This window comes from Amblyomma maculatum, chromosome 6 (genome assembly GCF_055883805.1).
Source record: "Amblyomma maculatum isolate TAMU_Amacu chromosome 6, ASM5588380v1, whole genome shotgun sequence".
NCBI classification, from domain to species: Eukaryota; Metazoa; Arthropoda; class Arachnida; order Ixodida; family Ixodidae; genus Amblyomma; species Amblyomma maculatum.
Window position 1 is genome coordinate 118,258,634 of NC_139349.1, and position 1,153,433 is coordinate 119,412,066.

Below are 1,153,433 nucleotides of genomic sequence, written 5' to 3' on the forward strand. Positions count from 1 at the left end.
GCACCGGACGCGATATTCGGAGGTCGTGGGTTCGGATCCCACCATCGGCACGTTGTTTTTTCTGCTACTTTGTGTTTAATTATCTTTCCACTAAACAAGATTACATTATTAATTTCTGTGATTATCCAAGTAAACATTTAAAAAAAAACAAAAAAACACAAAGTAACATCCCCAACGCTTTCCTTGGCCTCGCCGACTGTTGGCTTCTTTCCTTCATGTATTATAACGAGCACCCTCATTTCCCCTTAATTGATCTGCATATATATATATATATATATATATATATATATATATATATATATTACCATATATTGATTAACATCGCCCGATTACTTCGCCAGACTGCTAGCCAGCGTTGTTCATAATTTTTTAATTTTTTTGTTAGATTGTCAACATCTCAGCTATCTGATTGCACATGGCAACCCAGCTTCGGTGGTTAAAATATGGCTTTTCAGCATGAGACCTTTTCTTGGTGCTCCAAATTAGTCTTTAGAGCTGTTAGGTAAGCAGTGAGCAGCACATTGAGCTTGCTCATGTCCGTAGGTAATCCAACCAGGCGTACATAAAAACATGAATAATTCAAGCCCGCCTGATCTGATAGCAGTTCATGAACCGTCAGGAAACAACATCTGCTGAACATTGTTATATTATAAAAGTAGGGGTAGCCGCATTGCTAGGCAACTCGATACGATGACATTCTCAGGGTACGTGCGGTTTTCAAAACGTATGCTACGAACAATGACCATTTTAGTTAGTTATATTGGGTTTTATGGCGCAAACCATTTTATTTATGCGAATACGTATGCAAGCTAAAGAGAGTCCGTGAATAAGATCCTTGACACGGTCAGCTTTTGATCCGGACGTTTCTTCCACTTCGACAACCAAAAGTGAAATGTGAAACCTGTATTGTAGCCGTGGGCACATGGAGTGTCGTGAAACACCTTACGAAAGCTGAAGCCGTTTAGGCGACCGTCGTGACTGATACGCATGAATACGCATTTATGATTTATGCAGAAAGAGAGTACGTTAGCGTGATTAGCACGTCCCGTGCGTCCCAACCAAGCTCACACGGGATGACACTATGGTGAAAATTACTTGTATTTCAGCCGCATCTTATAAACAGAAGAGATGCCCCAAATTTCCTGGGCATATTTAGCTGTGCGCAATCCCGCTTTTACTTTTCCTTTAGCTTGCAAGAATAGATTGCAAATGTTGCTAGCTATATTCTTGTACCCATATACCTGGGCTGGACACCCTATGAATATGTAAAAAACGTGTTTATATTCACAGGCACATAATTATGTTTATTTCGCACTGCTTCAGCCATGTGTGCGGATAAGTTTGGTTTGGTTTGGTTTGTGGGGTTTAACGTCCCAAAGCGACTCAGGCTATGAGAGACGCCGTAGTGGAGGACTCCGGAAATTCCGACCACCTGGGGTTCTTCAACGTGCACTGACATCGCACAGCATTCACAGTCCATTCATGAGAAATATGTCAGAGATGTTTCTCGTTCGAAGATAATTAAAGAGAATGGAAAGAAAGTACATTACCGTGCTTCTCCCCATTCTTAGCCTCTCAAGTTCGCGGAAGTTAAATCTGTGTACAAATTATTATAAGTTATCTCATGTGCTCTACGGCTGGAAGAAAACAGCGTCTCAAAGTCTCCGATCATTTTGTTAAATGCATTTTCTTATGCGCAAGCAAATTTGAAGCAAGGACCTTGCCCAGTTCCGGGAGCTCTGTGCTGGTCAGCTCTAGCAAAAGATATTGACAAAGACGCATACACTTTAAAGAGACTCAGAAATCTGGTGCCGAATTCTTAGAAAGGACTGGGTGCAAACAATGCACTCGCCGCCAACCCGCGGAGGATTCCTCCATCCTCCCTCTGCCACTCCTCTAAACTCAAGCTGTTGAAGCACTGAAGACGACCTGACAGCAGTACTGTCTTCCTGAATCCCCCCTCTTTTGTTAAAATAATGCTCATGGAACGCGCTTGCCTCCTTCAACCGCTTACTGATCATTGCTGCATTCTTTTGTCTTTTCAGGCCTGTCATCCTCTAGCGAACGAGACCCACGCTATGCGCTCCCTCTGTTCCCATAGTCAGCCGTGCAGTCGTACATACCGCGGCCGACATAACTAGTGGACGGTTGACCCCGTGTGTGCCTCTTCGACCCAACACATTTCTCTCTGAGCACGGCCAAATTTTTAGCTGCCAAATGAGTGTTTCCTGGTTCTATAATTAAGCGTGTTGTTCTGCACATTCATGGCCAAACATTTCGCGAGCTGCAGAATGCAAAAAATAATTTATCACTGCGTAGTCTCCACGGCGACACAAAATTTCGCGTGTGCTTTTCATTAAGCTGTATGTCTGATCCCTTAGAACTGTTTTTTTTAAAGACCCCTTGCTTACCCTAACGTTTTAGTGCATGTACACACAGATATGCTCTTAAGCATAAATCGCCGAAATTGTCCCGCTGAAGACCATCATATATATTCGCTTATACTAAAATTTCGTTCTTCACACTCTTGTTCACCATGGCTGGGAGGCCACAGGCAAAAGAAAACAATTTGAAGTTATGCTGTAGTTTTTTTTTCTTAAGTCCTTACAATAAAGGTCATCGCGAACGATTAGCGACACAGATATTTTTCGCTGACTCTCAGCGGAGTTTTTCAGTTCGGCGTATTTTATTTTTGATCCCACATTTGGGGCTCATTTGCTGCACACACTACTATTGTTCGGTATATCGATTTGCATTCTTGACATATGCAGTAGCTACATATGTCAAGAATGCAAATCGCCAAGATTAGCATTCAGAAGCCAGATTTGAAACCGAAGCGGCCACAAGGAACAAGCACTATCAGCGCTTGGGCACCTTCCCGGAGGTATGGAGCCTTACCTCGTCTTGCCTACGAGGTTTTGGCATTGCCGATGTTCGCGGAATCATCCGTGAAGTCGTGCGAGAAGAACTCAAGAGGTTTTTTACAGCTTCAGAGCAATGTTCCCCAGCAACCATTGCTATAGCCATTCGGGAAGAAGTGCAACACGCTCAGGCTTCCAAAAGAGCACCAGCTGTTGCTCTAGACAAACAACTGACGCTGAGCTATGCCGCTATTGCCCTTAAGCCGCCTCCCGCCCCTCGCCAGTACCCCCGGGCTGACAATCTCTGCCCTCGGCGCCGCGAATTCGTGCCGCAATATGAAGCATCCAGGGAGCCCCCAGGCTGAAGGAAGTCCGACATCTGGTGGACCCCTGACAGGCGGCCGTTGTGTTTTCACTGTGGGGAACCGGACCACATGCATTGTCGCTGCCTGTACCAAGAACTCGGACTTCGAGGATTACACTGACATAATTCCCGCCTCTTTACGGTGAACAGCTGCAGGGAATCCAGGCGTATCTTCGATGTTCTCCATTAACGGTGCAAATTCCATGTTATTGCACTCGGCGTCACCACATCGCTATTTCCCTCATCGCGGTGCTCACCGTCGGAGCCTGTCTCTTCTTCATCGTCGGAAAAACTAAGTACGGGGACGCCTGGAGGTGGTGTTGCGAACCAGGCCTACAGAAAGAGCCTCCATTTATGTTATGACGTAGCGCAACGCACAGATTGCTTTTTGGGGACACAAACGGGTTTGCAGTTTCTAGTAATATGATATCAATCGACGGTTATGAAGTTGCCGCGCTCGATGACACTGGTGCTGATTATTCTGCATTTAGAGTACAATTTTTAAAACCTTCTGCGAAAAGTTACTACCCTATGGGATGGCTCTCCAAAACAAATCGCGGGAGGTCGGAGGTCACCTGGTGTGCCCTAAGAGAAAATGCACCATTCATACGGAAATTCATGGTTATACATGTTTCGCAAAATTTGTCAACCCAGAGCATTGACCTAAAGGTTTTATTTTTGCTTCGATGTTCGATCTCTGCTTCGTCTTGTGCTGAGGTTGCATCCGGGGCACACCGTCGTCACTCTCTTGGCGGCGACGTTAGCTTGAAGTCTGGTCGCTTCGCATAGGATATTGACATCGAGCATAGCGGTGGTGTCACTTGAACTCTGGGCGTGTCGAAAGCGTCTTCACAAGTAATGTAGGCGTCATAGCGGCATCGGCTTTACTCGTCACCAGAGTTCGCCATGAAGCAACCTTACCTCCAAAGGTTGCTACCTTTAGTTTCCCCTAGGGTGCTTTGGTACCTTCCTCGCACAGTCTCATTGTAGCTGCGGCCTGGCAACGAAAAGCGGGCTATGTAAAACGATGGGGACGTGAACCGATGGCTTGGTGGCGCAAACTCACCGCTACTCAGGTAGTCAGCGGTCGTTCACAGGGGCGGGGTTGTGGTCGCTGACTGCAAATCCGCGGAGGCCAATTTGTCGCTACGGGCAGTGGCGTAGAATGTGGCCGGCCTCACCGCCGTCGAAGCATAATCACCGGTTTGTTCGTAGTCCTCCAGGCGTCGCACTTCCGTGGGCTTGAGGGTCGTTGGTAGGCTTTGCGGGGGGGGGGGGAGGTCAAGGGGCGGCTTTTAGGAACAGGACGGTATAGACGAGGGCTTAGAATGTCACATCGGGGTGCAGGACGACGTAATGCAGCAGCGTAATTCATCCCTATCGTTTCTTGTGCTGGAGATGTCGGAGCAGCAGCTTGAGGAACACCCAGCGCCTGCTGGACTTCTTCACGGCCGACGTCGTCGAGCGTCGCCACTTGTGGTTGTTGGAATTATGGCAGCAAGTGGCGAAGTTCATCTCGGACGATCTCACGAATGAGGTCGCGAAAGCTTTCTTCGCTCGTAGATGCACTGCTCTAGGAACTTGCGCTGAGCGATTTCAGTGGTCGATCATAGTGGCGAATCCTGGTGTCCATCGTCTTCTCGATGGTCGACCCGTCACTTTCATATTTGTGCGCAGTATTCGACGCATTCTTGCAAAAAGCGACTGTTTAACGCTTAGCATTAAAAGTTCACTCTCTTATTTTCAGTCGCGTTAAGGTCGGCATGGTGTAACAGGCGCTTCATCTCCTCAACGTAAACCAGGACTGGCTCATTCGGGACTTGAAATCTTGTTTGAAAGATAACCTTGGCTCTTTCATTCCGAACGACACTAGCAAAAGCAGTCAAAAACTCTTGCTTGAAAATCTCCCAATCATTCAAAGCTGCCTCGTGATTTTCGCACCATATAATGGCAGGTTCTTCAAGAGCAAAAGAGGCTTGCCTTACCTTCGCTTCGTCGTTCCAGTTATTGAATTTTGCCACACGGTCTAAAAGGTACATCCAGTCTTCCGCGCCTTCTGTGGGCAGTCCTTGTAAGTCCTTGTAAGTTGGGGGCTCCTGGGGCTGCCCGAAGACAACCGGAGCTTCTCACTGGACCATTTCCAAAGTTGATGCCTTCCGGGGTTGAACGGGGTCAGGCAGCAGACCATGTTCGGGCTGTAGGCCTGGAAGTCGGCGGCTGGCTCGGTGAGCTGTAGGCTGGTTCCCTAGGGCGACAGGAACAAGGCTCGGGTCTGAAGGATCAAGGGCAGGAACTCCAACAGATGTCACGTGGTGGCGACAAAGTCGATGACACAAATGAGCAGTGAAGAAATTCTTTATTGGGCTGACTTGCACTCGCAAAAGAACTAAGCAATTCGGCGACGGCGATAGCAACAATCGCGCTCGGTGGTCGTTGAACAAAGAATGCCTCTTTCACTTCTCAGCACTGTTTTTAAAGGCGGTGAGAAAAGATCTAGATAAAGCAGTTAAGGGTACTAGGGAGACCTATAACATTGTAGAAATACACGCGAGAGGCTGAAATCGTCAAGATACGTTTGACGCATCTTTCGCATCAAAGAAAACGATAAAGCGTCGTCTATCGACAACGAGCATGAACAAACACGGAATACAGAATCGACAAGCGCGCTAAAATCACAATGATAAGACCACATGCCAGCGGCTTTCGAGTAAGAACAGATAAAGTTTTAAATAGTTCGCGGCAACATACTATTGACTGTCTCCAAGCGGGTGAGACCAACTGTGCTGAGATAATCTCCGATCCGTTCGATGGCGGTCTGTATTGTTTCTTCAATCTGGCTGTCACTGCAGCACGTGATCCAGTGTGAGGCAGTCAGGTGGGGGATGTCGGCCAGTAACTTGGGCCGGCCTATCAGTGTAACGTTAAAAATCATCGGCGAATGTACGGAGCCTTGCGGCTAGCCACGGTTTCCTGGAGAGATGCTGGAAGGATCTCCAACTCCCGGCTTTAAGTTGCACTGTGCGGTCGGCGAGGATGTCTGAGATGTACGCATACGTGCGATATCCGACACCGAGAACCTGAAAGTGCTGAGTGAGTTCGATTGTATAGTTCTCGATATTCGTGCGTGCGCGCTCCAGACTACGTCGCATATAGCGATCCCATTTCTGAGTGGCGAGTAGAGCTTCGAGCGACTTCTTGCGCTCCCACAGATGGGCGTAGTAGTGGTCGCAGTGTGGGACTGTGCTTTCTTATTCGACAGTTTGAGTGGCGTCGGCCCCTTGTTTGACAGTTTCAGCTGTGTGCGCCTTGATGTCAGTAATAGCGGGAGGTTTGTACTGCTGTTTCCTGTGCGTCCAGAAAGAGTCCCAGTCAATCACCTGAGCCCGCAGCGTACATTGCCTGGTGGGCTCGTGTATCAAGATGTCGAGAACGAAGTGATCACTCGCGAAATTTTTGTGTGGCACCAAGTCGCTTTAACTGTGGAGGTCGTAAAGGCAAGACCAGGCGTTTTATCACGGTGTAGGCCCGTAACGTATCTTGTGGCGTAGGACACGTCCGTCATGAGGGTCAGCTGGTTCGAAGCTACGGTAGCGTAGCACTCAGGCCCCGGCCTTGAAGAAGTAAAGGGAGCTACGAGCTCGTGTCAGTTATTACGCCTGCTCGAAGAGTAGTGTGTAGCATGACTCAGTGTTTTCGTAGATTGTAATCGCCTCTGCTTTTTGCAAATACTTTCCTGTACTGCGTGTTTTTTTGTTACATAAAGTTAAGTTTCGTCTTCTGACGGCAAGTTCGTCGTCCTTCGTGTCACTGTGTGTGTGAACTATACGTCGCCAGCCAAATTGACAAGCACCTCGAAAAGGTACCTAGAAACTGGCAGAAGACTAGAACCAACCTGATTTCACTCGCCCGTTTTGTAAGAGCGCAGTGTACCTATGAGCAAGTATGTAAAGTATGTCATTACACTAGTATATACGATTCTTTGCTTTCGCAGCTGCACACTCTTGATAATACTAAGTGGTTCGCAGCAAAACGCGCAGTAGCTGTTACACTTGATCTGTCGACATCTGGGCCGCGCCGTAAGGGATAGCAGGAAGATGGGAGTGAAAGCGGAAAGAGTAAAAGGGGGGCGTTAGTGTAGGACTCCGGAGTAATATCGACCACCTAGTTATCCAAGTCTATGCACCAACCACTACTGCTGAAGAAGCTGACGTTGAGAGATTTTATGCGGACCTACAATGCCTTTTAGACCGCACCCCATCATCAGACGTCGTTTTTCTCATAGGAGACTGGAATGCTAAGGTCGGGAGTGAAGAAATATCCGGAAATATAGGCAAGTTCGGTCTTGGCGAGCCAAATGAAGCTGGGCAGAGGCTAGTAGAGTTTTGTCAAGAAAACAACCTGACCATAGCAAATACTCATTTTCAACAGCACAAGAGGCGCCTGTACACATGGACTTCACCGGACGGTCTGTACAGGAATCAGATCGATTACATTCTTTGCCGGCAGAGATGGAGAAGCGCTATACAAGCAGTAAAAACAAGGCCTGGGGCCGATTGTGGCACTGATCATCAGCTTCGTGTTGCCAAAATTAAGCTTCGATTGAGGAAAACGCAGAGAACTAGAAGGCTTTTCAGGTATGATCTGGATCAAATTCCATTAGAATATGCTGTGGAAGTGAGGAATCGATTTCAAGAATCAGATCTAGCAGACAGAGAGCCAGAAGAGATGTGGACTGATGTTCGTGATATAATGCAAGAAGTTGCTACTAAGGTAGTTCCAAAGCATAAGAAATGCAAGAAAGCAAACTGGTTATCTGAAGAGGCTTTGCAAATAGCTGAGGAAAGGAGAATGGCAAACGTTATACGGGAAAGAGAAAGATACAAGGTTCTCAATGCGGATTTTCAGAAAATAGCAAGGAGAGCAAGGAAAATAGCAAGAATGCCTTCCTGAACATACAGTGCCAAGCAGTTGAGGACAGCAGCCAATTAAGGAACACAAGAGTTCCGTATAAGACAATCAAAGATATCAAAGGAAGCTTCTGTGCTAAGTTGGGCGTGAAAAAGGACAAACGGGGCAAGGACATCACTGAAGCTTTAGAGATAAAGAAGAGGTGGCAGGAATACACAGAAGAACTGTACAAGAAGGCCCCGAATGTACAAACCCAACTAAAGACGGTTGTGATTACTGATCTCGAGCCGGGCATCCTGAAGAGTGAAGTTGAATGGGCCTTAGCCAGCCTTGCTAAGAACAAAGCTAGCGGAATTGATGGCATTCCAGCTGAGTTGCTACAAAACCTCAACCATGACGCTGTTAACATTGTGCGTACATTATGTCAGAAGATTTGGACGACCCTGCAGTGGCCACAGGATTGGAGGAGGTCAGGTTACATCCCCATTCCAACGAAAGGCAGTGCCAAAGATTGTTCCAACTACCGCATGATAGCGCTTATTTCGCATGCTAGCAAGGTGATGTTGAAAATCCTCCAAGGTAGCTTCCGAACGTGCAAGCTGGGTTTCGCAAGGGCAGAGAAACTAGAGACCAAATTGCTAACTTTCGCTGGATCATGGAAAAAGCAAGAGAGTTCCAGAAACCCATCTACTTCTGCTTTATTGATTATGCGAAAGCGTTTGACTGCGTAGATCACAGCAGATTGTGGCAAGCTCTCCAAGAGATGGGAGTTCCAATTCACCTCATCTATCTCCTCAGGAGCCTGTATGAAGGGCAAGAGGCCACAGTCAGAACTGGGCATGGTATTACTGATTGGTTTCCGATCGAGAAAGGAGTGAGGCAAGGCTGCATACTGTCGCCCTGCCTATTTAACCTATATGCAGAGTGCATCATGGCGAAGGCCGGTCTGGACGAGTCTTCAGCTAAAGTGAAGATTGCTGGAAAACATATCAACAACCTTAGATATGCGGATGATACCACTGTAATGGCAGAAAGTGAAGTGGAACTCAAGAGACTTCTGATGCGCGTACACGAAGAGAGTGAGAAGTTTGGGCTTAAACTGAACATTAAAAATACAAAGATCATGGCGTCTTGCCCTATCAAGTCCTGGAGCATCAATGGACAAGAAGTGGAAGCTGTGACAGATTTTCTCTTCTTGGGCTCCAAGATTACCTCGGAAGGAGACTGCAGCCATGAAATTAGGAGACGCCTGCTTCTGGGAAACAGAGCAATGGTTAGCCTTGACCGCCTAGTAAAGAGAAGAGACATTAGTCTGCCAACCAAGATCCGTATAACTCGTGCTATGGTCGTTCCAGTTGTGATGTATGGATGCGAGAGTTGGATTGTGAAAAAGGCGGACCGCCGAAGAATTGACGCGTTTGAATCGCGGTGCTGGCGAAGACTCTTGAGAGTTCCTTGGACTGCCAGAAGACCAAATCAGTCGATATTGTCTACCATAAACCCTGACTGCTCATTGGAGGGTCAAATTCTAAAGTTAAAGCTCAGCTACTTTTGTCATCTGATGAGAAGAGAGGAGTCGCTGGAGAAAGATTTGATGTTGGGAAAGGTTGAGGGTCGCCGGAGAAGGGGTAGGCAGCAAACGCGATGGTTAGATGGCATCTTCGAGGCACTGCAGATGAAGTTATGTGATGTTAGGAAGATATTGAGAGACCGGAAAGCGTGGCGTGACATGGTCCATAGGGTCATGAAGTGTCGGACACGACTGAACGCCTGAACTGAACTTGGGATCTTTAACGTGCACTGACAGCACAGCACAAGAACGCCACTTCGCTCTCCTCTATCTAAATTCAGACGCCGGCAGACGATGATTATTGAAGGCTGTATGTGTTTTTACTGCCATAGATTACATAATACAACATTTTGGGCGAGTTGGTTACATACATTCATTATCACAGCGCAAAGACGGACGGGACACGAGCGCTGTTGTGTCCTCCTCGTGTCCCGTCCGTCTTTGCGCTGTGATAATGAACATAGATTACACTTCCTGTTTGCTCTTTTTTCTACTCTGGCCAGAGCCATAAAGGCTCACACAACTGGGAAATCAATAAAACAATTCAATGATGTTTAGATCCTTATGGTTTCTGTTATGCGGTGATATTAAGGATCTGCCCAATATATACTACAATCGGTGCGTCGTGTTTCCAATGGCGGGAGTGAGATTTACTTGGAGTACCAGGTCGAGCACCAGAAGGTCGCCAACCGAACTAAACACTACAAAACTGCAGGAGATATAGTACTCAAAATTACTACCAACAAAGCTCATTATTTGAAGAAGAAAAGTTTCATGTCGGAATTTTATGGTTACAAGCAGTGTGGTTGAAATGCATTTTTGTATTTCATCCTCATGTGGGAACCACTTCGGCTACAGCATAGATGGTCCACCTTACCTGGGGTCAGTCATCAGGGCAAGCACAGGCTTGGGCACACTTGGCCGCCCGTAAAGAAATTATATCTGAAAGCAATACTAAGTCATCTCTTACGTAGCTTCATGTTGGTTTGCGTCAAATGAAATAAAAAAGTATTTTCAATACAGGAAGAGACGTTTAAAAAAGTGCAGTTGTCAAGCATAAAGTGATCGGTTTCTATTTCCCTGGCGACAAATTTTGTAGTGGATTACGGATAGCCGCAACAGGTTCCCAAGCATCAAAAAAACACAGCTAAAATAATTCCTGCTGGAGTAATGTTTTGAAGAAAAAAATATTTTCAAGCATACAATTTATGCCCCAATGCATTTTTGATCTACACCGAAAGTACCTTGGCACCTGGTTCTGCCGTGCAACAGGTCCAGAATAAGGTACTGATGCTCTCGCAGCTCTTTCCCTGTCCAACAGAACTACTTTCCCGCGCCTCTAGTATGCACTCACCGTTATTAACTTACAATCGGTGTAAAGAAAAGCGGCCACAATCTGATTAATGCGCCGAGCACCGCGACTTCACTCCTGTCTATATGTGCAAAAGCAAATTAACAAAATGTGATGATAACTTACGCGTTTCGGTGTCCAGCCAGGATACATTGAAACCTCTAGGTGCCTTAAGGTTTGCTGCACCGGTAACAGAATTTGTAGCCACTAGCACCGGGTGTCCTTTCCTGTAATGAGATAATGAAAAAGTAGGATGCAAAATAGTCACGCTCTTAGAAATTTATTTAAAAAAAAGCACTGTAAATTCTATACCTCAAAATTTATGGCCATTATGCCACCGCCCAGGTGCGGGCCAACGCCTAACGTATGGGGCAAGCTTATTTCAAATACCAAACAGATGACCAGTACGCGAGTGAAACGAACACCCGTAGGCAGCGCACTCAACACTAGAGGCGTGTACTAAATCATACTAGTACTATTGCGTCGAACACAGCAGAAATAAACAATTATAAGTATATGCAATCTTGATTTGCTTTAACTTTTCGTGAGAGAGCCTACGCCTTGCTGTTGTCTACGCCTGGAACACTTTGGAGCGATACTGACGGCACAGAATGAAATACTTGCTAAAAGACCCTATCTCGCTTCGGGTCAAATTTTTGTTCTTTCGACTGCCCTCTGTCTTCTCCAAACTACGTTTTCATGATCAAGCCTGCGTGAAACCAAATCAAAATAGTAAATTAACTTAATATGCGCAGCATCCAATTCAAACGCATTGCTCCTTGCAGTTATCTTCACCCCTCGTTGATGAATTCAGTACTCTGGAACATCCTCACGAAATATATCCTTCTCTGCATTTGTTATTAGGCAGTTCAAATGTAACCAAATAACTAATTCTGGTACATGGTAGTGTCGGTGAGAACAGTGTGCTTGCGCAAGTTACCATTTGCCTTATAATCCTTTTTTTTCGCTGCAAACAAAACCAGAAGGCGCGCGCATGTATCTAAGTAGGAGAAAATTGTCTGACTGCAACCCATCTGCATTGTACACAACGCAATCTTGTACACATAAGTAACCAGCTTGACGTATAGGTTAGAACTGTTCTCGCAAATGCGGACGTTTTGTTTCCCATTCGCCATTTAGTAACACTTAAACCTCCTGTTAACAAGGCGAGAGCGTTTGATACACTTGTTCAGCGAAAAACCCAGACTTTCCTCATAATCTCTCGGCCGCCTTATTTAGTGAGCACTTATTTGTCAACAAGGTATAATGTCAAAGCACAAGACTTCGGATTTGAATTGTAGCGACCTACCATGCTTACGAAAACATGACGTCATGGGAACAAAGCTGCATAATGCATTTCGTATATGCAGGCTCCACACATTTGAGAAGGAGTTAACTTGATTAAACTAATGTCGCAAACGGTTTCACGATGGATTCTGAACAGAAACATTTCATGTATGAGCCAGAGACGCTTTATACTATAGGGACACATAGCACGCCTCCATGCATGCGGAACAAGCGGTGATTATTTGTATCTCCTGTGGTTTTCCGTTCAAAGTGGTATCTTCAGACTATATCGAGACGAGTGTCTGTGCAGGGAACACCGCATTCTGCTATTGAGTCATAATTTTAGTACTGTATGCATATTCTTTCACGACCTTTATTACCTGCTGCATACTATCAGAGATATTGCTTGATAAGCATTAGGGAAACATGAGATAATACATTTTACAGTGTAGTAGGCGGCGTCCTTAACTTCGACCACCTGAGGTTCTTTAACGCGCATTGATATCACAGAGCACAAGCTCATCCTGCTTTTCGTCTCCATCAAAAGCGGCGTTATCGGTCGGGATTTGATCCACATCAATTAACCTTTGGCACAGCAGTGAGAGCGCGCTACCAGCTGCACTACCCCGGTGATTGGATAACACAACATAGCGCTACATTTTACAATAAGTCACAATCGAATTGGTGGAATGCAACGAACAAAAACATCGCATTTAGACTAAGGTGAAAAATTAGCTTACAAAAATACTCCCAACGCATTTTCAATGTGCTTTTAATCTCTTTCCCAGTCCTTGTAGGGAAAGAGTTTCAATAGCTGCGTTTCTATCTATCGAAAAGAGCGCAGAATTCAGGATACCTAGGAATTATTTTATCAGTAAAATTGCTCTCGTGATGGAATAATGTGCAGTTTAAAAATCCGCAGTAGTATATATGACAACATAGCAGCCCAAAATGTAAGGCATACATTTCATCTCGGCGATAAATGCATAAAAAGTTGCGGTAAAAAACTGCGAGTAGAGCATTAAGTAGAATTTTTAACGACTGAGATGCTACGTCATGTTCAGAAGCAGAGCTGCCTAGTTGTCTTTCTTGGTATTGATTCCGGACATGATTTCGTTGTGTAGAACAGCGCTTCTGTTCTACACAACCCAAGCTTCTGTTTTAACATGATTTCGTCCTGAACAGTATTGTTACTACCCATTTGCCTATTCAATACAAACCAAAACATGTGAGGGCGACTTGTTAAAAAATCAAAATTTAGCGTTTATTACAGGAACAACGATTTCCTCATGCCAGGTAATAAACAATCGTATCCCCTGATATCGTTCAGCCAAGGTAAGAAAGTACATGTTTGCTCCAAGCAAAATTTCGACACCCACACAAAGGTTAGTCTCACAATGAGGTGCCAATGATGTAGACTGCAACAGCAGGGAGACGTCTGTTGTAAACGAGGTCGTTGGGGAGACCGAAAGCTCTCAAAATATATTGTTGAAATTTTACACGTTTAAATTCATTTAAAATCTGTGGACTGAAGTAAATTTTTACAGGCACTTTCATATTATGCAGAAGGTGTTCATGCACGGCTTGATCATGCAAATAGGTCCTTAAACTCTAGCCTGGCGCCAAACATTTACAGAATGGGTTCCCTTTCTATCACTTCACATTCACAGGGCTTTTATATATCCTTGATTGAACAATAGTACATAGTTTCATGGGGACGCGTGCGTAAGTCTCTGCAAACGTACATACATACGTACGTATGTAGATACATACATACATACATACATACATACATACATACATACATACATACACACATACACACACATACATACATACATACATACATACATACATACATACATACATACATACATACATACATACATACATACATACATACATACATACATACATACATACATACATACATACATACATACATACATACATACATACATACATACGTACGTACGTACGTACATACATACATACATACATACATACATACATACATACATACATACATACATACATACATACATACATACATACATACATACATACATACATACATACATACATACATACATACATACTAGTAAAGGTGCTGCCAAAAATATCTAGCGAATGAACCGCGTAACAAGCACGACAGGACGATTAATTTGAACCAATTGAGCAAACAGCCATAGTTCCGAAGCACAGTGGGATACTTACGGGTCCTGCCATGTCAGCTTCTTCGTTTCTCCGAAAGTCCTCACCAGCTTCACGGTTTGGAAACTAGATGTTATTATTTCCTTCATCTTCTTCTTCGGAAGTATCTGCAACAAGTGTCCGTTTTTAGGTGTGTGTTTTTTTCCGTCACCGTTGCACAGTGGTGAGTATATAGCTGCCTCCTAATCTAGATGGTTGTTACGTTACTGTACGTAAATTGGTATATTAGCTCTCGGGTACAGTGTGAGCCCACTCAGTAGCCCAGACTCCCTCAATGTGTTTGAGGTGGCCATCATAGATTCCCACCACTCTAGAAAAAGGCATCTAATTGGTTTGCGGGTGGCGGCACCTTCTCGCAATTTAGAATGATGTTATCATATCTGGCTACTATCTCACTGTCTTTGTTTGCAAGTTGGACTATTTTGCGATGGTTTTATGTGTGCCGGCTTGGCCGAGCTAAGGCTAAAGACGGCAGGCTGTCTGAACACGCGGTTACGTTATCTCCTACTTCTAGAGTGGAGGGTGTATACACGTTTCCAGCTCAACGTGATTAGTGCAGTCTGCTAAAGATATGACTCACTGCTGGACTATGAATCTCTTCCCAATATGGATTCACATCTAAATAATTCAACATTACAGAAATATAGCTATGTGATGAAAGCACGCCGACTTGGTGGCCTTAAATATTTTTGCAGTGTTGTTTTCACCGGAATCTTCATAGATATTGTTTCTTATTCCGCTTCACTTAAGCCCTAAAGACGAGCATACCAGACCTTTGATGCGGTCTGGCCTTATTCAGGTACGGAAGTCTTACCAGAAGTATGCGATGTATTGGTTTTGTTTCTCAGTTCGTCATGGCCGAATACTACCTGTGGGGAAGTGCATTTCTCTCTATGATTTCATCCAGGAGTCATATGTGCGTCCTACATAACCGGAAGTTTCTTACATTTGCTGAAGAGAGCTTCTGAGCGTGTTAACGTCAGGAAAAAAATCAAAATGTCCGCATTTTTTGCTTGATACACTTCCAGTGTATCAAGCAGACATGCCCTATCGATTTTCAAAAAATTTTAGTAAGCCTCGAATGCGGCGGCGGCCTGTCATATTATTGGAAGTATATAACAAATTTTCACCTTATCCCAAAAAATATTCTGAAACACATTTTTGAATATTTATTGCATCATTGGGTGAGCGGGATAAACATCAGAAGCGAACTTTTGCTTGACATTTCAATCGTATACAATTTTCAAAATTACATTAGAGATAAGGAATAAAACAGTGTTCCAAGATTTGCTTACAATAGTTCTCAAATCATCTGATAATCGGGTTTTTATGCTAAATGTATCTGCTCTCTGAACAAATAGGAGAACTTTTAAAGTAAATTTTTACCGCGATTCTGAAACGTAGATCATTGTAAACTTTCGTATTATATCCTGATAAATGAATGGTGTCCCAGACTGCGAGGCATGTGGAGGGCGCTAGTTTGTGTGTTTGCCAATGGATGGATGGATGGAATATAGGAGCGTCCCCTTTGAAACGGGGTGGTAGCAGTAGCTATCATGCTCATTTTTCTCCATATATCTTAATTATTGATTTAGAATGGTTAACTAAACCATTATTCTATTTATTAAATTTTGCTCCTACATTACTAACATTATGTCACTTCTCTGCTTTTAAGCCACCAATCTTCTAGCCGTTTTTTGCTAGTTTCCACCGCCGGTTTATTCACCCGGCCACTGTTATCTCTAAACCCCAGAGCTTCAGGAACAGTGATTGCGCCTGCATCAACTTCCGGATGGATACCATTGCATTCGAGTATAATATGGTCAATTGTTTCACTGGAGTTTTCACATACAGCACATGCGTCATCTCCATTGTTAAATTTCTTTTTGTAGCTGCGTGTTCTAAGGCACCCTGACCTAGCTTCAAAAAGTAGGGCACTGCCTTTTGAGTTATCAAAGAAATCTTCCTTCCTGATCTGCATTTTCCACTTTCGGTATAATTCCACACTCTGTTTTTTTTTTTTTCATCGAATTTATCCAATTTTTACCTTCTGTGTTTTTCACCTGTTGCTTAATGCTCTTTATTTCTCCGTCCTTGTTACTAGAATACTTACTAGTTAGTTTCCTAGTTCTTTTCCTCCATTGTGAGTCAACGCTTTTTAGGTACAGGTATTTAAATACCTTAGCTGCCTATCTGTTACTGTCCAATTTCCTCAGGCGTTCCTCATATAATATTTTACTCTGGGCTTCCCGTACTTCGAAAGATAACCCAGCCCATATCTCCCTGTACCGCCTCAATTGTAGTTTTGCCGTGGGCACCTAGTGCTAATCGTCCAACGGATCTCCGATTTGTTTCTAATGTCGACTGTACCTCTGATTTTATGCACAAAACCGCATTTCCGAAAGTAAGTCCGGGCACCATAATTCCTTTCCAAATACCCCTCAATACCTCATAGCTATTGTATCCCCACAATGCCTTATGCTTCATTATCCCGGCATTCCTTCGCCCTTTGGCCTTAAGTGATTGCTTATGCTTTTCAATGTATGCCAATCCTTCGTTTACCCATACCCCCAAATATTTATATTCTGCTACTCTAGGTATTTCAAGGCCTTGAATTTTAGGACCCTGATCAGTTGAGCCGTTGAAAATCATCAGACCCGACTTAACTGCGCTGAAACTGAAGCCTAGAGCGTCCCCTTCGTCTCCGCAATACTTAACTAGTTTTCAATTCTTCCAGACTCTCAGCTAGCAGCACAATATCGTCTGCATACATCATCCGGGGAGGCGCTGCTCTACCGCCTTTCCACCTAATCTGCATGACAGGTTAAAGCCTAGGTTACTGTCTTGTATCCTGCGTTCCAGGTTTATCATATAAAGCATGAACAGCACCGGTGATAGAGGACAGCCTTGTCTTAATCCTTTGCATACTTTGACATCCTCCGTACTTCTTATCCCTTCCCACGTAATTTCTACTTTGTTATCCCGGTATATTTCCTGTAGGAACTCTATTATCTCATAACCGCTACCTTCTTCTTTTAATATGTTCCACAGGAGTTCCCTGCTTACGTTGTCGTACGCCCTGTTTATATCCAGGAAGGCCAAATACAAAGGTCTATTTTCCACTCTAGATATTTCGATGCATTGGGTAAGCACGAACAGGCAATCATCTAAGCGCCTACCATTTCTAAAGCCGTTCTGAAGTTCTCCGAGTATCTTGTTACTTTCAACCCATGCTTGCACCTTTATAATTTCACCGCCTGCATGGCTAACCTGTACATTACATATGTTATGGTAATCGGCCTGTAGGATTTTATGTGCATCCTTTCTCCTTTCCCTTTATAAATCAAATTCATTTTACTCTGCCGCAAGCTGTCCGGAATTTCCTTATTCACTATGACTGTTTCCAAAGCTTTTAACAACGTTTCCTTACTTTTTGGACCGAGTTCATTAATCAGCTTGATCGGAATTCCATCTATTCCTGTAGATGTGTTTTTAGGAATATTTTTTTCTGCCTTTTTCCAGTTTAGATTGGTCAGTTCTAAGGTGCTTTGTATTCTGCTACCTTGTGTTGCTTCCTGATTTGCGGAGATTGCCCTATCGTCGTTCTTAAATGACTCGGCTATAACTGATGTAATGTAGTTCACTGCGTTGTCTCCATTTAAACAATTTCCCTCGTTATCTTGAATCCGATCTTGCTTTCTTTGATTCTTATTCCATAGCCAGCTTATATGGTTCCAGAATTTGCTTGCTCCGCCTCTAGAGGCATCGTGTATATCAGCCATCCAGCGATCGGTGGACTGTCTTCTTTTACTTTGGACGAGGGCCTGCACTTGAAGTTTCTTTTGTCGATATGATTCCCATTTTTGGTCGATTTCTTCCTGAGAAACCTGTGCTTTTTTGCCATTCGGTGTTCTCTTGAAGCAGCCCGTCGTTGTTCAATAGCTTCCCTGTTTTCCTTGTTCCACCAGCTCCGTGGCTTCCTCTTTCCATTCCAGCGGTTTGCTACTTTAACCTCCTGAATTTTACTCCTTATGAGTAGTTCTACCGGTTCATAATTCCAGTCTTCCATGGGGCTTTTCTCTATTGCTTCCTCTATGTCTGCTGCTATCTGCGCTATTTGATCGACGTTTAATTTTGCGTTTACGTTTTGTCTAAGCTCCATTTCTCTTTTCATCAAGGGCCCCATCTGCAGACTAAGGCTGCCAATCTCTATGACAACAACGCCACCTAGAATAAACTGCGTTCGCCCTCGGGGGTGGCGGCACGTAAGAGATGGGCAAAGGTGTGATAGACAATCAGGTGCATAGACTCATTTCAGCCTTTGTGGTCTGTTTTAATCAGTCTGGTTATGTCCCCTTCGAATGAAAGGCGCAGCAAGGGTTTCCTGCTTGGTGCATGCCTCCATAGAGCTATAAGGGAATGTTTGAAGGCAACCATGTAGGAGAAAAGTATGCCGTGGAGGAAGACTTAGTGCTGGTTCTGAGAACTTCTGGTTTTTTATTAGCCGGTCACGAAACACACCGTACTGTTATTTGCGCTCCTCATCTCTTTGTAGTTTCGTATTTTACATGCCGTTACACCGAAACTCATATACAGAATTACATATGTTCAGAGCGAAATATCAATGGCTTTCGATAAGTCCAAGAGTTTGGCATGGCTCCATTCCAATGGCCTTGAAACTAGTTAATATTATTAACGAATTAATAAATCATGAACACCCCCACACTAACAAGTTATGTCTTGTATGCCCAGTTGAAATTACCTCGACGTTTAACCTTCGTGTTTGACGTTGCCTTTCAGACGACCTTTTACATAATTTGTAGCTGTCGCAAGCGCGCCAAATTCAAGTACCTCGGAAGTTGATCATGGGGTACAGCGCATGTTAGTTAGTTATATGGAGTTTTATGGCGCATAAGCAACTGTGGCTATCATGCGCCAACCGCAAGGTTAGACGATCAAGTGGCTACAGTAATGATGCTCAGATTTGGTTTAAAACATTGGCTTCCTTTAAAAATCTGTAAACAAGTGAAAAATCAACAAGTGCTTCTTGGCCTAAAAGCAATGCGGGATGAAATGGGATGTGTTCTTTGTAAAATACAGTAAAATATTTTTTCCTGTGCTCCTCGAGTTGTGAGCATGAGATTAGAATTTGATTTACTGATAGCTCATGTCCACACATTTAACATACAGCTTTGCCTTTTTTCGTTAGTAGGAAGTTATGTTTTCCTTGTTCCACCAGCTCCGTGGCTTCCTCTTTCCATTCCAGCGGTTTGCTACTTTAACCTCCTGAATTTTACTCCTTATGAGTAGTTCTACCGGTTCATAATTCCAGTCTTCCATGGGGCTTTTCTCTCGGATGTATCAGGGGATGCATACAGAATAGTAATGGCAGATGAGCGCGCCAGATCCTGGTGTAAACAATCATCGTAAAAACCCCATATCCGAAGCCCGAGACCTCCTCCGATGTTCAGCACATATTGCGCGTCGTCAAGCAGCTCCTTCCATCATTGCGTGTGCAGGCAATGATGCAGCTGTCCGGTTGTTTGCAATATTTATTTTGAGGATCACTCAGTTTAGAAAAATCAAACAAGAAATTCAATCAATATATTCATGAGTGTCGGCAATCCGCACCCGATATTGGGTTATGATTCATTCGGCGAAATCACCTTTTTTTATGCCTTTATGGGTCACAATTGCCAAATGAACTCATTACAAGCCAGCACGAAAATTAAATATTGTAGACTGCGTCTCGTTTTCTAGACTGGTGGAGTTTTCAAGTATCTGAGAAGAAAACTGTTTTTAAATATTTCTTTAGTTACACATAGAACATGATTGTCAGTTGGCCAGATCCACACTTGCTGACGGCGTAGCAAGCTGTATGCTAATGGTTTGAAAATGTATGCCTATCCTTTAACATATGAGATTCAGTTTACAAACAGGAAGCCCAGCACGCCTATTGTGCAAAATTTTCACCCTACAAATCACAATCTATTACATTGTATGAAACATCAGTGCGTATACAGGCTGCATATACGTGAAATGGGCAATAGAAATGGCAACGTGTGGGTACAGTTGTGTGATTTGGCTCTGCTAATAAGCAGATTTGTGTCAGGCTCAGAAACCAATATGGAGATGTTCAAACTCTAAAACCTTACTTGAGCGCTGACGATGGTACAAAGTTCCGGGTATCGCGCAAGTAGCATAATGACAATAAGGTAGAACGCAGAAAATGGAGACCGAAAACGCACATAGATTTCTCGCAGCATTTTCGCTTCTGCAACGATGCACATTTGCATAAAGCCTTTCATTCGAATTATTCGATTGCTTGCAACAATCGTCTTGAGGATCATTCATTTGAGAAAAAAAAATCAATATATTCAATTAAATGTACTCATGCACGACGCTAATCCGCAGTGATATTCGTTCACAATCCATTCGGGGAACTCATATTTTTATGCCTTTATAGGTAAAATTTGCGAAAGGGACTCTTTACTAGCCATAAAGATGATTAAAGAGTGCAGACTGTCACAAGATTTCTGCACTAGCGGCGTTTTCATGTTTTTGAAAAAAAAAACTACTCTCAAACCGTAACATTTCTGCCTATATGTATAAATTTCAGTTGCACGTACAACATCACAGTCAGTTGTGCAGATTCAAAAAAAAAAAAAGGTGTCTTACCGGATCGAATATTCCCAGGGTAGCGTCATTTGACGGGGCGTCCTTGAACAGGTTGCCATTGACATGCTTCTGCACATAAGAAATTCCAGCAAATTGCGAATCAATATCAATTTTTAAATTCTGTCGACATCTAAACTGAAGGTATAAATATATTGCTTACGTATTTTGGCGTGGTATAAGAAATCCTACCTGTATTGCAATCCTCGTGCCGGCATCTCCAATTGCCAAATGTGCCATGCGAAACGCCAGGAGGCCCTGTGACCAGAAACGAGCACATTAGTTTACATTCTGGGTTTTAAGGTAGCAGCCTAGTAAACTGATTGCAAACACAATTAGCCTATACAAAGTATTCACGCACAAACCGGGAAGACAGGCCAGCAACCTCGGTGGTTCTTTTTCTGCACGAGGGCGAGCCTATCATAATATCAATATCATAAAAGACTAGCAAGGCGTTCTTCCAATTCAAGTGGCATCCCTACTCCTGAGAACAACTTCACATGCCTTGCAATTTTGTTTATAAAGGCAGAGAACAATTCGGTGCATACCACAGGCGTGTTTAGTTTGTCGGTTGCGGAAGAGATAGAATGGCATAAGAAGAATCGGTGTTCATGGTTTGACTATTAAAGTAATGCTGCATCCCTGTAGCAGAGTCAATATCAGCGCTTCTTAGCTCTACCTCATGTATCGGAAAAAGGTAAATTACGTTTGTATAATGCTTTCGGTTGCCCAAAATTTTATAACGGCTTGAAGTTAAGCTCTTGAAATCTCTCGAATTCTGAAAAATACGATTTGCTACATTAGTGCCGAGAGTTTGATCGCAACAAACGTCTTCTTTAAGGCCATAAACAATAGCGACTTTTGTTAATCCAAAGTTAGTGCAATTCGCACTGGACAGGTGGTTAGAAAGTAAGAAAACGAGCTGCTGAATGTTCCTGAAAATTTGATATTCGCACCTTTTTTTCAACGCGAAAGCTTTAGTACACCCTTCCATTGCGTCTTCGCGGACCCATTATGGCAACCTTGAACCTATGGAAACCCTATAATAAATATTACGACACTCAGCCCGCCTCTGCCTAGTCACCTGGTAGGCATCACTTACGCGGCATTAGCTCTGCCGAGGCCTCCTTCCCCTTTCCGATGCAGCCGCTTTGAAACAACTCTCGACATTGACTCGCCCATAGATGTAAAGTGATTTTCCTGTCACGGATGATCCAGTCGAAGCGCTTCATCGTGATGACACCAGGCCGAATATGATCATTAAACGAACACTGCTAGCCAAGAGGCTACAAATACAGGCGAAAAGAGGTGAGTGAGCGAAACGTGCCGCTTTCACTTTGGTTGCATAGGTGTAGCAGGGTTAGGTATTTGCCTAATATTTACTATACAGAGCTTGCTCCCTGCGACACTAGATATTTTACGGGGAAATATTCACAAACGATAGTCTTCCTCTCAACTAGGGTTGATGGCAGGTCATATCTGCCCACCCCCAGCGTCTTCACTCTCAGGACGTCAGCCCCAGCCCCACTACATCTTACTCTGGCGCACGATTAGCTCCTACCGCTAAGTAACACTACTTCCCTCGGGAAAATTACTGTCCCGGTGCAATCTGCGTTAGTAAAAAAGAACGGGAGTGATAGGGCTAGAGTTGGGACACCTGCACAATTTAGAGGGTGACGCTGCGGATGGGGACTAAAGATGTAGAGGTTGAACTTCATTTGTGGTATCTGTCACGGGGCCCTAAATATGCAAAGAACTACGCAATGGAGCCAGCTTTTCGCATAACCCCCTCCATGGCACGGGAGCTAGAGCGCGACAAGATATCTAGTAGTGCACTGGACATAACGGGGGCGACGTCTGCTGTATCTGCCTTATTGGCAGTGTTGCATTCTCTAATTCCTGTCACGGTGACGGCATCACCGGCGTAAATGCTGGTGGCTTCAGCCTTGGGTAGTGAGGGGTCAAAGGGCAGTAACGGGCGTCAGCCAAAAAGCAGGTAGAATGCAGAATATTCAACAATGGAAACGTGAGACGAGTTATAGGCGAGCGTCCCAAACGGTACATGAACATTCCAATCCCGGTGGTCGTCAGACACATACATGGAGAGCATGTCCGCGAGCGCGCGGTTTAGACGTTCCGTGAGGCTGTTGGCCTGAGGTTATAGGCGGTGTTGAGTTCGTGGCGGGCGGAACGCGAACGAAGAATTTCGTTATCCACTCTTCATAGAGAGCAGCGCCCAGGGTCTGGTATTAGTTCATGAGTAGGCCATGACGAAGAATCCCGTTGTCTAGAAGGAAGTCAGCAACATTAGTTCGTAACTTCGTGTTGTCTACATCTCTCTCGTCCTTGTTCATATGCGCTAGAACGTGTCTGCAACATTAGTGGCGCAGCTGGTGGGGATGACGCAGGTAATAGAGTGACGCGTGGCGTAGTCGGTGGCGACGGCGATCCATTCGCTGCCTGAGGCGGAGACCGTCAAGGGCCAAAGATGTCAGTGCCAACACGGGAAAACGGGTCAGTTTGTATGGGGTTCGGTTGCAAGTGACCTGAAGGCAAAACGGAGGGCAGCATTTTCTCGAAACTCACACTGTTCAAATGCGTTAACGTATTGCTGGACGCAGCGTTGGTGCTTCGGCGAGTGCAAACGTCGGCGCAGGCTGTCATATGGGCAGAAGACCCCTAAGTGTCAAGCCGAGAGAACATCAACGTTTTCAAGGATTGTGAAGCGCAGGTTTTGGAAAACAATGCGCAAAAGGTCAGAGTCATCTGGTCGCTTATTACGTCGGTATAGGGCGTTCCCGTGGAGTACAAGGCGAGGCATGGATCAGTTTGGTCGCAGGTAAGACATCGGATATGGTGATGTAGCTAAGGACTCAACAGCTGTTGTTCGGCAATGTTAGAAAATCCGATAAATGCAAAATACATACGTCTTCGCCACAGTCTGAAGAGCTAGGGGAGTCGGCAGGATTACTGGACGACAAGCACTCTATGATGAAGCGGACCGGACCAGTAGACGACAAAAAAAAGCATATTCTTGCAATCATACCGCCAGCGTCCCAAATGGCCAGAAAGGTATTTAGGAACGAAAGCCAACACAACAATTGGCGGTCTTTTAAAACAGTAAAGAGGTGGCCAACCGAATAAGGACAGAATTTCCTAATAGCCCGAAGAAGCGCCAGGCACTCTCGCTGTGTGATAGAATTTTGTTCAGGCGCTGATAGGAGGAAGCTGGAATAGGCAACCACCCTTGTGCGGCTGTGTTGTCGCTGACCGAGTCTAGCTCCAAATCCATGGCCACATACGTCGATGCGGAGTTCAGTAGGGGCGGATGGGTTGAATTGGACCAAGACGGGTGGAGTAGTGCGAGCAATATTTTCATTGGAAAGCGCAGTGCCCAGAATACTTTTGACAAAAATATCTATGTGACCACCATACAGCCTGATTACAGTGCTAATATATACGTCGCAATTTTTCTATACAAGATGAACAGTTTTCTGGTGGCAGAGTACTATTCTTCCTGTACTATCCCTATGTGGCGCTGGCTGGAACAATGCTGCAGCAGAGAGGGCCCATTGCTGTACAAGTGGATACGTGAACACCAATCCGCCTTAAGCATGTCACTCCTATCGTGCAAAAATACTGCATATGCTTGAATATAGCAAGATAATTGGTCTACTTGCTATATTCATGAACGAGGCGTTAAGTGTTTGAAAACAATACCATCGCAGACCATTTGAAAACCGTTGATGGCAGCTTATTGTTAAAAGTGATGTCTACGCAAGCAAAACCCTCTGGTGCTGTTTCGGCCTCAATTGGTTTCCACGACTAATATCTTTATTTAAGGAAAACGCTCATGATTTGATAAAGTGACGAATTTTTAGATTGGCTGAGCTCGCGGCACACCGCTATTGAAATAGACTTGCTCCATGGCAGTTCTTGCAGCTTCACTAACATCGGCTTTCACGACTTTGTTGTAAAATCAAGTTATGCTTACGGCAATGTCCTCGTGCCTGCTATGATCATGCAGCATTTGAACTTTCATTCTTCTTCTGTCAACTGATAACCGCTCCCTGGCGGCTAAAACGGATTCAATGCATCTAATGTTTGCATACGCTCGACACATAACGCTGCGCGCGAATACTGTCCGCCAAATTGCAACCTTCGCTGCCTCCCTTTACGCAAACAACCTAGCCGCTTAAACAACGGCAAACGCGGAGTTAATGCGCATGATCTATTTGAATGGCATCAACACTATGTGTTACCTAATTCGACATACCCTTACCAGGTGGCGGCGGGATAACCGAAGAAAATATCAGTTACAACAGCGTCAAGACGTCGGCTCTCGTTTTCTATGCAGTTATCGGCGTAACAGTATTAGTCATTCCGTTAACCAATGCATTCAGCGCTGCCCTATCTGCATGTGCACCTTCGCAGTGAACCTATGATCCAGCTTTGTAAGCTGTCAGCCGGGACGGCTACGCTGCATTAGATGCCGTATAAGAGCACACTGAAGAGCTCGCTTTGGAACCCGTTCTATTTCTCACTCGTCGCGTCACTCCATTGGCCTTGTGTCGCCAACGCTAACGCCACATCGCGGAGTTGGGACCGCGGATTTTGTAGACATCCCAAGATATGTCACTGAACTCAAAGAAAACTCGTTCGGATGCTTTGAGCGAACTCGCGGATGTTGCGCTCGCTTCATCAGCGCGAGAAACGTGTCAGTCCGTCCCTTTGCCCCTCTCTTGTTTACGGTGATCAGTGAAGTGACCTGTCTGCATCTGCCGTCGCGTGATGATCCGTTCGCAATGCCTGACGATGCTCTCCACAGGCACTTCAGGCTGTCGAAAGAACCTGAAGCGCAGCATAACGCAACGCAATTGAGCAGAAACTGCTATGCGCGCTGCGAGAAACGGCGAAACCTTTCCAAAGTTATTTGTATGTATTTTATAAGCTCTGAACTATAATGTTACAGTACTGTAGCCAAATACATTCATTTAGAGCTTCCAAACATGTTGAAACTTGCATTTGTCCTCTTAAAATAAAATAAACCGAGAACGCCCATATAAGCCGATTGGCTGTTTGCCCCCTGGTTCATCTACACAGCTTGCGTCCCCTCCTTTTCCCCCAATCCCTACGTTAAATTGACGTCACGGCAATGCGAACGCGTTCCAAATTCGGCCTTAGAGTTCAGGGAAGGAAGCTGCAGTTGCCATTATCCGTGTAATTTTGGAGAATCGGCGCGCTACTTTGGCATTTCTTATCCCTGGCGTCTATGGTATGCTGTGATTCACTATCAGACTTAGATTATTGATTCAGGGGTTGAAAAATGCCTTATTAACGTTCGTGTTAAATCAGACAAGTTGACCACCTCGCCTTTAGTCTCTTATCACTGCCGCGTTGGCCTAGCCCACGAACCAAAGCTGACGTTCACGATCGTCACTGACCAGATAGCATCCTGGTGCTCTTCCGGGAGGTTTGAACTGTGTGAGCTACGAAATTAAACTTTCATACACACAGGACGTTGTATAGGTTTGATTCAGACACATGAAGCAGCGGTGCATGTATGTATATAAATTATTTTCTGCACTGGTTGCCACCATTCTTTACAATGCACAATGGCAACTCTCGAGTAAACGATAATGTTATCAGTCTCATGCGACTCTCTTTATTCATATTGTTGACTTCTTCAGGGCCGACGTTTCTTCCTGATGGATCTGCTTAGTCCTATCTGTCCATTGCTTATTTTCGAGTTTCGTTAGGTGTACACTCAGTGACCGTTTGCATAATTTGTTAATTGGCTAATTTGCTATACAGGAGAAAGTCTGGCGACTGCTATCTCATTTCCCATGCTAGCGTTCTAAAACATTGCTCGGCAGCCTGGTAAACGTTGCCTATACAAGTGACCGTAAAGGCAATCTTGAGACATCACGTAGAGCCCAAGCATATGAAGCTATTTTTTGGATTCATTTATCTTCTGAATGCTATTCAACTTTAATATATGAATTCGTTTTTTTATCGCCAAGATATATGCCAGCTCTTTTACAATGTTATTTTAGCTATAAATTTCGCACATATTTTTTCTGCCATTCGCAGCTCCCTGCGTCCACTAATAATCACTCCACTAAGACGCAGGAATCAGATGCAGGCAACAGAGGCACCCATGTTTAAAGAGCGATTTCTAGGAAACATTGATAAGGAACCATGTTGAAAAACAGGTGCTCGGGTTTAATGATTGTTTCGATTTGGTGAACGGATATTGTGTACCTTCTTGGCTGAGAATACGCAAAGAAATTATATAGCAATTAGACCCACCATAGAAATTTCGCGGCATATGTGGTGAACTGGAAGGTGCTTCGCTTACTAAAATTAACAGCCTGTTGAATATTTTCAACACAAACGATTTCAAAAGCAGACCACGTCTGTGCGGTATAGGCGTAAAGCTTACCTTGATGTCATCAGTGGCAGTCTTAGCCAAGCATGTGTTGATTTCGGGTTGAAAAGCAGCTTTCTGGGTAAAATTTAGAAAGGGAGACATCAGACTAGTGATCTGTGTTTCCCTAAAAGATATGGCTTGCGTCCCCCGGTAACAACAACATGAGACAACAGAAGTAATATTAGGCGACAGTTTTTAATGGCGTATACGGTCGGAGTCCATTCCTTAGATTTCAATCAAAAGACGTCATCATGGCGTTGTGACAAAAAAAAATATCCTCTTCCCACCGGAAATCGAAACTCAATCTCTGGGATCACCAGCTCACTGCTTTAATCAACTGTGCTACGCCCGGGATCTTGAAACGCACATCATAATTGTCCTTGTCTACCGCGAAGAAGATAACTACCCATAAATAAATTCTCTCTCTACCGGGAATCGAACCACACGTCCTTGCATCCCTAGTCGACCACTTGAACCAACCGCGCCATGCCCGGCATCGTGTAAAACATTACATAATCCTCCTTGCCTACCGTGAGGATGGTAATAGCGATGACAATGATGCTGCAATTAGTGACAATGGCAATGATGACAATAGCAATGATAATCACGGTGCGTTTATTTGATAATTATAAAGAGACCAAACAGGATGCACCGTGTGCCCTAGCAATACTTACGCTTTCGCTTTTTTTTGCAGCGTAGATTCCATAATTCTCTCGGAATTTTTATTTATATAATACACAAACAGATTTTGAATGCATGGCAAGGACGAAGCGTTGTGTAAACTGCGGCTCAGAATCAGCACAGAGCTCAGAGAAATATTTTAGTCTAGCATAATAAGTGCACAAATACAATCCCAGAAATAAGCGTATTACTTGTACAATCATCTGGCACGCGGACGGACCATAAGTAGATTAGGGAATACGCAGTGTACATACTTGCTAGAGCTATCATTAGTTTAAATAACGTGAAAAACCACATAGTTAAATATGGCAGTGATACAATTTATTGCAGTCTTGATGTATGGCCGAGAGCTTAGGCGTCGTTCATAGCCCCATGAAAGACCACAGTGGTTACCGTTAAAAGGTCACAAGCCACGTAATACCTAATAAGCGTCTATGCATGCATGTATTCCTATTTCAGCGCCTAGATAAATAAAGAAATATATTGGCATTGGAATACGTATTAGTAGCCTTGAGCCAGTTTCACCGCTCTAATTTTATGAAGAAATCCTATCACAAGATGGATGTGGCATTTTAATCTTGCATCGCAAAACTGTATTCAACAGCGTTTACTGTAAACCTTCTACTGCCTGGTGACCATGACTACATGTAGGTGCGTATACTTCTATAAGCTTCAGTTTACACCGCTTATTTAGCTTAATTACGATGCCAGCTACACTCTGAATTATGGTATAAAATTGATGTATATTACCAGCTATATCCTTATTAACGAGGAAACCTGCTCGTAGTTGTCTCTCAGGGAAAACTTGAGAAACACGGTACATGCCCGTCCTTCAGTACAGTATATGCCTCATTTGACATCATTATCGCAATAAACCCGATTATATCCTATTGCATATTCTCTAGTTCCACTAACAGCATTGCTAAACTAGCCTCACCAGCTAGGGTTCTAGCATTAAATGTCATCATCATCATTATCATCATCATCATCATCATCACCAGCCTGATTATACCCACTGCAGGGCGAAGGCCTCTCCCATATTTCTCCACTTAACCCGGTTCTGTGCTAGCTGCATCCACTGACCCCTGCGAACTTCTTAATCTCATCCGCCCACCTAACTTTCTGCCGCCCCCTGCTACGCTTTCCTTCCGTTGAAATCCAGTTTGTTACCCTAAGCGACCATCGGTTATCCTCTCTTCTCACTACATGTCCTGCCCATGTCCATTTCTTCTTCTTAATTTCCACTAGAATGTCGGTAAGTTGAGTTATTTCTCTGACCCACTCTGGACGCTTTCTATCTCTTAATGTTACCCCTACCATTTTTCGTTCCATAGCCCTCTGGGTTGTTCTCAACTTAAGTAGAACTCTCTTGGTTAGCCTCCACGTTTCAGCCCCATAGGTGAGTACAGGCAAGATGCAACTATTGTATACTTTCCTCTTCAGGGACACCGGTAAGCTGCTAGTCATAATCTGCGAGTGCTTGCCAAATGCGCTCCATCCCAATCTTATTCTTGTTATTTCCTTTTCATGGTCCGGATCTGCGGTTACTACCTGTCCTAAGTAGACATATTCGCCTACTACTTCCAGTACTTCGCTACCTAAAGTAAACTGCAGTTCCTTCCCTAGGCTGTATAACATCACCTTAGTCGTCTGCATATTGATTTTCAAGCCTACCTTTCTACTTTCCTTGTCTAGGTCCTCAATCATTATTTGGTGGTGCAGTGCTAAGACGGCCGACTACTGCCCGGAGTGCCCGGGTTGTAGTAGTAGTACAAGACTTTATTGAGGCGCAACACTTAGACGCCTAATACATCGATAGCCTACTGGACGAGCTGACGCTGTTCTTTACCCTCAGCACCAAGCCAGTCCACCCAGGTCCAGATAGTATGGGAGGAGGTGGGAAAGAATCCCGATTGCAATGCAACCGGACATGAAAATAGGTAGTGGTAAAGGTTGGCATAAGGGGAAGGGCAGTTGGGGCATGATGGATCGCGACGGAATTTGTAGAGATATAGCCGGGCAGGGGTTATGAGTGTGTTCAACTGTATTTGCCGAAGGATATGAGCCTCCCGATCGGAAAGATTAGGATGAGGGTCGGGGTAGAGCTTGCGGTCTAAGCGAGCAGTATTGTAGTATTCGCTGATGGTGGCGCGAAGAGACACTCTCGACCCGCCCTCCATGGGTCTTGGCAAGGGGATGAACGGTGCCCGGTTACCAGTTTCACGGGCGAGCTGGTTCGCCAGCTCATTGCTGTCAATCCCCAAGTGTCCAGGGATCCATCGGTTCAACCCGACCTCGGCGGCTGCGTTTCGATGGAGGTGAAACGAAGAGGCGTCCGTGTGCTGCGCGATGTCAGCACGCGTTAAAGATCCCCAGGTGGTCTAAATTTGTCTGTAGCCCTCCACTACGGCTCCTCTTTCTCTCTTTCCACTTTCAAACCCACCTTCCTTCCTTCCCTACGGCGCGGTTCAGGTGTCCACAGAAAGAAGTGTGACAGATACTGCGCCTTTCCCTGTGAACCAACTTTTTTTCATCCCCCGAGTTGCTTAGCAGCGCAATATCATCAGCAAATCGCAGATTACTGTGGTATTCTCCATCTACCCTTATCCCTAACTGCTCCCATTTCGAGTCCCTGGATACTTCCTCTAAGCAAGCTGTGAATGGTGGTGGTGAAAAACTTTATTTGGTGGAGCCACGAAATACTCATTACAAGGGCTGGGCCGGCTCCTGATCACGGGTGGTGGCCAGCAGGCAGTTCTTGACGGCGACCACTTCTGCCCAGTCGACCAGTCTCCTTTGTGGAGCCGGTTCTGAGCTGGAGATCGCGATCTCCCAAGTCTCGTTGTCCGTAAGGCGCCATTCGGCCGGTGGTTGAAACTCCGGGCATCTGAACATAATATGTTCGAATGTAGCTCTCGGGGCCTCGCAGAGGGAACATTCGGACTGATGAGTAGAGGGGGAGAAGAGTGCCAGCAGTGCTGGGGAGGGAAAGGTGCGGGCTTGAAGGTGTCTCCGTGTTATTTGTTGTGGTTTAGTTAAGGAGGGGTGTGGGGGAGGGTAGTGAAGTCTTTCTGACCGGTAGTGTAGTGTAATGTCGTTGTAGGTGATCACCCGATCTCTGGCACTGCCTAGGTCCTCGGTATCTGTTGCTCGGTCGACGTATGCTCGAGCAGCAGAATTGGCCGCTTCGTTACAGGGGTTGCCCGAATGGGCTGGTACCCAGACAAGGTCTATGGGTCGGGATATTTGAACATTGGTAGTTAAGATTTTGTGAGAGGCAGCATGTAGCTGGCCTCGGGCGAAATTTTGTATGACAGTTTTAGAATCGCTGAGGATAAGGGTGGCAGTGGAAGAGACTATCGCGATGGCTATAGCGGATTCTTCCGCTTCTACGGACGTTCGGGTAATGATAGAAACTGATGTGATGTGTTCGAAGCGGCTGGATACCGCGCATATCGCATAAGATGAGCGGTGTGGATATTCTGCGGCGTCCACGTAGACCGTGTCGGGTTCGTTCGCATGTGCCCTGTATAGGGCACGTGCTCTCGCTTTCCGTCTGGCCTGGTTATGAAGGGGATGCATGTTTTTCGGAAGTGGGTGGACAGTGAGGTGATCGCGGACTGTCTTTGGAACTGCCTAAGTTTCTACTGGAGGGGCACCTAACGGTCTAAGTTGGAGAAAGGAAAGAATGTGGCGACCAGTTGGGGTATTGGAGAGCCGTCCTAGTTGGGCGATGCGGTGGGCTTCCACCAGTTCGCTGAGTGTGTTGTGAACACCCATGCCTAAGAGTCGATAGGTTGGGGTGCGCTTAGGTAAACCGAGAGCTGCCTTATAAGCCTGTCTGATGAGAGCATCCACCTTGTCTGCCTGTTTTTGTTAGATATAAATACGGAATCGAGTAAAGAATGCGGCTTATAATAAATACCTGTACTAAGCGTCTGAGGTCATGCTCGCGCATTCCACAGTGCTTGTTGGCTATACGTTTGATTAGGCGGGTGATCTGATGTGTTGTGTTAGTCAGTCTGGAGAGTGTATCCGTGTTAAGGCCGTTGTCTTGTATGAACATACCTAGTATTCGAAGTTTGTGAACTTGTGGTACTGGCAGACCATCTACGGTGATGAGCATAGGGGGTTCGTGGTGTTTCCGCGGGCTTGAGTGGAGTATCAGGAGCTCGGATTTGGTGGAGGAACATTCAAGGCCTATTGAAGCTGCGCATCTTGACACCATGTCTGCCCCCTCCTCAAGAGTTTCTTCCATGCTACCTACGTTCCCAGGGGTGGTCCACAGGGTGATATCATCTGCATATAGAGAATGGGAGAGGTTTGGGAACTGTGACAGCTTTTTAGTTATGGGGATGAGTGTGATGTTCAATAAAAAATGGGAAAGGACTGATCTCTGCGGGGTGCCTCTATTAACGAGGGTAAAAGTGGGGGATTTTAGGGGACCGAACCGAATTTCTGTGCGATCCCGGAGAAATGCTGAAATGTAAGCATGTGTTCGGTTTCCCACATTCAGAGTGGATAGTGCATCAAATATAGAGGAATGATAGACATTGTCAAATGCCTTTTGCAAGTCTAGAGCCAGCAATGCTCTTGTGCGTTTGTAGTGTCGGGGATGGAGAATTTCTTCTGATATCTGTAGCATGACATCTTGGGTGCATAGGTGGCTGCGGAAACCCAGCATTGTGTAAGGTAAAAGGTCGCGGGTTTGCATGTGGGTATGTAGCCGATTCAAGACAACGTGTTCAAAACGTTTATCAAGAGATGAAGATAGCGAAATGGGCCTAAGGTTTGAAAGAGTGAGCGGTTGGCCGGGTTTAGGTATAAAGGTAACCTGAGCATGCGTCCACTTTGAGGGAAGCGTTCCCTCTTGCCAGTGTTTGTTAAAAAGTTCCGTTATTGCCTTGATGAAGTTTTCATCGAGGTTTCTAAGTGTTTTGTTCGTGACCTGATCGGCTCCTGGAGCAGACGTAGTGCGGAGTTGGAGCATGGCTGGTCTGACTTCATACTTTGTGATGTCTTCGTTTAGCTCATGGTTTTGGGTTCCAAGGTACTGTGGTAAGGGTGTCTTCGGTGTGGTTGTGAGGTATGTATCTTTTAAGGATTGAATAATGTTGCCGTTGTCCATGTCTACGCCATGGATAAGAAGCGTCACATTTTTCTGCTGTACATTCTTGGCGTGATCGGATTCAAGAAGGCAGCGTAGCAACCGGCACGTGACCTTAAGTCCAAGGTTTCCAGCAAGGCGGTCGCATACTTGACCCCATTGCTGGTGACTGAGTTGTGCCGCGTGCGTCTCCATTTCCCTTATGAGAGCGGAGATGCGTAGCTTCAGGGCGTGATTGTGTTTGTTTTTAAGCCATCGCTTCTGTAAGCTCGAGTGAGCTTCCCACATGTGGAGTAATCGGCTGTCAGTCACCTCCGAGGTTTGTGTGCACGGCATTCCCGATGTGCCCATATTCACGTCCTTCTTGAGGTTAGCCAGCCAATTTGTAAGGTGGTCTATCTGTATCGGGGCCGCGGTACGAAGATCGCGAAAGCGATCCCAGTTGGTGATTTTGAGTTTCCTCTTTACACGGGGGGTTATGGAGGATAGTGAGAAAGAGGTCTCAATTATATAGTGATAGCTACCAAGAGAGGTTTGCGTGTTTGTCCAATAGCATTGTGTTATGTTTTTCGTGAGTGTAAGATCGGGGGTGGTGTTGTTCTGTACACTGTTGCCGATACGCATGTACTGTTGTGTATCATTGACAAGGGTTATGCCCTCATTTTGGAGAAGTATCCAGAGTCGGACGCCTTTACTGCAAGTCGTTTTGTATCCCCATGTGATATGGCGGGCATTAAAGTCTCCTGCAACTATCAATGATTGTTTAGCGCTGATTTGAAGGGCTTTTTTCATGGCCGCCATTAGAAGAGCAGTTTTCCCTTTCGGGGGGCTGTAGATATTCAGAATGAATATACTCGTTCCTTTCCGCTCTTTGGGAAGCAGCTCTATCAAATGGAAGTCGATATCTGCAACGTCCATGTTGTGATCAGTTGCTGTGTAGTTGCGGTGAACCAGCGTCGCCACTCTGTACTGAGGACAGTTTGTTGCTGTATGAAGAGTGTACTTGAGCAGTTTTACAGCGGAGTTTGTTTCCGGCAGTGCGATTACTTCTGGTGTTTCATCGGCCGGAAGGGATTGAATGTAGAGCTGCAGATTACTACGCTTGGAACGAAAGCCTCTGCAGTTCCGCTTGCACACTCCTTAATGTCCTGTCGACGTCCTGCCATCTTGGGGCTGAGATTCGGGTGGGATCGTTTGAGATACAGTGGTAGAGAGTAGCTTTTCTAGAGCTGTTTGAATCTGGATCTGTTGCTGCTGCATCTGCTGCTCGAGCATCGCTATCCGCGCGTCTACTCCAGCTGCCCATGCGTTCGTGCTGGTGGTCATAGATTCAAATTTTTAAGCAAACTTCTCTTCGAGTAAAGCTATGGAGGCGACCAGATCAGGCTTTTGGGAGTCGACCACTGTAGGAATGTCTTGGTGAGGTGCCTTCCGTTTGGCGGGCGTATGAATTTTTGTAGTAGATGCTGTGTTGTTGCATGTCGGAGGAGGAGGCGGAAGTGGGGTGGAACGACCTGGGAGGGGAGTGGAAGAACTTTCCATTCCCTCTGCGGGGGAGAGCCTGTGAATTGGTGTTTGCATTTGCTGAGTGAGCTTTGCAATATGATCATTGAGTTTTCTTATTTGATCATTCTGTTGCTGAATTTGCTTGCCCTGAGTTTCTAGCTTTTCTTTAAGTTGCTTATTTTCTCGGACAAGGGAGGAAGATTGTGGGCCCCAGCTCACCTTATTTTCCGGCGGAGGCTGGTCGGTCAGGGGCGGGAAAGATGGCGAGCGGTTCCTGGCGTTGGTCGAAGCGGCGGACGCGGCGGACCTGGAGCGGACGCGGTTAGTGGAACTCGTCCGGTGCTTGCTTCGGGATTGCCGGGTTGTTTGCTCGGCGTCTGCACCAACTGTCAAGGGTGTCAGCCTCTTGTTGCCCGGTCTGTTGAATCGCTCCGAGCAATCGCGGGAGCCCGTAAAATGGGGGCCGCCGCACAGAATGCACTGGGGTGAACACGTTGGAGGGTCGGTCTGTACATGAGTCTCCCCACATTGTTGGCATAAGTCTTTTTTGGGTGCCGTGCACACGTCGCTGCGATGTCCCGGACGACGGCAGTTGAAGCAGGCTTCTGCTTTGGCGATGAATGGAGGCAGTGGTAGACCGCTCCATAGAAACGCAGCTGTTTAGGTACTGAATTGGTATTTATGAAGGTGACCGGAATTGATTTGGTGTGGCCGAGTTGGCGTGCAATGGTGATGAGATAGGAGGTGCTTTGGTTGAACGTTTTTAGCTCTGTAAAAATTTCTTCAGATGTCTGGTCATAGATAGCACTATAAATGATGCCTCGAATGGCGTTGTCCGGAGGAGCGATATACGTTTTCGTTGGGTAGACTTGGTCGATTATCTTTATAGATTCTAGTTGTACATATCTACGGGACGGTCTCCGGCTGGCGTGCTGATAGCGAATGAATTGTGCCTGGGGTTGATTCGGATGGCGTCTTATGTTCGCACTGCGTCTGTCGGTAGCTGCACAGCGCTGGTGACTAGAGACAGTATATAGCCCCCGTTGTGTTTACTTAGGTCGATGCCTCCACCGGGGCGGAACACGATTTTAAGGTCTCGTGTCGGGAGCTTGGGAAACGATGGCGGACGCTTTAGAACGTTGGAAGACTTGCCTTGCGTAGGCTGCGTTGGTGTGGCTGTGCCGGCCGGGGGCTGATGAGTCGAGCTCGTGGGGGCTTGCGGGGCAGAGAGGACATCGGGGTGAGCCATAAGTCGAGCCTCCATGGCCCGGTCCCATCTTAATGCAGTATCAGTAGTCCCATCTTCAGTGCGCACCATGCCGCTGTAGGTGGGCCGTTAAGTCGCGGGAGTGAAGAATTTGATCCTTTGCTTGATTGCAGTCTAAGGTTGTCCTGATTATATTAGCGATTACCTTAGTAAATACCTTATACGTAACCGACAGTAAGCTGAGTGGTCTGTAATTTTTAAGGTCCTTAGAGGCCCCTTTCTTATGAATGAGGATAATGTTTGCATTTTTCCATGGTTCCGGTACCGTCGATGACACCAGGCACTGCGTATACAGGGTGGCCAGTTTTTCTAGCAATCCCCCCGTCCTTCAACAAATCTGTAGTTATTTGATCCTCTACAACTGAATTCCCCCCTTTTCATAGTTTCTAATACTTTCTTGACCTCGTCCTTCGTCACTGGTGGAACGTCTGGCTGTTTTTCCCTACCGGCCATCTCAGTACGGTCCTGACTACTTTGGTTACTGTAGAGATCTGTATAGAACTCCTCGGCTGCTTTGACTATATTTTCCATATTCGTGATGACGTTGCCCGCCTTGTCCCTTATTGCATACATCTGGTTTTTGCCTATGCCCAATTTCTTCTTCACCGCTTTTAGGCTTCTCCCATTCTTTGCAGCATGCTCAGTTTTCTCCTTGTTATGCTTCCTTATATCGGTCACTTTGCGCCTACTTCTACCGCACACTCAGTAATGATATCTCTGAAATTATTGTTCATTGCTTCTAGGGTAATGTGGCCATCAACGGTTAGAGCTGAATATCTATTCTGTAGCGAGATCCTGAACTCTTCAGCCCTCCCCCTCACCGCTAATTCGTTGATGGGTTTCTTTCTTACTAATCTTACTAACTGAAGGTTGTACAGGCCTATATACCTACATGTAGTTATGATGACCAGGCAGTTGAAAGCTTCTACGAAGATGTAGAATCGGCAATGCGAAAAGTAAAGAGGCAGTACACTGAACTAATGGGCGACTTCGATGCCAAGGTAGGAAAAAAAGCAGGCAGGAGACCAGGCAGTAGGTGACTATTGGCATTGGTTCTAGGCACAGCAGGGGGGAGCTACTAGTTGAGTTTGCAGAGCGCAGTAACTTAAGAATCATGAATATCTTCTTCAGCAAACGGAAGAACCGGATATGGACATGGGAAAGTCCTAACGGGGAGACTAAATATGAAATTGACTTCATAATGTGTTCAACCCCCGCCATTATGCAAGATGTAGAGGTAATCGGGAAAGTGCGATGCAGTGACCAGAGGATGGTGAGGTCCAGAATTAGCCTAAATGGGAAGAAGGAACGCAACAGATTAGTAAGAAAGAAACTCCAAACCTGTGTTTATGCAATTCCATCGACACGCGGGTTTTTATAAATCCGGTAGAGAATTGCGCGGCACAGGGATTCGAACCACTGTCATCCCGCATGCGAGGCAAATGCTGCACATATACGCCACTGCTATTAGGACTTCGCCCTTACTATTTTCGGCGACTCCAAGGCCAGGGCTTTGCTACTACCATCGTTTGTGCCGTTTCTATCTTTTTCATTGGTCCTCGTTTTCACTCTAGTGTCCATGGAGGAAATTTCAATATTGCGCGCATTGAGGATCAACCTAGTTTCTGGGCGTGAGTTATTATGCATTGGCTAGAAATCAGCCTGATGTCCGGGTCCAACGTATTACACACTGACAGCGGCACGGGCAGCACTCATGTCTAGACTGAGTACCTAATCGCCGTAGACGCACCCCGCCTACTAACGCTTTTCGCAACCCCCGCCTAGTGCGTCTCTCGGCTTAAGATAAGTGGCGCACGTTGATGGCATTGGGAGTTGCAGTACGGCGAGTAGAACAAACGCCCTGAATTGCAACTCTGATCTGAGCTTATTCAGGAAAACCCCGAATCTTTATCGTCCTTATATGAGCAGAGCTGACTTTAAACCAACTAACATCAACGTCGTTTTTTACTGCCACAGTTACTTTTCTTAACGATCTTTCATTTTAGTTCGGAAGGCCAGAATAATGCCTTTGTGTATGTATCAAACTCATCTCGTGAGAGCTGTGATCAACATGTATTAGGTACGTGTGTCTCCTCTTCTCCTGCACGAAATCTTTGAAATGAGTGCATGAAGGATTCTCAGCGTGAAAGGATAAGTGAATTCCTCTAAAGCGGTTGGTCCAAGCAATTCACAAAAACGAGTTACAGCTAAAATGTGACAGTCCCGACATTTCAATTTATTTCATATGTGGCACCCCATCAATACGTTGTCTGTCAGAACATAGCATTGGAAGGCATTATCTTAGCTAAGCGCGGTCTGTGCTGGTGCGCCAGAATATGGTAATTAAGAGGTGCTCACCACGTCGTCCTCATCATTGGCCAAAGCCAGCCGGCAGAGATAGGTGACGCCGCTCGATGCCAGCCAGCTTCGTTTGCTGTACTGGGGAAGCAAATGGCCCGTCCACTTTATTGAAAAAAGAAGAGTCGCATAGTCAGCACTAAGAAAGTGTCCCTCTATAGAAACCGAATAGAGACATACAATAATGTTTACTTGTCTTTGAAGATGGAAAGGCTTCCAAACTAAGTGAATTGACGTAGCTGCATATACAATGGAAGTCATTCCCACTTACGACTGCTACAAAAAGTCACCACCAGCTACAACATATGTGGGTGAAGTGCGAGAGCTTTTGTGTTAGAAATGTTTCTCGAACTAAGTTGTGTCGCGCATACACATCTCTAAAATATAGAACTTAAAACTCTGTCACATATATTTCTTGACCGTGAATTTCCGTTTATACCTGTTCAGCGACCTTGTAACACAAAGAAATGCTGCTGGTGTCAATAGGCGTCTTCAGTAACAGAAATCCTAAACTGTCTTGGACTTCCGTTCCCAGGACGAAATCTGGAAGCGAAACAAGAACACAGCACTTAGCCCAGAGTCCGTGCGACTGCACCAGGAAGCCTGGTATGTTTTATTATTACAGGATGCATTAAAAAAGTACAGTCGCTCACAGATATACCGAACTCAAAGAAATTTGGGATCCAATTTGATATATCGATAATTCTTCATATAAAGCATAAACGGACAATGTTCTGTCTAATCCAGAACAGTTGTGTGGTTCATCCATGCTAGTGGTACACTTCCTCTTGAGATACGACTCCCGCCGGCATACTGGTAGCCCACAGGCTGCTGCGGGTCAGCTTATCGCGAGATGCAGGCGCGCACCCGGGCGTCGAGGCCATTTTACGAGATGCAGCACACAGGCAGTCTGGAGTTGAATGGCGCAAGGGCGACTAACCAAAGAGCGCCAGAACGATGCTTGAGGTTTTCGATGTGTGATAAAATAAGGAACAATGATTCGCTGTGTGTCGAAACTGATGCTATACGTTTGTGTAAACGGCTGTAATAAAAGCATAATCTAGAATTCAATTGGTAGTTTATAGCAAGGCTTTGACAGGAGCATGAGGTCGACGATTTGCTTCTTACCCACAGTTACGGCATGATCTTGCAAGGTGCCAGCTGAACATTTGCAATCTAGTACTCATAAAAGAATTAGGTTAATAATTATCTAAGTAATCATTGAAATTCTTTTTATAAACAAATAATGCATGACGTCGGCAAAACCTATAATACGGTCATTCGCTATTAAACCTGAGGGATGAAATGCTCGCATTGAAAAGTGTAGCATCTCTACGAGCTGCTCCGTGGACGTGACCGCGTGCTCACAGTATTCGATACGAAAAGATACGGGTGTCTGAGCTCGCACCTTATGTCGCGTAGCACAATGTGTTTGGTATCAAAGCTGCGGCATGTCGTGCTTCAGGATCAGTAACTGCCAACCGTCATTGTATAATTTTGTAATTGGCGCACTAAGTACGAAACACAAGGTTATTTCAAATCGGTAGAGTTGATGGCTTCACCTCTAGCAGCAGTGCAGGTGGCGCGAGAGCCGTCACAAGCCTTCGGTTAGCAATGCTAGCTTGAGCGCACGACAACCACCCCACTGATCTCTGCCTTTGCAACGTAGTAGCAGTGTCACCTTTAACCAATAATGGCAAAACTGAATACTGGGCGAGTTGGTGACTGTTGTTGGACTGTACGACACAACAGATACGCGTCATGCAACATAAGAGTCCTGTATAAAGTACCTGTCTTGTGAGTGAGGTTACTGTCGACAAACTGGAAGGTGCCTTAATATCCATCTGAAGGAATACGAGATGTCCTCGGAGGCCTCAGCTGTCTCTTAAGATCTCGTGGTTTATTATCGCGACTGCAGCAAAAGAAAATATTTGATGTGCACTGAATTTGGGGCGTGCCGATGTAGTGCTGAGAAATACTGGAGGCATATTTGACCGCTACATAAATCACGTCGCGTGTTGGCAAACCTACGGTGGCATTGCATCAGATAGCAGCGGAATATCTTCACGAAAATATTCCGGTGCAAAAAGCTTATGCGCACTTGTAGTTTGGCTTGTGCGTTTCATTGTGCGTGTTGTTTTACCATGTGTGCCTGCGCCAGGCAGCACTTCGAGATTCTTTAAGCACGAGTTCTTAACGAAACATTCAGTCAGTTGTCAACGCTTCCATTCTCTGTGTGTGTTTTTACCGCTATTTGTTTTTCACGCTGTTCATGATGCTTATAATGGCAAACAAAAAGACACAGTCGGACACGATATTTACCTGTACCAACACTTTTACAGCATTAACGCTACCAGCAGGCGCAAATCCTGCTAAGCCGACATAGCTCCGCGCGAGAAAAGGTACTGCGCACAAGCGTTCCTTGCAGGGGCATAGCACCAGAGTTATATATTTCGAAACTTCCGCAAAAAAGGAAGTCCCATAAATGCGAACCTCAATGCTATATTCTTGCATGGTATATCCAAGAAGATATCGCCTGAGTTCGATAAAGCAATAGTTTTATATATCTTGTTCAATATATCAGGGATTGACTGTAATATGACACAGATTCATCCTAAAGTTTTGTCAAGGGACAACGACGAGGACAAAGTACTGTGCTCGTGTGTGGAACATGTGGAACGCGAGGACGACGAAGTGTATGTGGTTCGTGCTGGGCGCTGCTGGCCTGAAGCGATGTGGTCAGCTACCCCTTTGTAAATATCTGTGAATACATGTACTCTATGTGAGCGTATCAATGCTACATTATTGGTTGAGGTGTTCGGTGGCCTGCAGCAAGCAGGAACTCCGCCACGGTCTCCGACTTCCCAGCTCTTTAGCCCTGCCTAGTGACGGGACCGCACCATCGGCGTCCATCACCCTAGCTATCATCATTGCCCTACCGCGTGATCCCGGAACCTTCAATGAAGTGGATGGTGCTGATGTGGAGGACTGGCGTGCTGTGTACGAGCGCGTGACCGCACTCACCAGGTGGGACCTGACCATGAAGTTGGCTAATGTCATTTTCTACCTGAAGGGACCCTTTTTCGTCAGTACAACGGCCCTCATCGTGTGCTTCGCCAGGTGACCGATGTGACATATGAGGTTGTCCCCCTAGATTCTCCGACGCCCTCCACCCGCCCTGCCCGTGACGTTTACGTAGTTAGCATCTAGCCGCACCATGCACCTGATCCGATTTTCAATTAGAACCGGCAGGGTGCTTTCGCCGCCGGGAGTTATGTCAAGGGACAACGACGAAGAGAAAATGGTGTGCTCGTGTATGGAAGGTGTGGCACGCGAGGGCGACGAATTGTGCTGGCTGAAGTTCGTCTGTGCTGTGGTCAGCTATCCCTTCGTAAATATCTCTGAATACATCCACTCTTTGTGCGCGTGTATCTACGCTACATAATCAATGACATTATTATATAAAAGGAACAGCTGTTCGGACATGGCGACGAGTTCGGAGGAACCTGGAAGCAAGGCGACACGTTATGACGCAAGGCTGCAACATAAGGCTTAGGAGAAGATTACGTTTAGATACCATGAAAAATATTTCACTGTCGAGAGAACTATTTATATAAATGACTTAGGACGGAGACTATTAAGCAATCTAAGCTGCGAACACCAAATTAATACGTATGTCGTAAGGCCCAAGGAAAGCTGTATTTCATCAGAAGGAGATTACGCAACGCTCCTCCTAATGTAAACATTAAAGCATATAAAATGCTCTTTAGACCAACCTTAGCATATGCTAAGATTATTTGGAGTCCACACCAGCAATATTTTATAGGCTAACTCGAATGTATTCGAAACTTAGCAGTACGCGTTGTACAATTAAACTTCCATTCAAACATTCCAGCGTGTCTAATCTACTTCACAAAGCACATCACAGCTTGGCACAGCGTAGAACAACATCAAGACTAAAATTTCTGCACTTACTTTCTCACGGTATTTTGAACATATCAAGAAAATCATACCTCCAGGAACCATTTCGTCATTCTTCGAGAACTAACCATAAGAAAACTCTTCATCAAATCAAAAGCGATATTAATGCTCATAAATATTGTGTGTTTCCATCCGCTATTGTTTGCTGGAATAAACTACCTTTGGTTGCGGTAAATGCGGTGAACTGCAACTCACTTGAATCATTCATAGAGCATGTCAATCGCTTTGAATCATCTGTAATGCCACCGCGATGACACGTGGATGCTGACTTTCATTTTGTGTTTTGTAACTATGTTTGTTTCCGTGCTGAAACCGCTATTTTCGTTTCAGTGAAATGGCATCTTTACTATCACGGTGCCGCTATGGTGACGAATTTTGATTTTGTATTACGTATGTATCTAAACTTGTTGCCCTGTATTGTCCCTTAGTATCTACTCCTGCAGGGGCCCGAGAAGGGCCTGTAGTATTTGTAAATAAATAAACAATTGGAGTTTCCAGTGATGTGATTTGGGTGCTAGTTCCATGCGCAGTAATTTCTATTTATATCTTAACAGCACAAAGATAGCTAAAAAATAACGTGGGGATACGCACCTAATTTGGAAATGTACAGATTTTCATCGTCCTGGAAGTATTGTTGCAAGAACGGGAAAAACCTTTTGACGGCCTCCGTGAGTTTGACGTCTTCTTTTTTGGCAAACTGCCTCAGCTGCATACATAAACAGATAAAAGAACTTTGATATTGAGTCAATTCAATTTAGATGGGTGCCCTTTTTTATGACCCGAAACTTAAATCGTCATATCACACAGTGCCTCCTAAGCGTTCTAATGACCTCAAACGTATTGCAGCAGAGTGGGCTCAATTTAAAAAGGCAGCAAAGTAAATTAAATCCAAATTAGTGCCACCAGTAGTGTAATGAGTTCATATCAATGCACTGCACCCGCTAACTTGCGTCATTCGCACACCACCATACTCCTCTCCAATGCCGTGCCCATAGTACTTTTCAATAAGTTGCCTTGGTTAGCCCCTGCAAAATCTTCGGGACTTTCGTTAAAGAGGCAGTAGTATGAAAGTTGCGACCAAGCATACACCGCGCACTCGCAGATCGTAAACTACTATGCTCACTCTGCCCCACCTGCCGCCTTCGGCCTGCTGCAACGTCATCGCTGCGCTGGCTGCGTGATCCATTGGTTGTAGTGGCCATGAATGTCTGTCATGACAGCATAAGGGGTCTTCATACGCGAGTTCGAATATGTACTAGGTATCACCTAACATACTAATACACAAACAAAAGATGGCATTACATGACATAGAGAACGTAAGGTTCGGTCCAACCCATATAGCTCCACTTCTTAGGAGCGCATAAGCATTTTTCGTAACAACGGGCCATGAAAATGGCAAAACATTAAATAAATTGGCTTCCCTGACATTTCCCTATTATTAAAAAAAAACACGAATTACTAGAAATGGGAAGCACTAGTGGCAGCCATCCGGTTTTCATCTCCATGCCATGGAAACGAACTCTCGTTAAAACGGAGCGCGGAAGTTTGTGAACTCCGTAGTCACTAATTCGTCTGCCCTTCCATGAAGCTCTAACGGAGTTCTAAGGAGCTTTAAATCCATGATTCATTGTATAAAAAAGAACATATCAAGCATAAAGGAGAAAAGTCAAAGTGACGCTGTGTTTCATAAGCATTCGCCACTTGCAAATACACGCCCATAGGCATTAAGGCTAATGTATTTAAGGGTTTATACTGTCAGCCACAATTCTGTCACACACTTCCAGTCATCCTGACTTAGCGGCACTGGTCGTAGTTCTCCATGACTATTGACTAGCGCTATGCAAAAGCGGCTGCCATGGACTGCCACCTCTGTTTACCTTTAAGCTTTCAGTGAATTAGTAGTAGATGAGGTTAGTGTAAATAGGGATAGTGACAGTGATGATGATAATGATAGTGATGACCGTAACTATGACATGGTCACATGATGACGTCATCGGCTGTTACGTCCCCTTGACACCACAACAGATCATGTTTAAAAACGGGAACTGACGTCATTATGACGTCACGACTGGTATATGACATCAAGCGATTCAGGCATATACGAAACTGATCCAACGCCTCGTAATTTAGGAGGCGTTGGCTGATCCCGCTGGGCTTTCAATCGAGGCGTCCGCGCGGCGCCTTTCATTTGGTGCGTCCTCGAACGCCGCACCACCCAGCATAGCAGGCATTAGCGGCATTTCAAATTGGTTTGTAGGAATGAAGGTGCCCACTATCTGTCGCAATTCTCCTGCGGACACCTGACACGAGCAGTAAGGAAAAATATTCGTTCGTTTCGTTTCGTTTAGAAGAAGGGAAAGGCGCAGTAACTGTCTCACTTGTTTTCTGTGGACACCTCAACCGCGCCGTAAGGGAGAAAAGTGGGAGTGAAAGTGGAAAGAGAGAAAGTGGGGCCGTAGTGGAGGGCTTCGGAGTAATTTCGACCACTTGAGGGTCTTAACGCGCGCTGACATCGCTTAGCACACGACACCTGTTCGTTTGGCCTCCATCAAAACGAGCCGCCGAGATCGGGTTCGAACCCGGGTGCTCAGGCACAGTAGTCGGGTGTCTTATCACTGCACCACCCCGGCTGGGCAAGGAAAATTAGGAAGGTGGGAGTGAAAGAGGAAAGAGAGAAAGAGATGCCATAGTGCAAAACTACGGACTACTAAGGCTATTGTTGTGGCTGTAGGAAGAAGGAAACGAAAATGCACGGACCTGCTACTGGCTCTGTAGCTGTGCCACCTCCGCTGCCTTGTGCGGACAGAATAGAAAATAGAGAAGAAAGAAAAAGAAGAGGGAGACAAAGACGCGCGCCGCAACAACCGTCCTTCACCACCGAAGCGGTGGCGGGTACAATGACGGTCTACAACAAATAAACATACGGTGGCAGGCTAGTCCCCGCCGCAAGCGTCGACGATCTACCTGCCCCAGCCCCATGAGGGCCAGGATCAGCCACTCTCGCCTCTTCGCAATATAGTGGTAAAAGTGTCCCTAGAATTGAAAGGCGAAAGACTTTCTGGGCTCATGAAACGAAATAATATTAATAATTGGTTCACAGGAGAGGAAAGGTGCAGTATCTGTCACACTTGTTTTGTCGACACCTGAAATGGAGGGAGGTGGGAATGAAAGCAGAGAGAAAGGGGGGCCGTAGTGGAAGGCTCCATCCCGAATAATTTCGACCACTTGGGAATATTTAACGTGCATTGACGTCCAACAACGTATGAACGACGCCACTTCGTTTCGCCTCCATCGAAACGCAGCTGCTGGCTTCCGGGATCGAACCTGGGTGCTCCGTCAGAGTAGTCGGGCGTCTTACCACTGCACCACCGCGGCGGGGTAGAAACGATATCCAGTGCGTGAGATCTGGCACAATACGCGAGACTTTGAGCGTTTAGTTCTTGTCTAGCGTTCCTGACACCTGCAATCCCACCCTTGAACACGCACAAAGGAACACCACGTGACAAGAGCGATGGTGTACAGTCCAAACTCACACTTGCCGGAGAACGTATTACACTGCACATCTGCTTTCTTCTAAACCAAATATAATTTTATGCAAAACTGCAACGGACGCCGAAAAGAGGCGAACGATGAGAGGCAAATCATTCTCCTCTTAACAGAAATGTAAGACGTTCTGAGCTTTATTAACAACGTGTGTCCTTATGCTATGTGGTTACATTATTATCTATTCAAAAGGAAGGGAAAGCAGTTCAGAAAATAGTAAAGAAGGAAGGAACAGAAGCAGAGGGAGAAACACGCGCGTCGCAGCAGCCATCGTCCGCCACCGCTTCGGTGACGGGCGAAATGACGTCCTACAACAGGCACAAATAATGGTGGCAGGCTAGCCCCCGCCGCTAACAGCAAGTACCTACCAAATCCAGCCCCGTAGGGCCAGGAGCTGCCGCCATCCCCTGCCCCGGTGACGAGCAGCCTTTGCCCCATGCATCATCACATTTCTAGGGAGCTTTTATTGCTTGGTGGTTGCTTTTTTGTTTTATTAGTTTTGCTCTCGAAGCGGTAATGTTTTTTTCGAAGCAGCAAGTTTTGTTTTCGAAGCGGCAAATTTTCTTTTCGGCGTGATATGTGCACAACAGCAGACGGCGCAAGGATCGTGTTGCGCCGAGTGCGGCGGACGCTGCAACGATAAGTATAGGTAGGCCTAATGTGTCCAACCGAGCCGCTGAAGGCTGCACGGTTCGACAGCGGCCTCTCTTGAAACAGTTATTGTGAGCCTGTTTTCGTTTAACGAGTTCGACGTGCGACTGACAGCGCAAATGCACCTGCGCGAGTGCCAGTAAGGACAGAGTTGCACCGAGTGAAGCGGACGATGCGTAGGGGTAGGCCTAACATTATCAAATTGTGCCTCCATGGCGAACGAGGCTAACTATAAGAGTTCCCAAAGGCATCTGCTGAAATGGATACATGACCGGCACCCATCTGCTAACAACGGTTTAATGGTGAGGTTGAGAATGAAAATATGCCTGCTCGATTTGTTCACGCAGTGGACGTAGTGAACTGTGTTGGCATTTACTTACCTTTGACTTGACGCCGTTGTGTACACATAACTAAAAGGTGTTTCCCTTGCATTTTCGCGCACATTACCTGCCCAATATTACCGCCTTGGTATGGCAGCCCTCAAGAATATGCTTGAAACCCAATCTTAGAGTTTGTCTGGCCAGAAAATGTCTTCGTAATTGTTGTGTCTTGTGTCTGTATGGGTGGTAAATATAATCGTAACTATTTTTCCGTTTTGCATCTTGTATCGTGACGGCAGTCAAGAGCGCTTGACAGTGCTGTAGAACTAAGTGGCGTATTAGAGCAGGTATACTGTTTTAAGTAGTCGTGGATTGTGGCACTTGTATGATTGGACAACTGCGTTTGAACTAGTCATGAATTGGGCTTGAAGGCGGGAAGAAATACTAATTATCGGCAACATGAATAGACACGGCCAACACACAACGACAGGATAATCGCTGACTACCAAATGATTTATTGAAAGCGGGGCGCAGCTTATAAACGCAATTCGTAACCGACGTGACATCATGAGAACAAGAGGAAAAAATTATAGCCTAGATACGTCATTCTTCCATTTCATCTAAAGGCCCTTGTCTGAAACGGTCTAAGATCGCTACACAGCTAAACGTATCCTGGCACACCGCAATGGGACACCGGGTTATCAACGATAACAAAACATAGCGCTAGCGCAGTCAAGAACAACGATCCAAGCAAAAGCAGAGTCAAGAGTAAAAACACCACAACTAACAAAGAAAAAAAAAAACAAAAGGAGCGAGATCTCAACGATAGAATCAAAAGGAGAGTCAAAATAAAAACGACAGAACAAGGGAAAAAAACCCGACGGAGCGAAAGCTGAGTCATACCTAAAGGCGCCGGATCAGCAGCCGCGGACGCAATTAAGCCATAAAAAAACAGCAACGCAAAGCGAGCCAACTCTACAAGCAGAAGGGGAACGCTCTAGCACCGTTCTAAAATACCCAACTCCTTTTTCGACAGAAATACTGAAAGTGTGCTGGCACATTGATCTCCAGCCTTGGAATCAGCAATGCCTCAATGATGACTCATCCGAGTCCATGCTTTAATTTTGGTTCTTGCAAACAGCGGCTCACACGTCTTGCAGAGTTAATCCAGATGGCCGCCGGCTTTCTTACGTAAAAGCCGTCGGTGTTTGTTCAAGCAATCTGTCACTGAGGCATCTGCCAGTTTGGCCAATGTACACACGTCCACACTTCAGCGGAATCTCATAAGTGGCACAAGCGGCACATTCAGTGAAAGAATTCATGTGTTTTACTCTGTTTTTCTTAGGCCTGGTCAGCAGAGTACAAACACTGGCATGTTTGCAAGGAGCTGCGAAAGCAACATTTACGTCTCTACGCTTTGCCACCTTTTTCATGTTGTGAGACAGCTTACGGATATGAATACCCATAAGTTGTCTACATCCACATGTCTACATCCATGTTGTCTCAACTTAAAAAATGTGTCGAAGAGTAGCGATGTAAATGTTTTCTGAGCGCCTTGCGAACTTGCAGTGTTTGTGCTCTGCTGACTAGTCCTAATAAAAAACAGTGTCGAGTAAAACACAACAATCCTTTCACTGAATGTGCCGCTTGTGTTATTTATGAGATTCCGCTGAAGTGTGGCCGTGTGTACATTGAGAGATTGCTTGAACACAGACGGCTTGTACGTAACAAATCTAGCGGCCATCTGGATTAACACTCCAAGACGTGCAGAGCGTCTAGTAAGGCGTGTGAGCTGCTGTTTGCAAGAACAAAATTTAAAGCATGGGCTCGGACTGAAATTGAAAGAGTCACCTTAGAGGCATTGCTGATTACCAATGCTGGAGACCAATGTGTCAGCACACCTTCTGTCGCTCTGTCTAACAAGGAGTTGGGTTTTTAGAATGGTTCTAGAGGTGTTCTCGCTTCTGCTTCGTAGTTTTGGCGCTGCCTCTGCGTTACTGGTATTTTATGGTATATTTTATTCTTCCTTGCCTGTTACCCGGCTCAGATTTCGCTCCGTCTGTTTTTTCCTTTGTTAGTTCTCTTTTGTTTTGTTTTGTTTTTTTACTTTTTCACTCTGCTTTTGCTTCAATCGTTTGTCTTCACTGCGCTTGCGTTGTGTGTTATCGTTGGAAACGTGGTGTCGCATTAACTGATTTGTATCATTGTGTGCGTCGGCTTAGAACACATGCAGCTGTGTAGCGATGATAAACTGTTTCATATAAGGGCCTTTAGATGCAATGGATGAATGACGTCTCTTGGTTGATAATTTTGTTCCTCTTGTTCTCGTGAAATCACGCGTGTTATTGTATGCGTTTATAAACTGCTCCCTGCTTTCAATAAACACGTTTGTAGTCAGCGCCTGTCCTGTTGTGTGTTCGTCCGTGTCTATTCGCGCTACCTGTATTAGTAAGTTTGAACGACGCATCGTTAGTGCATTGTCACTGCAGTACCTGTGTTACATGTCGTCCAGAACTGCCCTTCCGCACTATGCTTGTCTTCTCATATATGTGCGCTGATGTCTGCCTTTGCCAGTGCAGATGGCCTTTCGCTATTTTGTATTCAATTAAGCAATCTCAGGTGTGGAAAACCTGTTTCCTCCCCCTTCGCCGCGACCGGTCACCACCGCTCCGGCGAGCGTCGTGGCAGCGCCGGTTGAGAGAGGAGGTAAATGCCTCCCCTTGGGGGAAGGAGAATCAACGATGAATGCGCCACCGAGATGTCTACGCGGGTTCCCGCGAGAAGACGATAGGAAGTTTCTGGATCCAGCCGGCAACGAGAGTGATCGTCTCCCGCCGCCTCTCCCAGCTATTGCCGAGGGATAGCGGGCACGGAGTACGCTACGCACACGGGAGGACCCGTCGTGCACGACCACTCATCTTCTGGCTCCCAACGGCGAAGCGACGGGTAAATACCGCACGCTCTCGCCGCCTCCCGCGGCAAACGCCGTGGTATGGCTTTGTCCGAAGAATGCGGCGCGCACGGGATATCCCGGCCGCCATATTCATGGCGAGTGCAAATGTACGCCACCGAAGTCGCACCCTTTTTCTAGCCGGTGAGTCAAAAGTCCTTCATATGTAGCCTTGCCCCTTCCAAGGAAAACCTTGTTGGTGTATAGCTAGCCGGAATGCTCTGTATTATTTGCAAGTGCAATAAATAGCATTGGAGTATTAACTATGTGTCTTCTCCGTCCTTTGTCCCCTTTGTTCCCTCCGCGGGTCGCCAGCGAGGACGTTGCACCTGCAGAGTAGGAGCGGGGCGGAAGACCGTCCCCCTCGTAACGTGGTTCTCTCATGCAGAAGCACTTGAGTTAGTTACCCCTCCCTAGGGACAAAGGGCGATAGTCAGTTCGCGGCGTGGAGGGCCTGCCCGGACTTTTAATATTAAGCCTGACCCGACATCGCTATGCTAGCAAGGCTAATATGCTTTCCTGACGGCGAGGTGGGAGGAGTTGCAGCGAGAACATGTATTTGTGCGTGGGTGTGTGTTTATGTGTGTGCCGAGGCTTTTGAGAGGTGCAGCCACGAGGTCCGTACATTGAGCGCGAGACCGAGCCGTCCACGGAGAACAGCACTCCGGAAGCGAGTGAGTGCCTCAGCCGGAACGGTGGCCCTGCTTTTCTTGTATATAGTTGTAATTGTAAATATTTCCTCTTCTGTGTCCTTGGCTCTGGGAACCAGGTGCCGCAATCGGCTGACTGGTATTGCAGCCGTGATTGCCGGAAAGCACCGGGGCGCTCCGACACCACTGGACGCGGTGGGCGCCGTTCGCTCAGAAGTTGCCTTTGAATGGCAGTGAGCGAGTAGGGCCACCCTGGGATCCTTGGCGGAGATGCACATCCTCGCGGCGCTGCGTTCTAACTATTGTCCTTAGCGCTAGAGCGAGTAGGCTTAAGGCTCTTTTGGGGAGCTGCCTGTCGCACGTCGGAGGACACTCTAATCGCGACATACAGCATGCGCAAATGCGTTTTGCTTGTTATATATTGACCTCGCTGTAGCCGAACATCTCGTTGAATTAGAGAAAGCTAACTTCGTTCAAATGAACTTGGTATTTTTGAACTGAGAAGGCGAATCGGAAATTTCGTGGAACCAGATTAATATGCCGGCAAACGAACCGCGGATGCCCGTGCTTCGTTCGGATTAACGGAACGCAGTGCGGTGCCGGATAAGATTGTTTGGCACTCACATTGGCCCGCATTTTACCAAATTGTCATTTTGCTCAATGTATTCAACCTTTTTGGTGATCCGGAGGGTTGTGCAGATAACAAGTGAAGCTTCGCCTGGACCTGCTGCCATTGTTTACGTTCCTGCCTGCTGCCCTGCGGCCGTGAGTCACCGAAGCTCGGAGTCTCACGGAACCAGTCCGGCTTAACGGGAGAGGAGGCCAACCCCTACCTGACAACAAAGGCGCGCCAGCGGGAACAACACCCTCCCGTCGCCCTGGCTTCTGGGACCTGCCGATGGACAGCGGGAGCCCCTTCACCTTGCTGCTGACACCAACGTTTGTTTTGCACTAGTGTCTTGCCTGTGCGAGCTGCCCTGTGGTCGTCATTGCAAGCCTCGTGTGGACCCCGCGGATGGCAGCCAAGCAGCAGCTCTTAACGACCATAGGTGAACATTTAAGGAGGGAGGGATGTGGAAAACCACTTTCCTCCCCTTTCGCCGCGACCGGTCACCACCACTCCGGCGAGCATCGTGGCAGCGCCGGCTGGGAGAGGAGGTAAATGCATCCCCTTGGGGGAAGGAGAATCAACGATGGATGCGCCACTGAGATGTCTACGCGGGTTCCCGCGAGAAGACGAGAGGAAGCTTCTGGATCCAGCCGGCAACGAGAGCAATCGTCTCCCGCCGCCTCTCCTGGCAAATGCCGAGGGATAGCGGGCACGGAGTACGCTACGCACACAGGAAGACCCGTCGTGCACGACCGCCCATCTTCTGGCTCCCAACGGCGAAGCGACCGGTAAATACCGCACGCTCTCGCCGCCTCCCGCGGCAAACGCCGTGGTATGGCTTCGTCCGGAGAATGCGGCGCGCACGGGAATTCCCGGCCGCCATATTCACGGCGAGTGCAAATGTCCGCCGCCGAAATCTCACCCCCATTCCCCAGCTGGTGAGTCAAGTCTTTCTTACATAGCCTTGCCTTCCAAGGAATACCTTGTTGATGTATAGCTAGCCGGCATACTCTGTATTATTTGCAAGTGCAATAAATAGCATTGGCGTATTAACTATGTGTCGTCCCCGTCCTTTGTCCCCTTTGTTCCCTCCGCGGGTCGCTAGCGAGAACGCAGCACCTGCGGAGTGTGAGCGGGGCGGAGTACCGTTCCCCCTTTTAACCAAACACAGGAGTAATTCTCATTTTTATTTTCGCACATATAACACCTTCAGCCATTCGCAATCTTCATGCCTCAGTGCCTGACTGAGTCCACGCACTTGCTGGAACTTACTGATTCTAATCTTACCGCTCTTTTTGGAAAGCCGCAGTTCATGGGATAAAACATTTCCTTACGTGCGCTTTAACCCAAGTGCTTTTGTCTCGCCGGACGTTTCTGAGCCGCGTTCTTTTGACGTTCAGGCAATAACCGTCATTTACATGGGTTGATAAAAAATAAATTACCAATTCATTCACCATACTTCGAAGTTTAATATTTCCTGTGGCAAATTATTTGTGGGAATCACACTTCACCGTGAAAAATGAAAATGCTGAATGTCTTGGCTTTTTGTCAAAAGAAATTGATTCTTTATAGCCTCGCCCTGTTTACATGCAACAATTCACAGTCCGTTTAATATAAGGCAGCCTGCAATGAAGTTTCCTGTGTCGATCGCCGCGCCATAACTAACATAACAAATACTATTGAGGCGCTTTCGTAGCGCTTTTTCACGCCACCTGCGTGAGCTTACAGGCATCATATTGCACGCTCTGTCGAAGCTTTTTCATTGCTTCTGTTCAATAACTGGGCTACATCGAGAGCGCCTAGGAAAGGATGTTATCCGTCACGCGCCTATCTATAATGGTGCTTAATATGCTCTGTCGATTATCGCGAACCAAGCGGCTAACAGCAGCTTTGCCAATTGTAGCGCCACCAAGGCAGTGCAGGTTCCCTGTAGCTATATAGCGGTTGTTACGTCTTACCGAAAAATAATAGGAAGCACTTATTTTCTACCTTATGCACTTGGTGCATTTGCGCATGACACTAAGGAACCATCATATTCTCTGTACAGAATGCATGAGATTGTTTCTAATTTAGAAGCGTGCTGCGTAAAATTTTCGCACCAACCTTTCATGATTGCTTGAGCTTTCCAGTCTCTTTTTCTCCAGTTTCTATATTCTCAGTATTTTATTGATGTTTCATGAATGCTGCTTCGAATGGGAGGTTGATTTGATTTGAATGTCCTTTATTGAAGAGGAAGGCTTATGGCTATGGATGGGGGTGACGGAAAGTCGGCAGAATCTTCACTGCTTCCTCAGGTCGTCACTCAAATCACATTGCTCTGAGCAGGCAACTAAGGGAGCCATACTGGGAAAATATCATTCGAGTGTTAGCGTCAATTCCTAGAAGGGAACGGTAGCTCAGGCGGTAGGGTTCCATCTCGTAGCATCCAGTAGAAAAAGCAGGGCAATCCCAGAGTAGATGAGCTATGTCACCGCGCGTTAGAGTCGTGCAGTGGGGGCACGTAATCACTTCCTCTTTATACTGACGCCAGCGGGCCATAACACGCGACGTGTAAGCCGCACGGGCGATGAGTTTGTTCTAGAACAGTTTTTGACTTCTGGTGAGATGGGTTTTACACCTAAAAGCTGTTTCTGGCGTGGCCTCCTGCTTGCGATCCTGACTGAGGCTATGAACTGGACCATGTATAGTGCATAAGGGCAAGAGAAAGATTGTGTTGCCTATCCAAGGTCGACTAAGTATGAAGCAAGGAGAGTGGGGAAGTATATGTGGACATCCCAATTGCCAAGGCAGCCGCTCCGTGTGCCGCCGCATTGCCCCTTGATTCGTCCGAGTGGCCTAGGGTCCACTGAATGACGGCAGTTGTGGCAGCGAGTTTGTGGCGTTTAAGGCGGTGCTGTATGGCTGTAGTACGAACCCAGAGTAGCGATATTCTTGTAGCTTCATATCAATCAGTAAGAGTGCGTACTGACTCAGTCCCGGTGCAAGGAAATCCTGACAAGGCTCGCCACATCGCGAGGAGTTCATCATGAAGAGGGGTACCTTGAGGGAGTTGGCTGACATAAGCGCCTGACAGGGAAGGGTTGTCATCGCATACCCAGCTCATAGATGCGAATTCGCTACTAATTGAAGCGAAAATGTATATATCATTGGTATCAGGGATTCGCTTTTGTCGGCGATGCGCAGTGAGGAGCTTCTGGGGAAGGATAAAATCCCAATGTAAATTTTGGCGATTGAGGCTTGTGACCACTCGCATCTCCCAAGGGGAAAGAGATGCACATAGGGCTGGTGTTTAGTCCTTGCGATGTTCACCCAGGCCAGCAGCCGATGCCCTTGGACAGTGTTCTCTAAACGTATTCAATTGTCACGTCTGTGACTCAAAAATGATGGCAGCGAGCGGTGGAATAGCGGCCAGATGCTCAAGTTAAGCTATATTAGTGTGCTTAGGTAAACCAGTAATAGTGCGTAGCGTTGCACGATGAAGGCTTTCGACCTTAGCGAAGTAAGTTTTCGACAGTTAAAGGACGGGTGTGCCATAGAGGAGTTTTCCGATCGCCGCTGCTCGGGCCAGCGCACGGCAGGCATGTTGCCGCGCACCGCCGTGCCGGTTGGACAGGAGACGAATAGTGTGGGGTATGGCTGGCAAAGGGAGCTGTAGCTGATTAACCCATTTTTGGGGACTGTTGTTCAGCTTGCGATGGCGCAGGCCAAGAATGCTGATTTGTCCATTTGAGCAGGTAATGGTGTTGCCTCCATTGTGAAGATAGATCTTCATACTGCGGTTGGTTTTGTGCGGGTGTAGATGTCAAGAAATTGCTGTTCCAGATTTTCGTTCGTGTACTAGGAAAGCGTTTGGCGAGTGTCTCCAGGATAACCTGATGGCGAACATTGTCAAAGGCCTTGTATATATCGACAGCCAGGAGATAGTCAGGCAGAGTTTAACGATGAGCCCTATTCAGTACTCTTCGCAAAAGCCTAAGAAAGTCATGAGTACCAAGGTTAGGGCGAAAGCTGGCTTGGGCTGGGTGAAATCCACGACTGACGTATTCGATGTACTGACTAGTTCGGATACGCAGCAGGCGCTCGGTGAGTTTTACAGAGATGTGAAGTCAGGGCGACTGGACGCAGATTACTAGTATTTCTAGGGTTTGTTCCACGTTTAGGAATACGAGGAATATGAGAAAGCTTGAGATCATCCTGTACCGTTCGGGTCTGTCAGTAAGAAATAAAGATGTGGAGAAGGTCGTCCTGGGTTGCCGAGCCGAGATCACGAAGCTTGGGCCACTGACTTGGTCATGCCCGGGTGTGGCGCGAAATCGGCTTCTTCCGATGGATGATTGTGGTTCTCCCTTAAAGAATGGGCGATCGAGGTCTGAATCAAGGTTTATGACTGGGCAAGTGGAAATTGCTGGTGGAAGCGGTAGGCTCACTCGTGGGAAAAATGTGCGTATAACTTCATCTTCAACATCAGCCGGTATGCCATTGAAAAAAGCTAGGCGAGAGGTGGGGCCCGACATGCCTTGCCATTTAGACCACGAAAGAAGCGCCATAGTTGTGATAAGCCTGGTACTTCTCCAAGACGGTCTCATGTAGCGTCCAAGCCTCACTTTGCAGGTGAAGCTCGTATGCCCGAATAAGCTTCAATTGTCGTCGAAGAAGAACAAGATTGTGTGACTATTTCCGCGATTCCGAAAACGTTGCGTGAAGGGATCTGCGCGACTCCAAAGGTTAGCGAGGTGAGCATCTGTGCCAAGTGGTGGTGGTGGTGAAAAACTTTATATTTGGGAGCCTTAAAGGGACACTAAAGACAGCCAAAGATGGTAGGAAAATCTAATAAACTACATTTGGTGCCACTGTCGCCGCATATCCGGCAGCAAAAAATCGAATAATTGCTGAGATATTGCGATAAGAAGTTGAGGTTTTTTCTTGTTCCCGCCGGTCGAATTCAAACTGTGGCCTCCAACTACGTAGTTGGAGTTGAGTGACGCACACTGTGACGTAAGCGGAGACTCCGTGATAGCTAGCGAGCCGGCGCGGCCCGCGGCGTCGCATCCCTCAAGGGCCAACTTGGCAACAGCGTACTCGCAATGACGGCCTCAGCCGAAATAAATAAAACGATGAAGAGAGTAGTTTACCGCGTGATGGGCCCATAAAGGAAGAAAAAAAACATAGAGCGCTTGTAATGCACAATACTTTACATATTTCTCAAGCTTTTGCGCTCCTTCTTGCATTGTGTATAAACAAACCGAGCCCTCGGTCATCGCAACGCTTCCTGACATGTTTACATACAAATAAGATTTAGTTACCAGCAAAATAGTGTCCTCGCTGCTGCGCTTGTCAGTTTTGAAGCTTCGTCGCACTTTTTTCCTTCAAAGTTTGCGCTACAGCTCCGTGTTCAGCGAAAATTACGTCCACGGTAGCAGAACATGACCGAAGTGCCGGCGCCACTACATTTTCCAGCGCTGTGAAATTCCACATGTTAAAATGGATCCAGTGTGCAATATAGTGCTCATAGGCATCCAGAATATTAGTTGCAAGATGTCAGAGCAGGCAGCATGCGCCGATGATCAAGAAGTTGTAATTTTTAGACCGGCAGCAGAAACACTTTATTGTAAATGGGGCCATGACATAAAAACTAGAAATATTTCCGAGGTTCTTGTGGCGCGGCGTAGCCGAGCGGTTAACGCCGAACGTTACGGAGCAAGCAGTAGCGAGTTCAAGTCTTACCGCTTCTGGCGGTTTTCTTTTTTTTTTTTTACAAATCGATATTTTTTAACCTTTTGTAATGTATTTCTGATGCTTCGTTATTTTTAGTTTTTACTTTTTACCCGAGGCCCTTTTTTCGCCGGACGAGGAGCGCAATATGCGTTCTCCTTGGTATGGTATGAGCGGCAAGTATGCCCCTTTTGTTTACGACGCCTGCTTATATCACGTTGAAGGTCTTGTTGACGCAGTATATGTTGGTTAGATGTGCCATGATTTAATGAACAATTGAATGATAATGCGTTTTTCCTTCGGTACTTAGCATATGTATGCTTTTCGTGGCGTACGTAGCTGCAGTCAAGCGGTCAGGTCGCAGTCGAAGCGGCAACGGCGGCGATTTGCTGGCGCAGAAGTGTGAACGAAGGAGTGTGTCGGCGGTAGCGAATTTCGCTCGCTCGTGCCTCCGAATGCTCAAATGGGAACCATCAAGGCGCATCTGCTGCTCCAAGCTCGTAATTCAGGCGCTGCAGGTTCAAACAAACTATCCGAGTGCGCACGAAATGCCTGAGCCGAAACATAACCAAAACTGAAGTGGGCGCCTGTGGCGCCTCCAAGCATATTTTTGTATTTGCCTTGCAACGTTTACGTTGTCTTTTCGCCGTCGTTTACGTATGATAAAAGCGTGTTATCATGTTCGAGAAAAAACGTACTACCGCATTCAAACATGCAACGTAATTCGCATTCGTCAGCCCCCGCGTATTGCCAAACCATATCCCGTAGGCGCACTGGAGCAGATGACGCTCTGAGCGAGTTAAACGGCGGTTGTTGCTGAAAGGACTCTCGGAACGCAACCTAAAGGTAACATAACTCACTGTAAACGACGATATTGTTGCCAAAAGATATGTCTGTGAACGCAACCCAAAGGTAACATACACTCACTGACGCAGGAAATTATATTGGGGAATGTAATTGCTTAGTGTAACTGTTGTGATGCCGATTGTTGCTGAAAGACTCTCTGAACGCAATCTAAAGGTAACATACACTCACTGAAGGCAGAACATAATTGTGGCACAAAAAAATATTCACAAAAAAAAATTACTGCACAGGAGTCGAACAAACGTTCCAGTGGCATCAGTGCAAAGATGGGTGATGTTGATCCATTGCGCCACAGAAACGACGGGAACGGAGGCCTTTAAAGGCATTCTTATTCGTTTTAGACAATATATACACTATTTGTCGCCAGGTGGCGCTGCTCAGAGCCAAAGCGTCGTCTGCTCGAGTGCTCCTACGGGATATGGTTTGCTAATACGCAGGGATCCCTAGCGCGTCACGTGATTTGTAGTTGCGAGTCTCGGCCGTTTGGCTGTGGTGGCGATACCTGTATTTCTGTTATTCTTCTTTACTACCTTATAACAGCTCTGTTTTCAGTAAGAGTGGTCTTTTTGTAATCAGGAACTGGCATTCTATCGATGCAAACCCACTCCCTTTCTCTCTTTAGTGTCCCTTTAAGGGATTACATGCTAATTACGGGTCGGCTCTTGGCTGCGTGTTGTGGCCGGAAGCTGGTGCTTCCAGCGACACCCAAAGCCCAGTCCGTCAGCCGCTTTTGAACGGCCGGGTCAGAGCTGGACACCGCAGCCTCCCATCGTTCGAGGTCGGAGAGTTGCCAAGTGGCTGGAGGGTGTAATTCCGAGAATTTGATCATAATATGCTCAAAATCAGCTTTAGGTGCCCCACACAGGGTGCACTGCGGCGAGAACAGTCCTGGATAGATCAAAGATAAGAAAGCAGGGAATGGGAATGTACTGGACTGAAGGTGGCGCCACCTCACCTGTTGTAGCTTAGTCATAGATTTATGAGGAGGAGGGTAGATGGTTCGTTGATCACGGTAATGGAGAGAGATTTCGTGATAGGATACCATGCGCTCGCGAGCATCTCCCCAGGCAGTGGCAGTCCCTGCTCGGCTGACGTATCCTCGAGCAAAAGGGTGAGCTGCTTCGTTGCCTGGGTGACCCGTGTGATCGAGCACCCATATTAGTTGAATAGGGTGTTCGGGTGGGGGGAGGGAGGCGAGGAACCGGAAGGCTGGGGTAGAGGTGCCAAGTGTGGAGTCGTCACAGGGGATATAATCGTTCAGTAATGTCGAAATTTGGGCTAGTTGGTAGCTATTCATCTCAAACAGCGCACATAAAACACGAAACAGGCTCTTGTCCGTCGTGCTCTTCTCTGTTTTTCGTGTTTTATGTGCGCTGTTTTAGATGGATATAATCGACAGCTTGAGTTCGGGCATCTCGAAGTGCCGACAGGAAGGAGTCAATATTCGAGCAAGGGATTGCAGTACTGGACCGAAACTTCTCACTTGAAAAACGAACTTACTGTCAGAACGCGAAGACGTTTACGATTGAGATGGAGCAAGATGGGCAAGCGACCACTGCCTCACGAATTAGAAAAGACTTCCCAGTGGCGAAGAAGACGCGGTGGTAATAATGTAAGATCCAGTGTTGTGTCCGCTTGAGAGGGATACAGACCGACGCGGGTCGGCATGTTAGGTACAGCCCCGGTCATAAATATACAGCCCACTGCGAAGGGACACGGAGCGGATGCGGGGCCGGGAGGTGGCGCCCCTGTTTTCTTGGCGCGCTTGCTGCGAGGGTAAAGCGGGTGAGGGTGAACAGCTCCCTTACTCTTGGTAGGGTGAGGGAGACAGTATCGCTCTGGCTGCGCGATAGTAAGTGAGGCGATCGCGTCTTTCCTGTCGCCTTTGCGGAAGCGCTTGCATCGATGCAAAATGCAGACTCACCTTCGGCACATGCTCCGAAGCGGGCGTGCGCGGCGCGAATGCCAAAGCTGTCCCGGGCGCTGGAAACGTAATCATGGCAGCTGCTTTCCGCAGTGCCGACTACAATTGGAGTGGTCGAGAGCGTTTAGGGCATGTTTTGCCATAAAGAAAAGAAACAAGAAAAGGTGCGACGAAAGCTTAGTGCCTGTCCGCGAGCATTGCGTTCCCTGCGATTCTTTTCAGGCTCTGTTTCTGTGATTCACGACTTCAAAAGCAAAAGTCAGTAGAATCCGGAGTGCAAAGTTTGGTTCAGAAATATCGCCCTGACGCCATCGGGGCGGTCAGGTGGTCAAATAGTCCATCATAATGTTAACGAATGTCTGGGGTGTATTGAAGCGATGACGTTGGATTACCATAGCTTATGGGGTGGATAGATTAGGATTGAGGGTGGGTTATGATGAATAACGTTGGACCAAAGATGGATCGCGTTTTGATAAAATCGGATTGGCTCACAAAGTTTACCACCAATCTCGAGCACGTTGGGGTTCTTTGACCTGCACCGACGTCCCAAAGTGCTCTTTGCTTTTTGCCTATATCAAATAAATTAAGGATATATTTGATTAAATTCACTCGCATCGTGTTAGAGGGGAATAGGCGGGAATCCTATTAGATTTCTTGAATTATGATAGTTGCGTTTTAATTAAGGGTTATTTTCACGGTTAGCATTCATTAAGGCAGATGACAGTATATTCAGGGTAGACGTTGGATGATTAAGAATAAAATACGCTGAATTAGTGTGCATCATTTTGGGTACTGTGGATTATGGGGATATACTAGAGGAAGAGTGTGCTCATTTTATTTGGTTGTGGTTAGCTTGACTGAGACAGGTTACGGAGTATTTTGATGGATGGTGCACGGGTACAGAGAAATGAATTACGTTTTGATGGGGCAGATTACTTTTATTATGGTGGACTGAGGTTGCGATCTGTTGGGTTAAATGTGCTCAGTATTCATACCTTCAAAGTTCGTCAGTACTTCTAAGAGTGCAAAATTTACTTTTCTTAAAATCATGCACAATCGTCGAAAATCTCTTCTGCTGACTGCCTTGATGGCCTACAAATAATAACGCAACAATTACTGCCGCGCAGAACATAGGCCAAAGGGTCGTTATACTGCGGTCTCTATATCGGTAGGATTCCGTGGCACTCTGTACAACAGGAAGCGACGTCCAGCACACAGGTTCTGTTCCATAGACTGAGTATAGCCGATCGTACCCTATTATAACTTGATGTATTATATTCAACAAAAAATTAATCCCGACTAGCTAGGTTTCACTCATAAGGAACCGTAGCCAAAACCAACGCTTTTATACCATGTTTTTCAGCGACATAAACATCTAATTAAATGCATTTCAACTTTAATTTCAATTTATACATCATGTATTTGAAGTAATCCGACATGACGGGTTTCTCAAGCCCCACCCATAAGCCTGTTTAATGGACGAAAGCGACAGCATCATCATTGCAGTAATGTCACGCCGTTCGTTTTTTTTTTATCGCGTTTTCTGATCTCTGGACGGCACTGGCATTCCTTGATATGGCGCCTATGAGGCTTTCATCTTAAAATGAAAAGACCTTGAAAAGCCCTCCAACCACTTCAGGGACGCAAAATGGCCTGAACTGAAAAGTGTACAGCGCAGAGCTTGCTGACAGGAGCCAAGCGGGCTGGACACCTTTTCTCTTTTCTTTCTTCATGGCGCAGCATACATGGAATGTTTTGAGCCACTGAACTTTCCGCATACCCGACGATAGCGGTAAGCAGCCGCAATGTTTTATCTTCCAGCGTCCGTGACGCGCTGCCGCTTGAACCACGCGAGTGCTTCGGAGAGCGTGACGATGACGACTCGCCGCACTGGATTGATGCAAGGGCCCCCGCGTAGAGGCCAGAAACGAATAATGCGAATGCCGCACTTACTATCACAAAGCCAGCGCGACTACATCTCCCTTCCTCGCCCGAGGGCGGGACCCTCTACCCCTCCCACTATATCCGGACAACGACCTGATCCCCTCAAGCATGATAGGATTCAGACCCAACCTCTCCACGCAGGATGTCATGATCCAGCCTTCGAGGGATGTTATGGATCGCAGGTACTGTCATGGAACGAGGTCAATACTTGGGTTTGATCTCTGTAAAGCCTTTGATAACGTCTCGCATGAGGCGATATTAGAAAACCTCTCGCTTTTTAATCCTGGAGAGAGAGTCTTCGGGTACGTCCGGTCCTTCCTTACGAACAGGACGGCCGAGCTCACTCTCCGCGCGATCAAATCAGACCCCATATCTCTGGGCGGAAAGGGAACACCACAAGGCTCTGTGATGTCGCCGTTCCTCTTCAACATTGCATTGATAACACTGCCCCCCAGACTCGCCGCCATCGAGGGGCTACAGCATACGTTTTACGCGGACGACATTACCCTGTGGGTAAACAGGGGAAGTGATGCCCAAATAGAAAGTGTGCTTCAGGAAGCAGTCGACACCATTGAGACTTACGCTCTAAGGGCGGGTCTTGAATGTTCACACTCTAAGTCCGAACTCCTTGTAGTTCGAGAAGGCCCCAATTGAAAGAACAGACCTCCGCCTCCTGCAATCAGGGACTGCTCAAAGGACTGCCAATCAAACAAGTAGACACCATCAGAATCCTAGGCATGTTCATTCAGAGTAACCACAGAAATTTAGGAACATAAGATAAACTGACCACAACAGTCACCCAAACAGTCAGAATAATCAAGCGAATAGCCAACAAGAGGAGGGGCATGAAAGAACGCGACACCTTTCGACTCATTCAGGCTTTCGTCATCACCAGGCTAGTCTACACCCTGCCATATCTGCACCTTTACCAAGTCGAAAAGCAAAAGGTTGAATTTCTTATCCGGCAAGCTTACAAGACAGCACTAGGACTATCGAGAAACACCTCAACCGATAGGCTCTTAGCTCTTGGAATGCACAACACACTTGATGAACTCAAGGAAGCACATTTATAGCGCAGTACTCCAGACTGGCGCGCACCAAAGCCGGGAGGCTTGTCTTGCTGAGGCTAGGCATCAATGTCGAACCCATGGCGGACGATCCCAGGCAAATACCCACAGCAATCAGGAAGGAGCTTGTTATCAAGCCCCTCCCTAAGAATATGCACCCCATTCACCACGAAGGCAGGCGACTAGCACGCGCACGTGCACTACACACCAAATACAAACGAAACCATTCGATTGCTTACGTAGATGCGGCCGAATATGAAGAGACGGACCGCGGTTTCGCGATTTGTGCGATGACTGGGGCCCGTGAGTCCACGCCTACCAAAATCTTAGCTTCAGCTACTGTACGCACCAGAATTTCTGAGGCTGCAGAGGAAGCAGCCATCGCGCTGGCTATCGCTTCTACCGAAGCAGATGTTATAGTCAGTGATTCCAAAACAGCCGTACGGAATTTCGGGAGGGGCCGTCTGTCGGCTGCCGCCAGGAATATCCTTAAAAGCTACCGTCTAGTCCCTGGTAGGACGATAGAACTGGTATGGGTTCCGGCTCACTCGGACAATCCCGGGAACGAGAAGGCTCACGAATATGCCCGAGGTTTCGTCGGCCGGGCGGTGAGCACCTCGTTTCCCGCGGGCGCAAGGGAGGGCTTGCTCTCGTTCCATGATATAACTCGCCATTTTAGCCTGGGAAGGCGCATCTTCCCTCCACCACACAATTCATTAATCAAGGCCCAGGAGATATCTGGCATCAGCTACAAACCCGCTCCTTTCCCTGCCCCAAAGTTTATTCACATATATTCAAAGAGCAGGTTGACCCTGAATGCAAAGAGTGTGGCGTCGACGCTACTTTAGACCACATTACATGGGGGTGCGCGGCCAATCCGCCACCCGCCGATTTGCTGCCAGCTCCATCTCTGGAGGAGTGGGAGGCCGTGCTGCGCTGCTCGGACCCGGCCATCTATGCTCGGGTCACTGAGTGGGCCGAAGAGACCGCCGACAGGACGCAACTGGCGGCCATCTGGCGCGGCCAGCAATCAAACTGAACCTCTTAAAGCCGATGAAATAAATGTTTTCCCATCCCATCCATCCATCGCACGAAGTGCGCATGAAAGACAAGTGCGCCACCACCCGGCCCGGCACTCGCTCCGCGTCCCTTTGCGCTGGGCTGTATATTTATGACGGGGGCTGTACGTCACATAGGGTAAGAAATGTTTGATCGAGAGCATCATATAGGTGTTTACCACGTTGATTAGGACGAGATGAGCTGCAGGCTGTGTGATGTGCACTAAAATCTAAGCCGATAAAAATTGGATAGGGGTGTCCTGCGTTTTCAAGGTCAGGGAGCCAGGTACGCGGTTCTGCCGCGACGTTACCTGGCCGTAAACGGGCCAATGCCATGACTAAAGATTTTTCACCAGGGATGGAATATTTTTGCCGCAACAATCACCAAAATAGGGGAGAAAAGGATCTGAAGCAAGAGCTGAGTGGAGCGACAATCGTTAAGGAATAAGACGGCCGCCTGTCCACCTGAATGGCACTTTTTATGTTGGATAGTAGGTGTCTGGTAGGTGCAGTAACCAGGAATGTAACAAGGTCCTCGCTTTTCTTGAACGAGTATAAAAAGAGGACGGCACTGAGGCACAAATGTACGAAGGGTAGGACAGCTCTGATTGAAGCTTCTCCAGTTCTACTGAATCCCATGAGCCAGAGTACTCATGAAGGCACACACATATTTTGGCGCTTACTATCGTCTGTGAGCGTGGTACTTGCGTGGTACTTTGGAACTACTCAAACATTATCTACAGATGGCTCTGTATGGAAGTGAGGGCAGCCGTAAGAGTTGCGTTAACATCCTTTCCGAGAGTTTCTTCCAGCTGCTACGTCTCCTGGGCGCGTTCCTGTCGGATTAGCCCCAGCATGTGGGTGTAGGCGGAATCAGACGTTGTGACCGGTTGCGGCCGGCGGGTAGGCGAGCGGCTATTGCGGCTTTTCCGTGAAGGACTGCGTTGCAGAGTCAGAGATCGGGCTCTGATGTTCTTTGTTACCTTGTTCTTCATTATCATTTCCCGGAGACGCTGAGTTTCGCTGCGTAGTTCAGATATTTCTGCTCTGAGGCTCTCAATGACCTTGGTTAAACCTGGAGAAGAGATATTTACAGCATATGATACATGTTTGGAGGGAGTATGTGAGGGTATCACGTGATGCCTATTTGTCGTGCCGATTTGTCGACAGGCTTTTATAAGCACAAGCCTGGAACTGGGCACTCAGAGCGATGTGCGTGAAGCCCCGCAGGCTACAACAATGAGGTAACTGTTTGCAGTCGGGGTCCTCAGGGGGCGGGTTCTTATCGCAATCCCGACAAACAGCGAAAAACGAGCAGTATTTGGCTGCATTGCTGGTGCGGTGCCAGTTATAACATGCGACTGGGCATGGGCAGTATTCACGGACTTGTGTAATCTCCTATAGTCGACTACTAGCCGAGAAGGTAGTGTCTAACGCGAAGGTCAGAAGTGGAAAGTTTTTCTTGCCGATCATGCGTATATCTGTGATTTCAGCTGTCTTGCAGCGCAGATTTGCCATGATATAGTCCATCGTGAGGCCTTCTCTAATTCAGATCACACTTCGCGTGCTGCCGACCACAGGCTGCTTCAGTGGGGACGTCTCAACATTGAACGCTTGGACAGAATCCCGCGTTCGCGCGACTAAGCGGGTCAATGGGCACAGCTTGAAATTTCAGCGTCCCTGACGGTGATGCGGATGCAGTTAGCAGGAAAATCAAAGCGGAGAATGGCCAAATCCGAGAAGTACTGAAACGGAGAACGTTTCTCTTTGGTGTTGGTAACAGCCTGTCTCGAGGTGCTTGTGCCTATCACTGATCACAGCCGTGAAATCAGGACGACTCCCCCGTTCTGTGAGGAGGCATTGCGGGGACACTTGACGCTTGCGTAACGTCGAAGTCATGCTCTATCCAGTAGCTGTTGTAACCTGGGCAGGAAGGCTTGTAGAAGCAATCAGAGAGGCAGCGTCCATTTCCTCAAGCACCGTCGGCAATCGCGGGTAATCAAAGCGCCCTGCAACCTGTGGAATTTGTGGCGTCGGTGCCAGAGTTCAGCTGGATGCGAAGTACGGCGCAGCGTCCATCTGCTAGTGCCCTTCCCGTAAAGGCGGAAAATCGGAACGCCTTGTACGGCTTGACTGTGGAGTCGTAGTCGGCGTTTGGCCCGGAGTGAAGGTCGCCGGGCGTAAACCCTTGAAGGTCACAGCGCCGCCCGGCTGTTTTCCGGAAGCAGCCGTGGTCTTGGTAGGCCTTGAGAGCATCGATTAGGCTTAGTCCGTCACAAACGCCTGATCGTTAAAAGCTTGAAACCGAAAAGTGAGCCAAAAACAAAATTGTTACAAACAGCTGCGAACCCCTTACTGCCACCAGTGCTTTCCTCTTAAAGCCACCAGAGCTTCCTCGAATGGGAGGCAAGTGTATGTTTCTGGGCGAAGAAACACCATGCTCAGCACTGAACTGTAATTATTATTGAAAGTAATTCTTGTTTTTTTAGGTTTTTGTGTGAAGGCATGTTTAAAGAAAAGCGCTTTTAAAATGGTTATTAATGTTAGTTTCTCGGTTCCTCGTATGGTGCGTGTAATTTCTACAGCCGGGCAATACACACCAGATGTTAATTTCGGTGGTTTTGGTGGCAGCCATCACAGTACTGTTAGGTAAGTTTGAATTTCGCATTTACAAACGTACACGGACGCCAATTGCACCGTTTTGTTTCCGCTCGACACGGCTGCGCGTGGCAGCGACGTCATGCATCACTCTAAGATTACCCCGGGAGGTGACTGCAGCCATAATATTAAGAGACGCCTGCTTCTGGGAAAGAGAGCCATGCCTTCACCACCTAGTAAAGAGCAAATACATCAGACTCCCAACCAAGATCCGTATAAATCGTGCTATGGTATTTTCAATTGTTATGGATGGATGCGAGAGCTGGACTGAGAAGAAGGCTGACCACCGAAGAATTGACGCGTTTGAATTGTGGTGCTGGCGGAGATTCTTGAGAGTTCCTTGGATTGCCAGAAGATCAAATCAGTCGATATTGTCGATCATAAACCCTTACTGCTCATTGGAGGGTCAAATTCTAAAGTTAAAACTCAGCTACTGTGGTCATCTGAGGAGAAGGGAGGAGTAGCTGGAGAAAGCTTTGATGTTGGGAAAGGTTGAGGGTTACCGGAGAAGGGGTAGGCAGCAAACGCGATGGTTAGATGGCATCATCGAGGCGCTGCAGATGAAGTTATGTGATGTTAGGAATATAGTGAGAGACCGGAAAGCGTGGCGTGATATGGTCCATAGGGTCACGAAGAGTCGGACACGACTGAACGACCGAACTGAACTGAACTGATGTAGGAAAGCCAATATTCAGGATATTATAAGGGAGCGATCCGATGCGCTTCTTTTTTTACATTTTCGCATGTATTTACAGCATTGCTTCATCAAGATGTAGGTAGAATATTCCAAGTTTATATATCACACCTTTGCGTTTTTGTGCTCATAAGCGTCATCAAGTATCTAAGTTCCACATACATTTTACGAATACGGCGAGAACACCAGAGGTAAAGCGCATCGAAGGCTGCCTCTGCTCCTTTCAAAACGTCAGTAGGGGAGATCGGGGCGCTGTGCACATACACGATGCCAATATACCATGCATAACGTGTCTTTTCTGGGAAGAAACACTTCGTTACCCGTGGCAGTGGTGCGCGCTAGTAATTGCCAAATTTTATCCATCATAATCGCATTTTAAACGTTGCGGTAAAACCCTCTCATATCAACGGCGATTGAAAGCATTTGTGCCTTGAGCACCTGCTCACCATACCAGCCGTAATGCTCCTTATTTTTTTGGAGTGAAAATCTACCCCATATCTGCTCCCTCTGCTTTAAGTGACTACGCAGTTTTTCGAAGGCTTAATATTTACACCTGATGAACTCCCGCAGTCTAATACATATGATTCGTTTTTCTTCGGTAAAATTTTCCCCACGAATGTGCGTTTTTAGTCGAACCTCGTTTAGAGAGGACGCTAGAGGACAAGCCATTTGCTCCGGTTTTGGTGGATTCGTGTTTATTGTGCTCCACTTTAAGACCAAAGATAATTACGCATTAACAAGAATTATACGTGTGACGCTGAACACATCTTTTACTGCCCATAATTTGCAAAAACTAGTTCAACTTGATTTCCCAATATTCAGACAGTCGTCAGTCGGCACTCACTAAGTCGTGCCCATGTGACACTAGACAAAGACTACGAGAGTCATACCTTAATGCCAACGTTTTCCTAGTTATCACTGGGTCTGCCGAGGATAAGAAAAGGAGCTTCCTGAACGCATAGACCTGAGGTTATATGAGTGTTCAAAACGTGGCCACTTGGTTAAGTGTAAAAGCTTTGCCAATTGCTAGAATAGCAGCTTGGGCATGTTGGTTATGCATCTTGAGGATAACAGCGTGGAACACAGGACGGGAGCACAAGATTAGAGGACGACACAACGAGCGCTGTTATCCTCAATTTGCCAATTGGTTGAAGATTTCTTGGTAATACTCTAGAAGTTCACTCTTTCTGTCTATTTCTCAGTACCAGCAATTAATGCTTGATGAACAAGTTCTACGCTCACACCCCCTCCAGCTAATTGTTCTTTAACCAATGGGCAGTAGAAAACCGTAATAAACCCTGCTTTTTCTTTAAATGTTATCGTCTAGGGCACATAAACTTTGTCGTGAAGAACACTACAATTTTAACTCCTAGCGTCGATCAGCAAATGATTTTTTTTGCCCCTACCGCTTGATAATAACTAATGTGTCCAAAATAAAGTGCGGGACAAAGAAACAATAATCTGAGCAATCTATTGTTCATGGTATTAAGACCATTTGACCTGCCAGATTTAGATGCACTTTTGATAATATTGTCACATTAGGCGGTGCATACGCATAAGGAAAGAAGACTCTCGTGAGTTGAGAGAAGACGACATTCAACAGCTTCGGCTGGTGCCTACAGAGAACATCTGTTTGAAACCCTTGTCTTCGGTGTCCGCCCTCTGCTACAAGCTGAACTACCCCGTAACACCTTGGTGGAGGTACTTTCGATTCCCCTTGCCACAGCTCTTCGTACTTTCGCGCCAGAAACCTGGATTTGCGCAGTGGACGTCATCTCCCTGAGCTCACCTCACCGACTATCACAGTAAGCATGGCATCCCAGGACGCATCACCCGCTACGGAAACTCTAGCTGCCCCCACGGTTTTGTCTACGTGGGACATCTGCAAATAAAAACTGCAGGACTTATTCGGCAATCCAATTGGGCGAGCTCTGGCAGCCAAAAAAGACCTGGCTACTCGGGCTCAATCGTCAACCGAGTTATACCTGGCCTACATACAGGACGTTCTCGCATTGTGTCGAAAGGTGAATACTTCCATGACCGAAGATGATAAAGTGGGCCATATACTTAAGGGTATCGCTGATGACGCATTCAATATACTTCTCTGCAAGTACTGCTCTACGGTGGACACAGTCCTGCAAGTCTGTCACCGTTTCGAACAGGCGAAGCAGCGCCGCATCGTCTATCGGTTTCAGCGCCTTCCCAACACGGCGACTACATCCTCATGTGACGACTTGCCCACGTTACAGCAGCCTTCAAGTCAGAATAACCTCACTACCATCGTCCGCAGAGAAATTGAAGCCTTGACTCCTGTTACACATACGTCACCTCCTGCACAGGCAACAATAGCTATGATACAATAGCTATGCCGCCAAGAATTCGTTAATGTGGGCCTCGTTTCAAATCCTGCCCCACCACCCGCTGCACAACAGCCAATCCCAGTGGTTGCTGCTGTTGCCACAACCCCGCCCTACACACCGCGCTACCCTACCCGCAATCCTGCGGAGTGGCGCACATCTGACGATAGGCCTATTTGCTTCGTCTGCGGTCGAGCTGGCCATACGTCCCGTTATTGCCGCAGCCGTCCGGCTCCCCCCTCTCAACCCTATTACAGCCCTGTCCGCCATAACTATTATGCACCACGACGCGTTTCTGTCACCCCAGCACATCTTCGCACTGAAAACACAGAGCAAGACCGCCGTCCTAGCCGTTCTCCATCGCCTTAAGCCCACCATTCCCGATCACCTACTCGTCGCCGCACTTGTCCCCAACGTACCAACGCACCTACTCGGAAAACTAGGCAACGCAGCGCCCGAACGTGACGCTGCGTTACCAACCCGGACAGCCAACTGTGTTTCGACCATCGCACCACGCCGCAACCTGATCAATGTCCTCGTAGATCGAGTCCCTGTGCCCGCTCTCATTGACACTGGAGCCCATATTTCAGCTCTTAGTTCGTCGTTCCGCCAGCGCCTCAAAAAAGTTCTTACGCCCGCTAACACCTCTACAGTTCGTGTTGCTGATGGAAACACTGCTGCCATCATCGGAATGTGCACTGCACGCGTTAGCATCGCCGGCCACCACGTCCCTGTGCTCTTCGCCGTCCTTACTACTTGTCCTCAAGACGTGATTTTAGGCCTAGACTTTTTAACAGCCCATTCCGCTCTCATTGACTGTTCCTCCGGACTTCTGCGCCTAGCCCTGCCCTATTGTGTTCACGACCCCAGTGCTGACCAATCCCAGCCTCGCCTCCGCTCCATTACATTTACTCGCCTACCTCCCGAGGCGGCAGTATACGTGCCCATGTCACCTTTCCCCCCCCCCCTTCCTGACGGCGACTACGTTGTCAACCCCATCACGGACGTCACTCTACAACGCAACATCGTCCTACTTCATAATATTGTACACCTCGAGAATAACCTCACCTATATTCCCGTACTCAACTTCAGCATGTCTTCACAAGTTCTCCCGGAGGGCATTTTCCTTGCCGAGCTGTCGCCTTTGTCCAGCTTTACTATTTCTGCAGTGCTGTCCGACCGTCACGCCGACGTACCTGCACAACCTGTCCAATCACATAGTCCTGAGGACCGCATCTCAGCCATGGTTGCCCCTGGCCTGCGTCCCGAATATGCCAGCGCCCTTGCCGGCCTTTTTCGGTCATACAGCGACATTTTTGATTTCGGTCACGGATCCCTGGGCCAAACGTCCGTCGTCACTCATTGTATTGATACTGGAGATGCCCGACCTATTCAGCGACGGCCTTACAGAGTTGCTCTTTCCGAACGCAGGATCATTCAGGAAGAAGTAGAGAAAATGTTGGCAAACAACATTATTGTGCAGTCGAGCAGCCCCTGGGCGTCTCCGGTAGTACTCGTCAAAAAGAAAGACAACAGCTGGAGGTTTTGCGTTTATTATCGACACCTAAACAAGATAACAAAGAAAGACGTGTACCCTCTTCCAAGGATCGATGACGCTCTCGACTGCCTGCATGGTGCTAACTACTTCTCCTCCATCGATCTCCGTTCTGGATATTGGCAGATCTTTGTTGACGAAAGAGATCGTGAAAACACGGCTTTTGTCACCCCGGATGGCCTCTACCAATTCAAGGTGATGCCTTTCGGCTTATGTAATGCCCCTGCGACATTCGAGCGTATGATGGACTCCTTAGTACCCGGGCTCAAATGGACTACACGTCTGTGCTACCTCGATGACGTCATCGTATTTTCATCACCCTTTGAAGGCCACCTCCATCGTGTTTCGGTTATTCTTGGCGTCTTCCGACGAGCTGGCCTTCAGTTGAACTCCATGTAGTGTACATTTGGTCGCCGGGAACTCAAGGTCCTAGGACATTTAGTCAACGCCCATGGCATCCAGCCGGACCCCGACAAAATTCGCGCTGTAGGGTTTTTCCCTAAATCGAAATCTAGCAGCGACGTGCGTAGCTTCCTCGGACTTTGCTCATATTTCCGGCGATTTGTACCAAACTTCGCAGAAATAGCCCGTTCGCTCACGCAGCTTCTGAAAAAAGAGGTCTCTTTACCTGGGGCCACGAACAATCGGCCGCCTTCGTCGCTCTTATTGCCCACCTCACCGGTCCGCCAGTGTTAGCTCACTTAAATCCGTCAGCGCCCACAGAAGTACGCACTGACGCAAGTGGTCATGGAATTGGTGCCGTTCTCGCACAACGTCAGCTCGGGTTACCTCGCGTCATCGCCTATGCCAGCCGACTCCTCTCTGCGGCCGAACAAAATTATTCCATCCCTGAACGTGAGTGCTTAGCCCTAGTATGGGCCATTACAAAGTTCCGCCCTTACTTGTATGGGCGGCCATTCACAGTAGTCACTGACCACCACGCACTGTGTTGGCTTTCTACACTCAAAGACCCTACTGGCCGCCTTGGACGTTGGGCCTTGCGCCTTCAGGAGTACAATTTTTCAGTAGTTTATAAGTCTGGCCAGTTGCATCGAGACGCAGATTGCCTGTCCCGTCATCCAGTCGACCCGCCAAGCCAACCTGAATTTGACAATGACGCTTGCGGGCTCTCTATTTCTGATTTCTCCAATATTCGCCATGAGCAACGCCAGGACCCTCAGCTTCGCGAAATTATCAATTGCCTCAGTGCCGATCGCCATGACCCTTCCCTTCGTTTGTTTGTGCTCCAAGACGGCACCTTATACCGGCACAATATGCGACCTGATGGCCCCGACCTTCTACTAGTAATCTCTCAGCACTTACGCTCAGCCGCCCTTCAACAGCTTCACGACGTTCCTACAGCGCGTCATCTAGGCGTCTCTCGCACATACGACAATGTGCGTCGTCGGTTCTTTTGGCCAGGCCTATATCGCGCAGTCCGCCGCTACGTAGCTGCTTGTGACCGCTGTCAACGCCGGAAAAAGCCATCAGTTTTACCAGCTGGACTTCTGCAGGCAATCGACATTCCCATAGACCCATTTTCTCGAGTGGGTCTGGATCTTCTAGGGCCTTTTCCACTGTCCGCATCGGGGAACAAATGGATTGCCGTGGCCACTGATTACACCACACGCTACGCGGTCACACGAGCAATACCAACCAGTTGTGCAACTGATGTCGCTGCTTTCCTCCTCAACGACGTTATACTCGTCCATGGAGCTCCCCGCCAACTGCTCACCGACCGTGGCCGTTGCTTTCTGGCTCGTATAGTCGACGAGATCCTACGGCTGTGCAACGTTCGTCATTCTTTCACGACTGCCTACCATCCACAGAAGAACGGGCTTACTGAACGCCTTAACCGGACACTGACTGACATGTTGTCTATGTACGTTTCTTATGACCACCGTGACTGGGACATAACGTTGCCATTTGTGACATTCGCTTACAATTCGTCGCGTCACGACACTACCTGCTACTCCCCCTTCTATCTTCTATACGGCCGTGAACCTCTGCTTCCTTTTGACAGCCTGCTCCCGTCTGTCACCACTGCCAGCTCATATGCTCGTGACGCCATAGCCCGAGCTGATGCTGCCCGCGTTGCTGCTCGCAACCGACTCGCAGCCTCTCAACACTCCCAGAAACGTCGCTATGATTCCTGTCATCGCAACACCGAGTATTCTTGCGGCTCTCTCGTGCTGCTTTGGACTCCAGCTCGCCGCGTTGGCCTTTCGGAAAAACTTTTGCCCCGGTATACAGGACCCTATCGTATTTTACGACAAGTGACACCAGTGACATACGAAATTGCGCCCTTGCATCCCGTCCGCCATGCCTCTACACCACGCACCGAGACGGTCCATGTTGCACGCCTAAAACCATACTACATAGACCCTGGTTTGGACGCTAGTACGCACCGGGACGGTGCTTTTCAGCCGGCGGGGTAGTGTCACATTAGGCGGTGCATACGCATAAGGAAAGAAGAAGAAGACTCTCGTGAGTTGGAGAGAAGACGACGTTCAACAGCTTCGGCTGGTGCCTACAGAGAACATCTGTTTGAAAGCCTTGTCTTCGGTGTCCGCCCTCTGCTACAAGCTGAACTACCCCGTAACAATATATTTGAGAACAAAAGACTGCTCAGAGGAACTTTACTAAGAAAAATACTGAGAATTGAATTATTTTTGTGAATTAGTTCATTACAAAAAGAGATTTTAAGATAAGACAAATATCGCGGTGACATTTTGCCTGAGACAGCTCATGAACAGAATCGCAAAACGACGGTGATCAGTGCGTCACATTTCCGTGCTGTTCTACTCTATTCCTACCTTGACAAACGCTTGATGATCTGCCGAGACAAGCTCATTAACAGTGTAGGTGACTGACTTCTTCCCTAATTTTCAGCGTCAATTCATCTTTATGCGGTGCACTTGATCAGTTACGTTATGCCTTGCTTGCGAACTGAACATTGTAAATGGAGCCGCTGATAATATGCGGCGATTAGGGTGGTAGCATGCAGAAATGTCTCAGATAGATTGACGGCGCCTCATTTTTGCACTGTCCGCATTTATACTCACTCCTGATGCAATACTGCGCATCCTCAGCGCGCGCGGAATAACGGCCCAGGCGAGCTTGTGCGGTGGCATCGGGATGGTAGGCGCGAACTGCCACTCCTGTAAAGCCCACCTGAAGGTTCTTTCAGTGGGGTTCCGCTTCCTCCTGTGGAAAAAAAAACCACGCAGTGACCTCGTTTTTAATGTGAAGAAGTCAGCTTAATTCATCTCTTTACAATTAAAGCTATACGGAAGGAGCTACACTCTGCGTAAACAGGTATCGCTCACAATTTTTAATGTTCAGCAAGCGTGCTATGCGAAATTAAGCGAACTTTTGAGAAAAGTGTTGCTAGACTCCGTGAGAGTCAAAATAATGCCCGGATCATAAATGGCGCAAGCTTGACAACTCTGCTAAAGGTAGTTAACCATGGCTTCTGGCGAATTTGCCACTCCCACTTCTTTTCACACATAATTTGTGTTGAGCATACTTATAATGCAGCAAGCTGTCACTATGAATAACAGTGTTGTATCCAAAACGGTTCTAACGACAGTGAATTCCTTCATTGAATAAAATTAAAGCCAATGAATAACTGATGAACTTTGTGCTTTTGTAAAAAACTAGTTTTATGGAGCTTATCATAGGAGGTTGTGGCCAATTACTGCACCAGGGTGGCCAACTCCTGTTCTGGTGAGGGAGTGCGTTGCCGGAGGTGTTCCCCGGCATCAGGTCGCATCCCAAACCTGTTTATGCAATTCCATCAACACGCGGATTTTTTTTTTTTTCTTCCGGTGAAGAATTGCGCGGCACCGGGATTTGAACCCCGGTCCTCTTGCATGCGAGGCGGATGTTCTACCGCTACGCCACCGCTGCAGTCCCTCGGGGGATGAACTGCAAATAATGATTGATGACCTAGACAGGAAAAGTAGAAAGGTAGGCTTGAAAATCAATATGCAGAAGACTAAGGTAATGTTCAACAGCCTCGGGAAGGAACAGCAGTTTACATTAGGTAGCGAGATACTGGAAGTAGTAGGCGAATATGTCTACTTAGGACAGGTAGTAACCGCAGATCCGGACCACGAAAAGGAAATAACAAGAAGAATACGATTGGGATGGGGCGCATTTGGCAAGCACTCGCAGATTATGACTAGCAGCTTACCAGTATCGCTCAAGAGGAAAGTATACAACAGTTGCATCTTGCCTGTACTCACCTATGGGGCTGAAACGTGGAGGCTAACCAAGAGAGTTTTACTTAAGTTGAGGACAACCCAGAGGGCTATGGAACGAAAAATGGTAGGGGTAACATTAAGAGATAGAAAACGTGCAGAGTGGGTCAGAGAAATAACTCAAGTTACCGACATTCTAGTAGAAATTAAGAAGAAGAAATGGACTTGGGCAGGACATGTAGTGCGAAGAGAGGATAACCGATGGTCGCTGAGGGTAACAAACTGGATTCCAAGGGAAGGAAAGCGTAGCAGGGGGCGGCAGAAAGCTAGGTGGGCGGATGAGATTAAGAAGTTCGCAGGGGTCAAGTGGATGCAGCTAGCACAGAGCCGGGTTAAGTGGAGAAATATGGGAGAGGCCTTCGCCCTGCAGTGGGTATAATCAGGCTGGTGATGATGATGATGATGATGAAAAAACTAGTGAAGAACTTCACATATCGCTTGCATAGCTTATACTATTAACAGATCAGTAAAAAACCGCAGTGAACATTGTGTATTGATGCAAGCTTTAAGGTAGCAATATCTTTAAGTTGTGCACATATTTTAGTAGAAGAATGTCATTTGTGTGGCGCCGTATTGTTTCTATATGGCAAGGATCCATTGCCTGGTTTGCGAACATGAGGCCGAGCTGTTCTACCAGCAGTTGACCATTTTCGATTTTAAGCGAAATCAAGATTGCTAAAGCATCGTGACCTCCTTCAACAAAGCGAATTTGCGAGCCACGTCAAGAACGCGGGTTTTTTCTTTGGCAGGATATTGACCATTGTCAGGTTAATACGCGAATCTGGCGGGATACCGATTCTTGAGGTACAGTGGTTTTCAAAAATACACGGCCCACGGCTTCGGTACGCGGAGCGGCTGCCGGGCCGCACCACGGCGCTGCTATCTTTGCTCGGCGCTCGGCACGAGGGTGCCATATGTGACGATAGCTATCTCCCTCCCTCTCGCGCTGTCAAGTAAAACGCCTTCTGAACACTTAGTGCGGCGTTCGTCTGTTTGTTTCGCCGCTTCCGCTCGCTACGAAAGAGGGCGTCTGGACACTGGATGTTCGTAGGATGTTCGGGTCATCTGGAGGATTGTGTGGACAGGCCCACACCATGTGGTGCAGGTCTGCCTTCTCCCCGCAATATTTGCATTTGGGGCCTCCAGATGATACAAATACAGTGCCAACAATTGAGGGGTGGTAGGCTGCCCTATCCAGCTCTGGACTAGAGGCCTGACGAGCCCTTGTGACACGGGCGCGGATAGCAGCGGCAGCCGCTTTAGTCCTAGACTAGGGACCCCCCCCCCCCCTACACATCCCCCTCCCGTATCTCTACTCAATAAAGTTTTTCACTCACTCACTCACTGAGGATGTTCACATCGCCGGTCTCGACGCTCACCATGTGGGCGATTGGCGCGCGTTTGCAAATACTGGTGCCCTGCTACCTTGCTCCAACATGCGTTCATAGGGGGGCGTGCATCGAGACGCGAAAAACGAGTTCCGTGGCTCTCTCGCCGCGCCGTTATGCGGACCTATGTCCACGAAGCGCTGAGATGCCGTGCTCTGCAGTGGCGAGATCTTGCTTCTCAGTCCGCTTCTCTTGTGCAGTTGTGGCGAAACTCAGTATGACTTTTCTAGAAAAGATTGCTCTCCTCAATGCAATCTCTTCGAAAGAAGAAATCCAAGTTTAATGGGAACAAGTGTTCTACCCTTAATATACTTGCACAGGACAAATCGGAGATCTTAAACATCTACTGTGAATTATCTCAGTGTGAATAAATTTGAACATTATGCTACATTTAATGATATATCACTAGATAGCTTACGTCAAGTACGATTACACTGTACTAGCTGTTGGTACTAATGAGTTGTCACTAATTTGTAAATTGCGAATAAATATTTTGCTGCACCTTCAAGTCATAAATTGTTGGATAGTAATTGCGCTGGACTAGCTAATAGTACTTTTCAAATAATTATCGCCCTCTTTTTAATTGTAACTAAATATGCAATATGCGCGGTTGGAAAACTTATATAAAGTGTTATATTATGTAAATAATAGGAGGTACTAATTAATTATTACTAATTTGTTAATTTCGAATAAATACATATATATTACACTACAACCTCAAGTTACGTATCATTGGATAGCTTATGTCGAGTATTATTGCACACAAATATGGGTTCATTATTTATCGCTAATTTGTTATCGCCATAGACATAGTTCGCCACAATACACCAGATTTAGCCTAATTCAGAGCAAGATACTGTAATCCTTACTGATGTTTTTTGAAAGTGGGGTACAATTATACACAACTTAGGCTATTTAAATATATAAAACTTGAAAATTTAGCATGGCACTCAATGTTTAATTGCAATTAACAATTTAGGGATAATTATGTAACACCCATTATCAGTTTTGTGCAATAATACTTGGTATAAGCTATCCAATTATATATAAATTCAGGTTGTAGCGTAACATATTTATTTAATCGCAATTAACAAATAAGCAATAATTAATTAACACCTACTAGTAGATCTGTGCAATGATACTCAACATATGCTATCAAGTTATATATAAGCTGAGGATATTTAATCGCAATTAACAAATTAGTGATAAATAATAAACCCATATTATTAGTTCTGTGCAATAATACTCGACGTAAGCTACCCAATGATACGTATTTTGAGGTTTTAGTGTAACATATATACTTATTCGCAATTACCAAATTGGCACTAAATAATTAACGCCTATTATTAGTTCTGTGCAATAATACTCGATATAAGCTATTTAATGATACGTAACTTGAGGTAGTAGTGCAACATATATATTTATTGCACTTAACAAATTAGCGATAATAGTTTAGCGCCTACCAATCATTATTTGCTATAATACTTCATACAAGTTTTCCAACCATGCATGACTTCATGGTGTAGCATATTTCATACTTAGTTGCAATTAACAAAAGAGCGATGATTAATTGAAAAGTACAATTAGCTAGTCCAGGGCAATCATGCTCTGCATAGCTATCCAACAATTTATGACTTGAAGGTAAGGCGAAATATTTCATCGCAAATTACAAATTAGTTGACAACACATTAATACCCACAATTAGTACTGCGTTGTCATACTTGACAAGCTATCCAGTGATATATCATTAAATGCAGCATAATGTTCAAATTTATTCCCACTGACATAATTCACAGTAGACGTTTAAGGTCTCCGATTTGTCAAGTGCAACTATACTAGACAAAATGGCCAATGGTAGAACATTTGTTCCCATTAAACTTGGTATTTCTTCTTTCGAAGAGTTTGCATTGAGGAGAGCAGACTTTTCTAAAAACGTCATACTGAGTTTCGCCACAACTGCACAAGAGAAGCGGACTGAGTAGCAAGGTGTCGCCACTGCAGAGCGCGGCATCTGAACGCTCCGTGGACATAGGTCCGATAACAGCGCGGCGAGAGAGAGGCACGACACTCGTTTTTTGCGTCTCGATGCACGTACGGCGATGAACGTATGTTGGAGGATGGTAGCAGGCCGCCAGTATTTGCAAACGCGCGCCGAGACCGGTGATGCAAATATCCAGAGTCCAGACGCCCTCTTTCGCAGCGAGCGGCAGCGGCGAAACTATGAGGAAGAAAGGCGAACCGGACGAACGCCACACATAAAGTTCCAAAGGCGTGTTACTTTACAGCGCGAGAGGGAGGGAGAAAGCTGTCGTCACATAGGGCACCCTCGTACCGAGCGCCGGGTACAGATAGAAGCGCCGCGGTGCGGCCCGGCAGCCGCTCCGCGGACTGAAGCCGTGGGCCGTGTATTTTTGAAAACCACTCCGCAGGTGCGGGAGGGCGACGAGTTCAGAGGCGTTGCTTGAGCAACTGCTCGAAACTTTCACAAAGACTGTATACTGAGGGCAACGTGGTGGGGTGCTTTGCCCACAGCATGTGAAATGCATCGGCGTCAATGCCCTTCATTATGTGCTATATCGTTTCAGCCTCATCTTTCTTGAAAAACGACGATAAGAAAAGAGTTGAATGAAAACTTTATCGGCTCAAAACAAGTATCGCTATCTGAATGCTACCTGAGACACTATCGGAACGCTATTTCAACGCTGAGGCGAGCAAGCACAAGCGGCATACACGATCAGACCTGAGCACTGAGCCTTAAGTTTAAGGGGAAATCATATAATGCCTCATCGTTGTCGACAGAGGACTGTCTATAGAAAGTTGTCAGCAGCAGGTTGTCAGTAGAGGTGTCATGCTTTCCAGAGAGAGGGTTAAAAATAAATGAATAAGCTTTTTCTGCACCGAGAATCGAGCCTCCATCCCTTAGATCCCCAGCCCAAAGCATTGCCAACTGCTCCAAGACCGGATCGTGAAACGCTCTTCATAGTTCCCATTGTCTACCGTCAGGATGGTAGCGAGATTCTGCGAGGATCGGATACTGCGCCTTCCTTTTCCTGCAAACGACTTATTCTCTTCGCACCACCGAACCGAGTATTGCCGAAGAAGCAGCCATCGCTCTGGCCGGCGCCACTAATGCACAAGCTACCAACATGTCAGATTCCCGCACTGCCTGCCGTAACTATACAACACCGGTGAACTCTGATGTGTTCAATGAAATGCTGGTTGTGTTCGACAAGGAGCGCGCGATGTACCGTCACGACAGGTCATGCCGTCAGCAGGCGATTCATGCACACACGAAGCTGACCGCGCCGCGTATTTGGATTTGCTCGCTACGGTGGCTCTGCAAGGGACAAAGCAACAGAAGAGACGAAGAAAACGGGCTGTTCCGACTAGCATCTACCGCCCCCAGGAGCCGAGCAGCCTAGCGATTAGCGGGGCATGCTTTTTTAATGGGCGTCCCGTTAGACGCGCCACTAGCTTGAGAGAGCCTATACTACTACTACTACAACTACTACTACTAAATATTATTAATAATAATAATTATACACAGTAATATTTATCTGCTTATTATTATTATTATTATTATTATTATTATTATTATTATTATCATTAGTACTAGTAGTATAGAGGAAGACTCGTTTCACGAAGTTGGCACTGAATTGTCTAGTTAACGGCCGAATTAACTGGCTAAGTATTATCTTCACAGTTTTAATAAATAATAATAATAATAATAATTGGTTCACAGGAAGGGAAAGGCGCAGTATCTGTCACACTTGTGTCTGTGGACACCTGAACAACTCCGTAGCCCCCCGCTACGGCTCCTCTTTCTCTCTTCCTCCCTTGTGTATGTGGACACCTTCATCCCTTGGTGTCCACAGACACAAGTGTGACAGATATTGCGCCTTTCCCTTCCTGTGAACCAATTAATAATATTATCAATAATAATTAAAACTGTGAAGATAATATTTAGCCAGTTAATTTGGCCGTTACCTACAGACAATTTAGTGCCAACTTAGTGAAACGAGTCTTCCTCTATACTACTACTACTACTTCTACTACTACTACTACTACTACTACTACTACTACTACTACTACTACTACTACTACTAATAATAATAATAATAATAATAATAATAATAATAATAATAATAATAATAATAATAATAATAATAATAGTAGTAATAGTAGTAGTAGTAGTATAGGCTTTCTCAAGCTAGTGCCCATTGAAAAAGCATGCGCCGCTAATCGCTAGGCTGCTCGGCTCCTGGGGGCGGTAGATGCTAGTCGGAACAGCCCGCTTTCTTCGTCTCTTCTGTCGTTTTGTCCCTCGCGGAGCCACCGTACCGAGCAAACCCAAATACGCGCCAGGCATACGATCCAGGCGTCCGTGCAGCGCCTTCCATTTGTCGCTTCCTCGAACGCAGTTCAACATATGAAAAACAGAAGCAGACCCAGTGTCTAGGAGGCGTTAGTACAGCAGGCATCAGCGGCGTGAATAATAATAATTGGTTCAGAGGCAGGGAGAGGCGCAGTTGTTTCTGTGGACACTTGCCCCGCGTCGTACGGGAAGGGAGGAAGGTGGGAGTGAAAGTGGGGAGAAAGAAAGAGGAGCCGTAGTGGAGGGCTTGATCACCTCGGAATCTTTAACGTGCACTGCCATCGCACAGCACACGGATATGCCTCTTCACTTCCATCGAAACGCAGCCGCCGAGGTCGGGATATTAATTTACCGGATAGAAACGGTGTCGTATCTGTCACAATTATCCGCCGACACACGTACAACACAGAAAAGGAAGGGAGGAAGGTGTGACTGAAAGAGATGGAGGTAGTGGTGCCGTAGTGGAAGGCTAAGATCCACCGCGCCATTTTTACTTTCATCTCCTCGCTTTCTAGTGGTCCAAAGAGCCCTCTACAATTTTGTAGCGTGAGCTACACAACGCGGGTTGGAAGGAGTTTCCAGTGTCCTCTGCGCTAACCAAGCTGCGCATGCGCGAAAGCCACGCTACGTCACATGGACACTGCTTTGTTGTTGCGACTGAAGGAAGAAGGAAATGAAAATGTACGGGCCTGCTACTGGCTCTGTAGCTGAGCGACCTCCGCTGTTGTGGCTTGTAGGAAGAAGGAAAAAATTAAATGCATGGGCCTGCTACTGGCTCTGTAACTGAGCCAACTCCGCTGCCTCGTGCGGACCGGAGAGATAATAATAATTGGTTCACCGGAAGGGAAAGGCGCAATATCAGTCACACGTTTTTTTCTGTGGACATTTCAACCGCGCCGTAAGAGAAGGGAGGAGGGTGGGAGTGAAAAAGGAAAGAGAAAGAGGAGCCGTAGGGGAGGGCTTAAGAGTGATTTCGACAACCTGGGGATCCTTAACGTGCGCTGACATCGCACAGCACACGGACGCCAATTCGTTTCGCCTCCATCGAAACACAGCCGCCGCGGTCGCGATCGAACCCGGGTACATCAGGACGGACACAAGAGAAGAAAGAAAAAGAAGAGGGAGAGAAAGATGCGTGCCGCAACAGGTGTCGTCAACCATCGAAGCGGTGGCGGATGCAATGACGGCCTACAACATAAAATTCGGTGGCAGGACGTGGGAAAGGGTGTCAGTTTCTAGCACTACTCTAGAGCACTATAGCCCTACGAGGCTGGGACGGTAGGTCAACGCCGCCTGGGGGGGGGGGGGGGGGGGCTAGCCAGCCACCGATTTTTATTGGTTGTAGGTCGTCATTGCACCCGACAATGCTTCGGTGGTGGACGACGGCTGTTGTGGCGCGCGTCTTTCTTTTCCTCTCCTTTTTCTTTCTTGTCTATTTTATCTTGTGGCCGCACAAGGCAGTGGAGGTGGCTCAGCTACAGAGCCAGTAGCAGGCCAGTGCATTTTCTTTTCTTCTTCCTACAACCACAACAACTAGCCCCCCGCCGCAAGCGGCGGTGACCTACCTGTCCCAGCCCCAACAGGACCTGGATCAGCCACGCTCCGTTCATTCGTGCGGACAGAAGTGAAACAGAAGTGTATCCAGTGGGTGTAGTCAGGTGTAACCGCTTTTCATTTCAGGGCTATAGATTTGTCAATTTCCGCTCAACACGTAAGCAGAATATATCAAGGCCTTTATACTCTGTCTTGAGTACACTGGGGAAATGCTGCTCATAATGTGAGTCAGCCTGCAAAATGCTCACAACGGAATTCTCAGTATTTCATGGCTGTTTAAATTGCTTGTCCGGATCTGTGACCAATACCTATAATTAATCCGCTGTTTTCCCCTCAGTGTCCTAGTTTGTTAGTGATTTTGCGATTGTTGTCTATGTTATAGCTCACATTAGTATTTAGTTTAAGTTAAATCAGTTCCTTTCACAATGAAGTTGCTGATTCAATAGTCAGCACCGGCCCAGTAAAGCCGTTGTAAGCTGTCTCGAGACAATTTGTAACATAATTCCATACTACCTGCCAAATGTGATCCATTCACTGGTGTTCTTGACATTACGTATTACACGTAGAAAGCATCTTACAGGGCAAACTAGCTAACGTAAACTGCTGTTTACCTCCAGCAATTTTTAAAAGTACATCCCTTTGTTTAGCTGTTATTATCAGACACACCGGCCTGATTTAGTTCCACCGCGCGGGAAAAACGGGTAGGGCGCTCCACTGCTGAACACAAAGACGTAACATTTGTTTTCCACCACGGCGGCCGCTTTGCGGCGCGGGGCAAGAGTTCGCGCCCGTGCACTTTGCGATGTCTTTCACGTTAATGAACGGTTAAGGAAGGCTAGTGGTAAATAGTTGAGGACCCATTCAATAGAACTGAACAGCAAAAGTAGGTTTGGGATTCTTAACACAACATGAAGCGCGAAGAACGGCTCGATCAACTTAAAAGAATCTGTTTATTAAATCAATAGTTAAACGAACAAACTATAAGAAAGTTTGTTCCTATTGGGTGTAAAAGCAACCAATAAATATATATTTCAAGCTGAGGCCGTCAGTAGTTCCAACACTTCAGTGGGATCCCTCCCGCAGACAGAAAGACATACCTTGCACCAAAAACCATATTACTATACTGTTGCTGTCCAAGCGAAATAAACAAAAATATTTTCATTGGGACCTTGTTCACCACATCGCACCTGAAGGTAAATGTGAGAAACATCAAGGAGCCACTTATAACCCCTTAACAGCGACAAGGCGGGATCTTTTGGGGCAAGGCTGCATCCTAACTGTAGCAGAAGGAACAGCCTTGAGTGCCACTCGACTGTCGTTCCCTAGGGTTTCCGACGCTTTGCTTTCTCAGGAACGAGCCTGTTTATGGTTTGGAGACATGAAGTTTACTTAGCACACATCGCCTTCCCGCTAGCTACCGCGTTCAGGGAAAAACTAATAAAAGAGCCGTTAGCGCACCCTCGCTCGTATCCTCCTCCGGGCCACATTGGGGTCAACTGCGTTGCCATGGAGACGGCAGGCTGTTCGCTAGACAAGGATGACGATCTGTTTCTGACAAGCCTGGCGCTTAGCAACGGTTTGCCCGCTTTGCCGCGGATTGGAGTAACAGTGACTTGATTTGAGGTGGAGAAGACATACTTTTTTTTTTTTGCAGTGCCAAAAAGAAGTACATACCTTTACTGATCAGACTTTGCGCGCTAAACGCGTCTGAGAGAATAAGGGCTTACGTATTAAACGAGGAACTTAAGACACCCGCGCAGTTGTCGTTGGAATTCTGACCATGAATAGCGCATTGTTCACTTTGCCTTGTATTTTTCTCGGCATAAATAGCATACCTTCCCACCAGAGTTAGACTAATGCCACTTAAAGACAACAGGTTGCAAAAGGAAGCTCTTGTATGTCTGAGTTCCGAAACAAAGATACCTGAATCATATTTACGGCCGTGATGTACGGACCAGCTAAAGATGACTGTTTTAAGGCCAAATACGAGCACAGTGCCGAAGATGCTTTCGTATTAACACGTAACATTATTCCTGCCTTTGTCTCTATCCTCGACACTGCGGTGCAGCAACATGCACCCCTACCAACCTGGCCAAGCGTCCACTGCTTTGTGTTAGACGCACTTTCCGGCCTATGGTATGACATTATTGCCACATTCGACGATTACAAGATCAGAACGTGATTGTGTTGCACAAAAATATGTGGCTGACGCACCAAACCACCAAAATAGTGCCTGTGCTCTTACCTGCGAGTCATGCATCCGATATCTTCATTCGCGATAACGGTAAGGTCGTGGGGGGCGGTAACGCTCAGCTCCATGGGCAGCAGTAAGCCTTTTTTCTCGTAGCACGGAAATGCAGCATGTGCCTTTCCTACCTCCAGCTGCATGCGGCCCAACCTGAAAGTAATCGCAAATGCGTTCAACTATACTTAGTGCATAAATGCGCTGATGTTGGCGGTGCGGCATTTAATTATCTCGCATACATTCGCGGTTGCATTAAGAAAATGTTGGTTTTTTAAGTAACGTAAAAGCACATCAAACCAGAAGAAAAACAATTTAATACATTAAATGAAAGAACTTATCTAAGAACGGAACGTGTTAGCGCAACAGGAAATGGAACGAGGCAGGCGTAAGTTACCTCAAAAATTAGTCCAATGTATCAGAGCCTCATAAGTGAAAAAAATATACATTCAGAGGAATGAAACCCACATGAAAAGAGAAAAACAATTTAGAGAAATGAACAGTGATTTCTTTACCCAGGACCACTTTATTACGACAAGTAATAGCTTAGCACATCGTTCTGCCCTGCGCACTGTAGACTTGATGTACGTTCCAAGGGCAGTGCCATGCTTTCTGCTTGCATGTATTGTGGTTTAAACCTTCCCCTATCGTTTATTGGTAGGTGTGTAACTAATAAACTCGGCGCATCGAAACGGTAGTTGGCAAGCATACAAATGCAGATTGAAAATTTTAGAAACAGCAGGCCGAAGAATGCGCCGCCGGTTACCCACCGGTTTTTCAATGGGTACAAGCTTTCCCCCGGCCTGGTGCTCGGCTCTTCTGGGTTGAAATGCTTGGGAAAAAGGGTCACGGCCCAAATGTTTGCGCCGATGTGGCAGTGATCCGTTCCGCCATCGGACAACAATAAGTCCGCCTCACGCGGCAAAAGTCCATAATGTGGCCCCTTTTTTTTTTCAGCCTACAGCCATGCTGGAAACCCGACCTGTGAACCCGACCTTTGCAGGTCATTAGTTTGTTCGAAACTTTAAGCCCTCGAAGGAGCACAGCAACGTCAACAGAGCCTCTTCCAAACGCACACCCCTGAGAGAGCCGGGCGCCGAGCCGGGGGATGCTTGTACCCATTTTACCGGCGGGTGTCCGGCGGCGGGTTTCGAGCTGGCCACTTCCCGCAGCCGAGACGGGCGCCCAAACCACTCGGCCGCGTGTGCTCCGCAAACCCCTTTTCCTTTACGTCTTTCGACACGCTGGCTTAAAGCATTTCACACTTGAAACAAGGCTTTATCTGAGTTTTCGCGTGTGCAGGACACGACTCGCTTTCAGTTTTGAACCCCGTGAAACACGGTAACACGAACCACCTTTGCAGGCTGAAGTGTTCGAAACTATTTTGCCCCAGAAGGAGAGAAGCGGAGTTTGCGGAGCCTCTTCCAAGTGCACGTGCACCCCTGTGAGAGCCGGGCGCCAGGCTGGGGGACGCTTGTACCCATTTTTACCGATGGGTGTCCGGCGGCGGGTTTCGAACGAAACACCTCCCGCAGCCGAGACGGACGCCCTAACCTCTAGGACCGAAGCGTGGCCTTGTGGTAGAGCATCCGCCTCGTGTTCGGGAGGTACCAGGTTCGATCACTGGTGCCGCCGGGTACCCACCGGCTTTTCAATGGGTAAAGGCTTTCCCCCGGCCTGGTGCTCGGCTCTTTGGGGTGAAATGTTTGGGAAAGGGGTCATAGGTCCCAAATAGTTGCGCCGATGTGGCAGTGGTCAGTTCCGCATTCGGACAACAATAAGTCCGCCTTGTGCGGCAAAAGCCCATTATATGGCCCCCTTTTTTTTAGGACTGCTGCAGCTGAGGTTCTAAGGGAGCACTTCAGGTGAGGCTGAAAGGATGTACCTTTGCAAGACAAACTGGACCACCTTTGCAGGCCGCGAGGTTCGAAACTGGGTTTGGGCGCACTGCAGAGGAGGGGCGCGCAGCGGGGTTTACGGAGCTTCTGCCAAACGCACACCCCTAGAAAAGCCGAGAGCCAGGCCGGGGGACGCTTGTACCCATTTTTATCGTTGGGTGTCCGGCGGTGGGTTTTGAACTAACCACCTCCCGCAGAGCCTATATATACTTCCCTGCAGTTTTTGTCGAATGAACTAAGGTGAGAAAACGTTTTATGGTCGCTCGCTCGCAATTAGCTGAGGTTTGAAAATTGGGCAAAGTCAATCCAGTCCAGCTACCTGCCCTCCAGAGTCGTCCAGCATCTAGCGGCTCATGTCATTTTCGCCAGCCCTAAAAATGATACCAATAAATACGCTATTGTGTGAATTCTATTGTGGCTAGTTTATATTTTCGTTTTATAATTTCACTCCACGAACACCGCATTTCTGAGGCACAGTTTCTTGATTTATAGCTTTCCTATTCTAGGCGCTGAAGTTCTCCTTGACGCGCTATCTTTGTACATAGAGTTTGCAACAAATGGTAGTGCTTACAATTTGCACTCCTCCCTACATCCAGGGTCGTGATTTTACCCAGTCTTGCGCTTTATTGATTAACTGGCAAAAATGGGGCAATTTCGCTGCAATAGTGTTTCGCTTCTCTTCCTTAGTTTCAGCAGTGTGCCTCAAGATACAGCCCATAGCATCACCTAGTATTATTTAAATATATTTAGAATAATAACAAACAAAACACAAAACCTTTCTTGTGTTTTACGGATGATGCGGTCGATTTGTGTACAATAATGACGGAATGATTGGTCCCTTATTCTCGGTATTCTTATGCGGTTTCTTGAGGCAAAACGTAATTATGGCCCCAATGAGCAAAAAGCTTCGCTAGTTAAATTGTCGAGATTTTTACACTGCTTGCAGCTATATATACTGGGTCATCTTTATTCTACAATAGCTAGAAAAGACCTCGGCTTTATATTGTAAACTATAATTATTTCCTTGTAGGTACGTTAGAGCGATTTCTGAGGAAGCTAGTTATACCCTCCCAAAGGGCGTAATTTGATAGCTTTTACAAGTGCCGGCCGCTTTGACACATTGCTTATGCCGCCCCTCTACGCTGCCGCAGGACTGCGCGCGAGGCCACAGTGACCGCATTACGATTTACGCAAAACGTTAGTCGTCTATGTATTCTGGAATGATAGTGCCCGTCAAAGGTCCACGGTTGATTGTAATTTGCCTTGCATTAGGTGTCGCTCTTTTCCTACGTGTCTTTGGGACAGTAGGCGCTGCAACCAGATCGTTATTACCCACACTAAAACAAAGCGTTTAATCTTCAAAACCAGCTAGAACACCCTTTCATGCACTCCTACATTAACCCTACGTTCTTATACTATTCCAGCTTCCGATCACACTATCTTGCTCGGCGTTATTCTAGATTCTGCACGTACATTTTCAGCCCACCATCGCTGCTCTCAAAAATATTTCTAGGTTTGGCATCAGAGCTCTCATTAAAGCGCGTCCATATTTTTCATGTTACGTTGTCTTATCAATGTGTTATGTTTTCATTCAAAGTCGCCTAACTTACGGGATCGTTGCTTAGAGAAATACAACTGCCATTTATCGTCTGCACAGCATATAGAAAATCAGGCCACCCGCATTCTCACCTACAGCACTTTTTTTACTAACGCTCGTCCTCACCTTATAGGAGCATCATTCCTTGTCAGTCCTCCAAATCTTTCAGTATTATATTGTAATCACGTTCTTTAGGCTATTGGACGATACCCTGCCTTTTCAGTTTGTTAATTCTATACTTCTTTCGAACTACAACTCTTCAAGATTTTCAGCTAGTAACAATATTGTCCCAGAATTTCATACTAATCATAGAACATGACGTCATCTTTTGGACCATTTCATCCTGGAATTGATTACCTTTAATACTGAAAATACCAATGTCCATGCCAACAATTAAAAGCAGCTTGAAGATGTATTTGTTCAATGCTGGTTTTTATATTTTATATGCCTAATAGCTACGTAATTAAATTGGTTTTTTGTGTAAAAATACAGCTTTGCCATATTTTGCATTTTATAACTATTGGCTAACTATGCTGGTATTATTAATTTTGTTGTGGTGATCTAGCGAGGGTCCCGGCCAAGTCTTCTGACTATGGGACCCCCGCATGTATTTTTATGAATTATGCATATATGTTCAAGCAAACTCATTTTCGAAACAAAAACGAAACAAAAGTTTTTCTGGCTCCCGCCCACAAAGATTACCTAGTCGAAAACAAAAACGCAATAGTACACGCGCATTATGAGACCACTAAATTTTCTTAACTGAATGACTTTATTGAATATACTATCACCCAGTTATATAGATCCACCTGGCAGATATCATCGCAGTCTCCTACAAAGCGACCCTCTCATGTTGTCGTACACCGTCATATTATTGAAGGTCTTTTTCACGAACCCTAGCTATATACTTTGCATAAAAACGAGCTTGCGTAGTTTCATTTCACGCTAATAGCGCTAAACCCATTCTAGCAAAACCCATACACAGTGATGGACACCTGAATGTTTCCAGAGAGCATGTTGCATCCACACTAGTTACGTGTTAAACTTTTCTTCTGTTTTTAAACACAGTTCTACAACCGTCATGCGAACCTTTATTATTCATTAGTGTTAAATCTTCAGTCTATTTTGCTTTTTTGAGCAATTTTTGCAACGGTTTTACTGCGATACTTATTCTGTTCGAGTTAAATTTAGTTAGGTGGAGTCAAAAGTGAAGAAAATACCATAGTTACTGTTCTTTGCTCAATGTTTGGTAATTATGGGGATATGCTAAAACGTTTTGTGTGTTTTAGTCTAGTTCAATGCTTACCTTGCTCTCATCACAAGCTACAAACCAAGAAGCCCCTTTTAAGGCATTATGAAAAGTTAAACAGCTCTCTTACGTTTGCGTAACCTTTGGCTGACACTCCAAGAGAAGCTCTTCATACGCTAGAGTGGCTAAATGCTAGCAGTAGATATATTTCCAGGGGTTAATGTACAAAGCGTTCGCCATATGGCCGTCGCATTCCCATCAAGTGTCGCCGTTTGTTAAAATATAACACGTTAATGGGGCCGCTGTAAGCTATGATTGTAGGAAATATGTGGCTGAACGACCTTATTTCAGGACCAGAAACAGTGCGGAACAAGAAACTGAAAGATCCGCTTGAGAAGAACCTCTTGAAGCAAGAGACTCATTCGCCTCGCACGAGATAAAGCTGCACAAAACACACGAGCGTTCAATAACGTGCCGCGCGCCATGATTCGTTTCAATTACTGCTCTCACGCAATGCGTAAAGCTTAGAAAACTGCGCAGTATTGCTGTTGACACCATTTTTTATAGCAGATAATACATGTAAGCGACAGCTTTCATGAATTGAGGCGTGCGTAATGAGCATATGATTCCAAACAGCAAGCTATTCTGGCTGTACCAACGAGCAAAAAGCATGTGCGTCATCGTGAAACATTTCCTTTCCTGCGATATACTACATTCTGCTGAGCACACCATTTGTCTTCAATCCGCACTAAATGGCAAAGCACGCGGTCATGCTTTGCATTCCACCAACTCCAATTATTCTTGTGAGGGACGCTGTCGTCTAACCATGCACAAAGCAACAAGTCGGAATGCATTCCCTCAAAATGACCCTGCAGTCATTGCGCGAAGAACGGCCTGAATGTGTGACAGTAAAACTGGACACAGCAGTAGAACGGGACCACCCATATGCCTTGCGCAACATTAATACGATGGCTCTAAGATCGTGCATTAATTACGTCCCAAAAATGTCATTACAAAAGCATTTAGCAAATTTCGTATGCATGTGAAACCTTTCTAATTCGGAGTCCGACCCACAAGTTGCAAGCAAGCGCTGCTATACGCACGTTTGCTTAAGCGTGATTGGTCCGCCGGTGGTAGGCTGGTACGAGTGCATAGTGACCAGCGTGAACGAATGGCCAGCGACCAGTGGCGTCTTGAGGCGAATTATAAGATAGTCGGCGTCCCGGCTCACGCTGAGGACGGGCAGCACCCTCTCCTTCGAGCATGGCGAGCCACTCTCATTCAGCATGGCCACGCGGATATCTTTCAAAGTGTCAGCCTTGGCCATGAGCACTACCCTGTCGGTGGCCTTGGACACAATGAAATTGGCCACGACTCGCCCGGTGACGTTCATGGTTGGCCCCAGTGCTGAGCCTTCGAGAAGAATAAAGAAGCGTTATGAATTATTCCTGTGCGGTATTAAAGGTCTACAGTGCTGGTAGACAATTTTCAAGCAAATATTTTAAGTGTTCTACAAATGTCGCAGTCCATAGCTCTTCTGTTTGGCATCATTTATTCCTGGTTCGAGCGAATCCTCGTGAAGAACCTACTCAGGGTTTCTCACAGAGTTGAACCCGATTTCTTTCTTGAGCGCATATAAATCTTAATTCCCGCACAGCATGTTTTTTTTTTTCATAAGCAAGTGAAATATGCTCGACATTCATCAATCGTAATCACTTCCAACTGTGTTGATTTTCCTTGGTCATTTATATCAATTAAGCTTACTGCAAATGCACCCTGCTAACACATTATTTTTTAAACAGTCGTATGCTGCACCTTGCACTGAGGACACTCTGTGGAGGGGACATGTGGGATCAGGCGTTTTACGTATGTTTTGCGCAAGATCCCTACGCAACGGTACAAAACATATCACAACAAATAAGATAGACAAACATTAATTCTAGAAAATACTGAAGCTCTTCGTGGGTTATGGTTTTGTACCGATGAGCATACAGGGTAATTTTAGTAGAATTAAACGATTGCGACGACGGCACTGCAGATTGTTAATTATCTTTGTGTGTTGTTACTAACGGCCACAGATTGTTAATTATCTTTGTGTGTTGTTACTAACGGCCACATGGTATCGATACATGACGAAATTTCTAAAGTTAAATTACTGCCGTTCTGCAACATGCTGTTCTTGTGAACTTAGTGACAATTATTACGAGAATAAATATGATTTGACAAGTAGGTTTGGTTTGGTTTGTGGGGTTTAACGTCCCAAAGCGACCCAGGATATGAGACACGCCGTAGTGGTGGACTGTGTAAATTTCGACCACCTGAGATTCTTTAGCGTGCACTGGCATCGCACAGCACACATGCGTCTTGTTTTTTGCCTCCATCAAAAAGCGGCCGCCGAGGCCTGGATTCGATCCCGTAACCTTGGCAACAGCAGTCGAGCGCCGTAACCACTGCGCCACCCCGGCGGGGATTAGACAAGTAGCTATACTGACTTAAGACCTGCTAAGAAGTTTTTAAAATCCTGAATGTTTGTGCGCATATGGGAGCAAAACAGGTGACAGAAAAGGCGTTGGAAGGAGGACTCAAGTAAACATGATCTTCAAGAAAATTAGGCAAGATGCACTTTACTTCTATCCTGTTCTTAATTTCCTCGACAGCTTCAATGGCTCCCGTTTACCGGATGCCTTTGTGAATCCTCTTTAGCGTGCATGTATTTTGCTAGTCGCCTACTAACTATTTTTCATTGGCACTTCAATTGCACAGAAAAAACTTTCTCAGCGCACAGTCACAAGCTAGAACATCGTATAAAGCCACCTGACATAGGTGTCTCAAAAGCAGGGTGCCGCCGTGGCCTTGGATCAGCGCTCTAAATCGGAGTCGAAGGATCCTAGAGGGCGGGATTAAAATTTCACACTTTCATCTCAAAGGCGTAGTCCGAGTCGGCCGCCACTTTTTACTCGACCGGGCTATATGGTCACGTCACATCACACAACCCGAAAGGCAGTGAATCCTGCGTTCAGACTGCAAAGGACAGCTTAACGCTGCTCACGACTGTGGTTAAAATTCTGCCCCTCATTTTATCTGTGACTTGCTTCCAGTACATAAGGAAAACTATTCGCAATAGGTTTCAACCTGCAGAATGCCACCCCTCTATTCCATTTATATGCCATGCTCACCGGTTAGTGTCATGGCGATTTTGTAGCCGGCTGGCTTCACATCTCCCGGTAGGTTGCCCTCATGCTTCTCCTGGCCAACGAGTTGTACGGTTGGCTCCACCAGGTCATCAGAGTACTCCACAGATGTTCTACATGTGTCATAGTCCTCTCTTCTATCGCACTGCGATTTACTCTCGGTGCCGTTCGTTTTTGGTACACGGTCTCTCGGTGCACCTCCAGTCGCCGAGCCATTCCCTGATGCTGCCCCAGGTGCATCAGATTCGGTCGGCGCTGTTTCGAATATCACTATTTCTGGACCACGAGTGACAAACCTCAGAAGTAATGCCGCTGGAAAAGCAATGATTATTACGAGTAGGAGCAGAACTAAAACAGTTTGTGGGTCCATACAACGTTTAACACGAGGTTCCTTTTTGAGCTGTGTTGGAGGTGCATTTGGCTTCAAGGTTGTGGGAGGCCGAAAAACCTGGCGCACCGTCTGGAGATTAGCCACGTTGGGGCCCTACGCACAGAGACGGCATAAATGCTTGTAGTGTCAAGAAAGCATATTGCATATGGAAGAAATTATTAGGAGGTAAAAAACTATATTGCTGATTTTGCGCCTGTACTGGAAACTATATGCCAAAGCTTGCTGCGACAATATTAATCACACACACACACACTGCACCCAAATTTGCAAGCAATACGCTTTTCACGGGAGTAAATTGATTTTTTCGGGCAGAGATCTATAGATTTTGAAAACAAAGCTCTCACAGACGAGTGTACTTATCTGACGCCCCGGTAGAAGAATGCTTTTGTTAGCCTCGTGCATTTTCTATTTCAAGTGGTTCTTCTCGTTCCATTGTTTTATTTAATAAATAGACCAACCAGCTCAGATTCTGACCATGTTTCAGTAAAAACACTACGCGTCATGTCCGCTACCGTCTGGAATAACGGCTGAAAGAAAGTTGAAGTATCTGCTAGCACTAATTACATAATAACTTCTGGATCATTACGATACATTCATGAACCAGCTACGAAGCTATTCCAGTCGTGCTATGAAGTAATCTTTGAAGGAACAGGAGCCGACGCGAAGATCACAAAACTGTTATGGACAAGTATGTACCTCCTTTGCATTCTCCTCACGTATCGCCACAACTGAGCTGAAATATTTCCAACCCCTCCCATTGCACGCCTCGCCTCGCACTCTGGCTGTAACCAAAGCGGCACCGTGACTACCCCGGGGAAAACATGGCCTTTGCCTCAACGCGCACTGTCGGTGGAACTCACTGGTTTAGTCGAAGTGAAGCCGCTGAGAGGGTTCACCAGTTTCCTCGGGCCGCGCTCTGCCTGCATGTCGGTCTTGTGAGAACACTAGGCTTTGAAAGAACCGAAGCTACGGGACAGGTTGCGCAGTCACGTTCTGGATGTCGCGAGATCTCGAGATTGTGCGTGCGCGGCGCTGTCTTTATTTTCTTCGAAACAGCCACCATGCGCTTCAGAAGCAGTGTTAAGTTGAATACCTGACTTAATGGCAACATTATTTTTCCCTGATCAAATAATGGCCATGAAAAATGTGCTAGGGGTTTACATGACCAAGGAACGAAAACATTGGCTGTGGCTTAGCTTGTTTAAGCCTGGTTACGCCTGGTAATTGCGAAAGCAATAGCTATGGCTACGCCTAGGTTCCGCTGGTGGTGTAGCTGGTTGTGGTGGTGTTAGTTATGCTTATGGTTATGCAGTATTTCACTCTGGCCACGGCATATGGTTCAACTATTATTTATTGCGGGGTGCTACCTGGTTATTCTATGTATAACTAGCAGCGAGGCAAGGAGTGCCGTGGCTGAAACGATATACTTGGTTGTGGGTGAGGTTAAGGCAGACTGTACAACTGCCGCTCCGGCACCGGCTGCAACAGCATTCTTTACGCCAGCAGAAATGAAAGCATCTCTGGAGACTGTGTTGGTTCCACCTGCCGCTAGGCCACCTCCTATAGTATCCGACGTTGCTCCTCCGGCGATAGCTGCGGCTGCAGCCCCATAATTTTTCTTAGCTTTAGGAGCATGTGGCACAACTGCAGCTCCGCCCGGCCGTAGATCAACGTTGGGCTTATTAACTCTCGGTGTGTAAGGGCGTACCCGAACCGGCGCCCCAAACGTCGTTCTAAACGGTCTCACAACATTGATTGATTGATTGATTGATTGATTAAAAACGGTCTCACAACATTGATTGATTGATTGATTGATTGATTGATTGATTGATTAAAACTTTAATTTCCACCGATTTAGGAGGCCCCCTACTCCCCGCTCCTGGCACGCATGCCTGAGGAACGGGGGCTGGATCCTCCGCGACTAAGGACTGGCGAATATACATTGGTTATTCGCGGCCTCAGTCTGCCAGTCTCAGGGATGACGTGACTCCGGCTGTAGCGCTCCCTTACGGAGGGAGCGGGGGTTAGGCCGCGTCTAGTAGCTACCGCCTCGCGAGTTGACGGCGCGAGTTGGGGCCCCTGTTTTTGCGCAGCTGTGCTTGGTGGCACGCCAAAGGTCACGGTAAAGGTCAATGGTAGCTACCGCCTCGCTACGTGAAAAGCTGAAAAGTGAAACACGGCATTCTGGTCGCACAAACATCACGGATAAATTTTAATATCGCGTCCAACTAAACAGCCCTATCACACTGTCGCAGTCGCTGCAGCGGTTGGTTCCTGAACCTGACGCTTTGGCTTCGATCCCGCCCATGGCGGCTGAGTATCAAGGCAAGCGAAACGCAAACCACCAATGGGTCTCGATATAGTCGAATCGACGAAAATGCCTAAGCCGGCATCATGGCGGTCTGCTTAGCTTTTATTGCCTCAACTAGGCATATACAAAGTTTATAACGGTTCCCCTTCTTCTGTCATTAAAATAGGTCTTGAAGAGGTCCACTTTCTTGCCTTTTTAAACCGCAGACTGCTTCAAACTTTTCTTGGATGCTGCAGTGTGGAACGCTGTCGGAACTGTGAATGTCGCGTTAGGAAGTAGCCGTGCTTCTGCCCCGGCAATGTATCCGGTTCTGGATCCATTACGGGCAGGCTAGGCATACTGCTGCAACACTAGATCCAACTCATATGTTATTGCCAAGATCACTCGACACAGGTGTAACGGCCTCCCTAACCAGGCCGTTCTAACGTGCATGCTTGCCCTTGGATAGAGTGCCTGCCATTGGGTCATAGGCTGCCATTGGTTTCAAATTTCAAGATCCCATCTCACAGTGGCTGCACGAACGGATAGTTCCTAGCGAGTCATGCGGCCTTGTGAGTCCGCACAACTCATTAGCATAGCAGCGCCAGGCCAAGTCGGCTACCCCTTTCAAAGGCACGCCCAATTATTCCTGTACGTCCATATCTCCTCATTATCTGCCTGTGGTGTCCAGGCTAGCGTTGCGTTCACCGCGTGCGGTAGCACTTCCTTTCCTTTACCACACGCATACACATAACATCACGTTCACCGAGGCATGCCACTTCCAATGCGCATACATCAAGGCGGCCTCCGCTGTGACAAAACCCTCATAATGGAAGACATAGAACCGTAGTTGGGACAAAGTGATCTAGAACCGCCCACTGTTTCGTTCCTAGCAGCTCGCGTCACTTTGATACGTTAATCATAATTGATATAAACAGCGCGAACACGAAAACAAGGGACAAGAAACAAGAAAGCCAAAGTAAATGCGCTGACTCACAACTAAGCCTAAGCCGTTTACTCCACGGCCCAGAAAAACAAACATGAAGAAAACGAAACAGTCACGTGAAAAACCCCTGGGTTCACCTGCTGCATAAAAAGTACTTTAAAAAATCACTTAAAAAAGACACCTCTTTGCTTGAAAGAGCAAGAGACGTCTTGCTGACACACTTATTGTGCGTTGAAATAAAATACGCTTCCACTATCTCTCTCGTTATCTTCTCTTTGTGGCGATATAAAATCTTAACACTGTCAAACTTAGGAGTGCATTTCTTCTTCTCCTTCTTCATTATTTCACATGACTGGCAATGGGATACTAGAAACGTTTTGTCCTTTCCAACTTCCAAGTTGTTACAGTGTTCCTGTAGTCTCTTATTTATACACCGTCCGGTTTGTCCTATATAACTGGCTCCACAAGAGAGTGGAAGCCTATACACAACACCTGTCTTGCATCCAACATAGGGGTTTCTATGTTTCACCCCACATTCTTGCTTCTTCTCTTCTCTTTCCCTTTGAACAGCCGGGCAGATCCTCTTCATCTTGAGCGGGGCGGTCAGTGCGACGTCCACATTATACCTCTTGCCTACATTTTTGAGGCCATGAGAAATCCTGTGCACATACGGTACCACGGCAACCTTCCTCTTCCTCTCACCCATGCTGGGCAGGGATTTCAGTCTGTGCGTTCTTTTAAGGTTCTTCAGTACCCGGCAACTGGCCTCAATAATAACTGACTCGCGATAACCGGCCTTTGCAATTCTCTTCACTTGTCTTTCAAAACTCTTGCCCATGCCGTGGTAACAAGATTTCGTCAACGCACTTAATAAGCAAGTGTTTATCATCCCATTCTTCACTAATTTGGAATGTCCTGAATTGGAGCCTAGCAACGGCTTCATCGATCTCGGGTTGTATTCCCAACAAACATGATCATCACCGAATTGAATCAAAATATCTAAATACTGTAACTGATCTTCCACTGGTTTCTCAACAGTAAATTCCAGGCCGGATCCACATTCAGTAAACACATCCATAATGTCCTTCATTCTTTGATTGAATTCCTCACGGTCTGTTAATACTAAAAAGTCGTCCACATACCTGAAGGTGGAATAATGCAAGCCCTCCAAGTTATCCTTCAGGTGTCTGTCCACGTACATTAAGATGTCCCTCAAGACCGGTGCAACACTCGATCCAATGCATACTCCAGCCTTCTGCGTATATAGCTTGTTCTTCCATCCTATGAAGAGTCTTCGCCAGCACCACAATTCAAACGCGTCATTTCTTCGGCGGTCAGCCTTTTTCACAGTCCAACTCTCGCATCCATACATCACAACTGGAAAGACCATAGGGACCGGACAGCTGAACGGGTGGCGCCGCCTCTCGGCGCTTCCCCCAAGCATCGGAATGACGGTCGCATTGGTGTGCAGTGTGTTGCTGGTTTGTGCAGTTTGCTTCGCTGCTGTGGTTATGTTGTGCGTGAATATGTCCGGTAAAACGAAGTCCAGGCAGACGCGTTGTGTTGTTGGTTGCACTAACAGCTACGCAAACTCGTCGGATGCTGCACAGCCGATTCATTTCTACCGATTTCCATCACATTTTTATCAGCACCAGCAAGAACGGCGTGCGACATGGATACGGTTGGTTCGAAGACAGAGGTAAGTATTCACTATTCTTTTTTACTGTGCGGTCGTGGAAACATTGGGGGCAGGTCTTAAAAGTTGGTTTTAACCGGAAGTTTTCTACCTTCTGTTGCGCAGGAGCGACGGTACGGGCGCCTGGCAGCCGAAACCACACCCCCGCATATGTAGCCGTCATTTTATCGGCAATCGAAAATCGGAGGAATCTAACAGCCCAAGTTATAACCCAAGCATTTTCCCGCCTGTATACAAGAAGAGGCCGGCACCAATAGATTGCCAGGGACGTTACGAAAGGTAACAGCCGTGCGTTGACAAAATTAATGTTTTTTTTTTTTTTTAACGTCGAGCGCTTTGCTCGAACGTTCAGTACCACAGTACAACTTGTGACGGCGGTTTTCATGATCCTCGTTTATTCAAGTGTAGGTGGTAGAAACATGTGGGTACTTAAGAGAGACGTGCCATTGCAAGTAATCATTCTTTCAGCTCCAGACAGAGCACCAAAGCTGGTAGCTTTCAGTTTCAGAAAGTATGACAGTCAGCTGGAAGAAACTTTCATGCTTTAATTGCATCTACTAATAATTCATGTCACGGTGTTTACCAACATGCTTCAAGACGCGGGAAATTTACGTCCTTGAGCTAAAAGAATTTGGAAACATGATTTTCAGCAAGATAAACATTGGTTACTGCGTTCCCTTGGTGTAATCTTTTATTTTACAGTGTTTACCAATACGTTTGCTTTAGAAAGATGTGTGTAGATTTATGTTAAAAAGGAAGGATAATCTCTCCAGATGAGCTCTTCGTGTTTTGTTTATCATCTCAGCCACAAAATCTGCATTAACAAGCCTGCCTGAGCTGAATCCCCATGGTCTTACAATAAAAAAATATATATATTTGTAGCCCTAAAGGGCTGCATAACAGCCAACTGCATAACTGTTTCGTGGTTTGGTTTCTCATGGTATTAACAGAGGCATCAATCTCTAACGACCAGCATGCATACAAGGCGTCTCCAGGTAATTATTAGCCTAAAAGGCAAATTGAATTATTAATCAGCTGAACTAATCATTAATTTGTTTATTCCTTGCACACAGAAGGTATGAATCACAGTATTTAAACAAAAAGGCTCAAGTTTAAACATGTGTAGTTGCTTTCTTCTCTTGTACAAATGTTATATGATTCATAACAGCTTTACTGATTTTCTTTGTGAAATTTCCAGACTAAGCAAAAGAAGAAACAACAAGCTTCACTCAACAATTAAAGCAGGGCAAGAAGAGAGCAACCAGGTACAGATTCATTAAGGCATATCATTGGTCTAGTTGGCTTGCATTCACTATGCATAAACAAAGCAAAAATGGGGGAGCCCTGTCCAGTCCTCGATGAAACGCAATAACTTGATCAAGTGTATTAACTGGCACAATAACTAGATGTTTTTGCTGTCAATTTTTTTTCATTCATTGTTGCTTTTATAAAGGTTTAATGCTGGTATCTATTATCCTACGCAGTTTTATTTCACCCAAATTCTAGCCAGATGTTGTGCGTTCCACATTATTTTGAGCACTATTTAAATGCAATGCATGTCTGTCTCACATATTCCAGATAGGCATTCTTTTTGTTTTACTTTAGCCAGGTGAGCCACACTGCCCTGAGCCTGAGGAACATGTTCCAGAGCTATGTCACGACAATTTGAAGGAGGTATGATGACTACGTTCGACAGTTGTAGATATCTGACCAAACGCAGGTCACTTCCCTGACAGTGCTAACAATGCACTTTCTTTGTTGCATTGCAGGTTGGAACAATGACGTCAATTCACCAGGAAGAATCACTTGCCGAGCCCCATGTTTTTCTTAGCTTTACTGACAGCAACACTGCATGCACACAGATTTCATGTAAAATTGTGTCAACAGTATTTATTCAAACCGAACCTTGTACAACACAAAATACCGCATCAGGACCAGATCACAAGAGTGTTTATTTCTGTGGAGCTCAGACCGTACAGTCAGATGAAAATGCCCTGGTAAGCTTGTGTTCAGTGACATTATCAGTCTTTTCATTGCTAGCTAGCATCCTACCTGACACCAGAACGGTGTATGAGTTGTCGAAAGCTGACAGACTCACCCTTTTCCTAATGAAACTGAAAACTGGAATGACCTACACAGCACTAGGAGCCTTGTTTGGTGTACACCGTAAGACTGCAGCCAGGTGTTTTCTGGGCATTCTTGAGACACTCTACACCAAAACACGGACTTGGATCGAGTGGCATCACAGGGATGACGTGCATTCAACAATGCCTGAGTGTTTAAGTTACACTATCCCAAATGCAGAGTTGTGATTGACTGTACCGAAATCCCAGCAGAACGCCCTGCATCAGTAGAGTTACAAAACCTGATGTACTCAAATTATAAGGGAACATATACTGCAAAATTTCTTATTGGAATTGCTCCAAGTGGCCTTGTAACATTTGTGTCTAAGGCATATGGAGGAAGGGCAACGGATACATTCATCACAGTTGATTCAGGCTTGCTTTCACTATTGGAGCCGGAAGATGTCGTGCTTGCCGACAAAGGCTTCCCTGGAGTACGTGTTGATGCGGCAGAAGCAGATGTTATCCTGGTTATGCCACCATTTGCTAGTGGCGGAAACTTTACAGCAGAGGAAATGTCTGAGACCTACAACATTGCAAGTGTTCGCATACATGTAGAGAGAATGATCCAGAGAGTGAAGAATTTTAGTATCATCAATGTCCGGCTTCCAGTTGAGCTACATGATCGCATTGACCAAATTATGCATGTGATTTGCGTCCTGGCAAACTTGCAAAATGGCATCTTCAAACAATATGAGTAATCCTTTTCTCTCATACAGTGATTCCACATACCACATTTTTTGTACATTTGGTGCAATACACAAATATTCAGTATCACAGAACTGCCATTAAATATGAAAATGATCACTGGTTTGACTAGCTGATGCATTTGGAAAACATATCACAGTTCTCAATGAAGCACATATAACATATCACAGTTCTCAATGGAGCACATATAATACTGACCAAATAAAAAAAACTGCAAGTTTGGTATTTCTGAAACAGCATGAATCACATCACCAAAAATGACATTAAGATATTGTTCCTAAGTAAATGCAATTTTAGTTTTTTTTCTCAATTGTTATGCTAAGAGTATGTATAGCGATGTTAAAAAACACATTTTTTTATTTTGGTTGTTGATTTCTGATGCCTAATCTCATTTAAACACTAATCTGGGCAACAAGTGTGTAAAGTAGAATCGTTCAAGCTTGGGCACAATTTGGCTTAAAAAGCTGTTGCAACGTGCAATGGTTAGCACCATTTGTTCCTTGGGGGTGTATATTACAAGCTGGCACACCTGGAGACCAAGAACGTAAAGAGCTAGCTGTATCTGAGTGTAGTATTGATGTGACTCTTTAAGTTTGCAAATTCCATCCGATGAAGCAATGTATGAAGGCATTTACCTTCAACAAAGCGTTCTTTGCCACTTCTTTTAGAATATGGGCACTTAATCTCGAGCAGCTCTGTTAAGCCATAATCGGCTTCGATTAACCCATCAGGGCTGCACGCCAGCCACGGCTGATCTAATTTGACAACAAAGCTTACAGTGTGCACTTGTTTGTTATAGTGGTACTTGTACCATTCTCTGGCAGCCGGCTCAAGCTTTACTCCATACAGCATTGCCTGTGTCGTGACGCGCTTTTGTGAAAGTAGCTTTTCTGCTACTTCCTCCGGAGGTCTCCTCGCTCGAAGTATTTTGTGCGCAGCCGTTGAGGTTATCCGACAAGACCTGCGAAAGAAAGCCAGTAGCTGAATTACGCATCTTACAAAGTTTAAAACAATATCTTGTTTCTAGCTGTGACAACTAAAGAAAGTGCTTTGACTAATAGATGAGATAAAAGGTGCCTACCTTGCAGCATGCCACTCTTTCGTTCTTTGTGCTGTGCACTGAACCGGGCTGCATACATTAGTCTTGTAAAAATAGTCAACTGGGCCGCTAAGGTTGCTGCTGTGGCTGAAGTCGTCACAATAGAGCAGAGAATCTTTGGCCCAAGTGTATTCTTTGGAGGGAGTCTGAGAAAAGAATAAAAAGGTATTTTTGTCCCGCCAAGCTGCACTTGACTTTCTCGCCAAAACCTTCCTGCTGTGTCTCAACACTTGTTTCGCCCCTCTCCTCTCGCCTTCTTTTTGCAGCAAGCATGGTCACCATTGGGCAGTTTATGAAGCCGTACTTATCTAGCACATACATGGGATCAACACCACCCTGGGCTGAAGCATCTGAAAAATGTTTAGATTTGTATTAAAACGGCATTTAATGGCAGGTGAAGTTCAAAGTTCTTTTTTCTTTCTCATGCACTAGGACAAGCATCATACATTTAGCGATACATTTTTCCATTTTAGAGCCATATTTTGCAAATATATTTAAATACCACATATCGCATTTACTTGGGAAGTGCTCACTGAATAAAATGCAAGGTCTTTTTTTTTCTGCAATAAAAATGGTAGGAACGTGCACGTAGCCCCTCAAAGCTCACGTTCTCGAAGAAATAATATGAGCAGCAAAAATTTCAAAATTTTGCATCAAAATCGCGACGCGACTGCATCATTTCGGGTGTGGTGTTGATAGACGCTCGAGGCTGCGTACGGATACCGCGCAGCCCCTCTCTCGCCAGGATATCTGAACGAGTACGAGGGGCTTTGCGACGCTCTCAAAATTAAGCGGGAAGTGCCTACACATCCGATCAAAGATAGTGTGCAGTGTTGAGTGAACTCTGTCCAGACAGAAGAAATTAAAAAAAAATGCGCCGTGCAAACGTATAGCTGAATGTAAACAAGAAAATAAACTTGAATTTTTAAACTCTTCGCAAGCAAGCAAAGAATCTTTTCACATTATTAAGTTTGACGCCGCGTTCTTCTAATTCAGCCATAAAGTATTGCCTGTGCGCATGAGGCAATTGTTTACTGTCGAGTGGTTCTCATTCGGGAAGTCAGTTCCAGTAGTTGTGCTCACTTAGTGTTACCGTATCGCAAGTAATGAGGCTACGTACCATCGTCCCGCGAACTCAGCCTTTTTCCTTTGGGGTAAATCTTCTTTGAAGGCACCCCCCAACTTCGACTGCCGCTTGTGCATGATGCTGTTACCTCCGTGTCCACAGCGAATGCGAGCGCCGCAGCATGCTTGCAGCGGCCGTCCACGCCGGCTTTGCAGGAACATTTTGCCCCATTGATGTTCCTTGATAAGTCCAACTGAATGCAGGCGACAGCACAGCATGTAAAATCGGTTTTATGTACTACGACGGTTACCCAAAGAAATGAAGTCGCACTTACTTCTATGTCCACATCGTAGCTCGGCGCATTGAGCTTCGTCTGAGGGATACATTTGCAGAATATATGTGTACCCTCTGCTTGGCACTCCCGTATGTCGTATACGTGGCTAGCCTCGTAAAGGCGCTGCCCTTTGTCCAGGTTACCAGATCTGAAAAACTCTGTGCGGTTTTTTAGGCTTTGAAACCCACACCGGAGGACAACGGGTAGCGCCATTCCGCAAGCGCCAAACGCGACCCGCTCCGCAGACTCGGCGACTCGGCATTCCGCTGTTTTGCATTTTGCCACGGGCGGCGCTGTTCGCTGAGGAAACGGTGGCGCCATACAACGGGCGCCCGGTCCCTATAGTACGAGTTATACGGATCTTGGTTTGCAGACTAATGTCTCTGCTCTTTACTAGGCGGTCAACGCTAACCATTGCTCTCTTTCCCAGAAGCAGGCGTCTCCTAATTTCATGGCTGCAGTCTCCTTCCGAGGTAATCTTGGAGCCCAAGAAGAGAAAATCTGTCACAAGTTCCACTTCTTGTCCATTGATGCGCCAGGACTTGATAGGGCATGACGCCATGATCTTTGTCTTTTTAATGTTCAGTTTAAGCCCAAACTTCTCACTCTCTTCTCGTACGCACATCAGAAGTCTCTTGAGTTCCACTTCACTTTCTGGCAATAAAGTACCATGCAAATAAACGACATGTTCTAAACAAAGCACCGGATGCCTCGAGCCGCGCCGCTCGCTGCGGTGGCGACGACGGCAATCTCGCCGTGCGCTACTCCCTAGTCGTCGCTAGGCCTTAACTGATTCGCATCGAAGGCACATCGGATGGCGCTTTGGATTTGCTCAGCGCTAGAGTAAAGAGTCTGCCATACACATCCCATTGTCTCATGTAATAAAAAAGATATGTTTAATTTCGGCGACGATTTAGTATAGCCTAGCCAGCGCGAAAGCAAACGATGAGCCGCTCCGTAGCGGCGGCAGCTGCCTGTGAGAAGAAGCTTGCTTGTACTGCAGCTACCACTCCTATCAACAACGCCGTACAGGTCAACGCTCCTCAAGCAAGATTTGTAGAGTTAGTTTGGCAATCGTCTTGTTATTTAAAGAAATGAAAAATTTTATCATGCTGACGCTGGCGCACGGTGTGCACCATATCGTTGACACGGGGCTTGCGGGAGCCACGGCCGGCGCGGCATACATGTTTACGGCGGTGTGGGAAGTGAAATGGGTATCGCATTCGAGAGTCCGCCGTTGGTACAAAATCCGTCCGGTTTGCAGAAAACGTTCATAGTCGATTTAATCTAGGATCTATTGGAAAGCGGTGAAGCAAAAACATGTAACCCGCGCTCAGGACTATCGTTGCATGCTTCCCGCATACGCTCTCGGAAATCAGCCTTCAAAATCTTTGAATATTTGTGTCGTGCACTATGCCGTATTGCTGTCCCAATGACGTTACCATGAAGAATGGCACTAATAGGGGTATTTAAGTCTTTTAAAAGGTAAAATAGTGAGGAGCAAGGCCACTTTGCCGTGCAAAAAGCGTGCGAATGCACATCCCACTCGGTACTGGCAACAATGGTCCGGCGCAATGAACCTGGTTGGAGAGTATAGACCGTTTTACCGAGAGCGAGCAGGAGAGGAGAAAAATACTCTCTAACCAGATTCCTTTCGCCGGCCCATTGTTGCCAGTACCGAGTGGGCTGTGCATTCGCGCGCTTCATGCGGCCTTGCATCTCGGTATATTGTCGTTTGAGAGACTTAAATACCTTTATTAGCGCCCCTTTTAGTGGTAATGTCATCGGGACAGCAATGCGTGATCGTGGACTGCGCAAAGAATCAAAGGAATCGCAACATAATTGCCGAGAACTTATGCGGGCAGCATGCATAGACAGTCCGGGTTCGGCTGTGATATATTTCTGCTTCACCGCTTTCCAGTCTAACCTTATTTAATTCGCTTATGAACGTTTTATGTAAGCCAGATAAACTTAGTACCAATGACGGACTCACGAATATGATGCCCACTTCACTTCCTCCGCCGTAGTAGCCACGCACGCCGGGCAGGCCGTGCCTCCCGCAAGCCCTCCGCGCCAGTGATACGGTGGATCATTTCCGCCAACGCAAGAGCGTGCTAAAATCTGTTCTTCACTTAACAATAAGCTGACAGCAAAAAAAAAAAAAAAAAAAAAAAAACCTTTCTTGCGGATTTCTGATCTATACCGTGTTATTGATAATTCAATACAATTAAGTTACGCAACACATCACCGCTAGTGCGGCGCGCGTCTCATCGTCGGCACGCTGGCTCCGCTGCTAAGCCGTCACCGAAATTTACATCTTTCTTTTACTGATACTATGGGATCGGCAGTAAAGCAGTTCCATGAGAGACCATTTACTCTACCGCTGAGCAATTACAAAGCGTCGTCGGATGTGCCTTCGATGCGAAACAATTTAGGCCTAGCGACGACTAGGTAGTAGTGCTCGACGAGAGTGCCGTAGTCCGCCGCGCCAGCGGGCGGCGCCGCTTTCGTAAGCGCTGCTGTATGTGCTGTGAATTTGTCGTTTTCTTTCATGGTGCCGCTGAGAGCACACGTTTTTCGACGTTTTGCTCAACAATACGTCGTGCAAACGATGCTGCTACGACGTATGGGACAGCTGTATACGATGTTGTCTCGCCGCAGGACGAACACCAAGGCTTAATAAAAAGGTCGACGGATGGTACTTTAGATCCTACTACTTTTAAGTGCTAGTCCTGAACCGTAGTTTAACTTGAAAGTATACATTGTTGAAGCAGGAAAGCTCGATCGTATATCGAAATGGGTCACACTTCATGTTAAATCAATGCGGCGATATCTGGAAAGCATCTTTCGCAGTATCTGCTTTCCGAATTCGGTAGCTGCCCATACGGTTCATTCGCTGTGTGCTTGTGTGTGCAGTTACCATTGCGATAATAAAATATAATTGAAAATACATGTATCGTGAAAGATATAACAGATACATCCTCACTGCGGAAGTGGAGCGCATGCTTCGCAGCTACCCCGGCCGCTGTGCTGTTTCAAACAGCAGCCGCTATGTCAAACAGATGGTATACGGTTTCCTTGCTCGCTCAAACAAAGCACAAATAGCACCAAGGTGCCGGATAGCTTTCACGAGCACCGCGAAACAGCACTTTTAAACTGCCGCACCGCAGCATCAACACGCACAGCACAGCCCAAGATGGCGCCAAGAGGCGCCGGAGCAGACGTTCCGCAGTTTGGCTCATACGGGGCGCCACCATCACACAAAGATGGCTGCACCCAGGCATGGAAACTAAAAAGGTCTAGATTCTTTCTCACCGGCTTGCTTTCGGTAAAACGTTCTATAGTGGATATGACGTCTAGGATGTGACGTCATGAAACCGAAAATTGAGCTGAAAAAAGGCATAGGAAGGAATTGGCGCGCAATTTGAAAGTAACAAAGAATAAAATGGGCAAACAAGAAGTAAATTAAACAGCTAGAAGCAACCAGAAGCAACCAACAGCACCATCCGTACTTTTGCATTACTCCAAAACAAATTCTGCAGTACTCGTTAATTCTTTTCTCTGCCGGGCGGTGCGCGATATCCAGGTTCCCGGTACCCACTAAGAGGGCGGTGCATCTTAATTAAGAAGAAAGGTGACACTAAACATTTGAAAAATGCACCTATCCCATCGGCCAGTTTCAAGACGATGGCGCTGCTTTAGTGTATGTTGGTAAATGTAGTCATTAGGACGCTTCGCCCGCCAGGAGTGTCCGCGTGCCGCATTTCCGAACAGTTTTAAAGAATCCCGTGTGTATGCCCGAGTGCATTGTGAAAATTCACCTATTACGTTCCTAGATGCCATATGAATAGCACAAAAGAAAAACAACCCCGGCTTTAGGTGTAGCTAGTTCGGTCGAAAAGCGACCGGCGCCGTCGTCGCCGTAACAGTAGTAGTAGTCGAGGGCGCGTGTCGAAAATATTCAGGGGCTGCAAAAATTGTATCAGGGTGAATTTTAGTTATACTGATCTGATTTGTGTGTGATAGGCGATGAAGAGTTAATAAAATAATTGTATACAATTGGTTATTTGGTGAATTGGGGATTGAAAAAATGAAAAAAAGTGGGTTCAAAGGTGCCAAAACGCTGAGAATTAAGAGCCAATGTTTCTGATGCTATATAAATAATCTTTGAAAGTTTAAATGATCACTTAGGTTATTGAATAAAAAGAAAAAATGCAAAATGCGAAAAAGGGACATCGTAGATGTAAACACGCTCGGAATAAAAAGCCAATGCTTGATTACGCCACGTAAGAAAATTAGCAACGCGTAATTGAGCGATTATCCTAATTGAAGTAAATACAAAAGTGAAAAAATACGGAAAGGAGTCTTCGTAGGTGTAACAATGTTCGGAAAAAAAATTTAATGCTTGATGAGGGTAATTATGAATATTTAGAGCGCGTAATTGATAAATTACTTTTTATTGTGATGATACATCAAGATTTTATTTTTTTTTTGAATTTATGTGCTCTACGGGACACTTTACAAAGACTTGCCCAGGACTATTTGTGTTAAGATCATGTAAACTTTAACAAATCCTCGGGGTCAGTGGTATCTCTGAAGCCTCACTAAGACTTACCCAGGATTCTTTGTTCTAAGATCAAGTAAACTTTAACAAATTCTCGGGGTCAGCGGTATCTCTGAAGCCTCACTGTTTTTGGACGAACACAAATAAAACACATCACTTCGTGTATAGAAGTCAGGTGATATCACTGTTGCCAGGGTCTGTTAAAAAATATCCACTTTATGCAAAATCCAGATGACAATGGCGTCCGTCATTAAGTTACAATAATGTAACACGCATTGAAGCACGCACGTGCTATAACAAAGCCTCCAAACTAGTGTTCTGCATGGCTCAAATATAGGACATCACCGAAAAATGGCTCGGTAACAAAAGAAACCAAATTAAGGGATCACTTCAGCTCCGCCGCTTCAGTATGCATCGATAGCGCTTCAAACACAAGATATTCTACGGTTTCTAATTTTTTGTTTTGTTTTGTTTTGGTATTTTATTTATATGTTTTTAACTTTATTTTGTTTTTATTTCTTTTTTATGCATATACAATTAGCAGCAGCAAATATTGGTTTTCCATTTGAATTGTGTGGTACGTTTGAAAGCACTTTGATTTATTGTGATTATTTGAAACAATTGAAGAAGGAACTATAGAAGAAGGAAACCTTATCTCAATTCATAGCAGAAGGGACGATGAGCACCTGAAAAATTACAGACCAATCAGCTTACTGTATGTTACGTATAAAGTATTTACTAAGGTAATCGCTAATAGAATAAGGACAACTTTAGACGGCAATCAAGCTAAAGGTGGAGCAGGTTTTCGAAAAGGGTAATCTGTTATCGATCATATCCGTACCATCAAGCAGGTGATAGAAAAATTCTCGGAATATAACCAGCTATTAAACGTAGCATTCAATATTGCGCAAAAGAATTTCACTCAGTAGACACCTCGGCGTTGGAGGATATGTGTATATAGTGACTGCAGAGCAACCGTAGTTCTTCCTAAAGAAAATAACAAAATTCCTTTAAAGAAAGCTGTTATGCAAGCAGACATGATCTCGCCAGTAGTATTCACAGCTTGCTTAGATGAAGTATTCAGATACTTGGAATGGCAGCAGAAGGAATAAGGATGGATGGAGAATACCTCAGTAATAATCAATTTGCTGATGGCATGGCCTTAGTAAGTAACTCAGGGGATGGATGGATGGATGGATGGATGGATGGATGGATGGACGGACGGACGGACGGACGGACGGACGGATGGATGGATGGATGGATGGATGGATGGATGGATGGATGGATGGATGGATGGATGGATGGATGGATGGATGGATGGATGGATGGATGGATGGATGGATGGATGGACGGACGGACGGACGGACGGACGGATGGACGGACTAAACTTTATTGTCCATCAGATAAGGTGATCTACCCACCCCCCGACACGCGGGTCAGGGTGCGGGTGCCGCCGCCTCAGATGCAAGCTGGGAGGTCATGGGCCCCAGCAGCCTCTTCAGTCAGTTGGACAAGTAGGAGCTGGAACTCAGGGTCCGGGCTGCGCAGTAGTGTCTCCCAGGTTTTTCTACTGCCTATATTGTGCGTCCCCCTGGGAAAATACTCAGGGGATAAATTACAAATAATGATTGATGACCTAGATAGGAGGAGCAGAACGGCAGGCCTGAAAATCAATATGCAGAAGACTAAGGTAATGTTCAACAGCCTCGGGAGGGCACAGCAGTTTATGTTAGGCCGCGAAGCAATAGAGGAAGTAGGCGAATATGTCTACTTAGGACAGGTAGTGACAGTAGATCTGGACAATGAAAGGGAAATAACAAGGATAATAGGATTGGGATGGAGTGCATTTGACAAGCTTCACTCAGAGTTTGCCTAGCAGTTTACTGGTATCGCTTAGGGGGAAAGTATACAACAGTTCCATCTTGCCTGTACTCACCTATAAGGCCGAAACGTGAAGGCTAATGAAGAGGGTTCTATTAGGTTGAGGACACGCAGAGGGCTATGGAACGAAAAATGGTTGTGGTAAAGCTAAGAGACAGGAGGCGTGTAGAGTGAGCCAGAGACCAACTCAAGTTACTGACATTCTAGTTGAAACAAGAAGGAATGGACATGGGCAGGACATGTAGTGCAAAAAGAGAATAACCGATAGACGCCCAGAGTAACAAACTGGATTCCAAGGGAAGGAAAGTGTAGCAGGGGGCGTATGAAATAGGTGTGTAGTTGAGGTTAAGAAGTTCGCAGGGGTCAAGTGGTTGCAGCTAGCACAGGACCGAGTTAAATGGAGGTATACGGGAGAGGCCTTTGCGCTGCAGTGGGTATAGTTTGGCTGATGATGGTGATGAATGAAATAACACACTATATGAATTTTCTTAAGCATCTTCACACATTCACATTTCATTCTCAGCATTTTCAAACCTTTGGAACCTCTTTTCACCTTTTTAATTTCTTAAATTAGTTTAATTTATTATTGGTCAAATACACGCCCTGACTTTCCTTAATTAGCATAATCAAGCATTGGCTATTGATTCTGAGCAATATGACATTTTTAAGTCCCTTGTTAAATTTTTTCAATTTGTTTAATACATAAACTGATCAATAACATGCACTGAATTTCCCTAATTAGCATAATCAAGCATTGGCTATTGATTCTAATTAATTTGATATCGTTAAGTCGTCTTTTTCTAATTTTATATTGCGATTTCTATTATTATTTCATAGATTACACACGCTCAATTTTCTTGATTACCACCGTCAAGCATTGACTTTTCATTCCGAGCAATCTGACATCTTTTACGCCTTGTTCTCGCAATATTTCATTTTCCACCCATTTCAATTATTTGAATAATTAACCACTCAAATATATTGTATTAGCATAATGAAGCATTGGACTTTCATTCTCAGCATTTTAAAACCTTCATACACAATTCTCCAATTTCTCTATTTTTCAATTTCTTTAATTAGAATAACCAAGCATTGCTTTTTCATCCTTGTATCGCGTTACGATAAGACGTGGGCCACCGTAAGCTGCGTCACTCGTGCCACTCGGCACAAGGCGCGCCTCTTATCATTGCCCTCGCCAATCGGGCTGGCCGGGGCCTATATAACAGAGCACGGAATAAAGGCTGGTCATTCGCCTTCCTGATGTCTGCCGGTCACTTCGCCGTTCACGGAGCCTTACATGGTGTCACAAGTGGTCCCCCGTCCTCGACAGCGCCCTGAACAGACAGAAGACTCCGACGCCAGGCTGCAAGGATGGAGCTTCTAAAAACCCCCAGACCCACTTCGCATCACAGGTGATGTTTCCAAGAATTGGCAGCTCTTTAGACAGAAGCTGGAACTATACTTTACCGTAGTGAAGCCACATGACAGTCCGTTGAGCGATTCAACGAAGGCTGCGATGCTCTTGACTTTAGCCGGTGACGATGCTATCGGGGTCTTTAATAATTTTACACTCAACGATGGCGAAAGCAAAGAGGACTATAAGACCGTCGTAAAAAAGTTTGACAGCTACTGGGGCGCACAGACGAATGAGGTGTACGAACGATACTTGTTCCGCACAAGATTCGAGGATGCAGGAAAAACCTTTGAGCAGTTTTCACGGGACGTGAAAAAAACAGGCACGACACTGCAATTTTGAAGGGTTAACTGATTCCATGATCCGCGAGCAGATAGTAATTGGAATCAATAATGAGACCCTCAAGGCAAAACTTCTTCAGGACAATCAGCTGACGTTGCCCAAAGTGGAACAAATCTGCAAAGCATTCGAAGCAGCAGCTCTTCAGAACGAATCATGGGGACAGAGAGAAAAACAGGTCTATCGTGTGAAGGAGACTCAAAAAGCAACAAGGCTGCAAAACAAAGTAAGGTACTCGAAGTGTGGCAGAGAACACAAGGCACTCAACTGTCTTGCTTATGGAAGACATGTAGAAAATGCCAGGGAAAGAATCACTTCGCCGTACGCTGCCGTAAACCAGCACAAGTGAATTGAGAGATGACAATGATGAAGACTTCGACATCTTAGACATCTGCATGCACAGCGTGGCAAGTCGACGGGACTGGATGGTTAAGGCAAACGTTGGTAATGCAGCCGTTTTATTGAAAGTGGACACGGGATCGCGGGATATTGCCTTACTCTGTCTACAAGAACATCAAGCCTACGCCAGCGCTCAAGCACAGCCGTTCCACCCTGCGATCCTACAGTAAACGCACAATCACGCACTTGGGCGTTATCAACCAACGCGTGGCTATCGGCGAACAGAATTGCAGCTTGAAATTTTTCGTGGTCAAGAAAGGATGTCAGGCGCTTCTTGGTCTTCAGGCAGCGGAACGGCTCGGGTTGATTTCCCGAAAAGTGGATTCGGTGATAAAGAACAGCTCCGAAAAACTGCTTGAAGAGTACAGCGACGTTTTTCAAGGCACCGGGTGCGTCCAACGCCAATACAAGATGGTGCTCCGTGAAGGTTCCGTCCCAACCGTTCAAGCCGCTCGGCGTGTACCCTTGGCACTGCGGGAGCCCCTGCGCCACGAGCTGCAACGAATGGAAGAGGCTGGCATCATAACAAAGATCAATGAGCCAACGGATTGGGTGAGCCCTTTAGTCATTGTTAAAAAGAAAGACGGAAAGCTAAGGCTATGCATGGATCCGAGAAAGATTAATGCGTGCATAAAGAGAGAGCATTACGAGATGCCGCGGAGGGAAGACATAGAAGCAGAGTTGGCCGGCGCGAAAGTTTTCAGCCGTCTAGACGCAAAAGCTGGCTTCCATCAAATTCCTCTTGACCATAAGACTTCGCTCATTTGTACTTTCGCAACACCATTTGGGAGGTACCGTTTCTTAAGGCTGCCATTTGGCATCTCTTCCGCATCTGAAGTCTTTCAGAAGATATTGAGCGAAATCTTCGAGTCTCTGCCGGGGGTGCACGTTTACGTGGATGACATTTTGGTATGGGGAACATCAAGGGAGGAGCACGATCAACGCTTAAGATCTGTATTTGAATCGTCGACGCGGACCGGCCTCGCACTAAATGCAGAGAAGTGCAAGGTTGGAGCCGAAGAAATCGTTTTTTTAGGCGACATAATTTCGAAAAAGGGTATAACGCCTAACCAAGCACTCGTCAAATCTATAACTGAAATACCTGTTCCATCAGATAAGAAGGGAGTGAAACGTCTACTCGGCGTGGCAAATTATTTTTCGAAATATATTCCTTCTCTGGCACTAAAGACCCCGCAGTTGCGCAGTTTGATTAAGCATGACGCAGTTTTTGAATGGACTCCCAACAACGCGCAAGAATGGCAAGAAATTTGCAAATGCCTGAACGAGGAGCCACTGCTTGCAATCTTCGACCCTAGCAAAGAAACAAAAGTGGCGTCACACGCGTCACGAATTGTTTTGGGCTCGGCCCTACTGCAGCTTCATGGCGATAACTGGCTGCCCGTGGCGTACGCATCACGAACGCTCACTTCAGTTGAGCAACGTTACTCGCAAATCGAAAAAGAAGCCTTGGCAGTGGCGTTCGGCTGTCGGAAAGTTCACTACTTCATCTATGGCCGACATATTATTTTAGAGATCGACCACCGACCCCTGCTTGCAATCGCTGAAAAATCAATTGGGGACATGCCACCAAGGCTTGAAAGGTTCTTTTTGCGATTGCTGAAGTACGATTTCACTATGCAATATGTTCCAGGAAAACAGCTCCTTCTGCCCGACATGTTGTCACGAGCCGCAGCAGCCACTACAGAAGATGACACAGCAGGTGAAGGTGACATCAAAATTCTTGCTGTGAGTACGGTGAATGCTTTCGTGAGCGACGCCACGCTAAAGCGGCTTGTGGCCGCCACTAATAATGACCCGTACCTTTGCGCAGTAAAAGAAAGTATTTATGCTGGAACACGCATACAAGGAGAGCTGAAACCTTTCGCCAGCGAACTTCCTGTAGTGAAAGGTATCGTGCTAAAAGGCAGCAAAGTGATAGTGCCGGCGAGCATGTGGAAAGAGATGCTGGAACGCATTCATGAAGGCCACATGGGCATCAATAAATGTAAAGCGAGGGCACGAAGATTTGTGTTCTGGCCTGGCTTGAGTGCACAAATCACTGCTATGACTCAAAAATGCGCGGTGTGCAGACGTCACGCGTACAGCCAACCTGCGGAACCACTGCTTATGATTCCGGTACCAGACTATCCGTGGTATAGGGTTGGCGTCGACATATTCCAGTACGGGGAAAATCTTATCTGTCTGTGTACGATGCTCTCTCAAATTTTCCAGAAGTCGAGGAGCTCAACGACACGTCGTCGGCGTCAGTCATAACAAAACTGGGGGCCATATTTGCAAGATATGGAATCCTGATGGAAGTGTGCACCGACAATGGGCCCCAGTTCGCCAGTCGAGACTTCCGCCTTTTCGCAAGCAAGTACAACTTCCGTCATGTGACATCTAGTCCGCACTTTCCCCGTTCCAACGGCTTAGCGGAGTAGGGAGTACAGATAATCAAACGGATTTTGAAGAAAACAATGGAAGCGGGTGATGATTTTTCTCTTGGCCTCCTTAGTTACAGGTCGACTCCTCCAGAAGATGGTCTCCGGGAGAGCTGTTACAAGGAAGACGGCTGAGGTCAACTTTGCCAGATTTCAAAGACCAAACCAAGACGGTAGTACAGAAGCATGTTCAGACTAATCATTCACGAAGCCCACTTCCACCCCTTGAAGAGGGCCAAACTGTCAGATTCAAAAAGAAAATATGGTCGCACAAAGCGAAAGTTATCGCCACAAAGCACCCAAGGTCGTACAAGATCTTAACCGAAAGAAACAAGGTCCTTAGGCGGAACCGGCAACATCTGCTTCCCACAAGCAAGCCTTTCAATCCGGAGGCGCTTGACTACGATCTCGTGGAAGGAGCTGATCACCGGACCACACCGCCTGCAACAGTTCCTGAAACTTCGAGCGCCACTCTTCCGGCTACAACACAAGCGCACAGTCCTCCCCCGAGACGATCCAGTAGGCAGAGACGACCTCCACAGCGCGTTCATTACGACAATAACTTTAATCAAGTCACCTGAAAAAATGAGTTTTTTTGTTGTCGTTTGTTTGTTTTTCGAGAGAAAAAAGATGTATCGCATTACGATAAGACGTGGGCCAGCGTATGCTGCGTCAGTCGTGCCACTCGGCACAAGGCGCGCCTCTTATCATTGCCCTCGCCAATCAGGCTGGCCGGGGCCTGTATAACAGAGCACGGAATAAAGGCTGGTCATTCGCCTTCCTGATGTCTGCCTGTCAATTCACCGTTCACTGAATCTTACAATCCGTAGCACATCAGCCCCCATTATCTCTCAATAAAGTTTTTTTCTTCAGCCAGTCTCCATTCTGAGCATATTGACACCTCTGAACCCCCTCTCTTCATTTTCACTTTTTCACTTACTCGAAGTAATTCAATTATTACATACTTTGAATTTCCTTTTTGAGCTTCACAATGTATTGCCTTTTCGTTCGGATAACTTTGACAGTAATGAACCCCTTTTTTTCAAATTCTTTTCTTCATTTCTCATGTCTTGAATTCCTCGATTATTCAGTTAATTACAATTATTTCTTTAACTCGTGATGGCCTATCCCACATCAATCAGTTATGAATCACTAGAACCAGAAATCGCCTTGATGTATTTTTACTCAGCCTCCAATTATTTCCGACGTGCGATGTTAATGGCTTTTCGATCGAACTAAGTGTATATACAATCGCTTAAAAGAAAAGGACAATTAGAATGTTTGCCTTGCATACCAGTCGCCGCAATTTTCTAAAATAATGACTTGACGAATTGTTCTCGGTAGCGAAATCTGACAAATGTGCGATTAGCTTGCGTGGAGCGGTGAATGCGGGAGTGCGGTGGCATGTGCGCGCGCTGACCAGCCGACTAGAAATCAGGTAGCACAGAACGGGGGGCCCCAGTAAATCCGATATAGGCAAATGGGGCTGGGGCAACCATCCTAAAACCTGCATTGGTCCCCGATGGGGCAAATGTGGGCAAGCCCCACTTGGGCTTGCCCAAGTTTCTTCTGCATGGGTGCCATAGCGGTGTTGCGCGGGCTAATGCAGGGAACATTTATGCATCCAGACCGCAAAGATCCTTTGTCGAATGTTTAAGGGCAGTCCAATCTAAATGTGGGCTCTTTATGGGAAAGCGCTCATAGATCCGAAATGAGGATGCCCTCATAAAATCTTTGTGGGACCTACATGGGCCTTAGTGGGACAAAAAAAATGGACATGCCCACATGCTGCCCCAATCGGCCCCTTGTTGGTTACTTGAGGGCAGGTGAAATATGAATAAGAGCTAAATTTGGGCAAGCCCTTTAGGTCCCACAAAGTCTGTAATGGGGCTGGAAGACTGGCGTGCCCGCCAGGTACCAAGATTGGCCCCTTGTGGGAAATTTGAAAGCACGTGCAACCGCAGGTGGGCTCTAGGTTCAAAAACAACACCCAGCCCAATTGGGGCTGCCCGCACAAAACTGCTTTACATCCCATATAGGCCGTAATGGGGCTGGAAGGCGGGCAGGGCCGCATGATACCAAAATCGGTCCCTTGTGGGGAATTTGAAGGCACGTGCTACAGCAGGTGGACTTTAGGTTTAAAAACAACACCCACCCCAAATGGGGCTGCCCACACAAAACCGCTGCAGGTCTCACATCGGCCGAAATGGGGCTAGAAGGCGTGCGTGCAATTGTGTAATAATTCTTCCCAACCTTCATTTGTATTAGATGTTGTCCTATATTACTATTATAGATGATTTGTATAACAGATGTTACCATGTTTAGTCGGTTAAATATATTACGTGGCCTTAGTTCTCGCGCTCATGCAAATTGCGCTAAAAATACTAAAACAAAATGATTGCTAACTGTTGCTTGTAATGGGGTTGCTGAGGATAGCCTGCAACACTGCGCAATTATACTGTTCAGAACACATATCTCCATAGCCTGAACAAGATGTGTAGCTCTTGACACTTGCTACTTGTAAACTGCCGCATCGCGAATCATTTTCATTGTGGAAGTATCACTGGTCAACAGGACAGAGATGGAGAGGCACGGTTTCTGCAGCGCTGGCACGCCCGTTTCTTCGTAGTTCAGGACGGCAGGTTTGTTATGCCAGCTTTGCCATACGAACCCCCCCCCCCCCCCTTTTTATTGTTTTTCCCTCACTGGGGAATCATGTTTTTCATTATGTACGCGAAGTCATTTAGGCTAGAGTAATGCTATGAATTATTGTAAAATTTGATATTGTGGCTGCTTAGAAAGGGCAGATATGCATAAAATAATTACTTAATTACGTGCATAAATAATGATTGGGAAAACTTGGGCAAGGGCTTCCCATCAATTTCCTGCTTCGGACCCCTATGAGAATAATGTGGGCAAGCCCAAGTGGGGCTTGCGCTATAGAACCCGCATCTGTTTTATGTCATTATGTGAGGGGCTAACTGAAATAAAAAATGAATGTTCATCCAGAGGAGCTGCCTGAATCTGTCAAAAGTAGGACCATCGTGGGCAGATGGCGGGATGTGCCCTTTTGTCAATGCGAGAAAAATATGGGCAGCCCCGCAAGGGCTGCCTGCATCGATCCCTAGTGGAGCCCATCGGGGTTTTGTCGACAGCCCCCTTCAGGTCTACGTCGGCCCCTCTTGCAGCACCCACATTGAGCCCACCGGGGCTGTCCTGCATTGCCTACATCGGACCCACCAGGGGCCCCCCTTCATAGCCCGCTTTGCGCTACCTGGGAAGTAATATGGCGGCACAGAAACTTCTGGAAAACCGGCGCAAGCGCAGATCGGTCGGTGGGATAGGTCTATTGTAGATCATCATCAGCCTGATTATACCCACTGCAGGGCGAAGGCCTCTCCCATATTTCTCCACTTAACCCGGTTCTGTGCTAACTGCATCCACTTGACCCCTGCGAACTTCTTAATCTCATCCGCCCACCTAACTTTCTGCCGCCCCCTGCTACGCTTTCCTTCCCTTGGAATCCAGTTTGTTACCCTCAGCGACCATCGGTTATCCTCTCTTCGCACTACATGCCCTGCCCATGTCCATTTCTTCTTCTTAATTTCCACTAGAATGTCGGTAACTTGAGTTATTTCTCTGACCCACTCTGCACGCTTTCTATCTCTTAATGTTACCCCTACCATTTTTCGTTCCATAGCTCTCTGGGTTGTCCTCAACTTAAGTAGAACTCTCTTGGTTAGCCTCCACGTTTCAGCCCCATAGGTTAGTACAGGCAAGATGCAACTGTTGTATACTTTCCTCTTGAGTGATACCGGTAAGCTGCTAGTCATAATCTGCGAGTGCTTGCCAAATGCGCTCCATCCCAATCTTATTCTTCTTGTTATTTCCTTTTCATGGTCCGGATCTGCGGTTACTACCTGTCCTAAGTAGACATATTCGCCTACTACTTCCAGTATTTCGCTACCTAATGTAAACTGCTGTTCCTTCCCGAGGCTGTTGAACATTACCTTAGTCTTCTGCATATTGATTTTCAAGCCTACCTTTCTACTTTTTCTGTCTAGGTCATCAATCATTATTTGCAGTTCATCTCCCGAGTTGCTTAGCAAGGCAATGTCATCAGCAAATCGCAGATTACTGAGATATTCTCCATCTACCCTTATCCCTAACTGCTCCCATTCCAAGTCTCTGAATACTTCCTCTAAACAAGCTGTGAATAGTACTGGGGAGATTGTGTCTCCTTGCCTAACACCTTTCTTTATGGGAATTTTGTTACTTTCTTTATGCAGAACTATGGTTGCTGTGCAGCCACTATACATATCTTCCAGCACTTTCACGTACGGCTCGTCTACCCCCTGATTTCGCAATGCCTGCATCACCGCCGAGGTTTCAACTGAGTCAAATGCTTTTTCGTAATCAATGAATGCTATGTATAAGGGCTGGTTATATTCCGAGCATTTTTCTATCACCTGATTGATGGTATGGATATGATCGATAGTAGAGTACCGTTTCCGAAACCCTGCTTGATCCTTTGCTTGATTGCAGTCTAAGGTTGTCCTGATTCTATTAGCGATTACCTTAGTAAATACCTTATACGTAACGGACAGTAAGCTGATTGGTCTGTAATTTTTAAGGTCCTTAGAGTCCCCTTTCTTGTGAATGAGGATAGTGTTTGCATTCTTCCATGGTTCCGGTACGGTCGATGATACCAGGCACTGCGTATACAGGGTGGCCAGTTTTTCTAGCACGATATCCCCCCCGTCCTTCAGCAAATCTGTAGTTATCTGATCCTCTCCAGCTGATTTCCCCCTTTTCATAGTTTCTAGTGCTTTCTTGACCTCGTCCTTCGTCACTGGTGGAACGTCTGACTGTTTTGTATTGTATTGTAGATCAACTAGCTTTATATCTGTTGGGTCAAAGCTATTTACTAAGGTATGCGTTAATAAAATCAGGACAACCTTAGATAGTATTCAAGCAGGTTTTCGAAAGGGTACTCTACTATCGATCATATCCATACCGTCAACCGGGTGTTAGAAAAATGCTCGAAATGCATCCAGTCCTTATACATAAAATTCATTGATTACCAAGAAGCATGTTATTCAGTAAAAGCCTCGGCATACATGCAGGCATTGCGAAATTAGGGTGTAGACGAACCGTATGTGAAAGTACTGGTAGATATGTATTGACCTTTGCATCGGGCGTGGAGGTTTCGAAACGCCTCTTCTCTGGACTGTTGCAAACTGGTTCTGCTGCCGCCTCCACCGTGTTGAAGTCAGGCGCACGCAATAGCCCAGCGAGCAATATGGTGACGCATAGGAGGCCCTTGTTGCAAAGGTCTATAGAGATTGCACGGCCATCATAGTTCTGCATGAAGACGTTAACAAAATTCTTATAAAGAAAGGTGTTAGGCGCAGAGACAAGATCTCCACCGCACTATTCACAGCTTGCTTAGAGGAAATATTCAGAGAATTGGAATGGAAGTATTTAGAGACAAGTCTATATGGATAATACCTCAGTAATATGCGATTCGCTGATGACATTGCCTAGATAAGTAACTGAGGGGATGAACCTCAAAGAATGATAATTAACCTAGACAGGAGAAGCAGAAAGGTAGACTTAAAATCATTATTTAGAAGGCTAAGGTAATGTTCAACTGTCTCAGGAGGAATAGCAATTTACTTTAGAAAATGACAGCACTGGAAGTAATAGGCCACTATATCTACTTAGGACAGGTGTAACCGCTAATCCGGGCCATGAAAGGGAAATAAAAAGGGGAATAAGTTTGGGATGGAGCTCAATTGGCAAGTACTAATTATGATTAGCAGACTACCAGTATCTATCAACAGGAAAGCATACAAACGCTGCATCATAACTCTTTTCACCTGTGGTGCTGAATCACGGATGGTAACTAAAAGGGGTATAGGTGCAGAGGCCTATGGAACGAAAAATTGTCGGGGCAACGTTAAGAGGTACCAAGCCTGCAGTGTTGGTGAGAGAAATAACTCAAGTTACTGATATTCTTGCGGCCATCAGGAAGAAATAGAGATGGTCAGGAAATGTAGTGCGAAGAGAGGATAACCGATGGTCGATTAGGGTAACAAACTGGATTCCAAGCAAGGGAAAGCGCCGAAGGATCGGCAGAACGTTGCATCGGCGGATGAGGTTAAGAGCTTCGCAGGGGTCAAGTGGATGGAGCTAGCACAGGACCGGGTTAATTGAATGACTATCGGAGAGGCCTTCGCGCTGCGATGGGTAGATTCTGGCTAATTATGATGAATACGTTTGTGAGGCGCAAGAAATGAACGACGTCTGAAGCGCTGGCGTCGTTTGGACGAGGACGTCGAATCGGGGATAACCTTGTTGTCAAACGTTTCGATTCTTTGAAAGACTTTGTATGGTCATACGTAACATCGCAAGAGCTTTTCACTGAGTCCGTGGCTGCGTGTTGGCATCCAAACCCACACTTGTTCTCCCGGGCTGAACTCTGAGTCGCGTCGTCGTAAGTTGTATCGTCCAGCGTCGGTGCGTTGCTGGTCTTTAATGCGAAGCCCGGCGAGTCGTCGGGCATCTGCACGCTGAAGGTCGGTGACGAAGGCAAGGTTCTCCTCTTCGTATAAGTGAGGGAGCATTGCGCAGAGCGTCAACGAAGGTTCATTACGTACGCAAGCTTGAACGGTGTCGCTCTGGTTGTCTCCTGGATGGGCTTGTTATACGCGAAGATCACGTACGGCAAGATGGCGTCCCAGGTCTTAATTTTGACGCTGATGTACATTGCAATCATGCCCGCAATAGTTTTGTTAAGACGCTCCGTAAGTCAATACGTCTCAGTATGGTACGAAGGTGTTCGCTGTTGGCTATTCCAGAATGGTTTTTGTCAGCTCTGCCGTAAATTATGTTCCCCAGTCGGCGATGAGCACTTCGAGATCGCCGTGTTGCAGGAGAACTCTGCGACGAAAAACAGCAACTTCTGTGGCCGTATCATTAGGCAGGGCTTTCACTTCTGCGTAGCGGGTCAAGTAATAGGTTGCCACTATGTTCTATTTGCTCCCCGCTGATGAAGTTGAGAAGGGGCCAAGAAGAGTTTTCCCGATTTGTTGAAAGGGCTTCATCGGGGTTGGTTTTGGGTTTAGTGACCACCTGGTCAGATTGGGTGCATTTTAAGGTGGTGACACTTACAGGACGTTTTCACATAATGAGCAACGTCGGCAGGTAACCACGGCCAGTAATATTTCTCTTGTGTTCGGGGCAATTTGCACGCAAACTCCACCTTGGAGGATTTCCCTAAATATTTGACCGAGATTTCCTGCTGTCGGTTCATCATGCAGCGCCCGTAGAATCTTCTGCCTGAAGTCTTTGGGCACATCGAGGAGCTGCGCATTTCTGTTGGCTGAGGAGTTTTCATGTACGCGTCATTGTTTAGGGATCATCATCATATTCATCATCATCATCATCATTATCAGCCTGACTATAACCACTGCGGGGCGAAGGCCTCTCCCATATTTCTCCATTTAACCCGGTTCTGTGCTGGCTTCATCCACTTGACCCCTGCGAGCTTCTTAATCTCATCCGCCCACCTAACCTTCGCCGCCCCCTGCTACGCTTTCCAGGGAATCCAGTTTGTTACCCTAAGCGACCATCGGTTATGCTCTCTTGGCACTACATGCCCTGCCCATGCCCATGTCTTCTTCTTAATTTCCACTAGAGTGCAGTAACATGAGTTATTTCTCTGACCCACTCTGCACGCTTCCTATCTCTTAATATTACCCCTTGTTGTGACGCTGGGACTAAGTCGACCCGGCCTTCACTTGGTAGCGTGCAGAGACTAGGGGTTGATGAAGAATTGAATCTTCGAAGTTGGTAAAATTATATACAAGCAGGTTTAATGGCACTTTGAGAAAACTTATTTACATAAAAAAAGGATATCAGCAAAATGGCAAGCGGTAAGAGTTCATAGCGAGAAGCGTCTGTATGAGCCGTTTACACAGGGCTCAGAGCGTCATTTCGTGCTCTGCAACGTCCTTAAAACCCCCTATGTCCAGCCCCTCTCTGAAGATGCTGACCAACCAGTTCCAGGGCACGCCCCTCAGATATCGGCATCCGATCGAACACATCACTGCATTGATGGTCTGATGCACTGACTGGTCCGGTATTGTTTCGTTGGGCGTGGTCACTTGTTGGCGGGTAGAGCTTGGGAACGGCGAGGAGGTACATTTCTATTCTTCTGCAAAGATCCGATATGGCGGTTCAGGCAAGTGGATTTCCTTCTCATAAACCCAAATGCACGTGCGCGCCACATACTGCTCCCAGCATGGTCCCGTTCCGGCAATTGCAAATCTTTCCTGCATTCCCGGGAATTCCTCTAATGGCCGTATTCGTCATGCTCCTTTCTTGTCGTGTACGTCAGCGGACGTGTCACTCTGTCGTCTCCTTTGGACAATAGGCATTCCTCACTTGACAATAGCGCTTCTCGATGGGAAGGGTGAACAACTGAACAAAAGCACATCCGGCTATTTCTCACGGGGCGACGTTTATTTGTATTTTTCTTGACGTTCCCTTGACAGGGCCAATTAGGCATTTGCAGGGTCTCGACAAAGCAAAGCAGGCTCACACAAAAAGATTCATGGAAACAGGCTCACTTAGAGCCCTTGCACCAACAGAACATATCCACAGCACATATCCATGCCCACAGGGGAACAATAGTGCGCGCAAGTGCGGACCATATACGGTCATAACAGCCTCCTCCCCGGCCAGAAGAGTCACGGAGGACAGCAGTCGCAGCTGCTGCATTAAGAGACGACTTAATGGCCTGCACATGAACGCTTGAAGCTCACTGTTGCTTGTCGCGTTGTCTTGATTGTCGTAGGCCAAATTGCTAGAGCTGTCTCTGAAACTCAACCACTTCTAAGCAAGCACTCGGCTCCCGTCTGAAGAGACCAGGTGAAAAGAAAACTGCCATCGTTGTCCGAGAAAAGCCCGCACTCAAGACATTCAGGACCCACGTATGCCGAGAAAACCAAACGTGCTGCTTTACATAGTCACACATATAGAATCCCACGAAAAAAAAAAGAACATGAGCATCAATTTGGATGCACGGTGAGGAGTACCTCGGACCGCTTAAAAACAGCGGCTAAGCGCGTCCGCATTCCCATTTAGCTTCCCCTTTTTGTATCTTGTTTCAAAATTGTACTGCTGTAAAATCAAGCTCCACCTCAGAAGGCGACTGTTCTTCGATGTCGCAGTTTGCAGCCAAGCCAGGGGACAACGGTCCGTCTCTACGGTGAATTTGGTCCCTCCAAGATAGCACTGCAATTTTTGAATGGCCCATACAATGCAAGAGCACTCTTTCTCTGACGCGCAATAAGCCCTCTCTCTAGAACTCCGTTTTCGGCTCAGGTAGAGCACGGGAAGCTCATTACCGTCGTCATCTCTCTGGCAGAGAACAGCACCTAGCCCTCGATCACTTGCATCACACTGGACCGTGAATTCTCGGTCATAGTCTGTAGCTCGCAATACCGGACGGCTAATCAGCACAGCCTTCACGTTTACGAAGGAGGCTTCCTTTTGTTCGTCCCAGACCTTGCGGAGAGCGTCGGTCAGAGGGCTACCAAAGCTGAATAGTTAGGGATGTAGTGATTGTAGTATCCCGTCAGCCCCAGGAATGCCCAAATTTCCGTCTTCGTGCTCGGCCGCGGGTAGTCTGCTACCGCAGAAATCTTAATCTCGCTGGGTTTCCTGAAACCTTGACCTACATTGTCACCCAAGTAGTCCACGGTCGCCCTTGCCAGGCAGCATTTCTCGGCCTTTATAGTTAGCCCAGCTTGACGCAAAATGCTCAGTACAGCTCTAAGATGTACCTTATGGTCCGTTAGAACTGATGCTTGGGCGAGTTGGTATGCCATTTTCTGAAGAACAGCGCGACTTGAACAAGGACGGAAGGAAGACAACATGGACAGGCGCTGACTTGCAACTGAAGTTTATTGCTCGGAACGTGGTAATATATATATCAGGCTCCAAACAACAAGAGAAAACACAGAAGCGATACACATTTGATTAAACACTTGAAAACTCGTGTGATGCCACCACGTCACGTATGGTCCGCCCATTAGTCGGAAAAAACCGCAATGTCATCTAAATAAGGCACCGGGAATGTTTCACACCCCTTTAACACCCTATCCATGAGTCGGGAAAAACAAAATGGAGCATTTTTGAGCCCGAAACTCGTCATTGTTGGCTGGCAGCTGCCCGTCGGAATGACGAAAACCGCGCATCTGCTGGCGCATTCAGTGAGCGGTACTTGCCAGTATCCTCGAGTAAGGTCCAGCGTAGTCACATATGCCGCTCTACTGACCTGTTGTACTCTCTCGTCGATATTCGTAATAGGATACACTTGGTCCCTGGTGAGAGAAGTTAGCTTTTGGTAGTCTACCACAGGCCTAGGGTATTTACCTGAGCTTCTACTAAGATCATAGGCGAAGCACAATCGCTTTCCGAGGGTTTTATTACTCCCAATTCCAGCATGCGAGTTACTTCCCTATCCAGAATTTCTCTTTGCCTTGGAGAAAATCGGTAGCACCTTGATGGCACTGGCACGTCTGACTTCAGCTCAATATCGTGCTCAGTGAATTCAGTCCTGCCTGGCCTGTCCACGAAGCAGGCCTCAAACTCTGTTATTATCTCGCCCAGATCGGACAGCTGGGATTTCTTTAGTTCTCCTCTCTGCTCCGTCTTTTTGAGAAGCTCCTGAGCATTGCTTTCCTTTCCGCTGAGGCAAATCAAGTTGTCCCCCATCTCCTCGGAAAGGTTTAACGTTAGATTTACCACGGCTTCCCTCTGCACATAAGGCTTCATAAGATTGCAATGATAAATGCGCACTTCTTTGCACCTACCGGAGATTTTCACTGCGTAGCTAGTGCTAGAAAGCTTTGCAACGACTTCAGCAGGTCCTTACCACTGTACTTAGAGCTTATTCTGCCTTGAACCTCTAGCAACATCACCTGGTCCCCGATACGAAACGTCCTTTGATGGGCTGACATATCATAGTAGACTTTGGAACGAGCCTGGGCTGACTTCATGCTGGCCTCAGCGAGTTCTTTAGTGTTATGTAAGCGATTCAAAAGGTTCAGAATGAATTCTACTACTGTTGGGTCTTCTCCGTGCCCCTCCCAGGCTTCGCGCACCATTCGCAAAGGTGAGCGCAGTGACCTTCCGTACACCAACTCGGCTGGGCTAAATCCAGTGGATTCGTGCGGCACTGACCGCGAAGCGAAAAGTGCTGCAGGCAGGCAGGTATCCTATTCGCGCTTGTTTTCATAGCACAGTCCCCTCAGGACTCGTTTGAGAACAGAATGCCATCTTTCTACGCTGTTGCTCTGCGGATGGTGGATCGAGCAATGCACTACCTTAATGCCGCATCGCTCGAGAAATGAGGTAGTGAGGACACTTGTGAAAACGCTACTCTGATCACTTTGGACCTCGGAAGGGAATCCAACTCGTGCAAACACTGGCAGCAGCGAATCCACTACACTCTCGGACGTCACCTCGCGCAGCGGAACAGCTTCTGGAATCTTTGTGGTTGGGCATAACATAGTGAGGATATATTGGTACCCTGACTCTGTCACAGGAAGTGGCCCAACTACATCTATTACTAACCGATGAAACGGCTCGGTAATGATTGGTACTAACACCATCGGAGCTTTCCACTTATCTTGCGCCTTTCCAACCCGCTGGCACGTGTCGCATGACCGTACAAAATTTCCGTGTCCTTAAAACATCCAGGCCAATAGTATTCTTGCAACAGCCTCTGCTTTGTTTTCCTTATTCCAAGGTTACATGACCACGAGCTGCCATGGGAAACTCGCTGTAAGTCTTCGCGGTACTTTTGGGGAACGACTAATTGGTCCCGCTCTACTCCGCGCTTTTCCTTGAACAAGCGATACAGCACTCCCTTTCTCATCTCGAAAGAAATATTCTTTGCTGTCTTAGTGGCGCCGTGGCGCTCCCTTATCTCCTGTATCTTAGGATCATTGGCTTGCTCCATAGCTAAGTCCTCTCGGGGTCCACTTAAAAGTCTCGTGAGATTACTAGACACTGGCGGCAAGAGGTTACTCTCAAGAACGTCCTCATTCCGCGTCTCATCAAGCTCACTTTCGAGTTATCTGAGATGCCTCGCTCTCAAAGTTTTCTGACCCGCTATTTTCCGCATCGACCACTGTTTTAACTGCCGTTTCCTCCGCTGTGGATTTTTCTGGAACGAGCAGTGTAGCTATTTCTCGCGCCTTTGAACGTGTTAAGGCTTGCACAACTATGTCTCCGAAAAGGATGCCCCTCTTTCGCAGTAGCATGTCCGATTTGTGGGAAAACAAATACGGATAGCACTTAGGAAGCTTTCCTGAAACGGCAGCCTCGGTTGTTAACTCGCCAAAAGGGCCTCCGATGACCGCGTTAGCGATTGGCAAGCACACACTCTGTTCCTCCACTACCTGGCGGATCCATGCACACTGTTGTGTATAGTCGGAAGGCGACACATACGCCGGATGGACAACATCCATCGTTGCGGCCGAATCGCGCAGTACCTTGCAAGGCTTCCAATTGACTACTAGGTCATGCATGTAAGGTTCCAAAAGCTTCATGTTTTCATCGCAGTTACTGACATACGAGAAAGCAATCTTTTCTTTCCGGCAGTTGCCGGCAATGTGACCCTGCTCATTACACCTAAAGCATGTGAGCGGCTTCCTATAGACTCAAGCTTATTCTTTGTGTTCTGCGCGTTGGTCACTTCCCCACCTTTCTCACTGCCGTCCTTTCTAGGGAGTTTGCCTGAAGAAGCCTTCCTTTCTTCGTTTGCAACTCTAGCAAAGTGCCTTTCCTGACGGTTATTCACCCTCAACTTGGAATTGCGGGGCCTATCCACTGCTGGGTTGCTGAATTGTCGGCGCGAAGCGTACTCCTCAATGACTTCGGCAGCTTCAGTTGCCGACTTAATGTCGCCTCGGTCCTGTAACCAATTTCTTTCTTTTTCTGGGAGGCAGTTATAAAACTGCTCCAAAAGAATTCGCTCGACTACAGCGTCCCTATCACTGTAGGAATCGGTGCTCTTTGCAAACTCGCCCAAATTGACTCTTAAATGGTACAGGAATTCAGGGTAACTCTCGTCCCTGGACTTAGTAGCGTTCCGAAAACGTTGCTGAACGCCTCGGCGCTAAGCCTATACTTTCTCAGAAGGCAAGCCTTGACCTTCTCGTAGTTGTCCGCGTCCTCCTTGCTTAGCCGTGCGACAACCTCCGCTGCCTCGCAGGGCAGAACTGTCAATAATCTGTGAGACCAAGTGTCTCGCTGGAAGGACAGTTTTTCGCAGGCTCGCTCAAAGTTAGCCAGATACAGACCGATATCCCCTGATATCACATATGGCTGCATGTACGTTGACACCTTGAAATCTGCCTCCTTGTTGAAAAGAAGTGCCGCTAGCTGGGGACAATTGCCTGATCTCTTGCTCAACTCTAGTTTTAATTTCCGGAGCTCAATTTCTTGCTTCAGCCTTTTTGCTTCTCTCTCAGTTTCACGCCTCTTTTACTCCTTTTCCCGCTCTTTCTGCTGTCTGAGTTGCTCCTCCTTATTTTGTCCGATGAGGTTCCATGCTTCACTGAGCTCCTCATCATCAGTTCCCAAATCAGTGATTGCCTTTAAAATCAAGGGTTTTCGTGCCAAACCACTTGTATCAATTCCCAATTTCTAACACAATAGCAACGGTTCCGGTTTCTGCAGCTTTTCTAGGTCCATGATCGCTCCGAGTGTCGGCTACTTCCAAAACAACTGTGAAAACTACCAAATCTAAAGGCGTTTCAACACTCTTTACCAGTTTCAAACTCTAACACTGTTCTAGAACCTGGTCCACATCAGAAGAAAAGCCAAGCACTCCCCCACACATGCGATCGATGTTCCGAGCTGCTCTCTTGTTGGCCGATTGTTGCTCCTGCTTGTTGCTTGAGATGCCACCTCCGATCACCAGATGTTGTGGCTTGTAGCTTCAGATGCCACCTCCGATCACCAGATGTTGTGGCTTGTAGATTCAGATCCACCTCCAATCACCAGATGTTGTGGCTTGTGATTCAGATCCACCTCCAATCACCAGATGTTGTGGCTTGTAGATTCAGATCCCAACGCTGGTCACCAGTTGTCGTGACGCTGGGACTAAGTCGACCCGGCCTTCACTTGGTAGCGTGCAGACTCGGGGTTGATGAAGGATTGAATCTTCGAAGTTGGTAAAATATATACAAGCAGGTTTATTGGCACTTTGAGAAAACTTATTAACATGAAAAAGAAGGGTATATCAGCAAAATGGCAAGCGTTAAGAGTTCATAGTGAGAAGCGTCTGGATGAGCCGTTTACCCAGGGCTCAGAGCGTCATTTCGTGCTCTGCAACGTCCTTAAAACCCCCGATTTCCTGCCCCTCTCTGAATATGCTGACCAACCAGTTCCAGGGCACGCCCCTCAGATATCGGCATCCAATCGAACACATCACTGCACTGATGGTCTAATGCACTGACTGGTCCGGTATTGTTCCGTTGGGCGTGGTCACTTGTTGGTGGGTAGAGCTTGGGAACGGCGAGGAGGTACATTTCTATTCTTCTGCAAAGATCCGATATGATGGTTCCGGCAAGTGGATTTCCTTCTCAGAAACCCGAGTGCGCGTGCGCGCCACATACTGCTCCCTGCATTGTCCCTTTCCGGCAATTGCAAATCTTTCCTGCATTCCCGGAATTCCTCTAATAATGGCCGTATTCGTCATGCTTCTTTCTTGTCCTGTACGTCAGCGGACGTGTCACTCTGTCGTCTCCTTTGGACAATAGGTATTCCTCACTTGACAATAGCGCTTCTCAACAGGAAGGGTAAACAATTGTACAAAAGCACATCCGGCTATTTCTCACAGGGCGACGTTTCTTTGTATTTTTCTTGACGTTTCCTTGACAGGGCCAATTTGGCATTTGCAGGGTCTCGACAAAGCAAAGCAGGCTCACACAAAAAGATTCATGGAAACAGGATCACTTAGAGCCCTTGCACCAACAGCACATATCCACAGCACATATCCGTGCCCACAGGCGAACAATAGTGCGCGCAAATGCGGACCATGCACGGTCATAACACCCTACCAATTGTCATTCCATAGCCCTCTGAGTCGTTCTCAACTTAAGCAGAATCCTCTTGGTTAGCCTCCAAGTTTCAGCCCCATAGGTGAGTGCAGGTAAGATTCACCTGTTTTATACTTGCCTCTTGATCGATACCGCTAAGCTTCTAGTCATAATCTGCGAGTGCTTGCCAAATATGCTCCATCCCAATCTTATTCTTCATGTTATTTCCTTTTCGTGGTCCGGATCTGCGGCTACTACCGGTCCTAAGTAGACATATTCGTCTACTACTTCCTGTGCTTCGCTCCTTGTGCTTGTTTAAGGATAGTTACAATAAATGACGCCTAAACACAGTAGGAGAAGCGATGTTGCCTTCGAGGTACCCAGCTAAGTCATTCAACTCAGTGTCCGAGTGCTGCTGCTGGGCAAACCTGCTGACTCGTACCGGTCGCACGGCATTTTTGCCGTCACTTTTCGGCGGCGCGTCCGCGGGGGCTCATGGCAGCAGTTAGCATCGCAATGTTTGCGGCGAGACTGGTACATTGAGATGTCGAATATAAGACACGGCCTCCATCGTGCAAGGCGGCCGAAGATGCATTTTAAGTTGGCGACCCAGGACAGAGCATGGTGAGAAACAACCCTGAATGATCGTCCGTAGAAATAGGGGGTAATAATGATGTGGCCAAGTGATGCCAAGATATTATTTCTCTATGGTCAAACGTTTGGTTTCAGCTTTCGACAGGGAATGGCTAGCATACGCTATAGCTTTTCCTGTCCGTCTATTTTCTGAAAAAGGACGGCGCCAAGGCAAACGCTGCTTGCCATGGCATAAATTTCTATCTCCGCACTTTGATCGAAGTGCGCGAGTACAGGGGGGACTGTAAGCAGCACTTAAGTTCCTTGAAAACATCATTTTGCGATGCCTTCGAATTAAGAGGTCCTTCGGCATATGTAAGCTGCGCCAACGGTTCGTCGATGCGCTAAATATTATTGACATATCGGCGATAGTAAGCGCATATCCCAAATCTGCGTACAGCTTCCGTGTCGGCAGGCGGTGGAAACCGTGCGATCGCAGCTGTTTTCTGTGGGTTGGGCGAACACCATCCTTGCTAAAGATGTGACCCAGGAACCGCAGTTCCTCGTAGGTAGTCTTTAAATCTTGAAGCAAAGACATCAACTAAGTATACCAGACAAATCTGAGCCCTAGCATCACAAAGTGGGCTATGACGAGGGGTTGGGCCCATGGGGGCAGCCCATAGGGGCCTCACGCTGAATTTGTATCATGTACCCAGGAGGACCCCGTGTGGGCTACCCAATTTTGCCGCGATCGGTCCCAAACTGTGTCCGTGCGGGCTGCCCAAATAGGGCTGCCCGACTCCAGCCCAGATAGCCGAATGTGGACAGCATACCAGAATCACTAAAGAGTCTATGTTTGTGCAGATAGTGCCGCCTCATTCACCAAGGTTTTAATTTTTAAGTTGATTAATCCCTCCAATACCTGAACTGTACCGGCGCGGTCTTGTAGGAGGCCAGTTGTTTCGGGCTGGCCCACGTGCTGCCCTCATGCATTGAATCGGGCATTTTCGGGGTAATATGCATAATTTTGACCTTGTATTGGGCACTCAGTAACATAACAGAAGTTTATTCCTAACACTACAATAATGTAGGCTTGCCCATGTCACCCCCAAAATGTTGGTCTGAATATTTATATCTGTGGAGTGTGTTGAATAATGGCGCAGGAAAAATTTGGAGGTAGTTCAGTACATACTTGTAAAGCGGAGCCATTACTGATAACTAAAATGGTGCCTTAAAGGTACGGTGGAGACGTTGCAGAGCAGTGAGCCCGCCTACGGCCGATTTGGGCCCACTGCGGCCTTTCACGGGAGCCCCAATTGGGCTGAACCTATTTTTTATCGCATGGAATGGGAACATATGTTGCATTTGCCCACAAGTACCCCAAGAAATACCCTTGTGGGCAGAGTCGAGACATGCCCGCTTTTCAGCCCTACCTCAAACCTTGCGGGATCTATACAGCTTTTGAGTGTGCAGACCAATTCGAGCTTTCCCATCTTCTATTTGCTTTACGACCACATTTGCATCGGACCTGCCCTAATGTGCCTCGAAAGAGACCGATGCAAGCAGAAGTACGAAGGAGCACTTTCATGCCCCGCTGCAGGCCGTGCGGAAATTATCTAGGGTTTTGGTGGGCAGCCCCACTAGGGGCGGCCCTGGAATTTACTGTATGAAGGCCACATTTCCGTCTGACCTTCCCTCGAGTACCCCTCAAGAGTGCTAAGTAGGCAATGTGCGTACATACCCCTATTTAGTTCAGCCGCGGCCCACGCGGACCTATTGGGCTGTTGAGTGGGCAGCCCTAATTAGATTAGCCCAGGCGTTTTGTATACAAAGCCCAAATTTTTTTGCATCGGCCGTAAAATGTCCCACGAGGGAGCCTTGAGGACCCGATGTGGGAATATGTACTCAGCACTTTCCACTGCTATATGATGCCCAGTTGGAAATAGCAGGGGCAAGCCCAATTTGGGCCCCAGCACTAAAGGGAGCCCTCTTAGGTGTTATTGTGGTCGCCTAAGCCAACCGTGTCCATACGGGCCCCATGTGGGCCACATAATGTGTGCTACTTGGGAGACTTCAAGCCCGCCAGCAGAGTGTATATTGCCCGTTGAGAAATCTCTGGCGCGGAACACCGGCCGAATGGCATCGCCTTGAACTCGAAAAGTCCGTCCGGTGGGTGAATTCGCTCTTCTCGCGAACTCCGTCGAACTCAATTTGCCGATAGCCGCCTTTCAGGTTCATTGATGTGAAGTATTTATCGTTCCATAACCAGTCCATTGCGTTAATGCTGCAGAAGATGGAGTAGACGTCTGTTTTACTTTGCTGTTCAAGCGATGGTAATCCACGCAGAATTGCAGGGTGCTGTCTTCTTTATCACAACTAGCGTCGCCCAGGGGCTCGTTGATGGCAGGATAGCATCGTCCCGAAGTTTCTTCTACATGATCGCGGTTGGTCTGGCGTTCTCGCGAGGATACACAGCAGGGGCTCTGTCGCAAAGGTCTCGGTGTTCATCCGTGATGATGTGGTGTTTGACCAGAGGGGTTTGGCGCACTTTCGAAGCTGAACAAAAGCAATCACTGTACTTTTAGAGAAGTGTCCTTATCTGGCCTTGCCTGGTTTGGGGTATTTCTCGATTGGCGGCGGACGTTGGTATATTTATTCGCTAGGGTGCGTGGTGTTCGACCTGGTCTGTTAAGATGAAGGCATCTCGGCTGTGTGTTAATTCGTCAAGGAAGGCGACCGGTGTTCCCTTGTTGATATGCCTGTATCCTTCGGTAAAGTTCGTCATCAGCACCTGAACGTGTCCGTATCGAAAATGGGCGATGCCTCTATTCTTCCGAGTCCTCTATGCAGTAATAACTGGGTGTCAATTCTCCGTCGACGACATTGAGAGCGACCTGATGCGTCGAAGTTCAAGAAGCAAGTACCACTTTGCACGTCGAGAGCTTTGATGAGTTTTGAGCGAATGTCGATGATCGCGTGATGATAATACACTACATCCATACACAAAATCATGTCGCGAAAGCATTCCTGTAGGACGACGAAGCTGGTAGGATAAGTACGTCCATTTCCTTTAATATTTACTGTGCATCGCCTTGCGGCGTAATAAGGTTACCGCCGGTGGTGCGGAATACCGGGCCATCCCAAGTAGTCAATTTTTTTAGCTGGGTGGCGAACATTCCACTTATAGTCGAATAGTGAGCTCCGGTGTCTACTGAGGCTGCAACGGGCAACTATTGACAACAACTTCGAGATTACTGGTCGGTGTCCTCGTATACCATGTTGGCTTCGGCGTTCGATCTCTACTTCATCTGGTTAGGGCGTAGCCGGGACAAGCCATTGTCACTTTGCTTGACGGCAGCGTCAACTTGTAGTGTGATCGTGCTGTTGCCGATGTTGGCATTGTACATACCGGCGATGTAGCTTTCAGGTCTGGGCACGTGATCGTCGAGGGCGACTTCAAAATGAGCGTCGGCGTAATAGCGTCGTCATCGTTACTCGTCGTCGGCAGCGGAGGATCTTTGTTAGTTCGCCACATATCAACCTAACCTCCTGTGGTTGCTCTCTTGTTTCCCCTACGCGGGCTAGGGGACCTTCCTCGCACGCAGCTCTGGCAAGGTGACGTAAAGTGGGACCTGAACGGCGGTGGCAAGCATGAAAAACGAGTTGCCGGTGCGTGTTCTCCCTTGCTAATGAAGTCGCCGATTGCAATGTGGTCGCTTGCATGGACAGGATCGTCTGGAAACGATAGTTAAACCAGGCAGGTCGACACGCCTGTATGGGAAGTGATGGAGGATGTGTTCAGCCTCAACACAATGGAATTAAAGAGGGCAGTTTTCGCGCTCCTCCCGGCATCGCAATTCCTGGGGCTTGAAGGTCGTTCGCTGGCTAGGCGGGCGGGGGCCAATAGGCGTCATTTAGTGCCGACTTGTTCGCGTCGTGGGGATAATGAAAGGTGTCACTGGAACGCAGGACGGCCTAACACAGCAGCGTAGTTCATCCCTACGGATTCTTGTGCTGAAGCAGCTGAAGTCGTCGCTTTGGGGAACGCCCAGTGCCTGTTGGACTCTTTCACGGACGACGTCCGCGCTATTCAGGGCTGTTGGGGTGATGACAGGAGTCACCGCAATTCTTTGTTGAAAATATCGAGGGTCAATTCCTGCAGGTTATCTCCACGATTTTTGAGTCGTCTTAGTGGCCTGTGGGGAATGCCTTGATTTACCGGTTCTACTGGAAGGTTCTGGCGTCCAATTATTCCTCATTGCACGCTGCGTCTTGGGTGAATTCCGCCATGGTTTTTAATGGCTGGAATGAACACTGGCAAAGAGTTGGTCTTTTACATTGGACGTCAGGAAATTGACATTGTTCTCCTCGGTTATGTTGAGATCGGCGCGGTGGAAGAGATGTTTCATCATGTGAAGAACATGTGTGTGAGTGGGGAACACCAATCGTCTTTTCTCTGAGAAAAGACGAAGAAGGAAAATACGCTCGGAGAAAGAAGAAAGAAGAGAAAAACGTGGAGGTTGGTTCGAGAAGCGCGAGGCACGAGGAGGGGAAAACAGGCGAGCAGCGGAGCCGATCGGCTGTCCAAGGAGCTCGGAGCGGTGCGTCTTCTGCCAGGCCTGACCCGGGAATCCAGACCTGGGGCCTGCCGGCCGTATTCTGTCCTATGCCTCCTGTTGTCCACGAAGCTCGGAACTGTGGTCGGGCCCGGGAGTGCCACAGCGCCAGCTCTTCACTGCTGCTGTAACAGCAGCTCTTCACTGGCACCAGCGTTCGGCGCCGTGCTGCGCCTATGCACATCGGCGAGACCGGACTCATTGGCCGTGGTACGACAACCAGAGGCCTCGTGCTTCCACTGGGCCCCATTCGGTGGCCTAGCCTTCCGCTAGACCTGCCGATGCCCTATGTGAGCGACCATATAAAGCTTGAACAACCGGAGCGAGCGTCTACACCGACTTCACGTTCCTACCCACCCAACGAACTGGGGACGCTTGTCAATTTTTTGTTTAGTCTTCGTTATACTCTCTTCCTGTCCATATGCGCAGATAAAATTATTCGTTGCTAAAGTGCTCGGTCTGGTCGTGTATTTCGATTAGTATCCTTAAATAAGCCACGGGACAAGGTGGTCCGTAGATTCTAAAGAAATAACTTCACAATTTGGGCGTGCACGGCAGGACCAGGCCGGCCAAGCAGCATTTTCCCGCGACTATAGATCGGAAAAAAATGAGTGCACCAGAGTTGCTCGCGGTAGGGGAACGATTAGGTTTGCAGGGAGTCGAGTTGCGCGATTGGATTGAAAAAGAATTGCAAAAGGCAAGGGAAGAGAGACCTGCAGAACGCGAAGAGAGAGCTGCAAAACGTGAAGCGAAAGCTGCAGAACATGAAACAGCGAAGCAAAGCAGCGCTTGGAACAGGAAAGCAAGAATTTGCAGTTACGAGTGCGACTTGCGGAATTGGGAGAAAACATTTCTAGTGTTGGAAGTGCTGAGCACGGTACCGTACCGGCTCCGGCTTTCCCAATTAGTCCTCATGGATTGATTCCACAATTTAATGGGACAAGGGACGATCTGGACGAGTATTGAAGCGTTTTGAACACGTCGCCATTGACCAGGGCTGGCCAAAAACGAGAAATGGGCCACGGCTTTGAGCCTGTGCCTCGGAGGAGAAGCTCTGTTTTTGGACGATTCTCTCCTGAGGACTAAGTTATTTACGAGGTAGCGAAACTTGCGTTACTTCGGAGATTTCGTTTCATGGCTGAGGGCTATAGAAAGAAGTTTCGTGGAAGCAAGCCGCAAGATGGCGAGACAGCTTCACAGTACGCCACGAGGCTGTTAAGTTTTTTTTTATGGCCACTGGGTTGAGATGCGAGGAAAAGGTCGCACTTTTAAAGTTGTTCGGGAGATGATAGTGGCGGAGCAGTTTTTAAACAGCTGCCACAATCGTTCGGTTCTCTTCTTACGAGAAAGTGATTGCAAAACGGTGGACGAGATTGCCGAGGCCGCCGATCATTTTATGGAGGCTCAGCGACAGAATAACTTCGCGGTTTTTAAAGATAGATCTGAGAAAAAATTCAGCAAAACCGGAGGACACAGCCCCAAACCCAAAGACTCAAATTCGATGCTTCATCTGAGAGAAGGTCGGATATAGATCGGCGGATTGCAGTACAGAACCGAAGCCCCCATATTGCACATTATGTTGCGGATCAGGTAATGAAACTCAGTTATGTCGACGCATAAGTTCACGTGACCGGGACACATCTGCTTGCTGCACAACCCCTCGAGATTCCAGCCCTGGTCGTCAGATGGGAAGAACATGCCTAGATGTTTGAGGGGAAGATTCGGCTCTTATTCCACCACCAATGAGTACCAGCATGTCGGTGGAACATGGAGAAGTGTTCGGACAAGCGGTGTCGGTGCTGCGCGACACTGGACCTAATAGCATCGTGTTGCGTCAGGCTCTGGTGCCCAAGGCTGTGTACACTGGTGAACGAGCATCCTTACGTTTAGCGTATGGTTCAAACATCAAAGCTCCTGAGGCGGAAGCCATTACCAAGTAGCCATACTTCACTGGCAAGGCTATTGCTAGTCGCCTGCCGTTCCTGGTTCCTACGTTCCTGGTGCAAGCGCCCCATTCGCCGGCGTTCCAACCATCTTGACGGGCCAGAGAAGCATACCTGCCAGTGTGAATGGGTCCAGTACTTGTTCTTTACAGGTTCTGGCGGCGAACGTTTCAGAGACTGGTTTGGATGCCACTCAAACCGCGCTCCAGTTATCTCGTCCTGTTTTTCGTAAGAAAGAAGATTACACCAGCTTAGACATGTGTCGTCGCAAGCTGAAGAAAACCTATCACGGAAAAGGGCATACGGCCTACACCTTCCATATAGTTGATGGCATTTTGTACCGGGCATATCAACTTTGCCCATGAAAAACAATCGAACAAGCGGTCGTTCCGAAGGCTTTGTGCCGTCAGATCCTCATGCAGGCATATGAAAGTGTACTTGCCGGCCACCAGGGTGTCAGAAATACTACCGCAAGAGTGCTTGATGACTTTTACTGGCCCGGGGTGCAAGCTACCATTAAGCGGTTTGTGAGGTCGTGCGATGCATGCCAGAGGACTGTCCCGAAAGGAAAGCTGAGGAACGCTCCATTAGGACGCATTCCTATTACCACAACACGCTACGAAGAGTGCCAGCCAATGAATGCCCTACAAGCTTTATCGTTCGTAGTTGTTGATAAAGACGAGACGAAAACTCCGTTGCCAACGTTCAGTGTAGATCCTTAGTCCCGGAGTGGACTGGGGAACCGAGACTCGATACAAAAGATTGAACGGATGAATCCAGAACAATACAAGAGACAAGGTTAGTTTCTGTATTGTCCTCCAACGCCGTGGGAGCTGCAACGTCGCAGAGCACATCTAAGACGAAGCTAATGGAGGTTTCGTCGTGCTGTTCATAGTATGTTTCTAGGAATTTATTTCTTCTGGCAAGTGTTGAGTGTTAATGTTTCCTACTTGTATTAGTACAATTTTTTTTTTTATTTTGTGTGTGCGAATGACTCAGACTCTCAGCAGACAAGAGCAATGGTGTGGTCGCTCTATGATGTGTACAGTGATGTGTGCAGCAGTGTTGTGGTGCGCGGTCCCCCAAAAGACTGCATCAGGGTCGTGTCCCCCAAGGTTTTTTTCCTGGAAAAAAAAAACTTCTCAAAGGGAAGGTGGGGGGCACATTTGTGAAGAGCGTGTGTGTGAGTGGGGAAAAACCAACTGTCCTTTCTCTGAGAAAAGACGAATCAGGAAAACACATTCGGAGAAAGAAGAAAGAGAAAAACGTGGAGGTTGGCTCGAGAAGCGCGAGGAAGGAGAAGGGGAGAACAGGCGAGCAGCGGAGCCGGTCGGCTGTCCAAGGAGCTCGGAGCGGTGCGTATTCTGCCAGGCCTGACCCGGGCATCCAGACCTGGGGCCTGCCGGCCGTATCCTGTCCTATTCCTCCTGTTGTCCACGGTGCTCGAAACGGTGATCGGGCCCGGGAGTACCACAGCGCCAGCTCTTCACCGCTGCTGTAACGGCAGCTCTTCACTGCCACCAGCGTTCGGCGCTGTGCTGAATCTATGCACATCGGGGAGGCCGGACTCATTGGCCGTGGTACGATAACCCGAGGCCTCGTGCTTCCATTGGGCCTCATCCGGTCGCCTAGCCTTCCGCTAGACCTGCCGTGGCCCTATGTCAGCGACCATATAAAGTTTGAACCGGAGCTAGCGTCTACACCGACTTGACGCACCCAACGAACTGGCGACTCTTGTCATTTTTTGTTTAGTCTTCGTTATACTCTCATCCCGTCCATGTACGCAGATAAAATTATTCGTTGCTAAAGTGGTCGGTCTAACCGTATATTTCGATTAGTATCCTTGAATAAGCCACGGGAAAGGCGGCCCGTAGATTCTAAAGAAAGAACCTCACAAATCACTTCAACATAAGACAGGACAGGCTGATTTGTGAGCTAAAATATTATTTGGAGGAGGGCCTGGACTTTTTGTTTTCGGACGTAACCTTTTAAAGCCTTCAGAAACTCGACTTTGAATATTTCCCAACCTTCCAAAGAAGTCTCATCATTTTCGAAGCAGATCTAGAAAGGTCCTTGAAGAGCAAAGTACACTTGCCTGAGTTTCGCTACGTCGTTCCAGCCACTGAATTCTGCCACGCGCTCGAAGAAGCTCATCCAGTCTTCCGCGTGTGTAGGGGGCAATCCTCGGAACAATAGGGTGTCCGGATACTGCACGAAGACAATGGGTGCTGTATACTGGTCCATTGTCAATGATATTCCATTCCGCAGTAGAATGGGTTCCGGTAACAGTGCGTGTTCGAGTTGAACTGAAGTCGGCGGCAGGTTAGTTAGCCTATTGGCTGGTCCCCAAGGGCGACAGGAACAGCCCTGTTGTTTTGGTTTCAAGCGGTAAACCGGAATACGAAAAGCAGCTCCTCCACCAGATGTCACGTGGTGTTGAGGAGGTCGATGGCAACAAATGAAGATTCTGTGAGTGCACTAATGGAACACCTTATATGGCTGGCTTGCGCCCGCAATGAACTGAGCGATTCGGCGCGGCAATAACAGCAAACGTGCTCACTGATCGTCGAACAAAGCATACCTGTCACACCCGTCAACGTTCAATTTAAAGGCAGCTATGAAACATCCTGATAAAGCCGCAAGCGTCGACTAGCAGAAGCTGGAACATTGCAGAAATACACGAGTGGCCAGAATCTTCGAGACACATCTCGGTGCATTTAGCACTTCAAACTATTAAACCTGCGTTTTGCGACAACGAACGTGAGTGGGCAAAGAATGAAAGAGAGCAGAAGTTTGAATGCTTTGCAGCCGCATGACATGTTTGGGAAAATGGACTATGTGGGCATAATGTAGTCCATCACTTCTTAACTGCTCGTAAATAGTGTCTTAAGGGCCCCTGAATATTTTATTATTCCGCAAGCATGTTAACGACAAAATTGATAATTCATATTGGGAAGTTGTGGTCAGAAACAGACCGCAGCTTCCGCTGGCCTGGTTGAGCTCGGGAAAAAAGGGAGAGGCTTTGTACTTTAGGTATTCTGGAGCCCCTGACATAGCGCGTGACAAGAAGTGAATGTGCATGGCAATAATGGGGCTACCATCAAATCATAAATATGAGATTTGTGACAACAATAGGCACGTTTCAGCATACTTTAAAGATTCTAGTTTGTACATATATACAACATTCTAGTTGTTGCACATTTATATATACATGCATGGCAGTTCGTGTCCTGACACCTGTTTCTCTTTCCAGGGAAGTAAAATACTGTAATCACTTATTTTTCAAGTCAAAAGGAGATGAACTGAAATTTCGTTTTAATATATACACTTCTGGATTCCTGTTAATTCCAGAGGTATACAAAGACGTCCCTCGTAGTCGAAAGATCTTTTTAGGAGAAGCTTTCAGCACCAACTGCGGCAAAGTGGTTTCTGATATATCATATGTGAGTTAACAAAACACTTTTTCTGGTAACATTCGGAGCTCTGAAGGGAAGGTGAGAATGTGGGCAGGCTTCCACCTTTTCGGTGGTGCTTATGCTTCGAGTATTTTTAGGACCACGGCCTCGGCGGCCTAGGGCACCGGCTAGCTCGCGAGAGGTGTGGAGTTTGATCTCCTGTGCCATCGGACTACCCGCCGGTGATACAAATGGGTCAAAAGTTCCCGTGACCTATTGCTCGGCGGAACACGCGTGCACTTCTGGGCAAATAAGTTTTATATATCATAGAGGGTAAATAATATAACTTAAGTCAAGGTGTTCTTTGACTGAAAGCGCTCTTGTGCAATGAAAACTCCACATCCTCATTGCTCTGTTGGATACCAGCGTTCAGCGTTCGTTTCTCTGGCAACTGTTTTTATTTCTGATATATTCAACCTCTGCGAATGCTTGCTTATCCCATTTCTAAAATTGCGAGAAGTGGGCACAAAGGTCTCTCAAGTGTTACTGTCTTGCTCCTCTCGTTAACGTTGCTTTGGGCGTATTTTATAACACTTTAGTAGCTGAAACATATTTTCTATTCGGTGTTTGTGGCTTTGAATGTTTTCTTTGAATGAGACCCGTAGAGTGTTTATACTGCTCCCTCAAGGTCATTCCGACATAGAAGCACAAAAACGCTATTTGGCTATTAATGTAAGACCGGCTGGCAGCAAATGGATTCTTCTTGAAATACTAATTTTTTAAGTTAGGTTGTAAATAAAGGTGCTAAGAAAAGATTGTTCACTGACTCTGACAGCCCGTGATACGGTAAATAAGCAAGAGCACGTATTCGATGCCTCCCCAGATGTTAAGGATAAATGTTCCCATTGCCTTTTGTCCCTATTCGCTCACCTGTCACCAGCCAGCTGGGAGGTAAAGACTACGAACACGCATGCTCCATTCTGAGCACGTACGTTGTATTCCCCTGTTTCTGGTTATGCTCGGCTGCACGTAGTTTTTCACATTCATTCCTATGGCACTCACGACAACTTATTAGAAGCCATGCGGCGTTCTCGCCAGGATAAACGGTACGACTTCATCCATGACTGTGCGGTGCTTGGCCAAAGGAGTTTGGCGCACTTTCGAAGCTGGTGAAAAGCATTTGCTGCAATTTCGGAGAATAGTCCTTATCTGGTCTTGCCTGCTTTCGGGTAGCGCTGGATTGACGTCGAACGTGGGTATATATTTCTTCGGATTGGGGCATCGCCCTCGGGCTGGTCTGTTAGGGCGAAGGCATTTCTGGTGTCTCCTAGCGTGTCGAGGAAAGCGATCGTCGTTCCTTTGTTAAGGTGCCGGTATTCTTTGGTGAAGTTCATCACCGGAAACAGAGCTTATCTTCTCAGAAAATTGGTGATGCATCTTGCGATGCCGAGACCTCGTTCCAAGAACATTTGCCGACTGCTGAGTAATGGCCAAATATAGGTTTTCAGTTCGTCAACTTAAGTGGACAAACAAGGGTACACTACTCATCGGTGGCCTATGCTCGCCCGTGGAAAATATTCAGCGCGAAGCGAGCAAGCTACCAAGGTGAAAGTACATCGCTCTGCTTAATGTTGACTGCGTCTACAAGGAAGCACCGGAATGTGTAAGGCACGAACTTAGCCTGTTTCTTGAGGAAACATTATATATCTATTCGACAACAAAAAACATTATTCAAAGTTAGTAATGTATATTCTTCGGGCACATTAACCGGAATCGATTAGATTTTTTTCATAGATAAACCTTAACCACAACATATTTTTAGTATATTTTATAAGGGCACTAAAATTGTCATTAACGATTGGTTACTTTGATGACAGCAATAAAAATTATAACAGTTCACCCAAATATTTGAACAATAATTCATGATTTTGTAAATATGTATCCACAGAAATAACCAGCGCAGGATCGCTTGCTGGGTTTCAAGGGCTCTGCTGCAGTAAATGCGAGCATAAATGTAAAACGATGATCTCTCACTAATTATTCGGGGTTTCCTATCTACCGGGCGTGAAAAAACTTTTAGCAGTGAAGAAACGATCCCCTTTGATGAAGGTGGTCAATACTATAACAGTATATAGGTATATAGAAGAGCTGTATGAGAATACTGTCAACACTAATGTGTAGCTTAATAAGAATACATGTTTCAAATGAATCCTTACAAAAGTGATGATTGCTTAGACGCTGGATTTCCCTCCATCACACACATGCTGTACCAAAAAATTCTAGGAGGCACTTTCGATCACTAAATTGTGATGAGGCGAAAGCGTCTATCACGCAGTGGTAACCAACATTTCAATGAACGGCTCTAAGTTCACCGGTGTTCGTTGTTTACAGGAAGACAAAGCGCAGCATCTGTCACTCCATCCATATATCCATCCATCCATCCGTCCGTCCGTCCGTCCGTCCATCCATCCATCCATCCATCCATCCGTCCGTCCATCCGTCCGTCTGTCCGGACGGATTGGACGGACAACCGACGGACGGACGGACGGACGGACGGACGGACGGACGGACGGACGGACGGACGGACGGACGGACGGACGGACGGACAGACAGACAGACAGACAGACAGACAGACAGACAGACAGACAGACAGACAGACAGACAGACAGACAGACAGACAGACAGACAGACAGACAGACAGACAGACAGACAGACAGACAGACAGACAGACAGACAGACAGACAGACAGACAGACAGACAGACAGACAGACAGACAGACAGACAGACAGACAGACAGACAGATAGACAGACAGACAGACAGACAGACAGACAGACAGACAGACAGACAGACAGACAGACAGACAGACAGACAGACAGACAGACAGATAGATAGACAGATAGATAGATAGATAGATAGATAGATAGATAGATAGATAGATAGATAGATAGATAGATAGATAGATAGATAGATAGATAGATAGACAGATAGACAGACAGACAGACAGACAGACAGACAGACAGACAGACAGACGGACGGACGCGGACGGACGGATGGATGGGTGAGTGGGTGGGTGGGTGGGTGGATGGATGGATGGAGGGATGGATGGAATATAGGACCTTCCCCTTTGCAACGGGGTGGTAGCAGTTGCTATCATGCTCATTTTTCCCGCCTATATCATAACGTTTTAAATTGGTTAACAATACCATCTTTCTATTTATTGAATGTTTGTTTCTAGAATACTAACATTATGTCAGTTTTCTGTTTTTGAGCCACCAATCTTCGAATTGTTTTTTGCTGGCTTCCACCGCAGGTTTATTCACCCGACCACCGGTATCGCTAAACCCCGGAGCTTAAGGAAGAGTGAGGGTGCTTGCATCGACTTCCGGATGGATACCATTACATTCGAGTATAATATCGTCAATTGTTTCAGTGGAATTAACCCATACTGCACATGTGTAAACTTCATTGTTAAATTTCTTTTTGTAGGTGCGTGTTCCAAGGCACCCTGATCTAGCTTCAAAAAGTAGGGCACTGGTTCTTGAGTTATCAAAGACAGCTTCCTTCTGATCTCCCTGTTCCACTTTCGGTATAGTTCCACGTCTGTTTCTTTTCCATCTAATTTATTCAATTTTTACCTTCTGTGTTTTTCACCTGTTTCTTAACACTCGGCCTTGTGACCAGCATACTTATTGGTTAGTTTCATAGTTCATAACAGATATCCAAGCCTATGCACCAAGCACTACTGCTGATGAAGCTGACGTTGAGAGATTTTATGCCGATCTGTAATGCCCTTTAGACCGCACTCCATCATCAAACGTCCTTTTTCTTATAGGAGACTGGAATGTTAATGTGGGGAGTGAAAAAATATCCGGAATTACAGGCGAGTTCAGTCTTGGTGAGCCAAATAAAGCTGGGCAGAGGCTAGTTGAGTTTTGTCAAGAAAACAACCTGATCATAGCGAATACTCATTTTCAACAGCACAAGAGGCGCCTGTACACATGAACTTCACCGGACGGTCTGTACAGGAATCAGATTATATTCTTTGCCGGTAGAGATGGGGAAGCGCTATACAAGCAGTAAGAACAAGGCCTGGGGCCAATTGTGGCACCGATCATCAGCTTCTTGTTGCCAAATTTAAGCTTCGATTGAGGAAAACGCAGAAAATTAGAAGGGCTTTCAGGTGTGATCTGGATCAAAATCCATCAGAATATGCTGTGGAAGTGAGGAATCGATTTTAAGAATTAGATCTAGAAGACAGAGAGCCTGAAGAGATGTGGACTGATGTTCGTGATATAATACAAGAAGTTGCTACTAAGGTAGTTCCAAAGCAAAAAAAAAATACAAGAAAGCAAATTGGTTATCTGAAGAGGCTTTGCAAATAGCTGAGGAAAGGAGGATGGCAAAAGTAATTGGGGAAAAAGAAAGATACAAGGTTCGCAATGCGGCCTTTCAGAAAATAGCAAGGAGAGATAAGAATGTCTTCCTGAACATACAGTGCCAAGCAGTTGAGGACAACAGCCAACTGAGGAACACAAGAGCTCTGTATAAGGCAATCAAAGATATCTAAGAAAACTTCTGTGCTAAGTTGGGCGTGATAAAGGACAAAGGAGGCAAGGACCACACTGAAGCCCCAGAGATAAAGGAGAGGTGGCAAGAATACACAGAAGAACTGTACAAGAAGGACCGGGATGTGCAAACCCGACATAAGACCGTTGTGATTATTGATCTCGAGCCGGGCATCCTGAACAGTGAAGTTGAATGGGCCTTATCCAGGCTTGCTAAGACCAAAGCTAGCGGAATTGATGGCATTCCAGCTGAGTTGCTTGAAAACCTCAACCATGACGCTGTTACCGTTCTGTATACATTGTCAGCCAATTTGGACAATGCAGTGGCTACAAGATTGGAGGAGGTCAGTTTACATCCCCATTCCAAAGAAAGGCAGTGCCAAAGATTCTTCCAACTACCGCACGATCGCGCTTATTTGGCATGCTAGCAAGGTGATTTTGAAAATTCTCCAAGGTAGGCTGCAGCACTATGTGGATCGGGAATTTCCGGACGTGCAAGCTGTGTTTCGCAAGGGCAGAGGAACTAGAGACAAGATTGCCAGCCTTGGCTGGATCATGGAAAAAGCAAGAGAGTTCCAGAAACCCATCTACTTCTGCTTTATTCGTTATGCGAAAGCGTTTGACTGCGTAGATCACAGCAGATTGTGGCAAGCTCTCCAAGAGATGTCAGTTCCAATTCACCTAATCTGTCTCCTCAGGAACCTGTATGAAGGGCAAGAGGCCATAGTCAAAACTGGGCATGGTCTCACTGATTGGTTTCCGATTGAGAAAATTGTGAGACAAGGCTGCATACTCTCGCCCTGCCTATTTAACCTATATGCTGAGTGCATCATGAGGAACGCCGGTCAGGACGAGTCTTATGCTGGAGTGAAGATTGCTGGAAAACGTATCAATAGCCTTAGATATGCGGATGATACCACTTTAATGGCAGAAAGGGAAGCGGAACTTAAGAGACTTCTGATGCGCGTACAAGAAGAGAGTGAGACGTTTGGGCTTAAACTGAACATTAAAAAGACAAAGGCCATGGCGTCTTGCCTGATCAAGTCCTGGAGCATCAAAGGACAAGAAGTGGAAGCTGTGATAGATTTTCTCTTCTTGGGCTCCAAGATTACCCCGGGAGGAGGCTGCAGCCATGAAATTAGGAGACGCCTGCTTCTGATAAAGAGAGCCATGGCTAGCCTTGACCGTCTAGTAAAGAGCAGAGACATTATTCTGCCAACCAATATCCGTATAACGCGTGCTATGGTCTTTCCAGTTGTGATGTATGGATGCGAGATTATGACTGTGAAGAAGTTTGACCGCCGAAAAATTCACGCGTTTGAATTCTGTTGCTGGCGGAGACTCCTTAGAGTTCCTTGAACTGCCAGAGGGTCAAATCAATCGATAACGTCGACCATAAACCCTGACTGCCCATTGGAGGTTCAAATGCTAAAGTTAAAGGTCATTTAGTTTGGTCATCTGATGAGAAGAGAGGAGTAGCTGGAGAAAGATTTGATGTTGGGAAAGGTTTAGGGTCACCGGAGAAAGAGTAGGCAGGGAATGCGATGGTGAGATGGCATTCTCAAGTTGCTGCAGATGAAGTTATGTGATGTTAGGAAGATAGTGAGAGACCGGAAAGCGTGGCGTGATATCGTCCATAGGGTCACGAAGAGTCGGACACGACTGAACGACTGAACTGAACTGAACAAAGCAATTATTAGGAAGTACCTTACATATGCATCAGCACATGTAGCTGATGCGCTCACTTATGGATAAAAAAAAAACATCATATTTTCTCCGTGGCATGAGCCTGAAAACTTAAAACACTAGAAGTGTACTCCGTAATGTTTTCATCGCCTCTGTAAGTTAGTGAGAAGACACAGATCAGCGAAGCATTGTTTTCCGCGAGCGCCTGAAAAGCTATTCAATGTTTCTTTTTTTTGTGAATATCAAATAGGTTGAACAGATACGTGGATTAATTGCTGTATAAAAAAGAAATGCCTAGTGGTTAAATTATGCATTCACGTAGGAGTTCAAAGAGAGGACGCGATATACTATTGAAGATGCATAACTGGAAAGTAGTTTCTGCTCCCCAAGGGTACACTCGATCCCGATGCAGTAAACTGGTGGTGCAGTAAGATGTAGCGCAATGCGGGTGAATAATGGCTACCTACTGCCTTACTACAAACTTCAACAACTGCAGAGTGTAAAGGGAGTATGGGCACAGGTTCAGCATGTCAAATATAATGCTGGGGATTATTTTTGAATTCATTCCGTTCTATCTCAGTAATAATATGGTGCTAACCTAAACGAAATGACTTTTACTCCGACACCTTAGGCCGTAAGGAAGAAGAGGTCCCATACTGATGTACCTACTTTCCTGCTGCCTCGGCAGCAGGGGCCTGCAGGGTATCAGGAGCGCGCAGGTGTCTCCAATTAAGGTACTCGTTTGTAACCACGGAGTAAACAAATAAACCATTAGTATAAATGCATATCTGTGTTTTTTGTGTTAGAGCGTAGTCCTGATTAACTTACACAAACTAATCAAGATTGTTTTAAGTCGACATAATTATTGTGTTATAGCATGTAGTTTCAGACACATTTCGAAGTTATGTACCTACCTTCGTCACGGCAGGAAGAATCTCTGTGCACGGTCTCGGGCGGCTCCTTTGTTGCCATCGGTACCAGACAGTAGCCTGAAATAAAAGTACCACATATTTCTTCCCAAGGAAAACAAATCACCGATTCGAGTGAATCTGCAGGAATCATTTTCTATGCAAGGATACAGTGGCACTTACCGTGCCCAATCAACATTTCCAACGGATCCGCAGCGGGCTGAGACACTGTTGGAAAACCTGTATGAAAAAAATAATAAGGAGAAGCAACTGGACTGCGGCATCCTCTGCTTAGTATGCAGCCTGACAGAGCAGTGGTTACGGCGCGCGACTGCTGTTCCCAAGGAAGCGAGATCGAATCCCGGCCTCGGCGGCCGCTTTTCGATGGAGGCGAAAAGCAAGACGCTCGTGTGCTGTGCGATGTCAGTGCAAGTAAAGAACCCCAGGTGGTCGAAATTTCCGGAGTCCTCAACTACGGCGTCACTCATATCCTGAGTTGCTTTGGTACTTTAAACCCCAAAAAACAAACAAGCAAGCAATCAGTTTCTGAGAGAATATTTGTTGCGAAATTCTACCTAAAAGGCTTTTGGCGAGTTTTCAGTCTGTTTGATTACCAAAGGGAAATTTCACCAGGTGAGCATATATTGTAACGTCGTGGTGACAATGTCGATGTCACAAGTGGAGAGTCTTGGAGTGCAGGGAAGAAACTCTCTACTCAGCTGACTTGCGCCCGCAAAATAACTAAGCAACTCGGCGGAGGCGATAGCAACAAACGTGCTCGTCGATCATCGATCTGAGAATGCCCGTCGCACTCGTCAACGCTCAATTTAAAAGCTGCCCAGAACAATCCAGATAACGTCGCAAACTGCTACTAGCGCTGTCTGGAACATTTTAGAAACATATGCGTGATCGGAATCTTCGAGACAGATCTCGGCGTATCGTTCGCGACAAAGAAAATGATAACGCGTCGTATCGCGACAACGAGCATGAACAAACACGGGATACAGAATTTATAATAGCGCCAGTATCACAATGATAAGGCCGCATGTCAGCCGCTGTCGAACAGGAAAAAAAATGAGATTTGAACGTTTCGTGGCATTACACCCTCCTTAAAACTATGCCTCAGCGTTTCATGCATTGACATAAAAATTGCAAAGCAAACATGAATAGCCATTAGCGCGCATAATATGGCTTAAGGCGCACAACATGCACAATTTCTGGATGCACTCGGCGCCGCTGCAATTTTGCCATGCTGTCGGGAACGACCTCGTAGTTCAATTGCCCTAGTCGGCAAACACCTTGTACGGGCCGAAGTATCGGCGTAATCGTTTTTCGCTCAGTCCGCTGCGGCGAATCGGCGTCCAAACGCCGACTTGATCTCCCGGCTTGTACTCAGCATCGCGTAGTCGTAAGTTGTAACGTCGGGCATCTGTCCGTTGCTGGTCTTTAATGCGCATTTGGGCAAGTCTTCGGGCTTCCCCTGCACGTTGAAGGTAGGCAGCGACGTCCAGGTTTTCCTCATCGGTTACGTGTGGCAGCATTGCGTCAAGCGTCGTCGTGGGCTCCCTGCCGTACACAAGGCTGAACGTGGTCGACCTGGCTGTCTCCTGAACGGCACTATTATAAGCGAAGATGAAGTAGGGTAGAATGGCGTCCCATGTCTTGTATTCGGCGTCGACGTACAATGCAGTCATATCCGCAATAGTTAAGACGCTCCGTAAGTCCATTTGTCTGGGGATGGTACGCAGCAGTTCGTCGATGACGTATGACTGTATTCTAGGATGGCTTGCATCAGCTCTGTCGTAAATGCAGTTCCCCTGTCCGTGATGAGGACTTCTGGGGCGCCGTGTCGCAAGAGATTTTGTTCGGCAAAAAATTTTGCGACTTCTGCCGTAGTACCATAGAGCAGTTATTTTGCTTCAGCATATCGGGTAAGGTAGTCGGTGGCCACGATGATTCCCTTGGTATCAGCAGATGAAGATGGAACGAGGCCGAGAAGATCCATCCCAATTTGTTGAAAGGGCAGGGTTGGGGGCGGTACCGGGTTCAGTAGCGCAGCTGGCCTGATCGGCAGCGTCTTGAGTCGCTGGCACTCACGGCACGTTTTCACGTAATGGGCAACGTCGGCAGGCAGTCGCGGCCAGTAGTACTTCTGGTACTTCTGCGGTGTCTTGTTGGGAACGAAGCTCTTTACGATGACGTCATTCTTAAGGCGAACGACAACTGACGCCTAAACACAGCAGGAGGAGAAGCGGTCTTGCCTTCCAAGTAATCTGCTAGGTCTTTCAGCTGAAGATCTGATCGCCGTTGTACCAAACTGCTGGCGCCTACTGGTCCCAGAAAGGCATCGTCGTCATCGTCCTTCGTGGGAGCATCGACGGGAGCGCGGGATAAGCAGTCTCCGTCTAAATGCTTGTGGCCTGACCTATAGACAACAGTCACGTCCAATTCTTGAAGTCTGAGGCTTCATCGGGCAAGGCGGCCGGAGGAGCATTTCGAATTAGCCAGCCAGCAGAGCGCGCGGTGGTCGCTTGTTTTGAATGGTCGACCGTATAGGTATGGACGGAAAATAGAAATGGCCCAGATGATCGCGAGGCACTCCTCAGTCGTCGAGAAATTGACTTTGGCTTTGGTGAGAGACCTGCTAGCGTAGGTGATTACCTTCTTCAGTCCGGCACTCTTCTGGACAAGAACGGTTAATAGGCTGATACTGCTCGCGTCGGTATGAATTTCAGTCTCGGCGTTTTCATCAAAGTGGCCAAGGAAATGAGGGGACTGCAGACGGCACTTTAGTTCGTCGAAGGCTGCTCCTTGCGGCGCTCCCCATTTAATAGGCAAGTCAGCCTTTGTAAGCTGCGTCAATGATTCGGCGATAAGCGAAAAATTTCTGACAAATCGTCAATAAGCGCACAACCCAAGGAACCTGCGCACAGCTTTTTTTGTCGGCAGGTGGTGGAAATTGTGTGACTGCAGCTGTTTTCTCCGGATCTGGGCGAACACCATCCTTGCTAATGATGTGACCTAGGAACCGCAGTTCCTCGTAGGCAAAGTGGCACATTTCTCTGGTTTTAACGTTAGTCCCGATGATTTGATGTCTTCCAGCAGTGTCTGCAGCTGTTTCAGGTGGTCTTAAAGTTTGACGAGAAGTGATGCTTGTTGGGCGATTTGGTGGTTCATGACGGTAGAACAGCCCGTAATACGAAGGACAAAGAAGGAACACACAGACGAGACGTGCGCTGACTATCAACTGTTTATTGCTTGTCATTGCCACGTATATATTGACAGAGGAACAGCTAACAAGAAAAGGAGACAAGCAATCAAACTGATACAACTCAGCTCGTCGCTGGTTGCCATCTATAAAGATACGAGAGCTCTTGTTCTGATAGTGCTAGTGATGCCACGCTCACACACCTATTGCCTACACGTGCGATATTCATAGCCTCGATTATCTCTGTAACCTGTTTGTCCTTGTGGCGGCTGATAACCCGACTCTGTTGAAGCAATGACATGCATGGCTTTGGATGGCCCTGATGACCAGGCTGAAACTCGCATTGGTGACAGTGTAGGCTTAGGCGTCACTGCTTGCTTTCATTACATTGTAGTTTTGTTCTTTTAATCTAGTATTTGCACATCTGCCTGTCTGCCCAATATACTCTTGGCCACAAGACAACGGTATGCGGTAAACAACGCCCTCATCACAACTGATAAATCCTCTTTCATGGTCAATTTTGCATAATTTTTTCTCTTGGTTAGGCACGGATTGTTTTTGTGCAGAGTGCAGACAATTTGAGTGGCGCTGAAAGCAGCACTTCAACGCCTGCTCATTTTCCCATTTTCATTAGGTTGTGAGAGGTCTGATGAATGCAAGGAATCACCGTTACTTTCCTGCGATTCCGCTGTCCGCTCGTGTCTTCCTGATTGTCTGGCTGCCGTGTTTTCTTTTTTTTTTTTTTTTTGGAGGATGCCTTCAGCCACAGATACCACTAGCGACCCAGGGTACCCGGAATCAGACAGTCGTCTAATCTGCAATGCTACTCATTCTTGCATCATGTGCTCGCATGAACCTTTTAGCGCATTTGTCAGACAGTACTTGATAATGCCTCTCTTTACCAGCTCAGAATGCGCTGACACAGCTGATAGTAGGGCTTTTTTTGCACGGGGTTCATAACCCCAGCAGATGTGGTTGTTATAAAATTTTATTTTGTTATTGTAGCCCTGTATATTAAAGGCAGAATGCGTTTTTTTAAAAAGTACCCTTACCTTGGCAGGACATTCGTAAAATGTGAAATAAAAAACCGGAAGAGTTATTGATGAAGCTGGCGAAACGTCTACCGAGGGCAGATTTGTGCTCACCTGGGTGCAGCAAGGCTTTCAAGTGAGGCTCTTGGACTGTCACACAAGAGATTGCTTCATGTGCTAACCTTCCTTATTGTAAACAGCGCTCTAACAGGTCTAACAATCTACAGGTCTAAGCGCTCCAACGCCATACCTGATTATGAACCCAGTATGACGCTGGAGACTGGGCGTATGAGACGCCGCATATTGGTGCGCCCCACACAAGTGGCACTCGTTGGCCGGAGAAAAAAGGCCTCGGATAAAAAGTAAAAGCTAAAATGAACGAAGTAGTTGAAAAGAGATAAACACTGAAAAGAATCAGTTACTAGGAGAATAAAACAGCACTGGCGGGACTGGAACTCAGTATCTCTTGGACGCTAGCTTTCTGTGTTAATCACTCGGCCACACCGAGAACAGGAAGCATTGGAAATATTTTGTATGTTATGTCATGGCCGAATTTCTAATGATGGGCTTGTTTCTTATGACGCATTCGGTTGGGGGTACGAGAGCAGAGGCGCCGAGCAGTACAAGAGCACGCCGAGCGAGGGTGTAACTGTTCTCCCACAGGAACGCTGTCTGCGTGTCGAGAGCAGTGCTCCACGACCGTGTGACCGCACTTGTGACTCTCCCCAGCATTCTCCGCCTGCCCGCAGTGGCGGCCGTTTCAAGCTGAGGAGAGGCCAACGCTCCGTGTAGAACCGCTTGTTTTCTATGCCTTTGTTCTCACAGCGCGGCGATCTACCTCCTTTGGCCCTTTCGACGCCAGCGGCGACTCTCAAACATGCATGCAGCACCTGAGCAATGTTTTTTGCTCGCCGAGCGCTGGCGCTTTGCAGCTGTATTTTGATGCCTCGTTTACAGTTGAGCCTTCGGTGGAGCGAGCGAGCGAAATTCGCTGCCACCGAAGCGCTCCTTCGTTCACACTTCTGAGCCAACATATCGCCGCCGTCGTCGCTTCGACTGCAAGCTCCCGATAACCCTGACCTGACCGCTTGACTGCAGCTACGAATGCCACGAAAAGCATACAACTATGCTAAGTGCCACAGGAAAAACACATTATCATTAAATTCTTCACTAAATCATGGCACATTTGACCCACGTAATGTGGCAGCAAGAGCTTCAACTTGCTATTTGCAGGCATCGTAAACAAAAGGGACATATTTTCCGCTCATACCAAGGACTGCGTCAATCTTATTCCAAACGTCATTGTTCCCCTATTGCATCCTTGCCTATTGTGCTGGTCGCCCGGCGAAAAAGGGCCTCGGATAAAAAGGAACAAATAAAAGGTGACGAAGCACCTCAAATACATTAAAAAAATCTAAAAATATTACTTTGTAGAAAAAAAAAGAGACGCCTAGCGCGATTCGAGCTAAGTACCACTGGGTCCCTAGCATACTGCGCTAACCACTCGGCCACTTTTTTTTTTCTTTATTGCCTGGTATTGACACATTGCATTTCACGATAACAAAACAAATATAATTCAAATACCTTTACATACGCTATTTACATATGGCACACTAAACTTCACGCATACACAACGAAGGCTCCAGCCTTGAAAGCCACTCGGGAGGTTCTGCGGCAGCTTTCTGGTTTGCCAAAAACTTGTCCACGCTTTTCCGAAAATATATTCTCACCGGCCGTGCATCTTCATCGCAATGGTAACCCGCCATCCTTGAGCACCATATACAGTAGAGGCCCATGAGCATAATTGAATCAAATCGTACTCCATCCTCACTTTCTACGCATAAGTACCGAATGCCACGCGGGTCTAGCGGAAAATCTTTCATTAGCGTTCTTTGCAATACGTCGCAAAAATATACTCCTTCCCAACAGTGTAAAAAAAAGCCATGGTCTATGGTTTCTGGCTTCCTGCATATTAAACAGTGTGATCCCCAGGATATATGAATAATCCCTTTTTCCCCAATAATGTTTGGCAAGGTTCCGGTGCGCGATTTAAAAACGAAGGTTTTTGCTCCTGGTGTCACCTGCATTGTTTTTACCCTTTTTAAACGTCTGAACCTGGGCCTCCATCGTACAAGGCATTGCACAAAGGCACAGGGAACATAATGTCACACAATGCGCGGCAAAATTTCTTCCGTTTTACTGTAGACAAATAACCACTTGGAAACCACGCTGAAATAAGCCGAACACTTGCTACGACTTCTCTTAAAAGCCCTTAATCCCTGCGGACAAATCTTCAGTTGAAACAACGTACTCCGGTAGCATCCGCCTCAGTCTGACTTGGCATACAGTGCGTAAGAAAGGGTCAGTCGTGTTTCTAAAAAACAACAAAAAACGACTGACCAGCTGTCGCAAAAACAGGTGGCCCAATCCTTGCCCACCATATTTTACTCGTGTGAACAAGTTAGGCCGGCTGCAGCGCTCCCATTCAGACGCCCAGACAAATATGGCGAAATTCCTGTGCAGCTTCTGGTATTTAACCGTGAGAAGTACAACAGCTGCATAACATACCAGAGTTTACTGATAAAGAACAAGTTGCAAACTGTGGCCTTTGCAAAAACCACGCCATGATATGACCGCTGAGGATGTATTTTTGCGTTTTATGTCAAGGCCAAATTTATAATTATGTTTCGAGGCGTACAAGCCAACGCTCTAAATATTAGACCATCGGAACTTGCTCTCAGGACTTGCAACTGGATGCGCACTCTATTGTGCACTGGTATCATTTTCACATGTGGAGTTTCACAGCGCCGGTTCTTTGGTCATGCTCTGCTACCGTGGACGTAATTTTGCTGAACGCGGAGCTGTTGCACAAACATTCAAGGAAAAAAGGGCGATGAAGCTTCAAAACCGGCAAACGCAGCAGCGAGGGCACTAGTTTGCTGGTAACTAAATCGTATTTGTATGTAAACATTTCGGGAAGAGTTGCGATGACCGAGGGATCGGTTTGTTTATACGCAAAGCAAGAAGAAGAGCAAAAAGCTTGCGAAACACGTAAAGTACTGTGCATTACAAGCGTTCTATGTTGTTTTTTCATTCATTTGCCCATCGTTCGGTAAACTACCCTCTCGTATTATAAATTTTTTTTCTGCTGTTTATACTGGACCACGGTGCAGGCCACGCTCTCAGATGCGTAGGCCCTGTTTTGAGCCTGCAGTGAACATTTTGTCAGTAATCACCGTGTTAGAGTGGCCTTTAGAGCAGCTGTGAAGATTGTTATGCATTTAGACCACGCTATTCCATTACAGATTTAGTTGTACATTAATCGCCAGCGTGTTATAAGACACAGTCGCGCCGATCATAGTTTCTCTCGAAACGCTCAAAACGACGTAACAAAACGTGGAAACTCTCGAAAAAAGATACACAATATATCCTCACGGCGTCCCAGCATCGAAAGCGTTTTGGCTGTGGCAGTCACAATTATCGTGAGCCGATGGTCGATTGCGAGGACGCTTTTGCCATGTTGGCCTCTGAGGGATGCTAACCAGTCGACGCCGCGGGCCACGCCGGCGTAACTTCCTCTACACTCGCTTTAAACAAGGGAGTAGCCGAGAGTGCACTCATGTGCTCTCAGCGGAGCAAAAGCCCTCCTCCTCTACCATTGGAACCCGGTGATTCTACTCCTGCTCTCCCAATGGAGGGCACCCGCTTGTCTGAGAGCACTTTCGAAGTGCTCTGAGGTGCACCTGCTCTCCCACTCGAATTCGCCATTAGCGTACAGGCCCCCCATTGCTGCCGCTCTAGCTATTATAACTTCTTGGCTATTGGAGCTTCCTGTCTTCTCTCGCGAATTAAAACTAACGTTTCAGATGCCTATGCAAACTATATCGTGCACATGAATCGTTTAACATGTGGGGTTTATTAGCGCTGGCAAATTTAACATCGCTGGCTCTTCGGTCATGCTCTGCTACCCCGGCAGTAATTTTCGATGAACATGAAGCTGTAGCGCAAACCTTCAAAGAAACAAGTGTGACGAAGCTTTAAAACCGGCAAGCGGAGCAGCAAGAATACAATTTTTTTACTATGTGTATAAAATACTACGTGTACAGATATTTAGTTTCTGATATATAGCACGAGGATTGCATGTTCACACCTTTTTGCACAGCAAGGAAATATGACAATTAAATAACATATATGCTTTAAAGTAAACTGTAGGATGCAACTTCAAGAAACAGCAGTTAGTAATATCTTCAAATATACTGCTCATGCAAAAAGAAGGACGAGAAGGTACACACAACAAGTGCTTGTTGTGTGTACCTCCTCGTCCTTGTTTTTGTGTGGGTAGTATACTTTGAAGATATGTCTCACCGACTCGTCTAGCAACGCACTTTTTTAAAGCAGTTAGTAAACATGTGCCACAGGTGTGAGCTCCTGTGAACACTGACAAAGCTTCACTGCAGATTTAAGTCTTATCTAACTATAGTGATTAAACTCGTACGTTTCGGAGACAGACCACAACTGTGCCTAATTCACTATACTTCCCTGTGAAATGCATATTCCACTAATAGGTTATGAATGCTATGTCAGTGAGCTGCATCTGCACACGTTTTGAAGACTAGATAAACAGCTAGCTGCTCTATTAAGCTCGTTTTTGCACGTTCTGCTTTTGCGTTGCTAAGATCATACTGCTACTGCAAGCATGAAATAGGACGAAAAGTGTACGCAAATCCAAGAGAACACAGCAGTTTAAAAAAAAAGGGGAGGGGGGGGGGGAGCCCAAATTCAGCGGTGCCACAAGCCTGCCGTTGCTGTAAACATCGGCCTCCTCGGCCCCCCTCTCCTAAAAGAGCAACGAAGAAGCGATGACGGGCTAGACCTTGAAGCTCATTAATCCATGAAAAACAAACAAAACAAAAATAAAGTTTCTGGGAGCTTGAAGAAAGCGTAGGAGAGCACGACAGAGAGAGGAATACTACGTTGAGAGTTCACGGTCGTTCGCGTAAAGGCTGACAGCGATTAAACTTCCATACGAAATGCACATGTCACTTACAGGCTATGAATGCTATATCGCTAAGCTGCTTGTGCGCAAGTTTACAAGACTGGATAAACAGATGCTCTAAGAATGTATGATACCTGCTGACATGATTGCACTATGGAACGAGTTTAAGGAGATATGCAATCATTGCCTCGACAATTTTATTCCAAACAAAATCAGGAAGCGTAGAAAGCCAACACCTTGGATTACACGAAATATTTTACAAACAAAAAGGATACTGAAGCGTTTGAAACGAAGTGGCGGCTGCCAGCGCATCATTGACCGCACACGGACCGCACTTGCTCAAGCTGTGAACAGTGCCAAGCGGCGCTATTATACTTTGCCTAGCTTTATAAAGAACTAGCCTGATAACTTTTCGAGTTCGTTATCTAAAACGAGAAAGCCAGTAGGTCAAATACTGCATGGCGGTGATATCATTTATGATAAGCAAGTTATCGCGAATCATTTTAATGATTATTTATAGAGTGTTTTTTCCATTCCTTTCAGGCATGTGCAAAGCGATGTCCTTCAACAACAAAACGGTGATGAGTTTGACTTGATGTCTTTACCTGGTGATTGTGCAATGCTTCTGAAATTAAAACTGCGATCGTCTCCAGTTCCAGATAACATCCAAATATATTTCTGCACTGATACGCTGAAATGTTACTAATGTTTCTAGTCGTTATTGTTCCGAGCGTCCATTTCGTTGGCCAACCTACTTGATGACTGGAGAACGGCTCATATATTCCCTGTGCTCAAAAGAGGCAACTCCACCCACGTCCAGAATTATCTTCACATTTCATTACTATCATCGTGCTGTAAAATGTTACGACTCATCGTTGCCAATTACGCTACTGATGTTCTAAATAACAAGTTTTTCTAACTCTACTTCAGCATGGCTTTAGGACAGGTCACCCAACTGTAACTCTATTAACAAAGTTGTGCACAGCTTCGCAGAAATCCTCCATACATCGGGCCAAATAGATGTAATTTTTCTAGATTTTACCAAAGCGTGTGACCTCGTTTCACATAACAAATTAATCTGCAATCTCAAATCCGCTGGTCTACCTTATTTCTTAATCAAGTGGATTACCGCATACCTCACGAACAGAACCAATTTGTGTTGGCGGCCACTCTTCTGGCTTACACCCGGTAACATATGGAGTCCCTCTGGGAAGCGTCCTTGGTTGTTTATTATTTTTTATCTATATAAATGATACTGTTAACGTTACCAATGATCAAGTTCAAATTAGGCTTTTCGCGGATGACAGTGCTTTATTCACAGAAATTAAAACTCCGGAGGGCTAAGTAGTGCTTAACTCTAACCTCAACAGCATTAACGATTGCTGTTGCAGACACGATATTAAACTAAGTGCTGAAAAAACTGTTTACATGATAATAACTAATAAAAAACACAGTTTATCTTATCATCACCGCCTATCATCACGGTGCCTATCAAAAGTAACGCAGTACAAGTACCTTGGTGTAACAATAATTATTACCTTAAGTTGGAATGCTCACATTTCTAACATTTGTGCATCATCCTTCCGTAAACGGTGTTTTCTAATATATAAATTAAAATGTGCTCCTTCCGTAACCAAGCTCCTTCCTAGCTTATACATCAATCATCAAACCGAAATTAGAATATGCCTGTACAGTTAAGATTGTTTCACTAAAACTAATATCCATTCATTAGAAATGATCCAGCGGAAAGTAGTTTGTTTTATTTTTTTCTAAATTCCGCACTGCCGATTCTCCTACAACGTCAATGAATGTTAATGGCATACAAACACTAGAAACTCGAAGAAAGCTTTTGCGATTAGGATTTCACTTTTTGTTGAAAACTAAGTTATCAGTGAGTCCGGACCCTTACATAAAACCACTAGTGACACGATCAACAAGACATCGTCACGGCCAGCCCTTAACACCTTATCTTGCAACAACCAACTTGTTTAAGTATTCTTATTTTCCTCGTACAATAACGGAGTGGAACCAGCTTCCATTGAGTGCACTGCTAACCACTGAAAGCATTGCCAGTAATTAATAAATACTTTTCAATGTTGTATGTTCAGTTCTGGCGATAAACTGTGTTCAATTTGCTTATTTTTTGTGTGTGAGCTCGAATTATGCCCGCGTTGCCATTGCTTTTTTTATATTTTATGTTGCGTGCTGAATGTTACCTTGTTTTGTATCACATTGTATTGCCCCTCAAGCCTGTCAAGCCTGGGCCTACCAAGGCTGGTATATCGTTTAAATAAACAAATAAATAAATTAAAGCTCTAGTTTTTTTTTTGCGTTCTGCGTTTACTGTACTAATTTGATTCTACTACTGCAAGAGTGAATAATGAAGAAAAGTGTACGCTGCTCAAACAAAAACAGCGGTTTAAAAAAAGGGGGGAGGGCGGAACAATGTTGTTACAAGGTTGCCTTCTCGGTAAACATCCGAAAGCTACTTTCGCCTACTTGACCCCCCTCCCCTAATAATGCAACGAAGAAGCGATAACGGACTAGATCTTGAAGCGCATTTCACGAAAAACAAACAAAACAAAAATATTTTCTGGGAGCTTAAGGAAAGCGAAGTGGATACGGAAGAGAGGAATACTACGAAGAGAGTTCATGGTTGTTCGCGCAAGTGCTGACAGCGACCAGCTGATCACCCAGCCGACGCGGAGTATTGTGAAGATAAAACCAGATTCTGTGACGGCAGTAGGTACTATACGTGACAGTGGAAGGTGCAACGGCAGTACTGCGATAAGCACAAGCTTTCAGCATCGCTTGCGTGAAGCTCGCTGGTTAGTTCGGGCTGGTTATCGTCCAGAAACACAGCCTGTGCATATTTCAAAATCTATCCCGACGGCTTTGTACAACTTGTTTTCCGCCTGTTCTTTCCGCTGCTAAATATGAAACAAATCGTCCAGCAATGCACGCTTCTGAGCTTTATTCTATGCAGCACACGGTACTCTTATAGACTCACCGAGCTGCGTCATTCATATCAGCTGAATAACCCACGCACAAACAGCGCCATGTATGTGCAAGCAATAAATGCCTTTAAAAGCTGATCCAAACTGATCATTACAGGGTCTCCGCTCCGGTAACGATTTTCGGACACGTTCTAAGAGTAGCCACATGACAAATTAATTATGAGGACACGGATATATATATATATATATATATATATATATATATATATATATATATATATATATATATATATATATATATATATATTGTTACGACGTTTATTTAGACAGATCTTAGGCTGCGCTAGAGAATAGCACACAAGAGCGGGGCAGAACCAGCTTCCTCCTCTTCTGCTTATCCCGCCAAGCCTCATCTTCCTTCAATAAGGACCGCGGGAAGTGCGTGACACTGCCCCCTTCGCAGACGATGCCCGCCGGGCGAGTCAAGGTTCGTCACGTTGTTAGAAGGGCTTCATGCGGGCCACGTGGACTACTTGAGTCTTCCGAGAACGACGCCGTTGGGTGGTCACGCGAGAGACTACAAAGTTTACTGCGCTGAGGCGTTCCAATACAACGAAAGGGCCAGTATAGTGGTGCAACAGTTTCTGGCACAAGCCGCGCTTACGCAACGGCGTCCAAAGCCACACCAAGTCATCAGGGACATAATTAACATCTTGATGACGCTTGTCGTAGCGTTGCTTGTAGCGTTCCTGGGAGGCTAGAGTGCGAAGTCTAGCGAGTCGACGAGCTTCTTCAGCCAAAGAGAGAGTATGCGCGTGAAGTTTCAGCAGGGAGTGAGAAAGGCAGAAACGTGTCCAAAGTGCTTCGTAGAGGTCGTGCATAGAGAAGAAAAAACGGACTGTAGCCTGTCGTTTCGTGCTTAGCAGTGTTAAATGCGTATGTTATAAACGGAAGGACTTCATCCCAGTTTTTGTGGCGGGAGTCCACATACATTGCGAGCATATTGCTAAGCGTCCGATTGGCGCGTTTGGTAAGACCGTTTGTTTGTGTGTGGTAAGGAGTTGAATGGCGAAAGTGGGTTGAGCAGAGCCGAAGAAGTTCTTCTACAACTTCTGCCGTAAACTGTCGGCCACGATCGCTTATTAACACACGAGGAGGCCCATGTCGAAGAATGATGGACCGTAGGAGGAACGCCGAGACATCAGAAGCAGTGGCTGATGGTATAGCAGCAGTTTCACAGAACCGCGTAAGGTAGTTTACGCACACTATGACCCAGCGGTTTCCGTTGGAGGAACGGGGAAACGGTCCTAGAAGATCAATTCCCGCCTGTTCGAATGGGGTTCGTGGTGGCGTTATAGGCTGTAGATGACCCAGCGATAAGCAGGTTGGGTGCTTGAAACGCTGGCACTGGAGGCAGCTGGCCACATAACGTTGAGTAAGTTGACGCATCTTCGGCCAAAAAAAAGGTTCCTTAGTCTTGTGCAATGTCCTTGCGAAACCCAAGTGTCCAGCTGTGGCATCGTCGTGCATTACCCGAAGAACCTGACACCTAAGACTTGTAGGAACTACCAGAAGAAGCCGTGCACCTACTGACGAGTAGTTCTTCCTGTATAGTACACCGTCACGAATGCAGAATGAGGTCGTAGGGTTCCGGGATTTTGCTGCCTCAAAAAGCGGCGCCAACTCGTTGTCGTGCCGCTGCGCAATCTTGAATTCACCAACATCAGGGAAACTTGTAGAGATAGCAGCTATATATTCATCCAAGACCTCATTGTCGCAATCAGTGGTTTCAAGTGGCAACCGTGACAAGCAGTCAGCATCACCGTGCTTACGACCACTCTTAAAAGACACAGTAAAATTGAATTCTTGAAGGCGCAAAGCCCACCGCGCAAGGCGTCCACAGGGGTCACGAAGGTTTACAAGCCAACATAAGGAATGATGGTCCGTCACAATTTTAAATGCACATCCATAAAGATATGACCTAAACCGTTGCACACCGAATACAACAGCTAAGCATTCCTGTTCAGTTTCTGTGTAATTACGCTCAGCCTTGCTCAAAGAACGGCTTGCATACGCAACGACATGTTCATCGCCATTGTGGCGCTGTATGAGCACAGCACCAATTCCAACTGCGCTGGCGTCAGTGTGAAGTTCTGTTGGAGCTGATGGACAGAAGTGGCGTAGTACTGGTCCTGATGTCAAAATAAACTTTAACTGACGAAAGGCGGAGTCACAATCGGCAGTCCACTTGAAAGGCACATCTTTTTGCAGAAGACAAGTAAGGGGATATGCTGGATCAGCAAACTTCGGAACAAAACGCCGAAAATAGGAGCAAAGCCCCAAAAAACTCCGGAGCTGTTTTAACGATTTCGGCGGTTTAAAACAAGTGACAGCTTCGATCTTTTTCGGATCAGGCCTGATTCCATCCTTGTCTATGAGATGTCCAAGTACCACAGTCTGGCGTTCTCCAAAACGACTTTTCTTGGAATTGAGTACCAGACCAGCTTTCTCAATACACTCCAAGACAACCTCTAATCGACTGTTGTGTTCATGAAAAGTTTTCCCGAATATCACTACATCGTCCAAATAACACATACAAATGTGCCACTTCAGCCCGCGCAAAACTGTATCCATGAATCTTTCGAACGTGGCTGGAGCGTTACATAATCCAAACGGCATCACATTAAATTCATACAGCCCGTCTGGGGTGATGAATGCCGTCTTTTCTTTATCTTCTGGGTGCATGGGGATCTGCCAATAGCCTGATCGCAGGTCAACTGAGGAAAAATAGGAGGCGGAATGTAAGCAATCAATGGCGTCATCAATACGTGGCAGGGGATACACGTCCTTCTTGGTAACAGTATTCAGATGTCGATAATCAACACAAAATCTCCATGTGCCATCTTTCTTTTTGACTAGAATCACAGGGGCAGCCCACGGACTAGACGATTCCTGAATGATGCCCTTATGCAGCATGTCACGAACTTGTTCTTCAATTGTTTGGCGCTCTGATGGGGATACACGATAAGGCTTCTGGCGGATTGGATCAGCAGTTCCTGTATTGATTCGGTGCTGAGTACGGGAAATGGGAATCCGTGGTGGCGAGTCCCGAGAGAAATCGAAAGCCGCAGCATGTTTCGCCCGAACTTTCAGTAAACTGTGACGGTCACTTGTTGGCAGGGATTTGTTAATCATGGCAAGAAATTTTGTCTCATCTTCTTCTGAGCATGCGGCAGGCTAGGAATTGTCTGTGCTGAGCACGGCCACTGATTTAAAAGTGTCTTCGTCAAAGTTGGCAAGTTTTAGACCACGTGGTAATACAACAGGTTCGTTAGAACAGTTAGTCGTCCACAAAGAAGAATGGCCATTCATGACTCAGATGATGCAGCGGGGAATCAGATTACTTTTCTTCGCGCAGTTGAGGGTGAGTGGTTCAACCACAGCGTCGAACGCATCACTGGCACAGCTGGAACTAACAACTCGTATAAACTCTGCTGACATTGCAGGAATGACTGTCTTCCGAAACCGAAAGCGTGCTAGGATGGGTCCGCGAATTTTCACGCAAAGCAGATTCAATTCGAGTGCTCACAGAAATGTCTCCATTGCAAAAGTCGAGAGTGGCCCCACATTGCTCCAGAAACTCGAGTCCAAGAATTACGTCATGCGTTGATCGAGTAAGTACTGCGAATTCAGTTCGGAATGTGTGGCCGGCGATAACAAGATTCACGGAACAGACTTCAAGTGGGTTAAGCGGTTCGCCACCAACACCACATAATGTTGTCGCACTATCCCAAGCAAACATAATTTTACGACCAAGGCAGTTTTTAAAAGCAAGACTTATAATAGAAACAGTTGCACCTGTGTCCAACAACGCCATAGCACGTACACCGCCCACAAACACTTCAATTCGGTTTTTTAACATCGAAATGGGCAGAGGCATGGGTAAGCTAGAATCTTTTTGCGACCTCACCTCCATCGGCCGCACTCACTAGTTTCCCGGAGGTGGCGACCGTCGTCGGGGAGAAGGGGATTGTCGTAGGCGCCGAGATGGTGGTGTCAGGCTACGGTCAGAGGCCGGTGATTCGTTTCGGTTCAGCACTATTCTGCGTTCTTGTGGGCTAGCTGCTGATCTCTACTCATTCCGGCCAGGTGTTCTTCTATATGAATCATCATTGTCAGCAGGAAGCCTTGTACGGGAGTTCACCCACTGTCGGCGATACTGCTGGTACGGACGACGGTTGCGGCAAAAGCGGGAAATGTGGCCGATCATTCCACAGGCATAACACACTGGCGGCTCACGTTCATTCGATGAATAAGGCTCATCGTCGCTTGTATTGAACGTTTCATGCTCTGGATGTGGTCGACGAGGAGGACGAGAGTGCTCGCTGTTGTAGGCGTTGATGTTGAGAGGCTGGATGTTCGGGCGATGAGTAGCAGAACATCGGGTGTCCGAAGGAGACGTAACAGAGGGAGCATAACAGGTAGAAGATGGGCTGTCTGACGAAGAGGTGCTCCTGTAGACGGGTCTGACGTGGCTCCCAATATCTTGATGCCTCCGAAGCTCTTCGCGGACGATCTGGCGAATTGTATCTACCAGGCTTGTCGTTTCAGACACATCCACACTAGCGACAGTTGTCACATTAGGCAGCCGACCAAACTTCGGAATGATACGGCGTCGCTTCAAAGATTCAAACGTGCGGCAGTGTCGTGTTACATCAGCGGTGGTATTCAAATCGTCCTTTCAGATGAGAAAGTTGTACACATCTTGCGCTATTCCTTTGAGGAGGTGGCCAACTTTGTCTTCTTCTGTCATTCGATCATCAACTATTCTGCATAGCTTGAGGACTTCTATATAAGTTGTGCAGGTCTCCCCCGGTACTTGCGCTCGCTGAGCCAGAGTCTGTTCTGCGCTCCTTTTTCGAGCATCGGCATCGCCGAATCCCGCTCTCATTTCTTCCATGAAGCGATCCCAGGTGGTAAGGGATGCTTCATGATTGTCAAACCATGTTAGTGCAGTTTCTTCAAGAAAGAATACCGCATTCGCCAGCTTGGTATTCGCATCCCAGCGGTTGTATTTGCTCACCCGATTGTAGTGGGTGAGCCAGTCATCCACGTCTTCCCCAGGCTTGCCATAAAAGTGTCGGGGTTCCCGATAAGGCTGTGGGATGGTCGGTTGTGCTGCTGGCATTGGCGGCGTTGAAACATCTGCTTGCGCCATCTCCGTCCGTAGGGGGGTTAGCCCAGCAATTCTTCAGCTCCGGCGAAGTAGGAGAGGTTCTGTGGTGATTTTTACCCCGCACCTCCACCACACTTGTTATGACGTTTATTTAGACAGATCTTAGGCTGCGCTAGAGAATAGCACACAAGAGCGGGGCAGAACCAGCTGCCTCCTGTTCTGCTGATCCTGCCAAACCTCATTTTCCTTCAATAAGGATCGCGGGAAGTGCGTGACAAAATATATATATATATATATATATATATATATATATATATATATATATATATAGCACCGGACGCGATATTCGGAGGTCGTGGGGTCGGTTCCCACCATCGGCACGTTGTTTTTTCTTCTACTTTGTGTTTAATTGTCTTTCCCCTAAACAGATTACATTACTATATATGTATATATATATATATATATATATATATATATATATATATATATATATATATTAGCTTTTTAAGAAATTATAACTCTCAGATTTATACCAGGTGGTGACAGGCACATACAAATGTATATAACCAAACTTATGCTCGCAAGCTTTTAAGAGGATGTCGCGACAGGTCCCCATAACTGCAGCACGGCATTTTAAACTTATCTTTTCCCACTTTACAGGTACTTACCGAACTCATCTTTCAAAATAAATGTCTTTGCAGGAAAACGCAACAGGGGAATTAAATTGATTGTGTGCCTCCAGCATTTTCAAACCGTAACGGTCCATGGCGGCGCCGCCAAGGTCGCCAAAAGTTTTTAACTAAGTGAATTGCGTGCGTATACATACCTGTGGTCGGCAGGAACACTGTAAAAGTGTTCTCCGCTCTTGCCAGATGTGCTGCATCACTTCACAGAACAATACATGTGCGACAATGCGCCAATTGAAACGGTCCGTTGCTCGCAGATAGTTCTTATTTCATCTGATTTCGCTTGCGCGGCCGCGGCGCGGCCGCGCTGGCTGGTCGTCTACTGATGCGCCAGCGCGGAGGCGCTGTAGGCACGGCACCAATGCATCAGGTGGAGTAAACTGTTTTAAATGCCTTATTTTGAATAGGTGTTGATGGTTACTATTTAATGCAAGAGCGCGTTTTTATTGTGTTTTGTGGTCAAGTAATTTTATTTTTATTAGTCTTAACTTCAGCTGCGCTTACCGCGGATACCAGGTTCGCTACAATCGTTTCAACTGTGGTGGCATCTACAGCGCGTACGCGCAACTCGCCACATGCCACAGGATTCACGTTACTTTTGTACAGAGGGATCCGGTAGTCCAGGGTGACCACTTAGGAAGCAACAGATAGAAATGTAGTTGTTACTGTCTTATCGTAATTCCCAGGAGAGCGAGCACCACCGCCATGAAATTTTCCTGACCGACTGCCACGAAATCGGCGCCCATTGTTATTACGCCAGGACGGCGCGAAGGAAGCCCGCGCGGCGTCTGCGTCGAGCGTTCCACAACATTCGAGAACCGTCTTCTTCGCGCGAGGAGAGCCCGTAGCCTCGCATTCGTCAGCGTCAACCCCACCTCCCTCCCACTCGGCAGCGACGTTGACTCACCGGAAGATGCGAGTCGTCTGAAGAAGTTTCGGCCGCGCCTAACAAATGACGACGCGCGCCCAGGAGGGATGATCAAAATAGCCAAGTGTATGTGCGCGTCGTCCTTGGTGCGTCGTAACAGAGGTGACGCGCCACATTTATTGAGGTCGCGTCACTTGCGGGATTCAGCCATTGTTTGAGCTAGTATTGCGGCGAGTTAGCAAGTGGTACGGCTCGCATCCCGTGGTCAACCCACTTCGGCAGGCCCACTGATCTGCGAGGGAGCAGAGCTCGTCTTACATGGCGGCTACATCGAGACACTCCAGACATTGGTCTGCGACAGGGCACGGTGAAAAAGTTAGTGTTTGTTGGTTAGGCTCTCTCGAGTATTGTCCATTGTTGTAAAGCCGCTGTGTTACTGAGTGCCTCTTTAGTTGCATGCTTAGCATTGACTTTCTCTGAACCTCTCATCTGTGTATCTTAAGTGCTAGTGTGAATTTCTCTGGATCGTCTCTTGCTGTGTATAAAGTTTGCTTTTGTTTGTTACTTCTGACCTTTTACTTTGGCTAGAACCGGTGAAAGCTGGGCACCAAACATCCCCCCACCTTCTGTCACCACAGGTAGTTAACTTCAGGCTGAGCTTGCCACGCAAGTAGAGGACTGCTCCTTTGAGACCGGGAAAGCTACCCCGCTGACTGTAAGGGTGTCTGGGAGTGCGCGCACCATTATTGGAGCATCGTTAATTATAACCAATAATTATTAACTGTTGGCACCGACTAACGATGCTAACAACTCTTATACAAACCATTTACAATAGTAACGTTTAACACCAACCAATGTTTAAAAGAATACGTGCCCAAAAGAATGCAGAACTCGATGTGTTCTGCCCCGTTACGGTCAATGAAGGACGCACAACTGCACGGATTCGGCAGCCCCATTTAGGTTAGAGCTATTTTTATCTTCAGCATTCATTCTTAACACATCTGAAGAACCTGAGGACGCATGTGTTTCTATCCCCGCAAGGTCCATGCGGGACCAAACGCGGTTTTGTGTAGACAGCCCTAATTGAGCTGCATGTTCTTTGTAAAACTTGAGCCCCTTGCTGTTGCACATGCCTTCAAATCTCTCACAAAACGTACAGCTTTTGGTATCATGTGGGCAAGCCGGCATGCCAGCATCATTGCGGCCGATGTGGGATTTTAAGCGGTTGAGCTAAGGCGTCACGAGGCAATTGGCATTTGGGCTTAACGAGGGCTTGCCAAAATTGCACCCTACACACATTCCTCCTGGCCTCAAATAACATACAAGGGGTCTAGTAGGGCAGTACCTGACAGCATGTGGGCATGCCCGTTTTTTTTCTCTGCACTACAGACGATATAGGTTCTACACAGATTTATTGTGAGCGTGCCGCTCACAGTCTCGGATCTTTGAGGGCTCTGCTACACAGAGCGTCTCATTTAGGCTGGATCTGCACTCAAATAACGGAAAAGGGTCCCTAGTGGTCGGGATGCAGGAATGTGCTTTGCGCGAGCCCGAAAAACATCTATGGGATCCATGTATCACGAAGAAGGGCAAGATCAAATGGGGCTTGCCCACTTTTACCCCATCGGAGACTCATTTAGGTATGATGGTTGGCCCAGCCCTATTTGCTCACATTGGACCCACCGGAGCCCCTATATGCTATGCTATCTGGGACGGAACATTTCGCTCTTGAGTCGATTACGAACACGTGATGAACATAATGAAGAAGGATGTCTACCCGCTCAATCGCATCGACCATAGCCTGGGCCTGTTCTGCAACGCCAAGTGCTTCTCGTCTTTGAACCTAAAGAGCGGGTACTTCCAAATTAGGGTCGGCGAAAGAGACCGAATTCATTACAACAGAACGTCTCTTTGTGTTTAATGTAATGCCTCTCGGAGTCTCCGCAACATCAACGTTTCAGAGAATAATAGATATTGTACAAGGTAGCTCAAAGCGGCATGTCGTCTGTTTTGTATATTAAAAAAACGTCGTTGTATTTTCTACATTTAAAGACAACCTGAAAATCCTTCATAGAGTGTTCGAGGCCATCAAGTCGTCAGGACTAACTATGAAGGCAGAGAAGTAGCACATCGCGTAAGATGAGAGGAGCTCTTGTTTCTAGGTGTTATCGTGAGCATGGAAGGAGTTTGCCCAGACACACTCAAAACAGCTGCTGTCGAAGTTTCCACAGCCTAGGACAGCCGTGCGCCTATTCCTTGGACTGTGCGCATATTACCGACGATTTGTCAAACCCGTTTCCAGCATCACTGAAAATACGATAAAGCATACGAAGGTCGACGTGGCGTTTGAATTGAAAGCGCCGCAAGCTGAAGCCTTCGAAGACCTAGAGTGCCGCTTAAAGTTACCGCCTATCATCGGGTACTATAATGAAAACGCTAAGACTCAAAACTATATCGACGTAAGCAGCATGGTCTTATGAGCCGTTCTCGTTAAGAGAATTAGGGACAAGAAAACGTTATCCTCTATACCAGCTGTTCCCTGCCAAAAGCCGAGGCCAGATACTTGGAGGCAAAGAAATAAATGTGTTACCATCATCGGCGCTAGGCGCGCGCAGAAATCTTTCATAGTGTGCCCGCAAAACCTTATTACGCATGTTAGAGGTGCTTGATGTTTTAATTTCTAATGTTTATGTTCACCTTCTGTTCTGAAAGCACCGAGGCGACGTTTATTAAGGTGGGTAATGCCGCGAACTTTTTAAATGTTTATTTTGATGTCAACAGCCGCCGGCATGCAGTGTTATGACTGTGACTGTAGCGAACGGAACAACCTGGTGCTTTCTTAACGCTTAGTGTGTGTTGTCAATCAAGCATTTTTTTATTTTTTGTAGCGTTAGAAGGGCTGAGATTAGTCTCTAATGATAGCTGGCGAGCACAACTGTTCCCGTACTATTTCAGACTTGCAGTATAACTTAAATGGTTTTTATCGCTGTTTCTGCGCAGTATTTAATTTGAGCAGTGCCAAAAGCAACGTGCTTTGTACTTCAACTACCTGCGAGAGTGCTGCTAACGCCATCTCAGTGTTGATGGAGACTTTTATGGGCGCCTTCCAGCTTGATAAAAAGTTTATTTATGTTCGATACAAGTCTCTCCGTTTGCTGTCTCCAGCATCGTCAGCACCATGCTCAATACCTTAAACTGTTGATCATTTCTGCGGCTGAGAAATATTACCCAAGTCTTCAGCTTAGTACATTTAGACCTACGCAGCGGTCAGGAACATCTTAATTGTATTGTTTCGCAATATTTCAGCGCTGACGTGCAACAAAATTATTTTACCTCGCCGATAAATTGAAATAATAAATGGGCGTTTTGAGGAAATTAACAATTCGGAATAATGTCATACCTCACAGTACCTCCCAAATTATGAATTAAGACAGGTTAGATGTCGTCAAATAGACATTAAATTATTAATATGGATCAGTTTATTCTAAAGAACTATTCTTGAACATTCAGAAAAAAACAGTAATGCTCATCACCATGGCACTTCATAGTGTGAAGTAGCATATATACGGGGCCCTCCTAGCGCCAGTATGGGGAGTTGTGCTTTGGCAACTACAATAATACTCTTGGGGGCCCCTTTTAGGGATCAAGTGGACAAGCTCAAATTATCTTGCCCCTGTTGTGCCCATTTCTTCTTTATATCGGCGTGAAAATTTCTGAGTCACTACATATTCCCACATGTGGCCCTCAAAGGTGCCTCTTGGGGAATTTTAGGGCCGATTCAAAGCAAGCTTGCGGTTTAGGTGCAAACATCCTGGGCTAACCTAAATAGGGCTGCCCAATAAAAATTTCAATATGTTCCGAATGGGCAGTGACAGGGCTAAACATGGCCATGCCCATACTTTGCCTACGTGTCTCCTTTGAGGGGTACTTGAGGGAAGGTCCGAAAGAAGAGTCGATTTCATGCAGAACAATCATGGGACTGTGGTGGGGCTGCAAAGTGTCCATAACCCGTTTTTGCCCACATCGGTCTGTTTCGGGCCACTTTATGGCAGATGCGTCGCAAATGTGATTTAAAGAGTAGAAGATAGGTTTGCCCAAATGGGCCGCTCAAAAGCCGAATAGGTCACGCATGGGTCGCCGCCGACCACGAAGCATGCGCGCGCAATGCACACATGCACCTCTTTTGGGGTACTAGCTAGTGAATGCAACGTATATTCTTATTCAATATGGTAGATATAAGCCCAATTGGGGCCATACATGGAAGGTGCGGGGGCCTCAACTTTTTCGTAGGCGGGCTTATCTCTCTAAAACTTCTCCGTCATACGTTTAAGGTTGCCATTTTAGGTTATTCACTATGTACGAACCGGTAATCGCCGCTTATGGAGTTTTCACATAACTGTGTTAAGAATATTTATGCCGTCATCAATTATATTTTTACTCTGGTAGCTATGTTATTTATGCAGTATTGGAAGCAAATATGCAGCTGTAACTACTCCGCTTTACCATTGTGTACTGAACTTCCTGCGAATCTTCCCGGCGCCACTATTATTTTACGCAAAGAACCAAATTTAATTTTCAGAACGAAATGTAAAGAAACATTTGAGCAAGCCCACATTATTAAAGTGTTTGCAATGAATGTCCCTTGTGTTGCTGAGTACAGAATACAAATTCACTAAATATTGTGCAATGTTTCTCGATTGAAGATTAATGGGATTAAGGCTGTCTCGCAAATGCCGACTTCAACTCATGAGGGCAACATGTGGTCCAGCCCAAACTGGGCTGGCGACTTAAATCTCTCGCCAGCACAATTATGGTATTATAGGGATTAACCGACGTGAGCAATAAAACGTTCGTCAAAGGGGCTGCAGCCGCACGAGCAAAGGTCGCACCCATTAGTGATTTTGGTGTGGCTATCTGGACCGAATGCGGCCAGCCGTAATTGCTCTGTATGAAAATTGGGCAGCCCGCGCAGGCCTGTCCAGGCTAAGCCATGGGCCACCGCTGGCCCCAATTTCACAGCCCACTTTGTTCTACTTGGGGTATTCTGAGGAAATACTTGAAAACGCCCTACCTCTAAAACTGCTTTTACGTGCTATTACGAGGCAAGCGAGCGTGGGCGCAGATTGGTCAAGAACTGAAATGAACAGTGCCAGTGCGTTGATGTCTCATACAACTAATTCTTCTGACGTGTAGAACAACTCGCGAAAGTCAGACGAAGCGCCAGAGCATCGCTCAGAAACAGAGCGCACAAGATGTCCTAGAGCGCAACGTCATCTCAATTAAATAATGCACCTAAGCTTGATTGCACCTTCTGGCTAAAAACAAAATTCATTCGAGAAGTAGGGCAACTTTCGAAAGCCCGACAAAGCGCCAGAGCGCCTTACTCGGAAACAGAGGGCACAAGTGTCCAACTGCGCAGCGTCAAGTCAAGTAAGTAACGCGCCTGTGCTGGGCACCAACTTCTGCTTAAGACAAATAATTCACCGAACCAGTAGGACAACTCGTGAAAACCTGACAATGCGCCAGATGGCCTCACTCGCGAACAGAGAGCACAAAATGTCCTAGAGCAAGGCGCTCTACTGGAAGCCAGTTTCTGATGAGTAAGGCTTATCACCGCTCTACTGTGGCGTTCTGATCTTGTTTCCAGCGCAGCCAAGCTTATCAAACGGCATCCCTTAGCAGGACAGCACGGAAGAGTTCAAAGGGCATGCCACCCAGAGCACTACAGATGAATAAGTATCTTCGAAACTGGCTTTGTGCCTGACTCCTTTTGGTCCGCCAGATCTTGACGTCAACGTAAACCTTTAGTGGTACGGGTAATTCAAACATTGGTTTCCAACAGTACCACCGTTTAACCAGGTTAATCCTGCATAATTGTCGTGTAAGCACTACCTCACACTGCCAAACCCAGTGTATAACTGTTGTGGGTTGAATATGCGCATTTAGAGAGAAAAGCACCATAGGAGAAGGGCCAATTTAAACTCAGCAGTTTCTCGTAGGAACCGAGTATGGACGCGGTAGCTATCACTACAGCCGAGAGGCGCACTGCAGACACTATCGCGCCGTGAAATACCCATTGTCGTCTCCATCCGTTTCGATCTGTGTCAAAAGCTTGCTTTCACATCTGCAGCTTGGTGTAGCTACGTTTAAAGTGGACATATTTTATTCCAAACTCTAACTAGCGTATGATCCCTTTTGCAAAAATCAGTTTTGTATTGAGCTAGCAGCAATTACATACCTTGGTTTCTGGATCTTTTTAGTGTCACATTAGTTCTACCATTGCAACGCCAGGACTGACAGAATATTTGAGCAATACTAATTAGCAATTTATATGTGCTCCTTTGGAACTTCTCTTGATATATGTAATGCACACTCCGACAGACGAGAAATAAATTACAGTAGTAGAATGGCAGTAGGCCACCATTCATTTTTTTTCTTCCGGGCTTCTTGTTGTAATGGTCCAGAATGAACTACCCCAATTATCATGCTTATCTCTCACGCACAGTCAGTAATTAGGCATGTTTTCCGACGTCGACAGCTTAGCTTAAATCAGAACGTTTACATGAAATCGACAACGTCACGTCAAGTCGGCTTATCGGAGCAAAAAGCGTGTGCCGGTCTCACGGAATATTTCTTGGTTCAGGAAGGGTAGGTGAGAAAGCACGAAACGGGTAATGTTTTGAGGTTCCCGGAAAACGGCATTTCATCATCGGTACATCTGGTAATGTTATGTGAGGAGGAGAAAGCGAAGCGTTTTGATTTTTCTATAATATTGCCGAGATTACATGTGTTTTCCTGAAATACGACAAGTGGTTTTCATTTTCCAATTGATCTCTGCAGACATTCTCATGTCGAGACCAGTGGGAGGTAATCCTAGACAGCACCGACACAGAGGGCAAGATTCTTTTTGTCAGAAGAGAAAATAGGGTTGGGGACCCCTTAAGAGCCCTGAAAAAAGGACGGCGATTAATGATACGCCTAACATGAGGATAATTCAGCAGCCAATATTCTAATCAAGTTTATTTACTAGTTCACCGGGTCACAACACTATTGAGCCAAGTTTGGTACCAAAGTAAAAAGGGCTGCGACTATTTCAGTGGTGATTAACAAAGCTCTCGCTCGCCAAAGCCAAAAGGATTTAAGTTACGATCGGAAATCACAGAACGCAATATTTCGGCTAGCATGTAAGGCTGCAAAAGCCATCAACATGCCGCAATAGGTATCCGGAAATTCTGTGTATGGCAGCTTCCATATCACACCACCTAAGGTTCGGAACGTAGTGGTCACTTTGTGGGGACAAGTTTTGACAGCTTCAAAATTTGCTACCGCTGCTCTAATTAAAATTAAAGAGCCTAGCTCCGCGTCCGTTTGCGCCGTGCTATACTTTTTCTTATTTCTATAATTACATAGGCCCCAGAACTTGTAATTTAACCTATGGCTTTAAGTTGAATTCTGATTAGGGGCCATAGGTCTGTTCAACTTATCTTTGTTTATTCTGATACTAGAAGCAATCTCTATATTTTTGAAGCTATCAGGCCAAAAGAGGTAACCGTCTTGCCAGAAGGTAGTCGTATTGAAGGTTTTTTTTCCCAGAAAGAAGCCTTCAAAATTTGAAAGACCACAAGAGGTAACACACAACAGGAACGGATAATAAGGCGGATTGCTTAAGTGTCTCTGTATCTCTCCCTCTTCTCCTCTAGCTCTCCGTCCTTATGAAGAAAACGATACTACTCTTGCAGATTTTACTGTATGTTTGTATCAAATAGAGTGCCCAAGACATTCAAAGTATTTTCAAGCAATATTGTGGTTTTTATCCTTATATTGCCGCCAATAAAACTATTAAAAATTTTGTGGCACAAATAATGTGTTCTAACGATGTGCCCGCAAAGAGTCACATTATGTTTGTTTGTGATACGGTTTTGTATTACGAAATTTTTTTGCCAACTAACTCATGATCTTATTTCTTGCAGACAGCATATCAAAGAACCCATTTTCATTTACATAAAGCTCCAGAAACAAGTTATTTTTGCAGAAATGCAAAATGATGAAAACGAATACTGCGTAGGACAGGGTGGTATGAAATAAAGGATCAAGATTGCTGGTTTTCCTGTCTTTAATGACCAAAGGCTCCCGTGTAAGTCATTACGGTTGAGCTTTTCGTGTTCTTCGGCCTTTTGATGGCCATATCATATAAAGAAAAGCGTTTTTAGACTGCCCTAATTCTGCAAGGCCACTTACAGAATACAGAGAGCATGCGAGCTTCGCGGCACGTACGAGCAGTGCCTGCCAATGATGAGAAATATTTGGCCCAAACAAAGCAATTTGTCCTCTTCGGGGTGGCGCCCATCGTCTTTCCTGAGAAATGAAAGGCCAGCCGCACTAGAGAGCTAAGCTGTCTTCTTGTCATGGCCTTAATTCGAAACCCGCTGGTGTCTAGGTTTTGGATGGGCTGCTTCAAGTTGCCCTAAAAGCCATCTCGCCGAAACAAACAAAACATGCAGCTGTAATGACTAAGGGGTGTGAATGTAGAAAACAAATAAAAGCATAAGCACGCAGCAGCAATGACAAAGTCGGCAAAACGTGCACTAAAGGGAGGTACTAAGAGCTTTTGAGCTAGCGCTTGCAATGCAAGCGACCTCACTCATGAACACTGTTCACTAAAACGATAAAGTAGTACGCAAACACACGACCGAGCATCTGCATGTCTTTTATTTGGATATGTACAAGCGAACTGATTCCGTATTTTGAAAATAACGCGACATTCCTGAAAAGGCAACCTACTTAAATATATGAATATATCACATGCGAATATTACATTGCACACTCGCCACGCTGTGCTCATTCACACTCTGCGAATCCGTACCGGCTCCTCTGCGCGCCGAATTTAATCGGTGCGTTGATGCGATTCATATTGAAACAAGTTTGAGGAGATATTGCACGTAATCAGTGCCACCTGAAGTGAAAAGGTGCTCTTCGCACGTTCCTGTCAATCAATAAAGGTGTGGGCCGGCGCTTACTTTTGTTTTCTAACATAATGGTGCCAAGCGAGCCCCACCACACAAGAAAGTCGCAAACAAAATTGATAATAACCATGGCTACTGTAATGAGCCGAACCACAAAAGATTCACGGCGCCAGGTAGTCGGCGCAAGTCTCACAAGCGAAACCAAACTGGGGTGCAGTGTAATTTCATAGCGACGGATGACGAAGGTCACGGTCACGAAACAAAACACTGCTCCAACTCTCTTTGCTTTGACATAATTACATTACGACCTTGTTAAGAAACGACATGACAAAAAAACTGGTGACGCAATGAGCGTGTACCCAAGGGAACACAGGCAAAGCAGCTCACGAAACACCATTCAAGAGAGGCAAACAACGCGCGCGTGGTCGAGCAGTGCAATGGGCATGGAGTGGTTTCTGCGCGTCAGTCAAGAATTCAAACGATAGACAAAAGGGATGGAAAAGAGATAGATAAAGCGTGAGACAGAGCAAAGAAAGAATTTCCTCGGGCCTGCAGCTTGGCCTCCAAGTGTGAGGAGGTTTCTCGACTGAGCTAAGACGGAAATGGGCCGTCCATTCCTCCACCCTGGTAGCAGTTCGATTACCGATGGTGGATGATTTCTTTTTAAAGGTTAGACAGAACGAAGCAGATATCCAGAGGAATATCGCGGTCACATCAGCGGACAGACGTCGTAGACAGCTCTCGCCCTCACGCGATTTCATCGTGAGCCAAGGCTTGCGGCTTGAAATATATCTTCTAATCCCCATTGGCAAACGGCGTAAGTTGACGCCAAGCCTAGGAACCTGGATAGGAAAAAATTATAAAAAATAGTTCTTTGTCTCGTACTTCAATGTACGCGTAAATAAAAGGCCTCCTTTAGGTTCTTTGCGTATCATGGACCGTTAAGGAGAAAATGATTTTCGTCGCCCTTTACTTGCATTCAAGCCATTGCTGCCTTGGTGAAGCTGCCACGCTGTGCTTATTTCTAAACTTAAGAGTTTCGCGTACCGAATTATTCATGTGGGGGGAGGGCGCTTTGCAGAGAAGGTTTGAATAACACTCGAAATATAAGGCTTGACTCAATTCTTTATTAAATTGTTGAAAATTATCAAAGTCGTGTGCTCAGTAACCGACTGTATTGTCGGCTTTTCGACTGAAGCAACTCAAGCGCATAAGCGCTTTAGTGAAGCCATGCACAGTCTTCGAATCATAGTGAAATGTACGTGATAGTTACGAAAATCAAAAAGTAACGAATGGAAAGAAGAAACAAGGAAATAAACGAAGCCTGTTCTAAGCGTCATCGGCGAAGAGCCTAAGGCCTCATAATTAGCGGCGTGCGAATGGCGAAAAATATTAACGAACAAGAACGTTTTTCTGTTACTACCGGCTTCAGGTGTTAGGGTGCCTTAGGTTAGAAGTTTTATGTATACACAGAAAGTGACAAGACGTTGTCTAATTTTGTTGCCGCTCGCCTAACGAAGCAGCGAGGCTGCGCTACGAATAACCTCTCTAAAGTTTGTGCGCCCAAATTATTCATGCACAAAAGGACGATTTTCAACAGTTTTGTGTCTGTTGCAAAGACATTTCCGCAGTTTGCATCGACATTGCATTGCATTATAGTCGCTTGCCAGAGCGCTGCCATTCCTGTACTTCAAAGAGGCTCCGCGCATGTTTTAGCGCTAACTAGGGACGTGGTAGAAAAAATATAATGAAGAAAAGTTTACCAACACTTTTAAAAGTCATGTTCTAAGAACTATTTTCAAAATGATATTACCAGCCTGCTAAAGGAAACATATATCAACAGAAAGGATTTTTTGTCTTGTACCTACTTTTTTTTTTCTATTTAAGGAAGGCATTCTTTGGAAGCGTTAGTTAACCACAGACAAAAAAGAAGCAGCCTCTTATTTTGGAGCGTCAGCTCTATTGCTATCATTCGCAAACGTAAAACGATGCCGGAAACCTACTTTTAAGGAACCAATTCAGTAGTCACGTGCGCCATCGCTGTAACACAAGCGTCCCCAACGGCGCATTGCCATGAGTACAAGATTTTGATGTACAGTTTAATTCTAATATGTCGAACACGACGACCTGCAAGCTTGGTCTGAGCCATTCACGTTTGGCACGGGCCAGGCCCAAAAGACCACCTCGGACGATGTGAACAATTTTTATATTAGGGTAATACTGCAGGCATGCAATGCTGAATCAGGTGAGGTCAATTACAATGAATGTTGTGCAGCTGTAAAACAATAAAAACAAAAATTTTCTCACAGCGCCGAGCTTATAACACAACTGAAAACAACGCGCAGTAGAATAATAGCAAACTTCAATTGGGAGGCGATAAAAACGGCGAGTTAATTACTAGGGCGCTCCAGTCTCCAGTTTTCCGTCAAAAAAGGAGTATTTGTAAATATTATTTTGGGCAAATATAGGAAAGACAGTGCTCATGGCGAGAGGGTCTGGAGGAATCGTTTCAGGTATTTTTCAGGAATAACGCACCTACAAAAATATAAGAGCGAAGTTAGGCTAGTCGGGCTTTCTTTCTCTTTTTTTCTAGTGCATCAGCGCTGGCAAAAATAATCGTATATCAGGTATCCAGAATAAAATATTCAGCCTTATTCGGCTGAGACGAACACAATTGCGCACCGAAAATTTTGCCCAAGCCACCTCCAAAATTCGCCCATGCGACCACCAAAATTTCACCGCGACAGACATGGACAAAACATGAGGGCATCTAAATTGGCTATTACAAACACGATGGTAAGCTCCTGATTTATCGTGGACGTTGCAATGCGTCAATTACGCTCGGACCGTGCAAAACATTCGGCATCGGCCGCGTGGGACAAAATTGATATATAGCCTAATTATTGTATGGGTGTATCATAGCCTGAGTCGCTTCGAAATATTAAACCCCACAAACCGTACCAAACCTAATTATTTTATAGCTAACAATGATAACATTTGATCATGTCCGTTTGATATTAAAATCGTAGGACATTGTGCGTAAAAATCGCCATGAATAAAATTTTATGGAACCATCCAACCATGCAACCGATGCGTTTTCCGGCATTGCTATGTGTCTCCATATTCAGGTTCGGGTCCTTCGAACAAGTACAGATTTTTGGCACCCTTTTGTCAGGGTCCAACTACCACAAAAGCCATAAGACAGCTTGGCACCCCAACCTCTAGTGGGGCAATGGCAGAGCTCTGAGATGTCTGTAGTATATATATATATATATATATATATGTGTGTGTGTATATTGTAACAGTACGGAAGAAGATGAAGTTTAGAAGACAAGTGAAGGAGAAAGACGTTGAAAAAGGACTCTCGTGCCGGACGCGCTGCCGTTGACCAGCTGAGCTCCCTACCCTATCGTCTTGTAGTTCAGCGCTCCGACGTCTTACCCCCTTCGTAACAAATTGGTGGTCAGGTGCTGGGTACGACTACCCTCAAGACGCATCCTCAATCACTGGAGCTTCGTCGGAGCCGTCGCCTCGCTGGGCTCCCACCCTTTTCAACAAGAATGCAGCAGACTACCGAGCAGCCCCGAACATCAACGTGGGACTCTCTACCCTCGTCTCGCGATGCGCCGCCGACCACCACGAATGCGACGCTACCATTTCGCGAGCCTCGTTCCTTTGCCGGCCAAACAGGGGAAGATGTTGATGACTGGCTCACTCATTATGAACGTGTGAGCCGCTATAACCGCTGGGATTCAGTGGCTAAACTAGCCAATGTATTCTTTTTTTTGACGCAAACCGCCTTGATGTGGTATGAGAACCACGAGGACTCCCTGACAACTTGGGAAAGCTTTGTCGAAGCCATCAAGGAATGTTTCGGTAACCTAGGTGCAAAAGAAGAAACAGGCAGAGCAGACACTTGCTCAGAGGGTCCAGGCAGCCGGAGAAACCTGCACCACCTACATAGAGGTTATACTCAAGTTGTGCAAGACCGTCGACAGCAGGATGACTGAAGATGATAAGGTAGGCCATCTGCTCAAGGGCATTGCGGAAGATGTCTACCACTTCCTAATTGCCAAGGAAAACTTGAGTTCGGTCTCTGACGTTATCCGGCACTGCCGAACATTCGAGGCCCTAAAGACTCGCCGCATTACACCGAAATTTGGACGGCTCGCAAATGTGACTACAGTGGCTAGCATTGAAGAGTCGCCATCTCAAAGCCTCCTGTGCGCCATCCGTGAAATTGTTCGAGATGAGATGTCACGACGTGAGCAGCTTGTCCGGCCCAATGGCTTCGGAGGGGACGTATATGCTCGTCCAACTTGTGGGGGTGCGTGCCCGCCGATGTCCGCGAATGTCACCGACTTTGTCTGCCGCGAAGACCTATACACTCCGCGACCAAGGCCTCAAGAGAATTTCCAACAACTATCTTGCCATCAGCGTACAGATCCTCGCTCTTACTCCAGTCGTACATCGCGCCGACCGCCGGACAACTACATCGTTCCGGAACCACCATCCGGATATTCGTCGCGGCCTACCATGCAGGAACCAGCTGACACGCCACTTTTTCAGCGACCTCTTCCGGTGCGCTACCGGTGTGGTGCCGCGGGTCACATTTCCCGCTACTGTAATCGGCGCACATCGTTTCGGAATCCCCCGACGGCACCGAACCGACGCATCGTCCAGCCCTACATCGACAACTATCGGCCAGAACATCCTTCCCGGAGGGGCCGTTTTCAAAACGAAGGGCACCGCAGCCATTCGCCAGCGTCTGACCGTAGTGTGACACCACCTCCGTCATTTCGTGTGCGCCGCTCCCCGTCTCCACGGCGCCGATCTCCACCACCAACGCAGGAAAACTAGCCAGCGCGGCCAATGGAGGTGAGGTAGCTGGACAATGTGCGCTGCTACCTATTTATTATTCCTCCGTCTGTGTTCATGTCAAAGAACAAGGTCAATGTGATTGTTGATGGTTTGCCAACGATGGCGTTGGTAGACACTGGTGCTACAGTTTCAGTAATGAGTTTAAATTTTAAGAACCTTTTGAAGAACAAAGTTACGTTTGTTGGGGCAAAACTTCAAATTTTTATGGAGTAAGTGGAGAGTTATTGTACCCGGTTGGGGTATGCAGCGTTAAAGTTTCCTTGGGGGGCACAGTGTTTCCGGCGGAGTTTGCAGTACTGCCCCGATCTACACATGACGTAATTTTGGGAATTGACTTCCTGCGTATGCGCGGCGCTACAGTTGACTGTCGAACGGGAGAGCTAAGTGTTAGTGGTTCTCTTCCTCGTGGACTTTTTGAAGAGACATCAAATTATGAAGACGTTTTGTGTGTGTGTGATGAAGTCGTCATACCGCCACATTCAGCAGTGTGTGTCCAGGTGTCCTGCTCCCGTGCTATTAGCGACTCTTTTGAGGCTACTCTGGCGCCTCTTAATTTACAGTGCGTAAAGAAAAATGCGTTAGTGCCGCATTGTTTGGTTCGCGTGAAAGAGGGCCGTACCGGACTGTGGACTATAAATTGCTCATCGGAACCAGTTGTTTTTCCAGCGGGTTCCAAACTAGCTTCATGTAGCGCAACTCTCCCGAATTGTGTAGCTGTCGTTACTCCTTCCCTAGACAACCCCGCTACTAACTCACCTGCTGACGAAAAGCTTCTTCCGATGATCAGCGCATCGTTGAACACCTCACAACGACAGATATTGAAGAACCTCTTGTCCCAGCACCTATCCGTCTTTGATTTCACGCAGTCCAACGGCTCGCAACGTTTTCCGCTGTCGCGCGCACGCCACAGGATTGACACGGGATCTGCCCATCCGATCCGTCAAAAGCCGTACCGTGTGTCACCATCAGAGCGTAAGATCATCACCGAGCAAGTCCAAGACATGTTGAACAGGGGCGTAATACAGTAATCCTCCAGTCCTTGGGCTGCTCCCGTGATATTGGTGAAGAACAAAGACGGAACATGGAGGTTCTGCATTGACTATCGTCGCCTCAACTCCATCACTATAAAGGATGTGTATCCTCTACCACGCATCGACGATGCCATAGATTGCCTTTTTTCCGCGTCTTATTTCTCTTCAGTTGATTTGCGATCGGGTTATTGGCAGATTCCGATGGATCCTGCTGACAAGGAAAAAACTGCATTTGTTACCCCGGACGGCCTATTTGAATTTAACGTGATGCCCTTCGGCCTATGTAATGCGCCGGCCACATTTGAAAGATTTATGGTCACAATACTTCGTGGCCTCAAGTGGGAAATCTGCATGTGCTATTTAGACGATGTTGTTATTTTTGGCAGGACTTTTACTGAACATAACACGCGACTCGCTGTTGTGTTAGATTGCTTACAGAAGGCTGGCCTTGTCCTGAATTCTAAAAAGTGCCGTTTTGGTGAACGTCAAGCGCTGGTACTCGGACATCTCGTCGACCGCGATGGAGTTCGGCCAGATCCACAGAAGACTGCAGCAGTTGCAGCATTCCAACGACCAGAGACTCAAAAGGAGCTCCGCAGTTTTCTGGGCCTGTGTTCCTACTTTCGACGATTCATCCCAAGGTTTGCTGACGTCGCCTACCCTCTGACATCCCTTCTACAAAAGGACGTCCCTTTCGACGGGACCTCAGATTGCGACGCGTCTTTCCGCCAACTAAAGTTTCTGCTTATGTCACATCCCATACTACGGCACTTCGACCCCTCCGCTCCGACTGAAGTCCACACAGATGCAATTGGGATTGGTGTTGGCGCTGTGCTTGTGCAACGTTCGACAACAGGCGAGCATGTAATTGCGTATGCAAGCCGTTCCCTCAGAAAACCTTAGCGTAACTACACTGTTTCGGAGCAGGAGTGTCTCGCTGTAGTTTTCGCTGTTCAGCGGTTTTGGTGCTACCTATATGGACGCCATTTCACGGTTGTGACGGACCATCATGCCCTGTGTTGGCTTGTCAACCTTCGTGATCCATCTGGTCGTCTGGCACGCTGGACCCTTCGTCTGCAAGAGTACGACTTCACTGTTTCGTACAAGAGTGGCCGCAAACACGCCGATGCAGACTGTCTTTCACGCCTTCCTCTTCCTACGACCGAATGTGACTCTGGTGATTTCGATCATTACATCGCCTCCGTCGTGCCCGAGTTTCCCGACGCCTCGGCTCTGCGGACTGCGCAAGCGACCGACATAAGCCTCGAGCCCCTGCTTGCGGAGGCGCGGGATTCCACTGCTTCCAGCCCATTTTGTCTCCGTGATGGCCTTTTGTACAAAAAGGCTTACTCAAGCACAGGTACGAATTTTCTGCTTGTGGTTCCCGAGAGCTACCGCTCGTGCATCTTACGCGCCATGCACGACAACCCCACTTCCGGTCACCCGGGCTCTGCAAGAACGCTCCATCGTGCCCGCGACCGGTTTTATTGGCCAAAGATGCGCCAGACAACTGAGCGATATGTGGCGAGCTGCACTGAGTGCCAACGACACAAACGCCCTACGTCCACGCCACAGGGCCTGCTGCATCCTGTGACTCCACCACGTGGCGCATTTGAGAAAATCAGAATCGACCTTATGGGTCCCTTCCCGAAGTCATCCGACGGAAATCGTTGGATCGTGGTTTGTGCCGACTACCTTACCCGCTGCTGCGAAACGGCAGCTCTTCCTTCAGCCACCGCTCACCACGTGTCCCTGCTCTTGCTCCGTTCTGTGATCCTCCGCCATGGACCTCCGCGAGTGATCATCAGTGACCGAGGTCGCCAGTTTATGGCAGATGTTGTGGAAGAGGTTCTTCGTTTGTGTGCGTCGCATTTTAGGCATTCCACACCATATCACCCTCAAACCAACGGCTTGACGGAGCGCACAAACCGCACACTCACAAACATGCTATCTATGTACATCGCATCTGACCACAAGAATTGGGATACTATACTGCCATTAATAAAGTTTGCATTCAACACCGCAACCCATGAGACTACTGGCTACAGCCCGTTCTTCCTGCTATATGCTCGCCCTCCTCGGTATTGTCTAGATACCATTCTTCCTTACTCCGTCCATGATGAACCGTGCATTGCGGAAACTCTTTGTCGAGCCGAAGAAGTTCGCCGTCTCGCCCGTTTGCGAATTCTCGCTTCTCAAGAGCGTTCAGAAGCTCGGTACGACAGCCGGCATAACCATCTGTCTTACGCCTCTGGAGATTTAGTGTGGCTTTGGCGACCTCTCCGAAAGCGTGGTTTAGCGCAGAAAATGTTGGCGCATTACGCTGGCCCTTACGTTGTGCTTGAACGCGTCAGTGAGGTGAACTACCAAATAGCACGTATGACAGCAAGTGGTCGTCGTTCAGTCAGAACTGAAGTTGCCCATGTCGCCCGGATGAAGCCGTGTCACTCTCGTGGAAACGAATAACTACCTCGCCCGGGGGGCTTCGTCTGCAAAGGGGGAAAATGTAACAGTACGGAAGAAGATGAAGTTTAGAAGACAAGTGAAGGAGAAAGACATCGAAAAAGGACTCTCGTGCCGGACGCGCTGCCGTTGACCAGCTGAGCTCCCTACCCTATCGTCTTGTAGTTCAGCGCTCCGACGTCTTACCCCCTTCGTAACAATATATATATATATATATATATATATATATATATATATATATATATATATATATATATATATATATATATATATATATATATATATATATATGTATATATATATATATATATATATATATATGGTAATGTAGCGCTACCGCTCGTTGACTGTTGTACCGAAGACGAAGACACGCGCGTAGGTCGAAAGGTGCTTGCTGAAAAGGAATACGACGCAAGAGACCAGCTGGCTTGGTGAGCACTCGGAATAACATCGATCTGAAATCGAACGTATTACAATTGGTGACGACTGCTCTTCGTTCCCTCCTCTCAAGGTGGAGCTTCTCATCCGCCCACTCGCGTCACCATCCGCTGTGTCTGACACAACAAGCCAGACCGCATCTTGGCCCGAATGCTCGCACCTCTCCGCCTACCATCCTGTCCTCTGGAACGCTTCGTCAAAGTGATCCTAGCTTCTTCAGGGGCGTAGATGACCAGGACGTGAACGATTGGCGCCATCATAAGAACGCGTAAGAGCGTACAAGTGGGACGATACTACAAAGTTTTCCAACATCCTCTTTTACCTGACTGACGTAGCCAATCTACGGTTCCGAATCCATGAACCCGACTTGCCCACCTGTTCGGCCTTCAAGACGAGCTTTTCAGAGGTGTTTGGGCGTCCTGCGGCGCGGAAACTGCGCAGAGAACAACACCTCCAGGTCCGCGCTCAGCACCCAGAGGAAACATTCATCAGCTACATAGAGGACGTCGTGCACATCTGCAAACGTGTTAATAATTCTATGTCCGAAGCAGACAAGATTACTAAGATCATGAAGGGAATCTCCGACCATGCCTTTCAAATGTTGCTAGCCAGAAACTCGAAAACCGTCGTCGAAATGATTCAACTTTGTCATAGGTACGACGTCATCAAGAGGCAACGATCTTTTACACAACTTTCTGGCATGAGCGATGGGATACTCCCGCCTCCGGTAGTGTGCAGTCTGTCTTCTGAACCACCTTCCCTTCTTCCCGAGATCAAGGCATTTATACGGGAGGAAGTGGCTCGTCAAATGTTGCTCCTCCCTGCTTCCTGCGGAAACCACATCATAGCTCGATCATACACCTCGACGTACTATCCAGGAGCAAGCTACAGTTTTGCCATTAAGCTCTCGACTTCCACCTGTAACAGCCCATTCTCGTACGCCACTATCACCGCTGTGTGACACGCATGCTGCGCCATTGCTACCGCCACCACTACCGCCAACCACTCCACCTCCACTACCACCACCCCACCCTTATCTGCCACCTCGACGCCCCATTATGAGTCCATGAAGGACCCCCGACAATCGCCCGATCTCCCATTCTTGTGGTGCTCCTGTCCTGGCCACGTTGCACGGCTTTGCCACCAGCGTGCGCAGCAGTGCCGCAATGGTCCCCGTCTGTACAGCTCAAACTATATACCTTCTCCGCCACCTGTCACCGCCAGCACCTCTAAGGACTCATTTTATCCTCACCGCTCCTCTCACTCCTCCTGCCGATCGCCGTCTCCCCGCCGTCGTTTCTTCTCGCCGCTGCACCACCGCTATACTCCTCGCCCAGAAGAAAACTAACAGCCGCAGTTCCGGAGGCAAAAAGTGCGTTTTTCATAAATTGTGCAAGTCCTCCGTCTTCCCCGGCAACCATTATAGAGTTTTTATCGATGGCATCGCAGTCCTAGCGCTTGTAGACACTCGCATTGCAGTGTATGTTATAAGTGCCAACCTTTACCGCCGACATCGTAACCATGCGACACCTGTCTCGCAATTGTTTTTCCGAACTGCCAGCTCACATCGCATTCAACCACTTGCGGCATGCAAAGCTAGAATTGTCATTCAGGTTGTTTTGTACGTCGCCGAGTTTCTTTTGCCTTCTCACTGCTTTCACGAACTGATTCTGGGTTGCGATTTTTCAACCAGTCACCATGCGATTATTAATTGTGCCCGTGCCAGCATCGAATTGTCTTCGTCTTCACCCGCCACCTCATCAAACAGCCTCGTCCACACGGCTAAGATCCTCGTTGCAGAATACACTAACATCCCAGCCTGCTCTACTGTCCTCGTACACATTTCCTGCGTCTGCTTTTCTGATTCGACTGCTCTTTTCACTCCGACTGATACTGCAAGTCGTCGCCATTGCTTACTCCTTCCGTTCGCTCATCTAACCTTCTGCGGTACCTACAGCCCTATCCACATCTCTAACCCCTTTCGTTGCCTGTCAACGCTTCTTCGTGGTGAACGTCTCGGTTTTGTCAAGTTCCTTGAACACGCTATGACTAATGACTCTCAGATGCCCAGCCCCACTTCAGCGCGATGCTATCGACTTGCCTGTTTCTTTACTCAACAAAGACTCCACTTCAGCTTTTTCTTGCTGTCTTCATGGCAGCCTTTTAGCAGATCAACGCGACCAGCTCATCAGCTTGTTTTAGCACTTCCGTTCCTCATTCGACTTTCCTCACACATCTTTGGAAAGCATATCCGTTGCAACTCACTGCATTAACACCGGTATGCACGTCCCAGTGCGCCAGCACCCTTATATTGTATTGCCTGCTAAACGTTAAGTTGTAATCCACCAATTTAGTGACATGCTTCAGCGTGGCGTCATCCAGCCATCCCACAGCCACTGGAATTATCATGCTGTTCTCGTAAGAAAGATCGCTCTATCCGGTTCTGTGTTGATTACCGGCGACTAAGCAAGATAACTCGAAAAGACGTGTACCCCCTTCCATGTAGTGATGACGCCCTCGATTGACTGCAAGGTGCCGAATTCTATTCATCCCTGGACCTACGCACGGGCTATTGGCAGCTGACGATCTACAGAAAACCGCTTTTCTGACCTCTGATGGTCTTTATGAATTCAACGTTGTGCCACTTGGACAGTGCAAGACACCGGCCACATTCGAGCGCATGATGGACACACTTCCGTGTGACTCAAGTGGAATGACTGTCTCTGTTACCTGGACGATGTTGTCGTGTTTTGAAAAAAATTTGCATCTCATCTTGACCACCTCGAGCGTGTGCTGAATTGTTTGACTGACGTTGGCCTACAACAAAATTTTAAAAAGTGCGGCTTCGGTATTCAGCAGATTCCTATATTCGAACATGTAGTTTCTAAAAATGGTGTTCGTCCACATCCTGCGAAACTTCGTGCAGTCGCAGTTTACACGTCTAACTTCCCTAAATGAGGGGCGTAGTCTCATAGGGCTGTGTTCGTATTTTTGTCGCTTCGTCCGCAATTTCGCAACGATCCTCTCGCCGCTGACTCAGCTCCTTGCTGGTGACGCCATTCTTTCCTCTTGGGGGTTCGACTGTGATGAGGCCTTTTCGATCCTTCGGCGTCTTCTAGTGTCGCCTCCGATTCTGCGCGATTTTAAACCTGGGGGCACCTACCGAACTCCGCACTCATGCTAGCCGTGTAGGTCTCGGCGCTCTTGCAAACGCAAACCCGGCTACCCCGAGTACGTTGTTTCTTACGGCACCTGCACTTTAACAAAGGCCGAAAAAATAATCTTTAACTGGAAAACAGTGTTTGGCGATCATTTGGGCCATTGCGAATTTCCGTCCATACCTATACGATGGCCCCTTGTCTGCTGTCACAGACCTTCATGCACTCTGCTGGTTGTCCACCGTTACAGAGCCATTTTGTCGCCTTGCTCGTTGGGTGCCCCCTTAAAAGAGCACTACATTCAGGTTATCTACCGGTCTCGCCATAAGCATCCAAATGCCGACACCCTATCTAGGTCATCTCTCCAATGTAACTCTGACTCGACAGCTCTCACGATGGTTGACTCAAGTTCTCTGGTGATTATTTACATACAGAGCAATGGCAACACCCTTGGATTTCTTCCGTTCTCACGGTTCAATCTACACCATATCGGCGCCCCGCCTCTCGGACGCGTCGCCGCCAAGCCCGTCATTTCGCCATCTACGACGGCCTGATTTACCGCCGAAGTTACCTTCCCGACGGATGCAAGTGTCTCCTTCTCATTCCTTGGCACCTGCGTTCAGATATATGTGCCACATTTCACGTCGATCATCAGTGTGTGCCCACGCCAGAGTGTTGAAAACTTACACTAGCCTTCGCCTCCGCTATTACCGGCGGGGATTGTACCACTTTGTACGTCATTATGTCCGCGCATGCCAGGAATGCCAACGTCGCAAAACCCCTCCACGCCGTCCCATGGTTCCAATGCAGCCCTTGCACTGTGCCAGCCGGCCATTCAATTGTGTGGGCAATGATCTTTACTCGCCACTGCCGAACACTCCAGCTTGTACCGTTGAGTCATCGTGGCAGTCGACCACCTTAGCCGCTACGCTGAAACATCTTTACCTTCTGCTTCGGTGCCAGGCGTTGCGTCTTTCGTCCTTCACCATCTCCCTCAGCGCCACGGTTCGCCTAAAACACTGCGCAGTGACCTTAGCAGGTTTTTTTTTCTTTTCGAGACCGTTGAATTCCTCCTTCAGCAGTGCCGCGTTGTCCACCGCTCTACCTCGGCCTACCACCTGGAGACAAATTGCATGATGGAATATTTTAGCCGGCCCTTGAGTGATATCCTGGCCATGCCGCGTCTGACCACTAAAAATGAAACCAGCATCTCCCGCTAGTTACGTACGCTTAAAATACTTCCATACAAAGCACGACCGGCTTCTTCCCCTTTCTCCTCCTCTACAGCCCTGAACCCTGCTGTAGTATGAACCCGGTACTTTCTTATCGGCCTGGTACCTCCGAAACGACCACAGTTTCTGAAGCGGCAGGATATGCAGAAGGATGCCGCCAGCTTACACGATCATTCACAACACAGAACCAGAGTCACGAGAAGTCCCTTTGCGCACCGACATGTCCAGCTCCCTCACACACCGCAGACTTCCTCGCGTGGTTTTGGGTTGCCTCTACCACCTGCGGCCTGTCTATCAAATTTGCTTCAAAATACTACGGTCCATATGGTGTTTCTGCCAGACATCTCCCGTGAACTACATTATTCAACGGCTTGCGATGACACTGGATATGCGTCGCCGTGGCCGTGAAACAGTGCACGTTGACCGTCTCAAGCCCTGTTACGACCAGCCTGTTGTGTCTACACCGTGAGTCGGAAGGATGCCTATTTTGTCTCCTGGGGGTAATTGTAGCGACTGTTGTACTGAAGACGAAGATAAGCGTAGGTCGAAAGGTGTGTGCTATAAAGGAAGACGATGGACAAAGAAGACGGCGCAAGAGTCCCATTGCCTAGTTGCGTGCTCGGTCGGAACATCAATCTGAAATGGAACATATTCTTGCAATATATATATATATATATATATATATATATATATATATATATATATATATATATATATATATATATATATATATATATATTCATTTAAACATATTGTTACGTGGAAGATTTACAGTCCCAAAGCTGTCCGCACAACTATCGTTGATGAGGGCACCGATTTCACAACACTCAGCGTCGTCGACTTCTCGGAGTCTGTTGCATTCTTCATCCTCTTCACGGACAGCGAATACAGCTATGTGACACTACCCCCCCCCCCCCCGCGGGAAAAGCACAGTCCCGGTTCGGTCTATGTTAGCGAAATAGAACGTTGATAATAGGGCTTTAGGCGGGACACATGCACTATTTCGGAGGTTGGAGCTGTGGACGGGAACTTCGGAACCATAGATTCAACTTCGTAGGTGACGTCGGTCACGGGGCGCAAAACACGGTAAGGGCCAGTGTAATGGGGCAAACGTTTTTCACACAAGCCCACTCGACGGCACGGTAGCCACAGCAAAACGAGAGATCCAGGAGTGTAGTGGACATCATGGTGGCGGCTGTCGCACCGGATCTTTTGGGAGTCTTGGGATGCAGAGAGCCTGGCATGAGCTATCCGGCGGGCATCATGAGCGCGGGTGACGGCAACACTGGTGTAAGTACTGGTGGCGTCTGCCACGGGTAGAGGGTGTCGAGGTGTCGACCAAATAATAAATAAAATGGGGAGTATCCAGCGGTAGAATGGACAGATGAATTGCAGGCGAATGTGACAAAGGGGAGATGAACGTCCCAATCTCGATGGTCGTCAGACACATACATGGCCAGCATGTCTGTGAGGGTACGGTTTAGACGTTCCGTGAGGCCGTTGGTCTGGGGGTGATATGCGGTGGTGAATTCGTGGCGGACGGAGAATTTCGTCAACCACTCGCGACAGGAAACAGCGGCCATGGTCAGTTAGTAGTTCACGAGGAGCCCCATGAGGAAGATTTACGTTTTCTAGAAGGAAGTCAGCGACGTCTGGGGCGCAGCTGGTAGGGATGGCTCGGGTAGTAGCGTACCGAGTAGCGTAATCGGTGGCGACGGCGATCCATTTTTTCCCCGAGGTGGAAACTGGAAAGGGGCCAAGGAGGTCAACGCCTATACAGGAAAAAGGGTCAGTTGGTATGGGTATCGGCTGCATTAGACCTAAAGGCGAAATTGTGGGCTTCTTCCGACGCTGACACAGTTCACATGCGGCAATGTACAGCTGGACAGAGCGGTAGAGCCCCGGCCAGTAGAACCGTCGGCGCAGGCTGTCGTATGTGCGAGAGACACCCAAGTCGCCAGCCGTGGGCGCATAATGGAACTGTTCAAGGATGGTGGAACGCAGGTGTTGGGGAACGACGAGCAAAAGGTCTGTGCCATCTGGTCGCATATTACGTCGGTATAGGGTGTTCTTGTGGAACACAAATAAGGCGAGAGATGGGTCAGGGCGGTCGGAGGTAAGACGGAGGATAATGGAATGCAGAGAAGAATCTAAGTGCTGTTTCTTGGCAGTGTTAGCAAAGGCGGAGACAGACAAGACACATACACTATCGTTAGAGTTTGTAGGGCTAGGGGAGTCGACGGGATGACGTGACAAACAGTCTGCATCTTGGTGAAGCCGGCCGGACTTGTAGACAACAGAAAAGGTGTATCCTTGTAATCGTAGCGCCCAGCGCCCCAAACGGCCAGTAGGATCTTTGAGAGAGGAAAGCCAGCACAAGGCATGATGGTCTGTTATCACAGTAAAATGGCGTCCAAACAAATAAGGGCGGAATTTCGTAATTGCCCAGACAAGCGCCAGGCACTCTCACTCTGTAATAGAATAATTTGGTTCGGGTGTTGAGAGGAGGCGGCTGGCATACGCAATCACCCTTATACGGCCGTGTTGTCGCTGAGCAAGTATAGCTCCTATTCCATGGCCACTTGCGTCGGTACGGAGTTCAGTATTGGCGGAAGGGTTGAAGTGGGCCAAGACCGGTGGAGTAGTTAGAGCAGCAATAAGCTCTGAGAAAGCTGGAACTTGTTCAGGCCCCCAATACAATGAAGCGCCTTTCTTGAGGAGTTGGGTGAGCGGACGAGCAAGGACTGCGAAGTTCGGGACGAATCGTCGGAAATAGGAACATAGACCAATTAAGCTTCGGACATCGCTGGATGAACGCGGAGTGGGAAAATCTCTGACGGCACGTATCTTGTCAGGGTCAGACTGAACGCCAGGGGCATTAACCAAGTGACCAAGCACTTTGATTTCCCGGTGGACGAAACTGCATTTCTTTGAGTTGAGTTAAAGGCCGGCGCGGCGGAATAGCTCGAGAATAGCAGAAAGGAGAGAGAGGTGGCTGTCAAAAGTGGACGAGAAAACAATGACGTCGTCTAAGTAACAAAGACAACTCGTCCACTTGAAGCCGCGCAGCAATGAGTCCATCATCTGTTAGAAAGTTGCAGGGGCGTTACATAGGCCAAAAGGCATGACTTTGAATTGATGAAGGTCGTCAGGGGTGATGAACACTGTTTTTTCACGCTCTCTCTCGTCGACAGAAATCTGCCAGTAACCGGAACGAAGGTCGATGGATGAAAAGTAGCTGGCTCCGTACAAACTATCAAGCGCGTCATCGATGCGCGGAAGAGGATATATATCTTTTTTTGGTTATCTTAATCAAATGACGGTAGTCAACGCAGAATCTCCAACTGTTATCCTTCTTCTTGACCAACACGACATGGGATGCCCAGGGGCTACTTGAAGGCTCGATTATGTCGTTCGCTAACATCTTTTCGACCTCCGTTCTAATGACGCGTCGCTCCGCAAGCGAAACACGATAGGACCGCCTGTGAATAGTACTGGCGTCACCGGTGTCAATGCGGTGGGTGACAACTGTCGTTTGACCCAATGGGAGGGTACCGAAGTCGAAAAGGTCACTGTAGGTAAACAAACGCTTGTGTAACTCAGCGGCGCGTTCAGGTTGCAGATCAGATGAAATCATGCTGTTAAGCAGATCAGGGCGCGATGCTGATGACGAGGGGTTGTTGGCAAGGACGGCAGTTGTATGATCTGTAGACAGAGCTGAAATTGCACAATCGGTAATCGGGGACAGCGCAGCTTATGAAATTCCCTCGGGCAGAACTTGAGTTGAAAAGCTGAATTTAAGGACAGGGAGAGAAGTGATGTTCTGGGAGATGTGCATAGTTAGATGAGGAAGGGTGACGTGCCGCTGCAGCATGACATCAGTAATGAGACAAGCGAGATAATCGCCATCTGGGACACCCGCACACTCACAAACATGCTATCTATGTACATCGCATCTGACCACAAGAATTGGGATACTATACTGCCAATTATAACGTTTGCATTCAACACCGCAACCCATGAGACTACTGGCTACAGCCCGTTCTTCCTGCTATATGCTCGTCCTCCTCGGTATTGTCTAGATACCATTCTTCCTTACGCCGTCCATGATGAACCGTGCATTGCGGAAACTCTTTGTCGAGCCGAAGAAGCTCGCCGTCTCGCCCGTTTGCGAATTCTCGCTTCTCAAGAGCGTTCAAAAGCTCGGTACGACAGCCGGCATAACCATCTGTCTTACGCCCCTGGAGATTTAGTGTGGCTTTGGCGACCTCTCCGAAAGCGTGGTTTAGCGCAGAAAATGTTGGCGCATTACGCTGGCCCTTACGTTGTGCTTGAACGCGTCAGTGAAGTGAACTACCAAATAGCACGTATGACAGCAAGTGGTCGTCGTTCAGTCAGAACTGAAGTTGCCCATGTCGCCCGGATGAAGCCGTGTCACTCTCGTGGAAACGAATAACTACCTCGTCCGGGGGGCTTCGTCTGCAAAGGGGGAAAATGTAACAGTACGGAAGAAGATGAAGTTTAGAAGACAAGTGAAGGAGAAAGACGTTGAAAAAGGACTCTCGTGCCGGACGCGCTGCCGTTGACCAGCTGAGCTCCCTACCCTATCGTCTTGTAGTTCAGCGCTCCGACGTCTTACCCCTTCGTAACAATATATATATATATATATATATATATATATATATATATATATATATATATATATATATATATATATATATATATATATATATATATATATATATATATATTGTAATGTAGCGCTACCGCTCGTTGACTGTTGTACCGAAGACGAAGACACGCGCGTAGGTCGAAAGGTGCTTGCTGAAAAGGAATACGACGCAAGAGACCAGCTGGCTTGGTGAGCACTCGGAATAACATCGATCTGAAATCGAACGTATTACAATTGGTGACGACTGCTCTTCGTTCCCTCCTCTCAAGGTGGAGCTTCTCATCCGCCCACTCGCGTCACCATCCGCTGTGTCTGACACAACAAGCCAGACCGCATCTTGGCCCGAATGCTCGCACCTCTCCGCCTACCATCCTGTCCTCTGGAACGCTTCGTCAAAGTGATCCTAGCTTCTTCAGGGGCGTAGATGACCAGGACGTGAACGATTGGCGCCATCATAAGAACGCGTAAGAGCGTACAAGTGGGACGATACTACAAAGTTTTCCAACATCCTCTTTTACCTGACTGACGTAGCCAATCTACGGTTCCGAATCCATGAACCCGACTTGCCCACCTGTTCGGCCTTCAAGACGAGCTTTTCAGAGGTGTTTGGGCGTCCTGCGGCGCGGAAACTGCGCAGAGAACAACACCTCCAGGTCCGCGCTCAGCACCCAGAGGAAACATTCATCAGCTACATAGAGGACGTCGTGCACATCTGCAAACGTGTTAATAATTCTATGTCCGAAGCAGACAAGATTACTAAGATCATGAAGGGAATCTCCGACCATGCCTTTCAAATGTTGCTAGCCAGAAACTCGAAAACCGTCGTCGAAATGATTCAACTTTGTCATAGGTACGACGTCATCAAGAGGCAACGATCTTTTACACAACTTTCTGGCATGAGCGATGGGATACTCCCGCCTCCGGTAGTGTGCAGTCTGTCTTCTGAACCACCTTCCCTTCTTCCCGAGATCAAGGCATTTATACGGGAGGAAGTGGCTCGTCAAATGTTGCTCCTCCCTGCTTCCTGCGGAAACCACATCATAGCTCGATCATACACCTCGACGTACTATCCAGGAGCAAGCTACAGTTTTGCCATTAAGCTCTCGACTTCCACCTGTAACAGCCCATTCTCGTACGCCACTATCACCGCTGTGTGACACGCATGCTGCGCCATTGCTACCGCCACCACTACCGCCAACCACTCCACCTCCACTACCACCACCCCACCCTTATCTGCCACCTCGACGCCCCATTATGAGTCCATGAAGGACCCCCGACAATCGCCCGATCTCCCATTCTTGTGGTGCTCCTGTCCTGGCCACGTTGCACGGCTTTGCCACCAGCGTGCGCAGCAGTGCCGCAATGGTCCCCGTCTGTACAGCTCAAACTATATACCTTCTCCGCCACCTGTCACCGCCAGCACCTCTAAGGACTCATTTTATCCTCACCGCTCCTCTCACTCCTCCTGCCGATCGCCCTCTCCCCGCCGTCGTTTCTTCTCGCCGCTGCACCACCGCTATACTCCTCGCCCAGAAGAAAACTAACAGCCGCAGTTCCGGAGGCAAAAAGTGCGTTTTTCATAAATTGTGCAAGTCCTCCGTCTTCCCCGGCAACCATTATAGAGTTTTTATCGATGGCATCGCAGTCCTAGCGCTTGTAGACACTCGCATTGCAGTGTATGTTATAAGTGCCAACCTTTACCGCCGACATCGTAACCATGCGACACCTGTCTCGCAATTGTTTTTCCGAACTGCCAGCTCACATCGCATTCAACCACTTGCGGCATGCACAGCTAGAATTGTCATTCAGGTTGTTTTGTACGTCGCCGAGTTTCTTTTGCCTTCTCACTGCTTTCACGAACTGATTCTGGGTTGCGATTTTTCAACCAGTCACCATGCGATTATTAATTGTGCCCGTGCCAGCATCGAATTGTCTTCGTCTTCACCCGCCACCTCATCAAACAGCCTCGTCCACACGGCTAAGGTCCTCGTTGCAGAATACACTAACATCCCAGCCTGCTCTACTGTCCTCGTACACATTTCCTGCGTCTGCTTTTCTGATTCGACTGCTCTTTTCACTCCGACTGATACTGCAAGTCGTCGCCATTGCTTACTCCTTCCGTTCGCTCATCTAACCTTCTGCGGTACCTACAGCCCTATCCACATCTCTAACCCCTTTCGTTGCCTGTCAACGCTTCTTCGTGGTGAACGTCTCGGTTTTGTCAAGTTCCTTGAACACGCTATGACTACTGACGTCTCAGATGCCCAGCCCCACTTCAGCGCGATGCTATCGACTTGCCTGTTTCTTTACTCAACAAAGACTCCACTTCAGCTTTTTCTTGCTGTCTTCATGGCAGCCTTTCAGCAGATCAACGCGACCAGCTCATCAGCTTGTTTTAGCACTTCCGTTCCTCATTCGACTTTCCTCACACATCTTTGGAAAGCATATCCGTTGCAACTCACTGCATTAACACCGGTATGCACGTCCCAGTGCGCCAGCACCCTTATATTGTATTGCCTGCTAAACGTTAAGTTGTAATCCACCAATTTAGTGACATGCTTCAGCGTGGCGTCATCCAGCCATCCCACAGCCACTGGAATTATCATGCTGTTCTCGTAAGAAAGATCGCTCTATCCGGTTCTGTGTTGATTACCGGCGACTAAGCAAGATAACTCGAAAAGACGTGTACCCCCTTCCATGTAGTGATGACGCCCTCGATTGACTGCAAGGTGCCGAATTCTATTCATCCCTGGACCTACGCACGGGCTATTGGCAGCTGACGATCTACAGAAAACCGCTTTTCTGACCTCTGATGGTCTTTATGAATTCAACGTTGTGCCACTTGGACAGTGCAAGACACCGGCCACATTCGAGCGCATGATGGACACACTTCCGTGTGACTCAAGTGGAATGACTGTCTCTGTTACCTGGACGATGTTGTCGTGTTTTGAAAAAAATTTGCATCTCATCTTGACCACCTCGAGCGTGTGCTGAATTGTTTGACTGACGTTGGCCTACAACAAAATTTTAAAAAGTGCGGCTTCGGTATTCAGCAGATTCCTATATTCGAACATGTAGTTTCTAAAAATGGTGTTCGTCCACATCCTGCGAAACTTCGTGCAGTCGCAGTTTACACGTCTAACTTCCCTAAATGAGGGGCGTAGTCTCATAGGGCTGTGTTCGTATTTTTGTCGCTTCGTCCGCAATTTCGCAACGATCCTCTCGCCGCTGACTCAGCTCCTTGCTGGTGACGCCATTCTTTCCTCTTGTGGGTTCGACTGTGATGAGGCCTTTTCGATCCTTCGGCGTCTTCTAGTGTCGCCTCCGATTCTGCGCGATTTTAAACCTGGGGGCACCTACCGAACTCCGCACTCATGCTAGCCGTGTAGGTCTCGGCGCTCTTGCAAACGCAAACCCGGCTACCCCGAGTACGGTGTTTCTTACGGCACCTGCACTTTAACAGAGGCCGAAAAAATAATCTTTAACTGGAAAACAGTGTTTGGCGATCATTTGGGCCATTGCGAATTTCCGTCCATACCTATACGATGGCCCCTTGTCTGCTGTCACAGACCTTCATGCACTCTGCTGGTTGTCCACCGTTACAGAGCCATTTTGTCGCCTTGCTCGTTGGGTGCCCCCTTAAAAGAGCACTACATTCAGGTTATCTACCGGTCTCGCCATAAGCATCCAAATGCCGACACCCTATCTAGGTCATCTCTCCAATGTAACTCTGACTCGACAGCTCTCACGATGGTTGACTCAAGTTCTCTGGTGATTATTCACATACAGAGCAATGGCAACACCCTTGGATTTCTTCCGTTCTCACGGTTCAATCTACACCATATCGGCGCCCCGCCTCTCGGACGCGTCGCCGCCAAGCCCGTCATTTCGCCATCTACGACGGCCTGATTTACCGCCGAAGTTACCTTCCCGACGGATGCAAGTGTCTCCTTCTCATTCCTTGGCACCTGCGTTCAGATATATGTGCCACATTTCACGTCGATCATCAGTGTGTGCCCACGCCAGAGTGTTGAAAACTTACACTAGCCTTCGCCTCCGCTATTACCGGCGGGGATTGTACCACTTTGTACGTCATTATGTCCGCGCATGCCAGGAATGCCAACGTCGCAAAACCCCTCCACGCCGTCCCATGGTTCCAATGCAGCCCTTGCACTGTGCCAGCCGGCCATTCAATTGTGTGGGCAATGATCTTTACTCGCCACTGCCGAACACTCCAGCTAGTACCGTTGAGTCATCGTGGCAGTCGACCACCTTAGCCGCTACGCTGAAACATCTTTACCTTCTGCTTCGGTGCCAGACGTTGCGTCTTTCGTCCTTCATCATCTCCCTCAGCGCCACGGTTCGCCTAAAACACTGCGCAGTGACCTTAGCAGGTTTTTTTTTTCTTTTCGAGACCGTTGAATTCCTCCTTCAGCAGTGCCGCGTTGTCCACCGGTCTACCTCGGCCTACCACCTGGAGACAAATTGCATGATGGAATATTTTAGCCGGCCCTTGAGTGATATCCTGGCCATGCCGCGTCTGACCACTAAAAATGAAACCAGCATCTCCAGCTAGTTACGTACGCTTAAAATACTTCCATACAAAGCACGACCGGCTTCTCCCCCTTTCTCCTCCTCTACGGCCCTGAACCCTGCTGTAGTGTGAACCCGGTACTTTCTTATCGGCCTGGTACCTCCGAAACGACCACAGTTTCTGAAGCGGCAGGATATGCAGAAGGATGCCGCCAGCTTACACGATCATTCACAACACAGAACCAGAGTCACGAGAAGTCCCTTTGCGCACCGACATGTCCAGCTCCCTCACACACCGCAGACTTCCTCGCGTGGTTTTGGGTTGCCTCTACCACCTGCGGCCTGTCTATCAAATTTGCTTCAAAATACTACGGTCCATATGGTGTTTCTGCCAGACATCTCCCGTGAACTACATTATTCAACGGCTTGCGATGACACTGGATATGCGTCGCCGTGGCCGTGAAACAGTGCACGTTGACCGTCTCAAGCCCTGTTACGACCAGCCTGTTGTGTCTACACCGTGAGTCGGAAGGATGCCTATTTTGTCTCCTGGGGGTAATTGTAGCGACTGTTGTACTGAAGACGAAGATAAGCGTAGGTCGAAAGGTGTGTGCTATAAAGGAAGACGATGGACAAAGAAGACGGCGCAAGAGTCCCATTGCCTAGTTGCGTGCTCGGTCGGAACATCAATCTGAAATGGAACATATTCTTGCAATATATATATATATATATATATATATATATATATATATATTCATTTAAACATATTGTTACGTGGAAGATTTACAGTCCCAAAGCTGTCCGCAGAACTAACGTTGATGAGGGCACCGATTTCACAACACTCAGCGTCGTCGACTTCTCGGAGTCTGTTGCATTCTTCATCCTCTTCACGGACAGCGAATACAGCTATGTGACACTACCCCCCCCCCCCCGCGGGAAAAGCACAGTCCCGGTTCGGTCTATGTTAGCGAAATAGAACGTTGATAATAGGGCTTTAGGCGGGACACATGCACTATTTCGGAGGTTGGAGCTGTGGACGGGAACTTCGGAACCATTGATTCAACTTCGTAGGTGACGTCGGTCACGGGGCGCAAAACACGGTAAGGGCCAGTGTAATGGGGCAAACGTTTTTCACACAAGCCCACTCGACGGCACGGTAGCCACAGCAAAACGAGAGATCCAGGAGTGTAGTGGACATCATGGTGGCGGCTGTCGCACCGGATCTTTTGGGAGTCTTGGGATGCAGAGAGCCTGGCATGAGCTATCCGGCGGGCATCATGAGCGCGGGTGACGGCAACACTGGTGTAAGTACTGGTGGCGTCTGCCACGGGTAGAGGGTGTCGAGGTGTCGACCAAATAATAAATAAAATGGGGAGTATCCAGCGGTAGAATGGACAGATGAATTGCAGGCGAATGTGACAAAGGGGAGATGAACGTCCCAATCTCGATGGTCGTCAGACACATACATGGCCAGCATGTCTGTGAGGGTACGGTTTAGACGTTCCGTGAGGCCGTTGGTCTGGGGGTGATATGCGGTGGTGAATTCGTGGCGGACGGAGAATTTCGTCAACCACTCGCGACAGGAAACAGCGGCCATGGTCAGTTAGTAGTTCACGAGGAGCCCCATGAGGAAGATTTACGTTTTCTAGAAGGAAGTCAGCGACGTCTGGGGCGCAGCTGGTAGGGATGGCTCGGGTAATAGCGTACCGAGTAGCGTAATCGGTGGCGACGGCGATCCATTTTTTCCCCGAGGTGGAAACTGGAAAGGGGCCAAGGAGGTCAACGCCTATACAGGAAAAAGGGTCAGTTGGTATGGGTATCGGCTGCATTAGACCTAAAGGCGAAATTGTGGGCTTCTTCCGACGCTGACACAGTTCACATGCGGCAATGTACAGCTGGACAGAGCGGTAGAGCCCCGGCCAGTAGAACCGTCGGCGCAGGCTGTCGTATGTGCGAGAGACACCCAAGTCGCCAGCCGTGGGCGCATAATGGAACTGTTCAAGGATGGTGGAACGCAGGTGTTGGGGAACGACGAGCAAAAGGTCTGTGCCATCTGGTCGCATATTACGTCGGTATAGGGTGTTCTCGTGGAACACAAATAAGGCGAGAGATGGGTCAGGGCGGTCGGAGGTAAGACGGAGGATAATGGAATGCAGAGAAGGATCTAAGTGCTGTTTCTTGGCAGTGTTAGCAAAGGCGGAGACAGACAAGACACATACACTATCGTTAGAGTTTGTAGGGCTAGGGGAGTCGACGGGATGACGTGACAAACAGTCTGCATCTTGGTGAAGCCGGCCGGACTTGTAGACAACAGAAAAGGTGTATCCTTGTAATCGTAGCGCCCAGCGCCCCAAACGGCCAGTAGGATTTTTGAGAGAGGAAAGCCAGCACAAGGCATGATGGTCTGTTATCACAGTAAAATGGCGTCCAAACAAATAAGGGCGGAATTTCGTAATTGCCCAGACAAGCGCCAGGCACTCTCACTCTGTAATAGAATAATTTGGTTCGGGTGTTGAGAGGAGGCAGCTGGCATACGCAATCACCCTTATACGGCCGTGTTGTCGCTGAGCAAGTATAGCTCCTATTCCATGGCCACTTGCGTCGGTACGGAGTTCAGTATTGGCGGAAGGGTTGAAGTGGGCCAAGACCGGTGGAGTAGTTAGAGCAGCAATAAGCTCTGAGAAAGCTGGAACTTGTTCAGGCCCCCAATACAATGAAGCGCCTTTCTTGAGGAGTTGGGTGAGCGGACGAGCAAGGACTGCGAAGTTCGGGACGAATCGTCGGAATTAGGAACATAGACCAATAAAGCTTCGGACATCGCTGGATGAACGCGGAGTGGGAAAATCTCTGACGGCACGTATCTTGTCAGGGTCAGACTGAACGCCAGGGGCATTAACCAAGTGACCAAGCACTTTGATTTCCCGGTGGACGAAACTGCATTTCTTTGAGTTGAGTTAAAGGCCGGCGCGGCGGAATAGCTCGAGAATAGCAGAAAGGAGAGAGAGGTGGCTGTCAAAAGTGGACGAGAAAACAATGACGTCGTCTAAGTAACAAAGACAACTCGTCCACTTGAAGCCGCGCAGCAATGAGTCCATCATCTGTTAGAAAGTTGCAGGGGCGTTACATAGGCCAAAAGGCATGACTTTGAATTGATGAAGGTCGTCAGGGGTGATGAACACTGTTTTTTCACGCTCTCTCTCGTCGACAGAAATCTGCCAGTAACCGGAACGAAGGTCGATGGATGAAAAGTAGCTGGCTCCGTACAAACTATCAAGCGCGTCATCGATGCGCGGAAGAGGATATATATCTTTTTTTGGTTATCTTAATCAAATGACGGTAGTCAACGCAGAATCTCCAACTGTTATCCTTCTTCTTGACCAACACGACATGGGATGCCCAGGGGCTACTTGAAGGCTCGATTATGTCGTTCGCTAACATCTTTTCGACCTCCGTTCTAATGACGCGTCGCTCCGCAAGCGAAACACGATAGGACCGCCTGTGAATAGTACTGGCGTCACCGGTGTCAATGCGGTGGGTGACAACTGTCGTTTGACCCAATGGGAGGGTACCGAAGTCGAAAAGGTCACTGTAGGTAAACAAACGCTTGTGTAACTCAGCGGCGAGTTCAGGTTGCAGATCAGATGCAATCATGCTGTTAAGCAGATCAGGGCGCGATGCTGATGACGAGGGGTTGTTGGCAAGGACGGCAGTTGTATGATCTGTAGACAGAGCTGAAATGGCACAATCGGTAATCGGGGACAGCGCAGCTTATGAAATTCCCTCGGGCAGAACTTGAGTTGAAAAGCTGAATTTAAGGACAGGGAGAGAAGTGATGTTCTGGGAGATGTGCACAGTTAGATGAGGAAGGGTGACGTGCCGCTGCAGCATGACATCAGTAATGAGACAAGCGAGATAATCGCCATCTGGGACACCCGCACACTCACAAACATGCTATCTATGTACATCGCATCTGACCACAAGAATTGGGATACTATACTGCCATTTATAACGTTTGCATTCAACACCGCAACCCATGAGACTACTGGCTACAGCCCGTTCTTCCTGCTATATGCTCGTCCTCCTCGGTATTGTCTAGATACCATTCTTCCTTACTCCGTCCATGATGAACCGTGCATTGCGGAAACTCTTTGTCGAGCCGAAGAAGCTCGCCGTCTCGCCCGTTTGCGAATTCTCGCTTCTCAAGAGCGTTCAAAAGCTCGGTACGACAGCCGGCATAACCATCTGTCTTACGCCCCTGGAGATTTAGTGTGGCTTTGGCGACCTCTCCGAAAGCGTGGTTTAGCGCAGAAAATGTTGGCGCATTACGCTGGCCCTTACGTTGTGCTTGAACGCGTCAGTGAAGTGAACTACCAAATAGCACGTATGACAGCAAGTGGTCGTCGTTCAGTCAGAACTGAAGTTGCCCATGTCGCCCGGATGAAGCCGTGTCACTCTCGTGGAAACGAATAACTACCTCGCCCGGGGCGCTTCGTCTGCAAAGGGGGAAAATGTAACAGTACGGAAGAAGATGAAGTTTAGAAGACAAGTGAAGGAGAAAGACGTTGAAAAAGGACTCTCGTGCCGGAAGCGCTGCCGTTGACCAGCTGAGCTCCCTACCCTATCGTCTTGTAGTTCAGCGCTCCGACGTCTTACCCCTTCGTAACAATATATATATATATATATATATATATATATATATATATATATATATATATATATATATATATATATATATTGTAATGTAGCGCTACCGCTCGTTGACTGTTGTACCGAAGACGAAGACACGCGCGTAGGTCGAAAGGTGCTTGCTGAAAAGGAATACGACGCAAGAGACCACCTGGCTTGGTGAGCACTCGGAAGAACATCGATCTGAAATCGAACGTATTACAATTGGTGACGACTGCTCTTCGTTCCCTCCTCTCAAGGTGGAGCTTCTCATCCGCCCACTCGCGTCACCATCCGCTGTGTCTGACACAACAAGCCAGACCGCATCTTGGCCCGAATGCTCTCACCTCTCCGCCTACCATCCTGTCCTCTGGAACGCTTCGTCAAAGTGATCCTAGCTTCTTCAGGGGCGTAGATGACCAGGACATGAACGATTGGCGCCATCATAAGAACGCGTAAGAGCGTACAAGTGGGACGATACTACAAAGTTTTCCAACATCCTCTTTTACCTGACTGACGTAGCCAATCTACGGTTCCGAATCCATGAACCCGACTTGCCCACCTGTTCGGCCTTCAAGACGAGCTTTTCAGAGGTGTTTGGGCGTCCTGCGGCGCGGAAACTGCGCAGAGAACAACACCTCCAGGTCCGCGCTCAGCACCCAGAGGAAACATTCATCAGCTACATAGAGGACGTCGTGCACATCTGCAAACGTGTTAATAATTCTATGTCCGAAGCAGACAAGATTACTAAGATCATGAAGGGAATCTCCGACCATGCCTTTCAAATGTTGCTAGCCAGAAACTCGAAAACCGTCGTCGAAATGATTCAACTTTGTCATAGGTACGACGTCATCAAGAGGCAACGATCTTTTACACAACTTTCTGGCATGAGCGATGGGATACTCCCGCCTCCGGTAGTGTGCAGTCTGTCTTCTGAACCACCTTCCCTTCTTCCCGAGATCAAGGCATTTATACGGGAGGAAGTGGCTCGTCAAATGTTGCTCCTCCCTGCTTCCTGCGGAAACCACATCACAGCTCGATCATACACCTCGACGTACTATCCAGGAGCAAGCTACAGTTTTGCCATTAAGCTCTCGACTTCCACCTGTAACAGCCCATTCTCGTACGCCACTATCACCGCTGTGTGACACGCATGCTGCGCCATTGCTACCGCCACCACTACCGCCAACCACTCCACCTCCACTACCTCCACCCCACCCTTATCTGCCACCTCGACGCCCCATTATGAGTCCATGAAGGACCCCCGACAATCGCCCGATCTCCCATTCTTGTGGTGCTCCTGTCCTGGCCACGTTGCACGGCTTTGCCACCAGCGTGCGCAGCAGTGCCGCAATGGTCCCCGTCTGTACAGCTCAAACTATATACCTTCTCCGCCACCTGTCACCGCCAGCACCTCTAAGGACTCATTTTATCCTCACCGCTCCTCTCACTCCTCCTGCCGATCGCCCTCTCCCCGGCGTCGTTTCTTCTCGCCGCTGCACCACCGCTATACTCCTCGCCCAGAAGAAAACTAACAGCCGCAGTTCCGGAGGCAAAAAGTGCGTTTTTCATAAATTGTGCAAGTCCTCCGTCTTCCCCGGCAACCATTATAGAGTGTTTATCGATGGCATCGCAGTCCTAGCGCTTGTAGACACTCGCATTGCAGTGTATGTTATAAGTGCCAACCTTTACCGCCGACATCGTAACCATGCGACACCTGTCTCGCAATTGTTTTTCCGAACTGCCAGCTCACATCGCATTCAACCACTTGCGGCATGCACAGCTAGAATTGTCATTCAGGTTGTTTTGTACGTCGCCGAGTTTCTTTTGCCTTCTCACTGCTTTCACGAACTGATTCTGGGTTGCGATTTTTCAACCAGTCACCATTCGATTATTAATTGTGCCCGTGCCAGCATCGAATTGTCTTCGTCTTCACCCGCCACCTCATCCAACAGCCTCGTCCACACGGCTAAGATCCTCGTTGCAGAATACACTAACATCCCAGCCTGCTCTACTGTCCTCGTACACATTTCCTGCGTCTGCTTTTCTGATTCGACTGCTCTTTTCACTCCGACTGATACTGCAAGTCGTCGCCATTGCTTACTCCTTCCGTTCGCTCATCTAACCTTCTGCGGTACCTACAGCCCTATCCACGTCTCTAACCCCTTTCGTTGCCTGTCAACGCTTCTTCGTGGTGAACGTCTCGGTTTTGTCAAGTTCCTTGAACACGCTATGACTAATGATGTCTCAGATGCCCAGCCCCACTTCAGCGCGATGCTATCGACTTGCCTGTTTCTTTACTCAACAAAGACTCCACTTCAGCTTTTTCTTGCTGTCTTCATGGCAGCCTTTCAGCAGATCAACGCGACCAGCTCATCAGCTTGTTTTAGCACTTCCGTTCCTCATTCGACTTTCCTCACACATCTTTGGAAAGCATATCCGTTGCAACTCACTGCATTAACACCGGTATGCACGTCCCAGTGCGCCAGCACCCTTATATTGTATTGCCTGCTAAACGTTAAGTTGTAATCCACCAATTTAGTGACATGCTTCAGCGTGGCGTCATCCAGCCATCCCACAGCCACTGGAAGTACCATGCTGTTCTCGTAAGAAAGATCGCTCTATCCGGTTCTGTGTTGATTACCGGCGACTAAGCAAGATAACTCGAAAAGACGTGTACCCCCTTCCATGTAGTGATGACGCCCTCGATTGACTGCAAGGTGCCGAATTCTATTCATCCCTGGACCTACGCACGGGCTATCGGCAGCTGACGATCTACCGAAAACCGCTTTTCTGACCTCTGATGGTCTTTATGAATTCAACGTTGTGCCACTTGGACAGTGCAAGACACCGGCCACATTCGAGCGCATGATGGACACACTTCCGTGTGACTCAAGTGGAATGACTGTCTCTGTTACCTGGACGATGTTGTCGTGTTTTGAAAAAAATTTGCATCTCATCTTGACCACCTCGAGCGTGTGCTGAATTGTTTGACTGACGTTGGCCTACAACAAAATTTTAAAAAGTGCGGCTTCGGTATTCAGCAGATTCCTATATTCGAACATGTAGTTTCTAAAAATGGTGTTCGTCCACATCCTGCGAAACTTCGTGCAGTCGCAGTTTACACGTCTAACTTCCCTAAATGAGGGGCGTAGTCTCATAGGGCTGTGTTCGTATTTTTGTCGCTTCGTCCGCAATTTCGCAACGATCCTCTCGCCGCTGACTCAGCTCCTTGCTGGTGACGCCATTCTTTCCTCTTGGGGGTTCGACTGTGATGAGGCCTTTTCGATCCTTCGGCGTCTTCTAGTGTCGCCTCCGATTCTGCGCGATTTTAAACCTGGGGGCACCTACCGATCTCCGCACTCATGCTAGCCGTGTAGGTCTCGGCGCTCTTGCAAACGCAAACCCGGCTACCCCGAGTACGTTGTTTCTTACGGCACCTGCACTTTAACAAAGGCCGAAAAAATAATCTTTAACTGGAAAACAGTGTTTGGCGATCATTTGGGCCATTGCGAATTTCCGTCCATACCTATACGATGGCCCCTTGTCTGCTGTCACAGACCTTCATGCACTCTGCTGGTTGTCCACCGTTACAGAGCCATTTTGTCGCCTTGCTCGTTGGGTGCCCCCTTAAAAGAGCACTACATTCAGGTTATCTACCGGTCTCGCCATAAGCATCCAAATGCCGACACCCTATCTAGGTCATCTCTCCAATGTAACTCTGACTCGACAGCTCTCACGATGGTTGACTCAAGTTCTCTGGTGATTATTCACATACAGAGCAATGGCAACACCCTTGGATTTCTTCCGTTCTCACGGTTCAATCTACACCATATCGGCGCCCCGCCTCTCGGACGCGTCGCCGCCAAGCCCGTCATTTCGCCATCTACGACGGCCTGATTTACCGCCGAAGTTACCTTCCCGACGGATGCAAGTGTCTCCTTCTCATTCCTTGGCACCTGCGTTCAGATATATGTGCCACATTTCACGTCGATCATCAGTGTGTGCCCACGCCAGAGTGTTGAAAACTTACTCTAGCCTTCGCCTCCGCTATTACCGGCGGGGATTGTACCACTTTGTACGTCATTATGTCCGCGCATGCCAGGAATGCCAACGTCGCAAAACCCCTCCACGCCGTCCCATGGTTCCAATGCAGCCCTTGCACTGTGCCAGCCGGCCATTCAATTGTGTGGGCAATGATCTTTACTCGCCACTGCCGAACACTCCAGCTAGTACCGTTGAGTCATCGTGGCAGTCGACCACCTTAGCCGCTACGCTGAAACATCTTTACCTTCTGCTTCGGTGCCAGACGTTGCGTCTTTCGTCCTTCATCATCTCCCTCAGCGCCACGGTTCGCCTAAAACACTGCGCAGTGACCTTAGCAGGTTTTTTTTTCTTTTCGAGACCGTTGAATTCCTCCTTCAGCAGTGCCGCGTTGTCCACCGCTCTACCTCGGCCTACCACCTGGAGACAAATTGCATGATGGAATATTTTAGCCGGCCCTTGAGTGATATCCTGGCCATGCCGCGTCTGACCACTAAAAATGAAACCAGCATCTCCCGCTAGTTACGTACGCTTAAAATACTTCCATACAAAGCACGACCGGCTTCTTCCCCTTTCTCCTCCTCTACGGCCCTGAACCCTGCTGTAGTATGAACCCGGTACTTTCTTATCGGCCTGGTACCTCCGAAACGACCACAGTTTCTGAAGCGGCAGGATATGCAGAAGGATGCCGCCAGCTTACACGATCATTCACAACACAGAACCAGAGTCACGAGAAGTCCCTTTGCGCACCGACATGTCCAGCTCCCTCACACACCGCAGACTTCCTCGCGTGGTTTTGGGTTGCCTCTACCACCTGCGGCCTGTCTATCAAATTTGCTTCAAAATACTACGGTCCATATGGTGTTTCTGCCAGACATCTCCCGTGAACTACATTATTCAACGGCTTGCGATGACACTGGATATGCGTCGCCGTGGCCGTGAAACAGTGCACGTTGACCGTCTCAAGCCCTGTTACGACCAGCCTGTTGTGTCTACACCGTGAGTCGGAAGGATGCCTATTTTGTCTCCTGGGGGTAATTGTAGCGACTGTTGTACTGAAGACGAAGATAAGCGTAGGTCGAAAGGTGTGTGCTATAAAGGAAGACGATGGACAAAGAAGACGGCGCAAGAGTCCCATTGCCTAGTTGCGTGCTCGGTCGGAACATCAATCTGAAATGGAACATATTCTTGCAATATATATATATATATATATATATATATATAGTCAATATATATATATATAGATGAAGTCGTCATACCGCCACATTCAGCAGTGTGTGTCCAGGTGTCCTGCTCCCGTGCTATTAACGACTCTTTTGAGGCTACTGTGGCGCCTCTTAATTTACAGTGCGTAAAGAAAAATGCGTTAGTGCCTCATTGTTTGGTTCGCGTGAAAGAGGGCCGTACCGGACTGTGGACTATAAATTGCTCATCGGAACCAGTTGTTTTTCCAGCGGGTTCCAAACTAGCTTCATGTAGCGCAACTCTCCCGAATTGTGTAGCTGTCGTTACTCCTTCCCTAGACAACCCCGCTACTAACTCACCTGCTGACGAAAAGCTTCTTCCGATGATCAGCGCATCGTTGAACACCTCACAACGACAGATACTGAAGAACCTCTTGTCCCAGCACCTATCCGTCTTTGATTTCACGCAGTCCAACGGCTCGCAACGTTTTCCGCTGTCGCGCGCACGCCACAGGATCGACACGGGATCTGCCCATCCGATCCGTCAAAAGCCGTACCGTGTGTCACCATCAGAGCGTAAGATCATCACCGAGCAAGTCCAAGACATGTTGAACAGGGGCGTAATATAGGAATCCTCCAGTCCTTGGGCTGCTCCCGTGATATTGGTGAAGAAAAAAGACGGAACATGGAGGTTCTGCATTGACTATCGTCGCCTCAACTCCATCACTAAAAAGGATGTGTATCCTCTCCCACGCATCGACGATGCCATAGATTGCCTTTTTTCCGCGTCTTATTTCTCTTCAGTTGATTTGCGATCGGGTTATTGGCAGATTCCGATGGATCCTGCTGACAAGGAAAAAACTGCATTTGTTACCCCGGACGGTCTATTTGAATTTAACGTGATGCCCTTCGGCCTATGTAATGCGCCGGCCACATTTGAAAGATTTATGGACACAATACTTCGTGGCCTCAAGTGGGAAATCTGCATGTGCTATTTAGACGATGTTGTTATTTTTGGCCGGACTTTTACTGAACATAACACGCGACTCGCTGTTGTGTTAGATTGCCTACAGAAGGCTGGCCTTGTCCTGAATTCTAAAAAGTGCCGTTTTGGTGAACGTCAAGCGCTGGTACTCGGGCATCTCGTCGACCGCGATGGAGTTCGGCCAGATCCACAGAAGACTGCAGCAGTTGCAGCATTCCAACGACCACAGACTCAAGAGGAGCTCCGCAGTTTTCTGGGCCTGTGTTCCTACTTTCGACGATTCATCCCAAGGTTTGCCGACGTCGCCTACCCTCTGACATCCCTTCTACAAAAGGACGTCCCTTTCGACTGGACCTCAGATTGCGACGCGTCTTTCCGCCAACTAAAGTTTCTGCTTACGTCACATCCCATACTACGGCACTTCAACCCCTCCGATCCGACTGAAGTCCACACTGATGCAAGTGGGATTGGTGTTGGCGCTGTGCTTGTGCAACGTTCGACGACAGGCGAGCATGTAATTGCGTATGCAAGCCGTTCCCTCAGCAAACCTGAGCGTAACTACACTGTTACGGAGCAGGAGTGTCTCGCTGTAGTTTTCGCTGTACAGCGATTTCGGTGCTACCTATATGGACGCCATTTCACGGTTGTGACGGACCATCATGCCCTGTGTTGGCTTGTCAACCTTCGTGATCCATCTGGTCGTCTGGCACGCTGGGCCCTTCGTCTGCAAGAGTACGACTTCACTGTTTCGTACAAGAGTGGCCGCAAACACGCCGATGCAGACTGTCTTTCACGTCTTCCTCTTCATGCGACCGAATGTGACTCTGCTGATTTCGACCATTACATCGCCTCCGTCGTGCCCGAGTTTCCCGACGCCTCGGCTTTGCGGACTGCGCAAGAGGCCGACATAAGCCTCGAGCCACTGCTTGCGGAGGCGCGGGATTCCACTGCTTCCAGCCCATTTTGTCTCCGTGATGGCCTTTTGTACAAAAAGGCTTACTCAAGCACCGGTACGAATTTTCTGCTTGTGGTTCCCGAGAGCTACCGCTCGTGCATCTTACGCGCCATGCATGACGACCCCACTTCCGGTCACCTGGGCTCTGCAAGAACGCTCAATCGTGCCCGCGAGCGGTTTTATTGGCCAAAGATGCGCCAGACAACTGAGCAATATGTGGCGAGCTGCACTGAGTGCCAACGACACAAACGCCCTACGTCCACGCCACAGGGCCTGCTGCATCCTGTGACTCCACCACGTGGCGCATTTGAGAAAATCGGAATCGACCTTATGGGTCCCTTCCCGAAGTCATCCGACGGAAATCGTTGGATCGTGGTTTGTGCTGACTACCTAACCCGCTACTGCGAAACGGCAGCTCTTCCTTCAGCCACCGCTCACCACGTGTCCCAGTTCTTGCTCCGTTCTGTGATCCTCCGCCATGGACCTCCGCGAGTGATCATCAGTGACCGAGGTCGCCAGTTTATGGCAGATGTTGTGGAAGAGCTTCTTCGTTTGTGTGCGTCGCATTTTAGGCATTCCACACCGTATCACCCTCAAACCAACGGCTTGACGGAGCGCACAAACCGCACACTCACAAACATGCTATCTATGTACATCGCATCTGACCACAAGAATTGGGATACTATACTGCCATTTATAACGTTTGCATTTAACACCGCAACCCATGAGACTACTGGCTACAGCCCGTTCTTCCTGCTATATGCCCGTCGTCCTCGGTATTGTCTAGATACCATTCTTCCTTACTCCGTCCATGATGAACCGTGCATTGCGGAAACTCTTTGTCGAGCCGAAGAAGCTCGCCGTCTCGCCCGTTTGCGAATTATCGCTTCTCAAGAGCGTTCAAAAGCTCGGTACGACAGCCGGCATAACCAGGTGTCTTACGCCCCTGGAGATTTAGTGTGGCTTTGGCGACCTCTCCGAAAGCGTGGTTTAGCGCAGAAAATGTTGGCGCATTACGCTGGCCCTTACGTTGTGCTCGATCGCGTCAGTGAAGTGAACTACCAAATAGCACGTATGACAGCAAGTGGTCGTCGTTCAGTCAGAACTGAAGTTGCCCATGTCGCCCGGATGAAGCCGTGTCACTCTCGTGGAAACGAATAACAACCTCGCCCGGGGGGCTTCGTCTGCAAAGGGGGAAAATGTAACAGTACGGAAGAAGATGAAGTTCAGAAGACAAGTGAAGGAGAAAGACGTTGAGAAAGGACTCTCGTGCTGGACGCGCTGCCGTTGACCAGCTGAGCTCCCTACCCTATCGTCTTGTAGTTCAGCGCTCCGACGTCTTACCCCCTTCGTAACAATATATATATTCATTTAAACATATTGTTACGTGGAAGATTTACAGTCCCAAAGCTGTCCGCACAACTAACGTTGATGAGGGCACCGATTTCACAACACTCAGCGTCGTCGACTTCTCGGAGTCTGTTGCATTCTTCATCCTCTTCACGGACAGCGAATACAGCTATGTGACACTACCCCCCCCCCCCCCCGCGGGAAAAGCACAGTCCCGGTTCGGTCTATGTTAGCGAAATAGAACGTTGATAATAGGGCTTTAGGCGGGACACATGCACTATTTCGGAGGTTGGAGCTGTGGACGGGAACTTCGGAACCATAGATTCAACTTCGTAGGTGACGTCGGTCACGGGGCGCAAAACACGGTAAGGGCCAGTGTAATGGGGCAAACGTTTTTCACACAAGCCCACTCGACGGCACGGTAGCCACAGCAAAACGAGAGATCCAGGAGTGTAGTGGACATCATGGTGGCGGCTGTCGCACCGGATCTTTTGGGAGTCTTGGGATGCAGAGAGCCTGGCATGAGCTATCCGGCGGGCATCATGAGCGCGGGTGACGGCAACACTGGTGTAAGTACTGGTGGCGTCTGCCACGGGTAGAGGGTGTCGAGGTGTCGACCAAATAATAAATAAAATGGGGAGTATCCAGCGGTAGAATGGACAGATGAATTGCAGGCGAATGTGACAAAGGGGAGATGAACGTCCCAATCTCGATGGTCGTCAGACACATACATGGCCAGCATGTCTGTGAGGGTACGGTTTAGACGTTCCGTGAGGCCGTTGGTCTGGGGGTGATATGCGGTGGTGAATTCGTGGCGGACGGAGAATTTCGTCAACCACTCGCGACAGGAAACAGCGGCCATGGTCAGTTAGTAGTTCACGAGGAGCCCCATGAGGAAGATTTACGTTTTCTAGAAGGAAGTCAGCGACGTCTGGGGCGCAGCTGGTAGGGATGGCTCGGGTAGTAGCGTACCGAGTAGCGTAATCGGTGGCGACGGCGATCCATTTTTTCCCCGAGGTGGAAACTGGAAAGGGGCCAAGGAGGTCAACGCCTATACAGGAAAAAGGGTCAGTTGGTATGGGTATCGGCTGCATTAGACCTAAAGGCGAAATTGTGGGCTTCTTCCGACGCTGACACAGTTCACATGCGGCAATGTACAGCTGGACAGAGCGGTAGAGCCCCGGCCAGTAGAACCGTCGGCGCAGGCTGTCGTATGTGCGAGAGACACCCAAGTCGCCAGCCGTGGGCGCATAATGGAACTGTTCAAGGATGGTGGAACGCAGGTGTTGGGGAACGACGAGCAAAAGGTCTGTGCCATCTGGTCGCATATTACGTCGGTATAGGGTGTTCTTGTGGAACACAAATAAGGCGAGAGATGGGTCAGGGCGGTCGGAGGTAAGACGGAGGATAATGGAATGCAGAGAAGAATCTAAGTGCTGTTTCTTGGCAGTGTTAGCAAAGGCGGAGACAGACAAGACACATACACTATCGTTAGAGTTTGTAGGGCTAGGGGAGTCGACGGGATGACGTGACAAACAGTCTGCATCTTGGTGAAGCCGGCCGGACTTGTAGACACCAGAAAAGGTGTATCCTTGTAATCGTAGCGCCCAGCGCCCCAAACGGCCAGTAGGATCTTTGAGAGAGGAAAGCCAGCACAAGGCATGATGGTCTGTTATCACAGTAAAATGGCGTCCAAACAAATAAGGGCGGAATTTCGTAATTGCCCAGACAAGCGCCAGGCACTCTCACTCTGTAACAGAATAATTTGGTTCGGGTGTTGAGAGGAGGCGGCTGGCATACGCAATCACCCTTATACGGCCGTGTTGTCGCTGAGCAAGTATAGCTCCTATTCCATGGCCACTTGCGTCGGTACGGAGTTCAGTATTGGCGGAAGGGTTGAAGTGGGCCAAGACCGGTGGAGTAGTTAGAGCAGCAATAAGCTCTGAGAAAGCTGGAACTTGTTCAGGCCCCCAATACAATGAAGCGCCTTTCTTGAGGAGTTGGGTGAGCGGACGAGCAAGGACTGCGAAGTTCGGGACGAATCGTCGGAAATAGGAACATAGACCAATAAAGCTTCGGACATCGCTGGATGAACGCGGAGTGGGAAAATCTCTGACGGCACGTATCTTGTCAGGGTCAGACTGAACGCCAGGGGCATTAACCAAGTGACCAAGCACTTTGATTTCCCGGTGGACGAGACTGCATTTCTTTGAGTTGAGTTAAAGGCCGGCGCGGCGGAATAGCTCGAGAATAGCAGAAAGGAGAGAGAGGTGGCTGTCAAAAGTGGACGAGAAAACAATGACGTCGTCTAAGTAACAAAGACAACTCGTCCACTTGAAGCCGCGCAGCAATGAGTCCATCATCTGTTAGAAAGTTACAGGGGCGTTACATAGGCCAAAAGGCATGACTTTGAATTGATGAAGGTCGTCAGGGGTGATGAACACTGTTTTTTCACGCTCTCTCTCGTCGACAGAAATCTGCCAGTAACCGGAACGAAGGTCGATGGATGAAAAGTAGCTGGCTCCGTACAAACTATCAAGCGCGTCATCGATGCGCGGAAGAGGATATATATCTTTTTTTGGTTATCTTAATCAAATGACGGTAGTCAACGCAGAATCTCCAACTGTTATCCTTCTTCTTGACCAACACGACATGGGATGCCCAGGGGCTACTTGAAGGCTCGATTATGTCGTTCGCTAACATCTTTTCGACCTCCGTTCTAATGACGCGTCGCTCCGCAAGCGAAACACGATAGGACCGCCTGTGAATAGTACTGGCGTCACCGGTGTCAATGCGGTGGGTGACAACTGTCGTTTGACCCAATGGGAGGGTACCGAAGTCGAAAAGGTCACTGTAGGTAAACAAACGCTTGTGTAACTCAGCGGCGAGTTCAGGTAGCAGATCAGATGCAATCATGCTGTTAAGCAGATCAGGGCGCGATGCTGATGACGAGGGGTTGTTGGCAAGGACGGCAGTTGTATGATCTGTAGACAGAGCTGAAATGGCACAATCGGTAATCGGGGACAGCGCAGCTTATGAAATTCCCTCGGGCAGAACTTGAGTTGAAAAGCTGAATTTAAGGACAGGGAGAGAAGTGATGTTCTGGGAGATGTGCACAGTTAGATGAGGAAGGGTGACGTGCCGCTGCAGCATGACATCAGTAATGAGACAAGCGAGATAATCGCCATCTGGGACACCCGCACACTCACAAACATGCTATCTATGTACATCGCATCTGACCACAAGAATTGGGATACTATACTGCCATTTATAACGTTTGCATTCAACACCGCAACCCATGAGACTACTGGCTACAGCCCGTTCTTCCTGCTATATGCTCGTCCTCCTCGGTATTGTCTAGATACCATTCTTCCTTACTCCGTCCATGATGAACCGTGCATTGCGGAAACTCTTTGTCGAGCCGAAGAAGCTCGCCGTCTCGCCCGTTTGCGAATTCTCGCTTCTCAAGAGCGTTCAAAAGCTCGGTACGACAGCCGGCATAACCATCTGTCTTACGCCCCTGGAGATTTAGTGTGGCTTTGGCGACCTCTCCGAAAGCGTGGTTTAGCGCAGAAAATGTTGGCGCATTACGCTGGCCCTTACGTTGTGCTTGAACGCGTCAGTGAAGTGAACTACCAAATAGCACGTATGACAGCAAGTGGTCGTCGTTCAGTCAGAACTGAAGCTGCCCATGTCGCCCGGATGAAGCCGTGTCACTCTCGTGGAAACGAATAACTACCTCGCCCGGGGGCTTCGTCTGCAAAGGGGGAAAATGTAACAGTACGGAAGAAGATGAAGTTTAGAAGACAAGTGAAGGGGAAAGACGTTGAAAAAGGACTCTCGTGCCGGACGCGCTGCCGTTGACCAGCTGAGCTCCCTACCCTATCGTCTTGTAGTTCAGCGCTCCGACGTCTTACCCCCTTCGTAACAATATATATATATATATATATATATATATATATATGGTAATGTAGCGCTACCGCTCGTTGACTGTTGTACCGAAGACGAAGACACGCGCGTAGGTCGAAAGGTGCTTGCTGAAAAGGAATACGACGCAAGAGACCAGCTGGCTTGGTGAGCACTCGGAATAACATTGATCTGAAATCGAACGTATTACAATTGGTGACGACTGCTCTTCGTTCCCTCCTCTCAAGGTGGAGCTTCTCATCCGCCCACTCGCGTCACCATCCGCTGTGTCTGACACAACAAGCCAGACCGCATCTTGGCCCGAATGCTCGCACCTCTCCGCCTACCATCCTGTCCTCTGGAACGCTTCGTCAAAGTGATCCTAGCTTCTTCAGGGGCGTAGATGACCAGGACGTGAACGATTGGCGCCATCATAAGAACGCGTAAGAGCGTACAAGTGGGACGATACTACAAAGTTTTCCAACATCCTCTTTTACCTGACTGACGTAGCCAATCTACGGTTCCGAATCCATGAACCCGACTTGCCCACCTGTTCGGCCTTCAAGACGAGCTTTTCAGAGGTGTTTGGGCGTCCTGCGGCGCGGAAACTGCGCAGAGAACAACACCTCCAGGTCCGCGCTCACCACCCAGAGGAAACATTCATCAGCTACATAGAGGACGTCGTGCACATCTGCAAACGTGTTAATAATTCTATGTCCGAAGCAGACAAGATTACTAAGATCATGAAGGGAATCTCCGACCATGCCTTTCAAATGTTGCTAGCCAGAAACTCGAAAACCGTCGTCGAAATGATTCAACTTTGTCATAGGTACGACGTCATCAAGAGGCAACGATCTTTTACACAACTTTCTGGCATGAGCGATGGGATACTCCCGCCTCCGGTAGTGTGCAGTCTGTCTTCTGAACCACCTTCCCTTCTTCCCGAGATCAAGGCATTTATACGGGAGGAAGTGGCTCGTCAAATGTTGCTCCTCCCTGCTTCCTGCGGAAACCACATCATAGCTCGATCATACACCTCGACGTACTATCCAGGAGCAAGCTACAGTTTTGCCATTAAGCTCTCGACTTCCACCTGTAACAGCCCATTCTCGTACGCCACTATCACCGCTGTGTGACACGCATGCTGCGCCATTGCTACCGCCACCACTACCGCCAACCACTCCACCTCCACTACCACCACCCCACCCTTATCTGCCACCTCGACGCCCCATTATGAGTCCATGAAGGACCCCCGACAATCGCCCGATCTCCCATTCTTGTGGTGCTCCTGTCCTGGCCACGTTGCACGGCTTTGCCACCAGCGTGCGCAGCAGTGCCGCAATGGTCCCCGTCTGTACAGCTCAAACTATATACCTTCTCCGCCACCTGTCACCGCCAGCACCTCTAAGGACTCATTTTATCCTCACCGCTCCTCTCACTCCTCCTGCCGATCGCCCTCTCCCCGCCGTCGTTTCTTCTCGCCGCTGCACCACCGCTATACTCCTCGCCCAGAAGAAAACTAACAGCCGCAGTTCCGGAGGCAAAAAGTGCGTTTTTCATAAATTGTGCAAGTCCTCCGTCTTCCCCGGCAACCATTATAGAGTTTTTATCGATGGCATCGCAGTCCTAGCGCTTGTAGACACTCGCATTGCAGTGTATGTTATAAGTGCCAACCTTTACCGCCGACATCGTAACCATGCGACACCTGTCTCGCAATTGTTTTTCCGAACTGCCAGCTCACATCGCATTCAACCACTTGCGGCATGCACAGCTAGAATTGTCATTCAGGTTGTTTTGTACGTCGCCGAGTTTCTTTTGCCTTCTCACTGCTTTCACGAACTGATTCTGGGTTGCGATTTTTCAACCAGTCACCATGCGATTATTAATTGTGCCCGTGCCAGCATCGAATTGTCTTCGTCTTCACCCGCCACCTCATCAAACAGCCTCGTCCACACGGCTAAGATCCTCGTTGCAGAATACACTAACATCCCAGCCTGCTCTACTGTCCTCGTACACATTTCCTGCGTCTGCTTTTCTGATTCGACTGCTCTTTTCACTCCGACTGATACTGCAAGTCGTCGCCATTGCTTACTCCTTCCGTTCGCTCATCTAACCTTCTGCGGTACCTACAGCCCTATCCACGTCTCTAACCCCTTTCGTTGCCTGTCAACGCTTCTTCGTGGTGAACGTCTCGGTTTTGTCAAGTTCCTTGAACACGCTATGACTAATGACGTCTCAGATGCCCAGCCCCACTTCAGCGCGATGCTATCGACTTGCCTGTTTCTTTACTCAACAAAGACTCCACTTCAGCTTTTTCTTGCTGTCTTCATGGCAGCCTTTCAGCAGATCAACGCGACCAGCTCATCAGCTTGTTTTAGCACTTCCGTTCCTCATTCGACTTTCCTCACACATCTTTGGAAAGCATATCCGTTGCAACTCACTGCATTAACACCGGTATGCACGTCCCAGTGCGCCAGCACCCTTATATTGTAGTGCCTGCTAAACGTTAGGTTGTAATCCACCAATTTAGTGACATGCTTCAGCGTGGCGTCATCCAGCCATCCCACAGCCACTGGAAGTATCATGCTGTTCTCGTAAGAAAGATCGCTCTATCCGGTTCTGTGTTGATTACCGGCGACTAAGCAAGATAACTCGAAAAGACGTGTACCCCCTTCCATGTAGTGATGACGCCCTCGATTGACTGCAAGGTGCCGAATTCTATTCATCCCTGGACCTACGCACGGGCTATGGGCAGCTGACGATCTACCGAAAACCGCTTTTCTGACCTCTGATGGTCTTTATGAATTCAACGTTGTGCCGCTTGGACAGTGCAAGACACCGGCCACATTCGACCGCATGATGGACACACTTCTGTGTGACTCAAGTGGAATGACTGTCTCTGTTACCTGGACGATGTTGTCGTGTTTTGAAAAAAAATTTGCATCTCATCTTGACCACCTCGAGCGTGTGCTGAATTGTTTGACTGACGTCGGCCTACAACAAAATTTTAAAAAGTGCGGCTTCGGTATTCAGCAGATTCCTATATTCGAACATGTAGTTTCTAAAAATGGTGTTCGTCCACATCCTGCGAAACTTCGTGCAGTCGCAGTTTACACGTCTAACTTCCCTAAATGAGGTGCGTAGTCTCATAGGGCTGTGTTCGTATTTTTGTCGCTTCGTCCGCAATTTCGCATCGATCCTCTCGCCGCTGACTCAGCTGCTTGCTGGTGGCGCCATTCTTTCCTCTTGGGCGTTCGACTGTGATGAGGCCTTTTCGATCCTTCGGCGTCTTCTAGTGTCGCCTCCGATTCTGCGCGATTTTAAACCTGGGGGCACCTACCGAACTCCGCAATCATGCTAGCCGTGTAGGTCTCGGCGCTCTTGCAAACGCAAACCCGGCTACCCCGAGTACGTTGTTTCTTACGGCACCTGCACTTTAACAAAGGCCGAAAAAATAATCTTTAACTGGAAAACAGTGTTTGGCGATCATTTGGGCCATTGAGAATTTCCGTCCATACCTATACGATGGCCCCTTGTCTGCTGTCACAGACCTTCATGCACTCTGCTGGTTGTCCACCCTTACAGAGCCATTTTGTCGTCTTGCTCGTTGGGTGTCCCCTTAAAAGAGCACTGCATTCAGGTTATCTACCGGTCTCGCCATAAGCATTCAAATGCCGACACCCTATCTAGGTCATCTCTCCAATGTAACTCTGACTCGACAGTTCTCACGATGGTTGACTCAAGTTCTCTGGTGATTATTAACATACAGAGCAATGGCAACACCCTTGGATTTATTCCGTTCTCACGGTTCAATCTACACCATATCTGCGCCCCGCCTCTCGGACGCGTCGCCGCCAAGCCCGTCATTTCGCCATCTACGACGGCCTGATTTACCGCCGAAGTTACCTTCCCGACGGATGCAAGTGTCTCCTTCTCATTCCTTGGCACCTGCGTTCAGATATATGTGCCACATTTCACGTCGATCATCAGTGTGTGCCTACGCCAGAGTGTTGAAAACTTACACTCGCCTTCGCCTCCGCTATTACCGGCGGGGATTGTACCGCTTTGTACGTCATTATGTCCGCGCATGCCAGGAATGCCAACGTCGCAAAACTCCTCCACGCCGTCCCATGGTTCCAATGCAGCCCTTGCACTGTGCCAGCCGGCCATTCAATTGTGTGGGCAATGATCTTTACTCGCCACTGCCGAACACTCCAGCTAGTACCGTTGAGTCATCGTGGCAGTCGACCACCTTAGCCGCTACGCTGAAACATCATTACCTTCTGCATCGGTGCCAGACGTTGCGTCTTTCGTCCTTCGTCATCTCCCTCAGCGCCACGGTTCGCCTAAAACACTGCGCAGTGACCTTAGCAGGTTTTTTTTTCTTTTCGAGACCGTTGAATCCCTCCTTCAGCAGTGCCGCGTTGTCCACCGCTCTACCTCGGCCTACCACCTGGAGACAAATTGCATGATGGAATATTTTAGCCGGCCCTTGAGTGATATCCTGGCCATGCCGCGTCTGACCACTAAAACTGAAACCAGCATCTCCCGCTAGTTACGTACGCTTAAAATACTTCCATACAAAGCACGACCGGCTTCTTCCCCTTTCTCCTCCTCTACGGCCCTGAACCCCGCTGTAGTATGAACCCGGTACTTTCTTATCGGCCTGGTACCTCCGAAACGACCACAGTTTCTGAAGCGGCAGGATATGCAGAAGGATGCCGCCAGCTTGCACGATCATTCACAACACAGAACCAGAGTCACGAGAAGTCCCTTCGCGCAACGACATGTCCAGCTCCCTCACACACCGCAGACTTCCTCGCGTGGTTTTGGGTTGCCTCTACCACCTGCGGCCTGTCTATCAAATTTGCTTCAAAATACTACGGTCCATATGGTGTTTCTGCCAGACATCTCCCGTGAACTACAATATTCAACAGCTTGCGATGACACTGGATATGCGTCGCCGTGGCCGTGAAACAGTGCACGTTGACCGTCTCAAGCCCTGTTACGACCAGCCTGTTGTGTCTACACCGTGAGTCGGCAGGATGCCTATTTTGTCTCCTGGGGGTAATTGTAGCGACTGTTGTACTGAAGACGAAGATAAGCGTAGGTCGAAAGGTGTGTGCTATAAAGGAAGACGATGGACAAAGAAGACGGCGCAAGAGTCCCATTGCCTAGTTGCGTGCTCGGTCGGAACATCAATCTGAAATGGAACATATTCTTGCAATATATATATATATGTATATATATTCATATATATTCATTTAAATATATTGTTACGTGGAAGATTTACAGTCCCAAAGCTGTCCGCACAACTAACATTGATGAGGGCACCGATTTCACAACACTCAGCGTCGTCGACTTCTCGGAGTCTGTTGCATTCTTCATCCTCTTCATGGACAGCGAATACAGCTAAGTGACACTACCCCCCCCTCCCTCGCGGGAAAAGCACAGTCCCGGTTCGGTCTATGTTAGCGAAATAGAACGTTGATAATAGGGCTTTAGGCGGGACACATGCACTATTTCGGAGGTTGGAGCTGTAGACGGGAACTTCGGAACCATAGATTCAACTTCGTAGGTGACGTCGGTCACGGGGCGCAAAACACGGTAAGGGCCAGTGTAATGGGGCAAACGTTTTTCACACAAGCCCACTCGACGGCACGGTAGCCACAGCAAAACGAGAGATCCAGGAGTGTAGTGGACATCACGGTGGCGGCTGTCGCACCGGATCTTTTGGGAGTCTTGGGATGCAGAGAGCCTGGCATGAGCTATCCGGCGGGCATCATGAGCGCGGGTGACGGCAACACTGGTGTAAGTACTGGTGGCGTCTGCCGCGGGTAGAGAGGTGTCGAGGTGTCGACCAAATAATAAATAAAATGGGGAGTATCCAGCGGTAGAATGGACAGATGAATTGCAGGCGAATGTGACAAAGGGGAGATGAACGTCCCAATCTCGATGGTCGTCAGACACATACATGGCCAGCATGTCTGTGAGGGTACGGTTTAGACGTTCCGTGAGGCCGTTGGTCTGGGGGTGATATGCGGTGGTGAATTCGTGGCGGACGGAGCACGAACGGAGAATTTCGTCAACCACTCGCGACAGGAAACAGCGGCCGTGGTCAGTTAGTAGTTCACGAGGAGCCCCATGAGGAAGATTTACGTTTTCTAGAAGCAAGTCAGCGACCTCTGGGGCGCAGCTGGTAGGGATGGCTCGGGTAATAGCGTACCGAGTAGCGTAATCGGTGGCGACGGCGATCCATTTTTTCCCCGAGGTGGAAACTGGAAAGGGGCCAAGGAGGTCAAAACCTATACGGGAAAAAGGGTCAGTTGGTATGGGTATCGGCTGCATTAGACCTGAAGGCGAAATTGTGGGCTTCTTCCGACGCTGACACAGTTCACATGCGGCAATGTACAGCTGGACAGAGCGGTAGAGCCCCGGCCAGTAGAAACGTCGGCGCAGGCTGTCGTATGTGCGAGAGACACCCAAGTCGCCAGCCGTGGGCGCATAATGGAACTGTTCAAGGATGGTGGAACGCAGGTGTTGGGGAACGACGAGCAAAAGGTCTGTGCCATCTGGTCGCATATTACGTCGGTATAGGGTGTTCTCGTGGAACACAAATAAGGCGAGAGATGGGTCAGGGCGGTCGGAGGTAAGACGGAGGATAATGGAATGCAGAGAAGGATCTAAGTGCTGTTTCGTGGCAGTGTTAGCAAAGGCGGAGACAGACAAGACACATACATTATCGTTAGAGTTTGTAGGGCTAGGGGAGTCGACGGGATGACGTGACAAACAGTCTGCATCTTGGTGAAGCCGGCCGGACTTGTAGACAACAGAAAAGGTGTATCCTTGTAATCGTAGCGCCCAGCGCCCCAAACGGCCAGTAGGATCTTTGAGAGAGGAAAGCCAGCGCAAGGCATGATGGTCTGTTATCACAGTAAAATGGCGTCCAAACAAATAAGGGCGGAATTTCGTAATAGCCCAGACAAGCGCCAGGCACTCTCACTCTGTAATAGAATAATTTGGTTCGGGTGTTGAGAGGAGGCGGCTGGCATACGCAATCACCCTTATACGGCCGTGTTGTCGCTGAGCAAGTATAGCTCCTATTCCATGGCCACTTGCGTCGGTACGGAGTTCAGTATTGGCGGAAGGGTTGAAGTGGGCCAAGACCGGTGGAGTAGTTAGAGCAGCAATAAGCTCTGAGAAAGCTGCAACTTGTTCAGGCCCCCAATACAATGAAGCGCCTTGAGGAGTTGGGTGAGCGGACGAGCAAGGACAGCGAAGTTCGGGACGAATCGTCGGAAATAGGAACATAGACCAATAAAGCATCGGACATCGCTGGATGAACGCGGAGTGGGAAAATCTCTGACGGCACGTATCTTGTCAGGGTCAGACTGAACGCCAGGGGCATTAACCAAGTTACCAAGCACTTTGATTTCCCGGTGGACGAAACTGCATTTCTTTGAGTTGAGTTAAAGGCCGGCGCGGCGGAATAGCTCGAGAATGGGAGAAAGGCGAGAGAGGTGGCTGTCAAATGTGGACGAGAAAACAATGACGTCGTCTAAGTAACAAAGACAACTCGTCCACTTGAAGCCGCGCAGCAATGAGTCCATCATCTGTTAGAAAGTTGCAGGGGCGTTACATAGGCCAAAAGGCATGACTTTGAATTGATGAAGGTTGTCAGGGGTGATGAACACTGTTTTTTCACGCTCTCTCTCGTCGACAGAAATCTGCCAGTAACCGGAACGAAGGTCGATGGATGAAAAGTAGCTGGCTCCGTACAAACTATCAAGCGCGTCATCGATGCGCGGAAGAGGATATATATCTTTTTTTGGTTATCTTAATCAAATGACGGTAGTCAACGCAGAATCTCCAACTGTTATCCTTCTTCTTGACCAACACGACATGGGATGCCCAGGGGCTACCTGAAGGCTCGATTATTTCGTTCGCTAACATCTTTTCGACCTCCGTTTGAATGACGCGTCGCTCCGCAAGCGAAACACGATAGGACCGCCTGTGAATAGTACTGGCGTCACCGGTGTCAATGCGGTGGGTGACAACTGTCGTTTGACCCAATGGGAGGGTACCGAAGTCGAAAAGGTCACTGTAGGTAAAGAAACGCTTGTGTAACTCAGCGGCGAGTTCAGGTTGCAGATCAGATGCAATCATGCTGTTAAGCAGATCAGGGCGCGATGCTGATGACGAGGAGTTGTTGGCAAGGACGGCAGTTGTACGATCCGGAGACAGAGCTGAAATGGCGCAATCGGTAATCGGGGACAGCGCAGCCTATGAAATTCCCTCGGGCAGAACTTGAGTTGAAAAGCTGAATTTAAGGACAGGGAGAGAAGTGATGTTCTGGGAGATGTGCACAGTTAGATGAGGAAGGGTGACGTGCCGCTGCAGCATGACATCAGTAATGAGACAAGCGAGATAATCGCCATCTGGGACGGGTGGAAATGGTGACATACGGATGTAAATGGCAGTTTCAGGAGGAAGGCGGTTAAACTGTGCTGATCGAAGGCGGGGTGAGCAGGAGGGGTCTTCAAAGCAGAGCGGAAGGTCCAAGCGAAGTAGGCCGCTAGACCAGTCAATAAGGGCAGAGGGGGCTGTTACGAAGTCAATGCCAAGGATAACGTCGTGGGGGCATTCATGTAGGATGGTGACCAACACTGGGGCATGGCGGTCAGCAATTGTAACTCGCGCCGTACACATGCCAACCACGGCAGCAGGGCTGCCATTGGCGATGCGAACTGTGGATGAGACGGCTGGTGTAAGGAGTTTCTTGAGACGACGGCGAAATGAGGAGCTGAGAACGGACAGTTGGGAGCCTGTATCAATTAGAGCAGAAACGGGAACTCCATCCACAAGGACGTCGATATGGTTATTTTGTAGGGCAGGGGTCAACAGAGGTTTTTCTGTCCGGGTCATAAATGCAGCGTCACCTGCATTGGCTAGTTTTCCGGTACGTGGCCAGAATAGGACGGTGGCAACAGCGGCGAGGAAGAGGAGAACGCGACGTCGTGCTTGCGAGGATGGTGAACGGTTGGCAGCACGGACAGTGGAACTTGGGTCAGCACGGGTCTGGTCGGTGCGAGGTGGGGAATAGCGAGGGGCATAGTCTACGCGGCGGTCGACGTAGGTGTACTGAAGAGATGGTGTGTACCAGTGACTATGGCAGTGGCGGGAAATGTGGCCAACGCGAGAACAAGTAAAACAGATGGGGCGATTGTCATAGGTACGCCATTCATTTGGGTTGCTGTAACGATATCGGGGCGAGAAACTGGCGTTGGTTGAGGCGGCAGCAATTACTGGAGGGGCGCGTCCTGAATCCGTGGTGTCGGTGGTGCTGGTAGAAGGGAGGCCCATATTCGCAACCTCTAGGCGAACAGCTTTAATAAGTGATATAGTAACCAGGGTGTTGTCGGGTGTATGCGACAGCGAGGCCGCGGGAGTCATTGCCTCAAGCTCTTGGCGGACAATGCGTGTCAAAGTGCTGTCGTTAGCAGGCGGTCGAGAAGTCGGGATGTCGATACAGGAGGAGCTAGCTGCCGTGTTCGGCAGCCGGTCGAAACGGTGAGATATGCAACTTTGTTTCGCCTGCTCGAAACGTCGGCACATCTGCTGCACAGAGTCCACGGTGGAGCAATCCCTGCACAACAGGAGGTTGAAGGCATGACGATGCCCTCATTTCCCCTTAATTTGTCTGCTTGTAGCTTACGGGGGTTTCGGTTCTGGCAGTCTTGAAGCCATAGGTAGCGTAAGAGGGTTCTAGCACAGCATTCGCCCTCGCTCTTGATCACGGCGGTAACAAAGGACGTTCCACGTTCGGCGCTATGGTTGAGGGTGGCGCTGGTGGACACTCTCATGGTTCGTACACAGACAACTTAAGTACCCAAGCAAGTAGCAGGGGGGACAGCGGCCAATGTAGCTCAGTTGGAAGAGCACCGGACGCGATATTCGGAGGTCGTGGGTTCGGTTATCACTATCAGCACGTTGTTTTTTCTTCTACTTTGTTTTTAAATATCTTTCCCCTAAACAGATTACATTACTAATTTCTGTGATTATCCAAGTAAACAATAAAAAAATGACAAAGTACCATCCCCAACGCTTTCCTTGGCCTCGCCGACTGTTGGCTTCTTTCCTTCATGTATTATAACGAGCACCCTCATTTCCCCTTATATTATCTGGTTGTAGCTTACGGGGGTCTCGGTTCTGGCAGTCTTGAAGCCATAGGTAGCGTAAGAGGGTTCTAGCACAGCATTCGCCCTCGCTCTTGATCACGTTATACGTGACGCTGGAGGTAAGAAAGGACGTTCCACGTCCGCCGCTATGGTTGTGGGTGGCGCTGGTGAACACTCCCAAGGTTCGTATACAGACAACGTAAATACCCAAGCAAGTAACAGGGGGGACAGCGGCCGATGTAGCTCAGTTGGAAGAGCACCGGACGCGATATTCGGAGGTCGTGGGTTCTTTCCCCTAAACAGATTGCATTACTAATTTCTGTGATTATCCAAGTAAACATTAAAAAAAGCCATTAAGTACCATTCCCAACGCTTTCCTTGCCTCGCCGACTGTTGGCTTCTTTCCTTCACATATATATATATGTATATATATTGTAGTGTGGTAATCTTCGTCTTCATAGCCATTGCCATGCATCGCGTAATGACACACTCGAGGACGAAGAAGTTGGTTGCTGTCTTGACGATTCGCCACGCCTGACGCTCCGCAGCGAGTTCCTCCTGAGCGGCTGGATCCATCTGGGTTTACCGAATAAATACACCCCTATAATTGGTGCAGGTGCTGCTGGGTACGATCCCGTCCACCCTGGAACTAAGAAGCCGCACATTGCCATCTGCTTCCACCATGCCGGACGATTCTGCCTCAACATCGCCGCCCCTCCCAACCACGGCCCTGTGTTCTGGAGCTCTACGGCAGCGTGACCCATGCCTCTTCAGGGTAACGGCCGATCAAGACGTCGACGATTGGGTGTCGGCATACGAGCGTGTCAGTACTTACAACTGATCGGACGGCACTACGAAATTAGGTAACGTAATTTTTTACCTGACTGACGTGGCGAACCTCTGGTTTCGCAACCATGAGGCAGACCTGCCATCTTGATCTGCATTTAAGAAGAATTTTGCGGAAGTGTTCGGCCGCCCTGCAGTTCGGAAGCTCCGAGCAGAACAACGCTTGCGCGAGCGCACTCAGCAGGCCGAAGAGTCGTTCACCAGTTACATGAAAGACATCGTTGACCTATGCACGCGTGCCGACCCCTTAATGTCCCAAGCGGATAAGATAGAAAACATCATGAAAGGCATACATGACGACGCGTGCCAGATGATATGGGTGAAAAATCCTGCCACGGTCAGGATTTCAAGCCCTACTACGATCCGTATGTTCTTTCGACTCCATAAGTCGCCAGGATGGATGCTTTTTTACCCGGGGGGAAAATGTAGTGTGGTAATCTTCGTCTTCATAGCCACTGCCATGCATCGCGTGCTGAGAACGAAGACGAAGAAGTTGGTCGCTGCCTTGATGATTCGCCACGCCTTACGCTCCGCAGCAAGTTCCTCCTGAGCGGCTGGATCCATCTGGGTTTACCGAATAAACGCACCCATACAATATATATATATATATATATATATATATATATATATATATATATATATATATATTTTGTCGGATGAAATGGTTTTAATACAGGTGAACTTCGTATAAAAACCGGACCCACAAGGCTCAGAAAAATTTGGAACAGTCTGCGCGCGCCTCGCTTCCTCCGCTTCTTCTGCTGCGCCGATAAGGGGCGTCACAATTCCCCCCGGGCAAACGAGTCTCGTCCTCGAGAAAATTAGGTAGATCGAAGATCGCAGCGCTTCATGCGAGCCACGTAAACAGCTTGTGTCTTGCGGGATCGGCGGTTATCCGCCGTGACCTTGGTGATAACGTAATTCACGTCATTCAGTAGGTCCAACACGACGGGGGGGGGGGGGCATCTTACGTGCAGAGAAACCTCTCATATAATCCTCGCTGGCGAATAGGCGTCCAAAGCCAGACGTAGTCTCCAGGGTAGTAAGCAACTGCACGATAATGCAGATCGTAGTGTTCTTTCGAGCGGCTTTGAGAAGCCAGTGTGCGTAAGCAGGCTATACGACGGGCTTCGTCGGCACGGCATAGTATCTGGGAAACAGAGGCATTGTCGTTGGTGGAAAATGGGAAGATGGTGTCTAAGAAAACGTGTGGAGGTCTTGCATAGAGTTAATAGAAAGGAGAATGGCCGGTAACTTCATGATTTGCAGTGTTATAAGCGTACGTCACATACGGTAGCACTGTATCCCAGTTGCGATGGTCAGATGAGACGTATATGGACAGCATGGTTGTCAAGGTGCGGTTGGTTCGCTCGGTGAGACCGTTGGTCTGCGGATGATACGGTGTCGAGTGTCGGTAGTGTGAGCCACAAAGTCGGAGCATTTCTTCCACGACATCAGCAGTGAATTGCCGACCACGATCACTTATAATAACACGGGGTGTGGCGTGGCGAAGAATAACTGAATGCAAAAGAAACGACGAAACTACAGCAGCTTTTGCGGTAGCGAGAGCAGCGGTCTCCGCGTATCTGCTAAGATAGTCAACGCAGACGATAATCCAGCGGTAGTCCTCCACAGTCTTTGGAAAAGGACCGCGCAGGTCAATTCCAATCTTTTCAAAAGGGGAAGTAGGTGGCTTGACGGGTTGTAAAGGTCCGGCCAGCATGGTGGTGCGTGCCTTAAGTCGCTGGCATTTTTCACATGTCGCAACGTATGGCTTGGTGGCCTTATAAATTTGGGGCCAATAAAAACGCTGGCGAATTCGGTGCAGGGTACGACAGAAGCCTAGATGTCCAGAGGTAATATCATCGTGCATGGCGTGCAAAACTTGTGCAAGGAGACTTTTTGGGACGCCCAAAAGGACGGCAGCACCGTCAACTGAGTAGTTCTTGAATAAAACAGCATCTTTGATAGTAAACTGCGTTGACTCTGCTCTTCCTTCTTCCTCTTGTATAAGAGGCTGTAGTGACCGGTCGTTGCGTTGTTCTCGCCTAAAGGTCGCCATATTAGGAAACGTCGACACGATTGATGCTAAACACCCATCGAAGCCGTCTTCATCGTTAACGGAAGTCGGCAATGGGTACCGTGACAAGCAGTCTGCATCAATGTGATGTCGTCCACTCTTGTACACGACACCAAACTTGTATTCTTGTAGGTAATGCCCAGTGCGCCAGACGAGCAGATGGATCGCGAAGTCCGATGAGCCAGCATAGCGAATGGTGGTCAGTAACTATGGTGAAGTAGCGTCCATATAAGTATGGTCGGAACTTGTGCACAGCGAACACAACTGCGAGACACTCCAATTCGGTAACTGTGTAGTTCCGTTCTCATTTTGTCAACATGCGGCTGGCATATGCAACGTGTTCAGCCCCACTATGCAGCTGCACAAGCACCGCCCTAAGATCGACGCCACTGGCGTCAGTCTGGACCTCAGTCACAGCAGAAGGGTCGAAGTGGCGCAGCAGTGGTGCTGAAGTTAGAGAAGAGCCGATTGCAAGAGGATTCGCACTCTGGGGTCTACACAAATTGCGAGTCCTTGAGCAGTAGAGAAGTAAGGGGGTGGGCAAGTTGAGCAAACCAGCAATGAAGCGACGAAAATAAGGAGAGGCCAAGAAAGCTCCGAAGACTTTTCGGGGTGCATGGAGTTTCGAAGTCGCGTACTGCAGCAATCTTCTGCGGATCCGGCCTGATACCATCCTCGTTGACGAGGAAACCAAGAACTAAAGTTTTTCGCTCTCCAAAATGGCACTTTTTCGAATTCGAAATAGGGCCGCTTTGCCAATGCATTCAAGAAGTTTATGGATCCTCTCATTGTGCTCTTGGAAGGTCTTTCCAAAAATGATAACATCATCAAGGTAACAAACGCATATTTCCCATTTGAGGCCACGAAGGATAGTGTCCATAAATCGCTCGAAAGTCGCGGGAGCGTTGCATAATCCAAAGGGCGTTACATTAAATTCGTATAAACCATCTGGTGTTACAAAAGCAGTCTTCTCATGGTCGGATGGATGTAGAGAAATTTGCCAATAACCAGATAGCAAATCAACAGAGGAGGAATATGACGCCGAATAGACAGTCGACAGCGTCATCAATGCGAGGTAAAGGGTATACGTCTTTCTTTGTTACCGCATTCAAACGACGGTAGTCTACACAAAATCGCCAAGAATTGTCATTTTTTCGCACCAGGATCACAGGTGCGGCCCACGGACTGGAAGATTCTCGAAGCATTCCTTTGTGCAGCATTTCGTCCACCTGTTCTTGAATTATCTTGAGCTCTGCCGGGGAGACTCTGTACGGTTTTTGGCGAATAGGGGGTGCGCTTCCAGTGTTAATTTTGTATTGCAGCCGACAAGCTGGCAAACGGCTACCCGATCCATTTGAGGCAAAGTCGAACACTTGGGCATGAGTTGTCAAAATGTCTTGCAGAATACGACGTTCACTAGATGGGAGCGATTCGTTGACCATGCCCTCAAACTCAGCACAATATTCAGACTTGTCTTTCGCGGCACCTCTGCAATCGGAAATAATTCTAATGGTATTAGTCACATAATTCTCAAATCTCGCTAGTGTCAAACCAGAAGGAAGACGAACAGGCTCTTCTGACACGTTCACAGCCCAGAGGTATGCGCGGCCATCCTCCACCTCCACGACCGGAGCGTGGCACCAAAATATTTTTTTTCGCTCCATTCGAGACATCTGGCTCGACGACTATTGAATGTTTACCCATGAAGGATTCAGATGACTTCACGGGGAGAAACGTCACCATCATCGCAGGCAGCAGCACATCTTTTGTCAAGGCGAGAACTCCTTGATGACTCTGAGACATGTTATCTACTAATGCGGGGATAATGTTCGCCTGCAAACAAATTTCACCGGCACTAAAGTCGCACCACACTCGCGCAAGAAGTCAACACCCAAGATAACTTCATGCGTGGCACGTCTCAATACAACGAATTCTGTCCTATAGCACTCGTCACCATTTACAACTGAAACTGAGCACAGGCGAACCGGAACTAAAGTTTCACCCCAACTCCACAAAATGTAGTGTTTTTGTCCTACACAAACATAACTTTCTGTCGAAGGCGGTTCTTAAATGAAAGACTCATAACTGACACAGCGGCACCAGTGTCAACCAAAGCATCCGTTTTAACATTGTCTACACACACTGACACTGTTCTTTAGCATGACGATAGGTAGAGGTATGCGTGAAATTGACCGTCCGGCGACCTTACCTTCATCGGTCACAGCAGCTAGTTTCCCAGCGGTGGAGAAACAAAACGGCGGCGTGGCGATGGCGAACGGGGTTGTCGCTGCTGTGGGGGAGTGATGCTGCGATCGGACACAGGGGAGGCATTCCGTGCGTGGCGTTGAGGGGAAGAGGGCCGATAGAAGGTAGCGGGTGGCTGCTGCTCCCACTGGGCACCATTCGTGAAACGCGGTGCTCGTTGGACAGCGGGTCGGGTAAATTTGCGACGCGGGCAAAAGCGGAATATATGTCCGCTGCCCCCACAGCCGTAACATACGGGTGGCTGGCGGCTCTGGTAGATCAGTTCAGGATCCCTTTGAGGCCGAGATGGGGTGACAGAAGCGCGACGAGGAGCACCACGAGGCACTTTATCCCGATGGTCTGGACGCTGCTGGAAATGAGGGTGCGATGTTGGTTGCAGGGTCCGCTCCACGCCGTTGTTGTAAGATGGTTGGCTGTTATTTAGTGCAGCCCATGGCGTGCGTTGTTCCCATACGGACGTCGATGTCGGGTGGTAGGGTAAATCAAAATTTGTACGTTGCCGCTGAATATCCAGCTCCTCGCGCATAATCCTCCTGACCATAGAAGCGATGTTTTCAGCCTCCGGAATGTCGATAAAGGTAACAGTTGTCACATTTGAAAGACGACCAAATTTGGGCGCTGTGCGACGTGCCTGTAACGCCTGAAATTCCCGGTACGGCTTGCTGACATCTGCAACTGTGGCAAGGGTGTCCCGCGAAATAAGGAAGTTGTCCTTCTCTTCTTCTGACATCTGCTGGTTATATATATATATTGTGAGCGAGGGGCCGGAAATTTCACCTCTTTCACCTGTACATATGCAGCATCATCATCACTATCCGGTGTTCGGGAGATCACGCGCAGACTTCCAGATTCGAGCTGGAATAAAGACATTTACTCGAGTGGTGGCTCACAATATATATATATATATATATATAGCAGAGCATTTCTGAACATTACAATGGCGATGTTGCAAATAAAGATTGCGATGGTTACACTAGACGACGAAATCACAACCTGTATTGGCAGTTCAACTGTCGGTCACAGCACTGTAACGCACTGACCAGCGATTTACAGATAAAGGAGTTGGGTCAGACACATATTTTTACGCTACCTGCCCTTGCTTATGCACGTGAGAGCGGTTAATCTCTCTTTGATACAAGCGTGTTGTGCTTAAGCTAAATAGCTTTTCTCGAGTAATTGATGAAGATTATGATTTACGCATTCCATGGGAAGCCAGCAAACAGCCGCTTTTAAACAAGGTATTTTGTTCCTTACTCTTTCGCTAGCTGCAGTTGAGGTGAATAAACACGGCAAGGAAGCAGTTCTAATTCCTTGATTTTCTATGCTGTAGCAGCGAGCATCAAAGCAGATGGACGACCAATGTTTTATCGCACACCAGTGCTTAACAAAAAAAACCTGGAGTGTTCGGCACTCAGAGCTATTATATGCAAAAATTCGACGCGCTACCCGTGTGACGACACGCGCTTTGTACGACACCACACTCCTGCCCATAAAGTGTATGGCTTCTACCAATGTGGCGGTTTCCTTGCCTGAACGCTGCATCGAAGAATCCGTGCCCCTAGAGGAGAGGTTGGTTCTCGAAAAGGCGTCGGTGGTGCGGACCTTGGCGTACGCCATTGCGCTGGTCCAAGAGTGCCTTGTCCTCGGATAGCTCCGGTGGTGCTGCCGCATAGCTTCGAGACTCCAGTGCAGGAAGAGAAGGCCTCGTATCAGAGGCCTCTGCCACAGGGTCTGATTAAACTTGGCACCAAACAGGTCCGGTTTTTAAATTTCAAAATCACGCGAACGTAAAATGCCTACATGCATGAACCTGTTCTCCGGTCCTATTCACAAACTGAACGTGACGACCGGGCACCTTTTTCGACCGCCAGAGGCAGCCATTTGGCATCACCTGGATGAAAGTCTTTACCCAGAACACTTTGGCCCTCTTCTAACTCCCTCCGTGACCCTCTTTTTTGTCGAATTGGTCATTTACCTTGCTTAAACGTTCTTCCATACGTCTCTCTAGGTCTGGCTATAGCAGAGTTAGACGAGTGCGGGCATTACAGAAGAGGAAGAGTTCAGCTTAGGAAGCGATCATTACATACTAGAGATCACTCTTCTGATCGACAATCTGCGCCCGCGATTCAAAATGAAACCCATTATTGACTGGGATAAATTTCGCAAAATTTGCGAGCAGCATCCGACAAAATTACCCCTAGCTACACGGAGTGGACGTGGTAAATTAAACGAAACATGGCCCTAAGCGAAAATCTCTCCCCAGCAGTGCATAACAGTGACCCAGTCGATATCAGACTCCTCCGTCTATGGAAGGTGTATCATAATCTGGAGAAGCGCTGGCTCAAGCAAAATCATAATTAAGCCCTCAAGCGTAAAATGGCGCACACGCTCCAACTAATAACCGAACACGCTGCCAAACGCAACTTGCAGCAGTGGAATCAGCTCTGTAACCGCCTTTACGGCAGGCTGCACATGAAAAATACTTGGTCACTTTTATGCCATATGCTGAACCCCAGCTCCTCGCGTAAGAGAGCAGCAAGCCAATTACTAAACTGTTACATAATATCGAGAGGACGCGTGTGGATCTCGAATCGACCCTCATTTCGACTTGCTTCCCTAATGTAAAGCAAGAGTCGCTACCATCGTCTACCGGAACACGAAATCCAGTCTTGGATGCCTTGGAAGAGGTGTGGGCCTGACGGCATCACCAATGAGGCCCTCGGCAATTTGGATGCAGCATTAATAGCATTTCAATGAAAAACTCATCTACACCACCTAAGGCGCAACCTCATGTTAAACCCCTTACAGGGACATTTCAGATATTGAAAATAAAAATAAGATCTGCATCGGACGACAGGCACTCTATCGCCTCAATGGAAATGGGCAAGAGTGACCTTCGTACCTAAACCATATAAGAACTTCATAATGCGAAACTATGGGGCTGGCAATAAGGCAATTAGGAAGGAAACATTATTTGGCAAGAGAAAATTACTGAAGATAAATTATTCTCAAGTAAACACTACATCAACAAAGTACATTTAAATTCTTTCTGGGCACTGCCCTTATTAGAGAATGACTAGCTGTTGAATGTTTTAACAGGGTGACCTCTCATGACCGGATGACTGTAATTTTGTTTATTTGATTATTTGCTACGTCAGTCTTGTATTGACCTCCTGAAGTGCACGCAAGATTGTGCAGAAATATTGCTGTCAAGCTGTCTGATTTAACGATTATGCAAAAGCTTTTGACTACGTAGACCACAGCAGATTGTGGCAAGCTCTACAAGAGATGGGAGCTCTAATTCACCTCATCTGTCTCCTCAGGAACCTGTATGCAGGGCAAGAGCTCACAGTCAGAACTAGGCATGGTCTTACTGATTGGTTTTCGATTGAGACACGAGTGAGACAAGGCTGCATAATATCGCCCTGCCTATTTAACCTATATGCAGAGTGCATCATGAGGAAGGCCGGTCTGGACGAGTGTTCAGCTGGAGGGAACATTGCTGGTAAACGTATCAAGAACCTTAGATATGCGGATGATACCACTTTAATGGCAGAAAGTGAAGTGGAACTCAAGATACTTCTGATACGCGTACAAGAAGAGAGTCAGACGTTTGGGCTTAAACTGAACATTAAAAAGACAAAGATCATGGCGTCTTGCCCTATCAAGTGCTGGAGCACCAAGAGACAAGAAGTGGAAGCGTTTGACAGATTTTGTCTTCTTGGGCTGCAAGATTACCCCTGAAGGAGACTGCAGCCATAAAATTAGGAGACGCCTGCTTTTGGGAAAGAGAGCCATGGTTAGCCTTGACCGCCTAGTAAAGAGCAGAGACATTAGACTGCCAACCAAGATCCATATAACTCGTGCTATGGTCTTTCATGTTGTGATGTATGGATGCGAGAGTTGGACTCTGAGGAAGGCTGACCTCCGAAGAATTGACGAATTTGAATTGTGGTACTGGCGGAGACTCTTGGGAGTTCCTTGGAGTGCCAGAAGATCAAATCAGTCGATATTGTCGACCATAAACCCGGACTGCTCATTGGATGGTCAAACTCTTAAGTTGAAGCTCAGCTAATTTGGTCATCTGATGAGAAGAGAGGAGTTGTGGGAGAAAGATTTGATGTTGGAAAAGGTTAAGGATAGCCGGAGAAGGGGTAGCAGCGAACGCAATGGTTAGATGGCATCCTTGAGGCGCTGCAGATGAAGTTATGTGATGTTATGAAGATAGTGAGAGACCGGAAAGCGTGGCGTGACATGGTCCATAGGGTCGCGAAGATCGGACACGTCTGAACGACTGAACTGAACTGAACTCTTTACCATAGCACTACAAATAGAACATAATAACTGATAGTGCATAAATTCCTCCTTGCTACTTTATTTTGTTTGCAACATAGTATGCAAGACACATAACTACGAGATTATCTTCCAGCACTATGCTTAATGTCCACCTGCAGTGGAGTAGGACGGTTAGGGTGTAATCCTAGGATTGAATCCTGGCCACGGTGTCCACATTTCAACTGAGGCGAAAACCTAGGCGCCCGTTTGCTGTGCAATGTGAATGTACATTAAAAGATGTGAGTTGGTGGAAAGTTCCCTAGCTTTCCACTGCTGCGTCTCTCGTAGCCTGAATGACTTTGGGCTGTTAAGTGCAATGAACCAAACCAAACCAAGCATAACCTTAACATTCATACCAATATTTGGTTCGATGTGGTAAAGTATGGTATTTCACAGGTTACAGATATGCTTTCACGCTGTGAATGTGTTAATCTAATACCACCAAGACATGTTTTTACGGTCTGTGGAGCATAATGATCAACATGCTATATTTTTTCAATCAATTAAGGATGGCATTTTTGTAAAACACGTTCACGTTATCACAGTGCAATTGTAAACTCTGTGAGACTCTGCGTGCATGCGAAAGCAGGAGCCCGGGCTACCATAGTAGCACAGGTGTTCGCAGCCCCAGGAATTGTGTAAATTTTCACGTCTTATGGCCTACATGGCAGCAATGGTCAGGCGAGCTATGTGGAATAAAAATAAATTTCGAGCTACGTGCAAAACGTGTCACGAGTAGTTGTGCCATCGACTTTCATCGATTACACCTGAGTTATTAACAAATGGAGTATATAGTGCCACGCAAAACTGTCTTATTATTTGCAAGTGCAATATTGAGCAGCATTTTGGTTAACCTTGTATTAGAAGGCTTAGACCTTTTTGAAGCTCTCATCAACCACTGTTACTCAAGCCATGTGGATGTTTTGCTTAGTACATTTTTATGTCAACTTATCTTCTCAGAATTATACACTCGCAACTGCTTCTCAATTATCAATTCGACCACATCAGACCAACACCTGTAACCCTTACAAACTGTTTGTTATTCATCCTCTGCTACTCACTCTGTAGTGTGACCTGCTGAACTGATATCGACATGGTTCATGTACCTGTAAGGCATATGTAACTGTCATTTTGTAGTTTTCTTAAGTATATGTTGTTTTGCTTGTATGATAATATTTCCTGCCAATGGTGTGGCACAGCTTTCTGAATCGTATGTTGCAGAAAAATGTGTGCTAGTGAGTTCGCTCAATATTGTGGTGGTGCTGGCTATATGCGTGAAATAAATCACCTCAAAAGCTACTCACGTCACATATCTCTATGTGGTTTCAACTGGAAAGCTGTGCACATTCAACATCTAGAACAGTCCAGAATTATATGACTGCGGGCTAAAAGTACCTGTTTTTTTTAAATGTAAGGAAAATAGTTTTTAGCGTAAATGCTGTCGCTGCACAAGTATACCCAATTATTTTTATGGGCCGATAAATTCTGTAATCATATAAACAGCTGTATTTATAAACAATACTGTAATATATTTGCGTTTGTTTGTGCTTCGGAAATTGGGGGGTGCGAGTACTGAGATTCTGAAATGTAAATAATGTAAGTTTGTGGGAAATAATACGTTAGAATATCTGTCCTACAAACTGATGGAAAAATCTTAACAATGAATGAAAATAAAATTTTGTACGCCTTTTTTCTTAACATTTGGGCATGACTGAAATTGTGCGTAGGTATACACCCCCCGAACGAAAAGTACATTTAAATGTTACACAGCGTTGGGCATACAGTTTGTTTTTCATTAACACCCTGCATGAAACTAGTGTGCGCTACCATATCCTGGTAGAATGCATTAAACTCATAAAAATAAGCCTTTAGGGATTAGACGAAATCCACAATACGCACCAAATCTGTTTATTTAAGGGACGTGAAGAAATTGTCAGAGACCGTTGTTTCACAACATTTGTACCTTTTACCCACTTGCGCGATTTCGTCTGCGTTTGAAATGAAAGCGTGGTGACAACGACGTTATTATCGGGTTTCGTAAAGCGCTTCACTCGGCACCCCGTCGCAAAAGCCCTCTTTACGAAACGACCCCGTCGTTTGCGAGCATACTTCGCTGCATGGTCTACGTGAACACGGTGAAGGGTGCAAGCGCTCAAACTAAGATGATTAGGAAACTATAGGCATACTCCGTACTTTTCCATTAGTCACAAATTGCAGGTGCCACGGAGCGTTCCCTAGGCAGGAGCAAAGATTTTCCATGTAGAGGTACTCACTGCCCGCAAACTAGGTGTCCACTCTCTCCATGTGTATGTTAAGACAGTCCTGAACTAGTCTGGTCTGACTAAAGACCCCGTTTAAATGTAGACTTAGCTCGGACTTCATCGTGCAAGCGGGCCGTGGTCTCAAAACAAAAGTTAGGCCTAGGAGCATTCGATGCGCATATCAAATATTGATTGATGAAGAGTGTGAAGCAGCAAAACCTCACCGCGTTTGTATATGCTCCGAGTTTGATTAGAGTTTAAAAGTAATAATCGTTTGAAGGCAGCCCTCAAAGCAAACGTCGCACAGAACAGCCTTGAGGCCAGGAGGCCAGTCGTCATACTACAACATTTTAGCCCACAAAGTCATAATATTCATTCAATCACCTCTGTGCATTTTTGAAGCTACGTCAATCTGTCAAGAACGCAAATTCATATAACAAACAATACTGTTGTGTGCCGCAAATGGCCTAATTTTGGCATCAAAAAGGAAATGCTCCGAACTAAGTCGGCTGAGGCTGAGCGAAAAGTAACACTAGAGGGATATATCATATAGTTACTGTGTTTACGATACAGTTTATCGTGTTGACGGACAGGGCACTTTCTGTTAGCACTGCAAAACATAGAACATGTTTTAGCGTAGCGTTTTCACCGTATCGGTAGTTTCGCAGTTACCGGTGCTTGTTTCGTAGTTACTTGCCTAAAGATAAAGCGTGCAGGAAGGCGTTCAAGAGAAGAAGACACAGGACGCGCTTTATCTTTAGTCAAGTTGCAATGCACCATCTAGCTCAACTTCAAGTTTGGTTAATCTTTCAAGCAATGAGGGCTCTTTTATATGTGGGTCATCTAATTCTCCATCGCAAGTCAACATGTGTGTTTCATTTATTGTGTTCTTAACCTGCCGTGCGAGATACACTGATTTCTCGCTTCAGAAGGGTCTGTTGCCGATGGACGTGAGCGCCGTTCTGGAGTTTTTGAGACCGCCCAGATGCTTTTTGAAGCGGTTTTTCAAGCTGTTGAGGTCCGAGCTGTGGCGACAAGTGTGAAGATGTCAGGACCATTTGCGGGCCCTGTGTTGTGTGTTAGACCCTGGTTGGTTGGCCGAGATCAAGTTACGTGCCATTAGTAGCCATGCGGCTAATCTGACGAAATTCCTCTGGGCCTAAACATCTAAACAAGCCTTGCGTTTTACTACGGGCAGGCAGAGCAGGGTTCGTCGGACTACTGATGTGGCAGTGCTTGGAGAGGCGGTTAGCGCGTGTCCTGTGTCTTCTTTTGAGTGTGTTTTCCTGTGCGTTTTATCTTTAGTCAAGTTGCAATGCACCATCTAGCCCAACTCAAAGTTTTGTTAAACTAGTTTCGCAGCTACCGCATCGAGATGGCCCGGTACTAGGCTGTTTCTAGGAACTGTACACGTAAAAACGTAAATATAAGAGCAGGCAGTGGCTATTTTAATACAGGGGAGTAGAAGAGGAAGTGACGTAATGATGTAATTGTATAAAAATGGTGGTTAGCAAGCGTTCGTACTGAATGTTAATTAGAAGATAACAAAGGTGTAAAGCAAAATATTACTCTTAGATTTACCTTTTTGCAGCAGAGAAACGCAACTTCTGCGCAGTGCGTGCCTCTGTTGCGCCGCCCCTCGGACAACATGGCTATGAGAGACACCGCAGTTTAGGGGTCCGGAAATTTTGTCCACCTGGAGTTCTTACCGTGACATGACATAGCATAGCACACGTACGCCTTGCTCTCCTCCTCCTTCGAAAAGCGGCTGCCGCAACCGGGATGCTATCTCGCAAGCTTGGGCACAGATATATATATATATATATATATATATATATATATATATATATATATATATATATATATATATATATAAATTGTAAAACAGGTATTGGGCTCTGGTATGTTCAGCGCCTGTTGCTGAAGAAAACGACGACAAGCATGTTTAACGCGCGTGACGGACAGGAAAGAAAAACGACAACGAAGCTCACTTCGACGCTCATACGTGTGCTGACACGTCTCACGACGGATTGCAGAACGTTCTATTGACTGTTGACGACGTATCGCCCTATGCAAGGTCTTCTACAACATGTGGTGGAGGTGCCAGCAATCCCCTCAACCTGGAGCTTCGCAGCCGAGCTTTGCTTACCACTTCCGCGATGCCTGAGACCGCCAGCAAACCACCAACCCCATCGCCAGTCGTCTGTCCCGGTGCAGCGCGTCAGCGCGACCCAGCCATCTTCAGCGGCACCGATGACACAGATGTAGAAGACTGCTTGGCGTCATATGAACGCGTAAGTGCATACAACAAGTGGGACGACACCGTGAAGCTCACAAACGTCATTTTCTATTTGAGCGACGTTGCCAATCTATGGTTTCGCAACCATGAGAGTGACATTTCTACCTGGACGGCTCTCAATACCAGCCTGACCGAAGTTTTTGGCCGTCCTGCTATAGGTAAGCTTCGCGCCGAGCACCGCTTGCCAAGTCGGGCACAACAAACCGGCGAAAACTTCACCAGTTTTATAGAAGATGTCGTAGACCTCTGCAAGCGCGTAAACCCTACCATGAGCGACGCCGAGAAGATCGGACACATTATGGAAGGCATTGACGATGACACCTTCCAGGCGCTTGTCGGCCAAAACCCCCAAACTGTATCCGACGTTATCAGCTTCTGCCAAAGCTTCGATGAGCTGCGCAAGAGGCAGCTTTCCACACGACGTGCTGGCCTTCAGCAGGCCACTCTTTCCAGCTTGGCTCTCTCCGGGGACGGTGCCCAGGACAAGCTGTCGCTAATTCAGCATTGTTCGTGAGGAAGTCGAAAGCCAGCTTTCCTTGTCCACCTTCACTTGCCCGCCAGCACCTGCGCCTGCGCCGCCGCTCACTCCCACTCTTCAGCGTGTCATACAAGAGCAGGTAGCTGAGGTTCTCCCTTCACCTCCTCAGCAGCCGATGGAGGCGGCTCCTCTCACGTACGCTGATGTTTTGGTGCGGCCACCACCCCCCGTGGCCCCTGCGTACAGCCGGCCTCCCCTCCTATACGAGCCTCAGGGACGCCAGCAAAATAAGTAACCTACAATCCCCCTTTATCGTCCGGTTCTCCGCCGTCGACCACAGCCACACCCTTCCAACCCCTGGCGCACGCAAGACAACCGACCTATCTGCTACGCCTGTGGAGTCGCCGGCCATGTGGCTCGTTTGTGCCGCAATCGTGGCCCTCGTCCCTACAACTATACAAGCGAGCCAATGTACAATCTTCATCCGTCCCCCCCACCTGTGGTCCCTGAGCCTCCTCCGCAGTCCTCTTCAAGTTACGATCGCCGCTCCCACCGCTCGGCTTCTCCTGGCCGTCGTTCCCGTTCTCCGATGATCCGCCGCCAATCAGCCGTTAACACGGAAAACTAACGGCCGCAGTTCCGGAGGCAAGAACTGCGCAATCAGGGACCAACTCAAGACCTGTTCACGTACCGGCCGACATTATTACCATATTCATCGAGGGAGTTCCTGTCGAAGCACTTGGTAGACACTGGCGCAGCCGTTTCTGTTCTTAATTACGCCCTTTGAAGCAAACTCAAAAAGGTGATAACGCCGCTTCCTGCAATTTCTCTTCGCACAGCCAGCGCTCAGGACATTCGACCATTAGCCGCCTGCACCGCCCGTCTTGTTATCGACGACGTTCAATACACAATAGAATTCCTTGTCCTCGCCCGCTCATCACACGATGTTATCCTTGGTTGGGCTTTTCCTCTTTAATCATACAGCATAATAGACTGCGCCCGTGCTCAACTTGAGTTATCACCCCTCAGTGACACGTTTTTCGACACACCCGCTGCTGCTGCCGCTACCGTGCACGTCGCAGAGGACACCGACGGTCCGCCTTTCTCCTCAGTGCTTCTGCCTCTTTATTGTGCTGCTCTTTCCGACGCCACTGTTACCTACACACCTTCGTTACGATGCGCTGACCAAAAATTCGTGTTGCTGCCCCATGCTGTGCTGAGAATTTTTCGCAACTCAAGTGCTATTTTTGTTTATAACCCGTTCCCCCGCCCTACCACTTTACTTCGCGGCCAGTCACTGGGTAGTGTTGCTTTGCTCGATTCCACGCCCACCTATCCCTTCGGCGATATCATCGCCGGCCTTCACATCAGCGTCATAACACCTATTCCTGTCGCCTCTCCATCACCCCTCGAAGTTTTCCACCGGTTCATCGACGCTGGTCTGACGCCCTTACAACGAGCCCAGCTTGTCGCCATCCTACAACGTTTCGCGGCTTCGTTCGACTCTCAGCAACATTCGTTGTGGCGCACAACTACCGTTACTCACCGTATTGATACCGGCACCCATTCCCCTTTGCGCCATCGTCCGTGCCGTGTTTCAGCCGCCGAGCGCGGCATTATTGACGAACAGGTGACCGACATGCTCCAGCGCAACGTGATCTAACCGTCGCACAGCCCTTGGGCGTCTCCGGTCATTCTGGTCAAGAAAAAAGACGGTTCCATCCGATTCTGTATAGATTACCATCGACTGAACAAGATCACGCTCAAGGACGTTTATCCTCTCCCTCGTATCGACGACGCCCTTGACTGCCTGCAGGAAGCTGAGTTCATTCTTCAATAGACCTGCGTTCCGGCTACTGGCAGGTGCCGATGGCAGAGGCCGATCGCCAAAAAATCGCTTTCGTCACACCCGATGGGCTCAATGAGTTTAATGTCATGCCATTCGGACTGTGCAATGCCCCTGCCACATTCGAACGCATGATGGACAACCTACTCAGAGGGCTCAAATGGCACACTTGCCTTTGTTACCTTGACGACGTTGTCATCTTTTCCCCAGATTTTCCATCTCACCTCCAGCGCCTTGAGACAGTTCTGCAATGCCTGACCGACGCTGGCCTCCAATCAAATTTAAAGAAGTGCCGTTTCGAAGCACAGCAGCTAACCATACTCGAACATGTCGTCTACAAGGATGGTCTTCTTCCCGATCCCGCAAAATTACGCGCTGTGGCAGAATTTCTCAAACTAACTAATGTGAAAGAACTCCGCAGCTTTGTCGACATCTGCTCGTACTTCCGCCGCTTCGTTCGCAATTTCGCCACAATCATCAACCCTCTCACCAAGCTTCTGTCCAGCTACGATCTTTCAGCCTGGTCTCCGCACTGTGATGATGCCTTCGCGACACTCCGCCACCTTCTGAGGACTTCGCCAATCATGCGTCATTTCGACCCTTCTTCTCCCACGGAAATCCACACTGATGCCAGCGGCGTCGGCCTCGGCGCAGTACTCGCTCAGCGGAAGTCTGGCTTTGATGAGTACGTTGTCGCTTATGCAAGTCGGACCCTAACAAAAGGTAAAGCAAACTATTCCGTTACCGAGAAAGAGTGTCTCGCTATTCTCTGGGCAATAGCAAAATTTCGCCCCTACTTGTATGGCCGTTCTTTTGATGTCGTCACCGATCATCACTCCCTCTGCTGGCTGTCCTCTTTGAAAGATTCTTCTGGTCGACTGGCCCTTTGGGCTCTGAGGCTCCAAGAATACGACATTAACGTCATCTATCGCTCTGGCCGTAAACATGCCGATGCTGATGCTCTCTCACGTTCTCCCTTGCCGTCTGAAGCCACTCCTGCTATATCCGTTCTACATCCCACCGACATGCCCACCGATTTGACTTCCGAGCAACGCAAAGACGCATGGATCGCTTCACTCCCGGAAATTTTATCTGGCCGCGCTTCACGACCTCCTTGCCGCGCTCTCCGTCGCCAGTCTCACCATTTCACCATCAGAGACGAGCTCCTCTACAGTAGGAATTACCTTCCGGATGGTAGAAAGTGGCTGCTTGTAATTCCGACCCATCTACGCTCCGTGATTTGCTCCCATTATCACGACGATCCCAAGTGTTCCCACGCCGGCTTATTGAAAACCTTCACTCGCCTGCGACAGCGGTACTACTGGCGTGGGATGTACCGTTATGTTCATCGGTTCGTCCAGTCCTGCCAAGAGTGTCAGCGCCGAAAACACCCACCTCGCCAACCCGCCGCTCCTCTGCTGCCGCTGACCTGCCCAGCTCAGCCCTTTGAGCGTGTTGGAATAGACCTATATGGCCCGCTTCCTAGCACATAAATAGGCAATCGCTGGATCATCGTTGCAATCGATCATCTCACACGCTACGCCGAAACGGCGCCTTTGACATCTGCTACAACCCAAGACATTGCCTCCTCCATCCTCCATCACATAATTCTTCGCCACGGGGCTCCCAAAGAATTGCTGCGTGACAGAGGTCCCGCTTTCCTTTCTGAAGTTGTCGAAGCTCTTCTAAGAGAATGTAAAATCGTTCACCGCGCCACCTCCGCGTACCATCCGCAAACAAATGGAATGGTTGAGCGTTTTAACCGCACCATGGGCGACATGCTAACAATGTATGTCGCTTCCGACCACTCAAACTGGGACCGCGTTCTTCCATTCATCACGTTCGCTTATAACTCTGCCACACAAGCAACCACCGGTTTCTCGCCATACTTCCTCCGTATGGTCGTGAGCCCTCTTGTACCATGGACACCATTCTCCCTTACCGACCGGATTCTTCCGAATTCACGACTCTTTCACAAGCTGCAACTTATGCCGAAGAATGCCGCCAGCTTGCCCGGTCCTTCACTTCTCACGCCCAGCAACAGCAGAAAACCACCCGAGATCAATCTGCACTTCTTCCTGCTTACCGTACAGACTCTTTGGTATGGCTATGGGTGCCTTCCTCCAGTCCCGGCCTTTCATCCAAACTTCTGAGCATATATCAGGGCCCCTACCGTATCGTCAAGCAAACATCCGCCGTCAACTACCTCGTCGAACCCCTTACGCCATCCATTCACCACCGTCGCCGAAATCGTGAAATAGTACACAGTAACCGCCTGAAACCTTACTACGATCCGGCCATCGTCATGTCACCATGAGCCGCCAAGATGGCGTCTTTTCGCCCGGGGGTAGTTGTAAAACATGTATTGGGCTCTGGTATGTTCAGCGCCTGTTGCTGAAGAGAACGACGACAAGCATGTTCAACGCACGTGACGGGCAGGAAAAAAAAACGACAACGAAGCTCGCTTCGACGCTCGTACGTGTGCTGACACGTCTCACGACTGATCGCAGAACGTTATATTGACTGTTGACGACGTATCGCCCTGTGCAAGGCCCTCTACAACAATATATATATATATATACTGAATTCATATTGGAGGCCATGAATAAAGGAACAAAAATGCACGTATACGAGATTACCGTTTGGCTGACGGAAGGTGTGATGCTCTACGCTAGACCTTAGAATTTAGCTAACTGCCCTTAATCATGAGATTATAACAGGCACGTCGTACATTTACGCGAGCATTGTAGTAGCTGCATATGCGAGCTTTTAAGTGCATGCAAATGCCCGTGCAAATTAACGAACCCCACCTGGTGGAAATTTCCGGACACCTCGACCACGACGCCTCTCATAGCCTGAATCGTTTTCGGACATTGAACTCTATGAACCAGTCCAAGCAAACCAGGTATTGTAAGACGAGGTCAAATATTTTAAGCTGAGTGAAAAAAAATGCGCCTGCCACAAGCTAAATATAGCACTAATAAAATAAATTTCCTGACCAAGATCTCCGGCAAATGGCCCATTTTTCTGGTCTGTAAATATAAAGCTTGCATTTGTATGTCCCGCATGTTTCGTTAAATAATTGCTACTGTGCAGGAGTGCATGTGGAGACTGCTTGTATTGATTGTACTTGCATAAACATGCACCAAGTATCACGCCGTCAATGAACCGCCACCAGACCAATAATGGAGAAAACGGGCACCAATATTGGGGCCAATAATGGCGTTTTATTGGGGTACTACTCGTGCCAACATTTGATCCACTCTACTAGACTGGCTTTCTACAATGGCCACCAATGGCATACTAGGATATTAGCATGCAGCCTTTCTCAATGGCTACCCAATATCTTCCGCCCAAGCATACCCACTGGCTCCTATACAACGTACATCCAGCCACTCTCACTGGCTATCCAATACTTGCAACCAAGCTTACTGGCTTTTAATAACTGCTATTCAGCTATAGTTCATCGGCTGCCCAACATGGCCCACCCAAGCTTATTCACTGGCTTTGCCACATTGGCATACAGGCAATCCCATTATTGTATAATGTTTTTTTGGGGGGGGCTATTTTTTTATTTGATGGGTGTTACGACTCTGAGGCAGCTAAGGCCATCAAGTGCCAAACACAGGGTTGAGTTTGTTTTTTGCAGGTATTTTGCAAGTAGCTAATAATATATATATTGTCACCAACACACGTCGCAAACAGAAGAACCACCGAGCTGCCCTTTTTAATCAAGCGAAGCTCGAGACAGACGAGGACAACGCTCAGCCACGCTCAGCGAAGACATTCAGCCACTTGGTGGCGCTAGAAGATTGGCAGTGGTGTGGCATTTCCCCCCTTCCAAGAGGCATCGACCGGATGCCGCAAACGTAGGGGAACAATCGAAAAGCGGGGCAAGTTATACGGGAGTCTCTGGCTCTAGTTTTGACCCTAAAACGGTTTAACGATTGTAATATGGCTTCATTCGGGCGACGTGAACTATTTCAGATTTCGAATGCCGAGAGGAGCGGACAGTGCCTTGTGGAAGCACCTCGTAGTTCACCGCGCTGAGGCGGCGGAGCACCTCGTTGGGTCCAAAGTAACGGCGCAGACGCTTTTCAGAGCGCCCTCGCAATCGTATTGGGCTCCAAACCCAGACTTGATCGCCGGGTGTGTAAGTCACCTCTCGGTGCCGCAGGTTGTAACACTTGGCGTCGTGTACTTGTTGGTGCCGAATTCGCTGTCGGGCAAGTTGGCGTGCGGCTTCTGCGTCATAAACAAAATTGGTCAGCCCCCCCGACAGTGGAGGGAGCAGAATCCGGAAGAAGCATGGCATCCAGCATAGTGAAAGGTTCGCGTCCATGTACCAAATGAAATGGAGTGAAGCGCGTAGTTTCCTGGAGAGCAGTGTTGTATCCCAATGTGGTGTACCGCCGGTCCCAGTTCCCATGATCGTCGTCGACATACATAGATATCATTTCGGCAACTATCTTGTTAAACCGCTCAGTTAGTCCATTAGTTTAAGGATGATATGCAGTTGTCTTGCGGTGGGTGGTGCCACTGAGTCGAAGGACCTCGCCCGTGAGTGCCGACGTAAACGAGGTTCCCTTGTCAGTTAAGACGACTGTTGGGGCGCCGTGACGGAGTACAATGTTGTGAATGAAGAAATGCGCGACTTCCTCTGCGCTACCACGGGGAATGGCCTTGGTCTCACAGTAGCGGCTGAGGTAGTCAGTGGCAACCGCTATATACCTGTTACCCATGAAGGACTTCGGGAATGGCCCAGTAAGTCCATGCCGACCAGTTGAAATGGGAATTTCGGGGGATCGATAGGCTGCAGGAGGCCAGCTGGTTTAATGGGCAATGGGTTTAATGGGCCAGTTGTACGTTCGGCGTATCCGTGCCAATGTGCGAGAAAACCCAAGATGTCCGGAAGAAGGGTCGTCGTGGCACACACGAAGAACTTCGTCATGAAGTGTGGTGGGTACTACTAGTAGATAAACAGTTTTGGTAGGACCGCAGTTCTTGTAGAGCACACCATCGCGCAAGGAAAATGACGACAGTCCGCGCCTGAAGAGCTGAGGAGGAGATGACACGGTTCCTTCGAAGTATTCGAGTAGGGGCAAACGTTCAGAATCGGCCTGCTGCTTTCGGGCTAAGGTGGACGTCGTGATAACGCCGAGGAAAGCGGTATCATCATCGGAGCCCTCTGTGTGGCAGGGAGTAGGGGCGCGGGACAGTCAGCATCACTGTTTTTCTTGCCGGGCTTGTGCACGATAGTAACGTCAAATTCTTGCAACCGAAGGCTCCATCGAGCAAGCCGACCCGATGTATCTTTCAGGTTTGCCAGCCAACACAGTGAGGGATGGTCGCTCACGACACGAAACGGACGACCGTACAAGTACGGACGAAATTTTATGATTGCCCACACAACAGCGAGCCACTGCTTTCCCTTAGTTGAATAGTTAACTTCAGAACGGGACAAAGTGCGACTGGCGTAAGCAATGACGCGTTCTGCACCGTCCTGCCACTGAACAAGGACCGCTCCGAGGCCAACGTTACTGGCATCCTTGTGCAGTTCCGTGTCAGCCTCTTCGTCGAAGTGGCCAAGTATAGGCGTACATCGGAGACGGGATTTGAGCTCCGTGAAGGCTTTTTCTTGGTCGGGGTCCCAAACGAACTGTTCGGCGTCTTTTTTCAGGGGTGGTCAGAGGCTCAGCGATCTTAGAGAAATTGTGAACAAAGCGACGATAGTACGCGCAGAGGCCGACAAATCGACGCAAGCTTCGTTTATCTTCTGGTTGGGGAAACAAAGCGAGAGCGGCCGTCTTTTCTGGGTCTGGGCTAACACCTCGAGCGCTTTCAATGTGGCCGAGAAATTTCAGCTCATTAAAAGCAAAGTGGCATTTTTCGGGTTTTAGAGAGAGACCGGCAGATCGGATGGCCTCCAAAACAACGCGCAAACGTTTCAGGTGCTCGTGGAACGTGTCCGAGAAAATTAGAATGTCATCGATATATACAAGGCAGGACTTCCACTTCAGGCCAGAGTACGGTGTCCATCATTCGTTGAAATGTGGCAGGGGCCGAGCACAGGCCAAACGGGAGCACTTTACACTCACACAAACCGTCCGGCGTAATGAAAGCGGTCTTCTCACGGTCTCGCTCGCCACCTTTATTTGCCAATATCCACTGCGGAGGTCAAGTGACCAAAAGTAAGTGGTATGGCGAAGGCGATCGAGGGAGTCGTCTATGCGCGGCAGTGGGTACGCATCCTTCTTTGTGACATTGTTGAGGCGTCTATAATACACACAGAACCTCAAGGTTCCATCCTTCTTCGCGACGAGGACAACAGGCGAAGCCGAGGGGCTCGTCGATGGTCGGATAACGTCGTCCTGGAGCATTTCTGTTACTTGGCGGCGGATAGCGTCACTTTTTTTGAAGACATCCGGTAAGGATGCTGACATAGTGGACGTTGGTCATCGTCAACTATAATTCGGTGTTTCGTTAGTGGCTTCTGTCGGACCTTGGGAGGTCGAAGAAAAACAATCGCGAAACGAATTGACAAGATTCTCTATGCAGCGTTTCTGTCTGGGCAAGAGGTGTGGGTTCACATCGGTCTGAATGGCTGTAGACATCGTATTGTCGAGGTCTGACGTGTTGGATAAAGCATAATGGCCTGTACATTCTCAGAGTACTTCAAAATAAGCTACCGTCGTGTTCGCCGTCAAATGTTGGGGTTCACACGTGAAGTTTGTCACTAACACTTCGGATTGTCCACGGACAAGTTCGACAAAGCCCCGAGCTACACAAACTTGTCGAGTGAAAAGGAATGACATGTTAGCTTCGGCAATGCCACGCGTGTCGGTGCTGTGATCACATTTGACTGTGACGAACCTGCTCGCCCGCGGAGGAATTCTTTTGTGGTCATCAGAGACGCGCAACATCGTTTTCCGGAAGTCAGTGTTGCTATCGACGGCTCGCTTGGTTGAAAACGATACCATGAGCTGCTCCCGAAAATCTATAACAGCACCATGCTCTTGAAGAAAATCTATGCCTAGAATTAGATCTTCGCAGCAGTCTTGTAATACGGCAAAGGTGCCAGTGAAAGTAAAACCGCAGATCTCTATGCGGAAAGTGCACATGCCAATCGGCGTCATCACATGGCCACCGGCAGTGCGCATCATTGACCCAGACCAAGGCCTCAGAACCTTACACAGATTGAGTCTAATCCCGTTAAGAATACTCTTGCTGCAATGTCACAGGCAATGTCACAGGCCAAGGCTCAGACAGAAGCTGTTGTATTACCTGCCGCCTCTGATGTTTAGTGGCCTGCTCTACCATCAAAGGCCATCGCCAGGCCTCATCCCAGTTTAGTTGCCACACGTACTGAAAATTCCGACAACCTCGACAGCCAGCAGGTGAACGAAATGCTGAACTAGCTGGTTCGTTCAACGCGGGTGCTGCTCTCCAGCATCAACACGCTAACAGCAACGTTTGCTGTTCAGTTTTTGGACGCATTTGAGCCGCTCTTGGCGGCATTGCAATAATTCACAATGGCGCAACAAACTAACGCCACCTCTGTGACGACGCACTTGCGCCGCAGTGTAGTGATGCAATGGAATGCCCGAGGCCTGCGTGGTCGGCTGAGTGACTTCCGACAGCGGGTACAGAAGTACCGCTTTCCCGTGATTGTGACCTGTGAGCCCAACATGTCGGCTGCTTTCCGCATTTCTGGATATGTTCTGCTGTGGTCTCGAGAAGCAGACGAAACAAGCAAAGTGCTGGTGTGTGTACGCCAAGACATTGCGCACGTCCGCCATGCTCTTCAGCCCCACAGCATGAACCGCTACATTTGTCTGACATTAAGCCTGAAAGGACGAGAAATTTCTGTAATTGGCGCCTATATTCCACCGAGAGATGGCTTGGACAAGTCATATTTATTTTCAACAATCCAGTGCTGTACAGCTCCTCGTATTATTGTGGGGGCCTTCAGCGGAGTAGTGCCATAATGAGCAATCGAGGAATAGACCTGGCAGACTTTATGCATACGCAAGATCTCGTCAATATAAACGACGGCTCACCGACGTTTCTGCGCGGAGCAACCTACAGCAGCTGCTTGGATGTGGCGTTTGCTTCCAGAAGCCTCCATCCCTCTGTTTCTTGGTGTAGTGATGTGGAAACACATGGGAGTGATCACATACCAACGTACGTATGCATCAAGTGGTTTGCACCTGCCACTTCGCCTCTTGTGCAATGCACAGACTGGCCCGCCTTCAGGGCATCGGTGGAGATTTTGATCATGGAACTCCGGTCACCATCTCAAATAGAGGGCCTCATTACTTCCTCTCTAAGTGAGCACACTCGCTATGTTTGTGTGCCGATGTCAATGTCCAGCATCGAAGTGGAATTCGAGCGACTTCGCGCGATGCGTCGGCGAGCTGAAAGGAAGTACAGAAGAACGAAATCCGCGCAAGATCTCGCACTTTCTCGCAAAGCTAAACGACACGTTTTAAGCCACTTGGAGAGGTTAGGACGACAACGTTGAAGGCAGTTCTCCTCATCACTGGATCCCCGTAAGCCCCTGTCGCGTATCTGGCATATTGCAAGAAGCTTGCGCACACCTCCACGAGAAAGGCACCCTTTTCGTGCCCTGGCCCTTTATCAAAGCAGCAATGAAGTTGACGTAGCTGAAGAGTATGGTAAAATGGTTGTGGGCACAAACCATGCACAGCTACCAATTTCAAAGGTTTTCGCGCCACCTTCGCCGAATGATCAATACGACGTGCCCTTTACAATAGCTGAATTAGACGCCGCTCTTGCTTCTTGTCGGCTTTCATCTGCACCTGGTCCTGACGGGATTACTTATACAACCTTATCAAACCTAGGCAAGGATGGCAGAACGGCACTACTTAATTACTTCAATGATATATGGGCTTCTCGTACTTTTCCTGAACACTGGAATATTAGCCGCCTGGTTGCTCTTTTGAAGCCTGGAAAGCCTCCTCTCGAACTTACCTCATACCGGTCAGTTGCCCTAGCAAGCTGTGTTGGAAAAGGTACGGAGCGAATGGTGCTGACAAGACCGGAGCGGTATCTAGAGAGTAATGATCTTTATCCGAATATGATGACTGGATTTCGCCGCGGACGCTCTTCCATTGATAGCGTCATCGACTTTGTGGCGACAGTAGAACACGAAAAGCGTCACCGTCGACTAGTAGCTGCTGTCTTTTTAGATATAAAGGGAGCTTACGACAACTTCCTACATGATGCTATCCTTGATCCACTTGACGACGTGGGAGTTGGTGGCCGGCTGTACTTGTGGATTGCAAGCTATCTCGCTGGCCGCTCTGTTTACATGACTACGCCTGAAGGAGATACTACCCGTTTTCAGGTCGGTCATGGAGTTCCACATGGAGGAGTCCTCAGCCCAACTTTATTTAACGTTGCGCTAATTGGCCTGGTGAGTGAACTGCCAGCTAACATCCACATAAGTGCATATGCTGACGACATCTGCATCTGGGCCTCTGGTTCGACGCGCCCACAACTACGTGTGAGATTACAATGAGCTGTGTCATCGACATCGATGAACTTACGGCGTCGAGGTTTATACTTAGCGGCAGAAAAGTGTGCAGTGATTGCGTTTACGCGGAAATGTGTCAGCCGCTACCCGATTACCCTTCATGGAGTCGTAATACCACGTCTCCAGGCACAGATTATTGGGAGTAATTATTGACCACCGACTATCTTGTCGAAACATATTACTATGGTGACGAAAAGGCTAATTAATTTTTGTCATGTACTTCGTTACATAGCTGGCATCAAATGGGGCCCAACTGAGCGCTCCTTAATACGGCTTTACGAGACCCTGTTTGTTGGCTACATCCGGTGCAGACTTCCTGTACTCTCTAGTATGCGCATTTCATGCTTGCGGACTTTAGAGAGCGTACAATCGCAGGCACTGAAATAATGCATTGGACTGCCTAGACGCACCTCTAACAAAGATACAATTGAAGACGCACATGCTCACCCAATATCCATATACTTGTCACAAGAACCACTTCGTGTATATTTACGAGCACTTACAAGACACAGTTTCACCCACTCAGCAAGATTCTGGATGAAAGGCCGGACTGCAGTTTTACAAGTGCACTCCGCTGCCATCAGTCGCACGTTTTGACAGGATATGCCCTCCCATATCGTCCCGCCCAACCACCTTGGACGATGGATAAACCTTTGGTGCAACTTTGTGTTCCCGGAATACTAAAGAAATCAGTGGTACCAATTAGTGGACTCAAACAACTTACTCTGGCGCACATCTGGTCAGAATATCCTCATTATATTCACGTATACACCGATGGATCCGTGTCAGCTCAGGCATCCGCTGCAGCTGTGGTCATACCAACTCAGAAAACGACTTTGCATTTCCTTTTGGGACATACCTCTACGTCAACCGCTGCTGAACTTGTAGCCATTCAGGAGGCTATTCGCTACATATGTGGGGAACCACCTCAAAAATGGTGTATATTCACGGACTCAAAAACGGCATTACAAATTTTGGAAACCTTCTTACGCCACACTGCCTATCAGGCCCTGGAACTAAACATTATGGAGCTCCTCACACCTGCCCAGCTGCAAGGCCACAGGATAATGTTTCAATGGATCCCTGCCCACTGCGGGCTCCATGGGAATCAACAGGCCGATGTTGAAGCGAAAAGCGCACTCATCAATGGCCTCCAAACAGCTGTGCCTTTTTCAAGAGGTAACACGACGTGCCTTCTTATGAGTTGTATGAATATTGCTACAGCAGCTTACTGGGCCCAGCCAAACGCCCGACACATTCGTCTAAGAAGCTCGATCAAACATTAAAATTTTATGTTCCGCGTGATATTCCGCGTCATCAGGCATGCTTGCTACATAGACTTCGTTTAAACGTGGCTTTCGCGCACAAGTACTTATATTTAATTGGACAGATGGACTCGCCGGAATGTTCAACTTGTGGCATCCCAGAGACTGTGTACCATATATTATTGGTGCGCCCAGCGTATGCGCGCGAAAGAGGTGTGCTAGCGGCTTCCTTGAAGCGTTTAGACAAGAGGCTTTTGTCGGAGAAACTGCTGCTGGGCGCTTGGCAGGACAAGGGGAAGGGTGTCCAGGCAGTGCGTGCTCTTTGCCGTTTTTTGTGCGCCAGCGGACTTGATTCGCGCTTGTAAAACAAGCTACTGTGCCTGTATATGTATTTCATATGCATTCTCCCACATCGTCACCCATCATGGCCTTCTTTCTTCTCTTCTTCCCCTTCCCCAGTGCAGAGTAGCAGGCCAGATTTGAATTATTCCGGCCAACCTCTCTGCCTTTTCCTTTCAATAAATACACCTATCTATTTATATTGCCACAGGACACGCATGCAGTGCAATGCAATAAATTAGCGATAAGCGTCGGCCTATTAAGGCTCGTACGTGACTCAGATCGACTATGGCGGGCGCGCTTTCATCAAAATACACTTTAAAATAAACTAGGCCGTTTAAGCTATACGAATACGAAGCATCACAGCACATTTTTTCGCTTAAACGATTTAACAATGGTGATCTAAAGTAAAGCTGGGTTATTGAGCGGTAAATTAAACGTCGGTCCGCACATGCATGGACGTTCTCACATATGGCAAGTCGTATCAACGCTTCCTGCTTCGTTGTCGCTCTAAAAAGCATTAGAAAAAAATGGAGAGAAAACACTGCACGTACAATCTCAGTATCAATAATATTAAGGTTATGCTGAAAAAAATTACCTGGATTACAGTTTCACTTTTCTTCATCGCACTCGTTCACACATTTGTTTTTTCTCAAGCGTCCGCTCTTGTTGACGACACACCGCGCACTTCTGTTCCAGTCCACTGATGGTACTCACTCGCGCCGAAATATGGACGCTCGGCTCGCTGCTTGCTAGGTCCATTGAAAGCATTACAAACAAAGGACGAAACACATGGAGGCACGGCGCCAGCAACAGCGGCGCCGACTTGCCCGAGTGGATGCGCTCTGCATGTGGGGTTATCGGGTTACACGCAGCGCGATGCAATCCAAGACGCAGGCCCTGGTGCTCCACGTGCGGTTCAAGGTGCACACGGCAGCCGCCCAGGCGGGAATTTACGACGCAATACGTCAGCCGCTATACTTTAAGGCGCTATTTCTTTCATATACCTATTTGACATACGTAGAGCTAGCGTAACTTGCGTCTTAGGCTTTGCAAGAGAAGACCATTCCATACGTGTATAATCAAAAGTACGACTGCAGTGACCATGGCGCATTAATCACCGATGGAATATCGCGCACATACGGTACTCGTAAATGCTCTATGACTATGTTGAAACACTCATTCGGCAAACGAGTCCGCCAGCTATTTGCTAAACAAGCCGCGAATATTCAAATCACTGCAGTGGCAAAAATGATCGCAGAGCCAGCTAGAGTCGCCCGTGGCACGGAGGCGGGCCGACTTCCTCATTTCACAAGAACTTTAAACGCGAAATATATCCGCGTGGGGCTTTGTCACAATGAATTTCATAGGAACACAAAATAGCTTCGTGTAGCAGCCAGTATACAAGAACGGCAGCTCAGCAGAACAACATTTGATTCGACGCCATGCCAAGTGCATGGATAGCATAATTTTAGAATTTCCTGTTTATTAATTTTTTTTCGCACAAATGCGCAAAAAGTCTGTAACGTTTCTCCGCTTTAATTCACACCCCCAATTTTGCGATTCCGTCGTCGTTCACTGCAATACAATGCTTGCGCTACATATGGCAAGAAAAAATAGCTGTACAGTTCAAAAACTAAATAAAGCCGTCGTTGTTTTAAATTAAGAATAATTCGGTATCAAAGCTTATTTATTCCCTAACTACCTCCGTGGTGGAACAGTTACAGGCGTGCGCGGGGAAGGTGTTTTTTTTTTTACAAATATTCTGCATGGAGAGAAGATAACCACATGTAAATTGGCTTGTTAGCATTAGAACGAAAAAAAATGTGAAAGAAAAGACTGGAAACACATATAAAATACGAAAAAGTACAATGAGTATATTAACAACTGGATTACAATGACACATCTTTGTTTCGCACACGCTCGTTCGAACAGTTTTCGAGCGCCTGCTCTCCGTGCTCACGAACCGCTCAATCCCGTCCTCGCGCACTTCGCACTCCTGGCGTTCCCCGGATCGCACTCTCTCACCGCATGCGATGCGAGCAAGGTCCGAGGTTGCATGCGCGCATAGAAATTCACGCAGGTGCGCCAAAGCGGTGGACGGGTCGACGCACCACTCAGGGTCCAAGGGGCGGACGACCGCCGCCCAGGGGAACGAATTCCACAGTAATAAAAAGACGAACGCTAACAGACTGGAGACTTCTTTCAAACATTTTCGCGCTCTCATAACAATTTGCATAGAGAAATGTGCTTTTACGGCATTTTCTTGGCCAATAAAATATACGAAAGAAACTAAACTGTGAGAAAGAAACAAGCTCCTAACGAATCGGGCCAACAAACGACTAATCTAGCAAATAGAATGATGCTGACGGTGCGGATATATGAGAAAAAATGTAAGCATCGTATGCAACTAGCTTATAAAGAGGTGGCAAGTCGTGGTACTGAGATGCTTAACTCAATAATTTTCAACAAACTTGCTTCAAATCCTCATTTCAGGGTGATTGAAATATTCCACTCGATTGAGCACTATTGTATGACATTTTCGTTGGTATGCTAAAAGTGAGTAAACTATTCGTAGTAGAACACAGCATTCACAAAATACAACTTGAACAGGTTTGGGTGTTGTAAAGAAAACAGCTAGGCGCCTCTCCAGGGCGACGACGCGCTTCGCTGCTGGCACAGAGCCCTACACAGATGAGCAGCTGCAGCAGCGCATCGTTCAAGGCTGGTTCAAGTCCTGTAATCTAGGAAACGCTTGCTAAACGGAGGGTACAAATCCGAGACCATCGAGCTGCTGAAAAAGCGATTACTACAAAGCCCAAAGGATGACGCGACAATCGCTTAGCCGGCATGACGGCGACAGTTGTATTTTGTTTCAAAGAGGGCGCTCCGTCCTTTGTGTAAATAAAGTTTTTCATTCATTCATTCATTCATTCTTTCGTCCATCCATCGGCCACAGGTACGCTCAGCTCAACGTTCTATGGCACCGGGCACGGAAAATGCTTCTTTCTTCAAGAAATATGTTATGTAAGTTTTCAAATTTTTTTCATTCAGATTTGATAAAGCCTTTGTGTATATTGGAGCAAAATATTAGCCTCTTAGATTGAGCATTTTTTAAATTACAAGCGTTGTCTTACATTTCATTGTTGCTGCAGGCTGCGTAAGCCATGTGCTAGGGAGATTTGTCTTCTTTTAGCATCTTTAATACGTTGTGAACTTTTCGAAAGTGGTTCTCAAGTGTGCGCGACTTGATCCCGATCATTTTGCCGCTTATTTCAAGTTAAACAATTACAGTTTTGCAGAGTACTAATATCCTAAAGTAAACAACTGCGTGGCATCGTAACCCTAAAAGGTATATTCACGGCGTATAACCGTCGCGTGGCTCGGCCGCTCGGGTTCCCTCGGGTGACTCGGGCGGAGTCGGCGGAATCCGGGAAAAAGCATATTTTCTCGTGTCTGGTGCGATAAAGCGCTAACCGCATGAGTCGCGCGGCAGCACGATGCGCGGTGGGCTGAGAACCGCAAAAGCATTGCCGCTCGGCGCTGTCGCCCAGGTTCTGGGTTTTTAGAAAATGGCTCATCTGGCCGGAACCAGCTCGCGAGGCAGCCAATCGCTAAAGGCATTGGGGCACTCACCTTCGTTGTTTTCTTTTTTTTTGTTTCTTTTTGCATGAAAAGTTTGTTTCCCTTCTCCGGTATGAGCGAAAATCCTGCAGACGCTCATTTCGTCTGATCCGTGCATATATGAGCGCATCGAGACTGTTTAATAAAAGCTTGGTAGGGTAATATTGCAAAAAAAAAGGCTAGTGTGGTTAGATATTGCTAATTTTCGAAAGTTGCAGAAAAACGCCACTGCTTTCAATCATGTCTGCATCGCAGTACAGTAGCACGCCGCTGCGCTGGGACCATTTTTTTTTTGGGGGGGGGGGGGGGCTCGACGCTTTTCAAGAAATTTCATGAGTGTTGCTTTTTAGTGCAAGAAATTGGATATCGCGTAACTGTACTTATTTACCAAACGAAGAGGCGGCGCTAACAAAGCAAGGCTGAAAACGCGTCTCTGTCGCTGAGGTCCTTTGCTCTGTGCGATGTGCACCAGCGGCAGCGACAGGCGTTGGCGTCGTCGTCGCGCGATGCATCGCCAGGGATTGTCTCCTATTTTTTTCTTCCTGTATCGTTGCTTCAGCTGCAATAGATCAGTTGCAAAACCTACAAGTCAGCTTCCTTTGCGGCAGACATTCCTGCACAATGGCGGCATAGACTTTGGGGTAATATTTAGGTACAGAGCTGGCACATCGCCTGACGGGTAAGGTAATTTCCGCACCTTTTGCCCATTCGTCACAGTATTATTCGCGTGCGGATTGTCGCCCCACTAATACCCTCTTTAGTTAGTGCCCTTTTTCTAAATTTTCTTTCACCCCTAGAGTGACAGTGCTCCCCCCTTTATTCCAGCGTTTAAGAATGCCCGAAAACCTTTCTCTAACAATGGCCTGTGCGTGGGGAACTGCATCCCAAGCAGCGTGGACTGTGGTAGATGCATGTACTGCACCTAACTATTATCCCTGAATCAGGTTCTGTCGCCACTGTGCACGAATTCCTGCCTCACAGGAAAGCCGACTTGTAGGTTTTGCAACTCGTCTGTTATAGCATGTCCAGCAGGGCCGGAGCCTTAATTGTGAGCGCTGGGTGGGCTCAGGCAATTTCAGTCCCAGGCCGGGTTCGGGTTTGTAGCATGAGGCCCGGATCGGGCTCAAAATTTATGCCCGTGCACACCTCCATTCGGGTCGATTGTGTAGCACACGTTTGGCGCCCGTGCCTGCTTTTAATTTTGTTCTTCGCACCGTGAAACTTTGCTCCAGCATCAAGACTGCATGAAACATCAGTATTTTCCGGTCGTTATCCTAACTGATTGCCCCACCGCCCTGGCACAGCTATGTTATACCATGTGTAACATAGAGTTGCAATTAGTCCATTTTTGAGACAGCTTTCAATTGAAATTATAGATTAACTAAACAGAGAAGAGCCGCAGTATGCTGTTGTCATGTTTTAGAGGCATCGATTAATTGGAGACTTTCTTTCCTTGCATTTAGGGCTCTTTGCTCTATAACGCCCGCAGTCCAGCTGCTCCACTTGTATCATCGCCCTGCTTTTGCACAAGCAATATCTGCCGTCAAAGGGGTGCTGTCTGAATGTGAGGCAGACAACATCATCAACATTTTGGTGCTCCATAACCAGTCAACAACTGTTGGAGCCTTGCCATGACACATGCTTGCCATGAAACACAATAACAGACATAGCTTGTTGAACTGACGAAGTAGTTGTCATTCGCGTAACACGGAAGTGCAGGTGCTTTAAGTGATGGAATATTTAGCATACTTGATTATGCTTGCATTACAAGAATTCGCAGGAAGCATGTATTGAGGTTGCAGAGAAGAAAGCCATTCAGTATTGCTCAAGTTTTTTGCCTTCCACTCTCCCTTCATTACTGCTGCCTGCACTGTATGTATTTGTTCATACAGACGTGCAGTTACTGACTGCTTGTACATTTCTGGTTGCCTACACTGTCTTCAGCCATGTAGATGTAATATTATTTTGACCTAAATCAGGCTATTTACTTTGCTCAAAGTGACAATTATAAATAATTCTCTCCCCAAGCCATTGAGATTCGCCATTAGCTCCCAACTCGCTTTATTCGCAGCTGCAATGAATTTATTCTGTAACCCTAGAGCACGACATTTTCAGAAAGGAGATCATCGTGAAATACTCGCTCAAATTTTGTAAATTTTAGAGAACATTCTCTTTGTTTTTGCATATGCTTCTGAGTTCGGAAAACAGAGCAGACTTGCTTGCAGTGCAGGAGGGGTGGGCTTCAAGACAAAAGGAAATTTTTAGTGCAGCTGCTCATTCAGAGGTGCATTGCTTGTGCATGATTGCTCTCATATATGTGCACCTTTGCCTGCACGCTTGCCAGGGCTTTCCCCATAATGGGTGGCAGTGATCTTGCCGCCTACCTCTCAGGGGGACTGCACTTTTCCAACTACCTGCCCAGAACCAACTCACCTCCTGGGCTTCAAATTTGTCATACTCAAGGACGATTTTCTGTGTTTGATGATATCATTGATGCCATTTAAGATACGCAGTGTGCATCATTGGTCCATTAGTTTCACTTCGGGATGTCACCCCTTATATTCCGTACTCATATTTCTTTTTCTACATCCCCTTGCAACTGCCAAACGAAATAAGACGTATAAACTGCCAAACTCCCGCAGAGTCTAAATGCTATGCCAACAACAAAAAAGCTTTCGCATGTCTTAATAAAAGTAGAATTGATCCCCCGACGTTTTTTTTTATTGTCATGTCTAGTCAGACGGTTTAGTGAACTGCCACATGACCAAGAAAATTGCAACTGTAAGTGCATTAAGGAGTCATGCGTTAGAGCAAGTATATGGATCTTGTGTTGCTTAGCTGCTTAACTCCAAATATCCTCCTTTGTCAGACAAGATATTTTTTAGAAAGCTGGATGGAGCCAGAAGAAAACAGATTGGATTCTTAGCAGCATTGTTACTTGTTACACGTGCGTTCCATCCCTGTGTACATGAACTCGGCACAATTTGGTCGAGTACGTCTGTCGAGTGAAAAATCAGTTGTGAGGTTGATGTATACACAGTCGGGTCGAGTAAAATAGGCGGCGGAGGGGTCGCGATAACTCGCTTGCAGGGGGCAGGTTAATTCGCTTTACCCGCTTATCTAAAGGCATGTAGACACTGTCCATTCAGGGAGTCTAGTTATGGGGAACTCTGGGATATGAAAAAGCCTCTGGAGCGGCGACGAGCGTCACTCAAAATGAATGCGTTTTAGCGCTCATCAACGATAAAAAATAATCGAAGCTCTCGATACTAAAAGGCAATGGGATCAAATACGAGTAAGAACTTGCACAATAACTTCGAATGTCGATGCTGCGCTCTGCTACGATACTTACTCACTAGAAAGCGAGTTCATGTAGACATCAGCTGTGTCGAGTAAGGATGACCTTGCTTACTAAACGCTGATTCACCCGGTGCTGTCGAGTATATGTACACAGGGTTATTGTACTTGTAATTTTAGGTGAATTCTCAGTTCGTGCATTCCACATTAAATTTGAGCGATATTGGTGCTTTTTTCAATATGTGCTGTTTTGTTCTGCAAACAATACTATTTCTCCAGACACAATCTTATTTTTAATTTGAGTACAAAATATTGTCCATTTTTGAAACAAAAAATAATTTTTGAGGCTCTTAAGAAATTTGGTTTTGAAATATATTCACAATCGCAACATTTTCAAATATAAAGTGTGTGCGAAACAACTTTTCAGCTCAGGATTAAACTGGTTTTTCAAGGAACTTGTGATAGGGAAAAAATGAAAAATCAATGTCATGTAAAATGTATCGTTTTTTTATGATCCCATAGTCACATCGAGGATTGTATTTTAAGGTGTGCTTAAGCAATGAAAATAATATTTGGCCTCAGATATTCAGGCAGATTACTATTCTCTATACCAACAACTACTATGAATTGGTTTGAAGATATCAGATGCCTGACCACCACACCTGGTATCTGGACATAAAATCACCCAGGTATGCCTAACTGAAAATAATTTGGCACGTGGAAGGTTGCCGATGGTACGGCCATATGATTAGCTGTGATGAGGGAAAACGCATACCTGGTAGGCTGCTAGCTGATAATGAAGTACGATATCATTGTACTCAGATCTAGCATAACATTTTCCTGCCTATGCAAATTAAATTTCTAGTACTTGCTGAATTGCTCATTGCAGGCTGACTGTAATAATTTTAGCTGAACAAGCATGCACTGTATGATTAGGAGAACTTCTTGTTGGGCTTGTTCGTGTTTATTTATTATAAATTAAAGACGCCAAAACTATGCACGCACACAAGAAAAGAACGGGACAGAGTTCCACTCACAGCTGATTTATTGTGCAGGACAAAGTACATATATATCTCACTGCCGCCACATGCGCAGGGAACACATTCAGCTACATCACATTGAGCATCTTGTAGTTTAAGATAACCTATGTTCAAGAAATGCTTTTTCAGAGAAAGAGGCTGTGGTATGAGGCATGGGCTTCTTGAACATATCTTATTTAAACCACATGATGCTGAATGTGTTCCTTGCGCATATGCCGGCAGTGAGAATGTGTGTGTACTTTATTCTGCGCAATAAATCAGTTGTGAATGGCGCTCTGTCCCGTTTTTCTTTTCTTGTTTGTGTGCATGTTGTTCTGGTGCCTTTGATTTATAATGAGCACTGAATGAAAACTATTCCTTGGTACATTACATGTAAGGCAATTGTTTATAGTAGAATGCAGCAAGCAATAAAGTTGTGAAAACTAAAAAGCTGGAACTTGAAATGGTGCAGTTATTGTTAACCAGACAGGTTTCATCAGACAGACATTCTTCACTGATATTGAGAATAAGTCGAACCCGGATATATCGAATTTCGGTTATATCGAACTCACGGAATATCCCCTTTAAAATCCCATGTAACAGTATAGGAAAGCAGCGTCATATATCGAACTAAGTTTCACCGGTTGTTCGATATAGCGAACTCCGCACCACGCACTGGAAAGCGTGCCGTTCCCAAAGACGATCACATCATCCTCGGCCGCTTGTCGCGTGACGTTTTCAAGCCGCTCGCGGAAGTAATGAGAGGTGACAGTTCGGCTAGGGCAGCGCCGCGCCCATTCCCTAAAGGCGCTCGCATTTGCGGTTATCGTTTCCCGCGCGCCAGCACGTGACAAGTTTGCACGCTATGTGCGTGAATGAACCAGAGAGAACCGGTGGCAACGAGAGGGGAAAAGCGCGATAGAGCGAAGCGCAAGGGTATGCCCATTCTTTTGCCGAGCTATCTCCCTCCCTCTTTCCCGGCCTTGCGCATGCGCCAAGCCAGCTCAGCCCGTTTTCAGACAGAACGTCGGACGCTTTGCCCAGCGTTTGTTGCGAACCCTCTGCTTGCAGCGGCGCGGCTGACGTGGCTATGGCGCCTGCGGAAGTTATCAAGCGGCAGATCTTTTTTTTTTTCCGAGAATCGTCTATATTTATCGTTGTGCTGTACGCGCGGCGTAGCGTAAGATATAGCGTTACGAAGCAGCGTTTCTTTTTTTTTTTTTCGGGAGTCGTTTATTCTTGCATGTATGAATTAACGCAAGTATGCGGTCAGCTGCGATCATTTCGCTTCAAACAGGATTTGCAGCTACTGTATCATGCTTTGCAATATTTTGTGGCAGTAGAATACGCCCGCCCCAAGCGCGGCGTGATAAATCGAGCCAGGCTTGTGCAATCAAGCCATCACGGGCAGTCTGCCAAGTTCGACCTCCCCGCCGCCGCAGGAGCTATAAAAAGATAAACACGCTACGACGTTATCGCTGCCCAGCATCTTGGCACGCTGCCAAGAAATGAGCTGTGGATGAGACGACCGAAACGGAATGCGACATGCAAGCGAAAACGCTGGCGATTTCTTCCGCGGAGAACACAGAAACCTTGTTTGGAGCTGCCGCGGTGGCTGGAATAGCAGAGGGACGCAGCTCCAAGTTTGAAATTTTTTGCTCTGTCGCTGCCGCTCGTCGCTTCGATCGCATAATCGGGTGCATGTGAGCGAGCTGGCCTTAACGCTTTTTTTTCTTTTTCCAAATTCTCGAGTGCAAAATTGAAGGGTGGGTTTATTATGCGAGTGAGTTGATTATGCGACAAATGCGGTATCGTTTTTTCGCATCGTAAGTGCTGTCCCAAGCCAATTTCTGTATACCGAATTATCGATATACCGAACTATTTCGCGATCCCCTTCGAGTTCGATATATCCGGGTTCGACTGTATATGCGTACACAGCCTTGAGAATATCTGCGATGTACACATCTCCCTCAGTTAGCTGATTGAAGATAGCTTGATTGATTCTGTCAGGGCAATGATTTCTTTATTCTGGCCGCAGTAATGTATGCGTGCCTGTAACTGGTGCACTGCAGAAAAATAGTCTTTAATGTGTTCTTTAATATCATCCAGTTTTGCATGCTTAGTAATCCATACTGTCTATTGCAGTAATTTTTAACGCTTTTTTAAAAATTGAAAGTTCTTGAGCCTGAACCGTCATATTTTCAGGAACTGTAATTCGATATGAACACTAAGCATCCACCTGAAGTTATCGGTTTGCCGGAAGCAGATTTTTAATTCCAAATATCTTTCTTTTGTATCGGGAATGGATATTATTTTGCATATATGTTTATCATCCCTATGTCATAAGATGCTGCATGCCTTTGCAGGTCCAGAAAACTGTCGCAAAGAGCTCTAAAATAAGAATGTGTGGCAATAAGCTTACAATATATGCAGTAGAACCCATTTATAGTAAAGCCACTGGGGCCAGCGAAAATATTTACTATATCATGGTCTTTACTGTATCAGTGGTCTGTGATGACATGGTCCTGAAAGTGCTGTCTAGTAGATAAATAGGCACTTCGTCTTTTTGCTTAATGAAAAAAAAAACCTAAATACCTTGCATCTCGCTTTGATCATCTCGTGTGATTTTTTTCATCATCTTGTGGAAGTTATTCTGAAGCATGAAGATGTGATTACGAATGCAACCAAGTTCGGTTTGATGTAAAAACTAAAAAACTAAAGCCTTGCATGAACACGGTGTCCCTTTTTGCTCTTTCCGTCTTTTAAAAGGCAATAAATGATAAATTCGCATGGCACTCAAGTGCTGTAAGACTATACTCGCTGCACCTCCACTTTCTGCCACCACTGCCTCATGATTTGAACTGCACATTGCAGTGAATGTTGACCTGTTTTTTTCCCTTTCCTATTTCTTGCTGCACTTTTACTCCTTTACCTTCTGAATGTAACACGCCACCTCCGAGCTATGTTTGTAGACAGCTTTACTTTTTTCCTCTTCGCGCTGCGCGCTTTCCCTCTCGGCTCCAAGGCTTCTGTAAAGTAGGCTTCTTCTGACTGCTGCTACAGCTAGTAGTAAAGCCACCTAAACGAACACTCGGGGATATTGTTCTGTTTTCAAATACAAAATGTCTTGGCCACGCGACTCTAGGTAGTGCACGGGAGTCGTTGCCATGGCCAGAAGCACTTTAACCGATTTTTACCAAAAACATCTTTACTATAGAGGGGAAAATGTACAGTTGCCTATGGAAGATGAACTGGGACTTCAGTTTCACTTTACTATATCAGAGTTTTTACTGATCGAATCCCGGCCTCGGCGGCCGCTTTTCGGTGGAGGCGAAAAGCAAGGCGCCCGTGTGCTGTGCGATGTCAGTGCACGTTAAAGAACCCCAGGTGGTCGAAATTTCCGGAGTCCTCCACTACGGCGTCTCTCATAGCCTGAGTCGCTTTGGGATGTTAAACCCCACAAAACCAACCAACCAACCAACTATATCCGAGTTTACTATAGCGGGGTTCTGTATTTTGTACTCAATCGTATCGAGCACCCAGACTTCAAATATGTGTTTGGATAAGTGTTGAGAAGGTGAGTTTAGAACTTATGGTGATATATGCTTGTCTTCTGTGCAGATGTCATTTGTAAGACCAACGGGCCAATCTCCTCAACAAACTGTTTCTGAATTGTTGTTTCCTGCGGGGTGCCCAGCTTACTACCTGGGCCACGCGCTTCCCCCGCCCCCTCAACCTCATCACTTGATCCATTGACCCTTCACTGCCAACGATCATGCTCAACACAGTCCACTGCCATTTTCCATCCATGGTGGACACTGCCCTGGAATGCACCCATGCGCAGCCTCTTATTCCTGCAACACCTCTCACACTACAAGGCTATAGTGCATCAACCCTGCTCAACATGTCCAGCCCCTTCCATCATGATCAATGCACACTGCACCCCATCACCGCTACCTGCACTACCTGGTCATGTGCTGCTTAGTGCCCTGTTTCCAATTACACCTACCAGCCTCTCCCATATTAGCCCTGTACCCAATGCCTCCTGCACTGAATTTGGCCCTCTGATGTCCTTGTGGCATGTACATGTATATGAGCTCTCAATAAAATGTTTTCGGAAAATATTTTGCTTGTCTCATTTAATTGGATGGTTTCGGGGAGATGACATGCAATGTGGTATTGGAAAATGACTGCACAAGAAAACCACAATTGTCAGAGTGAGAGTTAAGCAAATGGCAGCAGTAAGGGCAAGGGTGAAATAACTGCATGGCTAAAGGTGGCCTAACAGTGGCTGTGGCAATGCTACGTGTGCCGATGAATACTTGTTGCATGCCAATAAACACCAATATGTAATACTAGCGGCACGGCTGGTTTATTGCCAATGTAACATGTGCCAATGAACACTAGTGGCATGCCAATACGTGACACAAGGGGCACGGCCAGCTGATAGCCTATGTTGGCAGTGCCAGGACAGGTGCAATGCTGGCATATAAGCCGGACCAATATATAAAAATGTAGCATTTTTTCTCAAAAAACAAGTATTAAGCTAATGTTGGTACCAATTTTTGTTGACGTTGTGCCTGGGTTGGTGCGATGTTGGTGTGCTGTCTGGGATTGTGCAATATGTTTTGTTGATATTGAAGTTGATGTAGAGAAGAATACGTGAATAAAATTTAAAAATATACCAAAAATGTATTTCTTATTGTCCTCACAAATTTTCATTGTAATGGTGAAGGTGACTACCAAAAATGTCTGTGGGCTGCCCTATGCCATAGTGCATCAGGAACTCTACACGTACAAAACATACTCTGATTCATTCATTGCTGCGTCTTTCACAGCTAGTTGGCAACGTCGAGACAAAAAATGACAGGCTGATGAGGACGAAGGGGCGCGCTCGTTTGTGGAAGATTAAGAAAAAAAAGTGCATCGAACTCATTGCCTGGCTCCTTGGCTCCTTGGTTGAATACAAGTACCCTCGCACTTGTATTCAGAACTCAAGCGTAACCACTGCGTTTCAGATTCGGATATCAATTTTGTAGGCATGTCGCAGAATCCTGGTGGATTGTGGGCGAATGTTCTTATGATGGGTCCTGAAAGCGATAGCGCGCATGCACAGGCTGAATTTCTCGCCGTTCTTCCTAAGTCTCAATAGGCCTCACTCTGGAAGCGACGGACGAACTGAGCATGGGCATTAAAAAAAGTTGGGCAGAGGCAATTTACGAGACTTTTCTGGTCACAGGCCGCTGACAACGACCTTCCTATGCACACCTGCGAGAAAAAGTGGAGACCACACGCTTTTACAAGTCTTCACGTCCGCTTATGCTGACGGTGAAGCGGTTATTTCTTTTTAAAATGCTCTCCTAAATGTACTTGCCATCTTGCCCAAACAATTTTGTCTCGCGCATCGTTTTGTATAAAAGAAAACAATCGTAGCGGCTTGCTCGAAGCAGTACGTGTTGGTTCAATGCTGCGCACTAAAGCTGGAACGTGAAACCGAAGGAGGTTCTTGCGTCTATATCAGCCTCTCTGCCTCCCTGCCATTCACCGGTAGTCTGCGCAGAGCGTGCGCAAGCGAACAGAACAGCGCATGTGAGACGTGCCAGCACAATCGGTGGTAAACAGGCGAAGGAAGGGTGTGGATGTTTACTCTGCGGGCGCGTTGAGGCCAAAGTGCAGGCGCCGAGGAGCGCGTTTCATCGTACTGGGCCTGCCGCTTTCGAGCTCGCACGATGTCGAGAATTGCCGAACCTTTTTCCGTAGTCCCTTTATGTTGACTTTACGAGTGCGTTTGAGAAAGGGGTGAGGCAAGGCTGCATACTGTCGCCCTGCCTATTTAACCTATATGCAGAGTGCATCATGAGGAAGGCCGATCTGGACGAGTCTTCAGCTGGAGTGAAGATTGCTGGAAAACGTATCAACAACCTTAGATATGCGGATGATACCACTTTAATGGCAGAAAGTGAAGTGGAACTCAAGAGACTTCTGATGCGCGTACAAGAAGAGAGTGAGAAGTTTGGGCTTAAACTGAACATTAAAAAGACGAAGATCATGGCGTCTTGCCCTATCAAGTCCTGGAGCATCAATGGACAAGAAGTGGAAGCTGTGACAAATTTTCTGTTCTTGGGCGCCAAGATTACCTCGGAAGGAGACTGCAGCCATGAAATTAGGAGACGCCTGCTTCTGGGAAAGAGAGCAATGGTTAGCCTTGACCGCCTAGTAAAGAGAAGAGACATTAGTCTGCCAACCAAGATCCGTATAACTCGTGCTATGGTCGTTCCAGTTGTGATGTATGGATGCGAGAGTTGGATTGTGAAAAAGGCGGACCGCCGAAGAATTGACGCGTTTGAATCGCGGTGCTGGCGAAGACTCTTAAGAGTTCCTTGGACTGCCAGAAGATCAAATCAGTCGATATTCATCATCATCATCATCATCATCATCAGCCTGATTATACCCACTGCAGGGCGAAGGCCTCTCCCATATTTCTCCACTTAACCCGGTCCTGTGCTAGCTGCATCCACTTGACCCCTGCGAGCTTCTTAATCTCATCCGCCCACCTAACTTTCTGCCGCCCCCTACTACGCCTTATCGATATTGTCGATATTGTCGACCATAAACCCTGACCGCTCATTGGAGGGTCAAATTCTAAAGTTAAAGCTCAGCTACTTTGGTCATCTGATGAGAAGAGAGGAGTCGCTGGAGAAAGATTTGATGTTGGGAAAGGTTGAGGGTCGCCGGAGAAGGGGTAGGCAGCGAACGCGATGGTTAGATGGCATTCTCGAGGCATTGCAGATGAAGCTATGTGATGTTAAGAAGATAGTGAGAGACCGGAAAGCGTGGCGTGACATGGTCCATAGGGTCACGAAGAGTCGGACACGACTGAACGCCTGAACTGAACTGTACGAGTGCGTTTTTTTTTCTGTTTTTTTTTGGTCTAGATATATAACCTCGCCGATTACTGCCTGTAATGTATAGACAGTGATGCTTATTCACTTAACTTGTCGAGTTTTTAGTTTTCCTCCTTTTCGCGTTTCGGGGTTTGAACTGATGTCATATTACTTTTATTGATTCCGTTACGCTTGTTTTTACGTTGTTTCTTCTTGAAAGCAATTAAATGCATATTGTTGCGCCCGAAGAAGCGCGATCGCTTCGTCAAAGACGGCGACGCTGCTGCCGTGACTCGCACGCGTGCTGGTTCCGCTGCTGTGTTGCACTGTGCTGTTGCCCTGACTCCGAACCATTCATTGCTGTATCCCAGCTACTTTGCAATGTCGAGACAAAACGTGTCTAGGTGATGATGAGAATGATGAGGACGAAGTGGCGCGCTCGTTTGCGGAAGATTAAGGAAAAGTGGGTTGAACAGGGGGCACCCTTTGCCTAGCTCCTTGGCTATATGTCATTATATATATATATATCTTTAATCCACTTTTGTAAATAAATTTCTCCCTGTACAATAATATGTCACAATTTCAAAACCGTGGGCGATTCACAAATGCCGTATAATCTTCAGATCTGCGTGGTGCGCTACTCCTTGCACCAGGGCCTTATTGGAGTGGCCGTAATTACTGTCGAAATACAATTATGTAAGGTGTTTTTAATAATTTCAAAAGCTGGGGTAGTGGCAAATACGGTGAAAAAATTTAAAGAATATTGAAACTTTATTTTGTACTTTGCTAAACAATTTTCAACGTTCGCTGTTTTTTCTAAATTAGCACGATCGTATCTCTGCACTAAAACATTATGTAAATATAAGCTTTAGCTGCTTAATACATAACTATGCTGAGAACATATCATGGAATTATTGCTGCTCTGCCATAAGCCTTTTTTGAAATTATTAGGTCTGCAAAGCAAGAAAATTTCGTTTCTTGGGCCGATTTTGTGAAACTTTATAAAAACATCTACACTACCCTGAAAAGCGAAAAATAACTGAATACATATAAAAACATGAATATATTTAGTTCGATAATTTTCAGTAACTTTTAACATAAATTGCGTATTTCATAACCAAAGTTGTCAAAAAGAGCAGAGAAGATAAGCGCGATACTCCCCCTCTTCATTATTAATTTCGTGTGGCGGGAACCGTTTTTTGGCACCAAAATCAATTGCAGATCTCTTCTTTCCAGTCATCAGACAATATTATATAAAGTTTTGAAATAGTATAAAAGGTCGACTGACAACTGTTTTTTTCTCTTACGTGGAAATGTTCTACTATTTCTTTATTCCTTTGCCACCGCCTAGCACAGTTGGAATGATCGAACTCTAAACTAATAGGCAGCACAAACTAATTTGTTTAATGCTGAGATATACATTGTGTGCCATGTAAATGTACTGGGGCTTCTCATGCTCGTAGTCTGCGCGAAACACTGTCATTTCTTTTGCTTTTTTTACCACTGTGTGAATGCCCAAAACTAAAATGGTAACCTCGAGAGTCTTCCCGCTTTTTATTTACCAGGGATTGCGTCTAGAAAGTATACACATCATATTCGGACCTTTCTCCAGGTAAACAGAGGATGCTGCAGGTAGTTCCTTATGAAAAATGCAAAAGCACTAGAACAAAAACATCGCTGAGAAAATGGTCATTTGTTCCATCAACTTGAGCCAACATTTTCCTTCTTGGCAATGAAAAAGCTACCTTCTAATCACTAATTTAATGTCACATGATCGTACTATGATGACATGATTTCGTTTTGTATGCGCGTTCTCACTGACAACTGGATTTGTACTAGGGTTTAGGCAGATGCAGAGATGTAATCGGCACCCAATACAGGCATATTGGGTCGTGAGTGCTAGCCGGTCTGTGGTATACATATGTGGTCGCACGGTCGTGCTATCATGAGATATAATTGTGCGACAAACGTATGCGCCTGCGACGAAATCTGCATGCATGACAATAGCCTAAAACCACCAAAAGTGCGCCGCATATGAGCGCATCGAAAAGACGAATCTCGACAGCTGCAGTGGTACAGGCTTGAATGCATTATAATTATGGTCGTCCCGTACGTGGTGCTTCTGAGGTCCGAACAATCGGCTCAAATGTCGGAATTAAATGCCAGGGGTTGGCGTCCCGCGCACGTGTATTCAACCATAAAATTTAGAATTTTTTGATTGAATGGTCAACAGAAAATATTTACTTCGGCAGCCCATTAAAGCTGCGTTTTTAGAATGGCAATGACAATCGGGACATCAGGAGAAAAAGTGGTCCTTTGTGGGCGGCTTTTATATAGGGATAGCTAATATTGGAAAAACACAAGAAAAATTGGTCCATTACAGCCAGTTTTAAAAAAGAAATGGTCAACGCTGGAAGAAACCAGGACACCTTGGGCCATTGTAGCCAGTTTTAAAACGGACAAGGCAATGCTGGAAGAACACCAGGCAACATGGTCCATTGCAGCCAGTTCTAAAATATTAACTGTCAATGACAGCAGAACACAGGACAACTTGGTCCTATGTAGCCAGCTTTAAAAAACCGAACATCCAATACTGGAAGAACAGAGGATAACATTTCCACTGTAGCCACGTTTAAACACCGGAATCCTAATGTTGGAAGTAAAAAGGACAGTTTGGTCCATGGTAGCCAGTTTACAAAAACGGAAAACCCAACGATGCCAGAACACAGGACAACTTGGCCCATTGTAGCCAGTTTTAAAACCCGGTACTACAATTATTGTTGTGTCTCGTCTCTTGTCCTTAGTGGTCGTGTGTTTTCGCGCTCTATCAAAGTTTTCAAAAATTATTGTAGGAACTGACATCTCGGTCCAATATAGACATTCTGTATGTACGGCAGTGAAAAATATCAGCAACGCACTCTACATTTTGCCCAAGCTGCCAGTGCTGAAAATTGGCAGCGCCAACACTGGGATAGCATTGGCTAGTCTGGGCCATTGGACGGGGTGTTGACTGACATGTCCTATGTTGGGAGCATGCTAGCAATACTGGCCCAACATAGGGCCATTGTTTGCCGTCGTACTTACAACATTGGCCCGATGCTTTGGGCTGCCTGGGCTATTGTTTAATAAATGTTCTGTAGTACTGTTACTATATCATTGATGGTGTATAAAACATACCACCGCGAAGGACACGACAGTATTGATTGAAACATTAAAAATATATCAGGATATACAGGCTGAGAATTGATCATTAATATATGCAAGCCAATTCTTGCGAACTCATGTCACGCTATGTGCAATGTTTTTCTAGCCATCAAAACTTGGTGGACAATATTGTCACGTAGTGGTGACGAGGTCGACGACACAAATGAAGGGGTCGATGATTGCACTAAAGAAACTCTTTATTTGGGCTGACTTGCGCCCGCAAAAAGAACTAAGCAACTCGGCGGCGGCGATGGAAACAAACGCGCTCGTCGATCGTCGAACAAAGAATGCCTGTCACACTCGACAACGCTCAATTTAAAGGCTGCACAGAACAATCTAGATAACGTCGCAAACAGCTACCAGCACGAACTGGAACATTGTGGAAAGACACACGAGTGGCCGGAATCTTCGAGATAGATCTCGGTGCATGTTGCGCTACAACGAAACTGATAAAGGTATGACTCGCGACACCGAGAACTAACAAACAAAAATTACGGAACTGATACGCGATCAAGAATCAGAGTGATAAGCCTGTACGCCGGCGGCTGTTGAAAAACAACACAGTTTTGAAGGTTTCGCGGCATTACTCCCCCCTTAAAAAAACATCGCTTCGATGTTCCAAAACAAAGCAACTTAAACATTAACACTGCAAATTTTAAACACCACACATTCTTTAACGCGCGTAATATGGCTTCAGTCGTACAACATGTACAATTTCTGTGCGTGCGCGTCGCCGTTGTGATGCTGACATTCCGTCGGGAATGACTTCATAGTCCAGTGGGCCGACGCGGCGAATGATTCTGTACGGCCCAAAGTATCGACGCAACAACTTTTCACTTAATCCGCGACGGCGGACAGGTGTCCAAACCCACACTTGGTCTCCTGGATTGTACTCTGCGTGGCGTCGTCGTAAGTTGTATCGTCGGCTGTCGATGCGCTGTTGGTCTTTAATACGCAGCCGTGCGAGTCGTCGGGCTTCCTCTGCACGCTGCAGGTAGGCGGCGACGTCGAGGTTGTCCTCGTTGGTTACGTGCGGTAGCATTGCGTCAAGCGTCGTCGTGGGCTCCCTACCGTACACAAGCTTGAACGGAGTCGCTCTGGTCGTCTCCTGGACTGCCGTGTTATACGCGTAGATCACGTACGGCAAGATGGCGTCCCAGGTCTTGTGTTCAGCGTCGACGTACATAGCGATCATGTCAGCGATCGTTTTGTTCAGGCGCTCCGTAAGGCCATTGGTCTGGGGATGGTACGCAGTTGTTCGTCGATGGCTTGTGTGACTGTATTCCAGGATGGCTTGCGTCAACTCTGCCGCAAACGCCGTTCCCCTGTCCGTGATGAGCACTTCTGGGGCGCCGTGTCGCAAGAGAATTTGTTCGACAAAAAATTTGGCGACTTCTGTTGCGGTACCATTGGGTAGGGCTTTTGCTTCGGCGTAACGGGTAAGGTAGTCAGTGGCCACGATGATCCACTTGTTACCCATAGAAGAAGATGGAAAGGGGCCAAGGAGATCCATCCCAATTTGTTGAAAGGGCATGATTGGGGGCGGAATTGGGTTTAGTAGTCCTGCTGGTCTGATCGGCGGCGTCTTGCGTCGTTGGCACTCACGACACGTCTTCACGTAGTGGGCAACTTCGGCAGGCAGTCGCGGCCAGTAGTACTTCTCCTGGATTCGATGCAACGTGCGCGCAAATCCGAGGTGGCCTGCTGTGGGCTCATCGTGCAACGCCTGCAGAATTTCTTGCCGGAGTGTTTTAGGCACTACGAGAAGCTGCGCGGTCTTGTTGGGTGCGAAGTTCTTCTTCACGAGGAGGCCATTGGTTAATGCGAACGATGATAAATGTCGCCTGAACACACCAGGAGCGGAAGCGGTCTTTCCTTCCAAGTAATCGGCTAGCACTTTTAGCTCAGGGTCTGATCGCTGTTGTTCTGCGAAACTGCTGGCGCTTACCGGTCCCAAAAAGGCGTCGTCGTCATCGTCCTTCGGGGGAGCGTCGACGGGAGCGCGTGATAGGCAGTCTGCGTCGGAGTGCTTCCGGCCCGACTTATAGACTACAGTCATGTCAAATTCTTGAAGTCGTAGGCTCCATCTGGCAAGGCGGCCTGAGGGACCTTTCAAGTTAGCCAGCCAGCAGAGCGCGTGATGGTCGCTTACCACCTTGAATGGTCGGCCGTATAGGTATGGACGAAACTTAGAAGTAGCCCAGATGATCGCAAGGCACTCCTTCTCGATTGTCGAGTAATTGACTTCGGCTTTTGTGAGGGACCTGCTAGCGTAGGCGATTACTTTTTCCTGTCCGGCACTCTTCTGGACGAGAATGGCTCCTAGGCCCACACTGCTCGCGTCGGTGTGAATTTCGGTCTCGGCGTTTTCATCAAAGTGGCCAAGTACAGGAGGGCATTGCAGGCGGTGCTTAAGTTCGTCGAAGGCTTCTCCTTGTGGCGCTTCCCATTTAAAAGGTACGTCAGCCTTTGTAAGCTGCGTCAACGGTTCGGCGATCCGCGAAAAGTTTCTGACAAATCGTCGATAATAAGCGCACAGCCCAAGGAATCGGCGCACAGCTTTCTTGTCGGCAGGCGGTGGGAATTGTGCGATTGCAGCTGTTTTCTCCGGGTCTGGGCGAATACCATCCTTGCTAACGATGTGACCTAGGAACCGGAGTTCTTCGTAGGCGAAATGACACTTCTCTGCTTTTAGCGTTAGTCCCGATGACTTGATGGCTTCCAGCACTGTCTGTAGACGTTTTCATCATCATCATCATCAGCCTGATTATACCCACTGCAGGGCGAAGGCCTCTCCCATATCTCTCCACTTAACCCGGTTCTGTGCTAGCTGCATCCACTTGACCCCTGCGAACTTCTTAATCTCATCTGCCCACCTAACTTTCTGCCGCCCCCTGCTACGCTTTCCTTCCCTTGGAATCCAGTTTGTTACCCTCAGCGACCATCGGTTATCCTCTCTTCGCACTACATGTCCTGCCCATGTCCATTTCTTCTTCTTAATTTCTACTAGAATGTCGTTAACTTGAGTTATTTCTCTGACCCACTCTGCACGCTTTCTATCTCTTAATGTTACCCCTACCATTTTTCGTTCCATAGCCCTCTGGGTTGTCCTCAACTTAAGTAGAACTCTGGTCTCTGGTGGTCTTCAAAGTTTGACGAGAAAACAACAACGTCGTCCAAATATACCAAACAAATTTGCCACTTCAAGCCTGCCAGGACTGTGTCCATTACTCGTTGAAATGTGGTTGGTGCAGAGCAGAGGCCAAATGGCATCACCTTGAACTCAAAAAGACCGTCCGGTGTGATGAATGCGGTCTTCTCGCGATCTCTTTCGTCGACCTCAATTTGCCAATATCCGCTTTTAAGGTCCATCGATGAGAAGTACCTTGCATTGCAGAGCCGGTCGAAAGTGTCGTCGATGCGGGGAAGCGGGTAGACATCCTTCTTCGTTATGCTATTCAAGCGGCGGTAATCAACGCAGAAGCGAAGTGTGCCGTCTTTCTTCTTCACCAAAACGACTGGTGCCGCCCAGGGGCTGTTCGATGGCTGGATTACGTCATCACGCAGCATTTCCTCAACTTGATCGCGAATGGCCTGGCGTTCTCGCGGCGATACACGATAAGGGCTCTGACGCAGAGGTCGGGCGTGTTCGTCCGTTATTATGCGGTGCTTGGCCAGTGGTGTTTGTCGTACCTTCGATGACGATGAGAAGCACTCCCCGTAGCTTCGAAGCAGACTGAGAATCTGGTCTTTCCTGTTGCGGGTCAACGCCGGGTTGATGTCAAATGTGGGCTGACGGAATAGGTCCGGTGCGTCTTCCAGCGTTTGGTCGTGGAGGGCGAATACATCTTTGAGGTCCGCTAATTCGTCGAGAAAAGCGATCGTCGAGCCCTTGTTGAGATGCCGGTATTCTTCGGTGAAGTTTGTTACCAGAACCTGAGCTTGACCTCTTCGGAATTTCGTGATGCCTCTTGCGATGCCGACACCTCGTTCTAAGAGCAACTGGATATTTCCTTCGACGATGCCTTCAGCTGTTTCGATGTTTGCGCTACCTACGCAGACTGCGATGCTTGATCGGGGCGGGACAGTCAATTCTTCATCGAGAACGTTTAGAGTTATGTGTTGCATCGACGCCGTCGTAGCAGGAATGGCTTTGTCTGCAGAGAGCTTGATGAGCTTAGATCGCAGGTCGATGATAGCCGTATGTTCATTTAGGAAGTCCATGCCTAAAATCACGTCGCGGGAGCACTGCTGCAAGACCACAAAGCTGGTGGGGTAAGTACGCCCATTTACGGTTATTCTTGCAGTGCATCGTCCCGATGGAGTAATCAGGTTGCCACCTGCGGTGCGAATCAGCGGGCCATCCCAAGCGGTGGTAACTTTTCTGAGCTGAGAGGCTAACGGTCCACTAATGACTGAATAGTCAGCTCCGGTGTCTACTAGGGCAGTGACTCTGCGACCGTCGATATCAACTTCAAGGTCACTTGTTCGCGTCCTCGCATTGCACGTGGGCCTTAGTGTCCGATCTCGGCTGCGTCGTTTCTGCAGGTCATGGCCGGGGCATACCGTTGTTACTTCGCTGGGCGGCGGTGTTGGCTTGCACTTTGGTCGTGTTATCGTCGGTGTCGTCGTGTGGAGCGGCGATGAAATGGTTGCGTCGTCGTTAGTGGTCGTCTGCGGCGGAGGGTGTTCGTCTTTTCGCCGTTGAGCAACCTCACCTCCAAAGGTTGCTCTGTTTAGTTTCCCCTGCGCGGGCTTGGGGACCTTCCGCGCATACTCTCATCATAGGTACGGCCTGGCGACGCAAAGCGGGCCCTGTACGGCGATGGAGATCTGAACCGACGGCTTGGTGGCGCAATCTCACCGCTACGCAGATAGTTGTCAATTTCCTCTGGTCGTTCACCTGGACGTGGTCGTGGAGCGTCGACTGCAAATCCGCGGAGACCGATTCGTCGGTACGGGCAGTGGCGCAGAATGTGGCCGGCCTCACCGCAGTGGAAGCATAATGGCCGGTTGTTTACAGTCCTCCAGGCGTCGCACTTCCTAGGGTTTGGGGGTCGTTGGTAGGCTTGGCGGGCGCAAAAAGCGGCGGCGATGGAAACAAACGCGCTCGTCGATCGTCGAACAAAGAATGCCTGTCACACTCGACAACGCTCAATTTAAAGGCTGCACAGAACAATCTAGATAACGTCGCAAACAGCTACCAGCACGAACTGGAACATTGTGGAAAGACACACGAGTGGCCGGAATCTTCGAGATAGATCTCGGTGCATGTTGCGCTACAACGAAACTGATAAAGGTATGACTCGCGACACCGAGAACTAACAAACAAAAATTACGGAACTGATACGCGATCAAGAATCAGAGTGATAAGCCTGTACGCCGGCGGCTGTTGAAAAACAACACAGTTTTGAAGGTTTCGCGGCAATATCAGCCACTATAACCCAGTCATATTCGTTGTTGTAATGTCCCATAAACTACTGATAGGGCCACATTAACCACTGTATGCCAAAATGTAATTAATGTAGAAAATGTATTCTATTAGTAAAATATTGACCATTGTATGGCAGTAAATATTTAGAGTTGACAGGCCATCAATGATGGAAAGAGAATATTGATTATTCTTTGTAAAGATGTATGGTATTTTGGCAAGCCATTACACTTCATGAGGCAACATAGACCACTGTAATTGCAGATATACAATGTTCGGAAACCATGGTAACTGGCGGGAGGATAGTGACCAATGTATGCCAATATACAATCGATGATAAGCAATCAATATTGGCATTGCAATGCTCGCCAGTAGCCACAGCTCATTGGGCAATATTGCCCACTGGAACCAACAAGTATAGATTGTTAGGAAGCCACTAGGAAAGTTGGGATAACATTAACCAATATATGCCAAGATATATTCAATGTCGACCATCCAGCTACGCTCGCCAGACAACATTTTCCATTGTATGCCATTATCGACCATTTTATCTGGACATATACACATTCTTGGGAAGCTGTCCTGATTGGCAGGGGGATATTGACCAATGTAAGCCAGTGGCCACCCCTAGTTGGGCGATATGAGCCACTGGAACTGAAGAGGCATATAATGTTGGCAAGCCACTAAGACTGGCGGGTGGCTATGAATGCCAAGCTATATTAATGTTGACAAGCCATATATACAAGCCGATGGCTGGGTAATACTGGCCATCATATATTGTCATGTATACAATGTTGGCAAGCAATCCTATATGCAAGGCCATTATTGCCCGTAGATAGCCATGATTGCTAATCATGGGGGTACATGTGAATCACAGATGCTGTGCCATTATAGGTAGTGCGTTGGCACTGTCGCGCGACTGGCAGACAACACGTCGCCAATAAATTTCTAATATCGGGCCGGTCGCACGTGCTTCCTGATAATCGATTGAGATGATTAATGTCAGGCACTTGAGAGTAAAGTTTGATATGTGTGCCCATTTAGGCATCTATGCAGTCACTGCGTTCCTATAGTCGCGCGCGTTTTTTGGAGCTGAATGGTAATTGTACGAAAGTATATCAAGCTGGCATGCTTGTAATCTTTGTATTGTGGCTGATGCATCTGATATGTATGTAGCCGCGCCTTTTGCTAATAACCTTTTCCATTCTTATATAGTTTGATATGGTTTGGAGGATCACTTAAATATACTGGTGTATAATTTTTATTTTATAAAACCATATGTCATATTTTTTTAAAACCAGCATGGGGGGAATGAGGTTGTGCTATACAGTTCACTTTGTATAGCACAAACGGATGAGCATGTCAGCATGCCCAGGTAGCATATGCGATCGGCCCAATATTGGAAATTGAGTGGCGACGCCTAGTCCGACAGTGGCGTGGCATTGCCAATGCGCTACCAACAACGGTACAGTCGTGTGAATAACCTGCGATTTGCATGTTCCCCCCATGTTGGCAATAATCACCATGCGTATAGGATTGCTTGCGAACATTGTATACACAATGATACATGATATCCAATATTCCGCAGCCATCAGCAATGCTTTAGAATATATGGCCTGTCGACATTGAATATATCTTGGCATTCATTGGTAAATATAATCCCGCCAGTCTTAGCGGCTTCCCAACACTGTATGCATCATCAGTTCCAGTCGCCGATATTGCCCAACGAGCGCGAGTAACTGGCCAACATTCCACATATCATGGCATGATTGTCCTGCGAGTATTGAAAGTAATTTCAACATCGAAAATATCTTGCCATAAGTTGGTCAATATCCTCTTGACAATCGTGATGGCACCCAACATTGTGTATATCTGCAGATAAAATGATTGGTGATGGCATACAATGATTAATATTGTCCTGCCAGTATAGCTGACTTGTCGACAATATATCGGCATATATTGATTAATGTTATCCCACTTGTCTTAGGGGCTTCCAAACAATATATACTTGTTGGTTCCAGCAGATGATATTGATCAATAAGCTTTGACAACTGGCCAGCATTGCACCCATCATTCCATACATTGGTCAATATCACAATGCCAGTATTGATTGCTTGTCAGCATCGCATCTATCTTGGCATACATTGTCAATATCCTATCACCAGTTTTCATGGCTTCCCAGCATTGTATATCTGCAATTACAGTGGTCGATGTGGCCTGACGAAGTGTAATGGCTTGCCAAATACCATACATCTTTATATAGGTTTAACAATATTCTCCTGCTATCATTGATGGCCTGTCAACTCAGAATATTTACTGCCATACGATGGCCAATATTTTACAACCAATTGAGATGCTTTCCCAACATTTTATCCATCAAGGGTTATAATGGCCGATGTTTTATCGGCAGCTGCAATGGCTTGCAAACATTGCACGCATCATTGTATGCAATGATTGACATGATCCTGTTGTTATAGATGGCTTATCTACATTGAATACATTTTGGCATACAATGGTCGATGTGACGCCCAAGTTTTGGGGTCTTCCCAACAATGTATATGACTGGGTTATAGTGGTCGATATTGTCCACTGAATTTTGTTGGCTGTAAAAACATTGGAGATGTCATCGCATGTGTTGGCCAACATTGGCTTCCAGATAATAACGATCGATTCTCAACCTGCATATTCTGACATATTTTAACGTCCCGAACAATACTGTCATGTCCTTCGCGATGGCGTCCAAGCATGTTTTGTATGCCGTCCACTATACTGTAACAGTAGTAAACCTTTATAGAAAATTGGCTTAGGCGGTGTAACAGTAGTAAACATTTATAGAAACTTGGCTTAGGCAGGGAGGAGCGCGGTTGATATAGGGTCCTACCCAATTGCTCTGGTGGCTGAACCCCTGCGGAAGTAAGCCTTCTTCTTGACAAACCCATGCCATGGCATGAAGGCAGACATTCTTGAGCCAAAACATTTAGAAAGCCGCGAAATGCAAGACTGGGTGGCACTGCGCATGCACGCAGGGCATGCCTCGTGCAATGTGCTCGTCGTTGCCATCGAATCAGACGCGTGGCTTATGCCGTCTACGAAGTGCTTAGAAATGCTGGACTGGTGTGCTGTTCTGAACTGTTAAGAAGTTTAGTACTGCGGTGGAAAGCGCAGCAGTTACGGACCCTACCATTCCTCCTATATGTCTTAGCATGATGCGTGAGGCTACCCATATGTGAAACGCTTAGGAATATTTCGTCTCCTTCCTCGATAAAATCGCAACAAAACATATGCATAATGTTTTTTCAAGCTGATGCTCTCTGGCTACGTATAGAAACAAAATATGGCGCAGTATACAAGCATATACACTTCTGCAATCTACAATAGGGCAGTAAGACATAGCACCTTCAAAACCATATATGCTATAGGCCTAATTCCCGGTTTAATTCGTAGCGATGAGGTTTTACATCCGCATCCTGTTAACTTTTCTTCATGACTGGAAAGACACATTAATGATTTATTTATGCCCTATTTTATTTCCGTGGTGAAAGAAAACTGAATATGATCAAATACTAGAAAACAGGTTGAAGAAATTGTGCTACTGAAGGCAAATACTGCACCGTTTCGCCATGTACGCTGGCTTGCTCCGGAACTCTTCGCCAGCACCGACTGTATTGCGCTGTAGGTGGTTTGTAAGCATAGAAGACGGGCTAGCTGCCGTATATTTTGTATTGTAATTACCATCAGCCATAAACTTGCTCTTGATTCTATATGGCGGCATGCTCTGCTTTGAATGCTTCAGCAAGGAACGAATGATGAACAAACCCTTCAGGCTTTTGACTGCATAGCTCATAGTCAAGAGGTATATCCATCCACGTAAAAAAACAAATACATTATTTTGTATACGTTCTCTACCTTCTCCTGGCAGAGAAAAATTCGAGATTTAATTCTCAGGTGCTCTGGAATGAAGTGTATTTTATTCAATAACACTGCACGCTGCCTAACTTTTTACTCCAAGTTGTGTACTCGTTGTGGTAGCTGTTTAACTTAATGTTTGCAAATAAAGATTTCAAGGAGAAAATATTGAAGAAGCTTGAAGCATAGCAACCCCACAATCGGGGACTAGAAATAAGTGTCAATGATTTTTTTGTTTTACAGAAACAAAAAAAAAAACACGACGTAATGAATGCGTGCTCACCACCTAAATGTTTGTCACAAGATTATTGTGGCCTGGTCATGCTGCCTTTCAAGGAAATTATTTTTGTGAGAAAGCTGTATAAGCGCGTGTATAACTCTCATGACCTGCCTCTGGATATTTTTGCAAAGTCGACATAACATCACGCGTTTAAAGCCTTGTTCATATGCAGTATTCTGGAAAGATTCTTCATGCTTTGATGGGAATATAATCAAAACATATTGCGACCAGACCAAGGGTATTTCAGTCTAGAAATTACGCCTATTCGCTCTAACAGTTTAGAAAAAACGTACGTTCTTTCTAGCCGTGTTAGATAGGCGGCTATTTGCGAAGCAGCGGCGCCACCTTTCGCGTTGGCAGCATATGCGTTTTTCGTTCCCACGCCTCAGCAGCGTGCAGTGAACCTCGGTGGAATTCTAATTTGTGGTGCCATTTAAAATCATGCGGACAGCCCTGCCGCGCTCGCACGACTAGCACCGGCGCGCTATCTCTCTCTTTGCTCTTCCCTCTTGTCTCTTGCAGCGCAGGTGAGCGCCTTGCGGGTTGTCTGCTGCAGCTCCGCTCGAACTCGGCGAATAAACAGTAGGACCACGACATGCGTCGTCCTGTTAGAAGTCTGCAGCTCAGTGTGACTACCACTGACCCTTTATTTTAAGATATATGTTCGTAACGGAGTAGGTTTTGAGGAGCATTTACTGCCAACTTCTTCTTGGCCTGCTTCGGTTGACGCTGCATGCAAGGCTGTGCTGGACGACCGGTAAGATTTCATTTTTATACAGTGCGGCGTATTAATGGGAACTTAATCATTTTGTCAGTCATTGGCACTTGATATGGTTAATAGAGTGCGCTTATCTGCTGTATAGTCACGCCGGGAGACAGCAAAGCTTTTGCTTCAACTCTATTGCACAAACAGAAAATATGCACTCTGCATGCATTCCAATTTCAGCACACTGACTTAGACACAAATTTTGTAGCAGTGGCAAATTTTACTGCTCCTGGACAGTTTCATCAATTTGTACTGAAAACAATTCTGCATAATATTGTATCCTAATTTTGTTTTCGCTTGCAGATTTTTTGTATGAAACGGAAGATGGCGACATGCAAGCTGCTCGAGCATACATCAGAAAGGGCTGCTCAAAACTGCTGTCCTTATCACCGAGAGCAAAAGGCGCATGCTAGATATGCTGGCTTGGCAGACACCTGAAGCTGCCATTAATGCGGCGGCCTTCTACATACTAGACCTGCCGACACGTTGTCATTGAACCCAACCAGAGGTGAAGTCCTGGAAGTTTGAAAGGATTCTACCTATAGTTTGTTTCACGATGTACCACTTTGCGCACCTAATAAATATTTACGAAACGGTTAATTCTGGCTTTTTGTGTGCATGCATAGTGTGAGCACTGTGTGGCGCTTCATCTTCCACACGGCTGAACGTGCTGCTTCATCTTCATCCTGCTCCCTCTTGTAGATACCCATCGTCATCGCGGAGTGTGTTTGGCTGCAGTGTGCGACCAAGGCTTCAGGTCTACAATAAAGTCTGATTCCCCGAGTCCGACCTTCGCGTTACCTTACACGTGGTGGAGGTGCGCCTTGATTTTCCCGCTGCTTCGTCACCTGCATCCACCTGGAGTTTCGTTCTGGCCGCCGTTTGACCCCGACCACCATCGTCATGACTCAAGAGGGCCACTCCGCTATTCCGGCTGCTACCAACTCGACTCCAGCTCCCCTTGCCACTTGGACTGTCAGTAGCCGTCAGCGCGACCCGCAGATGTTCGCCGGCGACGACGCTGATGACTGGCTCGACAGCTACGACCGGGTCAGTGCTTTCAACCGATGGGACGATTCTCTTAAATTACTTAATGTGTCCTTTTATTTGACGAATGTGGCCAAAACGTGGTTTCTAAATCATGAATCGACGATTCCGGACTGGGCTACCTTTATACAAAAGTTGCGCCAGATTTTCTGCGCTCCTACTGTTCGCACGGAGTCCGCCAAGAAGAACCTAGAAATCCGACTTCAGCGGTCCAATGAGACCTATACCTCTTATATCGAAGATGTTCTCGCACTTTGTCGGCGCATAAATGACACCATGCCAGAGGCCGAGCGGGTTCGGCACGTCCTTAAAGGTATTGGCCCACTCGCCTATAACGCCCTGGCCGTGCAGAACCCAACCACAATTGACGCCATCATATCGACTTGTCAACGCCTTGACGAACTACAGTCAATACGCCTGCAGCCTGATCCCACTTCATTTGGTTTCACTGCCGAAGGTGACCTCCGTGCGCTTATTCGCGGATTAATTCGTGAAGAACTCTCGGCTCAAGGTAATTTGTGCCGCCCTGCATCTGAGCCACATTATTCAAGTGCTGGCCTGCGTAGCATTGTCAAAGAAGAGCTGGCCTCAATGACCTATTCCCCGCCAACATCGGTCGCTCCTACCATCTGCCAAGTGCCAACGTACGCCCAGATCGCGTCCTTGCCGCCCGCAGGTGGAGCGCCTACGCCACCGGCACCTACCACTGCTCATGTCGCTGCATTGGCACCACCTGGCGCGGCGCCGACATACTACCCCAACTGTCGCCCAGCCCGCCCTGTGTGTTAATACTGCGGGTACCGAGGCCATTTTTCCCGCTTCTGTCGGCGCAGGCTCCAGAATGAACGCCGCGGCTACGAATCATTTGAAGCAGACTATCCTCCTCGCTTTTCCGCCTCTAACCACCGTTCATTCCCTGATTATCCCCGGCGTTCATCACCCCCGCCAGAAAGCCCCGCTCCGCCTGCTGGACCCCCCGCCAATCGGAAAACTGACCACTGCCGTTATAGGAGGGAAAACTGCACTCTTCGGCCATCCCAAAAATCCTCCGGAACGTTCCTGGAATATTATTTTAGTTCGGGTTGAAGGATTATCTGTTGAGGCTTTGGTTGACACGGGCGCCGCTGTTTCTGTGATACACACGGACGTGTGCTCCCGCTTGCGAAAAGTGAAAACGCCTTATGATGGACCTGAACTCCGTGGAGCTAATGGTGCAATAATTCGGCCTTCTGCTAAGTGTACTGTGCGAGTTTTTGTTGATGGTCTCCGCCACCATGTACAATTTGCCGTGATGTCACCGTGCGCTCACCCAATTATTTTAGGCTGGGATTTTCTGTCTGCCGCATCAGCCAGCATTTCGTGTCGCGACAGGGTCATTTACATGAACGAGAGCGATCCGTCTTCTGAACCTCCCGAGCCCCGTTATCGCCTGCTTGCCTCTACTAACTCAGTGTTGCCCCCTGGATGCGAACAACTTGTCGCGCTTACTTCTACTGACATTGATAACTGAGATGTGCTAATCGTGCCTTCTGATCGCCATCTGACCCGTGGAATCGCGCTACCACCAAGTCTTGTTCGGTTTGAGCATGGCACAGCGCTTGTCGCTGCTTCGAACACTTCCCCAGAGCCCATTGTGCTGACTAAAGGGACATGTTTTCCTTGTGTCCTGGACATTCACCGGTGTCCCTCACCACCCTTACCGCCCCCTCTTCCTCACCAGCAGATTCTTCCGATGCTTCTCTCTGTGTTCTCTTTGGCACCATCAATCCTGACCTTCCTGCGACTCACCGCCAAGCTTTGCAGGAATTACTTCGAAAACACCAAGCCTCCTTTGATGTCACTTCTCCCACCTTGGGGCGAACGTCTTCTGCACAGCACCGCATTATTACAGAAGGTACTTCTATTGTTACCCGCCGCCCTTACCGTGTTTCCTTATCAGAACGTAAAATCATAGAAGATAATGTGAATGATATGCTCCGGCGAGACATTATTCGGCCATCAGCTAGCCTCTGGTCATCTCCGGTCGTCTTGGTCAAAAAAAAAGGATGGGTTCTTGCGTTTTGGCGTTCATTACCGCGCACTTAACAAAGTCACTCGCAAAGATGTTTACCCTATGCCACGAATTGACGACTCCCTAGACTGTCTTCAGGGCGCCGAATATTTCTCCACTTTCGATTTGCGTTCCGGTTACTGGCAGATACCGATGCACGAAGCCGACAAAGAAAAAACCGCATTCGCTACTCCCGATGGGCTTTACGAATTCAATGTCATGCCTTTTGGACTTTTTAATGCCCCCTCTACGTTTAAGCGCATGATTGGCACTGTTCTTAGAGGACTTAAGTGGAAAACATGCTTGTGCTACCTGGACGACATAGTTATTTTCTCTGCGACTTTTTCTGATCATTTATGCCGCCCTGATCAAGTAATAACGTGCCTGGCATCCGCCGGTCTCCAGCTGAACACAAAAAAGTGTAATTTCGCCAAGAAAGAAATCAAGATCCTGGGCCACCTCGTCAGTCGCGATGGCATTCGACCCGACCCTGACAAGCTTGCTGCAGTTTTGAACTTTGCACGCCCTCAGCGGACTAAGGAACTACGCAGTTTCCTTGGCCTGTCTTCGTACTTTCGCCGTTTCATTCGCAATTTCGCTACCATTGCTGCACCGCTCCACCGCCTCCTTACAGACCGCACTACTTTCAATTGGTCCGAAGAATGCGAAAAAGCTTTCCAAACCCTAAAGAATGCCCTCACTTTGGACCCTGTTCTCGCTCACTTCGACGACACTGCTGCCAACATTCTTCACACCGATGCCAGCAGCCTCGGTATCGGCGCCGTACTTCTGCAACGTGACACAGCTTCTCGGGAAAAGGTAATTGCGTTTGCCAGTCGAACTCTAACACCAGCGGAACGCAACTACACCATCACTGAGCAAGAGTACCTCGCCGTCGTTTGGGCAGTTCAGAAATTCCGCCCCTACCTCTACGGCCGCCATTTCACGATCGTTACCGATCACCACGCTCTGTGCTGGTTATCAACCCTCAAAAATTTGACTGGACGCCTGGGCCGTTGGATTCTGCGTTTGCAGGAGTACCACTTTGATGTCATATTCAAATCGGGACGCAAGCATCGAGATGCCGATGCTCTTTCCCGCTGCCCGCTATCAGAATCACCACCTAGTGCTTCCTCGAGCCTTCCTGCGTGCACCCTCGACGTCCCAATGTCGTCCAGAGCTCCAAACATCACCTGTGCTACTCCTGCCGCTGCTCCAGATCGCTACGCCATTATTTCACAGCAGCGAGCAGATCCCTACTGTATTTCCCTAATCAACCTTCTCACCGGTGCTTCTCACCCTTCTACCGCTAGGATGCGCAGACAACTCCAAAAGTTCAAACTTGACAACGGCGTGCTCTCCCGTCATATTCATTGCTCTGAAGGCACCCGTTGGGTCCCCGTTATTCCGAGAGCGCTTCGCACCCGTATCCTGGCGGCTTTCCACGATGAGGCTACAGCCGGTCACCGTCACCTAGGCTTTCATAAAACTTACCACCGCGTGAAAACCCGTTTCTTCTGGTCAGGCCTCGCCTCAAGTGTGGCAAAATACGTCGCCTCTTGTCTGCCATGTCAGCGCCGCAAACGGCCCACTTCTCCTCCTGCCGGCCTACTACAGCGGCTACCTTGCCCTGCTACTCCTTTTGCCGTTGTTGGCATAGACTTATACGGGCCACTTCCATTGTCCGCACGAGGTAATCGCTGGATCGTCACCGCCGTCGACCACCTAACACGCTACGCTGAGACCGCTTCCCTGCCTAATGGCTCAGCACATGAGGTCGCGACCTTATTTTTGGAATCGCTCGTACTGCGCCATGGGGCCCCTCAAGTGCTTCTCAGCGTTCATGGTCGGACATTTCTGTCGAAGATTGTAGCCGAAGTTATTGAGGCCTCAACCACACATCACAAACTGACCTCCAGCTATCACCCGCAGACCAATGGGTTGACTGAGCGGTTCCACCGCACGTTTTCTGACATGTTGTCTATGTACATCGACCAGGACCACCGAAACTGGGACGTGATACTGCCTTTTGTTACGTTCGCCTACAATACGGCTGTACAGCTGACCACAGGTTACACCCCGTTTTTCCTCGTTTACGGCCGTTCTCCCGCTACCTTTTTTGACGCCTCTTTTCTTTCTACACATGCCAGTTCCTCATCCTCTCTTCCTGACCAGTTCCTTTCCCGAGTGGCCAAATCTCGCCGGCTTGCTCGCGTCAACACGGAAGCTAGCCAGGAAGACCGCAAGTGCCGCTATGATGCAACCCATCGCCAAGTTTCGTTCCGTCCCGGCGACGAGGTGTTACTTTGGACCCCATTACGCACTCCTGGCCTTTGTGACAAGTTACAGCACCGTTACATTAGTCCTTACACAGTTCTTGCAAAAACCTCCCCGGTCAACTATCGCGTCTCCCCTGTTTACCCTCCGCCGGACTGTCGTTACCGTGGCACTGAAGTTGTCCACGTTTCACATATGAAACCTTTTATTCGGCGCAATCCTGCGGACTAATTGCAACCAGGCTGGCCGCTTGAACTGCGCGGGCGAAATAGTGTGAGCACTGTGTGGCGCTTCATCTTCCACACGGCTAAACGTGCTGCTTCATCTTCATCCTGCTCCCTCTTGTAGATACCCATCGTCATCGCGGAGTGTGTTTGGCTGCAGTGTGCGACCAAGGCTTCAGGTCTACAATAAAGCCTGATTCCCCGAGTCCGACCTTCGCGTTACCTTACAATACTTTCAGTATGCTGTAGATACAGGGTGTTTCATCTATGATTTTACCTATTTTTTAAATATAGGAAATTTAAGTTTTGATGTCGAGTCTTCTTTTATCTGTTGTATTAAGAGTAGAGAAAAATGAGGAGCCTTAATGGGTACTAATTAGCTTAATAATTAAGATTACCTAATTAACTTTTTATTTATACCAGCTAGGAGCTGCTTTCAAATTCCAACAGTGAGCTACCGGTGTGAGAATGTCAAATAGTATTTTAAACGACAAGAAACGCGCATTTCTTAAGGACTGCAGCGCTGGCAATTCTGGCCGCTTTCGACGCACGAAAACGAAACCTAGCAGTCGAGGCGCGCACTTATGCACGCCCATGAGTGACGCAGCCGTGACGTCACCGAGAGAAACCAGCCGTCTGGAGGCGGCCGCTGCCGCCCGCGAAATACGCGCCTAGAGATGCGTCATGGTCTGTTAGGATCTTGAGGTATCACCAACGCATTGCGGGCGAAGGTTGTCATGGTGCGGGCGTAGCGCTGATGGTATGGGCAAATCAGCCCTCCCTCGTGACTACAAGCTTTGGCTCCCAGAGGGTGAAATAAAAAGAAAAGCAGTACATGCACAGATATCGCCCCACTGGATGTTTCAAATGTTCTTTTTTTACTTGGTAACCAGTTGCATTTTTGACCTTTCAATTCTGTTCTTTCGCTCAAGTTTTTGGATGCGTCTTCTATTTCCGCCACATCAATTGCAGAATGACTTTGGCAGAGCAGTGCAACTTAGCGACCGCTGGAAAGGTAGACATTGTTATTGCCTACATCAGTGCAAATGAAAACAGCATGTTGGCAGCACAGATGTACAAGGCCAAGCATCCAGATTCTCGTGTGCCTGCACAGCCAACTTTCACCACCATCTTCAACCTATTCCGTACGACTGGATATGTGCAGCCTCAAAGCAGGAAGCGGAAAGCACCAGCAGCCGAATCAATGAGACTGCTGTGATGTCGCACGTCGCAGCGAAGCCAGAAGCCAGCGTGCGAGAAATCGCCCAAGCGACCGGTGCCAGCATTTCCACTGTTTGGCGGCTGCTGTCAGCGCACAAATACCATCCTTATGTGTGTCTGCATCAGGAATTGATGGCGAATGACTACCAAAAAAGGCTGGACTTTTGCAACTGGTGTCTAATCCAATGTGATCAGAACCCTGACTTCTTGCAAAATATCTTGTGTACCGACGAGGCCCAATTCAGCCGGAACGGGGTGATCAATGTGCATATGCCCACTACTGGTCTCAGACGAACCCACATTGGGTTCGCCCACATCACCATTAGGTTCGATGGTCGGCAAATGTATGGTGCGGTATTTTCCGAGGTCGCATTGTTGGGCCTTTTTTTTATTGATGGGGATCTTACTGGCAAGGGGTATGTTGCTGAGAGCTTAAATAACTGTGTCTCTACTTTTGCTTGCGAGTTGTCACTAAATGCTCTTAAGTCAATGTGGTTTCAGCATGACGGAGCACCTCCACATTCGGCGACACAGGCTGTGCAGTTTCTGAACAGCTCCTTCCCCGAACAGTGGATTGGGCGAGCGGACCGATTGCGTGGCCACTGCGTTCGCCAGACTTGACCCCACTCGTATTTTTTGTGGGGTTACTCAAAAGAGCAGGTTGTATGAAACCGAACCAGCGAGCCTTGACGACCTAAAGTTCAGTTCAATTCAGTCGTTCAGTCGTGACCCTATGGACCATGTCACACCACGCTTTCCGGTCTCTCACTATCTTCCTAACATCACACAACTTCATCTGCAGTGCCCCGAAGATGCCATCTAACCATCGCGTTCGCTGCCTACCCCTTCTCCGGCGACCCTCAACCTTTCCCAACATCAAATCTTTCTCCAGCGACTCCTCTCTTCTCATCAGATGACCAAAGTAGCTGAGCTTTAACTTTAGAATTTGACCCTCCAATGAGTGGTCAGGGTTTATGGTCGACAATATCGACTGATTTGATCTTCTGGCAGTCCAAGGAACTCTCAAGAGTCTTCGCCAGCACCACAGTTCAATCGCGTCAATTCTGCGGCGGTCAGCCTTTTTCACAGTCCAACTCTCGCATCCATACATCACAACTGGAAATACCACAGCACGAGTTATACGGATCTTGGTTGGCAGACTAATGTCTCTGCTCTTTACTAGGTGGTCAGGGCTAACCATTGCTCTGTTTCCCAGAAGCAGGCGCGTCTCCTAATTTCATAGCTGCAGTCTCCTTCCGAGGTAATCGTGGAGCCCAAGAAGAGAAAATCTGTCACAGCTTCCACTTCTTGTCCCTTGATGCTCCAGGACTTGATAGGACAAGACGCCATGATCTTTGTCTTTTTAATGTTCAGTTTAAGCTGAAACTTCTCACTCTCTTCTTGTACGCGCATCAGAAGTCTCGAGTTCCATTTCACTTTCTGCCATTAACGTGGTATCATCCGCATATCTGAGGTTGTTGATAGGATGAGGAGGAGGAAACAACTTTATTTAACGCATTGCATTAAGCGTTAAGAATATCCTGGGCCAGGGTCACCAAGGCCAACTGATCTTGCAGCTGGTCAGAGGCTAACCAAGCCCGCCACATTGGGGGAGGAGGGTGTGGAAAGTGAGGAGATTGAAGGGCGACAGGGCATGAAAAGATGCAATGCTCCAAGTTTGCATAGTGTTCGGGGCAATTTGGGCATGCACGGGAATGTATGATTCTGTATAGAAAAGATCGGGCAGGGGCAAGCAGTGTATTTAGTTGTATGCGTCTAAGAATGCGAATTTGCGTGGTAGTAAGAGATTTATCAGGAAGAGGAAGTGTACGAAGAGTTTCTCTAATATTGTCGTAATGAACGTTGATTTCTTTTTTGTAGTGAAGAGTAGTGTCCCACGTTGGTGGATAAGGCCAGGGAATCCGAGGCGTCCGGTGTTGAAGTTCGCGGGCGAGGCGATGCACTACCTCATTGCCTGGGATTCCAGCGTGACCAGCAATCCACCTGAGTGTTAGTGTGGGGACGTAGTTTGGTAAGAGCTCTGTGATGACATCGTGTAGTTCTTCAGGAATGCGACCCGTGTGAATGGCGCGTATAGCTTGTATTGAATCAGTGTATATGGTATATCCTGAAGGGTTAGGGGGTGATTGTGCGAGGTCTTGAATACTGGTAACTATTGGTAGGGTCTCGAGAGTCGCTGTAGGAGGAGGGTCTATCTAAGCACCGAGGGTATGCGTCAATACATCGCTACAGCTCTGAATTGAGTAAGCAGCCGCTCCGACGTTAGTTCGTGATGCATCTGTGTAGATGATCGTGGAATCTGTTGGAAAACATGGTTGGAAACGCGAGCGTAACGTCTGCCTGTGTTAGTGTCGGGTGCAACGTTTTTTGGAATGGGGATTATTTTGAGGTTATCCGGGAGCGAAGAAGGAAGAGTAATTATAGGGAGGTCTATCGGTTTGAGTGCAACCTGCTGTAGTATCCAATGTCCTTGTTTGGTCTATGCACCGACCACTACTGCAGAAGAAGCTGACGTTGTGAGATTTTATGCGGCCCTACAATGCCTTTTAGACCGTACTCCATCATCAGACGTCGTTTTTCTCATAGGAGAATGGAATGCTAAGGTCGGGAGTGAAGAAATATCCGGAATTATAGGCAAGTTCGGTCTTGGTGAGCCAAATGAACCTGGGCAGAGGCTAGTAGAGTTTTGTCAAGAAAACAACCTGACCATAGCGAATACTCATTTTCAACAGCACAAGAGGCGCCTGTGCACATGGCTTCAACGGACAGTCTGTACAGGAATCAGATCGATTATATTCTTTGCAGGCAGAGATGGAGAAGCGCTATACAAGCAGTAAAAACAAGGCCTGGGGCCGATTGTGGCACCGATCATCAGCTTCTTGTTGCCAAAATTAAGCTTCGATTGAGGAAAACGCAGAAAACTAGAAGGCCTTTCAGGTATGATCTGGATCAAATTCTATTATAATATGCTGTGGAAGTGAGGAATTGATTTCAAGAATTAGATCTAGAAGACAGAGAGCCCGAAGAGATGTGGACTGATGTTCATGATATAATACAAGAAGTTGCTACTAAGGTAGTTCCAAAGCAAAAGAAATGCAAGAAAGCAAACTGGTTATCTGAAGAGGCTTTGCAAATAGCTGAGGAAAGGAGGATGGCAAAAGTTATGGGAGAAAGAGAAAGATACAAGGTTCTTAATGCGGATTTTCAGAAAATAGCAAGGAGAGATAAGAATGCCTTTCTGAACATACAGTGCCAAGAAGTTGAGGACAACAGCCAATTAAGGAACACAAGAGGAACACAGTCACGACACTAGGTAAACATTTAAGCCTCCATACCAGTGCCGTTGCTTTTCGTCCTTCTTACGTAACCATAACACCGTAAAGGGCGCTGTTGGTAGCGCCATATGCCGATGCATAGCAGAATATTTCACCTTCGCCGCTTTGTCACGACACTCGGTAAACTTTCTAGCCTCTATACCAGCGTCACCGCCTTTCTTCCTTACTTAACTATGAGACAATAAACGGTGATGGCGGTAACGCTATCTGTCGATGCATAGTAGGATACTTCCCCTTCGCCGCTTCAGTCACGACACTAGGTAAACATTTAAGCCTCCATACCAGTGCCGTTGCTTTTCGTCCTTCTTAGGTAACCATAACACCGTAAAGGGCGCTGTTGGTAGCGCCATATGCCGATGCATAGCAGAATATTTCACCTTCGCCGCTTTGTCACGACACTCGGTAAACTTTCTAGCCTCTATACCAGTGTCATCGCATTTCTTCCTTACTTAACTTTGAAACAATAAACGGTGATGGCGGTAACGCTACCTGTCGATGCATAGTAGGATATTTCAACTTCACCGCTTCGGTCACGACACTAGGTAAACATTTAAGCCTCCATACCAGTGCCGTTGCTTTTCGTCCTTCTTACGTAACCATAACACCGTAAAGGGCGCTGTTGGTAACGCCATATGCCGATGCATAGCAGAATATTTCACCTTCGCCGCTTTGTCACGACACTCGGTAAACCTTCTAGCCTCTATACTAGTGTCATCGCCTTTCTTCCTTACTTAACTATGAGACAATAAACGGTGATGGCGGTAACGCTATCTGTCGATGCATAGTAGGATATTTCACCTTCGCCGCCTCGGTCACACTAGGTAAACCTTCTAGCTTTTATACCAGTGCAATTTTTTTTCCTCCTCCTAACGTAACTATGACATAATAACCGGCGCTTCACAGATTTATAAATTAGGCGGTTGTCTTGAGGTGCTTTGGAGCGTCTGCCTCTACACGAGGGCAATAAATAGACATGTTAAAACACATCTGTCTTAGCTGCAATGAGCTGTAGATTTCATAAAACCAAAATGAATTTTATCAAGCGGCCTCTTTATTCCTAGAAAATTATGGCATGGTTGTGACGACGTGATAGATAAAGTTTATATGAGTAGAGTAGAATGAGTAGCTGAAAAGAGGGATAGAGGAGGTGGAGTTGCAGGTCGTATTTGTATGACGTGAAGGATGGTTTAAGGAGGAATATATATTTCCGTATTTCATAAAGAAAGATGTTAGGCAAGGTGACACGATCTCCTCAGTACTATTCACAGCTTGCTTACAGGAAGTATTCAGAGACTTGAAATGGGGGCAGTTAGGTATAAGGGTACCTCAGTAATCTGCGATTTGCTGATGACATTGCCTTACTAAGCAACTCAGGAGATGAACTACAAAGAATGATTAGTGACCTAGACATGAAATGTAGAATGGTAGGCTTGAAAATCAATATGCAGAAGACAAAGGTAAGGTTCAACAGCCGCGGGAAGGAATAGAAGTTTACGTTAGGTTGAAGCAATGGAAATAGTAGGCAAATATACCTCTTTAGGACAAGCAGTAACCGCAGATCCGGACCATGAAAAGAAATAACAGAAAGAATAAGATTAGGATGGAGAGCATTTGGCAAGCACTTCCAGATTATGATTAGCAGCTTACCGGTATCGCTCAAGAGGAAAATATTCAACAGTTGCATCTAACCTGTACTCACCTATGGGGCTGAAACGTGGAGGCTAGCCAAGAGGGTTCTTAAGTTGAGAACAACACAGAGGGCTATAGAACGAAAACTGGCAGGGGTAACATTAAGAGATAGGAAGCGTGCAGAGTGGATCAGAGAAATAACTCACATTACTGACATTCTAGTGGAAATCAAGAAGTAATGGGCATGGGCAGGACATTTAGTGCGAAGAGAGGATAACAGATGGTCGCTTAGGGTAACAAACTGGATTTCAAGAGAAGTTAAGTGTAGCAGGGGGTGGCAGAATGTTCGGCGGGCGGATGAGGTGAAGAAGTTCGCAGGGGTGAAGTGGATGCTGCCAGCACAGAACCGGGTTAATTGGATATATGGGAAAGGCCTTTGCCCTACAGTGGGTATAGTCAGGCTGATGATAACGATGACTTCTTTACGCTGTAAAAGAATTAGGCCTAGTGGGTCATTTTCTAAATATTCACTCCATTGTTCTAATCATTAAAAAAGGGGAACGCATTTAAGCATTTCCCACTTGTCGCCAGCCAGCACCACAACGGTTCGAGCCCCGTATGAAAGGGACCACGGCTCCGGCAAGAGTCCGTTCATTAGGGGTTCCTGATTAGTGTTTTTTCTTCTTGGCTACTTGAGAAGGAGAAATATCGAGTTGCACCAGAACTACTGCTGCTGCTGCTGCTGCTGCTGCTACTACTACTACTACTACTACTACTACTACTACTACTACTACTACTACTACACTACTATACTACTATACTACTATACTACTATACTACTACTACTACTACTACTACTACTGCTGCTGCTGCTGCTGCTGCTGCTGCTGCTGCTGCTGCTGCTGCTGCTGCTGCTGCTGCTGCTGCTACTACTACTACTACTACTAGTATACTAGTAGTATACTAGTATACTACTAGTATACTACTAGTATACTAGTAGTATACTAGTATACTATACTAGTATACTGCTATACTACTACTACTACTACTACTACTACTACTACTACTACTACTACTACTACTACTACTACTACTACTACTACTACTACTACTACTACTACTACTACTACTACTACTGCTACTGCTACTGCTACTGCTACTGCTGCTGCTGCTGCTGCTGCTGCTGCTGCTGCTGCTGCTGCTGCTGCCTGCTGCTGCCTGCTGCCTGCTGCTGCTGCTGCCTGCTGCTGCTGCCGCTGCTGCCGCCGCTGCCGCCGCCGCTGCTGCCGCTGCCGCCGCTGCCGCCGCTGCCGCTGCTGCCGCTGCTGCTGCCGCTGCTGCCGCTGCTGCTGCTGCCGCCGCTGCTGCCGCTGCCGCCGCTGCCGCTGCTGCCGCTGCTGCTGCTGCCGCTGCCGCTGCCGCTGCTGCCGCCGCTGCTGCTGCCGCTGCTGCTGCTGCCGCCGCTGCTGCTGCCACCGCTGCTGCTGCTGCCGCTGCTGCTGCTGCCGCTGCTGCTGCTGCCGCTGCTGCTGCTGCCGCTGCTGCTGCTGCTGCCGCTGCCGCTGCTGCCGCTGCCGCTGCCGCTGCTGCTGCTGCTGATGATGATGATGATGATGCAGACTGACAGATGTACGATAGGAATGCGGACAGTGCATATTATAATACGGCAGAATAAAATTCAATTTGCCCTCATTATATGGAAGACCAGCTCTAGAAGGGCTAAACCTCTAAATGAAGGCATTTCAAATACCATTGTAACATTAATATAAATTCGCGCAACTCCGAGTATTTCTGTTGGTAAATATCGAGAAATGCGCTCTCTGCAACAATATATTTGTTCCTGTAAACATATTGCGGGGAACTATTTAAATCTTTATTTTTTCTTATCGACAGCCGCTGGCATGCGGCCTTATCATTGCGATTTTAGCACGCTTATCGATCCTGTATTCCGTGTTCGTTCATGCTCGTTCTCGCGAGACGAAGGTTTGTCATTTTCTGCGTCGCCAAAGACACGTCGGGACTTATCTCGAAGACTCCAGCCACTCGCGTGTGTTTGTACGATGTTCCAGGTCATGCTAGTACCTTTGCGGCTTTATGTATATCATTCCTCCCCGCTTTTAAATTCAGTGCTGTCAATTGTAACGGGCATTCTTAGTTCAACGATCGACGAGCACGTTTGTTACTATCGCCTCCGCCGAGTGTCTCAGTTCTTTTGCGGGCGCAAGTCAGCCCAATAAAGAGCTTCTTCGCTGCCCTCCAAAAGTATTGATTTGTGTCATCGGCCTTGTTACCACCACGCGACCATATATTAAGTCAAAAGATAAAGTATAAAAAAAAGACATGTGGGCAAGAGAAAACTCTAATTTTTTTTTAAAGGTCTATGTCTTTCTTTTTGTGCACAACGCCAGGTATATTTAATCATTGAGGTACATGTCACGTGTGCACGCTGCAACTGGCGGAATCAAGGCAGCTGTTTGGCCCATTGCTCGATCAACTCGTATTCGTTGAAATTCAGATCCGTAAGAGCTTCCAATGACGTGTCGTTCTTTTGCAAATGGACAGGGTCATTTGTTGATCCATTATAGACCTGAAAACGAAACAATCACACTCTTAGTGTGTTGTTGAAAGCAACAGTAGAATATTAGAGGAGCTATATCGTGCGCTTTTCACTGTCGAATGGCTTGGATACCTTTCGTCCATTTCGAACTGTGACACAACCAAGCTGCTTAGCAGAAATAAACGTTTTCTGCAATCATTTAGTAATTAATGTTCCAGAGCCACTCTGTCATACCACCACGCGAGTTCATCATTCTGAAATATGCTTCAAAACAGAATACTTAAAAACTATTTGAAAATATGTACATTATACAACTAAATGTTTCTATTATCATCGTACCAATGGACTATACTAATTGCAGGGTGAATGCCTCCCTTAAATTCCTCCAATTAACCAGGTCCTATACAAGCGGACTCCTCTTAACCAGTGCTAACTTCTTAACATCATAAGCCGACCTCACTATCTGCTGCATCCTCCCAAGTAGCACACATTACTTGGCCACCTGGGGCCCGTATGGGCAAGTTGGGCTTGGGTAACCACAATAACACCCATGAGGGCCCACTTTAGGGATTAAGCGGGCAAGCCCAATTTGGGCTTGTCCCTGCTTTTTCCATCTTGGCATCATATAGGCGCGGAAAGGGCTAACTGATTACATATTCCCACATCTGGCCCTCAAGGGTCCCGCTTGGGAAATTTTAGGGCCGATGCAAATAAAATTTGGGCTCTGTGTAGGAAAAGCCTGGGCTAATCTAATTGGGGCTGCCCACTCAAAAGCCAAAGAGATCCCGCTTGGGCTGCGGCGGGGCTAAATACGGGTATGCCCGCACATTGCCTACATGGGACCCTTGAGGGGTACTTGAGGGAAGGTCAGACAAAAATGTGGAATTCATGCCGAAAATTCCTGGGCTGCCCCAAATAGGGCTGCCCATCAAAAACCTCGATAATTTCCGCATGGCCGTTAGCGGGGCAGGCAAGTACTCTTTCCCGCTTCCGCCCGCATCGGTCTCTTGCGGGGCAATTTAGGGCAGATGCAATGCAATGTGGGCCTAAAGCAAATAGATGACGGGCTAGTCCGATAGGGGCTGTCCACGCAAAAACCGAATTGGTCCCACATGGTTAGCGGCCGGGCTGAAAAGCGAGCACACCACCACGCTGCCCACACGGGTATTTCTTGGGCTACTTGCGGGAAAATTCAACATATATTCGTAGTCCATGCGGTAAAAATAAGGTCAGCCCAATTGGGGCGGCCCATGAAAGGCCGCAGTGGGCGCCAAATTGGCCGTAGGCGGGCATACCGCTCTGAAACGTCTCCACCCTATCTTTAAGGCACCATTTTATTTATGTAAATCATGTTATACCGGCCACTAATTGCCTCTTCTGGAGGTTTCACATAACTGTCCTAAGCATATATATGCAATGAATAAAGACTATCTATGTTTACTCTACAAACTACGTTAATTATGCAGTATCGACAGAAAATATGCAACAGTAACTGTTCCGCTTTACGAGTATGTACTGAACGACCTCCAAATGTTTCCTACGTCATTACTATTCTGCACGCAGCACCGAAATAAATATTCATACCAACAAGTTGGGGTGATGTGGGCGAGCCCACAATATTGTAGTGTTGGGAATAAATTTCTCTCATGTTACTGAGTGTAGCATAGAAGCAAAAAAAAATAGTGCCTAATGTTTCACGCTTGATTATTAGAACTTGAGCAGCCCTGAAAAAGCCTGATTCAACCCATGAGGGCAGCACGTGGGTCAGCCCGAAACGGACTGGCTTTCGCAAATCCCGCGCTTGTACAATTCAGGTATTGGAGGGATTAATCGACTTAAAAAATAAAACCTTGATCAATGGGATGTCATTGCCTGCACAAACGTGGGACCCATTAGTGGTTCTGGTGTGCTGCCCACATTCGTCTACCTGGGTTGAATGCCGGCAGCCCTATTTGGGCTGCATGCGGGCAGCCCCATTTGGGCTGCCCACACGGATACAGTTTGGGACCGATCGCGGCGAAATTGGGCAGCCCACGCGGGGCCCCTCTGGGTACGTGTTGCAAATCCCGCATGGGGCCCGTATGGGCTGCCCTCACGGGCCCAACGCGGGCCCCCACGCCATAGCCCACTTAGTGCTACTTGGGCTGTTTTGCTTCCATTTCCTTCGTACCCATTTTGCCACCCTTTTCGACCATTGTTTATCCTCTATTCGCACTACGCGCCCTGCTAATGCCAGGTTGTTCTCACTGATTTCCATATAAATTTATTTAAGTCAAATTATTTCTCTGCCCAGCTTTGCGTCCATCCTATTTGTTAATTTGAGCCTGCCCATTCCGTTAATAGTTCAGCGGGTTGTCCTCAGTCTAAGCAGAAACGTCTTTGATAGCTTCCACATTTCAGCCCCATAGGGAGGACATGTGGCATATATACTTTCCCTTGAACAATACCGTTAAGTTTTTCAGCATAATCTACGAGTACTTGCCTAATGCGATGCATCCAAATCTTATTCACCTGTTATTTCCCTTCCGTCCTACTACTTGTCCTAAGTAGGCATATTCGCGGACCACTTTCAGTGCTTCGCTATTTATTCTAAGCTGCTGTTCCTTGAGTAGGCTGCTGCTTGAGTAGGCTTAGTGTTCTGTATACTTATGTTAATACCTATATTTGCGCTTCTCCTGTCTAGGTCATCAATCAATATTTGCATATCATCCCCATACGTACTTAGCATGGCAATGTCATTGGCGAATCAACGATTACTTCTCCATAACGCTCATCCTTAAACTGCTCAGATTCAAAGTATTTTAATACTTTCTCTAAACAAGCTGGCAAGTGCTGGGGACTTCGTGGTGAGTTGTTTATCAGTTTTATTTTTAGCTGTCTTATGCATTTCTTAATACAGAACAATGATTGCTGTGAAGTCACTATAGATATCCTCCAGTAGTTTACCATACAGCTACTCTACACCTTAATTTCGCAGTGCCTGCATGTCTGCCGTGGTTTCGACTAAGTCAAATGATTTTTCGTTTTCAGTGAATGCTATGTATAAACGCTGGCTATATACAGAAAATGTTTCTATAGCCAGGTTGATGGTATAAATATCATAATTAGTTTTTACCGCTTCCCAAAACGGGAATGATCCTTTAATTCGTTAGTTAGTCTAAAGTTGCCCTGAGTCTACTAGCAATTACCTTAGTAAATACCTTGTACATAACGGATGGTAGGCTTATTGGTCTGTAACTTTTCAAGTCTTACCTTCCACTTTTTATGAAGTACGATAATTTAGTGGCACTCTGATTGCCACCAGGCACTGCGTATGGAGGCTGGCCAGTTGTTTATTGCTATATCCCCTCCGTCCTTCAACAACCGATCGTAACTTAATTTGTCGTTAGCTGCTTTCTCCGTTTCCATAGCTTCTCAATCCTTCCTACCCTCGTCGTTCGTCACTGGCAGAACGTCTGACTCCTCGTCACTGCTGTCAGTCTCAACATTAATCTGACTACTTCGGTGAATACAGGTGAGTATAGAACACCTCGACTACGTTTACTACCTTGTCCATGTTATTACATTGGCCGTCTGGTTCACAAGCACATGCTCTTGATTTTCCATGTGCCTAATTTCCTTTTCACCACTTTAATGCTACCTCCGTTCTTTAGAGCATGCTTGATTTTCTTTATCTTATATGTTCATGTCAGACACTTTGCACCTATTGATTACCTTTGATACCGTGCCACTTCTATCTTCTCTATGGAGCTCGCATTATAATAAACATTCAAATATAAGATGGTTCTGCACGCACGTGTCTCCCAAAACATCGTAAAAATGCCGTGAATTACAGCCTAAGCTTACAAATGAGTACTGTAAAGAGGAGGTATAAATGATCAGCTTCAAGCGCATCCTCATGCTCTCCAATATTAACACGGGGAATCACGCTCCTTTAGCACTCTCCTGTCACTCTCCTTTAGCAGAAAAACCTAAAGTGCCTTCGTCCATAACCGCACGCAGATTGGTGTGCTATTAAGCCATGGCTAAACACAAATGGCTGAAAAAGAAAGCATATTCAGTTCAGGCTTATTTCACACAACTATTAACATTTATTGCTCTTTTAGAACCTTCAATAGTGTCGTGTGTTTCTAATTCCGAGGGTGTTAATTGTGAAATACAAAGATTCTCAAAGGGAACATATTCAAAGGGAGCTGTGGCCAACCATAGAAGAATAGGCTCTATAGCAAAGATGGTGTGCGACGGAGGAAGTTGTAAGCTGAACCACAGAATCGCAGAATCGCAAAAACAAAGTAGGGGTGCATCTTGAAAAAAACGAAAGTAGGAATAAGACACATGAAACCTATTTGAGTATTATCTTGTCAAAAAGACAAAAATCTAGCAAAAAAATACACGAGCCAGATAAAGTACATGCCATGCACATACAGTTGTCTTCTTTGTAATTGAATGTTAGCGTTCAGTGCCAAACCGCTTCTAGTGACACCAGTATGGTCCTTGAAACGGCAATAATAGTTCAAGGTCAGACAGCGCGTGTAGCTGTTCGACTTAAACGGGGGAACTTCTGTGGAACGCAATCAAATCTGAAGGTATCAGTAAAGAAGTAATTGAATTGCTAAAGAAATTATACAGAGATAATAAAGTTGCGAATATATGGTAGGGGCTAGAACCAGATCTGCTGTCGAATTATGCAAAGGACTAAGGCAAGAATTTACAGTATCACCGCTGTCGTTCATGATTTACATGAAGTATATGGAAAAGAGTCTACAGAAAAGCAACCTGTACTTTAATCTCTCGTATAAGCTAGGTATAACAGTAGAACAAACTGTTGCATGGTTATTGTATGAAGACGACATTGTCCATCAGCCAGTTACCAGAAAGATTTGCAAGCATTGGTTAATATGTGTGAATACGAAGGTCAGTTTACCTTCAGTGCAATTGTTTGAAAGTATTGAATCAATTCAGTGATAAAACGCTGACAATAAAAGGCAGTGAGATACTTGCAGAATATAAGTACTTCTGGTGTGGACAGGTATACATGGAAAAACGGGAGCAGGCCACCTGTACGAAGGGGCGAAGGGATGCAGCGATAATGGGGCACATGGCATTAGGGGTGTAAAACAGATATGCAGTATTTAAAGGTATTTATAAGGAAATAATGGTACCAGAGCTTACATTCGGAAACGCGGCCTTGTTCTTAAGGGCTGAAGTTTAGTCGGGGTTAGGAATAAACGAATGACCTGTGGCGAGGTTACCACTTGGAGCTTACGACAAAGCTTCAAACGAAGCAGAGTAGGGAGACAGGGTCTTGGCGTACGAGAGGCTCAGAGAAAAATGTTGTAAGAATAAAGCCTCAGCAAAATAGATGACAACACGCGGCCTTCAAAGTGTTTAAGTACCTATACCAAAAGGGCTATGACTCACAGTGACGGAAGAGGACCAGAAAACTATCCAGTAAGTGTCTAAGAAGGCAGGACGGGGAAATAAAGAACATTAAACGAGAGCTACAGAACACAGAGGCTAAAAACTGGGATTCTTAAATGGAAAAGAAGCCGACACTAGATATATGTACACAATAGAAAAAAAAGGATTAAGAAGGAAACCTTCTATGACTATTCAAAACGCAGCCGCCTTCTTTTCAAGGCCAGCTGACGATGCCTTAGAACAGAAGCTTGTTTTTCGCGCTGTTCTACACAATGCCTTAGAACTTGAAGCTACAGAAGGAAGTTTAGTCAAGAAGATGAAACTTGTGCTATGTGAGGAAAACGCTCATAAACGACTGAACATCTTGTACAACAGTGTAGCAGTATCCATCCAGATGTCGATGCGGACATTTTTACTCTAGCCGAGCTCCTGGGGTTTAGAGGTAACAAGGGAGACGTGAACGATTCGGCAGCAGGGATAAACAAGAGACGTTTAGAAGATTGGTGGATGAATAGCAGGGAGGGGAAGCATGGAAGCTAAATGGAAATGTACGTACGTACGTACGTACGTACGTACTACATACGTACATACGTAAGTACATCGGTACATACATACATACATACATACATACATACATACATACATACATACATACATACATACATACATACATACATACATACATACATACATACATACATACATACATACATACATACATACATACATACATACATACATACATACATACATACATACATACATACATACATACATACATACATACATACATACATACATACATACATACAGACATACATACTACGTACCGTCTGTTGCAGAAGTTTGCGGCCCAACGCGCCGGGCAGAGGAGCAGTATCGCTCCCGAGAGGCGGCGCTGCGCCCGCCGGCGCTGCCTGGTGACCCAAGTAGCACAAAGTGGGCTATGACGTGGGGGCCCGCGTTGGGCCCGTGAGGGCAGCCCATACGGGCCCCATGCGGGATTTGCAACACGTACCCAGAGGGGCCCCGCTTGGGCTGCCCAATTCTGCCGCTATCGGTCCCAATCTGTATCCGTGTGGGCAGCCCAAATAGGGCTGCCCGCATTCAGCCCAGGTAGACGAATATGGGCAGCACACCAGAATCATTATTGGGTCCCACATTTGTGCAGGCAATGCCATCCCATTGATCAAGGTTTTAATTTTTAAGTCGATTAATCCCTCCAATACCTGAATTATACAGGCGCGGGATTTGCGAAAGCCACTCCGTTTTGGGCTGGCCCACGTGCTGCCCTGATGGGTTCAATCTGGCATTTTCGGGGCTGCCCAAATTCCAATAATCAATTGTGAAACATTATGCGCTATTTTTTTCCTTGTATGCGACACTCAGTAACATTAGAGAAATTTATTCCCAACACTACACTAATGTGGGCTGGTCCACATCAACCCCAACATGTTGGTCTGAATATTTATTTCGGTGGTGCGTGTAGAATAGTAATGCCGCAGGAAACATTTGGAAGTCGTTCAGTGCATACACGTAAAGCGGAACAGTTACTGTTGCATATTTTCTGTCGACACTGCAGAATTAACATAGTTGTTAGAGTAAAAATAAATAGTCTTTATTCATTGCATAGGTATGCTTAGGACAGTTATGTGAAACCTCCAGAAGAGGCAATTAGTAGCCGGTATAACATGATTTACATAAATAAAATAGTGCCTTAAAGATAGGGTGGAGACGTTTCAGAGCGGTAAGCCCGCCTACGGCCAATTTGGGGCCCTCTGCGGCTTTTAATGGGCTGCCCCAATTGGGCTGATCTTGATTTTACCGCATGGACTACGAATATATATTGCAATTTCCCGCAAGTACCCCAAGAAATACCCGTGTGGGCAGCGTGGCGGTGTGGTCGCTTTTCAGCCCGGCCGCAAACCATGCGGGACATATTCGGTTTTTGCGTGGGCAGCCCCAATCGGACTAGCCCGTCATCTATTTGCTGTAGGCCCCCATTTGCATCGCATCTGCCCTAAATTGCCCCGCAAGAGACCGATGCGGGCAGAAGTGGGAAGGAGCAATTGCCTGCCCCGCTATGGCCCACGCGGAAATTATCTAGGTTTTTGGTGGGCAACCCTATTTGGGGCAGCCCAGGAAATTTCTGCATGAATTCCAGATTTTCGTCTGACCTTCCCTCAAGTACCCCTCAAGGGTCCCATGTAGGCAATGTGCGGGCATACCCGTATTTAGCCCCGCCGCGGCCCATGCGGGACCTATTCGGCTTTTGAGTGGGCAGCCCCAATTAGATCAGCCCATGCGTTTCCTACACAAAGCCCAAATTTCATTTGCATCGGCACTAAAATTTCCCAAGCGGGACCCTTGAGGGCCAGATGTGGGAATATGTACTCAGTTAGCTCTTTCCACGCCTACATAATGCCCAGATGGAAAAAACAGGGGAAAGCCCAATTTGGGTTTGCCCGCTTGATCCCTAAAGCGGGCCCTCGTGGGTGTTATTGTGGTTGCCTAAGCCCATCTTGCCCATACGGGCCCCCGACGGGCCATGTAATGTGTGCTACTTGGGGACGTAGCTATAAAGAGTGAGGAGGCTTGTTCTCTTCTCCTCATCCCACGGTTGATATCGCACATCTTTGCTCTCAACCGCGGGATGAGGAGAAGAGAACAAGCCTCCTCACTCTTTATAGCTACGTCACCAGGCAGCGCCAGCGTGCGCAGCGCCGCCTCTCGGGAGCGATACTGCTCCTCTGCCCGGCGCGTTGGGCCGCAAACTTCTGCAACAGACGGTACATATGTACATATGAACATATGTACGTATATGCACGTACATATTTAAATACGTACGAACATATGTAGGAACATATGTACATATATGTACGTAGTATGTACATATGTCCATCCATCCATCCATCCATCCATCCGTCCGTCCGTCCGTCCGTCCGTCCGTCCGTCCGTCCATCCATCCATCCATCCGTCCGTCCGTCCGTCCGTCCGTCCGTCCGTCCGTCCATCCATCCATCCATCCATCCATTAATCCATCCATCCATCCATCCTGGTCAGGCCCTTCGCATAGTGTTTGATAAAGCGTCATTGCTGATGCAGCGTACGTTTTCTGTGGTACAAGTAATATTTTAAAACTAGAGGCCGCACCCACTCCTTCTTATAGTTCTATAACAGGATGGGACTTCAGAATCCACTGCATTATTGCATAGTGAAATACTCGCGATTTATATCCGACATTTACAAGCTGTAAGCTCAGTTGCACCGTCTTGTCACGCAGCAGTTACAAATTCACAATAATTGACCAGAAGAGGAACGGCTGGCTTTTGTTCAAGGAGATAGTACTGTGGAGAAATATTTTGGATAAAAATATCCCTTTTAGCGGTGCCAATAAGAGGACCTACGCTGTGACTCTGCGGGGTGGGTGGGTACGCTTCTTCACATTATCTGCACCAAATGTAAACATGTGCAGGTAGGTACCTACACCTCTGTTGATAACTTAAATTTAGACACAAATATGCTGCATAATCGAATATATTTAAAGAGATCAGTGGCATACAACCTTGATACTGTTGTTTCACACGCAAGAGCGGCAGCAAGATGAAACTATGGAGCACAATCTGGAAGCAAGCAAACCGCAGTGTGTGATGCCTGCAAATGGCTTACACAACTAGCCAACAATATGTAAACTTTTGTTTAGAACATGTAAAACCACTTCACCTGTCTTTGTATCTACAATAGCTTTTTGGTACTAGCAAGCGGCATTATATATTGTAAAGTTTGGTTTGGTTTCTGGGGTTTATCGTCCCAAAGCGTCTCAGGCTATGAGACGCCGTAGTGGAGGACTCCAGAAATTTCGACTACCTGCGGTGTCTTAACGTGCAGTGACATCGCACAGCACACGGACGCTACTCGTTTCGTCTCCATCGATATAGAGTAAAGTATACTGAGTGGTTCAAAATATATTTCTACATTTTGAAAATTTGTGCAATGCTTTGTATACGTTGTTACAGAGATTGTATATCTTTCTTCAGATTTATCTGTATATCAGTGTTCTATTTGAATTCATTGTTTATTGCATCCCTGGTAAATTAGAACTGTAACTTATATTAACCAACATGATTCTTCGTTTCTTGCCTGCTGCTTGCTATGCACGTCCAAGGGAATGGGAAGGCCTCGTCAGGACACATAATGTTATCTTTTGTTTTTACTCGTGTACGTACTTAACATTTTGAAGTTAGCTGCGAACAGTTATTTAGTGGACACTGCAGACACCAGAGGACAACCAAAAATGTAGTAGTTGAAATAATGCACAGGAAAAGAATACAAAATAGAAAACACAGATGTGGAAACAAATGTAATATTTCATGTTATTCATCCTATGGCCAAGCTGCAAGAATGTTCCAGTTTAATATTGTACCTGTGAATGTGCTCAGGAAACAATAAGGAGAAAGTTGCTGGAGAACTTCTAAACGATCGCTTTATTTCTGATTTATTTTTTTCTTTTCCGCTCTTATGCACGTGGTAAGTAATCAGATAAATTTTTGTATCCTCGTGAGAAAACATCCTATGGCAAACGTGATAATTATCCTCGCGATGGTGTCGCCTCTTCAATACCTGTATTCCGTGATAAAAGAGTGAACTAGATTTCCACTGTTAAAAGTTATATAATTATCTAGTGTATGCAACTCCACATCATACGTCTGAAATTCCTGAGGGCTCACTACAGTATTTGCTATGTGAATGCGGTGAGCACAGAATTAGACAGTCCATAAGCTGGCATTTTTCATGTAATGCTTTGCAAAAGGGAAGCAACCACTCTTCCAGCACATGGAACTGCAAGCAGTGTACAGGCTTTACTCAACAGTATTAACGCTTACCGATATAACGTCGTCGGTTGTGCGGAAAGCCCTGAGCTCAATCGCTCTCCGGATTGAATCAGATTGTTGTCCTCTGCTGCGATTAAAATAAAAACAAGCATTTTTGTGAAATGCAGTATTGCCATGAATATTGTATCACAACATGTATTAGTAACTTTCTCTTAATAACTTAACTTCACACCAAAAGCATGTTGGCTGGCAGTACATGAGACCATAAGCATGGCGCTCTGATCGTTTCTCTTTTAATCTCTGGAACACTGACTGTGCATTGCGGTTGCAGCGGAAGTTGTAAATGCTTATATTTAGTGAACGTAACACAGGCAGCAAATTTGAAGCAGGTAGAATGCAGAGTATCAGCTTGATATGAAAAAAAAAGGAACCGTAGTTTACAGAAATTCCTAGATTGCAAATACTTCGTCGACTGTTTACGGCCATTACATAGCACAAATTTCATAACCGTTTGACGTAAAAACGCGTAAGGAAGCAGGTTTATTAGAACGTAGCCAAGTTTTCCTAATAAAATGGAACTTACTCAGGAATATCGTCACCGGAAAGTATACTCAATGTTCGTATGATTTTCCCGCGTATTTTTGCAGACAGGCGCACTCCGGTGGTGCCTTCGCTGTCCAGATCTCTGTGTAGCACGTCCACCGCAAGACTGTGAACAATTAGAGCAATTATAGGTGAGCTCACTGGCACCACTCTCTCAAATGCCTTGAGTGAATAGTCTAATTATTTTACGCAAGTGATTGAAAGAAACCGCTAGATATGAAAATTACACTATCATAATTCAGTCTCAAAAACTACATCGTCAAAGCAGAAAAAATAAAGTAATTGGCTCTACATTTCGTCTAAAAAAACGATTCCCGAGATAATTAACTTCGTCTACCTGCTTGAACACAAGTTTCAGACATTGTCGTCATTGATTTTCTTTCACACGGCGTAAAATATTTCGGCGTTGGATGTACGCCAAAAGTTTTTTTAATCAATTAATGACAATGGCGCTATAATCGCCCGAATCGTGACAGGTTCCGCTGTCTGGTTGTTCGCGCTGCACCGTCAGTGCTCGCCAAAAGCGCCATCTTATTAGCCACAATGATGCTAGAATAGAAAGCAGGGCTGTTAAGGGACCTTGTGTGAAGAGACGATGTGAAAGGATTAAGGCCAGCTTTATTTCTAAGTAAGCAGGCCCCTTCTTGCACTATTTCGCATTGGCCCAGCCTTCTTAGCTATAGACACGGCTTCTTGCGGAGTCGCCGAGATCGATAATGTTTCAGCTCAGTAGCGAGATTGCTTTTAAGGGCACTTCTACTGTACGTGTCATTGGGTTTACCTGTTTTTGTCATGATCAGCAACCGCTGCGCCTCATTAACGTACTGTTAGCCCTACCCGTTATCTATCAGCTTAGCGATGCACCTGTCAGCATTCCCGCATGCATTTCTGGCTGTAAAAGCCACTATTGGCAACATACGCGACCCTTCCTCCATTTGAACGACGATTTGCAAGATGAAAATTTTCCTGGCGCATCACGAGAGGCTACCATTTCAACAGGGTTCGCTAAGAGCAGCCGCTTTGACGTCAAAGCTTCCGAAAGCAATTTTAATCTCGTTTCGCCACCCCTGATTCGAGTTTCTACCAGGGTGATCAGAAAGGTATTTTTTTCTGTTCCCTTCCATTAGGACAAAAGGACTTAAGGTCGAACGATATTCGCCCTGGGTTATCTGGAATATGAACCTGAGCCGTTTCAATTATAATACGACTGACAAGGCATCTGACACCATAGAAAAAGTCAGCTTTTTTTTTCAGTTCGTCAGATTGCTAACCAAGCCTAATCCATATTCAGCGGGGTATTGTCAATCGCGTCTCATTTTGTTGTATTTCCCGCGACGCAATCAATATGATTGGGGCGAAACGAGACCACTGGATGCACCTTTGTTCTGTACTGGGCGCATTCCAACCCATTATAAAAACGACAAACTTAAATGGAGTGATTCTACCTCATGTCGATTACAACTGTCCAAAATACATGGCAGTTACGATTTCCATCACGTCTCTATGCCTATACCCCTGTGTAACCAGTACGATGGAGACATTTACCATGCAGGCTAACGCAAGTTGTTCTTCAGTCATGCATGCAAATTGTAAGATAACTTCAAAGTAATCATGTGTAGATTATTTGCCTAAAACATCCGGTTGTTGTCACGTGCGCCGAAGTAAAGCGCTCGACTAGTGTATTCATAACGTCTCTAACACGTAACAAGCTGCCCGATTAGGAATAAGGCTTAAGATAAGAATCTAGTAGAAACTAAAAATATATGAAGAAGGACGTTTCGCCGAAATATTTCCCTTCAACAATGTAATTACAAAATTCTGATGTAAACGCCCAACGGCAGCAACGTCAGATTAAATGCTGCCCTGTCCACAAAACATTAAGAGCCTGTAAACCATGCTGTAGGGTTTGGATAGGACTACGGCAACAATTTCGTCCATGCCAGCTCACAAACCTATTGATTGTCAATTTCTGTAGTAAAGGTAGCATAGATTTGAATGGCCTAAATATAGTTTAAATAAAGAACGCAGCACTAAGGTCCACTTTAAATTCCCGAATACATTCGAAGGTAAATAGGCATTAAAACATCCTGTTATTGCACGTCATCGTAGCGCTGTGCTTAGTCACGCAGCTTTAGATGAGGAGTGGGCTTTAAGATGGCCTGGCATAAATACTTCCTCTTTCTCAGTAACTGTGCACCTCTACAAAGGGGATTCATTAGATCATATTCGTTAAAGCGATTTATGGCAGTTTTTTAAGGGGCGATATTACGTCGCCCATTGATTTGTCGTTATACCAGAGACAGAAAACTAGTCGCGCACTTTAGCACTCAAATGAAGGGCTCACCTTTCCTGACTGGCTTCGGCGACTCCCTCACGCAAGCAGGCAGCCAAAGCCAGGCGCATAGAGATGGGAGCCCCCTTCACCTTCGCATTGAAATCGTCATCATTTGACACTTCAGAGCCGATTCTGCATGCCACCGCTTCAGGCGATATAAGCGTGCGAGCTTGCACAGTCCTGCGCATGAAGAAGTGCCGTGAGAGGCAGCATGGAAGTTTAGCAAAGACACAGCTGCTCCGCATTGCTGTACTGGCTACGCCGTTGCTCTGATCGCAAAAGTCTACATTTTTAGTGAACGAGCAATACGCTATCAATAAGTACCATGGTTCTGCTGCCAAAATAAATTAGAGGTACAGAACCCAGGAGCATGACGGCAGTGTAACAAAACCCTATCTCAATAACTGCACTCTTTTTTTACGTCCGGTGAATAAAAACGTTCTCGCGCATTTCGTGAATTTGCCGCTTGCTGTCGTGTTTAAAAAAAGGTTACAGCTTTCACACAGAACAGGGTGGCGCAAGACATGTTGTTGGCTCTCGGAAGCGCTCAGCTGCTTAATATTCCGTTTCTCATTCCGACTCTTTTCTTCCACTCCAATCCTTTTCGCTCCTACTTCGCATTTTTTCTCTGCGAAGCCGAGGAATGCCAGAAGAGTTATATTGTCTCTAGAGTGGCACAGCTTCAGTTGAGGACGTGTGTGACAGTTGAGTTTTCTCGACACGGCAAACAGTTGTGAGGACGTTTACAATTTCACACTTAACGTCCCTACCCGAAGCGACCACGCAAGGGCCAGCGCAGTAGGCTCGTACATTTTGACGCAAACCTCGGCGCCGTACTGAACACCAAGGCGAGACAACATCGCCAGCAGCGTAGATACCATGCCGGCGGCGGTCATAGTATCTCTACTTGAAGCTCTCTTGTGATGGTGCGCTATGCAACGACAGCCATATAAAGGATTTCGCCCAAATGCAGGGTCCGCCAAACACATTAGCTCGGCGACGTAGGTATTGTCTGTCTGTGGTAGTAAACGGCAGAATAGTGCCCACGGTGTAACGCGGAGCGCAGTCGTAAAAGAGATAGAATGGACTGCATCCGGTCGATTCATAAGTAGCGGTATTGAAAGCGTGTAAGAAGTACAGCCGTTTATGTCATGGTTAGGGGTGCAAAACTATCAGTAAATTGACTATCGCAGTATCGATAGCTTTTTTTTTACACTCTGGATAGCCTAAAATCTATCGATAGAACTACGGCCTTATCAGCACCACATGACAATGTCATTTGCGCGATAAACATTGTGATATGAACAGCGTCTACGTAAACCTAGCCAAACCTGCAGCGGAAGTGATGTTCGATGAACAGCCGCACATTGAGTGAATAACGCTAATATGTGCCATAAACCGCGGCTTGCCTACACTTTACAGTAACCCTATCGATGAACTATCGATAGTGCAATCGATAAACATATCGATAGCGTTACTATAAAGTGTAGCCCAGCCGCAATTTGTGGCACACATTAGCGTTATTTGCTAATATGTGCGGCTGTTTATTGTCCTAGGATTCCGCTGCAGGTTTTGCTGAGCTTTCATAGACATTGTTCATATCACGATGTTTATCACGCAAATGATATTGCCACGTGGGGGTGTTAAAGCCAATGGCAACAAGTGAAGAGTGCACTAAAGAAACTCTTTATTGAGCTTACTTTCGCCCGCAAAAGAACAAAGCAACTCGACGTCGGCGATAGAAACAAACGTGTTTTCTGGTCGTCAAGCTCAGATTGATTGCGCACATATCAACGCTCAATTTAAAGCTTGCTAAGAAACATCTATATAAATCCGCAAACGGTGACTAGCATAACCTGGAATATTGTCAAAACACACTCGATTGTCTGAAATCGTCGATATGCATCTCGGCGCATCATGCACGACAAAGAAAATGATAAAGCGTCGTCTCGTGACAACATGAAGAAACACAAAGAATACAGAAACGAGCCGCGCCCAGGAATCACAGTGATAAGGTCCCATGCCGGCGGCTGTCAGACAAGAACAAATGAAGAAATTTTGATTAAATCGCGGCATTACTCCCCCCTTAAGAAAGCATCGCCTCGATGCTTACGAAATGAACACATAAATATAAAATACGAGACATTAAAACAAGTAGCGCCTTTAGCACGCGTAATAGTGCTTTAGCGCACAAGGACGATTTTTGGGCGCGTCTTGCGCCGCTGGGATGTGATCGTGCCGTCGGGAATGACTTGATAACTAAGCGGCCCTTAGTACCGCCACAGGAGCTTTTCACTCAGTCCGCGGTGGCGTATCGGCGTCCAAACACACACTTGGAATTCCGGCCTGTACTCTGCGTCGCATCGTCGCAAGTTGTACTGCCGGGTGTGTTGCTGATTTTTGATGCGGATCCGGGCCATTCGTCGGGCTTCCTCTGCACGCTGCAGGTAGGCGGCGAAGTCATGGTTGTCTTCTGTCCCGTTCGAAGCTTCCCGTTGACCGTCGTTGTGTGCTCCTTGCCATACACAAGCATCAATGGGGTCGCTCGGGTTGCCTCCTGGATGGCCGTATTATACGCGAAGACCATGAACGAATGGATGGCGTCTCAGGTCTTCTGTCCGGCGTCGGCGAACACAGCAAGCATGTCCGCAATATTTTTATACATACGTTCTGTAAGGCCTCAAGCTGCACGGAAGCAGCTTGAGGGGCCCTTGACAACTATTGTAAACATAAGCAAACACTAAACTTAATACACAATCGTAAATCGCGACACTTGGAAATTTGCACCAAAAAGAAAAACGATTGTTGAACAGCAGTGGTTTTAAAACAGTTCGGAACATTTTTCCACACAAGAATGAGATTATTAGAGCGAAAAAGCATCAAACGTTCATTTCTTACACAAGAAGGCTAGTGGAAAGGTCCGAGTGTAGGAAGGATTTGAATTCGGGAGGGGTTAAATTAAGGATACTTATGCCTTGGTTTTCTAGACAGTTCAGGTGTGTAGGCAAACTGTGGTGAAGCTTGAGCAGCTACGTAGTTTCTTCTATTTTGAGGTATTAGCCAGAGTTCGGTATGTCGTGTGGAACGCGAAGGCACTGTTTAGCGTAGATTTGAGATGTTAGCTAAAGTTGTGCTATTTTTTCTATTGCTATAATAAAACTGTCAGAGCTAGCTATATTTGTACAGATGTTGAATTCTTCTGATTTTATGCTTCTGGAAAAATTCTGTGGTGTGCTCTGTGTATGAAGCATTTTCAATAACACGCATAGCCTTCTTTTATAATGATAATATCTTATTTAGGTTCCACTGAGTTGTGCCCACACTAAATAACAGTATTTTATGTGGGAAGCGCACAATGCTTTATAGAGTAATAATTTTCCTGGAGATGGAAAGTTATAGCGATTCCTATTGATGAGCCTCACTGAATGACTAATTTGTTCGGAGAACAAAGTTCCCATGATTGTCCCATTGAAGTGTGTGTCCATGTTCTTAACGCTATTCACGATTGCGATATGAGTAGAGTTAAATGTTAAGAGAACATTTGAAAGTACTCGCGAGCCTCTAGTCCGAAAAATAAATGCTTTTGTTTTGGTTGCATTCACGTTTAATCTGTTTTCTTTCCACCAGGTGTTCAATCTAAATGGGAGATCGTTCGCCTTGTAATTAAGTCGGTTATAGAATCAGATGGAATAAATATACTTATAACTTCGTCATACACTATGAATTTCACATCTTCCTGAATGAAGACAATATCATTAACGTAAAGGCTGAAGAGAAGCGGGCTAAGAATGCTTCCTTGCGGAACACCTGAGGTTATTTTATTTACTTAGGAATGTACGCCGTTTGTACAGACAAACTGGTGTCTGTCCGCTAGTAAGATATTTCATATGTGAGACCCCTTATTCGGTAGCGTTCAAGTTTTTCAAGTAAAAGTCTGTGGTTTATGTGGTAACGTAAGCCTGTGAAAAATCAACATATATTCCCATGGTTAGAAGTTTCTACTCAAAGTTATTCAATAGGTACACTTTTTGATCAAGGAGCGCTAGCTCTGTTGACTTATTTCTCTGAAAACCACGTTGAGCCTTTTGTATGAGTTCAAATTTGTAGGGTTTAACGTCCCAAAGCGACTCAGGCTATGAGAGACGCCGTAGTGGAGGACTCCGGAAATTTGGACTACCTGGGGTTCTTTAATTTAGAGCAGAACGATGACAACTGATTGTTTATGATATATATATATATATATATATATATATATATATATATATATATATATATATATATATATATATATATATATATATATATATATATATATAATGTCAGGCATGCGCGCAGAAGAGGACAAGGATGTGCGAAAGCGAGGCTCTCCAGAATAGAGGTTGAAGAAGAGGAATCTCACCATCTGTTGGTTAGCGCATCAGGCTAAGGTAAAGAATCACTATACATATATATAACATATTTTACCCGCTCGAACTGCAAACTGTCTGCATCACAACTAATGGAATCTTTAAATCCTGCAAAAAATCGAGCATACCTCAGCGGCAGTACACTGCTTCAAAAATACTGTGTTTTGGTGTGCAGAGAACCTGAAGATTTGAGGCTCAGTTAATGATGACTCATGTTCTCTATGAAAGAAATAATGGTTAAATGTATCAAGCGTGTCGTCGCCTTCTACAATTTCCCCATCTATAGAATGTTTTTCCACTGGCTCAGATTTCATTTTTCCCCTAAGATATTATTTACTCTACTCCCGAGTATAGCAGTGTTTCCGGAGCATTTTCTTGTTTTACTTAACTCCTTGTTCACTTTATTTCGGATATCCTTATATGTTTTAGATCTCCGGGCTCGTGAGTTTTCAAGCACCTTGCATAAAGGAATTCATGCCTCTTTATTTTATTCTGGTCTCTCGTGACCCAAGGTCACGTGATGACTTTTTGATGGCTTCAGTGATTTCCTGCGTAAATGCTGTTGCCCTGTCCATGATGAGCACTTCTGGGGCACCGTTTTGGAGGAGAATTTAGTCGACGAAAAACTTGGCGACTTCCACTGCGGAACTGTTAGACAGGACTTTGCTCAGGCGTAGCGGGCCATATAGTCATTGGCCACGATGATCCACTTCTTTCCCGTCGATGAAGTTGCGAAGGGCCCGAGGAGGCCCATCCCTGTTTGTTTAAAGGGCTTAATTGGTGGCGGTATCGGATTAAGTGACCCAGCAAGAATCGTCGGAGGTGTGTTGCGTCGCTGACACTCACGGCTCGTTCTGATGTAAGGGGCGATGTTGGCAGCTAACCGTGGCCAATAATGCATCACCCGGTTTCGGTGCAACATGTGTGCGAAGCCAGGATATCCTGCCGTCGGCTCACTGTGGAACGCCTTTATAATTTCCAATGTGAGGTTTGCAGGCACAACAACGTGTGCGGTCCTGTTGGATGCAAAGCTTTTCTTCACAAGGAGGATATTTTGTAATGCGAAAGGCGACAGCTTACGCCGAACGCACGCTGAAGGGAAGCCGTCTTTCCTTCTAGGTAACTGGCTAGGTCTTTCAGATCAGGGTCTCATTGCTGCTGTTGTGCGAAACGGCTGGCGCTAACCGATCGCCAAAAAGGCATCGTCGTCTTCTTTCTGTGGAGCGTCGACGGGAGCTCTGGATAAGAAGTCTGAGTCAGAATGCGTGCGCCCGGACTTGTTACTAGTCATATCAAATTCTTGAAGATATAGGCTGAATCGGCAGTCGGCCAGAGGGGTGTTTCAAATTCGCTAGCCAGCATAGCATGTGGTGATCACTTACCACCTTGAATTGTTCGCCGTATAAGTACGGACTGAACGTTGAAATTGCCCAGATGATCTCGAGGCACCCTCAGTCGTCGACTAATCCGCTTTACCTTTTGACAGCGAACGGCCGGCGGGAGCTATAACTCGTTCTTATCATTCAGTTCTATGAACAAGAACTGCGCCTAAGGCAACGCTGCTTGCGTCCGTATCTATTTCTCTCTCGGCGTTTTCATCGAATTGCCCGAGGCCAGGTGGGGCCTGCAAGCGACGCATAACTTCCTTGAAAGCTTGCGCTTGCGGCACTTTCAATTTGAAAGGCACACCAGCCTTTGTAAGTTGCTTCAACGGTTCGACGATGCGAGGCAAGTTCTTGACAACTTTGTGTTAGTAAGCGCGCAGCCTAAGGAACCTTCGCACAGCTCTCTTGCCTGAAGGCTGTGGAAACTGAGCAATCGCGGATGTTTTCAGCGGGTCTTGGCGAATGCATCGCTTGCTCACAATATGACCCAAGAATAACAGCTCTTCTTAGGCGAAGTGGATATTTTCTGCTTTTAACCTTAGTCACGATGCCTTCGTGGCATCCGGCTGCAACGGCGTCGTCCATGTCTACCAAACAAATCTGACACTGCAAGCCAGCCAGGTCAGTGCCCATTACTCGTTGGAATTTTGCAGGCGCGAAGCAGAGGCGAAATGAATTCCAGAAGAGGGCAAATACGGGCTAGTTTGTACATGCTTGTGTCTGTCGTTCACGTGCCCCGTTCCGCTAGCGCTGTTTTACTCGATTCTTCAGCAGGCCAAATGACACTACCTCGAAATCGAACACGCTGTCTAGAGTTATGGACGCCTTCTTATCGCGGTCTCTTTCGTCTACCTCAATTTGCCAGTACCCGCTCTTTAAGTTCATGATTGACAAATACCTAGCGTTGCCGAGAGGGTGTAGTGCGTCATCGATGCGAGGCAGCGAGTAGACATCCTTTTCGGTGACGTTGTTCCAGCGGCGATAATCGACGCAGAAGTGAAATGTGCCGTCTTTCTACACTAAAACGACTGCTGCCGCCCAGGGGCTGTTCGATGCCTGAATCACGTCCCAGAGAATTATTTCCCCAACTTGATTGCGGCGCTCGCCAGGCGATACGCGGTAGGGGTTTTGACGGATAGGCCTGGCGTGTGCCTCGGTGATAATGCGGTGCTTTTCCAATGGAGTCTGTCGCACGTTTGACGTTGAAAAAAAGCACTCGCTGTAGCTTTCAAGAAGACTGGGAATCCTGTCTTGCCTGTCTCGGAGTAGTGGTGAGATGATGTCGAACAGGGGCTGCTTGTATAGGTTGGGAGCATTGTCTTCAGAATGACCGGGAAAGGCGAAGACACCTCGTCGGCTGTCCGCTAGCTCTTCGAGGAAAGCGATCGTCGTGCCCTTGTTAAAATGCCAGTATTTTTCCTTGAAGTTCGTCACCAGCACCTGAGCCTCTGCTTCTCGTATGTGGGCGACACCTCTTGGCGATGCCAGGCCCTCTTTCCAATAGCAGCTGGGTGCTTCCTTCGACGGCGCCTTCGGTGGTTTTGATGACTGCGTTGCCCAGGCAGGCGCGACGCTTCATCTCGGCGGCACGGTCAAGTCTCCCTTGAGGACGTTTAGAGCGATGTGTTGCGTCGAAATCGTAGAGCTGGATGACCTTAGATCGGAAGTCAATTATCGCCATATGTTCATTCAGAAATGAACATATCGCCATATGTTTATTTAGGCTCCTCTCATGTACGCTGATGTTTTGGTGCGGCCACCACCCCCTGTCGCCCCTGTATACAGCCGGCCTCCCCTCCTATACGAGCCTCAGGGACATCAGCAACCTCAGCAGCCTACAATCCCCCCTTACCGTCCGGTTCTCCGCCGTCGATTATAGCCACAGCCTTCCAACCCATGTCGCACACAAGACAACCGACCCATTTGCTACGCCTGTGGTGTCACCGGCCATGTGGCTCGTTTGTGTCGCAATCGTGGCCCTCGTCCCTACGACTATACACGTGAGCCGATGTACAATCTTACCCCGTCCCCCTCGCCCGTGTTCCCTGAAGCTCCTCCGCAGTCCTCTTCAAGTTACGATCGCCGATCCCACCGCTCGCCTTTACCTGGCCGTCGTTCCTGTTCTCCGATGCTCCGCCGCCAATCAGCCGTTCACACGGAAAACTAACGGCTGCAATTCCGGAGGCAAGAACTGCGCCATCAGGAACTAACACAAGACCTGTTTCAATACCAGCCAACATTATTACCGTATTCATTGAGGGAGTTCCTGTCGAAGCACTTGTAGACACTGGCGCAGCCGTATCAGCTTTTAATTACACCCTCTGTCGCAAACTCAAAAAGGTAATGACGCCGCTTCCTACAGTTTCTCTTCGCACCGCCAGTGCGCAGGACATTCGACCATTAGCCGCCTGCACCGCCCGCCTTGTCATCGACGACGTTCAATACACATTATAATTCCTCGCCCTCGCCCGCTCATCACACGACGTCATCCTTGGTTGGGACTTTCTCTCCAATCATACCGCATAATAGACTGCGCCCGTGCTCAACTTGAGTTATCACCCCTCAGTGACACTTTTTTCGACACACCCGCTGCTGCTGCCGCTACCGTGCACGTCGCAGAGGACACCGACGTTCCGCCTTTCTCCTCAGTGCTTGTGCCTCTTTATTGTGCTGCTCTTTCCGACGCCACTGTTATCTACACACCTTCGTTACGATGCGCTGACCAAAAATCCGTGTTGCTGCCCCATGCTGTGCTGACAATTTTTCGCAACTCAAGTGCTATTTTTGTTTATAACCCATTCCCCCGCCCTACCACTTTACTTCGCGGCCACTCACTGGGTAGTGTTGCTTTGCTCGATTCCACGCCCACCTATCCCTTCGGCGATACCATCGCCGGCCTTCACATCAGCGTCATAACACCTATTCCTGTCGCCTCTCCATCATCCCTCGAAGTTTTCCACCAGTTCATCGACGCTGGTCTGACGCCCTTACAACGAGCCCAGCTTGTCGCCATCCTACAACGTTTCGCGGCTTCGTTCGACTCTCAGCAACATTTGTTGGGGCGCACAACTACCGTTACTCACCGTATTGATACCGGCACCCATTCCTCTTTGCGCCGGCGTCCGTGCCGTGTTTCAGCCGCCGAGCGCGGCATTATTGACGAACAGGTGACCGACATGCTCCAGCGCAACGTGATCTAACCGTCGCACAGCCCTTGGGCGTCTCCGGTCGTCCTGGTCGAGAAAAAAGACGGTTCCATCCGATTCTGTATAGATTACCACCGACTGAACAAGATTACGCGCAGGGACGTTTATCCTCTCCCTCGTATCGACGACGCCCTTGACTGCCTGCAGGGAGCTGAGTTCTATTCTTCAATAGACCTGCGTTCCGGCTATTGGCAGGTGCCGATGGCAGAAGCCGATCGCCCAAAAACCGCTTTCGTCGCACGCGATGGGCTCTATGAGTTTAATGTCATGCCATTCGGACTATGCAATGCTCCTGCCACATTCGAACGCATGATGGACATCCTACTAAGAGGGCTCAAATGGTACACCTGTCTTTGTTACCCGGACGACGTTGTCATCTTTTCTCCAGATTTTCCATCTCACCTCCAGCGCCTTGAGACAGTTCTGCGATGCCTGACCGACGATGGCCTCAATTTAAATTTAAAGAAGTGCCGTTTCAAAGCACGACAGCTAACCATTCTCGGGCATGTCTTCTCCAAGGATGGCGTTCTTCCCGATCCGGCAAAACTGCGCGCTGTGGCAGAATTTCCCAAGCCAACTATTGTGAAATAACTCCGCAGCTTCGTCGGCCTCTGGTCGTACTTCCGCCGCTTCGTTCGCAGTTTCGCCACAATCATCAACCCTCTCACCAAGCTTCTCTCAAGCCACGATCTTTCAGCCTGGTCTCCACACTGTGATGATGCCTTCGCGACACTCCGCCACCTTCTGAAGACTCCGCCAATCCTGCGTCATTTCGACCCTTCTTCTCCCACGGAAATCCACCCTGATGCCAGCGGCGTCGGCCTCGGCGCAGTACTTGTTCAGCGGAAGTCTGGCTTTGATGAATACGTTGTCGCTTACGCCAGTCGGACCCTAACAAAAGTTGAAGCAAACTATTCCGTCACCGAGCAATAGTGTCTCGCTATCATCTGGGCAATAGCAAAATTTCGCCCCTACTTGTATGGTCGTTCTTTTGATGTCGTCACCAATCATCACTCCCTCTGCTGGCTGTCTTCTTTGAAAGATCCTTCTGGTCGACTGGCCCGTTGGGCTCTGAGGCTCCAAGAATACGACATTAACGTCATCTATCGCTCTGGCCGTAAACATGCCGATGCTGATGCTCTTCTCCATAGTCGTCTGAAGCCACTCCTGCTATATCCGTTCTACATCCCACCGACATGGCCACGGATATGACTTCCGAGCAACGCAAAGACGCATGGATCGCTTCACTCCTGGATGTTTTATCTCGCCGCGCTTCACGACCTCCTTGCCGCGCTCTCCGTCGCCAGTCTCACCATTTCGCTATCAGAGGAGCTCCTCTACCGTAGGAATTACCTTCCGGATGGTAGAAAGTGGCTGCTTGTAATTCCGACCCATCTGCGCTCTGTGATTTCCTCCCATTACCACGCCAATCCCCAGTGTGCCAAGGCAGGCTTATTGAAAACCTTCACTCGCCTGCGACAGCGGTACTACTGGCGTGGGATTTACCGTTATGTTCGTCGGTTCGTCCAGTCCTGCCAAGAGCGTCAGCGCCGAAAACACCCCCATCGCCAGCCCGCCGCTCTGCAGCCGTTGACCTGCCCACCCGCTGACCTGCCATTGATCATCTCACACGGCGTCTTTGCCATCCGCTACAGCCCAAGACATTGCCTCCTTCATCCTCCATCACATCATTCTTCGCCATGGGGCTCCCAAAGAATTGCTGAGTGACAGAGGTCCCGCCTTCCTTTCTGAAGTTGTCGAAGCTGTTCTTAGAGAATGCAAAATCGTTCATCGCGCCACCTCCGCGTACCGTTCGCAGACAAATGGAATGGTTGAGCGTTTTAATCGCACCATGGGCGACATGCTGGCAATGTATGTCGCTTCCGACCACTCCAACTGGGACCGCGTTCTTCCATTCGTCACATTCGCTTATAACTCTGCCACTCAAGCAACCACAGGATTCTCGCCATACTTCCTTCTGTACGGTCGTGAGCCCTCTTGTACCATGGACACCATTCTCCCTTACCGAACGGATTCTTCCGAATTCACGACTGTTTCACAAGCTGCAACTTATGTTGAAGAATGCCGCCAGCTTGCCCGGTCCTTCACTTCTCACGCCCAGCAACAGCAGAAAACCACACGAGATCAAACTGCACTTCTTCCTACTTACCGTACAGACTCTTTGGTCTGGCTATGGGTGCCTTCCTCCAGTCCTGGCCTTTCATCCAAACTTTTGAGCAAGTATCAGGGCTCCTACCGTATTGTCAAGCAAACATCCCCCGTCAACTACCTCATCGAACCCCTTACGCCATCCACTTACCACCGTCGCCGCAATCGCGAAATAGTACACAATAACCGCCTGAAGCCTTACTACGAACCTGCCATCGTCACATCGCCATAATCCGCCAGGATGGCGTATTTTCGCCAGGGCGAAGTTGTAAAACAGGTATTCGGCGCTAATATGTTCAGCGCCTGATGCTCTGAAGGGAACGACAACCATGTTCAACCCGCGTGACGGTCAGGAAAGAAAACGACAACGAAGCTCTCTCTCCGATGCTCGGGCGTGCGCTTACAGAAATGCGACGACTGATCGCAGAACGTTTCATTGACTGTTGATGGCGTAGTGCCCTGTTCAAGGACTCAAATCCCCCCGGCAAAAAGGCGGCCACCCTGGTCGCTGTTTAGATACAAGCGGATCGGCGGGTGTATGGCTTCATGCGCGAAAGAGAAACAACTTTTTCTGGGTGCCAATGCCGATCGGCGATTGTATGCGATTGGTCAACACAGTAGTTCACGGGAGATGTTTGCTGGATCACAGTGCAAGGACCAATATAGCGGTGAAGAAACTTCTCGCACAATCCAGGAGGCCGCACTGGCATGCATAGTAGGACTTCATGGATTCAATGGCACATAGCGCAAGAAAGACATGCCAGGAGAGTTCGCATGTATTATTGGATACAGCAACGTCAATAATGAGGAAGGACTCACAAGACAGTTACAACAGTGTGCTTTGAAGTTCAGCAATGTGTCTCGAGGCATTTTCTCCTGAAGCTACATTGAGGCAATGTCTGCAAGTTATACGCACTTCAGTTTGGCCAGGGAAGGATGGTTTAATTTTATACACATACTCTTTACACGAATATAGCTTCTGTACTGTCGACGGTCGAAAAATGGCGCGATCCTTGTTCGGAAGATTTTCGCGGTACGAATTACGGTACGCATTCGCGCCGCTTTCCGTTTCAATCGCTATCAACGAGGATGTTGTGGCAATGCAACTTCTACTAATCCAATTCCAACTTCTCGCTTTATACCCTCCTCTGCAGGTTAGAGAGTGATTAACCCTCGTCATGCCCTCTTCAACCATACCACATTTCTGATGGCTCCAGCAGTGCGAGTACTACGGTTCTGCTTTCCTCAGCTCTTATAATACCCTTCTGATTCTACAGTACCTACGCCCTGGTTGGGATGACTACAAACCACATGCTTATTGGCATACAATATAGTCCTCGGTTTAGGTGGCATACTGGGGCTGAATCGAGGCGAGTGCTGAAATGCTCTTCTGCCTGCTACAACGCTGCAGATTTAGCTCTCACCGTTCCGCGGCGGTCCTCCGGGTTGAGTTGTGATTAAGCTAATGAGCATGTGTGATATAATAAACGATCACGTGCCGCTATCAAGACACACCCGAGCTTATTAAGCCACCTAATTTTAGCACGATAGACACTAAGGCCCCGCAAAAAGTCCGCTTGCGCATTGATGTTTTCGTCTTCGCGTAGTGAGCGAGACGTCACGGGCATGCCTGCGCAGGTTCGTAATTGCCAGCAACAAGTCCAGACACTGATTGGCTGGCACCCCGTGCGACATCATGAGACCGCCTGGCATGGCAAGAGCAGCGATGGTGGAGATGGGAGGCTGAGATGGCAATCAAGTCCACATAGAAACTTGATTTTGGTGTCAGGCATTCTTCACGTAGGTTTCGTAAGCAAATATTTACTGTTCAGAATAGAACGACTCATTAAAATGATGTCGCCTGTTACATAGTGCAGAAGTCTGCGATTGCATATTCATGGGCATGATTGAAATAAGAGGTTAAGAAAATAACTGGGCAAGTTTAGAAGCACATATATCAAATATACATAGAAACGGAGTGGCTCTGCAGACTAGAGACATTAAATAAATCGTGCCATATCCTTCAAACAGAACTTAAGTGTCCGGCCGTCTTTTCAGAAAAGCGGCTCTTTTTCTTCGCAAAATTGGCGACGAATTAAGTACAATAGTGCAAGTAAGGCTGGTAAGAATAGCGAATTTTGCTTAAGGCAAATGAAGACTTACATTTTGAAGTTGGCATCAATAATAAGATTTTCAAGGCCAGCAGTGAATTGTGCGCACTTCTTGCTCCCAACGAAGCAAGCCACGTTCGCCAAAGCTACAGCTGCAGACTTTCTGTAAGGAGAAAACATACCAGACTAGGTCCTTTAAGCAGAAGAGAACAAAATTTTTCTTGATACATTTTTCTTCATTGGTTTCACTGGCGTTAATGTCCGCCAGTAAGAGATGCGTATCTGCGTCTGTCCTGATGCGCTAAAGGAAGCTAAGAAACACAACATTACTCCTGTTATTAATGTTTCTAACTGCTGCATATTTAAAACCTTGTACTAAAGCAAAACCTAGATGTCACACATAGATCGGTTATTTCTTGCGGTGTTTCGGGCTTAACGGCCACAGTTCTATTGATGAAAGAGACCGGGAAATACTTTCTTATTATCGCACTGAGCAAAATCCACCTAATAAGGAACTGTGAAGAAAAAACCAAATATCTCATGGGCGAAAACAATAGCGCCATTTAAGTTATGTGATAACACGTTAAGTCGGGCACATTTAAGCACCATGCACAAACCAAATCTATACATGCTCAAAGCAAGGATGCACATTTTGAAGATGGCTTTTTTTCGAACTAAATTTTACCTTTTTCGTTTTCATAACTTTTCCACCACTAAGAATTATAACTCTGTGTATAAAAATAGTACTGAAGAAGCAGGAAGTGATCGGAACTTATTAAACTCACAATCAGAGAAACTGCAGTTCGTAAAAAAATTATTATCTAGATGTGCATAACAGGCTCATGTCACAAGCGAAACTGTGACAATTTCTGCAAAACTGTTTAAAAGCTCATGAATAGCGTCAGCAGAAATTGTGAGCAGGAACTGCGCACAGAAAATGTGCGCCGCTCCATTTGAATTAAAAAAAATGGGCCTACTGTGCGACTCTAACCGAAGCCGTGGCAGCCTATGCGAGAACGTTTCTACCCCCCCTCCCCCCCCCCCCCCCCCCGCGAAGACAACGTTACACGTGAATAAGGCGGGTGTAGAGAATGCACGCGTTTCTTATTAAAGCATCTTCGTGATCTGTGCTGAGATGTACATGGACAATTATGAACATGTAAATTTAAGACGTTGAAATTAGATGAGTAGCATCCGTTTCCTGTGAATTCCCTCCGTTGTTAGCGTGGAGGCATAGCGTCATCATATAGGACCCTGCGAAGCCAGCCTGACCCCCCTCACCGCGTACGGCGCCCACATTATGGCACTGAGCGTGCTCAGGAGGAAGCCACGGAGCTGATGGAATAAGGAAATCAGGGAAGCCATTGAACAACGACGGGCTGCTTCAAGGGAACACCGAATGGCAAAGAAAGCACATGTATCTCAGGAGGAAATCGACCAAAAATGGGAATCATATCGACAAAAGAAACTCGAGGTGCACGCCCTCGTCCAAAGTAAAATAAGGCAGTCCACCCATCGCTGGACGGCTGACATACACGATGCCTCTAGAGGCGGAGCAAGAAAATTATGGAGCCATATAAGCTGGCTAGGGAAGAATAATCAAAGAAAGCAGGATCGGATTCAAAATAACGCGGGAAATTGTTTAAAGGGAGACAACGCAGTGAACTACATTACATCACTTATAGCCGAGTCATTTAAGAGCGACGATAGGGTAATCTCCGCAAATCAGGAAGCAACACAAGGTAGCAGAATACAAAGCAGCTTAGAACTGACCAATCTAAACTGGAAAAAGGCAGAAAAAATATTCCTAAAAACACATCTACAGAAATAGATAGAATTCCGATCAAGCTGATTAATGAACTCGGTTCAAAAAGTAAGCAAACGTTGTTAAAAGCTCTGGAAACAGTCATAACGAATAAGCAAATTACGGACAGCTGGTGGCATAGTAAAATGAATTTGATTTATAAAGGGAAAGGAGACAGGATGCACATAAAACCCTACAGGCCGATTACCATAGCATCTGTTATAAACAGGTTAGCCATGGAGGCGGTGAAATTAAAGGTGCAAGCATGGGTAGAAAGTAACAAGGTACTCGGAGAACTTCAGAACGGCTTTAGAAATGGTGGGCGCTTAGATGATAGCCTGTTCGTGCTTACCCAATGCATCGAAATATCTAGAGTGGAAAATAGATATTTGCATTTGGCCTTCCCTGACATAAACGGGGCGTACGACTACGTAAGCAGGAAACTCCTGTGGAACATATTAAAAGAAGAAGGTATCGGTTATGTGATAATAGAATTCCTACAAGAAATTACCGGGATAACAAAGAAGAAATTACGTGGGAAGAGATAAGAAGTACGGAAGATGTCAAAGTATGCAAAGGATTAAGAGAAGGCTGTCCTCTATCACCGGTGCTGTTCATGCTTTATATGATAAACCTGGAACGGAGGATACAAGACAGTAACCTAGGTTTTAACCTGTCATATAGATTAGGTGGAAAGGCCGTAGAGCAGCGCCTCCCCAGTTTGATGTATGCAGACGATATTGTGCTGCTGGCTGAGAGTCTGGAAGAATTGAAAACTCTAGTTAACTATTGCGGAGACGAAGGGGACGCTGTAGGCTTCTGTTTCAGCGCAGTTAAGTCGGGTCCGATGATTTTCAACGACTCAACTGATCAGGGTCTTAAAATACAAGGCCATGAAATACCTAGAGTAGCAGAATATAAATATCTGGGGGTATGGGTAAACGAAGGAATGGCATGCATTAGAAAGCATGAGCAATCACTTAAGGCCAAAGGGCGAAGGAATACCGGGATAATGAAGCACAATGCATTGTGGGGATACAATAGGTATGATGTTTTTAGAGGTATTTGGAAAGGAAATATGTTGCCCGGACTTACTTTCGGAAATGTGGTTTAGTGCCTAAAATCAGAGGTACAGCCGACATTAGAAATAAATCAGAGATCCGTTGGACGATTAGCACTAGGCGCCCACGGCAAAACTACAAATGAGGCGGTACAGGGAGATATGGGCTGGGAATCTTTCGAGGTACGGGAAGCTAAGAGCAAAATATTATATGAGGAACGCCTGAAGAAATTGGACGGTAACAGATGGGCAGCTAAAGTATTTAAATATCTGTACTTAAAAAGCGATGACTCACAATGGAGGAAAAGAACTAGGAAACTAACTAGTAAGTATGGTAGTCACAAGGACGGAGAAATAAAGAGCGTTGAGCAACAGGTGAAAAACACAGAAGATAAAAATTGGATAAATTCGATGGAAACGAAATAAAGTGTCGAATTATACCGAAAGTGGAAAATGCAGATCAGGAAGGAAGATTTCTTTGATAACTCAAAAGGCAGTGCCCTACTTATTGAAGCTAGATCAGGGTGCCTTAGAACACTCAGCTACAAAAAGAAATTTAACAATGGAGATGACGCACGTGCTGTATGTGGTAACTCCAATGAAACAATTGACCATATTATACTCGAATGTAATGGTATCCATCCGGAAGTTGATACAGGCGCAATCACTGTTCCTGAAGCTCTGGGGTTTAGAGATAACAGTGGCCGGGTGAATAAACCGGCGGTGGAAACTAGCAAAAAACGACTGGAAGATTGGTGGCTTAAAAGCAGAGAAGTGACAATGTTAGCAATGTAGCAACAAGAATTTAATAAATAGAATGATGGTATAGTTAACCAATATAAAACAATAATTAAGATATAGGTAGAAAAATCAGCATGATAGCACTGCTACCACCCCGTTTCAAAGGGGACGCTTCTATATTCCATCCATCCATCCATCCATCCATCCATCCATCCGTTTCAAAGGGGACGCTTCTATATTCCATCCATAATCCATCCATCCATCCATCCATCCATCCATCCATCCATCCATCCATCCATCCATCCATCCATCCATCCATCCATCCATCCATCCATCCATCCATCCATCCATCCATCCATCCATCCATCCATCCATCCTATCCCATTTGTCCAGTGTAGATTCTGCAGTTTCCTCGTAATATGCTTTGTTTTGTGTTGCCACTTTAGCAAAAAGAAAATCAAGCTGCGATTCGTAGAAATCCGCATTTTGATACTCCAGAGTTGGATAGCGTAAGCGCCTCCCCAGATATTTGTTGTCTCTCTTATTCGCTTCTTCACTGTGAAAATAGGCATAGATGCTAAGTATTCCTACCACATGTTTTAAAGGTAGATATTAGCAAATAGGTATCCTTGCTTCTTTGGGGGGAAATGACTTTGAGGAGAAGTGTCACTGCCTACATTGATCGGTACGTTTTTTCACACATGTATCTATATCTTTTTTAGTCGTTTGAATCGTATAGCTCGAAAATACACTTACTAAAGGCGCTTGACGCAAGGCTACCGTTGTGGTGCAGCAGATTGAAAAAGCTCTCAGACATGTATTTGACCAAGTTGCAATTGGTCATGAGCATTCCCTGGCTGTTTTTAAATGCGACATCAGTATTCCACGCGCTCAGAACACAGGTTTCACTGTTCGTCGTCCTTGAAGTGTAATTCTCGGCCTTGTACAGCAGCGTCATAGAAGGATTTTGCGAACAACGGTCCGTAGCATTGCATCGGATTCGAACACAGCTACCTGTCGTACCCCAGCTTTCCGTCACCAACGGCTGCGGAGCAACTGACCAAGGCGGCGGTCAGACCTATGACGCAGCGGGGAATGCTAAGAATTACTGGCTCCGCTGGACAGGCCGCCATTGGAAACTGACCCTAGCAACGTTTAACGCAAGAACCCTAGGTAATGTAGGTAGATTAGCAGTGCTGTTACAGGAACTAGGGGGTATGAAATGGGATGCCATAGGGCTTAGTGAGGTTAGGAGGCCGAATAAGCCCGAATGAAGCATACAAGGTACTGATGGACGGGCATGTACTGTATTATCAAGGTTTACCGGAGAGGCGAGAACTGTAGAGTAGGTTTCCTTGGCAATAAGTATATAGCTGGAAATATAGATTAATTCTATACCATCAATGAGAGGGTGAAAGACATCGTAATTAAGCTTAATAAACGGTATAATCTGAAGGTTGTACAGGGCTACGCTCCTACTTGTAGTCATGATGACCTGGCAGTTGAAAGCTTCTACGAAGACGCAGAATCGGCAATGCGGAAATGAAAGACGCAGTATACTGGCGACTTCAATGCTAAGGTAGGGAGAAAGCAGACAGGAGGCCAGGCAGTGGGTGACTATGTAACTGGCTCAAGGAATAGCAGGGCGGAGTTACTAGTTCAGTTTGCAGAGCGCAATAACTTGACAATCACGAATATCTTTTTCAGCAAACATTAAAGCCGGAAGTGGTAATGGAAATGTCCTAAAGGGAAGACTAAAAATTAGATTGACTTCATATTGTGTTCTGACCCCACCATTATGCAGGATGTAGAGGTTATCGCGAAAGTGCGATGCATTGATCTCAGAATGGCAAAGTCTAGACTTGGTCTACATCTGAAGAGGGAGCGAACCAGAGGAGTAAGAATCCATCAACAAATTAGCGCTGATGGGAAGGGCAGGAGTTCTCAAGATCTCGATACAGAACGATATTCAGCTCTGAGGATGAAGAGGTTAGCCTAGAAGCAATGAACAATACTTTCAGAAATATCATTACTGAGTGCGCTGTAGAAGTAGGCGGTAGGATAGTTAGAGAGGATACCGGTAAGCTGTCTAAGAAGACGAAAGATTTGATTAAGGAACCACAAGTTATGAAAGATTTCAATCCAACATTTCAGATAGAATTGGCACAGATATGAGCTAATCAGTAAGCGCAAAGTGGCCGATATAATAAAGTATAACATTCATAAAATTTACGACGGTGTAAAGAACAGGGTAAGCCTTAGGAGGTAAAGAAGAAATTGGCCATAGGCAAAAATCACATCCGTGCGCTAAGGCACAAGGCCGGGAACGTAATCACGAATATGGAAAAGATAATCAAATTAGCCGGAGAATTCTATATTGATCTGTACAATAGCCAAAGTAGTCAGGACAATAATGAGATTGGCAGTAGGGAAAGGCAGTAAGACGTTCCGCCAGTGACCCAGGACGATGTTAGGAAAGCGTGAAAAACTATGAAAAAGGGGAAAGCAGCTTGAGAGGATCAGGTAACTATATATTGGTTGAAGGACGGGGGGATATCGAGCTAAAAAAACTGGCCACCCTCTATATGCAGTGCCTGGTGTCAACGCCAGTACCGGAACCATTGAAGAACGCAAACATTATCTTAATTCATAACAAACGAGACGCTATGGACTTGAAAAATTACACACGAATCAGCTTACTCTCTGTTATGCATAAGTTATTTACCAAGGTAATCGCTAATAGAATCAGGACAACATTAGACTGCAACCAAGCAAAAGATCAAGCAGGTTTTGAGAATGGATACTCTACTATAGATCATGTCCATACCATCAATTAGGTGACAGAAAAATGCTCGGAATATAACCAGCTCTAATACTTAGCATTCATTGATTCCGACAAAGCATTGAACTCAGTAGAAACCTCGGCGGTCATCTAGGCATTACGAAATCAGGGTGTAGATGAGTCGTACGTGACAGTACGGGAATGTATATAAAGTGGCTGCATAGTAACCTTAGCTCTACATAACAGTAACAAAATGACTATGAAGGAAGGTGTTAGGCAAAGAGACACGATCTCCCCAGTACTGTTCAGAGCCTGCTTAGAGGAAGTATTCGGAGACTTGGAATGGAGCAGTTAGGAGTAAGGGTAGATGGTAATCTGCAATTTGGTGATGACAGGGGTTTGCTATGTAACTCAGGGGATGAACTGCGAATATTGATTGATGACCTAGACAGGAAAAGTAGAAAGGTAGGCTTGAAAATCAATATGCAGAAGATAAGGTAATGTTCAACATCCTCGGGAAGGAACAGCAGTTTATGGTAGGTAGCGAAGCACAGGAAGTAGTAGGCGAATAAGTCTACTTAGGAAAGGCAGTTACCGCAGATCGGGACCATGAAAGGGAAATAACAATAAGATTGGGATGGAGCGCATCTGGCAAGCACTCGCAGATTATGACTGGGAGCTTACCGGTATCGCTCAAAAGATAAGTATACAAAGGTTGAATTTTACCTGTTCTCAACTATGGGGCTTAAACGTGGAGGCTAACGAAGACAGTCCTACTCAACTTGAGAACAACGCAGAGGGCTATGGAACGAAAAATGGTAAAGGTAACGTTGAGGTATAGGAAGCGTGCAAAGAGGGTCAAAGAAAGAACTCAAGTTATTGACATTCTAGGGGAAATCAAGAAAAAGAAATGGGCACGGGCAGGACATGTAGTGCGAAGAGAGGATAACCAATGGTCGTTTAGGGTAATAAACTGGCTTCGAAGGGAAGGAAAGGGCAGCATGGGGCGGCAGAAAGTTAGGTGGGCGGGTGAGGTTAGGTAGCTCGCAGGGGTAATGTGAATGTAGCTAGCACAGGACCGGGTTAGTATAAGGATTATGGGAGAGGTCTTCGTCATGCAGGGTTATAGTCAGGCTGATTATGATGCTGACTTGTCGTAATAAGCTTGTATGAAACCGTTAGGAAGCTACTTAAGGAGCCAATCACACAACGGGTTAATAAGCAGCTTCCTCGCACTGCGTACAGCCTGTTGTCGTCTTCATTGACTTGCATCCATGCGCAATGAGTACGACCCACAGCTATGTCATACACTTCATACATTGTCATCTGTAGGTGCGTTTAACGGCCCGAAGTTTTATGATGAGCTGTTATTAGGGGCCCAATGTACCAATTTCGTCGCTTTTTGCGTCAAGCGCAAACGTGAACGCCTAACCTGATCTGGCGCCGAAATTGAACATTACGTGCTTTAGCGCACACTAAGTATTTTGCAAAATGAGCTGAACTGGCTATACTCTTTTTTATTTACCCGCAGGGGGCACCTGTTAAAGCAGGTGTTCGTGTGTTTTGTGCGACACCACGGACCCCGAGCACCCACGTTTAGCCGTGCATGGCATCGTCGTGTCTGGGGAAAAGGGGATCCTGTTGGTTGAGCCGATGCCGAGTGTTTGGACTCTTAAGGCCCCTCGGCGGAGGCAACACACCACTTTGGCCCACGCTTCCCATCGACCGCGCCTTCGGGCTGACACACCCGGGGGAAATCGGCAGTCGCCTTTTCATATCCTCCCCTCCATCTTTCACTTTGCTATCTTCCTTCTCAGAACTTCCCTGTCTTCTCCTCCCTTCTCGCTTTTTCCTTTTTCCTGGCGGCGAGGGTTAACCTTGTGTGGCTAACCACACTGCGTTACGCCGTATTTGGTTATAGTCAGAGTGTACAGCTGACGTGGCCAGGACTCTTTGTACAAGCTCCTTTCCCGTCCCCTTGTTGGGCTCCATGGGGGGTGGCTGCCACTTTGGCCGAAAAGTACCACATTTTAGGCTGCTTCTCTTTCTGGAACTGATCGCCCTCTCAAAAGAGGGCGGACCGATGTAACCCATGAATTTTTCCAAACAAAGAAGTTTTTCCAAAGTACCAATACTTAGTGAAGAAGAGCAAAAATCAGCGAGAATTATCTCCCCATTCATAGTTGAGAAATCACTGACAAGTGCACTAGGTGCAGGTTACAGGGTGAAAAAACTGGCAAGTGGAGACCTACTGCTTGAATTGAAAGACCACATGCAATAGTCAAAACTGTCCAACATTGAGTCTATCGGGGACACAGCTTAGACGGCGGCACAGCTTAGACCGTCAAAAAAAAAAGACAGACCCGAGTCGTTGGGCCAAAAAAAAACCTAAGCTAGTTTTCACATTTTCATAAAATAAGATGGCATGTATAATACATTGGAATTGTAGAGGACTACTAAATAATTACAGCGACATAAAGGGCATCCTGGCTACATTCTCCCCATTGGCTTTATGTCTCCAGGAAACCAACCTAGGTCCTCAGAACAAAAATTTCCTTAAGAACTATAAAATCATCCGCCGGGACCGGGAGCTGTCCAGAAGACTCTCGGGTGGTGTAGCCATCGTCGTGAAAACTGGAGCCGCTGCTCAGGAGCTGACTCTTAATACCAGACTTGAAGCGGTAGCAGCCACATTATTAACACATAAAACCATCACAGTATGTTCAGTATACCTCCAACCACACTTCAAGATAACACTAGATGATTTATAAGAACTTTTACAACAGCTTCCCGAGCCTTATCTTTTAGTTAGTGATTTTAATGCTCATTCGTGTCTTTGAGGCAGCGAGCAAACAGATACTCGTGGTCAGCTCATAGAAGATTTTATTTTATGCAGCAATGTGTGTCTCCTAAACTCTGGCAATCCAACATACTACTCCCCAGCCACAGGCAAAGCGAATTGTTTAAATCTGTCTTTTAGTTCACCGTCTATTTTCACCGATTTTAAATGGGAAGTCTTAAAAAATCTGTACGGAAGCGACCATCTTCCTGTCATGATCAGCTTATCATCCTCACCATCAGTCATCCCGACGAAACCCAGGCGTTGGAAACTGCATTTAGCTGACTGGTCTTTGTTCAGACAAGAAGCCAGTCTAAATGAAATAGCTTTAGAGAAAAGTGATATAGACAAAATGAATGAAATGTTTGCAGTATGCATTCTTGCGGCAGCACGTCTATCTATTCCCCAGTCCACAGGAGTGGTGCACCAAAGCCACAAAATCTGGTGGACACAGGACTGCAAAGAGGCCAAAAAAGAACAAAATAAAGCCTGGGGTATTTTTCGGAGATACCCAACCCATGAAAATCTGACCGTTTTTAAAAAAGCAAGAGCTAAAGCTCGATATATTCGTCGTTATGCCGAAAACAAATCATGGCAGAAGTATGTCACATCTATAAACAGCTCCACAACATAAAAAAAAATGTGGGAACAAATTCATAAACTAAATGGCAGCTTCTCCCCATTCACAATTCCAATCCTCACAGCTCCTAATACACAGACAAGCATCGAAGAACAAGCTAATATACTAGGGGAGCTTTTCCACAAAATTTCGAGTTCTGTAAACTATACAAAAACATTCATAAAGTACAAAGACAAGGTTGAAAAATATAGGCTTCCTACGAGGGGCAGCACGAACACACCATCTAATAGGTTGATTGCGCTGCAAGAACTGAAGGATGTTCTCGCTTGCGGTAAAAAAACTGCACCTGGTCCTGATGAGATTTATTATGAGATGCTCGCCCATCTATCAGAAGCGTCTGTAGAAGTGATTCTGAAGTTATTTTAAAAAATCTGGGTACTATCTAAAATACCGGAGGCTTGGAAAAGAGACATAATTGTGCCGTTCCCAAAACCCGGCAAGCCGCCGACCTGTCCTGGGAGTTACAGGCCTATAGCCCTAACTAGTTGTTTAGCAAAATCTTTTTAAAGTATTTTAAACACTAGATTAACCTTTATTTTAGAATCATGTAAACTTTTTAATATTCGTCAGTGCGGTTTCAAAAAAGGGTGCTCAACTGCAGACCACCTAGTGCGCATCGAAAACACTGTTCGCGAGGCGCTTATACATAGACAGCATTGTCTCGCTGTTTTCTTCAATCTAGAAAAGGCATATGATACAACTTGGAGATTCGGCATCCTGCGTGATCTAGCAGCTTTGGGCATCCGTGGTCGAATGCTCAGTGTTTTGAAAGACTTTCTTTCACATCGTTCATTCCAAGTGCGCCTCGGTACCACCTTGGCAAGAAGCTTCATTGGGGAGAATGGGGTACCTCAGGTACGCTTTTTGTTGTAACAATCAATTCCATTACCAATGAAATCCCAAATTCCATTATGTGTTCACTCTATGTAGATGACCTCCAGATAGCCTACACCTCTTCCAATATATCAACATGTGAGAGACAAATACAAATAACCATAAATAAACTAGTGGCATGGGCTGACAAAAATGGGTTTCAGTTTTCCCCACAGAAGACGGTGGCAGTTATATTTTCACTCAAACGGGGTATTCAGAACAACCCTGTCTTGCACTTAAATAGAAGCGAATTACCAGTAAAAAAAAGAGCACAAATTCCTAGGCATACAATTTTAATAAGAAACACACATTTCTACCTCACATAAGCACACTAAAAAAGAAAACCTCAAAATCTCTTAAAATACTGAAAGTTCTTTCGCGGAAACATTGGGGTTCCGACAGGGCACGTCTTTTACATATATACCGTTCTGTTGTACGCTCCCGCGTGGACTTTGGGAGTATAGTGTACGGTTCAGCTAGACCTTCAAATCTAGAACAACTGGACCCGGTACATAACTTAGGCCTGCGCCTTGCATGCAGGGCATACAGAACATCCCCTATAAGCAGCCTGTATGTAGAAACAAATGAGCCTTCACTGGAAGACAGACGAATAGCCCTCACATGTGCTTACATTCTAAGAATAAGGTCACAGAAAAAACACCTCTGTTATCCAGTTGTCACAACTTGCCCCTCTCGATTAATTTTCACAAATAAACCCAAAGCAAAAAGGCCACTGATCATGCGATTTGAAGGCATGTGCAGTGAGTTGCAGATCCTGGACACCTTGCTTGATGTCGCACAAAACAACAGCCCTCTACCTCCATGGTAGTCTTCCTGCAATCTGTGACCTCACTCTCACACAGTTTCCAAAAACTAAAACCTCACAAGAGCACATTATTCAGGAATTCCTAAATTTGTAGGAAAACTACAAAAACTTCAGACTTTTATACCGATGGATCTAAAACTGCTGTGTACACTGGAAGTGCAATTGTGCGAGGAGATTCTGTGCAAATCATAAGACTTTCACACTGTGCGTCTATTTTCACTGCTGAATCCCATGCCATTTTTGTTGCCGTAGAGAAAATATTAAAAAAGAATGTCATAAACAGAATTATATTTACAGACTCCCTAAGTGTTCTCAAAGCTCTAAATTCCAGAAACGCAGCCACTTCTTTACTTTACAACATAACACACAATATAACAACAGCCATAGCTCGAGGATACAACGTAAAATTCTACTGGGTCCCGAGTCACGTGGGCATTAAAGGCAATGAGAGAGCAGACACATGTGCTGCTAAAGCCCGCGACAAGCAAATAAAGAGTATAAGCATACCTTACAAAGACTGTACGAAACTTGTACATCTCAAATTAAAAGAAAAATGGCAGTCTGCTTGGGACAGTGAAGTGGGAAATAAACTACACTTAGTAAAAAAGCCCATTTTGGGAGAATGGATGTCGTGCCGGCATCAGGAGCGTTTTATAGAAGTAATCCTATGCCGTCTCCGCATTGGACACACGCACCTGACACACAATTTTTTGTTCAAAAAAGAAGAGAAAGCACGATGCGAAAAATGCGTAGAGGAACTAACTATTAACCACATTTTATTCACACGCGCAAGTCTTGAAAGGATAATAAAAAAAATTTTGCAAACTTTTACAAAGAATAAATTCCTTTTCACCCTAAACTGATTTTAGAAGATGATGGACTTGTTGATTTATCTTGTGTTTTCAGTCTCATAAGGGAAGCAAATGTTTTACACAAACTGTAGAAAAAAATGAAACATACTTCACTAAGAGAAACTGAAACCTTGTGCTAGGCACATCATGGAGTTGGCAGCTTAAGCGCCATTGAGTCTAACACAACCCAAGTTTTTAAAAGGAGACTTGTTAAACAAATTAGTTTTTAACACACTCATTTTCCCATTTCTTGCAAAACAAAATTTTCACCTTGCTCGTGGCGCATGATAGCCTTAGTTGCTTATGTGCCAAAAAACCCAACACAACACAACAACAACATCTTTTTTTTTACATACACATTGCAAACAGGATTTTAAAGGGTCACTGTCCATTGTATGACATTTTAAGCAAACGAGCTCAATTGTTCTATCGTGTACCGGAGATTATGCAAAATGCTACAGTGACGCGCGCCGCAAAGCAACGAAAATACAAATCAGAGCTCTCTCTCGCTCTCCTTCGGAAAGCCAGTTTCCCCGTTCCCTGCGCTGGCCCGTCGAGCCACAGCTATGACGTATTTGTCGAAAACGACGACCATTGGTCCGTCTCGCTGTCTGAGGGTGAAGGATAGGTGTCTACCGCTCGCTGCGCGCTTTTCCCTTGCCACGGCCGGACTGAATTTAGCGGCGGGCGCTCCCTCGCCCGTTCTTTTTTTTTTTTGCGCACGCGGAGTGCCACACCCCACCTCCGGCCAAACTCGGACGAGGTAGGGGAATTTGTCTTGCAGGCTAGACGACCGGGCAGGAGAGTGAAAAACCTTTGCCAGAGTACGGGAGGACAGAAACACCACGAAATCGCGTGATTGCAGTGGCTGTAACTGCGTTATTAGTTACTCGTTTCAAAAACATTTTGCGGCCGTGCGTGTTGGGGGCGAAATCTCACAGTCACCGGGGCAGAAAATATTTTCGACCGTGGGGGGGGACAGTGGGCCTTTAAACACTGTGAAACACCTTCTTCTATGGCGGCATATTGAGAGTAGAGAAAACTGGACGGGCCTCACATGATATTCAAATTTAGCTTAACCTTCGGTTTCTGGATGTGACTAACTCGGAAGAGCGTATTCAAAAATGTCCAGGCAGCACATGACAGTGGGCCAATGTTAGTAATGCGCTGGCAAAAGGTGGTCCTACAGAGGCCCAACTGTGCCGCTACCTGACCAACATCGGTGGATCCAGTACACAACACATCCAACGATGGACCAAAGTTCAAGTGTTCTCCCAATGTTGGTGCTAGCGTTCTGGAATCTTGGCGGTATTGGACTAGTTTATATCATACTTTCCCGATATTGGTGCAGCCGCCTTTAGAAACTGGTGACAATGGACCAATTTGCCTTACGTTCACCCAATAGCGGACGTGCCACTTCTAAAAATTGGCTACATCGGACCACTTTGTACTGTGTGCTGCCATTATGGGCCATGCCGGTTTTAAAAACTGTCTATATTAGACTACTTTCTTTGGTCTTATTCCAATATCTGCCAAGCCGTGCTAAAAAAAAACAGCCAACAATAGACCACATTGTCTCTCGGTATCCCGATATTGTTTGCGCCACGCTGATGCCTGGCTATATTTAATTTCAAAATAATATTTTGTGTTATTATTCAATAAAATTTCTGAGAAAGCATTTTAGTTATTATTAAAGATGTTATCTTTTTATTCCACCATGAAGCGCAGGCCACAACGTATGTCGGTACATATATAATAATGGAATGTTTGGAGCTGTTTTGGAAAAAGATGGCTGATCTCCGCAATTTTCGCTGGAAAGTATATTAGCAGCAAGATGTTATATATAATTGCTTATGAAATCAGGGATTCATATTTCTACAATTTTATTGCGCGTATGCTATAAGCCATCTCATGGAATTTCTGGAAGAGCAGTTGAGTCGAATTGCATTTAAACGCATTCATAGCATGGCTGCAGAAGCTAAATTTGGATTTTGCCCGTCCACTCATTTGCTGTACAACTGGTATTCACATGTATGTTAATATATAGACACTTGGGTTCCCTAGAACAGCGCGTGATTTGTCTTTACACTGAATAGCTAAGGAAGAGAATTTTAAGAAAACAAGGCATTATTAAGGTCTGTTTTGCATAGTGACGGCCAGTGAGGTGTTTTTGCATATCGAAGCCAAATCCGCCGAACTTCATGAAATATAAAATGGGCTGAAATGTGACGCGCCTAGTGGTTCATATCATCTGTATTGCTTACCACGAATAAAAGAATTGACTTTTGCAACATCGTACTGTTCAAGCAATAAATATCAACACTGGGTGGGTTGAAAGCATTTAGCGCTCTATTTTGGCTACGTTGCATAAGAAGTTTCAATGCAGCCATTTATGAAACACGCATATAAAACACAAGAATGGCTATGTGAGTCGCCCCGTGCTCGAGATAAAATTTCATATGTCGCGCCATATAACAACACATATTCCTGTGTTTTTTGACAAGGTATTTCTTCCTTGCCTGCTGATGATGATGTACTATTTTCTGCGTAATTAATTGCACTTTTACGGAATGTTTACCGATTGACACTGGCATAGGCTTTTGCTTTTTTGTAGTGTGTTCTGGCTAGTAAACGTAGTATTTATTGCATCACGAGCAGTTAATAGTTGCAGTAATCATTTTTGTTCCATTTGGTTGTTTCTTGCAGGATGATGTAATGCATTTGGATTCAGTATCTGGTAAAGCGGGCCACCCAATGTGGAGGTGATTAGTGACGCGTGGACGGCAACATAGTAATAAGGTTCGGCCAACATTCCAAACGTCTTGCTAAAAAAAATAAAATGTATGGTTTCTTGGACCTGCGAGAAAATGAATGGATTGACCATAGGTGTTTGTTGGATGTGTGAGATCCTAGTTTAACAAGCCCACATCCGAGTTCATTACTGCTTTAATGAGTGTTTTAAATTAATATTTTAATAAGTGCTTTAGATCTGTCGTGTTTTTTTCTGAGCAGCCTTTTTACCATGAACCAACAGGCCATAGCACACTGCCGCACATTTAACAGTGTTTAGAACTACGTTAGAGAAATAAGTGGCTGAGTTCGTTGTAAAGTCGTAGAAGCAAGATGTTATAAAAAAAACAGGAAGGAAAATATTTGTGCGAGGGCGTGGGGTTCGGGGCTGGCGGTACGAATGAAACAATATAGTAGACGCTAAGAGGAAATGAACGAAAGCAGTTGTAGGGTAAAGGGGCAGGTTAGAGGCATGGTAAAATTAATATAAATGCGTATATGAGCTCGTGACCCGCGCCCGTAATTGTCAGCAATCGCTGTACCCCGCGTAACATATTTAGCCCACGCGCTCACAGCTTGGAAGAAGGAGGGAAAGGGGAGGGGGGGGCGCACTCACTGCGCGCACGAATTTTGCCACTGACTGAACAATCATTGAAATGCCATCTCCAACACTCCCTTCCCGGTCGACCCCTTTCACTGTAGATTTCTATCCCCCGCCTTGCGAGGTGCAATTTTTTCTTTGTGGTTTTACATGATCACCCCCTCGAACCTGATTTCTCTCTCGCCAGACTGCACGCAGCACCATTCAGTCGCTCTATATCTCTCCGTCTATATTTGTGTGAGAGAAAGGGTTTTGTGAGTTCTCGGTCGGGGTGGCTCTTCCCGCGCGCTGCTTCTTAGTCACCTGTTTGCCCCTCCCCCCTGTACCTTTTCTTGCGTTGATGTGCGCGGCATGGGGAGCTATCGCTGACCGGCGCTTCGGGAATCATGCACCTACTCGGCAGTGGTCACTGCTGCGCGCCCAAGATCCGGTCTCTTTTGTCAGTGCCTGGGGGGCTAGCGAGAAAGGGAAATGTACTTGCCCAACGAAACATGCGCTTTTGGCTCTCAGAATCCTTTCTTTACACTTGCCTTGTGGACGGGAAAGACGCACGTGCAGTGTCGCTGGCCGACGGCCTCTTTTGTAATTCAAAAGTTAAATGGTTTTCTTTGTGTTGAAGAACGCGTCTCTGTGTCTTCACTGCATCCTCCATCAAGATTCACCGTCATACGATTGAACTCAGTATATTTGGAGAAGTTCGTATACTGCGGAAACGAAAAGTCTCATCTGACATGTGAGAGCGCCTGCGCACCTAAAAAGCTCTTCCCGGAAGACTTGTGAGTAGCGCCGTATCTTCATCTCGTCATAGATTGGGAAAATACACTAGTATATGGAACAATTAGCATTTTTGCAGCATGAATAGATAATGAGAATGCTGGGACAAGTTCTTGATAACTTTATGAGAACTCTCAAGCTTGACACCTGCCTAAAGCAACGCTGGACGAATGGTGAGAATTTCAATTTTCGTCTTTGGTAAGACTGGTCCTCCGAATACGGACCATCTTTGTCATGTCGTGTACCATCTGTTGCGACGGAGTGCACGTAGGTCATCCACTGGAAATAAGAAACGCTTGCTATTGCAGGGCAGCAGGCCAGTAATGCTAGTTCACATGCAAATGATAGTCAATTTCGTCATAAGCGGCGGCATTGAATACAAATATTTCGAAATTGGAACCTTGTAGTTCTTCCTGCTTGAGCCGCCGCAACCGTTCAGAATATCTTTTTTTTTTGCAACGTAGCGGCAGAAATCGCGAGCGTTTCCATTTGCATATAATCTCCATAAGGAAGGGCGTAATGCTTGCGTATTGTTTGTTTTTTTGCACGCCCAATTTTAGGCGCTCATGCATTGATCAAGGTGTACAGTTCGGCAAAGTCCTTGCTGGCGTAAATATGTGCTTGCTTTAAATTATGCTGTACAAACAAAAGCTGCATTGACATTCATGCCTTCTGCGGATTTAACCACCTATGCGAGCGTCTTTGCAAGAAATTACAAAAATAAACTGTTCAAAAAAGGTATACCATTCTCCCTCCTCTCTCTTCAGACCGAATGGGTGTCAGACAACAGCTAGTCTAATTGGTTAATTAGCATAGATTTCAATTTCAACAGTAACAAAGAATGTTCACTTTTATTACATTTCGCATATATTGCTACAATTTCCTTTTTTGTTCTTTTTCATTTTTCGCAACCCTTCCGTCGTTTTGTATGTGGAGATAAATGTGATTTTGGTGTAATTAATTTTGAAGTTATCTGAGATTTTATAGCCGGAAAGAACTCAACAGTGAAAGAGGAGAGAAGATGCCCTTCAATCTATGCCGAATTCCGCTGCTATTCGAGTCCATATGTTGTCAATTGGCTCTGTTGCTGATTTCCAGCCGCCTACAATGTCATTTTGCCATCATTGTTTCGAAATGACATGTATGCTCCCCCTTTTTTGCGTGTGAATTTTGATCAGTTAACCGGATTTCTGCGTGGTTCAGTAATCCTTTTTTTTCGTTTTTTTTTTCTTGCAGATGTCACAGTGAGAGCAAGAAATGGCTGCTTCTGATTGCTAGGATTTTACCTTCAAATGGTTGCCGGATTTTCACGCATCCTTTACAGATAGGCATTATTCCTATCCCTGCAGAATTTCTGAACTACTGGGCGCGTCATCAAGTGGCGTAACCTCCCCTCGCTGACTGAGCCGAGCCCCCTCCCAAGAGCTCTTCCTCCAGGCATTTTATATATAACGAACAGTCTCCTGTTGTTATTGGGTTGCTTTATATCACCAGCAGCTCAACAATGTTACGCGAGAGGCATACAATTTTGAATAAATGTACATTGAATATTGAAAGGCTGTTTGCACTCTAATAAAATAGCCAGTAGTTCAAACTTCCCTCTCGTGCGTGTTGAACCAACAGGCACTGAATACGTGTATTTAAGAGTTAAATCAACATTCTTTTTTTCAATCATTTTGCTGCCCGTTTTTGAATCCGTTGCTGTTTCTCGCGAGTAAAAAGATTCATTGCCCTGATTGCCACAGAAAGATCGAAATGAGAGGTTTAACTGTGTGCCCTCCTTACACTGTAAAATAGAAATATTTAGTCGCGTTACCATGTAGGACAAACTGTTCCACGGCTTGTAAATGCCTACGAAATACTCAGGTTTATAATAGAAGATGAATGGAAGAGCCATTGATATGACAATACAAGAAACACACTGTTTTCCCAACCTAGGAATGCCAATGGATTAGGAAGGCCGTCATAATTGGGATATGAATGGACACGCCAATAGTAAATGCATATTGATAGTGCCATAATGGATTAACACTGGACCACTGATGGCATGAACGATGGTCCAATGTAGGAAAAGTAGTAATTTCTTCGACAGCCAACGTAGGGCTGATATTGAAACATCGGGTTTCCAACATTGGACCACCGGTCGTCCAATAGTGGTGTGCTGCTTGGGAATCCTTTCTCTGTCTACTTGTTAAGAAGGGTCTTTAGACGGCCTTTCAATGCCACCGACAGCAGCCCGTAAGAGGTGCGATTATCGTATTCTGCAGGATTAATTTTAGTATATTTAGGCGAATGGCGTTATTTTCTACTTTGCGTACCTGCACTTCAGACGCCACCATCAATGACGGCATTGCGTAATCTGTGGAGCCTATTGGCGGCTTTAATTTGCTAGAACTCAAGCTTTAAAATGTAGACGTGGCAATGCGAAAATCGATTATGGAGACATATTCACGCCGCCTGACCAAATGGCGAATTGCCGCATCAGCTCCAAGAGAATCAGACATTTAACCAAGCCTACGCACCCAGCAATGTTATCGCTGTCCATATTCTACCCTAGGCTGGCATGCTCCAGAGAGCTTTCCTGAAACATAACATTTTCTTTCTCAAATAACATTTAGTGCTGCTTCCGCCAAAAGGCAGTGGAATGTTGATGGGCGAAGGCTTAAAGTAGAGACTTTTCTATGACACTAGCAGCGCCAGGAGTTGAGCGACAGAACGAAACGTAAATGTGGAGAGTTCCGAAACACAAGAAATCATTGCAGCAGTTCTCATGTTGTAAAAGTGTTACTGCCCTGTCATACCTGCGTATAACAGTTCCGTGCACTAACTTTAGCACTCGGAATGGTGGTATAGCTTTGTTAAAAATCTGCTGTCATTGAGCGCCAATAGCGGGATTGATGTTACAATGTGCTTCCAGTTTAGGTTCGTAACGGGTCGCATTTGATGGCGATTTTTATCCGACGTTTTATAAATTGAAATTTTACTACTCAATATAAAAATAATCACGAATATCACTTAATAATTTTGGTATTTGAAATGTGTCGAGATGATTACGTGCATTGAAATCGTGCAAGATAGCCTGTTTTCCTTCCGACTTATTCAGTTAACCTCATTTGTCCCATGTATTTTCGTGCATTTCTGTTCCCTTTCCCAATGCATTATTGTCAACTTTCTTGCAATTTCCGAGAATGTGCATGCCGAACGGGAAGAGTGAACCGCCCTCAACCATAGGCTAAGGACAAGAGACACAAGAAGCTTTGCTTTGCAGTAGCTATGGATGAATTTGGCCTGACAAAATCCTACCTAGAAGATTTATTTCCGAAGCTGCGACAAACAGATTCATTGTATGCGGTGCTTTCGAAGTTCGGAAAAATATGTCAAATGTCTCTTCTCTGTACAACACATACGATAAAGCCATTATCAAAGAGCTTCTGCTGCCGCCGTCCCATTCGCTGGTCTCAGAGCGGCGTGCGTCGAAATAGAGATCAAAAAGCAGCGGGCACAACGAATAAAAAGAGCGAAACCACTCTCAGGGTGTCTTCTACGCAGATTGTTGGTCACATTATTTCCTGCAGTTAGTGGCAGGTTTTAGAGCTACCAAGTAAATGGTAGCCATGACACATGTCTCAAAATTTTATAAATATGTACATGGCACATTAGGCACTTTTTTTAAAGCTTGAAAAACTACCGGGCAGTATGAGAGACATCAAACAGAAAATAAGCACACATGACCTATTCATAAAATCGTGATAAGCAAGATTTGGAATCTTTCGATGCAGAAATCATGCTATAAGCGACAACGTTAGAAAAACTGTGCTGTAGAAAATCGGGAGTGGCACTGTGAGTGTATGTTTACGGGCATGCCACTGGTTGAACTTGTCGTCTCCGGGCTAAAGGAACAAATAAGACATCCCTTCCCTCTGAGGCCGAAAAGGAATCACCCACAGGCCCCGAAGGGTGTTCATACGGATTTGTAAAAGAGCAGCGCAATGTAATTGCAGATTGGGCTTTCGTATATTCAATGGCTGCTCACCACTGAAAAATGGTGAATTTGTTGCTAATTAAGCGAATAACAAATTGAATTCACGAATACAAACATCTGCAAGAGGAGTTGCAGACAAGAGCCACTAATGTTGTAGCCTCGCACTGTTATACAGCGAAAACTTTCGCCTACATTTTCATGTTTAAAAGGCCCATGAAAATGTATTCAGTACCGCTACAAACCCGACATGGGTAAGAGGTATCCCTTCAGTTCTCAACTACGAACTAAGCGTTAGAAGATAGCGTCAATAACAGCGAAATTATAGGAGCTCAAAGATGGCTCTCCTTTTCTCCCCGTGAACTCAATGCACGACGCGAAACAAAACAAGTGAAAATAATCCGCGACGGCACCCACCACACTGCGTTCTGCCCATGTCCCATGGGAGCGTGTAATCTGCGAACGCACTCAGAAAAAAGCCCGTTGTTTCGCTTTCGTTAAACAGAGTAGTCGGATAGCTTGACCGGGCTACGCTAGGCAAAACATGCAATTACGCTATATGATTATAATCGGCAAAGCATTTATTAAACTATTCTGGTTTCCATGAGCATTCCAATGAAGACACTTATGTGACACATCGATGTGTATGACATTACGGAAAATGCGCTCAGGCCTAAATAAGCTTTGGCACACCGCCTACATTTTGGGTGAACCTTTCTTCCTCTTCGCAAACCGGGGACGACGGCAGAGCGCGGAGCATCTCTTAGAGCCCTCCGCAGAGGCACGCGCATGCGCAGTGTGGCAATTAGCCTCGTCGCCCTCTCCGCGTATCTGCTGGAATGCCGCTGCCATCCTCTCTGCTGCGTGCAGGGCATCCGTAAATACCGTCTTCACTCCTCCTCTTCCCAGCAGGTGCATCTCAGGGTGATGGGATACACGCTATACACCAGGCGATAGCCGGCTTTGGCCGAATGAAGCTTTTGCTTCACACTCGGCAATTGGCCTGATGGAAGACCATGTCGCTCAAATCAGTTGCGAGCGGCCTTGTCAAGCAGTGCACACTGCGTAAAAAACGGTTTCGACGAACACAGAAGCTGTTTCAACAAAAGCAAGACCCTCCATGGCGAGGCAGACAAGTTTTACATCATTCCATTTACCACGGCGCTTGTACTCACTTCTTAGCTGAAGGGGCAAGCTCTATGTCAGGATTGATGGAGTCCACTCTTGATTGTATAATCGCTTGCACCCGTTCCTGCATGGTACAATGTATCACAAACATATTTAATCGCTGAGAATTTTGCGGTTTAGTGCTTTCTAAACCTCTCAAAGTATTCATTACAGCTGTCAACCCAGTACTATTACACAAAAGGTTCCTTATCGGCATGAAACACTTTTTATCAAATCTAATAAACCTCGTACCTATAAAACACCCATTCTGGCCCTTCTTCCTAAGCCTTCCACATGCATTAAGGATATTGTTACGATGAAATAGCAAAGAGGTGTTTATTTACAGTGATATGGCAGTGGGATAAGGTGAAGCCTACTAGCCCCAGGCACCAACGCTCTTTCCTCTACTTCTCCCAGACCATCACAACACTTCGTCGTCGTCAGTGGCGTGACATTTCCCCCCTACTCAGCCTAAGCCCTCTGGGCGTGTTCGTGAGTTGTGCGAGACTGACACGGCTTCAAGCGGGCAACATGACATAGTTCGGTTTTGGCAGACCGACGACCCGATGCTGTCAGGCGGGCTATTGCATAAGTTAAGTAACTGATCCGTTTGACAACTACATATGGTCCGTCATAGTGGGCCAAGAGTTTTTGATGTAGGCCACGGCGCCGAATCGGGCGCCACAGCCCGACTAGATCTCCCTACAGAGTACGTGACCCGCCGGTGACTGGCATCGTATCGCACTTTAGAACGTTCTTGTGAAGCACCAGACCGTAATCGGGCGATTCTCCGAGCTTCTTCGGCGAGACAGAGGGTCTCAGCCAGGCAGAGGTCTTCACGGCTTGTGAAGGGCAGGATAGTATCCAGGGGGTAGCGTGGCGGTCTGGTATAGAGAAGGAAAAACGGACTGTACCCAGTCGTCTCATGCGTGGCGGTATTAAACGCATACGCGATGAAGGGTAGTATGGTGTCCAAGTTCTTATGCCCTGCGTCCACATACATGGCTAGCATGTTAATAAGCGTTCTGTTGACGCGCTCAGTCAAGCCATTTGCCTGGGGATGGTATGGTGTCGAGTGTCGGAAAGTTACGGAGCATAAACGCATGAGCTCTTCAATAACATCAGCAGTGAATTGTCGGCCCCGATCAGTGATGACAATGCGTGGCGGTCCGTGTCGTAAGATGACTGAGTGCAGCATGAAAAGCGACACCTGATGCGCCGTAGCAGATGTAAGAGCGGCGGTTTCACAGTAACGTTTGAGATAGTCCACGCAGATTACAGTCCAGCGATTTCCATCCACGGACTTCGGAAACGGACCTACGAGGTCAATGCCTACTTGATCAAACGGAGCTGTCGGGGTCTTCACAGTGTGCAGCAAGCCAGATGGAGTTGCAGTTGGACGTTGGTGGCGTTGACATTGCTCGCAACTGGTAACGTATTGTTCAATCTTCGAGCGCAATCTGGGCCAGTAAAATCTTTCTTGAGCACGGTGGAGCGTTCGAACCGATCCCAAATGCCCAGAAGTTGGACTATCATGCATAACATGCAATACGTCCGTGCACAGCGTCTTGGGAACTTCGAGTAAGTATCGCTGGCCGACAGGCGAATAACTCTTTTCCCATAGGAGGCCATCACGCACACAAAAACGGCTTGTAGGTACGCTGGCTTCGGCGGCGGCAAAGAGAGGCTGCAGACTGCTATCATTTTGCTGTTCCGTTTTGAAAACACTCGTGTCGGGGAACGCTGGCTCGAGGGTCGACATATAATTGTCGAAATCGTCACTGTCAGGTCCAGTCGTGGCCATTGGCATCCTAGAAAGACAATCTGCGTCTGCATGACGCCTCCCGCTTTTGTACACCACGGCAAAGTCATATTCCTGTAACCGGAGGGCCCAGCGTGCGAGGCGACCACATGGGTCTCGAAGGTTCCGCAGCCAACAGAGTGAATGATGGTCAGTTACGATAGTAAATGACCGTCCGTACAAATATGAACGGAAACGCTGCCCAGCGAAAACTACAGCCAGGCATTCCTGTTCGGTCACTGTGTAGTTTCGCTCCGGCTTGCTCAGGGTACGACTTGCGTACGCGATAACATGCTCTCGTTCATCGTGCCGTTGGACAAGGACTGCCCCGAGACCAATTCCACTAGCGTCCGTGTGAACTTCTGTCACTGCAGCAGGATCAAAGTGACGCAGGATGGGTTTCGATATTAAAAGAAGCTTCAGCTGACGAAATGTCGCGTCGCAGTCTGGTGTCCAGTCAAAAGTGGAGTTTTTGTTGAGAAGGCACGTCAATGGGTAAGCAACGTCAGCAAAGCGATGTATAAAGCGTCTAAAATACGAACACAACCCTAGAAAACTGCGCAACTCCTTCACTGTCTGCGGGGGTTTAAAAGACTCAACAGCGGCAGTTTTCTGGGGATCCGGCATTACACCATCACCATAGACAAGGTGTCATAGTACCAGCGCTTGGCGCTCTCCAAAGCGGCACTTTTTCGAGTTTAGAATTAGGGCGGCGTAGTGCAGACAATTCAAGACGCGTATTAGACGGTCATTGTGTTCTTGGAGGGATTTCTCAAATATGACGACATCGTTCAGATAGCAAAGACAAATGTCCCATTTTAAGCCGCGCAAAACTGTGTCCATAAAGCGTTCAAATGTGGCTGGTGCATTACACAGCCCGAATGGCATAACATTAAACTCATAAAGGCCATCTGGCGTTACGAAGGGTGTTTTTTTTCCTATCCGCAGGGTCCATTGGAATTTGCCAGTAGCCAGATCTGAGATCAAGACAAGAAAAATAGGACGCACCAGAGAGGCAGTCGAGGGCATCGTCTATGCGAGGAAGAGGATAGACGTCCTTTTTCGCAACAGAATTTAGACGCTGATAATCAACGCAGAATCGCCACGAACCGTCTTTCTTGCGTACAAGAATTACAGGGGCAGCCCAGGGGCTAGATGACACCTGTATCACCTTCTTCTGTAGCATGTCCTCCACTTGCTCATGAATTACTTTGCGCTCAGATGGGGACACGCGATATGGCTTTTGACGAATGGGACGAGCCGAACCAGTGTCGATAGTATGATGGGTCCGATGTGCAGGGCGAGAGGTCGGTCCATCTGGTTGAGAAAAGTCAAACATAGGCGAAAAGGGTAAAAGAATATCCTTATTAGTACGGCGTCGAGGTGAGCTGAGATCGGCGCTGATCATGCGGAAAATCGAAATTTCATCAGTAGGCAGAGGTACAGTGGCACTCGTAGCATCTGTGACCAAAGCGACGATGTGGGCGCATCAGGTTCACAGGAGGCAAGCTTCAATCCCGTTGGTAAAACTGCGGGCTCGGACGATGGATTGATTGTCCATAACGAGGCACTACCGTGATGCACGGAGATCATACAGTGAGGGATAATAACATTTTTCTTCAGGCAAACTGATTACTCATCACAGACACAGTCGCACCCGTATCCACCACAGCTAATGTATACACACCATCAATAAGCACACGAATTTTGTTTTTGAGCATTATAGTTGGAGGGATGTTGGCACACAGCACATTTCCAGCGGCTTCACCCTCATTGGTCGCGCTGGTTAGTTTTCCTGCTGAGGATGCTGAGGCGACATGGAGCGCCGTCGTGGTGATGAAGAACGACGCGCACGGAAGGCGGGTGGTCATGATCATCCCATGTCATGTTTTCTGAGAAATACACACCCAGTGATTTAAAGCACTTTACCACTTCAATTCAAGTGTTAAGAAAATGGAAGGTCGCTCGACATGTGTGTGTCGGGGGTTCTCCCTTGAAGGAGAAACTGATGACCTGTATCAATAACGTCGGGCTTTAATTTGCTGAAGTCGCACTTTATAGAGGATGAAGTGCGACCATTTTTTCGCTACTTATGGGAGTGGACAACGTCTGCACTCTAGGAGCAGCCTGTTAGGAGATAGGGGTGCCTCAGTAGATAGAGTCTCTAGTAACCACAGCAACTTCCACTTCACTTAAAAAGAGCCGCCACAGAATGAGAGCTTTTTCGCGCAGAATATTGAAATCGGGCCCTGATTTCTAAAGCAATTTTAGAATGTTGAATTTGAATACTATTGGGTAGAGACTTCATATGTGCACTTACACTAAGGTACCATACATTTGGTTTAAAACTTGTAACAACCAAACGAAAAACAATACGACGTTACACATCCAAAAAACGCAGGTGCACACTACCAATGGTGAGAACTGTTTACTGCTTTGTTAAAGTGGTCTCTCTGGTGCTTATCGCGTAATAACCGTTAGTTTTCAGTATGTCTGAAAAAATAAATGCACGCCGTTAACGACTAGACCAAAAAATACGGGGAAGCTCAAGGTTCACGCGAACCGCCATTAACGCCACATTTTCATTCCGCGAATGCGTTTATATTTTGCTTGTGTAAGATTTGATTGCTTCCGCGAATCCGTTTATATTGTTTGCTTGTTTTGGCGTTTGAGTGAGGATAGGTACTTGTCTGTTTTAATTATTTCAAACCTCTTTTTTTTCTGCAATTATAGTTTAAAGTTGTTTCTGAAAGCATACGAAGTGCGTCATTCCTCAGTTGGCCCACACATGTCTGAGATGCATATGTGAGCAGTTCAAATCCGTAACGCAATCTAGCCCCCACACTGACTAGCAGAATGATGTTAAATTCGTGGGAACCGAAAAGGTAGGACACCACCATTATTACCACGGTTAAGTATCAATTTTGATTCAGAAACATGCCCATGTTTTCTCCAAAATTATTCATTCCCAATTTTCATTATAGCTACACCAACGGCTGCGGCGAAGAGGGTGGTTTTATTGCGAAAGCAATATCAGCCTGTCATGACATCTGAATTCATGTTACTCCTATGCCAAGGGCAGGAGCTACCAACTCAGATCGCCCTTTTCATATGGAAAGGTGATACCAGAATCAGCCTGCCAGTACCATTTGCGATCTCGTTAGCCCTACGACACGCAAGCGCGTCCATACGGCTTGGTTGAAGCGTAACTTTATATGTGGTCTGGTAGCTTAAGCTCTTGCGTCATATCCTGAAAGGATAAGCTTAAGTGTCCCCAATAATGTAGCACCTTACACTGATAGGGGTTAATAGGAGAATAATATTGCAGGGAAAAGATGCTCCCGCCGTCACTTTGGCAATTCAGCTAGGGTTAACCACTGCTAAATCACAACAATTTTTTTCTGTCGAAAGTACATAGTTCTGGTAGAAATTTCATCCGAAAAATTGCTTGTTTTTAAAAAGTAAGCATTGTATGGCTTTATAAGCAGGCTTCTTGTGAGCATGACTTTGTCGGCGCTATAAAACGTGATCTGGCTGGTATATCGGAATCACAATATATAAAATTACTCTCTAGCAGGTTCAAACCGCTGGACATCGACAGAATCATTAACGGACACCCGAGTCGTCAGATGGACAAAATGAGAGTACTAGGGCTGTGGTTACAAGAAGGAGGCAAGCGTGATCACACGATCAAATATCTTACCACTGTGACCAACCAAATCTCTAGAATGATAAGCAAGATAACAAACAAAAGAAGGGGGATCAAGGAACAAGACGCAATAAGGATAGCGACAGCCCTCGTCTTCTAACGCCTCGCCTACAGTCTCACATATCTTAAAAGAACCAGGACAGAAAGGAACAAGGTAAAAGTGCTAGTCAGGAAGGCATACAAACTGGCTCTGGGATTGCCACTATGCGCCTCTAGCAGCAAGTTTGACGATTTGGGCGTGCACTGTACCTTCGAAGAACATAGCGCAGCAATGCTCGACAACCAGAAACCACAAATATCGCACTAGACATCAGATACACTTTCAAGGCCAGACCAGTGCCCAGAAATAAGAACTATGGACCCTGCCAATCATAATGGCAGAAGGAATGCCAGAGCCAGAACCCTTAACAAACACCTGAACACGAAACATTTTGCGATGTACGTCGACGCAGCGAGGTACAAAGGTAGACAGGCGACCGCAGCCGCGGTGACGGGCTCACGAGGCAAGCTCATACACGGAACAAGTATACGAACCAAATGCATCCGTACAGCAGAAGAGATGGCAATAGCCCTAGCATTCTAGGAAGCAAACTGAAGACAACGCAGTTACTGGACAGTCTCGGCCTCGCAAGCCCTTTGTCGAGCCTTCCAAAACAACGGGATTCATGGCATAGCAAACAGTGAAGGGTAACATTAGGGTAGATGCCATAGCCTTTCACAACACCAGAAACATAAGGGGAAACAATACGAGCGTGTAGGGGAGAAGCGGAGAAAGTACGCACTTGCACGTGACACAAGCCGAGAAACAAGCCACTACACTTAGGCGTCTATAAACAAACACATATCAAAACGGAGCCCTGTACAACAAATTATATCCAACACAATACAAAAACGAATACGTCTGGGGCGGAGACACTGCTATACTATACCACACAACATGGGCATGTAGGGCAAGCCCCATATTGTCTAAAATAGATTGCCCTAGCCCTGAGCAGCGGGAGGACCTTCTAGCTGACTTAGACGCCCAGCATTAGCTCATGCTGGTAAAGCGGGCCAGAGCCGCTGCTGAGGCCAACGGACTCCTAGACAGAGGACTGTTTACTACTCTTTTCTAACCCCCTACTCCTAACCGCAATTTTCCCCAATAAAGTTTATCAATTATTCAATATTGGAAAAAGAATGGTACAATAGTTGCTATTGCCATCTATGAACCGGCAACGGCACCAATCTTTTCATTCTTTCTTTCCTTCTTTCCCTCACCCCTCTGGCTATATAATACCCCTTGATCAAAAAAATAAACCGGCGTTATTTTGGCCTGGCTACGCTGTCTGATGCATCACCCGGGAGCGGCGTTCCCATTGACTGCGCCTTTCCAACAGCGGCGTTCCCATTGACTACGCCTTTCCAACAGTGGCGACGAGGCTGAACAAAGAATATTGGGCCCAGGACAACGCCAGACATGGGTCACAAGCTACCGGACTTCGATGAGTAAAAACATAAGTGGCAAGCTTACCTGGTGAAAGTAGAAGCGTACTTTGAGGCCAATGAAATCCCAGCTGATGCCAAGAAGAGGGCTTTACTCGTAGCCGCCCTTGGGACAAAGACCGTTCAAGTTTTATGCAGTAAAGTAGCGCCAGCAAAAACAAGTTCGTTGAGCTACGACAAGGTAGTCGAAACCTTGAACAGCTACTATGATCCTACACCAAACGAAATAGCAGAAAAGCTCGAACTACTTTTGGAATGCGATGCCTCGCCTCACGGTGTGGGAGCGGCACTTTTCCATCGTATTAATGGGGAAATGAGGCCCATCGGATTTCGGTCCCGGACCTTAACTTCGGCTGAAAAGAAGTATTCTCAGATCGAACGTGAAGCGTTGGCTCTCGTTTTTGATGTTTGACGTTTCCGGGACTACCTCCTTGGCCGGGAGTTCACCCTGGTGACGGATCATCGGCCACTGCTGGGCCGTCTACGAATGGATCGTCAGACCCCCATCATGGCCGCCGCGAGAATACAAAGATGGGCTCTTCTGCTGAGAGCGTACAAATACAAGCTGTTTTGCAAATCCGGTAAAATGATGGTTAACGCGGACACCCTAAGCCGTTTACCTCAAAATTTGCAGGAAACGGAGACCGCACCGGAAGGAGACGCAGAGTTTGTCATCGCCATCGACCAGTGGGACCAGTCGGCCATCACTATAGAGGAACTGCGGTCACTCACAGAAACGGACGTGGTACTAGCACTTGTCCGCAGGTACGTCCATGAGGGTTGGCCCAAAGCATGTTGCTCCGGTAACACTGAGATGTTGCATTACTACAAAAAGCGACATGAATTATCTGTTCAGGATGGCCTCCTACTGTGGGGACATAGTGTAGTAGTCCCCAAACAGGCGCGCGGTAGACTGCTGATGACATTGCACGAAGCCCGTCAGGGCGTCTGCACCATGAAGAAGGTAGCACGGTCCACATTTTGGTGGCCGGAGATCGACCGGGACATTAGCCGAATAGCCGATGAATGCAGAAACTGTGTCCAGGCTTTACCAATGCCTCCGGCACGTGAACCAGCAAACTGGCGAGCTACAGAAGAAAAATGGTCCCGATTGCACCTCGATTTCGCTGGACCTATCAGGGACAAAGATTGAACATTGATATCTTGGGTATCAGCGAGCTCAAGTGGACCGGAACGGGAGAATTTAACTCCGGCGACCATTATGTCTTTTATTGTGGGCACGAATCCAAGAGAAGGAATGGGGTCGCTCTCATAGTAAACAGAAGAATGGGCAAAGCAGTGCTAGGGTACAACCCCAAAAACGACCGAATGATTTCACTTCGGATCCAAGGTCACCCTTTCAACATAACAGTTATCCAAGTCTATGCACCGACCACTGCTGCTGAAGAAGCTGACGTTGAGAGATTTTATGCGGACCTACAATGCCTTTTAGACCGCACCCCATCATCAGACGTAGTTTTTCTCATAGGAGACTGGAATGCTAAGGTCGGGAGTGAAGAAATATCCGGAATTACAGGCAAGTTCGGTCTTGGTGAGCCAAATGAAGCTGGGCAGAGGCTAGTAGAGTTCTGTCAAGAAAACAACCTGACCATAGCGAATACTCATTTTCAACAGCACAAAAGGCGCCTGTACACATGGATTTCACCGGACGGTCTGTACAGGAATCAGATCGATTATATTATTTGCCGGCAGAGATGGAGAAGCGCTATACAAGCAGTAAAAACAAGGCCTGGGGCCGATTGTGGCACCGATCATCAGCTTCTTGTTGCCAAAATTAAGCTTCGATTGAGGAAAACGCAGAAAACTAGAAGGCCTTTCAGGTATGATCTGGATCAGATTCCATTAGAATATGCTGTGGAAGTGAGGAATCGATTTCAAGAATTAGATCTAGAAGACAAAGAGCCCGAAGAGATGTGGACTGATGTTCGTGATATAATACAAGAAGTTGCTACTAAGGTAGTTCCAAAGCAAAAGAAATGCAAAAAAGCAAACTGGTTATCTGAAGAGGCTTTGCAAATAGCTGAGGAAAGGAGGATGGCAAAAGGTATGGGGGAAAGAGAAAGATACAAGGTTCTCAATGCGGATTTTCAGAAAATAGCAAGGAGAGATAAGAATGCCTTCCTGAACATACAGTGCCAAGCAGTTGAGGACTACAGCCAATTAAGGAACACAAGAGCTCTGTATAAGACAATCAAAGATATCAAAGGAAGCTTCTGTGCTAAGCTGGGCGTGATAAAGGACAAACGAGGCAAGGACCTCACTGAAGCCTCAGAGATAAAGAAGAGGTGGCAGGAATACACAGAAGAACTGTACAAGAAGGACCCGGATGTGCAAACCCAACATAAGACGGTTGTGATTACTGATCTCGAGCCGGGCATCCTGAAGAGTGAAGTTGAATGGGCCTTAGCCAGCCTTGCTAAGAACAAAGCTAGCGGAATTGATGGTATTCCAGCTGAGTTGCTTCAAAACCTCAACCACGACGCTGTTAACACACTGCATATATTATGTCAGAAGATTTGGACAACCCTGCAGTGGCCACAGGATTGGAGGAGGTCAGTTTACATCCCCATTCCAAAGAAAGGCAGTGCCAAAGATTGTTCCAACTATCGCACGATCGCGCTTATTTCGCATGCTAGCAAGGTGATGTTAAAAATCTTGCAAGGTAGGCTGCAGCAGTATGTGGATCGGGAGCTTCCGGACGTGCAAGCTGGGTTTCGCAAGGGCAGAGGAACTAGAGACCAAATTGCCAACCTTCGCTGGATCATGGAAAAAGCAAGAGAGTTCCAGAAACCCATTTACTTCTGCTTTATTGATTATGCGAAAGCATTTGACTGCGTAGATCACAGCAGATTGTGGCAAGCTCTCCAAGAGATGGGAGTTCCAATTCACCTCATCTGTCTCCTCAGGAACCTGTATGAAGGGCAAGAGGCCACAGTCAGAACTGGGCATGGTCTTACTGATTGGTTTCCGATTGAGAAAGGGGTGAGGCAAGGCTGCATACGGTCGCCCTGCCTATTTAACCTATATGCAGAGTGCATCATGAGGAAGGCCGGTCTGGACGAGTCTTCAGCTGGAGTGAAGATTGCTGGAAAACGTATCAACAACCTTAGATATGCGGATGATACCACTTTAATGGCAGAAAGTGAAGTGGAACTCAAGAGACTTCTGATGCGCGTACAAGAAGAGAGTGAGAAGTTTGGGCTTAAACTGAACATTAAAAAGACGAAGATCATGGCGTCTTGCCCTATCAAGTCCTGGAGCATCAATGGACAAGAAGTGGAAGCTGTGACAGATTTTCTGTTCTTGGGCGCCAAGATTACCTCGGAAGGAGACTGCAGCCATGAAATTAGGAGACGCCTGCTTCTAGGAAAGAGAGCAATGGTTAGCCTTGACCGCCTAGTAAAGAACAGAGACATTAGTCTGCCAACCAAGATCCGTATAACTCGTGCTATGGTCTTTCCAGTTGTGATGTATGGATGCGAGAGTTGGACTGTGAAAAAGGCTGACCGCCGAAGAATTGACGCGTTTGAATTGTGGTGCTGGCGAAGACTCTTGAGAGTTCCTTGGACTGCCAGAAGATCAAATCAGTCGATATTGTCGACCATAAACCCTGACTGCTCATTGGAGGGTCAAATTTTAAAGTTAAAGCTCAGCTACTTTGGTCATCTGATGAGAAGAGAGGAGTCGCTGGAGAAAGATTTGATGTTGGGAAAGGTTGAGGGTCGCCGGAGAAGGGGTAGGCAGCGAACGCGATGGTTAGATGGCATCCTCGAGGCATTGCAGATGAAGCTATGTGATGTTAAGAAGATAGTGAGAGACCGGAAAGCGTGGCGTGACATGGTCCATAGGGTCACGAAGAGTCGGACACGACTGAACGCCTGAACTGAACTGAACTGATCAGGGACAAGATGTTGCTGATCGTGGTTGATTCCCACAGCAAATGGATCGAGGCCATTCCACTCTCGCGTGCAACGTTAAGCAGCACGGTAAACGCACTGTGTACGCTCTTCAGCCAGTTCGGACTACCGCGCTCTGTAGTAACTGATAACGGCACGCCCTTTACCGGGTCGGATTTCGCCGAATTCATGAACAGGAATGGCACTGCCCACATTCGAACACCGCCCTACCACCCACAAAGCAATGGGCTGGCAGAACGCGCGGTCAGAACGGTTAAGGATGGGTTAAAGAAGATGCCTGGCGTGGATCTCTCAACCGCACTCGCACGAGTTTTGTGTCGATACCGGAATGCCCCAAGGCAGTCGAGCCTATCACCTTCAGAAGTACTGTTAGGTTATCGACTACGCACAAGACTTGACATGTGTTTTCCTCACAGGAACAATCCTGTCCAGAGCAGAGCAGCTACGCCAAATTTGGACGACGCCGGCGGGAGTTTAACTCCGGGGGACCCTGTACTAGTCCGTAACTACGGTGTTGGTGACAAGTGGACACCCGGAAAGGTGAAGTCAACAACGGGAGCTCGACTAGTCACCGTCAAGACGGAGGATAGTGTGGTGGTCCGTCGTCATGCTGATCAAATCCGCAAGCGCAACGTCGAGGGATCCACACTCACGGGTACAGACAGTCCAGCAGAAGAACCAGTGGACCATCCGCTGGCTATTCAGAACAACGCATCCACGTCAGAGCCCGAAGACCCTGCTCCCCAAGAGACACAGCTGCACAGGTCAACCCGGGTCAAGAAACCTGTGGATCGCTATGGTTATTAGGAGGAAGGGATGCTATCGCCATCTATGAACCGGCAACGGCACCAATCTTTTCATTCTTTCTTTCCTTCCTTCCCTCACCCCTCGTGCTATATAATACCCCTTGATCCGAAAATAAACCGGCGTTCTTTGGCCTGGCTACGCTGTCTGATGCATCACCCGGAAGCGGCGTTCCCATTGACTGCGCCTTTCCAACAATAGTACAAAGTGTCAAGGAAAGGTGTGGGTATCACATGTTTTATGGGGTGTAAATTGGTAATTAATTAAAGCCAAAACAATGGTAATTAGTTCACGGAAAACGAAATGCGCAATTTTGTCACAGTTGGTCTGTGGACACCTTAAAGGCCCACTGTCCACCCTCCAGTCGAAAATAATTTCTTCCTAGGTGACTGTGAGACTTCGCCCCTAGAACGCAAGGCCGCAAAATGTTTTTGAAAATAGTAACTAATAAGCAGTTACAGCCACCGCAATCACCCGATTCTGTCATGCCTCTCTCCTTCCGTTCCCTAGCAAAGGTTTTTCACTCTCTTATAGTAATTTCGACCACCTGGATTGATTGATTGATTGAATGTCCTTTATTGATTGGGAAGGCTCATGGCCATGGATGGGGATAAAGGGGAGTAGACAGAATGTTCATTGTTTAGGAGGTCGTCACTTGAAACACATTGCTCTAACCAGGCCACTAAGCGAGCCATACTTGGCAAATATCAACTGTGTGTTAGAATCAGTTTCTAGAAGGGAACGGTAGTTCAGGCGGTAGGGTTTGATCTCGGAGCGTCCAGTAGAAAACGCAGGGCAATCCCAGAGTAGATGAGATATGCCGCCGCGAGTTAGAGTCGTACAATGGGGGCACGTAATCATTTTATCCGTAAACTCACTCCAGCGGACCATATTACGTGGCGTGTAAGTCGCATGGACGATGAGCTTATTCAAAAAGACTTCTTGACTTCGGGTGAGATGTGTTTTTCTTGTAAAAGGTAGGTATGGTGTGGCCACCTGCATGCGATGCTGACTGAGGCTACGAAGACTAGGCCGAGTATAGTGCATAAGGGCAAGAGAAGGGGTGAGTTGCCCGCCCAAGGTCGAATAAGGATGAAGCAAGTGGGGTGGGGAAGTAAATGTGGACATCCCACCTGCCAAGGCAGCCGCGGCGTGTGCCGCCGCATTGCCCTCTGATTCGTCCGAGTGACCTGGGGTCCAGTGAATAGCGATAGTTCTGGTCGCGAGTTGGTGGCGTTTAAGGAGGCGCTGTATGGCCGTAGCTGTTGCATCTTGTGAACCCGCAGTAGCGATTTCCTTGCAAGCTTCAAAATAATCAGTAAGAATACGAATTGAACCAGTTCCGGTGCATGGTACTCCTGACAAGGCTCCCCAAATCTCTAGGAGTTCTGCATCACGGTACCACCTGGATATCATTACTGGATATCATTATCTTTTAACCCACCCTTTATGTAATACAGCTAAAGGGGTCCTTAAAGTAATAAAATGGAATGAAATGGAATGAAATTAACGTGAACTGACATTGCGCATCAAACGGACAACTCTTAAAAGAAGAGACATCTGGGCGAGTTGGTATGGTGACATGATAGAAAAACAGCGCAAAAGACGTGCACGGAGGAGAAGAACGGAAGAACGGACGGTTGTCCGTTCTTCTCCTCCGTGCACGTCTTTTGCGCTGTTTTTCTATCAGGACAACTCTTCCTTTCACCTCTTCAAAACTTAGGGCCAGTTAAGTGGTTTACAGGAAAGGAAAGGCCCAGCATTCCTCACTCGCGGAAGAGCAACGCGTAGGTATATCGAAAACAAAATTCACAGTGACTTAGCTGTAGTTAATCCTAGTAGATTGAGAAAGCAATAGAGGCGAATTGTCTCCAATGAAAGACGACAGCACCTGTCAGGGTGCCTCGATGCGCGCGCCCTCACGCTTTTGAAGGGTGAAAACAACCCCACCATATTTTGGCCCACACATACAAGCCAAGCCGAGCGAGGAAGACGTGCTTCGCATACGTTCAGCTAAAAAGCTGTTTTCCAGCGTTCATCTGCGCCTACGGGCCGAAAACCACCACGATGATCCGGGTCATCACTCCGTGCAAGAGTTGAGTTTGGCCATTCGGTGGATTATTTCCTCTTTCATCGGAATTTCACCGTCAAGATGGAAGAGCTAGCTAGGCTTAACTCTCAGACCTAGCGTCGCATACTCTACCCCACGTCGACAAGACGCTGGCCCCTGTAGCGGCCCTCCGACTACCACTATGAAAAGCGTTCTGGACGGAGATGATATTGACCCCACAGAATTCGAGAACGGTGAGTGGGAAACCGTTCTCAGCATGCACGACCGCATGAGGAAGAAAGACGCTAAACCCTCGCCGAGCTCCGTGAACGCCGGTGAGCACGGCGCAGGCGAGAAGAAATCTGTCATTCAGAATAGCAGTCAAGGTCCCAACATCCGCAAGACGGCACTAATGCCGAAGCTCCCGGAAAGCGACTATAAAATAATCTTCAGGCCAAGAGGCTGGAATTTAAATGACTATGTGCCACGTCGCCTACTACAGGTCATGTGCGCGTCTGCAAACCTACCCTATGTAGCGTCCTGGACGAAGATATTGTCACGTAGTGGTGACAAGGCCGTACACGCCAAAAGAAGACACAGACGTGATGGTACTGCAATAGCTCCTTATTAGGGCTGACTTGCACCCGCAAAAGAACTAAGCAACTCGGCGGCGGTGATAGCAACAAACGTGCTCGTCGGTCGTCGGACAAAGAATGCTCGTCACACTCGTCAACGCTCAATTTAAAGGCTGCACAGAACAATCTAGATAACGTCGAAAACAGCTACCAGCACGGGCTGGAACATTGTGGAAAGACACTCGAGTGGCCGGTACCTTCGAGACAGATCTCAGTGCATCTTGGGCTACAACAAAACTGATAAAGGTGTGACTCGCGACATCGAGCATTAACAAACAAAGATTACGGAACTGATACGCGGTCCAGAATCACAGTGATAAGCCTGTATGCCGGCGGCTGCTAAAAAACAACAAATACTGTTTTGAAGGTTTCGCGGCAATATTTCAAGGATCAACTCTGGGAACAACACGTACACGATCAGCACGCCCAATTGTCAACGAGCGAGCACCTATGTGACCATCAAATCCCTAGCTATAGAGCAGAAGACCCTCGACATGGCGCCCTACATCGCGGCACCCGACGACGCTATTAAGGGCGTCGTATACAACGCCTACGACATCAGAACACCGGAGGAAGTCCGCCAAGGCTTTATCAAGCGGAACCCGAACATCGCCGTACTCAACGCAAGGAGAATCGGCAATTCAAGATCTATCTTGATCCCCTTTGGAGAGGAAAGGCTCCCTAGACAAGTGTTCTACTGGGTATCAGTGTTCACCGTCTATCCGTACCGAGAGCGGGTGGAGACATGTTACAACTGTAGGAAGACGGGGCAAGCTACAAGCTACAAGCCATGTGCTACAAACCACGGCTAGAGCGTTGCCGCAAATGCGGCGAAAACCACCCGGAGTCAACGGATGGAGAACTACCGACGTGCAAGCCCGAATGCATTGTATGCGGGGGGATGCACAACACCGGCAGTAGGAATTGCAAGTATAGACTGCTCAAGACACGGCCCCACAAACCCAAGAACCACCTAGGGCAACATGACTCTGCACAGCAGCCACGATCGCAGGTCAACGACAACCACAAAGGCTACCGGGGGAGACGTAGGTGGAATTCCTTTCCACCACTGCCGGGGACCGGAGATGGAGTCGTCGACTCAGGTCCTGACCAAGTCGAAGGAAGGCGTCCAAGCAAGAATGGAGACACAAGCAAAAAGGTGAGCTGGCCAGTTAAGACCTCCCCTTGGGAAACGGCTCGAGAGAAGGAACTGGTAGAACAACTCGCTAATAGGGACAGAGAGCTTGAAACCATAAAGAAGGAATTGGCAGAAATGAGGAAACTTATTATTGATAACACGAAAATGCAGAGGGTACTGAACAAGTCACCTATTCAGAATTCACAAAGCACTAGTCAATCGTCTCCATGTAATAATAACGAAATGGTACATAACGAAAAATCAATGGAGACGGACACCCGAGTTCCCGCTAAAAGACCTCTACCCAGAGAAGAAAACACAGAACACAGCAAGCCCAAAAAGGTGGTAGAAAATTCGAATCAGGAAGCATCGACTCCGACTGACAGCAAGCTTAGGTTGGACATGACTGTACTCATGAAGCGGGCAAAAGCTCAAGATGCCAGAATAGATGCAGTTTCGGCTAGAGTTGAGAAACTAACCGAGCAGGTAGATAATCTTACGGCGGAATTCGTCATGGTCAGAGAACAAACAATGTCTTGCCAAATTATGGAACGACTAACCAACATAAAAGCCCCAGTGAAAAAATTCTGAGTAACAATAACCTCATACAATTTCGCATACCAAACTTGTACAAATGTTATATCATCTCATAAAAATCTCATACAACCTATAAGAAATATATGAGATTTTACGACATTTGTATTAAGTTAGTATGAGAAATCTGTATGTGGTTATTATGACTCATACTTAGTTTTTCACTAGGGAGCAAGGCTTCCCCGGGTTGTCGGCAATGCCCTCCCTAAGCTGCCACAGCAACAGTCCTAGGACATCGTGGCCCCTCACCATCAAATTAAAATCTGGCAGTGGAACTGCAGAGGTTTCCACTCTAAGAGAGGGAACCTGCAGGCACCCATTCAATAAATTGAAAACACATCCGATGTAATCACGCTACAAGGGGCAACCGGCACAGTAAAAGGCTGTGCCGCGTATACCCCGCTAGAATTACAAAGGTGACATAAACCTAGGTCGCTCACGGCTACGTTAGTGCAGAAAAATTTGACAGCAATACAACACGAACTTGAAAACACGAGTGAAGACTATGTAATGATTGAACTAGCCCCAAACACAAAGGGAGACAACAGTCTCTTTATTCTGAATACGTACAACTCGCCCAAAAACCGAGGGGCAGGGCTGGCAGATCTTTTACGGAAAGCCATAAGACAGCTGACAGCAAAGGGCTTATAATCACTGGGGACTTCAATGCCCCGCATCCGGCTTAGGGATATAGGATGACCTCCCCCAAAGAAAACAAACTATGGATGGAAATTCAACACTTAAGACTAACAATACTAAACAACCCACAAGACCCCACAAGGATAGGCAACAGCATCAGTGTAGACACGTCCCCAGACTTGACGCGGGGCAGAGGCCTTGAGGGCGAGAAGTGGTCAAACACAGGACACACCTTAGTTAGTGATCACTATATCATAGAGATTGAAATACATACCAGACCGCTGAAGGGGATGCTGCACAAAAAGAAGCTGACAGATTGGGATACTCTTAGAATCTAAAAGTCAGGGACAGAACCGCTCCGAGGAAGATCGGGAATCTAAATAAATGGGTTGAACGAATCAAAAGTGATGTAAACACACACACTAAAGAGATTCCAACCGCCGGAAATGATATTACAAATTCGAGGTTGGCCGACATGTGGGAAGCCCACGAGAGCCTTACGGAAAGATGGAAAAAGCAGATGCGCAATAGAAGGCTAAAAAGAGAATATCTACACTTGAACGACAGATAGAAGAATACGCGAACGAACTTCAGAGTCAACACTGGGGGCAGATTTGCGATGAATTGAATGGGAAACTTGGGTGTAAAAACACATGGCAACTTCTTCGCCACTTCCTAGATCCAGCACAAACTAAGACCGCCGCTCATGGAACTGAAAAGATTGGTTCATAAATACCAGGGCACGGCTGAAGATCTCATAGAAGAACTGAAGAGCAGATACCTTATAACGTGCAAAGGGGGTTCATCTGCACCATATTGAGGACCAGAGAACAAAGAGCTAGATAGAGACATATCAATAGTGGAGTTATGGAGAGCAATGAGTCAGCTAAGAACCACATCAACAGCGGGAGCAGTTGGGGTCAGCAATAAAATGCTGAGAAACCTAGATTTAGTATCAGTCACGGCACTCACAGACTTTCTTAATGGGGTATGGACACGAGGTAGAATGCCTTCAGAGTGTAAACATGCTAATGTGGTCTTCATTCCGAAGCCTGGGAAGAACCTTGAAGTAGGCAACCTAAGGCCGATATCGCTAACATCGTGCCTAGGGAAGCTCATGGAGCATGTAATACTAAACCGACTTCAGGAGTATGCAGAGGAAAGGGAGATATTTTCCGAAACAATGCTAGGTTTCAGGAGCAAGCTGTCCACGCAGGATGTAATGATTCAACTCACAGAAGACATACTTGACGCGCCCAATAAAGGGGGCACAAAGACTGTACTTGGCCTTGATCTACAGAAAGCCTTTGATAATGTCAAACACATACATATTAAATAACCAGGAGGAAATTGCCCCTGGCAAGAGGATTTACGATTACGTTAGGTATTTTCTAACCGAAAGAACAGCAGAAATAAGCCTTGGAGATATCAGGTCTGAAACAATTAAGCTAGGAGACAAGGCCACCCCACAGGGCTCAGTTCTTTCCCCTTTCTTCTTCAACCTAGCGTTAAAGATCCTCCCACCATTACTGAAAACTGTGAAAGGGGTGAAACGTACGCTATATGCTGATGATGTCACGTTATGGACATGCACAGGCAACGATGGGGAAATAGAAGACATTGTTGAAGAATATGCGGAATGGGCAGGGCTGAAATGCTCACGAAGCAAATCGGAGCTTCTGGTAATCCGAGGAACAAAAAAACGTAATATCAACGCTGAAGACATTTTGGTGGAATTAAATGGCACACCGATAACCAGAGTGGACAAAATCGGAGTCTTGGGACTGATAATTCAAGACAATGAAAAGAACACAGAAGTAATAAATCGATTTAAGTCAACAATTAACATGACAACCAGGTTGATAAGGCGAATAGCCAACAAACGACGCGGGGTCAAAGAGAAAGATTTGTGCCGAATTGTTCAGGCTTTTGTGATAAGCAGATTAGTGTACACCATCCCCTACCTCAAGCTAGGGGTGGCAGGAAAGAACAAAATTGAAACGATCATAAGGCAGGCATATAAAGCAGCACTGGAGCTACCTGGGTAAATTAGGACTACAAGATAGAATCCCGGAAAAAATGCAGAAATAAAACTGCCGACTGAAGTAAGGAACGCATTTACTATTAAATCGCTACCAAAAAACATGCACCCTGCTTTTCGTGAAGGCAGGAGAAAATCAAGAGCAAAGGCCATTGAGGCCAAGTTAGAAGGCTCTGAATACACTGTTTATGTAGACGCGGCGGAATACAAAGGAGGCAGCTCCTTTGCTATCGTGGGTGTGAACGACTCGGGTAAATCATTAACGGCAGGTTCAATAAAAACAAACTACTCAGGGACAGCGGAGGAGGCGGCTATCGCCATGGCGATGGTCAGTACTAAAGCGGTTACTATAATTAGCGACTCCAAATCTACTATAAACAATTTTGCGAGGGGCATGATCTCCAAAGAGACAGAGCGAATATTAAGATATAAAGACTGGAACCAAAAAGAGGTGAAATTGTGTTGTCTCACAGTATAGCTCGAGGTCATGTCAGACAAGCAGTGAGCCAGGTTGATTCCCCCAATTTCTCGAGAGATACACTAATTCTCATTTCATGACTACACTAATTACTTTAAACTAGAAAGGCGGATATATCCTCCACCAGACACGAAACTCGACAAAAGGCAGAAAGTAATCTGGCGTCGGCTCCAGACGCGTGCCTTCTGTACCCCAGCACAATACAATCCAATACAATACAATCCACTGCGGCGAAATAGCAGGATACAATCACATATTATGAAGCTGCAAAAAAGCGGCGCCACCAGCGGACCTACTTACTACCAGTCCCTTCGTTTCAGCGGTGGGAGGCTATACTGGCCAGCTCAGATCCGTTAACGCAAGTTCGGGCTACTGAGTGGGCTCAAAAGGTCGCCGAGAGCAACGGACATGAGGCCATCTGAGTGTAGCGCCCACAAATCGCTCATTGGTGACAATAAATGTTTTCCAATCCAATCTCATAGCGCTTCAGGAGCGTTCCTGTTATTTGCAATCCCAATCTTGAACGCGCGCCAAGGAACGCCACGCGACAGCAACGACGGCGTACCATCCGAAAGCACAATGTGAGATACAGCACCTTTCCTCCAGCAGTCTCATCTTGTCTAGCGTTCCTGCCATCTGCAATCCCAAACTTGAACACGCCCCAAGGAACGCCACGCAACAGCCGCCGCTATGAGTATTCTAGTTATAGCCGCCGCAAAAGCAGGACACACTTGCGAGGGCTCAAATATGCATGGAGCCGTAGAGTGGGCACTGACCCTTTCAAAGGATATACCCACCCACCGGAGCGGCAGATGGGGACGCGCGCATCGAGCACCCTACCATCAGTTAGAACACAGTGCACCTAGTCGAAGAAGCGCGAAACATCCGGCGTGGCTACGAGCCACGCTACGCTGAAGAGCCGACTTGGTAGCCCATGTTCGCCTCGCTTATGACGTCACACCATGAGCGGATGGATGGAATTTAGGAGCGCCCCCTTTGAAACGGGGTTGTAGCAGTTGCTACCATGCTCATTTTCCCCCTATATCCTAATTATTGTTTTAGATTGGTTAACTATACCATCATTCTATTCATTTAATTTTGTTTCTACATTACTAAAATTATGTCACTTTTCTGCTTTTAAGCCACCAATCTTCCAGTCGTTTCTTGATAGCTTCCGCCGCAGGTTTATTCACCCGGCCACTGGTATCTCTAAACCCCAGAGCTTCAAGAAGAGTGATTGCGCCTGCATCGACTTCCGGATGGATACCATTACATTCGAGTATAATATGGTAAATTGTTTCAGTGGAGTTACCACATACAGCACCATGCGTCATCTTCACTGTTAAATTTCATTTTGTAGCTGGGTGTTCTAAGGCACCCTGATCTAGCTTCCAAAAGTAGGGCACAGCCTCTTGGGTTATCAAAGAAAGCTTCCTTCCTGATCTGCCTTTTCCACTTTCGGTATAGTTCCACACTCTATTCCTTTTCCATCGATTTTATCCAATTTTTACATTCTGTGTTTTTCACCTGTTGTTTAACGCCCTTTATTTCTTCGTCCTTGTGACTAGCATACTTACTGGTTAGTTTCCTAGTTCTTTTCCTCCATTGTGAGTCAACGCTTTTTAGGCATAGGTGTTTAAATACTTTAGCTGCCAATCGTATCCACTTTCATCAGGCGTTCCCCATATAATATTTTACTCTGAGCTTCCCGTACATCGAAAGACGGCCTGCCCATATCTCCCTGTACCGCCTCATTTGCTGTTTTGCCGTGGGCACCCAGTGCTAATCGTCCGACGGCTCTCTGATTTATCGCTAATGTCGACTGTACCTCTGAATTTAGGTACAAAACCGCATTTCCGAAAGCAAGCCCGGGCACCATAATTCCTTTCGAAATACCTCACAAAACCCCATAAATGTTGTATCCCCACAATGCCCTATGCTTCATTATTCCGGCATTTCTTCGCCCTTTTGCCTCAAGTGATTCCTCATGCTTTTCAAGGTATGCCAATCCTTCTTTTACCCATACCCCGAGATATTTATATTCTGCTACTGCGGGTATTTCATGGTCTTGTATTTTAAGACCCTGATCAGTTGAGCCGTTGAAAATCATCAGACTCGACTTAGCCGCGCTAAAACTGAAGCCTAGAGCGTCTCCTTTGTCTCCGCAATACCTAACTAGTGTTCGCAGTTTTTCCCGCCTCTTAGCTAGCAGCACAATATCGTTGCATACATCAAACCGGGGAGGTGCTGCTCTACCGCCTTTTCGCTTAGTCTATATGAGAGGTTAAAACCTAGGTTACTTTCTTTTATCCTCCGTTCTAGGTTTATAATATAAAGCATGAACAGCAGCAGTGATAGAGGACAACCTTGTCTTAATGCTTTGCATACCTTGACAGCTTCCGTACTTCTTATCCCTTTCCATGTAATTTCTACTTTATTATCCCGGAATATTTTCTGTAGGAACTTCATAAACGATCTCATAGCCTCATCTCATAACCGATACCTTCTTCTTTTACTATGTTCCACTGGAGTACTCCGTTTACGTTGTCGTACGCTCCGTTTATGTCCAGGAAGTTCAAATACAAAGGACTAATTTCCACTCTAGATATTTCGATGAATTGGGTAAGAACGAACAGGCTATCATCTAAGCGTTTACCATTTCTAAAGCCGTTCTGAAGTTTTCCGGGTATCTTGTTACTTTCTACCCATGTTTGCACCTTTAATTTCACCGCCTGTATGGCCAACCTGCACATAACAGATGTTATGGTAAGCGGCCTGTAGGAGTTTATGTGCATCCTTTCTGGAAGGTAGTGCTGGAAGATATATATAGTGGCCGCACAGCAAACATAGTTCTGCATAAAGAAAGTAGCAAAATTCCCATAAAGAAAGCTGTTAGGCAAGGAGACACAATCTCCCCAGTACTATTCACAGCTTGCTTAGAGGAGGTATTCAGAGACTTGGAATGGGAGCAGTTATCGATAAGGGTAGATGGAGAATACCTCAGTAATCTGCGATTTGCTGATGACATTGCCTTGCTAAGCAACTCGGGGGATAAACTGCAAATAATGATTGATGACCTTGACAGGAAAAGTAGAAATGTAGGCTTTAAAATCAATATGCAGAAGACTAAGGTAATGTTCAACAGCCTCGGGTAGGAACAGCAGTTTTCATTAGCCAGCGAAGTACTGGAAGTAGTAGGCGATTATGTCTACTTGGGACAGATAGTAACCGCAGATCCGACCATGAAAAAGAAATAACAAGAAGAATATCGACCATGAAAAGGAAATAACAAGAAGAATAAGATTGGGATGGAGCACATTTGGCAAGCACTCGCAGATTATGACTAGCAGCTTACCGGTATCGCTCAAGAGGAAAGTATAAAAGAGTTGCATCTTACCTGTACTCACCTATGGGGCTGAAACGTGGAGGCTAATCAAGAGATTTCTACTTAAGTTGAGGACAACCCAGAGGGCTATGGTATGAAAAATGGTAGGGGTAACATTAAGTGATAGGAAGCGTGCAGAGTAGGTCAGAGAAATAACTAAAGTTACCGACATTCTAGTGGAAATTAACCAAGAGAGTTCTACGTAAGTTGAGGACAACGCAGAGGGCTAAGGAACGAAAAATGGTTGGGGTAACATTCAGAGATAGGAAGCGTGCAGAGTGGGTCAGAGAAATAACTCAAGTTACCGACATTCTAGTGGAAATTAAGAAGAAATGGGCATGGGCAGGACATGTAGTGCGAAGAGAGGATAACCGATGGTCGCTTAGGGTAACAAACTGGATTCCAAGAGAAGGAAAGCGTAGCAGGGGGCGGCAGAAAGTTAGGTGGGTGAATGAGGTTAAGAAGTTCGCGGGGGTCAAGTGGATGCAGCTAGCACAGAACCGGGTTAAGTGGAGAAATATGGGAGAGGCCTTCGCCCTGCAGTGGGTATAGTCAGGCTGATGATGATGATGATTATTTCTCCTTTCTCTTTATAAATTAAATTCATTTTACTCTGCCGCCAGCTGTCCGCAATTTGCTTATTCGTTATGACTGTTTCCAAAGTTTTTAACGTTTCCTTACTCCTTACTTCTTGGACCAAGTTCATTAATCAGCTTGATCGGAATTCCATCTATTCCTGCAGATGCCTTTTTACGAATATCTTTTTCTGCCTTTTTCCAGTTTAGATTGGTTCGTTCTAAGCTGCTCTGTATTCTGCTATCTTGTGTTGCTTCCTGATTTGCGCAGATTACCCTATCGTCGCTCTTTAACGACTCTGCTATAACTGATGTAATGTAGTTCACTGCGTTGTCTCCCTTTAAACAACTTTCCCTCGTTATCTTGAATCTGGTCCTGCTTTCTTTGATTCTTCTTACCTAGCCAGGATATATGGTTCACGAATTTTCTTTATCCGCCTCTAGTGGCATCATGTATGTCATCCATCCAGCGATCCGTGGACTGTTAATTTACTTTGGACGAGGGCCTGTACATCAAGTTTCTTTCGTCCATATTATTCGCATTTTTGGTCTGTTCCCTCCTGACATACCTGTGTTTTCTTTGCCTCTCGGTGTCCCCTTGAAGCGGTCCGTCGTTGTTCAATGGCTTCCTGATTTTCTTATTCCGCCAGTTCTGTGGCTTCCTTTTTCCATTCCAGCGGTTTGCTACTTTAACCTCCTTATTTTCCTCCTTATGAGTAGCTCTACCTGTTCATATTCCCAGTCTTCCATGAAGCTTTTCTCTATTGTTTCCTCTGTGTCCGCTGCTATCTGCGCTATTTGATCGTCGTTTAATTTTGCGTTTAATTTTTGTCTACGTTTCATTTCTCTTTTTATCAAGGGCACCATCTGCAGACTGATACGTTTACGATCACTTTCCAGACTACACTCCCCTTCTTCGTCTATTCTCAATTTTGTGACCTTGCTATAAATTCCTTGCGACATTAGACAGTAATCATTGGTCGTCTGCCTGTTGCGGAATGCCCACGTGATTTGTCCGTCACATTTTGTTTCTCTATGTAATATATCTAGGTCGTGTCGCTCACAGAAATCTAGCATTGACTTCCCGTTACAATCCGTGTATCCATCCAGATCGTCCATGTGGCCATTCATGACCCCAGCAGTATAATATCGGCCTCGTCTCCCAACTGGCTTTTATCCTCACTGAGACATTCAACAAGATCCTTGTTTTCTTGCCTGCATTGATGTCCTCTTCCTAAATAAACTACACCTAGCCTGTCATTATGCCGGCAATTGTTCCTGATGCCCAGATATGTTCTTAACAAGATTTTATTCTTTGTCAGTTAACGCCTGTCAGACTTCAGCACAACCTAGTGGGAGAAGCACGGAACGCCTGGCGTGGCAACGTGTCAAGCTACGCGAAGAGCCGACTTAGTAGCCCAGGTCTCGCGCTTGTATGACGTCTGTTGTCACGTGGTGAAAAATGTAACTACCGGACCACGCTACGCTGAAGGCTCGAAACCTGGCGTAGCATTTCTTTCGCAATAAAAATGGTACCATAGGATGGAGCACCAGAGATGCGGAATTTACAAAATAAGTGTGTTGGTTAATTAGGTGATGTTGTGGCTCTAGGAAGAAGCAAAAGAAAATGCACTGGCCAACTACTGGCTCTGTAGCTAATTGATTTAAAAAACTGATTGATTTATAGGAATAGAAAGGCGCGGTAACCGTCTGACTTGTGTTCTCTGCGGACACCTCAACCGCGCCGTAAGAGAAGGGAGGAAGGTGGGAGTGAAAGTGGACAGAGAGAAAGAGGAGCCGTAGTGGAGGGCTACGGAGTAATTTCGACCACCTGGGGATCGTTACCGTGCGCTGACATCAAACAGCACAGGGACGTCTCTTCGTTTCGCCTCCATCAAAACGCAGCCGGCAAGGTCGGGTTCGAACCCAGGTACTCCGGCACAGTAGTCGGGCATCTCACCACTGCGCCACCCCGGCGGGGCTCTGTAGCTGAGCCACCTCGCTGTCTCGTGCGGACAGAAGAGAGGTGGAGGTGAAGAGTTTCAGTTCCTGGCCCTACGAGGCCGATACAGCAGGTCAACGCCGCCGGTGACGGGGGCTAGCCAGCCACCGAATGATTATCTGTTGTAGGCCGTCATTGCACCCGACACCGCTTAGGTGGTGGACGACTCCTACTGCGGCGCGCGTCTTTCTCTCATCATTCTTTTATGCGAAGCATATGAACGTAGGTTTCGGGCCTTCGCGCGACGCCCGGCGGTGGCCACCATTGACCCTGAAGTGGGGTCACGCGACATGACGTCACGTGGTGACGTCACGCCGGCTGCAGATGGGGCCTCATATCGCGCTGTCGGTCGCCTCCCGGCGGTGGCCACCATTGACCTTGAAGTGAGATCACATGATGTGACGTCACGTGATGACGTCACACCGGCTGCAGATGGGGCCTCATATCGCGCCGTCGGACGTCGCCCGGCGGAGGCCTCCACGCTTCGGTTCGCGCCGTCGCGCGCGACGCGGCGGCGGCGCCACCATCGCTGCATCACGTGATATGTGACGTCACGCTAGGGATGAAGCGGCGCGCGCCCGCCGTCGCGTCACTCTCTGTGCCCGCAACCGCGCCAGCGTCTTTGCGCCGGGCGCGTATGCGGTCAAGATGCCTACGATGATTAATCTAAAACCACGTCTCCGTTACTTAGCCCCATCCACACTGAGGCAGCTGCTTAGCATGCTTCTCATCCACTGGGCTTAACCTTGATAAGCCTCCAAATTTTTTCTTTTCAACTTTCCCTCCTGTCCACACGAGGAAGCGGAGGTGGCTCAGCTACAGAGCCAGTAGCAGGCCCCTGTATTTTCTTTTCCTTCTTCCTACAGCCACAACGGAGCAGTGGAAGTGGCTCAGCTACAGAAAAAAAAAGTGATACAGAGATGGTAGCAGGCCCATGCATTTTCGTTCCTTCTTACTTCCGCAACAACAACAACAGAAGAGAAAATCGAGAAGGAAGAAAAAGAAGAGGGAGAGAAAGACGAGCATTGCAACAGCCGTCGTCCATGCACCGAAGCGGTGGCTGGTGCAACGATGACCTACAACAGATAAAAATTAGGTGGCAGGCTAGCCGCCGCCGCAGGCGGTGGTGACCTCCCTGTCCCAGCCCCATCAAGGCCAGGAGCAGCCACCCCCCCCCATGTCCTCGTCCCTCTTTTAATTAGGTAATTAGGTAATCATTAGAGACAAATGTGTTGTTTGCCGGGAGGTAAAGGGCTTGTATCGAACGATCGCGGATTCTATCACACGCGTCATGACCGTAATGTAACATTCCAAGCCGGCAAATAGATGTTCGGCCATTTTAGGCGATGCTGAGACTTAGCCAGTTTTGTGTATATCTTTAAAATGAGCGTGTATATTTTAAGGCTAATCATTTTTACTGCGAAAACATTAGTATGCAAGGTTTCGAGCCTTCAGCACAGCGTGGTCCGGTAGTTAAGCTTTACACCACCTGACAGCTGATGTTATATCAGCGCGAGAGCTGGGCTACCAAGTCGGCTCTTGAGCGTAGCGTGGCTCGTAGCTACAGTGAGCTAGAATATTCCCTTAGTGGCGCTAACGAAGAGGCGCAGGCGTGCTCCTTGGCTTAGACACCACAAAATGGTGCCACTGCAACTTCTTCAAGCTGCGGCATTGCTGCCGCTTCAGACACTTGTGTGTGTTTCTCTGTGTCGTTGCCCCATTGTGGTATATTTATGCTTTTTTTAGCAAATAATCTTGCATGCCGTTGCTTTAACTAGCGTCAGTGTAGATATCTAAGCATTTTGTTTTCGTATCTTGGCTTTCTGAGCAGTTCAGCAGTGGTGGAAAATTGCGTCGTTCTGTGTTGTCTGCTACCATGAAAGGGCGGTGCAAAATGCTTAATTTGTTGCTGGATGTTTTGTCTTCAGTGGCACAGAAGAGCACGCATTTCACATGGAGAATTTCAAGTCCCGTGTCTCTCTGTATACATGTTGCGAAGAGCATGCTGGCGTCACTGTTGCAATGAAGCTTTGAAGGAAGTGTCAATCATTGAAGCACATTAACTGTGAAGGGCTCACCCTCGGTGGGGCATGCAGCTTGATTCGTTTAAAGCGTTCAGCTCAGAAACAGAATTATCGCTTCGAGTTCGACAGACCTCATCTGTTTCGATATGTGTGCCTTGTCAAGACTTTTTGCTGGTCGCCGACAAGCTTGCTTTTGCTGGCCTTTTCCTTTCCGGTCTCAGTTTAACGCTTCGCACAGAAAGGCAAGACGGGCAGACAGGCAGGAGTGTAGGCACCGCACCAGGTGCCAGAGACGGTTTTCCACGAGGAAGGCGCACTATGCATTCGGGCTCAAAGTGGCACTCGCAGACCGCTGAAGATTCTGTCAGTGGTTTGTCCTCCCTATGAAGCTTGCTTTTGCTGGCCTTTTTCTTTCCGGTGCACAGCCCAGCGCACAGCAATGAGAGTCCGTTTTCCTGGTTGGTTTGTGGGGTTTAACGTCCCAAAGCAACTCAGGCTATGAGAGACGCTGTAGTGGAGGACTCCGGAAATTTCGACTACCTGGGGTTCTTTAACGTGCACTGACAACGCACAGCACACCAGCGCCTTGCTTTTCGCCTCCAACGAAAAGCTGCCGCCGAGGCCGGGATTCAATCCCGCGTCCTTGGGAACAGTAGTCGAGCGCCGTAACCACTGCGTCACCCCGGCGGGGAGTCCGTTTTCCTCTTCCACATCGTGCCACTACGTATGGACTACATAGCACTACTATCAGCCGACAGCACACAAGAGACGATTTATTAATGTGAAAGCATTACTTCGCTATGATCACAGATTTCTGCCCGCAGACTGCGTTCGCAGGCCGCGTACGCAAGCCGAGCTCGCAAGCAGGCCGCGTACGCAGACTGCGTCAGCAAGCAGGCCGCGTCTAGCAACACCGAAACGCAGAGTGACCGTCCGGGGGACGTGGTCTAAGGGTAGTCCAAGAGCCGTTCCGACTGCCCTCTGCCGCACGGAGACAGCGGTGCGGGGCTAATAAAAGGCGCAGCAGCGCCCCTTGCGGGAGGCGAGTCGTTTTGCTTCAGCCGTTCCGCTGGCGCGCGCCTACATTCGCGCCACTAGATTAGTATTCTAGTTCACTGTACTCGTAGCCATGCCGGGCGTTTCACGCTTCTCCCACTAGGTGCGCTGTAGTCTAACAGGTGGTGTGACGTCTTAAGCAAGGCGAAGATGGGCCCGGCGTGGCTCGTAGCCACGCCGGGCCTTTCGCGCTTCTCCCACAAGGTGCGCTGTGGCCTAACAGGTGGTAGGTTGCCTCGATGCGCGCGTCCCCCTCCGCCGCTCCGGTGGGTGGAGACATTCTTTAAAAGGGATGGGGCTGGTACAGGTGGGTCACCACCGCTTGCGGCGGGGGCTAGCCTGGCACCAAATTTTTATCTGTTCTCGGCTGTCATCACCGCTGGTGGTGGACGACGGCTGTTGTTGCGGCGCGCGTCTTTCTTTCCCTTTTCCTTTCCTTTCTTATCTATATTCTCTTCTATCTGCACGAGGCAGTGGAGGTGGCTCAGCTACAGAGCCAGTAGCAGGCCCGTGCATTTTCTTTTCTTCCTTCCTACAGCCACAACCACAACAACAACAACCACCACTTTCAATGTGTTGTAGGCCGTCATTGCACACACCACTGCTTCAGTGGTGGACGATGGCTGTTGTTGCGGCGTGCGTCTTTCTCTTCCTATTCTTTTTTTTTTTCTTCTCTATTTTCTCTTCTGTCCGCACGAGGCAGCGGAAGTGGCCCAGCTGCAGAGCCAGTAGTAGGCCCGTGCATTTTCTCTTTCTTCTTCCTACAGCCACAACAACAACATCGGTGCCGCCTCTACGCCTCCATATTTGATCCCACGTAAGTGTATCCGGTTTTTTCGGCGGCTGTCGCGGCGTTCCTTGTCGCGCGTTCAAGCTTAGGATTGCAGATGGCTGGAACGCTAGACAAGATGAGACTCCTGGAGGGGAGGCGCAGTATCTCACACTTTCTCCGAGAAGTGTGCGCTTGGATGGTACGCCATCGCTCCTGTCGCGTGGCGTTCTTAGGCGCGCACTCAAGATTGAGTTTGCAGATAACAGGAACGCTCCTGAAGCGCTGTGAGAAGGGTGGGCCAAAATTTGGCGGAGTTGTCTCCACCCTTCCAGGGGGCGAGGGCACGCGCATCGAGGCACCCTAAACGGTGTTGTCTTCCATTGGAGACACTTCACCTCTCTTGATTTCGCAATCTCCTAGGCTTAACCACAGCTAGGCCACTTTGAATTTTTTTGCTTTTCCGTGAGACCACCTCTACTGTGTCGCGTAAAACGTCCCTACACGATGAGAGATTATTTTTCTATGTTGAACTGTAAGCTGAAAATTATCTAAAAACTTCCTGTACTTAACAACAAGGCCTGTCGGTCGCATCGCTTTCGATCACGATTCTTGAAAACCATTCAGCATTGCCGTCATTTTCTACCTTAAACGACTTAATCGGTTTGAATCTACTTGATAAGATCAGAAATGAATGGCGTCCGAAATATTTGTTTATCAGGCTCGTGTCTCTAGGTTTGCTCACACGATGTACTTTTTATGAAACTCTGATCATTTCGTGCAGTTAAATGAACGAGAAGTAAAATCACGCAAGTTCTCTAGATTGGTAGCGCATTCTAATGATCACCATCGTTTTTTTTAGCCCCAAAATTCTCTTCTTATACGGCTGTATAAAATGCAGGTGGCCATGTTCTATCGTGTGCAGCCACCCTCGTGGGTGGAAATCCTAAGTGTTAGCCTACAGACAACAAACAGGTTGGGAGACCGCTGGTTCCGACTAATCGTAACCACGCAGGCTTACAGCCGCGTGTGCACGCTTCTGTCAGTGAGCACTTTCGGTTTTGTCTGCATTGTGCTAGTAACTGGTCTAGCAAGAACTACGTCACGGCTAGGCTGTTTGAATCTAGAGAAATTGAAATGCATAAACTCAAGGTAGCACAGTAGGTATAAAATAATACAACACTGTTTCCACTAACAGTGCGATCGTTACAATTCGAAACGCTCTTCACTATGCGCTATTAACCAACAATCCTAGCTCTACGCAGATTTGATTAGTATGAAACATAATGAGAAATTAATAATATCAGGAATTGTAACGGAGATCAGCAGACGTTTAGGACACCGGCCTGGCCTTGAAGGCCAACAGCACCGAAATCGGAAGCTTCTATTATTGCACCCCATTCATCAAGAATTTCACCTCAATGAAGCCGTGTGCTTCCAGGCGCGCAAAGCTGGTACCTCTATCATATATATCATACCATACACGGTGGCATTGTGAACAAAAACCCACACCCGGCATCGAGGCATATAGCAACGTTGGGGCTCATATATGACAGGGTCATTTTGCCCTGTTCTCTACAGGTAGAGTTGCGGAACATGGTCAATCTGCTGAAAACTGTTGGTAGCTCATGACTACCAGAATGTGCCTCCTTCGCTGTGATAAATGTAGTGTGAATGAGTAAATGGCTATTTTGCCGCCTATGGCTTTCTATTCAAAAATACTTCTATGCATAAACGCAAACTGCTGTACCTTATATGCCTTGTCAAGCAGTGGGGACGGCTCCATCATTGTGTATGCATGGTGCTCGATTTCCATGAATTGCTGAGCATACTGGTCCCACCGCGCTCTATTCCCGTCTTTCAGGACTCCACAAGCCCATAAGAAGCCGGCGACCTCCTGAGGCCAAGTGCTGCGGAGAAATCGAATTGTCATTGGCTAGAAATCAGATATCACAACCCACGATTTTGACTCCGTAAAATTGGCCAGACCCGCACATTTAGAGTGGACACCAAGAAGCCCAGATGTCAAGCGTTAGCAAGTTTTTTTTGTTTTTTATCTGGATGGCATCCACGAGTTCTTTTATTAACAGATGTTCTTGCAGTGACCACACACTGGGCTAAATGTCTTATACAACCAACACAGAGCTTCTGTGGACGATAAAGACAGAAAATTTGACACCACTGGGTTCAAAATGCTGTGGTACAGCCTGCGCTCTCAGAATGGCAGCGCCAGTTGCTGTGCATACGGCTAGCTCGCTGCCACTAATTTGTACTCCTTAGATTAACCACGCTAGCAAAATCAGTCCGTCCGTCTGAAGCCTCGCTTTCACTTCTTCGTGAGAGGGATGTGAGAGAGGCAAGACAATGGGTGCATATTCGTTGAGCGGCTGGTAGAGATTTCAGTACATGTAACACTGTGAATGCTGCATTTCATTGGAAGCAAGTAGCGGAGTGGCACGCCTCACTGCATCATAAAAAATAACAAAACCTTAGGAAGCACTGTAGAGACGTACACAGGAGAAATTCGAAAGCATGTGCGTTAACCGTGTAAGTGGGCTCTGCGTAGGGGATAGTGAACTTTATGTGTGCAATAGAACGGTGGGTGTGTTCGATGCAACCCTCTGTCTCCACAGAGAAAGCCCACTAAGCAGTTTTGAGTGCCATCACACAGCCCTTTTAAGCGTCATGAAGCAGCAGATTTGAGTGCCTTGACTCAGATATTTTCATAATCATGTCTATACACTAGTAATAGTGATGACTGTCTGACCTACAAAAGTCCTAAACTGCATAGTCATGTACCGTCGTTGCCAAAAGTAACCGAGCAGCCCAGCCGGCCGGCGGTGCAAGCGCTGGGCCAAGCAGCGGCGCTACCATCGCCGTCGCTGGCTGCGGCTATCCGGTTGCGAGTGAAGCTGACTGACCTAAGCATGCCCTCTAGCTCTAATTCTTGGGATGATAAAAAGCAAACGAGTACCATGTGCGGGACCTGATTTGGCGCCTTTGGAACGCTGCGCTGCTGAAGAAGGGCGCTCCGCATCGTATCACTCGCTGAACCCTTCTTTTTGGTTGGCGCTTTGACGCTGCGCTCTTCGTTATAATGCCTTCGCGTTTAATGTCGCTGCAGTGTTCCCGCAGTTGCAACGAATGGACAAATACATGCTTTTCTACTCGTTTGGATTGTCGGGAAAGTAAGGCGAGGAATTGATTTCGAAAACTCGATGCGCTTTTCCTGCGGTTCCTTGTAGTTTGTTTTGGCCATTATCGGATTTGATTTGATGGTCAGTTAATCTGAAGAAGAGAAAAAAAAAAGATTTCCAACTGTTTCGAGAGCCCCTCTTGCTGCGTATCTTAATTCCCGATATTTGCTAACGTACATTAAGTGCGTAGTGCTTTCGGCGTTTTCAGATTTTCAGATTTCAGAGCATGCGGTCAATCTCTTCGTTTAAATAACGAACTGCATGAAAAATGTAATTCTCACACCTTAAAGATACGTCGCCTGAGTGCGGCCGTTTCTTTCTTCTTTCATTTTATGAGGAAACAACACGCGACCAACCTAATTGCAATATGTTCTGGAAATGGAGAAATCCGAACATGCGACATTTTGACTGCGAACTATATTACATTACTCGCTATTACCTAACGACTCGATTGGTAGATTTGTGGCCGCTGGCAGAGTGGTGAATCGGGACCTTGATGAATAAGTTGCTGCAATAGAATCTTCAAGTGCAACGCAAAATAAAGCTAGCAAACGTGACACTCCCGTCTTTGCTGAACTCCATGGCCACAAAAAGCTGAAGCGTCAGAGGGAATTTCAATGCAAGTGGACTAAAAGCGCCTTTGCAGACATCCTTCGCAATACCAATGCTTTCTTGGAATATCATACGCTAGGGAACATTTAAATCACTCATTCGCGCGGGAAAAACCAAACCGGAGTTTCTATCGTGTCCTGTCTCACTGTGCTAACATTCCAAACACGACAAAAACAACCACTTTCCAAATCGCTTCACCTACGGCAGCTGTATACTGGGATGCAACATGCAAGGCGTTCTGACGAAGTGCGGAGCTTCACGAGGTCAGCACAAAATCAGTGTTGAGCGTGTTTTGCTGTGCACCACGCCCTCTGTGACTAGCGCAGCGTTCTAAATGCACGAAATCGGACGCCGTACAAGTTACCCGCTCACACTTTATCTTCCCAAGAAAGATAGCGAGGGAGCAGCCTTACGGCAGCGAACTTAAACTCGCAGCCGAGGAGCAGCGTCCACCGACACCCACGCCGCCGCTCGCCCTACACTTGCTCCGCCGGCCGGCTGGGCTGCTCGGTTACTTTCGGCAAAGACGGTACATTAGATATACAGTTTGACTTGATAATTAACTGTAACTCATCAATAAACAATAATGACTCAGGTGACATGATTGGCATGACACGACATTTGTATACAACTTGTAATTACATACACATTCATAAGAACCAGTCTCATCTCACTGTGATGCCGCATCACACCTTAAATTTGGTTCCATGATTTGCTTCCACTCTTTTATTCGACTGTTTACGTATACCTTTTCTCGAGCATAGCCTAGTAAGGCTCTCACCTTAATAAAACTGACACATGCTGGGCGCCATTGCTCACACTGAATATCTGCACTTTTTAAAATGTGTTGTGGTCGACTGCAACTAATTGGCTTGAAAATTATTCGGCCACATAGGGATGACTCAGGCCGGCAGGGTAGAACTTCTGAAAGTGCTTTACAGCCTCTCATGCATACTCTAATGGGTACTCTTTATAGGCTTATTCCCTTCTAGATTTTAACGCTTCTAGGCGCCACTTTGACTGTGATAATGTTTCACCGCGTGTAATAGCTTACTTGGACCTGCAGCGAACAGTACACAGGGAAGTTTGTGTTATGGCTTTATAAACGTGCCGCCCGTGTGCTCGAAATCTAATGCTGCCACCATGCATTCGACAGTCTATATACGTAGCGGCTGCCATTCCTGTGAGTGCTGCAGAGAAATGTACAGCCACCAATTGTTTTTGAATTAGCTTTGGCAGTCGAGTTGAAACTGCACACACAAATCCGTGACGCGTACAGTTTTACATTGCGCGTACCACCTAGACCATGTGCACAGATCAGATGATTATATAGGTAAGACAAGGTCCGACGATTTTAATTAATGTTTAGATGATCCACCCCCACAGTAGGTGCTATTGTACACTTACACTTGTGCGTACTGCGCTGAAGCTTGGCTCAGAAGGTATTCGATATTCAGGGCATTGGGCACCCCCTGAAATCAACCAAAAAAACAGCAGACCTTGTGGCTGACAGGCGCTTGTGGTTTCTTAATATGAAATATGCGTGCATCAAGACCAGCGATACAAAAACAAAATACAAAGTTAAGATACCAATCACAGAGACAACTGTAACCACGTCAGTCTCGAGAGAGACCGCGCTTCTTCGTACGGCCTTCGCAATGGCGTCTTTTGTGACTTCCCTCCCCCCCCCTTGGTGGGATCGCAAACACCTCACCGCTCCGCTTCTCTACCGCTGTTCGCGCTCAAGGAGAGCGGCGTTCACTCCCCGCCCGCCCGCATCAATTGCAGCCTGCCAGTCTTCCCAGGTCAATCCTTATTGTTCAGACTAAGCAAACGTAAACAATTTGATATTTCCGCTCTATGGGGTACAAATTACAGATAAAGTTCCTGGTGTGAGCTCTCGTCTTAGTGTGACTACTTGGTCACATGACCCTCCGATTATTTTTGCTTCAACGGATTCTGCGCCTACATTTTGAGCAAACATGTTTACGTCACGCGGTGGGCATATTAAAAACTATTAAGTGGTGTGCAGAATTATACTCGATCTGAACCCTTTGCACGAAGAGAATTAGGAAAATGATAAGTTTGAATATTATCCCAAAATCTCCATTTTCGTTTAGCTGAAAATGGTATTAATAATTATACAAGCAGTAAAAACAAGGCCTGGGGCCGATTGTCGCACTGATCATCAGCTTCTTGTTGCCAAAATTAAGCTTCGATTGAGGAAAACGTAGAAAACTAAGAGGCTTTTCAGGTATGATCTGGATCAAATTCCATTAGAATATGCTGTGGAAGTGAGGAATCGATTTCAAGAATTAGATCAAGAAAACAGAGAGCCCGATGAGATGTGGACTGATGTTCGTGATATAATACAAGAAGTTGCTACTAAGGTAGTTTCCAAAGCAAAAGAAATGAAAGAAAGCGAACTGGTTATCTGAAGAGGCTTTGCAAATAGCTGAGGAAAGGAGGATGGCAAAAGTTATGGGGGAAAGAGAAAGATACAAGGTTCTCAATGCGGATTTTCAGAAAATAGCAAGGAGAGATAAGAATGCCTTCCTGAACATACATTGCCAAGCAATTGAGGACAACAGACAATTAAGGAACACAAGAGCTCTGTATAAGACAATCAAAGATATCAAAGGAAGCTTCTGTGCTAAGCTGGGCGTGATAAAGGGCAAACGAGGCAAGGACCTCACTGAAGCCTCAGAGATAAAGAAGAGGTGGCAGGAATACACAGATCTGTACAAGAAGGACCCGAATGTGCAAACCCAACATAAGACGGTTGTCATTACTGATCTCGAGCCGGGCATCCTGAAGAGTGAAGTTGAATGGGCCTTAGCCAGCCTTGCTAAGAACAAAGCTAGCGGAATTGATGGCATTCCAGCTGAGTTGCTTCAAAACCTCAACCATGACGCTGTTAACATTCTGCATACATTATGTCAGAAGATTTGGACAACCCTGCAGTGGCCACAGGATTGGAGGAGGTCAGTTTACATCCCCATCCCAAAGAAAGGCAGTGCCAAAGATTGTTCCAACTACCGCACGATCGCGCTTATTTCGCATGCTAGCAAGGTGATGTTGAAAATCCTCCAAGGTAGGCTGCAGCAGTATGTGGATCGGGAGCTTCCGGACGTGCAAGCTGGGTTTCGCAAGGGCAGAGGAACTAGAGACCAAATTGCCAACCTTCGCTGGATCATGGAAAAAGCAAGAGAGTTCCAGAAACCCATCTACTTCTGCTTTATTGATTATGCGAAAGCGTTTGACTGCGTAGACCACAGCAGATTGTGGCAAGCTCTCCAAGAGATGGGAGTTCCAATTCACCTCATCTGTCTCCTCAGGAACCTGTATGAAGGACAAGAGGCCACTGTCAGAACTGGGCATGGTCTTACTGATTGGTTTCCAATTAAGAAAGGAGTGAGGCAAGGCTGCATACTGTCGCCCTGCCTATTTAACCTATATGCAGAGTGCATCATGAGGAAGGCCGGTCTTGACGAGTCTTCAGCTGGAGTAAAGATTGCTGGAAAACGTATCAACAACCTTAGATATGTGGATGATACCACTTTAATGGAAGAAAGTGAAGTGGAACTCAAGAGACTTCTGATGTGCGTACAAGAATAGAGTGAGAAGTTTGGGCTTAAACTGAACATTAAAAAGACAAAGATCATGGCGTCTTGCCCTATCAACTCCTGGAGCATCAATGGACAAGTAGTGGAAGCTGTGACAGATTGTCTCTTCTTGGGCTCCAAGATTACCTCGGAAGGAGACTGCAGCCACGAAATTAGGAGACGCCTGCTTCTGGGAAAGAGAGCAATAGTTAGCCTTGACCGTCTAGTAAAGAGCAGATACATTAGTCTGCCAACCTAGATCCGTATAACTCGTGCTTTGATCTTTCCAGTTGTGATGTATGGAAGCGAGAGTTGGACTGTGAAAAAGGCTGACCGCCGAAGAATTGACGCGTTTGAATTGTGGTGCTGGCGAAGACTCTTGAGAGTTCCTTGGACTGCCAGAAGATCAAATCAGTCGATATTGTCGACCATAAATCCTGACTACTCATTGGAGGGTCAAATTCTAAAGATAAAGCTCAGCTACTTTGGTCATCTGATGAGAAGAGAGGAGTCGCTGGAGAAAGATTTGATGTTGGGAAAGGTTGAGGGTCGCCGGAGAAGGAGTAGGCAGCGAACGCGATGGTTAGATGGCATCCTCGAGACACTGCAGATGAAGTTATGTGATGTTAGGAAGATAGTGAGACACCGGAAAGCGTGGCGTGACATGGTCCATAGGGTCACGAAGAGTTGGACACGACTGAACGAATGAACTGAACTGGTATTAATAATAACTCCCGATGCTCCTCAAATTAAGAGTATAAGAGAAGCGAAATTTACTCAGTTTAAATTGCGGCTTTCCAATGCAGTTCATTTAACTTTTCGTGTTGAGTGTGCATGCCGTTCTGAACATATCAGTCGGCTGAGAGTATGTGTAGCCATACGAATAACGTACACCTATGGGGATATGATCAGTCTAATATATTGAGTAGCTACAACCTTTGTCAATACAACGCGCGCGAATAACTGTAGAAGTAAGGAAAGCGGGTAAGCAAGAAAAAAAAAATCCTTCAAAGGTGAACTTTTTCTCAAGGAAATATGACGCAACACCGCAGTACGATTTGTAGCAGCAGGGGCGACATCGGAACCAACGTTAACAATTAATTCCCTATAATTTGAATTTGGAATACTCTGGCGACATACAGATGAGGCAACCAAGTTGTTTCATTCATTTCAGTGCTGTGCGCACTAAGAAATCAGCAGATGAAAATGCCAACCTAGTGAAAAATTAGGTAACGCAACTCGATGAGAAATGCTGCTATTGCATCTGCACCGATTGAGAAGGCTGTAGGAAAGCGCTGGCACTTTCCCCCGAGACCGTGTGCGCTGTTGCACACAGATAATATTACTGTTACAAGCAGCATGTTAACCCGAGGGCAGTAATCACGGAGGAAAAAGGCCATCCTAGTCATTTCAACTCCTCAGTATGGCAACAAGCACCGGGAGGCTGCTCCTGCCACTTGCGAGCAGCTTGTGATTATTTGGAACACTCCGACACCTTTCCTTTTCCTATTCCTCATAGTGGCACGTCCGTATTATCTTGATTGCTAGTTTCTAAATACATATCTGCTTCCGATGTATGGCATTCTTCAGTTCCAGTGATCATCTGGTCTTGTTCGCACAGAATGATCGGACAGTTCCAGCGTTGAGTAAAAGTGCAAAACGCTTGACAATCATTTACCAAAATATCATAATATGTTTAGTTCATTCCTGAATGTTTATTAACCATAACACTTCGCACTGGATTCTTCAGGTTGGTATAGAAACTCGAGAGCAATATTTTCCTTCTCTTTTCACCAGAGGACGGTTACAAATTTAGACATAATTTTTAAAGAAAGAACGTGTACAGTACGAGATCATACAGCGCTCCTTCTGTGTTTGTGTTATGGCTCATTTCAACGTTTTAGATATATTTTAAACTTAATGGATGTATTCGACAATAATCAGTAAGATAACATCACAAACACCACTGACTTAAATACCATACGCACCACAGGCACTTCAACATACTGAAATGAATTCACATTTTTCAAGCGGGTTGACTTGGTATCCGCTCTTAGGATTGGGCTCCTGGCCGCGGTTCGTTCGCCTCCTGAAGGGACCAACGACTGTAGTCGAGAGGGTGCAGGCGAGCGGCGGACGCCCTTTTAAAAGCCCAGTGCTGCTCCGCAGTGCACTGCCGCATTGTGGAGAAGCATTGGCATCGGGCGTTTCCGGCACGCTAGCCAGACAACACGGTGCCATGGAGGCGCGCTCTCCTTTCTCCACTCGCGCCAGGAAATATCCGCTACTAGAGACCAGTGCGTTCGCTATTGCGCCTCTTTGGCCGGCGTCTTCAGCATTTTAGCATGGCGGTTGTAATGAACCATTTGTAACAAAATGCGCACTCCTTGCAGTATGGCCGACATCTGCTCTGGTCAAGACGCTAATGAGATTAGCGTAGACGTGAGAAATCTTCTTAACGCATCAATCCTGCACAACCGAACCGCTGTACACGTAATCGAGAGCGAACGCTACCTCACTTTTCATGCGTAATCTTTGAGAAAACAACAATGACTGTATACTCGTGTAATTTCTTCGGCCGCCTTAGTAGTGCAATGTAGTAATACCAATGCAGTAAAAAGAGCTATCAAGATAGAGGTAACATTATTACGGTTCCATGGTTTTCCTTTTTCTTGTTTTTAATTTTTTTGCCTCAGCTATTTTCTCCGGTGTTATGCATTTCATGCCAAGCCATGTGGAAAGTAAATAACCACCTGTAGTCGCAACTGCATACATTGAGTATTTAGTACACCAAAATTTAAATATTTCATCTTTTTCTCGTTTAATTAGTTCATGACAAGAATTTAGTGTGGCTTTGCTGCAACGTGGATGGTTTATTTCTCTTGGGATTTTATTTCGTCAAATAAACGAATCTTAAATACGGAAATACCAAACCTCAGAAGGCCGCTCTACGCTGCCGGATATTGGCAGTCTTGAGCAAAGGTTCAAGAAATACTCAAGAAATACATTACATCTTAGTTGGTACCTCTAAACGCCAAAGACAGCACTATTCAATGAATTGGTTTATCTTTTCTATCTAACAGCATTGACTAGCTGAATTTTTTTCTCACATTCCAGCATCAATCCTTCGAGGCCGTCAGCGTGGCGACCGGCGGTGAACTCACCATTTCCATCTCGTGGCCAACCAGAGCCCAGGACTTGTTGTCAAGCTCTACCCCGTAGCAAGCCATGACCACCGGGTTCACGAACAGGCTCACATTGTCGTCGAGGCGGAGATCTGTTTCGGCTGTATACCATTGAGGCTGTCAGATATCTCTCTTAAATACTGGTGTGGAGATGAATATTGATCTGTGACCAAACGCCTCCCATATGTTGCATTGCAAATTTACTAGTACCTTATAATAATGCCAGAAAAGTTCAATTGGGGTTGCCCATGGCTCCAGAAAACATTTCTAGTTTTTCATAACGCGCGAAAATAGTATAAGCCGCACACATGATGGCAGAGTCTGTCCGTGCAAAATTGCATCAGCCGAAAAGGACGCGTCACCCGTTTCAAATAAGCTAGAACTATGTTCAAGCTTCACCCATCTCAAGGTAAGCTTCAAGGAACTAATATATTTTTAGTTGCATTGAATTAAAAAAACAGAATAGAGTTTCAGATTTACCAGTGTGCTTTTAACACCACGACATAAGGTCGTGCCACCAGCCACTTAGTATTTCAATTAACACTAACGCACTTATCCTAGCCTCATAAATTTTCATATTAACAGAAATTTCTTTTTGAGTTTCAAGTTTAAAACCCATATTTTACTGCCGATAATATTCAAGTGAAAATATCAGCTCTTTATTCAAAACTAAAAGTGAAGTATTTACCCGTGGCAAGTACGAACAAAACCAATAACACTGATCACACCGACCTCCCTAGCAATATTCATAATATTGCGCCAATATAATACTTCTAATTAGAGTCACGTATGCAACTAATCATATTACGGAGTTTCCGGGCTTGCAAAAGAGAGAAAACAATCGTAGTAGATTCCTTATTACTTCCTCTTGTTGAGTTATGCAATAGATCGCTTTACGCGGTTTCACTGCACAAAATGCTCAGCCAGTGATACTCAATATCCTCCCATCTCAACCCTGATCACACCCTTTGTTTTTGCACCCTTGTCTAAAAACAGCGTAGCCAGTGAAAGAGGTGAGATAGCCACAGCCATCGAAGAATGCACTTGAGCAAGCCTGGATTAGAGTGTTTTCGAGGCAGCTTTTGATACTTCCCGCTTAATTATCATGATACCCTGTCACGGGTAAATAACAAATGTGCAGTCTGAACGCTAACCTCAGCCCAGATAACACTATTAACAGGCCCGATATTGAAAATGTGCTGGCAAACCACGGCCCCAGGGCGGCGCAGAGTTGCCAGTATGTTTCTGATTTTGGCCACGCCAATTTAAAACCTGGTTACAGCGGGCCAGGTATGCAATTGCTTGCTGACAGTCGCACTACGTTTGGAAACCACTGGTGAACATTGCCCTGCTATATTGTGGCTTGCCGATATTTCGCATCTGCTGATGCGAGCTCGGTAACATGGTCTTATCAAATTGATCGGTCTTCCAACATTTCATACATGTTCGTGTGCGTTGACAGATATCGGCCGCTCGTTTAGATTGTAATGCGAACATCTGATAAACGTTTATGTACGTTCGCAACGATTGTTCGTTCATTTAAATATAACTGCCAATATCTAATATGGGTCTGTGAATGTTGGCAAGTATTTTTCGCTCAATAAGATTGAGGTGCTGACATGAGGTATATATATATATATATATATATATATATATATATATATATATATATATATATATATATATATATGAAGGAAAGAAGAAAACAGTCGGCGAGGCCAAGGAAAGCGTTGGGGATGTTACTTTGTGTTTTTTTTTTAATGTTTACTTGTTTTTTCTGCTACTTTGTGTTTAATTATCTTTCCACTAAACAAGATTACATTATTAATTTCTGTGATTATCCAAGTAAACATTAAAACAAAAACACAAAGTAACATCCCCAACGCTTTCCTTGGCCTCGCCGACTGTTGACTTCTTTCCTTCATGTATTATAACGAGCACCCTCATTTCCCCTTAATTGATCTGCTTGTAGCTTACGGGGGTCTCGGATCTGGCAGTCTTGAAGCCATAAGTAGCGTAAGCGGGTTCTAGCACAGCTTTCGCCCTCGCTCTTGATCACATTCTACGTGACGCTGGCGGTAACAAAGGACGTCCTACGTCCGCCGCTATGGTTGAGGGTGGCGCTGGTGAACACTCTCAAGGTTCGTATACAGACAACATAAATACCCAAGCAAGTAGCAGGGGGGACAGCGGCCGATATAGCTCAGTTGGAAAGAGCACCGGACGCGATATTCGGAGGCCGTGGGTTCGGATCCCACCATCGGCACGTTGTTTTTTCTGCTACTTTGTGTTTAATTATCTTTCCACTAAACAAGATTACATTATTAATTTCTGTGAATATCCAAGTAAACATTAAAAAAAAAACACAAAGTAACATCCCCAACGCTTTCCTTGGCCTCGCCGACTGTTGGCTTCTTTCCTTCATGTATTATAACGAGCACCCTCATTTCCCCTTAATTGATCTGCTTGTAGCTTACGGGGGTCTCGGTTCTGGCAGTCTTGAAGCCATAGGTAGCGTAAGCGGGTTCTAGCACAGCTTTCGCCCTCGCTCTTGATCACATTCTACATGACGCTGGCGGTAACAAAGGACGTCCTACGTCCGCCGCTATGGTTGAGGGTGGCGCTGGTGAACACTCTCAAGGTTCGTATACAGACAACATTAATACCCAAGCAAGTAGCAGGGGGGACAGCGGCCGATGTAGCTCAGTTGGAAAGAGCACCGGACGCGATATTCGGAGGTCGTGGGTTCGGATCCCACCATCGGCACGTTGTTTTTTCTGCTACTTTGTGTTTAATTATCTTTCCAATAAACAAGATTACATTATTAATTTCTGTGATTATCCAAGTAAACATTAAAAAAAAAACACAAAGTAACATCCCCAACGCTTTCCTTGGCCTCGCCGACTGTTGGCTTCTTTCCTTCATGTATTATAACGAGCACCCTCATTTCCCCTTAATTGATCTGCTTGTAGCTTACGGGGGTCTCGGATCTGGCAGTCTTCAAGCCATAGGTAGCGTAAGCGGGTTCTAGCACAGCTTTCGCCCTCGCTCTTGATCACATTCTACGTGACGCTGGCGGTAACAAAGGACGTCCTACGTCCGCCGCTATGGTTGAGGGTGGCGCTGGTGAACACTCTCAAGGTTCGTATACAGACAACATAAATACCCAAGCAAGGAGCAGGGGGGACAGCGGCCGATGTAGCTCAGTTGGAAAGAGCACCGGACGCGATATTCGGAGGCCGTGGGTTCGGATCCCACCATCGGCACGTTGTTTTTTCTGCTACTTTGTGTTTAATTATCTTTCCACTAAACAAGATTACATTATTAATTTCTGTGAATATCCAAGTAAACATTAAAAAAAAACACAAAGTAACATCCCCAACGCTTTCCTTGGCCTCGCCGACTGTTGGCTTCTTTCCTTCATGTATTATAACGAGCACCCTCATTTCCCCTTAATTGATCTGCTTGTAGCTTACGGGGGTCTCGGTTCTGGCAGTCTTGAAGCCATAGGTAGCGTAAGCGGGTTCTAGCACAGCTTTCGCCCTCGCTCTTGATCACATTCTACATGACGCAAGCGGTAACAAAGGACGTCCTACGTCCGCCGCTATGGTTGAGGGTGGCGCTGGTGAACACTCTCAAGGTTCGTATACAGACAACATTAATACCCAAGCAAGTAGCAGGGGGGACAGCGGCCGATGTAGCTCAGTTGGAAAGAGCACCGGACGCGATATTCGGAGGTCGTGGGTTCGGATCCCACCATCGGCACGTTGTTTTTTCTGCTACTTTGTGTTTAATTATCTTTCCAATAAACAAGATTACATTATTAATTTCTGTGATTATCCAAGTAAACATTAAAAAAAAACACAAAGTAACATCCCCAACGCTTTCCTTGGCCTCGCCGACTGTTGGCTTCTTTCCTTCATGTATTATAACGAGCACCCTCATTTCCCCTTAATTGATCTGCTTGTAGCTTACGGGGGTCTCGGTTCTGGCAGTCTTGAAGCCATAGGTAGCGTAAGCGGGTTCTAGCACAGCTTTCGCCCTCGCTCTTGATCACATTCTACGTGACGCTGGCGGTAACAAAGGACGTCCTACGTCCGCCGCTATGGTTGAGGGTGGCGCTGGTGAACACTCTCAAGGTTCGTATACAGACAACATAAATACCCAAGCAAGTAGCAGGGGGGACAGCGGCCGATGTAGCTCAGTTGGAAAGAGCACCGGACGCGATATTCGGATGTCGTGGGTTCGGATCCCACCATCGGCACGTTGTTTTTTCTGCTACTTTGTGTTTAATTATCTTTCCACTAAACAAGATTATATTATTAATTTCTGTGAATATCCAAGTAAACATTAAAAAAAAACACAAAGTAACATCCCCAACGCTTTCCTTGGCCTCGCCGACTGTTGGCTTCTTTCCTTCATGTATTATAACGAGCACCCTCATTTCCCCTTAATTGATCTGCTTGTAGCTTACGGGGGTCTCGGTTCTGGCAGTCTTAAAGCCATAGGTAGCGTAAGCGGGTTCTAGCACAGCTTTCGCCCTCGCTCTTGATCACATTCTACGTGACGCTGGCGGTAACAAAGGACGTCCTACGTCCGCCGCTATGGTTGAGGGTGGCGCTGGTGAACACTCTCAAGGTTCGTATACAGACAACATAAATACCCAAGCAAGTAGCAGGGGGGACAGCGGCCGATGTAGCTCAGTTGGAAAGAGCACCGGACGCGATATTCGGAGGTCGTGGGTTCGGATCCCACCATCGGCACGTTGTTTTTTCTGCTACTTTGTGTTTAATTATCTTTCCACTAAACAAGATTACATTATTAATTTCTGTGATTATCCAAGTCAACATTAAAAAAAACACAAAGTAACATCCCCAACGCTTTCCTTGGCCTCGCCGACTGTTGGCTTCTTTCCTTCATGTGTTATAACGAGCACCCTCATTTCCCCTTAATTGATCTGCTTGTAGCTTACGGGGGTCTCGGTTCTGGCAGTCTTGAAGCCATAGGTAGCGTAAGCGGGTTCTAGCACAGCTTTCGCCCTCGCTCTTGATCACATTCTACGTGACGCTGGCGGTAACAAAGGACGTCCTACGTCCGCCGCTATGGTTGAGGGTGGCGCTGGTGAACACTCTCAAGGTTCGTATACAGACAACATAAATACCCAAGCAAGTAGCAGGGGGGACAGCGGCCGATGTAGCTCAGTTGGAAAGAGCACCGGACGCGATATTCGGAGGTCGTGGGTTCGGATCCCACCATCGGCACGTTGTTTTTTCTGCTACTTTGTGTTTAATTATCTTTCCACTAAACAAGATTACATTATTAATTTCTGTGATTATCCAAGTAAACATTAAAAAAAAACAAAAAAACACAAAGTAACATCCCCAACGCTTTCCTTGGCCTCGCCGACTGTTGGCTTCTTTCCTTCATGTATTACAACGAGCACCCTCATTTCCCCTTAATTGATCTGCTTGTAGCTTACGGGGGACTCGGTTCTGGCAGTCTTGAAGCCATAGGTAGCGTAAGCGGGTTCTAGCACAGCTTTCGCCCTCGCTCTTGATCACATTCTACGTGACGCTGGCGGTAACAAAGGACGTCCTACGTCCGCCGCTATGGTTGAGGGTGGCGCTGGTGAACACTCTCAAGGTTCGTATACAGACAACATAAATACCCAAGCAAGTAGCAGGGGGGACAGCGGCCGATGTAGCTCAGTTGGAAAGAGCACCGGACGCGATATTCGGAGGTCGTGGGTTCGGATCCCACCATCGGCACGTTGTTTTTTCTGCTACTTTGTGTTTAATTATCTTTCCACTAAACAAGATTACATTATTAATTTCTGTGATTATCCAAGTAAACATTAAAAAAAAAACACAATGTAACATCCCCAACGCTTTCCTTGGCCTCGCCGACTGTTGGCTTCTTTCCTTCATGTATTATAACGAGCACCCTCATTTCCCCTTAATTGATCTGCTTGTAGCTTACGGGGGTCTCGGTTCTGGCAGTCTTGAAGCCATAGGTAGCGTAAGCGGGTTCTAGCACAGCTTTCGCCCTCGCTCTTGATCACATTCTACGTGATGCTGGCGGTAACAAAGGACGTCCTACGTCCGCCGCTATGGTTGAGGGTGGCGCAGGTGAACACTCTCAAGGTTCGTATACAGACAACATAAATACCCAAGCAAGTAGCAGGGGGGACAGCGGCCGATGTAGCTCAGTTGGAAAGAGCACCGGACGCGATATTCGGAGGTCGTGGGTTCGGATCCCACCATCGGCACGTTGTTTTTTTTGCTACTTTGTGTTCAATTATCTTTCCACTAAACAAGATTACATTATTAATTTCTGTGATTATCCAAGTAAACATTAAAAAAAAAAAGTAACATCCCCAACGCTTTCCTTGGCCTCGCCGACTGTTGGCTTCTTTCCTTCATGTATTATAACGAGCACCCTCATTTCCCCTTAATTGATCTGCTTGTAGCTTACGGGGGTCTCGGTTCTGGCAGTCTTGAAGCCATAGGTAGCGTAAGCGGGTTCTAGCACAGCTTTCGCCCTCGCTCTTGATCACATTCTACGTGACGCTGGCGGTAACAAAGGACGTCCTACGTCCGCCGCTGTGGTTGAGGGTGGCGCTGGTGAACACTCTCAAGGTTCGTATACAGACAACATAAATACCCAAGCAAGTAGCAGGGGGGACAGCGGCCGATGTAGCTCAGTTGGAAAGAGCACCGGACGCGATATTCGGAGGTCGTGGGTTCGGATCCCACCATCGGCACGTTGTTTTTTCTGCTACTTTGTGTTTAATTATCTTTCCACTAAACAAGATTACATTATTAATTTCTGTGATTATCCAAGTAAACATTAAAAAAAAAACACAAAGTAACATCCCCAACGCTTTCCTTGGCCTCGCCGACAGTTGGCTTCTTTACTTTATGTATTATAACGAGCACCCTCATTTCCCCTTAATTGATCTGCTTGTAGCTTACGGGGGTCTCGGTTCTGGCAGTCTTGAAGCCATAGGTAGCGTAAGCGGGTTCTAGCACAGCTTTCGCCCTCGCTCTTGATCACATTCTACGTGACGCTGGCGGTAACAAAGGACGTCCTACGTCCGCCGCTATGGTTGAGGGTGGCGCTGGTGAACACTCTCAAGGTTCGTATACAGACAACATAAATACCCAAGCAAGTAGCAGGGGGGACAGCGGCCGATGTAGCTCAGTTGGAAAGAGCACCGGACGCGATATTCGGAGGTCGTGGGTTCGGATCCCACCATCGGCACGTTGTTTTTTTTGCTACTTTGTGCTTAATTATCTTTCCACTAAACAAGATTACATTATTAATTTCTGTGATTATCCAAGTAAACATTAAAAAAAAACACAAAGTACATCCCCAACGCTTTCCTTGGCCTCGCCGACTGTTGGCTTCTTTCCTTCATGTATTATAACGAGCACCCTCATTTCCCCTTAATTGATCTGCTTGTAGCTTACGGGGGTCTCGGTTCTGGCAATCTTGAAGCCATAGGTAGCGTAAGCGGGTTCTAGCACAGCTTTCGCCCTCGCTCGTGATCACATTCTACGTGACGCTGGCGGTAACAAAGGACGTCCTACGTCCGCCGCTATGGTTGAGGGTGGCGCTGGTGAACACTCTCAAGGTTCGTATACAGACAACATAAATACCCAAGCAAGTAGCAGGGGGAACAGCGGCCGATGTAGCTCAGTTGGAAAGAGCACCGGACGCGATATTCGGAGGTCGTGGGTTCGGATCCCACCATCGGCACGTTGTTTTTTCTGCTACTTTGTGTTTAATTATCTTTCCACTAAACAAGATTACATTATTAATTTCTGTGATTATCCAAGTAAACATTAAAAAAAAAAACACAAAGTAACATCCCCAACGCTTTCCTTGGCCTCGCCGACTGTTGGCTTCTTTCCTTTATGTATTATAACGAGCACCCTCATTTCCCCTTAATTGATCTGCTTGTAGCTTACGGGGGTCTCGGTTCTGGCAGTCTTGAAGCCATAGGTAGCGTAAGCGGGTTCTAGCACAGCTTTCGCCCTCGCTCTTGATCACATTCTACGTGACGCTGGCGGTAACAAAGGACGTCCTACGTCCGCCGCTATGGTTGAGGGTGGCGCTGGTGAACACTCTCAAGGTTCGTATACAGACAACATAAATACCCAAGCAAGTAGCAGGGGGGACAGCAGCCGATGTAGCTCAGTTGGAAAGAGCACCGGACGCGATATTCGGAGGTCGTGGGTTCGGGTCCCACCATCGGCACGTTGTTTTTTTTTGCTACTTTGTGTTTAATTATCTTTCCACTAAACAAGATTACATTATTAATTTCTGTGATTATCCAAGTAAACATTAAAAAAAAAAAAACACAAAGTACATCCCCAACACTTTCCTTGGCCTCGCCGACTGTTGGCTTCTTTCCTTCATGTATTATAACGAGCACCCTCATTTCCCCTTAATTGATCTGCTTGTAGCTTACGGGGGTATCGGTTCTGGCAGTCTTGAAGCCATAGGTAGCGTAAGCGGGTTCTAGCACAGCTTTCGCCCTCGCTCTTGATCACATTCTACGTGACGCTGGCGGTAACAAAGGACGTCCTACGTCCGCCGCTGTGGTTGAGGGTGGCGCTGGTGAACACTCTCAAGGTTCGTATACAGACAACATAAATACCCAAGCAAGTAGCAGGGGGGACAGCGGCCGATGTAGCTCAGTTGGAAAGAGCACCGGACGCGATATTCGGAGGTCGTGGGTTCGGATCCCACCATCGGCACGTTGTTTTTTCTGCTACTTTGTGTTTAATTATCTTTCCACTAAACAAGATTACATTATTAATTTCTGTGATTATCCAAGTAAACATTAAAAAAAAAAAAACACAAAGTAACATCCCCAACGCTTTCCTTGGCCTCGCCGACTGTTGGCTTCTTTCCTTCATGTATTATAACGAGCACCCTCATTTCCCCTTAATTGATCTGCTTGTAGCTTACGGGGGTCTCGGTTCTGGCAGTCTTGAAGCCACAGGTAGCGTAAGCGGGTTCTAGCACAGCTTTCGCCCTCGCTCTTGATCACATTCTACGTGACGCTGGCGGTAACAAAGGACGTCCTACATCCGCCGCTATGATTGAGGGTGGCGCTGGTGAACACTCTCAAGGTTCGTATACAGACAACATAAATACCCAAGCAAGTAGCAGGGGGGACAGCGGCCGATGTAGCTCAGTTGGAAAGAGCACCGGACGCGATATTCGGAGGTCGTGGGTTCGGATCCCACCATCGGCACGTTGTTTTTTCTGCTACTTTGTGTTTAATTATCTTTCCACTAAACAAGATTACATTATTAATTTCTGTGATTATCCAAGTAAACATTAAAAAAAAACAGAATGTAACATCCCCAACGCTTTCCTTGGCCTCGCCGACTGTTGGCTTCTTTCCTTCATGTATTATAACGAGCACCCTCATTTCCCCTTAATTGATCTGCTTGTAGCTTACGGGGGTCTCGGTTCTGGCAGTCTTGAAGCCATAGGTAGCGTAAGCGGGTTCTAGCACAGCTTTCGCCCTCGCTCTTGATCACATTCTACGTGACGCTGGCGGTAACAAAGGACGTCCTACGTCCGCCGCTATGGTTGAGGGTGGCGCTGGTGAACACTCTCAAGGTTCGTATACAGACAACATAAATACCCAAGCAAGTAGCAGGGGGGACAGCGGCCGATGTAGCTTAGTTGGAAAGAGCACCGGACGCGATATTCGGAGGTCGTGGGTTCGGATCCCACCATCGGCACGTTGTTTTTTCTGCTACTTTGTGTTTAATTATCTTTCCACTAAACAAGATTACATTATTAATTTCTGTGATTATCCAAGTAAACATTAAAAAAAAAACACAAAGTAACATCCCCAACGCTTTCCTTGGCCTCGCCGACTGTTGGCTTCTTTCCTTCATGTATTATAACGAGCACCCTCATTTCCCCTTAATTGATCTGCTTGTAGCTTACGGGGGTCTCGGTTCTGGCAGTCTTGAAGCCATAGGTAGCGTAAGCGGGTTCTAGCACAGCTTTCGCCCTCGCTCTTGATCACATTCTACGTGACGCTGGCGGTAACAAAGGACGTCCTACGTCCGCCGCTATGGTTGAGGGTGGCGCTGGTGAACACTCTCAAGGTTCGTATACAGACAACATAAATACCCAAGCAAGTAGCAGGGGGGACAGCGGCCGATGTAGCTCAGTTGGAAAGAGCACCGGACGCGATATTCGGAGGTCGTGGGTTCGGATCCCACCATCGGCACGTTGTTTTTTCTGCTACTTTGTGTTTAATTATCTTTCCACTAAACAAGATTACATTATTAATTTCTGTGATTATCCAAGTAAACATTTAAAAAAAAACAAAAAAACACAAAGTAACATCCCCAACGCTTTCCTTGGCCTCGCCGACTGTTGGCTTCTTTCCTTCATGTATTATAACGAGCACCCTCATTTCCCCTTAATTGATCTGCATATATATATATATATATATATTACCATATATTGATTAACATCGCCCGATTACTTCGCCAGACTGCTAGCCAGCGTTGTTCATAATTTTTTAATTTTTTTGTTAGATTGTCAACATCTCAGCTATCTGATTGCACATGGCAACCCAGCTTCGGTGGTTAAAATATGGCTTTTCAGCATGAGACCTTTTCTTGGTGCTCCAAATTAGTCTTTAGAGCTGTTAGGTAAGCAGTGAGCAGCACATTGAGCTTGCTCATGTCCGTAGGTAATCCAACCAGGCGTACATAAAAACATGAATAATTCAAGCCCGCCTGATCTGATAGCAGTTCATGAACCGTCAGGAAACAACATCTGCTGAACATTGTTATATTATAAAAGTAGGGGTAGCCGCATTGCTAGGCAACTCGATACGATGACATTCTCAGGGTACGTGCGGTTTTCAAAACGTATGCTACGAACAATGACCATTTTAGTTAGTTATATTGGGTTTTATGGCGCAAACCATTTTATTTATGCGAATACGTATGCAAGATAAAGAGAGTCCGTGAATAAGATCCTTGACACGGTCAGCTTTTGATCCGGACGTTTCTTCCACTTCGACAACCAAAAGTGAAATGTGAAACCTGTATTGTAGCCGTGGGCACATGGAGTGTCGTGAAACACCTTACGAAAGCTGAAGCCGTTTAGGCGACCGTCGTGACTGATACGCATGAATACGCATTTATGATTTATGCAGAAAGAGAGTACGTTAGCGTGATTAGCACGTCCCGTGCGTCCCAACCAAGCTCACACGGGATGACACTATGGTGAAAATTACTTGTATTTCAGCCGCATCTTATAAACAGAAGAGATGCCCCAAATTTCCTGGGCATATTTAGCTGTGCGCAATCCCGCTTTTACTTTTCCTTTAGCTTGCAAGAATAGATTGCAAATGTTGCTAGCTATATTCTTGTACCCATATACCTGGGCTGGACACCCTATGAATATGTAAAAAACGTGTTTATATTCACAGGCACATAATTATGTTTATTTCGCACTGCTTCAGCCATGTGTGCGGATAAGTTTGGTTTGGTTTGGTTTGTGGGGTTTAACGTCCCAAAGCGACTCAGGCTATGAGAGACGCCGTAGTGGAGGACTCCGGAAATTCCGACCACCTGGGGTTCTTCAACGTGCACTGACATCGCACAGCATTCACAGTCCATTCATGAGAAATATGTCAGAGATGTTTCTCGTTCGAAGATAATTAAAGAGAATGGAAAGAAAGTACATTACCGTGCTTCTCCCCATTCTTAGCCTCTCAAGTTCGCGGAAGTTAAATCTGTGTACAAATTATTATAAGTTATCTCATGTGCTCTACGGCTGGAAGAAAACAGCGTCTCAAAGTCTCCGATCATTTTGTTAAATGCATTTTCTTATGCGCAAGCAAATTTGAAGCAAGGACCTTGCCCAGTTCCGGGAGCTCTGTGCTGGTCAGCTCTAGCAAAAGATATTGACAAAGACGCATACACTTTAAAGAGACTCAGAAATCTGGCGCCGAATTCTTAGAAAGGACTGGGTGCAAACAATGCACTCGCCGCCAACCCGCGGAGGATTCCTCCATCCTCCCTCTGCCACTCCTCTAAACTCAAGCTGTTGAAGCACTGAAGACGACCTGACAGCAGTACTGTCTTCCTGAATCCCCCCTCTTTTGTTAAAATAATGCTCATGGAACGCGCTTGCCTCCTTCAACCGCTTACTGATCATTGCTGCATTCTTTTGTCTTTTCAGGCCTGTCATCCTCTAGCGAACGAGACCCACGCTATGCGCTCCCTCTGTTCCCATAGTCAGCCGTGCAGTCGTACATACCGCGGCCGACATAACTAGTGGACGGTTGACCCCGTGTGTGCCTCTTCGACCCAACACATTTCTCTCTGAGCACGGCCAAATTTTTAGCTGCCAAATGAGTGTTTCCTGGTTCTATAATTAAGCGTGTTGTTCTGCACATTCATGGCCAAACATTTCGCGAGCTGCAGAATGCAAAAAATAATTTATCACTGCGTAGTCTCCACGGCGACACAAAATTTCGCGTGTGCTTTTCATTAAGCTGTATGTCTGATCCCTTAGAACTGTTTTTTTTAAAGACCCCTTGTTTACCCTAACGTTTTAGTGCATGTACACACAGATATGCTCTTAAGCATAAATCGCCGAAATTGTCCCGCTGAAGACCATCATATATATTCGCTTATACTAAAATTTCGTTCTTCACACTCTTGTTCACCATGGCTGGGAGGCCACAGGCAAAAGAAAACGATTTGAAGTTATGCTGTAGTTTTTTTTTCTTAAGTCCTTACAATAAAGGTCATCGCGAACGATTAGCGACACAGATATTTTTCGCTGACTCTCAGCGGAGTTTTTCAGTTCGGCGTATTTTATTTTTGATCCCACATTTGGGGCTCATTTGCTGCACACACTACTATTGTTCGGTATATCGATTTGCATTCTTGACATATGCAGTAGCTACATATGTCAAGAATGCAAATCGCCAAGATTAGCATTCAGAAGCCAGATTTGAAACCGAAGCGGCCACAAGGAACAAGCACTATCAGCGCTTGGGCACCTTCCCGGAGGTATGGAGCCTTACCTCGTCTTGCCTACGAGGTTTTGGCATTGCCGATGTTCGCGGAATCATCCTAGAAGTCGTGCGAGAAGAACGCAAGAGGTTTTTTACAGCTTCAGAGCAATGTTCCCCAGCAACCATTGCTATAGCCATTCGGGAAGAAGTGCAACACGCTCAGGCTTCCAAAAGAGCACCAGCTGTTGCTCTAGACAAACAACTGACGCTGAGCTATGCCGCTATTGCCCTTAAGCCGCCTCCCGCCCCTCGCCAGTACCCCCGGGCTGACAATCTCTGCCCTCGGCGCCGCGAATTCGTGCCGCAATATGAAGCATCCAGGGAGCACCCAGGCTGAAGGAAGTCCGACATCTGGTGGACCCCTGACAGGCGGCCGTTGTGTTTTCACTGTGGGGAACCGGACCACATGCGTTGTCGCTGCCTGTACCAAGAACTCGGACTTCGAGGATTACACTGACATGATTCCCGCCTCTTTACGGTGAACAGCTGCAGGGAATCCAGGCGTATCTTCGATGTTCTCCATTAACGGTGCAAATTCCATGTTATTGCACTCGGCGTCACCACATCGCTATTTCCCTCATCGCGGTGCTCACCGTCGGAGCCTGTCTCTTCTTCATCGTCGGAAAAACTAAGTACGGGGACGCCTGGAGGTGGTGTTGCGAACCAGGCCTACAGAAAGAGCCTCCATTTATGTTATGACGTAGCGCAACGCACAGATTGCTTTTTGGGGACACAAACGGGTTTGCAGTTTCTAGTAATATGATATCAATCGACGTTTATGAAGTTGCCGCGCTCGATGACACTGGTGCTGATTATTCTGCATTTAGAGTACAATTTTTAAAACCTTCTGCGAAAAGTTACTACCCTATGGGATGGCTCTCCAAAACAAATCGCGGGAGGTCGGAGGTCACCTGGTGTGCCCTAAGAGAAAATGCACCACTCATACGGAAATTCATGGTTATACATGTTTCGCAAAATTTGTCAACCCAGAGCATTGACCTAAAGGTTTTATTTTTGCTTCGATGTTCGATCTCTGCTTCGTCTTGTGCTGAGGTTGCATCCGGGGCACACCGTCGTCACTCTCTTGGCGGCGACGTTAGCTTGAAGTCTGGTCGCTTCGCATAGGATATTGACATCGAGCATAGCGGTGGTGTCACTTGAACTCTGGGCGTGTCGAAAGCGTCTTCACAAGTAATGTAGGCGTCATAGCGGCATCGGCTTTACTCGTCACCAGAGTTCGCCATGAAGCAACCTTACCTCCAAAGGTTGCTACCTTTAGTTTCCCCTAGGGTGCTTTGGTACCTTCCTCGCACAGTCTCATTGTAGCTGCGGCCTGGCAACGAAAAGCGGGCTATGTAAAACGATGGGGACGTGAACCGATGGCTTGGTGGCGCAAACTCACCGCTACTCAGGTAGTCAGCGGTCGTTCACAGGGGCGGGGTTGTGGTCGCTGACTGCAAATCCGCGGAGGCCAATTTGTCGCTACGGGCAGTGGCGTAGAATGTGGCCGGCCTCACCGCCGTCGAAGCATAATCACCGGTTGTTCGTAGTCCTCCAGGCGTCGCACTTCCGTGGGCTTGAGGGTCGTTGGTAGGCTTTGCGGGGGGGGGGGGGGGGGGGAGGTCAAGGGGCGGCTTTTAGGAACAGGACGGTATAGACGAGGGCTTAGAATGTCACATCGGGGTGCAGGACGACGTAATGCAGCAGCGTAATTCATCCCTATCGTTTCTTGTGCTGGAGATGTCGGAGCAGCAGCTTGAGGAACACCCAGCGCCTGCTGGACTTCTTCACGGCCGACGTCGTCGAGCGTCGCCACTTGTGGTTGTTGGAATTATGGCAGCAAGTGGCGAAGTTCATCTCGGACGATCTCACGAATGAGGTCGCGAAAGCTTTCTTCGCTCGTAGATGCACTGCTCTAGGAACTTGCGCTGAGCGATTTCAGTGGTCGATCATAGTGGCGAATCCTGGTGTCCATCGTCTTCTCGATGGTCGACCCGTCACTTTCATATTTGTGCGCAGTATTCGACGCATTCTTGCAAAAAGCGACTGTTTAACGCTTAGCATTAAAAGTTCACTCTCTTATTTTCAGTCGCGTTAAGGTCGGCATGGTGTAACAGGCGCTTCATCTCCTCAACGTAAACCAGGACTGGCTCATTCGGGACTTGAAATCTTGTTTGAAAGATAACCTTGGCTCTTTCATTCCGAACGACACTAGCAAAAGCAGTCAAAAACTCTTGCTTGAAAATCTCCCAATCATTCAAAGCTGCCTCGTGATTTTCGCACCATATAATGGCAGGTTCTTCAAGAGCAAAAGAGGCTTGCCTTACCTTCGCTTCGTCGTTCCAGTTATTGAATTTTGCCACACGGTCTAAAAGGTACATCCAGTCTTCCGCGCCTTCTGTGGGCAGTCCTTGTAAGTCCTTGTAAGTTGGGGGCTCCTGGGGCTGCCCGAAGACAACCGGAGCTTCTCACTGGACCATTTCCAAAGTTGATGCCTTCCGGGGTTGAACGGGGTCAGGCAGCAGACCATGTTCGGGCTGTAGGCCTGGAAGTCGGCGGCTGGCTCGGTGAGCTGTAGGCTGGTTCCCTAGGGCGACAGGAACAAGGCTCGGGTCTGAAGGATCAAGGGCAGGAACTCCAACAGATGTCACGTGGTGGCGACAAAGTCGATGACACAAATGAGCAGTGAAGAAATTCTTTATTGGGCTGACTTGCACTCGCAAAAGAACTAAGCAATTCGGCGACGGCGATAGCAACAATCGCGCTCGGTGGTCGTTGAACAAAGAATGCCTCTTTCACTTCTCAGCACTGTTTTTAAAGGCGGTGAGAAAAGATCTAGATAAAGCAGTAAAGGGTACTAGGGAGACCTATAACATTGTAGAAATACACGCGAGAGGCTGAAATCGTCAAGATACGTTTGACGCATCTTTCGCATCAAAGAAAACGATAAAGCGTCGTCTATCGACAACGAGCATGAACAAACACGGAATACAGAATCGACAAGCGCGCTAAAATCACAATGATAAGACCACATGCCAGCGGCTTTCGAGTAAGAACAGATAAAGTTTTAAATAGTTCGCGGCAACATACTATTGACTGTCTCCAAGCGGGTGAGACCAACTGTGCTGAGATAATCTCCGATCCGTTCGATGGCGGTCTGTATTGTTTCTTCAATCTGGCTGTCACTGCAGCACGTGATCCAGTGTGAGGCAGTCAGGTGGGGGATGTCGGCCAGTAACTTGGGCCGGCCTATCAGTGTAACGTTAAAAATCATCGGCGAATGTACGGAGCCTTGCGGCTAGCCACGGTTTCCTGGAGAGATGCTGGAAGGATCTCCAACTCCCGGCTTTAAGTTGCACTGTGTGGTCGGCGAGGATGTCTGAGATGTACGCATACGTGCGATATCCGACACCGAGAACCTGAAAGTGCTGAGTGAGTTCGATTGTATAGTTCTCGATATTCGTGCGTGCGCGCTCCAGACTACGTCGCATATAGCGATCCCATTTCTGAGTGGCGAGTAGAGCTTCGAGCGACTTCTTGCGCTCCCACAGATGGGCGTAGTAGTGGTCGCAGTGTGGGACTGTGCTTTCTTATTCGACAGTTTGAGTGGCGTCGGCCCCTTGTTTGACAGTTTCAGCTGTGTGCGCCTTGATGTCAGTAATAGCGGGAGGTTTGTACTGCTGTTTCCTGTGCGTCCAGAAAGAGTCCCAGTCAATCACCTGAGCCCGACGCGTACATTGCCTGGTGGGCTCGTGTATCAAGATGTCGAGAACGAAGTGATCACTCGCGAAATTTTTGTGTGGCACCAAGTCGCTTTAACTGTGGAGGTCGTAAAGGCAAGACCAGGCGTTTTATCACGGTGTAGGCCCGTAACGTATCTTGTGGCGTAGGACACGTCCGTCATGAGGGTCAGCTGGTTCGAAGCTACGGTAGCGTAGCACTCAGGCCCCGGCCTTGAAGAAGTAAAGGGAGCTACGAGCTCGTGTCAGTTATTACGCCTGCTCGAAGAGTAGTGTGTAGCATGACTCAGTGTTTTCGTAGATTGTAATCGCCTCTGCTTTTTGCAAATACTTTCCTGTACTGCGTGTTTTTTTGTTACATAAAGTTAAGTTTCGTCTTCTGACGGCAAGTTCGTCGTCCTTCGTGTCACTGTGTGTGTGAACTATACGTCGCCAGCCAAATTGACAAGCACCTCGAAAAGGTACCTAGAAACTGGCAGAAGACTAGAACCAACCTGATTTCACTCGCCCGTTTTGTAAGAGCGCAGTGTACCTATGAGCAAGTATGTAAAGTATGTCATTACACTAGTATATACGATTCTTTGCTTTCGCAGCTGCACACTCTTGATAATACTAAGTGGTTCGCAGCAAAACGCGCAGTAGCTGTTACACTTGATCTGTCGACATCTGGGCCGCGCCGTAAGGGATAGCAGGAAGATGGGAGTGAAAGCGGAAAGAGTAAAAGGGGGGCGTTAGTGTAGGACTCCGGAGTAATATCGACCACCTAGTTATCCAAGTCTATGCACCAACCACTACTGCTGAAGAAGCTGACGTTGAGAGATATTATGCGGACCTACAATGCCTTTTAGACCGCACCCCATCATCAGACGTCGTTTTTCTCATAGGAGACTGGAATGCTAAGGTCGGGAGTGAAGAAATATCCGGAAATATAGGCAAGTTCGGTCTTGGCGAGCCAAATGAAGCTGGGCAGAGGCTAGTAGAGTTTTGTCAAGAAAACAACCTGACCATAGCAAATACTCATTTTCAACAGCACAAGAGGCGCCTGTACACATGGACTTCATCGGACGGTCTGTACAGGAATCAGATCGATTACATTCTTTGCCGGCAGAGATGGAGAAGCGCTATACAAGCAGTAAAAACAAGGCCTGGGGCCGATTGTGGCACTGATCATCAGCTTCGTGTTGCCAAAATTAAGCTTCGATTGAGGAAAACGCAGAGAACTAGAAGGCCTTTCAGGTATGATCTGGATCAAATTCCATTAGAATATGCTGTGGAAGTGAGGAATCGATTTCAAGAATCAGATCTAGCAGACAGAGAGCCAGAAGAGATGTGGACTGATGTTCGTGATATAATGCAAGAAGTTGCTACTAAGGTAGTTCCAAAGCATAAGAAATGCAAGAAAGCAAACTGGTTATCTGAAGAGGCTTTGCAAATAGCTGAGGAAAGGAGAATGGCAAACGTTATACGGGAAAGAGAAAAATACAAGGTTCTCAATGCGGATTTTCAGAAAATAGCAAGGAGAGCAAGGAAAATAGCAAGAATGCCTTCCTGAACATACAGTGCCAAGCAGTTGAGGACAGCAGCCAATTAAGGAACACAAGAGTTCCGTATAAGACAATCAAAGATATCAAAGGAAGCTTCTGTGCTAAGTTGGGCGTGAAAAAGGACAAACGGGGCAAGGACATCACTGAAGCTTTAGAGATAAAGAAGAGGTGGCAGGAATACACAGAAGAACTGTACAAGAAGGCCCCGAATGTACAAACCCAACTAAAGACGGTTGTGATTACTGATCTCGAGCCGGGCATCCTGAAGAGTGAAGTTGAATGGGCCTTAGCCAGCCTTGCTAAGAACAAAGCTAGCGGAATTGATGGCATTCCAGCTGAGTTGCTACAAAACCTCAACCATGACGCTGTTAACATTGTGCGTACATTATGTCAGAAGATTTGGACGACCCTGCAGTGGCCACAGGATTGGAGGAGGTCAGGTTACATCCCCATTCCAACGAAAGGCAGTGCCAAAGATTGTTCCAACTACCGCATGATAGCGCTTATTTCGCATGCTAGCAAGGTGATGTTGAAAATCCTCCAAGGTAGCTTCCGAACGTGCAAGCTGGGTTTCGCAAGGGCAGAGAAACTAGAGACCAAATTGCTAACTTTCGCTGGATCATGGAAAAAGCAAGAGAGTTCCAGAAACCCATCTACTTCTGCTTTATTGATTATGCGAAAGCGTTTGACTGCGTAGATCACAGCAGATTGTGGCAAGCTCTCCAAGAGATGGGAGTTCCAATTCACCTCATCTATCTCCTCAGGAGCCTGTATGAAGGGCAAGAGGCCACAGTCAGAACTGGGCATGGTATTACTGATTGGTTTCCGATCGAGAAAGGAGTGAGGCAAGGCTGCATACTGTCGCCCTGCCTATTTAACCTATATGCAGAGTGCATCATGGCGAAGGCCGGTCTGGACGAGTCTTCAGCTAAAGTGAAGATTGCTGGAAAACATATCAACAACCTTAGATATGCGGATGATACCACTGTAATGGCAGAAAGTGAAGTGGAACTCAAGAGACTTCTGATGCGCGTACACGAAGAGAGTGAGAAGTTTGGGCTTAAACTGAACATTAAAAATACAAAGATCATGGCGTCTTGCCCTATCAAGTCCTGGAGCATCAATGGACAAGAAGTGGAAGCTGTGACAGATTTTCTCTTCTTGGGCTCCAAGATTACCTCGGAAGGAGACTGCAGCCATGAAATTAGGAGACGCCTGCTTCTGGGAAACAGAGCAATGGTTAGCCTTGACCGCCTAGTAAAGAGAAGAGACATTAGTCTGCCAACCAAGATCCGTATAACTCGTGCTATGGTCGTTCCAGTTGTGATGTATGGATGCGAGAGTTGGATTGTGAAAAAGGCGGACCGCCGAAGAATTGACGCGTTTGAATCGCGGTGCTGGCGAAGACTCTTGAGAGTTCCTTGGACTGCCAGAAGACCAAATCAGTCGATATTGTCTACCATAAACCCTGACTGCTCATTGGAGGGTCAAATTCTAAAGTTAAAGCTCAGCTACTTTTGTCATCTGATGAGAAGAGAGGAGTCGCTGGAGAAAGATTTGATGTTGGGAAAGGTTGAGGGTCGCCGGAGAAGGGGTAGGCAGCAAACGCGATGGTTAGATGGCATCTTCGAGGCACTGCAGATGAAGTTATGTGATGTTAGGAAGATATTGAGAGACCGGAAAGCGTGGCGTGACATGGTCCATAGGGTCATGAAGTGTCGGACACGACTGAACGCCTGAACTGAACTTGGGATCTTTAACGTGCACTGACAGCACAGCACAAGAACGCCACTTCGCTCTCCTCTATCTAAATTCAGACGCCGGCAGACGATGATTATTGAAGGCTGTATGTGTTTTTACTGCCATAGATTACATAATACAACATTTTGGGCGAGTTGGTTACATACATTCATTATCACAGCGCAAAGACGGACGGGACACGAGCGCTGTTGTGTCCTCCTCGTGTCCCGTCCGTCTTTGCGCTGTGATAATGAACATAGATTACACTTCCTGTTTGCTCTTTTTTCTACTCTGGCCAGAGCCATAAAGGCTCACACAACTGGGAAATCAATAAAACAATTCAATGATGTTTAGATCCTTATGGTTTCTGTTATGCGGTGATATTAAGGATCTGCCCAATATATACTACAATCGGTGCGTCGTGTTTCCAATGGCGGGAGTGAGATTTACTTGGAGTACCAGGTCGAGCACCAGAAGGTCGCCAACCGAACTAAACACTACAAAACTGCAGGAGATATAGTACTCAAAATTACTACCAACAAAGCTCATTATTTGAAGAAGAAAAGTTTCATGTCGGAATTTTATGGTTACAAGCAGTGTGGTTGAAATGCATTTTTGTATTTCATCCTCATGTGGGAACCACTTCGGCTACAGCATAGATGGTCCACCTTACCTGGGGTCAGTCATCAGGGCAAGCACAGGCTTGGGCACACTTGGCCGCCCGTAAAGAAATTATATCTGAAAGCAATACTAAGTCATCTCTTACGTAGCTTCATGTTGGTTTGCGTCAAATGAAATAAAAAAGTATTTTCAATACAGGAAGAGACGTTTAAAAAAGTGCAGTTGTCAAGCATAAAGTGATCGGTTTCTATTTCCCTGGCGACAAATTTTGTAGTGGATTACGGATAGCCGCAACAGGTTCCCAAGCATCAAAAAAACACAGCTAAAATAATTCCTGCTGGAGTAATGTTTTGAAGAAAAAAATATTTTCAAGCATACAATTTATGCCCCAATGCATTTTTGATCTACACCGAAAGTACCTTGGCACCTGGTTCTGCCGTGCAACAGGTCCAGAATAAGGTACTGATGCTCTCGCAGCTCTTTCCCTGTCCAACAGAACTACTTTCCCGCGCCTTTCAAAAGCTCTAATATTTAAGGAGCTCTAGTATGCACTCACCGTTATTAACTTACAATCGGTGTAAAGAAAAGCGGCCACAATCTGATTAATGCGCCGAGCACCGCGACTTCACTCCTGTCTATATGTGCAAAAGCAAATTAACAAAATGTGATGATAACTTACGCGTTTCGGTGTCCAGCCAGGATACATTGAAACCTCTAGGTGCCTTAAGGTTTGCTGCACCGGTAACAGAATTTGTAGCCACTAGCACCGGGTGTCCTTTCCTGTAATGAGATAATGAAAAAGTAGGATGCAAAATAGTCACGCTCTTAGAAATTTATTTAAAAAAAAGCACTGTAAATTCTATACCTCAAAATTTATGGCCATTATGCCACCGCCCAGGTGCGGGCCAACGCCTAACGTATGGGGCAAGCTTATTTCAAATACCAAACAGATGACCAGTACGCGAGTGAAACGAACACCCGTAGGCAGCGCACTCAACACTAGAGGCGTGTACTAAATCATACTAGTACTATTGCGTCGAACACAGCAGAAATAAACAATTATAAGTATATGCAATCTTGATTTGCTTTAACTTTTCGTGAGAGAGCCTACGCCTTGCTGTTGTCTACGCCTGGAACACTTTGGAGCGATACTGACGGCACAGAATGAAATACTTGCTAAAAGACCCTATCTCGCTTCGGGTCAAATTTTTGTTCTTTCGACTGCCCTCTGTCTTCTCCAAACTACGTTTTCATGATCAAGCCTGCGTGAAACCAAATCAAAATAGTAAATTAACTTAATATGCGCAGCATCCAATTCAAACGCATTGCTCCTTGCAGTTATCTTCACCCCTCGTTGATGAATTCAGTACTCTGGAACATCCTCACGAAATATATCCTTCTCTGCATTTGTTATTAGGCAGTTCAAATGTAACCAAATAACTAATTCTGGTACATGGTAGTGTCGGTGAGAACAGTGTGCTTGCGCAAGTTACCATTTGCCTTATAATCCTTTTTTTTCGCTGCAAACAAAACCAGAAGGCGCGCGCATGTATCTAAGTAGGAGAAAATTGTCTGACTGCAACCCATCTGCATTGTACACAACGCAATCTTGTACACATAAGTAACCAGCTTGACGTATAGGTTAGAACTGTTCTCGCAAATGCGGACGTTTTGTTTCCCATTCGCCATTTAGTAACACTTAAACCTCCTGTTAACAAGGCGAGAGCGTTTGATACACTTGTTCAGCGAAAAACCCAGACTTTCCTCATAATCTCTCGGCCGCCTTATTTAGTGAGCACTTATTTGTCAACAAGGTATAATGTCAAAGCACAAGACTTCGGATTTGAATTGTAGCGACCTACCATGCTTACGAAAACATGACGTCATGGGAACAAAGCTGCATAATGCATTTCGTATATGCAGGCTCCACACATTTGAGAAGGAGTTAACTTGATTAAACTAAGGTCGCAAACGGTTTCACGATGGATTCTGAACAGAAACATTTCATGTATGAGCCAGAGACGCTTTATACTATAGGGACACATAGCACGCCTCCATGCATGCGGAACAAGCGGTGATTATTTGTATCTCCTGTGGTTTTCCGTTCAAAGTGGTATCTTCAGACTATATCGAGACGAGTGTCTGTGCAGGGAACACCGCATTCTGCTATTGAGTCATAATTTTAGTACTGTATGCATATTCTTTCACGACCTTTATTACCTGCTGCATACTATCAGAGATATTGCTTGATAAGCATTAGGGAAACATGAGATAATACATTTTACAGTGTAGTAGGCGGCGTCCTTAACTTCGACCACCTGAGGTTCTTTAACGCGCATTGATATCACAGAGCACAAGCTCATCCTGTTTTTCGTCTCCATCAAAAGCGGCGTTATCGGTCGGGATTTGATCCACATCAATTAACCTTTGGCACAGCAGTGAGAGCGCGCTACCAGCTGCACTACCCCGGTGATTGGATAACACAACATAGCGCTACATTTTACAATAAGTCACAATCGAATTGGTGGAATGCAACGAACAAAAACATCGCATTTAGACTAAGGTGAAAAATTAGCTTACAAAAATACTCCCAACGCATTTTCAATGTGCTTTTAATCTCTTTCCCAGTCCTTGTAGGGAAAGAGTTTCAATAGCTGCGTTTCTATCTATCGAAAAGAGCGCAGAATTCAGGATACCTAGGAATTATTTTATCAGTAAAATTGCTCTCGTGATGGAATAATGTGCAGTTTAAAAATCCGCAGTAGTATATATGACAACATAGCAGCCCAAAATGTAAGGCATACATTTCATCTCGGCGATAAATGCATAAAAAGTTGCGGTAAAAAACTGCGAGTAGAGCATTAAGTAGAATTTTTAACGACTGAGATGCTACGTCATGTTCAGAAGCAGAGCTGCCTAGTTGTCTTTCTTGGTATTGATTCCGGACATGATTTCGTTGTGTAGAACAGCGCTTCTGTTCTACACAACCCAAGCTTCTGTTTTAACATGATTTCGTCCTGAACAGTATTGTTACTACCCATTTGCCTATTCAATACAAACCAAAACATGTGAGGGCGACTTGTTAAAAAATCAAAATTTAGCGTTTATTACAGGAACAACGATTTCCTCATGCCAGGTAATAAACAATCGTATCCCCTGATATCGTTCAGCCAAGGTAAGAAAGTACATGTTTGCTCCAAGCAAAATTTCGACACCCACACAAAGGTTAGTCTCACAATGCGGTGCCAATGATGTAGACTGCAACAGCAGGGAGACGTCTGTTGTAAACGAGGTCGTTGGGGAGACCGAAAGCTCTCAAAATATATTGTTGAAATTTTACACGTTTAAATTCATTTAAAATCTGTGGACTGAAGTAAATTTTTACAGGCACTTTCATATTATGCAGAAGGTGTTCATGCACGGCTTGATCATGCAAATAGGTCCTTAAACTCTAGCCTGGCGCCAAACATTTACAGAATGGGTTCCCTTTCTATCACTTCACATTCACAGGGCTTTTATATATCCTTGATTGAACAATAGTACATAGTTTCATGGGGACGCGTGCGTAAGTCTCTGCAAACGTACATACATACGTACGTATGTAGATACATACATACATACATACATACACACATACACACACACATACATACATACATACATACATACATACATACATACATACATACATACATACATACATACATACATACATACATACATACATACATACATACATACATACATACATACGTACATACATACATACATACATACATACATACATACATACGTACATACATACATACATACATACATACATACATACATACATACATACATACATACATACATACATACATACATACATACATACATACATACATACATACATACATACATACATACATACATACATACATACATACATACATACATACATACATACATACATACATACATACATACATACATACTAGTAAAGGTGCTGCCAAAAATATCTAGCGAATGAACCGCGTAACAAGCACGACAGGACGATTAATTTGAACCAATTGAGCAAACAGCCATAGTTCCGAAGCACAGTGGGATACTTACGGGTCCTGCCATGTCAGCTTCTTCGTTTCTCCGAAAGTCCTCACCAGCTTCACGGTTTGGAAACTAGATGTTATTATTTCCTTCATCTTCTTCTTCGGAAGTATCTGCAACAAGTGTCCGTTTTTAGGTGTGTGTTTTTTTCCGTCACCGTTGCACAGTGGTGAGTATATAGCTACCTCCTAATCTAGATGGTTGTTACGTTACTGTACGTAAATTGGTATATTAGCTCTCGGGTACAGTGTGAGCCCACTCAGTAGCCCAGACTCCCTCAATGTGTTTGAGGTGGCCATCATAGATTCCCACCACTCTAGAAAAAGGCATCTAATTGGTTTGCGGGTGGCGGCACCTTCTCGCAATTTAGAATGATGTTATCATATCTGGCTACTATCTCACTGTCTTTGTTTGCAAGTTGGACTATTTTGCGATGGTTTTATGTGTGCCGGCTTGGCCGAGCTAAGGCTAAAGACGGCAGGCTGTCTGAACACGCGGTTACGTTATCTCCTACTTCTAGAGTGAGGGTGTATACACGTTTCCAGCTCAACGTGATTAGTGCAGTCTGCTAAAGATATGACTCACTGCTGGACTATGAATCTCTTCCCAATATGGATTCACATCTAAATAATTCAACATTACAGAAATATAGCTATGTGATGAAAGCACGCCGACTTGGTGGCCTTAAATATTTTTGCAGTGTTGTTTTCACCGGAATCTTCATAGATATTGTTTCTTATTCCGCTTCACTTAAGCCCTAAAGACGAGCATACCAGACCTTTGATGCGGTCTGGCCTTATTCAGGTACGGAAGTCTTACCAGAAGTATGCGATGTATTGGTTTTGTTTCTCAGTTCGTCATGGCCGAATACTACCTGTGGGGAAGTGCATTTCTCTCTATGATTTCATCCAGGAGTCATATGTGCGTCCTACATAACCGGAAGTTTCTTACATTTGCTGAAGAGAGCTTCTGAGCGTGTTAACGTCAGGAAAAAAATCAAAATGTCCGCATTTTTTGCTTGATACACTTCCAGTGTATCGAGCAGACATGCCCTATCGATTTTCAAAAAATTTTAGTAAGCCTCGAATGCGGCGGCGGCCTGTCATATTATTGGAAGTATATAACAAATTTTCACCTTATCCCAAAAAATATTCTGAAACACATTTTTGAATATTTATTGCATCATTGGGTGAGCGGGATAAACATCAGAAGCGAACTTTTGCTTGACATTTCAATCGTATACAATTTTCAAAATTACATTAGAGATAAGGAATAAAACAGTGTTCCAAGATTTGCTTACAATAGTTCTCAAATCATCTGATAATCGGGTTTTTATGCTAAATGTATCTGCTCTCTGAACAAATAGGAGAACTTTTAAAGTAAATTTTTACCGCGATTCTGAAACGTAGATCATAGTAAACTTTCGTATTATATCCTGATAAATGAATGGTGTCCCAGACTGCGAGGCATGTGGAGGGCGCTAGTTTGTGTGTTTGCCAATGGATGGATGGATGGAATATAGGAGCGTCCCCTTTGAAACGGGGTGGTAGCAGTAGCTATCATGCTCATTTTTCTCCATATATCTTAATTATTGATTTAGAATGGTTAACTAAACCATTATTCTATTTATTAAATTTTGCTCCTACATTACTAACATTATGTCACTTCTCTGCTTTTAAGCCACCAATCTTCTAGCCGTTTTTTGCTAGTTTCCACCGCCGGTTTATTCACCCGGCCACTGTTATCTCTAAACCCCAGAGCTTCAGGAACAGTGATTGCGCCTGCATCAACTTCCGGATGGATACCATTGCATTCGAGTATAATATGGTCAATTGTTTCACTGGAGTTTTCACATACAGCACATGCGTCATCTCCATTGTTAAATTTCTTTTTGTAGCTGCGTGTTCTAAGGCACCCTGACCTAGCTTCAAAAAGTAGGGCACTGCCTCTTGAGTTATCAAAGAAATCTTCCTTCCTGATCTGCATTTTCCACTTTCGGTATAATTCCACACTCTGTTTTTTTTTTTTTCATCGAATTTATCCAATTTTTACCTTCTGTGTTTTTCACCTGTTGCTTAATGCTCTTTATTTCTCCGTCCTTGTTACTAGAATACTTACTAGTTAGTTTCCTAGTTCTTTTCCTCCATTGTGAGTCAACGCTTTTTAGGTACAGGTATTTAAATACCTTAGCTGCCTATCTGTTACTGTCCAATTTCCTCAGGCGTTCCTCATATAATATTTTACTCTGGGCTTCCCGTACTTCGAAAGATAACCCAGCCCATATCTCCCTGTACCGCCTCAATTGTAGTTTTGCCGTGGGCACCTAGTGCTAATCGTCCAACGGATCTCCGATTTGTTTCTAATGTCGACTGTACCTCTGATTTTATGCACAAAACCGCATTTCCGAAAGTAAGTCCGGGCACCATAATTCCTTTCCAAATACCCCTCAATACCTCATAGCTATTGTATCCCCACAATGCCTTATGCTTCATTATCCCGGCATTCCTTCGCCCTTTGGCCTTAAGTGATTGCTTATGCTTTTCAATGTATGCCAATCCTTCGTTTACCCATACCCCCAAATATTTATATTCTGCTACTCTAGGTATTTCAAGGCCTTGAATTTTAGGACCCTGATCAGTTGAGCCGTTGACAATCATCAGACCCGACTTAACTGCGCTGAAACTGAAGCCTAGAGCGTCCCCTTCGTCTCCGCAATACTTAACTAGAGTTTTCAATTCTTCCAGACTCTCAGCTAGCAGCACAATATCGTCTGCATACATCATCCGGGGAGGCGCTGCTCTACCGCCTTTCCACCTAATCTGCATGACAGGTTAAAGCCTAGGTTACTGTCTTGTATCCTGCGTTCCAGGTTTATCATATAAAGCATGAACAGCACCGGTGATAGAGGACAGCCTTGTCTTAATCCTTTGCATACTTTGACATCCTCCGTACTTCTTATCCCTTCCCACGTAATTTCTACTTTGTTATCCCGGTATATTTCCTGTAGGAACTCTATTATCTCATAACCGCTACCTTCTTCTTTTAATATGTTCCACAGGAGTTCCCTGCTTACGTTGTCGTACGCCCTGTTTATATCCAGGAAGGCCAAATACAAAGGTCTATTTTCCACTCTAGATATTTCGATGCATTGGGTAAGCACGAACAGGCAATCATCTAAGCGCCTACCATTTCTAAAGCCGTTCTGAAGTTCTCCGAGTATCTTGTTACTTTCAACCCATGCTTGCACCTTTATAATTTCACCGCCTGCATGGCTAACCTGTACATTACATATGTTATGGTAATCGGCCTGTAGGATTTTATGTGCATCCTTTCTCCTTTCCCTTTATAAATCAAATTCATTTTACTCTGCCGCAAGCTGTCCGGAATTTCCTTATTCACTATGACTGTTTCCAAAGCTTTTAACAACGTTTCCTTACTTTTTGGACCGAGTTCATTAATCAGCTTGATCGGAATTCCATCTATTCCTGTAGATGTGTTTTTAGGAATATTTTTTTCTGCCTTTTTCCAGTTTAGATTGGTCAGTTCTAAGGTGCTTTGTATTCTGCTACCTTGTATTGCTTCCTGATTTGCGGAGATTGCCCTATCGTCGTTCTTAAATGACTCGGCTATAACTGATGTAATGTAGTTCACTGCGTTGTCTCCCTTTAAACAATTTCCCTCGTTATCTTGAATCCGATCTTGCTTTCTTTGATTCTTATTCCATAGCCAGCTTATATGGTTCCAGAATTTGCTTGCTCCGCCTCTAGAGGCATCGTGTATATCAGCCATCCAGCGATCGGTGGACTGTCTTCTTTTACTTTGGACGAGGGCCTGCACTTGAAGTTTCTTTTGTCGATATGATTCCCATTTTTGGTCGATTTCTTCCTGAGAAACCTGTGCTTTTTTGCCATTCGGTGTTCCCTTGAAGCAGCCCGTCGTTGTTCAATAGCTTCCCTGTTTTCCTTGTTCCACCAGCTCCGTGGCTTCCTCTTTCCATTCCAGCGGTTTGCTACTTTAACCTCCTGAATTTTACTCCTTATGAGTAGTTCTACCGGTTCATAATTCCAGTCTTCCATGGGGCTTTTCTCTATTGCTTCCTCTATGTCTGCTGCTATCTGCGCTATTTGATCGACGTTTAATTTTGCGTTTACGTTTTGTCTAAGCTCCATTTCTCTTTTCATCAAGGGCCCCATCTGCAGACTAAGGCTGCCAATCTCTATGACAACAACGCCACCTAGAATAAACTGCGTTCGCCCTCGGGGGTGGCGGCACGTAAGAGATGGGCAAAGGTGTGATAGACAATCAGGTGCATAGACTCATTTCAGCCTTTGGGGTCTGTTTAAATCAGTCTGGTTATGTCCCCTTCGAATGAAAGGCGCAGCAAGGGTTTCCTGCTTGGTGCATGCCTCCATAGAGCTATAAGGGAATGTTTGAAGGCAACCATGTAGGAGAAAAGTATGCCGTGGAGGAAGACTTAGTGCTGGTTCTGAGAACTTCTGGTTTTTTATTAGCCGGTCACGAAACACACCGTACTGTTATTTGCGCTCCTCATCTCTTTGTAGTTTCGTATTTTACATGCCGTTACACCGAAACTCATATACAGAATTACATATGTTCAGAGCGAAATATCAATGGCTTTCGATAAGTCCAAGAGTTTGGCATGGCTCCATTCCAATGGCCTTGAAACTAGTTAATATTATTAACGAATTAATAAATCATGAACACCCCCACACTAACAAGTTATGTCTTGTATGCCCAGTTGAAATTACCTCGACGTTTAACCTTCGTGTTTGACGTTGTCTTTCAGACGACCTTTTACATAATTTGTAGCTGTCGCAAGCGCGCCAAATTCAAGTACCTCGGAAGTTGATCATGGGGTACAGCGCATGTTAGTTAGTTATATGGAGTTTTATGGCGCATAAGCAACTGTGGCTATCATGCGCCAACCGCAAGGTTAGACGATCAAGTGGCTACAGTAATGATGCTCAGATTTGGTTTAAAACATTGGCTTCCTTTAAAAATCTGTAAACAAGTGAAAAATCAACAAGTGCTTCTTGGCCTAAAAGCAATGCGGGATGAAATGGGATGTGTTCTTTGTAAAATACAGTAAAATATTTTTTCCTGTGCTCCTCGAGTTGTGAGCATGAGATTAGAATTTGATTTACTGATAGCTCATGTCCACACATTTAACATACAGCTTTGCCTTTTTTCGTTAGTAGGAAGTTATGTTTTCCTTGTTCCACCAGCTCCGTGGCTTCCTCTTTCCATTCCAGCGGTTTGCTACTTTAACCTCCTGAATTTTACTCCTTATGGGTAGTTCTACCGGTTCATAATTCCAGTCTTCCATGGGGCTTTTCTCTCGGATGTATCAGGGGATGCATACAGAATAGTAATGGCAGATGAGCGCGCCAGATCCTGGTGTAAACAATCATCGTAAAAACCCCATATCCGAAGCCCGAGACCTCCTCCGATGTTCAGCACATATTGCGCGTCGTCAAGCAGCTCCTTCCATCATTGCGGGTGCAGGCAATGATGCAGCTGTCCGGTTGTTTGCAATATTTATTTTGAGGATCACTCAGTTTAGAAAAATCAAACAAGAAATTCAATCAATATATTCATGCGTGTCGGCAATCCGCACCCGATATTGGGTTATGATTCATTCGGCGAAATCACCTTTTTTTATGCCTTTATGGGTCACAATTGCCAAATGAACTCATTACAAGCCAGCACGAAAATTAAATATTGTAGACTGCGTCTCGTTTTCTAGACTGGTGGAGTTTTCAAGTATCTGAGAAGAAAACTGTTTTTAAATATTTCTTTAGTTACACATAGAACATGATTGTCAGTTGGCCAGATCCACACTTGCTGACGGCGTAGCAAGCTGTATGCTAATGGTTTGAAAATGTATGCCTATCCTTTAACATATGAGATTCAGTTTACAAACAGGAAGCCCAGCACGCCTATTGTGCAAAATTTTCACCCTACAAATCACAATCTATTACATTGTATGAAACATCAGTGCGTATACAGGCTGCATATACGTGAAATGGGCAATAGAAATGGCAACGTGTGGGTACAGTTGTGTGATTTGGCTCTGCTAATAAGCAGATTTGTGTCAGGCTCAGAAACCAATATGGAGATGTTCAAACTCTAAAACCTTACTTGAGCGCTGACGATGGTACAAAGTTCCGGGTATCGCGCAAGTAGCATAATGACAATAAGGTAGAACGCAGAAAATGGAGACCGAAAACGCACATAGATTTCTCGCAGCATTTTCGCTTCTGCAACGATGCACATTTGCATAAAGCCTTTCATTCGAATTATTCGATTGCTTGCAACAATCGTCTTGAGGATCATTCATTTGAGAAAAAAAAATCAATATATTCAATTAAATGTACTCATGCACGACGCTAATCCGCAGTGATATTCGTTCACAATCCATTCGGGGAACTCATATTTTTATGCCTTTATAGGTAAAATTTGCGAAAGGGACTCTTTACTAGCCATAAAGATGATTAAAGAGTGCAGACTGTCACAAGATTTCTGCACTAGCGGCGTTTTCATGTTTTTGAAAAAAAAAACTACTCTCAAACCGTAACATTTCTGCCTATATGTATAAATTTCAGTTGCACGTACAACATCACAGTCAGTTGTGCAGATTCAAAAAAAAAAAGGTGTCTTACCGGATCGAATATTCCCAGGGTAGCGTCATTTGACGGGGCGTCCTTGAACAGGTTGCCATTGACATGCTTCTGCACATAAGAAATTCCAGCAAATTGCGAATCAATATCAATTTTTAAATTCTGTCGACATCTAAACTGAAGGTATAAATATATTGCTTACGTATTTTGGCGTGGTATAAGAAATCCTACCTGTATTGCAATCCTCGTGCCGGCATCTCCAATTGCCAAATGTGCCATGCGAAACGCCAGGAGGCCCTGTGACCAGAAACGAGCACATTAGTTTACATTCTGGGTTTTAAGGTAGCAGCCTAGTAAACTGATTGCAAACACAATTAGCCTATACAAAGTATTCACGCACAAACCGGGAAGACAGGCCAGCAACCTCGGTGGTTCTTTTTCTGCACGAGGGCGAGCCTATCATAATATCAATATCATAAAAGACTAGCAAGGCGTTCTTCCAATTCAAGTGGCATCCCTACTCCTGAGAACAACTTCACATGCCTTGCAATTTTGTTTATAAAGGCAGAGAACAATTCGGTGCATACCACAGGCGTGTTTAGTTTGTCGGTTGCGGAAGAGATAGAATGGCATAAGAAGAATCGGTGTTCATGGTTTGACTATTAAAGTAATGCTGCATCCCTGTAGCAGAGTCAATATCAGCGCTTCTTAGCTCTACCTCATGTATCGGAAAAAGGTAAATTACGTTTGTATAATGCTTTCGGTTGCCCAAAATTTTATAACGGCTTGAAGTTAAGCTCTTGAAATCTCTCGAATTCTGAAAAATACGATTTGCTACATTAGTGCCGAGAGTTTGATCGCAACAAACGTCTTCTTTAAGGCCATAAACAATAGCGACTTTTGTTAATCCAAAGTTAGTGCAATTCGCACTGGACAGGTGGTTAGAAAGTAAGAAAACGAGCTGCTGAATGTTCCTGAAAATTTGATATTCGCACCTTTTTTTCAACGCGAAAGCTTTAGTACACCCTTCCATTGCGTCTTCGCGGACCCATTATGGCAACCTTGAACCTATGGAAACCCTATAATAAATATTACGACACTCAGCCCGCCTCTGCCTAGTCACCTGGTAGGCATCACTTACGCGGCATTAGCTCTGCCGAGGCCTCCTTCCCCTTTCCGATGCAGCCGCTTTGAAACAACTCTCGACATTGACTCGCCCATAGATGTAAAGTGATTTTCCTGTCACGGATGATCCAGTCGAAGCGCTTCATCGTGATGACACCAGGCCGAATATGATCATTAAACGAACACTGCTAGCCAAGAGGCTACAAATACAGGCGAAAAGAGGTGAGTGAGCGAAACGTGCCGCTTTCACTTTGGTTGCATAGGTGTAGCAGGGTTAGGTATTTGCCTAATATTTACTATACAGAGCTTGCTCCCTGCGACACTAGATATTTTACGGGGAAATATTCACAAACGATAGTCTTCCTCTCAACTAGGGTTGATGGCAGGTCATATCTGCCCACCCCCAGCGTCTTCACTCTCAGGACGTCAGCCCCAGCCCCACTACATCTTACTCTGGCGCACGATTAGCTCCTACCGCTAAGTAACACTACTTCCCTCGGGAAAATTACTGTCCCGGTGCAATCTGCGTTAGTAAAAAAGAACGGGAGTGATAGGGCTAGAGTTGGGACACCTGCACAATTTAGAGGGTGACGCTGCGGATGGGGACTAAAGATGTAGAGGTTGAACTTCATTTGTGGTATCTGTCACGGGGCCCTAAATATGCAAAGAACTACGCAATGGAGCCAGCTTTTCGCATAACCCCCTCCATGGCACGGGAGCTAGAGCGCGACAAGATATCTAGTAGTGCACTGGACATAACGGGGGCGACGTCTGCTGTATCTGCCTTATTGGCAGTGTTGCATTCTCTAATTCCTGTCACGGTGACGGCATCACCGGCGTAAATGCTGGTGGCTTCAGCCTTGGGTAGTGAGGGGTCAAAGGGCAGTAACGGGCGTCAGCCAAAAAGCAGGTAGAATGCAGAATATTCAACAATGGAAACGTGAGACGAGTTATAGGCGAGCGTCCCAAACGGTACATGAACATTCCAATCCCGGTGGTCGTCAGACACATACATGGAGAGCATGTCCGCGAGCGCGCGGTTTAGACGTTCCGTGAGGCTGTTGGCCTGAGGTTATAGGCGGTGTTGAGTTCGTGGCGGGCGGAACGCGAACGAAGAATTTCGTTATCCACTCTTCATAGAGAGCAGCGCCCAGGGTCTGGTATTAGTTCATGAGTAGGCCATGACGAAGAATCCCGTTGTCTAGAAGGAAGTCAGCAACATTAGTTCGTAACTTCGTGTTGTCTACATCTCTCTCGTCCTTGTTCATATGCGCTAGAACGTGTCTGCAACATTAGTGGCGCAGCTGGTGGGGATGACGCAGGTAATAGAGTGACGCGTGGCGTAGTCGGTGGCGACGGCGATCCATTCGCTGCCTGAGGCGGAGACCGTCAAGGGCCAAAGATGTCAGTGCCAACACGGGAAAACGGGTCAGTTTGTATGGGGTTCGGTTGCAAGTGACCTGAAGGCAAAACGGAGGGCAGCATTTTCTCGAAACTCACACTGTTCAAATGCGTTAACGTATTGCTGGACGCAGCGTTGGTGCTTCGGCGAGTGCAAACGTCGGCGCAGGCTGTCATATGGGCAGAAGACCCCTAAGTGTCAAGCCGAGAGAACATCAACGTTTTCAAGGATTGTGAAGCGCAGGTTTTGGAAAACAATGCGCAAAAGGTCAGAGTCATCTGGTCGCTTATTACGTCGGTATAGGGCGTTCCCGTGGAGTACAAGGCGAGGCATGGATCAGTTTGGTCGCAGGTAAGACATCGGATATGGTGATGTAGCTAAGGACTCAACAGCTGTTGTTCGGCAATGTTAGAAAATCCGATAAATGCAAAATACATACGTCTTCGCCACAGTCTGAAGAGCTAGGGGAGTCGGCAGGATTACTGGACGACAAGCACTCTATGATGAAGCGGACCGGACCAGTAGACGACAAAAAAAAGCATATTCTTGCAATCATACCGCCAGCGTCCCAAATGGCCAGAAAGGTATTTAGGAACGAAAGCCAACACAACAATTGGCGGTCTTTTAAAACAGTAAAGAGGTGGCCAACCGAATAAGGACAGAATTTCCTAATAGCCCGAAGAAGCGCCAGGCACTCTCGCTGTGTGATAGAATTTTGTTCAGGCGCTGATAGGAGGAAGCTGGAATAGGCAACCACCCTTGTGCGGCTGTGTTGTCGCTGACCGAGTCTAGCTCCAAATCCATGGCCACATACGTCGATGCGGAGTTCAGTAGGGGCGGATGGGTTGAATTGGACCAAGACGGGTGGAGTAGTGCGAGCAATATTTTCATTGGAAAGCGCAGTGCCCAGAATACTTTTGACAAAAATATCTATGTGACCACCATACAGCCTGATTACAGTGCTAATATATACGTCGCAATTTTTCTATACAAGATGAACAGTTTTCTGGTGGCAGAGTACTATTCTTCCTGTACTATCGCTATGTGGCGCTGGCTGGAACAATGCTGCAGCAGAGAGGGCCCATTGCTGTACAAGTGGATACGTGAACACCAATCCGCCTTAAGCATGTCACTCCTATCGTGCAAAAATACTGCATATGCTTGAATATAGCAAGATAATTGGTCTACTTGCTATATTCATGAACGAGGCGTTAAGTGTTTGAAAACAATACCATCGCAGACCATTTGAAAACCGTTGATGGCAGCTTATTGTTAAAAGTGATGTCTACGCAAGCAAAACCCTCTGGTGCTGTTTCGGCCTCAATTGGTTTCCACGACTAATATCTTTATTTAAGGAAAACGCTCATGATTTGATAAAGTGACGAATTTTTAGATTGGCTGAGCTCGCGGCACACCGCTATTGAAATAGACTTGCTCCATGGCAGTTCTTGCAGCTTCACTAACATCGGCTTTCACGACTTTGTTGTAAAATCAAGTTATGCTTACGGCAATGTCCTCGTGCCTGCTATGATCATGCAGCATTTGAACTTTCATTCTTCTTCTGTCAACTGATAACCGCTCCCTGGCGGCTAAAACGGATTCAATGCATCTAATGTTTGCATACGCTCGACACATAACGCTGCGCGCGAATACTGTCCGCCAAATTGCAACCTTCGCTGCCTCCCTTTACGCAAACAACCTAGCCGCTTAAACAACGGCAAACGCGGAGTTAATGCGCATGATCTATTTGAATGGCATCAACACTATGTGTTACCTAATTCGACATACCCTTACCAGGTGGCGGCGGGATAACCGAAGAAAATATCAGTTACAACAGCGTCAAGACGTCGGCTCTCGTTTTCTATGCAGTTATCGGCGTAACAGTATTAGTCATTCCGTTAACCAATGCATTCAGCGCTGCCCTATCTGCATGTGCACCTTCGCAGTGAACCTATTATCCAGCTTTGTAAGCTGTCAGCCGGGACGGCTACGCTGCATTAGATGCCGTATAAGAGCACACTGAAGAGCTCGCTTTGGAACCCGTTCTATTTCTCACTCGTCGCGTCACTCCATTGGCCTTGTGTCGCCAACGCTAACGCCACATCGCGGAGTTGGGACCGCGGATTTTGTAGACATCCCAAGATATGTCACTGAACTCAAAGAAAACTCGTTCGGATGCTTTGAGCGAACTCGCGGATGTTGCGGTCGCTTCATCAGCGCGAGAAACGTGTCAGTCCGTCCCTTTGCCCCTCTCTTGTTTACGGTGATCAGTGAAGTGACCTGTCTGCATCTGCCGTCGCGTGATGATCCGTTCGCAATGCCTGACGATGCTCTCCACAGGCACTTCAGGCTGTCGAAAGAACCTGAAGCGCAGCATAACGCAACACAATTGAGCAGAAACTGCTATGCGCGCTGCGAGAAACGGCGAAACCTTTCCAAAGTTATTTGTATGTATTTTATAAGCTCTGAACTATAATGTTACAGTACTGTAGCCAAATACATTCATTTAGAGCTTCCAAACATGTTGAAACTTGCATTTGTCCTCTTAAAATAAAATAAACCGAGAACGCCCATATAAGCCGATTGGCTGTTTGCCCCCTGGTTCATCTACACAGCTTGCGTCCCCTCCTTTTCCCCCAATCCCTACGTTAAATTGACGTCACGGCAATGCGAACGCGTTCCAAATTCGGCCTTAGAGTTCAGGGAAGGAAGCTGCAGTTGCCATTATCCGTGTAATTTTGGAGAATCGGCGCGCTACTTTGGCATTTCTTATCCCTGGCGTCTATGGTATGCTGTGATTCACTATCAGACTTAGATTATTGATTCAGGGGTTGAAAAATGCCTTATTAACGTTCGTGTTAAATCAGACAAGTTGACCACCTCGCCTTTAGTCTCTTATCACTGCCGCGTTGGCCTAGCCCACGAACCAAAGCTGACGTTCACGATCGTCACTGACCAGATAGCATCCTGGTGCTCTTCCGGGAGGTTTGAACTGTGTGAGCTACGAAATTAAACTTTCATACACACAGGACGTTGTATAGGTTTGATTCAGACACATGAAGCAGCGGTGCATGTATGTATATAAATTATTTTCTGCACTGGTTGCCACCATTCTTTACAATGCACAATGGCAACTCTCGAGTAAACGATAATGTTATCAGTCTCATGCGACTCTCTTTATTCATATTGTTGACTTCTTCAGGGCCGACGTTTCTTCCTGATGGATCTGCTTAGTCCTATCTGTCCATTGCTTATTTTCGAGTTTCGTTAGGTGTACACTCAGTGACCGTTTGCATAATTTGTTAATTGGCTAATTTGCTATACAGGAGAAAGTCTGGCGACTGCTATCTCATTTCCCATGCTAGCGTTCTAAAACATTGCTCGGCAGCCTGGTAAACGTTGCCTATACAAGTGACCGTAAAGGCAATCTTGAGACATCACGTAGAGCCCAAGCATATGAAGCTATTTTTTGGATTCATTTATCTTCTGAATGCTATTCAACTTTAATATATGAATTCGTTTTTTTATCGCCAAGATATATGCCAGCTCTTTTACAATGTTATTTTAGCTATAAATTTCGCACATATTTTTTCTGCCATTCGCAGCTCCCTGCGTCCACTAATAATCACTCCACTAAGACGCAGGAATCAGATGCAGGCAACAGAGGCACCCATGTTTAAAGAGCGATTTCTAGGAAACATTGATAAGGAACCATGTTGAAAAACAGGTGCTCGGGTTTAATGATTGTTTCGATTTGGTGAACGGATATTGTGTACCTTCTTGGCTGAGAATACGCAAAGAAATTATATAGCAATTAGACCCACCATAGAAATTTCGCGGCATATGTGGTGAACTGGAAGGTGCTTCGCTTACTAAAATTAACAGCCTGTTGAATATTTTCAACACAAACGATTTCAAAAGCAGACCACGTCTGTGCGGTATAGGCGTAAAGCTTACCTTGATGTCATCAGTGGCAGTCTTAGCCAAGCATGTGTTGATTTCGGGTTGAAAAGCAGCTTTCTGGGTAAAATTTAGAAAGGGAGACATCAGACTAGTGATCTGTGTTTCCCTAAAAGATATGGCTTGCGTCCCCCGGTAACAACAACATGAGACAACAGAAGTAATATTAGGCGACAGTTTTTAATGGCGTATACGGTCGGAGTCCATTCCTTAGATTTCAATCAAAAGACGTCATCATGGCGTTGTGACAAAAAAAAATATCCTCTTCCCACCGGAAATCGAAACTCAATCTCTGGGATCACCAGCTCACTGCTTTAATCAACTGTGCTACGCCCGCGATCTTGAAACGCACATCATAATTGTCCTTGTCTACCGCGAAGAAGATAACTACCCATAAATAAATTCTCTCTCTACCGGGAATCGAACCACACGTCCTTGCATCCCTAGTCGACCACTTGAACCAACCGCGCCATGCCCGGCATCGTGTAAAACATTACATAATCCTCCTTGCCTACCGTGAGGATGGTAATAGCGATGACAATGATGCTGCAATTAGTGACAATGGCAATGATGACAATAGCAATGATAATCACGGTGCGTTTATTTGATAATTATAAAGAGACCAAACAGGATGCACCGTGTGCCCTAGCAATACTTACGCTTTCGCTTTTTTTTGCAGCGTAGATTCCATAATTCTCTCGGAATTTTTATTTATATAATACACAAACAGATTTTGAATGCATGGCAAGGACGAAGCGTTGTGTAAACTGCGGCTCAGAATCAGCACAGAGCTCAGAGAAATATTTTAGTCTAGCATAATAAGTGCACAAATACAATCCCAGAAATAAGCGTATTACTTGTACAATCATCTGGCACGCGGAGGGACCATAAGTAGATTAGGGAATACGCAGTGTACATACTTGCTAGAGCTATCATTAGTTTAAATAACGAGAAAAACCACATAGTTAAATATGGCAGTGATACAATTTATTGCAGTCTTGATGTATGGCCGAGAGCTTAGGCGTCGTTCATAGCCCCATGAAAGACCACAGTGGTTACCGTTAAAAGGTCACAAGCCACGTAATACCTAATAAGCGTCTATGCATGCATGTATTCCTATTTCAGCGCCTAGATAAATAAAGAAATATATTGGCATTGGAATACGTATTAGTAGCCTTGAGCCAGTTTCACCGCTCTAATTTTATGAAGAAATCCTATCACAAGATGGATGTGGCATTTTAATCTTGCATCGCAAAACTGTATTCAACAGCGTTTACTGTAAACCTTCTACTGCCTGGTGACCATGACTACATGTAGGTGCGTATACTTCTATAAGCTTCAGTTTACACCGCTTATTTAGCTTAATTACGATGCCAGCTACACTCTGAATTATGGTATAAAATTGATGTATATTACCAGCTATATCCTTATTAACGAGGAAACCTGCTCGTAGTTGTCTCTCAGGGAAAACTTGAGAAACACGGTACATGCCCGTCCTTCAGTACAGTATATGCCTCATTTGACATCATTATCGCAATAAACCCGATTATATCCTATTGCATATTCTCTAGTTCCACTAACAGCATTGCTAAACTAGCCTCACCAGCTAGGGTTCTAGCATTAAATGTCATCATCATCATTATCATCATCATCATCATCATCACCAGCCTGATTATACCCACTGCAGGGCGAAGGCCTCTCCCATATTTCTCCACTTAACCCGGTTCTGTGCTAGCTGCATCCACTGACCCCTGCGAACTTCTTAATCTCATCCGCCCACCTAACTTTCTGCCGCCCCCTGCTACGCTTTCCTTCCGTTGAAATCCAGTTTGTTACCCTAAGCGACCATCGGTTATCCTCTCTTCTCACTACATGTCCTGCCCATGTCCATTTCTTCTTCTTAATTTCCACTAGAATGTCGGTAAGTTGAGTTATTTCTCTGACCCACTCTGGACGCTTTCTATCTCTTAATGTTACCCCTACCATTTTTCGTTCCATAGCCCTCTGGGTTGTTCTCAACTTAAGTAGAACTCTCTTGGTTAGCCTCCACGTTTCAGCCCCATAGGTGAGTACAGGCAAGATGCAACTATTGTATACTTTCCTCTTCAGGGACACCGGTAAGCTGCTAGTCATAATCTGCGAGTGCTTGCCAAATGCGCTCCATCCCAATCTTATTCTTGTTATTTCCTTTTCATGGTCCGGATCTGCGGTTACTACCTGTCCTAAGTAGACATATTCGCCTACTACTTCCAGTACTTCGCTACCTAAAGTAAACTGCAGTTCCTTCCCTAGGCTGTATAACATCACCTTAGTCGTCTGCATATTGATTTTCAAGCCTACCTTTCTACTTTCCTTGTCTAGGTCCTCAATCATTATTTGGTGGTGCAGTGCTAAGACGGCCGACTACTGCCCGGAGTGCCCGGGTTGTAGTAGTAGTACAAGACTTTATTGAGGCGCAACACTTAGACGCCTAATACATCGATAGCCTACTGGACGAGCTGACGCTGTTCTTTACCCTCAGCACCAAGCCAGTCCACCCAGGTCCAGATAGTATGGGAGGAGGTGGGAAAGAATCCCGATTGCAATGCAACCGGACATGAAAATAGGTAGTGGTAAAGGTTGGCATAAGGGGAAGGGCAGTTGGGGCATGATGGATCGCGACGGAATTTGTAGAGATATAGCCGGGCAGGGGTTATGAGTGTGTTCAACTGTATTTGCCGAAGGATATGAGCCTCCCGATCGGAAAGATTAGGATGAGGGTCGGGGTAGAGCTTGCGGTCTAAGCGAGCAGTATTGTAGTATTCGCTGATGGTGGCGCGAAGAGACACTCTCGACCCGCCCTCCATGGGTCTTGGCAAGGGGATGAACGGTGCCCGGTTACCAGTTTCACGGGCGAGCTGGTTCGCCAGCTCATTGCTGTCAATCCCCAAGTGTCCAGGGATCCATCGGTTCAACCCGACCTCGGCGGCTGCGTTTCGATGGAGGTGAAACGAAGAGGCGTCCGTGTGCTGCGCGATGTCAGCGCGCGTTAAAGATCCCCAGGTGGTCTAAATTTGTCTGTAGCCCTCCACTACGGCTCCTCTTTCTCTCTTTCCACTTTCAAACCCACCTTCCTTCCTTCCCTACGGCGCGGTTCAGGTGTCCACAGAAAGAAGTGTGACAGATACTGCGCCTTTCCCTGTGAACCAACTTTTTTTCATCCCCCGAGTTGCTTAGCAGCGCAATATCATCAGCAAATCGCAGATTACTGTGGTATTCTCCATCTACCCTTATCCCTAACTGCTCCCATTTCGAGTCCCTGGATACTTCCTCTAAGCAAGCTGTGAATGGTGGTGGTGAAAAACTTTATTTGGTGGAGCCACGAAATACTCATTACAAGGGCTGGGCCGGCTCCTGATCACGGGTGGTGGCCAGCAGGCAGTTCTTGACGGCGACCACTTCTGCCCAGTCGACCAGTCTCCTTTGTGGAGCCGGTTCTGAGCTGGAGATCGCGATCTCCCAAGTCTCGTTGTCCGTAAGGCGCCATTCGGCCGGTGGTTGAAACTCCGGGCATCTGAACATAATATGTTCGAATGTAGCTCTCGGGGCCTCGCAGAGGGAACATTCGGACTGATGAGTAGAGGGGGAGAAGAGTGCCAGCAGTGCTGGGGAGGGAAAGGTGCGGGCTTGAAGGTGTCTCCGTGTTATTTGTTGTGGTTTAGTTAAGGAGGGGTGTGGGGGAGGGTAGTGAAGTCTTTCTGACCGGTAGTGTAGTGTAATGTCGTTGTAGGTGATCACCCGATCTCTGGCACTGCCTAGGTCCTCGGTATCTGTTGCTCGGTCGACGTATGCTCGAGCAGCAGAATTGGCCGCTTCGTTACAGGGGTTGCCCGAATGGGCTGGTACCCAGACAAGGTCTATGGGTCGGGATATTTGAACATTGGTAGTTAAGATTTTGTGAGAGGCAGCATGTAGCTGGCCTCGGGCGAAATTTTGTATGACAGTTTTAGAATCGCTGAGGATAAGGGTGGCAGTGGAAGAGACTATCGCGATGGCTATAGCGGATTCTTCCGCTTCTACGGACGTTCGGGTAATGATAGAAACTGATGTGATGTGTTCGAAGCGGCTGGATACCGCGCATATCGCATAAGATGAGCGGTGTGGATATTCTGCGGCGTCCACGTAGACCGTGTCGGGTTCGTTCGCATGTGCCCTGTATAGGGCACGTGCTCTCGCTTTCCGTCTGGCCTGGTTATGAAGGGGATGCATGTTTTTCGGAAGTGGGTGGACAGTGAGGTGATCGCGGACTGTCTTTGGAACTGCCTAAGTTTCTACTGGAGGGGCACCTAACGGTCTAAGTTGGAGAAAGGAAAGAATGTGGCGACCAGTTGGGGTATTGGAGAGCCGTCCTAGTTGGGCGATGCGGTGGGCTTCCACCAGTTCGCTGAGTGTGTTGTGAACACCCATGCCTAAGAGTCGATAGGTTGGGGTGCGCTTAGGTAAACCGAGAGCTGCCTTATAAGCCTGTCTGATGAGAGCATCCACCTTGTCTGCCTGTTTTTGTTAGATATAAATACGGAATCGAGTAAAGAATGCGGCTTATAATAAATACCTGTACTAAGCGTCTGAGGTCATGCTCGCGCATTCCACAGTGCTTGTTGGCTATACGTTTGATTAGGCGGGTGATCTGATGTGTTGTGTTAGTCAGTCTGGAGAGTGTATCCGTGTTAAGGCCGTTGTCTTGTATGAACATACCTAGTATTCGAAGTTTGTGAACTTGTGGTACTGGCAGACCATCTACGGTGATGAGCATAGGGGGTTCGTGGTGTTTCCGCGGGCTTGAGTGGAGTATCAGGAGCTCGGATTTGGTGGAGGAACATTCAAGGCCTATTGAAGCTGCGCATCTTGACACCATGTCTGCCCCCTCCTCAAGAGTTTCTTCCATGCTACCTACGTTCCCAGGGGTGGTCCACAGGGTGATATCATCTGCATATAGAGAATGGGAGAGGTTTGGGAACTGTGACAGCTTTTTAGTTATGGGGATGAGTGTGATGTTCAATAAAAAATGGGAAAGGACTGATCTCTGCGGGGTGCCTCTATTAACGAGGGTAAAAGTGGGGGATTTTAGGGGACCGAACCGAATTTCTGTGCGATCCCGGAGAAATGCTGAAATGTAAGCATGTGTTCGGTTTCCCACATTCAGAGTGGATAGTGCATCAAATATAGAGGAATGATAGACATTGTCAAATGCCTTTTGCAAGTCTAGAGCCAGCAATGCTCTTGTGCGTTTGTAGTGTCGGGGATGGAGAATTTCTTCTGATATCTGTAGCATGACATCTTGGGTGCATAGGTGGCTGCGGAAACCCAGCATTGTGTAAGGTAAAAGGTCGCGGGTTTGCATGTGGGTATGTAGCCGATTCAAGACAACGTGTTCAAAACGTTTATCAAGAGATGAAGATAGCGAAATGGGCCTAAGGTTTGAAAGAGTGAGCGGTTGGCCGGGTTTAGGTATAAAGGTAACCTGAGCATGCGCCCACTTTGAGGGAAGCGTTCCCTCTTGCCAGTGTTTGTTAAAAAGTTCCGTTATTGCCTTGATGAAGTTTTCATCGAGGTTTCTAAGTGTTTTGTTCGTGACCTGATCGGCTCCTGGAGCAGACGTAGTGCGGAGTTGGAGCATGGCTGGTCTGACTTCATACTTTGTGATGTCTTCGTTTAGCTCATGGTTTTGGGTTCCAAGGTACTGTGGTAAGGGTGTCTTCGGTGTGGTTGTGAGGTATGTATCTTTTAAGGATTGAATAATGTTGCCGTTGTCCATGTCTACGCCATGGATAAGAAGCGTCACATTTTTCTGCTGTACATTCTTGGCGTGATCGGATTCAAGAAGGCAGCGTAGCAACCGGCACGTGACCTTAAGTCCAAGGTTTCCAGCAAGGCGGTCGCATACTTGACCCCATTGCTGGTGACTGAGTTGTGCCGCGTGCGTCTCCATTTCCCTTATGAGAGCGGAGATGCGTAGCTTCAGGGCGTGATTGTGTTTGTTTTTAAGCCATCGCTTCTGTAAGCTCGAGTGAGCTTCCCACATGTGGAGTAATCGGCTGTCAGTCACCTCCGAGGTTTGTGTGCACGGCATTCCCGATGTGCCCATATTCACGTCCTTCTTGAGGTTAGCCAGCCAATTTGTAAGGTGGTCTATCTGTATCGGGGCCGCGGTACGAAGATCGCGAAAGCGATCCCAGTTGGTGATTTTGAGTTTCCTCTTTACACGGGGGGTTATGGAGGATAGTGAGAAAGAGGTCTCAATTATATAGTGATAGCTACCAAGAGAGGTTTGCGTGTTTGTCCAATAGCATTGTGTTATGTTTTTCGTGAGTGTAAGATCGGGGGTGGTGTTGTTCTGTACACTGTTGCCGATACGCATGTACTGTTGTGTATCATTGACAAGGGTTATGCCCTCATTTTGGAGAAGTATCCAGAGTCGGACGCCTTTACTGCAAGTCGTTTTGTATCCCCATGTGATATGGCGGGCATTAAAGTCTCCTGCAACTATCAATGATTGTTTAGCGCTGATTTGAAGGGCTTTTTTCATGGCCGCCATTAGAAGAGCAGTTTTCCCTTTCGGGGGGCTGTAGATATTCAGAATGAATATACTCGTTCCTTTCCGCTCTTTGGGAAGCAGCTCTATCAAATGGAAGTCGATATCTGCAACGTCCATGTTGTGATCAGTTGCTGTGTAGTTGCGGTGAACCAGCGTCGCCACTCTGTACTGAGGACAGTTTGTTGCTGTATGAAGAGTGTACTTGAGCAGTTTTACAGCGGAGTTTGTTTCCGGCAGTGCGATTACTTCTGGTGTTTCATCGGCCGGAAGGGATTGAATGTAGAGCTGCAGATTACTACGCTTGGAACGAAAGCCTCTGCAGTTCCGCTTGCACACTCCTTAATGTTCTGTCGACGTCCTGCCATCTTGGGGCTGAGATTCGGGTGGGATCGTTTGAGATACAGTGGTAGAGAGTAGCTTTTCTAGAGCTGTTTGAATCTGGATCTGTTGCTGCTGCATCTGCTGCTCGAGCATCGCTATCCGCGCGTCTACTCCAGCTGCGCATGCGTTCGTGCTGGTGGTCATAGATTCAAATTTTTAAGCAAACTTCTCTTCGAGTAAAGCTATGGAGGCGACCAGATCAGGCTTTTGGGAGTCGACCACTGTAGGAATGTCTTGGTGAGGTGCCTTCCGTTTGGCGGGCGTATGAATTTTTGTAGTAGATGCTGTGTTGTTGCATGTCGGAGGAGGAGGCGGAAGTGGGGTGGAACGACCTGGGAGGGGAGTGGAAGAACTTTCCATTCCCTCTGCGGGGGAGAGCCTGTGAATTGGTGTTTGCATTTGCTGAGTGAGCTTTGCAATATGATCATTGAGTTTTCTTATTTGATCATTCTGTTGCTGAATTTGCTTGCCCTGAGTTTCTAGCTTTTCTTTAAGTTGCTTATTTTCTCGGACAAGGGAGGAAGATTGTGGGCCCCAGCTCACCTTATTTTCCGGCGGAGGCTGGTCGGTCAGGGGCGGGAAAGATGGCGAGCGGTTCCTGGCGTTGGTCGAAGCGGCGGACGCGGCGGACCTGGAGCGGACGCGGTTAGTGGAACTCGTCCGGTGCTTGCTTCGGGATTGCCGGGTTGTTTGCTCGGCGTCTGCACCAACTGTCAAGGGTGTCAGCCTCTTGTTGCCCGGTCTGTTGAATCGCTCCGAGCAATCGCGGGAGCCCGTAAAATGGGGGCCGCCGCACAGAATGCACTGGGGTGAACACGTTGGAGGGTCGGTCTGTACATGAGTCTCCCCACATTGTTGGCATAAGTCTTTTTTGGGTGCCGTGCACACGTCGCTGCGATGTCCCGGACGACGGCAGTTGAAGCAGGCTTCTGCTTTGGCGATGAATGGAGGCAGTGGTAGACCGCTCCATAGAAACGCAGCTGTTTAGGTACTGAATTGGTATTTATGAAGGTGACCGGAATTGATTTGGTGTGGCCGAGTTGGCGTGCAATGGTGATGAGATAGGAGGTGCTTTGGTTGAACGTTTTTAGCTCTGTAAAAATTTCTTCAGATGTCTGGTCATAGATAGCACTATAAATGATGCCTCGAATGGCGTTGTCCGGAGGAGCGATATACGTTTTCGTTGGGTAGACTTGGTCGATTATCTTTATAGATTTTAGTTGTACATATCTACGGGACGGTCTCCGGCTGGCGTGCTGATAGCGAATGAATTGTGCCTGGGGTTGATTCGGATGGCGTCTTATGTTCGCACTGCGTCTGTCGGTAGCTGCACAGCGCTGGTGACTAGAGACAGTATATAGCCCCCGTTGTGTTTACTTAGGTCGATGCCTCCACCGGGGCGGAACACGATTTTAAGGTCTCGTGTCGGGAGCTTGGGAAACGGTGGCGGACGCTTTAGAACGTTGGAAGACTTGCCTTGCGTAGGCTGCGTTGGTGTGGCTGTGCCGGCCGGGGGCTGATGAGTCGAGCTCGTGGGGGCTTGCGGGGCAGAGAGGACATCGGGGTGAGCCATAAGTCGAGCCTCCATGGCCCGGTCCCATCTTAATGCAGTATCAGTAGTCCCATCTTCAGTGCGCACCATGCCGCTGTAGGTGGGCCGTTAAGTCGCGGGAGTGAAGAATTTGATCCTTTGCTTGATTGCAGTCTAAGGTTGTCCTGATTATATTAGCGATTACCTTAGTAAATACCTTATACGTAACCGACAGTAAGCTGAGTGGTCTGTAATTTTTAAGGTCCTTAGAGGCCCCTTTCTTATGAATGAGGATAATGTTTGCATTTTTCCATGGTTCCGGTACCGTCGATGACACCAGGCACTGCGTATACAGGGTGGCCAGTTTTTCTAGCACAATATCCCCCCGTCCTTCAACAAATCTGTAGTTATTTGATCCTCTACAACTGAATTCCCCCCTTTTCATAGTTTCTAATACTTTCTTGACCTCGTCCTTCGTCACTGGTGGAACGTCTGGCTGTTTTTCCCTACCGGCCATCTCAGTACGGTCCTGACTACTTTGGTTACTGTAGAGATCTGTATAGAACTCCTCGGCTGCTTTGACTATATTTTCCATATTCGTGATGACGTTGCCCGCCTTGTCCCTTATTGCATACATCTGGTTTTTGCCTATGCCCAATTTCTTCTTCACCGCTTTTAGGCTTCTCCCATTATTTGCAGCATGCTCAGTTTTCTCCTTGTTATGCTTCCTTATATCGGTCACTTTGCGCCTACTTCTACCGCACACTCAGTAATGATATCTCTGAAATTATTGTTCATTGCTTCTAGGGTAATGTGGCCATCAACGGTTAGAGCTGAATATCTATTCTGTAGCGAGATCCTGAACTCTTCAGCCCTCCCCCTCACCGCTAATTCGTTGATGGGTTTCTTTCTTACTAATCTTACTAACTGAAGGTTGTAGAGGCCTATATACCTACATGTAGTTATGATGACCAGGCAGTTGAAAGCATCTACGAAGATGTAGAATCGGCAATGCGAAAAGTAAAGAGGCAGTACACTGAACTAATGGGCGACTTCGATGCCAAGGTAGGAAAAAAAGCAGGCAGGAGACCAGGCAGTAGGTGACTATTGGCATTGGTTCTAGGCACAGCAGGGGGGAGCTACTAGTTGAGTTTGCAGAGCGCAGTAACTTAAGAATCATGAATATCTTCTTCAGCAAACGGAAGAACCGGATATGGACATGGGAAAGTCCTAACGGGGAGACTAAATATGAAATTGACTTCATAATGTGTTCAACCCCCGCCATTATGCAAGATGTAGAGGTAATCGGGAAAGTGCGATGCAGTGACCAGAGGATGGTGAGGTCCAGAATTAGCCTAAATGGGAAGAAGGAACGCAACAGATTAGTAAGAAAGAAACTCCAAACCTGTGTTTATGCAATTCCATCGACACGCGGGTTTTTATAAATCCGGTAGAGAATTGCGCGGCACAGGGATTCGAACCACTGTCATCCCGCATGCGAGGCAAATGCTGCACATATACGCCACTGCTATTAGGACTTCGCCCTTACTATTTTCGGCGACTCCAAGGCCAGGGCTTTGCTACTACCATCGTTTGTGCCGTTTCTATCTTTTTCATTGGTCCTCGTTTTCACCCTAGTGTCCATGGAGGAAATTTCAATATTGCGCGCATTGAGGATCAACCTAGTTTCTGGGCGTGAGTTATTATGCATTGGCTAGAAATCAGCCTGATGTCCGGGTCCAACGTATTACACACTGACAGCGGCACGGGCAGCACTCATGTCTAGACTGAGTACCTAATCGCCGTAGACGCACCCCGCCTACTAACACTTTTCGCAACCCCCGCCTAGTGCGTCTCTCGGCTTAAGATAAGTGGCGCACGTTGATGGCATTGGGAGTTGCAGTACGGCGAGTAGAACAAACGCCCTGAATTGCAACTCTGATCTGAGCTTATTCAGGAAAACCCCGAATCTTTATCGTCCTTATATGAGCAGAGCTGACTTTAAACCAACTAACATCAACGTCGTTTTTTACTGCCACAGTTACTTTTCTTAACGATCTTTCATTTTAGTTCGGAAGGCCAGAATAATGCCTTTGTGTATGTATCAAACTCATCTCGTGAGAGCTGTGATCAACATGTATTAGGTACGTGTGTCTCCTCTTCTCCTGCACGAAATCTTTGAAATGAGTGCATGAAGGATTCTCAGCGTGAAAGGATAAGTGAATTCCTCTAAAGCGGTTGGTCTAAGCAATTCACAAAAACGAGTTACAGCTAAAATGTGACAGTCCCGACATTTCAATTTATTTCATATGTGGCACCCCATCAATACGTTGTCTGTCAGAACATAGCATTGGAAGGCATTATCTTAGCTAAGCGCGGTCTGTGCTGGTGCGCCAGAATATGGTAATTAAGAGGTGCTCACCACGTCGTCCTCATCATTGGTCAAAGCCAGCCGGCAGAGATAGGTGACGCCGCTCGATGCCAGCCAGCTTCGTTTGCTGTACTGGGGAAGCAAATGGCCCGTCCACTTTATTGAAAAAAGAAGAGTCGCATAGTCAGCACTAAGAAAGTGTCCCTCTATAGAAACCGAATAGAGACATACAATAATGTTTACTTGTCTTTGAAGATGGAAAGGCTTCCAAACTAAGTGAATTGACGTAGCTGCATATACAATGGAAGTCATTCCCACTTACGACTGCTACAAAAAGTCACCACCAGCTACAACATATGTGGGTGAAGTGCGAGAGCTTTTGTGTTAGAAATGTTTCTCGAACTAAGTTGTGTCGCGCATACACATCTCTAAAATATAGAACTTAAAACTCTGTCACATATATTTCTTGACCGTGAATTTCCGTTTATACCTGTTCAGCGACCTTGTAACACAAAGAAATGCTGCTGGTGTCAATAGGCGTCTTCAGTAACAGAAATCCTAAACTGTCTTGGACTTCCGTTCCCAGGACGAAATCTGGAAGCGAAACAAGAACACAGCACTTAGCCCAGAGTCCGTGCGACTGCACCAGGAAGCCTGGTATGCTTTATTATTACAGGATGCATTAAAAAAGTACAGTCGCTCACAGATATACCGAACTCAAAGAAATTTGGGATCCAATTTGATATATCGATAATTCTTCATATAAAGCATAAACGGACAATGTTCTGTCTAATCCAGAACAGTTGTGTGGTTCATCCATGCTAGTGGTACACTTCCTCTTGAGATACGACTCCCGCCGGCATACTGGTAGCCCACAGGCTGCTGCGGGTCAGCTTATCGCGAGATGCAGGCGCGCACCCGGGCGTCGAGGCCATTTTACGAGATGCAGCACACAGGCAGTCTGGAGTTGAATGGCGCAAGGGCGACTAACCAAAGAGCGCCAGAACGATGCTTGAGGTTTTCGATGTGTGATAAAATAAGGAACAATGATTCGCTGTGTGTCGAAACTGATGCTATACGTTTGTGTAAACGGCTGTAATAAAAGCATAATCTAGAATTCAATTGGTAGTTTATAGCAAGGCTTTGACAGGAGCATGAGGTCGACGATTTGCTTCTTACCCACAGTTACGGCATGATCTTGCAAGGTGCCAGCTGAACATTTGCAATCTAGTACTCATAAAAGAATTAGGTTAATAATTATCTAAGTAATCATTGAAATTCTTTTTATAAACAAATAATGCATGACGTCGTCAAAACCTATAATACGGTCATTCGCTATTAAACCTGAGGGATGAAATGCTCGCATTGAAAAGTGTAGCATCTCTACGAGCTGCTCCGTGGACGTGACCGCGTGCTCACAGTATTCGATACGAAAAGATACGGGTGTCTGAGCTCGCACCTTATGTCGCGTAGCACAATGTGTTTGGTATCAAAGCTGCGGCATGTCGTGCTTCAGGAACAGTAACTGCCAACCGTCATTGTATAATTTTGTAATTGGCGCACTAAGTACGAAACACAAGGTTATTTCAAATCGGTAGAGTTGATGGCTTCACCTCTAGCAGCAGTGCAGGTGGCGCGAGAGCCGTCACAAGCCTTCGGTTAGCAATGCTAGCTTGAGCGCACGACAACCACCCCACTGATCTCTGCCTTTGCAACGTAGTAGCAGTGTCACCTTTAACCAATAATGGCAAAACTGAATACTGGGCGAGTTGGTGACTGTTGTTGGACTGTACGACACAACAGATACGCGTCATGCAACATAAGAGTCCTGTATAAAGTACCTGTCTTGTGAGTGAGGTTACTGTCGACAAACTGGAAGGTGCCTTAATATCCATCTGAAGGAATACGAGATGTCCTCGGAGGCCTCAGCTGTCTCTTAAGATCTCGTGGTTTATTATCGCGACTGCAGCAAAAAAAAATATTTGATGTGCACTGAATTTGGGGCGTGCCGATGTAGTGCTGAGAAATACTGGAGGCATATTTGACCGCTACATAAATCACGTCGCGTGTTGGCAAACCTACGGTGGCATTGCATCAGATAGCAGCGGAATATCTTCACGAAAATATTCCGGTGCAAAAAGCTTATGCGCACTTGTAGTTTGGCTTGTGCGTTTCATTGTGCGTGTTGTTTTACCATGTGTGCCTGCGCCAGGCAGCACTTCGAGATTCTTTAAGCACGAGTTCTTAACGAAACATTCAGTCAGTTGTCAACGCTTCCATTCTCTGTGTGTGTTTTTACCGCTATTTGTTTTTCACGCTGTTCATGATGCTTATAATGGCAAACAAAAAGACACAGTCGGACACGATATTTACCTGTACCAACACTTTTACAGCATTAACGCTACCAGCAGGCGCAAATCCTGCTAAGCCGACATAGCTCCGCGCGAGAGAAGGTACTGCGCACAAGCGTTCCTTGCAGGGGCATAGCACCAGAGTTATATATTTCGAAACTTCCGCAAAAAAGGAAGTCCCATAAATGCGAACCTCAATGCTATATTCTTGCATGGTATATCCAAGAAGATATCGCCTGAGTTCGATAAAGCAATAGTTTTATATATCTTGTTCAATATATCAGGGATTGACTGTAATATGACACAGATTCATCCTAAAGTTTTGTCAAGGGACAACGACGAGGACAAAGTACTGTGCTCGTGTGTGGAACATGTGGAACGCGAGGACGACGAAGTGTATGTGGTTCGTGCTGGGCGCTGCTGGCCTGAAGCGATGTGGTCAGCTACCCCTTTGTAAATATCTGTGAATACATGTACTCTATGTGAGCGTATCAATGCTACATTATTGGTTGAGGTGTTCGGTGGCCTGCAGCAAGCAGGAACTCCGCCACGGTCTCCGACTTCCCAGCTCTTTAGCCCTGCCTAGTGACGGGACCGCACCATCGGCGTCCATCACCCTAGCTATCATCATTGCCCTACCGCGTGATCCCGGAACCTTCAATGAAGTGGATGGTGCTGATGTGGAGGACTGGCGTGCTGTGTACGAGCGCGTGACCGCACTCACCAGGTGGGACCTGACCATGAAGTTGGCTAATGTCATTTTCTACCTGAAGGGACCCTTTTTCGTCAGTACAACGGCCCTCATCGTGTGCTTCGCCAGGTGACCGATGTGACATATGAGGTTGTCCCCCTAGATTCTCCGACGCCCTCCACCCGCCCTGCCCGTGACGTTTACGTAGTTAGCATCTAGCCGCACCATGCACCTGATCCGATTTTCAATTAGAACCGGCAGGGTGCTTTCGCCGCCGGGAGTTATGTCAAGGGACAACGACGAAGAGAAAATGGTGTGCTCGTGTATGGAAGGTGTGGCACGCGAGGGCGACGAATTGTGCTGGCTGAAGTTCGTCTGTGCTGTGGTCAGCTATCCCTTCGTAAATATCTCTGAATACATCCACTCTTTGTGCGCGTGTATCTACGCTACATAATCAATGACATTATTATATAAAAGGAACAGCTGTTCGGACATGGCGACGAGTTCGGAGGAACCTGGAAGCAAGGCGACACGTTATGACGCAAGGCTGCAACATAAGGCTTAGGAGAAGATTACGTTTAGATACCATGAAAAATATTTCACTGTCGAGAGAACTATTTATATAAATGACTTAGGACGGAGACTATTAAGCAATCTAAGCTGCGAACACCAAATTAATACGTATGTCGTAAGGCCCAAGGAAAGCTGTATTTCCTCAGAAGGAGATTACGCAACGCTCCTCCTAATGTAAACATTAAAGCATATAAAATGCTCTTTAGACCAACCTTAGCATATGCTAAGATTATTTGGAGTCCACACCAGCAATATTTTATAGGCTAACTCGAATGTATTCGAAACTTAGCAGTACGCGTTGTACAATTAAACTTCCATTCAAACATTCCAGCGTGTCTAATCTACTTCACAAAGCACATCACAGCTTGGCACAGCGTAGAACAACATCAAGACTAAAATTTCTGCACTTACTTTCTCACGGTATTTTGAACATATCAAGAAAATCATACCTCCAGGAACCATTTCGTCATTCTTCGAGAACTAACCATAAGAAAACTCTTCATCAACTCAAAAGCGATATTAATGCTCATAAATATTGTGTGTTTCCATCCGCTATTGTTTGCTGGAATAAACTACCTTTGGTTGCGGTAAATGCGGTGAACTGCAACTCACTTGAATCATTCATAGAGCATGTCAATCGCTTTGAATCATCTGTAATGCCACCGCGATGACACGTGGATGCTGACTTTCATTTTGTGTTTTGTAACTATGTTTGTTTCCGTGCTGAAACCGCTATTTTCGTTTCAGTGAAATGGCATCTTTACTATCACGGTGCCGCTATGGTGACGAATTTTGATTTTGTATTACGTATGTATCTAAACTTGTTGCCCTGTATTGTCCCTTAGTATCTACTCCTGCAGGGGCCCGAGAAGGGCCTGTAGTATTTGTAAATAAATAAACAATTGGAGTTTCCAGTGATGTGATTTGGGTGCTAGTTCCATGCGCAGTAATTTCTATTTATATCTTAACAGCACAAAGATAGCTAAAAAATAACGTGGGGATACGCACCTAATTTGGAAATGTACAGATTTTCATCGTCCTGGAAGTATTGTTGCAAGAACGGGAAAAACCTTTTGACGGCCTCCGTGAGTTTGACGTCTTCTTTTTTGGCAAACTGCCTCAGCTGCATACATAAACAGATAAAAGAACTTTGATATTGAGTCAATTCAATTTAGATGGGTGCCCTTTTTTATGACCCGAAACTTAAATCGTCATATCACACAGTGCCTCCTAAGCGTTCTAATGACCTCAAACGTATTGCAGCAGAGTGGGCTCAATTTAAAAAGGCAGCAAAGTAAATTAAATCCAAATTAGTGCCACCAGTAGTGTAATGAGTTCATATCAATGCACTGCACCCGCTAACTTGCGTCATTCGCACACCACCATACTCCTCTCCAATGCCGTGCCCATAGTACTTTTCAATAAGTTGCCTTGGTTAGCCCCTGCAAAATCTTCGGGACTTTCGTTAAAGAGGCAGTAGTATGAAAGTTGCAGATCGTAAACTACTATGCTCACTCTGCCCCACCTGCCGCCTTCGGCCTGCTGCAACGTCATCGCTGCGCTGGCTGCGTGATCCATTGGTTGTAGTGGCCATGAATGTCTGTCATGACAGCATAAGGGGTCTTCATACGCGAGTTCGAATATGTACTAGGTATCACCTAACATACTAATACACAAACAAAAGATGGCATTACATGACATAGAGAACGTAAGGTTCGGTCCAACCCATATAGCTCCACTTCTTAGGAGCGCATAAGCATTTTTCGTAACAACGGGCCATGAAAATGGCAAAACATTAAATAAATTGGCTTCCCTGACATTTCCCTATTATTAAGAAAAAACACGAATTACTAGAAATGGGAAGCACTAGTGGCAGCCATCCGGTTTTCATCTCCATGCCATGGAAACGAACTCTCGTTAAAACGGAGCGCGGAAGTTTGTGAACTCCGTAGTCACTAATTCGTCTGCCCTTCCATGAACCCAGGTAGCACAGAATGTGGGGCCCCAGTAGGTCCGATGTAGGCAAGTGGGGCTGGGGCAACCATCATAAAACCTGCATCGGTCCTCGATGGGGCAAAAGTGGGCAAGCCCCATTTGGGCTTGCCCCTGCTCCTCCTGCATGGGTCCCATAGCGGCGTTTCTTGGGCTAATGCAGAGCACATTCCTGCATCCAGACCACAAGGGTCCCTTGTGGGATATTTGAGGGCAATTCAACCTAAATGTGGGCTTTTTATGGGAAAGCCCTCATAGATCCGAAGTGAGGCCGCCCCCATTAAATATTTGTGGGACCAACATCGGCCGTAGTGGGGCAAGAAAACGGACATACCCACATGCTGCCCAAATCGGCCCCTTGTAGGTTACTTGAGGGCAGATGAAATATAAGGGCTCAATTTGGGCAAGCCCTCATGAAGCCCAAATGAGGCAGCCTTAGCTAAACCGCTTTAGGTCCCACATAGGCTGTAATGGGGCTGGAAGGCAGGCGTGCCCGCATGGTACCAAAATTGGTCCCTTGTGGGGAATTTGAAGGCACGTGCAACAGCAAGTGGGCTTTAAGTTCAAAACCAACACCCAGCCCAATTGGGGCTGCCCACACAAAACCGCTGTAGGTCCCACATCGGCCGTAATGGGGCTAGAAGGCGTGCGTGCAATTGCGTAATCATTGTTTCCAACCTTTATTTGCATTAGATGTTGCCCTAAAATACTGTTATAGATGATTTGTATAACAGTTGTGGCCATGTTTAGTCGATTAGAAATTTACATTGCTTTATTTCTCGCGCTCATGCAATTTGCGCTACATATACTAAAACAAACTGATTGCTAACTGTTGCCTCTTATGTGGTTGCTTTGGACAACCTGCAACTCTCAGCACAATATTACTGTTGAGAACACACATCTCCATACCTGAACAAGATGTACATGAAGTCATTTCGGCTAGATGAATGTTATGAATTATTGTAAAATTTAATATTGTGGCGGTTTAGAAAGCGCAGACATGCATAAAATGGTTACCTAATTATGTGCATAAATATTGATTGGGAAACCTTGGACTAGGGCTTTCCATCAATTTCCTACGTCGGACCCCTATGAGAATAATGTGGGCAAGCCCAAGTGCGGCTAGCGCTATAGAACCCGCATTGGTCCTATGTCATTATCTGAGGGGCTAACTGAAATAAAAAAAAAATGTTCCTCCAAAGCGGCTGCCCAAATCGGTCCAAAGTAGGACCATCGCGGGAAGTTGGCGGGATGTGCCCTTTTAACAATGCCGGAAAAATGTGGGCAGCCCCGCAAGGGCTGCCTGCATCGGCCCCTAGTAGGGCCCATTGGGGCTTTGTCGACAGCCCGCTTCGGGCCTACGTCGGCCCCTCTTGCAGCACCCACATTGAGCCCACCGGGGCTGTCCTGCATTGCCTACATCGGGCCCACCGGGGCCCACCCTTCAGAGCCCACTTTGTGCTACCTGGGAAGCTCTAACGGAGTTCTAAGGAGCTTTAAATCCATGATTCATTGTATAAAAAAGAACATATCAAGCATAAAGGAGAAAAGTCAAAGTGACGCTGTGTTTCATAAGCATTCGCCACTTGCAAATACACGCCCATAGGCATTAAGGCTAATGTATTTAAGGGTTTATACTGTCAGCCACAATTCTGTCACACACTTCCAGTCATCCTGACTTAGCGGCACTGGTCGTAGTTCTCCATGACTATTGACTAGCGCTATGCAAAAGCGGCTGCCATGGACTGCCACCTCTGTTTACCTTTAAGCTTTCAGTGAATTAGTAGTAGATGAGGTTAGTGATAAATAGGGATAGTGACAGTGATGATGATAATGATAGTGATGACCGTAACTATGACATGGTCACATGATGACGTCATCGGCTGTTACGTCCCCTTGACACCACAACAGATCATGTTTAAAAACGGGAACTGACGTCATTATGACGTCACGACTGGTATATGACATCAAGCGATTCAGGCATATACGAAACTGATCCAACGCCTCGTAATTTAGGAGGCGTTGGCTGATCCCGCTGGGCTTTCAATCGAGGCGTCCGCGCGGCGCCTTTCATTTGGTGCGTCCTCGAACGCCGCACCACCCAGCATAGCAGGCATTAGCGGCATTTCAAATTGGTTTGTAGGAATGAAGGTGCCCACTATCTGTCGCAATTCTCCTGCGGACACCTGACACGAGCAGTAAGGAAAAATATTCGTTCGTTTCGTTTCGTTTAGAAGAAGGGAAAGGCGCAGTAACTGTCTCACTTGTTTTCTGTGGACACCTCAACCGCGCCGTAAGGGAGAAAAGTGGGAGTGAAAGTGGAAAGAGAGAAAGTGGGGCCGTAGTGGAGGGCTTCGGAGTAATTTCGACCACTTGAGGGTCTTAACGCGCGCTGACATCGCTTAGCACACGACACCTGTTCGTTTGGCCTCCATCAAAACGAGCCGCCGAGATCGGGTTCGAACCCGGGTGCTCAGGCACAGTAGTCGGGTGTCTTATCACTGCACCACCCCGGCTGGGCAAGGAAAATTAGGAAGGTGGGAGTGAAAGAGGAAAGAGAGAAAGAGATGCCATAGTGCAAAACTACGGACTACTAAGGCTATTGTTGTGGCTGTAGGAAGAAGGAAACGAAAATGCACGGACCTGCTACTGGCTCTGTAGCTGTGCCACCTCCGCTGCCTTGTGCGGACAGAATAGAAAATAGAGAAGAAAGAAAAAGAAGAGGGAGACAAAGACGCGCGCCGCAACAACCGTCCTTCACCACCGAAGCGGTGGCGGGTACAATGACGGTCTACAACAAATAAACATACGGTGGCAGGCTAGTCCCCGCCGCAAGCGTCGACGATCTACCTGCCCCAGCCCCATGAGGGCCAGGATCAGCCACTCTCGCCTCTTCGCAATATAGTGGTAAAAGTGTCCCTAGAATTGAAAGGCGAAAGACTTTCTGGGCTCATGAAACGAAATAATATTAATAATTGGTTCACAGGAGAGGAAAGGTGCAGTATCTGTCACACTTGTTTTGTCGACACCTGAAATGGAGGGAGGTGGGAATGAAAGCAGAGAGAAAGGGGGGCCGTAGTGGAAGGCTCCATCCCGAATAATTTCGACCACTTGGGAATATTTAACGTGCATTGACGTCCAACAACGTATGGACGACGCCACTTCGTTTCGCCTCCATCGAAACGCAGCTGCTGGCTTCCGGGATCGAACCTGGGTGCTCCGTCAGAGTAGTCGGGCGTCTTACCACTGCACCACCGCGGCGGGGTAGAAACGATATCCAGTGCGTGAGATCTGGCATAATACGCGAGACTTTGAGCGTTTAGTTCTTGTCTAGCGTTCCTGACACCTGCAATCCCACCCTTGAACACGCACAAAGGAACACCACGTGACAAGAGCGATGGTGTACAGTCCAAACTCACACTTGCCGGAGAACGTATTACACTGCACATCTGCTTTCTTCTAAACCAAATATAATTTTATGCAAAACTGCAACGGACGCCGAAAAGAGGCGAACGATGAGAGGCAAATCATTCTCCTCTTAACAGAAATGTGAGACGTTCTGAGCTTTATTAACAACGTGTGTCCTTATGCTATGTGGTTACATTATTATCTATTCAAAAGGAAGGAAAAGCAGTGCAGAAAATAGTAAAGAAGGAAGGAACAGAAGCAGAGGGAGAAACACGCGCGTCGCAGCAGCCATCGTCCGCCACCGCTTCGGTGACGGGCGAAATGACGTCCTACAACAGGCACAAATAATGGTGGCAGGCTAGCCCCCGCCGCTAACAGCAAGTACCTACCAAATCCAGCCCCGTAGGGCCAGGAGCTGCCGCCATCCCCTGCCCCGGTGACGAGCAGCCTTTGCCCCATGCATCATCACATTTCTAGGGAGCTTTTATTGCTTGGTGGTTGCTTTTTTGTTTTATTAGTTTTGCTCTCGAAGCGGTAATGTTTTTTTCGAAGCAGCAAGTTTTGTTTTCGAAGCGGCAAATTTTCTTTTCGGCGTGATATGTGCACAACAGCAGACGGCGCAAGGATCGTGTTGCGCCGAGTGCGGCGGACGCTGCAACGATAAGTATAGGTAGGCCTAATGTGTCCAACCGAGCCGCTGAAGGCTGCACGGTTCGACAGCGGCCTCTCTTGAAACAGTTATTGTGAGCCTGTTTTCGTTTAACGAGTTCGACGTGCGACTGACAGCGCAAATGCACCTGCGCGAGTGCCAGTAAGGACAGAGTTGCACCGAGTGAAGCGGACGATGCGTAGGGGTAGGCCTAACATTATCAAATTGTGCCTCCATGGCGAACGAGGCTAACTATACGAGTTCCCAAAGGCATCTGCTGAAATGGATACATGACCGGCACCCATCTGCTAACAACGGTTTAATGGTGAGGTTGAGAATGAAAATATGCCTGCTCGATTTGTTCACGCAGTGGACGTAGTGAACTGTGTTGGCATTTACTTACCTTTGACTTGACGCCGTTGTGTACACATAACTAAAAGGTGTTTCCCTTGCATTTTCGCGCACATTACCTGCCCAATATTACCGCCTTGGTATGGCAGCCCTCAAGAATATGCTTGAAACCCAATCTTAGAGTTTGTCTGGCCAGAAAATGTCTTCGTAATTGTTGTGTCTTGTGTCTGTATGGGTGGTAAATATAATCGTAACTATTTTTCCGTTTTGCATCTTGTATCGTGACGGCAGTCAAGAGCGCTTGACAGTGCTGTAGAACTAAGTGGCGTATTAGAGCAGGTATACTGTTTTAAGTAGTCGTGGATTGTGGCACTTGTATGATTGGACAACTGCGTTTGAACTAGTCATGAATTGGGCTTGAAGGCGGGAAGAAATACTAATTATCGGCAACATGAATAGACACGGCCAACACACAACGACAGGATAATCGCTGACTACCAAATGATTTATTGAAAGCGGGGCGCAGCTTATAAACGCAATTCGTAACCGACGTGACATCATGAGAACAAGAGGAAAAAATTATAGCCTAGATACGTCATTCTTCCATTTCATCTAAAGGCCCTTGTCTGAAACGGTCTAAGATCGCTACACAGCTAAACGTATCCTGGCACACCGCAATGGGACACCGGGTTATCAACGATAACAAAACATAGCGCTAGCGCAGTCAAGAACAACGATCCAAGCAAAAGCAGAGTCAAGAGTAAAAACACCACAACTAACAAAGAAAAAAAAAACAAAAGGAGCGAGATCTCAACGATAGAATCAAAAGGAGAGTCAAAATAAAAACGACAGAACAAGGGAAAAAAACCCGACGGAGCGAAAGCTGAGTCATACCTAAAGGCGCCGGATCAGCAGCCGCGGACGCAATTAAGCCATAAAAAAACAGCAACGCAAAGCGAGCCAACTCTACAAGCAGAAGGGGAACGCTCTAGCACCGTTCTAAAATACCCAACTCCTTTTTCGACAGAAATACTGAAAGTGTGCTGGCACAATGATCTCCAGCCTTGGAATCAGCAATGCCTCAATGATGACTCATCCGAGTCCATGCTTTAATTTTGGTTCTTGCAAACAGCGGCTCACACGTCTTGCAGAGTTAATCCAGATGGCCGCCGGCTTTCTTACGTAAAAGCCGTCGGTGTTTGTTCAAGCAATCTGTCACTGAGGCATCTGCCAGTTTGGCCAATGTACACACGTCCACACTTCAGCGGAATCTCATAAGTGGCACAAGCGGCACATTCAGTGAAAGAATTCATGTGTTTTACTCTGTTTTTCTTAGGCCTGGTCAGCAGAGTACAAACACTGGCATGTTTGCAAGGAGCTGCGAAAGCAACATTTACGTCTCTACGCTTTGCCACCTTTTTCATGTTGTGAGACAGCTTACGGATATGAATACCCATAAGTTGTCTACATCCACATGTCTACATCCATGTTGTCTCAACTTAAAAAATGTGTCGAAGAGTAGCGATGTAAATGTTTTCTGAGCGCCTTGCGAACTTGCAGTGTTTGTGCTCTGCTGACTAGTCCTAATAAAAAACAGTGTCGAGTAAAACACAACAATCCTTTCACTGAATGTGCCGCTTGTGTTATTTATGAGATTCCGCTGAAGTGTGGCCGTGTGTACATTGAGAGATTGCTTGAACACAGACGGCTTGTACGTAACAAATCTAGCGGCCATCTGGATTAACACTCCAAGACGTGCAGAGCGTCTAGTAAGGCGTGTGAGCTGCTGTTTGCAAGAACAAAATTTAAAGCATGGGCTCGGACTGAAATTGAAAGAGTCACCTTAGAGGCATTGCTGATTACCAATGCTGGAGACCAATGTGTCAGCACACCTTCTGTCGCTCTGTCTAACAAGGAGTTGGGTTTTTAGAATGGTTCTAGAGGTGTTCTCGCTTCTGCTTCGTAGTTTTGGCGCTGCCTCTGCGTTACTGGTATTTTATGGTATATTTTATTCTTCCTTGCCTGTTACCCGGCTCAGATTTCGCTCCGTCTGTTTTTTCCTTTGTTAGTTCTCTTTTGTTTTGTTTTGTTTTTTTACTTTTTCACTCTGCTTTTGCTTCAATCGTTTGTCTTCACTGCGCTTGCGTTGTGTGTTATCGTTGGAAACGTGGTGTCGCATTAACTGATTTGTATCATTGTGTGCGTCGGCTTAGAACACATGCAGCTGTGTAGCGATGATAAACTGTTTCATATAAGGGCCTTTAGATGCAATGGATGAATGACGTCTCTTGGTTGATAATTTTGTTCCTCTTGTTCTCGTGAAATCACGCGTGTTATTGTATGCGTTTATAAACTGCTCCCTGCTTTCAATAAACACGTTTGTAGTCAGCGCCTGTCCTGTTGTGTGTTCGTCCGTGTCTATTCGCGCTACCTGTATTAGTAAGTTTGAACGACGCATCGTTAGTGCATTGTCACTGCAGTACCTGTGTTACATGTCGTCCAGAACTGCCCTTCCGCACTATGCTTGTCTTCTCATATATGTGCGCTGATGTCTGCCTTTGCCAGTGCAGATGGCCTTTCGCTATTTTGTATTCAATTAAGCAATCTCAGGTGTGGAAAACCTGTTTCCTCCCCCTTCGCCGCGACCGGTCACCACCGCTCCGGCGAGCGTCGTGGCAGCGCCGGTTGAGAGAGGAGGTAAATGCCTCCCCTTGGGGGAAGGAGAATCAACGATGAATGCGCCACCGAGATGTCTACGCGGGTTCCCGCGAGAAGACGATAGGAAGTTTCTGGATCCAGCCGGCAACGAGAGTGATCGTCTCCCGCCGCCTCTCCCAGCTAATGCCGAGGGATAGCGGGCACGGAGTACGCTACGCACACGGGAGGACCCGTCGTGCACGACCACTCATCTTCTGGCTCCCAACGGCGAAGCGACGGGTAAATACCGCACGCTCTCGCCGCCTCCCGCGGCAAACGCCGTGGTATGGCTTTGTCCGAAGAATGCGGCGCGCACGGGATATCCCGGCCGCCATATTCATGGCGAGTGCAAATGTACGCCACCGAAGTCGCACCCTTTTTCTAGCCGGTGAGTCAAAAGTCCTTCATATGTAGCCTTGCCCCTTCCAAGGAAAACCTTGTTGGTGTATAGCTAGCCGGAATGCTCTGTATTATTTGCAAGTGCAATAAATAGCATTGGAGTATTAACTATGTGTCTTCTCCGTCCTTTGTCCCCTTTGTTCCCTCCGCGGGTCGCCAGCGAGGACGTTGCACCTGCAGAGTAGGAGCGGGGCGGAAGACCGTCCCCCTCGTAACGTGGTTCTCTCATGCAGAAGCACTTGAGTTAGTTACCCCTCCCTAGGGACAAAGGGCGATAGTCAGTTCGCGGCGTGGAGGGCCTGCCCGGACTTTTAATATTAAGCCTGACCCGACATCGCTATGCTAGCAAGGCTAATATGCTTTCCTGACGGCGAGGTGGGAGGAGTTGCAGCGAGAACATGTATTTGTGCGTGGGTGTGTGTTTATGTGTGTGCCGAGGCTTTTGAGAGGTGCAGCCACGAGGTCCGTACATTGAGCGCGAGACCGAGCCGTCCACGGAGAACAGCACTCCGGAAGCGAGTGAGTGCCTCAGCCGGAACGGTGGCCCTGCTTTTCTTGTATATAGTTGTAATTGTAAATATTTCCTCTTCTGTGTCCTTGGCTCTGGGAACCAGGTGCCGCAATCGGCTGACTGGTATTGCAGCCGTGATTGCCGGAAAGCACCGGGGCGCTCCGACACCACTGGACGCGGTGGGCGCCGTTCGCTCAGAAGTTGCCTTTGAATGGCAGTGAGCGAGTAGGGCCACCCTGGGATCCTTGGCGGAGATGCACATCCTCGCGGCGCTGCGTTCTAACTATTGTCCTTAGCGCTAGAGCGAGTAGGCTTAAGGCTCTTTTGGGGAGCTGCCTGTCGCACGTCGGAGGACACTCTAATCGCGACATACAGCATGCGCAAATGCGTTTTGCTTGTTATATATTGACCTCGCTGTAGCCGAACATCTCGTTGAATTAGAGAAAGCTAACTTCGTTCAAATGAACTTGGTATTTTTGAACTGAGAAGGCGAATCGGAAATTTCGTGGAACCAGATTAATATGCCGGCAAACGAACCGCGGATGCCCGTGCTTCGTTCGGATTAACGGAACGCAGTGCGGTGCCGGATAAGATTGTTTGGCACTCACATTGGCCCGCATTTTACCAAATTGTCATTTTGCTCAATGTATTCAACCTTTTTGGTGATCCGGAGGGTTGTGCAGATAACAAGTGAAGCTTCGCCTGGACCTGCTGCCATTGTTTACGTTCCTGCCTGCTGCCCTGCGGCCGTGAGTCACCGAAGCTCGGAGTCTCACGGAACCAGTCCGGCTTAACGGGAGAGGAGGCCAACCCCTACCTGACAACAAAGGCGCGCCAGCGGGAACAACACCCTCCCGTCGCCCTGGCTTCTGGGACCTGCCGATGGACAGCGGGAGCCCCTTCACCTTGCTGCTGACACCAACGTTTGTTTTGCACTAGTGTCTTGCCTGTGCGAGCTGCCCTGTGGTCGTCATTGCAAGCCTCGTGTGGACCCCGCGGATGGCATCCAAGCAGCAGCTCTTAACGACCATAGGTGAACATTTAAGGAGGGAGGGATGTGGAAAACCACTTTCCTCCCCTTTCGCCGCGACCGGTCACCACCACTCCGGCGAGCATCGTGGCAGCGCCGGCTGGGAGAGGAGGTAAATGCATCCCCTTGGGGGAAGGAGAATCAACGATGGATGCGCCACTGAGATGTCTACGCGGGTTCCCGCGAGAAGACGAGAGGAAGCTTCTGGATCCAGCCGGCAACGAGAGAAATCGTCTCCCGCCGCCTCTCCCGGCAAATGCCGAGGGATAGCGGGCACGGAGTACGCTACGCACACAGGAAGACCCGTCGTGCACGACCGCCCATCTTCTGGCTCCCAACGGCGAAGCGACCGGTAAATACCGCACGCTCTCGCCGCCTCCCGCGGCAAACGCCGTGGTATGGCTTCGTCCGGAGAATGCGGCGCGCACGGGAATTCCCGGCCGCCATATTCACGGCGAGTGCAAATGTCCGCCGCCGAAATCTCACCCCCATTCCCCAGCTGGTGAGTCAAGTCTTTCTTACATAGCCTTGCCTTCCAAGGAATACCTTGTTAATGTATAGCTAGCCGGCATACTCTGTATTATTTGCAAGTGCAATAAATAGCATTGGCGTATTAACTATGTGTCGTCCCCGTCCTTTGTCCCCTTTGTTCCCTCCGCGGGTCGCTAGCGAGAACGCAGCACCTGCGGAGTGTGAGCGGGGCGGAGTACCGTTCCCCCTTTTAACCAAACACAGGAGTAATTCTCATTTTTATTTTCGCACATATAACACCTTCAGCCATTCGCAATCTTCATGCCTCAGTGCCTGACTGAGTCCACGCACTTGCTGGAACTTACTGATTCTAATCTTACCGCTCTTTTTGGAAAGCCGCAGTTCATGGGATAAAACATTTCCTTACGTGCGCTTTAACCCAAGTGCTTTTGTCTCGCCGGACGTTTCTGAGCCGCGTTCTTTTGACGTTCAGGCAATAACCGTCATTTACATGGGTTGATAAAAAATAAATTACCAATTCATTCACCATACTTCGAAGTTTAATATTTCCTGTGGCAAATTATTTGTGGGAATCACACTTCACCGTGAAAAATGAAAATGCTGAATGTCTTGGCTTTTTGTCAAAAGAAATTGATTCTTTATAGCCTCGCCCTGTTTACATGCAACAATTCACAGTCCGTTTAATATAAGGCAGCCTGCAATGAAGTTTCCTGTGTCGATCGCCGCGCCATAACTAACATAACAAATACTATTGAGGCGCTTTCGTAGCGCTTTTTCACGCCACCTGCGTGAGCTTACAGGCATCATATTGCACGCTCTGTCGAAGCTTTTTCATTGCTTCTGTTCAATAACTGGGCTACATCGAGAGCGCCTAGGAAAGGATGTTATCCGTCACGCGCCTATCTATAATGGTGCTTAATATGCTCTGTCGATTATCGCGAACCAAGCGGCTAACAGCAGCTTTGCCAATTGTAGCGCCACCAAGGCAGTGCAGGTTCCCTGTAGCTATATAGCGGTTGTTACGTCTTACCGAAAAATAATAGGAAGCACTTATTTTCTACCTTATGCACTTGGTGCATTTGCGCATGACACTAAGGAACCATCATATTCTCTGTACAGAATGCATGAGATTGTTTCTAATTTAGAAGCGTGCTGCGTAAAATTTTCGCACCAACCTTTCATGATTGCTTGAGCTTTCCAGTCTCTTTTTCTCCAGTTTCTATATTCTCAGTATTTTATTGATGTTTCATGAATGCTGCTTCGAATGGGAGGTTGATTTGATTTGAATGTCCTTTATTGAAGAGGAAGGCTTATGGCTATGGATGGGGGTGACGGAAAGTCGGCAGAATCTTCACTGCTTCCTCAGGTCGTCACTCAAATCACATTGCTCTGAGCAGGCAACTAAGGGAGCCATACTGGGAAAATATCATTCGAGTGTTAGCGTCAATTCCTAGAAGGGAACGGTAGCTCAGGCGGTAGGGTTCCATCTCGTAGCATCCAGTAGAAAAAGCAGGGCAATCCCAGAGTAGATGAGCTATGTCACCGCGCGTTAGAGTCGTGCAGTGGGGGCACGTAATCACTTCCTCTTTATACTGACGCCAGCGGGCCATAACACGCGACGTGTAAGCCGCAAGGGCGATGAGTTTGTTCTAGAACAGTTTTTGACTTCTGGTGAGATGGGTTTTACACCTAAAAGCTGTTTCTGGCGTGGCCTCCTGCTTGCGATCCTGACTGAGGCTATGAACTGGACCATGTATAGTGCATAAGGGCAAGAGAAAGATTGTGTTGCCTATCCAAGGTCGACTAAGTATGAAGCAAGGAGAGTGGGGAAGTATATGTGGACATCCCAATTGCCAAGGCAGCCGCTCCGTGTGCCGCCGCATTGCCCCTTGATTCGTCCGAGTGGCCTAGGGTCCACTGAATGACGGCAGTTGTGGCAGCGAGTTTGTGGCGTTTAAGGCGGTGCTGTATGGCTGTAGTACGAACCCAGAGTAGCGATATTCTTGTAGCTTCATATCAATCAGTAAGAGTGCGTACTGACTCAGTCCCGGTGCAAGGAAATCCTGACAAGGCTCGCCACATCGCGAGGAGTTCATCATGAAGAGGGGTACCTTGAGGGAGTTGGCTGACATAAGCGCCTGACAGGGAAGGGTTGTCATCGCATACCCAGCTCATAGATGCGAATTCGCTAGTAATTGAAGCGAAAATGTATATATCATTGGTATCAGGGATTCGCTTTTGTCGGCGATGCGCAGTGAGGAGCTTCTGGGGAAGGATAAAATCCCAATGTAAATTTTGGCGATTGAGGCTTGTGACCACTCGCATCTCCCAAGGGGAAAGAGATGCACATAGGGCTGGTGTTTAGTCCTTGCGATGTTCACCCAGGCCAGCAGCCGATGCCCTTGGACAGTGTTCTCTAAACGTATTCAATTGTCACGTCTGTGACTCAAAAATGATGGCAGCGAGCGGTGGAATAGCGGCCAGATGCTCAAGTTAAGCTATATTAGTGTGCTTAGGTAAACCAGTAATAGTGCGTAGCGTTGCACGATGAAGGCTTTCGACCTTAGCGAAGTAAGTTTTCGACAGTTAAAGGACGGGTGTGCCATAGAGGAGTTTTCCGATCGCCGCTGCTCGGGCCAGCGCACGGCAGGCATGTTGCCGCGCACCGCCGTGCCGGTTGGACAGGAGACGAATAGTGTGGGGTATGGCTGGCAAAGGGAGCTGTAGCTGATTAACCCATTTTTGGGGACTGTTGTTCAGCTTGCGATGGCGCAGGCCAAGAATGCTGATTTGTCCATTTGAGCAGGTAATGGTGTTGCCTCCATTGTGAAGATAGATCTTCATACTGCGGTTGGTTTTGTGCGGGTGTAGATGTCAAGAAATTGCTGTTCCAGATTTTCGTTCGTGTACTAGGAAAGCGTTTGGCGAGTGTCTCCAGGATAACCTGATGGCGAACATTGTCAAAGGCCTTGTATATATCGACAGCCAGGAGATAGTCAGGCAGAGTTTAACGATGAGCCCTATTCAGTACTCTTCGCAAAAGCCTAAGAAAGTCATGAGTACCAAGGTTAGGGCGAAAGCTGGCTTGGGCTGGGTGAAATCCACGACTGACGTATTCGATGTACTGACTAGTTCGGATACGCAGCAGGCGCTCGGTGAGTTTTACAGAGATGTGAAGTCAGGGCGACTGGACGCAGATTACTAGTATTTCTAGGGTTTGTTCCACGTTTAGGAATACGAGGAATATGAGAAAGCTTGAGATCATCCTGTACCGTTCGGGTCTGTCAGTAAGAAATAAAGATGTGGAGAAGGTCGTCCTGGGTTGCCGAGCCGAGATCACGAAGCTTGGGCCACTGACTTGGTCATGCCCGGGTGTGGCGCGAAATCGGCTTCTTCCGATGGATGATTGTGGTTCTCCCTTAAAGAATGGGCGATCGAGGTCTGAATCAAGGTTTATGACTGGGCAAGTGGAAATTGCTGGTGGAAGCGGTAGGCTCACTCGTGGGAAAAATGTGCGTATAACTTCATCTTCAACATCAGCCGGTATGCCATTGAAAAAAGCTAGGCGAGAGGTGGGGCCCGACATGCCTTGCCATTTAGACCACGAAAGAAGCGCCATAGTTGTGATAAGCCTGGTACTTCTCCAAGACGGTCTCATGTAGCGTCCAAGCCTCACTTTGCAGGTGAAGCTCGTATGCCCGAATAAGCTTCAATTGTCGTCGAAGAAGAACAAGATTGTGTGACTATTTCCGCGATTCCGAAAACGTTGCGTGAAGGGATCTGCGCGACTCCAAAGGTTAGCGAGGTGAGCATCTGTGCCAAGTGGTGGTGGTGGTGAAAAACTTTATATTTGGGAGCCTTAAAGGGACACTAAAGACAGCCAAAGATGGTAGGAAAATCTAATAAACTACATTTGGTGCCACTGTCGCCGCATATCCGGCAGCAAAAAATCGAATAATTGCTGAGATATTGCGATAAGAAGTTGAGGTTTTTTCTTGTTCCCGCCGGTCGAATTCAAACTGTGGCCTCCAACTACGTAGTTGGAGTTGAGTGACGCACACTGTGACGTAAGCGGAGACTCCGTGATAGCTAGCGAGCCGGCGCGGCCCGCGGCGTCGCATCCCTCAAGGGCCAACTTGGCAACAGCGTACTCGCAATGACGGCCTCAGCCGAAATAAATAAAACGATGAAGAGAGTAGTTTACCGCGTGATGGCCCATAAAGGAAGAAAAAAAACATAGAGCGCTTGTAATGCACAATACTTTACATATTTCTCAAGCTTTTGCGCTCCTTCTTGCATTGTGTATAAACAAACCGAGCCCTCGGTCATCGCAACGCTTCCTGACATGTTTACATACAAATAAGATTTAGTTACCAGCAAAATAGTGTCCTCGCTGCTGCGCTTGTCAGTTTTGAAGCTTCGTCGCACTTTTTTCCTTCAAAGTTTGCGCTACAGCTCCGTGTTCAGCGAAAATTACGTCCACGGTAGCAGAACATGACCGAAGTGCCGGCGCCACTACATTTTCCAGCGCTGTGAAATTCCACATGTTAAAATGGATCCAGTGTGCAATATAGTGCTCATAGGCATCCAGAATATTAGTTGCAAGATGTCAGAGCAGGCAGCATGCGCCGATGATCAAGAAGTTGTAATTTTTAGACCGGCAGCAGAAACACTTTATTGTAAATGGGGCCATGACATAAAAACTAGAAATATTTCCGAGGTTCTTGTGGCGCGGCGTAGCCGAGCGGTTAACGCCGAACGTTACGGAGCAAGCAGTAGCGAGTTCAAGTCTTACCGCTTCTGGCGGTTTTCTTTTTTTTTTTTTACAAATCGATATTTTTTAACCTTTTGTAATGTATTTCTGATGCTTCGTTATTTTTAGTTTTTACTTTTTACCCGAGGCCCTTTTTTCGCCGGACGAGGAGCGCAATATGCGTTCTCCTTGGTATGGTATGAGCGGCAAGTATGCCCCTTTTGTTTACGACGCCTGCTTATATCACGTTGAAGGTCTTGTTGACGCAGTATATGTTGGTTAGATGTGCCATGATTTAATGAACAATTGAATGATAATGCGTTTTTCCTTCGGTACTTAGCATATGTATGCTTTTCGTGGCGTACGTAGCTGCAGTCAAGCGGTCAGGTCGCAGTCGAAGCGGCAACGGCGGCGATTTGCTGGCGCAGAAGTGTGAACGAAGGAGTGTGTCGGCGGTAGCGAATTTCGCTCGCTCGTGCCTCCGAATGCTCAAATGGGAACCATCAAGGCGCATCTGCTGCTCCAAGCTCGTAATTCAGGCGCTGCAGGTTCAAACAAACTATCCGAGTGCGCACGAAATGCCTGAGCCGAAACATAACCAAAACTGAAGTGGGCGCCTGTGGCGCCTCCAAGCATATTTTTGTATTTGCCTTGCAACGTTTACGTTGTCTTTTCGCCGTCGTTTACGTATGATAAAAGCGTGTTATCATGTTCGAGAAAAAACGTACTACCGCATTCAAACATGCAACGTAATTCGCATTCGTCAGCCCCCGCGTATTGCCAAACCATATCCCGTAGGCGCACTGGAGCAGATGACGCTCTGAGCGAGTTAAACGGCGGTTGTTGCTGAAAGGACTCTCGGAACGCAACCTAAAGGTAACATAACTCACTGTAAACGACGATATTGTTGCCAAAAGATATGTCTGTGAACGCAACCCAAAGGTAACATACACTCACTGACGCAGGAAATTATATTGGGGAATGTAATTGCTTAGTGTAACTGTTGTGATGCCGATTGTTGCTGAAAGACTCTCTGAACGCAATCTAAAGGTAACATACACTCACTGAAGGCAGAACATAATTGTGGCGCAAAAAAATATTCAAAAAAAAAAATTACTGCACAGGAGTCGAACAAACGTTCCAGTGGCATCAGTGCAAAGATGGGTGATGTTGATCCATTGCGCCACAGAAACGACGGGAACGGAGGCCTTTAAAGGCATTCTTATTCGTTTTAGACAATATATACACTATTTGTCGCCAGGTGGCGCTGCTCAGAGCCAAAGCGTCGTCTGCTCGAGTGCTCCTACGGGATATGGTTTGCTAATACGCAGGGATCCCTAGCGCGTCACGTGATTTGTAGTTGCGAGTCTCGGCCGTTTGGCTGTGGTGGCGATACCTGTATTTCTGTTATTCTTCTTTACTACCTTATAACAGCTCTGTTTTCAGTAAGAGTGGTCTTTTTGTAATCAGGAACTGGCATTCTATCGATGCAAACCCACTCCCTTTCTCTCTTTAGTGTCCCTTTAAGGGATTACATGCTAATTACGGGTCGGCTCTTGGCTGCGTGTTGTGGCCGGAAGCTGGTGCTTCCAGCGACACCCAAAGCCCAGTCCGTCAGCCGCTTTTGAACGGCCGGGTCAGAGCTGGACACCGCAGCCTCCCATCGTTCGAGGTCGGAGAGTTGCCAAGTGGCTGGAGGGTGTAATTCCGAGAATTTGATCATAATATGCTCAAAATCAGCTTTAGGTGCCCCACACAGGGTGCACTGCGGCGAGAACAGTCCTGGATAGATCAAAGATAAGAAAGCAGGGAATGGGAATGTACTGGACTGAAGGTGGCGCCACCTCACCTGTTGTAGCTTAGTCATAGATTTATGAGGAGGAGGGTAGATGGTTCGTTGATCACGGTAATGGAGAGAGGTTTCGTGATAGGATACCATGCGCTCGCGAGCATCTCCCCAGGCAGTGGCAGTCCCTGCTCGGCTGACGTATCCTCGAGCAAAAGGGTGAGCTGCTTCGTTGCCTGGGTGACCCGTGTGATCGAGCACCCATATTAGTTGAATAGGGTGTTCGGGTGGGGGGAGGGAGGCGAGGAACCGGAAGGCTGGGGTAGAGGTGCCAAGTGTGGAGTCGTCACAGGGGATATAATCGTTCAGTAATGTCGAAATTTGGGCTAGTTGGTAGTTATTCATCTCAAACAGCGCACATAAAACACGAAACAGGCTCTTGTCCGTCGTGCTCTTCTCTGTTTTTCGTGTTTTATGTGCGCTGTTTTAGATGGATATAATCGACAGCTTGAGTTCGGGCATCTCGAAGTGCCGACAGGAAGGAGTCAATATTCGAGCAAGGGATTGCAGTACTGGACCGAAACTTCTCACTTGAAAAACGAACTTACTGTCAGAACGCGAAGACGTTTACGATTGAGATGGAGCAAGATGGGCAAGCGACCACTGCCTCACGAATTAGAAAAGACTTCCCAGTGGCGAAGAAGACGCGGTGGTAATAATGTAAGATCCAGTGTTGTGTCCGCTTGAGAGGGATACAGACCGACGCGGGTCGGCATGTTAGGTACAGCCCCGGTCATAAATATACAGCCCACTGCGAAGGGACACGGAGCGGATGCGGGGCCGGGAGGTGGCGCCCCTGTTTTCTTGGCGCGCTTGCTGCGAGGGTAAAGCGGGTGAGGGTGAACAGCTCCCTTACTCTTGGTAGGGTGAGGGAGACAGTATCGCTCTGGCTGCGCGATAGTAAGTGAGGCGATCGCGTCTTTCCTGTCGCCTTTGCGGAAGCGCTTGCATCGATGCAAAATGCAGACTCACCTTCGGCACATGCTCCGAAGCGGGCGTGCGCGGCGCGAATGCCAAAGCTGTCCCGGGCGCTGGAAACGTAATCATGGCAGCTGCTTTCCGCAGTGCCGACTACAATTGGAGTGGTCGAGAGCGTTTAGGGCATGTTTTGCCATAAAGAAAAGAAACAAGAAAAGGTGCGACGAAAGCTTAGTGCCTGTCCGCGAGCATTGCGTTCCCTGCGATTCTTTTCAGGCTCTGTTTCTGTGATTCACGACTTCAAAAGCAAAAGTCAGTAGAATCCGGAGTGCAAAGTTTGGTTCAGAAATATCGCCCTGACGCCATCGGGGCGGTCAGGTGGTCAAATAGTCCATCATAATGTTAACGAATGTCTGGGGTGTATTGAAGCGATGACGTTGGATTACCATAGCTTATGGGGTGGATAGATTAGGATTGAGGGTGGGTTATGATGAATAACGTTGGACCAAAGATGGATCGCGTTTTGATAAAATCGGATTGGCTCACAAAGTTTACCACCAATCTCGAGCACGTTGGGGTTCTTTGACCTGCACCGACGTCCCAAAGTGCTCTTTGCTTTTTGCCTATATCAAATAAATTAAGGATATATTTGATTAAATTCACTCGCATCGTGTTAGAGGGGAATAGGCGGGAATCCTATTAGATTTCTTGAATTATGATAGTTGCGTTTTAATTAAGGGTTATTTTCACGGTTAGCATTCATTAAGGCAGATGACAGTATATTCAGGGTAGACGTTGGATGATTAAGAATAAAATACGCTGAATTAGTGTGCATCATTTTGGGTACTGTGGATTATGGGGATATACTAGAGGAAGAGTGTGCTCATTTTATTTGGTTGTGGTTAGCTTGACTGAGACAGGTTACGGAGTATTTTGATGGATGGTGCACGGGTACAGAGAAATGAATTACGTTTTGATGGGGCAGATTACTTTTATTATGGTGGACTGAGGTTGCGATCTGTTGGGTTAAATGTGCTCAGTATTCATACCTTCAAAGTTCGTCAGTACTTCTAAGAGTGCAAAATTTACTTTTCTTAAAATCATGCACAATCGTTGAAAATCTCTTCTGCTGACTGCCTTGATGGCCTACAAATAATAACGCAACAATTACTGCCGCGCAGAACATAGGCCAAAGGGTCGTTATACTGCGGTCTCTATATCGGTAGGATTCCGTGGCACTCTGTACAACAGGAAGCGACGTCCAGCACACAGGTTCTGTTCCATAGACTGAGTATAGCCGATCGTACCCTATTATAACTTGATGTATTATATTCAACAAAAAATTAATCCCGACTAGCTAGGTTTCACTCATAAGGAACCGTAGCCAAAACCAACGCTTTTATACTATGTTTTTCAGCGACATAAACATCTAATTAAATGCATTTCAACTTTAATTTCAATTTATACATCATGTATTTGAAGTAATCCGACATGACGGGTTTCTCAAGCCCCACCCATAAGCCTGTTTAATAGACGAAAGCGACAGCATCATCATTGCAGTAATGTCACGCCGTTCGTTTTTTTTATCGCGTTTTCTGATCTCTGGACGGCACTGGCATTCCTTGATATGGCGCCTATGAGGCTTTCATCTTAAAATGAAAAGACCTTGAAAAGCCCTCCAACCACTTCAGGGACGCAAAATGGCCTGAACTGAAAAGTGTACAGCGCAGAGCTTGCTGACAGGAGCCAAGCGGGCTGGACACCTTTTCTCTTTTCTTTCTTCATGGCGCAGCATACATGGAATGTTTTGAGCCACTGAACTTTCCGCATACCCGACGATAGCGGTAAGCAGCCGCAATGTTTCATCTTCCAGCGTCCGTGACGCGCTGCCGCTTGAACCACGCGAGTGCTTCGGAGAGCGTGACGATGACGACTCGCCGCACTGGATTGATGCAAGGGCCCCCGCGTAGAGGCCAGAAACGAATAATGCGAATGCCGCACTTACTATCACAAAGCCAGCGCGACTACATCTCCCTTCCTCGCCCGAGGGCGGGACCCTCTACCCCTCCCACTATATCCGGACAACGACCTGATCCCCTCAAGCATGATAGGATTCAGACCCAACCTCTCCACGCAGGATGTCATGATCCAGCCTTCGAGGGATGTTATGGATCGCAGGTACTGTCATGGAACGAGGTCAATACTTGGGTTTGATCTCTGTAAAGCCTTTGATAACGTCTCGCATGAGGCGATATTAGAAAACCTCTCGCTTTTTAATCCTGGAGAGAGAGTCTTCGGGTACGTCCGGTCCTTCCTTACGAACAGGACGGCCGAGCTCACTCTCCGCGCGATCAAATCAGACCCCATATCTCTGGGCGGAAAGGGAACACCACAAGGCTCTGTGATGTCGCCGTTCCTCTTCAACATTGCACTGATAACACTGCCCCCCAGACTCGCCGCCATCGAGGGGCTACAGCATACGTTTTACGCGGACGACATTACCCTGTGGGTAAACAGGGGAAGTGATGCCCAAATAGAAAGTGTGCTTCAGGAAGCAGTCGACACCATTGAGACTTACGCTCTAAGGGCGGGTCTTGAATGTTCACACTCTAAGTCCGAACTCCTTGTAGTTCGAGAAGGCCCCAATTGAAAGAACAGACCTCCGCCTCCTGCAATCAGGGACTGCTCAAAGGACTGCCAATCAAACAAGTAGACACCATCAGAATCCTAGGCATGTTCATTCAGAGTAACCACAGAAATTTAGGAACATAAGATAAACTGACCACAACAGTCACCCAAACAGTCAGAATAATCAAGCGAATAGCCAACAAGAGGAAGGGCATGAAAGAACGCGACACCTGTCGACTCATTCAGGCTTTCGTCATCACCAGGCTAGTCTACACCCTGCCATATCTGCACCTTTACCAAGTCGAAAAGCAAAAGGTTGAATTTCTTATCCGGCAAGCTTACAAGACAGCACTAGGACTATCGAGAAACACCTCAACCGATAGGCTCTTAGCTCTTGGAATGCACAACACACTTGATGAACTCAAGGAAGCACATTTAATAGCGCAGTACTCCAGACTGGCGCGCACCAAAGCCGGGAGGCTTGTCTTGCTGAGGCTAGGCATCAATGTCGAACCCATGGCGGACGATCCCAGGCAAATACCCACAGCAATCAGGAAGGAGCTTGTTATCAAGCCCCTCCCTAAGAATATGCACCCCATTCACCACGAAGGCAGGCGACTAGCACGCGCACGTGCACTACACACCAAATACAAACGAAACCATTCGATTGCTTACGTAGATGCGGCCGAATATGAAGAGACGGACCGCGGTTTCGCGATTTGTGCGATGACTGGGGCCCGTGAGTCCACGCCTACCAAAATCTTAGCTTCAGCTACTGTACGCACCAGAATTTCTGAGGCTGCAGAGGAAGCAGCCATCGCGCTGGCTATCGCTTCTACCGAAGCAGATGTTATAGTCAGTGATTCCAAAACAGCCGTACGGAATTTCGGGAGGGGCCGTCTGTCGGCTGCCGCCAGGAATATCCTTAAAAGCTACCGTCTAGTCCCTGGTAGGACGATAGAACTGGTATGGGTTCCGGCTCACTCGGACAATCCCGGGAACGAGAAGGCTCACGAATATGCCCGAGGTTTCGTCGGCCGGGCGGTGAGCACCTCGTTTCCCGCGGGCGCAAGGGAGGGCTTGCTCTCGTTCCATGATATAACTCGCCATTTTAGCCTGGGAAGGCGCATCTTCCCTCCACCACACAATTCATTAATCAAGGCCCAGGAGATATCTGGCATCAGCTACAAACCCGCTCCTTTCCCTGCCCCAAAGTTTATTCACATATATTCAAAGAGCAGGTTGACCCTGAATGCAAAGAGTGTGGCGTCGACGCTACTTTAGACCACATTACATGGGGGTGCGCGGCCAATCCGCCACCCGCCGATTTGCTGCCAGCTCCATCTCTGGAGGAGTGGGAGGCCGTGCTGCGCTGCTCGGACCCGGCCATCTATGCTCGGGTCACTGAGTGGGCCGAAGAGACCGCCGACAGGACGCAACTGGCGGCCATCTGGCGCGGCCAGCAATCAAACTGAACCTCTTAAAGCCGATGAAATAAATGTTTTCCCATCCCATCCATCCATCGCACGAAGTGCGCATGAAAGACAAGTGCGCCACCACCCGGCCCGGCACTCGCTCCGCGTCCCTTTGCGCTGGGCTGTATATTTATGACGGGGGCTGTACGTCACATAGGGTAAGAAATGTTTGATCGAGAGCATCATATAGGTGTTTACCACGTTGATTAGGACGAGATGAGCTGCAGGCTGTGTGATGTGCACTACAATCTAAGCCGATAAAAATTGGATAGGGGTGTCCTGCGTTTTCAAGGTCAGGGAGCCAGGTACGCGGTTCTGCCGCGACGTTACCTGGCCGTAAACGGGCCAATGCCATGACTAAAGATTTTTCACCAGGGATGGAATATTTTTGCCGCAACAATCACCAAAATAGGGGAGAAAAGGATCTGAAGCAAGAGCTGAGTGGAGCGACAATCGTTAAGGAATAAGACGGCCGCCTGTCCACCTGAATGGCACTTTTTATGTTGGATAGTAGGTGTCTGGTAGGTGCAGTAACCAGGAATGTAACAAGGTCCTCGCTTTTCTTGAACGAGTATAAAAAGAGGACGGCACTGAGGCACAAATGTACGAAGGGTAGGACAGCTCTGATTGAAGCTTCTCCAGTTCTACTGAATCCCATGAGCCAGAGTACTCATGAAGGCACACACATATTTTGGCGCTTACTATCGTCTGTGAGCGTGGTACTTGCGTGGTACTTTGGAACTACTCAAACATTATCTACAGATGGCTCTGTATGGAAGTGAGGGCAGCCGTAAGAGTTGCGTTAACATCCTTTCCGAGAGTTTCTTCCAGCTGCTACGTCTCCTGGGCGCGTTCCTGTCGGATTAGCCCCAGCATGTGGGTGTAGGCGGAATCAGACGTTGTGACCGGTTGCGGCCGGCGGGTAGGCGAGCGGCTATTGCGGCTTTTCCGTGAAGGACTGCGTTGCAGAGTCAGAGATCGGGCTCTGATGTTCTTTGTTACCTTGTTCTTCATTATCATTTCCCGGAGACGCTGAGTTTCGCTGCGTAGTTCAGATATTTCTGCTCTGAGGCTCTCAATGACCTTGGTTAAACCTGGAGAAGAGATATTTACAGCATATGATACATGTTTGGAGGGAGTATGTGAGGGTATCACGTGATGCCTATTTGTCGTGCCGATTTGTCGACAGGCTTTTATAAGCACAAGCCTGGAACTGGGCACTCAGAGCGATGTGCGTGAAGCCCCGCAGGCTACAACAATGAGGTAACTGTTTGCAGTCGGGGTCCTCAGGGGGCGGGTTCTTATCGCAATCCCGACAAACAGCGAAAAACGAGCAGTATTTGGCTGCATTGCTGGTGCGGTGCCAGTTATAACATGCGACTGGGCATGGGCAGTATTCACGGACTTGTGTAATCTCCTATAGTCGACTACTAGCCGAGAAGGTAGTGTCTAACGCGAAGGTCAGAAGTGGAAAGTTTTTCTTGCCGATCATGCGTATATCTGTGATTTCAGCTGTCTTGCAGCGCAGATTTGCCATGATATAGTCCATCGTGAGGCCTTCTCTAATTCAGATCACACTTCGCGTGCTGCCGACCACAGGCTGCTTCAGTGGGGACGTCTCAACATTGAACGCTTGGACAGAATCCCGCGTTCGCGCGACTAAGCGGGTCAATGGGCACAGCTTGAAATTTCAGCGTCCCTGACGGTGATGCGGATGCAGTTAGCAGGAAAATCAAAGCGGAGAATGGCCAAATCCGAGAAGTACTGAAACGGAGAACGTTTCTCTTTGGTGTTGGTAACAGCCTGTCTCGAGGTGCTTGTGCCTATGACTGATCACAGCCGTGAAATCAGGACGACTCCCCCGTTCTGTGAGGAGGCATTGCGGGGACACTTGACGCTTGCGTAACGTCGAAGTCATGCTCTATCCAGTAGCTGTTGTAACCTGGGCAGGAAGGCTTGTAGAAGCAATCAGAGAGGCAGCGTCCATTTCCTCAAGCACCGTCGGCAATCGCGGGTAATCAAAGCGCCCTGCAACCTGTGGAATTTGTGGCGTCGGTGCCAGAGTTCAGCTGGATGCGAAGTACGGCGCAGCGTCCATCTGCTAGTGCCCTTCCCGTAAAGGCGGAAAATCGGAACGCCTTGTACGGCTTGACTGTGGAGTCGTAGTCGGCGTTTGGCCCGGAGTGAAGGTCGCCGGGCGTAAACCCTTGAAGGTCACAGCGCCGCCCGGCTGTTTTCCGGAAGCAGCCGTGGTCTTGGTAGGCCTTGAGAGCATCGATTAGGCTTAGTCCGTCACAAACGCCTGATCGTTAAAAGCTTGAAACCGAAAAGTGAGCCAAAAACAAAATTGTTACAAACAGCTGCGAACCCCTTACTGCCACCAGTGCTTTCCTCTTAAAGCCACCAGAGCTTCCTCGAATGGGAGGCAAGTGTATGTTTCTGGGCGAAGAAACACCATGCTCAGCACTGAACTGTAATTATTATTGAAAGTAATTCTTGTTTTTTTAGGTTTTTGTGTGAAGGCATGTTTAAAGAAAAGCGCTTTTAAAATGGTTATTAATGTTAGTTTCTCGGTTCCTCGTATGGTGCGTGTAATTTCTACAGCCGGGCAATACACACCAGATGTTAATTTCGGTGGTTTTGGTGGCAGCCATCACAGTACTGTTAGGTAAGTTTGAATTTCGCATTTACAAACGTACACGGACGCCAATTGCACCGTTTTGTTTCCGCTCGACACGGCTGCGCGTGGCAGCGACGTCATGCATCACTCTAAGATTACCCCGGGAGGTGACTGCAGCCATAATATTAAGAGACGCCTGCTTCTGGGAAAGAGAGCCATGCCTTCACCACCTAGTAAAGAGCAAATACATCAGACTCCCAACCAAGATCCGTATAAATCGTGCTATGGTATTTTCAATTGTTATGGATGGATGCGAGAGCTGGACTGAGAAGAAGGCTGACCACCGAAGAATTGACGCGTTTGAATTGTGGTGCTGGCGGAGATTCTTGAGAGTTCCTTGGATTGCCAGAAGATCAAATCAGTCGATATTGTCGATCATAAACCCTTACTGCTCATTGGAGGGTCAAATTCTAAAGTTAAAACTCAGCTACTGTGGTCATCTGAGGAGAAGGGAGGAGTCGCTGGAGAAAGCTTTGATGTTGGGAAAGGTTGAGGGTTACCGGAGAAGGGGTAGGCAGCAAACGCGATGGTTAGATGGCATCATCGAGGCGCTGCAGATGAAGTTATGTGATGTTAGGAATATAGTGAGAGACCGGAAAGCGTGGCGTGATATGGTCCATAGGGTCACGAAGAGTCGGACACGACTGAACGACCGAACTGAACTGAACTGATGTAGGAAAGCCAATATTCAGGATATTATAAGGGAGCGATCCGATGCGCTTCTTTTTTTACATTTTCGCATGTATTTACAGCATTGCTTCATCAAGATGTAGGTAGAATATTCCAAGTTTATATATCACACCTTTGCGTTTTTGTGCTCATAAGCGTCATCAAGTATCTAAGTTCCACATACATTTTACGAATACGGCGAGAACACCAGAGGTAAAGCGCATCGAAGGCTGCCTCTGCTCCTTTCAAAACGTCAGTAGGGGAGATCGGGGCGCTGTGCACATACACGATGCCAATATACCATGCATAACGTGTCTTTTCTGGGAAGAAACACTTCGTTACCCGTGGCAGTGGTGCGCGCTAGTAATTGCCAAATTTTATCCATCATAATCGCATTTTAAACGTTGCGGTAAAACCCTCTCATATCAACGGCGATTGAAAGCATTTGTGCCTTGAGCCCCTGCTCACCATACCAGCCGTAATGCTCCTTATTTTTTTGGAGTGAAAATCTACCCCATATCTGCTCCCTCTGCTTTAAGTGACTACGCAGTTTTTCGAAGGCTTAATATTTACACCTGATGAACTCCCGCAGTCTAATACATATGATTCGTTTTTCTTCGGTAAAATTTTCCCCACGAATGTGCGTTTTTAGTCGAACCTCGTTTAGAGAGGACGCTAGAGGACAAGCCATTTGCTCCGGTTTTGGTGGATTCGTGTTTATTGTGCTCCACTTTAAGACCAAAGATAATTACGCATTAACAAGAATTATACGTGTGACGCTGAACACATCTTTTACTGCCCATAATTTGCAAAAACTAGTTCAACTTGATTTCCCAATATTCAGACAGTCGTCAGTCGGCACTCACTAAGTCGTGCCCATGTGACACTAGACAAAGACTACGAGAGTCATACCTTAATGCCAACGTTTTCCTAGTTATCACTGGGTCTGCCGAGGATAAGAAAAGGAGCTTCCTGAACGCATAGACCTCAGGTTATATGAGTGTTCAAAACGTGGCCACTTGGTTAAGTGTAAAAGCTTTGCCAATTGCTAGAATAGCAGCTTGGGCATGTTGGTTATGCATCTTGAGGATAACAGCGTGGAACACAGGACGGGAGCACAAGATTAGAGGACGACACAACGAGCGCTGTTATCCTCAATTTGCCAATTGGTTGAAGATTTCTTGGTAATACTCTAGAAGTTCACTCTTTCTGTCTATTTCTCAGTACCAGCAATTAATGCTTGATGAACAAGTTCTACGCTCACACCCCCTCCAGCTAATTGTTCTTTAACCAATGGGCAGTAGAAAACCGTAATAAACCCTGCTTTTTCTTTAAATGTTATCGTCTAGGGCACATAAACTTTGTCGTGAAGAACACTACAATTTTAACTCCTAGCGTCGATCAGCAAATGATTTTTTTTGCCCCTACCGCTTGATAATAACTAATGTGTCCAAAATAAAGTGCGGGACAAAGAAACAATAATCTGAGCAATCTATTGTTCATGGTATTAAGACCATTTGACCTGCCAGATTTAGATGCACTTTTGATAATATTGTCACATTAGGCGGTGCATACGCATAAGGAAAGAAGACTCTCGTGAGTTGAGAGAAGACGACGTTCAACAGCTTCGGCTGGTGCCTACAGAGAACATCTGTTTGAAACCCTTGTCTTCGGTGTCCGCCCTCTGCTACAAGCTGAACTACCCCGTAACACCTTGGTGGAGGTACTTTCGATTCCCCTTGCCACAGCTCTTCGTACTTTCGCGCCAGAAACCTGGATTTGCGCAGTGGACGTCATCTCCCTGAGCTCACCTCACCGACTATCACAGTAAGCATGGCATCCCAGGACGCATCACCCGCTACGGAAACTCCGGCTGCCCCCACGGTTTTGTCTACGTGGGACATCTGCAAATAAAAACTGCAGGACTTATTCGGCAATCCAATTGGGCGAGCTCTGGCAGCCAAAAAAGACCTGGCTACTCGGGCTCAATCGTCAACCGAGTTATACCTGGCCTACATACAGGACGTTCTCGCATTGTGTCGAAAGGTGAATACTTCCATGACCGAAGATGATAAAGTGGGCCATATACTTAAGGGTATCGCTGATGACGCATTCAATATACTTCTCTGCAAGTACTGCTCTACGGTGGACACAGTCCTGCAAGTCTGTCACCGTTTCGAACAGGCGAAGCAGCGCCGCATCGTCTATCGGTTTCAGCGCCTTCCCAACACGGCGACTACATCCTCATGTGACGACTTGCCCACGTTACAGCAGCCTTCAAGTCAGAATAACCTCACTACCATCGTCTGCAGAGAAATTGAAGCCTTGACTCCTGTTACACATACGTCACCTCCTGCACAGGCAACAATAGCTATGATACAATAGCTGTGCCGCCAAGAATTCGTTAATGTGGGCCTCGTTTCAAATCCTGCCCCACCACCCGCTGCACAACAGCCAATCCCAGTGGTTGCTGCTGTTGCCACAACCCCGCCCTACACACCGCGCTACCCTACCCGCAATCCTGCGGAGTGGCGCACATCTGACGATAGGCCTATTTGCTTCGTCTGCGGTCGAGCTGGCCATACGTCCCGTTATTGCCGCAGCCGTCCGGCTCCCCCCTCTCAACCCTATTACAGCCCTGTCCGCCATAACTATTATGCACCACGACGCGTTTCTGTCACCCCAGCACATCTTCGTACTGAAAACACAGAGCAAGACCGCCGTCCTAGCCGTTCTCCATCGCCTTAAGCCCACCATTCCCGATCACCTACTCGTCGCCGCACTTGTCCCCAACGTACCAACGCACCTACTCGGAAAACTAGGCAACGCAGCGCCCGAACGTGACGCTGCGTTACCAACCCGGACAGCCAACTGTGTTTCGACCATCGCACCACGCCGCAACCTGATCAATGTCCTCGTAGATCGAGTCCCTGTGCCCGCTCTCATTGACACTGGAGCCCATATTTCAGCTCTTAGTTCGTCGTTCCGCCAGCGCCTCAAAAAAGTTCTTACGCCCGCTAACACCTCTACAGTTCGTGTTGCTGATGGAAACACTGCTGCCATCATCGGAATGTGCACTGCACGCGTTAGCATCGCCGGCCACCACGTCCCTGTGCTCTTCGCCGTCCTTACTACTTGTCCTCAAGACGTGATTTTAGGCCTAGACTTTTTAACAGCCCATTCCGCTCTCATTGACTGTTCCTCCGGACTTCTGCGCCTAGCCCTGCCCTATTGTGTTCACGACCCCAGTGCTGACCAATCCCAGCCTCGCCTCCGCTCCATTACATTTACTCGCCTACCTCCCGAGGCGGCAGTATACGTGCCCATGTCACCTTTCCCCCCCCCCCCTTCCTGACGGCGACTACGTTGTCAACCCCATCACGGACGTCACTCTACAACGCAACATCGTCCTACTTCATAATATTGTACACCTCGAGAATAACCTCACCTATATTCCCGTACTCAACTTCAGCATGTCTTCACAAGTTCTCCCGGAGGGCATTTTCCTTGCCGAGCTGTCGCCTTTGTCCAGCTTTACTATTTCTGCAGTGCTGTCCGACCGTCACGCCGACGTACCTGCACAACCTGTCCAATCACATAGTCCTGAGGACCGCATCTCAGCCATGGTTGCCCCTGGCCTGCGTCCCGAATATGCCAGCGCCCTTGCCGGCCTTTTTCGGTCATACAGCGACATTTTTGATTTCGGTCACGGATCCCTGGGCCAAACGTCCGTCGTCACTCATTGTATTGATACTGGAGATGCCCGACCTATTCAGCGACGGCCTTACAGAGTTGCTCTTTCCGAACGCAGGATCATTCAGGAAGAAGTAGAGAAAATGTTGGCAAACAACATTATTGTGCAGTCGAGCAGCCCCTGGGCGTCTCCGGTAGTACTCGTCAAAAAGAAAGACAACAGCTGGAGGTTTTGCGTTTATTATCGACACCTAAACAAGATAACAAAGAAAGACGTGTACCCTCTTCCAAGGATCGATGACGCTCTCGACTGCCTGCATGGTGCTAACTACTTCTCCTCCATCGATCTCCGTTCTGGATATTGGCAGATCTTTGTTGACGAAAGAGATCGTGAAAACACGGCTTTTGTCACCCCGGATGGCCTCTACCAATTCAAGGTGATGCCTTTCGGCTTATGTAATGCCCCTGCGACATTCGAGCGTATGATGGACTCCTTAGTACCCGGGCTCAAATGGACTACACGTCTGTGCTACCTCGATGACGTCATCGTATTTTCATCACCCTTTGAAGGCCACCTCCATCGTGTTTCGGTTATTCTTGGCGTCTTCCGACGAGCTGGCCTTCAGTTGAACTCCATGTAGTGTACATTTGGTCGCCGGGAACTCAAGGTCCCAGGACATTTAGTCAACGCCCATGGCATCCAGCCGGACCCCGACAAAATTCGCGCTGTAGGGTTTTTCCCTAAATCGAAATCTAGCAGCGACGTGCGTAGCTTCCTCGGACTTTGCTCATATTTCCGGCGATTTGTACCAAACTTCGCAGAAATAGCCCGTTCGCTCACGCAGCTTCTGAAAAAAGAGGTCTCTTTACCTGGGGCCACGAACAATCGGCCGCCTTCGTCGCTCTTATTGCCCACCTCACCGGTCCGCCAGTGTTAGCTCACTTAAATCCGTCAGCGCCCACAGAAGTACGCACTGACGCAAGTGGTCATGGAATTGGTGCCGTTCTCGCACAACGTCAGCTCGGGTTACCTCGCGTCATCGCCTATGCCAGCCGACTCCTCTCTGCGGCCGAACAAAATTATTCCATCCCTGAACGTGAGTGCTTAGCCCTAGTATGGGCCATTACAAAGTTCCGCCCTTACTTGTATGGGCGGCCATTCACAGTAGTCACTGACCACCACGCACTGTGTTGGCTTTCTACACTCAAAGACCCTACTGGCCGCCTTGGACGTTGGGCCTTGCGCCTTCAGGAGTACAATTTTTCAGTAGTTTATAAGTCTGGCCAGTTGCATCGAGACGCAGATTGCCTGTCCCGTCATCCAGTCGACCCGCCAAGCCAACCTGAATTTGACAATGACGCTTGCGGGCTCTCTATTTCTGATTTCTCCAATATTCGCCATGAGCAACGCCAGGACCCTCAGCTTCGCGAAATTATCAATTGCCTCAGTGCCGATCGCCATGACCCTTCCCTTCGTTTGTTTGTGCTCCAAGACGGCACCTTATACCGGCACAATATGCGACCTGATGGCCCCGACCTTCTACTAGTAATCTCTCAGCACTTACGCTCAGCCGCCCTTCAACAGCTTCACGACGTTCCTACAGCGCGTCATCTAGGCGTCTCTCGCACATACGACAATGTGCGTCGTCGGTTCTTTTGGCCAGGCCTATATCGCGCAGTCCGCCGCTACGTAGCTGCTTGTGACCGCTGTCAACGCCGGAAAAAGCCATCAGTTTTACCAGCTGGACTTCTGCAGGCAATCGACATTCCCATAGACCCATTTTCTCGAGTGGGTCTGGATCTTCTAGGGCCTTTTCCACTGTCCGCATCGGGGAACAAATGGATTGCCGTGGCCACTGATTACACCACACGCTACGCGGTCACACGAGCAATACCAACCAGTTGTGCAACTGATGTCGCTGCTTTCCTCCTCAACGACGTTATACTCGTCCATGGAGCTCCCCGCCAACTGCTCACCGACCGTGGCCGTTGCTTTCTGGCTCGTATAGTCGACGAGATCCTACGGCTGTGCAACGTTCGTCATTCTTTCACGACTGCCTACCATCCACAGAAGAACGGGCTTACTGAACGCCTTAACCGGACACTGACTGACATGTTGTCTATGTACGTTTCTGATGACCACCGTGACTGGGACATAACGTTGCCATTTGTGACATTCGCTTACAATTCGTCGCGTCACGACACTACCTGCTACTCCCCCTTCTATCTTCTATACGGCCGTGAACCTCTGCTTCCTTTTGACAGCCTGCTCCCGTCTGTCACCACTGCCAGCTCATATGCTCGTGACGCCATAGCCCGAGCTGATGCTGCCCGCGTTGCTGCTCGCAACCGACTCGCAGCCTCTCAACACTCCCAGAAACGTCGCTATGATTCCTGTCATCGCAACACCGAGTATTCTTGCGGCTCTCTCGTGCTGCTTTGGACTCCAGCTCGCCGCGTTGGCCTTTCGGAAAAACTTTTGCCCCGGGGACCCTATCGTATTTTACGACAAGTGACACCAGTGACATACGAAATTGCGCCCTTGCATCCCGTCCGCCATGCCTCTACACCACGCACCGAGACGGTCCATGTTGCACGCCTAAAACCGTACTACATAGACCCTGGTTTGGACGCTAGTACGCACCGGGACGGTGCTTTTCAGCCGGCGGGGTAGTGTCACATTAGGCGGTGCATACGCATAAGGAAAGAAGAAGAAGACTCTCGTGAGTTGGAGAGAAGACGACGTTCAACAGCTTCGGCTGGTGCCTACAGAGAACATCTGTTTGAAAGCCTTGTCTTCGGTGTCCGCCCTCTGCTACAAGCTGAACTACCCCGTAACAATATATTTGAGAACAAAAGACTGCTCAGAGGAACTTTACTAAGAAAAATACTGAGAATTGAATTATTTTTGTGAATTAGTTCATTACAAAAAGAGATTTTAAGTTAAGACAAATATCGCGGTGACATTTTGCCTGAGACAGCTCATGAACAGAATCGCAAAACGACGGTGATCAGTGCGTCACATTTCCGTGCTGTTCTACTCTATTCCTACCTTGACAAACGCTTGATGATCTGCCGAGACAAGCTCATTAACAGTGTAGGTGACTGACTTCTTCCCTAATTTTCAGCGTCAATTCATCTTTATGCGGTGCACTTGATCAGTTACGTTATGCCTTGCTTGCGAACTGAACATTGTAAATGGAGCCGCTGATAATATGCGGCGATTAGGGTGGTAGCATGCAGAAATGTCTCAGATAGATTGACGGCGCCTCATTTTTGCACTGTCCGCATTTATACTCACTCCTGATGCAATACTGCGCATCCTCAGCGCGCGCGGAATAACGGCCCAGGCGAGCTTGTGCGGTGGCATCGGGATGGTAGGCGCGAACTGCCACTCCTGTAAAGCCCACCTGAAGGTTCTTTCAGTGGGGTTCCGCTTCCTCCTGTGGAAAAAAAAACCACGCAGTGACCTCGTTTTTAATGTGAAGAAGTCAGCTTAATTCATCTCTTTACAATTAAAGCTATACGGAAGGAGCTACACTCTGCGTAAACAGGTATCGCTCACAATTTTTAATGTTCAGCAAGCGTGCTATGCGAAATTAAGCGAACTTTTGAGAAAAGTGTTGCTAGACTCCGTGAGAGTCAAAATAATGCCCGGATCATAAATGGCGCAAGCTTGACAACTCTGCTAAAGGTAGTTAACCATGGCTTCTGGCGAATTTGCCACTCCCACTTCTTTTCACACATAATTTGTGTTGAGCATACTTATAATGCAGCAAGCTGTCACTATGAATAACAGTGTTGTATCCAAAACGGTTCTAACGACAGTGAATTCCTTCATTGAATAAAATTAAAGCCAATGAATAACTGATGAACTTTGTGCTTTTGTAAAAAACTAGTTTTATGGAGCTTATCATAGGAGGTTGTGGCCAATTACTGCACCAGGGTGGCCAACTCCTGTTCTGGTGAGGGAGTGCGTTGCCGGAGGTGTTCCCCGGCATCAGGTCGCATCCCAAACCTGTTTATGCAATTCCATCAACACGCGGATTTTTTTTTTTTTTTCTTCCGGTGAAGAATTGCGCGGCACCGGGATTTGAACCCCGGTCCTCTTGCATGCGAGGCGGATGTTCTACCGCTACGCCACCGCTGCAGTCCCTCGGGGGATGAACTGCAAATAATGATTGATGACCTAGACAGGAAAAGTAGAAAGGTAGGCTTGAAAATCAATATGCAGAAGACTAAGGTAATGTTCAACAGCCTCGGGAAGGAACAGCAGTTTACATTAGGTAGCGAGATACTGGAAGTAGTAGGCGAATATGTCTACTTAGGACAGGTAGTAACCGCAGATCCGGACCACGAAAAGGAAATAACAAGAAGAATACGATTGGGATGGGGCGCATTTGGCAAGCACTCGCAGATTATGACTAGCAGCTTACCAGTATCGCTCAAGAGGAAAGTATACAACAGTTGCATCTTGCCTGTACTCACCTATGGGGCTGAAACGTGGAGGCTAACCAAGAGAGTTTTACTTAAGTTGAGGACAACCCAGAGGGCTATGGAACGAAAAATGGTAGGGGTAACATTAAGAGATAGAAAACGTGCAGAGTGGGTCAGAGAAATAACTCAAGTTACCGACATTCTAGTAGAAATTAAGAAGAAGAAATGGACTTGGGCAGGACATGTAGTGCGAAGAGAGGATAACCGATGGTCGCTGAGGGTAACAAACTGGATTCCAAGGGAAGGAAAGCGTAGCAGGGGGCGGCAGAAAGTTAGGTGGGCGGATGAGATTAAGAAGTTCGCAGGGGTCAAGTGGATGCAGCTAGCACAGAGCCGGGTTAAGTGGAGAAATATGGGAGAGGCCTTCGCCCTGCAGTGGGTATAATCAGGCTGGTGATGATGATGATGATGATGAAAAAACTAGTGAAGAACTTCACATATCGCTTGCATAGCTTATACTATTAACAGATCAGTAAAAAACCGCAGTGAACATTGTGTATTGATGCAAGCTTTAAGGTAGCAATATCTTTAAGTTGTGCACATATTTTAGTAGAAGAATGTCATTTGTGTGGCGCCGTATTGTTTCTATATGGCAAGGATCCATTGCCTGGTTTGCGAACATGAGGCCGAGCTGTTCTACCAGCAGTTGACCATTTTCGATTTTAAGCGAAATCAAGATTGCTAAAGCATCGTGACCTCCTTCAACAAAGCGAATTTGCGAGCCACGTCAAGAACGCGGGTTTTTTCTTTGGCAGGACATTGACCATTGTCAGGTTAATACGCGAATCTGGCGGGATACCGATTCTTGAGGTACAGTGGTTTTCAAAAATACACGGCCCACGGCTTCGGTACGCGGAGCGGCTGCCGGGCCGCACCACGGCGCTGCTATCTTTGCTCGGCGCTCGGCACGAGGGTGCCATATGTGACGATAGCTATCTCCCTCCCTCTCGCGCTGTCAAGTAAAACGCCTTCTGAACACTTAGTGCGGCGTTCGTCTGTTTGTTTCGCCGCTTCCGCTCGCTACGAAAGAGGGCGTCTGGACACTGGATGTTCGTAGGATGTTCGGGTCATCTGGAGGATTGTGTGGACAGGCCCACACCATGTGGTGCAGGTCTGCCTTCTCCCCGCAATATTTGCATTTGGGGCCTCCAGATGATACAAATACAGTGCCAACAATTGAGGGGTGGTAGGCTGCCCTATCCAGCTCTGGACTAGAGGCCTGACGAGCCCTTGTGACACGGGCGCGGATAGCAGCGGCAGCCGCTTTAGTCCTAGACTAGGGACCCCCCCCCCCCCTACACATCCCCCTCCCGTATCTCTACTCAATAAAGTTTTTCACTCACTCACTCACTGAGGATGTTCACATCGCCGGTCTCGACGCTCACCATGTGGGCGATTGGCGCGCGTTTGCAAATACTGGTGCCCTGCTACCTTGCTCCAACATGCGTTCATAGGGGGGCGTGCATCGAGACGCGAAAAACGAGTTCCGTGGCTCTCTCGCCGCGCCGTTATGCGGACCTATGTCCACGAAGCGCTGAGATGCCGTGCTCTGCAGTGGCGAGATCTTGCTTCTCAGTCCGCTTCTCTTGTGCAGTTGTGGCGAAACTCAGTATGACTTTTCTAGAAAAGATTGCTCTCCTCAATGCAATCTCTTCGAAAGAAGAAATCCAAGTTTAATGGGAACAAGTGTTCTACCCTTAATATACTTGCACAGGACAAATCGGAGATCTTAAACATCTACTGTGAATTATCTCAGTGTGAATAAATTTGAACATTATGCTACATTTAATGATATATCACTAGATAGCTTACGTCAAGTACGATTACACTGTACTAGCTGTTGGTACTAATGAGTTGTCACTAATTTGTAAATTGCGAATAAATATTTTGCTGCACCTTCAAGTCATAAATTGTTGGATAGTAATTGCGCTGGACTAGCTAATAGTACTTTTCAAATAATTATCGCCCTCTTTTTAATTGTAACTAAATATGCAATATGCGCGGTTGGAAAACTTATATAAAGTGTTATATTATGTAAATAATAGGAGGTACTAATTAATTATTACTAATTTGTTAATTTCGAATAAATACATATATATTACACTACAACCTCAAGTTACGTATCATTGGATAGCTTATGTCGAGTATTATTGCACACAAATATGGGTTCATTATTTATCGCTAATTTGTTATCGCCATAGACATAGTTCGCCACAATACACCAGATTTAGCCTAATTCAGAGCAAGATACTGTAATCCTTACTGATGTTTTTTGAAAGTGGGGTACAATTATACACAACTTAGGCTATTTAAATATATAAAACTTGAAAATTTAGCATGGCACTCAATGTTTAATTGCAATTAACAATTTAGGGATAATTATGTAACACCCATTATCAGTTTTGTGCAATAATACTTGGTATAAGCTATCCAATTATATATAAATTCAGGTTGTAGCGTAACATATTTATTTAATCGCAATTAACAAATAAGCAATAATTAATTAACACCTACTAGTAGATCTGTGCAATGATACTCAACATATGCTATCAAGTTATATATAAGCTGAGGATATTTAATCGCAATTAACAAATTAGTGATAAATAATAAACCCATATTATTAGTTCTGTGCAATAATACTCGACGTAAGCTACCCAATGATACGTATTTTGAGGTTTTAGTGTAACATATATACTTATTCGCAATTACCAAATTGGCACTAAATAATTAACGCCTATTATTAGTTCTGTGCAATAATACTCGATATAAGCTATTTAATGATACGTAACTTGAGGTAGTAGTGCAACATATATATTTATTGCACTTAACAAATTAGCGATAATAGTTTAGCGCCTACCAATCATTATTTGCTATAATACTTCATACAAGTTTTCCAACCATGCATGACTTCATGGTGTAGCATATTTCATACTTAGTTGCAATTAACAAAAGAGCGATGATTAATTGAAAAGTACAATTAGCTAGTCCAGGGCAATCATGCTCTGCATAGCTATCCAACAATTTATGACTTGAAGGTAAGGCGAAATATTTCATCGCAAATTACAAATTAGTTGACAACACATTAATACCCACAATTAGTACTGCGTTGTCATACTTGACAAGCTATCCAGTGATATATCATTAAATGCAGCATAATGTTCAAATTTATTCCCACTGACATAATTCACAGTAGACGTTTAAGGTCTCCGATTTGTCAAGTGCAACTATACTAGACAAAATGGCCAATGGTAGAACATTTGTTCCCATTAAACTTGGTATTTCTTCTTTCGAAGAGTTTGCATTGAGGAGAGCAGACTTTTCTAAAAACGTCATACTGAGTTTCGCCACAACTGCACAAGAGAAGCGGACTGAGTAGCAAGGTGTCGCCACTGCAGAGCGCGGCATCTGAACGCTCCGTGGACATAGGTCCGATAACAGCGCGGCGAGAGAGAGGCACGACACTCGTTTTTTGCGTCTCGATGCACGTACGGCGATGAACGTATGTTGGAGGATGGTAGCAGGCCGCCAGTATTTGCAAACGCGCGCCGAGACCGGTGATGCAAATATCCAGAGTCCAGACGCCCTCTTTCGCAGCGAGCGGCAGCGGCGAAACTATGAGGAAGAAAGGCGAACCGGACGAACGCCACACATAAAGTTCCAAAGGCGTGTTACTTTACAGCGCGAGAGGGAGGGAGAAAGCTGTCGTCACATAGGGCACCCTCGTACCGAGCGCCGGGTAGAGATAGAAGCGCCGCGGTGCGGCCCGGCAGCCGCTCCGCGGACTGAAGCCGTGGGCCGTGTATTTTTGAAAACCACTCCGCAGGTGCGGGAGGGCGACGAGTTCAGAGGCGTTGCTTGAGCAACTGCTCGAAACTTTCACAAAGACTGTATACTGAGGGCAACGTGGTGGGGTGCTTTGCCCACAGCATGTGAAATGCATCGGCGTCAATGCCCTTCATTATGTGCTATATCGTTTCAGCCTCATCTTTCTTGAAAAACGACGATAAGAAAAGAGTTGAATGAAAACTTTATCGGCTCAAAACAAGTATCGCTATCTGAATGCTACCTGAGACACTATCGGAACGCTATTTCAACGCTGAGGCGAGCAAGCACAAGCGGCATACACGATCAGACCTGAGCACTGAGCCTTAAGTTTAAGGGGAAATCATATAATGCCTCATCGTTGTCGACAGAGGACTGTCTGTAGAAAGTTGTCAGCAGCAGGTTGTCAGTAGAGGTGTCATGCTTTCCAGAGAGAGGGTTAAAAATAAATGAATAAGCTTTTTCTGCACCGAGAATCGAGCCTCCATCCCTTAGATCCCCAGCCCAAAGCACTGCCAACTGCTCCAAGACCGGATCGTGAAACGCTCTTCATAGTTCCCATTGTCTACCGTCAGGATGGTAGCGAGATTCTGCGAGGATCGGATACTGCGCCTTCCTTTTCCTGCAAACGACTTATTCTCTTCGCACCACCGAACCGAGTATTGCCGAAGAAGCAGCCATCGCTCTGGCCGGCGCCACTAATGCACAAGCTACCAACATGTCAGATTCCCGCACTGCCTGCCGTAACTATACAACACCGGTGAACTCTGATGTGTTCAATGAAATGCTGGTTGTGTTCGACAAGGAGCGCGCGATGTACCGTCACGACAGGTCATGCCGTCAGCAGGCGATTCATGCACACACGAAGCTGACCGCGCCGCGTATTTGGATTTGCTCGCTACGGTGGCTCTGCAAGGGACAAAGCAACAGAAGAGACGAAGAAAACGGGCTGTTCCGACTAGCATCTACCGCCCCCAGGAGCCGAGCAGCCTAGCGATTAGCGGGGCATGCTTTTTTAATGGGCGTCCCGTTAGACGCGGCACTAGCTTGAGAGAGCCTATACTACTACTACTACAACTACTACTACTAAATATTATTAATAATAATAATTATACACAGTAATATTTATCTGCTTATTATTATTATTATTATTATTATTATTATTATTATTATTATTATTATTATTATTATTATTATTATCATTAGTACTAGTAGTATAGAGGAAGACTCGTTTCACGAAGTTGGCACTGAATTGTCTAGTTAACGGCCGAATTAACTGGCTAAGTATTATCTTCACAGTTTTAATAAATAATAATAATAATAATAATAATTGGTTCACAGGAAGGGAAAGGCGCAGTATCTGTCACACTTGTGTCTGTGGACACCTGAACAACTCCGTAGCCCCCCGCTACGGCTCCTCTTTCTCTCTTCCTCCCTTGTGTATGTGGACACCTTCATCCCTTGGTGTCCACAGACACAAGTGTGACAGATATTGCGCCTTTCCCTTCCTGTGAACCAATGAATAATATTATCAATAATAATTAAAACTGTGAAGATAATATTTAGCCAGTTAATTTGGCCGTTACCTACAGACAATTTAGTGCCAACTTAGTGAAACGAGTCTTCCTCTATACTACTACTACTACTTCTACTACTACTACTACTACTACTACTACTACTACTACTACTACTAATAATAATAATAATAATAATAATAATAATAATAATAATAATAATAATAATAATAATAATAATAATAATAATAATAATAATAGTAGTAATAGTAGTAGTAGTAGTATAGGCTTTCTCAAGCTAGTGCCCATTGAAAAAGCATGCGCCGCTAATCGCTAGGCTGCTCGGCTCCTGGGGGCGGTAGATGCTAGTCGGAACAGCCCGCTTTCTTCGTCTCTTCTGTCGTTTTGTCCCTTGCGGAGCCACCGTACCGAGCAAACCCAAATACGCGCCAGGCATACGATCCAGGCGTCCGTGCAGCGCCTTCCATTTGTCGCTTACTCGAACGCAGTTCAACATATGAAAAACAGAAGCAGACCCAGTGTCTAGGAGGCGTTAGTACAGCAGGCATCAGCGGCGTGAATAATAATAATTGGTTCAGAGGCAGGGAGAGGCGCAGTTGTTTCTGTGGACACTTGCCCCGCGTCGTACGGGAAGGGAGGAAGGTGGGAGTGAAAGTGGGGAGAAAGAAAGAGGAGCCGTAGTGGAGGGCTTGATCACCTCGGAATCTTTAACGTGCACTGCCATCGCACAGCACACGGATATGCCTCTTCACTTCCATCGAAACGCAGCCGCCGAGGTCGGGATATTAATTTACCGGATAGAAACGGTGTCGTATCTGTCACAATTATCCGCCGACACACGTACAACACAGAAAAGGAAGGGAGGAAGGTGTGACTGAAAGAGATGGAGGTAGTGGTGCCGTAGTGGAAGGCTAAGATCCACCGCGCCATTTTTACTTTCATCTCCTCGCTTTCTAGTGGTCCAAAGAGCCCTCTACAATTTTGTAGCGTGAGCTACACAACGCGGGTTGGAAGGAGTTTCCAGTGTCCTCTGCGCTAACCAAGCTGCGCATGCGCGAAAGCCACGCTACGTCACATGGACACTGCTTTGTTGTTGCGACTGAAGGAAGAAGGAAATGAAAATGTACGGGCCTGCTACTGGCTCTGTAGCTGAGCGACCTCCGCTGTTGTGGCTTGTAGGAAGAAGGAAAAAATTAAATGCATGGGCCTGCTACTGGCTCTGTAACTGAGCCAACTCCGCTGCCTCGTGCGGACCGGAGAGATAATAATAATTGGTTCACCGGAAGGGAAAGGCGCAATATCAGTCACACGTTTTTTTCTGTGGACATTTCAACCGCGCCGTAAGAGAAGGGAGGAGGGTGGGAGTGAAAAAGGAAAGAGAAAGAGGAGCCGTAGGGGAGGGCTTAAGAGTGATTTCGACAACCTGGGGATCCTTAACGTGCGCTGACATCGCACAGCACACGGACGCCAATTCGTTTCGCCTCCATCGAAACACAGCCGCCGCGGTCGCGATCGAACCCGGGTACATCAGGACGGACACAAGAGAAGAAAGAAAAAGAAGAGGGAGAGAAAGATGCGTGCCGCAACAGGTGTCGTCAACCATCGAAGCGGTGGCGGATGCAATGACGGCCTACAACATAAAATTCGGTGGCAGGACGTGGGAAAGGGTGTCAGTTTCTAGCACTACTCTAGAGCACTATAGCCCTACGAGGCTGGGACGGTAGGTCAACGCCGCCTGGGGGGGGGGGGGGGCTAGCCAGCCACCGATTTTTATTGGTTGTAGGTCGTCATTGCACCCGACAATGCTTCGGTGGTGGACGACGGCTGTTGTGGCGCGCGTCTTTCTTTTCCTCTCCTTTTTCTTTCTTGTCTATTTTATCTTGTGGCCGCACAAGGCAGTGGAGGTGGCTCAGCTACAGAGCCAGTAGCAGGCCAGTGCATTTTCTTTTCTTCTTCCTACAACCACAACAACTAGCCCCCCGCCGCAAGCGGCGGTGACCTACCTGTCCCAGCCCCAACAGGACCTGGATCAGCCACGCTCCGTTCATTCGTGCGGACAGAAGTGAAACAGAAGTGTATCCAGTGGGTGTAGTCAGGTGTAACCGCTTTTCATTTCAGGGCTATAGTTTTGTCAATTTCCGCTCAACACGTAAGCAGAATATATCAAGGCCTTTATACTCTGTCTTGAGTACACTGGGGAAATGCTGCTCATAATGTGAGTCAGCCTGCAAAATGCTCACAACGGAATTCTCAGTATTTCATGGCTGTTTAAATTGCTTGTCCGGATCTGTGACCAATACCTATAATTAATCCGCTGTTTTCCCCTCAGTGTCCTAGTTTGTTAGTGATTTTGCGATTGTTGTCTATGTTATAGCTCACATTAGTATTTAGTTTAAGTTAAATCAGTTCCTTTCACAATGAAGTTGCTGATTCAATAGTCAGCACCGGCCCAGTAAAGCCGTTGTAAGCTGTCTCGAGACAATTTGTAACATAATTCTATACTACCTGCCAAATGTGATCCATTCACTGGTGTTCTTGACATTACGTATTACACGTAGAAAGCATCTTACAGGGCAAACTAGCTAACGTAAACTGCTGTTTACCTCCAGCAATTTTTAAAAGTACATCCCTTTGTTTAGCTGTTATTATCAGACACACCGGCCTGATTTAGTTCCACCGCGCGGGAAAAACGGGTAGGGCGCTCCACTGCTGAACACAAAGACGTAACATTTTTTTTCCACCACGGCGGCCGCTTTGCGGCGCGGGGCAAGAGTTCGCGCCCGTGCACTTTGCGATGTCTTTCACGTTAATGAACGGTTAAGGAAGGCTAGTGGTAAATAGTTGAGGACCCATTCAATAGAACTGAACAGCGAAAGTAGGTTTGGGATTCTTAACACAACATGAAGCGCGAAGAACGGCTCGATCAACTTAAAAGAATCTGTTTATTAAATCAATAGTTAAACGAACAAACTATAAGAAAGTTTGTTCCTATTGGGTGTAAAAGCAACCAATAAATATATATTTCAAGCTGAGGCCGTCAGTAGTTCCAACACTTCAGTGGGATCCCTCCCGCAGACAGAAAGACATACCTTGCACCAAAAACCATATTACTATACTGTTGCTGTCCAAGCGAAATAAACAAAAATATTTTCATTGGGACCTTGTTCACCACATCGCACCTGAAGGCAAATGTGAGAAACATCAAGGAGCCACTTATAACCCCTTAACAGCGACAAGGCGGGATCTTTTGGGGCAAGGCTGCATCCTAACTGTAGCAGAAGGAACAGCCTTGAGTGCCACTCGACTGTCGTTCCCTAGGGTTTCCGACGCTTTGCTTTCTCAGGAACGAGCCTGTTTATGGTTTGGAGACATGAAGTTTACTTAGCACACATCGCCTTCCCGCTAGCTACCGCGTTCAGGGAAAAACTAATAAAAGAGCCGTTAGCGCACCCTCGCTCGTATCCTCCTCCGGGCCACATTGGGGTCAACTGCGTTGCCATGGAGACGGCAGGCTGTTCGCTAGACAAGGATGACGATCTGTTTCTGACAAGCCTGGCGCTTAGCAACGGTTTGCCCGCTTTGCCGCGGATTGGAGTAACAGTGACTTGATTTGAGGTGGAGAAGACATACTTTTTTTTTTTTGCAGTGCCAAAAAGAAGTACATACCTTTACTGATCAGACTTTGCGCGCTAAACGCGTCTGAGAGAATAAGGGCTTACGTATTAAACGAGGAACTTAAGACACCCGCGCAGTTGTCGTTGGAATTCTGACCATGAATAGCGCATTGTTCACTTTGCCTTGTATTTTTCTCGGCATAAATAGCATACCTTCCCACCAGAGTTAGACTAATGCCACTTAAAGACAACAGGTTGCAAAAGGAAGCTCTTGTATGTCTGAGTTCCGAAACAAAGATACCTGAATCATATTTACGGCCGTGATGTACGGACCAGCTAAACATGACTGTTTTAAGGCCAAATACGAGCACAGTGCCGAAGATGCTTTCGTATTAACACGTAACATTATTCCTGCCTTTGTCTCTATCCTCGACACTGCGGTGCAGCAACATGCACCCCTACCAACCTGGCCAAGCGTCCACTGCTTTGTGTTAGACGCACTTTCCGGCCTATGGTATGACATTATTGCCACATTCGACGATTACAAGATCAGAACGTGATTGTGTTGCACAAAAATATGTGGCTGACGCACCAAACCACCAAAATAGTGCCTGTGCTCTTACCTGCGAGTCATGCATCCGATATCTTCATTCGCGATAACGGTAAGGTCGTGGGGGGCGGTAACGCTCAGCTCCATGGGCAGCAGTAAGCCTTTTTTCTCGTAGCACGGAAATGCAGCATGTGCCTTTCCTACCTCCAGCTGCATGCGGCCCAACCTGAAAGTAATCGCAAATGCGTTCAACTATACTTAGTGCATAAATGCGCTGATGTTGGCGGTGCGGCATTTAATTATCTCGCATACATTCGCGGTTGCATTAAGAAAATGTTGGTTTTTTAAGTAACGTAAAAGCACATCAAACCAGAAGAAAAACAATTTAATACCTTAAATGAAAGAACTTATCTAAGAACGGAACGTGTTAGCGCAACAGGAAATGGAACGAGGCAGGCGTAAGTTACCTCAAAAATTAGTCCAATGTATCAGAGCCTCATAAGTGAAAAAAATATACATTCAGAGGAATGAAACCCACATGAAAAGAGAAAAACAATTTAGAGAAATGAACAGTGATTTCTTTACCCAGGACCACTTTATTACGACAAGTAATAGCTTAGCACATCGTTCTGCCCTGCGCACTGTAGACTTGATGTACGTTCCAAGGGCAGTGCCATGCTTTCTGCTTGCATGTATTGTGGTTTAAACCTTCCCCTATCGTTTATTGGTAGGTGTGTAACTAATAAACTCGGCGCATCGAAACGGTAGTTGGCAAGCATACAAATGCAGATTGAAAATTTTAGAAACAGCAGGCCGAAGAATGCGCCGCCGGTTACCCACCGGTTTTTCAATGGGTACAAGCTTTCCCCCGGCCTGGTGCTCGGCTCTTCTGGGTTGAAATGCTTGGGAAAAAGGGTCACGGCCCAAATGTTTGCGCCGATGTGGCAGTGATCCGTTCCGCCATCGGACAACAATAAGTCCGCCTCACGCGGCAAAAGTCCATAATGTGGCCCCTTTTTTTTTTCAGCCTACAGCCATGCTGGAAACCCGACCTGTGAACCCGACCTTTGCAGGTCATTAGTTTGTTCGAAACTTTAAGCCCGCGAAGGAGCACAGCAACGTCAACAGAGCCTCTTCCAAACGCACACCCCTGAGAGAGCCGGGCGCCGAGCCGGGGGATGCTTGTACCCATTTTACCGGCGGGTGTCCGGCGGCGGGTTTCGAGCTGGCCACTTCCCGCAGCCGAGACGGGCGCCCAAACCACTCGGCCGCGTGTGCTCCGCAAACCCCTTTTCCTTTACGTCTTTCGACACGCTGGCTTAAAGCATTTCACACTTGAAACAAGGCTTTATCTGAGTTTTCGCGTGTGCAGGACACGACTCGCTTTCAGTTTTGAACCCCGTGAAACACGGTAACACGAACCACCTTTGCAGGCTGAAGTGTTCGAAACTATTTTGCCCCAGAAGGAGAGAAGCGGAGTTTGCGGAGCCTCTTCCAAGTGCACGTGCACCCCTGTGAGAGCCGGGCGCCAGGCTGGGGGACGCTTGTACCCATTTTTACCGATGGGTGTCCGGCGGCGGGTTTCGAACGAAACACCTCCCGCAGCCGAGACGGACGCCCTAACCTCTAGGACCGAAGCGTGGCCTTGTGGTAGAGCATCCGCCTCGTGTTCGGGAGGTACCAGGTTCGATCACTGGTGCCGCCGGGTACCCACCGGCTTTTCAATGGGTAAAAGCTTTCCCCCGGCCTGGTGCTCGGCTCTTTGGGGTGAAATGTTTGGGAAAGGGGTCATAGGTCCCAAATAGTTGCGCCGATGTGGCAGTGGTCAGTTCCGCATTCGGACAACAATAAGTCCGCCTTGTGCGGCAAAAGCCCATTATATGGCCCCCTTTTTTTTAGGACTGCTGCAGCTGAGGTTCTAAGGGAGCACTTCAGGTGAGGCTGAAAGGATGTACCTTTGCAAGACAAACTGGACCACCTTTGCAGGCCGCGAGGTTCGAAACTGGGTTTGGGCGCACTGCAGAGGAGGGGCGCGCAGCGGGGTTTACGGAGCTTCTGCCAAACGCACACCCCTAGAAAAGCCGAGAGCCAGGCCGGGGGACGCTTGTACCCATTTTTATCGTTGGGTGTCCGGCGGTGGGTTTTGAACTAACCACCTCCCGCAGAGCCTATATATACTTCCCTGCAGTTTTTGTCGAATGAACTAAGGTGAGAAAACGTTTTATGGTCGCTCGCTCGCAATTAGCTGAGGTTTGAAAATTGGGCAAAGTCAATCCAGTCCAGCTACCTGCCCTCCAGAGTCGTCCAGCATCTAGCGGCTCATGTCATTTTCGCCAGCCCTAAAAATGATACCAATAAATACGCTATTGTGTGAATTCTATTGTGGCTAGTTTATATTTTCGTTTTATAATTTCACTCCACGAACACCGCATTTCTGAGGCACAGTTTCTTGATTTATAGCTTTCCTATTCTAGGCGCTGAAGTTCTCCTTGACGCGCTATCTTTGTACATAGAGTTTGCAACAAATGGTAGTGCTTACAATTTGCACTCCTCCCTACATCCAGGGTCGTGATTGTACCCAGTCTTGCGCTTTATTGATTAACTGGCAAAAATGGGGCAATTTCGCTGCAATAGTGTTTCGCTTCTCTTCCTTAGTTTCAGCAGTGTGCCTCAAGATACAGCCCATAGCATCACCTAGTATTATTTAAATATATTTAGAATAATAACAAACAAAACACAAAACCTTTCTTGTGTTTTACGGATGATGCGGTCGATTTGTGTACAATAATGACGGAATGATTGGTCCCTTATTCTCGGTATTCTTATGCGGTTTCTTGAGGCAAAACGTAATTATGGCCCCAATGAGCAAAAAGCATCGCTAGTTAAATTGTCGAGATTTTTACACTGCTTGCAGCTATATATACTGGGTCATCTTTATTCTACAATAGCTAGAAAAGACCTCGGCTTTATATTGTAAACTATAATTATTTCCTTGTAGGTACGTTAGAGCGATTTCTGAGGAAGCTAGTTATACCCTCCCAAAGGGCGTAATTTGATAGCTTTTACAAGTGCCGGCCGCTTTGACACATTGCTTATGCCGCCCCTCTACGCTGCCGCAGGACTGCGCGCGAGGCCACAGTGACCGCATTACGATTTACGCAAAACGTTAGTCGTCTATGTATTCTGGAATGATAGTGCCCGTCAAAGGTCCACGGTTGATTGTAATTTGCCTTGCATTAGGTGTCGCTCTTTTCCTACGTGTCTTTGGGACAGTAGGCGCTGCAACCAGATCGTTATTACCCACACTAAAACAAAGCGTTTAATCTTCAAAACCAGCTAGAACACCCTTTCATGCACTCCTACATTAACCCTACGTTCTTATACTATTCCAGCTTCCGATCACACTATCTTGCTCGGCGTTATTCTAGATTCTGCACGTACATTTTCAGCCCACCATCGCTGCTCTCAAAAATATTTCTAGGTTTGGCATCAGAGCTCTCATTAAAGCGCGTCCATATTTTTCATGTTACGTTGTCTTATCAATGTGTTATGTTTTCATTCAAAGTCGCCTAACTTACGGGATCGTTGCTTAGAGAAATACAACTGCCATTTATCGTCTGCACAGCATATAGAAAATCAGGCCACCCGCATTCTCACCTACAGCACTTTTTTTACTAACGCTCGTCCTCACCTTATAGGAGCATCATTCCTTGTCAGTCCTCCAAATCTTTCAGTATTATATTGTAATCACGTTCTTTAGGCTATTGGACGATACCCTGCCTTTTCAGTTTGTTAATTCTATACTTCTTTCGAACTACAACTCTTCAAGATTTTCAGCTAGTAACAATATTGTCCCAGAATTTCATACTAATCATAGAACATGACGTCATCTTTTGGACCATTTCATCCTGGAATTGATTACCTTTAATACTGAAAATACCAATGTCCATGCCAACAATTAAAAGCAGCTTGAAGATGTATTTGTTCAATGCTGGTTTTTATATTTTATATGCCTAATAGCTACGTAATTAAATTGGTTTTTTGTGTAAAAATACAGCTTTGCCATATTTTGCATTTTATAACTATTGGCTAACTATGCTGGTATTATTAATTTTGTTGTGGTGATCTAGCGAGGGTCCCGGCCAAGTCTTCTGACTATGGGACCCCCGCATGTATTTTTATGGATTATGCATATATGTTCAAGCAAACTCATTTTCGAAACAAAAACGAAACAAAAGTTTTTCTGGCTCCCGCCCACAAAGATTACCTAGTCGAAAACAAAAACGCAATAGTACACGCGCATTATGAGACCACTAAATTTTCTTAACTGAATGACTTTATTGAATATACTATCACCCAGTTATATAGATCCACCTGGCAGATATCATCGCAGTCTCCTACAAAGCGACCCTCTCATGTTGTCGTACACCGTCATATTATTGAAGGTCTTTTTCACGAACCCTAGCTATATACTTTGCATAAAAACGAGCTTGCGTAGTTTCATTTCACGCTAATAGCGCTAAACCCATTCTAGCAAAACCCATACACAGTGATGGACACCTGAATGTTTCCAGAGAGCATGTTGCATCCACACTAGTTACGTGTTAAACTTTTCTTCTGTTTTTAAACACAGTTCTACAACCGTCATGCGAACCTTTATTATTCATTAGTGTTAAATCTTCAGTCTATTTTGCTTTTTTGAGCAATTTTTGCAACGGTTTTACTGCGATACTTATTCTGTTCGAGTTAAATTTAGTTAGGTGGAGTCAAAAGTGAAGAAAATACCATAGTTACTGTTCTTTGCTCAATGTTTGGTAATTATGGGGATATGCTAAAACGTTTTGTGTGTTTTAGTCTAGTTCAATGCTTACCTTGCTCTCATCACAAGCTACAAACCAAGAAGCCCCTTTTAAGGCATTATGAAAAGTTAAACAGCTCTCTTACGTTTGCGTAACCTTTGGCTGACACTCCAAGAGAAGCTCTTCATACGCTAGAGTGGCTAAATGCTAGCAGTAGATATATTTCCAGGGGTTAATGTACAAAGCGTTCGCCATATGGCCGTCGCATTCCCATCAAGTGTCGCCGTTTGTTAAAATATAACACGTTAATGGGGCCGCTGTAAGCTATGATTGTAGGAAATATGTGGCTGAACGACCTTATTTCAGGACCAGAAACAGTGCGGAACAAGAAACTGAAAGATCCGCTTGAGAAGAACCTCTTGAAGCAAGAGACTCATTCGCCTCGCACGAGATAAAGCTGCACAAAACACACGAGCGTTCAATAACGTGCCGCGCGCCATGATTCGTTTCAATTACTGCTCTCACGCAATGCGTAAAGCTTAGGAAACTGCGCAGTATTGCTGTTGACACCATTTTTTATAGCAGATAATACATGTAAGCGACAGCTTTCATGAATTGAGGCGTGCGTAATGAGCATATGATTCCAAACAGCAAGCTATTCTGGCTGTACCAACGAGCAAAAAGCATGTGCGTCATCGTGAAACATTTCCTTTCCTGCGATATACTACATTCTGCTGAGCACACCATTTGTCTTCAATCCGCACTAAATGGCAAAGCACGCGGTCATGCTTTGCATTCCACCAACTCCAATTATTCTTGTGAGGGACGCTGTCGTCTAACCATGCACAAAGCAACAAGTCGGAATGCATTCCCTCAAAATGACCCTGCAGTCATTGCGCGAAGAACGGCCTGAATGTGTGACAGTAAAACTGGACACAGCAGTAGAACGGGAGCACCCATATGCCTTGCGCAACATTAATACGATGGCTCTAAGATCGTGCATTAATTACGTCCCAAAAATGTCATTACAAAAGCATTTAGCAAATTTCGTATGCATGTGAAACCTTTCTAATTCGGAGTCCGACCCACAAGTTGCAAGCAAGCGCTGCTATACGCACGTTTGCTTAAGCGTGATTGGTCCGCCGGTGGTAGGCTGGTACGAGTGCATAGTGACCAGCGTGAACGAATGGCCAGCGACCAGTGGCGTCTTGAGGCGAATTATAAGATAGTCGGCGTCCCGGCTCACGCTGAGGACGGGCAGCACCCTCTCCTTCGAGCATGGCGAGCCACTCTCATTCAGCATGGCCACGCGGATATCTTTCAAAGTGTCAGCCTTGGCCATGAGCACTACCCTGTCGGTGGCCTTGGACACAATGAAATTGGCCACGACTCGCCCGGTGACGTTCATGGTTGGCCCCAGTGCTGAGCCTTCGAGAAGAATAAAGAAGCGTTATGAATTATTCCTGTGCGGTATTAAAGGTCTACAGTGCTGGTAGACAATTTTCAAGCAAATATTTTAAGTGTTCTACAAATGTCGCAGTCCATAGCTCTTCTGTTTGGCATCATTTATTCCTGGTTCGAGCGAATCCTCGTGAAGAACCTACTCAGGGTTTCTCACAGAGTTGAACCCGATTTCTTTCTTGAGCGCATATAAATCTTAATTCCCGCACAGCATGTTTTTTTTTTTTCATAAGCAAGTGAAATATGCTCGACATTCATCAATCGTAATCACTTCCAACTGTGTTGATTTTCCTTGGTCATTTATATCAATTAAGCTTACTGCAAATGCACCCTGCTAACACATTATTTTTTAAACGGTCGTATGCTGCACCTTGCACTGAGGACACTCTGTGGAGGGGACATGTGGGATCAGGCGTTTTACGTATGTTTTGCGCAAGATCCCTACGCAACGGTACAAAACATATCACAACAAATAAGATAGACAAACATTAATTCTAGAAAATACTGAAGCTCTTCGTGGGTTATGGTTTTGTACCGATGAGCATACAGGGTAATTTTAGTAGAATTAAACGATTGCGACGACGGCACTGCAGATTGTTAATTATCTTTGTGTGTTGTTACTAACGGCCACAGATTGTTAATTATCTTTGTGTGTTGTTACTAACGGCCACATGGTATCGATACATGACGAAATTTCTAAAGTTAAATTACTGCCGTTCTGCAACATGCTGTTCTTGTGAACTTAGTGACAATTATTACGAGAATAAATATGATTTGACAAGTAGGTTTGGTTTGGTTTGTGGGGTTTAACGTCCCAAAGCGACCCAGGATATGAGACACGCCGTAGTGGTGGACTGTGTAAATTTCGACCACCTGAGATTCTTTAGCGTGCACTGGCATCGCACAGCACACATGCGTCTTGTTTTTTGCCTCCATCAAAAAGCGGCCGCCGAGGCCTGGATTCGATCCCGTAACCTTGGCAACAGCAGTCGAGCGCCGTAACCACTGCGCCACCCCGGCGGGGATTAGACAAGTAGCTATACTGACTTAAGACCTGCTAAGAAGTTTTTAAAATCCTGAATGTTTGTGCGCATATGGGAGCAAAACAGGTGACAGAAAAGGCGTTGGAAGGAGGACTCAAGTAAACATGATCTTCAAGAAAATTAGGCAAGATGCACTTTACTTCTATCCTGTTCTTAATTTCCTCGACAGCTTCAATGGCTCCCGTTTACCGGATGCCTTTGTGAATCCTCTTTAGCGTGCATGTATTTTGCTAGTCGCCTACTAACTATTTTTCATTGGCACTTCAATTGCACAGAAAAAACTTTCTCAGCGCACAGTCACAAGCTAGAACATCGTATAAAGCCACCTGACATAGGTGTCTCAAAAGCAGGGTGCCGCCGTGGCCTTGGATCAGCGCTCTAAATCGGAGTCGAAGGATCCTAGAGGGCGGGATTAAAATTTCACACTTTCATCTCAAAGGCGTAGTCCGAGTCGGCCGCCACTTTTTACTCGACCGGGCTATATGGTCACGTCACATCACACAACCCGAAAGGCAGTGAATCCTGCGTTCAGACTGCAAAGGACAGCTTAACGCTGCTCACGACTGTGGTTAAAATTCTGCCCCTCATTTTATCTGTGACTTGCTTCCAGTACATAAGGAAAACTATTCGCAATAGGTTTCAACCTGCAGAATGCCACCCCTCTATTCCATTTATATGCCATGCTCACCGGTTAGTGTCATGGCGATTTTGTAGCCGGCTGGCTTCACATCTCCCGGTAAGTTGCCCTCATGCTTCTCCTGGCCAACGAGTTGTACGGTTGGCTCCACCAGGTCATCAGAGTACTCCACAGATGTTCTACATGTGTCATAGTCCTCTCTTCTATCGCACTGCGATTTACTCTCGGTGCCGTTCGTTTTTGGTACACGGTCTCTCGGTGCACCTCCAGTCGCCGAGCCATTCCCTGATGCTGCCCCAGGTGCATCAGATTCGGTCGGCGCTGTTTCGAATATCACTATTTCTGGACCACGAGTGACAAACCTCAGAAGTAATGCCGCAGGAAAAGCAATGATTATTACGAGTAGGAGCAGAACTAAAACAGTTTGTGGGTCCATACAACGTTTAACACGAGGTTCCTTTTTGAGCTGTGTTGGAGGTGCATTTGGCTTCAAGGTTGTGGGAGGCCGAAAAACCTGGCGCACCGTCTGGAGACTAGCCACGTTGGGGCCCTACGCACAGAGACGGCATAAATGCTTGTAGTGTCAAGAAAGCATATTGCATATGGAAGAAATTATTAGGAGGTAAAAAACTATATTGCTGATTTTGCGCCTGTACTGGAAACTATATGCCAAAGCTTGCTGCGACAATATTAATCACACACACACACACTGCACCCAAATTTGCAAGCAATACGCTTTTCACGGGAGTAAATTGATTTTTTCGGGCAGAGATCTATAGATTTTGAAAACAAAGCTCTCACAGACGAGTGTACTTATCTGACGCCCCGGTAGAAGAATGCTTTTGTTAGCCTCGTGCATTTTCTATTTCAAGTGGTTCTTCTCGTTCCATTGTTTTATTTAATAAATAGACCAACCAGCTCAGATTCTGACCATGTTTCAGTAAAAACACTACGCGTCATGTCCGCTACCGTCTGGAATAACGGCTGAAAGAAAGTTGAAGTATCTGCTAGCACTAATTACATAATAACTTCTGGATCATTACGATACATTCATGAACCAGCTACGAAGCTATTCCAGTCGTGCTATGAAGTAATCTTTGAAGGAACAGGAGCCGACGCGAAGATGACAAAACTGTTATGGACAAGTATGTACCTCCTTTGCATTCTCCTCACGTATCGCCACAACTGAGCTGAAATATTTCCAACCCCTCCCATTGCACGCCTCGCCTCGCACTCTGGCTGTAACCAAAGCGGCACCGTGACTACCCCGGGGAAAACATGGCCTTTGCCTCAACGCGCACTGTCGGTGGAACTCACTGGTTTAGTCGAAGTGAAGCCGCTGAGAGGGTTCACCAGTTTCCTCGGGACGCGCTCTGCCTGCATGTCGGTCTTGTGAGAACACTAGGCTTTGAAAGAACCGAAGCTACGGGACAGGTTGCGCAGTCACGTTCTGGATGTCGCGAGATCTCGAGATTGTGCGTGCGCGGCGCTGTCTTTATTTTCTTCGAAACAGCCACCATGCGCTTCAGAAGCAGTGTTAAGTTGAATACCTGACTTAATGGCAACATTATTTTTCCCTGATCAAATAATGGCCATGAAAAATGTGCTAGGGGTTTACATGACCAAGGAACGAAAACATTGGCTGTGGCTTAGCTTGTTTAAGCCTGGTTACGCCTGGTAATTGCGAAAGCAATAGCTATGGCTACGCCTACGTTCCGCTGGTGGTGTAGCTGGTTGTGGTGGTGTTAGTTATGCTTATGGTTATGCAGTATTTCACTCTGGCCACGGCATATGGTTCAACTATTATTTATTGCGGGGTGCTACCTGGTTATTCTATGTATAACTAGCAGCGAGGCAAGGAGTGCCGTGGCTGAAACGATATACTTGGTTGTGGGTGAGGTTAAGGCAGACTGTACAACTGCCGCTCCGGCACCGGCTGCAACAGCATTCTTTACGCCAGCAGAAATGAAAGCATCTCTGGAGACTGTGTTGGTTCCACCTGCCGCTAGGCCACCTCCTATAGTATCCGACGTTGCTCCTCCGGCGATAGCTGCGGCTGCAGCCCCATAATTTTTCTTAGCTTTAGGAGCATGTGGCACAACTGCAGCTCCGCCCGGCCGTAGATCAACGTTGGGCTTATTAACTCTCGGTGTGTAAGGGCGTACCCGAACCGGCGCCCCAAACGTCGTTCTAAACGGTCTCACAACATTGATTGATTGATTGATTGATTAAAACTTTAATTTCCACCGATTTAGGAGGCCCCCTACTCCCCGCTCCTGGCACGCATGCCTGAGGAACGGGGGCTGGATCCTCCGCGACTAAGGACTGGCGAATATACATTGGTTATTCGCGGCCTCAGTCTGCCAGTCTCAGGGATGACGTGACTCCGGCTGTAGCGCTCCCTTACGGAGGGAGCGGGGGTTAGGCCGCGTCTAGTAGCTACCGCCTCGCGAGTTGACGGCGCGAGTTGGGGCCCCTGTTTTTGCGCAGCTGTGCTTGGTGGCACGCCAAAGGTCACGGTAAAGGTCAATGGTAGCTACCGCCTCGCTACGTGAAAAGCTGAAAAGTGAAACACGGCATTCTGGTCGCACAAACATCACGGATAAATTTTAATATCGCGTCCAACTAAACAGCCCTATCACACTGTCGCAGTCGCTGCAGCGGTTGGTTCCTGAACCTGACGCTTTGGCTTCGATCCCGCCCATGGCGGCTGAGTATCAAGGCAAGCGAAACGCAAACCACCAATGGGTCTCGATATAGTCGAATCGACGAAAATGCCTAAGCCGGCATCATGGCGGTCTGCTTAGCTTTTATTGCCTCAACTAGGCATATACAAAGTTTATAACGGTTCCCCTTCTTCTGTCATTAAAATAGGTCTTGAAGAGGTCCACTTTCTTGCCTTTTTAAACCGCAGACTGCTTCAAACTTTTCTTGGATGCTGCAGTGTGGAACGCTGTCGGAACTGTGAATGTCGCGTTAGGAAGTAGCCGTGCTTCTGCCCCGGCAATGTATCCGGTTCTGGATCCATTACGGGCAGGCTAGGCATACTGCTGCAACACTAGATCCAACTCATATGTTATTGCCAAGATCACTCGACACAGGTGTAACGGCCTCCCTAACCAGGCCGTTCTAACGTGCATGCTTGCCCTTGGATAGAGTGCCTGCCATTGGGTCATAGGCTGCCATTGGTTTCAAATTTCAAGATCCCATCTCACAGTGGCTGCACGAACGGATAGTTCCTAGCGAGTCATGCGGCCTTGTGAGTCCGCACAACTCATTAGCATAGCAGCGCCAGGCCAAGTCGGCTACCCCTTTCAAAGGCACGCCCAATTATTCCTGTACGTCCATATCTCCTCATTATCTGCCTGTGGTGTCCAGGCTAGCGTTGCGTTCACCGCGTGCGGTAGCACTTCCTTTCCTTTACCACACGCATACACATAACATCACGTTCACCGAGGCATGCCACTTCCAATGCGCATACATCAAGGCGGCCTCCGCTGTGACAAAACCCTCATAATGGAAGACATAGGACCGTAGTTGGGACAAAGTGATCTAGAACCGCCCACTGTTTCGTTCCTAGCAGCTCGCGTCACTTTGATACGTTAATCATAATTGATATAAACAGCGCGAACACGAAAACAAGGGACAAGAAACAAGAAAGCCAAAGTAAATGCGCTGACTCACAACTAAGCCTAAGCCGTTTACTCCACGGCCCAGAAAAACAAACATGAAGAAAACGAAACAGTCACGTGAAAAACCCCTGGGTTCACCTGCTGCATAAAAAGTACTTTAAAAAATCACTTAAAAAAGACACCTCTTTGCTTGAAAGAGCAAGAGACGTCTTGCTGACACACTTATTGTGCGTTGAAATAAAATACGCTTCCACTATCTCTCTCGTTATCTTCTCTTTGTGGCGATATAAAATCTTAACACTGTCAAACTTAGGAGTGCATTTCTTCTTCTCCTTCTTCATTATTTCACATGACTGGCAATGGGATACTAGAAACGTTTTGTCCTTTCCAACTTCCAAGTTGTTACAGTGTTCCTGTAGTCTCTTATTTATACACCGTCCGGTTTGTCCTATATAACTGGCTCCACAAGAGAGTGGAAGCCTATACACAACACCTGTCTTGCATCCAACATAGGGGTTTCTATGTTTCACCCCACATTCTTGCTTCTTCTCTTCTCTTTCCCTTTGAACAGCCGGGCAGATCCTCTTCATCTTGAGCGGGGCGGTCAGTGCGACGTCCACATTATACCTCTTGCCTACATTTTTGAGGCCATGAGAAATCCTGTGCACATACGGTACCACGGCAACCTTCCTCTTCCTCTCACCCATGCTGGGCAGGGATTTCAGTCTGTGCGTTCTTTTAAGGTTCTTCAGTACCCGGCAACTGGCCTCAATAATAACTGACTCGCGATAACCGGCCTTTGCAATTCTCTTCACTTGTCTTTCAAAACTCTTGCCCATGCCGTGGTAACAAGATTTCGTCAACGCACTTAATAAGCAAGTGTTTATCATCCCATTCTTCACTAATTTGGAATGTCCTGAATTGGAGCCTAGCAACGGCTTCATCGATCTCGGGTTGTATTCCCAACAAACATGATCATCACCGAATTGAATCAAAATATCTAAATACTGTAACTGATCTTCCACTGGTTTCTCAACAGTAAATTCCAGGCCGGATCCACATTCAGTAAACACATCCATAATGTCCTTCATTCTTTGATTGAATTCCTCACGGTCTGTTAATACTAAAAAGTCGTCCACATACCTGAAGGTGGAATAATGCAAGCCCTCCAAGTTATCCTTCAGGTGTCTGTCCACGTACATTAAGAAGATGTCCCTCAAGACCGGTGCAACACTCGATCCAATGCATACTCCAGCCTTCTGCGTATATAGCTTGTTCTTCCATCCTATGAAGAGTCTTCGCCAGCACCACAATTCAAACGCGTCATTTCTTCGGCGGTCAGCCTTTTTCACAGTCCAACTCTCGCATCCATACATCACAACTGGAAAGACCATAGGGACCGGACAGCTGAACGGGTGGCGCCGCCTCTCGGCGCTTCCCCCAAGCATCGGAATGACGGTCGCATTGGTGTGCAGTGTGTTGCTGGTTTGTGCAGTTTGCTTCGCTGCTGTGGTTATGTTGTGCGTGAATATGTCCGGTAAAACGAAGTCCAGGCAGACGCGTTGTGTTGTTGGTTGCACTAACAGCTACGCAAACTCGTCGGATGCTGCACAGCCGATTCATTTCTACCGATTTCCATCACATTTTTATCAGCACCAGCAAGAACGGCGTGCGACATGGATACGGTTGGTTCGAAGACAGAGGTAAGTATTCACTATTCTTTTTTACTGTGCGGTCGTGGAAACATTGGGGGCAGGTCTTAAAAGTTGGTTTTAACCGGAAGTTTTCTACCTTCTGTTGCGCAGGAGCGACGGTACGGGCGCCTGGCAGCCGAAACCACACCCCCGCATATGTAGCCGTCATTTTATCGGCAATCGAAAATCGGAGGAATCTAACAGCCCAAGTTATAACCCAAGCATTTTCCCGCCTGTATACAAGAAGAGGCCGGCACCAATAGATTGCCAGGGACGTTACGAAAGGTAACAGCCGTGCGTTGACAAAATTAATGTTTTTTTTTTTAACGTCGAGCGCTTTGCTCGAACGTTCAGTACCACAGTACAACTTGTGACGGCGGTTTTCATGATCCTCGTTTATTCAAGTGTAGGTGGTAGAAACATGTGGGTACTTAAGAGAGACGTGCCATTGCAAGTAATCATTCTTTCAGCTCCAGACAGAGCACCAAAGCTGGTAGCTTTCAGTTTCAGAAAGTATGACAGTCAGCTGGAAGAAACTTTCATGCTTTAATTGCATCTACTAATAATTCATGTCACGGTGTTTACCAACATGCTTCAAGACGCGGGAAATTTACGTCCTTGAGCTAAAAGAATTTGGAAACATGATTTTCAGCAAGATAAACATTGGTTACTGCGTTCCCTTGGTGTAATCTTTTATTTTACAGTGTTTACCAATACGTTTGCTTTAGAAAGATGTGTGTAGATTTATGTTAAAAAGGAAGGATAATCTCTCCAGATGAGCTCTTCGTGTTTTGTTTATCATCTCAGCCACAAAATCTGCATTAACAAGCCTGCCTGAGCTGAATCCCCATGGTCTTACAATAAAAAAATATATATATTTGTAGCCCTAAAGGGCTGCATAACAGCCAACTGCATAACTGTTTCGTGGTTTGGTTTCTCATGGTATTAACAGAGGCATCAATCTCTAACGACCAGCATGCATACAAGGCGTCTCCAGGTAATTATTAGCCTAAAAGGCAAATTGAATTATTAATCAGCTGAACTAATCATTATTTTGTTTATTCCTTGCACACAGAAGGTATGAATCACAGTATTTAAACAAAAAGGCTCAAGTTTAAACATGTGTAGTTGCTTTCTTCTCTTGTACAAATGTTATATGATTCATAACAGCTTTACTGATTTTCTTTGTGAAATTTCCAGACTAAGCAAAAGAAGAAACAACAAGCTTCACTCAACAATTAAAGCAGGGCAAGAAGAGAGCAACCAGGTACAGATTCATTAAGGCATATCATTGGTCTAGTTGGCTTGCATTCACTATGCATAAACAAAGCAAAAATGGGGGAGCCCTGTCCAGTCCTCGATGAAACGCAATAACTTGATCAAGTGTATTAACTGGCACAATAACTAGATGTTTTTGCTGTCAATTTTTTTTTTCATTCATTGTTGCTTTTATAAAGGTTTAATGCTGGTATCTATTATCCTACGCAGTTTTATTTCACCCAAATTCTAGCCAGATGTTGTGCGTTCCACATTATTTTGAGCACTATTTAAATGCAATGCATGTCTGTCTCACATATTCCAGATAGGCATTCTTTTTGTTTTACTTTAGCCAGGTGAGCCACACTGCCCTGAGCCTGAGGAACATGTTCCAGAGCTATGTCACGACAATTTGAAGGAGGTATGATGACTACGTTCGACAGTTGTAGATATCTGACCAAACGCAGGTCACTTCCCTGACAGTGCTAACAATGCACTTTCTTTGTTGCATTGCAGGTTGGAACAATGACGTCAATTCACCAGGAAGAATCACTTGCCGAGCCCCATGTTTTTCTTAGCTTTACTGACAGCAACACTGCATGCACACAGATTTCATGTAAAATTGTGTCAACAGTATTTATTCAAACCGAACCTTGTACAACACAAAATACCGCATCAGGACCAGATCACAAGAGTGTTTATTTCTGTGGAGCTCAGACCGTACAGTCAGATGAAAATGCCCTGGTAAGCTTGTGTTCAGTGACATTATCAGTCTTTTCATTGCTAGCTAGCATCCTACCTGACACCAGAACGGTGTATGAGTTGTCGAAAGCTGACAGACTCACCCTTTTCCTAATGAAACTGAAAACTGGAATGACCTACACAGCACTAGGAGCCTTGTTTGGTGTACACCGTAAGACTGCAGCCAGGTGTTTTCTGGGCATTCTTGAGACACTCTACACCAAAACACGGACTTGGATCGAGTGGCATCACAGGGATGACGTGCATTCAACAATGCCTGAGTGTTTAAGTTACACTATCCCAAATGCAGAGTTGTGATTGACTGTACCGAAATCCCAGCAGAACGCCCTGCATCAGTAGAGTTACAAAACCTGATGTACTCAAATTATAAGGGAACATATACTGCAAAATTTCTTATTGGAATTGCTCCAAGTGGCCTTGTAACATTTGTGTCTAAGGCATATGGAGGAAGGGCAACGGATACATTCATCACAGTTGATTCAGGCTTGCTTTCACTATTGGAGCCGGAAGATGTCGTGCTTGCCGACAAAGGCTTCCCTGGAGTACGTGTTGATGCGGCAGAAGCAGATGTTATCCTGGTTATGCCACCATTTGCTAGTGGCGGAAACTTTACAGCAGAGGAAATGTCTGAGACCTACAACATTGCAAGTGTTCGCATACATGTAGAGAGAATGATCCAGAGAGTGAAGAATTTTAGTATCATCAATGTCCGGCTTCCAGTTGAGCTACATGATCGCATTGACCAAATTATGCATGTGATTTGCGTCCTGGCAAACTTGCAAAATGGCATCTTCAAACAATATGAGTAATCCTTTTCTCTCATACAGTGATTCCACATACCACATTTTTTGTACATTTGGTGCAATACACAAATATTCAGTATCACAGAACTGCCATTAAATATGAAAATGATCACTGGTTTGACTAGCTGATGCATTTGGAAAACATATCACAGTTCTCAATGAAGCACATATAACATATCACAGTTCTCAATGGAGCACATATAATACTGACCAAATAAAAAAAAACTGCAAGTTTGGTATTTCTGAAACAGCATGAATCACATCACCAAAAATGACATTAAGATATTGTTCCTAAGTAAATGCAATTTTAGTTTTTTTTCTCAATTGTTATGCTAAGAGTATGTATAGCGATGTTAAAAAACACATTTTTTTATTTTGGTTGTTGATTTCTGATGCCTAATCTCATTTAATCACTAATCTGGGCAACAAGTGTGTAAAGTAGAATCGTTCAAGCTTGGGCACAATTTGGCTTAAAAAGCTGTTGCAACGTGCAATGGTTAGCACCATTTGTTCCTTGGGGGTGTATATTACAAGCTGGCACACCTGGAGACCAAGAACGTAAAGAGCTAGCTGTATCTGAGTGTAGTATTGATGTGACTCTTTAAGTTTGCAAATTCCATCCGATGAAGCAATGTATGAAGGCATTTACCTTCAACAAAGCGTTCTTTGCCACTTCTTTTAGAATATGGGCACTTAATCTCGAGCAGCTCTGTTAAGCCATAATCGGCTTCGATTAACCCATCAGGGCTGCACGCCAGCCACGGCTGATCTAATTTGACAACAAAGCTTACAGTGTGCACTTGTTTGTTATAGTGGTACTTGTACCATTCTCTGGCAGCCGGCTCAAGCTTTACTCCATACAGCATTGCCTGTGTCGTGACGCGCTTTTGTGAAAGTAGCTTTTCTGCTACTTCCTCCGGAGGTCTCCTCGCTCGAAGTATTTTGTGCGCAGCCGTTGAGGTTATCCGACAAGACCTGCGAAAGAAAGCCAGTAGCTGAATTACGCATCTTACAAAGTTTAAAACAATATCTTGTTTCTAGCTGTGACAACTAAAGAAAGTGCTTTGACTAATAGATGAGATAAAAGGTGCCTACCTTGCAGCATGCCACTCTTTCGTTCTTTGTGCTGTGCACTGAACCGGGCTGCATACATTAGTCTTGTAAAAATAGTCAACTGGGCCGCTAAGGTTGCTGCTGTGGCTGAAGTCGTCACAATAGAGCAGAGAATCTTTGGCCCAAGTGTATTCTTTGGAGGGAGTCTGAGAAAAGAATAAAAAGGTATTTTTGTCCCGCCAAGCTGCACTTGACTTTCTCGCCAAAACCTTCCTGCTGTGTCTCAACACTTGTTTCGCCCCTCTCCTCTCGCCTTCTTTTTGCAGCAAGCATGGTCACCATTGGGCAGTTTATGAAGCCGTACTTATCTAGCACATACATGGGATCAACACCACCCTGGGCTGAAGCATCTGAAAAATGTTTAGATTTGTATTAAAACGGCATTTAATGGCAGGTGAAGTTCAAAGTTCTTTTTCTTTCTCATGCACTAGGACAAGCATCATACATTTAGCGATACATTTTTCCATTTTAGAGCCATATTTTGCAAATATATTTAAATACCACATATTGCATTTACTTGGGAAGTGCTCACTGAATAAAATGCAAGGTCTTTTTTTTTTCTGCAATAAAAATGGTAGGAACGTGCACGTAGCCCCTCAAAGCTCACGTTCTCGAAGAAATAATATGAGCAGCAAAAATTTCAAAATTTTGCATCAAAATCGCGACGCGACTGCATCATTTCGGGTGTGGTGTTGATAGACGCTCGAGGCTGCGTACGGATACCGCGCAGCCCCTCTCTCGCCAGGATATCTGAACGAGTACGAGGGGCTTTGCGACGCTCTCAAAATTAAGCGGGAAGTGCCTACACATCCGATCAAAGATAGTGTGCAGTGTTGAGTGAACTCTGTCCAGACAGAAGAAATTAAAAAAAAATGCGCCGTGCAAACGTATAGCTGAATGTAAACAAGAAAATAAACTTGAATTTTTAAACTCTTCGCAAGCAAGCAAAGAATCTTTTCACATTATTAAGTTTGACGCCGCGTTCTTCTAATTCAGCCATAAAGTATTGCCTGTGCGCATGAGGCAATTGTTTACTGTCGAGTGGTTCTCATTCGGGAAGTCAGTTCCAGTAGTTGTGCTCACTTAGTGTTACCGTATCGCAAGTAATGAGGCTACGTACCATCGTCCCGCGAACTCAGCCTTTTTCCTTTGGGGTAAATCTTCTTTGAAGGCACCCCCCAACTTCGACTGCCGCTTGTGCATGATGCTGTTACCTCCGTGTCCACAGCGAATGCGAGCGCCGCAGCATGCTTGCAGCGGCCGTCCACGCCGGCTTTGCAGGAACATTTTGCCCCATTGATGTTCCTTGATAAGTCCAACTGAATGCAGGCGACAGCACAGCATGTAAAATCGGTTTTATGTACTACGACGGTTACCCAAAGAAATGAAGTCGCACTTACTTCTATGTCCACATCGTAGCTCGGCGCATTGAGCTTCGTCATCGTAGCTCGGCGCATTGAGCTTCGTCTGAGGGATACATTTGCAGAATATATGTGTACCCTCTGCTTGGCACTCCCGTATGTCGTATACGTGGCTAGCCTCGTAAAGGCGCTGCCCTTTGTCCAGGTTACCAGATCTGAAAAACTCTGTGCGGTTTTTTAGGCTTTGAAACCCACACCGGAGGACAACGGGTAGCGCCATTCCGCAAGCGCCAAACGCGACCCGCTCCGCAGACTCGGCGACTCGGCATTCCGCTGTTTTGCATTTTGCCACGGGCGGCGCTGTTCGCTGAGGAAACGGTGGCGCCATACAACGGGCGCCCGGTCCCTATAGTACGAGTTATACGGATCTTGGTTTGCAGACTAATGTCTCTGCTCTTTACTAGGCGGTCAACGCTAACCATTGCTCTCTTTCCCAGAAGCAGGCGTCTCCTAATTTCATGGCTGCAGTCTCCTTCCGAGGTAATCTTGGAGCCCAAGAAGAGAAAATCTGTCACAAGTTCCACTTCTTGTCCATTGATGCGCCAGGACTTGATAGGGCATGACGCCATGATCTTTGTCTTTTTAATGTTCAGTTTAAGCCCAAACTTCTCACTCTCTTCTCGTACGCACATCAGAAGTCTCTTGAGTTCCACTTCACTTTCTGGCAATAAAGTACCATGCAAATAAACGACATGTTCTAAACAAAGCACCGGATGCCTCGAGCCGCGCCGCTCGCTGCGGTGGCGACGACGGCAATCTCGCCGTGCGCTACTCCCTAGTCGTCGCTAGGCCTTAACTGATTCGCATCGAAGGCACATCGGATGGCGCTTTGGATTTGCTCAGCGCTAGAGTAAAGAGTCTGCCATACACATCCCATTGTCTCATGTAATAAAAAAGATATGTTTAATTTCGGCGACGATTTAGTATAGCCTAGCCAGCGCGAAAGCAAACGATGAGCCGCTCCGTAGCGGCGGCAGCTGCCTGTGAGAAGAAGCTTGCTTGTACTGCAGCTACCACTCCTATCAACAACGCCGTACAGGTCAACGCTCCTCAAGCAAGATTTGTAGAGTTAGTTTGGCAATCGTCTTGTTATTTAAAGAAATGAAAAATTTTATCATGCTGACGCTGGCGCACGGTGTGCACCATATCGTTGACACGGGGCTTGCGGGAGCCACGGCCGGCGCGGCATACATGTTTACGGCGGTGTGGGAAGTGAAATGGGTATCGCATTCGAGAGTCCGCCGTTGGTACAAAATCCGTCCGGTTTGCAGAAAACGTTCATAGTCGATTTAATCTAGGATCTATTGGAAAGCGGTGAAGCAAAAACATGTAACCCGCGCTCAGGACTATCGTTGCATGCTTCCCGCATACGCTCTCGGAAATCAGCCTTCAAAATCTTTGAATATTTGTGTCGTGCACTATGCCGTATTGCTGTCCCAATGACGTTACCATGAAGAATGGCACTAATAGGGGTATTTAAGTCTTTTAAAAGGTAAAATAGTGAGGAGCAAGGCCACTTTGCCGTGCAAAAAGCGTGCGAATGCACATCCCACTCGGTACTGGCAACAATGGTCCGGCGCAATGAACCTGGTTGGAGAGTATAGACCGTTTTACCGAGAGCGAGCAGGAGAGGAGAAAAATACTCTCTAACCAGATTCCTTTCGCCGGCCCATTGTTGCCAGTACCGAGTGGGCTGTGCATTCGCGCGCTTCATGCGGCCTTGCATCTCGGTATATTGTCGTTTGAGAGACTTAAATACCTTTATTAGCGCCCCTTTTAGTGGTAATGTCATCGGGACAGCAATGCGTGATCGTGGACTGCGCAAAGAATCAAAGGAATCGCAACATAATTGCCGAGAACTTATGCGGGCAGCATGCATAGACAGTCCGGGTTCGGCTGTGATATATTTCTGCTTCACCGCTTTCCAGTCTAACCTTATTTAATTCGCTTATGAACGTTTTATGTAAGCCAGATAAACTTAGTACCAATGACGGACTCACGAATATGATGCCCACTTCACTTCCTCCGCCGTAGTAGCCACGCACGCCGGGCAGGCCGTGCCTCCCGCAAGCCCTCCGCGCCAGTGATACGGTGGATCATTTCCGCCAACGCAAGAGCGTGCTAAAATCTGTTCTTCACTTAACAATAAGCTGACAGCAAAAAAAAAAAAAAACCTTTCTTGCGGATTTCTGATCTATACCGTGTTATTGATAATTCAATACAATTAAGTTACGCAACACATCACCGCTAGTGCGGCGCGCGTCTCATCGTCGGCACGCTGGCTCCGCTGCTAAGCCGTCACCGAAATTTACATCTTTCTTTTACTGATACTATGGGATCGGCAGTAAAGCAGTTCCATGAGAGACCATTTACTCTACCGCTGAGCAATTACAAAGCGTCGTCGGATGTGCCTTCGATGCGAAACAATTTAGGCCTAGCGACGACTAGGTAGTAGTGCTCGACGAGAGTGCCGTAGTCCGCCGCGCCAGCGGGCGGCGCCGCTTTCGTAAGCGCTGCTGTATGTGCTGTGAATTTGTCGTTTTCTTTCATGGTGCCGCTGAGAGCACACGTTTTTCGACGTTTTGCTCAACAATACGTCGTGCAAACGATGCTGCTACGACGTATGGGACAGCTGTATACGATGTTGTCTCGCCGCAGGACGAACACCAAGGCTTAATAAAAAGGTCGACGGATGGTACTTTAGATCCTACTACTTTTAAGTGCTAGTCCTGAACCGTAGTTTAACTTGAAAGTATACATTGTTGAAGCAGGAAAGCTCGATCGTATATCGAAATGGGTCACACTTCATGTTAAATCAATGCGGCGATATCTGGAAAGCATCTTTCGCAGTATCTGCTTTCCGAATTCGGTAGCTGCCCATACGGTTCATTCGCTGTGTGCTTGTGTGTGCAGTTACCATTGCGATAATAAAATATAATTGAAAATACATGTATCGTGAAAGATATAACAGATACATCCTCACTGCGGAAGTGGAGCGCATGCTTCGCAGCTACCCCGGCCGCTGTGCTGTTTCAAACAGCAGCCGCTATGTCAAACAGATGGTATACGGTTTCCTTGCTCGCTCAAACAAAGCACAAATAGCACCAAGGTGCCGGATAGCTTTCACGAGCACCGCGAAACAGCACTTTTAAACTGCCGCACCGCAGCATCAACACGCACAGCACAGCCCAAGATGGCGCCAAGAGGCGCCGGAGCAGACGTTCCGCAGTTTGGCTCATACGGGGCGCCACCATCACACAAAGATGGCTGCACCCAGGCATGGAAACTAAAAAGGTCTAGATTCTTTCTCACCGGCTTGCTTTCGGTAAAACGTTCTATAGTGGATATGACGTCTAGGATGTGACGTCATGAAACCGAAAATTGAGCTGAAAAAAGGCATAGGAAGGAATTGGCGCGCAATTTGAAAGTAACAAAGAATAAAATGGGCAAACAAGAAGTAAATTAAACAGCTAGAAGCAACCAGAAGCAACCAACAGCACCATCCGTACTTTTGCATTACTCCAAAACAAATTCTGCAGTACTCGTTAATTCTTTTCTCTGCCGGGCGGTGCGCAATATCCAGGTTCCCGGTACCCACTAAGAGGGCGGTGCATCTTAATTAAGAAGAAAGGTGACACTAAACATTTGAAAAATGCACCTATCCCATCGGCCAGTTTCAAGACGATGGCGCTGCTTTAGTGTATGTTGGTAAATGTAGTCATTAGGACGCTTCGCCCGCCAGGAGTGTCCGCGTGCCGCATTTCCGAACAGTTTTAAAGAATCCCGTGTGTATGCCCGAGTGCATTGTGAATATTCACCTATTACGTTCCTAGATGCCATATGAATAGCACAAAAGAAAAACAACCCCGGCTTTAGGTGTAGCTAGTTCGGTCGAAAAGCGACCGGCGCCGTCGTCGCCGTAACAGTAGTAGTAGTCGAGGGCGCGTGTCGAAAATATTCAGGGGCTGCAAAAATTGTATCAGGGTGAATTTTAGTTATACTGATCTGATTTGTGTGTGATAGGCGATGAAGAGTTAATAAAATAATTGTATACAATTGGTTATTTGGTGAATTGGGGATTGAAAAAATGAAAAAAAGTGGGTTCAAAGGTGCCAAAACGCTGAGAATTAAGAGCCAATGTTTCTGATGCTATATAAATAATCTTTGAAAGTTTAAATGATCACTTAGGTTATTGAATAAAAAGAAAAAATGCAAAATGCGAAAAAGGGACATCGTAGATGTAAACACGCTCGGAATAAAAAGCCAATGCTTGATTACGCCACGTAAGAAAATTAGCAACGCGTAATTGAGCGATTATCCTAATTGAAGTAAATACAAAAGTGAAAAAATACGGAAAGGGGTCTTCGTAGGTGTAACAATGTTCGGAAAAAAAATTTAATGCTTGATGAGGGTAATTATGAATATTTAGAGCGCGTAATTGATAAATTACTTTTTATTGTGATGATACATCAAGATTTTATTTTTTTTTTTTGAATTTATGTGCTCTACGGGACACTTTACAAAGACTTGCCCAGGACTATTTGTGTTAAGATCATGTAAACTTTAACAAATCCTCGGGGTCAGTGGTATCTCTGAAGCCTCACTAAGACTTACCCAGGATTCTTTGTTCTAAGATCAAGTAAACTTTAACAAATTCTCGGGGTCAGCGGTATCTCTGAAGCCTCACTGTTTTTGGACGAACACAAATAAAACACATCACTTCGTGTATAGAAGTCAGGTGATATCACTGTTGCCAGGGTCTGTTAAAAAATATCCACTTTATGCAAAATCCAGATGACAATGGCGTCCGTCATTAAGTTACAATAATGTAACACGCATTGAAGCACGCACGTGCTAAAACAAAGCCTCCAAACTAGTGTTCTGCACCAAAGTGTTCATACATGGCTCAAATATAGGACATCACCGAAAAATGGCTCGGTAACAAAAGAAACCAAATTAAGGGATCACTTCAGCTCCGCCGCTTCAGTATGCATCGATAGCGCTTCAAACACAAGATATTCTACGGTTTCTAATTTTTTGTTTTGTTTTGTTTTGGTATTTTATTTATATGTTTTTAACTTTATTTTGTTTTTATTTCTTTTTTATGCATATACAATTAGCAGCAGCAAATATTGGTTTTCCATTTGAATTGTGTGGTACGTTTGAAAGCACTTTGATTTATTGTGATTATTTGAAACAATTGAAGAAGGAACTATAGAAGAAGGAAACCTTATCTCAATCCATAGCAGAAGGGACGATGAGCACCTGAAAAATTACAGACCAATCAGCTTACTGTATGTTACGTATAAAGTATTTACTAAGGTAATCGCTAATAGAATAAGGACAACTTTAGACGGCAATCAAGCTAAAGGTGGAGCAGGTTTTCGAAAAGGGTAATCTGTTATCGATCATATCCGTACCATCAAGCAGGTGATAGAAAAATTCTCGGAATATAACCAGCTATTAAACGTAGCATTCAATATTGCGCAAAAGAATTTCACTCAGTAGACACCTCGGCGTTGGAGGATATGTGTATATAGTGACTGCAGAGCAACCGTAGTTCTTCCTAAAGAAAATAACAAAATTCCTTTAAAGAAAGCTGTTATGCAAGCAGACATGATCTCGCCAGTAGTATTCACAGCTTGCTTAGATGAAGTATTCAGATACTTGGAATGGCAGCAGAAGGAATAAGGATGGATGGAGAATACCTCAGTAATCATCAATTTGCTGATGGCATGGCCTTAGTAAGTAACTCAGGGGATGGATGGATGGATGGATGGATGGATGGATGGACGGACGGACGGACGGACGGACGGACGGATGGATGGATGGATGGATGGATGGATGGATGGATGGATGGATGGATGGATGGATGGATGGATGGATGGATGGATGGATGGATGGATGGACGGACGGACGGACGGATGGACGGACTAAACTTTATTGTCCATCAGATAAGGTGATCTACCCACCCCCCGACACGCGGGTCAGGGTGCGGGTGCCGCCGCCTCAGATGCAAGCTGGGAGGTCTTGGGCCCCAGCAACCTCTTCAGTCAGTTGGACAAGTAGGAGCTGGAACTCAGGGTCCGGGCTGCGCAGTAGTGTCTCCCAGGTTTTTCTACTGCCTATATTGTGCGTCCCCCTGGGAAAATACTCAGGGGATAAATTACAAATAATGATTGATGACCTAGATAGGAGGAGCAGAACGGCAGGCCTGAAAATCAATATGCAGAAGACTAAGGTAATGTTCAACAGCCTCGGGAGGGCACAGCAGTTTATGTTAGGCCGCGAAGCAATAGAGGAAGTAGGCGAATATGTCTACTTAGGACAGGTAGTGACAGTAGATCTGGACAATGAAAGGGAAATAACAAGGATAATAGGATTGGGATGGAGTGCATTTGACAAGCTTCACTCAGAGTTTGCCTAGCAGTTTACTGGTATCGCTTAGGGGGAAAGTATACAACAGTTCCATCTTGCCTGTACTCACCTATAAGGCCGAAACGTGAAGGCTAATGAAGAGGGTTCTATTAGGTTGAGGACACGCAGAGGGCTATGGAACGAAAAATGGTTGGGGTAAAGCTAAGAGACAGGAGGCGTGTAGAGTGAGCCAGAGACCAACTCAAGTTACTGACATTCTAGTTGAAACAAGAAGGAATGGACATGGGCAGGACATGTAGTGCAAAAAGAGAATAACCGATAGATGCCCAGAGTAACAAACTGGATTCCAAGGGAAGGAAAGTGTAGCAGGGGGCGTATGAAATAGGTGTGTAGTTGAGGTTAAGAAGTTCGCAGGGGTCAAGTGGTTGCAGCTAGCACAGGACCGAGTTAAATGGAGGTATACGGGAGAGGCCTTTGCGCTGCAGTGGGTATAGTTTGGCTGATGATGGTGATGAATGAAATAACACACTATATGAATTTTCTTAAGCATCTTCACACATTCACATTTCATTCTCAGCATTTTCAAACCTTTGGAACCTCTTTTCACCTTTTTAATTTCTTAAATTAGTTTAATTTATTATTGGTCAAATACACGCCCTGACTTTCCTTAATTAGCATAATCAAGCATTGGCTATTGATTCTGAGCAATATGACATTTTTAAGTCCCTTGTTAAATTTTTTCAATTTGTTTAATACATAAACTGATCAATAACATGCACTGAATTTCCCTAATTAGCATAATCAAGCATTGGCTATTGATTCTAATTAATTTGATATCGTTAAGTCGTCTTTTTCTAATTTTATATTGCGATTTCTATTATTATTTCATAGATTACACACGCTCAATTTTCTTGATTACCACCGTCAAGCATTGACTTTTCATTCCGAGCAATCTGACATCTTTTACGCCTTGTTCTCGCAATATTTCATTTTCCACCCATTTCAATTATTTGAATAATTAACCACTCAAATATATTGTATTAGCATAATGAAGCATTGGACTTTCATTCTCAGCATTTTAAAACCTTCATACACAATTCTCCAATTTCTCTATTTTTCAATTTCTTTAATTAGAATAACCAAGCATTGCTTTTTCATCCTTGTATCGCGTTACGATAAGACGTGGGCCACCGTAAGCTGCGTCACTCGTGCCACTCGGCACAAGGCGCGCCTCTTATCATTGCCCTCGCCAATCGGGCTGGCCGGGGCCTATATAACAGAGCACGGAATAAAGGCTGGTCATTCGCCTTCCTGATGTCTGCCGGTCACTTCGCCGTTCACGGAGCCTTACATGGTGTCACAAGTGGTCCCCCGTCCTCGACAGCGCCCTGAACAGACAGAAGACTCCGACGCCAGGCTGCAAGGATGGAGCTTCTAAAAACCCCCAGACCCACTTCGCATCACAGGTGATGTTTCCAAGAATTGGCAGCTCTTTAGACAGAAGCTGGAACTATACTTTACCGTAGTGAAGCCACATGACAGTCCGTTGAGCGATTCAACGAAGGCTGCGATGCTCTTGACTTTAGCCGGTGACGATGCTATCGGGGTCTTTAATAATTTTACACTCAACGATGGCGAAAGCAAAGAGGACTATAAGACCGTCGTAAAAAAGTTTGACAGCTACTGGGGCGCACAGACGAATGAGGTGTACGAACGATACTTGTTCCGCACAAGATTCGAGGATGCAGGAAAAACCTTTGAGCAGTTTTCACGGGACGTGAAAAAAACAGGCACGACACTGCAATTTTGAAGGGTTAACTGATTCCATGATCCGCGAGCAGATAGTAATTGGAATCAATAATGAGACCCTCAAGGCAAAACTTCTTCAGGACAATCAGCTGACGTTGCCCAAAGTGGAACAAATCTGCAAAGCATTCGAAGCAGCAGCTCTTCAGAACGAATCATGGGGACAGAGAGAAAAACAGGTCTATCGTGTGAAGGAGACTCAAAAAGCAACAAGGCTGCAAAACAAAGTAAGGTACTCGAAGTGTGGCAGAGAACACAAGGCACTCAACTGTCTTGCTTATGGAAGACATGTAGAAAATGCCAGGGAAAGAATCACTTCGCCGTACGCTGCCGTAAACCAGCACAAGTGAATTGAGAGATGACAATGATGAAGACTTCGACATCTTAGACATCTGCATGCACAGCGTGGCAAGTCGACGGGACTGGATGGTTAAGGCAAACGTTGGTAATGCAGCCGTTTTATTGAAAGTGGACACGGGATCGCGGGATATTGCCTTACTCTGTCTACAAGAACATCAAGCCTACGCCAGCGCTCAAGCACAGCCGTTCCACCCTGCGATCCTACAGTAAACGCACAATCACGCACTTGGGCGTTATCAACCAACGCGTGGCTATCGGCGAACAGAATTGCAGCTTGAAATTTTTCGTGGTCAAGAAAGGATGTCAGGCGCTTCTTGGTCTTCAGGCAGCGGAACGGCTCGGGTTGATTTCCCGAAAAGTGGATTCGGTGATAAAGAACAGCTCCGAAAAACTGCTTGAAGAGTGCAGCGACGTTTTTCAAGGCACCGGGTGCGTCCAACGCCAATACAAGATGGTGCTCCGTGAAGGTTCCGTCCCAACCGTTCAAGCCGCTCGGCGTGTACCCTTGGCACTGCGGGAGCCCCTGCGCCACGAGCTGCAACGAATGGAAGAGGCTGGCATCATAACAAAGATCAATGAGCCAACGGATTGGGTGAGCCCTTTAGTCATTGTTAAAAAGAAAGACGGAAAGCTAAGGCTATGCATGGCTCCGAGAAAGATTAATGCGTGCATAAAGAGAGAGCATTACGAGATGCCGCGGAGGGAAGACATAGAAGCAGAGTTGGCCGGCGCGAAAGTTTTCAGCCGTCTAGACGCAAAAGCTGGCTTCCATCAAATTCCTCTTGACCATAAGACTTCGCTCATTTGTACTTTCGCAACACCATTTGGGAGGTACCGTTTCTTAAGGCTGCCATTTGGCATCTCTTCCGCATCTGAAGTCTTTCAGAAGATATTGAGCGAAATCTTCGAGTCTCTGCCGGGGGTGCACGTTTACGTGGATGACATTTTGGTATGGGGAACATCAAGGGAGGAGCACGATCAACGCTTAAGATCTGTATTTGAATCGTCGACGCGGACCGGCCTCGCACTAAATGCAGAGAAGTGCAAGGTTGGAGCCGAAGAAATCGTTTTTTTAGGCGACATAATTTCGAAAAAGGGTATAACGCCTAACCAAGCACTCGTCAAATCTATAACTGAAATACCTGTTCCATCAGATAAGAAGGGAGTGAAACGTCTACTCGGCGTGGCAAATTATTTTTCGAAATATATTCCTTCTCTGGCACTAAAGACCCCGCAGTTGGGCAGTTTGATTAAGCATGACGCAGTTTTTGAATGGACTCCCAACAACGCGCAAGAATGGCAAGAAATCTGCAAATGCCTGAACGAGGAGCCACTGCTTGCAATCTTCGACCCTAGCAAAGAAACAAAAGTGGCGTCACACGCGTCACGAATTGTTTTGGGCTCGGCCCTACTGCAGCTTCATGGCGATAACTGGCTGCCCGTGGCGTACGCATCACGAACGCTCACTTCAGTTGAGCAACGTTACTCGCAAATCGAAAAAGAAGCCTTGGCAGTGGCGTTCGGCTGTCGGAAAGTTCACTACTTCATCTATGGCCGACATATTATTTTAGAGATCGACCACCGACCCCTGCTTGCAATCGCTGAAAAATCAATTGGGGACATGCCACCAAGGCTTGAAAGGTTCTTTTTGCGATTGCTGAAGTACGATTTCACTATGCAATATGTTCCAGGAAAACAGCTCCTTCTGCCCGACATGTTGTCACGAGCCGCAGCAGCCACTACAGAAGATGACACAGCAGGTGAAGGTGACATCAAAATTCTTGCTGTGAGTACGGTGAATGCTTTCGTGAGCGACGCCACGCTAAAGCGGCTTGTGGCCGCCACTAATAATGACCCGTACCTTTGCGCAGTAAAAGAAAGTATTTATGCTGGAACACGCATACAAGGAGAGCTGAAACCTTTCGCCAGCGAACTTCCTGTAGTGAAAGGTATCGTGCTAAAAGGCAGCAAAGTGATAGTGCCGGCGAGCATGTGGAAAGAGATGCTGGAACGCATTCATGAAGGCCACATGGGCATCAATAAATGTAAAGCGAGGGCACGAAGATTTGTGTTCTGGCCTGGCTTGAGTGCACAAATCACTGCTATGACTCAAAAATGCGCGGTGTGCAGACGTCACGCGTACAGCCAACCTGCGGAACCACTGCTTATGATTCCGGTACCAGACTATCCGTGGTATAGGGTTGGCGTCGACATATTCCAGTACGGGGAAAATCTTATCTGTCTGTGTACGATGCTCTCTCAAATTTTCCAGAAGTCGAGGAGCTCAACGACACGTCGTCGGCGTCAGTCATAACAAAACTGGGGGCCATATTTGCAAGATATGGAATCCTGATGGAAGTGTGCACCGACAATGGGCCCCAGTTCGCCAGTCGAGACTTCCGCCTTTTCGCAAGCAAGTACAACTTCCGTCATGTGACATCTAGTCCGCACTTTCCCCGTTCCAACGGCTTAGCGGAGTAGGGAGTACAGATAATCAAACGGATTTTGAAGAAAACAATGGAAGCGGGTGATGATTTTTCTCTTGGCCTCCTTAGTTACAGGTCGACTCCTCTAGAAGATGGTCTCCGGGAGAGCTGTTACAAGGAAGACGGCTGAGGTCAACTTTGCCAGATTTCAAAGACCAAACCAAGACGGTAGTACAGAAGCATGTTCAGACTAATCATTCACGAAGCCCACTTCCACCCCTTGAAGAGGGCCAAACTGTCAGATTCAAAAAGAAAATATGGTCGCACAAAGCGAAAGTTATCGCCACAAAGCACCCAAGGTCGTACAAGATCTTAACCGAAAGAAACAAGGTCCTTAGGCGGAACCGGCAACATCTGCTTCCCACAAGCAAGCCTTTCAATCCGGAGGCGCTTGACTACGATCTCGTGGAAGGAGCTGATCACCGGACCACACCGCCTGCAACAGTTCCTGAAACTTCGAGCGCCACTCTTCCGGCTACAACACAAGCGCACAGTCCTCCCCCGAGACGATCCAGTAGGCAGAGACGACCTCCACAGCGCGTTCAGTACGACAATAACTTTAATCAAGTCACCTGAAAAAATGAGTTTTTTTGTTGTCGTTTGTTTGTTTTTCGAGAGAAAAAAGATGTATCGCATTACGATAAGACGTGGGCCAGCGTATGCTGCGTCAGTCGTGCCACTCGGCACAAGGCGCGCCTCTTATCATTGCCCTCGCCAATCAGGCTGGCCGGGGCCTGTATAACAGAGCACGGAATAAAGGCTGGTCATTCGCCTTCCTGATGTCTGCCTGTCAATTCACCGTTCACTGAATCTTACAATCCGTAGCACATCAGCCCCCATTATCTCTCAATAAAGTTTTTTTCTTCAGCCAGTCTCCATTCTGAGCATATTGACACCTCTGAACCCCCTCTCTTCATTTTCACTTTTTCACTTACTCGAAGTAATTCAATTATTACATACTTTGAATTTCCTTTTTGAGCTTCACAATGTATTGCCTTTTCGTTCGGATAACTTTGACAGTAATGAACCCCTTTTTTTCAAATTCTTTTCTTCATTTCTCATGTCTTGAATTCCTCGATTATTCAGTTAATTACAATTATTTCTTTAACTCGTGATGGCCTATCCCACATCAATCAGTTATGAATCACTAGAACCAGAAATCGCCTTGATGTATTTTTACTCAGCCTCCAATTATTTCCGACGTGCGATGTTAATGGCTTTTCGATCGAACTAAGTGTATATACAATCGCTTAAAAGAAAAGGACAATTAGAATGTTTGCCTTGCATACCAGTCGCCGCAATTTTCTAAAATAATGACTTGACGAATTGTTCTCGGTAGCGAAATCTGACAATTGTGCGATTAGCTTGCGTGGAGCGGTGAATGCGGGAGTGCGGTGGCATGTGCGCGCGCTGACCAGCCGACTAGAAATCAGGTAGCACAGAACGGGGGGCCCCAGTAAATCCGATATAGGCAAATGGGGCTGGGGCAACCATCCTAAAACCTGCATTGGTCCCCGATGGGGCAAATGTGGGCAAGCCCCACTTGGGCTTGCCCAAGTTTCTTCTGCATGGGTGCCATAGCGGTGTTGCGCGGGCTAATGCAGGGAACATTTATGCATCCAGACCGCAAAGATCCTTTGTCGAATGTTTAAGGGCACTCCAATCTAAATGTGGGCTCTTTATGGGAAAGCGCTCATAGATCCGAAATGAGGATGCCCTCATAAAATCTTTGTGGGACCTACATGGGCCTTAGTGGGACAAAAAAAAATGGACATGCCCACATGCTGCCCCAATCGGCCCCTTGTTGGTTACTTGAGGGCAGGTGAAATATGAATAAGAGCTAAATTTGGGCAAGCCCTTTAGGTCCCACAAAGTCTGTAATGGGGCTGGAAGACTGGCGTGCCCGCCAGGTACCAAGATTGGCCCCTTGTGGGAAATTTGAAAGCACGTGCAACCGCAGGTGGGCTCTAGGTTCAAAAACAACACCCAGCCCAATTGGGGCTGCCCGCACAAAACTGCTTTACATCCCATATAGGCCGTAATGGGGCTGGAAGGCGGGCAGGGCCGCATGATACCAAAATCGGTCCCTTGTGGGGAATTTGAAGGCACGTGCTACAGCAGGTGGACTTTAGGTTTAAAAACAACACCCAGCCCAAATGGGGCTGCCCACACAAAACCGCTGCAGGTCTCACATCGGCCGAAATGGGGCTAGAAGGCGTGCGTGCAATTGTGTAATAATTCTTCCCAACCTTCATTTGTATTAGATGTTGTCCTATATTACTATTATAGATGATTTGTATAACAGATGTTACCATGTTTAGTCGGTTAAATATATTACGTGGCCTTAGTTCTCGCGCTCATGCAAATTGCGCTAAAAATACTAAAACAAAATGATTGCTAACTGTTGCTTGTAATGGGGTTGCTGAGGATAGCCTGCAACACTGCGCAATTATACTGTTCAGAACACATATCTCCATAGCCTGAACAAGATGTGTAGCTCTTGACACTTGCTACTTGTAAACTGCCGCATCGCGAATCATTTTCATTGTGGAAGTATCACTGGTCAACAGGACAGAGATGGAGAGGCACGGTTTCTGCAGCGCTGGCACGCCCGTTTCTTCGTAGTTCAGGACGGCAGGTTTGTTATGCCAGCTTTGCCATACGAACCCCCCCCCCTTTTTTATTGTTTTTCCCTCACTGGGGAATCATGTTTTTCATTATGTACGCGAAGTCATTTAGGCTAGAGTAATGCTATGAATTATTGTAAAATTTGATATTGTGGCTGCTTAGAAAGGGCAGATATGCATAAAATAATTACTTAATTACGTGCATAAATAATGATTGGGAAAACTTGGGCAAGGGCTTCCCATCAATTTCCTGCTTCGGACCCCTATGAGAATAATGTGGGCAAGCCCAAGTGGGGCTTGCGCTATAGAACCCGCATCTGTTTTATGTCATTATGTGAGGGGCTAACTGAAATAAAAAATGAATGTTCATCCAGAGGAGCTGCCTGAATCTGTCAAAAGTAGGACCATCGTGGGCAGATGGCGGGATGTGCCCTTTTGTCAATGCGAGAAAAATATGGGCAGCCCCGCAAGGGCTGCCTGCATCGATCCCTAGTGGAGCCCATCGGGGTTTTGTCGACAGCCCCCTTCAGGTCTACGTCGGCCCCTCTTGCAGCACCCACATTGAGCCCACCGGGGCTGTCCTGCATTGCCTACATCGGACCCACCAGGGGCCCCCCTTCATAGCCCGCTTTGCGCTACCTGGGAAGTAATATGGCGGCACAGAAACTTCTGGAAAACCGGCGCAAGCGCAGATCGGTCGGTGGGATAGGTCTATTGTAGATCATCATCAGCCTGATTATACCCACTGCAGGGCGAAGGCCTCTCCCATATTTCTCCACTTAACCCGGTTCTGTGCTAACTGCATCCACTTGACCCCTGCGAACTTCTTAATCTCATCCGCCCACCTAACTTTCTGCCGCCCCCTGCTACGCTTTCCTTCCCTTGGAATCCAGTTTGTTACCCTCAGCGACCATCGGTTATCCTCTCTTCGCACTACATGCCCTGCCCATGTCCATTTCTTCTTCTTAATTTCCACTAGAATGTCGGTAACTTGAGTTATTTCTCTGACCCACTCTGCACGCTTTCTATCTCTTAATGTTACCCCTACCATTTTTCGTTCCATAGCTCTCTGGGTTGTCCTCAACTTAAGTAGAACTCTCTTGGTTAGCCTCCACGTTTCAGCCCCATAGGTTAGTACAGGCAAGATGCAACTGTTGTATACTTTCCTCTTGAGTGATACCGGTAAGCTGCTAGTCATAATCTGCGAGTGCTTGCCAAATGCGCTCCATCCCAATCTTATTCTTCTTGTTATTTCCTTTTCATGGTCCGGATCTGCGGTTACTACCTGTCCTAAGTAGACATATTCGCCTACTACTTCCAGTATTTCGCTACCTAATGTAAACTGCTGTTCCTTCCCGAGGCTGTTGAACATTACCTTAGTCTTCTGCATATTGATTTTCAAGCCTACCTTTCTACTTTTTCTGTCTAGGTCATCAATCATTATTTGCAGTTCATCTCCCGAGTTGCTTAGCAAGGCAATGTCATCAGCAAATCGCAGATTACTGAGATATTCTCCATCTACCCTTATCCCTAACTGCTCCCATTCCAAGTCTCTGAATACTTCCTCTAAACAAGCTGTGAATAGTACTGGGGAGATTGTGTCTCCTTGCCTAACACCTTTCTTTATGGGAATTTTGTTACTTTCTTTATGCAGAACTATGGTTGCTGTGCAGCCACTATATATATCTTCCAGCACTTTCACGTACGGCTCGTCTACCCCCTGATTTCGCAATGCCTGCATCACCGCCGAGGTTTCAACTGAGTCAAATGCTTTTTCGTAATCAATGAATGCTATGTATAAGGGCTGGTTATATTCCGAGCATTTTTCTATCACCTGATTGATGGTATGGATATGATCGATAGTAGAGTACCGTTTCCGAAACCCTGCTTGATCCTTTGCTTGATTGCAGTCTAAGGTTGTCCTGATTCTATTAGCGATTACCTTAGTAAATACCTTATACGTAACGGACAGTAAGCTGATTGGTCTGTAATTTTTAAGGTCCTTAGAGTCCCCTTTCTTGTGAATGAGGATAGTGTTTGCATTCTTCCATGGTTCCGGTACGGTCGATGATACCAGGCACTGCGTATACAGGGTGGCCAGTTTTTCTAGCACGATATCCCCCCCGTCCTTCAGCAAATCTGTAGTTATCTGATCCTCTCCAGCTGATTTCCCCCTTTTCATAGTTTCTAGTGCTTTCTTGACCTCGTCCTTCGTCACTGGTGGAACGTCTGACTGTTTTGTATTGTATTGTAGATCAACTAGCTTTATATCTGTTGGGTCAAAGCTATTTACTAAGGTATGCGTTAATAAAATCAGGACAACCTTAGATAGTATTCAAGCAGGTTTTCGAAAGGGTACTCTACTATCGATCATATCCATACCGTCAACCGGGTGTTAGAAAAATGCTCGAAATGCATCCAGTCCTTATACATAAAATTCATTGATTACCAAGAAGCATGTTATTCAGTAAAAGCCTCGGCATACATGCAGGCATTGCGAAATTAGGGTGTAGACGAACCGTATGTGAAAGTACTGGTAGATATGTATTGACCTTTGCATCGGGCGTGGAGGTTTCGAAACGCCTCTTCTCTGGACTGTTGCAAACTGGTTCTGCTGCCGCCTCCACCGTGTTGAAGTCAGGCGCACGCAATAGCCCAGCGAGCAATATGGTGACGCATAGGAGGCCCTTGTTGCAAAGGTCTATAGAGATTGCACGGCCATCATAGTTCTGCATGAAGACGTTAACAAAATTCTTATAAAGAAAGGTGTTAGGCGCAGAGACAAGATCTCCACCGCACTATTCACAGCTTGCTTAGAGGAAATATTCAGAGAATTGGAATGGAAGTATTTAGAGACAAGTCTATATGGATAATACCTCAGTAATATGCGATTCGCTGATGACATTGCCTAGATAAGTAACTGAGGGGATGAACCTCAAAGAATGATAATTAACCTAGACAGGAGAAGCAGAAAGGTAGACTTAAAATCATTATTTAGAAGGCTAAGGTAATGTTCAACTGTCTCAGGAGGAATAGCAATTTACTTTAGAAAATGACAGCACTGGAAGTAATAGGCCACTATATCTACTTAGGACAGGTGTAACCGCTAATCCGGGCCATGAAAGGGAAATAAAAAGGGGAATAAGTTTGGGATGGAGCTCAATTGGCAAGTACTAATTATGATTAGCAGACTACCAGTATCTATCAACAGGAAAGCATACAAACGCTGCATCATAACTCTTTTCACCTGTGGTGCTGAATCACGGATGGTAACTAAAAGGGGTATAGGTGCAGAGGCCTATGGAACGAAAAATTGTCGGGGCAACGTTAAGAGGTACCAAGCCTGCAGTGTTGGTGAGAGAAATAACTCAAGTTACTGATATTCTTGCGGCCATCAGGAAGAAATAGAGATGGTCAGGAAATGTAGTGCGAAGAGAGGATAACCGATGGTCGATTAGGGTAACAAACTGGATTCCAAGCAAGGGAAAGCGCCGAAGGATCGGCAGAACGTTGCATCGGCGGATGAGGTTAAGAGCTTCGCAGGGGTCAAGTGGATGGAGCTAGCACAGGACCGGGTTAATTGAATGACTATCGGAGAGGCCTTCGCGCTGCGATGGGTAGATTCTGGCTAATTATGATGAATACGTTTGTGAGGCGCAAGAAATGAACGACGTCTGAAGCGCTGGCGTCGTTTGGACGAGGACGTCGAATCGGGGATAACCTTGTTGTCAAACGTTTCGATTCTTTGAAAGACTTTGTATGGTCATACGTAACATCGCAAGAGCTTTTCACTGAGTCCGTGGCTGCGTGTCGGCATCCAAACCCACACTTGTTCTCCCGGGCTGAACTCTGAGTCGCGTCGTCGTAAGTTGTATCGTCCAGCGTCGGTGCGTTGCTGGTCTTTAATGCGAAGCCCGGCGAGTCGTCGGGCATCTGCACGCTGAAGGTCGGTGACGAAGGCAAGGTTCTCCTCTTCGTATAAGTGAGGGAGCATTGCGCAGAGCGTCAACGAAGGTTCATTACGTACGCAAGCTTGAACGGTGTCGCTCTGGTTGTCTCCTGGATGGGCTTGTTATACGCGAAGATCACGTACGGCAAGATGGCGTCCCAGGTCTTAATTTTGACGCTGATGTACATTGCAATCATGCCCGCAATAGTTTTGTTAAGACGCTCCGTAAGTCAATACGTCTCAGTATGGTACGAAGGTGTTCGCTGTTGGCTATTCCAGAATGGTTTTTGTCAGCTCTGCCGTAAATTATGTTCCCCAGTCGGCGATGAGCACTTCGAGATCGCCGTGTTGCAGGAGAACTCTGCGACGAAAAACAGCAACTTCTGTGGCCGTATCATTAGGCAGGGCTTTCACTTCTGCGTAGCGGGTCAAGTAATAGGTTGCCACTATGTTCTATTTGCTCCCCGCTGATGAAGTTGAGAAGGGGCCAAGAAGAGTTTTCCCGATTTGTTGAAAGGGCTTCATCGGGGTTGGTTTTGGGTTTAGTGACCACCTGGTCAGATTGGGTGCATTTTAAGGTGGTGACACTTACAGGACGTTTTCACATAATGAGCAACGTCGGCAGGTAACCACGGCCAGTAATATTTCTCTTGTGTTCGGGGCAATTTGCACGCAAACTCCACCTTGGAGGATTTCCCTAAATATTTGACCGAGATTTCCTGCTGTCGGTTCATCATGCAGCGCCCGTAGAATCTTCTGCCTGAAGTCTTTGGGCACATCGAGGAGCTGCGCATTTCTGTTGGCTGAGGAGTTTTCATGTACGCGTCATTGTTTAGGGATCATCATCATATTCATCATCATCATCATCATTATCAGCCTGACTATAACCACTGCGGGGCGAAGGCCTCTCCCATATTTCTCCATTTAACCCGGTTCTGTGCTGGCTTCATCCACTTGACCCCTGCGAGCTTCTTAATCTCATCCGCCCACCTAACCTTCGCCGCCCCCTGCTACGCTTTCCAGGGAATCCAGTTTGTTACCCTAAGCGACCATCGGTTATGCTCTCTTGGCACTACATGCCCTGCCCATGCCCATGTCTTCTTCTTAATTTCCACTAGAGTGCAGTAACATGAGTTATTTCTCTGACCCACTCTGCACGCTTCCTATCTCTTAATATTACCCCTTGTTGTGACGCTGGGACTAAGTCGACCCGGCCTTCACTTGGTAGCGTGCAGAGACTAGGGGTTGATGAAGAATTGAATCTTCGAAGTTGGTAAAATTATATACAAGCAGGTTTAATGGCACTTTGAGAAAACTTATTTACATAAAAAAAGGATATCAGCAAAATGGCAAGCGGTAAGAGTTCATAGCGAGAAGCGTCTGTATGAGCCGTTTACACAGGGCTCAGAGCGTCATTTCGTGCTCCGCAACGTCCTTAAAACCCCCTATGTCCAGCCCCTCTCTGAAGATGCTGACCAACCAGTTCCAGGGCACGCCCCTCAGATATCGGCATCCGATCGAACACATCACTGCATTGATGGTCTGATGCACTGACTGGTCCGGTATTGTTTCGTTGGGCGTGGTCACTTGTTGGCGGGTAGAGCTTGGGAACGGCGAGGAGGTACATTTCTATTCTTCTGCAAAGATCCGATATGGCGGTTCAGGCAAGTGGATTTCCTTCTCATAAACCCAAATGCACGTGCGCGCCACATACTGCTCCCAGCATGGTCCCGTTCCGGCAATTGCAAATCTTTCCTGCATTCCCGGGAATTCCTCTAATGGCCGTATTCGTCATGCTCCTTTCTTGTCGTGTACGTCAGCGGACGTGTCACTCTGTCGTCTCCTTTGGACAATAGGCATTCCTCACTTGACAATAGCGCTTCTCGATGGGAAGGGTGAACAACTGAACAAAAGCACATCCGGCTATTTCTCACGGGGCGACGTTTATTTGTATTTTTCTTGACGTTGCCTTGACAGGGCCAATTAGGCATTTGCAGGGTCTCGACAAAGCAAAGCAGGCTCACACAAAAAGATTCATGGAAACAGGCTCACTTAGAGCCCTTGCACCAACAGAACATATCCACAGCACATATCCATGCCCACAGGGGAACAATAGTGCGCGCAAGTGCGGACCATATACGGTCATAACAGCCTCCTCCCCGGCCAGAAGAGTCACGGAGGACAGCAGTCGCAGCTGCTGCATTAAGAGACGACTTAATGGCCTGCACATGAACGCTTGAAGCTCACTGTTGCTTGTCGCGTTGTCTTGATTGTCGTAGGCCAAATTGCTAGAGCTGTCTCTGAAACTCAACCACTTCTAAGCAAGCACTCGGCTCCCGTCTGAAGAGACCAGGTGAAAAGAAAACTGCCATCGTTGTCCGAGAAAAGCCCGCACTCAAGACATTCAGGACCCACGTATGCCGAGAAAACCAAACGTGCTGCTTTACATAGTCACACATATAGAATCCCACGAAAAAAAAAAAGAACATGAGCATCAATTTGGATGCACGGTGAGGAGTACCTCGGACCGCTTAAAAACAGCGGCTAAGCGCGTCCGCATTCCCATTTAGCTTCCCCTTTTTGTATCTTGTTTCAAAATTGTACTGCTGTAAAATCAAGCTCCACCTCAGAAGGCGACTGTTCTTCGATGTCGCAGTTTGCAGCCAAGCCAGGGGACAACGGTCCATCTCTACGGTGAATTTGGTCCCTCCAAGATAGCACTGCAATTTTTGAATGGCCCATACAATGCAAGAGCACTCTTTCTCTGACGCGCAATAAGCCCTCTCTCTAGAACTCCGTTTTCGGCTCAGGTAGAGCACGGGAAGCTCATTACCGTCGTCATCTCTCTGGCAGAGAACAGCACCTAGCCCTCGATCACTTGCATCACACTGGACCGTGAATTCTCGGTCATAGTCTGTAGCTCGCAATACCGGACGGCTAATCAGCACAGCCTTCACGTTTACGAAGGAGGCTTCCTTTTGTTCGTCCCAGACCTTGCGGAGAGCGTCGGTCAGAGGGCTACCAAAGCTGAATAGTTAGGGATGTAGTGATTGTAGTATCCCGTCAGCCCCAGGAATGCCCAAATTTCCGTCTTCGTGCTCGGCCGCGGGTAGTCTGCTACCGCAGAAATCTTAATCTCGCTGGGTTTCCTGAAACCTTGACCTACATTGTGACCCAAGTAGTCCACGGTCGCCCTTGCCAGGCAGCATTTCTCGGCCTTTATAGTTAGCCCAGCTTGACGCAAAATGCTCAGTACAGCTCTAAGATGTACCTTATGGTCCGTTAGAACTGATGCTTGGGCGAGTTGGTATGCCATTTTCTGAAGAACAGCGCGACTTGAACAAGGACGGAAGGAAGACAACATGGACAGGCGCTGACTTGCAACTGAAGTTTATTGCTCGGAACGTGGTAATATATATATCAGGCTCCAAACAACAAGAGAAAACACAGAAGCGATACACATTTGATTAAACACTTGAAAACTCGTGTGATGCCACCACGTCACGTATGGTCCGCCCATTAGTCGGAAAAAACCGCAATGTCATCTAAATAAGGCACCGGGAATGTTTCACACCCCTTTAACACCCTATCCATGAGTCGGGAAAAACAAAATGGAGCATTTTTGAGCCCGAAACTCGTCATTGTTGGCTGGCAGCTGCCCGTCGGAATGACGAAAACCGCGCATCTGCTGGCGCATTCAGTGAGCGGTACTTGCCAGTATCCTCGAGTAAGGTCCAGCGTAGTCACATATGCCGCTCTACTGACCTGTTGTACTCTCTCGTCGATATTCGTAATAGGATACACTTGGTCCCTGGTGAGAGAAGTTAGCTTTTGGTAGTCTACCACAGGCCTAGGGTATTTACCTGAGCTTCTACTAAGATCATAGGCGAAGCACAATCGCTTTCCGAGGGTTTTATTACTCCCAATTCCAGCATGCGAGTTACTTCCCTATCCAGAATTTCTCTTTGCCTTGGAGAAAATCGGTAGCACCTTGATGGCACTGGCACGTCTGACTTCAGCTCAATATCGTGCTCAGTGAATTCAGTCCTGCCTGGCCTGTCCACGAAGCAGGCCTCAAACTCTGTTATTATCTCGCCCAGATCGGACAGCTGGGATTTCTTTAGTTCTCCTCTCTGCTCCGTCTTTTTGAGAAGCTCCTGAGCATTGCTTTCCTTTCCGCTGAGGCAAATCAAGTTGTCCCCCATCTCCTCGGAAAGGTTTAACGTTAGATTTACCACGGCTTCCCTCTGCACATAAGGCTTCATAAGATTGCAATGATAAATGCGCACTTCTTTACACCTACCGGAGATTTTCACTGCGTAGCTAGTGCTAGAAAGCTTTGCAACGACTTCAGCAGGTCCTTACCACTGTACTTAGAGCTTATTCTGCCTTGAACCTCTAGCAACATCACCTGGTCCCCGATACGAAACGTCCTTTGATGGGCTGACATATCATAGTAGACTTTGGAACGAGCCTGGGCTGACTTCATGCTGGCCTCAGCGAGTTCTTTAGTGTTATGTAAGCGATTCAAAAGGTTCAGAATGAATTCTACTACTGTTGGGTCTTCTCCGTGCCCCTCCCAGGCTTCGCGCACCATTCGCAAAGGTGAGCGCAGTGACCTTCCGTACACCAACTCGGCTGGGCTAAATCCAGTGGATTCGTGCGGCACTGACCGCGAAGCGAAAAGTGCTGCAGGCAGGCAGGTATCCTATTCGCGCTTGTTTTCATAGCACAGTCCCCTCAGGACTCGTTTGAGAACAGAATGCCATCTTTCTACGCTGTTTCTCTGCGGATGGTGGATCGAGCAATGCACTACCTTAATGCCGCATCGCTCGAGAAATGAGGTAGTGAGGACACTTGTGAAAACGCTACTCTGATCACTTTGGACCTCGGAAGGGAATCCAACTCGTGCAAACACTGGCAGCAGCGAATCCACTACACTCTCGGACGTCACCTCGCGCAGCGGAACAGCTTCTGGAAACTTTGTGGTTGGGCATAACATAGTGAGGATATATTGGTACCCTGACTCTGTCACAGGAAGTGGCCCAACTACATCTATTACTAACCGATGAAACGGCTCGGTAATGATTGGTACTAACACCATCGGAGCTTTCCACTTATCTTGCGCCTTTCCAACCCGCTGGCACGTGTCGCATGACCGTACAAAATTTCCGTGTCCTTAAAACATCCAGGCCAATAGTATTCTTGCAACAGCCTCTGCTTTGTTTTCCTTATTCCAAGGTTACATGACCACGAGCTGCCATGGGAAACTCGCTGTAAGTCTTCGCGGTACTTTTGGGGAACGACTAATTGGTCCCGCTCTACTCCGCGCTTTTCCTTGAACAAGCGATACAGCACTCCCTTTCTCATCTCGAAAGAAATATTCTTTGCTGTCTTAGTGGCGCCGTGGCGCTCCCTTATCTCCTGTATCTTAGGATCATTGGCTTGCTCCATAGCTAAGTCCTCTCGGGGTCCACTTAAAAGTCTCGTGAGATTACTAGACACTGGCGGCAAGAGGTTACTCTCAAGAACGTCCTCATTCCGCGTCTCATCAAGCTCACTTTCGAGTTATCTGAGATGCCTCGCTCTCAAAGTTTTCTGACCCGCTATTTTCCGCATCGACCACTGTTTTAACTGCCGTTTCCTCCGCTGTGGATTTTTCTGGAACGAGCAGTGTAGCTATTTCTCGCGCCTTTGAACGTGTTAAGGCTTGCACAACTATGTCTCCGAAAAGGATGCCCCTCTTTCGCAGTAGCATGTCCGATTTGTGGGAAAACAAATACGGATAGCACTTAGGAAGCTTTCCTGAAACGGCAGCCTCGGTTGTTAACTCGCCAAAAGGGCCTCCGATGACCGCGTTAGCGATTGGCAAGCACACACTCTGTTCCTCCACTACCTGGCGGATCCATGCACACTGTTGTGTATAGTCGGAAGGCGACACATACGCCGGATGGACAACATCCATCGTTGCGGCCGAATCGCGCAGTACCTTGCAAGGCTTCCAATTGACTACTAGGTCATGCATGTAAGGTTCCAAAAGCTTCATGTTTTCATCGCAGTTACTGACATACGAGAAAGCAATCTTTTCTTTCCGGCAGTTGCCGGCAATGTGACCCTGCTCATTACACCTAAAGCATGTGAGCGGCTTCCTATAGACTCAAGCTTATTCTTTGTGTTCTGCGCGTTGGTCACTTCCCCACCTTTCTCACTGCCGTCCTTTCTAGGGAGTTTGCCTGAAGAAGCCTTCCTTTCTTCGTTTGCAACTCTAGCAAAGTGCCTTTCCTGACGGTTATTCACCCTCAACTTGGAATTGCGGGGCCTATCCACTGCTGGGTTGCTGAATTGTCGGCGCGAAGCGTACTCCTCAATGACTTCGGCAGCTTCAGTTGCCGACTTAATGTCGCCTCGGTCCTGTAACCAATTTCTTTCTTTTTCTGGGAGGCAGTTATAAAACTGCTCCAAAAGAATTCGCTCGACTACAGCGTCCCTATCACTGTAGGAATCGGTGCTCTTTGCAAACTCGCCCAAATTGACTCTTAAATGGTACAGGAATTCAGGGTAACTCTCGTCCCTGGACTTAGTAGCGTTCCGAAAACGTTGCTGAACGCCTCGGCGCTAAGCCTATACTTTCTCAGAAGGCAAGCCTTGACCTTCTCGTAGTTGTCCGCGTCCTCCTTGCTTAGCCGTGCGACAACCTCCGCTGCCTCGCAGGGCAGAACTGTCAATAATCTCTGAGACCAAGTGTCTCGCTGGAAGGACAGTTTTTCGCAGGCTCGCTCAAAGTTAGTCAGATACAGACCGATATCCCCTGATATCACATATGGCTGCATGTACGTTGACACCTTGAAATCTGCCTCCTTGTTGAAAAGAAGTGCCGCTAGCTGGGGACAATTGCCTGATCTCTTGCTCAACTCTAGTTTTAATTTCCGGAGCTCAATTTCTTGCTTCAGCCTTTTTGCTTCTCTCTCAGTTTCACGCCTCTTTTACTCCTTTTCCCGCTCTTTCTGCTGTCTGAGTTGCTCCTCCTTATTTTGTCCGATGAGGTTCCATGCTTCACTGAGCTCCTCATCATCAGTTCCCAAATCAGTGATTGCCTTTAAAATCAAGGGTTTTCGTGCCAAACCACTTGTATCAATTCCCAATTTCTAACACAATAGCAACGGTTCCGGTTTCTGCAGCTTTTCTAGGTCCATGATCGCTCCGAGTGTCGGCTACTTCCAAAACAACTGTGAAAACTACCAAATCTAAAGGCGTTTCAACACTCTTTACCAGTTTCAAACTCTAACTCTGTTCTAGAACCTGGTCCACATCAGAAGAAAAGCCAAGCACTCCCCCACACATGCGATCGATGTTCCGAGCTGCTCTCTTGTTGGCCGATTGTTGCTCCTGCTTGTTGCTTGAGATGCCACCTCCGATCACCAGATGTTGTGGCTTGTAGCTTCAGATGCCACCTCCGATCACCAGATGTTGTGGCTTGTAGATTCAGATCCACCTCCAATCACCAGATGTTGTGGCTTGTGATTCAGATCCACCTCCAATCACCAGATGTTGTGGCTTGTAGATTCAGATCCCAACGCTGGTCACCAGTTGTCGTGACGCTGGGACTAAGTCGACCCGGCCTTCACTTGGTAGCGTGCAGACTCGGGGTTGATGAAGGATTGAATCTTCGAAGTTGGTAAAATATATACAAGCAGGTTTATTGGCACTTTGAGAAAACTTATTAACATGAAAAAGAAGGGTATATCAGCAAAATGGCAAGCGTTAAGAGTTCATAGTGAGAAGCGTCTGGATGAGCCGTTTACCCAGGGCTCAGAGCGTCATTTCGTGCTCTGCAACGTCCTTAAAACCCCCGATTTCCTGCTCTTCTCTGAATATGCTGACCAACCAGTTCCAGGGCACGCCCCTCAGATATCGGCATCCAATCGAACACATCACTGCACTGATGGTCTAATGCACTGACTGGTCCGGTATTGTTCCGTTGGGCGTGGTCACTTGTTGGTGGGTAGAGCTTGGGAACGGCGAGGAGGTACATTTCTATTCTTCTGCAAAGATCCGATATGATGGTTCCGGCAAGTGGATTTCCTTCTCAGAAACCCGAGTGCGCGTGCGCGCCACATACTGCTCCCTGCATTGTCCCTTTCCGGCAATTGCAAATCTTTCCTGCATTCCCGGAATTCCTCTAATAATGGCCGTATTCGTCATGCTTCTTTCTTGTCCTGTACGTCAGCGGACGTGTCACTCTGTCGTCTCCTTTGGACAATAGGTATTCCTCACTTGACAATACCGCTTCTCAACAGGAAGGGTAAACAATTGTACAAAAGCACATCCGGCTATTTCTCACAGGGCGACGTTTCTTTGTATTTTTCTTGACGTTCCCTTGACAGGGCGAATTTGGCATTTGCAGGGTCTCGACAAAGCAAAGCAGGCTCACACAAAAAGATTCATGGAAACAGGATCACTTAGAGCCCTTGCACCAACAGCACATATCCACAGCACATATCCGTGCCCACAGGCGAACAATAGTGCGCGCAAATGCGGACCATGCACGGTCATAACACCCTACCAATTGTCATTCCATAGCCCTCTGAGTCGTTCTCAACTTGAGCAGAATCCTCTTGGTTAGCCTCCAAGTTTCAGCCCCATAGGTGAGTGCAGGTAAGATTCACCTGTTTTATACTTGCCTCTTGATCGATACCGCTAAGCTTCTAGTCATAATCTGCGAGTGCTTGCCAAATATGCTCCATCCCAATCTTATTCTTCATGTTATTTCCTTTTCGTGGTCCGGATCTGCGGCTACTACCGGTCCTAAGTAGACATATTCGTCTACTACTTCCTGTGCTTCGCTCCTTGTGCTTGTTTAAGGATAGTTACAATAAATGACGCCTAAACACAGTAGGAGAAGCGATGTTGCCTTCGAGGTACCCAGCTAAGTCATTCAACTCAGTGTCCGAGTGCTGCTGCTGGGCAAACCTGCTGACTCGTACCGGTCGCACGGCATTTTTGCCGTCACTTTTCGGCGGCGCGTCCGCGGGGGCTCGTGGCAGCAGTTAGCATCGCAATGTTTGCGGCGAGACTGGTACATTGAGATGTCGAATATAAGACACGGCCTCCATCGTGCAAGGCGGCCGAAGATGCATTTTAAGTTGGCGACCCAGGACAGAGCATGGTGAGAAACAACCCTGAATGATCGTCCGTAGAAATAGGGGGTAATAATGATGTGGCCAAGTGATGCCAAGATATTATTTCTCTATGGTCAAACGTTTGGTTTCAGCTTTCGACAGGGAATGGCTAGCATACGCTATAGCTTTTCCTGTCCGTCTATTTTCTGAAAAAGGACGGCGCCAAGGCAAACGCTGCTTGCCATGGCATAAATTTCTATCTCCGCACTTTGATCGAAGTGCGCGAGTACAGGGGGGACTGTAAGCAGCACTTAAGTTCCTTGAAAACATCATTTTGCGATGCCTTCCAATTAAGAGGTCCTTTGGCATATGTAAGCTGCGCCAACGGTTCGTCGATGCGCTAAATATTATTGACATATCGGCGATAGTAAGCGCATATCCCAAATCTGCGTACAGCTTCCGTGTCGGCAGGCGGTGGAAACCGTGCGATCGCAGCTGTTTTCTGTGGGTTGGGCGAACACCATCCTTGCTAAAGATGTGACCCAGGAACCGCAGTTCCTCGTAGGTAGTCTTTAAATCTTGAAGCAAAGACATCAACTAAGTATACCAGACAAATCTGAGCCCTAGCATCACAAAGTGGGCTATGACGAGGGGTTGGGCCCATGGGGGCAGCCCATAGGGGCCTCACGCTGAATTTGTATCATGTACCCAGGAGGACCCCGTGTGGGCTACCCAATTTTGCCGCGATCGGTCCCAAACTGTGTCCGTGCGGGCTGCCCAAATAGGGCTGCCCGACTCCAGCCCAGATAGCCGAATGTGGACAGCATACCAGAATCACTAAAGAGTCTATGTTTGTGCAGATAGTGCCGCCTCATTCACCAAGGTTTTAATTTTTAAGTTGATTAATCCCTCCAATACCTGAACTGTACCGGCGCGGTCTTGTAGGAGGCCAGTTGTTTCGGGCTGGCCCACGTGCTGCCCTCATGCATTGAATCGGGCATTTTCGGGGTAATATGCATAATTTTGACCTTGTATTGGGCACTCAGTAACATAACAGAAGTTTATTCCTAACACTACAATAATGTAGGCTTGCCCATGTCACCCCCAAAATGTTGGTCTGAATATTTATATCTGTGGAGTGTGTTGAATAATGGCGCAGGAAAAATTTGGAGGTAGTTCAGTACATACTTGTAAAGCGGAGCCATTACTGATAACTAAAATGGTGCCTTAAAGGTACGGTGGAGACGTTGCAGAGCAGTGAGCCCGCCTACGGCCGATTTGGGCCCACTGCGGCCTTTCACGGGAGCCCCAATTGGGCTGAACCTATTTTTTATCGCATGGAATGGGAACATATGTTGCATTTGCCCACAAGTACCCCAAGAAATACCCTTGTGGGCAGAGTCGAGACATGCCCGCTTTTCAGCCCTACCTCAAACCTTGCGGGATCTATACAGCTTTTGAGTGTGCAGACCAATTCGAGCTTTCCCATCTTCTATTTGCTTTACGACCACATTTGCATCGGACCTGCCCTAATGTGCCTCGAAAGAGACCGATGCAAGCAGAAGTACGAAGGAGCACTTTCATGCCCCGCTGCAGGCCGTGCGGAAATTATCTAGGGTTTTGGTGGGCAGCCCCACTAGGGGCGGCCCTGGAATTTACTGTATGAAGGCCACATTTCCGTCTGACCTTCCCTCGAGTACCCCTCAAGAGTGCTAAGTAGGCAATGTGCGTACATACCCCTATTTAGTTCAGCCGCGGCCCACGCGGACCTATTGGGCTGTTGAGTGGGCAGCCCTAATTAGATTAGCCCAGGCGTTTTGTATACAAAGCCCAAATTTTTTTGCATCGGCCGTAAAATGTCCCACGAGGGAGCCTTGAGGACCCGATGTGGGAATATGTACTCAGCACTTTCCACTGCTATATGATGCCCAGTTGGAAATAGCAGGGGCAAGCCCAATTTGGGCCCCAGCACTAAAGGGAGCCCTCTTAGGTGTTATTGTGGTCGCCTAAGCCAACCGTGTCCATACGGGCCCCATGTGGGCCACATAATGTGTGCTACTTGGGAGACTTCAAGCCCGCCAGCAGAGTGTATATTGCCCGTTGAGAAATCTCTGGCGCGGAACACCGGCCGAATGGCATCGCCTTGAACTCGAAAAGTCCGTCCGGTGGGTGAATTCGCTCTTCTCGCGAACTCCGTCGAACTCAATTTGCCGATAGCCGCCTTTCAGGTTCATTGATGTGAAGTATTTATCGTTCCATAACCAGTCCATTGCGTTAATGCTGCAGAAGATGGAGTAGACGTCTGTTTTACTTTGCTGTTCAAGCGATGGTAATCCACGCAGAATTGCAGGGTGCTGTCTTCTTTATCACAACTAGCGTCGCCCAGGGGCTCGTTGATGGCAGGATAGCATCGTCCCGAAGTTTCTTCTACATGATCGCGGTTGGTCTGGCGTTCTCGCGAGGATACACAGCAGGGGCTCTGTCGCAAAGGTCTCGGTGTTCATCCGTGATGATGTGGTGTTTGACCAGAGGGGTTTGGCGCACTTTCGAAGCTGAACAAAAGCAATCACTGTACTTTTAGAGAAGTGTCCTTATCTGGCCTTGCCTGGTTTGGGGTATTTCTCGATTGGCGGCGGACGTTGGTATATTTATTCGCTAGGGTGCGTGGTGTTCGACCTGGTCTGTTAAGATGAAGGCATCTCGGCTGTGTGTTAATTCGTCAAGGAAGGCGACCGGTGTTCCCTTGTTGATATGCCTGTATCCTTCGGTAAAGTTCGTCATCAGCACCTGAACGTGTCCGTATCGAAAATGGGCGATGCCTCTATTCTTCCGAGTCCTCTATGCAGTAATAACTGGGTGTCAATTCTCCGTCGACGACATTGAGAGCGACCTGATGCGTCGAAGTTCAAGAAGCAAGTACCACTTTGCACGTCGAGAGCTTTGATGAGTTTTGAGCGAATGTCGATGATCGCGTGATGATAATACACTACATCCATACACAAAATCATGTCGCGAAAGCATTCCTGTAGGACGACGAAGCTGGTAGGATAAGTACGTCCATTTCCTTTAATATTTACTGTGCATCGCCTTGCGGCGTAATAAGGTTACCGCCGGTGGTGCGGAATACCGGGCCATCCCAAGTAGTCAATTTTTTTAGCTGGGTGGCGAACATTCCACTTATAGTCGAATAGTGAGCTCCGGTGTCTACTGAGGCTGCAACGGGCAACTATTGACAACAACTTCGAGATTACTGGTCGGTGTCCTCGTATACCATGTTGGCTTCGGCGTTCGATCTCTACTTCATCTGGTTAGGGCGTAGCCGGGACAAGCCATTGTCACTTTGCTTGACGGCAGCGTCAACTTGTAGTGTGATCGTGCTGTTGCCGATGTTGGCATTGTACATACCGGCGATGTAGCTTTCAGGTCTGGGCACGTGATCGTCGAGGGCGACTTCAAAATGAGCGTCGGCGTAATAGCGTCGTCATCGTTACTCGTCGTCGGCAGCGGAGGATCTTTGTTAGTTCGCCACATATCAACCTAACCTCCTGTGGTTGCTCTCTTGTTTCCCCTACGCGGGCTAGGGGACCTTCCTCGCACGCAGCTCTGGCAAGGTGACGTAAAGTGGGACCTGAACGGCGGTGGCAAGCATGAAAAACGAGTTGCCGGTGCGTGTTCTCCCTTGCTAATGAAGTCGCCGATTGCAATGTGGTCGCTTGCATGGACAGGATCGTCTGGAAACGATAGTTAAACCAGGCAGGTCGACACGCCTGTATGGGAAGTGATGGAGGATGTGTTCAGCCTCAACACAATGGAATTAAAGAGGGCAGTTTTCGCGCTCCTCCCGGCATCGCAATTCCTGGGGCTTGAAGGTCGTTCGCTGGCTAGGCGGGCGGGGGCCAATAGGCGTCATTTAGTGCCGACTTGTTCGCGTCGTGGGGATAATGAAAGGTGTCACTGGAACGCAGGACGGCCTAACACAGCAGCGTAGTTCATCCCTACGGATTCTTGTGCTGAAGCAGCTGAAGTCGTCGCTTTGGGGAACGCCCAGTGCCTGTTGGACTCTTTCACGGACGACGTCCGCGCTATTCAGGGCTGTTGGGGTGATGACAGGAGTCACCGCAATTCTTTGTTGAAAATATCGAGGGTCAATTCCTGCAGGTTATCTCCGCGATTTTTGAGTCGTCTTAGTGGCCTGTGGGGAATGCCTTGATTTACCGGTTCTACTGGAAGGTTCTGGCGTCCAATTATTCCTCATTGCACGCTGCGTCTTGGGTGAATTCCGCCATGGTTTTTAATGGCTGGAATGAACACTGGCAAAGAGTTGGTCTTTTACATTGGACGTCAGGAAATTGACATTGTTCTCCTCGGTTATGTTGAGATCGGCGCGGTGGAAGAGATGTTTCATCATGTGAAGAACATGTGTGTGAGTGGGGAACACCAATCGTCTTTTCTCTGAGAAAAGACGAAGAAGGAAAATACGCTCGGAGAAAGAAGAAAGAAGAGAAAAACGTGGAGGTTGGTTCGAGAAGCGCGAGGCACGAGGAGGGGAAAACAGGCGAGCAGCGGAGCCGATCGGCTGTCCAAGGAGCTCGGAGCGGTGCGTCTTCTGCCAGGCCTGACCCGGGAATCCAGACCTGGGGCCTGCCGGCCGTATTCTGTCCTATGCCTCCTGTTGTCCACGAAGCTCGGAACGGTGGTCGGGCCCGGGAGTGCCACAGCGCCAGCTCTTCACTGCTGCTGTAACAGCAGCTCTTCACTGGCACCAGCGTTCGGCGCCGTGCTGCGCCTATGCACATCGGCGAGACCGGACTCATTGGCCGTGGTACGACAACCAGAGGCCTCGTGCTTCCACTGGGCCCCATTCGGTGGCCTAGCCTTCCACTAGACCTGCCGATGCCCTATGTGAGCGACCATATAAAGCTTGAACAACCGGAGCGAGCGTCTACACCGACTTCACGTTCCTACCCACCCAACGAACTGGGGACGCTTGTCAATTTTTTGTTTAGCCTTCGTTATACTCTCTTCCTGTCCATATGCGCAGATAAAATTATTCGTTGCTAAAGTGCTCGGTCTGGTCGTGTATTTCGATTAGTATCCTTAAATAAGCCACGGGACAAGGTGGTCCGTAGATTCTAAAGAAATAACTTCACAATTTGGGCGTGCACGGCAGGACCAGGCCGGCCAAGCAGCATTTTCCCGCGACTATAGATCGGAAAAAAATGAGTGCACCAGAGTTGCTCGCGGTAGGGGAACGATTAGGTTTGCAGGGAGTCGAGTTGCGCGAGTGGATTGAAAAAGAATTGCAAAAGGCAAGGGAAGAGAGACCTGCAGAACGCGAAGAGAGAGCTGCAAAACGTGAAGCGAAAGCTGCAGAACATGAAACAGCGAAGCAAAGCAGCGCTTGGAACAGGAAAGCAAGAATTTGCAGTTACGAGTGCGACTTGCGGAATTGGGAGAAAACATTTCTAGTGTTGGAAGTGCTGAGCACGGTACCGTACCGGCTCCGGCTTTCCCAATTAGTCCTCATGGATTGATTCCACAATTTAATGGGACAAGGGACGATCTGGACGAGTATTGAAGCGTTTTGAACACGTCGCCATTGACCAGGGCTGGCCAAAAACGAGAAATGGGCCACGGCTTTGAGCCTGTGCCTCGGAGGAGAAGCTCTGTTTTTGGACGATTCTCTCCTGAGGACTAAGTTATTTACGAGGTAGCGAAACTTGCGTTACTTCGGAGATTTCGTTTCATGGCTGAGGGCTATAGAAAGAAGTTTCGTGGAAGCAAGCCGCAAGATGGCGAGACAGCTTCACAGTACGCCACGAGGCTGTTAAGTTTTTTTTTATGGCCACTGGGTTGAGATGCGAGGACAAGGTCGCACTTTTAAAGTTGTTCGGGAGATGATAGTGGCGGAGCAGTTTTTAAACAGCTGCCACAATCGTTCGGTTCTCTTCTTACGAGAAAGTGATTGCAAAACGGTGGACGAGATTGCCGAGGCCGCCGATCATTTTATGGAGGCTCAGCGACAGAATAACTTCGCGGTTTTTAAAGATAGATCTGAGAAAAAATTCAGCAAAACCGGAGGACACAGCCCCAAACCCAAAGACTCAAATTCGATGCTTCATCTGAGAGAAGGTCGGATATAGATCGGCGGATTGCAGTACAGAACCGAAGCCCCCATATTGCACATTATGTTGCGGATCAGGTAATGAAACTCAGTTATGTCGACGCATAAGTTCACGTGACCGGGACACATCTGCTTGCTGCACAACCCCTCGAGATTCCAGCCCTGGTCGTCAGATGGGAAGAACATGCCTAGATGTTTGAGGGGAAGATTCGGCTCTTATTCCACCACCAATGAGTACCAGCATGTCGGTGGAACATGGAGAAGTGTTCGGACAAGCGGTGTCGGTGCTGCGCGACACTGGACCTAATAGCATCGTGTTGCGTCAGGCTCTGGTGCCCAAGGCTGTGTACACTGGTGAACGAGCATCCTTACGTTTAGCGTATGGTTCAAACATCAAAGCTCCTGAGGCGGAAGCCATTACCAAGTAGCCATACTTCACTGGCAAGGCTATTGCTAGTCGCCTGCCGTTCCTGGTTCCTACGTTCCTGGTGCAAGCGCCCCATTCGCCGGCGTTCCAACCATCTTGACGGGCCAGAGAAGCATACCTGCCAGTGATGATGGGTCCAGTACTTGTTCTTTACAGGTTCTGGCGGCGAACGTTTCAGAGACTGGTTTGGATGCCACTCAAACCGCGCTCCAGTTATCTCGTCCTGTTTTTCGTAAGAAAGAAGATTACACCAGCTTAGACATGTGTCGTCGCAAGCTGAAGAAAACCTATCACGGAAAAGGGCATACGGCCTACACCTTCCATATAGTTGATGGCATTTTGTACCGGGCATATCAACTTTGCCCATGAAAAACAATCGAACAAGCGGTCGTTCCGAAGGCTTTGTGCCGTCAGATCCTCATGCAGGCATATGAAAGTGTACTTGCCGGCCACCAGGGTGTCAGAAATACTACCGCAAGAGTGCTTGATGACTTTTACTGGCCCGGGGTGCAAGCTACCATTAAGCGGTTTGTGAGGTCGTGCGATGCATGCCAGAGGACTGTCCCGAAAGGAAAGCTGAGGAACGCTCCATTAGGACGCATTCCTATTACCACAACACGCTACGAAGAGTGCCAGCCAATGAATGCCCTACAAGCTTTATCGTTCGTAGTTGTTGATAAAGACGAGACGAAAACTCCGTTGCCAACGTTCAGTGTAGGTCCTTAGTCCCGGAGTGGACTGGGGAACCGAGACTCGATACAAAAGATTGAACGGATGAATCCAGAACAATACAAGAGACAAGGTTAGTTTCTGTATTGTCCTCCAACGCCGTGGGAGCTGCAACGTCGCAGAGCACATCTAAGACGAAGCTAATGGAGGTTTCGTCGTGCTGTTCATAGTATGTTTCTAGGAATTTATTTCTTCTGACAAGTGTTGAGTGTTAATGTTTCCTACTTGTGTTAGTACAATTTTTTTTTTATTTTGTGTGTGCGAATGACTCAGACACTCAGCAGACAAGAGCAATGGTGTGGTCGCTCTATGATGTGTACAGTGATGTGTGCAGCAGTGTTGTGGTGCGCGGTCCCCCAAAAGACTGCATTAGGGTCGTGTCCCCCAAGGTTTTTTTCCTGGAAAAAAAAAACTTCTCAAAGGGAAGGTGGGGGGCACATTTGTGAAGAGCGTGTGTGTGAGTGGGGAAAAACCAACTGTCCTTTCTCTGAAAAAAGACGAATCAGGAAAACACATTCGGAGAAAGAAGAAAGAGAAAAACGTGGAGGTTGGCTCGAGAAGCGCGAGGAAGGAGAAGGGGAGAACAGGCGAGCAGCGGAGCCGGTCGGCTGTCCAAGGAGCTCGGAGCGGTGCGTATTCTGCCAGGCCTGACCCGGGCATCCAGACCTGGGGCCTGCCGGCCGTATCCTGTCCTATTCCTCCTGTTGTCCACGGTGCTCGAAACGGTGATCGGGCCCGGGAGTACCACAGCGCCAGCTCTTCACCGCTGCTGTAACGGCAGCTCTTCACTGCCACCAGCGTTCGGCGCTGTGCTGAATCTATGCACATCGGGGAGGCCGGACTCATTGGCCGTGGTACGATAACCCGAGGCCTCGTGCTTCCATTGGGCCTCATCCGGTCGCCTAGCCTTCCGCTAGACCTGCCGTGGCCCTATGTCAGCGACCATATAAAGTTTGAACCGGAGCTAGCGTCTACACCGACTTGACGCACCCAACGAACTGGCGACTCTTGTCATTTTTTGTTTAGTCTTCGTTATACTCTCATCCCGTCCATGTACGCAGATAAAATTATTCGTTGCTAAAGTGGTCGGTCTAACCGTATATTTCGATTAGTATCCTTGAATAAGCCACGGGAAAGGCGGCCCGTAGATTCTAAAGAAAGAACCTCACAAATCACTTCAACATAAGACAGGACAGGCTGATTTGTGAGCTAAAATATTATTTGGAGGAGGGCCTGGACTTTTTGTTTTCGGACGTAACCTTTTAAAGCCTTCAGAAACTCGACTTTGAATATTTCCCAACCTTCCAAAGAAGTCTCATCATTTTCGAAGCAGATCTAGAAAGGTCCTTGAAGAGCAAAGTACACTTGCCTGAGTTTCGCTACGTCGTTCCAGCCACTGAATTCTGCCACGCGCTCGAAGAAGCTCATCCAGTCTTCCGCGTGTGTAGGGGGCAATCCTCGGAACAATAGGGTGTCCGGATACTGCACGAAGACAATGGGTGCTGTATACTGGTCCATTGTCAATGATATTCCATTCCGCAGTAGAATGGGTTCCGGTAACAGTGCGTGTTCGAGTTGAACTGAAGTCGGCGGCAGGTTAGTTAGCCTATTGGCTGGTCCCCAAGGGCGACAGGAACAGCCCTGTTGTTTTGGTTTCAAGCGGTAAACCGGAATACGAAAAGCAGCTCCTCCACCAGATGTCACGTGGTGTTGAGGAGGTCGATGGCAACAAATGAAGATTCTGTGAGTGCACTAATGGAACACCTTATATGGCTGGCTTGCGCCCGCAATGAACTGAGCGATTCGGCGCGGCAATAACAGCAAACGTGCTCACTGATCGTCGAACAAAGCATACCTGTCACACCCGTCAACGTTCAATTTAAAGGCAGCTATGAAACATCCTGATAAAGCCGCAAGCGTCGACTAGCAGAAGCTGGAACATTGCAGAAATACACGAGTGGCCAGAATCTTCGAGACACATCTCGGTGCATTTAGCACTTCAAACTATTAAACCTGCGTTTTGCGACAACGAACGTGAGTGGGCAAAGAATGAAAGAGAGCAGAAGTTTGAATGCTTTGCAGCCGCATGACATGTTTGGGAAAATGGACTATGTGGGCATAATGTAGTCCATCACTTCTTAACTGCTCGTAAATAGTGTCTTAAGGGCCCCTGAATATTTTATTATTCCGCAAGCATGTTAACGACAAAATTGATAATTCATATTGGGAAGTTGTGGTCAGAAACAGACCGCAGCTTCCGCTGGCCTGGTTGAGCTCGGGAAAAAAAGGAGAGGCTTTGTACTTTAGGTATTCTGGAGCCCCTGACATAGCGCGTGACAAGAAGTGAATGTGCATGGCAATAATGGGGCTACCATCAAATCATAAATATGAGATTTGTGACAACAATAGGCACGTTTCAGCATACTTTAAAGATTCTAGTTTGTACATATATACAACATTCTAGTTGTTGCACATTTATATATACATGCATGGCAGTTCGTGTCCTGACACCTGTTTCTCTTTCCAGGGAAGTAAAATACTGTAATCACTTATTTTTCAAGTCAAAAGGAGATGAACTGAAATTTCGTTTTAATATATACACTTCTGGATTCCTGTTAATTCCAGAGGTATACAAAGACGTCCCTCGTAGTCGAAAGATCTTTTTAGGAGAAGGTTTCAGCACCAACTGCGGCAAAGTGGTTTCTGATATATCATATGTGAGTTAACAAAACACTTTTTCTGGTAACATTCGGAGCTCTGAAGGGAAGGTGAGAATGTGGGCAGGCTTCCACCTTTTCGGTGGTGCTTATGCTTCGAGTATTTTTAGGACCACGGCCTCGGCGGCCTAGGGCACCGGCTAGCTCGCGAGAGGTGTGGAGTTTGATCTCCTGTGCCATCGGACTACCCGCCGGTGATACAAATGGGTCAAAAGTTCCCGTGACCTATTGCTCGGCGGAACACGCGTGCACTTCTGGGCAAATAAGTTTTATATATCATAGAGGGTAAATAATATAACTTAAGTCAAGGTGTTCTTTGACTGAAAGCGCTCTTGTGCAATGAAAACTCCACATCCTCATTGCTCTGTTGGATACCAGCGTTCAGCGTTCGTTTCTCTGGCAACTGTTTTTATTTCTGATATATTCAACCTCTGCGAATGCTTGCTTATCCCATTTCTAAAATTGCGAGAAGTGGGCACAAAGGTCTCTCAAGTGTTACTGTCTTGCTCCTCTCGTTAACGTTGCTTTGGGCGTATTTTATAACACTTTAGTAGCTGAAACATATTTTCTATTCGGTGTTTGTGGCTTTGAATGTTTTCTTTGAATGAGACCCGTAGAGTGTTTATACTGCTCCCTCAAGGTCATTCCGACATAGAAGCACAAAAACGCTATTTGGCTATTAATGTAAGACCGGCTGGCAGCAAATGGATTCTTCTTGAAATACTAATTTTTTAAGTTAGGTTGTAAATAAAGGTGCTAAGAAAAGATTGTTCACTGACTCTGACAGCCCGTGATACGGTAAATAAGCAAGAGCACGTATTCGATGCCTCCCCAGATGTTAAGGATAAATGTTCCCATTGCCTTTTGTCCCTATTCGCTCACCAGTCACCAGCCAGCTGGGAGGTAAAGACTACGAACACGCATGCTCCATTCTGAGCACGTACGTTGTATTCCCCTGTTTCTGGTTATGCTCGGCTGCACGTAGTTTTTCACATTCATTCCTATGGCACTCACGACAACTTATTAGAAGCCATGCGGCGTTCTCGCCAGGATAAACGGTACGACTTCATCCATGACTGTGCGGTGCTTGGCCAAAGGAGTTTGGCGCACTTTCGAAGCTGGTGAAAAGCATTTGCTGCAATTTCGGAGAATAGTCCTTATCTGGTCTTGCCTGCTCTCGGGTAGCGCTGGATTGACGTCGAACGTGGGTATATATTTCTTCGGATTGGGGCATCGCCCTCGGGCTGGTCTGTTAGGGCGAAGGCATTTCTGGTGTCTCCTAGCGTGTCGAGGAAATCGATCGTCGTTCCTTTGTTAAGGTGCCGGTATTCTTTGGTGAAGTTCATCACCGGAAACAGAGCTTATCTTCTCAGAAAATTGGTGATGCATCTTGCGATGCCGAGACCTCGTTCCAAGAACATTTGCCGACTGCTGAGTAATGGCCAAATATAGGTTTTCAGTTCGTCAACTTAAGTGGACAAACAAGGGTACACTACTCATCGGTGGCCTATGCTCGCCCGTGGAAAATATTCAGCGCGAAGCGAGCAAGCTACCAAGGTGAAAGTACATCGCTCTGCTTAATGTTGACTGCGTCTACAAGGAAGCACCGGAATGTGTAAGGCACGAACTTAGCCTGTTTCTTGAGGAAACATTATATATCTATTCGACAACAAAAAACATTATTCAAAGTTAGTAATGTATATTCTTCGGGCACATTAACCGGAATCGATTAGATTTTTTTCATAGATAAACCTTAACCACAACATATTTTTAGTATATTTTATAAGGGCACTAAAATTGTCATTAACGATTGGTTACTTTGATGACAGCAATAAAAATTATAACAGTTCACCCAAATATTTGAACAATAATTCATGATTTTGTAAATATGTATCCACAGAAATAACCAGCGCAGGATCGCTTGCTGGGTTTCAAGGGCTCTGCTGCAGTAAATGCGAGCATAAATGTAAAACGATGATCTCTCACTAATTATTCGGGGTTTGCTATCTACCGGGCGTGAAAAAACTTTTAGCAGTGAAGAAACGATCCCCTTTGATGAAGGTGGTCAATACTATAACAGTATATAGGTATATAGAAGAGCTGTATGAGAATACTGTCAACACTAATGTGTAGCTTAATAAGAATACATGTTTCAAATGAATCCTTACAAATGTGATGATTGCTTAGACGCTGGATTTCCCTCCATCACACACATGCTGTACCAAAAAATTCTAGGAGGCACTTTCGATCACTAAATTGTGATGAGGCGAAAGCGTCTATCGCGCAGTGGTAACCAACATTTCAATGAACGGCTCTAAGTTCACCGGTGTTCGTTGTTTACAGGAAGACAAAGCGCAGCATCTGTCACTCCATCCATATATCCATCCATCCATCCGTCCGTCCGTCCGTCCGTCCATCCATCCATCCATCCATGCATCCGTCCGTCCATCCGTCCGTCTGTCCGGACGGATTGGACGGACGGACGGACGGACGGACGGACGGACGGACGGACGGACGGACGGACGGACGGACGGACGGACGGACGGACGGACGGACGGACGGACGGACGGACGGACAGACAGACAGACAGACAGACAGACAGACAGACAGACAGACAGACAGACAGACAGACAGATAGACAGATAGATAGATAGATAGATAGATAGATAGATAGATAGATAGATAGATAGATAGATAGATAGATAGATAGATAGATAGATAGATAGATAGATAGATAGATAGATAGATAGATAGATAGATAGATAGATAGATAGATAGATAGATAGACAGATAGACAGACAGACAGACAGACAGACAGACAGACGGACGGACGCGGACGGACGGATGGATGGGTGAGTGGGTGGGTGGGTGGGTGGATGGATGGATGGATGGATGGATGGAATATAGGACCTTCCCCTTTGCAACGGGGTGGTAGCAGTTGCTATCATGCTCATTTTTCCCGCCTATATCATAACGTTTTAAATTGGTTAACAATACCATCTTTCTATTTATTGAATGTTTGTTTCTAGAATACTAACATTATGTCAGTTTTCTGTTTTTGAGCCACCAATCTTCGAATTGTTTTTTGCTGGCTTCCACCGCAGGTTTATTCACCCGACCACCGGTATCGCTAAACCCCGGAGCTTAAGGAAGAGTGAGGGTGCTTGCATCGACTTCCGGATGGATACCATTACATTCGAGTATAATATCGTCAATTGTTTCAGTGGAATTAACCCATACTGCACATGTGTAAACTTCATTGTTAAATTTCTTTTTGTAGGTGCGTGTTCCAAGGCACCCTGATCTAGCTTCAAAAAGTAGGGCACTGGTTCTTGAGTTATCAAAGACAGCTTCCTTCTGATCTCCCTGTTCCACTTTCGGTATAGTTCCACGTCTGTTTCTTTTCCATCTAATTTATTCAATTTTTACCTTCTGTGTTTTTCACCTGTTTCTTAACACTCGGCCTTGTGACCAGCATACTTATTGGTTAGTTTCATAGTTCATAACAGATATCCAAGCCTATGCACCAAGCACTACTGCTGATGAAGCTGACGTTGAGAGATTTTATGCCGACCTGTAATGCCCTTTAGACCGCACTCCATCATCAAACGTCCTTTTTCTTATAGGAGACTGGAATGCTAATGTGGGGAGTGAAAAAATATCCGGAATTACAGGCGAGTTCAGTCTTGGTGAGCCAAATAAAGCTGGGCAGAGGCTAGTTGAGTTTTGTCAAGAAAACAACCTGATCATAGCGAATACTCATTTTCAACAGCACAAGAGGCGCCTGTACACATGAACTTCACCGGACGGTCTGTACAGGAATCAGATTATATTCTTTGCCGGTAGAGATGGGGAAGCGCTATACAAGCAGTAAAAACAAGGCCTGGGGCCAATTGTGGCACCGATCATCAGCTTCTTGTTGCCAAATTTAAGCTTCGATTGAGGAAAACGCAGAAAATTAGAAGGGCTTTCAGGTGTGATCTGGATCAAAATCCATCAGAATATGCTGTGGAAGTGAGGAATCGATTTTAAGAATTAGATCTAGAAGACAGAGAGCCTGAAGAGATGTGGACTGATGTTCGTGATATAATACAAGAAGTTGCTACTAAGGTAGTTCCAAAGCAAAAAAAAAATACAAGAAAGCAAATTGGTTATCTGAAGAGGCTTTGCAAATAGCTGAGGAAAGGAGGATGGCAAAAGTAATTGGGGAAAAAGAAAGATACAAGGTTCGCAATGCGGCCTTTCAGAAAATAGCAAGGAGAGATAAGAATGTCTTCCTGAACATACAGTGCCAAGCAGTTGAGGACAACAGCCAACTGAGGAACACAAGAGCTCTGTATAAGGCAATCAAAGATATCTAAGAAAACTTCTGTGCTAAGTTGGGCGTGATAAAGGACAAAGGAGGCAAGGACCACACTGAAGCCCCAGAGATAAAGGAGAGGTGGCAAGAATACACAGAAGAACTGTACAAGAAGGACCGGGATGTGCAAACCCGACATAAGACCGTTGTGATTATTGATCTCGAGCCGGGCATCCTGAACAGTGAAGTTGAATGGGCCTTATCCAGGCTTGCTAAGACCAAAGCTAGCGGAATTGATGGCATTCCAGCTGAGTTGCTTGAAAACCTCAACCATGACGCTGTTACCGTTCTGTATACATTGTCAGCCAATTTGGACAATGCAGTGGCTACAAGATTGGAGGAGGTCAGTTTACATCCCCATTCCAAAGAAAGGCAGTGCCTAAGATTCTTCCAACTACCGCACGATCGCGCTTATTTGGCATGCTAGCAAGGTGATTTTGAAAATTCTCCAAGGTAGGCTGCAGCACTATGTGGATCGGGAATTTCCGGACGTGCAAGCTGTGTTTCGCAAGGGCAGAGGAACTAGAGACAAGATTGCCAGCCTTGGCTGGATCATGGAAAAAGCAAGAGAGTTCCAGAAACCCATCTACTTCTGCTTTATTCGTTATGCGAAAGCGTTTGACTGCGTAGATCACAGCAGATTGTGGCAAGCTCTCCAAGAGATGTCAGTTCCAATTCACCTAATCTGTCTCCTCAGGAACCTGTATGAAGGGCAAGAGGCCACAGTCAAAACTGGGCATGGTCTCACTGATTGGTTTCCGATTGAGAAAATTGTGAGACAAGGCTGCATACTCTCGCCCTGCCTATTTAACCTATATGCTGAGTGCATCATGAGGAACGCCGGTCAGGACGAGTCTTATGCTGGAGTGAAGATTGCTGGAAAACGTATCAATAGCCTTAGATATGCGGATGATACCACTTTAATGGCAGAAAGGGAAGCGGAACTTAAGAGACTTCTGATGCGCGTACAAGAAGAGAGTGAGACGTTTGGGCTTAAACTGAACATTAAAAAGACAAAGGCCATGGCGTCTTGCCTGATCAAGTCCTGGAGCATCAAAGGACAAGAAGTGGAAGCTGTGATAGATTTTCTCTTCTTGGGCTCCAAGATTACCCCGGGAGGAGGCTGCAGCCATGAAATTAGGAGACGCCTGCTTCTGGGAAAGAGAGCCATGGCTAGCCTTGACCGTCTAGTAAAGAGCAGAGACATTATTCTGCCAACCAATATCCGTATAACGCGTGCTATGGTCTTTCCAGTTGTGATGTATGGATGCGAGATTATGACTGTGAAGAAGTTTGACCGCCGAAAAATTCACGCGTTTGAATTCTGTTGCTGGCGGAGACTCCTTAGAGTTCCTTGAACTGCCAGAGGGTCAAATCAATCGATAACGTCGACCATAAACCCTGACTGCCCATTGGAGGTTCAAATGCTAAAGTTAAAGGTCATTTAGTTTGGTCATCTGATGAGAAGAGAGGAGTAGCTGGAGAAAGATTTGATGTTGGGAAAGGTTTAGGGTCACCGGAGAAAGAGTAGGCAGGGAATGCGATGGTGAGATGGCATTCTCAAGTTGCTGCAGATGAAGTTATGTGATGTTAGGAAGATAGTGAGAGACCGGAAAGCGTGGCGTGATATCGTCCATAGGGTCACGAAGAGTCGGACACGACTGAACGACTGAACTGAACTGAACAAAGCAATTATTAGGAAGTACCTTACATATGCATCAGCACATGTAGCTGATGCGCTCACTTATGGATAAAAAAAAAACATCATATTTTCTCCGTGGCATGAGCCTGAAAACTTAAAACACTAGAAGTGTACTCCGTAATGTTTTCATCGCCTCTGTAAGTTAGTGAGAAGACACAGATCAGCGAAGCATTGTTTTCCGCGAGCGCCTGAAAAGCTATTCAATGTTTCTTTTTTTTGTGAATATCAAATAGGTTGAACAGATACGTGGATTAATTGCTGTATAAAAAAGAAATGCCTAGTGGTTAAATTATGCATTCACGTAGGAGTTCAAAGAGAGGACGCGATATACTATTGAAGATGCATAACTGGAAAGTAGTTTCTGCTCCCCAAGGGTACACTCGATCCCGATGCAGTAAACTGGTGGTGCAGTAAGATATAGCGCAATGCGGGTGAATAATGGCTACCTACTGCCTTACTACAAACTTCAACAACTGCAGAGTGTAAAGGGAGTATGGGCACAGGTTCAGCATGTCAAATATAATGCTGGGGATTATTTTTGAATTCATTCCGTTCTATCTCAGTAATAATATGGTGCTAACCTAAACGAAATGACTTTTACTCCGACACCTTAGGCCGTAAGGAAGAAGAGGTCCCATACTGATGTACCTACTTTCCTGCTGCCTCGGCAGCAGGGGCCTGCAGGGTATCAGGAGCGCGCAGGTGTCTCCAATTAAGGTACTCGTTTGTAACCACGGAGTAAACAAATCAACCATTAGTATAAATGCACATCTGTGTTTTTTGTGTTAGAGCGTAGTCCTGATTAACTTACACAAACTAATCAAGATTGTTTTAAGTCGACATAATTATTGTGTTATAGCATGTAGTTTCAGACACATTTCGAAGTTATGTACCTACCTTCGTCACAGCAGGAAGAATCTCTGTGCACGGTCTCGGGCGGCTCCTTTGTTGCCATCGGTACCAGAAAGTAGCCTGAAATAAAAGTACCACATATTTCTTCCCAAGGAAAACAAATCACCGATTCGAGTGAATCTGCAGGAATCATTTTCTATGCAAGGATACAGTGGCACTTACCGTGCCCAATCAACATTTCCAACGGATCCGCAGCGGGCTGAGACACTGTTGGAAAACCTGTATGAAAAAAATAATAAGGAGAAGCAACTGGACTGCGGCATCCTCTGCTTAGTATGCAGCCTGACAGAGCAGTGGTTACGGCGCGCGACTGCTGTTCCCAAGGAAGCGAGATCGAATCCCGGCCTCGGCGGCCGCTTTTCGATGGAGGCGAAAAGCAAGACGCTCGTGTGCTGTGCGATGTCAGTGCAAGTAAAGAACCCCAGGTGGTCGAAATTTCCGGAGTCCTCAACTACGGCGTCACTCATATCCTGAGTTGCTTTGGTACTTTAAACCCCAAAAAACAAACAAGCAAGCAATCAGTTTCTGAGAGAATATTTGTTGCGAAATTCTACCTAAAAGGCTTTTGGCGAGTTTTCAGTCTGTTTGATTACCAAAGGGAAATTTCACCAGGTGAGCATATATTGTAACGTCGTGGTGACAATGTCGATGTCACAAGTGGAGAGTCTTGGAGTGCAGGGAAGAAACTCTCTACTCAGCTGACTTGCGCCCGCAAAATAACTAAGCAACTCGGCGGAGGCGATAGCAACAAACGTGCTCGTCGATCATCGATCTGAGAATGCCCGTCGCACTCGTCAACGCTCAATTTAAAAGCTGCCCAGAACAATCCAGATAACGTCGCAAACTGCTACTAGCGCGGTCTGGAACATTTTAGAAACATATGCGTGATCGGAATCTTCGAGACAGATCTCGGCGTATCGTTCGCGACAAAGAAAATGATAACGCGTCGTATCGCGACAACGAGCATGAACAAACACGGGATACAGAATTTATAATAGCGCCAGTATCACAATGATAAGGCCGCATGTCAGCCGCTGTCGAACAGGAAAAAAAATGAGATTTGAACGTTTCGTGGCATTACACCCTCCTTAAAACTATGCCTCAGCGTTTCATGCATTGACATAAAAATTGCAAAGCAAACATGAATAGCCATTAGCGCGCATAATATGGCTTAAGGCGCACAACATGCACAATTTCTGGATGCACTCGGCGCCGCTGCAATTTTGCCATGCTGTCGGGAACGACCTCGTAGTTCAATTGCCCTAATCGGCAAACACCTTGTACGGGCCGAAGTATCGGCGTAATCGTTTTTCGCTCAGTCCGCTGCGGCGAATCGGCGTCCAAACGCCGACTTGATCTCCCGGCTTGTACTCAGCATCGCGTAGTCGTAAGTTGTAACGTCGGGCATCTGTCCGTTGCTGGTCTTTAATGCGCATTTGGGCAAGTCTTCGGGCTTCCCCTGCACGTTGAAGGTAGGCAGCGACGTCCAGGTTTTCCTCATCGGTTACGTGTGGCAGCATTGCGTCAAGCGTCGTCGTGGGCTCCCTGCCGTACACAAGGCTGAACGTGGTCGACCTGGCTGTCTCCTGAACGGCACTATTATAAGCGAAGATGAAGTAGGGTAGAATGGCGTCCCATGTCTTGTATTCGGCGTCGACGTACAATGCAGTCATATCCGCAATAGTTAAGACGCTCCGTAAGTCCATTTGTCTGGGGATGGTACGCAGCAGTTCGTCGATGACGTATGACTGTATTCTAGGATGGCTTGCATCAGCTCTGTCGTAAATGCAGTTCCCCTGTCCGTGATGAGGACTTCTGGGGCGCCGTGTCGCAAGAGATTTTGTTCGGCAAAAAATTTTGCGACTTCTGCCGTAGTACCATAGAGCAGTTATTTTGCTTCAGCATATCGGGTAAGGTAGTCGGTGGCCACGATGATTCCCTTGGTATCAGCAGATGAAGATGGAACGAGGCCGAGAAGATCCATCCCAATTTGTTGAAAGGGCAGGGTTGGGGGCGGTACCGGGTTCAGTAGCGCAGCTGGCCTGATCGGCAGCGTCTTGAGTCGCTGGCACTCACGGCACGTTTTCACGTAATGGGCAACGTCGGCAGGCAGTCGCGGCCAGTAGTACTTCTGGTACTTCTGCGGTGTCTTGTTGGGAACGAAGCTCTTTACGATGACGTCATTCTTAAGGCGAACGACAACTGACGCCTAAACACAGCAGGAGGAGAAGCGGTCTTGCCTTCCAAGTAATCTGCTAGGTCTTTGAGCTGAAGATCTGATCGCCGTTGTACCAAACTGCTGGCGCCTACTGGTCCCAGAAAGGCATCGTCGTCATCGTCCTTCGTGGGAGCATCGACGGGAGCGCGGGATAAGCAGTCTCCGTCTAAATGCTTGTGGCCTGACCTATAGACAACAGTCACGTCCAATTCTTGAAGTCTGAGGCTTCATCGGGCAAGGCGGCCGGAGGAGCATTTCGAATTAGCCAGCCAGCAGAGCGCGCGGTGGTCGCTTGTTTTGAATGGTCGACCGTATAGGTATGGACGGAAAATAGAAATGGCCCAGATGATCGCGAGGCACTCCTCAGTCGTCGAGAAATTGACTTTGGCTTTAGTGAGAGACCTGCTAGCGTAGGTGATTACCTTCTTCAGTCCGGCACTCTTCTGGACAAGAACGGTTAATAGGCTGATACTGCTCGCGTCGGTATGAATTTCAGTCTCGGCGTTTTCATCAAAGTGGCCAAGGAAATGAGGGGACTGCAGACGGCACTTTAGTTCGTCGAAGGCTGCTCCTTGCGGCGCTCCCCATTTAATAGGCAAGTCAGCCTTTGTAAGCTGCGTCAATGATTCGGCGATAAGCGAAAAATTTCTGACAAATCGTCAATAAGCGCACAACCCAAGGAACCTGCGCACAGCTTTTTTTGTCGGCAGGTGGTGGAAATTGTGTGACTGCAGCTGTTTTCTCCGGATCTGGGCGAACACCATCCTTGCTAATGATGTGACCTAGGAACCGCAGTTCCTCGTAGGCAAAGTGGCACATTTCTCTGGTTTTAACGTTAGTCCCGATGATTTGATGTCTTCCAGCAGTGTCTGCAGCTGTTTCAGGTGGTCTTAAAGTTTGACGAGAAGTGATGCTTGTTGGGCGATTTGGTGGTTCATGACGGTAGAACAGCCCGTAATACGAAGGACAAAGAAGGAACACACAGACGAGACGTGCGCTGACTATCAACTGTTTATTGCTTGTCATTGCCACGTATATATTGACAGAGGAACAGCTAACAAGAAAAGGAGACAAGCAATCAAACTGATACAACTCAGCTCGTCGCTGGTTGCCATCTATAAAGATACGAGAGCTCTTGTTCTGATAGTGCTAGTGATGCCACGCTCACACACCTATTGCCTACACGTGCGATATTCATAGCCTCGATTATCTCTGTAACCTGTTTGTCCTTGTGGCGGCTGATAACCCGACTCTGTTGAAGCAATGACATGCATGGCTTTGGATGGCCCTGATGACCAGGCTGAAACTCGCATTGGTGACAGTGTAGGCTTAGGCGTCACTGCTTGCTTTCATTACATTGTAGTTTTGTTCTTTTAATCTAGTATTTGCACATCTGCCTGTCTGCCCAATATACTCTTGGCCACAAGACAACGGTATGCGGTAAACAACGCCCTCATCACAACTGATAAATCCTCTTTCATGGTCAATTTTGCATAATTTTTTCTCTTGGTTAGGCACGGATTGTTTTTGTGCAGAGTGCAGACAATTTGAGTGGCGCTGAAAGCAGCACTTCAACGCCTGCTCATTTTCCCATTTTCATTAGGTTGTGAGAGGTCTGATGAATGCAAGGAATCACCGTTACTTTCCTGCGATTCCGCTGTCCGCTCGTGTCTTCCTGATTGTCTGGCTGCCCTGTTTTCTTTTTTTTTTTTTTTTTTGGAGGATGCCTTCAGCCACAGATACCACTAGCGACCCAGGGTACCCGGAATCAGACAGTCGTCTAATCTGCAATGCTACTCATTCTTGCATCATGTGCTCGCATGAACCTTTTAGCGCATTTGTCAGACAGTACTTGATAATGCCTCTCTTTACCAGCTCAGAATGCGCTGACACAGCTGATAGTAGGGCTTTTTTTGCACGGGGTTCCTAACCCCAGCAGATGTGGTTGTTATAAAATTTTATTTTGTTATTGTAGCCCTGTATATTAAAGGCAGAATGCGTTTTTTTAAAAAAGTACCCTTACCTTGGCAGGACATTCGTAAAATGTGAAATAAAAAACCGGAAGAGTTATTGATGAAGCTGGCGAAACGTCTACCGAGGGCAGATTTGTGCTCACCTGGGTGCAGCAAGGCTTTCAAGTGAGGCTCTTGGACTGTCACACAAGAGATTGCTTCATGTGCTAACCTTCCTTATTGTAAACAGCGCTCTAACAGGTCTAACAATCTACAGGTCTAAGCGCTCCAACGCCATACCTGATTATGAACCCAGTATGACGCTGGAGACTGGGCGTATGAGACGCCGCATATTGGTGCGCCCCACACAAGTGGCACTCGTTGGCCGGAGAAAAAAGGCCTCGGATAAAAAGTAAAAGCTAAAATGAACGAAGTAGTTGAAAAGAGATAAACACTGAAAAGAATCAGTTACTAGGAGAATAAAACAGCACTGGCGGGACTGGAACTCAGTATCTCTTGGACGCTAGCTTTCTGTGTTAATCACTCGGCCACACCGAGAACAGGAAGCATTGGAAATATTTTGTATGTTATGTCATGGCCGAATTTCTAATGATGGGCTTGTTTCTTATGACGCATTCGGTTGGGGGTACGAGAGCAGAGGCGCCGAGCAGTACAAGAGCACGCCGAGCGAGGGTGTAACTGTTCTCCCACAGGAACGCTGTCTGCGTGTCGAGAGCAGTGCTCCACGACCGTGTGACCGCACTTGTGACTCTCCCCAGCATTCTCCGCCTGCCCGCAGTGGCGGCCGTTTCAAGCTGAGGAGAGGCCAACGCTCCGTGTAGAACCGCTTGTTTTCTATGCCTTTGTTCTCACAGCGCGGCGATCTACCTCCTTTGGCCCTTTCGACGCCAGCGGCGACTCTCAAACATGCATGCAGCACCTGAGCAATGTTTTTTGCTCGCCGAGCGCTGGCGCTTTGCAGATGTATTTTGATGCCTCGTTTACAGTTGAGCCTTCGGTGGAGCGAGCGAGCGAAATTCGCTGCCACCGACGCGCTCCTTCGTTCACACTTCTGAGCCAACATATCGCCGCCGTCGTCGCTTCGACTGCAAGCTCCCGATAACCCTGACCTGACCGCTTGACTGCAGCTACGAATGCCACGAAAAGCATACAACTATGCTAAGTGCCACAGGAAAAACACATTATCATTAAATTCTTCACTAAATCATGGCACATTTGACCCACGTAATGTGGCAGCAAGAGCTTCAACTTGCTATTTGCAGGCATCGTAAACAAAAGGGACATATTTTCCGCTCATACCAAGGACTGCGTCAATCTTATTCCAAACGTCATTGTTCCCCTATTGCATCCTTGCCTATTGTGCTGGTCGCCCGGCGAAAAAGGGCCTCGGATAAAAAGGAACAAATAAAAGGTGACGAAGCACCTCAAATACATTAAAAAAATCTAAAAATATTACTTTGTAGAAAAAAAAAAGACACGCCTAGCGCGATTCGAGCTAAGTACCACTGGGTCCCTAGCATACTGCGCTAACCACTCGGCCACTTTTTTTTTTCTTTATTGCCTGGTATTGACACATTGCATTTCACGATAACAAAACAAATATAATTCAAATACCTTTACATACGCTATTTACATATGGCACACTAAACTTCACGCATACACAACGAAGGCTCCAGCCTTGAAAGCCACTCGGGAGGTTCTGCGGCAGCTTTCTGGTTTGCCAAAAACTTGTCCACGCTTTTCCGAAAATATATTCTCACCGGCCGTGCATCTTCATCGCAATGGTAACCCGCCATCCTTGAGCACCATATACAGTAGAGGCCCATGAGCATAATTGAATCAAATGGTACTCCATCCTCACTTTCTACGCATAAGTACCGAATGCCACGCGGGTCTAGCGGAAAATCTTTCATTAGCGTTCTTTGCAATACGTCGCAAAAATATACTCCTTCCCAACAGTGTAAAAAAAAGCCATGGTCTATGGTTTCTGGCTTCCTGCATATTAAACAGTGTGATCCCCAGGATATATGAATAATCCCTTTTTCCCCAATAATGTTTGGCAAGGTTCCGGTGCGCGATTTAAAAACGAAGGTTTTTGCTCCTGGTGTCACCTGCATTGTTTTTACCCTTTTTAAACGTCTGAACCTGGGCCTCCATCGTACAAGGCATTGCACAAAGGCACAGGGAACATAATGTCACACAATGCGCGGCAAAATTTCTTCCGTTTTACTGTAGACAAATAACCACTTGGAAACCACGCTGAAATAAGCCGAACACTTGCTACGACTTCTCTTAAAAGCCCTTAATCCCTGCGGACAAATCTTCAGTTGAAACAACGTACTCCGGTAGCATCCGCCTCAGTCTGACTTGGCATACAGTGCGTAAGAAAGGGTCAGTCGTGTTTCTAAAAAACAACAAAAAACGACTGACCAGCTGTCGCAAAAACAGGTGGCCCAATCCTTGCCCACCATATTTTACTCGTGTGAACAAGTTAGGCCGGCTGCAGCGCTCCCATTCAGACGCCCAGACAAATATGGCGAAATTCCTGTGCAGCTTCTGGTATTTAACCGTGAGAAGTACAACAGCTGCATAACATACCAGAGTTTACTGATAAAGAACAAGTTGCAAACTGTGGCCTTTGCAAAAACCACGCCATGATATGACCGCTGAGGATGTATTTTTGCGTTTTATGTCAAGGCCAAATTTATAATTATGTTTCGAGGCGTACAAGCCAACGCTCTAAATATTAGACCATCGGAACTTGCTCTCAGGACTTGCAACTGGATGCGCACTCTATTGTGCACTGGTATCATTTTCACATGTGGAGTTTCACAGCGCCGGTTCTTTGGTCATGCTCTGCTACCGTGGACGTAATTTTGCTGAACGCGGAGCTGTTGCACAAACATTCAAGGAAAAAAGGGCGATGAAGCTTCAAAACCGGCAAACGCAGCAGCGAGGGCACTAGTTTGCTGGTAACTAAATCGTATTTGTATGTAAACATTTCGGGAAGAGTTGCGATGACCGAGGGATCGGTTTGTTTATACGCAAAGCAAGAAGAAGAGCAAAAAGCTTGCGAAACACGTAAAGTACTGTGCATTACAAGCGTTCTATGTTGTTTTTTCATTCATTTGCCCATCGTTCGGTAAACTACCCTCTCGTATTATAAATTTTTTTTCTGCTGTTTATACTGGACCACGGTGCAGGCCACGCTCTCAGATGCGTAGGCCCTGTTTTGAGCCTGCAGTGAACATTTTGTCAGTAATCACCGTGTTAGAGTGGCCTTTAGAGCAGCTGTGAAGATTGTTATGCATTTAGACCACGCTATTCCATTACAGATTTAGTTGTACATTAATCGCCAGCGTGTTATAAGACACAGTCGCGCCGATCATAGTTTCTCTCGAAACGCTCAAAACGACGTAACAAAACGTGGAAACTCTCGAAAAAAGATACACAATATATCCTCACGGCGTCCCAGCATCGAAAGCGTTTTGGCTGTGGCAGTCACAATTATCGTGAGCCGATGGTCGATTGCGAGGACGCTTTTGCCATGTTGGCCTCTGAGGGATGCTAACCAGTCGACGCCGCGGGCCACGCCGGCGTAACTTCCTCTACACTCGCTTTAAACAAGGGAGTAGCCGAGAGTGCACTCATGTGCTCTCAGCGGAGCAAAAGCCCTCCTCCTCTACCATTGGAAGCCGGTGATTCTACTCCTGCTCTCCCAATGGAGGGCACCCGCTTGTCTGAGAGCACTTTCGAAGTGCTCTGAGGTGCACCTGCTCTCCCACTCGAATTCGCCATTAGCGTACAGGCCCCCCATTGCTGCCGCTCTAGCTATTATAACTTCTTGGCTATTGGAGCTTCCTGTCTTCTCTCGCGAATTAAAACTAATGTTTCAGATGCCTATGCAAACTATATCGTGCACATGAATCGTTTAACATGTGGGGTTTATTAGCGCTGGCAAATTTAACATCGCTGGCTCTTCGGTCATGCTCTGCTACCCCGGCAGTAATTTTCGATGAACATGAAGCTGTAGCGCAAACCTTCAAAGAAACAAGTGTGACGAAGCTTTAAAACCGGCAAGCGGAGCAGCAAGAATACAATTTTTTTACTATGTGTATAAAATACTACGTGTACAGATATTTAGTTTCTGATATATAGCACGAGGATTGCATGTTCACACCTTTTTGCACAGCAAGGAAATATGATAATTAAATAACATATATGCTTTAAAGTAAACTGTAGGATGCAACTTCAAGAAACAGCAGTTAGTAATATCTTCAAATATACTGCTCATGCAAAAAGAAGGACGAGAAGGTACACACAACAAGTGCTTGTTGTGTGTACCTCCTCGTCCTTGTTTTTGTGTGGGTAGTATACTTTGAAGATATGTCTCACCGACTCGTCTAGCAACGCACTTTTTTAAAGCAGTTAGTAAACATGTGCCACAGGTGTGAGCTCCTGTGAACACTGACAAAGCTTCACTGCAGATTTAAGTCTTATCTAACTATAGTGATTAAACTCGTACGTTTCGGAGACAGACCACAACTGTGCCTAATTCACTATACTTCCCTGTGAAATGCATATTCCACTAATAGGTTATGAATGCTATGTCAGTGAGCTGCATCTGCACAAGTTTTCAAGACTAGATAAACAGCTAGCTGCTCTATTAAGCTCGTTTTTGCACGTTCTGCTTTTGCGTTGCTAAGATCATACTGCTACTGCAAGCATGAAATAGGACGAAAAGTGTACGCAAATCCAAGAGAACACAGCAGTTTAAAAAAAAGGGGAGGGGGGGGGGGGGAGCCCAAATTCAGCGGTGCCACAAGCCTGCCGTTGCTGTAAACATCGGCCTCCTCGGCCCCCCTCTCCTAAAAGAGCAACGAAGAAGCGATGACGGGCTAGACCTTGAAGCTCATTAATCCATGAAAAACAAACAAAACAAAAATAAAGTTTCTGGGAGCTTGAAGAAAGCGTAGGAGAGCACGACAGAGAGAGGAATACTACGTTGAGAGTTCACGGTCGTTCGCGTAAAGGCTGACAGCGATTAAACTTCCATACGAAATGCACATGTCACTTACAGGCTATGAATGCTATATCGCTAAGCTGCTTGTGCGCAAGTTTACAAGACTGGATAAACAGATGCTCTAAGAATGTATGATACGTGCTGACATGATTGCACTATGGAACGAGTTTAAGGAGATATGCAATCATTGCCTCGACAATTTTATTCCAAACAAAATCAGGAAGCGTAGAAAGCCAACACCTTGGATTACACGAAATATTTTACAAACAAAAAGGATACTGAAGCGTTTGAAACGAAGTGGCGGCTGCCAGCGCATCATTGACCGCACACGGACCGCACTTGCTCAAGCTGTGAACAGTGCCAAGCGGCGCTATTATACTTTGCCTAGCTTTATAAAGAACTAGCCTGATAACTTTTCGAGTTCGTTATCTAAAACGAGAAAGCCAGTAGGTCAAATACTGCATGGCGGTGATATCATTTATGATAAGCAAGTTATCGCGAATCATTTTAATGATTATTTATAGAGTGTTTTTTCCATTCCTTTCAGGCATGTGCAAAGCGATGTCCTTCAACAACAAAACGGTGATGAGTTTGACTTGATGTCTTTACCTGGTGATTGTGCAATGCTTCTGAAATTAAAACTGCGATCGTCTCCAGTTCCAGATAACATCCAAATATATTTCTGCACTGATACGCTGAAATGTTACTAATGTTTCTAGTCGTTATTGTTCCGAGCGTCCATTTCGTTGGCCAACCTACTTGATGACTGGAGAACGGCTCATATATTCCCTGTGCTCAAAAGAGGCAACTCCACCCACGTCCAGAATTATCTTCACATTTCATTACTATCATCGTGCTGTAAAATGTTACGACTCATCGTTGCCAATTACGCTACTGATGTTCTAAATAACAAGTTTTTCTAACTCTACTTCAGCATGGCTTTAGGACAGGTCACCCAACTGTAACTCTATTAACAAAGTTGTGCACAGCTTCGCAGAAATCCTCCATACATCGGGCCAAATAGATGTAATTTTTCTAGATTTTACCAAAGCGTGTGACCTCGTTTCACATAACAAATTAATCTGCAATCTCAAATCCGCTGGTCTACCTTATTTCTTAATCAAGTGGATTACCGCATACCTCACGAACAGAACCAATTTGTGTTGGCGGCCACTCTTCTGGCTTACACCCGGTAACATATGGAGTCCCTCTGGGAAGCGTCCTTGGTTGTTTAGTATTTTTTATCTATATAAATGATACTGTTAACGTTACCAATGATCAAGTTCAAATTAGGCTTTTCGCGGATGACAGTGCTTTATTCACAGAAATTAAAACTCCGGAGGGCTAAGTAGTGCTTAACTCTAACCTCAACAGCATTAACGATTGCTGTTGCAGACACGATATTAAACTAAGTGCTGAAAAAACTGTTTACATGATAATAACTAATAAAAAACACAGTTTATCTTATCATCACCGCCTATCATCACGGTGCCTATCAAAAGTAACGCAGTACAAGTACCTTGGTGTAACAATAATTAATACCTTAAGTTGGAATGCTCACATTTCTAACATTTGTGCATCATCCTTCCGTAAACGGTGTTTTCTAATATATAAATTAAAATGTGCTCCTTCCGTAACCAAGCTCCTTCCTAGCTTATACATCAATCATCAAACCGAAATTAGAATATGCCTGTACAGTTAAGATTGTTTCACTAAAACTAATATCCATTCATTAGAAATGATCCAGCGGAAAGTAGTTTGTTTTATTTTTTTCTAAATTCCGCACTGCCGATTCTCCTACAACGTCAATGAATGTTAATGGCATACAAACACTAGAAACTCGAAGAAAGCTTTTGCGATTAGGATTTCACTTTTTGTTGAAAACTAAGTTATCAGTGAGTCCGGACCCTTACATAAAACCACTAGTGACACGATCAACAAGACATCGTCACGGCCAGCCCTTAACACCTTATCTTGCAACAACCAACTTGTTTAAGTATTCTTATTTTCCTCGTACAATAACGGAGTGGAACCAGCTTCCATTGAGTGCACTGCTAACCACTGAAAGCATTGCCAGTAATTAATAAATACTTTTCAATGTTGTATGTTCAGTTCTGGCGATAAACTGTGTTCAATTTGCTTATTTTTTGTGTGTGAGCTCGAATTATGCCCGCGTTGCCATTGCTTTTTTTATATTTTATGTTGCGTGCTGAATGTTACCTTGTTTTGTATCACATTGTATTGCCCCTCAAGCCTGTCAAGCCTGGGCCTACCAAGGCTGGTATATCGTTTAAATAAACAAATAAATAAATTAAAGCTCTAGTTTTTTTTTTTGCGTTCTGCGTTTACTGTACTAATTTGATTCTACTACTGCAAGAGTGAATAATGAAGAAAAGTGTACGCTGCTCAAACAAAAACAGCGGTTTAAAAAAAGGGGGGAGGGCGGAACAATGTTGTTACAAGGTTGCCTTCTCGGTAAACATCCGAAAGCTACTTTCGCCTACTTGACCCCCCTCCCCTAATAATGCAACGAAGAAGCAATAACGGACTAGATCTTGAAGCGCATTTCACGAAAAACAAACAAAACAAAAATATTTTCTGGGAGCTTAAGGAAAGCGAAGTGGATACGGAAGAGAGGAATACTACGAAGAGAGTTCATGGTTGTTCGCGCAAGTGCTGACAGCGACCAGCTGATCACCCAGCCGACGCGGAGTATTGTGAAGATAAAACCAGATTCTGTGACGGCAGTAGGTACTATACGTGACAGTGGAAGGTGCAACGGCAGTACTGCGATAAGCACAAGCTTTCAGCATCGCTTGCGTGAAGCTCGCTGGTTAGTTCGGGCTGGTTATCGTCCAGAAACACAGCCTGTGCATATTTCAAAATCTATCCCGACGGCTTTGTACAACTTGTTTTCCGCCTGTTCTTTCCGCTGCTAAATATGAAACAAATCGTCCAGCAATGCACGCTTCTGAGCTTTATTCTATGCAGCACACGGTACTCTTATAGACTCACCGAGCTGCGTCATTCATATCAGCTGAATAACCCACGCACAAACAGCGCCATGTATGTGCAAGCAATAAATGCCTTTAAAAGCTGATCCAAACTGATCATTACAGGGTCTCCGCTCCGGTAACGATTTTCGGACACGTTCTAAGAGTAGCCACATGACAAATTAATTATGAGGACACGGATATATATATATATATATATATATATATATATATATATATATATATATATATATATATATATATATATATATATATATTGTTACGACGTTTATTTAGACAGATCTTAGGCTGCGCTAGAGAATAGCACACAAGAGCGGGGCAGAACCAGCTTCCTCCTCTTCTGCTTATCCCGCCAAGCCTCATCTTCCTTCAATAAGGACCGCGGGAAGTGCGTGACACTGCCCCCTTCGCAGACGATGCCCGCCGGGCGAGTCAAGGTTCGTCACGTTGTTAGAAGGGCTTCATGCGGGCCACGTGGACTACTTGAGTCTTCCGAGAACGACGCCCTTGGGTGGTCACGCGAGAGACTACAAAGTTTACTGCGCTGAGGCGTTCCAATACAACGAAAGGGCCAGTATAGTGGTGCAACAGTTTCTGGCACAAGCCGCGCTTACGCAACGGCGTCCAAAGCCACACCAAGTCATCAGGGACATAATTAACATCTTGATGACGCTTGTCGTAGCGTTGCTTGTAGCGTTCCTGGGAGGCTAGAGTGCGAAGTCTAGCGAGTCGACGAGCTTCTTCAGCCAAAGAGAGAGTATGCGCGTGAAGTTTCAGCAGGGAGTGAGAAAGGCAGAAACGTGTCCAAAGTGCTTCGTAGAGGTCGTGCATAGAGAAGAAAAAACGGACTGTAGCCTGTCGTTTCGTGCTTAGCAGTGTTAAATGCGTATGTTATAAACGGAAGGACTTCATCCCAGTTTTTGTGGCGGGAGTCCACATACATTGCGAGCATATTGCTAAGCGTCCGATTGGCGCGTTTGGTAAGACCGTTTGTTTGTGTGTGGTAAGGAGTTGAATGGCGAAAGTGGGTTGAGCAGAGCCGAAGAAGTTCTTCTACAACTTCTGCCGTAAACTGTCGGCCACGATCGCTTATTAACACACGAGGAGGCCCATGTCGAAGAATGATGGACCGTAGGAGGAACGCCGAGACATCAGAAGCAGTGGCTGATGGTATAGCAGCAGTTTCACAGAACCGCGTAAGGTAGTTTACGCACACTATGACCCAGCGGTTTCCGTTGGAGGAACGGGGAAACGGTCCTAGAAGATCAATTCCCGCCTGTTCGAATGGGGTTCGTGGTGGCGTTATAGGCTGTAGATGACCCAGCGATAAGCAGGTTGGGTGCTTGAAACGCTGGCACTGGAGGCAGCTGGCCACATAACGTTGAGTAAGTTGACGCATCTTCGGCCAAAAAAAAGGTTCCTTAGTCTTGTGCAATGTCCTTGCGAAACCCAAGTGTCCAGCTGTGGCATCGTCGTGCATTACCCGAAGAACCTGACACCTAAGACTTGTAGGAACTACCAGAAGAAGCCGTGCACCTACTGACGAGTAGTTCTTCCTGTATAGTACACCGTCACGAATGCAGAATGAGGTCGTAGGGTTCCGGGATTTTGCTGCCTCAAAAAGCGGCGCCAACTCGTTGTCGTGCCGCTGCGCAATCTTGAATTCACCAACATCAGGGAAACTTGTAGAGATAGCAGCTATATATTCATCCAAGACCTCATTGTCGCAATCAGTGGTTTCAAGTGGCAACCGTGACAAGCAGTCAGCATCACCGTGCTTACGACCACTCTTAAAAGACACAGTAAAATTGAATTCTTGAAGGCGCAAAGCCCACCGCGCAAGGCGTCCACAGGGGTCACGAAGGTTTACAAGCCAACATAAGGAATGATGGTCCGTCACAATTTTAAATGCACATCCATAAAGATATGACCTAAACCGTTGCACACCGAATACAACAGCTAAGCATTCCTGTTCAGTTTCTGTGTAATTACGCTCAGCCTTGCTCAAAGAACGGCTTGCATACGCAACGACATGTTCATCGCCATTGTGGCGCTGTATGAGCACAGCACCAATTCCAACTGCGCTGGCGTCAGTGTGAAGTTCTGTTGGAGCTGATGGACAGAAGTGGCGTAGTACTGGTCCTGATGTCAAAATAAACTTTAACTGACGAAAGGCGGAGTCACAATCGGCAGTCCACTTGAAAGGCACATCTTTTTGCAGAAGACAAGTAAGGGGATATGCTGGATCAGCAAACTTCGGAACAAAACGCCGAAAATAGGAGCAAAGCCCCAAAAAACTCCGGAGCTGTTTTAACGATTTCGGCGGTTTAAAACAAGTGACAGCTTCGATCTTTTTCGGATCAGGCCTGATTCCATCCTTGTCTATGAGATGTCCAAGTACCACAGTCTGGCGTTCTCCAAAACGACTTTTCTTGGAATTGAGTACCAGACCAGCTTTCTCAATACACTCCAAGACAACCTCTAATCGACTGTTGTGTTCATGAAAAGTTTTCCCGAATATCACTACATCGTCCAAATAACACATACAAATGTGCCACTTCAGCCCGCGCAAAACTGTATCCATGAATCTTTCGAACGTGGCTGGAGCGTTACATAATCCAAACGGCATCACATTAAATTCATACAGCCCGTCTGGGGTGATGAATGCCGTCTTTTCTTTATCTTCTGGGTGCATGGGGATCTGCCAATAGCCTGATCGCAGGTCAACTGAGGAAAAATAGGAGGCGGAATGTAAGCAATCAATGGCGTCATCAATACGTGGCAGGGGATACACGTCCTTCTTGGTAACAGTATTCAGATGTCGATAATCAACACAAAATCTCCATGTGCCATCTTTCTTTTTGACTAGAATCACAGGGGCAGCCCACGGACTAGACGATTCCTGAATGATGCCCTTATGCAGCATGTCACGAACTTGTTCTTCAATTGTTTGGCGCTCTGATGGGGATACACGATAAGGCTTCTGGCGGATTGGATCAGCAGTTCCTGTATTGATTCGGTGCTGAGTACGGGAAATGGGAATCCGTGGTGGCGAGTCCCGAGAGAAATCGAAAGCCGCAGCATGTTTCGCCCGAACTTTCAGTAAACTGTGACGGTCACTTGTTGGCAGGGATTTGTTAATCATGGCAAGAAATTTTGTCTCATCTTCTTCTGAGCATGCGGCAGGCTAGGAATTGTCTGTGCTGAGCACGGCCACTGATTTAAAAGTGTCTTCGTCAAAGTTGGCAAGTTTTAGACCACGTGGTAATACAACAGGTTCGTTAGAACAGTTAGTCGTCCACAAAGAAGAATGGCCATTCATGACTCAGATGATGCAGCGGGGAATCAGATTACTTTTCTTCGCGCAGTTGAGGGTGAGTGGTTCAACCACAGCGTCGAACGCATCACTGGCACAGCTGGAACTAACAACTCGTATAAACTCTGCTGACATTGCAGGAATGACTGTCTTCCGAAACCGAAAGCGTGCTAGGATGGGTCCGCGAATTTTCACGCAAAGCAGATTCAATTCGAGTGCTCACAGAAATGTCTCCATTGCAAAAGTCGAGAGTGGCCCCACATTGCTCCAGAAACTCGAGTCCAAGAATTACGTCATGCGTTGATCGAGTAAGTACTGCGAATTCAGTTCGGAATGTGTGGCCGGCGATAACAAGATTCACGGAACAGACTTCAAGTGGGTTAAGCGGTTCGCCACCAACACCACATAATGTTGTCGCACTATCCCAAGCAAACATAATTTTACGACCAAGGCAGTTTTTAAAAGCAAGACTTATAATAGAAACAGTTGCACCTGTGTCCAACAACGCCATAGCACGTACACCGCCCACAAACACTTCAATTCGGTTTTTTAACATCGAAATGGGCAGAGGCATGGGTAAGCTAGAATCTTTTTGCGACCTCACCTCCATCGGCCGCACTCACTAGTTTCCCGGAGGTGGCGACCGTCGTCGGGGAGAAGGGGATTGTCGTAGGCGCCGAGATGGTGGTGTCAGGCTACGGTCAGAGGCCGGTGATTCGTTTCGGTTCAGCACTATTCTGCGTTCTTGTGGGCTAGCTGCTGATCTCTACTCATTCCGGCCAGGTGTTCTTCTATATGAATCATCATTGTCAGCAGGAAGCCTTGTACGGGAGTTCACCCACTGTCGGCGATACTGCTGGTACGGACGACGGTTGCGGCAAAAGCGGGAAATGTGGCCGATCATTCCACAGGCATAACACACTGGCGGCTCACGTTCATTCGATGAATAAGGCTCATCGTCGCTTGTATTGAACGTTTCATGCTCTGGATGTGGTCGACGAGGAGGACGAGAGTGCTCGCTGTTGTAGGCGTTGATGTTGAGAGGCTGGATGTTCGGGCGATGAGTAGCAGAACATCGGGTGTCCGAAGGAGACGTAACAGAGGGAGCATAACAGGTAGAAGATGGGCTGTCTGACGAAGAGGTGCTCCTGTAGACGGGTCTGACGTGGCTCCCAATATCTTGATGCCTCCGAAGCTCTTCGCGGACGATCTGGCGAATTGTATCTACCAGGCTTGTCGTTTCAGACACATCCACACTAGCGACAGTTGTCACATTAGGCAGCCGACCAAACTTCGGAATGATACGGCGTCGCTTCAAAGATTCAAACGTGCGGCAGTGTCGTGTTACATCAGCGGTGGTATTCAAATCGTCCTTTCAGATGAGAAAGTTGTACACATCTTGCGCTATTCCTTTGAGGAGGTGGCCAACTTTGTCTTCTTCTGTCATTCGATCATCAACTATTCTGCATAGCTTGAGGACTTCTATATAAGTTGTGCAGGTCTCCCCCGGTACTTGCGCTCGCTGAGCCAGAGTCTGTTCTGCGCTCCTTTTTCGAGCATCGGCATCGCCGAATCCCGCTCTCATTTCTTCCATGAAGCGATCCCAGGTGGTAAGGGATGCTTCATGATTGTCAAACCATGTTAGTGCAGTTTCTTCAAGAAAGAATACCGCATTCGTCAGCTTGGTATTCGCATCCCAGCGGTTGTATTTGCTCACCCGATTGTAGTGGGTGAGCCAGTCATCCACGTCTTCCCCAGGCTTGCCATAAAAGTGTCGGGGTTCCCGATAAGGCTGTGGGATGGTCGGTTGTGCTGCTGGCATTGGCGGCGTTGAAACATCTGCTTGCGCCATCTCCGTCCGTAGGGGGGTTAGCCCAGCAATTCTTCAGCTCCGGCGAAGTAGGAGAGGTTCTGTGGTGATTTTTACCCCGCACCTCCACCACACTTGTTATGACGTTTATTTAGACAGATCTTAGGCTGCGCTAGAGAATAGCACACAAGAGCGGGGCAGAACCAGCTGCCTCCTGTTCTGCTGATCCTGCCAAACCTCATTTTCCTTCAATAAGGATCGCGGGAAGTGCGTGACAAAATATATATATATATATATATATATATATATATATATATATATATATATATATATATATATAGCACCGGACGCGATATTCGGAGGTCGTGGGGTCGGTTCCCACCATCGGCACGTTGTTTTTTCTTCTACTTTGTGTTTAATTGTCTTTCCCCTAAACAGATTACATTACTATATATGTATATATATATATATATATATATATATATATATATATATATATATATATATATATATATATATATATTAGCTTTTTAAGAAATTATAACTCTCAGATTTATACCAGGTGGTGACAGGCACATACAAATGTATATAACCAAACTTATGCTCGCAAGCTTTTAAGAGGATGTCGCGACAGGTCCCCATAACTGCAGCACGGCATTTTAAACTTATCTTTTCCCACTTTACAGGTACTTACCGAACTCATCTTTCAAAATAAATGTCTTTGCAGGAAAACGCAACAGGGGAATTAAATTGATTGTGTGCCTCCAGCATTTTCAAACCGTAACGGTCCATGGCGGCGCCGCCAAGGTCGCCAAAAGTTTTTAACTAAGTGAATTGCGTGCGTATACATACCTGTGGTCGGCAGGAACACTGTAAAAGTGTTCTCCGCTCTTGCCAGATGTGCTGCATCACTTCACAGAACAATACATGTGCGACAATGCGCCAATTGAAACGGTCCGTTGCTCGCAGATAGTTCTTATTTCATCTGATTTCGCTTGCGCGGCCGCGGCGCGGCCGCGCTGGCTGGTCGTCTACTGATGCGCCAGCGCGGAGGCGCTGTAGGCACGGCACCAATGCATCAGGTGGAGTAAACTGTTTTAAATGCCTTATTTTGAATAGGTGTTGATGGTTACTATTTAATGCAAGAGCGCGTTTTTATTGTGTTTTGTGGTCAAGTAATTTTATTTTTATTAGTCTTAACTTCAGCTGCGCTTACCGCGGATACCAGGTTCGCTACAATCGTTTCAACTGTGGTGGCATCTACAGCGCGTACGCGCAACTCGCCACATGCCACAGGATTCACGTTACTTTTGTACAGAGGGATCCGGTAGTCCAGGGTGACCACTTAGGAAGCAACAGATAGAAATGTAGTTGTTACTGTCTTATCGTAATTCCCAGGAGAGCGAGCACCACCGCCATGAAATTTTCCTGACCGACTGCCACGAAATCGGCGCCCATTGTTATTACGCCAGGACGGCGCGAAGGAAGCCCGCGCGGCGTCTGCGTCGAGCGTTCCACAACATTCGAGAACCGTCTTCTTCGCGCGAGGAGAGCCCGTAGCCTCGCATTCGTCAGCGTCAACCCCACCTCCCTCCCACTCGGCAGCGACGTTGACTCACCGGAAGATGCGAGTCGTCTGAAGAAGTTTCGGCCGCGCCTAACAAATGACGACGCGCGCCCAGGAGGGATGATCAAAATAGCCAAGTGTATGTGCGCGTCGTCCTTGGTGCGTCGTAACAGAGGTGACGCGCCACATTTATTGAGGTCGCGTCACTTGCGGGATTCAGCCATTGTTTGAGCTAGTATTGCGGCGAGTTAGCAAGTGGTACGGCTCGCATCCCGTGGTCAACCCACTTCGGCAGGCCCACTGATCTGCGAGGGAGCAGAGCTCGTCTTACATGGCGGCTACATCGAGACACTCCAGACATTGGTCTGCGACAGGGCACGGTGAAAAAGTTAGTGTTTGTTGGTTAGACTCTCTCGAGTATTGTCCATTGTTGTAAAGCCGCTGTGTTACTGAGTGCCTCTTTAGTTGCATGCTTAGCATTGACTTTCTCTGAACCTCTCATCTGTGTATCTTAAGTGCTAGTGTGAATTTCTCTGGATCGTCTCTTGCTGTGTATAAAGTTTGCTTTTGTTTGTTACTTCTGACCTTTTACTTTGGCTAGAACCGGTGAAAGCTGGGCACCAAACATCCCCCCACCTTCTGTCACCACAGGTAGTTAACTTCAGGCTGAGCTTGCCACGCAAGTAGAGGACTGCTCCTTTGAGACCGGGAAAGCTACCCCGCTGACTGTAAGGGTGTCTGGGAGTGCGCGCACCATTATTGGAGCATCGTTAATTATAACCAATAATTATTAACTGTTGGCACCGACTAACGATGCTAACAACTCTTATACAAACCATTTACAATAGTAACGTTTAACACCAACCAATGTTTAAAAGAATACGTGCCCAAAAGAATGCAGAACTCGATGTGTTCTGCCCCGTTACGGTCAATGAAGGACGCACAACTGCACGGATTCGGCAGCCCCATTTAGGTTAGAGCTATTTTTATCTTCAGCATTCATTCTTAACACATCTGAAGAACCTGAGGACGCATGTGTTTCTATCCCCGCAAGGTCCATGCGGGACCAAACGCGGTTTTGTGTAGACAGCCCTAATTGAGCTGCATGTTCTTTGTAAAACTTGAGCCCCTTGCTGTTGCACATGCCTTCAAATCTCTCACAAAACGTACAGCTTTTGGTATCATGTGGGCAAGCCGGCATGCCAGCATCATTGCGGCCGATGTGGGATTTTAAGCGGTTGAGCTAAGGCGTCACGAGGCAATTGGCATTTGGGCTTAACGAGGGCTTGCCAAAATTGCACCCTACACACATTCCTCCTGGCCTCAAATAACATACAAGGGGTCTAGTAGGGCAGTACCTGACAGCATGTGGGCATGCCCGTTTTTTTTCTCTGCACTACAGACGATATAGGTTCTACACAGATTTATTGTGAGCGTGCCGCTCACAGTCTCGGATCTTTGAGGGCTCTGCTACACAGAGCGTCTCATTTAGGCTGGATCTGCACTCAAATAACGGACAAGGGTCCCTAGTGGTCGGGATGCAGGAATGTGCTTTGCGCGAGCCCGAAAAACATCTATGGGATCCATGTATCACGAAGAAGGGCAAGATCAAATGGGGCTTGCCCACTTTTACCCCATCGGAGACTCATTTAGGTATGATGGTTGGCCCAGCCCTATTTGCTCACATTGGACCCACCGGAGCCCCTATATGCTATGCTATCTGGGACGGAACATTTCGCTCTTGAGTCGATTACGAACACTTGATGAACATAATGAAGAAGGATGTCTACCCGCTCAATCGCATCGACCATAGCCTGGGCCTGTTCTGCAACGCCAAGTGCTTCTCGTCTTTGAACCTAAAGAGCGGGTACTTCCAAATTAGGGTCGGCGAAAGAGACCGAATTCATTACAACAGAACGTCTCTTTGTGTTTAATGTAATGCCTCTCGGAGTCTCCGCAACATCAACGTTTCAGAGAATAATAGATATTGTACAAGGTAGCTCAAAGCGGCATGTCGTCTGTTTTGTATATTAAAAAAACGTCGTTGTATTTTCTACATTTAAAGACAACCTGAAAATCCTTCATAGAGTGTTCGAGGCCATCAAGTCGTCAGGACTAACTATGAAGGCAGAGAAGTAGCACATCGCGTAAGATGAGAGGAGCTCTTGTTTCTAGGTGTTATCGTGAGCATGGAAGGAGTTTGCCCAGACACACTCAAAACAGCTGCTGTCGAAGTTTCCACAGCCTAGGACAGCCGTGCGCCTATTCCTTGGACTGTGCGCATATTACCGACGATTTGTCAAACCCGTTTCCAGCATCACTGAAAATACGATAAAGCATACGAAGGTCGACGTGGCGTTTGAATTGAAAGCGCCGCAAGCTGAAGCCTTCGAAGACCTAGAGTGCCGCTTAAAGTTACCGCCTATCATCGGGTACTATAATGAAAACGCTAAGACTCAAAACTATATCGACGTAAGCAGCATGGTCTTATGAGCCGTTCTCGTTAAGAGAATTAGGGACAAGAAAACGTTATCCTCTATACCAGCTGTTCCCTGCCAAAAGCCGAGGCCAGATACTTGGAGGCAAAGAAATAAATGTGTTACCATCATCGGCGCTAGGCGCGCGCAGAAATCTTTCATAGTGTGCCCGCAAAACCTTATTACGCATGTTAGAGGTGCTTGATGTTTTAATTTCTAATGTTTATGTTCACCTTCTGTTCTGAAAGCACCGAGGCGACGTTTATTAAGGTGGGTAATGCCGCGAACTTTTTAAATGTTTATTTTGATGTCAACAGCCGCCGGCATGCAGTGTTATGACTGTGACTGTAGCGAACGGAACAACCTGGTGCTTTCTTAACGCTTAGTGTGTGTTGTCAATCAAGCATTTTTTTATTTTTTGTAGCGTTAGAAGGGCTGAGATTAGTCTCTAATGATAGCTGGCGAGCACAACTGTTCCCGTACTATTTCAGACTTGCAGTATAACTTAAATGGTTTTTATCGCTGTTTCTGCGCAGTATTTAATTTGAGCAGTGCCAAAAGCAACGTGCTTTGTACTTCAACTACCTGCGAGAGTGCTGCTAACGCCATCTCAGTGTTGATGGAGACTTTTATGGGCGCCTTCCAGCTTGATAAAAAGTTTATTTATGTTCGATACAAGTCTCTCCGTTTGCTGTCTCCAGCATCGTCAGCACCATGCTCAATACCTTAAACTGTTGATCATTTCTGCGGCTGAGAAATATTACCCAAGTCTTCAGCTTAGTACATTTAGACCTACGCAGCGGTCAGGAACATCTTAATTGTATTGTTTCGCAATATTTCAGCGCTGACGTGCAACAAAATTATTTTACCTCGCCGATAAATTGAAATAATAAATGGGCGTTTTGAGGAAATTAACAATTCGGAATAATGTCATACCTCACAGTACCTCCCAAATTATGAATTAAGACAGGTTAGATGTCGTCAAATAGACATTAAATTATTAATATGGATCAGTTTATTCTAAAGAACTATTCTTGAACATTCAGAAAAAAACAGTAATGCTCATCACCATGGCACTTCATAGTGTGAAGTAGCATATATACGGGGCCCTCCTAGCGCCAGTATGGGGAGTTGTGCTTTGGCAACTACAATAATACTCTTGGGGGCCCCTTTTAGGGATCAAGTGGACAAGCTCAAATTATCTTGCCCCTGTTGTGCCCATTTCTTCTTTATATCGGCGTGAAAATTTCTGAGTCACTACATATTCCCACATGTGGCCCTCAAAGGTGCCTCTTGGGGAATTTTAGGGCCGATTCAAAGCAAGCTTGCGGTTTAGGTGCAAACATCCTGGGCTAACCTAAATAGGGCTGCCCAATAAAAATTTCAATATGTTCCGAATGGGCAGTGACAGGGCTAAACATGGCCATGCCCATACTTTGCCTACGTGTCTCCTTTGAGGGGTACTTGAGGGAAGGTCCGAAAGAAGAGTCGATTTCATGCAGAACAATCATGGGACTGTGGTGGGGCTGCAAAGTGTCCATAACCCGTTTTTGCCCACATCGGTCTGTTTCGGGCCACTTTATGGCAGATGCGTCGCAAATGTGATTTAAAGAGTAGAAGATAGGTTTGCCCAAATGGGCCGCTCAAAAGCCGAATAGGTCACGCGTGGGTCGCCGCCGACCACGAAGCATGCGCGCGCAATGCACACATGCACCTCTTTTGGGGTACTAGCTAGTGAATGCAACGTATATTCTTATTCAATATGGTAGATATAAGCCCAATTGGGGCCATACATGGAAGGTGCGGGGGCCTCAACTTTTTCGTAGGCGGGCTTATCTCTCTAAAACTTCTCCGTCATACGTTTAAGGTTGCCATTTTAGGTTATTCACTATGTACGAACCGGTAATCGCCGCTTATGGAGTTTTCACATAACTGTGTTAAGAATATTTATGCCGTCATCAATTATATTTTTACTCTGGTAGCTATGTTATTTATGCAGTATTGGAAGCAAATATGCAGCTGTAACTACTCCGCTTTACCATTGTGTACTGAACTTCCTGCGAATCTTCCCGGCGCCACTATTATTTTACGCAAAGAACCAAATTTAATTTTCAGAACGAAATGTAAAGAAACATTTGAGCAAGCCCACATTATTAAAGTGTTTGCAATGAATGTCCCTTGTGTTGCTGAGTACAGAATACAAATTCACTAAATATTGTGCAATGTTTCTCGATTGAAGATTAATGGGATTAAGGCTGTCTCGCAAATGCCGACTTCAACTCATGAGGGCAACATGTGGTCCAGCCCAAACTGGGCTGGCGACTTAAATCTCTCGCCAGCACAATTATGGTATTATAGGGATTAACCGACGTGAGCAATAAAACGTTCGTCAAAGGGGCTGCAGCCGCACGAGCAAAGGTCGCACCCATTAGTGATTTTGGTGTGGCTATCTGGACCGAATGCGGCCAGCCGTAATTGCTCTGTATGAAAATTGGGCAGCCCGCGCAGGCCTGTCCAGGCTAAGCCATGGGCCACCGCTGGCCCCAATTTCACAGCCCACTTTGTTCTACTTGGGGTATTCTGAGGAAATACTTGAAAACGCCCTACCTCTAAAACTGCTTTTACGTGCTATTACGAGGCAAGCGAGCGTGGGCGCAGATTGGTCAAGAACTGAAATGAACAGTGCCAGTGCGTTGATGTCTCATACAACTAATTCTTCTGACGTGTAGAACAACTCGCGAAAGTCAGACGAAGCGCCAGAGCATCGCTCAGAAACAGAGCGCACAAGATGTCCTAGAGCGCAACGTCATCTCAATTAAATAATGCACCTAAGCTTGATTGCACCTTCTGGCTAAAAACAAAATTCATTCGAGAAGTAGGGCAACTTTCGAAAGCCCGACAAAGCGCCAGAGCGCCTTACTCGGAAACAGAGGGCACAAGTGTCCAACTGCGCAGCGTCAAGTCAAGTAAGTAACGCGCCTGTGCTGGGCACCAACTTCTGCTTAAGACAAATAATTCACCGAACCAGTAGGACAACTCGTGAAAACCTGACAATGCGCCAGATGGCCTCACTCGCGAACAGAGAGCACAAAATGTCCTAGAGCAAGGCGCTCTACTGGAAGCCAGTTTCTGATGAGTAAGGCTTATCACCGCTCTACTGTGGCGTTCTGATCTTGTTTCCAGCGCAGCCAAGCTTATCAAACGGCATCCCTTAGCAGGACAGCACGGAAGAGTTCAAAGGGCATGCCACCCAGAGCACTACAGATGAATAAGTATCTTCGAAACTGGCTTTGTGCCTGACTCCTTTTGGTCCGCCAGATCTTGACGTCAACGTAAACCTTTAGTGGTACGGGTAATTCAAACATTGGTTTCCAACAGTACCACCGTTTAACCAGGTTAATCCTGCATAATTGTCGTGTAAGCACTACCTCACACTGCCAAACCCAGTGTATAACTGTTGTGGGTTGAATATGCGCATTTAGAGAGAAAAGCACCATAGGAGAAGGGCCAATTTAAACTCAGCAGTTTCTCGTAGGAACCGAGTATGGACGCGGTAGCTATCACTACAGCCGAGAGGCGCACTGCAGACACTATCGCGCCGTGAAATACCCATTGTCGTCTCCATCCGTTTCGATCTGTGTCAAAAGCTTGCTTTCACATCTGCAGCTTGGTGTAGCTACGTTTAAAGTGGACATATTTTATTCCAAACTCTAACTAGCGTATGATCCCTTTTGCAAAAATCAGTTTTGTATTGAGCTAGCAGCAATTACATACCTTGGTTTCTGGATCTTTTTAGTGTCACATTAGTTCTACCATTGCAACGCCAGGACTGACAGAATATTTGAGCAATACTAATTAGCAATTTATATGTGCTCCTTTGGAACTTCTCTTGATATATGTAATGCACACTCCGACAGACGAGAAATAAATTACAGTAGTAGAATGGCAGTAGGCCGCCATTCATTTTTTTTCTTCCGGGCTTCTTGTTGTAATGGTCCAGAATGAACTACCCCAATTATCATGCTTATCTCTCACGCACAGTCAGTAATTAGGCATGTTTTCCGACGTCGACAGCTTAGCTTAAATCAGAACGTTTACATGAAATCGACAACGTCACGTCAAGTCGGCTTATCGGAGCAAAAAGCGTGTGCCGGTCTCACGGAATATTTCTTGGTTCAGGAAGGGTAGGTGAGAAAGCACGAAACGGGTAATGTTTTGAGGTTCCCGGAAAACGGCATTTCATCATCGGTACATCTGGTAATGTTATGTGAGGAGGAGAAAGCGAAGCGTTTTGATTTTTCTATAATATTGCCGAGATTACATGTGTTTTCCTGAAATACGACAAGTGGTTTTCATTTTCCAATTGATCTCTGCAGACATTCTCATGTCGAGACCAGTGGGAGGTAATCCTAGACAGCTCCGACACAGAGGGCAAGATTCTTTTTGTCAGAAGAGAAAATAGGGTTGGGGACCCCTTAAGAGCCCTGAAAAAAGGACGGCGATTAATGATACGCCTAACATGAGGATAATTCAGCAGCCAATATTCTAATCAAGTTTATTTACTAGTTCACCGGGTCACAACACTATTGAGCCAAGTTTGGTACCAAAGTAAAAAGGGCTGCGACTATTTCAGTGGTGATTAACAAAGCTCTCGCTCGCCAAAGCCAAAAGGATTTAAGTTACGATCGGAAATCACAGAACGCAATATTTCGGCTAGCATGTAAGGCTGCAAAAGCCATCAACATGCCGCAATAGGTATCCGGAAATTCTGTGTATGGCAGCTTCCATATCACACCACCTAAGGTTCGGAACGTAGTGGTCACTTTGTGGGGACAAGTTTTGACAGCTTCAAAATTTGCTACCGCTGCTCTAATTAAAATTAAAGAGCCTAGCTCCGCGTCCGTTTGCGCCGTGCTATACTTTTTCTTATTTCTATAATTACATAGGCCCCAGAACTTGTAATTTAACCTATGGCTTTAAGTTGAATTCTGATTAGGGGCCATAGGTCTGTTCAACTTATCTTTGTTTATTCTGATACTAGAAGCAATCTCTATATTTTTGAAGCTATCAGGCCAAAAGAGGTAACCGTCTTGCCAGAAGGTAGTCGTATTGAAGGTTTTTTTTCCCAGAAAGAAGCCTTCAAAATTTGAAAGACCACAAGAGGTAACACACAACAGGAACGGATAATAAGGCGGATTGCTTAAGTGTCTCTGTATCTCTCCCTCTTCTCCTCTAGCTCTCCGTCCTTATGAAGAAAACGATACTACTCTTGCAGATTTTACTGTATGTTTGTATCAAATAGAGTGCCCAAGACATTCAAAGTATTTTCAAGCAATATTGTGGTTTTTATCCTTATATTGCCGCCAATAAAACTATTAAAAATTTTGTGGCACAAATAATGTGTTCTAACGATGTGCCCGCAAAGAGTCACATTATGTTTGTTTGTGATACGGTTTTGTATTACGAAATTTTTTTGCCAACTAACTCATGATCTTATTTCTTGCAGACAGCATATCAAAGAACCCATTTTCATTTACATAAAGCTCCAGAAACAAGTTATTTTTGCAGAAATGCAAAATGATGAAAACGAATACTGCGTAGGACAGGGTGGTATGAAATAAAGGATCAAGATTGCTGGTTTTCCTGTCTTTAATGACCAAAGGCTCCCGTGTAAGTCATTACGGTTGAGCTTTTCGTGTTCTTCGGCCTTTTGATGGCCATCATATAAAGAAAAGCGTTTTTAGACTGCCCTAATTCTGCAAGGCCACTTACAGAATACAGAGAGCATGCGAGCTTCGCGGCACGTACGAGCAGTGCCTGCCAATGATGAGAAATATTTGGCCCAAACAAAGCAATTTGTCCTCTTCGGGGTGGCGCCCATCGTCTTTCCTGAGAAATGAAAGGCCAGCCGCACTAGAGAGCTAAGCTGTCTTCTTGTCATGGCCTTAATTCGAAACCCGCTGGTGTCTAGGTTTTGGATGGGCTGCTTCAAGTTGCCCTAAAAGCCATCTCGCCGAAACAAACAAAACATGCAGCTGTAATGACTAAGGGGTGTGAATGTAGAAAACAAATAAAAGCATAAGCACGCAGCAGCAATGACAAAGTCGGCAAAACGTGCACTAAAGGGAGGTACTAAGAGCTTTTGAGCTAGCGCTTGCAATGCAAGCGACCTCACTCATGAACACTGTTCACTAAAACGATAAAGTAGTACGCAAACACACGACCGAGCATCTGCATGTCTTTTATTTGGATATGTACAAGCGAACTGATTCCGTATTTTGAAAATAACGCGACATTCCTGAAAAGGCAACCAACTTAAATATATGAATATATCACATGCGAATATTACATTGCACACTCGCCACGCTGTGCTCATTCACACTCTGCGAATCCGTACCGGCTCCTCTGCGCGCCGAATTTAATCGGTGCGTTGATGCGATTCATATTGAAACAAGTTTGAGGAGATATTGCACGTAATCAGTGCCACCTGAAGAGAAAAGGTGCTCTTCGCACGTTCCTGTCAATCAATAAAGGTGTGGGCCGGCGCTTACTTTTGTTTTCTAACATAATGGTGCCAAGCGAGCCCCACCACACAAGAAAGTCGCAAACAAAATTGATAATAACCATGGCTACTGTAATGAGCCGAACCACAAAAGATTCACGGCGCCAGGTAGTCGGCGCAAGTCTCACAAGCGAAACCAAACTGGGGTGCAGTGTAATGTCATAGCGACGGATGACGAAGGTCACGGTCACGAAACAAAACACTGCTCCAACTCTCTTTGCTTTGACATAATTACATTACGACCTTGTTAAGAAACGACATGACAAAAAAACTGGTGACGCAATGAGCGTGTACCCAAGGGAACACAGGCAAAGCAGCTCACGAAACACCATTCAAGAGAGGCAAACAACGCGCGCGTGGTCGAGCAGTGCAATGGGCATGGAGTGGTTTCTGCGCGTCAGTCAAGAATTCAAACGATAGACAAAAGGGATGGAAAAGAGATAGATAAAGCGTGAGACAGAGCAAAGAAAGAATTTCCTCGGGCCTGCAGCTTGGCCTCCAAGTGTGAGGAGGTTTCTCGAATGAGCTAAGACGGAAATGGGCCGTCCATTCCTCCACCCTGGTAGCAGTTCGATTACCGATGGTGGATGATTTCTTTTTAAAGGTTAGACAGAACGAAGCAGATATCCAGAGGAATATCGCGGTCACATCTAGCGGACAGACGTCGTAGACAGCTCTCGCCCTCACGCGATTTCATCGTGAGCCAAGGCTTGCGGCTTGAAATATATCTTCTAATCCCCATTGGCAAACGGCGTAAGTTGACGCCAAGCCTAGGAACCTGGATAGGAAAAAATTATAAAAAATAGTTCTTTGTCTCGTACTTCAATGTACGCGTAAATAAAAGGCCTCCTTTAGGTTCTTTGCGTATCATGGACCGTTAAGGAGAAAATGATTTTCGTCGCCCTTTACTTGCATTCAAGCCATTGCTGCCTTGGTGAAGCTGCCACGCTGTGCTTATTTCTAAACTTAAGAGTTTCGCGTACCGAATTATTCATGTGGGGGGAGGGCGCTTTGCAGAGAAGGTTTGAATAACACTCGAAATATAAGGCTTGACTCAATTCTTTATTAAATTGTTGAAAATTATCAAAGTCGTGTGCTCAGTAACCGACTGTATTGTCGGCTTTTCGACTGAAGCAACTCAAGCGCATAAGCGCTTTAGTGAAGCCATGCACAGTCTTCGAATCATAGTGAAATGTACGTGATAGTTACGAAAATCAAAAAGTAACGAATGGAAAGAAGAAACAAGGAAATAAACGAAGCCTGTTCTAAGCGTCATCGGCGAAGAGCCTAAGGCCTCATAATTAGCGGCGTGCGAATGGCGAAAAATATTAACGAACAAGAACGTTTTTCTGTTACTACCGGCTTCAGGTGTTAGGGTGCCTTAGGTTAGAAGTTTTATGTATACACAGAAAGTGACAAGACGTTGTCTAATTTTGTTGCCGCTCGCCTAACGAAGCAGCGAGGCTGCGCTACGAATAACCTCTCTAAAGTTTGTGCACCCAAATTATTCATGCACAAAAGGACGATTTTCAACAGTTTTGTGTCTGTTGCAAAGACATTTCCGCAGTTTGCATCGACATTGCATTGCATTATAGTCGCTTGCCAGAGCGCTGCCATTCCTGTACTTCAAAGAGGCTCCGCGCATGTTTTAGCGCTAACTAGGGACGTGGTAGAAAAAATATAATGAAGAAAAGTTTACCAACACTTTTAAAAGTCATGTTCTAAGAACTATTTTCAAAATGATATTACCAGCCTGCTAAAGGAAACATATATCAACAGAGAGGATTTTTTGTCTTGTACCTACTTTTTTTTTTCTATTTAAGGAAGGCATTCTTTGGAAGCGTTAGTTAACCACAGACAAAAAAGAAGCAGCCTCTTATTTTGGAGCGTCAGCTCTATTGCTATCATTCGCAAACGTAAAACGATGCCGGAAACCTACTTTTAAGGAACCAATTCAGTAGTCACGTGCGCCATCGCTGTAACACAAGCGTCCCCAACGGCGCATTGCCATGAGTACAAGATTTTGATGTACAGTTTAATTCTAATATGTCGAACACGACGACCTGCAAGCTTGGTCTGAGCCATTCACGTTTGGCACGGGCCAGGCCCAAAAGACCACCTCGGACGATGTGAACAATTTTTATATTAGGGTAATACTGCAGGCATGCAATGCTGAATCAGGTGAGGTCAATTACAATGAATGTTGTGCAGCTGTAAAACAATAAAAACAAAAATTTTCTCACAGCGCCGAGCTTATAACACAACTGAAAACAACGCGCAGTAGAATAATAGCAAACTTCAATTGGGAGGCGATAAAAACGGCGAGTTAATTACTAGGGCGCTCCAGTCTCCAGTTTTCCGTCAAAAAAGGAGTATTTGTAAATATTATTTTGGGCAAATATAGGAAAGACAGTGCTCATGGCGAGAGGGTCTGGAGGAATCGTTTCAGGTATTTTTCAGGAATAACGCACCTACAAAAATATAAGAGTGAAGTTAGGCTAGTCGGGCTTTCTTTCTCTTTTTTTCTAGTGCATCAGCGCTGGCAAAAATAATCGTATATCAGGTATCCAGAATAAAATATTCAGCCTTATTCGGCTGAGACGAACACAATTGCGCACCGAAAATTTTGCCCAAGCCACCTCCAAAATTCGCCCATGCGACCACCAAAATTTCACCGCGACAGACATGGACAAAACATGAGGGCATCTAAATTGGCTATTACAAACACGATGGTAAGCTCCTGATTTATCGTGGACGTTGCAATGCGTCAATTACGCTCGGACCGTGCAAAACATTCGGCATCGGCCGCGTGGGACAAAATTGATATATAGCCTAATTATTGTATGGGTGTATCATAGCCTGAGTCGCTTCGAAATATTAAACCCCACAAACCGTACCAAACCTAATTATTTTATAGCTAACAATGATAACATTTGATCATGTCCGTTTGATATTAAAATCGTAGGACATTGTGCGTAAAAATCGCCATGAATAAAATTTTATGGAACCATCCAACCATGCAACCGATGCGTTTTCCGGCATTGCTATGTGTCTCCATATTCAGGTTCGGGTCCTTCGAACAAGTACAGATTTTTGGCACCCTTTTGTCAGGGTCCAACTACCACAAAAGCCATAAGACAGCTTGGCACCCCAACCTCTAGTGGGGCAATGGCAGAGCTCTGAGATGTCTGTAGTATATATATATATATATATATATATATATATATATATATATATATATATATATATATATATGTGTGTGTGTGTATATTGTAACAGTACGGAAGAAGATGAAGTTTAGAAGACAAGTGAAGGAGAAAGACGTTGAAAAAGGACTCTCGTGCCGGACGCGCTGCCGTTGACCAGCTGAGCTCCCTACCCTATCGTCTTGTAGTTCAGCGCTCCGACGTCTTACCCCCTTCGTAACAAATTGGTGGTCAGGTGCTGGGTACGACTACCCTCAAGACGCATCCTCAATCACTGGAGCTTCGTCGGAGCCGTCGCCTCGCTGGGCTCCCACCCTTTTCAACAAGAATGCAGCAGACTACCGAGCAGCCCCGAACATCAACGTGGGACTCTCTACCCTCGTCTCGCGATGCGCCGCCGACCACCACGAATGCGACGCTACCATTTCGCGAGCCTCGTTCCTTTGCCGGCCAAACAGGGGAAGATGTTGATGACTGGCTCACTCATTATGAACGTGTGAGCCGCTATAACCGCTGGGATTCAGTGGCTAAACTAGCCAATGTATTCTTTTTTTTGACGCAAACCGCCTTGATGTGGTATGAGAACCACGAGGACTCCCTGACAACTTGGGAAAGCTTTGTCGAAGCCATCAAGGAATGTTTCGGTAACCTAGGTGCAAAAGAAGAAACAGGCAGAGCAGACACTTGCTCAGAGGGTCCAGGCAGCCGGAGAAACCTGCACCACCTACATAGAGGTTATACTCAAGTTGTGCAAGACCGTCGACAGCAGGATGACTGAAGATGATAAGGTAGGCCATCTGCTCAAGGGCATTGCGGAAGATGTCTACCACTTCCTAATTGCCAAGGAAAACTTGAGTTCGGTCTCTGACGTTATCCGGCACTGCCGAACATTCGAGGCCCTAAAGACTCGCCGCATTACACCGAAATTTGGACGGCTCGCAAATGTGACTACAGTGGCTAGCATTGAAGAGTCGCCATCTCAAAGCCTCCTGTGCGCCATCCGTGAAATTGTTCGAGATGAGATGTCACGACGTGAGCAGCTTGTCCGGCCCAATGGCTTCGGAGGGGACGTATATGCTCGTCCAACTTGTGGGGGTGCGTGCCCGCCGATGTCCGCGAATGTCACCGACTTTGTCTGCCGCGAAGACCTATACACTCCGCGACCAAGGCCTCAAGAGAATTTCCAACAACTATCTTGCCATCAGCGTACAGATCCTCGCTCTTACTCCAGTCGTACATCGCGCCGACCGCCGGACAACTACATCGTTCCGGAACCACCATCCGGATATTCGTCGCGGCCTACCATGCAGGAACCAGCTGACACGCCACTTTTTCAGCGACCTCTTCCGGTGTGCTACCGGTGTGGTGCCGCGGGTCACATTTCCCGCTACTGTAATCGGCGCACATCGTTTCGGAATCCCCCGACGGCACCGAACCGACGCATCGTCCAGCCCTACATCGACAACTATCGGCCAGAACATCCTTCCCGGAGGGGCCGTTTTCAAAACGAAGGGCACCGCAGCCATTCGCCAGCGTCTGACCGTAGTGTGACACCACCTCCGTCATTTCGTGTGCGCCGCTCCCCGTCTCCACGGCGCCGATCTCCACCACCAACGCAGGAAAACTAGCCAGCGCGGCCAATGGAGGTGAGGTAGCTGGACAATGTGCGCTGCTACCTATTTATTATTCCTCCGTCTGTGTTCATGTCAAAGAACAAGGTCAATGTGATTGTTGATGGTTTGCCAACGATGGCGTTGGTAGACACTGGTGCTACAGTTTCAGTAATGAGTTTAAATTTTAAGAACCTTTTGAAGAACAAAGTTACGTTTGTTGGGGCAAAACTTCAAATTTTTATGGAGTAAGTGGAGAGTTATTGTACCCGGTTGGGGTATGCAGCGTTAAAGTTTCCTTGGGGGGCACAGTGTTTCCGGCGGAGTTTGCAGTACTGCCCCGATCTACACATGACGTAATTTTGGGAATTGACTTCCTGCGTATGCGCGGCGCTACAGTTGACTGTCGAACGGGAGAGCTAAGTGTTAGTGGTTCTCTTCCTCGTGGACTTTTTGAAGAGACATCAAATTATGAAGACGTTTTGTGTGTGTGTGATGAAGTCGTCATACCGCCACATTCAGCAGTGTGTGTCCAGGTGTCCTGCTCCCGTGCTATTAGCGACTCTTTTGAGGCTACTCTGGCGCCTCTTAATTTACAGTGCGTAAAGAAAAATGCGTTAGTGCCGCATTGTTTGGTTCGCGTGAAAGAGGGCCGTACCGGACTGTGGACTATAAATTGCTCATCGGAACCAGTTGTTTTTCCAGCGGGTTCCAAACTAGCTTCATGTAGCGCAACTCTCCCGAATTGTGTAGCTGTCGTTACTCCTTCCCTAGACAACCCCGCTACTAACTCACATGCTGACGAAAAGCTTCTTCCGATGATCAGCGCATCATTGAACACCTCACAACGACAGATACTGAAGAACCTCTTGTCCCAGCACCTATCCGTCTTTGATTTCACGCAGTCCAACGGCTCGCAACGTTTTCCGCTGTCGCGCGCACGCCACAGGATTGACACGGGATCTGCCCATCCGATCCGTCAAAAGCCGTACCGTGTGTCACCATCAGAGCGTAAGATCATCACCGAGCAAGTCCAAGACATGTTGAACAGGGGCGTAATACAGTAATCCTCCAGTCCTTGGGCTGCTCCCGTGATATTGGTGAAGAACAAAGACGGAACATGGAGGTTCTGCATTGACTATCGTCGCCTCAACTCCATCACTATAAAGGATGTGTATCCTCTACCACGCATCGACGATGCCATAGATTGCCTTTTTTCCGCGTCTTATTTCTCTTCAGTTGATTTGCGATCGGGTTATTGGCAGATTCCGATGGATCCTGCTGACAAGGAAAAAACTGCATTTGTTACCCCGGACGGCCTATTTGAATTTAACGTGATGCCCTTCGGCCTATGTAATGCGCCGGCCACATTTGAAAGATTTATGGTCACAATACTTCGTGGCCTCAAGTGGGAAATCTGCATGTGCTATTTAGACGATGTTGTTATTTTTGGCAGGACTTTTACTGAACATAACACGCGACTCGCTGTTGTGTTAGATTGCTTACAGAAGGCTGGCCTTGTCCTGAATTCTAAAAAGTGCCGTTTTGGTGAACGTCAAGCACTGGTACTCGGACATCTCGTCGACCGCGATGGAGTTCGGCCAGATCCACAGAAGACTGCAGCAGTTGCAGCATTCCAACGACCAGAGACTCAAAAGGAGCTCCGCAGTTTTCTGGGCCTGTGTTCCTACTTTCGACGATTCATCCCAAGGTTTGCTGACGTCGCCTACCCTCTGACATCCCTTCTACAAAAGGACGTCCCTTTCGACGGGACCTCAGATTGCGACGCGTCTTTCCGCCAACTAAAGTTTCTGCTTATGTCACATCCCATACTACGGCACTTCGACCCCTCCGCTCCGACTGAAGTCCACACAGATGCAATTGGGATTGGTGTTGGCGCTGTGCTTGTGCAACGTTCGAGAACAGGCGAGCATGTAATTGCGTATGCAAGCCGTTCCCTCAGCAAACCTTAGCGTAACTACACTGTTTCGGAGCAGGAGTGTCTCGCTGTAGTTTTCGCTGTTCAGCGGTTTTGGTGCTACCTATATGGACGCCATTTCACGGTTGTGACGGACCATCATGCCCTGTGTTGGCTTGTCAACCTTCGTGATCCATCTGGTCGTCTGGCACGCTGGACCCTTCGTCTGCAAGAGTACGACTTCACTGTTTCGTACAAGAGTGGCCGCAAACACGCCGATGCAGACTGTCTTTCACGCCTTCCTCTTCCTACGACCGAATGTGACTCTGGTGATTTCGATCATTACATCGCCTCCGTCGTGCCCGAGTTTCCCGACGCCTCGGCTCTGCGGACTGCGCAAGCGACCGACATAAGCCTCGAGCCCCTGCTTGCGGAGGCGCGGGATTCCACTGCTTCCAGCCCATTTTGTCTCCGTGATGGCCTTTTGTACAAAAAGGCTTACTCAAGCACAGGTACGAATTTTCTGCTTGTGGTTCCCGAGAGCTACCGCTCGTGCATCGTACGCGCCATGCACGACAACCCCACTTCCGGTCACCCGGGCTCTGCAAGAACGCTCCATCGTGCCCGCGACCGGTTTTATTGGCCAAAGATGCGCCAGACAACTGAGCGATATGTGGCGAGCTGCACTGAGTGCCAACGACACAAACGCCCTACGTCCACGCCACAGGGCCTGCTGCATCCTGTGACTCCACCACGTGGCGCATTTGAGAAAATCAGAATCGACCTTATGGGTCCCTTCCCGAAGTCATCCGACGGAAATCGTTGGATCGTGGTTTGTGCCGACTACCTTACCCGCTGCTGCGAAACGGCAGCTCTTCCTTCAGCCACCGCTCACCACGTGTCCCTGCTCTTGCTCCGTTCTGTGATCCTCCGCCATGGACCTCCGCGAGTGATCATCAGTGACCGAGGTCGCCAGTTTATGGCAGATGTTGTGGAAGAGGTTCTTCGTTTGTGTGCGTCGCATTTTAGGCATTCCACACCATATCACCCTCAAACCAACGGCTTGACGGAGCGCACAAACCGCACACTCACAAACATGCTATCTATGTACATCGCATCTGACCACAAGAATTGGGATACTATACTGCCATTTATAAAGTTTGCATTCAACACCGCAACCCATGAGACTACTGGCTACAGCCCGTTCTTCCTGCTATATGCTCGCCCTCCTCGGTATTGTCTAGATACCATTCTTCCTTACTCCGTCCATGATGAACCGTGCATTGCGGAAACTCTTTGTCGAGCCGAAGAAGTTCGCCGTCTCGCCCGTTTGCGAATTCTCGCTTCTCAAGAGCGTTCAGAAGCTCGGTACGACAGCCGGCATAACCATCTGTCTTACGCCCCTGGAGATTTAGTGTGGCTTTGGCGACCTCTCCGAAAGCGTGGTTTAGCGCAGAAAATGTTGGCGCATTACGCTGGCCCTTACGTTGTGCTTGAACGCGTCAGTGAGGTGAACTACCAAATAGCACGTATGACAGCAAGTGGTCGTCGTTCAGTCAGAACTGAAGTTGCCCATGTCGCCCGGATGAAGCCGTGTCATTCTCGTGGAAACGAATAACTACCTCGCCCGGGGGGGCTTCGTCTGCAAAGGGGGAAAATGTAACAGTACGGAAGAAGATGAAGTTTAGAAGACAAGTGAAGGAGAAAGACATTGAAAAAGGACTCTCGTGCCGGACGCGCTGCCGTTGACCAGCTGAGCTCCCTACCCTATCGTCTTGTAGTTCAGCGCTCCGACGTCTTACCCCCTTCGTAACAATATATATATATATATATATATATATATATATATATATATATATATATATATATATATATATATATATATATATATATATATATGGTAATGTAGCGCTACCGCTCGTTGACTGTTGTACCGAAGACGAAGACACGCGCGTAGGTCGAAAGGTGCTTGCTGAAAAGGAATACGACGCAAGAGACCAGCTGGCTTGGTGAGCACTCGGAATAACATCGATCTGAAATCGAACGTATTACAATTGGTGACGACTGCTCTTCGTTCCCTCCTCTCAAGGTGGAGCTTCTCATCCGCCCACTCGCGTCACCATCCGCTGTGTCTGACACAACAAGCCAGACCGCATCTTGGCCCGAATGCTCGCACCTCTCCGCCTACCATCCTGTCCTCTGGAACGCTTCGTCAAAGTGATCCTAGCTTCTTCAGGGGCGTAGATGACCAGGACGTGAACGATTGGCGCCATCATAAGAACGCGTAAGAGCGTACAAGTGGGACGATACTACAAAGTTTTCCAACATCCTCTTTTACCTGACTGACGTAGCCAATCTACGGATCCGAATCCATGAACCCGACTTGCCCACTTGTTCGGCCTTCAAGACGAGCTTTTCAGAGGTGTTTGGGCGTCCTGCGGCGCGGAAACTGCGCAGAGAACAACACCTCCAGGTCCGCGCTCAGCACCCAGAGGAAACATTCATCAGCTACATAGAGGACGTCGTGCACATCTGCAAACGTGTTAATAATTCTATGTCCGAAGCAGACAAGATTACTAAGATCATGAAGGGAATCTCCGACCATGCCTTTCAAATGTTGCTAGCCAGAAACTCGAAAACCGTCGTCGAAATGATTCAACTTTGTCATAGGTACGACGTCATCAAGAGGCAACGAACTTTTACACAACTTTCTGGCATGAGCGATGGGATACTCCCGCCTCCGGTAGTGTGCAGTCTGTCTTCTGAACCACCTTCCCTTCTTCCCGAGATCAAGGCATTTATACGGGAGGAAGTGGCTCGTCAAATGTTGCTCCTCCCTGCTTCCTGCGGAAACCACATCATAGCTCGATCATACACCTCGACGTACTATCCAGGAGCAAGCTACAGTTTTGCCATTAAGCTCTCGACTTCCACCTGTAACAGCCCATTGTCGTACGCCACTATCACCGCTGTGTGACACGCATGCTGCGCCATTGCTACCGCCACCACTACCGCCAACCACTCCACCTCCACTACCACCACCCCACCCTTATCTGCCACCTCGACGCCCCATTATGAGTCCATGAAGGACCCCCGACAATCGCCCGATCTCCCATTCTTGTGGTGCTCCTGTCCTGGCCACGTTGCACGGCTTTGCCACCAGCGTGCGCAGCAGTGCCGCAATGGTCCCCGTCTGTACAGCTCAAACTATATACCTTCTCCGCCACCTGTCACCGCCAGCACCTCTAAGGACTCATTTTATCCTCACCGCTCCTCTCACTCCTCCTGCCGATCGCCCTCTCCCCGCCGTCGTTTCTTCTCGCCGCTGCACCACCGCTATACTCCTCGCCCAGAAGAAAACTAACAGCCGCAGTTCCGGAGGCAAAAAGTGCGTTTTTCATAAATTGTGCAAGTCCTCCGTCTTCCCCGGCAACCATTATAGAGTTTTTATCGATGGCATCGCAGTCCTAGCGCTTGTAGACACTCGCATTGCAGTGTATGTTATAAGTGCCAACCTTTACCGCCGACATCGTAACCATGCGACACCTGTCTCGCAATTGTTTTTCCGAACTGCCAGCTCACATCGCATTCAACCACTTGCGGCATGCACAGCTAGAATTGTCATTCAGGTTGTTTTGTACGTCGCCGAGTTTCTTTTGCCTTCTCACTGCTTTCACGAACTGATTCTGGGTTGCGATTTTTCAACCAGTCACCATGCGATTATTAATTGTGCCCGTGCCAGCATCGAATTGTCTTCGTCTTCACCCGCCACCTCATCAAACAGCCTCGTCCACACGGCTAAGATCCTCGTTGCAGAATACACTAACATCCCAGCCTGCTCTACTGTCCTCGTACACATTTCCTGCGTCTGCTTTTCTGATTCGACTGCTCTTTTCACTCCGACTGATACTGCAAGTCGTCGCCATTGCTTACTCCTTCCGTTCGCTCATCTAACCTTCTGCGGTACCTACAGCCCTATCCACATCTCTAACCCCTTTCGTTGCCTGTCAACGCTTCTTCGTGGTGAACGTCTCGGTTTTGTCAAGTTCCTTGAACACGCTATGACTAATGACTCTCAGATGCCCAGCCCCACTTCAGCGCGATGCTATCGACTTGCCTGTTTCTTTACTCAACAAAGACTCCACTTCAGCTTTTTCTTGCTGTCTTCATGGCAGCCTTTCAGCAGATCAACGCGACCAGCTCATCAGCTTGTTTTAGCACTTCCGTTCCTCATTCGACTTTCCTCACACATCTTTGGAAAGCATATCCGTTGCAACTCACTGCATTAACACCGGTATGCACGTCCCAGTGCGCCAGCACCCTTATATTGTATTGCCTGCTAAACGTTAAGTTGTAATCCACCAATTTAGTGACATGCTTCAGCGTGGCGTCATCCAGCCATCCCACAGCCACTGGAATTATCATGCTGTTCTCGTAAGAAAGATCGCTCTATCCGGTTCTGTGTTGATTACCGGCGACTAAGCAAGATAACTCGAAAAGACGTGTACCCCCTTCCATGTAGTGATGACGCCCTCGATTGACTGCAAGGTGCCGAATTCTATTCATCCCTGGACCTACGCACGGGCTATTGGCAGCTGACGATCTACAGAAAACCGCTTTTCTGACCTCTGATGGTCTTTATGAATTCAACGTTGTGCCACTTGGACAGTGCAAGACACCGGCCACATTCGAGCGCATGATGGACACACTTCCGTGTGACTCAAGTGGAATGACTGTCTGTGTTACCTGGACGATGTTGTCGTGTTTTGAAAAAAATTTGCATCTCATCTTGACCACCTCGAGCGTGTGCTGAATTGTTTGACTGACGTTGGCCTACAACAAAATTTTAAAAAGTGCGGCTTCGGTATTCAGCAGATTCCTATATTCGAACATGTAGTTTCTAAAAATGGTGTTCGTCCACATCCTGCGAAACTTCGTGCAGTCGCAGTTTACACGTCTAACTTCCCTAAATGAGGGGCGTAGTCTCATAGGGCTGTGTTCGTATTTTTGTTGCTTCGTCCGCAATTTCGCAACGATCCTCTCGCCGCTGACTCAGCTCCTTGCTGGTGACGCCATTCTTTCCTCTTGGGGGTTCGACTGTGATGAGGCCTTTTCGATCCTTCGGCGTCTTCTAGTGTCGCCTCCGATTCTGCGCGATTTTAAACCTGGGGGCACCTACCGAACTCCGCACTCATGCTAGCCGTGTAGGTCTCGGCGCTCTTGCAAACGCAAACCCGGCTACCCCGAGTACGTTGTTTCTTACGGCACCTGCACTTTAACAAAGGCCGAAAAAATAATCTTTAACTGGAAAACAGTGTTTGGCGATCATTTGGGCCATTGCGAATTTCCGTCCATACCTATACGATGGCCCCTTGTCTGCTGTCACAGACCTTCATGCACTCTGCTGGTTGTCCACCGTTACAGAGCCATTTTGTCGCCTTGCTCGTTGGGTGCCCCCTTAAAAGAGCACTACATTCAGGTTATCTACCGGTCTCGCCATAAGCATCCAAATGCCGACACCCTATCTAGGTCATCTCTCCAATGTAACTCTGACTCGACAGCTCTCACGATGGTTGACTCAAGTTCTCTGGTGATTATTTACATACAGAGCAATGGCAACACCCTTGGATTTCTTCCGTTCTCACGGTTCAATCTACACCATATCGGCGCCCCGCCTCTCGGACGCGTCGCCGCCAAGCCCGTCATTTCGCCATCTACGACGGCCTGATTTACCGCCGAAGTTACCTTCCCGACGGATGCAAGTGTCTCCTTCTCATTCCTTGGCACCTGCGTTCAGATATATGTGCCACATTTCACGTCGATCATCAGTGTGTGCCCACGCCAGAGTGTTGAAAACTTACACTAGCCTTCGCCTCCGCTATTACCGGCGGGGATTGTACCACTTTGTACGTCATTATGTCCGCGCATGCCAGGAATGCCAACGTCGCAAAACCCCTCCACGCCGTCCCATGGTTCCAATGCAGCCCTTGCACTGTGCCAGCCGGCCATTCAATTGTGTGGGCAATGATCTTTACTCGCCACTGCCGAACACTCCAGCTAGTACCGTTGAGTCATCGTGGCAGTCGACCACCTTAGCCGCTACGCTGAAACATCTTTACCTTCTGCTTCGGTGCCAGACGTTGCGTCTTTCGTCCTTCACCATCTCCCTCAGCGCCACGGTTCGCCTAAAACACTGCGCAGTGACCTTAGCAGGTTTTTTTTTCTTTTCGAGACCGTTGAATTCCTCCTTCAGCAGTGCCGCGTTGTCCACCGCTCTACCTCGGCCTACCACCTGGAGACAAATTGCATGATGGAATATTTTAGCCGGCCCTTGAGTGATATCCTGGCCATGCCGCGTCTGACCACTAAAAATGAAACCAGCATCTCCCGCTAGTTACGTACGCTTAAAATACTTCCATACAAAGCACGACCGGCTTCTTCCCCTTTCTCCTCCTCTACGGCCCTGAACCCTGCTGTAGTATGAACCCGGTACTTTCTTATCGGCCTGGTACCTCCGAAACGACCACAGTTTCTGAAGCGGCAGGATATGCAGAAGGATGCCGCCAGCTTACACGATCATTCACAACACAGAACCAGAGTCACGAGAAGTCCCTTTGCGCACCGACATGTCCAGCTCCCTCACACACCGCAGACTTCCTCGCGTGGTTTTGGGTTGCCTCTACCACCTGCGGCCTGTCTATCAAATTTGCTTCAAAATACTACGGTCCATATGGTGTTTCTGCCAGACATCTCCCGTGAACTACATTATTCAACGGCTTGCGATGACACTGGATATGCGTCGCCGTGGCCGTGAAACAGTGCACGTTGACCGTCTCAAGCCCTGTTACGACCAGCCTGTTGTGTCTACACCGTGAGTCGGAAGGATGCCTATTTTGTCTCCTGGGGGTAATTGTAGCGACTGTTGTACTGAAGACGAAGATAAGCGTAGGTCGAAAGGTGTGTGCTATAAAGGAAGACGATGGACAAAGAAGACGGCGCAAGAGTCCCATTGCCTAGTTGCGTGCTCGGTCGGAACATCAATCTGAAATGGAACATATTCTTGCAATATATATATATATATATATATATATTGCAAGAATATATATATATATATATATATATATATATATATATATATATTCATTTAAACATATTGTTACGTGGAAGATTTACAGTCCCAAAGCTGTCCGCACAACTAACGTTGATGAGGGCACCGATTTCACAACACTCAGCGTCGTCGACTTCTCGGAGTCTGTTGCATTCTTCATCCTCTTCACGGACAGCGAATACAGCTATGTGACACTACCCCCCCCCCCCCCCCCCGCGGGAAAAGCACAGTCCCGGTTCGGTCTATGTTAGCGAAATAGAACGTTGATAATAGGGCTTTAGGCGGGACACATGCACTATTTCGGAGGTTGGAGCTGTGGACGGGAACTTCGGAACCATAGATTCAACTTCGTAGGTGACGTCGGTCACGGGGCGCAAAACACGGTAAGGGCCAGTGTAATGGGGCAAACGTTTTTCACACAAGCCCACTCGACGGCACGGTAGCCACAGCAAAACGAGAGATCCAGGAGTGTAGTGGACATCATGGTGGCGGCTGTCGCACCGGATCTTTTGGGAGTCTTGGGATGCAGAGAGCCTGGCATGAGCTATCCGGCGGGCATCATGAGCGCGGGTGACGGCAACACTGGTGTAAGTACTGGTGGCGTCTGCCACGGGTAGAGGGTGTCGAGGTGTCGACCAAATAATAAATAAAATGGGGAGTATCCAGCGGTAGAATGGACAGATGAATTGCAGGCGAATGTGACAAAGGGGAGATGAACGTCCCAATCTCGATGGTCGTCAGACACATACATGGCCAGCATGTCTGTGAGGGTACGGTTTAGACGTTCCGTGAGGCCGTTGGTCTGGGGGTGATATGCGGTGGTGAATTCGTGGCGGACGGAGAATTTCGTCAACCACTCGCGACAGGAAACAGCGGCCATGGTCAGTTAGTAGTTCACGAGGAGCCCCATGAGGAAGATTTACGTTTTCTAGAAGGAAGTCAGCGACGTCTGGGGCGCAGCTGGTAGGGATGGCTCGGGTAATAGCGTACCGAGCAGCGTAATCGGTGGCGACGGCGATCCATTTTTTCCCCGAGGTGGAAACTGGAAAGGGGCCAAGGAGGTCAACGCCTATACAGGAAAAAGGGTCAGTTGGTATGGGTATCGGCTGCATTAGACCTAAAGGCGAAATTGTGGGCTTCTTCCGACGCTGACACAGTTCACATGCGGCAATGTACAGCTGGACAGAGCGGTAGAGCCCCGGCCAGTAGAACCGTCGGCGCAGGCTGTCGTATGTGCGAGAGACACCCAAGTCGCCAGCCGTGGGCGCATAATGGAACTGTTCAAGGATGGTGGAACGCAGGTGTTGGGGAACGACGAGCAAAAGGTCTGTGCCATCTGGTCGCATATTACGTCGGTATAGGGTGTTCTCGTGGAACACAAATAAGGCGAGAGATGGGTCAGGGCGGTCGGAGGTAAGACGGAGGATAATGGAATGCAGAGAAGAATCTAAGTGCTGTTTCTTGGCAGTGTTAGCAAAGGCGGAGACAGACAAGACACATACACTATCGTTAGAGTTTGTAGGGCTAGGGGAGTCGACGGGATGACGTGACAAACAGTCTGCATCTTGGTGAAGCCGGCCGGACTTGTAGGCAACAGAAAAGGTGTATCCTTGTAATCGTAGCGCCCAGCGCCCCAAACGGCCAGTAGGATCTTTGAGAGAGGAAAGCCAGCACAAGGCATGATGGTCTGTTATCACAGTAAAATGGCGTCCAAACAAATAAGGGCGGAATTTCGTAATTGCCCAGACAAGCGCCAGGCACTCTCACTCTGTAATAGAATAATTTGGTTCGGGTGTTGAGAGGAGGCGGCTGGCATACGCAATCACCCTTATACGGCCGTGTTGTCGCTGAGCAAGTATAGCTCCTATTCCATGGCCACTTGCGTCGGTACGGAGTTCAGTATTGGCGGAAGGGTTGAAGTGGGCCAAGACCGGTGGAGTAGTTAGAGCAGCAATAAGCTCTGAGAAAGCTGGAACTTGTTCAGGCCCCCAATACAATGAAGCGCCTTTCTTGAGGAGTTGGGTGAGCGGACGAGCAAGGACTGCGAAGTTCGGGACGAATCGTCGGAAATAGGAACATAGACCAATAAAGCTTCGGACATCGCTGGATGAACGCGGAGTGGGAAAATCTCTGACGGCACGTATCTTGTCAGGGTCAGACTGAACGCCAGGGGCATTAACCAAGTGACCAAGCACTTTGATTTCCCGGTGGACGAAACTGCATTTCTTTGAGTTGAGTTAAAGGCCGGCGCGGCGGAATAGCTCGAGAATAGCAGAAAGGAGAGAGAGGTGGCTGTCAAAAGTGGACGAGAAAACAATGACGTCGTCTAAGTAACAAAGACAACTCGTCCACTTGAAGCCGCGCAGCAATGAGTCCATCATCTGTTAGAAAGTTGCAGGGGCGTTACATAGGCCAAAAGGCATGACTTTGAATTGATGAAGGTCGTCAGGGGTGATGAACACTGTTTTTTCACGCTCTCTCTCGTCGACAGAAATCTGCCAGTAACCGGAACGAAGGTCGATGGATGAAAAGTAGCTGGCTCCGTACAAACTATCAAGCGCGTCATCGATGCGCGGAAGAGGATATATATCTTTTTTTGGTTATCTTAATCAAATGACGGTAGTCAACGCAGAATCTCCAACTGTTATCATTCTTCTTGACCAACACGACATGGGATGCCCAGGGGCTACTTGAAGGCTCGATTATGTCGTTAGCTAACTTCTTTTCGACCTCCGCTCTAATGACGCGTCGCTCCGCAAGCGAAACACGATAGGACCGCCTGTGAATAGTACTGGCGTCACCGGTGTCAATGCGGTGGGTGACAACTGTCGTTTGACCCAATGGGAGGGTACCGAAGTCGAAAAGGTCACTGTAGGTAAACAAACGCTTGTGTAACTCAGCGGCGCGTTCAGGTTGCAGATCAGATGCAATCATGCTGTTAAGCAGATCAGGGCGCGATGCTGATGACGAGGGGTTGTTGGCAAGGACGGCAGTTGTATGATCTGTAGACAGAGCTGAAATTGCACAATCGGTAATCGGGGACAGCGCAGCTTATGAAATTCCCTCGGGCAGAACTTGAGTTGAAAAGCTGAATTTAAGGACAGGGAGAGAAGTGATGTTCTGGGAGATGTGCATAGTTAGATGAGGAAGGGTGACGTGCCGCTGCAGCATGACATCAGTAATGAGACAAGCGAGATAATCGCCATCTGGGACACCCGCACACTCACAAACATGCTATCTATGTACATCGCATCTGACCACAAGAATTGGGATACTATACTGCCAATTATAACGTTTGCATTCAACACCGCAACCCATGAGACTACTGGCTACAGCCCGTTCTTCCTGCTATATGCTCGTCCTCCTCGGTATTGTCTAGATACCATTCTTCCTTACGCCGTCCATGATGAACCGTGCATTGCGGAAACTCTTTGTCGAGCCGAAGAAGCTCGCCGTCTCGCCCGTTTGCGAATTCTCGCTTCTCAAGAGCGTTCAAAAGCTCGGTACGACAGCCGGCATAACCATCTGTCTTACGCCCCTGGAGATTTAGTGTGGCTTTGGCGACCTCTCCGAAAGCGTGGTTTAGCGCAGAAAATGTTGGCGCATTACGCTGGCCCTTACGTTCTGCTTGAACGCGTCAGTGAAGTGAACTACCAAATAGCACGTATGACAGCAAGTGGTCGTCGTTCAGTCAGAACTGAAGTTGCCCATGTCGCCCGGATGAAGCCGTGTCACTCTCGTGGAAACGAATAACTACCTCGTCCGGGGGGCTTCGTCTGCAAAGGGGGAAAATGTAACAGTACGGAAGAAGATGAAGTTTAGAAGACAAGTGAAGGAGAAAGACGTTGAAAAAGGACTCTCGTGCCGGACGCGCTGCCGTTGACCAGCTGAGCTCCCTACCCTATCGTCTTGTAGTTCAGCGCTCCGACGTCTTACCCCTTCGTAACAATATATATATATATATATATATATATATATATATATATATATATATATTGTAATGTAGCGCTACCGCTCGTTGACTGTTGTACCGAAGACGAAGACACGCGCGTAGGTCGAAAGGTGCTTGCTGAAAAGTAATACGACGCAAGAGACCAGCTGGCTTGGTGAGCACTCGGAATAACATCGATCTGAAATCGAACGTATTACAATTGGTGACGACTGCTCTTCGTTCCCTCCTCTCAAGGTGGAGCTTCTCATCCGCCCACTCGCGTCACCATCCGCTGTGTCTGACACAACAAGCCAGACCGCATCTTGGCCCGAATGCTCGCACCTCTCCGCCTACCATCCTGTCCTCTGGAACGCTTCGTCAAAGTGATCCTAGCTTCTTCAGGGGCGTAGATGACCAGGACGTGAACGATTGGCGCCATCATAAGAACGCGTAAGAGCGTACAAGTGGGACGATACTACAAAGTTTTCCAACATCCTCTTTTACCTGACTGACGTAGCCAATCTACGGTTCCGAATCCATGAACCCGACTTGCCCACCTGTTCGGCCTTCAAGACGAGCTTTTCAGAGGTGTTTGGGCGTCCTGCGGCGCGGAAACTGCGCAGAGAACACCTCCAGGTCCGCGCTCAGCACCCAGAGGAAACATTCATCAGCTACATAGAGGACGTCGTGCACATCTGCAAACGTGTTAATAATTCTATGTCCGAAGCAGACAAGATTACTAAGATCATGAAGGGAATCTCCGACCATGCCTTTCAAATGTTGCTAGCCAGAAACTCGAAAACCGTCGTCGAAATGATTCAACTTTGTCATAGGTACGACGTCATCAAGAGGCAACGATCTTTTACACAACTTTCTGGCATGAGCGATGGGATACTCCCGCCTCCGGTAGTGTGCAGTCTGTCTTCTGAACCACCTTCCCTTCTTCCCGAGATCAAGGCATTTATACGGGAGGAAGTGGCTCGTCAAATGTTGCTCCTCCCTGCTTCCTGCGGAAACCACATCATAGCTCGATCATACACCTCGACGTACTATCCAGGAGCAAGCTACAGTTTTGCCATTAAGCTCTCGACTTCCACCTGTAACAGCCCATTCTCGTACGCCACTATCACCGCTGTGACACGCATGCTGCGCCATTGCTACCGCCACCACTACCGCCAACCACTCCACCTCCACTACCACCACCCCATCCTTATCTGCCACCTCGACGCCCCATTATGAGTCCATGAAGGACCCCCGACAATCGCCCGATCTCCCATTCTTGTGGTGCTCCTGTCCTGGCCACGTTGCACGGCTTTGCCACCAGCGTGCGCAGCAGTGCCGCAATGGTCCCCGTCTGTACAGCTCAAACTATATACCTTCTCCGCCACCTGTCACCGCCAGCACCTCTAAGGACTCATTTTATCCTCACCGCTCCTCTCACTCCTCCTGCCGATCGCCCTCTCCCCGCCGTCGTTTCTTCTCGCCTCTGCACCACCGCTATACTCCTCGCCCAGAAGAAAACTAACAGCCGCAGTTCCGGAGGCAAAAAGTGCGTTTTTCATAAATTGTGCAAGTCCTCCGTCTTCCCCGGCAACCATTATAGAGTGTTTATCGATGGCATCGCAGTCCTAGCGCTTGTAGACACTCGCATTGCAGTGTATGTTATAAGTGCCAACCTTTACCGCCGACATCGTAACCATGCGACACCTGTCTCGCAATTGTTTTTCCGAACTGCCAGCTCACATCGCATTCAACCACTTGCGGCATGCACAGCTAGAATTGTCATTCAGGTTGTTTTGTACGTCGCCGAGTTTCTTTTGCCTTCTCACTGCTTTCACGAACTGATTCTGGGTTGCGATTTTTCAACCAGTCACCATTCGATTATTAATTGTGCCCGTGCCAGCATCGAATTGTCTTCGTCTTCACCCGCCACCTCATCCAACAGCCTCGTCCACACGGCTAAGATCCTCGTTGCAGAATACACTAACATCCCAGCCTGCTCTACTGTCCTCGTACACATTTCCTGCGTCTGCTTTTCTGATTCGACTGCTCTTTTCACTCCGACTGATACTGCAAGTCGTCGCCATTGCTTACTCCTTCCGTTCGCTCATCTAACCTTCTGCGGTACCTACAGCCCTATCCACGTCTCTAACCCCTTTCGTTGCCTGTCAACGCTTCTTCGTGGTGAACGTCTCGGTTTTGTCAAGTTCCTTGAACACGCTATGACTAATGATGTCTCAGATGCCCAGCCCCACTTCAGCGCGATGCTATCGACTTGCCTGTTTCTTTACTCAACAAAGACTCCACTTCAGCTTTTTCTTGCTGTCTTCATGGCAGCCTTTCAGCAGATCAACGCGACCAGCTCATCAGCTTGTTTTAGCACTTCCGTTCCTCATTCGACTTTCCTCACACATCTTTGGAAAGCATATCCGTTGCAACTCACTGCATTAACACCGGTATGCACGTCCCAGTGCGCCAGCACCCTTATATTGTATTGCCTGCTAAACGTTAAGTTGTAATCCACCAATTTAGTGACATGCTTCAGCGTGGCGTCATCCAGCCATCCCACAGCCACTGGAAGTATCATGCTGTTCTCGTAAGAAAGATCGCTCTATCCGGTTCTGTGTTGATTACCGGCGACTAAGCAAGATAACTCGAAAAGACGTGTACCCCCTTCCATGTAGTGATGACGCCCTCGATTGACTGCAAGGTGCCGAATTCTATTCATCCCTGGACCTACGCACGGGCTATTGGCAGCTGACGATCTACCGAAAACCGCTTTTCTGACCTCTGATGGTCTTTATGAATTCAACGTTGTGCCACTTGGACAGTGCAAGACACCGGCCACATTCGAGCGCATGATGGACACACTTCCGTGTGACTCAAGTGGAATGACTGTCTCTGTTACCTGGACGATGTTGTCGTGTTTTGAAAAAAATTTGCATCTCATCTTGACCACCTCGAGCGTGTGCTGAATTGTTTGACTGACGTTGGCCTACAACAAAATTTTAAAAAGTGCGGCTTCGGTATTCAGCAGATTCCTATATTCGAACATGTAGTTTCTAAAAATGGTGTTCGTCCACATCCTGCGAAACTTCGTGCAGTCGCAGTTTACACGTCTAACTTCCCTAAATGAGGGGCGTAGTCTCATAGGGCTGTGTTCGTATTTTTGTCGCTTCGTCCGCAATTTCGCAACGATCCTCTCGCCGCTGACTCAGCTCCTTGCTGGTGACGCCATTCTTTCCTCTTGTGGGTTCGACTGTGATGAGGCCTTTTCGATCCTTCGGCGTCTTCTAGTGTCGCCTCCGATTCTGCGCGATTTTAAACCTGGGGGCACCTACCGAACTCCGCACTCATGCTAGCCGTGTAGGTCTCGGCGCTCTTGCAAACGCAAACCCGGCTACCCCGAGTACGTTGTTTCTTACGGCACCTGCACTTTAACAAAGGCCGAAAAAATAATCTTTAACTGGAAAACAGTGTTTGGCGATCATTTGGGCCATTGCGAATTTCCGTCCATACCTATACGATGGCCCCTTGTCTGCTGTCACAGACCTTCATGCACTCTGCTGGTTGTCCACCGTTACAGAGCCATTTTGTCGCCTTGCTCGTTGGGTGCCCCCTTAAAAGAGCACTACATTCAGGTTATCTACCGGTCTCGCCATAAGCATCCAAATGCCGACACCCTATCTAGGTCATCTCTCCAATGTAACTCTGACTCGACAGCTCTCACGATGGTTGACTCAAGTTCTCTGGTGATTATTCACATACAGAGCAATGGCAACACCCTTGGATTTCTTCCGTTCTCACGGTTCAATCTACACCATATCGGCGCCCCGCCTCTCGGACGCGTCGCCGCCAAGCCCGTCATTTCGCCATCTACGACGGCCTGATTTACTGCCGAAGTTACCTTCCCGACGGATGCAAGTGTCTCCTTCTCATTCCTTGGCACCTGCGTTCAGATATATGTGCCACATTTCACGTCGATCATCAGTGTGTGCCCACGCCAGAGTGTTGAAAACTTACACTAGCCTTCGCCTCCGCTATTACCGGCGGGGATTGTACCACTTTGTACGTCATTATGTCCGCGCATGCCAGGAATGCCAACGTCGCAAAACCCCTCCACGCCGTCCCATGGTTCCAATGCAGCCCTTGCACTGTGCCAGCCGGCCATTCAATTGTGTGGGCAATGATCTTTACTCGCCACTGCCGAACACTCCAGCTAGTACCGTTGAGTCATCGTGGCAGTCGACCACCTTAGCCGCTATGCTGAAACATCTTTACCTTCTGCTTCGGTGCCAGACGTTGCGTCTTTCGTCCTTCATCATCTCCCTCAGCGCCACGGTTCGCCTAAAACACTGCGCAGTGACCTTAGCAGGTTTTTTTTTCTTTTCGAGACCGTTGAATTCCTCCTTCAGCAGTGCCGCGTTGTCCACCGGTCTACCTCGGCCTACCACCTGGAGACAAATTGCATGATGGAATATTTTAGCCGGCCCTTGAGTGATATCCTGGCCATGCCGCGTCTGACCACTAAAAATGAAACCAGCATCTCCCGCTAGTTACGTACGCTTAAAATACTTCCATACAAAGCACGACCGGCTTCTCCCCCTTTCTCCTCCTCTACGGCCCTGAACCCTGCTGTAGTGTGAACCCGGTACTTTCTTATCGGCCTGGTACCTCCGAAACGACCACAGTTTCTGAAGCGGCAGGATATGCAGAAGGATGCCGCCAGCTTACACGATCATTCACAACACAGAACCAGAGTCACGAGAAGTCCCTTTGCGCACCGACATGTCCAGCTCCCTCACACACCGCAGACTTCCTCGCGTGGTTTTGGGTTGCCTCTACCACCTGCGGCCTGTCTATCAAATTTGCTTCAAAATACTACGGTCCATATGGTGTTTCTGCCAGACATCTCCCGTGAACTACATTATTCAACGGCTTGCGATGACACTGGATATGCGTCGCCGTGGCCGTGAAACAGTGCACGTTGACCGTCTCAAGCCCTGTTACGACCAGCCTGTTGTGTCTACACCGTGAGTCGGAAGGATGCCTATTTTGTCTCCTGGGGGTAATTGTAGCGACTGTTGTACTGAAGACGAAGATAAGCGTAGGTCGAAAGGTGTGTGCTATAAAGGAAGACGATGGACAAAGAAGACGGCGCAAGAGTCCCATTGCCTAGTTGCGTGCTCGGTCGGAACATCAATCTGAAATGGAACATATTCTTGCAATATATATATATATATATATATATATATATATATATATATATATATATATATATTCATTTAAACATATTGTTACGTGGAAGATTTACAGTCCCAAAGCTGTCCGCACAACTAACGTTGATGAGGGCACCGATTTCACAACACTCAGCGTCGTCGACTTCTCGGAGTCTGTTGCATTCTTCATCCTCTTCACGGACAGCGAATACAGCTATGTGACACTACCCCCCCCCCCCCCCGCGGGAAAAGCACAGTCCCGGTTCGGTCTATGTTAGCGAAATAGAACGTTGATAATAGGGCTTTAGGCGGGACACATGCACTATTTCGGAGGTTGGAGCTGTGGACGGGAACTTCGGAACCATTGATTCAACTTCGTAGGTGACGTCGGTCACGGGGCGCAAAACACGGTAAGGGCCAGTGTAATGGGGCAAACGTTTTTCACACAAGCCCACTCGACGGCACGGTAGCCACAGCAAAACGAGAGATCCAGGAGTGTAGTGGACATCATGGTGGCGGCTGTCGCACCGGATCTTTTGGGAGTCTTGGGATGCAGAGAGCCTGGCATGAGCTATCCGGCGGGCATCATGAGCGCGGGTGACGGCAACACTGGTGTAAGTACTGGTGGCGTCTGCCACGGGTAGAGGGTGTCGAGGTGTCGACCAAATAATAAATAAAATGGGGAGTATCCAGCGGTAGAATGGACAGATGAATTGCAGGCGAATGTGACAAAGGGGAGATGAACGTCCCAATCTCGATGGTCGTCAGACACATACATGGCCAGCATGTCTGTGAGGGTACGGTTTAGACGTTCCGTGAGGCCGTTGGTCTGGGGGTGATATGCGGTGGTGAATTCGTGGCGGACGGAGAATTTCGTCAACCACTCGCGACAGGAAACAGCGGCCATGGTCAGTTAGTAGTTCACGAGGAGCCCCATGAGGAAGATTTACGTTTTCTAGAAGGAAGTCAGCGACGTCTGGGGCGCAGCTGGTAGGGATGGCTCGGGTAATAGCGTACCGAGTAGCGTAATCGGTGGCGACGGCGATCCATTTTTTCCCCGAGGTGGAAACTGGAAAGGGGCCAAGGAGGTCAACGCCTATACAGGAAAAAGGGTCAGTTGGTATGGGTATCGGCTGCATTAGACCTAAAGGCGAAATTGTGGGCTTCTTCCGACGCTGACACAGTTCACATGCGGCAATGTACAGCTGGACAGAGCGGTAGAGCCCCGGCCAGTAGAACCGTCGGCGCAGGCTGTCGTATGTGCGAGAGACACCCAAGTCGCCAGCCGTGGGCGCATAATGGAACTGTTCAAGGATGGTGGAACGCAGGTGTTGGGGAACGACGAGCAAAAGGTCTGTGCCATCTGGTCGCATATTACGTCGGTATAGGGTGTTCTCGTGGAACACAAATAAGGCGAGAGATGGGTCAGGGCGGTCGGAGGTAAGACGGAGGATAATGGAATGCAGAGAAGGATCTAAGTGCTGTTTCTTGGCAGTGTTAGCAAAGGCGGAGACAGACAAGACACATACACTATCGTTAGAGTTTGTAGGGCTAGGGGAGTCGACGGGATGACGTGACAAACAGTCTGCATCTTGGTGAAGCCGGCCGGACTTGTAGACAACAGAAAAGGTGTATCCTTGTAATCGTAGCGCCCAGCGCCCCAAACGGCCAGTAGGATCTTTGAGAGAGGAAAGCCAGCACAAGGCATGATGGTCTGTTATCACAGTAAAATGGCGTCCAAACAAATAAGGGCGGAATTTCGTAATTGCCCAGACAAGCGCCAGGCACTCTCACTCTGTAATAGAATAATTTGGTTCGGGTGTTGAGAGGAGGCAGCTGGCATACGCAATCACCCTTATACGGCCGTGTTGTCGCTGAGCAAGTATAGCTCCTATTCCATGGCCACTTGCGTCGGTACGGAGTTCAGTATTGGCGGAAGGGTTGAAGTGGGCCAAGACCGGTGGAGTAGTTAGAGCAGCAATAAGCTCTGAGAAAGCTGGAACTTGTTCAGGCCCCCAATACAATGAAGCGCCTTTCTTGAGGAGTTGGGTGAGCGGACGAGCAAGGACTGCGAAGTTCGGGACGAATCGTCGGAATTAGGAACATAGACCAATAAAGCTTCGGACATCGCTGGATGAACGCGGAGTGGGAAAATCTCTGACGGCACGTATCTTGTCAGGGTCAGACTGAACGCCAGGGGCATTAACCAAGTGACCAAGCACTTTGATTTCCCGGTGGACGAAACTGCATTTCTTTGAGTTGAGTTAAAGGCCGGCGCGGCGGAATAGCTCGAGAATAGCAGAAAGGAGAGAGAGGTGGCTGTCAAAAGTGGACGAGAAAACAATGACGTCGTCTAAGTAACAAAGACAACTCGTCCACTTGAAGCCGCGCAGCAATGAGTCCATCATCTGTTAGAAAGTTGCAGGGGCGTTACATAGGCCAAAAGGCATGACTTTGAATTGATGAAGGTCGTCAGGGGTGATGAACACTGTTTTTTCACGCTCTCTCTCGTCGACAGAAATCTGCCAGTAACCGGAACGAAGGTCGATGGATGAAAAGTAGCTGGCTCCGTACAAACTATCAAGCGCGTCATCGATGCGCGGAAGAGGATATATATCTTTTTTTGGTTATCTTAATCAAATGACGGTAGTCAACGCAGAATCTCCAACTGTTATCCTTCTTCTTGACCAACACGACATGGGATGCCCAGGGGCTACTTGAAGGCTCGATTATGTCGTTCGCTAACATCTTTTCGACCTCCGTTCTAATGACGCGTCGCTCCGCAAGCGAAACACGATAGGACCGCCTGTGAATAGTACTGGCGTCACCGGTGTCAATGCGGTGGGTGACAACTGTCGTTTGACCCAATGGGAGGGTACCGAAGTCGAAAAGGTCACTGTAGGCAAACAAACGCTTGTGTAACTCAGCGGTGAGTTCAGGTTGCAGATCAGATGCAATCATGCTGTTAAGCAGATCAGGGCGCGATGCTGATGACGAGGGGTTGTTGGCAAGGACGGCAGTTGTATGATCTGTAGACAGAGCTGAAATGGCACAATCGGTAATCGGGGACAGCGCAGCTTATGAAATTCCCTCGGGCAGAACTTGAGTTGAAAAGCTGAATTTAAGGACAGGGAGAGAAGTGATGTTCTGGGAGATGTGCACAGTTAGATGAGGAAGGGTGACGTGCCGCTGCAGCATGACATCAGTAATGAGACAAGCGAGATAATCGCCATCTGGGACACCCGCACACTCACAAACATGCTATCTATGTACATCGCATCTGACCACAAGAATTGGGATACTATACTGCCATTTATAACGTTTGCATTCAACACCGCAACCTATGAGACTACTGGCTACAGCCCGTTCTTCCTGCTATATGCTCGTCCTCCTCGGTATTGTCTAGATACCATTCTTCCTTACTCCGTCCATGATGAACCGTGCATTGCGGAAACTCTTTGTCGAGCCGAAGAAGCTCGCCGTCTCGCCCGTTTGCAAATTCTCGCTTCTCAAGAGCGTTCAAAAGCTCGGTACGACAGCCGGCATAACCATCTGTCTTACGCCCCTGGAGATGTAGTGTGGCTTTGGCGACCTCTCCGAAAGCGTGGTTTAGCGCAGAAAATGTTGGCGCATTACGCTGGCCCTTACGTTGTGCTTGAACGCGTCAGTGAAGTGAACTACCAAATAGCACGTATGACAGCAAGTGGTCGTCGTTCAGTCAGAACTGAAGTTGCCCATGTCGCCCGGATGAAGCCGTGTCACTCTCGTGGAAACGAATAACTACCTCGCCCGGGGGGCTTCGTCTGCAAAGGGGGAAAATGTAACAGTACGGAAGAAGATGAAGTTTAGAAGACAAGTGAAGGAGAAAGACGTTGAAAAAGGACTCTCGTGCCGGACGCGCTGCCGTTGACCAGCTGAGCTCCCTACCCTATCGTCTTGTAGTTCAGCGCTCCGACGTCTTACCCCTTCGTAACAATATATATATATATATATATATATATATATATATATATATATATTGTAATGTAGCGCTACCGCTCGTTGACTGTTGTACCGAAGACGAAGACACGCGCGTAGGTCGAAAGGTGCTTGCTGAAAAGGAATACGACGCAAGAGACCACCTGGCTTGGTGAGCACTCGGAAGAACATCGATCTGAAATCGAACGTATTACAATTGGTGACGACTGCTCTTCGTTCCCTCCTCTCAAGGTGGAGCTTCTCATCCGCCCACTCGCGTCACCATCCGCTGTGTCTGACACAACAAGCCAGACCGCATCTTGGCCCGAATGCTCTCACCTCTCCGCCTACCATCCTGTCCTCTGGAACGCTTCGTCAAAGTGATCCTAGCTTCTTCAGGGGCGTAGATGACCAGGACGTGAACGATTGGCGCCATCATAAGAACGCGTAAGAGCGTACAAGTGGGACGATACTACAAAGTTTTCCAACATCCTCTTTTACCTGACTGACGTAGCCAATCTACGGTTCCGAATCCATGAACCCGACTTGCCCACCTGTTCGGCCTTCAAGACGAGCTTTTCAGAGGTGTTTGGGCGTCCTGCGGCGCGGAAACTGCGCAGAGAACAACACCTCCAGGTCCGCGCTCAGCACCCAGAGGAAACATTCATCAGCTACATAGAGGACGTTGTGCACATCTGCAAATGTGTTAATAATTCTATGTCCGAAGCTGACAAGATTACTAAGATCATGAAGGGAATCTCCGACCATGCCTTTCAAATGTTGCTAGCCAGAAACTCGAAAACCGTCGTCGAAATGATTCAACTTTGTCATAGGTACGACGTCATCAAGAGGCAACGATCTTTTACACAACTTTCTGGCATGAGCGATGGGATACTCCCGCCTCCGGTAGTGTGCAGTCTGTCTTCTGAACCACCTTCCCTTCTTCTCGAGATCAAGGCATTTATACGGGAGGAAGTGGCTCGTCAAATGTTGCTCCTCCCTGCTTCCTGCGGAAACCACATCACAGCTCGATCATACACCTCGACGTACTATCCAGGAGCAAGCTACAGTTTTGCCATTAAGCTCTCGACTTCCACCTGTAACAGCCCATTCTCGTACGCCACTATCACCGCTGTGTGACACGCATGCTGCGCCATTGCTACCGCCACCACTACCGCCAACCACTCCACCTCCACTACCTCCACCCCACCCTTATCTGCCACCTCGACGCCCCATTATGAGTCCATGAAGGACCCCCGACAATCGCCCGATCTCCCATTCTTGTGGTGCTCCTGTCCTGGCCACGTTGCACGGCTTTGCCACCAGCGTGCGCAGCAGTGCCGCAATGGTCCCCGTCTGTACAGCTCAAACTATATACCTTCTCCGCCACCTGTCACTGCCAGCACCTCTAAGGACTCATTTTATCCTCACCGCTCCTCTCACTCCTCCTGCCGATCGCCCTCTCCCCGGCGTCGTTTCTTCTCGCCGCTGCACCACCGCTATACTCCTCGCCCAGAAGAAAACTAACAGCCGCAGTTCCGGAGGCAAAAAGTGCGTTTTTCATAAATTGTGCAAGTCCTCCGTCTTCCCCGGCAACCATTATAGAGTGTTTATCGATGGCATCGCAGTCCTAGCGCTTGTAGACACTCGCATTGCAGTGTATGTTATAAGTGCCAACCTTTACCGCCGACATCGTAACCATGCGACACCTGTCTCGCAATTGTTTTTCCGAACTGCCAGCTCACATCGCATTCAACCACTTGCGGCATGCACAGCTAGAATTGTCATTCAGGTTGTTTTGTACGTCGCCGAGTTTCTTTTGCCTTCTCACTGCTTTCACGAACTGATTCCGGGTTGCGATTTTTCAACCAGTCACCATTCGATTATTAATTGTGCCCGTGCCAGCATCGAATTGTCTTCGTCTTCACCCGCCACCTCATCCAACAGCCTCGTCCACACGGCTAAGATCCTCGTTGCAGAATACACTAACATCCCAGCCTGCTCTACTGTCCTCGTACACATTTCCTGCGTCTGCTTTTCTGATTCGACTGCTCTTTTCACTCCGACTGATACTGCAAGTCGTCGCCATTGCTTACTCCTTCCGTTCGCTCATCTAACCTTCTGCGGTACCTACAGCCCTATCCACGTCTCTAACCCCTTTCGTTGCCTGTCAACGCTTCTTCGTGGTGAACGTCTCGGTTTTGTCAAGTTCCTTGAACACGCTATGACTAATGATGTCTCAGATGCCCAGCCCCACTTCAGCGCGATGCTATCGACTTGCCTGTTTCTTTACTCAACAAAGACTCCACTTCAGCTTTTTCTTGCTGTCTTCATGGCAGCCTTTCAGCAGATCAACGCGACCAGCTCATCAGCTTGTTTTAGCACTTCCGTTCCTCATTCGACTTTCCTCACACATCTTTGGAAAGCATATCCGTTGCAACTCACTGCATTAACACCGGTATGCACGTCCCAGTGCGCCAGCACCCTTATATTGTATTGCCTGCTAAACGTTAAGTTGTAATCCACCAATTTAGTGACATGCTTCAGCGTGGCGTCATCCAGCCATCCCACAGCCACTGGAAGTATCATGCTGTTCTCGTAAGAAAGATCGCTCTATCCGGTTCTGTGTTGATTACCGGCGACTAAGCAAGATAACTCGAAAAGACGTGTACCCCCTTCCATGTAGTGATGACGCCCTCGATTGACTGCAAGGTGCCGAATTCTATTCATCCCTGGACCTACGCACGGGCTATTGGCAGCTGACGATCTACCGAAAACCGCTTTTCTGACCTCTGATGGTCTTTATGAATTCAACGTTGTGCCACTTGGACAGTGCAAGACACCGGCCACATTCGAGCGCATGATGGACACACTTCCGTGTGACTCAAGTGGAATGACTGTCTCTGTTACCTGGACGATGTTGTCGTGTTTTGAAAAAAATTTGCATCTCATCTTGACCACCTCGAGCGTGTGCTGAATTGTTTGACTGACGTTGGCCTACAACAAAATTTTAAAAAGTGCGGTTTCGGTATTCAGCAGATTCCTATATTCGAACATGTAGTTTCTAAAAATGGTGTTCGTCCACATCCTGCGAAACTTCGTGCAGTCGCAGTTTACACGTCTAACTTCCCTAAATGAGGGGCGTAGTCTCATAGGGCTGTGTTCGTATTTTTGTCGCTTCGTCCGCAATTTCGCAACGATCCTCTCGCCGCTGACTCAGCTCCTTGCTGGTGACGCCATTCTTTCCTCTTGGGGGTTCGACTGTGATGAGGCCTTTTCGATCCTTCGGCGTCTTCTAGTGTCGCCTCCGATTCTGCGCGATTTTAAACCTGGGGGCACCTACCGATCTCCGCACTCATGCTAGCCGTGTAGGTCTCGGCGCTCTTGCAAACGCAAACCCGGCTACCCCGAGTACGTTGTTTCTTACGGCACCTGCACTTTAACAAAGGCCGAAAAAATAATCTTTAACTGGAAAACAGTGTTTGGCGATCATTTGGGCCATTGCGAATTTCCGTCCATACCTATACGATGGCCCCTTGTCTGCTGTCACAGACCTTCATGCACTCTGCTGGTTGTCCACCGTTACAGAGCCATTTTGTCGCCTTGCTCGTTGGGTGCCCCCTTAAAAGAGCACTACATTCAGGTTATCTACCGGTCTCGCCATAAGCATCCAAATGCCGACACCCTATCTAGGTCATCTCTCCAATGTAACTCTGACTCGACAGCTCTCACGATGGTTGACTCAAGTTCTCTGGTGATTATTCACATACAGAGCAATGGCAACACCCTTGGATTTCTTCCGTTCTCACGGTTCAATCTACACCATATCGGCGCCCCGCCTCTCGGACGCGTCGCCGCCAAGCCCGTCATTTCGCCATCTACGACGGCCTGATTTACCGCCGAAGTTACCTTCCCGACGGATGCAAGTGTCTCCTTCTCATTCCTTGGCACCTGCGTTCAGATATATGTGCCACATTTCACGTCGATCATCAGTGTGTGCCCACGCCAGAGTGTTGAAAACTTACTCTAGCCTTCGCCTCCGCTATTACCGGCGGGGATTGTACCACTTTGTACGTCATTATGTCCGCGCATGCCAGGAATGCCAACGTCGCAAAACCCCTCCACGCCGTCCCATGGTTCCAATGCAGCCCTTGCACTGTGCCAGCCGGCCATTCAATTGTGTGGGCAATGATCTTTACTCGCCACTGCCGAACACTCCAGCTAGTACCGTTGAGTCATCGTGGCAGTCGACCACCTTAGCCGCTACGCTGAAACATCATTACCTTCTGCATCGGTGCCAGACGTTGCGTCTTTCGTCCTTCGTCATCTCCCTCAGCGCCACGGTTCGCCTAAAACACTGCGCAGTGACCTTAGCAGGTTTTTTTTTCTTTTCGAGACCGTTGAATCCCTCCTTCAGCAGTGCCGCGTTGTCCACCGCTCTACCTCGGCCTACCACCTGGAGACAAATTGCATGATGGAATATTTTAGCCGGCCCTTGAGTGATATCCTGGCCATGCCGCGTCTAACCACTAAAACTGAAATCAGCATCTCCCGCTAGTTACGTACGCTTAAAATACATCCATACAAAGCACGACCGGCTTCTTCCCCTTTCTCCTCCTCTACGGCCCTGAACCCTGCTGTAGTATGAACCCGGTACTTTCTTATCGGCCTGGTACCTCCGAAACGACCACAGTTTCTGAAGCGGCAGGATATGCAGAAGGATGCCGCCAGCTTACACGATCATTCACAACACAGAACCAGAGTCACGAGAAGTCCCTTTGCGCACCGACATGTCCAGCTCCCTCACACACCGCAGACTTCCTCGCGTGGTTTTGGGTTGCCTCTACCACCTGCGGCCTGTCTATCAAATTTGCTTCAAAATACTACGGTCCATATGGTGTTTCTGCCAGACATCTCCCGTGAACTACATTATTCAACGGCTTGCGATGACACTGGATATGCGTCGCCGTGGCCGTGAAACAGTGCACGTTGACCGTCTCAAGCCCTGTTACGACCAGCCTGTTGTGTCTACACCGTGAGTCGGAAGGATGCCTATTTTGTCTCCTGGGGGTAATTGTAGCGACTGTTGTACTGAAGACGAAGATAAGCGTAGGTCGAAAGGTGTGTGCTATAAAGGAAGACGATGGACAAAGAAGACGGCGCAAGAGTCCCATTGCCTAGTTGCGTGCTCGGTCGGAACATCAATCTGAAATGGAACATATTCTTGCAATATATATATATATATATATATATATATATATATATATAGTCAATATATATATATATATATATATATATATATATATATATATATAGATGAAGTCGTCATACCGCCACATTCAGCAGTGTGTGTCCAGGTGTCCTGCTCCCGTGCTATTAACGACTCTTTTGAGGCTACTGTGGCGCCTCTTAATTTACAGTGCGTAAAGAAAAATGCGTTAGTGCCTCATTGTTTGGTTCGCGTGGAAGAGGGCCGTACCGGACTGTGGACTATAAATTGCTCATCGGAACCAGTTGTTTTTCCAGCGGGTTCCAAACTAGCTTCATGTAGCGCAACTCTCCCGAATTGTGTAGCTGTCGTTACTCCTTCCCTAGACAACCCCGCTACTAACTCACCTGCTGACGAAAAGCTTCTTCCGATGATCAGCGCATCGTTGAACACCTCACAACGACAGATACTGAAGAACCTCTTGTCCCAGCACCTATCCGTCTTTGATTTCACGCAGTCCAACGGCTCGCAACGTTTTCCGCTGTCGCGCGCACGCCACAGGATCGACACGGGATCTGCCCATCCGATCCGTCAAAAGCCGTACCGTGTGTCACCATCAGAGCGTAAGATCATCACCGAGCAAGTCCAAGACATGTTGAACAGGGGCGTAATACAGGAATCCTCCAGTCCTTGGGCTGCTCCCGTGATATTGGTGAAGAAAAAAGACGGAACATGGAGGTTCTGCATTGACTATCGTCGCCTCAACTCCATCACTAAAAAGGATGTGTATCCTCTCCCACGCATCGACGATGCCATAGATTGCCTTTTTTCCGCGTCTTATTTCTCTTCAGTTGATTTGCGATCGGGTTATTGGCAGATTCCGATGGATCCTGCTGACAAGGAAAAAACTGCATTTGTTACCCCGGACGGTCTATTTGAATTTAACGTGATGCCCTTCGGCCTATGTAATGCGCCGGCCACATTTGAAAGATTTATGGACACAATACTTAGTGGCCTCAAGTGGGAAATCTGCATGTGCTATTTAGACGATGTTGTTATTTTTGGCCGGACTTTTACTGAACATAACACGCGACTCGCTGTTGTGTTAGATTGCCTACAGAAGGCTGGCCTTGTCCTGAATTCTAAAAAGTGCCGTTTTGGTGAACGTCAAGCGCTGGTACTCGGGCATCTCGTCGACCGTGATGGAGTTCGGCCAGATCCACAGAAGACTGCAGCAGTTGCAGCATTCCAACGACCACAGACTCAAAAGGAGCTCCGCAGTTTTCTGGGCCTGTGTTCCTACTTTCGACGATTCATCCCAAGGTTTGCCGACGTCGCCTACCCTCTGACATCCCTTCTACAAAAGGACGTCCCTTTCGACTGGACCTCAGATTGCGACGCGTCTTTCCGCCAACTAAAGTTTCTGCTTACGTCACATCCCATACTACGGCACTTCAACCCCTCCGATCCGACTGAAGTCCACACTGATGCAAGTGGGATTGGTGTTGGCGCTGTGCTTGTGCAACGTTCGACGACAGGCGAGCATGTAATTGCGTATGCAAGCCGTTCCCTCAGCAAACCTGAGCGTAACTACACTGTTACGGAGCAGGAGTGTCTCGCTGTAGTTTTCGCTGTACAGCGATTTCGGTGCTACCTATATGGACGCCATTTCACGGTTGTGACGGACCATCATGCCCTGTGTTGGCTTGTCAACCTTCGTGATCCATCTGGTCGTCTGGCACGCTGGGCCCTTCGTCTGCAAGAGTACGACTTCACTGTTTCGTACAAGAGTGGCCGCAAACACGCCGATGCAGACTGTCTTTCACGTCTTCCTCTTCCTGCGACCGAATGTGACTCTGCTGATTTCGACCATTACATCGCCTCCGTCATGCCCGAGTTTCCCGACGCCTCGGCTTTGCGGACTGCGCAAGAGGCCGACATAAGCCTCGAGCCACTGCTTGCGGAGGCGCGGGATTCCACTGCTTCCAGCCCATTTTGTCTCCGTGATGGCCTTTTGTACAAAAAGGCTTACTCAAGCACTGGTACGAATTTTCTGCTTGTGGTTCCCGAGAGCTACCGCTCGTGCATCTTACGCGCCATGCATGACGACCCCACTTCCGGTCACCTGGGCTCTGCAAGAACGCTCAATCGTGCCCGCGAGCGGTTTTATTGGCCAAAGATGCGCCAGACAACTGAGCAATATGTGGCGAGCTGCACTGAGTGCCAACGACACAAACGCCCTACGTCCACGCCACAGGGCCTGCTGCATCCTGTGACTCCACCACGTGGCGCATTTGAGAAAATCGGAATCGACCTTATGGGTCCCTTCCCGAAGTCATCCGACGGAAATCGTTGGATCGTGGTTTGTGCTGACTACCTAACCCGCTACTGCGAAACGGCAGCTCTTCCTTCAGCCACCGCTCACCACGTGTCCCAGTTCTTGCTCCGTTCTGTGATCCTCCGCCATGGACCTCCGCGAGTGATCATCAGTGACCGAGGTCGCCAGTTTATGGCAGATGTTGTGGAAGAGCTTCTTCGTTTGTGTGCGTCGCATTTTAGGCATTCCACACCGTATCACCCTCAAACCAACGGCTTGACGGAGCGCACAAACCGCACACTCACAAACATGCTATCTATGTACATCGCATCTGACCACAAGAATTGGGATACTATACTGCCATTTATAACGTTTGCATTTAACACCGCAACCCATGAGACTACTGGCTACAGCCCGTTCTTCCTGCTATATGCCCGTCGTCCTCGGTATTGTCTAGATACCATTCTTCCTTACTCCGTCCATGATGAACCGTGCATTGCGGAAACTCTTTGTCGAGCCGAAGAAGCTCGCCGTCTCGCCCGTTTGCGAATTATCGCTTCTCAAGAGCGTTCAAAAGCTCGGTACGACAGCCGGCATAACCAGGTGTCTTACGCCCCTGGAGATTTAGTGTGGCTTTGGCGACCTCTCCGAAAGCGTGGTTTAGCGCAGAAAATGTTGGCGCATTACGCTGGCCCTTACGTTCTGCTCGATCGCGTCAGTGAAGTGAACTACCAAATAGCACGTATGACAGCAAGTGGTCGTCGTTCAGTCAGAACTGAAGTTGCCCATGTCGTTCGGATGAAGCCGTGTCACTCTCGTGGAAACGAATAACAACCTCGCCCGGGGGGCTTCGTCTGCAAAGGGGGAAAATGTAACAGTACGGAAGAAGATGAAGTTCAGAAGACAAGTGAAGGAGAAAGACGTTGAGAAAGGACTCTCGTGCCGGACGCGCTGCCGTTGACCAGCTGAGCTCCCTACCCTATCGTCTTGTAGTTCAGCGCTCCGACGTCTTACCCCCTTCGTAACAATATATATATTCATTTAAACATATTGTTACGTGGAAGATTTACAGTCCCAAAGCTGTCCGCACAACTAACGTTGATGAGGGCACCGATTTCACAACACTCAGCGTCGTCGACTTCTCGGAGTCTGTTGCATTCTTCATCCTCTTCACGGACAGCGAATACAGCTATGTGACACTACCCCCCCCCCCCCCCCCCCCCGCGGGAAAAGCACAGTCCCGGTTCGGTCTATGTTAGCGAAATAGAACGTTGATAATAGGGCTTTAGGCGGGACACATGCACTATATCGGAGGTTGGAGCTGTGGACGGGAACTTCGGAACCATAGATTCAGCTTCGTAGGTGACGTCGGTCACGGGGCGCAAAACACGGTAAGGGCCAGTGTAATGGGGCAAACGTTTTTCACACAAGCCCACTCGACGGCACGGTAGCCACAGCAAAACGAGAGATCCAGGAGTGTAGTGGACATCATGGTGGCGGCTGTCGCACCGGATCTTTTGGGAGTCTTGGGATGCAGAGAGCCTGGCATGAGCTATCCGGCGGGCATCATGAGCGCGGGTGACGGCAACACTGGTGTAAGTACTGGTGGCGTCTGCCACGGGTAGAGGGTGTCGAGGTGTCGACCAAATAATAAATAAAATGGGGAGTATCCAGCGGTAGAATGGACAGATGAATTGCAGGCGAATGTGACAAAGGGGAGATGAACGTCCCAATCTCGATGGTCGTCAGACACATACATGGCCAGCATGTCTGTGAGGGTACGGTTTAGACGTTCCGTGAGGCCGTTGGTCTGGGGGTGATATGCGGTGGTGAATTCGTGGCGGACGGAGAATTTCGTCAACCACTCGCGACAGGAAACAGCGGCCATGGTCAGTTAGTAGTTCACGAGGAGCCCCATGAGGAAGATTTACGTTTTCTAGAAGGAAGTCAGCGACGTCTGGGGCGCAGCTGGTAGGGATGGCTCGGGTAGTAGCGTACCGAGTAGCGTAATCGGTGGCGACGGCGATCCATTTTTTCCCCGAGGTGGAAACTGGAAAGGGGCCAAGGAGGTCAACGCCTATACAGGAAAAAGGGTCAGTTGGTATGGGTATCGGCTGCATTAGACCTAAAGGCGAAATTGTGGGCTTCTTCCGACGCTGACACAGTTCACATGCGGCAATGTACAGCTGGACAGAGCGGTAGAGCCCCGGCCAGTAGAACCGTCGGCGCAGGCTGTCGTATGTGCGAGAGACACCCAAGTCGCCAGCCGTGGGCGCATAATGGAACTGTTCAAGGATGGTGGAACGCAGGTGTTGGGGAACGACGAGCAAAAGGTCTGTGCCATCTGGTCGCATATTACGTCGGTATAGGGTGTTCTTGTGGAACACAAATAAGGCGAGAGATGGGTCAGGGCGGGCGGAGGTAAGACGGAGGATAATGGAATGCAGAGAAGAATCTAAGTGCTGTTTCTTGGCAGTGTTAGCAAAGGCGGAGACAGACAAGACACATACACTATCGTTAGAGTTTGTAGGGCTAGGGGAGTCGACGGGATGACGTGACAAACAGTCTGCATCTTGGTGAAGCCGGCCGGACTTGTAGACACCAGAAAAGGTGTATCCTTGTAATCGTAGCGCCCAGCGCCCCAAACGGCCAGTAGGATCTTTGAGAGAGGAAAGCCAGCACAAGGCATGATGGTCTGTTATCACAGTAAAATGGCGTCCAAACAAATAAGGGCGGAATTTCGTAATTGCCCAGACAAGCGCCAGGCACTCTCACTCTGTAATAGAATAATTTGGTTCGGGTGTTGAGAGGAGGTGGCTGGCATACGCAATCACCCTTATACGGCCGTGTTGTCGCTGAGCAAGTATAGCTCCTATTCCATGGCCACTTGCGTCGGTACGGAGTTCAGTATTGGCGGAAGGGTTGAAGTGGGCCAAGACCGGTGGAGTAGTTAGAGCAGCAATAAGCTCTGAGAAAGCTGGAACTTGTTCAGGCCCCCAATACAATGAAGCGCCTTTCTTGAGGAGTTGGGTGAGCGGACGAGCAAGGACTGCGAAGTTCGGGACGAATCGTCGGAAATAGGAACATAGACCAATAAAGCTTCGGACATCGCTGGATGAACGCGGAGTGGGAAAATCTCTGACGGCACGTATCTTGTCAGGGTCAGACTGAACGCCAGGGGCATTAACCAAGTGACCAAGCACTTTGATTTCCCGGTGGACGAAACTGCATTTCTTTGAGTTGATTTAAAGGCCGGCGCGGCGGAATAGCTCGAGAATAGCAGAAAGGAGAGAGAGGTGGCTGTCAAAAGTGGACGAGAAAACAATGACGTCGTCTAAGTAACAAAGACAACTCGTCCACTTGAAGCCGCGCAGCAATGAGTCCATCATCTGTTAGAAAGTTGCAGGGGCGTTACATAGGCCAAAAGGCATGACTTTGAATTGATGAAGGTCGTCAGGGGTGATGAACACTGTTTTTTCACGCTCTCTCTCGTCGACAGAAATCTGCCAGTAACCGGAACGAAGGTCGATGGATGAAAAGTAGCTGGCTCCGTACAAACTATCAAGCGCGTCATCGATGCGCAGAAGAGGATATATATCTTTTTTTGGTTATCTTAATCAAATGACGGTAGTCAACGCAGAATCTCCAACTGTTATCCTTCTTCTTGACCAACACGACATGGGATGCCCAGGGGCTACTTGAAGGCTCGATTATGTCGTTCGCTAACATCTTTTCGACCTCCGTTCTAATGACGCGTCGCTCCGCAAGCGAAACACGATAGGACCGCCTGTGAATAGTACTGGCGTCACCGGTGTCAATGCGGTGGGTGACAACTGTCGTTTGACCCAATGGGAGGGTACCGAAGTCGAAAAGGTCACTGTAGGTAAACAAACGCTTGTGTAACTCAGCGGCGAGTTCAGGTAGCAGATCAGATGCAATCATGCTGTTAAGCAGATCAGGGCGCGATGCTGATGACGAGGGGTTGTTGGCAAGGACGGCAGTTGTATGATCTGTAGACAGAGCTGAAATGGCACAATCGGTAATCGGGGACAGCGCAGCTTATGAAATTCCCTCGAGCAGAACTTGAGTTGAAAAGCTGAATTTAAGGACAGGGAGAGAAGTGATGTTCTGGGAGATGTGCACAGTTAGATGAGGAAGGGTGACGTGCCGCTGCAGCATGACATCAGTAATGAGACAAGCGAGATAATCGCCATCTGGGACACCCGCACACTCACAAACATGCTATCTATGTACATCGCATCTGACCACAAGAATTGGGATACTATACTGCCATTTATAACGTTTGCATTCAACACCGCAACCCATGAGACTACTGGCTACAGCCCGTTCTTCCTGCTATATGCTCGTCCTCCTCGGTATTGTCTAGATACCATTCTTCCTTACTCCGTCCATGATGAACCGTGCATTGCGGAAACTCTTTGTCGAGCCGAAGAAGCTCGCCGTCTCGCCCGTTTGCGAATTCTCGCTTCTCAAGAGCGTTCAAAAGCTCGGTACGACAGCCGGCATAACCATCTGTCTTACGCCCCTGGAGATTTAGTGTGGCTTTGGCGACCTCTCCGAAAGCGTGGTTTAGCGCAGAAAATGTTGGCGCATTACGCTGGCCCTTACGTTGTGCTTGAACGCGTCAGTGAAGTGAACTACCAAATAGCACGTATGACAGCAAGTGGTCGTCGTTCAGTCAGAACTGAAGTTGCCCATGTCGCCCGGATGAAGCCGTGTCACTCTCGTGGAAACGAATAACTACCTCGCACGGGGGCTTCGTCTGCAAAGGGGCAAAATGTAACAGTACGGAAGAAGATGAAGTTTAGAAGACAAGTGAAGGGGAAAGACGTTGAAAAAGGACTCTCGTGCCGGACGCGCTGCCGTTGACCAGCTGAGCTCCCTACCCTATCGTCTTGTAGTTCAGCGCTCCGACGTCTTACCCCCTTCGTAACAATATATATATATATATATATATATATATATATATATATATATATATATATATATATATATATATATATATATATATATATATATATATATATGGTAATGTAGCGCTACCGCTCGTTGACTGTTGTACCGAAGACGAAGACACGCGCGTAGGTCGAAAGGTGCTTGCTGAAAAGGAATACGACGCAAGAGACCAGCTGGCTTGGTGAGCACTCGGAATAACATCGATCTGAAATCGAACGTATTACAATTGGTGACGACTGCTCTTCGTTCCCTCCTCTCAAGGTGGAGCTTCTCATCCGCCCACTCGCGTCACCATCCGCTGTGTCTGACACAACAAGCCAGACCGCATCTTGGCCCGAATGCTCGCACCTCTCCGCCTACCATCCTGTCCTCTGGAACGCTTCGTCAAAGTGATCCTAGCTTCTTCAGGGGCGTAGATGACCAGGACGTGAACGATTGGCGCCATCATAAGAACGCGTAAGAGCGTACAAGTGGGACGATACTACAAAGTTTTCCAACATCCTCTTTTACCTGACTGACGTAGCCAATCTACGGTTCCGAATCCATGAACCCGACTTGCCCACCTGTTCGGCCTTCAAGACGAGCTTTTCAGAGGTGTTTGGGCGTCCTGCGGCGCGGAAACTGCGCAGAGAACAACACCTCCAGGTCCGCGCTCAGCACCCAGAGGAAACATTCATCAGCTACATAGAGGACGTCGTGCACATCTGCAAACGTGTTAATAATTCTATGTCCGAAGCAGACAAGATTACTAAGATCATGAAGGGAATCTCCGACCATGCCTTTCAAATGTTGCTAGCCAGAAACTCGAAAACCGTCGTCGAAATGATTCAACTTTGTCATAGGTACGACGTCATCAAGAGGCAACGATCTTTTACACAACTTTCTGGCATGAGCGATGGGATACTCCCGCCTCCGGTAGTGTGCAGTCTGTCTTCTGAACCACCTTCCCTTCTTCCCGAGATCAAGGCATTTATACGGGAGGAAGTGGCTCGTCAAATGTTGCTCCTCCCTGCTTCCTGCGGAAACCACATCATAGCTCGATCATACACCTCGACGTACTATCCAGGAGCAAGCTACAGTTTTGCCATTAAGCTCTCGACTTCCACCTGTAACAGCCCATTCTCGTACGCCACTATCACCGCTGTGTGACACGCATGCTGCGCCATTGCTACCGCCACCACTACCGCCAACCACTCCACCTCCACTACCACCACCCCACCCTTATCTGCCACCTCGACGCCCCATTATGAGTCCATGAAGGACCCCCGACAATCGCCCGATCTCCAATTCTTGTGGTTCTCCTGTCCTGGCCACGTTGCACGGCTTTGCCACCAGCGTGCGCAGCAGTGCCGCAATGGTCCCCGTCTGTACAGCTCAAACTATATACCTTCTCCGCCACCTGTCACCGCCAGCACCTCTAAGGACTCATTTTATCCTCACCGCTCCTCTCACTCCTCCTGCCGATCGCCCTCTCCCCGCCGTCGTTTCTTCTCGCCGCTGCACCACCGCTATACTCCTCGCCCAGAAGAAAACTAACAGCCGCAGTTCCGGAGGCAAAAAGTGCGTTTTTCATAAATTGTGCAAGTCCTCCGTCTTCCCCGGCAACCATTATAGAGTTTTTATCGATGGCATCGCAGTCCTAGCGCTTGTAGACACTCGCATTGCAGTGTATGTTATAAGTGCCAACCTTTACCGCCGACATCGTAACCATGCGACACCTGTCTCGCAATTGTTTTTCCGAACTGCCAGCTCACATCGCATTCAACCACTTGCGGCATGCACAGCTAGAATTGTCATTCAGGTTGTTTTGTACGTCGCCGAGTTTCTTTTGCCTTCTCACTGCTTTCACGAACTGATTCTGGGTTGCGATTTTTCAACCAGTCACCATGCGATTATTAATTGTGCCCGTGCCAGCATCGAATTGTCTTCGTCTTCACCCGCCACCTCATCAAACAGCCTCGTCCACACGGCTAAGATCCTCGTTGCAGAATACACTAACATCCCAGCCTGCTCTACTGTCCTCGTACACATTTCCTGCGTCTGCTTTTCTGATTCGACTGCTCTTTTCACTCCGACTGATACTGCAAGTCGTCGCCATTGCTTACTCCTTCCGTTCGCTCATCTAACCTTCTGCGGTACCTACAGCCCTATCCACGTCTCTAACCCCTTTCGTTGCCTGTCAACGCTTCTTCGTGGTGAACGTCTCGGTTTTGTCAAGTTCCTTGAACACGCTATGACTAATGACGTCTCAGATGCCCAGCCCCACTTCAGCGCGATGCTATCGACTTGCCTGTTTCTTTACTCAACAAAGACTCCACTTCAGCTTTTTCTTGCTGTCTTCATGGCAGCCTTTCAGCAGATCAACGCGACCAGCTCATCAGCTTGTTTTAGCACTTCCGTTCCTCATTCGACTTTCCTCACACATCTTTGGAAAGCATATCCGTTGCAACTCACTGCATTAACACCGGTATGCACGTCCCAGTGCGCCAGCACCGTTATATTGTAGTGCCTTCTAAACGTTAGGTTGTAATCCACCAATTTAGTGACATGCTTCAGCGTGGCGTCATCCGGCCATCCCACAGCCACTGGAAGTATCATGCTGTTCTCGTAAGAAAGATCGCTCTATCCGGTTCTGTGTTGATTACCGGCGACTAAGCAAGATAACTCGAAAAGACGTGTACCCCCTTCCATGTAGTGATGACGCCCTCGATTGCCTGCAAGGTGCCGAATTCTATTCATCCCTGGACCTACGCACGGGCTATGGGCAGCTGACGATCTACCGAAAACCGCTTTTCTGACCTCTGATGGTCTTTATGAATTCAACGTTGTGCCGCTTGGACAGTGCAAGACACCGGCCACATTCGACCGCATGATGGACACACTTCTGTGTGACTCAAGTGGAATGACTGTCTCTGTTACCTGGACGATGTTGTCGTGTTTTGAAAAAAAATTTGCATCTCATCTTGACCACCTCGAGCGTGTGCTGAATTGTTTGACTGACGTCGGCCTACAACAAAATTTTAAAAAGTGCGGCTTCGGTATTCAGCAGATTCCTATATTCGAACATGTAGTTTCTAAAAATGGTGTTCGTCCACATCCTGCGAAACTTCGTGCAGTCGCAGTTTACACGTCTAACTTCCCTAAATGAGGTGCGTAGTCTCATAGGGCTGTGTTCGTATTTTTGTCGCTTCGTCCGCAATTTCGCATCGATCCTCTCGCCGCTGACTCAGCTGCTTGCTGGTGGCGCCATTCTTTCCTCTTGGGCGTTCGACTGTGATGAGGCCTTTTCGATCCTTCGGCGTCTTCTAGTGTCGCCTCCGATTCTGCGCGATTTTAAACCTGGGGGCACCTACCGAACTCCGCACTCATGCTAGCCGTGTAGGTCTCGGCGCTCTTGCAAACGCAAACCCGGCTACCCCGAGTACGTTGTTTCTTACGGCACCTGCACTTTAACAAAGGCCGAAAAAATAATCTTTAACTGGAAAACAGTGTTTGGCGATCATTTGGGCCATTGAGAATTTCCGTCCATACCTATACGATGGCCCCTTGTCTGCTGTCACAGACCTTCATGCACTCTGCTGGTTGTCCACCCTTACAGAGCCATTTTGTCGTCTTGCTCGTTGGGTGTCCCCTTAAAAGAGCACTACATTCAGGTTATCTACCGGTCTCGCCATAAGCATTCAAATGCCGACACCCTATCTAGGTCATCTCTCCAATGTAACTCTGACTCGACAGTTCTCACGATGGTTGACTCAAGTTCTCTGGTGATTATTCACATACAGAGCAATGGCAACACCCTTGGATTTATTCCGTTCTCACGGTTCAATCTACACCATATCTGCGCCCCGCCTCTCGGACGCGTCGCCGCCAAGCCCGTCATTTCGCCATCTACGACGGCCTGATTTACCGCCGAAGTTACCTTCCCGACGGATGCAAGTGTCTCCTTCTCATTCCTTGGCACCTGCGTTCAGATATATGTGCCACATTTCACGTCGATCATCAGTGTGTGCCCACGCCAGAGTGTTGAAAACTTACACTCGCCTTCGCCTCCGCTATTACCGGCGGGGATTGTACCGCTTTGTACGTCATTATGTCCGCGCATGCCAGGAATGCCAACGTCGCAAAACTCCTCCACGCCGTCCCATGGTTCCAATGCAGCCCTTGCACTGTGCCAGCCGGCCATTCAATTGTGTGGGCAATGATCTTTACTCGCCACTGCCGAACACTCCAGCTAGTACCGTTGAGTCATCGTGGCAGTCGACCACCTTAGCCGCTACGCTGAAACATCATTACCTTCTGCATCGGTGCCAGACGTTGCGTCTTTCGTCCTTCGTCATCTCCCTCAGCGCCACGGTTCGCCTAAAACACTGCGCAGTGACCTTAGCAGGTTTTTTTTTCTTTTCGAGACCGTTGAATCCCTCCTTCAGCAGTGCCGCGTTGTCCACCGCTCTACCTCGGCCTACCACCTGGAGAAAAATTGCATGATGGAATATTTTAGCCGGCCCTTGAGTGATATCCTGGCCATGCCGCGTCTGACCACTAAAACTGAAACCAGCATCTCCCGCTAGTTACGTACGCTTAAAATACTTCCATACAAAGCACGACCGGCTTCTTCCCCTTTCTCCTCCTCTACGGCCCTGAACCCCGCTGTAGTATGAACCCGGTACTTTCTTATCGGCCTGGTACCTCCGAAACGACCACAGTTTCTGAAGCGGCAGGATATGCAGAAGGATGCCGCCAGCTTGCACGATCATTCACAACACAGAACCAGAGTCACGAGAAGTCCCTTCGCGCAACGACATGTCCAGCTCCCTCACACACCGCAGACTTCCTCGCGTGGTTTTGGGTTGCCTCTACCACCTGCGGCCTGTCTATCAAATTTGCTTCAAAATACTACGGTCCATATGGTGTTTCTGCCAGACATCTCCCGTGAACTACAATATTCAACAGCTTGCGATGACACTGGATATGCGTCGCCGTGGCCGTGAAACAGTGCACGTTGACCGTCTCAAGCCCTGTTACGACCAGCCTGTTGTGTCTACACCGTGAGTCGGCAGGATGCCTATTTTGTCTCCTGGGGGTAATTGTAGCGACTGTTGTACTGAAGACGAAGATAAGCGTAGGTCGAAAGGTGTGTGCTATAAAGGAAGACGATGGACAAAGAAGACGGCGCAAGAGTCCCATTGCCTAGTTGCGTGCTCGGTCGGAACATCAATCTGAAATGGAACATATTCTTGCAATATATATATATATGTATATATATACATATATATTCGTTTAAATATATTGTTACGTGGAAGATTTACAGTCCCAAAGCTGTCCGCACAACTAACATTGATGAGGGCACCGATTTCACAACACTCAGCGTCGTCGACTTCTCGGAGTCTGTTGCATTCTTCATCCTCTTCATGGACAGCGAATACAGCTAAGTGACACTACCCCCCCCTCCCTCGCGGGAAAAGCACAGTCCCGGTTCGGTCTATGTTAGCGAAATAGAACGTTGATAATAGGGCTTTAGGCGGGACACATGCACTATTTCGGAGGTTGGAGCTGTAGACGGGAACTTCGGAACCATAGATTCAACTTCGTAGGTGACGTCGGTCACGGGGCGCAAAACACGGTAAGGGCCAGTGTAATGGGGCAAACGTTTTTCACACAAGCCCACTCGACGGCACGGTAGCCACAGCAAAACGAGAGATCCAGGAGTGTAGTGGACATCACGGTGGCGGCTGTCGCACCGGATCTTTTGGGAGTCTTGGGATGCAGAGAGCCTGGCATGAGCTATCCGGCGGGCATCATGAGCGCGGGTGACGGCAACACTGGTGTAAGTACTGGTGGCGTCTGCCGCGGGTAGAGAGGTGTCGAGGTGTCGACCAAATAATAAATAAAATGGGGAGTATCCAGCGGTAGAATGGACAGATGAATTGCAGGCGAATGTGACAAAGGGGAGATGAACGTCCCAATCTCGATGGTCGTCAGACACATACATGGCCAGCATGTCTGTGAGGGTACGGTTTAGACGTTCCGTGAGGCCGTTGGTCTGGGGGTGATATGCGGTGGTGAATTCGTGGCGGACGGAGCACGAACGGAGAATTTCGTCAACCACTCGCGACAGGAAATAGCGGCCGTGGTCAGTTAGTAGTTCACGAGGAGCCCCATGAGGAAGATTTACGTTTTCTAGAAGCAAGTCAGCGACGTCTGGGGCGCAGCTGGTAGGGATGGCTCGGGTAATAGCGTACCGAGTAGCGTAATCGGTGGCGACGGCGATCCATTTTTTTCCCCGAGGTGGAAACTGGAAAGGGGCCAAGGAGGTCAAAACCTATACGGGAAAAAGGGTCAGTTGGTATGGGTATCGGCTGCATTAGACCTGAAGGCGAAATTGTGGGCTTCTTCCGACGCTGACACAGTTCACATGCGGCAATGTACAGCTGGACAGAGCGGTAGAGCCCCGGCCAGTAGAAACGTCGGCGCAGGCTGTCGTATGTGCGAGAGACACCCAAGTCGCCAGCCGTGGGCGCATTATGGAACTGTTCAAGGATGGTGGAACGCAGGTGTTGGGGAACGACGAGCAAAAGGTCTGTGCCATCTGGTCGCATATTACGTCGGTATAGGGTGTTCTCGTGGAACACAAATAAGGCGAGAGATGGGTCAGGGCGGTCGGAGGTAAGACGGAGGATAATGGAATGCAGAGAAGGATCTAAGTGCTGTTTCGTGGCAGTGTTAGCAAAGGCGGAGACAGACAAGACACATACATTATCGTTAGAGTTTGTAGGGCTAGGGGAGTCGACGGGATGACGTGACAAACAGTCTGCATCTTAGGTGAAGCCGGCCGGACTTGTAGACAACAGAAAAGGTGTATCCTTGTAATCGTAGCGCCCAGCGCCCCAAACGGCCAGTAGGATCTTTGAGAGAGGAAAGCCAGCACAAGGCATGATGGTCTGTTATCACAGTAAAATGGCGTCCAAACAAATAAGGGCGGAATTTCGTAATAGCCCAGACAAGCGCCAGGCACTCTCACTCTGTAATAGAATAATTTGGTTCGGGTGTTGAGAGGAGGCGGCTGGCATACGCAATCACCCTTATACGGCCGTGTTGTCGCTGAGCAAGTATAGCTCCTATTCCATGGCCACTTGCGTCGGTACGGAGTTCAGTATTGGCGGAAGGGTTGAAGTGGGCCAAGACCGGTGGAGTAGTTAGAGCAGCAATAAGCTCTGAGAAAGCTGCAACTTGTTCAGGCCCCCAATACAATGAAGCGCCTTGAGGAGTTGGGTGAGCGGACGAGCAAGGACAGCGAAGTTCGGGACGAATCGTCGGAAATAGGAACATAGACCAATAAAGCATCGGACATCGCTGGATGAACGCGGAGTGGGAAAATCTCTGACGGCACGTATCTTGTCAGGGTCAGACTGAACGCCAGGGGCATTAACCAAGTGACCAAGCACTTTGATTTCCCGGTGGACGAAACTGCATTTCTTTGAGTTGAGTTAAAGGCCGGCGCGGCGGAATAGCTCGAGAATGGGAGAAAGGCGAGAGAGGTGGCTGTCAAATGTGGACGAGAAAACAATGACGTCGTCTAAGTAACAAAGACAACTCGTCCACTTGAAGCCGCGCAGCAATGAGTCCATCATCTGTTAGAAAGTTGCAGGGGCGTTACATAGGCCAAAAGGCATGACTTTGAATTGATGAAGGTTGTCAGGGGTGATGAACACTGTTTTTTCACGCTCTCTCTCGTCGACAGAAATCTGCCAGTAACCGGAACGAAGGTCGATGGATGAAAAGTAGCTGGCTCCGTACAAACTATCAAGCGCGTCATCGATGCGCGGAAGAGGATATATATCTTTTTTTGGTTATCTTAATCAAATGACGGTAGTCAACGCAGAATCTCCAACTGTTATCCTTCTTCTTGACCAACACGACATGGGATGCCCAGGGGCTACCTGAAGGCTCGATTATTTCGTTCGCTAACATCTTTTCGACCTCCGTTTGAATGACGCGTCGCTCCGCAAGCGAAACACGATAGGACCGCCTGCGAATAGTACTGGCGTCACCGGTGTCAATGCGGTGGGTGACAACTGTCGTTTGACCCAATGGGAGGGTACCGAAGTCGAAAAGGTCACTGTAGGTAAAGAAACGCTTGTGTAACTCAGCGGCGAGTTCAGGTTGCAGATCAGATGCAATCATGCTGTTAAGCAGATCAGGGCGCGATGCTGATGACGAGGAGTTGTTGGCAAGGACGGCAGTTGTACGATCCGTAGACAGAGCTGAAATGGCGCAATCGGTAATCGGGGACAGCGCAGCCTATGAAATTCCCTCGGGCAGAACTTGAGTTGAAAAGCTGAATTTAAGGACAGGGAGAGAAGTGATGTTCTGGGAGATGTGCACAGTTAGATGAGGAAGGGTGACGTGCCGCTGCAGCATGACATCAGTAATGAGACAAGCGAGATAATCGCCATCTGGGACGGGTGGAAATGGTGACATACGGATGTAAATGGCAGTTTCAGGAGGAAGGCGGTTAAACTGTGCTGATCGAAGGCGGGGTGAGCAGGAGGGGTCTTCAAAGCAGAGCGGAAGGTCCAAGCGAAGTAGGCCGCTAGACCAGTCAATAAGGGCAGAGGGGGCTGTTACGAAGTCAATGCCAAGGATAACGTCGTGGGGGCATTCATGTAGGATGGTGACCAACACTGGGGCATGGCGGTCAGCAATTGTAACTCGCGCCGTACACATGCCAACCACGGCAGCAGGGCTGCCATTGGCGATGCGAACTGTGGATGAGACGGCTGGTGTAAGGAGTGTCTTGAGACGACGGCGAAATGAGGAGCTGAGAACGGACAGTTGGGAGCCTGTATCAATTAGAGCAGAAACGGGAACTCCATCCACAAGGACGTCGATATGGTTATTTTGTAGGGCAGGGGTCAACAGAGGTTTTTCTGTCCGGGTCATAAATGCAGCGTCACCTGCATTGGCTAGTTTTCCGGTACGTGGCCAGAATAGGACGGTGGCAACAGCGGCGAGGAAGAGGAGAACGCGACGTCGTGCTTGCGAGGATGGTGAACGGTTGGCAGCACGGACAGTGGAACTTGGGTCAGCACGGGTCTGGTCGGTGCGAGGTGGGGAATAGCGAGGGGCATAGTCTACGCGGCGGTCGCCGTAGGTGTACTGAAGAGATGGTGTGTACCAGTGACTATGGCAGTGGCGGGAAATGTGGCCAACGCGAGAACAAGTAAAACAGATGGGGCGATTGTCATAGGTACGCCATTCATTTGGGTTGCTGTAACGATATCGGGGTGAGAAACTGGCGTTGGTTGAGGCGGCAGCAATTACTGGAGGGGCGCGTCCTGAATCCGTGGTGTCGGTGGTGCTGGTAGAAGGGAGGCCCATATTCGCAACCTCTAGGCGAACAGCTTTAATAAGTGATATAGTAACCAGGGTGTTGTCGGGTGTATGCGACAGCGAGGCCGCGGGAGTCATTGCCTCAAGCTCTTGGCGGACAATGCGTGTCAAAGTGCTGTCGTTAGCAGGCGGTCGAGAAGTCGGGATGTCGATACAGGAGGAGCTAGCTGCCGTGTTCGGCAGCCGGTCGAAACGGTGAGATATGCAACTTTGTTTCGCCTGCTCGAAACGTCGGCACATCTGCTGCACAGAGTCCACGGTGGAGCAATCCCTGCACAACAGGAGGTTGAAGGCATGACGATGCCCTCATTTCCCCTTAATTTGTCTGCTTGTAGCTTACGGGGGTTTCGGTTCTGGCAGTCTTGAAGCCATAGGTAGCGTAAGAGGGTTCTAGCACAGCATTCGCCCTCGCTCTTGATCACGGCGGTAACAAAGGACGTTCCACGTTCGGCGCTATGGTTGAGGGTGGCGCTGGTGGACACTCTCATGGTTCGTACACAGACAACTTAAGTACCCAAGCAAGTAGCAGGGGGGACAGCGGCCAATGTAGCTCAGTTGGAAGAGCACCGGACGCGATATTCGGAGGTCGTGGGTTCGGTTATCACTATCAGCACGTTGTTTTTTCTTCTACTTTGTTTTTAAATATCTTTCCCCTAAACAGATTACATTACTAATTTCTGTGATTATCCAAGTAAACAATAAAAAAATGACAAAGTACCATCCCCAACGCTTTCCTTGGCCTCGCCGACTGTTGGCTTCTTTCCTTCATGTATTATAACGAGCACCCTCATTTCCCCTTATATTATCTGGTTGTAGCTTACGGGGGTCTCGGTTCTGGCAGTCTTGAAGCCATAGGTAGCGTAAGAGGGTTCTAGCACAGCATTCGCCCTCGCTCTTGATCACGTTATACGTGACGCTGGAGGTAAGAAAGGACGTTCCACGTCCGCCGCTATGGTTGTGGGTGGCGCTGGTGAACACTCCCAAGGTTCGTATACAGACAACGTAAATACCCAAGCAAGTAACAGGGGGGACAGCGGCCGATGTAGCTCAGTTGGAAGAGCACCGGACGCGATATTCGGAGGTCGTGGGTTCTTTCCCCTAAACAGATTGCATTACTAATTTCTGTGATTATCCAAGTAAACATTAAAAAAAGCCATTAAGTACCATTCCCAACGCTTTCCTTGCCTCGCCGACTGTTGGCTTCTTTCCTTCACATATATATATATGTATATATATTGTAGTGTGGTAATCTTCGTCTTCATAGCCATTGCCATGCATCGCGTAATGACACACTCGAGGACGAAGAAGTTGGTTGCTGTCTTGACGATTCGCCACGCCTGACGCTCCGCAGCGAGTTCCTCCTGAGCGGCTGGATCCATCTGGGTTTACCGAATAAATACACCCCTACAATTGGTGCAGGTGCTGCTGGGTACGATCCCGTCCACCCTGGAACTAAGAAGCCGCACATTGCCATCTGCTTCCACCATGCCGGACGATTCTGAATCAACATCGCCGCCCCTCCCAACCACGGCCCTGTGTTCTGGAGCTCTACGGCAGCGTGACCCATGCCTCTTCAGGGTAACGGCCGATCAAGACGTCGACGATTGGGTGTCGGCATACGAGCGTGTCAGTACTTACAACTGATCGGACGGCACTACGAAATTAGGTAACGTAATTTTTTACCTACTGACGTGGCGAACCTCTGGTTTCGCAACCATGAGGCAGACCTGCCATCTTGATCTGCATTTAAGAAGAATTTTGCGGAAGTGTTCGGCCGCCCTGCAGTTCGGAAGCTCCGAGCAGAACAACGCTTGCGCGAGCGCACTCAGCAGGCCGAAGAGTCGTTCACCAGTTACATGAAAGACATCGTTGACCTATGCACGCGTGCCGACCCCTTAATGTCCCAAGCGGATAAGATAGAAAACATCATGAAAGGCATACATGACGACGCGTGCCAGATGATATGGGTGAAAAATCCTGCCACGGTCAGGATTTCAAGCCCTACTACGATCCGTATGTTCTTTCGACTCCATAAGTCGCCAGGATGGATGCTTTTTTACCCGGGGGGAAAATGTAGTGTGGTAATCTTCGTCTTCATAGCCACTGCCATGCATCGCGTGCTGAGAACGAAGACGAAGAAGTTGGTCGCTGCCTTGATGATTCGCCACGCCTTACGCTCCGCAGCAAGTTCCTCCTGAGCGGCTGGATCCATCTGGGTTTACCGAATAAACGCACCCATACAATATATATATATATATATATATATATTTTGTCGGATGAAATGGTTTTAATACAGGTGAACTTCGTATAAAAACCGGACCCACAAGGCTCAGAAAAATTTGGAACAGTCTGCGCGCGCCTCGCTTCCTCCGCTTCTTCTGCTGCGCCGATAAGGGGCGTCACAATTCCCCCCGGGCAAACGAGTCTCGTCCTCGAGAAAATTAGGTAGATCGAAGATCGCAGCGCTTCATGCGAGCCACGTAAACAGCTTGTGTCTTGCGGGATCGGCGGTTATCCGCCGTGACCTTGGTGATAACGTAATTCACGTCATTCAGTAGGTCCAACACGACGGGGGGGGGCATCTTACTTGCAGAGAAACCTCTCATATAATCCTCGCTGGCGAATAGGCGTCCAAAGCCAGACGTAGTCTCCAGGGTAGTAAGCAACTGCACGATAATGCAGATCGTAGTGTTCTTTCGAGCGGCTTTGAGAAGCCAGTGTGCGTAAGCAGGCTATACGACGGGCTTCGTCGGCACGGCATAGTATCTGGGAAACAGAGGCATTGTCGTTGGTGGAAAATGGGAAGATGGTGTCTAAGAAAACGTGTGGAGGTCTTGCATAGAGTTAATAGAAAGGAGAATGGCCGGTAACTTCATGATTTGCAGTGTTATAAGCGTACGTCACATACGGTAGCACTGTATCCCAGTTGCGATGGTCAGATGAGACGTATATGGACAGCATGGTTGTCAAGGTGCGGTTGGTTCGCTCGGTGAGACCGTTGGTCTGCGGATGATACGGTGTCGAGTGTCGGTAGTGTGAGCCACAAAGTCGGAGCATTTCTTCCACGACATCAGCAGTGAATTGCCGACCACGATCACTTATAATAACACGGGGTGTGGCGTGGCGAAGAATAACTGAATGCAAAAGAAACGACGAAACTACAGCAGCTTTTGCGGTAGCGAGAGCAGCGGTCTCCGCGTATCTGGTAAGATAGTCAACGCAGACGATAATCCAGCGGTAGTCCTCCACAGTCTTTGGAAAAGGACCGCGCAGGTCAATTCCAATCTTTTCAAAAGGGGAAGTAGGTGGCTTGACGGGTTGTAAAGGTCCGGCCAGCATGGTGGTGCGTGCCTTAAGTCGCTGGCATTTTTCACATGTCGCAACGTATGGCTTGGTGGCCTTATAAATTTGGGGCCAATAAAAACGCTGGCGAATTCGGTGCAGGGTACGACAGAAGCCTAGATGTCCAGAGGTAATATCATCGTGCATGGCGTGCAAAACTTGTGCAAGGAGACTTTTTGGGACGCCCAAAAGGACGGCAGCACCGTCAACTGAGTAGTTCTTGAATAAAACAGCATCTTTGATAGTAAACTGCGTTGACTCTGCTCTTCCTTCTTCCTCTTGTATAAGAGGCTGTAGTGACCGGTCGTTGCGTTGTTCTCGCCTAAAGGTCGCCATATTAGGAAACGTCGACGCGATTGATGCTAAACACCCATCGAAGCCGTCTTCATCGTTAACGGAAGTCGGCAATGGGTACCGTGACAAGCAGTCTGCATCAATGTGATGTCGTCCACTCTTGTACACGACACCAAACTTGTATTCTTGTAGGTAATGCCCAGTGCGCCAGACGAGCAGATGGATCGCGAAGTCCGATGAGCCAGCATAGCGAATGGTGGTCAGTAACTATGGTGAAGTAGCGTCCATATAAGTATGGTCGGAACTTGTGCACAGCGAACACAACTGCGAGACACTCCAATTCGGTAACTGTGTAGTTCCGTTCTCATTTTGTCAACATGCGGCTGGCATATGCAACAACGTGTTCAGCCCCACTATGCAGCTGCACAAGCACCGCCCTAAGATCGACGCCACTGGCGTCAGTCTGGACCTCAGTCACAGCAGAAGGGTCGAAGTGGCGCAGCAGTGGTGCTGAAGTTAGAGAAGAGCCGATTGCAAGAGGATTCGCACTCTGGGGTCTACACAAATTGCGAGTCCTTGAGCAGTAGAGAAGTAAGGGGGTGGGCAAGTTGAGCAAACCAGCAATGAAGCGACGAAAATAAGGAGAGGCCAAGAAAGCTCCGAAGACTTTTCGGGGTGCATGGAGTTTCGAAGTCGCGTACTGCAGCAATCTTCTGCGGATCCGGCCTGATACCATCCTCGTTGACGAGGAAACCAAGAACTAAAGTTTTTCGCTCTCCAAAATGGCACTTTTTCGAATTCGAAATAGGGCCGCTTTGCCAATGCATTCAAGAAGTTTATGGATCCTCTCATTGTGCTCTTGGAAGGTCTTTCCAAAAATGATAACATCATCAAGGTAACAAACGCATATTTCCCATTTGAGGCCACGAAGGATAGTGTCCATAAATCGCTCGAAAGTCGCGGGAGCGTTGCATAATCCAAAGGGCGTTACATTAAATTCGTATAAACCATCTGGTGTTACAAAAGCAGTCTTCTCATGGTCGGATGGATGTAGAGAAATTTGCCAATAACCAGATAGCAAATCAACAGAGGAGGAATATGACGCCGAATAGACAGTCGACAGCGTCATCAATGCGAGGTAAAGGGTATACGTCTTTCTTTGTTACCGCATTCAAACGACGGTAGTCTACACAAAATCGCCAAGAATTGTCTTTTTTTCGCACCAGGATCACAGGTGCGGCCCACGGACTGGAAGATTCTCGAAGCATTCCTTTGTGCAGCATTTCGTCCACCTGTTCTTGAATTATCTTGAGCTCTGCCGGGGAGACTCTGTACGGTTTTTGGCGAATAGGGGGTGCGCTTCCAGTGTTAATTTTGTATTGCAGCCGACAAGCTGGCAAACGGCTACCCGATCCATTTGAGGCAAAGTCGAACACTTGGGCATGAGTTGTCAAAATGTCTTGCAGAATACGACGTTCACTAGATGGGAGCGATTCGTTGACCATGCCCTCAAACTCAGCACAATATTCAGACTTGTCTTTCGCGGCACCTCTGCAATCGGAAATAATTCTAATGGTATTAGTCACATAATTCTCAAATCTCGCTAGTGTCAAACCAGAAGGAAGACGAACAGGCTCTTCTGACACGTTCACAGCCCAGAGGTATGCGCGGCCATCCTCCACCTCCACGACCGGAGCGTGGCACCAAAATATTTTTTTTCGCTCCATTCGAGACATCTGGCTCGACGACTATTGAATGTTTACCCATGAAGGATTCAGATGACTTCACGGGGAGAAACGTCACCATCATCGCAGGCAGCAGCACATCTTTTTTCAAGGCGAGAACTCCTTGATGACTCTGAGACATGTTATCTACTAATGCGGGGATAATGTTCGCCTGCAAACAAATTTCACCGGCACTAAAGTCGCACCACACTCGCGCAAGAAGTCAACACCCAAGATAACTTCATGCGTGGCACGTCTCAATACAACGAATTCTGTCCTATAGCACTCGTCACCATTTACAACTGAAACTGAGCACAGGCGAACCGGAACTAAAGTTTCACCCCAACTCCACAAAATGTAGTGTTGTTGTCCTACACAAACATAACTTTCTGTCGAAGGCGGTTCTTAAATGAAAGACTCATAACTGACACAGCGGCACCAGTGTCAACCAAAGCATCCGTTTTAACATTGTCTACACACACTGACACTGTTCTTTAGCATGACGATAGGTAGAGGTATGCGTGAAATTGACCGTCCGGCGACCTTACCTTCATCGGTCACAGCAGCTAGTTTCCCAGCGGTGGAGAAACAAAACGGCGGCGTGGCGATGGCGAACGGGGTTGTCGCTGCTGTGGGGGAGTGATGCTGCGATCGGACACAGGGGAGGCATTCCGTGCGTGGCGTTGAGGGGAAGAGGGCCGATAGAAGGTAGCGGGTGGCTGCTGCTCCCACTGGGCACCATTCGTGAAACGCGGTGCTCGTTGGACAGCGGGTCGGGTAAATTTGCGACGCGGGCAAAAGCGGAATATATGTCCGCTGCCCCCACAGCCGTAACATACGGGTGGCTGGCGGCTCTGGTAGATCAGTTCAGGATCCCTTTGAGGCCGAGATGGGGTGACAGAAGCGCGACGAGGAGCACCACGAGGCACTTTATCCCGATGGTCTGGACGCTGCTGGAAATGAGGGTGCGATGTTGGTTGCAGGGTCCGCTCCACGCCGTTGTTGTAAGATGGTTGGCTGTTATTTAGTGCAGCCCATGGCGTGCGTTGTTCCCATACGGACGTCGATGTCGGGTGGTAGGGTAAATCAAAATTTGTACGTTGCCGCTGAATATCCAGCTCCTCGCGCATAATCCTCCTGACCATAGAAGCGATGTTTTCAGCCTCCGGAATGTCGATAAAGGTAACAGTTGTCACATTTGAAAGACGACCAAATTTGGGCGCTGTGCGACGTGCCTGTAACGCCTGAAATTCCCGGTACGGCTTGCTGACATCTGCAACTGTGGCAAGGGTGTCCCGCGAAATAAGGAAGTTGTCCTTCTCTTCTTCTGACATCTGCTGGTTATATATATATATTGTGAGCGAGGGGCCGGAAATTTCACCTCTTTCACCTGTACATATGCAGCATCATCATCACTATCCGGTGTTCGGGAGATCACGCGCAGACTTCCAGATTCGAGCTGGAATAAAGACATTTACTCGAGTGGTGGCTCACAATATATATATATATATATATATATAGCAGAGCATTTCTGAACATTACAATGGCGATGTTGCAAATAAAGATTGCGATGGTTACACTAGACGACGAAATCACAACCTGTATTGGCAGTTCAACTGTCGGTCACAGCACTGTAACGCACTGACCAGCGATTTACAGATAAAGGAGTTGGGTCAGACACATATTTTTACGCTACCTGCCCTTGCTTATGCACGTGAGAGCGGTTAATCTCTCTTTAATACAAGCGTGTTGTGCTTAAGCTAAATAGCTTTTCTCGAGTAATTGATGAAGATTATGATTTACGCATTCCATGGGAAGCCAGCAAACAGCCGCTTTTAAACAAGGTATTTTGTTCCTTACTCTTTCGCTAGCTGCAGTTGAGGTGAATAAATACGGCAAGGAAGCAGTTCTAATTCTTTGATTTTCTATGCTGTAGCAGCGAGCATCAAAGCAGATGGACGACCAATGTTTTATCGCACACCAGTGCTTAACAAAAAAAACCTGGAGTGTTCGGCACTCAGAGCTATTATATGCAAAAATTCGACGCGCTACCCGTGTGACGACACGCGCTTTGTACGACACCACACTCCTGCCCATAAAGTGTATGGCTTCTACCAATGTGGCGGTTTCCTTGCCTGAACGCTGCATCGAAGAATCCGTGCCCCTAGAGGAGAGGTTGGTTCTCGAAAAGGCGTCGGTGGTGCGGACCTTGGCGTACGCCATCGCGCTGGTCCAAGAGTGCCTTGTCCTCGGATAGCTCCGGTGGTGCTGCCGCATAGCTTCGAGACTCCAGTGCAGGAAGAGAAGGCCTCGTATCAGAGGCCTCTGCCACAGGGTCTGATTAAACTTGGCACCAAACAGGTCCGGTTTTTAAATTTCAAAATCACGCGAACGTAAAATGCCTACATGCATGAACCTGTTCTCCGGTCCTATTCACAAACTGAACGTAACGACCGGGCACCTTTTTCGACCGCCAGAGGCAGCCATTTGGCATCACCTGGATGAAAGTCTTTACCCAGAACACATTGGCCCTCTTCTAACTCCCTCCATGACCCTCTTTTTTGTCGAATTGGTCATTTACCTTGCTTAAACGTTCTTCCATACGTCTCTCTAGGTCTGGCTATAGCAGAGTTAGACGAGTGCGGGCATTACAGAAGAGGAAGAGTTCAGCTTAGGAAGCGATCATTACATACTAGAGATCACTCTTCTGATCGACAATCTGCGCCCGCGATTCAAAATGAAACCCATTATTGACTGGGATAAATTTGGCAAAATTTGCGAGCAGCATCCGACAAAATTACCCCTAGCTACACGGAGTGGACGTGGTAAATTAAACGAAACATGGCCCTAAGCGAAAATCTCTCCCCAGCAGTGCATAACAGTGACCCAGTCGATATCAGACTCCTCCGTCTATGGAAGGTGTATCATAATCTGGAGAAGCGCTGGCTCAAGCAAAATCATAATTAAGCCCTCAAGCGTAAAATGGCGCACACGCTCCAACTAATAACCGAACACGCTGCCAAACGCAACTTGCAGCAGTGGAATCAGCTCTGTAACCGCCTTTACGGCAGGCTGCACATGAAAAATACTTGGTCACTTTTATGCCATATGCTGAACCCCAGCTCCTCGCGTAAGAGAGCAGCAAGCCAATTACTAAACTGTTACATAATATCGAGAGGACGCGTGTGGATCTCGAATCGACCCTCATTTCGACTTGCTTCCCTAATGTACAGCAAGAGTCGCTACCATCGTCTACCGGAACACGAAATCCAGTCTTGGATGCCTTGGAAGAGGTGTGGGCCTGACGGCATCACCAATGAGGCCCTCGGCAATTTGGATGCAGCATTAATAGCATTTCAATGAAAAACTCATCCACACCACCTAAGGCGCAACCTCATGTTAAACCCCTTACAGGGACATTTCAGATATTGAAAATAAAAATAAGATCTGCATCGGACGACAGGCACTCTATCGCCTCAATGGAAATGGGCAAGAGTGACCTTCGTACCTAAACCATATAAGAACTTCATAATGCGAAACTATGGGGCTGGCAATAAGGCAATTAGGAAGGAAACATTATTTGGCAAGAGAAAATTACTGAAGATAAATTATTCTCAAGTAAACACTACATCAACAAAGTACATTTAAATTCTTTCTGGGCACTGCCCTTATTAGAGAATGACTAGCTGTTGAATGTTTTAACAGGGTGACCTCTCATGACCGGATGACTGTAATTTTGTTTATTTGATTATTTGCTACGTCAGTCTTGTATTGACCTCCTGAAGTGCACGCAAGATTGTGCAGAAATATTGCTGTCAAGCTGTCTGATTTAACGATTATGCAAAAGCTTTTGACTACGTAGACCACAGCAGATTGTGGCAAGCTCTACAAGAGATGGGAGCTCTAATTCACCTCATCTGTCTCCTCAGGAACCTGTATGCAGGGCAAGAGCTCACAGTCAGAACTAGGCATGGTCTTACTGATTGGTTTTCGATTGAGACACGAGTGAGACAAGGCTGCATAATATCGCCCTGCCTATTTAACCTATATGCAGAGTGCATCATGAGGAAGGCCGGTCTGGACGAGTGTTCAGCTGGAGGGAACATTGCTGGTAAACGTATCAAGAACCTTAGATATGCGGATGATACCACTTTAATGGCAGAAAGTGAAGTGGAACTCAAGATACTTCTGATACGCGTACAAGAAGAGAGTCAGACGTTTGGGCTTAAACTGAACATTAAAAAGACAAAGATCATGGCGTCTTGCCCTATCAAGTGCTGCAGCACCAAGAGACAAGAAGTGGAAGCGTTTGACAGATTTTGTCTTCTTGGGCTGCAAGATTACCACTGAAGGAGACTGCAGCCATAAAATTAGGAGACGCCTGCTTTTGGGAAAGAGAGCCATGGTTAGCCTTGACCGCCTAGTAAAGAGCAGAGACATTAGACTGCCAACCAAGATCCATATAACTCGTGCTATGGTCTTTCATGTTGTGATGTATGGATGCGAGAGTTGGACTCTGAGGAAGGCTGACCTCCGAAGAATTGACGAATTTGAATTGTGGTACTGGCGGAGACTCTTGGGAGTTCCTTGGAGTGCCAGAAGATCAAATCAGTCGATATTGTCGACCATAAACCCGGACTGCTCATTGGATGGTCAAACTCTTAAGTTGAAGCTCAGCTAATTTGGTCATCTGATGAGAAGAGAGGAGTTGTGGGAGAAAGATTTGATGTTGGAAAAGGTTAAGGATAGCTGGAGAAGGGGTAGCAGCGAACGCAATGGTTAGATGGCATCCTTGAGGCGCTGCAGATGAAGTTATGTGATGTTATGAAGATAGTGAGAGACTGGAAAGCGTGGCGTGACATGGTCCATAGGGTCGCGAAGATCGGACACGTCTGAACGACTGAACTGAACTGAACTCTTTACCATAGCACTACAAATAGAACATAATAACTGATAGTGCATAAATTCCTCCTTGCTACTTTATTTTGTTTGCAACATAGTATGCAAGACACATAACTACGAGATTATCTTCCAGCACTATGCTTAATGTCCACCTGCAGTGGAGTAGGACGGTTAGGGTGTAATCCTAGGATTGAATCCTGGCCACGGTGTCCACATTTCAACTGAGGCGAAAACCTAGGCGCCCGTTTGCTGTGCAATGTGAATGTACATTAAAAGATGTGAGTTGGTGGAAAGTTCCCTAGCTTTCCACTGCTGCGTCTCTCGTAGCCTGAATGACTTTGGGCTGTTAAGTGCAATGAACCAAACCAAACCAAGCATAACCTTAACATTCATACCAATATTTGGTTCGATGTGGTAAAGTATGGTATTTCACAGGTTACAGATATGCTTTCACGCTGTGAATGTGTTAATCTAATACCACCAAGACATGTTTTTACGGTCTGTGGAGCATAATGATCAACATGCTATATTTTTTCCATCAATTGAGGATGGCATTTTTGTAAAACACGTTCACGTTATCACAGTGCAATTGTAAACTCTGTGAGACTCTGCGTGCATGCGAAAGCAGGAGCCCGGGCTACCATAGTAGCACAGGTGTTCGCAGCCCCAGGAATTGTGTAAATTTTCACGTCTTATGGCCTACATGGCAGCAATGGTCAGGCGAGCTATGTGGAATAAAAATAAATTTCGAGCTACGTGCAAAACGTGTCACGAGTAGTTGTGCCATCGACTTTCATCGATTACACCTGAGTTATTAACAAATGGAGTATATAGTGCCACGCAAAACTGTCTTATTATTTGCAAGTGCAATATTGAGCAGCATTTTGGTTAACCTTGTATTAAAAGGCTTAGACCTTTTTGAAGCTCTCATCAACCACTGTTACTCAAGCCATGTGGATGTTTTGCTTAGTACATTTTTATGTCAACTTATCTTCTCAGAATTATACACTCGCAACTGCTTCTCAATTATCAATTCGACCACATCAGACCAACACCTGTAACCCTTACAAACTGTTTGTTATTCATCCTCTGCTACTCACTCTGTAGTGTGACCTGCTGAACTGATATCGACATGGTTCATGTACCTGTAAGGCATATGTAACTGTCATTTTGTAGTTTTCTTAAGTATATGTTGTTTTGCTTGTATGATAATATTTCCTGCCAATGGTGTGGCACAGCTTTCTGAATCGTATGTTGCAGAAAAATGTGTGCTAGTGAGTTCGCTCAATATTGTGGTGGTGCTGGCTATATGCGTGAAATAAATCACCTCAAAAGCTACTCACGTCACATATCTCTATGTGGTTTCAACTGGAAAGCTGTGCACATTCAACATCTAGAACAGTCCAGAATTATATGACTGCGGGCTAAAAGTACCTGTTTTTTTTTAAATGTAAGGAAAATAGTTTTTAGCGTAAATGCTGTCGCTGCACAAGTATACCCAATTATTTTTATGGGCCGATAAATTCTGTAATCATATAAACAGCTGTATTTATAAACAATACTGTAATATATTTGCGTTTGTTTGTGCTTCGGAAATTGGGGGGTGCGAGTACTGAGATTCTGAAATGTAAATAATGTAAGTTTGTGGGAAATAATACGTTAGAATATCTGTCCTACAAACTGATGGAAAAATCTTAACAATGAATGAAAATAAAATTTTGTACGCCTTTTTTCTTAACATTTGGGCATGACTGAAATTGTGCGTAGGTATACACCCCCCGAACGAAAAGTACATTTAAATGTTACACAGCGTTGGGCATACAGTTTGTTTTTCATTAACACCCTGCATGAAACTAGTGTGCGCTACCATATCCTGGTAGAATGCATTAAACTCGTAAAAATAAGCCTTTAGGGATTAGACGAAATCCACAATACGCACCAAATCTGTTTATTTAAGGGACGTGAAGAAATTGTCAGAGACCGTTGTTTCACAACATTTGTACCTTTTACCCACTTGCGCGATTTCGTCTGCGTTTGAAATGAAAGCGTGGTGACAACGACGTTATTATCGGGTTTCGTAAAGCGCTTCACTCGGCACCCCGTCGCAAAAGCCCTCTTTACGAAACGACCCCGTCGTTTGCGAGCATACTTCGCTGCATGGTCTACGTGAACACGGTGAAGGGTGCAAGCGCTCAAACTAAGATGATTAGGAAACTATAGGCATACTCCGTACTTTTCCATTAGTCACAAATTGCAGGTGCCACGGAGCGTTCCCTAGGCAGGAGCAAAGATTTTCCATGTAGAGGTACTCACTGCCCGCAAACTAGGTGTCCACTCTCTCCATGTGTATGTTAAGACAGTCCTGAACTAGTCTGGTCTGACTAAAGACCCCGTTTAAATGTAGACTTAGCTCGGACTTCATCGTGCAAGCGGGCCGTGGTCTCAAAACAAAAGTTAGGCCTAGGAGCATTCGATGCGCATATCAAATATTGATTGATGAAGAGTGTGAAGCAGCAAAACCTCACCGCGTTTGTATATGCTCCGAGTTTGATTAGAGTTTAAAAGTAATAATCGTTTGAAGGCAGCCCTCAAAGCAAACGTCGCACAGAACAGCCTTGAGGCCAGGAGGCCAGTCGTCATACTACAACATTTTAGCCCACAAAGTCATAATATTCATTCAATCACCTCTGTGCATTTTTGAAGCTACGTCAATCTGTCAAGAACGCAAATTCATATAACAAACAATACTGTTGTGTGCCGCAAATGGCCTAATTTTGGCATCAAAAAGGAAATGCTCCGAACTAAGTCGGCTGAGGCTGAGCGAAAAGTAACACTAGAGGGATATATCATATAGTTACTGTGTTTACGATACAGTTTATCGTGTTGACGGACAGGGCACTTTCTGTTAGCACTGCAAAACATAGAACATGTTTTAGCGTAGCGTTTTCACCGTATCGGTAGTTTCGCAGTTACCGGTGCTTGTTTCGTAGTTACTTGCCTAAAGATAAAGCGTGCAGGAAGGCGTTCAAGAGAAGAAGACACAGGACGCGCTTTATTTTAGTCAAGTTGCAATGCACCATCTAGCTCAACTTCAAGTTTGGTTAATCTTTCAAGCAATGAGGGCTCTTTTATATGTGGGTCATCTAATTCTCCATCGCAAGTCAACATGTGTGTTTCATTTATTGTGTTCTTAACCTGCCGTGCGAGATACACTGATTTCTCGCTTCAGAAGGGTCTGTTGCCGATGGACGTGAGCGCCGTTCTGGAGTTTTTGAGACCGCCCAGATGCTTTTTGAAGCGGTTTTTCAAGCTGTTGAGGTCCGAGCTGTGGCGACAAGTGTGAAGATGTCAGGACCATTTGCGGGCCCTGTGTTGTGTGTTAGACCCTGGTTGGTTGGCCGAGATCAAGTTACGTGCCATTAGTAGCCATGCGGCTAATCTGACGAAATTCCTCTGGGCCTAAACATCTAAACAAGCCTTGCGTTTTACTACGGGCAGGCAGAGCAGGGTTCGTCGGACTACTGATGTGGCAGTGCTTGGAGAGGCGGTTAGCGCGTGTCCTGTGTCTTCTTTTGAGTGTGTTTTCCTGTGCGTTTTATCTTTAGTCAAGTTGCAATGCACCATCTAGCCCAACTCAAAGTTTTGTTAAACTAGTTTCGCAGCTACCGCATCGAGATGGCCCGGTACTAGGCTGTTTCTAGGAACTGTACACGTAAAAACGTAAATATAAGAGCAGGCAGTGGCTATTTTAATACAGGGGAGTAGAAGAGGAAGTGACGTAATGATGTAATTGTATAAAAATGGTGGTTAGCAAGCGTTCGTACTGAATGTTAATTAGAAGATAACAAAGGTGTAAAGCAAAATATTACTCTTAGATTTACCTTTTTGCAGCAGAGAAACGCAACTTCTGCGCAGTGCGTGCCTCTGTTGCGCCGCCCCTCGGACAACATGGCTATGAGAGACACCGCAGTTTAGGGGTCCGGAAATTTTGTCCACCTGGAGTTCTTACCGTGACATGACATAGCATAGCACACGTACGCCTTGCTCTCCTCCTCCTTCGAAAAGCGGCTGCCGCAACCGGGATGCTATCTCGCAAGCTTGGGCACAGATATATATATATATATATATATATATATATATATAAATTGTAAAACAGGTATTGGGCTCTGGTATGTTCAGCGCCTGTTGCTGAAGAAAACGACGACAAGCATGTTTAACGCGCGTGACGGACAGGAAAGAAAAACGACAACGAAGCTCACTTCGACGCTCATACGTGTGCTGACACGTCTCACGACGGATTGCAGAACGTTCTATTGACTGTTGACGACGTATCGCCCTATGCAAGGTCTTCTACAACATGTGGTGGAGGTGCCAGCAATCCCCTCAACCTGGAGCTTCGCAGCCGAGCTTTGCTTACCACTTCCGCGATGCCTGAGACCGCCAGCAAACCACCAACCCCATCGCCAGTCGTCTGTCCCGGTGCAGCGCGTCAGCGCGACCCAGCCATCTTCAGCGGCACCGATGACACAGATGTAGAAGACTGCTTGGCGTCATATGAACGCGTAAGTGCATACAACAAGTGGGACGACACCGTGAAGCTCACAAACGTCATTTTCTATTTGAGCGACGTTGCCAATCTATGGTTTCGCAACCATGAGAGTGACATTTCTACCTGGACGGCTCTCAATACCAGCCTGACCGAAGTTTTTGGCCGTCCTGCTATAGGTAAGCTTCGCGCCGAGCACCGCTTGCCAAGTCGGGCACAACAAACCGGCGAAAACTTCACCAGTTTTATAGAAGATGTCGTAGACCTCTGCAAGCGCGTAAACCCTACCATGAGCGACGCCGAGAAGATCGGACACATTATGGAAGGCATTGACGATGACACCTTCCAGGCGCTTGTCGGCCAAAACCCCCAAACTGTATCCGACGTTATCAGCTTCTGCCAAAGCTTCGATGAGCTGCGCAAGAGGCAGCTTTCCACACGACGTGCTGGCCTTCAGCAGGCCACTCTTTCCAGCTTGGCTCTCTCCGGGGACGGTGCCCAGGACAAGCTGTCGCTAATTCAGCATTGTTCGTGAGGAAGTCGAAAGCCAGCTTTCCTTGTCCACCTTCACTTGCCCGCCAGCACCTGCGCCTGCGCCGCCGCTCACTCCCACTCTTCAGCGTGTCATACAAGAGCAGGTAGCTGAGGTTCTCCCTTCACCTCCTCAGCAGCCGATGGAGGCGGCTCCTCTCACGTACGCTGATGTTTTGGTGCGGCCACCACCCCCCGTGGCCCCTGCGTACAGCCGGCCTCCCCTCCTATACGAGCCTCAGGGACGCCAGCAAAATAAGTAACCTACAATCCCCCTTTATCGTCCGGTTCTCCGCCGTCGACCACAGCCACACCCTTCCAACCCCTGGCGCACGCAAGACAACCGACCTATCTGCTACGCCTGTGGAGTCGCCGGCCATGTGGCTCGTTTGTGCCGCAATCGTGGCCCTCGTCCCTACAACTATACAAGCGAGCCAATGTACAATCTTCCTCCGTCCCCCCCACCTGTGGTCCCTGAGCCTCCTCCGCAGTCCTCTTCAAGTTACGATCGCCGCTCCCACCGCTCGCCTTCTCCTGGCCGTCGTTCCCGTTCTCCGATGCTCCGCCGCCAATCAGCCGTTAACACGGAAAACTAACGGCCGCAGTTCCGGAGGCAAGAACTGCGCAATCAGGGACCAACTCAAGACCTGTTCACGTACCGGCCGACATTATTACCATATTCATCGAGGGAGTTCCTGTCGAAGCACTTGGTAGACACTGGCGCAGCCGTTTCTGTTCTTAATTACGCCCTTTGTAGCAAACTCAAAAAGGTGATAACGCCGCTTCCTGCAATTTCTCTTCGCACAGCCAGCGCTCAGGACATTCGACCATTAGCCGCCTGCACCGCCCGTCTTGTTATCGACGACATTCAATACACAATAGAATTCCTTGTCCTCGCCCGCTCATCACACGATGTTATCCTTGGTTGGGCTTTTCCTCTTTAATCATACAGCATAATAGACTGCGCCCGTGCTCAACTTGAGTTATCACCCCTCAGTGACACGTTTTTCGACACACCCGCTGCTGCTGCCGCTACCGTGCACGTCGCAGAGGACACCGACGGTCCGCCTTTCTCCTCAGTGCTTCTGCCTCTTTATTGTGCTGCTCTTTCCGACGCCACTGTTACCTACACACCTTCGTTACGATGCGCTGACCAAAAATCCGTGTTGCTGCCCCATGCTGTGCTGAGAATTTTTCGCAACTCAAGTGCTATTTTTGTTTATAACCCGTTCCCCCGCCCTACCACTTTACTTCGCGGCCAGTCACTGGGTAGTGTTGCTTTGCTCGATTCCACGCCCACCTATCCCTTCGGCGATATCATCGCCGGCCTTCACATCAGCGTCATAACACCTATTCCTGTCGCCTCTCCATCACCCCTCGAAGTTTTCCACCGGTTCATCGACGCTGGTCTGACGCCCTTACAACGAGCCCAGCTTGTCGCCATCCTACAACGTTTCGCGGCTTCGTTCGACTCTCAGCAACATTCGTTGTGGCGCACAACTACCGTTACTCACCGTATTGATACCGGCACCCATTCCCCTTTGCGCCATCGTCCGTGCCGTGTTTCAGCCGCCGAGCGCGGCATTATTGACGAACAGGTGACCGACATGCTCCAGCGCAACGTGATCTAACCGTCGCACAGCCCTTGGGCGTCTCCGGTCATTCTGGTCAAGAAAAAAGACGGTTCCATCCGATTCTGTATAGATTACCATCGACTGAACAAGATCACGCTCAAGGACGTTTATCCTCTCCCTCGTATCGACGACGCCCTTGACTGCCTGCAGGAAGCTGAGTTCATTCTTCAATAGACCTGCGTTCCGGCTACTGGCAGGTGCCGATGGCAGAGGCCGATCGCCAAAAAATCGCTTTCGTCACACCCGATGGGCTCAATGAGTTTAATGTCATGCCATTCGGACTGTGCAATGCCCCTGCCACATTCGAACGCATGATGGACAACCTACTCAGAGGGCTCAAATGGCACACTTGCCTTTGTTACCTTGACGACGTTGTCATCTTTTCCCCAGATTTTCCATCTCACCTCCAGCGCCTTGAGACAGTTCTGCAATGCCTGACCGACGCTGGCCTCCAATCAAATTTAAAGAAGTGCCGTTTCGAAGCACAGCAGCTAACCATACTCGAACATGTCGTCTACAAGGATGGTCTTCTTCCCGATCCCGCAAAATTACGCGCTGTGGCAGAATTTCTCAAACTAACTAATGTGAAAGAACTCCGCAGCTTTGTCGACATCTGCTCGTACTTCCGCCGCTTCGTTCGCAATTTCGCCACAATCATCAACCCTCTCACCAAGCTTCTGTCCAGCTACGATCTTTCAGCCTGGTCTCCGCACTGTGATGATGCCTTCGCGACACTCCGCCACCTTCTGAGGACTTCGCCAATCATGCGTCATTTCGACCCTTCTTCTCCCACGGAAATCCACACTGATGCCAGCGGCGTCGGCCTCGGCGCAGTACTCGCTCAGCGGAAGTCTGGCTTTGATGAGTACGTTGTCGCTTATGCAAGTCGGACCCTAACAAAAGCTAAAGCAAACTATTCCGTTACCGAGAAAGAGTGTCTCGCTATTCTCTGGGCAATAGCAAAATTTCGCCCCTACTTGTATGGCCGTTCTTTTGATGTCGTCACCGATCATCACTCCCTCTGCTGGCTGTCCTCTTTGAAAGATTCTTCTGGTCGACTGGCCCTTTGGGCTCTGAGGCTCCAAGAATACGACATTAACGTCATCTATCGCTCTGGCCGTAAACATGCCGATGCTGATGCTCTCTCACGTTCTCCCTTGCCGTCTGAAGCCACTCCTGCTATATCCGTTCTACATCCCACCGACATGCCCACCGATTTGACTTCCGAGCAACGCAAAGACGCATGGATCGCTTCACTCCCGGAAATTTTATCTGGCCGCGCTTCACGACCTCCTTGCCGCGCTCTCCGTCGCCAGTCTCACCATTTCGCCATCAGAGACGAGCTCCTCTACAGTAGGAATTACCTTCCGGATGGTAGAAAGTGGCTGCTTGTAATTCCGACCCATCTACGCTCCGTGATTTGCTCCCATTATCACGACGATCCCAAGTGTTCCCACGCCGGCTTATTGAAAACCTTCACTCGCCTGCGACAGCGGTACTACTGGCGTGGGATGTACCGTTATGTTCATCGGTTCGTCCAGTCCTGCCAAGAGTGTCAGCGCCGAAAACACCCACCTCGCCAACCCGCCGCTCCTCTGCTGCCGCTGACCTGCCCAGCTCAGCCCTTTGAGCGTGTTGGAATAGACCTATATGGCCCGCTTCCTAGCACATAAATAGGCAATCGCTGGATCATCGTTGCAATCGATCATCTCACACGCTACGCCGAAACGGCGCCTTTGACATCTGCTACAACCCAAGACATTGCCTCCTCCATCCTCCATCACATAATTCTTCGCCACGGGGCTCCCAAAGAATTGCTGAGTGACAGAGGTCCCGCTTTCCTTTCTGAAGTTGTCGAAGCTCTTCTAAGAGAATGTAAAATCGTTCACCGCGCCACCTCCGCGTACCATCCGCAAACAAATGGAATGGTTGAGCGTTTTAACCGCACCATGGGCGACATGCTAACAATGTATGTCGCTTCCGACCACTCAAACTGGGACCGCGTTCTTCCATTCATCACGTTCGCTTATAACTCTGCCACACAAGCAACCACCGGTTTCTCGCCATACTTCCTCCGTATGGTCGTGAGCCCTCTTGTACCATGGACACCATTCTCCCTTACCGACCGGATTCTTCCGAATTCACGACTCTTTCACAAGCTGCAACTTATGCCGAAGAATGCCGCCAGCTTGCCCGGTCCTTCACTTCTCACGCCCAGCAACAGCAGAAAACCACCCGAGATCAATCTGCACTTCTTCCTGCTTACCGTACAGACTCTTTGGTATGGCTATGGGTGCCTTCCTCCAGTCCCGGCCTTTCATCCAAACTTCTGAGCATATATCAGGGCCCCTACCGTATCGTCAAGCAAACATCCGCCGTCAACTACCTCGTCGAACCCCTTACGCCATCCATTCACCACCGTCGCCGAAATCGTGAAATAGTACACAGTAACCGCCTGAAACCTTACTACGATCCGGCCATCGTCATGTCACCATGAGCCGCCAAGATGGCGTCTTTTCGCCCGGGGGTAGTTGTAAAACATGTATTGGGCTCTGGTATGTTCAGCGCCTGTTGCTGAAGAGAACGACGACAAGCATGTTCAACGCACGTGACGGGCAGGAAAAAAAAACGACAACGAAGCTCGCTTCGACGCTCGTACGTGTGCTGACACGTCTCACGACTGATCGCAGAACGTTATATTGACTGTTGACGACGTATCGCCCTGTGCAAGGCCCTCTACAACAATATATATATATATATATACTGAATTCATATTGGAGGCCATGAATAAAGGAACAAAAATGCACGTATACGAGATTACCGTTTGGCTGACGGAAGGTGTGATGCTCTACGCTAGACCTTAGAATTTAGCTAACTGCCCTTAATCATGAGATTATAACAGGCACGTCGTACATTTACGCGAGCATTGTAGTAGCTGCATATGCGAGCTTTTAAGTGCATGCAAATGCCCGTGCAAATTAACGAACCCCACCTGGTGGAAATTTCCGGACACCTCGACCACGACGCCTCTCATAGCCTGAATCGTTTTCGGACATTGAACTCTATGAACCAGTCCAAGCAAACCAGGTATTGTAAGACGAGGTCAAATATTTTAAGCTGAGTGAAAAAAAATGCGCCTGCCACAAGCTAAATATAGCACTAATAAAATAAATTTCCTGACCAAGATCTCCGGCAAATGGCCCATTTTTCTGGTCTGTAAATATAAAGCTTGCATTTGTATGTCCCGCATGTTTCGTTAAATAATTGCTACTGTGCAGGAGTGCATGTGGAGACTGCTTGTATTGATTGTACTTGCATAAACATGCACCAAGTATCACGCCGTCAATGAACCGCCACCAGACCAATAATGGAGAAAACGGGCACCAATATTGGGGCCAATAATGGCGTTTTATTGGGGTACTACTCGTGCCAACATTTGATCCACTCTACTAGACTGGCTTTCTACAATGGCCACCAATGGCATACTAGGATATTAGCATGCAGCCTTTCTCAATGGCTACCCAATATCTTCCGCCCAAGCATACCCACTGGCTCCTATACAACGTACATCCAGCCACTCTCACTGGCTATCCAATACTTGCAACCAAGCTTACTCACTGGCTTTTAATAACTGCTATTCAGCTATAGTTCATCGGCTGCCCAACATGGCCCACCCAAGCTTATTCACTGGCTTTGCCACATTGGCATACAGGCAATCCCATTATTGTATAATGTTTTTTTGGGGGGGGCTATTTTTTTATTTGATGGGTGTTACGACTCTGAGGCAGCTAAGGCCATCAAGTGCCAAACACAGGGTTGAGTTTGTTTTTTGCAGGTATTTTGCAAGTAGCTAATAATATATATATTGTCACCAACACACGTCGCAAACAGAAGAACCACCGAGCTGCCCTTTTTAATCAAGCGAAGCTCGAGACAGACGAGGACAACGCTCAGCCACGCTCAGCGAAGACATTCAGCCACTTGGTGGCGCTAGAAGATTGGCAGTGGTGTGGCATTTCCCCCCTTCCAAGAGGCATCGACCGGATGCCGCAAACGTAGGGGAACAATAGAAAAGCGGGGCAAGTTATACGGGAGTCTCTGGCTCTAGTTTTGACCCTAAAACGGTTTAACGATTGTAATATGGCTTCATTCGGGCGACGTGAACTATTTCAGATTTCGAATGCCGAGAGGAGCGGACAGTGCCTTGTGGTAGCACCTCGTAGTTCACCGCGCTGAGGCGGCGGAGCACCTCGTTGGGTCCAAAGTAACGGCGCAGACGCTTTTCAGAGCGCCCTCGCAATCGTATTGGGCTCCAAACCCAGACTTGATCGCCGGGTGTGTAAGTCACCTCTCGGTGCCGCAGGTTGTAACACTTGGCGTCGTGTACTTGTTGGTGCCGAATTCGCTGTCGGGCAAGTTGGCGTGCGGCTTCTGCGTCATAAACAAAATTGGTCAGCCCCCCCGACAGTGGAGGGAGCAGAATCCGGAAGAAGCATGGCATCCAGCATAGTGAAAGGTTCGCGTCCATGTACCAAATGAAATGGAGTGAAGCGCGTAGTTTCCTGGAGAGCAGTGTTGTATCCCAATGTGGTGTACCGCCGGTCCCAGTTCCCATGATCGTCGTCGACATACATAGATATCATTTCGGCAACTATCTTGTTAAACCGCTCAGTTAGTCCATTAGTTTAAGGATGATATGCAGTTGTCTTGCGGTGGGTGGTGCCACTGAGTCGAAGTACCTCGCCCGTGAGTGCCGACGTAAACGAGGTTCCCTTGTCAGTTAAGACGACTGTTGGGGCGCCGTGACGGAGTACAATGTTGTGAATGAAGAAATGCGCGACTTCCTCTGCGCTACCACGGGGAATGGCCTTGGTCTCACAGTAGCGGCTGAGGTAGTCAGTGGCAACCGCTATATACCTGTTACCCATGAAGGACTTCGGGAATGGCCCAGTAAGTCCATGCCGACCAGTTGAAATGGGAATTTCGGGGGATCGATAGGCTGCAGGAGGCCAGCTGGTTTAATGGGCAATGGGTTTAATGGGCCAGTTGTACGTTCGGCGTATCCGTGCCAATGTGCGAGAAAACCCAAGATGTCCGGAAGAAGGGTCGTCGTGGCACACACGAAGAACTTCGTCATGAAGTGTGGTGGGTACTACTAGTAGATAAACAGTTTTGGTAGGACCGCAGTTCTTGTAGAGCACACCATCGCGCAAGGAAAATGACGACAGTCCGCGCCTGAAGAGCTGAGGAGGAGATGACACGGTTCCTTCGAAGTATTCGAGTAGGGGCAAACGTTCAGAATCGGCCTGCTGCTTTCGGGCTAAGGTGGACGTCGTGATAACGCCGAGGAAAGCGGTATCATCATCGGAGCCCTCTGTGTGGCAGGGAGTAGGGGCGCGGGACAGTCAGCATCACTGTTTTTCTTGCCGGGCTTGTGCACGATAGTAACGTCAAATTCTTGCAACCGAAGGCTCCATCGAGCAAGCCGACCCGATGTATCTTTCAGGTTTGCCAGCCAACACAGTGAGGGATGGTCGCTCACGACACGAAACGGACGACCGTACAAGTACGGACGAAATTTTATGATTGCCCACACAACAGCGAGCCACTGCTTTCCCTTAGTTGAATAGTTAACTTCAGAACGGGACAAAGTGCGACTGGCGTAAGCAATGACGCGTTCTGCACCGTCCTGCCACTGAACAAGGACCGCTCCGAGGCCAACGTTACTGGCATCCTTGTGCAGTTCCGTGTCAGCCTCTTCGTCGAAGTGGCCAAGTATAGGCGTACATCGGAGACGGGATTTGAGCTCCGTGAAGGCTTTTTCTTGGTCGGGGTCCCAAACGAACTGTTCGGCGTCTTTTTTCAGGGGTGGTCAGAGGCTCAGCGATCTTAGAGAAATTGTGAACAAAGCGACGATAGTACGCGCAGAGGCCGACAAATCGACGCAAGCTTCGTTTATCTTCTGGTTGGGGAAACAAAGCGAGAGCGGCCGTCTTTTCTGGGTCTGGGCTAACACCTCGAGCGCTTTCAATGTGGCCGAGAAATTTCAGCTCATTAAAAGCAAAGTGGCATTTTTCGGGTTTTAGAGAGAGACCGGCAGATCGGATGGCCTCCAAAACAACGCGCAAACGTTTCAGGTGCTCGTGGAACGTGTCCGAGAAAATTAGAATGTCATCGATATATACAAGGCAGGACTTCCACTTCAGGCCAGAGTACGGTGTCCATCATTCGTTGAAATGTGGCAGGGGCCGAGCACAGGCCAAACGGGAGCACTTTACACTCACACAAACCGTCCGGCGTAATGAAAGCGGTCTTCTCACGGTCTCGCTCGCCACCTTTATTTGCCAATATCCACTGCGGAGGTCAAGTGACCAAAAGTAAGTGGTATGGCGAAGGCGATCGAGGGAGTCGTCTATGCGCGGCAGTGGGTACGCATCCTTCTTTGTGACATTGTTGAGGCGTCTATAATACACACAGAACCTCAAGGTTCCATCCTTCTTCGCGACGAGGACAACAGGCGAAGCCGAGGGGCTCGTCGATGGTCGGATAACGTCGTCCTGGAGCATTTCTGTTACTTGGCGGCGGATAGCGTCACTTTTTTTTGAAGACATCCGGTAAGGATGCTGACATAGTGGACGTTGGTCATCGTCAACTATAATTCGGTGTTTCGTTAGTGGCTTCTGTCGGACCTTGGGAGGTCGAAGAAAAACAATCGCGAAACGAATTGACAAGATTCTCTATGCAGCGTTTCTGTCTGGGCAAGAGGTGTGGGTTCACATCGGTCTGAATGGCTGTAGACATCGTATTGTCAAGGTCTGACGTGTTGGATAAAGCATACTGGCCTGTACATTCTCAGAGTACTTCAAAATAAGCTACCGTCGTGTTCGCCGTCAAATGTTGGGGTTCACACGTGAAGTTTGTCACTAACACTTCGGATTGTCCACGGACAAGTTCGACAAAGCCCCGAGCTACACAAACTTGTCGAGTGAAAAGGAATGACATGTTAGCTTCGGCAATGCCACGCGTGTCGGTGCTGTGATCACATTTGACTGTGACGAACCTGCTCGCCCGCGGAGGAATTCTTTTGTGGTCATCAGAGACGCGCAACATCGTTTTCCGGAAGTCAGTGTTGCTATCGACGGCTCGCTTGGTTGAAAACGATACCATGAGCTGCTCCCGAAAATCTATAACAGCACCATGCTCTTGAAGAAAATCTATGCCTAGAATTAGATCTTCGCAGCAGTCTTGTAATACGGCAAAGGTGCCAGTGAAAGTAAAACCGCAGATCTCTATGCGGAAAGTGCACATGCCAATCGGCGTCATCACATGGCCACCGGCAGTGCGCATCATTGACCCAGACCAAGGCCTCAGAACCTTACACAGATTGAGTCTAATCCCGTTAAGAATACTCTTGCTGCAATGTCACAGGCAATGTCACAGGCCAAGGCTCAGACAGAAGCTGTTGTATTACCTGCCGCCTCTGATGTTTAGTGGCCTGCTCTACCATCAAAGGCCATCGCCAGGCCTCATCCCAGTTTAGTTGCCACACGTACTGAAAATTCCGACAACCTCGACAGCCAGCAGGTGAACGAAATGCTGAACTAGCTGGTTCGTTCAACGCGGGTGCTGCTCTCCAGCATCAACACGCTAACAGCAACGTTTGCTGTTCAGTTTTTGGACGCATTTGAGCCGCTCTTGGCGGCATTGCAATAATTCACAATGGCGCAACAAACTAACGCCACCTCTGTGACGACGCACTTGCGCCGCAGTGTAGTGATGCAATGGAATGCCCGAGGCCTGCGTGGTCGGCTGAGTGACTTCCGACAGCGGGTACAGAAGTACCGCTTTCCCGTGATTGTGACCTGTGAGCCCAACATGTCGGCTGCTTTCCGCATTTCTGGATATGTTCTGCTGTGGTCTCGAGAAGCAGACGAAACAAGCAAAGTGCTGGTGTGTGTACGCCAAGACATTGCGCACGTCCGCCATGCTCTTCAGCCCCACAGCATGAACCGCTACATTTGTCTGACATTAAGCCTGAAAGGACGAGAAATTTCTGTAATTGGCGCCTATATTCCACCGAGAGATGGCTTGGACAAGTCATATTTATTTTCAACAATCCAGTGCTGTACAGCTCCTCGTATTATTGTGGGGGCCTTTAATGCTCACCACCCTCAGCGGAGTAGTGCCATAATGAGCAATCGAGGAATAGACCTGGCAGACTTTATGCATACGCAAGATCTCGTCAATATAAACGACGGCTCACCGACGTTTCTGCGCGGAGCAACCTACAGCAGCTGCTTGGATGTGGCGTTTGCTTCCAGAAGCCTCCATCCCTCTGTTTCTTGGTGTAGTGATGTGGAAACACATGGGAGTGATCACATACCAACGTACGTATGCATCAAGTGGTTTGCACCTGCCACTTCGCCTCTTGTGCAATGCACAGACTGGCCCGCCTTCAGGGCATCGGTGGAGATTTTGATCATGGAACTCCGGTCACCATCTCAAATAGAGGGCCTCATTACTTCCTCTCTAAGTGAGCACACTCGCTATGTTTGTGCGCCGATGTCAATGTCCAGCATCGAAGTGGAATTCGAGCGACTTCGCGCGATGCGTCGGCGAGCTGGAAGGAAGTACAGAAGAACGAAATCCTCGCAAGATCTCGCACTTTCTCGCAAAGCTAAACGACACGTTTTAAGCCACTTGGAGAGGTTAGGACGACAACGTTGAAGGCAGTTCTCCTCATCACTGGATCCCCGTAAGCCCCTGTCGCGTATCTGGCATATTGCAAGAAGCTTGCGCACACCTCCACGAGAAAGGCACCCTTTTCGTGCCCTGGCCCTTTATCAAAGCAGCAATGAAGTTGACGTAGCTGAAGAGTATGGTAAAATGGTTGTGGGCACAAACCATGCACAGCTACCAATTTCAAAGGTTTTCGCGCCACCTTCGCCGAATGATCAATACGACGTGCCCTTTACAATAGCTGAATTAGACGCCGCTCTTGCTTCTTGTCGGCTTTCATCTGCACCTGGTCCTGACGGGATTACTTATACAACCTTATCAAACCTAGGCAAGGATGGCAGAACGGCACTACTTAATTACTTCAATGATATATGGGCTTCTCGTACTTTTCCTGAACACTGGAATATTAGCCGCCTGGTTGCTCTTTTGAAGCCTGGAAAGCCTCCTCTCGAACTTACCTCATACCGGTCAGTTGCCCTAGCAAGCTGTGTTGGAAAAGTTACGGAGCGAATGGTGCTGACAAGACCGGAGCGGTATCTAGAGAGTAATGATCTTTATCCGAATATGATGACTGGATTTCGCCGCGGACGCTCTTCCATTGATAGCGTCATCGACTTTGTGGCGACAGTAGAACACGAAAAGCGTCACCGTCGACTAGTAGCTGCTGTCTTTTTAGATATAAAGGGAGCTTACGACAACTTCCTACATGATGCTATCCTTGATCCACTTGACGACGTGGGAGTTGGTGGCCGGCTGTACTTGTGGATTGCAAGCTATCTCGCTGGCCGCTCTGTTTACATGACTACGCCTGAAGGAGATACTACCCGTTTTCAGGTCGGTCATGGAGTTCCACATGGAGGAGTCCTCAGCCCAACTTTATTTAACGTTGCGCTAATTGGCCTGGTGAGTGAACTGCCAGCTAACATCCACATAAGTGCATATGCTGACGACATCTGCATCTGGGCCTCTGGTTCGACGCGCCCACAACTACGTGTGAGATTACAATGAGCTGTGTCATCGACATCGATGAACTTACGGCGTCGAGGTTTATACTTAGCGGCAGAAAAGTGTGCAGTGATTGCGTTTACGGGGAAATGTGTCAGCCGCTACCCGATTACCCTTCATGGAGTCGTAATACCACGTCTCCAGGCACAGATTATTGGGAGTAATTATTGACCACCGACTATCTTGTCGAAACATATTACTATGGTGACGAAAAGGCTAATTAATTTTTGTCATGTACTTCGTTACATAGCTGGCATCAAATTGGGCCCAACTGAGCGCTCCTTAATACGGCTTTACGAGACCCTGTTTGTTGGCTACATCCGGTGCAGACTTCCTGTACTCTCTAGTATGCGCATTTCATGCTTGCGGACTTTAGAGAGCGTACAATCGCAGGCACTGAAATAATGCATTGGACTGCCTAGACGCACCTCTAACAAAGATACAATTGAAGACGCACATGCTCACCCAATATCCATATACTTGTCACAAGAACCACTTCGTGTATATTTACGAGCACTTACAAGACACAGTTTCACCCACTCAGCAAGATTCTGGATGAAAGGCCGGACTGCAGTTTTACAAGTGCACTCCGCTGCCATCAGTCGCACGTTTTGACAGGATATGCCCTCCCATATCGTCCCGCCCAACCACCTTGGACGATGGATAAACCTTTGGTGCAACTTTGTGTTCCCGGAATACTAAAGAAATCAGTGGTACCAATTAGTGGACTCAAACAACTTACTCTGGCGCACATCTGGTCAGAATATCCTCATTATATTCACGTATACACCGATGGATCCGTGTCAGCTCAGGCATCCGCTGCAGCTGTGGTCATACCAACTCAGAAAACGACTTTGCATTTCCTTTTGGGACATACCTCTACGTCAACCGCTGCTGAACTTGTAGCCATTCAGGAGGCTATTCGCTACATATGTGGGGAACCACCTCAAAAATGGTGTATATTCACGGACTCAAAAACGGCATTACAAATTTTGGAAACCTTCTTACGCCACACTGCCTATCAGGCCCTGGAACTAAACATTATGGAGCTCCTCACACCTGCCCAGCTGCAAGGCCACAGGATAATGTTTCAATGGATCCCTGCCCACTGCGGGCTCCTTGGGAATCAACAGGCCGATGTTGAAGCGAAAAGCGCACTCATCAATGGCCTCCAAACAGCTGTGCCTTTTTCAAGAGGTAACACGACGTGCCTTCTTATGAGTTGTATGAATATTGCTACAGCAGCTTACTGGGCCCAGCCAAACGCCCGACACATTCGTCTAAGAAGCTCGATCAAACATTAAAATTTTATGTTCCGCGTGATATTCCGCGTCATCAGGCATGCTTGCTACATAGACTTCGTTTAAACGTGGCTTTCGCGCACAAGTACTTATATTTAATTGGACAGATGGACTCGCCGGAATGTTCAACTTGTGGCATCCCAGAGACTGTGTACCATATATTATTGGTGCGCCCAGCGTATGCGCGCGAAAGAGGTGTGCTAGCGGCTTCCTTGAAGCGTTTAGACAAGAGGCTTTTGTCGGAGAAACTGCTGCTGGGCGCTTGGCAGGACAAGGGGAAGGGTGTCCAGGCAGTGCGTGCTCTTTGCCGTTTTTTGTGCGCCAGCGGACTTGATTCGCGCTTGTAAAACAAGCTACTGTGCCTGTATATGTATTTCATATGCATTCTCCCACATCGTCACCCATCATGGCCTTCTTTCTTCTCTTCTTCCCCTTCCCCAGTGCAGAGTAGCAGGCCAGATTTGAATTATTCCGGCCAACCTCTCTGCCTTTTCCTTTCAATAAATACACCTATCTATTTATATTGCCACAGGACACGCATGCAGTGCAATGCAATAAATTAGCGATAAGCGTCGGCCTATTAAGGCTCGTACGTGACTCAGATCGACTATGGCGGGCGCGCTTTCATCAAAATACACTTTAAAATAAACTAGGCCGTTTAAGCTATACGAATACGAAGCATCACAGCACATTTTTTCGCTTAAACGATTTAACAATGGTGATCTAAAGTAAAGCTGGGTTATTGAGCGGTAAATTAAACGTCGGTCCGCACATGCATGGACGTTCTCACATATGGCAAGTCGTATCAACGCTTCCTGCTTCGTTGTCGCTCTAAAAAGCATTAGAAAAAAATGGAGAGAAAACACTGCACGTACAATCTCAGTATCAATAATATTAAGGTTATGCTGAAAAAAATTACCTGGATTACAGTTTCACTTTTCTTCATCGCACTCGTTCACACATTTGTTTTTTCTCAAGCGTCCGCTCTTGTTGACGACACACCGCGCACTTCTGTTCCAGTCCACTGATGGTACTCACTCGCGCCGAAATATGGACGCTCGGCTCGCTGCTTGCTAGGTCCATTGAAAGCATTACAAACAAAGGACGAAACACATGGAGGCACGGCGCCAGCAACAGCGGCGCCGACTTGCCCGAGTGGATGCGCTCTGCATGTGGGGTTATCGGGTTACACGCAGCGCGATGCAATCCAAGACGCAGGCCCTGGTGCTCCACGTGCGGTTCAAGGTGCACACGGCAGCTGCCCAGGCGGGAATTTACGACGCAATACGTCAGCCGCTATACTTTAAGGCGCTATTTCTTTCATATACCTATTTGACATACGTAGAGCTAGCGTAACTTGCGTCTTAGGCTTTGCAAGAGAAGACCATTCCATACGTGTATAATCAAAAGTACGACTGCAGTGACCATGGCGCATTAATCACCGATGGAATATCGCGCACATACGGTACTCGTAAATGCTCTATGACTATGTTGAAACACTCATTCGGCAAACGAGTCCGCCAGCTATTTGCTAAACAAGCCGCGAATATTCAAATCACTGCAGTGGCAAAAATGATCGCAGAGCCAGCTAGAGTCGCCCGTGGCACGGAGGCGGGCCGACTTCCTCATTTCACAAGAACTTGAAACGCGAAATATATCCGCGTGGGGCTTTGTCACAATGAATTTCATAGGAACACAAAATAGCTTCGTGTAGCAGCCAGTATACAAGAACGGCAGCTCAGCAGAACAACATTTGATTCGACGCCATGCCAAGTGCATGGATAGCATAATTTTAGAATTTCCTGTTTATTAATTTTTTTTCGCACAAATGCGCAAAAAGTCTGTAACGTTTCTCCGCTTTAATTCACACCCCCAATTTTGCGATTCCGTCGTCGTTCACTGCAATACAATGCTTGCGCTACATATGGCAAGAAAAAATAGCTGTACAGTTCAAAAACTAAATAAAGCCGTCGTTGTTTTAAATTAAGAATAATTCGGTATCAAAGCTTATTTATTCCCTAACTACCTCCGTGGTGGAACAGTTACAGGCGTGCGCGGGGAAGGTGTTTTTTTTTTACAAATATTCTGCATGGAGAGAAGATAACCACATGTAAATTGGCTTGTTAGCATTAGAACGAAAAAAAATGTGAAAGAAAAGACTGGAAACACATATAAAATACGAAAAAGTACAATGGGTATATTAACAACTGGATTACAATGACACATCTTTGTTTCGCACACGCTCGTTCGAACAGTTTTCGAGCGCCTGCTCTCCGTGCTCACGAACCGCTCAATCCCGTCCTCGCGCACTTCACACTCCTGGCGTTCCCCGGATCGCACTCTCTCACCGCATGCGATGCGAGCAAGGTCCGAGGTTGCATGCGCGCATAGAAATTCACGCAGGTGCGCCAAAGCGGTGCACGGGTCGACGCACCACTCAGGGTCCAAGGGGCGGACGACCGCCGCCCAGGGGAACGAATTCCACAGTAATAAAAAGACGAACGCTAACAGACTGGAGACTTCTTTCAAACATTTTCGCGCTCTCATAACAATTTGCATAGAGAAATGTGCTTTTACGGCATTTTCTTGGCCAATAAAATATACGAAAGAAACTAAACTGTGAGAAAGAAACAAGCTCCTAACGAATCGGGCCAACAAACGACTAATCTAGCAAATAGAATGATGCTGACGGTGCGGATATATGAGAAAAAATGTAAGCATCGTATGCAACTAGCTTATAAAGAGGTGGCAAGTCGTGGTACTGAGATGCTTAACTCAATAATTTTCAACAAACTTGCTTCAAATCCTCATTTCAGGGTGATTGAAATATTCCACTCGATTGAGCACTATTGTATGACATTTTCGTTGGTATGCTAAAAGTGAGTAAACTATTCGTAGTAGAACACAGCATTCACAAAATACAACTTGAACAGGTTTGGGTGTTGTAAAGAAAACAGCTAGGCGCCTCTCCAGGGCGACGACGCGCTTCGCTGCTGGCACAGAGCCCTACACAGATGAGCAGCTGCAGCAGCGCATCGTTCAAGGCTGGTTCAAGTCCTGTAATCTAGGAAACGCTTGCTAAACGGAGGGTACAAATCCGAGACCATCGAGCTGCTGAAAAAGCGATTACTACAAAGCCCAAAGGATGACGCGACAATCGCTTAGCCGGCATGACGGCGACAGTTGTATTTTGTTTCAAAGAGGGCGCTCCGTCCTTTGTGTAAATAAAGTTTTTCATTCATTCATTCATTCATTCTTTCGTCCATCCATCGGCCACAGGTACGCTCAGCTCAACGTTCTATGGCACCGGGCACGGAAAATGCTTCTTTCTTCAAGAAATATGTTATGTAAGTTTTCAAATTTTTTTCATTCAGATTTGATAAAGCCTTTGTGTATATTGGAGCAAAATATTAGCCTCTTAGATTGAGCATTTTTTAAATTACAAGCGTTGTCTTACATTTCATTGTTGCTGCAGGCTGCGTAAGCCATGTGCTAGGGAGATTTGTCTTCTTTTAGCATCTTTAATACGTTGTGAACTTTTCGAAAGTGGTTCTCAAGTGTGCGCGACTTGATCCCGATCATTTTGCCGCTTATTTCAAGTTAAACAATTACAGTTTTGCAGAGTACTAATATCCTAAAGTAAACAACTGCGTGGCATCGTAACCCTAAAAGGTATATTCACGGCGTATAACCGTCGCGTGGCTCGGCCGCTCGGGTTCCCTCGGGTGACTCGGGCGGAGTCGGCGGAATCCGGGAAAAAGCATATTTTCTCGTGTCTGGTGCGATAAAGCGCTAACCGCATGAGTCGCGCGGCAGCACGATGCGCGGTGGGCTGAGAACCGCAAAAGCATTGCCGCTCGGCGCTGTCGCCCAGGTTCTGGGTTTTTAGAAAATGGCTCATCTGGCCGGAACCAGCTCGCGAGGCAGCCAATCGCTAAAGGCATTGGGGCACTCACCTTCGTTGTTTTCTTTTTTTTTGTTTCTTTTTGCATGAAAAGTTTGTTTCCCTTCTCCGGTATGAGCGAAAATCCTGCAGACGCTCATTTCGTCTGATCCGTGCATATATGAGCGCATCGAGACTGTTTAATAAAAGCTTGGTAGGGTAATATTGCAAAAAAAAGGCTAGTGTGGTTAGATATTGCTAATTTTCGAAAGTTGCAGAAAAACGCCACTGCTTTCAATCATGTCTGCATCGCAGTACAGTAGCACGCCGCTGCGCTGGGACCATTTTTTTTTTGGGGGGGGCGGAGGGGGGGGGGGGGCTCGACGCTTTTCAAGAAATTTCATGAGTGTTGCTTTTTAGTGCAAGAAATTGGATATCGCGTAACTGTACTTATTTACCAAACGAAGAGGCGGCGCTAACAAAGCAAGGCTGAAAACGCGTCTCTGTCGCTGAGGTCCTTTGCTCTGTGCGATGTGCACCAGCGGCAGCGACAGGCGTTGGCGTCGTCGTCGCGCGATGCATCGCCAGGGATTGTCTCCTATTTTTTTCTTCCTGTATCGTTGCTTCAGCTGCAATAGATCAGTTGCAAAACCTACAAGTCAGCTTCCTTTGCGGCAGACATTCCTGCACAATGGCGGCATAGACTTTGGGGTAATATTTAGGTACAGAGCTGGCACATCGCCTGACGGGTAAGGTAATTTCCGCACCTTTTGCCCATTCGTCACAGTATTATTCGCGTGCGGATTGTCGCCCCACTAATACCCTCTTTAGTTAGTGCCCTTTTTCTAAATTTTCTTTCACCCCTAGGGTGACAGTGCTCCCCCCTTTATTCCAGCGTTTAAGAATGCCCGAAAACCTTTCTCTAACAATGGCCTGTGCGTGGGGAACTGCATCCCAAGCAGCGTGGACTGTGGTAGATGCATGTACTGCACCTAACTATTATCCCTGAATCAGGTTCTGTCGCCACTGTGCACGAATTCCTGCCTCACAGGAAAGCCGACTTGTAGGTTTTGCAACTCGTCTGTTATAGCATGTCCAGCAGGGCCGGAGCCTTAATTGTGAGCGCTGGGTGGGCTCAGGCAATTTCAGTCCCAGGCCGGGTTCGGGTTTGTAGCATGAGGCCCGGATCGGGCTCAAAATTTATGCCCGTGCACACCTCCATTCGGGTCGATTGTGTAGCACACGTTTGGCGCCCGTGCCTGCTTTTAATTTTGTTCTTCGCACCGTGAAACTTTGCTCCAGCATCAAGACTGCATGAAACATCAGTATTTTCCGGTCGTTATCCTAACTGATTGCCCCACCGCCCTGGCACAGCTATGTTATACCATGTGTAACATAGAGTTGCAATTAGTCCATTTTTGAGACAGCTTTCAATTGAAATTATAGATTAACTAAACAGAGAAGAGCCGCAGTATGCTGTTGTCATGTTTTAGAGGCATCGATTAATTGGAGACTTTCTTTCCTTGCATTTAGGGCTCTTTGCTCTATAACGCCCGCAGTCCAGCTGCTCCACTTGTATCATCGCCCTGCTTTTGCACAAGCAATATCTGCCGTCAAAGGGGTGCTGTCTGAATGTGAGGCAGACAACATCATCAACATTTTGGTGCTCCATAACCAGTCAACAACTGTTGGAGCCTTGCCATGACACATGCTTGCCATGAAACACAATAACAGACATAGCTTGTTGAACTGACGAAGTAGTTGTCATTCGCGTAACACGGAAGTGCAGGTGCTTTAAGTGATGGAATATTTAGCATACTTGATTATGCTTGCATTACAAGAATTCGCAGGAAGCATGTATTGAGGTTGCAGAGAAGAAAGCCATTCAGTATTGCTCAAGTTTTTTGCCTTCCACTCTCCCTTCATTACTGCTGCCTGCACTGTATGTATTTGTTCATACAGACGTGCAGTTACTGACTGCTTGTACATTTCTGGTTGCCTACACTGTCTTCAGCCATGTAGATGTAATATTATTTTAACCTAAATCAGGCTATTTACTTTGCTCAAAGTGACAATTATAAATAATTCTCTCCCCAAGCCATTGAGATTCGCCATTAGCTCCCAACTCGCTTTATTCGCAGCTGCAATGAATTTATTCTGTAACCCTAGAGCACGACATTTTCAGAAAGGAGATCATCGTGAAATACTCGCTCAAATTTTGTAAATTTTAGAGAACATTCTCTTTGTTTTTGCATATGCTTCTGAGTTCGGAAAACAGAGCAGACTTGCTTGCAGTGCAGGAGGGGTGGGCTTCAAGACAAAAGGAAATTTTTAGTGCAGCTGCTCATTCAGAGGTGCATTGCTTGTGCATGATTGCTCTCATATATGTGCACCTTTGCCTGCACGCTTGCCAGGGCTTTCCCCATAATGGGTGGCAGTGATCTTGCCGCCTACATCTCAGGGGGACTGCACTTTTCCAACTACCTGCCCAGAACCAACTCACCTCCTGGGCTTCAAATTTGTCATACTCAAGGACGATTTTCTGTGTTTGATGATATCATTGATGCCATTTAAGATACGCAGTGTGCATCATTGGTCCATTAGTTTCACTTCGGGATGTCACCCCTTATATTCCGTACTCATATTTCTTTTTCTACATCCCCTTGCAACTGCCAAACGAAATAAGACGTATAAACTGCCAAACTCCCGCAGTGTCTAAATGCTATGCCAACAACAAAAAAGCTTTCGCATGTCTTAATAAAAGTAGAATTGATCCCCCGACGTTTTTTTTTATTGTCATGTCTAGTCAGACGGTTTAGTGAACTGCCACATGACCAAGAAAATTGCAACTGTAAGTGCATTGAGGAGTCATGCGTTAGAGCAAGTATATGGATCTTGTGTTGCTTAGCTGCTTAACTCCAAATATCCTCCTTTGTCAGGCAAGATATTTTTTAGAAAGCTGGATGGAGCCAGAAGAAAACAGATTGGATTCTTAGCAGCATTGTTACTTGTTACACGTGCGTTCCATCCCTGTGTACATGAACTCGGCAGAATTTGGTCGAGTACGTCTGTCGAGTGAAAAATCAGTTGTGAGGTTGATGTATACACAGTCGGGTCGAGTAAAATAGGCGGCGGAGGGGTCGCGATAACTCGCTTGCAGGGGGCAGGTTAATTCGCTTTACCCGCTTATCTAAAGGCATGTAGACACTGTCCATTCAGGGAGTCTAGTTATGGGGAACTCTGGGATATGAAAAAGCCTCTGGAGCGGCGACGAGCGTCACTCAAAATGAATGCGTTTTAGCGCTCATCAACGATAAAAAATAATCGAAGCTCTCGATAGTAAAAGGCAATGGGATCAAATACGAGTAAGAACTTGCACAATAACTTCGAATGTCGATGCTGCGCTCTGCTACGATACTTACTCACTAGAAAGCGAGTTCATGTAGACATCAGCTGTGTCGAGTAAGGATGACCTTGCTTACTAAACGCTGATTCACCCGGTGCTGTCGAGTATATGTACACAGGGTTATTGTACTTGTAATTTTAGGTGAATTCTCAGTTCGTGCATTCCACATTAAATTTGAGCGATATTGGTGCTTTTTTCAATATGTGCTGTTTTGTTCTGCAAACAATACTATTTCTCCAGACACAATCTTATTTTTAATTTGAGTACAAAATATTGTCCATTTTTGAAACAAAAAATAATTTTTGAGGCTCTTAAGAAATTAGGTTTTGAAATATATTCACAATCGCAACATTTTCAAATATAAAGTGTGTGCGAAACAACTTTTCAGCTCAGGATTAAACTGGTTTTTCAAGGAACTTGTGATAGGGAAAAAATGAAAAATCAATGTCATGTAAAATGTATCGTTTTTTTATGATCCCATAGTCACATCGAGGATTGTATTTTAAGGTGTGCTTAAGCAATGAAAATAATATTTGGCCTCAGATATTCAGGCAGATTACTATTCTCTATACCAACAACTACTATGAATTGGTTTGAAGATATCAGATGCCTGACCACCACACCTGGTATCTGGACATAAAATCACCCAGGTATGCCTAACTGAAAATAATTTGGCACGTGGAAGGTTGCCGATGGTACGGCCATATGATTAGCTGTGATGAGGGAAAACGCATACCTGGTAGGCTGCTAGCTGATAATGAAGTACGATATCATTGTACTCAGATCTAGCATAACATTTTCCTGCCTATGCAAATTAAATTTCTAGTACTTGCTGAATTGCTCATTGCAGGCTGACTGTAATAATTTTAGCTGAACAAGCATGCACTGTATGATTAGGAGAACTTCTTGTTGGGCTTGTTCGTGTTTATTTATTATAAATTAAAGACGCCAAAACTATGCACGCACACAAGAAAAGAACGGGACAGAGTTCCACTCACAGCTGATTTATTGTGCAGGACAAAGTACATATATATCTCACTGCCGCCACATGCGCAGGGAACACATTCAGCTACATCACATTGAGCATCTTGTAGTTTAAGATAACCTATGTTCAAGAAATGCTTTTTCAGAGAAAGAGGCTGTGGTATGAGGCATGGGCTTCTTGAACATATCTTATTTAAACCACATGATGCTGAATGTGTTCCTTGCGCATATGCCGGCAGTGCGAATGTGTGTGTACTTTATTCTGCGCAATAAATCAGTTGTGAATGGCGCTCTGTCCCGTTTTTCTTTTCTTGTTTGTGTGCATGTTGTTCTGGTGCCTTTGATTTATAATGAGCACTGAATGAAAACTATTCCTTGGTACATTACATGTAAGGCAATTGTTTATAGTAGAATGCAGCAAGCAATAAAGTTGTGAAAACTAAAAAGCTGGAACTTGAAATGGTGCAGTTATTGTTAACCAGACAGGTTTCATCAGACAGACATTCTTCACTGATATTGAGAATAAGTCGAACCCGGATATATCGAATTTCGGTTATATCGAACTCACGGAATATCCCCTTTAAAATCCCATGTAACAGTATAGGAAAGCAGCGTCATATATCGAACTCAGTTTCACCGGTTGTTCGATATAGCGAACTCCGCACCACGCACTGGAAAGCGTGCCGTTCCCAAAGACGATCACATCATCCTCGGCCGCTTGTCGCGTGACGTTTTCAAGCCGCTCGCGGAAGTAATGAGAGGTGACAGTTCGGCTAGGGCAGCGCCGCGCCCATTCCCTAAAGGCGCTCGCATTTGCGGTTATCGTTTCCCGCGCGCCAGCACGTGACAAGTTTGCACGCTATGTGCGTGAATGAACCAGAGAGAACCGGTGGCAACGAGAGGGGAAAAGCGCGATAGAGCGAAGCGCAAGGGTATGCCCATTCTTTTGCCGAGCTATCTCCCTCCCTCTTTCCCGGCCTTGCGCATGCGCCAAGCCAGCTCAGCCCGTTTTCAGACAGAACGTCGGACGCTTTGCCCAGCGTTTGTTGCGAACCCTCTGCTTGCAGCGGCGCGGCTGACGTGGCTATGGCGCCTGCGGAAGTTATCAAGCGGCAGATCTTTTTTTTTTTCCGAGAATCGTCTATATTTATCGTTGTGCTGTACGCGCGGCGTAGCGTAAGATATGGCGTTACGAAGCAGCGTTTCTTTTTTTTTTTTTCGGGAGTCGTTTATTCTTGCATGTATGAATTAACGCAAGTATGCGGTCAGCTGCGATCATTTCGCTTCAAACAGGATTTGCAGCTACTGTATCATGCTTTGCAATATTTTGTGGCAGTAGAATACGCCCGCCCCAAGCGCGGCGTGATAAATCGAGCCAGGCTTGTGCAATCAAGCCATCACGGGCAGTCTGCCAAGTTCGACCTCCCCGCCGCCGCAGGAGCTATAAAAAGATAAACACGCTACGACGTTATCGCTGCCCAGCATCTTGGCACGCTGCCAAGAAATGAGCTGTGGATGAGACGACCGAAACGGAATGCGACATGCAAGCGAAAACGCTGGCGATTTCTTCCGCGGAGAACACAGAAACCTTGTTTGGAGCTGCCGCGGTGGCTGGAATAGCAGAGGGACGCAGCTCCAAGTTTGAAATTTTTTGCTCTGTCGCTGCCGCTCGTCGCTTCGATCGCATAATCGGGTGCATGTGAGCGAGCTGGCCTTAACGCTTTTTTTTCTTTTTCCAAATTCTCGAGTGCAAAATTGAAGAGTGGGTTTATTATGCGAGTGAGTTGATTATGCGACAAATGCGGTATCGTTTTTTCGCATCGTAAGTGCTGTCCCAAGCCAATTTCTGTATACCGAATTATCGATATACCGAACTATTTCGCGATCCTCTTCGAGTTCGATATATCCGGGTTCGACTGTATATGCGTACACAGCCTTGAGAATATCTGCGATGTACACATCTCCCTCAGTTAGCTGATTGAAGATAGCTTGATTGATTCTGTCAGGGCAATGATTTCTTTATTCTGGCCGCAGTAATGTATGCGTGCCTGTAACTGGTGCACTGCAGAAAAATAGTCTTTAATGTGTTCTTTAATATCATCCAGTTTTGCATGCTTAGTACTCCATACTGTCTATTGCAGTAATTTTTAACGCTTTTTTAAAAATTGAAAGTTCTTGAGCCTGAACCGTCATATTTTCAGGAACTGTAATTCGATATGAACACTAAGCATCCACCTGAAGTTATCGGTTTGCCGGAAGCAGATTTTTAATTCCAAATATCTTTCTTTTGTATCGGGAATGGATATTATTTTGCATATATGTTTATCATCTCTATGTCATAAGATGCTGCATGCCTTTGCAGGTCCAGAAAACTGTCGCAAAGAGCTCTAAAATAAGAATGTGTGGCAATAAGCTTACAATATATGCAGTAGAACCCATTTATAGTAAAGCCACTGGGGCCAGCGAAAATATTTACTATATCATGGTCTTTACTGTATCAGTGGTCTGTGATGACATGGTCCTGAAAGTGCTGTCTAGTAGATAAATAGGCACTTCGTCTTTTTGCTTAATGAAAAAAAAAACCTAAATACCTTGCATCTCGCTTTGATCATCTCGTGTGATTTTTTTCATCATCTTGTGGAAGTTATTCTGAAGCATGAAGATGTGATTACGAATGCAACCAAGTTCGGTTTGATGTAAAAACTAAAAAACTAAAGCCTTGCATGAACACGGTGTCCCTTTTTGCTCTTTCCGTCTTTTAAAAGGCAATAAATGATAAATTCGCATGGCACTCAAGTGCTGTAAGACTATACTCGCTGCACCTCCACTTTCTGCCACCACTGCCTCATGATTTGAACTGCACATTGCAGTGAATGTTGACCTGTTTTTTTCCCTTTCCTATTTCTTGCTGCACTTTTACTCCTTTACCTTCTGAATGTAACACGCCACCTCCGAGCTATGTTTGTAGACAGCTTTACTTTTTTCCTCTTCGCGCTGCGCGCTTTCCCTCTCGGCTCCAAGGCTTCTGTAAAGTAGGCTTCTTCTGACTGCTGCTACAGCTAGTAGTAAAGCCACCTAAACGAACACTCGGGGATATTGTTCTGTTTTCAAATACAAAATATCTTGGCCACGCGACTCTAGGTAGTGCACGGGAGTCGTTGCCATGGCCAGAAGCACTTTAACCGATTTTTACCAAAAACATCTTTACTATAGAGGGGAAAATGTACAGTTGCCTATGGAAGATGAACTGGGACTTCAGTTTCACTTTACTATATCAGAGTTTTTACTGATCGAATCCCGGCCTCGGCGGCCGCTTTTCGGTGGAGGCGAAAAGCAAGGCGCCCGTGTGCTGTGCGATGTCAGTGCACGTTAAAGAACCCCAGGTGGTCGAAATTTCCGGAGTCCTCCACTACGGCGTCTCTCATAGCCTGAGTCGCTTTGGGATGTTAAACCCCACAAAAACAACCAACCAACCAACTATATCCGAGTTTACTATAGCGGGGTTCTGTATTTTGTACTCAATCGTATCGAGCACCCAGACTTCAAATATGTGTTTGGATAAGTGTTGAGAAGGTGAGTTTAGAACTTATGGTGATATATGCTTGTCTTCTGTGCAGATGTCATTTGTAAGACCAACGGGCCAATCTCCTCAACAAACTGTTTCTGAATTGTTGTTTCCTGCGGGGTGCCCAGCTTACTACCTGGGCCACGCGCTTCCCCCGCCCCCTCAACCTCATCACTTGATCCATTGACCCTTCACTGCCAACGATCATGCTCAACACAGTCCACTGCCATTTTCCATCCATGGTGGACACTGCCCTGGAATGCACCCATGCGCAGCCTCTTATTCCTGCAACACCTCTCACACTACAAGGCTATAGTGCATCAACCCTGCTCAACATGTCCAGCCCCTTCCATCATGATCAATGCACACTGCACCCCATCACCGCTACCTGCACTACCTGGTCATGTGCTGCTTAGTGCCCTGTTTCCAATTACACCTACCAGCCTCTCCCATATTAGCCCTGTACCCAATGCCTCCTGCACTGAATTTGGCCCTCTGATGTCCTTGTGGCATGTACATGTATATGAGCTCTCAATAAAATGTTTTCGGAAAATATTTTGCTTGTCTCATTTAATTGGATGGTTTCGGGGAGATGACATGCAATGTGGTATTGGAAAATGACTGCACAAGAAAACCACAATTGTCAGAGTGAGAGTTAAGCAAATGGCAGCAGTAAGGGCAAGGGTGAAATAACTGCATGGCTAAAGGTGGCCTAACAGTGGCTGTGGCAATGCTACGTGTGCCGATGAATACTTGTTGCATGCCAATAAACACCAATATGTAATACTAGCGGCACGGCCGGTTTATTGCCAATGTAACATGTGCCAATGAACACTAGTGGCATGCCAATACGTGACACAAGGGGCACGGCCAGCTGATAGCCTATGTTGGCAGTGCCAGGACAGGTGCAATGCTGGCATATAAGCCGGACCAATATATAAAAATGTAGCATTTTTCTCAAAAAACAAGTATTAAGCTAATGTTGGTACCAATTTTTGTTGACGTTGTGCCTGGGTTGGTGCGATGTTGGTGTGCTGTCTGGGATTGTGCAATATGTTTTGTTGATATTGAAGTTGATGTAGAGAAGAATACGTGAATAAAATTTAAAAATATATCAAAAATGTATTTCTTATTGTCCTCACAAATTTTCATTGTAATGGTGAAGGTGACTACCAAAAATGTCTGTGGGCTGTCCTATGCCATAGTGCATCAGGAACTCTACACGTACAAAACATACTCTGATTCATTCATTGCTGCGTCTTTCACAGCTAGTTGGCAACGTCGAGACAAAAAATGACAGGCTGATGAGGACGAAGGGGCGCGCTCGTTTGTGGAAGATTAAGAAAAAAAAGTGCATCGAACTCATTGCCTGGCTCCTTGGCTCCTTGGTTGAATACAAGTACCCTCGCACTTGTATTCAGAACTCAAGCGTAACCACTGCGTTTCAGATTCGGATATCAATTTTGTAGGCATGTCGCAGAATCCTGGTGGATTGTGGGCGAATGTTCTTATGATGGGTCCTGAAAGCGATAGCGCGCATGCACAGGCTGAATTTCTCGCCGTTCTTCCTAAGGCTCAATAGGCCTCACTCTGGAAGCGACGGACGAACTGAGCATGGGCATTAAAAAAAGTTGGGCAGAGGCAATTTACGAGACTTTTCTGGTCACAGGCCGCTGACAACGACCTTCCTATACACACCTGCGAGAAAAAGTGGAGACCACACGCTTTTACAAGTCTTCACGTCCGCTTATGCTGACGGTGAAGCGGTTATTTCTTTTTAAAATGCTCTCCTAAATGTACTTGCCATCTTGCCCAAACAATTTTGTCTCGCGCATCGTTTTGTATAAAAGAAAACAATCGTAGCGGCTTGCTCGAAGCAGTACGTGTTGGTTCAATGCTGCGCACTAAAGCTGGAACGTGAAACCGAAGGAGGTTCTTGCGTCTATATCAGCCTCTCTGCCTCCCTGCCATTCACCGGTAGTCTGCGCAGAGCGTGCGCAAGCGAACAGAACAGCGCATGTGAGACGTGCCAGCACAATCGGTGGTAAACAGGCGAAGGAAGGGTGTGGATGTTTACTCTGCGGGCGCGTTGAGGCCAAAGTGCAGGCGCCGAGGAGCGCGTTTCATCGTACTGGGCCTGCCGCTTTCGAGCTCGCACGATGTCGAGAATTGCCGAACCTTTTTCCGTAGTCCCTTTATGTTGACTTTACGAGTGCGTTTGAGAAAGGGGTGAGGCAAGGCTGCATACTGTCGCCCTGCCTATTTAACCTATATGCAGAGTGCATCATGAGGAAGGCCGATCTGGACGAGTCTTCAGCTGGAGTGAAGATTGCTGGAAAACGTATCAACAACCTTAGATATGCGGATGATACCACTTTAATGGCAGAAAGTGAAGTGGAACTCAAGAGACTTCTGATGCGCGTACAAGAAGAGAGTGAGAAGTTTGGGCTTAAACTGAACATTAAAAAGACGAAGATCATGGCGTCTTGCCCTATCAAGTCCTGGAGCATCAATGGACAAGAAGTGGAAGCTGTGACAAATTTTCTGTTCTTGGGCGCCAAGATTACCTCGGAAGGAGACTGCAGCCATGAAATTAGGAGACGCCTGCTTCTGGGAAAGAGAGCAATGGTTAGCCTTGACCGCCTAGTAAAGAGCAGAGACATTAGTCTGCCAACCAAGATCCGTATAACCCGCGCTATGGTCTTTCCAGTTGTGATGTATGGATGCGAGAGTTGGACTGTGAAAAAGGCTGACCGCCGAAGAATTGACGCGTTTGAATTGTGGTGCTGGCGAAGACTCTTAAGAGTTCCTTGGACTGCCAGAAGATCAAATCAGTCGATATTCATCATCATCATCATCATCATCATCATCAGCCTGATTATACCCACTGCAGGGCGAAGGCCTCTCCCATATTTCTCCACTTAACCCGGTCCTGTGCTAGCTGCATCCACTTGACCCCTGCGAACTTCTTAATCTCATCCGCCCACCTAACTTTCTGCCGCCCCCTACTACGCCTTATCGATATTGTCGATATTGTCGACCATAAACCCTGACCGCTCATTGGAGGGTCAAATTCTAAAGTTAAAGCTCAGCTACTTTGGTCATCTGATGAGAAGAGAGGAGTCGCTGGAGAAAGATTTGATGTTGGGAAAGGTTGAGGGTCGCCGGAGAAGGGGTAGGCAGCGAACGCGATGGTTAGATGGCATTCTCGAGGCATTGCAGATGAAGCTATGTGATGTTAAGAAGATAGTGAGAGACCGGAAAGCGTGGCGTGACATGGTCCATAGGGTCACGAAGAGTCGGACACGACTGAACGCCTGAACTGAACTGTACGAGTGCGTTTTTTTTCTGTTTTTTTTGGTCTAGATATATAACCTCGCCGATTACTGCCTGTAATATATAGACAGTGATGCTTATTCACTTAACTTGTCGAGTTTTTAGTTTTCCTCCTTTTCGCGTTTCGGGGTTTGAACTGATGTCATATTACTTTTATTGATTCCGTTACGCTTGTTTTTACGTTGTTTCTTCTTGAAAGCAATTAAATGCATATTGTTGCGCCCGAAGAAGCGCGATCGCTTCGTCAAAGACGGCGACGCTGCTGCCGTGACTCGCACGCGTGCTGGTTCCGCTGCTGTGTTGCACTGTGCTGTTGCCCTGACTCCGAACCATTCATTGCTGTATCCCAGCTACTTTGCAATGTCGAGACAAAACGTGTCTAGGTGATGATGAGAATGATGAGGACGAAGTGGCGCGCTCGTTTGCGGAAGATTAAGGAAAAGTGGGTTGAACAGGGGGCACCCTTTGCCTAGCTCCTTGGCTATATGTCATTATATATATATATATCTTTAATCCACTTTTGTAAATGAATTTCTCCCTGTACAATAATATGTCACAATTTCAAAACCGTGGGCGATTCACAAATGCCGTATAATCTTCAGATCTGCGTGGTGCGCTACTCCTTGCACCAGGGCCTTATTGGAGTGGCCATAATTACTGTCGAAATACAATTATGTAAGGTGTTTTTAATAATTTCAAAAGCTGGGGTAGTGGCAAATACGGTGAAAAAATTTAAAGAATATTGAAACTTTATTTTGTACTTTGCTAAACAATTTTCAACGTTCGCTGTTTTTTCTAAATTAGCACGATCGTATCTCTGCACTAAAACGTTATGTAAATATAAGCTTTAGCTGCTTAATACATAACTATGCTGAGAACATATCATGGAATTATTGCTGCTCTGCCATAAGCCTTTTTTGAAATTATTAGGTCTGCAAAGCAAGAAAATTTCGTTTCTTGGGCCGATTTTGTGAAACTTTATAAAAACATCTACACTACCCTGAAAAGCGAAAAATAACTGAATACATATAAAAACATGAATATATTTAGTTCGATAATTTTCAGTAACTTTTAACATAAATTGCGTATTTCATAACCAAAGTTGTCAAAAAGAGCAGAGAAGATAAGCGCGATACTCCCCCTCTTCATTATTAATTTCGTGTGGCGGGAACCGTTTTTTGGCACCAAAATCAATTGCAGATCTCTTCTTTCCAGTCATCAGACAATATTATATAAAGTTTTGAAATAGTATAAAAGGTCGACTGACAACTGTTTTTTTCTCTTACGTGGAAATGTTCTACTATTTCTTTATTCCTTTGCCACCGCCTAGCACAGTTGGAATGATCGAACTCTAAACTAATAGGCAGCACAAACTAATTTGTTTAATGCTGAGATATACATTGTGTGCCATGTAAATGTACTGGGGCTTCTCATGCTCGTAGTCTGCGCGAAACACTGTCATTTCTTTTGCTTTTTTTACCACTGTGTGAATGCCCAAAACTAAAATGGTAACCTCGAGAGTCTTCCCGCTTTTTATTTACCAGGGATTGCGTCTAGAAAGTATACACATCATATTCGGACCTTTCTCCAGGTAAACAGAGGATGCTGCAGGTAGTTCCTTATGAAAAATGCAAAAGCACTAGAACAAAAACATCGCTGAGAAAATGGTCATTTGTTCCATCAACTTGAGCCAACATTTTCCTTCTTGGCAATGAAAAAGCTACCTTCTAATCACTAATTTAATGTCACATGATCGTACTATGATGACATGATTTCGTTTTGTATGCGCGTTCTCACTGACAACTGGATTTGTACTAGGGTTTAGGCAGATGCAGAGATGTAATCGGCACCCAATACAGGCATATTGGGTCGTGAGTGCTAGCCGGTCTGTGGTATACATATGTGGTCGCACGGTCGTGCTATCATGAGATATAATTGTGCGACAAACGTATGCGCCTGCGACGAAATCTGCATGCATGACAATAGCCTAAAACCACCAAAAGTGCGCCGCATATGAGCGCATCGAAAAGACGAATCTCGACAGCTGCAGCGGTACAGGCTTGAATGCATTATAATTATGGTCGTCCCGTACGTGGTGCTTGTGAGGTCCGAACAATCGGCTCAAATGTCGGAATTAAATGCCAGGGGTTGGCGTCCCGCGCACGTGTATTCAACCATAAAATTTAGAATTTTTTGATTGAATGGTCAACAGAAAATATTTACTTCGGCAGCCCATTAAAGCTGCGTTTTTAGAATGGCAATGACAATCGGGACATCAGGAGAAAAAGTGGTCCTTTGTGGGCGGCTTTTATATAGGGATAGCTAATATTGGAAAAACACAAGAAAAATTGGTCCATTACAGCCAGTTTTAAAAAAGAAATGGTCAACGCTGGAAGAAACCAGGACACCTTGGGCCATTGTAGCCAGTTTTAAAACGGACAAGGCAATGCTGGAAGAACACCAGGCAACATGGTCCATTGCAGCCAGTTCTAAAATATTAACTGTCAATGACAGCAGAACACAGGACAACTTGGTCCTATGTAGCCAGCTTTAAAAAACCGAACATCCAATACTGGAAGAACAGAGGATAACATTTCCACTGTAGCCACGTTTAAACACCGGAATCCTAATGTTGGAAGTAAAAAGGACAGTTTGGTCCATGGTAGCCAGTTTACAAAAACGGAAAACCCAACGATGCCAGAACACAGGACAACTTGGCCCATTGTAGCCAGTTTTAAAACCCGGTACTACAATTATTGTTGTGTCTCGTCTCTTGTCCTTAGTGGTCGTGTGTTTTCGCGCTCTATCAAAGTTTTCAAAAATTATTGTAGGAACTGACATCTCGGTCCAATATAGACATTCTGTATGTACGGCAGTGAAAAATATCAGCAACGCACTCTACATTTTGCCCAAGCTGCCAGTGCTGAAAATTGGCAGCGCCAACACTGGGATAGCATTGGCTAGTCTGGGCCATTGGACGGGGTGTTGACTGACATGTCCTATGTTGGGAGCATGCTAGCAATACTGGCCCAACATAGGGCCATTGTTTGCCGTCGTACTTACAACATTGGCCCGATGCTTTGGGCTGCCTGGGCTACTGTTTAATAAATGTTCTGTAGTACTGTTACTATATCATTGATGGTGTATAAAACATACCACCGCGAAGGACACGACAGTATTGATTGAAACATTAAAAATATATCAGGATATACAGGCTGAGAATTGATCATTAATATATGCAAGCCAATTCTTGCGAACTCATGTCATGCTATGTGCAATGTTTTTCTAGCCATCAAAACTTGGTGGACAATATTGTCACGTAGTGGTGACGAGGTCGACGACACAAATGAAGGGGTCGATGATTGCACTAAAGAAACTCTTTATTTGGGCTGACTTGCGCCCGCAAAAAGAACTAAGCAACTCGGCGGCGGCGATGGAAACAAACGCGCTCGTCGATCGTCGAACAAAGATTGCCTGTCACACTCGACAACGCTCAATTTAAAGGCTGCACAGAACAATCTAGATAACGTCGCAAACAGCTACCAGCACGAACTGGAACATTGTGGAAAGACACACGAGTGGCCGGAATCTTCGAGATAGATCTCGGTGCATGTTGCGCTACAACGAAACTGATAAAGGTATGACTCGCGACACCGAGAACTAACAAACAAAAATTACGGAACTGATACGCGATCAAGAATCAGAGTGATAAGCCTGTACGCCGGCGGCTGTTGAAAAACAACACAGTTTTGAAGGTTTCGCGGCATTACTCCCCCCTTAAAAAAACATCGCCTCGATGTTCCAAAACAAAGCAACTTAAACATTAACACTGCAAATTTTAAACACCACACATTCTGTAACGCGCGTAATATGGCTTCAGTCGTACAACATGTACAATTTCTGTGCGTGCGCGTCGCCGTTGTGATGCTGACATTCCGTCGGGAATGACTTCATAGTCCAGTGGGCCGACGCGGCGAATGATTCTGTACGGCCCAAAGTATCGACGCAACAACTTTTCACTTAATCCGCGACGGCGGACAGGTGTCCAAACCCACACTTGGTCTCCTGGATTGTACTCTGCGTGGCGTCGTCGTAAGTTGTATCGTCGGCTGTCGATGCGCTGTTGGTCTTTAATACGCAGCCGTGCGAGTCGTCGGGCTTCCTCTGCACGCTGCAGGTAGGCGGCGACGTCGAGGTTGTCCTCGTTGGTTACGTGCGGTAGCATTGCGTCAAGCGTCGTCGTGGGCTCCCTACCGTACACAAGCTTGAACGGAGTCGCTCTGGTCGTCTCCTGGACTGCCGTGTTATACGCGTAGATCACGTACGGCAAGATGGCGTCCCAGGTCTTGTGTTCAGCGTCGACGTACATAGCGATCATGTCAGCGATCGTTTTGTTCAGGCGCTCCGTAAGGCCATTGGTCTGGGGATGGTACGCAGTTGTTCGTCGATGGCTTGTGTGACTGTATTCCAGGATGGCTTGCGTCAACTCTGCCGCAAACGCCGTTCCCCTGTCCGTGATGAGCACTTCTGGGGCGCCGTGTCGCAAGAGAATTTGTTCGACAAAAAATTTGGCGACTTCTGTTGCGGTACCATTGGGTAGGGCTTTTGCTTCGGCGTAACGGGTAAGGTAGTCAGTGGCCACGATGATCCACTTGTTACCCATAGAAGAAGATGGAAAGGGGCCAAGGAGATCCATCCCAATTTGTTGAAAGGGCATGATTGGGGGCGGAATTGGGTTTAGTAGTCCTGCTGGTCTGATCGGCGGCGTCTTGCGTCGTTGGCACTCACGACACGTCTTCACGTAGTGGGCAACTTCGGCAGGCAGTCGCGGCCAGTAGTACTTCTCCTGGATTCGATGCAACGTGCGCGCAAATCCGAGGTGGCCTGCTGTGGGCTCATCGTGCAACGCCTGCAGAATTTCTTGCCGGAGTGTTTTAGGCACTACGAGAAGCTGCGCGGTCTTGTTGGGTGCGAAGTTCTTCTTCACGAGGAGGCCATTGGTTAATGCGAACGATGATAAATGTCGCCTGAACACACCAGGAGCGGAAGCGGTCTTTCCTTCCAAGTAATCGGCTAGCACTTTTAGCTCAGGGTCTGATCGCTGTTGTTCTGCGAAACTGCTGGCGCTTACCGGTCCCAAAAAGGCGTCGTCGTCATCGTCCTTCGGGGGAGCGTCGACGGGAGCGCGTGATAGGCAGTCTGCGTCGGAGTGCTTCCGGCCCGACTTATAGACTACAGTCATGTCAAATTCTTGAAGTCGTAGGCTCCATCTGGCAAGGCGGCCTGAGGGATCTTTCAAGTTAGCCAGCCAGCAGAGCGCGTGATGGTCGCTTACCACCTTGAATGGTCGGCCGTATAGGTATGGACGAAACTTAGAAGTAGCCCAGATGATCGCAAGGCACTCCTTCTCGATCGTCGAGTAATTGACTTCGGCTTTTGTGAGGGACCTGCTAGCGTAGGCGATTACTTTTTCCTGTCCGGCACTCTTCTGGACGAGAATGGCTCCTAGGCCCACACTGCTCGCGTCGGTGTGAATTTCGGTCTCGGCGTTTTCATCAAAGTGGCCAAGTACAGGAGGGCATTGCAGGCGGTGCTTAAGTTCGTCGAAGGCTTCTCCTTGTGGCGCTTCCCATTTAAAAGGTACGTCAGCCTTTGTAAGCTGCGTCAACGGTTCGGCGATCCGCGAAAAGTTTCTGACAAATCGTCGATAATAAGCGCACAGCCCAAGGAATCGGCGCACAGCTTTCTTGTCGGCAGGCGGTGGGAATTGTGCGATTGCAGCTGTTTTCTCCGGGTCTGGGCGAATACCGTCCTTGCTAACGATGTGACCTAGGAACCGGAGTTCTTCGTAGGCGAAATGACACTTCTCTGCTTTTAGCGTTAGTCCCGATGACTTGATGGCTTCCAGCACTGTCTGTAGACGTTTTAGGTGGTCTTCAAAGTTTGACGAGAAAACAACAACGTCGTCCAAATATACCAAACAAATTTGCCACTTCAAGCCTGCCAGGACTGTGTCCATTACTCGTTGAAATGTGGTTGGTGCAGAGCAGAGGCCAAATGGCATCACCTTGAACTCAAAAAGACCGTCCGGTGTGATGAATGCGGTCTTCTCGCGATCTCTTTCGTCGACCTCAATTTGCCAATATCCGCTTTTCAGGTCCATCGATGAGAAGTACCTTGCATTGCAGAGCCGGTCGAAAGTGTCGTCGATGCGGGGAAGCGGGTAGACATCCTTCTTCGTTATGCTATTCAAGCGGCGGTAATCAACGCAGAAGCGAAGTGTGCCGTCTTTCTTCTTCACCAAAACGACTGGTGCCGCCCAGGGGCTGTTCGATGGCTGGATTACGTCATCACGCAGCATTTCCTCAACTTGATCGCGAATGGCCTGGCGTTCTCGCGGCGATACACGATAAGGGCTCTGACGCAGAGGTCGGGCGTGTTCGTCCGTTATTATGCGGTGCTTGGCCAGTGGTGTTTGTCGTACCTTCGATGACGATGAGAAGCACTCCCCGTAGCTTCGAAGCAGACTGAGAATCTGGTCTTTCCTGTTGCGGGTCAATGCCGGGTTGATGTCAAATGTGGGCTGACGGAATAGGTCCGGTGCGTCTTCCAGCGTTTGGTCGTGGAGGGCGAATACATCTTTGAGGTCCGCTAATTCGTCGAGAAAAGCGATCGTCGAGCCCTTGTTGAGATGCCGGTATTCTTAGGTGAAGTTTGTTACCAGAACCTGAGCTTGACCTCTTCGGAATTTCGTGATGCCTCTTGCGATGCCGACACCTCGTTCTAAGAGCTACTGGATATTTCCTTCGACGATGCCTTCAGCTGTTTCGATGTTTGCGCTACCTACGCAGACTGCGATGCTTGATCGGGGCGGGACAGTCAATTCTTCATCGAGAACGTTTAGAGTTATGTGTTGCATCGACGCCGTCGTAGCAGGAATGGCTTTGTCTGCAGAGAGCTTGATGAGCTTAGATCGCAGGTCGATGATAGCCGTATGTTCATTTAGGAAGTCCATGCCTAAAATCACGTCGCGGGAGCACTGCTGCAAGACCACAAAGCTGGTGGGGTAAGTACGCCCATTTACGGTTATTCTTGCAGTGCATCGTCCCGATGGAGTAATCAGGTTGCCACCTGCGGTGCGAATCAGCGGGCCATCCCAAGCGGTGGTAACTTTTCTGAGCTGAGAGGCTAACGGTCCACTAATGACTGAATAGTCAGCTCCGGTGTCTACTAGGGCAGTGACTCTGCGACCGTCGATATCAACTTCAAGGTCACTTGTTCGCGTCCTCGCATTGCACGTGGGCCTTAGTGTCCGATCTCGGCTGCGTCGTTTCTGCAGGTCATGGCCGGGGCATACCGTTGTTACTTCGCTGGGCGGCGGTGTTGGCTTGCACTTTGGTCGTGTTATCGTCGGTGTCGTCGTGTGGAGCGGCGATGAAATGGTTGCGTCGTCGTTAGTGGTCGTCTGCGGCGGAGGGTGTTCGTCTTTTCGCCGTTGAGCAACCTCACCTCCAAAGGTTGCTCTGTTTAGTTTCCCCTGCGCGGGCTTGGGGACCTTCCGCGCATACTCTCATCATAGGTACGGCCTGGCGACGCAAAGCGGGCCCTGTACGGCGATGGAGATCTGAACCGACGGCTTGGTGGCGCAATCTCACCGCTACGCAGATAGTTGTCAATTTCCTCTGGTCGTTCACCTGGACGTGGTCGTGGAGCGTCGACTGCAAATCCGCGGAGACCGATTCGTCGGTACGGGCAGTGGCGCAGAATGTGGCCGGCCTCACCGCAGTGGAAGCATAATGGCCGGTTGTTTACAGTCCTCCAGGCGTCGCACTTCCTAGGGTTTGGGGGTCGTTGGTAGGCTTGGCGGGCGCAAAAAGCGGCGGCGATGGAAACAAACGCGCTCGTCGATCGTCGAACAAAGAATGCCTGTCACACTCGACAACGCTCAATTTAAAGGCTGCACAGAACAATCTAGATAACGTCGCAAACAGCTACCAGCACGAACTGGAACATTGTGGAAAGACACACGAGTGGCCGGAATCTTCGAGATAGATCTCGGTGCATGTTGCGCTACAACGAAACTGATAAAGGTATGACTCGCGACACCGAGAACTAACAAACAAAAATTACGGAACTGATACGCGATCAAGAATCAGAGTGATAAGCCTGTACGCCGGCGGCTGTTGAAAAACAACACAGTTTTGAAGGTTTCGCGGCAATATCAGCCACTATAACCCAGTCATATTCGTTGTTGTAATGTCCCATAAACTACTGATAGGGCCACATTAACCACTGTATGCCAAAATGTAATTAATGTAGAAAATGTATTCTATTAGTAAAATATTGACCATTGTATGGCAGTAAATATTTAGAGTTGACAGGCCATCAATGATGGAAAGAGAATATTGATTATTCTTTGTAAAGATGTATGGTATTTTGGCAAGCCATTACACTTCATGAGGCAACATAGACCACTGTAATTGCAGATATACAATGTTCGGAAACCATGGTAACTGGCGGGAGGATAGTGACCAATGTATGCCAATATACAATCGATGATAAGCAATAAATATTGGCATTGCAATGCTCGCCAGTAGCCACAGCTCATTGGGCAATATTGCCCACTGGAACCAACAAGTATAGATTGTTAGGAAGCCACTAGGAAAGTTGGGATAACATTAACCAATATATGCCAAGATATATTCAATGTCGACCATCCAGCTACGCTCGCCAGACAACATTTTCCATTGTATGCCATTATCGACCATTTTATCTGGACATATACACATTCTTGGGAAGCTGTCCTGATTGGCAGGGGGATATTGACCAATGTAAGCCAGTGGCCACCCCTAGTTGGGCGATATGAGCCACTGGAACTGAAGAGGCATACAATGTTGGCAAGCCGCTAAGACTGGCGGGTGGCTATGAATGCCAAGCTATATTAATGTTGACAAGCCATATATACAAGCCGATGGCTGGGTAATACTGGCCATCATATATTGTCATGTATACAATGTTGGCAAGCAATCCTATATGCAAGGCCATTATTGCCCGTAGATAGCCATGATTGCTAATCATGGGGGTACATGTGAATCACAGATGCTGTGCCATTATAGGTAGTGCGTTGGCACTGTCGCGCGACTGGCAGACAACACGTCGCCAATAAATTTCTAATATCGGGCCGGTCGCACGTGCTTCCTGATAATCGATTGAGATGATTAATGTCAGGCACTTGAGAGTAAAGTTTGATATGTGTGCCCATTTAGGCATCTATGCAGTCACTGCGTTCCTATAGTCGCGCGCGTTTTTTGGAGCTGAATGGTAATTGTACGAAAGTATATCAAGCTGGCATGCTTGTAATCTTTGTATTGTGGCTGATGCATCTGATATGTATGTAGCCGCGCCTTTTGCTAATAACCTTTTCCATTCTTATATAGTTTGATATGGTTTGGAGGATCACTTAAATATACTGGTGTATAATTTTTATTTTATAAAACCATATGTCATATTTTTTTAAAACCAGCATGGGGGGAATGAGGTTGTGCTATACAGTTCACTTTGTATAGCACAAACGGATGAGCATGTCAGCATGCCCAGGTAGCATATGCGATCGGCCCAATATTGGAAATTGAGTGGCGACGCCTAGTCCGACAGTGGCGTGGCATTGCCAATGCGCTACCAACAACGGTACAGTCGTATGAATAACCTGCGATTTGCATGTTCCCCCCATGTTGGCAATAATCACCATGCGTATAGGATTGCTTGCGAACATTGTATACACAATGATACATGATATCCAATATTCCGCAGCCATCAGCAATGCTTTAGAATATATGGCCTGTCGACATTAAATATATCTTGGCATTCATTGGTAAATATAATCCCGACAGTCTTAGCGGCTTCCCAACACTGTATGCATCATCAGTTCCAGTCGCCGATATTGCCCAACGAGCGCGAGTAACTGGCCAACATTCCACATATCATGGCATGATTGTCCTGCGAGTATTGAAAGTAATTTCAACATCGAAAATATCTTGCCATAAGTTGGTCAATATCCTCTTGACAATCGTGATGGCACCCAACATTGTGTATATCTGCAGATAAAATGATTGGTGATGGCATACAATGATAAATATTGTCCTGCCAGTATAGCTGACTTGTCGACAATATATCGGCATATATTGATTAATGTTATCCCACTTGTCTTAGGGGCTTCCAAACAATATATACTTGTTGGTTCCAGCAGATGATATTGATCAATAAGCTTTGACAACTGGCCAGCATTGCACCCATCATTCCATACATTGGTCAATATCACAATGCCAGTATTGATTGCTTGTCAGCATCGCATCTATCTTGGCATACATTGTCAATATCCTATCACCAGTTTTCATGGCTTCCCAGCATTGTATATCTGCAATTACAGTGGTCGATGTGGCCTGACGAAGTGTAATGGCTTGCCAAATACCATACATCTTTATATAGGTTTAACAATATTCTCCTGCTATCATTGATGGCCTGTCAACTCAGAATATTTACTGCCATACGATGGCCAATATTTTACAACCAATTGAGATGCTTTCCCAACATTTTATCCATCAAGGGTTATAATGGCCGATGTTTTATCGGCAGCTGCAATGGCTTGCAAACATTGCACGCATCATTGTATGCAATGATTGACATGATCCTGTTGTTATAGATGGCTTATCTACATTGAATACATTTTGGCATACAATGGTCGATGTGACGCCCAAGTTTTGGGGTCTTCCCAACAATGTATATGACTGGGTTATAGTGGTCGATAATGTCCACTGAATTTTGTTGGCTGTAAAAACATTGGAGATGTCATCGCATGTGTTGGCCAACATTGGCTTCCAGATAATAACGATCGATTCTCAACCTGCATATTCTGACATATTTTAACGTCCCGAACAATACTGTCATGTCCTTCGCGATGGCGTCCAAGCATGTTTTGTATGCCGTCCACTATACTGTAACAGTAGTAAACCTTTATAGAAAATTGGCTTAGGCGGTGTAACAGTAGTAAACATTTATAGAAACTTGGCTTAGGCAGGGAGGAGCGCGGTTGATATAGGGTCCTACCCAATTGCTCTGGTGGCTGAACCCCTGCGGAAGTAAGCCTTCTTCTTGACAAACCCATGCCATGGCATGAAGGCAGACATTCTTGAGCCAAAACATATAGAAAGCCGCGAAATGCAAGACTGGGTGGCACTGCGCATGCACGCAGGGCATGCCTCGTGCAATGTGCTCGTCGTTGCCATCGAATCAGACGCGTGGCTTATGCCGTCTACGAAGTGCTTAGAAATGCTGGACTGGTGTGCTGTTCTGAACTGTTAAGAAGTTTAGTACTGCGGTGGAAAGCGCAGCAGTTACGGACCCTACCATTCCTCCTATATGTCTTAGCATGATGCGTGAGGCTACCCATATGTGAAACGCTTAGGAATATTTCGTCTCCTTCCTCGATAAAATCGCAACAAAACATATGCATAATGTTTTTTCAAGCTGATGCTCTCTGGCTACGTATAGAAACAAAATATGGCGCAGTATACAAGCATATACACTTCTGCAATCTACAATAGGGCAGTAAGACATAGCACCTTCAAAACCATATATGCTATAGGCCTAATTCCCGGTTTAATTCGTAGCGATGAGGTTTTACATCCGCATCCTGTTAACTTTTCTTCATGACTGGAAAGACACATTAATGATTTATTTATGCCCTATTTTATTTCCGTGGTGAAAGAAAACTGAATATGATCAAATACTAGAAAACAGGTTGAAGAAATTGTGCTACTGAAGGCAAATACTGCACCGTTTCGCCATGTACGCTGGCTTGCTCCGGAACTCTTCGCCAGCACCGACTGTATTGCGCTGTAGGTGGTTTGTAAGCATAGAAGACGGGCTAGCTGCCGTATATTTTGTATTGTAATTACCATCAGCCATAAACTTGCTCTTGATTCTATATGGCGGCATGCTCTGCTTTGAATGCTTCAGCAAGGAACGAATGATGAACAAACCCTTCAGGCTTTTGACTGCATAGCTCATAGTCAAGAGGTATATCCATCCACGTAAAAAAACAAATACATTATTTTGTATACGTTCTCTACCTTCTCCTGGCAGAGAAAAATTCGAGATTTAATTCTCAGGTGCTCTGGAATGAAGTATATTTTATTCAATAACACTGCACGCTGCCTAACTTTTTACTCCAAGTTGTGTACTCGTTGTGGTAGCTGTTTAACTTAATGTTTGCAAATAAAGATTTCAAGGAGAAAATATTGAAGAAGCTTGAAGCATAGCAACCCCACAATCGGGGACTAGAAATAAGTGTCAATGATTTTTTTGTTTTACAGAAACAAAAAAAAAACACGACGTAATGAATGCGTGCTCACCACCTAAATGTTTGTCACAAGATTATTGTGGCCTGGTCATGCTGCCTTTCAAGGAAATTATTTTTGTGAGAAAGCTGTATAAGCTCGTGTATAACTCTCATGACCTGCCTCTGGATATTTTTGCAAAGTCGACATAACATCACGCGTTTAAAGCCTTGTTCATATGCAGTATTCTGGAAAGATTCTTCATGCTTTGATGGGAATATAATCAAAACATATTGCGACCAGACCAAGGGTATTTCAGTCTAGAAATTACGCCTATTCGCTCTAACAGTTTAGAAAAAACGTACGTTCTTTCTAGCCGTGTTAGATAGGCGGCTATTTGCGAAGCAGCGGCGCCACCTTTCGCGTTGGCAGCATATGCGTTTTTCGTTCCCACGCCTCAGCAGCGTGCAGTGAACCTCGGTGGAATTCTAATTTGTGGTGCCATTTAAAATCATGCGGACAGCCCTGCCGCGCTCGCACGACTAGCACCGGCGCGCTATCTCTCTCTTTGCTCTTCCCTCTTGTCTCTTGCAGCGCAGGTGAGCGCCTTGCGGGTTGTCTGCTGCAGCTCCGCTCGAACTCGGCGAATAAACAGTAGGACCACGACATGCCTCGTCCTGTTAGAAGTCTGCAGCTCAGTGTGACTACCACTGACCCTTTATTTTAAGATATATGTTCGTAACGGAGTAGGTTTTGAGGAGCATTTACTGCCAACTTCTTCTTGGCCTGCTTCGGTTGACGCTGCATGCAAGGCTGTGCTGGACGACCGGTAAGATTTCATTTTTATACAGTGCGGCGTATTAATGGGAACTTAATCATTTTGTCAGTCATTGGCACTTGATATGGTTAATAGAGTGCGCTTATCTGCTGTATAGTCACGCCGGGAGACAGCAAAGCTTTTGCTTCAACTCTATTGCACAAACAGAAAATATGCACTCTGCATGCATTCCAATTTCAGCACACTGACTTAGACACACAAATTTTGTAGCAGTGGCAAATTTTACTGCTCCTGGACAGTTTCATCAAGTTGTACTGAAAACAATTCTGCATAATATTGTATCCTAATTTTGTTTTCGCTTGCAGATTTTTTGTATGAAACGGAAGATGGCGACATGCAAGCTGCTCGAGCATACATCAGAAAGGGCTGCTCAAAACTGCTGTCCTTATCACCGAGAGCAAAAGGCGCATGCTAGATATGCTGGCTTGGCAGACACCTGAAGCTGCCATTAATGCGGCGGCCTTCTACATACTAGACCTGCCGACACGTTGTCATTGAACCCAACCAGAGGTGAAGTCCTGGAAGTTTGAAAGGATTCTACCTATAGTTTGTTTCACGATGTACCACTTTGCGCACCTAATAAATATTTACGAAACGGTTAATTCTGGCTTTTTGTGTGCATGCATAGTGTGAGCACTGTGTGGCGCTTCATCTTCCACACGGCTGAACGTGCTGCTTCATCTTCATCCTGCTCCCTCTTGTAGATACCCATCGTCATCGCGGAGTGTGTTTGGCTGCAGTGTGCGACCAAGGCTTCAGGTCTACAATAAAGCCTGATTCCCCGAGTCCGACCTTCGCGTTACCTTACACGTGGTGGAGGTGCGCCTTGATTTTCCCGCTGCTTCGTCACCTGCATCCACCTGGAGTTTCGTTCTGGCCGCCGTTTGACCCCGACCACCATCGTCATGACTCAAGAGGGCCACTCCGCTATTCCGGCTGCTACCAACTCGACTCCAGCTCCCCTTGCCACTTGGACTGTCAGTAGCCGTCAGCGCGACCCGCAGATGTTCGCCGGCGACGACGCTGATGACTGGCTCGACAGCTACGACCGGGTCAGTGCTTTCAACCGACGGGACGATTCTCTTAAATTACTTAATGTGTCCTTTTATTTGACGAATGTGGCCAAAACGTGGTTTCTAAATCATGAATCGACGATTCCGGACTGGGCTACCTTTATACAAAAGTTGCGCCAGATTTTCTGCGCTCCTACTGTTCGCACGGAGTCCGCCAAGAAGAACCTAGAAATCCGACTTCAGCGGTCCAATGAGACCTATACCTCTTATATCGAAGATGTTCTCGCACTTTGTCGGCGCATAAATGACACCATGCCAGAGGCCGAGCGGGTTCGGCACGTCCTTAAAGGTATTGGCCCACTCGCCTATAACGCCCTGGCCGTGCAGAACCCAACCACAATTGACGCCATCATATCGACTTGTCAACGCCTTGACGAACTACAGTCAATACGCCTGCAGCCTGATCCCACTTCATTTGGTTTCACTGCCGAAGGTGACCTCCGTGCGCTTATTCGCGGATTAATTCGTGAAGAACTCTCGGCTCAAGGTAATTTGTGCCGCCCTGCATCTGAGATACATTATTCAAGTGCTGGCCTGCGTAGCATTGTCAAAGAAGAGCTGGCCTCAATGACCTATTCCCCGCCAACATCGGTCGCTCCTACCATCTGCCAAGTGCCAACGTACGCCCAGATCGCGTCCTTGCCGCCCGCAGGTGGAGCGCCTACGCCACCGGCACCTACCACTGCTCATGTCGCTGCATTGGCACCACCTGGCGCGGCGCCGACATACTACCCCAACTGTCGCCCAGCCCGCCCTGTGTGTTAATACTGCGGGTACCGAGGCCATTTTTCCCGCTTCTGTCGGCGCAGGCTCCAGAATGAACGCCGCGGCTACGAATCATTTGAAGCAGACTATCCTCCTCGCTTTTCCGCCTCTAACCACCGTTCATTCCCTGATTATCCCCGGCGTTCATCACCCCCGCCAGAAAGCCCCGCTCCGCCTGCTGGACCCCCCGCCAATCGGAAAACTGACCACTGCCGTTATAGGAGGGAAAACTGCACTCTTCGGCCATCCCAAAAATCCTCCGGAACGTTCCTGGAATATTATTTTAGTTCGGGTTGAAGGATTATCTGTTGAGGCTTTGGTTGACACGGGCGCCGCTGTTTCTGTGATACACACTGACGTGTGCTCCCGCTTGCGAAAAGTGAAAACGCCTTATGATGGACCTGAACTCCGTGGAGCTAATGGTGCAATAATTCGGCCTTCTGCTAAGTGTACTGTGCGAGTTTTTGTTGATGGTCTCCGCCACCATGTACAATTTGCCGTGATGTCACCGTGCGCTCACCCAATTATTTTAGGCTGGGATTTTCTGTCTGCCGCATCAGCCAGCATTTCGTGTCGCGACAGGGTCATTTACATGAACGAGAGCGATCCGTCTTCTGAACCTCCCGAGCCCCGTTATCGCCTGCTTGCCTCTACTAACTCAGTGTTGCCCCCTGGATGCGAACAACTTGTCGCGCTTACTTCTACTGACATTGATAACGGAGATGTGCTAATCGTGCCTTCTGATCGCCATCTGACCCGTGGAATCGCGCTACCACCAAGTCTTGTTCGGTTTGAGCATGGCACAGCGCTTGTCGCTGCTTCGAACACTTCCCCAGAGCCCATTGTGCTGACTAAAGGGACATGTTTTCCTTGTGTCCTGGACATTCACCGGTGTCCCTCACCACCCTTACCGCCCCCTCTTCCTCACCAGCAGATTCTTCCGATGCTTCTCTCTGTGTTCTCTTTGGCACCATCAATCCTGACCTTCCTGCGACTCACCGCCAAGCTTTGCAGGAATTACTTCGAAAACACCAAGCCTCCTTTGATGTCACTTCTCCCACCTTGGGGCGAACGTCTTCTGCACAGCACCGCATTATTACAGAAGGTACTTCTATTGTTACCCGCCGCCCTTACCGTGTTTCCTTATCAGAACGTAAAATCATAGAAGATAATGTGAATGATATGCTCCGGCGAGACATTATTCGGCCATCAGCTAGCCTCTGGTCATCTCCGGTCGTCTTGGTCAAAAAAAAAGGATGGGTTCTTGCGTTTTGGCGTTCATTACCGCGCACTTAACAAAGTCACTCGCAAAGATGTTTACCCTATGCCACGAATTGACGACTCCCTAGACTGTCTTCAGGGCGCCGAATATTTCTCCACTTTCGATTTGCGTTCCGGTTACTGGCAGATACCGATGCACGAAGCCGACAAAGAAAAAACCGCATTCGCTACTCCCGACGGGCTTTACGAATTCAATGTCATGCCTTTTGGACTTTTTAATGCCCCCTCTACGTTTAAGCGCATGATTGGCACTGTTCTTAGAGGACTTAAGTGGAAAACATGCTTGTGCTACCTGGACGACATAGTTATTTTCTCTGCGACTTTTTCTGATCATTTATGCCGCCCTGATCAAGTAATAACGTGCCTGGCATCCGCCGGTCTCCAGCTGAACACAAAAAAGTGTAATTTCGCCAAGAAAGAAATCAAGATCCTGGGCCACCTCGTCAGTCGCGATGGCATTCGACCCGACCCTGACAAGCTTGCTGCAGTTTTGAACTTTGCACGCCCTCAGCGGACTAAGGAACTACGCAGTTTCCTTGGCCTGTCTTCGTACTTTCGCCGTTTCATTCGCAATTTCGCTACCATTGCTGCACCGCTCCACCGCCTCCTTACAGACCGCACTACTTTCAATTGGTCCGAAGAATGCGAAAAAGCTTTCCAAACCCTAAAGAATGCCCTCACTTTGGACCCTGTTCTCGCTCACTTCGACGACACTGCTGCCAACATTCTTCACACCGATGCCAGCAGCCTCGGTATCGGCGCCGTACTTCTGCAACGTGACACAGCTTCTCGGGAAAAGGTAATTGCGTTTGCCAGTCGAACTCTAACACCAGCGGAACGCAACTACACCATCACTGAGCAAGAGTACCTCGCCGTCGTTTGGGCAGTTCAGAAATTCCGCCCCTACCTCTACGGCCGCCATTTCACGATCGTTACCGATCACCACGCTCTGTGCTGGTTATCAACCCTCAAAAATTTGACTGGACGCCTGGGCCGTTGGATTCTGCGTTTGCAGGAGTACCACTTTGATGTCATATTCAAATCGGGACGCAAGCATCGAGATGCCGATGCTCTTTCCCGCTGCCCGCTATCAGAATCACCACCTAGTGCTTCCTCGAGCCTTCCTGCGTGCACCCTCGACGTCCCAATGTCGTCCAGAGCTCCAAACATCACCTGTGCTACTCCTGCCGCTGCTCCAGATCGCTACGCCATTATTTCACAGCAGCGAGCAGATCCCTACTGTATTTCCCTAATCAACCTTCTCACCGGTGCTTCTCACCCTTCTACCGCTAGGATGCGCAGACAACTCCAAAAGTTCAAACTTGACAACGGCGTGCTCTCCCGTCATATTCATTGCTCTGAAGGCACCCGTTGGGTCCCCGTTATTCCGAGAGCGCTTCGCACCCGTATCCTGGCGGCTTTCCACGATGAGGCTACAGCCGGTCACCGTCACCTAGGCTTTCATAAAACTTACCACCGCGTGAAAACCCGTTTCTTCTGGTCAGGCCTCGCCTCAAGTGTGGCAAAATACGTCGCCTCTTGTCTGCCATGTCAGCGCCGCAAACGGCCCACTTCTCCTCCTGCCGGCCTACTACAGCCGCTACCTTGCCCTGCTACTCCTTTTGCCGTTGTTGGCATAGACTTATACGGGCCACTTCCATTGTCCGCACGAGGTAATCGCTGGATCGTCACCGCCGTCGACCACCTAACACGCTACGCTGAGACCGCTTCCCTGCCTAATGGCTCAGCACATGAGGTCGCGACCTTATTTTTGGAATCGCTCGTACTGCGCCATGGGGCCCCTCAAGTGCTTCTCAGCGTTCATGGTCGGACATTTCTGTCGAAGATTGTAGCCGAAGTTATTGAGGCCTCAACCACACATCAAAAACTGACCTCCAGCTATCACCCGCAGACCAATGGGTTGACTGAGCGGTTCCACCGCACGTTTTCTGACATGTTGTCTATGTACATCGACCAGGACCACCGAAACTGGGACGTGATACTGCCTTTTGTTACGTTCGCCTACAATACGGCTGTACAGCTGACCACAGGTTACACCCCGTTTTTCCTCGTTTACGGCCGTTCTCCCGCTACCTTTTTTGACGCCTCTTTTCTTTCTACACATGCCAGTTCCTCATCCTCTCTTCCTGACCAGTTCCTTTCCCGAGTGGCCAAATCTCGCCGGCTTGCTCGCGTCAACACGGAAGCTAGCCAGGAAGACCGCAAGTGCCGCTATGATGCAACCCATCGCCAAGTTTCGTTCCGTCCCGGCGACGAGGTGTTACTTTGGACCCCATTACGCACTCCTGGCCTTTGTGACAAGTTACAGCACCGTTACATTAGTCCTTACACAGTTCTTGCAAAAACCTCCCCGGTCAACTATCGCGTCTCCCCTGTTTACCCTCCGCCGGACTGTCGTTACCGTGGCACTGAAGTTGTCCACGTTTCACATATGAAACCTTTTATTCGGCGCAATCCTGCGGACTAATTGCAACCAGGCTGGCCGCTTGAACTGCGCGGGCGAAATAGTGTGAGCACTGTGTGGCGCTTCATCTTCCACACGGCTGAACGTGCTGCTTCATCTTCATCCTGCTCCCTCTTGTAGATACCCATCGTCATCGCGGAGTGTGTTTGGCTGCAGTGTGCGACCAAGGCTTCAGGTCTACAATAAAGCCTGATTCCCCGAGTCCGACCTTCGCGTTACCTTACAATACTTTCAGTATGCTGTAGATACAGGGTGTTTCATCTATGATTTTACCTATTTTTTAAATATAGGAAATTTAAGTTTTGATGTCGAGTCTTCTTTTATCTGTTGTATTAAGAGTAGAGAAAAATGAGGAGCCTTAATGGGTACTAATTAGCTTAATAATTAAGATTACCTAATTAACTTTTTATTTATACCAGCTAGGAGCTGCTTTCAAATTGCAACAGTGAGCTACCGGTGTGAGAATGCCAAATAGTATTTTAAACGACAAGAAACGCGCATTTCTTAAGGACTGCAGCGCTGGCAATTCTGGCCGCTTTCGACGCACGAAAACGAAACCTAGCAGTCGAGGCGCGCACTTATGCACGCCCATGAGTGACGCAGCCGTGACGTCACCGAGAGAAACCAGCCGTCTGGAGGCGGCCGCTGCCGCCCGCGAAATACGCGCCTAGAGATGCGTCATGGTCTGTTAGGATCTTGAGGTATCACCAACGCATTGCGGGCGAAGGTTGTCATGGTGCGGGCGTAGCGCTGATGGTATGGGCAAATCAGCCCTCCCTCGTGACTACAAGCTTTGGCTCCCAGAGGGTGAAATAAAAAGAAAAGCAGTACATGCACAGATATCGCCCCACTGGATGTTTCAAATGTTCTTTTTTTACTTGGTAACCAGTTGCATTTTTGACCTTTCAATTCTGTTCTTTCGCTCAAGTTTTTGGATGCGTCTTCTATTTCCGCCACATCAATTGCAGAATGACTTTGGCAGAGCAGTGCAACTTAGCGACCGCTGGAAAGGTAGACATTGTTATTGCCTACATCAGTGCAAATGAAAACAGCATGTTGGCAGCACAGATGTACAAGGCCAAGCATCCAGATTCTCGTGTGCCTGCACAGCCAACTTTCACCACCATCTTCAACCTATTCCGTACGACTGGATCTGTGCAGCCTCAAAGCAGGAAGCGGAAAGCACCAGCAGCCGAATCAATGAGACTGCTGTGATGTCGCACGTCGCAGCGAAGCCAGAAGCCAGCGTGCGAGAAATCGCCCAAGCGACCGGTGCCAGCATTTCCACTGTTTGGCGGCTGCTGTCAGCGCACAAATACCATCCTTATGTGTGTCTGCATCAGGAATTGATGGCGAATGACTACCAAAAAAGGCTGGACTTTTGCAACTGGTGTCTAATCCAATGTGATCAGAACCCTGACTTCTTGCAAAATATCTTGTGTACCGACGAGGCCCAATTCAGCCGGAACGGGGTGATCAATGTGCATATGCCCACTACTGGTCTCAGACGAACCCACATTGGGTTCGCCCACATCACCATTAGGTTCGATGGTCGGCAAATGTATGGTGCGGTATTTTCCGAGGTCGCATTGTTGGGCCTTTTTTTTATTGATGGGGATCTTACTGGCAAGGGTTATGTTGCTGAGAGCTTAAATAACTGTGTCTCTACTTTTGCTTGCGAGTTGTCACTAAATGCTCTTAAGTCAATGTGGTTTCAGCATGACGGAGCACCTCCACATTCGGCGACACAGGCTGTGCAGTTTCTGAACAGCTCCTTCCCCGAACAGTGGATTGGGCGAGCGGACCGATTGCGTGGCCACTGCGTTCGCCAGACTTGACCCCACTCGTATTTTTTGTGGGGTTACTCAAAAGAGCAGGTTGTATGAAACCGAACAGCGAGCCTTGACGACCTAAAGTTCAGTTCAATTCAGTCGTTCAGTCGTGACCCTATGGACCATGTCACACCACGCTTTCCGGTCTCTCACTATCTTCCTAACATCACACAACTTCATCTGCAGTGCCCCGAAGATGCCATCTAACCATCGCGTTCGCTGCCTACCCCTTCTCCGGCGACCCTCAACCTTTCCCAACATCAAATCTTTCTCCAGCGACTCCTCTCTTCTCATCAGATGACCAAAGTAGCTGAGCTTTAACTTTAGAATTTGACCCTCCAATGAGTGGTCAGGGTTTATGGTCGACAATATCGACTGATTTGATCTTCTGGCAGTCCAAGGAACTCTCAAGAGTCTTCGCCAGCACCACAGTTCAATCGCGTCAATTCTGCGGCGGTCAGCCTTTTTCACAGTCCAACTCTCGCATCCATACATCACAACTGGAAATACCACAGCACGAGTTATACGGATCTTGGTTGGCAGACTAATGTCTCTGCTCTTTACTAGGTGGTCAGGGCTAACCATTGCTCTGTTTCCCAGAAGCAGGCGCGTCTCCTAATTTCATAGCTGCAGTCTCCTTCCGAGGTAATCGTGGAGCCCAAGAAGAGAAAATCTGTCACAGCTTCCACTTCTTGTCCCTTGATGCTCCAGGACTTGATAGGACAAGACGCCATGATCTTTGTCTTTTTAATGTTCAGTTTAAGCTGAAACTTCTCACTCTCTTCTTGTACGCGCATCAGAAGTCTCGAGTTCCATTTCACTTTCTGCCATTAACGTGGTATCATCCGCATATCTGAGGTTGTTGATAGGATGAGGAGGAGGAAACAACTTTATTTAACGCATTGCATTAAGCGTTACGAATATCCTGGGCCAGGGTCACCAAGGCCAACTGATCTTGCAGCTGGTCAGAGGCTAACCAAGCCCGCCACATTGGGGGAGGAGGGTGTGGAAAGTGAGGAGATTGAAGGGCGACAGGGCATGAAAAGATGCAATGCTCCAAGTTTGCATAGTGTTCGGGGCAATTTGGGCATGCACGGGAATGTATGATTCTGTATAGAAAAGATCGGGCAGGGGCAAGCAGTGTATTTAGTTGTATGCGTCTAAGAATGCGAATTTGCGTGGTAGTGAGAGATTTATCAGGAAGAGGAAGTGTACGAAGAGTTTCTCTAATGTTGTCGTAATGAACGTTGATTTCTTTTTTGTAGTGAAGAGTAGTGTCCCACGTTGGTGGATAAGGCCAGGGAATCCGAGGCGTCCGGTGTTGAAGTTCGCGGGCGAGGCGATGCACTACCTCATTGCCTGGGATTCCAGCGTGACCAGCAATCCACCTGAGTGTTAGTGTGGGGACGTAGTTTGGTAAGAGCTCTGTGATGACATCGTGTAGTTCTTCAGGAATGCGACCCGTGTGAATGGCGCGTATAGCTTGTATTGAATCAGTGTATATGGTATATCCTGAAGGGTTAGGGGGTGATTGTGCGAGGTCTTGAATACTGGTAACTATTGGTAGGGTCTCGAGAGTCGCTGTAGGAGGAGGGTCTATGTAAGCACCGAGGGTATGCGTCAATACATCGCTACAGCTCTGAATTGAGTAAGCAGCCGCTCCGACGTTAGTTCGTGATGCATCTGTGTAGATGATCGTGGAATCTGTTGGAAAACATGGTTGGAAACGCGAGCGTAACGTCTGCCTGTGTTAGTGTCGGGTGCAACGTTTTTTGGAATGGGGATTATTTTGAGGTTATCCGGGAGCGAAGAAGGAAGAGTAATTATAGGGAGGTCTATCGGTTTGAGTGCAACCTGCTGTAGTATCCAATGTCCTTGTTTGGTCTATGCACCGACCACTACTGCAGAAGAAGCTGACGTTGTGAGATTTTATGCGGCCCTACAATGCCTTTTAGACCGTACTCCATCATCAGACGTCGTTTTTCTCATAGGAGAATGGAATGCTAAGGTCGGGAGTGAAGAAATATCCGGAATTATAGGCAAGTTCGGTCTTGGTGAGCCAAATGAACCTGGGCAGAGGCTAGTAGAGTTTTGTCAAGAAAACAACCTGACCATAGCGAATACTCATTTTCAACAGCACAAGAGGCGCCTGTGCACATGGACTTCAACGGACAGTCTGTACAGGAATCAGATCGATTATATTCTTTGCAGGCAGAGATGGAGAAGCGCTATACAAGCAGTAAAAACAAGGCCTGGGGCCGATTGTGGCACCGATCATCAGCTTCTTGTTGCCAAAATTAAGCTTCGATTGAGGAAAACGCAGAAAACTAGAAGGCCTTTCAGGTATGATCTGGATCAAATTCTATTATAATATGCTGTGGAAGTGAGGAATTGATTTCAAGAATTAGATCTAGAAGACAGAGAGCCCGAAGAGATGTGGACTGATGTTCATGATATAATACAAGAAGTTGCTACTAAGGTAGTTCCAAAGCAAAAGAAATGCAAGAAAGCAAACTGGTTATCTGAAGAGGCTTTGCAAATAGCTGAGGAAAGGAGGATGGCAAAAGTTATGGGAGAAAGAGAAAGATACAAGGTTCTTAATGCGGATTTTCAGAAAATAGCAAGGAGAGATAAGAATGCCTTTCTGAACATACAGTGCCAAGAAGTTGAGGACAACAGCCAATTAAGGAACACAAGAGGAACACAGTCACGACACTAGGTAAACATTTAAGCCTCCATACCAGTGCCGTTGCTTTTCGTCCTTCTTACGTAACCATAACACCGTAAAGGGCGCTGTTGGTAGCGCCATATGCCGATGCATAGCAGAATATTTCACCTTCGCCGCTTTGTCACGACACTCGGTAAACTTTCTAGCCTCTATACCAGCGTCACCGCCTTTCTTCCTTACTTAACTATGAGACAATAAACGGTGATGGCGGTAACGCTATCTGTCGATGCATAGTAGGATACTTCCCCTTCGCCGCTTCAGTCACGACACTAGGTAAACATTTAAGCCTCCATACCAGTGCCGTTGCTTTTCGTCCTTCTTACGTAACCATAACACCGTAAAGGGCGCTGTTGGTAGCGCCATATGCCGATGCATAGCAGAATATTTCACCTTCGCCGCTTTGTCACGACACTCGGTAAACTTTCTAGCCTCTATACCAGTGTCATCGCATTTCTTCCTTACTTAACTTTGAAACAATAAACGGTGATGGCGGTAACGCTACCTGTCGATGCATAGTAGGATATTTCAACTTCACCGCTTCGGTCACGACACTAGGTAAACATTTAAGCCTCCATACCAGTGCCGTTGCTTTTCGTCCTTCTTACGTAACCATAACACCGTAAAGGGCGCTGTTGGTAACGCCATATGCCGATGCATAGCAGAATATTTCACCTTCGCCGCTTTGTCACGACACTCGGTAAACCTTCTAGCCTCTATACTAGTGTCATCGCCTTTCTTCCTTACTTAACTATGAGACAATAAACGGTGATGGCGGTAACGCTATCTGTCGATGCATAGTAGGATATTTCACCTTCGCCGCCTCGGTCACACTAGGTAAACCTTCTAGCTTTTATACCAGTGCAATTTTTTTTCCTCCTCCTAACGTAACTATGACATAATAACCGGCGCTTCACAGATTTATAAATTAGGCGGTTGTCTTGAGGTGCTTTGGAGCGTCTGCCTCTACACGAGGGCAATAAATAGACATGTTAAAACACATCTGTCTTAGCTGCAATGAGCTGTAGATTTCATAAAACCAAAATGAATTTTATCAAGCGGCCTCTTTATTCCTAGAAAATTATGGCATGGTTGTGACGACGTGATAGATAAAGTTTATATGAGTAGAGTAGAATGAGTAGCTGAAAAGAGGGATAGAGGAGGTGGAGTTGCAGGGCGTATTTGTATGACGTGAAGGATGGTTTAAGGAGGAATATATATTTCCGTATTTCATAAAGAAAGATGTTAGGCAAGGTGACACGATCTCCTCAGTACTATTCACAGCTTGCTTACAGGAAGTATTCAGAGACTTGAAATGGGGGCAGTTAGGTATAAGGGTACCTCAGTAATCTGCGATTTGCTGATGACATTGCCTTACTAAGCAACTCAGGAGATGAACTACAAAGAATGATTAGTGACCTAGACATGAAATGTAGAATGGTAGGCTTGAAAATCAATATGCAGAAGACAAAGGTAAGGTTCAACAGCCGCGGGAAGGAATAGAAGTTTACGTTAGGTTGAAGCAATGGAAATAGTAGGCAAATATACCTCTTTAGGACAAGCAGTAACCGCAGATCCGGACCATGAAAAGAAATAACAGAAAGAATAAGATTAGGATGGAGAGCATTTGGCAAGCACTTCCAGATTATGATTAGCAGCTTACCGGTATCGCTCAAGAGGAAAATATTCAACAGTTGCATCTAACCTGTACTCACCTATGGGGCTGAAACGTGGAGGCTAGCCAAGAGGGTTCTTAAGTTGAGAACAACACAGAGGGCTATAGAACGAAAACTGGCAGGGGTAACATTAAGAGATAGGAAGCGTGCAGAGTGGATCAGAGAAATAACTCACATTACTGACATTCTAGTGGAAATCAAGAAGTAATGGGCATGGGCAGGACATTTAGTGCGAAGAGAGGATAACAGATGGTCGCTTAGGGTAACAAACTGGATTTCAAGAGAAGTTAAGTGTAGCAGGGGGTGGCAGAATGTTCCGCGGGCGGATGAGGTGAAGAAGTTCGCAGGGGTGAAGTGGATGCTGCCAGCACAGAACCGGGTTAATTGGATATATGGGAAAGGCCTTTGCCCTACAGTGGGTATAGTCAGGCTGATGATAACGATGACTTCTTTACGCTGTAAAAGAATTAGGCCTAGTGGGTCATTTTCTAAATATTCACTCCATTGTTCTAATCATTAAAAAAGGGGAACGCATTTAAGCATTTCCCACTTGTCGCCAGCCAGCACCACAACGGTTCGAGCCCCGTATGAAAGGGACCACGGCTCCGGCAAGAGTCCGTTCATTAGGGGTTCCTGATTAGTGTTTTTTCTTCTTGGCTACTTGAGAAGGAGAAATATCGAGTTGCACCAGAACTACTGCTGCTGCTGCTGCTGCTGCTGCTACTACTACTACTACTACTACTACTACTACTACTACTACTACTACTACTACTACTACTACTACTACTACTACTATACTACTATACTACTATACTACTATACTACTATACTACTATACTACTACTACTACTACCACTACTACCACTACTACCACTACTACCACTACTACCACTACTACCACTACTACCACTACTACTACTACTACTACTACTACTACTACTACTACTACTACTACTACTACTACTACTACTACTACTACTACTACTACTACTACTACTACTACTACTACTACTACTGCTGCTGCTGCTGCTGCTGCTGCTGCTGCTGCTGCTGCTGCTGCTGCTGCTGCTGCTGCTGCTGCTGCTGCTGCTGCTGCTGCTGCTGCTGCTGCTGCTGCTGCTGCTGCTGCTGCTGCTGCTGCTACTACTACTACTACTACTACTACTACTACTACTACTACTACTACTACTACTACTACTGCTGCTGCTGCTGCTGCTGCTGCTGCTGCTGCTGCTGCCTGCTGCTGCTGCTGCCTGCTGCTGCTGCTGCCTGCTGCTGCTGCTGCCGCCGCCACTGCGGCCGCTGCTGCCGCTGCTGCCGCTGCTGCTGCCGCTGCTGCCGCTGCTGCCGCCGCTGCTGCCGCCGCTGCCGCTGCCGCTGCCGCTGCTGCCGCTGCTGCCGCTGCCGCCGCTGCCGCCGCTGCCGCCGCTGCCGCCGCTGCCGCCGCTGCCGCTGCTGCCGCTGCTGCTGCCGCTGCTGCCGCTGCTGCTGCTGCCGCCGCTGCTGCCGCTGCTGCTGCTGCCGCTGCCGCTGCCGCTGCTGCCGCCGCTGCTGCTGCCGCCGCTGCTGCTGCCACCACTGCTGCTGCTGCCGCTGCTGCTGCTGCTGCCGCTGCTGCTGCTGCCGCTGCTGCTGCTGCCGCTGCTGCTGCTGCTGCCGCTGCCGCTGCTGCCGCTGCCGCTGCCGCTGCTGCTGCTGCCGCTGCTGCTGCTGCTGCTGATGATGATGATGATGCAGACTGACAGATGTACGATAGGAATGCGGACAGTGCATATTATAATACGGCAGAATAAAATTCAATTTGCCCTCATTATATGGAAGACCAGCTCTAGAAGGGCTAAACCTCTAAATGAAGGCATTTCAAATACCATTGTAACATTAATATAAATTCGCGCAACTCCGAGTATTTCTGTTGGTAAATATCGAGAAATGCGCTCTCTGCAACAATATATTTGTTCCTGTAAACATATTGCGGGGAACTATTTAAATCTTTATTTTTTCTTATCGACAGCCGCTGGCATGCGGCCTTATCATTGCGATTTTAGCACGCTTATCGATCCTGTATTCCGTGTTCGTTCATGCTCGTTCTCGCGAGACGAAGGTTTGTCATTTTCTGCGTCGCCAAAGACACGTCGGGACTTATCTCGAAGACTCCAGCCACTCGCGTGTGTTTGTACGATGTTCCAGGTCATGCTAGTACCTTTGCGGCTTTATGTATATCATTCCTCCCCGCTTTTAAATTCAGTGCTGTCAATTGTAACGGGCATTCTTAGTTCAACGATCGACGAGCACGTTTGTTACTATCGCCTCCGCCGAGTGTCTCAGTTCTTTTGCGGGCGCAAGTCAGCCCAATAAAGAGCTTCTTCGCTGCCCTCCAAAAGCATTGATTTGTGTCATCGGCCTTGTTACCACCACGCGACCATATATTAAGTCAAAAGATAAAGTATAAAAAAAAGACATGTGGGCAAGAGAAAACACTAATTTTTTTTTAAAGGTCTATGTCTTTCTTTTTGTGCACAACGCCAGGTATTTTTAATCATTGAGGTACATGTCACGTGTGCACGCTGCAACTGGCGGAATCAAGGCAGCTGTTTGGCCCATTGCTCGATCAACTCGTATTCGTTGAAATTCAGATCCGTAAGAGCTTCCAATGACGTGTCGTTCTTTTGCAAATGGACAGGGTCATTTGTTGATCCATTATAGACCTGAAAACGAAACAATCACACTCTTAGTGTGTTGTTGAAAGCAACAGTAGAATATTAGAGGAGCTATATCGTGCGCTTTTCACTGTCGAATGGCTTGGATACCTTTCGTCCATTTCTAACTGTGACACAACCAAGCTGCTTAGCAGAAATAAACGTTTTCTGCAATCATTTAGTAATTAATGTTCCAGAGCCACTCTGTCATACCACCACGCGAGTTCATCATTCTGAAATATGCTTCAAAACAGAATACTTAAAAACTATTTGAAAATATGTACATTATACAACTAAATGTTTCTATTATCATCGTACCAATGGACTATACTAATTGCAGGGTGAATGCCTCCCTTAAATTCCTCCAATTAACCAGGTCCTATACAAGCGGACTCCTCTTAACCAGTGCTAACTTCTTAACATCATAAGCCGACCTCACTATCTGCTGCATCCTCCCAAGTAGCACACATTACTTGGCCACCTGGGGCCCGTATGGGCAAGTTGGGCTTGGGTAACCACAATAACACCCATGAGGGCCCACTTTAGGGATTAAGCGGGCATGCCCAATTTGGGCTTGTCCCTGCTTTTTCCATCTTGGCATCATATAGGCGCGGAAAGGGCTAACTGATTACATATTCCCACATATGGCCCTCAAGGGTCCCGCTTGGGAAATTTTAGGGCCGATGCAAATAAAATTTGGGCTCTGTGTAGGAAAAGCCTGGGATAATCTAATTGGGGCTGCCCACTCAAAAGCCAAAGAGATCCCGCTTGGGCTGCGGCGGGGCTAAATACGGGTATGCCCGCACATTGCCTACATGGGACCCTTGAGGGGTACTTGAGGGAAGGTCAGACAAAAATGTGGAATTCATGCCGAAAATTCCTGGGCTGCCCCAAATAGGGCTGCCCATCAAAAACCTCGATAATTTCCGCATGGCCGTTAGCGGGGCAGGCAAGTACTCTTTCCCGCTTCCGCCCGCATCGGTCTCTTGCGGGGCAATTTAGGGCAGATGCAATGCAATGTGGGCCTAAAGCAAATAGATGACGGGCTAGTCCGATAGGGGCTGTCCACGCAAAAACCGAATTGGTCCCACATGGTTAGCGGCCGGGCTGAAAAGCGAGCACACCACCACGCTGCCCACACGGGTATTTCTTGGGCTACTTGCGGGAAAATTCAACATATATTCGTAGTCCATGCGGTAAAAATAAGGTCAGCCCAATTGGGGCGGCCCATGAAAGGCCGCAGTGGGCGCCAAATTGGCCGTAGGCGGGCATACCGCTCTGAAACGTCTCCACCCTATCTTTAAGGCACCATTTTATTTATGTAAATCATGTTATACCAGCCACTAATTGCCTCTTCTGGAGGTTTCACATAACTGTCCTAAGCATATATATGCAATGAATAAAGACTATCTATGTTTACTCTACAAACTACGTTAATTATGCAGTATCGACAGAAAATATGCAACAGTAACTGTTCCGCTTTACGAGTATGTACTGAACGACCTCCAAATGTTTCCTACGTCATTACTATTCTGCACGCAGCACCGAAATAAATATTCATACCAACAAGTTGGGGTGATGTGGGCGAGCCCAGAATATTGTAGTGTTGGGAATAAATTTCTCTCATGTTACTGAGTGTAGCATAGAAGCAAAAAAAAATAGTGCCTAATGTTTCACGCTTGATTATTAGAACTTGAGCAGCCCTGAAAATGCCTGATTCAACCCATGAGGGCAGCACGTGGGTCAGCCCGAAACGGACTGGCTTTCGCAAATCCCGCGCTTGTACAATTCAGGTATTGGAGGGATTAATCGACTTAAAAAATAAAACCTTGATCAATGGGATGTCATTGCCTGCACAAACGTGGGACCCATTAGTGGTTCTGGTGTGCTGCCCACATTCGTCTACCTGGGCTGAATGCCGGCAGCCCTATTTGGGCTGCATGCGGGCAGCCCCATTTGGGCTGCCCACACGGATACAGTTTGGGACCGATCGCGGCGAAATTGGGCAGCCCACGCGGGGCCCCTCTGGGTACGTGTTGCAAATCCCGCATGGGGCCCGTATGGGCTGCCCTCACGGGCCCAACGCGGGCCCCCACGTCATAGCCCACTTAGTGCTACTTGGGCTGTTTTGCTTCCATTTCCTTCGTACCCATTTTGCCACCCTTTTCGACCATTGTTTATCCTCTATTCGCACTACGCGCCCTGCTAATGCCAGGTTGTTCTCACTGATTTCCATATAAATTTATTTAAGTCAAATTATTTCTCTGCCCAGCTTTGCGTCCATCCTATTTGTTAATTTGAGCCTGCCCATTCCGTTAATAGTTCAGCGGGTTGTCCTCAGTCTAAGCAGAAACGTCTTTGATAGCTTCCACATTTCAGCCCCATAGGGAGGACATGTGGCATATATACTTTCCCTTGAACAATACCGTTAAGTTTTTCAGCATAATCTACGAGTACTTGCCTAATGCGATGCATCCAAATCTTATTCACCTGTTATTTCCCTTCCGTCCTACTACTTGTCCTAAGTAGGCATATTCGCGGACCACTTTCAGTGCTTCGCTATTTATTCTAAGCTGCTGTTCCTTGAGTAGGCTGCTGCTTGAGTAGGCTTAGTGTTCTGTATACTTATGTTAATACCTATATTTGCGCTTCTCCTGTCTAGGTCATCAATCAATATTTGCATATCATCCCCATACGTACTTAGCATGGCAATGTCATTGGCGAATCAACGATTACTTCTCCATAACGCTCATCCTTAAACTGCTCAGATTCAAAGTATTTTAATACTTTCTCTAAACAAGCTGGCAAGTGCTGGGGACTTCGTGGTGCGTTGTTTATCAGTTTTATTTTTAGCTGTCTTATGCATTTCTTAATACAGAACAATGATTGCTGTGAAGTCACTATAGATATCCTCCAGTAGTTTACCATACAGCTACTCTACACCTTAATTTCGCAGTGCCTGCATGTCTGCCGTGGTTTCGACTAAGTCAAATGATTTTTCGTTTTCAGTGAATGCTATGTATAAACGCTGGCTATATATACAGAAAATGTTTCTATAGCCAGGTTGATGGTATAAATATCATAATTAGTTTTTACCGCTTCCCAAAACGGGAATGATCCTTTAATTCGTTAGTTAGTCTAAAGTTGCCCTGAGTCTACTAGCAATTACCTTAGTAAATACCTTGTACATAACGGATGGTAGGCTTATTGGTCTGTAACTTTTCAAGTCTTACCTTCCACTTTTTATGAAGTACGATAATTTAGTGGCACTCTGATTGCCACCAGGCACTGCGTATGGAGGCTGGCCAGTTGTTTATTGCTATATCCCCTCCGTCCTTCAACAACCGATCGTAACTTAATTTGTCGTTAGCTGCTTTCTCCGTTTCCATAGCTTCTCAATCCTTCCTACCCTCGTCGTTCGTCACTGGCAGAACGTCTGACTCCTCGTCACTGCTGTCAGTCTCAACATTAATCTGACTACTTCGGTGAATACAGGTGAGTATAGAACACCTCGACTACGTTTACTACCTTGTCCATGTTATTACATTGGCCGTCTGGTTCACAAGCACATGCTCTTGATTTTCCATGTGCCTAATTTCCTTTTCACCACTTTAATGCTACCTCCGTTCTTTAGTGCATGCTTGATTTTCTTTATCTTATATGTTCATGTCAGACACTTTGCACCTATTGATTACCTTTGATACCGTGCCACTTCTATCTTCTCTATGGAGCTCGCATTATAATAAACATTCAAATATAAGATGGTTCTGCACGCACGTGTCTCCCAAAACATCGTAAAAATGCCGTGAATTACAGCCTAAGCTTACAAATGAGTACTGTAAAGAGGAGGTATAAATGATCAGCTTCAAGCGCATCCTCATGCTCTCCAATATTAACACGGGGAATCACGCTCCTTTAGCACTCTCCTGTCACTCTCCTTTAGCAGAAAAACCTAAAGTGCCTTCGTCCATAACCGCACGCAGATTGGTGTGCTATTAAGCCATGGCTAAACACAAATGGCTGAAAAAGAAAGCATATTCAGTTCAGGCTTATTTCACACAACTATTAACATTTATTGCTCTTTTAGAACCTTCAATAGTGTCGTGTGTTTCTAATTCCGAGGGTGTTAATTGTGAAATACAAAGATTCTCAAAGGGAACATATTCAAAGGGAGCTGTGGCCAACCATAGAAGAATAGGCTCTATAGCAAAGATGGTGTGCGACGGAGGAAGTTGTAAGCTGAACCACAGAATCGCAGAATCGCAAAAACAAAGTAGGGGTGCATCTTGAAAAAAACGAAAGTAGGAATAAGACACATGAAACCTATTTGAGTATTATCTTGTCAAAAAGACAAAAATCTAGCAAAAAAAATACACGAGCCAGATAAAGTACATGCCATGCACATACAGTTGTCTTCTTTGTAATTGAATGTTAGCGTTCAGTGCCAAACCGCTTCTAGTGACACCAGTATGGTCCTTGAAACGGCAATAATAGTTCAAGGTCAGACAGCGCGTGTAGCTGTTCGACTTAAACGGGGGAACTTCTGTGGAACGCAATCAAATCTGAAGGTATCAGTAAAGAAGTAATTGAATTGCTAAAGAAATTATACAGAGATAATAAAGTTGCGAATATATGGTAGGGGCTAGAACCAGATCTGCTGTCGAATTATGCAAAGGACTAAGGCAAGAATTTCCAGTATCACCGCTGTCGTTCATGATTTACATGAAGTATATGGAAAAGAGTCTACAGAAAAGCAACCTGTACTTTAATCTCTCGTATAAGCTAGGTATAACAGTAGAACAAACTGTTGCATGGTTATTGTATGAAGACGACATTGTCCATCAGCCAGTTACCAGAAAGATTTGCAAGCATTGGTTAATATGTGTGAATACGAAGGTCAGTTTACCTTCAGTGCAATTGTTTGAAAGTATTGAATCAATTCAGTGATAAAACGCTGACAATAAAAGGCAGTGAGATACTTGCAGAATATAAGTACTTCTGGTGTGGACAGGTATACATGGAAAAACGGGAGCAGGCCACCTGTACGAAGGGGCGAAGGGATGCAGCGATAATGGGGCACATGGCATTAGGGGTGTAAAACAGATATGCAGTATTTAAAGGTATTTATAAGGAAATAATGGTACCAGAGCTTACATTCGGAAACGCGGCCTTGTTCTTAAGGGCTGAAGTTTAGTCGGGGTTAGGAATAAACGAATGACCTGTGGCGAGGTTACCACTTGGAGCTTACGACAAAGCTTCAAACGAAGCAGAGTAGGGAGACAGGGTCTTGGCGTACGAGAGGCTCAGAGAAAAATGTTGTAAGAATAAAGCCTCAGCAAAATAGATGACAACACGCGGCCTTCAAAGTGTTTAAGTACCTATACCAAAAGGGCTATGACTCACAGTGACGGAAGAGGACCAGAAAACTATCCAGTAAGTGTCTAAGAAGGCAGGACGGGGAAATAAAGAACATTAAACGAGAGCTACAGAACACAGAGGCTAAAAACTGGGATTCTTAAATGGAAAAGAAGCCGACACTAGATATATGTACACAATAGAAAAAAAAGGATTAAGATGGAAACCTTCTATGACTATTCAAAACGCAGCCGCCTTCTTTTCAAGGCCAGCTGACGATGCCTTAGAACAGAAGCTTGTTTTTCGCGCTGTTCTACACAATGCCTTAGAACTTGAAGCTACAGAAGGAAGTTTAGTCAAGAAGATGAAACTTGTGCTATGTGAGGAAAACGCTCATAAACGACTGAACATCTTGTACAACAGTGTAGCAGTATCCATCCAGATGTCGATGCGGACATTTTTACTCTAGCCGAGCTCCTGGGGTTTAGAGGTAACAAGGGAGACGTGAACGATTCGGCAGCAGGGATAAACAAGAGACGTTTAGAAGATTGGTGGATGAATAGCAGGGAGGGGAAGCATGGAAGCTAAATGGAAATGTACGTACGTACGTACGTACGTACGTACTACATACGTACATACGTAAGTACATCGGTACATACATACATACATACATACATACATACATACATACATACATACATACATACATACATACATACATACATACATACATACATACATACATACATACATACATACATACGTACATACGTACATACATACATACATACATACATACATACAGACATACATACTACGTACCGTCTGTTGCAGAAGTTTGCGGCCCAACGCGCCGGGCAGAGGAGCAGTATCGCCCCCGAGAGGCGGCGCTGCGCCCGCCGGCGCTGCCTGGTGACCCAAGTAGCACAAAGTGGGCTATGACGTGGGGGCCCGCGTTGGGCCCGTGAGGGCAGCCCATACGGGCCCCATGCGGGATTTGCAACACGTACCCAGAGGGGCCCCGCATGGGCTGCCCAATTCTGCCGCTATCGGTCCCAATCTGTATCCGTGTGGGCAGCCCAAATAGGGCTGCCCGCATTCAGCCCAGGTAGACGAATATGGGCAGCACACCAGAATCATTATTGGGTCCCACATTTGTGTAGGCAATGCCATCCCATTGATCAAGGTTTTAATTTTTAAGTCGATTAATCCCTCCAATACCTGAATTATACAGGCGCGGGATTTGCGAAAGCCACTCCGTTTTGGGCTGGCCCACGTGCTGCCCTGATGGGTTCAATCTGGCATTTTCGGGGCTGCCCAAATTCCAATAATCAATTGTGAAACATTATGCGCTATTTTTTTCCTTGTATGCGACACTCAGTAACATTAGAGAAATTTATTCCCAACACTACACTAATGTGGGCTGGTCCACATCAACCCCAACATATTGGTCTGAATATTTATTTCGGTGGTGCGTGTAGAATAGTAATGCCGCAGGAAACATTTGGAAGTCGTTCAGTGCATACACGTAAAGCGGAACAGTTACTGTTGCATATTTTCTGTCGACACTGCAGAATTAACGTAGTTGTTAGAGTAAAAATAAATAGTCTTTATTCATTGCATAGGTATGCTTAGGACAGTTATGTGAAACCTCCAGAAGAGGCAATTAATAGCCGGTATAACATGATTTACATAAATAAAATAGTGCCTTAAAGATAGGGTGGAGACGTTTCAGAGCGGTAAGCCCGCCTACGGCCAATTTGGGGCCCTCTGCGGCTTTTAATGGGCTGCCCCAATTGGGCTGATCTTGATTTTACTGCATGGACTACGAATATATATTGCAATTTCCCGCAAGTACCCCAAGAAATACCCGTGTGGGCAGCGTGGCGGTGTGGTCGCTTTTCAGCCCGGCCGCAAACCATGCGGGACATATTCGGTTTTTGCGTGGGCAGCCCCAATCGGACTAGCCCGTCATCTATTTGCTGTAGGCCCACATTTGCATCGCATCTGCCCTAAATTGCCCCGCAAGAGACCGATGCGGGCAGAAGTGGGATGGAGCAATTGCCTGCCCCGCTATGGCCCACGCGGAAATTATCTAGGTTTTTGGTGGGCAACCCTATTTGGGGCAGCCCAGGAAATTTCTGCATGAATTCCAGATTTTCGTCTGACCTTCCCTCAAGTACCCCTCAAGGGTCCCATGTAGGCAATGTGCGGGCATACCCGTATTTAGCCCCGCCGCGGCCCATGCGGGACCTATTCGGCTTTTGAGTGGGCTGCCCCAATTAGATCAGCCCATGCGTTTCCTACACAAAGCCCAAATTTCATTTGCATCGGCACTAAAATTTCCCAAGCGGGACCCTTGAGGGCCAGATGTGGGAATATGTACTCAGTTAGCCCTTTCCACGCCTACATAATGCCCAGATGGAAAAAACAGGGGAAAGCCCAATTTGGGCTTGCCCGCTTGATCCCTAAAGCGGGCCCTCGTGGGTGTTATTGTGGTTGCCCAAGCCCATCTTGCCCATACGGGCCCCCGACGGGCCATGTAATGTGTGCTACTTGGGGACGTAGCTATAAAGAGTGAGGAGGCTTGTTCTCTTCTCCTCATCCCACGGTTGATATCGCACATCTTTGCTCTCAACCGCGGGATGAGGAGAAGAGAACAAGCCTCCTCACTCTTTATAGCTACGTCACCAGGCAGCGCCAGCGTGCGCAGCGCCGCCTCTCGGGAGCGATACTGCTCCTCTGCCCGGCGCGTTGGGCCGCAAACTTCTGCAACAGACGGTACATATGTACATATGAACATATGTACGTATATGCACGTACATATTTAAATACGTACGAACATATGTAGGAACATATGTACATATATGTACGTAGTATGTACATATGTCCATCCATCCATCCATCCATCCATCCATCCGTCCGTCCGTCCGTCCGTCCGTCCGTCCGTCCGTCCGTCCGTCCGTCCGTCCATCCATCCATCCATCCATCCATCCGTCCGTCCGTCCGTCCGTCCGTCCGTCCGTCCGTCCATCCATCCATCCATCCATCCATTAATCCATCCATCCATCCATCCATCCATCCATCCATCCATCCATCCATCCATCCATCCATCCATCCATCCTGGTCAGGCCCTTCGCATAGTGTTTGATAAAGCGTCATTGCTGATGCAGCGTACGTTTTCTGTGGTACAAGTAATATTTTAAAACTAGAGGCCGCACCCACTCCTTCTTATAGTTCTATAACAGGATGGGACTTCAGAATCCACTGCATTATTGCATAGTGAAATACTCGCGATTTATATCCGACATTTACAAGCTGTAAGCTCAGTTGCACCGTCTTGTCACGCAGCAGTTACAAATTCACAATAATTGACCAGAAGAGGAACGGCTGGCTTTTGTTCAAGGAGATAGTACTGTGGAGAAATATTTTGGATAAAAATATCCCTTTTAGCGGTGCCAATAAGAGGACCTACGCTGTGACTCTGCGGGGTGGGTGGGTACGCTTCTTCACATTATCTGCACCAAATGTAAACATGTGCAGGTAGGTACCTACACCTCTGTTGATAACTTAAATTTAGACACAAATATGCTGCATAATCGAATATATTTAAAGAGATCAGTGGCATACAACCTTGATACGGTTGTTTCACACGCAAGAGCGGCAGCAAGATGAAACTATGGAGCACAATCTGGAAGCAAGCAAACCGCAGTGTGTGATGCCTGCAAATGGCTTACACAACTAGCCAACAATATGTAAACTTTTGTTTAGAACATGTAAAACCACTTCACCTGTCTTTGTATCTACAATAGCTTTTTGGTACTAGCAAGCGGCATTATATATTGTAAATTTTGGTTTGGTTTCTGGGGTTTATCGTCCCAAAGCGTCTCAGGCTATGAGACGCCGTAGTGGAGGACTCCAGAAATTTCGACTACCTGCGGTGTCTTAACGTGCAGTGACATCACACAGCACACGGACGCTACTCGTTTCGTCTCCATCGATATAGAGTAAAGTATACTGAGTGGTTCAAAATATATTTCTACATTTTGAAAATTTGTGCAATGCTTTGTATACGTTGTTACAGAGATTGTATATCTTTCTTCAGATTTATCTGTATATCAGTGTTCTATTTGAATTCATTGTTTATTGCATCTCTGGTAAATTAGAACTGTAACTTATATTAACCAACATGATTCTTCGTTTCTTGCCTGCTGCTTGCTATGCACGTCCAAGGGAATGGGAAGGCCTCGTCAGGACACATAATGTTATCTTTTGTTTTTACTCGTGTACGTACTTAACATTTTGAAGTTAGCTGCGAACAGTTATTTAGTGGACACTGCAGACACCAGAGGACAACCAAAAATGTAGTAGTTGAAATAATGCACAGGAAAAGAATACAAAATAGAAAACACAGATGTGGAAACAAATGTAATATTTCATGTTATTCATCCTATGGCCAAGCTGCAAGAATGTTCCAGTTTAATATTGTACCTGTGAATGTGCTCAGGAAACAATAAGGAGAAAGTTGCTGGAGAACTTCTAAACGATCGCTTTATTTCTGATTTATTTTTTTCTTTTCCGCTCTTATGCACGTGGTAAGTAATCAGATAAATTTTTGTATCCTCGTGAGAAAACATCCTATGGCAAACGTGATAATTATCCTCGCGATGGTGTCGCCTCTTCAATACCTGTATTCCGTGATAAAAGAGTGAACTAGATTTCCACTGTTAAAAGTTATATAATTATCTAGTGTATGCAACTCCACATCATACGTCTGAAATTCCTGAGGGCTCACTACAGTATTTGCTATGTGAATGCGGTGAGCACAGAATTAGACAGTCCATAAGCTGGCATTTTTCATGTAATGCTTTGCAAAAGGGAAGCAACCACTCTTCCAGCACATGGAACTGCAAGCAGTGTACAGGCTTTACTCAACAGTATTAACGCTTACCGATATAACGTCGTCGGTTGTGCGGAAAGCCCTGAGCTCAATCGCTCTCCGGATTGAATCAGATTGTTGTCCTCTGCTGCGATTAAAATAAAAACAAGCATTTTTGTGAAATGCAGTATTGCCATGAATATTGTATCACAACATGTATTAGTAACTTTCTCTTAATAACTTAACTTCACACCAAAAGCATGTTGGCTGGCAGTACATGAGACCATAAGCATGGCGCTCTGATCGTTTCTCTTTTAATCTCTGGAACACTGACTGTGCATTGCGGTTGCAGCGGAAGTTGTAAATGCTTATATTTAGTGAACGTAACACAGGCAGCAAATTTGAAGCAGGTAGAATGCAGAGTATCAGCTTGATATGAAAAAAAAAAAGGAACCGTAGTTTACAGAAATTCCTAGATTGCAAATACTTCGTCGACTGTTTACGGCCATTACATAGCACAAATTTCATAACCGTTTGACGTAAAAACACGTAAGGAAGCAGGTTTATTAGAACGTAGCCAAGTTTTCCTAATAAAATGGAACTTACTCAGGAATATCGTCACCGGAAAGTATACTCAATGTTCGTATGATTTTCCCGCGTATTTTTGCAGACAGGCGCACTCCGGTGGTGCCTTCGCTGTCCAGATCTCTGTGTAGCACGTCCACCGCAAGACTGTGAACAATTAGAGCAATTATAGGTGAGCTCACTGGCACCACTCTCTCAAATGCCTTGAGTGAATAGTCTAATTATTTTACGCAAGTGATTGAAAGAAACCGCTAGATATGAAAATTACACTATCAGAATTCAGTCTCAAAAACTACATCGTCAAAGCAGAAAAAATAAAGTAATTGGCTCTACATTTCGTCTAAAAAAACGATTCCCGAGATAATTAACTTCGTCTACCTGCTTGAACACAAGTTTCAGACATTGTCGTCATTGATTTTCTTTCACACAGCGTAAAATATTTCGGCGTTGGATGTACGCCAAAAGTTTTTTTAATCAATTAATGACAATGGCGCTATAATCGCCCGAATCGTGACAGGTTCCGCTGTCTGGTTGTTCGCGCTGCACCGTCAGTGCTCGCCAAAAGCGCCATCTTATTAGCCACAATGATGCTAGAATAGAAAGCAGGGCTGTTAAGGGACCTTGTGTGAAGAGACGATGTGAAAGGATTAAGGCCAGCTTTATTTCTAAGTAAGCAGGCCCCTTCTTGCACTATTTCGCATTGGCCCAGCCTTCTTAGCTATAGACACGGCTTCTTACGGAGTCGCCGAGATCGATAATGTTTCAGCTCAGTAGCGAGATTGCTTTTAAGGGCACTTCTACTGTACGTGTCATTGGGTTTACCTGTTTTTGTCATGATCAGCAACCGCTGCGCCTCATTAACGTACTGTTAGCCCTACCCGTTATCTATCAGCTTAGCGATGCACCTGTCAGCATTCCCGCATGCATTTCTGGCTGTAAAAGCCACTATTGGCAACATACGCGACCCTTCCTCCATTTGAACGACGATTTGCAAGATGAAAATTTTCCTGGCGCATCACGAGAGGCTACCATTTCAACAGGGTTCGCTAAGAGCAGCCGCTTTGACGTCAAAGCTTCCGAAAGCAATTTTAATCTCGTTTCGCCACCCCTGATTCGAGTTTCTACCAGGGTGATCAGAAAGGTATTTTTTTCTGTTCCCTTCCATTAGGACAAAAGGACTTAAGGTCGAACGATATTCGCCCTGGGTTATCTGGAATATGAACCTGAGCCGTTTCAATTATAATACGACTGACAAGGCATCTGACACCATAGAAAAAGTCAGCTTTTTTTTTCAGTTCGTCAGATTGCTAACCAAGCCTAATCCATATTCAGCGGGGTATTGTCAATCGCGTCTCATTTTGTTGTATTTCCCGCGACGCAATCAATATGATTGGGGCGAAACGAGACCACTGGATGCACCTTTGTTCTGTACTGGGCGCATTCCAACCCATTATAAAAACGACAAACTTAAATGGAGTGATTCTACCTCATGTCGATTACAACTGTCCAAAATACATGGCAGTTACGATTTCCATCACGTCTCTATGCCTATACCCCTGTGTAACCAGTACGATGGAGACATTTACCATGCAGGCTAACGCAAGTTGTTCTTCAGTCATGCATGCAAATTGTAAGATAACTTCAAAGTAATCATGTGTAGATTATTTGCCTAAAACATCCGGTTGTTGTCACGTGCGCCGAAGTAAAGCGCTCGACTAGTGTATTCATAACGTCTCTAACACGTAACAAGCTGCCCGATTAGGAATAAGGCTTAAGATAAGAATCTAGTAGAAACTAAAAATATATGAAGAAGGACGTTTCGCCGAAATATTTCCCTTCAACAATGTAATTACAAAATTCTGATGTAAACGCCCAACGGCAGCAACGTCAGATTAAATGCTGCCCTGTCCACAAAACATTAAGAGCCTGTAAACCATGCTGTAGGGTTTGGATAGGACTACGGCAACAATTTCGTCCATGCCAGCTCACAAACCTATTGATTGTCAATTTCTGTAGTAAAGGTAGCATAGATTTGAATGGCCTAAATATAGTTTAAATAAAGAACGCAGCACTAAGGTCCACTTTAAATTCCCGAATACATTCGAAGGTAAATAGGCATTAAAACATCCTGTTATTGCACGTCATCGTAGCGCTGTGCTTAGTCACGCAGCTTTAGATGAGGAGTGGGCTTTAAGATGGCCTGGCATAAATACTTCCTCTTTCTCAGTAACTGTGCACCTCTACAAAGGGGATTCATTAGATCATATTCGTTAAAGCGATTTATGGCAGTTTTTTAAGGGGCGATATTACGTCGCCCATTGATTTGTCGTTATACCAGAGACAGAAAACTAGTCGCGCACTTTAGCACTCAAATGAAGGGCTCACCTTTCCTGACTGGCTTCGGCGACTCCCTCACGCAAGCAGGCAGCCAAAGCCAGGCGCATAGAGATGGGAGCCCCCTTCACCTTCGCATTGAAATCGTCATCATTTGACACTTCAGAGCCGATTCTGCATGCCACCGCTTCAGGCGATATAAGCGTGCGAGCTTGCACAGTCCTGCGCATGAAGAAGTGCCGTGAGAGGCAGCATGGAAGTTTAGCAAAGACACAGCTGCTCCGCATTGCTGTACTGGCTACGCCGTTGCTCTGATCGCAAAAGTCTACATTTTTAGTGAACGAGCAATACGCTATCAATAAGTACCATGGTCCTGCTGCCAAAATAGATTAGAGGTACAGAACCCAGGAGCATGACGGCAGTGTAACAAAACCCTATCTCAATAACTGCACTCTTTTTTTACGTCCGGTGAATAAAAACGTTCTCGCGCATTTCGTGAATTTGCCGCTTGCTGTCGTGTTTAAAAAAAGGTTACAGCTTTCACACAGAACAGGGTGGCGCCAGACATGTTGTTGGCTCTCGGAAGCGCTCAGCTGCTTAATATTCCGTTTCTCATTCCGACTCTTTTCTTCCACTCCAATCCTTTTCGCTCCTACTTCGCATTTTTTCTCTGCGAAGCCGAGGAATGCCAGAAGAGTTATATTGTCTCTAGAGTGGCACAGCTTCAGTTGAGGACGTGTGTGACAGTTGAGTTTTCTCGACACGGCAAACAGTTGTGAGGACGTTTACAATTTCACACTTAACGTCCCTACCCGAAGCGACCACGCAAGGGCCAGCGCAGTAGGCTCGTACATTTTGACGCAAACCTCGGCGCCGTACTGAACACCAAGGCGAGACAACATCGCCAGCAGCGTAGATACCATGCCGGCGGCGGTCATCTCTACTTGAAGCTCTCTTGTGATGGTGCGCTATGCAACGACAGCCATATAAAGGATTTCGCCCAAATGCAGGGTCCGCCAAACACATTAGCTCGGCGACGTAGGTATTGTCTGTCTGTGGTAGTAAACGGCAGAATAGTGCCCACGGTGTAACGCGGAGCGCAGTCGTAAAAGAGATAGAATGGACTGCATCCGGTCGATTCATAAGTAGCGGTATTGCAAGCGTGTAAGAAGTACAGCCGTTTATGTCATGGTTAGGGGTGCAAAACTATCAGTAAATTGACTATCGTAGTATCGATAGCTTTTTTTTTACACTCTGGATAGCCTAAAATATATCGATAGAACTACGGCCTTATCAGCACCACATGACAATGTCATTTGCGCGATAAACATTGTGATATGAACAGCGTCTACGTAAACCTAGCCAAACCTGCAGCGGAAGTGATGTTCGATGAACAGCCGCACATTGAGTGAATAACGCTAATATGTGCCATAAACCGCGGCTTGCCTACACTTTACAGTAACCCTATCGATGAACTATCGATAGTGCAATCGATAAACATATCGATAACGTTACTATAAAGTGTAGCCCAGCCGCAATTTGTGGCACACATTAGCGTTATTTGCTAATATGTGCGGCTGTTTATTGTCCTAGGATTCCGCTGCAGGTTTTGCTGAGCTTTCATAGACATTGTTCATATCACGATGTTTATCACGCAAATGATATTGCCACGTGGGGGTGTTAAAGCCAATGGCAACAAGTGAAGAGTGCACTAAAGAAACTCTTTATTGAGCTTACTTTCGCCCGCAAAAGAACAAAGCAACTCGACGTCGGCGATAGAAACAAACGTGTTTTCTGGTCGTCAAGCTCAGATTGATTGCGCACATATCAACGCTCAATTTAAAGCTTGCTAAGAAACATCTATATAAATCCGCAAACGGTGACTAGCATAACCTGGAATATTGTCAAAACACACTCGATTGTCTGAAATCGTCGATATGCATCTCGGCGCATCATGCACGACAAAGAAAATGATAAAGCGTCGTCTCGTGACAACATGAAGAAACACAAAGAATACAGAAACGAGCCGCGCCCAGGAATCACAGTGATAAGGTCCCATGCCGGCGGCTGTCAGACAAGAACAAATGAAGAAATTTTGATTAAATCGCGGCATTACTCCCCCCTTAAGAAAGCATCGCCTCGATGCTTACGAAATGAACACATAAATATAAAATACGAGACATTAAAACAAGTAGCGCCTTTAGCACGCGTAATAGTGCTTTAGCGCACAAGGACGATTTTTGGGCGCGTCTTGCGCCGCTGGGATGTGATCGTGCCGTCGGGAATGACTTGATAACTAAGCGGCCCTTAGTACCGCCACAGGAGCTTTTCACTCAGTCCGCGGTGGCGTATCGGCGTCCAAACACACACTTGGAATTCCGGCCTGTACTCTGCGTCGCATCGTCGCAAGTTGTACTGCCGGGTGTGTTGCTGATTTTTGATGCGGATCCGGGCCATTCGTCGGGCTTCCTCTGCACGCTGCAGGTAGGCGGCGAAGTCATGGTTGTCTTCTGTCCCGTTCGAAGCTTCCCGTTGACCGTCGTTGTGTGCTCCTTGCCATACACAAGCATCAATGGGGTCGCTCGGGTTGCCTCCTGGATGGCCGTATTATACGCGAAGACCATGAACGAATGGATGGCGTCTCAGGTCTTCTGTCCGGCGTCGGCGAACACAGCAAGCATGTCCGCAATATTTTTATACATACGTTCTGTAAGGCCTCAAGCTGCACGGAAGCAGCTTGAGGGGCCCTTGACAACTATTGTAAACATAAGCAAACACTAAACTTAATACACAATCGTAAATCGCGACACTTGGAAATTTGCACCAAAAAGAAAAACGATTGTTGAACAGCAGTGGTTTTAAAACAGTTCGGAACATTTTTCCACACAAGAATAAGATTATTAGAGCGAAAAAGCATCAAACGTTCATTTCTTACACAAGAAGGCTAGTGGAAAGGTCCGAGTGTAGGAAGGATTTGAATTCGGGAGGGGTTAAATTAAGGATACTTATGCCTTGGTTTTCTAGACAGTTCAGGTGTGTAGGCAAACTGTGGTGAAGCTTGAGCAGCTACGTAGTTTCTTCTATTTTGAGGTATTAGCCAGAGTTCGGTATGTCGTGTGGAACGCGAAGGCACTGTTTAGCGTAGATTTGAGATGTTAGCTAAAGTTGTGCTATTTTTTCTATTGCTATAATAAAACTGTCAGAGCTAGCTATATTTGTACAGATGTTGAATTCTTCTGATTTTATGCTTCTGGAAAAATTCTGTGGTGTGCTCTGTGTATGAAGCATTTTCAATAACACGCATAGCCTTCTTTTATAATGATAATATCTTATTTAGGTTCCACTGAGTTGTGCCCACACTAAATAACAGTATTTTATGTGGGAAGCGCACAATGCTTTATAGAGTAATAATTTTCCTGGAGATGGAAAGTTATAGCGATTCCTATTGATGAGCCTCACTGAATGACTAATTTGTTCGGAGAACAAAGTTCCCATGATTGTCCCATTGAAGTGTGTGTCCATGTTCTTAACGCTATTCACGATTGCGATATGAGTAGAGTTAAATGTTAAGAGAACATTTGAAAGTACTCGCGAGCCTCTAGTCCGAAAAATAAATGCTTTTGTTTTGGTTGCATTCACGTTTAATCTGTTTTCTTTCCACCAGGTGTTCAATCTAAATGGGAGATCGTTCGCCTTGTAATTAAGTCGGTTAGAGAATCAGATGGAATAAATATACTTATAACTTCGTCATACACTATGAATTTCACATCTTCCTGAATGAAGACAATATCATTAACGTAAAGGCTGAAGAGAAGCGGGCTAAGAATGCTTCCTTGCGGAACACCTGAGGTTATTTTATTTACTTAGGAATGTACGCCGTTTGTACAGACAAACTGGTGTCTGTCCGCTAGTAAGATATTTCATATGTGAGACCCCTTATTCGGTAGCGTTCAAGTTTTTCAAGTAAAAGTCTGTGGTTTATGTGGTAACGTAAGCCTGTGAAAAATCAACATATATTCCCATGGTTAGAAGTTTCTACTCAAAGTTATTCAATAGGTACACTTTTTGATCAAGGAGCGCTAGCTCTGTTGACTTATTTCTCTGAAAACCACGTTGAGCCTTTTGTATCAGTTCAAATTTGTAGGGTTTAACGTCCCAAAGCGACTCAGGCTATGAGAGACGCCGTAGTGGAGGACTCCGGAAATTTCGACTACCTGGGGTTCTTTAATTTAGAGCAGAACGATGACAACTGATTGTTTATGATATATATATATATATATATATATATATATATATATATATATATATATATATATATAATGTCAGGCATGCGCACAGAAGAGGACAAGGATGTGCGAAAGCGAGGCTCTCCAGAATAGAGGTTGAGGAAGAGGAATCTCACCATCTGTTGGTTAGCGCATCAGGCTAAGGTAAAGAATCACTATACATATATATAACATATTTTACCCGCTCGAACTGCAAACTGTCTGCATCACAACTAATGGAATCTTTAAATCCTGCAAAAAATCGAGCATACCTCAGCGGCAGTACACTGCTTCAAAAATACTGTGTTTTGGTGTGCAGAGAACCTGAAGATTTGAGGCTCAGTTAATGATGACTCATGTTCTCTATGAAAGAAATAATGGTTAAATGTATCAAGCGTGTCGTCGCCTTCTACAATTTCCCCATCTATAGAATGTTTTTCCACTGGCTCAGATTTCATTTTTCCCCTAAGATATTATTTACTCTACTCCCGAGTATAGCAGTGTTTCCGGAGCATGACGAAAAAAGTTGAAAGTAATAACTTTTTCTTGTTTTACTTAACTCCTTGTTCACTTTATTTCGGATATCCTCATATGTTTTAGATCTCCGGGCTCGTGAGTTTTCAAGCACCTTGCATAAAGGAATTCATGCCTCTTTATTTTATTCTGGTCTCTCGTGACCCAAGGTCACGTGATGACTTTTTGATGGCTTCAGTGATTTCCTGCGTAAATGCTGTTGCCCTGTCCATGATGAGCACTTCTGGGGCACCGTTTTGGAGGAGAATTTAGTCGACGAAAAACTTGGCGACTTCCACTGCGGAACTGTTAGACAGGGCTTTGCTCAGGCGTAGCGGGCCATATAGTCACTGGCCACGATGATCCACTTCTTTCCCGTCGATGAAGTTGCGAAGGGCCCGAGGAGGCCCATCCCTGTTTGTTTAAAGGGCTTAATTGGTGGCGGTATCGGATTAAGTGACCCAGCAAGAATCGTCGGAGGTGTGTTGCGTTGCTGACACTCACGGCTCGTTCTGATGTAAGGGGCGATGTTGGCAGCTAACCGTGGCCAATAATGCATCACCCGGTTTCGGTGCAACATGTGTGCGAAGCCAGGATATCCTGCCGTCGGCTCACTGTGGAACGCCTTTATAATTTCCAATGTGAGGTTTGCAGGCACAACAACGTGTGCGGTCCTGTTGGATGCAAAGCTTTTCTTCACAAGGAGGATATTTTGTAATGCGAAAGGCGACAGCTTACGCCGAACGCACGCTGAAGGGAAGCCGTCTTTCCTTCTAGGTAACTGGCTAGGTCTTTCAGATCAGGGTCTCATTGCTGCTGTTGTGCGAAACGGCTGGCGCTAACCGATCGCCAAAAAGGCATCGTCGTCTTCTTTCTGTGGAGCGTCGACGGGAGCTCTGGATAAGAAGTCTGAGTCAGAATGCGTGCGCCCGGACTTGTTACTAGTCATATCAAATTCTTGAAGATATAGGCTGAATCGGCAGTCGGCCAGAGGGGTGTTTCAAATTCGCTAGCCAGCATAGCATGTGGTGATCACTTACCACCTTGAATTGTTCGCCGTATAAGTACGGACTGAACGTTGAAATTGCCCAGATGATCTCGAGGCACCCTCAGTCGTCGACTAATCCGCTTTACCTTTTGACAGCGAACGGCCGGCGGGAGCTATAACTCGTTCTTATCATTCAGTTCTATGAACAAGAACTGCGCCTAAGGCAACGCTGCTTGCGTCCGTATCTATTTCTCTCTCGGCGTTTTCATCGAATTGCCCGAGGCCAGGTGGGGCCTGCAAGCGACGCATAACTTCCTTGAAAGCTTGCGCTTGCGGCACTTTCAATTTGAAAGGCACACCAGCCTTTGTAAGTTGCTTCAACGGTTCGACGATGCGAGGCAAGTTCTTGACAACTTTGTGTTAGTAAGCGCGCAGCCTAAGGAACCTTCGCACAGCTCTCTTGCCTGAAGGCTGTGGAAACTGAGCAATCGCGGATGTTTTCAGCGGGTCTTGGCGAATGCATCGCTTGCTCACAATATGACCCAAGAATAACAGCTCTTCTTAGGCGAAGTGGATATTTTCTGCTTTTAACCTTAGTCACGATGCCTTCGTGGCATCCGGCTGCAACGGCGTCGTCCATGTCTACCAAACAAATCTGACACTGCAAGCCAGCCAGGTCAGTGCCCATTACTCGTTGGAATTTTGCAGGCGCGAAGCAGAGGCGAAAGGAATTCCAGAAGAGGGCAAATACGGGCTAGTTTGTACATGCTTGTGTCTGTCGTTCACGTGCCCCGTTCCGCTAGCGCTGTTTTACTCGATTCTTCAGCAGGCCAAATGACACTACCTCGAAATCGAACACGCTGTCTAGAGTTATGGACGCCTTCTTATCGCGGTCTCTTTCGTCTACCTCAATTTGCCAGTACCCGCTCTTTAAGTTCATGATTGACAAATACCTAGCGTTGCCGAGAGGGTGTAGTGCGTCATCGATGCGAGGCAGCGAGTAGACATCCTTTTCGGTGACGTTGTTCCAGCGGCGATAATCGACGCAGAAGTGAAATGTGCCGTCTTTCTACACTAAAACGACTGCTGCCGCCCAGGGGCTGTTCGATGCCTGAATCACGTCCCAGAGAATTATTTCCCCAACTTGATTGCGGCGCTCGCCAGGCGATACGCGGTAGGGGTTTTGACGGATAGGCCTGGCGTGTGCCTCGGTGATAATGCGGTGCTTTTCCAATGGAGTCTGTCGCACGTTTGACGTTGAAAAAAAGCACTCGCTGTAGCTTTCAAGAAGACTGGGAATCCTGTCTTGCCTGTCTCGGAGTAGTGGTGAGATGATGTCGAACAGGGGCTGCTTGTATAGGTTGGGAGCATTGTCTTCAGAATGACCGGGAAAGGCGAAGACACCTCGTCGGCTGTCCGCTAGCTCTTCGAGGAAAGCGATCGTCGTGCCCTTGTTAAAATGCCAGTATTTTTCCTTGAAGTTCGTCACCAGCACCTGAGCCTCTGCTTCTCGTATGTGGGCGACACCTCTTGGCGATGCCAGGCCCTCTTTCCAATAGCAGCTGGGTGCTTCCTTCGACGGCGCCTTCGGTGGTTTTGATGACTGCGTTGCCCAGGCAGGCGCGACGCTTCATCTCGGCGGCACGGTCAAGTCTCCCTTGAGGACGTTTAGAGCGATGTGTTGCGTCGAAATCGTAGAGCTGGATGACCTTAGATCGGAAGTCAATTATCGCCATATGTTCATTCAGAAATGAACATATCGCCATATGTTTATTTAGGCTCCTCTCATGTACGCTGATGTTTTGGTGCGGCCACCACCCCCTGTCGCCCCTGTATACAGCCGGCCTCCCCTCCTATACGAGCCTCAGGGACATCAGCAACCTCAGCAGCCTACAATCCCCCCTTACCGTCCGGTTCTCCGCCGTCGATTATAGCCACAGCCTTCCAACCCATGTCGCACACAAGACAACCGACCCATTTGCTACGCCTGTGGTGTCACCGGCCATGTGGCTCGTTTGTGTCGCAATCGTGGCCCTCGTCCCTACGACTATACACGTGAGCCGATGTACAATCTTACCCCGTCCCCCTCGCCCGTGGTCCCTGAAGCTCCTCCGCAGTCCTCTTCAAGTTACGATCGCCGATCCCACCGCTCGCCTTTACCTGGCCGTCGTTCCTGTTCTCCGATGCTCCGCCGCCAATCAGCCGTTCACACGGAAAACTAACGGCTGCAATTCCGGAGGCAAGAACTGCGCCATCAGGAACTAACACAAGACCTGTTTCAATACCAGCCAACATTATTACCGTATTCATTGAGGGAGTTCCTGTCGAAGCACTTGTAGACACTGGCGCAGCCGTATCAGCTTTTAATTACACCCTCTGTCGCAAACTCAAAAAGGTAATGACGCCGCTTCCTACAGTTTCTCTTCGCACCGCCAGTGCGCAGGACATTCGACCATTAGCCGCCTGCACCGCCCGCCTTGTCATCGACGACGTTCAATACACATTATAATTCCTCGCCCTCGCCCGCTCATCACACGACGTCATCCTTGGTTGGGACTTTCTCTCCAATCATACCGCATAATAGACTGCGCCCGTGCTCAACTTGAGTTATCACCCCTCAGTGACACTTTTTTCGACACACCCGCTGCTGCTGCCGCTACCGTGCACGTCGCAGAGGACACCGACGTTCCGCCTTTCTCCTCAGTGCTTGTGCCTCTTTATTGTGCTGCTCTTTCCGACGCCACTGTTATCTACACACCTTCGTTACGATGCGCTGACCAAAAATCCGTGTTGCTGCCCCATGCTGTGCTGACAATTTTTCGCAACTCAAGTGCTATTTTTGTTTATAACCCATTCCCCCGCCCTACCACTTTACTTCGCGGCCACTCACTGGGTAGTGTTGCTTTGCTCGATTCCACGCCCACCTATCCCTTCGGCGATACCATCGCCGGCCTTCACATCAGCGTCATAACACCTATTCCTGTCGCCTCTCCATCATCCCTCGAAGTTTTCCACCAGTTCATCGACGCTGGTCTGACGCCCTTACAACGAGCCCAGCTTGTCGCCATCCTACAACGTTTCGCGGCTTCGTTCGACTCTCAGCAACATTCGTTGGGGCGCACAACTACCGTTACTCACCGTATTGATACCGGCACCCATTCCTCTTTGCGCCGGCGTCCGTGCCGTGTTTCAGCCGCCGAGCGCGGCATTATTGACGAACAGGTGACCGACATGCTCCAGCGCAACGTGATCTAACCGTCGCACAGCCCTTGGGCGTCTCCGGTCGTCCTGGTCGAGAAAAAAGACGGTTCCATCCGATTCTGTATAGATTACCACCGACTGAACAAGATTACGCGCAGGGACGTTTATCCTCTCCCTCGTATCGACGACGCCCTTGACTGCCTGCAGGGAGCTGAGTTCTATTCTTCAATAGACCTGCGTTCCGGCTATTGGCAGGTGCCGATGGCAGAAGCCGATCGCCCAAAAACCGCTTTCGTCGCACGCGATGGGCTCTATGAGTTTAATGTCATGCCATTCGGACTATGCAATGCTCCTGCCACATTCGAACGCATGATGGACATCCTACTAAGAGGGCTCAAATGGTACACCTGTCTTTGTTACCCGGACGACGTTGTCATCTTTTCTCCAGATTTTCCATCTCACCTCCAGCGCCTTGAGACAGTTCTGCGATGCCTGACCGACGCTGGCCTCAATTTAAATTTAAAGAAGTGCCGTTTCAAAGCACGACAGCTAACCATTCTCGGGCATGTCTTCTCCAAGGATGGCGTTCTTCCCGATCCGGCAAAACTGCGCGCTGTGGCAGAATTTCCCAAGCCAACTATTGTGAAATAACTCCGCAGCTTCGTCGGCCTCTGGTCGTACTTCCGCCGCTTCGTTCGCAGTTTCGCCACAATCATCAACCCTCTCACCAAGCTTCTCTCAAGCCACGATCTTTCAGCCTGGTCTCCACACTGTGATGATGCCTTCGCGACACTCCGCCACCTTCTGAAGACTCCGCCAATCCTGCGTCATTTCGACCCTTCTTCTCCCACGGAAATCCACCCTGATGCCAGCGGCGTCGGCCTCGGCGCAGTACTTGTTCAGCGGAAGTCTGGCTTTGATGAATACGTTGTCGCTTACGCCAGTCGGACCCTAACAAAAGTTGAAGCAAACTATTCCGTCACCGAGCAATAGTGTCTCGCTATCATCTGGGCAATAGCAAAATTTCGCCCCTACTTGTATGGTCGTTCTTTTGATGTCGTCACCAATCATCACTCCCTCTGCTGGCTGTCTTCTTTGAAAGATCCTTCTGGTCGACTGGCCCGTTGGGCTCTGAGGCTCCAAGAATACGACATTAACGTCATCTATCGCTCTGGCCGTAAACATGCCGATGCTGATGCTCTTCTCCATAGTCGTCTGAAGCCACTCCTGCTATATCCGTTCTACATCCCACCGACATGGCCACGGATATGACTTCCGAGCAACGCAAAGACGCATGGATCGCTTCACTCCTGGATGTTTTATCTCGCCGCGCTTCACGACCTCCTTGCCGCGCTCTCCGTCGCCAGTCTCACCATTTCGCTATCAGAGGAGCTCCTCTACCGTAGGAATTACCTTCCGGATGGTAGAAAGTGGCTGCTTGTAATTCCGACCCATCTGCGCTCTGTGATTTGCTCCCATTACCACGCCAATCCCCAGTGTGCCAAGGCAGGCTTATTGAAAACCTTCACTCGCCTGCGACAGCGGTACTACTGGCGTGGGATTTACCGTTATGTTCGTCGGTTCGTCCAGTCCTGCCAAGAGCGTCAGCGCCGAAAACACCCCCATCGCCAGCCCGCCGCTCTGCAGCCGCTGACCTGCCCCCCCGCTGACCTGCCATTGATCATCTCACACGGCGTCTTTGCCATCCGCTACAGCCCAAGACATTGCCTCCTTCATCCTCCATCACATCATTCTTCGCCATGGGGCTCCCAAAGAATTGCTGAGTGACAGAGGTCCCGCCTTCCTTTCTGAAGTTGTCGAAGCTGTTCTTAGAGAATGCAAAATCGTTCATCGCGCCACCTCCGCGTACCGTTCGCAGACAAATGGAATGGTTGAGCGTTTTAATCGCACCATGGGCGACATGCTGGCAATGTATGTCGCTTCCGACCACTCCAACTGGGACCGCGTTCTTCCATTCGTCACATTCGCTTATAACTCTGCCACTCAAGCAACCACAGGATTCTCGCCATACTTCCTTCTGTACGGTCGTGAGCCCTCTTGTACCATGGACACCATTCTCCCTTACCGAACGGATTCTTCCGAATTCACGACTGTTTCACAAGCTGCAACTTATGTTGAAGAATGCCGCCAGCTTGCCCGGTCCTTCACTTCTCACGCCCAGCAACAGCAGAAAACCACACGAGATCAAACTGCACTTCTTCCTACTTACCGTACAGACTCTTTGGTCTGGCTATGGGTGCCTTCCTCCAGTCCTGGCCTTTCATCCAAACTTTTGAGCAAGTATCAGGGCTCCTACCGTATTGTCAAGCAAACATCCCCCGTCAACTACCTCATCGAACCCCTTACGCCATCCACTTACCACCGTCGCCGCAATCGCGAAATAGTACACAATAACCGCCTGAAGCCTTACTACGAACCTGCCATCGTCACATCGCCATAATCCGCCAGGATGGCGTATTTTCGCCAGGGCGAAGTTGTAAAACAGGTATTCGGCGCTAATATGTTCAGCGCCTGATGCTCTGAAGGGAACGACAACCATGTTCAACCCGCGTGACGGTCAGGAAAGAAAACGACAACGAAGCTCTCTCTCCGATGCTCGGGCGTGCGCTTACAGAAATGCGACGACTGATCGCAGAACGTTTCATTGACTGTTGATGGCGTAGTGCCCTGTTCAAGGACTCAAATCCCCCCGGCAAAAAGGCGGCCACCCTGGTCGCTGTTTAGATACAAGCGGATCGGCGGGTGTATGGCTTCATGCGCGAAAGAGAAACAACTTTTTCTGGGTGCCAATGCCGATCGGCGATTGTATGCGATTGGTCAACACAGTAGTTCACGGGAGATGTTTGCTGGATCACAGTGCAAGGACCAATATAGCGGTGAAGAAACTTCTCGCACAATCCAGGAGGCCGCACTGGCATGCATAGTAGGACTTCATGGATTCAATGGCACATAGCGCAAGAAAGACATGCCAGGAGAGTTCGCATGTATTATTGGATACAGCAACGTCAATAATGAGGAAGGACTCACAAGACAGTTACAACAGTGTGCTTTGAAGTTCAGCAATGTGTCTCGAGGCATTTTCTCCTGAAGCTACATTGAGGCAATGTCTGCAAGTTATACGCACTTCAGTTTGGCCAGGGAAGGATGGTTTAATTTTATACACATACTCTTTACACGAATATAGCTTCTGTACTGTCGACGGTCGAAAAATGGCGCGATCCTTGTTCGGAAGATTTTCGCGGTACGAATTACGGTACGCATTCGCGCCGCTTTCCGTTTCAATCGCTATCAACGAGGATGTTGTGGCAATGCAACTTCTACTAATCCAATTCCAACTTCTCGCTTTATACCCTCCTCTGCAGGTTAGAGAGGGATTAACCCTCGTCATGCCCTCTTCAACCATACCACATTTCTGATGGCTCCAGCAGTGCGAGTACTACGGTTCTGCTTTCCTCAGCTCTTATAATACCCTTCTGATTCTACAGTACCTACGCCCTGGTTGGGATGACTACAAACCACATGCTTATTGGCATACAATATAGTCCTCGGTTTAGGTGGCATACTGGGGCTGAACCGAGGCGAGTGCTGAAATGCTCTTCTGCCTGCTACAACGCTGCAGATTTAGCTCTCACCGTTCCGCGGCGGTCCTCCGGGTTGAGTTGTGATTAAGCTAATGAGCATGTGTGATATAATAAACGATCACGTGCCGCTATCAAGACACACCCGAGCTTATTAAGCCACCTAATTTTAGCACGATAGACACTAAGGCCCCGCAAAAAGTCCGCTTGCGCATTGATGTTTTCGTCTTCGCGTAGTGAGCGAGACGTCACGGGCATGCCTGCGCAGGTTCGTAATTGCCAGCAACAAGTCCAGACACTGATTGGCTGGCACCCCGTGCGACATCATGAGACCGCCTGGCATGGCAAGAGCAGCGATGGTGGAGATGGGAGGCTGAGATGGCAATCAAGTCCACATAGAAACTTGATTTTGGTGTCAGGCATTCTTCACGTAGGTTTCGTAAGCAAATATTTACTGTTCAGAATAGAACGACTCATTAAAATGATGTCGCCTGTTACATAGTGCAGAAGTCTGCGATTGCATATTCATGGGCATGATTGAAATAAGAGGTTAAGAAAATAACTGGACAAGTTTAGAAGCACATATATCAAATATACATAGAAACGGAGTGGCTCTGCAGACTAGAGACATTAAATAAATCGTGCCATATCCTTCAAACAGAACTTAAGTGTCCGGCCGTCTTTTCAGAAAAGCGGCTCTTTTTCTTCGCAAAATTGGCGACGAATTAAGTACAATAGTGCAAGTAAGGCTGGTAAGAATAGCGAATTTTGCTTAAGGCAAATGAAGACTTACATTTTGAAGTTGGCATCAATAATAAGATTTTCAAGGCCAGCAGTGAATTGTGCGCACTTCTTGCTCCCAACGAAGCAAGCCACGTTCGCCAAAGCTACAGCTGCAGACTTTCTGTAAGGAGAAAACATACCAGACTAGGTCCTTTAAGCAGAAGAGAACAAAATTTTTCTTGATACATTTTTCTTCATTGGTTTCACTGGCGTTAATGTCCGCCAGTAAGAGATGCGTATCTGCGTCTGTCCTGATGCGCTAAAGGAAGCTAAGAAACACAACATTACTCCTGTTATTAATGTTTCTAACTGCTGCATATTTAAAACCTTGTACTAAAGCAAAACCTAGATGTCACACATAGATCGGTTATTTCTTGCGGTGTTTCGGGCTTAACGGCCACAGTTCTATTGATGAAAGAGACCGGGAAATACTTTATTATCGCACTGAGCAAAATCCACCTAATAAGGAACTGTGAAGAAAAAACCAAATATCTCATGGGCGAAAACAATAGCGCCATTTAAGTTATGTGATAACACGTTAAGTCGGGCACATTTAAGCACCATGCACAAACCAAATCTATACATGCTCAAAGCAAGGATGCACATTTTGAAGATGGCTTTTTTTCGAACTAAATTTTACCTTTTTCGTTTTCATAACTTTTCCACCACTAAGAATTATAACTCTGTGTATAAAAATAGTACTGAAGAAGCAGGAAGTGATCGGAACTTATTAAACTCACAATCAGAGAAACTGCAGTTCGTAAAAAAATTATTATCTAGATGTGCATAACAGGCTCATGTCACAAGCGAAACTGTGACAATTTCTGCAAAACTGTTTAAAAGCTCATGAATAGCGTCAGCAGAAATTGTGAGCAGGAACTGCGCACAGAAAATGTGCGCCGCTCCATTTGAATTAAAAAAAATGGGCCTACTGTGCGACTCTAACCGAAGCCGTGGCAGCCTATGCGAGAACGTTTCTACCCCCCCTCCCCCCCCCCCCCCGCGAAGACAACGTTACACGTGAATAAGGCGGGTGTAGAGAATGCACGCGTTTCTTATTAAAGCATCTTCGTGATCTGTGCTGAGATGTACATGGACAATTATGAACATGTAAATTTAAGACGTTGAAATTAGATGAGTAGCATCCGTTTCCTGTGAATTTCCTCCGTTGTTAGCGTGGAGGCATAGCGTCATCATATAGGACCCTGCGAAGCCAGCCTGACCCCCCTCACCGCGTACGGCGCCCACATTATGGCACTGAGCGTGCTCAGGAGGAAGCCACGGAGCTGATGGAATAAGGAAATCAGGGAAGCCATTGAACAACGACGGGCTGCTTCAAGGGAACACCGAATGGCAAAGAAAGCACATGTATCTCAGGAGGAAATCGACCAAAAATGGGAATCATATCGACAAAAGAAACTCGAGGTGCACGCCCTCGTCCAAAGTAAAATAAGGCAGTCCACCCATCGCTGGACGGCTGACATACACGATGCCTCTAGAGGCGGAGCAAGAAAATTATGGAGCCATATAAGCTGGCTAGGGAAGAATAATCAAAGAAAGCAGGATCGGATTCAAAATAACGCGGGAAATTGTTTAAAGGGAGACAACGCAGTGAACTACATTACATCACTTATAGCCGAGTCATTTAAGAGCGACGATAGGGTAATCTCCGCAAATCAGGAAGCAACACAAGGTAGCAGAATACAAAGCAGCTTAGAACTGACCAATCTAAACTGGAAAAAGGCAGAAAAAATATTCCTAAAAACACATCTACAGAAATAGATAGAATTCCGATCAAGCTGATTAATGAACTCGGTTCAAAAAGTAAGCAAACGTTGTTAAAAGCTCTGGAAACAGTCATAACGAATAAGCAAATTACGGACAGCTGGTGGCATAGTAAAATGAATTTGATTTATAAAGGGAAAGGAGACAGGATGCACATAAAACCCTACAGGCCGATTACCATAACATCTGTTATAAACAGGTTAGCCATGGAGGCGGTGAAATTAAAGGTGCAAGCATGGGTAGAAAGTAACAAGGTACTCGGAGAACTTCAGAACGGCTTTAGAAATGGTGGGCGCTTAGATGATAGCCTGTTCGTGCTTACCCAATGCATCGAAATATCTAGAGTGGAAAATAGATATTTGCATTTGGCCTTCCCTGACATAAACGGGGCGTACGACTACGTAAGCAGGAAACTCCTGTGGAACATATTAAAAGAAGAAGGTATCGGTTATGTGATAATAGAATTCCTACAAGAAATTACCGGGATAACAAAGAAGAAATTACGTGGGAAGAGATAAGAAGTACGGAAGATGTCAAAGTATGCAAAGGATTAAGAGAAGGCTGTCCTCTATCACCGGTGCTGTTCATGCTTTATATGATAAACCTGGAACGGAGGATACAAGACAGTAACCTAGGTTTTAACCTGTCATATAGATTAGGTGGAAAGGCCGTAGAGCAGCGCCTCCCCAGTTTGATGTATGCAGACGATATTGTGCTGCTGGCTGAGAGTCTGGAAGAATTGAAAACTCTAGTTAACTATTGCGGAGACGAAGGGGACGCTGTAGGCTTCTGTTTCAGCGCAGTTAAGTCGGGTCCGATGATTTTCAACGACTCAACTGATCAGGGTCTTAAAATACAAGGCCATGAAATACCTAGAGTAGCAGAATATAAATATCTGGGGGTATGGGTAAACGAAGGAATGGCATGCATTAGAAAGCATGAGCAATCACTTAAGGCCAAAGGGCGAAGGAATACCGGGATAATGAAGCACAATGCATTGTGGGGATACAATAGGTATGATGTTTTTAGAGGTATTTGGAAAGGAAATATGTTGCCCGGACTTACTTTCGGAAATGTGGTTTAGTGCCTAAAATCAGAGGTACAGCCGACATTAGAAATAAATCAGAGATCCGTTGGACGATTAGCACTAGGCGCCCACGGCAAAACTACAAATGAGGCGGTACAGGGAGATATGGGCTGGGAATCTTTCGAGGTACGGGAAGCTAAGAGCAAAATATTATATGAGGAACGCCTGAAGAAATTGGACGGTAACAGATGGGCAGCTAAAGTATTTAAATATCTGTACTTAAAAAGCGATGACTCACAATGGAGGAAAAGAACTAGGAAACTAACTAGTAAGTATGGTAGTCACAAGGACGGAGAAATAAAGAGCGTTGAGCAACAGGTGAAAAACACAGAAGATAAAAATTGGATAAATTCGATGGAAACGAAATAAAGTGTCGAATTATACCGAAAGTGGAAAATGCAGATCAGGAAGGAAGATTTCTTTGATAACTCAAAAGGCAGTGCCCTACTTATTGAAGCTAGATCAGGGTGCCTTAGAACACTCAGCTACAAAAAGAAATTTAACAATGGAGATGACGCACGTGCTGTATGTGGTAACTCCAATGAAACAATTGACCATATTATACTCGAATGTAATGGTATCCATCCGGAAGTTGATACAGGCGCAATCACTGTTCCTGAAGCTCTGGGGTTTAGAGATAACAGTGGCCGGGTGAATAAACCGGCGGTGGAAACTAGCAAAAAACGACTGGAAGATTGGTGGCTTAAAAGCAGAGAAGTGACAATGTTAGCAATGTAGCAACAAGAATTTAATAAATAGAATGATGGTATAGTTAACCAATATAAAACAATAATTAAGATATAGGTAGAAAAATCAGCATGATAGCACTGCTACCACCCCGTTTCAAAGGGGACGCTTCTATATTCCATCCATCCATCCGTTTCAAAGGGGACGCTTCTATATTCCATCCATAATCCATCCATCCATCCATCCATCCATCCATCCATCCATCCATCCATCCATCCATCCTATCCCATTTGTCCAGTGTAGATTCTGCAGTTTCCTCGTAATATGCTTTGTTTTGTGTTGCCACTTTAGCAAAAAGAAAATCAAGCTGCGATTCGTAGAAATCCGCATTTTGATACTCCAGAGTTGGATAGCGTAAGCGCCTCCCCAGATATTTGCTGTCTCTCTTATTCGCTTCTTCACTGTGAAAATAGGCATAGATGCTAAGTATTCCTACCACATGTTTTAAAGGTAGATATTAGCAAATAGGTATCCTTGCTTCTTTGGGGGGAAATGACTTTGAGGAGAAGTGTCACTGCCTACATTGATCGGTACGTTTTTTCACACATGTATCTATATCTTTTTTAGTCGTTTGAATCGTATAGCTCGAAAATACACTTACTAAAGGCGCTTGACGCAAGGCTACCGTTGTGGTGCAGCAGATTGAAAAAGCTCTCAGACATGTATTTGACCAAGTTGCAATTGGTCATGAGCATTCCCTGGCTGTTTTTAAATGCGACATCAGTATTCCACGCGCTCAGAACACAGGTTTCACTGTTCGTCGTCCTTGAAGTGTAATTCTCGGCCTTGTACAGCAGCGTCATAGAAGGATTTTGCGAACAACGGTCCGTAGCATTGCATCGGATTCGAACACAGCTACCTGTCGTACCCCAGCTTTCCGTCACCAACGGCTGCGGAGCAACTGACCAAGGCGGCGGTCAGACCTATGACGCAGCGGGGAATGCTAAGAATTACTGGCTCCGCTGGACAGGCCGCCATTGGAAACTGACCCTAGCAACGTTTAACGCAAGAACCCTAGGTAATGTAGGTAGATTAGCAGTGCTGTTACAGGAACTAGGGGGTATGAAATGGGATGCCATAGGGCTTAGTGAGGTTAGGAGGCCGAATAAGCCCGAATGAAGCATACAAGGTACTGATGGACGGGCATGTACTGTATTATCAAGGTTTACCGGAGAGGCGAGAACTGTAGAGTAGGTTTCCTTGGCAATAAGTATATAGCTGGAAATATAGATTAATTCTATACCATCAATGAGAGGGTGAAAGACATCGTAATTAAGCTTAATAAACGGTATAATCTGAAGGTTGTACAGGGCTACGCTCCTACTTGTAGTCATGATGACCTGGCAGTTGAAAGCTTCTACGAAGACGCAGAATCGGCAATGCGGAAATGAAAGACGCAGTATACTGGCGACTTCAATGCTAAGGTAGGGAGAAAGCAGACAGGAGGCCAGGCAGTGGGTGACTATGTAACTGGCTCAAGGAATAGCAGGGCGGAGTTACTAGTTCAGTTTGCAGAGCGCAATAACTTGACAATCACGAATATCTTTTTCAGCAAACATTAAAGCCGGAAGTGGTAATGGAAATGTCCTAAAGGGAAGACTAAAAATTAGATTGACTTCATATTGTGTTCTGACCCCACCATTATGCAGGATGTAGAGGTTATCGCGAAAGTGCGATGCATTGATCTCAGAATGGCAAAGTCTAGACTTGGTCTACATCTGAAGAGGGAGCGAACCAGAGGAGTAAGAATCCATCAACAAATTAGCGCTGATGGGAAGGGCAGGAGTTCTCAAGATCTCGATACAGAACGATATTCAGCTCTGAGGATGAAGAGGTTAGCCTAGAAGCAATGAACAATACTTTCAGAAATATCATTACTGAGTGCGCTGTAGAAGTAGGCGGTAGGATAGTTAGAGAGGATACCGGTAAGCTGTCTAAGAAGACGAAAGATTTGATTAAGGAACCACAAGTTATGAAAGATTTCAATCCAACATTTCAGATAGAATTGGCACAGATATGAGCTAATCAGTAAGCGCAAAGTGGCCGATATAATAAAGTATAACATTCATAAAATTTACGACGGTGTAAAGAACAGGGTAAGCCTTAGGAGGTAAAGAAGAAATTGGCCATAGGCAAAAATCACATCCGTGCGCTAAGGCACAAGGCCGGGAACGTAATCACGAATATGGAAAAGATAATCAAATTAGCCGGAGAATTCTATATTGATCTGTACAATAGCCAAAGTAGTCAGGACAATAATGAGATTGGCAGTAGGGAAAGGCAGTAAGACGTTCCGCCAGTGACCCAGGACGATGTTAGGAAAGCGTGAAAAACTATGAAAAAGGGGAAAGCAGCTTGAGAGGATCAGGTAACTATATATTGGTTGAAGGACGGGGGGATATCGAGCTAAAAAAACTGGCCACCCTCTATATGCAGTGCCTGGTGTCAACGCCAGTACCGGAACCATTGAAGAACGCAAACATTATCTTAATTCATAACAAACGAGACGCTATGGACTTGAAAAATTACACACGAATCAGCTTACTCTCTGTTATGCATAAGTTATTTACCAAGGTAATCGCTAATAGAATCAGGACAACATTAGACTGCAACCAAGCAAAAGATCAAGCAGGTTTTGAGAATGGATACTCTACTATAGATCATGTCCATACCATCAATTAGGTGACAGAAAAATGCTCGGAATATAACCAGCTCTAATACTTAGCATTCATTGATTCCGACAAAGCATTGAACTCAGTAGAAACCTCGGCGGTCATCTAGGCATTACGAAATCAGGGTGTAGATGAGTCGTACGTGACAGTACGGGAATGTATATAAAGTGGCTGCATAGTAACCTTAGCTCTACATAACAGTAACAAAATGACTATGAAGGAAGGTGTTAGGCAAAGAGACACGATCTCCCCAGTACTGTTCAGAGCCTGCTTAGAGGAAGTATTCGGAGACTTGGAATGGAGCAGTTAGGAGTAAGGGTAGATGGTAATCTGCAATTTGGTGATGACAGGGGTTTGCTATGTAACTCAGGGGATGAACTGCGAATATTGATTGATGACCTAGACAGGAAAAGTAGAAAGGTAGGCTTGAAAATCAATATGCAGAAGATAAGGTAATGTTCAACATCCTCGGGAAGGAACAGCAGTTTATGGTAGGTAGCGAAGCACAGGAAGTAGTAGGCGAATAAGTCTACTTAGGAAAGGCAGTTACCGCAGATCGGGACCATGAAAGGGAAATAACAATAAGATTGGGATGGAGCGCATCTGGCAAGCACTCGCAGATTATGACTGGGAGCTTACCGGTATCGCTCAAAAGATAAGTATACAAAGGTTGAATTTTACCTGTTCTCAACTATGGGGCTTAAACGTGGAGGCTAACGAAGACAGTCCTACTCAACTTGAGAACAACGCAGAGGGCTATGGAACGAAAAATGGTAAAGGTAACGTTGAGGTATAGGAAGCGTGCAAAGAGGGTCAAAGAAAGAACTCAAGTTATTGACATTCTAGGGGAAATCAAGAAAAAGAAATGGGCACGGGCAGGACATGTAGTGCGAAGAGAGGATAACCAATGGTCGTTTAGGGTAATAAACTGGCTTCGAAGGGAAGGAAAGGGCAGCATGGGGCGGCAGAAAGTTAGGTGGGCGGGTGAGGTTAGGTAGCTCGCAGGGGTAATGTGAATGTAGCTAGCACAGGACCGGGTTAATATAAGGATTATGGGAGAGGTCTTCGTCATGCAGGGTTATAGTCAGGCTGATTATGATGCTGACTTGTCGTAATAAGCTTGTATGAAACCGTTAGGAAGCTACTTAAGGAGCCAATCACACAACGGGTTAATAAGCAGCTTCCTCGCACTGCGTACAGCCTGTTGTCGTCTTCATTGACTTGCATCCATGCGCAATGAGTACGACCCACAGCTATGTCATACACTTCATACATTGTCATCTGTAGGTGCGTTTAACGGCCCGAAGTTTTATGATGAGCTGTTATTAGGGGCCCAATGTACCAATTTCGTCGCTTTTTGCGTCAAGCGCAAACGTGAACGCCTAACCTGATCTGGCACCGAAATTGAACATTACGTGCTTTAGCGCACACTAAGTATTTTGCAAAATGAGCTGAACTGGCTATACTCTTTTTTATTTACCCGCAGGGGGCACCTGTTAAAGCAGGTGTTCGTGTGTTTTGTGCGACACCACGGACCCCGAGCACCCAAGTTTAGCCGTGCATGGCATCGTCGTGTCTGGGGAAAAGGGGATCCTGTTGGTTGAGCCGATGCCGAGTGTTTGGACTCTTAAGGCCCCTCGGCGGAGGCAACACACCACTTTGGCCCACGCTTCCCATCGACCGCGCCTTCGGGCTGACACACCCGGGGGAAATCTGCAGTCGCCTTTTCATATCCTCCCCTCCATCTTTCACTTTCCTATCTTCCTTCTCAGAACTTCCCTGTCTTCTCCTCCCTTCTCGCTTTTTCCTTTTTCCTGGCGGCGAGGGTTAACCTTGTGTGGCTAACCACACTGCGTTACGCCGTATTTGGTTATAGTCAGAGTGTACAGCTGACGTGGCCAGGACTCTTTGTACAAGCTCCTTTCCCGTCCCCTTGTTGGGCTCCATGGGGGGTGGCTGCCACTTTGGCCGAAAAGTACCACATTTTAGGCTGCTTCTCTTTCTGGAACTGATCGCCCTCTCAAAAGAGGGCGGACCGATGTAACCCATGAATTTTTCCAAACAAAGAAGTTTTTCCAAAGTACCAATACTTAGTGAAGAAGAGCAAAAATCAGCGAGAATTATCTCCCCATTCATAGTTGAGAAATCACTGACAAGTGCACTAGGTGCAGGTTACAGGGTGAAAAAACTGGCAAGTGGAGACCTACTGCTTGAATTGAAAGACCACATGCAATAGTCAAAACTGTCCAACATTGAGTCTATCGGGGACACAGCTTAGACGGCGGCACAGCTTAGACCGTCAAAAAAAAAAGACAGACCCGAGTCGTTGGGCCAAAAAAAAACCTAAGCTAGTTTTCACATTTTCATAAAATAAGATGGCATGTATAATACATTGGAATTGTAGAGGACTACTAAATAATTACAGCGACATAAAGGGCATCCTGGCTACATTCTCCCCATTGGCTTTATGTCTCCAGGAAACCAACCTAGGTCCTCAGAACAAAAATTTCCTTAAGAACTATAAAATCATCCGCCGGGACCGGGAGCTGTCCAGAAGACTCTCGGGTGGTGTAGCCATCGTCGTGAAAACTGGAGCCGCTGCTCAGGAGCTGACTCTTAATACCAGACTTGAAGCGGTAGCAGCCACATTATTAACACATAAAACCATCACAGTATGTTCAGTATACCTCCAACCACACTTCAAGATAACACTAGATGATTTATAAGAACTTTTACAACAGCTTCCCGAGCCTTATCTTTTAGTTAGTGATTTTAATGCTCATTCGTGTCTTTGAGGCAGCGAGCAAACAGATACTCGTGGTCAGCTCATAGAAGATTTTATTTTATGCAGCAATGTGTGTCTCCTAAACTCTGGCAATCCAACATACTACTCCCCAGCCACAGGCAAAGCGAATTGTTTAAATCTGTCTTTTAGTTCACCGTCTATTTTCACCGATTTTAAATGGGAAGTCTTAAAAAATCTGTACGGAAGCGACCATCTTCCTGTCATGATCAGCTTATCATCCTCACCATCAGTCATCCCGACGAAACCCAGGCGTTGGAAACTGCATTTAGCTGACTGGTCTTTGTTCAGACAAGAAGCCAGTCTAAATGAAATAGCTTTAGAGAAAAGTGATATAGACAAAATGAATGAAATGTTTGCAGTATGCATTCTTGCGGCAGCACGTCTATCTATTCCCCAGTCCACAGGAGTGGTGCACCAAAGCCACAAAATCTGGTGGACACAGGACTGCAAAGAGGCCAAAAAAGAACAAAATAAAGCCTGGGGTATTTTTCGGAGATACCCAACCCATGAAAATCTGACCGTTTTTAAAAAAGCAAGAGCTAAAGCTCGATATATTCGTCGTTATGCCGAAAACAAATCATGGCAGAAGTATGTCACATCTATAAACAGCTCCACAACATAAAAAAAAATGTGGGAACAAATTCATAAACTAAATGGCAGCTTCTCCCCATTCACAATTCCAATCCTCACAGCTCCTAATACACAGACAAGCATCGAAGAACAAGCTAATATACTAGGGGAGCTTTTCCACAAAATTTCGAGTTCTGTAAACTATACAAAAACATTCATAAAGTACAAAGACAAGGTTGAAAAATATAGGCTTCCTACGAGGGGCAGCACGAACACACCATCTAATAGGTTGATTGCGCTGCAAGAACTGAAGGATGTTCTCGCTTGCGGTAAAAAAACTGCACCTGGTCCTGATGAGATTTATTATGAGATGCTCGCCCATCTATCAGAAGCGTCTGTAGAAGTGATTCTGAAGTTATTTTAAAAAATCTGGGTACTATCTAAAATACCGGAGGCTTGGAAAAGAGACATAATTGTGCCGTTCCCAAAACCCGGCAAGCCGCCGACCTGTCCTGGGAGTTACAGGCCTATAGCCCTAACTAGTTGTTTAGCAAAATCTTTTTAAAGTATTTTAAACACTAGATTAACCTTTATTTTAGAATCATGTAAACTTTTTAATATTCGTCAGTGCGGTTTCAAAAAAGGGTGCTCAACTGCAGACCACCTAGTGCGCATCGAAAACACTGTTCGCGAGGCGCTTATACATAGACAGCATTGTCTCGCTGTTTTCTTCAATCTAGAAAAGGCATATGATACAACTTGGAGATTCGGCATCCTGCGTGATCTAGCAGCTTTGGGCATCCGTGGTCGAATGCTCAGTGTTTTGAAAGACTTTCTTTCACATCGTTCATTCCAAGTGCGCCTCGGTACCACCTTGGCAAGAAGCTTCATTGGGGAGAATGGGGTACCTCAGGTACGCTTTTTGTTGTAACAATCAATTCCATTACCAATGAAATCCCAAATTCCATTATGTGTTCACTCTATGTAGATGACCTCCAGATAGCCTACACCTCTTCCAATATATCAACATGTGAGAGACAAATACAAATAACCATAAATAAACTAGTGGCATGGGCTGACAAAAATGGGTTTCAGTTTTCCCCACAGAAGACGGTGGCAGTTATATTTTCACTCAAACGGGGTATTCAGAACAACCCTGTCTTGCACTTAAATAGAACCGAATTACCAGTAAAAAAAAGAGCACAAATTCCTAGGCATACAATTTTAATAAGAAACACACATTTCTACCTCACATAAGCACACTAAAAAAGAAAACCTCAAAATCTCTTAAAATACTGAAAGTTCTTTCGCGGAAACATTGGGGTTCCGACAGGGCACGTCTTTTACATATATACCGTTCTGTTGTACGCTCCCGCGTGGACTTTGGGAGTATAGTGTACGGTTCAGCTAGACCTTCAAATCTAGAACAACTGGACCCGGTACATAACTTAGGCCTGCGCCTTGCATGCAGGGCATACAGAACATCCCCTATAAGCAGCCTGTATGTAGAAACAAATGAGCCTTCACTGGAAGACAGACGAATAGCCCTCACATGTGCTTACATTCTAAGAATAAGGTCACAGAAAAAACACCTCTGTTATCCAGTTGTCACAACTTGCCCCTCTCGATTAATTTTCACAAATAAACCCAAAGCAAAAAGGCCACTGATCATGCGATTTGAAGGCATGTGCAGTGAGTTGCAGATCCTGGACACCTTGCCTGATGTCGCACAAAACAACAGCCCTCTACCTCCATGGTAGTCTTCCTGCAATCTGTGACCTCACTCTCACACAGTTTCCAAAAACTAAAACCTCACAAGAGCACATTATTCAGGAATTCCTAAATTTGTAGGAAAACTACAAAAACTTCAGACTTTTATACCGATGGATCTAAAACTGCTGTGTACACTGGAAGTGCAATTGTGCGAGGAGATTCTGTGCAAATCATAAGACTTTCACACTGTGCGTCTATTTTAACTGCTGAATCCCATGCCATTTTTGTTGCCGTAGAGAAAATATTAAAAAAGAATGTCATAAACAGAATTATATTTACAGACTCCCTAAGTGTTCTCAAAGCTCTAAATTCCAGAAACGCAGCCACTTCTTTACTTTACAACATAACACACAATATAACAACAGCCATAGCTCGAGGATACAACGTAAAATTCTACTGGGTCCCGAGTCACGTGGGCATTAAAGGCAATGAGAGAGCAGACACATGTGCTGCTAAAGCCCGCGACAAGCAAATAAAGAGTATAAGCATACCTTACAAAGACTGTACGAAACTTGTACATCTCAAATTAAAAGAAAAATGGCAGTCTGCTTGGGACAGTGAAGTGGGAAATAAACTACACTTAGTAAAAAAGCCCATTTTGGGAGAATGGATGTCGTGCCGGCATCAGGAGCGTTTTATAGAAGTAATCCTATGCCGTCTCCGCATTGGACACACGCACCTGACACACAATTTTTTGTTCAAAAAAGAAGAGAAAGCACGATGCGAAAAATGCGTAGAGGAACTAACTATTAACCACATTTTATTCACACGCGCAAGTCTTGAAAGGATAATAAAAAAAATTTTGCAAACTTTTACAAAGAATAAATTCCTTTTCACCCTAAACTGATTTTAGAAGATGATGGACTTGTTGATTTATCTTGTGTTTTCAGTCTCATAAGGGAAGCAAATGTTTTACACAAACTGTAGAAAAAAATGAAACATACTTCACTAAGAGAAACTGAAACCTTGTGCTAGGCACATCATGGAGTTGGCAGCTTAAGCGCCATTGAGTCTAACACAACCCAAGTTTTTAAAAGGAGACTTGTTAAACAAATTAGTTTTTAACACACTCATTTTCCCATTTCTTGCAAAACAAAATTTTCACCTTGCTCGTGGCGCATGATAGCCTTAGTTGCTTATGTGCCAAAAAACCCAACACAACACAACAACAACATCTTTTTTTTTACATACACATTGCAAACAGGATTTTAAAGGGTCACTGTCCATTGTATGACATTTTAAGCAAACGAGCTCAATTGTTCTATCGTGTACCGGAGATTATGCAAAATGCTACAGTGACGCGCGCCGCAAAGCAACGAAAATACAAATCAGAGCTCTCTCTCGCTCTCCTTCGGAAAGCCAGTTTCCCCGTTCCCTGCGCTAGCCCGTCGAGCCGCAGCTATGACGTATTTGTCGAAAACGACGACCATTGGTCCGTCTCGCTGTCTGAGGGTGAAGGATAGGTGTCTACCGCTCGCTGCGCGCTTTTCCCTTGCCACGGCCGGACTGAATTTAGCGGCGGGCGCTCCCTCGCCCGTTCTTTTTTTTTTTTGCGCACGCGGAGTGCCACACCCCACCTCCGGCCAAACTCGGACGAGGTAGGGGAATTTGTCTTGCAGGCTAGACGACCGGGCAGGAGAGTGAAAAACCTTTGCCAGAGTACGGGAGGACAGAAACACCACGAAATCGCGTGATTGCAGTGGCTGTAACTGCGTTATTAGTTACTCGTTTCAAAAACATTTTGCGGCCGTGCGTGTTGGGGGCGAAATCTCACAGTCACCGGGGCAGAAAATATTTTCGACCGTGGGGGGGGACAGTGGGCCTTTAAACACTGTGAAACACCTTCTTCTATGGCGGCATATTGAGAGTAGAGAAAACTGGACGGGCCTCACATGATATTCAAATTTAGCTTAACCATCGGTTTCTGGATGTGACTAACTCGGAAGAGCGTATTCAAAAATGTCCAGGCAGCACATGACAGTGGGCCAATGTTAGTAATGCGCTGGCAAAAGGTGGTCCTACAGAGGCCCAACTGTGCCGCTACCTGACCAACATCGGTGGATCCAGTACACAACACATCCAACGATGGACCAAAGTTCAAGTGTTCTCCCAATGTTGGTGCTAGCGTTCTGGAATCTTGGCGGTATTGGACTAGTTTATATCATACTTTCCCGATATTGGTGCAGCCGCCTTTAGAAACTGGTGACAATGGACCAATTTGCCTTACGTTCACCCAATAGCGGACGTGCCACTTCTAAAAATTGGCTACATCGGACCACTTTGTACTGTGTGCTGCCATTATGGGCCATGCCGGTTTTAAAAACTGTCTATATTAGACTACTTTCTTTGGTCTTATTCCAATATCTGCCAAGCCGTGCTAAAAAAAAACAGCCAACAATAGACCACATTGTCTCTCGGTATCCCGATATTGTTTGCGCCACGCTGATGCCTGGCTATATTTAATTTCAAAATAATATTTTGTGTTATTATTCAATAAAATTTCTGAGAAAGCATTTTAGTTATTATTAAAGATGTTATCTTTTTATTCCACCATGAAGCGCAGGCCACAACGTATGTCGGTACATATATAATAATGGAATGTTTGGAGCTGTTTTGGAAAAACAGATGGCTGATCTCCGCAATTTTCGCTGGAAAGTATATTAGCAGCAAGAGGTTATATATAATTGCTTATGAAATCAGGGATTCATATTTCTACAATTTTATTGCGCGTATGCTATAAGCCATCTCATGGAATTTCTGGAAGAGCAGTTGAGTCGAATTGCATTTAAACGCATTCATAGCATGGCTGCAGAAGCTAAATTTGGATTTTGCCCGTCCACTCATTTGCTGTACAACTGGTATTCACATGTATGTTAATATATAGACACTTGGGTTCCCTAGAACAGCGCGTGATTTGTCTTTACACTGAATAGCTAAGGAAGAGAATTTTAAGAAAACAAGGCATTATTAAGGTCTGTTTTGCATAGTGACGGCCAGTGAGGTGTTTTTGCATATCGAAGCCAAATCCGCCGAACTTCATGAAATATAAAATGGGCTGAAATGTGACGCGCCTAGTGGTTCATATCATCTGTATTGCTTACCACGAATAAAAGAATTGACTTTTGCAACATCGTACTGTTCAAGCAATAAATATCAACACTGGGTGGGTTGAAAGCATTTAGCGCTCTATTTTGGCTACGTTGCATAAGAAGTTTCAATGCAGCCATTTATGAAACACGCATATAAAACACAAGAATGGCTATGTGAGTCGCCCCGTGCTCGAGATAAAATTTCATATGTCGCGCCATATAACAACACATATTCCTGTGTTTTTTGACAAGGTATTTCTTCCTTGCCTGCTGATGATGATGTACTATTTTCTGCGTAATTAATTGCACTTTTACGGAATGTTTACCGATTGACACTGGCATAGGCTTTTGCTTTTTTGTAGTGTGTTCTGGCTAGTAAACGTAGTATTTATTGCATCACGAGCAGTTAATAGTTGCAGTAATCATTTTTGTTCCATTTGGTTGTTTCTTGCAGGATGATGTAATGCATTTGGATTCAGTATCTGGTAAAGCGGGCCACCCAATGTGGAGGTGATTAGTGACGCGTGGACGGCAACATAGTAATAAGATTCGGCCAACATTCCAAACGTCTTGCTCAAAAAAATAAAATGTATGGTTTCTTGGACCTGCGAGAAAATGAATGGATTGACCATAGGTGTTTGTTGGATGTGTGAGATCCTAGTTTAACAAGCCCACATCCGAGTTCATTACTGCTTTAATGAGTGTTTTAAATTAATATTTTAATAAGTGCTTTAGATCTGTCGTGTTTTTTTCTGAGCAGCCTTTTTACCATGAACCAACAGGCCATAGCACACTGCCGCACATTTAACAGTGTTTAGAACTACGTTAGAGAAATAAGTGGCTGAGTTCGTTGTAAAGTCGTAGAAGCAAGATGTTATAAAAAAAACAGGAAGGAAAATATTTGTGCGAGGGCGTGGGGTTCGGGGCTGGCGGTACGAATGAAACAATATAGTAGACGCTAAGAGGAAATGAACGAAAGCAGTTGTAGGGTAAAGGGGCAGGTTAGAGGCATGGTAAAATTAATATAAATGCGTATATGAGCTCGTGACCCGCGCCCGTAATTGTCAGCAATCGCTGTACCCCGCGTAACATATTTAGCCCACGCGCTCACAGCTCGGAAGAAGGAGGGAAAGGGGAGGGGGGGGCGCATTCACTGCGCGCACGAATTTTGCCACTGACTGAACAATCATTGAAATGCCATCTCCAACACTCCCTTCCCGGTCGACCCCTTTCACTGTAGATTTCTATCCCCCGCCTTGCGAGGTGCAATTTTTTCTTTGTGGTTTTACATGATCACCCCCTCGAACCTGATTTCTCTCTCGCCAGACTGCACGCAGCACCATTCAGTCGCTCTATATCTCTCCGTCTATATTTGTGTGAGAGAAAGGGTTTTGTGAGTTCTCGGTCGGGGTGGCTCTTCCCGCGCGCTGCTTCTTAGTCACCTGTTTGCCCCTCCCCCCTGTACCTTTTCTTGCGTTGATGTGCGCGGCATGGGGAGCTATCGCTGACCGGCGCTTCGGGAATCATGCACCTACTCGGCAGTGGTCACTACTGCGCGCCCAAGATCCGGTCTCTTTTGTCAGTGCCTGGGGGCTAGCGAGAAAGGGAAATGTACTTGCCCAACGAAACATGCGCTTTTGGCTCTCAGAATCCTTTCTTTACACTTGCCTTGTGGACGGGAAAGACGCACGTGCAGTGTCGCTGGCCGACGGCCTCTTTTGTAATTCAAAAGTTAAATGGTTTTCTTTGTGTTGAAGAACGCGTCTCTGTGTCTTCACTGCATCCTCCATCAAGATTCACCGTCATACGATTGAACTCAGTATATTTGGAGAAGTTCGTATACTGCGGAAACGAAAAGTCTCATCTGACATGTGAGAGCGCCTGCGCACCTAAAAAGCTCTTCCCGGAAGACTTGTGAGTAGCGCCGTATCTTCATCTCGTCATACATTGGGAAAATACACTAGTATATGGAACAATTAGCATTTTTGCAGCATGAATAGATAATGAGAATGCTGGGACAAGTTCTTGATAACTTTATGAGAACTCTCAAGCTTGACACCTGCCTAAAGCAACGCTGGACGAATGGTGAGAATTTCAATTTTCGTCTTTGGTAAGACTGGTCCTCCGAATACGGACCATCTTTGTCATGTCGTGTACCATCTGTTGCGACGGAGTGCACGTAGGTCATCCACTGGAAATAAGAAACGCTTGCTATTGCAGGGCAGCAGGCCAGTAATGCTAGTTCACATGCAAATGATAGTCAATTTCGTCATAAGCGGCGGCATTGAATACAAATATTTCGAAATTGGAACCTTGTAGTTCTTCCTGCTTGAGCCGCCGCAACCGTTCAGAATATCTTTTTTTTTTGCAACGTAGCGGCAGAAATCGCGAGCGTTTCCATTTGCATTTAATCTCCATAAGGAAGGGCGTAATGCTTGCGTATTGTTTGTTTTTTTGCACGCCCAATTTTAGGCGCTCATGCATTGATCAAGGTGTACAGTTCGGCAAAGTCCTTGCTGGCGTAAATATGTGCTTGCTTTAAATTATGCTGTACAAACAAAAGCTGCATTGACATTCATGCCTTCTGCGGATTTAACCACCTATGCGAGCGTCTTTGCAAGAAATTACAAAAATAAACTGTTCAAAAAAGGTATACCATTCTCCCTCCTCTCTCTTCAGACCGAATGGGGGTCAGACAACAGCTAGTCTAATTGGTTAATTAGCATAGATTTCAATTTCAACAGTAACAAAGAATGTTCACTTTTATTACATTTCGCATGTATTGCTACAATTTCCTTTTTTGTTCTTTTTCATTTTTCGCAACCCTTCCGTCGTTTTGTATGTGGAGATAAATGTGATTTTGGTGTAATTAATTTTGAAGTTATCTGAGATTTTATAGCCGGAAAGAACTCAACAGTGAAAGAGGAGAGAAGATGCCCTTCAATCTATGCCGAATTCCGCTGCTATTCGAGTCCATATGTTGTCAATTGGCTCTGTTGCTGATTTCCAGCCGCCTACAATGTCATTTTGCCATCATTGTTTCGAAATGACATGTATGCTCCCCCTTTTTTGCGTGTGAATTTTGATCAGTTAACCGGATTTCTGCGTGGTTCAGTAATCCTTTTTTTTCGTTTTTTTTTCTTGCAGATGTCACAGTGAGAGCAAGAAATGGCTGCTTCTGATTGCTAGGATTTTACCTTCAAATGGTTGCCGGATTTTCACGCATCCTTTACAGATAGGCATTATTCCTATCCCTGCAGAATTTCTGAACTACTGGGCGCGTCATCAAGTGGCGTAACCTCCCCTCCCTCACTGAGCCGAGCCCCCTCCCAAGAGCTCTTCCTCCAGGCATTTTATATATAACGAACAGTCTCCTGTTGTTATTGGGTTGCTTTATATCACCAGCAGCTCAACAATGTTACGCGAGAGGCATACAATTTTGAATAAATGTACATTGAATATTGAAAGGCTGTTTGCACTCTAATAAAATAGCCAGTAATTCAAACTTCCCTCTCGTGCGTGTTGAACCAACAGGCACTGAATACGTGTATTTAAGAGTTAAATCAACATTCTTTTTTTTCAATCATTTTGCTGCCCGTTTTTGAATCCGTTGCTGTTTCTCGCGAGTAAAAAGATTCATTGCCCTGATTGCCACAGAAAGATCGAAATGAGAGGTTTAACTGTGTGCCCTCCTTACACTGTAAAATAGAAATATTTAGTCGCGTTACCATGTAGGACAAACTGTTCCACGGCTTGTAAATGCCTACGAAATACTCAGGTTTATAATAGAAGATGAATGGAAGAGCCATTGATATGACAATACAAGAAACACACTGTTTTCCCAACCTAGGAATGCCAATGGATTAGGAAGGCCGTCATAATTGGGATATGAATGGACACGCCAATAGTAAATGCATATTGATAGTGCCATAATGGATTAACACTGGACCACTGATGGCATGAACGATGGTCCAATGTAGGAAAAGTAGTAATTTCTTCGACAGCCAACGTAGGGCTGATATTGAAACATCGGGTTTCCAACATTGGACCACCGGTCGTCCAATAGTGGTGTGCTGCTTGGGAATCCTTTCTCTGTCTACTTGTTAAGAAGGGTCTTTAGACGGCCTTTCAATGCCACCGACAGCAGCCCGTAAGAGGTGCGATTATCGTATTCTGCAGGATTAATTTTAGTATATTTAGGCGAATGGCGTTATTTTCTACTTTGCGTACCTGCACTTCAGACGCCACCATCAATGACGGCATTGCGTAATCTGTGGAGCCTATTGGCGGCTTTAATTTGCTAGAACTCAAGCTTTAAAATGTAGACGTGGCAATGCGAAAATCGATTATGGAGACATATTCACGCCGCCTGACCAAATGGCGAATTGCCGCATCAGCTCCAAGAGAATCAGACATTTAACCGAGCCTACGCACCCAGCAATGTTATCGCTGTCCATATTCTACCCTAGGCTGGCATGCTCCAGAGAGCTTTCCTGAAACATAACATTTTCTTTCTCAAATAACATTTAGTGCTGCTTCCGCCAAAAGGCAGTGGAATGTTGATGGGCGAAGGCTTAAAGTAGAGACTTTTCTATGACACTAGCAGCGCCAGGAGTTGAGCGACAGAACGAAACGTAAATGTGGAGAGTTCCGAAACACAAGAAATCATTGCAGCAGTTCTCATGTTGTAAAAGTGTTACTGCCCTGTCATACCTGCGTATAACAGTTCCGTGCACTAACTTTAGCACTCGGAATGGTGGTATAGCTTTGTTAAAAATCTGCTGTCATTGAGCGCCAATAGCGGGATTGATGTTACAATGTGCTTCCAGTTTAGGTTCGTAACGGGTCGCATTTGATGGCGATTTTTATCCGACGTTTTATAAATTGAAATTTTACTACTCAATATAAAAATAATCACGAATATCACTTAATAATTTTGGTATTTGAAATGTGTCGAGATGATTACGTGCATTGAAATCGTGCAAGATAGCCTGTTTTCCTTCCGACTTATTCAGTTAACCTCATTTGTCCCATGTATTTTCGTGCATTTCTGTTCCCTTTCCCAATGCATTATTGTCAACTTTCTTGCAATTTCCGAGAATGTGCATGCCGAACGGGAAGAGTGAACCGCCCTCAACCATAGGCTAAGGACAAGAGACACAAGAAGCTTTGCTTTGCAGTAGCTATGGATGAATTTGGCCTGACAAAATCCTACCTAGAAGATTTATTTCCGAAGCTGCGACAAACAGATTCATTGTATGCGGTGCTTTCGAAGTTCGGAAAAATATGTCAAATGTCTCTTCTCTGTACAACACATACGATAAAGCCATTATCAAAGAGCTTCTGCTGCCGCCGTCCCATTCGCTGGTCTCAGAGCGGCGTGCGTCGAAATAGAGATCAAAAAGCAGCGGGCACAACGAATAAAAAGAGCGAAACCACTCTCAGGGTGTCTTCTACGCAGATTGTTGGTCACATTATTTCCTGCAGTTAGTGGCAGGTTTTAGAGCTACCAAGTAAATGGTAGCCATGACACATGTCTCAAAATTTTATAAATATGTACATGGCACATTAGGCACTTTTTTTAAAGCTTGAAAAACTACCGGGCAGTATGAGAGACATCAAACAGAAAATAAGCACACATGACCTATTCATAAAATCGTGATAAGCAAGATTTGGAATCTTTCGATGCAGAAATCATGCTATAAGCGACAACGTTAGAAAAACTGTGCTGTAGAAAATCGGGAGTGGCACTGTGAGTGTATGTTTACGGGCATGCCACTGGTTGAACTTGTCGTCTCCGGGCTAAAGGAACAAATAAGACATCCCTTCCCTCTGAGGCCGAAAAGGAATCACCCACAGGCCCCGAAGGGTGTTCATACGGATTTGTAAAAGAGCAGCGCAATGTAATTGCAGATTGGGCTTTCGTATATTCAATGGCTGCTCACCACTGAAAAATGGTGAATTTGTTGCTAATTAAGCGAATAACAAATTGAATTCACGAATACAAACATCTGCAAGAGGAGTTGCAGACAAGAGCCACTAATGTTGTAGCCTCGCACTGTTATACAGCGAAAACTTTCGCCTACATTTTCATGTTTAAAAGGCCCATGAAAATGTATTCAGTACCGCTACAAACCAGACATGGGTAAGAGGTATCCCTTCAGTTCTCAACTACGAACTAAGCGTTAGAAGATAGCGTCAATAACAGCGAAATTATAGGAGCTCAAAGATGGCTCTCCTTTTCTCCCCGTGAACTCAACGCACGACGCGAAACAAAACAAGTGAAAATAATCCGCGACGGCACCCACCACACTGCGTTCTGCCCATGTCCCATGGGAGCGTGTAATCTGCGAACGCACTCAGAAAAAAGCCCGTTGTTTCGCTTTCGTTAAACAGAGTAGTCGGATAGCTTGACCGGGCTACGCTAGGCAAAACATGCAATTACGCTATATGATTATAATCGGCAAAGCATTTATTAAACTATTCTGGTTTCCATGAGCATTCCAATGAAGACACTTATGTGACACATCGATGTGTATGACATTACGGAAAATGCGCTCAGGCCTAAATAAGCTTTGGCACACCGCCTACATTTTGGGTGAACCTTTCTTCCTCTTCGCAAACCGGGGACGACGGCAGAGCGCGGAGCATCTCTTAGAGCCCTCCGCAGAGGCACGCGCATGCGCAGTGTGGCAATTAGCCTCGTCGCCCTCTCCGCGTATCTGCTGGAATGCCGCTGCCATCCTCTCTGCTGCGTGCAGGGCATCCGTAAATACCGTCTTCACTCCTCCTCTTCCCAGCAGGTGCATCTCAGGGTGATGGGATACACGCTATACACCAGGCGATAGCCGGCTTTGGCCGAATGAAGCTTTTGCTTCACACTCGGCAATTGGCCTGATGGAAGACCATGTCGCTCAAATCAGTTGCGAGCGGCCTTGTCAAGCAGTGCACACTGCGTAAAAAACGGTTTCGACGAACACAGAAGCTGTTTCAACAAAAGCAAGACCCTCCATGGCGAGGCAGACAAGTTTTACATCATTCCATTTACCACGGCGCTTGTACTCACTTAGCTGAAGGGGCAAGCTCTATGTCAGGATTGATGGAGTCCACTCTTGATTGTATAATCGCTTGCACCCGTTCCTGCATGGTACAATGTATCACAAACATATTTAATCGCTGAGAATTTTGCGGTTTAGTGCTTTCTAAACCTCTCAAAGTATTCATTACAGCTGTCAACCCAGTACTATTACACAAAAGGTTCCTTATCGGCATGAAACACTTTTTATCAAATCTAATAAACCTCGTACCTATAAAACACCCATTCTGGCCCTTCTTCCTAAGCCTTCCACATGCATTAAGGATATTGTTACGATGAAATAACAAAGAGGTGTTTATTTACAGTGATATGGCAGTGGGATAAGGTGAAGCCTACTAGCCCCAGGCACCAACGCTCTTTCCTCTTCTTCTCCCAGACCATCACAACACTTCGTCGTCGTCAGTGGCGTGACATTTCCCCCCTACTCAGCCTAAGCCCTCTAGGCGTGTTCGTGAGTTGTGCGAGACTGACACGGCTTCAAGCGGGCAACATGACATAGTTCGGTTTTGGCAGACCGACGACCCGATGCTGTCAGGCGGGCTATTGCATAAGTTAAGTAACTGATCCGTTTGACAACTACATATGGTCCGTCATAGTGGGCCAAGAGTTTTTGATGTAGGCCACGGCGCCGAATCGGGCGCCACAGCCCGACTAGATCTCCCTACAGAGTACGTGACCCGCCGGTGACTGGCATCGTATCGCACTTTAGAACGTTCTTGTGAAGCACCAGACCGTAATCGGGCGATTCTCCGAGCTTCTTCGGCGAGACAGAGGGTCTCAGCCAGGCAGAGGTCTTCACGGCTTGTGAAGGGCAGGATAGTATCCAGGGGGTAGCGTGGCGGTCTGGTATAGAGAAGGAAAAACGGACTGTACCCAGTCGTCTCATGCGTGGCGGTATTAAACGCATACGCGATGAAGGGTAGTATGGTGTCCAAGTTCTTATGCCCTGCGTCCACATACATGGCTAGCATGTTAATAAGCGTTCTGTTGACGCGCTCAGTCAAGCCATTTGCCTGGGGATGGTATGGTGTCGAGTGTCGGAAAGTTACGGAGCATAAACGCATGAGCTCTTCAATAACATCAGCAGTGAATTGTCGGCCCCGATCAGTGATGACAATGCGTGGCGGTCCGTGTCGTAAGATGACTGAGTGCAGCATGAAAAGCGACACCTGATGCGCCGTAGCAGATGTAAGAGCGGCGGTTTCACAGTAACGTTTGAGATAGTCCACGCAGATTACAGTCCAGCGATTTCCATCCACGGACTTCGGAAACGGACCTACGAGGTCAATGCCTACTTGATCAAACGGAGCTGTCGGGGTCTTCACAGTGTGCAGCAAGCCAGATGGAGTTGCAGTTGGACGTTGGTGGCGTTGACATTGCTCGCAACTGGTAACGTATTGTTCAATCTTCGAGCGCAATCTGGGCCAGTAAAATCTTTCTTGAGCACGGTGGAGCGTTCGAACCGATCCCAAATGCCCAGAAGTTGGACTATCATGCATAACATGCAATACGTCCGTGCACAGCGTCTTGGGAACTTCGAGTAAGTATCGCTGGCCGACAGGCGAATAACTCTTTTCCCATAGGAGGCCATCACGCACACAAAAACGGCTTGTAGGTACGCTGGCTTCGGCGGCGGCAAAGAGAGGCTGCAGACTGCTATCATTTTGCTGTTCCGTTTTGAAAACACTCGTGTCGGGGAACGCTGGCTCGAGGGTCAACATATAATTGTCGAAATCGTCACTGTCAGGTCCAGTCGTGGCCATTGGCATCCTAGAAAGACAATCTGCGTCTGCATGACGCCTCCCGCTTTTGTACACCACGGCAAAGTCATATTCCTGTAACCGGAGGGCCCAGCGTGCGAGGCGACCACATGGGTCTCGAAGGTTCCGCAGCCAACAGAGTGAATGATGGTCAGTTACGATAGTAAATGACCGTCCGTACAAATATGAACGGAAACGCTGCCCAGCGAAAACTACAGCCAGGCATTCCTGTTCGGTCACTGTGTAGTTTCGCTCCGGCTTGCTCAGGGTACGACTTGCGTACGCGATAACATGCTCTCGTTCATCGTGCCGTTGGACAAGGACTGCCCCGAGACCAATTCCACTAGCGTCCGTGTGAACTTCTGTCACTGCAGCAGGATCAAAGTGACGCAGGATGGGTTTCGATATTAAAAGAAGCTTCAGCTGACGAAATGTCGCGTCGCAGTCTGGTGTCCAGTCAAAAGTGGAGTTTTTGTTGAGAAGGCACGTCAATGGGTAAGCAACGTCAGCAAAGCGATGTATAAAGCGTCTAAAATACGAACACAACCCTAGAAAACTGCGCAACTCCTTCACTGTCTGCGGGGGTTTAAAAGACTCAACAGCGGCAGTTTTCTGGGGATCCGGCATTACACCATCACCATAGACAAGGTGTCATAGTACCAGCGCTTGGCGCTCTCCAAAGCGGCACTTTTTCGAGTTTAGAATTAGGGCGGCGTAGTGCAGACAATTCAAGACGCGTATTAGACGGTCATTGTGTTCTTGGAGGGATTTCTCAAATATGACGACATCGTTCAGATAGCAAAGACAAATGTCCCATTTTAAGCCGCGCAAAACTGTGTCCATAAAGCGTTCAAATGTGGCTGGTGCATTACACAGCCCGAATGGCATAACATTAAACTCATAAAGGCCATCTGGCGTTACGAAGGGTGTTTTTTTTCCTATCCGCAGGGTCCATTGGAATTTGCCAGTAGCCAGATCTGAGATCAAGACAAGAAAAATAGGACGCACCAGAGAGGCAGTCGAGGGCATCGTCTATGCGAGGAAGAGGATAGACGTCCTTTTTCGCAACAGAATTTAGACGCTGATAATCAACGCAGAATCGCCACGAACCGTCTTTCTTGCGTACAAGAATTACAGGGGCAGCCCAGGGGCTAGATGACACCTGTATCACCTTCTTCCGTAGCATGTCCTCCACTTGCTCATGAATTACTTTGCGCTCAGATGGGGACACGCGATATGGCTTTTGACGAATGGGACGAGCCGAACCAGTGTCGATAGTATGATGGGTCCGATGTGCAGGGCGAGAGGTCGGTCCATCTGGTTGAGAAAAGTCAAACATAGGCGAAAAGGGTAAAAGAATATCCTTATTAGTACGGCGTCGAGGTGAGCTGAGATCGGCGCTGATCATGCGGAAAATCGAAATTTCATCAGTAGGCAGAGGTACAGTGGCACTCGTAGCATCTGTGACCAAAGCGACGATGTGGGCGCATCAGGTTCACAGGAGGCAAGCTTCAATCCCGTTGGTAAAACTGCGGGCTCGGACGATGGATTGATTGTCCATAACGAGGCACTACCGTGATGCACGGAGATCATACAGTGAGGGATAATAACATTTTTCTTCAGGCAAACTGATTACTCATCACAGACACAGTCGCACCCGTATCCACCACAGCTAATGTATACATACCATCAATAAGCACACGAATTTTGTTTTTGAGCATTATAGTTGGAGGGATGTTGGCACACAGCACATTTCCAGCGGCTTCACCCTCATTGGTCGCGCTGGTTAGTTTTCCTGCTGAGGATGCTGAGGCGACATGGAGCGCCGTCGTGGTGATGAAGAACGACGCGCACGGAAGGCGGGTGGTCATGATCATCCCATGTCATGTTTTCTGAGAAATACACACCCAGTGATTTAAAGCACTTTACCACTTCAATTCAAGTGTTAAGAAAATGGAAGGTCGCTCGACATGTGTGTGTCGGGGGTTCTCCCTTGAAGGAGAAACTGATGACCTGTATCAATAACGTCGGGCTTTAATTTGCTGAAGTCGCACTTTATAGAGGATGAAGTGCGACCATTTTTTCGCTACTTATGGGAGTGGACAACGTCTGCACTCTAGGAGCAGCCTGTTAGGAGATAGGGGTGCCTCAGTAGATAGAGTCTCTAGTAACCACAGCAACTTCCACTTCACTTAAAAAGAGCCGCCACAGAATGAGAGCTTTTTCGCGCATAATATTGAAATCGGGCCCTGATTTCTAAAGCAATTTTAGAATGTTGAATTTGAATACTATTGGGTAGAGACTTCATATGTGCACTTACACTAAGGTACCATACATTTGGTTTAAAACTTGTAACAACCAAACGAAAAACAATACGACGTTACACATCCAAAAAACGCAGGTGCACACTACCAATGGTGAGAACTGTTTACTGCTTTGTTAAAGTGGTCTCTCTGGTGCTTATCGCGTAATAACCGTTAGTTTTCAGTATGTCTGAAAAAATAAATGCACGCCGTTAACGACTAGACCAAAAAATACGGTGAAGCTCAAGGTTCACGCGAACCGCCATTAACGCCACATTTTCATTCCGCGAATGCGTTTATATTTTGCTTGTGTAAGATTTGATTGCTTCCGCGAATCCGTTTATATTGTTTGCTTGTTTTGGCGTTTGAGTGAGGATAGGTACTTGTCTGTTTTAATTATTTCAAACCTCTTTTTTTTCTGCAATTATAGTTTAAAGTTGTTTCTGAAAGCATACGAAGTGCGTCATTCCTCAGTTGGCCCACACATGTCTGAGATGCATATGTGAGCAGTTCAAATCCGTAACGCAATCTAGCCCCCACACTGACTAGCAGAATGATGTTAAATTCGTGGGAACCGAAAAGGTAGGACACCACCATTATTACCACGGTTAAGTATCAATTTTGATTCAGAAACATGCCCATGTTTTCTCCAAAATTATTCATTCCCAATTTTCATTATAGCTACACCAACGGCTGCGGCGAAGAGGGTGGTTTTATTGCGAAAGCAATATCAGCCTGTCATGACATCTGAATTCATGTTACTCCTATGCCACGGGCAGGAGCTACCAACTCAGATCGCCCTTTTCATATGGAAAGGTGATACCAGAATCAGCCTGCCAGTACCATTTGCGATCTCGTTAGCCCTACGACACGCAAGCGCGTCCATACGGCTTGGTTGAAGCGTAACTTTATATGTGGTCTGGTAGCTTAAGCTCTTGCGTCATATCCTGAAAGGATAAGCTTAAGTGTCCCCAATAATGTAGCACCTTACACTGATAGGGGTTAATAGGAGAATAATATTGCAGGGAAAAGATGCTCCCGCCGTCACTTTGGCAATTCAGCTAGGGTTAACCACTGCTAAATCACAACAATTTTTTTCTGTCGAAAGTACATAGTTCTGGTAGAAATTTCATCCGAAAAATTGCTTGTTTTTAAAAAGTAAGCATTGTATGGCTTTATAAGCAGGCTTCTTGTGAGCATGACTTTGTCGGCGCTATAAAACGTGATCTGGCTGGTATATCGGAATCACAATATATAAAATTACTCTCTAGCAGGTTCAAACCGCTGGACATCGACAGAATCATTAACGGACACCCGAGTCGTCAGATGGACAAAATTAGAGTACTAGGGCTGTGGTTACAAGAAGGAGGCAAGCGTGATCACACGATCAAATATCTTACCACTGTGACCAACCAAATCTCTAGAATGATAAGCAAGATAACAAACAAAAGAAGGGGGATCAAGGAACAAGACGCAATAAGGATAGCGACAGCCCTCGTCTTCTAACGCCTCGCCTACAGTCTCACATATCTTAAAAGAACCAGGACAGAAAGGAACAAGGTAAAAGTGCTAGTCAGGAAGGCATACAAACTGGCTCTGGGATTGCCACTATGCGCCTCTAGCAGCAAGTTTGACGATTTGGGCGTGCACTGTACCTTCGAAGAACATAGCGCAGCAATGCTCGACAACCAGAAACCACAAATATCGCACTAGACATCAGATACACTTTCAAGGCCAGACCAGTGCCCAGAAATAAGAACTATGGACCCTGCCAATCATAATGGCAGAAGGAATGCCAGAGCCAGAACCCTTAACAAACACCTGAACACGAAACATTTTGCGATGTACGTCGACGCAGCGAGGTACAAAGGTAGACAGGCGACCGCAGCCGCGGTGACGGGCTCACGAGGCAAGCTCATACACGGAACAAGTATACGAACCAAATGCATCCGTACAGCAGAAGAGATGGCAATAGCCCTAGCATTCTAGGAAGCAAACTGAAGACAACGCAGTTACTGGACAGTCTCGGCCTCGCAAGCCCTTTGTCGAGCCTTCCAAAACAACGGGATTCATGGCATAGCAAACAGTGAAGGGTAACATTAGGGTAGATGCCATAGCCTTTCACAACACCAGAAACATAAGGGGAAACAATACGAGCGTGTAGGGGAGAAGCGGAGAAAGTACGCACTTGCACGTGACACAAGCCGAGAAACAAGCCACTACACTTAGGCGTCTATAAACAAACACATATCAAAACGGAGCCCTGTACAACAAATTATATCCAACACAATACAAAAACGAACACGTCTGGGGCGGAGACACTGCTATACTATACCACACAACATGGGCATGTAGGGCAAGCCCCATATTGTCTAAAATAGATTGCCCTAGCCCTGAGCAGCGGGAGGACCTTCTAGCTGACTTAGACGCCCAGCATTAGCTCATGCTGGTAAAGCGGGCCAGAGCCGCTGCTGAGGCCAACGGACTCCTAGACAGAGGACTGTTTACTACTCTTTTCTAACCCCCTACTCCTAACCGCAATTTTCCCCAATAAAGTTTATCAATTATTCAATATTGGAAAAAGAATGGTACAATAGTTGCTATTGCCATCTATGAACCGGCAACGGCACCAATCTTTTCATTCTTTCTTTCCTTCTTTCCCTCACCCCTCTGGCTATATAATACCCCTTGATCAAAAAAATAAACCGGCGTTATTTTGGCCTGGCTACGCTGTCTGATGCATCACCCGGGAGCGGCGTTCCCATTGACTGCGCCTTTCCAACAGCGGCGTTCCCATTGACTACGCCTTTCCAACAGTGGCGACGAGGCTGAACAAAGAATATTGGGCCCAGGACAACGCCAGACATGGGTCACAAGCTACCGGACTTCGATGAGTAAAAACATAAGTGGCAAGCTTACCTGGTGAAAGTAGAAGCGTACTTTGAGGCCAATGAAATCCCAGCTGATGCAAAGAAGAGGGCTTTACTCGTAGCCGCCCTTGGGACAAAGACCGTTCAAGTTTTATGCAGTAAAGTAGCGCCAGCAAAAACAAGTTCGTTGAGCTACGACAAGGTAGTCGAAACCTTGAACAGCTACTATGATCCTACACCAAACGAAATAGCAGAAAAGCTCGAACTACTTTTGGAATGCGATGCCTCGCCTCACGGTGTGGGAGCGGCACTTTTCCATCGTATTAATGGGGAAATGAGGCCCATCGGATTTCGGTCCCGGACCTTAACTTCGGCTGAAAAGAAGTATTCTCAGATCGAACGTGAAGCGTTGGCTCTCGTTTTTGATGTTTGACGTTTCCGGGACTACCTCCTTGGCCGGGAGTTCACCCTGGTGACGGATCATCGGCCACTGCTCGGCCGTCTACGAATGGATCGTCAGACCCCCATCATGGCCGCCGCGAGAATACAAAGATGGGCTCTTCTGCTGAGAGCGTACAAATACAAGCTGTTTTGCAAATCCGGTAAAATGATGGTTAACGCGGACACCCTAAGCCGTTTACCTCAAAATTTGCAGGAAACGGAGACCGCACCGGAAGGAGACGCAGAGTTTGTCATCGCCATCGACCAGTGGGACCAGTCGGCCATCACTATAGAGGAACTGCGGTCACTCACAGAAACGGACGTGGTACTAGCACTTGTCCGCAGGTACGTCCATGAGGGTTGGCCCAAAGCATGTTGCTCCGGTAACACTGAGATGTTGCATTACTACAAAAAGCGACATGAATTATCTGTTCAGGATGGCCTCCTACTGTGGGGACATAGTGTAGTAGTCCCCAAACAGGCGCGCGGTAGACTGCTGATGACATTGCACGAAGCCCGTCAGGGCGTCTGCACCATGAAGAAGGTAGCACGGTCCACATTTTGGTGGCCGGAGATCGACCGGGACATTAGCCGAATAGCCGATGAATGCAGAAACTGTGTCCAGGCTTTACCAATGCCTCCGGCACGTGAACCAGCAAACTGGCGAGCTACAGAAGAAAAATGGTCCCGATTGCACCTCGATTTCGCTGGACCTATCAGGGACAAAGATTGAACATTGATATCTTGGGTATCAGCGAGCTCAAGTGGACCGGAACGGGAGAATTTAACTCCGGCGACCATTATGTCTTTTATTGTGGGCACGAATCCAAGAGAAGGAATGGCGTCGCTCTCATAGTAAACAGAAGAATGGGCAAAGCAGTGCTAGGGTACAACCCCAAAAACGACCGAATGATTTCACTTCGGATCCAAGGTCACCCTTTCAACATAACAGTTATCCAAGTCTATGCACCGACCACTGCTGCTGAAGAAGCTGACGTTGAGAGATTTTATGCGGACCTACAATGCCTTTTAGACCGCACCCCATCATCAGACGTAGTTTTTCTCATAGGAGACTGGAATGCTAAGGTCGGGAGTGAAGAAATATCCGGAATTACAGGCAAGTTCGGTCTTGGTGAGCCAAATGAAGCTGGGCAGAGGCTAGTAGAGTTCTGTCAAGAAAACAACCTGACCATAGCGAATACTCATTTTCAACAGCACAAAAGGCGCCTGTACACATGGATTTCACCGGACGGTCTGTACAGGAATCAGATCGATTATATTATTTGCCGGCAGAGATGGAGAAGCGCTATACAAGCAGTAAAAACAAGGCCTGGGGCCGATTGTGGCACCGATCATCAGCTTCTTGTTGCCAAAATTAAGCTTCGATTGAGGAAAACGCAGAAAACTAGAAGGCCTTTCAGGTATGATCTGGATCAGATTCCATTAGAATATGCTGTGGAAGTGAGGAATCGATTTCAAGAATTAGATCTAGAAGACAAAGAGCCCGAAGAGATGTGGACTGATGTTCGTGATATAATACAAGAAGTTGCTACTAAGGTAGTTCCAAAGCAAAAGAAATGCAAAAAAGCAAACTGGTTATCTGAAGAGGCTTTGCAAATAGCTGAGGAAAGGAGGATGGCAAAAGGTATGGGGGAAAGAGAAAGATACAAGGTTCTCAATGCGGATTTTCAGAAAATAGCAAGGAGAGATAAGAATGCCTTCCTGAACATACAGTGCCAAGCAGTTGAGGACAACAGCCAATTAAGGAACACAAGAGCTCTGTATAAGACAATCAAAGATATCAAAGGAAGCTTCTGTGCTAAGCTGGGCGTGATAAAGGACAAACGAGGCAAGGACCTCACTGAAGCCTCAGAGATAAAGAAGAGGTGGCAGGAATACACAGAAGAACTGTACAAGAAGGACCCGGATGTGCAAACCCAACATAAGACGGTTGTGATTACTGATCTCGAGCCGGGCATCCTGAAGAGTGAAGTTGAATGGGCCTTAGCCAGCCTTGCTAAGAACAAAGCTAGCGGAATTGATGGTATTCCAGCTGAGTTGCTTCAAAACCTCAACCACGACGCTGTTAACACACTGCATATATTATGTCAGAAGATTTGGACAACCCTGCAGTGGCCACAGGATTGGAGGAGGTCAGTTTACATCCCCATTCCAAAGAAAGGCAGTGCCAAAGATTGTTCCAACTATCGCACGATCGCGCTTATTTCGCATGCTAGCAAGGTGATGTTAAAAATCTTGCAAGGTAGGCTGCAGCAGTATGTGGATCGGGAGCTTCCGGACGTGCAAGCTGGGTTTCGCAAGGGCAGAGGAACTAGAGACCAAATTGCCAACCTTCGCTGGATCATGGAAAAAGCAAGAGAGTTCCAGAAACCCATTTACTTCTGCTTTATTGATTATGCGAAAGCATTTGACTGCGTAGATCACAGCAGATTGTGGCAAGCTCTCCAAGAGATGGGAGTTCCAATTCACCTCATCTGTCTCCTCAGGAACCTGTATGAAGGGCAAGAGGCCACAGTCAGAACTGGGCATGGTCTTACTGATTGGTTTCCGATTGAGAAAGGGGTGAGGCAAGGCTGCATACTGTCGCCCTGCCTATTTAACCTATATGCAGAGTGCATCATGAGGAAGGCCGGTCTGGACGAGTCTTCAGCTGGAGTGAAGATTGCTGGAAAACGTATCAACAACCTTAGATATGCGGATGATACCACTTTAATGGCAGAAAGTGAAGTGGAACTCAAGAGACTTCTGATGCGCGTACAAGAAGAGAGTGAGAAGTTTGGGCTTAAACTGAACATTAAAAAGACGAAGATCATGGCGTCTTGCCCTATCAAATCCTGGAGCATCAATGGACAAGAAGTGGAAGCTGTGACAGATTTTCTGTTCTTGGGCGCCAAGATTACCTCGGAAGGAGACTGCAGCCATGAAATTAGGAGACGCCTGCTTCTAGGAAAGAGAGCAATGGTTAGCCTTGACCGCCTAGTAAAGAACAGAGACATTAGTCTGCCAACCAAGATCCGTATAACTCGTGCTATGGTCTTTCCAGTTGTGATGTATGGATGCGAGAGTTGGACTGTGAAAAAGGCTGACCGCCGAAGAATTGACGCGTTTGAATTGTGGTGCTGGCGAAGACTCTTGAGAGTTCCTTGGACTGCCAGAAGATCAAATCAGTCGATATTGTCGACCATAAACCCTGACTGCTCATTGGAGGGTCAAATTTTAAAGTTAAAGCTCAGCTACTTTGGTCATCTGATGAGAAGAGAGGAGTCGCTGGAGAAAGATTTGATGTTGGGAAAGGTTGAGGGTCGCCGGAGAAGGGGTAGGCAGCGAACGCGATGGTTAGATGGCATCCTCGAGGCATTGCAGATGAAGCTATGTGATGTTAAGAAGATAGTGAGAGACCGGAAAGCGTGGCGTGACATGGTCCATAGGGTCACGAAGAGTCGGACACGACTGAACGCCTGAACTGAACTGAACTGATCAGGGACAAGATGTTGCTGATCGTGGTTGATTCCCACAGCAAATGGATCGAGGCCATTCCACTCTCGCGTGCAACGTTAAGCAGCACGGTAAACGCACTGTGTACGCTCTTCAGCCAGTTCGGACTACCGCGCTCTGTAGTAACTGATAACGGCACGCCCTTTACCGGGTCGGATTTCGCCGAATTCATGAACAGGAATGGCACTGCCCACATTCGAACACCGCCCTACCACCCACAAAGCAATGGGCTGGCAGAACGCGCGGTCAGAACGGTTAAGGATGGGTTAAAGAAGATGCCTGGCGTGGATCTCTCAACCGCACTCGCACGAGTTTTGTGTCGATACCGGAATGCCCCAAGGCAGTCGAGCCTATCACCTTCAGAAGTACTGTTAGGTTATCGACTACGCACAAGACTTGACATGTGTTTTCCTCACAGGAACAATCCTGTCCAGAGCAGAGCAGCTACGCCAAATTTGGACGACGCCAGCGGGAGTTTCGCTCCGGGGGACCCTGTACTAGTCCGTAACTACGGTGTTGGTGACAAGTGGACACCCGGAAAGGTGAAGTCAACAACGGGAGCTCGACTAGTCACCGTCAAGACGGAGGATAGTGTGGTGGTCCGTCGTCATGCTGATCAAATCCGCAAGCGCAACGTCGAGGGATCCACACTCACGGGTACAGACAGTCCAGCAGAAGAACCAGTGGACCATCCGCTGGCTATTCAGAACAACGCATCCACGTCAGAGCCCGAAGACCCTGCTCCCCAAGAGACACAGCTGCACAGGTCAACCCGGGTCAAGAAACCTGTGGATCGCTATGGTTATTAGGAGGAAGGGATGCTATCGCCATCTATGAACCGGCAACGGCACCAATCTTTTCATTCTTTCTTTCCTTCCTTCCCTCACCCCTCGTGCTATATAATACCCCTTGATCCGAAAATAAACCGGCGTTCTTTGGCCTGGCTACGCTGTCTGATGCATCACCCGGAAGCGGCGTTCCCATTGACTGCGCCTTTCCAACAATAGTACAAAGTGTCAAGGAAAGGTGTGGGTATCACATGTTTTATGGGGTGTAAATTGGTAATTAATTAAAGCCAAAACAATGGTAATTAGTTCACGGAAAACGAAATGCGCAATTTTGTCACAGTTGGTCTGTGGACACCTTAAAGGCCCACTGTCCACCCTCCAGTCGAAAATAATTTCTTCCTAGGTGACTGTGAGACTTCGCCCCTAGAACGCAAGGCCGCAAAATGTTTTTGAAAATAGTAACTAATAAGCAGTTACAGCCACCGCAATCACCCGATTCTGTCATGCCTCTCTCCTTCCGTTCCCTAGCAAAGGTTTTTCACTCTCTTATAGTAATTTCGACCACCTGGATTGATTGATTGATTGAATGTCCTTTATTGATTGGGAAGGCTAATGGCCATGGATGGGGATAAAGGGGAGTAGACAGAATGTTCATTGTTTAGGAGGTCGTCACTTGAAACACATTGCTCTAACCAGGCCACTAAGCGAGCCATACTTGGCAAATATCAACTGTGTGTTAGAATCAGTTTCTAGAAGGGAACGGTAGTTCAGGCGGTAGGGTTTGATCTCGGAGCGTCCAGTAGAAAACGCAGGGCAATCCCAGAGTAGATGAGATATGCCGCCGCGAGTTAGAGTCGTACAATGGGGGCACGTAATCATTTTATCCGTAAACTCACTCCAGCGGACCATATTACGTGGCGTGTAAGCCGCATGGACGATGAGCTTATTCAAAAAGACTTCTTGACTTCGGGTGAGATGTGTTTTTCTTGTAAAAGGTAGGTCTGGTGTGGCCACCTGCATGCGATGCTGACTGAGGCTACGAAGACTAGGCCGAGTATAGTGCATAAGGGCAAGAGAAGGGGTGAGTTGCCCGCCCAAGGTCGAATAAGGATGAAGCAAGTGGGGTGGGGAAGTAAATGTGGACATCCCACCTGCCAAGGCAGCCGCGGCGTGTGCCGCCGCATTGCCCTCTGATTCGTCCGAGTGACCTGGGGTCCAGTGAATAGCGATAGTTCTGGTCGCGAGTTGGTGGCGTTTAAGGAGGCGCTGTATGGCCGTAGCTGTTGCATCTTGTGAACCCGCAGTAGCGATTTCCTTGCAAGCTTCAAAATAATCAGTAAGAATACGAATTGAACCAGTTCCGGTGCATGGTACTCCTGACAAGGCTCCCCAAATCTCTAGGAGTTCTCCATCACGGTACCACCTGGATATCATTACTGGATATCATTATCTTTTAACCCACCCTTTATGTAATACAGCTAAAGGGGTCCTTAAAGTAATAAAATGGAATGAAATGGAATGAAATTAACGTGAACTGACATTGCGCATCAAACGGACAACTCTTAAAAGAAGAGACATCTGGGCGAGTTGGTATGGTGACATGATAGAAAAACAGCGCAAAAGACGTGCACGGAGGAGAAGAACGGAAAAACGGACGGTTGTCCGTTCTTCTCCTCCGTGCATGTCTTTTGCGCTGTTTTTCTATCAGGACAACTCTTCCTTTCACCTCTTCAAAACTTAGGGCCAGTTAGTGGTTTACAGGAAAGGAAAGGCCCAGCATTCCTCACTCGCGGAAGAGCAACGCGTAGGTATATCGAAAACAAAATTCACAGTGACTTAGCTGTAGTTAATCCTAGTAGATTGAGAAAGCAATAGAGGCGAATTGTCTCCAATGAAAGACGACAGCACCTGTCAGGGTGCCTCGATGCGCGCGCCCTCACGCTTTTGAAGGGTGAAAACAACCCCACCATATTTTGGCCCACACATACAAGCCAAGCCGAGCGAGGAAGACGTGCTTCGCATACGTTCAGCTAAAAAGCTGTTTTCCAGCGTTCATCTGCGCCTACGGGCCGAAAACCACCACGATGATCCGGGTCATCACTCCGTGCAAGAGTTGAGTTTGGCCATTCGGTGGATTATTTCCTCTTTCATCGGAATTTCACCGTCAAGATGGAAGAGCTAGCTAGGCTTAACTCTCAGACCTAGCGTCGCATACTCTACCCCACGTCGACAAGACGCTGGCCCCTGTAGCGGCCCTCCGACTACCACTATGAAAAGCGTTCTGGACGGAGATGATATTGACCCCACAGAATTCGAGAACGGTGAGTGGGAAACCGTTCTCAGCATGCACGACCGCATGAGGAAGAAAGACGCTAAACCCTCGCCGAGCTCCGTGAACGCCGGTGAGCACGGCGCAGGCGAGAAGAAGTCTGTCATTCAGAATAGCAGTCAAGGTCCCAACATCCGCAAGACGGCACTAATGCCGAAGCTCCCGGAAAGCGACTATAAAATAATCTTCAGGCCAAGAGGCTGGAATTTAAATGACTATGTGCCACGTCGCCTACTACAGGTCATGTGCGCGTCTGCAAACCTACCCTATGTAGCGTCCTGGACGAAGATATTGTCACGTAGTGGTGACAAGGCCGTACACGCCAAAAGAAGACACAGACGTGATGGTACTGCAATAGCTCCTTATTAGGGCTGACTTGCACCCGCAAAAGAACTAAGCAACTCGGCGGCGGTGATAGCAACAAACGTGCTCGTCGGTCGTCGGACAAAGAATGCTCGTCACACTCGTCAACGCTCAATTTAAAGGCTGCACAGAACAATCTAGATAACGTCGAAAACAGCTACCAGCACGGGCTGGAACATTGTGGAAAGACACTCGAGTGGCCGGTACCTTCGAGACAGATCTCAGTGCATCTTGGGCTACAACAAAACTGATAAAGGTGTGACTCGCGACATCGAGCATTAACAAACAAAGATTACGGAACTGATACGCGGTCCAGAATCACAGTGATAAGCCTGTATGCCGGCGGCTGCTAAAAAACAACAAATACTGTTTTGAAGGTTTCGCGGCAATATTTCAAGGATCAACTCTGGGAACAACACGTACACGATCAGCACGCCCAATTGTCAACGAGCGAGCACCTATGTGACCATCAAATCCCTAGCTATAGAGCAGAAGACCCTCGACATGGCGCCCTACATCGCGGCACCCGACGACGCTATTAAGGGCGTCGTATACAACGCCTACGACATCAGAACACCGGAGGAAGTCCGCCAAGGCTTTATCAAGCGGAACCCGAACATCGCCGTACTCAACGCAAGGAGAATCGGCAATTCAAGATCTATCTTGATCCCCTTTGGAGAGGAAAGGCTCCCTAGACAAGTGTTCTACTGGGTATCAGTGTTCACCGTCTATCCGTACCGAGAGCGGGTGGAGACATGTTACAACTGTAGGAAGACGGGGCAAGCTACAAGCTACAAGCCATGTGCTACAAACCACGGCTAGAGCGTTGCCGCAAATGCGGCGAAAACCACCCGGAGTCAACGGATGGAGAACTACCGACGTGCAAGCCCGAATGCATTGTATGCGGGGGGATGCACAACACCGGCAGTAGGAATTGCAAGTATAGACTGCTCAAGACACGGCCCCACAAACCCAAGAACCACCTAGGGCAACATGACTCTGCACAGCAGCCACGATCGCAGGTCAACGACAACCACAAAGGCTACCGGGGGAGACGTAGGTGGAATTCCTTTCCACCACTGCCGGGGACCGGAGATGGAGTCGTCGACTCAGGTCCTGACCAAGTCAAAGGAAGGCGTCCAAGCAAGAATGGAGACACAAGCAAAAAGGTGAGCTGGCCAGTTAAGACCTCCCCTTGGGAAACGGCTCGAGAGAAGGAACTGGTAGAACAACTCGCTAATAGGGACAGAGAGCTTGAAACCATAAAGAAGGAATTGGCAGAAATGAGGAAACTTATTATTGATAACACGAAAATGCAGAGGGTACTGAACAAGTCACCTATTCAGAATTCACAAAGCACTAGTCAATCGTCTCCATGTAATAATAACGAAATGGTACATAACGAAAAATCAATGGAGACGGACACCCGAGTTCCCGCTAAAAGACCTCTACCCAGAGAAGAAAACACAGAACACAGCAAGCCCAAAAAGGTGGTAGAAAATTCGAATCAGGAAGCATCGACTCCGACTGACAGCAAGCTTAGGTTGGACATGACTGTACTCATGAAGCGGGCAAAAGCTCAAGATGCCAGAATAGATGCAGTTTCGGCTAGAGTTGAGAAACTAACCGAGCAGGTAGATAATCTTACGGCGGAATTCGTCATGGTCAGAGAACAAACAATGTCTTGCCAAATTATGGAACGACTAACCAACATAAAAGCCCCAGTGAAAAAATTCTGAGTAACAATAACCTCATACAATTTCGCATACCAAACTTGTACAAATGTTATATCATCTCATAAAAATCTCATACAACCTATAAGAAATATATGAGATTTTACGACATTTGTATTAAGTTAGTATGAGAAATCTGTATGTGGTTATTATGACTCATACTTAGTTTTTCACTAGGGAGCAAGGCTTCCCCGGGTTGTCGGCAATGCCCTCCCTAAGCTGCCACAGCAACAGTCCTAGGACATCGTGGCCCCTCACCATCAAATTAAAATCTGGCAGTGGAACTGCAGAGGTTTCCACTCTAAGAGAGGGAACCTGCAGGCACCCATTCAATAAATTGAAAACACATCCGATGTAATCACGCTACAAGGGGCAACCGGCACAGTAAAAGGCTGTGCCGCGTATACCCCGCTAGAATTACAAAGGTGACATAAACCTAGGTCGCTCACGGCTACGTTAGTGCAGAAAAATTTGACAGCAATACAACACGAACTTGAAAACACGAGTGAAGACTATGTAATGATTGAACTAGCCCCAAACACAAAGGGAGACAACAGTCTCTTTATTCTGAATACGTACAACTCGCCCAAAAACCGAGGGGCAGGGCTGGCAGATCTTTTACGGAAAGCCATAAGACAGCTGACAGCAAAGGGCTTATAATCACTGGGGACTTCAATGCCCCGCATCCGGCTTAGGGATATAGGATGACCTCCCCCAAAGAAAACAAACTATGGATGGAAATTCAACACTTAAGACTAACAATACTAAACAACCCACAAGACCCCACAAGGATAGGCAACAGCATCAGTGTAGACACGTCCCCAGACTTGACGCGGGGCAGAGGCCTTGAGGGCGAGAAGTGGTCAAACACAGGACACACCTTAGTTAGTGATCACTATATCATAGAGATTGAAATACATACCAGACCGCTGAAGGGGATGCTGCACAAAAAGAAGCTGACAGATTGGGATACTCTTAGAATCTAAAAGTCAGGGACAGAACCGCTCCGAGGAAGATCGGGAATCTAAATAAATGGGTTGAACGAATCAAAAGTGATGTAAACACACACACTAAAGAGATTCCAACCGCCGGAAATGATATTACAAATTCGAGGTTGGCCGACATGTGGGAAGCCCACGAGAGCCTTACGGAAAGATGGAAAAAGCAGATGCGCAATAGAAGGCTAAAAAGAGAATATCTACACTTGAACGACAGATAGAAGAATACGCGAACGAACTTCAGAGTCAACACTGGGGGCAGATTTGCGATGAATTGAATGGGAAACTTGGGTGTAAAAACACATGGCAACTTCTTCGCCACTTCCTAGATCCAGCACAAACTAAGACCGCCGCTCATGGAACTGAAAAGATTGGTTCATAAATACCAGGGCACGGCTGAAGATCTCATAGAAGAACTGAAGAGCAGATACCTTATAACGTGCAAAGGGGGTTCATCTGCACCATATTGAGGACCAGAGAACAAAGAGCTAGATAGAGACATATCAATAGTGGAGTTATGGAGAGCAATGAGTCAGCTAAGAACCACATCAACAGCGGGAGCAGTTGGGGTCAGCAATAAAATGCTGAGAAACCTAGATTTAGTATCAGTCACGGCACTCACAGACTTTCTTAATGGGGTATGGAAACGAGGTAGAATGCCTTCAGAGTGTAAACATGCTAATGTGGTCTTCATTCCGAAGCCTGGGAAGAACCTTGAAGTAGGCAACCTAAGGCCGATATCGCTAACATCGTGCCTAGGGAAGCTCATGGAGCATGTAATACTAAACCGACTTCAGGAGTATGCAGAGGAAAGGGAGATATTTTCCGAAACAATGCTAGGTTTCAGGAGCAAGCTGTCCACGCAGGATGTAATGATTCAACTCACAGAAGACATACTTGACGCGTCCAATAAAGGGGGCACAAAGACTGTACTTGGCCTTGATCTACAGAAAGCCTTTGATAATGTCAAACACATACATATTAAATAACCAGGAGGAAATTGCCCCTGGCAAGAGGATTTACGATTACGTTAGGTATTTTCTAACCGAAAGAACAGCAGAAATAAGCCTTGGAGATATCAGGTCTGAAACAATTAAGCTAGGAGACAAGGCCACCCCACAGGGCTCAGTTCTTTCCCCTTTCTTCTTCAACATAGCGTTAAAGATCCTCCCACCATTACTGAAAACTGTGAAAGGGGTGAAACGTACGCTATATGCTGATGATGTCACGTTATGGACATGCACAGGCAACGATGGGGAAATAGAAGACATTGTTGAAGAATATGCGGAATGGGCAGGGCTGAAATGCTCACGAAGCAAATCGGAGCTTCTGGTAATCCGAGGAACAAAAAAACGTAATATCAACGCTGAAGACATTTTGGTGGAATTAAATGGCACACCGATAACCAGAGTGGACAAAATCGGAGTCTTGGGACTGATAATTCAAGACAATGAAAAGAACACAGAAGTAATAAATCGATTTAAGTCAACAATTAACATGACAACCAGGTTGATAAGGCGAATAGCCAACAAACGACGCGGGGTCAAAGAGAAAGATTTGTGCCGAATTGTTCAGGCTTTTGTGATAAGCAGATTAGTGTACACCATCCCCTACCTCAAGCTAGGGGTGGCAGGAAAGAACAAAATTGAAACGATCATAAGGCAGGCATATAAAGCAGCACTGGAGCTACCTGGGTAAAATAGGACTACAAGATAGAATCCCGGAAAAAAATGCAGAAATAAAACTGCCGACTGAAGTAAGGAACGCATTTACTATTAAATCGCTACCAAAAAACATGCACCCTGCTTTTCGTGAAGGCAGGAGAAAATCAAGAGCAAAGGCCATTGAGGCCAAGTTAGAAGGCTCTGAATACACTGTTTATGTAGACGCGGCGGAATACAAAGGAGGCAGCTCCTTTGCTATCGTGGGTGTGAACGACTCGGGTAAATCATTAACGGCAGGTTCAATAAAAACAAACTACTCAGGGACAGCGGAGGAGGCGGCTATCGCCATGGCGATGGTCAGTACTAAAGCGGTTACTATAATTAGCGACTCCAAATCTACTATAAACAATTTTGCGAGGGGCATGATCTCCAAAGAGACAGAGCGAATATTAAGATATAAAGACTGGAACCAAAAAGAGGTGAAATTGTGTTGTCTCACAGTATAGCTCGAGGTCATGTCAGACAAGCAGTGAGCCAGGTTGATTCCCCCAATTTCTCGAGAGATACACTAATTCTCATTTCATGACTACACTAATTACTTTAAACTAGAAAGGCGGATATATCCTCCACCAGACACGAAACTCGACAAAAGGCAGAAAGTAATCTGGCGTCGGCTCCAGACGCGTGCCTTCTGTACCCCAGCACAATACAATCCAATACAATACAATCCACTGCGGCGAAATAGCAGGATACAATCACATATTATGAAGCTGCAAAAAAGCGGCGCCACCAGCGGACCTACTTACTACCAGTCCCTTCGTTTCAGCGGTGGGAGGCTATACTGGCCAGCTCAGATCCGTTAACGCAAGTTCGGGCTACTGAGTGGGCTCAAAAGGTCGCCGAGAGCAACGGACATGAGGCCATCTGAGTGTAGCGCCCACAAATCGCTCATTGGTGACAATAAATGTTTTCCAATCCAATCTCATAGCGCTTCAGGAGCGTTCCTGTTATTTGCAATCCCAATCTTGAACGCGCGCCAAGGAACGCCACGCGACAGCAACGACGGCGTACCATCCGAACGCACACTGTGAGATACAGCACCTTTCCTCCAGCAGTCTCATCTTGTCTAGCGTTCCTGCCATCTGCAATCCCAAACTTGAACACGCCCCAAGGAACGCCACGCAACAGCCGCCGCTATGAGTATTCTAGTTATAGCCGCCGCAAAAGCAGGACACACTTGCGAGGGCTCAAATATGCATGGAGCCGTAGAGTGGGCACTGACCCTTTCAAAGGATATACCCACCCACCGGAGCGGCAGATGGGGACGCGCGCATCGAGCACCCTACCATCAGTTAGAACACAGTGCACCTAGTCGAAGAAGCGCGAAACATCCGGCGTGGCTACGAGCCACGCTACGCTGAAGAGCCGACTTGGTAGCCCATGTTCGCCTCGCTTATGACGTCACACCATGAGCGGATGGATGGAATTTAGGAGCGCCCCCTTTGAAACGGGGTTGTAGCAGTTGCTACCATGCTCATTTTCCCCCTATATCCTAATTATTGTTTTAGATTGGTTAACTATACCATCATTCTATTCATTTAATTTTGTTTCTACATTACTAAAATTATGTCACTTTTCTGCTTTTAAGCCACCAATCTTCCAGTCGTTTCTTGATAGCTTCCGCCGCAAGTTTATTCACCCGGCCACTGGTATCTCTAAACCCCAGAGCTTCAAGAAGAGTGATTGCGCCTGCATCGACTTCCGGATGGATACCATTACATTCGAGTATAATATGGTAAATTGTTTCAGTGGAGTTACCACATACAGCACCATGCGTCATCTTCACTGTTAAATTTCATTTTGTAGCTGGGTGTTCTAAGGCACCCTGATCTAGCTTCCAAAAGTAGGGCACAGCCTCTTGGGTTATCAAAGAAAGCTTCCTTCCTGATCTGCCTTTTCCACTTTCGGTATAGTTCCACACTCTATTCCTTTTCCATCGATTTTATCCAATTTTTACATTCTGTGTTTTTCACCTGTTGTTTAACGCCCTTTATTTCTTCGTCCTTGTGACTAGCATACTTACTGGTTAGTTTCCTAGTTCTTTTCCTCCATTGTGAGTCAACGCTTTCTAGGTATAGGTGTTTAAATACTTTAGCTGCCAATCGTATCCACTTTCATCAGGCGTTCCCCATATAATATTTTACTCTGAGCTTCCCGTACATCGAAAGACGGCCTGCCCATATCTCCCTGTACCGCCTCATTTGCTGTTTTGCCGTGGGCACCCAGTGCTAATCGTCCGACGGCTCTCTGATTTATCGCTAATGTCGACTGTACCTCTGAATTTAGGTACAAAACCGCATTTCCGAAAGCAAGCCCGGGCACCATAATTCCTTTCGAAATACCTCACAAAACCCCATAAATGTTGTATCCCCACAATGCCCTATGCTTCATTATTCCGGCATTTCTTCGCCCTTTTGCCTCAAGTGATTCCTCATGCTTTTCAAGGTATGCCAATCCTTCTTTTACCCATACCCCGAGATATTTATATTCTGCTACTGCGGGTATTTCATGGTCTTGTATTTTAAGACCCTGATCAGTTGAGCCGTTGAAAATCATCAGACTCGACTTAGCCGCGCTAAAACTGAAGCCTAGAGCGTCTCCTTTGTCTCCGCAATACCTAACTAGTGTTCGCAGTTTTTCCCGCCTCTTAGCTAGCAGCACAATATCGTTGCATACATCAAACCGGGGAGGTGCTGCTCTACCGCCTTTTCGCTTAGTCTATATGAGAGGTTAAAACCTAGGTTACTTTCTTTTATCCTCCGTTCTAGGTTTATAATATAAAGCATGAACAGCAGCAGTGATAGAGGACAACCTTGTCTTAATGCTTTGCATACCTTGCCAGCTTCCGTACTTCTTATCCCTTTCCATGTAATTTCTACTTTATTATCCCGGAATATTTTCTGTAGGAACTTCATAAACGATCTCATAGCCTCATCTCATAACCGATACCTTCTTCTTTTACTATGTTCCACTGGAGTACTCCGTTTACGTTGTCGTACGCTCCGTTTATGTCCAGGAAGTTCAAATACAAAGGACTAATTTCCACTCTAGATATTTCGATGAATTGGGTAAGAACGAACAGGCTATCATCTAAGCGTTTACCATTTCTAAAGCCGTTCTGAAGTTTTCCGGGTATCTTGTTACTTTCTACCCATGTTTGCACCTTTAATTTCACCGCCTGTATGGCCAACCTGCACATAACAGATGTTATGGTAAGCGGCCTGTAGGAGTTTATGTGCATCCTTTCTGGAAGGTAGTGCTGGAAGATATATATAGTGGCCGCACAGCAACCATAGTTCTGCATAAAGAAAGTAGCACAATTCCCATAAAGAAAGCTGTTAGGCAAGGAGACACAATCTCCCCAGTACTATTCACAGCTTGCTTAGAGGAGGTATTCAGAGACTTGGAATGGGAGCAGTTATCGATAAGGGTAGATGGAGAATACCTCAGTAATATGCGATTTGCTGATGACATTGCCTTGCTAAGCAACTCGGGGGATAAACTGCAAATAATGATTGATGACCTTGACAGGAAAAGTAGAAATGTAGGCTTGAAAATCAATATGCAGAAGACTAAGGTAATGTTCAACAGCCTCGGGTAGGAACAGCAGTTTTCATTAGCCAGCGAAGTACTGGAAGTAGTAGGCGATTATGTCTACTTAGGACAGATAGTAACCGCAGATCCGACCATGAAAAAGAAATAACAAGAAGAATATCGACCATGAAAAGGAAATAACAAGAAGAATAAGATTGGGATGGAGCACATTTGGCAAGCACTCGCAGATTATGACTAGCAGCTTACCGGTATCGCTCAAGAGGAAAGTATAAAAGAGTTGCATCTTACCTGTACTCACCTATGGGGCTGAAACGTGGAGGCTAATCAAGAGATTTCTACTTAAGTTGAGGACAACCCAGAGGGCTATGGTATGAAAAATGGTAGGGGTAACATTAAGTGATAGGAAGCGTGCAGAGTAGGTCAGAGAAATAACTAAAGTTACCGACATTCTAGTGGAAATTAACCAAGAGAGTTCTACGTAAGTTGAGGACAACGCAGAGGGCTAAGGAACGAAAAATGGTTGGGGTAACATTCAGAGATAGGAAGCGTGCAGAGTGGGTCAGAGAAATAACTCAAGTTACCGACATTCTAGTGGAAATTAAGAAGAAATGGGCATGGGCAGGACATGTAGTGCGAAGAGAGGATAACCGATGGTCGCTTAGGGTAACAAACTGGATTCCAAGAGAAGGAAAGCGTAGCAGGGGGCGGCAGAAAGTTAGGTGGGTGAATGAGGTTAAGAAGTTCGCGGGGGTCAAGTGGATGCAGCTAGCACAGAACCGGGTTAAGTGGAGAAATATGGGAGAGGCCTTCGCCCTGCAGTGGGTATAGTCAGGCTGATGATGATGATTATTATTTCTCCTTTCTCTTTATAAATTAAATTCATTTTACTCTGCCGCCAGCTGTCCGCAATTTGCTTATTCGTTATGACTGTTTCCAAAGTTTTTAACGTTTCCTTACTCCTTACTTCTTGGACCAAGTTCATTAATCAGCTTGATCGGAATTCCATCTATTCCTGCAGATGCCTTTTTACGAATATCTTTTTCTGCCTTTTTCCAGTTTAGATTGGTTCGTTCTAAGCTGCTCTGTATTCTGCTATCTTGTGTTGCTTCCTGATTTGCGCAGATTACCCTATCGTCGCTCTTTAACGACTCTGCTATAACTGATGTAATGTAGTTCACTGCGTTGTCTCCCTTTAAACAACTTTCCCTCGTTATCTTGAATCTGGTCCTGCTTTCTTTGATTCTTCTTACCTAGCCAGGATATATGGTTCACGAATTTTCTTTATCCGCCTCTAGTGGCATCATGTATGTCATCCATCCAGCGATCCGTGGACTGTTAATTTACTTTGGACGAGGGCCTGTACATCAAGTTTCTTTCGTCCATATTATTCGCATTTTTGGTCTGTTCCCTCCTGACATACCTGTGTTTTCTTTGCCTCTCGGTGTCCCCTTGAAGCGGTCCGTCGTTGTTCAATGGCTTCCTGATTTTCTTATTCCGCCAGTTCTGTGGCTTCCTTTTTCCATTCCAGCGGTTTGCTACTTTAACCTCCTTATTTTCCTCCTTATGAGTAGCTCTACCTGTTCATATTCCCAGTCTTCCATGAAGCTTTTCTCTATTGTTTCCTCTGTGTCCGCTGCTATCTGCGCTATTTGATCGTCGTTTAATTTTGCGTTTAATTTTTGTCTACGTTTCATTTCTCTTTTTATCAAGGGCACCATCTGCAGACTGATACGTTTACGATCACTTTCCAGACTACACTCCCCTTCTTCGTCTATTCTCAATTTTGTGACCTTGCTATAAATTCCTTGCGACATTAGACAGTAATCATTGGTCGTCTGCCTGTTGCGGAATGCCCACGTGATTTGTCCGTCACATTTTGTTTCTCTATGTAATATATCTAGGTCGTGTCGCTCACAGAAATCTAGCATTGACTTCCCGTTACAATCCGTGTATCCATCCAGATCGTCCATGTGGCCATTCATGACCCCAGCAGTATAATATCGGCCTCGTCTCCCAACTGGCTTTTATCCTCACTGAGACATTCAACAAGATCCTTGTTTTCTTGCCTGCATTGATGTCCTCTTCCTAAATAAACTACACCTAGCCTGTCATTATGCCGGCAATTGTTCCTGATGCCCAGATATGTTCTTAACAAGATTTTATTCTTTGTCAGTTAACGCCTGTCAGACTTCAGCACAACCTAGTGGGAGAAGCACGGAACGCCTGGCGTGGCAACGTGTCAAGCTACGCGAAGAGCCGACTTAGTAGCCCAGGTCTCGCGCTTGTATGACGTCTGTTGTCACGTGGTGAAAAATGTAACTACCGGACCACGCTACGCTGAAGGCTCGAAACCTGGCGTAGCATTTCTTTCGCAATAAAAATGGTACCATAGGATGGAGCACCAGAGATGCGGAATTTACAAAATAAGTGTGTTGGTTAATTAGGTGATGTTGTGGCTCTAGGAAGAAGCAAAAGAAAATGCACTGGCCAACTACTGGCTCTGTAGCTAATTGATTATAAAACTGATTGATTTATAGGAATAGAAAGGCGCGGTAACCGTCTGACTTGTGTTCTCTGCGGACACCTCAACCGCGCCGTAAGAGAAGGGAGGAAGGTGGGAGTGAAAGTGGACAGAGAGAAAGAGGAGCCCTAGTGGAGGGCTACGGAGTAATTTCGACCACCTGGGGATCGTTACCGTGCGCTGACATCAAACAGCACAGGGACGTCTCTTCGTTTCGCCTCCATCAAAACGCAGCCGGCAAGGTCGGGTTCGAACCCAGGTACTCCGGCACAGTAGTCGGGCATCTCACCACTGCGCCACCCCGGCGGGGCTCTGTAGCTGAGCCACCTCGCTGTCTCGTGCGGACAGAAGAGAGGTGGAGGTGAAGAGTTTCAGTTCCTGGCCCTACGAGGCCGATACAGCAGGTCAACGCCGCCGGTGACGGGGGCTAGCCAGCCACCGAATGATTATCTGTTGTAGGCCGTCATTGCACCCGACACCGCTTAGGTGGTGGACGACTCCTACTGCGGCGCGCGTCTTTCTCTCATCATTCTTTTATGCGAAGCATATGAACGTAGGTTTCGGGCCTTCGCGCGACGCCCGGCGGTGGCCACCATTGACCCTGAAGTGGGGTCACGCGACATGACGTCACGTGGTGACGTCACGCCGGCTGCAGATGGGGCCTCATATCGCGCTGTCGGTCGCCTCCCGGCGGTGGCCACCATTGACCTTGAAGTGAGATCACATGATGTGACGTCACGTGATGACGTCACACCGGCTGCAGATGGGGCCTCATATCGCGCCGTCGGACGTCGCCCGGCGGAGGCCTCCACGCTTCGGTTCGCGCCGTCGCGCGCGACGCGGCGGCGGCGCCACCATCGCTGCATCACGTGATATGTGACGTCACGCTAGGGATGAAGCGGCGCGCGCCCGCCGTCGCGTCACTCTCTGTGCCCGCAACCGCGCCAGCGTCTTTGCGCCGGGCGCGTATGCGGTCAAGATGCCTACGATGATTAATCTAAAACCACGTCTCCGTTACTTAGCCCCATCCACACTGAGGCAGCTGCTTAGCATGCTTCTCATCCACTGGGCTTAACCTTGATAAGCCTCCAAATTTTTTCTTTTCAACTTTCCCTCCTGTCCACACGAGGAAGCGGAGGTGGCTCAGCTACAGAGCCAGTAGCAGGCCCCTGTATTTTCTTTTCCTTCTTCCTACAGCCACAACGGAGCAGTGGAAGTGGCTCAGCTACAGAAAAAAAAGTGATACAGAGATGGTAGCAGGCCCATGCATTTTCGTTCCTTCTTACTTCCGCAACAACAACAACAGAAGAGAAAATCGAGAAGGAAGAAAAAGAAGAGGGAGAGAAAGACGAGCATTGCAACAGCCGTCGTCCATGCACCGAAGCGGTGGCTGGTGCAACGATGACCTACAACAGATAAAAATTAGGTGGCAGGCTAGCCGCCGCCGCAGGCGGTGGTGACCTCCCTGTCCCAGCCCCATCAAGGCCAGGAGCAGCCACCCCCCCCCCCATGTCCTCGTCCCTCTTTTAATTAGGTAATTAGGTAATCATTAGAGACAAATGTGTTGTTTGCCGGGAGGTAAAGGGCTTGTATCGAACGATCGCGGATTCTATCACACGCGTCATGACCGTAATGTAACATTCCAAGCCGGCAAATAGATGTTCGGCCATTTTAGGCGATGCTGAGACTTAGCCAGTTTTGTGTATATCTTTAAAATGAGCGTGTATATTTTAAGGCTAATCATTTTTACTGCGAAAACATTAGTATGCAAGGTTTCGAGCCTTCAGCACAGCGTGGTCCGGTAGTTAAGCTTTACACCACCTGACAGCTGATGTTATATCAGCGCGAGAGCTGGGCTACCAAGTCGGCTCTTGAGCGTAGCGTGGCTCGTAGCTACAGTGAGCTAGAATATTCCCTTAGTGGCGCTAACGAAGAGGCGCAGGCGTGCTCCTTGGCTTAGACACCACAAAATGGTGCCACTGCAACTTCTTCAAGCTGCGGCATTGCTGCCGCTTCAGACACTTGTGTGTGTTTCTCTGTGTCGTTGCCCCATTGTGGTATATTTATGCTTTTTTTAGTAAATAATCTTGCATGCCGTTGCTTTAACTAGCGTCAGTGTAGATATCTAAGCATTTTGTTTTCGTATCTTGGCTTTCTGAGCAGTTCAGCAGTGGTGGAAAATTGCGTCGTTCTGTGTTGTCTGCTACCATGAAAGGGCGGTGCGAAATGCTTAATTTGTTGCTGGATGTTTTGTCTTCAGTGGCACAGAAGAGCACGCATTTCACATGGAGAATTTCAAGTCCCGTGTCTCTCTGTATACATGTTGCGAAGAGCATGCTGGCGTCACTGTTGCAATGAAGCTTTGAAGGAAGTGTCAATCATTGAAGCACATTAACTGTGAAGGGCTCACCCTCGGTGGGGCATGCAGCTTGATTCGTTTAAAGCGTTCAGCTCAGAAACAGAATTATCGCTTCGAGTTCGACAGACCTCATCTGTTTCGATATGTGTGCCTTGTCAAGACTTTTTGCTGGTCGCCGACAAGCTTGCTTTTGCTGGCCTTTTCCTTTCCGGTCTCAGTTTAACGCTTCGCACAGAAAGGCAAGACGGGCAGACAGGCAGGAGTGTAGGCACCGCACCAGGTGCCAGAGACGGTTTTCCACGAGGAAGGCGCACTATGCATTCGGGCTCAAAGTGGCACTCGCAGACCGCTGAAGATTCTGTCAGTGGTTTGTCCTCCCTATGAAGCTTGCTTTTGCTGGCCTTTTTCTTTCCGGTGCACAGCCCAGCGCACAGCAATGAGAGTCCGTTTTCCTGGTTGGTTTGTGGGGTTTAACGTCCCAAAGCAACTCAGGCTATGAGAGACGCTGTAGTGGAGGACTCCGGAAATTTCGACTACCTGGGGTTCTTTAACGTGCACTGACAACGCACAGCACACCAGCGCCTTGCTTTTCGCCTCCAACGAAAAGCTGCCGCCGAGGCCGGGATTCAATCCCGCGTCCTTGGGAACAGTAGTCGAGCGCCGTAACCACTGCGTCACCCCGGCGGGGAGTCCGTTTTCCTCTTCCACATCGTGCCACTACGTATGGACTACATAGCACTACTATCAGCCGACAGCACACAAGAGACGATTTATTAATGTGAAAGCATTACTTCGCTATGATCACAGATTTCTGCCCGCAGACTGCGTTCGCAGGCCGCGTACGCAAGCCGAGCTCGCAAGCAGGCCGCGTACGCAGACTGCGTCAGCAAGCAGGCCGCGTCTAGCAACACCGAAACGCAGAGTGACCGTCCGGGGGACGTGGTCTAAGGGTAGTCCAAGAGCCGTTCCGACTGCCCTCTGCCGCACGGAGACAGCGGTGCGGGGCTAATAAAAGGCGCAGCAGCGCCCCTTGCGGGAGGCGAGTCGTTTTGCTTCAGCCGTTCCGCTGGCGCGCGCCTACATTCGCGCCACTAGATTAGTATTCTAGTTCACTGTACTCGTAGCCATGCCGGGCGTTTCACGCTTCTCCCACTAGGTGCGCTGTAGTCTAACAGGTGGTGTGACGTCTTAAGCAAGGCGAAGATGGGCCCGGCGTGGCTCGTAGCCACGCCGGGCCTTTCGCGCTTCTCCCACAAGGTGCGCTGTGGCCTAACAGGTGGTAGGTTGCCTCGATGCGCGCGTCCCCCTCCGCCGCTCCGGTGGGTGGAGACATTCTTTAAAAGGGATGGGGCTGGTACAGGTGGGTCACCACCGCTTGCGGCGGGGGCTAGCCTGGCACCAAATTTTTATCTGTTCTCGGCTGTCATCACCGCTGGTGGTGGACGACGGCTGTTGTTGCGGCGCGCGTCTTTCTTTCCCTTTTCCTTTCCTTTCTTATCTATATTCTCTTCTATCTGCACGAGGCAGTGGAGGTGGCTCAGCTACAGAGCCAGTAGCAGGCCCGTGCATTTTCTTTTCTTCCTTCCTACAGCCACAACCACAACAACAACAACCACCACTTTCAATGTGTTGTAGGCCGTCATTGCACACACCACTGCTTCAGTGGTGGACGATGGCTGTTGTTGCGGCGTGCGTCTTTCTCTTCCTATTCTTTTTTTTTTCTTCTCTATTTTCTCTTCTGTCCGCACGAGGCAGCGGAAGTGGCCCAGCTGCAGAGCCAGTAGTAGGCCCGTGCATTTTCTCTTTCTTCTTCCTACAGCCACAACAACAACATCGGTGCCGCCTCTACGCCTCCATATTTGATCCCACGTAAGTGTATCCGGTTTTTTCGGCGGCTGTCGCGGCGTTCCTTGTCGCGCGTTCAAGCTTAGGATTGCAGATGGCTGGAACGCTAGACAAGATGAGACTCCTGGAGGGGAGGCGCAGTATCTCACACTTTCTCCGAGAAGTGTGCGCTTGGATGGTACGCCATCGCTCCTGTCGCGTGGCGTTCTTTGGCGCGCACTCAAGATTGAGTTTGCAGATAACAGGAACGCTCCTGAAGCGCTGTGAGAAGGGTGGGCCAAAATTTGGCGGAGTTGTCTCCACCCTTCCAGGGGGCGAGGGCACGCGCATCGAGGCACCCTAAACGGTGTTGTCTTCCATTGGAGACACTTCACCTCTCTTGATTTCGCAATCTCCTAGGCTTAACCACAGCTAGGCCACTTTGAATTTTTTTGCTTTTCCGTGAGACCACCTCTACTGTGTCGCGTAAAACGTCCCTACACGATGAGAGATTATTTTTCTATGTTGAACTGTAAGCTGAAAATTATCTAAAAACTTCCTGTACTTAACAACAAGGCCTGTCGGTCGCATCGCTTTCGATCACGATTCTTGAAAACCATTCAGCATTGCCGTCATTTTCTACCTTAAACGACTTAATCGGTTTGAATCTACTTGATAAGATCAGAAATGAATGGCGTCCGAAATATTTGTTTATCAGGCTCGTGTCTCTAGGTTTGCTCACACGATGTACTTTTTATGAAACTCTGATCATTTCGTGCAGTTAAATGAACGAGAAGTAAAATCACGCAAGTTCTCTAGATTGGTAGCGCATTCTAATGATCACCATCGTTTTTTTTAGCCCCAAAATTCTCTTCTTATACGGCTGTATAAAATGCAGGTGGCCATGTTCTATCGTGTGCAGCCATCCTCGTGGGTGGAAATCCTAAGTGTTAGCCTACAGACAACAAACAGGTTGGGAGACCGCTGGTTCCGACTAATCGTAACCACGCAGGCTTACAGCCGCGTGTGCACGCTTCTGTCAGTGAGCACTTTCGGTTTTGTCTGCATTGTGCTAGTAACTGGTCTAGCAAGAACTACGTCACGGCTAGGCTGTTTGAATCTAGAGAAATTGAAATGCATAAACTCAAGGTAGCACAGTAGGTATAAAATAATACAACACTGTTTCCACTAACAGTGCGATCGTTACAATTCGAAACGCTCTTCACTATGCGCTATTAACCAACAATCCTAGCTCTACGCAGATTTGATTAGTATGAAACATAATGAGAAATTAATAATATCAGGAATTGTAACGGAGATCAGCAGACGTTTAGGACACCGGCCTGGCCTTGAAGGCCAACAGCACCGAAATCGGAAGCTTCTATTATTGCACCCCATTCATCAAGAATTTCACCTCAATGAAGCCGTGTGCTTCCAGGCGCGCAAAGCTTGTACCTCTATCATATATATCATACCATACACGGTGGCATTGTGAACAAAAACCCACACCCGGCATCGAGGCATATAGCAACGTTGGGGCTCATATATGACAGGGTCATTTTGCCCTGTTCTCTACAGGTAGAGTTGCGGAACATGGTCAATCTGCTGAAAACTGTTGGTAGCTCATGACTACCAGAATGTGCCTCCTTCGCTGTGATAAATGTAGTGTGAATGAGTAAATGGCTATTTTGCCGCCTATGGCTTTCTATTCAAAAATACTTCTATGCATAAACGCAAACTGCTGTACCTTATATGCCTTGTCAAGCAGTGGGGACGGCTCCATCATTGTGTATGCATGGTGCTCGATTTCCATGAATTGCTGAGCATACTGGTCCCACCGCGCTCTATTCCCGTCTTTCAGGACTCCACAAGCCCATAAGAAGCCGGCGACCTCCTGAGGCCAAGTGCTGCGGAGAAATCGAATTGTCATTGGCTAGAAATCAGATATCACAACCCACGATTTTGACTCCGTAAAATTGGCCAGACCCGCACATTTAGAGTGGACACCAAGAAGCCCAGATGTCAAGCGTTAGCAAGTTTTTTTTGTTTTTTATCTGGATGGCATCCACGAGTTCTTTTATTAACAGATGTTCTTGCAGTGACCACACACTGGGCTAAATGTCTTATACAACCAACACAGAGCTTCTGTGGACGATAAAGACAGAAAATTTGACACCACTGGGTTCAAAATGCTGTGGTACAGCCTGCGCTCTCAGAATGGCAGCGCCAGTTGCTGTGCATACGGCTAGCTCGCTGCCACTAATTTGTACTCCTTAGATTAACCACGCTAGCAAAATCAGTCCGTCCGTCTGAAGCCTCGCTTTCACTTCTTCGTGAGAGGGATGTGAGAGAGGCAAGACAATGGGTGCATATTCGTTGAGCGGCTGGTAGAGATTTCAGTACATGTAACACTGTGAATGCTGCATTTCATTGGAAGCAAGTAGCGGAGTGGCACGCCTCACTGCATCATAAAAAATAACAAAACCTTAGGAAGCACTGTAGAGACGTACACAGGAGAAATTCGAAAGCATGTGCGTTAACCGTGTAAGTGGGCTCTGCGTAGGGGATAGTGAACTTTATGTGTGCAATAGAACGGTGGGTGTGTTCGATGCAACCCTCTGTCTCCACAGAGAAAGCCCACTAAGCAGTTTTGAGTGCCATCACACAGCCCTTTTAAGCGTCATGAAGCAGCAGATTTGAGTGCCTTGACTCAGATATTTTCATAATCATGTCTATACACTAGTAATAGTGATGACTGTCTGACCTACAAAAGTCCTAAACTGCATAGTCATGTACCGTCGTTGCCAAAAGTAACCGAGCAGCCCAGCCGGCCGGCGGTGCAAGCGCTGGGCCAAGCAGCGGCGCTACCATCGCCGTCGCTGGCTGCGGCTATCCGGTTGCGAGTGAAGCTGACTGACCTAAGCATGCCCTCTAGCTCTAATTCTTGGGATGATAAAAAGCAAACGAGTACCATGTGCGGGACCTGATTTGGCGCCTTTGGAACGCTGCGCTGCTGAAGAAGGGCGCTCCGCATCGTATCACTCGCTGAACCCTTCTTTTTGGTTGGCGCTTTGACGCTGCGCTCTTCGTTATAATGCCTTCGCGTTTAATGTCGCTGCAGTGTTCCCGCAGTTGCAACGAATGGACAAATACATGCTTTTCTACTCGTTTGGATTGTCGGGAAAGTAAGGCGAGGAATTGATTTCGAAAACTCGATGCGCTTTTCCTGCGGTTCCTTGTAGTTTGTTTTGGCCATTACCGGATTTGATTTGATGGTCAGTTAATCTGAAGAAGAGAAAAAAAAAAGATTTCCAACTGTTTCGAGAGCCCCTCTTGCTGCGTATCTTAATTCCCGATATTTGCTAACGTACATTAAGTGCGTAGTGCTTTCGGCGTTTTCAGATTTTCAGATTTCAGAGCATGCGGTCAATCTCTTCGTTTAAATAACGAACTGCATGAAAAATATAATTCTCACACCTTAAAGATACGTCGCCTGAGTGCGGCCGTTTCTTTCTTCTTTCATTTTATGAGGAAACAACACGCGACCAACCTAATTGCAATATGTTCTGGAAATGGAGAAATCCGAACATGCGACATTTTGACTGCGAACTATATTACATTACTCGCTATTACCTAACGACTTGATTGGTAGATTTGTGGCCGCTGGCAGAGTGGTGAATCGGGACCTTGATGAATAAGTTGCTGCAATAGAATCTTCAAGTGCAACGCAAAATAAAGCTAGCAAACGTGACACTCCCGTCTTTGCTGAACTCCATGGCCACAAAAAGCTGAAGCGTCAGAGGGAATTTCAATGCAAGTGGACTAAAAGCGCCTTTGCAGACATCCTTCGCAATACCAATGCTTTCTTGGAATATCATACGCTAGGGAACATTTAAATCACTCATTCGCGCGGGAAAAACCAAACCGGAGTTTCTATCGTGTCCTGTCTCACTGTGCTAACATTCCAAACACGACAAAAACAACCACTTTCCAAATCGCTTCACCTACGGCAGCTGTATACTGGGATGCAACATGCAAGGCGTTCTGACGAAGTGCGGAGCTTCACGAGGTCAGCACAAAATCAGTGTTGAGCGGGTTTTGCTGTGCACCACGCCCTCTGTGACTAGCGCAGCGTTCTAAATGCACGAAATCGGACGCCGTACAAGTTACCCGCTCACACTTTATCTTCCCAAGAAAGATAGCGAGGGAGCAGCCTTACGGCAGCGAACTTAAACTCGCAGCCGAGGAGCAGCGTCCACCGACACCCACACCGCCGCTCGCCCTACACTTGCTCCGCCGGCCGGCTGGGCTGCTCGGTTACTTTCGGCAAAGACGGTACATTAGATATACAGTTTGACTTGATAATTAACTGTAACTCATCAATAAACAATAATGACTCAGGTGACATGATTGGCATGACACGACATTTGTATACAACTTGTAATTACATACACATTCATAAGAACCAGTCTCATCTCACTGTGATGCCGCATCACACCTTAAATTTGGTTCCATGATTTGCTTCCACTCTTTTATTCGACTGTTTACGTATACCTTTTCTCGAGCATAGCCTAGTAAGGCTCTCACCTTAATAAAACTGACACATGCTGGGCGCCATTGCTCACACTGAATATCTGCACTTTTTAAAATGTGTTGTGGTCGACTGCAACTAATTGGCTTGAAAATTATTCGGCCACATAGGGATGACTCAGGCCGGCAGGGTAGAACTTCTGAAAGTGCTTTACAGCCTCTCATGCATACTCTAATGGGTACTCTTTATAGGCTTATTCCCTTCTAGATTTTAACGCTTCTAGGCGCCACTTTGACTGTGATAATGTTTCACCGCGTGTAATAGCTTACTTGGACCTGCAGCGAACAGTACACAGGGAAGTTTGTGTTATGGCTTTATAAACGTGCCGCCCGTGTGCTCGAAATCTAATGCTGCCACCATGCATTCGACAGTCTATATACGTAGCGGCTGCCATTCCTGTGAGTGCTGCAGAGAAATGTACAGCCACCAATTGTTTTTGAATTAGCTTTGGCAGTCGAGTTGAAACTGCACACACAAATCCGTGACGCGTACAGTTTTACATTGCGCGTACCACCTAGACCATGTGCACAGATCAGATGATTATATAGGTAAGACAAGGTCCGACGATTTTAATTAATGTTTAGATGATCCACCCCCACAGTAGGTGCTATTGTACACTTACACTTGTGCGTACTGCGCTGAAGCTTGGCTCAGAAGGTATTCGATATTCAGGGCATTGGGCACCCCCTGAAATCAACCAAAAAAACAGCAGACCTTGTGGCTGACAGGCGCTTGTGGTTTCTTAATATGAAATATGCGTGCATCAAGACCAGCGATACAAAAACAAAATACAAATTTAAGATACCAATCACAGAGACAACTGTTACCACGTCAGTCTCGAGAGAGACCGCGCTTCTTCGTACGGCCTTCGCAATGGCGTCTTTTGCGACTTCCCTCCCCCCCCCCCTTGGTGGGATCGCAAACACCTCACCGCTCCGCTTCTCTACCGCTGTTCGCGCTCAAGGAGAGCGGCGTTCACTCCCCGCCCGCCCGCATCAATTGCAGCCTGCCAGTCTTCCCAGGTCAATCCTTATTGTTCAGACTAAGCAAACGTAAACAATTTGATATTTCCGCTCTATGGGGTACAAATTACAGATAAAGTTCCTGGTGTGAGCTCTCGTCTTAGTGTGACTACTTGGTCACATGACCCTCCGATTATTTTTGCTTCAACGGATTCTGCGCCTACATTTTGAGCAAACATGTTTACGTCACGCGGTGGGCATATTAAAAACTATTAAGTGGTGTGCAGAATTATACTCGATCTGAACCCTTTGCACGAAGAGAATTAGGAAAATGATAAGTTTGAATATTATCCCAAAATCTCCATTTTCGTTTAGCTGAAAATGGTATTAATAATTATACAAGCAGTAAAAACAAGGCCTGGGGCCGATTGTCGCACTGATCATCAGCTTCTTGTTGCCAAAATTAAGCTTCGATTGAGGAAAACGTAGAAAACTAAGAGGCTTTTCAGGTATGATCTGGATCAAATTCCATTAGAATATGCTGTGGAAGTGAGGAATCGATTTCAAGAATTAGATCAAGAAAACAGAGAGCCCGATGAGATGTGGACTGATGTTCGTGATATAATACAAGAAGTTGCTACTAAGGTAGTTTCCAAAGCAAAAGAAATGAAAGAAAGCGAACTGGTTATCTGAAGAGGCTTTGCAAATAGCTGAGGAAAGGAGGATGGCAAAAGTTATGGGGGAAAGAGAAAGATACAAGGTTCTCAATGCGGATTTTCAGAAAATAGCAAGGAGAGATAAGAATGCCTTCCTGAACATACATTGCCAAGCAATTGAGGACAACAGACAATTAAGGAACACAAGAGCTCTGTATAAGACAATCAAAGATATCAAAGGAAGCTTCTGTGCTAAGCTGGGCGTGATAAAGGGCAAACGAGGCAAGGACCTCACTGAAGCCTCAGAGATAAAGAAGAGGTGGCAGGAATACACAGAACTGTACAAGAAGGACCCGAATGTGCAAACCCAACATAAGACGGTTGTCATTACTGATCTCGAGCCGGGCATCCTGAAGAGTGAAGTTGAATGGGCCTTAGCCAGCCTTGCTAAGAACAAAGCTAGCGGAATTGATGGCATTCCAGCTGAGTTGCTTCAAAACCTCAACCATGACGCTGTTAACATTCTGCATACATTATGTCAGAAGATTTGGATAACCCTGCAGTGGCCACAGGATTGGAGGAGGTCAGTTTACATCCCCATCCCAAAGAAAGGCAGTGCCAAAGATTGTTCCAACTACCGCACGATCGCGCTTATTTCGCATGCTAGCAAGGTGATGTTGAAAATCCTCCAAGGTAGGCTGCAGCAGTATGTGGATCGGGAGCTTCCGGACGTGCAAGCTGGGTTTCGCAAGGGCAGAGGAACTAGAGACCAAATTGCCAACCTTCGCTGGATCATGGAAAAAGCAAGAGAGTTCCAGAAACCCATCTACTTCTGCTTTATTGATTATGCGAAAGCGTTTGACTGCGTAGACCACAGCAGATTGTGGCAAGCTCTCCAAGAGATGGGAGTTCCAATTCACCTCATCTGTCTCCTCAGGAACCTGTATGAAGGACAAGAGGCCACTGTCAGAACTGGGCATGGTCTTACTGATTGGTTTCCAATTAAGAAAGGAGTGAGGCAAGGCTGCATACTGTCGCCCTGCCTATTTAACCTATATGCAGAGTGCATCATGAGGAAGGCCGGTCTTGACGAGTCTTCAGCTGGAGTAAAGATTGCTGGAAAACGTATCAACAACCTTAGATATGTGGATGATACCACTTTAATGGAAGAAAGTGAAGTGGAACTCAAGAGACTTCTGATGTGCGTACAAGAATAGAGTGAGAAGTTTGGGCTTAAACTGAACATTAAAAAGACAAAGATCATGGCGTCTTGCCCTATCAACTCCTGGAGCATCAATGGACAAGTAGTGGAAGCTGTGACAGATTGTCTCTTCTTGGGCTCCAAGATTACCTCGGAAGGAGACTGCAGCCACGAAATTAGGAGACGCCTGCTTCTGGGAAAGAGAGCAATAGTTAGCCTTGACCGTCTAGTAAAGAGCAGATACATTAGTCTGCCAACCTAGATCCGTATAACTCGTGCTTTGATCTTTCCAGTTGTGATGTATGGAAGCGAGAGTTGGACTGTGAAAAAGGCTGACCGCCGAAGAATTGACGCGTTTGAATTGTGGTGCTGGCGAAGACTCTTGAGAGTTCCTTGGACTGCCAGAAGATCAAATCAGTCGATATTGTCGACCATAAATCCTGACTACTCATTGGAGGGTCAAATTCTAAAGATAAAGCTCAGCTACTTTGGTCATCTGATGAGAAGAGAGGAGTCGCTGGAGAAAGATTTGATGTTGGGAAAGGTTGAGGGTCGCCGGAGAAGGAGTAGGCAGCGAACGCGATGGTTAGATGGCATCCTCGAGACACTGCAGATGAAGTTATGTGATGTTAGGAAGATAGTGAGACACCGGAAAGCGTGGCGTGACATGGTCCATAGGGTCACGAAGAGTTGGACACGACTGAACGAATGAACTGAACTGGTATTAATAATAACTCCCGATGCTCCTCAAATTAAGAGTATAAGAGAAGCGAAATTTACTCAGTTTAAATTGCGGCTTTCCAATGCAGTTCATTTAACTTTTCGTGTTGAGTGTGCATGCCGTTCTGAACATATCAGTCGGCTGAGAGTATGTGTAGCCATACGAATAACGTACACCTATGGGGATATGATCAGTCTAATATATTGAGTAGCTACAACCTTTGTCAATACAACGCGCGCGAATAACTGTAGAAGTAAGGAAAGCGGGTAAGCAAGAAAAAAAAAATCCTTCAAAGGTGAACTTTTTCTCAAGGAAATATGACGCAACACCGCAGTACGATTTGTAGCAGCAGGGGCGACATCGGAACCAACGTTAACAATTAATTCCCTATAATTTGAATTTGGAATACTCTGGCGACATACAGATGAGGCAACCAAGTTGTTTCATTCATTTCAGTGCTGTGCGCACTAAGAAATCAGCAGATGAAAATGCCAACCTAGTGAAAAATTAGGTAACGCAACTCGATGAGAAATGCTGCTATTGCATCTGCACCGATTGAGAAGGCTGTAGGAAAGCGCTGGCACTTTCCCCCGAGACCGTGTGCGCTGTTGCACACAGATAATATTACTGTTACAAGCAGCATGTTAACCCGAGGGCAGTAATCACGGAGGAAAAAGGCCATCCTAGTAATTTCAACTCCTCAGTATGGCAACAAGCACCGGGAGGCTGCTCCTGCCACTTGCGAGCAGCTTGTGATTACTTGGAACACTCCGACACCTTTCCTTTTCCTATTCCTCATAGTGGCACGTCCGTATTATCTTGATTGCTAGTTTCTAAATACATATCTGCTTCCGATGTATGGCATTCTTCAGTTCCAGTGATCATCTGGTCTTGTTCGCACAGAATGATCGGACAGTTCCAGCGTTGAGTAAAAGTGCAAAACGCTTGACAATCATTTACCAAAATATCATAATATGTTTAGTTCATTCCTGAATGTTTATTAACCATAACACTTCGCACTGGATTCTTCAGGTTGGTATAGAAACTCGAGAGCAATATTTTCCTTCTCTTTTCACCAGAGGACGGTTACAAATTTAGACATAATTTTTAAAGAAAGAACGTGTACAGTACGAGATCATACAGCGCTCCTTCTGTGTTTGTGTTATGGCTCATTTCAACGTTTTAGATATATTTTAAACTTAATGGATGTATTCGACAATAATCAGTAAGATAACATCACAAACACCACTGACTTAAATACCATACGCACCACAGGCACTTCAACATACTGAAATGAATTCACATTTTTCAAGCGGGTTGACTTGGTATCCGCTCTTAGGATTGGGCTCCTGGCCGCGGTTCGTTCGCCTCCTGAAGGGACCAACGACTGTAGTCGAGAGGGTGCAGGCGAGCGGCGGACGCCCTTTTAAAAGCCCAGTGCTGCTCCGCAGTGCACTGCCGCATTGTGGAGAAGCATTGGCATCGGGCGTTTCCGGCACGCTAGCCAGACAACACGGTGCCATGGAGGCGCGCTCTCCTTTCTCCACTCGCGCCAGGAAATATCCGCTACTAGAGACCAGTGCGTTCGCTATTGCGCCTCTTTGGCCGGCGTCTTCAGCATTTTAGCATGGCGGTTGTAATGAACCATTTGTAACAAAATGCGCACTCCTTGCAGTATGGCCGACATCTGCTCTGGTCAAGACGCTAATGAGATTAGCGTAGACGTGAGAAATCTTCTTAACGCATCAATCCTGCACAACCGAACCGCTGTACACGTAATCGAGAGCGAACGCTACCTCACTTTTCATGCGTAATCTTTGAGAAAACAACAATGACTATATACTCGTGTAATTTCTTCGGCCGCCTTAGTAGTGCAATGTAGTAATACCAATGCAGTAAAAAGAGCTATCAAGATAGAGGTAACATTATTACGGTTCCATGGTTTTCCTTTTTCTTGTTTTTAATTTTTTTGCCTCAGCTATTTTCTCCGGTGTTATGCATTTCATGCCAAGCCATGTGGAAAGTAAATAACCACCTGTAGTCGCAACTGCATACATTGAGTATTTAGTACACCAAAATTTAAATATTTCATCTTTTTCTCGTTTAATTAGTTCATGACAAGAATTTAGTGTGGCTTTGCTGCAACGTGGATGGTTTATTTCTCTTGGGATTTTATTTCGTCAAATAAACGAATCTTAAATACGGAAATACCAAACCTCAGAAGGCCGCTCTACGCTGCCGGATATTGGCAGTCTTGAGCAAAGATTCAAGAAATACTCAAGAAATACATTACATCTTAGTTGGTACCTCTAAACGCCAAAGACAGCACTATTCAATGAATTGGTTTATCTTTTCTATCTAACAGCATTGACTAGCTGAATTTTTTTCTCACATTCCAGCATCAATCCTTCGAGGCCGTCAGCGTGGCGACCGGCGGTGAACTCACCATTTCCATCTCGTGGCCAACCAGAGCCCAGGACTTGTTGTCAAGCTCTACCCCGTAGCAAGCCATGACCACCGGGTTCACGAACAGGCTCACATTGTCGTCGAGGCGGAGATCTGTTTCGGCTGTATACCATTGAGGCTGTCAGATATCTCTCTTAAATACTGGTGTGGAGATGAATATTGATCTGTGACCAAACGCCTCCCATATGTTGCATTGCAAATTTACTAGTACCTTATAATAATGCCAGAAAAGTTCAATTGGGGTTGCCCATGGCTCCAGAAAACATTTCTAGTTTTTCATAACGCGCGAAAATAGTATAAGCCGCACACATGATGGCAGAGTCTGTCCGTGCTAAATTGCATCAGCCGAAAAGGACGCGTCACCCGTTTCAAATAAGCTAGAACTATGTTCAAGCTTCACCCATCTCAAGGTAAGCTTCAAGGAACTAATATATTTTTAGTTGCATTGAATTAAAAAAACAGAATAGAGTTTCAGATTTACCAGTGTGCTTTTAACACCACGACATAAGGTCGTGCCACCAGCCACTTAGTATTTCAATTAACACTAACGCACTTATCCTAGCCTCATAAATTTTCATATTAACAGAAATTTCTTTTTGAGTTTCAAGTTTAAAACCCATATTTTACTGCCGATAATATTCAAGTGAAAATATCAGCTCTTTATTCAAAACTAAAAGTGAAGTATTTACCCGTGGCAAGTACGAACAAAACCAATAACACTGATCACACCGACCTCCCTAGCAATATTCATAATATTGCGCCAATATAATACTTCTAATTAGAGTCACGTATGCAACTAATCATATTACGGAGTTTCCGGGCTTGCAAAAGAGAGAAAACAATCGTAGTAGATTCCTTATTACTTCCTCTTGTTGAGTTATGCAATAGATCGCTTTACGCGGTTTCACTGCACAAAATGCTCAGCCAGTGATACTCAATATCCTCCCATCTCAACCCTGATCACACCCTTTGTTTTTGCACCCTTGTCTAAAAACAGCGTAGCCAGTGAAAGAGGTGAGATAGCCACAGCCATCGAAGAATGCACTTGAGCAAGCCTGGATTAGAGTGTTTTCGAGGCAGCTTTTGATACTTCCCGCTTAATTATCATGATACCCTGTCACGGGTAAATAACAAATGTGCAGTCTGAACGCTAACCTCAGCCCAGATAACACTATTAACAGGCCCGATATTGAAAATGTGCTGGCAAACCACGGCCCCAGGGCGGCGCAGAGTTGCCAGTATGTTTCTGATTTTGGCCACGCCAATTTAAAACCTGGTTACAGCGGGCCAGGTATGCAATTGCTTGCTGACAGTCGCACTACGTTTGGAAACCACTGGTGAACATTGCCCTGCTATATTGTGGCTTGCCGATATTTCGCATCTGCTGATGCGAGCTCGGTAACATGGTCTTATCAAATTGATCGGTCTTCAAACATTTCATACATGTTCGTGTGCGTTGACAGATATCGGCCGCTCGTTTAGATTGTAATGCGAACATCTGATAAACGTTTATGTACGTTCGCAACGATTGTTCGTTCATTTAAATATAACTGCCAATATCTAATATGGGTCTGTGAATGTTGGCAAGTATTTTTCGCTCAATAAGATTGAGGTGCTGACATGAGGTATATATATATATATATATATATATATATATATATATCTATATATATATATATATATATATATATATATATATATATATATATATGAAGGAAAGAAGAAAACAGTCGGCGAGGCCAAGGAAAGCGTTGGGGATGTTACTTTGTGTTTTTTTTTTAATGTTTACTTGTTTTTTCTGCTACTTTGTGTTTAATTATCTTTCCACTAAACAAGATTACATTATTAATTTCTGTGATTATCCAAGTAAACATTAAAAAAAAAAAAAAACAAAGTAACATCCCCAACGCTTTCCTTGGCCTCGCCGACTGTTGACTTCTTTCCTTCATGTATTATAACGAGCACCCTCATTTCCCCTTAATTGATCTGCTTGTAGCTTACGGGGGTCTCGGATCTGGCAGTCTTGAAGCCATAAGTAGCGTAAGCGGGTTCTAGCACAGCTTTCGCCCTCGCTCTTGATCACATTCTACGTGACGCTGGCGGTAACAAAGGACGTCCTACGTCCGCCGCTATGGTTGAGGGTGGCGCTGGTGAACACTCTCAAGGTTCGTATACAGACAACATAAATACCCAAGCAAGTAGCAGGGGGGACAGCGGCCGATATAGCTCAGTTGGAAAGAGCACCGGACGCGATATTCGGAGGCCGTGGGTTCGGATCCCACCATCGGCACGTTGTTTTTTCTGCTACTTTGTGTTTAATTATCTTTCCACTAAACAAGATTACATTATTAATTTCTGTGAATATCCAAGTAAACATTAAAAAAAAAACACAAAGTAACATCCCCAACGCTTTCCTTGGCCTCGCCGACTGTTGGCTTCTTTCCTTCATGTATTATAACGAGCACCCTCATTTCCCCTTAATTGATCTGCTTGTAGCTTACGGGGGTCTCGGTTCTGGCAGTCTTGAGGCCATAGGTAGCGTAAGCGGGTTCTAGCACAGCTTTCGCCCTCGCTCTTGATCACATTCTACATGACGCTGGCGGTAACAAAGGACGTCCTACGTCCGCCGCTATGGTTGAGGGTGGCGCTGGTGAACACTCTCAAGGTTCGTATACAGACAACATTAATACCCAAGCAAGTAGCAGGGGGGACAGCGGCCGATGTAGCTCAGTTGGAAAGAGCACCGGACGCGATATTCGGAGGTCGTGGGTTCGGATCCCACCATCGGCACGTTGTTTTTTCTGCTACTTTGTGTTTAATTATCTTTCCAATAAACAAGATTACATTATTAATTTCTGTGATTATCCAAGTAAACATTAAAAAAAAAACACAAAGTAACATCCCCAACGCTTTCCTTGGCCTCGCCGACTGTTGGCTTCTTTCCTTCATGTATTATAACGAGCACCCTCATTTCCCCTTAATTGATCTGCTTGTAGCTTACGGGGGTCTCGGTTCTGGCAGTCTTGAAGCCATAGGTAGCGTAAGCGGGTTCTAGCACAGCTTTCGCCCTCGCTCTTGATCACATTCTACGTGACGCTGGCGGTAACAAAGGACGTCCTACGTCCGCCGCTATGGTTGAGGGTGGCGCTGGTGAACACTCTCAAGGTTCGTATACAGACAACATAAATACCCAAGCAAGTAGCAGGGGGGACAGCGGCCGATGTAGCTCAGTTGGAAAGAGCACCGGACGCGATATTCGGAGGTCGTGGGTTCGGATCCCACCATCGGCACGTTGTTTTTTCTGCTACTTTGTGTTTAATTATCTTTCCACTAAACAAGATTATATTATTAATTTCTGTGATTATCCAAGTAAACATTAAAAAAAAACACAAAGTAACATCCCCAACGCTTTCCTTGGCCTCGCCGACTGTTGGCTTCTTTCCTTCATGTATTATAACGAGCACCCTCATTTCCCCTTAATTGATCTGCTTGTAGCTTACGGGGGTCTCGGTTCTGGCAGTCTTAAAGCCATAGGTAGCGTAAGCGGGTTCTAGCACAGCTTTCGCCCTCGCTCTTGATCACATTCTACGTGACGCTGGCGGTAACAAAGGACGTCCTACGTCCGCCGCTATGGTTGAGGGTGGCGCTGGTGAACACTCTCAAGGTTCGTATACAGACAACATAAATACCCAAGCAAGTAGCAGGGGGGACAGCGGCCGATGTAGCTCAGTTGGAAAGAGCACCGGACGCGATATTCGGAGGTCGTGGGTTCGGATCCCACCATCGGCACGTTGTTTTTTCTGCTACTTTGTGTTTAATTATCTTTCCACTAAACAAGATTACATTATTAATTTCTGTGATTATCCAAGTCAACATTAAAAAAAACACAAAGTAACATCCCCAACGCTTTCCTTGGCCTCGCCGACTGTTGGCTTCTTTCCTTCATGTGTTATAACGAGCACCCTCATTTCCCCTTAATTGATCTGCTTGTAGCTTGCGGGGGTCTCGGTTCTGGCAGTCTTGAAGCCATAGGTAGCGTAAGCGGGTTCTAGCACAGCTTTCGCCCTCGCTCTTGATCACATTCTACGTGACGCTGGCGGTAACAAAGGACGTCCTACGTCCGCCGCTATGGTTGAGGGTGGCGCTGGTGAACACTCTCAAGGTTCGTATACAGACAACATAAATACCCAAGCAAGTAGCAGGGGGGACAGCGGCCGATGCAGCTCAGTTGGAAAGAGCACCGGACGCGATATTCGGAGGTCGTGGGTTCGGATCCCACCATCGGCACGTTGTTTTTTCTGCTACTTTGTGTTTAATTATCTTTCCACTAAACAAGATTACATTATTAATTTCTGTGATTATCCAAGTAAACATTAAAAAAAACAAAAAACACAAAGTAACATCCCCAACGCTTTCCTTGGCCTCGCCGACTGTTGGCTTCTTTCCTTCATGTATTACAACGAGCACCCTCATTTCCCCTTAATTGATCTGCTTGTAGCTTACGGGGGACTCGGTTCTGGCAGTCTTGAAGCCATAGGTAGCGTAAGCGGGTTCTAGCACAGCTTTCGCCCTCGCTCTTGATCACATTCTACGTGACGCTGGCGGTAACAAAGGACGTCCTACGTCCGCCGCTATGGTTGAAGGTGGCGCTGGTGAACACTCTCAAGGTTCGTATACAGACAACATAAATACCCAAGCAAGGAGCAGGGGGGACAGCGGCCGATGTAGCTCAGTTGGAAAGAGCACCGGACGCGATATTCGGAGGTCGTGGGTTCGGATCCCACCATCGGCACGTTGTTTTTTCTGCTACTTTGTGTTTAATTATCTTTCCACTAAACAAGATTACATTATTAATTTCTGTTATTATCCAAGTAAACATTAAAAAAAAAACACAAAGTAACATCCACAACGCTTTCCTTGGCCTCGCCGACTGTTGGCTTCTTTCCTTCATGTATTATAACGAGCACCCTCATTTCCCCTTAATTGATCTGCTTGTAGCTTACGGGGGTCTCGGTTCTGGCAGTCTTGAAGCCACAGGTAGCGTAAGCGGGTTCTAGCACAGCTTTCGCCCTCGCTCTTGATCACATTCTACGTGACGCTGGCGGTAACAAAGGACGTCCTACATCCGCCGCTATGATTGAGGGTGGCGCTGGTGAACACTCTCAAGGTTCGTATACAGACAACATAAATACCCAAGCAAGTAGCAGGGGGGACAGCGGCCGATGTAGCTCAGTTGGAAAGAGCACCGGACGCGATATTCGGAGGTCGTGGGTTCGGATCCCACCATCGGCACGTTGTTTTTTCTGCTACTTTGTGTTTAATTATCTTTGCACTAAACAAGATTACATTATTAATTTCTTTGATTATCCAAGTAAACATTAAAAAAAAACACAATGTAACATCCCCAACGCTTTCCTTGGCCTCGCCGACTGTTGGCTTCTTTCCTTCATGTATTATAACGAGCACCCTCATTTCCCCTTAATTGATCTGCTTGTAGCTTACGGGGGTCTCGGTTCTGGCAGTCTTGAAGCCATAGGTAGCGTAAGCGGGTTCTAGCACAGCTTTCGCCCTCGCTCTTGATCACATTCTACGTGACGCTGGCGGTAACAAAGGACGTCCTACGTCCGCCGCTATGGTTGAGGGTGGCGCTGGTGAACACTCTCAAGGTTCGTATACAGACAACATAAATACCCAAGCAAGTAGCAGGGGGGACAGCGGCCGATGTAGCTTAGTTGGAAAGAGCACCGGACGCGATATTCGGAGGTCGTGGGTTCGGATCCCACCATCGGCACGTTGTTTTTTCTGCTACTTTGTGTTTAATTATCTTTCCACTAAACAAGATTACATTATTAATTTCTGTGATTATCCAAGTAAACATTAAAAAAAAAACACAAAGTAACATCCCCAACGCTTTCCTTGGCCTCGCCGACTGTTGGCTTCTTTCCTTCATGTATTATAACGAGCACCCTCATTTCCCCTTAATTGATCTGCTTGTAGCTTACGGGGGTCTCGGTTCTGGCAGTCTTGAAGCCATAGGTAGCGTAAGCGGGTTCTAGCACAGCTTTCGCCCTCGCTCTTGATCACATTCTACGTGACGCTGGCGGTAACAAAGGACGTCCTACGTCCGCCGCTATGGTTGAGGGTGGCGCTGGTGAACACTCTCAAGGTTCGTATACAGACAACATAAATACCCAAGCAAGTAGCAGGGGGGACAGCGGCCGATGTAGCTCAGTTGGAAAGAGCACCGGACGCGATATTCGGAGGTCGTGGGTTCGGATCCCACCATCGGCACGTTGTTTTTTCTGCTACTTTGTGTTTAATTATCTTTCCACTAAACAAGATTACATTATTAATTTCTGTGATTATCCAAGTAAACATTTAAAAAAAAACAAAAAAACACACAGTAACATCCCCAACGCTTTCCTTGGCCTCGCCGACTGTTGGCTTCTTTCCTTCATGTATTATAACGAGCACCCTCATTTCCCCTTAATTGATCTGCATATATATATATATATATATATATATATATATATATATATATATATATATATATATGTATATATATATATATATTACCATATATTGATTAACATCGCCCGATTACTTCGCCAGACTGCTAGCCAGCGTTGTTCATAATTTTTTAATTTTTTTGTTAGATTGTCAACATCTCAGCTATCTGATTGCACATGGCAACCCAGCTTCGGTGGTTAAAATATGGCTTTTCAGCATGAGACCTTTTCTTGGTGCTCCAAATTAGTCTTTAGAGCTGTTAGGTAAGCAGTGAGCAGCACATTGAGCTTGCTCATGTCCGTAGGTAATCCAACCAGGCGTACATAAAAACATGAATAATTCAAGCCCGCCTGATCTGATAGCAGTTCATGAACCGTCAGGAAACAACATCTGCTGAACATTGTTATATTATAAAAGTAGGGGTAGCCGCATTGCTAGGCAACTCGATACGATGACATTCTCAGGGTACGTGCGGTTTTCAAAACGTATGCTACGAACAATGACCATTTTAGTTAGTTATATTGGGTTTTATGGCGCAAACCATTTTATTTATGCGAATACGTATGCAAGATAAAGAGAGTCCGTGAATAAGATCCTTGACACGGTCAGCTTTTGATCCGGACGTTTCTTCCACTTCGACAACCAAAAGTGAAATGTGAAACCTGTATTGTAGCCGTGGGCACATGGAGTGTCGTGAAACACCTTACGAAAGCTGAAGCCGTTTAGGCGACCGTCGTGACTGATACGCATGAATACGCATTTATGATTTATGCAGAAAGAGAGTACGTTAGCGTGATTAGCACGTCCCGTGCGTCCCAACCAAGCTCACACGGGATGACACTATGGTGAAAATTACTTGTATTTCAGCCGCATCTTATAAACAGAAGAGATGCCCCAAATTTCCTGGGCATATTTAGCTGTGCGCAATCCCGCTTTTACTTTTCCTTTAGCTTGCAAGAATAGATTGCAAATGTTGCTAGCTATATTCTTGTACCCATATACCTGGGCTGGACACCCTATGAATATGTAAAAAACGTGTTTATATTCACAGGCACATAATTATGTTTATTTCGCACTGCTTCAGCCATGTGTGCGGATAAGTTTGGTTTGGTTTGGTTTGTGGGGTTTAACGTCCCAAAGCGACTCAGGCTATGAGAGACGCCGTAGTGGAGGACTCCGGAAATTCCGACCACCTGGGGTTCTTCAACGTGCACTGACATCGCACAGCATTCACAGTCCATTCATGAGAAATATGTCAGAGATGTTTCTCGTTCGAAGATAATTAAAGAGAATGGAAAGAAAGTACATTACCGTGCTTCTCCCCATTCTTAGCCTCTCAAGTTCGCGGAAGTTAAATCTGTGTACAAATTATTATAAGTTATCTCATGTGCTCTACGGCTGGAAGAAAACAGCGTCTCAAAGTCTCCGATCATTTTGTTAAATGCATTTTCTTATGCGCAAGCAAATTTGAAGCAAGGACCTTGCCCAGTTCCGGGAGCTCTGTGCTGGTCAGCTCTAACAAAAGATATTGACAAAGACGCATACACTTTAAAGAGACTCAGAAATCTGGTGCCGAATTCTTAGAAAGGACTGGGTGCAAACAATGCACTCGCCGCCAACCCGCGGAGGATTCCTCCATCCTCCCTCTGCCACTCCTCTAAACTCAAGCTGTTGAAGCACTGAAGACGACCTAACAGCAGTACTGTCTTCCTGAATCCCCCCTCTTTTGTTAAAATAATGCTCATGGAACGCGCTTGCCTCCTTCAACCGCTTACTGATCATTGCTGCATTCTTTTGTCTTTTCAGGCCTGTCATCCTCTAGCGAACGAGACCCACGCTATGCGCTCCCTCTGTTCCCATAGTCAGCCGTGCAGTCGTACATACCGCGGCCGACATAACTAGTGGACGGTTGACCCCGTGTGTGCCTCTTCGACCCAACACATTTCTCTCTGAGCACGGCCAAATTTTTAGCTGCCAAATGAGTGTTTCCTGGTTCTATAATTAAGCGTGTTGTTCTGCACATTCATGGCCAAACATTTCGCGAGCTGCAGAATGCAAAAAATAATTTATCACTGCGTAGTCTCCACGGCGACACAAAATTTCGCGTGTGCTTTTCATTAAGCTGTATGTCTGATCCCTTAGAACTGTTTTTTTTAAAGACCCCTTGTTTACCCTAACGTTTTAGTGCATGTACACACAGATATGCTCTTAAGCATAAATCGCCGAAATTGTCCCGCTGAAGACCATCATATATATTCGCTTATACTAAAATTTCGTTCTTCACACTCTTGTTCACCATGGCTGGGAGGCCACAGGCAAAAGAAAACGATTTGAAGTTATGCTGTAGTTTTTTTTTCTTAAGTCCTTACAATAAAGGTCATCGCGAACGATTAGCGACACAGATATTTTTCGCTGACTCTCAGCGGAGTTTTTCAGTTCGGCGTATTTTATTTTTGATCCCACATTTGGGGCTCATTTGCTGCACACACTACTATTGTTCGGTATATCGATTTGCATTCTTGACATATGCAGTAGCTACATATGTCAAGAATGCAAATCGCCAAGATTAGCATTCAGAAGCCAGGTTTGAAACCGAAGCGGCCACAAGGAACAAGCACTATCAGCGCTTGGGCACCTTCCCGGAGGTATGGAGCCTTACCTCGTCTTGCCTACGAGGTTTTGGCATTGCCGATGTTCGCGGAATCATCCGTGAAGTCGTGCGAGAAGAACTCAAGAGGTTTTTTACAGCTTCAGAGCAATGTTCCCCAGCAACCATTGCTATAGCCATTCGGGAAGAAGTGCAACACGCTCAGGCTTCCAAAAGAGCACCAGCTGTTGCTCTAGACAAACAACTGACGCTGAGCTATGCCGCTATTGCCCTTAAGCAGCCTCCCGCCCCTCGCCAGTACCCCCGGGCTGACAATCTCTGCCCTCGGCGCCGCGAATTCGTGCCGCAATATGAAGCATCCAGGGAGCCCCCAGGCTGAAGGAAGTCCGACATCTGGTGGACCCCTGACAGGCGGCCGTTGTGTTTTCACTGTGGGGAACCGGACCACATGCATTGTCGCTGCCTGTACCAAGAACTCGGACTTCGAGGATTACACTGACATGATTCCCGCCTCTTTACGGTGAACAGCTGCAGGGAATCCAGGCGTATCTTCGATGTTCTCCATTAACGGTGCAAATTCCATGTTATTGCACTCGGCGTCACCACATCGCTATTTCCCTCATCGCGGTGCTCACCGTCGGAGCCTGTCTCTTCTTCATCGTCGGAAAAACTAAGTACGGGGACGCCTGGAGGTGGTGTTGCGAACCAGGCCTACAGAAAGAGCCTCCATTTATGTTATGACGTAGCGCAACGCACAGATTGATTTTTGGGGACACAAACGGGTTTGCAGTTTCTAGTAATATGATATCAATCGACGGTTATGAAGTTGCCGCGCTCGATGACACTGGTGCTGATTATTCTGCATTTAGAGTACAATTTTTAAAACCTTCTGCGAAAAGTTACTACCCTATGGGATGGCTCTCCAAAACAAATCGCGGGAGGTCGGAGGTCACCTGGTGTGCCCTAAGTGAAAATGCACCATTCATACGGAAATTCATGGTTATACATGTTTCGCAAAATTTGTCAACCCAGAGCATTGACCTAAAGGTTTTATTTTTGCTTCGATGTTCGATCTCTGCTTCGTCTTGTGCTGAGGTTGCATCCGGGGCACACCGTCGTCACTCTCTTGGCGGCGACGTTAGCTTGAAGTCTGGTCGCTTCGCATAGGATATTGACATCGAGCATAGCGGTGGTGTCACTTGAACTCTGGGCGTGTCGAAAGCGTCTTCACAAGTAATGTAGGCGTCATAGCGGCATCGGCTTTACTCGTCACCAGAGTTCGCCATGAAGCAACCTTACCTCCAAAGGTTGCTACCTTTAGTTTCCCCTAGGGTGCTTTGGTACCTTCCTCGCACAGTCTCATTGTAGCTGCGGCCTGGCAACGAAAAGCGGGCTATGTAAAACGATGGGGACGTGAACCGATGGCTTGGTGGCGCAAACTCACCGCTACTCAGGTAGTCAGCGGTCGTTCACAGGGGCGGGGTTGTGGTCGCTGACTGCAAATCCGCGGAGGCCAATTTGTCGCTACGGGCAGTGGCGTAGAATGTGGCCGGCCTCACCGCCGTCGAAGCATAATCACCGGTTGTTCGTAGTCCTCCAGGCGTCGCACTTCCGTGGGCTTGAGGGTCGTTGGTAGGCTTTGCGGGGGGGGGGGGGGGGAGGTCAAGGGGCGGCTTTTAGGAACAGGACGGTATAGACGAGGGCTTAGAATGTCACATCGGGGTGCAGGACGACGTAATGCAGCAGCGTAATTCATCCCTATCGTTTCTTGTGCTGGAGATGTCGGAGCAGCAGCTTGAGGAACACCCAGCGCCTGCTGGACTTCTTCACGGCCGACGTCGTCGAGCGTCGCCACTTGTGGTTGTTGGAATTATGGCAGCAAGTGGCGAAGTTCATCTCGGACGATCTCACGAATGAGGTCGCGAAAGCTTTCTTCGCTCGTAGATGCACTGCTCTAGGAACTTGCGCTGAGCGATTTCAGTGGTCGATCATAGTGGCGAATCCTGGTGTCCATCGTCTTCTCGATGGTCGACCCGTCACTTTCATATTTGTGCGCAGTATTCGACGCATTCTTGCAAAAAGCGACTGTTTAACGCTTAGCATTAAAAGTTCACTCTCTTATTTTCAGTCGCGTTAAGGTCGGCATGGTGTAACAGGCGCTTCATCTCCTCAACGTAAACCAGGACTGGCTCATTCGGGACTTGAAATCTTGTTTGAAAGATAACCTTGGCTCTTTCATTCCGAACGACACTAGCAAAAGCAGTCAAAAACTCTTGCTTGAAAATCTCCCAATCATTCAAAGCTGCCTCGTGATTTTCGCACCATATAATGGCAGGTTCTTCAAGAGCAAAAGAGGCTTGCCTTACCTTCGCTTCGTCGTTCCAGTTATTGAATTTTGCCACACGGTCTAAAAGGTACATCCAGTCTTCCGCGCCTTCTGTGGGCAGTCCTTGTAAGTCCTTGTAAGTTGGGGGCTCCTGGGGCTGCCCGAAGACAACCGGAGCTTCTCACTGGACCATTTCCAAAGTTGATGCCTTCCGGGGTTGAACGGGGTCAGGCAGCAGACCATGTTCGGGCTGTAGGCCTGGAAGTCGGCGGCTGGCTCGGTGAGCTGTAGGCTGGTTCCCTAGGGCGACAGGAACAAGGCTCGGGTCTGAAGGATCAAGGGCAGGAACTCCAACAGATGTCACGTGGTGGCGACAAAGTCGATGACACAAATGAGCAGTGAAGAAATTCTTTATTGGGCTGACTTGCACTCGCAAAAGAACTAAGCAATTCGGCGACGGCGATAGCAACAATCGCGCTCGGTGGTCGTTGAACAAAGAATGCCTCTTTCACTTCTCAGCACTGTTTTTAAAGGCGGTGAGAAAAGATCTAGATAAAGCAGTAAAGGGTACTAGGGAGACCTATAACATTGTAGAAATACACGCGAGAGGCTGAAATCGTCAAGATACGTTTGACGCATCTTTCGCATCAAAGAAAACGATAAAGCGTCGTCTATCGACAACGAGCATGAACAAACACGGAATACAGAATCGACAAGCGCGCTAAAATCACAATGATAAGACCACATGCCAGCGGCTTTCAAGTAAGAACAGATAAAGTTTTAAATAGTTCGCGGCAACATACTATTGACTGTCTCCAAGCGCGTGAGACCAACTGTGCTGAGATAATCTCCGATCCGTTCGATGGCGGTCTGTATTGTTTCTTCAATCTGGCTGTCACTGCAGCACGTGATCCAGTGTGAGGCAGTCAGGTGGGGGATGTCGGCCAGTAACTTGGGCCGGCCTATCAGTGTAACGTTAAAAATCATCGGCGAATGTACGGAGCCTTGCGGCTAGCCACGGTTTCCTGGAGAGATGCTGGAAGGATCTCCAACTCCCGGCTTTAAGTTGCACTGTGCGGTCGGCGAGGATGTCTGAGATGTACGCATACGTGCGATATCCGACACCGAGAACCTGAAAGTGCTGAGTGAGTTCGATTGTATAGTTCTCGATATTCGTGCGTGCGCGCTCCAGACTACGTCGCATATAGCGATCCCATTTCTGAGTGGCGAGTAGAGCTTCGAGCGACTTCTTGCGCTCCCACAGATGGGCGTAGTAGTGGTCGCAGTGTGGGACTGTGCTTTCTTATTCGACAGTTTGAGTGGCGTCGGCCCCTTGTTTGACAGTTTCAGCTGTGTGCGCCTTGATGTCAGTAATAGCGGGAGGTTTGTACTGCTGTTTCCTGTGCGTCCAGAAAGAGTCCCAGTCAATCACCTGAGCCCGCAGCGTACATTGCCTGGTGGGCTCGTGTATCAAGATGTCGAGAACGAAGTGATCACTCGCGAAATTTTTGTGTGGCACCAAGTCGCTTTAACTGTGGAGGTCGTAAAGGCAAGACCAGGCGTTTTATCACGGTGTAGGCCCGTAACGTATCTTGTGGCGTAGGACACGTCCGTCATGAGGGTCAGCTGGTTCGAAGCTACGGTAGCGTAGCACTCAGGCCCCGGCCTTGAAGAAGTAAAGGGAGCTACGAGCTCGTGTCAGTTATTACGCCTGCTCGAAGAGTAGTGTGTAGCATGACTCAGTGTTTTCGTAGATTGTAATCGCCTCTGCTTTTTGCAAATACTTTCCTGTACTGCGTGTTTTTTTGTTACATAAAGTTAAGTTTCGTCTTCTGACGGCAAGTTCGTCGTCCTTCGTGTCACTGTGTGTGTGAACTATACGTCGCCAGCCAAATTGACAAGCACCTCGAAAAGGTACCTAGAAACTGGCAGAAGACTAGAACCAACCTGATTTCACTCGCCCGTTTTGTAAGAGCGCAGTGTACCTATGAGCAAGTATGTAAAGTATGTCATTACACTAGTATATACGATTCTTTGCTTTCGCAGCTGCACACTCTTGATAATACTAAGTGGTTCGCAGCAAAACGCGCAGTAGCTGTTACACTTGATCTGTCGACATCTGGGCCGCGCCGTAAGGGATAGCAGGAAGATGGGAGTGAAAGCGGAAAGAGTAAAAGGGGGCGTTAGTGTAGGACTCCGGAGTAATATCGACCACCTGGTTATCCAAGTCTATGCACCAACCACTACTGCTGAAGAAGCTGACGTTGAGAGATTTTATGCGGACCTACAATGCCTTTTAGACCGCACCCCATCATCAGACGTCGTTTTTCTCATAGGAGACTGGAATGCTAAGGTCGGGAGTGAAGAAATATCCGGAAATATAGGCAAGTTCGGTCTTGGCGAGCCAAATGAAGCTGGGCAGAGGCTAGTAGAGTTTTGTCAAGAAAACAACCTGACCATAGCAAATACTCATTTTCAACAGCACAAGAGGCGCCTGTACACATGGACTTCACCGGACGGTCTGTACAGGAATCAGATCGATTACATTATTTGCCGGCAGAGATGGAGAAGCGCTATACAAGCAGTAAAAACAAGGCCTGGGGCCGATTGTGGCACTGATCATCAGCTTCGTGTTGCCAAAATTAAGCTTCGATTGAGGAAAACGCAGAGAACTAGAAGGCCTTTCAGGTATGATCTGGATCAAATTCCATTAGAATATGCTGTGGAAGTGAGGAATCGATTTCAAGAATCAGATCTAGCAGACAGAGAGCCAGAAGGGATGTGGACTGATGTTCGTGATATAATGCAAGAAGTTGCTACTAAGGTAGTTCCAAAGCATAAGAAATGCAAGAAAGCAAACTGGTTATCTGAAGAGGCTTTGCAAATAGCTGAGGAAAGGAGAATGGCAAACGTTATACGGGAAAGAGAAAGATACAAGGTTCTCAATGCGGATTTTCAGAAAATAGCAAGGAGAGCAAGGAAAATAGCAAGAATGCCTTCCTGAACATACAGTGCCAAGCAGTTGAGGACAGCAGCCAATTAAGGAACACAAGAGTTCCGTATAAGTAAATCAAAGATATCAAAGGAAGCTTCTGTGCTAAGTTGGGCGTGAAAAAGGACAAACGGGGCAAGGACATCACTGAAGCTGTACAACTGTACAACTTCAGTGATGTCCTTGCCCTGTACAAGAAGGCCCCGAATGTACAAACCCAACTAAAGACGGTTGTGATTACTGATCTCGAGCCGGGCATCCTGAAGAGTGAAGTTGAATGGGCCTTAGCCAGCCTTGCTAAGAACAAAGCTAGCGGAATTGATGGCATTCCAGCTGAGTTGCTACAAAACCTCAACCATGACGCTGTTAACATTGTGCGTACATTATGTCAGAAGATTTGGACGACCCTGCAGTGGCCACAGGATTGGAGGAGGTCAGGTTACATCCCCATTCCAACGAAAGGCAGTGCCAAAGATTGTTCCAACTACCGCATGATAGCGCTTATTTCGCATGCTAGCAAGGTGATGTTGAAAATCCTCCAAGGTAGCTTCCGAACGTGCAAGCTGGGTTTCGCAAGGGCAGAGAAACTAGAGACCAAATTGCTAACTTTCGCTGGATCATGGAAAAAGCAAGAGAGTTCCAGAAACCCATCTACTTCTGCTTTATTGATTATGCGAAAGCGTTTGACTGCGTAGATCACAGCAGATTGTGGCAAGCTCTCCAAGAGATGGGAGTTCCAATTCACCTCATCTATCTCCTCAGGAGCCTGTATGAAGGGCAAGAGGCCACAGTCAGAACTGGGCATGGTATTACTGATTGGTTTCCGATCGAGAAAGGAGTGAGGCAAGGCTGCATACTGTCGCCCTGCCTATTTAACCTATATGCAGAGTGCATCATGGCGAAGGCCGGTCTGGACGAGTCTTCAGCTAAAGTGAAGATTGCTGGAAAACATATCAACAACCTTAGATATGCGGATGATACCACTGTAATGGCAGAAAGTGAAGTGGAACTCAAGAGACTTCTGATGCGCGTACACGAAGAGAGTGAGAAGTTTGGGCTTAAACTGAACATTAAAAATACAAAGATCATGGCGTCTTGCCCTATCAAGTCCTGGAGCATCAATGGACAAGAAGTGGAAGCTGTGACAGATTTTCTCTTCTTGGGCTCCAAGATTACCTCGGAAGGAGACTGCAGCCATGAAATTAGGAGACGCCTGCTTCTGGGAAACAGAGCAATGGTTAGCCTTGACCGCCTAGTAAAGAGAAGAGACATTAGTCTGCCAACCAAGATCCGTATAACTCGTGCTATGGTCGTTCCAGTTGTGATGTATGGATGCGAGAGTTGGATTGTGAAAAAGGCGGACCGCCGAAGAATTGACGCGTTTGAATCGCGGTGCTGGCGAAGACTCTTGAGAGTTCCTTGGACTGCCAGAAGACCAAATCAGTCGATATTGTCTACCATAAACCCTGACTGCTCATTGGAGGGTCAAATTCTAAAGTTAAAGCTCAGCTACTTTTGTCATCTGATGAGAAGAGAGGAGTCGCTGGAGAAAGATTTGATGTTGGGAAAGGTTGAGGGTCGCCGGAGAAGGGGTAGGCAGCAAACGCGATGGTTAGATGGCATCTTCGAGGCACTGCAGATGAAGTTATGTGATGTTAGGAAGATATTGAGAGACCGGAAAGCGTGGCGTGACATGGTCCATAGGGTCATGAAGTGTCGGACACGACTGAACGCCTGAACTGAACTTGGGATCTTTAACGTGCACTGACAGCACAGCACAAGAACGCCACTTCGCTCTCCTCTATCTAAATTCAGAGGCCGGCAGACGATGATTATTGAAGGCTGTATGTGTTTTTACTGCCATAGATTACATAATACAACATTTTGGGCGAGTTGGTTACATACATTCATTATCACAGCGCAAAGACGGACGGGACACGAGCGCTGTTGTGTCCTCCTCGTGTCCCGTCCGTCTTTGCGCTGTGATAATGAACATAGATTACACTTCCTGTTTGCTCTTTTTTCTACTCTGGCCAGAGCCATAAAGGCACACACAACTGGGAAATCAATAAAACAATTCAATGATGTATAGATCCTTATGGTTTCTGTTATGCGGTGATATTAAGGATCTGCCCAATATATACTACAATCGGTGCGTCGTGTTTCCAATGGCGGGAGTGAGATTTACTTGGAGTACCAGGTCGAGCACCAGAAGGTCGCCAACCGAACTAAACACTACAAAACTGCAGGAGATATAGTACTCAAAATTACTAGCAACAAAGCTCATTATTTGAAGAAGAAAAGTTTCATGTCGGAATTTTATGGTTACAAGCAGTGTGGTTGAAATGCATTTTTTATTTCATCCTCATGTGGGAACCACTTCGGCTACAGCATAGATGGTCCACCTTACCTGGGGTCAGTCATCAGGGCAAGCACAGGCTTGGGCACACTTGGCCGCCCGTAAAGAAATTATATCTGAAAGCAATACTAAGTCATCTCTTACGTAGCTTCATGTTGGTTTGCGTCAAATGAAATAAAAAAGTATTTTCAATACAGGAAGAGACGTTTAAAAAAGTGCAGTTGTCAAGCATAAAGTGATCGGTTTCTATTTCCCTGGCGACAAATTTTGTAGTGGATTACGGATAGCCGCAACAGGTTCCCAAGCATCAAAAAAACACAGCTAAAATAATTCCTGCTGGAGTAATGTTTTGAAGAAAAAAATATTTTCAAGCATACAATTTATGCCCCAATGCATTTTTGATCTACACCGAAAGTACCTTGGCACCTGGTTCTGCCGTGCAACAGGTCCAGAATAAGGTACTGATGCTCTCGCAGCTCTTTCCCTGTCCAACAGAACTACTTTCCCGCGCCTTTCAAAAGCTCTAATATTTAAGGAGCTCTAGTATGCACTCACCGTTATTAACTTACAATCGGTGTAAAGAAAAGCGGCCACAATCTGATTAATGCGCCGAGCACCGCGACTTCACTCCTGTCTATATGTGCAAAAGCAAATTAACAAAATGTGATGATAACTTACGTGTTTCGGTGTCCAGCCAGGATACATTGAAACCTCTAGGTGCCTTAAGGTTTGCTGCACCGGTAACAGAATTTGTAGCCACTAGCACCGGGTGTCCTTTCCTGTAATGAGATAATGAAAAAGTAGGATGCAAAATAGTCACGCTCTTAGAAATTTATTTAAAAAAAAGCACTGTAAATTCTATACCTCAAAATTTATGGCCATTATGCCACCGCCCAGGTGCGGGCCAACGCCTAACGTATGGGGCAAGCTTATTTCAAATACCAAACAGATGACCAGTACGCGAGTGAAACGAACACCCGTAGGCAGCGCACTCAACACTAGAGGCGTGTACTAAATCATACTAGTACTATTGCGTCGAACACAGCAGAAATAAACAATTATAAGTATATGCAATCTTGATTTGCTTTAACTTTTCGTGAGAGAGCCTACGCCTTGCTGTTGTCTACGCCTGGAACACTTTGGAGCGATACTGACGGCACAGAATGAAATACTTGCTAAAAGACCCTATCTCGCTTCGGGTCAAATTTTTGTTCTTTCGACTGCCCTCTGTCTTCTCCAAACTACGTTTTCATGATCAAGCCTGCGTGAAACCAAATCAAAATAGTAAATTAACTTAATATGCGCAGCATCCAATTCAAACGCATTGCTCCTTGCAGTTATCTTCACCCCTCGTTGATGAATTCAGTACTCTGGAACATCCTCACGAAATATATCCTTCTCTGCATTTGTTATTAGGCAGTTCAAATGTAACCAAATAACTAATTCTGGTACATGGTAGTGTCGGTGAGAACAGTGTGCTTGCGCAAGTTACCATTTGCCTTATAATCCTTTTTTTTTCGCTGCAAACAAAACCAGAAGGCGCGCGCATGTATCTAAGTAGGAGAAAATTGTCTGACTGCAACCCATCTGCATTGTACACAACGCAATCTTGTACACATAAGTAACCAGCTTGACGTATAGGTTAGAACTGTTCTCGCAAATGCGGACGTTTTGTTTCCCATTCGCCATTTAGTAACACTTAAACCTCCTGTTAACAAGGCGAGAGCGTTTGATACACTTGTTCAGCGAAAAACCCAGACTTTCCTCATAATCTCTCGGCCGCCTTATTTAGTGAGCACTTATTTGTCAACAAGGTATAATGTCAAAGCACAAGACTTCGGATTTGAATTGTAGCGACCTACCATGCTTACGAAAACATGACGTCATGGGAACAAAGCTGCATAATGCATTTCGTATATGCAGGCTCCACACATTTGAGAAGGAGTTAACTTGATTAAACTAAGGTCGCAAACGGTTTCACGATGGATTCTGAACAGAAACATTTCATGTATGAGCCAGAGACGCTTTATACTATAGGGACACATAGCACGCCTCCATGCTTGCGGAACAAGCGGTGATTATTTGTATCTCCTGTGGTTTTCCGTTCAAAGTGGTATCTTCAGACTATATCGAGACGAGTGTCTGTGCAGGGAACACCGCATTCTGCTATTGAGTCATAATTTTAGTACTGTATGCATATTCTTTCACGACCTTTATTACCTGCTGCATACTATCAGAGATATTGCTTGATAAGCATTAGGGAAACATGAGATAATACATTTTACAGTGTAGTAGGCGGCGTCCTTAACTTCGACCACCTGAGGTTCTTTAACGCGCATTGATATCACAGAGCACAAGCTCATCCTGTTTTTCGTCTCCATCAAAAGCGGCGTTATCGGTCGGGATTTGATCCACATCAATTAACCTTTGGCACAGCAGTGAGAGCGCGCTACCAGCTGCACTACCCCGGTGATTGGATAACACAACATAGCGCTACATTTTACAATAAGTCACAATCGAATTGGTGGAATGCAACGAACAAAAACATCGCATTTAGACTAAGGTGAAAAATTAGCTTACAAAAATACTCCCAACGCATTTTCAATGTGCTTTTAATCTCTTTCGCAGTCCTTGTAGGGAAAGAGTTTCAATAGCTGCGTTTCTATCTATCGAAAAGAGCGCAGAATTCAGGATACCTAGGAATTATTTTATCAGTAAAATTGCTCTCGTGATGGAATAATGTGCAGTTTAAAAATCCGCAGTAGTATATATGACAACATAGCAGCCCAAAATGTAAGGCATACATTTCATCTCGGCGATAAATGCATAAAAAGTTGCGGTAAAAAACTGCGAGTAGAGCATTAAGTAGAATTTTTAACGACTGAGATGCTACGTCATGTTCAGAAGCAGAGCTGCCTAGTTGTCTTTCTTGGTATTGATTCCGGACATGATTTCGTTGTGTAGAACAGCGCTTCTGTTCTACACAACCCAAGCTTCTGTTTTAACATGATTTCGTCCTGAACAGTATTGTTACTACCCATTTGCCTATTCAATACAAACCAAAACATGTGAGGGCGACTTGTTAAAAAATCAAAATTTAGCGTTTATTACAGGAACAACGATTTCCTCATGCCAGGTAATAAACAATCGTATCCCCTGATATCGTTCAGCCAAGGTAAGAAAGTACATGTTTGCTCCAAGCAAAATTTCGACACCCACACAAAGGTTAGTCTCACAGTGCGGTGCCAATGATGTAGACTGCAACAGCAGGGAGACGTCTGTTGTAAACGAGGTCGTTGGGGAGACCGAAAGCTCTCAAAATATATTGTTGAAATTTTACACGTTTAAATTCATTTAAAATCTGTGGACTGAAGTAAATTTTTACAGGCACTTTCATATTATGCAGAAGGTGTTCATGCACGGCTTGATCATGCAAATAGGTCCTTAAACTCTAGCCTGGCGCCAAACATTTACAGAATGGGTTCCCTTTCTATCACTTCACATTCACAGGGCTTTATATATCCTTGATTGAACAATAGTACATAGTTTCATGGGGACGCGTGCGTAAGTCTCTGCAAACGTACATACATACGTACGTATGTAGATACATACATACATACATACATACATACACACATACACACACACACATACATACATACATACATACATACATACATACATACATACATACATACATACATACATACATACATACATACATACATACATACATACATACATACGTACGTACGTACGTACGTACATACATACATACATACATACATACATACATACATACATACATACATACATACATACATACATACATACATACATACATACATACATACATACATACATACTAGTAAAGGTGCTGCCAAAAATATCTAGCGAATGAACCGCGTAACAAGCACGACAGGACGATTAATTTGAACCAATTGAGCAAACAGCCATAGTTCCGAAGCACAGTGGGATACTTACGGGTCCTGCCATGTCAGCTTCTTCGTTTCTCCGAAAGTCCTCACCAGCTTCACGGTTTGGAAACTAGATGTTATTATTTCCTTCATCTTCTTCTTCGGAAGTATCTGCAACAAGTGTCCGTTTTTAGGTGTGTGTTTTTTTCCGTCACCGTTGCACAGTGGTGAGTATATAGCTGCCTCCTAATCTAGATGGTTGTTACGTTACTGTACGTAAATTGGTATATTAGCTCTCGGGTACAGTGTGAGCCCACTCAGTAGCCCAGACTCCCTCAATGTGTTTGAGGTGGCCATCATAGATTCCCACCACTCTAGAAAAAGGCATCTAATTGGTTTGCGGGTGGCGGCACCTTCTCGCAATTTAGAATGATGTTATCATATCTGGCTACTATCTCACTGTCTTTGTTTGCAAGTTGGACTATTTTGCGATGGTTTTATGTGTGCCGGCTTGGCCGAGCTAAGGCTAAAGACGGCAGGCTGTCTGAACACGCGGTTACGTTATCTCCTACTTCTAGAGTGGAGGGTGTATACACGTTTCCAGCTCAACGTGATTAGTGCAGTCTGCTAAAGATATGACTCACTGCTGGACTATGAATCTCTTCCCAATATGGATTCACATCTAAATAATTCAACATTACAGAAATATAGCTATGTGATGAAAGCACGCCGACTTGGTGGCCTTAAATATTTTTGCAGTGTTGTTTTCACCGAAATCTTCATAGATATTGTTTCTTATTCCGCTTCACTTAAGCCCTAAAGACGAGCATACCAGACCTTTGATGCGGTCTGGCCTTATTCAGGTACGGAAGTCTTACCAGAAGTATGCGATGTATTGGTTTTGTTTCTCAGTTCGTCATGGCCGAATACTACCTGTGGGGAAGTGCATTTCTCTCTATGATTTCATCCAGGAGTCATATGTGCGTCCTACATAACCGGAAGTTTCTTACATTTGCTGAAGAGAGCTTCTGAGCGTGTTAACGTCAGGAAAAAAATCAAAATGTCCGCATTTTTTGCTTGATACATTTCCAGTGTATCGAGCAGACATGCCCTATCGATTTTCAAAAAATTTTAGTAAGCCTCGAATGCGGCGGCGGCCTGTCATATTATTGGAAGTATATAACAAATTTTCACCTTATCCCAAAAAATATTCTGAAACACATTTTTGAATATTTATTGCATCATTGGGTGAGCGGGATAAACATCAGAAGCGAACTTTTGCTTGACATTTCAATCGTATACAATTTTCAAAATTACATTAGAGATAAGGAATAAAACAGTGTTCCAAGATTTGCTTACAATAGTTCTCAAATCATCTGATAATCGGGTTTTTATGCTAAATGTATCTGCTCTCTGAACAAATAGGAGAACTTTTAAAGTAAATTTTTACCGCGATTCTGAAACGTAGATCATTGTAAACTTTCGTATTATATCCTGATAAATGAATGGTGTCCCAGACTGCGAGGCATGTGGAGGGCGCTAGTTTGTGTGTTTGCCAATGGATGGATGGATGGAATATAGGAGCGTCCCCTTTGAAACGGGGTGGTAGCAGTAGCTATCATGCTCATTTTTCTCCATATATCTTAATTATTGATTTAGAATGGTTAACTAAACCATTATTCTATTTATTAAATTTTGCTCCTACATTACTAACATTATGTCACTTCTCTGCTTTTAAGCCACCAATCTTCTAGCCGTTTTTTGCTAGTTTCCACCGCCGGTTTATTCACCCGGCCACTGTTATCTGTAAACCCCAGAGCTTCAGGAACAGTGATTGCGCCTGCATCAACTTCCGGATGGATACCATTGCATTCGAGTATAATATGGTCAATTGTTTCACTGGAGTTTTCACATACAGCACATGCGTCATCTCCATTGTTAAATTTCTTTTTGTAGCTGCGTGTTCTAAGGCACCCTGACCTAGCTTCAAAAAGTAGGGCACTGCCTCTTGAGTTATCAAAGAAATCTTCCTTCCTGATCTGCATTTTCCACTTTCGGTATAATTCCACACTCTGTTTTTTTTTTTCATCGAATTTATCCAATTTTTACCTTCTGTGTTTTTCACCTGTTGCTTAATGCTCTTTATTTCTCCGTCCTTGTTACTAGAATACTTACTAGTTAGTTTCCTAGTTCTTTTCCTCCATTGTGAGTCAACGCTTTTTAGGTACAGGTATTTAAATACCTTAGCTGCCTATCTGTTACTGTCCAATTTCCTCAGGCGTTCCTCATATAATATTTTACTCTGGGCTTCCCGTACTTCGAAAGATAACCCAGCCCATATCTCCCTGTACCGCCTCAATTGTAGTTTTGCCGTGGGCACCTAGTGCTAATCGTCCAACGGATCTCCGATTTGTTTCTAATGTCGACTGTACCTCTGATTTTATGCACAAAACCGCATTTCCGAAAGTAAGTCCGGGCACCATAATTCCTTTCCAAATACCCCTCAATACCTCATAGCTATTGTATCCCCACAATGCCTTATGCTTCATTATCCCGGCATTCCTTCGCCCTTTGGCCTTAAGTGATTGCTTATGCTTTTCAATGTATGCCAATCCTTCGTTTACCCATACCCCCAAATATTTATATTCTGCTACTCTAGGTATTTCAAGGCCTTGAATTTTAGGACCCTGATCAGTTGAGCCGTTGACAATCATCAGACCCGACTTAACTGCGCTGAAACTGAAGCCTAGAGCGTCCCCTTCGTCTCCGCAATACTTAACTAGAGTTTTCAATTCTTCCAGACTCTCAGCTAGCAGCACAATATCGTCTGCATACATCATCCGGGGAGGCGCTGCTCTACCGCCTTTCCACCTAATCTGCATGACAGGTTAAAGCCTAGGTTACTGTCTTGTATCCTGCGTTCCAGGTTTATCATATAAAGCATGAACAGCACCGGTGATAGAGGACAGCCTTGTCTTAATCCTTTGCATACTTTGACATCCTCCGTACTTCTTATCCCTTCCCACGTAATTTCTACTTTGTTATCCCGGTATATTTCCTGTAGGAACTCTATTATCTCATAACCGCTACCTTCTTCTTTTAATATGTTCCACAGGAGTTCCCTGCTTACGTTGTCGTACGCCCTGTTTATATCCAGGAAGGCCAAATACAAAGGTCTATTTTCCACTCTAGATATTTCGATGCATTGGGTAAGCACGAACAGGCAATCATCTAAGCGCCTACCATTTCTAAAGCCGTTCTGAAGTTCTCCGAGTATCTTGTTACTTTCAACCCATGCTTGCACCTTTATAATTTCACCGCCTGCATGGCTAACCTGTACATTACATATGTTATGGTAATCGGCCTGTAGGATTTTATGTGCATCCTTTCTCCTTTCCCTTTATAAATCAAATTCATTTTACTCTGCCGCAAGCTGTCCGGAATTTCCTTATTCACTATGACTGTTTCCAAAGCTTTTAACAACGTTTCCTTACTTTTTGGACCGAGTTCATTAATCAGCTTGATCGGAATTCCATCTATTCCTGTAGATGTATTTTTAGGAATATTTTTTTCTGCCTTTTTCCAGTTTAGATTGGTCAGTTCTAAGGTGCTTTGTATTCTGCTACCTTGTGTTGCTTCCTGATTTGCGGAGATTGCCCTATCGTCGTTCTTAAATGACTCGGCTATAACTGATGTAATGTAGTTCACTGCGTTGTCTCCCTTTAAACAATTTCCCTCGTTATCTTGAATCCGATCTTGCTTTCTTTGATTCTTATTCCATAGCCAGCTTATATGGTTCCAGAATTTGCTTGCTCCGCCTCTAGAGGCATCGTGTATATCAGCCATCCAGCGATCGGTGGACTGTCTTCTTTTACTTTGGACGAGGGCCTGCACTTGAAGTTTCTTTTGTCGATATGATTCCCATTTTTGGTCGATTTCTTCCTGAGAAACCTGTGCTTTTTTGCCATTCGGTGTTCCCTTGAAGCAGCCCGTCGTTGTTCAATAGCTTCCCTGTTTTCCTTGTTCCACCAGCTCCGTGGCTTCCTCTTTCCATTCCAGCGGTTTGCTACTTTAACCTCCTGAATTTTACTCCTTATGAGTAGTTCTACCGGTTCATAATTCCAGTCTTCCATGGGGCTTTTCTCTATTGCTTCCTCTATGTCTGCTGCTATCTGCGCTATTTGATCGACGTTTAGTTTTGCGTTTATGTTTTGTCTAAGCTCCATTTCTCTTTTCATCAAGGGCCCCATCTGCAGACTAAGGCTGCCAATCTCTATGACAACAACGCCACCTAGAATAAACTGCGTTCGCCCTCGGGGGTGGCGGCACGTAAGAGATGGGCAAAGGTGTGATAGACAATCAGGTGCATAAACTCATTTCAGCCTTTGTGGTCTGTTTAAATCAGTCTGGTTATGTCCCCTTCGAATGAAAGGCGCAGCAAGGGTTTCCTGCTTGGTGCATGCCTCCATAGAGCTATAAGGGAATGTTTGAAGGCAACCATGTAGGAGAAAAGTATGCCGTGGAGGAAGACTTAGTGCTGGTTCTGAGAACTTCTGGTTTTTTATTAGCCGGTCACGAAACACACCGTACTGTTATTTGCGCTCCTCATCTCTTTGTAGTTTCGTATTTTACATGCCGTTACACCGAAACTCATATACAGAATTACATATGTTCAGAGCGAAATATCAATGGCTTTCGATAAGTCCAAGAGTTTGGCATGGCTCCATTCCAATGGCCTTGAAACTAGTTAATATTATTAACGAATTAATAAATCATGAACACCCCCACACTAACAAGTTATGTCTTGTATGCCCAGTTGAAATTACCTCGACGTTTAACCTTCGTGTTTGACGTTGCCTTTCAGACGACCTTTTACATAATTTGTAGCTGTCGCAAGCGCGCCAAATTCAAGTACCTCGGAAGTTGATCATGGGGTACAGCGCATGTTAGTTAGTTATATGGAGTTTTATGGCGCATAAGCAACTGTGGCTATCATGCGCCAACCGCAAGGTTAGACGATCAAGTGGCTACAGTAATGATGCTCAGATTTGGTTTAAAACATTGGCTTCCTTTAAAAATCTGTAAACAAGTGAAAAATCAACAAGTGCTTCTTGGCCTAAAAGCAATGCGGGATGAAATGGGATGTGTTCTTTGTAAAATACAGTAAAATATTTTTTCCTGTGCTCCTCGAGTTGTGAGCATGAGATTAGAATTTGATTTACTGATAGCTCATGTCCACACATTTAACATACAGCTTTGCCTTTTTTCGTTAGTAGGAAGTTATGTTTTCCTTGTTCCACCAGCTCCGTGGCTTCCTCTTTCCATTCCAGCGGTTTGCTACTTTAACCTCCTGAATTTTACTCCTTATGAGTAGTTCTACCGGTTCATAATTCCAGTCTTCCATGGGGCTTTTCTCTCGGATGTATCAGGGGATGCATACAGAATAGTAATGGCAGATGAGCGCGCCAGATCCTGGTGTAAACAATCATCGTAAAAACCCCATATCCGAAGCCCGAGACCTCCTCCGATGTTCAGCACATATTGCGCGTCGTCAAGCAGCTCCTTCCATCATTGCGGGTGCAGGCAATGATGCAGCTGTCCGGTTGTTTGCAATATTTATTTTGAGGATCACTCAGTTTAGAAAAATCAAACAAGAAATTCAATCAATATATTCATGCGTGTCGGCAATCCGCACCCGATATTGGGTTATGATTCATTCGGCGAAATCACCTTTTTTTATGCCTTTATGGGTCACAATTGCCAAATGAACTCATTACAAGCCAGCACGAAAATTAAATATTGTAGACTGCGTCTCGTTTTCTAGACTGGTGGAGTTTTCAAGTATCTGAGAAGAAAACTGTTTTTAAATATTTCTTTAGTTACACATAGAACATGATTGTCAGTTGGCCAGATCCACACTTGCTGACGGCGTAGCAAGCTGTATGCTAATGGTTTGAAAATGTATGCCTATCCTTTAACATATGAGATTCAGTTTACAAACAGGAAGCCCAGCACGCCTATTGTGCAAAATTTTCACCCTACAAATCACAATCTATTACATTGTATGAAACATCAGTGCGTATACAGGCTGCATATACGTGAAATGGGCAATAGAAATGGCAACGTGTGGGTACAGTTGTGTGATTTGGCTCTGCTAATAAGCAGATTTGTGTCAGGCTCAGAAACCAATATGGAGATGTTCAAACTCTAAAACCTTACTTGAGCGCTGACGATGGTACAAAGTTCCGGGTATCGCGCAAGTAGCATAATGACAATAAGGTAGAACGCAGAAAATGGAGACCGAAAACGCACATAGATTTCTCGCAGCATTTTCGCTTCTGCAACGATGCACATTTGCATAAAGCCTTTCATTCGAATTATTCGATTGCTTGCAACAATCGTCTTGAGGATCATTCATTTGAGAAAAAAAAATCAATATATTCAATTAAATGTACTCATGCACGACGCTAATCCGCAGTGATATTCGTTCACAATCCATTCGGGGAACTCATATTTTTATGCCTTTATAGGTAAAATTTGCGAAAGGGACTCTTTACTAGCCATAAAGATGATTAAAGAGTGCAGACTGTCACAAGATTTCTGCACTAGCGGCGTTTTCATGTTTTTGAAAAAAAAAACTACTCTCAAACCGTAACATTTCTGCCTATATGTATAAATTTCAGTTGCACGTACAACATCACAGTCAGTTGTGCAGATTAAAAAAAAAAAAAGGTGTCTTACCGGATCGAATATTCCCAGGGTAGCGTCATTTGACGGGGCGTCCTTGAACAGGTTGCCATTGACATGCTTCTGCACATAAGAAATTCCAGCAAATTGCGAATCAATATCAATTTTTAAATTCTGTCGACATCTAAACTGAAGGTATAAATATATTGCTTACGTATTTTGGCGTGGTATAAGAAATCCTACCTGTATTGCAATCCTCGTGCCGGCATCTCCAATTGCCAAATGTGCCATGCGAAACGCCAGGAGGCCCTGTGACCAGAAACGAGCACATTAGTTTACATTCTGGGTTTTAAGGTAGCAGCCTAGTAAACTGATTGCAAACACAATTAGCCTATACAAAGTATTCACGCACAAACCGGGAAGACAGGCCAGCAACCTCGGTGGTTCTTTTTCTGCACGAGGGCGAGCCTATCATAATATCAATATCATAAAAGACTAGCAAGGCGTTCTTCCAATTCAAGTGGCATCCCTACTCCTGAGAACAACTTCACATGCCTTGCAATTTTGTTTATAAAGGCAGAGAACAATTCGGTGCATACCACAGGCGTGTTTAGTTTGTCGGTTGCGGAAGAGATAGAATGGCATAAGAAGAATCGGTGTTCATGGTTTGACTATTAAAGTAATGCTGCATCCCTGTAGCAGAGTCAATATCAGCGCTTCTTAGCTCTACCTCATGTATCGGAAAAAGGTAAATTACGTTTGTATAATGCTTTCGGTTGCCCAAAATTTTATAACGGCTTGAAGTTAAGCTCTTGAAATCTCTCGAATTCTGAAAAATACGATTTGCTACATTAGTGCCGAGAGTTTGATCGCAACAAACGTCTTCTTTAAGGCCATAAACAATAGCGACTTTTGTTAATCCAAAGTTAGTGCAAATCGCACTGGACAGGTGGTTAGAAAGTAAGAAAACGAGCTGCTGAATGTTCCTGAAAATTTGATATTCGCACCTTTTTTTCAACGCGAAAGCTTTAGTACACCCTTCCATTGCGTCTTCGCGGACCCATTATGGCAACCTTGAACCTATGGAAACCCTATAATAAATATTACGACACTCAGCCCGCCTCTGCCTAGTCACCTGGTAGGCATCACTTACGCGGCATTAGCTCTGCCGAGGCCTCCTTCCCCTTTCCGATGCAGCCGCTTTGAAACAACTCTCGACATTGACTCGCCCATAGATGTAAAGTGATTTTCCTGTCACGGATGATCCAGTCGAAGCGCTTCATCGTGATGACACCAGGCCGAATATGATCATTAAACGAACACTGCTAGCCAAGAGGCTACAAATACAGGCGAAAAGAGGTGAGTGAGCGAAACGTGCCGCTTTCACTTTGGTTGCATAGGTGTAGCAGGGTTAGGTATTTGCCTAATATTTACTATACAGAGCTTGCTCCCTGCGACACTAGATATTTTACGGGGAAATATTCACAAACGATAGTCTTCCTCTCAACTAGGGTTGATGGCAGGTCATATCTGCCCACCCCCAGCGTCTTCACTCTCAGGACGTCAGCCCCAGCCCCACTACATCTTACTCTGGCGCACGATTAGCTCCTACCGCTAAGTAACACTACTTCCCTCGGGAAAATTACTGTCCCGGTGCAATCTGCGTTAGTAAAAAAGAACGGGAGTGATAGGGCTAGAGTTGGGACACCTGCACAATTTAGAGGGTGACGCTGCGGATGGGGACTAAAGATGTAGAGGTTGAACTTCATTTGTGGTATCTGTCACGGGGCCCTAAATATGCAAAGAACTACGCAATGGAGCCAGCTTTTCGCATAACCCCCTCCATGGCACGGGAGCTAGAGCGCGACAAGATATCTAGTAGTGCACTGGACATAACGGGGGCGACGTCTGCTGTATCTGCCTTATTGGCAGTGTTGCATTCTCTAATTCCTGTCACGGTGACGGCATCACCGGCGTAAATGCTGGTGGCTTCAGCCTTGGGTAGTGAGGGGTCAAAGGGCAGTAACGGGCGTCAGCCAAAAAGCAGGTAGAATGCAGAATATTCAACAATGGAAACGTGAGACGAGTTATAGGCGAGCGTCCCAAACGGTACATGAACATTCCAATCCCGGTGGTCGTCAGACACATACATGGAGAGCATGTCCGCGAGCGCGCGGTTTAGACGTTCCGTGAGGCTGTTGGCCTGAGGTTATAGGCGGTGTTGAGTTCGTGGCGGGCGGAACGCGAACGAAGAATTTCGTTATCCACTCTTCATAGAGAGCAGCGCCCAGGGTCTGGTATTAGTTCATGAGTAGGCCATGACGAAGAATCCCGTTGTCTAGAAGGAAGTCAGCAACATTAGTTCGTAACTTCGTGTTGTCTACATCTCTCTCGTCCTTGTTCATATGCGCTAGAACGTGTCTGCAACATTAGTGGCGCAGCTGGTGGGGATGACGCAGGTAATAGAGTGACGCGTGGCGTAGTCGGTGGCGACGGCGATCCATTCGCTGCCTGAGGCGGAGACCGTCAAGGGCCAAAGATGTCAGTGCCAACACGGGAAAACGGGTCAGTTTGTATGGGGTTCGGTTGCAAGTGACCTGAAGGCAAAACGGAGGGCAGCATTTTCTCGAAACTCACACTGTTCAAATGCGTTAACGTATTGCTGGACGCAGCGTTGGTGCTTCGGCGAGTGCAAACGTCGGCGCAGGCTGTCATATGGGCAGAAGACCCCTAAGTGTCAAGCCGAGAGAACATCAACGTTTTCAAGGATTGTGAAGCGCAGGTTTTGGAAAACAATGCGCAAAAGGTCAGAGTCATCTGGTCGCTTATTACGTCGGTATAGGGCGTTCCCGTGGAGTACAAGGCGAGGCATGGATCAGTTTGGTCGCAGGTAAGACATCGGATATGGTGATGTAGCTAAGGACTCAACAGCTGTTGTTCGGCAATGTTAGAAAATCCGATAAATGCAAAATACATACGTCTTCGCCACAGTCTGAAGAGCTAGGGGAGTCGGCAGGATTACTGGACGACAAGCACTCTATGATGAAGCGGACCGGACCAGTAGACGACAAAAAAAAGCATATTCTTGCAATCATACCGCCAGCGTCCCAAATGGCCAGAAAGGTATTTAGGAACGAAAGCCAACACAACAATTGGCGGTCTTTTAAAACAGTAAAGAGGTGGCCAACCGAATAAGGACAGAATTTCCTAATAGCCCGAAGAAGCGCCAGGCACTCTCGCTGTGTGATAGAATTTTGTTCAGGCGCTGATAGGAGGAAGCTGGAATAGGCAACCACCCTTGTGCGGCTGTGTTGTCGCTGACCGAGTCTAGCTCCAAATCCATGGCCACATACGTCGATGCGGAGTTCAGTAGGGGCGGATGGGTTGAATTGGACCAAGACGGGTGGAGTAGTGCGAGCAATATTTTCATTGGAAAGCGCAGTGCCCAGAATACTTTTGACAAAAATATCTATGTGACCACCATACAGCCTGATTACAGTGCTAATATATACGTCGCAATTTTTCTATACAAGATGAACAGTTTTCTGGTGGCAGAGTACTATTCTTCCTGTACTATCGCTATGTGGCGCTGGCTGGAACAATGCTGCAGCAGAGAGGGCCCATTGCTGTACAAGTGGATACGTGAACACCAATCCGCCTTAAGCATGTCACTCCTATCGTGCAAAAATACTGCATATGCTTGAATATAGCAAGATAATTGGTCTACTTGCTATATTCATGAACGAGGCGTTAAGTGTTTGAAAACAATACCATCGCAGACCATTTGAAAACCGTTGATGGCAGCTTATTGTTAAAAGTGATGTCTACGCAAGCAAAACCCTCTGGTGCTGTTTCGGCCTCAATTGGTTTCCACGACTAATATCTTTATTTAAGGAAAACGCTCATGATTTGATAAAGTGACGAATTTTTAGATTGGCTGAGCTCGCGGCACACCGCTATTGAAATAGACTTGCTCCATGGCAGTTCTTGCAGCTTCACTAACATCGGCTTTCACGACTTTGTTGTAAAATCAAGTTATGCTTACGGCAATGTCCTCGTGCCTGCTATGATCATGCAGCATTTGAACTTTCATTCTTCTTCTGTCAACTGATAACCGCTCCCTGGCGGCTAAAACGGATTCAATGCATCTAATGTTTGCATACGCTCGACACATAACGCTGCGCGCGAATACTGTCCGCCAAATTGCAACCTTGGCTGCCTCCCTTTACGCAAACAACCTAGCCGCTTAAACAACGGCAAACGCGGAGTTAATGCGCATGATCTATTTGAATGGCATCAACACTATGTGTTACCTAATTCGACATACCCTTACCAGGTGGCGGCGGGATAACCGAAGAAAATATCAGTTACAACAGCGTCAAGACGTCGGCTCTCGTTTTCTATGCAGTTATCGGCGTAACAGTATTAGTCATTCCGTTAACCAATGCATTCAGCGCTGCCCTATCTGCATGTGCACCTTCGCAGTGAACCTATGATCCAGCTTTGTAAGCTGTCAGCCGGGACGGCTACGCTGCATTAGATGCCGTATAAGAGCACACTGAAGAGCTCGCTTTGGAACCCGTTCTATTTCTCACTCGTCGCGTCACTCCATTGGCCTTGTGTCGCCAACGCTAACGCCACATCGCGGAGTTGGGACCGCGGATTTTGTAGACATCCCAAGATATGTCACTGAACTCAAAGAAAACTCGTTCGGATGCTTTGAGCGAACTCGCGGATGTTGCGCTCGCTTCATCAGCGCGAGAAACGTGTCAGTCCGTCCCTTTGCCCCTCTCTTGTTTACGGTGATCAGTGAAGTGACCTGTCTGCATCTGCCGTCGCGTGATGATCCGTTCGCAATGCCTGACGATGCTCTCCACAGGCACTTCAGGCTGTCGAAAGAACCTGAAGCGCAGCATAACGCAACACAATTGAGCAGAAACTGCTATGCGCGCTGCGAGAAACGGCGAAACCTTTCCAAAGTTATTTGTATGTATTTTATAAGCTCTGAACTATAATGTTACAGTACTGTAGCCAAATACATTCATTTAGAGCTTCCAAACATGTTGAAACTTGCATTTGTCCTCTTAAAATAAAATAAACCGAGAACGCCCATATAAGCCGATTGGCTGTTTGCCCCCTGGTTCATCTACACAGCTTGCGTCCCCTCCTTTTCCCCCAATCCCTACGTTAAATTGACGTCACGGCAATGCGAACGCGTTCCAAATTCGGCCTTAGAGTTCAGGGAAGGAAGCTGCAGTTGCCATTATCCGTGTAATTTTGGAGAATCGGCGCGCTACTTTGGCATTTCTTATCCCTGGCGTCTATGGTATGCTGTGATTCACTATCAGACTTAGATTATTGATTCAGGGGTTGAAAAATGCCTTATTAACGTTCGTGTTAAATCAGACAAGTTGACCACCTCGCCTTTAGTCTCTTATCACTGCCGCGTTGGCCTAGCCCACGAACCAAAGCTGACGTTCACGATCGTCACTGACCAGATAGCATCCTGGTGCTCTTCCGGGAGGTTTGAACTGTGTGAGCTACGAAATTAAACTTTCATACACACAGGACGTTGTATAGGTTTGATTCAGACACATGAAGCAGCGGTGCATGTATGTATATAAATTATTTTCTGCACTGGTTGCCACCATTCTTTACAATGCACAATGGCAACTCTCGAGTAAACGATAATGTTATCAGTCTCATGCGACTCTCTTTATTCATATTGTTGACTTCTTCAGGGCCGACGTTTCTTCCTGATGGATCTGCTTAGTCCTATCTGTCCATTGCTTATTTTCGAGTTTCGTTAGGTGTACACTCAGTGACCGTTTGCATAATTTGTTAATTGGCTAATTTGCTATACAGGAGAAAGTCTGGCGACTGCTATCTCATTTCCCATGCTAGCGTTCTAAAACATTGCTCGGCAGCCTGGTAAACGTTGCCTATACAAGTGACCGTAAAGGCAATCTTGAGACATCACGTAGAGCCCAAGCATATGAAGCTATTTTTTGGATTCATTTATCTTCTGAATGCTATTCAACTTTAATATATGAATTCGTTTTTTTATCGCCAAGATATATGCCAGCTCTTTTACAATGTTATTTTAGCTATAAATTTCGCACATATTTTTTCTGCCATTCGCAGCTCCCTGCGTCCACTAATAATCACTCCACTAAGACGCAGGAATCAGATGCAGGCAACAGAGGCACCCATGTTTAAAGAGCGATTTCTAGGAAACATTGATAAGGAACCATGTTGAAAAACAGGTGCTCGGGTTTAATGATTGTTTCGATTTGGTGAACGGATATTGTGTACCTTCTTGGCTGAGAATACGCAAAGAAATTATATAGCAATTAGACCCACCATAGAAATTTCGCGGCATATGTGGTGAACTGGAAGGTGCTTCGCTTACTAAAATTAACAGCCTGTTGAATATTTTCAACACAAACGATTTCAAAAGCAGACCACGTCTGTGCGGTATAGGCGTAAAGCTTACCTTGATGTCATCAGTGGCAGTCTTAGCCAAGCATGTGTTGATTTCGGGTTGAAAAGCAGCTTTCTGGGTAAAATTTAGAAAGGGAGACATCAGACTAGTGATCTGTGTTTCCCTAAAAGATATGGCTTGCGTCCCCCGGTAACAACAACATGAGACAACAGAAGTAATATTAGGCGACAGTTTTTAATGGCGTATACGGTCGGAGTCCATTCCTTAGATTTCAATCAAAAGACGTCATCATGGCGTTGTGACAAAAAAAAATATCCTCTTCCCACCGGAAATCGAAACTCAATCTCTGGGATCACCAGCTCACTGCTTTAATCAACTGTGCTACGCCCGCGATCTTGAAACGCACATCATAATTGTCCTTGTCTACCGCGAAGAAGATAACTACCCATAAATAAATTCTCTCTCTACCGGGAATCGAACCACACGTCCTTGCATCCCTAGTCGACCACTTGAACCAACCGCGCCATGCCCGGCATCGTGTAAAACATTACATAATCCTCCTTGCCTACCGTGAGGATGGTAATAGCGATGACAATGATGCTGCAATTAGTGACAATGGCAATGATGACAATAGCAATGATAATCACGGTGCGTTTATTTGATAATTATAAAGAGACCAAACAGGATGCACCGTGTGCCCTAGCAATACTTACGCTTTCGCTTTTTTTTGCAGCGTAGATTCCATAATTCTCTCGGAATTTTTATTTATATAATACACAAACAGATTTTGAATGCATGGCAAGGACGAAGCGTTGTGTAAACTGCGGCTCAGAATCAGCACAGAGCTCAGAGAAATATTTTAGTCTAGCATAATAAGTGCACAAATACAATCCCAGAAATAAGCGTATTACTTGTACAATCATCTGGCACGCGGACGGACCATAAGTAGATTAGGGAATACGCAGTGTACATACTTGCTAGAGCTATCATTAGTTTAAATAACGAGAAAAACCACATAGTTAAATATGGCAGTGATACAATTTATTGCAGTCTTGATGTATGGCCGAGAGCTTAGGCGTCGTTCATAGCCCCATGAAAGACCACAGTGGTTACCGTTAAAAGGTCACAAGCCACGTAATACCTAATAAGCGTCTATGCATGCATGTATTCCTATTTCAGCGCCTAGATAAATAAAGAAATATATTGGCATTGGAATACGTATTAGTAGCCTTGAGCCAGTTTCACCGCTCTAATTTTATGAAGAAATCCTATCACAAGATGGATGTGGCATTTTAATCTTGCATCGCAAAACTGTATTCAACAGCGTTTACTGTAAACCTTCTACTGCCTGGTGACCATGACTACATGTAGGTGCGTATACTTCTATAAGCTTCAGTTTACACCGCTTATTTAGCTTAATTACGATGCCAGCTACACTCTGAATTATGGTATAAAATTGATGTATATTACCAGCTATATCCTTATTAACGAGGAAACCTGCTCGTAGTTGTCTCTCAGGGAAAACTTGAGAAACACGGTACATGCCCGTCCTTCAGTACAGTATATGCCTCATTTGACATCATTATCGCAATAAACCCGATTATATCCTATTGCATATTCTCTAGTTCCACTAACAGCATTGCTAAACTAGCCTCACCAGCTAGGGTTCTAGCATTAAATGTCATCATCATCATTATCATCATCATCATCATCATCACCAGCCTGATTATACCCACTGCAGGGCGAAGGCCTCTCCCATATTTCTCCACTTAACCCGGTTCTGTGCTAGCTGCATCCACTGACCCCTGCGAACTTCTTAATCTCATCCGCCCACCTAACTTTCTGCCGCCCCCTGCTACGCTTTCCTTCCGTTGAAATCCAGTTTGTTACCCTAAGCGACCATCGGTTATCCTCTCTTCTCACTACATGTCCTGCCCATGTCCATTTCTTCTTCTTAATTTCCACTAGAATGTCGGTAAGTTGAGTTATTTCTCTGACCCACTCTGGACGCTTTCTATCTCTTAATGTTACCCCTACCATTTTTCTTTCCATAGCCCTCTGGGTGTTTCTCAACTTAAGTAGAACTCTCTTGGTTAGCCTCCACGTTTCAGCCCCATAGGTGAGTACAGGCAAGATGCAACTATTGTATACTTTCCTCTTCAGGGACACCGGTAAGCTGCTAGTCATAATCTGCGAGTGCTTGCCAAATGCGCTCCATCCCAATCTTATTCTTGTTATTTCCTTTTCATGGTCCGGATCTGCGGTTACTACCTGTCCTAAGTAGACATATTCGCCTACTACTTCCAGTACTTCGCTACCTAAAGTAAACTGCAGTTCCTTCCCTAGGCTGTATAACATCACCTTAGTCGTCTGCATATTGATTTTCAAGCCTACCTTTCTACTTTCCTTGTCTAGGTCCTCAATCATTATTTGGTGGTGCAGTGCTAAGACGGCCGACTACTGCCCGGAGTGCCCGGGTTGTAGTAGTAGTACAAGACTTTATTGAGGCGCAACACTTAGACGCCTAATACATCGATAGCCTACTGGACGAGCTGACGCTGTTCTTTACCCTCAGCACCAAGCCAGTCCACCCAGGTCCAGATAGTATGGGAGGAGGTGGGAAAGAATCCCGATTGCAATGCAACCGGACATGAAAATAGGTAGTGGTAAAGGTTGGCATAAGGGGAAGGGCAGTTGGGGCATGATGGATCGCGACGGAATTTGTAGAGATATAGCCGGGCAGGGGTTATGAGTGTGTTCAACTGTATTTGCCGAAGGATATGAGCCTCCCGATCGGAAAGATTAGGATGAGGGTCGGGGTAGAGCTTGCGGTCTAAGCGAGCAGTATTGTAGTATTCGCTGATGGTGGCGCGAAGAGACACTCTCGACCCGCCCTCCATGGGTCTTGGCAAGGGGATGAACGGTGCCCGGTTACCAGTTTCACGGGCGAGCTGGTTCGCCAGCTCATTGCTGTCAATCCCCAAGTGTCCAGGGATCCATCGGTTCAACCCGACCTCGGCGGCTGCGTTTCGATGGAGGTGAAACGAAGAGGCGTCCGTGTGCTGCGCGATGTCAGCACGCGTTAAAGATCCCCAGGTGGTCTAAATTTGTCTGTAGCCCTCCACTACGGCTCCTCTTTCTCTCTTTCCACTTTCAAACCCACCTTCCTTCCTTCCCTACGGCGCGGTTCAGGTGTCCACAGAAAGAAGTGTGACAGATACTGCGCCTTTCCCTGTGAACCAACTTTTTTTCATCCCCCGAGTTGCTTAGCAGCGCAATATCATCAGCAAATCGTAGATTACTGTGGTATTCTCCATCTACCCTTATCCCTAACTGCTCCCATTTCGAGTCCCTGGATACTTCCTCTAAGCAAGCTGTGAATGGTGGTGGTGAAAAACTTTATTTGGTGGAGCCACGAAATACTCATTACAAGGGCTGGGCCGGCTCCTGATCACGGGTGGTGGCCAGCAGGCAGTTCTTGACGGCGACCACTTCTGCCCAGTCGACCAGTCTCCTTTGTGGAGCCGGTTCTGAGCTGGAGATCGCGATCTCCCAAGTCTCGTTGTCCGTAAGGCGCCATTCGGCCGGTGGTTGAAACTCCGGGCATCTGAACATAATATGTTCGAATGTAGCTCTCGGGGCCTCGCAGAGGGAACATTCGGACTGATGAGTAGAGGGGGAGAAGAGTGCCAGCAGTGCTGGGGAGGGAAAGGTGCGGGCTTGAAGGTGTCTCCGTGTTATTTGTTGTGGTTTAGTTAAGGAGGGGTGTGGGGGAGGGTAGTGAAGTCTTTCTGACCGGTAGTGTAGTGTAATGTCGTTGTAGGTGATCACCCGATCTCTGGCACTGCCTAGGTCCTCGGTATCTGTTGCTCGGTCGACGTATGCTCGAGCAGCAGAATTGGCCGCTTCGTTACAGGGGTTGCCCGAATGGGCTGGTACCCAGACAAGGTCTATGGGTCGGGATATTTGAACATTGGTAGTTAAGATTTTGTGAGAGGCAGCATGTAGCTGGCCTCGGGCGAAATTTTGTATGACAGTTTTAGAATCGCTGAGGATAAGGGTGGCAGTGGAAGAGACTATCGCGATGGCTATAGCGGATTCTTCCGCTTCTACGGACGTTCGGGTAATGATAGAAACTGATGTGATGTGTTCGAAGCGGCTGGATACCGCGCATATCGCATAAGATGAGCGGTGTGGATATTCTGCGGCGTCCACGTAGACCGTGTCGGGTTCGTTCGCATGTGCCCTGTATAGGGCACGTGCTCTCGCTTTCCGTCTGGCCTGGTTATGAAGGGGATGCATGTTTTTCGGAAGTGGGTGGACAGTGAGGTGATCGCGGACTGTCTTTGGAACTGCCTAAGTTTCTACTGGAGGGGCACCTAACGGTCTAAGTTGGAGAAAGGAAAGAATGTGGCGACCAGTTGGGGTATTGGAGAGCCGTCCTAGTTGGGCGATGCGGTGGGCTTCCACCAGTTCGCTGAGTGTGTTGTGAACACCCATGCCTAAGAGTCGATAGGTTGGGGTGCGCTTAGGTAAACCGAGAGCTGCCTTATAAGCCTGTCTGATGAGAGCATCCACCTTGTCTGCCTGTTTTTGTTAGATATAAATACGGAATCGAGTAAAGAATGCGGCTTATAATAAATACCTGTACTAAGCGTCTGAGGTCATGCTCGCGCATTCCACAGTGCTTGTTGGCTATACGTTTGATTAGGCGGGTGATCTAATGTGTTGTGTTAGTCAGTCTGGAGAGTGTATCCGTGTTAAGGCCGTTGTCTTGTATGAACATACCTAGTATTCGAAGTTTGTGAACTTGTGGTACTGGCAGACCATCTACGGTGATGAGCATAGGGGGTTCGTGGTGTTTCCGCGGGCTTGAGTGGAGTATCAGGAGCTCGGATTTGGTGGAGGAACATTCAAGGCCTATTGAAGCTGCGCATCTTGACACCATGTCTGCCCCCTCCTCAAGAGTTTCTTCCATGCTACCTACGTTCCCAGGGGTGGTCCACAGGGTGATATCATCTGCATATAGAGAATGGGAGAGGTTTGGGAACTGTGACAGCTTTTTAGTTATGGGGATGAGTGTGATGTTCAATAAAAAATGGGAAAGGACTGATCTCTGCGGGGTGCCTCTATTAACGAGGGTAAAAGTGGGGGATTTTAGGGGACCGAACCGAATTTCTGTGCGATCCCGGAGAAATGCTGAAATGTAAGCATGTGTTCGGTTTCCCACATTCAGAGTGGATAGTGCATCAAATATAGAGGAATGATAGACATTGTCAAATGCCTTTTGCAAGTCTAGAGCCAGCAATGCTCTTGTGCGTTTGTAGTGTCGGGGATGGAGAATTTCTTCTGATATCTGTAGCATGACATCTTGGGTGCATAGGTGGCTGCGGAAACCCAGCATTGTGTAAGGTAAAAGGTCGCGGGTTTGCATGTGGGTATGTAGCCGATTCAAGACAACGTGTTCAAAACGTTTATCAAGAGATGAAGATAGCGAAATGGGCCTAAGGTTTGAAAGAGTGAGCGGTTGGCCGGGTTTAGGTATAAAGGTAACCTGAGCATGCGTCCACTTTGAGGGAAGCGTTCCCTCTTGCCAGTGTTTGTTAAAAAGTTCCGTTATTGCCTTGATGAAGTTTTCATCGAGGTTTCTAAGTGTTTTGTTCGTGACCTGATCGGCTCCTGGAGCAGACGTAGTGCGGAGTTGGAGCATGGCTGGTCTGACTTCATACTTTGTGATGTCTTCGTTTAGCTCATGGTTTTGGGTTCCAAGGTACTGTGGTAAGGGTGTCTTCGGTGTGGTTGTGAGGTATGTATCTTTTAAGGATTGAATAATGTTGCCGTTGTCCATGTCTACGCCATGGATAAGAAGCGTCACATTTTTCTGCTGTACATTCTTGGCGTGATCGGATTCAAGAAGGCAGCGTAGCAACCGGCATGTGACCTTAAGTCCAAGGTTTCCAGCAAGGCGGTCGCATACTTGACCCCATTGCTGGTGACTGAGTTGTGCCGCGTGCGTCTCCATTTCCCTTATGAGAGCGGAGATGCGTAGCTTCAGGGCGTGATTGTGTTTGTTTTTAAGCCATCGCTTCTGTAAGCTCGAGTGAGCTTCCCACATGTGGAGTAATCGGCTGTCAGTCACCTCCGAGGTTTGTGTGCACGGCATTCCCGATGTGCCCATATTCACGTCCTTCTTGAGGTTAGCCAGCCAATTTGTAAGGTGGTCTATCTGTATCGGGGCCGCGGTACGAAGATCGCGAAAGCGATCCCAGTTGGTGATTTTGAGTTTCCTCTTTACACGGGGGGTTATGGAGGATAGTGAGAAAGAGGTCTCAATTATATAGTGATAGCTACCAAGAGAGGTTTGCGTGTTTGTCCAATAGCATTGTGTTATGTTTTTCGTGAGTGTAAGATCGGGGGTGGTGTTGTTCTGTACACTGTTGCCGATACGCATGTACTGTTGTGTATCATTGACAAGGGTTATGCCCTCATTTTGGAGAAGTATCCAGAGTCGGACGCCTTTACTGCAAGTCGTTTTGTATCCCCATGTGATATGGCGGGCATTAAAGTCTCCTGCAACTATCAATGATTGTTTAGCGCTGATTTGAAGGGCTTTTTTCATGGCCGCCATTAGAAGAGCAGTTTTCCCTTTCGGGGGGCTGTAGATATTCAGAATGAATATACTCGTTCCTTTCCGCTCTTTGGGAAGCAGCTCTATCAAATGGAAGTCGATATCTGCAACGTCCATGTTGTGATCAGTTGCTGTGTAGTTGCGGTGAACCAGCGTCGCCACTCTGTACTGAGGACAGTTTGTTGCTGTATGAAGAGTGTACTTGAGCAGTTTTACAGCGGAGTTTGTTTCCGGCAGTGCGATTACTTCTGGTGTTTCATCGGCCGGAAGGGATTGAATGTAGAGCTGCAGATTACTACGCTTGGAACGAAAGCCTCTGCAGTTCCGCTTGCACACTCCTTAATGTCCTGTCGACGTCCTGCCATCTTGGGGCTGAGATTCGGGTGGGATCGTTTGAGATACAGTGGTAGAGAGTAGCTTTTCTAGAGCTGTTTGAATCTGGATCTGTTGCTGCTGCATCTGCTGCTCGAGCATCGCTATCCGCGCGTCTACTCCAGCTGCCCATGCGTTCGTGCTGGTGGTCATAGATTCAAATTTTTAAGCAAACTTCTCTTCGAGTAAAGCTATGGAGGCGACCAGATCAGGCTTTTGGGAGTCGACCACTGTAGGAATGTCTTGGTGAGGTGCCTTCCGTTTGGCGGGCGTATGAATTTTTGTAGTAGATGCTGTGTTGTTGCATGTCGGAGGAGGAGGCGGAAGTGGGGTGGAACGACCTGGGAGGGGAGTGGAAGAACTTTCCATTCCCTCTGCGGGGGAGAGCCTGTGAATTGGTGTTTGCATTTGCTGAGTGAGCTTTGCAATATGATCATTGAGTTTTCTTATTTGATCATTCTGTTGCTGAATTTGCTTGCCCTGAGTTTCTAGCTTTTCTTTAAGTTGCTTATTTTCTCGGACAAGGGAGGAAGATTGTGGGCCCCAGCTCACCTTATTTTCCGGCGGAGGCTGGTCGGTCAGGGGCGGGAAAGATGGCGAGCGGTTCCTGGCGTTGGTCGAAGCGGCGGACGCGGCGGACCTGGAGCGGACGCGGTTAGTGGAACTCGTCCGGTGCTTGCTTCGGGATTGCCGGGTTGTTTGCTCGGCGTCTGCACCAACTGTCAAGGGTGTCAGCCTCTTGTTGCCCGGTCTGTTGAATCGCTCCGAGCAATCGCGGGAGCCCGTAAAATGGGGGCCGCCGCACAGAATGCACTGGGGTGAACACGTTGGAGGGTCGGTCTGTACATGAGTCTCCCCACATTGTTGGCATAAGTCTTTTTTGGGTGCCGTGCACACGTCGCTGCGATGTCCCGGACGACGGCAGTTGAAGCAGGCTTCTGCTTTGGCGATGAATGGAGGCAGTGGTAGACCGCTCCATAGAAACGCAGCTGTTTAGGTACTGAATTGGTATTTATGAAGGTGACCGGAATTGATTTGGTGTGGCCGAGTTGGCGTGCAATGGTGATGAGATAGGAGGTGCTTTGGTTGAACGTTTTTAGCTCTGTAAAAATTTCTTCAGATGTCTGGTCATAGATAGCACTATAAATGATGCCTCGAATGGCGTTGTCCGGAGGAGCGATATACGTTTTCGTTGGGTAGACTTGGTCGATTATCTTTATAGATTCTAGTTGTACATATCTACGGGACGGTCTCCGGCTGGCGTGCTGATAGCGAATGAATTGTGCCTGGGGTTGATTCGGATGGCGTCTTATGTTCGCACTGCGTCTGTCGGTAGCTGCACAGCGCTGGTGACTAGAGACAGTATATAGCCCCCGTTGTGTTTACTTAGGTCGATGCCTCCACCGGGGCGGAACACGATTTTAAGGTCTCGTGTCGGGAGCTTGGGAAACGGTGGCGGACGCTTTAGAACGTTGGAAGACTTGCCTTGCGTAGGCTGCGTTGGTGTGGCTGTGCCGGCCGGGGGCTGATGAGTCGAGCTCGTGGGGGCTTGCGGGGCAGAGAGGACATCGGGGTGAGCCATAAGTCGAGCCTCCATGGCCCGGTCCCATCTTAATGCAGTATCAGTAGTCCCATCTTCAGTGCGCACCATGCCGCTGTAGGTGGGCCGTTAAGTCGCGGGAGTGAAGAATTTGATCCTTTGCTTGATTGCAGTCTAAGGTTGTCCTGATTATATTAGCGATTACCTTAGTAAATACCTTATACGTAACCGACAGTAAGCTGAGTGGTCTGTAATTTTTAAGGTCCTTAGAGGCCCCTTTCTTATGAATGAGGATAATGTTTGCATTTTTCCATGGTTCCGGTACCGTCGATGACACCAGGCACTGCGTATACAGGGTGGCCAGTTTTTCTAGCACAATATCCCCCCGTCCTTCAACAAATCTGTAGTTATTTGATCCTCTACAACTGAATTCCCCCCTTTTCATAGTTTCTAATACTTTCTTGACCTCGTCCTTCGTCACTGGTGGAACGTCTGGCTGTTTTTCCCTACCGGCCATCTCAGTACGGTCCTGACTACTTTGGTTACTGTAGAGATCTGTATAGAACTCCTCGGCTGCTTTGACTATATTTTCCATATTCGTGATGACGTTGCCCGCCTTGTCCCTTATTGCATACATCTGGTTTTTGCCTATGCCCAATTTCTTCTTCACCGCTTTTAGGCTTCTCCCATTCTTTGCAGCATGCTCAGTTTTCTCCTTGTTATGCTTCCTTATATCGGTCACTTTGCGCCTACTTCTACCGCACACTCAGTAATGATATCTCTGAAATTATTGTTCATTGCTTCTAGGGTAATGTGGCCATCAACGGTTAGAGCTGAATATCTATTCTGTAGCGAGATCCTGAACTCTTCAGCCCTCCCCCTCACCGCTAATTCGTTGATGGGTTTCTTTCTTACTAATCTTACTAACTGAAGGTTGTACAGGCCTATATACCTACATGTAGTTATGATGACCAGGCAGTTGAAAGCGTCTACGAAGATGTAGAATCGGCAATGCGAAAAGTAAAGAGGCAGTACACTGAACTAATGGGCGACTTCGATGCCAAGGTAGGAAAAAAAGCAGGCAGGAGACCAGGCAGTAGGTGACTATTGGCATTGGTTCTAGGCACAGCAGGGGGGAGCTACTAGTTGAGTTTGCAGAGCGCAGTAACTTAAGAATCATGAATATCTTCTTCAGCAAACGGAAGAACCGGATATGGACATGGGAAAGTCCTAACGGGGAGACTAAATATGAAATTGACTTCATAATGTGTTCAACCCCCGCCATTATGCAAGATGTAGAGGTAATCGGGAAAGTGCGATGCAGTGACCAGAGGATGGTGAGGTCCAGAATTAGCCTAAATGGGAAGAAGGAACGCAACAGATTAGTAAGAAAGAAACTCCAAACCTGTGTTTATGCAATTCCATCGACACGCGGGTTTTTATAAATCCGGTAGAGAATTGCGCGGCACAGGGATTCGAACCACTGTCATCCCGCATGCGAGGCAAATGCTGCACATATACGCCACTGCTATTAGGACTTCGCCCTTACTATTTTCGGCGACTCCAAGGCCAGGGCTTTGCTACTACCATCGTTTGTGCCGTTTCTATCTTTTTCATTGGTCCTCGTTTTCACTCTAGTGTCCATGGAGGAAATTTCAATATTGCGCGCATTGAGGATCAACCTAGTTTCTGGGCGTGAGTTATTATGCATTGGCTAGAAATCAGCCTGATGTCCGGGTCCAACGTATTACACACTGACAGCGGCACGGGCAGCACTCATGTCTAGACTGAGTACCTAATCGCCGTAGACGCACCCCGCCTACTAACGCTTTTCGCAACCCCCGCCTAGTGCGTCTCTCGGCTTAAGATAAGTGGCGCACGTTGATGGCATTGGGAGTTGCAGTACGGCGAGTAGAACAAACGCCCTGAATTGCAACTCTGATCTGAGCTTATTCAGGAAAACCCCGAATCTTTATCGTCCTTATATGAGCAGAGCTGACTTTAAACCAACTAACATCAACGTCGTTTTTTACTGCCACAGTTACTTTTCTTAACGATCTTTCATTTTAGTTCGGAAGGCCAGAATAATGCCTTTGTGTATGTATCAAACTCATCTCGTGAGAGCTGTGATCAACATGTATTAGGTACGTGTGTCTCCTCTTCTCCTGCACGAAATCTTTGAAATGAGTGCATGAAGGATTCTCAGCGTGAAAGGATAAGTGAATTCCTCTAAAGCGGTTGGTCCAAGCAATTCACAAAAACGAGTTACAGCTAAAATGTGACAGTCCCGACATTTCAATTTATTTCATATGTGGCACCCCATCAATACGTTGTCTGTCAGAACATAGCATTGGAAGGCATTATCTTAGCTAAGCGCGGTCTGTGCTGGTGCGCCAGAATATGGTAATTAAGAGGTGCTCACCACGTCGTCCTCATCATTGGCCAAAGCCAGCCTGCAGAGATAGGTGACGCCGCTCGATGCCAGCCAGCTTCGTTTGCTGTACTGGGGAAGCAAATGGCCCGTCCACTTTATTGAAAAAAGAAGAGTTGCATAGTCAGCACTAAGAAAGTGTCCCTCTATAGAAACCGAATAGAGACATACAATAATGTTTACTTGTCTTTGAAGATGGAAAGGCTTCCAAACTAAGTGAATTGACGTAGCTGCATATACAATGGAAGTCATTCCCACTTACGACTGCTACAAAAAGTCACCACCAGCTACAACATATGTGGGTGAAGTGCGAGAGCTTTTGTGTTAGAAATGTTTCTCGAACTAAGTTGTGTCGCGCATACACATCTCTAAAATATAGAACTTAAAACTCTGTCACATATATTTCTTGACCGTGAATTTCCGTTTATACCTGTTCAGCGACCTTGTAACACAAAGAAATGCTGCTGGTGTCAATAGGCGTCTTCAGTAACAGAAATCCTAAACTGTCTTGGACTTCCGTTCCCAGGACGAAATCTGGAAGCGAAACAAGAACACAGCACTTAGCCCAGAGTCCGTGCGACTGCACCAGGAAGCCTGGTATGTTTTATTATTACAGGATGCATTAAAAAAGTACAGTCGCTCACAGATATACCGAACTCAAAGAAATTTGGGATCCAATTTGATATATCGATAATTCTTCATATAAAGCATAAACGGACAATGTTCTGTCTAATCCAGAACAGTTGTGTGGTTCATCCATGCTAGTGGTACACTTCCTCTTGAGATACGACTCCCGCCGGCATACTGGTAGCCCACAGGCTGCTGCGGGTCAGCTTATCGCGAGATGCAGGCGCGCACCCGGGCGTCGAGGCCATTTTACGAGATGCAGCACACAGGCAGTCTGGAGTTGAATGGCGCAAGGGCGACTAACCAAAGAGCGCCAGAACGATGCTTGAGGTTTTCGATGTGTGATAAAATAAGGAACAATGATTCGCTGTGTGTCGAAACTGATGCTATACGTTTGTGTAAACGGCTGTAATAAAAGCATAATCTAGAATTCAATTGGTAGTTTATAGCAAGGCTTTGACAGGAGCATGAGGTCGACGATTTGCTTCTTACCCACAGTTACGGCATGATCTTGCAAGGTGCCAGCTGAACATTTGCAATCTAGTACTCATAAAAGAATTAGGTTAATAATTATCTAAGTAATCATTGAAATTCTTTTTATAAACAAATAATGCATGACGTCGTCAAAACCTATAATACGGTCATTCGCTATTAAACCTGAGGGATGAAATGCTCGCATTGAAAAGTGTAGCATCTCTACGAGCTGCTCCGTGGACGTGACCGCGTGCTCACAGTATTCGATACGAAAAGATACGGGTGTCTGAGCTCGCACCTTATGTCGCGTAGCACAATGTGTTTGGTATCAAAGCTGCGGCATGTCGTGCTTCAGGAACAGTAACTGCCAACCGTCATTGTATAATTTTGTAATTGGCGCACTAAGTACGAAACACAAGGTTATTTCAAATCGGTAGAGTTGATGGCTTCACCTCTAGCAGCAGTGCAGGTGGCGCGAGAGCCGTCACAAGCCTTCGGTTAGCAATGCTAGCTTGAGCGCACGACAACCACCCCACTGATCTCTGCCTTTGCAACGTAGTAGCAGTGTCACCTTTAACCAATAATGGCAAAACTGAATACTGGGCGAGTTGGTGACTGTTGTTGGACTGTACGACACAACAGATACGCGTCATGCAACATAAGAGTCCTGTATAAAGTACCTGTCTTGTGAGTGAGGTTACTGTCGACAAACTGGAAGGTGCCTTAATATCCATCTGAAGGAATACGAGATGTCCTCGGAGGCCTCAGCTGTCTCTTAAGATCTCGTGGTTTATTATCGCGACTGCAGCAAAAAAAAATATTTGATGTGCACTGAATTTGGGGCGTGCCGATGTAGTGCTGAGAAATACTGGAGGCATATTTGACCGCTACATAAATCACGTCGCGTGTTGGCAAACCTACGGTGGCATTGCATCAGATAGCAGCGGAATATCTTCACGAAAATATTCCGGTGCAAAAAGCTTATGCGCACTTGTAGTTTGGCTTGTGCGTTTCATTGTGCGTGTTGTTTTACCATGTGTGCCTGCGCCAGGCAGCACTTCGAGATTCTTTAAGCACGAGTTCTTAACGAAACATTCAGTCAGTTGTCAACGCTTCCATTCTCTGTGTGTGTTTTTACCGCTATTTGTTTTTCACGCTGTTCATGATGCTTATAATGGCAAACAAAAAGACACAGTCGGACACGATATTTACCTGTACCAACACTTTTACAGCATTAACGCTACCAGCAGGCGCAAATCCTGCTAAGCCGACATAGCTCCGCGCGAGAGAAGGTACTGCGCACAAGCGTTCCTTGCAGGGGCATAGCACCAGAGTTATATATTTCGAAACTTCCGCAAAAAAGGAAGTCCCATAAATGCGAACCTCAATGCTATATTCTTGCATGGTATATCCAAGAAGATATCGCCTGAGTTCGATAAAGCAATAGTTTTATATATCTTGTTCAATATATCAGGGATTGACTGTAATATGACACAGATTCATCCTAAAGTTTTGTCAAGGGACAACGACGAGGACAAAGTACTGTGCTCGTGTGTGGAGCATGTGGAACGCGAGGACGACGAAGTGTATGTGGTTCGTGCTGGGCGCTGCTGGCCTGAAGCGATGTGGTCAGCTACCCCTTTGTAAATATCTGTGAATACATGTACTCTATGTGAGCGTATCAATGCTACATTATTGGTTGAGGTGTTCGGTGGCCTGCAGCAAGCAGGAACTCCGCCACGGTCTCCGACTTCCCAGCTCTTTAGCCCTGCCTAGTGACGGGACCGCACCATCGGCGTCCATCACCCTAGCTATCATCATTGCCCTACCGCGTGATCCCGGAACCTTCAATGAAGTGGATGGTGCTGATGTGGAGGACTGGCGTGCTGTGTACGAGCGCGTGACCGCACTCACCAGGTGGGACCTGACCATGAAGTTGGCTAATGTCATTTTCTACCTGAAGGGACCCTTTTTCGTCAGTACAACGGCCCTCATCGTGTGCTTCGCCAGGTGACCGATGTGACATATGAGGTTGTCCCCCTAGATTCTCCGACGCCCTCCACCCGCCCTGCCCGTGACGTTTACGTAGTTAGCATCTAGCCGCACCATGCACCTGATCCGATTTTCAATTAGAACCGGCAGGGTGCTTTCGCCGCCGGGAGTTATGTCAAGGGACAACGACGAAGAGAAAATGGTGTGCTCGTGTATGGAAGGTGTGGCACGCGAGGGCGACGAATTGTGCTGGCTGAAGTTCGTCTGTGCTGTGGTCAGCTATCCCTTCGTAAATATCTCTGAATACATCCACTCTTTGTGCGCGTGTATCTACGCTACATAATCAATGACATTATTATATAAAAGGAACAGCTGTTCGGACATGGCGACGAGTTCGGAGGAACCTGGAAGCAAGGCGACACGTTATGACGCAAGGCTGCAACATAAGGCTTAGGAGAAGATTACGTTTAGATACCATGAAAAATATTTCACTGTCGAGAGAACTATTTATATAAATGACTTAGGACGGAGACTATTAAGCAATCTAAGCTGCGAACACCAAATTAATACGTATGTCGTAAGGCCCAAGGAAAGCTGTATTTCCTCAGAAGGAGATTACGCAACGCTCCTCCTAATGTAAACATTAAAGCATATAAAATGCTCTTTAGACCAACCTTAGCATATGCTAAGATTATTTGGAGTCCACACCAGCAATATTTTATAGGCTAACTCGAATGTATTCGAAACTTAGCAGTACGCGTTGTAGAATTAAACTTCCATTCAAACATTCCAGCGTGTCTAATCTACTTCACAAAGCACATCACAGCTTGGCACAGCGTAGAACAACATCAAGACTAAAATTTCTGCACTTACTTTCTCACGGTATTTTGAACATATCAAGAAAATCATACCTCCAGGAACCATTTCGTCATTCTTCGAGAACTAACCATAAGAAAACTCTTCATCAACTCAAAAGCGATATTAATGCTCATAAATATTGTGTGTTTCCATCCGCTATTGTTTGCTGGAATAAACTACCTTTGGTTGCGGTAAATGCGGTGAACTGCAACTCACTTGAATCATTCATAGAGCATGTCAATCGCTTTGAATCATCTGTAATGCCACCGCGATGACACGTGGATGCTGACTTTCATTTTGTGTTTTGTAACTATGTTTGTTTCCGTGCTGAAACCGCTATTTTCGTTTCAGTGAAATGGCATCTTTACTATCACGGTGCCGCTATGGTGACGAATTTTGATTTTGTATTACGTATGTATCTAAACTTGTTGCCCTGTATTGTCCCTTAGTATCTACTCCTGCAGGGGCCCGAGAAGGGCCTGTAGTATTTGTAAATAAATAAACAATTGGAGTTTCCAGTGATGTGATTTGGGTGCTAGTTCCATGCGCAGTAATTTCTATTTATATCTTAACAGCACAAAGATAGCTAAAAAATAACGTGGGGATACGCACCTAATTTGGAAATGTACAGATTTTCATCGTCCTGGAAGTATTGTTGCAAGAACGGGAAAAACCTTTTGACGGCCTCCGTGAGTTTGACGTCTTCTTTTTTGGCAAACTGCCTCAGCTGCATACATAAACAGATAAAAGAACTTTGATATTGAGTCAATTCAATTTAGATGGGTGCCCTTTTTTATGACCCGAAACTTAAATCGTCATATCACACAGTGCCTCCTAAGCGTTCTAATGACCTCAAACGTATTGCAGCAGAGTGGGCTCAATTTAAAAAGGCAGCAAAGTAAATTAAATCCAAATTAGTGCCACCAGTAGTGTAATGAGTTCATATCAATGCACTGCACCCGCTAACTTGCGTCATTCGCACACCACCATACTCCTCTCCAATGCCGTGCCCATAGTACTTTTCAATAAGTTGCCTTGGTTAGCCCCTGCAAAATCTTCGGGACTTTCGTTAAAGAGGCAGTAGTATGAAAGTTGCGACCAAGCATACACCGCGCACTCGCAGATCGTAAACTACTATGCTCACTCTGCCCCACCTGCCGCCTTCGGCCTGCTGCAACGTCATCGCTGCGCTGGCTGCGTGATCCATTGGTTGTAGTGGCCATGAATGTCTGTCATGACAGCATAAGGGGTCTTCATACGCGAGTTCGAATATGTACTAGGTATCACCTAACATACTAATACACAAACAAAAGATGGCATTACATGACATAGAGAACGTAAGGTTCGGTCCAACCCATATAGCTCCACTTCTTAGGAGCGCATAAGCATTTTTCGTAACAACGGGCCATGAAAATGGCAAAACATTAAATAAATTGGCTTCCCTGACATTTCCCTATTATTAAGAAAAAACACGAATTACTAGAAATGGGAAGCACTAGTGGCAGCCATCCGGTTTTCATCTCCATGCCATGGAAACGAACTCTCGTTAAAACGGAGCGCGGAAGTTTGTGAACTCCGTAGTCACTAATTCGTCTGCCCTTCCATGAAGCTCTAACGGAGTTCTAAGGAGCTTTAAATCCATGATTCATTGTATAAAAAAGAACATATCAAGCATAAAGGAGAAAAGTCAAAGTGACGCTGTGTTTCATAAGCATTCGCCACTTGCAAATACACGCCCATAGGCATTAAGGCTAATGTATTTAAGGGTTTATACTGTCAGCCACAATTCTGTCACACACTTCCAGTCATCCTGACTTAGCGGCACTGGTCGTAGTTCTCCATGACTATTGACTAGCGCTATGCAAAAGCGGCTGCCATGGACTGCCACCTCTGTTTACCTTTAAGCTTTCAGTGAATTAGTAGTAGATGAGGTTAGTGATAAATAGGGATAGTGACAGTGATGATGATAATGATAGTGATGACCGTAACTATGACATGGTCACATGATGACGTCATCGGCTGTTACGTCCCCTTGACACCACAACAGATCATGTTTAAAAACGGGAACTGACGTCATTATGACGTCACGACTGGTATATGACATCAAGCGATTCAGGCATATACGAAACTGATCCAACGCCTCGTAATTTAGGAGGCGTTGGCTGATCCCGCTGGGCTTTCAATCGAGGCGTCCGCGCGGCGCCTTTCATTTGGTGCGTCCTCGAACGCCGCACCACCCAGCATAGCAGGCATTAGCGGCATTTCAAATTGGTTTGTAGGAATGAAGGTGCCCACTATCTGTCGCAATTCTCCTGCGGACACCTGACACGAGCAGTAAGGAAAAATATTCGTTCGTTTCGTTTCGTTTAGAAGAAGGGAAAGGCGCAGTAACTGTCTCACTTGTTTTCTGTGGACACCTCAACCGCGCCGTAAGGGAGAAAAGTGGGAGTGAAAGTGGAAAGAGAGAAAGTGGGGCCGTAGTGGAGGGCTTCGGAGTAATTTCGACCACTTGAGGGTCTTAACGCGCGCTGACATCGCTTAGCACACGACACCTGTTCGTTTGGCCTCCATCAAAACGAGCCGCCGAGATCGGGTTCGAACCCGGGTGCTCAGGCACAGTAGTCGGGTGTCTTATCACTGCACCACCCCGGCTGGGCAAGGAAAATTAGGAAGGTGGGAGTGAAAGAGGAAAGAGAGAAAGAGATGCCATAGTGCAAAACTACGGACTACTAAGGCTATTATTGTGGCTGTAGGAAGAAGGAAACGAAAATGCACGGACCTGCTACTGGCTCTGTAGCTGTGCCACCTCCGCTGCCTTGTGCGGACAGAATAGAAAATAGAGAAGAAAGAAAAAGAAGAGGGAGACAAAGACGCGCGCCGCAACAACCGTCCTTCACCACCGAAGCGGTGGCGGGTACAATGACGGTCTACAACAAATAAACATACGGTGGCAGGCTAGTCCCCGCCGCAAGCGTCGACGATCTACCTGCCCCAGCCCCATGAGGGCCAGGATCAGCCACTCTCGCCTCTTCGCAATATAGTGGTAAAAGTGTCCCTAGAATTGAAAGGCGAAAGACTTTCTGGGCTCATGAAACGAAATAATATTAATAATTGGTTCACAGGAGAGGAAAGGTGCAGTATCTGTCACACTTGTTTTGTCGACACCTGAAATGGAGGGAGGTGGGAATGAAAGCAGAGAGAAAGGGGGGCCGTAGTGGAAGGCTCCATCCCGAATAATTTCGACCACTTGGGAATATTTAACGTGCATTGACGTCCAACAACGTATGGACGACGCCACTTCGTTTCGCCTCCATCGAAACGCAGCTGCTGGCTTCCGGGATCGAACCTGGGTGCTCCGTCAGAGTAGTCGGGCGTCTTACCACTGCACCACCGCGGCGGGGTAGAAACGATATCCAGTGCGTGAGATCTGGCATAATACGCGAGACTTTGAGCGTTTAGTTCTTGTCTAGCGTTCCTGACACCTGCAATCCCACCCTTGAACACGCACAAAGGAACACCACGTGACAAGAGCGATGGTGTACAGTCCAAACTCACACTTGCCGGAGAACGTATTACACTGCACATCTGCTTTCTTCTAAACCAAATATAATTTTATGCAAAACTGCAACGGACGCCGAAAAGAGGCGAACGATGAGAGGCAAATCATTCTCCTCTTAACAGAAATGTGAGACGTTCTGAGCTTTATTAACAACGTGTGTCCTTATGCTATGTGGTTACATTATTATCTATTCAAAAGGAAGGAAAAGCAGTGCAGAAAATAGTAAAGAAGGAAGGAACAGAAGCAGAGGGAGAAACACGCGCGTCGCAGCAGCCATCGTCCGCCACCGCTTCGGTGACGGGCGAAATGATGTGCCTGTTGTAACAGGCACAAATAATGGTGGCAGGCTAGCCCCCGCCGCTAACAGCAAGTACCTACCAAATCCAGCCCCGTAGGGCCAGGAGCTGCCGCCATCCCCTGCCCCGGTGACGAGCAGCCTTTGCCCCATGCATCATCACATTTCTAGGGAGCTTTTATTGCTTGGTGGTTGCTTTTTTGTTTTATTAGTTTTGCTCTCGAAGCGGTAATGTTTTTTTCGAAGCAGCAAGTTTTGTTTTCGAAGCGGCAAATTTTCTTTTCGGCGTGATATGTGCACAACAGCAGACGGCGCAAGGATCGTGTTGCGCCGAGTGCGGCGGACGCTGCAACGATAAGTATAGGTAGGCCTAATGTGTCCAACCGAGCCGCTGAAGGCTGCACGGTTCGACAGCGGCCTCTCTTGAAACAGTTATTGTGAGCCTGTTTTCGTTTAACGAGTTCGACGTGCGACTGACAGCGCAAATGCACCTGCGCGAGTGCCAGTAAGGACAGAGTTGCACCGAGTGAAGCGGACGATGCGTAGGGGTAGGCCTAACATTATCAAATTGTGCCTCCATGGCGAACGAGGCTAACTATAAGAGTTCCCAAAGGCATCTGCTGAAATGGATACATGACCGGCACCCATCTGCTAACAACGGTTTAATGGTGAGGTTGAGAATGAAAATATGCCTGCTCGATTTGTTCACGCAGTAAACGTAGTGAACTGTGTTGGCATTTACTTACCTTTGACTTGACGCCGTTGTGTACACATAACTAAAAGGTGTTTCCCTTGCATTTTCGCGCACATTACCTGCCCAATATTACCGCCTTGGTATGGCAGCCCTCAAGAATATGCTTGAAACCCAATCTTAGAGTTTGTCTGGCCAGAAAATGTCTTCGTAATTGTTGTGTCTTGTGTCTGTATGGGTGGTAAATATAATCGTAACTATTTTTCCGTTTTGCATCTTGTATCGTGACGGCAGTCAAGAGCGCTTGACAGTGCTGTAGAACTAAGTGGCGTATTAGAGCAGGTATACTGTTTTAAGTAGTCGTGGATTGTGGCACTTGTATGATTGGACAACTGCGTTTGAACTAGTCATGAATTGGGCTTGAAGGCGGGAAGAAATACTAATTATCGGCAACATGAATAGACACGGCCAACACACAACGACAGGATAATCGCTGACTACCAAATGATTTATTGAAAGCGGGGCGCAGCTTATAAACGCAATTCGTAACCGACGTGACATCATGAGAACAAGAGGAAAAAATTATAGCCTAGATACGTCATTCTTCCATTTCATCTAAAGGCCCTTGTCTGAAACGGTCTAAGATCGCTACACAGCTAAACGTATCCTGGCACACCGCAATGGGACACCGGGTTATCAACGATAACAAAACATAGCGCTAGCGCAGTCAAGAACAACGATCCAAGCAAAAGCAGAGTCAAGAGTAAAAACACCACAACTAACAAAGAAAAAAAAAAACAAAAGGAGCGAGATCTCAACGATAGAATCAAAAGGAGAGTCAAAATAAAAACGACAGAACAAGGGAAAAAAACCCGACGGAGCGAAAGCTGAGTCATACCTAAAGGCGCCGGATCAGCAGCCGCGGACGCAATTAAGCCATAAAAAAACAGCAACGCAAAGCGAGCCAACTCTACAAGCAGAAGGGGAACGCTCTAGCACCGTTCTAAAATACCCAACTCCTTTTTCGACAGAAATACTGAAAGTGTGCTGGCACATTGATCTCCAGCCTTGGAATCAGCAATGCCTCAATGATGACTCATCCGAGTCCATGCTTTAATTTTGGTTCTTGCAAACAGCGGCTCACACGTCTTGCAGAGTTAATCCAGATGGCCGCCGGCTTTCTTACGTAAAAGCCGTCGGTGTTTGTTCAAGCAATCTGTCACTGAGGCATCTGCCAGTTTGGCCAATGTACACACGTCCACACTTCAGCGGAATCTCATAAGTGGCACAAGCGGCACATTCAGTGAAAGAATTCATGTGTTTTACTCTGTTTTTCTTAGGCCTGGTCAGCAGAGTACAAACACTGGCATGTTTGCAAGGAGCTGCGAAAGCAACATTTACGTCTCTACGCTTTGCCACCTTTTTCATGTTGTGAGACAGCTTACGGATATGAATACCCATAAGTTGTCTACATCCACATGTCTACATCCATGTTGTCTCAACTTAAAAAATGTGTCGAAGAGTAGCGATGTAAATGTTTTCTGAGCGCCTTGCGAACTTGCAGTGTTTGTGCTCTGCTGACTAGTCCTAATAAAAAACAGTGTCGAGTAAAACACAACAATCCTTTCACTGAATGTGCCGCTTGTGTTATTTATGAGATTCCGCTGAAGTGTGGCCGTGTGTACATTGAGAGATTGCTTGAACACAGACGGCTTGTACGTAACAAATCTAGCGGCCATCTGGATTAACACTCCAAGACGTGCAGAGCGTCTAGTAAGGCGTGTGAGCTGCTGTTTGCAAGAACAAAATTTAAAGCATGGGCTCGGACTGAAATTGAAAGAGTCACCTTAGAGGCATTGCTGATTACCAATGCTGGAGACCAATGTGTCAGCACACCTTCTGTCGCTCTGTCTAACAAGGAGTTGGGTTTTTAGAATGGTTCTAGAGGTGTTCTCGCTTCTGCTTCGTAGTTTTGGCGCTGCCTCTGCGTTACTGGTATTTTATGGTATATTTTATTCTTCCTTGCCTGTTACCCGGCTCAGATTTCGCTCCGTCTGTTTTTTCCTTTGTTAGTTCTCTTTTGTTTTGTTTTGTTTTTTTACTTTTTCACTCTGCTTTTGCTTCAATCGTTTGTCTTCACTGCGCTTGCGTTGTGTGTTATCGTTGGAAACGTGGTGTCGCATTAACTGATTTGTATCATTGTGTGCGTCGGCTTAGAACACATGCAGCTGTGTAGCGATGATAAACTGTTTCATATAAGGGCCTTTAGATGCAATGGATGAATGACGTCTCTTGGTTGATAATTTTGTTCCTCTTGTTCTCGTGAAATCACGCGTGTTATTGTATGCGTTTATAAACTGCTCCCTGCTTTCAATAAACACGTTTGTAGTCAGCGCCTGTCCTGTTGTGTGTTCGTCCGTGTCTATTCGCGCTACCTGTATTAGTAAGTTTGAACGACGCATCGTTAGTGCATTGTCACTGCAGTACCTGTGTTACATGTCGTCCAGAACTGCCCTTCCGCACTATGCTTGTCTTCTCATATATGTGCGCTGATGTCTGCCTTTGCCAGTGCAGATGGCCTTTCGCTATTTTGTATTCAATTAAGCAATCTCAGGTGTGGAAAACCTGTTTCCTCCCCCTTCGCCGCGACCGGTCACCACCGCTCCGGCGAGCGTCGTGGCAGCGCCGGTTGAGAGAGGAGGTAAATGCCTCCCCTTGGGGGAAGGAGAATCAACGATGAATGCGCCACCGAGATGTCTACGCGGGTTCCCGCGAGAAGACGATAGGAAGTTTCTGGATCCAGCCGGCAACGAGAGTGATCGTCTCCCGCCGCCTCTCCCAGCTAATGCCGAGGGATAGCGGGCACGGAGTACGCTACGCACACGGGAGGACCCGTCGTGCACGACCACTCATCTTCTGGCTCCCAACGGCGAAGCGACGGGTAAATACCGCACGCTCTCGCCGCCTCCCGCGGCAAACGCCGTGGTATGGCTTTGTCCGAAGAATGCGGCGCGCACGGGATATCCCGGCCGCCATATTCATGGCGAGTGCAAATGTACGCCACCGAAGTCGCACCCTTTTTCTAGCCGGTGAGTCAAAAGTCCTTCATATGTAGCCTTGCCCCTTCCAAGGAAAACCTTGTTGGTGTATAGCTAGCCGGAATGCTCTGTATTATTTGCAAGTGCAATAAATAGCATTGGAGTATTAACTATGTGTCTTCTCCGTCCTTTGTCCCCTTTGTTCCCTCCGCGGGTCGCCAGCGAGGACGTTGCACCTGCAGAGTAGGAGCGGGGCGGAAGACCGTCCCCCTCGTAACGTGGTTCTCTCATGCAGAAGCACTTGAGTTAGTTACCCCTCCCTAGGGACAAAGGGCGATAGTCAGTTCGCGGCGTGGAGGGCCTGCCCGGACTTTTAATATTAAGCCTGACCCGACATCGCTATGCTAGCAAGGCTAATATGCTTTCCTGACGGCGAGGTGGGAGGAGTTGCAGCGAGAACATGTATTTGTGCGTGGGTGTGTGTTTATGTGTGTGCCGAGGCTTTTGAGAGGTGCAGCCACGAGGTCCGTACATTGAGCGCGAGACCGAGCCGTCCACGGAGAACAGCACTCCGGAAGCGAGTGAGTGCCTCAGCCGGAACGGTGGCCCTGCTTTTCTTGTATATAGTTGTAATTGTAAATATTTCCTCTTCTGTGTCCTTGGCTCTGGGAACCAGGTGCCGCAATCGGCTGACTGGTATTGCAGCCGTGATTGCCGGAAAGCACCGGGGCGCTCCGACACCACTGGACGCGGTGGGCGCCGTTCGCTCAGAAGTTGCCTTTGAATGGCAGTGAGCGAGTAGGGCCACCCTGGGATCCTTGGCGGAGATGCACATCCTCGCGGCGCTGCGTTCTAACTATTGTCCTTAGCGCTAGAGCGAGTAGGCTTAAGGCTCTTTTGGGGAGCTGCCTGTCGCACGTCGGAGGACACTCTAATCGCGACATACAGCATGCGCAAATGCGTTTTGCTTGTTATATATTGACCTCGCTGTAGCCTAACATCTCGTTGAATTAGAGAAAGCTAACTTCGTTCAAATGAACTTGGTATTTTTGAACTGAGAAGGGGAATCGGAAATTTCGTGGAACCAGATTAATATGCCGGCAAACGAACCGCGGATGCCCGTGCTTCGTTCGGATTAACGGAACGCAGTGCGGTGCCGGATAAGATTGTTTGGCACTCACATTGGCCCGCATTTTACCAAATTGTCATTTTGCTCAATGTATTCAACCTTTTTGGTGATCCGGAGGGTTGTGCAGATAACAAGTGAAGCTTCGCCTGGACCTGCTGCCATTGTTTACGTTCCTGCCTGCTGCCCTGCGGCCGTGAGTCACCGAAGCTCGGAGTCTCACGGAACCAGTCCGGCTTAACGGGAGAGGAGGCCAACCCCTACCTGACAACAAAGGCGCGCCAGCGGGAACAACACCCTCCCGTCGCCCTGGCTTCTGGGACCTGCCGATGGACAGCGGGAGCCCCTTCACCTTGCTGCTGACACCAACGTTTGTTTTGCACTAGTGTCTTGCCTGTGCGAGCTGCCCTGTGGTTGTCATTGCAAGCCTCGTGTGGACCCCGCGGATGGCAGCCAAGCAGCAGCTCTTAACGACCATAGGTGAACATTTAAGGAGGGAGGGATGTGGAAAACCACTTTCCTCCCCTTTCGCCGCGACCGGTCACCACCACTCCGGCGAGCATCGTGGCAGCGCCGGCTGGGAGAGGAGGTAAATGCATCCCCTTGGGGGAAGGAGAATCAACGATGGATGCGCCACTGAGATGTCTACGCGGGTTCCCGCGAGAAGACGAGAGGAAGCTTCTGGATCCAGCCGGCAACGAGAGCAATCGTCTCCCGCCGCCTCTCCCGGCAAATGCCGAGGGATAGCGGGCACGGAGTACGCTACGCACACAGGAAGACCCGTCGTGCACGACCGCCCATCTTCTGGCTCCCAACGGCGAAGCGACCGGTAAATACCGCACGCTCTCGCCGCCTCCCGCGGCAAACGCCGTGGTATGGCTTCGTCCGGAGAATGCGGCGCGCACGGGAATTCCCGGCCGCCATATTCACGGCGAGTGCAAATGTCCGCCGCCGAAATCTCACCCCCATTCCCCAGCTGGTGAGTCAAGTCTTTCTTACATAGCCTTGCCTTCCAAGGAATACCTTGTTGATGTATAGCTAGCCGGCATACTCTGTATTATTTGCAAGTGCAATAAATAGCATTGGCGTATTAACTATGTGTCGTCCCCGTCCTTTGTCCCCTTTGTTCCCTCCGCGGGTCGCTAGCGATAACGCAGCACCTGCGGAGTGTGAGCGGGGCGGAGTACCGTTCCCCCTTTTAACCAAACACAGGAGTAATTCTCATTTTTATTTTCGCACATATAACACCTTCAGCCATTCGCAATCTTCATGCCTCAGTGCCTGACTGAGTCCACGCACTTGCTGGAACTTACTGATTCTAATCTTACCGCTCTTTTTGGAAAGCCGCAGTTCATGGGATAAAACATTTCCTTACGTGCGCTTTAACCCAAGTGCTTTTGTCTCGCCGGACGTTTCTGAGCCGCGTTCTTTTGACGTTCAGGCAATAACCGTCATTTACATGGGTTGATAAAAAATAAATTACCAATTCATTCACCATACTTCGAAGTTTAATATTTCCTGTGGCAAATTATTTGTGGGAATCACACTTCACCGTGAAAAATGAAAATGCTGAATGTCTTGGCTTTTTGTCAAAAGAAATTGATTCTTTATAGCCTCGCCCTGTTTACATGCAACAATTCACAGTCCGTTTAATATAAGGCAGCCTGCAATGAAGTTTCCTGTGTCGATCGCCGCGCCATAACTAACATAACAAATACTATTGAGGCGCTTTCGTAGCGCTTTTTCACGCCACCTGCGTGAGCTTACAGGCATCATATTGCACGCTCTGTCGAAGCTTTTTCATTGCTTCTGTTCAATAACTGGGCTACATCGAGAGCGCCTAGGAAAGGATGTTATCCGTCACGCGCCTATCTATAATGGTGCTTAATATGCTCTGTCGATTATCGCGAACCAAGCGGCTAACAGCAGCTTTGCCAATTGTAGCGCCACCAAGGCAGTGCAGGTTCCCTGTAGCTATATAGCGGTTGTTACGTCTTACCGAAAAATAATAGGAAGCACTTATTTTCTACCTTATGCACTTGGTGCATTTGCGCATGACACTAAGGAACCATCATATTCTCTGTACAGAATGCATGAGATTGTTTCTAATTTAGAAGCGTGCTGCGTAAAATTTTCGCACCAACCTTTCATGATTGCTTGAGCTTTCCAGTCTCTTTTTCTCCAGTTTCTATATTCTCAGTATTTTATTGATGTTTCATGAATGCTGCTTCGAATGGGAGGTTGATTTGATTTGAATGTCCTTTATTGAAGAGGAAGGCTTATGGCTATGGATGGGGGTGACGGAAAGTCGGCAGAATCTTCACTGCTTCCTCAGGTCGTCACTCAAATCACATTGCTCTGAGCAGGCAACTAAGGGAGCCATACTGGGAAAATATCATTCGAGTGTTAGCGTCAATTCCTAGAAGGGAACGGTAGCTCAGGCGGTAGGGTTCCATCTCGTAGCATCCAGTAGAAAAAGCAGGGCAATCCCAGAGTAGATGAGCTATGTCACCGCGCGTTAGAGTCGTGCAGTGGGGGCACGTAATCACTTCCTCTTTATACTGACGCCAGCGGGCCATAACACGCGACGTGTAAGCCGCACGGGCGATGAGTTTGTTCTAGAACAGTTTTTGACTTCTGGTGAGATGGGTTTTACACCTAAAAGCTGTTTCTGGCGTGGCCTCCTGCTTGCGATCCTGACTGAGGCTATGAACTGGACCATGTATAGTGCATAAGGGCAAGAGAAAGATTGTGTTGCCTATCCAAGGTCGACTAAGTATGAAGCAAGGAGAGTGGGGAAGTATATGTGGACATCCCAATTGCCAAGGCAGCCGCTCCGTGTGCCGCCGCATTGCCCCTTGATTCGTCCGAGTGGCCTAGGGTCCACTGAATGACGGCAGTTGTGGCAGCGAGTTTGTGGCGTTTAAGGCGGTGCTGTATGGCTGTAGTACGAACCCAGAGTAGCGATATTCTTGTAGCTTCATATCAATCAGTAAGAGTGCGTACTGACTCAGTCCCGGTGCAAGGAAATCCTGACAAGGCTCGCCACATCGCGAGGAGTTCATCATGAAGAGGGGTACCTTGAGGGAGTTGGCTGACATAAGCGCCTGACAGGGAAGGGTTGTCATCGCATACCCAGCTCATAGATGCGAATTCGCTAGTAATTGAAGCGAAAATGTATATATCATTGGTATCAGGGATTCGCTTTTGTCGGCGATGCGCAGTGAGGAGCTTCTGGGGAAGGATAAAATCCCAATGTAAATTTTGGCGATTGAGGCTTGTGACCACTCGCATCTCCCAAGGGGAAAGAGATGCACATAGGGCTGGTGTTTAGTCCTTGCGATGTTCACCCAGGCCAGCAGCCGATGCCCTTGGACAGTGTTCTCTAAACGTATTCAATTGTCACGTCTGTGACTCAAAAATGATGGCAGCGAGCGTTGGAATAGCGGCCAGATGCTCAAGTTAAGCTATATTAGTGTGCTTAGGTAAACCAGTAATAGTGCGTAGCGTTGCACGATGAAGGCTTTCGACCTTAGCGAAGTAAGTTTTCGACAGTTAAAGGACGGGTGTGCCATAGAGGAGTTTTCCGATCGCCGCTGCTCGGGCCAGCGCACGGCAGGCATGTTGCCGCGCACCGCCGTGCCGGTTGGACAGGAGACGAATAGTGTGGGGTATGGCTGGCAAAGGGAGCTGTAGCTGATTAACCCATTTTTGGGGACTGTTGTTCAGCTTGCGATGGCGCAGGCCAAGAATGCTGATTTGTCCATTTGAGCAGGTAATGGTGTTGCCTCCATTGTGAAGATAGATCTTCATACTGCGGTTGGTTTTGTGCGGGTGTAGATGTCAAGAAATTGCTGTTCCAGATTTTCGTTCGTGTACTAGGAAAGCGTTTGGCGAGTGTCTCCAGGATAACCTGATGGCGAACATTGTCAAAGGCCTTGTATATATCGACAGCCAGGAGATAGTCAGGCAGAGTTTAACGATGAGCCCTATTCAGTACTCTTCGCAAAAGCCTAAGAAAGTCATGAGTACCAAGGTTAGGGCGAAAGCTGGCTTGGGCTGGGTGAAATCCACGACTGACGTATTCGATGTACTGACTAGTTCGGATACGCAGCAGGCGCTCGGTGAGTTTTACAGAGATGTGAAGTCAGGGCGACTGGACGCAGATTACTAGTATTTCTAGGGTTTGTTCCACGTTTAGGAATACGAGGAATATGAGAAAGCTTGAGATCATCCTGTACCGTTCGGGTCTGTCAGTAAGAAATAAAGATGTGGAGAAGGTCGTCCTGGGTTGCCGAGCCGAGATCACGAAGCTTGGGCCACTGACTTGGTCATGCCCGGGTGTGGCGCGAAATCGGCTTCTTCCGATGGATGATTGTGGTTCTCCCTTAAAGAATGGGCGATCGAGGTCTGAATCAAGGTTTATGACTGGGCAAGTGGAAATTGCTGGTGGAAGCGGTAGGCTCACTCGTGGGAAAAATGTGCGTATAACTTCATCTTCAACATCAGCCGGTATGCCATTGAAAAAAGCTAGGCGAGAGGTGGGGCCCGACATGCCTTGCCATTTAGACCACGAAAGAAGCGCCATAGTTGTGATAAGCCTGGTACTTCTCCAAGACGGTCTCATGTAGCGTCCAAGCCTCACTTTGCAGGTGAAGCTCGTATGCCCGAATAAGCTTCAATTGTCGTCGAAGAAGAACAAGATTGTGTGACTATTTCCGCGATTCCGAAAACGTTGCGTGAAGGGATCTGCGCGACTCCAAAGGTTAGCGAGGTGAGCATCTGTGCCAAGTGGTGGTGGTGGTGAAAAACTTTATATTTGGGAGCCTTAAAGGGACACTAAAGACAGCCAAAGATGGTAGGAAAATCTAATAAACTACATTTGGTGCCACTGTCGCCGCATATCCGGCAGCAAAAAATCGAATAATTGCTGAGATATTGCGATAAGAAGTTGAGGTTTTTTCTTGTTCCCGCCGGTCGAATTCAAACTGTGGCCTCCAACTACGTAGTTGGAGTTGAGTGACGCACACTGTGACGTAAGCGGAGACTCCGTGATAGCTAGCGAGCCGGCGCGGCCCGCGGCGTCGCATCCCTCAAGGGCCAACTTGGCAACAGCGTACTCGCAATGACGGCCTCAGCCGAAATAAATAAAACGATGAAGAGAGTAGTTTACCGCGTGATGGGCCCATAAAGGAAGAAAAAAAACATAGAGCGCTTGTAATGCACAATACTTTACATATTTCTCAAGCTTTTGCGCTCCTTCTTGCATTGTGTATAAACAAACCGAGCCCTCGGTCATCGCAACGCTTCCTGACATGTTTACATACAAATAAGATTTAGTTACCAGCAAAATAGTGTCCTCGCTGCTGCGCTTGTCAGTTTTGAAGCTTCGTCGCACTTTTTTCCTTCAAAGTTTGCGCTACAGCTCCGTGTTCAGCGAAAATTACGTCCACGGTAGCAGAACATGACCGAAGTGCCGGCGCCACTACATTTTCCAGCGCTGTGAAATTCCACATGTTAAAATGGATCCAGTGTGCAATATAGTGCTCATAGGCATCCAGAATATTAGTTGCAAGATGTCAGAGCAGGCAGCATGCGCCGATGATCAAGAAGTTGTAATTTTTAGACCGGCAGCAGAAACACTTTATTGTAAATGGGGCCATGACATAAAAACTAGAAATATTTCCGAGGTTCTTGTGGCGCGGCGTAGCCGAGCGGTTAACGCCGAACGTTACGGAGCAAGCAGTAGCGAGTTCAAGTCTTACCGCTTCTGGCGGTTTTCTTTTTTTTTTTACAAATCGATATTTTTTAACCTTTTGTAATGTATTTCTGATGCTTCGTTATTTTTAGTTTTTACTTTTTACCCGAGGCCCTTTTTTCGCCGGACGAGGAGCGCAATATGCGTTCTCCTTGGTATGGTATGAGCGGCAAGTATGCCCCTTTTGTTTACGACGCCTGCTTATATCACGTTGAAGGTCTTGTTGACGCAGTATATGTTGGTTAGATGTGCCATGATTTAGTGAACAATTGAATGATAATGCGTTTTTCCTTCGGTACTTAGCATATGTATGCTTTTCGTGGCGTACGTAGCTGCAGTCAAGCGGTCAGGTCGCAGTCGAAGCGGCAACGGCGGCGATTTGCTGGCGCAGAAGTGTGAACGAAGGAGTGTGTCGGCGGTAGCGAATTTCGCTCGCTCGTGCCTCCGAATGCTCAAATGGGAACCATCAAGGCGCATCTGCTGCTCCAAGCTCGTAATTCAGGCGCTGCAGGTTCAAACAAACTATCCGAGTGCGCACGAAATGCCTGAGCCGAAACATAACCAAAACTGAAGTGGGCGCCTGTGGCGCCTCCAAGCATATTTTTGTATTTGCCTTGCAACGTTTACGTTGTCTTTTCGCCGTCGTTTACGTATGATAAAAGCGTGTTATCATGTTCGAGAAAAAACGTACTACCGCATTCAAACATGCAACGTAATTCGCATTCGTCAGCCCCCGCGTATTGCCAAACCATATCCCGAGGCGCACTGGAGCAGATGACGCTCTGAGCGAGTTAAACGGCGGTTGTTGCTGAAAGGACTCTCGGAACGCAACCTAAAGGTAACATAACTCACTGTAAACGACGATATTGTTGCCAAAAGATATGTCTGTGAACGCAACCCAAAGGTAACATACACTCACTGACGCAGGAAATTATATTGGGGAATGTAATTGCTTAGTGTAACTGTTGTGATGCCGATTGTTGCTGAAAGACTCTCTGAACGCAATCTAAAGGTAACATACACTCACTGAAGGCAGAACATAATTGTGGCGCAAAAAAATATTCACAAAAAAAAATTACAGCACAGGAGTCGAACAAACGTTCCAGTGGCATCAGTGCAAAGATGGGTGATGTTGATCCATTGCGCCACAGAAACGACGGGAACGGAGGCCTTTAAAGGCATTCTTATTCGTTTTAGACAATATATACACTATTTGTCGCCAGGTGGCGCTGCTCAGAGCCAAAGCGTCGTCTGCTCGAGTGCTCCTACGGGATATGGTTTGCTAATACGCAGGGATCCCTAGCGCGTCACGTGATTTGTAGTTGCGAGTCTCGGCCGTTTGGCTGTGGTGGCGATACCTGTATTTCTGTTATTCTTCTTTACTACCTTATAACAGCTCTGTTTTCAGTAAGAGTGGTCTTTTTGTAATCAGGAACTGGCATTCTATCGATGCAAACCCACTCCCTTTCTCTCTTTAGTGTCCCTTTAAGGGATTACATGCTAATTACGGGTCGGCTCTTGGCTGCGTGTTGTGGCCGGAAGCTGGTGCTTCCAGCGACACCCAAAGCCCAGTCCGTCAGCCGCTTTTGAACGGCCGGGTCAGAGCTGGACACCGCAGCCTCCCATCGTTCGAGGTCGGAGAGTTGCCAAGTGGCTGGAGGGTGTAATTCCGAGAATTTGATCATAATATGCTCAAAATCAGCTTTAGGTGCCCCACACAGGGTGCACTGCGGCGAGAACAGTCCTGGATAGATCAAAGATAAGAAAGCAGGGAATGGGAATGTACTGGACTGAAGGTGGCGCCACCTCACCTGTTGTAGCTTAGTCATAGATTTATGAGGAGGAGGGTAGATGGTTCGTTGATCACGGTAATGGAGAGAGATTTCGTGATAGGATACCATGCGCTCGCGAGCATCTCCCCAGGCAGTGGCAGTCCCTGCTCGGCTGACGTATCCTCGAGCAAAAGGGTGAGCTGCTTCGTTGCCTGGGTGACCCGTGTGATCGAGCACCCATATTAGTTGAATAGGGTGTTCGGGTGGGGGGAGGGAGGCGAGGAACCGGAAGGCTGGGGTAGAGGTGCCAAGTGTGGAGTCGTCACAGGGGATATAATCGTTCAGTAATGTCGAAATTTGGGCTAGTTGGTAGCTATTCATCTCAAACAGCGCACATAAAACACGAAACAGGCTCTTGTCCGTCGTGCTCTTCTCTGTTTTTCGTGTTTTATGTGCGCTGTTTTAGATGGATATAATCGACAGCTTGAGTTCGGGCATCTCGAAGTGCCGACAGGAAGGAGTCAATATTCGAGCAAGGGATTGCAGTACTGGACCGAAACTTCTCACTTGAAAAACGAACTTACTGTCAGAACGCGAAGACGTTTACGATTGAGATGGAGCAAGATGGGCAAGCGACCACTGCCTCACGAATTAGAAAAGACTTCCCAGTGGCGAAGAAGACGCGGTGGTAATAATGTAAGATCCAGTGTTGTGTCCGCTTGAGAGGGATACAGACCGACGCGGGTCGGCATGTTAGGTACAGCCCCGGTCATAAATATACAGCCCACTGCGAAGGAACACGGAGCGGATGCGGGGCCGGGAGGTGGCGCCCCTGTTTTCTTGGCGCGCTTGCTGCGAGGGTAAAGCGGGTGAGGGTGAACAGCTCCCTTACTCTTGGTAGGGTGAGGGAGACAGTATCGCTCTGGCTGCGCGATAGTAAGTGAGGCGATCGCGTCTTTCCTGTCGCCTTTGCGGAAGCGCTTGCATCGATGCAAAATGCACTCACCTTCGGCACATGCTCCGAAGCGGGCGTGCGCGGCGCGAATGCCAAAGCTGTCCCGGGCGCTGGAAACGTAATCATGGCAGCTGCTTTCCGCAGTGCCGACTACAATTGGAGTGGTCGAGAGCGTTTAGGGCATGTTTTGCCATAAAGAAAAGAAACAAGAAAAGGTGCGACGAAAGCTTAGTGCCTGTCCGCGAGCATTGCGTTCCCTGCGATTCTTTTCAGGCTCTGTTTCTGTGATTCACGACTTCAAAAGCAAAAGTCAGTAGAATCCGGAGTGCAAAGTTTGGTTCAGAAATATCGCCCTGACGCCATCGGGGCGGTCAGGTGGTCAAATAGTCCATCATAATGTTAACGAATGTCTGGGGTGTATTGAAGCGATGACGTTGGATTACCATAGCTTATGGGGTGGATAGATTAGGATTGAGGGTGGGTTATGATGAATAACGTTGGACCAAAGATGGATCGCGTTTTGATAAAATCGGATTGGCTCACAAAGTTTACCACCAATCTCGAGCACGTTGGGGTTCTTTGACCTGCACCGACGTCCCAAAGTGCTCTTTGCTTTTTGCCTATATCAAATAAATTAAGGATATATTTGATTAAATTCACTCGCATCGTGTTAGAGGGGAATAGGCGGGAATCCTATTAGATTTCTTGAATTATGATAGTTGCGTTTTAATTAAGGGTTATTTTCACGGTTAGCATTCATTAAGGCAGATGACAGTATATTCAGGGTAGACGTTGGATGATTAAGAATAAAATACGCTGAATTAGTGTGCATCATTTTGGGTACTGTGGATTATGGGGATATACTAGAGGAAGAGTGTGCTCATTTTATTTGGTTGTGGTTAGCTTGACTGAGACAGGTTACGGAGTATTTTGATGGATGGTGCACGGGTACAGAGAAATGAATTACGTTTTGATGGGGCAGATTACTTTTATTATGGTGGACTGAGGTTGCGATCTGTTGGGTTAAATGTGCTCAGTATTCATACCTTCAAAGTTCGTCAGTACTTCTAAGAGTGCAAAATTTACTTTTCTTAAAATCATGCACAATCGTCGAAAATCTCTTCTGCTGACTGCCTTGATGGCCTACAAATAATAACGCAACAATTACTGCCGCGCAGAACATAGGCCAAAGGGTCGTTATACTGCGGTCTCTATATCGGTAGGATTCCGTGGCACTCTGTACAACAGGAAGCGACGTCCAGCACACAGGTTCTGTTCCATAGACTGAGTATAGCCGATCGTACCCTATTATAACTTGATGTATTATATTCAACAAAAAATTAATCCCGACTAGCTAGGTTTCACTCATAAGGAACCGTAGCCAAAACCAACGCTTTTATACCATGTTTTTCAGCGACATAAACATCTAATTAAATGCATTTCAACTTTAATTTCAATTTATACATCATGTATTTGAAGTAATCCGACATGACGGGTTTCTCAAGCCCCACCCATAAGCCTGTTTAATGGACGAAAGCGACAGCATCATCATTGCAGTAATGTCACGCCGTTCGTTTTTTTTTTATCGCGTTTTCTGATCTCTGGACGGCACTGGCATTCCTTGATATGGCGCCTATGAGGCTTTCATCTTAAAATGAAAAGACCTTGAAAAGCCCTCCAACCACTTCAGGGACGCAAAATGGCCTGAACTGAAAAGTGTACAGCGCAGAGCTTGCTGACAGGAGCCAAGCGGGCTGGACACCTTTTCTCTTTTCTTTCTTCATGGCGCAGCATACATGGAATGTTTTGAGCCACTGAACTTTCCGCATACCCGACGATAGCGGTAAGCAGCCGCAATGTTTTATCTTCCAGCGTCCGTGATGCGCTGCCGCTTGAACCACGCGAGTGCTTCGGAGAGCGTGACGATGACGACTCGCCGCACTGGATTGATGCAAGGGCCCCCGCGTAGAGGCCAGAAACGAATAATGCGAATGCCGCACTTACTATCACAAAGCCAGCGCGACTACATCTCCCTTCCTCGCCCGAGGGCGGGACCCTCTACCCCTCCCACTATATCCGGACAACGACCTGATCCCCTCAAGCATGATAGGATTCAGACCCAACCTCTCCACGCAGGATGTCATGATCCAGCCTTCGAGGGATGTTATGGATCGCAGGTACTGTCATGGAACGAGGTCAATACTTGGGTTTGATCTCTGTAAAGCCTTTGATAACGTCTCGCATGAGGCGATATTAGAAAACCTCTCGCTTTTTAATCCTGGAGAGAGAGTCTTCGGGTACGTCCGGTCCTTCCTTACGAACAGGACGGCCGAGCTCACTCTCCGCGCGATCAAATCAGACCCCATATCTCTGGGCGGAAAGGGAACACCACAAGGCTCTGTGATGTCGCCGTTCCTCTTCAACATTGCACTGATAACACTGCCCCCCAGACTCGCCGCCATCGAGGGGCTACAGCATACGTTTTACGCGGACGACATTACCCTGTGGGTAAACAGGGGAAGTGATGCCCAAATAGAAAGTGTGCTTCAGGAAGCAGTCGACACCATTGAGACTTACGCTCTAAGGGCGGGTCTTGAATGTTCACACTCTCTAGTCCGAACTCCTTGTAGTTCGAGAAGGCCCCAATTGAAAGAACAGACCTCCGCCTCCTGCAATCAGGGACTGCTCAAAGGACTGCCAATCAAACAAGTAGACACCATCAGAATCCTAGGCATGTTCATTCAGAGTAACCACAGAAATTTAGGAACATAAGATAAACTGACCACAACAGTCACCCAAACAGTCAGAATAATCAAGCGAATAGCCAACAAGAGGAGGGGCATGAAAGAACGCGACACCTGTCGACTCATTCAGGCTTTCGTCATCACCAGGCTAGTCTACACCCTGCCATATCTGCACCTTTACCAAGTCGAAAAGCAAAAGGTTGAATTTCTTATCCGGCAAGCTTACAAGACAGCACTAGGACTATCGAGAAACACCTCAACCGATAGGCTCTTAGCTCTTGGAATGCACAACACACTTGATGAACTCAAGGAAGCACATTTAATAGCGCAGTACTCCAGACTGGCGCGCACCAAAGCCGGGAGGCTTGTCTTGCTGAGGCTAGGCATCAATGTCGAACCCATGGCGGACGATCCCAGGCAAATACCCACAGCAATCAGGAAGGAGCTTGTTATCAAGCCCCTCCCTAAGAATATGCACCCCATTCACCACGAAGGCAGGCGACTAGCACGCGCACGTGCACTACACACCAAATACAAACGAAACCATTCGATTGCTTACGTAGATGCGGCCGAATATGAAGAGACGGACCGCGGTTTCGCGATTTGTGCGATGACTGGGGCCCGTGAGTCCACGCCTACCAAAATCTTAGCTTCAGCTACTGTACGCACCAGAATTTCTGAGGCTGCAGAGGAAGCAGCCATCGCGCTGGCTATCGCTTCTACCGAAGCAGATGTTATAGTCAGTGATTCCAAAACAGCCGTACGGAATTTCGGGAGGGGCCGTCTGTCGGCTGCCGCCAGGAATATCCTTAAAAGCTACCGTCTAGTCCCTGGTAGGACGATAGAACTGGTATGGGTTCCGGCTCACTCGCACAATCCCGGGAACGAGAAGGCTCACGAATATGCCCGAGGTTTCGTCGGCCGGGCGGTGAGCACCTCGTTTCCCGCGGGCGCAAGGGAGGGCTTGCTCTCGTTCCATGATATAACTCGCCATTTTAGCCTGGGAAGGCGCATCTTCCCTCCACCACACAATTCATTAATCAAGGCCCAGGAGATATCTGGCATCAGCTACAAACCCGCTCCTTTCCCTGCCCCAAAGTTTATTCACATATATTCAAAGAGCAGGTTGACCCTGAATGCAAAGAGTGTGGCGTCGACGCTACTTTAGACCACATTACATGGGGGTGCGCGGCCAATCCGCCACCCGCCGATTTGCTGCCAGCTCCATCTCTGGAGGAGTGGGAGGCCGTGCTGCGCTGCTCGGACCCGGCCATCTATGCTCGGGTCACTGAGTGGGCCGAAGAGACCGCCGACAGGACGCAACTGGCGGCCATCTGGCGCGGCCAGCAATCAAACTGAACCTCTTAAAGCCGATGAAATAAATGTTTTCCCATCCCATCCATCCATCGCACGAAGTGCGCATGAAAGACAAGTGCGCCACCACCCGGCCCGGCACTCGCTCCGCGTCCCTTTGCGCTGGGCTGTATATTTATGACGGGGGCTGTACGTCACATAGGGTAAGAAATGTTTGATCGAGAGCATCATATAGGTGTTTACCACGTTGATTAGGACGAGATGAGCTGCAGGCTGTGTGATGTGCACTAAAATCTAAGCCGATAAAAATTGGATAGGGGTGTCCTGCGTTTTCAAGGTCAGGGAGCCAGGTACGCGGTTCTGCCGCGACGTTACCTGGCCGTAAACGGGCCAATGCCATGACTAAAGATTTTTCACCAGGGATGGAATATTTTTGCCGCAACAATCACCAAAATAGGGGAGAAAAGGATCTGAAGCAAGAGCTGAGTGGAGCGACAATCGTTAAGGAATAAGACGGCCGCCTGTCCACCTGAATGGCACTTTTTATGTTGGATAGTAGGTGTCTGGTAGGTGCAGTAACCAGGAATGTAACAAGGTCCTCGCTTTTCTTGAACGAGTATAAAAAGAGGACGGCACTGAGGCACAAATGTACGAAGGGTAGGACAGCTCTGATTGAAGCTTCTCCAGTTCTACTGAATCCCATGAGCCAGAGTACTCATGAAGGCACACACATATTTTGGCGCTTACTATCGTCTGTGAGCGTGGTACTTGCGTGGTACTTTGGAACTACTCAAACATTATCTACAGATGGCTCTGTATGGAAGTGAGGGCAGCCGTAAGAGTTGCGTTAACATCCTTTCCGAGAGTTTCTTCCAGCTGCTACGTCTCCTGGGCGCGTTCCTGTCGGATTAGCCCCAGCATGTGGGTGTAGGCGGAATCAGACGTTGTGACCGGTTGCGGCCGGCGAGTAGGCGAGCGGCTATTGCGGCTTTTCCGTGAAGGACTGCGTTGCAGAGTCAGAGATCGGGCTCTGATGTTCTTTGTTACCTTGTTCTTCATTATCATTTCCCGGAGACGCTGAGTTTCGCTGCGTAGTTCAGATATTTCTGCTCTGAGGCTCTCAATGACCTTGGTTAAACCTGGAGAAGAGATATTTACAGCATATGATACATGTTTGGAGGGAGTATGTGAGGGTATCACGTGATGCCTATTTGTCGTGCCGATTTGTCGACAGGCTTTTATAAGCACAAGCCTGGAACTGGGCACTCAGAGCGATGTGCGTGAAGCCCCGCAGGCTACAACAATGAGGTAACTGTTTGCAGTCGGGGTCCTCAGGGGGCGGGTTCTTATCGCAATCCCGACAAACAGCGAAAAACGAGCAGTATTTGGCTGCATTGCTGGTGCGGTGCCAGTTATAACATGCGACTGGGCATGGGCAGTATTCACGGACTTGTGTAATCTCCTATAGTCGACTACTAGCCGAGAAGGCAGTGTCTAACGCGAAGGTCAGAAGTGGAAAGTTTTTCTTGCCGATCATGCGTATATCTGTGATTTCAGCTGTCTTGCAGCGCAGATTTGCCATGATATAGTCCATCGTGAGGCCTTCTCTAATTCAGATCACACTTCGCGTGCTGCCGACCACAGGCTGCTTCAGTGGGGACGTCTCAACATTGAACGCTTGGACAGAATCCCGCGTTCGCGCGACTAAGCGGGTCAATGGGCACAGCTTGAAATTTCAGCGTCCCTGACGGTGATGCGGATGCAGTTAGCAGGAAAATCAAAGCGGAGAATGGCCAAATCCGAGAAGTACTGAAACGGAGAACGTTTCTCTTTGGTGTTGGTAACAGCCTGTCTCGAGGTGCTTGTGCCTATCACTGATCACAGCCGTGAAATCAGGACGACTCCCCCGTTCTGTGAGGAGGCATTGCGGGGACACTTGACGCTTGCGTAACGTCGAAGTCATGCTCTATCCAGTAGCTGTTGTAACCTGGGCAGGAAGGCTTGTAGAAGCAATCAGAGAGGCAGCGTCCATTTCCTCAAGCACCGTCGGCAATCGCGGGTAATCAAAGCGCCCTGCAACCTGTGGAATTTGTGGCGTCGGTGCCAGAGTTCAGCTGGATGCGAAGTACGGCGCAGCGTCCATCTGCTAGTGCCCTTCCCGTAAAAGCGGAAAATCGGAACGCCTTGTACGGCTTGACTGTGGAGTCGTAGTCGGCGTTTGGCCCGGAGTGAAGGTCGCCGGGCGTAAACCCTTGAAGGTCACAGCGCCGCCCGGCTGTTTTCCGGAAGCAGCCGTGGTCTTGGTAGGCCTTGAGAGCATCGATTAGGCTTAGTCCGTCACAAACGCCTGATCGTTAAAAGCTTGAAACCGAAAAGTGAGCCAAAAACAAAATTGTTACAAACAGCTGCGAACCCCTTACTGCCACCAGTGCTTTCCTCTTAAAGCCACCAGAGCTTCCTCGAATGGGAGGCAAGTGTATGTTTCTGGGCGAAGAAACACCATGCTCAGCACTGAACTGTAATTATTATTGAAAGTAATTCTTGTTTTTTTAGGTTTTTGTGTGAAGGCATGTTTAAAGAAAAGCGCTTTTAAAATGGTTATTAATGTTAGTTTCTCGGTTCCTCGTATGGTGCGTGTAATTTCTACAGCCGGGCAATACACACCAGATGTTAATTTCGGTGGTTTTGGTGGCAGCCATCACAGTACTGTTAGGTAAGTTTGAATTTCGCATTTACAAACGTACACGGACGCCAATTGCACCGTTTTGTTTCCGCTCGACACGGCTGCGCGTGGCAGCGACGTCATGCATCACTCTAAGATTACCCCGGGAGGTGACTGCAGCCATAATATTAAGAGACGCCTGCTTCTGGGAAAGAGAGCCATGCCTTCACCACCTAGTAAAGAGCAAATACATCAGACTCCCAACCAAGATCCGTATAAATCGTGCTATGGTATTTTCAATTGTTATGGATGGATGCGAGAGCTGGACTGAGAAGAAGGCTGACCACCGAAGAATTGACGCGTTTGAATTGTGGTGCTGGCGGAGATTCTTGAGAGTTCCTTGGATTGCCAGAAGATCAAATCAGTCGATATTGTCGATCATAAACCCTTACTGCTCATTGGAGGGTCAAATTCTAAAGTTAAAACTCAGCTACTGTGGTCATCTGAGGAGAAGGGAGGAGTCGCTGGAGAAAGCTTTGATGTTGGGAAAGGTTGAGGGTTACCGGAGAAGGGGTAGGCAGCAAACGCGATGGTTAGATGGCATCATCGAGGCGCTGCAGATGAAGTTATGTGATGTTAGGAATATAGTGAGAGACCGGAAAGCGTGGCGTGATATGGTCCATAGGGTCACGAAGAGTCGGACACGACTGAACGACCGAACTGAACTGAACTGATGTAGGAAAGCCAATATTCAGGATATTATAAGGGAGCGATCCGATGCGCTTCTTTTTTTACATTTTCGCATGTATTTACAGCATTGCTTCATCAAGATGTAGGTAGAATATTCCAAGTTTATATATCACACCTTTGCGTTTTTGTGCTCATAAGCGTCATCAAGTATCTAAGTTCCACATACATTTTACGAATACGGCGAGAACACCAGAGGTAAAGCGCATCGAAGGCTGCCTCTGCTCCTTTCAAAACGTCAGTAGGGGAGATCGGGGCGCTGTGCACATACACGATGCCAATATACCATGCATAACGTGTCTTTTCTGGGAAGAAACACTTCGTTACCCGTGGCAGTGGTGCGCGCTAGTAATTGCCAAATTTTATCCATCATAATCGCATTTTAAACGTTGCGGTAAAACCCTCTCATATCAACGGCGATTGAAAGCATTTGTGCCTTGAGCACCTGCTCACCATACCAGCCGTAATGCTCCTTATTTTTTTGGAGTGAAAATCTACCCCATATCTGCTCCCTCTGCTTTAAGTGACTACGCAGTTTTTCGAAGGCTTAATATTTACACCTGATGAACTCCCGCAGTCTAATACATATGATTCGTTTTTCTTCGGTAAAATTTTCCCCACGAATGTGCGTTTTTAGTCGAACCTCGTTTAGAGAGGACGCTAGAGGACAAGCCATTTGCTCCGGTTTTGGTGGATTCGTGTTTATTGTGCTCCACTTTAAGACCAAAGATAATTACGCATTAACAAGAATTATACGTGTGACGCTGAACACATCTTTTACTGCCCATAATTTGCAAAAACTAGTTCAACTTGATTTCCCAATATTCAGACAGTCGTCAGTCGGCACTCACTAAGTCGTGCCCATGTGACACTAGACAAAGACTACGAGAGTCATACCTTAATGCCAACGTTTTCCTAGTTATCACTGGGTCTGCCGAGGATAAGAAAAGGAGCTTCCTGAACGCATAGACCTGAGGTTATATGAGTGTTCAAAACGTGGCCACTTGGTTAAGTGTAAAAGCTTTGCCAATTGCTTGAATAGCAGCTTGGGCATGTTGGTTATGCATCTTGAGGATAACAGCGTGGAACACAGGACGGGAGCACAAGATTAGAGGACGACACAACGAGCGCTGTTATCCTCAATTTGCCAATTGGTTGAAGATTTCTTGGTAATACTCTAGAAGTTCACTCTTTCTGTCTATTTCTCAGTACCAGCAATTAATGCTTGATGAACAAGTTCTACGCTCACACCCCCTCCAGCTAATTGTTCTTTAACCAATGGGCAGTAGAAAACCGTAATAAACCCTGCTTTTTCTTTAAATGTTATCGTCTAGGGCACATAAACTTTGTCGTGAAGAACACTACAATTTTAACTCCTAGCGTCGATCAGCAAATGATTTTTTTTGCACCTACCGCTTGATAATAACTAATGTGTCCAAAATAAAGTGCGGGACAAAGAAACAATAATCTGAGCAATCTATTGTTCATGGTATTAAGACCATTTGACCTGCCAGATTTAGATGCACTTTTGATAATATTGTCACATTAGGCGGTGCATACGCATAAGGAAAGAAGACTCTCGTGAGTTGAGAGAAGACGACGTTCAACAGCTTCGGCTGGTGCCTACAGAGAACATCTGTTTGAAACCCTTGTCTTCGGTGTCCGCCCTCTGCTACAAGCTGAACTACCCCGTAACACCTTGGTGGAGGTACTTTCGATTCCCCTTGCCACAGCTCTTCGTACTTTCGCGCCAGAAACCTGGATTTGCGCAGTGGACGTCATCTCCCTGAGCTCACCTCACCGACTATCACAGTAAGCATGGCATCCCAGGACGCATCACCCGCTACGGAAACTCCGGCTGCCCCCACGGTTTTGTCTACGTGGGACATCTGCAAATAAAAACTGCAGGACTTATTCGGCAATCCAATTGGGCGAGCTCTGGCAGCCAAAAAAGACCTGGCTACTCGGGCTCAATCGTCAACCGAGTTATACCTGGCCTACATACAGGACGTTCTCGCATTGTGTCGAAAGGTGAATACTTCCATGACCGAAGATGATAAAGTGGGCCATATACTTAAGGGTATCGCTGATGACGCATTCAATATACTTCTCTGCAAGTACTGCTCTACGGTGGACACAGTCCTGCAAGTCTGTCACCGTTTCGAACAGGCGAAGCAGCGCCGCATCGTCTATCGGTTTCAGCGCCTTCCCAACACGGCGACTACATCCTCATGTGACGACTTGCCCACGTTACAGCAGCCTTCAAGTCAGAATAACCTCACTACCATCGTCCGCAGAGAAATTGAAGCCTTGACTCCTGTTACACATACGTCACCTCCTGCACAGGCAACAATAGCTATGATACAATAGCTATGCCGCCAAGAATTCGTTAATGTGGGCCTCGTTTCAAATCCTGCCCCACCACCCGCTGCACAACAGCCAATCCCAGTGGTTGCTGCTGTTGCCACAACCCCGCCCTACACACCGCGCTACCCTACCCGCAATCCTGCGGAGTAGCGCACATCTGACGATAGGCCTATTTGCTTCGTCTGCGGTCGAGCTGGCCATACGTCCCGTTATTGCCGCAGCCGTCCGGCTCCCCCCTCTCAACCCTATTACAGCCCTGTCCGCCATAACTATTATGCACCACGACGCGTTTCTGTCACCCCAGCACATCTTCGTACTGAAAACACAGAGCAAGACCGCCGTCCTAGCCGTTCTCCATCGCCTTAAGCCCACCATTCCCGATCACCTACTCGTCGCCGCACTTGTCCCCAACGTACCAACGCACCTACTCGGAAAACTAGGCAACGCAGCGCCCGAACGTGACGCTGCGTTACCAACCCGGACAGCCAACTGTGTTTCGACCATCGCACCACGCCGCAACCTGATCAATGTCCTCGTAGATCGAGTCCCTGTGCCCGCTCTCATTGACACTGGAGCCCATATTTCAGCTCTTAGTTCGTCGTTCCGCCAGCGCCTCAAAAAAGTTCTTACGCCCGCTAACACCTCTACAGTTCGTGTTGCTGATGGAAACACTGCTGCCATCATCGGAATGTGCACTGCACGCGTTAGCATCGCCGGCCACCACGTCCCTGTGCTCTTCGCCGTCCTTACTACTTGTCCTCAAGACGTGATTTTAGGCCTAGACTTTTTAACAGCCCATTCCGCTCTCATTGACTGTTCCTCCGGACTTCTGCGCCTAGCCCTGCCCTATTGTGTTCACGACCCCAGTGCTGACCAATCCCAGCCTCGCCTCCGCTCCATTACATTTACTCGCCTACCTCCCGAGGCGGCAGTATACGTGCCCATGTCACCTTTCCCCCCCCCCCTTCCTGACGGCGACTACGTTGTCAACCCCATCACGGACGTCACTCTACAACGCAACATCGTCCTACTTCATAATATTGTACACCTCGAGAATAACCTCACCTATATTCCCGCACTCAACTTCAGCATGTCTTCACAAGTTCTCCCGGAGGGCATTTTCCTTGCCGAGCTGTCGCCTTTGTCCAGCTTTACTATTTCTGCAGTGCTGTCCGACCGTCACGCCGACGTACCTGCACAACCTGTCCAATCACATAGTCCTGAGGACCGCATCTCAGCCATGGTTGCCCCTGGCCTGCGTCCCGAATATGCCAGCGCCCTTGCCGGCCTTTTTCGGTCATACAGCGACATTTTTGATTTCGGTCACGGATCCCTGGGCCAAACGTCCGTCGTCACTCATTGTATTGATACTGGAGATGCCCGACCTATTCAGCGACGGCCTTACAGAGTTGCTCTTTCCGAACGCAGGATCATTCAGGAAGAAGTAGAGAAAATGTTGGCAAACAACATTATTGTGCAGTCGAGCAGCCCCTGGGCGTCTCCGGTAGTACTCGTCAAAAAGAAAGACAACAGCTGGAGGTTTTGCGTTTATTATCGACACCTAAACAAGATAACAAAGAAAGACGTGTACCCTCTTCCAAGGATCGATGACGCTCTCGACTGCCTGCATGGTGCTAACTACTTCTCCTCCATCGATCTCCGTTCTGGATATTGGCAGATCTTTGTTGACGAAAGAGATCGTGAAAACACGGCTTTTGTCACCCCGGATGGCCTCTACCAATTCAAGGTGATGCCTTTCGGCTTATGTAATGCCCCTGCGACATTCGAGCGTATGATGGACTCCTTAGTACCCGGGCTCAAATGGACTACACGTCTGTGCTACCTCGATGACGTCATCGTATTTTCATCACCCTTTGAAGGCCACCTCCATCGTGTTTCGGTTATTCTTGGCGTCTTCCGACGAGCTGGCCTTCAGTTGAACTCCATGTAGTGTACATTTGGTCGCCGGGAACTCAAGGTCCTAGGACATTTAGTCAACGCCCATGGCATCCAGCCGGACCCCGACAAAATTCGCGCTGTAGGGTTTTTCCCTAAATCGAAATCTAGCAGCGACGTGCGTAGCTTCCTCGGACTTTGCTCATATTTCCGGCGATTTGTACCAAACTTCGCAGAAATAGCCCGTTCGCTCACGCAGCTTCTGAAAAAAGAGGTCTCTTTACCTGGGGCCACGAACAATCGGCCGCCTTCGTCGCTCTTATTGCCCACCTCACCGGTCCGCCAGTGTTAGCTCACTTAAATCCGTCAGCGCCCACAGAAGTACGCACTGACGCAAGTGGTCATGGAATTGGTGCCGTTCTCGCACAACGTCAGCTCGGGTTACCTCGCGTCATCGCCTATGCCAGCCGACTCCTCTCTGCGGCCGAACAAAATTATTCCATCCCTGAACGTGAGTGCTTAGCCCTAGTATGGGCCATTACAAAGTTCCGCCCTTACTTGTATGGGCGGCCATTCACAGTAGTCACTGACCACCACGCACTGTGTTGGCTTTCTACACTCAAAGACCCTACTGGCCGCCTTGGACGTTGGGCCTTGCGCCTTCAGGAGTACAATTTTTCAGTAGTTTATAAGTCTGGCCAGTTGCATCGAGACGCAGATTGCCTGTCCCGTCATCCAGTCGACCCGCCAAGCCAACCTGAATTTGACAATGACGCTTGCGGGCTCTCTATTTCTGATTTCTCCAATATTCGCCATGAGCAACGCCAGGACCCTCAGCTTCGCGAAATTATCAATTGCCTCAGTGCCGATCGCCATGACCCTTCCCTTCGTTTGTTTGTGCTCCAAGACGGCACCTTATACCGGCACAATATGCGACCTGATGGCCCCGACCTTCTACTAGTAATCTCTCAGCACTTACGCTCAGCCGCCCTTCAACAGCTTCACGACGTTCCTACAGCGCGTCATCTAGGCGTCTCTCGCACATACGACAATGTGCGTCGTCGGTTCTTTTGGCCAGGCCTATATCGCGCAGTCCGCCGCTACGTAGCTGCTTGTGACCGCTGTCAACGCCGGAAAAAGCCATCAGTTTTACCAGCTGGACTTCTGCAGGCAATCGACATTCCCATAGACCCATTTTCTCGAGTGGGTCTGGATCTTCTAGGGCCTTTTCCACTGTCCGCATCGGGGAACAAATGGATTGCCGTGGCCACTGATTACACCACACGCTACGCGGTCACACGAGCAATACCAACCAGTTGTGCAACTGATGTCGCTGCTTTCCTCCTCAACGACGTTATACTCGTCCATGGAGCTCCCCGCCAACTGCTCACCGACCGTGGCCGTTGCTTTCTGGCTCGTATAGTCGACGAGATCCTACGGCTGTGCAACGTTCGTCATTCTTTCACGACTGCCTACCATCCACAGAAGAACGGGCTTACTGAACGCCTTAACCGGACACTGACTGACATGTTGTCTATGTACGTTTCTGATGACCACCGTGACTGGGACATAACGTTGCCATTTGTGACATTCGCTTACAATTCGTCGCGTCACGACACTACCTGCTACTCCCCCTTCTATCTTCTATACGGCCGTGAACCTCTGCTTCCTTTTGACAGCCTGCTTCCGTCTGTCACCACTGCCAGCTCATATGCTCGTGACGCCATAGCCCGAGCTGATGCTGCCCGCGTTGCTGCTCGCAACCGACTCGCAGCCTCTCAACACTCCCAGAAACGTCGCTATGATTCCTGTCATCGCAACACCGAGTATTCTTGCGGCTCTCTCGTGCTGCTTTGGACTCCAGCTCGCCGCGTTGGCCTTTCGGAAAAACTTTTGCCCCGGGGACCCTATCGTATTTTACGACAAGTGACACCAGTGACATACGAAATTGCGCCCTTGCATCCCGTCCGCCATGCCTCTACACCACGCACCGAGACGGTCCATGTTGCACGCCTAAAACCGTACTACATAGACCCTGGTTTGGACGCTAGTACGCACCGGGACGGTGCTTTTCAGCCGGCGGGGTAGTGTCACATTAGGCGGTGCATACGCATAAGGAAAGAAGAAGAAGACTCTCGTGAGTTGGAGAGAAGACGACGTTCAACAGCTTCGGCTGGTGCCTACAGAGAACATCTGTTTGAAAGCCTTGTCTTCGGTGTCCGCCCTCTGCTACAAGCTGAACTACCCCGTAACAATATATTTGAGAACAAAAGACTGCTCAGAGGAACTTTACTAAGAAAAATACTGAGAATTGAATTATTTTTGTGAATTAGTTCATTACAAAAAGAGATTTTAAGATAAGACAAATATCGCGGTGACATTTTGCCTGAGACAGCTCATGAACAGAATCGCAAAACGACGGTGATCAGTGCGTCACATTTCCGTGCTGTTCTACTCTATTCCTACCTTGACAAACGCTTGATGATCTGCCGAGACAAGCTCATTAACAGTGTAGGTGACTGACTTCTTCCCTAATTTTCAGCGTCAATTCATCTTTATGCGGTGCACTTGATCAGTTACGTTATGCCTTGCTTGCGAACTGAACATTGTAAATGGAGCCGCTGATAATATGCGGCGATTAGGGTGGTAGCATGCAGAAATGTCTCAGATAGATTGACGGCGCCTCATTTTTGCACTGTCCGCATTTATACTCACTCCTGATGCAATACTGCGCATCCTCAGCGCGCGCGGAATAACGGCCCAGGCGAGCTTGTGCGGTGGCATCGGGATGGTAGGCGCGAACTGCCACTCCTGTAAAGCCCACCTGAAGGTTCTTTCAGTGGGGTTCCGCTTCCTCCTGTGGAAAAAAAAACCACGCAGTGACCTCGTTTTTAATGTGAAGAAGTCAGCTTAATTCATCTCTTTACAATTAAAGCTATACGGAAGGAGCTACACTCTGCGTAAACAGGTATCGCTCACAATTTTTAATGTTCAGCAAGCGTGCTATGCGAAATTAAGCGAACTTTTGAGAAAAGTGTTGCTAGACTCCGTGAGAGTCAAAATAATGCCCGGATCATAAATGGCGCAAGCTTGACAACTCTGCTAAAGGTAGTTAACCATGGCTTCTGGCGAATTTGCCACTCCCACTTCTTTTCACACATAATTTGTGTTGAGCATACTTATAATGCAGCAAGCTGTCACTATGAATAACAGTGTTGTATCCAAAACGGTTCTAACGACAGTGAATTCCTTCATTGAATAAAATTAAAGCCAATGAATAACTGATGAACTTTGTGCTTTTGTAAAAAACTAGTTTTATGGAGCTTATCATAGGAGGTTGTGGCCAATTACTGCACCAGGGTGGCCAACTCCTGTTCTGGTGAGGGAGTGCGTTGCCGGAGGTGTTCCCCGGCATCAGGTCGCATCCCAAACCTGTTTATGCAATTCCATCAACACGCGGATTTTTTTTTTTTTTCTTCCGGTGAAGAATTGCGCGGCACCGGGATTTGAACCCCGGTCCTCTTGCATGCGAGGCGGATGTTCTACCGCTACGCCACCGCTGCAGTCCCTCGGGGGATGAACTGCAAATAATGATTGATGACCTAGACAGGAAAAGTAGAAAGGTAGGCTTGAAAATCAATAGGCAGAAGACTAAGGTAATGTTCAACAGCCTCGGGAAGGAACAGCAGTTTACATTAGGTAGCGAGATACTGGAAGTAGTAGGCGAATATGTCTACTTAGGACAGGTAGTAACCGCAGATCCGGACCACGAAAAGGAAATAACAAGAAGAATACGATTGGGATGGGGCGCATTTGGCAAGCACTCGCAGATTATGACTAGCAGCTTACCAGTATCGCTCAAGAGGAAAGTATACAACAGTTGCATCTTGCCTGTACTCACCTATGGGGCTGAAACGTGGAGGCTAACCAAGAGAGTTTTACTTAAGTTGAGGACAACCCAGAGGGCTATGGAACGAAAAATGGTAGGGGTAACATTAAGAGATAGAAAACGTGCAGAGTGGGTCAGAGAAATAACTCAAGTTACCGACATTCTAGTAGAAATTAAGAAGAAGAAATGGACTTGGGCAGGACATGTAGTGCGAAGAGAGGATAACCGATGGTCGCTGAGGGTAACAAACTGGATTCCAAGGGAAGGAAAGCGTAGCAGGGGGCGGCAGAAAGTTAGGTGGGCGGATGAGATTAAGAAGTTCGCAGGGGTCAAGTGGATGCAGCTAGCACAGAGCCGGGTTAAGTGGAGAAATATGGGAGAGGCCTTCGCCCTGCAGTGGGTATAATCAGGCTGGTGATGATGATGATGATGATGAAAAAACTAGTGAAGAACTTCACATATCGCTTGCATAGCTTATACTATTAACAGATCAGTAAAAAACCGCAGTGAACATTGTGTATTGATGCAAGCTTTAAGGTAGCAATATCTTTAAGTTGTGCACATATTTTAGTAGAAGAATGTCATTTGTGTGGCGCCGTATTGTTTCTATATGGCAAGGATCCATTGCCTGGTTTGCGAACATGAGGCCGAGCTGTTCTACCAGCAGTTGACCATTTTCGATTTTAAGCGAAATCAAGATTGCTAAAGCATCGTGACCTCCTTCAACAAAGCGAATTTGCGAGCCACGTCAAGAACGCGGGTTTTTTCTTTGGCAGGACATTGACTATTGTCAGGTTAATACGCGAATCTGGCGGGATACCGATTCTTGAGGTACAGTGGTTTTCAAAAATACACGGCCCACGGCTTCGGTACGCGGAGCGGCTGCCGGGCCGCACCACGGCGCTGCTATCTTTGCTCGGCGCTCGGCACGAGGGTGCCATATGTGACGATAGCTATCTCCCTCCCTCTCGCGCTGTCAAGTAAAACGCCTTCTGAACACTTAGTGCGGCGTTCGTCTGTTTGTTTCGCCGCTTCCGCTCGCTACGAAAGAGGGCGTCTGGACACTGGATGTTCGTAGGATGTTCGGGTCATCTGGAGGATTGTGTGGACAGGCCCACACCATGTGGTGCAGGTCTGCCTTCTCCCCGCAATATTTGCATTTGGGGCCTCCAGATGATACAAATACAGTGCCAACAATTGAGGGGTGGTAGGCTGCCCTATCCAGCTCTGGACTAGAGGCCTGACGAGCCCTTGTGACACGGGCGCGGATAGCAGCGGCAGCCGCTTTAGTCCTAGACTAGGGACCCCCCCCCCCCTACACATCCCCCTCCCGTATCTCTACTCAATAAAGTTTTTCACTCACTCACTCACTGAGGATGTTCACATCGCCGGTCTCGACGCTCACCATGTGGGCGATTGGCGCGCGTTTGCAAATACTGGTGCCCTGCTACCTTGCTCCAACATGCGTTCATAGGGGGGGCGTGCATCGAGACGCGAAAAACGAGTTCCGTGGCTCTCTCGCCGCGCCGTTATGCGGACCTATGTCCACGAAGCGCTGAGATGCCGTGCTCTGCAGTGGCGAGATCTTGCTTCTCAGTCCGCTTCTCTTGTGCAGTTGTGGCGAAACTCAGTATGACTTTTCTAGAAAAGATTGCTCTCCTCAATGCAATCTCTTCGAAAGAAGAAATCCAAGTTTAATGGGAACAAGTGTTCTACCCTTAATATACTTGCACAGGACAAATCGGAGATCTTAAACATCTACTGTGAATTATCTCAGTGTGAATAAATTTGAACATTATGCTACATTTAATGATATATCACTAGATAGCTTACGTCAAGTACGATTACACTGTACTAGCTGTTGGTACTAATGAGTTGTCACTAATTTGTAAATTGCGAATAAATATTTTGCTGCACCTTCAAGTCATAAATTGTTGGATAGTAATTGCGCTGGACTAGCTAATAGTACTTTTCAAATAATTATCGCCCTCTTTTTAATTGTAACTAAATATGCAATATGCGCGGTTGGAAAACTTATATAAAGTGTTATATTATGTAAATAATAGGAGGTACTAATTAATTATTACTAATTTGTTAATTTCGAATAAATACATATATATTACACTACAACCTCAAGTTACGTATCATTGGATAGCTTATGTCGAGTATTATTGCACACAAATATGGGTTCATTATTTATCGCTAATTTGTTATCGCCATAGACATAGTTCGCCACAATACACCAGATTTAGCCTAATTCAGAGCAAGATACTGTAATCCTTACTGATGTTTTTTGAAAGTGGGGTACAATTATACACAACTTAGGCTATTTAAATATATAAAACTTGAAAATTTAGCATGGCACTCAATGTTTAATTGCAATTAACAATTTAGGGATAATTATGTAACACCCATTATCAGTTTTGTGCAATAATACTTGGTATAAGCTATCCAATTATATATAAATTCAGGTTGTAGCGTAACATATTTATTTAATCGCAATTAACAAATAAGCAATAATTAATTAACACCTACTAGTAGATCTGTGCAATGATACTCAACATATGCTATCAAGTTATATATAAGCTGAGGATATTTAATCGCAATTAACAAATTAGTGATAAATAATAAACCCATAATATTAGTTCTGTGCAATAATACTCGACGTAAGCTACCCAATGATACGTATTTTGAGGTTTTAGTGTAACATATATACTTATTCGCAATTACCAAATTGGCACTAAATAATTAACGCCTATTATTAGTTCTGTGCAATAATACTCGATATAAGCTATTTAATGATACGTAACTTGAGGTAGTAGTGCAACATATATATTTATTGCACTTAACAAATTAGCGATAATAGTTTAGCGCCTACCAATCATTATTTGCTATAATACTTCATACAAGTTTTCCAACCATGCATGACTTCATGGTGTAGCATATTTCATACTTAGTTGCAATTAACAAAAGAGCGATGATTAATTGAAAAGTACAATTAGCTAGTCCAGGGCAATCATGCTCTGCATAGCTATCCAACAATTTATGACTTGAAGGTAAGGCGAAATATTTCATCGCAAATTACAAATTAGTTGACAACACATTAATACCCACAATTAGTACTGCGTTGTCATACTTGACAAGCTATCCAGTGATATATCATTAAATGCAGCATAATGTTCAAATTTATTCCCACTGACATAATTCACAGTAGACGTTTAAGGTCTCCGATTTGTCAAGTGCAACTATACTAGACAAAATGGCCAATGGTAGAACATTTGTTCCCATTAAACTTGGTATTTCTTCTTTCGAAGAGTTTGCATTGAGGAGAGCAGACTTTTCTAAAAACGTCATACTGAGTTTCGCCACAACTGCACAAGAGAAGCGGACTGAGTAGCAAGGTGTCGCCACTGCAGAGCGCGGCATCTGAACGCTCCGTGGACATAGGTCCGATAACAGCGCGGCGAGAGAGAGGCACGACACTCGTTTTTTGCGTCTCGATGCACGTACGGCGATGAACGTATGTTGGAGGATGGTAGCAGGCCGCCAGTATTTGCAAACGCGCGCCGAGACCGGTGATGCAAATATCCAGAGTCCAGACGCCCTCTTTCGCAGCGAGCGGCAGCGGCGAAACTATGAGGAAGAAAGGCGAACCGGACGAACGCCACACATAAAGTTCCAAAGGCGTGTTACTTTACAGCGCGAGAGGGAGGGAGAAAGCTGTCGTCACATAGGGCACCCTCGTACCGAGCGCCGGGTAGAGATAGAAGCGCCGCGGTGCGGCCCGGCAGCCGCTCCGCGGACTGAAGCCGTGGGCCGTGTATTTTTGAAAACCACTCCGCAGGTGCGGGAGGGCGACGAGTTCAGAGGCGTTGCTTGAGCAACTGCTCGAAACTTTCACAAAGACTGTATATTGAGGGCAACGTGGTGGGGTGCTTTGCCCACAGCATGTGAAATGCATCGGCGTCAATGCCCTTCATTATGTGCTATATCGTTTCAGCCTCATCTTTCTTGAAAAACGACGATAAGAAAAGAGTTGAATGAAAACTTTATCGGCTCAAAACAAGTATCGCTATCTGAATGCTACCTGAGACACTATCGGAACGCTATTTCAACGCTGAGGCGAGCAAGCACAAGCGGCATACACGATCAGACCTGAGCACTGAGCCTTAAGTTTAAGGGGAAATCATATAATGCCTCATCGTTGTCGACAGAGGACTGTCTGTAGAAAGTTGTCAGCAGCAGGTTGTCAGTAGAGGTGTCATGCTTTCCAGAGAGAGGGTTAAAAATAAATGAATAAGCTTTTTCTGCACCGAGAATCGAGCCTCCATCCCTTAGATCCCCAGCCCAAAGCATTGCCAACTGCTCCAAGACCGGATCGTGAAACGCTCTTCATAGTTCCCATTGTCTACCGTCAGGATGGTAGCGAGATTCTGCGAGGATCGGATACTGCGCCTTCCTTTTCCTGCAAACGACTTATTCTCTTCGCACCACCGAACCGAGTATTGCCGAAGAAGCAGCCATCGCTCTGGCCGGCGCCACTAATGCACAAGCTACCAACATGTCAGATTCCCGCACTGCCTGCCGTAACTATACAACACCGGTGAACTCTGATGTGTTCAATGAAATGCTGGTTGTGTTCGACAAGGAGCGCGCGATGTACCGTCACGACAGGTCATGCCGTCAGCAGGCGATTCATGCACACACGAAGCTGACCGCGCCGCGTATTTGGATTTGCTCGCTACGGTGGCTCTGCAAGGGACAAAGCAACAGAAGAGACGAAGAAAACGGGCTGTTCCGACTAGCATCTACCGCCCCCAGGAGCCGAGCAGCCTAGCGATTAGCGGGGCATGCTTTTTTAATGGGCGTCCCGTTAGACGCGGCACTAGCTTGAGAGAGCCTATACTACTACTACTACAACTACTACTACTAAATATTATTAATAATAATAATTATACACAGTAATATTTATCTGCTTATTATTATTATTATTATTATTATTATTATTATTATTATTATTATTATTATTATTATTATTATTATTATTATTATTATTATTATTATTATTATCATTAGTACTAGTAGTATAGAGGAAGACTCGTTTCACGAAGTTGGCACTGAATTGTCTAGTTAACGGCCGAATTAACTGGCTAAGTATTATCTTCACAGTTTTAATAAATAATAATAATAATAATAATTGGTTCACAGGAAGGGAAAGGCGCAGTATCTGTCACACTTGTGTCTGTGGACACCTGAACAACTCCGTAGCCCCCCGCTACGGCTCCTCTTTCTCTCTTCCTCCCTTGTGTATGTGGACACCTTCATCCCTTGGTGTCCACAGACACAAGTGTGACAGATATTGCGCCTTTCCCTTCCTGTGAACCAATTAATAATATTATCAATAATAATTAAAACTGTGAAGATAATATTTAGCCAGTTAATTTGGCCGTTACCTACAGACAATTTAGTGCCAACTTAGTGAAACGAGTCTTCCTCTATACTACTACTACTACTTCTACTACTACTACTACTACTACTACTACTACTACTACTAATAATAATAATAATAATAATAATAATAATAGTAATAATAATAATAATAATAATAATAGTAGTAGTAATAGTAGTAGTAGTAGTATAGGCTTTCTCAAGCTAGTGCCCATTGAAAAAGCATGCGCCGCTAATCGCTAGGCTGCTCGGCTCCTGGGGGCGGTAGATGCTAGTCGGAACAGCCCGCTTTCTTCGTCTCTTCTGTCGTTTTGTCCCTTGCGGAGCCACCGTACCGAGCAAACCCAAATACGCGCCAGGCATACGATCCAGGCGTCCGTGCAGCGCCTTCCATTTGTCGCTTCCTCGAACGCAGTTCAACATATGAAAAACAGAAGCAGACCCAGTGTCTAGGAGGCGTTAGTACAGCAGGCATCAGCGGCGTGAATAATAATAATTGGTTCAGAGGCAGGGAGAGGCGCAGTTGTTTCTGTGGACACTTGCCCCGCGTCGTACGGGAAGGGAGGAAGGTGGGAGTGAAAGTGGGGAGAAAGAAAGAGGAGCCGTAGTGGAGGGCTTGATCACCTCGGAATCTTTAACGTGCACTGCCATCGCACAGCACACGGATATGCCTCTTCACTTCCATCGAAACGCAGCCGCCGAGGTCGGGATATTAATTTACCGGATAGAAACGGTGTCGTATCTGTCACAATTATCCGCCGACACACGTACAACACAGAAAAGGAAGGGAGGAAGGTGTGACTGAAAGAGATGGAGGTAGTGGTGCCGTAGTGGAAGGCTAAGATCCACCGCGCCATTTTTACTTTCATCTCCTCGCTTTCTAGTGGTCCAAAGAGCCCTCTACAATTTTGTAGCGTGAGCTACACAACGCGGGTTGGAAGGAGTTTCCAGTGTCCTCTGCGCTAACCAAGCTGCGCATGCGCGAAAGCCACGCTACGTCACATGGACACTGCTTTGTTGTTGCGACTGAAGGAAGAAGGAAATGAAAATGTACGGGCCTGCTACTGGCTCTGTAGCTGAGCGACCTCCGCTGTTGTGGCTTGTAGGAAGAAGGAAAAAATTAAATGCATGGGCCTGCTACTGGCTCTGTAACTGAGCCAACTCCGCTGCCTCGTGCGGACCGGAGAGATAATAATAATTGGTTCACCGGAAGGGAAAGGCGCAATATCAGTCACACGTTTTTTTCTGTGGACATTTCAACCGCGCCGTAAGAGAAGGGAGGAGGGTGGGAGTGAAAAAGGAAAGAGAAAGAGGAGCCGTAGGGGAGGGCTTAAGAGTGATTTCGACAACCTGGGGATCCTTAACGTGCGCTGACATCGCACAGCACACGGACGCCAATTCGTTTCGCCTCCATCGAAACACAGCCGCCGCGGTCGCGATCGAACCCGGGTACATCAGGACGGACACAAGAGAAGAAAGAAAAAGAAGAGGGAGAGAAAGATGCGTGCCGCAACAGGTGTCGTCAACCATCGAAGCGGTGGCGGATGCAATGACGGCCTACAACATAAAATTCGGTGGCAGGACGTGGGAAAGGGTGTCAGTTTCTAGCACTACTCTAGAGCACTATAGCCCTACGAGGCTGGGACGGTAGGTCAACGCCGCCTGGGGGGGGGGGGGGGGGGGGGGGCTAGCCAGCCACCGATTTTTATTGGTTGTAGGTCGTCATTGCACCCGACAATGCTTCGGTGGTGGACGACGGCTGTTGTGGCGCGCGTCTTTCTTTTCCTCTCCTTTTTCTTTCTTGTCTATTTTATCTTGTGGCCGCACAAGGCAGTGGAGGTGGCTCAGCTACAGAGCCAGTAGCAGGCCAGTGCATTTTCTTTTCTTCTTCCTACAACCACAACAACTAGCCCCCCGCCGCAAGCGGCGGTGACCTACCTGTCCCAGCCCCAACAGGACCTGGATCAGCCACGCTCCGTTCATTCGTGCGGACAGAAGTGAAACAGAAGTGTATCCAGTGGGTGTAGTCAGGTGTAACCGCTTTTCATTTCAGGGCTATAGTTTTGTCAATTTCCGCTCAACACGTAAGCAGAATATATCAAGGCCTTTATACTCTGTCTTGAGTACACTGGGGAAATGCTGCTCATAATGTGAGTCAGCCTGCAAAATGCTCACAACGGAATTCTCAGTATTTCATGGCTGTTTAAATTGCTTGTCCGGATCTGTGACCAATACCTATAATTAATCCGCTGTTTTCCCCTCAGTGTCCTAGTTTGTTAGTGATTTTGCGATTGTTGTCTATGTTATAGCTCACATTAGTATTTAGTTTAAGTTAAATCAGTTCCTTTCACAATGAAGTTGCTGATTCAATAGTCAGCACCGGCCCAGTAAAGCCGTTGTAAGCTGTCTCGAGACAATTTGTAACATAATTCTATACTACCTGCCAAATGTGATCCATTCACTGGTGTTCTTGACATTACGTATTACACGTAGAAAGCATCTTACAGGGCAAACTAGCTAACGTAAACTGCTGTTTACCTCCAGCAATTTTTAAAAGTACATCCCTTTGTTTAGCTGTTATTATCAGACACACCGGCCTGATTTAGTTCCACCGCGCGGGAAAAACGGGTAGGGCGCTCCACTGCTGAACACAAAGACGTAACATTTTTTCTCCACCACGGCGGCCGCTTTGCGGCGCGGGGCAAGAGTTCGCGCCCGTGCACTTTGCGATGTCTTTCACGTTAATGAACGGTTAAGGAAGGCTAGTGGTAAATAGTTGAGGACCCATTCAATAGAACTGAACAGCGAAAGTAGGTTTGGGATTCTTAACACAACATGAAGCGCGAAGAACGGCTCGATCAACTTAAAAGAATCTGTTTATTAAATCAATAGTTAAACGAACAAACTATAAGAAAGTTTGTTCCTATTGGGTGTAAAAGCAACCAATAAATATATATTTCAAGCTGAGGCCGTCAGTAGTTCCAACACTTCAGTGGGATCCCTCCCGCAGACAGAAAGACATACCTTGCACCAAAAACCATATTACTATACTGTTGCTGTCCAAGCGAAATAAACAAAAATATTTTCATTGGGACCTTGTTCACCACATCGCACCTGAAGGCAAATGTGAGAAACATCAAGGAGCCACTTATAACCCCTTAACAGCGACAAGGCGGGATCTTTTGGGGCAAGGCTGCATCCTAACTGTAGCAGAAGGAACAGCCTTGAGTGCCACTCGACTGTCGTTCCCTAGGGTTTCCGACGCTTTGCTTTCTCAGGAACGAGCCTGTTTATGGTTTGGAGACATGAAGTTTACTTAGCACACATCGCCTTCCCGCTAGCTACCGCGTTCAGGGAAAAACTAATAAAAGAGCCGTTAGCGCACCCTCGCTCGTATCCTCCTCCGGGCCACATTGGGGTCAACTGCGTTGCCATGGAGACGGCAGGCTGTTCGCTAGACAAGGATGACGATCTGTTTCTGACAAGCCTGGCGCTTAGCAACGGTTTGCCCGCTTTGCCGCGGATTGGAGTAACAGTGACTTGATTTGAGGTGGAGAAGACATACTTTTTTTTTTTTTGCAGTGCCAAAAAGAAGTACATACCTTTACTGATCAGACTTTGCGCGCTAAACGCGTCTGAGAGAATAAGGGCTTACGTATTAAACGAGGAACTTAAGACACCCGCGCAGTTGTCGTTGGAATTCTGACCATGAATAGCGCATTGTTCACTTTGCCTTGTATTTTTCTCGGCATAAATAGCATACCTTCCCACCAGAGTTAGACTAATGCCACTTAAAGACAACAGGTTGCAAAAGGAAGCTCTTGTATGTCTGAGTTCCGAAACAAAGATACCTGAATCATATTTACGGCCGTGATGTACGGACCAGCTAAACATGACTGTTTTAAGGCCAAATACGAGCACAGTGCCGAAGATGCTTTCGTATTAACACGTAACATTATTCCTGCCTTTGTCTCTATCCTCGACACTGCGGTGCAGCAACATGCACCCCTACCAACCTGGCCAAGCGTCCACTGCTTTGTGTTAGACGCACTTTCCGGCCTATGGTATGACATTATTGCCACATTCGACGATTACAAGATCAGAACGTGATTGTGTTGCACAAAAATATGTGGCTGACGCACCAAACCACCAAAATAGTGCCTGTGCTCTTACCTGCGAGTCATGCATCCGATATCTTCATTCGCGATAACGGTAAGGTCGTGGGGGGCGGTAACGCTCAGCTCCATGGGCAGCAGTAAGCCTTTTTTCTCGTAGCACGGAAATGCAGCATGTGCCTTTCCTACCTCCAGCTGCATGCGGCCCAACCTGAAAGTAATCGCAAATGCGTTCAACTATACTTAGTGCATAAATGCGCTGATGTTGGCGGTGCGGCATTTAATTATCTCGCATACATTCGCGGTTGCATTAAGAAAATGTTGGTTTTTTAAGTAACGTAAAAGCACATCAAACCAGAAGAAAAACAATTTAATACCTTAAATGAAAGAACTTATCTAAGAACGGAACGTGTTAGCGCAACAGGAAATGGAACGAGGCAGGCGTAAGTTACCTCAAAAATTAGTCCAATGTATCAGAGCCTCATAAGTGAAAAAAATATACATTCAGAGGAATGAAACCCACATGAAAAGAGAAAAACAATTTAGAGAAATGAACAGTGATTTCTTTACCCAGGACCACTTTATTACGACAAGTAATAGCTTAGCACATCGTTCTGCCCTGCGCACTGTAGACTTGATGTACGTTCCAAGGGCAGTGCCATGCTTTCTGCTTGCATGTATTGTGGTTTAAACCTTCCCCTATCGTTTATTGGTAGGTGTGTAACTAATAAACTCGGCGCATCGAAACGGTAGTTGGCAAGCATACAAATGCAGATTGAAAATTTTAGAAACAGCAGGCCGAAGAATGCGCCGCCGGTTACCCACCGGTTTTTCAATGGGTATAAGCTTTCCCCCGGCCTGGTGCTCGGCTCTTCTGGGTTGAAATGCTTGGGAAAAAGGGTCACGGCCCAAATGTTTGCGCCGATGTGGCAGTGATCCGTTCCGCCATCGGACAACAATAAGTCCGCCTCACGCGGCAAAAGTCCATAATGTGGCCCCTTTTTTTTTCAGCCTACAGCCATGCTGGAAACCCGACCTGTGAACCCGACCTTTGCAGGTCATTAGTTTGTTCGAAACTTTAAGCCCTCGAAGGAGCACAGCAACGTCAACAGAGCCTCTTCCAAACGCACACCCCTGAGAGAACCGGGCGCCGAGCCGGGGGATGCTTGTACCCATTTTACCGGCGGGTGTCCGGCGGCGGGTTTCGAGCTGGCCACTTCCCGCAGCCGAGACGGGCGCCCAAACCACTCGGCCGCGTGTGCTCCGCAAACCCCTTTTCCTTTACGTCTTTCGACACGCTGGCTTAAAGCATTTCACACTTGAAACAAGGCTTTATCTGAGTTTTCGCGTGTGCAGGACACGACTCGCTTTCAGTTTTGAACCCCGTGAAACACGGTAACACGAACCACCTTTGCAGGCTGAAGTGTTCGAAACTATTTTGCCCCAGAAGGAGAGAAGCGGAGTTTGCGGAGCCTCTTCCAAGTGCACGTGCACCCCTGTGAGAGCCGGGCGCCAGGCTGGGGGACGCTTGTACCCATTTTTACCGATGGGTGTCCGGCGGCGGGTTTCGAACGAAACACCTCCCGCAGCCGAGACGGACGCCCTAACCTCTAGGACCGAAGCGTGGCCTTGTGGTAGAGCATCCGCCTCGTGTTCGGGAGGTACCAGGTTCGATCACTGGTGCCGCCGGGTACCCACCGGCTTTTCAATGGGTAAAAGCTTTCCCCCGGCCTGGTGCTCGGCTCTTTGGGGTGAAATGTTTGGGAAAGGGGTCATAGGTCCCAAATAGTTGCGCCGATGTGGCAGTGGTCAGTTCCGCATTCGGACAACAATAAGTCCGCCTTGTGCGGCAAAAGCCCATTATATGGCCCCCTTTTTTTTAGGACTGCTGCAGCTGAGGTTCTAAGGGAGCACTTCAGGTGAGGCTGAAAGGATGTACCTTTGCAAGACAAACTGGACCACCTTTGCAGGCCGCGAGGTTCGAAACTGGGTTTGGGCGCACTGCAGAGGAGGGGCGCGCAGCGGGGTTTACGGAGCTTCTGCCAAACGCACACCCCTAGAAAAGCCGAGAGCCAGGCCGGGGGACGCTTGTACCCATTTTTATCGTTGGGTGTCCGGCGGTGGGTTTTGAACTAACCACCTCCCGCAGAGCCTATATATACTTCCCTGCAGTTTTTGTCGAATGAACTAAGGTGAGAAAACGTTTTATGGTCGCTCGCTCGCAATTAGCTGAGGTTTGAAAATTGGGCAAAGTCAATCCAGTCCAGCTACCTGCCCTCCAGAGTCGTCCAGCATCTAGCGGCTCATGTCATTTTCGCCAGCCCTAAAAATGATACCAATAAATACGCTATTGTGTGAATTCTATTGTGGCTAGTTTATATTTTCGTTTTATAATTTCACTCCACGAACACCGCATTTCTGAGGCACAGTTTCTTGATTTATAGCTTTCCTATTCTAGGCGCTGAAGTTCTCCTTGACGCGCTATCTTTGTACATAGAGTTTGCAACAAATGGTAGTGCTTACAATTTGCACTCCTCCCTACATCCAGGGTCGTGATTTTACCCAGTCTTGCGCTTTATTGATTAACTGGCAAAAATGGGGCAATTTCGCTGCAATAGTGTTTCGCTTCTCTTCCTTAGTTTCAGCAGTGTGCCTCAAGATACAGCCCATAGCATCACCTAGTATTATTTAAATATATTTAGAATAATAACAAACAAAACACAAAACCTTTCTTGTGTTTTACGGATGATGCGGTCGATTTGTGTACAATAATGACGGAATGATTGGTCCCTTATTCTCGGTATTCTTATGCGGTTTCTTGAGGCAAAACGTAATTATGGCCCCAATGAGCAAAAAGCATCGCTAGTTAAATTGTCGAGATTTTTACACTGCTTGCAGCTATATATACTGGGTCATCTTTATTCTACAATAGCTAGAAAAGACCTCGGCTTTATATTGTAAACTATAATTATTTCCTTGTAGGTACGTTAGAGCGATTTCTGAGGAAGCTAGTTATACCCTCCCAAAGGGCGTAATTTGATAGCTTTTACAAGTGCCGGCCGCTTTGACACATTGCTTATGCCGCCCCTCTACGCTGCCGCAGGACTGCGCGCGAGGCCACAGTGACCGCATTACGATTTACGCAAAACGTTAGTCGTCTATGTATTCTGGAATGATAGTGCCCGTCAAAGGTCCACGGTTGATTGTAATTTGCCTTGCATTAGGTGTCGCTCTTTTCCTACGTGTCTTTGGGACAGTAGGCGCTGCAACCAGATCGTTATTACCCACACTAAAACAAAGCGTTTAATCTTCAAAACCAGCTAGAACACCCTTTCATGCACTCCTACATTAACCCTACGTTCTTATACTATTCCAGCTTCCGATCACACTATCTTGCTCGGCGTTATTCTAGATTCTGCACGTACATTTTCAGCCCACCATCGCTGCTCTCAAAAATATTTCTAGGTTTGGCATCAGAGCTCTCATTAAAGCGCGTCCATATTTTTCATGTTACGTTGTCTTATCAATGTGTTATGTTTTCATTCAAAGTCGCCTAACTTACGGGATCGTTGCTTAGAGAAATACAACTGCCATTTATCGTCTGCACAGCATATAGAAAATCAGGCCACCCGCATTCTCACCTACAGCACTTTTTTTACTAACGCTCGTCCTCACCTTATAGGAGCATCATTCCTTGTCAGTCCTCCAAATCTTTCAGTATTATATTGTAATCACGTTCTTTAGGCTATTGGACGATACCCTGCCTTTTCAGTTTGTTAATTCTATACTTCTTTCGAACTACAACTCTTCAAGATTTTCAGCTAGTAACAATATTGTCCCAGAATTTCATACTAATCATAGAACATGACGTCATCTTTTGGACCATTTCATCCTGGAATTGATTACCTTTAATACTGAAAATACCAATGTCCATGCCAACAATTAAAAGCAGCTTGAAGATGTATTTGTTCAATGCTGGTTTTTATATTTTATATGCCTAATAGCTACGTAATTAAATTGGTTTTTTGTGTAAAAATACAGCTTTGCCATATTTTGCATTTTATAACTATTGGCTAACTATGCTGGTATTATTAATTTTGTTGTGGTGATCTAGCGAGGGTCCCGGCCAAGTCTTCTGACTATGGGACCCCCGCATGTATTTTTATGAATTATGCATATATGTTCAAGCAAACTCATTTTCGAAACAAAAACGAAACAAAAGTTTTTCTGGCTCCCGCCCACAAAGATTACCTAGTCGAAAACAAAAACGCAATAGTACACGCGCATTATGAGACCACTAAATTTTCTTAACTGAATGACTTTATTGAATATACTATCACCCAGTTATATAGATCCACCTGGCAGATATCATCGCAGTCTCCTACAAAGCGACCCTCTCATGTTGTCGTACACCGTCATATTATTGAAGGTCTTTTTCACGAACCCTAGCTATATACTTTGCATAAAAACGAGCTTGCGTAGTTTCATTTCACGCTAATAGCGCTAAACCCATTCTAGCAAAACCCATACACAGTGATGGACACCTGAATGTTTCCAGAGAGCATGTTGCATCCACACTAGTTACGTGTTAAACTTTTCTTCTGTTTTTAAACACAGTTCTACAACCGTCATGCGAACCTTTATTATTCATTAGTGTTAAATCTTCAGTCTATTTTGCTTTTTTGAGCAATTTTTGCAACGGTTTTACTGCGATACTTATTCTGTTCGAGTTAAATTTAGTTAGGTGGAGTCAAAAGTGAAGAAAATACCATAGTTACTGTTCTTTGCTCAATGTTTGGTAATTATGGGGATATGCTAAAACGTTTTGTGTGTTTTAGTCTAGTTCAATGCTTACCTTGCTCTCATGACAAGCTACAAACCAAGAAGCCCCTTTTAAGGCATTATGAAAAGTTAAACAGCTCTCTTACGTTTGCGTAACCTTTGGCTGACACTCCAAGAGAAGCTCTTCATACGCTAGAGTGGCTAAATGCTAGCAGTAGATATATTTCCAGGGGTTAATGTACAAAGCGTTCGCCATATGGCCGTCGCATTCCCATCAAGTGTCGCCGTTTGTTAAAATATAACACGTTAATGGGGCCGCTGTAAGCTATGATTGTAGGAAATATGTGGCTGAACGACCTTATTTCAGGACCAGAAACAGTGCGGAACAAGAAACTGAAAGATCCGCTTGAGAAGAACCTCTTGAAGCAAGAGACTCATTCGCCTCGCACGAGATAAAGCTGCACAAAACACACGAGCGTTCAATAACGGGCCGCGCGCCATGATTCGTTTCAATTACTGCTCTCACGCAATGCGTAAAGCTTAGGAAACTGCGCAGTATTGCTGTTGACACCATTTTTTATAGCAGATAATACATGTAAGCGACAGCTTTCATGAATTGAGGCGTGCGTAATGAGCATATGATTCCAAACAGCAAGCTATTCTGGCTGTACCAACGAGCAAAAAGCATGTGCGTCATCGTGAAACATTTCCTTTCCTGCGATATACTACATTCTGCTGAGCACACCATTTGTCTTCAATCCGCACTAAATGGCAAAGCACGCGGTCATGCTTTGCATTCCACCAACTCCAATTATTCTTGTGAGGGACGCTGTCGTCTAACCATGCACAAAGCAACAAGTCGGAATGCATTCCCTCAAAATGACCCTGCAGTCATTGCGCGAAGAACGGCCTGAATGTGTGACAGTAAAACTGGACACAGCAGTAGAACGGGAGCACCCATATGCCTTGCGCAACATTAATACGATGGCTCTAAGATCGTGCATTAATTACGTCCCAAAAATGTCATTACAAAAGCATTTAGCAAATTTCGTATGCATGTGAAACCTTTCTAATTCGGAGTCCGACCCACAAGTTGCAAGCAAGCGCTGCTATACGCACGTTTGCTTAAGCGTGATTGGTCCGCCGGTGGTAGGCTGGTACGAGTGCATAGTGACCAGCGTGAACGAATGGCCAGCGACCAGTGGCGTCTTGAGGCGAATTATAAGATAGTCGGCGTCCCGGCTCACGCTGAGGACGGGCAGCACCCTCTCCTTCGAGCATGGCGAGCCACTCTCATTCAGCATGGCCACGCGGATATCTTTCAAAGTGTCAGCCTTGGCCATGAGCACTACCCTGTCGGTGGCCTTGGACACAATGAAATTGGCCACGACTCGCCCGGTGACGTTCATGGTTGGCCCCAGTGCTGAGCCTTCGAGAAGAATAAAGAAGCGTTATGAATTATTCCTGTGCGCTATTAAAGGTCTACAGTGCTGGTAGACAATTTTCAAGCAAATATTTTAAGTGTTCTACAAATGTCGCAGTCCATAGCTCTTCTGTTTGGCATCATTTATTGCTGGTTCGAGCGAATCCTCGTGAAGAACCTACTCAGGGTTTCTCACAGAGTTGAACCCGATTTCTTTCTTGAGCGCATATAAATCTTAATTCCCGCACAGCATGTTTTTTTTTTTCATAAGCAAGTGAAATATGCTCGACATTCATCAATCGTAATCACTTCCAACTGTGTTGATTTTCCTTGGTCATTTATATCAATTAAGCTTACTGCAAATGCACCCTGCTAACACATTATTTTTTAAACAGTCGTATGCTGCACCTTGCACTGAGGACACTCTGTGGAGGGGACATGTGGGATCAGGCGTTTTACGTATGTTTTGCGCAAGATCCCTACGCAACGGTACAAAACATATCACAACAAATAAGATAGACAAACATTAATTCTAGAAAATACTGAAGCTCTTCGTGGGTTATGGTTTTGTACCGATGAGCATACAGGGTAATTTTAGTAGAATTAAACGATTGCGACGACGGCACTGCAGATTGTTAATTATCTTTGTGTGTTGTTACTAACGGCCACAGATTGTTAATTATCTTTGTGTGTTGTTACTAACGGCCACATGGTATCGATACATGACGAAATTTCTAAAGTTAAATTACTGCCGTTCTGCAACATGCTGTTCTTGTGAACTTAGTGACAATTATTACGAGAATAAATATGATTTGACAAGTAGGTTTGGTTTGGTTTGTGGGGTTTAACGTCCCAAAGCGACCCAGGATATGAGACACGCCGTAGTGGTGGACTGTGTAAATTTCGACCACCTGAGATTCTTTAGCGTGCACTGGCATCGCACAGCACACATGCGTCTTGTTTTTTGCCTCCATCAAAAAGCGGCCGCCGAGGCCTGGATTCGATCCCGTAACCTTGGCAACAGCAGTCGAGCGCCGTAACCACTGCGCCACCCCGGCGGGGATTAGACAAGTAGCTATACTGACTTAAGACCTGCTAAGAAGTTTTTAAAATCCTGAATGTTTGTGCGCATATGGGAGCAAAACAGGTGACAGAAAAGGCGTTGGAAGGAGGACTCAAGTAAACATGATCTTCAAGAAAATTAGGCAAGATGCACTTTACTTCTATCCTGTTCTTAATTTCCTCGACAGCTTCAATGGCTCCCGTTTACCGGATGCCTTTGTGAATCCTCTTTAGCGTGCATGTATTTTGCTAGTCGCCTACTAACTATTTTTCATTGGCACTTCAATTGCACAGAAAAAACTTTCTCAGCGCACAGTCACAAGGTAGAACATCGTATAAAGCCACCTGACATAGGTGTCTCAAAAGCAGGGTGCCGCCGTGGCCTTGGATCAGCGCTCTAAATCGGAGTCGAAGGATCCTAGAGGGCGGGATTAAAATTTCACACTTTCATCTCAAAGGCGTAGTCCGAGTCGGCCGCCACTTTTTACTCGACCGGGCTATATGGTCACGTCACATCACACAACCCGAAAGGCAGTGAATCCTGCGTTCAGACTGCAAAGGACAGCTTAACGCTGCTCACGACTGTGGTTAAAATTCTGCCCCTCATTTTATCTGTGACTTGCTTCCAGTACATAAGGAAAACTATTCGCAATAGGTTTCAACCTGCAGAATGCCGCCCTTCTATTCCATTTATATGCCATGCTCACCGGTTAGTGTCATGGCGATTTTGTAGCCGGCTGGCTTCACATCTCCCGGTAGGTTGCCCTCATGCTTCTCCTGGCCAACGAGTTGTACGGTTGGCTCCACCAGGTCATCAGAGTACTCCACAGATGTTCTACATGTGTCATAGTCCTCTCTTCTATCGCACTGCGATTTACTCTCGGTGCCGTTCGTTTTTGGTACACGGTCTCTCGGTGCACCTCCAGTCGCCGAGCCATTCCCTGATGCTGCCCCAGGTGCATCAGATTCGGTCGGCGCTGTTTCGAATATCACTATTTCTGGACCACGAGTGACAAACCTCAGAAGTAATGCCGCTGGAAAAGCAATGATTATTACGAGTAGGAGCAGAACTAAAACAGTTTGTGGGTCCATACAACGTTTAACACGAGGTTCCTTTTTGAGCTGTGTTGGAGGTGCATTTGGCTTCAAGGTTGTGGGAGGCCGAAAAACCTGGCGCACCGTCTGGAGATTAGCCACGTTGGGGCCCTACGCACAGAGACGGCATAAATGCTTGTAGTGTCAAGAAAGCATATTGCATATGGAAGAAATTATTAGGAGGTAAAAAACTATATTGCTGATTTTGCGCCTGTACTGGAAACTATATGCCAAAGCTTGCTGCGACAATATTAATCACACACACACACACTGCACCCAAATTTGCAAGCAATACGCTTTTCACGGGAGTAAATTGATTTTTTCGGGCAGAGATCTATAGATTTTGAAAACAAAGCTCTCACAGACGAGTGTACTTATCTGACGCCCCGGTAGAAGAATGCTTTTGTTAGCCTCGTGCATTTTCTATTTCAAGTGGTTCTTCTCGTTCCATTGTTTTATTTAATAAATAGACCAACCAGCTCAGATTCTGACCATGTTTCAGTAAAAACACTACGCGTCATGTCCGCTACCGTCTGGAATAACGGCTGAAAGAAAGTTGAAGTATCTGCTAGCACTAATTACATAATAACTTCTGGATCATTACGATACATTCATGAACCAGCTACGAAGCTATTCCAGTCGTGCTATGAAGTAATCTTTGAAGGAACAGGAGCCGACGCGAAGATGACAAAACTGTTATGGACAAGTATGTACCTCCTTTGCATTCTCCTCACGTATCGCCACAACTGAGCTGAAATATTTCCAACCCCTCCCATTGCACGCCTCGCCTCGCACTCTGGCTGTAACCAAAGCGGCACCGTGACTACCCCGGGGAAAACATGGCCTTTGCCTCAACGCGCACTGTCGGTGGAACTCACTGGTTTAGTCGAAGTGAAGCCGCTGAGAGGGTTCACCAGTTTCCTCGGGCCGCGCTCTGCCTGCATGTCGGTCTTGTGAGAACACTAGGCTTTGAAAGAACCGAAGCTACGGGACAGGTTGCGCAGTCACGTTCTGGATGTCGCGAGATCTCGAGATTGTGCGTGCGCGGCGCTGTCTTTATTTTCTTCGAAACAGCCACCATGCGCTTCAGAAGCAGTGTTAAGTTGAATACCTGACTTAATGGCAACATTATTTTTCCCTGATCAAATAATGGCCATGAAAAATGTGCTAGGGGTTTACATGACCAAGGAACGAAAACATTGGCTGTGGCTTAGCTTGTTTAAGCCTGGTTACGCCTGGTAATTGCGAAAGCAATAGCTATGGCTACGCCTAGGTTCCGCTGGTGGTGTAGCTGGTTGTGGTGGTGTTAGTTATGCTTATGGTTATGCAGTATTTCACTCTGGCCACGGCATATGGTTCAACTATTATTTATTGCGGGGTGCTACCTGGTTATTCTATGTATAACTAGCAGCGAGGCAAGGAGTGCCGTGGCTGAAACGATATACTTGGTTGTGGGTGAGGTTAAGGCAGACTGTACAACTGCCGCTCCGGCACCGGCTGCAACAGCATTCTTTACGCCAGCAGAAATGAAAGCATCTCTGGAGACTGTGTTGGTTCCACCTGCCGCTAGGCCACCTCCTATAGTATCCGACGTTGCTCCTCCGGCGATAGCTGCGGCTGCAGCCCCGTAATTTTTCTTAGCTTTAGGAGCATGTGGCACAACTGCAGCTCCGCCCGGCCGTAGATCAACGTTGGGCTTATTAACTCTCGGTGTGTAAGGGCGTACCCGAACCGGCGCCCCAAACGTCGTTCTAAACGGTCTCACAACATTGATTGATTGATTGATTGATTGATTGATTAAAAACGGTCTCACAACATTGATTGATTGATTGATTGATTGATTGATTAAAATTTTAATTTCCACCGATTTAGGAGGCCCCCTACTCCCCGCTCCTGGCACGCATGCCTGAGGAACGGGGGCTGGATCCTCCGCGACTAAGGACTGGCGAATATACATTGGTTATTCGCGGCCTCAGTCTGCCAGTCTCAGGGATGACGTGACTCCGGCTGTAGCGCTCCCTTACGGAGGGAGCGGGGGTTAGGCCGCGTCTAGTAGCTACCGCCTCGCGAGTTGACGGCGCGAGTTGGGGCCCCTGTTTTTGCGCAGCTGTGCTTGGTGGCACGCCAAAGGTCACGGTAAAGGTCAATGGTAGCTACCGCCTCGCTACGTGAAAAGCTGAAAAGTGAAACACGGCATTCTGGTCGCACAAACATCACGGATAAATTTTAATATCGCGTCCAACTAAACAGCCCTATCACACTGTCGCAGTCGCTGCAGCGGTTGGTTCCTGAACCTGACGCTTTGGCTTCGATCCCGCCCATGGCGGCTGAGTATCAAGGCAAGCGAAACGCAAACCACCAATGGGTCTCGATATAGTCGAATCGACGAAAATGCCTAAGCCGGCATCATGGCGGTCTGCTTAGCTTTTATTGCCTCAACTAGGCATATACAAAGTTTATAACGGTTCCCCTTCTTCTGTCATTAAAATAGGTCTTGAAGAGGTCCACTTTCTTGCCTTTTTAAACCGCAGACTGCTTCAAACTTTTCTTGGATGCTGCAGTGTGGAACGCTGTCGGAACTGTGAATGTCGCGTTAGGAAGTAGCCGTGCTTCTGCCCCGGCAATGTATCCGGTTCTGGATCCATTACGGGCAGGCTAGGCATACTGCTGCAACACTAGATCCAACTCATATGTTATTGCCAAGATCACTCGACACAGGTGTAACGGCCTCCCTAACCAGGCCGTTCTAACGTGCATGCTTGCCCTTGGATAGAGTGCCTGCCATTGGGTCATAGGCTGCCATTGGTTTCAAATTTCAAGATCCCATCTCACAGTGGCTGCACGAACGGATAGTTCCTAGCGAGTCATGCGGCCTTGTGAGTCCGCACAACTCATTAGCATAGCAGCGCCAGGCCAAGTCGGCTACCCCTTTCAAAGGCACGCCCAATTATTCCTGTACGTCCATATCTCCTCATTATCTGCCTGTGGTGTCCAGGCTAGCGTTGCGTTCACCGCGTGCGGTAGCACTTCCTTTCCTTTACCACACGCATACACATAACATCACGTTCACCGAGGCATGCCACTTCCAATGCGCATACATCAAGGCGGCCTCCGCTGTGACAAAACCCTCATAATGGAAGACATAGAACCGTAGTTGGGACAAAGTGATCTAGAACCGCCCACTGTTTCGTTCCTAGCAGCTCGCGTCACTTTGATACGTTAATCATAATTGATATAAACAGCGCGAACACGAAAACAAGGGACAAGAAACAAGAAAGCCAAAGTAAATGCGCTGACTCACAACTAAGCCTAAGCCGTTTACTCCACGGCCCAGAAAAACAAACATGAAGAAAACGAAACAGTCACGTGAAAAACCCCTGGGTTCACCTGCTGCATAAAAAGTACTTTAAAAAATCACTTAAAAAAGACACCTCTTTGCTTGAAAGAGCAAGAGACGTCTTGCTGACACACTTATTGTGCGTTGAAATAAAATACGCTTCCACTATCTCTCTCGTTATCTTCTCTTTGTGGCGATATAAAATCTTAACACTGTCAAACTTAGGAGTGCATTTCTTCTTCTCCTTCTTCATTATTTCACATGACTGGCAATGGGATACTAGAAACGTTTTGTCCTTTCCAACTTCCAAGTTGTTACAGTGTTCCTGTAGTCTCTTATTTATACACCGTCCGGTTTGTCCTATATAACTGGCTCCACAAGAGAGTGGAAGCCTATACACAACACCTGTCTTGCATCCAACATAGGGGTTTCTATGTTTCACCCCACATTCTTGCTTCTTCTCTTCTCTTTCCCTTTGAACAGCCGGGCAGATCCTCTTCATCTTGAGCGGGGCGGTCAGTGCGACGTCCACATTATACCTCTTGCCTACATTTTTGAGGCCATGAGAAATCCTGTGCACATACGGTACCACGGCAACCTTCCTCTTCCTCTCACCCATGCTGGGCAGGGATTTCAGTCTGTGCGTTCTTTTAAGGTTCTTCAGTACCCGGCAACTGGCCTCAATAATAACTGACTCGCGATAACCGGCCTTCGCAATTCTCTTCACTTGTCTTTCAAAACTCTTGCCCATGCCGTGGTAACAAGATTTCGTCAACGCACTTAATAAGCAAGTGTTTATCATCCCATTCTTCACTAATTTGGAATGTCCTGAATTGGAGCCTAGCAACGGCTTCATCGATCTCGGGTTGTATTCCCAACAAACATGATCATCACCGAATTGAATCAAAATATCTAAATACTGTAACTGATCTTCCACTGGTTTCTCAACAGTAAATTCCAGGCCGGATCCACATTCAGTAAACACATCCATAATGTCCTTCATTCTTTGATTGAATTCCTCACGGTCTGTTAATACTAAAAAGTCGTCCACATACCTGAAGGTGGAATAATGCAAGCCCTCCAAGTTATCCTTCAGGTGTCTGTCCACGTACATTAAGAAGATGTCCCTCAAGACCGGTGCAACACTCGATCCAATGCATACTCCAGCCTTCTGCGTATATAGCTTGTTCTTCCAGCCTATGAAGAGTCTTCGCCAGCACCACAATTCAAACGCGTCATTTCTTCGGCGGTCAGCCTTTTTCACAGTCCAACTCTCGCATCCATACATCACAACTGGAAAGACCATAGGGACCGGACAGCTGAACGGGTGGCGCCGCCTCTCGGCGCTTCCCCCAAGCATCGGAATGACGGTCGCATTGGTGTGCAGTGTGTTGCTGGTTTGTGCAGTTTGCTTCGCTGCTGTGGTTATGTTGTGCGTGAATATGTCCGGTAAAACGAAGTCCAGGCAGACGCGTTGTGTTGTTGGTTGCACTAACAGCTACGCAAACTCGTCGGATGCTGCACAGCCGATTCATTTCTACCGATTTCCATCACATTTTTATCAGCACCAGCAAGAACGGCGTGCGACATGGATACGGTTGGTTCGAAGACAGAGGTAAGTATTCACTATTCTTTTTTACTGTGCGGTCGTGGAAACATTGGGGGCAGGTCTTAAAAGTTGGTTTTAACCGGAAGTTTTCTACCTTCTGTTGCGCAGGAGCGACGGTACGGGCGCCTGGCAGCCGAAACCACACCCCCGCATATGTAGCCGTCATTTTATCGGCAATCGAAAATCGGAGGAATCTAACAGCCCAAGTTATAACCCAAGCATTTTCCCGCCTGTATACAAGAAGAGGCCGGCACCAATAGATTGCCAGGGACGTTACGAAAGGTAACAGCCGTGCGTTGACAAAATTAATGTTTTTTTTTTTTAACGTCGAGCGCTTTGCTCGAACGTTCAGTACCACAGTACAACTTGTGACGGCGGTTTTCATGATCCTCGTTTATTCAAGTGTAGGTGGTAGAAACATGTGGGTACTTAAGAGAGACGTGCCATTGCAAGTAATCATTCTTTCAGCTCCAGACAGAGCACCAAAGCTGGTAGCTTTCAGTTTCAGAAAGTATGACAGTCAGCTGGAAGAAACTTTCATGCTTTAATTGCATCTACTAATAATTCATGTCACGGTGTTTACCAACATGCTTCAAGACGCGGGAAATTTACGTCCTTGAGCTAAAAGAATTTGGAAACATGATTTTCAGCAAGATAAACATTGGTTACTGCGTTCCCTTGGTGTAATCTTTTATTTTACAGTGTTTACCAATACGTTTGCTTTAGAAAGATGTGTGTAGATTTATGTTAAAAAGGAAGGATAATCTCTCCAGATGAGCTCTTCGTGTTTTGTTTATCATCTCAGCCACAAAATCTGCATTAACAAGCCTGCCTGAGCTGAATCCCCATGGTCTTACAATAAAAAAATATATATATTTGTAGCCCTAAAGGGCTGCATAACAGCCAACTGCATAACTGTTTCGTGGTTTGGTTTCTCATGGTATTAACAGAGGCATCAATCTCTAACGACCAGCATGCATACAAGGCGTCTCCAGGTAATTATTAGCCTAAAAGGCAAATTGAATTATTAATCAGCTGAACTAATCATTATTTTGTTTATTCCTTGCACACAGAAGGTATGAATCACAGTATTTAAACAAAAAGGCTCAAGTTTAAACATGTGTAGTTGCTTTCTTCTCTTGTACAAATGTTATATGATTCATAACAGCTTTACTGATTTTCTTTGTGAAATTTCCAGACTAAGCAAAAGAAGAAACAACAAGCTTCACTCAACAATTAAAGCAGGGCAAGAAGAGAGCAACCAGGTACAGATTCATTAAGGCATATCATTGGTCTAGTTGGCTTGCATTCACTATGCATAAACAAAGCAAAAATGGGGGAGCCCTGTCCAGTCCTCGATGAAACGCAATAACTTGATCAAGTGTATTAACTGGCACAATAACTAGATGTTTTTGCTGTCAATTTTTTTTTCATTCATTGTTGCTTTTATAAAGGTTTAATGCTGGTATCTATTATCCTACGCAGTTTTATTTCACCCAAATTCTAGCCAGATGTTGTGCGTTCCACATTATTTTGAGCACTATTTAAATGCAATGCATGTCTGTCTCACATATTCCAGATAGGCATTCTTTTTGTTTTACTTTAGCCAGGTGAGCCACACTGCCCTGAGCCTGAGGAACATGTTCCAGAGCTATGTCACGACAATTTGAAGGAGGTATGATGACTACGTTCGACAGTTGTAGATATCTGACCAAACGCAGGTCACTTCCCTGACAGTGCTAACAATGCACTTTCTTTGTTGCATTGCAGGTTGGAACAATGACGTCAATTCACCAGGAAGAATCACTTGCCGAGCCCCATGTTTTTCTTAGCTTTACTGACAGCAACACTGCATGCACACAGATTTCATGTAAAATTGTGTCAACAGTATTTATTCAAACCGAACCTTGTACAACACAAAATACCGCATCAGGACCAGATCACAAGAGTGTTTATTTCTGTGGAGCTCAGACCGTACAGTCAGATGAAAATGCCCTGGTAAGCTTGTGTTCAGTGACATTATCAGTCTTTTCATTGCTAGCTAGCATCCTACCTGACACCAGAACGGTGTATGAGTTGTCGAAAGCTGACAGACTCACCCTTTTCCTAATGAAACTGAAAACTGGAATGACCTACACAGCACTAGGAGCCTTGTTTGGTGTACACCGTAAGACTGCAGCCAGGTGTTTTCTGGGCATTCTTGAGACACTCTACACCAAAACACGGACTTGGATCGAGTGGCATCACAGGGATGACGTGCATTCAACAATGCCTGAGTGTTTAAGTTACACTATCCCAAATGCAGAGTTGTGATTGACTGTACCGAAATCCCAGCAGAACGCCCTGCATCAGTAGAGTTACAAAACCTGATGTACTCAAATTATAAGGGAACATATACTGCAAAATTTCTTATTGGAATTGCTCCAAGTGGCCTTGTAACATTTGTGTCTAAGGCATATGGAGGAAGGGCAACGGATACATTCATCACAGTTGATTCAGGCTTGCTTTCACTATTGGAGCCGGAAGATGTCGTGCTTGCCGACAAAGGCTTCCCTGGAGTACGTGTTGATGCGGCAGAAGCAGATGTTATCCTGGTTATGCCACCATTTGCTAGTGGCGGAAACTTTACAGCAGAGGAAATGTCTGAGACCTACAACATTGCAAGTGTTCGCATACATGTAGAGAGAATGATCCAGAGAGTGAAGAATTTTAGTATCATCAATGTCCGGCTTCCAGTTGAGCTACATGATCGCATTGACCAAATTATGCATGTGATTTGCGTCCTGGCAAACTTGCAAAATGGCATCTTCAAACAATATGAGTAATCCTTTTCTCTCATACAGTGATTCCACATACCACATTTTTTGTACATTTGGTGCAATACACAAATATTCAGTATCACAGAACTGCCATTAAATATGAAAATGATCACTGGTTTGACTAGCTGATGCATTTGGAAAACATATCACAGTTCTCAATGAAGCACATATAACATATCACAGTTCTCAATGGAGCACATATAATACTGACCAAATAAAAAAAACTGCAAGTTTGGTATTTCTGAAACAGCATGAATCACATCACCAAAAATGACATTAAGATATTGTTCCTAAGTAAATGCAATTTTAGTTTTTTTCTCAATTGTTATGCTAAGAGTATGTATAGCGATGTTAAAAAACACATTTTTTTATTTTGGTTGTTGATTTCTGATGCCTAATCTCATTTAATCACTAATCTGGGCAACAAGTGTGTAAAGTAGAATCGTTCAAGCTTGGGCACAATTTGGCTTAAAAAGCTGTTGCAACGTGCAATGGTTAGCACCATTTGTTCCTTGGGGGTGTATATTACAAGCTGGCACACCTGGAGACCAAGAACGTAAAGAGCTAGCTGTATCTGAGTGTAGTATTGATGTGACTCTTTAAGTTTGCAAATTCCATCCGATGAAGCAATGTATGAAGGCATTTACCTTCAACAAAGCGTTCTTTGCCACTTCTTTTAGAATATGGGCACTTAATCTCGAGCAGCTCTGTTAAGCCATAATCGGCTTCGATTAACCCATCAGGGCTGCACGCCAGCCACGGCTGATCTAATTTGACAACAAAGCTTACAGTGTGCACTTGTTTGTTATAGTGGTACTTGTACCATTCTCTGGCAGCCGGCTCAAGCTTTACTCCATACAGCATTGCCTGTGTCGTGACGCGCTTTTGTGAAAGTAGCTTTTCTGCTACTTCCTCCGGAGGTCTCCTCGCTCGAAGTATTTTGTGCGCAGCCGTTGAGGTTATCCGACAAGACCTGCGAAAGAAAGCCAGTAGCTGAATTACGCATCTTACAAAGTTTAAAACAATATCTTGTTTCTAGCTGTGACAACTAAAGAAAGTGCTTTGACTAATAGATGAGATAAAAGGTGCCTACCTTGCAGCATGCCACTCTTTCGTTCTTTGTGCTGTGCACTGAACCGGGCTGCATACATTAGTCTTGTAGAAATAGTCAACTGGGCCGCTAAGGTTGCTGCTGTGGCTGAAGTCGTCACAATAGAGCAGAGAATCTTTGGCCCAAGTGTATTCTTTGGAGGGAGTCTGAGAAAAGAATAAAAAGGTATTTTTGTCCCGCCAAGCTGCACTTGACTTTCTCGCCAAAACCTTCCTGCTGTGTCTCAACACTTGTTTCGCCCCTCTCCTCTCGCCTTCTTTTTGCAGCAAGCATGGTCACCATTGGGCAGTTTATGAAGCCGTACTTATCTAGCACATACATGGGATCAACACCACCCTGGGCTGAAGCATCTGAAAAATGTTTAGATTTGTATTAAAACGGCATTTAATGGCAGGTGAAGTTCAAAGTTCTTTTTTTTTCTCATGCACTAGGACAAGCATCATACATTTAGCGATACATTTTTCCATTTTAGAGCCATATTTTGCAAATATATTTAAATACCACATATCGCATTTACTTGGGAAGTGCTCACTGAATAAAATGCAAGGTCTTTTTTTTTCTGCAATAAAAATGGTAGGAACGTGCACGTAGCCCCTCAAAGCTCACGTTCTCGAAGAAATAATATGAGCAGCAAAAATTTCAAAATCTTGCATCAAAATCGCGACGCGACTGCATCATTTCGGGTGTGGTGTTGATAGACGCTCGAGGCTGCGTACGGATACCGCGCAGCCCCTCTCTCGCCAGGATATCTGAACGAGTACGAGGGGCTTTGCGACGCTCTCAAAATTAAGCGGGAAGTGCCTACACATCCGATCAAAGATAGTGTGCAGTGTTGAGTGAACTCTGTCCAGACAGAAGAAATTAAAAAAAAATGCGCCGTGCAAACGTATAGCTGAATGTAAACAAGAAAATAAACTTGAATTTTTAAACTCTTCGCAAGCAAGCAAAGGATCTTTTCACATTATTAAGTTTGACGCCGCGTTCTTCTAATTCAGCCATAAAGTATTGCCTGTGCGCATGAGGCAATTGTTTACTGTCGAGTGGTTCTCATTCGGGAAGTCAGTTCCAGTAGTTGTGTTCACTTAGTGTTACCGTATCGCAAGTAATGAGGCTACGTACCATCGTCCCGCGAACTCAGCCTTTTTCCTTTGGGGTAAATCTTCTTTGAAGGCACCCCCCAACTTCGACTGCCGCTTGTGCATGATGCTGTTACCTCCGTGTCCACAGCGAATGCGAGCGCCGCAGCATGCTTGCAGCGGCCGTCCACGCCGGCTTTGCAGGAACATTTTGCCCCATTGATGTTCCTTGATAAGTCCAACTGAATGCAGGCGACAGCACAGCATGTAAAATCGGTTTTATGTACTACGACGGTTACCCAAAGAAATGAAGTCGCACTTACTTCTATGTCCACATCGTAGCTCGGCGCATTGAGCTTCGTCTGAGGGATACATTTGCAGAATATATGTGTACCCTCTGCTTGGCACTCCCGTATGTCGTATACGTGGCTAGCCTCGTAAAGGCGCTGCCCTTTGTCCAGGTTACCAGATCTGAAAAACTCTGTGCGGTTTTTTAGGCTTTGAAACCCACACCGGAGGACAACGGGTAGCGCCATTCCGCAAGCGCCAAACGCGACCCGCTCCGCAGACTCGGCGACTCGGCATTCCGCTGTTTTGCATTTTGCCACGGGCGGCGCTGTTCGCTGAGGAAACGGTGGCGCCATACAACGGGCGCCCGGTCCCTATAGCACGAGTTATACGGATCTTGGTTTGCAGACTAATGTCTCTGTTCTTTACTAGGCGGTCAAGGCTAACCATTGTTCTCTTTCCCAGAAGCAGGCGTCTCCTAACTTCATGGCTGCAGTCTCCTTCCGAGGTAATCTTGGAGCCCAAGAAGAGAAAATCTGTCACAAGTTCCACTTCTTGTCCATTGATGCGCCAGGACTTGATAGGGCATGACGCCATGATCTTTGTCTTTTTAATGTTCAGTTTAAGCCCAAACTTCTCACTCTCTTCTCGTACGCACATCAGAAGTCTCTTGAGTTCCACTTCACTTTCTGGCAATAAAGTACCATGCAAATAAACGACATGTTCTAAACAAAGCACCGGATGCCTCGAGCCGCGCCGCTCACTGCGGTGGCGACGACGGCAATCTCGCCGTGCGCTACTCCCTAGTCGTCGCTAGGCCTTAACTGATTCGCATCGAAGGCACATCGGATGGCGCTTTGGATTTGCTCAGCGCTAGAGTAAAGAGTCTGCCATACACATCCCATTGTCTCATGTCATAAAAAAGATATGTTTAATTTCGGCGACGATTTAGTATAGCCTAGCCAGCGCGAAAGCAAACGATGAGCCGCTCCGTAGCGGCGGCAGCTGCCTGTGAGAAGAAGCTTGCTTGTACTGCAGCTACCACTCCTATCAACAACGCCGTACAGGTCAACGCTCCTCAAGCAAGATTTGTAGAGTTAGTTTGGCAATCGTCTTGTTATTTAAAGAAATGAAAAATTTTATCATGCTGACGCTGGCGCACGGTGTGCACCATATCGTTGACACGGGGCTTGCGGGAGCCACGGCCGGCGCGGCATACATGTTTACGGCGGTGTGGGAAGTGAAATGGGTATCGCATTCGAGAGTCCGCCGTTGGTACAAAATCCGTCCGGTTTGCAGAAAACGTTCATAGTCGATTTAATCTAGGATCTATTGGAAAGCGGTGAAGCAAAAACATGTAACCCGCGCTCAGGACTATCGTTGCATGCTTCCCGCATACGCTCTCGGAAATCAGCCTTCAAAATCTTTGAATATTTGTGTCGTGCACTATGCCATATTGCTGTCCCAATGACGTTACCACGAAGAATGGCACTAATAGGGGTATTTAAGTCTTTTAAAAGGTAAAATAGTGAGGAGCAAGGCCACTCTGCCGTGCAAAAAGCGTGCGAATGCACATCCCACTCGGTACTGGCAACAATGGTCCGGCGCAATGAACCTGGTTGGAGAGTATAGACCGTGTTACCGAGAGCGAGCAGGAGAGGAGAAAAATACTCTCTAACCAGATTCCTTTCGCCGGCCCATTGTTGCCAGTACCGAGTGGGCTGTGCATTCGCGCGCTTCATGCGGCCTTGCATCTCGGTATATTGTCGTTTGAGAGACTTAAATACCTTTATTAGCGCCCCTTTTAGTGGTAATGTCATCGGGACAGCAATGCGTGATCGTGGACTGCGCAAAGAATCAAAGGAATCGCAACATAATTGCCGAGAACTTATGCGGGCAGCATGCATAGACAGTCCGGGTTCGGCTGTGATATATTTCTGCTTCACCGCTTTCCAGTCTAACCTTATTTAATTCGCTTATGAACGTTTTATGTAAGCCAGATAAACTTAGTACCAATGACGGACTCACGAATATGATGCCCACTTCACTTCCTCCGCCGTAGTAGCCACGCACGCCGGGCAGGCCGTGCCTCCCGCAAGCCCTCCGCGCCAGTGATACGGTGGATCATTTCCGCCAACGCAAGAGCGTGCTAAAATCTGTTCTTCACTTAACAATAAGCTGACAGCAAAAAAAAAAAAAAAAAACCTTTCTTGCGGATTTCTGATCTATACCGTGTTATTGATAATTCAATACAATTAAGTTACGCAACACATCACCGCTAGTGCGGCGCGCGTCTCATCGTCGGCACGCTGGCTCCGCTGCTAAGCCGTCACCGAAATTTACATCTTTCTTTTACTGATACTATGGGATTGGCAGTAAAGCAGTTCCATGAGAGACCATTTACTCTACCGCTGAGCAATTACAAAGCGTCGTCGGATGTGCCTTCGATGCGAAACAATTTAGGCCTAGCGACGACTAGGTAGTAGTGCTCGACGAGAGTGCCGTAGTCCGCCGCGCCAGCGGGCGGCGCCGCTTTCGTAAGCGCTGCTGTATGTGCTGTGAATTTGTCGTTTTCTTTCATGGTGCCGCTGAGAGCACACGTTTTTCGACGTTTTGCTCAACAATACGTCGTGCAAACGATGCTGATACGACGTATGGGACAGCTATATACGATGTTGTCTCGCCGCAGGACGAACACCAAGGCTTAATAAAAAGGTCGACGGATGGTACTTTAGATCCTACTACTTTTAAGTGCTAGTCCTGAACCGTAGTTTAACTTGAAAGTATACATTGTTGAAGCAGGAAAGCTCGATCGTATATCGAAATGGGTCACACTTCATGTTAAATCAATGCGGCGATATCTGGAAAGCATCTTTCGCAGTATCTGCTTTCCGAATTTGGTAGCTGCCCATACGGTTCATTCGCTGTGTGCTTGTGTGTGCAGTTACCATTGCGATAATAAAATATAATTGAAAATACATGTATCGTGAAAGATATAACAGATACATCCTCACTGCGGAAGTGGAGCGCATGCTTCGCAGCTACCCCGGCCGCTGTGCTGTTTCAAACAGCAGCCGCTATGTCAAACAGATGGTATACGGTTTCCTTGCTCGCTCAAACAAAGCACAAATAGCACCAAGGTGCCGGATAGCTTTCACGAGCACCGCGAAACAGCACTTTTACACTGCCGCACCGCAGCATCAACACGCACAGCACAGCCCAAGATGGCGCCAAGAGGCGCCGGAGCAGACGTTCCGCAGTTTGGCTCATACGGGGCGCCACCATCACACAAAGATGGCTGCACCCAGGCATGGAAACTAAAAAGGTCTAGATTCTTTCTCACCGGCTTGCTTTCGGTAAAACGTTCTATAGTGGATATGACGTCTAGGATGTGACGTCATGAAACCGAAAATTGAGCTGAAAAAAGGCATAGGAAGGAATTGGCGCGCAATTTGAAAGTAACAAAGAATAAAATGGGCAAACAAGAAGTAAATTAAACAGCTAGAAGCAACCAGAAGCAACCAACAGCACCATCCGTACTTTTGCATTACTCCAAAACAAATTCTGCAGTACTCGTTAATTCTTTTCTCTGCCGGGCGGTGCGCGATATCCAGGTTCCCGGTACCCACTAAGAGGGCGGTGCATCTTAATTAAGAAGAAAGGTGACACTAAACATTTGAAAAATGCACCTATCCCATCGGCCAGTTTCAAGACGATGGCGCTGCTTTAGTGTATGTTGGTAAATGTAGTCATTAGGACGCTTCGCACGCCAGGAGTGTCCGCGTGCCGCATTTCCGAACAGTTTTAAAGAATCCCGTGTGTATGCCCGAGTGCATTGTGAAAATTCACCTATTACGTTCCTAGATGCCATATGAATAGCACAAAAGAAAAACAACCCCGGCTTTAGGTGTAGCTAGTTCGGTCGAAAATCGACCGGCGCCGTCGTCGCCGTAACAGTAGTAGTAGTCGAGGGCGCGCGTCGAAAATATTCAGGGGCTGCAAAAATTGTATCAGGGTGAATTTTAGTTATACTGATCTGATTTGTGTGTGATAGGCGATGAAGAGTTAATAAAATAATTGTATACAATTGGTTATTTGGTGAATTGGGGATTGAAAAAATGAAAAAAGTGGGTTCAAAGGTGCCAAAACGCTGAGAATTAAGAGCCAATGTTTCTGATGCTATATAAATAATCTTTGAAAGTTTAAATGATCACTTAGGTTATTGAATAAAAAGAAAAAATGCAAAATGCGAAAAAGGGACATCGTAGATGTAAACACGCTCGGAATAAAAAGCCAATGCTTGATTACGCCACGTAAGAAAATTAGCAACGCGTAATTGAGCGATTAACCTAATTGAAGTAAATACAAAAGTGAAAAAATACGGAAAGGGGTCTTCGTAGGTGTAACAATGTTCGGAAAAAAAATTTAATGCTTGATGAGGGTAATTATGAATATTTGGAGCGCGTAATTGATAAATTACTTTTTATTGTGATGATACATCAAGATTTTATTTTTTTTTTTGAATTTATGTGCTCTACGGGACACTTTACAAAGACTTGCCCAGGACTATTTGTGTTAAGATCATGTAAACTTTAACAAATCCTCGGGGTCAGTGGTATCTCTGAAGCCTCACTAAGACTTACCCAGGATTCTTTGTTCTAAGATCAAGTAAACTTTAACAAATTCTCGGGGTCAGCGGTATCTCTGAAGCCTCACTGTTTTTGGGCGAACGCAAATAAAACACATCACTTCGTGTATAGAAGTCAGGTGATATCACTGTTGCCAGGGTCTGTTAAAAAATATCAACTTTATGCAAAATCCAGATGACAATGGCGTCCGTCATTAAGTTACAATAATGTAACACGCATTGAAGCACGCACGTGCTAAAACAAAGCCTCCAAACTAGTGTTCTGCACCAAAGTGTTCATACATGGCTCAAATATAGGACATCACCGGAAAATGACTCGGTAACAAAAGAAACCAAATTAAGGGATCACTTCAGCTCCGCCGCTTCAGTATGCATCGATAGCGCTTCAAACACAAGATATTCTACGGTTTCTAATTTTTTGTTTTGTTTTGTTTTGGTATTTTATTTATATGTTTTTAACTTTATTTTGTTTTTATTTCTTTTTTATGCATATACAATTAGCAGCAGCAAATATTGGTTTTCCATTTGAATTGTGTGGTACGTTTGAAAGCACTTTGATTTATTGTGATTATTTGAAACAATTGAAGAAGGAACTATAGAAGAAGGAAACCTTATCTTAATTCATAGCAGAAGGGACGATGAGCACCTGAAAAATTACAGACCAATCAGCTTACTGTATGTTACGTATAAAGTATTTACTAAGGTAATCGCTAATAGAATAAGGACAACTTTAGACGGCAATCAAGCTAAAGGTGGAGCAGGTTTTCGAAAAGGGTAATCTGTTATCGATCATATCCGTACCATCAAGCAGGTGATAGAAAAATTCTCGGAATATAACCAGCTATTAAACGTAGCATTCAATATTGCGCAAAAGAATTTCACTCAGTAGACACCTCGGCGTTGGAGGATATGTGTATATAGTGACTGCAGAGCAACCGTAGTTCTTCCTAAAGAAAATAACAAAATTCCTTTAAAGAAAGCTGTTATGCAAGCAGACATGATCTCGCCAGTAGTATTCACAGCTTGCTTAGATGAAGTATTCAGATACTTGGAATGGCAGCAGAAGGAATAAGGATGGATGGAGAATACCTCAGTAATCAACAATTTGCTGATGGCATGGCCTTAGTAAGTAACTCAGGGGATGGATGGATGGATGGATGGATGGATGGATGGATGGATGGATGGATGGACGGACGGACGGACGGACGGACGGACGGACGGACGGACGGATGGATGGATGGATGGATGGATGGATGGATGGATGGATGGATGGATGGATGGATGGATGGATGGATGGATGGATGGATGGATGGATGGATGGATGGATGGATGGATGGACGGACGGACGGACGGACGGACGGATGGACGGACTAAACTTTATTGTCCATCAGATAAGGTGATCTACCCACCCCCCGACACGCGGGTCAGGGTGCGGGTGCCGCCGCCTCAGATGCAAGCTGGGAGGTCTTGGGTCCCAGCAGCCTCTTCAGTCAGTTGGACGAGTAGGAGCTGGAACTCAGGGTCCGGGCTGCGCAGTAGTGTCTCCCAGGTTTTTCTACTGCCTATATTGTGCGTCCCCCTGGGAAAATACTCAGGGGATGAATTACAAATAATGATTGATGACCTAGATAGGAGGAGCAGAACGGCAGGCCTGAAAATCAATATGCAGAAGACTAAGGTAATGTTCAACAGCCTCGGGAGGGCACAGCAGTTTATGTTAGGCCGCGAAGCAATAGAGGAAGTAGGCGAATATGTCTACTTAGGACAGGTAGTGACAGTAGATCTGGACAATGAAAGGGAAATAACAAGGATAATAGGATTGGGATGGAGTGCATTTGACAAGCTTCACTCTCAGAGTTTGTCTAGCAGTTTACTGGTATCGCTTAGGGGGAAAGTATACAACAGTTCCATCTTGCCTGTACTCACCTATAAGGCTGAAACGTGAAGGCTACTGAAGAGGGTTCTATTAGGTTGAGGACACGCAGAGGGCTATGGAACGAAAAATGGTTGGGGTAAAGCTAAGAGACAGGAGGCGTGTAGAGTGAGCCAGAGACCAACTCAAGTTACTGACATTCTAGTTGAAACAAGAAGGAATGGACATGGGCAGGACATGTAGTGCAAAAAGAGAATAACCGATAGACGCCCAGAGTAACAAACTGGATTCCAAGGGAAGGAAAGTGTAGCAGGGGGCGTATGAAATAGGTGTGTAGTTGAGGTTAAGAAGTTCGCAGGGGTCAAGTGGTTGCAGCTAGCACAGGACCGAGTTAAATGGAGGTATACGGGAGAGGCCTTTGCGCTGCAGTGGGTATAGTTTGGCTGATGATGGTATGAATGAAATAACACACTATATGAATTTTCTTAAGCATCTTCACACATTCACATTTCATTCTCAGCATTTTAAAACCTTTGGAACCTCTTTTCACCTTTTTAATTTCTTAAATTAGTTTAATTTATTATTGGTCAAATACACGCCCTGACTTTCCTTAATTAGCATAATCAAGCATTGGCTATTGATTCTGAGCAATATGACATTTTTAAGTCCCTTGTTAAATTTTTTCAATTTGTTTAATACATAAACTGATCAATAACATGCACTGAATTTCCCTAATTAGCATAATCAAGCATTGGCTATTGATTCTAATTAATTTGATATCGTTAAGTCGTCTTTTTCTAATTTTATATTGCGATTTCTATTATTATTTCATAGATTACACACGCTCAATTTTCTTGATTACCACCGTCAAGCATTGACTTTTCATTCCGAGCAATCTGACATCTTTTACGCCTTGTTCTCGCAATATTTCATTTTCCACCCATTTCAATTATTTGAATAATTAACCACTCAAATATATTGTATTAGCATAATGAAGCATTGGACTTTCATTCTCAGCATTTTAAAACCTTCATACACAATTCTCCAATTTCTCTATTTTTCAATTTCTTTAATTAGAATAACCAAGCATTGCTTTTTCATCCTTGTATCGCGTTACGATAAGACGTGGGCCACCGTAAGCTGCGTCACTCGTGCCACTCGGCACAAGGCGCGCCTCTTATCATTGCCCTCGCCAATCGGGCTGGCCGGGGCCTATATAACAGAGCACGGAATAAAGGCTGGTCATTCGCCTTCCTGATGTCTGCCGGTCACTTCGCCGTTCACGGAGCCTTACATGGTGTCACAAGTGGTCCCCCGTCCTCGACAGCGCCCTGAACAGACAGAAGACTCCGACGCCAGGCTGCAAGGATGGAGCTTCTAAAAACCCCCAGACCCACTTCGCATCACAGGTGACGTTTCCAAGAATTGGCAGCTCTTTAGACAGAAGCTGGAACTATACTTTACCGTAGTGAAGCCACATGACAGTCCGTTGAGCGATTCAACGAAGGCTGCGATGCTCTTGACTTTAGCCGGTGACGATGCTATCGGGGTCTTTAATAATTTTACACTCAACGATGGCGAAAGCAAAGAGGACTATAAGACCGTCGTAAAAAAGTTTGACAGCTACTGGGGCGCACAGACGAATGAGGTGTACGAACGATACTTGTTCCGCACAAGATTCGAGGATGCAGGAGAAACCTTTGAGCAGTTTTCACGGGACGTGAAAAAAACAGGCACGACACTGCAATTTTGAAGGGTTAACTGATTCCATGATCCGCGAGCAGATAGTAATTGGAATCAATAATGAGACCCTCAAGGCAAAACTTCTTCAGAACAATCAGCTGACGTTGCCCAAAGTGGAACAAATCTGCAAAGCATTCGAAGCAGCAGCTCTTCAGAACGAATCATGGGGACAGAGAGAAAAACAGGTCTATCGTGTGAAGGAGACTCAAAAAGCAACAAGGCTGCAAAACAAAGTAAGGTACTCGAAGTGTGGCAGAGAACACAAGGCACTCAACTGTCTTGCTTATGGAAGACATGTAGAAAATGCCAGGGAAAGAATCACTTCGCCGTACGCTGCCGTAAACCAGCACAAGTGAATTGAGAGATGACAATGATGAAGACTTCGACATCTTAGACATCTGCATGCACAGCGTGGCAAGTCGACGGGACTGGATGGTTAAGGCAAACGTTGGTAATGCAGCCGTTTTATTGAAAGTGGACACGGGATCGCGGGATATTGCCTTACTCTGTCTACAAGAACATCAAGCCTACGCCAGCGCTCAAGCACAGCCGTTCCACCCTGCGATCCTACAGTAAACGCACAATCACGCACTTGGGCGTTATCAACCAACGCGTGGCTATCGGCGAACAGAATTGCAGCTTGAAATTTTTCGTGGTCAAGAAAGGATGTCAGGCGCGAAAAGTGGATTCGGTGATAAAGAACAGCTCCGAAAAACTGCTTGAAGAGTACAGCGACGTTTTTCAAGGCACCGGGTGCGTCCAACGCCAATACAAGATGGTGCTCCGTGAAGGTTCCGTCCCAACCGTTCAAGCCGCTCGGCGTGTACCCTTGGCACTGCGGGAGCCCCTGCGCCACAAGCTGCAACGAATGGAAGAGGCTGGCATCATAACATAGATCAATGAGCCAACGGATTGGGTGAGCCCTTTAGTCATTGTTAAAAAGAAAGACGGAAAGCTAAGGCTATGCATGGATCCGAGAAAGATTAATGCGTGCATAAAGAGAGAGCATTACGAGATGCCGCGGAGGGAAGACATAGAAGCAGAGTTGGCCGGCGCGAAAGTTTTCAGCCGTCTAGACGCAAAAGCTGGCTTCCATCAAATTCCTCTTGACCATAGGACTTCGCTCATTTGTACTTTCGCAACACCATTTGGGAGGTACCGTTTCTTAAGGCTGCCATTTGGCATCTCTTCCGCATCTGAAGTCTTTCAGAAGATATTGAGCGAAATCTTCGAGTCTCTGCCGGGGGTGCACGTTTACGTGGATGACATTTTGGTATGGGGAACATCAAGGGAGGAGCACGATCAACGCTTAAGATCTGTATTTGAATCGTCGACGCGGACCGGCCTCGCACTAAATGCAGAGAAGTGCAAGGGTGGAGCCGAAGAAATCGTTTTTTTAGGCGACATAGTTTCGAAAAAGGGTATAACGCCTAACCAAGCACTCGTCAAATCTATAACTGAAATACCTGTTCCATCAGATAAGAAGGGAGTGCAACGTCTACTCGGCGTGGCAAATTATTTTTCGAAATATATTCCTTCTCTGGCACTAAAGACCCCGCAGTTGCGCAGTTTGATTAAGCATGACGCAGTTTTTGAATGGACTCCCAACAACGCGCAAGAATGGCAAGAAATCTGCAAATGCCTGAACGAGGAGCCACTGCTTGCAATCTTCGACCCTAGCAAAGAAACAAAAGTGGCGTCACACGCGTCACGGATTGGTTTGGGCTCGGCCCTACTGCAGCTTCATGGCGATAACTGGCTGCCCGTGGCGTACGCATCACGAACGCTCACTTCAGTTGAGCAACGTTACTCGCAAATCGAAAAAGAAGCCTTGGCAGTGGCGTTCGGCTGTCGGAAAGTTCACTACTTCATATATGGCCGACATATTATTTTAGAGATCGACCACCGACCCCTGCTTGCAATCGCTGAAAAATCAATTGGGGACATGCCACCAAGGCTTGAAAGGTTCTTTTTGCGATTGCTGAAGTACGATTTCACTATGCAATATGTTCCAGGAAAACAGCTCCTTCTGCCCGACATGTTGTCACGAGCCGCAGCAGCCACTACAGAAGATGACACAGCAGGTGAAGGTGACATCAAAATTCTTGCTGTGAGTACGGTGAATGCTTTCGTGAGCGACGCCACGCTAAAGCGGCTTGTGGCCGCCACTAATAATGACCCGTACCTTTGCGCAGTAAAAGAAAATATTTATGCTGGAACACGCATACAAGGAGAGCTGAAACCTTTCGCTAGCGAACTTCCTGTAGTGAAAGGTATCGTGCTAAAAGGCAGCAAAGTGATAGTGCCGGCGAGCATGTGGAAAGAGATGCTGGAACGCATTCATGAAGGCCACATGGGCATCAATAAATGTAAAGCGAGGGCACGAAGATTTGTGTTCTGGCCTGGCTTGAGTGCACAAATCACTGCTATGACTCAAAAATGCGCGGTGTGCAGACGTCACGCGTACAGCCAACCTGCGGAACCACTGCTTATGATTCCGGTACCAGACTATCCGTGGTATAGGGTTGGCGTCGACATATTCCAGTACGGGGAAAATCTTATCTGTCTGTGTACGATGCTCTCTCAAATTTTCCAGAAGTCGAGGAGCTCAACGACACGTCGTCGGCGTCAGTCATAACAAAACTGGGGGCCATATTTGCAAGATATGGAATCCTGATGGAAGTGTGCACCGACAATGGGCCCCAGTTCGCCAGTCGAGACTTCCGCCTTTTCGCAAGCAAGTACAACTTCCGTCATGTGGCATCTAGTCCGCACTTTCCCCGTTCCAACGGCTTAGCGGAGTAGGGAGTACAGATAATCAAACGGATTTTGAAGAAAACAATGGAAGCGGGTGATGATTTTTCTCTTGGCCTCCTTAGTTACAGGTCGACTCCTCTAGAAGATGGTCTCCGGGAGAGCTGTTACAAGGAAGACGGCTGAGGTCAACTTTGCCAGATTTCAAAGACCAAACCAAGACGGTAGTACAGAAGCATGTTCAGACTAATCATTCACGAAGCCCACTTCCACCCCTTGAAGAGGGCCAAACTGTCAGATTCAAAAAGAAAATATGGTCGCACAAAGCGAAAGTTATCGCCACAAAGCACCCAAGGTCGTACAAGATCTTAACCGAAAGAAACAAGTTCCTTAGGCGGAACCGGCAACATCTGCTTCCCACAAGCGAGCCTTTCAATCCGGAGGCGCTTGACTACGATCTCGTGGAAGGAGCTGATCACCGGACCACACCGCCTGCAACAGTTCCTGAAACTTCGAGCGCCACTCTTCCGGCTACAACACAAGCGCACAGTCCTCCCCCGAGACGATCCAGTAGGCAGAGACGACCTCCACAGCGCGTTCAGTACGACAATAACTTTAATCAAGTCACCTGAAAAAATGAGTTTTTTTGTTGTCGTTTGTTTGTTTTTCGAGAGAAAAAAGATGTATCGCATTACGATAAGACGTGGGCCAGCGTATGCTGCGTCAGTCGTGCCACTCGGCACAAGGCGCGCCTCTTATCATTGCCCTCGCCAATCAGGCTGGCCGGGGCCTGTATAACAGAGCACGGAATAAAGGCTGGTCATTCGCCTTCCTGATGTCTGCCTGTCAATTCACCGTTCACTGAATCTTACAATCCGTAGCACATCAGCCCCCATTATCTCTCAATAAAGTTTTTTTCTTCAGCCAGTCTCCATTCTGAGCATATTGACACCTCTGAACCCCCTCTCTTCATTTTCACTTTTTCACTTACTCGAAGTAATTCAATTATTACATACTTTGAATTTCCTTTTTGAGCTTCACAATGTATTGCCTTTTCGTTCGGATAACTTTGACAGTAATGAACCCCTTTTTTTCAAATTCTTTTCTTCATTTCTCATGTCTTGAATTCCTCGATTATTCAGTTAATTACAATTATTTCTTTAACTCGTGATGGCCTATCCCACATCAATCAGTTATGAATCACTAGAACCAGAAATCGCCTTGATGTATTTTTACTCAGCCTCCAATTATTTCCGACGTGCGATGTCAATGGCTTTTCGAACGAACTAAGTGTATATACAATCGCTTAAAAGAAAAGGACAATTAGAATGTTTGCCTTGCATACCAGTCGCCGCAATTTTCTAAAATAATGACTTGACGAATTGTTCTCGGTAGCGAAGTCTGACAAATGTGCGATTAGCTTGCGTGGAGCGGTGAATGCGGGAGTGCGGTGGCATGTGCGCGCGCTGACCAGCCGACTAGAAATCAGGTAGCACAGAACGGGGGGCCCCAGTAAATCCGATATAGGCAAATGGGGCTGGGGCAACCATCCTAAAACCTGCATTGGTCCCCGATGGGGCAAATGTGGGCAAGCCCCACTTGGGCTTGCCCAAGTTTCTTCTGCATGGGTGCCATAGCGGTGTTGCGCGGGCTAATGCAGGGAACATTTATGTATCCAGACCGCAAAGATCCTTTGTCGAATGTTTAAGGGCACTCCAATCTAAATGTGGGCTCTTTTGGGAAAGCGCTCATAGATCCGAAATGAGGATGCCCTCATAAAATCTTTGTGGGACCTACATGGGCCTTAGTGGGACAAAAAAAATGGACATGCCCACATGCTGCCCCAATCGGCCCCTTGTTGGTTACTTGAGGGCAGGTGAAATATGAATAAGAGCTAAATTTGGGCAAGCCATTTAGGTCCCACAAAGTCTGTAATGGGGCTGGAAGACTGGCGTGCCCGCCAGGTACCAAGATTGGCCCCTTGTGGGAAATTTGAAAGCACGTGCAACCGCAGGTGGGCTCTAGGTTCAAAAACAACACCCAGCCCAATTGGGGCTGCCCGCACAAAACTGCTTTACATCTCATATAGGCCGTAATGGGGCTGGAAGGCGGGCAGGGCCGCATGATACCAAAATCGGTCCCTTGTGGGGAATTTGAAGGCACGTGCTACAGAAGGTGGACTTTAGGTTTAAAAACAACACCCAGCCCAAATGGGGCTGCCCACACAAAACCGCTGCAGGTCTCACATCGGCCGAAATGGGGCTAGAAGGCGTGCGTGCAATTGTGTAATAATTCTTCCCAACCTTCATTTGTATTAGATGTTGTCCTATATTACTATTATAGATGATTTGTATAACAGATGTTACCATGTTTAGTCGGTTAAATATATTACGTGGCCTTAGTTCTCGCGCTCATGCAAATTGCGCTAAAAATACTAAAACAAAATGATTGCTAACTGTTGCTTGTAATGGGGTTGCTGAGGATAGCCTGCAACACTGCGCAATTATACTGTTCAGAACACATATCTCCATAGCCTGAACAAGATGTGTAGCTCTTGACACTTGCTACTTGTAAACTGCCGCATCGCGAATCATTTTCATTGTGGAAGTATCACTGGTCAACAGGACAGAGATGGAGAGGCGCGGTTTCTGCAGCGCTGGCACGCCCGTTTCTTCGTCGTTCAGGACGGCAGGTTTGTTATGCCAGCTTTGCCATACGAACCCCCCCCCCCCCTTTTATTGTTTTTCCCTCACTGGGGAATCATGTTTTTCATTATGTACGCGAAGTCATTTAGGCTAGAGTAATGCTATGAATTATTGTAAAATTTGATATTGTGGCTGTTTAGAAAGGGCAGATATGCATAAAATAATTACTTAATTACGTGCATAAATAATGATTGGGAAAACTTGGGCAAGGGCTTCCCATCAATTTCCTGCGTCGGACCCCTATGAGAATAATGTGGGCAAGCCCAAGTGGGGCTTGCGCTATAGAACCCGCATCTGTTTTATGTCATTATGTGAGGGGCTAACTGAAATAAAAAATAAATGTTCATCCAGAGGAGCTGCCTGAATCTGTCAAAAGTAGGACCATCGTGGGGAGATGGCGGGATGTGCCCTTTTGTCAATGCGAGAAAAATATGGGCAGCCCCGCAAGGGCTGCCTGCATCGATCCCTAGTGGAGCCCATCGGGGTTTTGTCGACAGCCCCCTTCAGGTCTACGTCGGCCCCTCTTGCAGCACCCACATTGAGCCCACCGGGGCTGTCCTGCATTGCCTACATCGGACCCACCAGGGGCCCCCCTTCATAGCCCGCTTTGTGCTACCTGGGAAGTAATATGGCGGCACAGAAACTTCTGGAAAACCGACGCAAGCGCAGATCGGTCGGTGGGATAGGTCTATTGTAGATCATCATCATCATCATCATCATCATCATCATCATCATCATCATCATCATCATCATCAGCCTGATTATACCCACTGCAGGGCGAAGGCCTCTCCCATATTTCTCCACTTAACCCGGTTCTGTGCTAACTGCATCCACTTGACTCCTGCGAACTTCTTAATCTCATCCGCCCACCTAACTTTCTGCCGCCCCCTGCTACGCTTTCCTTCCCTTGGAATCCGGTTTGTTACCCTCAGCGACCATCGGTTATCCTCTCTTCGCACTACATGCCCTGCCCATGTCCATTTCTTCTTCTTAATTTCCACTAGAATGTCGGTAACTTGAGTTATTTCTCTGACCCACTCTGCACGCTTTCTATCTCTTAATGTTACCCCTACCATTTTTCGTTCCATAGCTCTCTGGGTTGTCCTCAACTTAAGTAGAACTCTCTTGGTTAGCCTCCACGTTTCAGCCCCATAGGTGAGTACAGGCAAGATGCAACTGTTGTATACTTTCCTCTTGAGTGATACCGGTAAGCTGCTAGTCATAATCTGCGAGTGCTTGCCAAATGCGCTCCATCCCAATCTTATTCTTCTTGTTATTTCCTTTTCATGGTCCGGATCTGCGGTTACTACCTGTCCTAAGTAGACATATTCGCCTACTACTTCCAGTATTTCGCTACCTAATGTAAACTGCTGTTCCTTCCCGAGGCTGTTGAACATTACCTTAGTCTTCTGCATATTGATTTTCAAGCCTACCTTTCTACTTTTTCTGTCTAGGTCATCAATCATTATTTGCAGTTCATCTCCCGAGTTGCTTAGCAAGGCAATGTCATCAGCAAATCGCAGATTACTGAGATATTCTCCATCTACCCTTATCCCTAACTGCTCCCATTCCAAGTCTCTGAATACTTCCTCTAAACAAGCTGTGAATAGTACTGGGGAGATTGTGTCTCCTTGCCTAACACCTTCCCTTATGGGAATTTTGTTACTTTCTTTATGCAGATCTATGGTTGCTGTGCAGCCACTATATATATCTTCCAGCACTTTCACGTACGGCTCGTCTACCCCCTGATTTCGCAATGCCTTCATCACCACCGAGGTTGCAACTGAGTCAAATGCTTTTTCGTAATCAATGAATGCTATGTATAAGGGCTGGTTATATTCCGAGCATTTTTCTATCACCAGATTGATGGTATGGATATGATCGATAGTAGAGTACCGTTTCCGAAACCCTGCTTGATCCTTTGCTTGATTGCAGTCTAAGGTTGTCCTGATTCTATTAGCGATTACCTTAGTAAATACCTTATACGTAACGGACAGTAAGCTGATTGGTCTGTAATTTTTAAGGTCCTTAGAGTCCCCTTTCTTGTGAATGAGGATAGTGTTTGCATTCTTCCATGGTTCCGGTACGGTCGATGATACCAGGCACTGTGTATAAAGGGTGGCCAGTTTTTCTAGCACGATATCCCCCCCGTCCTTCAGCAAATCTGTAGTTATCTGATCCTCTCCAGCTGATTTTCCCCTTTTCATAGTTTCTAGTGCTTTCTTGACCTCGTCCTTCGTCACTGGTAGAACGTCTGACTGTTTTGTATTGTATTGTAGATCAACTAGCTTTATATCTGTTGGGTCAAAGCTATTTACTAAGGTATGCGTTAATAAAATCAGGACAACCTTAGATAGTAATCAAGCAGGTTTTCGAAAGGGTACTCTACTATCGATCATATCCATACCGTCAACCGGGTGTTAGAAAAATGCTCGAAATGCATCCAGTCCTTATACATAAAATTCATTGATTACCAAGAAGCATGTTATTCAGTAAAAGCCTCGGCATACATGCAGGCATTGCGAAATTAGGGTGTAGACGAACCGTATGTGAAAGTACTGGTAGATATGTATTGACCCTTGCATCGGGCGTGGAGGTTTCGAAACGCCTCTTCTCTGGACTGTTGCAAACTGGTTCTGCTGCCGCCTCCACCGTGTTGAAGTCAGGCGCACGCAATAGCCCAGCGAGCAATATGGTGACGCATAGGAGGCCCTTGTTGCAAAGGTCTATAGAGATTGCACGGCCATCATAGTTCTGCATGAAGACGTTAACAAAATTCTTATAAAGAAAGGTGTTAGGCGCAGAGACAAGATCTCCACCGCACTGTTCACAGCTTGCTTAGAGGAAATATTCATAGAATTGGAATGGAAGCATTTAGAGACAAGTCTATATGGATAATACCTCAGTAATATGCGATTCGCTGATGACATTGCCTAGATAAGTAACTGAGGGGATGAACCTCAAAGAATGATAATTAACCTAGACAGGAGAAGCAGAAAGGTAGACTTAAAATCATTATTTAGAAGGCTAAGGTAATGTTCAACTGTCTCAGGAGGAATAGCAGTTTACTTTAGAAAATGACAGCACTGGAAGTAATAGGCCACTATATCTACTTAGGACAGGTGTAACCGCTAATCCGGGCCATGAAAGGGAAATAAAAAGGGGAATAAGTTTGGGATGGAGCTCAATTGGCAAGTACTAATTATGATTAGCAGACTACCAGTATCTATCAACAGGAAAGCATACAAACGCTGCATCATAACTCTTTTCACCTGTGGTGCTGAATCACGGATGGTAACCAAAAGGGGTATAGGTGCAGAGGCCTATGGAACGAAAAATTGTCGGGGCAACGTTAAGAGGTACCAAGCCTGCAGTGTTGGTGAGAGAAATAACTCAAGTTACTGATATTCTTGCGGCCATCAGGAAGAAATAGAGATGGTCAGGAAATGTAGTGCGAAGAGAGGATAACCGATGGTCGATTAGGGTAACAAACTGGATTCCAAGCAAGGGAAAGCGCCGAAGGATCGGCAGAACGTTGCATCGGCGGATGAGGTTAAGAGCTTCGCAGGGGTCAAGTGGATGGAGCTAGCACAGGACCGGGTTAATTGAATGACTATCGGAGAGGCCTTCGCGCTGCGATGGGTAGATTCTGGCTAATTATGATGAATACGTTTGTGAGGCGCAAGAAAAGAACGACGTCTGAAGCGCTGGCGTCGTTTGGACGAGGACGTCGAATCGGGGATAACCTTGTTGTCAAACGTTTCGATTCTTTGAAAGACTTTGTATGGTCATACGTAACATCGCAAGAGCTTTTCACTGAGTCCGTGGCTGCGTGTCGGCATCCAAACCCACACTTGTTCTCCCGGGCTGAACTCTGAGTCGCGTCGTCGTAAGTTGTATCGTCCAGCGTCGGTGCGTTGCTGGTCTTTAATGCGAAGCCCGGCGAGTCGTCGGGCATCTGCACGCTGAAGGTCGGTGACGAAGGCAAGGTTCTCCTCTTCGTATAAGTGAGGGAGCATTGCGCAGAGCGTCAACGAAGGTTCATTACGTACGCAAGCTTGAACGGTGTCGCTCTGGTTGTCTCCTGGATGGGCTTGTTATACGCGAAGATCACGTACGGCAAGATGGCGTCCCAGGTCTTAATTTTGACGCTGATGTACATTGCAATCATGCCCGCAATAGTTTTGTTAAGACGCTCCGTAAGTCAATACGTCTCAGTATGGTACGAAGGTGTTCGCTGTTGGCTATTCCAGAATGGTTTTTGTCAGCTCTGCCGTAAATTATGTTCCCCAGTCGGCGATGAGCACTTCGAGATCGCCGTGTTGCAGGAGAACTCTGCGACGAAAAACAGCAACTTCTGTGGCCGTATCATTAGGCAGGGCTTTCACTTCTGCGTAGCGGGTCAAGTAATAGGTTGCCACTATGTTCTATTTGCTCCCCGCTGATGAAGTTGAGAAGGGGCCAAGAAGAGTTTTCCCGATTTGTTGAAAGGGCTTCATCGGGGTTGGTTTTGGGTTTAGTGACCACCTGGTCAGATTGGGTGCATTTTAAGGTGGTGACACTTACAGGACGTTTTCACATAATGAGCAACGTCGGCAGGTAACCACGGCCAGTAATATTTCTCTTGTGTTCGGGGCAATTTGCACGCAAACTCCACCTTGGAGGATTTCCCTAAATATTTGACCGAGATTTCCTGCTGTCGGTTCATCATGCAGCGCCCGTAGAATCTTCTGCCTGAAGTCTTTGGGCACATCGAGGAGCTGCGCATTTCTGTTGGCTGAGGAGTTTTCATGTACGCGTCATTGTTTAAGGATCATCATCATATTCATCATCATCATCATCATTATCAGCCTGACTATAACCACTGCGGGGCGAAGGCCTCTCCCATATTTCTCCATTTAACCCGGTTCTGTGCTGGCTTCATCCACTTGACCCCTGCGAGTTTTTAATCTCATCCGCCCACCTAACCTTCGCCGCCCCCTGCTACGCTTTCCAGGGAATCCAGTTTGTTACCCTAAGCGACCATCGGTTATGCTCTCTTGGCACTACATGCCCTGCCCATGCCCATGTCTTCTTCTTAATTTCCACTAGAGTGCAGTAACATGAGTTAGTTCTCTGACCCACTCTGCACGCTTCCTATCTCTTAATATTACCCCTTGTTGTGACGCTGGGACTAAGTCGACCCGGCCTTCACTTGGTAGCGTGCAGAGACTAGGGGTTGATGAAGAATTGAATCTTCGAAGTTGGTAAAATTATATACAAGCAGGTTTAATGGCACTTTGAGAAAACTTATTTACATAAAAGAAGGATATCAGCAAAATGGCAAGCGGTAAGAGTTCATAGCGAGAAGCGTCTGTATGAGCCGTTTACACAGGGCTCAGAGCGTCATTTCGTGCTCTGCAACGTCCTTAAAACCCCCTATGTCCAGCCCCTCTCTGAAGATGCTGACCAACCAGTTCCAGGGCACGCCCCTCAGATATCGGCATCCGATCGAACACATCACTGCATTGATGGTCTGATGCACTGACTGGTCCGGTATTGTTTCGTTGGGCGTGGTCACTTGTTGGCGGGTAGAGCTTGGGAACGGCGAGGAGGTACATTTCTATTCTTCTGCAAAGATCCGATATGGCGGTTCAGGCAAGTGGATTTCCTTCTCATAAACCCAAATGCACGTGCGCGCCACATACTGCTCCCAGCATGGTCCCGTTCCGGCAATTGCAAATCTTTCCTGCATTCCCGGGAATTCCTCTAATGGCCGTATTCGTCATGCTCCTTTCTTGTCGTGTACGTCAGCGGACGTGTCATTCTGTCGTCTCCTTTGGACAATAGGCATTCCTCACTTGACAATAGCGCTTCTCGACGGGAAGGGTGAACAACTGAACAAAAGCACATCCGGCTATTTCTCACGGGGCGACGTTTATTTGTATTTTTCTTGACGTTCCCTTGACAGGGCCAATTAGGCATTTGCAGGGTCTCGACAAAGCAAAGCAGGCTCACACAAAAAGATTCACGGAAACAGGCTCACTTAGAGCCCTTGCACCAACAGAACATATCCACAGCAAATATCCATGCCCACAGGGGAACAATAGTGCGCGCAAGTGCGGACCATATACGGTCATAACAGCCTCCTCCCCGGCCAGAAGAGTCACGGAGGACAGCAGTCGCAGCTGCTGCATTAAGAGACGACTTAATGGCCTGCACATGAACGCTTGAAGCTCACTGTTGCTTGTCGCGTTGTCTTGATTGTCGTAGGCCAAATTGCTAGAGCTGTCTCTGAAACTCAACCACTTCTAAGCAAGCACTCGGCTCCCGTCTGAAGAGACCAGGTGAAAAGAAAACTGCCATTGTTGTCCGAGAAAAGCCCGCACTCAAGACATTCAGGACCCACGTATGCCGAGAAAACCAAACGTGCTGCTTTACATAGTCACACATATAGAATCCCACGAAAAAAAAAAGAACATGAGCATCAATTTGGATGCACGGTGAGGAGTACCTCGGACCGCTTAAAAACAGCGGCTAAGCGCGTCCGCATTCCCATTTAGCTTCCCCTTTTTGTATCTTGTTTCAAAATTGTACTGCTGTAAAATCAAGCTCCACCTCAGAAGGCGACTGTTCTTCGATGTCGCAGTTTGCAGCCAAGCCAGGGGACAACGGTCCGTCTCTACGGTGAATTTGGTCCCTCCAAGACAGCACTGCAATTTTTGAATGGCCCATACAATGCAAGAGCACTCTTTCTCTGACGCGCAATAAGCCCTCTCTCTAGAACTCCGTTTTCGGCTCAGGTAGAGCACGGGAAGCTCATTACCGTCGTCATCTCTCTGGCAGAGAACAGCACCTAGCCCTCGATCACTTGCATCACACTGGACCGTGAATTCTCGGTCATAGTCTGGAGCTCGCAATACCGGACGGCTAACCAGCACAGCCTTCACGTTTACGAAGGATGCTTCCTTTTGTTCGTCCCAGACTACATTTGTCGGTTCTGTCTTGCGGAGAGCGTCGGTCAGAGGGCTACCAAAGCTGAATAGTTAGGGATGTAGTGATTGTAGTATCCCGTCAGCCCCAGGAATGCCCAAATTTCCGTCTTCGTGCTCGGCCGCGGGTAGTCTGCTACCGCAGAAATCTTAATCTCGCTGGGTTTCCTGAAACCTTGACCTACATTGTGACCCAAGTAGTCCACGGTCGTCCTTGCCAGGCAGCATTTCTCGGCCTTTATAGTTAGCCCAGCTTGACGCAAAATGCTCAGTACAGCTCTAAGATGTACCTTATGGTCCGTTAGAACTGATGCTTGGGCGAGTTGGTATGCCATTTTCTGAAGAACAGCGCGACTTGAACAAGGACGCAAGGAAGACAACATGGACAGGCGCTGACTTGCAACTGAAGTTTATTGCTCGGAACGTGGTAATATACATATCAGGCTCCAAACAACAAGAGAAAACACAGAAGCGATACACATTTGATTAAACACTTGAAAACTCGTGTGATGCCACCACGTCACGTATGGTCCGCCCATTAGTCGGAAAAAACCGCAATGTCATCTAAATAAGGCACCCGGAATGTTTCACACCCCTTTAACACCCTATCCATGAGTCGGGAAAAACAAAATGGAGCATTTTTGAGCCCGAAACTCGTCATTGTTGGCTGGCAGCTGCCCGTCGGAGTGACGAAAACCGCGCATCTGCTGGCGCATTCAGTGAGCGGTACTTGCCAGTATCCTCGAGTAAGGTCCAGCGTAGTCACATATGCCGCTCTACTGACCTGTTGTACTCTCTCGTCGATATTCGTAATAGGATACACTTGGTCCCTGGTGAGAGAAGTTAGCTTTCGGTAGTCTACCACAGGCCTAGGGTATTTACTTGAGCTTCTACTAAGATCATAGGCGAAGCACAATCGCTTTCCGAGGGTTTTATTACTCCCAATTCCAGCATGCGAGTTACTTCCCTATCCAGAATTTCTCTTTGCCTTGGAGAAAATCGGTAGCACCTTGATGGCACTGGCACGTCTGACTTCAGCTCAATATCGTGCTCAGTGAATTCAGTCCTGCCTGGCCTGTCCACGAAGCAGGCCTCAAACTCTGTTATTATCTCGCCCAGATCGGACAGCTGGGATTTCTTTAGTTCTCCTCTCTGCTCCGTCTTTTTGAGAAGCTCCTGAGCATTGCTTTCCTTTCCGCTGAGGCAAATCAAGTTGTCCCCCATCTCCTCGGAAAGGTTTAACGTTAGATTTACCACGGCTTCCCTCTGCACATAAGGCTTCATAAGATTGCAATGATAAATGCGCACTTCTTTACACCTACCGGAGATTTTCACTGCGTAGCTAGTGCTAGAAAGCTTTGCAACGACTTCAGCAGGTCCTTACCACTGTACTTAGAGCTTATTCTGCCTTGAACCTCTAGCAACATCACCTGGTCCCCGATACGAAACGTCCTTTGATGGGCTGGCATATCATAGTACACTTTGGAACGAGCCTGGGCTGACTTCATGCTGGCCTCAGCGAGTTCTTTAGTGTTATGTAAGCGATTCAAAAGGTTCAGAATGAATTCTACTACTGTTGGGTCTTCTCCGTGCCCCTCCCAGGCTTCGCGCACCATTCGCAAAGGTGAGCGCAATGACCTTCCGTACACCAACTCGGCTGGGCTAAATCCAGTGGATTCGTGCGGCACTGACCGCGAAGCGAAAAGTGCTGCAGGCAGGCAGGTATCCTATTCGCGCTTGTTTTCATAGCACAGTCCCCTCAGGACTCGTTTGAGAACAGAATGCCATCTTTCTACGCTGTTGCTCTGCGGATGGTGGATCGAGCAATGCACTACCTTAATGCCGCATCGCTCGAGAAATGAGGTGGTGAGGACACTTGTGAAAACGCTACTCTGATCACTTTGGACCTCGGAAGGGAATCCAACTCGTGCAAACACTGGCAGCAGCGAATCCACTACACTCTCGGACGTCACCTCGCGCAGCGGAACAGCTTCTGGAAACTTTGTGGTTGGGCATAACATAGTGAGGATATATTGGTACCCTGACTCTGTCGCAGGAAGTGGCACAACTACATTTATTACTAACCGGTGAAACGGCTCGGTAATGATTGGTACTAACACCATCGGAGCTTTCCAGTTATCTTGCGCCTTTCCAACCCGCTGGCACGTGTCGCATGACCGTACAAAATTTCCGTGTCCTTAAAACATCCAGGCCAATAGTATTCTTGCAACAGCCTCTGCTTTGTTTTCCTTATTCCAAGGTTACATGACCACGAGCTGCCATGGGAAACTCGCTGTAAGTCTTCGCGGTACTTTTGGGGAACGACTAATTGGTCCCGCTCTACTCCGCGCTTTTCCTTGAACAAACGATACAGCACTCCCTTTCTCATCTCGAAAGAAATATTCTTTGCTGTCTTAGTGGCGCCGTGGCGCTCCCTTATCTCCTGTATCTTAGGATCATTGGCTTGCTCCATAGCTAAGTCCTCTCGGGGTCCACTTAAAAGTCTCGTGAGATTACTAGACACTGGCGGCAAGAGGTTACTCTCAAGAACGTCCTCATTCCGCGTCTCATCAAGCTCACTTTCGAGTTATCTGAGATGCCTCGCTCTCAAAGTTTTCTGACCCGCTATTTTCCGCATCGACCACTGTTTTAACTGCCGTTTCCTCCGCTGTGGATTTTTCTGGAACGAGCAGTGTAGCTAGTTCTCGCACCTTTGAACGTGTTAAGGCTTGCACAACTATGTCTCCGAAAAGGATGCCCCTCTTTCGCAGTAGCATGTCCGATTTGTGGGAAAACAAATACGGATAGCACTTAGGAAGCTTTCCTGAAACGGCAGCCTCGGTTGTTAACTCGCCAAAAGGGCCTCCGATGACCACGTTAGCGATTGGCAAGCACACACTCTGTTCCTCCACTACCTGGCGGATCCATGCACACTGTTGTGTATAGTCGGAAGGCGACACATACGCCGGATGGACAACATCCATCGTTGCGGCCGAATCGCGCAGTACCTTGCAAGGCTTCCCATTGACTACTAGGTCATGCATGTAAGGTTCCAAAAGCTTCATGTTTTCATCGCAGTTACTGACATACGAGAAAGCAATCTTTTCTTTCCGGCAGTTGCCGGCAATGTGACCCTGCTCATTACACCTAAAGCATGTGAGCGGCTTCCTATAGACTCAAGCTTATTCTTTGTGTTCTGCGCGTTGGTCACTTCCCCACCTTTCTCACTGCCGTCCTTTCTAGGGAGTTTGCCTGAAGAAGCCTTCCTTTCTTCGTTTGCAACTCTAGCAAAGTGCCTTTCCTGACGGTTATTCACCCTCAACTTGGAATTGCGGGGCCTATCCACTGCTGGGTTGCTGAATTGTCGGCGCGAAGCGTACTCCTCAATGACCTCGGCAGCTTCAGTTGCCGACTTAATGTCGCCTCGGTCCTGTAACCAATTTCTTTCTTTTTCTGGGAGGCAGTTATAAAACTGCTCCAAAAGAATTCGCTCGACTACAGCGTCCCTATCACTGTAGGAATCGGTGCTCTTTGCAAACTCGCCCAAATTGACTCTTAAATGGTACAGGAATTCAGGGTAACTCTCGTCCCTGGACTTAGTAGCGTTCCGAAAACGTTGCTGAACGCCTCGGCGCTAAGCCTATACTTTCTCAGAAGGCAAGCCTTGACCTTCTCGTAGTTGTCCGCGTCCTCCTTGCTTAGCCGTGCGACAACCTCCGCTGCCTCGCAGGGCAGAACTGTCAATAATCTCTGAGACCAAGTGTCTCGCTGGAAGGACAGTGTTTCGCAGGCTCGCTCAAAGTTAGCCAGATACAGACCGATATCCCCTGATATCACATATGGCTGCATGTACGTTGACACCTTGAAATCTGCCTCCTTGTTGAAAAGAAGTGCCGCTAGCTGGGGACAATTGCCTGACCTCTTGCTCAACTCTAGTTTTAATTTCCGGAGCTCAATTTCTTGCTTCAGCCTTTTTGCTTCTCTCTCAGTTTCACGCCTCTTTTACTCCTTTTCCCGCTCTTTCTGCTGTCTGAGTTGCTCCTCCTTATTTTGTCCGATGAGGTTCCATGCTTCACTGAGCTCCTCATCATCAGTTCCCAAATCAGTGATTGCCTTTAAAATCAAGGGTTTTCGTGCCAAGCCACTTGTATCAATTCCCAATTTCTAACACAATAGCAACGGCTCCGGTTTCTGCAGCTTTTGTAGGTCCATGATCGCTCCGAGTGTCGGCTACTTCCAAAACAACTGTGAAAACTACCAAATCTAAAGGCGTTTCAACACTCTTTACCAGTTTCAAACTCTAACTCTGTTCTAGAACCTGGTCCACATCAGAAGAAAAGCCAAGCACTCCCCCACACATGCGATCGATGTTCCGAGCTGCTCTCTTGTTGGCCGATTGTTGCTCCTGCTTGTTGCTTGAGATGCCACCTCCGATCACCAGATGTTGTGGCTTGTAGCTTCAGATGCCACCTCCGATCACCAGATGTTGTGGCTTGTAGATTCAGATCCACCTCCAATCACCAGATGTTGTGGCTTGTGATTCAGATCCACCTCCAATCACCAGATGTTGTGGCTTGTAGATTCAGATCCCAACGCTGGTCACCAGTTGTCGTGACGCTGGGACTAAGTCGACCCGGCCTTCACTTGGTAGCGTGCAGACTCGGGGTTGATGAAGGATTGAATCTTCGAAGTTGGTAAAATATATACAAGCAGGTTTATTGGCACTTTGAGAAAACTTATTTACATGAAAAAGAAGGGTATATCAGCAAAATGGCAAGCGTTAAGAGTTCATAGTGAGAAGCGTCTGGATGAGCCGTTTACCCAGGGCTCAGAGCGTCATTTCGTGCTCTGCAACGTCCTTAAAACCCCCGATTTCCAGCCCCTCTCTGAATATGCTGACCAACCAGTTCCAGGGCACGCCCCTCAGATATCGGCATCCAATCGAACACATCACTGCACTGATGGTCTGATGCACTGACTGGTCCGGTATTGTTTCGTTGGGCGTGGTCACTTGTTGGTGGGTAGAGCTTGGGAACGGCGAGGAGGTACATTTCTATTCTTCTGCAAAGATCCGATATGATGGTTCCGGCAAGTGGATTTCCTTCTCAGAAACCCGAGTGCGCGTGCGCGCCACATACTGCTCCCTGCATTGTCCCTTTCCGGCAATTGCAAATCTTTCCTGCATTCCCGGAATTCCTCTAATAATGGCCGTATTCGTCATGCTTCTTTCTTGTCCTGTACGTCAGCGGACGTGTCACTCTGTCGTCTCCTTTGGACAATAGGTATTCCTCACTTGACAATAGCCTTCTCAACAGGAAGGGTAAACAATTGTACAAAAGCACATCCGGCTATTTCTCACAGGGCGACGTTTCTTTGTATTTTTCTTGACGTTCCCTTGACAGGGCCAATTTGGCATTTGGAGGGTCTCGACAAAGCAAAGCAGGCTCACACAAAAAGATTCATGGAAACAGGATCACTTAGAGCCCTTGCACCAACAGCACATATCCACAGCACATATCCATGCCCACAGGCGAACAATAGTGCGCGCAAATGCGGACCATGCACGGTCATAACACCCTACCAATTGTCATTCCATAGCCCTCTGAGTCGTTCTCAACTTAAGCAGAATCCTCTTGGTTTGCCTCCAAGTTTCAGCCCCATAGGTGAGTGCAGGTAAGATTCACCTGTTTTATACTTGCCTCTTGATCGATACCGCTAAGCTTCTAGTCATAATCTGCGAGTGCTTGCCAAATATGCTCCATCCCAATCTTATTCTTCATGTTATTTCCTTTTCGGGGTCCGGATCTGCGGCTACTACCGGTCCTAAGTAGACATATTCGTCTACTACTTCCTGTGCTTCGCTCCTTGTGCTTGTTTAAGGATAGTTACAATAAATGACGCCTAAACACAGTAGGAGAAGCGATGTTGCCTTCGAGGTACCCAGCTAAGTCATTCAACTCAGTGTCCGAGTGCTGCTGCTGGGCAAACCTGCTGACTCGTACCGGTCGCACGGCATTTTTGCCGTCACTTTTCGGCGGCGCGTCCGCGGGGGCTCGTGGCAGCAGTTAGCATCGCAATGTTTGCGGCGAGACTGGTACATTGAGATGTCGAATATAAGGCACGGCCTCCATCGTGCAAGGCGGCCGAAGATGCATTTTAAGTTGGCGACCCAGGACAGAGCATGGTGAGAAACAACCCTGAATGATCGTCCGTAGAAATAGGGGGGAAATAATGATGTGGCCAAGTGATGCCAAGATATTATTTCTCTATGGTCAAACATTTGGTTTCAGCTTTCGACAGGGGATGGCTAGCATACGCTATAGCTTTTCCTGTCCGTCTATTTTCTGAAAAAGGACGGCGCCAAGGCAAACGCTGCTTGCCATGGCATAAATTTCTATCTCCGCACTTTGATCGAATTGCGCGAGTACAGGGGGGACTGTAAGCAGCACTTAAGTTCCTTGAAAACATCATTTTGCGATGCCTTCCAATTAAGAGGTCCTTCGGCATATGTAAGCTGCGCCAACGGTTCGTCGATGCGCTAAATATTATTGACATATCGGCGATAGTAAGCGCATATCCCAAATCTGCGTACAGCTTCCGTGTCGGCAGGCGGTGGAAACCGTGCGATCGCAGCTGTTTTCTGTGGGTTGGGCGAACACCATCCTTGCTAAAGATGTGACCCAGGAACCGCAGTTCCTCGTAGGTAGTCTTTAAATCGTGAAGCAAAGACATCAACTAAGTATACCAGACAAATCTGAGCCCTAGCATCACAAAGTGGGCTATGACGAGGGGTTGGGCCCATGGGGGCAGCCCATAGGGGCCTCACGTTGAATTTGTATCATGTACCCAGGAGGACCCCGTGTGGGCTACCCAATTTTGCCGCGATCGGTCCCAAACTGTGTCCGTGCGGGCTGCCCAAATAGCGCTGCCCGCCTCCAGCCCAGATAGCCGAATGTGGACAGCATACCAGAATCACTAAAGAGACTATGTTTGTGCAGATAGTGCCGCCTCATTCACCAAGGTTTTAATTTTTAAGTTGATTAATCCCTCCAATACCTGAACTGTACCGGCGCGGTCTTGCAGGAGGCCAGTTGTTTCGGGCTGGCCCACGTGCTGCCCTCATGCATTGAATCGGGCATTTTCGGGGTAATATGCATAATTTTGACCTTGTATTGGGCACTCAGTAACATAACAGAAGTTTATTCCTAACACTACAATAATGTAGGCTTGCCCATGTCACCCCCAAAATGTTGGTCTGAATATTTATATCTGTGGAGTGTGTTGAATAATGGCGCAGGAAAAATTTGGAGGTAGTTCAGTACATACTTGTAAAGCGGAGCCATTACTGATAACTAAAATGGTGCCTTAAAGGTACGGTGGAGACGTTGCAGAGCAGTGAGCCCGCCTACGGCCGATTTGGGCCCACTGCGGCCTTTCACGGGAGCCCCAATTGGGCTGAACCTAATTTTTATCGCATGGAATGGGAACATATGTTGCATTTGCCCACAAGTACCCCAAGAAATACCCTTGTGGGCAGAGTCGAGACATGCCCGCTTTTCAGCCCTACCTCAAACCTTGCGGGATCTATACAGCTTTTGAGTGTGCAGACCAATTCGAGCTTTCCCATCTTCTATTTGCTTTACGACCACATTTGCATCGGACCTGCCCTAATGTGCCTCGAAAGAGACCGATGCAAGCAGAAGTACGAAGGAGCACTTTCATGCCCCGCTGCAGGCCGTGCGGAAATTATCTAGGGTTTTGGTGGGCAGCCCCACTAGGGGCGGCCCTGGAATTTACTGTATGAAGGCCACATTTCCGTCTGACCTTCCCTCGAGTACCCCTCAAGAGTGCTAAGTAGGCAATGTGCGTACATACCCCTATTTAGTTCAGCCGCGGCCCACGCGGACCTATTGGGCTGTTGAGTGGGCAGCCCTAGTTAGATTAGCCCAGGTGTTTTGTATACAAAGCCCAAATTTTTTTGCATCGGCCGTAAAATGTCCCACGAGGGAGCCTTGAGGACCCGATGTGGGAATATGTACTCAGCACTTTCCACTGCTATATGATGCCCAGTTGGAAATAGCAGGGGCAAGCCCAATTTGGGCCCCAGCACTAAAGGGAGCCCTCTTAGGTGTTATTGTGGTCGCCTAAGCCAACCGTGTCCATACGGGCCCCATGTGGGCCACATAATGTGTGCTACTTGGGAGACTTCAAGCCCGCCAGCAGAGTGTATATTGCCCGTTGAGAAGTCTCTGGCGCGGAACACCGGCCGAATGGCATCGCCTTGAACTCGAAAAGTCCGTCCGGTGGGTGAATTCGCTCTTCTCGCGAACTCCGTCGAACTCAATTTGCCGATAGCCGCCTTTCAGGTTCATTGATGTGAAGTATTTATCGTTCCATAACCAGTCCATTGCGTTAATGCTGCAGAAGATGGAGTAGACGTCTGTTTTACTTTGCTGTTCAAGCGACGGTAATCCACGCAGAATTGCAGGGTGCTGTCTTCTTTATCACAACTAGCGTCGCCCAGGGGCTCGTTGATGGCAGGATAGCATCGTCCCGAAGTTTCTTCTACATGATCGCGGTTGGTCTGGCGTTCTCGCGAGGATACACAGCAGGGGCTCTGTCGCAAAGGTCTCGGTGTTCATCCGTGATGATGTGGTGTTTGACCAGAGGGGTTTGGCGCACTTTCGAAGCTGAACAAAAGCAATCACTGTACTTTTAGAGAAGTGTCCTTATCTGGCCTTGCCTGGTTTGGGGTATTTCTCGATTGGCGGCGGACGTTGGTATATTTATTCGCTAGGGTGCGTGGTGTTCGAGCTGGTCTGTTAAGATGAAGGCATCTCGGCTGTGTGTTAATTCGTCAAGGAAGGCGACCGTTGTTCCCTTGTTGATATGCCTGTATCCTTCGGTAAAGTTCGTCACCAGCACCTGAACGTGTCCGTATCGAAAATGGGCGATGCCTCTATTCTTCCGAGTCCTCTATGCAGTAATAACTGGGTGTCAATTCTCCGTCGACGACATTGAGAGCGACCTGATGCGTCGAAGTTCAAGAAGCAAGTACCACTTTGCACGTCGAGAGCTTTGATGAGTTTTGAGCGAATGTCGATGATCGCGTGATGATAATACACTACATCCATACACAAAATCATGTCGCGAAAGCATTCCTGTAGGACGACGAAGCTGGTAGGATAAGTACGTCCATTTCCTCTAATATTTACTGTGCATCGCCTTGCGGCGTAATAAGGTTACCGCCGGTGGTGCGGAATACCGGGCCATCCCAAGTAGTCAATTTTTTTAGCTGGGTGGCGAACATTCCACTTATAGTCGAATAGTGAGCTCCGGTGTCTACTGAGGCTGCAACGGGCAACTATTGACAACAACTTCGAGATTACTGGTCGGTGTCCTCGTATACCATGTTGGCTTCGGCGTTCGATCTCTACTTCATCTGGTTAGGGCGTAGCCGGGGCAAGCCATTGTCACTTTGCTTGACGGCAGCGTCAACTTGTAGTGTGATCGTGCTGTTGCCGATGTTGGCATTGTACATACCGGCGATGTAGATTTCAGGTCTGGGCGCGTGATCGTCGAGGGCGACTTCAAAATGAGCGTCGGCGTAATAGCGTCGTCATCGTTACTCGTCGTCGGCAGCGGAGGATCTTTGTTAGTTCGCCACATATCAACCTAACCTCCTGTGGTTGCTCTCTTGTTTCCCCTACGCGGGCTAGGGGACCTTCCTCGCACGCAGCTCTGGCAAGGTGACGTAAAGTGGGACCTGAACGGCGGTGGCAAGCATGAAAAACGAGTTGCCGGTGCGTGTTCTCCCTTGCTAATGAAGTCGCCGATTGCAATGTGGTCGCTTGCATGGACAGGATCGTCTGGAAACGATAGTTAAACCAGGCAGGCCGACACGCCTGTATGGGAAGTGATGGAGGATGTGTTCAGCCTCAACACAATGGAATTAAAGAGGGCAGTTTTCGCGCTCCTCCCGGCATCGCAATTCCGGGGGCTTGAAGGTCGTTCGCTGGCTAGGCGGGCGGGGGCCAATAGGAATCATTTAGTGCCGACTTGTTCGCGTCGTGGGGATAATGAAAGGTGTCACTGGAACGCAGGACGGCCTAACACAGCAGCGTAGTTCATCCCTACGGATTCTTGTGCTGAAGCAGCTGAAGTCGTCGCTTTGGGGAACGCCCAGTGCCTGTTGGACTCTTTCACGAACGACGTCCGCGCTATTCAGGGCTGTTGGGGTGATGACAGGAGTCACCGCAATTCTTTGTTGAAAATATCGAGGGTCAATTCCTGCAGGTTATCTCCGCGATTTTTGAGTCGTCTTAGTGGCCTGTGGGGAATGCCTTGATTTACCGGTTGTACTGGAAGGTTCTGGCGTCCAATTATTCCTCATTGCACGCTGCGTCTTGGGTGAATTCCGCCATGGTTTTTGATGGCTGGAATGAACACTGGCAAAGAGTTGGTCTTTTACATTGGACGTCAGGAAATTGACATTGTTCTCCTCGGTTATGTTGAGATCGGCGCGGTGGAAGAGATGTTTCATCATGTGAAGAACATGTGTGTGAGTGGGGAACACCAATCGTCTTTTCTCTGAGAAAAGACGAAGAAGGAAAATACGCTCGGAGAAAGAAGAAAGAAGAGAAAAACGTGGAGGTTGGTTCGAGAAGCGCGAGGCACGAGGAGGGGAAAACAGGCGAGCAGCGGAGCCGATCGGCTGTCCAAGGAGCTCGGAGCGGTGCGTCTTCTGCCAGGCCTGACCCGGGAATCCAGACCTGGGGCCTGCCGGCCGTATTCTGTCCTATGCCTCCTGTTGTCCACGAAGCTCGGAACGGTGGTCGGGCCCGGGAGTGCCACAGCGCCAGCTCTTCACTGCTGCTGTAACAGCAGCTCTTCACTGGCACCAGCGTTCGGCGCCGTGCTGCGCCTATGCACATCGGCGAGACCGGACTCATTGGCCGTGGTACGACAACCAGAGGCCTCGTGCTTCCACTGGGCCCCATTCGGTGGCCTAGCCTTCCGCTAGACCTGCCGATGCCCTATGTGAGCGACCATATAAAGCTTGAACAACCGGAGCGAGCGTCTACACCGACTTCACGTTCCTACCCACCCAACGAACTGGGGACGCTTGTCAATTTTTTGTTTAGTCTTCGTTATACTCTCTTCCTGTCCATATGCGCAGATAAAATTATTCGTTGCTAAAGTGCTCGGTCTGGTCGTGTATTTCGATTAGTATCCTTAAATAAGCCACGGGACAAGGCGGTCCGTAGATTCTAAAGAAATAACTTCACAATTTGGGCGTGCACGGCAGGACCAGGCCGGCCAAGCAGCATTTTCCCGCGACTATAGATCGGAAAAAAATGAGTGCACCAGAGTTGCTCGCGGTAGGGGAACGATTAGGTTTGCAGGGAGTCGAGTTGCGCGAGTGGATTGAAAAAGAATTGCAAAAGGCAAGGGAAGAGAGACCTGCAGAACGCGAAGAGAGAGCTGCAAAACGTGAAGCGAAAGCTGCAGAACATGAAACAGCGAAGCAAAGCAGCGCTTGGAACAGGAAAGCAAGAATTTGCAGTTACGAGTGCGACTTGCGGAATTGGGAGAAAACATTTCTAGTGTTGGAAGTGCTGAGCACGGTACCGTACCGGCTCCGGCTTTCCCAATTAGTCCTCATGGATTGATTCCACAATTTAATGGGACAAGGGACGATCTGGACGAGTATTGAAGCGTTTTGAACACGTCGCCATTGATCAGGGCTGGCCAAAAACGAGAAATGGGCCACGGCTTTGAGCCTGTGCCTCGGAGGAGAAGCTCTGTTTTTGGACGATTCTCTCCTGAGGACTAAGTTATTTACGAGGTAGCGAAACTTGCGTTACTTCGGAGATTTCGTTTCATGGCTGAGGGCTATAGAAAGAAGTTTCGTGGAAGCAAGCCGCGAGATGGCGAGACAGCTTCACAGTACGCCACGAGGCTGTTAAGTTTTTTTTTATGGCCACTGGGTTGAGATGCGAGGACAAGGTCGCACTTTTAAAGTTGTTCGGGAGATGATAGTGGCGGAGCAGTTTTTAAACAGCTGCCACAATCGTTCGGTTCTCTTCTTACGAGAAAGTGATTGCAAAACGGTGGACGAGATTGCCGAGGCCGCCGATCATTTTATGGAGGCTCAGCGACAGAATAACCTCGCGGTTTTTAAAGATAGATCTGAGAAAAAATTCAGCAAAACCGGAGGACACAGCCCCAAACCCAAAGACTCAAATTCGATGCTTCATCTGAGAGGGTCGGATATAGATCGGCGGATTGCAGTACAGAACCGAAGCCCCCATATTGCACATTATGTTGCGGATCAGGTAATGAAACTCAGTTATGTCGACGCATAAGTTCACGTGACCGGGACACATCTGCTTGCTGCACAACCCCTCGAGATTCCAGCCCTGGTCGTCAGATGGGAAGAACATGCCTAGATGTTTGAGGGGAAGATTCGGCTCTTATTCCACCACCAATGAGTACCAGCATGTCGGTGGAACATGGAGAAGTGTTCGGACAAGCGGTGTCGGTGCTGCGCGACACTGGACCTAATAGCATCGTGTTGCGTCAGGCTCTGGTGCCCAAGGCTGTGTACACTGGTGAACGAGCATCCTTACGTTTAGCGTATGGTTCAAACATCAAAGCTCCTGAGGCGGAAGCCATTACCAAGTAGCCATACTTCACTGGCAAGGCTATTGCTAGTCGCCTGCCGTTCCTGGTTCCTACGTTCCTGGTGCAAGCGCCCCATTCGCCGGCGTTCCAACCATCTTGACGGGCCAGAGAAGCATACCTGCCAGTGATGATGGGTCCAGTACTTGTTCTTTACAGGTTCTGGCGGCGAACGTTTCAGAGACTGGTTTGGATGCCACTCAAACCGCGCTCCAGTTATCTCGTCCTGTTTTTCGTAAGAAAGAAGATTACACCAGCTTAGACATGTGTCGTCGCAAGCTGAAGAAAACCTATCACGGAAAAGGGCATACGGCCTACACCTTCCATATAGTTGATGGCATTTTGTACCGGGCATATCAACTTTGCCCATGAAAAACAATCGAACAAGCGGTCGTTCCGAAGGCTTTGTGCCGTCAGATCCTCATGCAGGCAAATGAAAGTGTACTTGCCGGCCACCAGGGTGTCAGAAATACTACCGCAAGAGTGCTTGATGACTTTTACTGGCCCGGGGTGCAAGCTACCAATAAGCGGTTTGTGAGGTCGTGCGATGCATGCCAGAGGACTGTCCCGAAAGGAAAGCTGAGGAACGCTCCATTAGGACGCATTCCTATTACCACAACACGCTACGAAGAGTGCCAGCCAATGTATGCCCTACAAGCTTTATCGTTCGTAGTTGTTGATAAAGACGAGACGAAAACTCCGTTGCCAACGTTCAGTGTAGATCCTTAGTCCCGGAGTGGACTGGGGAACCGAGACTCGATACAAAAGATTGAACGGATGAATCCAGAACAATACAAGAGACAAGGTTAGTTTCTGTATTGTCCTCCAACGCCGTGGGAGCTGCAACGTCGCAGAGCACATCTAAGACGAAGCTAATGGAGGTTTCGTCGTGCTGTTCATAGTATGTTTCTAGGAATTTATTTCTTCTGACAAGTGTTGAGTGTTAATGTTTCCTACTTGTATTAGTACAATTTTTTTTTTATTTTGTGTGTGCGAGTGACTCAGACTCTCAGCAGACAAGAGCAATGGTGTGGTCGCTCTATGATGTGTACAGTGATGTGTGCAGCAGTGTTGTGGTGCGCGGTCCCCCAAAAGACTGCATCAGGGTCGTGTCCCCCAAGGTTTTTTTCCTGAAAAAAAAAACTTCTCAAAGGGAAGGTGGGGGGCATATTTGTGAAGAGCGTGTGTGTGAGTGGGGAAAAACCAACTGTCCTTTCTCTGAAAAAAGACGAATCAGGAAAACACATTCGGAGAAAGAAGAAAGAGAAAAACGTGGAGGTTGGCTCGAGAAGCGCGAGGAAGGAGAAGGGGAGAACAGGCGAGCAGCGGAGCCGGTCGGCTGTCCAAGGAGCTCGGAGCGGTGCGTATTCTGCCAGGCCTGACCCGGGCATCCAGACCTGGGGCCTGCCGGCCGTATCCTGTCCTATTCCTCCTGTTGTCCACGGTGCTCGAAACGGTGATCGGGCCCGGGAGTACCACAGCGCCAGCTCTTCACCGCTGCTGTAACGGCAGCTCTTCACTGCCACCAGCGTTCGGCGCTGTGCTGAATCTATGCACATCGGGGAGGCCGGACTCATTGGCCGTGGTACGATAACCAGAGGCCTCGTGCTTCCATTGGGCCTCATCCGGTCGCCTAGCCTTCCGCTAGACCTGCCGTGGCCCTATGTCAGCGACCATATAAAGTTTGAACCGGAGCTAGCGTCTACACCGACTTGACGCACCCAACGAACTGGCGACTCTTGTCATTTTTTGTTTAGTCTTCGTTATACTCTCGTCCCGTCCATGTACGCAGATAAAATTATTCGTTGCTAAAGTGGTCGGTCTAACCGTATATTTCGATTAGTATCCTTGAATAAGCCACGGGAAAGGCGGCCCGTAGATTCTAAAGAAAGAACCTCACAAATCACTTCAACATAAGACAGGACAGGCTGATTTGTGAGCTAAAATATTATTTGGAGGAGGGCCTGGACTTTTTGTTTTCGGACGTAACCTTTTAAAGCCTTCAGAAACTCGACTTTGAATATTTCCCAACCTTCCAAAGAAGTCTCATCATTTTCGAAGCAGATCTAGAAAGGTCCTTGAAGAGCAAAGTACACTTGCCTGAGTTTCGCTACGTCGTTCCAGCCACTGAATTCTGCCACGCGCTCGAAGAAGCTCATCCAGTCTTCCGCGTGTGTAGGGGGCAATCCTCGGAACAATAGGGTGTCCGGGTACTGCACGAAGACAATGGGTGCTGTATACTGGTCCATTGTCAATGATATTCCATTCCGCAGTAGAATGGGTTCCGGTAACAGTGCGTGTTCGAGTTGAACTGAAGTCGGCGGCAGGTTAGTTAGCCTATTGGCTGGTCCCCAAGGGCGACAGGAACAGCCCTGTTGTTTTGGTTTCAAGCGGTAAACCGGAATACGAAAAGCAGCTCCTCCACCAGATGTCACGTGGTGTTGAGGAGGTCGATGGCAACAAATGAAGATTCTGTGAGTGCACTAATGGAACACCTTATATGGCTGGCTTGCGCCCGCAATGAACTGAGCGATTCGGCGCGGCAATAACAGCAAACGTGCTCACTGATCGTCGAACAAAGCATACCTGTCACACCCGTCAACGTTCAATTTAAAGGCAGCTATGAAACATCCTGATAAAGCCGCAAGCGTCGACTAGCAGAAGCTGGAACATTGCAGAAATACACGAGTGGCCAGAATCTTCGAGACACATCTCGGTGCATTTAACACTTCAAACTATTAAACCTGCGTTTTGCGACAACGAACGTGAGTGGGCAAAGAATGAAAGAGAGCAGAAGTTTGAATGCTTTGCAGCCGCATGACATGTTTGGGAAAATGGACTATGTGGGCATAATGTAGTCCATCACTTCTTAACTGCTCGTAAATAGTGTCTTAAGGGCCCCTGAATATTTTAATATTCCGCAAGCATGTTAACGACAAAATTGATAATTCATATTGGGAAGTTGTGGTCAGAAACAGACCGCAGCTTCCGCTGGCCTGGTTGAGCTCGGGAAAAAAGGGAGAGGCTTTGTACTTTAGGTATTCTGGAGCCCCTGACATAGCGCGTGACAAGAAGTGAATGTGCATGGCAATAATGGGGCTACCATCAAATCATAAATATGAGATTTGTGACAACAATAGGCACGTTTCAGCATACTTTAAAGATTCTAGTTTGTACATATATACAACATTCTAGTTGTTGCACATTTATATATACATGCATGGCAGTTCGTGTCCTGACACCTGTTTCTCTTTCCAGGGAAGTAAAATACTGTAATCACTTATTTTTCAAGTCAAAAGGAGATGAACTGAAATTTCGTTTTAATATATACACTTCTGGATTCCTGTTAATTCCAGAGGTATACAAAGACGTCCCTCGTAGTCGAAAGATCTTTTTAGGAGAAGCTTTCAGCACCAACTGCGGCAAAGTGGTTTCTGATATATCATATGTGAGTTAACAAAACACTTTTTCTGGTAACATTCGGAGCTCTGAAGGGAAGGTGAGAATGTGGGCAGGCTTCCACCTTTTCGGTGGTGCTTATGCTTCGAGTATTTTTAGGACCACGGCCTCGGCGGCCTAGGGCACCGGCTAGCTCGCGAGAGGTGTGGAGTTTGATCTCCTGTGCCATCGGACTACCCGCCGGTGATACAAATGGGTCAAAAGTTCCCGTGACCTATTGCTCGGCGTAACACGCGTGCACTTCTGGGCAAATACGTTTTATATATCATAGAGGGTAAATAATATAACTTAAGTCAAGGTGTTCTTTGACTGAAAGCGCTCTTGTGCAATGAAAACTCCACATCCTCATTGCTCTGTTGGATACCAGCGTTCAGCGTTCGTTTCTCTGGCAACTGTTTTTATTTCTGATATATTCAACCTCTGCGAATGCTTGCTTATCCCATTTCTAAAATTGCGAGAAGTGGGCACAAAGGTCTCTCAAGTGTTACTGTCTTGCTCCTCTCGTTAACGTTGCTTTGGGCGTATTTTATAACACTTTAGTAGCTGAAACATATTTTCTATTCGGTGTTTGTGGCTTTGAATGTTTTCTTTGAATGAGACGACCCGTAGAGTTTTTATACTGCTCCCTCAAGGTCATTCCGACATAGAAGCACAAAAACGCTATTTGGCTATTAATGTAAGACCGGCTGGCAGCAAATGGATTCTTCTGAAATACTAATTTTTTAAGTTAGGTTGTAAATAAAGGTGCTAAGAAAAGATTGTTCACTGACTCTGACAGCCCGTGATACGGTAGATAAGCAAGAGCACGTATTCGATGCCTCCCCAGATGTTAAGGATAAATGTTCCCATTGCCTTTTGTCCCTATTCGCTCACCTGTCACCAGCCAGCTGGGAGGTAAAGACTACGAACACGCATGCTCCATTCTGAGCACGTACGTTGTATTCCCCTGTTTCTGGTTATGCTCGGCTGCACGTAGTTTTTCACATTCATTCCTATGGCACTCACGACAACTTATTAGAAGTCTTGCGGCGTTCTCGCCAGGATAAACGGTACGACTTCATCCATGACTGTGCGGTGCTTGGCCAAAGGAGTTTGGCGCACTTTCGAAGCTGGTGAAAAGCATTTGCTGCAATTTCGGAGAATAGTCCTTATCTGGTCTTGCCTGCTTTCGGGTAGCGCTGGATTGACGTCGAACGTGGGTATATATTTCTTCGGATTGGGGCATCGCCCTCGGGCTGGTCTGTTAGGGCGAAGGCATTTCTGGTGTCTCCTAGCGTGTCGAGGAAAGCGATCGTCGTTCCTTTGTTAAGGTGCCGGTATTCTTTGGTGAAGTTCATCACCAGAAACAGAGCTTATCTTCTCAGAAAATTGGTGATGCATCTTGCGATGCCGAGACCTCGTTCCAAGAACATTTGCCGACTGCTGAGTAATGGCCAAATATAGGTTTTCAGTTCGTCAACTTAAGTGGACAAACAAGGGTACACTACTCATCGGTGGCCTATGCTCGCCCGTGGAAAATATTCAGCGCGAAGCGAGCAAGCTACCAAGGTGAAAGTACATCGCTCTGCTTAATGTTGACTGCGTCTACAAGGAAGCACCGGAATGTGTAAGGCACGAACTTAGCCTGTTTCTTGAGGAAACATTATATATCTATTCGACAACAAAAAACATTATTCAAAGTTAGTAATGTATATTCTTCGGGCACATTAACCGGAATCGATTAGATTTTTTTCATAGATAAACCTTAACCACAACCTATTTTTAGTATATTTTATAAGGGCACTAAAATTGTCATTAACGATTGGTTACTTTGATGACAGCAATAAAAATTATAACAGTTCACCCAAATATTTGAACAATAATTCATGATTTTGTAAATATGTATCCACAGAAATAACCAGCCGCAGGATCGCTTGCTGGGTTTCAAGGGCTCTGCTGCAGTAAATGCGAGCATAAATGTAAAACGATGATCTCTCACTAATTATTCGGGGTTTGCTATCTACCGGGCGTGAAAAAACTTTTAGCAGTGAAGAAACGATCCCCTTTGATGAAGGTGGTCAATACTATAACAGTATATAGGTATATAGAAGAGCTGTATGAGAATACTGTCAACACTAATGTGTAGCTTAATAAGAATACATGTTTCAAATGAATCCTTACAAAAGTGATGATTGCTTAGACGCTGGATTTCCCTCCATCACACACATGCTGTACCAAAAAATTCTAGGAGGCACTTTCGATCACTAAATTGTGATGAGGCGAAAGCGTCTATCGCGCAGTGGTAACCAACATTTCAATGAACGGCTCTAAGTTCACCGGTGTTCGTTGTTTACAGGAAGACAAAGCGCAGCATCTGTCACTCCATCCATATATCCATCCATCCATCCATCCGTCCGTCCGTCCGTCCATCCATCCATCCATCCATCCATCCATCCATCCATCCATCCATCCATCCATCCATCCATCCATCCATCCATCCATCCGTCCGTCCATCCGTCCGTCTGTCCGGACGGATTGGATGGACGGACGGACAGACAGACAGACAGACAGACTCAGACAGACAGACAGACAGACAGACAGACAGACAGACAGACAGACAGACAGACAGACAGACAGACAGACAGACAGACAGACAGACAGACAGACAGACAGACAGACAGACAGACAGACAGACAGACAGACAGACAGACAGACAGACAGACAGACAGACAGACAGACAGACAGACAGACAGACAGACAGACAGACAGACAGACAGACAGACAGACAGACAGACAGACAGACAGACAGACAGACAGACAGACAGACAGACAGACAGACAGACAGACAGACAGACAGACAGACAGACAGACAGACAGACAGACAGACAGACAGACAGACAGACAGACAGACAGACAGACAGACAGACAGACAGACAGACAGACAGACAGACAGACAGACAGACAGACAGACAGACAGACAGACAGACAGACAGACAGACAGACAGACAGACAGACAGACAGACAGACAGACAGACAGACAGACAGACAGACAGACAGACAGACAGACAGACAGACAGACAGACAGACAGACAGACAGACAGACAGACAGACAGACAGACAGACAGACAGACAGACAGACAGACAGACAGACAGACAGACAGACAGACAGACAGACAGACAGACAGACAGACAGACAGACAGACAGACAGACAGACAGATAGATAGATAGATAGATAGATAGATAGATAGATAGATAGATAGATAGATAGATAGATAGACAGACAGACAGACAGACAGACAGACAGACAGACAGACAGACAGACAGACAGACAGACAGACAGACAGACAGACAGACAGACAGACAGACAGACAGACAGACAGACAGACAGACAGACAGACAGACAGACAGACAGACAGACAGACAGACAGACAGACAGACGGACGGACGCGGACGGACGGACGGATGGGTGAGTGGGTGGGTGGGTGGGTGGGTGGATGGATGGATGGATGGATGGATGGAATATAGGACCTTCCCCTTTGCAACGGGGTGGTAGCAGTTGGTATCATGCTCATTTTTCCCGCCTATATCATAACGTTTTAAATTGGTTAACAATACCATCTTTCTATTTATTGAATGTTTGTTTCTAGAATACTAACATTATGTCAGTTTTCTGTTTTTGAGCCACCAATCTTCGAATTGTTTTTTGCTGGCTTCCACCGCAGGTTTATTCACCCGACCACCGGTATCGCTAAACCCCGGAGCTTAAGGAAGAGTGAGGGTGCTTGCATCGACTTCCGGATGGATACCATTACATTCGAGTATGATATCGTCAATTGTTTCAATGGAATTAACCCATACTGCACATGTGTAAACTTCATTGTTAAATTTCTTTTTGTAGGTGCGTGTTCCAAGGCACCCTGATCTAGCTTCAAAAAGTAGGGCACTGGTTCTTGAGTTAACAAAGACAGCTTCCTTCTGATCTCCCTTTTCCACTTTCGGTATAGTTCCACGTCTGTTTCTTTTCCATCTAATTTATTCAATTTTTACCTTCTGTGTTTTTCACCTGTTGCTTAACACTCGGCCTTGTGACCAGCATACTTATTGGTTAGTTTCATAGTTCATAACAGATATCCAAGCCTATGCACTAAGCACTACTGCTGATGAAGCTGACGTTGAGAGATTTTATGCCGACCTGTAATGCCCTTTAGACCGCACTCCATCATCAAACGTCCTTTTTCTTATAGGAGACTGGAATGCAAATGTGGGGAGTGAAAAAATATCCGGAATTACAGGCGAGTTCAGTCTTGGTGAGCCAAATAAAGCTGGGCAGAGGCTAGTTGAGCTTTGTCAAGAAAACAACCTGATCATAGCGAATACTCATTTTCAACAGCACAAGAGGCGCCTGTACACATGAACTTCACCGGACGGTCTTTACAGGAATCAGATTATATTCTTTGCCGGTAGAGATGGGGAAGCGCTATACAAGCAGTAAAAACAAGGCCTGGGGCCGATTGTGGCACCGATCATCAGCTTCTTGTTGCCAAATTTAAGCTTCGATTGAGGAAAACGCAGAAAATTAGAAGGGCTTTCAGGTGTGATCTGGATCAAAATCCATCGGAATATGCTGTGGAAGTGAGGAATCGATTTTAAGAATTAGATCTAGAAGACAGAGAGCCTGAAGAGATGTGGACTGATGTTCGTGATATAATACAAGAAGTTGCTACTAAGGTAGTTCCAAAGCAAAAAAAAAAAATACAAGAAAGCAAATTGGTTATCTGAAGAGGTTTGCAAATAGCTGAGGAAAGGAGGATGGCAAAAGTAATTGGGGAAAAAGAAAGATACAAGGTTCGCAATGCGGCTTTTCAGAAAATAGCAAGGAGAGATAAGAATGTCTTCCTGAACATACAGTGCCAAGCACTTGAGGACAACAGCCAACTGAGGAACACAAGAGCTCTGTATAAGGCAATCAAAGATATCTAAGAAAACTTCTGTGCTAAGTTGGGCGTGATAAAGGACAAAGGAGGCAAGGACCACACTGAAGCCCCAGAGATAAAGGAGAGGTGGCAAGAATACACAGAACTGTACAAGAAGGACCGGGATGTGCAAACCCGACATAAGACCGTTGTGATTATTGATCTCGAGCCGGGCATCCTGAACAGTGAAGTTGAATGGGCCTTATCCAGGCTTGCTAAGACCAAAGCTAGCGGAATTGATGGCATTCCAGCTGAGTTGCTTGAAAACCTCAACCATGACGCTGTTAACGTTCTGTATACATTGTCAGCCAATTTGGACAATGCAGTGGCTACAAGATTGGAGGAGGTCAGTTTACATCCCCATTCCAAAGAAAGGCAGTGCCAAAGATTCTTCCAACTACCGCACGATCGCGCTTATTTGGCATGCTAGCAAGGTGATTTTGAAAATTCTCCAAGGTAGGCTGCAGCACTATGTGGATCGGGAATTTCCGGACGTGCAAGCTGTGTTTCGCAAGGGCAGAGGAACTAGAGACAAGATTGCCAGCCTTGGCTGGATCATGGAAGAAGCAAGAGAGTTCCAGAAACCCATCTACTTCTGCTTTATTCGTTATGCGAAAGCGTTTGACTGCGTAAATCACAGCAGATTGTGGCAAGCTCTCCAAGAGATGTCAGTTCCAATTCACCTAATCTGTCTCCTCAGGAACCTGTATGAAGGGCAAGAGGCCACAGTCAAAACTGGGCATGGTCTCACTGATTGGTTTCCGATTGAGAAAATTGTGAGACAAGGCTGCATACTCTCGCCCTGCCTATTTAACCTATATGCTGAGTGCATCATGAGGAACGCCGGTCAGGACGAGTCTTCAGCTGGAGTGAAGATTGCTGGAAAACGTATCAATAGCCTTAGATATGCGGATGATACCACTTTAATGGCAGAAAGGGAAGCGGAACTTAAGAGACTTCTGATGCGCGTACAAGAAGAGAGTGAGACGTTTGGGCTTAAACTGAACATTAAAAAGACAAAGGCCATGGCGTCTTGCCTGATCAAGTCCTGGAGCATCAAAGGACAAGAAGTGGAAGCTGTGATAGATTTTCTCTTCTTGGGCTCCAAGATTACCCCGGGAGGAGGCTGCAGCCATGAAATTAGGAGACGCCTGCTTCTGGGAAAGAGAGCCATGGCTAGCCTTGACCGTCTAGTAAAGAGCAGAGACATTATTCTGCCAACCAATATCCGTATAACGCGTGCTATGGTCGTTCCAGTTGTGATGTATGGATGCGAGATTATGACTGTGAAGAAGTTTGACCGCCGAAAAATTCACGCGTTTGAATTCTGTTGCTGGCGGAGACTCCTTAGAGTTCCTTGAACTGCCAGAAGGTCAAATCAATCGATAACGTCGACCATAAACCCTGACTGCCCATTGGAGGTTCAAATGCTAAAGTTAAAGGTCATTTAGTTTGGTCATCTGATGAGAAGAGAGGAGTAGCTGGAGAAATATTTGATGTTGGGAAAGGTTTAGGGTCACCGGAGAAAGAGTAGGCAGGGAATGCGATGGTGAGATGGCATTCTCAAGTTGCTGCAGATGAAGTTATGTGATGTTAGGAAGATAGTGAGAGATCGGAAAGCGTGGCGTGATATCGTCCATAGGGTCACGAAGAGTCGGACACGACTGAACGACTGAACTGAACTGAACAAAGCAATTATTAGGAAGTACCTTACATATGCATCAGCACATGTAGCTGATGCGCTCACTTATGGATCAAAAAAAAACATCATATTTCCTCCGTGGCATGAGCCTGAAAACTTAAAACACTAGAAGTGTACTCCGTAATGTTTTCATCGCCTCTGTAAGTTAGTGAGAAGACACAGATCAGCGAAGCATTGTTTTCCGCGAGCGCCTGAAAAGCTATTCAATGTTTCTTTTTTTTGTGAATATCAAATAGGTTGAACAGATACGTGGATTAATTGCTGTATAAAAAAGAAATGCCTAGTGGTTAAATTATGCATTCACGTAGGAGTTCAAAGAGAGGACGCGATATACTATTGAAGATGCATAACTGGAAAGTAGTTTCTGCTCCCCAAGGGTACACTCGATCCCGATGCAGTAAACTGGTGGTGCAGTAAGATGTAGCGCAATGCGGGTGAATAATGGCTACCTACTGCCTTACTACAAACTTCAACAACTGCAGAGTGTAAAGGGAGTATGGGCACAGGTTCAGCATGTCAAATATAATGCTGGGGATTATTTTTGAATTCATTCCGTTCTATCTCAGTAATAATATGGTGCTAACCTAAACGAAATGACTTTTACTCCGACACCTTAGGCCGTAAGGAAGAAGAGGTCCCATACTGATGTACCTACTTTCCTGCTGCCTCGGCAGCAGGGGCCTGCAGGGTATCAGGAGCGCGCAGGTGTCTCCAATTAAGGTACTCGTTTGTAACCACGAAGTAAACAAATCAACCATTAGTATAAATGCATATCTGTGTTTTTTGTGTTAGAGCGTAGTCCTGATTAACTTACACAAACTAATCAAGATTGTTTTAAGTCGACATAATTATTGTGTTATAGCATGTAGTTTCAGACACATTTCGAAGTTATGTACCTACCTTCGTCACGGCAGGAAGAATCTCTGTGCACTGTCTCGGGCGGCTCCTTTGTTGCCATCGGTACCAGACAGTAGCCTGAAATAAAAGTACCACATATTTCTTCCTAAGGAAAACAAATCACCGATTCGAGTGAATCTGCAGGAATCATTTTCTATGCAAGGATACAGTGGCACTTACCGTGCCCAATCAACATTTCCAACGGATCCGCAGCGGGCTGAGACACTGTTGGAAAACCTGTATGAAAAAAATAATAAGGAGAAGCAACTGGACTGCGGCATCCTCTGCTTAGTATGCAGCCTGACAGAGCAGTGGTTACGGCGCGCGACTGCTGTTCCCAAGGAAGCGAGATCGAATCCCGGCCTCGGCGGCCGCTTTTCGATGGAGGCGAAAAGCAAGACGCTCGTGTGCTGTGCGATGTCAGTGCAAGTAAAGAACCCCAGGTGGTCGAAATTTCCGGAGTCCTCAACTACGGCGTCACTCATATCCTGAGTTGCTTTGGTACTTTAAACCCCAAAAAACAAACAAGCAAGCAATCAGTTTCTGAGAGAATATTTGTTGCGAAATTCTACCTAAAAGGCTTTTGGCGAGTTTTCAGTCTGTTTGATTACCAAAGGGAAATTTCACCAGGTGAGCATATATTGTAACGTCGTGGTGACAATGTCGATGTCACAAGTGGAGAGTCTTGGAGTGCAGGGAAGAAACTCTCTACTCAGCTGACTTGCGCCCGCAAAATAACTAAGCAACTCGGCGGAGGCGATAGCAACAAACGTGCTCGTCGATCATCGATCTGAGAATGCCCGTCGCACTCGTCAACGCTCGATTTAAAAGCTGCCCAGAACAATCCAGATAACGTCGCAAACTGCTACTAGCGCGGTCTGGAACATTTTAGAAACATATGCGTGATCGGAATCTTCGAGACAGATCTCGGCGTATCGTTCGCGACAAAGAAAATGATAACGCGTCGTATCGCGACAACGAGCATGAACAAACACGGGATACAGAATTTATAATAGCGCCAGTATCACAATGATAAGGCCGCATGTCAGCCGCTGTCGAACAGGAAAAAAATGAGATTTGAACGTTTCGTGGCATTACACCCTCCTTAAAACTATGCCTCAGCGTTTCATGCATTGACATAAAAATTGCAAAGCAAACATGAATAGCCATTAGCGCGCATAATATGGCTTAAGGCGCACAACATGCACAATTTCTGGATGCACTCGGCGCCGCTGCAATTTTGCCATGCTGTCGGGAACGACCTCGTAGTTCAATTGCCCTAGTCGGCAAACACCTTGTACGGGCCGAAATATCGGCGTAATCGTTTTTCGCTCAGTCCGCTGCGGCGAATCGGCGTCCAAACGCCGACTTGATCTCCCGGCTTGTACTCAGCATCGCGTAGTCGTAAGTTGTGACGTCGGGCATCTGTCCGTTGCTGGTCTATAATGCGCATTTGGGCGAGTCTTCGGGCTTCCCCTGCACGTTGAAGGTAGGCAGCGACGTCCAGGTTTTCCTCATCGGTTACGTGTGGCAGCATTGCGTCAAGCGTCGTCGTGGGCTCCCTGCCGTACACAAGGCTGAACGTGGTCGACCTGGCTGTCTCCTGAACGGCACTATTATAAGCGAAGATGAAGTAGGGTAGAATGGCGTCCCATGTCTTGTATTCGGCGTCGACGTACAATGCAGTCATATCCGCAATAGTTAAGACGCTCCGTAAGTCCATTTGTCTGGGGATGGTACGCAGCAGTTCGTCGATGACGTATGACTGTATTCTAGGATGGCTTGCATCAGCTCTGTCGTAAATGCAGTTCCCCTGTCCGTGATGAGGACTTCTGGGGCGCCGTGTCGCAAGAGATTTTGTTCGGCAAAAAATTTTGCGACTTCTGCCGTAGTACCATAGAGCAGTTATTTTGCTTCAGCATATCGGGTAAGGTAGTCGGTGGCCACGATGATTCCCTTGGTATCAGCAGATGAAGATGGAACGAGGCCGAGAAGATCCATCCCAATTTGTTGAAAGGGCAGGGTTGGGGGCGGTACCGGGTTCAGTAGCGCAGCTGGCCTGATCGGCAGCGTCTTGAGTCGCTCGCACTCACGGCACGTTTTCACGTAATGGGCAACGTCGGCAGGCAGTCGCGGCCAGTAGTACTTCTGGTACTTCTGCGGTGTCTTGTTGGGAACGAAGCTCTTTACGATGACGTCATTCTTAAGGCGAACGACAACTGACGCCTAAACACAGCAGGAGGAGAAGCGGTCTTGCCTTCCAAGTAATCTGCTAGGTCTTTCAGCTGAAGATCTGATCGCCGTTGTACCAAACTGCTGGCGCATACTGGTCCCAGAAAGGCATCGTCGTCATCGTCCTTCGTGGGAGCATCGACGGGAGCGCGGGATAAGCAGTCTCCGTCTAAATGCTTGTGGCCTGACCTATAGACAACAGTCACGTCCAATTCTTGAAGTCTGAGGCTTCATCGGGCAAAGCGGCCGGAGGAGCATTTCGAATTAGCCAGCCAGCAGAGCGCGCGGTGGTCGCTTGTTTTGAATGGTCGACCGTATAGGTATGGACGGAAAATAGAAATGGCCCAGATGATCGCGAGGCACTCCTCAGTCGTCGAGAAATTGACTTTGGCTTTAGTGAGAGACCTGCTAGCGTAGGTGATTACCTTCTTCAGTCCGGCACTCTTCTGGACAAGAACGGTTAATAGGCTGATACTGCTCGCGTCGGTATGAATTTCAGTCTCGGCGTTTTCATCAAAGTGGCCAAGGAAATGAGGGGACTGCAGACGGCACTTTAGTTCGTCGAAGGTTGCTCCTTGCGGCGCTTCTCATTTAATAGGCAAGTCAGCCTTTGTAAGCTGCGTCAATGATTCGGCGATAAGCGAAAAATTTCTGACAAATCGTCAATAAGCGCACAACCCAAGGAACCTGCGCACAGCTTTTTTTGTCGGCAGGTGGTGGAAATTGTGTGACTGCAGCTGTTTTCTCCGGATCTGGGCGAACACCATCCTTGCTAATGATGTGACCTAGGAACCGCAGTTCCTCGTAGGCATAGTGGCACATTTCTCTGGTTTTAACGTTAGTCCCGATGATTTGATGTCTTCCAGCAGTGTCTGCAGCTGTTTCAGGTGGTCTTAAAGTTTGACGAGAAGTGATGCTTGTTGGGCGATTTGGTTGTTCATGACGGTAGAACAGCCCGTAATACGAAGGACAAAGAAGGAACACACAGACGAGACGTGCGCTGACTATCAACTGTTTATTGCTTGTCATTGCCACGTATATATTGACAGAGGAACAGCTAACAAGAAAAGGAGACAAGCAATCAAACTGATACAACTCAGCTCGTCGCTGGTTGCCATCTATAAAGATACGAGAGCTCTTGTTCTGATAGTGCTAGTGATGCCACGCTCACACACCTATTGCCTACACGTGCGATATTCATAGCCTCGATTATCTCTGTAACTTGTTTGTCCTTGTGGCGGCTGATAACCCGACTCTGTTGAAGCAATGGCATGCATGGCTTTGGATGGCCCTGATGACCAGGCTGAAACTCGCATTGGTGACAGTGTAGGCTTAGGCGTCACTGCTTGCTTTCATTACATTGTAGTTTTGTTCTTTTAATCTAGTATTTGCACATCTGCCTGTCTGCCCAATATACTCTTGGCCACAAGACAACGGTATGCGGTAAACAACGCCCTCATCACAACTGATAAATCCTCTTTCATGGTCAATTTTGCATAATTTTTTCTCTTGGTTAGGCACGGATTGTTTTTGTGCAGAGTGCAGACAATTTGAGTGGCGCTGAAAGCAGCACTTCAACGCCTGCTCATTTTCCCATTTTCATTAGGTTGTGAGAGGTCTGATGAATGCAAGGAATCACCGTTACTTTCCTGCGATTCCGCTGTCCGCTCGTGTCTTCCTGATTGTCTGGCTGCCGTGTTTTCTTTTTTTTTTCTTTTTTTTGGAGGATGCCTTCAGCCACAGACACCACTAGCGACCCAGGGTACCCGGAATCAGACAGTCGTCTAATCTGCAATGCTACTCATTCTTGCATCATGTGCTCGCATGAACCTTTTAGCGCATTTGTCAGACAGTACTTGATAATGCCTCTCTTTACCAGCTCAGAATGCGCTGACACAGCTGATAGTAGGGCTTTTTTTGCACGGGGTTCATAACCCCAGCAGATGTGGTTGTTATAAAATTTTATTTTGTTATTGTAGCCCTGTATATTAAAGGCAGAATGCGTTTTTTTAAAAAGTACCCTTACCTTGGCAGGACATTCGTAAAATGTGAAATAAAAAACCGGAAGAGTTATTGATGAAGCTGGCGAAACGTCTACCGAGGGCAGATTTGTGCTCACCTGGGTGCAGCAAGGCTTTCAAGTGAGGCTCTTGGACTGTCACACAAGAGATTGCTTCATGTGCTAACCTTCCTTATTGTAAACAGCGCTCTAACAGGTCTAACAATCTACAGGTCTAAGCGCTCCAACGCCATACCTGATTATGAACCCAGTATGACGCTGGAGACTGGGCGTATGACACGCCGCATATTGGTGCGCCCCACACAAGTGGCACTCGTTGGCCGGAGAAAAAAGGCCTCGGATAAAAAGTAAAAGCTAAAATGAACGAAGTAGTTGAAAAGAGATAAACACTGAAAAGAATCAGTTACTAGGAGAATAAAACAGCACTGGCGGGACTGGAACTCAGTATCTCTCGGACGCTAGCTTTCTGTGTTAATCACTCGGCCACACCGAGAACAGGAAGCATTGGAAATATTTTGTATGTTATGTCATGGCCGAATTTCTAATGATGGGCCTGTTTCTTATGACGCATTCGGTTGGGGGTACGAGAGCAGAGGCGCCGAGCAGTACAAGAGCACGCCGAGCGAGGGTGTAACTGTTCTCCCACAGGAACGCTGTCTGCGTGTCGAGAGCAGTGCTCCACGACTGTGTGACCGCACTTGTGACTCTCCCCAGCATTCTCCGCCTGCCCGCAGTGGCGGCCGTTTCAAGCTGAGGAGAGGCCAACGCTCCGTGTAGAACCGCTTGTTTTCTATGCCTTTGTTCTCACAGCGCGGCGATCTACCTCCTTTGGCCCTTTCGACGCCAGCGGCGACTCTCAAACATGCATGCAGCACCTGAGCAATGTTTTTTGCTCGCCGAGCGCTGGCGCTTTGCAGCTGTATTTTGATGCCTCGTTTACAGTTGAGCCTTCGGTGGAGCGAGCGAGCGAAATTCGCTGCCGCCGACGCGCTCCTTCGTTCACACTTCTGAGCCAACATATCGCCGCCGTCGTCGCTTCGACTGCAAGCTCCCGATAACCCTGACCTGACCGCTTGACTGCAGCTACGAATGCCACGAAAAGCATACAACTATGCTAAGTGCCAAAGGAAAAACACATTATCATTAAATTCTTCACTAAATCATGGCACATTTGACCCACGTAATGTGGCAGCAAGAGCTTCAACTTGCTATTTGCAGGCATCGTAAACAAAAGGGACATATTTTCCGCTCATACCAAGGACTGCGTCAATCTTATTCCAAACGTCATTGTTCTCCTATTGCATCCTTGCCTATTGTGCTGGTCGCCCGGCGAAGAAGGGCCTCGGATAAAAAGGAACAAATAAAAGGTGACGAAGCACCTCAAATACATTAAAAAAATCTAAAAATATTACTTTGTAGAAAAAAAAAGACACGCCTAGCGCGATTCGAGATAAGTACCACTGGGTCCCTAGCATACTGCGCTAACCACTCGGCCACTTTTTTTTTCTTTATTGCCTGGTCTTGACACATTGCATTTCACGATAACAAAACAAATATAATTCAAATACCTTTACATACGCTATTTACATATGGCACACTAAACTTCACGCATACACAACGAAGGCTCCAGCCTTGAAAGCCACTCGGGAGGTTCTGCTGCAGCTTTCTGGATTGCCAAAAACTTGTCCACGCTTTTCCGAAAATATATTCTCACCGGCCGTGCATCTTCATCGCAATGGTAACCCGCCATCCTTGAGCACCATATGCAGTAGAGGCCCATGAGCATAATTGAATCAAATGGTACTCCATCCTCACTTTCTACGCATAAGTACCGAATGCCACGCGGGTCTAGCGGAAAATCTTTCATTAGCGTTCTTTGCAATACGTCGCAAAAATATACTCCTTCCCAACAGTGTAAAAAAAAGCCATGGTCTATGGTTTCTGGCTTCCTGCATATTAAACAGTGTGATCCCCAGGATATATGAATAATCCCTTTTTCCCCAATAATGTTTGGCAAGGTTCCGGTGCGCGATTTAAAAACGAAGGGTTTTGCTCCTGGCGTCACCTGCATTGTTTTTACCCTTTTTAAACGTCTGAACCTGGGCCTCCATCGTACAAGGCATTGCACAAAGGCACAGGGAACATAATGTCACACAATGCGCGGCAAAATTTCTTCCGTTTTACTGTAGACAAATAACCACTTGGAAACCACGCTGAAATAAGCCGAACACTTGCTACGACTTCTCTTAAAAGCCCTTAATCCCTGCGGACAAATCTTCAGTTGAAACAACGTACTCCGGTAGCATCCGCCTCAGTCTGACTTGGCATACAGTGCGTAAGAAAGGGTCAGTCGTGTTTCTAAAAAACAACAAAAAACGACTGACCAGCTGTCGCAAAAACAGGTGGCCCAATCCTTGCCCACCATATTTTACTCGTGTGAACAAGTTAGGCCGGCTGCAGCGCTCCCATTCAGACGCACAGACAAATATGGCGAAATTCCTGTGCAGCTTCTGGTATTTAACCGTGAGAAGTACAACAGCTGCATAACATACCAGAGTTTACTGATAAAGAACAAGTTGCAAACTGTGGCCTTTGCAAAAACCACGCCATGATATGACCGCTGAGGATGTATTTTTGCGTTTTATGTCAAGGCCAAATTTATAATCATGTTTCGAGGCGTACAAGCCAACGCTCTAAATATTAGACCATCGGAACTTGCTCTCAGGACTTGCAACTGGATGCGCACTCTATTGTGCACTGGTATCATTTTCACATGTGGAGTTTCACAGCGCCGGTTCTTTGGTCATGCTCTGCTACCGTGGACGTAATTTTGCTGAACGCGGAGCTGTTGCACAAACATTCAAGGAAAAAAGGGCGATGAAGCTTCAAAACCGGCAAACGCAGCAGCGAGGGCACTAGTTTGCTGGTAACTAAATCGTATTTGTATGTAAACATTTCGGGAAGAGTTGCGATGACCGAGGGATCGGTTTGTTTATACGCAAAGCAAGAAGAAGCGCAAAAAGCTTGCGAAACACGTAAAGTACTGTGCATTACAAGCGTTCTATGTTGTTTTTTCATTCATTTGCCCATCGTTCGGTAAACTACCCTCTCGTATTATAAATTTTTTTTCTGCTGTTTATACTGGACCACGGTGCAGGCCACGCTCTCAGATGCGTAGGCCCTGTTTTGAGCCTGCAGTGAACATTTTGTCAGTAATCACCGTGTTAGAGTGGCCTTTAGAGCAGCTGTGAAGATTGTTATGCATTTAGACCACGCTATTCCATTACAGATTTAGTTGTACATTAATCGCCAGCGTGTTATAAGACACAGTCGCGCCGATCATAGTTTCTCTCGAAACGCTCAAAACGACGTAACGAAACGTGGAAACTCTCGAAAAAAGATACACAATATATCCTCACGGCGTCCCAGCATCGAAAGCGTTTTGGCTGTGGCAGTCACAATTATCGTGAGCCGATGGTCGATTGCGAGGACGCTTTTGCCATGTTGGCCTCTGAGGGATGCTAACCAGTCGACGCCGCGGGCCATGCCGGCGTAACTTCCTCTACACTCGCTTTAAACAAGGGAGTAGCCGAGAGTGCACTCATGTGCTCTCAGCGGAGCAAAAGCCCTCCTCCTCTACCATTGGAAGCCGGTGATTCTACTCCTGCTCTCCCAATGGAGGGCACCCGCTTGTATGAGAGCACTTTCGAAGTGCTCTGAGGTGCACCTGCTCTCCCACTCGAATTCGCCATTAGCGTACAGGCCCCCCATTGCTGCCGCTCTAACTATTATAACTTCTTGGCTATTGGAGCTTCCTGTCTTCTCTCACGAATTAAAACTAATGTTTCAGATGCCTATGCAAACTATATCGTGCACATGAATCGTTTAACATGTGGGGTTTATTAGCGCTGGCAAATTTAACATCGCTGGCTCTTCGGTCATGCTCTGCTACCCCGGCAGTAATTTTCGATGAACATGAAGCTGTAGCGCAAACCTTCAAAGAAACAAGTGTGACGAAGCTTTAAAACCGGCAAGCGGAGCAGCAAGAATACAATTTTTTTACTATGTGTATAAAATACTACGTGTACAGATATTTAGTTTCTGATATATAGCCCGAGGATTGCATGTTCACACCTTTTTGCACAGCAAGGAAATATGACAATTAAATAACATATATGCTTTAAAGTAAACTGTAGGATGCAACTTCAAGAAACAGCAGTTAGTAATATCTTCAAATATACTGCTCATGCAAAAAGAAGGACGAGAAGGTACACACAACAAGTGCTTGTTGTGTGTACCTCCTCGTCCTTGTTTTTGTGTGGGTAGTATACTTTGAAGATATGTCTCACCGACTCGTCTAGCAACGCACTTTTTTAAAGCAGTTAGTAAACATGTGCCACAGGTGTGAGCTCCTGTGAACACTGACAAAGCTTCACTGCAGATTTAAGTCTTATCTAACTATAGTGATTAAACTCGTACGTTTCGGAGACAGACCACAACTGTGCCTAATTCACTATACTTCCCTGTGAAATGCATATTCCACTAATAGGTTATGAATGCTATGTCAGTGAGCTGCATCTGCACAAGTTTTCAAGACTAGATAAACAGCTAGCTGCTCTATTAAGCTCGTTTTTGCACGTTCTGCTTTTGCGTTGCTAAGATCATACTGCTACTGCAAGCATGAAATAGGACGAAAAGTGTACGCAAATCCAAGAGAACACAGCAGTTAAAAAAAAAGGGGAGGGGGGGGGGAGCCCAAATTCAGCGGTGCCACAAGCCTGCCGTTGCTGTAAACATCGGCCTCCTCGGCCCCCCTCTCCTAAAAGAGCAACGAAGAAGCGATGACGGGCTAGACCTTGAAGCTCATTAATCCATGAAAAACAAACAAAACAAAAATAAAGTTTCTGGGAGCTTGAAGAAAGCGTAGGAGAGCACGACAGAGAGAGGAATACTACGTTGAGAGTTCACGGTCGTTCGCGTAAAGGCTGACAGCGATTAAACTTCCATACGAAATGCACATGTCACTTACAGGCTATGAATGCTATATCGCTAAGCTGCTTGTGCGCAAGTTTACAAGACTGGATAAACAGATGCTCTAAGAATGTATGATACGTGCTGACATGATTGCACTATGGAACGAGTTTAAGGAGATATGCAATCATTGCCTCGACAATTTTATTCCAAACAAAATCAGGAAGCGTAGAAAGCCAACACCTTGGATTACACGAAATATTTTACAAACAAAAAGGATACTGAAGCGTTTGAAACGAAGTGGCGGCTGCCAGCGCATCATTGACCGCACACGGACCGCACTTGCTCAAGCTGTGAACAGTGCCAAGCGGCGCTATTATACTTTGCCTAGCTTTATAAAGAACTAGCCTGATAACTTTTCGAGTTCTTTATCTAAAACGAGAAAGCCAGTAGGTCAAATACTGCATGGCGGTGATATCATTTATGATAAGCAAGTTATCGCGAATCATTTTAATGATTATTTATAGAGTGTTTTTTCCATTCCTTTCAGGCATGTGCAAAGCGATGTCCTTCAACAACAAAACGGTGATGAGTTTGACTTGATGTCTTTACCTGGTGATTGTGCAATGCTTCTGAAATTAAAACTGTGATCGTCTCCAGTTCCAGATAACATCCAAATATATTTCTGCACTGATACGCTGAAATGTTACTAATGTTTCTAGTCGTTATTGTTCCGAGCGTCCATTTCGTTGGCCAACCTACTTGATGACTGGAGAACGGCTCATATATTCCCTGTGCTCAAAAGAGGCAACTCCACCCACGTCCAGAATTATCTTCACATTTCATTACTATCATCGTGCTGTAAAATGTTACGACTCATCGTTGCCAATTACGCTACTGATGTTCTAAATAACAAGTTTTTCTAACTCTACTTCAGCATGGCTTTAGGATAGGTCACCCAACTGTAACTCTATTAACAAAGTTGTGCACAGCTTCGCAGAAATCCTCCATACATCGGGCCAAATAGATGTAATTTTTCTAGATTTTAACAAAGCGTGTGACCTCGTTTCACATAACAAATTAATCTGCAATCTCAAATCCGCTGGTCTACCTTATTTCTTAATCAAGTGGATTACCGCATACCTCACGAACAGAACCAATTTGTGTTGGCGGCCACTCTTCTGGCTTACACCCGGTAACATATGGAGTCCCTCTGGGAAGCGTCCTTGGTTGTTTAATATTTTTTTATCTATATAAATGATACTGTTAACGTTACCAATGATCAAGTTCAAATTAGGCTTTTCGCGGATGACAGTGCTTTATTCACAGAAATTAAAACTCCGGAGGGCTAAGTAGTGCTTAACTCTAACCTCAAAAGCATTAACGATTGCTGTTGCAGACACGATATTAAACTAAGTGCTGAAAAAACTATTTACATGATAATAACTAACAAAAAACACAGTTTATCTTATCATCACCGCCTATCATCACGGTGCCTATCAAAAGTAACGCAGTACAAGTACCTTGGTGTAACAATAATTAATACCTTAAGTTGGAATGCTCACATTTCTAACATTTGTGCATCATCCTTCCGTAAACGGTGTTTTCTAATATATAAATTAAAATGTGCTCCTTCCGTAACCAAGCTCCTTCCTAGCTTATACATCAATCATCAAACCGAAATTAGAATATGCCTGTACAGTTAAGATTGTTTCACTAAAACTAATATCCATTCATTAGAAATGATCCAGCGGAAAGTAGTTTGTTTTATTTTTTTCTAAATTCCGCACTGCCGATTCTCCTACAACGTCAATGAATGTTAATGGCATACAAACACTAGAAACTCGAAGAAAGCTTTTGCGATTAGGATTTCACTTTTTGTTGAAAACTAAGTTATCAGTGAGTCCGGACCCTTACATAAAACCACTAGTGACACGATCAACAAGACATCGTCACGGCCAGCCCTTAACACCTTATCTTGCAACAACCAACTTGTTTAAGTATTCTTATTTTCCTCGTACAATAACGGAGTGGAACCAGCTTCCATTGAGTGCACTGCTAACCACTGAAAGCATTGCCAGTAATTAATAAATACTTTTCAATGTTGTATGTTCAGTTCTGGCGATAAACTGTGTTCAATGTGCTTATTTTTTGTGTGTGAGCTCGAATTATGCCCGCGTTGCCATTGCTTTTTTTATATTTTATGTTGCGTGCTGAATGTTACCTTGTTTTGTATCACATTGTATTGCCCCTCAAGCCTGGGCCTACCAAGGCTGGTATATCGTTTAAATAAACAAATAAATAAATTAAAGCTCTAGTTTTTTTTTGCGTTCTGCGTTTACTGTACTAATTTGATTCTACTACTGCAAGAGTGAATAATGAAGAAAAGTGTACGCTGCTCAAACAAAAACAGCGGTTTAAAAAAAGGGGGGAGGGCGGAACAATGTTGTTACAAGGTTGCCTTCTCGGTAAACATCCGAAAGCTACTTTCGCCTACTTGGCCCCCCTCCCCTAATAATGCAACGAAGAAGCGATAATGGACTAGATCTTGAAGCGCATTTCACGAAAAACAAACAAAACAAAATATTTTCTGGGAGCTTAAGGAAAGCGAAGTGGATACGGAAGAGAGGAATACTACGAAGAGAGTTCATGGTTGTTCGCGCAAGTGCTGACAGCGACCAGCTGATCACCCAGCCGACGCGGAGTATTGTGAAGATAAAACCAGATTCTGTGACGGCAGTAGGTACTATACGTGACAGTGGAAGGTGCAACGGCAGTACTGCGATAAGCACAAGCTTTCAGCATCGCTTGCGTGAAGCTCGCTGGTTAGTTCGGGCTGGTTATCGTCCAGAAACACAGCCTGTGCATATTTCAAAATCTATCCCGACGGCTTTGTACAACTTGTTTTCCGCCTGTTCTTTCCGCTGCTAAATATGAAACAAATCGTCCAGCAATGCACGCTTCTGAGCTTTATTCTATGTAGCACACGGTACTCTTATAGACTCATCGAGCTGCGTCATTCATATCAGCTGAATAACCCACGCACAAACAGCGCCATGTATGTGCAAGCAATAAATGCCTTTAAAAGCTGATCCAAACTGATCATTACAGGGTCTCCGCTCCGGTAACGATTTTCGGACACGTTCTAAGAGTAGCCACATGACAAATTAATTATGAGGACACGGATATATATATATATATATATATATATATATATTGTTACGACGTTTATTTAGACAGATCTTAGGCTGCGCTAGAGAATAGCACACAAGAGCGGGGCAGAACCAGCTTCCTCCTCTTCTGCTTATCCCGCCAAGCCTCATCTTCCTTCAATAAGGACCGCGGGAAGTGCGTGACACTGCCCCCTTCGCAGACGATGCCCGCCGGGCGAGTCAAGGTTCGTCACGTTGTTAGAAGGGCTTCATGCGGGCCACGTGGACTACTTGAGTCTTCCGAGAACGACGCCCTTGGGTGGTCACGCGAGAGACTACAAAGTTTACTGCGCTGAGGCGTTCCAATACAACGAAAGGGCCAGTATAGTGGTGCAACAGTTTCTGGCACAAGCCGCGCTTACGCAACGGCGTCCAAAGCCACACCAAGTCATCAGGGACATAATTAACATCTTGATGACGCTTGTGTAGCGTTGCTTGTAGCGTTCCTGGGAGGCTAGAGTGCGAAGTCTAGCGAGTCGACGAGCTTCTTCAGCCAAAGAGAGAGTGTGCGCGTGAAGTTTCAGCAGGGAGTGAGAAAGGCAGAAACGTGTCCAAAGTGCTTCGTAGAGGTCGTGCATAGAGAAGAAAAAACGGACTGTAGCCTGTCGTTTCGTGCTTAGCAGTGTTAAATGCGTATGTTATAAACGGAAGGACTTCATCCCAGTTTTTGTGGCGGGAGTCCACATACATTGCGAGCATATTGCTAAGCGTCCGATTGGCGCGTTTGGTAAGACCGTTTGTTTGTGTGTGGTAAGGAGTTGAATGGCGAAAGTGGGTTGAGCAGAGCCGAAGAAGTTCTTCTACAACTTCTGCCGTAAACTGTCGGCCACGATCGCTTATTAACACACGAGGAGGCCCATGTCGAAGAATGATGGACCGTAGGAGGAACGCCGAGACATCAGAAGCAGTGGCTGATGGTATAGCAGCAGTTTCACAGAACCGCGTAAGGTAGTTTACGCACACTATGACCCAGCGGTTTCCATTGGAGGAACGGGGAAACGGTCCTAGAAGATCAATTCCCGCCTGTTCGAATGGGGTTCGTGGTGGCGTTATAGGCTGTAGATGACCCAGCGATAAGCAGGTTGGGTGCTTGAAACGCTGGCACTGGAGGCAGCTGGCCACATAACGTTGAGTAAGTTGACGCATCTTCGGCCAAAAAAAAGGTTCCTTAGTCTTGTGCAATGTCCTTGCGAAACCCAAGTGTCCAGCTGTGGCATCGTCGTGCATTACCCGAAGAACCTGACACCTAAGACTTGTAGGAACTACCAGAAGAAGCCGTGCACCTACTGACGAGTAGTTCTTCCTGTATAGTACACCGTCACGAATGCAGAATGAGGTCGTAGGGTTCCGGGATTTTGCTGCCTCAAAAAGCGGCGCCAACTCGTTGTCGTGCCGCTGCGCAATCTTGAATTCACCAACATCAGGGAAACTTGTAGAGATAGCAGCTATATATTCATCCAAGACCTCATTGTCGCAATCAGTAGTTTCAAGTGGCAACCGTGACAAGCAGTCAGCATCACCGTGCTTACGACCACTCTTAAAAGACACAGTAAAATTGAATTCTTGAAGGCGCAAAGCCCACCGCGCAAGGCGTCCACAGGGGTCACGAAGGTTTACAAGCCAACATAAGGAATGATGGTCCGTCACAATTTTAAATGCACATCCATAAAGATAAGACCTAAACCGTTGCACACCGAATACAACAGCTAAGCATTCCTGTTCAGTTTCTGTGTAATTACGCTCAGCCTTGCTCAAAGAACGGCTTGCATACGCAACGACATGTTCATCGCCATTGTGGCGCTGTATGAGCACAGCACCAATTCCAACTGCGCTGGCGTCAGTGTGAAGTTCTGTTGGAGCTGATGGACAGAAGTGGCGTAGTACTGGTCCTGATGTCAAAATAAACTTTAACTGACGAAAGGCGGAGTCACAATCGGCAGTCCACTTGAAAGGCACATCTTTTTGCAGAAGACAAGTAAGGGGATATGCTGGATCAGCAAACTTCGGAACAAAACGCCGAAAATAGGAGCAAAGCCCCAAAAAACTCCGGAGCTGTTTTAACGATTTCGGCGGTTTAAAACAAGTGACAGCTTCGATCTTTTTCGGATCAGGCCTGATTCCATCCTTGTCTATGAGATGTCCAAGTACCACAGTCTGGCGTTCTCCAAAACGACTTTTCTTGGAATTGAGTACCAGACCAGCTTTCTCAATACACTCCAAGACAACCTCTAATCGACTGTTGTGTTCATGAAAAGTTTTCCCGAATATCACTACATCGTCCAAATAACACATACAAATGTGCCACTTCAGCCCGCGCAAAACTGTATCCATGAATCTTTCGAACGTGGCTGGAGCGTTACATAATCCAAACGGCATCACATTAAATTCATACAGCCCGTCTGGGGTGATGAATGCCGTCTTTTCTTTATCTTCTGGGTGCATGGGGATCTGCCAATAGCCTGATCGCAGGTCAACTGAGGAAAAATAGGAGGCGGAATGTAAGCAATCAATGGCGTCATCAATACGTGGCAGGGGATACACGTGGTAACAGTTATCAGATGTCGATAATCAACTCAAAATCTCCATGTGCCATCTTTCTTTTTGACTAGAATCACAGGGGCAGCCCACGGACTAGACGATTCCTGAATGATGCCCTTATGCAGCATGTCACGAACTTGTTCTTCAATTGTTTGGCGCTCTGATGGGGATACAGTTCCTGTATTGATTCGGTGCTGAGTACGGGAAATGGGAATCCGTGGTGGCGAGTCCCGAGAGAAATCGAAAGCCGCAGCATGTTTCGCCCGAACTTTCACTAAACTGTGACGGTCACTTGTTGGCAGGGATTTGTTAATCATGGCAAGAAATTTTGTCTCATCTTCTTCTGAGCATGCGGCAGGCTAGGAATTGTCTGTGCTGAGCACGGCCACTGATTTAAAAGTGTCTTCGTCAAAGTTGGCAAGTTTTAGACCACGTGGTAATACAACAGGTTCGTTAGAACAGTTAGTCGTCCACAAAGAAGAATGGCCATTCATGACTCAGATGATGCAGCGGGGAATCAGATTACTTTTCTTCGCGCAGTTGAGGGTGAGTGGTTCAACCACAGCTTCTAACGCATCACTGGCACAGCTGGAACTAACAACTCGTATAAACTCTGCTGACATTGCAGGAATGACTGTCTTCCGAAACCGAAAGCGTGCTAGGATGGGTCCGCGAATTTTCACGCAAAGCAGATTCAATTCGAGTGCTCACAGAAATGTCTCCATTGCGAAAGTCGAGAGTGGCCCCACATTGCTCCAGAAAATCGAGTCCAAGAATTACGTCATGCGTTGATCGAGTAAGTACTGCGAATTCAGTTCGCAATGTGTGGCCGGCGATAACAAGATTCACGGAACAGACTTCAAGTGGGTTAAGCGGTTCGCCACCAACACCACATAATGTTGTCGCACTATCCCAAGCAAACATAATTTTACGACCAAGGCAGTTTTTAAAAGCAAGACTTATAATAGAAACAGTTGCACCTGTGTCCAACAACGCCATAGCACGTACACCGTCCACAAACACTTCAATTCGGTTTTTTAACATCGAAATGGGCAGAGGCATGGGTAAGCTAGAATCTTTTTGCGACCTCACCTCCATCGGCCGCACTCACTAGTTTCCCGGAGGTGGCGACCGTCGTCGGGGAGAAGGGGATTGTCGTAGGCGCCGAGATGGTGGTGTCAGGCTACGGTCAGAGGCCGGTGATTCGTTTCGGTTCAGCACTATTCTGCGTTCTTGTGGGCTAGCTGCTGATCTCTACTCATTCCGGCCAGGTGTTCTTCTATATGAATCATCATTGTCAGCAGGAAGCCTTGTACGGGAGTTCACCCACTGTCGGCGATACTGCTGGTACGGACGACGGTTGCGGCAAAAGCGGGAAATGTGGCCGATCATTCCACAGGCATAACACACTGGCGGCTCACGTTCATTCGATGAATAAGGCTCATCGTCGCTTGTATTGAACGTTTCATGCTCTGGATGTGGTCGACGAGGAGGACGAGAGTGCTCGCTGTTGTAGGCGTTGATGTTGAGAGGCTGGATGTTCGGGCGATGAGTAGCAGAACATCGGGTGTCCGAAGGAGACGTAACAGAGGGAGCATAACAGGTAGAAGATGGGCTGTCTGACGAAGAGGTGCTCCTGTAGACGGGTCTGACGTGGCTCCCAATATCTTGATGCCTCCGAAGCTCTTCGCGGACGATCTGGCGAATTGTATCTACCAGGCTTGTCGTTTCAGACACATCCACACTAGCGACAGTTGTCACATTAGGCAGCCGACCAAACTTCGGAATGATACGGCGTCGCTTCAAAGATTCAAACGTGCGGCAGTGTCGTGTTACATCAGCGGTGGTATTCAAATCCTCCTTTCAGATGAGAAAGTTGTACACATCTTGCGCTATTCCTTTGAGGAGGTGGCCAACTTTTTCTTCTTCTGTCATTCGATCATCAACTATTCTGCATAGCTTGAGGACTTCTATATAAGTTGTGCAGGTCTCCCCCGGTACTTGCGCTCGCTGAGCCAGAGTCTGTTCTGCGCTCTTTTTTCGAGCATCGGCATCGCCGAATCCCGCTCTCATTTCTTCCATGAAGCGATCCCAGGTGGTAAGGGATGCTTCATGATTGTCAAACCATGTGAGTGCAGTTTCTTCAAGAAAGAATACCGCATTCGCCAGCTTGGTATTCGCATCCCAGCGGTTGTATTTGCTCACCCGATTGTAGTGGGTGAGCCAGTCATCCACGTCTTCCCCAGGCTTGCCATAAAAGTGTCGGGGTTTCCGATAAGGCTGTGGGATGGTCGGTTGTGCTGCTGGCATTGGCGGCGTTGAAACATCTGCTTGCGCCATCTCCGTCCGTAGGGGGGTTAGCCCAGCAATTCTTCTGCTCCGGCGAAGTAGGAGAGGTTCTGTGGTGATTTTTACCCCGCACCTCCACCACACTTGTTATGACGTTTATTTAGACAGATCTTAGGCTGCGCTAGAGAATAGCACACAAGAGCGGGGCAGAACCAGCTGCCTCCTGTTCTGCTGATCCTGCCAAACCTCATTTTCCTTCAATAAGGATCGCGGGAAGTGCGTGACAAAATATATATATATATATATATATATATATATATATATATATATAGCACCGGACGCGATATTCGGAGGTCGTGGGGTCGGTTCCCACCATCGGCACGTTGTTTTTTCTTCTACTTTGTGTTTAATTATCTTTCCCCTAAACAGATTACATTACTATATATATATATATATATATATATATATATATATATATATATATATATATATATATATATTAGCTTTTTAAGAAATTATAACTCTCAGATTTATACCAGGTGGTGACAGGCACATACAAATGTATATAACCAAACTTATGCTCGCAAGCTTTTAAGAGGATGTCGCGACAGGTCACCATAACTGCAGCACGGCATTTTAAACTTATCTTTTCCCACTTTACAGGTACCTACCGAACTCATCTTTCAAAATAAATGTCTTTGCAGGAAAACGCAACAGGGGAATTAAATTGATTGTGTGCCTCCAGCATTTTCAAACCGTAACGGTCCATGGCGGCGCCGCCAAGGTCGCCAAAAGTTTTTAACTAAGTGAATTGCGTGCGTATACATACCTGTGGTCGGCAGGAACACTGTAAAAGTGTTCTCCGCTCTTGCCAGATGTGCTGCATCACTTCACAGAACAATACATGTGCGACAATGCGCCAATTGAAACGGTCCGTTGCTCGCAGATAGTTCTTATTTCATCTGATTTCGCTTGCGCGGCCGCGGCGCGGCCGCGCTGGCTGGTCGTCTACTGATGCGCCAGCGCGGAGGCGCTGTAGGCACGGCACCAATGCATCAGGTGGAGTAAACTGTTTTAAATGCCTTATTTTGAATAGGTGTTGATGGTTACTATTTAATGCAAGAGCGCGTTTTTATTGTGTTTTGTGGTCAAGTAATTTTATTTTTATTAGTCTTAACTTCAGCTGCGCTTACCGCGGATACCAGGTTCGCTACAATCGTTTCAACTGTGGTGGCATCTACAGCGCGTACGCGCAACTCGCCACATGCCACAGGATTCACGTTACTTTTGTACAGAGGGATCCGGTTGTCCAGGGTGACCACTTAGGAAGCAACAGATAGAAATGTAGTTGTTACTGTCTTATCGTAATTCCCAGGACAGCGAGCACCACCGCCATGAAATTTTCCTGACCGACTGCCACGAAATCGGCGCCCATTGTTATTACGCCAGGACGGCGCGAAGGAAGCCCGCGCGGCGTCTGCGTCGAGCGTTCCACAACATTCGAGAACCGTCTTCTTCGCGCGAGGAGAGCCCGTAGCCTCGCATTCGTCAGCGTCAACCCCACCTCCCCCCCACTCGGCAGCGACGTTGACTCACCGGAAGATGCGAGTCGTCTGGAGAAGTTTCGGCCGCGCCTAACAAATGACGACGCGCGCCCAGGAGGGATGATCAAAATAGCCAAGTGTATGTGCGCGTCGTCCTTGGTGCGTCGTAACAGAGGTGACGCGCCATATTTATTGAGGTCGCGTCACTTGCGGGATTCAGCCATTGTTTGAGCTAGTATTGCGGCGGGTTAGCAAGTGGTACGGCTCGCATCCCGTGGTCAACCCACTTCGGCAGGCCCACTGATCTGCGAGGGAGCAGAGCTCGTCTTACATGGCGGCTACATCGAGACACTCCAGACATTGGTCTGCGACAGGGCACGGTGAAAAAGTTAGTGTTTGTTGGTTAGACTCTCTCGAGTATTGTCCATTGTTGTAAAGCCGCTGTGTTACTGAGTGCCTCTTTAGTTGCATGCTTAGCATTGACTTTCTCTGAACCTCTCATCTGTGTATCTTAAGTGCTAGTGTGAATTTCTCTGGATCGTCTCTTGCTGTGTATAAAGTTTGCTTTTGTTTGTTACTTCTGACCTTTTACTTTGGCTAGAACCGGTGAAAGCTGGGCACCAAACATCCCCCCACCTTCTGTCACCACAGGTAGTTAACTTCAGGCTGAGCTTGCCACGCAAGTAGAGGACTGCTCCTTTGAGACCGGGAAAGCTACCCCGCTGACTGTAAGGGTGTCTGGGAGTGCGCGCACCATTATTGGAGCATCGTTAATTATAACCAATAATTATTAACTGTTGGCACCGACTAACGATGCTAACAACTCTTATACAAACCATTTACAATAGTAACGTTTAACACCAACCAATGTTTGAAAGAATACGTGCCCAAAAGAATGCAGAACTCGATGTGTTCTGCCCCGTTACGGTCAATGAAGGACGCACAACTGCACGGATTCGGCAGCCCCATTTAGGTTAGAGCTATTTTTATCTTCAGCATTCATTCTTAACACATCTGAAGAACCTGAGGACGCATGTGTTTCTATCCCCGCAAGGTCCATGCGGGACCAAACGCGGTTTTGTGTGGACAGCCCTAATTGAGCTGCATGTTCTTTGTAAAACTTGAGCCCCTTGCTGTTGCACATGCCTTCAAATCTCCCACAAAACGTACAGCTTTTGGTATCATGTGGGCAAGCCGGCATGCCAGCATCATTGCGGCCGATGTGGGATTTTAAGCGGTTGAGCTAAGGCGTCACGAGGCAATTGGCATTTGGGTTTAACGAGGGCTTGCCAAACTTGCACCCTACACACATTCCTCCTGGCCTCAAATAACATACAAGGGGTCTAGTAGGGCAGTACCTGACAGCATGTGGGCATGCCCGTTTTTTTTCTCTGCACTACAGACGATATAGGTTCTACACAGATTTATTGTGAGCGTGCCGCTCACAGTCTCGGATCTTTGAGGGCTCTGCTACACAGAGCGTCTCATTTAGGCTGGATCTGCACTCAAATAACGGACAAGGGTCCCTAGTGGTCGGGATGCAGGAATGTGCTTTGCGCGAGCCCGAAAAACATCTATGGGATCCATGTATCACGAAGAAGGGCAAGATCAAATGGGGCTTGCCCACTTTTACCCCATCGGAGACTCATTTAGGTATGATGGTTGGCCCAGCCCTATTTGCTCACATTGGACCCACCGGAGCCCCTATATGCTATGCTATCTGGGACGGAACATTTCGCTCTTGAGTCGATTACGAACACGTGATGAACATAATGAAGAAGGATGTCTACCCGCTCAATCGCATCGACCATAGCCTGGGCCTGTTCTGCAACGCCAAGTGCTTCTCGTCTTTGAACCTAAAGAGCGGGTACTTCCAAATTAGGGTCGGCGAAAGAGACCGAATTCATTACAACAGAAAGTCTCTTTGTGTTTAATGTAATGCCTCTCGGAGTCTCCACAACATCAACGTTTCAGAGAATAATAGATATTGTACAAGGTAGCTCAAAGCGGCATGTCGTCTGTTTTGTATATTAAAAAAACGTCGTTGTATTTTCTACATTTAAAGACAACCTGAAAATCCTTCATAGAGTGTTCGAGGCCATCAAGTCGTCAGGACTAACTATGAAGGCAGAGAAGTAGCACATCGCGTAAGATGAGAGGAGCTCTTGTTTCTAGGTGTTATCGTGAGCATGGAAGGAGTTTGCCCAGACACACTCAAAACAGCTGCTGTCGAAGTTTCCACAGCCTAGGACAGCCGTGCGCCTATTCCTTGGACTGTGCGCATATTACCGACGATTTGTCAAAACCGTTTCCAGCATCAGTGAAACTACGATGAAGCATACGAAGGTCGACGTGGCATTTGAATTAAAAGCGCCGAAAGCTGAAGCCTTCGAAGACCTAGAGTGCCGCTTAAAGTTACCGCCAATCATCGGGTACTATAATGAAAACGCTAAGACTCAAAACTATATCGACGTAAGCAGCATGGTCTTATGAGCCGTTCTCGTTAAGAGAATTAGGGACAAGAAAACGTTATCCTCTATACCAGCTGTTCCCTGCCAAAAGCCGAGGCCAGATACTTGGAGGCAAAGAAATAAATGTGTTACCATCATCGGCGCTAGGCGCGCGCAGAAATCTTTCATAGTGTGCCCGCAAAACCTTATGACGCATGTTAGAGGTGCTTGATGTTTTAATTTCTAATGTTTATGTTCACCTTCTGTTCTGAAAGCACCGAGGCGACGTTTATTAAGGTGGGTAATGCCGCGAACTTTTTAAATGTTTATTTTGATGTCAACAGCCGCCGGCATGCAGTGTTATGACTGTGACTGTAGCGAACGGAACAACCTGGTGCTTTCTTAACGCTTAGTGTGTGTTGTCAATCAAGCATTTTTTATTTTTTGTAGCGTTAGAAGGGCTGACATTAGTCTCTAATGATAGCTGGCGAGCACAACTGTTCCCGTACTATTTCAGACTTGCAGTATAACTTAAATGGTTTTTATCGCTGTTTCTGCGCAGTATTTAATTTGAGCAGTGCCAAAAGCAACGTGCTTTGTACTTCAACTACCTGCGAGAGTGCTGCTAACGCCATCTCAGTGTTGATGGAGACTTTTATGGGCGCCTTCCAGCTTGATAAAAAGTTTATTTATGTTCGATACAAGTCTCTCCGTTTGCTGTCTCCAGCATCGTCAGCACCGTGCTCAATACCTTAAACTGTTGATCATTTCTGCGGCTGAGAAATATTACCCAAGTCTCCAGCTTAATACATTTAGACCTACGCAGCGGTCAGGAACATCTTAATTGTATTGTTTCGCAATATTTCACCGCTGACGTGCAACAAAATTATTTTACCTCGCCGATAAATTGAAATAATAAATGGGCGTTTTGAGGAAAATAACAATTCGGAATAATGTCATACCTCACAGTACCTCCCAAATTATGAATTAAGACAGGTTAGATGTCATCAAATAGACAATAAATTATTAATATGGATCAGTTTATTCTAAAGAACTATTCTTGAACATTCAGAAAAAACAGTAATGCTCATCACCATGTCACTTCATAGTGTGAAGTAGCATATATACGGGGCCCTCCTAGCGCCAGTATGGGGAGTTGTGCTTTGGCAACTACAATAATACTCTTGGGGGCCCCTTTTAGGGATCAAGTGGACAAGCTCAAATTATCTTGCCCCTGTTGTGCCCATTTCTTCTTTATATCGGCGTGAAAATTTGAGTCACTACATATTCCCACATGTGGCCCTCAAGGGTGCCTCTTGGGGAATTTTAGGGCCGATTCAAAGCAAGTTTGCGGTTTAGGTGCAAACATCCTGGGCTAACCTAAATAGGGCTGCCCAATAAAAATTTCAATATGCTCCGAATGGGCAGTGACAGGGCTAAACATGGCCATGCCCATACTTTGCCTACGTGTCTCCTTTGAGGGGTACTTGAGGGAAGGTCCGAAAGAAGAGTCGATTTCATGCAGAACAATCATTGGACTGTGGTGGGGCTGCAAAGTGTCCATAACCCGTTTTTGCCCACATCGGTCTGTTTCGGGCCACTTTATGGCAGATGCGTCGCAAATGTGATTTAAAGAGTAGAAGATAGGTTTGCCCAAATGGGCCGCTCAAAAGCCGAATAGGTCACGCATGGGTCGCCGCCGACCACGAAGCATGCGCGCGCAATGCGCACATGCACCTCTTTTGGGGTACTAGCTAGTGAATGCAACGTATATTCTTATTCAATATGGTAGATATAAGCCCAATTGGGGCCATACATGGAAGGTGCGGGGGCCTCAACTTTTTCGTAGGAGGGCTTATCTCTCTAAAACTTCTCCGTCATACGTTTAAGGTTGCCATTTTAGGTTATTCACTATGTACGAACCGGTAATCGCCGCTTATGGAGTTTTCACATAACTGTGTTAAGAATATTTATGCCGTCATCAATTATATTTTTACTCTGGTAGCTATGTTATTTATGCAGTATTGGAAGCAAATATGCAGCTGTAACTACTCCGCTTTACCATTGTGTACTGAACTTCCTGCGAATCTTCCCGGCGCCACTATTATTTTACGCAAAGAACCAAATTTAATTTTCAGAACGAAATGTAAAGAAACATTTGAGCAAGCCCACATTATTAAAGTGTTTGCAATGAATGTCCCTTGTGTTGCTGAGTACAGAATACAAATTCACTAAATATTGTGCAATGTTTCTCGATTGAAGGTTAATGGGATTAAGGCTGTCTCGCAAATGCCGACTTCAACTCATGAGGGCAACATGTGGTCCAGCCCAAACTGGGCTGGCGACTTAAATCTCTCGCCAGCACAATTATGGTATTATAGGGATTAACCGACGTGAGCAATAAAACGTTCGTCAAAGGGGCTGCAGCCGCACGAGCAAAGGTCGCACCCATTAGTGATTTTGGTGTGGCTATCTGGACCGAATGCGGCCAGCCGTAATTGCTCTGTATGAAAATTGGGCAGCCCGCGCAGGCCTGTCCAGGCTAAGCCATGGGCCACCGCTGGCTCCAATTTCACAGCCCACTTTGTTCTACTTGGGGTATTCTGAGGAAATACTTGAAAACGCCCTACCTCTAAAACTGCTTTTACGTGCTATTACGAGGCAAGCGAGCGTGGGCGCAGATTGGTCAAGAACTGAAATGAACAGTGCCAGTGCGTTGATGTCTCATACAACTAATTCTTCTGACGTGTAGAACAACTCGCGAAAGTCAGACGAAGCGCCAGAGCATCGCTCAGAAACAGAGCGCACAAGATGTCCTAGAGCGCAACGTCATCTCAATTAAATAATGCACCTAAGCTTGATTGCACCTTCTGGCTAAAAACAAAATTCATTCGAGAAGTAGGGCAACTTTCGAAAGCCCGACAAAGCGCCAGAGCGCCTTACTCGGAAACAGAGGGCACAAGTGTCCAACTGCGCAGCGTCAAGTCAAGTAAGTAACGCGCCTGTGCTGGGCACCAACTTCTGCTTAAGACAAATAATTCACCGAACCAGTAGGACAACTCGTGAAAACCTGACAATGCGCCAGATGGCCTCACTCGCGAACAGAGAGCACAAAATGTCCTAGAGCAAGGCGCTCTACTGGAAGCCAGTTTCTGATGAGTAAGGCTTATCACCGCTCTACTGTGGCGTTCTGATCTTGTTTCCAGCGCAGCCAAGCTTATCAAACGGCATCCCTTAGCAGGACAGCACGGAAGAGTTCAAAGGGCATGCCACCCAGAGCACTACAGATGAATAAGTATCTTCGAAACTGGCTTTGTGCCTGACTCCCTTTGGTCCGCCAGATCTTGACGTCAACGTAAACCTTTAGTGGTACGGGTAATTCAAACATTGGTTTCCAGCAGTACCACCGTTTAACCAGGTTAATCCTGCATAATTGTCGTGTAAGCACTACCTCACACTGCCAAACCCAGTGTATAACTGTTGTGGGTTGAATATGCGCATTTAGAGAGAAAAGCACCATAGGAGAAGGGCCAATTTAAACTCAGCAGTTTCTCGTAGGAACCGAGTATGGACGCGGTAGCTATCACTACAGCCGAGAGGCGCACTGCAGACACTATCGCGCCGTGAAATACCCATTGTCGTCTCCATCCGTTTCGATCTGTGTCAAAAGCTTGCTTTCACATCTGCAGCTTGGTGTAGCTACGTTTAAAGTGGACATATTTTATTCCAAACTCTAACTAGCGTATGATCCCTTTTGCAAAAATCAGTTTTGTATTGAGCTAGCAGCAATTACATACCTTGGTTTCTGGATCTTTTTAGTGTCACATTAGTTCTACCATTGCAACGCCAGGACTGACAGAATATTTGAGCAATACTAATTAGCAATTTATATGTGCTCCTTTGGAACTTCTCTTGATATATGTAATGCACACTCCGACAGACGAGAAATAAATTACAGTAGTAGAATGGCAGTAGGCCGCCATTCATTTTTTTTCTTCCGGGCTTCTTGTTGTAATGGTCCAGAATGAACTACCCCAATTATCATGCTTATCTCTGACGCACAGTCAGTAATTAGGCATGTTTTCCGACGTCGACAGCTTAGCTTAAATCAGAACGTTTACATGAAATCGACAACGTCACGTCAAGTCGGCTTATCGGAGCAAAAAGCGTGTGCCGGTCTCACGGAATATTTCTTGGTTCAGGAAGGGTAGGTGAGAAAGCACGAAACGGGTAATGTTTTGAGGTTCCCGGAAAACGGCATTTCATCATCGGTACATCTGGTAATGTTATGTGAGGAGGAGAAAGCGAAGCGTTTTGATTTTTCTATAATATTGCCGAGATTACATGTGTTTTTCTGAAATACGACAAGTGGTTTTCATTTTCCAATTGATCTCTGCAGACATTCTCATGTCGAGACCAGTGGGAGGTAATCCTAGACAGCTCCGACACAGAGGGCAAGATTCTTTTTGTCAGAAGAGAAAATAGGGTTGGGGACCCCTTAAGAGCCCTGAAAAAAGGACGGCGATTAATGATACGCCTAACATGAGGATAATTCAGCAGCCAATATTCTAATCAAGTTTATTTACTAGTTCACCGGGTCACAACACTATTGAGCCAAGTTTGGTACCAAAGTAAAAAGGGCTGCGACTATTTCAGTGGTGATTAACAAAGCTCTCGCTCGCCAAAGCCAAAAGGATTTAAGTTACGATCGGAAATCACAGAACGCAATATTTCGGCTAGCATGTAAGGCTGCAAAAGCCATCAACATGCCGCAATAGGTATCCGGAAATTCTGTGTATGGCAGCTTCCATATCACACCACCTAAGGTTCGGAACGTAGTGGTCACTTTGTGGGGACAAGTTTTGACAGCTTCAAAATTTGCTACCGCTGCTCTAATTAAAATTAAAGAGCCTAGCTCCCCGTCCGTTTGCGCCGTGCTATACTTTTTCTTATTTCTATAATTACATAGGCCCCAGAACTTGTAATTTAACCTATGGCTTCAAGTTGAATTCTGATTAGGGGCCATAGGTCTGTTCAACTTATCTTTGTTTATTCTGATACTAGAAGCAATCTCTATATTTTTGAAGCTATCAGGCCAAAAGAGGTAACCGTCTTGCCAGAAGGTAGTCGTATTGAAGGTTTTTTTTCCCAGAAAGAAGCCTTCAAAATTTGAAAGACCACAAGAGGTAACACACAACAGGAACGGATAATAAGGCGGATTGCTTAAGTGTCTCTGTATCTCTCCCTCTTCTCCTCTAGCTCTCCGTCCTTATGAAGAAAACGATACTACTCTTGCAGATTTTACTGTATGTTTGTATCAAATAGAGTGCCCAAGACATTCAAAGTATTTTCAAGCAATATTGTGGTTTTTATCCTTATATTGCCGCCAATAAAACTATTAAAAATTTTGTGGCACAAATAATGTGTTCTAACGATGTGCCCGCAAAGAGTCACATTATGTTTGTTTGTGATACGGTTTTGTATTACGAAATTTTTTTGCCAACTAACTCATGATCTTATTTCTTGCAGACAGCATATCAAAGAACCCATTTTCATTTACATAAAGCTCCAGAAACAAGTTATTTTTGCAGAAATGCAAAATGATGAAAACGAATACTGCGTAGGACAGGGTGGTATGAAATAAAGGATCAAGATTGCTGGTTTTCCTGTCTTTAATGACCAAAGGCTCCCGTGTAAGTCATTACGGTTGAGCTTTTCGTGTTCTTCGGCCTTTTGATGGCCATCATATAAAGAAAAGCGTTTTTAGACTGCCCTAATTCTGCAAGGCCACTTACAGAATACAGAGAGCATGCGAGCTTCGCGGCACGTACGAGCAGTGCCTGCCAATGATGAGAAATATTTGGCCCAAACAAAGCAATTTGTCCTCTTCGGGGTGGCGCCCATCGTCTTTCCTGAGAAATGAAAGGCCAGCCGCACTAGAGAGCTAAGCTGTCTTCTTGTCATGGCCTTAATTCGAAACCCGCTGGTGTCTAGGTTTTGGATGGGCTGCTTCAAGTTGCCCTAAAAGCCATCTCGCCGAAACAAATAAAACATGCAGCTGTAATGACTAAGGGGTGTGAATGTAGAAAACAAATAAAAGCATAAGCACGCAGCAGCAATGACAAATTCGGCAAAATGTGCACTAAAGGGAGGTACTAAGAGCTTTTGAGCTAGCGCTTGCAATGCAAGCGACCTCACTCATGAACACTGTTCACTAAAACGATAAAGTAGTACGCAAACACACGACCGAGCATCTGCATGTCTTTTATTTGGATATGTACAAGCGAACTGATTCCGTATTTTGAAAATAACGCGGCATTCCTGAAAAGGCAACCTACTTAAATATATGAATATATCACATGCGAATATTACATTGCACACTCGCCACGCTGTGCTCATTCACACTCTGCGAATCCGTACCGGCTCCTCTGCGCGCCGAATTTAATCGGTGCGTTGATGCGATTCATATTGAAACAAGTTTGAGGAGATATTGCACGTAATCAGTGCCACCTGAAGTAAAAGGTGCTCTTCGCACGTTCCTGTCAATCAATAAAGGTGTGGGCCGGCGCTTACTTTTGTTTTCTAACATAATGGTGCCAAGCGAGCCCCACCACACAAGAAAGTCGCAAACAAAATTGATAATAACCATGGCTACTGTAATGAGCCGAACCACAAAAGATTTACGGCGCCAGGTAGTCGGCGCAAGTCTCACAAGCGAAACCAAACTGGGGTGCAGTGTAATGTCATAGCGACGGATGACGAAGGTCACGGTCACGAAACAAAACACTGCTCCAACTCTCTTTGCTTTGACATAATTACATTACGACCTTGTTAAGAAACGACATGACAAAAAAACTGGTGACGCAATGAGCGTGTACCCAAGGGAACACAGGCAAAGCAGCTCACGAAACACCATTCAAGAGAGGCAAACAACGCGCGCGTGGTCGAGCAGTGCAATGGGCATGGAGTGGTTTCTGCGCGTCAGTCAAGAATTCAAACGATAGACAAAAGGGATGGAAAAGAGATAGATAAAGCGTGAGACAGAGCAAAGAAAGAATTTCCTCGGGCCTGCAGCTTGGCCTCCAAGTGTGAGGAGGTTTCTCGAATGAGCTAAGACGGAAATGGGCCGTCCATTCCTCCCCCCCGGTAGCAGTTCGATTACCGATGGTGGATGATTTCTTTTTAAAGGTTAGACAGAACGAAGCAGACATCCAGAGGAATATCGCGGTCACATCTAGCGGACAGACGTCGTAGACAGCTCTCGCCCTCACGCGATTTCAACGTGAGCCAAGGCTTGCGGCTTGAAATATATCTTCTAATCCCCATTGGCAAACGGCGTAAGTTGACGCCAAGCCTAGGAACCTGGATAGGAAAAAATTATAAAAAATAGTTCTTTGTCTCGTACTTCAATGTACGCGTAAATAAAAGGCCTCCTTTAGGTTCTTTGCGTATCATGGACCGTTAAGGAGAAAATGATTTTATTCGCCCTTTACTTGCATTCAAGCCATTGCTGCATTGGTGAAGCTGCCACGCTGTGCTTATTTCTAAACTGAAGAGTTTCGCGTACCGAATTATTCATGTGGGGGGAGGGCGCTTTGCAGAGAAGGTTTGAATAACACTCGAAATATAAGGCTTGACTCAATTGTTTAATAAATTGTTGCCAATTATCAAAGTCGTGTGCTCAGCAACCGACTGTATTGTCGGCTTTTCGACTGAAGCAACTCAAGCGCATAAGCGCTTTAGTGAAACTATGCACAGTCTTCGAATCGTAGTGAAATGTAAGTGATAGTTACGCAAATCAAAAAGTAACGAATGGAAAGAAGAAACAAGGAAATAAACGAAGCCTGTTTAAAGCGTCATCGGCGAAGAGCCTAAGGCCTCATAATTAGCGGCGTGCGAATGACGAAAAATATTAACGAACAAGAAAGTTTTTCTGTTACTACCGGCTTCAGGTGTTAGTGTGCCTTAAGTTAGATGTTTTATGTATCCACAGAAAGTGACAAGACGTTGTCTAATTTTGTTGCCGCTCGCCTTACGAAGCAGCCAGGCTGCACTACGAATAACCTCTCTAAAGTTTGTGCACCCAAATTATTCATGCACAAAGAGACGATTCTCAACAGTTTTGTGTCTGTTGCAAAGACATTTCCGCAGTTTGCATCGACATTGCATTGCATTATAGTCGCTTGCCAGAGCGCTGCCATTCCTGTGCATCAAAAAGGCTCCGCGCATGTTTTAGCGCTAACTAGGGACGTGGTAGAAAAAATATAACGAAGAAAAGTTTACCAACACTTTTAGAAGTCATGTTCTAAGAACTATTTTCAAAATGATATTACCAGCCTGCTAAAGGAAACATATATCAACAGACAGGATTTTTTGTCTTGTACCTATATTTTTTTTCTATTAGGGAGGCATTCTTTGGAAGCGTTAGTTAACCACAGACAAAAAAGACGCAGTCTCTCATTTTGGAGCGTCAGCTCTATTGCTATCATTCGCAAGCGTAGAACGATGCCGGAAACCTACCTTTAAGGAACCTATTCACTAGTCACGTGCGCCATCGCTGTAGCACAAGCGTCCACAACGGCGCATTGCCATGAGCACAAGATTTTGATGTACAGTTTAATTATAATATGTCGAACACGACGACCTGCAAGCTTGTTCTGAGCCATTCACGTTTGGCACGGGCCAGGCCCAAGAGACCACCTCGGACGATGTGAACAATTTTTATATTTGGGTAATACTGCAGGCTCCTAGAAAATCCTCCTAGAAAATCAATATGCTGAAGACTAAGGTAATGTTCAACAGCCTCGGGAAGGAACAGCAGTTTACATTAGGTAGCGAAATACTGGAAGTAGTAGGCGAATATGTCTACTTAGGACAGGTAGTAACCGCATATCCGGACCACGAAAAGGAAATAAGAAGAATACGATTGGGATGGAGCGCATTTAGCAAGCACTCGCAGATTATGACTAGCAGCTTACCGGTATCGCTCAAGAGGAAAGTATACAACAGTTGCATCTTGCCTGTACTCACCTATGGGGCTGAAACGTGGAGGCTAACCAAGAGAGTTCTACTTAAGTTGAGGACAACCCAGAGGGCTATGGAACGAAAAATGGTAGGGGTAACATTAAGAGATAGAAAGCGTGCAGAATGGGTCAGAGAAATAACTCAAGTTACCGACATTCTAGTAGAAATTAAGAAGAATAAATGGACATGGGCAGGACATGTAGTGCGAAGAGAGGATAACCGATGGTCGCTGAGGGTAACAAACTGGATTCCAAGGGAAGGAAAACGTAGCAGGGGGCGGCAGAAAGTTAGGTGGGCGGATGAGATTAAGAAGTTCGCAGGGGTCAAGTGGGTGCAGCTAGCACAGAACCGGGTTAAGTGGAGAAATATGGGAGAGGCCTTCGCCCTGCAGTGGGTACAATCAGGCTGATGATGATGATGAATACTGCAGGCATGCAATGCTGAATCAGGAGAGGTCAATTACAATAAATGTTGTCCAGCTGTAAAACAATAAAAACAAAATTTTTCTCACAGCGCCGAGCTTATAACACAACTGAAAACAACGCGCAGTAGAATAATAGCAAACTTCACTTTGGAGGCGATAAAAACAGCGAGTTAATTACTAGGGCGCTTCAGTCTCGAGTTTTCCGTCAAAAAAGGAGTATTTGTAAAAATAATTTTGGGCAAATATAGGGAAGACAGTGCTCATGGCGAGATGGTCTGGAGGAATCGTTTCAGGTATTTTTCAGGATTAACGCACCTACAAAGATATGAGTGAAGATAGGCTAGTCGGGCTTTCTTTCTCTTTTTTTTCTAGTGCATCAGCGCTGGCAAAAATAATAGTATATCAGGTATCCAGAATAAAATATTGTCACGTACAAGGTGATTGAGGATATCTAGAATAGCGAGGAGGTTAGCTCCGATACAACAGAGGTGAGCAGCACAGAAGCAAAACCCGCAAGCGACACTTCATCGTCCTTCAGTCAGACATGCGCCACCTGGCAACGCTAGGTGGCATTACTCCCCCTTCCGAAAAAAAAGCAAAAAAAAGTGAACAATGGGCGGTGAGAACGGTGTGCAAAGTAAGAGAGTCGTCACAGGAGGTGGCCGTGCGTTATCGTTGGTAGTACGGCTTCAGCGGCACAATGTGCACAATGTCCGAGCTGGGCTTTCGACGTTTTGAAAGTGCGGCGCCGTCGGGAATAACTTCATAATTGAGATCACTCACACGACGCAACACTTTGTACGGCCCGAAGTAGCGGGAAAGGAATTTCTCTGACAAGCCTGGATGGCGAACTGGTGTCCACACCCAGACTTGGTCCCCAGGTTTGTAGTGAACCTGGCGGTGCCGGAGGTTGTAGCGGTCCGCGTCAGAGGTCTGCTGCCGCCCGATGTGCACACGGGCAAGCTGGCGGGCTTCCTCAGCGCGGATGGCATACTGCTGGGCATCTGGCGGAAGCTGGTCATCATCTGGGCACGGGAGCATGGAATCGAGCATGCTCTGAACTTCACGCCCGTACACAAGTCGAAATGGTGTGAAGCGCGTTGTTTCCTGTTGGGCTGTATTATACGTAAATGTGACGTACGGCAGCACCTCGTCCCAGGTCTTGTGCTGCACATCGACGTACATTGACAACATGTCCGCAATCGTCTTATTTAACCTTTCGTAAAGACCATTGCTCTGCGGATGGTACGCTGTGGTCTTGCGATGCATCGTGTAACTCAACTCAAATATGTGGTCGATGAGGTAATGACATACGAAAGGGCGCCATGCCGCAAGACTATGTTATGCATGAAAAACTCGGCTACTTCGGAAGCTGTGGCATCAGGGATTGCCTTTGCCTCAGCGTATCGGGTCAGGTAGTCAGTAGCGACTACTATCCATTTGTTTCCCGCCTGCGACAAAGGGAAAGGACCAAGGAGGTCCATGCCAATTTGGTCGAACGGAATACGTGGTGCTCTAACGGGTTTGAGAAATCCGGCAGGCTTCAGGGGCGGTGTTTTACGGCGCTGGCATTCACGACAGCTTCTTACATAGCGTTTCATAGTTGCGGAGAGTCCTGGACAGTAATACATGTTGCGGACTCGAGCAAGCGTCCGTGAGTAACCCAAATGACCAGACGTCGGTTCGTCTTGGCAAGCAAGTAGAATATCCGCACGGAGATCGCATGGTACTACCAGAAGGTAAGCTTTTTCTTGGCCTTGGGAGTTTCTTTTATACAAGACGCCTTGCTGCATACAGAATGAACCAATGTGCCGAGATAGGCGTCGAGGGAGCGTCGTATGACGCCCTTCCAGGTAATCAATGAATGCAAGGATGTCTGGATCAGCTCTTTGTCGATACCTGAGCTGAGATGCGCTGAGAGCTCCTAGAAAGCTGTTGTCGCCATCGGCTGCAGCATCGTCAGTGTCAACGGGGGCTCGTGACAGCGCGTCAGCGTCTTCGTGTTTGCGGCCTGACTTATAAACAATAGTTATGTCAAATTCCTGAAGTCGTAAACTCCAGCGTGCAAGTCGTCCCGATGGATCTCGCAGATTTGCCAACCAGCATAAACAATAATGGTCCGTGACGACTTTAAATGGTCGGCAGTAAAGATAGGGGCGAAACTTCATAGTGGCCCACACGACCGCCAGACATTCCTTTTCCGAGGTGGAGTAGTTCGTTTCGGCGCGAGAGAGTGTGCGGCTAACATAGGCTATTACTTGCTCAATCCCGTCTTGATGCTGAACAAGGACCGCGCCAAGACCGATGCTACTGGCGTCAGTGTGCACTTCTGTGTCAGCCGCTTCATCGAAGTGCGCCAGAACAGGGGTTGTTTGAAGGCGCTCGCGAAGCAAAGAGAAGGCTGTCTGCTGCTCAGAGTTCCACACAAAGGTGGTGTCCTTCCTTGTGAGGCGCATTAGAGGTTCCGCAATTTGAGAGAAGTCCGCAAAGAACCGCCGATAATATGCGCACAGGCCGAGAAAGCGCTGAACATCCCTCTTGTTAGCTGGAACGGGAAACCGCGCGACGGCAGCAGTCTTTTTGGGATCCGGGCGCACCCCATCGGCGCCTACAACATGGCCAAGGAACTTGAGTTCTGTATACCCGAAGTGGCATTTCTCGGGCTTCAGCGTGAGATCAGCAGAACGGAGCGCTTCCAGTACAGCTCGAAGGCGTTCGAGGTGTTCCCTTACGGAAATCCCATATCTGCTCCAGATATGGAACATATGCTGCCAGATATAAATATATAAGGCAGCAAATAAGACCTTATCTGGGCCAGATGAGGTCATATATGTGCAAAATGTTGCCCTTATATGGCTCAGATTTGGCCATATCATGCAACATATAATCCATATCTGAACGGGTAACGGGACCTTATATGGCTTGATCAGGGGCATATATGGTTCCATCGCGACCTTATGTGGCCTGATAAAGGGCATATATGGCATCGTCATGACATTCTATAGACAGACCAGGGCCATATATGCCTGGCGTCAACAGGACTTTATATAACCTCATCGGGGCCTTAATTATGTAGGCGCCATAGTGATTGTATATTAGCAAAATATGGCCTTCGTCTACCTTCTACAAATATCCAATATTGGCGTTATGTGGTCGAGCTTCAATTTTTCTACACTCAGCATGGCCGCCATGCTTAGTGTTAATTGTATCCAATTTAGAAAATAGCTACGACTCCTAATATTTCAAATATTCTGCAGATTTCGCTGCACTATAATTATTACAACATGTGTTCCTTAATCCACTAGGGCGCTGGGTTATGGCTACATGCTCCTCTTTCCGCCTACTAACTCGCATTTTCATTTAAAATGCGGCGGCAGTCCGGTGCACAAAAGCATGGTCGGTTAAGTTGAGCGATTCAAAATATCAAGAAAATGATGGCAGTTCAGTATACGGCCCCCTCCGCGCTGTCTAGACAGTGACTCACCGTCAGCGATAGCTGGCGGTTGCGGCGTTGAGGGCTGGCTATACAGTGACTCCTCCTCTCCCGCGTTCCCCTCTTCCCTCTCAGACAGCGGCGGCTCCAGCGTCGCGGGCTCGCATTTCATCTCTCCTCCTCGCTGCCACGCTCTATACCGCGTAGGCCGCGAGCTCTCCGTTTTTGTGTGCTTTCTTCTTTCCCCTCCCCATTTCAACTCCGTGGGCCTAAAAACTTGCTGTTTCGTTCCTTTTCGGTAGCAGACATCGGAGTTTGGTGCGGATGGCGGGCGTGCTGCATGTTGTGTATGCTGGTGTGTGTGTGTGTGTGTGTGTTTGAGCCAGCGCCTGTTCGCTATTAGCTGTGTGCATGTAACAAATATGCGACAGCAAACCTATAAGAGGTTCAGTCTGACCGTCGGCACAGAGGAAGTTACTGTTCCACTGCGGGTGGAAGCTGCCTCCCAGCCTTGGCAGCAAACCTGATGGTCGATTGAGCTTTTCAGGGCTTCTGCCTTGGGTGGCCCGGCCAAATCTTCACCATTGTGTCGGATCGCACCCTGATCGTGCCGCCTCATCTTCACGCCCGATCACCAAAACTGTGAGTGTGAGACTTCTTGTCGGGAACTAGCACTTGCCAGCCTCAGGATTTTGTTCAGTTTATTATTTTGATGGAAAATTAATTTTCCAATCAGTAAATTGGACGGTAATTGCCAGTATGTGATATTTTTCCGTACACTTCGTTGCTAATTTGTCTTTCGCTCCAGCAATTTTGACAAATTTCAGAGGATGGATAGGGTCCTTCATTGTTTAGTATTATTATTATTATTATTATTATTTGCACTACCTAAGTAGCTTCATGCTTGATTTGGTTTAGGGGCAGAGCTGTCGCTGTCATTACAAATGCCATCGGACATGCTTTTTTTCTGTTTTCTCTCTTAATTTCAAAAGCAACCACGAGTTAGGCGCGTTCCCTCATTTTGCACTGCAGTCTCTGCTTAAGGTAACACCAGTACTTTCTGACAGCCTATATGTACTTTGCAAAGGTTTAGGTATTATCAGCAGTCCCAGCAGTGTGTTTTATCGCCCTACGGTTTAGCGGTACCTTTTCCGGGTATCGACAAACCTTTAAATTCCGTTTCAATAATCTAGTTCGATTAATAGCCATTTATTTTATTTAGCTTTGCAAATAAACCAGCTCAAACTAAAAGCATTTAGTGGTTAAAGCTCTGTGTGTAAAAGAGTAGAATAAAAATGTAATATCTAATTTAATAGGTTAATGTCTTTCACTTTAGCTTCTCGTGTACACAATATTCTGTTCAGATATCTCATTAGTTTGTTATAGTATCGCGCGCAAATGAGTAGGACCTCAATATTTAACAGATGAGCATGTCTTTGACCCTCGGTATACACACGTAATTCAGGCCCGTTTGTGATCGATTCCATATAGGCAGGGAAAAAAGAAAACCTGTGGTTTCAAAGGTATTTTCCTGTAAGGTTTGAAATAAAAGGGGAATTTCAGGTTTCTCTTGGCAAACTTGATTGAGTGGGCATTTAGCTGGAATACTGAAATTGTCTTGTGTGTGTTCTAATTAAGTGTTATGAGGATATTATAGATCTATAGTTCAAAACCTACATGCCATGCGGGCTAGATCTTTAAATCAGGAATTGGGTAGATAAGGCATATCTGACCAAATATGCCTTATCTGGTACTCGAAATCAGGAATTGGGCAGATCAGGCATATACAACCAGATATGCCTTATCTGGTACTCGAAATCAGGAATTGGGCAGATATGCCTTATCTGGCCTAGATCTGTCCTAATATGGCATATCTGTCCAATTCCTGATATACCTGATCTGGATTTTTTTTATAAGTCCAGATATGGCATTTCCGTAAGGGTTGGTCAAATGTTTCGGAAAAAACAACTACGTCATCCAAGTACACAAGACAGATCTGCCACTTGAGGCCAGTGAGGACGGTGTCCATCATCCTTTGGAATGTAGCTGGGGAGAGCACAATAATAATGGGAGTACTTTGAATTCATATAGGCCATCTGGAGTGAAAAATGCGTTTTTTTTGCGAAGTTTATTGCCTCAGGGCATAAGAGGAATGTCATGATGGATGAGGGGTGTGGTCAAATAAATGAAAAAAGGTTGGCTGATGCAATGAAATCGAGGAGTGAACAATGATGCGGTCCCGGTTTTCAAACAGCATATGACTCCGGATTATGGGGGGAGAGGCCAGCTGCCACCAGGTGCCGGATCCGCGTTGGCTTCAACACTGGGGAATCCCACAGTAGGTGATGGATGTCTGATTCTATATTTTTAGACTTGCAGATGGGGCACCCAGGGTGTGGATATAAATACTGAAATTGAGGCCACTTTCGGATCACTGCTGGTGTTAGGGCCACCCCAACTCTAATCCTCCGAAGCGCCACCTCCTCTGCGCGGGTTAGACCGCGGGGGAGGCTTACCGTACACGGAGGTATAAGAGCACGTGTACGGCGCCGGAGGTGCTCCTTTATTGTTAAAAGCAGGGTGGCATTGTCTAATTTTATGAGGTTTGGCGATGTCGATGTCGAGTTTGAAAGGCGGGTTGCAGCATCCACTTGGCTTTGAGCACTTAAAAGGTCACGCGGGGTCCATTCAATACGAATTGGATTTGGTATGCGAGCCGCTAGACTGTATGTTCTGGCAGATTTCCGGGCTACTACTAACTCGTCTAAGTAGCTTTGTCACCTGGAGGGCATCTGTACGTATGATAATACAGGCCGTGGGAAGCATGGGAATGGCGGTCACAGAGCGAAGCGCCTCTTGCACTGCAAGCAGTTCCGCACAAAAAGAAGATGGAGGTTCCGGTAATTGAAATGTTGACGTCTTGTTCAATGAAGATTTGCTAGGACAGTAAACTGCTGTTATCACTTCACAGGCTTAGATGCTTGCGTCGACGTAAATTATAATGGAACGATGTGGCAAGCGGGCGTCTTGTTCCATAATTCGGTCGCGAAGTGACGACGCCGGTTCCTGTGTTCTTGGTCGGCGTAAATCAGTCGGCTTATTATCGCTCATTTGTACAAAACGCCAAGGTGGAAGAACTGGCAGTGGCGGTGGTAGTAGTGAATGTTTCGAAGCACAAGACTTCAGAGCACACGTTGCGTGAGAGAGTTTGGCCTTAAGCTTGCGTGCATCATGCGGTTTTTTTCTCGGTCTCTTTCGTCTAGTTCGATTTGCCAATAGCCGCTTTTCAAATCAATAGATGAAAAATATTTCGCACGTCGCAATCTCTCCAGTGAGTCATCGATGCGCGGCAACGGGTATACATCTTTCTTTGTCACATTATTCAATTTCCGATAGTCGACGCAAAATCGAAGAGTGCCGTCTTTCTTCTTGACCAGGGCTACTGGTGAAGACCACGGGCTTTGTGAAGGCTGCACAACACCATCATCCAGCATCTCCTGAACCTGCGTCTGGATCCCTTCTCGTTCTTTGGCAGACACACGATAAGGCTGCTGTCGTATAGAGAGAGCATCTTCATACATAATGATGCGATGTTGCGTGATGGGCGTTTGACGAACCTTCGAGGAAGAAGCAAAACAGTGCTTGAAGTCCAGCAACAGTAGCTCTAAGGCCCGCCGTTTCTCCTTCGACAAGTGGCAGGTAATGTCGATGTTGTCAAGAGATGGCTAATTAGTTTCGACTTCCGTGGATGTAAAACAGACCAGATCGTGCGTAGCAGGATCAGCGAAAGCGATAGCAGTTCCCGGAAACAAGTGCCGCTGCTCATTAGAAAAATTTGTGAAAAGGAGTGCAGCCCGGCCATTGTGAAGCGACAATAAACTTCGAGCAGCGCAGATGCCTTGAGCAAGCAAGAGTGAATGGTTCGCTTCCGCTACAGCATCGCCGGCACGGAAATCGTCACAGGTAACTTCCACAAGAACACTGCTTCGCGGCGGCAGCGAGACGCTCTCGGCGGAAACGCGAAGTGCGGCATTGCAAGGACTGCTACTGTCTCGTTCGGCAGATTGTCCCATCGAAAATGTGACGCGTCTATTTCGCAGGTCGATAACTGCTCCGTATTCTCGCAGAAAGTCAATGCCGAGGATAAGGTCACGGGAACAGTCACTCAAAACGACGCAACTAACGACGAACGTATACCTATTAATCTGAATACGAGCCGTGCACATCCCGTTTGGGGTAACTATATGACCGCCGGCGGTTCGAAGGTACACACCTGGCCAAGCATTGAGCACATTCCTGAAAACAGTCGCCATGCGACCACTCAAAATCGAATAATCCGCACCGGTGTCCACTAATGCATTGACTGGAGTACGACCGTCTAAAATAACAAGAATGTCCAGAGAAACGCTTTTGGCTTCCCTAGGGGACGGTACCAGCAGCTCGTGGTCGGATCGAAGCGGCGACGACGGGAGGTCTTCAACGCAGCGACTATCAGCGGCCTCGCCCCCGAAGGTCGCTTTTTTCAGTTTTCCCGACCAGGGCTAGACGAGCGGCCTTGCCCCTCTCGCGAAGAACCTTGGGTGGACGTCGATGAGCGCCTTGGTGAAGGGGAGCGGGACTGACGCTGCGAACGAGATGAACGCTGTTCCGCCAGGTACTCTTCAATAACTCGGGGTCGTTGACCAAACCGGGGAGGAGGCGAGTCGATGCGGAAGCCTTGAAGACCCAGGCGTCGATAAGGACAATCCCGATAGAGATGGCCTGGTTCAACCAGTGGAAGCAGAGTGGACGGCGGTCAGGCGTGCGCCAAATGTCGGCTTTGCGTCGGGGCAGGGGTCATTCGTTGAAGTACTGCACTGGTTGCAGCGAGGGCAGCGGAACTGTAGGCGGCGCGGAATGGGTGGCGGTGAAAGGGGAGCCTGACTCCGCAGAACTTCCGCATATGTGGGACGGTTTTCGGTCCCCGACAGCAATGGCGGGCTCGTAATTATAGGCGAAAGAGGGCTCTTGAGCGCCTGTCGTACCTCCTCTTGCACTATAGCAGAAACGGAAGCTGGCGATTGCTGCAGGGGGTTCCAGAACTTTCTCAGTTCTTCGCGCACGACACTGCGAATTAGTTCACGCAAAGCATCAGGATGCCGCTCGGAAGATGCAAATGACTCCGCAGTTGTGCCAGTATGGAGAGGTCGGTTATAAGCCGCGGCACGTTGTTGGAGCACCCTTTCCATTGTGGCGGCCTCCGCAAGGAATTCATTTACAGTCGACGGTGGGTTGCGCACAAGTCCTGCGAACAGTTGCTCTTTCAAACCCTGTATAGAGTGCCTGACCTTTTTGTCCTCGGACATAGCGGGATCGGCTCGCCTGAAGATGCGCGTCATGTCCTCGACGTACGCTTGGACACTCTCATTCGGCGTCTGGATGCGGGCGCCATCCTCAAGCCTGAAGTAGACGTTCCTTAGTTTGACAGTATCGTCCCACTGGTTAAAAGCAGCGACACGCTCAAACTGAAGGAACCAGTCCTCCACATCCTCAAAGAGGTCACCATGGAAAGACTTCGGTACTCGAGGGGTCTGCAAGGTGTAGTTACAGGCCGGTGTGACGCCCGTTACCTGCTGAGCAGAAACACTAGATGTCATGGCGGCGGGTGATGGCTGAAACTCCGGAGACAGTCCCTAGAGCCGTCGACTGCAGCGATGCACGGGGGTGTCCAATGGCACAGGGCTGGCGCGACGTCTTTCAGATGGAGACTTGCATAGGTGATCTTACCCAGCAGCTCCACCAGAATGTCAGGTACAAGGTGATTGAGGATATCTAGAATAGCAAGGGGGTTAGCTCCGATACAACAGCGGTGAGCAGCACAGACGCAAAACCCGCAAGCGACACTTCGTCGTCGTTCACTCAGTCATGCGCCACCTGGCAACGCTAGGTGGCAGTATTCAGCCTTATTCGGCTGGGACGAACAGGATCGCGCACCGAAAATTTAGCCCAAGCCACCTCCAAAATTCGCCCATGCGACCACCAAAGTTTCACCGCGACAGACATGGACAAAAAATGAGGGCGTCTAAATTGGCTATTACAAACACGATGGTAAGCTCCTGATTTATTGTGGACGTTGCGACGCGTCAGTTACGCTTCGGGCCGTGCAAAACATTCGGCATCGGCCGCGTGAGAGAAAATTGACTTATAGCCTAATTATTTTATGGGCCTATCATAGCCTGAGTCGCTTCGGAACATTAAACCCCACAAACCGTACCAAACCTAAATATTTTATAGCTAACAATAATCACATTTGATCACGTCCGTTTGATATTAAAATCGTACGACATTGTGCGTAAAAATTGCCATGAATAAAATTTTATGGAACCATCCAACCATGCAACCGATGTGTTTTCCGGCTTTGCTATGTATCTCCATACTCAGTTTAGGGTTCTTCGAACAAGTACAGATTTTTGGCACCCTTTTGTCAGGGTCCAACTACCACAAAAGCCATAAGACAGCTTGGCACTCCCAACTTCTAGTGGGGCAAGGGCAGAGCTCTGAGATGTTGGTAGTATATATATATATATTGTAATGTAGCGCTAACGCTCGTTGACTGTTGTACCGAAGACGAAGACACGCGCGTAGGTCGAAAGGTGCTTGCTGAAAAGGATGACGACGCAAGAGACCAGCTGGCTTGGTGAGCACTCGGAAGAACATCGATCTGAAATCGAACGTATTACAATTGGTGGAGACTGCTCTTCGTTCCCTCCTCTCAAGGTGGAGCTTCCCATCCGCACACTCGCTTCACCATCCGCTACGTCTGACAAAACAAGCCAGACCGCATCTTGGCCCGATTGCTCTCACCTCTCCGCCAACCATCCTGTCCTCTGGAACGCTTCGTCAAAGTGATCCTAGCTTCTTCAGGGGCGTAGATGACCAGGACGTGAACGATTTGCGCCCTCATAAGAACGCGTAAGAGCGTACAAGTGGGACGATACTACAAAGTTTTCCAACATCCTCCTTTACCTGACTGACGTAGGCAATCTATGGTTCCGAATCCATGAACCCGACTTGCCCACCTGTTCGGCCTTCAAGACGAGCTTTTCAGAGGTGTTTGGGCGTCCTGCGGTGCGGAAACTGCGCAGAAAACAACGCCTCCAGATCCGCGCTCAGCACCCCAAGGAAACATTCATCAGCTACATATAGAGGACGTCGTGCACATCTACAAACGTGTTAATCATTCTATGTCCGACGCTGACAAGATTACTAAGATCATGAAGGGAATCTCCGACCATGCCTTTCAAATGTTGCTAGCCAGAAACCCGAAAACCGTCGTCGAAATGATTCAACTTTGTCATAGGTACGACGTCATCAAGAGGCAACGATCTGCTACACGACTTTCTGGCATGAGCGAATGGATACTCCCGCCTCCGGTAGTGTGCAGTCTGTCTTCTGAACCACCTTCCCTTCTTCCCGAGATCAAGGCATTTATACGGGAGGAAGTGGCTCGTCAAATGTTGCTCCTCCCTGCTTCTGCGGAAACCACATCATAGCTTGATCATACACCTCGACATGCTATCCAGGAGCAAGCTGCAGTTTTGCCGTTAAGCTCTCGACTTCCGCCTGTAGCAGCCCCGTTCTCGTACGCCACCATCCCCGCCAGACCACCGCTCTCTGACACGCATGCTGCGCCATTGCTACCGCCAACTACCTCCACCGCGCTCTCATCTGCCACCTCGACGCCCCATTATGAGTCCTTGAAGGACCCCCGACAATCGCCCGATCTGCCATTCTTGTGGAGCTCCTGGCCACGTTGCCCGGCTTTGCCACCAGCGTGCGCAGCAGCACCGCAATGGTCCCCGCCTCTACAGCTCAAACTATATACCTTCTCCGCCACCTGTAACCGCCAGCACCTCTAAGGACTCATTTTATCCTTACCGCTCCTCTCACTCCTCCTGCCGATCGCCCTCTCCCCGCCGTCGTTTCTTCTCGCCGCTGCACCGCCGCTATACTCCTCGCCCGGAAGAAAACTAACAGCCGCAGTCCCGGAGGCAAAAAGTGCGTTTTTCATGAATTGTGCAAGTCCTCCGTCTTTCCCGGCAACCATTATAAAGTGTTTATCGATGGCATCGAAGTCCTAGCGCTTGTAGACACTCGCATTGCAGTGTATGTTATAAGTGCCAACCTTTACCGTCGACATCGTAACTATACGACACCTGTCTCGCAATTGTTTCTCCGAACAGCCAGCTCACATCGCATTCAACCACTTGCGGCATGCACAGCTCGAATTGTCATTCAGGTTGTTTTGTACGTCACCGAGTTTCTTTTGCTTCCTCACTGCTTTCACGAACTGATTCTGGGTTGTGAATTTTTCACCAGTCACTATGCGATTATTAATTGTGCCCGTGCCAGCATCGAATTGTCTTCGTTTTCACCCGCCACCTCATCCAACAGCCCCGTCCACACGGCTAAGATCCTCGTTGCAGAATACACTAACATCTCAGCCTGCTCTACTCTCCTCGTACACATTTCCTGCGTCTGCTTTTCTGATTCGACTGCTCTTTTCACTCTGACTGATACCACAAGTCGTAGCCATTGCTTACTCCTTCCGTTCGCCCATCTGACCATCTGCGGTACCTACAGCGCTATCCACGTCTCTAACCCCTTTCGTTGCCTGTCAACGCGTCTTCGTGGTGAACGTCTCGGTTTTGTCAAGTTCTTTGAACAGGCTATGACATATGACGTCTCAGATGACCAAGCCCCACTTCCAAGCCCCCGCGATGCTATCGACTTGCCTGTTTCTGTACTCAACAAAGACTCCACTTCAGCTTTTTCTTGCTGTCTTCATGGCAGCCTTTCAGCAGATCAACGCGACCAGCTCATCAGCTTGCTTTAGCACTTCCGTTCCTCATTCGACTTTCCTTACATATCTTTGGAAAGCATATCCGTTGCAACTCACTGCATTAACACCGGTATGCACGTCCCAGTGCGCCAGCTACCTCACATTGTATTGCCTGCTAAACGTTAAGTTGTAACCCAGCAATTCAGTGACAGGCTTCAGCGTGGCGTCATCCAGCAATGCCACAGCCATTGGAAGTATCATGCTGTTCTCGTAAGAAAGATCGCTCTATCCGGTTCTGTGTTGATTACCGGCGACTAAACAAGATAACTCGATAAGACGTGTACCCCCTTCCATGTAGTGATGACGCCCTCGACTGACTGCAAGGTGCCGAATTCTGTTCATTCCTAGACCTACGCTCGGGCTACTGGCAGCTGACGATCTACAGAAAACCACTTTTCTGACCTCTGATGGGCTTTATGAATTCAACGCTGTGCCGCTTGGACAGTGCAAGACGCCGGCCACGTTCGAGCGCAAGATGGACACACTTCCGTGCTGACTCAAGTGGAATGACTGTCTCGTTACCTGGACGATGTTGTCGTGTTTTGAAAAAAATTTGCATCTCATCTTGACCACCTCGAGCGTGAGCTGAATTGTTTGACTGACGCCAGCCTACAAAAAAAGTTTAAAAAGTGCGGCTTCGGCATTCAGCAGATTCCTATATTCGAACATGTAGTTTCTAAAAATCGTGTTCGTCCACATCCTGCGAAACTTCGTGCAGTCGCAGTTTACACGTGTAACTTCACTAAATGAGGTGCGTAGTCTCATAGGGCTGTGTTCGTATTTTCGTCGCTTCGTCCGCAATTTCGCATCGATCCTCTCGCCGCTGACTCAGCTCCTTGCTGGTGACGCCATTCTTTCCTCTTAGGCGTTCGACTGCGATGAGGCCTTTTCGATCCTTCGGCGTTTTCTAGTGTCGCCTCCGATTCTGCGCGATTTTAAACCTGGGGCCGCCTACCGAACTCCGCACTCATACTAGCCGTGTAGGTCTCGGCGCTCTTGCAAACGCAAACCCGGCTACCACGAGTACGTTGTTTCTTACGGCACCTGCACTTTAACAAAGGCCGAAAAAATAATCTTTAACTGGAAAACATTGTTTGGCGATCATTTGGGCCATTGAGAATTTCCGTCCATACCTATATGAAAGCCCCTTGTCTGCTGTCACAGACCTTCATGCACTCTCCTGGTTGTCCACCCTTACAGAGCCATTTTGTCGTCTTGCTCGTTGGGTGCCCCGCTTAAAAGAGCACTACATTCAGGTCATCTACCGGTCTCGCCGTAAGCATTCAAATGCCGACACCCTATCAAGGTCATTTCTCCAATGTAACTCTGTCGAGAGCTCTCACGATGGTTGACTCAAATTCTCCGGTGATTATTCACATACTGAGCAATGGCAACACCCTTCGATTGCTTTCGTTCTCACGGTTCAATCTACACCATCTCTGGGCCCCGCCTCTCGGACGCATCGCCGCCAAGCCCGTCATGTCGCCATCTACGACGGCCTGATTTACCGCCGAAATTACCTTCCCGACGGATGCAAGTGTCTCCTTCTCATACCTTGTCACCTCCGTTCTGATATATGTGCCACATTTCTCGCCGATCATCAGTGTGTGCCCACGCCAGAGTGTTGAAAACGTACACTCGGCTTCGCCTCCGCTATTACCGGCGGGGATTATACCGCTTTGTGCGTCATTATGTCCGCGCATGCCAGGAATGCCAACGTCGCAAAACCCCTCCACGCCGTCCCATGGTTCCAATGCAGCCCTTGCACTGTGCCAGCCGGCCATTCAATTGTGTGGGCAATGATCTTTACTCGCCACTGCTAGTACCGTTGAGTCATCGTGGCAGTCGACCACCTTAGCCGCTACGCTGAAACATCTTAATCTTCTGCATCGGCGCCAGACGTTGCGTCTTTCGTCCTTAATCATCTCGCTCAGCGCCACGGTTCGCCTAAAACACTGCGCAGTGACCGTAGCAGGTTTTTTTTCTTTCCGAGACCGTTGAATCCCTCCTTCAGCAGTGCTGCTTTGTCCACCGCTCTACCTCGGCCTACCACCTGGAGACAAATTGCATGACGGAATATTTTAGCCGGTCCTTGAGTGATATCCTGGCCATGCCGCGTCTAACCACTAAAACTGAAATCAGCATCTCCCGCTAGTTACGTACGCTTAAAATACATCCATACAAAGCACGACCGGCTTCTTCCCCTTTCTCCTCCTCTACGGCCCTGAACCCCCCTGTAGTATGAACCCGGTACTCTCTTATCGGCCTGGTACCTCCGAAACGACCACAGTTTCTCAAGCGGCAGGATATGCAGAAGGATGCCGCCAGCTTGCACGATCATTCACAACGCAGAACCAGAGTCACCAGAAGTCCCTTCGCGCACCGACATGTCCAGCTCCATCATACACCGCAGACTCCCTCGCGTGGTTTTGGGTTGCCTCTACCACTTGCGGCCTGTCTACCAAATTTGCTTCAAAATACTACGGTCCATATGTTGTTTCTGCCAGACATCTCCCGTGAACTACATTATGGAACGGCTTGCGATGACACTGGATATGCGTCGCCGTGGCCGTGAAACAGTGCACGTTGGCCGTCTCAAGCCCTGTTACGACCAGCCTGTTGTGTCTACACCGTGAGTCGGCAGGATGCCTATTTTGTCTCCTGGGGGTAATTGTAGCGACTGTTGTACTGAAGACGAAGATAAGCGTAGGTCGAAAGGTGTGTGCTGTAAAGGAAGACGACGGACAAAGAAGACGGCGCAAGAGTCCCATTGCATAGTTGTGTGCTCGGTCGGAACATCAATCTGAAATGGAACATATTCTTGCAATATATATATATATATATATATATATATATATATATATATATATATATATATAAACATATATATATATATATATATATATATATATATATATATATATATATATATATATATATATATATATATATATTGTCACCAACACACGTAGCAAGCAGCACAACAACCGAACTGGCCCTTTTTAATCAAGCGAAAACTCGAGAGAGACGAGGATGACGCTTAGCCACGTGCCAAGACATTCGGCCACTTGGTGGCGCCAGAAGATGGTCAGCGGTGTTGCATTGCCCCCCTTCCAAGGGACATCGACCCGATGCCGCAAGCGTAGGAGAATAGTCGAAAAGCGGGGCAAGTTATGCGGGAAAGTTTCTGGCTCTGGTTTGGACCCTGAATTGGTTTACCGATTGTAATAGGGCTTCATTCTGGCAACGTGAACAATTTCAGATTTCGGCTGCCGAGAGGAGCGTACAGTGCCTTGTGGTAGCACCTCGTAGTTCACCGCGCTGAGGCGGCGGAGCACCTCGTAAGGTCCAAAGTATCGCCGTAGAAGCTTTTCAGAGCGCCCTCGCAAGCGTATTGGGCTCCATACCCAGACTTGGTCGCCGGGCGTGTAAGTCACATCTCGGTGTCGCAGGTTGTAGCGCTGGGCGTCGTGTACTTGTTGGTGCCGAATTCGCTGTCGGGCAAGCTGGCGTGCAGCTTCTGCGTCACGAATAAATTGGTCAGCCCCCACGACAGTGGAGGGAGCAGAATCTGGAAGAAGCATGGCATCCAGCATAGTCAAGGGTTCGCGTCCATGAACCAAATGAAATGGAGTGAAGCGTGTTGTTTCCTGGAGTGCAGTGTTGTATGCGAACGTGATGTATGGCAGAATTCGGTCCCAGTTCGCATGATCATCGTCTACATACATAGAAATCATATCGGCAATTGCCTTGTTAAGCCGCTCAGTCAGTCCATTAGTTTGAGGATGATAGGCTGTTGTCTTGCGGTGGGTGGTGCCACTGAGTCGAAGTACCTCACTCGTGAGTGCCGACGTAAACGAAGTTCCTCTGTCAGTTAAGACGACTGTTGGCGCACCATGACGGAGTACAATGCTGTGAATGAAGAAATGCGCAATTTCATCTGCGGTACCACGGGGAATGGCCTTGGTCTCACAGTAGCGGCTAAGGTAGCCAGTGGCAACCGCTATAAACCTGTTACCCATGGAGGACTTCGGAAATGGGCCCAGCAAGTCCATGCCGACCTGTTGAAATGGGAATTTCGGGGGATCGATAGGCTGTAAGAGCCCAGCTGGTTTAATGGGTGGTGTTTTCCGCCGCTGGCACTCACGGCAGGTGCGGACGTAGCGGTGCATAATGGCAGCTAGCCTGTGCCAGTAGTACTTTCGGCGTATCCGTGCCAATGTGCGAGAAAACCCGAGATGGCCGGAAGAATGGTCATCGTGGCACGCACGAAGAACTTCGTCATGTAGCGTTGTGGGTACTACAAGCATATAAGCAGTTTCTGTTGGACCGTAGTCCTTCTTGTAGAGCACACCATCACGCAGGCAAAATGACGACAGTCCGCGCCTGAAGAACTGAGGAGGAGATAACACGGTTCCTTCGAGGTATTCAATGAGGGGCAAAAGTTCAGAGTCAGCCCGCTGCTTTCGGGATAAGGTGGACGTCGCGATAACACCAAGGAAAACGGAATCGTCGTCGGAGCCGTCCGCGTGGCAGGGAGTAGGGGCGCGGGACAGACAGTCAGCATCACTGTGTTTCTTGCCGTACTTGTGCACGATTGTAACGTCAAATTCTTGCAGCCGAAGGCTCCACCGAGCAAGCCGACCCGATGGATCTTTCAGGTTTGCCAGCCAACACAGAGAGTGATGGTCGCTCACGACACGAAACGGACGACCGTACAAATACGGACGAAATTTCATGACTGCCCACACAACAGCGAGGCACTCCTTTTCGGTAGTTGAATAATTAACTTCTGAACGGGACAAAGTGCGACTGGCGTAAGCAATGACACGTTCTGTACCGTCCTGCCACTGAACAAGGACCGCACCGAGGCCAACGTTACTGGCATCCGTGTGCAGTTCAGTGTCGGCCTCTTCGTCGAAGTGGCCAAGTATTGGCGTACATTGGAGACGGGACTTGAGTTCCGTGAAAGCGTTTTCCTGGTCGGGGCCCCAAAAGAACGGCTCGGCGTCTTTTGTCAGGCGGGTCAGAGGCTCAGCGATCTTGGAGAAGTTGTTAACAAAGCGACGATAGTACGCGCAGAGGCCGAGAAATCGATGCAAGCTTCCCGCTGGTTTGGGGAATGAAGAGACCGCGGCCGTCTTCTCTGGGTCTGGGCTAATACCTCAAGCGCTGACAATGTGGCTGAGAAATTTCAGCTCGTTAAAAGCAAAGTGGCATTTTTCGGGTTTTAGAGAGAGACTGGCAGATCGGATGGCCTCGAAGACTGCGCGCAAACGTTTCAGGTGCTCGTCGAACGTGTCCGAGAAAATCACAACGTCGTCGAGGTATACGAGGCATGACTGCCACTTCAGACCAGAGAGTACAGTGTCCATCATTCGCTGAAATGTGGCAGGGGCCGAACACAGGCCAAACGGGAGCACTTTAAATTCATACAAAACGTCTGGCGTAATAAAAGCGGTCTTCTCACGGTCTCGCTCGTCAACCTCTATTTACCAATATCCACTGCGAAGGTCAAGGGACGAAAAGTAAGTGGCATGGCTAAGGCGACCGAGGAAATCGTCTATGCGTAGCAGGGGTACACATCCTTTTTCGTGACGTTGTTGAGGCGTCTGTAATCCACGCAAAACCTCAAGGTTCCATCCATCTTTGCGACGAGGACAACAGGCGAAGACCAGGGGCTCGTCGACGGTTGGATAACGTCGTCCTGGAGCATTTCTGTTATTTGGCGGTGGATGGCATTACGTTCTTTTGAAGACACCCGGTAAGGACGCTGACATAGTGGACGTTGGTCATCGGCGACTATAATTCGGTGTTTCGTTAGTGGCGTCTGTCGGACATTGGAGGTTAATGCAAAACAATCTCGGAACGAATTGACCAGATTCTCTATGCAGCGTTTCTCACTGGGCGAGAGGTGCGGGTTCACATCAGTCTGAATGGCTGTAGGCGTCGCATTGTCGGGGACTGACGTGTTGGTTAAAGCGTACTGGCCTGTACATTCTCCAAGTTCTTCAAAATAAGCGACCGCCGTGTTCGCCGTCAAATGTTGGGGTTCACACGTGAAGTTTGTCACTAGCACGTTGGCTTGGCCACGGACAAGTTCGACAAGGCCCCGAGCTACACAAACTTGTCGAGTTAGAAGCAGTGACATGTTAGCTTCAGCAATGCCACTCGTGCCGGTGCTATGATCACATTCGACTGTGACGAACTTGCTCGCACGCGGAGGGATCGTTATGTGGTCGTCACAGACGCGCAACATCGTTTTCCGGAAGTCCGTGTTGCTATCAACGGCTCGCTTGGTTGAAAACGATACCATGAGCTGCTCCCGAAGGTCTATAATCGCACCATACTCTTGAAGAAAATCCATGCCGAGAATCAGATCTTTGCAGCACTCTTGTAATACGGCAAATGCGCCAGTGAAAGTAAAACTGCAGATCTCTATGCGGCAAGTGCACATGCCAATTGGCGTCATTACATGACCACCGGCGGTACGCATCATTGGCCCAGACCAAGGCGTCAGAACCTTACGGAGTGCCGTGGCTAGCTGGCTGCTCATGACGGAGAAATCGGCGCCGGTATCCACAAGTGCGGTCACATCACAACTGTTGGCGGTTACAAAAATTTCCCCGGAAACAATGCGTTCGCAGCACGTCGGTAAGTTCATCGGATCGGGTCGTCGCCGCTCGGGCCGTCGCGTCAAATCGTCGGGTGGAGGCTGTTTAATATGAAACGTAGCGGCGGCCCCACCCCCGGAGGTCACCGTGTTTAGTTTTCCCGGTGAGGGGACGTGCCTCTGAATTGCCCAGAGGAAGAGTACCGACTGGGCGAAGCAAAACGCTTCGGAGATGTCGAACGCGACCGCCGTTGTGGTGACGTTGGCTGCATCTCGTTAGCAGCCAGGTACTCCTCAATCTCCTGTGGTCTTTCGCCATAGCGGGGTCGAGGCGCGTTTGGTGGAAATCCTCTCAAGCCTATTCTCCGGTATGGGCAATTGCGAAGAATGTGACCAGGTTCGCCGCAGTGATAACAGAGCGGCCGTCTGTTGGGCATGCGCCACAAGTGCGCCTTGCTGATAGCGAGACGCTGGTATTGCTGTGGCTCGACGGGGCGCAGATCGTGTTGCTGCTCGACGGGGCGCATGTAGCGAGGCGGTGGTCCGACAACGGGACGAAATGGATTTGGCTCAGGAGCAGGTCGACGTAAGACATCGCTATAAGTCATGACGCATGGCTCCGGTTGTGGTGCTGGTGGTGGTGGTGGCTGCACCGCTCGCCGAATTTCATCACGGATGACGTCCACGATAGAATATTATTTGCAGAGGGAGCATTCAAGTGGAGGTTTTGCAGCTCTTCGCGGACAATGCTCCTCACAAGCTCCCGCAATGCTTTGTCGCTGGCTGCTGGCACGGACGCGCAGCAGGGTGTGGCCGCTACGCTTGCCTGGCAGCCGTATTGGGTACTCCGTTCCTGCAGGGAACGTTCCATGCTGGTAGCTTCTTTCGCGAAATCTGCGACAGTTCTTGGGGGGTCGCGAATGAGGCCAGCGAACAACTGCTCCTTTACCCCGCGCATGAGGTGCCGTACCTTCGTTGCCTCAGGCATGGTAGGGTCGGCCCGATTGAAAAGCCGCGTCATGTCCTCGACAAACATGGCCACACTGTCATTTGACTGTTGAGACCTTGAACGAATTGCAATCTCTGCATTTTCTTTGCGTGCACTCGAGCTGAATGTTGTAAGTAACTCACGGCGAAAGGCTGCCCAGTTGACAAAGGACGCCTCGTGGTTCTCGAACCACGTCTTGGCCGAGTCTTGCAGCGCGAAGTACACATTCATTAGCTTCCGCTCGTCGTCCCATTGGTTAAATGCAGCCACACGGTCAAAACTGGCCAACCAGTCTTCCACATCCTCTAACCGGTCACCATGAAATGATGGCGGTGATCGCGGTGCGAGAAGGACGAACGGTGGGGCGTTGCTGGAAGGCTGGCTTGTCTGGCTGCTCGTCGTGGATGTCATGGTTCGTAGCGAGGTGGAGAGCGGTTTAAACTCAGGTTGTAGGCCTCGCAGGCGACGGCTGGCTTTATGGACAGAAGTCGCGTCCACGCGTTGATGAGCAGCGTCACTGACGTCTTCGGGGGCAACGTACATGGGATCTTACCCCGCACCTCCACCAGATGTCACCAACACACGTAGCAAGCAGCACAACAACCGAACTGGCCCTTTTTAATCAAGCGAAAACTCGAGAGAGACGAGGATGACGCTTAGCCACGTGCCAAGACATTCGGCCACTTGGTGGCGCCAGAAGATGGTCAGCGGTGTGGCAATATATATATTCTTACGTGGAAGATTTACAGTCCCAAAGCTGTCCGCACAACTAACATTGATGAGGGCACCGATTTAACAACACTCAGCGTCGTCGTCTTCTCGGAGTCTGTTGCATTCTTCATCCTCATCACGGACAGCGAATCCAGCTAAGTAACAATCCCCCCCCCCCCGCGGGAAAAGCACAGTCCCGGTGCGGTCTATGTTAGCGAAATAGAACATTGATAATAGGGCTTTAGACGGGACACATGCACTATTTCGGAGGTTGGAGCTGTGAGCGGGGACTTCGGAACCACAGATTCAACTTCGTAGGTGACGTCGGTCACAGGGCGCAAAATACAGCAAGGGCCAGTGTAACGGGGCAAAAGTTTTTCACACAAGCCCACTCAACGGCACGGGAGCCACAGCAAAACGAGAGATCCAGAAGTGTAGTGGACATCACGGTGGCGGCTGTCGTACCGGCTCTTTTGGGAGTCTTGGGATGCAGAGAGCCTGGCATGTGCTATCCGGCGGGCATCATGAGCGCGGGTGACGGCATCACTGGTGTAAGTACTGGTGGCGTCGGCCGCGGGTAGAGAGGTGTCGAAGGGTAATAACGGGTGTCGGCCAAATAATAAAAAAATGGGGAGTATCCAGCGCTAGAATGGACAGATAAATTGTAGGCGAATGTGACAAAGGGGAGATGAACGTCCAAATCTCGAGGGAGATGAACGTCCAAATCTCGATGGTCGTCAGACACACACATGGCCAGAATGTCTGTGAGGGTACGGTTTAGACGTTTCGTGAGGCCGTTGGTCTGGGGGTGATATGCGGTGGTGAATTTGTGGCGGACGGAGCACGAATGGAGAATTTCGTCAACCACTCGCGACAGGAAACAGCGGCCACGGTCAGTTAGTAGTTCACGAGGAGCACCATGATGAAGATTTACGTTTTTTAGAAGGAAGTCAGCGACGTCTGGGGAGCAGCTGGTAGGGATGGCTCGGGTAATAGCGTACCGAGTAGCGTAATCGGTGGCGACGGCGATCCATTTGTTCCCCGAGGTGGAAACTGCAAAGGGGCCAAGGAGGTCAACGCCTATACGAGAAAACGGGTCAGTTGGTATGGGTATCGGCTACATTAGACCTGAAGGCAACATTGTGGGCTTCTTCCGACGCTGACACAGTTCACATGCGGCAATGTACTGCTGGACAGAGCGGTAGAGCCCCGGCCAGTAGAAACGTCGGCGCAGGCTGTCGTATGTGCGAGAGACACCCAAGTGGGCAGCCGTGGGCGCATAATGGAACTGTTCAAGGATGGTGAAACGCAGGTGTCGGGGAACGACGAGCAAATAAGGGCGGAATTTCGTAATAGCCCATACAAGCGCCACGCACTCTCGCTCTGTAATAGAATAATTTTGTTCGGGTGTTGAGAGGAGGCGGCTGGCATACACAGTCACCTTTGTACGGCCGTGTTGTCGCATAGCGAGTATAGCTCCTATTCCATGGCCACTTGCGTCGGTACGGAGTTCAGTATTGGCAGAAGGGTTGAAGTGGGCCAAGACTGGTGGAGTAGTTAGAGCAGCAATAAGCTCTGAGAAAGCTGCAGCTTGTTCAGGCCCCCAATAGAATGAAACGTCTTTTTTGAGGAGTTGGGTGAGCGGACGAGCAAGGACTGCGAAGTTCGGGACGAATCATTGGAAATAGGAACATAGACCAATAAAGCTTCAGACATCGCTGGATGAACGCGGAGTGGGAAAATCTCTTACGGCACGTATCTTGTCAGGGTCAGGCTGAACGCCAGAAGCATTAACCAAGTGACCAAGCACTTTGATTTCTCGATGGCCGAAACTGCATTTCTTTGAGTTGAGTTAAAGGCCGGCGCGGCGGAATAGCTCGAGAATGGCAGAAAGGCGAGAGAGGTGGCTGTCAAAAGTGGACAAGAAACCAATGATGTCGTCTAAGTAACAAAGACAACTCGTCCACTTGAAGCCGCGCAGCAATGAGTCCATCATCCGTTAGAAAGTTGCAGGGGCGTTACATAGGCCAAAAGGCATGACTTTGAATTGATAAAGGCCGTCAGGGGTGATGAACGCTGTTCGTTCACGGTCTCTCTCGTCGACAGAAATCTGCCAGTAGCCGGAACGAAGGTCGATGGATGAAAAGTAGCTGCTTCCGTACAAACTATTAAGTGCGTCGTCGATGCGCGGAAGAGGATATATATCTTTTTTTGTTATTTTGTTCAAATGACGGTAGTCAACGCAGAATCTCCAACTGTTATCCTTCTTCTTGACCAACACGACATGGGATGACCAGGGGCTACTTGAAGGCTCGACTATGTCGTTCGCTAACATCTTTTCTATCTCCGTTTGAATGACGCGTCGCTCCGCAAGCGAAACACGATAGGGCCGTATGTGAATAGTACTGGCGTCACCGGTGTCAACGCGGTGGGTGACAACTGTCGTTTGACGTAATGGGCGGGTACCGAAGTCGAAAAGGTCACTGTAGGTAAACAAAACCTTGTGTAACTCAGCGGCGAGTTCAGGTTGCAGATCAGCTGCAATCATGCTGTTAAGCAGGTCAGGGCGCGATGTTGATGACGAGGGGTTGTTGGCAAGGACGGCAGTTTTATGATCTGTAGACAGAGTTGAAATGCACAATCGGTAATCGGGGACAGCGCAGCTTATGAAATTCCCTCGGGCAGAACTTGAGTTGAGAAGCTGAATTTAAGGATAGGGAGAGTATTGCGGTTCTGGGAGATGTGCACAGTTAGATGAGGAAGGGTGACGTGCCGCTGCAGCATGACATCAGTAATGAGACAAGCGAGATAATCGCCATCTGGGACAGGTGGAAATGGCGACATAAGGATGTAAACGGCAGTTTCAGGAGGAAAGCGGCTAAACTGTGCTGATCGAAGGCAGGGTGAGCAATAGGGGTCTTCAGAGCAGAGCGGAAGGTCCAAGCGAAGTAGGCCGCTAGAGCAGTCAATATGGGCAGAGTGGGCTGTAAAGAAGTCAATGCCAAGGATAACGTCTTGGGGGCATTCATGTTGGACGGTGACCAACACTGGGGCATGGCGGTCAGCAATTGTAACTCGCGCCGTACACATGCCAACCACGGCAGCAGGGCTGCCATTGGCGATGCGAACTGTGGACGAGACGGCTGTCGTAAGGACTTTATTGAGGCGACGGCGAAATGAGGAGCTGAGAACGGACAGTTGGGCGCCTGTATCAATTAGAGCAGAAACGGGAACTCCATCCACAAGGACGTCGATACGGTTATTTTGTAGGGCAGGGGTCAACAGAGGTTTTTCGGTCCGGGTCGTAAATGCAGCGTCACCTGCGGGAGCTGCGTTGGCTAGTTTTCCGGTACGTGGCCAGAATAGGACGGTGGCGAAGAGCGGCGAGGAAGAGGAGAACGCGAACGTCATGCTTGCGAGGATGGTGAACGGTTGGCAGCATGGACAGTGGAACTGGGGTCAGCACGGGTTTGGTCGGGGCGAGGTGGGGAATAGCGAGGGGCGTAGTCTACGCGGCGGTCGACGTAGGTGCACTGACGAGGTGGCGTGTACCAGCGACAACGGCAGTGGCGGGAAATGTGGCCAACGCGAGAACAAGTAAAACAGATGGGGCGATTGTAGTGGGTACGCCATTCATTTGGGTTGCGGCAACGATACCGGAGCGAGAAACCGGCGTTGGTTGAGGCGGCAGCAATTACTTAAGGGGCAGGTCCTGAATCCGTGGTGTCGGTGGTGCTGGTAGAAGGGACGCCCATATTCGCAACCTTTTTGCGAACACCCTTAATAAGTGATATAGTAGCCAGGGTGTTGTCGGGTGTATGCGACAGCGAGGCCGCGGGAGTCATTGCCTCAAGCTCTTTTCGGACAATGCGTGTCAACGTGCTGTCGTTAGCAGGCGGTTGAGGAGTCGGGATATCGATACAGGAGGAGCTAGCAGCCGTGTTCGGCAGCCGGTCGAAACGGTGAGATACGCACCTCTGTTTCGCCTGCTCGAAACGTCAGCAAATCTGCAGCACAGAGTCCACGGTAGAGCAATCCCTGCACAACAGGAGGTTGACGTCATCATCGGCAATGCCTTTTACTATATGGCCGACTTTATCCTCCTCAGGCATGCCTTGGTCGACCTTGCGGCACAGAGATAGGACGTCTTGGGTATAAGTCAGGTAAGACTCCGTAGACGTTTGGGCCCGAGAGGCGAGCGCTTTTTTGGCGACAAGGTGGTGGCCAATAGGTTTTCCGAATAGGTCGTGGAACTCTGTTTGCAAATATCGCAAGATGTTAGCTCGTCTTCGTGGGTTTCAAACCGTCATCAAACCGTCACCAGCCGTCATCAACGTTAGTTGTGTGGACAGCTTTGGGACTTTAAATCGTCCCCGTAACAATATATATATATATATATATATATATATATATATATATATTTATATAATATATATATATATATTTATATATATATAAATGAGTGAGGGTGACGTGCCGCTGCAGCATGACATCGGTCGATGTAGCTCAGTTGGAAGAGCACCGGACGCGATATTTGGAGGCCGTGGGTTCGGTTCCCGCCATCGGCACGCTGTTTCTTCTTCTACTTTGTGTTTAATTATCTTTCCCCTAAACAGATTACATTACTAATTTCTGTTAATATCCAGGTAAACATTAAAAAAAAGACAAAAGTGCCATCCCTAACGCTTTCCTTGGCCTCGCCGACTGTCGGCTTCTTTCCTTCATGTATTATAACGAGCACCCTCATTTCCCCTTGATTGATCTGCTTGTAGCTTACGGGGGTCTCGGTTCCGGCAGTCTTGAAGCCATAGGTAGCGTAAGAGTGTACTAGCACAGCTTTCGCCCTCGCTCTTGATCACGTTCTACTTGACGCTGGCGGTAACAAAGGACGTTCCACGTCCGCCGCTATCGCTGAGGGTGGCGCTGGTGAACACTCTCAAGGTTCGTATCCAGACAACATCAATTCGAAAGCAAGTAGCAGGGGGGACAGCGGTCGATGTAGCTCAGTTGGAAGAGCACCGGACGCGATATTCGGAGGTCGTGGGTTCGCCTCCCACCATCGGCACGTTGTTTTTTCTTCTACTTTGGGTTTAATTATCTTTCCCCTAAACAGATTACATTACTAATTTCTGTTAATATCCAGTTAAACATTAAAAAAAAGAGAAAAGTGCCATCCCCAACGCTTTCCTTGGCCTCGCCGACTGTCGGCTTCTTTCCTTCATGTATTATAACGAGCACCCTCATTCCCCCTTAATTGATCTGCGTGTAGCTTACGGGGGTCTCGGTTCTGGCAGTCTTGAAGCCATAGGTAGCGTAAGAGTGTACTAGCACAGCTTTCGCCCTCGCTCTTGATCACGTTCTACGTGACGCTGGCGGTAACAAAGGACGTTCCACGTCCGCCGCTATGGCTGAGGGTGGCGCTGGTGAACACTCTCAAGGTTCGTATACAGACAACATAAATTCCCAAGCAAGTAGCAGGGGGGACAGCGGTCGATGTAGCTCAGTTGGAAGAGCTCCGGACGCGATATTCGGAGGTCGTGGGATCGGTTCCCACCATTAGCACGTTGTTTTTTCTCCTACTTTGTGTTTAATTATCTTTTCCCTAAACAGATTACATTACTAATTTCTGTGAATATCCAAGAAAACATTAAAAAAAAGACAAAAGTGCCATCCCCAACGCTTTCCTTGGCCTCGCCGACTGTCGGCTTCTTTCCTTCATGTATTATAACGAGCACCCTCATTTCCCCTTAATTGATCTGCTTGTAGCTTACGGGGGTCTCGGTTCTGGCAGTCTTGAAGCCATAGGCAGCGTAAGAGGGTACTAGCACAGCTTTCGCCCTCGCTCTTGATCACGTTCTACGTGACGCTGGCGGTGACAAAGGACGTTCCACGTCCGCCGCTATGGCTGAGGGTGGCGCTGGTGAACACTCTCAAGGTTCGTATACACACAACATAAATTCCCCAGCAAGTAGCAGGGGGGACAGCGGTCGATGTAGCTCAGTTGGAAGAGCACCGGACGCGATATTCGGAGGTCGTTGGTTCGGTTCCCACCATTGGCGCGTTGTTTTTTCTTCTCTTTTGTGTTGAATTATCTTTCCCCTAAACAGATTACATTACTAATTTCTGTGAATATCCGAGTAAACATAAAAAAAAGACAAAAGTGCCATCCCAACGCTTTCCTTGGCCTCGCCGACTGTCGGCTTCTTTCCTTCATGTATTATAACGAGCACCCTCATTTCCCCTAATTGATCTGCTTGTAGCTTACGGGGGTCTCGGTTCTGGCAGTCTTGAAGCCATAGGTAGCGTAAGAGGGTACTAGCACAGCTTTTGCTCTCGCTCTTGATCACGTTCTACGTGACGCTGGCGGTAACAAAGGACGTTCCACGTCCGCCGCTATGGCTGAGGGTGGCGCTGGTGAACACTCTCAACACTTGGATCAGCTACATAAACATGCAAGAAGGTAGAAAAAGAGCGAAATGGCTAGAGATAGAACAGCAGTTGAAGGATGACAAAATAGGTGTGTACGCTCTTTGCGAGGCTAATCTCAGGGATCTAGAAGATTCGCCGTTGATAGAAGGCTACGTCTGGGAAGGCTGCGACAGAACGAGAACGGAAAGAAAGGGTGGAGGATTAGGTATGTTGATACACCAGGGAACAAATTGGCAAATAATTAAACGATCTTGTAAAGAACATATCTGGGTTTCAGGAACCATTGCCGGCATAAGGACATGGCTATGGGTAGTTTTTTTAGGAACAGGACATCAATGCAGGCAAGAAAACATTGATCTTGCTGAAAGTCTCAGTGACGATATAAGCCAGTTTGGAAACGGGGCCAATATTATTCTGTGGGGGACATGAACGGCCACATCGACGATCTGGATGGATACACGGATTGTAAAGGGAAGCTAATGCTAGATTTCTGCGAGCGACACGATCTAGTTATAGTAAATAGAGAAACAAATTGTGAAGGCCAAATCACGTGCGAATTCCGCAACAGGCAGACGACCATTGACTATTGTCTAATGTCGCAGGAAATTTATAGCAAGGTCACAAAAATGGAAATAGACGAAGAAGGGAAGTGTAGTCTGGGAAGTGATCATAAACGTATTAGTCTGCAGATGGGGCCCTTGATGAAAAGAGAAATGGAACTTAGACAAAACGTAAACGCAAAATTAAACGACGATCAAATAGCACAGATAGCAGCAGACATAGAGGAAGCAATAGAGAAAAGCACCATGGAAGACTGGGATTATGAACAGGTAGAACTACTCATAAGGAGTAAAATTCAGGAGGTTAAAGTAGCAAACCGCGGGAATGGAAAGAGGAAGCCACGGAGCTGGTGGAATAAGGAAATCAGGGAAGCTATTGAACAACGACGGGCTGCTTCAAGGGAACACCGAATGGCAAAGAAAGCACAGGCTTCTCAGGAGGAAATCGACCAAAAATGGGAATCATATCGACAAAAGAAACTTCAAGTGCAGGCCCTCGTCCAAAGTAAAATAAGACAGTCCACCGATCGCTGGATGGCTGATATACACGATGCCTCTAGAGGCGTAGCAAGAAAATTCTGGAACCATATAAGCTGGCTAGGGAAGAAGAATGAAAGAAAGCAAGATCGGATTCAAGATAACGAGGGAAATTGTTTAAAGGAAGACGACGCAGTGAGCTACATTACATCAGTTATAGCCGAGTCATTTAAGAACGACGGTAGGGTTATCTCCGCAAATCAGGAAGCAACACAAGGTAGCAGAATACAAAGCACCCTAGAACTGACCAACCTAAACTGGAAAAAGGCAGAAAAAAATATTCCTAAAAACACATCTACAGGAATAGATGGAATTCCGATCAAGCTGATTAATGAACTCGGTCCAAAAAGTAAGGGAACGTTGTTAAAAGCTTTGGAAACAGTCATAGCGAATAAGCAAATTCCGGACAGCTGGCGGCAGAGTAAAATGAATTTGATTTATAAAGGGAAAGGAGGAAGGATGCACATAAAATCCTACAGGCCGATTACCATAACATGTGTAATGTACAGGTTAGCCATGCAGGCGGTGAAATTAAAGGTACAAGCATGGGTTGAAAGTAACAAGATACTCGGAGAACTTCAGAACGGCTTTAGAATTGGTAGGCGCTTAGATGATTGCCTGTTCGTGCTTACCCAGTGCATCGAAATATCTAGAGTGGAAAATAGACCTTTGTATTTGGCCTTCCTGGACATAAACGGGGCGTACGACAACGTAAGCAGGGAACTCCTGTGGAACATATTACAAGAAGAAGGTATCGGATATGAGATAATAGAGTTCCTACAGGAAATAGACCGGAGTAACAAAGTAGAAATTACGTGGGAAGGGATAAGAAGTACGGAGGATGTCAAAATATGCAAAGGATTAAGACAAGGCTGTCCTCTATCACCGGTGCTGTTCATGCTTTATATGATAAACCTGGAACGGAGGATACAAAACAGTAACCTAGGTTTTAACCTGTCATACAGATTAGGAGGAAAGGCGGTAGAGCAGCGCCTCCCCGGTTTGATGTATGCACACGATATTGTGGTGCTAGCTGAGAGTCTGGAAGAATTGCAAACTCTAGTTAAGTATTGCGGAGACGAAGGGGACGCTCTAGGCTTCAGTTTCAGCGCAGTTAAGTCGGGTCTGATGATTTTCAACGGCTCAACTGATCAGGGTGTTAAAATTGAAGGCCTTGAAATACCTAGAGTAGCAGAATATAATTATTTGGGGGTATGGGTAAACGAAGGATTGGCATACATTGGAAAGCATGAGCAATCACTTAAGGCCAAAGGGCGAAGGAATGCCGGGATAATGAAGAATAAGGCATTGGGGGGGTACAATAGGTATGAGGTATTGAGGGGTATTTGGAAAGGAATTATGGTGCCCGGACTTACTTTCGGAAATGCGGTTTCGTGCCTAAAATCAGAGGTACAGTCGACATTAGAAACAAATCAGAGATCCGTTTGACGATTAGCACTAGGTGCCCACGGAAAAACTACAAATGAGGCTGTACAGGGAGATATGGGCTGGGCATCTTTCGAAGTACGGAAAGCTCAGAGTAAAATATTATATGAGGAACGCCTGAGGAAATTGGACAGTAACAGATGGGCAGCTAAGGTATTTAAATACCTGTACCTAAAAAGCGTTGACTCACAATAGAGGAAAAGAACTAGGAAACTAACTAGTAAGTATGCTAGTAACAAGGACGGAGAAATAAAGAGCATTAAGCAACAGGTGAAAAACACAGAAGGTAAAAATTGGATAAATTCGATGAAAAAAAAAACAGAGTGTGGAATTATACCGAAAGTGGAAAATGCAGATCAGGAAGGAAGATTTCTTTGATAACTCAAGAGGCAGTGCCCTACTTTGTGAAGCTAGATCAGGGTGCCTTAGAACACGCAGCTACAAAAAGAAGTTTAACAATGGAGATGACGCATGTGCTATATGTGGAAACTCCATTGAAACAATTGACCATATTATACTCGAATGGAATGGTATCCATCCGGAAGTTGATGCATGCGCAATCACTGTTCCTGAAGCTCTGGGGTTTAGAGATAACAGTGGCCGGGTGAATAAACCGGCGGTGGAAACTAGCAAAAAACGGCTGGATGTTTGGTGATAAAGCAGAGAAGTGACATAATGTTAGTAATGTAGGAGCAAAATTTAATAAATAGAATGATTGTTTAGTTAACCATTCTAAATCAATAATTAAGATATATGGAGAAAAATGAGCATGATAGCTACTGCTACCACCCCGTTTCAAAGGGGACGCTCCTATATTCCTATATTCCAAGGGTCGTATACAGACAACATAAATTCCCAAGCAAGTAGCAGGGGGGACAGCGGTCGATGTAGCTCAGTTGGAAGAGCACCGGACGCGATGTTCGGAGGTCGTGGGTTCGGTTCCCACCATCGGCACGTTGTTTTTTCTTCTACTTTGTGTTTAATTATCTTTCCCCTAAACAGATTACATTACTAATTTCTGTGAATATCCAAGTAAACATTAAAAAAAAGACAAAAGTGCCATCCCCAACGCTTTCCTTGGCCTCGCCGACTGTCGGCTTCTTTCCTTCATGTATTATAACGAGCACCCTCATTTCACCTTAATTGATCTGCTTGTAGCTTACGGGTGTCTCGGTTCTGGCAGTCTTGAAGCTATAGGTAGCGTAAGAGGGTACTAGCACAGCTTTCGCCCTCGCTCTTGATCACGTTCTACGTGACGCTGGCGGTAACAAAGGACGTTCCACGTCCGCCGCTATGGCTGAGGGTGGCGCTGGTGAACACTCTCAAGGTTCGTATACAGACAACATAAATTCCCAAGCAAGTAGCAGGGGGGACAGCGGTCGATGAAGCTCAGTTGGAAGAGCACCGGACGCGATATTCGGAGGTCGTGGGTTCGGTTCCCACCATCGGCACGTTGTTTTTTCTTCTACTTGTGTTTAATTATCTTTCCCCTAAACAGATTACATTACTAATTTCTGTGAATATCCAAGCAAACATTAAAAAAAAAAGACAAAAGAACCATCCCCAACGCTTTCCTTGGCCTCGCCTACTGTCGGCTTCCTTCCTTCACATATATATATATATATATATATATATATATATAGTAAATTTCTCTGTTTAATGGATAGATCACTTAAGGGATAGATCACTCTGTTTATGGGATAGGGATCACTTAACACATGATCTTAAGTGGACATATCACGTAACTCAAATTTCTAAAGAAGCAAATCGAGTTCTGGGATATTTTCGGCGAACATTACAGCTAGCACCCCCATCGTTAAAATCACTAGCCTATGTAACATTTGTACGGCCCAAACTAGAATATGCATGCGCTATTTGGTACAATTATCAACTTAATCTTTCTAACACACTAGAGGCAATACAAAACCGCGCCACTAGATTAATCGTCTCTGCATATGTTTATCATAAAAATGTAACCAAACTAAAATGCAATGCTCATTTATCAAATTTAGCTAACCAGCGTAGCATCGCAAGACTATCTCTATTTCATATATTCTATCATCATCTTTCGCACGAATCTTATCATCCCTGCTTACCGCACCTCCAGCCGCGCGAACCACGAAAAGACAACCCATCCTCCGCAAGCCCGTACATCTGCGCATCTATATTCGTTTTTCGTTCGCACAGCAAAAGACTGGAATGACTTGACTGCCGACTTCGTGCTCCATACAGACCCATCACTGTTTAAAGCATCACTTGAAGCAATATATGCCCTGAAACCCACTCCCTCATGTAATACCCCTTCAATGTGGCCTTGGAGGTTATAATAAATAAATAAATAATCAAGTGCGCTAAATATTTTATGGCTTAAAGCGCCTGCACCTCCCAAGTCGAGTGTTACGCAAATGACAACTACTTCGTCATTTCAATAAGCTATGTCTGTTATTGTGCTATTACACCATAGGTTCACTCAGTCTTGCCTCAAATTGAACTGGTCACATACTGTTGAAATAAAGCAGCGAAATATAGCACCACCTATTAACGCACTGCCAAGGACACGAAGGATATTATTTTCTGATAAATGAGCAAGACTCCTGAGCAAGTAAGTCTTGAGCTAAAAAGCTATACGAAGTCATATAGCACGCAATCATATAGAAAAAAGCCAGGAGAGCATATAAAACCAATATATGAATGCAAAACACCGGCAACATGTCATACCTACCGAGGCAATGTTTCTTTACACACAGCATGCTTCATGGCAAGGCTCACACAGTTGTTGACAGGTTATACTGCACCAAAATGCTGATGATGTTGTCTGCATCACATTCAGGCAGCACCCCTTTGGTGGCAGATTGCTGGTGTAAAGGCAGTGCGATGATACAAGTGGAGCAGCTGGACGGCGGGCGTTATAAATCAAAGAGCCCTAAATGCAAGGAAAGAAAGTCTTCGTTAAATCAATGCCTCTAAAACGTGATAACATCATACCACGGCTCTTCTCTGTTTAGTTAACCTATAATTGCCATTGAAAGCTGAGATGTGTAAAAAAATGGACTACTCGCAACTCTATGTAACGCATGGAATAACATAGCTGTGCAAAGGCGGTGGGGCGATCAGTAAGCATAACAACCGGAAATGCATGCTGATGTTCCATGCAGTCTTTACGCTGGAACAAAGTGTCGCGGTGCGAAGAACAAAAATAAAAGCAGGCACGGGCGCCAAACGTACGCCACACAACCGAAACGACTAAAGCTGTGCGCGGGCATACATTCTGAGCCCGACCCGGTCCTCATGCTGCAAACTCGAGCCCGGCCTGGCACTGAAATTCCCTGAGCCCACTCGGCGCTCACACTTAAGGCTCCGGCCGTGCTCGACATGCTATAATAGACCAGCTGCAAAACCTACAAGTCAGCTTCCCTGTGAGGCAGGCATTCATGCATAGTGGGGACAGAACCAGATTAAGGAATAATAGGTAGGTGCAGTGGATGCATCTACTGCAGTCCACCCTGCTTCGGATGCAGTTACCCGCGCACAGGCCGTTGTCAGAGAAAGGTTTTCCGGCATTTTTAACGCGGGAATGAAGGGGGGAGCACTGTCACCCTGGGGGTGAAGAAAGCAGATTTAGAAAAGGGACACTAACCGGAGAGGCTAATAGTGGGGCGACAATGCGCACGCGAAGAATGCTGCGACGAATTGATAAGAGGTTCGGGAATTACCCTACCGGTCGAGAGATGTGCTAGCACTCTACCCAACTGTTACCCCAAAGTATCTATGCCGCCATTGTGCAGGCATTTCTGCCGCACAGCGATGCTGACTTGTAGAATTTGTAACTGGTCTATAGAGGGTTTATATAAGTAAGTCTGGCAACCGGGCTGCGGCCATATTTTGATTACTTCATCCGTCAGTTCCGTGTCTGTCCGTCTGTGCCCGCCGTTCTTTCCGCGCTTGTCACGTTGTACCTTAGTGTGCTGTGCTTGAACCGATCTTTAGATTTCAAGAGAAGACACTACCTGGTCAAGGGACCTCACCTCTTTCCCTGGCGGTTTCTGTCAGCGACGCCTAGATGCGTATTTTGACAGCCGAGGCGTGGCGGGGCCTACTGGACGGGCTGCTGAGTGCAGTTACAAATTACTCTGCGAGTCGTACACAGACCCCTAGTTGATCCGCGTAGTGTTATCCCTATCAAGATACGGTATCCAAAGTTTTATAATATGGAGAATTGTTTTTTTTTTTTTTGTCTGTGTGCCTTTGGTAATCTACTTGGAAGCCTATGAGAGACGATCGCGAGTTTGCTTGGTTTGCGCATCACCGTCGCTTCGGAGAAGAAAAGCGAAACTTATCAGTGGATGCCTGTTGGCTTTCTGGGTCGGTTTGACGCTGTTTGATTGTCCGTGCTAGACTATGACAAACCGAAGTTGTTCTCTGTGTAATTTAATAATTTAAATAATTGAAGAAGGTGTTCAAAGGTGTCAAATAGCTCAGAATAGCAAGGCAATGTTTGCTGATGCTAAGTCATCATCATCATCATCAGCTTGATTATACCCACTGCAGGGCGAAGGCCTCTCCCATATTTCTCCACTTAACCCGGTTTTGTGCTAGCTGCATCCACTTGACCCCTGCGAACTTCTTAATCTCATCCGCCCACCTAACTTTCTGCCGCCCCCTGCTACGCTTTCCTTCCCTTGGAATCCAGTTTGTTACCCTCAGCGACCATCGGTTATCCTCTCTTCGCACTACATGTTCTGCCCATGTCCATTTCTTCTTCTTAATTTCTACTAGAATGTCGGTAACGAGTTATTTCTCTGACCCACTCTGCACGCTTTCCATCTCTTAATGTTACCCCTACCATTTTTCGTTCCATAGCCCTCTGGGTTGTCCTCAACTTAAGTAGAACTCCCTTGGTTAGCCTCCACGTTTCAGCCCCATAGGTGAGTACAGGCAAGATGCAACTGTTGTATACTTTCCTCTTGAGCGATACCGGTAAGCTGCTAGTCATAATCGGCGAGTGCTTGCCAAATGCGCTCCATCCCAATCGTATTCTTCTTGTTATTTCCTTTTCGTGGTCCGGATCTGCGGTTACTACCTGTCCTAAGTAGACATATTCGCCTACTACTTCCAGTATTTCGCTACCTAATGTAAACTGCTGTTCCTTCCCGAGGCTGCTGAACATTACCTTAGTCTTCTGCATATTGATTTTCAAGCCTACCTTTCTACTTTTCCTGTCTAGGTCATCAATCATTATTTGCAGTTCATCCCCCGAGTTGCTTAGCAAGGCAATGTCATCAGCAAATCGCAGATTACTGAGGTATTCTCCATCTACCCTTATCCCCAACTGCTCCCATTCCAAGTCTCTGAATACTTCCTCTAAGCAAGCTGTGAATAGTACTGGGGAGATTGTGTCTCCTTGCCTAACACCTTTCTTTATGGGAATTTTGTTACTTTCTTTATGCAGAACTATGGTTGCTGTGCAGCCACTATATATATCTTCCAGCACTTTCACGTACGGTTCGTCTACACCCTGATTTCGCAATGCCTGCATCACCGCCGAGGTTTCAACTGAGTCAAATGCTTTCGACTCAGTTGACTCAGTTGATGCTAAGTATTGGCGTATAAAAATGTAAAATAATAAATAAATACAGATAAGGAAAATAAATGATAGAAGAAATAAAATAAATAAACAAATGAAAGAAAACAAATTTAAAGCATGAAGAAAGAAAACATCGTCCGCGTGCATGCGTGTGTGTGTGTGTGTGTGTGTGTGTGTGTGTGTGTGTGTGTGTGTGTGTGTGTGTGTGTGTGTGTGTGTGTGTGTGTGTGTGTGTGTGTGTGTGTGTGTGTGTGTGTGTGTGTGTGTGTGTGTGTGTGTGTGTGTGTGTGTGTGTGTGTGTGTGTGTGTGTGTGTGTGTGTGTGTGTGTGTGTGTGTGTGTGTGTGTGTGTGTGTGTGTGTGTGTGTGTGTGTGTGTGTGTGTGTGTGTGTGTGTGTGTGTGTGTGTGTGCCTGCGTGCGTGCAGAGAGATGCTATCGCGTCACATCCTTAACGGCGGAGCTTAATTGTCGCCCTAATTTTTTTTTACTACAATAGGATATAAATCTGATTGAATGAACATAGCCAGTTGCACCAATCCCAAACACTGCACAGTATTGTGAGTTGGCTTCTCAAATTTCTTTTCGTTTCAGCCGAGTTCCTCTTTACCGAATGTTCCCATGTCAGCGCTTGAATATGAGATTAAGGCTTGCGATGTCTACTGTGTGACAGAATAAATAAAGAAATCAGCATATTTACAAAATCAACTGAATTTCAGGTGGCTCTTAATTAGCGAACCATAGGGCAACTCAATAGAACACACAAAAGTGAAACGCAAGCTTCGTTGTTTTATCGGCCGCGCTGGCAGGTATTTATAGGCACAGAATACAAACCTGAGCTGCGTGCTCTGGACACGTACCGGATTTCGTATGCATCATCAGGCGATAACACTTTTCGAAACGAGCTGGAAGTGAGCATATTACGGCACACTAGTGAGATGTCATCTTTTCCTGCTTTACAAGACTCCGCGGGATTTGCAGCCGCTTCCGCAAGGCGAAACACGCAGCTCGGGCACCCTAGACAATCGCTTTGCTCTCTGCACCAAGCACTACCATTTCGTACGACAGTGAAAAGTAGATTCGAGAATCATGCCCCTGTCATAAGTCAAATACAGAATGGCGAATGCAATCTACGTACAAAAGGTTTCAAACAAACCTATTTGCACTATACGTTCGTTATAGATGCATTGCTCCTCCCGTATCCTCCGTCGCAGCATAAGCTTATCCTTCAAGTTCACAAGGCACCATAGCACGCAAAACAACCTTGCTGGTTTAGGTGATATTATGTTCTGTGAGCTAGTTCCCAGTCAGAGGGACGTGCAGTAATGCTTGACATGATGCAAGTGACACTTGTAAAACCGATTAGGTTTGCAAACGAGCGGTCGCATACACGCGTACACCTTGTTTCCATGCGCTTCTACGACGGTGGGCTTGCTGCAGAAGGGTACGCAGCAACAAATTCTGGCATTTCGAATAGAGTTTGGTGCTAGCAGCGATTACTGAGATGTTAAAAATTTAAACAATGGCTTGTGAGCATTTCAATGCCGCTTGCAGTGCATGCACAGCTTCCACGAAGGCGCATGTTGGCAGCATTCAGTGGGATGCCTGGGTGGACGGATAAAAACATGGCCGCCGCGCACAGTTTGTGTTTCTTTCACTAGATGGCGTAACTTTTGTAAAGACTCTATTGCAGCTGAAACAACGATACAGTACGAAAAAAGTAAGTAACAATTCCTGGCGGTGCGTCGCGCGACGACGATGCCAACGCCTGTCGCTGCCGCTGATGCACATCGCACAGAGCGAAGGATCTCAGTCGGCGACAGAGACGCGTTTTCAGCCTTGCTTTCTTAGCGCCGCCTCTTCGTTTGGTAAAGGGGTGTATAGTTACGCTATATCCAGTTTCTTGCACTAAACAGCATAAAGTACGATAAAACACTGAAGAAATTTCTTGAAACGCGTCGTGTCCAAAAAAAAAAAAAACTCCCAGCGCAGCGGTGTGCTACTACACTGCGATGCAGACATGATTGCATGCAGTGAGTTTCCCCTGCAACTTCCGAAAGTTAGCAATATCTAGCTACACTAGTCTTTTTTTTTTTCATTTCTACCCTACCGATCTTTTATTAAACCGTCTCGATGCTGTCATATATGCACGGATCAGACGAAATGAGCGTCTTTAGGTTCTTCGCTCATACCGGACTATAAAAACAAACTTCGCATGCAAAAAAAAATAAAAAATACGAAGGTGAGTACCCCAAAGCCTTTTGCGATTGGCTGCCTCGCGAGCTGGTTCTGTGAGACATGAAAAATTTTCTAAAAATCCAGAACCTGGGCGACAGCGACGAGCGGCAGTGCTTTGGCGGTCCTCAGCCCACCGCGCATCGTGCTGCCGCGCGACTCGTGCGGTTAGCGCCTCATCGCACCAGGGCCGCATCTGCGCCTTTGCAAAAGTTGCATGAGCTCAGAATCAGGGTGCCCGGTCCAGGCCAATCGGGTCCAGGCCAACCGGGTCCAGGCCAACCGGGTGCACGCCAACCGACACGAGAAAATATGCTTTTGCTCGGATTCCGCCGACTCCGTCCAAGCCAGAGATATCCGAAGGGACCCCGAGCAGCCGAGCCACGCGACGGCGCTACGCCTTGATTATCCGGAGTTGGCTTTTAGGGCTACGATGCCAGGCAGTTGTTTACTTTAGAAAATTAGTAACAACTCAGCAAAACAGTAAAGGTTCAACTTGAAATAAGCTGAAAAATGATCGGAATCAAGTCGCGGACACTTGAGGACCACTTTGAAAACTTGAGACAGAGAAGTTAACCAGGTAATAAAGATGCTAAAAGAAGACAAATCTCCCTAGCACATGGCTTGCGCAGCCTGCAGCAACAATGAAATGTGAGACAACGCTTGTAATTTCAGAAATGCTCAATCTAAACCGTCTAATCTTTTGCTGCAATATAGACAAAGGCTTTATAAAACTCGAACGAAAAAATTTGAAAACTTACATGAAATTTCTTGAAGAAAAAAGCTTTTTCCGTGCGCGGTGCCACCGAACGTCGAACTGAGTGGCCGTTGGATGGACACGGAGCGCCCTCTTTGAAAAAAAAATGGCAACTATCGCCGTCATGCCGGCTAAGCTATTGTCGCGCTATCAACCGGGCTTCGTAGTAATAGCTTTTTCAGCAGATCTGCGGCCTCGGTTTTGTGCCTTCCGTTTAGCCAGCGTTTCCTAGATGGTGGGACTTGAACCATCCTTGAACGATGCGCTGCTCCTGCTGCTCATCTATGGTGGGCCTCTGTGCCAGCAGCGAGCGCATCGTCGGAGAGACGCCTAGTTGTTTTGTTTACTACGCCCACACCCGTTCAAGTTGTATTTTGTGAACGCTGTGTTTTACTACAAATATTTTGCTCACTTGTGGAATACCAACGAAAATGTTTTCATAAAATAGTGCTCAATCGAGCGGATTATTTAAATCACCCTTAAATCAGGATTTGAAGCATGTTTTTTTAAAAAATCTCAGTCCCACGACTTGCTACCTCCTTATAAGCTCCTTATAAGCCACGCAACCTGCAGACCAGTTACGGCTGGTTGAGCGGGCTAAGATAGAAGGAACAGCCAGAGGGCTGTTTTTTTCTCCTCCTCCTCCTCCTCCTCCTTCTTATAAGCTTGCTGTATACAATGTTTACATTTTCTCTCATAACGGCTAGCTGTATACCCGCACCGTCAGCATCATTCTATCTGCAATATTAGTCGTTTGTTGGCCCGATTCATTATAGGCGCTTGTTTGTTTGTCACAGTTTAGTTTCTTGCGTATACTTTACTGGCCAAGAAAATGCGATAAAAACACATTTCTTTATGCAACCTGTTATGAGAGCCGGAATATGTTTGAAAGAAGTCTCTAGTCAGTTTACATGTGGGTGTCTTCTCTTCATGCCAAATATTGGAAAAAAAATACCTACCTTCCTCGCGCATGACTGTATCTTTCATTATAGAGATAGTTGGAGAATATATTGACACGCTGCATTCTTTATTTTCTCTCTGTGCTGATCGCGAGCGTGTGCCTCCTCGAGGCGAAGAAACCGACGTTCGTCTCCTCGAGGCGAAAAAAACTGAAGTTCTGTCGAAGCGGGCCTGCTAGTTTCCTGCCGCACTGTGACTTCTGTTACTCCTGTGTCCCGCGGTGACTTCTGATCAGAGACTTCACACCGTGACATCTGGTGGAGGGGCAGGGTAACGCAACCCATGCTCCGAACACCTCCAACCAGCCGAGACTCCAGCCCTCAAGGATCTCCTACCATCGAGATTACGCCTACCCATCAGAGTAGCCGACGGCTTCGAGGGCTTGATCCTGAATTCGCGCCTATACAATTTTCTCGTACTGCGAGGCCGCCACCATCTTCTCCAGCACCACCTTCGGAGACAACACAACCACCCGTAATGACGCAGGTAGACACCACTGCCCCCTCCTTCGTGTTGCAGCAGCCGCGGGAGATACCCATCTTCCAAGCCTTTCCCGACGACGACCCGGAAGACTGGCTAGATAAATTTGAGCGAGTAGCCCAGTACAATCGCTGGGACGACGACCAGAAACTGCAGCATGTATTTTTTTCGCTCGACGGTTCAGCTCGTACATGGTTTGAAAATCATGAGACTACTATCACAACGTGGAGTTCCTTCAAGGACCAGTTCCTGCAAGCTTTCACCACCGATTTTCGGAAAGAACGCGCCGAGCTGCTCCTACAGACGAGAGTTCAGCTCTCTAACGAGAGCGTCCTCGTTTACTTCGAGGACATGACGAGGCTATTCCGTCGCGCTGATCCAAACATGTCCGAAGAAAAAAAACTTCACTATCTCATGAAGGGAATTAAGGAACAGATCTTCATTGGATTAGTGCGATGTCCCCCCAACATCATCGGGGAATTTGTATCCGAGGCCACTACCATTGAGAGGGCTCTAGAGATGCGATCTAAGCACTACGAGCGGCCGTCCATCCCTATTGCTGCCGCCATCGCGGACACTGGTAGCACTGACGTGCTCCGTGAGACCATACGGGCCATCGTACGCGAGGAGCTGCAAAAACTATTTTCGACGGCAGCACCCCCTCAAGTATCCAGCCTTTCTCAGATGGTTCGGGAAGAGGTCAACCAGACACTCAACCCACCCGAGCCACTCCCGACAATGCCACCACAGCAGGCCATGACCTACGCCGCAGTCACTTGTCGTGCCTGTCCACCTCCCAGTCAGCACCAAGCAGCCCCTGCATACACTCGTCAAGCACCTCCCGCTCGAATTTCTCAGGTGCGTCCACGCAAAAGCGACGTGTGGCGCACTCGCGATAATCGCCCGCTGTGCTTCCACTGTGGCGAAGCTGGTCACCTGTTCCGCGATTACTATTACCGACGAATGAGTCTGCCGGGATTTAGCGCCGACGCGCGAAAGCCGCAGCGTGGTGAACGACCCCCTGCCATTGACGCGTACTTGGCTGAATCATCCGGAACGCCCTATGACTACTCGCGGTCGCCTTCACCGCGCCAATACTCCTCGCAGACACGTGGTAATGCCGGCCTGATGCGGGTCCGCTCCCCTAGACCCCATCGGGAAAACTAGACGCGGCAACCTTTGGAGGGAAGGTTGCTCATCGACGAAATTCTCAAGCTCCTCCACCGCTGCAACCGGATGGCCACTCCGTTTCACGACGACACGACGCGCCCCACAATGATCCGCTGCCTCGGCGCTCCAGTTCTCCGACGACACGAAATCAGCTAGTACCACACCGCAGCCGTGACCGGACCCCGCGACGTTCCGGCAACACCACAGCCGTAACCGCCGACCTGAACATTTCAGTGGACGGAACCGACGTGACAGCGCTTGTGGATACCGGCGCCGATTATTCTGTGATGAGTGGGCCTTTCGCCGCCACTCTGAAAAAGGTGACTACACCCTGGACAGGCCCACAAATTCGTACCGCCGGAGGCCACTTGATAACGCCGACCGGTACCTGCACTTCTAGGGTAACTGTGCAAGAAGAAACGTACTTAGCAACCTTCGTCGTACTTGTCCAGTGTTCCCGCGACGTCATCCTTGGCATGGATTTCTTAGCAGAGAATGGAGCCGTTATCGACCTGCAGACTAAGTCAGTGACCTTATCGACTGAGAACGCAATACACAGTGCTTCAGAGCGACCGACAGCACTGCACATCCTTGGTGATCATGTCACTATTCCGCCCCGTTCCAGCGTGCTGACGTCTGTGGCTGCGAATACACTGCGAAACTTTGAAGGTGTCGTGGAGAGTAAACAGATCTTACTTTTCGAACGCAGTCTTGATGTAGCCAGAGGAGTCGTTCTCCTCGAAGACGGCAAAGCAGACGTCCTACTCACAAATTTTGGCGGTGAGCACCAGCACTTAAGCACTGGGACTCTAGTGGCCCATATTTGCGGTATCACGCATGTTCGAAAAGCCTCTGGACTTGCGACGCTGTCATTGACCGAAATGGAGAGGCCTACCACCGATTTACACTTCGACATTAACCCTGCGCTTTCTCAACTGCAGCATCGCCAAGTGAACCAGCTCCTCCAGCGCTATCGGGCGACCTTCTCCAACTCTTCACATGTTGGCAGAACCGATCTCGCCAAGCATCGCAATATTACGGATGATACCGTGCCACCTCTCAGACAGTCACCTTACCGAGTGTCTCCGACTGAACGCGCCGCTATCACCCGCCAAGTGAAAGAGATGCTTCGCGACGATGTCATCCAGTCCTCGCGGAGTCCATGGGCTGCACCTGTCGTTATTGTGAAGAAAAAGGATGGTACGCTGAGGTTTTGTGTGGATTACCGCCGGCTAAACAAAGTTACAAAGAAAGACGTCTATCCCCTGCCACGCATCGACGATGCTTTGGATCGTCTCTGCTCAGCGAAATATTTCTCTTCAATGGACTTGAAATCCGGATACTGGCAAATAGAGGTAGATGAGAGGGACCGCGAGAAAACGGAGTTTATTACTCCGGATGGGCTCTACGAGTTCAAGGCTATGCCCTTTGGTCTCTGCTCTGCTCCGGCTACTTTCCAACGGCTTATGGACACCGTACTTGCAGATCTCAAGTGGCAGACATGTCCCGTTTACCTTGACGACGTTGTGGTCTTCGCTCCAACGTTCGAGGAGCACCTTCGGCGCCTTGAAACTGTTTTGCAAGCCATAACATCCTCTGGCCTTACGTTAAAGAACGAGAAATGTCATTTTGCTTATACGGAGCTCAAGTTCTTGGGGCACGTCGTAAGCCACGCTGGTGTCCTGCCGGATCCAGAGAAAACGACAGCTATTGCCAACTTCCCTCCGCCCAAAGACCAGAAAGCTGTTCGATGATTTCTTGGCTTATGTGCCTACTACCGGCGCTACGTCAAAGATTTCGCTCGACTCGCCGAGCCCCTAACACGTCTGACAAAGACAGACACGCCTTTCACTTGGGACGCACCACAGGAACAAGCATTCAAAGAGCTTCAACGCCGGCTACAAACACCTCCCATATTGGCTCACTTCGACGAAAACGCCGACACGGAGCTTCACATCGATGCAAGCAACATAGGCCTGGGCGCCGTTCTAGTTCAAATCCAGGGCGGCCAAGAACGTGTAATCGCTTACGCCAGTCGCTGTCTATCAAAAGCGGAATCGAACTATTCCGCAACAGAGAAAGAATGTCTAGCCATTGTGTGGGCGATGTCGAAGTTCCCGCCATACCTTTACGGGAAACCATTCAAGTTAGTAACTGACCACCATGCCCTATGCTGGCTTGCAACCTTAAAGGACCCTTCAACCCGCCTTGTAAGATGAAGTCTACGATTACAGGAATTCGACATAACTGTCACGTACAAATCTGGCCGTCAGCATTCGGACGCAGACTGCCTCTCACGGGCCCCTGTAGATCCCCCCGCAGATGAAATTCCTGATGAGGCCATACTGCTAAATGCCATCAGCACAGAGTGCCTCGCTGAAAGACAATCTGCAGATCCCGAACTTCGTCACATCATGGACTATCTAAACGGTGCATGTACAACCGCTCCGAGAGCTTTCAAGCGTGCTCTGTCATCGTTATGTGTGCGCAATGGTGTCCTCATGAAGAAAAACTTTTCCGCCAGCCAAACGCCGTACCTGATTGTTGTACCTATGTGTCTACGTGATGAAATCTTACAAGCTTGCCACGATGAACCAACTTCTGGACATTTGGGATTCACCCGCACGCTTGCAAGGCTCAAGGAAAAGTACTACTGGCCTCGACTTCACTCAGACGTTTCACACTATGTGAAAACGTCGCAACTGTCAGCGTCGTAAGGTGCCGCCGACTAAGCCCACCGGACTCTTGAAGCCAATAGACCCACCGTCGAGGCCTTTCCAGCAGATTGGCATGGACATGCTGGGACCATTTCCCCTTTCACACTCCGGTAACCGGTGGGTCATTATTGCCACGGATTACCTTACACGATACGCGGAAACCTCCGCTCTACCCAATGGTACTGCCTTAGAGGTTGCAAAGTTTTTCATCAATTCCGTTGTCCTGCGCCATGGCGCACCGAATATTTTGATTACTGACAGAGGAGCCGCATTTACAGCCGAATTGCTGCAGCAGATTTTAATTCACAGTCATACTGAACACAGGAATGCAACACCTTACCATCCTCAAACGAACGGCTTGACCGAACGCTTGAACAAAACACTTGCTGACATGCTCTCAATGTACGTCGACGTAGAGCACAAAACGTGGGATGAAGTGCTCCCGTACGTTACCTTTGCATACAATACAGCGGTCCAGGAAGCAACGAACATGACACCTTTCCGTCTGGTCCATGGCCGCGAAGTGACCACAATGCTTGATGCCATGTTACCACATCTAGACGACGGCAACCAACAACCAGATGTTCACACCTTTCTGCACCTCGCCGAAGAGGCCCGTCAGTTGGCCAGGCTGCGAATTCAGAATAAGCAACGCCGCGATGCCCAACGATACAACCTCCGACACCGTGACGCCCGGTACACAGCTGGAGACCGTGTCTGGGTTGGGTTTCCTGTACGTCGACGAGGCCTCAGCGAGAAACTGCTGTGTCGTTACTTTGGCCCGTACAAAGTGGTAAGCCAAGTTGGGGACCTAAACTATGAGGTTGTTCCTGATGGATTTAAACAGTCCCGACGCTCCACGCTCCCGGACGTGGTCCACGTGGTCCGCCTGAAACCGTATTACGACCGATAGTGTTGACTCTTTCTGTAAGTGAGCAACTGCCCTTCGTGCAATGGTTTTTTTTTATCTCTACCCACACTCCCAGCATCGGGACGATGCTTCTTGTACCCGGGGGGCAATGACACGCTGCATCCTTTATTTTCCCTCTGTGCTGATCGCGAGCGTGTGCCTCCTCGAGGCGAAGAAACCGACGCTCGTCTCCTCGAGTCGAAAAAAAAACTGAAGTTCTTCTGTCGAAGCGGGCCTGCTAGTTTCCTGCCGCACTGTGACTTTGTTACTCCTGTGTCCCGCGGTGACTTGTGATCAGAGACTTCACACCGTGACAATATACGCTTTGATAACGAATTAAGCTTAATTGTTAATCAACGACTGCTTCATTTAATTTTAGAACTCCACAGTCGTTCTTGCCATAAAAGCGGAAAAATGTTAGACTTCTTTTTTTCGCACTTGCGAAAAAAAAACCAGAAAATCTAAAATTTTGCTACCCATGCACTTGGCATGCCACCGAATCAAATGTTGCTCTGCTGAACTGCGATTCTTGTAATGGCTTCTACAGGAAACTCTTTTGTTCATATGAAATTCAGTGTGACGAAGCCCCGCGCGGATATATTTCGCGTTTCGAGTTTTGTGAAATGTGAAAGCCGGCCCGCCGCCGTTGCGTGGGCTACTCTAGCTGGCTCTGCGTTCATTTTTGCCACTGCAGTGATTTGAATATTCGCGCCTTGTTTAGCAAATAGCTGGCGTACTCGTTTGCCAAATGATTGTTTTAAGATAACCATAGAGCATTTACCAGTACCGCATGTGTGCGTATTTCATCAATGATTAATGCGCCGCGGTCATTGCAGTCGTACCATTGATTATACACGTATGCGATGGTCTACTCGTTTGGAAACCTAAGGCGTAAGTTACGCGAGCTCCACTTATGTCAAATAGGCGTGTGAAAGAAATAGCGCCTTTAAGTATAGCAGTTGACATATTGCGTCGTACATTCCCGCCTGGGCGGCGGCCATGTGCACCTTGAAAGTGACCGGGGCCTGCGTCTTGGATTGCAATGCGCAGCATGCAACCCGACAAACAACCCCACCTGCCGTGGGCATCCACTCGGGCAAGTCGGCGCCGCTGTTGCTGGCTCCGTGCCATCCATGTTTGTCTTCCTTTGTAACGTTTTCAATGGACTTAGTAAGCAGCGATCAGAGCGTCCATATTTCGGCGCAAGTGAGTACGATCACTGAACTGGAACAGAAGTGCGCGGTGCATCAACAAGAGCGTACGCTTGAGAAAAAAATATGCGAACGAGTGTGATGAAGAAAAATGAAATTGTAACCCAATTAATTTTTTTCAGCATAACCTTATTATTGTTATATTGTGATCGTACGTGAAGTGTTCTATCTCCATTTTTATTTTTTTTTTCAAATACTTCTTAGAGCGAGAACGAAGCAGGAAGCGTCAATACTATTTGTCATATGTGAGAGCGTTCATGTGCAAACTGACGTTTAGTGCTCAATGTCCCAGCTTCAATTTAGGTCAGCAATGTTAAATCGTTAAGCGAAACTATGTGCTGCGACGCTTCGTATTCGTATAGCTTAAACGACCTAGTTTATTTTTTCGATGGAAGCGCGCTCGCCATAGTTTATCTGTGTCACATATGAATATTAATAGGGCGAAGCTTATTCCTCATTAATTGCATCGCATTGCATGCGCGTCCCGCGGTAATTGTCGGTTTGAAGCCACTGTTGGTAAAACTGATGCACTTGGAGGCAAACGAATTCGCTAAAACTTTTGGAATTCTCTTCACCTAGAGCAGCATAAATCGCCATAGGAGCAGCCACGGAAGGAACTAGACCATCACCGAATAGAATAATAGAATACCAAAAAAATAACAACCGTTGCCTATGCACGATATACATAACAGGTCATTTTGATTATTTCTAATCTCCCGGTCGGCGCGGATAACGCCACCGCCGACCTGGCGGAGCGGCGACTAATGCCGAACTTGATATTTGACGCCATCGCCCGATCGTCGGGCTCATCTAAATTCGTCACAGTATACATGTGGATAGATTATAGTGCAAGTTTAAGTCAATGGAGATCTAGTGTAAAAGAACACGTGTCATCCCAAGCAGCATCAATAGCTAGGCGGTATTAGAGCAAACACTACGGCGACCTACCGCGCGGAGCTATAATTAATTAGACACAAGATTTCAGAAGCATTTAAAATTGCAAAGATAACTTGAAGACATTGAGTATAACAGCGCGGTTAACGAATCCAAAAAAATTTAATGAGCCTGCCAACCACGAAAGCACTTTAATATGGTTTCCAATAGAATATTTCCAGCTACATGCTAATTTGAATACAATATTGACCAGTAGCCGAAATAGACGAGAAAAGGCTGACTGAAGTGCAATTCAATGCATCTGACTTTGGCGGGACATGGTAACACAGCTGACAGTTTTGTCCAGCATGTGCCATATATTGATCAACATCAGTGGAGTAACGGCTAAAGCTGTTCAATATAGCCATCCTTATGAAATGGCAATGCCCATACCGGTAATAAATAAGGTATGCCAATGTATATCTGACAATGGCGGGCGATTGTAACCGATCTCGCAGTATTGTCTAACATATGGCATATATTGGCTGACGTCAGTGGACTGACGGCTAACGCTGTCCGTTATAGCCATCCTTTAAAATGGCAACGCCAACACCGGTGATACGCTGGACATCCAGGCCCATCATAGCCAACCAAGTATAATGACAGCACCGATATTGTGAGAGCATTGGATATGGCGGGGTTATGTTGTTGTCATTATAAACAGGCACTGCCACTATTGTGTGCCAATGTAATCATCAGGGCCAGTGCTAGCCGTGCTATAGAATGGCAAAGCCAATATTGGCAGCGCTGCCAATATTGGCCGTATGGCAGTATGGCAGCGCTGGTAGTATGGCAGCGCTGGGCCTCCATGGGGCTGATCTTTGCCGGCTCACTGACAATATTGGCCGAAGCTCCAGTGCTGAGTGGGCACGTCCAGGCCCTAGCATTTTTCTTCTAAGCGCAGAAGTGGTTTTAATGCACGGGGCTTTTTGCCGAAAAGAATCCTGGATGGGCATTTTGTGACTATAGAGTAACAGAGGTGTTTATGCTGAGAGGGGATTTTGAAGACTTCTGTACAATTTAGTGCCATTCTTCGACCTTCTAAGGAACGTTCGTTTGTTGCTGTATAGAGGATGGCTATTGGGAATTTCTATATGCGCCGGAAGATAGCCGTAAACCAAAATTATGAAGTGGATCTAGCATTTTCTAATTGGCTTGACTTAGTCATATACTATTGACTAGTAGTCTAACATAGGGACCAGAGAATGCTAAATATGTAAAAGCAATACCTTTTCAGATCCCCAACATTTTCGAGACAGTAGTTTCAGGGCATTGGAGGTCTGGGAAGTCTTTTTCTTAAGTTTATTTACTTGCGCGAAAATTGTTAGATTTTATCAAAAGTGACACCTAAAATTTATGTTCTTTCTTTAATAGTAGCGCGGTTTGGTTAAAATATAGTGTGGGCTTGACCTGAGGCGTCGCCTAAAAGAAACCAGAACAGCTATAGTTTGGTGAGGGAAAAATCTAAGTCCATTTTTGTCTTCCCAAACAGCCAAATTAGTATTGTCATTTCTATCTGTCGCTCACAATACCGTAGATATATTGACAGAGGTGCACGCTATATTAGGATCACCTAAGTACACTGAGTACAATATGATTGAGTGATAATGTTTACACAAGGCTCATTTTAACTACGAAGAGGGTTGTACAGAGGATGCACGCCTGGCATAAACCGTTCTTTTGAGGAAACATGTTTGAGTAAGTTGCGCCTAGCAGACTCTGAATGTGTGTTTTTTTTAGGAAATCGCTCTAAGAGCTCACCATCCTGCCGCGCATAACTAGATCTGCTAGGTCACGGAGGATACCGAACCTCCACGGGGTATCGTAAGCCCTCTCCAAGTCGCAGAAGACTCCGAAATGCATGGACGCTTCCAGAATAATTTTCTCGAGACGCACAATGCAATTAGTTCTTGATGATGCCTTTTTAAAACGGAATTCATGTGTATATCTAGAAGTAGCAGAGGTACCAGAAAAATGTGAGTGATTTTTACAATGCTTTCCAAGGATTTTGCAATGCAGCTGATTGGAGCTATTCGTCTGTAACAGCTACGACTTGTGGGGGTTTACTTGGTTTCAGAAAGGGTATTAGTATGGCATTTTCATGCTTCCGGCAATTTGCAAAATTTCCATTATTTATCGAAGACATTTACAGTGCTTCTACAGTAGCCTGCGAAAGATTGCGAGCTTTGCATAATGGACATCAGGGCCTGGGGCTGTTTCTTACCGGAGAATAGGACTGTTTGTGTATTGTGATATTCGACTTTGAATTATCATTTAGGCCAGCCTGAAAGAAAAACTTTCGTCTTTTGGCTATTTTATGTTTTTCAAATGTTTTACTGCAGTGGGACGAGCTTGAAACATTCGCAAAATGCTCGCCTAAGATGTTTGTGGTTCTTCCATTGTCGTTTGTGTTCCGGGTGTTGTCAGCATAGGTGTGAAGGATGTAATTTCCTGTGAATTGTTAGACAGGCGAGGAGCGCATCAAATTGAGGCTTGACCACATCTTCGACCGTCACCGTTCATGGTTCCTTCCCTCCAGCTCTCACGACACAATTCGAATGACATCGTCGGTAGGGACGCAAGGTTCGTCGCCAGGAACCAACACCTAGTTTATACAAGGGGCCTTGCGGGGTGGCCAGGATTCAATCCGGCATCTTTTGGGTGCACTAGTCGAGCAGTGTAACCACTGCAATAACATTACAGATAGGCATTAAACTTAGTGCTCAAAATAATATTCTAGTTATATGTCTCAAATCGTATGGTGCAACCAAAATGAAGTAACAGGGAAATATTCATACATCTGCTGTTATCTTCGTATGTTGTATATGTACTGCAGCATTGAACAGCATGACAGCAAGTGCTTCCGTACATACTTCTGAGTAGGTTTAAGGAGGTCAATACAAAGCTGACGTTGCACATAAAATTATACATTAGCGTAGGCATCCGGTCATGACACGTCACCCCAATAAACGCGGTGACCAGTACAGCCATGATGTAGTTCTTGTAATTGTACTTATAGCAGGAAAGGCCGTGCTGCACCAGGTCATTAGCGCACTGGAAATCTATCACTCCGGTGAGGACACACACACACATATATATATATATATATATATATATATATATATATATATATATATATATATATATATTTATATAGTAAAAGCTCGTTAATACGGACTTTTAGGGACCGTAAGATATGTCCGAATTAACCGAATGTCCGAATTATCGAGAGAAAAAAAGAACATGCACGATTTTATCTCAACATACCTTTATTACTTAAAGTAATCACGGATGCTTGTCTCCTTTCCCGCAGAAACCCGCGCGGATACTATTTTCCTCAGTCCTTCCAGTTGCTCAGCAGCGGGCATGCGTCTGCAGTGCCCCAACAAAATTTCTCTAACACAACGAGGGCCTCTGCTGCTTCCTTCACAGTGCGAGGGGGCCGAGGCTGCTCCTCTCGTAGCCCCTCTTCCTCCTCCGAATCTTCGCCGTGCAGTACGTCCCGGACAATCTCTTCCTCAGTTAGAGAGCCGGCTATATCAACGCCGTCATCAATGCTGATGTAATCGGCGAGTGTCACCGCATCCACCAGCACACCTCCGAAATCCGGGCAGCCATCTGCATTGTCGTCTGGCGACACGTCTGCCACTGTGTCATTGCAGGGCTCAGGCAAAACGAAGCCACTGTGTCGAAAACAGTTAGCGATGACGTGCGCAGGCGTGTTCTTCCAAACGTAGGCAAGAATGTTGACCGCGCTCAGAAGATCCACGTCGTACTGCTTACTGACTTCATTGCAAAGTAGCATGCGTTCCAGCACGCGCCTGCGGCATTTAGTCTTCACATACTGAATTATACCTACCTTAGCCCATAGGTTGGAGGGCCGATGTAGTGTTGGGCGGCAAAAAAACAACTTCAATGTTGTTCAGTCCGGTGGCACTGTTATGTGCACTACAGTTCTCAAGGACAATTAGCACCTTGCGGTTCTTCGCGGAAAACTGCCGGTCTAACTTTTGTATTCAGCCGCGAAAAATTTCCGATGTCATCCAGGCCTTTGCCCGGTACTCCACCGGAAGAGCAGGCACGTTCTTAAAGCGCCGTGGCTTTTGTGTCTGTCCAATGACGACAAGCGGTAAGCGCTCTGTCCCTGTCATGTTTGCGGCTAAAAGAACGGTGACTCATTTTTTACTCCTTTTTCCTCCGATGCAGGGATCTCCTTTCATTGTCACAGTCTTGTCAGGCAATGCCTTAAAGAAAAGTGCTGTTTCATCAGCATTAAAAATGTCATTTGGATCATATGCTGCTATACGTTCCAGCAGCTGAGCATTCTTCCATTTGTTGGCAACATCTTCGTTGACGGCATCTCTTTCGCCGCACACAGTCTTGAAAACGAGACCATGCCTGTCTCTAAAGCGCGCACACCACCCTTCTGACGCTTTGAGTCCATTGATATGCATCATCAGTGCAAACCTCTCGGCCTGCGCCATGATGCGGGGTCCAATCAATGGGAGGTTTGCATCACGCGAGTTGACCACCCACCGAAGCAGGGCTTCTTCCAACTCCGGATGAGCTGCTGTTCGCAGACGCTTTCTTGACGCTTGGAACTTCTCGCTTTCGAACGCCTGAAGAATCTGCTCTTCATTTTTTACATATGTGCTTAAAGTACTCCTTTTAACGTCATATTTTTCATTGCTTCTTGTCGGGAGAGCCCGTTCTTAAGGGCCCGCAAAATTTCCACTTTGGTAGCCAAGTTCTTGGCCTCGTAGCTCTTCGGCCGTTTCGCCGGTGTTGCCATCGGGGGCGAGTGCGGTGATACCAGTGCACAACAGAGAAGCAATGCACTAAAGCGAGTAGTCCTTAATACAACAGTGTAGCGCACCGACAGCAGCACAGCGACAAAATGGCACCGCCAGTAACGTCGACTCGTGAAAAAATAAATACGCCCATCCAGCCACAAGTCGAGCCAAGTTGATTAATTGATGTCCATGGCGATGCTGCTTTTGGGTATCGCTATTGCGCCGCGTTCGTCTTATTTTCGTTTTCGAACCTCGGTAGCTGCCCGAATTTGTCCGAATTATCCGTTGTGCGGTCAAATCCGTCCGAATTAACGAGAGTTTCGTCCCACAGACTCCTATACATAATTCTGGGGACCAGGCGCGAAGGTCGAATTATCCGATTTTCCAAATTAACTGGAGTGGAATTAACGAGCTTTTACTGTGTATATATATATTGTCTTCCCTTCAGTGCTCTCCTAAGCTCACTTGTGCTTCTTGGCCACGTTGTAGAGTTCGCAGCACGTCATGATGCCGATGACATGCTCGGTTGAATATGTAGGGAATGGAAGCGGCGTTTCAGATGCCTTTTTATACACTGTATACGCAATCCCAGGTGTCAATGGCGGTGCCGTACCCATTTTAAAGCACAAACATTATCTTAATTCATTAGAAAGGGGACGCTAAAGTCTTCAAAAATCACAGACCAGTCAGATTACTATCTTTTAAATATAAGGTATTTACTGAGGTAATCGCTGATAGAATAATGACAACCTCAGACAGCAATCAAGCAAACGATCAAACAGGTTTAAGGAACGGGTACTTCTAGTACTGATCACCTTCATGCCATCAACCAGGTGATAAAAAAATGCTCGCAAAATGACCAGCCCTTCATAGCATTCATTGATTACGAAAAAGCATTCGACTCTGTATAAACATCGGCGGTCATGAAGGCATTGCGAATTCGGGGTGTAGATGAGCCGTATGTGAAAGTACAGGAAGATATTACCGCGCACTATTCAACATTTTTTCGACAGCCACAGGCATGCGGCCTTATCACTGTGATTCTAACGCGCGGATAGATTCTTTAATCTTTGTTTTGTTAATGCTTGTTGTCGCGAGACAGCGCTTTATCGTTTCCTTTGTCGAGCAAGATGCGTCACGATATATCTCTAAGATTCTAGTCACTCGCGTGCGATTTTACACTGTTCCAGGCTATGCTTGTGACCCTTTGCGGCTGTATCTAGACGTTTCTTCACCGGCTTCAAATTGAGCGTTGACGGGCGCTACAGGCTTTCTTAGTTGTGCGACCGATGAGTATGTTTGCTGTTATTGCCTTCACTAATTCGTGGGCGGAAGTCAGCCCATTAAAGAGTTTCATTCAAATCCAACGCCAGTGTCTTCATTTCTGTTTACCGAGCTTGTCACCACAATGTGATATCTGGTGGAGGTGCTTGTCTTCTTGTCTTGGACCCCTCCTACAAGCCGAGAAAATAGCTCTATTCGTGTCGCACCTCGAGATCTGCCTATAGCCCACCGAGTCAGCCGCTGTCTTCAAAGGTTCCAGCCTCAATACTGGGTACTATCGGACCCCAGCCGGACCGAGAAGAAGGATCCTGCAGTCATAATGGCCCAGTCTACATTTCCTGTTGTTATGCGGCAGCCCCGAACGCTGCTCGTTTTTCATGAAACCCAGAGAAAGGCGCCGAAGAGTGGCTCGATCTTTATGAGCGAGTGGCAACCTTTTAAAGCTCTGATGAAGCTCTGAAGCTCCGGAATGTCTTCGCTATTGATGGTGCCATTCGTACGCGGCTACAGAACTACGAGTCTTCCTATAACTACAGGGGAAGCATTCAGGAAGGCAATCTTGGTGGTATTCTCGAGCGTCGTGAGGAGGTAAAGAGCGGAACTCCTCTTTCAGTTGAGGGTCCAGCTGCCTCATGAATCCGTGCTCGCACATACTGAAGAAATATATCGTCAATTTCATCACGCCGACAGTGAGATGAGCGAGGAGAAAAAGGGGAGAGTTATGGTGCGAGGCGTAGAGGAGTATTTTGCCTTCTCGTTAGAAACCCGCCGAAAATCGTTAAGAATTTCGTCAGCGAAGGCTCCAAAATCAAAGCGACCCTCGACACCCACACTCGGCGATATAAGCGTCCATTGCAAGCCTGTGCCCTTTGCACGCACACTACGTCCAGCGCTGACAACGACTGGCGGGAGCTTATTCGTGAAGTAGTCCGGGAAGAACTGTGGCGGCTCGTGCTATCTATCGCCCATCAGCCTTAACTACCGCCGGTCGTGGACGACATCCATGAAGAATTTCAGTAGGAATTGGGCTTTCCTCAAAAGACATCAGCGATGGCTGCTACGCAATAAGTCACTGCGATGACCTATGCGGGCGCGCTACGCTGTCCAACGTTCCGACGAGACCCACAAACACACCGCTGCCTAACGACTCTCCTTGGCCCCCGCCCACAAGCCTAGGAAAGACTCCCAAACTCCTGGAAGTACGACGCCTGGAGGACCGCCAACAACCAGTCTGCTATAATGCTTCTACTGAGGTGAGGTCGGCCAAATTCTACACCACTGCCTGTATAGACGCATCGGCCTGCGTGGCTTCGCCGTCGATGCCACATGACCACATTCCGGTGAGCGCCCAAAAGAAATTGACTACCTGCGCAGGACAGAGTCAGCAAGCCGTCGATGCCGCTCTTCATCGCCGTACAGAGCCCAGTTTGCATCTGGGCTGCAGTTACGAGCAAGGAAGGTCCCCCAGCCCCCGTATGGGAACCTAAAGGCAGCAGCATTTGGAGGTGAGGTTGGTATACGGTGAACAAACCAAGATTCTCCGCCGACGACAAGTAACGACGACGCCGCTAGTACGCAGACGCTTCTTATGAAGACACCCTCGAAGACCCTGCTCCCAGAGTTAAAAGTGACACCGCTGCTACGTATGACAACAACATCGACGACAACATGAACAGACTCCAAGATGACGCACATGCCCAGCAAAGTAACAAAGTGAGCCTCGGCGGCGACCTCGCCACACGAAGTAGACATCGAACACCAAAGCTAACGTGCAATATGTGCACAAGAACAACTGACGTCGAAGCTGCTGTCAATGGTCGTACGGTGACCGCCTGGTAGACACCGCAGCCGACTATTCTGTCATCAGTGGAACGTTCAACGCCCAGCTCAAGAAAGTGCCGACCCCTTGGGATGGGCCGCCAAACTGCACCGCGGGTGGTAACCTTATTACACCTTCCGAGAGTTGTACCACAGGAGGGACGGTAAATGGGCGTACTTACCCTACGATCTTCGTGGTTTTGTGGCGATGCTTCCGTGACGCGATTTTGGTTATCGACTTTCTGAACGAGCATCGGCGATCATCGACCTCCGCTCAAAGCTGATCAAGCTCTCCACAAAAGCCGCTATACCTAACTATGACAACATCGACGCATCTGTCGCTTTAAATGTGCTCGACGGAGACTTAGCCGTGCCGCCCTAATCAAATGTCGCCGCTTGCATGGGCAACGCAGACGTCGCAATCGCCGAAGGAAACCCTCCTTGCTCTTGGAACGAGGGCTCGGCATCACAAGAGGTGCCGCCCACTTTCGGCATTTAAAAGCTCACGTGTTCACGAAATTTTGCGAATACCTGCACCTAAATAAGGACACGAAGGATGCTTTTCTCGATGACCTAGCAGACATCCAGGACGTCCTCGCCCTCGCCGAACACACCGTAGATGATGCGCCTAACCAAGGCTATCAGCTCCCGATTGACGTCAATCCAGCGCTACACCCCAGCAAGGCTGCATACGATTCCTTCTTCAAATGTACAGCGAATTATTATTGTCAACATCGAAGGTACGTCAAACTCGACTGACCAAGCACCGCATTTTAACCGACGAACACAAGCGACCACTCCATCAAAGCTCCTACCATGTCACACCAGACACCAAGCCATCTGCGATCAATTAAGGAAATGCTTCGAATTGACGTTACACAGCCCTCTAAAAGTCCCTGGGCGGCACCAGTGGTTCTAGGGAAGAAAGACGGAACACTTGCTTTCTGCTTTGATTGCTGCCGCTTGGATAGCATAACAGGGAACGATGTCTACCCGCTCCCCCGCATCAACGACGCACTGAATCAGCTTTTCATTGCTAAGTACCTTTCACTGTTGGGCCCAAAGAGCGGATACTGCCAAACAGAGGTTGACGAATGAAAGCTCGAGAAAACAGCTTTCATTACACCAGATGGCCTCTTCTTTGGTATTTGCTCCGTACCAGCCCCTTTCCAACGAATAATGGATACGGTGCTGGCTGCCTTGAAGTGGCAAATTTGCCTCGTGTATTTAAACGACATTGTTGTCTTCTCTTCCACTTTTGAAGATTACCTAAAATTTTCGGAGAGTGCTCGACGAATCAAGTCGTCAGGGCTAACATTAAACCCGAGAAATGAGCCTTCGCCTACGAGGATCTGCGATTTCTTGGTCACATCGCCTGCAAGGATGGCGTTCGTCCAGACCTCGAGAAAGCAGCTGCTATCCTTCAGTTCCAATGCATGCACACAAGGACGCTGCGCGCAGATTCCTTGGGCTGTGAGCTTATTGTCAATTTGTCAAGAGGTTTTCGCACATCGCCAAACTGTTGACGCTGCTTGCAAAGGTTGATGTACCTTTTAAATGAGAAGCGCCGCAAGCAGAAGCCTCCAACGAAATAAAGCGCCGCCTACATTCTTCTTTCCAGGAACACTTTAATGATAACGCCAAGACCGAAGTTCACACCGATGCAAGCAGTGTGAGCGTAGGTGCCGTTCTCGTGAAGAACAGTACCGGACAGGAAAGGTTATCGCGTACGCCAGCAGGTCCCTCTTAAAAGCTGAAGCCAATTACTCGGCGACAGAAAAAGAGTGCTTCGTGATCATCTGGGCCACCTAAATGTTTCGTCCGTACCTGCACGTTCGACCACTCAAGGTGGTGAGCAATCACCACCTTGAGTGGTGATTGCTCACCACTGAAAGACCCCCTCCGGTCGTCTTGCACTAGAGCCTACGCCTCCAATAATTTGACATCACTCTGGTTTAAGTCGGGTTGCAAGCATTCCGACGCAGGCTACTTGTCACGGGGACACTTTTGACACGCCTCCGACGGACGAGAGTGATAATGCCTTCTGAAGACCGGTAAGCACCAGCAATTTTGTACAGCGGCAGAGGTTCGAGCCTATGTTGATCGATTGGGTAAATTACCCAGATGGCAAGACAGCTTCTTCTCCGACTGTGTTCAGGTGTCAGTTGTCCTTCGCATTGCACAACGACGTCCTAGTGAAGAACTTCGCACCCAACAAGACAAGACCGCATACCCTCTTCTCGTGCCACAGGAACTGCAAAATAAATTTGGCAGGCTCTGCACGATGAGCCAACGGCAGGACATCACGGAAAGGGAGGCTCCCTACTTCGAGTCCAAGATAAGTATTATTGGCTGCGCTCACCTTCTGGCGTGGCACATTACGTGAAAACGTGCCGTGAATGCCAAAGACACAAGACGCCTCCAATCAGACTTGCTGGGCTACTGAACCCCATACCACCCCGACCAAGCCATTTCCGCAAATTGGAATGGGTCTTCTCGGCCCCTTTTCTACTTCATGTGCAGGTAACATGTGGGTCATCATGGCCACCGATCACCTTACCCTTTACGCTGAAGTGAAGGCACTGCCTAATGGTATAGCTGAAGAAGCCACGTTTTTCTTCGAGAGCATTCTCAGTGACACGGAACCCCTTAAGTCCTCATCACGGATAGGGGAACTGCATTTACGGTGAAGCTCACCCAAGCCTGCTTGAGGTACAGCCACACAAACCACCGGAGGATGACAGCCTACCACCCACAGACGAATGAACTTACGGAAAGTGTGAATGAAACTATAGCGGGCTTGCTCGCCATGTACGTCGACGCCGAACGCAAAACCCGAGATTCCATCCTGCCGCACGTTATCTTGGCGTATAACACGGCCATCTAGGAGACCATAAAGCGAACCCGGTCAAGGTTGTTTACAGCAGGGAGCCCACCGACTAAGCATGACGCGATGCTGCTTCAGGTAACAGAAGGCAACCTCAAAGTCGTCGCCTACCTGCAGCGTACAGACGAATCCTGACGACTTGCACGGCTGCGTAATAAAGACCAACAGCGCACCGACGGTCGTGGATACAACTTACGGCATAACACAGAGTACAGACCCGCTGACCGAGTGTAAGTACTGGACTCAAATTCGCCGTCGTGGACTAAGGGAAAATTACTACGCCGGTACTTTGTTCTGTACAAAGTCATTCAGGGCATAGGACAACTTGCCTACAAAGTCATCCCCGATGGCACGACCACATCCAAGCGGAATCGAGTGCGCCCAGAGAAGTGTTGGGCGCTTGAAGCCTCATATCGAGCGATAAAAGACCTGGTTATTTTACTTTATCGCATTTTATTTATCTTTCTCTGTTTATTTTGTAAACATCAAGACGGTGCCTCTAAAAGGGGGAGCAATGCCACGAGCTACTGAAATCGTATAGTTCTTTTTGGACAGCCGCCGTAATGCGGTCTTATTACAGCAATTCTAGCATGCGGATCGATTCTCTAATCTTTGCACAAGATTACAGTCGCGAGACGACGCTTTATCTTTTGCTTTGTCGCGAAAGATGCGTCGAGATGTATCTCGAAGATTCCAGCCACTCGTGTGTGATTCTACGCGGTTCCAGGTTACGCTAGTGACCATTTGCTGCTTTATCTAGGTGTATCTTCGCCGCCGTAAAATTTAGCGTTGACGGGGCAACCGGCATTCTTAGTTCGACGACTGATGAACACGTTTGCAGTCATCGTTGCCGCCGATTTTCTTAGTTTTTTTGTTGTTTTTTTGCGGGAGCAATCCAGCCCCATAAAGAGTTTCTTTCCAATGCAGCGCCAGTGTCTTCATTTGTGGCTACCGGGCTTGTCACCAATACGTGCCACTATACATAGTGGCAGCACAGCAACCCCAGTTATTAATAAAGAAAGCAAAAAAATTCCTACAAAAATAGGTGTAAGGCAAGGAGAGACGATCTCCACAGTACTTATTTATAGCTTGTTTAGAGGAAGCATTCAGAGACTTGGAATGGGAGCAGTTAGGGATAAGGGTAGATGGAGAATACCTCAGTAATCTGCGATTTGCTGATGACATTGCCTTGCAAATTTCCTCATGGCATGAAATGCAAATAATAATTGGTGGCCCAGATAGGAAAAGCAGAAAGGTAGGTTTCAAAAGTGATATGCAGAAGACTAAGGCATAGTTCAACACCCTCGAGAAGGAGCAGCAGCTTACGTTAGGTAGCGAAGCACTGGAAGTAGGACAGATATAGTAACTGCAGATCCGGACGATGAAAGGGAAATAACCAGGAGAATATGTTTGGGATGGAGCGAATTTGGCAGGTACTCGCAGATTATGACTATCAGCTTACCAGTGTCACTCAAAACGAATGTATACAACACTTGCATCTTATCTGTACTCGAGTACCTATGTGGCTGAAATGTGGAGGCTAAAAAAAGGATTCTACTTAATTTGAGGACAATTGAATGAAAAATGGAAGGGGTGATATTAAGAGATAGAAACTGCAGAGTAGGTCGGAGGAGTAACTCAACACACTAATATACGTATTGGAATCAATCAGAAGAAATGAACATGTGTAGGACATATAGTGCAAAGAGAAAAAAAGCGGTGGTGACTTAGGTAACAAACTGGATTCTGAGGGAAGGAAAGTGTGGCAAGGGGTAGCAAGTAAGGTGACAGATGAGCATAAGAACTTCGCAGGGGTCAAGCGGATGCAGCTAGCACAGGACCTGGTTCATTGGAGGAAAATGGGAGAGGCCTTCGTCCTACAGTGCGTGTACTCCGGCGGATGATGATGATAATGATCTTGCAAAAAAAAACAAGTTGTGAGCTCCCCAATGCAACTATTAGGTTGGTGACGATCACAACGCAAGTTACTGCAGTCAGAGCGAATGCATACAATGCGGAAAAATGAAAAGTTCCGCTAAATCTTGATGTATTTCACATAAAGTTTCATCTGATGTCAGAAAGCATGCGTTTTATGAAACTGACAGTTTTGTAATCTGATGTTGTGGGATTCGGGCTTGCTGCGGCTGCCCTTTGCGCGGCCGCCGCCCGCTTCCCAGTTGTTCGCCTCGTTCCCTTTCTCCCGCCTGAGGCGGCGGAGAGAGGCTCGGACGATGTGTCACTGTCGTTCGGGCCACAGCTCCGCCCTGGCGTCTAAGTGGCTGTTCCCATTGGCGCCTTTTGGTGGGAACACAGCACTGCTTCGACGGCCGCGCTTGCGTGACCGTCCGAGCGGAGCTCTGAGAGACACCCCTTCGAGACATCGCAAGGTGCGTACGCAACTGTTCTTGTCTGCCGGCCTTTGTCCGGGCAGACCAGTGTGTACTCGAGTTCGTCCACTCCGGGTCGTACCTGAGAGCGCAGCTCGAGCCTGTCGATCGTGATCCAACGATCCGCGACAGGCGTATCTTGCGGGGGTTGCCCACTCTCTCTCAAAGGAACCCTTTGGTCACTGCGAGAGAGAGAGATCACAGCACGCCCTTGCGTGCTTGCGGCGCGCACTCCGTGTCAGTTCGTGCGCGCAGGGGAGCCTTGCTCCTCGCGCGCTCCCGGGACACGGTGACTTAGTATGTGTGTGCATATGCGTTTGTATATATGTGTATGTGTGTGCGCGCGCGTGTGTGTGTGTGTACCGCTGGAGGTTGGCGTTTCAATAAATGTCTCCTTTGTGAACTTGGAGGCTTGTGTCCTTGCAGCGAAGGGCTCTCCTCCCGGTGGAGGTTGAGTGCGCGCTGCGGTGTTTCAGTGTGCGCGTGGTGACAGCTGATCGGGGCTTCGGCTCGCGCGACGCTCGAACCCGCGGTGGTTGGTGGCCTATGCTCACGTAGAAACCACAATGTACATGGAATGTATGCTTTGAGCATTTTTCCTTCGAAGACCTCGCACAACCAGTAAACGTGCCCGGTACAATTAATGCAGTAAATACCCTTGCCTAGTGATGAATGAACATATTTATTCCGTTCATTTGAGGAAATATATATCATAGCCAAAAGACGAACTAATGCTACGATATGTGTCATATTATGTAAATTGACTGACGCCATTTCTTAAATTGTTTGTTTGCTAAAAGTCTCCACCTTTCAGGTTTGCCAATGTAATTTGCTAGCAGTGTTACTAATTTATCGAAGAAATTTTAGATCAAAGTCGATTTTTTAGCAAGAAGTTTTCGTTCAAAAACGCTTGTAACGGTGTCAAGTTGTTCTAACAACACGGACAGGCGCAACCGGTCAGTATCCGGGATAACATAGAATAATATATTTAGAATCTGATGCGCACCCACCTTTTAATCAATGCTCCTGGTATTGCCATGAATTGCGTTGTATCGCCTGTTGCAGGACGTGTCCGCATTATTGAGCCACGAAGTGCAGGGATAACGACTGTCTTCCAGCAGGATGCCGCTGTAAGCGCCCGATTCGAAGTGATCAGCGTGGCAACCGTTGGTCAGCACTGGCGCGTCGCATGTGCCACCGGAGCACTTTTTAACGCGGTAGCGTTAAAAGCCCCGTGTCGCAGAAACGTCGGTGTCGTTATCGGCGGCCGCCGTCCCGCGTCGTCCGGCGTTGGCCGTGAGCGAAATATTCCAGAAGCACTAATCAATAATAACGAGTAGGAAAAATCGCCGACCTGAGGAATCGAACGTGGGCCTCCGGGGTGCGAGACGAGCACGCTAACCACTCCACCACGCCAGCTAGTTCGTTTGAAATGGACACTGTCGCGTCTATTGATTGCGGTGTTGTCTCAGAATATGTCCCTTAGAGAAGTATATTGTGGCGTATAATAATAATTATGAGCGTGTAAATCACAAAATTACAGAACACGCAGTTAAGCGAGTGGCAAATTACTTTTCCGCTGCACTCCCTCTTCGCTTGGAGTGCACGTAGCGCCATCACGTGTGTGGCGCACGGAATAAGATAGACGGCGCATGGCCTCCGAGATCTTCATTGCATCGGCTCGGATCGGCAATGATGTTGCCGACGAACTACGGCTGCAACTTGAGGCCCGCTCGTTTCGGCAAGGTGGCTGGCAGCGCGTCTACGTCCCGGAAGGATTAATAAATAAAACTGAGTATAGCAAGTTGCTCTATGTAGGAATTCAAAACAGAGCCTCCCCTCTCAGTGCACGCCTCAGCCGCATTTTAAGCGAAGGAACGCTTGTACGCGCGAACTGGAGCCGAAAGGATCTCTCGCAGAGGCCGCTAGAGGAAGCGATGAAGTCACCGCTATGGCATGAAGTGTCGGAACATGAGCTCGCTCTTGAGAGACGTGTAATGAAAGCGGTTGCGTCTACCAGTGCCGGGCGCACTACGGCGTCTCGTGCTATCGCGTTCCATTCTTAAAGGCGAAGCTTAAGCGCCCTCCATTTTTTGAACACATCGATCATCCGGAATTTGCTCTCCAGCGCAGCCTGTACGTTGAAGTGGTACAAATGGCTATTTATATGTACGCCTCCTTGTACAATTCAGGGCCCTGGATCCTGACATATGAGTACCGTAGATGGCGCCCACGATGCCGGGGAAACCTCCGGCAGCACAGAGGTCACTCATGCAGCCCGGTGCTGCATCCTTTGATGGCCAGGTGTAAAGCAGGAGTCTATAAGACTTCTGGTGTGCATATTCACCGCTGAGGGTTGCAGACACGCACGTGGCGGCACAAGCCCGCAAATAAATTCTAGGCATTCTCGTAGACCCGGCAAGATTTTGTCGTAGACCCTGAATGATTTAAAACCCGTCGAGGTGCGCAATCCGTACTTTAAACCAGATTTATTAAACTTTGTTTTCGATCAAGGCATTAAAGCGTATGCAGCGAAAGAAATAAGCGTTCCTCAAAATGTTGATTTGCAGTCACGAATGTCCTCAATGGGCACTGCGCATGACAATGACCACTAAGTAAAGGAATGCGATTTAAATCACTTTCTTCTATTACTTCCTGACCTCACTCTACTGGTCAAGAAACATCCGAACAGGCAAAGTGGAGGAAACAACAGCGGCAGCTCTTACCGTGTCCAGGCTCCGGTGTTTCGTTTCTGTGCGAAGGTGACTCTTCTTTCGACTCGTGCATGCCGACCAGTTCACAGCCGTTATGATAAAGCTGCCGGTAGTAAAAGATTTGAAAGCCCGAATCATCTGACACTGTTAAGTTGACGCATGGCTGTAATGAGTCGGATGAGAATGTTGGCAGGAAGCAGCTCGGTTAATTAACTGATGCCCGCCCAGCCCAAAGCGGAGTCGTCGCTGCAGCTCCTGCTCGCTGCAATGTCTAAAGTATATGCCCTGTCCCTGAAACAACGTTCACTACGCAGTAGAAGTTTCACAAGGAGCAGCAGGACATATTGACGCTCCGCAGGCATTCCATGAACGAGAGAACATGAACGGAAATGCACCACGCCGAGAAACAAATGCCCACTGAGTGGCCAGCTTTATAGTTTCCCTGCCTCCCAAAACATGGCAAGGGCGTTTAGTGCAGTTTCAGACATTTTGTAAAACCGCCGAGGTGAGGCGCGCATATCCTTGTCTGAGTAACCAACGCAAGAATCGCACGCGGTTAAAAAAAGAAATAACGCGTATGTAGTCGGCAAACCAAGCCTCTACTTCTATGGTTTTGCCGCCTCGCAGAGAAACATTGCGGCAAAAGCGGTGACCGGACAGCGGGTTTGTAGGTTGTGAAGCCCTTCTAGTCTGTCTCGGTAGACTTTAGATTTCCATACAGCACGCGCTTAGCTTAGATTTTTCCAGGGCTGAAGCCGCTTCCACGAAACATTCATCATCATCATCATCATCATCATCAGCCTGATTATACCCACTGCAGGGCGAAGGCCTCTCCCATATTTCTCCACTTAACCACGAAACATTAGTGTGCGGTTAAGACAGCGGTCAAGTCTACAATGAGAGGTAGTTTAAACAGCGCACACACAGTATTACCCACGAACTTAAACAAGATTCAACATGGCTTCTGCGTGGCTGCTAGGATTGGATTCACATGCTACACCTCTTGGAACGTGGAAATCGTGCAACTAAGTTTTTTTACTTCTTTGTGTTCATTTAGAGGTGAAGCCTGGCCTCTCGGAACTATTTACTGATTCAGAACTCGTGTCGACGTTGCTTTTTTTTGTCTTCTTTGGCTTGAGGCGAGCTTGATTATCTTCGCCATTCTTCTGCGCGGGCGCTTTGCTATAATGCATCTCACTCGTGTTTTGAACTACGAATGCAGTAAAGAAAACAAAAACACGGCACGTTGTGATACTTTTCCTTCCCGTTTTTCTCTGCTGACACTTGGCGATGCTGAATAATTGAGTACTGTTTTCGAAGAAATTCAATGGCTTTCGTAATGATTGTTGTCATAGTTGATGCAACACAGATGTGTTTTTCGCTTCCTGGGTTGTACTAGCATAGCACATCCCACGGGTGCCTTTAGCGGTGTGCCAACGTTAAAAAGCGGCACGAGCTGCCGGTTTCAAACCTCGCAGGTCCACTCTCACCTAACCATTTCTTTCGGCTCAATGTGTATATGGGCGTGCAGCTCGATAATGCGCTCATATCACCACATGTATGTTCTAAAGTGAGAGCAATTGAAATGCGTGTCACATGTAAAACACGTAGAGTTGTGAGCAAAAGTGGTATACACCACTCAGCCAGTTGCGGAGCACGGAAAAACTGCATTGCGACGTCATATCTCAGCAGCTACCTCGGGTCGAAACTAATTACGGTGACCCATTTTATCCACATGCGTCACTGGTGCTGGCCCTGTAGTTGTCGCCAGATAGCATTTAAATGCAGTTTTTCCTGGCTCCGTCACCGGCGTAGTGATGTATATCACTTTTGGTCACGACTGTACGTCTTGTTTCCAGTTGCCCTTATCCGGACGATTGGCCGGGCGTGAATGCATCAGAGCTTTGGGAGGCTTCCACAGTGTCCTGGATGCTATCCAATGCACTATTTAAGAACCTAGTGCTTGGCGACACCTCAAATTAACTGATCGAATTTGTGTCAGTACTACAGTCATGTTCTGTTGAAACAATGCTTGTTCTGCCATCCCAAGTATCAACTTGCAACTAGCACGTTGCTGATTGGATGTTCAGACTTCCTCGCTATTTTTTGGTGCCAGCGCTGTGTCCTGATTGTGTGGCGCCGGGATGTTCACATCGTCATCAGAAATGAGACCCGCTGCAGATCGTTTTGATTGCTGCTGTGTTCTTGGTGCTCATTGGCTGCATTTTGGATGTTCAAAATGCCACTAGAGAAGTTACTTATTACACCTGTGCTCCCGCGGTCAGCCTTGTCAGCTTGGTGAGGTGCTGAACGCTCAGTGTTAACACATGTGAAGCCGCAGCTGCCAATGCCGCCATTATCAGATATCTGCAAACCTAGCGGGTTACTGTATCAGGCGGCAACATATTTATGCTCGCATTTTCATAAAGGCAACTAGCGTACTTCTGAAATGCCTGCGTTTAAAGTGTCATTCGGAAGAATTGTGGTGTTTGCAAACAGTTTGTGCAATTAAAGAGGCAGAATGCATTAATTTATAGCAAAGTATTGACCCACTCTTTAAAATGCGTAGCTGCAATTACAAACTTTGGACTCCTTTTATTAGCCGCAATGTCAACATGCTAATATTCCTGTATCCACTGAGAGCAATGTGTTTTGAGTACGGATACTATACGTTGCTGCGAGTATACACATCATGTGTTTGCCAGGAATGGGCGAGATATTTTCTGCTCCCTTGAATACTCTGTCCGCAGTCTCGAAGACCTTTTTCTCAGGCTGCATGGCCACGATAAAAACGGCTGTAGCAAAATATAACTATGACCCAGGCCTTGTCCTTTATGTATTGCCATAGTGTTGGCAAAACAACTGCAGCAAAATAAGGGGCTCGTAATGGGACACACACAATTGTATGGTTCTAAGGTTTACATCATATGATTTAGCCAAAGTTTACTCAGGCTATGAGAGACGCCGCAGTGTAGTCCTACAGAAATTTCGCCCACCTGGTGTTCTTTAATGTGCACTGACATTTCAAGACGCAGATACGGCACACATGAGTCAAATGAGCTACCAAAAGACTTGGCAGTATTGTGACGTTCTAAATGTACATATATACATAAATGTTGTCTTCATCACTGCCATATGGGCAGCGAAATCATATGACAGCTGAAATGTAAACTATTGCAAAGTAATGCGCATTGCCTGGCTGGGTATTCTCAACTACAACCTATATATGTGGCATAGAGGAAAGTATCAGCTGAGCGGCCATGTAATATTTTACTTCCATGGGTACCAACTACCCTTGACCGGAACATTACAGAAATAGAAAAATTAAACTTACTTGTTCAGAAATGTGGTTATTTACTGTGGTCATTTGAAAACAATTAATCGATGCAGTTATTAATATGAAATTGTTCACTACATTCCTCTGTCTGTTAATGACCACTGTTTTCACTACAATTTAAGGTCACATTATTTCTAAGTTACATTTACAAACACTGTAATTGATTAAAAGTAATTTACTCGAAGCTTATGCACAACTTCACGGTTTCTGTTCGTGTAAGCACTTTTACTTGGACGCGATTTGCGAGTGGCACTTTCGCCCATAGTTGCAGGCACAGACAGTTACCTACTTGAATGTGAATGCATTGTGAGGATGAGAGCTATGCAAAAAACCTTTATGCATCAATGCAACAATTATGAGCAGGGTAGCTATTCCCTTTTAGAATCCACTATAATCAACAATTGATAGCAATACAAGTTGGATATGAATGATTCTGGTGGTATTCATTGTGATGATGTAATCGATGATCAAAAGTATGAGGTCTACACACAACACAAGAGAAGAGAAGAAAACCTCTTTGATGAAAGTAAATAAGGTAAAATATCTAATTTTCATTTTAACCACCCTCATAAAATGGCGCCTAATCATATGATACCAAACACTGCTTTGGGGGCTGCTTTTCGGTTGCTTTTGGTGCATTAAAGGCACCATTTTTATGCAAGGTATTTGCACTACCCATGACGTCATGTGCCCCCGCTCAGCCTGCGCCCTGTACAGAAGGCTGAAAACTGTCGAATCTTTATTCGCCATCTACTCAGGCTGATTCAGGTAGTATTTCACCTGACAAACTACAAACCTTCAACGTTTTACGCTTTAGGGCTTATGTTTTTTTTTTAAATTGCTACAATTTTTCTTAAGGTTATTAAACAGGGTAAGAGCATGGTAACAGTGGGCAGAACAGGCTCTTTTGCTGAGAGTGCGTATCTGAAGCAGAATTCACCCGTGTTGCGACCGCTAGACGCGGTTGTTAAACCCAGCGCCGGGGACGCCGTCTCGAAAGTTCCGTCCCCCAACCCCCACTGTCTGGCTCCCGACTCCGGGAAAGCGGTGTTTCCCGAAATGCGAGCATCTGCGAAGGCAGCCGGCGGCTCGAGCCGAGACGTTTCGGCCGGGGAGTTTACGTTTTACCGCAGCCGCTGATTCGTCTGTCTGGGGCCCCGGGATGTCTGCAGACGGCGGCGGGGGAGGGGGACGCCACGGGCGTACGGTGCAATGCGTCTGGCCAGACTTCAGTCGGGATCGAGACTCTGAAAGTGGTGGTGGTGTGCTCGCTAACCGCGCGTGTGTGTGGTGCGTCAGCCAGCGAGCGTCTACTCGTCGCAAGGTGTCCGGCCCAGCGAGGAATGTCTCAGGCGAGCCGACGACGACAGCACGACGCTCACCTCGGATCGGACCCTACCACCCCGAACAGCTAAGCACTCGCTTCACTGTCATCTCGGAAACTCTTTCTTTAATTCTTTCCTTCCAAATTGTTCTGTATTGTATATTTTTCCATCTGTATATTTGGATGCTGTTATTCTGTTCTGTTTATTCTGTGCCACCTGCTTTTTTGGATTAGGATTTAACAGTTTTAAATGTGCTGATTTTTGTTTAGAAATTAAATCATTTTCCTTTCATTTCCGACTCCTGTGTCGTACCCCCGGTCGGTCGCTGATCAGGCGTGGACCTATCGCCTGTTAGCCACCTGGTCCTGAATTAGATTTAACACACGGGTATAGGTGTTTGTCCCTCTTCCCACCAGAACTGGTAATACTGGGAGTGCGGGGAGACATTGGCAGCGGCCTTTCGTCCCTCGCTCCCATATCGTGACAGTATCATGGTATATTAATGGTTTGCACAAAATTCCTTGAGGTTGTGTTATGCCACACTTGACTTCGAAACAGACATCATTGAAATATTTGAGCGAATCACGAAGGACTCCATTTGAATGTAATGATTGCAGTATATCAAGCTTGAAAGCATTTTAAAACACAATTACAGAGAATATTTTCTCTACAATTCCGGAAGCTTGAAATCTTCTTCGCACATATTCCCGAGTGCTTGGAATTCTAGCCATAGAGGTAAAACTCTATTCTGTCATATGCACCGTTCACTAAGAGTCGTTTAAGCACTTTTTTCATCATGTGAATGTGTATGTACTGTTCTATGTACGCATGTGTTTGCCCTGTTTACAAACGTGATGCAGCACGAATTCCCCGAACAACTATTCCTATTTCTGAAGGCATGTGCCGCGCAAAAATACCGGACGTAAACCATTCTATTTTTAAACACGATCAAGCAGCACAGCTAATAAATAAAACCCTTGATAGGTATCAAACTGCGGTTTTCTGCACTGCGGCACACAATACCTCGATTACTATTATGTCGAAAGATAAAATAGGGCCAGAAAACACCAAGACAATAGCAACGTTTAGCGTTTCTCACTCTTCTTACAAAGACCCTATCAGTACTAATCAGGGGGAACATTGTAGCACATCACTGGCGCTGAATGAAGAAAAAAATAAAACTGCAATAGCAGCGGCTAGTGAAAACTTGGTCTGTGCGTGTCTCTTCTTGCCTTTTCCGCTCAACTTCTTAAAACCATTTTGCATTTATGCATTATTTGCAGCGTTGATGTTACTGCAATCCACACCAATCGCAGCCCGAATATTCTGTGAACACAAAAATATAACAGAATATTGAGCGAGCAACAGAAACTCACTTCAAGGAGAAACGTATGCATTTGTCTGTGGTTGTTTTCAGTACGGATCAGTAAAACAGAAAGCTAGAGAACATAGCAGTCCATTGAAACTACCGGCGAAATTCTATGACCCTGTACAGGAACGTGCGATACATGTGGTGATTCGCACAACGTGTTACTGGGCATGGATATCATCACTTTAACAAGATGTATGCACACGAGCACAATATACTAGCGCGCGCAAACTTACGCAAACTCAAACATATACGAATGGAAGTATACAACACAGCACGCACGTGTGGACGCAGGAGTGTTTCGGCCATCACCGGAGACGCATTTAGGACATACGAACGATTTCACCACATCTTCTATTTTTTTCTTTGAACGCTCACTGCATCACGATGTGCTTGGCTGCCTTCATGCTCTGCTAAAGAGAGCCTAAATGACTCCTAAGCATGCAGTGGGGGGCCGACACGATGAATCAGCGATATACGCAGGTGCAGCGGTCAGATATTAGTCGATAAATATGAATGCACCGCTAGAGAACGAATAGTGATAGAATAAAAGCACTCGCAGATTATGACTAGCAGCTTACCGGTATCGCTCAAGAGGAAAGTATACAACAGTTGCATCTTGCCTGTACTCACCTATGGGGCTGAAACGTGGAGGCTAACCAAGAGAGTTCTACTTAAGTTGAGGACAACCCAGAGGGCTATGGAACGAAAAATGGTAGGGGTAACATTAAGAGATAGAAAGCGTGCAGAGTGGGTCAGAGAAATAACTCAAGTTACCGACATTCTAGTAGAAATTAAGAAGAAAAAATGGACATGGGCAGGGCATGCAGTGCGAAGAGAGGATAACCGATGGTCGCTGAGGGTAACAAACTGGATTCCAAGGGAAGGAAAGCGTAGCAGGGGGCGGCAGAAAGTTAGGTGGGCGGATGAGATTAAGAAGTTCGCAGGGGTCAACTGGATGCAGCTAGCACAGAACCGGGTTAAGTGGAGAAATATGGGAGAGGCCTTCGCCCTGCAGTGGGTATAATCATGCTGATGATGATGATGATGATGAAAAATGAACTATAAAGCGAACAGGCTATATAGCTTCGTTGCTCAATTCTGCTCGGCTCGTGTTTACCAATGTCGCTTTCATAAACGCTCTCAGCAACCACTTTAGGCAGTTCACTTCATGACACAATTTTAAGCCGCACAAAAGCAATGGCACGGAATTTACAGACCGCTAGACTGATGGAAAGTTTACATCTCACAGCGGTGACAGAGTGAGGGCATCGCAGTATACGCTAATTTCCCTGCCTAGGTTCCTGAGGTCCTTGTGTCTTAATTAAGGCGGCGCTAGAGACGTAATCTAGCGAGCGACCTATTCATGTCAAGGCAAGTCCAGTCTTTACTCCAGTATTAAGAGGCCATGCTAGCGTCCTATCCTGAGAATCCAGCTAAATCTGAACTTGGCTAACACAGACTTAGGAACGTTTCGTGCAAGCTGGTCCAGGTCTTCGTGTCACTATATTTTCCCTTGAAGTGAGCATGACCTATATAAGTGTTGGAGCTCCTGAGTTCTTGGTGTTTACCCAATTGTACACTGTGCCTTCCTCTCCACAAAAGCTAACTTAAACGGAGAGGAAGCCTTGGGTTTAGTGCAGAATTCGCTTCGCGAGTGCGCTTACACAATGTTTGGCGAAATTTTGAACGGCGCTCTTTGAGTGGCTTAGACTAATTTTGGTGCAGGGATCCGCGATGGCCAGTGCGATAGCTACCTGATCTGTCTCGCTTATGGAGCTAGCATGAACTGTTATGAAGTTAATGAAGGCTGACTTCAAAGTGGCCATACATGCCACGTATGCTCCTTTTCTTGATGTGTTGAGCTGCATCCACGTGCACTGCTTTTTTATCGTTCTCATACTGCTTCACAAGGGCACCGATTTCTCAATAACAACACCAATCTCGTATGGGTTCCGGCACACGCGGGTAACTCCGGAAACGAAGGGGTCGATCATCTAGCCGGAGGCTTAGCCAACCCGGAGAAGGAGATCTATCTGGAACAGACGTGCCCGTCGAGGCGCGGCGCACATAGGTGCAGATAACAAAAATTATCGTGAGCTGAGATGCACGTACCCCGCCCCTCACCTCAATCTAGACCGGGCGCAAGCCACGACACTCAAACGCCTACAAAGGCCATTCTAAGCCCCAACCGATTATTTTTAATTACGAACGGAGAATACAACCCTGCATACCGGCACTGCGGTGACAGTACGCAGGCCACTGGAGACCACCATCGAAAGACACTCTTGCCAGCTCCCTCAGCGGAGGAATGGGACAAGCTGTTGGCCAGCCCAAGGAAAATTACGCAACTTGCCATCGTCACGCGAGCTCAATAGGTCGTCCCCGACTGGAGGACACCCTAGAATCGCCGCATCTCTAAAATTCCTTGCATTTTGTGGCAATAAAAGTTGTTAACACCACCTTGGGTTTAACAAGGTCCGTGCACGTGAAAGGCCTGAGGTGGCGAAATTACTTGGCAGCCTTCCACTACAGGACGTCTCTCTCCCTCTTCCATTCTCAACTTCCGTCTCACACATTTGTCAGAGACTGTGCCTTTCGTTTCTTTTAAACAAATGCACAATATACAAGACAAAATATGGAATAAAAAGAAAACCATAAACAAACTGGTTAGGTGTAGGCGTCCAAAAATCCGTGGCGCCCACTCAAAAAATTCAGGCTAATTCCTTTCCAAAAACCTAATTTAAATAAAGATCACGAAAAGACAGCAGATTAAAAAGCGGGAGGCTATCGCTGCAACACTCACAGCTTTCGCTCTACCAGTAGGTTCAAGCCGTGCTTAACCCCCCCCCCCCCCCAATTTTCGTCTTTGTTACCCTTATTTTTTTTCAGGCTGGGGCGCTGGAGGGTCGATGACAATAGCTGGGTGCACGTAAACCAAAACAGCCCAGCGCGTTCATCACGATAGCTCAATGTTTGCACCGTTTGAGGAAGTTCATACCGCCCATCATCCCAACGTTTTTACAGGGCACCTGCTGTCACTACAAGCCCGCATTGCTGAGTCCAGTGCCAGGCTAGCGTTAAGCGCTAAGAGGTGGTGATATCCCTTCGCGCCACGGGCTCGAGCTGTTCGTGTGCTGCAGGCGGTACGTAATGCTTCAATACCAAGAATGTGCCATCATGCATCATGCGCTAAACATGTAAATTCCACGGCTGTTCGATGCAAAAACGATTACAGAATTGTTTTAGAAGCACTAAATTAGAATCATAGAAGTACATATAAACAAACGTTTGCAACAGCAAAATGTTTCTTTTTTGCAGCATCAGCGGTCGTTGCTAACGCTTACCATACATGCTTGAGTGTTTACCAATATATTTAGGCTTAAGAGAGTTATTTAGGTTAGTCTGCATCAAAACCCCCCCAGCTAAAGGCTGTATCCGTTTTAGTAATTATTAAGGTTCCCCTTATTAAGTGAAAAACATTTTTTAACTAACGCTTTTCATTCTTTGTTGCAGGCACGGTCTGAGGCAGAAAACCGAGTATGGCAAATTATCTTTTGCTATTGTCTCTACTGGAACCAGCACTGGGTCTTGGGGTTGAACTCTATAGAACAGAATCGGAGTATAATTTCTGCAGAAAGGAATATAAAAGGAAAAACCCTAACCACACAGCCTGCTTGCCAGTAACCAACAAAATGATGCAAATTTACGTGGTTTATCAATTCAAGGACAGCGTTTTGGACTATTTTAACAATTACCGGAATCGAGTCGCCCTAGGCGAACTGGCTGACTTCCCTCAAGCAGCCAGCATGCACCGCCTTCAGTGGGACGACGAGCTGATGAACATCTCATTTGTTCATGCTGCGAATCTTGCTGCATCATCCACACGCCCTTGGCACGACAGAATTCAAGATCGGTTCACGACCAGGTTTCCGGTGACGGGCCAGAGCGTCGGCCTGCGATTTATGGCAGTAGATGACGTGACATTCCTCTGGAAAAGAGTGCTGAAGACATGGTTTGATGAATCTCTAGCATTTCCGCGCAGTTTCTTAGAGGCGTACCCAGTAAAATATGATGAAGCGGACAATTTTACGCAAATGATATGGGAGTCTACACTTTTTGTTGGTTGCCATTTTGCGAGTAAATTTGAAGGAAGAGGTTACACTCAGTTCTACGTATTCAACTATGCGCCACCAGGCAATATTTATAGCCGGCCAGTGTACAGCAAGGGATGGCCCTGCAGCCGCTGCCCAAGCGGTACTGCATGCGTGGCGGGACTGTACAGCACTTTACAGGGGCCGTCACCATGGGGCCCTTTGCCGGAATATGAAGATGACTGCGACATAAGTTGGGCTGCCGCTCCACATGGAAGTGTGCCGCGCATTCTGGCAAATTGCATCCTCCTCATCTGTGCGCGTGAACTTTTCTGCTCTCTCTTTTGAACCCTTCGCGTTACAGTAACAATAATAATGTTTATTCTAAATAAAGCAGCATGGTTCTCAATATGTTGCGGATGATCATCATCTGTAACCTGCGCTCACTTTTCTGCCTCTTACAACTATAATATGTACATATCTTAATGGAGCATTTATCTTTATGAAGGCTATGAATGGACTTCGTAAAATATCAGCAAAGTAGACGAGAATAGCACCAAACGCCAAATAGCACTCATTAGAACAGCTTACAATGCTTTCCTGCTAGGAAACAGCAGGCGGAAAGACCACACTGAAAAACAGCACAAATAAAAATACATCACCGCAAGAAAACAGGACATAGGACCCGTCATTAGCCGGACAATACAACCGAGTTAACGGCTACCATTTCTGTGCTCCCTTGCAGATCTACCATTGCGCCTCGAATAATCGACAATTATTTATTTCTGCCTGTATTATCCCACGCAAACACATTAGCATAGCTCATTTGTAAGGAGCCTATATTTTTAAATAAAACCTTGGATACTAATAGACATCGACCTTGTCCAACCTGTACAAACCGAAAATGGCCTAGTAGCAGCGTGCCTAACTTAGTAAGCGCACTGAATTTCAGTTTCAGCCTCCTCAATTGCAGGCCCAAATTGGCAGAGCCTACCAAACTTGGTCATTTTATGTGCTCGAGGGACGTCAAACAACGCCACGATCAGCTAATCCACCGCCATGCCAATAATAGCTAGCACTCGCCAGACCCATCCAACAGATTTTGTCCTTGGAGCGCCATCAACGTTGACAACCCCAAAGAAAGATTTTACGAAGAACGGGCTTTCAACGCTGGCCCGTCAAAACAGCATTGTGTAGCCATGCTATAAGGGTGAACTAGCAGTAATACCCTTAATACAGGGGATGTTGTGGACCGCTAAAGTGCGATGAGGCGAAATCCTTTACTATCACGATAACGCCGTCGGAGGGTAAAACATTAGAAGCAGCGCTTTGAACTATATCAATTGCGATGAGGTGAAATCCTTTATAGCACGGTGGTTGCTGTGCCTTTAGCTTGAAGTAAAGGTAATTTACTCTGTGTATAGCACGATTCATAAACTGACACGCTTAAACCTGCGCCTGACGCTTGGCCAGCGTCACGATGCTTTAAACCGGTGTTTGCCGGCACCCTAATAAAGTTATACATACATACATACATACATACATACATACATACATACATACATACATACATACATACATACATACATACATACATACATACATACATACATACATACATACATACATACATACATACATACATACATACATACATGTATACGCATACATACATACATACATACATACATACATACGTACGTACATACATACATACATACATACATACATACATACATACATACATACATACATACATACATACATACATACATACATACATACATACATACATACATACATACATCAGTTCGGTTCAGTCGTTCAGTCGTGTCCGACTCTTCGTGACCCTATGAACCATATCATGCCAGGCTTTCCGGTCTCTCACTATCTAACATCACATAACTTCATCTGCAGCGCCTCGAGGATACCATCTAACCATCGCGTTCGCTGCCTACCCTTTCTCCGATGACCCTCAACCTTTCCCAACATCAAATCTTTCTCCAGCGACTCCTCTCCTCTCATCAGATGACCAAAGTAGCTGAGTTTTACCTTCATAATTTGACCCTCCAATGAGCAGTCAGGGTTTATGGTCGACAATATCGACTGATTTGATCTTCTGGCAGTCCAAGAAACTCTCAAGAGTCTCCGCCAGCACCACAATGCAAACGCGTCAATTCTTCAGCGGTCAGCCTTCTACACAGTCAAGCTCTCGCATCCATACATCACAACTGGAAAGACTATAGCACGAGTTATCCAGATCTTGGCTGCCAGACTAATGTCTCTGCTCTTTACTAGGTGGTCTAGGCTAGCCATGGCTCTCTTTCCCAGAAGCAGGCCTCTCCTAATTTCATGGCTGCAGTCTCCTTCCGGGGTAATCTTGAAGCCCAAGAACATACATACATACATACATACATACATACATACATACATACATACATACATACATACATACATACATACATACATACATACATACATACATACATACATACATACATACATACATACATACATACATACATACATACATACATACATACATACATACATACGTACATACATACATACATACATACATACATACATACATACATACATACATACATACATACACAAACCTGCACCTTCCGGATCAAATGGAGATGAAACGTCAATGCAGGTCAAAGTTCACCATGTGGTCTAAACTTCCCTATAGCCCTCCATTACGGCCGCTCTTCCTCTTTCTTGATGCACTCCAATCTGCCTCCCATCCTTATCGCGCGGTCAGTTGTCCGCAGAGAAGTGTGACAGATACCGCGCCTTTCCCTTCCTGTAAATCAGTAAGAAACGCCACTGATGCCTGCTTTACTGCGTATGTTGTGTGGTGTGGCATTCGAGGGTAAGGAAGCGTCATACAAAAGGCACAGCACGGACGCCTCGATCGGACGCACGGAAAGTTCAACTTCGTTCGGGCGTGACGCGAATATCTGATTTCGCGATATCCCGCGCAATCCCACGAGGAAGTTCGGCACTTCTTGTGGACGCATGCACGGGCCTACACGCATGAGCTTATGAAGGCTTCTACCTTAAAGCTACAATAATTTCACAGCGTCGTTAATGCTTTAAATTAAGTTACTATAGACTGATGATCCAGGGGTGTAAGACACATTACTTAGCAGAACACGTTGTCCATCTGTCATGAGTTTGCTTCTTTTGTGACGCCAGGGGGGCGTTAACGTTTTTTGAAAAGAACTCGTTTACCGCCAGTGTCGCCTGAGCGCAACCGCCCCCAATATACTTTGCGAGTTGTGGTACTCCAGTCGGCAGCTGCATTGGCGCTGTGTGTGTGTGTACGCATGAAAAGCAGCCCCGTTTGCATTTTCATACTTCATTTTGCAAGAATGGTAGACTTGTGAAGCAGTTTGGCTCAACGATCTGGCCTCAGTCACTGCTAAATTGCACGAAGCACGATGCTATGTTTTTTGTTTTCAAGAAAAAGGCTCCTCAATATTATCGTGGAAGGTGGTGACGCGAGGAAGTTGAGAAAATTCATTGTAGCACACTTATTTGCCTTGTGCCCTTTGTGCATTCTAGTTCGGCAAATGTAAATTTTTTTACTCGAGTATCGACAGGCAAGCCTGGGCTGTGAATGTTTTTCCTTCCCGTCCTTATTGGTCGGCGTTAAACAAAAGCAGAGTGGTGCAACATTTAGGCAGAAAAAAGCCATCGCCGGTAAAAGATTACACCTGACATGCACTTCTTTAGCCTTTAATAGCTGAAGCAGCCTGTGAAATGTCCATAAATGCGCTCATTCATCTGTTGTGCTACTTCTTCAGTCAGTCTGCTCATTTTCTACCCGAAGTGAAATCGCGGTGAAGGATATCAGAATTCTCTTTTCCTATTCATACGTGAATAAAGAGAGCGCATATATAATGCGGTTATTTGCTAATCATATTTGGAACTCGCATTGTAGCGATAGTGGTATCTGTCAGTCAGGAAGTCTATCAGCAAGCGGGAGTCAAATCGACTTTTGCCTAGGCTAGTTCGTACATGACTAAATTTCGGAAAAACAGCGCGAAGCCAACGAGGACGAAGAAACATGCAGAGGACGAGCACTGACAACCAACTGCTTAGTTTCTAAAATCAAGCACGATAAACACCATGCACTGGACCAGGAGGTACCATATGATAAGGCAAAGGTCGATAACACATCCAAACATAAGATCCTCATTTCGACAGGTGGTGAAAATGAATGGTTTTAGCACAAAACAAGTAGGAAACAGACGAGGACAGAACACAAGACTTGAAAGAGCGCTATTCACAACTGATTTTATTAGCGAAGAAACAGTCCCCCAAGTAGCACAACAGTATCACACCAATACCGTCTCAGCATTAGACAAAAATTTTCACAAATGTCGTACCTGTATTGGCATTCGACCCAAATGCGACCCGAGCCAATTTATAACCGGGCTAGAAACAGATTTAGGATCTATATTTAATCATTGAAAAAGCCGGCATACCTACGATGCTGGTTTTCAAGTTTCAAAGCAATATTTATATATATATATATATATATATATATATATATATATATATATATATATATATATATATATTCTCATTGACTCTGTTCTATACAGGCAACCCAACCGTATTTGTCGGCTATCGTAATATTTGCCATCGAATGTTCTTCACTGGCTTCTAAATATTTTCATCCTCTCAAATTCATTGGCCCTGCGATATTTTTAGACCAAGCCCACATACTGGCACGCATAATGTTAGTATCGGCATTTATATATTGGTTTCATGTTTTTTTCCAATCCATTGCTTGCACTATTCACATATATAGAGCTGTTTGTGCAACTCATTGGAAAAATGCATTGAAGCAAAACCAGAAATATGTATTATGAATGACATTTCTTTAGTAATAAAGGAGCCCGCATGCGGCCCAGAGGTTTGTTGGGTAAGGCCGGGTGCGGAAGTTCTGACCGGTGCCAAGCTCACTGGATGGCTCCGTGGCGATGTAGGGAAAGCAGCATCTGTGTTTAGGTGGCTGGTGAGTGGGGATCGAGTTTCCGAAAGGCGGCGCCAGTATTGTCCAAGTGCAGGGAAAGGGGCTTAATGGTGGGCACCTCCAGATGCTGTGTGAAAAAACTCAACCAGGTATCTCCTTCAGCCTCTCCCCTGGTCGGTTACTCTGGGAATCCATCTGATGATGAACACCTGTATTTCAGCGATGCCGATGTCGCCCTTTAATAGGGCATCTGCTTGAGCAGAGAAATTAAAAACAAATATACTGTTAGCGCGGCTCCGCACGCGTAATTTTCGTGTGTCATAGCTCCGTCATGGAGATCTCAGCAGGACCTGTCACAGCCTTGAAGGATGGGTAATATAAGCTTAATCATTTTCTTTTGCAGCGCAGTTTCTAAGTTTATAGCCACACAACGAGAGATTTTTTATTTTTATTTTTTGGTTTAGAAGCCAGCACTGCATGGAAACAATGATCGAGATATTGGAAGCATCAAGGAAAGCTCGTTGTCTGCAAAAAGTGGCCTCTTGTACTGCATATGAAAGTCATGCGCGTGAAAATTTAGTAAACTTGTGTTACGTTACAGTGCTCCTTTACTTCCGCAATTGCGAAAAGCTGAGCGTTTTCCGGCTCGAGCCATATCGAACGTAGCGCAACCGCAGATTATTAGCAGGAACAAAATGCAGGACACGTTGAACTAATTTCTTTCAGGTGCATGGCAAAGTTCGTGTGCAGCAACGCAATTTATGGCCAAAAAACACGTGAAGAGGTCCATGGATGAATAATTATTGCGTAGTTTAATGGAAAAGAGATACAGCTCGACTGCTAAGAGAACACCTGTTATGCGTTAAAGAAGAGACAAAAGGGGTAATGGAAGGTACTAAGCGTTGGCCAATAAAAAAGCAGGACTGTTATAAGCTGAAGTGAAGTTTGGCTAGCAAGCATCACCTGCTACCGCTCCACACACCTTCCAAGTGCCTACATGCTTGTGTTCTTTCTTCTCCATGCTTCATTACGAAATCGATGCAGATGATACTCAAGGTATTGTATTGCAGTCGCCTAAGGGATGGACAGTATAACTGGAAATTGTGCTGACCCTAAAAGCAGAATTTATGATCATGTGGGCGCTGCAAGCAAATCGAAATGAAACCTTCATGCAGAAACAAAGCATTCTAAATATTTCTGGTCATTCTAAATATTTCTGGTCAGCTAACAGCATTCTATGCGTACATCAAATATTGATTAATCAAGAGTGTGAAGCAGCAACACATCACCGCGCATTTATACGCTCCACGTCTGATTAGAATAGCGAGAATAATTTTCTTTAGCAAAGCCGACGTGAAAACTAAGGTCGTGCAGAACAGCCTTCAAGCTGGGAAATTCTCGCCACACAACGGCATTTTTTTCCAGATTGCGCACTTTTAGAGCTAACAGAATCTGTCAAGAACGCAAATACAACAAACAATAGTATTGTGTGAAGCGAATGGAGCCCTAGTTTTGGGAAATACTCCAAACCTAAGTAGGCTGAGGTTGAGCAAAAAGCAACTCTGTCGACCATCGTTAGCCATGACCTGCACGGTAATGGCGTAAATGAGAAAACCTGCTCCATATTAACTTAGGATCGCTTGCTTTTGTACACGGCCCCTCAGGCGTGGTATACAAGAGCCTGGAACACAAAACGTTTGCAGAAGCAATATATATGACGGAAAAATTTCAGCTAGTCCAGCTTAAGAGCAAGTGTACATGCAAAAAAAAATATAGGCTCACGATCTCAAAATAAAAAGTAAAACCTTGTTCCAATCACGCAAAGAGCTTGATGAAAAGCAGAGCCAAATAATTAGAAATGAGTTTCATCTGCTGAAATAATAAGCGAAGTTTTCGGTATCTTGGAGACTAAGCAGCGATAAATTATTTTTCTTTTGCATTCTGCAGCTCGCACAACATTAGGGTACGAATGTGCATACAAAATATAATTTTTAAAATAGAACCAAGATATATACTCACTCATTTCGCAGCTAGTGTTGATGAGCGTATTGATGGAAGGTAAAAATTTGTTGGCGCTCAGAGAGGACAGTCTTGGGCCGAAAACGCACATTCATGTTTCACCGTCCATTTTTTTAGTCGGCCGCGCGCCCGCAGCGCGCACGAGTGCTGGCGCGGGGCCTAGAGGGAGCGCGCAGCGTGGGGATCGTAAACCCCGGGGATCGTTCGTAGAGGATGAGAGGGGTGAAAGGAGCAAAGAATGCAGCAAGGGTCAGTAAACCATCGAGCGAGGCAAGCGCGTTCCGTGAACATGGACCAAGCAGGAGGGTTTCGGGGAGCCAGTACTGCTGTCAGGTGTCAGCGTTCATTGCTTCAAGGTTCACCAACTTAAGGTTATACTTCCTCTCAAGACGCTTGAAGCACTGTCAAAGACAGAGGCACCCAGATCTAACCAGGATTTCGCTCACAACAATAGGCAATTCTGCTCCTATGCGCATCTCGCCCACCAAATCGTCGGGGGTGACAGTACGAGCACAATTCTCTATTATATTACCCAGGGCGAGAGGTACTTAGGAGCACAATTGCAAGGGCTCCTCTGCCTTTGACAGCGCTGCAGATATCTTGTCAGTAGATGAGGGAGGGGGGGGGGGGGGCAGAAAAGAAGGTGGTGTTCATCGCCCGTTGGAGGCGAGCGCATTGTTTTGCACCCAGTCCTTTCTAAGAAGTGGCGACAATATTTTTTGTGTCGCTTTCAAGTGCATGCGTCTTGGAGAGCTTCTGTTGGAGATGACCAACACATAGCGCCCGGTACCAGGCAAGCTTCTCGGTTCAACTGTGCATGCGAATAAGAAAATATATTTAACAAAATAATTAGAGACATTGAGAAGCTGTTACGTTACCGCTGTAGAGCGCATTCAGTTATAACTTAGAAACATTTGCGCTCAGATATAACTTCCGCGAACTTGTGAGGCTTAGATATAAAGGGATGGGACAAAAAAGTCTGCTCAGATATACCTTCCGCGAACATGGGAGGCTTAAATATAAAGGAATAGGCTAGGAAACTGCTTAGTGTACTTTGTCTTTTCATTATACATACATCTATCGGCTAACGAGTACCGAGAATAAAATTCTCTCACATAATTCTCGTGAATGGGCTTATTGTTATCTGCGCTCTTGGCTGAAGCAGTGAACAATAAAAAAATAGATGCCTATGAATAGAAGCACATTTGCTGTATCTTAATAAGGTGTCCAGCCCAGGTATATTTATATAGCTAGCGATATTTGTAATTAGCATTTCTTGCAAGTTAAAGAAAAAAAAAAGAAAAGCGGGATAGCGCACAGCCAAATGCGTCCAGACAACACTTGGCGTTGCTTCCCTTTATAAGATGCTGCTGAAATGCCACACTGGTAAATTTCATCAGAGTGACGTCACGTGTGAGCTTGTTCGATACGAACTGACCGCGCTAATCACGCCATTGTGTTCTATTTCTAAATAAATAAAAGCATGTAGATAGGGATATTTTCTGCCTGATTTGTTGTCGATTGTCTGCAATGATGATTGTCACAATCTTTAATAATGCCAATTTTTCATTGTCATCCTTCCTTCTATGTTAAACTATGTCCATTGTGTTATTTTTTATGTGTGTAGTCTAGCGCCATTCTTGTAACGTGCTTCGTCAAACGTAGGCTGCTGTGGCTTGTCGGCATAGTAAAATATACAGATCAATCAGTAAAGCAGTTTAGCGTGGCTCATCTACACAGCTTGCTGATTTTAACAATATATATTCACAAGTACATCAAAGCTGTTTAGCCGGTAGTACGCTATGCGGACAAGTGGAGAGAAAAAAAAGATGGTTGTTGTCAGCCTCCTATTTAAATATTATGCAGGAATAAAATATTTAGCCTCATATTATTATTTTGTAAACTTGGAGAAGGCCACATTTCTAGGCAGCTCCGATTTGTATAACGTTTCGAGAGCGCGTGTGTTACCAGAGATTTCGGTCTATACTTCATCTCACAAGATATCTGCAGCACTGCGAAAGGCAGAGGAGCCCTTGCAATTGTGCTCATAAGTTCGTGTCGCCCCTGCGCACTATAATAGAGAATTGTGCTTCTACGGTCACCCCCGCCAATTTGGGGGCAAGAGACGCGTAGGAGCACATTTGCCTTTTGTAGTGCACGTGATCTTGATTGAACCGGGGTGCCTCGGTCTTTCGCAATGCTATAAAATCTTATGAGGCGAAGTAAAAATATTCAATTTCAGTTCTCGTATTCATGCGTAAGCGTCACGATGGCCGCCTAAGCGGCTTCAGCTGCGGCAAGGCGTTTCACGAAACTCCATGTGCCATTGGCATACTAGGCCGGACTCTACCTTTTGGTTTTGGATGCTAAAATGGAAGAAAGGTTCGGCTCAAAATCTAACCACGTCGAGGATGTTTTTAATGCACTGTCTCTTCTTGCGTGCGTATTCACAAGAATATAATGGCAATGTTCGGGACGCATACCTCGAAAACCGCACATACACTGAGAATGCAATCGAATGGAGTAGTCTAGGGATGAGACTGCCTCTAGTTTTAAAATATAACAATGCCCTGTTGCTAAGGTTGCCTGAATGTTCACGAACTACTATCAGATAAGGCGGACGATAATTATTTCTGTAGTTTGTGTACGCCTCGTTTCATAACCTACAAACACGAACAAATTCAGTTGTGCTGCTTATTGCTTACCTAAAAGCTGTAAAGACTGATCTGGAGCGCCAGGATTGTAGAGGAAGGTCTCATCCTTAAAAGTCGTATCTTACCCAACGGAACAATGATCAAGAAGTGCATGCCAAAAAACATGAGATGATGACAGTCGAAGGGGGAAATGTTCATCAACGCTCGCTTTCACTCTGGCTAAATAACCAGGTATTCTTGATCAATATATGCCAAGATGTACCTCATGTTGGCAGCGTGATCCTAATTTGCGAACAATATTTGCCAGCTTACATAAACGTATATCAATTGTTGGCAGTCAAGCCCAAATGAGTGAACATGATTTGCAAACGTACACGAACGTATGTCAAACGTTTGCACTTCTATCTAAATGAGCGACCAATATTTGCCAATGCACACGAACGAATATGAAATGTTGGAAGACAGATCGATCTGATGGACGATGTTGCCGATGTTGCCAGCCGCGCACCAGCATATGCGGAATATTGGCAAGCCACACTTATAGCAGGACAATGTTTGTGACTGGTTTCCAGGCATAATAGCAATATCAGCGAGCAATGGCATACCTGGCCCATTGTAACCAGCTTATAGAATCGCATAACCAATATCTGAAACATGCTGGTAATAATGTCCCGCCATTGGGCCGTGTTTCTCCAGCCCATTCCTGATATCAGGCCTGTTAACTGTGTTACCTGGGCCTTATACACTGACCTCATGTGCACAAGGCTGCATACATGACAAAGAATGCTTAATGCACACATCCCAAAGAGGCTTTTGATCGCACACCCTCTTCAGATAGGTTATCTAGAAACATTTACTCTTTAGTACAGTTTTTCCGAAGTGCTATTCCTTCTCTCTGATGTGAAATGCCTCAATCGACACCCCGATAACCCATCATTGCCTGTTCTGCAAACCGGTGTCTGATTTTGCAATGGCGCGCATTTCCCCGGCCGATCCATCCCATTTCCTACAATGAACAAAAATGTGTTTCCCGGTCGCCTGCTCAAGTCATCTTTCATGTTCCCGTAAGTGCCGGTTAAACAACGGCCAGATTGTCCCACATACTTTTTCGCAAGTGAGAGATATTCCGCAAATTATCCCAACCTTGCAACGAACAAATCTAAACTTATGCTCGGTTGGGTACCCTCTTTTTTTCTTCACAATTTACACTATGGCATAGGCTTTTAAACCAGCAGTGCGCTAAAAACTAATGGAATGGGGTATTTGTTGGCGACGTTTTTAAGTCGTGGGCCACACGATGAGAATAGGTTAATACTTGAGGCCTTTTCCTGGTTCTCCTGTCATTCTCTTCCCTTTCTAAAGGAGAGCCCGCTGACAGCAGCCTAGAAATCTGCGAGTCGAAGCTTTCCTGAACAGCATAGTTGCATTCATAGCCTCTATTAAACACATAGTTGCAACCGCCCTTTTTACCGTCTCAGACAGGGCCGAATCATACGGCATAATTCCTTTCCGAGCACAAGGCTTGTAGCACCCGCAAACAAGTCATTCAACAAGAGAGATCTTAAGGTCAACGAACTGCAACTTGTCATTCTTCGGAACCTCATGCGTAAAGTTTAACGCCCTTAAAATTGTCAAGTTTAATACTTCCACGACAGTATCATGTTAAGTCAAGGAATTTTCTTTTCTTAAAATAAGTAGAAATTCGTCGAACATACCTAAAACATTTATCACTTTGCTCCTATCCAACACGTCATCTAAATCTATGTCAATACTTCCAAAAAAAGAAAAATCCTGCACAAGACAGGCGCCACACTGGTTTCGATACAGATGCCACTTTGTTGCACACATGATTTGCCTTCAAAGGTAACAATCATCACTCTCGGTATAATTGTAAAAGTGACAGAAAATATTTCAACAGGTATGGTAGTGGCGTTTTGAAAAGCTGCTACGCCATTTTCTTCAATATACACGAGAACCGAAGTAACCAGCTCTTGGTGGGGGATTGAATAGTTGAATAGAATAAATTTTTCAGGTCAATTGAAAATATGCAGCCAACTGCATTGTTCTTCATACGTGAGTTCCACCTAAAATGAATCTTTAAGGTTTTTTTTGAGGTTTTATACAACAGGTGCAAAGCAAATGTACATCGACTCGTCTTCACTCAAGCGAAACAAGGTATAATGGATGATAAAGGTGCGCAAAGCGTAAGGAAAGAAAAGGCAGAAAAATAAAATGTAAAATGTTGAAATAAAAAGTGGAAGAAATATGAATGAACTTAAAAACATCGTAGCAAAATATCAGGTCAAGTAAATATGAGTAAACTTAAATCCATCGCAGCTAAAGGCGTAGTCAATTAACTAACAACCAGCTAACAAGAAAAACAGCGAAAAACGTAAACCGACGGCCAACTGTTACACGGGCAAACAATAAAAAAAAAACGAAAACCGCACTTGAGCTTCGACAAACAAAACAAAAAGTCCCAAAAGAAAACAACAGAAGGAACACAGCGCCATAAACAAAAGCTTCATAAGACACAAGCAGGCATTAGAGCGCGCCAAAACATCGGACGCTTTCGGTGAACTTCCGTTTCCTTTGAAGCAGAAAATTCAGAGAAAGCCGATGCATACGCCCCTAGGCTTATGAATGAAAATGGCTTCAATAATTTCCCTTTCCGTTTTGGTCTTTGCTGTCGCCAAAAACTTTGTGTTCGAGATAGAGTTCGACAGACATGGCGGGATTGATTGCAGCGATCAGAAATGTTGACGAGATTAAGTGTCAAGGATTGTCAAGAAAGGAAGGAAGAAGAGATCGAGGTGGGTACATTTCGCTGGACTTGTCTTGTGCTGCCTGTGTCGCTCTCTACTGGCTGTGTTAACCTGGCGTACATAACCTGCCAGAGGGCCTCCATGGTTACGTTATGGGAGTGACATTGTGGTGGAGGTGTGGGGTAAAATCCTAGGAACTGCACCCAGCGCAGCTATAGAACTTGAGTATTGTAGTTGTCGTCGCCTTGCAGGCATTGAAACACTGACCAGTGTCATGCAGCCTACCGATGACCCGCTCGTAGCACACCGTGACGCTTCAGTCTAGGCTAGAGACCGACCTGCGGGAGCAGAGACCGGTTCCTCATAACACTATCGGGAGCTCCGGATACTCGCATGAACTGCATCCGAGGACGCTGACGGGTGGCTGACCCACTACAAACAGGTGAGCCGCTACATCCGTTGGAACGCCGCCGCTAAACTTTTCAACGTGGTTTTGTTAATGATAAATATCTCGTTTGTCTGGTTCAGTAACCACGAGGACTCAAATAATCTGGTTGCATTTTGTCACTGAAATACCCCCCCCCCCTTCTTTGGCGACTGCTTTCGGGGAAGAAACGCGCTGAACACCGGCTCGAACACAGGGCTCAGCTCCCGGGAGAGAGATGCACGTTGTATATAGAGAACACAACAAGAAGAATAAGATTGGGATGGAGCGCATTTGGCAAGCACTCCCAGATTATGACAAGCAGCTTACCGGTATCGCTCAAGTGGAAAGTATACAACAGTGGCATCTTACCTGTACTCACCTATGGGGCTGAAACGTGGAGGCTAACCAAGAGAGTCCTACAAAGTTGAGGACAACGCAGAAGGCTATGGAACAAAAAATGGTAGGGGTAATATTAAGAGATAGGAAGCGTACAGAGCGGGCCAGAAAAATAACTAGAGTTACTGACATTCTAGAGGAAATTAAGAAGAAGAAATGGGCAGGACATGTAGTGCGAAGAGAGGATAACTGATGGTCGTTTAGGGTAACAAAGTTCAATAACACGGAAAGTTGAGCTAGTTGGTACATATTTTTAAGGAATAACAGCGCGGAGACGAAGGACAAGGAAGAAGACAACACCTGCGGTGACTATCAACTGCAGTTTATTAGAAAGAAACACGCAAAATATACTCTTTTCACAACCAATAACGCACGTGCGACACCAATCGCCAAACAGATACCTCAGTCTTTTGAATCAAGATAGATTAGTTCACAGTCATGAACAAATACGGAAGGGGGGCTTACACAGGAGTCATGATTTTTATGAATATAAAAGGCTTCACTGATTTCCCTTGTTATTTTATCATTGTGTTTGTACAGAATTTTTGTTTTATTAAAAAGGGGAACACATGAATTTTTAGAACAATTCAGTTGGTTGTTAAGCGGACAGTTCCTGTAATGCAGAGCAAGATTTGAGGATGGGGCGCCCTTCAATGAAGTGTTGTGGTCACGTAAGCGGGTATTTAAGCGCCTTCCCGTTTGACCTATGTAGGTCTTCCCGCATGTAAAAGGCACTTCATACACAGCTCCTTCTGCGCAACCGACAAACCTCAAGTCATGCTTTATCTGGCACCCTCTTTTCATTTTTCTTTGTTTCTTTTCATCTTCCCTAGATTTTGCTTCAACCATGGCGCATATTTTTGCCAGATTTTTGGGGGCCGAAAAAAGAACATCTACTCCATATCCGCTACCTACTTGCTTCAAACGGTGAGACATTTGGTGAATATACGACAGGACTGCAATTTTATTTTTCTGTTTTTGGGAATGCTGAGGTGATTCTTGTCTACCGCACAATTTCATCCTTTTTAGTATCTTGCTGCATGCAAGAACTATGGTATCATCCGGAAACCCCACTGTTCTTAGTCTTTGAACCTGTCGATTAAAACTGTCACTGATAGCATGTACACATGACTTATAAATGGCGGCACCTAAACAAGAAACAGCTATACCACATTTTACAATCTTGGAATGCGCAGAATAATAACTAAGTAAAGGCTTTTCAGACCTCTGCAGAAAAGACCAGCACACATGATCCAGCTTCATTTCCAGTCTAATATCTAAAAATTGCAGCTCATTCCCATAGGCTTTTCAAAGGTGAATGTAAGGCCGTGTCCACTGTACTCAAAAACCTTTAACACATCAATGAGCTGCCTAGTGAAGTCACCGGGATCCATAAAAACAAGGTAATCATCGACGTACCTGAAGATGCGTTTTGTTTTGACCGACAGGTTACTTACAATGGCTTTATCTACATAGCTAAGAAAGATGTTGCTTAGTACCGGAGCCACCTCTGAGCCAATGCATACACCCTTTTTTCTGAGTATACAGTCTTCCTTCCCATTCAACAAAGGTGGACCCAAGATAAAACGACAAAAGTTCCAAAAAAGCCCCCACAGAAATTCCGCATTTTGAAATGAATTCTTCTTCATCGTTATCATCGTGTATACATTTGCTAACAAACTTAAGTAGGCTATTGTGCGGGAGGGAATAAAACAAGTCCTGAACGTCTATACTGAACACACTGCACAAACCGGGATTATGAAACTTCAAATAATCAACAACACCCAGAGAATTAGACACTAGGAACGGATCGTCAATGGTGAGAGAACCAAGATTTTTCTGTAAAAAACTCGAAACTTCGTACTGCCAAGTAGCGCGTTCAGTAACAATGCAGCGAAAAGGAAAATCAGGCTTGTGTGTTTTCACCGAAAACAATACATCAAAACAGACCTCTTTTGCATTCTTAACTGAAGACTGAAGTGCAGCTAGATTCATTTCCCCCAGCATCCGCAACGCTTCACGCTTTTTCTGCTTAACATTGACAGGCAATTGTTTAAAGTTCTTTGCAATAGCTTCACTAGCTTTTTCCTTGAACAAAATTTCAGGGCAAATAACAAAATACCCCTCTTTGTTTGAAACAGTCACCCTTAACTTTTCGGAATGCAGAAAATTAACCAAAGGTGCAAAGCTACCATTTTTCATAGTTACGCCCCGAGTCTTTTTAAGAGCTTCAACACATTCTACCACGCACCTAGGCCGCTCCTCTTGCCGGGCATGACGCGAGATGGACCTGCCAAGTGCCAGTTTTTCCTCTTTGTTGAGCGTAGGCTGGAAACAAAACTTCGGTCCGAGCATCAGCACCTTTTGGAACTTCTCTGGCACCCGCTGCTCACCCAACACCAATAGCTTCCCTTCGGGATTTGGAGGCTTCTTCTTCGTAGGCAGCCAAGGTCGGAATGAGTACCAAATGAAATCCGTGTGCCCGTTCGCCACTTCGCACCACTCACGGAAACGTTGCACGGGATGCTCATTCTGGCCGCAAGCTACCCAGAGGCAGTCCTTGTAGAAGCGATGTTGTCGCCACCACTCAGATGACATTATCCGGCACATCCTGCTGGTGTGGCCCTTTGATGGAAGCAGCCCGCCGCACAACATGCGAACCTCAACTGGGCACAGCGCTCGTCTGGCATGCCAAGAGGCTACACTGTAAAAACAAAAACACCTTTTTGGGCATTTGTCTGATTCAAAACACCCTTACACCCTGAGTCTAGGGTGTTTGTGCCATTGGAAATCACCTCTTGCATGCCAAAGGGGTGCTTTGGTTGGAGAATATGCCTTAGGGTGTTACGGGCAAGCAATATCACCTAACATGCTGGGGGTATATGGCTGCATAACTTCGTAGCCTTTTATACGCAAGCGGCGCTGCTAATATAACCTAAAACCTAAATAAAGCACCAAAAGTAACGCTAAAATTAAAATTACGCACGAGTGCTTTCTAAAAATGAAACAGAAACTGAAACAAAATTTCACCGCCAGGAGGCCGCCGGTAGCTACGAACGCTCTTTTCAAATTTCACAATATGGCCGTTAGCATTGTGGGGTGCGTTTCGACCACGTTTCGGCGAATGCTGAATGTGCTTCTTCGATTGTGTACCCTCGTGAAATGTGTTGCATTTCCCATGCATATGTGTTACAGGAGTGTGTACGCTTCTGTAACACATATGCATGTGGTGTTTAACGCAAACGGGCATTTATCGTGTCGGCAAGTGTCCGGGCTTCTTTTTGCTTTGCTCAGGCCGAAGGACTGCTGCACCGCATTATGTTTGAGATGTTCGAAAGAAGAAGGCATGGACGATTTCTTTTTCTGCGTGACTAAGAGGTATATGCGCCGACTACATTGCACTCGCGCTGAAATCGCACTGGTTGGTTCGGTGCCGTTGATACGAAGGCGGACAGCGTACTGCGCGGCTGACGCAATCGTCTGTAAAGGTAAGCCTATTCTCACGCATATTGCGCTTTGTGGGAGCAGTGTCCTACCGGATTGCTGCATTCTGTGTCTTTTTGTGCCGGGGCGCTCCAGAATGTGCTGAAATGAAAACGTGAGACGCGCTTGTTTTCACCTGGCTGCCAAAATGACATCGCGCATGTGGTATATGTCGCGGCGAGTTACGCAGATTTCGCGCAAAAAAATCAGTCTCAACTTTCTAGAACAGAAATAATGTATGTGCTACGTTGCCTTGCATTTTGTACGCGCAGGAGGTTCACGAAACGACTTTTGTTTCTTGACAATTTGATACTTGCGCTCAGTTCACAACGACTCGGTTTTGTTCTACCGTTTCCGTTCGTGCAGCAAGGTCATGTTGGCGTACTACCTTAATTCTCCTAGCACTCTCTACTCTCCCCTCCCCCTCCTCCCTTATCTCACACTTCCTGCTCGCTCTCCTGAAACCTCTTTCATGCTTCGTCATCTTCTTTCACTCGGAGCGCTGCGACCCCGCCCCCCCCCCCTTTTTTTTTATTTACTGGGAGCATAGGCGCGCACCGTCAGTCCTGCTGCTCGGGGAGCGTCCTCCCGCAGCCGTTCTGTTTAAACTTTTTGTTCGAGGAGGCTAAGTTCGTTCTCGGCGGCCGTTCAGCGCGGCACGCCTCTGCGCTCGTGCTCTCGGCATCGAAGGGCGCTGGTCGGCCGGCCTGGTTGCATAATAGTTTATTCCAAACTGCGTAAACTATATGCCGCTATCATCAGCCTATGTTAACTTCCCCGCGTCTGGATTTGCCTTTTTAATCACAATGGGAGCATTTTTCATTTTACGGGGACCATATTTTGCGGTTGCATGGAGTGTGAATTTGCATTTTTATTATGCTGCTTTTGTTATGGCGTTTACTTTCGCTCTCGAAGAATCATTTAGGTACATATTTTATTTTCAGCAAGACTTCAATTAAGGCACTTGTACACGTGCTAAGTCAGCTGATGTGGTTCAAACCATCCAGTTTTCATTATTTTTGTGGTCACATTTCAACATAACTGTTTGACCGCATTACTTGATTTTCGTAGTGTCTTTAGACTAGAATAAATGGATATTCGATACTGATGCCTCACCATTCAAGTAGAGGTCGACAGCTTGAATTCTGTGGCCAAATATTGTACCGGATGTTGCTATTACAGAGTTTGATTCTGACCAGATGTTTACTTTTTTGTCTTTTGCTTAAATGTACTTATGAAGCGGTTATCATAGCCTTAGTCGCATATGTTTACGTTCTTTGCTCATCACAGTGCGCATATTGCAGGCAAATTTGTGACTTACTGTTATTAAAAAATTTGTAATGTATGTGTTGAAAGCAGTTTACTGATTTAAAGGGCCCAGAAAACAATTTGACTTTCATATGCTAACGATGCATGTCTGTAGATTGTCTCTAAGAATTGAAGCCTGCTTTTTAAAGCTGAGCGGGGACCCTTAGTTTAGAGATATATTACATATTTTATTGCCATTCAGCCGTGTGCCAAGTTGAGAGAAGGAGGATCATAATTTTTGCTTTGTTATTTTTTATATTAGACTTTCCTTAATATTGCTTGCAGTTTGGCTATGAGTGGCAAAATACTGATGGTTTTTGCAGTTTTCTAACCTTAGCAAATATTTGTATTTGCTGTTTGCTAATGCCAGTTTTTTTGTTTTCAGATATGTACAAAGGCATCAATTGCCTTAGCCTTTGTACAATGATTTTTATTATTCAGTTACTTGAAACATTGAGTAAAATGAATTCTTTATGACTACCATTCACACAAACTTGCAGTTCTTACATGACGTCAACATGCTGATCAAGAAGGACGGCAAAGAGGCAGTTGAAATTGGCCTTAACAAGACACTTGTCTTGGTTTTGAAGGACACCATTCGTGCAAGAAAAAAGGACGTTGCCCGTGTGCTCGAAGTATGTTCTGAGGGAATGCGTGAAAGGACAAAGAAGCGTAAGTATTAAGCTGTTTCCTTCTGTTTGCTGCATGTGCTAACTAATTGGCAGTTTTTCGCTAAATGCCTACATTTTTGCCATTTTGCATTGCATTATAATTATACTAAAAACATGGCGGAGCATCAGAAAGAATAATAAAACCATAACTAGCCTGTGCATTTCTTCATATGTAACAATTTTCGCATTAGCTAAATTTAAATTACCTATTGTTGTTCTCTATTGTAATGGTGCAGCCTTTTCGAATCTGTTCAACTAGTAGCAGAGAATTAGGTGATACCTGATTCAAATCTTCACAAGCTTTGCTAATTTTTGCTGTCAGATGTTTGGCTTTCAGTTTGCGTTCCTCTACATGCTTTCAATTTTATTTGCCTTCCTAAATTAGACAATAAATTATCGCCTCAAAACTCGGCTGTCTCTTTTTACCTGCAAGGAGGTACACCATTGTTGTGTTGCTCATTTCTATTGTAGATGTACAGACAGTATGCATTCTGCAACTCTTGGCAAATATTGGGAACCAGCCGGGAGCTCTGGATGTTGTTTGTATCATTTGTAAGTTTTCTCTTTGTCATTTGAATATTCAGGAAGCCTACTTGAAACCGACATTATTAGCGAATTTTCTTTGTTTCATTTCTAAAATGGTTTACAGTCTAACTTGTAATATGTATTAGTGATTCATAATTCAAATAGAAATACTAAACAAGTTTTCATCACAACTGTGAATTCTTTGCTGTGAAAGGATTATTTGCACTGTAAGTGCAATCAAAAGCACTTTTAAGAGACTCCTGCCATCACATGCTTACCACGTCGTATTGCATACAAGAGTCACCTGATGAAGCACTTGTAATGTCAAGCATTGTGCATTGTGCCATTTGACTAAGCACTCTGCTGCAGTGGACCAGCAGTGCTTTATCAGATGGCTCTTGCAGGCAGCTTGGTGGGGTTTAGCATTTGCTGGAAAGGGGTCTCTCAACCTGCTCATGCATGCTAATACCTAACATGTTCCCAATGCCTGGAATATATAATCTGAGACTGCTTCAAAAGAAATATTTGCCACATTGTCTTGTCCTACAGGCTTCTGAAGGTGGGTAATGCAGTTTAATAGTTGTTTTTAAAAATGCTGTAATTTGCTAGCCAAGTTTGAAATGATGTAATAATTTTAATTCTTCTGAGATTAGGTTTACCACATAGGTTGGGAGAAAATACTGCTGCGTTTCAAGGTTCGTGCTGTATAAATATAATGCCTTCAACTACAGATGCTAACATTTCATGCATTAACCATGTGGCACTGTCATAGACATTCTCATTTATAGTAAACATTCTCAATAAATCCAAATTGTTATTTTTGCATTTCAAGTTAGTCAACATATTTTTAGTATTCGAACCTTTAGTATTTCAAAGTGCTCAGACTGCCTGCCACTATAATGAGAACAACTTCTTGAACATTTGAGCTTCCTGCCGCCTCGTGAGGCTCACCACTGATGTTCTGGATGCCTATGCATACAATGTGCTATGCGTGGAAAATGTTTTAACATGCCGTGCTTCAGTGTTGACATTTTTTAGAGCTTCTGCTGTTTGGTAGTTTGGTAATGCTCTGCTGCTGCACATGTAATTGTCGCTCAACTCAAAGCTCCAGTGTACACTTTCAATGAATAATGTGTGATGAAGTTTCAGAACTGCCACATACAGCAGCGAGAACACTTTTTCCTTATTACTAAACCTTAAATGTAAACACTTCAGGAAGCATTGCGATGACCTAGGGCTTGGCTGGTTCATACTTAGCACAAGAAGACGTGCAAAAGTTCAGAAATGCATTATGTGTTATGTATTACGTGCACTTTGTTTTTGTTTTTTTTTTTTGTAGTGCCCCATCACTAAGTATGCTCTTTCCACGTTTTTTTGTTTGGTTCTGCAGTATCTACTTGGCCAGTGCAGGGTATGGTGTAGGCCTTGTGTGAAGCCTTCAATTGAGCCAGCTGCTAATATTTTAGTAGTAAACACCGTGCTCCAGTGCTGTTTATTGTTTATTTACATTTTTAACTATCATGATAAGCATTCCAGTTCATGCGAAATGAAAAGTTCGTGGGGCAGCATAGAAGTTCTCTAACCCAGGTGCTTTTGATGAGTGTAGCCATTTTTGTTTGATAAAATAGCTTGCATAATCTAAAACTACCATGCAACAGCATGCTGCATGAATAAAAATGAGTTGACCTTATGTGCTCTCATTTATGACTTGATCAGACTGCTGGCTTTGTGCCTCCTAAACCAACCATAACAGTATACTCTGCATTGTTAATTGTGAGATAACCACCGGTGGTTTCCGATAGGGCCCTTTTCCAGCACACTGCTGTACACTAAAGGGGCATTGGCGTATTCTAAATATAGAGTAGAAAATATGTTGAATTTGCTTTTTGCCAGGTGCAGTGCGTAATTATACAGCTGGTCTATTATGCAATTCTTTCACAATTTTATCAAGGAACAGGAAGAAAAGCCTGCCGCGCCGTGCGTCGGATATACTGGGAGCAGCATCAAAGAAGCTGAAGAGCATTTCCCCTTCATCCAGCAGCGGAAGCTTCTTCGAGTCATCGACTCTACTTAGGGTATTGTTCCAATAATGGGTCGATTTTGGCTGTTCAATCTGACATATGACAAGGGGTCCGACAATTTGTGCTGCTTTATAGAGCACCTCTTTTTGGGCGTCTGCGAGTCGAAGCCAAGATGCGCTGCACGAGGCTTTATTTTATCGCTTAAGGCCGAATTTTATGCAAGAGCACGCGTTGACACTGACAAAGCATAGTATTAATATTGTGTACTGCGATTATTGTTGCATACGACTAAAAGTTTTGTTGTTGTTTTTTAAGAAATGCCACCATGCTGTTGTTTTCATTGTTCGGTTCTGTTTTTGAAAAACAATTGTATACTTTGTTGTCTGCATTTGTTAGAACTGTTTTGCTTCTTTCATTTTTTTTAGGTATTTACGTACATACCATGTATGTTTTTGCCCTTCTGCTAGGCTCTCGGTGGAGAGTGGCAGTATTGTTAAATAAATGAGGTTCCATAGCGCGCATCAATGAAGAAACAGAACACAAGTGTCACCCTGCCTGCCCCCCCCTCCACCAGCACCCGAGCACCCACTAGCCCGAACCCTGACCTTTCTATGCCGAATAAAAAACTTCCAGTTTCCTTCTGTGTGACATTTTTTTTGTAACATGCTCTGTGAATTTGAAAAAACAATCGTATTGGCATGGGCCATTCGAGATGTCAAAATAATGGCATGCAGCATCTCTTTACATGCTCATTTGGCATTACAGGTGGTTAAAAGGAATGCCATTAAGCTTGATTGCAAATGTGCCCATAGGAAAAGCATTAAGGAACGTGTAGTGGCAAAAGTAATTCCTAATTAGGGAATGCAATATATGGACGTTACCCCCACTGATTTTTATCAAGGGGTGTAAGGGTGCAATGCCACTGCTTCCACCCTGCAACAGGGTGTAAAGGTGATGAAAACACCCCAGTGCATTGGCCCCATAGAAGGGTGTTATGACCAACCGAAGCACCATCTTTGAGGGTGTACTGGCACTCTGAAGCCACTTTTTTTCAAGGGTGCATGGGTGTTAGTAATAGACATGCGAAAACACCTAATAAGGTGTTTTTGTTTTTACAGTGTAGCCTTGCCTTGAAAGCACACAGAGCGATTAATGAAGCCAATGCAGACTCAAATAGAGCGGTATTAACACATGGCACAGGGCTCAATGTACAAGAAATAAAGTTCAATAACACGGAAAGTTGAGCTAGTTGGTACATATTTTTAAGGAATAACAGCGCGGAGACGAAGGACAAGGAAGAAGACAACACCTGCGCTGACTATCAACTGCAGTTTATAACAGCGTCTCCGCGCTGTTATTCCTTAAAAATTAGGGTAACAAACTGGACTCCAAGGGAATGAAAGTGTAGCAGGGGGCGGCAGAAAATTAGGCGGGCGGTTGGGTTTAAGAAGTTCGCAGGGGTCAAGTGGATGCATCCAGCACAGAGCCGGGTTAATTGGAGAAATATTGTAGAGGCCTTTGACCTGCAGTGTGTATAGTCAGGCTGATGATGATGATGATGATACAGAGAGGTCTTGAAGCTATGTTAATCAACAAATGTTCAGATAACTGAGGAAGGTAAAATAGGACATCTGCTAAAAGACACCGCAGATGATGTTTACGATTTCTTGATAGCAAGAGATGACCTGGACGCCGTCCGATTTCATTCGGCACATCCGCACTTTCGAGATAATAAAGACTCGCCGCATAACGCAAAAACTTGGATGTCTAGCCAATGTTCCAACATTGGCTAGCATAGAAAATAGGTTCACGGACTTTTCATCGACGATCCCGTAAATCGGTCGTGAGACACTATAGCGGCTCGATCTGTCTGCATGGTATCCACCATCCGTCCCTCCTGACGTTAACGTTCCTCGAGAGGCTCCTGCCGCGCTCCCGTTGATGCCCGGTATTACCTCCGTCAATGCGGCCCACACTGACGCCTACAGCCAAACCGCAAGAATCGAAAGCTCTAAGCATCCGTCTCGCTACGACTCATGGACGTCTCACTACTCACAGCACTACATAGCTATTTATGTGGTGAAAGCAAGGATCGCCTCATGGTACGCAAGATCAGGCGATTGTCTTCCGGAATTCCTCAACCTGTGTGGATGCCTCCCACCTTCAACCGGCCATTCTCGACGGGTGAACCGTATCCTAAGCTCGGAGTTTTGGAGGCAGGTCAGGTACTACAAGGATCGACTACGTCTGGCGTGTGACTTGAATATGCCGCATAACCACCAAGCACGTATGTACAGGGAATGGTGCGATACTGCGCAACGGACCACTGAGTTCATCTGGGCATCCATCCGCCACCGATTGCCAGTAAAGAAGAGACGAGCGCCTCTACCTCAGGAAAAAGTCCTTGTTTTGGGGAACCTGTGCCTTCCGGACCGACACCTTAAGACCCTACAACAGGGACCAAAGTTCGCCTACCAACCGGCCTGGACACCGATTGACAAACTGTCCTTTGGTAGAGCCATCGCCCAGTGTGCGCCTGAACAGACCCGCCTCAGGTGCATTGAGGAATGTGTCGACACGATTGCAAGGACTGACCCTGGGACACGACTTTGTAAGTCTGATCCCAGCTACAGCTTAGCAGATTATCTTGTCAATTCCGGGTTACGGTTACTCATGTCGGATAAAGAAGGGTTCTTCGTTGTTGTTCCTGAGAGCATGTATGCGGTCAAAGGGCAGGCGGCCATTGAAAAGAGTTTCAACGCTGTAGACGTGAAAGCGTCTAAAATCAGAAAGCAGGCTATTGGGCTACTTAAAGGCATGAACTTGAATAGTCTTGCAACGGCTGTCTCGAACGCGAAGAGTACGCATTTAGATATCTTCTTTTCGGCGAAAACACACAAGCCAGATATCCCTTTCCGTGTTATTGTTACAGAAAGGAATACTTGGCAACATGTCATCTCGAGCTATCTTTTCAAGTTCCTATCTGGCCTCTATATTAATGACCCTTTTTTAGTTCCAAATTCTGACAAACTGGTAGATGTGCTGATGAAGTCTAATCCTGGCAGCTGCAGAGCCTTTAGCATTGATGTTACTGACCTGTTTTATTCATTACCCCACTCAGCCCTTATGCATAGTGTGAAGGACTGTATTTGTGAATCTAATGATGAGTTAAGTTTCAGAAATAGTGCAGGAATCCCGGTGGAGTCTTTTCTCGAATTACTTTCGTTTTACCTCACGTCCACCCATGCTGCTTGGGAAGGCAAAACATACATACAGAAGTCCGGTGTATGTATTGGCTCATGTGTGGCACCTGTTCTCGCAGACATCTTTCTCTGTAGCGTGGACAGATGTCTTGAAGAAAATCTAATTGGCATGTGTTCCCGTGCATTTAGATATGTGGATGATTACCTAGTGTTTGTGGAAGGTGCACGCTTCACAGACAGCGTTGTGAACATTTTAAAGGTCTTCCGAGAATGTGGGAAAGGTCTCGATTTTACTTTTGAGTTGCCAACCGGAGACAAATTGCAGTTTTTAGATTTGCTGATATCCTTCAACCACAGTCATGTTTGCTGGCGCTATCATCCGAGATCAATCAAACCCTTATTACATAACGCGTCAGGCCACTCGAAAGTTGTAAAAAACGGACTTGTTCTTTCTTGTCTGCGTTCAGTCCTGGTAAAATCTTGCATCCACGACATGGTGAAAAGCTTTCATGAACAGGTGAATAGAATAAAGACATCAGGGTATCCGGACAGCGCAATCAGGTTCGCATGTGATAAACTTATCCGCTGGGTGAGTGAGTGGAAAAACTTTATTGAGGTCTTTTGGTTGGTCTCGGAGAGTCTTCCTGCAGCCGCTTCTTCGCCACCGTTGGAGACTCCTTAGCACGGGTGGTTCCGCTGGGTAAAAGGTAACGCACCAAAGAAGTCATCTGACGATGTGGCAAAAAAGAAAAAGGTGGTGATACCATACAAGCATCGACTTTCACACAATCTCAGCAACGTGGCCAAGAGCTATGGTGTAAAGGTAATCTTTTCCGCTCCAAACAAGCTCAAGAAAGTGTGTGGCTTAGTAGGCAGAATGATGGCTAATCGGCACGGACAAAACAAAAATAAGAAAAGATCTAAAGTATGCCATGCTTCAGGGTTCATTCCTTGCAAAAGGGGGGTGGTATACGAGCTGCGTGTTTCCTGTGGAAAGACCTACATAGGTCAGACAGGACGTTGTGTAAATGTACGGCTAAAGGAACACGAAAAATCGCTATCAGGGTCAAAGTCCTCGCATTTGGTTGACCATTGCCAGGGATGTCAAGATTGTAAACCGTACTGTAAGCCGGAGTGTAAGCCGTTGTGCAAGAAAAAATGTGAGCCCCTTTACGAAGAAGCAGAAATATTGTCAACTCATAAGGAACGACTTCAGCGTGAAATCACGGAGGCTTTTTACATATCAAGACAAGGGAGTACATGCATAAGCGCACCGTCGATTGCTCTAACACAAAAAGAACTCGCATATCTAGACCACACATGGAACTAATATCTCCCGTCGCTTCCTTCATCTCTTTTTGGTAAGTCTTGTGTGACTTTGAGGCTTTTGTGCTTGTGTTTTTACATCTTATCTTAGTCAGTAAGCACCCCACCAGCTGCATCATGCTCTACACTTTTCCTGTACTTGATGCTATCACTTTTGTTTCTTGTGTTTTAGTTTCGCGAGATGGGTATTTATTCCGTGTTTTTCAATAAAAAGTTTAGTTGTGAAAAAGCGCTCGTGTTGTGTCCTTCTACTCTTGGTCCTCGTTTTTCGCGCTACCTTCAAAATGTACCATCCGCGTTCTGAGAACCGTCCGCAGCCACCACCTGACCGCTCTTCCCGGCGTCCAGCCCGAAGATCTGCAAATGCGTTTCACTACCAAATGGTCCCTTACTCCTTGGTGCCTTCCAGGGAACAAGGTTTTCGGCGAGCAATCCCCGTCGGCGACCGTTGTGTCATTGAGGGGCACATAGCTCGTTAGTGCCGCAGTCGCCCGCCATCCCGATACGACCACACTGTCAACCAAGCTCGGCCACGTAACGGTTTCTATCGATCTTCTTGGCAGTGGTCCCCATCTTTATATGATTTTCCGCCCTCCGATGGACTGCGTAGTTACTCTCTGGTTTCCGATAGCAGCTTCCTACCACCGCCTGCTTTTTCTGCTTGCCGCGTTTCGTAATCATACCCACAACGGCGGTCTGTATAGCCTATGCCATAAAACTAGTCAGCGCGGCCGCTGGAGTGTGTTCGCTGCGTGTAGAAATTCCGTCATCTGTTACAATGTTAAATGACACTTTTTCGGTGCTTGTCGATGGTGTGACGACAATGGCCTTATTGGATGCAGGGGAATACATTTCTATTATGGGTTTATCGTTTAAGAAACGCTTAGGCCGCAAAGTTATCTTCACAAGGTACAGAAGTGTAAATTTTTTTTTGCGCGGGTTATGAGTTGTGCCCTTTAGAAATGTGCAGTACTACGGTGTGCCTTGGCGGAACTATATTCAGAGCGGATTTTTCAGTGTTTTCTCGATGCACACATAGCGTCTTTCTCGCTATTGATTTTTTGCGAATGTGTGGTGCTACGGTGGATTGTCGCTCCGGAGAACTCTGAATTGACGGTTCCCTTCTTTCTGGGGACTTAGAGGATTCCCCAGAGCAGGAGGATGTGTTTGCGTGTCCGAGGATACCAATGTAGCGGCCCTTTTTATGGTGTGGCTCCCAATTTTGTTCCCCAGTCGTGCTTCCAATACCTTCGATGCTAGGGTGCACCGCTTTATTTTAACTCTGCAAAAGTACTCATTCTTGTTCCTTATTGCGTCCTGTCGGTGGTCAAGGGAGGCTCACGGTTGTAGACCATAAATTTCTTCGTACCTTGTGGTTTTACTCGTGAACATGAACATTACCACGTGTAGCCAAGATGACGCTGCTCCGTCGGTGGCTTTGATATCTGAAGCACCTAACCGAGTGGCTTCTGCTCTAATCCCTGGTTCACGATTGCATTGAGCAATAAGCAAATCATTAACCAGTGAATAGCGTGAGGCGCCGGAGAATTAACTTCTCAAGGACTCGTCTGTCTGACTTTTTAGAGGCAATCGGTCCACCGTTCATTCCCCTGACACGTACCTCACATCGCATCGACACAGGCGACTCACACCCAGTTCCACACTAGCTGTTTATAGTGTCGTCACCTGAACAACAGGTGATCAGTGAACAGGTTTGGAATACGCTAGACAAAGGTACAATTCAAGAATCATGCAGTCCTTGGGCTGTCCTTGTGATTCTGTTCAAGAAGATAGATGGTACATGGTGGTTTTGCGTGGGCTATCACCACCTAAATGCTGAAACTAGGAAGCACTTTTATCCTCTCCTGCATTGGCGACGCCAAAGATATCCTGTACTCCGCCTCATACTTTGTGTGTAGGCAGCAGATTGCTGGCATTGCACTTGGTTGTCGACACTAGAACCGAGTTTATGTTCACAGCTCTTCTTCAGGGAGACCATTAGTTTGGATCTTAAATTTGGGTGCGTTATCGCCCTCTACCTCATCATAAGTTACACTTCGTGGTTCAGTGTATGCTATATATCTTGCTCTATTTTAGAAAATAAATAGTTGGCAGTCGTCGTTGTTGTTGTTGTTCTCCTCTAATGTGATGACACATACCCACACAGGGGGATCGGCCAAGAATTGGGGTGCAGAGATATTAGATTTTGAGATGTATAACTAAATCGCAAAAATAAATAAAAATAAATGCTAGGGAATCGAGAAGGAAATGTAAGTATGAAAAACCAAAATAAAAAAGTAAATACTAACGCACGCAGTAGGAGAATAGTAAGATTTATGTGTACAGAATAAAACTTCAAAGTATATTAGCAAGGTAGACGTTTTGTTTCTATTAAGAAGTTTTGAATGGCGTTAAAAACAGGCCTGTGGCTGTACCCAAGCATGGTGGCACCGAACGATAATAAAATTGGCAGTCAGCGCCCGCGCTGTGTTTCCGTCTTTCTTCCTTGTTTGTTTCCCGCTTCTCTGCCGCCATTCAGTAGTCAAAGCCCTAGAAACGTGGTATTTGCTATTTTTTTGCACCATTCATAGATATAAAATTGTCATTTGAGTAATTTGATTTTCATTGCTGAAGTAAGAAATGTCATGCATAGGTTTTCGAAACATGAAAAATAAACGATTAATGGGTACCCATCAGTGGAATCGATTCAGGCTGGTACGGGAAGGTGTGTTGCGGGAACTAGTATGAACACGTGACAAAGACTTTTCCATCTTTTATTCGTGTGGTGTACAGTAATATGCTCCCTCCTGTTAACGCATGCCCTGGAAATAGTCCGATATAATGTTTTGAAGGAATGCATGAGCAACGCGCATCATACTTCAATCACATCCTTAATGAAAAACATTTTAAACCTCCTTTCACTATCACCTAGCAGGAAATTTTCATCTCGTTTTCTGCAGAACATATTTCCCACCAGCCCCCATATTCGCCCTGTGCTCGTTGGCCGCCTTCGCGGATCTTTCACGAGGAAGCCGTGCTATCGGTGTTGCTATCGTACCGGTTAGAGCAAAAAAAATACTACGAGTATTTCAACCCTTCCACATCCAAGGACTGGGACAACCTGCCCGCAGAGATCACTTCCATTGAACATGCTGGTCGCTATTTTGCAGCGAAAGCAATAATTTCAGATATTGTTTATATACTTGTGTTTAGTATTTTCCTACTCTTCGCTTTATTTGATTCTCAACCATCAGTAATTTCTTAGTCCTTGAATGTAAAATAATTAAATAAGTTGAAAAAAGGAAACAAAACCGCACTAGTGATTAGGTCCTCAACAAGCGATGTACATATGTAATTTGTATGCTTTGCTCCGTCATTTGAGCTATAGTGGTCATGGTCAGTTTTTCCACAGTTAGGCAAAATTATGGCACATGTAATGTAAACTAATCTAATTAACTGCAAGGAAGCGTCGCACGAGGCGGCAAAAAGGTAGATGGACATGTGAGATGATGAGGTTTGCGGCGATTACGAGAATGCAGCTCTATAGGTTGGGGTCAGTTGGAGGAATACGGGAGAGGCCTTCTGTCTGCTATTCGTGCGGTCAGGTAATTATTTTTAGGATGAATGCTACCCTGATTCAATTTGCCAGCGAAACCTAGTTGGATATAATGCCTTTTGTGTTAACGCGATTACCAGTGGAAACGGGATGAATCAGGGATGGCAACAGACCTGCCAGAATATACATACGATCTATTGCATAGGCTACCACAACCAATGCACTTGTCTAGCCGTAGCTGAGCAGTGACGTAAGGTAAATTAAGCTACACACACGCAGCCCCCCCCCCCCTACACACACATATTATATATACTTGCGAAAAAGACGTTGTTGAAAAAGACCGGGCCCGGTAGAAACGTCGACGAAGAATAAATGAAATGTTAATGATTTTTGCTATATATATATATATATATATATATATATATATATATATATATATATATATATATATATATATATATATATATATATATATATATATATATACATATATATATGTTATACCGGATGTCCCAGCTAACTTGACTCGAGGGTTAGAAAATAAAATATTTGAGGTAGGCAAGGAGAACCAGTTTCTTACAACTGCCAACCGGCTTGCACTCCAAAAGTAATTTTTGTTCTGCAATTACCTAATAAGCTAATTATGTTGATTTTTCTCATTTATTAAATATTGATTTTGGATCATAAATCTAAATTGGAAAGTAGGAGAGCACCTACAGAAACCCCGTTCTATTACTTGAGATCGAGAATAAAGTCCCACTACGTGTATTCTTTTTTCCAGGCTCAAACGAAAGTCCGCGAAATACAAATAAAATAATGTGACTATACTCGGGGACAACTTTCTGTGGCAATGTGTTGGAAGCTACGGAGTCGAAACCCACCAGCTCACTCCGCACAAGCATACAGTGCCTCCAGAAATTTCGGAGTGGATGCTCTGGAATGTTAAACCATTACGGAACTATTAAGCTTATTATTTTATCAGGCTTAAACTACAGTACTAGCCAGTACAGTGGGAGTTTAATAGACAGCGTTCATGTCGATGGCTGCGCGGCCTGTCGACCATCTCGTAAAGTGCAAGAGCGTAGGCGGGGCCGAGTGGGATACGTCGGCCGCTTTGCTCCGCCCACTTTTGCGCGCGTTCGTATCGCTCGTCTGCTTTTGAAAGCGTACGTCGTGCGCGTTGCCGAAACTGCAGCCGAAGCCAGGTACTTGGAACTACATGGCGCAGTAATACAGTTAGGAAAGCCCTGCCCTTGTAGCTTTGGCTCCATTGCCACAGAAAGTTCTCTATTTGAGCGCCACGATTGTGGTGCTCTCAGCCGTGATTTGAGCAAACGATATCACCTTCGGCCGTCACTCGAAGGTCCCGTAGCAGCGGCAGGCTGACATGTTGGCGAGGGTTATAGCGAGGTCATCCGTCACCACCGATATCTTGACAAGGACTGCGCGCCCTCACAACAGCAGCTAGTCACGACAGGTGGATGTTGATAAAGTACCAGCAAATGAAGGTGCGAGTGCGGATCTGAGCCGAGTCACATGATTTCGTCTCGCCTCTTTACCCAAACTTGTACGCGCAGGCTCAATGGTTGATCTTTTATTGGTAAATTCGCTTGCCGTGACGTTCGCTGATAGGAGAGAAGGTGATGTAAAGGCCTTGTTAGAATCTCGGTGCGACGGCCCGTCGCGCTCGCTTCTACTTGCACCGTCACCTGCGACCGCTGTCTGACGCAGGCGAAGAAACTACCGCAAGCTTATCGGCCTGCCCCTGCAACGGTTCCGAAGAGACACGGCCGCATATGATTTCGTTCAATCAAAGCCCCACTGAAAGCACCGCAATCGTTGCGCGCGAATACCCTAGTCACGGGATTTTATTTGTATTTCGCGGGCTTCTTTTGGAGCTTGGAAAAAAAGATACAAGTGACGCTTTGTTTGGAATGGAGTGGACTGGGGGCTTCTGAAGGTGCTCTCCAACTTTCCAATTGCCATTTATGGTCTTAAGTCATTATTTAGTAAATTAGGGACAGTAATATACATACCTAATTAAGCAATTTCAAAACAAATAATTGCCTGTGGGGCGCAAGGCGGCTAGCAGTTGAATGCAAATGGTTTCACAAGCCCACATTAGAAATTTTAATTTTCAAGCCTTGGATCAACTTGGCTAGGGCACCCGGTATATATATATATACATATATATATATATATATATATATATATATATATATATATATATATATATATATATATATATATATATATATATATATATACCGGGTGCCATGCACGGTCATAACAATATATATAAATATATATATATATATATATATATATATATATATATATATATATATATATATATATATATATATATATATTGTTATGACCGTGCATGGTCTGCGCTTGCGCGCACTATTGTGCGCCTGCGGGCATGGTATTGATATGTACTGTTGGTGCAAAGGCTCTAAGTGAGCCTTTTCCCATGAATCTTTTTGTGTGAGCATGCTTTGCTTTGTCGAGACCCTACAACTGCCAAGTTGGCCCTGTCAAGGGAACGTCAAGAAAAATACAAAGAAACGTCGCCCTGTGAGAAATAGCCGGAAGTGCTTTTGGTCAACTGTTCACCCTTCCCGTCGAGAGGCGCTATTGTCAAGTGAGGATTGCCTATTGTCCAAAGGAGACGATAGGAGTGACACGTCCGCTAACGTACAGGAGAAGAAGGAGCATGAGGATTACGGCCATTAGAGGATTTCCCGTGAATGCAGGAAAGAGGTGCAATTGCTGGAAAGGGACAATGCTGGGAGCAGTATGTGGCGCGCACGTACACTTGGGTTTCTGAGAAGGAAATCCACTTGCCGGAACAAACATAGCGAATCTTTGCAGAAGAATCGAAATTTACCTCCTCGCCGTTCCCAAGCTCTACCCGCCAACAAGTGACCACGCCCGACGAAACAATACTGGACCAGTCAGTGCATCAGACCATCAGTACAGTGATGTGATCGATTGGTTGCCGATATCTGAGGGGTGTGCCCTGGAACTGATTGGTCAGCATCTTCAGAGAGGGGCTAGACATAGGGGGATTTATGGACGTTGCAGAGCACGAAATGAGGCTCTGAGCCCTGTGTAAACGGCTCATCCAGACGCTTCTTGCTATAAACTCTTAACGCTTGCGATTTTGCTGATATATCTTTTTTTCATGTAAATAAGTTTTCTCAAACTGCCATTAAACCTGCTTGTATGTATTTTATCAACTTCGAAGATTCAATCGTTCATCAACCCGGAGTATCTGCACGCTACCAAGGGAAAGCCTGGTCGACTTAGTCCCAGCGTCACGACAACTGGTGACCAGCGTTGGGATCTGAATCTACAAGCCACAACATCTGGTGATTGGAGGTGGATCAGAATCTACAAGCCACAACATCTGGTGATCGGAGGTGGCATCTAAAGCTACAAGCAACATCTGGTGATCGGAGGTGGCATCTCAAGCAACAAGCAGGAGCAACAATCGGCCAACAAGAAAGCAGCTCGGAACATCGATCGCATGTGTGGGTGAGTGCTTGGCTTTTCTTCTGATGTGGACCAGGTTCTAGAACAGGGTTAGATTTTAGAACTCGTAAAGAGTGTTGAAACGCCTTTAGGTTTGGTAGTTTTCACAGTTGTTTTGGAAGTAGCCGACACTCGGAGCGATCATGGACCTACAAAAGCTGCAGAGACCGGAATTGTTGCTATTGTGTGAGGAATTGGGAATTGATACAAGTGGTTTGGCACGAAAACTCTTGATTTTAAAGACAATCACTGATTTGGGAACCGATGATGAGGGGCTCAGTGAAGCATAGAACCTCGTCTGATAAAAAAAAAGAGGAGCACCTCATACAGCAGAAAGAGCGGGAAAAAGAGGAAAAGAGGCGTGAGCGTGAAATTGAGAGACAAGCAAAAAGGCTGGAGGAAGAAATTGAGCTCCGGAAATTAGAAGCAAGTGTCCGGCAATTGTCCCCAGCTAGCGGTACCTCTTCTCAACAAGGAGGCAGATTTAAAGATGTCAAAGTACATGCAGCCATATGTGATATCAGGGGATATCGGTCTGTATCTGGCTAACTTTGAGCCAACCTGCGAAAAACTGTACTTCCAGCGAGACACTTGGTCTCAGAGATTATTGACGGAGATTATTGACGACAACCTCCCTGCGAGGCAGCGGAGGTTGTCGCGCGGCTAAGCAAGGAGGACGAGGACAACTGCGAGAAGGTCAAAGCTTGCCTTCTGAGAAAGTATAGGCTTAGCGCCGAGGCATTCAGACAACGTTTTCGGAACGCTATTAAGTCCAGGGACGAGAGTTACCCTGAATTCCTGTACAATTTAAGAGTAAATTTAGGCGGGTGGCTAAAGAGCACTGATTCCTACAGTGATAGGGACGCTGTAGTCGAGCGAATTCTTTTGGAGCAGTTTTATAACTGCCTTCCAGAAAAAGAAAGAAATTGGTTACAGGACCGAGGCGACATTAAGTCGGCAACTTAAGCTGCCGAACTCATTGAGGAGTACGCTTCGCGCCGACAATTCAGACACCAAGCAGTGGATAGGCCCCGCAATCCCAAGTTGAGTGTGAATAACCATCAGGAAAGGCACTTTGCTAGAGTTACAAACGAAGAAAGGAAGGCTTCTTCAGGCAAACTCCCTAGAAAGGACGGCAGTGAGAAAAGTGGGTAAGTAACCAACGCGCAGAACACGAAGAACAAGCTTGAGGCTAGGAAGCCGCTCACATGCTTTAGGTGTAATGAGCAGGGTCACATTGCCGTCAACTGCCGGAAAGAAAAGATTTCTTTCTCGTATGTCAGTGACTGTGATGAAAACATGAAGCTTTTGGAACCCTACATGCATGACCTAGTAATCAACGGGAAGCCTTGCAAGGTACTGCGCGATCCGGCCGCAACGATGGATGTTGTCCATAGGCCGTATGTGTCGCCTTCCGACTATACAGGACAGTGTGCATGGATCCGCCAGGTAGTGGAGGAACAGAATGTGTGCTTGCCAATTGCGAACGTGGTCATCGAGGGCCCTTTCGGCGAGTTACCAACCGAGGCTGCCGTTTCAGGAAAGCTTCCTAAGTGCTATCCGTATTTGTTTTCCAACAAATCGGACATGCTGCTGCGAAAGAGGGGCATCCTTTTTGGAGACAGAGTTGTGCAAGCCTTAACACGTTCAAAGGCGTGAGAACTAGCTACCCTTCTCATTACAGAAAATTCCACAGCGGAGGAAACGGCAGTTAAAACAGTGGTCGATGCGGAAGATAGCAGGTCAGAAAACTTTGAGAGCGAGGCATCTCAGATAGGTCAACTTGAAAGTGAGATTGATGAGACGCGGAATGAGGACGCTCTTGAGAGTAACCTCTTGCCGCCAGTGTCTAGTAATCTCACGAGACTTCTAAGTGGAACTCGAGAGTACTTAGCTATGGAGCAAGCCAATGATCCCAAGATACAGGAGGTAAGGGAGCGCCACCGCGCCACTGAGACAGCAAAGAATATTTCTTTCGAGATGAGAAAGGGAGTGCTGTATCGCTTATTCAAGGATAAGCGCGGAGTAGAGCGGGACCAATTAGTCGTTCCCCAAAAGTACCGCAAAGACTTACTGCGACTTTCCCATGGCAGCTCGTGGTCATGTCACCTTGGAATAAGGAAAACAGAGCAGAGGCTGTTGCAAGAATACTATTGGCAGGGATGTTTTAAGGACACGGAAATTTTTGTACGGTCATGCGACACGTGCCAGCGGGTTGGGAAGGCGCAAGATAAGTGGAAAGCTCCGATGGTGTTAGTACCAATCATTATTGAGCTGTTTCACCGGTTAGTAATAGATGTAGTTGGCCCACTTCCTGTGACAGAGTCAGGGTACCGTTATATCCTCACTATGTTATGCCCAGCCACAAAGTTTCCAGAGGCTGTTCCGCTGCGCGAGGTGACGTCCGAGAGTGTATTGGATTCGCTGCTGTCAGTGTTTGCACGAGTTGGATTCCCTTTCGAGGTCAAAGGTGATCAGGGTAGCGTTTTCACAAGTTTAATCACCACCTCATTTCTCGAGCGATGCGGCATTAAGGTTGTGCACAGCTCAATCCACCATCCGCAGAGCAACAGCGTAGAAAGATGGCATTCTGTTCTCAAATGCGTCCTGAAGGGACTGTGCTATGAAAACAAGCGCGAATGGGATACCTGCCTGCCTGCAGCAGTTTTCGCTTTGCGGTCAGTGCCGCACAAATCTACTGGATTTAGCCCAGCCGAGTTGGTGTACGGAAGGTCACTGCGCTCACCTTTGCGAATGGTGCGCGAAGCCTGGGAGGGGCGCGGAGACGACCCAACAGTAGTAGAATTCATTCTGAACCTCCTGAATCGCTTACATACCACTAAAAAACTCGTTGAGGCCAGCATGAAGTCAGCCCAGGCTCGTTCCAAAGTGTATTATAAGTCAGCCCGTCAAAGGACGTTTCGTATCGGGGACCAGGTGATATTGCTGAGAGGTTCAAGGCAGAATAAGCTCGACGTACAGTGGGAAGGACCTGCCGAAGGCGTTGCAAAGCTTTCTAACACTAACTAGGCAGTGAAAATCCCCGGTAGGCGTAAAGAAGTGCGCATTTATCATTGCAATCTTATGAAGCCTTATGTGCAGAGGGAAGCTGCGGTAAATCTAACGGTAAACCTTCCCGAGGAGATGCGTGACAACTTGACTTGCCTCAATGGAGAAGAAAGCAACGCTCAGGATCTTCTCAAAAAGACGGAGCAGAGAGGAGAACCAAATAAATCTCAGCTGTCCGATCTGGGCGAGCTAATAACAGAGTTTGAGGCCTGCTTCGTGGACAGGCCAGGCAGGACTGATTTGACTGATCACGATATTGAGCTGACTTCAGACGTGCCAGTGCGATCAAGGTGCTACCGATTTTCTCCAAGGCAAAGAGAAATTTTGGAGAGGAATGACGACGGTAATGAGCACCCCGTGCTCTACATGAGCAGAAAACGGAGCTCTAGAGAGAGAGCTTATTGCGCGTCAGAGAAAGAGTGCGCTTGAATTGTATGGGCCATCCAAAATTGCAGTGCTATCTTGGAGGGGCCAAGTTCACCGTAGAGATGGACCATTGCCCCCTGGCTTGGCTGCAAACTGCGACATCGAGGAACAGTCGCCTTCTAAAGTGGAGCTTGATTTTACAGCAGTAGAATTTTGAAATAAGATACAAAAAGGGGAACTTAAATGGGAATGCGGACGCGCTTAGCCGCTGTTTCTAAGCGGTCCGAGGTGCTCCTCACCATGTATCTAAATTAATACTCAGGTTCTTTTTTTTTCGTGCGCTTGTATATATGTGACTATGGAAAGGAGCATGTTTGGGTTTCTAGGCATACGTAGGTCCTGAGCGTCTTGAGTGTGTGCTTTTCCCGGACATCGATGGCAGTTTTCTTTTGACCTGGTCTCTCCAGACGGGAGCCGAGTGCTTGCTTAGACATGTGGTTCAGGTTCAGAGACAGCTCAAGCAATTTGGCCTACGACAATCAAGACAACGCGACGAGCGACAGCGAGTTTCAAGCGTTCATTAAGTGGCCATTAAGAGTGCAGCAGTTGCGACTGCTGCACTCCGTGACTCTTCTAGCGGGGGAGGAGGCTGTTGTGACCGTGCATGGTCCGCGCTTGCGCGCCTGTGGGCATGGTATTGATATGTGCTGTTGGTGCAAGGGCTCTAAGTGAGCCTGTTCCCATGAATCTTTTTGTGTGAGCATGCTTTGCTTTGTCGAGGCCCTACAACTGCCAAGTTGGCCCTGTCAAGGGAACGTCAAGAAAAATACAAAGAAACGTCGCCCTGTGAGAAATAGCCGGAAGTGCTTTTGTTCAGCTGTTCACCCTTCCTGTCAAGAAGCGCTATTGTCAAGTGAGGAATGCCTATTCTCCAAAGGAGACGATCTGAGTGACACGTCCGCTGACGTACAGGAGAAGAAAGGAGCATGGGGATTACGGCCATTAGAGGATTTCCCGTGAATGCAGGAAAGAGTTGCAGTTGCCGGAAAGGGACAATGCTGGGAGCAGTAATCATGGCGCGCACGTACACTTGGGTTTCTGAGAAGGAAATCCACTTGCCGGAACCAACATAGCAAATCCTTGCGGAAGAATCGAAATTTACCTCCTCGCTGTTCTCAAGCTCTACCCGCCAACAAGTGACCACGCCCGACGAAACAATACTGGACCAGTCAGTGCATCAGACCGTCAGTGCAGTGATGTGATCGATTGGTTGCCGATATCTGAGGGTTGTGCCCTGGAACTGATTGGTCAGCCTATTCAGAGAGGGGCTGGACATAGGGGGACTTAAGGACGTTGCAAAGCACAAAATGAGGCTCTGAGCCCTGGGTAAACGGCTCATCCAGACGCTTCTCGCTATGAACTCTTAACGCTTGCCATTTTACTGATATACCTTTTTTTCATGTAAATAAGTTTTCTCAAAGTGCCATTAAACCTGCTTCTATGTATTTTACCGACTTCGAAGATTCAATCCTTCATCAACCCGGAGTCTCTGCACGCTACCAAGTAAAGTCCGGGTCGACTTAGTCCCAGCGTCACGACACTATATACACGTGCACCATACGCATACACACTAGGGGGCACTCCCCAAATCTGCAGTAAGCTAGGAGAGAAAATAGGCTGAGCGACAATACAATAAGATTAAACGAAGCTTGTCAAGCATGTCCTGATTTTAGAATGCTCCTATGATGTCGCCTCTTTGAGAAATGCAGCAACAAGGCAGTTTAAATAGATTCGCATTAGCCTGCTTAGCACTTCCAAAAAGTCAACATGTAGACACGGATTGTTCTTTCTGGCAAACCTGTTATCCAACGAGATAGGGCGAGGCGGGACCGCTGCCTGGCAGGCCGAAGAGCAACAGCGGGAGGCCACTTATGTCAATTGCTCCATACTGTGACTGAGCTCCAGCAAAGTTCTTACGGCGGAGAGAGGATTGCATTCAGGGAAAGGAAATGTCTATATTTGTTGAGCCGCGCACAAGTTACTCCTAGTGGAAAAACGTTGTTTACAGTATATAATGAATTTTCAGTTTTATTTTTGTACTCAGAAGCCGTTCAAATACACTCTGAAAACTGACTCATTCGTAATCACCATCTGCTTGTTCCGTCTTAGTTTATACATTTTTCTAAACAGGAAATACAAAGGCATCGGTGTAGCAAGTTTTAGGTCTTCTACAAATCTTGTGTAGCCAGTTGCATAAGTTGCATCGTTGCCTGCTATCATCATATTACTAATTTATTGCACTAGGTAACATAAAATTTAATTTTGATTATAGTATTTACAGCCAAAGAATTCGCGAATTCAGGCTCCGAAAGTTTGCGCTATCTTTTCATGACTCCTTTAAGTAAATGCGCTTACATATATCGAGAAGGCAAGGTAGCCGCCTTTTTCCCACATAACATTTAAAATTTAACAACTAGGTTTGATGCCTCTTTTTGTATAACGAATGATGAGCATGGGCTATATTGTAGAGAAAAGTAATAACTGTGAGCGAGGGCAGCATTTTCCCACCGTAAAATTAGAAACAATTTTCGGACCTGCTTTGTCAGAAAGAAATGTCAGAGAAAAGAGTCGAGCCCACTTTTACCTGCCCATACTATAACGAACGCCTGCTTATTAACATCAACGTGGACATCCCAAACAAAACATGTTTTACGAAATTGTCTTTATAATACAGAAACAACGAACGGTCGCCGCACAACTCGCGTACTACCAAAGTGCCGTGTCTTTGAAGTAGCCCCGCCGCTGGATATATCATGTTTCAGCAAACGTATAGACTAAACAGCGCTACCGATAGACCCCGGCTAGAAAATCTAATACGAAGGCTGCGCTGAAATCCTAGATAGCAGCTCACCCATCAGGAGGTAAAGCTTCAAATGCAACTCATTTTGCAAGTGTGCACGAGTTCTTCGGTTTAAAATGCAAGACAGATCATGCTGGGTGTATAGAGCGGGAGAGTAAATTTTAAAATATAGCGCGGGTCGGCGCTGAAACAAAGGTAGCGGTTCCAAACCTCTCGAATAGCAATAACGTGGTATTCCTCGTTGGCGCAGCTTGTCCCGTGGCGTGCGTCGCCTCCTCAATCTGTTCTCCACTACTGCGCTGCCTGGGGTTCGGACACCGCGCTGGCGGCAGGCTTAGGACAGGCTTGGTGCGTTCAGCGCACGTTTCTGTTGCGCTAGGGTCATCGCGGATTAGGTCCAGGAAAGGAAGATTCCCTGCAGAGAATGCTTGCAATCATTCACTCGTGGAGTTTTGCAGACGCGCATATTATGCACTGCTGACCGCATATATAATTTTTAGGGTGCGCATTATAGCCTGTGGCATAGGCTATTAAGGATGGAAGGGGTCAAGCAAAGTACAAGTTCTGTCGCGCTGCCAGCTTTGTGATGAAGGCGATGACCAGGAGGCCAACCTACCACCAGCGGCCGCCACCAATTGAACGGCGCTTGCTATATTATGTCTCTAAAGATCTCTTTTGGCGGCAAAGATATCAGTTACAGGTGCACATCACAGCGTGCTGGAAAGACGCCGTGATAGTGTATATCGCAAATGGCGACATGGCTAAGAAATAAAAAACTGAGCTGCAGTTCTGCGCGAGTCACCGTTTGTAGCATCAGTGTATAACGCCCACCGTGCTACGAAATTTTGTTACAACGAACGCAGTCCGCGCAACAGTTATCCTTCTTCAAGTTTCATTGATAACGCCCATACCTGTAGCTAACACACGCCTATCACGAATTACCATCACAATTTGCTTTACGGCAATGCGATCATGCAAAGACGTTTTTTCCTTCGAAAAGGTCCCATCCACATTTGCACAGATCCAAGTGTCTGCCATCACTAACAAGATCAGCTCGTAATGAACAAGACGGACCACAAAGGCAGATCAAAAAGGGTGGCATAGGAACTACAGGCAGCCCCAGTTCGTGGCAGTCGCCTCTGAGGCTGATTATATATCGGACTAGGTAAGCGGCTGACGTGGATTTTGTGTGTTGAATATTTCGGCTAGCGTGGAATTTGTGGAGGAATTGCTTCGAATACGAAGCTGTTACATTGGGCCATGGATAAAGCAGCACAAGGCATTTTAGAAGCATGAAATGTATGTTCCACTGTCACGTGAGAGCGTCACCAGACTAGTAACCTGGTCCCAATTTGCGCTCCTACCGTGTGCGTAAAGCTAATAGAGTGGCTGATTAGTTTTTTTGCGTGCTGGGTTACCTACCGCTCTGCCGGGGCGCTTATTACCAAACCATATCCCGTAGGAGCACTCGAGCAGACGACGCTCTGGCGCGTGATTGCTCTGAGCAACGCCACCTGGCGACAAATTCTGGATATATTGTCTGAACGAATAATATTGCATTTAAAGGCCACCGATCCCGTCGCTTTTCTGGCGCGCTGGATTGACCCCACACGCATATGCGCTGATGCCCCTGGAACATCAGTTCGACTTCTGTGTTGTCATTTTTTTTTTTTCATTTCTCTTCACCGCATTTATTTCCTGCCTTCAGTGAGCGTATGTTACCTTTAGGTTGCGTTCACGGACACCTTGTAGTAACAATCAGTATGAGAACGGTTACAGTAAACAATTACCTTCATCGTTATTATTTACTGCCTTCAGTGAGTGCATGTTACCTTTAGGTTGCGTTCGGAGACATCTTTCAGAAACAATAGCCCTTTACAGTGAGTGTGTGTTACCTTTAGGTGGCGTTCAGAGAGACCTTTAAGCAATAATCGCCGTTTAGCTCGCTGAGAGCGTCGTCTGCTCCAGTGCGCCTACGGGATATGGTTTGGCAATACGCTGCCGGGGCCCACTAAACGCCTGCTCCCCGTAAAGCCTGGGGCTACGAAAAAGAATTCCCATCGTCTGCAGCATCAGCGGCGAAAAACGAAGCTTATACTGGTGGCGTCATCTGATGGATATCAGCGGAAGGAAAGGAGGGCGATTAAGCGGCTCATTTTAATATGGAGTTTGACTGGTTTCCCAACAAGAAAGAAGGCATTTTGAGAGTGGCTTAGCGCCATCCGTATACACCGCTGACAAATGACGGCAGTGGACTGCCAAATTAAGCTCCCATGTGCCCGGGGTAACGCTGAGACTGAAAAGTTCCCACAAGTGTGTCGCCATCTTAAATATTATCAACCGTAGCCACCATTGTCTTTTCTAGCAAGGTTTAGAGAAGAGTTTTTAAAACTGTTCCGGACAACAGAGCTTTGCAAACTTTTTATGCTTTTTGCAAGTTTCAAACACATTTCGGACACTTCATGGCATAATGAGGCGATGTAGGACGATTGTGAAACATGTTAGCGAGCAGACATGCTTTGAGTTTCAGTTTGAATTTCCGTGTTGTAATCGCTTCATCTTGCAAGTACAAGCTTAAAATATTTAAAATAATTATGGTTCGTAACAAAGAGCCACTCGCGATATGCGTCATGATGAAACTCTTGTGCGTTGTATGCAAGGCGCAATCTCCAAAACAATTCGCATATCGCCTCACGCACGTCTGAGCGAATTCGCCGAAGAGCACTAGAAAATCAGAAAATTCTAGACAAGTTTTACGTTCTACAACAAAAGGTATGCGTGAACTCTAGACTGCAAGGCGTGTGGACGACAACATCTACGGTAGAAATAATACCAAAATTTACCTACTCTGTAAAACCAAAAACACCTTTTGGGGAATTTGTCTCATTCATAACACCCTTACACCCTGAGTCTAGGGTGTTCATGCCATTGGAAATCACCTCTTGCATACCAAAGGGGTGTTTTGGTTGGAGAATATCCTTAGGGTGTTACGGGCAAGCAATATCACCTAACATGCTGGGGGTATATGGCTGCGTAACTTCGTAGCCTTTTATACGCAAGGGGTCGTGCTAATATAATCCAACACCTAAATAAAGCATAAAAAATAACTCCAAAATTAAAATTACACACGAGTGCTTCCTAAAAATGAAACTGGAATTGAAACGAAATTTCACCACCAGGAGGCCGCCGGTAGCAACGCACGCTCTTTTCAAATTTCACAATATGGCCGTTAGCATTGTGAGGTACGTTTCGACCACGTTTCGGCGAATGCTTAAGGTGCTTCTTCGATTGTTTAACCTCCTGAAATGTGTTGCGTTTCGCGTGCATATGTGTTACAGAAGTGTGTACGCTTGTGAAGTGCCTTCTACATGTGGTGTTTAACGCAAACGGGCATTTATCGTGTCGGCAAGTGTCCGGGCTGCTTTTCGCTTTGCTCAGGCGGAAGGACTGCTGCACCGTGTTGTTTGAAATGTTTGAAAGAAGAAGGCATGGAGAAGTTTTTTTTCTGCGTGACTAAGAGGTATATGCGCCGACTACATTGCACTCGCACTGAAATCGTACTGGTTGGTTCGGTGCCGGTGATACGAAGGCGGACATCGTACTGCACGGCTGACGCAATCGCCTGTAAAGGTAAGCATATCCTTACGAATATTGCGCTTTGTGGGAAGAGTGTTCTACCGGATTGCTGGATTCTGTGTCTTTTTGTGCCGGAAAGCTCCAGATTGTGCTGAAATGAAAACGTGGGAAACGCGCTTGTTTTCACCTGGCTGCCAAAATGACATCGCACATGTGGTTAGATGTCGCGGCGAGTTACGCAGATTGGGCGCAAGAACATCAGTCTCAACTTTCTTGAACAGAAATAATGTATGTGCTACGTTTCCTTGCATTTTGTACGCGCAGGAGGTTCACCGAAACGATTTTCGTTTCTTGACAGTTTGATACTTGCGCTGAATTCGCAACGGCTCGGTTTTGTTCTACCGTTTCCGTTCGTGCGGCAGGGTCGTGTTGGCGTACTACCTTAATTCGCTTGGCACCCTCGACTCCCCCCTCCTCCTTATCTCGCATACTTCACGCTCGCTCATCTCAAACTTCCTTCATGCTTCGTCATCTCATTTCACTCGGAGTTCCGTGCCCCCCCCCCCCCCTTTTTTTTTGTTTTTACTCTGAGCATAAGCGCAAGCCGCCGCCTCCCGTCCTGCTGTTCGGGGAGCGTCCTCCCGCAGCCCCTCTGTTTAAACTTTACTGTTCGAGGAGGCTATGTTTATGTTTGGTTCTCGGCGGCCGTTCAGCGCGGCACGCCTCTGCGCTCCTGCTCTGTGCCTCGAAGGGCGCCGGTCGGCCGGCCTGGTTGCATAATAGTTTATTCAAAACTGCGTAAACTATATGCCGCTATCATCAGCCTATGTTACCTCCCCTGCGTCAGGATTTGCTATTTTAGAAACTTTAGAAAAAACTTTGAAAACTTTAGATCTGAAAGCATTAGAAACTATGAAAAGGGGGAAATCAGCTGGAGAGGATCAGATAACTACAGATTTGCTAAAAGACTGGGGGATATCGTGCTGGAGAAACTGGCCACCTTGTATACGCAGTGCCTGGTGTCATCGACGGTACCGGAATCATGGAAGAATGCAAACATTATCCTCATTCATAAGAAAGGGGACTCTAAAGACCTTAAAAATTACACACCAATCAGCTTACTGTCTGTTACGTATAAGGTATTTACTAAGGTAATCGCTAGTCGAATCAGGGCAACCTTAGACGGCAATCAAGCAAAGGATCAAGCAGGTTTTCGCAAACGGTACTCTACTATCGATCATATCCATACCATCAATGAGGTGATAGAAACATTCTCGGAATATAATCAGCCATTATACATAGCATTCATTGATTGCGAAAAAGCATTTGACTCAGTTGAAACATCGGCGGTGATGCAGGCATTGCGAAATAAGGGGTTAGACCAGCCATACGTGAAAGTGGTGGAAGATATTTATAGTCTCTGCACAGCAACCATAGTTCTGCATAAAGAAAGTAAAAAATTCCCATAAAGAAAGGTGTTAGGCAAGGAGACACAATCTCCCCAGTACTATTTACAGCTTGCTTAGAGGAGGTATTCAGAGACTTGTAATGGTAGCAGTTAGGGATAAGGGTAGATGGAGAATACCTCAGTAGTCTGCGATTTGCTGATGCTGCCCCCCCCCCCCCCGAGTTGCTGCCTTGCTAAGCAACTCGGGGGATGAACTGCAAATAATGATTGATGACCTAGACAGGAAAAGTAGAAAGCTAGGCTTGAAAATCAATATGCAGAAGAGTAAGGTAATGTTCAACAGTCTCGGGAAGGAACAGCAGTTTACATTAGGTAGCGAAGTACTGGAAGTAGTAGGCGAATATGTCTACTTAGGACAGGTAGTAACCGCAGATCCGGACCATGAAAAGGAAATAACAAGAAGAATAAGATTAGGATGGAGCGCATTTGGCAAGCACTCGCAGATTATGACTAGCAGCTTACCGGTATCGCTCAAGAGGAAAGTATGCAACATTTGCATCTTACCTGTACTCACCTATGAGGCTGAAACGTGGAGGCTAACCAAGAGAGTTCTACTTAAGTTGAGGACAACCCAGAGGGCTATGGAACGAAAAATTGTAGGGGTAAACATTAAGAGATAGGAAGCGTGCAGAGTGGGTCAGAGAAATAATTCAAGTTACCGACATTCTAGTGAAAATTAAGAAGAAATGGGCATGGGCAGTGCATGTTGTGCAAAGAGAGGATAACCGATGGTCGCTTAGGGTATCAAACTGGATTCCAAGAGAAGGAAAACGTAGCAGGGGGTGGCAGAAAGTTAGGTGGGTGGATGAGGTTAAGAAGTTCGGGGGGGTCAAGTGGATGCAGCTCGCACAGAACCGGGTTAAGTGGAGAAATATGGGAGAGGCCTTCGCCCTGCAGTGGGTATAGTCAGGCTGATGATGATGATGATTTATAGCAGCCAACCACTTGTTATCAGTAAAAAAGCGATTCTGAAACAAAAGCGAGATGCTTGAGTTTTCTCTTTGTGAAGCCAACCTTATTTTACCGTGTAGTCTGCTTTTCTAAATGCAGATAGCCAGATTTCTTATTTATTGATTAAATTGATAGGCAGTGCATGTATCTTTGGACCATGTGTTACTTTTCAGTGTCGTGTTAAAGTAATATCTGGTCCAATCTGTAAGCATTATTATCTTTTACAATTGATGCAGAATGTTGAGGCTAAATGAAATCACTGCCCACTTGGCCATTCATAATTACATGACCAAGGTGTCGCACAGGAAGGAGCATAAAGCTTAAATGGAGTTCTATAATTTTTTTGCAAGATTAGTTTGCCAGTAATCAATGTCATTCACATACATGCTGAAATATGACAAGAGAAAATCATTACGTGCCTCATGAAAAGAAGGTAATAGATTGAACATATTATTGATATTGTTTATAGGGTCTTTAAAAAAATGCTAATGTATGTGTCCTGAAACTTACTCAGTTGTCTTTTCGTTTGCTACCTGTTTCTTTCTCTGATTTTTGTATTGCTGAACCAGACTTGATAAGTTCATTTTTCTTTATATAATTGTTCTGAGTTGGGGTACTACATTAGTATACAAAAATATATGTTTTGTACCACTCACAGGATTCACCACTCTTCATACAAGGGAAAGGTGAAGGTGGGTGAAAGAGCGTACAGGACATGGAGTATACAAGATGAGCACTCGGTGGTACCATGTATTGTGTGAGTGTTCTTTATGCAGCCCTCCATAACTTAATGTATTATAGCTCGCCAACATATGCTATATAGGCTTCACTACTCCTTTGAATACAAGAAATACAGCCTACTAGATGTCCTCCAGTGGCTTTCAAGAACTTGTTCACATTTAAATTTTCTGCTGTTTCTTTTTTTTGTTTTTAAGTCAATGAATGACATTGATAGGTTGTTCTAATTGTAAGATCTCGCATATATCGTTTAAAAAACTTGCTAACTTATACACAATATTTCTTCAATGTGCATTTTGCAATTATTCTGTGTGCCAATGCACAAAGATGTGCATGTTTGTGAACTGCAAAAATGCCTCTTTCGTCTATACTGGCACTCACTGCAGCTGCAAGTGCCTGCTTAAAGGTTACGCTTAGGATTTTTGGCCAGCACCATTTCTATTTTTTTTTTCTTGAGTAACAAATAACTACCTCTTTTAAGAATTCAGCAGATGAAGTAATATTGTGAAGAATGCTGCAGTGGTATTTCTGTAATGCGATTCAATTTCTTTTCCTTGCTTATATTCCTTGCTTACAATGTCTTGGATGACGACTGGTTAAATCTAGGTATTATTGCATTCGTTGGGTTTCTGCACAAGGAAGTTCTAAGTTTTCCATATTTCGCAGAGATCGTGGTATTGGGAAAATTCACTTAATTGCGAAGACTCACAAATAAATGTAATGCTGCTGTGTTAATTATTTAACGAGACGAAGCGATTAGAATGATTCTAATTCGAACTGCCATACATAAAGATGTAGTCAATCTAGCAAAGGTATATTGGTGGTTTTTTCGGGAATTAATTTAGTATTTTAGATTTCAGAACTCCCGTGAATATATTCGCATAAGTGTGTGTCAATGGAGGGCTCATGCAGGTTCTAAATATCTGCAGGTAGTAACATCAATCAGACTCAAAATAATTTAAAGTCTGCACTTGTTTAAGGAGCAATTGACAAACTTCCGACTCATGAGATTGGGCGATGTTGAATAATATTTGAGAAAGTGCATCAATACTTTCAATAGAAATAAGATAGAAAGTGTAGAGAGTGACATGACAGCGTGTCATGTATACATACATACGAAAGGTTGGACGTGTTATTAATCTCAATTATTTGGAAAATGTGAGGTTTGTCCTGCACGAATGAAGAAAGCTGGTAGGAGTTCAACTGCATTTTTATTTAGGTATACCGACAGGTACTCTGTGCCCGTATTATTGTTAGAAACAATGTGCCTTCCCGGGGTGTCTCTAGTAAACAATGCCTCTGTGGAAACCTTGTGAATCTCGGGCAGCAAGTAAAATCGACTTGATTGTTTGTTTGATGGCTTAAAGAATTTGTAATGAATCTGGGTAATTAATTCGCTGCCATAAGTTTGATGAAATTAAATTTATTCTCCAGTCAGGCTTTAAATTTTTAAGGGACCGAAAATATAGGGAGACATATAATCCATGAATTTAGAACATCGGAACCAAAAGGAATAAATAGCCCAAAAGAAACATTCGAATCTCTTAAACATATTCTTTCTGCACCATAACTAGTCCGGGAAAAATCCCATATAGCGTGAATTGTACAGTTCACAGCACGTGCACACTTTCCCCTCCCTCCACCTCAGGAATAACATAAGCTGCATGTGTTCTTCTAAACATATTTAACTCTCATCACTTCTTACTTATTTTAGTTCCCCCTTGAATCCTTTCCTTCAGATAACGCCGTACTTGGCAGTTATGGTTCACTGTGTTGTTATTATTCTGTTTCTCTGTCCTTTTCTCTGTCCTTTTCTCCTCCTTCTGAAAAGCTCTTGATAACTATTCCCTTGTAGCAGTGTTGCTTATCAGTCCCTTTTGGGTTGCCTGTCCCCTTTCAAGTACTGTGTATTAGCATGAAACCTGCTTTGGATGCTCACTCATCATCCACCCTGCATTGTACATTTTCTGCTGCTGCTTCCTTTTATTTTTTTCCGGTCAAGGAATCACTGTTTCCAGGTTCATAGACATGTATATCGAAGGAAACATCATTTCACTCCTTGCCCTGTTCCCTTCTCCTCCACCTGCCTTTTCTTCTTCGCAAGCAAAAGGGAATTTAAACCCCACCAGTCATGGTTGCACTGTCCAGAGAGCCTCCTTTTTAAAATGTTGGCTCGGCTTGCAAACTGAGGCTCCTTACAACCCTTGTTCAGTTTTTTTTCATAATCTTTAAATAGAGAAGTAGATGCAACTGAATGCCTGTGCTACTGACATATAGGCACTTTGAAAATATTAGTTTGATATTTTGTTGTACTTTATGAAGGGAAATGGTTCTTCCTCTTTCCATTTCTTGCACAAAAGCCATCTTAATGCTATCTGTAACGTATGTGTTGAAAGCAGTTTATTAACGTAAAGGGCACAGAAAAAAATTTGACTTTCATATGCTAACGGCGCATGTCTGTAGAAATTGTCTCTAACAATTGAAGCCGATTTTATAAAGCTGAGCGTGGACCCTTAGTTTAGAGATATATTACATATTTTATTGCCATTCGGCTGTGTGCTGAGTTGAGGGGAGGAGGATCATAATTTTTGCTTTGTTACTTTTTATATTAGACCTTCCTTAATATTGCTTGCAGTCTGGTGATTAGTGAGAAAATACTGATGGTTTCTGCAGTTTTCTAACCTTATATACAAAGGCATCTATTTCCTTAGCTTTTGTACAGTTATTTTTAATATTGAATTACTTAAAACATTGAGTAAAATGATTTTTTATGGCTACCATTCACACAAACGTGCAGTTCTTACATGACATCAACATGCTGATCAAGAAGGACGGCAAAGAGGCAGTTGAAATTAGCCTTAACAAGACAATTGGCTTGGTTTTGAAGGACACCATTCGTGCAGAAAAAAAGGACATTGCCTGGGTGCTCGAAGTGTGTTCTGAGGGAATAAGTGAAAAGAGAAAGAAGCGTAAGCTGTTTCCTTCTGTTTGCTACATGTGCTATCTAGTTGGCAGTTTTTTGCTGATAGCCTACATTTTTTGCCATTTTGCATTGCCTTATAGATAAACTAAAAACATGGCTAAGCATCAGAAATATAAATAAAACCTTAACATTTGTAACAGTTTTTGCATTAGCTAAATTTAAATTACCTATTGTTCTTCTATTGTAATGGTGCAGCCTTTTCGAATCTGTCCAACTAGTAGTAGAGAATTAGGTGATACCTAATTCAAATCTTCCCAAGCTTTGCTAAGTTCTGCTGTAAGATGTTTGGCTTTCAGTTTGCGTGCCTCTCCATGTTTTCAATTTTGTTTATTTGCTTTCCTAAATTAGACAATAAATTATCGCCTCAAAACTCGGCTCTCTCTTTTTACCTGCAAGGAGGTACACCATTGCTGTTTTGCTTATATCTATTGTAGATGTACAGGCAGTATGCATTCTGCATCCCTTTACAAACATTGGGAACAAGCCGGGAGCTCTGGATGTTATGTTTGTATCATTTGTAAGTTATTTTAATACTCAGGAAGCCTACTTGAAACCGACATTATTAGTGAATTGTCTTTGTTTCTAAAATGGCTTACAGTCTAACTTGTAATATGTATTAGTGATTCATAATTCAAATAGAAATAATACATAGGTTTTCATCACAACTGTGAATTCTTTCCTCTGAAAGGATTATTTGCACTGTAAGTACAATCAAAAGCACTTGTAAGAGACCCCTGCCATCACATGCTCACCACGTCGTATTGCATGTAAGAGTTACCTGATAAAGCACTGGTAATGTCAAGATTGGTGCAGTGTGCCATTTGACTAAGCACTCTGCTGCAGTGGACCAGCAGTGCTTTATCAGATGGCTCTTGCAGGCAGCTTGGTGGGGTTCAGCATGTGCTGGAAAGGGGTCTCTCAACCTGCTCATGCATGCTAGTACCTAAGATGTTCTTAATCTCTGGAATATATAAATCCGAGACTGCTTCAAAAGAAAAATTTGTCATATTGTTTTATCCCACAGGCTTCTGAACGTGGGTAATGCAGTTTATTAGTGCTTTAAAAAAATGCTGTAATTTGCTAGCCAAATTTGAAATGATGTAATAATTTTAATGCTTCTGAGATTAGGTTTTCCACGTTGGTTAGGAAAAAATACTGCTGTGTTTTATGGTTTATGTTGTATAAATGTAATCCCTTCAACTACAGATGTTAACACTTCATGCATTAACCATGTGGCACTGTCAATAGACATTCTTATTTATAGTAGACATTCTCAATAAATCCAAATTGTTATCTTTGCATTTCAAGTTAGTCAACATATTTTTAGTATTCGGACCTTTAGCATTTTAAAGTGCTCAGACTGCCTGCCGCTATACCAATTACAACTTCTTGAACACTTGAGCTTTCTGCTGCCTCTTGAGTCTCACCACTGATGTTCCGGATGTCTACGCATACAATGTGCTATGCGTGGAAAATCTTTTAACATGCCGTGCTTCAGTGTTGACGTTTTTTGGAGCTTCTGCTGTTTGGTTCTTTAGTAATGCTCTGTTGTTGCACACATAATTGTCGCTCAACTCAAAGCTCCAGTGTACACTTTCAATAAATAATGTGCGATGAAGTTTCAGAACTGCCACATAGAGCAGCGAGAAAACTTTTTCCTTGTAACTAAAACTTAAATGTAAACACTTCAGGAAACATTGCAATGACTTAGGGCTCGGTTGGTTCATACTTAGCACAAAAAGAAGTGCAAAAGTTCAGAAACGCATTATGTGTTACATATTAAATGCACTTTTTTTTTTTTTTTTTTTTTTGTAGCGGCCCATCACTAAGTACTCTTTCCACATTTTTTGTTTGGTTCTGCAATATATACTTGGCCAGTACAGGGTATGCTGTAGGCCTTGTGTGAAGCCTTCAATTGAGCCAGCTGTTAATATTTTAGTAGTAAACACCAAGTTCCAGTGCAGTCAACAAATCATTACAAATTTTGAAGGTAGCCTATAACTAATTTCATTTTCAGTTGCAAGATATTCAGAAGTGGGTAATGTGAGGATCAGAACTATGTTGATTGTGGTTGCTTAAGAAAGATGCCCTCCCATTAATGCTGGGAAAAAGAAACTGCCTTAATTTTATATTCAAGTGCACATTGAGTTCCAAGACAACAGTGCTTACTGGGGCACTGTTATTAAATTGCCCCATTTCTCTGCCTATTTCGAAAATGATACTGGGACCAGTGCAGCCCCAGCATCCATTCAGCGCTTGTTTCAGTGCATTGTGGGATACCAGCAATGCACCTGCATCGTTGTAAAGAAAATGTCAGTATTTTCTCCCATCATACAAATGCAACTAGTGTCTTCACGTCACAGCTTCGCTGAATCTCGAGACCCCGAGCGTACCCAACAGAAATGTGTGAAAAAAAAATTGGTTTTGCACTGGGAGGTGCTGGTTTTTGTAATTGGGTAGTTCAGTTTACAAATGCTGTTAAACCATCATGTAAAATACAGAGCAGCATTTTTCCTTTTGGACTGCATTGCCAGTTTAGAATAACTTAATTTGTCACCATTTTTGAAACTTTTTCCGGTTGAAATCATGTGAATGCTGTTAGGAGTGATAGAAATCCAGCAGGCAATTTTTCCTTCTGCATACTTTAACAAGCTATTGGTTATTTACATTTTTAACTATCATATGAAACATTCCAGTTCATGTGAAATGAAACGTTCACGGGGCAGAATGGAAGTTCTCTAACCGAGGTGCTTTTGAGGAGTGTAGCCATTTTTATTTGACAAAATAGCTTGCATAATCTAAAAATATTATGCAACAGCATGCTGCATGAATAAAAATAGGTTGACCTTACGTGTCGAAGCCAAGATGCACTGCACGACCCTTTATTCCATCGCACAAGGCCGAATTTTATGCAAGTGCACGCGTTGATGCTGACAAAGCGTAGGATTAATATTGTGTACTCCGATTATTGCTGCATACGACTAAATGTTTTTGTTTTTCAAGAAATGTCACCATGCTGTTGTGTGCATTGTTTGGTTCTGTTCTTCACAAAAATTGTATACTTTGTTGTCTGCATTTGTTGGGAACTGTTTGGTTCTTTCATTTTTTTTGTGAGTATTTACGTACATAACATGTGTTTTGGCTGCTAGCTAGGCTCTCGGTTGAGAGCGGCAGTATTGTGAAATAAATGAGGTACGATAGCGCGCATCAATGAAGGAATAGAACACAAGTGCCCCCCCCCCCTGACCCCGCCCCCCTCACTAGCACCCGAGCACCCACTAGCCCGCACCCTGAGGCTTCTATGCCGAATAAAAGACTTCCAGTTTCCTTCTGTGTAAAGCTGTGACATTTTTTCGTAACATGCTTTGTGAATTTGAGAAAACAATCATACTGGTATGGGCCATCCGAGATGTCAAAATAATGGCATGCAGCATCTTTTTACATGCTCATTTGACATTGCAGGTGGTTACCAGGTATACCGTTAAGCTTGATTGCAAATGTGCACATAGGAAAAGCATTAAAGAACGTGTAGTGGCAAAAGTAGTTCCTAATTAGGGAACACAATATATGCAGGTTTCAAGGGGTGTAAGGGTGCAATGCCGCTGCTCCCACCCTGCAATAGGGTGTAATGGTGATGAAAACGCCCGAGTGCATTGTCCCCATAGAAGGGTGTTTTGACCAACCAAATCACCATCTTTGATGGTGTACTGGCACTCTGAAGCCACTTTTTTTCAACGGTGTATGGGTGTTAGTTATAGACATGCGAAAACACCTAAAGGTGTTTTTGTTTTTACAGTGATAGGACGGCTAATTCGGCTGGTTGGTAAGGATGCATACTATAGGAACAGCGCTAAAAGACGACGGACAAGGAAAGGACACAAAAGGCGCTGTACCTTGTTGCACCTTTCTTGTCCGTCGTGTTTTTATGCTGTTCCTATAGTATAAAATACCACCAAGGGAACTGAACATTTTTATTCTCTGCTTTCCCCACTATTTATGAAATAATACAGGTCAAATAAAGTGATCAGTAAACACGCGCGAGCACCCATTGACAATTGCTGTAGGCAGCGCTGCCCATCCAGAATAACCCAGGCAGGACCACTTTCGTGAAATTTGTTGTCGTTTGTTTTCTACGTTGGGTACCTTTCCTTATTCTAAAGCAAACTTCGGTTGTATTTTCAGGCAATTGGGAATAGAGGGAAGGTGTGCAGGCTCGACGGACAAAATGTAGGCAAAGCGTGGGACAATGGCTGACCGTAGTATAACAACACCGGAGAAGCTCTTTTTGTTTACAGTAGGTACGCGACGTAACATACCATCAGAAATGGTCCCGACGCGACGTCTTTTCCGTTATTCACGGCAACTTCTCTGCAACAACCACCAGTTAACTGCACACGCCATCTTCCAACAGTTTACGTTTCCAGGTATAGATCCTGTTCATTGCCAAGATTTAGCTAGCAAAAATAAATTGGATATCATCGAACAGTTTGAACATTGCAAAAAGAAAAAAAAAACTCATAAAGCAAAAGCATGCAAATTTACAAGTCCATCGTAATTCGAACTTCGGTCTTCGCGGTCAACAAGTACGTGCTGTAACCACTACACCACAGTGATTTTTTTTTCTGACATTATACATAAAGGGTTATGTACACAGACTATTTACAATTCCCTCAGCCATTGCTGAGATGCACAACACAAGACGCAACAATTTAAAAGGCAGGCAAAAATAAGCACCGTGTCGCCAGCGGAAACAAATCAGGTTGAAAGTCATTTTCATCATAAGTGTCCTTCAGTTACAGCATCATTTTGCTAAAATGGAGTCTAGGTGGAACAACAGGTTCAGCGTTGCGATCCGACATGCGTGTCTTCCGCAAGCTATGAAGTCCAAGTGAGATAGGGCTATGGTGGTTATATTTCTGTTTACGTAGTCGACATTGCTCTTTTGTACTTTGTGTATTTTTGTGGGGTGTAGAATTTGTCGCCCTTTACACACGCTTAATCATTTTCCTGGCTATCGCAAAGGGTATCCGCGTCCCTCGTTTATACAATGTAGCGCTTTCCTACAGACAAACCTCAGAATGTTGCAATTTAGTAGTGCTGATGTGTTTTGTCAACGTCTTCGAACTCATGTAATTTTTGCTACATACAGATACAGGCGATGCACCAACACTTGTAATACTGCTTGTTTTGCTTGTTTTAACTTGCAACCTGACTATATTCACTACTCCAAATAATTGGACTAAGCTGCACACTTCGCAACTTAGAGCGCATAGATTCGTCTCCGGCTTAATAAACTGTGGGTCTCTCTCACAAATTGCTCGTCGAACAGTTGCCAGGAGCAAATTATGGAGGCATAGGGGCGTTTTATCCTTCCAACTGACCTTAGTCAGCGTTAGACAATATTCCCTTTGTTAACGTCGGTCAGCCCGTGCAAGGTTCACGTGTGGCGGTGCGTTGGGCAGCAAGAAAAAACTCAGCAAGGGTAAAAATATGCATTTAATTGCTTTCAAGAATAAACACAAGGTAAAAACACGCTTAACGAAATCCATATAAGTAGTATGAAAACCGTTCAAACCCCGAAACGCGAAAAGGAGGAAAAATACAAACTCGACCAATTAAGCGAATAAGCATCGCTCTCTATATATTACGGGCAGTAATATGTGAGATTATATATCTAGACAAACAAAAACGTACTCGGAGAGTCAACATACAAGGACTACGGCGAAAGGTTCGGCGATCGTCGACATCGTGCGAGCTCGAAAGCGGCAGGCCGAGTACGATGAAACGCGCTCCTCGGCGCCTGTAATTCGGCGCCAACGCTCCCCCAGTGAAAATATCCGCCCTCGTCCTCCGCCCGTTTCCCACCGACTGTGCTGGCACTTCTCACATGCGCTGTTGTCTTGCGCACGCTCTGCGCAGACGACCGGTGAACGACAGGGAGGGCGAGAGAGGCTGATAGCTGCAAGAACCTCATTCGGTTTCACGTCCCAGCTTTAGTACGCAGTATCCAACGAACACATAAATCTTCTAGCAAGAGTGGGGCAACCATGCTAACCGCTACGATTCCATTTTTTTTCTCTACAATACCATGTGCCAAACAAAAATATTTGGGCAGGCTCGCAAGTATATTTAGGAATGTACCCTATGCTTAAATAACCGCTTCACCGTCAGAAAAAGCGGACGTGCAGATTAGTCAGAGCGCGTGGTCTCTCCACTTTTTCTCGCAGGTGAATACCTCACCAACACACGTCTCAAAAGGAAGGTCGTTGTCTTCGGCCTGTGACCAGAAAAGTCTCGTAAATTGCCTCTGCCCAACTTATTTTTTTGCCTATGGTCAGTTGAGAAGGGTCTAGATCAGTCGCTTCCAGAGTGAAGCCTATTGAGCCTAAGGAAGAACGGCGAGAAATTTAGAATATGCATAAGCGCTGCATATAGCTTTCCGGACTCATCATAAGTAGAACATTTGCCCACAATCCACAAGGATTCCGCGACTTGCCTATAAAATTGATATCCTAATCTGAAACGTAGAAGACGTGATGGCTCAGTGGTTATGCTCGAGTGCTGAATACAAGTACGAGTAGGCAATTGCGACCGCGGAGGCAGCTTTTTTACGGGGGACGAAAGGCTGTTAAGGCGCCAGCCTACGTTTCGATGGAGCCCTATGTGGCAGAAATGTCCGGAGTCTTCACTACGGCGTCTTTAAAATCCCGATTCATTTCAGCACTTTGAGAAAAAGTGACGAACGATCGTAAAATTCTTACGGTGTGGTGTCTTGGATGTAACACAAGGAAAATTAGGGGCCCCAAGGGTTAATACAAGCACTTAAGTTTTCACTTCACTTTTTCTGTCTGTCGATTTGCTGTGCAGGCCTCAGCCCTGCGCCGTGGTTTGAGCATGTTTTGCAATTCAGCCGTTCAGACAATCTGGGACCGGATATCGGAAAATTATGTGCATACATCTACGTTCGATGTCACCTGTCACATGAGAGGTATCTAAATCTTATGGAAGCGGATGGAGTGGTTCGAGCATTTCCTCTTGCAGAAATCCTCTGAAAGACTTTCGGCCGGCTGATATACAACTTCGACAGTGTTTATACTCAGCTTGTTGCATGTATAGGTTGAATAAGACCTTTTGCGATGCGCAAGTGTTTCGGAACGCCAGGGCAAGTAAATTGACACTCAGGCGGAGTATGCTACAGGATTTATTAAACAGCTACAAATATGTTGTGCACCAGAAGGAATTATCGTGCCTTCAAGCCAAGCGGAGGACAAATTAAAACCACGTTCTAGATACATATACGGAATGCACGTTCGGCAACTACATCGACAAGTGGTCTTAATTTTATTATTCTTAGCACTCGTTTTGATCTCCCATTTTTATTTCTAGGGCATACAGCGAAGTGTCAAGACGCAGTAGCAGCTACAATTGCCTGCATGGCGGCGTGCGGTATAGGTCTCATGGAATTGTTAGTCGCACAGGTCCCTCACGCAATGCTTAGATATATCGTAGGCGTAGCTTACGGACCTGCTTGTTTAAATTACCAGAGAAGCAAACTTATTTTGCCTAATGGTTTCGACTTATTAGACGTTGCATGTCTATTTATTGGTTCAACTTCTGTAACCTAATAAAAGACATCGGAAGCGAGGCTGCTTAGCGAACTTCGGTCGAAACTAGAATACGAACGGTTTCGAAAAGGGCGAAGCTTCCCACAAGAGGTGTACTGTATATCTCAGTCTTACCACTGGAGTTGGCTTTCGGCTGCGCGCACGGGCCTTCGGTGAGCTGGTATCTGTCAGGGACGCTCGAATTGAAACCTTTTGATTAATTTAGATAACCTTGTTTTTCAACCTATGCTAGCGCCGCACAATACACGGGATTTTCTAAATTTCAGCTGCATCGTAACGAGGCCGCCATGAGCGAGTTAATATCCTGCAACCTATAGTCAGATACAACTCATCTGCTTGCAATAACCACCCACACAAATCCTTTGGAAGCATTTTGCATTTAAACCAGGATCCATTTCAAACAGCCTAAATAAAAAGCTATGCATCATACGCGATTACCACGCAGCTAAAGAACTTTGATATCTCTGCTTCTTTAGCAGAACGAAATTTCAAACCCCGATTCTGTTTACTGTTTCGGGGAGTAATTAATGCACAGGCCAGGTACTATATATAGCCTATATAATTATATAGCAACTACTGTTATTTTTTTTTTCAAGGTGTGTTCCACTCAGCGGCCGGTAGACAAAAGGCCGAAACAGTAAACATTAGCGGCTTGCACTGAAAATGCGTCGTCCATCCGGTGCATTCGAGCGCCCTAGCTGTTGAAGTCACAGAACAGTTTTTTGCGCCTTTGCTAGCTTAAAGATTCGTTTCCTCACCTATAGAAGCTACAAGTGAAATGCGTTAATTTCCGTTCTTGAAGAAAAATTCAGCCAAATATCCTCGAAAAATAGCGAAAATCTGGAGGGCACTCATCCTTTAATTATTAAAGTTTATGACAGCTTTATGCCTCCCGGTAGCGGGCTTCTTTTGTGGACCCTCGTTCTCACACACGCGCTCACCAAATCCGTGATTGCCTTAATTTGTGGCTGCTTTATTTCGCAGATGATACCCATTATAACACAGTCCTAAGTTAACTTAAGTGTAATCCATTACCACATTATTCATTTGAAAGGTCTGTCCCGGGATTCACGGATCCCGCAGGTTTCAGCTATTTAAGATAAACACAAGCCCGAGTTGGCAGCTCCTCACAAAAATGATTAAAGAACGGTTATACTTCAGCTTTCTTTATCTCTCACATGACCAAAATGCGTGTAAGAGATCATAACCATCACTCAGCGGCTGACACCGAAACCGAATCCGGAGGAGAAAGATTGTATCTGTTAAGAGCTAACTTCTAGTGCCGGGAATTCCCGCCTGGGCGGCAGTATAAACTTTGAACCACACGTGATCGTCCCGTGAGTGCGTCTTGGAACATGTAAACGGACAACCCCTCGCCTGCAGCATGCCTCCGAGGAGTCGGCGCCGCGGTGGTGGCACCATGCCATCCGTGTTTACCTTAGTTTGGTTGTGGAGTTTCTTTTCTTTCAAATGGGCGTAGTGCGCAGCGAATACAGCGTCCGTGTTTTGGTGGAAGATAGCGTGAGTACGGGACTCCGAACGGAAGTGTGAGTCGTTAATGTGAGCTGACGTTGAGGAAATGTGCGAAGAGAGCGCGGTGCGTCGTCAACGAGCACGGACGTTGAGGAAATATGCGAACAGGGCGCGGTGCGTCGACGAGAACGGACGCTTGAAGAAATGTGCGGAAGAGGGCGCAGTACGTCGCAATAGGAGCGTCAACTAGAGCGGACGGTTGAAGAAAGTGTGTGTGGGACGAATAAAGAGTAATTAAGTCGTCTTTGTTATCGTTTTAAATATAACCTTTATACGTTCCTTTATCTTAATGCGCGTTGAGTGTTTCCTTTTCCATTTTATATTTTTTTTTCTAACATATAACTTATTTCGCTAGCATAGGCGAATTCCGCGCGGTTGTTCATGTACAGTTTGCGCTGCGCACTACTGCGAAGAAAACACAACTCAAAAGTTTTGGTGTCTACTCTTTGAAAGCCAGCGCGTTAAAATGCCAGAAGCATTAATTTTTGTTCGTCGCTTTCGGCGCCTTAAGTTTGTACTTCTATCAAAGAGGCGCTTCCGCTAACAGTTACGTGGTTACGCAGAATATCTCAATGCACCTTATTATAAAGTTGAAAGTGATGTGTACCTAATATTTTTTAGTCAACATTTTTTAGGCTAGCAATGCAGCAGTAAACTGCATTAATGTATAAAACCTGGGAAGTTTGGCAAACAACTCGATTTGCAACTGTTTTAATTTGTATGTATTATTTTTGTGTCGCTAGTGAAAGCGCTGTTCTCCTTCTTGAATTTGGCAAAAGACGATGCTGTAGGAACTTATTTTCCGGTTAGCAGACGAAATGTGGCTCTACATCCCGCGCTACGCTCTATCTGTGCTAACGCACAGAACACAGAGGGGCACCTGTTCACGCTGCTGAAAAAAAAAAAAGAAGTAACCTCCCCCCCCCCCCCCCCTCCGTTCAGCACTCAGGTGATATAATCACAACAGCTTATTACTTGAAAACTATTATAACGGGCGGCTCTCATAGCATGAGTCGCTTTGGGACGTTAAACCCCACAAACCAAACCAAACTATTACACATGAGGTTTTGCAATGAAAGCTGCCACAACTGCGCTGCTCCATTAACTTACACTTTCTAGATGGCGCCACCTGCACAACTGGAGCAGTGGTAGGCTCTGGGGCGTTACTCTTCTACCTTTACATGATGCGAACAACTGCCCCTTTTGCTTTTTGCTTTTTTTCTTCGGATAGTGTCGCATGACAGCTAGCAGCATGCAAGCAGCGGTGCGGGCGGTGCTTCGTTTTGCCCTAACCGAATTAACTGTAGCTGCCTGCCAGCGAAGGTAGGATCCGTGGTTCTGTGCTGTGCGTTGGTGATGACGTCGCTTCATGACGTCGCCGAAGTGTGCGTTTCTGGTGGCGAGAATTCATCAGCGACCTTGGCGTTGTGAAGTGACTGCGTGACTGCATGACTGTGTCTTTGTGGTTAGCGGTAAACGAGAGCACGTTTGAAAAGGGAGGTAAGTGCGTTTACGTTCATCTCACAATTGTTTACAGTGCTATAGTAATAAAGGCAGGCCTTTTGAAGCTGCATTTGCCTTTTCTTACGGGGCTGAATCTCGAATGTTACCGCTTCTTATCGTGCTCTTGTTTGAAGACTGCTTTTTGTGCGCAGTTAGCCCTTGTTTTCAAATCGTGCTGAAAATCATACCCACTAACTCTGCCAATATGTGTCGGAAATATTGGAATAAAACTGTGAATACCAAGGAAAGGGAATCCTTTGACGCTGGTGAGATTTTGTCGTTATTAGAGGTGGGTGCTTTTGTTACTGGAATTAAGTCAGAAACTTTCATTATCACGTGTGCCATTCACTGGACCATTACTTCAAGGAGCATTTGCATACTGGGGGGCCATTTTAGCACATCTAGAGTTTGTTGTTTGCAGCTTGGTAGTCCGAATTGGTATAAAAAGCAAATTTCCTAAATTTTTCAAGAGAGTGTGATAGATTCTGCTAAGAACCCAGTCGGAAAAAACTACAAAAAAGTTTCTGATGTTACGACAAAATTTCTGTGCGGTTTTTGACGGGAAACTTGTTGTGACAACAGAACATTCTGTAGTAACATCAGAAATTTCTGAAGTTACAACTAAAAAGTGCTACAGAACTACAGACAACAGAAATATACTACAGAAGAACTACAGAACTACAGCGAAGTACTACAGAACTACAGAAAAATCTGATGGTTACGACAGAACTATAGGATATTTTGTCGTATTTTTGACACAGTTCTGTAGTTTTTTTTCGACTGGGAAGGCACGCAGAGTACCATGACTTTGATAATTGATAATCAAATTTCAATTAACAACGAAGCTTTAAACTAAAGGAAAAGTGATTTTCTGTGCTATATTATGAAATTGTGTCCCTTTCATTCACACACACCGAATAAAGTTACAAACTCTCAGTGGTGTTGATTAACTGGCGTGTCTTGCCATCAGAAGCTGCGGTGGTTACTCCGCCTGTAGCCGGTAATGACATGTGAAAAGCATCCACACCTGCCAAGTAGAAGAGTGTACTCTAAAAACTCCACACAGTATTTTGTAATTTCTCGTCGCGCACTTCGGGGGCCTTTGGGAAACACTGCACTGGAGGCGTTGTCCAATGAAAGAGCAATTTTACTGAGATTGTGCACAACTGACTTTCGTTCACACACAAAAAAGAAAACATGCGCTGTCAGAGCAGGCCAAAATGTTCTATCAATGTTCTACAGTGCTTATGAATGTACTTATAATTGTCGACTGTTCAGTCGGCTCTTCTGTCTGCCGCACTAATAGCTGTACTTATGACTTTAAGTAAGGCAGGCGTGATGGCTGTAATTGTGGCCTCTACTCTTGGTCCTCTTGGCGTATCACTTCGCAGACCGGCATGCCACGTGCACCACTTAAATCATTCATCCCTGCACAGACAGGTGGGTAGTACAAACACAGCTACGAGAGAAGATCGTGATACCTAGGTTGTTCACACCGAGCCAACTCTCGCGAACGATCATTATGTTAACTGTCCTTTGCCATGGTGGCCAGGTTTCTCATAATCCAGTTGTCAGGCTCATAAATCATGTCCTGGGGAAGGCGTGCAGCAGTTAAGTGAAGCGCCACTTGTCCCGTCAGGTGGCCTTCTGAAACCCAAGTTGGACTCCTCTAATATACGCAGCTGATGCCATACATAAACAGCCCAGCTCAGGCCCTCACATTATCCCTGTAATGGTAGTGCAATAAAAAACAAGGGCAAATCAAGATGTAATGACCCACTGACGACGGATCCTAGCTGCCCCAAGGGAGAATAGAAATTAGTATTATGAGCTTTGCAATTCACAACAGCACCAAAAGGGCAGAAAGTGGACTGCATTTTATTTGCCAATTTGTGCGGGTTACACCAGTCAAATGTTGATTGGCGCGCTCACGAGTATAAAGGCGTTTTAGCCACATAGCGTGCGTTCGGTCCAAACCACTCGATGATAAACACTAAACGTTCGTTGCGCGCCTACGCTCTCCCTCTAAAGGAAAATCCCTTCAAGAGGTCGCAGCACAGCTTCCTAGCTGTAGCTAGCGCTCGACCTCAGATCTACGTACCGCTAACCGGCGCCAACCTCTTCAGGAGTTTATGATGTCTACAGGTTTACTTCGGCCGCACACACCTTCCATACAGAAAGTTCGTAATTTTTTAGAGCTTTCTAAGATTTAAATATCTGTCCGCTCGGTCAATTAGCTCTCCAATCTTCTTCAAAACCGCTATTTCTACATCTTTTAGGCAGGTAAATGAAGTTAGATTGGTTCATTGAATGACTGATTGAGTGAATCGCCGAGTGAAATCAAACACTGCGTTCAATCTCATCGTTCAACTCTTCAGAAAGTAAGTGTATACCAGCAAGCTCGTCCTCTGAAGGGGGAAAGGGGGAGGTTCACATAGGCTGAAACGCAAAATTTGAGCGAAACATATCTAACGTCAAAGGAAACCGCGTTTGAGGTGAGTAATTTATAACACACCGCCCATCAAACCATTTGTTGCTCGTTTTTCACTCCTACTTTTTCTATTACGCTACCAATTGGGACAGTTGATCGCTTATGCCATTCACATTCATTCTAATCTGTTCAAAGTCAGGCAGTCTGGAACATTGTAGGGGTACTCAAGCTGCGCCTTTAAAGGTAGGACGCGGTAGCGTAAGCTACCAGCCCACGCGCCAAGTGCGCGGTTGCGCTGCTCTGGCCGCGGGCAGCACGAGCCGAAAAAACGACTGCCATATGGGGATGTGTTAGTGAGTGCGCGCGAAATGTACTGTTACATATGGGGTTCGGATGCCGCTGGATCCTCGGCCGCCCGCTCCACCTCCGGAAGGAGTGCCGCTGAGCGAAGGAATTGGCAGTAGAAGGACCAAAGCTTTGTTTATTTACATTCCCAATCAAACTACGCGACAGAATTTTGTGTCGCGAATATCTCGGGCGACACACATTTGTGTCGCGCGGTAAGCATCTCAGTCGTGCATTGTGTCGCGCGACAGAGACTTGTGTCGCCGGTTCTGTCACACGACAAAATTGCCTGTAGTGGAGCCAGGCAGGTCCCTTGCTCCGCCCATCTGGCATTCTCCGACGAAGCTCGACCACACTTGGCATTTCCTGATAATTATGAATTTATTTACAAATTACGCGCATTTCGTACGTATCACTCGGAGCGCGGCCTCTCCGTACGACACTCCAGTTCAGTCTCTTCTGTCATCTTCTCTCGTCCCTGCGCCCACCGTGGTCCCTCCGACCCCTCTCTCCCTTCGAGAGTCCTCCTAGCCAGGTCCACGGCTGTCTTCACGTAGTCCCAAGCTTCCAACTCCTCGGAGGTTAGAACACTTCCCAGAATCGGGCGGCCGTCGCAGGTACCCGCTCGCAGCCGCGTGCAGCGGCCATCTCGGATGACACGGGCAGAGCGCCTTGCGGGAGCCCATAAATGTTTCCTCCTTGCCTTCCTCCCGGCGCCGGTTCTCCAGTCACCACCGCATCTTCGCTGCTCTGGTTTCGGGAATGTGTTTAGTCCGCCAGCGCTTCGCGGGACGCACGGCATACACAAACACCCAAAAGCCGACCGTTCGTTCTCGCGCTGCTCGATGCCACACACAGCGTGCACGACACCCCCATTGCCACTGTGATGCATGACTAGGAATGCAGTACACTTCGGCACCGGTCGCGCGGCACTCAAACAGGGTAGATGTCTCGTGGCTCCATATTCAACGCACCATGGCACCCCAAACAAGGCGGATACACAAAACACAAATAACAGAAAAAGACGACCAAGGGGCATTCCTCCTCCCTTTCGCCTCCTTCTCTCAACAACGGCACTGTCGTCACCAGCCTTGTTGCTGACCGTTACAGTTCCCGCTGCGTCTACGCTCTCCTCTCTGTTGTCATTCTCCCCGCTTAGTGCGGTCTCCCATACTGACGCAACGGTTGCACCTTTTAACCGCTCCGGATGTGTATCATTATCAGAGATCGCCTGAACCTTGGATGCCTGCTTACCCGTCACTGCACAGATACTTGCAGTGTCTAACACGTCTGAATTAGTTCCCTTCAATGGACCCTTTTCTACCGCGCCGTGGTCAACCGCTCCGACCTGCTTCCGTACGTCTCTCAACATAGAGTCCTCCGTGCCAGCGCGATGAAAAAGCTCACGTTCAGTACCACCATGTGGCTCGCTGATCGTAGTAATAGCCCCGGTAGCCGCCACGACTCCGTAAAATTCATCACCACTGCTACCCGCTGGCGTGGTCTGATGCGTTGTGAATGTGGTTTCTCCCAGCAACTGCACGTTCGTGTCCGGGCTGATAAGTGCGTCTGTCCCTTGGGCTAACCTGTCTGTCAAAGCAGAGAACTTCTGTGCCAACCGTGGCTGCATTGATGTTTTTAGGAGCAGCCAACAGTTTCAAAGGGACGTATACCAATTTTGCCAGCACTTGCTCTCCAAACGCACCAGTTAATTTTATGCTTGAACCGGTAAGTGACACACGGTCTTCCAGAATTAATCGTCTGATGACACTGACCTCCGCTCTCGAATCCAAGTGCCCCACAAATTTGGCCTTTTCACAACAGAGTGCAATTGTTTTGAGGGCGCGGACCGGGCACTTTCCACCATTTACGTTTGCATTCCCGAAGTTAGTTCCCGCAACATGCGCCACCAAGCCTCCGTCATCTGCTGTCGTTTGCACGAGGTTCGCCTGTGCTGACCGCCGTTTCGGACAATCGCGGGCAAGGTGATCAGGAAGGCCACACTCGTAGCACAGCCTACGCGCCCTGGCATAAGGAGCCGACCGTCCGGCATCGTCATACCGCGCCCTAGCCGAGTCAATTGTTTTTCCTTCTCTCCTTACCGCATTTCCTGCGCTCCTTTTACATCTTTAGCAATTTGACTTCCCTCAAATTGTTCCGCAATGTTGGCCACTTCATCCAGGTGCATTGCTTTTCCGCTAGTCTAATTTTGGATGACAAAAGCACGGGCATCTGGACTTAACACTTCCTTTTAGTTTATCTGCTACTACAAGCTCCCGAAGCTGTTCAAGGGAAGTTATGTTGTAGCTGTTGCAATATTAGCCAAAAATAATTTTGCAGTCGTGTTGCGAAGTGATCCCATGATTCCCTTGACCCTCTTTTTGAGTGGTTAAATAGTCGCCTATACTCAGCTGGTGACAATCTGAGCCCTTTCAGAACAGCTTCCTTGAGCGCTGTGTAATCTCGGCGCTTCTCCGCCGAGAGCCGACCGAGCAGTCCCCTAGCCGTTTCGTTCAGCCTGGGAAACAACAAGCCCACTCTCCATTCGTTTGGGATGCTGTAAGCATCCAGGGTTGCCTCGATATCATCAAACCAGCCCGGAAAAAGCGCCTCTTCCGATGGCATATCTAAAAGCACTCCCTTCAATATGCTTGTGTATTTCAGCCTCTTGTCTTCCTCTGCACTCAGAAGGAGCCATCAGCGCGGCACCGGCACTGCCGTTGTTACACAGTCTTGCATGCTCTAATTCTGTTTCCGCAATTTTTAATTTCATTTGCAACAATGCCATCTGCTCAGTGACGGAAAGTGCTGACCCCTCGATAACGCTTCCCAGCCCGGCAGTCGCCACCCGCTCCATCTGCCTGTCCCCTTCCTCGCTTGGGGCCCCTGTTTCGGCCTCGCGACTCCGCAAGTTATACCCCGTGGTTGCCATAGTGCCCTCAAAACAGGAGCCAACGAGACACCCACCTGTCCAGACTTGCGCTGCAGGGGAAGACTGCGAATTTGTCGACGCTCCAGGTGTACGTTCAGCTGTGGGTCCACATCCTGCGTCCAGTTCCCGGTCGGTTCCACTTGATGTTGGAGGTCCTGTCGGCTGCGTAAGTCAGGCAGGTCCCTTGCTCCGCCCCTGTGGCATTCTCCGACGAAGCTCGACCACACTTGGCATTTCCTGATAATTATGAATTTATTTGCAAATTGCGCGCATTTCGTACGCATTACTCGGAGCGCGGCCTCTCCGCACGACACTCTATTTCAGTCTCTTCTATAGTCCTCTCTCGTCCCTGCGCCCACCATGGTCCCTCCGACCCTCACTCCCTTCGAGAGTCCTCCTCGCCAGGTCCACGGCTGTCTTCACGTAGTCCCAAGCTTCCAACTCCTCGGAGGTTAGAACACTTCCCAGGCGTCGTTGCAGGCACCCGCTCGCAGCCGTGTGCAGCGGCCAGCTCGGATGACACGGGCAGCGCGCCCTGCGGGAGCCCATAAATGTTTCCTCCTTGCCGTCCTCCCGGCGCCGGTTCTCCAGTCCCCACCGCCGCTTCGCTGCTCTGGTTTCGGGAATCTGTTTAGTCCGCCAACGCTTCGCGGGACGCACGGCAAACACAAACACGCAAAAGCAGACCGTTCGTACTCGCGGTGCTCGGGGCAACACACAGCGCGCACGACAAGTGGGTTCTGTCGCAAGAAAGGCTTCTCTGTTGTCTTTTGTCTTGCGACAAAGGTGTTTAGTGAGTTATTTCGTGCGACAAACAATCCTTGTCCTTTGTCGTGCGACAAAGATGCCTGTCGAGGGTAGTGTCGCATGGCAGACGTATCTGTCGCGGGTTCTGTCTTGTGACAGATTTCTACGTGGGATGCGTCGCACGACAAATATCTGTCGCGGGATGTACGTCGGTCGACGCATTTATTTCGGAGGACATATGTCTCACGCAATAGGTTTGTTTCACAAATTAATTTAACTGAGCGTCTCGGAACGGTCGCTGTCGTACTCAGACAGTCATTATACACTGAAAATTAATTTAACGCAGTTACTCAGGATAATGTAACCATTATATTTGCCACCTTTCCCATGGCTCGGAGGAGAAAACTTTATCAAGGAGAAATTGGTGGGTTCTTTCTTCTTGAGAGGACATTTCTTCTCAAGCCGCCCCAGGGGTCGTTGTCGTTCGATGGCTCTCGGCGACATCCTTGGCCCAGGCCGTGAGGGCGTGTTGCCGGCCTGGATCAGAGCTAAGCAAGGCAGTCTCCCACCGTTCCGAATCTGTAATCTTCAGGCCCTCCGGCTGATCCAATTTAAATAAGATGTGCCGTAGGCCTGCCCTCTGATCCCCGCAAAAGGAGAATGAGGGGCAGTATTCGCCTGCATACCATTGTGCTCATTTATATGGAATAAAGCACGCATACTGCAACAATCCACAATTTCAAACTTGCCGCCGACGGGCTGCCGATGCATGCCATTGGTTGAAAATTAAAGAAAACTAAAGCTTTGTTTTGGCTCTCAGAAACCTTTCAGAAACAAGAATATTTTTTCTTTTATTTTAAAAACAGCCTCAATTATTTATTGGCGCGTTTGTATTTATATATATCCTTTGCGCCTTCTCTCGAGTCACTGCTTCTTCGCAGTTACCGTATTACACAGCTGTTTGCAAATGGCTGTTTGTTTAGTTGCACGGTGGGCTGGTTCGCGCTTTTTCTCTGCCGCATTATTTTACTTCTACCTGCGTGTCATGTCGGCATCAGCTTCTTCCCTAATCCCAGCGGGCATTGTTTACTAACAGCTGTGGATCCATCGTCGTCTCGAGTGTTTCTGTGTCGTCTCGGTATACTGTCGGAGGCAGCGGTAAGTACGTTGACAGGTAAGCCTTTCTCCAATTCTGTATATACTAAAGCGGCGCTTCTTTACACATGTCGCTCTTGTGAGTTCAGTTATTTATAGTTGAGGTCAGAAAATGAGTGCAAGTAAATATGCAGACAAATACTCCATCACTTGTCCGAATAAAAAAGCTTCATGAGTAACATGCAGGAAAAAGTGCGCAATATAAACACCGCGCACCCCAAGGGTCTGTCAAGACATTTTCGGGGTCCGTTAGAGCGATAGCTGTGAAAAAAAACCTGAGTAACTACGAGACAGAGTGCACAATATAAGCACTCCCCGCCTCCCCACCGCCCTTTTTCGCATGCAAAGAAATGTCGCTCGATGGCTGTGCAAAAAGAATCAAAGTGCGCAATATAAGAACCGCCCACCCAAGGGGTCTGCCAAGCTATTTGCGGGGTCAAAGACCCCCCCCCCCCCCCCCCCTCACTTCACACACAAAGAAAGGTTACGCGATAGCTGTGGTCCGGATAGACACAGTTTTGCTGGGTTTTGCAGGAGGTTCGTAGCCTACTTCAGTTTTACAAAGTCAAAGAAACTCAAGAGGAGTGCGGAAGCAGGGAGTGTACGCAAGAGAGGAAAGATCACTCTACGCCCTACAGAAACGCGAGCTCGGGCTGCACTGCCGAACGGGGCTGCAGTGCAAAGCGTCGCGGTGGTCCGACGAGCGAGCAGCGAGGTTTTGGAAATTGTCGAATCCCTGTAGCGGAACGCATACCGGCGCCAACCTGTTGCCTCGTTCCCCCGTCCTCTGCAGGTGATGGCGCGCTGGCGTGCCAACTGTACGTTTTTAGAGGGAAGTTTAGTCTTGAATCAGTCCATGTTCCGCGAAAACTGTTCTATGAACTGCGATAGCATTCCCAACACATTTTTGCACAAGATCGAGCCTCTCCTGCCAGTCTCAAGGGTTCCCGGTACGTCCATGGCTGAATTAAGAAATAAGAATTAGTTGGACGTGTATGTAATATTCAATGCACGTGAGTTACAAGTCTTAGTTACAAAAAAAAAATACCCCCGCTCAGTCCAAAGCAAGCCACTTGGACTTTTTATTTTGTGTTGCCTTGAGAATATTTCGGCGTTGGAAACATATACCCAAATCTACAAACCATTCAGGCGCCCTCTGACATGAGGTTTGCAGCACAGTTTCAGTTAATTCTAATTAAATTTATAAATAATGTCTGACTTGATCCTTTTTCTACCAGTGTTGAATATTTTTTTTTCAAGAAATGTAACTTTCTTAGAGTGGATGTTCCCACTGTCATCTTTTTGTTCCCTAGTATCAACAGTTGCATAGCTTTTACATATCCACGCTCTTGATACAATGACTACTGTATGCTGTGCATGCTTTCCCTATTGTCTTTGAGCACCATGCCTGTTTATACTTTTTTTCCACTACTGTCAGAGGCTGAGAAAGGCTCATAGCATTGGGAAAATAAGTAAATAAATAAAATAAACAGAATCACTAGCCAAATGTAGCTGCAAGAAGAGCGACAAAGCAGGAAAGGATGGAAAGGGCAAACAAAGAAAGATCTAGAAGAAAATGATGTCACACTTCCAGGGAAATTGGTTGCGCTTGAAAGAAAAATCAGGCTTTAGAATCTGAAAATAGTCGGCTTAAAGAACTGAACGATATGTCCAATGGGCATTGTGTGCAAAGATGTTTTACATAAGTATGTGAATAATTTTTTGTATAAATAATTTCCTGTTCAGGCCTAATTTAATGTTTTCCTTTGCTTTTTGCTCTACGTTTGACATCTACTATTTTGCCCATGCAGTTGTTCAGGTAACTAAGTACAGTGCAGAAACGAAGCTCTTGTGTAACTGCTAAGCAGCAGAGAAGTGCCGTTGGTTTACCTGCCTGAGCTAGCTGTTTATTACTGCTGGCATCTGCATAGCATGGCATCTAGGCCGCATCAAAACTTCTAATACATTCCATTCATTACTGCAAGCGTGTGAAGGGAGAGCATGAGGAGAAGCAAAAATGTGTGGCCTGTATGTCATGAAGTCGATGGACAGCATTTTTGCTCATTGAATCTGTATCTACCAAACTCATGCTCTTCATTTTTGATGCAAAATGCCCACTTGCATGTGATGTTACTGGAAGTAAATGAAGCCACATATTTGAAATTATTTTGAGCCCTCGAGTACTGTATTCCTCCTTTTGATCTCATTCTAACTTCCTTCACAACACATTTGATGTGTCAATACACGAAGGAAATGGTAATTTAAACGCTGCAAATCGCTTTTCCTGAAAAATGGTATACTTCTTTTTCTCTCGTTTTGATTTATGTCTCTATATGCTTCGTTGTGAGGGCATGTCTTAAGGCAGCAGAACGGTGAAAACATGCAAGTGCAGCATAAAGTTCCATTAGCTCTGTCGAGTTATCTTGTATTCACATTGGCAGTGAGGTCTTTTGACCTTCCAAGTTAAAAGCTATAGTAATATCAGTTTTTATGTTACCATTTATGAGTTTCGCAGGCAGCAATGTAGCATTCACCCGTTATGATCTCTCCTTGGCGTTGCACGCTTGTCTTAGCATTAGGTGTTCAGGTCGAAGCACTCTCGGGTCATGAAGATACGAGAGAGAGATGCTTGCATAGTGGTTGAACAAGGTACATAGGTGCAAACTGAATTCTTTTCTTGAATTGCAGCTGTACTGTCCTCATATTTCTGTAGCTGTTTCCTATTGACAATGTTAAAGTTGTTCCTTGAGAGCTGTCATATTTATGTCACTCATGACTGTTTTCGGAAATGTGTCTGTAATTGTGCCGCAGGTTTTTGATTTAATACATTTATCTTAATTATAAAAGCGGTGACTGAGGGCTCGGCTGCTTTATACTCAGATCAAGGAGCGCAAAAGCTTGAGAAACACGCAAAATATTATGCATTACCAGTGCTGTATGTTTTTTTTTCTTTCATTAGCCCACCGCTCGGTAAACTACTCTCTCCCTCTTTTTATTTTTTCTTACAGCTGTTTATACTAGGCCATGGTGCAAGCTACGCTCGCCTGCGATTGACACCATTGGACATTTTGGCAGTAATCATTGTGTTAGAGTTGCCCTTGGGATCAGCTGTGATGTTTGTTATTTATGTTATCCCACATTATTCAATTCAAGTTTTAGTTGTATGTTAATCGTCAGTGTGTCGTGAGATATCAGAGGAGCTGCGATCGTTGTCTCTCAAAACGCTTGAAACGACCTATAGAAGCATGTAAACTCTAGAAAAAAAGATACTGCCTTAGTTTACTTATAAGTGCGCAACGATTTCGCAGCAAAAAGCGCTTATTTGAACCATATTTTTCATATGCGCATTTTTTATCGCCTCCCAGTTTCCGGACTTCCGACTATTTCCTAAGCAATACTGGGACCAGTGCGGCCCCAGCGCACGTATAGCGCTTCTTGCAGTGCATCGCGGATGCCAGCGACACACCCAGCGTGAAAAAGCTAATCCCAGCGTTTTTCTCCCATCATACCAGTGCAGCTACTGTCTTCCCGTCACTGCTCCAAAAAATATTGCAGACCTCCAGCGTCCCCAGCAGAACCAGTGCAAACGCAGTGCGAAAATCTTACTGGCTTCGCACTGGAAAACGCTGGGAGACGCTGGTTGTTTGCATAGGCACAAGGTACGTTTTACAGAAATGTATTTGTTTCTTTTAGCACTGGCGTCTTTAGGGTGACCCGCACCCGGTGCAAAGGCACGGCACCCCCCCCCCCCCTCCCACATGTGTTAAGCACGAAATCGCAACGACCTCATCTGTCCTCATGGTTTCCTTTGAAGTCAAGTCTGCTTTGCACCCAGCCACGTAGAGCGAGTGAAGCTTAATTTTTCTTTTCAACCCTTTGACGGCGATCGTGCCCCACAACTGACAATTAAGGAAAGCATTACGTCAGAAGCACATACTTCCGAAAAAGGCAGGAACACTACCATGTGTAAGTTGCAAGGACATTCACTAAGTAGGATGTTTAATTAAGACAGGTGATTGCCCAGTATGAGAAGTATGGGAAGTCAGCTCGTACCTCCAAAAGGGGCAAATTGATTTCTGCATCCAGACTGCAAAGTTATTAACGCGCATTGGTGCCATACCAACCAAAAATGTTAAGCGCGAAATGGCCTTTTGGAGCTGGGAGACGGTGGGCATCCCAGGTGCATCCCCGGAGTTGGCCTCTATGAGGTGCTGGGGTGGTCCTCTGAAGACGACGCTCAGGCTAAGCTGGGTTCGTTCTGGTGGTATGTGCGTCTGACAGTTAACTAGCGTTTACCGCTTTGTACGTTTTCCTTAACATTTGGAGGAGGATTGCTGGAAGTTCTTATGTAGCCAAACCTGGATCTCTGTAGTGGCGGCCAGATTGATACCATCACTATGCAATCTGACGCGGCATCATCTTCAGCGGCATCGCCAGCTCCCACCGTCGTCATGACGCAGCCTCGTGACCTGGGCACCTATTGCGGCACCGACCATGTCGACCTAGAAGACTGGATCGGTATGTACGAGCGCGTCAGCAAGCACAATCATTGGGACGCGACCCTCATGCTCGCCAACGTCATCTCCTATGTGGCGGGTAGGGCGCGCGTCTGGCTTGAGACGCATGACGACGATGTCACATCCTGGGATGTGCAAGGAGAAGCTTCGAGATCTATTTGGCAAGCCGAGCGGACGCAAGCTCGGCGCACAAAAAGACCTCGCATCCCGTGCCCAGTCTTCGACAGAATCATGTTTGTCTTATGTTAAAGACACTTTAGCGTTATGCCGAAACGTGGGAGCGCCATGTGCGAGTCAGACAAGGCGGGCCACATATTAAAGGGAATTGCAATCGATGTTTATAATCTGCTGCTTTGCAAAAACTGTCCGACGGTCGACTCAGTCATCCAAGTTTGCCGGCAGTTTGAGCAAACAAAGCACCGTCGCTTACTCCCCGCTTCGACCGCTCTCCAAACACAGCTGCTACGTCATCGCGCGAAGATAGTCCAACGCTGCAGCAGCCATCTGATCCCCTCAACTTGACCAGGATTTTTCGCCGAGAGATAGAAGCTATGGCGCCCGTTGCGTTCGCTCTTAAGCCAGCAGATGCTACTATAGCCTTAATACAATCTGTCGTTCGTCAGGAGTTCGCAAATGTGGGCCTCGACGCGAACGTGGACCAACTCTGGTCAGCCTTCCGCACAGCTCTCTCTCCAACCTAACGCACAGCCATCTGTCCAGTCCACCTTTCCGGTGGTAGCTGCTGCGGCTGCGACTGCGCCCTTCCCGACGCGATGCCGCTGCCCCTACCGCAACCCACACGAATGACGAACCTCGGATGACCGACCCTTCTGCTTAAACTGTTCACGTGTCGGCCACATTTGTCTTCATTGCCGCAGCTGTTGGATTCCACCACCTCGACCTCGCTAATTTCCTGATCGCAGCGTCGAATATAGTCCGCACCCAACCCATTTCCGTGATACGCGCTCTCGTGACTTTAACTCGTAAGCCCCGCGCATGTCCAGCCGCTCACCGTCTCCTCAGACCCGGCGGTCTCGCTCACCCAACATCGTCGTGCATCATCTTCCCACTTCTCTGGCTCTCTTCTGGAAAACTAACCAATGCTGCTCCCACAGGAGATGCTGCATTGAAGACATGGCCCTAAAGTTCTCTGCTGACCCTCGCTCATCGCCGCAACCTTCTAGACATATGTGTGGATGGAGCTCCTGTTACTGCCCTCATTGACACTGGTGCCCAAATTTCAGTCCTCAGCTTATCCTTTCGCCGCCATCTAAAAAAGGTTGTCACACCCGCCGCTTCATCCGCAGTTCGTGTCGCCGATGGAAGTGTTGCTGCCGTCGTGGGACTGTACACTGCGCGCGTGAGTATTTCCGGTCTACTACCCCTGTCCTCTTCACTGTTATCGACCACCGCCCTCACGACTTGATCCTCAATCGGCATCGGCTTTTAAAAGGCCCATTTTGCCTTGATTGATTGCTCGACTGGCGTTCTTCGCTCACACCTGCCTTACTGCTCCGAAAAACCGGTGTTAAGCCCCGCCTCCATCTGCCGAATTTGTTCGTCTACCGCCCCAAGCTGCTATTTATCTTCCGCTGGCCCCATTCCGCGCAGTTCCTGATAGCACATACGTCACTTGCCCAATTTTTGATGTTATACGTCGCAACGTCATACTCCCTGATACCGTCGTGACTGTCACTCCTAACCGCACCTATCTCTCTGTCCATAACGTCAGCCGCTCGACCCAAGTTTTACCCCAAGGATCGCACTCGCTGATCTGTTTCATTTGGCGGACTGCGAAGTTGCTGCTCTAACGCCTCAGCATCTGTCGGAGCAGCATATGTCGACTTCTTCCCATTCTAACCTCCTTTCAGGCATGATATCCGTGGTTCTGCCAGATGAGCAAGCCTGAGCTCTCTCCGACCTTTTGTGCGTCAGTGCTGTACAGTGATATATTTCATTTCGGGGACCAACCATTGGGTCAAACATCCATTGTGACCCATCGAATCAATACTGGTGACGCCAGCCCTTTTAACAGAAGGCCTTGTTGCCCTTACTGAGTGGCATGTTATACAGAAAGAAGTTGTCAAGATGCGGGCGCAAAAACATTATTGAGCCTTCCTGCAGTCCCTGGGCACCCCCTGCCGTATTGGTCAAAAAGAAAAACCAAAGTTGGAGATTTTGCGTCAACTGTCGCCACCTTAATGAAATAAAAAAACGTTTACCTTCTTCTGCGAACTGACGACGCGCTTGACTGCTTGCATGGTGCCAGCTATTTTTCTTCTATCGACATGTGTTCAGGCTACTGCCAAATTGCTGTCGACGAACGGGATCCCGAGAAAACCGCATTTGTCACCCCGATTGACTCTATCAATTCATGGTGATGCCATATAGACTCTGTAACGCTCCTGCGACGTTCGAGCGCATGATAAACTCTCTCCTCCGTACCTTCTAATGGATAACATATTTATTCTACTTAGATGACGTCGTCGTTTTCTCTTCCACGTTCGCAAACCATCTTGATCGACCTTTTAGGTCCTGGCCGTTTTTCGCCGCACCGGTCTTCAACTGAACGCTAAAAATTCAGCTCTGGCCAGCGCCAAATCAGTCTTGGGTCATTTGGTTGATGCAAATGGTATGCAACCCGACCCTGACAAAGTTCGAGCTGTGCGCGAGTTTCCTACCCCGCGTAGCTCAAGTGATGTGCGAAGCTTCCTTAGCCTTTGCTCCTACTTCCGCCGCTTCATTCGGAACTTCGCAGACATCGCTCGTTCGCTTACCTCTCTTCTGCAAAAAAACGTAGCTTTCACAAGGGGTTGTGACCAAGCCTGTCTTTACGACGCTTATTTCCGCACTCACCACCCCACCTGTTCTGGTGCACTTCGATCCTTCTGCACAAAGAGAACTGCGCACCGACGCTAGCGGCCATGGTATTGATGCTATCATTGCCCAGTCCCAGCATGGTTCCTCCCGCGTCATTGCTTATGCCAGTCGCCTCCTTTCGTCCTCTGGGCACAATTATGCAATTGCAGAGCGGGAATGCTTTGCACTTGCTTGGGCGCTGACCTAATTCAGCCCTTATTTGTTTGCGCGGTCCATCCATGTAGTGACAGACCATCATGCTTTGTGTTGGCTGTCCTCACTCAATGACCCCACTGGTCGCTTAGGTCGCTGGGCCTAGCGAATACAAGAGTACTACTTTACTGTGGTATACATGTCCGGTCACTTACACCAAGATGCTGAATGCTTGTCCCGCCATCCCGTACATCCTGCCCGACTTGTCCGACCATACTGCTGACGACTACATTTTGTTCATCTCGGACTATTAATATCGGCTCCAAACAACGTCGTGATCCTGACCTGCAATCAAATATGCGCAACAACCCCGATCCTTCCTCCAGCACGTTTGTGCTCCATAACGAGACATTATACCGACGCAATATGCTCCCAGATGGCGTGGATCCTTTACTGGTTTTTCCGGCTCATATGCGCTCTACTCTCCTCGCCCAACTTCACGACGCCGCTACAGCAGGACACTTGGGAGTATCACGTACGTACGACCTTTTGTGACGCCGATTTTTCTGGCCTTGTGTCTACCGCTCTGTCCGTTCGTACGTCATCACTTGTGAGCTGTGCCAGCGCCGTAAGACACCCTCGCTTCAGCCTAGTGGGCCCCTGCAACCAATGTCAGTGCCGACTGAGCCGTTTTCTCGTGTGGGCCTCGATTTTGGGCCTTTTTTGACGTCGACTTCTGGAAACAAATGGATTGCTGTGGCGACTGATTATACCACCCGATATGCCGTAACCAGGGCTATCCCCACCAGCTGTGCCTCCGACGTTGCTGGCTTTCTTCTGCGTGACGTGATCTTGATTCATGGCACTCCACGTCAACTGCTCACAGATCGTGGCCGCTGTTTCCTTTCTAAAGTGGTTCATGTCCTTCTCCGCTCATGCGCTACTCGTCACCAATTCGCCACAGCCTCCCATCTGCAAACGAACGGTCTTACTGAGCGCCTTAATCGCACGCTAACCGACATGATGTCTATGTATGTGTCCGATCACCATTGTGACCTGGACCTCTTCTTACCTTTCGTCACGTTCACCTATAACTCCTCACGCCATGATACCGCCGGATACTGTCCCTTATGTTTACTTTTCGGCCGTGACTCTTTACTCCCCTTCGACACCTTGCTGCCATTTGATGACTTCCTGTAGTTACTCTTCGGATGCCATCGCCTGCACTGATGCCGACCGCCACATTGCTCGAAACCGGCTTGGCGCGTCTCAGCGCTCTCAAAAGCGCCGCTATGACCGTGTGTAATGTGTATGGCGTAAAGAGGACGATGAGTTTCGGACGCATGCCCATCGCGAGCGCACGGCGCGAGATCATGTTGTTGAAGAAGCCTCGGACGGACGCTTCAGCGAGATCTCTCTCTCAGATCCCCAGGTTAAGAAACCTGGTTACAACATGGTGGAGTGTGCTGATTCGACCCTTCACCTATGAGGACAACAGATGTGAGCCAGCCCGCTGCTTCTTCGCCAACTGCCCTGGAGCGCTCCGACATCGGCACCCGGCCATATTCAGCGGGACTGATGATCACGATGTGGAGGATTGGCTTGCCTCTTACTGGCGGGTAAGCGGCCACAACCGTTGGGATGAAGCCTTCAAGCTCAACAATGTCGTATTCTACCTGACGGACGTTGCCAGTCTCTGGTACCACAACCATGAAGCAGAGTTTACCACCTGGTCAGCCTTTAAGCGGGCCTTGTCCAATATCTTCGGCCGTCCTGTTGTCCGAAAGCTTCGCGCCGAACAGCGCCTGAAATCTAGATGCCAGTAACAAGGTGAATCCTTCAACAGCTATATGGAATATGTTGTGAGTCTTTCAACACGTATATCCCCGTCCATGCCGAAGTTACCCGTATTGGACATATTTTAAACGGCATCGAAGCAGACGCTTTTCAGATGCTTGTTGCTCGCAACCCCGAAACCATTGCCGAAGTCTTCACGCTTTGTAAGACATACGATGAGCTCCGCAAACAGCGCATGCCAGCCCCACCACCATCCATACAGCCTGATTTACTATGAAGCTTGGCTGTGTCGGCGACAAGCATCTCGCTGCTCGACCAGATCCGAACTTCATGCGCGAGGAGGTCGCCCGACAATTGTCCCTTCTTCAAAGCTTTCAGGGCCCTCCTTCTAACCTAGCCTCAAGCCTCCAAGACATGATTCGGGATCAAGTGGCTCAGGTGCTACCAATCATTCCTCAGCAGGTTCCAGTAGCCACAGCCGCCACGAACGCCAGCGTCCTCAGACGCCCCAGCACCGAATCGCATATCTCTCTCCGCCCTCCCCCTCTCGCCCGCCCTCTACCGCCGCCAGCCCTTTTCAATCCTCCTCGGCCGACCTCTGTTTGTTCGAACCCCTGGCGTACTCGGGACAATCTACCAATTATCACGCGTGTGGTGCTGTTGGACACATTAAGCGTTACTGTCGTCGCCGCGTCGTGCCGCCTACAGATTATTCACGACTCTACGTATACGGGCCTGTTGAATATACGCCACCTCCCTCTTCTGCCGACCTTGATTCCGCTGCCGATCGACCACCTTCTCGCCGCCGCTCTCCATCACCGAGGCACTCGATTTCACCGATGCGTCGCTACACCAGCGAGCCTCAGGAAAACTAATTGGCGCTTCTTCCTACTTCTTCTAATTAGCCTACTTCCGATGCAGCCAGTCGTTTTTTGGTTCTGTCGACGCCAGCCTCGCCCCACAACAGCGCTCCCAACTTCTTCACTTACTGGAGAAGTATCGCTCTTCGTTCGATATTTCAAAACGCCACCTCGGTCGTACGGCTACCGTCACCCACGAAATTGATACCGGTACCCACAAGCCGCTGCGTCCGCGTCCATGCTGTGTCTCGGCAGCTGAACGACAGATTGAACGACAGCCCCCTTCTCCATTTGGAGTGCGTGTTGAACTGTTTGACCCAAGCTGGGCTCCAACTTAACCTGAAAAATTGTCGCTTTGGCGCTCGTGAACTCACGATTTTAGTCCACGTAGTTTCCAAGGGTGGTGTACTTCCTGATCCTGCCACGCTTCGCGCCGTTGCTGAGTTTCCGAAGCCGTCCACTATGAAGGAGCTTCGCAGCTTTATCGGCCTATGCTATTATTTCCGACGTTTTGTCCGGTATTTTGCCACTATTATCGCGCCTCTGCCGAACCTCCTGCGCGGCGACGACTTGATCGGTTGGTCAAACGCCTCTGACACCGCTTTCACAACACTTCGCCGTCTCCTCATCTCACCTCCCACCTTACGGATAGAAGGAAGAAGAAGACGAAAGAAGAAGGAAGCAGCTTTTGGTGCTCCGTATTATTCGGTTTTATCGACTCCCTAGGGTCCCGTTTGCAAGTTCGTTTGTTCGGAGGGCCCCTGTCGTCTTTCAGGGACCCTCCGCGGGACTTCTACTGACATCCTTCTACGCTGCAGCGATACTTTGCAACATTCAGGGCTCAGCTGGCCGCCTGGGTAGGCCTGACAGTTGCTCGAACAACCATGGCTGACACGGTTGCTGTTGCTGGCAACGCTCACCTCTTTGCTGATTCTACCTCGCACCCTCCAGCCACAGCGGACTCTTCCGACTGTAAGGCTGACCTTCCGGACGTTACTCTTTTCTTGGAGGATTCTGCCACGGAAGTCAACGCTGATTCCCATTTGCCTTTGTAGACAAAGTTGACTCATCTGACTACCTTACCGGGCCTCTCCCCGCATCCTGCGGCCATTAAGCCGTCCACAGATCTTGATGAACTTCCGCTTGGGTCCGACGCTGCCATTTTTAGGGCACACGAGCAGCTGATATCTACAATCAACTCCAGCAAAAGTAAGATTGGCCCTGGTGTTCGCGGTGTTCTCGTCTCCCTGGCTTCGTCTCTGAATGCACAGGCAATGCACTTTTTTAGTTGCGCTGTACGGGATAGGGAGCGAATCCGTTCTTTAAATGACCAAATCTATTCTCGCGACCGAGAAATAGAAGCTCTTAAGGCCCACAACGCGGAGCTTTCTTGTAGGACATCTCCTTGCGAAGTTAATCCACTCAGGACTGGACGTAATGTTTCTCGGACCTTCGCAGCAACTTTGCGGGCCGCTCCACATTCCGTGGCACCTCACCAGATGGTCTTAACGTATGCGGCCGCTACAAATCATGTGGGACAGGACGTTGAAACTCTGCTCAAGGCATCAATAGACCAAGAATCCGAGGGGATTGGCACTCTCAACCTCCTGCCCACGCGTCGTGCCTTGGTAGTAACTTCCAAGGACCCAGGAGAACTTGAGCGTTTGAGGGCAGCCAGCACCCGCATTGAGGCCACCAACGCCTCAATTAAGTCCGGATTCCCTCTAGGAGGAGCCCGCACGTTCGGCTATCAGATGTTGACCCGGACGTCCTCTCGGATGATTTGGTGGCCGCAGGAACCCCGGATTATGCCTCGATCCCGAAACATGCAAGGTCAGACTCTTTTACTCAGCGATCTGGACAACGGGTGCACATTATTGAGGTTGACCCTCCCGCCTTCTTTCGATTTCGCTCCGCACGTAGGGTCACGATCAGTTGGACTTCTGTTGAAGTCCAGGAGGATCTACATGTGCCTTTATGCACCTTTTGTGCACAGTACGGTCATGCGCTTTAAGCTTGTACACAAAAAACTTCCCCAGATAAAGCGTGTTGTACTCGATGCGCCGGTTCGCACCCCCTTGCGTAGTGTCCCAGACCGATTAAGGACTCAAACGTAAAATGCGCCCCATGCGCAACGGCAGGCCGCCCTTGTGCCCATCCTGCTGGTGACGTCTCCTGCACAATCTTGCAGTATCGAGTGGCTCGAATACGGGCAAGAACGAACTATGGCTTTTAGGACCACGGCAACCCCTCGTCCCAACCTTAATGTTAAGTTCTTATCAGTAAATTTGGATTACACACGCTGCACGACTGCCCCCATGGTTAAATGCATTCAAGATAATGACATCACAGTAACTGCTGTCTGCGATCCATACATTACCCCTAAAAAAGAATTTGCAGGAATTCGCCTTCATTTCATAAAATTTATTGCACTGAAAATCCCCGCTGCGTTGTATTGCTTCACAATCCTAATTTCCTACTTTCTTTCCTACTTTCATTTCACCTGAGCTTGTTGCCATTTTGTGTTCAACATCGATTTTTCCTTTATAGCAGTATATTGCCGCATAGAGGACGACGCAAAAGATGACGACTGGGAACACAAGCGCGAGCCCGGAAGAAAGAGGAAGCTTGAGCGCAAGACTCCTTCTAGTCTACTAATCAAACCGTGTTATCGTTCGGCCCTCCTTAGCGTTCTATCGAGACGTGACACTGGTGGAGGTGCTGAGTATGCATAAGACTCCTTCCGGCAGTCCGCAGCGGATCCCAGACATCGACACGCCTGTCCATCGCGCTAGCCGCCGCCTTCTAGGCCTAGCCCCGGAGTACAGCCATCTGTCGAACGACTCTTCAAACGTCCAAGCTCGTCAGGTCTCCCAAGCCATGGCACATTCCAACCTTACGCCGGTGACTCTTCAGAACACCAATGTACCAGAGTGCCTTCGCGGGGAAGTGTTTGAAGAGGTGGAGGACTGGCTTAACTAGTTTGAGCGAGTGGCCAAAATCAATCAATGGAGCGCAGACCACAAGCTTTCCATTGTTTATTTTGCCCTTCAGGATAATGCTAGAACGTGGTTTGAAAACCACCAGATCAGCTTATCCACATGGAATGACTTCAGCCGCCAGCTGGTAGATAAGTTTGCGCGAACGGATCGACGAGACTATGCGCTGCGCCTGCTTGAAGTGCGCGTCCAGAAGCCAAATGAGAGCGTGGCTATGTTTGCGGAAGACATGGCTCGCCTTTTTCGCCGTGCCGATCCTGATATGAGTGAGCCAAGGAAGCTACGGCATCTCATGCATGGCGTCAAAGAACAGGTGTTTGCCGGCTTAGTCCGCAACCCACCTAAAACCGTGAGTGAGTTCGTTGAGGACACTCCGGCTATCGAGCAAGCCCTCCAAGACCGGTGCCGCCAGTACAACCAACCGACTGTGCCCCGACGACTTCGGCAGCGCTGACTGCAACAGATACGACCACTCTTCGAGACATCATTACAGAGATTGTCCTTGAGGAGCTGCAGCGAATTACGGCTACGAAGGCTCACGAGTCGACAACGCGGCAGCCCTTTCCGAACCATACCACGCTCCAAAACCGATCAGCTGCAGTGCCACCATTCCTGCACCTTACCTCGAGCCGCAGCCCGAGAGCTATGCCGCGGTCCTTCGTCGCCCACCTCCAGACCACGCCCCACCGAGCTCGCCGAACCGTCAGGAGATGCGGGTCTTCCAGGGGCCTCAGTGGGCGCCTCCCAGGCGCTCTCAACTGCGTCGAACTGACAAGTGGCGCAGTTATGACAGCCGACCACTTTGTTTCTACTGTGGAAAACCTGGCCATGTGTATCGGTACTGCCGCCACCGCGAAGAGGGGCAGGCCTTTCCGCCTGCTTCTGCTCGCCGCCGCTTCGACACTGACTCTGCCCAAATCGACGACGACCCTCCCGTCAGGAGGAAACCGAATCCCGGGCTTCCGCCCGCGCTTCTCCCCATCGCCACAGCGCTATTATTCGCCGATGCGTCACAGCACTGCTGACGTTAGCGGACGGCGGTCCCCTAGCCCTCATCGGGGAAGCTAACAGCTGCAACCTCGCGAGGGGAGGTTGCAACCAGTCGAAAAGTGTCGAAACCCTCACCACCGCCGCAATTGCCAACAACCCGTGCTTCTGACGCCGCCGCTAACATTGGCATTGCCGCACTACCGCCGAAAATGTCGCCTACATTACCGCCGTAATTGCCGTACCAGATAATCAGCCATGACGACGAAGCTGAAAGCGCCGACCTTGCCGCGCCTCCGCCGCAAATGCCGAAAGAGACGATCAACCCAGATAACGTTGTTAGCGCTGAACTCGCCGTTTCCATTGATGGGCTGGAAGTACATGCTCTGGTGGATACCGGGGCGGATTTTTAATGTATTAGCCAGAAACTGGCCGACACGCTGCGCAAAGTAAAAACTGAATGGACTGGGCCAGTAATAAGAAGTGCTGGGGGTCAGCTACTGGCACTGGCAGGGATATGCACTTCCCAGATTGGAATAGGAAACGCGGTGTTTGTTGGCAGCTTTGTTATTCTACCTGACTGCTGCAAAGTCCTAATCTTGGGCATGGACTTTCTGCGTCTTCATGGGGCTGTTATCTGCATTCGTGAGAGCGTCGTCAGCGTCGTTGCCTTCACCAATAACCATGAAGACCTTGATTAGGCGCAAGTACCACTATTGCCCTTACGCGGCGCCAATGAGACGGTGACATTACCTCCGCGATCATGCTCTCTTGTTGAGTTGAAATGCGACGTGGCGCATACAGGCGATGGCGTCGCTAAATCGGCAGTTACCCTGCTACTCAGCCGAGGTGTTTCTATAGATCGAGGGCTGGTCAACTTGACCAATGGGCATACCGAACTGCTGCTGACAAACTTCAGCGACGAGCGTCAGCAAATTTAAAAAGGCACAACTGTGGCCTCCCAATTGTGCAGCACTGCTGTTTACTGCAACAGAAAGGACCAGTGTGCAAGAAACCCGTAACCATCATTGATGTGAGCCCAAACTTGTCTTCTTCAGAGCGGGACCGCCTTTTGGATCTCATAGATCAATATCGAGACTGTTTTACATCAGAATCGCGGATCGGCCAAACGCCTTTGACAAAACATCGGATTATCACGGATGACTCGATTCGCCCGATTCGACAAAATCCTTACCATGTGGCTCCAAAAGAACGTGAAGCCATTCAGCGCCAGGTGGCCGAAATGCTTAGAGACGACGTTATCCAGCCGTCACAGAGTCCCTGGGCTTAACCTGCGGTACTTGTTAAAAAGAAGGACGGCAGCTTACGATTTTGCCTTCAGTCACGAATTAATGTGAAGTGCAGGAAAAATATTCTGCGTGCTTTTTTTAAGAAAGGATAGTCCGAGAACAACAATAAAGCAAATAAAAATTTTTTTTTTGCTTCTTGCTGAAGTTTGGCCCGTGTACACATATGTGTACACTGTGACTCAGTCAGTATAAACAAGACAAGGTTGCATTTCGTTTCTCAGGCAAAAGATTTGTTTATTTCAGATCAAAATGAGATTCTAAAACACAAATTAAAGCTCACTTGTTGTGGAATGCGTAGAAACAGTCATTTGTCGCTGAAAAACACAAAAACACATTGCATTTCCGGCATCGGACTCTCGTTCTTGACTTGCAGCCTTCCAGTTTGCAACGCTGAGCGAAACTAGTGCCTGTGTGTGCTGGCCAGTGATGCATTCCATCATACCGTACAGAATTTACGGGCCGCGGCTCAGCATTGTGCACCTTCCTTGGGGGCTCCTTTGCATCATTACTCGGGCGACCACGTTTCTTGGCACCGTTCTTGTTGCACATGATTAATGTCATCCCAACATCATTCTGAAAGGCCAGTAAGTCTAGAATTTTTCTACGTGGTACACAGTTGTCATTCGCATCAATCAGGTATTCTTGCCAACTATTTACCAGTGCGAATGAAGTGAAATGAGAAATGACGCGTACTGGCCACTTTTTGGTTCTTTGTTTTAGTGGGTACAACGAGAGCAAAAAATCCATTTTGTCCACTCCGCCCATAGATTCGTTGTATTGGCTGATAATTTCAGGGCACGGTATGTCAACATGCTGCTTCAACGACTCGCTCCACCGTTTCACGCTTGTTGGCTCCCCAACGCCCACAAATGTCGACGCAACATTCACGATGCCATTGTCCTGCCACCTGACAACAGTGATGTCACCACTTTTGGTAACCCGGGAATCCATACTGCCGCGTCCCTCTTTCTTCAGTGCTTTATCCGACTTCAGTGGACATCCTTGAAGTCTATTGCTTCGAATGGTGCCAATGGCCCAAATACCTATTTCTTTCAACTCTTCAAGAAGTGGTATCGATGTGAAATAGTTGTCGAAGTAACATTTAAAGTTCTTTAGTTTTGGCAAGTACTCAGTCAACCTCATAACAATGGAACCACCAAGCCCTAGGTGCTTGTGCTCCACGGATGTGCCAGTGCCCTTACCTTGATAAAATTCAAAGTCATGTGCGACACCACTGGAGCTGCATCGAAGAAACACTTTGACTCCTTCGGGATTGGGTTTGTTGCGGACAAACTGCTTAGCTGCAACTCTCCCTGTAAAGGGAATCATTTGTTCATCGATGCTATTTTTTTCAGTAGCAGGTAATTCCAGGCACCTCTTTCTGACGGCATCCAGTAGCGGTCGTACTTTCCAGAACTTGTCAGTTCCAGTGTGATTCGGGTCTGGCTCTGTGACATGCAATGCAGAACGGAGTCTGAAAAATCTATTTACGGTCATTGCTTCCGCCACACTAGCAATTCGGGTTGCAGGGCTCCAATACATCCTGATGCGTGGGAATTTCAGTATCCCCATTATCAGCAACATTCCGAAGAAGGTTTTGACCTCTTCTGGTGTAGTTCCCAGAATGGTTCCTGAACTCTGAAGTGCGTAGATGTTGGTGCAGCGTGCAATTTCTTCAAACAGTTCATTTGTGAAGTACCTGAAGAAGTACTCACATGGTTCAGTCACAACACTGAAATCATGGTTTGGGAAGTGAAATGTGCTGTCAGGCGGCTGAAATTGAGCAGCCGTCCAAATAGCCTTCCTCTTTTGTCGGCCGACGACTTCTTGTTGGTCATCGGGGTCTAGCAGAGGCGGAGGCTGCTGCACTGCTCCGGACGGACCAGCTCCACTGTCTGTTATGACCGCCTGCCAAACAAAATTTATTTTATAATTTCTGAAGCAAACCAGACAACATCATATTCACTGTCATTCCGCCACTCACAGATTGATTTTGATGCTCGTCTTCTTCCTCGTCATCGGAAAGGCCAATATCCGATGTGTTTCCATCGGAAATTTTAGACAGCAGCCTTTCCGCCGAGTCATCATCAAGTCTTCTCCTTTGTCTTGCATGATTTCGCAAGTCTGAAAACCAAAAAAACCAAAAGTTCTATCAGAAACAAGCTGAACTACGAGAAACGCCATCGTTCATTTTGTACGAGTAGAGGCATGGTGTACACAATTGTGTACACGAAAGTTCGCGCCAAGTTTTCTAGCGCTGCATTGTAGTTCTGCTACATTTTAAGGCTTTTACATGTTCCCTATGGTTTTACAAGCATAAAAAAAGCACGTACTTGTTACCAAAAAACAATTACAGTCCAGAAAAAGTTAGTTCGGGAAAGCACTTACCAGCGTTTCCGTAGAACGTGACGGCGTCCATCTTCAAAGTGGTTGTTTACGACTGAATATCCGGATAAGAACACCAGATGGCGCTAGTAGTCTTGCCTGGTGTCCATACAAAGCTAAGCAAACGTATTTCGCGCGGGAAATTTGAACTTCAACGGAGGAAAAAAAATTAAAAAAATCGCGTACACATATGTGTACGCTGTGTCTGACTATCGCAAGCTCAATCAAGTGACCAAAAAAGATCTGTACCCTATCCCTCGCATCGACGACTCCCTGGATCGCCTACAAAATGCACGTTAATTCTTGTCGATGGACTTGAAAAGTGGATATTGGCAAATCGAAGTGCATGAGAGGGATCGGGAGAAGACAGCATTCGTCACTCCCGACGAATTGTATTAGTTTAAAGTCCTTCCGTTCGGTTTATGCTCGGCGCCAGCAACATTTCAGAGGCTGAGGGACATTGTGCTTTCGGGACTTAAGTGGCAAACATGCTTGGTGTATCTTGACGACGTGATCGTGTTTTCGGCTACATTTGAAGAGCATCTACTCCGTTTGCTAGCTGTGTTTCAGGCCAAACTATCTGCGGGCCTAACACTAAAACCCGAGAAGTGCCACTTCGGTTACGAAGAGCTGCAGTTCTTAGGCCACATCATTAGCGAAGAAGGCGTTCGGCCTGATCCTGAAAAGCTCTCCGCAGTCGCCAAGCTCCCAACACCCACGGACAAAAAGAAATTGCGGCGCTTCCTGGGTCTTTGCGCCTATTACCGTCGGTTTATTGCTGGCTTCTCACGAATTGCCTGGCCATTAACTTCACTTACGCGTGACAACACTGTCTTTCGCTGGGGTGAAGAACAGCAACAAGCTTTCAATGAGCTACGGAGGCATCTACAGACACCACCTGTCCTGGCGCACTTTGATGACGACGCCCCATACACTGCTGCATACGTATGCCAGCCACGTGGGCTTAGGTGCTGTGTTGGTGCAGTGCTAGAATGGTGTGGAAAAGGTAATTGCTTACGCCAGGAGGGCCCTATCTAAAGCAAAAGCGAACTACTCGGCAACCGAAAAAGAATGCCTTGCAGTGGTATTGGCGGTTATGAAGTTCCGCCCTTATTTGCACGCTCGCCCCTTTCAAGTCGTCAGCGACCATCACTCTCTTTGTTGGCTGACAAACTTAAAGGACCCTTTAGGCAGACTCACGCATTGGAGCCTTCCATTACAATAATTCGATATGGCAGTTATTTACAAATCTGGAAAGAAGCACACGGATGCAGATTGCCTTTCGCAAGCGCCGGTCGAACCTTCCGCTATGACCGAAGAAGACACTGCGTTTTCAGGTGTCATAGATGACGCAACGCTTTCCCAACAGCAGCGAGGGGACCAGGAATTCCTCCCTCTTATTGATTCCTTAGAGAAGCGAACTACGGTTGTTCCTAAGATTTTCGCCCGAGTAATCCCTTCATTCTTTATTCGCAACAACGTACTTTACAAGAAGAACTTCTGTCCTGGGGGAAACAGTCATCTACTCGTCGTCCCATCGGCTCTCCTCCACCGATTATCTGACCCGCTACGCGGGGACCAAGGCTCTGCCAAGGAGTACCGCCGCCGAAGCAGCTAGGTTCTTCGTTGAGAACATTGCCCTGAGGCATGGCGCTCCGGCACTTATAACTAACCGAGGAACTGCATTTACGACCCAACTTTTGGAAACCGTTCTTCACCTTTGTCACCGTAAAACTACAGCCTATCACCCTTAAACCAATGGGTTGACGGAACGCCTCAATAAGACCCTCGCAGACATGCTTTGCATGTACGTCGACGTGAACAACAAGAATTGGGACGAAATACTTCCCTACGTCACGTTCGCCTACAATACGGCATGCCAACATACCACTCGCATGACACCATTCAGCCTCCTTCACGGGCGACCAGTAACAACTATGCTGTATGCAATGTTGCTCCCGAACGCCGACATCGATGATATCGATCAGGACGCCGAGGAATTCGCTCAGCGTGCAGAGGATGCTCGCCAACTAGCGCGTGTGCGGATCAAAAATCAGCAGAAGGATGATGCACGACGCTACAATCAGAGACACCGACATGTAATGTACGAAACTGGCGACAAAGTTTGGGTCTGGACGCCTATTCGCCGCCGTGGACTCTCCGAAAAACTATTGCGGCGATACTTTGTACCCTATGTTGTTAAGCGACGCTTAACCGACGTCACTTATGAGGGGATGCCAGACGGGGTGTCGACATCAAAGCGACGCCAGTACCAAGCTGACGTCGTCCACGTCGTGCGTATGAAGCCGTACCACTCGAGCTGACCTTAACCTCCTACTTCCTTTTGTTCTCATCGGGACGATGCTTCCTAAGGAGGAGGACAAATTCCGCATAGAAGATGACGCAAAAGATGACGACTGGGAACACAAGCGCGAGCCTGGAAGAAGAAAGAGGAAGCTTGAGCGCAAGACTCGTTCTAGTCTACTAATCAAACCGTCGTATCTTTCGGCCCTTCTTGGCGTTCTATCGAGACGTGACAATATATACCACCTCGCGCAGATATCGAAAGCTTTCTTGCTTTACTGGCAACTTGTGTACAGACGTCACCTACAGATAATTTTATCATTTGTGGTGACTTTAACGCAAAAAGCATCCTTTGGGGTGAAAGTGTTACGGACCTAAGAGAAACTCACGTTCAAGCATTTGCGGCATCCAATAACTTTGTTGTTATTAATAATCCAAATTCCTTGCCAACATATGGAACTCCGTACAGTTCAAGTTGGATTGACATCACATTGGCTTCCCCAAACTTACTAAAGGAGGCTTATTTTTGGGAAGTTTTGCCAGATGCATTCCTTTCAGAGCACAGATTTATTTCCTTTTCTTTCATTTCTCAACGTTCATCACAGTTTAAGAGGCTTACTAGAGCCAGCTCATGTCGCCTAATTTCCCAGTTAGCGTCTCTGAATTGGTTTCAGCATTTTGCAATCATCAGATCTATTCAGCGCCTGCCCTTTATAGCGTCCTTTTAAAATTTAATCAGATATTTATCAAACTCTACAAAAAACACTTATGTTCTGTTAAATCTACATTTCCTGAGGGATCTGTTTGGTGGTCGGTTGATTTGCGCATGAAGCGCTCACGTGTTCGGGCTTTTCGACGTCGTTTTCAACATATTTCCAATCCTACACAGAGAATTTACCACCGCTCAATTATTTATAAAGCTCTTGCTGACTATAGAGATAACATCAGGCGCACACATGACAATTATGTAAAGGAACTTTGCTCAAATGCTACAAGGAAATTCCTTTTTGGCAAGCCATACAAGTATGCTTTTGCAAAGCTCAGAACTCCTTCAATAATTCCTATGCTGAGATACCCTGACGGTACCTATACAGAGACGTTTCAAGACACTATAAAGCTTCTGATGAATAAGCATATCGCTGTGGACGATTCTTCTTTAGATCTACATTTACATACTCACGTTAGGGATATTATTAAGCAGCCTTATAATAACTCAATCCAGGATCCACCGTTCACTCTTGCAGAAATTCAGGCTGTTATAACTTCAATGGATTTAACGTCTTCTGCTGGCCCCAGTCTTATCTCTCCTCGTTTTGTCGTTTCCTTGTTTAATGCTCATCCCTTCCTCAATTTTCAATTCTTCTCTGTTTTTGGGTCACTTCCGTCTACCATGGAAAATAGGCAGAGTTGTTTTTATTCCCAAACCCAACAGACCACCGGAATTCCGAGCTCATACCGCCCGATTTCTATTAATTCTTCATTTGGTAAAGTACTCGAGCGAATGCTTTATGGTCGGCTGTACTAGTTTTTATCAAAAAATAACTTGCTTCACAGGAATCAGTATGGTTTCACTCACGGCCGGAATTCTGCCCAGGCCATTTATAAATTATGTGAATTATTACAAGACTACAAAAAATAGAAGCACCCTCTGGTTTTAATTTCTCCGTACTTTAAAGGTGCATTTGATAGTGCTTGGCACCCTTTTTATTTTGCGTTTTCTAAGGCAGCATCGATGCCCAAAAAATGTATATTCCCTTTTAGCTTCCTTCTTAGATGACCGGCACTTAACATATCAATCTTCTTGTCATTATATTACGGCTCCTTCTTCTCTTGGTAGTCCGCAAGGTTCGCCTCTTTCCCCATTACTTTAGAGCATTGTCCTTTATGACCTCCTAAATATATCTCTCCCTTCCCCAATCCACATTCAGGCATATGCCGACGACACCATTATTCTTGTACCTGGTAAGACAAGTCGCGAGTTATCTACAAGGGCAACCAGTGTTCTGACTTTAGTCTAGCAATGGTGCACCGAAAATTGTATTCAGTTAAACGCACAAAAATGCTCTTATGTTTTATTTCATAATAGAGTACAGCATTACATAAGCGTAAACCCACCATCCGTCTTGGATCTGACAGCCTTAAGTGCGAGCCAACTATCAAATTATTAGGGGTCGTTTTTGATTTGTACCTTACCTTTATTCCCCATGTAAATCACTTGCAAACTAAAACTTTGGCCTCTACCACTAAGCTCCTTCATTGGTTTAATTTACACTTTTGCGTTTCACCTTCTCATTTGCGTCAAATTTATCATCAAGTCATTCTCCCCTCGATTACATATGCTGCCCCTGCATGGTGGTATCACTGTCCTTTTTCTCGACTAAGAGATCGCGTCCTATCACTACAACGAATACCACTCCTCGATCTTACTGGCGCCTACGCAACCACGCGAACAGCTGTACTTTGCGTTCTTGCAAATGTTGTTCCGTTGCCTAATATCTAGACCAGTTATGTGCCGAGTTCAATTTTTTTACACCCCAGAACCCTATAGTTTATGGCAACGTTACATACAACCCTTCTGAAACACAGCCATTGTTCAATCCCTGGGCTGATCATCCCTCAATCAAGTTTAAATTTCATTTTATTAAGCTCACCTACCAGGAAGCCATGTTTTGTTCTTCCCAAAGCGCACTGCATATCTATAATGATGGGTCGTTCGCACTTCACTAAGCGGGCGAAAGCTTTTGTAGTGCTTAACTCAACCCAAAGCATATTATTTGTTCATTGCCTTTCTTTGCAACCACCTTCCAGTGCGTATGAAGCGGAACGTGTAGCCTTTACTTCTGCAGTTCAATATGCGCTTAACAACCCTCCCACTACGCCTATTCATATCTATACAGATTCTCTGTCTCTGCTCTCTGCCATCTCTTCAGTAAATTCGTTTAACCCCACAATACTTACCATTAAAAAGAACCTGTCACGCTTATCGTCTCTCGCTCCATTCATGTTATTCTATATCCGGGGCCACTCCGGTATAAATGGCAATGAGTTGGCCGACCAAGCAGCTGGTAGCGCAGTCCAGTACGGCCATTTACATCATTCTACCCTTTCAAGACGTTATGTCCGTTCACGCTTACATCGTTCTTTCCTTGTTTTGCGGAGCAAATATTGGCGCGAAAATAATGGCGGCACAGAATTATTTAATTGGATACCCGATACCCTCATTATATCACGCATTTGTCCGCCCCGTAATGCGATTACAACTCTAATTGCAGGGCATGGCAGATTTCCTTTTTATTTTAAAAAAGTACCTCTATCCTCCTCTTCGCTTTGTTCCTGTGGCAAGATGTGTAATGACGTCCGTCACTACTTCCAAGACTGCTCCCTTACTGCTCCTTTTGTTTCTCGCCTTAAGTCCTTTTGCTCATCAGATATAACAACGTCTCAATACGCGACGTTGCTTCGGAATCCTGTCGCTTGTGCAGTTATAATTCAAATGGTTCAACACATAAGCACCACTGTACCTGACTATTGTCGCTATTTTTCTGTTAAGTGAACTGTTTGCTTGCTAATTCGCATTCTTTAAATTATATACCGCAGGGTTTATTTTTCTACGTATCTCCTCTGAAAGGTTACCTATGTTGTTTTCTTTCTCTTTATTTCCGGCACCCGCGGTTGGGGTGCCGGCCTTGCGGAAAGAGTAGATGCCAGGTGTGCAGCCACATGCAGACATCAAGCTGCGCAACAAGCACAGCGTCAAGTTTTAAGTGGAGAATAGATGGTAACTTTGATTGCGATGCCTCAAACGTTTTATACCTCCTAGAATGCGGTGTATGCCGCATGCAGTATATTGGCCAGACAGCTACCCCTCTTCGAATGCGGTTTAATAATCACCGAGCTCATATCCGCTCTCTGCCCAACCTTCCTTTTTCAAAACAAATCAACCAGAAACAGCACTCATTCGACTCAGTCAAACTAACAGTTCTTCAGGGGGGATTCAATAATACACGGGAGCGGGAGCAGCGTGAGTCATACTTTATTTATAAGTTTAGGACAATTAATACTGGGATAAATGAAAACATTGGGGCAATGTCGTCCTTACGAGCCCTGCAAGCTTAATGCTATACATATATATCAATCATTATCCCTTTACAGTTTTTCCTCGGTTTCTTTTTTTTTTTTCTCGCTTCTTTGATACCCTCCACATCCCACTTCTCGTAAAAACCTTCTTCATGCTTGGCGCTCACATCTCTTAGCGAAAAGCTCAAAGTATTTCACCATTCTACAGTCCCACATCTATTTATTATTTTTTTTCTTCTTATTCTTTCTTTGAGGTTCATCTCTCCTCGCGAGTTGCTCGAACTTTACTCGCCGCTGTCAGGTTCTTCTAACCAGCAATGTCCACCTGGTTTTTTCATCACGCTGGGCGCTCCCAGTGAGAACAAGAAAAATAATTTTCTCACCACCTGCAGCAAACACGTTCCCCCACCTGTTTTCTTCTTTTGCTTGGCCCTCGCATCTGTTAGCGAAAACCTCAAAGTATTTCACCATTCTACTGCCCCACATATTTACTCACTTCTTTTTTTTTATTATTCTTTCTTTTAGGCTCATCTCGCGTCGCAAGTTGCTCGAACTTTACTCGCCACTGTCAGGTTATTCTAACCAGCAGTGTCCACCTGGTTTTTTCATCACGCTGGGCGCTCCCAGTGAGAACAAGAAAAATAATTTTCTCACCACCTGTTTTCTTCTTTTGCTTAGCCCTCACATCTGTTAGCGAAAACCTCAAAGTATTTCACCATTCTACTGTCCCGCATATTTACTTACTTCTTTTTTTTTTTTTCTTTGAGGTTCATCTCCCGTCGCAAGTTGCTCGAACTTTACTCGCCGCTGTCAGGTTCTTCTAACCAGCAGTGTCCACCTGGTTTTCTCATCACGCTGGGCGCTCCCATCTTTTAGTGAGAACAAGAAAAATAATTTTCTCACCACCTGCAGCAAACACCTTCCCCCACCTGTTTTCGTCTTCTTTTTTTCTTTTTTTTTTCCTTCCAAGGTTGTTCCGCGGTTGCCTGTATTGTGTCTTGTATTGTATACAGATGACTCGCGGCGGCCAGTGCCTTGGGTTGATGGCCCATTGGGCCTAGCCTGCTCTCCGCACCTTTGTGTGTATGTGTGTGTTGTGCGTGTCCAGCTGACTCACCTGTGTGTGCCCATATTGTTTGTATCACCTCTGGCCAACTCTATAAGAAGACAAACAAGAATCATGTACCATCAGTCTTGAGAAAGGCAGGGCTCCTGCCGAAACGTCGACTACAAATAAACTTGGAAACAGTATGAAGCAATTTTTCACTTTTATGTAACCTCTAGCAACCAAGTACGTCTATTTACTTATGCTATATATATATATATATATATATATATATATATATATATATATATATATATATATATATATATATATATATATATATATCTTTTCGAAACATGCGTTCCAATTATGTACTATCGGCCGGAAAATAAAATGGACCACCGCTCAGGGTAGCGGAGCGGCTGCGGGGCCGCAAAAGGGCGCTGTTATCTCACGCCGCTCGCTGGCAGCCAGAGTGCCCCGAGTGACGACAAACATCGCCCTCGCCCTCGCGCGGGGGCTTGTCGCGCTTGATAAATATCTAGTGTTGCGTTCAGCTGCTCTGCTGTTGACGGTCCCGACGAAGGGGAGCGCGCATCGCCTATTCATCGAGCACATCGGGCTGTGGCAGATCAGTTGGACGGCCGCAGTCCGTAAAACCGCGGCTGTGTGAAGAAACGAGTCGGAGTTTTGTTTTTGGCTGCCCTTTTATATTTCCCTCATGTTAGATGTTACTGCTAATCCCCTGCATCTACCATAGCCGGATTTTAGGCAAAGCGGTCCAAGACGCCGCATCGGCAGCCACCGTGACGGGCGCTTTTTCACGCCAGTGAGATAACAGAGACGGCGAACTTCCCTGCGGGCACTGCTTCTCTTTCGAAGCTGTCGTATTGGCACTGTCTTCGCAATAAGCTTAATATTCTGTTGAGCAAAACATCTGCAATTTCTTTTATTTGGGGTCTACGATACGTAGTCTTTGACGATAATTTTTTTACAATGGTTCAGTCCCGAAGAGATTCTTAGAAAGACGAATCAGAAAAATTATTGCCAGTGATGAAATTTATGAAAGCAGATTAAAAATCTCATTGGCATTCTTCAGCGTGACCTTAGTGAGACGAAAAGTTGCCGTCTGCCGCAATGACTTGGCTTAGTCGTCTTTGCATAGAGTCGTATAGTGCCGCCACTAGGTCTGGACGTCGGCGCAGGGCTTCCCATTCCTCTTTGACGGCATGCCAGAGCTGGTCAGCTGTGCCACCACAAAGGCGCCGCGAGGAAACTTTCTTCATGAGTCCGCAGATGTTTTCGATGGGGTTAAGGTCAGGCCCGTTAGGTGGCCACGGGAGCTGACGCACGGTGCAGCGCTCAAGAAGGTAGCTTACAGCACGCGCCTTGTGCACGGGGCTGCGGTCGTGCTGGAACACGTAGCAGCCATCCGGGAGCGGTCCGTCCAGGACGTAGGGAATCATGTGACCGGTAAGGATCTCGCAGTACCTTGGCGCTGTGAAAGAGCCCTCGATCTGCACGAGCGGGCGGGCCGAGGCCGTCCCTAATGATGGCGCCCCAGACAATGACTGTCACCGACCACAGCTGAGCACGTTGTGAGTGTAGTCAGGGTGATAACTGTGCATAGCACAGCAAATATGTTCCAAGATACATTAGCATATGTCGGCTCCCAAACTTATATCAAGTAGCGCTAACATAACAAATCCAACACTCTGCTGAAGCTTCTGTTCGGCAGGAGAGAATAACCTACTTCTTATTCGATACTGAATCTACGTCAAATCAAACAGAAGGAAAACACAAAGCTGCACCATATTCTCAATACTACGATGTGTTGCAAAGCATACTTCATTAGCTGTAAGAATTACAGGTCATACCTGCTGTTGAGCGGGCGCCACACACGTTGCTGCTGATCCCAGCGCGTGCAGAATGTGGACTCATCCGAGAAAATCACTTCCCGCCACTCCCCTGGAGACCACTGCTGGAAGGCTCTGGCAAAACCGAGTCTCTCCTCTTTGGCTTCTTGTGAGGTGCGGCTTTTGAGCTGCAACGCAGTTCATTAGACCTGCTTCTCGCCACCTTGATCTAATAGTGTCGTAGGAGCAGCTCATCCAAAGTTCGTCACGAACCTCCCGGTTGTTCAAGAAGGGGTCTACAGCTACTGCAGCAACGATTAACTCATCTTCTTCAAGCGTAGTACTCCTTGGCCGTCCACTGCGCTCAGCATCGGAAATTCTGCCGTGTTCGTCCCTGTATGCTCTAAGAATACGGCTCAACGCTGTTCGTGTCCTTCCGGTACGGCGACAGATTTCACGCTGAGGGCGCCTTCGATGCCCAGTCGCACGATCCGCCTTCTTTCCACAATTGGAATCCTTGGTGGCATTCTTGCGAAGTACCGAAGCCGATGCAACCGTTCTCGGTTTTTTAGGTTCAGTGGTCCCTCAGTGACCAATGGCCAGACAGAATGTTATCAGGATAGCACCCCGCACTGCAAAAGCTCTGGCCTATAACGTTGATAAAAGTAAAATACGAACATTCAATCCAGGTTCACCATTAAATAACGGGAAAGCGCAGAATGTATAAACACGAGAACGATCGCATTGGGATTGGTAATTCGCAATAATACTACCTAGGGCTCAAATCGAGGAGAGAAGGCCCAATGCACGACTCTGCATACAAGATATCCTGCAGCGTGAAGTCTGTGACCGCATTTCAAGGGCGAGAACAGAGGTGAGCCGTATTATTGGAGTATATAGGGACGAAGATAGCGAAATTTTGGATGCTGAGTGCAGCGGGCGCCAAGGAGCACAATACTTGAAGAGGATAATTATATGTTGCTGCCGTGCTTGAAGAACCCTTCTTGAACGCCAGGGCGGTTCGCGACGCACTTAATTGGTCTCAGTTTCTCCAGCGAAACCATCAAGTGCTGGTAGCAAGAGATGAGTGTAATGAACTGAGTGACTGCTCAAAGGCCGCACCTCACAACAAACGAGAGGGAAGAGCGACTCGACTTCTCCGGAGCTTTCGAGCAGTGGTGTACAGAGGAGTAGCGGGAAGCGATTTTCACGGAGGCGTCCACGTTGTGCACACGCTGGGACCGACAGCAGCTTGTGTGGCAGTAGTTTAACCGCAGGTATGATCTGTCATTCTTAGAGCGAACTAAAAGCGCGGCTAAGGTTGGACTAACTTATCAGTGCCAAAAGCGAACTATGGTTTGAAACACATAGTAGTCTTGAAAATGTAGTGCCGCCTCGCTTCTCCCGCTTCTGTTTGATTCGACATAGATACAACATCGAAAACGATGCTGATTATTTTCCTTTGCCGCCTAGAAGCTTGAACAGAATGTTAGATTTGTTATGTTTTAGCAATAAGCCTTATTTTTCTGAAGCGAAACGGGTTTTAGTTCGGGACCCGAGATAATATAATGTTTGCTGACACATGTTTTCTCTCTTATTAGTAAGGACGCAGTCGGCACACTCGTGCGGACTGAGGGCTTGAACATCAGACCGAGGTACTGCGAGATCCTTACCGGCCACATGGTTCCCTACGTTCTGGACGGATCGTTCCGGGATGGTTGCTACGTGTTCCAGCACGACCGCAGCCCCGTACACAAGGCGCGTGCTGTAAGCGATCTTCTTGAGCGCTGCGCCGTGCGTCAGCTCCCGTGGCCGCCTAACGGGGCTGACCTCAATCCCATTGAAAACATCTGGGGAGTCATGAAGAAGGAACTTTCCTCACGGCACCTTTGTGGTGGCACAACTGACTAGCTCTGGCAGGCCGTCAAAGAGGAATGGGAAGCCCTGCGCCGACGTCCAGACCTAGTGACGGCACTATATGACTCTATGCCAAGACGACTAATTCAAGTCATCGCGGCAAACGGCAACGTTTCGCCTCACTAAGGTAACTCTAAAGAATGGCAATGAGATTTTTAATCTGCTTTCGCAAATAAATTTCATTACTGGCAATAATTTTTGTGATTCGTCTTCCTAAGAATCTCTTCGGGACTGAACTATTGTAAAGAAATTATTGTCAAAGACTACGTATCGTAGACCCCAATTAAAGAAAAACATTTGCAGATGTTTTGCTGAACAGAATATCAAGCTTATTGCGAAGACAGTGCAATACGACAGCTTCGAAAGAGAAGCAGCGCCCACAGAGAAGTTCGCCTTCTCTTATCTCACTGGCGTGAAAAAGAGCCCGTCACGGTGGCTGCCGATGCGGCGTCTTTGACCGCGTTGCCTAAAATCCGGCTATGCTGGATGCAGGGGATTAGCAGTAACATCTAACATGAGGGCAATATAAAAGGACAAAGAAAAACAAAATTCCGACTCGTTTCTTCACACAGCCGCGGTTTTACGGACTGCGGCTGTCCAACTGATCTGCCACAGCCCGATGTGCTCGATGAATAGGCGATGCACGCTCCCCTTCGTCGGGACCGTCAACAGCAGAGCAGCTGAACGCAACACTAGATATTTAATAAGTGCGACAAGCCCCCGCGTGAGGGTGAGGGTGAAGTTTGTCGTCACTCCGGGCACACTGGCTGACAGCGAGCGGCGCGAGATAACAGCGCCCCTGTGCGGCCCCGCATCCGCTCCGCTACCCTGAGCGGTGGTCCATTTTATTTTCCGGCCGATAGTACGTAATCATTTAGAGTTGATTTCCTTTTCTTTTCTAATATTTTCCATGAATATTTTGTTTTTCTTCTCAGGTACCCTTTATTTCTTTTTTTTTTTATGGCTGCCTTATTACGTGGGTGCATACTTGACCTGTTTCCTGCTGTGGCGCGCACGCTGCTGCTGCCAATAGTCATCCTTGGCTCTACAAGCACCAGTGAATTTCCGTTAGACCCTGTACTTGAGTCCGGGGATGAGGGACTCCTCGGAGTATCCTGCCGACCCCCAACCACGCTCTGTACAGAGGAGGACGATTGCTCTTCCTTTCAGCCTGTCTGATTCGGACACGCCCACTTGTTTGCATGGAGGCGCCTATGGCTGTAGTGCGCAGGTCACTTATGCCTACTGGATCACGTTTCTACGGGTCCATTGGTATTTCGTCCTGGCGTGCCATTCGATGCCGCCAACTCTCCATTTTGGTTTTTAGAAGCACCAGCGGATGACCTGCTGATCCCGTTCTTGAGCCTGACGGTGCGGGGGGCGAGGGTCTCGTCGGAGGGTCCTGAAGACCCCCTACCACGCTCTGCACAAGAGAGGGCTCCGTGCTCCTGTGTTGAGCAGAGTCTTAAGGCATGCCTTTCAGTTTTCCTGGATGTGCCCGTAACTGCAGACACTCTTGCCTACAGAGCCAGGTCCTCATGGGCAGCATGCATACTGCTATGAAATGAATGGAGTTATTTTTTGTTTCTTATTCCTCTGTGATATGTGATATTTTACTTTTTTTGCCTGTTCTGCTGCGGTTGTCACACGAGTCCGGTATAGTGGTGTAGTAGGTTTTCTTTTGTTTTTATATATCTTCCTCCATCGTTTCTCTTACCCGTGCATTTTGCGGTTAAGAACCTGGTTTAGTGACCGGCGTCTTTTCGCATCAGACTAGATGTAAGTTTTTTTCTTCTCTCTGAATGTTTTGTCAAGGTTTTACAATTGTTTCTCATCCCTTCCCTCTTGTCTGTGGTGTCGGCACTTCCTCAATTTTTTTGTTTGATTCTTCGGTTCCTAAAATCAGTATTTTTTCTCTCTTTGTGAATTTGTGGACCAACGATTAAAATGCGTAGGAGACTTCAATTCTCTATTGTTGACCCGATTTTTATTTCTTTGTTGAGGACTGTCCTGTTTACTTTTCTATCTCAGTCTCCCTTTTTTATGCTTTGGGTTTCTACATCTGCCTCTCTCTCCGTATTGTTATTTGTCATTTTGTATGACGGTGGTTTTGCTGCTGTTATCTTCTTTTCTGGTTCTGGTTCCTGTTTTATTTTTGTTTCATTTTAGGTCTGGATGCTACCTTCTGGGTTTTTCCTTTTTTTCTTCTTAAACCAGCGTGGGACCACCTTGCGACATGGACCTCGTGTTTTATTTGTTTTTTTTTTAAATACCTTCTTTCGCTTTTTAAACAATTTTTTTTATCTGGAGCTTCTGCTCTGTTTTCTTTATATTTAATTGGTTTTAAGCCTGGCAAAGCTTTTGCTGGTCCGGGCTCCCTCTCCTTTTTTTGTTTTTTTTTTAATCAGTTCGAGAGGACGAATAAAATGGTAAAACATGGCACTTTGATCCAACTGCTCCCACTGAAATTGATACCGATACCAGTGGCGTTAGCCACGGCGTTGTTCTTGCGCAACGAAAACCCGGTTTTGAAGAATACGTCGTTGCCTACCCGAGCCTTTTGTTGACGAAAGCAAAATCTAATTATTCCGTCACAGAAAAAGAATCTCTAGCCATCATTTGATCGATATCCAAGTTTCGCCCTTACGTGTACGGCCGCCCTTTCTACATCGTCACGGACCGCCATTCCCTGTGTTGGTTGTTCTCCTTGAAAGACCCTACAGGCCGGATAGCCCGATGGGCCCTCCGTCTCCAAGAGTACGAAGCCCGTGTCTTCTATCGCTCCGGCCGGAATCACAATGACGCCGACGCCTTGTCCCGCTCTCCCCTACCGCCCCCCAGAGCCTGCCATTCCCGCGTCCAGTGCTCTTCGTTTGACGCATCCCTTGCGCAACATGGCATGTGAGCAACAACAGGATCCGTGGATAGCTCGCCTTATCAGCTTCCTCTCGGATCCATCGGATTCACTAGTACCTCGGGCTATCCGCCGCCCGGCTGCTCACTTCGCCATTGGCGACGGCCTACTGTACCGACGTAGCTACACATCTGACGGTAGGAAGTGGCTACTTATTATCCCTGCTCACTTGAGGTCGAAAATCTGCGCACTCTTTCACGATGACCCACAGTACGCTCATGCCAGCGCCTTTAAAACGTACTCAGGGCTTCGTCTTCGCTATTATGGGCGTGGTATGTTTACTTATGACCGCAAGTACGTCTGCTCGTGCGCCCACTGCCAACGTCGCAAGTCTCGCCCTCACACCTCAGTCGGCCCGATGCAGCCTCTTTCTTCCCCTCGGGCCCTTTCGACCGCATCGGGATCGACCTTTATGGACCGCTTCCATACACTGCTGCCGGCAACCATTGGGTTATCGTAGCCGTTGATCACCTGACTCGTTACGCTGAAACCGCGCCTCTCCCTGAAGCCACGGCATCCCAAGTTGCATACTTCACCTTGCACCATTTCATTCTGCGCCATGGTGCACCCCGCGAACTCTTGAGTGACAGAGCACGTGTCTTCCTTTCGGCGGTAGCGGAATCCTTATTGCAAAAATGCAACATCACTCACCGGACTACTACGGCATACCATCCACAAAAAAATGGTTTGACGGAAAGGTTTAACCGCACGTTGGGCGATATGCTCTCCATGTACGTCGCACCAGACCATTCCGACTGTGACCGGCTCCTACCACTCGTAACGTATGATTTTAACACCGCCACACTGGCCACTACTCGCTTCTCACCGTTTTTTCTCCTCTACGGACGTGAACTTTCCTCTCTGTTGGACACTATCCTGCCTTATCGGCGAGACGAATCCAAATATACCACTGTCTCTGAAGCTTCAAAACACGCTGAAGAATGCCGTCGGCTCGCTACGTATTTGAAATCAGGAGAGCAGGGATGCCAAAAGTCGCACTTCGACTCTGCTCACACTCCTGACATCTTCCAACCCGGCTCTCTCGTCTGGCTTCGCGTGCCATCTACGACTCCCGATCTCTCTTGCAAATTTCAGCCCAAATATCATGGACCCTATCGGATCCTTGACCGCACTTCCCCAGTCAACTATATCGTGAAATTCGTGAAGCCACCGTCTGATCTCGCCGACATAACCGCGAAACTGTTCATGTGGGCCGCCTCAAATCATACTATGACCCGTCTGTGTTGTCATCGCCTTTAGCCGCCAGGATGGCTCGTCTTTTCTCCGGGGGGTGATTGTAAAGAGGAAGATGAGTTTCGGGGGCATGCGCATCGCGAGCGCACGGCGCGAGATCGTGTTGCTGAAGAAGAAGCCTCGGACTGACGCTTAAGCGAGATCTCTTTCTCGAATCCCCAGGTGAAGGAACCTCGTTACAATGGTTTTATGCTTATTTAGCATGCAGGTATCTTCGGATGTGATCATTCTGGTTGTGCTGCACGATCCGCCCGAATTGGGTTGCGAAGCGGAAATACTCTGTTCGGTATCAGTTCCATTTATGTTCGGTTTCTCCGGTTTCAGTAAAACCGGACATGACCTATCCTGTATATGACCTCAGTACAGGACTTATCCACCCTGTCTCAAATCCATAGCGGACTTGAACGTCCTGTTAGATATGCATACTGGTAATGGTATGTCCTGTATTAGCTTCATTCCGGACCGGACCGTCCGAACTGAGTTTCACACCGTATGTTACCTGTCCGGTAAAAACCAGTTTAAGCTTCATACAGGACTGGTTACACCGAAATAAAATTTGTACGGAATATAGGATCGATCCAAACCCGTTTGGTGCGATACGGGATTTTTCACTGGGGTACTACAGCATCAATATTATGCAATATGTTTTTAATGACAATGAAAGCTGATGTAGTAAGGAATACGTGGAGAAAGTTTAAAAAATACCAAAGGCAGGTTTTTTATTTGTCCTTAAAAAGTTTTATTATTATGGTGAAGATGATTGCGAAAAACGAACGTGTGCTGACCTATGCCACAGCGCATCAGGACCCGTAAGCCTACAAAATTTACTCTGAATCATTCATTGCTGTGTCTAACACAGCTAACTTGCAACGTCGAAACAAAAATGATTAGATAGAATATTATGGCTGGAGAATGATGAGAACGAAGTGGCGCGCTCGTTTCTGGAAGATTAAGAAAAATAAGTGCATATAAGGAGGCCCTCATTGCCTGGCTACTTGGCTCTCTCTTTGTATATACCTTTAATCCTCTGTCATATATATTTCTCCCTGTTACAATAATATTCCACAATTTCAAGATTGTGGACGATTCACAAATGCCATACAATCTTCAGGTGTGCATGACGGGCTACGCCTTGCACAAGGGCCTTATCGAAGTGGCCATATTTAGTAGTGCAACAAGACTATGCCATATGTTTTAATGTCCTTGAAAGCTGAAATGTGGAATAGGTGGGCAATGTTGAAAAACATAACGATGTTTTATTTTCTAATTGTCCTAATATATTTTCACTGTTCGCTGTTTTCTCGAATATAACGCGATCGTATCTCTGCATTGAAATGCCCTATTAATATAAGCTTTAGCTGTTCGACAGGTAACTATGCTGAGAACATAGTGTGAAATTATTGCTACTCTGCCATAAACATGTTTTGAAATAAAGGTGTGCAAAGTAGGAGAATTTCGTTTCCTGGGCGGGTTTTGAGAAATTTTATAGTGATATCTACACTACCCAGAAAACGAAAAATCGTTGAATACAAATAAAAACATGCATACATTCAGTCAGATAATTTTCTGCTAACCTTAACATATTTTATGTAATTCATAACCAAAGTTGTCCAAAAGAACAGAGAAGGTAAACGCGGAACTCCGCCTCTTCATTGTTAATTTGTATGCCCCGAAAAAACTTTAGCAGCAAAACTAATTGCAGGTCTTTTCTTCCCAGTCATCACGCAACAATATGTAAAATTTTGAAATTAATATAAAAGGTCGACCGACCATCCTATGTTCGGTTTTACGTGAAAACACCCTGCTATTTCTTGATTCCTTTTCCACTCCGCAGCGCGGTTTGAATGATCGAACTCTAAAATAAAAGGCGCAAAACTACTTGTTGTTTGCCGATATTTGTGTTGTGCGCCATAAAAATGTGCCAGGGCTTGTCATGCTCGCAGTCCGCGCTAGAAACTGTCATTTTTTTACCACCGTGTCAATGTCAAAAACTAAAATGGTAACTTCGACAGTTTTCCTGCGTTTTATTTGTCAGGGCTTATGTCTGGAAGTACATAGAGCATATTTGGTCCTTTCCCCAGGTAAAAAGAGGATGTTGCGCGAAGTTACTTGTGGATAATGCAAAACCGCTGTAGGTAAAAAAGTGACTGGGAACACGGTCATTTGTTCGATCAACTACCCTTGAGAGAATGCATTCCTTCTCGGCAATGAAACAACTACCTGCTAATCACTAATTTAATGTCACATGATCGTGCTATGACCCCACTGTTTCGTTTTGTATGCGCGTTCTCACTGACAACCGAATTTATACTAGAGGTTAAGCAGATCCGGTGGCTTTAAATTTTTATCGTTATCACTGTAGTCGGCACCCAACACAGGTATATGGGTCGTGAGTGCTAGCTGGATTCCTGGACAAGCACGCAGCAGAATGTGGGGCGCCAAATGCCCAAGTAACCGTGGCCATGGATACTGGCCGGCTTCTGCCTTACCTAGTCCATGGCCTATCATGGACCGCCCACTGGCCGAGCTAGCATGGCCGAATTAATTGGCGTTCAGTCGGCTGCCCTAGCTTGGGCTTTGGTTGATGGCCGACTTACGACCAACGTGGTACATGGCCAACCATTAGCCATTATTCGGCCGAACACCGTATGCCGGCTGGGCCAGCTGCGGACTAGCTGCCGATGATCGGCCATAGGTCTGCAGTCGGCCAATGCTGTTTAAGTAGCCTGCTTTCATTCCACCTTAGCATTAAAGTAATCCATTAGTAAAGTATACTGCACCTTTACTTTTCCCATTGCCAATAATACGTCTTCGTAGAAGCTTTCGACTGCCTTATCAATATTAGTTTATACCGTTAGTTCGCTTACTAACGATGCCTACCACCCTCGCATTAATCCTATAGATTTTCTCTATGTGGTTAAGCGCTTTGGGAATGAAGTCTCCGTTAGAAGCCGTGTTGGGAAGTTCGGTCGAAACGAGGAGTAATTCTGTTGTGTTTGGTTTCCTCAAACTGCCGGCAAACCTCAAGGACGAGGTCAACTGTTAGCAATCTTTGCAGATCACGAGCTTAAATGCGTCTTCCGTGATCCTCATCAGTATACGACCCACCTTGTCAGTCTGTGTCACGGCACTGTCCACTCTACGGCACAGTGCTAGGACGACCTGACCGTGTGACACTCACGACTCGGTAGTTGACGGCGCTTAACAAGCAAGATCTTTTTTGCGCTGGGCTTGTGTTCTATTGGCTTTCCGAAACGGCTTTCAGCTTGTGCTTGAAAATATCCTAGGATGGTATATCTTACTAGCGCCCCTAGAAGAAGAAGCACCTTTCCCGCTAGGTAGATACGTTGGAAAGCATGACAGCAGCATCCCAACGGTTGTGCTTGTTTACCCGCTCCACTTGGATGGCCAGTCGTCAACATCGATTTCATTTATTTATTTATAAGATACTGCAGGTGAAAGGCCCTGGCAGGAGGGGCATACGATGAAATACAAGCACAAGATCCATAAACTGAAGCAATAGGACGTGATCTGGGCACAAAAAAAAATGAATTGATGCGGTACTACAAAAACAAAAAACATAAGAATAACATCAATCATTTGATTGCAGCACACTATCAATGGAGTCAAGCGAGTGAAGGCAATACTCAGGTAAATCATTCCAGTCATGAACAGTCCGGGAAAGGAGCGAAAATTTGAATAAGTTTGGCCTAGCAAAATACGGTGTAAGAGAAAGGGAATGGGTATGGCGGGTTATGCGCGTTGCCAGAGGGGATAGATAGGATCAAGAGCAAGTTTGCGGTTTTTTAATTAAAATAGAAATACCATCATCATGCATAGGTTTTGAAACAGAGTTAATGCGACTGCATGTACTTTGGGAAGATAAAACGAACAGATCTTCGCTGAATTTTTTCAAGCGCATCTACGTTTAACTTTGTATGTGGGTCCCAGATGACGCATGCGTACTCGAGTTGGGATCTTATTAAGACTGTATAAGCTAGTTTTTATGCTGTAAAGGGGCATCTTTAAGCTTAAGCTTATGCCGCAATAAACAAAGCCTGCTAAACGCGGATGAGCAGATGTCGCTAATATGGGAATTCCACTTCCAGTTTGTTAGCCTCACACCCAGATACCTAAATTTAGTGACCTCAGTTAACAGCATGCCCTCTATAGAATAAGAAAATATAAACGGTTTTTTCTTGTTGGTAACGCGAAGTAGGACAGATGTTTCGGTGTTACTTTTCATTCCCAACTCATTACACCAGGCTACAATATTGGTAAGATTAGAGCTTAGGGCATGTTGGTCAGAGATACTTTGTATCTTGTTGAAAATGATGCAGTACTCTGCAAATAAGCGGATTTTATCAGGTTCGGTAATGGCATTTACAGTATCCTTACAAAAAATCAGGAAAAGTAAGGAGCCAAGCACACTAACTTGGGGTACACCAAAAGTAACTGGTAAGACGTTAAAAGTGGGGCTTTTTATCTCAACATATTGATTACGGCCAGTCAGACATTCGATACCCAAGCAATTATGAAACTAGGAAGATCAATGATTTGTAATGTATAGATTAATTTGTCATGCGGAACGCGGTCAAATGCCTTACTAAAATCTAGAAAAATAATTTCAACTAAACCACCTTTATCGAGAATCGAAGCAATAGATGAGTTACTGTAGCTAATTGAGTAACGGTAGAATACCCTTTCTGGAAGCCATGCTAGAATGGAGATAAAATATGGTGTCTTTCTAGAAAGCCATTAATGTAATTGGTCAATATGTACTCCAGGAGCTTGCAGGAAGATGAAACAATCGCCGGGGACCGCCTTTCTGTTAGGAACAGAAAGGTGGTCTCCCTTTTTAAATACTGGTACGACTCTAACCAATTTCCAGTCTAGGGGCAATGTTGCTGATGTTATTGATGCTTGAAAGATGATAACGAGGAATATGGCTATGGGCTCAGCATAACGACGGAGGAAGGAATTCGGAATATTATCAGGCCCTGGCGAAGATTTAACCTTTAGTGGCAGAATCATATTTAGAACGCCCTGATATGAGATATAAAGATCAGGAACATGTGATGAGCTCTCACGTTGAAGATCGGATGAATCAGAAAAGACGCCACTAAAGTAAGGATTAAAATGATGTGCGATAAGCTCGGGGCCGTCAATCATAGTACCGTTGTCTAAGATCCGCTCAACCTGTTTCTTTCAGTCGCTTAAAAATTTCCAAAATTTTTGGGGGTCATTTTGAAAAAAACTAGGCAGAGTTTTATTGAAGTAAAAACCTTTCGCCTGGTGAATAGCTTGCGATAGGGTACGTCGGATGTCACTCAGGCCGTCACATGATGACCCTTTCTTTTTTGTTAGGTGTTTAGATTTTTGTATGAGGTGTGTTATTTCTCTTGTCGTCCATGGCCTGTACTTTGCAGCCTTTTTAATTTTGTTTGGTACTAAGTTCTCTAAACAAAAAAAGCATATATCTTTAAACTTATCCCAAAGAGCATGAACATCGTTTTCGCTATAGAAGTTATCGAACTCGGTATTAAGGTGATCTAATACTGCAATATCATCAGCACACGTGTAATCTTTAACTGTTATCAGCGCAGATGTATCCGAAGAATTTTTTACATTCAGAGGAAATAGGACCGCGACCATGTGATGATCAGATATGCCCGGTTTTACAGATATTTCATAATCAGCAATGCAACGAAGAATAAAAACAAGGTCTAAGAGTGACGATGACGAATCGGTGACATGAGTTGGTTCATGCACAACTTGTACAAGATCATGATAAAACTAAATGTCGAACATAAGACTAGAATTGTTAGTAGAATTGGAGCCTGATTGTAAGCGGTGCCAGTCTATAGATGGAAGGTTGAAATCGCCAGCTAAAATGATTTTATATTTCTGGTAATCAGCCATATGCGTTTTTAGTTCTGATAGGAAATCAGGCGCCGAATATGCTGGCCTGTATACAGCACACAGTAAAAAAATGGCCAAAAATATTAATTTTCAGGCAAAAACATTCGCTAGATTGAATTCGTGGTAAGAGGGAGGCCTCAAATATTAGATTTAATGACAACAGCAACGCCACCACCTCGGGTTTCCTTGTCCCTATGGAATATTTTACACGATGGTATAATTAAATCCTCGTCGCAAATTGAACTATGAAGCCTGGTTTCGGTAATGACAAGAATGTGAGGGCAGTAGGTTAAAAGAATTGATTCGAGTTGGTCTGTTTTGTTCGCAATACTACAAGCATTTATATTCAGGAGCCTAGTACACTTTTCATGACAACATGATGAAACCTTCTGCTTAGGGTGCGTCTTTGATATTTTCTGCCGAACATTGTTACTTCATCCCAAACAAAGGTGTCGTTATCAATCCGCAACTTGTCATGAGCTGGTGAGTCTTTTTTTCCGTGCAATTTCTCAGATTTCGCACTATCCTACAGAAGTTTACGTTTCTTAAGTGTTTCCTGCGAGAGGTCATTCTGGACAGAAATGCCTGTATTTTTCAGCTTACTGACATACTTAAAGATGGCTATCTTTTCTTTGAAGTGTTGAAGGAACACAATAATAGGTCTATTCCTGGGCTGTCTGCCAAGCCGATGAATTCGGCCCACAGATTCACATTTCACTCCCAGTTTGTTGCGGAATGTGTCGTCAATGACTTTCTTGTTAAGGTCGGATTCAGTTTCATTGCTTTTTCGGATATGCCACGGATGAGCAAGTTTAATCGTCGGCTTCTATCTTCTAGGTCAGCAAGTTTGTGTGCCTGAAAGGGCACAACTTTATCGTACATTTTAATGGCTGCGTCTAGATTGTTGAGAACTGGTGTTTTTTGTTTAAGCTCATCTATGTACAGTTCAATCCCCCGGAAACGTAAACCTAAGTCAGCAATCATGTTTTCAGTTTTAGTTTTTAGATCAGCTATTTCAGCGCGTAGTAAGTTCTGGCCATCAACGATTGATTGCAACATTGCTGCAATTGTAGGGCCGGGATGTGGCTCAACATCACCGCACACGAGAAGTTTCTGGACAAGAAAGCATTCATAAGCATTTTTACAGCACTGATTTGGGCACGGCAGAACTAATAAAAAGCGACAACCACTCCTAATTGATTTAGAGCAAAAACCAACCTGCACAAGGAAGAAGAAGGGCTTAGTTACGGCATTGTTCAACCTCGCTCGCCGTGCCCACTGAGGATGAACTCGTGCGTGAACTCTTTTATAGGTGAAGCATCCGATGACATCACAGTTCTGGGAGAGATATCTGCAAGGTGGCGCTGTCAGGTAGCGGTGGTTCCAGTTCAGTCACAAGCTTGCCGATTGGCGATACGTTGATTGAAGACAGCGGGGAATCGCCAGGGAACATGCAGCAGGTTGCGGCGCCTCTAGCGACACATAGCATAAATCCCTGCGCAAGGAAGAAGGGCTTAGTCACGGCCATTGTTCCATCTCGCCCACCGTGCGCCACTTCATTGCGGCCAGAAATATACCCGGTTCCCGAGACCATTACAACGGTTGCCACTGTTGTTGCCGCTGTTTAGTGGGATGTGTCGAATGGTATAATTTAACAATCAAGCTATCGGACACAAAGAAGCTCCAGATTGTGGGCCAGGGTTAATTGGAACCCACGCACCCCACCAAACTGTTATGGGGCATTCCCGAACGAGGCGCCGCCCTTAAAAGTAAGGAGCGTAAGCTTCAGCGTCGTTATTATTTCACCCAGCGTCTAAAACATCGTCGTCTTGTGATATCTTCGGCTATGCTCGTAACACTATTACCAGATATTACCAGACAATATTACCATATAAGGAGCCTCATCCCTAGTTCTCGTCTCAGACAAACCTCGATAACGCAATACATGTCCGCCCTTCTGTAAGTATATGCCTTATTTGGCCTCCTAACCTTACTAAGCCTTATGACATCCCATTTTATGTCCTTTTATTTTGCTAAAAGTTCTGCGGAATAACCCTCCCTAACTGGAGGTATAGTGTTAAGCAATGCCAGCGTCAGTATCCAATGGCGGCCTGTCCGGAGACAGAGATTCTTAACACCCTTTGCTGCGTTGAAGGCCTGAGAGCCGCCATGGTCAGTTGCTTCGCAGCCGCTGGGAATGAGGGCCGGGGGTTTGTTTGAATATGCATGGGAGGGTGCGGCCAGATACTACTCCAAGGAGGTCAAATACTGTTCTGGTGAGGGAGTGCGTTTCTGGAGGTGTTCATCTCGTAGGTCACGCGAAATTTTTTTTATCCGGTGGGGTATTGGGCGGCATCTGGATTTAAGCCACGGTCCTCTTGTACGCGAGGTTCAACCTCTACGCCATCAAAGTCGTCTGAATACATATTAAAGAGAATGGGAGAGGAGGACAATGCTAAGAATTATATATTTTAACATTTTATTGAAGTGCCTGTACCAACGAAGGAGACTCGCCCCTGCACTTCCCGCTTTCGATGAATTCGATTGTGCAGCTGCGAATATTGTCTAGAACCTACCAGATTCACAGTAAGGCGCACTTTTTTGCATAAAATATAGATAACTACTACATTGCGAGGAACGTGCGCTGAAACCAAACCTTACATACGGTAGATTTTATAGCAGCATTGAAGCATATTTTGCTTAGCCATCAGCTGTTCTCTGTTTTGGGGGCAGACAGACACTGAATTAATGAACAAATCCAGCTATAGGTTATAGATCTATGTATAATATTTCATCCCCTTGGTATTGAGGCAAACAGTAGGTCAGGAGAATTTGCACACATTCATACATAGCACGAGATAACTCACCATACTCTAAATAATGAAATCTTCTCGAAATTAGGGACTCAGATATTGACAGGTCGATGTGCAGCGGAAGTGATGTACCAATCTGCATTCCAAAATGGTTACCTGCAGCATAGAAAGGAATCATGCTTTTATGTGCGAACGCAGCCGAAACCCCTTCGAGTACCAATGTGTGCTTGATATGCCAGGTTTTCATTGATTTCTTCGAGACACTTCGCTTTCCCATGAATATATTCGCTACCACCTTTGGTATAACAACAGCGGTCACCCTGAAAATGTCCTGGTTGTCGTGGTCGTTCAAGTCGTGAGTAGGTCTCAAAGTACTTTGGACAGGAGTAACTTCATTCCCAGCTCAAGCAACGACATCACATCAATTTATTGCTTTCAACACATCACTTGGAGATATAAGGCGTATGTGCATGCGCTAACACTCGCCTATACAAACAATGCATCACGTGATATATGGGGATATATAAGAGAACATCTGGGTGCACTTGTGTTACCGACGGGGTTTGGAAAGTTATTCATGTTCATGGCTGAACGAGGAAAGACTGAAGCAGCAAATTTCATTACGTGAGCGTGAAGACTGACAGTTTGTGAGGATGACCAACGCAAAGTTTGCGTTTAGAAATCATATTGTTAAATAGCATGAGTACTATGAATGATCGAACTTAGTGGCTCGAGTTTATTAGTATTTAAGAAAAGTTGTCACACAAATATTGATAAGACTCCAGATGAGGGCAGAGTTTTTGTTTGTACAAGTTTTGCGTTTGTTGGTGCATGCAAAAATGCCGTTTTCGAAACCAAGGGTTTTGTAAGGTTATAATAGGATGTTAGTGGAATGCGCATTTCAAATTGAACTTTCACATAAGGTTACGTCCAAATATTTATCAGCAGCGCCTATTTCTACTGCGACACTCAAAATATGCAATTGATTAAAAGGGGCTACGGTTTTAGTAAATGTCCTGTGTTTCCCTTTATCGAGGAAGTTTCATTAAGCAATCGGTGCAGTTTTCTTGTGCGCTTGTTAGATCATTTTTATGAACCAGATGATCTGATGTATTGCTAAGTGGACGATAGACTACGCTGTCATCGGAAAACCTGTTTATGTAAAGGAAATAAGCGAGAATAGTCATTTTTAAGCACCAAAGCAGGATACCAAGCACGAATGCTTGAGCCCGGCCAGATGCCAATACGGGAAGGAAAAGAGATCAATGGTTATTAACATTTACGCACTGGGAATAGCATTCAATAAATTTTCACATCCATAGTAGTGCATTTTACATCTGTGAGGTATTTTGTCGAAAGCTTTAGCCAAGTATTGGAAAACTGGGTAAGTTCGATTGCATTCGCATGCAAAATAAAAATTTTCCAACGGCGTTCCGGAGCGCAATCACTTCAGAAATCCGGCCTGAAGGGATGAGAAACGAGATTCGGGTAAAGTAAATTTATTAATTATGAATACATGTCATGTTTTATAATTTTGCACAGTATACTAAAGCTGAAATATGATGGCAGGTAAATGGAGACTCTTCACTTCCTGCTTTGAAGACAGGAATCACCTTCCTCACTTTCCAATAGAGGCTTTACAAAAGTTAGCGCCATCTAGTGCAAGAGACAGAGACTGTGCATGGTGGCCATGTTTTGTTCCGTCCGCCCGCGCCTCCCATCGAGTGCATTGAGTGCAAGGTGCATTGGAAAGATCAGAAGCGATTGTTTCATTTTTTAACATCACAGCAGTCGCTGCTAGCACCAAGCTCAATTTGGAATGATGCCAGCATGTTGCTGCGTACCCTTCTGCAGCAAGCGCACCGTCGTAAATGCGCACGGAAACGAGGTATACGCGTGTATGCGACCGCTGGTTTGCAATCCTAATCAATTTTACAAGTGCCCCTTGCATCATGTAAAGCATTACTGCACGTCCCTCTGACTGGAAGCCAGCTCAAAGAACGCGTGCTATCACCTAAAACAGAAAGATTGTTTTGCGTGCTATGGAGGCCCTTTAACTTGAAGGATAAGCTTATGCTTCGATGGAGGACATATACATGCGATGCATGTATACCGGGCGCTATAGTTCAAATACGTTCTTTGGAACCTTTTATACGTAGGTTGCATTTACCATTGTGTATTAGATTTAAGACAAGAGCATGATTACCGAAACTACTTTACACAGTCCTACGAAATTGTAGTGCTTGGTGCAGAGAGCACTACGCCTGTCTAGTGCGCCCGAGACACGCTGCAAAAGCGGCTGCCAAACCCGCGGCATCTAGTAAAGCAGGAGAAGATGACATCCCACTACTGTGTTGTAATATGCTCACGTCCAACCCGTTTCGAAAGATGTTATCACGTGATAATGTATACGAAGTCCGATCCGCGTCCAGAGCGCGCAGCAGTGCCTTCATACCTGCTAGTGCAGCCGATAAAATTGTCCGATGGTTCGCTAATTGACAGCCACCTGAACTTCAGTTGATCTTTTAAATATGCCGATTTCTTGTATATACTATTTCCTCTGTCAGATAGCTGACATTTGAAGCCTTAACCTCATATGAAAGTGGTTTCATAGGAAGCTTCGAGGAACTCGGAGGAAGAGTAACTCCGCTGAAACGAACAGAAATTTGAAAAGTCAACTCACATTACTGCGAAGTGTCAGTGCTTGGTGCAACTGGCTGGGTTCATAAAGTCAGATTTATATTATATAATACCGTTATAAAACATTAAGGGGACACTTAAGCTTCGCCGTTAAGGGTATGACGCGATAGCGTCTCTCTCTCACACACGTTCTCTTTCTTCCATGTTTGAGTTTTTAGCTTTTATTTATTTTATATTTCGATTATTCGTTTATTTATTTTATTTAAGGTTTTATATTTTCATACACTAATACTCAGGGTCTGCAACAATCACCTTTCCATTCTGAGCAATTTGACACCTTTGAACACATTCAATTATATCAATTAATCAATTTCACATTCTAAATTTTTTTTAGCATCACCAAGTACTGGTTTTTCCTTCTGAGCATTTTGTCGCCTTTAAAACATTTCCATTTCTTTTTTTCTTTTTTGCTGCTTTATTTCTTGAATTGGTCAATTATATAAAAATATTTTATTATCTCATAATCGCCTATTGCACACCAATCAATCTTCACTCACTGGAAGCAGAAAAAACCGTGTCACATTTTTTTTTTTTTTGATGCCGCCCCCGATTATTTCCGAGACCCGTGCCAATGACTGAGTTGACGGCATAGGCAGAAAAGTGCTAAGCGCTATTCCGACTTACGTCAAATTACGCACAATTCTTTCATCTCAAAACAAATTGCATCCTCGCTCATTTCACCAACAAGTATCCCACTGATAGCAGTGGGATGAGCGCGAATTAAGCAAACTTGCCATCGTCTCTCATAGTCGTTAAAGTAAATAGCAAAGGCACACGGACAAAAAAAAAATCTGCACATCACAAAACTCTAGATGCTGTACCTGGGTACGGATGACGCTACGCGGATCGACGAGGGGCCCATGCACGACTCGTAGAGCAGTTTGTAACCGCTACGCCGCGGCTGTCAAAATACGCTTCTTGGCTTCGCTAACAGACACCGCCAGAGACAAAAGAGAGGTCCAAGCACAGCACACTAGGTTGCAACATGAAAAGCCCGGACAGAACGTCGGGCGCTGACGGATGGACACGAAGCGAACCAAAGCGAACGGATGGAGCGAACAAAATATAGCTGTCAGCGCCGGATCAGCGTGCAGCTCATGGTTGCCTGACTTACTTTTGTAAACCCTCTTTTGCAGGGAATATTACTTGTGCAAAACCTTCGAACAAAAATATTGATAGTGTAATGCAGAGACGTGCCAGTGATTTTAAAAAGTTTAAAAGTTTCTGTTAAGTGCCTCGTAAGGATAATAGCTTAATTGAATCGGTAACAGAAGCCATGGCATACGACGAAAATGTGGTTAAAGGCATTGCCTATATAGCTTCCCTTGCAGCGAGGGGCAGTGGCGTGTAATTTTCTTAACTGAAAACGGATGGGAATGCAGAGTTGAATATGTTGACTCATTCGGCATTGCTGATATCTTTTCCAAGTGCATTACTAGGAATGATAGTGAGTTTTTGTTCAGGGTTTACTATTTTTCTGAGCTTTCGTGAGTTGTTATGTCCTCAGCAGGCACGTTCCAAAAACGTGTGTTCAGCTTGGTTTGGTTTTTTGAGTTAACGTGACACACCGAGTAGGCTGTCAGAGATACCATGCTAGAGTACTGGGGGAAATTTGACCAACTAAGATTTTTTATCCTTTATTAAGTTCGCGCAGCGCACTGCTACCTTAATTTCAGCCTCCACTGAAAAGTGGCCGCCGCGACCGGGACTCAATCTCGCATATTGGCCATAGCAGTCGAGCCCCCAATCACTATATGATTAAGTCGCGGAAATTGTTCTTTAATTGCTTGGAATGAATTACAAATAAGCCTGAGAAGTTGGGTTTAGTATTGCTGCGCGAAATAAATTTTACTCATTTTTAAAAGCTTTTAATCAAAGCAATTACCATGTTTTATTTTCATTTGCGCGAAATGATTTGAAATGACAAAAATCGTTCACAAGCTCTGCCATTTTAGTTCTGGCATTTTAGCAAGCTACATTGAACTGATCAATCAATAAACATTTCATAAGGTGTGAAAAAAGCCTACAATTGGTTATTGATTGCTTAATGATTACCGGTCTCGTTGAAGGAAATAATTTTATGATAAAATTGGACTGGCTCCGAGACAAATGTAAAAGTACAGTGGAAGCCTAGGTTCGCTAATGTTTCAGTGATCGATAATGGATGATAGACATTCAGAGTACTCAGTTAGTATTGTCACGATCTTTCGTAGAGCATCGACGGAAGAAGAACGGTCGGTCGGATCGATAGAGAAAGAAGTGGAAGGGCAAAAGGACGTTTGTACGCTTCTCTGCGGTTCTGCTTCATTTGCTCCCTGTAAATAAACCCCCCGTGCGCACTAAGCACGTAACAGTTTTGGTGAGAGGGGCTTGGGTATCGAAAACGGAGCGTTCCATCTATCGAAGGAGTCGTAGACTCGCTCGTTTGGCACCAGTGCCATCGGACAGGACCGAAGACAGCAGCACCGAGCAACCGGCACCACCCAAGGCGGACAACTGGTCACATTATCGAAATCCCCGCACATTCCTTGGAAACTCTGAGCAGGACATTGGCTAGTGGCTGAAGAACTACGAAGGAGTAAGTAAATATAATCGCTAGAACGCTGCTACTAAAGTGGAATGCGGGGGGGGGGGGGTGTTACTTGTGGTCACTGCTTTCGACTGGTTCGACAATCACTAGTATTCACTCAGTTTATGGGCAACCTTTACAAGCGAGATCAAGAAATATTTTGGGGACGAAGATGCAAAGAAGCGTGCAGAACAGAAATTGCTTCACCGGGCACAAGTAGCAAACAAACTTGCACTGCATACGTCAAAGTTATGTTGAAACTATGCAAGCTACTGAATCCGTGTATGTTTGAGGAAGACAATAGATAGATAGATGGATTTATTGAAAGGAAAAGGCTGAGAGGTTGGCCCGAATAATTCAAATCTGGCCTGCTACTCTGCACTGGAGAAGGGGAAGGAGAGAAGAAAGAAGGTCATGATGGGTGACGATGTGGGAGAAGGCATATGAAATATATATACAGACACAGCAGCTTGCTTTACAAGCGTGAATCAAGTCCGCTGGCGCTCAAATAACGACAAAGAGCGCGCACTGCCTGGACGCCCTTCCCCTTGTCCTGCCAAGCGCCCAGCAGCAGTTCCTCCGAAAGAGGCCTCTTGTCTAACCGCTTCAAGGAAGCAGCTAGCACATTTCTTTCGTTCGCATACTCTGGGCATACCAATAATACATGGTCCACAGTCTCTGGGATGCCACAAGTTGAACATTCCGGTGAGTCCATCTGTCCAATTAAATGTAAGTACTTGCGCGTGAAAGCCATGTTTAAATGAAGTCTATGTATCAAGCATGTGTGATGACGCGGAATATCACGCGGAACATTAAATTGAAATGTTCGATCGAGCCTTCTTAGACGGATGTGTCGGGCGTCTGGTTGAGCCCAGTAAGCTGCTGTAGCAATATTCATATAACTCTTTAGAAGACACGTCGTATCCGCCCTTGAAAAAGGCACAGCTGTTTGGAAGCCATTGGTGAGTGCGCTTTTCGCTTCAACATCGGCCTTATCATTCCCATGGAGGCCGCAGTGGGCAGGGATCCATTGAAACATTATCGTGTGGCCTTGCAGCTGGGCAGATGTGATGAGCTCCATAATGTTTAGTGCCAGGGACTGATAGGCAGTGTGGCGTAAGAAGTTTTCCAAAATTTGTAATGCAGTCTTCGAGTCCGTGAATATAGACCATTTTTGAGGTGGTTCCCCATATATATAGCGAATGGATTCCCGAATGGCTACAAGTTCGGCAGCGGCTGATGGAGAGGTATGTCCCAAAAGGAAATGCAGAGTCGTTTTCTGAGCTGGTATGACCACAGCTGCAGCGAATGCCTGTGCTGACACAGATCCATCGGTGTATACGTGAATATAATTGGGATATTCTGACCAGATGTGTGCCAGAGTAAGTTGTTTGAGTCCACTAATTGGTACCATTGATTTCTTTAGTATTCCGGGAACACGAAGGTGCACCAAAGGTTTATCCATCGTCCATGGTGGTTGGGTGGGACGATATGGGAGGGCATATCCTGTCGGTACTTGCGACTGATGGCAGCGGAGTGCACTTGCAAAACTGCAGTCCGGCCTCTCATCCAGAATCTTGCTGAGTGGGTGAAAACGGTGTGTTGTAAGTGCTCGTAAATATACACGAAGTGGTTCGTGTGACAAGTATATGGACATTGTGCGAGCGTGTGCCTCTTCAATTGTGCCTTTGTTAGAGGTGCATCTGGGCAGTCCAAGGCATATTTTCAGTGCCTGCGCTTGCACGCTCTCTAAAGTCCGCAAGCAGGAAATGCTCATACTAGAGAGTACTGGGAGACTGTACCGGATGTAGCCAACAAACAGAGCCTCGTAAAGCCGTATTAAGGAGCGCTCAGTTGGACCCCATTTGATGCCAACTGCTATGTAACGAAGTACATGGCAAAAATTAATTAGCCTCTTCTTCACCAAAGCAATATGTTTCGACCAAGATAGTCGGTGGTCAATAATTACTCCCAAGAATCTGTGCCTGGAGACGTATGGTATTACGACTCCATGAAGGGTAATCGGGTAGCGGCTGGCACATTTTCCCGTAAACGCGATCACTGTACACTTTTTGGCCGCTAAAAATAAACCTTGACGCCGTAAGTACATCGATGTTGATGACACAGCTCGTTGCAGTCTCGCACATAGTTGTGGGCGCGTCGATCCAGAGGCCAAGATGCAGATGTCGTCAGCATATGGACTTATGTGGATGTTAGTTGGCAGTTCACTCGCCAAAGTCAGCAGTTTCCTAAAAGGATTTGCGGACAATGTCTATAACTTCCGGTTTAGAAAAGAGCCTGAACGTCACCGCCGAAGTTCTAAAACATTGTAGAACATGAAGTCTTCAAGCTGCATCGAATCACACCTAAATTCAGAAGACTGGTCAATATCACTTTTGTAGCCACTGCTGAAGCCAGTCCTCCACTTTCTGTGGCTGATATGACACGAGCTGTTGTACGCGAGGAATTGGCTAGATCCATGGAGACTGTCTGCTGTGAAGAACATCTTCGGCGCAGTTGTGTACCGCAAGCAGATATCGCCGTCCTGTCCACTCCGTGGGTACAACCAAGCGGCGCATCGAATATGGATGATCGATGCAACTCCGCCCAATGTTAAGCCGAGCAACCGATGGGAAAGAGGCCCGCCTACCCTCGAGTCGTAGTTCGTCAGCGAGAGACTGGCTACAACCAGCGTCGCGACATTGTCACCAACAGCCCTTATGCTGATCGCTGGCGCCATCGGCCTTTATGGTCAGGGGTGGCATTCCAGGGCATATCCCTATATATTGTTGTCGCTTCCCGACTGCTCAAGCATACTGACCTCCAGCGAACATTCGCGGATGACTGCACACCGAACAGCAGCGATCCCGGACTATGCCCGCGCGGGACAAGTGCCCTTTGATGTATTTGCGGAGTTCACCAGCTGCCTCTGATCGCAGTGTTACGCCGCTACTCCAGCGCCAGCGGCGATCACCTTCCTCTCAACGTTGTTCTTTCCCTCCGCCTCCAGGAAACTAGCAGGCGCGGCCGATGAGAGGTGAGGCTGCCGGCAAGTCGATGACGTCCATACCTCCACCCGGGTTTTTGTCGGGGAGCAAATTGCAACTCTTTATTTGAGGTGTGAAAACAATGGCTCTTTTGGATACTGCAGCTACGGTATCTTTTCTGATTTCAAGGTTTAAGAACCGTTTAGGCAGAAAAGTATTATTTTGTGGCGATCGTGCACTGTTATTCAGTGATGTCGTTTGTCAACCTTTGATTCCCCTTGGCTTCTGTGCTTCATATGTTGTTATTCGTGGCCTCAAATTTAGAACACAATTCGCAGTGCTGCCTCGGTCAGCGCATGATGTGATTCTTGAAATTCATTTTATTTTATGGGAGCGACTGCTTTGGAATTCTGCTCTCCTTTCGGCTGTTGTGAATGAGTGAATGCCGGATTTTGGAGCATCTGCGGTGGAAGAAGACGCAATTGTTTCAGCTTTTTCTGCAACATTTGTGCGGGCTTTCTCTATTCGGAATCAGTGCGAATCATCTGGAACTGTAGTAGAACATACAACACTCACCTGCTCTAAGATTATTCTAGTGCCTCGTTGGGTCGTTCCCGTGACCAGAGGCCGCACAGAGCTATGCACAATCAACCACTCTGAAGAGCCAGATTCATGATTGTAAAAAAAAAATATAAGGATAGCGCGTGACGTCACGCGGTCAACCTTTGAAAGCCAAGCGCCGAGGAAGCCGCTACCTCTTGCGTTTTTTTGCTCTCCGAGTCAGTTCCTATGTTTTGATGATCAGTATGTTGCAGTGCGCGCGCCTGCCCTGACGCGGGCGCGCGGCTGTCTGCTGTGGCGAGCAGTGTATTGGCGAGCATGGGACCGCGCCAATTTCCCGGTGCTACGCGTGCGGTGGGCCCCGCACAGCACCAATTCGCGTATGGGCGCGCGCGAAGCGGTAGTAGATATCACCGCACGCTAT

General features: G+C 46.8%; 2 protein-coding genes, 1 long non-coding RNA gene and 3 pseudogenes across 3 annotated transcripts; 3 read left to right on the top strand and 3 right to left on the bottom strand.

Moving 5' to 3' along the window:
- Positions 1 to 27,674: 27,674 nt before the first annotated feature.
- Positions 27,675 to 39,121, bottom strand: LOC146186649 (uncharacterized). Its single transcript, XR_014707868.1, has 3 exons — positions 39,022 to 39,121; positions 38,583 to 38,687; positions 27,675 to 27,738 (listed from the first exon to the last, which is right to left on the bottom strand). It is a non-coding gene; the product is annotated as an uncharacterized LOC146186649 (long non-coding RNA).
- Positions 39,122 to 99,723: 60,602 nt separating this feature from the next.
- LOC146186650 (uncharacterized) lies at positions 99,724 to 101,239 on the top strand (annotated as a pseudogene).
- Positions 101,240 to 295,191: 193,952 nt separating this feature from the next.
- LOC146186651 (uncharacterized) lies at positions 295,192 to 309,374 on the bottom strand. The gene is made up of 5 exons (XM_084608074.1): positions 309,289 to 309,374; positions 308,488 to 308,658; positions 306,124 to 306,249; positions 305,592 to 305,667; positions 295,192 to 295,317 (listed from the first exon to the last, which is right to left on the bottom strand). Exons 1-5 carry the CDS (start codon positions 309,372 to 309,374, stop codon positions 295,192 to 295,194), a joined length of 585 nt encoding a protein of 194 aa, XP_084464200.1.
- A 185,245-nt stretch (positions 309,375 to 494,619) lies between these two features.
- Positions 494,620 to 496,075, top strand: LOC146186652 (uncharacterized; annotated as a pseudogene).
- A 193,544-nt stretch (positions 496,076 to 689,619) lies between these two features.
- On the bottom strand, positions 689,620 to 703,212 carry LOC146186653 (uncharacterized). The gene is made up of 4 exons (XM_084605719.1): positions 703,051 to 703,212; positions 700,687 to 700,812; positions 700,153 to 700,228; positions 689,620 to 689,855 (listed from the first exon to the last, which is right to left on the bottom strand). Exons 1-4 carry the CDS (start codon positions 703,107 to 703,109, stop codon positions 689,730 to 689,732), a joined length of 387 nt encoding a protein of 128 aa, XP_084461845.1. The 5' UTR covers positions 703,110 to 703,212; the 3' UTR covers positions 689,620 to 689,729.
- Positions 703,213 to 883,626: 180,414 nt separating this feature from the next.
- On the top strand, positions 883,627 to 885,142 carry LOC146186654 (uncharacterized; annotated as a pseudogene).
- The last annotated feature ends 268,291 nt before the right edge of the window (positions 885,143 to 1,153,433 follow it).

Excerpts from the sequence above, each read along its gene's own strand:
- LOC146186651 (XM_084608074.1), bottom strand. The coding sequence starts at position 309,374 with ATGACCGCCGCCGGCATGGTATCTACGCTGCTGGCGATGTTGTCTCGC. Across the intron at positions 306,250-308,487 it reads GCCGAAGCCAGTCAGGAAAG|TCTTGCGGTGGACGTGCTAC; the intron begins GTGAGCCCTTCA and ends AATTGTTCACAG. Across the intron at positions 295,318-305,591 it reads CAACCGACGACGTTATATCG|GTCTATAATGGATCAACAAA; the intron begins GTAAGCGTTAAT and ends TTTCGTTTTCAG.
- LOC146186653 (XM_084605719.1), bottom strand. The coding sequence starts at position 703,109 with ATGCGCCTGGCTTTGGCTGCCTGCTTGCGTGAGGGAGTCGCCGAAGCC. Across the intron at positions 700,813-703,050 it reads GCCGAAGCCAGTCAGGAAAG|TCTTGCGGTGGACGTGCTAC; the intron begins GTGAGCCCTTCA and ends AATTGTTCACAG. Across the intron at positions 700,229-700,686 it reads TCCGGTGACGATATTCCTGA|CAGAGGACAACAATCTGATT; the intron begins GTAAGTTCCATT and ends TTTTAATCGCAG.